This window comes from Anoplolepis gracilipes, chromosome 1, assembly GCF_047496725.1.
Source record: "Anoplolepis gracilipes chromosome 1, ASM4749672v1, whole genome shotgun sequence".
Classification (NCBI taxonomy): domain Eukaryota; kingdom Metazoa; phylum Arthropoda; class Insecta; order Hymenoptera; family Formicidae; genus Anoplolepis; species Anoplolepis gracilipes.
Window position 1 is genome coordinate 980,225 of NC_132970.1, and position 969,776 is coordinate 1,950,000.

The following is a 969,776-nucleotide window of genomic DNA, read 5'->3' on the forward strand; positions in this document are numbered from 1 at the left end:
AGCTTACTGATTACGTTATTAGTTAGTACTAGTTTTTTGTTTGTTATAAAACTGTATAATGCAGAAAAGAGTGCAAGTTGTCAGCATTCTTATATAAATATAGGAGAAATTATTGCTCATTTTTTTATTAACGTTCATATTTTTTTTGTCTACATCAAATTGGCTATATCCATATTACATTAATTACTTTAAACGCGGGTTTATTATATGTACTTGATTATGCGTTAATGTCCGTGTATTTCATACATTATTCATTAATTTTTTACAATATAGGACTCACGATATAAAAATTGCGACATCTTTCGTTTTTATTAAATGTCATGCATTATATGAGGAAGCGCACTATTTCAAACAAAATTAATTTATCACATTGAATAAATAATATCTTAATATATCATTATCATTAATATTAATAGTAAATTATTAATATATAAATAATGCTAATATAATGTGTATATGTATATATATTTATATTAATATATTTTTTATTCAATGATTTATCATTAACTATACATTTAATTATGTAAAAATAATATTTGTAAAATTATATATAATTCTCTGTTATATTGCCACAAGATATAAAATGAAAGATAAGTATTTTTAATATATGTAAGAAAAGCATGCTTCTTTTAAGATAACAAGTTTTTGATATTACTATGATAAAGTGTCAATCTTAATTATTTTGCTTAAAAGTAGCAATCAACAGAAAAATTTTATCAAGACAGTTTATTTTCATGCTTGATTAGGTAATCAAATCTAATTATCATATTGTACGTATATAAAGAAGGGGTAAATAAGAAATCTGATTAAAGTAATATGAGATATTAATATGACATATAATATAAACTTTTTATAGTTAATATAATTTAACTTTTAGTGCAATTGTAATATGTTCATCTATTATATGTGTAATATAATTTTTCTACTAATAACACGTATTGTTATCACCACACTTGCATTTAATACTATTGAAATTTGCTATATATTTAGTGCTGATAAACATGTTGTTACTATTGTTTTTATTTTTGAACATTGGACTATTGTATCTTGAAATTAACTCAAGATATTGTTGACACTGTAAAGGATTCAAGGATTATTATCCTATCAATCAATCTCGAGTTTCTTAAAGCTTCCCTCAACGCCAAATAAATCCGTCGCAGTCTTTGCCTTGCCGGGTCGTAGCGCTTCATTGACGCGATGATTAGCTTCTTCCTCTTGAAACCAAGCGGCGTGATCTTCTAAATTTTTTACATGGTCCTTATGTAACTCTAATATTGGACCGGCTTTACCGCCCGATTCATTCGGAAGAATTTCGAGTGGTACGAATTTTTCCAGAGTGTCGCTTGTAGTATGTATATGCAACTAGAATTTACACAGTTAATGAGATATATGCTTTTTATATTTTTGCTTTACTTATTTTATTTTTTAACAATAACTAGGAAAGATGTAGTAAAAATTAAATATTCATTTTTTATTTATCCATAAAAGAAAGATGATTTAAAAAAATAGAATACAATTTATGCAGTAATACATTTAATCATGTAAAGTGCTGTATTGTATTAAAAAATGTACATTTTTTTTAAAAGAAATAATGTATATTAAATATTAAAAGCTTAATTTCTTGCTTTTTTTAATATGTAATTTCGGAGCTCTTAATGAACGAATATATATATATATATATTTAAATAAGTAGTATCAAGGCTGTCTGTGTAAATAAGATCAAAATAAAAACAATACAGGCAGTAGAGAGCAAATTATATATCGTATAAACGGAACTAGGTAACAATTGAGAATAATTGAATCTGTAAGTATAATAGAATATTTAATGTGATGACAAATTTTAATATATTACTATTGGACGAATCTACGCCTGTGTCGTGAATTGATATGGTTCCAAAAACATATAATCGCAAAAAATATATAATAAAATCGAAACATATAATCGCAAAAAAAGTAATCGCAAGAAAATAATAAAATCGAACGTTTCGAGCTGAATTTGAGTCTTCTTCAGCATAAATTAATAAATATAATTAATAAATAGGATGTCGGTCGCAGTATAAATACATTAAAACTATAATTGAAACGACATATCAATAGAAATACCAATAATAACTCTGTAATCACGAATCACAGACTGGAATATAATCATGACTTTGATTGGACGAATGTTAAAATACTTGATAAAGTTTCGTTTTATACTAAAAGACTTATCTCAGAGATGCTTTTTATATTAGAAAGACAAAAGAACGGATTGAATTTATAGACGGACACTGAAAGTTTACCGAGCGTATATCATGACGTCATTAACACCCTCCCAAAAATATAGTAGTAGGAACACGTTATATAAACACGTATCTTATTATTTGGTTTGACAGTAACCGATCCACCTCCAAATTACACATTTACTTTAGTCAAGATTTTTCGAACACCTGATTAGAATACTGTTACATCGTAAGTAACCATCTGATAATTGCTAAAGTGAAGATCGGTGATTCTGATTGTTCGAAATTATTCTATACGAGCACCTATAATATTTCCAGGATTCAACTGGCATTGTAATCGAGTCACTATTCTCGGGATACTAATTACATTTAGAAAATTATCATCTTGGCTTAACATCTTGAAAAATATTCTTTGAAGACTGCTCAAACATTGCTAACGTTCCATTTATTTATCTTCAATTATAGTTTTAATGTATTTATACTGCAACCGACATTCTATTTATTAATTATATTTATTAATTTACGCTGAAGAAGACTCAAATTCAGCTTGAAACGTTCGATTTTATTATTTTCTTGCGATTACTTTTTTTGTGATTATATGTTTTTGGAACTATATCAATTCACGACACATGCGTAGATTTCGTCCAATAGTAATATATTAAAATTTGTCATTACCTTAAATATTATTCTATTATACTTACAGATTCAATTATTCTCAATTGTTACCTAGTTCCGTTTATACGATACATAATTTGCTTTCTACTGTATTGTTTTTATTTTATATATATATATATATATATATATATATATATATATATATATAACATTTTTAAAGGTACCTGCGGGAATGGCATTCCTGTACAATTCTTCGACGTAAATCATTCATATTTTCTACTGGTGTTTTATAAACAACAGATTTTAAGTGTCCTCACAAAAAGAAATTCAGAAGAGTTAAATCCGGAGACCTTGGTGACCACTCGAGCGGAGATACCAAGATTTCCAGATTTAACTCCTCTGAACTTCTTTTTGTGGAGATACCTAAAATCTGTTGTATATTTATAAAACACGAATGGAAAATATAAATGATTTGCATCGAAGAATTGTGCAGGAATGTAGAACCATTCCAGAAGATATTTAAAAAAAAAGTTCGCTTAGAGTTTGAAAATCGTTATTATTATTGTTTAGTAATTAACGAAGAACATTTTGAACGTTTAAAATAATATGTAAAATAAATAAATTTACTCTAAATTGTATCTTTGCATCTAAAATGTTTTTTTATACCTGAAACTTTATAGTACGATTTCTCGAAAAATATACACTTAAATTAAAAAAGAAATGAACACGATTGTAAAGAGAATCAAAAAACTTTTAAAATGATATGCCATTTGATCCCTATTGCCATTTAAGATTTTTGAAAGGATAGCTGCTCCTGCGAAGGCGATGAAGTAATACCGTTGCATTTATCGTATTTATACGATACGTCCCGCTCGAAAACAAAATTGACGTCTTTCGGTATTTTTCGCAAAAGTTAATCGGTCACAAAATAAACAGGTTGGAAACTTTTCAAATGAACACTCTGTATATATATAATTGGGTTTAAATCTTACCATATCTATCAACTGTTTCTTCATAAAGGGTCTCATCATATTCAGAATGACATCAACTACCGGAGAAGCGTTCATAAAATGAAGACCCTTCAGTCTGACAGGTAAACCATCTTGTAAATAGTAAAGGAATTTTTTGAGTCCCATGGGACTCAAACGGCCGACGTGGCCGAAAGCAACGTTTGTCATGTCGAATAATATCACGTGGCCATTACAGGTACCCTCTGTATAGAGCCACAAATCTATAGTCATATTTAACAATTTCAACACGTCGTTGTAAACAAAGTGCGATGGCTCGCCATCCAATAACCTGCCATAGATGACTTTGTAGCCTTCTTTAGTAGTTCCTGCCAAAACTCGATGTGTTCTGTTGATAATTAAATCGATTTTATATGCGAAATCCCTTTTTATGTAAGGGACATTTAATATATCTGTATATATAATATACACTACTCAAAAATAAATAGAAAACATTTTATATTTTACAATTAAATTATTTTTCAAAACTTGGCAAAAAATTATCGTGGATAAAAAATTAAAAAAGCATTTTAAAGCTTCAATTTTAACGTGCTATTAATAATTAAAAAAATTTTTTATTTCCTCATTTTCAAAAATATAGATTTAGTTTCAAAAATGTATAACTTGGCCAAAAGATCAAAGATAAATTGTAATAAAATGTTTTGTATAGGCAAACTGTTGTAGTTTATGGATGTCGTTTTTCGAGAGAAATTTTTTTTATTGAGCTGTAAAGTGTTAAAAATGTATAATTTTAAAAAACATAATATGTTCTTTTTCAAAGCAACAAGGAAAAAATAAAAAATTTTTAAAAACTACCGATAACATGTTAAAATAAAAAAATTTCAAATTTTAAAATGTTTTTTTAATTTTTTATCTATAATGATTTTTCATCAAGTTTTAATAGTTTAAAAATAAGAATAATTTATAGGATATAACAAGTATTTCCTTTTCTTTTAACTAATATATATAAGATGACGAATAATATAAAATAATACAAAATCATAAATGTGTAGGCACATATTCATACTTACACAACTTGTATGGACTTTTTGAGCTCCTTATTGTTTATTAAATCCCGATTGCAAAAGAACTCGGGTACATGACTTCTAACCGTGAAGAAGGTATCGATTGTGGTCTTTGTCGGCTCAAGTCGATAATAATTGCTATGTAAGAACAATGCTAGTTCGCTGTCTGATATCTTTGGCAAATAAGGCTGTTTCTCACACCATTCTCTTAACATTTGTATATCAGCTTCTTTTAGTTCAGGATTTCTTTTTAGTTCTTCTTCGAACGGCACTAAATCTATCGAAGCCATGGTCCACTTTGCGATCTTTTCCTGTAGAAAGGGCTCACTGAAACTAAACATATTAATCTTTAACAAAAGTCTGTTTAGATCAAAACTGATTTGTCCAAGTGTTTTTATTTGTACGTGTATGTGAAAAACAGAGAAATTACAATATTTAATGTCAATAGTTATTAATTTGGAATTCATGAATTTAACATTGAACAAAGCATTTTTAGCCTTTTAAAATATAAAATAATTATTAATTTTTTGTGAGTTAAAAATAAAGATTTGTCCTATAGAATATAATTTTTTTTCTAGTATTTACATACTGCGAAATAAGAAAACTTTAAAGATGCTTAATAATTTTGGCTATGGTTATATATTATCTTAACTGTATATACATATTATAGAAAATATAACTAATACGTATATACGTAATATACGTAAATATACACTATATTGTTAGATTATATAGACCATAAACTGTACATTATATAGCTCACTAATTTCTTTAAAATTTCAAAATTTATTTACGAATAATGCACAATCCAATAAACTGCTTTCACTTCAACTATGTATGTATATTTAACAGACAAAAAGATTCCGTTTCGCAACTCAAAGAGTACTGATTGAGATTTGTGTTCGGATATAGACTTTTTAAATCACTTAAATTGATAGCGTGACAGCTGAGTACGTTTTAAATGTACGTGACATGTTATTTTTTAGATGAGTAATAAGGAAGTAATACGCGGAAAATTCATTTGCATTAGATTAGACATTAAAAGAATGACAATGTACGTAGTTTACCAATCAGCAGAAACAAGACATGTAATTTTCAAAGAAGAACATGTGTGGCCAGATTTATTATAATATGTATATTTACACATTCTCATACATTATGTATTTTAAGAGATTTGAAAGAGGAAAATAATATATATATATATATATATATATATATATATATATATATATCTATATTTATATGCTTATTATTTTCCTCTTTCAAGTTTCCTCTTTCAACATCTTTTCGTATTTTCCATATTATTTGAAATATTTAACATGTCCGCTATAATATATAAAATATGCCATTTTAAATATCTCAAATAATACGAAAAATATGAAAAAATGTTTCAGATGTAAGTTATTTGGATCTTAAAGAGGATCTACGCTATTAACCTTGGATATAATCATTTGAAGATTATATAAGAGTTACTTTCAATGGCAACATCTTAGGTTCTCTTTCGAGCCAAACAACTTTTATTTGAAACGTTCTTCCGATTTATTTTTCGAGATATTTGCCTAGGACATTGAAAGTGGTACAAATTATATATATATATATATATGTGCGATATTATCGTAATAATTACGCTATCATTATAATAATGTCAATAATTAATTCATACTATTTGGATACATATACATGTAATATTTTACGTACAGTAATTACCTAGCATGTTTCATTGTGCGCATGATTATATATTATATTTTTAGAAGCGTGTTTCTCACAAAAGTGAAACGCAACAAATTTATTAGGATGACATTAAAAAATACAAAAGTATTATGTGAAAATAGTGTTTGTCATTGGCGTGCCAAGGATTGCATTATTATACATTGATAAATGAGTATTAAAACGAATGCAACAAAATTTTAATTTGTATTGCAATTCACGACATATTTAGCGATTATTCAACACGACTTGGAAACGGTCATATCTTTAACAACAGCGATGGAAGCATTCAGAGTTACTTTATAAAAGTAACTCGTTACCGTTACTAATTTTAAAAAGTAACTCATTACCGTTGCTGTTACTCAAAAAGTAATAAATTGTTACAATTTCCGTTACTTTTTTGTATACAATGTAAACTTTACATAAAAATTTTTTAAATATAAGATTAAATTTTTACATTAAACACTAAAAACTTTTAAACATTATTTTACATTAAAGTATAATCAAAATGTGATATAATTTTAATAGTACTATTGATATAAAGTGTGTAATAATTTTGATAATAATAAATTATTTTAAATAAGACAAACTTTTGAAAAAAAAATGTAAATAAGCTTTCTTAAACACTTTTAAATTCTGTAAATGTAAATAAAATAATTTGCTTATTGTTAGTTTACTTTTAATAGATTTGTAAATATGGTTACAATCGCTTTCTTCACGTCTCTTCAATTTCTTTTTATTTTAAAATTCTAACAGAATACGATAATTTTCATAATATCGAATTCTTAATTAATCATTGAATTATCTGTTTATTTAAATGTTTTTTTACAAAGTAAAAAGATACTAAAAAGAGATTTTAGCAGTTTCTACGTGATACTGCATTTCAATACTCTTATCAAAATAAATTCCATTTCACGCATATCTGCCCATGTATCTATAGTATATGTTACCCATACAGCACACAAACGTTGAATCAACATTTCAGAAACATACCACTGCAATATTGCAATGTTGCATCAACGTTATTAAATGTAGATTCAATGTTGAAAATAAATTACAGAAACGTCTAATGTCCGCTGAATTGCAATGTCTGGTACATGTTACAATTCACTATTTAAAACATTATTAAATATTGATTCATCGGTGACCGCGTTTAGTAGAACATTTTTTTTACAACTGTTAAAAAGTTTCTGTCTTGAGATTAGATTTTTTTAGATCTAAAAGATTAATTTAATCTTCGTTCAGAAAATTTCCAACAGTTGTAAAATAAACGTTCTGCTAAACACAGCCATTGATTTCATAAATAACATGTACTTCACAGTTCATAAAATATCAAATTTGTATAAAAATGATTTATTTAAAATACAATATAGAACTTTCTAATAATAACTAATACATAAACTTACATATATTAATAATGAGAGACATATTGATAAAATATTATTATGAATTATGTGATGATGATGAGGTCGCTTTCTTTACTACATTTTCTTCGACATGCGAATATTTTCTAAAAACATATTACAGTAGTGAATTTTATAACTATACATTATGTATATATTTTGTTTATACGTATAAAAAATTATGAACATATACATATTTTTTGTTGCTTTCTCTCTCGACGAGCTTTGGCCTGTATTAGCCGTTTTGTGATGATTTTGCCAATCTCCGTCTCAGTTACATCTTTGTAATAAACGCGGACAGTTTCTATTTGTAATTTAATAAAATTAGTAACAAATTATTAGGACTTGGTTAGGTGACTTGAGAGTGTAAAGACGTGTGTGCGAACGGTTCACAAGTTTCACATTAGAGAAATGCGTCAGACAGGGTTGTGTGCTGAGTCCAACCTTATTTAACTTGTATATAGCGGATTTGGATAAGGAATTAGAAAAAAGAGAGGTAGGAAGTGTAACTTTAGAAAAGGGAAGAATATGATCATTAGCCTACGCAGATGATGTGATTATATTAGCAAAAAATATGGAAGCACTGGTAGACATGATGAGAACTCTTAAAAGATTCTTGGAAAGTAGGGATATGATATTAAGTACAGATAAAACGAAAATTCTATTTAATAGGGACAGGAAAAAAGAGAATTAGGATTAGGAAACTAAAAATAGAATGTTGTGTAGTTAAAGATTGGTTTCGTGATTTATGTAATAATGGAGAGGAAATATTAGCTAAGATATAGAACGAAGAATTGTATGAGAAGAAAGGAAAGATATTGAAAAGGCAGTGGAAAGAAAAAGAAAAGAGAGGAGGAAAAGATATAAATAACTGTGATTAGATGGCTGTTAAGTTAAGCTGCAGATGTTATGTTTTATGTTATATAATATATTACATTAAATTTAATTATTGTAAAAGATATGAACGGATACGGATGGATAAGTGAAAATTTTTGTAACCACCAACCAAGTCCCTTCTTGGCTGAAGAAATAAAGAGAAACAAATTATTGTCACTTTATGAGAGGCTGACACATAATTAAGGAGAAATTAAGTCTGAAAAATCTGTAATAGTATAATATAATACTTATTAAGTATGATTTTATATAAAATCAAATCCTGAAAAGCTTTTTCTTTTCTGCTTCAGCCAAACTGTACATTTCATCCAAAGAATTAGTTATCAACTTTTTCAACATATTAATAGTGCAAGAATGCACATCGACATCTCCCAAGTCTTTATAATAATTTGTTAAATGTTGCTTCAACATTGTAGCAACGGTAAGAATCAATATAAATCCTATATTGTGAAAATATTCAACATTACAACATTTTAGCAACATTATTTCAAATTTTTGTGCTGTATGGATTACATGTACTATATAAAATACGCGCATATGCATGAAAGGATAAATATTTATGTGTCTTTATTTGAAAATTATATTCGAAAAAAATCCCAAACACGGAAAGGCTAAAAGATTATCTTTAGTTAAAAGTTATATTATCTTAAAGATATTTAAAAGACAATAAAACGACGTCTTTTAAGCATCTTTTAAAGACATGTGCTGTCTGGAAAGTAAACGATAAAGGTAACTGTTAATTTCTCGTTACTTGTTATCAAAAAATGTAACAAAGTTACTTTTTCCGTTACAAACAAAATTTGTAACGCTGTTACCGGTTCAGTTATGGAAAAATAGTAACTATAATGGTAACGACGTTACAAGTAACGCGTACTTCCTAACTCTGCTTATGTTATTAGCAAATATATTGCATTTGGCGTTATCAGCTATTGTTAAATTGTCTTTTGTAGAATATTATGATCAAAGTTTAGTAAAAAAATGCAATAATTATTCTTTATTAATTACAATAATTTTTATTTGTTAAATTACAAATGTTTTTTTTCCGTGCACTTTATGATTATAATTAAACTAATTGTAAGTTTACTTTGAAAGATCCACGTAAAATTTTTTCATCTTTTCCCGAAAAATATCTTTTTAATACAATAATAATAGAGAGCACAATTTATATTCATGCATTAAAATTATTTATTGTCTTATTGTTAGTCTATTTCTAGTTTTCTAAAACTACCATCTATACCGAACAAATCGTTGGAAGTCTTGCTTTTGCCGATCCGTAATGATTCGTTTACTCGATTGACTTTTTCATCTTCCGAAAACCATTCGCCGAAATTTTCAATCTTCTTTACTTGCGTGTTTACTAATTTTTTAATGGGACCAATTTCCCCACCAAACTCGTTGGGCAGTGCTTCTATTGGAAAGTATTTGCTTGCACTCTCTGTTGATGAATGAAAATATATCTGAAAAAAATATATTTTATTAAACCTCATACTTCAACTAGTAAAATTAAATTACAACGTAATATATTATGTAATGTATATATATATATTTTTTTTCATTCAAAATATATATATTATTGAGTGAAAAAAATAATTTTTAAATTGAATTTTTAAATTAAATCAATATATATATATATATATATATATATATATATATATATATATATATATATATATATATAATTATTATTTTTAATTGAAACAATATTTTCAGTTAAAAATTATTTTTTTCATTCATTGATATATATAAATCTTTTAGTTGTAAAGCTTTTTCACTAAAGAATCTATATTTACTGATGCATTAAGTAAAAGACAATTATTTAAAAATATGTCGAATAAAATCTTACCAAATCTAGCAATTCCGCTTTAATGAAAGGCTTAAACATATTGTATATTACTTCGACAGCTGGCGACATGTTTATGACATGAATTGCCTTTAGACGCACCGGAAAAGCATTCTGTATATAATACGCTAGTTTTTTTATTGACATTAGATTTAGACGTGCTATATGCCCAAATGATAAGCCAGTGGTATCGCCAACAAAGATTAATCCACGGCTCGAACCACGGCTCCAAATAAGCTCGTCAGTTAACATGAAGCTGGCCTTAATTATATTATTGAAGTCGTAATGTGACGGTTCAAAATCGAGAAAGCTCACAAATATGATGTCATAATTCTCCTTCGTTTTTCTCTCTAAGTGAAGGAATCCCCTTTTAACACAAAAATAGGTGTTACAATAATTTGGATTCAATTAACTAAACTGTATTAAATACATAACACTGTATTAAATTGAATACTTGAAATGGATAATATAATTATAAATATTTTTATATTGGGTAATGTAATTATAAATATTTTTGACGAAAAGTGAAATTAACAGGAGGGAGAAGTTATTTTGAACCCAAAATTACAATCTGTTCTAATTTATAATTGAAATTATTTTCAAGCACAAAATACACTTCTATTTTTATATCATTAGAGAAGAGATTGTAATTTTATATTATAGATATAATATAATATGTACACGTATATATATTACTTATGAAAAGCAAGTTTATATTTATATGTAATAATTTATAGCATATATTTATAGTATATTTATCTGTAATAATTTATAGTAATAATTTATATGTATAGATCATTTTTTTCTTTAACTATCGATATTGAAAAACAAGAATTATATACTTACACAGTTTGAAAAGCCTTTTGCAGTTCTTTCATTTTAAGATCTCTATTGGAAAAAAATTCTGGCACATGTGTCCTAATAGTGAAATAATTCTCAATTGTATTTTTCGTCGGCTCTATCTGGTAGTAATTGCTGTGCAAAAATATAACAAGCTGGACATCTTGAAATTTCGGCAAATGAGGTTGCTTCTCACACCATTCTCTTAGAATCTGTACATCCGACATTTTCAGCTTAGGATTTTTTTTCATTTCTTCTTCCAGGGTGATATAATTTGTCGAAGACATTGTTAAAATTCGTATTTTCTATAGTCTTTTTTCACTTTACTAGAATCTATTCTTTCACTTTATTAGAATCAATTCTTGTTTTAATTGATGTACACTTATACTTTGGTATGTATATATACAGTGATTTGAAAATCTAGATTTTTAACAATCAAGTTTGTTAAAAATAAATTAACAAATCATTACTAATAAAGACTTTTATGTGTGACTCTTTATTTTTTTAGAAGACTGTGTAATAATATATTTTAAAGTGTCCTTTCTCGTTACTTTTCTCTTCAATGTTATAATGTGTTCCACACGATTAAATTACTAATTATTACTGATGACTTGTTTTGTTGCGTTGCACGTTATTTGCTTGCTTAACTACATTTGTAATAGACTCACTGTAAAATGTCTCGAACTATCGTAGCTTGCTCATGATTATTCGTTTTTATAGTAAAATTATACATATACAGATATATATGTTGGAACAGCACAAATAAAAAGCAGCACACGATTAATTATTCGAGTTTATATGTAATAAAAACTTGTTTAATCTCGTTTACCTTGATCTGAACATTACGTATACGGAGCCACTAGCAAGTGTGCGATAACATGTATTTTTCCCCTACTTGTTCACTCGCGTGACGATTCACGTAAATTAGATAGTTCCGAGCTCATACAGAGTGTCGCAAAATCTCTCATTATACTTATGTCTTTAATTTTTTTATAATTGTTCTTTGGTTAATTTTATTTCTTTAGCAAAAGTATAAAAACTTATTTTTTTCACGAACAATCAGATTCTCTTTTTAATTTTTAACGCTTTACGAGGGGCTCTTCAAAAGTCACTGCCACTATTTTTTTCACTGTTTATGGCAACACTGATGCCATGATACTGGTAAATTATGTTTCGTAGGCTTGTATAAGTTTGTAGGAAAAAATTCAAGTCTAATAATCAACATTTATGGATTACGTGAAAGACGAAAGCTAGAGTTAGCATTCACGTTAATGTCCGGAAATTATGAGGTGCCGTCATTCGTTTTTTTTTTTTTTTCAGTAGCTGAAAAATGTTTAGCCATTTATGTTTAGTGAAAATATTATGTCCGAGATTGCATATATTGCGTTCGTGCGTATAGAGAAATTCAAAGCAGGTAGTCCTGACGTTATACACGATAAGAATCATCTGTTCTCTAACAGCGCCTTCTGATTTTTATTTTTTATCCTTTTCTCAAGTCTACTTTGGATGAACAATGGTTTGGGACCTATGAGCTTCAAGAAGACGTTTTATCATGACTCAAAAAGTTAGACGTACAGTAATTAAAAAATGAGAGTTTAAGATTCATTTCACTTATTTTGTGACGATGATAAGTGCTTAAATGTACATAGTAATTACGTGGAAAAATAAAATTATCTCAATCTTAAGTATCTTTCATAATTTTTCAGATTTTTTAATCCATTTTTCGGTTTTTTCGATGATAATGGCAATGACTTTTGAAACGCCTCTCGTACAGCTTTGTAAATAAAATTGTTATTAATATTCCGCTAAATGTCAATTTTGTAAGGCACCATATATAATATAATTAGCATAGAAAAACTGTTAATAAATCACACAAGGAAAACAACAATTATTTTGCATTAAAGTTCATTTATTTCAGACTCAAAGAGCGCGTGACTCACAATATTACATTGCAAAATACAAAATATTTATCAGATAAATAGAATTGAATTATAATATCTTTCGAAACTATTATATAAGCTCTCTAAATATTTTAGAGTGAAATTTTCACCTAATTCCATCATCATGGAGTCACTGACCAGTTCTCTCCATGTGGAGTAAACATTCACTTTAATAGAGTAAATTTTTATTCACTCTAAGACAAAAAGTAAAAAATTTCACTCTTATTTTTAAAGTGAAGTCGTTAAACACTCCAAACTTCACTTCAATTTAAAGTGAAATCCTGCGTAGTTCTTTTCGTGTGTCACTTTTAAATTAGAATAGCGCAGCATAGGCGACAACGTATGTACATACATAAAAAAAACCGTGAAATGTCATTCTTTTTAGGGTTGAAGGATAAATCCAATAAAGAGCGAATAATTTCATTTTTTCGAAAAGTGAAATTTCACTCTACTTCGACTGACAGTATTTTCATTATTGCTTAGAGTGAGATTCCACTCCAAAAAATTTAGAGAGAGAGAGACAGAGAGCACAACAAAAAAAATACTAGACAATAAGTGCATTTTTATCAGTCTATATCGAGTTTTTTAAAGCTACCTTCTATGCCAAACAGATCGCTTGCCGACTTACTCTTGCCGATCCTTAATGCTTCATTTACACGACGGGTCGCTTCGTCCATTAAAAACCATTCGCGATAGTCCTCGAGCTTTTTCACTTCAATTGCGGCCAGTTTATGCATGGAACCAGCTTTTCCACCCACCTCGTTTGGCAGCGAGTCTACCGGCACGTATTCGGAAGCGCTTTTTAGCGATGAATGAAAATGTATCTAGAAGAGTCGTGGCAATTGAGAAAAAACTTTTCTCAGTGTAAAGTCGAAAGATTGATATTAGTATAATTTATGTGAATTTAAATTTTCGTTGTTATCAATAAAGTACGAACACGCAACAATTTCTTTGTTTATTGTTGATTGACAATTGAACGATAATATTTATGAAGTATAAAGTCTAATATAAAGTCACACACATTCATATATATATATATATGTATATACATATATACATATATGTGTGTATATATATATATATATATATATATATATATATATATATATATATATTTTTTTTTTTTTCTTTTTATCTGCAATATTAAAAATCTATATTTTATCACAACGTTAGATCTGTGTAAGCTCAACTCTTTAAAGAAATAGATATAATTTTCAAAGAAATTGTCTGTGATATAAATGCAATTATATGTGTCAACAGTTACCGCTATTACGTAATTATTCCTCGGCAACCAACTAAAGTTGAATTACATGAATTTTAATTTTAGCAATATTTACCATATCTATCATCTCTTTTTTCATAAATGGTTTCATCATATTCATTAGCAATTCCATAGCGGGCGGTGCATTTATGAAATGGATTCCCATCAGACGTATTGGCGCTGCCTCTTGTATGTAATATAAATATTTCTTGAGTCCTAATGGGCTGATTCGCGCGATATGACCAAAGGACAGTCCGCTAGCATCGGCGAAATAGACGTAACCATTATTCGTACCTTCCGTCAGAAGCCATACGTCGCACACCATCAGAAAATATTTAACATTATCATTGTAGACAAAACGAGAAGAATCGACGTCCAGAAATGCACCGTACATGATTCTATAGCCGTCCTTTGTTATTCCTTTTAGAGGAAGGTTAGCCCTTTTTAAGCCAAAATTTATTTTATTTTAATTTATTAATATAATATATATTATGTCAGATATATTAGTAAAGCATGAATCATATATGTCTCTAAATAAAAACCTATAATTTTAATTTTCCTAAATTTACATACAGTTTACATACTTTATTTCATTTTTGATGTGCATATGCAAATTTTGAAAGAGAAATATGTATATATAATATTTGACATTATTTAAGTATTGTTCTTGAAGATGAACAAGTTTTATATTACTAATATTAAAAATGCTCACGCGATTTTAAAGGCTTGTCGCAATTCTTTTCCCCCAAGCGGATCACGGTTGGAAAAAAATTCTGGTACGTGTGTTCTAGTCGTGTAATAATTTTCAATAGTGTTTTTTGTCGGTTGCATTCGATAATAGTTGCTATGAAGAAACATCGCAAGAAAGCTGTCTTCAATTCTCGGTAAGTGCGGTTGTTTTTCGCACCATTCTCTCAGTGATTGTATGTCTGATAGCTTCAATTGAGGATTTTTCTTTAATTCTTCTTCCAAAGTAATGGATTTTATCATTGACATTATTAAAATTTGCCTCTAACGTTTTATTTTCTTCAGTTTCTATAAATAATGATTGTTGATTATAGTTATTCTATTTAATTTTTAAATATTTTTAATTATTATTTTTATACAGTATATATGTATAATAAATATTTTACAAATGTTATGTAATATTTTAGAAATTTAGCTTTTTGTACTTAAAAATCTTTAATATCTTTATCGATATAAGTAACATTCATTATTATGTACACATGAGTTAATATGTACACAAATTAAACGAATTACTCAATAGTGTTGTATTAATCAATTTAAAATACGGTATTGTCTTACACTTTTTTTCTTTTGTTTTTCTCACGCAATTTTTTCAAAGTTAGAAGATGTTACGAACAATGCAAAGACTTGGCGAATACTGCTAGAACGCCTTTTTACTGCGAGTGTATGAGCCTAATTTGTATTATAAACCAATCTTAATTAAAATAGCGTGCACGAAATTATGGATTACGAAACATTTAATATCTACATATACTCTGTCTAATAAAAGAGCATCCTTGGAAATTTATCGCAAGAAAGTCCTCCTCTACACCGTCGTACTGTCGGTTACTACTTATTATTAATCGCTTAAGTATTCCTATTTTGTATATGTGCAGACGAAGAATATTCTGGACAGAGTACATGTGTATTATGTGGTCGCACATATGTCAAGGTTCTCGTAATATGTTTTTGCAATACAAACAACTTCAGAGAAACATTTAATTAAGTATTAATAAACACATACGTACACGTAATAAACCATATAATTCATCAACTTAATTATGGTATTATAATATATTATTATCACCAACAATACAGTTTAATATATATCAAATTGTGTGTGTGTGTGTCTGTGTGTGTATGTAGTGCCAAATAATATGTATATTATTATCCAATAATAATTAAATTATGTCTCTTTTTTTCTCTGTATTTTATCTGTACAAGGATACGTTGGTATAATGCGAATTGAAACAATAAAAAAAATTATCGAGTAACACGAGAATATGCTTTGGTTGATGGTTTTTCTTTTTTTTTTTTTTTGAAGGAGAGAAAATTGCATTTGTTTTCAAAGATATTTGATTTCGTATTTATTTATTCGGCCAATCAATCTATCTCCAATTTTTTAAAGCTACCTTCCACACCGAACAAATTTTCCGTATTTTGTAATTTCTCAACTCGCAGAGATTCATTCACCCGTCCAACAATTTCGTCATATAGAAACCATTCGCGGAATTCTTCCAGTAATTTAATGTGTTTAGCAACTATGTTGAAAATAGATCCCGCTTTTCCACCGTATTCGTTTGGCAACGCTTCGATAGGCAGAAATTCCTGCACAGTCTCCAAGTTTGAATGAAAGTGCACCTAAAATTATATATATATATATTAGATGCCATTTTCTTTTTCACTCTTTTTCTTGTTTCTCAGACTCTAATATTATGATTGAATAACATGTCGCTGACTTACAAGTTTGAGCAATTCTGCTTTCGCGAAAGGCTTTATCATATTCAGTAGCATATCTACTGCGGGTATAGTGTTCAGTACGTGAATGGCTTTTAGTCGAACAGGGATAGCTTCCTGTACATAGTACAACAGCTTCCTTACATTCATTAAATTTATACGAGCAATATGACTAAAGGACATGCCGATTGCGTCAATGACGACAACTAGTCCCTCACTGGTGCCTCTTATCACATTTTGTACCTCACACGTCATAAATAAATATTTCATACACTCGAGATAGTCAAATTTCCTTGGATCCGGATCCAAAAGCTTGCCAAACGTAATAATGTATCCCTCTTTGGTTTTCTGCTCCAATGGTATAGTCGCCCTGTGTTACCGGAAGAATCTTTTTCTTACATTGTTTGGAATATTTTGTATAAGATTTCTCTATAAGAAACTTTTTAAAACTCATCGAGTGCAAGTAATCTTTATTATTAGTATTATTAATAATTTTAATTGATAATTTAAACGAATGAAACTCACACGACGGTGAATATCTTTCGCAGTTCCTTCCATGCAATCGGATCTCTATTGGAGAACACTTCCGGCATATGTGTCCTTGCGGTAAAAAAATTATCTATTGTCTTTTTGGTCGCCTCTAAATGGTAATAATTACTATGAAGAAATAAAATAAAGTACATCATCTCTATATTTGGTAAATGAGGTTGCTTGTCCATCCAATCCTTCAGCATTTGTAGATCTGACATTTTGAGCTGTGGATTCCGTTTGCATTCTTCCTCTATAGTAACGTATCGAGTCGGTAACGTTACAGCTGACATGGTTGCAACGCTCGAAAACGGCCTATAAAAAGAAATTTGACTTCGTTTATAATTTTTTTTTCGATAAACATTCACGAAGAAAGATAACATGGACGTATTATATATATTTTTGCTTAATTAAAGTAATTGTTATAACATTACAAGAAAAAAGGAACATCTAGAACAATTTTTTTTTAATTTATTACAATTAATAATCCATAAATTTGTAATAGAATGCTGCTCTTTGCATTAATGTGTGTACGATATTTTTGTTGATATTTTTATTTAATAAAAAGATATTCGTCCAATGTATATCGATTAGACACAGTAAAAATTTATTTATTTGAAAAATCTATGTTTATTTTTGTGTAAAGCCATATAATTATATAAAAAGATACAAATATAGAATATAGAGCAATTTGTTTATTGAAGATTTTTGGATTCACGTACTTTAAACATATTAAAATTTATGTGATTTGTTATTTTTTTTATTATGTTTTGTTGGTAAATATTTTATTTTAAGTAGTGTTTTTTCTGCTTTTTGCAAAATTTGAAGTATAAATGTAAAATATTATTTAGAAATAAATGAGTAAAAACTACAAATAAAAATGATAATTTAATTTTGCCATTATTTAAGCTTGTTTCGGATAGGATTAAATTATTTTTGTTTCAAATATTAATAAATGATTTAGAAAAGCACACACGCATATTGATACATACATATATATATATATATATATATATATATATATATATATATATACATACTGGTAAAAACTTTACTCTAATCGGAAACAGTAAAATAATTGAAGCAAACAATTAAATTAGCATGCTGTCAGTAACTAGAACACAGTATTTAAAAGTAAAAACCTTGAAATTTCACATGTATGGATGTACATACATGTACGTTATTACACACATTCATTTATCTCTTTTTCTATACACATATATATATATATATAGCGTCTGTAATAAAAGTTTATTGTATATTTCGACTACTACTACTTTGTAGAAAACAAAATGTGTTCTAACACATTTCTCAAATATTAAAAATTAATAATTAACAAGTCCTAACTGTTTACAAACTTCTAAACAATAGTGTGTGTGTGTGATAATAAAATAAGACAAATCAAGAATAACAAAAATCAAGAATAACAAAATTGCAATAGAGGCTTCGTTTTTTAGTTATAAATATTTAAAAGTTCATGTAAAACGTATCTAAAGCTCGGCAATTCGCTGCATATTTGCATATATGCGTCACAGAGTATTTTGAGAGCGATTCAGTCGATGTAGTCTACGCACGCCAAAAATTTTGCGGTTTACCATGCTTTGGGCACCTTTTACGCAAATTTTCAAATATTTATAACTAAAAGACGAAGCCTCTCTAGCAATTTTGTTATTCTTGATTTTTGTCTTATTTTATCATGTAGAATCACTCCTTAAATTTTGTTCCACCTGTTGCCGAACACCCTGTATATATATATATATATATATATATATATGCGATTAGTTTAGATGCCAATTGATACAAATCTACCCAAACTTGATTTTGAGTTATTATAATAAAAGATTTGAGATATAGATAGATACAATCTATTATTAGTCACTGTACCTATACTGTGACATATCATCAATTGTCATAATTACATTGAATTCGTCTATTTTCAAAGTGAGTCAGATTGCAGATTAGTTAAATAATTTATATACGTATTTATGATAAAGCAAATGCAAAAGTCCCTATTTTTCAAACTTCCATTTTTTGGATTTGTATCACCTCTGAACCACTTACGTATATATATGTAAAATATTATTGATTGTTATATAGATATTAAAAACAATTACTTATCAGAACCACTCATTTACGAATAATTTTACGTTTACAGATATATATATATATATATATATATATATATATATATATATATATATATATCTATATTAACTTTTCTTGCATTTATAATTTATAATTGTACATCCCGGTAAAAAATTTCTCATATATAATTATATATAACAATATAAAAGTATATAGAAATATATAAAATTCTGTATAAGTTATGTATAGTTATGTATACTATGCATAATTTTGTATTATTGTTGACTGACATCTAGCCAACATTAATATAAAATTATATATAACTATACAATAAGTCATATATTATTATATATAATTATACATAACTTATATAAAATTTTATATATTTCTATATAATTTTATATGGTCATATATCATATGTGATTATACATAACAAATTTTTTACCGGGATGTTCCATAATTAATTGATTAATTGTACAACGTACAGTTAATTGTTTTCAAAAGTTGAAATAATATTTTTGTTTAGCAAAAAGAATTATATCACATTACAATATTCCTTAAATTCACAGATGGATCTGTCCTACAAATGCCAGGTAATGTAGCGCAGAATAACGCTGCTACGCACGCGATAAGTCGAGGACTTACTGATTTCTCGAGGAGAATGTACAAACCTTCTCAACACCTTGCGAAAGCAAGGTTCAATGCAAGAATGATTTTCTTCAAATTACGCAGCGTACAGAAAACATTCTACGCAACATTCTCGCAATCAGTGAACGTCATATTTCACAGTAATGAGATTTAACATTATTAATGGATTAGCAAAAAATGACACAATAATTCTATTCAAATGACATGCTTCATATCTAATTACTCTTACATATTTTATTGTTAGTTACATAAACTCTGTCTCATTTCCTGAATAAATTTTCTTACAAGTTAAAGTTCTTAATTTAAAATTAAGTTAAAATTCTTAAATTCTTAAGTTAAAATATTCTTAAATCTTATTATTAAGTAAAATATATTATTAAGTAAATTAAATTACATTTCTTAAGTTAAAATTTCTTAAAAATTTTCTTATAACTTATTATATTTTTATATTCTGTAACTATGTAAATATTATATATATCAATATTGTTCCTTTTTAAATGTAAAATATGTTATAATTATGGGTAATGATTTTAAAAACCTGATTAACAGAATTGATCTACCATATGTGTATACACACGTGAATAAACAAAATATATTTCATTAATATTAACGATTACTATCATCTTTGTAATTATAGAAGTCAATTAAAATATGTATCACATTTTTATCTAATTTGTTAAAATAACGTTCTACTCGACAAACATAAATGTTATAAGGTTACCACAATTATGAACAACATAATTCGAAATCTTGAGTAGTAGTATGACTTTTTGTTACATAACTTGGAATTTGTACGATCAGATACGTAGGATGATACTATAATTTTAAAACATTACGTTTATTGCAGACATTATAAACATGTTTGCCTGCTATGTAATTTATTTTTTTTAAACTTTAGCTTATACTTATTACTAACACATGATATAAATTATAATATCTATGAATATAAAATCTCATATTTTCATGTAAATGTAAATCAATATAATTTTTTCAAATATATATTGCGTATATTGTAACTGCCATACATTGCATATTATTATTCTAGAAAAAACTTGATTTTGCTCTAGATAAACAAAAATGCCATTTGGAAAAAATTTTCAAATTTATGAATTTAAATTATATTGATATCATTGTTATTACTTTATTTGTGTTGCTAGCATATAATTACGTCGTTAAACATTACATTCTTATTTACTTTTTACGATTATCATACACATATATCTAAACCATTATATATTTAAAACGAGTATATTAAATGAGCTAATCGAAAAAACAAAAAGATGCAATTTAAATAATATTTTCAATAATATTTGATTATTTGCAATGTGTTTGATGTAAGAGAATTAAGACACAAGTCAATCTATATCGAGTTTTTTGAAACTTCCTTCGACACCGAACAAATCTTTCGTCTTGTTTTCGCCTATTCTTAAGGCTTCGTTCACCCGACCCGTAGCTTCATCTTGCAAAAACCATTCACGATAATCCTCTAGCTTTTTCAATTGCTCTTCATGTTGTTCTTTCAGCGGTTTAGATTTTCCACCTAAACTTATATCGCACGGGAACGCGTCCAATGGTATAAACTTTGTAAGCGTATCCTTTGTTGGATGAATATGCAACTAAAAATAATTTTTTATCATTAAATTTTTCGTCGTTAACCAGACACCACACAATATTTATGATAAATATTTTATAGATTTTATACATATGTATTTATTATAAATATTTTATGCGTATTTTATATATATTAAGAGAAAAAATAAAGACTGTATATTCGACGTATATTATTAAAATAAGATGGAATATAAAATATATAATATATAATAGATTAAATATTTTATACAATATTTATGGTAAATAAAAAAATGAATATTTGTGGTAATATTTGTAAAAAATGTTCAAATCCTTTACTAGGATATTTATGATAAATCTTTATAATTTGTTCTAAGATTACACAAATATTTATAAAATATTTAAGTAATTATTATAAATATTTTTTATATATTTTATTAATATTGTGTACTGTTTGGACAAGCACACTCAAACGTGCAGTAAGTCATCCCCTCCCTGATATATATACCATATACATTTTATTTTATTTTTAATAAAAACATCTTTATTTTTCTCACCACTTCCATCAACTCCTTCTTTATGAATGGCTTCATCATCGCCAAAATGATATCCATAACCGGATTGGCATTGACAAAATGCAGACCTTTGAGTCTAATTGGTATAGCTTCTTGCAGATAATAAAGGTATTTCTTAAGTCCCATAGGGCTGAGACGGCCTGCGTGTCCAAGGGTAACACCTTCTATGTCTATGATAAGTACATGGCCTTTGGCAGTTCCTTCAGTATACAACCACAAATCCATCAGCATAGTAAAGTACTTTATAGCGTCGTTGTAAACAAAATGTGACGGTTCATAATCTTTTAATCTCGAATAGATAAGTTTGTATCCCTCCTTCGTTGGCATTGACAATGTTATCTGTGCTCTAAATAAATTTGATTGTTTTACTCTACATAATTATTGTATATATAATTTGTGTGAATTAATTGAATTATATTTACATGTAAAGAACATAAAAATTTAAATAATGTAAATAACTTTCATCTGATGCCAAAACCATTTAAAAACAAATGTGATTACATTATGATTAAATTTATTTTTTTTAATTTCAATGACAACTAGCAAAATGATTTCTAGTAAAATGACGCACACATTACACATTTTGTATGCCTTTTTTATTGTGTTAAATATTACAGTGCAGATTTTTCTATGTACTTTAGGCAAATAAAATCATTTGCGATTCAAATAAAATCTTTTGAGTCATTTGCGATTCAAATAGAATATAAGAATTTTTTTATCTAACACGAAATATTCACGTTGCAAAATTTTCACCTATTTAAACACTTGATACTATTTAACACACACGTACACATATATTAAAAAAACTTTTGGTATATTTTGACACTTATATATTTGAATACTTACGTAACATTAAACGCTTCTCTCAATTGTTTCGTTCCAATCGGGTCTCTGTTGAAGAAAAATTCTGTGAGATGAGTCCTGGATGTATAATATGCCTCGATAGTATTCTTAGAAGGTTCGATACGGTAATAATTGCTATGCAGGAATAACACATAATCATTGTCTGAGATTTTCGGAAGATGTGGTTGTTTCGCGCACCAATCTTTTAAAATTTGTATATCGGAATCTTTCAACTCGGGATTTTTCTTCTTTTCCTCGTCATAGGAAATTCTCTTGTGCAGGGACATTGTCTTTCCTTCAATCTTCTATTAATTGTAAAAAAAATTTATTTTATAATATTCCTTGAAAATGATTATTATTTAGCTGAAATATTATTTCTCTTATCTAAACGTATCTTAATAAAAATAAAAATAATGAAATTATAATACTATGATATTTTTAAAATAGTATGAGACTTGAATTAATTTTTTATTAGATAAGAGTTTAAATTATATATTTATTATATAATTATATATATATACATATATATGTATATATATGTGTATGTTTATATGACAATGTATAGAATACTTGCTCGCAGATTACGTGAAGTTTTTACTGTTCTCTGTTCACTTTCTGAAGTATTATACGCCACGTCTCGAAACTTATATTTCAACCAAGCTAATAGTGGAGGAAGTCGGCTTACTCAGCAGAAGTGTAATAATGAATTAAATTTGTGCTAATGAGAAAATAATGATACATCAATTCTCTGTTTAAGAAAAAAAATTTTTTCTATATCTAATTGCAAACATATTTTTTCTTTATCTAATTGCGTTATGATAGTGTTCATTATCAAATATCATTATAATATATTCATTATTAAATTTTAAAACAGGTTTAACGAGTATATATTTTAATTATCAAACTATTTTATAAATATTTATATAACTTTATATTGAACAGATTATAAAGATTTCATTAAAATCTAATTAAAAATTCGAGAAATATTTATAAAATATTACTAAAATATTAATTTTTTTATTTACTATAAATATAATATTATATAAAAGATTTAATTTATATTATAATATAATGCATAATCAAACGCAGATTTAATTATTTTTTTCTCTTAATGTACATAAAATATGTATGAAATATTTATATAATATTTCAGAAAAATAAATATAACTAAAAATATTTATGATAATCAATTATCATAAACAGAGATGTGCAAAATGGGTATCATAATTCATTTGAAATAGAAAATGCAAAATAATTGGAATCTTTTCTTTTCAAAATGCAAAATGCAAAATGGTTTTTAGACATCTATTTAAAATAAGAAATGAAAAATAGATATTTATGGTTTTTTTAAATAAAAATGATTTTTAAAATATTTAATTCTTATATTTATTTATATTTAAATTGTTATTTCTTATTATCTGTTTTTATTTCTTACGTCTTTACGTGATGTGGCGTATTCTGGCATTCTGTATGTATAATGTATGATACATGCATTACCAGCACGCATGATGGCAATTACCTAGCTATGTACCTACTACATACACTACAAAACACGAGCCAGTGTTCGTGTATGTGCCTGTGTTGGTATACATTAAGTCTATCATTTCCCACAATAAAATTATTAAATATATAATCTAGGATTTATTTTAATATGAATAAATACAGTGTTACATAAATAATTTGCAAGAAAAAGGCATTTAAAATAGAAAATGGATAATAAAAACTATTTAAATAGAAATGTAAAATGGTTTTTGAAAACATATTTTAAATATAAAATACAAAATAGACATTTTACATTTTGTATTTTTCCATTTTAAACGTATCTGTTTTAAATAATGCATATCTCTGAAGTTATAAAAATATCGTATGCTAAAAGATATGAACCGGTATTTATAGTCCGTTCTTATTTCTTATATTTAAGCTAGTTTTAAGTAAGGTCATAAGATTTTATTGGTTGAATTTTAAAACGACCTAAGACCAGACATAAGATCTACCGGCATATAGAATAGATCGCTGATAGAAGGGGTATTTTAATATCGATGAGATGACCTTAAATATAAGAACGAAGGGTATATATAAATCTATAATTATAGTTATGATCTCATTGCAGTAATAATAACCTAGAAATATAGCTATTATATTATTATCGCTTAAGCAAAAAATCAAGATAAAGCAAACACTTACAAGCTTTCCAAATAATTTAAATGATAATTAATGATTAAATGATTATAATTTATTAAATATGGAAGGGAATAATAAAATCATTTTACTAAGTAGATATAAGTAGTATATATAAACCATTATTGCATATTGCTTTTTATATTCAATTCCAAATAATTTAAATAATTAATGCTTAAGTGATTATAAAGATATGGAAGGAAATAATAAAATTGTTTTACTAATTGTAAGTGGATATAAGTAGTATATATAAACCATTATTTTTTTAGCTTACTAAAAAATTTTGTATTTATATATATATGTATATTAGAGTTCATTATTATGAGTTTAAACGAAAACACGCGTTTATACATGCATTGATTATCATCCGTTATTAAATTAATATCTTAATATATATTAATTATATATCCGTTTATTAAACATTTATTCAAATACAAGTATTTTAAGTGTAATTAAAAATGTTTACACATGTATACATATATATAAATTAATAACTTATTCGTTTATTAGAAACGTTTTTTCCGAATATTTTCACGTTTGTTAAATGTTTATACATTTTGTACATATCCCATATAGCACATAATATAATAGCAATATCACAGAAATATTATTTTTTTATTGCGATATTATAGCGAAATATATATAGCATAAATTGCAGTAATATATTTCTGTAATATTTTATTGAAGTACGTAATATTCTCATTATATTGCAATATTTCTATGATATTGCTGTTATATTACGTGCTATATGTATATGAGATATAATTGCGAACCTAAATGTATGTAAACAGTTTTTTTGAAAATGAATGTAAAACGATTAGATAAACGCGATTAATATTTATAAGTATATTCAAGAAATTGAATAAAATCAGAATTCTAATATATATACACGCAATATTTTGCATTTATTACGCAAAAGTTATTTTATTCAAGTTTAACGTTGCATTCGTCGACGAGCGATAGATTGTCGTGCGTGCTCTGTCCTTGTTTAACTTTCAATAAGTAACAAAGATAGAATGACACTTTGACGCTAACAGCGTCTGCTCGAACCGCAAGAGTGTGTTTGAAAATCATACCCAGTAAAAAATTTCTCATATATAATTATATATAACAATATAAAAATATATAGAAATATATAAAATTCTGTATAAGTTATGTATAGTTATGTATAGTATGTATAATTTTGTATTATTGTTGACTCTGACATCTAGCCAACATTAATATAAAATTATATATAATTATACAATAAGTCATATATTATTATATATAATTATACATAACTTATATAAAATTTTATATATTTCTATATAATTTTATATGGTCATATATCATATGTGATTATACATAACAAATTTTTTACCGGGTATTCGTGAGATAGAGTAGGTATAAATTGGCCAATAAGGACACAGAAATCTTCTGAAGAAATCGTCCTGATTGGTCAATTAAACTTGTTTTATCTTCTTTTAGAAGAAGACGGAAGAAATGCAAAAAAGTGCCGGAGGGAAAAAGAAGAATGAGGGAACGTAGCATGTAGAGACTCTTGAAGATAGAGACTGAACAACTGGCGGAAGTGGCCGCCATTTTGCGGCCACTTCCGGCAGACAAGACGCTTTTTTCTGTCAATAAAGGAATATGCTGCTATTTTCGTGTGACACGATTTCTTTTTTCATTTTTCTCTTGTTTTCAGCCAAAGTTTCGGGTTGTGCTATTGGGCGCGCCATTTTGGGGCCTTAAGTCACGTGCACCAATCACGCGAATTCCCAAGGGTCTCTAGTAGCATGTAGCATGTAGCTCTCGGAATTCGGAGTTGTGCGAGTTCTATGTTCTGTGTTGTATGTGCTTTGTGTTTCGTGTATACATTTTGTTGTCGAAATAATACATACGACGTTAAATATATAATTAATACAAGTTGATGTATTATGAACCGATTGGATGATCCGCCGGGGCTCATGAAAGGCAGAAAACCATCTTTCATTGGGATGAACGGTGGGATGATCGTTTGTAGTTATATGTTTATCAGTCCTAACCTTAATTCCTACAATAACCTAACTTAATTTAATCAAAGTTTTTCAAATAACGGTTATACAGCTTTTAATACGTTGTGATTAAAAGAAATTAGAAAAATTATTTAATATACTAAAAGTTCTAGCTTTAATCTCATGCTATACTTGTTAAACAATATAATAGCTAATTTTAGCTAATAATATTGAAAATTATATTCTATTACATGACAACTTTTATAAATTTTCATCTTTAATTTTATCTCAATAAGAATGTAACTTGTAATTAGTTTTTTTTTTTTTTTTTTTAGGAGCTCCGGAGACAGATGATCAACAGCGATTACGATTTCAGGTTGAATTAGAGTTTGTACAATGCCTCGCTAATCCAAATTATCTGAATTGTAAGTACAAATGACCATTGTATTTTTCAAACTGTTAAAAAAGATCTTTATCACGATAAATATAATTGTAGTTTTAGCACAGCGTGGTTACTTCAAAGATTCAACATTTATCAATTACCTCAAGTACCTATTATACTGGAAAGAACCAGAATATGCAAAGTATTTGAAATATCCTATGTGCTTGTACTTTTTGGATTTATTGCAATACGAGCACTTCAGGCGGGAAGTTGTGAATTCTCAGTGTACCAAATTTATTGATGATCAACAGATTTTACTGTGGCAGCATTATACGCGACGTCGAACAAGACTATTGCAAACGGCTGCTGAGCAAACGCAACACATTAATCCTCAGAATAATGGTATTGCACAACCTAAAGTTCCCTGAAATTGCAACTTTAATCATGTTCATTCCACATGTTTACAAAATTGAACGTAGTTTTTTACATTTCACATGTTTTATCCAATATGATATTTTTATGTAAAAAATGATAATATATTATTTGACTGTGATAATTTATGAATTTTCTCACATTTTTATATACTAATCAAATAATATCTCTCTTGTGCACATACATACAAATAAATTATTTATTACAAAATAGTTGAGTAAGATATCTGCAAAACTTTTTTTCATTCTAATGTTTAGTTTTTTTTATTACATATTATGATGAGTATACATATTATATACTTATTGTTAGATACAGTAAAATGCAATCCTCCATTAATGATACATTATATCTGCTATCTTTAAATTCTATTATATGTACATAAAAAGTTATCTATATTTATCACATTGTTTTAAAACGGGAACACACAAATCTCGCTTCTTCCAAGTTATTCTGAATCTCTTCTTTGTAGATATTTATTATTTTTTATGCTTGAAATTATAATAAATACTTATTGCTGTAAATGTAATGGAAATGATCAGATTATTGCATAGTGTATATCTTTTTCTATAATGTAAGAAAAGAGAAAAAAAGATAATATACATAATATCTATTTAATAAAAATAAACTAGCTTTTTACACAAAATTACTTCTATAGATTATTCGGTATTTTTATTCTCTGTAAAATTCACCAGAATTCCATTGCCAGCGTCTACCCAGTCTTCCGAAAAGAGTTTTTCCCTTAAAATTTGTCTATTAGTCAAATTGTTTTCTGTATCATTTTCTATATTGCCGTCGTCTTTCTTGCAACTATTGTCATCGATTATATTCTCCATACTCGCTATTCGATCTGGTAGAATTTGATTAAGAGTTTCTGGTAAAATCAAAACCAAAAGTCCACCGATGAGACACAATATCCCAACCGTCAATAACGGTACTGGAAGTGGCACATGTTGTTCCTGATAAACAGTACATTCTGTAATACTTGTATATTGATTAGCTAATTTTGCGATTAACGATTTCGATTTATAAAAAATATTATTAATCAAAAGGTAATTGTAATTGTGAAATAAATAGAAATAAGTGATGGATATCTCGATACTGTACCGATAGTGAATATGGCATGCTTAGGCTGCCGAGTTTTGCGAATACTACGCATAAACCTAAGCAGCTACCTCGTATCACGGTTGGAAATATTTCAATGGTATACAAGTAGGCAATAAATATGGTACTCATGACAGTCACTTTGCCAAACAGTAACATTATCGTTTTCGCAAGATCTGAAATAAAAACATCATATATATATATATATTTAAAAAAAATTAACACACATATTCTCTGTCTTTTTCTCTCTGCAAAAGTTTAGCACACCAACTCTTACATATATATGAATATGTAGAGACACATTATAATTTTTGTGGAAAAAATATAATCATCAACTATATAAGAAAAATTAAAGAACAATCTAATAAAATTTTATTTATTCAGACAAAAAAATAACTGTCTTTTTTTTTGTTTTACGTACCAGCCCACGGTGCAGTTGTTAAAATGAGAAAAGTCGCAATTAAAATACAAATGGCAGCATTGAATGACTGGTACATGCACATAGGCAGCCGTCTACCATATTTAGATACTACAAAATATACAAATGTGTACGTTGCTATTTCGAGAACTCCTCCCAGAGCAAATGTAATATGCCTATTAAGCGGAAAATTTGACATTAAATCGTCAAGTATACCACATGCCATCGCAGATGTCCACCTTAAATGAAAAAATATTGTTGATGAAATTTTTATTATTCGCAAGTTCATTCTTCTTACATTTCCTTAATTATAGCATAAATATTCTGGATGGATAAAGGTATCAAAAAATATATTTCAAAAAACGTTTTATGATAGACAAAGAAATAATAAATATTTATTTTCTAGATATGATTTTATTAGACATTTAATTTTACTAAATTCTCTACGTATACTTTAATATTCAAATGTGATCGGATTTTTAATTTCTAGATAATTGAAATCAAATTTATTTGTGTTCAGTATTTTGTAGAATACATTTATAGTATTTTTAAATAAAAAACTTTTTAATTTAAAATTTTTTAATAAAAAAGAAATTAAATATACTGAAAAGATACTAAAAATATTTTATTATATTTTGAAAATGTTCGAAATCTCTCTCTATTAGAAAAATTCAGATTCAAATAATTTTATTCACTTTTGACTCAAGAACTTTATATATAATATATTACGAAATAATTAAAAAAATAGAGAGCCAGGGTTGAGAAAAAATTTTACCATTGACAAATCATTATAACACCATATTTTCTTAATGTCAATGATTTCGACATGTTCTTTAATATTGAGCTCATTTTGTTCTTCTGCTTCTTACTTTCCATCTTTTCTTCATTTTCATTAATTGTTTCTTTCTTTATTCTACGCAATACTATTTCCGTATCTTTCAAAGAAACCTCTCCCTGATCACTTGATTGTGATATTGTTTTCGAGTTTCGATCGCAAATCGAGCTAGAAGGTAAATTTTTCTTGTCGAAATTTTTAACAGAACTTGACGTTTCTTGGTGTAAATCCAGAGTAAAAAATTTGTTTTCCAAGTTTACCGAATTAACTTCCGAAGTTTTTTCTGCAATAAATTTATTGGATTAAAATGTGTATAATGTGTTTCTTTAAATTATCGATTGAAAAGTAAAATTAATTCGCACACTAAAACAACCATTAAAAACATGCACTGAAAAAGTATATCCACTACAAGTGCACCTATAACTTTTTGTTCAGTCGGTTCTGAACGGTTCAACAAACTCGTAGCTTCTTCCCGTTGATTTTCATCGGCCTTCGCTTTCTTCAGTTCAACGCTGGTGACGCGTGACTTCCTCTCTGGTTTTATCGGTGTTGTGTTACTTTTCACGCATGCTTCTTGCACAAAGTTATTCTCCGTTCGCGATCTGGTGCAACAGCTGTTATACTTTGCGATTCTTTCAAAAGTTATATCGGCCTCTGTCGATTTCCCTTTAGCTAGTAGCCATCTCGGCGATTCCGGTATAATCCTATAATAACATATAATATAAAACATGTAACATATAATACGAAAATTAGATCGAGATTTGTTTTACATTATATTTAACGTATCACTATTTTTTTCCGAGATACACTTAATAACATGTAATAATATATAACACGAAAATTAGATCGAGATTTGTTTTATATTATTAACGTATCACTTAATTTTTTTCGATACACACTCAAATACAAAACATTTAAGAAATTTAAGATATTTTAAAAATGTTTTTTTTTTTTCATCTTGTAGACTTTTTTCTATTTTTCTTATGTCTAAAATTTTTTTCTTACCAAATATACAACACAGTGATCGCGGTGGGCACGGAAACGGCCAACTGTAAAATTCGCCAATCGGGAATTACGTAGCTGAGCACCGCGAGCAATATGAGGCCGATCGACCAGGAGATCTGCATAATCAATGCGACGAAAGTTCGAAATCGCGCTGGAAATAGTTCCAGAGAGAGAATATACGTGGAATTCTGCAAGCCCTGAACAAATACCCCTTGAAGACCACGCAGCGCCAGAAACGCGGGATAACTCTAAACATAAAATATTTTATCCTTTTTTTTTTTTTTTTTTTTTTTTTTTTGCGAAACTTAATTTAATTTCTTACTCGTAGACATGTTATTTCGCGCTATCCATGTTGCTTTTTTTCTTATTTCGTCAGACATTTAATTGCGAGATCATTTATTTATGAATTAAAAGAATATTAATATGAATTTATTATAAATATATTAATGTATTATATTAATATTCTTTTAATTCTTTAAAGAATATTATGAATTTATTATGACTATATTTAATATATTATATTAATATTCTTTTAATTCAACAATTATCAAAATTGTTTTGTCTAAACAATTAAAGAATTGGATTCATATATAATTTATTCTATTTTATATATAATTTATTTCATTTTATTAGAACTTGAGAAAATTAATGTCAGTTCAACTTTCTTGATTTTCGAATAAATTTTTCTCTGTAGTTTTAAAAATCTAAAATCTCTTAATTTATCATCTGTAATATTGTCGTCAACAGTTTTTACCTGTACCATATAGAGTGCCACCGCCATTGTGCCTTGCGCGTAAAGACATATCGCTTGGACCGGAAGTCTGCCAATACAATCGGTCAGAAATCCGGTCATCCACGCACCTAAAAGAACTCCGATGTAATAAACAGTCGGCCCGAGGAAAGACAGATATCGTCTCTCGCATATTAAGCGCCATTCAGTAACGACGCTGTTTTCCGCAAACTCTGTCACGAAGCGATATTCGCCGGAACAAGACGCAAGAACTGGCACTTCCGGCAACGTAGCCGTTAGATTGGCGACAATTGATAAATTCGCGGTCTCTTGACAGCCATAGGTCCTATCTAGTGAGTCTTTCGTCTAGAATATGTAAAACAAATTTGTTTAATGAAATTATTGCGTTAAGGGGCCATGCTCAGTCAGAAAGAAAAAACGTGATTTTTGGGAATTGTTTTCTCAAAAACTGTAAGACTTAAAAAAAAAAGTTTTTATATTTAAAAAGAGTATGTTTTTACAAATTGCACATAATTTTTTTATTAAAAAATATTAATAAATAAAAAAGATATAACAATTCTTTCGGAGGTCCTTCTGAAAAATTAGTTTTACGGTGATCACTGCTGCTCGAATCTGGATTATCCGAAATAAAAAATTCGCAAAGATTTATTTAATATATTAAATTATCTAGTCCTTGAACGAACAGTTTTTCGAAATATTGATTTGGAATAAAATGACGGATGTCAAATATTCGTAAGGTTGAACTTTCGATTTTCGATGAAAAAATCGTTCGTTTTTCGTCAATTAAAGAAAAAACTATACATCGAAAAAAATTCTTCGTTTAAGGACTAGTTTTTTTATATCTAAAATAAGTCTGTAAAATTGGAAATAAATTGATGCAGTAGTTTTCGAGTTATCTTGGTCACTGATTTTAAATGTGCGGTTTTGAGAAAAATACGTTTAAAGTTTTAAAATAGGTTTGCACTTAAATATAATATTCATTTTTTAATTTACATAGATTCATTTCAGACCCGTATAATAAATTTTCAGAAAAAATTGTAGCTTCTAAAACATCAATTTGATGCTACCGACGAAGCATTCTTCCCTGCGTGCAATTACTGCACTATACTTATTGCTTCTAACGATCGAGGGCGGAACATATTTTGAATGCTTGTAACTCTGTCAATTTTATTCGGATTAACTTGAAACTTACAGGGAATATTCTCCAGATGTTATATTTACAGAAAATGTCAAAACCCAAAAATCGATTTTTTTCAAAATTCTTAACTGAGCATGATCCCTAAAGATAAAATGTGAATCGTAAAGCGAGGGAAGTTTGTTTCTTTTATATGTGTTTTTTGAATGTGTTTAGAGTCTTTTTTAATACTTTATATTTAAAAGATGAGAAGCTAAACATACAAAATGATGCAAGGTACAATAAATTTTAAATTCTAAAATTTTTGTGAAATATATTTATTTTTATTTATGTAATCTTTTGTTTATATATTTTGTACGTGTATATATTATATTTTTACCTTTATTAATTATATATGTATGTATCACTAAGGTCTAAATTTAGGGCGTTTCATCACAGATTTAATTCACATATACATATATACTTATATGTCACTGTATCAAGAATTAGTAACTCTCTATTTTATATTTTTATACATTTTATAAAATAAAATGCAAAATCTCTGTGATTTATTTCGAATTTTTAAAAATATATTTTATCTTATCTTACCTGACAATAAAATTTTGGTGTATAATTATGGAAAATCAACAATGCATGACTCATAGCGACGATGACATAGTTTATTCCGAGCAACAGTACCAGCATCATTTGAAAGCAGCCCACTTTAACTTCCTCGGCATTCATTATGTGAATAACAAGCTCTCTACATCAACCCTTGATAATCGACTACCGCGATTCTGTCCATCAAAGGCGCGATGTAGTGTAGTTTGAAGATCACGCAACTTCAACGTATCACATGTGTTTATTCTTTCACTCTAGATCGAAATGAATGATTTCAAAAGCAAAAAGTGACCAAACATTTCTTTCATTTATGTCGAATATTCGATCCATATTTACGACATACAAGAAATTAAACCAGTCTTTAAAAAAGAGTTTTTAACAATAAATAGTTTTATGTTGGATAAGTAATTCAAAACAAATATATATATAACTATATATTTAACTGTCGGAGATTGAGAATAAAGGCAGTTTAAAAATTCCTTTTGTTTACATATAAAACGGAGCGAGTGGAATATATCGCGAGATTCGAACAAAGTGTCATGTACGAAGGTAAAGCATGCACTGACAGAGAGAGGGTTGGCCAGAATACGCCTCGTTTCTCTCGCAGGACGCGAGACGCGAAAGAGGAAACACAGCGAATGAAAACGGAGGAGGACGACGATGTATAGCCTATTGTTCCAATACCTAACGACACGTATATTGGCATGCGAAGCACATATATGCGAGAAGAAAAAAACGATCTTCTCTGTCAGTAAATTAATATATTAATATATTTTGCGACCGATGTAAAACTATATCGACAGGTTGTTCCTTTAATCGTTTCATTAGTTGACGCGGATGACGATAACGGAATAATATGTACTAGATTTTTCAATTTTCGAGCCAAGCCAGGTGGAGGATATTCGATTTAATGATGCGTTCGCGGGATAATTGCGAATAATTACGGTATCTTGAATCTTGAATCGCGATTGAAATTGAAGACTCGACATAAAAATAATCGTAGAGCTTGAGCGCGTGCGCACATACATATATACACGCACACACACGACCATATGAATCTCAGCGCACGTGCCACTTTTCTAAATGATAGTTATTTCTATGGAAAGTGTGTGGAAAAGGTAATTTCATACACCGTGTATTCATGGTTGTACCTATATATTATTCCGAGTTGTCGCGACGAGTCAGATAATGTCTCAGCTAATGTTAACAAACTTTGCAAATGCATTTAACGTCACTTGTATTAGTGTGCGCAGCATATTCTTCTGATCAATATTGACTTTTATTATCTTGCCAAATTTATTTCTACATATTTTGTTACTTTATAATTTATATGTCATATTCATTATCAAATTTTCTCCGTAATTTTAATGCAATCATTTTGAGACAATCTTATACATTTCATGTATATTTTGTGAAATTATAATTTTGATGCAATATACTTTTTCAGCTAGTTTCGCAAATAATGGCGTTTCGGAAAGACGAGATGTTTCTTATACAGTAAGTCAGGTCCTGTAATTAGTGAAAAAACCTGATTCTTGGGATCATTTGGAGACGATTCTTCCTCAGCGAAAATGTCGAGGCATCAATAATTTCCGAGTTATAAGCGATTGAAAAAAAGGCGTTTCTCGCAAACTAAACTTTTTGGTGTTGAAAAATTACCAAAATTATATTCTTCAGTTAATTTCAGATAGAGTTTACTCTAATAGAATTTTATTTTAATTTAAAGCTTAATTACAAAGATATATAATGATAAAAATTAGAACCATAAAATCCTTGATGTATTAGGCGCGAATAAACACGAGACCTTCATAGATTTTTTTTAATTTTCACCGATTGCAACAAATATTTTAGCAGTCGATTTAAAAGGCACGCCATATTTAGCGGTATTATTTTATGATTGTATTATACGTCTTGTTTGTGTGGGTGTATAAATCATCATAGCACACGATGACGATAAAGGTGTTTCCTTCGTTTCTGGAACTGTTTGCGTATGCCGGACTCGTTACGTCCGGTCCCGGTCACATCCTGCCTTTCATTGGTGGTTTTATCGCCGAGATGGATCGACGACCGAATCTGAAGGAAATTCTTCCCCTCTCTTTCTCTCTTTCTCTTTCTCTTCTCACGTCACATTGTTGTTATCCATTAATTTTATCGGACGTCACAACTGGTATATCGACAGTCCCAGATCGTATACTCCGCCATTCACGGAAGGCTTTACATTTCCATCTGATCGTCGATGAACGCATAATCGCACAGCCATTATTCTTCGCTTTCGTCGGTACAACAAGATGACTGTTAAATACATAATGTTGCCATATTGATTAAATCAATTGATTGAATATTTGATTGAATCATTGAAATTGAGTGTATCATTTTTTATAAGTATGAATTTAATAAGAGAAAATTATATTTTTTTAGCGATACTTCACAATTTCTTATTCCTTACTATTACTATCCTGGAAAGCACACAATATTTATAAAATATATACAAAGTTTTTCTAATAATTACTTGAACATTTTATAAATATTTTTGTAATCTTAGATTCAGCGAGTCACAAAAATTTATCATAAATATCTTAGCAAATATTTGAGAAATATTTACAAAAATATTATTTTTTTTATTTATTATAAATACATAAAATATTTAATCTATATTATATACATATATTGAATATACAGTTTTTATTTTTTTCTTAATGTATATAAAATATTTATAACGCAGCACATGATATTTACTACAAATATTATGTGTTGTATCTAGGATGACACATTATGATAAAACTAAATTAACAATTACTTCAATAACACTCGTGGGTTTAAAAAAATTGAAACAACAAGGAAGAAGAAGAAAAACTGAAATATAAATTTATGCTACACAATTAAAGAGATGATTAGAATACCGCTAAATAGATGTATCCCCAAGTAACTTGAATATCGTAAGTGGTTTTCTGAATCATGTATGTCGCGAGAGAATGGCGGTTAACGTTATTACGTTGGGCAAAAAAAAAAAATTTCGTAACACATCGCGTAATATACGGCACGAATGGATGATGCGCTGGCTAACGATCCGTGTCGGATTTCATTTGCTCTTACGATTTAGGCTAATTTCTTGTGCGTTTTCTAGCATCATATAGCTCCTTGGGACTCACCGCGCATCATTTTCCCGCGTAATAGTAAGCAGGCCAATAGCACAGGGTTGTAGTAATAATCGGAATAAAGGTCACTCGAGAGAGACTAGTGAAAGAGTACGATTACACATCCCCATTCAGAGAATATCATGCAAACACACGCACATTTTCATTTTGTTTAACGAGTTCTAATTTATAATATAAATTATAACTATAAATTCTATAAATTTAAGTATATCTTTAATAAATTTAATGTATCTTCTTCTTTTTCTTCTTCTCGATAGATATAAATAGCATTTGAATGATTTAATTTAAAAAAATTGGGATTCTTCTTCTCTAAAATCATTGTAAATAATTATTAAGTCAATTCATCGTTGTAAATAAGGATCAAGTTGCTGAAAGCTCCCTGTATCGTGAAATTTTGCTAGATAACAATAAAAAGAAAGAAAAGAGTGTGCACACGTAATTATAAATTCCGTATGCGGTTGTCTGCAAACAATTGTTATACAAAGGGATATTGCCCTCAGAAGACATGTAGAAATTTTTAAATATTTCCGTTTCTATGCCATTTGTGGATTTCGCTAAGCGATAGTAGTAGTTTTCGCTAAATAAGCGTAACACTTTCTCGCTACGTAACAAATTCTCTCAGATTTCGCCAATCATGCTGTAGAATAATACTCGTTCAAGTCCCGTGTGTATGGAAATCGCGTGACATAGCGATAAAACGCGTACGCCGGACGCCGAATGTCGCGCGAATGACTAGCGTTCAACCTTATGGCGCGCGACGACACGAAGTTAAGATTGGCCTGAATGCCTTTTTTTCGTCGTGTACCGTTATCGCAGAATGGCTTGGATGTTCCGCGATCTGCGCTCGTGTATCGACAACGTGTCGATTTCGCCCGGCCAGACTGGGGGGAGGCGAACTGTCATAGTGTTTCGACTATTGCCGCCTCTCTTCTCTCTATGCAAGACTACCTGTACGAGACAGACAGCGCACGTTGCGATGAACAAAAAGACCGACTCTCGCGCAGATCCCGAGAGCTGGCCGTTCGCTCGATTTTCCTTGCTCAGTTCTACTCGGTGAACGTAACGCGATAGATCACTCGTTGCGTCCCGGATGTTCTCGTATGCAAACATCGCGTCGACGTCCTTTCCCTGGGTGAACGCCGATCGCAGTCGAGTTAGCGTACGAACGGCCGGTCTCCAAAGTCCTCACCAAAAGTGATTATCACGCGCATTAAGAAGCGCAATATGAGAGCCCGGATAGTTTTGCTAGGAGTTCTACTCATCTGCACGAGCGTGAGTACGAATTTCCTCAAATTTTTTTCGCTCTCTTTTTATTCTAAAATTCCAGCCGCCTTCGAATTACTTTGTCACTGTCGTGTCAGTCTGAAATTTAACAAAGAATTTTTTTAAAAAGTTCTCTTTTATCAACTTATTGTTAGTAATTTTGATTTTAATCTCCTCTCTTTAGAACTTTTTAATTCAGCTCTTTGGCGACATTTCGAAAATTGTCTCATAATTCGCAGATTCGATATGCAGAGGGTAGATCGAAAAAGACGACGCAACTGTCGCTGCAGAGCAAAGAGACCAACGTGGTGAACTTTATGCGATTGCTGGTGATGAGATTGGTCTTCGGGGTAGCTTCGGCAATGGGGTTGGGTGAAAATCTCTCGGGTGTACTTGGCGGAATTTTCGTACCACCTGGAGCCGATGACTACAATGACTACAATGATTATGGCGATATTGGCGGTTTCGTACCTGATTTATTTTAGAATAGATACCTTCTAGCTTAATCATGCGCGCGCGCGCACGCGTCTCCGACGACATGATACACGAGGACGTTGCGTTTTGAAAAGTTTATCCACATGACAAAAGTGAAAAAATTATTATGACGTCAAAATTAATCTTGATCCGAATAACGAGAAATTATTTCTTTACTAGCCTCTTAGAAAGAATATCTAAATAAGCAAAATGAAATAAATAAATACATTCATACAGGAAATATTGTATATACATTAGATACACTCTTTATCAAGCTATCATATTTTGATTATTTTCTTGTCATCAGCAAACTCTATATTGTGTTCTGTTAAAAAATAAATTTTAGATACAAATAAGAATTACAAGAAAATTATACAAATTTATACGTTTAACTTTGTATAAAGAAGCATATGATTGCGAGAAAACGACTTATCAATCTTGTGAGAATGGCATTATAAAAGTTTTCTCTTCTGCTTTTACATTTTGCATTACTTATCACAATAAACGTTAAATATTCAAAAATTTATAAAGTATAAATAATAATCACTCGTATGACTAAAATATTGTATATACATTAGACATACTCTTTATGAAGTTATCATATTATTCTGATTATTTTCTTGTCATCAGCAAGCTCTATATTGTGTTCTATTAGAAGATAATAATATTTAGATACAAATAAGAATTGCAAGAAAATGATACAAATTTACATGTTTAACTTTGTATAAAGGAGCATGATTGCGAGAAAATGATTTATCAATCTTGTGAGAATGGCATTAAAAAGATTTTCTCTTCTTCTTTTATATTTTACATTACTTACTACAATAAACGTCAAATATTCAAAAATTTATTAAGTATAAATAATCACTCGTATGACGCAATAACCGGATCATGAGTCACCTCGTGAGCGAGAGGCTTTTTAAGTCTTTCGTGTACCGTTATACTGTAATTTCGGTAAAGCTAATGGATGCGCATCAGTTACTGCAGATGAAGATATGGGTAGAAAATCGCTCCGTTTTCCATTTTATTCCGTATCAACCCATTGATTCCGTTGGTTTCGGTCCAGTGAAATCAGTATCTGTTGATCGCGATAAAAATCTGTATAGAAATAAATTTGATGTTATCTGTTGAAAATGTCGTAAATCAGTTTCAGTTATCTTGATAAAAGCGCAACATTTTTATTTCGCGTTTCGTTAAAATGAATTAAAATGAAGAAGAGTATAGATGAACTACTTTTCAAAAGAATCAGCTCAAATATGTAACATAAAATAGAAAATTTATAAAATTACTACGAAGTTTGCATTTATAAAAAATATTTTGTATATTAGTAAATGGAAAATGGCGTTTATTACTGTTAACAAAATTGTGTAATTTATGTATTTATTTAATTGTAATTTATATTTATTTATTTTATCTTTAACTAATAATAACATTTAAGTATAGTAATATTTTTAGTTTAACATTGCCTACCCAGGAAAAAATCCATATATATATTTATATATGAATACATAGCGCATGATTATATATAATTATATGTGAATGTATATAATTATATATGGATCTTTTTTTCAAAAAGAACATTTAGATATAAAAGGATAAAGAATTCCCTCGCAACATCAAATTGTATTTTGCACCAATCAAAGAAAAATTAATCATATGTTCTTCCTTAGAAAAGTAAACATTGGCAATAAAATTCTTATCTTTGTATTATTGCTTTATTTAACAATTATGCGGCATGTATGATAATATAAATTAGTTTGTAATATATATTATTTGCGGCTAAATGTGTGAGAAAATCAATATGATGAATATGACGAATTTCTATGACCGAGAAAGAAGGAAAATGTGTTTTTTTATACACGTTCGTTCTCTTTGCATATACTTTATTGTGAATGTTTCTATGTGAATAGTTCTGCTTGATCACGTACGAGTTCTACTAACGGTTTGGCACGTGCTAATTATACAATAATGTCCACCGAATAGAAATCATTAATGCACCTGTGTAACAGTTAACGTTTCTCACGTGTCACACATCATTTGAATTAAGGTCGATATAATGTATTCATGTCATTGACCATATAACGTTTATCTGATAACATATTGTAAGTAAAGTTTTATAAAACAGACGCGCAAGAAAAAAGAGAAAGATATAATATGAACATAAGGATGTCAGATGATTAAATAACAACTACTCTGTAATATATGTTAAAAAGGCACATGTATAACATCATATAAAAATAAATATTTATGTATAATTTTTACAATATCTCTCCTTTATGATATAAATTAATGAGTGATAGATGATTGCCACTTATGATACTACTCTGCTACAATAAACTAAATTAAAACTAAATAAAATTAAATAAAAATGAAATACAAATTCATATTTATATACAAATTATAATGTAATATACTATACTTATATATATGTTAACGAGTTAATTGATGATTGCTACTTACAATACTATTCTGCTACAATAAACTAAATTAAAACTAAGTAAAAATGAGATAAAAATCCATATTTATATACAAATTACATTGTAATATACTACTAAATGTCACTATCACTAGAAGAAAAGTCAGTGTTAGTTTCTCCAAGATCTTGATAGCATCCATTCTTCTTTCTTATAAGATCTCCCCACAGAACATTGGTTTTGCATTTAGGACAAGTACCTTCGATCGGTAAGATCATTCCATCCTTGCTAAATACTTTTGCTAAACAAATGAAGTGCGCACTCAAAAGGCAATTTGGTTTTATACAAGCGACAGAATCTTTCTCCATCATACTTGAGCCGCAAAGAAAACAAAATATTTTTGAATCTTGTGACAAAATATCATCTATTATTCTTTGTGTTGGCTTAACTTTACAACTGGTAACTTTACCATAGCAAATAGGCATGTGTAATGGTAAAAATATACATCCGTGATATTTCTTAGAAAATTCATAGTCCAACCAACGTAATGTCAAGGGTAAGCGGCACCAAGGCCCAACTTTCAACATTTCAGACAGAACTGTCAAACAGAAATCAAATTTCTTTTGTGTTGACCTCTTCTTAGGAATATGTTTCAGCCGTCTACTCTCATGTGGATGCTGCCAAGCCCATTCAAACTAAAATACAATGCTAGTATGAATATTCAGAGACATACAAAAATCTATTTTAAAGGATATCACAACTTGCTTATTTTTTATCACTAAAAACTTACTCTGAGTGCAGAAGTGCTATTAGGGAATCCATGAACAATCAAGACCATGTTCCTGCAAATAATAATTATTGGAATTCAGAATATATGCATTGGAAAGAGTATTTATTTCATTCAATATATTTACAAAATAGATATATGTATAAATTTTCTGCGTAATAAGAAAAAATCCAGCTTATGCTTACCATGGTCCTTTTTTGCTAGTTTTCCAAGCTCCACCATGCTTCTTACCAGCATTATGTTGCTTAATCCTGCGCCTTGGATCTACAGTGTAACCTATGTACGTCCTACCACGGTATTTTGGATTGTTACAATACAATAAATATACTCCAAAAAAATGCTCTACTACTTCAGGCTCTTCTTTCATTATTGAGCATTTCTCAAATTTTTGGAGCAACGTAGATTTAGCACAAAGTTTATTAGCATTTAGTAGATTTTTTTGGATATGTTTACACCTGGTTAGAATATATATACATATCCAAGCTGACAGCTGGCAGAATACAAGCACAAGCTACGTTTTTGATGAATTACTCGAAGAGTTCAAATCGGTGCGTTGCTCCTCTTAGGATGTATTCGAAAATCGTACTTATTGTTAGGTTAGGTTAGTTAGAGTAGCCTCTAATTATAACCAATCAGAACAAAAAGTTTTGCTCCTTTGTCCTGATTGGTCAATTTAATTTTACCTAGGGAAACAATGTCCCATGGACATATATATAATAATATGTAAATTTATAATATATTTGTTAGATAAAAAATTATTACAAACATTTGTTTAAGTTTAACTTTTTTGTATTTTACGAATCCATATGTTTCTAATATTTATTTATCAGAAACAAAAATATTCTTATATGCAACATTATTCGATGATTGTATAGTAACAATACATTATTGCAAATTCATAACATTGCAATATTGCTATATATTACGTTGCAATCTTTCTAAAGACGGACAATATTTAACGTTGCTGCAATCCCACAGCAATGGTGCAGCAACATTTCGCAGTGAATTTGCAATATTGCAATATTGCTGTGAAAGATTGTTGCAATGTGTATATAATCTTTTTGTGCTGTATCGATCCTTGATTAAAATAAACACAATAAAGCATATATGAGAATTCATTCTCTTGTAAATAATAATTATTTGTAATAATTATCATTCTTTTGTAATTATTATCATCACTCTTACATTCTTTTTTATTATTATTTATAAGCTTTTTAATATATAGTGTCATTTGAAGATATTTCGCGGAGGAAACTTTTTAAATAAATTAGGCAGTTTCTTTTGCCCTCCACAGTTGTATTTGGTGACCTAGATTACAATGAAAATATTTAGATATATAACACCGATAATTCTTAATAGATTACTTAGCAAGTCTACGCAAGATACATATAATATTGTATAAGTATAGATGACACAATATAGCACAATTTCGTAATATTTGACATAGTCGCTAATATAAACATTTAATATTCGCTTTATTTTGTATATTTCTATTTTTTTCTTTTTTTTTTTTTGCATCCTTTTATTTTTATCATCCTTTTACACGTAGAATACCGTATAACGACATTGACAATATATATGTATATGTATAAATGTGTATAGATACACAGATATATACACACACATACATTCATTCTTTTGTATCTCGTAGTATTATAGAATATTATAATATATATTGTAATATATCGAATGTCGCAAAATCTGCTCGCGTTCGGTGTGTCACATTTTGTAACATTTCGATCTTCGTCCTTCGATCATTTAATACCGGTGCAATCGAATCTCGTCAAATTGATTGTTAGACGAAATAAAACAATAGCGAAAATAAACACTACTGACAAAAAATTAAAATATGGTTGCGCGAAAAATTAATTTTAAACTTGATATTTCATGCATTTATTACGAAATCGCGTAACAAATTATTTATCAACTCTCACGATACTTTCTCTAGTGAAATTCATAAAATTCTATTTCAACTAAAAAATGCTCTAAACGTTGATAGCCAAATTAACGTTAGATAAACCGAATCCGAAAAATATTGTTCTTATTTCTTGCTTTATATATTCAACTATACAAAACTATATAATGTTCTGTCATCTTTATATCAAATAATTTTTATACCACGTTATAAAAAGAAATATATATAAATTTCTTCTTTATAATAATTTTTTTAGTGAATCATGCGACTTTTGAGAACAAGCTACGTTTGTTCCAATAGAATAGATTTCATTGGTAAAATTTCAATCGATCATAGTTGAAATTTGGCGACCATCTAAAAAGTATTAATCTAAGCGACAAATCAAATTACATGGCCTAGAATCAATTAAAATAATTATAATCAATCGACAGAAATGCACAGAAGGATTTTATGTGGACATAAAAAACTGATTAAAATGTACGATTATTTTCATGAGAAATAATCTATGTTTAAAAGGAAAAAATGAATATTTGTTGAAAACTTCCGGCTTCGTGTCCGTTTTGTTGTAGTTTCCGAGAAAAATCCCTTCTTTCGCGCAATTTCAGTGGGAAGGACGACGATGACGATGATCCTACAAAGTACTTCCAACAACGGTTTTAATTCCACGTTTCTAACGGTATTCTTTTACATCAAATTTCTCTATGGATCAATCTAATACACGTGGTTAGCGACGAAAAGTGCTGCATCTCCTGCGGCGCCACTGACACCACCCGCATATTTCCCAAGCGCTGAGTCGCTGTTAGCCTATTAAAGAACAAAAAAACATAATTTACTTATAATACTGCTTGAACGTGTCCTTCAGAAAAATTTGTAAAATAAAATTTAGAGAGAAAAGGAGATAGTTCGAGGGCATTTCTGCACAAATGCTACAAACAAGTTTATGTTATTTTCTCTCAAATATTTCATAAGAATTTTATAATTTTAGAGAATTTAATTGTGCTTGTGTGTGTGTGTGTGTAATATTAATTGTACTAGAATTTCATTAAGTAGAATTAATTAAGATTATTAACAAATTTAAATAAATATTCAACTCGAATAGCTCTTAGGGTATAACCGGATAAGCATATAAAAAGTGCCCCCGGCGAGTTTTCAAATAATACTTGACCTGTCATTTCCTCATTGTAAAAAAAAAATTTCCTCAAGATTTCAGCTCCTTAACTAACTTTATTATTTCCTGAGTTATCGAGAAAATGTCATTTTCAGTTTTTATTTTTCTCTTCTATAAATATTTGAGATGATCCCATATCGATTTTTTTCTCAATACTTATCAATGAAAGACAAAAAAAAAATATTTTTTTATTAATCTCGAATATAAAAATTCGATTTAAAAAAAAGATTGAAAATTACGTTTTTCTTGCTAATTCAGGAAATAATAAAATTAGTTAAGGAATTGAAATTTTTTGTTGATAAATGTTCAAAAAAAATCGATACGGAATTATCTTAAATATTTACAGAAAAAAAAAATAAAAACTGAAAATGAACGTTTCTCTTGTTAACTCAGGAGATAGTAGAGTTAAGGAGCTGAAATTTTGAGAAAAATTTTTTTTTTACAGTAAGGATATGACAGGCTAAATGTTATTTGAAAACTCGTGAGGGGCACTTTTAGTATGCTTATTCGACTATAGCCTTTTGTACAATTAAGATTTTCTCCTCTCTTTCTTTCTCTCTTTTCCAGTCTATGTATAATTTATAAAACTTATTTATACCTTTTTCATGAAAATAAAGAAGAGCATATATACACACATTGCAAGTAATACACACATACACATACACATACACATACACATACAAATACATAAATAAATAAATAATTTTATCAACTACATCGACAAAAAATAATATCAACATAATATTATTATATTACGAGAGAGTTTTGAGAAATATTGTAGATTAGTTACGTATTATAAGGAGAATAACAGTTAAACTATTTATTACAACAAATGTATAGAATAGAGAATAAAGATTGCAAGAAAAGCCAACAATCAAGATTGAGATTTATTAAACTTACCACCACAAAAAATGTAAAAAAAATAAATTTTTTTTAGTAATTGATAGATTTAGTGTAGTCGACAAAGAGCTTTATGTCAGCGGCTCTGCTAGAAATGCTGCCAGCGATGTATTTGCCTTGGCAAGCTGCAGCGTTTGCCTAAACAAGCATACAGTGCATAAACATGCAAAGTAAGTGCGTGCTGTTCAAGTACGACTAAATTGATTAAAAATTACAATTACAGAATACTACGAGATTTTTTCTAAAAGAAAACTGCTTGTGTTAAACATATGTATAAGAAGTGTATAGGAACAATAGCAAAAAGTTAATCATATAATAGAACAAAAGTAATTTAACATAAAAACAGAATTATTTTAAAAAGTAAGACACAGCTATTGAAAAAGCAAACAGTTAGAGACAGCTATATACATATATTAGATGCAGAGAGTAAATGGATAAATAAAAGGTAACTAAAAGATACATAAATCTAAAATCTAAAATATAAATAGAACAATTAACAAGTAGAGCACTTAAATTTACACATGCAATCTAATTATAAATACTATCTTAACTCTCAATTACTGTAGTAGAGATAAATTATATACAAATATTTAATAATCGAAAAGAATAAAAAGTTTTTTAGTTAATTTCAACATTTTCAAAAAAATAAATTTTTGGTTTTCTAATGTTTTCTAATTTCCGTTAATATTAGTTATAATATTATATATATTATTTGTTTATCACACAAAATCAAATTGGTTTCACGATAAAATAATGATGTTTAAAAATAACAGTATAGTAACTGAGAGTTGTAATTAAATATGGATCTTTAAATAACGTCTCGATAAACAAGAAACTGCCTGACGTTTTATCGTGGGTCCATCACCATTTACCTTTGCCCTCTTAAGTAACTCCTGCTGGCCGGCAGCGACCTGATCGGGCTTGCCTTGCCAAGCGCGAAGTACGGAAGCCTGAAGAGCGCGTCCGTAGCTAAAGGTCAACGCCCAAGGTTTCTTTGCCGGGTACTTATTGATGGCGTCCAGATTAACCGATGCCTCCTCCTCGGATTGACCACCGCTGAGGAAGGTGATGCCAGGTACCGCTGGTGGTACAGTGCGCATAAACGCCGTCACCGTAGCAGCGGCGATTTGATGGGGAGTTGCTCTCGTCGGGCAACTCTGACCCGGCGTCACCATGTTGGGCTTGAGCAGCGTTCCCTCGAGATATACATGGTGATCTGAGAGTGCCTGAAAATAAAAATGGGTATTACTAAAACTTACTAATTATAAGTATAATGAGTTGTCATTTTTTTTTAAACGTTGATCACGATTTTTCAACAAATTCATAGTGTATAAGACTCGTAAAATAATGGCCTTGGAACCTTGGAAAAATTTCAAAAGATTATTAGATATCTCACGTAATAAAAGTTTCTCGATTTAAAATCAAGCTTTATTAATATATAGAAAATAATAATGATCTGGGAGACGCAAGCTTCTTGAAATTTTTTTCTTCCAAATAGTAATGTAAAAAGCACCTTGTAAACAGCCGCAAGGACCTCTTCCGTGACCTTTTGGCAACGGGCGATGTCATGGTCACCGTCCGGAAGGATCTCAGGCTCCACAATCGGTACGATCCTAGCGCTCTGACAGATGGATGCGTAGCGGGCCAGCACATTCGCGTTCTCCAGGATGGCAAGTTTGCTCGGCGTATTCTTCGTGATCTTCAACACGCATCGCCACTTGGCAAAGTGGCAGCCGTCCTTCTTGTATTGAATGCAACGTGCTTGGAGGTCATCGAGACCCTGGGTTGTGTATTCCTCATCTGTGCCGAATAGCGGAACGATACCTGTGTCGACCTTGATGCCGGGGATGATGTTGCGCTGCTTCAGAAGCTCGACGAACGGTGTGCCGTCGTCGGCCTTTTGATAGAGGGTCTCGTGGAAGAGGATCACTCCGGAGATGTGCTGTCCGATGACATCCTGAGGAGAAACAAGGTACTTATTATGAACATGATGTTTCCGCCCGAACAAAAACTAAACAAATTCTTTCAGATGAATTCAATAGTTTATATATATATATATTATATAAAAGTTAAATATTCTCTGTCTCATTGAAAGCAGCACTATTTTGTGCAAATTCTGAAAGACTAATCATGAATCGGACCTTTGTTGTAGTGAAAAGAAGTTGCCTATAAGCCTTGCGGTTCTGCTCGGTGTTCTCAACGTTGATACTCTGAAGACGTTTACCAATCGTCGAGGTCGACTCATCAGCGGCCAGAATACCCCTGCCAGGTTCTACAATCTGTTGGGCGATCGCGCGTAGCTCCTCCGCCAGCTCCGGTTCGAGCTTACTGTATTTTTCTGCGACCATTTTCTGTAACGCACAAATAAGCGCTCTATTAGCTAATCGCATATAACATGTGGCGATCAGAGAAATTATTCTTAACAATAATCCTGATGATATCGATCAATTGTCGTCTTGGTGAATCAGGGAATGATTAAAAATGATGTTAGCAAAGTTCTAACTCAGACTATAATGAATAATAACTATTATTCCTTCTCCAATATAGGTAGAAAAAAATGATAATTATGCAATTACACACTGATGCCTTAAAATTGTCAATTATCGAGTCGAGAAGGAATCATATTATCATATGATTTATTTATTATTATTTATTACGCTCGACGATTCGTAGCGTGCTTTTTTATCGGATATTAATGAGTATGCGTCGATTAATGAAAGAGATGTGTGAAGCAACGCTTTTAATATTACTTTTATATATTAGATAAAGTCGAAAAATAATAAGAATAAAAATATATTAATCCCAATGCCTATGTCAACTCACACGGGAGTAACATTAATATATATCTCTTCTATTTCTCCCTCGAGGACCTAACTGAGTGATCGAAGAAGCGCCAACTCCGTCGTGGCTCCGTCATTGAGCATGAGACGGATGAATGCGTAGCGTTTCGACTCATCTCATTGTCAGATGCGTATTTATACACGGAAGAATGATGATGATAAGCATGACAATGATGATGGTAAACGCGGCATATTTACGCTGACAATGTAATGGTTTTGCAAAAAAATTGTTGTAATATTAATGTGTAAGAATGATCGTCATGATTACGTACTGTTGTTGAACGCACCGCTTCCAGGTGGTTTTGTTTGGCGTTTTGCGTTGTTCTCGCGCGAACAAGAACGGCAAATGCAACAGCGAGCAATTGAACGTATCTTTATAACGAATCAAACACCGATACGACGAGAGAAAGAGAGACCGGGAGTAAACTAAGAGAGAGAGAGAGAGAGAGAGAGAGTTGATAGAGAAGATAAACGCGCCGTCGACGGGGACGACGACGTGCCGCGACGCGCCTACTATGGGGTAGCGAACCCCCGCGCGGCTTGATATTTCCTTATTCGACTACATCTCGTCGCGTCGCGTTTCTCGAGCGAACGAATCCGCGAGCGCGTCTCGTACGGCTGCGACTCGCCGACTGTCCTGTCTGCCGTTTTATCCTGGTGATACATGCAATGCATTCCATCCCCGCTCGCCGACGCGGACGAGAAAGGGGAAAGGGGGTGGCGAATGGGTGGGTGTACCTGGCTGCAATGCACCGCAGCAGTCGTGCACTGCAAGACAGGGGGAATCGAAGAAAGACGAGGACGAGAAGGGGTGGCGTGTCCTGCACCGCCGCGCCGTGCTGACACGAGGGTGAGAGGGTGAGAGAGAACGGGCTAGAGCCGCAATGCAGCACGCGCAGACGTCCTCGGTGCGCGCGCGCTCTCTCCCTGTGAGAGTACCCCCTGCATTCACCCTGAATTTACCCATATGACCTGAAACGCCACCGGTGGCATTAGCCAATCTCTTTCACTAGCGCATACGTATTCTCTCGATATCGGTATCGGTATCGGTAGTTTGTTTTGTCTATAAGTTAGCTGACCTTTGCTTCGTTTAATCTAAAAAGAGATTTCCGCCTTGGTGAGAATGTGATTAAACTGATAATAATAGAGAGTATAAATGAAAAATAATTCAATATTATAGTTGTTTAACCCTTTCAGTGCGGATGATACACATATGCGTCATGATTGGGCTCCCAGTGTGGTTGACGTATACATATGCGTCATGAATAAAATTGTATTTTAAATATTTTCTAGGATGATAAAATATTTTATCAACCGTGGAGGTTGATAACAATAACAATCAATGCTTATTCACTATTTTGAATTTGAACTGACTGCTTGAAAAATTCGATAACAACTTTTTATACAATGACCTAAAAATTCAATTTTTTCCATATTTTTATCTCTCTTTATCCGTCATATTCAATTTACTATCATTCTTAATTTTGAAAATTTGATAAATTCTTATTCAGCATCGAAAAAACCACAAGATATCATTATTTCATTTTTTACACTTTTATTTCCACTTTTTTGACTATCATATTAAATCTGTCATTTTAAATTTTGAAAATTTGATAACAACTTTTAGTATGAAAACTATAATATGCATTATTTTGTGAAACAATTTATCCTACACATTTCTGATTCACTTTGATAAATAGTCTTCAACACTGAAAAGGTTAAAAAGATTAAAGTTTAATGTAAAAATTTTTCTGAAGAAATAGAGCGGAAAGTTAGTGTATTAAATTTAACTTTTTTAAATTAAATTTAAATTCTTTAAAATCAATCTTGTCAAGCTTTGTAAAAAATGATACTATTGTTAAACTACAATCATTTAATTTTTAGGTGGCGAATTGATGGTGCCTGAAAAGTATGAAAGAAGAGTATCATTGAGTAAAGAGTAAAGATAAGTAACAATAAACAATAATGACTAATAATACAGCATTACGACAAGGGTTGCTATGAAATGGTGAGCTAAAATTGCGAGAATTTAATTCTTTATTTATACATTTAATTATATTTTTATACGTGATCATTAAATAAAAATCCACGCAAAAAATATTTTGCGCACTGTAAATATGATGCAATTAATGTTTTAAGATTTAATCAAAAAAATTGCATGCTATTTTACACATTTAACTATATTTATTTGCCAATGTGTTGGAGTAATTTCGAGGCTTTGTTAAATCTTGGGATGTTATTTATATACGTGACGCGAGAGAAAACATTGCTATGCTTGTTCTTGTTGTTTTGAAAAACTTTCTCTGGAGTATAACGTTATCCACGACGGGGTTAAAGATGAAAATTTATGATCACGAAGAAATACGAGGCTGAAGGGAGTGTAGAATACATATCCGATTACCATTGTGACAAGTTGCTATGAAATAGTGAGCTAAAATTGCGAGAATTTATTTCTTTATTTGTACATTTAATTATATTTTTATAGGTGATCATTAAATAAAAATTCATGCAAAAAATATTTTGCGCACTGCAAATATCATGCAATTAATGTGTTTTAAGATTTAACCAAAAATTTTCTTTTTCTAATTAACTGAATTAATCGTAAATTTAAAGAATCATGATTTTCGTAGGTATGCAATTAAACATTTTTTACGCAAAATACAGTTTTGATAAAATAAATGTATGTACATTAGAAAGCATTGAGAAATTATAAACCATTTGCCGCACTGTAAATATAATGCAATTCATGTCTTTTTAAATTTAACAAAAAATTCTCTTTTTCCTGTTAACAGAATTAATCGCAAGTTTAAAGAGTTATCATTTTTTATAGATGTGCAATCAAACATTTTTTTATTCAAAATGCACTTTCGATAAAATAATGTATGTATATTAAAAAATATCGAAAAATTTATATAAGCAATAATTAATTAAATTAGGAAACAATTACTCAAAAATAAATAAAAACGAATATAATCTATTGTGCGAAAATATTAGCGCAGGTAATCGAATACGAGCTAAATCTTCGGTCACGGTTTTGTACAAGAACGAAAACCCGACGAAAACTGCTATTTTTATCTTTATTGTGCGAGACAATAATAAACTGCTCAAAAATAACTACAGAATTAGATCATAGCATTGAACTCCATGCATAGTAAATGTAATATGTAATAATTACATGTATGTTATGTAATTAATTATATTTTATAATAATTATTTATTTAAACTTAAACTTGTGAATTTATTTACTTAAATTTAAACTTGCGGAAGTTAAGCTCAACTTTGATTTCAAATTAAAAGTTATAATCAATAACAAATTAATTGCACGTGATAACGCGATATGTAATTATTATTTGAAAATTTATTTTCACATAAATTGGTGTTTAAAAGATAATAATAAGTTCATATTGCATACGTTGCACGATCTTGCGTAAATCGCTTTCGTGGCGCAATGCGATGTAAAAGATGCATGCGCATGTCGAATCGAACAAGGATATCTCTGATTGTACTTGCTTAATTATGTATACGCATCATCTTTGCCGCCTCTTACGTTAATAATCATGACTGTGACGTGGGGAGCAACTTTTGGAGACGCGGTTTTATCGCATTATCGACGTATATTATTCCTACGTTTGCTTTCCGAGTCTATTTGATCGGTCAATATAATACGTATGTGTGTGTATGTACACACACATAAGGCTGGCGGAAGAACGCGTTGCGGTTGATCAACGTGGAGGTTTGCGCGAAATACGCTTGCGCCGTATTTCCTAGCTGATTAGAAAAGGTTCAACGTCGGGGAACTCGAATTCCGCACGCATCCACTAGATTCGGAGCACGCAGTGTGTTTATAGAGTTCGCGATGCTGACTTCGTAAATTGACCGATTAGCTAGGTAAGGTTTGCATTAAGCCCCCATTTCTCATTCTTTCTCACGCCATTTATTAGAATCACCTTAGGACTGAAGAAACACATAGTTTTAAGGATTGACAATTAATTTAGGACTATAAGATGCATCAAGAAAAAATTATTTTTGAGCCAAAACGAATGAATTTTGAAATAATTGTGATAGCTTTCTATCTACAAATTCGGTACCGTAACAAATTAACAAAACGGTAAAGGAGTCTCTTTTGACGCACACTCGAACATAAATTGCATCATCAGGGAAAATAAATGTGTATTATAGTGCGACATACAAGTTGGTAACTTGCCAAACATAGCAATTTGCATAGCGACTCGATATATTTAGATCGACAGTATTTTTTTAATGATAATATTACCTCTCTATATGTATATGTGTAAATGTCAGAGTGTCGAAGGAAAGGGTGGAGTGAAAGTGAAAATTGTCAAATAAAACTGCTAAAACTTGAAGTAGTTTATGTTATCGATGTGAAATAGCGACGATTTTTATACAGGCAGCTTATATCTCCTGAAAAATTTGCATTAAAAAGAAAATATGCATCAATTCTTAACTATGTACGAGAATGCACCTAAGTATAATTTGATCTTCTATTTTTCTCAGTAAAAGGAGTTTTCTAATGCTAATACATACTGTAATTATCGAATTTAATACAACATAATATTAAAAATTAAAATTAATATTTTTTTTCTATCTTAATATTTTAAAAAATTATTATAAAATAAAGAAATATATTGGAGAGTAGTCAAAATTTAATTTTGATCATCCGTATTTATAAATTAAAAGAATATACATACATAATACGACACGCTAGTGCAATAACAGTTTGCTTCCAGTTAAGTGCATTCGCGCATGCATACAGATATGCCAATTGTCTTGCCTTAATGCACATACGTGCTAATAATTCGACTTGCACACGACTGTTTGTCATTCGTCAAAATAACTGTCAACATGTTTACACATATCTATAGATATTGGATTGCATAAATGTGTTTGATATTTGTCTAAATAATTTTTATATATTTTATATGTTGAGATTGCATGATGTTAAATTATTTTATTAGAATTTTAAGAATTTTATCAAGATTCTTTTTTATTCTATCATGATTGTTTTGTCGCTGCTCAAGTTTTTAGTTATCGATCGCGTACAATAGAATGTGCGCTCTTCGAGAACCACGTGTTAGTGTGTCACTGTGTACGAAGTACGAAGGTGAACGTGCTCAACTGCATGAGAGGAGACGTTTTCTTCCGGCTCGGATAAATGACGTAACAAATTTGCAGTTTGCTTAATAAAACTCTTTAAAACAGAAATAAATTTTTTCCAACAATTTATATAATGGAATAATAAAAATTACGTTTAATATTAAATTTAATTGATATATGTACATGCATTTTAAATATGTACAATATACTTATCAATTATATATTCCGCATCAAATTCGTAGGAATTAATCAAAAGTTTGAAAGATTGAAACTGGTATACAATTTTGGCGAATTTAAATTTGGCTACAGAGACACATAAAATTCATATATATGTATTTATTAAAGACAATTAGAGTATATTTTATTAGAATATATTTGGATTGTCTATATCATATATATATATATATATATATATGATATAGTAGTATATCATTATGTAGCATTTACATTTTAATTTATGAATAAAATTTTGCACAGTTCGATTTGACCACTATGTTTGACAAGAGATTTGCATATTGCAAAAATGTCTTTCCTGTACGGTCGCACATGATAGATCACGTGACGTGTACAGAAATTCTGAGGTGGAATGATTAGCGACATATTAAGACATATTTCGAGAGAAACGGGACGTAGATGCAAATGGTACACGTCGATTAATCTCGTCAATTAACGAGCGGATGAGAGCCGCACGCGACATTGATGGCGATCAAATGTCAGTCAAGGTCGAAGGTCGTTATAAGATAAAATTGAGCGTAAAATATTAAATATTTTTCTCAAAATAAATTTATAAAAAGATGCGGGACTTTTCCGTGCGATAAAACACGAAGGCTCACCTGCCTGTGGAAATGTGAACCGATTCGTGTGCGAAGATCGTGCGTGTGCCAATCCACGTGAAATTCAGCTGATGGTTGGAGAGCGACTGAGATGGACTACGCGAGTCGTCGGCTTCAAAGTCTTTCTGATTGCGAGTGTATTTGTGACGCGCGTGCGCTTTCGCGCCGTCGTTTATATGGGTACTCAACTCGTATGACTCGTATGGGACGGTCGCGCGATCAGCTGGTCGGCACTTTCCTTTGACCTTAAGCCTGGGGTCAAAAGGGGAAAATGTGTAATTTAATCTTTTTTGCAAGTTCTCTGAAACACATTTGTAATTAAATAATAATAATGATAATAACTCGAGAAACATACGCAACATATAATATGAATCATAAATAGAAGAATCTAAAACAGATAGATATATAACTTACAATCAGAATTCAGTTTCGACCTCCCCAATGAACATTATTTCAAAAGAATTATAAATAATTAACTAATCTCATCACACGACTAAACATAGAGATATATGAACGTGATTAAATTTACAATCAATCAATTAAGACTGTCTTACAATGTTTGGGAAAATTTTCTCAAATGGCACGTGGTTTTGCAGCATAATTGCTTGGTACGTTACTGACGTATACCATGTGGTGAATGAGCCATCTAGGAAAGAGGGCATTGGAGCATCGCTGGGGATGACGACATATCGACCAGTATATGGACAGGCAAGCCCAAGCACAAGAGCTTCGCGCTGAGAACCGCCATTTTAAAGGTCATTCAAGGGCACCTTACTTGACATTCACCGAAACTGACGAGCACATTTTCTAAATACTATTAAAGTTTTGATGCAGTCATTGGTACACACGTTATCGGGACGTGCCTCTCTTTTCGTCAAATATCTTATCACGAGTTGTAAGTCTGGTGATAAAGTGAACTCCAACCTTCTTTGCTTTACAGATTATTTATCAGTGAACTTTGAGCAATATGATTTCTTCGGCTTATTCTCTAATTTGTTTATGTCATATTTATTCAACGTGTTCAAAATTTTTTTTTTTTAAACTTCCAAGTATTTGAAGATGTTGATAGAAGATACCGATAATAATATATGCAATGAGATAAACATGTTTATGCAGTTTTTTATATGAGAGTTTCATGAAGATTTTGAGTCAAAAAGAATATTTTCGTAGACGTCGTTTTAGTGGCATGCGTGTGCAAAATTATTTATCATTATTTATAGTCAAACTTTGCATATATGTACATGTCTCCATAGCACTTGTATAATTTTAGAATCATTGAAGAGAAGATAGTAAAAAATATATATTTTATTATACACATATGTAAGTGTGTTTTTCAATTTTATTAAAGAATATTTTCTCAATAACAGAAAACAGAAAGTGAAAATTTTATTTATTTATCTTAACAAAAAATACGATGCAGAGTAGTTTTATCTTTTATGATTTTTTTAATGTAAAAAATATGCTTGTGTAAAATTTCATAAGTGTGCGCTTTGTGTGTGCGTTTATAATATATATAAATAATATATATAAATAAATCTATCCAATATCTAATTAATTCGATTTCTTGTGATATTCTTACGATGATTGATGTTTTAAGTGCACATGTCATCCGCACATTCCCCGAATTGTAACTTTCCTAAGGACGCTTCGGAGCATAATCTAGCTCTTTCAAGGAAGATAGATTGAGCCTTATTTACTTTCTCCGGATTATTTTTCCAAATTTTTATCGCTGAATTCTATGGCAAAGCAGGTAGAAGGTTTTAGAAAGAACAAATTAAATTTTAATATAAATTTTGTAAAGTACATTTTAACATAAAGTTTATTATAAGATGTTTCAAATTATCTACGCTTTATTTATTAAATAGATTTTTTTTATCGTCTACAACCTTTAATTTCGTCAAAGAATTTATGACGAAAAATGCTATTAAATAAATTTAATTATTAATAGCATCGTGTAAATTTTGATGTACCTGCAAAGCACGTCCGTAACAAAAACTGAGTCTCCACGGTTTCTTATCATCGTGCATATTAATTGTGTTAAGATTTAGCACAGAGTCCTCATCACTTTGTCCACCGCTTAAAAAAAAGATTGCTGGAACTGCTACGGGAACTGTTCTACGTAATGCTTTTAGTGTATATTCAGCGACAATCTGTAACGCATTTTTTTTTTGTAATATTAATTAATATATCAATACAATTCATATATTATTAATTTATTAAGTAATAAAAATTTAACTTACAAAAATTTTATTTTATAAGATTTTACATTTTAGAAGCAATAATTATTAATGAATCATTAATTTATATTTATGATAAAGTATTTTAATTAATTTTATGTGATTGTAAAATATGTTTTAGACAAATATTAAGTAGAAATATATTTTAGAAGAAAAAAAGGTATCACAGTATATGTATTTTATTACATTATGTTCAAAATGTGATACCTGTGGTGTACATTTTGTGGGATTTTGAATTCCCGATAATACCATTGCTGGCTTTAAAATCATCCCTTCGAGATACACATGATGTTCGTTCAGTGTACGGAATAAAATGGACAGCATCTCTTCGTGAACTCTCAGAGCCCGATCTATATCACATTCGCCGATGTTCAATATTTCCGGTTCCACTATGGGAACTATTCGGGCGCTTTGGCAGATGCTGGCATACCTGAATAAGACGAGATACTCGAAAATAAAACCAGTGAAATTACACAACGGGAACTCTATATTGCGTAACGACTGTTTCCCAACTATTTTATGTAATTTCCATGCGTTAATTGTTGCTTTTTTACAATTTTATTAAATTTTGAATTTTTATATCCACGTACAACAAATATTATCGTATCGTAACGTATCTATGAAAAGCATAGGGTTTTATAATACACTTGATAAACAAACTTTATTGCGTAACACAAACGGATGAATTTTTACGAGCTTCTATCAGTCGTATGTAAGTACATGCGAATATTGAAATGATCAGACACCTCGCAAGGACGTTTGCATTGGTGTTCATCACCAGTTGACTGGGACATGTTTCCGAAATTGAAAAAACGCATCTCCACTTGGCGAAATGGCAGCCATCCTTTTTGTAACGAATACAATTCTCGCGTAAATCGTCCAGACCTTGCGTGGTTTTCTCATCTTCGGTACCAAGGAGCGGCACCAGGCCTTTATCGACTTTGATACCGGCCACAACGTTCCTTTGACGCAACAACTCGACAAATTCTACATCTTTCGATGTTTTTTGATAGACCGTTTCGTGATGCAGAATCACACCGCTTATATATCGCGAGAATTGAGCCTGAAACACCCAAAATATATAAGGTTACTAATAAACATATAATAATAAGTGTTGTTTTATACTGTACTAAAACATATAATACAATAAATACATACAATAATAATACAACAAATACAATAATACACTAATACAATAAATACATATAATAAGTATTGTTTTATATTGTAATAAATTGTATATTGATTTAAGAGAGAAATAATTCATAATATTCACTGATATATTTTCCATATATAATTCAAGATAGATGAATGAAAAATATACATAATTCTGGATAATAAACACGGTTTCTTATAAAAAAAAGTTAATTAATTATATAACAAGTTTACATACAAAATAAAAATTAATTATACAACATGTATATTGATAATTAAGATAAAAAAGATAAAAAACTGTTATTTTTATATTTCTATATTTCGATATTGTTTGCAGAGACTAAATTTATCAAATGTGTTAATTTAATTGTTGTACGCTATACTCTTGAATACTACTAATTGTAAGATTGTGGCTATATTTGGGATCTATTACGTTATGCTTTTTCATGCTTTAAAAACTTTATGCCTGTAGTGCCGTTGTATATAGTGACCTTATCCGCGGATAGCAGCATCTCCCGATAAGCACGTCTCGTAACTTCGGTATTTTCTATACCGAGCTCTTGGAATCTCTGATCTAAACTTGCTGGTGACTCGTCACAAGCTAACAGCCCTTTTCCAGGTGCGATGATCGCCTCGATAATCTTTTGTAGTTCCAGACAGGCGGCAGGGTCGAGTTCGGTGTAGTTTGTGGATGATAAAATCTAAACATGTTGCAAAGATTGTATTGATAAAAATTTTTTAATAAACATATTGTAAAGGTCAGTACTGAGCAAAATTTTTTATAATAAAATATGAATTTAGAAATAATAAAATAAATAATGAGAAATAATAAAATAACTGAAGTGGCTCTCTTCAGATTCTGATTGTCTTTAGATTCCAATTTAATTCTATTTAGCATATTTTTTGGATCTTAACAAGAGTTAAAATACATGTTGGAAGATGTATTAAACTAGAGATAATTTTTTTCATAAACTCTCTCTCTCTCTCTCTCTCTCTCTCACACATACACACACACACACACGTGTATGATTGATGTCAAATATTTAAATATATCGAAAAATATACATATTTAATTTCGATAGCTGTTAACATATGCATGAAATTTATTGATATTAACCTAATGACACATCTTACTGTTGATTACTGATATTTGCTAGATATCGTATAAAGGGTAGAACAATATTCGATATGAATATGCTGATTATAAAGTTGTCTTACGAAATAAAATTAAATCACGATAGCAAAGTTACATTTTATGTTTGTCTCGTTTTATTCCACGATTGCATTTATATTCAAAAAGAAGAAGCTTTGCTCTTATTTGTGATTAATTATTTTTTAGCTAAAATAAATCAATTTTTTAGATATATAATCTAATTATTTTTATACATTAATAAGAAAATATCTTCTTTACATTAATTGCTGAATATTTGTAAATAATAATATAATAATGTTCTCTTTTCTATATTGTCATATATAATGCATAATAATTAACACTAAAGCAGTGATATACATATATGATAATTATAATAAAACGTAAAGGTTACTTTCTCTTTGCAGCAACATTTTGGTCCCAATTGCATCATTTTCCGTTAGAACACATATATGATATATTTTTTAATTTGTACAATGAATGTATTACGTCATTTACTTATTAACATGTGTGTTTGTATAAATAATTACTAAAAAATTTTCATTAAATATATTCACAGAAAGACTTGAAATATGTATTTATGCGGCTTTGACAATCAATATTTTTTAAAAATCGAAACGGACGACAAAATCGAAAGTATATTCCAGATAGTACATGATATATGATTTATAATAAATATTTATAAATAATTTTACCATTTATTTTTTTAAATATTATATAAATATTTTCTATATATTTTATATACATTATGAGAAAAAATCATTAAAAAATTAAATATTTGTAATAATGTTTGGTAAATATTTTTATATAATGTGGGATATTTATGATAAATCTTTATGATCTGTTCAATCTAAGATTACAAAAATTTCATATACAAGACGTCTCGGATTTTAACTTCTAGAGTGTATTCTAAAGATCATTCTAAGCAAAAAAAGTTTATATACACTATAAATTAATTCGACTCATTGTCAGTTAAGGAATAATTTAATCCTTGTCACACAGTAACGCAAAGTTTTGACGACAGTTCTGATCCTCGACTCCGTTTCTCTCAAAGTAAAACTAGTAAAAGTTTTTATTAGAGATAGAGTTTTTATTAGAGATAATGTGTTACTCCAAATATTTATTTGACATTAAAATATGGCATTTGGGTAGTGCTAAGGCTACTGCACACATAGTTACCTATACATTTATTGTTGTTATTACTACTTTCTGGATATATTTAATAGCTATTATTTCAAAGTGTTAAGTAGTTATATTATTTTAAAAATATGACTCGATTTAGTTTTAAATATAATAATATTACGTTTAAATTTTTTAACAAATAATAGTTGAACCGATTGCTCTTTTATTATTCCCGAATCAACAATTGCTTTTAAAATTAATATTTTTTGTAATATTCATAAAAAAATATTTACAAAAAACGTACAATTAATTTTTCATTACAAATATATATATTTTTAATAGTTTTCTATCACGATATCCAACATAAAAAGATTGCTTCTTATTTATTTTTTATTGTTTTATAATTATTTTGATTTATTACATTTTTTATTGAAAATTTTGGATATATAAGTTTTGACGTCGTGACCTATCGTCACCACCGCTAATTATGGCTCAATAACTAATATACGCACAACGATGGGAATATTCAAAATAAAAGAAAAGGTTTATTATTTGTAAATTTTTATATCGCAAAAAAAATTTAACCAATATTTTCTATTGATTTTTTAAGCAAAATATAATTGTTGTATATTTTATTAATATATTTACTTTATTGCTGCATTATGAAATTAATTTTTTATGATATATATTCACAAAAAACAAATTTTTTCTTTGAAAAATATTACTTCAATGTTTTGATTATACTCTGTAATGTAAACAATAATAAATGTTATTATATGAATATTCCCGCCGCTGGCTGCTGAATTCTAATGGTATGTCAATACAGAGACAGAGAGGCTTCTCTCTGATATAGAGATGACAATGCCATATATCACTTATAAAATAATTAATTCAATTTGAAAATTGCAATTATGCATTAAAGTAATATAAATTAAAAAGTGAATTTTTATGGTCATATTTTCGTCATTTTGGCGTCATTTGACGTTAACTTTGACATATTAACGTGACTTTATCTGTTCTACTTGAGAAAACAGTTGCTCCTTATATTTCTTTTTATTATTACTTTAATAATTGTATTTTTTTAAATTAAAAATTAATAAATTAATCATTTTATAATTTCTATAGTTGCAAAAAACTATTATATATTAGAAATACTAATATATAATATTTCTTGTAAATATTTCAAGAAATGTTAATTTTAAAAAGAAAATAATTGCTATTGTTTATTAAAAAATTTAAATTTTCAGGGCCAGTTAATTTTCATGTAAATTGTATCGCGGAAGATAATAAGTTATGTATCATCAGAGATTGTGATATTACTAGTAATTGGTAATACAGATATATAAACTTATCGACGTCAAAAAATGTATCGTATTGGTATCTTGTTTGCCCGCTCGCGTTCGCAGTTCGCATACCGTAATCGTAACGTATATCGTAAGAAATTCGATACGAGAAGCATTTCTTGTGTGCGCTGTTCTGAATTTTCGAAAAACGACGACCAACGAAGACGAAATAAAAGTGATTGAAAGTTGATGAAACGAGTAAATGCCTAGCGTGTTTTTACAAACTCTTAATTTCTCCAGTCGACAAATTGGAGGGAGCAAGAATATCATTGGACGCGACAATCTTGTATGATGAAACGTCGATGATTATGATCGACGGAAAGAAAGAAAGCGAGACTTAGGTTATACTTCCTTAACGGCATTGTAGTAAGTAGATAAACATTTTATAAAAACATTGAAATTCTTCACGAAAGCTAATTCTGTCATTTGTGTCTGAGGATGTGTCTTTTTTTTTAAATAAACAGTTGTTTTATTGTAAATAATAAATATGATATTGCTACAGAAAATGCAGTAATTTTATAGATTTTTATAGATTTAATCATGTAAGACTTAATTATGCGAAATTATCTCAATATATTTGATTGTATCAAATCAGCATTAAACAAGGTCTTTTTTTGTTGAAAGGTTCTTTCAATGATGAATAATCCAGAGAAACCTGTTGCGCTGATAGATTCATCTATCAAAGCAGTAAAAGGTAAATTGAAGAGACGATCAGCTTCTTCTTCCAGTAATAACTCTGAGAAAAATAAGAAGAGACGGAACATATGTAGTAAGGACAAGAGGAGGAAGTCCAAGCATAGAAGTAGTTCCAATAGTTCCAGTTCTTCTAGCGCTTCGAGCCTTGAGAGAAATGTACATAAAGAGAGAAAGGACAAAGATGAGGATATAGAGCACAAAACTAAGAGATATGAAAATGGTATGGATTCACAGAGAAGAAGAGGCAAGTACAGTAACGATCAAAGATGGTATAACAAGAGACGATATAACAATCATGTACCATATAATCAAAAAGATTATGGTTATTTTAATTCACGCCCTTACAGACGTCAGAATTATTATGATAGAAATAGAAGGGATGCATATAACAATTATCCTTATAATAGACACAATAACAGAAATTATGAAAGAACATCTAGTTATGGCAGATCAAGATTACAAGATTATTATAAAAATACTGGTAGAAATGAAAGTAGTCACTCTGTGCGAGAAGACAGTTCAAAAGAGCGAACAAATCAATCTCGAACAACCTTGATGATGGATAGGCTCGATTCGACAAAAGATAACGTGGAAATAACTGAACAAGTGAAAGAAAGAGAGAAGAAAAGAAGAATTTCTCAAGACAAGACTCAGCCAAGTCGCAAAAAATTGAAAAGAAAGAGATCTTTATCTACTTCTAGCTCTTCCAGTGTCAGTAGTAGTAGCAGTAGTAGTAGCAACACTAGTAGCAGCAGCTCGAGTAGTAGCAATAGCAGCAGTAATACTGACAGTAGTAGCAGCAGCACTACTGATAGTTCAGAAGATGAAAGGAAGCAGAAGAAAGCTAAGAAGAAGGCTAAAAAATTAAAGAAAGCTATGAAAAAACAAAAGAAGAAACGAATGAAGAAGAAATTAAAGAAGAAGCTAAAAAAATCTTCATCTAAGAAAAAGGGACATAGTAAGAAGAAATCTAAAGAAAACAAAGAGGTTCAGGGATCCAGTAAAAAGGAGAATACAAAGGAAGTTGTACCCGAAGTAATGGAAAAAGCAAAGGCTATGGCGCCTATGACAAAAGAAGAATGGGAAAAGAGGCAGAATATGATTCGTAGAATTTATGATGAAGAAACAGGAAGATACAGGCGAGTGTAAAGTAATAAAACAACGATAATGAAACTAATATATACAAAACTTTTACATGTATTTTTGCTCTCGCTCTCTAACATCATTTCTCTTACGTTTTGTATATGGCTAATTAAAATAATTTTTATTTTTTATAAAGATTGATCAAAGGCGACGGAGAAGTTTTGGAAGAAATTGTTAGCCGAGAACGTCATAAGGAAATTAACAAACAAGCAACCAAAGGTGACGGCGAGTTCTTTCAAGCACACTTGAAGATGAAGGCTCTGTGAGGTATTTTTTATGTAATTAATCATAATTGGAATTTTTACTTAAGTTATATATATATGTATATATAACTTATCTTTGTCTCATACAGTGATATTACAATGTGTTTGTACTGTATTGGCGTTCTAAATGCATTTATCTGAGAATATACATATTATAATTCACACGCAGGAAAAATAAGATTAAATTTAGGTTTTTTTTTATAACATACACATGGCTATTATAGAATGTTATGATATATTGAAAGTAAAAATAAAAAACTATTATATATGACTCAAATTTCTTTCTCGTTACATCTCGAGATAGAAATAAAAATTGTATTTTAGTTTATTCACATATGCAAAGAAATAATTATATTAAAATAAAATATTTTAAATAAATTTCAATTATATATATACATGTAGGTTTGCGTGCGCGAATAGCATTATACTTGAAGATAAATGTTCGCTTGTTAATAATTTTTTTGTTATTTGGTAATGATATAATACATCGTTAATATTCTTTTGGTTATGATGATAACGATTCAAACTATAAACTGTTTCTTTGTAGATAAATTAAATGATTTGTTTCCTAATCATTATGCACAATGTTGCTTGTAGTCTAATATATAATTGCTTCTTAAAGTGAACTCAAATCATTTCTAATCTGACAATTACAGTGGAAATTTATAGAGTAAGAGACACACATTTCTTCAATTTAAATTTTCATTCGATCTTCCAATTTTCAATATTCAATTGATATTTTGTTTTTTTATTTTTTATAAGCAAATCTTAATTTTCTTGACGGGAAATTCTAATAATTCTGAATTTGTATAATTTAAAATTACAATGACGATACAATTAAATTGACGATAATTATTTGTAACTATAATATATTCTGTTTTTTTATTAGCATAATTTTATATGAGAAATCATCACTTAATATAAAAAAATATATAAATTCTCATTTTTTTTACTAACTTGACAGGTTGTATTTGAGTAGCATCTTTCAGCTTATGTTAGTCTTTTTAGGCAGGTTACAAGAGATGTAGAGACATATAAATAAAATCATATTATATCATATTAAAATTACATTTTTTTTCGCTTAACTTTTGGCTTCGTTTACTTTATAGTAATGTTTTAGCTTATATTTTATACTGATAATGTCTTTTTCTAATCTTCGCATTCCTCTGCGGATGCTATAATTTTCTTATCACATTATTATCGATATCCCTGATCAATTCTAGACAGCACATGTCCCAAAAATGATTTTAAAAGAATCGTTTTTTAGATGTTTTATTTTTAAGATATTTTATCTTTAAAATGTTTTTTAGCTCTTTTGTGTATTATCTGATACTTTTATTCTTCTAAATTTCCATCTTATCCGAAATACTCTCATTATTTTCCTGGCGATTTAATTTTAATAATTTTAATAATCGAGAGAAAAAATATGTAGTTATGACATGTGACATTTTGCTCTTTTTCATTCTTGTAAAAAAAATTATCCGGATTTTTTTAATTAGGGTAATTTTAACGCGCAAACTTTTGGAAAATTTTGAAAAGCAAAATACTGTTTAATGAATGCATATCACGCATTGGAATTGTAATAGATTCGTTCACTACGCGAGAGATACGCATACCAGTAGAAGACATTGATGGCTAGGAAAAATAGGGGAAATACCACGCGACTAGCACGGTCGATCTTTGATACCGAGTTATATCTGGGTGTTCTCCGGTGGCGTCTTCTAGAGGAGGACAATGTTGTTCGCCTGGAAGATAGCAAGGGCGGCGGGGGTGGCGGCGGAGGCCGCGGTGGACGTGGCGTCTGCTGTGAGGATGGACTACAGGTCATGCAAGATATCTGCCAGTGACCAGCCACCGTAGGATCTTTATCAGGATGTATCGAGATCGCCGATAACGGTATCACTTCTATTATACTGTCGCCGTTTATCGTAAAATTGTCACGCTTATCGTGTCTTCGTGGACCAGAACTTTTCCGACGTGTCTGAAATAATTTTCGTGCCAGCGCATCGAGGTATTATGTGGAAAAATTGAATGATTTTAAATTACTTGAGAGAAATGTGTCAAATAAAAGAATATTCTATACATATATATATATATTATATTGTATAATACTATATTTTATGCATTAAATATTAATTATTAATATATATCAATATATTATATTAATATATTATATATTAATAGTGTATATTATTATATGTATATATATATATATATATATATGTATATATATATATATATGTATATGTATATACATATACATATATAATTGTATATCAACATAATTATAAATTATATAACATAATTATATCAATTATATATCAACACTAGAATATTTTTTGATTCTTGTAAAACTATCCGGATTGATATGTTGAGAAACAAAGAGAAATTTAAAAAATGTAAAAATCAACAATTTCTTGCTTGTTATGTATTTTTTTTTACTAGTTGATTCTTTACTTACTTTTCCTACGTCTTCTTCCCCGCTTGAACTTTCGGTGTCACTTAGATCAGAACTGAAATAGCATTCGCCCGATCCGTATTTAGTGAAGTAGTGTACGACCGCGAATTGTATTATAGTAGCAAAGATAAATGCAAATGATAGAAAGACAAAGAAATCCAGGGCAGTTGGGTAAGGAACCTTTGGGAGATCGGTTCTTGCTTCGAGTCCTAAGAATGTCATTGTCAGCACGGTAGTTATGCCTGAAACAAGATATAACGAAGGACAATCAAACGAAATTATAAATCTTAAGAGTCAAATTTGTTCGAGTTTAAGTATGAGTAATGAAAAAAATAATTTTTTGATTATATAAATATGCTTCTAATTGTATCTTCTTTTCGGAGCAATTTAGGTTGCAGAGTTTTTTCTATCACTATTATCCTCTTCTAATTTATTAATTTGTAAAATCTTTGAGTTGTAACATTCTCGAGAAATATAATAAATAAGATATACAATAATTAAGAAGAAAGAAAAATGGCATTTAATCGATTTCGCATTAGTAGAATTCAAATAGCACAATATTTCTGACAACTATTCATAAATATTATTTTTTTAAATATATATATATATATTTTTTTTTTAAATTTTATTTTATATACATTATAAGAGAAAAAATCATAAAACCTCTATTCGATATATTATTAAAATATAGATAAATTATTTTATATAATGTTTAAATAAAAAACTAAATATTTGTAGTAATAATTTGTAAATATTTCTCAAATATTGGCATAGTTACGATAAATCTTTGTAATCTGTTGAATCTAAGAGATTACAACAATATTTATAAAATATTTTGAATATATTCAAATTATTATAAGTATTTTATATATATTTTATAAGTATTTTAATAATATTTATAAATATTTTATAAATACTATGAGCTGAGAGAATATATTATAATTCAGAGCTTTCGAGAATTTTTTAAGATACAATATTTATTATACATCCGATTTATAATGGCATAAGTTTAAGGAACTATGTATTCCATTTTTGACATTCGACGTAGGAAAGCTACAAGCTTAACGATGCCAGAAATTATTAGCGCATTTACGGCACGTTGAGAAAGCGTTGCATATTAAATTATGCGGTTTGCACGCTCTCTCGCTTGTGGTTAATGTAAATTCCTTTTGATGCATTTGTTTCGTACCGCACTATAATCATTTACGGTACACATTTCTCTCATGAATATACACCAAAGTGACGTTCAAGGGGCACATGTTACAACGTCTCAAAGAACGCTTAAATTATTAATGTCAAAATGAGTAGCTTCTCTCACCCAACGACACTCGATCGGCAGTGGCTTCTCTGTTTAACCAGAAGGAAACCCAAGACAGGACGACTAGCAGAACACAAGGACCGTATACTTGTATTAGAAAGTTACCCATGTGCCTTTGTAAGTGGAAGTATACCAGAAGCATCGAACAGTCCGCTGAAATGTATTTTAATTATGACTGAGAATAATGTGACTAAATTAAAATTTTTTTAAATAATTACTTTTTAATCAGCAAAAATAAGATCAAGAAATTTAAATGCAGTTGCAAAGTGGTTCACGTTTAAATAATATTATTATGTATTTAATTTTGTAGATGAATCATTAAAAACTCTAACGAATCAACACAAACACATGTACATTTACAGTAATTTGGAAACATATTTGTACAATATTCATATATAATTTCTTTTTCTATCTCTCTCTTTCTGTATCTAAAATATAATTTTTATTAGCTCAATAAGGTCATATCTAAATATAATTATTGCTTTATACAATTTATTATTATTATAATATAATGACATTTGTTCTTCAAAATTATTATATGAATTTCTTTATATCCGCATCAAAATTTGAAGACTTTAAGCGGATTTCCTCGATAAGTGCACAATCGAATCAGAAAGCAGCAAAGGCTAAATCGGCTGTTTGCCACTTAATCGATAATAATCCAATTAAAATTTGTAGCCGAATCTTCTAGAATGCTTGCCTTCTAAAGCTCAAGAGACAAAGGAAGAGAGAGAGAGAAAGAGAAAAGACGAGAATCATCTTTAAGAGAAGGCTGCAATTAGTCGATTACACGCTGACTTTCGACGCTACTTTTTCTCATCCTCCGTGTCACCTGAACGTGTTCCTTTCGTCGTCCTCGATATTTGACATAATGCAAGAGATGCATGGAATACTTTTTCCTCTCGACCGAATTTTCTATAGAAATTCCAGTTTGTGGCTCTTCAAGCTCTCTTTATTAACCCTTACTCCGTACTAGTGTTCATTTTTTTATCCCTACAATTTCTAACAGTTTTATCAATTCTTTCAAGTATTTTATTTCATATATTTGCAACAATATATTTAAATAAATAATTTTTCCAATTTATTATTTAGTCTTTATTTAAGGTCCGAAAAGTCACAGTACGGAGTAAGGATTAAGTTGCTTCGATTTGTATGAACTATTTGCTCATCTTGCGTATATTAAAGGTTTATCGATTTTGTAATTTTTTATTTTTCGTTCTAAGAATGTTCCGTGATTGTTTTTCGATTGAATAATTTTCTGTTTTTTCTCGATTTCTACGAGAAGAGAAACATCGCTAAACCAGATTTTCTTATGACCAGGTTTCACTCACCATGCGAGAATCCCGGTGCAGTGGAATGATTTGCGGTCGGATTGGCGACCAGATCAAATTGCGACAGCTTCATGTCCTCCGCTATAGCGACCTGTCTCGCGCTGTTCCACTTGTAGATTACGTCGCGTGTCGTGTAGCCAACTATAAATGTATTAATTTCGCGCTGCCAAAAGGATTAACGTGTCGATCTAACAATATAATTGACAATCGAAATCTGTCTGCGTTTGATTCTTCTGACCAATTAAATATTAATAATAATCGAAAATACAGTAAACAATATAAATAACACATTAAACATGACAATAATTAAAGTAAACTAATCTTTATAAACATAAATATTTGTAAATAAATAAATAAGTAAAAAAGCTCGTTACATTCAAAAGATTTAAAGGCAATTAATTAAAGGCCAATACGAGCACTCTTTAGTGCTGCTTTTATTAGTTCTTTCATATATTTGATTAAATATGTAAACTTATATATTTGATATGTTATTTTATTATATATATGCATACACATATATATATATATTTATATACATATACATATGTATATGTATATCAATGCAAATATATACCTATTAATATATTTCTAAATTTGTAATCCCCTGTGTTTCAACGAAATGCGTTAAATTGATAGTGCAATAAATTACACTACAATTTTTATAAGATTACAAATTACTCGAGAGACGAATAAGTTTGACTCCCGTTACCTTGTCGTTGGGATCTTACAGTGGATCGACAGAAATACATATGTCGCAGAGCCAAGGAAAAACGAAAAAGAGAATGACATCTTCAAAGGTCACGGAACAAATAAATCTTTACTAAACTTACAGCTGCCGAATTGCAACGGACATCTCTGTGTATCCATCGGAAAATCCTCGAGATTCATCGGACATCCCGCTTTGATGGTAAGTCTGAGACAATACAAATAGTTCAACAAAGCAGAATTTCAACATATATATTAAATTTTAACATATGTAACACACACACACACACACACACAATTTTAATCGTTTTTAATTCAAAAACTGTCGATATTGATAGATCTTCCTAGATTGATCGTTAATAATTGCAGTATTCAATAATGACCGATAATTCTGAGACGCATTGCATGCTGAATGAAAAGAATTTAGAAAGTCCTTGCTTTTCATCATGCAATATCATTTGCGAAATCGCCAAAATATAATATATAATAATAATATATAATATTTTTCTCAAATGTAAACGCATATAATAATAATAGTGTAAATCTATTCGAGTTTGATCGAGTTATTGCACTGTGCCCGGTTTAACTCCGTCGAGGAAGTTAGAACCGAAGGATAAGACGATCCGTGGCTAATCGGATCCATCACCCCTAGCACTCTACCGCTCGTTCGATCGCTCAATTTGTAGGAGGCATAGTTTCCTGCACAGCTTTCCTGCATCTCATCGCATATGCATATGCATCGCGATTACTTTCCTTATATTCCGTCAATCTCCAAGGACTTTATTATAGTAAATATGTGACCGTGAATATTCGAATCATTTAAGTTTTTCGTGATTTTTACAAATCTGTTTGTTACAAAAATAAATTTGATAAGGTCAAGTTTTTTTGTTCAATGTACGCATTTATGAATATGCATAAACATTATCAATATTTCGAGTAATCTATAACGTCGGATTACTTGAAACATACACATTAATAACACAGTTGGCATACATAAATATTGCAATTAAAATCGCTTAAGAGATTTTAACAGAAAAAAATAATTGTGTATGTGTGTATGCACGTACAAGTAATGTTGAGAAGTAATTATATAAACAGATTTAAAATAATTAAATGGTCTTTTTTTAATATACAATCATAATAGGGCGAAAAGGATATTAAATGTCAAGACCTAAATTACAATTAAGCATATTTATAATAATTTTAAAGATTATTGAGATATATACAAATGAATATTTCTCTTTACTTTGCATCTTTAAGAAACTAAAAAAGAGAAAGTTTATGTATTATGTATTATGTCGGGAAAATAATTATATCCGCTTCTATAATTTAGAATATAGATTGCGAAAATTTCTAGAATATAAACAATGAAAGCGCCAAAAGACTAATAAATAATGATTGTTATAACATAAAAAGAGAGAATTTTCATTTTACACAAAATAAGCCTTCAAGTCTTCGTCAAAAAATATGTATATATTTTTCTCACGTATCTCGACGATATGCTTCGAGATTGGCCACATTTTATGCCCGAAGATAGAACTTGGGCAATTTGCCTCGGACGATTTTCGGTTTCAGTGTGTCGCGACTGCTTTTTATCCTTGGTAAAGCCGGATCCGGCAGGAAAACCGTTAGGGCAATCATCGAAGAAAGAATTTCGATTATTGGGACACTAGAAGTTGGGTTACGAATGTATAAAATACGAGCAAGTGTTGCGGCTACGTATTTTAAATTTCCGATTATATTCGACGTCAAGACGGACGAAATCTGTATGTGCGCTTATTGAATGTTTTGACAACACGTGTCACTCATTTGACATTAAAAGAAAATATTGTTTCGTCCGAAATAATTTCGCTGTTTTCAAAGAAATATGCTTTGCTTGCTATGCCATCTTAAAATAAAATATATTAAATATTTAATTTATATATTAAGCATATTTATGTTTATATTATATATATATATATATATATATATATATATATATATATATATAGTATATATATATAAATTTAAAGAATATCATATTCTTTCTAAAAACTAATGTAGAACATATAAAACATAGAAATGTGATTGTTTTTTTCACGTGTAATTCATTACAATAAATATATTTGGTTCTCTTTCTTTTTTATTCTTTCTTCAAAAACTTTGGTGAGAAGAAACAAAAAGGTTTTATTCTTTTATAATGACAAGTTTCCTCTGTCTCATGAATAACAATGAGCGCGGTGGGAGAAGCGTAAGATAGGACAAATGCGATAAGATTAAAAGAAGGAAAAGAGGCTGTAGGAATACGAGAAAAGAATTAACCGAGCGGCGAAGTTAAACGGCCCAAAAAATAAATAATTTACGACGATTTTAAAGGTCGCAATGGCGACATATTTTCGACACTTACATTAGCAAATTTTTTTTTTAAGTTTCAAAATGTATAAATAAAAAAGTTAAAGAATATGACGAATAGATTAAAACAAAGGAAAGCGACAGCTTATCAGTCCAGACAGCACAGTATGATAAATATTTTTACTATTTACTTTTTTTGAAATATTACAGTAAATATGTATAAATACTCCAGCGAAAACTCAATTTTCTTGTAGCAATAAACAAAATTATTATAAAAATGAAATATATGAAAGTTTTTAGGAGGGCGCAAGTCTTTATTAAAATGTTATTAACCAAAAAAAATGTACTAAATAGAACATGTTATTTTTTGACGTAATATACATTTAATAGTAAAACGAATGTATATGTGTAATATTCCACACAGTACTGTCAGCCTTGATAGTTTCCACACCCTCAAGTTTTGTTATTTTTTTTTATAACAAAATCCCATTCCCCTCCTACATAAACATTCTTTCCCAGCATATATATATTGAAAAGTACATGCTAAATCACAATGAAAACTTTGTGGATCCCGAAACCAGATATCATACGCAAAATATTGAGCGAACCTGACGTGATATGCGTTCTCAGTTACCACATATGAACAGAAAGAAGAACATATGCCCAGTTAATATAGCAGAGTTTTTGTTTCGACGTGTTTTTCCAGACCATTGAGACCGCATTCATGTTTTTTTCTATCAACTTTTCATATCCATCTGATGAATAATAATCAATAAATAACTTTCTATATACATTACACAAAAAAATTAAAGAACCACTTTATTCCATATGAAAAAGGCCAATTTTCAAGTAGTTGCAACTTCCTTAAAAATAATCGGAATAAGATCAATAAAAAAGCATTTCAAAGCTTGAAATTTCTAGTTTTAGAATCTTTAAATGAATTTTAATTCTTTCTATTCATTACAAAATTATATTGTAAGCAAGCGATGTCCGTCGATTGAACAAATTTTTTAAAACTTTGTCCAAGAATACTGAATTAAAAAAAAATTCTAGCACGATTTCGTTAATTGGGCATTAAAGAGCAGTGTTTTAGCTTTAATTTCTTTTTTGACGAATGTTCTATGATTCTTTTTCGCCGAGATATTTATTATTAAAGCTAAATCGAGCTATTGACTTTGAACGCTTATAACTAGTGAAAAAATGATCGTACAATAATTATTAAAAAAGCAATTTAAAGCGAAAAGTTAGCACTTTAAAATACTCCTATCGGTTTTTCAATCATTTTCCATTTTTAAAGTGTATTTGTTACTTAAAAATCAAGTAAAAATTGCACTTTTATTTTTTTTTATCAATTTTTTAAATCAATAAAAGTTAACGAAAAAACGCTGAAATTTTCATGAACTCTACAACACAAGTAAAAAGCATCACAGTTATTTGTTCAGAAGGCCGAAATGTTAAGTTTTTTTTCTGTACATTTCAAAAACTTAAATTAATGATTATGAAAAACAATGTTGAAAACATGTAAAAATTAAGCGATCCATCTATACAATGTTAAATAAATCTATATTTTATTTATGCAACTTTTCTTGTTAATAACTTTTCAAAACTTTTTAGACACTTGCGCTCTAAAAATTTTTATATATTTTATTTATATAATAGTTTTGTTGATTGCTATAAAAAATTGAGTTTTTGCTGGAGGAGCACTTACCATATTTACCAAAAATAAATATTTGTTGAGATATCTATAATAAATCTTTATGATTTATTCAAAATTACAAAAATATTTATGAAATATTTTAATAAACATTTATAAAATATTTAAATAATTATTATAAACATTTCGTATATATTTTATAATATTGCATGCTGTCTAGCATGTGACTGCATACAATACAACAAATCAATGCCAATTTTACAATTCCAACAAATAATATACTTTAACATAGTATAAGTGAATGTGATCCGAGAAAATATTACAATCATAAAATGTCGATTATGCTGATACAAATTTTATATAATTTGTCGCTTTAATCTCTCTTGGAAAGGTATCATTTTTGCATAATACAAATGAGAAAAGCTAATCCGAAAACGTCGTCGAGAAAAATAAGAGAAAGAGAAAACCATGCTTTTGGAAAATTTCTCGCGATTCAAGCAGGAATTTACGGAAGAAGTGCATGCCTTTTCTATCGTATTGAACGCGGACTCTTTTGATCTCATCAGGAGCGGCATTCTGAATGATGTCTGGCTTCAGGCTCAGTGATTAAAGCAAAGTTCCAGCCTTAATCCGTAACAGATTCTATGATAGGCGTGGATTTTACAGTGAATTACCAAACGTAGAAATATGTACTGTGCACATATATGGCGAGTCGAAAATAATACGGTATAGGAAGTTTTAAAAATAGATTGCTCGATTTAGCGCGTGAGTTGATTGAATATTTCGACGAAAGTGTTATTCAATTGCAGACGTTCCCAGGAAAGCATTATAAATATGATCATACTGACGTAACACTCTACTAGAGTTTAATGCATAAAACTTAAGACATTATAGTTTTTAGATCTTGGCTTTAAAAAAAAAAAAAAAGAGGAAAAAATTTGAATTTAATATGTGAACACTTGCACTTTATGTAACTTATTCAGGAATTTCTAAAGACTTTTTTCAACTAGATTAATTCAAGACGTGGATAAAATACAAGAGTTAGGAAATAATTTTTTATTTTTATATCTTTTCTTGTGTCTTAAATTTGTATAAAAGTATTTAAATTCTATTGTTTATTTGTACAAAATAAATTACTTTTACGTAATATATAAACGTGACATGACATTAGCCCTTAAGGAGCTAAATTGTTGTAATTTTCATCTCGCCATTTTCGATGTCCTTCGATGAAAATATCTCCGATTTTAAATTTCGTTTGGATGAAAGGCGTGTGTGTATGATATGATATTAAAAACTCAGAATATGTGCGTTATGCTAATTAAGCATATTATTTTTATGCAAATAAGAGATTTTATCGATATGTTGATGATTATCCTAACGGACGCAGTTCCCGAGAACGTCAGCATAAATATTAAAAAAAATATTTTTTCTATTAATTTAATCTTTTTATCTCGTTTCACGAATAAATTTTCGCAATTAATATGCATCCGTACTCGACGACGATGTAAAGAAAAGCGTGTATAAATTATCGACGCAATCGTAACTAATACAAAAATAGATATATCAAAAGATTTATTATATAAGAATTTTTTTTTATATCATTTAAATTTTAAATTAATTGTCCAATGAAAATAATGTCTATAAATAGCATGACAGGCTTTAACTCTACAAGTTTAGTTTAGTTTTTTCATGTCACGAATGTTCACGTGGTCGCTCTACCATGTACTGTATGTCTAAAAAGTTCTTGTAAACGCTTCTTCCATCGTTTGCTACGTCAGACAAGTCTGGCTGACAAAATTCAACGGATCCAAGAGGAAGTCTACCAATCGGCTGAAAGAGAGAGAGAAAGACAGAAAGGAAAGGAAATATATATATCTATATATATTTTCTCTACACCATATATATATATATATATTCTCTACACATCATAGTGTACACTTTATGCTTGACATATTCCCACGAAATTGACCTATCTCTCTCCCTTTCTCTCTTTTGGAAATGTAACGGATTGCTTCAACATCGTCCTTTCGTCCATGCGTGCATCGTGGCTCGTTCTTGATGCGCTTTTCAATACAGCAATCTACCTTTCTCGATCATAGTTTCCGTTTTCTCTTTCCACCTATATTTACTTCACCGGTTATTACTGTTATTAGTACGCGGTGTGCTCTCATATTCGCTTGCTCTTGTGCTTCCGCTATGTTGATGATGGGGTCGAGAACTTGATTAGCACTGATTAGCGGCGCAATCTCGTGTCACTATTGGTGCAGTAAAGCCGAATTCTCGAAAGCTGTTTTGAACATGAATTAAGAAGAACAAATCTCTCTATTGTGTATAATATTACCATTCGACACTCCGTCTTCTATCTCAAATTTTTAGCTGTTTTGAGTTTTTCTTATGTTTACTTTTGGATGTCAAATGTCATATATCATCTATAAAAATATATCTATAAAATATATCTATTAAAATTTAAAAATTTATAGAAAGTGAATTTATGAGTTCTGTGAGACTCATATATCGATTTATATTATACATTCATATTATTCATATTATTCTCCCTCTTGTATTATTTAAAAAGTGTAATTAAGAATTACAATTCTGCATGAAAAGTTTGAAAAGCAGTTGGTCCGGAAAAAGAAAAAAATATGTATTTTGAAATGAGAAATTCTGGATCAGTCTGATATTACATAAGGTCGCACATTAATCGCAAAATTTCATAAAATAGATGGCCGTTTGCTGCGGCATTAATTTAGATGCAAATCTCACAATTGCACTTGATTTTCCACAACAACACTGGTAGTCACGGTGCAGAATTCTTAATTTTCCATTGCTAAAACCTGAAACTTGATTAACTTTGGCATTTAAAAGTGTGTGTTGCGCGTGAGACGGAAATTTATTCTTTTTTTCCAACTATGTTTTGTGCAAAGAATGTGGAATAAAAAAAAGATAAAATCAACATGATTGCTTCGATTTAATCTTAACCTTGCTACTAGCAAATATAGATATATAGCCAAAAAAAAAATGCGTGATTATTTATTGTTGATATATAATTATGTGAAATTAATGCAAAACTACTCGATGGAAAAAATGTTTTCTCTGCTTAATTTAAGTTTAAATAATAATAATTTATAAAAATCTAATTCAAAGAACTCTTGTTTTCCCTTTATATGTATAACGCGTACACGCTTATCACTACTAAATAAATTATATAGTAATAAATTTTTATATCAATAAACTAATCATAGTATATTATATATTACAATATATTATAATTAATTGTAGTAAACCATATATTTATCTACTGTATAATCTAAACATATAATTTAAATTATAATAATATGTAAATGACATAGAGTTTAACAAAAAATTGTATTTGTAAATTTTATATCGACTCGACCAAAATCAATTTACGGATCTCGAAATTGTTGAAATCAGTGAACCTAGTGAGTTCTCTCTCTCTCTCTCTCTCTCTCGTTGGTTTAGATGAGTCTCAATGGCGGATAAAAGGCAGTGGCAGCTAATAAAGTGTCGAGTAAATAACACCACGGACGTGATCACGGCGTTTTCTAGTACGAATGGATCCGGTCGGTCAGAGAAAGGTATAAGACCTTCTTTTTTAAAAAACGCTCGAGATGAGACAGCGATTGTAGAAAAGTGACCTGCTCTCTTCGACGGTTTCCGTGTAATTATATCCGCAGATGTTTCTCATTTTATATTTAACATTTACCAAATAATAATTTTCTTCAAAGGTTGAGTAGAAGTTCATAAAAATTCACTTAAGAAATATATCCGCATATCTCTTCATATATGCAAGAATTGATAATTGTAAATATAACATTATGACATTATATTCCTAACTTAAAAAAATTGCAGTTTGATAATTTTAGAATTTTTCTTATACTGGAAATACAATAATGTGTGCTATTGGAAGTTATTTGAACGAAAAGATTGGCACGTTCGATAATTATGAAATTCCTGGAAAATATGCGATGCTGTATATGTATAATGCAATATATAATCATATTATTTCAATAATGTCCGTATTTAAAACAATATTATGACATTATCGATTCATTAATGTATTGTGACAAACATACGAGAGAAATTGAAGATAATATTATTTTTTTCATTCTCAGCTTATTTTGATCACTCTTCTAAAATTTTTCTAATTTATATATAAATATTATAATTAATAAATAATTGTACTGAATGATAATATCAGAGAATCGTGTATCTTTTATCAAAATAGTTTGAATATTTTTGAAAGGAAAAGTAAATATAGAGATAATTCGAGCAAAAAGCAATATATAATTTTTTAATTGGAAATCTTATCAATCTGGAACAAATGAAAACAAATTTCAGAAAATTTATATACCAATATTACAAGGAAACATGTTAGGCAACAACCTATTTAAGACAATTTCAACACTAACATTTTAAATGTAAGTATCATCCCCGAGACACATGTTATATTATATATGTCTTCTTATTGGTGAAATTTCCAGGGGACTTGAGCGGTTTCAGTCAAAAAAGCCTCCAGGCGTTGAATAGCTCGGTTAGCCCGGGTTAGCGAAATTCATACTCAAAGGTATGCTGAAGGCAAAGGGGAAGGAGTAAATAAAGGGGAGGGATATATAACACGCAGGATACTTAACTTTGGCACTGATATTTTCCTCCCTTTCGAGTCACTTCATCGGACACTACTTCGTGTTGTTGTACAAATATACAAATGTGAAAAGGAGTAGAAAAAAGAGGAAGGGTGCTGGATCGAACGATATATACCGAGGTTCCACTTTGTTAATCCGTTCCCTTTCTCTTGACCTAGTCTTCCGGATCGGCCCCATTGTGTGTCCATGACAGAATTAACCCTCGAGTTCGAGATGTCGCAGACCTTGCACATGTCACGTCGCTGAGAAAAGATTTGCAAAGATTCGGGCAGCTGAGCGAGCACTGAATCACGTACTCGCTGCGATCTATCTTATCACGATCTTATCGTCTTGTTGAGAAAACGAGATATTTTTTACGCGCTATTAATAGACCGCAAACGTTAGTCGTTATTAATTTCTCCCCTCTTATCTATTCATTATCCTAAAACTGTTAATTTTTTTTTTGATTTTATAGAACTTTGTAAATTAGATATATTTATAAATAAATATAACCAGTAAAAAATCTGAGTATTATTTAACGTTCTTGCGCACATTTTTTTTTCACTTATTGTATATCAAGGCTAATAAGAAATTTTTCCCTCACATGACAATCTGCTTTTTGTATGAAAGGCAAGATTTATACAGAAGTCGTGTATGTTTTTAGGACAGATTGCAGAGGATTATAGGGGAGGTAACATGGGGATATTAATCGCGATCATGCATACCTTGAGCTGTAAAGTACTCTGCCATCCTGGTAAAGCCTGACGAACTTATTCGGGCTGGTGATCGTATGCAAATAACTGTGCTTGCCGTTGTAGAAGTACGTGTCGGGTTTCCAGATCCTTGCCAACATAGAAATGCTCAACGCGAGTGTTTCCTTACCACCCTGAAAGGCTAAACGTCTGTCGACCCAGGATTGTCGAAAATAACAGTCCATTGAGTACGTCTGCGGAAAATTTCAAAATTTGATGAAATTGATTTTTATGTTTATTTTATTGATATCGTACATCGAATATCTTAGAATTCTTTTTATTTTATTTATTCCCCATCCCATACCATTATTATTATATAATTTTATTCCTTATTAATCGATTATTGCAGCTGAATTATTACAACTTTTATAAATAGCAAAGGCATTTTTTCTTATTTTTCGCGTCAATCAATGTGACAAGTGTTTTGTCAAATTTACACATACACAGGAAATTGATCAAATTTTTTTCTTCGTCTAGAAAAAGAAATATTTTTGCACAAAATTATCTTTATATGTATGTATCGTCATTTGTCAGGCGACACAATGAATGACTTTATTAACTCGTTTGCAAAAACCGCGATAACATTGATGTAAGACTTGAAATGATAAAAATGAAATAATCAAATAAATTGGAGATAAAAAATTTTACGGAAAGGATGTATCAATTTTATATGTATCTGATCGATTTTCTGATTTAGGCAGCTACGAGAGCACTTGTCTCGCATAGAGACGCCGCACGAGATGAACGAAAACTATGACTGACCATATCCACCTCGGAAATGGGACCCATGCTGCGTACCATGATATCGACCTCAACGGTAGCCGGGGGCCCGCCAAAGTCTGGCCTGATGCTGTTGTCGTAACCACGAAGTAGATTATCCAGCAGGTCGCTAATGTTGCTGTGATTGTTGCTCTGCGTCCGTTGTCTGGTAGCAATTCTCGTACTCGCGGTCATTCTAAAACAAGCGTCATAATTTGATCAGTTTGGTAGATTTCGTTGCTTGTTTCCATGGATTAATTCCGTAAAGAAGGTTACTTTTTAATGCCAAACTTTCGGCCAAGTGCTACAACTGTTGAATTCTACCATCATTTGAATAAGATTAACGTTAATTGATGTCGATGAATTAGATAGATAGAATTTGAAATTCGGACACCTCGTCGGAAAATTAGGTGTGTCTCAAGCTGATCTGCATCAACACAATACGGAATTGAGAGGTTTCCGGCTGCTAAGAGGGCAACTAGTCGAAATTATCGTGCCCTAAATGTTCGCGTATTTCAGCTTCTCTTAACACAATTTCGCGTATATCAATTCATCTACTCATATATACGTATATACATATGTGTACACGGCAAGTACGTATGGGGTAAGCCACGGTTTATTTTCACTCGACCGCGACGGCCTTCCGAATCCTTGGCAAATATCTGTGAATATCTCTGTGCATCTGTATAGTACACAGACTGAAAATTAAATTAAATCGAAACCATACTTAAAAAGCGCACAATTAACACAATCGCTCTCTACTCATCATCGCATAGCACCGAATTTAATATACATATTTGGAAAATTTATGTTAAATTAAACACAAATCGCATGTTCCAAACGGTCCACACAAATTTTTCTGTTAATTTAACATATTAAGCATATATTAAATAGTGACATTAATATCGTACATTAACATTAATATCTGTTATATTTTAACGTAAAAATAAATGTAAATTTCATAGTTTGACATAATTTTGTGTGAAAATTTAATGAGAAAATAATGTTAATGTAACATATTAACAGTCTTATATTATAAAATAAATTTAACATTTTTTTTCTGTAAATTTTAACAGGTAAATTCTATCATTAATAATTTGAAACATATTTATAAAATTAAAAATACGTACATATTGTGTTATTTTTACACCCTTTGTCAGTTATTTTAATAATTTAACAGGTGATTTGAATTAACAAAACAGCAGTATGTTAAATTGACAAGTAAACGTTAAAGTGTTAAATTTTAACAAGAAAACACAAATTTTCTACTTGTGTATATATTGCTCAGATTTATATTTTTAAAAGAAGAAAAGCTCTTGTATTCTTTTTTATATGTTGAGATTATGCTTTAAATAACATTTATAAATATATTCTTAATTGGATTCTTATTCTAGAATTTTCGACTTGATATTAAAATCAGGACAAATAAAAAAATTGCAGCGATTTATGAAATTATTCTTTGATATTAAAGGTATCAACTTTAATCTCGAAAGCGATTCAGCAATGTATATCAAATGTATATGAAATAATTAACAAATAAGTTATATGTAATAATTTCTTAATAATTGCACATACTTATAAAATATAGGCTATTCACTTGACATAATCCAGTCTTTTTGTTATTTATTATGTTCATTACATATATGATAACCTTATATTATTATTTTATGTAAGTATTTATTAAGAATATAAGAACTCCAGAATGCGTGTATGTTTATAATTATTAAGAAATAGGAGGAAATTATTTTCTAGATTAATTTTGATTTACAAACTTTTTGAAAAATTTTATGTTACATACTAAATAAAAGGCATAATTGTTAGGTATACAAACCATATGTTTGGTTCTCACATTATATTGTTATGTGTTAATAATCAATGATTGCTTTCGGCGAGACGTGTAATAGTACATTAATATGTATCGTTAAATGTAATTAATTGGAGCATCAGGGTTGTCGTAGTTAAACGGAGAAAAAATAGCGTCTCTCTCTTGCTACAGTTCATATATTCATGTATTCCATGATAAAATCGTTTTGAACTTCCAATTATACAAGCTGTGTATTCAACGACAACAATATAAGATTTATTTATACACTATGTAAAGAGACCGCATCGCTTCTTGTTAAACGAATGCGTAATTAATCGTACGATTAAGAAATCGCTTCACGAACAGCTGTGCCATCGAATTCAAATGGAAAAAATCTCGCACTAAATAAATTTTTTAATTAGCATCACATTGGAATGCAGACAATGAAATGTAGAAGTAGAGAGATTCTACTTTGTAGATTGAACTTACAAAAAAGATGTGATGAGGTTGGCAAGAGTAAGCAAGATTCTTGGCTTCATAATGTTCCAGGCCGAATTCTTGCTTTCTTCGTGTGAAGATTCGCTCATCAATTCGATTTAACAATAGGATCGTTCGATATTTTGCGCTGCAACAACAATTGACATAACGTTAGATAACGTTTTCTATAGAATATAAGACGAAACTTTTTTTTGAGAGTTCGGAAGAAATATTTTGGCAATATTATACACATATAATTATATTTATGAAAAAAATATAGATATATATATATATATATATTTATAACTTAGAAAAATCTTTTATCTTATTGTCTCGGATCTTCTCTTTTTCTCTTTCATTAATTATAGATATATTAATTATAGATTATATTATTAATTACAAACACGCACAGTATAAAGTAATCATGAATTTATTGTCTTGTATACTTTTATGCTCTCTCGTTTAGCTTGCCAATTTTTTACATTGATGAATTATCTAGTAATTATAAATTCTATTTGATGATATGAATAAATAGCTTTGTTTTTCGGTAATAGTACAGAATGATGTTACTCGCAAATTGGCCGAGAGCTAGAATTTGATTTTGCTTGTATAAATAACACGGTGATGACGCTCATGCGCGAAATACACATTTCTTCTTTAAGCGATAAATGAGGCGGAAAATAACGGCGTGTTTCGAAGCTTAATAATGTTATTATTTAACATTATGCGAAATATTCTGCTCGGTAAGCGCTAATGTTGGACTGTCAAGTGCTTTTGATACGATTAATAACATCGATCGACAAAAAAATTGTATAGTTTGAGAAGTATTATAATATATGTAACAATTTGATATATTGTAACGATTATATAAAAGAGTATATAATATATTATATGGCGATTATTATTTACACATAATAATTCGTATACAAATTATTTTGTAAGCTAATTAAAAAGAATTTCGTTTAAATTTAATTTATATACATATATCTACAGCTACATTTTTCTCTGTATTTTCACATTTTTATTACTGGTTATTTTTTTTATATAACACATACCTAGCTCTAAATAATACAAAAAAATACAAAAATTTTTAACGGGCATCGCAAACATGTAGTTTTACATGTTTTTTTTTAGAGATGTCTCTTAAACGTCTTTTGCATTTTGTTGCAAATTTTAGGCGTTGACGCGCGATAACGCGTAGTAGATTGACAGGTGTCGAATTGGTAAATCCTGACGGTAAATACGTACATTCGTCGCCTGCAGCGCGTACATACATTCGTTCTCTCGAAAATAGTTTGTAGCGAAAGATAGCGACGTACATTTCAAAGCGAACGAACCGCACCGCAACGCAAACAGCTATTCGTATATACGTAAATACAGGGGTACGCTTTGAAAGATTCGCGACTAGAGCGGTCGGATTATCAGCGTCGTGATTATTTGCATACCATGTATCGGAAGCGAAGATTTTAATTACGACCAATGTGGCTTGAAAAGGCTTGAGAAGAATGTTTTCAAAATTATGGCGTTTGCCTTTTAAATATACGCTTAACTAAAAGTTTAATGACACATTAGATGAAAGCACTGATAAAAATGTCCAATTTTAATCCTTTTTTAATTCTCGCAAAGGCCGACTGTTTTTAACCGACCTTGAACAATTTTTAAGAAAAAAATTTCTCAAGATCAATACTCATAATTTTTGATAGATATTTGGTTTGATACCTATATGTTTTAGAAATAATAATATAAAAGCAATACTGTGTATTGTTACATATCATTTTCAGATTTATTGCGAATATATCTCGGCGCATATGCGCGCATCGTATCCCTGTCAGCGGCAGAGAATAGACAAGTCACACGGTGTTTAACGTACGCATGTAACGAGAAAGGGTAACAGGCGTTTCCTTAAAGTTTAATTCGTAATTCGAGACTACAGTACCGTGAAAATCCCTACTGACACTGACAGGACTCTGTGTATTACAAAAGCTACAAGTTGAGGTGAGGCGATGTCAATTTTTGACACATTATAGATACGGCGGCAAAATGCGTACGGTATCGATCGTTGGCGTTTCCGGTATTTCACAATTACACGCAGGGATCATAATTCTAATAGTCGAGAGCTTCGAAATTATTCGTCAAGTTATATCCAGACATGAAACACAATATTTATAAAATACATACAAAATATTTATATAATAATTATTTGAGTATTTTATAAATATTTATTTGATCTCAAATTGAACAAACCATAAAGATTTATCAGAAATATCCCAATGTTTGAAAAATATTTACAAAATAATACCACAAATATTTAATCTATATTTTAATAATACGTTGATTACAGTTTTTATAATTTTTTTCTCTTAATGTGTATAAAATATAATATTTAAAAAAATAAATAGTAAAAATATTTATGAATTATATTTATCATATTATATATGAATAATATTTATCATAAATGTCGTGTGCTGTCTAGGTATCAATTTCAACGAATCTCAATTTCTGAAATTAAATGGAATGTGCTTTTATGTAATCGTCAGAATGTTTAGAATGCCGATGCAGATTTGTCTAATGCAGATGCCAAAATGAGAAGAAACTTGGGAATTTCGAAAAGAGAAGCATCGTCGAACAGACGAAGCGAGTATCGCGCGGAGACAGCGGGCATCTCGACGACAACTTCGAAGCGGATGACGACAACGGATGTCCCAGTCCCAACGAAATTCGCTGTGGTAGTTGTGAGAAAGAGAGAGATCGGTTCGCATTTATTAAGACGAATTTATCAAGATCATCAATTTATCATTTGTTGCGCGAAAAAGATCGATTGGATGCTTTTTGGCTACGAGCATTCGTCGGATAATACGTACAGGCGTGGCATTGATCTCGAAATTCAGAGCGACATCAAAAATTCCAAGTGTAATCCCGTGATAAACGATCGACTAGAAACAGACAAACAGAAGTGAATAAAATCAATATTTATCTTGACAAAATATAAAATGTATAACTAAAAAACAAAAAAAAACGATATAAACGTAATACATAAAAATTAAAAACTCATGACAATTTGCAATTGTCAAAACTCTAATTGTATTAAAATCCATATAACTGATTCTTCATCCAGTATCATGTGTAACATTTTACAATTTAGTCATCAGATCTAAATTTATCAGTTAAAAGCGAAACTCTAATTAAGTATTTATTATTATTATTATTATTATTTGTGAATCGCAAAGTTTCATAATGGTTCGACCGTCGAATCCTCGACTCATGGCTCGCGTACTAGACGCAGTGATGAATCTTAGCGATACCAGAGGTTCATCAGCTCGTGAAGTCCTCAATTTTATCCGACAGAGCAATGTATCGCCCAAGAACCTGACAGTGCAGGTACGTTACATTATAGTACATAATGAATTGTTCTTTTCTGGCGACCTAACCCATGTGTTAAATAGTAATATCGCAATTGTTGTGCGAAAGATTTTGAAATACATCGCGTTCTTCGCATATGTATTACGATCACAAGTAGCATTTTATTAGCAAGTTTGCACGCAGGTCTTTTAAAATTAACTTTTACTCCGTACTGTTGTTTTTGGTACCTTCTAACAGTCTATAGATAGATCAACGTATTTTCGATAAGTTTATTAATATGTAAAAGTGTTTTTAAAAAATCTGAAAAAAATTTATATGTCTTCTTTGATCCTTCTAAATAAAGACTAAAATAATAAATTTGAAAAATATAATTGATTAAACATATTATTTTATGATTATTATTATTTTCGAGAAATTTTGACGTTGCTAGAAAAATGACGGAATAAGGGTTAATATTTCTAGATTCCACAGAAGCTAAGGTATATTTTCCGTATCTGTCTACATTTTTTTAGAACAGAGATATATTCAAAGAAATGTTAATTTTTAAAAAATTGTTTTTTAAACTTATATATTAATCTTGATCTTTCTATCGTGTAGCGCAATTTGTTTTATCGTCATTAAAATGTTGATATACATAATTTTTTTTTGGACGAAAAAGCACGAAGAATCTTCTATTGCAATTAACAATTTCTGGTAAGCTTCTCTCTAAATTTTTTAGAGTGGAATCTCACTCTTTTGGAGTCGAATCTCACTTAAAGCAATAATGAAAATACTGCCAGTTGAAGTGGAGTGAAATTTCAATTTTTCGAAAAAGTGAAATTATTAGCTCTTTATTGGATTTATCCTTTACCCTAAAAAGAGTGACATTTCACTGTTTTTTTATGTACGTGTTCGTCTATGCTGCGCTATTCTAACTTGAAAGTGACACACGGAAAGACCTACGCAGGCGATTTCACTTATTAAATTGGAGTGAAGTTTCGAGTGTTAACTTCAAGAGTGGGCTTCACTTTAAAAATAAGAGTGAAATTTTTCACTTTTTGTCTTAGAGTAAATAAATTCACTCTATTGAAGTGAATGTTTACTCCACATGGAGTGAACTGGTCAGTGACTCCATGATTAGGGTAAAAATCACTCTAAAAAATTTAGACAGTTAATATGTGTATTTCCTTATCATATATGTTTAATGGTATGCGTTGCAGGTGCATCGAGCTCTAAAACACGCGGTGAATGCCGGACTTTTACGACACAGAAGTGGTCGGTACAAAACACTGGCTACTCTGAATCCAACTTCTGTCCCTACTCCACCTGCCAGTAAGGAGTCAACTAATGGCGATCGAAAAACCGAGGAGAAAAAATCGAAATCCGACGTACAAGCGCCGATTGGCGATGCGGAATCCTCTTCTCGTCGAGCACAGGAACGCAAGTATGCCGGCTATTATCTCTACAATGAATAACATGAAATATTTGCACTCTCTTCTTCGACCTATTAGAATCTCACAAAGATATTATGCAAGTGATAGGCTTTCTTGTTTACAATTTTATCAACTAAATTACAATCTATAATGGTGGACAAATGACTATAATCTGCTATAGAAAAGTCTGTCTCTTATAGAATAATTGTATTATAAAATATGGAAATCGAAAATGAATACGCGTGATATTAAAAAGAGAGACAGCTGAAATTCCCTAAATATTTATGAATATATAGAAAAAGAACCACGTCACGACGACAAAGTAGCAGGTGCAGACATCGTACTACTAAAGTAAGAAGGAGATCGCGACGCTCGCCATATCCTAGACCTAATACGTCCGTTCAGAAGCGAAAGGTGCGTCGATGTATCAGTATTCTAAACAGTTTCGACTATCTTAACAATACTATTTAATGTTATATTTATTTAAATATAATTTAAATAATAATTTAAATATAACATTTATATTATATTCTTTCTCTCTGTCAGCCTTTCTCTCTGTGTTGTAAGTGTTATTGCATTATCCATTACACTTTGAGCCAGGTGAGATGAATTGTAACAAGAGCCTTAGAATAGCGGTAGTAATACGAGACTTTAATTGTTATTAAGGCAAAGAGAGGAGACGGAGTTTAAATTATTTCCCGCGCTCAGAACAAATACTTATTGTTTAAATATCGTAACTAGAATACATATATTACAACACAAAACAAATCGTCATTTAGCGATGAATTATAATGATGGAATAATTATAGAAATTATTACAATTTCCTTCTTTGTACGCTACATGTTCAAACGAGCATTATTGGTTGGACAAATCAGAGACGAGATACAATTTTAATGTTCACAGCGACGACAGCGAAAACGCACATACGAGGACGAAGAGTTCGAGGATCAGTCATCCGGACAGTACATCTTGCACGAAAGGGACGACGAGTCACCTGAACCATTCAATCGCAAAACGAAACGTTCGAGAGTATCCAAGCGAGAGCTCGAGTCCGACTTCGACGAGAGCGATCGCGAAAGCGACGTGAACCGGAAGCGCGTCTCCCGATGTAATATATCGCTAGAATAGAATAGAATTATAGTGGTAGATTAAGAATTACGCACTCTTTTTTTCATTCGATAATTTTCTTAGACACACTTTGTAAATTAAGATGACTTATATTTGATTCTTTGATATTCTAGGTGGAATTTCGAATCTTTATCGGGGATTTTAATTTTTAAGAAATGATTTTTAAGAGATGCCAATTTGATTTTTGTATAACATTTCTTTGTTTTTTTATATCTAATTAAATATCAAGTTTGACATATATAATATATATCTATATATTACTAAATACTGTAAAAAATTAATTATAGACACTACCGAAGAAAATGTGATTTTTATCATGGCCTAGTTCTGTATGCATATATACAGGGTGTTTCAAATGAGCAATCTCGTAGGTATGTAGAGCAAGTAACAATAACTCCAAAAGTTCCTATACAATTTTTTTTCTACAACTCATCTTCACCAAAAAATTTGTCTATAAAGTTAAAATTTGAGAAACATTATTTTTTAATAATTTTTAAAATAATTTTTATGTGACTGCAAATTTTTATAATTTGTAATCATTATTTTATATTAAATAAAAGTCTTTAAAATAGTGTGATAGATTTCTTGATGCCACGTTGGAGAGCCAAGGAAAAACCAATTATAAGCGTTCTAACTTACAAAACTTCGAAGTCTTTTTTATTTTTTAATATGTTTTTAGATTCTCTCCATATTTTTCTAAAAAAGAGGATTCTTGTTTCATCAAAACTACCTCTTGTATCGTCAAAACTATCAACTTTTCAAAAAAAAAACACGTTCAATAAAAAGTAAACTTTTATTTAGATAATAGAACAATAATTTTGAGTAACATATAATTGCATTTAGTGCATTAAAATTTATTGAAACAAAACAGATTTAATCGAATTACAATAAATGTTCGATATGCCTTCCTCCACTCTAACGAATTCCCACGTGCACGATGAATTAACGATTACTACACTCGCTATAATATTCCAGAATCATTTCTTATTTATTTGTTCATAATGATGAATAATTATCTCCAACAATTCTCTTGTATTAATGTTGTAAAGACATAAAATCATATGTGGCATAAAATCATTATTCTCTTTATCTGAATAAAAGTATATCTTCTATGGATTAAATGCGTTTTTCTAAAAATTAATGGTTTTATCGAAATAAAACAAGAATTTTTTTTAGAAAAAAGTATAGAATTTAAAAACAAAAATAAAAAAAATTTACCAGCTTTGTCATTTAGCAGACTTATAGGCGATCCACCTCTCCGTAGTATCAAAAAATTAATGATACTATTTTAACTTATAATCTTTACTTAACATAAAAATAATTGTTACAAATTATTAAAATCTATTGAGTAAGATAAAAGTTATTTAAGAAAAATGTTTTTCCAATTTAACTTTAAAGACAAATCTCTTGATAAATATGCGTCGTAAAAAAAAAATTTGGAGTTACTTTCACCTATTCTATACGTTCACGAAAGATTGCCCATTTGTATCGAAACACTTTGTATATAATTATTATTCTTAAGGGGTCATGCTCAGTCAGGAAGTCAAAAAAAACGTAATTTTTGGGAATTGTTTTCTCAAAAACTGTAAGACTTAAAAAAAAAGTTTTTATATTTGAAAAGAGTATGGTTTTACAAATTGCACATAATTTTTTATTAAAAAATATTAATAAATAAAAAAAGATATAACAATTCTTTCGGAAATCCTTTTTTGAAAAACTTGTTTTACGGTGACCATTGCTGTTCGGATCTGGATCATCCGAAATAAAAAATTCGCAAGGATTTATTAAATATATTAAATTATCTAGTCCTTGAACGTACAGTTTTTTCGAAATATTGGTTTGGAACAAAGTGACGGATGTCTAAAGTTGAACTTTCGATTTTCGATGAAAAAAATCGCTCGTTTGTCGTCAATTAAAAAAAACTATACATCGAAAAAATCCTTCGTTCAAGGACTAGATAATTTAAGAGGCTTATTTTAGATATAAAAACCTAGATAGGTTTTTATATCTAAAATAAGCCTGTAAAATTTGGAATAAATTGATGCAGTAATTTTCGAGCTATCTTAGACACCGATTTTAAATGTGAGGTTTAAAAAAAAATACGTTTAAAGTTTCAGAACAGGTTTACACTTAAATAAAATATTCATTTTTTAACCTACATAGAATCATTTCAGGCCCGTATAATAAATTTTCAAAAGAAGTTGTAACCTTTAAAATATCAATTTAATGCTGTCGACAAAGAATTCTTTTTTGCGTGCAGTTGCTGCACTATACTTGCTCTTAACGATCGAGCGCGGAGCATACTTTGAATTCTTGTAACTCACTCAATTTTATTCGAATTAACTTGAAACTTACAGGGAATATTCTCTAGATGTTATACTTATAGCAAAATGTCAAAACCGAAAAATCGATTTTTTAAAATTCCTCACTAAGCATGACCTCTTAATTCATAGTGATTTCTATCGTCATTTGCTCCCTTTAATCTGTAGATTTTTATTTCAGCGAGTAAACCATTGCGTAGAGAACCGAGACGCAAAGAAAAGCGGGCGAAATCGAAGGGCAGATCAGCGTCGCGAGCTCGTAGTCCGCAGCTGTCGCAACGAACTGTGCAACCGCGACAGTATCCGATTGAGGAAGTCGGAAACGATAGGCAGCAATGTGACGAGGATCGCGGGTCGGTGCATCAGGAAGCGCACGAGGAAGAAGACGTCGAGGAGGCTCGCAAGCCGAATGACAGCAACAGCGGCAGCACCCTAGAGAATTCGAGAGACTGAGAAAGAAAATCGCATCTATTCCATTCTCTTTCTGTCCTGTTCTTTTTCTTTCTCTCCACTTGTTTCAACGTAATATTTCACTATTACCTTTTTGACGACTGTACACATTGATCTATTTTGTTTTCTATTTTCTTGTACTAAAATGTCTTTTGTTTTAAGTGATAAATTTTTGAGCGTTTTAATCGTGTAAAGACAGCTTGAAATATATACCCGTGTGTGCTCTGCTAGAAAGCCTTATACATTATATAGTGTCCCACTTTATATAACGCAATATTATTATTCTTTATAATAATAGATTTCTCAACCAATTTCAAATTGATTTTATATTAACTAGAACATTAAAGATAATTTAATATTTAATTTTTCATTTTGCAACTTTAAATTATATAAATATTTGGTTACATTATCGAATGTTTATATACTAGGGACGATAATTTTCATTGTAGTTTATGACGCTTAACTCTCTAATAAATTATATATATCTTTAATAATGCACTATTAACTAATCATCTAAAAGAACAAATCATCGTAAACGATGATTGACGTTTCAATACATAAGCGTAATCTCTACTTGTTACGACAAATTGCATAGATACATGTTTTATGTCAAGTCACCCTATTGTGAGTTACACGTTTATTATTTCTAATGCAACAATGAGGTTCACTTATATTCTGCTTGAAATTACCTGTTATCATAGTCAGATATACGGACTCGTAATATGTTTTCAGCAAAAGGCATATTATTATTCACTAAAAAAAGAAATATTGCATTTCACAGCAAAATTCATTCCAGTTAATGTATTATCTATCGATAGAGTGCATTAAGTACGACTCCTTTTTACATTGTCAAATATAAATATATTATAATAGTAATCTGATGTGTCAAACGACTGTCTCTCTATTATCGAACGCAAAAATTAGTCGAAGAAGAAAAACAAAGAAAGAAAAAATTACTCCATGAATAGAGAATCACAACAATTTTTCAGATTAATATCTCTTTTTCCCTTCAAAATCATAAAACAAGTATTATCATAGCATAGTGTTGTAAAAGATTATTTATTGTAAAAATTCCTATTTTTAATAAAAGAGAGAAGGAAAGATACCGACAAAAAATTTATCTCAAATTAGCTATAATTCTATATAAATCCCCGGTAAAAAATTTGTTATGTATAATCATACATGATATATGACCATATAAAATTATATATAGAAATATATAAAATTTTGTATAAATTATGTATAATTATATATAATAATATATGACTTATTATATAATTATATATAATTTTATATTAATGTTGGCTAGATGTCAGTCAACGATAATACAAAATTATGCATACTATACATAACTATACATAACTTATGCAGTATTTTATATATTTCTATATACTTTTATATTGTTATATATAATTATATATGAGAAATTTTTTACCGGGTCTGTAATGGAATAAATATAAACATTTCTCAAGGATATTATGGACTGATGACATATGTTCGCGTCTCTTGCTATGAGATTCTTTGCTCATGGGTAGGAAAAGGAGAAGAGAAGACGGATTGGTATCGATGTGATTTATGAAGATTCTCCAGGAAGCATACAGATGACGATCTCCGTGTATTCTTGAGCAAAGCTCGTTTGCGATCACGATATCTCCTCATCGCCGAAGGATAGACGACAGCTTTCGTTTCTGTTGGGGCCCGATAAATGTATGACGGGCAAATACCGGGAAATACTCGAACAAAGTGCGGAAGCTTCCGCCAAAGCGAGGATACTATCGTAAGCGTCACTTTTTACGGCATTTTTCTCACCACGCTCGAGCGAAGCTTCGAAGCGGCGCATTTTTCAACGTAACTAAAGCTTTCTGATGTTTATCGGTTTAGCCAATGGCGTTTTATCTTTGCTAACAAAGTTTTCCATGCTGTCTCCCATATGCATTCGGCTCTCTGGGACTGTTTGCCTAAGTCTCTTCGAAATTTTATTTCGCGAAGTTTCTTAGCGAGCATCATACATTTTACTGGCATGCTCGCTTTTTGATTGCACTGAGCAATAGCAAAAAAAAATTATTATTTTTTTCGACGCGAACAATATACGCAATTGTATATTTAATAATTATGTACTTTCAAAGCATTCAAGTTAATGTAAATGTTCGTGTAAATGTTCCCAATGAAGAATGAGAACGTTTTCTCTCCCGGTGACAGAAAGAAAAAGATGCGACAGCGACTAGATAGATTGAAAGAATCGAAACAGAAAAAAACAAGAGCACTATGTTAAAGGACCGCCAACCAAGTTCCTTTAAGTTAAAACAAAAAAAAAAAAATCTATGTTCTCTCGGGCAAAAAATCTTGACCGATAATTATGGCATTACTGAAAAGCATGTCACATAAATAATATTTATTATTTTATAATAAAAAAAAATCTAGAAATAAACGTAAAACAATATATAGGATGTTTCATAAAGATTTAGCTGATTATATATAGTCATATTCTTCTCATTAAGACAAAGAAAAAGTTCCTATAAAACATATTCTTCTATTTCTAAAACATTTTATTAAAAATATTCCTGGAGCATTTTCCGTGTCATGGTTTTAAATTGTAATCAAAGCAGTGTTTGCTACATTAAATTGTAACTTAAATTCACTTATTTTTTAAAAATTCTTTTATATAAATATATATATATATCATGTATTATATTATTAACATTGAAATTTATTCTTTTAAACTTGACTTTTAATCTATCTCGATTTAACTTTTCAACGAAATTTTAAGAATATATTTTATTTGGAAGACATTTTTTTATTTTTCTTGATAAAAAAAATATGACTACATATAGCCAGCTTAATTTTATGAAACCTCTACATACAAATATAGATATTTAAATCATACACAGATTGTACTAATTATATTTTTGTACCAGTAAAACTATCGAAACTTAGATAATCTATTTCCATTAATAAAATGTTATAGGTCGTTCTAATTATAATTTCATGTAAATAATTAATTTATAGAAATATATATATATATATATATATAAATTAATTATTTACATAAAATTATAATTAGAGCAACCTATAACATTTTATTAATGGAAATAGATATATATATATATATATCTATTTCCATTAATAAAATATTAATATACATATATATACATATATGCATATAGAAAGAGAGGAAAAAAATGCATCTAGAGAACTCTTTTAAACGTGAATACGAGGCTTTTGCAGTTGTAAAACAATAATATAATATTTTATCTGCTTTAGACTCTTCTTGTATAAATATTTTGGATAAAAAAAATCTTTATTTTTATACATTAAATATTACTTCACATCTTTCTTGCTTATTGAATATGCTTTGTGAAACTATATCTATGCATCGCGTTCACAAATAGTAACAGTTAAAAATTTTACAAGTAGATTATGTGTGTGTGACATAATAAAAAAATAATAGTAGAATAATACGTAAAAAGTGAAAACAAAAAGAGAATAAATAAGTATACTATATATAGAATATATTATAAATAAAAGTCACTCCTGGTGACTCTTTCATTTCTCGATATCATGATTTGTACAATTTTTTTTTGTGAAAGATTAAAGAGAATACTCAAACGATTAAATTTTTTCAGAAAAATCGATGAACTTTAAAAATCTATCGCACACGAATCAATAAATTATTTAAATCTGTGTTAAATATTGCAGTACAAATTGTCACTATAAAAAATACTATTTATCTTTTTATCATAATATGTTAAACTGAGAAATTTTTTTAAATGTTCTCTTTATATTTTCTTTGAAACAAAATTAATTATTAAATAGGTTTAGAATTTTTAATAACGCTTTAAAAATAAGTGTTGAACTATAAATGAGATTGAAAACTTCTATTAGCTTGACAAGAAATTGTATGTAAAAAAACTTTATTTAAATAATATAAATATTTATATATGTATATATAATATAAATATAAATATTAATAATATAAATATTTATGTTTAATGTTATTACATAAAATTGATTAATGTTTCAAAACTTTTCATATGACAATTTTTTAACATATATATATATATATATATATATATATATATATATACAAAAAAATGAGAGAAGGAAGGAAAACAAATATATGTATAGAAAAAATTTTTGTCACTTGTATTATTAAATATATTATTAAAGATATACATACAAAGAGCATATAAAGAGAAGATTTTTAAAATAATGTTAAAATAATGTTTGCAAATTTTCGAAACACTATCAATTTCGTGAATTGCTTGAATAAAGATATCGAAAAAAATGAATTTGTATGAATAAGCATAAATATCTTATTTTATATGTTTATATACGGAAGTGAATTGATTGGGTGAAATTTTAATAAATTTTTCATGAATATTAATATCTCAAAAAACTTTTCAAAAACTTACCAAGAGCATACGTGTTTGTGCCATTTCGTGACAGTCTAGATTTTTTGACACATAGTTACGATAACAACAAAGATGTTGTCAACATTCTCAAAGTCGGTTATACGTTAGATCGAACCATTACTGAAAAATATTTTCATTGTGAAAATTATAATATCAGAGATTCTGATGCGTGGTCTCGCTTGGATAAAGTAAGGATCGCAGGTAAGGATCGCGAGAAGCACGTGGCGAAGCCACAACGCGCACTGACTGCTCCAAACAGGACAGCTGACGAAGGGTGGAAACGCGCCGCACTTTCCGCCCTCCGCTATCAATCCCCACCAGTTTTGCACTCCTTTCTCTATCTCCATTCTTCTCGATCGTAACGATCGTTATGTTTATTTTACTAATTTTTTAAAATAATTTACTAATTATTTTAATAATTTATCGTATTTAACAAGAACAATTCAGTTTATAAATTCAGAATCAGAATATTCTTAGTATTTTTAAAGGAAAGAATTATTTAAAAAAATAACAAAGTTTAAAAAAAATAGAAAAACTGTTGTTTAAATTTTGATGGTTAATTATTTTTTCTGATATTTCATTTAATTCTGAATCAGTGAGCTTTTTTTTTTTTTTTTAGTAATGTTAATAACAGCAAATAAGTGCATTTGTTAAAATATAAATGTTTACAAAATACCAATAATATTACATATTAACCTTGTTTAATATCTTGATCACAGTAATAACTATATAAATTAAAGTTGCCGCACTTTCATTGATCCTAAATTAATTACTTTCTTCCACTTTGAAGATATTAGAAAAAGTACTGTGAGTGATATACGATCTTTCATATATGATCCTACAAAAAGATTCTTGTGTAAGTAATCAATCAATAGGACGCACTTGGATACATTTTTGTGGATGAGTGCAGAATGACAGAACTGATTTTACGACAATACGTTTCATCGCAACGCAGGACTTTACTTTCGTTCCCAAGGATGCATTAAATCTCACACAATTCTTTATTGAATCTTTGAGTTTCAGAGAAGTTTGTCTGATAATGGCATTTTCGATATATGCGTGTATCTCGAGTTTCTCACAATTAACAAAGCCTATCTATAATATGCAAATTGAAATTCGGTACTAACTTATACCATTTATAACTTTTTAAAAATTTTTAAATTGCCTAATTGTGAAACATATAGTCAAATACTTAATTGCACGCATGTGAATGCTTGAGAGAAAGGATTTAGATGTAATCTAAATAAAAAATGTGCGTATTTTAATTATACATACGTATAACACTCAAAATATAATATATAACATATACATATAACACTTAAACTATTCGCGTAATAGTTTCACTTGGCACAAATGTTCTACAAAAATGTTCTACAAAAACAATGAGCGACGAAGATTTATCTAAGATTAATGACCATTTTCCTAAAGAGAACAGAAAGATCTTATCCGTTTTCAAGTATATAGCCAACGTATAAGTTTGCGAGCAAATAAATCCGTATAGAAAGTAAACCATGTCCTCCGCTTGTCGGAAACGTATCGAACATTACAGTGACCCGTCGTCTGCCAAAAGTATCAGCAAAGCCGTTTTTTCACCATCGATTAAGTTGACGCGTATCGATGATCAGAATTATCTACCAATTCGTTCTCCATCATCATAAATTCTTTAGCAAGAAGATAGTACGTGTGTTTTATTTCTGTATGTCGCACGTGTTTCTAAAGCTAAAACGTGCTTTACAAAAAAAAAATATTGATAAATAATTGTATAATTGTACAAAATTAATAAATTGTATAAAAAATTTATTGATAAATAAATTTTAGTACCCTCTTTCAATTTTCAACTAAATGTTCAAAAAAATGATGATGTCAATAATAAACAACGGATTAATTAAAACGACCTGACTAGCCAAAATCATTCAATTTATTCACACGACGTTTCGACCATATGGTTGTGGTCCTTTTCAAGTGTAAACGTAACGACTAATTAAATAATATTTATGACAAAATTATAAAGGCCGTTTGAACTGTTTTTCTTTTTAAACATTGACAGTTTCGTTTAAAAACTCATGCTGACATGACGCGTGTCGTTGTTTGTGTTTATTTCAAATTTAATAACCGTTGATTTTAACTAAGTGACATATTTAATTGTTCCATAATTAAGTTCTACTTTTAAACATGTCCCATTGGATTCTTTCTTCTCTTTCTTAATTTACGTTTACACTTGAAAAGGACCACAACCATATGGTCGAAACGTCGTGTGAATAAATTAAATTATTTTGGCTAGTCAGGTCGTTTTAATTAACCCGTTGTTTATAATTAAATACTAGCGACTTTAATCTCTAACTTATAATGATATCAATAATGTCGCTGTTTTTGAAAATTATATTATTAAATTATTATACATTATTAAAATATTATATTATATTTTAATTATAGATTAGATTTATATTAGTTTTTTTCGTCTATATATTGTATACAGAATGTTTTATTTTAATTAATATAATAAAATATCAAAGGGTTTTAGGGAAAAAAAATTTTCGACAAAATTGGTTTGGTTCGAAGGAACAAAGATGTTAGTTTGATCTTGGATGTAAATGTCTTGTAAAAATCAACAGTTTTTTTTTTTAATAAATCATCCTGATTTTTTTATATAAATATATTTCTCACAATATTTTGCATAAAAAGTTATAAAAAATGGTGAAAAATTGAATACTTTACGAAATATTTTATACTTTAATTTGATTTTGCTCATACCTTAATTTAATTGAAAATTTTACTTAAACTAATGAAATATCTCGTAAAATATTTATCTTTTGATTATCTTGTCTCAATATTTTTATGTGTAGAATAATGAAAGGAATTAATTGATGTAAGAAACACATAATTGCTTTTAAGAAAAAATATTAAAACAGCTACATATTTTTTCTTAAAAACAATTATGTGTTTTCTTTACACCAGTTGATAGCTCTCATGATTTTGTGCATAAAAGTATTGAGATAATACAATTGAGAAATAAATATTTTACGAAATATTTCATATTTTATGTAAAATTATGTCAAATTACAATATAAAATATCTTGTAAACTATTCAATTTTTTACATCATACCCATAACTTTTTACGCCAAATATTGCAAAGAATCAATTTATATAAAAAAAATACTTCACATACATAATTATATATATATACATATATATGTGTATATGTAAATGTAATAAAAAAAACAATATTAAAAAAATTTTTACACATAACTCTTCTGCCGTATTTTTTACGTTTTCGTAACAGTAAAGATTAAGCTTAACTCTTACTCCGTATTGTTATTTTTGGCACTTTCTAACCGCCCAGTAAAAAATTTCTCATATATAAAATTATATATAACAATATAAAAGTATATAGAAATATATAAAATTCTGTATAAGTTATGTATAGTTATGTATAGTATGCATAATTTTGTATTATTGTTGACTGACATTTAGCCAACATTAATATTAAATTATATATAATTATACAATAAGTCATATATTATTGTATATAATTATACATAACTTATATAAAATTTTATATATTTCTATATAATTTTATATGGTCATATATCATATATGATTATACATAACAAATTTTTTACCGGGCGTACAGGTAGATCAGCGTATTTTCGATAAGTTTATTATTATGTAAAAGTGTTTTAAAAATCTGAAAAAATTTATATACCTTTTTTGAGCATTCTAAATAAAGACTACAATAATAAATTTGAATAAAACAATAATTTACTTAAATATATTATTTTGTACTGTTCTATATTATGTTATACTTTTATACTATTTTTACTTATAATATTACTTTATGATTCGTTTTCGAGAAATTGACATCGTTAGAAACATCACGGACAGAAATGACCCACCAGTACAGAATAAATGTTAATGTGACTGAGCCTATATGAAGTTTCGGATGGAGTAATTGCGCCAAAATAATGAAGAAAGCAGGAAGGTTGAGGCCACTTTATATCAGGATTTACACGAAAGTGCGTGCCATTTGTTCTGGCAAAATGACCGTACGAGACTTGTTCGTGGCAAAGCTGCGCACGTCGTCCCGAGAGGATCAGAATTTCTACAACCCCGCGTAGGGATATCTCATAGGTACACATATATTACATACATATTTTTCTGTCATTCCGTAACTCTCGTACAATTCCTAGCAACGAATAGCAGATATTTTCTGTGAATCTCACGTACTTAAACATATGTACACAATTCGATGCAAAACGGACATTTGCATGTCAAAAATTATCCTCCCGATAAAAAATTTCTTATGTATAGTCATGCAGAATTGAATATAATTATACATTTTCTACACAATTGTGCAAAAATGTATAATTATAGATGACCGTATAAAACGTCACGTATATTTATATATGTATAAATGGATTGATAACTGCAATTAGAATTATGCATATGTGTAAGTTTATACATACTTATACACAATGCCTGCAACATTTTATGTATAATTATATATAAAATGGACAAATTTCGTATATAAATTTGTTTAATTAGATACGACCATTTTTGTCTGATTATATATAAAAATTTTTTACCGGGCTATCCTAGTGTATTTTATGCAATGTTATACTATATTAACATATTATCTCAAAACTATTTAGTTAGATTTGTTAAGCACAATGTTTGCAAAATTTGTCGAAATAATTGAAAATTTTTATCAAGCTTCTTGTTAATGCTGGGAAATTTCATCGGCCTTGATTATCGCGATAACAACAGATTCTAGAACTTTCAATGTGGGAGGATCGTATCGGACATGATTTAATTGCATGTCAATCTTTCATGAATGAGAGTCCTCGAGGATGCTTCTCCATTACAGAGCGACGTATGTGTGTGTTAATATTCGACAAATAGTCGTATCGTGAGCGGGTTTTAAACGATTAAATGCGTACTCTGTTATAAAAGAAGATATGACGCAGAAAATAAAACACCTCAATCATTTTAGTTGTTACAAGGTTACAGAACAATTATACGCTGTGTACGTACATAATATTAAATGCAAATTGTTTTATAATAGTATCATGATTATTCAATGAATAATCATTTCACGTTGTGAATGCCCGGTAAAAAATTTCTCATACATAATTATATATAACAATATAAAAGTATATAGAAATATATAAAATTCTGTATAAGTTATGTATATAGTTATGTATAGTATGCATAATTTTGTATTATCATTGACTAACATCTAGCCAATATTAATATAAAATTATATATAACTATACAAAAAGTCATATATTATTATATATAATTATACATAACTTATATAAAATTTTATATATTTCTATATAATTTTATATGGTCATATATCATATATGATTATACATAACAAATTTTTTACCGGGTGTGTATTTATATACATGTACGTGCATACGTATACATACATACACATTGCTGATCATTAAAATTGTCCAAAAATTCAACTGTCTTTGTAAAACAACTACTTCTTTGTAGTAAATTAATAAGTAATTATATGTCCCGATAAAAAATTTCTTATGTATAGTTATGCAGAATTGAATATTATTATACAGGATTCTACACAATTGTGTAAAAATATATATAATTATAGATGACACCGTATAAAACGTTACGTATATTTATATATAAATGGATTGATAAGTGCAATTAGAATTATGCATATGTGTAAGTTTATATATACATACTTATACACAATGCCTGCAACATATTTTGTGTATAATTATATATAATTTTATATAAAATGGACAAATTTCGTATATAAATTTGTATAATTAGATACGATCATTTTTGTCTGATTATATATAAAAATTTTTTGCCGAGGTATTTCTAAATGAAAAAAATTGTAGGCTTGTATGAACATATTCTCATCAGGATTAAGATTTTATAAAAGTAACATAACTAAAATTCTGAAAAATAATAAGTATTTGAATAAAAAGTAATTCTTAAAATTTTCTATAAAACATGTTCTTATCAACTGCACTGTGTTTTGAAGTCTTATTTATCTTTATAAAGTATTGTTTAATTCAATTTATCTATTTATCTAATTTATCTCTATTTTAAATATGTTTTTAAACATATCACATTAAACATAACAAAGAGATCGAGATTCAGAGAAAAATTGATCTGTCTCGATAACGGTTCGATTTTCAATTTGTCTTGAACAATAAATCCTGATTTTTTTCCCTTTAGTAAAAAAGGCATGTTATATCGATAGTGGTAAATCGCAAAGTGATAATTGCCTTTTTACCGCGATGCTAATTGGTTGTTAATTATCAAGTTTGTGTACTGCTTTATTCGTATTATCTACAGCTGTCAAACATCAAACTATCAATTTTGACAGTTTGTTTGACAGATATTTGAAAAAGAGGAGAATAATATAGGAAGGTATAAGAAATTGAGAGAGATTGAGAAAGAGAGAAAGGGGGGAGGGGAGACTGAATTATTTATGTAATATAAATGTGTGTGTATGTATTTCGATTGAAAGGAATTCAGAGAGAAAGAGCGATATGAGACAGAGAGAGAGGAACAGAAAGAGAGAGAGAGAGAGAGAGAGAGAGAGAGAGAGAGAGAGAAAGAGAGAGAGAGAGAGAGAGAGAGAGAGAGAGAAAGAGGGGAGGGAGGTATGAGTTATTTATGTATATATATGTATGTATATATATGTGTATATATATGTATATATATATGTATATATATATATATATATGTATATATAAATACATAAAATGTTACCGCTCGTATTCTAATCTACAAATAATTACTATCAATTCGGCCAACAAACGAGTAAATTAAAATTATATGTTCACGAAATAATAATATTTATTGTTCTAAGTTACAACGTAAACGTTTCGGCTGTACGCAGCCTTTTTCAATATGTCATGAACGCAAATACAAATGCAGATATTCATGTAACTGAAATTATAATTAATGTCAGTAAGCCTGTGGATAACGTTCTAACTTTGAAAGATATTCAAAAGAACGCTGGCACGTGGCATCCACAATTTCGCAATATTTTCGCGATTATGGAAATTGCTCGTGCACTTGCATTTATCCAAAATTAGAAGTAAATAGATCAACATGGATTACTTGAGACAATCGTGAACTTTTGTCATTGGAGATGTCTTCGTTCGAAGACCAGATCTGTTAACGGTGCTCACAATTTCCGATATTTTCAAACAAAATGCACGACACATCCTGACATGTCGATACAAAATTCATTTCGTCCTTCTACATGTGACTATAAAAGCTCGACTTTAATTTCAATGATCGATTTGTGAAATATATTTCTGTTTAGTCAAAATATCGAAACATTATTACAATATATTAGTTTTTAAGCATCTAAACATAAATTGCTCATAAATAAATTATATAATTTTAATTTAAGATTATCATGTAACGTATAAATATATATATATATATATATATATATATATATATATATATATATATATATATATAAAATTTATATATTTAAATTATATTCATATATTCATATTTATCTGTCCACTGAAAAATTGTCAATATGTTATTTCATATATTAAAATTTCCATAGAAAATTTTTCAGATCGAAAGATACATGATCTTAAAAATTTAATCATTGAGCCAAATCACAAATACTTGACTTCTATCTGTTAAAAAGTATCTCTTCTTTTGTCTTCAAATTTACATGTAAAGTGAAAGGTAGCCAATACCCATATGTCGAACTTGAGAAAGCGAATGAAACTTTCTACCGGACTGCGCATAACATTACGCTTTTCTCTGGAACTTTGGTAGTATTCTCTTTTCATGAATCGTATCGTATCTCAAATATATGATAGAATAGTATGATACTGCGGCTTGAGATGATGAGATAAATGCAACAATAAGTATGGAAAGAGGCATCCTTGATCCTTGATATACTATTCATGGTCATTTTTTTCATTTCTAAAAATACCTCTCACGCTTAATATATAATGCGTGTATGCAGTTTATGTTTTATACTAGTTATGTAATTATTTATTATAAACTAATTTATTATATAATATTTTATATAATAATTTATTATATAATATTATATCTTACTAAATTTATATATTATTTATAAATAATATATATCAAAAAAATTTTTTAATAATTAATTATTAAATTATTGTTCTTTTATTATATTAAAAAAATAAATAATTTTGTACAAAGATAACAAGCGTATATAAACGATTAGTAAAATATAATTGCATTAAAACTTTTCTAACAATCAGACTTGTAACACATACGTTTCTCACGGCTATCCATATTGCATGTTTGCTGGTATAATCCAACTTTAATCCCAAACGGACCACTCGTAGATCTTTAATCCCTCGTCCGTGAGCAGAAATCTCTGCGCTATCGTTTCCTATCTGAATCTAATCTCCGCAAGTCATCCATTTCTTACTCTCATTATACCGCCCAAGGTCCTTGCAGTCGAATGGTTTGTGTTGTTTTGCCGTTATTAATTACTTTTTCTATTTTTACAGTGGCTATCTTGTAATCTCTATGAACTCAAAAAGTCGACGAGAGTAAGTTAATTGTGGTTTTAAAAATTTAATAAGAAAACGTTCAAAAGAATTTTATTTTCAATCTTGATCAATTTTGAATATATATTGTTTAAATTAATTAATAATAAATTAATGAGAACATAAAGCACATAATAGAAAATAAACTTAACAAAATAAAAAATGCGAGAGTTTTTGTCTTAGACCAGATTCTCTTCAGTGGTAAAAAAAAATTATAAATTTTATGTAAAAAAATATAGACATAGGAAATACAGACTGTGCGTATCAAACAAATTTTACATCAAAATTATAAAAAAGAAAAAGTTAAGTTAGAAAGAAACCTAGTTAAATTCAAAAAGAGATAAACACATTTCTGAGACATTGTTTTCTTTTTCTAATTTTGGCCTACATTGTTGACAAAATATATACGCAGTCAATATTCCCTATATCTATGTATAAAAATAACAGTTTTTGTTTGTTTTTAAATTTGATTGTTATTTAAGACAGCCGTTACTTGCTTCTTAAGTTCTTCTATATATTTTGTTAATTCAAAACTTTATCGTAAATATTTTCTAAAACGTCGGCAATCAAAACATAGGCAAACAAAACAAATAACGTCTTTGGAAAGAAGATATACGTAGCTGTAAATAGATCGATAAAATTGACAAAACATAATATTTGAATCTTTTTAAAAATTATTATAATATATAATTATTTTTGCGCAGAAAAAGAAATAATGTATGATTAGTATCTACGTTGTCGACTCAGCTCTAGATACATAAAAAACAAGTAAACATATAAATAATAGAAAGTAAATTTCTTATCTTTGAGTTTTATCTGTACTAAGAAAAAAAGAGAGATAGGCTCGTTGACTTTTTGTGGGTTCATCTCTGCTCTCTGAGAGCTTAAGGACAGAAAAGACGAAGAGCGAAACGAGAGAGCGAGCTAGAAATAGAAATTCAGTAGGAAAAACACTTCAGAGCAGCATCATCAGCGATATTCAAAATCTTTCTTCCCTACCCGTTATCGTTCGCCACTTTGACCGCGACCTCCGTCGTGTGCTACCTGCTTTTTGACTCGGAATTTTGTCGATAACCCACATTCGACATTCTTTCATCCCCTCGCTCATAAAAATTCTTTGCAACATAATCCGGTTGCATACAAGTCGTCACCTTTCTAAAAGGAACCGACGTGGAATGCACGAGAAGCAAATATAAATCCGATGCACGGCATAAACAAACACTCGAGATCGAGTATTCTCTCGATAATACTTAACTGCAACTGGAAAGTTTCATCGTCTTTCTTTCATCGTATCTTTAGAACGTCGATGACTTTTTTGCAATGAATAGTGATAATTCGCAAGAAATTTAAAACAGAATATTAAGAATATTAAGTCATTATGACTCAGTCAAATCGACTTTTAAAGTTTAGACTTATTTTCGCAATTTTGTCACAAGACAATTCTATACAATATGAGATAAGATTATATATGTAATATTATATGTATGATAAGATATAATGTAAGATTTCTTGATATAAATTTTATTGTATCTAATCATTTTTTTTACAACTTTTGACTTTAGTCCTATTACAAAAACATTGACAGGATTTATATAACTCGTATTTCACCTTACATTTATCTAAAGCTGCTTCTAAATGTATTTTTATACACGTATTTGCAAACATTACAGGGGCATATATATGTATGTAGCGATAAATGTGACTTTAGAAACTTTTGTCAATTAATTTTAAAATAATTAGATTGTGTAAACAACAAGTTACGATTGTCTAAATAATCGTTGTAAATACAAATATCAATTTCTTAACAGATAAGATCATGTGTATTTATCTTGTAGCACGATAAATAGGCCACCTTTCTGTATGTGTAATTCTTTTCCTGATCGATAATTTGAAGAATATTTTAAAGAATATATTTTGAAAAATGTATGTGACATAAATTGCATAATGGAAAAATGTTATAAAAGTGAAATAATTTATAACAATGTTTAGATATTTTTCTTTTCTTATTATTAATATAATAAATTTATTAATTTATAATTATTAATATAAATATAAATATAATATAACATATAAAATTTAATTATAATTATTTTAACTTTGTTTAATTTTACCAGGTTTGAAATTAATAGTTATTATTATATTATTATATAGTATAACGTTAAACAGTAGATTTGAAATATATGTATACGACATATGCAATATATATTTTATGTAAAGAATATAATAAAATATATACAGATGATAAATTAACTAAACTATATATGATAACTTGTTATAAACAATGTAAATAAGTGGATTCATACCGACTTATATAAGCGGAAAATGTAACAGATACGTAGTGAGTTAGTACAATTTACAATTATACTGAAACATAATACATTTATACACGCAAGACTACTAGAACTGTGTCCTTCATTAGATTCCGTAATATTATGCTATATACTAATGTACATACATATACGTAAGCAACATGAAAAAAAAGTTTGTTATCATAAATATATTTATTATCTTATCGTTTTTAGTTGTCATTGCCAGCAAAGAATAAATTATAAATGAATAATTGTACAGTCACTTGAAAAACTGCTTACAAAATATAAAAATTGTTCAAACAATACTTGAAAATTTAGAAAAATCTTTCAAAAATTAAGAGACACGGTAGTGTCTTGCGCTAAGTTTCGCACGGCAATAATATAAGGTAAAAAAAATGACGAAATCTTCATGTTTGCACGTATCAGACTGCATTAAAATTTCCAGATATGGTTGTAAGATATGCTGTAAAAAAACTGCACTGTCAGAAATTATCTAGAATGTATCTGAATTCTCAAACAATTTCTTACAGTGCGTGCACTAATTTAGTGAAAAAAAATTTGTCTGCATCCGTGGTAGCCGGAAAATCAATGGTTCGGATTCAGCTGATTCAGCAGTAAATGAAGAAGGTAAGAGTCTGATTTCGTCGAAATATAGATATCCAGACGAATCAGCTGTACGTGCAAATGCATACAAAACTCATCAAAGCCTGTTTTCCACAAGGTCTGCATATATCTAGACTTTTTTAAACAGCCAATCTCTCTTCCGATTCGTTGGCTAATCATCATTCGTGATTGACGTTGGTGAGGGTAAGCGTTCAAAGGGGACTATAGAACACGATCCACGATCAGTCTGTTAACAGTCTTTCGTAAGATTTCCACCGTGATGTATCGTTGGGCAGGAAAAGTCGCTCTGGTGACTGGTGCGAGCGTTGGAATAGGTGCACAAATCACAACAGAGCTCGCGAAGAATGGAATGAAAGTCGTCGCTGTCGCAAGAAGATTGGAGAAACTGAAGGAATTGGCGGCAAATATCAATGGTAAATTTAAAGGTGAAGTTCACCCCTTGCAATGCGATGTTCAAAAAGAAAAGGATATCCTCGAAGTATTTAAATGGACGGAGGAAAAATTTGGCGGAGTTGATGTGTTGATCAACAACGCTGGTGTGGTCTCAGCTGAATCGATTATAGGTAGATATATATATATATATATATATATATATACTCTGTCTTTTATCCATTTTTTTTCTCGAAAAAAAATATCGATTTATTTGTAAAAATTTTTCAAACAATTATGTATAAGATTGAAACGTATCTTGTGACAACATTTATTGTTAGTATGATATATAAATGTTTAGAATTTTAAATATATATTACAAGATGTATATTTTTTACACATTTTTTTATTGAAAGAGGGATCAACGGAAACTTACCGTAAAATTCTGGATGTAAATGTGCTCGCAATGGCAATCGGTTCGCGAGAGTTGGTACAATCTGTCAAAAAGCGCAAAGCTTCAGGCCATATCATTAATATTAACAGGTAGGTATTAGATATGTAAACAAGTAAAATTTAAAAAATATTTTTATGAATAATAATTTCAAACTTACAGTATGCGTCATCGAGAAAATATGAGTCATTTGATTACAAAACAAAATTTTATAATACATATTTATAATATAATTTTTATAATATATATAAGTCACCGAGATGATAAAAATGCATCTGCAAATGTTTTATATAGTTAAATTATTTAAATTTTTCGAACTAAACAAAAAGATTTAAGTCGATAAATTACACTGGTAAATACGAATTAACGATATATTAGTAACGTGATTTCGGTTCTTTCTCCTTTTATTCTAATTTTTTATATATAGGGTGTTCGAGGTTTTTTCCGTTAAATTGTGCCAGTAGTTTTACAAATGAAAATAAGAAAAAGTGTTATATAATTATAGGCTTTATTATAAACAAGAATGAAATAAAATGATAACGGACTTGTTTCTATTATTGACATGCATGAAAGTAGATCGACGACCTATTTATTTAATCTGTTTACATTTGTATTTATTACTGTTGTGTTTATTATTATTTCAAAACATCCATCGTAGTTTTCAATACAAGATTGACATTGCTGAGAAAATAGAATTTATTACCACAGAATTTCGTGTCGATTTTCTTTCTTTTTTAGTAAATATTAAATATTAAGTGTTTACTGCTCATACAGTGAACACAATACCGTATTAATAATAAAAATAATTCCGTTATCATTTAATTTTATTTTTGTTATAACTTTTTAATAAAACATTTGTAAGCATATGTTTGTATAATATACATTTTTTTTATTTCTACTTGTAAAACATATTGGCACGGTTTGGCAGAAGAAACCTGGAACACCCTGTATAACATATATTTTTGTAGATATGTTATTTATTATAGACATCTATAGATATATATCGATATATACAGAAACTCAAAGTTAATTGAAACGTAATTTATTGTTACTATTTATTTTCGTGAAGAAATCAAATTTACATTGCTAATTAAATTTTTTATCTCATTCACAGTATAGCGGGGCATTTCGCAGAGAGTATTCGTATGCCAGTGAGTGTATATTGCGCCAGCAAATATGCTGTCACTGGAATGACATTGAGTCTGCGCAACGAAATTGTAGCCGCAAAGCTTGATATAAAAATCACGGTATGCGATCTTTCCATTATAAGTTTGCCAATTCAATCATCTATATTTAATTTGTAAATTATTCATCATTAATCGGACACAGAAAAGTATCGTGCTTGTAAATTAAACTTGTAATTTAAACTCGACAATAATTTGTATTTTTCTTTATATCTAACGTCATTTCTTTTCGTAATGTGATAAGATAAGATAATTGGATTTAAAATAATAATGATAAAGTAATATTTGAATTTGAAAATATATTTCTAAACACAGAGCATCAGTCCTGGCATGGTGAAGACAGCTATGGTAACAGATGTCTTCAACCAAATGGGCATGGACACAACATTCGAAGGTATCCCGGTACTAGAGGACACTGATATTGCAGAAGCAGTAATTTATACTTTAAGTGTGCCAAAACGTGTGCAGGTATGCAGATATTATTTAGGAAATTATTTAATAACTTCGATATATATATATATATATATATATATGTGTGTGTGTGTGTGTATGTGTGTGTGTATTTTTATATCTCTAATTAAATATCTTTCATTACATAAATCAGCAAGAAAAAGTGCTTTTTTAATCATCAGTAAATCGCGTATAATTTAATTTAATATTATCTAATATTTATAGATCGTTTGTGTGAAAAATATGTCAATTTCGAATATTTGTAGAATGCTATTTATAAAATTAAAAATTACCCGCACGAGAAAATTCGATCCTCGATCCATTCAGTTAAGTATAATAGCATACAATACATTCAGTATATAATGGTTTACCTGTTTCAGATATGTGAAATGGTAGTAATGCCACATGAAGCTTTAGCGACGAAGGATCCTAGACCATACGGAACAAATCCGCAATAAGTGCGTTTAAAGCTCTCTTGAAATTTTTAATAGTCATATTTTCCCTTACTTTGTACGACTAAAAATAAGATTCAAGTTTTAGTTATATTTTTGTGTAAAATAGAAAGATGAGTAATAAAAAAAGAAATAGAAATAGAAATAGTTTTACATATATGTTTTTCACAATACTAATTCTAATATTTTTTTGAAAAATTTATAAGAACACAAGCTAGTATTTTATGATTAGCAATATTTCAATTATAAAATAACTTTCTTAACAATGTTTACTTACTTTATTATATAACTGTACTTGAAAGGGCATGAAATACAAACTTTTAAAGAAAAACTATGAAGCAATTATATTTCCCAGGGATTATTTATAAAATTAAGTTTTAATCTTTGTGAATTATGATGATTTCACATACGTCATCGTATTTGTTTTTTCCAAATTAAGTCAATAGTGTTTAAGTCATTTTTTTAATATCTTTTTATTTTTCTGTAGAATTATGAGAAAGAGAGATAGAAATAGATAGATAGATAGACAGATAGATAGAGAGATAGATAGATAGATAGATAGAGAGAGAGAGAGAGAGAGAGAGAGAGAGAGAGAGAGAGAGAGAGAGAGAGAGAGAGAGAGAGAGAGAGAAATACAATGCTAATCATAGATATGACGTTTCTTTGCGTAAGATATTAATATATCTCTCGTTATATATATATTTATACGTTTACATTTCATTACATCACATCAAATGGACATGGTGCTGAAGTTGCCATAAGTTATGTACACATTCTTCTCTGTATTAAATTGTGCTAGAAAATAAATCTAAAGAGAAAATGTACGATCATTATGAATCCGTGGTAAGACACTTACAATTAGAAACGATCAGCGTCAACTGCATGGCGTGGCGGGCATGTGCGTCGTCGTTCGCCGAAGATTTACAATAATCGAGACTAATGATATAATCTACGAACAATATACGGGCGTTCCCCTGTTTCGAGATAAGTAGAAAGGTAGACTTAAGGGAGGCAAGGGATTCATTGTGTATGTACCTTTAGCTTAAGAATTAATAGTATTGGTCGAGTACAGTATTGTTAAAATACCTTCCTTTTTATCATCCTATTCCATCCAATTTTGCGCAATTATATTTGCTCGAGAGAGAGAGAGAGAGAGAGAGAGAGAGAGAGAGAGGGAGAGAGAGAGATATACTCATCATTTATTATAATTAATCTCTCTTACTTATACCGATATATTTAAAAGATTCTTCGTATATCAAGCGTAATAATATGCACACGCCGCTTTAACTGTCAACGCAGTTTCGTCAACGCTCTTTCTTCCTTTTAGAGACATTTTTTTAGAGAATCCTAGTCTCTCGCGCATATCATATATAAGAAGGAAAGGCCAGTGTTGATTTAAAAGAGAGCTCTAGACGATAAAATAATCGAGCCACGTGAATAAACACATGGGACGGGCACTCGTCTTCTTCGAATTTAAACTCAAGCAATGCATTTGCCGCCGTCCATTCACTGGAGAAGCAAGTTTAAGTGCAATATAAAGTCCTTTGACTTTGCCCGAATGATTTTATTCACGCGACTGATTGATTCTCTTAATACAATCGTAATTTCTCAATGCACTTTAATTCTATCACGGGTTTTGGCCCCTCGTCCGCTGCAGGAAGAAAAATTTCATTGCACGCGACTAACCGGCACGTGATAACATTTGAAAGAACTTTATATTTGAAAGAATTAATCTAACGTTACAACATTTTGCTAATATTACGCGATGTTCGCATTTTGTAACAAAAATCAAAGCAATTACGATAAGAGAATTTTTAATAAAACCTTTAATTAAATTAAATCGCGCAAAAGTGTAAATAAATATTTAAATAAAATTTTTGTTAAACTTTAATTGAGCGTAGCATATAATAGTTTAAAATTTGTCGGGCTTTTATCTTTTTACACTAAGTTTTTGATTGATTTCAATTAGTCAAGCCACAGTCGATGAGAGAAACATTTAGAAAAGAAAAATGGCAAGAAAAAGATAAATGATTATACAATATATGAACACATTAACACTCCGAAAAAGGAAAGAAGAATATGTTGAATATTCAACAACAGCGCAAACTCATATAAATCAAATGAGAGGAATTAAATAAATACAGGACGGATATGTGTTTATATATACTCTTCAAAACTAGTGAGATTATCCTATACATCCTCTATATCGATATAAGTATATTGTATATATATAATATCTCTGTGACTCTGATGATAAAATGTTTCACTCGAAAAATCTGTTATAATTTTGTCTTCTATTAATATTTAGCAATATTACGCAGTATTGCAGTAATTTTGTAACGATAATGTTTTTCATTTCTCTACATAGAGCCTTATCTCGAGTTTCTGCTACGTACACAGAACCGGAGTCATTTTATCGATAAATACTTTCATTTATCACCTGTCTATAAATTTAATAACAAACTTATTTTTTAAAATATATTTAACCCTTTACTTGTTTAGCAAATTTAGACAAATTACCTGCGAAGAAAAGTCACGTTATTCTTCTTTTTAATTTGTAACTTGACAAATGTGTAAGAGATATATTAAAAAAGTATATATATATGTATATATTCATTTATAAATCATAAGAAGTAAATTTGCAGAAACGACAGCACCATTGTGAGTGATAAACATAAACTGATAAACTACAAAGTTTTTATGTCTCCGATTCTCTTACGCGCATGATGCGGCATTACGCAATGCATATCGACACGATAACAAATTGTCTATTATCGTGACAAAAATTTACGATTGCCGTGACATGCATTTCTTCACAGATATGTGTTTAATTACAAGTTTAAGTAGGGACATGCGTGTTGTTATGCGCAAGTATACTACGGCCGTAATATCGCGAGAAATCCAATAAAATAATGTTTTATCTCTTGTCTCCGGAACAGTTATGTAACATGTGTCGACTAAATATTATAGCCGCATCTTGTTTTTTATTTTGCTCCTTCTTTTTAAACATTACATGCACACATTAAACATACGTACACACATACATGCACGCAAGACACACACACACACACACACACACACACACACACACATTAAAGCTCCCTCAGTGTACGTGTATACGGATACACATCTAACGAACGGTATGAATGTACAAGGTTTGTGCTTCGCAAAATCCTATTTTTTCACCGCGATTAATTAATAAACACTAATTAGTAAATGAGAGAGATCGATGCTTCCGGTAAAAACCGCGTCGGAAGCATAGAGTCTCAATTATTCACAAAAATTGTTCTTTTCGTTTACCTAATAAAATTAAACACAAAAAGATCGCTTTAAAAACGCAAGATTATTGTGCAATATTTATATCTTTGTGCGGTGATCGCCAGCAAACGAAAGAAAATCGCTGCATAAGTATCTGAGATTCTTATGCAACAAGTATACAATATTATTATACATACAATAATATAATCATCATCGATAGTTATAATTGATTTCGAAGCGTATAAATTCTTTCATTTGTAAAAAGACTTAGTCATTATAAATTTTGTAACATTCTTTATATCAAATATTTTAGTTTGCAGTTTCATGGAATACTGTCAAATTAAACTTTAAGAGAAAAAGAAATTGATTATCGCTTAATTTCTCTCATGCAAGTTAAATAGTTTGAATACATCTGTTCCTATAAATACGATTTTTAATCTGATATCAATAAATTTAATCAAAAAACAAATCTTAATTAGTCGCTTAGTTTTTTAAAAAGTGTTGTAAAAGAAGTCAAATATTTAAAATATGTAATTCTCTGATGTAGAAATTTATTGAAATTCAATCTTTTATTGATAATATATTAAGTTTGTCTCTCTTATCAGATTTTTTTTCGCATAAATCTTTCGCAAGATATTTTTAATTTTAGACTGGTGCATCAATTTTCGTATTGTTTCAAATTCAAGAACACAAGAGATGTCTTTGTGTCAAATTATCATCACAACATAATTCAAGATTCGTGGATCATTGTTTTATTTCTCATAATACACGATATATATGATTTATTTATTGATGAATAATTAATAAAAGAATTTTAAGAATCGAAGACAAACGTAAAGCTGGATTTGAAATCGGACTTTCCTGACAAAGAATTCATAATCACTACAACATCGACGATGATTATGTATCTCGAAAAGAACTGTTATCTGTTTCTAATGAGATCAAACAATTTTACATATTGAGCCGTAAAAAATAATCGATAACTTCTAATTCAAACATCCTAGATAGAATATAGCAGAGACAAATATGTGACTCGGGCCTTTGGTATCTAACAATTTAAATAAACTATTTCTCAACATATTACGAATCGTCATTTTCGCTCATCTAATGTGTATGACATACATACATACGTCTATTTGTACTACTACCGAATGATGCTTGTTTCTCATTCGTAAGCGTAATAAGGAGCCCATAAACTTATATAATAGATGCCATCCAATGAGAGATCACGAGCTTCCTCGCAGTCTAAAGTTACAGAGACTTTTGAAGAATACAATTGCTCGTTGTATCTTTCATTCTTCGGCCGGAGCCTGCGCTCCTCCACCATCCTCGCGATTGCCACTGGCTTTTTGTTCTTGCTCCTTTTGTGCTTTGGCTTCTGCATCTGTAAACAGAACATTGACACGTCGCAACTCGCTTTAATCTTGTTGGAGCGAGTAAGTTAAATAAGCTGCGTCTGTAGAGGCAGAAACAAGATTCTCATGGATTGTGAAAGAGAACTTTTTGCCGAAAAATTATTCTCTCTACCGAGAGAGAGAAAACTTTTAATTAATCGCTTGAAAAAGCGATTAATTGACGTTTAAATTACGTGTTAATGTACCTCGAACTGCTTGTTCCTTCCAGATCTTTTTATTGTCTGCAAGACACGGGATCCAAGGCTTGTCGATTTTGAACCTTCTATTTTCTCCTCCTAAATATAATTTATTATGTAATTAAATATGAATCAATTTTTAGAAAAGAGAGGAAGGAAATTTTAAAGCGTAATTACTTCAAGCATTCTTATGTAATTCAAGTATTTTTTTAACATGTGTTCTGAAGATAATTTTACCATTACTAGGCTCGTCTGCGGTATCTTTGACATTAAGCGGCGCGAGAACGGTTTCCAGCGTGTCACTGCATACTTGCATACTAGGCTCAACGATGAATTCTATGAATCCTATTTGAGATTCAGCTACCAATGTGTTGTTACGATCGCACAGAGGAGAAAATGGCAATCCGAGCTCCCTCTCCTTGTCACCTTGTCTGAAAAATTCCTCGAGAAGTTGCATCGTCCACCTGTACATTTCAAATTACCAACGTCATTTACTCATCGTTGAATGTGACATAATAGACTGTTTTTTTTTTCCTCCCGTTTATTAATAATATATAAATTATTGTAAATTAATGAGTTAAATATATAATATGTAAATTAATGAATTTTCAGTGAAATTTTTTACGATACATTTTTTTATTGAGCTTTAAAAATTTTCAGTAAAATTTAGTACCTATATACGAAAATTTCGTAAAAACAGTTTTTATTTTTCTGCGATAATTTTTAACAGACTGAATTCTACATAAAAATCAAGCGAGAAAAAAATTACTGATATTTGTTACAAATAAAAGGATCTTCACCTATGATGAAGATCCCATCTTTTGGCAGGATGCGAAATGTCACAGCAATGGAGAACCAAACTGACGGCTTTGCTCTTATCCACACTTGGCTCAGCCAAACTTAATAGGTTCTTCATATTTTTTAATTGTTGAAAATGAAAACTCATGTCCGTGGCAAGAACCATGTCAATCACGAGCGATCGAAATTCTCGGAATTCCTCTCTCGATAAGTTCTGCAATATATTGGAATCATCTTCTCTGAGTATCCTGAAATATTGTAAAATTGGCATTACAAGAGATATTAATGTAATTTTTCCAATATAGGTATGTATCTCTCTATCTATCCATCTAATCTGTCTATCTATTTCTCTATCTATCTAGATCTACCTTTCTAGAAAAGACAAAGTTATTTAAATCGAAAGAATTTTTTAAAATATTTAAAAAAATTGCCTTAACTCTTTATTACGCACACATGTGTTTTCAATAGATATTATATTAAAAAATAGATAGTAAATTAAAAAATTAAAATTAAGCATTCTTAATTAAATTTTTTAATTTTTAATTTTAATTAAGAATTTTAATTAAATTAAGAATGCTTAATTTTAATTAATTAATTTTAATTCTAATGTTTTAGTAATTCTTGAAAGATAAGATTCGTCTACAACTTTCAGATATAAACTGTCCGAGAGCACAATGTCAATCGCAAAATTAAGTTTGCTCATACCGGAAGCTGGCCGAGATGTGATGGTTTTCCAGCACGGCTCGGTCGTTATACAAGAGCGCTGTATCGCTCCCGGACATTACATGGAAATTGTTTGTGGTCCCAGTGTGCTCGTAGTCGTGAATAATCGCTGCCACGAGAGTGGCGAAAATCTCGAGATCGGTCAGCCAGTTCTGCAACAAGTAATATAATCAGCTGGAGGTAACCTCACGTTGAAAGAATCGTCGAGGGAATGAATGATAAAAAAAATTAAACAGAAAAGGTATCTTCTTTTGCTAAACTAATAAACCGATTAAAATATTTTCTTATCTAAATCACTTATTTAAATCACTTTTCACGATTTTTGCTCTTTTTAAGGCAAAAAGAGATTACAAAACAAGAGTTTAATGATACTCTTGTCTCGGAAAGTGTATTAGATTTATACATAATAGATTGCATATTCTATATTTTAATACATTACACGTGTAATTAAAAATTTAATAATATATAAAATATTAAAAATTTAAGAAAATTTCTCTTTGTAAAAGATTATTAATTTTATAATATAATAATTACTCAATCCTCTTCAAATATAATTAATCAAAATTAAGGCTACATATTTGTTGTCTAATTACATATATCAGATATATAATTAAAAAATAATGCCACAAAATTATAATAAAATCATATTTAAAATATTATATGTTTAAAGTAATATATATCTCTCTCTATCCAGAAATATTCACCATCAAACCCGTTTGACACAGGATGTAATGCATCGTTTGCGCAACATCGGCAGCGTGAAGATTGTTATGGTATGGGTTTCGATGCCTGCAATATCCTTCTTCGACTTTTCCGAGGAAGCATTCCAAAACTGCGGGAGGTACTTTAAATTTATGAATCATACCGTATCGATTGATGAGATCGTAGCCCAAATATTTCACCGGTGTGCCCGACGCAGCCTCATTCAAGGAAAACACATCGAACGACCAATCGTCTAAAGTCTTAAACAGTAAAATGGGCAGTTTAAAATTACAAAATTTCAACAAACCTCAATAAATTGATCAATCTCAACTAGAGTCCTCTTTTCTCTAACTAATAAAGAGTACGAATAGTTTTTTGAGTTCTTAAATAAAATTAGTGTATTATATCACTGATAAGAGAGAACAAGTTTTTACAAGTATGCTTTCATTATAAATAAACCACTGCAGTGAAATCTTATTGAGAAAAATCAGTTAACAAGTAATGGTTGATTTTTCAGGAAGTCTTACTGTCACAATCAGTGAAACATAAGATGGAGAAGTAAAATGTGAATGTTTCCAATGAAAATCAAATCTTGTTACAGTTTTAATCAATGAAATTTTTACTTATTCAATTTTAAGAAAACGATCGAAGATGAAAATATTATCATATCTCCGAGATGTAACTAACTAGAATGTTAGATCAGACCAGAGAGATGTGTTCTATATGTCGCAGTCAGATTGCAAAATCCGTCTTTTAATAAAACATGTAGACATTTTGTAGAATGCGGCCACATCATGATTCTCATTCTCAAATCATGATTAAAAATGAATAAATGTTTTACAATTTGACTAGGAGTTTTAATCTTTTTATAAAATGGTGACAAGCGATTCGTCACATCGTCAAAGACAACGATTTAACCCAGAATTTAAAACAAATCATTGTATTTAAGGGCTCAGTCAGGAAGCCGGAAAAAACGTGATTTTTGAGAATTTTTTTCTCGAAAACTAAGGCTTAAAAAAAAAGTTTTTGTATTTGAAGAGAGTATGTTTTTACAAATTTCACATAATTTTTTTATTAAAAAATATTAATAAATAAAAACGATGTAACAATTCTTTCGGAGGTCTTTTTGAAAAACTTGTTTTACGATGACCACCGCTCGAATCTGGATCATCCGAAATAAAAAATTCGCAAAAATTATTTATTTAATATATTAAATTATCTAGTCCTTGAACAAACAGTTTTTCGGAATATTGATTTGGGACAAAATGGTGGACATCTAAAGTTAAACTTTCAATTTTCGATGAAAAAATCACTCGTTTTTCGTCAATTAAAAAAAAACTCTATATCGAAATAAAAAAATCCTTAGTTCAAGGACTAGTTTTTTATATCTAAAATAAGTCTGTAAAATTTGAAATAAATTGATGCAGTAGTTTTCGAGCTATCTTGATCACCGATTTTATAATTACGGTTTTGAGAAAAACACGTTTAAAATTTCAAAACAGATTTGCATTTAAGTAGAATATACATTTTTTTACCTTACATAGAGTCGTTTCAGGCCTGTATAATGAATTTGGAAGAAGTTGTAGCCTCTAAAACATTAATTTGACGCTGCCAAAGAAACATTCTTCTTTGCGTGCAGTTGTTGCACTGTACTTGCTGCTAACGATCGAGCGTGGAGCATACTTTGAATGCTTGTAATTCCGTCAATTTTATTCGGATTAACTTGAAACTTACAGGGAATATTTTCCAGATGTTATATTTACAGAAAAATCCAAATATCTATTTTTTCAAAATTTCTGACTGATTGTGAACATGACCCCTTAACAATGTGACCAGTCGCTTGTTAGCGTTTTACAAAAAGATTAAAATTTTTAGCTAATTTGTAAAATGTTTCATTTTTAATTATGATTTGAAAATGTGACTGTTACTTAAAGAATGCCTACATGTTTTATAAAAGGATGGATTTTGTAATCTAGCTACAACATATGCATTCTAAGCTCTCTTTTCTTCAAGATCCATATCTCATGATTGGTGTTTCGTTACTTAAAAATTTCACTCGCTTCAATCCAACTTTTCAACCGCCGCGCCGGTGAGGATTACCTTAAGCACTTTCACGACTTCCGGCGGAAATTGCATGAGGGCGGTATTCGTGACCCTCCTGTAGATCCGATCGACGAATATGCCCGCTCTGATGGCGTGCGCGACCGAGCGGAATTTCGGCTTCTCGTCAGCCTTCCGTCTCGTGGTGGCGAGCTGCCTGGTGAAAGTCGACGCCAACCACTCGCGCACTTCCGGCGGCACCGCGTCCGGCTGCACCTCCGACAGCTCATCGTCCTCGTCCGCCAGCCGTCTAAGGGAGGAAATCGCGAAACGTCATGTTAGATGAACGATCAGCTGACGCGCTAACATATTCGGCACGATCGTAAACCGGCCTACCTTTATTACACGCATTAGATCGAGCCGAGACGCTCGATGTCCTCAGAAAAAAAAAATTGATTATTGTGATAAAATCATTGCATTTAAGCTTGCTCTACACCGTTGTATAAATCGAAGTACGTTATGCATCAATATAACTTTATGCCCCCCATATTACGAAATGCATCATGAAAATTGTGATCGTCAGAAACGCGATTATTCGTCGTTAATTTACAGACCGTGAATACCGCGAACGATTTATGCGAAATAATTTTTCATTCACTCGTGAATCGTAAAAATGAATTACGATCGTGAATCGCGATTACGTCCGAGGTACAATCGATATTCCACGTTATATATTATGTTTTATGAATGAGTATACGAGATGCACAGAATACATCCTAGATTTACCAAAGAATTCTTTACAAAAAAATCTTTTAATATCAAAATCTTTCACTATACAGAAATTCGAATATAATAACCCGAATAAAATAACTTTTTAAATAATTTTTTAAAAATATTCTTATGGCTAATTCTAATTTATTTTCTAAAGCGTTTAAGCTAAAATTAAATCAAGTATTTAAATATCAACGATTGATTAAAAAAACTAAAATCATATTATACCAATCTAACAATATAATAATTTAAAAAGGAAGTGCAAATTGGGCATAAATATTGCGTTCAAAATGAGTAATGAGTTGGTATGTATGTGTGTGTGTGTGTGTGTGTGTGTGTGTGTGTCTGTGAGGATAGTGGAATGAGGGTTGTGTAAAAATTAAACGATTTAAATGAACCACTGCGGTCTTTCGAGCGTATTTTTGATCTCAAACCTTTAGTGATCGCAACAATGATTTATAAGGCTTGAACGATAGTTAGGTCGGTCGTTTTAGCAAATATAATTTCGAGTGTTCTTCAGTAAACCAAGATTAATGCCACGATCAATAATAATACAGAGTAACGATACAATCTGTGAAATGTATCGTTATTTCGCTTGAAAGTGTATCTCCGACATATCCATCGATTTTGATTACAGTTTACACAAAACACAAAACATTTAGATATCGGTGAGAAAGTGTGAAAATTTGGATTAATCGATGCCATTAATAACAATAATACAATTATAACAATCAATTAAAATATTAAGAAAACATATAATTAGTATGTATTGTCCATGATATTTTACACATAGATGACGAATTATGGTAAATATTGTAATTAGAACTTTGTCATAAACACCTATAGATTTCGAAGTTGTTCGCAGGAAAGCATTATACGTCTGCATGCGCATCTCTTACACTGCTAATCGCATTATATTGTAGAGTGTCTCAGAACCACATAATCTATTCTGCCAACTACAGATTTTTTTTGTCAAACTTAACAAAAGATTTTTATTGGAGAATCTCTTTAAATATAATTATAAACTGTGTACATTTATAAATAAATAAATAAATATATATATATATATATACATATACCTTGATAAAAAAAATTTTTAATGTAAAATTAATTTTAAATGTGAAATTTCTAATAAAGACAATTATGTATTTAGATTTTTCAAGCTTAATTTATTTTTCTTTTGTTTTTAAAATGTGTCAGTGTTATGTAACTTTGTCTAAATATTTAATAATATATTATCTTACAAAAGAACTTTACAAATCGAAAAACTCTCAATTTAATAAAACTTTACACATATGTAGGAGGAAGGAGATAAATAGATGAATTTAAAAATTTTTAGTTGTTGTTCAAAACCCAATTCTAGGAGATGAAACCAACCTTCATACGTAGTACAGCTTTTTATCTTTCTTGTATGATATATCTCGTAAATTATTTGAGACATTAAAAAATGTTTTTTACAAAAGTTTCATAATTAAAACACTATTTAATCACATTAATAAAATTTAGAAAAAATTTTTTCAAAAATCTTAAAAAAATATATTTTTCCTAAATCTTATTAATATTGTTAAAATAAAGATATTTTTATCATGCAATTTTTGTATAAAATACTTTTTGATATTTTGAATAATTTCTTGAAATGTATAAAAAGAAGCAAAAAGCTGTTTTACACGAAGAATGATTTCATTTCTTAGAATCGTTTTTTCAATATAGTAACTAAAAATTTCTAAATTTTCCTACCTTCTATTTCACACTTCTGTGTAAATTTACATTAAAATAAAAATGTTCAAGGTCCCTTTTTAGTGTGTCCCGTAATATTCATAATAATGTGAAAAAAAAAACATGGATCCTGATACACCCCGCGAGCAAAGTGACATTATATATTAAACAGCAAGGGCTCACGCGAGTCACGCGAGTGATTTTTCATGCAGAAGGAGTTCGATAAGGCGTCAAGCTCAAAGTGCGAAGAGCAAAAAAGAGCGGTATCTCCATGATGGTGTGTTGTCTTCGTAATTTGGCGCTCGCGTAAAGTGAAAATTTTTTGGATGAAACGAACCTACGGCGTACACCTGGACGACACGTGGCGGTTGACTCCACACGATCGGCGTCTCTATAACGTGAAACACGAAGGAAAAACATATATCACATTGAAAGGTTTCACATCGATCTAAGCGTCTCTTGCTCTACATCAAGCAAACATCCCTGGCATGCCTGTTATGCGGGGTGACTTGAAAATATTCCCTCTCTATTCGCTCTCCGCCATTTGTTCGCTCTGGCTGAAGATCAGTTTCCGGGACAACCATCCTCGCAACCGCTCTCGTAGCATTTTTCGAGTCACACCCTCACATCGCGATAGATTAGACGATGCTTATTATCGAAGACCGCTTGGCGATAAACGTATATATGTACATGCACTCCTCATTTTCTCGGGCAAGAACAGTTAAAGACGGTCGATTATCGTGAGAAACGATGCATGTTGCACGGCAGGCAGATACGTCCGACAAATCGTGTAGGTTACACACCTAGAAAGAGGCTAGAAAAGACGTAGACTAGAGATAGGGAGCGAGAGAGATAGACAAGGCAAGGCAACAATTTTCATGCTGTGTTCGAAAGTGTCGTTTGCTCCTCGTAGTCGAGGATCATTCCTCTCGTCGATTTTTATCCCCCCATCTAGATTGGACTTTCGCGCACAAGATGTGAAAATAAAAATTAAAAAAAAAAAAAAAAAGAGATTGATTCGATAAATGTGATTATAAATGACTATGATGTGGAATTAATGTTCCCTGTTGCTCATTGTCCGATTATAATACAAATTCACGTGTCGCGAAATGAATAAGATATTTCAACATTTAGGAAAAATGCGGAACAATTAAATGTCATTGTTGTCTCTGTGGTCATTCACACGTGGCAAACCCGAAAGTTTAATTGCGGGTCAAATATATTGAACTAACACGTGTCGATAATTTCAAACGAGTGACGAATATCTTTGACTGTATTTTCTAAAAGAAATCGTCTATATTACTACTCGATGCAACAATTTGTAGAGACACATGCTAATTGTCTTGTATCTTGATGTATCAGACTATATCTGAGTTTTTGAACTATTGAAAGATGCTTATTAACATATGTACGCATAGCTACGTTATGCGTCTTAATTTCTGTACACATAAACTAGACTAGATAGACAACGTACGAAGAAGCTATATTCGCTAAAAGATAACGAAACTCTGACTCGTTCCACTTATTAGTTGGCATTCTACGGAGAAGAGCGACAATTTGGGTAGTATTTCCAAAGAAACATATTAACAAAAAAGATTCAAATATAAGAGTAATATTTTAATGTGGCTAAACAATCCGTTTAATATAGGAAAGCCTAGAACGTCAATTGTATTAATAATAAGCATAATTTCTTATCCACTCTATAAAAGATAAAAACCGTCATATCCAGCAAACATCGTCATCGCGTTTCCGCGACGCTGATCAATTGTCAATCATGTTATTCACGTTATGGGCAAAATTCTGTGATGAGTATTGGCAGATTGACATTTAGCGCGGTTGGATGAATATTGAGAAACGGAGAAACACGATGAAGAGCAAATAAAATATTATATAAAATATTAAATGTCACGTAAAATAAAATATTGGAAAACAAATAGAAGATTTTTTTTATTATAAAGTAATGAGAAATATATCTGTAAATAGCTTCTCTCCGAATTTTAACAGGAATACATATGTACATTATTACGAAAAAGTTAGTCGCTTATCGCCGCGATTACCAACTATTATTCTCGAGAAAAGCCATCGAGAAATATCTCGCTTTTCGCGAGACGCGCGAACGCGAACCTATCGTTCGACAAAGAGGACGACAAAGAGCGTCGACGGCACGGATAGGGACGGGAAAATCGGTGAGCAGGGATAAAAGGGGATAAAGAAAGAGGAGGGGGGGGGGAAAGAAGAAAAGGGGACCAGAAAAAAAGTCGGAGGAAGATGTGGTATATCATGTGGTGGGACGGACGGTGCGGGGAGTCATAAGGGGGTTGGAAATGTGAATGTTTCGCAACCTTGCCCATACGGGGGTGCGAAGCTTCCGTTTCTGGGTTACCACCGCGTGGCCCTGTGGTCCGTCCGGTTCCAAGCCTCCCCCTAGGGATGAAGACGTCAGGCCCGCCCCCCTACGTGATGACCGAGCGCACTCATTCCCGCCTGAACTCACCCTGCGGTAGTGCTTGTTAGTTCATGTGTAAAAAAGATCAGGATAATAAACAAGATTAAAGTTTTTTTTTTTTCTCTCTTTCTTTCTTTCTTTCTTTTCGATATCGATGACATCGTGTTGTTTATTTTCGATGAATACCCACTAATAAACCAAACCACACCGATTTGGAACAAAATAAACTCTCGATGCGTCGTGCTTTACAATATTCTTAATATTCTGGCAGCATAATATTTTTGATGACAGTGATTGCTGAAATTAAAAATTGCGAGATACGTATCATACTTTTGTTGCAATGCACACCAGTTACAGGTGCGTGAACGGAAAAAAAATTATAGAAGAAAATCAAGCATTCAGATCCAAGCAATATATAATCGAAGATTTTGTCATAATCTTCATGGCGTGGAGATATATCAAGTGCAAGTAATCGGCCGCGTGCAAATTTTCACATTTTATGCATAATATATTTTGCCGCAATGCAAGGTGCATAATAAAAGATAACCATTTGAGAGTAAAATTCTTTAAAAAATTATAAAATAATTTTAAGATTAAGATTTTTAAGATTACAAAATTATAAGATTATTTTAAATAATTATAAGATAAGATTACTTTTTTTTTTATAAAAAAAACACAAATTAATAATCGCAAGAATTAATTTACTGGTACGATAGCAGTAGTAACATTAACCAATTGTACTATCAACGATGCGAATTTGACGTACATATTTCTATAAGTATTAAAAAAGTTTGTAATATATATATATTAAGGTAAATCATTAAGATTTCTCGCTTTCCTTTCTGCAATTATCAAATTACGATATCAAAAAGGAGAGAAATCATACAAATATTTTCTTGCACAAAAACTCACCTTTGATGTGATATACAGTGGTGAAATGTACGATATAAACTCGACTAATTCAATTTGCAAATCTCCAACACATTTTCAGTAAAACTGGATCTTACGACAGTTGATCAAAATTTACAATTATCCATTAATAGAGTAAAAAATTGCCTAAGAATTCAGACACTTGTCTGAATTTTCAGATCTCGATGTCTGTAACTTCAAAATAATCAATTTTTTTAAAACTTCATATCTGCATAGTCTGCAGATATTTGATTTCCGAAAGGAAGGACCAATCTATATTATCAAATAAATGTTGCCATAGAAAGAAGCAAGAAGGAAACTAACTAACTAACTTACTTCAATATGTATTTTATTTTTCGTAAGAAAACAGAAATCCACATAATTTCTCACTTTTCATGTAATAGCGTCAATATGACGGCAATTGAGGAAGAGCTAGGAACCTTTACAACAAAAATTCTCTTGCCTCCTGTGAGGATTGAACTCACGACCCCTGGTTTACGAGACCAGTGCTCTACCACTGAGCTAAAGAGGCGCCGACGTCGACCCCTTTACAATGAACCTACAGAAACGATTTCGGTTATAGAAGCTAGACAAGTTTTGTCATAACTTTGTCGCATATAACGTTCAATTCATCGGCGCGCTTGATGTTTTATCGTCCGGACGATTGGTCTTGTTTGCGCACATTCAGAAATAGCCTTTGTCCCTTATAACTGGCTGTCTCTTTGATCGCCGAATGACCCCTGCACAGGGGTTGTGAGTTTCATCCGGCACGACGCATCGCGAGAACTCTTATTACGCGAGGCTAGCTGGTCGCATTGAATTTGACTTGTATTTAATGAAAAAAAAAAAAAAACCGGAACCACGCGTCGCATTAAATGTTGCGCACTGTGCCGATCGATAAAATTAATTAATGATTGGTCGCGTAATCGATCCTGCTGTCCAAGTCATATCTCGTATTCAATAATAGAATCGATTAATATTTATGATCATTATGTAAAACGCAACACGGTTCGATCGAAACACAAACAAGTGCTATCACATCGATAAATTATACACAATGAATCAGACTTGAATGTTGTCGTCTCTATTCTGGACGACAAGAATTATACGATACCGACGGTGCCTATAAGAAGAGAATTGTTAATTAACCGAGATGCGGGACGTGAAGGCGATAATAGCGTATCGGCGATGTCTGTAAATTTCGGCAAAAGAAAAACAGTAGTACTTGAAATAATCATAGAAAGTATATAGACCATTGTGTCTCTTTGCATTGTACATTTGTATATAATAGACGAGAGAGGGACTCGCTCGTGTAAGGAAACTTACTTGGTCTCGTCGATGAAAACGGCCTCAAGTACACGAGCTGCATAATGCAAGTTTCGTTGGAGCAGTTCTGCGGATATCTCCCCGTGTTGTAGCTGCCTCAATAAACACCTCAATCTGTAAAAGAGAGGTATCCTCAGAGTTTGTTCCCTGTGCGCCAATAACGTGCTCTCTAAACTAGACGTTCGCATCCAATCGCTTTCCGATAATTGCGCGACAAGTCGAGATTGCTAACGTAATTGTATTTAACTCTTCGATGCCCGAAAGGGTGGATATTTTTTTTTTTTTTCCTGCCGCCGGATTCTAATCTCACGTTGAATCAAACATTTAGCGATTGAATCCGTACAAGAAATATAACACTTAACACTCCGTGTATAATATTACGACTATAAAGCATATTAATAAGCCAATGAATATTGATAATTCACGTAGATACCCGATAAAAAATTTGTATATATAATCAGATAAAATTATGCAATTTAATTATACAAATTTATATATATAAGAAAATTTGTCCATTTTATATATAATTTTATATAAAATTATATAATTGCATGCAAGTTGTGTTTTTTTAATATATGCAAAACATGATTGCTCCGAGAATGTAAAATGATAAGAATCTATGTATGACATATTTTTTCATTGTAATAAAAAAATGTAGTTTTTATGCATTCATTAATTTACAATAATTCAACGATAAAGTTTTATGTAAAATCGTTTAGCAATTAATAAAAGATATGTTTTATTGAGGCTACTCTTAGCAAGTTTCCGCATACACTTAAAGCGTGTCGCATTTGCAAAGCCATTAATACCTGCAATGCGATATGATACCTGAGAGCAGCTTTGTCGCACGCGTCGGGAGTGTCAACGGCAGGAAGCGAATCCGTCGTGAGGTCGACATTATCCAGGATCTCATCGAGGTCGACGGATTGGCTCGATAAATATGAAGTGTCGGGATTGTGCGGCGGTGGAGAACTTTCAAAATTTCCACTGCCAATGCTGCTTTTGCTTTTGCCGGAACTTCGGCGTACTATCGTCAAAGTGCCTTGTTCTGAAACACAGAGAGCGTAATCGTTTCGATTAATACGATTCAATGGAGTTGGATTAAATCATACTTTAAATTACAAAGAAACCTCTCCGCAAACAAAGATCCCAACGAATTACAGCGGTGTAAATCATTATTTTAGAAAATAAAGAGAAAATGTTTAAAATATGGACGTTTTAATTAATTTTATCTCAATCACTGTAGTCCTTAAAATTGTAACATTTCCCGAAATAAACAAATTCTCGCCAACATAAAAATAATTTTAAATTAATTAATTTTTTTGTAACATTTTACAAACTAATGTAAAATAAATATTTCTTTTAATTTATATTATATACAAGGTATCTAAAAATCGCCGAATATCCTTTTAAGGGCAGATTCTTTGATCAGTTTGAAGATGATTACATTCTTCAATTAATTTTAGATTATATTGGAGTTTACTTTAATAAAATTTTAATTTAAATATATTCTTATTACAAAGTATTAAGCAAATAAAATCAGGGGGGAGATAAGGTGTTCAAGTTTTATTTATTTTATTTTTTGAAAGGTTCTAGAGAGTAACTATGCAAAATTTGTTCATCGATCAAAGAGAAGTTTATAGAGAACATACAGATAGACATTCTATTATATATAATATAAGTAAATTCTCATATATAAACTAATGGAAAATAAATATGCTTGATATCTATAAGAAAGTAAGTTTTCCTTATTTACTTTACTATTTTTCTCTTATTACATTGAAAGAGATCCGCGCACTCTTGTCAGAAAATTCATTTCTGTAATACGTAACGCTAAAATAATATGATATTTTTGTGGAAAAATCTGATTCTTAAAATAAAATATAAAAATATTATCGTATAAGTAAATAAAACTACTACATAAAAGTTTTACACATAAAATTCAATTCTTATGCAAATGCATAAAACTAGCTTCAATATTTTTCTCAATATTACGTTTAATTTTTTTCCCATTTAAAACCTGCAACAGTTATTAGTATTTCTAAGATCCAAATGTATGTCAATGGGTAAATTACTGCGAATATTCTGAAGCACTTTGCAGTTGACGAAGAGGGAAGAAAATAAAAAACGAAAAAAAAAAACGTTGCTTTTCGAAGAAATACGCTTGCAGGAATGACTGGTCGATAAGCGTTAAAGCGTATATCTCGGGGAGGTAATATACCTCGAAAACTTACTGGAGAGTTGGCCGTTTCGACCAGGAGAGGAGGAAGGATTGCGCTGCCTCGTGGAAGCTGCGCCACTCGCGCCGCAGGCGGTAGCAGTCGCGTTGTTCGTCGCTGCACCGGCCGAGGCCACTCCAATATCGTCCCTCGTGACTCGTCTGTCCGGTGGAGATGCAACTGCAATTGCAAAAAAAAAGGAAGAGTAAACAAAAGATATCATTTTTAGCTCTGTCATCATCGTTTCTCGACAAAGCGCTCAAATGTGCGCGATGCACGTGGCACTTGCATGTATGTACATACATATATATATATATATATATATATATATATATATATTTATGTACGTACACGATCATCAATCAACGCGAGCGAGGTGGAAAATTATTGTGGAATTTTTCTTTCGTAACAAAATGTAATATAATGCGAAATCGCCTGAATATCTGATTGAACGTTGCCAGTTTCGCAGCTTTTTAAATCCTCAGTATTGAGCCATGTGACGTATAACATCAGCATTCGCATAAAATCCTAAAAAAGGAGAATCTAACACATTTTGTAATATTTTTATTTTCTAAAAATTATAAAATATCTCGACAATTATAAAACAAGTTAAATTTTTTTTAGACACTCTTTAGTCGAAATAAATATCAACAATACTTCCTGAGCGATGTAACGTATATTATCAGCATTCGCATAAAATCTTAAAAAAAAGAGAATCTAACACATTTTGTAAGATTTTTATTTCCTAAAAAATATAAAATACATCGACAATTATAAAACAAGTTAAATTTTTTTTTTTTAGAGACGCTTTAGTCGAAATAAATATTTTCTGCGCGATTTCTGTCTGTGAGAAAATTTTATTTCATCTCTTTACCACGCTAAGAGAATATAGCTGTGTACTCTCTCGACTTTTAGAGAAACTAACTTTATTATACATTATCCAGTACCATAAATATCAAACTATGAAAGGATAGAGATAGAAATCTAGATATTACTAGAAATAATTTGATACTTATATACTTTATTATATGTATACATTTTTTATTATATACAAAAAATGTATGTTTTGCATAAATTTATATATACATACCCACACACACACATATATATATATATATATATATATATATATATATATATATATAAAATCACACAAAAATTATAAATTGCTAAAAATAAAATAAAAATTTCACGATTTCGATAAATGAAATATTTCTATTTCTACATGTTATATTTCATTGGCCCATTAACTTTGATGACACAACGTAATTATCGTATATGTATCCATCTTGTCGTGTATAATATGATCGACTTTACGAATATTATATAGCGAAGTCGAACGCGTCTCGTCACCATCGTAATTACATTAATTTGTCAAATGTAGTGCTACAAAGTGTAAGGCTGTGTATCACTGCGGTAAAACCGCAATGGCAGAGTAGCTATCGATTCGTCGCACTTGCCTATAGCCTGCGAATTAGTCTCATAGTCGATCGATCGCACACGAGTTACCAATGAGTCCCCATTATGCTAATCACAAGTTGAAGTGTTTCTAAGCGCGAGTATCGGGTTCATTTCGTTTGAAGATTGAACGGAAATGGAAAACAACTATGTTAATAGATATAAAATTTTATTTATCAATCGCGTTAATGAATATCGCTTTCAAATTATTATTTAAAATATATATCAAAATGTGTTGTCTCGATATCACAATTCGATTTAATGGTTCATATATAAATAATGATATTCACAATCAATTATATACACAATCAGAGAAAGAAAATATAATGTAGATGATTGCGTACATATAATTTATGTAATAATCGAGAAGATTAGATTCAATAATTAGTTTCGATTTCTTTTGGCATAAAATATCAAAAGTCCTAATTTACAATTAGTTAAAATAATATGTATAATTCAGTAGTTAAATCTCGAAATTATTGCTCAACGCGATGTGTTTCTCGAATTTCTCTGTTACCTCGCAAGTCTACTGAATCGAGATCCAAACATAATTATACGTATGATATGGTTAACAATTAATCAAGCAACTTGTTTGTTGCGCTGTCAGTGTATCGTGTGTCATATTTAAAATATTTATTTAAAATAATCTATCTGTTAATCCTAACATTTGATATCAAAATGCGAAGTAAATTTAAAGCAGGATTTAAATTTGATTAAAATTTATATTTTGTTACTGTAATTTATACGGTTATTTACTACGTATGCGTGTGTGTGTAGCTTTTACAATAACATTTTGTATCCTGCCAAAAATTTATCGGTATTCATTTCAAGGAAACGTTATTGTGCGAGTAAATCGTTTTTATCGAATATCGACCCCTGAGAACATTTCACTACCCTTGTATTCAACAATATGTGGGAACGCATCAAAAGACATTTTGACAAAAAAAAAAAAAAAAATCGTTTTTACGAAATTCAATTGTGTAAAATATATAAAGGGACACAGTAGGTAACGTAAATCATATTTTTCTCATTTCGAGGAAAAAAAAAAATTAGCTTAAAAAAGTCTCAGTTTATTATAATTACATTTTTTATAATTTTTTATTTATAATTACATTTTTTTATAACTTATAATTTTTTTATAATTCCAGAAAAAGAAGAAATAAAGATAAAAATCTAAAATTTTATATCGAAATAATTATACTTTACGCTCTTTGAAATACATGATTCATTACCTCTGTAATTTATGTCTCTATTACACTTAATAACTAATATTTTACGATTTTTCTTTCGATAAGAATACCAGATGTCCAACATAAAATAACCCTTAAGTTAATTGACATTTCGAAAAGTCTTAATATCATTCTTTCATGATGTTAAATTATTATCTTAATTGTATGATATTAAAAAGAACAAAGTTCATTTTATATAGTGTACATCTCGTAAATTAATCACGAGATAATATTTTTTCAGAAATGAAAAGTTACACGTGCGGCCACGAAAATAATTTTATTTCGGCGACATTCTATCACGTATATACATAGTAACAGTGTACAGAATGTATACATGTGAAGTAAAATTAATAAACAGAGAATTTCGTTGAAATTTAGTTGTGAATTTCGTCAAAGCGGTCCGCTTTGTGATCGTGATGATCTGTACGACGCAGATATATATATATATATATATATATACACATTTTCGAATAATAATTTTGCGGAGTACTATTACTTTCTAAAAACACCTTTAAACGAGAGTGACGGTGTGTGCGAGCATATTGATGTGACGGCGCGTGATATAAAGGGGGAGGGAGAGGAGGAGCGTTATGAAATTATTCACCGTAAGCGGATAAGCAAACAGACGCGAATACAACATATATATATATGTGTATATGTGAATGTGTGTGAATTATTACATTTCGTTTGAATAATGTACGAAATTGCGAGGCAATGGCAAAATGTATGTACATTTACTACACAGAGCAAAATTCATATTCGTCTGTATTTTGAATTTACATTTTTATTTTTGAGGATAGTAGGTATATTTCTATTTTCCTCTTATCAAATTACATATACTATGATAACACGCGCGTGCAGCCAAATTTTATATCGTAACTCTATCATCATTAAGCTATCCTATTTCGTCTAACAGCAAGTTGCTTGTACGCTGTCCCGAAAGTGCTAAAGTTGACCGAGTAATACGAGGGTTCCTGAGCAGAGCTTTATACAAACCCGACGAAACTAATTTAGATATCGGCGAAATACTAGAGAACCACCACATATTGCAAAGGCGCGATCGCGCATGAAATACAAACGGTATATAATCAAGAACCATTATGTTTATCAAATATCAACAATCGCGTCTCGTGTGCCGCTGTAATATACGGAAAATACGAACAGGCGACAGAATAGGCGACTCAGAAATGCTTGACACAGGGACGATTCGTGAGATATCATCGATTATCTCTTGTCACGCATCCGTTTCATCTCGTCATTTTAGAAATGCATTAATCTAATGGATACCATGGCAGTTATTAGAGCATTGCAGTGTATACTGCATAAATGTGAATTAATTTACATTTTGTATTACACACACAGTGTATAACAATTTAGAAAAACTTAATCAAATATTGTAACAACGTTATGGAATAATCTGTAAAATATATGCACATATTTAAATAATCACTGCGGAGTTGTATACCTGTTACGAGAAATTTCAAGCTGTTGCCCGACGGTTCTTTCCGTATCAGCTTTCAACTCGTTAAATCGACAAAAAAATTTGACACGCTAAGTATTATGTAGTTATTGCCGTTAAAACACTAGACGTAAGGATCAAGTCGTTTTCAAGCGCGATTATATCGTATATTATTTGCGTGTCAAAATACATTCTTTGTAAGATTTATATCATAGCGAGGAGACTAAATTTCCAAAGACAAAACGAAATTCCATTAAAAATCAAGTTTTACAGGTAGCGTGATTCTCAAGACGAAGAGAATATAGTATTTTACGAATCGAAATGTAATGATGGGGCGTTTTCAGATTTCAAATGACATTTTAACATTTAACGTCAAAAGCTCATTCGATGCTATTTCATGCAACGAGAGATTTATTTCTAAAGAAAATGTAATAATTTAAATAAACCACGATAATGTTACAAAGAAATTATCTGACAACTATGTTATAAAAATGCACGTCTTAAAAATATAATAATAATCTCATATTTCCATCTTAAATATTATTTTACAAAAGCCCTTAATAATCACAATAATGGAAATATTAAATGTCATCACTTTATAAATCATAGTATATTCACAATTAACAGTATACAGATTTCAATGCTATAATCTGTTTGTAGAACGTTTCTTGAGATTTTGTAAAACTTTATTACCGTATAATAAGAGGAATGAATATATTCATCACATTTTTAATAATATCGTAACAACAAAGTAATGACTCTCAGCAAACTAGTCATTTATTAAAAACGGTCAGTGGCCTTTGAATAAATGTGATTAAAGGAATTGATATGGCTTCGTTCCTCGGGCAAAACATCGCGGTCTTGCAAATTACGTGGCCAAGAGTCTTTCTTCTCTCTCTCTCTCTCCCCTCCTTGTGTCAGCTTATTATTAATCAATGCACTTACATGAGATGGAAACTGATTAAGTGATAAACGCTGATAAACAATTGATAAAACGAGATAAAGCAAACTTGATTGATCAAATTCAGATTAAAGCTTATTTTCGCGATGAATAATATAAACAAACACGATGGAAAAAATAGGATAAACAAAATTATGACGCATATAAAAAAAATAATCAAAATCAATTTCATTAAAAACTTGTTTTGATCTTTTAAAATTTATGAGAGAAAAAAATATACACTCTTAAACTCTCTGTCAACAAATACGAAATAAACTGGAATCTTTGAACGTGTTCGAGTTTCAATGAGAAAACGTGCCGAATTGTGTGTTAAAATGAACAGAGGCGCATTGGACACATCTGCTGTAGATTAAAAATTATTTTTTATTTATTTATCGATCCTAGAAGTTTGTAAAGAACGAATGTACGAACGATCGCGTGTAAATACGTTATGTAATGTACACTTGAAATGAATGGATTATTTATTTATTATAGAAAATGCTTTATATTTCGAAAATAAATGGTTTTTGGAGTACAGTTTAAGACTTTAAGATTGCTTTAAGACTTTTCGGTTTGTTTTTACGAGTACCACATACTCTTAAAGCTTGATAGTACTTTTTTTAACACTCTATATGTATTATTATAATTAAAGAAATTATTTTTTTTTAAATTTTTACATACTTCAAATATATACAAACGCGATATATATTATTATATAGATAATCTGAAAGAATTACATTTAAAACAGAGAGAGAGAGAAAGAGAGAGAGAGGTAAAAAAATTTCTGCATAAAACCATATAAAAAATAATATATAAAGCCATACGAAAAAGTGTGTAATTTAGAGAATAGCATCGTAATTAAATTGAATCTTGAACAATGGCCAATTCATGCGCGAGCACGTCTATTTTGATTCGCTCCGCCGTACACATACATAATTGGTGATATATAGAGTAATAGTGGGCAGAGATGACCAAAGGGGAAATAATAGCTTGAAAATTAGCTTCGCCAAGTTCTCCTTGTCATTTTCTTATTAGCCCCAAAGCGACGAATATGTCTTTCTGGCGTCAGCAAGGCGTTTCACTGATGGCAAGAGGGACTCGACATACGTGTATACGTATTAATACGGATAAATAACTCGTTGCGAATATTCTGTACCTCTTGTACATTGCGATATATAATTGTACTTTATGCATAACAAACCATTTGATAATAGTCATAATAGAGGCAATTAGATAGTCGCAATTATTTCGAATTATGAAATAAGCTCTTGATTCAAACGATTTATTACAATATCGAGATGACATTGAATCATTTCGTAGTTTAATATCACACTATATTAAAATATTTTCATTTGCAAAAAAATATAAAAATAATTTTTTATAGGAAAATAGCACACATGTTTCCGACAACTTATTATCTAAAACAAACCCGGAAACTTTCCTCAACCTCAATATTCCAGAGCGAAATATTATTCGGTAATCCTCCCGTAAAATCGCACAACGAAATCATAAATTCAAATAACTCGACATCGCACAACAAATCTCTCAAGATTTGAAATATTTCTGCTTATCCACGGGAATGAAGTACATATTTCGATGCTGTATTATTATCATATCGTATATGCACACATCGTAAATGGAATTCTGATTGAGCTACGCATACGCCTGAGATCTTTCTTCATCGAAAAGCTTGCATTTATAAACGTTTTTTAATTACACCATCTAGTATTACATTTTTTTATTTGCACATGTGATGATTCTCTTTTTAATATTAGCGTTTTTTCTATACCAACTAAAAAGGTCTACATTGATATATTACTCACTTTCGATATGACAAAAACTCTATCTCCCTATGAATATAAAATGACAAATTTCAATGCGTTGATGGATTACAGATGGTTTTTAACACGTCACTGCATAACTCTGCTTGCAGAATTGAAAAATTTTGAATTCATTATAGAAAAGATCAAAATATTTTTTATCAAGATTAACAAATTATTTTCTTAATAATCGAAGCAAAAAGGATAACATGTGAAAGACAATTTGGTCGAAAATTTTTGTAACAAATATTTTCCGTGTAATGTATCTTTGAAAAATACAGCAGAATAATAATTAATTTTCCAACACACAAAGTAAACTTTCTCATTAACTTAATGGATGATTATTATCGCAGCGTTCTACGTGTCATGCAATTTATTATGAAAGTAAAATATATACGTATACGATCTACCGAAAATATTGCTCGATAATATTATTTAATAACACGTGATAAGTGTAACTTAGTAATCATTTGTGATACAAATCGTATAGTAAAAGAGATTAAATTAACTATTTGACACACATTGTAAGCTATTATAATTATTTTTTTTCGAAAGAATTGTGTTAAATCTAAATATGATAAGATATCAAGATTAAAAGATATAAAGATATAAAGATTTCTATCTTTAGCGGATATCAGATAGCTGATAATATAATTGCATGTAAAGATAAAGTATCAAACTCAAATATTATTTTTGTTGCTAGAAAACTGTAAAAGATGGAATATGTAGCATGACGTCAAAGATCGAAGACGTAAAGTTCACTGAGAGCTTATCGCGTTCTGACATAACTTCCTTGCGTGACATGAAAAGTAAAAAAGATCTTTTCTATACTATTCAATTTTCATAGGTTGAAAAGAACATGTTGTCAGAGACACACACCAGTGATCGTTCTTCTTTTAAATAATTTTTGCGAGCAATATATTTCAAACTTGTAGATTCTTTCTCTTAAAGATATTTAATATAAAATCACCTATACAGATAAGAGAGCTATTTGATGTTATCAAGCTGTGACCTATGCGCCTAATTCCATTGAAAAATTGATCATAATAAATATTATATGATAATACGCTTTTATCAATCACTAGATGCAGCAGCTTAATTCAATTGCTAAGGTGGAAGAGATAAGACAGGAATTCTCTCTATTACGTGTTGTCCGCAAAAGATACTTTAAAGCTAGATTTTTTATTCAGAAATGCGCTTTATATCCATCACTTTTAATAAGCCAATACTTGTATACTAAATAAGAATAAATTGAAAATTTAGCATATCCGGAATGTCGAACTGCATTTTAAAATTGTCATGCGCAGAATAAATGCAAACTTTCGACATAAATTCAATGAATTTAAATCGTTAAACATATTACAAAAAAAAAAAAAAAAAAAAAAAATGAAGACAACTTTTCAATAATATCGAAAATCTATTAGCAATTAATCTAACGATTTCTTGTTACCCGAGAAATTTCTGGATATTTACATTACAACTTCGTTATTGTATATTCGTTATTGTACTTTCGTTATTGTATATAGAATCTAAAAAAGTTTCAGAATTTTCAAATTTTGGCAGCCTGTCGATTTTATTGATTGCACTTGTCAGCTTTATCTCATTAAGTTAAGTTGAAAAAAAAAAACATTGCGGAATCGAGCCGAGCTGTACAAAGCAGAAAACTTGAGACTTGTTTAACTAACGAAAACAAGGTAAAATCACCGGTTATAATTTTGGAAAATGTCGATGGCGTAGTGTGCACGCATTCGAGTACGTAACCCGAAGATGCGCATACCTGGATTATTGATTACCGTGCCGTAGAGAGCCTCCTGACGGAATAGACCCTGTGCCTGGACAAAGGCCTTAACTCGAATGCAGTTTGTTCGCCCGGCTGTACCAGCGTTTCATTGTCTCGCTTTTTTATTCCTTTCATCGTATTATCCACTGCACGAGATATCAACGAGGCAAAACGAGGTTCTCTCGTGCGGAAATTATACCCGCGCATTAAATTTTGCGATCTTCGCGAAATCTGATTACCAATCGCAGTCGCGCGAACGTAAACCAAATGTATCAATGATTATGCACCGTGCGCTTGTATTGCACGTAGATGAAATGATTCGGTCTCGTCTCTGAGAACAACCTACGCTTGACACGTGTATTCCGATCTTTGAACGATGCAGACGCTTGATATAATATCGTTTCGTAACAGTCAAAATGAATATTGTCGGGCCAAATCGTGCTCAATCTCTCTCCACGATTAAACTTGCTCTCGATTAATTTCCCATGTGTATTTATTCGAGATTTTATACAGTACGAACTCACCCTTTCTTTTTTTGTAAATTCAAATACGATTCCATTTTGTTTTATCTGCTGACACTTGCCTAAAAATAGCTTTTCAATGTGTCAATTTATTAATTTTACTGAATTTTATTAAAAACTTTAAACTTTCTGCTACCGAGAACAGAAATTGATCAAAGTTATACTTCTCTTGAACCAATTTACTTCCTCTTTTTACGCAATAGGTCTATAATTTCATCGCTCATACATTATCCAATTAATATACATTGTAACACGTACGGCATAAGAACAGCACATTTTTAATCTATTTATTAATATTTAACGAAGTGAGAGCTTTGGGGAGCATTTTCCGGGGTCTATATAAAACATCGCGCAATCCCACTAATGTTTTTAGGTCACGAGATTAAATTTCTGTTTAAAACTCTACTACCGCGTTCGCAGTAGCAACGACAAAACAAAAAATTTCTTTTTTTTTTTTTTTTTTTTTTTTTTGCACAAAAACGTTGCGTTTTTATTCGACAAATAAAACTTATCATAGTAAAAATAAATGATTCTTTAGAAGTAAAAGATGTAAAAAGTCATCATTTTTTTATAATCGCGGAATAAATTTTCAAATTGTCCAACACAATCTAAACATTTTTATACTCGAAAATTGTAAATCTAAGCATAATAAAAAAATACTTAAAAATTTTATTTTATGTATAAAACTATGTGAATAAAGTAGCGACCTACAAACGGTTTTAATTTATATTTTAAATAGATATTTCAAACAGATGTTTTGTGCGCGAATAAATATCTCAACAAGAAAGTAAAAACATATCGATTTCAATCTTATCAAGTTTTCATTTTTATCAAGTTTACGAATGATGACAATTTTGTCAATAATTACTTTTGTAATGCATTATCTTTTCTCGAATATTTTATCGCTGATTAATTTTTTGCGGAACAGAGAATTGACATTGCTAGAACTTTCTGCTTGAGATTTTTTGTATGCTATATGTATCTCGATCATGTGTATGTCAATACTGAGGCAGATCGCCGTTTTCATTTAAAAAATATATAAAAACTAGATTGTTTCTGAACACGTAATAACAAAACTAGCAAAAAACCGTTATTTTTATTGTAAAACTTAAAGTGATGTTGCATCTGATTGCATAAATTTCAATGTCATTTCCAAGCTATTATGTTTAGCACATAAACAGAATGCTCGTTAATCAAACATAAAGCTCATGACATTATGAACGAATTTAAAACTAATTCAAAACAAGTTCATTAATCAAACCAAGTGTCCACTTACATTAATTTTATTTCAATAGACCTTGCGCAATTAATCGTATACAAGATTAATTAATGTTAGAAAATTTTCCACCTATACACTCGTACACTAAATAGCCAATTGTTCTAATCTAAAATAAATTTACCTTATCTTGTTGATACAATATCAATAATATGATTAGTATTATTTGCAGATATCAAATTGATATTAATACAAGATATATCACCAACACGTATAAGTTTAATTTCACCGAAAATGTACAAAAAAACATATCTCCGTATCACTGTTTTTCAAACAGTGTTTCTCAAATTTTTTGTACAAAATTTCTCTTATAACTGCTATAAATACTAATTAAATAATATCATTCTTTTTTATTGCTATATTATAAAAAGTGTAGGGATAGAAAAATCAACATAACATTTTCATTATACGAAAAAAAATTCTAATATTCTGATGATTAAATTTCCATGAACATGAGAATTTCTAACAGTATTAAACTTTAATGATGGATCATCTATTCAGAAAACTCGACTTTGGAATCAATCAATAAGATTGATTCTAAAGTCAATCTGAAAAATATCTCATGAAAAGTTGATATATGTTTAAGTGAAAAATTCTGCGCATATACATGTATGTATTTGTAAATGTTTTTGTACCTATTTTTAATCACTCGTTTTATCGCTTTTAAAAAACATTGATATTCTAGATTTTGTTTTGATGTTTCTAGATTTTACATTGAAAAAAATAAATATAAAAGTTCTTTCAAAGATACGATTAAATGATCTTGCGATAGATCTCACGATTAGACGAAATGAATACACCGGCAATACACATGCAGTAATCTTACGCGCTCGGAATTACATAATGCGGTTATAAAAGAGGAAGGATTGATTTAATCTACAACAGTATATCTTATACAGGTGCTCGAGCACTGTCCATTGATTAGGGATAAATATTAACGTCGACAAAAATTGTTGGTAAGTCTGCAAATTTATAATAAAAGTAGCTGTTTCTAATAATTGCCAGCACTCGAATTAATTTGCACAAAATTTTGTAATAACTTGGCAATAAAAATTCAGTTTTTGCTATTTTAAACATTCTTAAAATTTTATTCATTTATAAGATTTTAGATATTCCTTTTTAAATATTTGGATATTTCAACTTAAATAAATCACCTTGTATATATAACTATACATTTAAGTCAACGTATAAATAATTTGTTATTTTCAATATCCAGCTAGGATGAAAAGAGTAATAAAGCTTTGTGTAATATTACTATTGTCCAGTCTTGGATATAGTAAACCTAATGAGAAATGGTGGCAGTCAATGTCACTTTATCAAGTTTATCCTAAAAGTTTCAAAGACAGCGACGGAGATGGTATAGGAGATCTTAATGGTACGTTCTTTTATCGTTCTTTTTATTTATAATAAAATGTTAAAGAGAACTATTAAAATTTTTATAAAGATAACACAATACAGTTAAAGAAAAATATAAGAGAAAAAGATTAACATTTTAAAAGGGAATAGTGGCGAACGTGTTTGAATTATGTCATCTATTATTATATACAATAATTATCTTACTTTTATAATTAAATTTATATTATTATTATATAATTATATTATCACATGTATCTAGTACGCATAAATTTTTACTTCTAATTTAATAATAAATTTTTTTGTCGCGAAATAATATAAAATTAATTTAAAAAAATATATTTTTATAAATAAAAATTTTGAATTTTTGTCGAATATTTCGAAGCTAATTATTTGTTGATAGTATTTGATATATCATTCAACTATCTTGACAACTGAAATTGAAAAAGTAATATCGATTTAAAGTTCAGCATGTAATAATTGATTTATTTAATTGCAATCTAAAATATTAATTGGCATAAAATATTTCATGAGTATACGATCTAAAAATATTTCGACTTTTCGCATACAGGTATCAGGAGCAAACTAAACCATTTCACTGAATCGAATATTGATGCTTTCTGGATATCTCCGATTTATCCCAGCCCGATGGTCGATTCCGGATATGACATTTCCGATTTCCGCGGCATCGACAAAACTTTCGGTACTATAGAAGACTTTGAGGCGCTCGTGAAGGCCGCGCATGACGCGTCTTTAAAAATTATTCTGGATTTTGTTCCTAATCATTCCTCGGATCAGCACGAATGGTTCCAAAAGAGTTTAAAGAGTATCGAACCCTACACTGATTATTACGTATGGCATAAAGGCAAGATATTGCCTAACGGAACGATTACGAAGCCGAATAATTGGGTAAGTATATTTGATAATATTTAAAGGGATATCAGTGTCGTGCAAAATTTATGATGACAGGAAAATCGCTTATTCGCGCTTCTAACGATGACACGAGTAATCGATGTTGTTAAAGTCTCGAATTCAATCTCGAATTAATCTGAACTTGAATGAGCTAGATTAATGTACACATTTCAATTATTTTCTTTCACTATTGTTAGGCAAAATTAATTTAGTTCTAATTATTAATTATTTATTTCACAATGCGATATATATACAGTAACATTGAAATGACAATCGCATCGCGTAAGATGTTGCCTACTAAATAATTCGTGTTATCTCTGAAACGCATAAGTGATTTTACTGTATAGCGATTCAGATTTCGCATTCAAAGAGTTGATACACTCGAATCTTACAATGCAACGTAATGCAATACATAAAAATTAAAATGCTGTGAATTAAAAAAAATATCTTGCGTCATAATTGATCGCATAAAGATACCTCTTACCAAATATCGCAGTAAGAGTGATTTGAAAGAGAAAGAAAGTGAGAAGCTAAATGTTATGTAAGCGTCAGAAAAGTATAAGCCAGCAGGGAGAATATGGCGTTCTCAGTGCTTACCAGCTGAATGGGATACTACGATTGAGTTCCAGTAAAGCTGATATTTTTTCCCTGCTCGAAAAAGGCTTACAATGTCCAAGTTGCAAACGTCTTCAATGACAATTAAATTCTGGTTACACTTTGACGATCAATCAGACGAAAATCCCCCTCTCAAAAAGTTCCATTAAGGCGATCGATTCTTTTTATCCCCCACGATTTGCCGATTTTGCCTCTAATATCTAAGAAATGTTTTCTCCATATTTCTCGACACCAAAACCAACGATTCATCATTGTGATTACATACAAGTCTCGTCGATTTTGAAATATGTATTCAAGCGCCAATAACGCGAAACAATACACTCTGGTTAGCAAACGCGAATCTGCAATATAAATATATATATATATATACACAAAGTGTCTAAGAATGAATAAGAATTTTTATTGATTTTCATTCGTGATATTTTTTTTATAACGTAATATTAAACAATAAATTGCTTGTTATACGCCTAGTGTGAGTCCAGGTGCAAGCATATGTGTGTTGTGTGTGTGTGTGTATGTGTGTGTGTTTGTGTGTGCCTTGCGGGTGTTACATTATCAGTCAGAACGATGTAAAAGTGACTCTGATATGAAATTCTAGGTTCTGACTGATAATACAATATTTTTTCAATATGGTTAAAAATTAAATTAAATAAAAAATATAAATGTGTTATGTATGAAAAATATGGACGGAATGAGAAAGGTGAATGATCACTGAGTTAGAAGGTAAACAAGGGAATAGCAAAGTTGACATGAAAAGTTAATACATTGGTTATTGACATGAGTTAATTTATGGCTAAGAAAATTTACTTAATTTTAATGAGAAAATAAAAAGAAGGTTTAATTGATTTACTATTTAGATTGACTTTTTTAGCGATACGACAGGCTGAGATGTTCTGGTCTTTGGTTAACTCGCGAGAACATACACACAGAATAAAGTTCTATGCAATATTAATGCCTTAAATTGAACGCATTACATATTTTGTATCAAAAACTGAGCAGAAAAAAATTATTGTATTATATTTCATCTTATACCGCTGAGGAAAAGCTGTGTTTTATTTTCGCGGGTCTTCCTTTTTTATTCTAATTTTTGAAGGTGGGAATACTCCAAAATAGTAGTATTAGGATTGTTCCAGTATCTTCTTCATTCGACGAGGTCTTTCTCCCATTTTGTGTATTCTTATGTTAAGTGATCGTCAATCAGTGAGTTTGGTATAAGTTTTTGGTTCTTAAATTGCAACAAATTATCTTTTCCAGTAGATTCTTTCAAATAGAAAATTTTTATTTTCCATGTTTATCATTGGTATTGATGCAACTGTATTTATTAATTATATTTTCTTATTCTTCCGCCGAAAAATTCCACTATCGTAGATCGATCAACGAATGATCAATGAAAAGATCAATGCTATTCATCATCGATCTTCCTGCATTTTTCTCCTTATCAAAAGGTGAAATGTTTAAAGAATTATGCGGCGAAAGAGCTCTATTTATCAAACGGCTTTTCTCTATCACCAATCGAACGATCATTGTCGCAACTTTGCGGAAAGAATAAATCGTAGAGTCGATAGAACAACAATACGATATTTTCACGTGTCCCCATAAGAAAATTCTGTGTAAACCGTTGTTGGATGAAGTTAATTACGTTTTATCGTTGGCCTAGCACAAATCCTTCTTTAACGACAGTTTAAGCGAGTTTTTTAATGAGGAAACATGAAAATGTTGTGTACAGTGTTAATCAGAAATTTACGCCATCTCGGAGACAGAATCATAAAAATAATTGCGTCTTTTGGTTGGCCGAGCAAAAACCTGTGAGCCTCGTTTAGGCCAATTTTCCTATTAGAACACTGAAAATGTACAGTGTAAAAATTAGAGATTCACGCCACCCCAGAGATCGAATTATAAAAATAAGTGCGGGAAGTTACGCCCGATATTCTTGATCAAATGTAGAAATTGAATAAGTGTTCAAAATTCTGTTATAACATGTGCAAGTATCGAAATTTACTGAATAGGCACAAAAATTGTTTAAATTGCTGATTATTATTTAAAGAAATTCATATTAATATTCAGTTTATTATTCATAAAATCTGTACATATATTTATTTATTTATTTATACATACACATGCAACATTTATATTCTTAAAAATGTTCTACCTCGATTTTCGCGTTTATTTCTGTGGTTAAAACTTTCAAGCATAATCATTTAATCGGGATTTTATTGACCGATTATTTATACACACATAGGTGAGCGTGTTCGGCAAAGTAGCATGGACCTGGCGTGAAGAACGACAAGCGTATTATCTTCACCAATTCGCACCGGAACAACCCGACCTCAACTACGAGAACGAAAATGTAGTGCGTGAAATGAAGGTACGTATTATTGGCAAAAAAGCTGCAATTAAATTTCTCATATAAGTCAATGCTTATCTCTTATATCACATTTGGAGGCACAATTTTATGTATTTGTTTTTCTCGAGACAAAATCGAGCAGTAAATTAGTTCTAACTTCAAAGTAAAAAAATCCTCTATAACAAGCCCAATTCAAGAATATAAAAAAAAAGAAATATCGATAATTAATTCTCACGACTAAAGTAGCGAAATAGCGGATTATCTTGTTATCACGTTGTCTCGAGCAACCATGGCGGTAGAATAGAGACGGTGGATTACGCAGCATCGTTCATGTCACCAGGGGTGAAAATAAATCCAGCCGTGTATACATTGCGCAAGGACATTGCTTTTTCCGTTATCATGAGCGCGTGTGCGCGTGCACGACACATTTTCTGTTCTTCTCGACGCGTTGCGTTGAGAATGAGGGGGAAATATTATCCTGCTCTATCCCTTTATATCTCTTTGCTAATCCGGTAATTCAGTCATAAAAATAATTTTAGGAAGGTCTCGCGGGCGCAACGAAAAGATCGACGGTAAAATATTCGGTAAATGTTTACATTAACTTACACCTCACTAAATATTTTCCTTTTCATTTTAATAATACAAGATATACTCCTAAATAATATATGCTTTAAACTTGTGACGCTCTCCTTTGGTACCTGAGATATGAGATTTGGAAATATTGTAAAAATAATATTTAAAAAGAAGAATTTAGTTCCAACTTTTGTGCCAAAGTGACAACTTTGACATATATATATGTTTTCAAGATTTTTAAAGTAATAGCGCATAAAGTATAATAGGTTCTACTTCCCTCACGTTTATTCAAAGTTATATTGTACTTCGAAATTTCTAGCAAAACTAAGCTATAATTCTAAAGCGTAATAGCAGTGACGTAGTAGCAATAACGAGCAAATGTAAACAAAAAGAAATTTGTAGTGAAACTAAATAATCGTGAAGCTTACAGTGACGCAACAACGAATAATTCTAAGCAAAAGAAATATAAACACACAAGTATTAGGAAAAGATGATGCAAAGGAAAAAACATGACAACAAGAAAAATACAAGTAAATACGAAAATAGTGATATTTCAAAATCACATATCTCATAGAAACCATAAGAGGATTCCACAAAATTTAAAACATGTATTACTTAAAAAAATGTACCGTGTATATTATATGACAAAAAAAATGTAAATGATCTGTGAAGTGTAAGTGAACATTTACCGAATATACCGCATGCACTTTTCATCAGTAGTAATCAATTATGTAATTAATTCGTCGGCGATAAATCAAAATGCTGAAACGTACAAAATTGACGGACAAGTGTCTTCCTCGATTGCATTGTCGCGTCGTGTCAGAAAACGGATGCAATTAGTCGTCCGTTGCGTGAACGTAACAAGCGTGAAATTATGCTCATGAAATCAGGAAACGGACGTGCGCACAATGTTCGTCAGTTTTTCAGAAGCCCGAACGTTTAAAACTCAACCACGTTTGCGCGACAAATGGCCGTTAATGTGATTTAACTCCGGAAGACGATCGATAATAATTCGTCCGGCCGTGCGGTGACAAATGTCCAGCAGGCGTGAAGCGAGATAATTACGATCAATTTAATAAAAACAAAAGTTCGCCGAGCCGGAACAAGTTTCAAACAAATTATTCGCACTTAAATAAAGGCGAAAGGTCAAGTTTTCCAATTGGCCAGTTATAACCGGCTTATCCTTTTTTTTCTTCTTACGCTGCAGGACCGATGGAATTTTACTACCTATACATAAAAGTTTCGCAGGATATTCATATTCTGCAATCAAATGCTGCGCATGTAATTTAAGAGAACAGCGGAGAAATGGTGGAATATCTAGCCATAATACCGAAAGTTGTAAAGTACACTGGTACATGCAATAAAATCCGAATTGGACAAACTATCGTGCAGCGAATAGTGCCGTAAGCTCGCGTGATGCAATCTGCGATTATTTTTCCACTGGAGTTAAAAGCTTTGCGAAATTTAAAGTCGAAAATCCGTAAATACGTGAAACGCATTTGTTTCACGTACATTTTACTCAATAATCACACATGGGGACAATTATGTATTTTTTTTGTTAAAATAATCAATTCTTTTTTCTTTTACACGCAAACACACATACATAATGTATTCACTCGCGTACGACAGATGTCGAGGTTTTATTCAATTTCTTTCCATCCATAACCGCAAAATTGCTTCACGACGGCAAGATGCTTCTTCTTATCGCAGCCTCAATTCCTTCAAATCCCTTATGTCACCAAATTTACCCGGTCATGTCACATTGGTAACATAAAGTTAGACGGAAATTGAGAAAAAGGAATATAACATTGTTTTCTTTTCTCTAAACCAGGATTATTGGACATTATTTATATAAAAGATCATTTCTTGACTTTTATCTCACATATTATCGAAATTTTTTCATCGCTCATGTCTCTTTTTTTTCCTTCTTAATCTAACACGAAATAATAAGTAACAAATTAAATAATAAATGCTATAAATTACTCATATTATTATAATTACAGCACAATTGCAAAGCATAGTGGCTTTTCAAAGTCAACACTTAACAAATAAAACACGTGGAATTTTTTTGAGCGAACAGGTTTTTTTTATATTAAAAGCATATTTTATTCGAATTAAATTTAAATTTTTATACATTTCGCTCGCAATGCTCTTTATCATTGTCAAGCTTCTTATCTAAGTTGCATTATCTATATCCGGATTTTCTCGTAACATCAATTTACAGCCCATTACAAAAATTATAATTGTATGTGTAAACTTTTCTGTATTTTTTTTTATATTTGTATGCGCGTGTAGAAACGAATGCTTGAATTTATATTTGAATCAAAGCGAAATAATTAATTAAATTAATTTCGGATTTACTGTGTAAACTATTGTTTCAAATAAATATCTTTAGAGCATACTGATTTAAGTCACTTGTACAGGTGTACACATATATATATATATATATATATATATAAATCTAAAAGGTATAATAGAGTTTTACCCAAGCGTATTGTATTCTTTCTTTACCCTGTCCTCCTGAAGGACGTCTTGAGATTTTGGCTCGACAAGGGTGTGGACGGATTCCGGGTAGACGCCATACCATTTCTATTCGAGGATGACAGATTCTTGGATGAACCACTCACGGGTAATCCAAATCCTGATGATTACGGTTACACAGATAAGATATACACAAAGGATCAGCCACGCACCTACGAGATGATCAGAGAATGGCGAGAAGTGCTAGATGAGTATCAGGAAAAAGTTATGATGATGGAGGCTTACGCGAACATGACGATGACGATTAAGTATTATATATACGGGGCACACTTTCCCTTCAATTTTGGTCTGATTACCGATACGAATCAAGATTCTACAGCGGCCGATTTTAAAGGGGTAATCGATAGATGGATGTTAAACATGCATTTTGTAGACGGCACCGCTAACTGGGTGGTAAGTCGAATAAGAGAAATGTATTCTATTAAATCTAGTATCGACCTTCAAATGTCGCTTAAGTAGAGCGACAGTTTTTCGAGCCAACCAAGATCTTAATCGCATTCATTTGCATAAGAAAAGTGCGATATTTTATACTTTATAGCCTGAAGCTATTGTTACCATCTTCGATTTTTTAAAATTGCGAACTTGAGATTGAAAGCGAATTAATTTTTAATTTTTTTATTATTCGTTAAACATTAAAAATCTTTTTTATTCTGCTGTTTTTATTTCAAGTCGCTAATTTTCTCGTTTTTCCTGTACTACGTTATAATTCGAAATGCGTCATCATATTTGATCTTTTTCGACCTTTATTTTTAAGATGCTTGACAACGTAGAGTTGCAATGAGTCCATAAAATTGCACTCTTTTCACAGGCTGGGAATCACGACCAATCCAGATTAGTGACGCGTTACGGAAAAGAACGAGCACAGGCGATAACTGTGCTAACTCTACTGCTTCCGGGTGTAGGTGTGACTTACAATGGCGAAGAAATCGGCATGGAGAATACGTGGATTTCATGGGAAGATACCAAAGACCCGCAAGGTTGCAATGCCGGTAAAGAAGGTTTCGAGAAAGCGTCCCGGGATCCTGCCAGGACGCCATTCCAGTGGGACAATACCATTTCAGCTGGTAGGTACCAGTACGAACAACTTCTAAAAGTGTTAATCCACCAGCCATATCCAGTGAAACGCGATTTAAGCCGGTTATTATTTGTAGAAACTTCAATTGCGAAAATATATGGAACCAATTTATAATACTAACAACGAGATATATGTAATTGAAAGATGTAAAGCTTCTGTTTCATATCATTGCGAGAAGAATATTTGAATCGACGATTATATATATATAAGGCAATATTATGTTACTCTGCAATTTTATTATCTTAATTTTGAAGAGCAAGGACATTTTGCGTCATTATTGTTTTTGAATTGAATTTTAATATCGAGAACGAAAGTGAATATCATCATCATATCGACAATGTCGTTTGCCAATAAATTTCTTCCTCGTAAAAAATCAATTAATGAGATTGATCTGTTAATAAATAGCAAAAAAATTGCATTAAATAACCGGTAACACGAGACATAGAAACCGGTTTGTACTGAACGCGCCGCTTTAACGTCAGTCTCATGTCATGGTCCACATATCCAAGGATCAACGCGCGATATGTTTGTCAGGTCACGCGTCACATTTTGAGATTTCGAAAAGAAAGTGGGTGAAAAACCCGAGATGAAACAGGTCGCTTATCGATCACATGTTGCAATATATGTTATACAATATCCTGATGCTTGTCATACTGGATTTGTCGTTTTATACCATCTAGAAAAAACAAATATCCTCCAATAACCATTGTATCATACTACATTATACGTAATATTAAAAGTACGATTAATTATATTTATATGTGTTATTTTTTTTTACATATTTGCTGCGAAAAAAAAATCTAATTTATTGACTATTTTAGGATTCTCTACGGGCCCGAAGACATGGTTACCAGTAAATAAAAACTACGCAACACTTAATTTGGCTGCGCAAAAGAAACAGGACAACTCTTATTATGCTCTGTATAAAGAGGTTTCTGCTTTACGAAAATCACCGGCTGTTAAACAGGGAACCTTGACCACGAGCTTATTAGGCGATGATATTCTTTTCTTTACCAGGTATAGTAAAATATGACGACGTATATGAAACAAGAGTTATTCTCATATTATTATTATTATGGTTATTACTATTATTATTCTTATTATTTAATAAGCTGTTGTTTTAAGTATTGAAAAATATATTTTTAATTCTAAGGAATATTAGAAGTATACGTTCGTAAAATATATATATTGTAACGTTTAACATCAGTAAAGACAAGACACGTTTATTATTACAGGAAAGCGGACAAAGACGTGGTTTACGTAATGATAAACTTTTCGAATAAAGAAGAAACTGTCGATTTATCAACGTTCGTACAGGCATCTGATGGATTGAACGTTTACTATTCCACTACGAATGCTCATCATTTAATCGGGTAAGTACATTTTCTTCATGCATACGCAATGCATAACTATACAAAGTAGTAAAACATGTACTTACAAGCGTGAAAGAGGACGCTCATTTCGTTATTCTCTCTTTAATATTTAGGACTGTCATCAAAGATGTTCGCGCCTTGAAAATACCCGCATCAGCAACTGTAATATATACTAACACTACGTAAAGAGAGAGAGCCGTGCGAAAAGCTGTGGAAACGAACGAGACATCGTATTTTCAATGTTATTTCCATAATTCTCTAAGCAAGGAAGAAAGATTATTCAGTTCGTTGGAATGGCCCTGTATTTTCTATCTTGCCTTACTTCTATGTACATAATGTTGCCCTTTCATTTATTTACGCTTTACATATTTTATTAACTGGATTTATCTGCAAAACATAATACTATGCTAATAGATAAACGGCATAGATAATGACTCGAATAACGATGAAATGTTATGTTAGAGAAGGCAATTGATGAATTTGAACATTGAGAGATAAAGCGTATTAATAATAATTTTTTTCAATAATTGGCCTGCAATCATTACATTGTAAATATTAAATTTTTCAATAAATGTAAAAACTGACGAAAACAAAATAAAGGCTTTAAAAAAATAACTGTCATATTTTCAGTTATTAAATGCAATTTTTTTATATTCGCGTGTATGTTGTTTTATTTTTATGCGTTTATTTATGGTTCGCATTAAATACATTCACATCACGCGAAGATCATTTCTAACTAATTCCAATCCCTCAAGAGCCGATTTTATCTACATCAAATACCCTAAAGGGTGTAAATTTAATCTCCCATTTTATTTTCCTTAACATTTGCAAATTAACTGTTAGAGAGAGTTCCTGACAGCTAATTTATATTAGTCATATCGTTGCTTGAAGTAAGACACATTATGTTCTGTAGACCAACCCTGAATCATAATAATTATTTCATAACGAGAAATCTCATAAAATGCCATCAGAGAAGATTTGTCGCGTTGGAATTCTGAATTTAAAAACAGTCAAAAATATTATACAGAAATATATAATTAATATATGTATATATATATTTTTCTTTTCATTTATCTTTTACAGGTTTCGAAAAAAATATTTTGAATGTGTGGATGTTTGCTATAACAATTTACAAGTATTCAAAAGTAACGTCACAGAAAGTTAGGGAAAAAAATCATTATCAATAGACACCTAAAGTAATCATTAATGAAGGTTTTATTTTTCGGGACAAATTGCAAGTAACTAGAATCAATTTTGAAATTTTAAATGAATGAAGAAACAATTTTTACTACAACTTAATTCAATTACCTCTTATAGGTTACGAGAAAAATACACTTCCCGAGAAAAAATGAACTTATTATGATTATAAATTATTATATATAATTATATATAATTAAATCCAAAATTTAGCGTGATATGACCATATGTAATATAATTTGTCCATATATAATTGAATCTGAAATTTGACACAATATGATTTGATCATACATAATAATATCCGAAATTTGGCGTGATATGATCTTATCTTTATATAATCATATTTGGCAAGATGTTTTTGTATATAATTAGATTTAAACAAATATAATTAAATAAAAATATGGTCATATAAGATAATATTGCGCCACATTTCGGATATTATTACATGTGATCATATAAAATTACATATATTATCATCTTTTCATATCTAATTATGTATATTTTATTTACTTATGACCATACTATATTCATTTTTTCTCGGGTTGTAAAGTGATAAGAAAAAACAATATATATACACGTATACAAGTAATGTGTTTTAGTTCAAGCAACGATATGACATAATATAAATTAGCTCTCAGGAACGTGTCTGTGAAGTTGGCACGACATTTTATTAATTTTTAAAAAATAATAGCAGTTCCAGTAGCACTTTTCATAGTTCTATAGTTCCTGATAAACATTAAAAAAAGTTCCGTATTTTTAATATCAAAAATATCGAAAATAAGAAATGACGTGCTAACTTCACGTTCCAGCACGGCACATCCTCCTCTAAAGTACAAGAAAACATCGAAAATCAAGATGTTTATTAAGAGTTCTCGTTAGTTCTGTATCAATTCTATAATTATATATCATTTCAAGGCAAAATTCCAACAAATTACCAAAAAAATCAAAAATGAAGAATGACGCGCTAACTTCGCGAATTTAGCACGACACTCTTCTCTCTAAAGTACTAAAACGAATTAAAAATTCTTATTTTTTACAAGAGTTCCCAATAGTTCTAATTGAGAGTCGCGCATATATATAATTACAGATCAATATTCCACCAATTAACTTTTAAACAATTTACGTTTTAATTGCGTACTACGACACTTAGTAAAAATGTGTCGTGCTGATAATTTTCGGCAATTCTAACGATAGTTTTCGACAGTTCTGCAAGAGTTCTATGCATTAAAATCAGTTTTAAACAGAGTTCCAATCATTATTTATTTTTAAAACAACTTTTAACAATTACGTCCAGCACGCCACTTAGTAAAAATGTGTCGTGCTGATGATTTTCGGCAGTTCTGACGATAGTTCTCGACAGTTTTGCAAGAGTTCTATGCATTCTTTGTTAAAAATTGTTTAAAAATTAATTAGTGGAATTTCGATTTGAAATTGTACATATATGTAAATCTCAATTAGAACTATCGGGAACTCTTGTAAGAAATGATAATTTTCAATTCGTTTTAGTACTTTAGGGAAGAGAGTATTGAGACTAATTTCGCAAATTGATTAAAAAATAAATAATAATGCAAACTCTTTTTAAAAATAATTCTAATGCATAAAACTCTTGCAGAACTGTCGAGAACTATCGTCAGAACTGCCGAAAATCATCAGTATGATACATTTTTTACTAAGTGTCGTAATACGCAATTAAAACGTAAATTGTTTAAAAGTTAATTGGTGGAATATCGATCTGTAATTATATATATATGCGACTCCCAATTAAAACTATCGGGAACTCTTGTAAAAAATAAGAATTTTTAATTCGTTTTAGTATTTTAGAGAGAAGAGTGTTGTACTAAATTCGCGAAGTTAGCGCGTCATTCTTCATTTTTGATTTTTTTGGTAATTTGTTGGAATTTTGCCTTGAAATGATATATAATTATAGAATTGGTACAGAACTAACGAGAACTCTTAATAAACATCTTGATTTTTTATGTTTTCTTGTACTTAGAGGAAGATGTGCCGTGCTGCAACGTGCAGTTAGCACGTCATTTTTTATTTTCGATATTTTTGATATTAAAAATGCGGAATTTTTTTTAATGTTTATCAGGAACTATAGAACTATGAAAAGTGCTACTGGAATTGCCATTATTTTTTTAAAATTAATAAAATGTCGTGCCAACTTCACAGACACCTCAGGGACTCTCTCTAATAGCTAATTTGCAAATGTTGAGGAAAATAAAATGAAACCTGTAAGAAATAATTGAATTAAGTTTTAATAAAAATTATTTCTTTTTCAAATCTGTATCCAATGATGCCTCATTTAACCCATGTTCGCATTTCAAAGTTCGAAATTTCAAAGTTACACCTACTTCCGGTTTATCCCAAAAAATGAAATCATCACCAATAAATACTTTAGTAATGAAATATGCCCTTTAGTAATGAAATTTTTCCCTAACTTCCTATGACGTTCCATTTATGAGAAAAATGGCACGGATGAGCGGAATCACTCTGTATACACATATATATATATATGTGTGTGTGTCTCTCAAAATTACGATATTTTTTTATAAAACTTGTTACATAAACTTTGTTATGCACATCTCGTTTCCATAAAATATATAGTTGCAAATTTTATAGTTACGACATTGGAAAAGAAATTACATAAGTTATCCGTAGCAATATATTAATACCATGAATAAATTGAATTCTTAAGTCTTAAATTAAATTCTTATATTCCTAAAAAATTTAGTTTCACCGTTTATAATTAATAAGTAATTAAAAAAGTAGCATGTGTTAAACTTGATAATGTAAAATCGAATAGATAAAAGTTTTTTTCGAGTTGATTTCTGAAACGAATAACACAAGAAAAACAGAGAAAAAGAGAGAGAGAGAGAGAGAGAGAGAGAGAGGGAGGGAGGGAGGGAGGGAGGAAGAGAGGAAGAAAGGGAAGAAACGCTGTTGCATAGCAATATTCAAAATATTATTTCATTGCACTTCTATTTCACAATAGAAAAATTAAATTTCTTTCTATATATATGTATTATTTAAAATCGCCCGGTATCCTGAAAAGTGTAAATTTGTATCTATGGATAATCAATAAATTAAATCTCGCAGTATTCAGATTTTCAGATTTTTATTGCTTGCATTAGATATATGCATTGTATTGTGTTTTGCTTGTCTGAATTTTTCCGTTATAAAAACAATATTAATAACATTGTTTCCTATTAAATAATTTATTTAAAATAATAAAATACAACGCTACTAGTATCTATAATATTACTAAAGTAAATATTAATTAAATATGTCTCTGTCTGCTATAAAAATTTTGATCAATAATTGATGACAAGCTTCGTTAAACATTTCTATTTTACATTATTTATTTATAAATCCCGCAGTTATATTAAATGTCAAAAAGCTAATTGTATGTTTCTCATTTGTCTCTAACAATGCAATCAACAATGAACGAAACTTGCAAATACTCGTGTCTCTCTCACCTAAAATCATATCCTATCTTGAACTTTCTTCACAACTACGTTACACTCGAAGAAACTTCAACTCTCTCGTGTGTGGAAATTACAAGAGTTGCAATTATTTAATGAAAATTTGAAGTTTAGCGGAGAAGGGTGAAAGAATGTTAAAACTTTTGCACCGCTCTTCGAGAATAAAGATTATTTTTGTCGTCGTCTAAATAACCTGTGACAACTGCAAATTTTGCGAAATGACACAAATTCCAGTGCAAAAATTCCTTAAATTCCTTTAAATTCGCACAAATATACGTAAATTTACTTTTGCAAAATAAAATTGAAAACGTCATTTAAGATATATCTACCTAACGCAGTCGAGACAGTCATCGGATCTCTTCATTGATTATATTTCCTTTTGTCTACCAATTTCTTATCGCCTTATCTAATTTCTAAAGGCTAACTTCTAAGATAAATATCATATCGAATTTATCCATGTGCAATCTTGTTAGATTAAAATCCAAGTTATAATTAATTCTTGTGTTCTAATTTAAAAATTTGTAAAATCTATGTTTTAAACTATATACATCAAGATTTAAAAAATGTTACTTTAAAAAAAATACTGCTCATACACACATTCAAAAAGCAAAATAACATGTATACAGTATAATAGTTAAATCATTTTAAATAATTATCTTAAATAAGTTAAATTATTTTAAATAATTTTGATTGTTAATAATTATTTTTAAAAAGAGTTTGGAATCACAAATTACAGAAGTCTAATTATACAGAATTAATCTGTAAGAGAGAAAGCGAGAGAAAAAGTATCTATACCTATATTTCATAAGTGTTATAAGTATCATACCTGTGATAATATATCGTAATATATATATTACGGTATATATATTATACGGTATATATATTATATACATATATACCTATATATATAAGATATATCTTTGACTATCTATGAATCACTCATGATATTATAAAAGATAAACGCGCAATATCGTGAACAAGAGATTGCCGTGCGGCAAGGAATTTACAGAAATTTATCATATGTCATATAATACACTTTGTCTTGTATAGTTTAAACGTCCACACTTTTCCCATTAATTATAAGCTCCATAGAATACATAATTAGACTTCAAACTTCCCCTGAGAAAAAATTGCCCGCGACTTAATTAAAAATGGGATCCTTTAATTTTCGATAAACGAACCGGTAATTTAATCCATAATTAAATTTTCTCATAAGAAAAATCTAATGAAAAATTCTTATTAATGAGAATGTAATGTAACATGAATCAAAATAAAATTGCCGCCATTATAACGTTGCAAACTAAAATTTCTGACAGATAAAACAGATCGCCAACAATTCAAAGACCAATTTCAGACTTTAAGAAATCAATTATGTAAACAATATTAAAATCATGTTAACGATTTGATTTTCTTAAAGTTTAAGCATTTTCACGTTTAACCTCGTCTACTTTTTTCATGAACGACAACAAAAATCCGTAAATTTCAGTAATTACTTTTTTATCCAACTTTTAGATTTTGCTGCCATTTTTCGGAGAAATCACACGTTGTGGAATTTTGTTAGCGGGAATAACACATCGTTATCTGCAATCTATTATGTTGCCAGCCAGCCCTGGATAATGTTACCTCCCCCCACAGGCGACATGACAATTATCACGAGATTGTGTGATTTTTTTCCGATTTGTTCGATAAAGCATCTTCGAGCGTCGAGTCTTTCTACCAACATTGTCCGCTTCACATATAAATTACGACATCGAGAAACGCGCTACGTTAATCGTGAATAAGATGCTCGTATCGCGACATTACGTGATTCTCCTAAGTCTGTTGTTGACGACCACTCTGATCTCGGGGGAGATCCTCAACCGAGGATGGTGGAATCACACAGTTTTCTATCAGATTTATCCTCGCAGTTTTATGGACTCCGATGATGACGGTGTTGGTGATCTCAAAGGTAAGAGAGAATGGAAAGAAACTTAAAAATCTTTTATAATGGGACACATCGCATTGAACTTGTCTCTCTCTTTCGGCTCTATGCCTCGTCTTCCTCCACATAATAATTTTCGCGATAAACATCGACGCTGTAACACGTTTGCCCAACATAATTACACATCGTTCATGAAGACAAAACAGAGTTTCGTAACGGGGACGTAACCTTCATTGTCATATAGTGGATTTACCTGTGACAGTTTTGTCGTCATGTTGCACCTATAGTATATTGTGACAAAAGAAAAAATTTATTTAATTCTCAATAAAGTGGCTATTGTACATTTAAATATATTAGAATATCTTATTAATTCTTCTCTTTCTCTCTCTCTCTCTCTCTCTCTTTCATTTCTTTCTTCATTTTGATATGCTGCAGCTCTCATAGTTTATAGTTTTGCTAGATTCTATTTTTATTTTGTCTATTGTTATTATTATATTTATTTTTAAACTTCATGTCGTTTATATGTATATGTGTCATTATTCAATTTAAGGTGAGTTTAAATAAATATTCATAATAAAATTATAAGTATTATGATAATTATTATTATACCATAATATTATACCATAATCGCTACACATGTGTAAAAAATGCGACGTAAAATGTAATAAATAATTGTAACTTTATTGTATTGTGTGCACTGCAAGTCTCCGTGTTTGCTTCGAAGCTTCAAGATTTTTCTCTGATAAAGATTCTTATCTCAGAGTACATTTATTCGCTTTGACGTAATGTTTCAAAAGTGTTCCATAGGAATATTTATTTTAAATATTTCACATTTTCTCTTATAATAATTCTAAGAAAAAGGATTATCGTTTCGTATTTTTTTTGGATAAATTTTTATTGTTGAAATATTCTCGGTTGATAAAACAGCAAATTTTTTATGTGGTTCAATTAAGCTGTAATGTTATTACAAATTTATTGACGCTATTGTCATTCATGTATCCATCTTTTCCCGTTTGTAACAGGTATAACGAGCAAACTCGAATATTTTGTGACAACTGGAGTAGGAGCGATATGGCTGTCACCTATCAATCGGAGTCCTATGGTCGATTTTGGGTACGACATTTCGGATTTCAAAGATATTGACAAAATATTCGGCAAAATGGCAGATTTCAAAAATCTCGTAGCACGTGCTAAAGAACTTGGATTGAAGGTAATCGATAATAAAATAATCGTGTTTGTCTGAAAAAAAAGTACATTTTAAACGAGAGGTTCAAATTCCAGTGACAATTTCTTTGAACTTTATTAATATGTTAATTTTCATTCAACTCCCAGGTTATACTTGATTTCGTGCCTAATCACACTTCCGACGAACACTGTTGGTTTCAAGACAGCATAAATCGTACCGGCAAATATGAACACTATTATATATGGGCAGATGGAAAAGATAACAATACTTCGCCGCCGAATAATTGGTTAAGTTTGTTCGGTGGTTCAGCTTGGACATACAGCTTAACCCGTAACCAGTGGTACCTTCATCAATTCCATAGAAGGCAACCAGATTTGAATTATACTAATCCCGATGTACAAGAGGAAATGAAGGTATAATTATATTTCAGAGAAGTGGAGTTATTAAACCTGCGATATTCCTTGATTAGAGAGAAGATTCACTGCACAGATGCACGTAATGCCTTCGTATGTGATTATTAAATCACCCGTGTATTCATTTTCACGTCATTTTAGGATATTATTCTATTTTGGCTGAGGAATGGCGTGGATGGATTTCGCATGGACGCGGTGCCGCATCTCTTTGAAATAAATTACCCTTTCGATGAACCTATAAACAGTGTGGAAGGTACGACGAAAGATTATAACTCTCTAAATCACATATATACAAAGGATCAGCCAGAGACATACAATTTGGTACAAAGCTGGAGGAAAACTTTGGATGAATATGCTGATCAATATAATACAAGCGAAAAGGTATATTTTACTTTTAACATGTACTATGTTCAATACATTGTTTTTTTTTTTTTAAATTAGAATTAATTTAATGCACTTCTTTGACATTATACTTTATTAGAACTATATACGTATATATATTATACTAACTAATAACATCCATCTTTTTGCTTGCATATGCTAGATAATGATGACTGAAGCATACACAACATTAAACAACACTATCAAATATTACCATTACGGTTCCCATATTCCTTTCAACTTTAATTTTATCACAAATGCGACCAGTACGTCGAATGCTAATGTGTTTAAAAATATAATAGACGCCTGGGTGGAAGCAATTCCCAAAGGTGGCGTCGCTAACTGGGTGGTAAGAAAACATTATTCTCATCTACTTCAATTTTATATCACTCACAATCAAATTATGAATACAAAAATATCTAACTTGGAAATTATCCAATCTGATAACTTGACACAAACAATATTGTTGAAATTCTTTTTGTTGGAGAAAAGCTTAAGATATAATGGCAAGAGAATATAAATTTATTTAAAATTATTCGAATACGAAAATTTTTAAACATTGAAATTTGCGTTATTGAATTCAATTTGTAATATATATACATGTATTATAATAAGTGCATGTTAAATACAATTTATGCTAATTTAACATTTTGCGATAAACATATAAATTATAAAAGATCTAAATTGTGAATCAAGAGTTAGTCAATAATGTTAATAAGCGCTTGGGTGATTAAAGCCAAGCCGCAAATGGCATTTTAAAAATACACAATTGTGTAATTCTATATAATAACAATCAATATATACATTATATAATTCAAAACGTATTTTCAATGAAAATTGCGTTCGAGTAAATTTATATTGCACGTTAAGTGGTACGTTTTAATACGCATATACACACACACACATATACAATGGCTAATATATTTTGTATAATTTGCGAGCAAAACAAAATATCCGTAGATGGGAAATCATGATCGTAATCGTACTGCTTCGCGTTTCCCCGGGAGAGTCGATCAGATGACAATGTTAGCCATGATACTGCCAGGCGTAGTAGTAACATATTATGGCGAAGAAATAGGGATGGTTGATAAAATGGACATAAGCTGGAAAGATACGAAGGATCCTCAAGCTTGTAACGCGGGTGAAAAAAGCTACCAAAGTCGATCTCGTGATCCTGTCCGCACACCATTTCAATGGAATTCCCAACGTAATGCAGGTACATATATAACAACGAAAAATGTAAATCCGTCTTTGCTTTAAAATCCGTCTTTTTACCTCTTTCTTTCTGTATAAAAGAACTAACACATATTGTGTGCGATAAGAAAGTATATAGGATATCATTTTTATTTTAGATACCGGAAGAAATTAAATCTTATTAATGCAAATTGAATATTTGAAAAATCAAAGCATTTTTTTAATTTCGGAAAAAGTTGTCTAAGAAATTATCTATAAGATATTATGAAGTCTCGTTGTGTTATCTCATCACTCAATATTTTTTATTAAACTTTACCAACAGGTTTCAGTAATGCCAGTGCGACATGGTTACCGATTCACCAAGATTATGCTAACGTAAATTTACTACTCCAACAGCGTCAAAATGAATCTCACTATCTTGTTTATCGCGCTCTGATAGCGCTACGTAACACATCGGACGCGCTCAAATTTGGATCATTGACTACTGATGTTGTAAATAACACCGTTCTATACATCGTACGAAAAACGAACAAAGATGCCGTGATACTACTGATAAATTTCTCAGACAAAGACGAGCAAGAGATTGATTTAACAAGAGCGGGATTCAACAAAGGTGTAATTAAAGTAGCGAGCGTGGGCTCCAAAATAAAACAAAAGTAAGTAGTAATTTTTAATAACTCATTGATAAATTAAAATCATTACCGCATATACATTGCAAGATATTGTAACTGCGAAAAAAACTTAACCTTTTATTTTTGTGTTTTTTCTTTTTTTCAGTCAAACTGTTGAGCTGAAAAATGTCATTATCCCAGAAAAAGTTTCCCTAGTCCTTCAAGCTTGGTCCAATGCTCCAGAGTACGTTGCTTCTCTTCAAATAATTCTATTATCACTATCTCTTTTTATAATAACATTGTATAAATAAAAAAAATTATTAAAATAATTAAAATTAATGAGAAAACTTGCTCGTTATAATTGTAATATTACGATAAGAATCTACGCTACTAATTATATCCAGATGTCATTATCTCTTGATTCCATTAATTATAATTATTAACAACGTCAATGTTAAACTCTACCTTTATAGATAGATATAGAAAGCGCTGCAGAAAACGTCGAATTCAAAAATACGATATAAATGCCATGTACAGCATATCATAAATGTCGTTTGTAACGTAATAATTATTTTCTAATGTGCACATTCAGAAATGTCAAAAGTTCTCGTTCCCATATGTAAAAACATCGATCTATCGCATGCGGTCATAAACTTTGCTTCTTCCGTTTTTCGTACGTGAGAAGAACTTTTTTTTAGATATAAAGTTTATTTCACTTTAACAAGTGAATCGATAATTTGTTATACACGGAGGGAGAAACTTATAAAGGAATGAAAAACCAATTTATGCATCTAATCCCGATTGATGGAAAAGGATCTGCGTACGCGGGAATCTTCATGAAAGATTGTCAACAGAATCAAACCGCGTGAATGGAGTTTGACAAAATAATCTATCAAGATATATATTCTATCGGGATCACATTTTATTTACCTTCAGTTTTACGTTTTCTTCTTTGTATTCGTCAACACTTAGTCTGAATCCGATTAAACGGCGACATCTTAATCTACAAAGAAACGTGTTCTGATAGTAAATAGTACGTTTCCACGATTGAGCCGATTAGTTCAATCTTGATATATACGACAGAACAAACAACTAACTGTATATACGTGTAGGAAAGTAACACAAGCCCCTGTGTACTTACATATGTAAGAAAATGAAAGCAACATGTAAATGTAATTATAAACACTGTTATAATTAAATTAAATTAAATTGTTATTATTATTTATTATTAAATATTTATTTAATTTTTCTTTTATTAATTATTATTATTCATATCATTAAATTATTGTTATTTATATCTTTATATATTTGTAAAGAAATAACGCTTTTATCTAATAAAAAATGCCTATAAAAATCAGATACTATCGCGCTATGCGCTATCTTCTAGAAATGTTCATATCAACAATGTTTTATAGCGCGAAAATCGTAAATACGATGTCACTGACAGCGTAACGCTATTTTCCCAGTAACTGCGCATCTCAATATTAAAATTCTTGCGGCTAACCTTTATGCGTAATAAACGACCATCATGCTGTCCTATTAAAAAATGTTGCAAGCAAAAAGTCGCAATGGCACTTGGAAAGGTTCGCTGAACAAAAAAAATTCAAACCCTTGTCATAAAAATATGCTAAAGAGACTCTTGTAAAAAAAAAAAAAAAAATTCATACTCTCTCTCTCTCTCTCTCCCTCTCCCTCCCTCCCTCTCTTCCTTTCTCTCTTTCTCTCTGTATAGATTATGTAAAAATAGAAATATTAGTATTTCTTACGTATTTTTTTTTCAATTAATTTAATATCTCAGAGATTATAGATACGATTAAGATAAATTCGCGGAAAATAAAAAAGATCAACTAATCCCCTAATATATCAAATATTTTAAACAGCCATTATCCTTTAATATAAATAAATTAAATAAAAAATTCAATGCGCTAAATTATTGCGCGCATAAATTTGCAAAATTTGTCAACAATCTGGTTACATAATCGCGACTGATGTGGATAATAAACGGATTGTTTATCGGATAGAATCATCGCCCTGCAGCATCCGCGTCGCGCTTTCAAAGTATGAATTATGCATTTCGCTGGAAACATCGATATCATATACTCTCGAACAGAAGACATTCGAAACATACTGTATACGTCGTAATAGGAAAATGATTTATTGTCCTCGATCATTCTAAACTTATAAACTTTTATTGTGACTGAGGGGTGATCGGAGAAAGCATCGCGATAAAACGTCAAAACACAATTTTTTCTTATTGTGTTCCCTATTTTGATTTGCATATCCCGTACGCTGGCATTTCTAAAATTTCTTCATTTGCTAAGAACAATGCAAAGCATTCTCTACGATAAATTATTGCGAAAATAAAAATGGAAGATATAAATAGTTGGAAATAAAATTACGTGAACTCGTGAGAATCTTATTAATATATAGAAATACGCGCGTATGTACTGAATACATATTTATATAATTTCTTCTTTTCAACGTAATAGAGACGAGACGTTCTGACTTCTGCGTTCGTAACTTTATAATGACGTTTGTATCTCTTCAAAAGAAAAAAACGCCTCAAACCGCTCGAAGTTGCATGTATGACTTATTGTATTATAATGAGCGGCAGAAAAAGAGAAACAAAATTCTTTGAAAATCGATAAAAGATGAAAGTTCTTTAAGCAGACATATCATGTCTATAAGTTGACCGGATTTATTCTCGTAAATTTTATTATTCGATAACATTCTTCTGCATTTCCGTCACGCTCAGAGGTATTCATCTCGAAACGCAAATACCTGACGTCAAAACGTCACCTATCTACTATTGGCAATAAATCGTTCGCCATGCTGGCAAACTTCCGCTCATTTAATCACTGGTCTCCAAAAGTCGATAAAGTCTACTGAGGATGGGTGTGTTACCAAATTCTCTACATATACATCTCCGATGTATGGATATGTTAGTCTGCTTCAATTTCCATCTTCCAGTTATGAACAGGAGATGTATCGCAGGAGAGCAGCAAAATCGAACTCTTATTAAGAGTAATTATCAGTATTAAAAGAGACAGTTTCCATATATATATATATATATATATATATATATATATATCGTTCTAAAGTCTCCTAATTTTACGCAAAAATAAAACTGAAAACAATTCTTCGTAAATAAAATAACATATTGGAAAAATATTATTAGAATAGCTACGTTAAGAATAAAAACAAGAGAGATCCACATATCGTGATAAAATAAAATTCTATCGCTGTGCTGCAAATTTTTTGAACTATGCAACGTCGCTAGAGAGAGTATCGTATCGCAAAAGTTAAATGAGTTTCAGGCTAAAAATCTCTGCTCGGGCAAACCTTTGCAATGAATCTGAACGAATTTGTCGTGTTGCGTGTACATTGCTTGATGATGACAGTTATTATATCTTTTATCTTAATATACAGTTGACTAATTGTAAAAGTCAAAATTGCTTCTATAAAGTTAACTATGTACATACATTGTCATGCTCTGGCAATCTTTGTTGCCTTATTATTTTTCTGCTTTGCTCAAAAAAGTACTGACGTTTAATATCATTCAGTTTTTATTAAATTTAAATTAACTATTAAATTTAAATTAACTTCACGACTTTGAGTAGTTACTCGATACCGTCTAGTATCGATATTATATTCGTAAAATGTTATATTTTTACAACAGCCAATTAAAATACACTGAATAATCCAGTCAACGAGTTTCAAGAGCTTAAAAAATACAAGTTAACGCAATTAGCGTTTATTTTACAAGACAAATAAAATATATATATACAGTACCGGCCAAAAATATATCACCTTTAGTATTTTTGAGTATAATTTTATTCAAAGTGCATGGATATTTATAATATCATAATATATGTTTTGATAGTAAATACAACTTACCGAATAAAATATTTTTCATAAAATAATATAAAAATTTAATTTTAATAATATAAAAAATTAATTTTATAAGTAAGTAAATTAAATTAAATTTATGCTCACAAATCCTAAAGGTGATATATTTTTGACCGGTACTGTATATACATATTTTGTAGCAATAAAAAACTTATTCTACGTAATCTTTTAATTGTCTCTATATTACAACATTTTGAAGGAATATAGCAATAATGTAAGCGTTAATCCGTAAATATATTGTTATAAATCTATAAAAATATGAAGATTAAATCGGCACACAAGTGAAAAGTATCGCAAATCACTACAAAATTAATAATGAAATGTTAACTTGTCTTCGTAGATAATACTGGGGTAAAAAACAGAGAAACTTAAATTTTTGAAAAACATAAAACACGATCGAGCAATCCACTAACAATATTGTCTCTTCATATTTAATAATTTAGTATTCACTGAAATGCAACAGCAGAATTATAATATTTACGTTGATTTGTGACACATACAGTATATTTCGTAAAAGTTGGGCTGCCTATACGTAATAATTTTCTTATCGAGACAAACAAAAAATTCCCGTACAACATTCTCATAAAACATGTTCCTAAAACATTTCATTAAAAAGTTAGTGTTAAGTTAAAATTAAAAATATATATTTTGATGTTAACGTAATATATATTTATTTAAAAGAATTTAAAAAATTAAGTATGGATTTAAGTAATAATCACATGTAGTGGACACTGTTTTAATTATAATTTAGGAGCATGATACACGAAAAATACTCCGAGAGTATTTTTTAATGAAGCATTTTAGGAACATATGTTTTATTAGAATTTTTTTTTGTTTGTCTTAATTGAGAAGAACATACTACATGTAGGCAGCCCAATCTTTATGAAACATCCTAAAGATTTGATTAATTTTTATAAATAACACAAACTGAATATTGGTATAATTTTTTTAAAATAATCAGCAATGCAAACATTACCTATTCAAAATTTTGATACGTGTCCATTAATGATATAACACACGTTGTAACTAAAATTTCAACATTCTTTCTACACTCGATCCAGAATATCTGGCGTAATTCTCACAATTATTTCTTTCAATTCTATCCCCGAGATGACGTATATCTCTCATCCATCTTGTATATCCATAATTATACACATATTTATTATAATACACAAAGCAATATCTAAATTAATTAATAGTTTTAAAAAATAATTTTTTTACGCAATTGAATTTCTAGCGTTCGTTTTTAATAAAAAAAACTTATATAATTTTTTTTCTGGATACATTTTTATAAAGTATGATAAATAAAGTAAATCTTAAACACAATATTTTAAAACAATATCGATGTACAATATTGATTAAAATATTTTAAAATAAAATCTAGATTATTTTACACACACGTATGCGCGCACACATGCGTTATATTATACATTGATTTAAATCAATTACTGAAAATCGCGGAGATAAATGACCGATTAATTTTACGTGTAATAAATAATACATAAATTATAAGAATTATATTTACCTCACGACTCTCCCATTGTTGCTTGATGCTTCTCCAAATTCATAATATTCACATTCGTGGAACACTATACAGCTAATTACGTGCACACTAATTAACAGAATACTTTGCACATCACTCCCAATATTAATTGCAAGAAACGTGTTTACTTTATTATATTACAATTACAAAAAAAAACTGCGATTTGTTTGACAATGTTACCTCTAGCACTCGCAGATAGTAATTGATAACTACATCGCATTATAATGTATAAGTTAATAAATATATAGGTACATTAAAAAATTAAAGATAAATATACATTAAACATGTATATAATATCCGAAAATGACGTTGCTTTGGTGACTATTCTTGATAGATTTTAATCAAATAAATTACGTAAAATACGTGTTTTAACTATTATAAATGTCAAACTTTTACTAAAAAATTAATAAATATCAAACATAGATGATTAAAAAACTTTAATACACATTGCCGCTCAATTCGGAAATAACACATTCTATTAATAATAATTGAAACTGATATTAACTTGATATCGCGCACATATTAAAATCGCATTAATAGCTAGTTAAGCTATACAATGTGTATCTTTCGAGAGAACACAACATTCACAATTAGTGGAAATCGAAATAGACAATTATGGTTAATAAAGAAGTGATGTCATTTGATATCTTTTGCTTACTTTTCGGATATATCGAAACGATAATGCGACGATATACGAAGTATTTCATGACGTTGACTTTCCCGTTTGAGTTCTCGCTGTCTGAATGACAAGGCCACGAGCAAGGCCAAGACATATAAATAATTCCTCTATGCGAAGAAATGGGAAGTGGGAGACAACTTCCCCCACCTCTTCTCCATACAATTAACTGTATTTGTTCCTCTGCGCAATGTATGTAGCGCGCTATTATTATTTGCGCGGTGACACTCGAAGGGCAAAGTAGCAAGATGCTTCGTGTATCGTCGTATTATCTTTCGAAATATCGTGAAGACATTTTAAACGCAATACATAATATTTGTATATGTTACGAATAATTATCCGTTCAATTAACTATCGTGATTAACAATTCATATAAGCATATCGAAGCAATGACAATTCATTATAAATATTAAAACGTGTAAGTACACGTCGTAGCCAGATTGTAAAGCTTTTCATTTTTAAGCATGATTTGAGAATATGACTGCATTTTATAAAATGTCTAGATGTTTTATAAAACGATGAATTTTGTAATTTAGCTATATTTGTTTATATATATATATATATATATATATATATTGATTCTTATAATTATATATTTTTAAAATTTATACATCTCACTAGTCAGTAATTAACCATTAATTCGATTTTAATATGTTACACGATATCGGAGTGAAATTACTAATGTCACTTTCAGTCATTAACAAAACCTCGCGAATACAGAAGGGATCGAGTTGGAATCGAATAGCGTTATAACGTATTTAATTACAATCATATATCTTTTCATGTATTTGATATTTATTGACTGTGCCATAAAAAGTCAATATTGATTATATTGGTCATTTAAAAATTTAATTCCACGAAACAATTTTTTTAATTATTAATTATTTCGAACATTATTATATATAATTTGAATATATTTATATCAATTATTTTAGACATTATTTTACACAATTTGAATATATTTGTATTTTGTAGATCAACATGTTGAGTCAACGTTATAATTTTGTCGTTGCACATATTTATTAAAACACTTATTTTAAGTAATTTTTTTAGTCGATCAAATCGCGCGAGTAATGAGTAACAATTTTCGAATATTTTGTATACCATAAACATTTTTAATTCGTCTATTTATATATATTTATTCTCTTTTACATTATATAATAAGAGATAATAATAGTTTTGAAACAAAAACTATTTGTTAGCAACAAATGTAGCATCATAGATGAATTGCGTGTGAATTTAATCTTGCAATTTTCGAGCACTATGCAAATTAGAGTTTCCATCTTGTCTCTCATCGCAATATAATGAGTACGCATCAATTAACATTGGGAGTACCGTACAAAATACCGTGCAATCGTCGTATTTTGCTAATTAATGCGCAGAATCATAATTAATCATGCTTTTGCGAGTAAATGTCTTGAAGAAATCTCAAAGAACAATCAAGAGAGGAGGAAGAAACTCAAAAAAGACGATGAAACAACCGTAAGGTAAACAATTCTTATAAATTATTAAATTTATTATTTATTAAAATAAAATTAATTGTTTATAGCTTTGCAGTCCTCAGTATTTTATTTTACATCATTATATAATATAATGCATATTATATATATTTTTATATATACATGTACAAAAATATTCTAAATTTTATTAAAATATTTCAAACACCTATAATAATTGTCAGATATACATATATATCTGTGTGTGTAATATATTCCCATAATGTCCGTTTAAGATTTAATTTGCTCTATCATATCGTAATAAAATTTATATATTGTATAAAAACGAATTGTTTTTTGTTTTTTTCGGCAATTGTGCAATTTCTTTTCTTGAATATCTGTTTAAAAAAAGAAATAAAAAATTTAATTGCACAAAACAATTTTTTTTATATAATTTAAACACTTGTATTTTGCAGATCGACATGTTGAGTCAATGTTACAATTTTGTCGTTGCACAACTTATTAGCGAGTTTTAAATTATTATTTTTTTCTTTTTTAATTTCAAAATAATTTTGCAAGTAATTTTGCAATAATTATATTATATTATATGTATAGAATATATCGAGATAAGAAATATCAGAAAAAAGTTTTTTTTAACAATTACATAAATATTTATAAATATGTACAAATCTTTTAAATCAGATATTTAAGCATACGCAAATATATCTGGGGAACATCTTTTAATTATCATGAAAATACCTTTTTTTTCATTACAAAGTATCCTAGATAACAGAGATAATTTTTATTTTTAAATAACATTGATATTTTATACAATTTAAACAGAACTGCTCAAGGTGTATCAGCAAACTTTAAATTTTTGCTCCAAACTTTAACAAATTTGAAGGCTTCGTAAAATTTCTAGTAAAACAAATCCCAATGGTGCGACCGACGTGAACAGAATTGTTCTCCAAGTTTAGTCGCACTTCACATAGTCGTTTTACGGTCCAATAGAAGTTCGAAGCTCTTACCAGCATTTGGCCAGTTGCCCTATTCTCTACTAATGCGAAAATTTACTGAGACGTGCACCTGGTGGACGCAAAATGCGCGTTATAAGTAATATCTGTTTTAAACATCTAAACAGATATTCATAGTCAAAATTCTTTGTAAAATATTTTTTTCTTGAACAATTAATCAGACATTTTTTCTTTAAAAAAATTAATTTGTTAGATTTTTACTTCCAAATATAGCTCATCGCAAGTCACTTCTAATAGATAAATGTCATTTAACATCGTCTAATTAACAGTTTGATATGACAAGTATATGCCGGAGTAAATGTCAATACTATCACGTACAATTGATATTGCTGACGGGAGAGTTTTATTATCGAAATAATAGAGAACTCACCGAACCGTAGTGCACGTGCACAGATCTCTAGTTGTGATGCTCTTCTCAAAATAAAGGAAAATTAAACTTGTAGTAATTTAAAACAAGGTCAAACGATTAGGATTCTTTTTCTATCAAAGCAAACTTTCATATCATTACTGATTAGAGAATAAATCGTGAATCAGAATGCGAATGAGGTGAATAGCATTTGTCACTCCAGTCATGTCGAAATTATTTTGTGTGTTGACGGTAATCATTAATTCACGAAGATTCGTTAGAGAGAATGGGCAAAAAAAAGCAATTTGCATATTTTCACGTTCTTTTGCATGTCAAATAATTTTTTCAGCCAAATGTGATTATTGGTTTAGATAAAACAAAAATTTTCCCGAATATTTCCTCACAATATATACATCTCAATCTCTTGATTTTATGGACTTTATGAAATAACTATGCATATTCCTCTTTCTTTCTCTTTGTTTTTTTTTTCTTCCCAAGTATTCAAAATTGACTTGTATAAAATATACTAAATAAGATAAAAATAAAACAATTCATTTGCCATGACAACGAGAGAGGCATTGGTAAAGCTTTTTTCTTTTCTTAAAGGAAATAACAAATAAACTTGCTTAGAAATCAATGTTTCACGATCAATGTTTGTTTCCTTCATAAGATGTTACTTCACAAATTTAACAAAGTCAGCAAAGTCAAAGGAAAATCATTATTTCCTATTTTTTGTCCCTTTTTGCAAACTCAATGGTATCGTATAGATTTTGATTAATTACAAATTACGTGAAAATGGTATTTCAAGTATCAAAGAAAACATGACGTCATGATTTACACGGTTTATAACTACAACTCTGCTAGTAAATGCAAAAAAAATGAACGAATAGTTAACAAATAGTATGTCAGAAAATAAGTGTGCAAAGTATTATAATAAGTTAATTTGATTAAAAAAGTGCAAGTGCAAACAACGAGTTTCCCTTTTTACATATCGAAAAGATAAAGACTTCAATAATTCAATTTTTTTACAATACTTTAGTGACATCCATTTGTGTTTTTTTCTCATTTGTATTTCTTTTATTAAATAGTCACAGCAATTATTTATTGATAAATATTCACAATTTAAATACAAACTAATCGAAATTGAATTAACAATAAGTGAAGATAGAAATTATGAAAATACATAACACATTTACAAAAAAATTGGCTGTATAGTATTTTAAATGTTTTCTGAATAGGTATTAAACTCATAACTATATATGCATTTATTATGCTTCGCAGATCTATGTAAATCATACAAGGACAATTCGAGACGGACAATTAATTGCTCGAGTAAAACACGACGTTTACGTGAGATCGATCGAATAAGTGGATGTTAGCGAATGTAAACATTAAACGATCGTTGTAACGATATTTAGGAGCAATTAATGTCGTTCTGCGAATTTGTAGAAACTCGACTATGTATACATTCATACATTTTATCTCTTTCTCTTTATCCAGCTTACATTATTATATAAATAAACATATCCTATAGTTATATTATATAATTATAAAACTTGTGTTATATTAATGTTTGAGCTTTTACCACGCATGAAGAAACTTCACAAGATAATTAAATATTAATTTGATTGTTTATTTTTTACATAACTTGATTAAGTTGATTTATGCGTTATTTATTAGTGTGCGTTTCTGCGATGGTTAACGTCAAAGTAAATTGATAAACGACGATAAATGACGATTTACTAATTCGTGCATGATAACAAAAACCGAGCATGAAAATAAAACATCAACCGCCTCTTCTGCCAAATGTCAAGAGATTAATTAAATCCGCCGATTGAAGATGCCGCGACAATTCTATTACATCATATTAGGGGAAACGGATAGGCACGCTTAAAGAAATTTAATCGCACAAATAATTTTGTCACAAACAACGATTGAACTAATTTTCTCGCGAATATCAGCCAGTGGCAAAGTCGAATTAAGTGGAGGGTGAGAAGAACGATGCAAAGATGCAAAGATCGACGCTGATAAAAGACATTAATCTCATTAAATGGTTCTCGTTTCCGACCCGAAACTTCTGAAGCAGCTGGAGACTTGACGGATTAAGAGATTTTCCAGCGAGCGTCCGCATTCAAGATTTGTTCCGCAAAATTGCAGGAGAAAAGGAACAAGTATTTTTTAATCTCACGTATATATACCACGCGCATTCGCCGAATGAAATATGAAGTAGTTAACGAAATAAAATCTGTTAATGAGATACGTCGGAGAAATTTAGCGAGCAGAGACAAAAAAAAAAATATATATATATATATATATAAATGGATCAGAAAGATGAAAGTTTTTAAAACGAAGCGTACGTCTTTCACGTCAACCGCGGGCAACTCGTTTTCTTTTTGCAAATGACCTCTTTTGAATTCGCTTTAATGATAGTAGTTTTCGAGTTACGTCGAGTTGCAGCAGCGGCGACCAGGTACACGGCCAAGTACACATTAACACACGTTCCTCTTTTTCTCTTTCTCTTTCTCATGTCCCGAGGGAAAAATAAGATTAACCGGCAAGGGACGCAAACACGTCTCGCTCTTGTTTTCTACCACATTAATGCATGCGAGATAAGTGCAAAGCGCTCTGCACGGCGGTCCAGATTTGCATAATTCTTAATAACTGCTCTCGCACGTTCGCGTGTGGCTTTTTCGGTTGAATGTCCGATGCATTACGCCTCTCCAACATTACACACGCGATACACGATATTACGCTATGCTATACGAGATCCAACGAGATGCCGCGATTGGAATATATGTATATGTATGTACGCCGCGCGCGACACAATCGTTAATTATTAATAGCGAGATTATAATTACATTGAGACCGTATTCCGGTTGCCAAATGAGCCGCGGAGAAATGCCGGATTAATTCTGAATTAAATTGTTACCGAGCATTGATTGCGCTCATCGAGCGCACACTCCTTTAATGATCGCTTATCGCAACGGATAATACGGAAATAATCATATTACGTGTTACATGCGACACGGAAGAAGAAAAGCATCGAGTCACGAACTTTCGTTCATGAATAATGCATAGCTGCATACAACTTTTATTTTAAACGATCATCACTTCAGCAAAGAACAAATTTCCGCCAATAATTTATCGTATCTGCAAAGAATCTGACTGTACATGTGTACAGTCTACTGTATAAGTAGGTCTTGACATGAGACCTTTATCTACACACTATATTTAAACTTCACGAGATAATTAAATTTAAAAACAAACTGTAGACGGTGCGTAAATATAAATATAATACATTAAATCGAGAGATAAGAAATTTCGAAAGTGTATCTTTAAAATATTCTAAAAGTTGTGACGTGCCGAAAAGAGTTCGAAGTGTCATAATAATTTTATTCTCACAAGTAGAATGCATCGAAATATTGATCTCGTGAAGAATGTTGTTTGGCAACAGAGGCTTTCCAATACGTGGCTTCAAGTTTAGAACATAGGAAACCTATAATTGGACCTGAGGGACCGATAGCTTTTTTTCGTGGCGGTCGTGAAAATATAAAACTTCCGCAAGACTACACAATAAGAAATCGATACACGTGAGCTCGTAGTACATTGTAACCTTTTCGGTTTTTATTTGAGAACCATCCAAATTTGGTTTTATTTGCGAGTGCAAGATATTCCAAGGACGCGTTAAAAATTTTTGAGTACATAAATTTTTATCAAGTACGCATTCTTCGTAATAAAATACCATGTCTTTTTATAATAACGATATAAAAAGATGCACGTAAGTTCAACAAAACAAAAGAAATGTTAATTATAGTTTATACATGCACGCATTTTCTTTGAACTTTGCGGTGATATATATAAGCTGGATAAACATCACAGGATATCGCTTCTGACGTACTACATTACTGACGTCTTATATTACTTAAGTAACTTACGTTACTAAAAAAAAAAAAAAAAAAAAAAAGAAAAAGAATATAATACGTAATGCGAAACTCTGTGCGAATGTAAATTCAGAAATAAGATTTTTCTGATATCTCTCTCTCTCTCTCTCTCTCTCTCCTTCTTGTTATTCGCAAATGATTAGGTTAATTAAATCGGCGAACATACCGGAATATAAAACTTTTCGCATATTAAAAGTATACTTTGTTACATACGTTGTTTAATAAGCGTAAGCGTAATTTCGTGTTTGTATGCACATGTAATTAACGGTTTTGTTTTTTTATAATTAAAAAGCTACTGTTTATCGAAACGTTTTCAAATCCAATTTAACGGAAAAATAAATCCTACAGATTTTCGTGTTATTTATATAAAAAAATATAATTAGTAATATTAATAAATGAAATATCAATCATTAATCAACTATATGGAAAAAGCTTTTTAAATTTATTAATTATTTGTATATTATTTTACTATATTACAAATTATGTTTTATTGTAAATCAAATTAATTGTAGGAATTTTATTTTACACTTGAATAATTTATAATAATCAATTTAATAATTCATTAACTTGTTAGCATTCATGTAATTATAAATACTAAAGTGAGTTCAAGCGCGCTCATAATCTTAAACAGAGACACAAGAGACATTAATATGTGAGTACAGTGTCGTAAACTCGCGTAACGATAATGTAACCATGTTTGCCACATCTTGCGGCGAGTTCTAAAATGTTAATTATTTTTCGGGATAACAAAACTGTATATCGCGAAAACTTCAAAACTGCACGAATGCATTTGCGTTGTTACAAATTAAGCTCACGTAGTTGCAAATTAAATCTTTGGCGAGAATAAAATAAAATGGCGATTTAATTGGACCAAAGAAAATTCAAGATAGTATAATATAATTAAAACAAAATAACGACTCTTTTCATTGCTTAATTTTACTATTAATTATATTATCAATTAATATTAAGTGTTTTTAATTTAATTATTTTATATAAGTATAATCTAGTGTAATGTGCAATAAAAACTAAATAAACCTCATAGAAAGCTCAAAATAAAACTTTTATAGAATTTGTATTTTTTATTTGCGATAGTTGAATTAAAGATTAAACTTCGAGTATTGAAAAAATTTGACCTCAACTAGTAATGGTCGTTAAACAATAACTTCTACAACAATGGCCTCTGTTTCAAAACTCGTTTAAAAAATCGTGGAATTAAAGTGTATTTTATTTCATACTTTACATCGGTTAAGAAACACAAAAAAGGGAATGTTGTGTCATAAATTTTAATACAGAGTACTTTATCATTAAGATCGAGGTCGGATTGTTAATTACTTCACGTACGAAATTATTACGTATTATTACTGTATGTGTTATAACCTTGATATTTATTTATGCATTATTATTTCCTATCATATATATATATATATATATATATATATATGAGACATTATCGCGTCTTCACTCACCGATCACGTAACTGTACCCATCCAAGGTTAATACACATTTGCGTGTATTCGGTGAGGATGGAATGCACGGCACTTGTCTCCGTGAGATCCGCTTGTTTAGGCTGCATGAAGCACCGTCTGCACCCGGATCCGAGTGGCACTTCTGTACCGGATCCTTGCCTGGCCTAGACATTGTTGTCAATCCCGACTACCGAGCCTTATTTTCTCGATATCCTCGCCAAATACATGCCACATGGGCCTCCATCCTTTCGTATATAACTTTATTAGATGCTTAATTAATTTTATATATGTACGCCTTGTATCTCTCACTCATTATCCTGCCGTCAGTTGACACACCCCCTTAAGTTCCTCTGCCGCGACAAGGGTTCGATTGACTCGCAATCTTCTTTTTCTTATCCGACATGGCATTGATATAATCCGTGCATTGCAAAGTCTATGTTTCAGTAGTGCAGCTTTTATATTAGGGATTCGTTTCCCCCTGTGATTTCAAGTGTGCTTTTATTATATGAGTATCGAATGTATCGAGATGTAAAATGTGTTGGTGCAGTCTTTTAAAAGCAAATATACCAGTTTAATTTAGAACTGGTGCAAATAAAGTTTCCATGTCTTTTTAAAAGCGCATAAAGATCATATCACAGAATACATTTGTCTTTATCTGTCATCGCTAGCGATAATACTACCACGTAGTATATTGATATGTACTTAAGAGCAGTTTATCTTATTATCTCCTAGAGTGGCTTTTTGATTCTCCGCGAGAATAAAAGTCTCTCGTGTTCAACTTTAATTTTAATTTCGTATTTCACCATGTATCCATCGTACATTTATCACAATTCTCGATCCAAGTTTCGATCGGAGAACGTGTCCCTTTTTAATTACAATGTTTCTCTATCAACACATTCACAATCAACAGCACGTAATTGCCGGCCGGTGGTTCTTGGAGACGACACACGTACGCCATATTTATGGTATGCAGCAAAGTCAATCTTCCCTCCTTCTGACCTTTTAAGAATGAAAAGTTTAAAACTGGAGGATAGCTTTTCGGAAAAGTCGCGCACTTTCAGCCACTTTTATTTTTTCGAAATATTTTCCGACGTTGTAGAATATTCGCAATAATTTTGCGAATATATGCTGGATGGATTCGCTCCAAACACGCACGTGAACGGCGAAACGGTTCTCGCAACATGCACGCACGTCCGATCGTCGCGAGTTGTTGCCGTGACGGATGTTATGGAGGGAGAACGAAAATCAAGGCGATCGATTCACGTTACCATAACGTTAACCTCGCAGGTTGGTTACCCGTGCATCGGTGCACCGGTGCACCGGCGCGGCGCGCCTAGGCTGCACATCACGCACGACTTTTTTTGCAAATTTATAACTCCGAGAATACACAACACGAGTACGAATCGTGCTTGCCTCTACATTTTTCTGCTTCTCTTTTTTCTACGATCGCGCGAGTTTCACGCGATCAGTCAAAAAGTCGAAGAGAAACTTTTTTTTTTCACTTCTAATTGCGTACTGTCGAAGCAAAATTACTGCGATTTCTGAAGCTTCACGCTTTTTTTTTGAAATTATACAATTGCCATAGCAAAAACTTTTTATTTTTCCACAATTTACGGCGAGGCAGAGCGCGCAGCGGCCGTCCGAAAGTTTCGTGCAAACAGTTCGCGCTCTAATAGTGAAAACGGAAGGAATCGCGCGAGACCAGTAGAGGAAGCGCGCGTCTGGTCAGACGCCGGGTAAACGACGCGACGCGACGCGACGCGACGCGACGGCAACGGGACGGGGCGGACGCGGACGCGGACGCGGACGGGACGAGGGGGTCACGCGCGCGTGGCCGCGACACGCGAGTCGCCGGAAGGAAGACGATGAGTACGCGCATCCGATCTCAGCCACGGTGCCGCTACAACTGAACCATTCGAAACCTCCACCTCTCCGACCTCGTGTCCGTCCTCCCTTCCCTTCGCCGCGTCCCGCTCCCGACACCCCGACAACCCGTTTGGCCTTTCTCTCTATCCAACCGCCTCTATACGTTCCCCATCTCTCATTCTCGCTCCCTGGCTTCTCTCCCTTCGGTATCTCTTCCCCGTCCGTCTCTCCACCTCGCCGATCAAGACTCGCCGACATATTCTTGGCTCTTTCTCCTTCGCTTGCACCGTACTTGCAACGCCTCTGTCTCTCCTCAGGTATGCGTGCAAACGTGCGTGTCTATATATCTTCCGATACTTTCTCCGTTTTATTTCGCCATCGGCCCTGTGTAACGATTACATACGCGATATACGAGATCATTCTGTATCGCTGCATTTTTTTCTTCGGTTTGTGTTATTTTTTTTTGTATCTAGCATATCAATGATATATAGCACAGAATATAATTAAAATACATAATCTATCTGTAGCTTTAAGAAGGTGGGTAGTAGATCACGTATCTTGAATTTTTTTCTCTCAAAATTAATGTAATCTTTAAATCGATTCTCACATTGTAATTGAGATCAGTATATACAGGGTGTATCGTAATTACCAGATATCCTTTATGTAGACGAATTCTCTGATCAATTTAGAGACGATTTTTTATTTCAGCGAAAATGTCGAGTCATTATTATTTTTATATATATATATATATATATATATATATATATATATATATATATATATATCGTGATACAAAAAAAAATCTGTAAAGATCGGAGCAGCAGTTGTCAGATTCGAAACTCGCTCTCGAATTCGACGCGAAATATCTTGCGACCGACATACCACATTCTCGCTTTTCTCCGGATGGCGTTCATTCGTATATTTACGTCCCATCCTTTTCGCACACAACGATAATACTTTATCTTTCTCGTTGACCAAAATACCTGGGGACACATGAGTTTCACACGATTAGCCCCTCGCGACACTACCGCGATACTACCGAATCACCCTCACTACTCCCACGAATCGACATCATTTAATCAGCCGCCTATCTAAGGTACATTGCTCCAGGGAAAAGGCATGAAAAAACGAAGAAAAAAAAGAAGAAAATTTTCTTAAAGAAACTATTAGCAACGTTCTTACAAGTTTGACATTTTTCTATTTCATATTTCGTTAACGTTGAACCTCTAAATGTAAAACGTCATGTGAATCATACACAAATGGCAATATAAAGTAGATAAGAAAATAATTACTCAAATATGATAATAAAATCAAGTAATAAAATTGTATCTTATTGTTAGTAGCAAAATGAGTTGCACATTGCACACGCGTTATAAATATGTATAAAAGATATCAAAATTTTATTCAAATTTTAAATTGAAACTATTGTAGCACATTTATATGTAACAAGAAAGAGAGAGATAGAGAGAGAGAGAGAGAGAGAGAGAGAGAGAGAGAAAGAGAGAAATGATCGCAGTAATAAATAGTAATAAAAAAAGGAATTTTTTACTTAGATAAATTATTTAAAGGTTAAACGTCTTTTAATACGCAGATTTATATTCTTCTACGCAAAATATTACAATGTAAGAAACACCAACCCTCTTTTTTTTATCGTCGGGGGATTATGATCCTAGGGAGAAACAATAGATTATAACGAAACGGTATAACAGCGCGCCGGACACACAGACTGTGCAATAGCTGGCGTTTATTATAAATGCAAATGCATTCTACCCGCGATATTTCTGTTCTGACAAAAGGGAAAGGGAGGAAGGGGAGAGAGGGAGCAATTTCGATTACGGCTAGTCGCGCGTGTCTGCGAAAGGGACGTCAATTTAGCGGCAAGATAATCTTACTGCCGAGCTGGTTTCCACCAACCCACCTCAAAACGAACCCCTGCTTCAAGAAACCCTTATTCATCGTACCTCCGTAGCTCAATCGCGACGAATCTTTGCCTCTTCCCTTCCTTTTCTCTGTTTCCTTTGTCTCTGTTTTTTATTCACGTCTCTTTTCGCCTATCTGTCTTAGGTACATTTGTCTTTCCTTTTTTTCCCTACTTTTTTATTCCGATGAGATCATTCGCGTGTCAGACAAACATATGCATTGATTTAACCAGTGCAAACACGCTGTACGAATGAATAAACGGCAGCAAAATGATGTTTGCTTAAAAATATAAGGGATAAGTCGGCGAACAACTTATGCGTACAATGTAGGCAAAGTTTACTCTCGAATGCTGTGCATGGCATTTTGATAAAGGAAAGGAAAGGAGAGAAAAGAAAAGCAGTGATCCAGAGAAACGGTGTCTTCGACATACATTCAACGAATGATTGATTTTCGAGACAAGGTGAAACATTCGCAAATACTACGGGGTAGCGCAAACTTTATTCCACGCTTGTTTCAACGGAGTTTCCTTTGATGCTCTGCATTTGAATAGCGATATACTTTTTACTTTTTTCCGTTTGTTTCTTGTTCAAACTCTTTCTCCTTCTCCCCTCCCTCTCTCCCTCTCTCTCTCTCTCTATTTTATGTAATAAAAAACTTTATATTTTTATTTTTAATCATCGAACCAAATAATACGAAATTATTATCAGAGAAGATTGACAAATCTATATATTTCAAAACGTAGAAAAATTCGCTCTATTAAAAAGAAAAAAGTACGATAAAGCAATCGTTTTTAAAGAAATAAATAAAAATATTCCATTTTATAGAATATCGTAAATTCAAATTCAATTTTTCAAAATGATCAAACTCTCTATAACATAGTGGTCATTCAAAAACACTGACGCCTGATAGACGCCACGAACAATCGTAAAGTTGTATACAAACAATTAAATCAATTCGAGGCAAAAAGTGAGGACCTGTCGTCTCCCGCAGGCTAGAGGAAGGATAAAAGGGCAAGTGTAAATCCTGCGGCGATATAAAAGCTGCAAGCGATGCACCCGACTCGCCGTCACTGTAAAGCGAATATTTTTGCGATAAAAACACCGCGGTTCGCGATAACGCTAAGTTCATCTCTATTTATCACACGTGGCGCACTTAATGGCAACGGTTATGCATCCATCAATTAACATCTGTGTATTCATCAAACAAAAGAGCAAAATGGCGACCAGATTGAATTAATGTCAAGCCAATTGCAGGGTTTACACACGGATGCATTTCTATCTTCGCGGTGCGCGTTCTCTATCGACTTTATCTCGCCAATTATCGACCATTATCAGCCCGATAATAAGCGTTATATAATAGACGGATTCGTCGACGATCCTATTCGCGGAGACATTTTGTTCGTAACAATAATGATGAAACACAATCGTTCTCTCGTACCAAGCTATCATATTAATTTCGCGAATTTCCTCGCTGCAAATATCGCTGCTTATATATATATATACAGTAGCGAGCAATAATATTTTTATTTAAAACGACAAAGAAGGAGCTCGTATCTCGAGTTGTACTCAATCATAAATGTGGAGCTCGAGTGAATCTCTTTGACCTCTCGAAAACGCATTGGCTTTTACCGCTGAGCGTTTACAGCTTATACTCGTGGTCGAGGCATTAATGTTCTATAAAAGCGGGATTCCGCTTTTGTTTACTCTAAAAGCCCGCTGTCGAATGAATGTGTGCTCTCGGCTATAATCGCGAGCCGCCTCTAGCGACTGTGTGAACACTCTATTTAAATTTTCACGAAAACTTCAAGATAGATGAAATTACGCAGGTAATGATACGTCATTAAAATTGGATGACAGTGGCAAAATTTGAAGGGAGAATATTGGAATAATATTCGCGATAAAAAGAGGCAAATAAAAAAAAATCATACAGCGATTAAGCGCTGTACAATCGCTCGATGTAATAGACTTGATTCGATAATATTACATTATATATAAGAATGTTAAATAAAAGGAAAAAATATATTCATTAATTTTTTTAAGTTATGATTAATATATTTGTTAAAATCAATATTAATAAATATATATCGCAAATTTTTCGAACAAAGAACAGAGTCTAATTTCTTCGTACGCGAACATACGAAATTGGACCAATTAAAATATTAGGAGCAATGGCTCGAGTAAATCATTTCCTCGTCCGCAAATGTACCATTCATTAATTTAATTAAATTTTACATGTTTTACTGAGAGACCAGTAATAGTGGCGCAATAATCTGATTAAATGTTGTATCAAAAAGTGTCCAACGAAATATTACAACTTTGTCGTATTCTCCGCGATTAATTAAAATATTCAAATTAAAGCAGCGAGCAAATTCTCTTTGCCGCGAGTAACTGTCACTGTCCGGAATCAAAATCAGCCGCGCGATTCTAACGGTGACCGCACGTAATCCGGGCTTAAGTCAAAATATACCACAGGCGCGTAAACTCTGGCCTAATTTTGCACAACCCAAATTCAATCAAGGCTTAGTAAGCTCCACGTCCTTTCTTTCCCTCTCCTTCCCTTAGCTGTTTCAATTTTAAGACCTCGCGAGAGTATTTCGACGAAATCCGCTGCAAAAGAGCTACGTGACAAAAGCATGCACCGTCGTAACTTACATCCGTCGACGAGATGTAAAACGTTTTCAGATAATGTACAATATGTCTAAAAATTATGAATCTCCGACATCTCGTAAATTTAGAATCGATTTTTTTTTCTCTGAAAAAAAAAATTCTTAATTATTAACACTGTTTAGTAGAAAAAAAAAAAAAAAAAAAAAAAAAATGATGACAACGTATAATTAAAATCACGCGTCCTACGCTCTTTAATATTTTCATTGAAAAAAGATCCAGTCTACATAGTCGTTAATTGAAAAAATTTGTCATCCATGATTGATCGCTTCTACATAGGACATGGATTACATGGATGTTATTGTATTCCTCCATAATAACGTCATCGCCGTCTCAAAACGTTTCTACGCGTATATCCCAGACAACTTCGACCGTGGCAGGAAATATTCTCGCGCACAATTTTTGAACGCGTACTTATTTCGTTTTGCGAGGGACGTACAACGTCAATGAAAGTATACCTGGGGATGACAGGCTCGCGGGATATTTCAGAGAGACGTGCCGAATGTTAGTCGGAATATATGTCGAGCGTGGGATCGATCGACGATGACCGCCGGCATCGACCAAGCGCGACGAGCGTCATGACTTTCGATTACATTGACCGTAGCTCGCGTGTTGTATGACCTATGAGAATTACGACATAAATAACATCTGAAATCGTTACGCAGTTTTACGGCATGCCGCGCCTCTATTGTCGCAGAACATCCCGGATAACACGTTAACGTGTACTATACACTGGGTATATACAGTCCCATATCGTCATCACTCTTATCGCGCGGTCGATAGATAAAACAATATACACTGTAAAAAATTGTCTAAGAATTCAGAAACGTTTTTCTCTGAATCTCAATGTCAGCTCTCGATGTCTAAAAGTAATTTACATAATTTATATATATATATATATATATACAGGGTGGACCATTTTAACCCATCCAGTCGAATATCTCGAAAACCAAGCCCGGGAGAGAAAAATGTTTTAGACAAAAGTTGTATGGTTTCGAGGGGGCCATAAGATGGTACCATTGGTTTGACCTTGAAAAGTCATTTAAAGGTCACTTCAAGTTTTTTAAATGGAACACCCTATATATTTTTACATATTCTTGTAGCTCATCTCGAGAGCTTTCCAAAACACTTATGACCAAGTATTTTTCATTAAGTATTTTTTTGAGTTATAAGGCTTCAAAGTTGCAGTATTTTGACATAAAATACAAGATATCTCGTAAAATATTCATTTTTTGATTATCTTACTCTAATACTTTTATGCACAGAATAATGAGACGAATCAATTGGTGTAAAGAAAACACATAATTATGTTAAAGTAAAAATGTCTAACTGTTAGTTGCAAATTCAGATTTTTACTTTAACATAATTATGTGTTTTAATTATGCCAATTGATTCGTCTCGTCATACTTTGTCATAAGTGTTTTGGAAAGCTCTCGAGATTTAAAAAACTTGAAGTGACCTTCACGTGACCTTCAAATGACTTTTCAAGGTCAAACCAATGGTACCATCTTATGGCCCCTCGAAACCATACAACTTTTATCTGAAACATTTTTCTCTCCCAGGCTTGGTTTTCGAGATATTCGACTGGATGTAAAATGGATTAAAATGGTCCACCCTGTATATATATATATATATATATATATATATAGATGAAAGGATAATTTTTTATCGATAGCACGTGTAGCTTATCTTTTAATTGTCATTTGTATGAATGTCAGAGTAATTAGGAAAATTTTATGCATAGTGAACGCATTTCATTTCGGAATTGTCATTAAATCGCGATGCAATTCCATAAATAATTTTCATCTCGCGAGAGAGAACTCGGTTGTTTCACGGACGCGCGAGATTAAATTGCGCTTCATTAAGATTTAAGAAGTGAGTGTGAAAGTGAGCGTGAAACATAAAGTTCCGTCGCCCTTCCGATGCAGCTCCCTGCAGTATCTTAGTGTACGCGCTGCTAGAAGTTTCCAGCATATACCGTTCAAAACCAGACCACAAAATGCGATCGATTTTCCCGTAGTATCCTAGTTCTGCTTTACCGACCTCCACCGGAAATTACAGTAGGCTACGACATTTCCGGTTAATTCCATAGGCATTAACAAAAGGGATATTAATGTTCGACATAATTAAAACCACGCGTTTCCTTCAGTTATCTTGTTTTCATTACAACTATTCCATGTCGCTTCAGAATCGATTGACTAAACTTCTATTAGAATCATGGAGGGGAAAATTTGTTCTAATTAATTTTTTCTTGGTTTTTCAATAAAAATAAAATCTAATCCATAAATGTGTAAACATTTTTTAATAGTTGTGTATACATAAACATTCAAAGAATTAAAGAATAAATGATACATTGTACAATCAATAAAAGACAATGACATTTATTAATGCTTCGGCTATAAATCAAAGAAATATCTTTGTCTTTTAAGAGTCATTTGTAAAATGTAATATCAAGCGACTTTTATTAATTCAATTCTTTTTTAACGATCAGATGACAACTTGTTTACTATTAGAATCAATCCTTGAGCTCAACCCTGATCTCGTCTGCAATAATAATAATAATAATAATCTAGACGTGTAAACTAATATGATTAAACAATCGAATAATCAAATAATCTTCCAGCAAAATGTTAAAAACGTTCGTTCTTTTTAAGTAATGAAACCAGATGAAACGTGGCGAATATTCAAGATGTGTCTCCGTTCTCGCAAACGGGAAATCCATGAAATTTGCATACGAGCGATGTAACGACTTGAATGCTTGCAAGTTTGCGACCTTCACCTTTGAACGCACTGGAAAAGATACATCAATGTCTCTGAACAAATGCATCGTTCACGATGACGCACGTCAGTAAATACGCGCACGGATAATTCATCGTACGTGATGTTTACGTAGTAATAATTCGTGTTTCAGAAGCAAACGTATTAGTAGTCAAAGACTCTTTCCCTCCTCGCTCTTTTCCTTTCTCCCTTTCGTGTGAATGTATTTTTCTTTCTTTTTTTATCAGTCATTCGGACACTTTAATAATTTCCGCATACTTGTCACCTCATCATATATTGTTTGTTCGTGAGCGAATATTTCACAATCACGAATAGATATATTCGAATCGATATTCGAAATACGAGCTTATGTATAATTCTAAAGCCACTACATTTAATATTCCGTTACACGAATGACGGAGAAGCTCATTTACACCATAAAAAATGTCTCTCATTTTTGTCTGAATTCTTAGACAATTTTTTGACAATGTATTCTTTTGTTAGCATTCTTTTGCTCTTAAAGTATTATTGTGCGTATTTTAATTTTATATATTTTCTCCACCTTTTATAAAGCAATATTATGACAGCGAATATTCATCTCAATTATAAATATTTTGTTATTGTTTTAAATATATTAAATTTATACGCAAAATGATGGATAATAGATGCGCATTCAATGAACAAAGAAATATTCATTGTCAAAAGTCTTTCTGTCAAAATTTAATTTAATTATTCGTTGTTCTTTTTGATGTTTAATTTATTATCAGATATTATTCTTTTTCAATTAATTGTTTATAATTTAAAAGCTATCAAGAGACGTACATATAAGATAACATCGCGATTACGAAAAACTTTTTACGACATAATAATTGCTGTCATCAGGCAAACCTATGAAATACTTTGATGACATGCGTTACTTATATAGAATGTTTATTTGTAAACCATCTCATTTATTGTGACTGATTTATTATTATTATATGACTGAATTGTCTTATAAAATGTTTTGTACAAAAGTTTTTTCTGGGACTTCCCAATTATTTATTATTTTTTTTGGAGGACTTCGAGAAGGACATAAGATAGTTCTTATTGGTTTGACTTTAGATGTAGATATTAAGTTCATGTAAAGATCTAGTTTTTCTAAAGAAATCACCATAATTTTTTTAAATAAAATATCACGTAAAATATTTATTTTTTGATTATCTTACCTTAATACTCTTATGCACAAAATAATAAAAAAAAATCAATTGGCGTAAAGAAAACACATAATTTAAAAAGAAATGTAACTGCTTATTCATATTTTTTCTTAAAAACAACTATGTATTTTATTCTTAAGCCAATTAAATCCTTTCTTTTTTTGTATAAAAGTATTAAAGTAAGATAAACTAAAAATATATATAATATATTTATAATATATATACGATATATCGAATTAAAATATAAAATTTCTCGTAAATTATCAAATTTTTGGTCATCATATCCTTTTTACGCTGAATATCGCAAGGAATCGATTTATATAAAAAAAATTAGGGTAGTTTTATTCAAAAAAACTAGAATGACTTTCACACAACCTTGATAATTACAAGGTCAAATACCTATATATAATGGCAACATATTATGTTTCTTTCGAAGTCTGCAAAATGTTTTGTACAAAGTTTTGTATGAACCATTTTGCAAAAAATTAGTCGGTCACAAAGTAAACGTGGAAACTTTCCAAATAAACACCCTATATATATATATATATATATATATATATACATATTCGACATATTAATCAATTATCGGAACCAATTAATTAACGGCCGAGAATATTATCACGTCAAAATACAAAGCCCGGGGCGAACAGTGCACCCTGTCGTTATCGATCGTGAAGGATGGAGTCGGAGAAAACTCCACCATCGGCGTTTTAGCTGGCAAGCAGCCAACATGACCCTGCATTTCGCGACAAAGAGTAATGCGATCTGTCTGTAGAAATATACAAGTGCAAATCCTAAGATTCTTCGTATCTCTTTCACGCTATTCGAAACGTTTCCGATTAAGCGTACATTTTATCAAAGCTGATATTTCTCTAGAAAAAGTAAACAGCTATAAACACCTAAATTTTGCCAGAATATTTCTTTATAAAAAAATGAAAAATATATATAAAACTAAAGCGCACTTGATGAGATAATACATAAACTAGAAGAGCAAAAGAATACTGTGAGGTTCTCCATTATACTCGCGTAATGGAGAAATTAAATGTAGATTAAATATAGCAGCTTAGAATTAAACGCAAACTCATATCTCAACCGATTCGAACATATCCATAAACTGATTCGCGATTGTGAGTGATATTTATTGCTAACTATCAACGTTTACTTGACTCAACAGATACCGTTCGGGGCCACTGAAGACTTCATTAGAATTCGACGATCCACAGTTTCGAGCCAAGGTTCTAGATCCTGGAGATCGTACTCGTCCCAACATATATGACGTTAATTTAGATCATCCATTAATCTAGTAGCGCGAGTGCTCGTTAACGTATCTCGTAGTTATCTACCTATAATATCTGCTCGGATTATTTTACCATCGATTTTAACATGTACAGTTGTAATCAATGCGGATAATTCAAATAATTGCGTGGAAAAACTGTTTAGATATCGCAAGTTCTTACTAAATGATTATTAATTCGTGTAATTGGCAAAAAATGAAAAAAAAAAAAATATGTATAAAATAAAGAGAGTACACACATACAGACTCACGTGTATCTATATATTCTGTGTGGTAGCAATTTATCGTACATTTCTAAAGTATTACAAAGTTGTTTAAATCAGAGTGTATCAGAGTCGAATCTATCTTATTTAGATTGTATCTGTCTACATTTGATTTAGAACGTTTAACCTCGGGGTAACTTCGCGTCTTTGCTACAATTTAATTAGTGCATCGTCCCATTAACTAAAATTATTACACAAGACTTATCTAACAATAAGATAAATAATTAAAAAGCGCAAATGATTAGTGAAGCATTAATGGGACAATACTCTTCTCATGCTGTACAATCCTGTTTTACAATAGCTAATAGTTAATTATGGAGTTCGTTAAGTTACTGTGCGTATATACATATTGCAGTTGTTGAACCTGATAAACCTCCAGCGTGAGAGCGAGGGACTAATTAGGATCCACCTTTGACCCTGTTGTTCCGAGTACTTGAATTATGAAATGTCCCGCGGCAAATTTCGTAGGATGCTTAACGAAAAAAGGCGCGCAAAAAAACTTTTGCCAAAGTAGGACAATTTTACTATTAGGAAAAGGAGCGGACTCACATTCTAGATAACCTAAGCGTTTTGTTGAAAGATGATAAGTCGTGTGATAAATTTCCTCGCTCTTTTATATACTTTGAAGAAGAAGAAATGTGAATCATTTATCAAGACAAGATTATTGTTTAAGAAACAAAAATTTATAGCAACAATTGTGTTATTGTGTTATTGCGTGCAAGTGCGTCATTTTATAATATTATTTATAATATTTTTTAGTTATTTATTTGAAATTTCTTTTATTATGAATCTTTCAATAATTTAGAAAACTAAACAAATTAAAAAAGATTATATAAAGAAACTTCTATAAACACTATGAATATTCCGCGTTTTCATTTCAGAAGAAGGTAAGAAGGTGTCTCTTCATTAAGGACTTTATATTCTCTCTTGTATCTGTTTTGACAAAGAGAAAGCGAAATGAAGGTTTAACGAACGATTATGAAAGCTGGAAACACTCGAATATCGTGTACCATATAACTTGAACGATATTTCCAAAAGTCGAGTTTAAAAGTAGATAAATTTAAATAAATTTCTAATATTGGGAAAAAAATATTTTCAAATATAGATCAACTAATTTTAGCCTATTATTCCTAGATTAAATATCAGTTTGAAATCATAATCAAGACAGGTCTGCGAGCATTGTAATACAACTGCAAAATATATCTAGTTACTAACCGAACTACTTCCAGACAAAATTCACCAAACAAAATCTGACAGATCGTGCAATTATAAACATGCCCTATCAACTCATCCGGCGCAGTATATCTCTGTTATAGTCTCTTATTATTCACGATACTCTTGACCGTTTGCGGTTTTGTCATTCTCTATTTACTTGCGTCCGATGATCAAGTTTCCCTATCATGTTGAAGCTTACTAAAGCATTCTGCTTTCCATTACGAAACGCGCACTTGTGATGAGTACGAAACAAACGGGAATCCGAAGCGGAGGGCGGATCTGCGGGAAAACTGATGTGTTTTTCCGTTAAACGAACCGGTATTGTATCGACACACGACTAATACACCAACGGTAAAATGTCGATCCAATAATACGGAAAGTGCGGTATCACGCAAATACGCATCGCGTGCGGGGACGTTTTCACATCGCATCAGGATGACGTTCTCCCTAGCACGTAATCCCATTCATCTTGTCATCGAGTCTCTAAATTCTCGTCGATACCTGGCTCACAACTACTGCCATTGTAGATAGATGGTTGGTTACGCGACCACACGCTCCCTGTTCCTTCTGTTCGATCGTATTTTATTGCTGGACCATCGTAATGGCTGGCTACACTTGATAAATTATTAAATTTCGCCATCGGCAAGTACGTGGCTACTTCGAACAAGCGAATAATCTCGAAAAAAAGAGAAGTCGTCAAAAGAGGCAACGCGCAAATTAGGGCAAACTCGGGTGTCATTAACTTATCTCTGGCTTAATTAAACAATCGTGCTGAAAATGCAGTAAATTTTTGACCCATTGAAACCGATATGACTCACAATCAGTCAACAAGATTATATTAATATATTAATATTGGATCGTAAACTGACGAAAATCAACCCTGACTGATACCACTGCATAAACTATTTCGATACTAAAAGCAATTGCATTCGTCATGATTTGCCTATATATGGGGTGAGGAGGAAAAAGTGTGGAAAACTTGAAAAATCTAAATAAATATAAATTTTACAAAAAAAGAATCTAATCTTGTAAGGTAAGATTTATTCATTCTTTTCATTTATTTCATATTTTATATTAAAAAGTATTATAACAAACTTTAAAATGTCTTTAAAACTTTAAAATCTCAGGAAATTTTTAACCGAAAGAAGTTATATATAAATTATAGACTTCTGATATCGTAATATTTTAAACCAATAAAAATTAATGCGCTAAAATTGTGTGTAAATTGCATCATTTTATTAAAACTAACAATGAGATTAAAATACATTTCTCTTTCTCTCTCTTTTTGATACACTGTATGTTTTCGTAAAATTATAGGAATCTGCAGTTCTCCATCACATAGGTCATCATTTTAATAAAAGTCAAAAATAATATCATTTATTTGCTGAATTGTGAGAAAATAGTAGATCAGATTGCATAAAATAAAAGATAAAATGAGATAAAAGACATTCTTATGTTCTTATGTATCTTCCGACGAAAACAAATAATGTATCGAATACCTATTCTGCGAATATTATAAAGAGATATCGTAAAAAAAAAAAACTAAACACGACCAAGCTACGCTTCTTTTATTAAAGCTCTATGTGCTTATCAGACTCCTATAGCATTCAGAGACTGGAGCGATATCTTTATATTTACAACGCTCGATTGCTTATCGAGTTTACTTTTATTGATAAAGGGAACTCTTCAAATATATTTCTGTCTGCAGTTTACACAATTTACAGAAATCTCTAATGAGGAAGAAATATGTTTCGCGTTCTACAGAAATAAGATCAGCGAAAAAATGTTGGTCTACATAAAGAAAAATGTTACTATTATCGTTTTCTAAAGAAGGGACCATACAAAACGATAGCAACCGGAAAAGCTACGAGACGCCGGTATATTCGTCTAAATGATAAGAATAGCACGCTACCCGTAACAAAAATTGGAAATCAATATTTAAGCCCATTCTTGAGATGTCGTGACCAAGCTGGATTTGCGTGCGGTATCAAATAGATAAGAAGAATACTAGAATAACGTTATATAGGAGCAGTGCACATCCTTATCATACAAGAACAAGTCGCGGATTACTTATTATCGTTACTCTTTATCGGCCGTTTTTATGCACGCGATCGAATTTATGCAATTGTAAAAAAAACTCATCGCGAATACGTCAATAACTTTTTGACGATATACATATATCAAACATATCGTTATAATTTATTCTACAACCGTTGCATGCTTCTCTGCAATTTCCAGTAGAAAATAATATTAAAGAGAAAATTACACATATATGTGGAGAACGACCGAATTGTCATTGATCGTTCGAATTGATACGCGTGATACAATCAACTTCATGTACGTACATATATAGGGTGTTTCAGAGTTAAACGTCCTAATTTAAAATATGAATTTATCTCAAGACAAGAATTATTTTTCTAGAGATATGCTTGTACACTCTTTGTTTAAAAGATATTGACATCTAAATTTACGGATGAGAATGATAAAGTTATTGTACAACTGCTTAATACGAAATTTATTTCCGTAAATATACATGTCAATATTATAAAATCGATGTACAAATGCTATATCGACATATTGCTGAGAAACTTTCTCAGTGACATTTCTCAGCTTATTCGACACTTCCGTGAACTAACAAAGGAAATCTCTCCAGGTATCCCTCTTTAATTTTATTGAAATTGGTGAGTTTGTAGAGGGATCAAAATATTCGATGCATATTTTTTTCATTGATAACTAATCATATTTAGGGGATATAAAGATTAAAAAATTGATTTCCATAACTCATATATTTTTTTATGCAAAAAACATTTTTTATATCAGTGGAGAGTTTTTGGAATTTTGTATATTTACGCTATCATGCTTTGTTCCCAAGTTATAATAAAAAAAACGAAAATTTAACTGATTTTCGAGCACTTTCATCCATTTAATATGTTTGATTGATAAAAAAATACGAGAAGAACACCTGGGAGCCTTTTTTGTAAACATTATTATACATTACACATTTATTCTAATAATAAATTATTCTAATAGTGATACCGATATGGATGCCGTTTTTATATTACTGACATGTATAATTACAATAAATAATTTGTATTAGCAAGTGTAGCAATATAACTATCTTTGTCATTCTTACTCATAACTTAAATGTCAATATCTTTTATACAAAGCGTTTTCATACCTTTCCAGAGGAAAATGTTTCTTGTTTTCAAGTTCTAAATTTATATTTTAAGTTAAACATTTAATCCTGAAACACCTTGTATATAATGTACATATATTAGGGAAATAAAATTTAAGATAATAAAACAATTATAACACACACATATTTGTATGCACGCGTGTGTGAAGCGCAGCGTTAATTTGTGCTGTGATGTGATTAATTAGCTTATGCTTCACATCGTATATTTAACATTTTACGCTTATTACCATTGGCATTTGCATGCGCAACACATTGTAAAGAAATAATTTAATTTCGAAATGATACATGTATCTCCCGGCGGAATACTTGTGCGTTTCGGGTAATGCCTCTATAAAAAAAAATAATCGTTCTTTTAAACATTTCTTTGTAAAAGAATATTTCCAACGCAACAATAATGAAATGAATTTGTGTGCGTGTCATAAGCAAAGAACAAATTGTACCGCGCAAAAAAAAAAAAGCAGCACCGATATACTTTGAGTATCTTATTTTACGGTACAATAAATGTTTGTAAGACGCGGGCTCTCGACACGGATCTTTAAATTTTGTTTTCGCATTCGAGCCACGGTGAATTTATCTTTTCACGCTTGGCATCCTGCGAAAACTCTCCACGAAAAGACGTGACCCGTGATACACTCGACGTCGACTTTGTTTCGCTTTATTCGCATTCTTCAACTTCTTTCACGCGACCTTTTCTCGGAACTATTTTCCGATAACGGTTGTCTACTGGAATTTTTTTCAACATGACACCCAAAGGTAGTATTTAAATTCTATATACATATTATCCGTGTAATTGGTATGGTCGTTTCTCTATGAAATCGTATACAGGATAAGAAAAGAATTATATACGTATGTAGATGGAACCATCTCATTAAATGACGTACATTAAGCTTGCATTAATTTTTTATAAGTAAATTGTTGGAAAAATAAGCAGATATCTATCTAAGTTCTTATTCTACTTTTACTATTAATAATATATAATATTAAAAGTATAAGTATATAATAATAATAGTATATATAATTATTTAAAAAAGTATATAAATTTAATTAGTATATAAGCATTTAAATAGTAAGTAATCATATATAAATATTTATTTTTATTTATTTTTATTTATAGAGATCTTTTAATATATATAAAATTTATCGAATTTAGATATTTTTTTCTTATTTTTTTCTCATCATTAAATTTGTAAATATCCAGCATAAAAGATATTTGGACATTTAAATTTATTTAACGCTTTATTTTTCAATAAGAATAATCTTTCTCTAAAGTTGTACGTGAAATTTTACACTGTGCAAAAAGACAACTACACATATTTAAAATATAGATTGTCGATTTGGCGACTATTACTCGCGGATCAATGACTCCCACGTTTTACATACGTAACGTTCAGCGTAATATTGGATCGGGATAATTTCATAAAAGACTGCGTTTACTCGATAACTGGTGAATAAAACTCTTTGTCGTATCGACACCTACATTCTTACTGCATCTAAAAATGCACTTCACGTAATAACTTTGTATAATATATGACGCATATTCGCACAATAATAAAAATTGTATCTATAATTATTATATGGATTGATAAAATAATATAAAAATTAAGCTTAATTTTTAATAGTAAATCATAATGCATTTCTTAGAAAAGTAAGCACATATGTATCTATCTGAGTTTCCTCTTCTATTTTTAATATTAATAATATATAATAGTATAAGTATATAATAGTAATAATAGTATATAATTATTTAAAAAGTAATTAGAATGCAGTGCAATGAAAAATTGACTATTTTATGATGTAAAATGCAGTTGTACTGACAATCATTAAAAAGATTATTGATCGAAATTATTGATTGAAAAAGTGTACAAATATATAAAGGACTCAATCTTATTTTTTTTTTTTAAATTATTAGATCAAAATCTTATTTATTAAACACAAAAAATCTTGTTACCTATATTGATATTTAATTACGTTGGTATATTCGATAATATTAACTAAATTATTTATTTTAAATTATATTTAATATACACTTTTTTCAATGGTTGCCGTTTAATCGCGGTTCTCAATATAAAACCAAATTGAATCGCATAACGCAATTACCTATCGTATACGTCGCGCCATCCAGCTGAAACGTGGCACTCTTGCATTTCTTGAAGAGTTTTTGGTGCGAGTAACCAGGAAGTTTTGGTAAAGGAGGTGGCGGCGGCGGAGGCGGAGGTGGGCCCTTCGGACCGTACTTCACGTGCCCTTCACTCTGGCTCATTTCTTAGGCGTCAGGAAAATATAATCACAACCTCCTCGTCTCGTTCCCGGCGATAAAGCAAACAAGCCGTTAAAGCAGTTTTAGCCGTTGGATACGCGCATGATTCAAAGAATGCAGTCTTTTACACTCACTAATAATTCTTAATCACATAAGAAAAATCAAATCTTGATACGATCCAATTGATTAACGAACGCATTTATTTTTCCACGATTTTCTCAAAGTTGCTGCTCTCTTATTTGTGTCCCGCTTCGGTTTGCACTAAAATTATCTTTTCTTGCTTCTTAAAGTCACTTTTAATTTTGTCGCGCATCAAAGTAAATTTATTTCATAAAATCTTTTCTCACGCACAAAAGCATTGGTATTACTTTTTATATTAAAAGTATTAAATTTTTAATTAAAAAAAAATTCTGTAAATAAACCTTAATCTAAAAATTCGTGCAATCTACATGTATTAATCCTTTAATTGCGAAACGAAAGATTCAATTCAAATTTAAGACAATAAAATTCTTACAGTGTAGAACAGATTAATATATCGATAAATTTTTAATTTATTAAAAATTAATGTATAATTCACCAAGAGAAGAAATTAAAATTTCGATGCAAAACTTTCATATCAGCAAAAAATGATTATTGTGTTTACAATAAAAATCTATATTTTCATACTGCTTATATAAAAATGCGAATTGATTTCTTAAAGTAATTACAAAAGACAGAGTATTCCTGTACTTTGTAACTTGGAGATGTTTGTTCCTTGAAATAATCCAATTTATATTCAATGTAAAGTCGTCTGTGCAATGTTACTATTGTTCTCTCATGTTGTGTACAATATCTATTATATTAATGAAATAACAACATTATTTGCGCGTATAAAAAATAAGCAAAGATTGTAAAGTATAATGTGCATGTGAAAAAAATTAATTGTCTTTATTATTAAAAAATATAAAATAATAATTGAACACACACAAATTTAATTTAATTTAATTTACAGTCAGACTGACAAATTACAGATTTATAAATATAGCTTTTTCACATTGAAAAAGTAAATAAATGATTATTTTAGAATAATCTCTTTTTCGGAATCAAAATTATTTTTGTTACCGTTTAATATATTGAGATGATATTTTTAGATACGTGAAAATAATGCAATTAAGTATACAAGATAAAAAATACCATGACTGTGAAAATATATTCAAAATTAAAAATATTGTTAATAAAGCTGTTTTGAAGTAATCTTATTACACTGACCTTCGGCATTAGGATTATAATTACCACACAATTGTATAATATTTAGATTAATTCTTCATACGTAATAAAACATTAGAAGCAATATTAGAGATAAAAAAAGGCGCACGTAATACACGAGTGTCATAGAAAGACATAAATTGTCACGATTTGAAATTGCGATTTAATCAATTTAGTCGATACGCCCTGTGGCGTCAAATTCATCGCGAGCCCGATACAATAAACTTGTCCTCCCTTCCTCCTCGCCACTATCTTGTATCTCATTTTATCTCGTGATCGATCTGTATCGTGGCAAAAAAGAAAAATGATTCGATCACACCGGTGGGAAAAATGATCATTTTTATAAACGATATCGCCAATCACACGCGCGTATGTGGACGCATTTTTTTTTATTTCATTGCAGGATTTACGATCAAGAGAGAGAGAGAGAGAGAGAAAGAAAGAGAAAGGGAGAGATGTGTCTGCGCGTACGGGATACAAATATCTGAAACGATATCCACATTTTCACGTCTCTCCGAGCCAATTTGAATTTCCACTGCATTCCACGGAACGATACGGAAAATCTCCCGACGCTCGCCATCCTTGCATTCGCCGGGGAAATTTATCACGCGTTACATCAGTTGCGGTACATTTTAAAAAATCGAAATAAGGACACGTTCCTGTGTAATAAATATATCCACGATGATACACTATGAATTCTCCTACAAACAAGAAACATGGCATAAATCTAATTAAACTCATAGTTTTATTGACAACTATTTCTCAGTTAGTTTCTCTTCTTGCTCTTCCTTCCATACCTGTCGCTCTCTATCTCTCTTTCTCCTCTTTCTCTCTCTCTCTCTCTCTCTCTCTCTCTCTCTCTCTCTCTCTCTCTCTCTCTCTCTCTCTCTCTCTCTCTCTGTTTAGTAATGTTTCTACTTTATAGAATTCATTGCTTTACCATAATCAGATTCCTAATATGAATGAAATTAGGTTAACGCCGTCAAGCGTGAGATTAGATCACGTAATGTAAGTACGACGATACTATTGAATACAAAGGAGATTGTCAAATGAAAAGTCGAATTCTCATAGCATCAAGCAGATTGTCGTTTTGAAGAAATTTAATTCGCGAAAACAAAGCTCCTCTTGCAACTGTACTAATTTAGGTCGAGTGTAGTAATGATAGGCAAGACAATAAAACTGAAACGAACGAGAGAAATGTGATGTTTCTCCCGTCATTGTTGTGGTAACAACTTTTGAGCACGGTAGTTATTGTATTTGCGTCAAGATTATTTGCGCGCAATTGTAATTAAATCAATCCTCTTTCCATGAAACAAATCCGTTATAACTGCGCTATTATTTAAATTATTTAACAAATTATATATAGGCGAATATTTTTTAAAGTGCCGTATCGATCAACATTCGATTCTTTATAGCTCTATGAGCAAAGATATTAATTTTTGTTAAAACAACTTTTAAATTATCTTTTCAATGTTCGCGAAAGAAAAGAGAAAGAAAAAGAAAGAAAATTCATCTCGCTCTGTATATATAAATTTTTACAACAAATAGCTCGTTTATTAAATATATGATTAAAAATATAGACGCATAGCAAAATATATATTAATTTTATACAAAAGAAATAATACTATTCTTTTACTTTTATAATGGTACCATTTTAATATCCACGCTGTACCTATTATTAAATTTATTAGAGTGTGCATTTATAATTAATGGACTTTTTGCTTATGTAACTATGAGCTCGAGCTTCTCCATCGTCCAAAAATGCAGAAAAAATTTACTACATATATTACAAAAAAAAGTAATAAAAAAATTATTCCATAGTAACTATGAAATGATTATGAGAAATAATATTATATATAATATATATATATATATATATATATATATATATATATAATACTATGGAATACTTTCGTTCTTTCTTAATCAACAGAGGAGATATTGTGGCAAAGTAGAAGATGCTTCGACATTTTGCTTATAAAATTATAAGAAAATAAACTTCGTATCTTCATTATCCAAGAAGTGTACAAAATGACACATAAAAGTTAAAATAATAAGTTTTATAAAAAAAAAAATCAAACTGCATATACGTACAAAGTGTAATAATTTTTTATTATATTATAAGTACGCTATTTCTTCATGTTCGACACTTCACTGACTCGCACATTATTGGTACCAACAAATTCAATCTCGTACATTCATCACACGTAGCACACACAAAAGAAAAGAAAAAGGCACAAATTTACGACATCGACGTTTCTGTATCGCGCCAGTGACTCGATAAGATTTCTTTAATCGGTTATATTCAAATTACGCGCACAACTATGAGAGAACGACATTCGTGACAACGAGACCAGCGAAAGCCAACGAAAAAATACGAGGCTTTTCTTGATACGAGTTCGTGGACGCGACTCCACGTGCCCTGCGTCCGCGATGCGACTCGGACGCGGCTCGAAAGCTCGCCTCGAAAATCTCGCGCAAGCGTGCAATGGTATAGCTCGACGAAAGCCAATCCACGTAAGCACACATCTATACGTAGGGCTACGGAAAACAGAACGAGAAGGAACGCGGGGAGTGCAAGAGCACTTTGGAAGCGTCGGTCCTCGCGAAAAATTGTACCAATGTATGTATGCACTTTTAGTGAAAGAGAATTTCTCTCGCAAGAACGAAGAATCTTTACATTGATCTTTTCAAGAGCAACCTAAGGATTGAATCTACCTGACCTACCTATCAGCACTGGTAAAACGAGTCGCTTCTTCCCGCGTGAATTCACTGATTTTATCCAACAACAGTTTCTTCAAATGACTATTCCGACGGATTTCAAATATCTTTGGAATGATATTTTCAAGATATTTCGTAAAATCGATGCGTCTAGACATTTGTTATAACATATGTAACAAACATAACAAAATAGAATAAAAGTAGCCAAATATTCTGTAATTTGAATAATATATAACAAGAAAAAATCATTATAATTATAATTAATACAATATTATTGTTTACATGAATGCATACTAAACGTGAAACTTATACAGAGTATTGATACATAAACCATATAAATATAAGATATATTAATTCTTACAGCAATATGTTATTTGAAACGCGCGAATTGTATTCGGCATATTGCGCATAAATTTCGAGGGATTTAATCTACTCACAAAGATACTCACTTAAGCTTCTAGATTGAAATAGCACTTGGCGTTATTAACACGCCGTTCTATGGACGGGCTCGATATTATTATCGAAATGCATTCGAGCTGTGTAAATCGTAGCGAGAATCGCAGGGGAATAATTCGTTTAGAAAATAGCACCAAGCGCAATTGCCAGAAATTTTAACGATTCACCTTGACTAGTCGTCTACTTGTTTGAGTGCCAAGAAAGGTACTAAGAAACATCAATGAGAGTGAGGATCAAAAATATTTCTCCAGAATCGCAAGGTGGCAGAATTCGTTCAACGACCGGATTCTCCTTTCGGCTACATCATCCTGCCCACCCACTATTCTTGCTAGTATCGATCTAACGTTTATAGGACAAAACGTAACCCTCATTCACGTGTAACACCTTCTCTCTTTCTCAACAACGCTGCACGAAAAGTTGTTCGTTGTTCTATGAATACGCAAAATTGTTTGTACATAGAGATAAGGAAATTTGACTAACAAGATTATTAAACAAGCGTGCAATTTGGCGATTAAAGAAGATGGATTATTTGAAGATAAATTCAATCGCCTAAACAAACTTAGCCTAACAATTATAACTATAATTTATCATATATATATCTACCCTTCCGTGACACATATTGTTTCCGCACCATCATTAATCAAATGTCAGCAAAATTATATCTAGAATGAGTACAGATTTTTTATTGACTGTTAAAATCCGATTATTTGTTTATCACTGACATCTTTTTATTAATATTTTATCCAGTTATATACATAAGCATTATTTTATTAAATTTATAATAACGATTCTTTCTTTTTCTCTTTTTGCAAAATTATAAAACCGCAAGTTTTATTTCAGATAAATACTGCTTACACGACAAAAATATGCGAGATCTGGTTTTTTTCTAAAATTGTGGATATTACTAATAATTTAATAACATAGGAAGTAGAAAAAACCTACGTGATAAGCGTATTACTGACGATTAATATAAAATTGTGCGACCAATTGGACAATGAATGGCGGTATCATTGCGGTTGTGAAGACCGACAAGACGTGCGCGCATCCAGTCTATAGCTAGCTCGTCAGCTGAAGTCGTTCGACCTCCGGGGTGTAATTTAATTCAAGGGTTGGATGAGCAAAGATAGATATAGATGCACGAAAATGGGGATACACGTAACGAGGGTAGGAGCGTGGTAAAAGGGACTGAATCTCGAGACGAGAGGACGGAAAAAGAGCGGGTGAAAAAGAGAAGCGTTAAATGAGATCAAAGGAAGGAAAGAGAAAACGCACACAGGAGGAGAGTCGGAGACAGAAAAGAAGCAGCGGAAACTGCGCGGGAAAAGGAACGGCCCGCAGGCAACGGATGGACGGAGGCAAGATCGAGGATATCGAACCAAGTGGAGCATCAACGGAGACACATCGAGGGTGGAAGATAATGTTTGGATTCGCGCTATCATCGAGGAAACGCTCGGCGATGTCGAAGGTCGGTGTGAGAAGATATTTCCCTCGGTCTCCCTCGGTCTCCCTCGGTACCCATCCTTTATCTTTTCACAAGAGAAAAGGCTGAGATTCGAGCGGAGGAGTCGGTGAAGGACAGCCTTAACCGGGAATATTTCAAGACGTTTCTATTTAAAAATCATCATGTCATCTAATTGAATCCTCAAGGTTTATCTTCACGTAATCGATATAAGCTTTAATAAACGCGATGAAGACAACTTAATACATCGTGCGTTTTGTTTTGGTGCAAATGTGATATGTAATATTCCTCCGGTTATAGATGTCGAATAATTGAAATGATGATCCGATGATCTGTCGCGCCTAATTAATAGGATATTACGAATGCTGACTCAATCGTACATGTCCTCACGTTGCGTGGTTGATGACTATTAAGTGGACGTTAGCAGATAAGCTCGGAGAAATACCGTCTAATACTGATGTAGAAAATCATGAGTAAAACCATATATCAAAATTACGTCGAATCACTTTATATTATACTTTTCTTAATACAATATTTCCTTGCTCGAGTTAAAGATAATAAATAAATGTCTAAAATATTAAAGATAATAAATGAAAGTCTAAAATTATACTTCAGAGAATTTTCTAATTAAAGAGATTGCGACGTAGCGCTATATAGTGCTGCTGACTGCAGAAACGTATATCATCACAGTAAACGACGCGTGTTATACAAAAAAATTCCACTTCTTGCATTTACATCTCGGAAATGGAAACGCGATACTCGTGAGAGGAATATAAATTAAATTACGCGGACGAAAAAGACGATTTACAGTTAATGTTCTATAATTCTATGTAATGCGTGCACAATATATACAAATATAAAAGACATAACGTCTCACAATATCGATCATAAAAAAATTTTATGATTTGGTTTAATGAAATATTCTGTGCAATTTTACCTTGCAATAATAAAATAAATATAAAAATATTGATCTGATACTAATCGATTTGCTAAGCGATCGTCAGCAATCAAATATTGCAATTCATTAATCATCAAAGTTCAAAGGTTAACGCGCACTCTACGATATATACCCGCGGTTGTTTGATCTTCCAAGTATTTTTCCTTTGACACAGCTTTCGGCTATTTGCCAGTTAGTTAGTAAAAAAACGATTCTTACATTTATATATGTATATATATATATATATATATGTGATATCAAACATACTGCGATAATTCAGACGTAGAATACGCTTACGCGTCCGCATGACCTTAATACTGCAACTGTATGTGATGCGCGCGCATACGAAATAAATATGACAGAATATATTTAAAAAAGAGTAAATATTAAATTATAAAAGAAATTTATACCAAAGGAGAAGATATTAAATCATTATCTTTTTTACGTTATTTTCGTGAATATAAAATGGATAGTATGGATAGTATTTATAGTGTAAAAATAATTTCGAAATCTCTTTATAAAATAAAGAAACGAATGTTATTGATATCGCTTTTCCGCAATGCTGATATTGGTTGTTGGTTGTCAAGTTCGTGCATTGTAACTTGCTTTACTCGTGTCGCCTGCGGCTGTCAAATTATCACAAATTTTGACAGTTCGTGAGACAGTTTGTTGTGAAAAAGAAATTAAATTAAAGAAAAGTTAAAGAAAATGAAAAAGGGAGGAAGAAAAAGCAGAAAAAACAAATAGAGAAAGATACAATATACAATGTACATATCTATGTATATGTATATTGTGTATGTATAACTTCCTCTATTATACTGTATATTTAATATGTAATTGAAATATATATTGAGAGAGAGAAAAGGAGAAGAGGAAGAAAAAAGGAGAAAGAATATAATATTAAGTAATTTAATATTATTAATATTATTAATATTATTATAATATATAAAGCTAAAAAAGAGATAAAGAATAATCAAAAGTAAGATAGAGAAAAAGAGAGAGAAAGAACTTAATTTAAAGTTAAAAAAAAAAAACAAAGAATAAGAAAAAAAGAGAGAAGGAAAAAGAAAGAGGGAAAGAAAAAAAAAGAAGAAGGAATATAATATTAGGTAATAATATTGTGTATAAAGTAATAATAATGTCTATATATGTATGTATATAGATATATTTTTAAATTTATAATTATAAATTGATATGTATAAAATAATAATAATATTCATATATAATAATATTTACTTTTATATGATGTATACGTTTATTATGTAATTTTATAAGTTTTAATCTATATACGTGTGTATGTATGGATGAAATTACATATAAACCAATAAAAGCAATGCAGTTAATTAAAAATAAAAAAATTTAAATCCACAACAGTTCATTAACATGTTAAAATAAAAATCATTTCTTTATTAATGTAAATGTATATATATTAGCTATTATGAAGAGTAAAGTGATATATCATGTTAATGTATCTGCATACACAATATTTCTATAGCGTTAGCGATCGATGTTCGGTTGTGCAATCACTAGCACACGCTTCTTGCGTACACAATATATATAAAAAAATCAACTGTGATACACATACACATATACGGTAAATATATGTGTGTGTGTGTGTGTGTGTGTGTATGTGTGTGAGATGCGCGCGTGTAATATTCTAGTATGATAAAATATAATTAAAAATATTGGATCACACACGTGTTGCAGATAACAGATAACTTGACGAACTGAAATTGTTCAGTGATATAAATATTGTGCTATTTCTGAAAATGCTGTTATTAAAAAGGATAATATCTCATTGTTTTTCCGATATAATTTTCGCGTATGTGTATGTACCTACGTGTCACATAGATGTGCGCTCTTATGAAACAATTTTATCTCGACAATTGTGGAGTTACGTCGTATTCGAGACAATCGAATCCCTCAACTTTATTCACCTGTTTAAGAAATCGCGCAGAAACTCTCGTCGACGATTGACATCGTCTTCGCACATAATCTGGCATAATTTTCATCGCGCTACTTATATGCGTTTCCTACGTATTCAACGAATGCATTATGCGTACGGATTCTGACTGTATATGGCAAAGCATCGTATACATTCGTGATTGCGTTATAAAGACGATATGCATAACGTCGCATGTTTTAGTCGCCTGGGACGAACTGGCGTCGGTGATCGTAAATTTGCAAAACAGAAATACATCGCTACTCTCTACGGCGACCTCGGAAAATATATACATAAATGTAAGAGAAAGATGCGGGCAACTTCGAATTGAAAAGAGTCGTGGAATTTTTGCAAAATTCAAATTGGCATATAAATACAATTTACGAGTTTTGAACTGCACGAAGAAATGTAAATAATGTAAGTACGAGAAATTTTTTCTTTACCAAAACTCTTTTTTTAACAAAACTCTTTCTAATTACATCATCTATATTTTTGTCACAAGATGCGTATCAGCCTGATACACACCCAAGTATATATATGTACGCTACACGTGTGTGTGTCTATTTGACATTTGCTTAAATCCTGGCAAAATATCCGGCATTGAAATGAGATTATAAAACATATATCTTTGATTCTTCCGGAATTTATCAATAAAATAAAAAAAGAAAAAAGTTCGAGAGAAAGAGAGATAATAAGAGTATAGATATATAACACGACGCAACGATATCGTAAACTTGCAAATATCCAACTCGAAAAGCGGGGAATTCAACGTGGTAAATCAATTTCCATCACGTTTTTTTTTTTTCTTTCTCCTGACACTCTTCGAATGTTATCGACGATATTCGCGCATTCATCGATCAAAATTGCATATTGTCTTGCATACTCTTCTCCAGTAAATCGCAGAGATCTCGCAATAACGTTAATCGTTCTTCGACTTTTGCGGCAATCCATTAAGCTTACATTGTTTACGCAATAATTCTCCTCTTTTTCAAGTCAGCGCATCGAACAGCAATAATCTGCCAAGAAATCTTATCGCTAATATCTTTCACAAAAATTAAAATTGACGATAATGAAAGTTGAATATAATTTTTTGCCACAACAATGTCATTAAAAGCGCGAACTTTGCTCTCGACATATGAAATTATCATTCACCAATCATTTTCGATAAAAATTTTCTCAACATACGTAGCTCTTTCTATCGCTAATAATTCTTGAAATTTATATTATAATTAATTCTGTATATATATTTTTTTTGTTCATATATTTTATGCTAATTATTTGTACATATAAAATTATATTACATATAAATTTTGTTGCTAAAACTAAGTTTACTCGTTAAGTTTGCCTTATTTTGCGGATAAATTATGCCAAATCAATTCAAGCCAACGACGTATTTTTGGCAAGATTGCAGTAAACAACATGTATATACATATATATCAAAAATTATATCTTTTAAGTATCCTTTTGTGAAATATCAAGGATACGAAGAAAATTATGTGTTATCTGTGTCACAAAATATCTAATCCGCGATGATGAAAATGACGACAGTCTCGGATACATTTTTAGTAAAACTATAATCTAAAAATAAAATATACATTCTTTTGATAACTAAGAGAGCGCAAAAGAGAAAGAGAGAGAAGAAATGGCCTCGCATTGCAAATCGTTTTTGATGAGGACATCGCACGTGTGTAGATGGAACAGGACGACCCGTATCCACAATTTTGCGTGGGCGCGTTGAAAAACGAATGATGTAAAGATCTCGCGAATCACTAGAAACGCATTGTCGAGATGCGACCATTTGTAAATGTGTCTAAGAATGGAGCCAAGTTCTATACGATACAACAGCTTAAGCTAAACGTACAATACAATACAATAAGAACGATAGCAGACAGAAGACTAATCAATAAATTGAAGAAATGGAGAAACGTCTCAAAATAACATTTCGTTATTCGTAAAAATTAATCCTTGATTAACAAGTCTTAACACGATTATTTTATTGAATTAGAATAAGGAAGATGAAAAAAGAACAGAGCAGAAGGGTCATGATTTGTAAGAATTAATAAAGATATTTATTTGAGAAAATTTTATATAATAAGAAATTTGTAATCTTTTTTATAAAATATTGAAAAAATATTTTATATGTAAATCATATTGATAGATCACTTCTGTAATATATAAATTTGACCTTGAGCTCTTTATTTCTAATCATAATATTCTAGACGAATTTTCCATTACTTTTTACATCTTTGAATAATATAATAGCCCCTCGGAAATATAGTACAAAAATACGTGTAAGAAGTGAAAAAAGCAACCAAGTGTCACCCTAAAAATGCAATCATTCCGACCTCGTTCCAAGGTCCGCTTAGGTCGAATTCGATTCAACGCGAATTCTTCGGAAGTTTACCGTTTGGTCGAGACCGTGAGCCGGCGGTTACAAGAGCTTTATTAAAATATTTCCCCTTTGCTTATTCTCTCTTTCTCTCTCTCTCTCTCTCTCTTGGAAGCTTTTGCATATCTAATAGCGCAAATACGTAGAATGCCGCCCTTTGAGATCGTAACCAAATTGTGAGAAATCAATGTAATCTCTATAAAAGAACTCATTAAGAGAATCATCAGAATATAAAAAAGTTAAGTAGAAAAGAGAAAGAGAGAAAGTAAGATTTTATAAAAAAAAAATGCAAAGTCTCTCACAAAAGACTAGTCAAAGCAAACTCAAATAACAAAAGCAGAGAAGATCTAATAGTATTACAAGTCTATTGGCTTTATGATCAGATATAATATTTAAGTCGCGATTTCTTCATTTCCTTATCATCCGGCAAAAATGATAAAATACAATAACTTGACAATATAATTTCAACAGTGGATAATTTACCGACGTAAGCTGTAGCGAGAGATTAAATTTTGCCGTAAAGAAAGTCTCGCAAGGAATACTGGCGCCCACTAGGTGATCATCATGAGCAACCTCAACAGCATTATTGATTTTTGATAGCCCGTACAAGATAATTTAAAACACAATGGCATGCGTTTTGAATAAGATTTCAATGACGCTAAAAAATTATATTTTTTTATAAACGATACATTGTGCGTCAAAAGAGTAAGAAATTTTAAAATTATAAAACTTCGTTATATCACACGTAACTGTTGTTTTTTTCTTAATTCTAATAAAATATAGAAAAAGATTATGTGTGTGTGAATGATTTAACAAATAAAATAATAATTAAAGCTAACGATAAGCACAATAATAATGTTTAAAACTTTTGACAGTGTTATCGTTTTGTCAGCGATACGCACATGTTATTAAATTTTCATATAAATATTAAATTAAAATATTTAATTAAAACGTCAATTATAAATTTTTGTACAAAAGATTCGTAAAAAGATTTCATTTGTAAAAAGATATTTTTGTATGTTTTATTAGCCGTTACGCTTATTATAAATGTAATAATGAAGAGGGGCTATGAGTTATATATATATATATATATATATATATACTATGAATGTAATGTTCATTAACGTATTAATTACCGAACAAATACGTACGAGTACCATACATTTGACTGTACCAATTGTCATTTATATAATTACATTAGTGATTTACAAATGTTTGAATAATCCATAATCGTATTTAATAACGTGGGAGCTCTTTCGCACGTTTATTCAAAATAAGCTAATTAAATGATGAAAAACATGACTAGTACCTAATGTTTTTATAATTTACTAAATATTAAAAAATATATATAATTGGGCGCACTTTTTAAATATAATTGCTGAAATTTATGGCAAATGTTATTATTATACAATATAATATATTTTGTATATAATTTAGTTTGTGTGTATTTTAATGTACCCAAAGTAAAGCTAAAATTATTGATTATCAGAGTTTTATTACAAGAAAATATCTTTAGTTATAGTAAAACCTCGATAAAATTGCAATCTCATTAATATTATTTAATTATACATCATATAAAATAATATTAAGGACGCTTAATAGTAAATTAATATTTCGTGCAACAAATTGATTGCCGTCAATGCGAAGCACGACGGTACTTCAATGTAATCTCGAGATTTTATATTACTTTCCCGGAAATAACGTTTTCGTTTTATTTTTCAAGATTTCATTACTAGAAGAGATATCGTATTTCCGATATCAGAAGCCAGCGTATTGAATCTAATTCAACTCTCAACAACTCTTTTCTCCCCACGCATTTTTAGCTACTCTCGATGATTATAATCGCGTTAATTCGTGTTATAAAATTCAGCGACGCAAAAAAGAAAATATTAGTTGCTCGGAAAAAAATGCATTGCATGTCAATTGACTGCGGTTAATTGGAGCAACTCGATAACTCTCAAGCATAGCGTCTCGACGACACTTTCCTAGACAATTATCAAAGTTCTATTATAGTTTGCTTTGAGACCAACTACAGGAACATCACGAACATCATTAGCGTGTATGGCATTTATTTTTATTATATGACATTAAGTTAGAAAAGTCAAAATAAAAGTTCTCTTATCTATAAATTTTTCTTACACGACGGGAGGAATTATATACTTGCAATTATCGATAGAATATTTATGATTAAAAAGCATCCTCATCCTTTAATTATCGATAGATACTTCAATTGAATTAAACGAAAATGGAGAGATGAATGTGTGCCGAGAAAACTCTGCAAATATATCTACAAACCATATTAACATTTATGACATCACATTGCGTTTAATTTATGTAAGTCTGATGTTTTGTAATTTTTAATTAATTTTATAATGGCTGAACAGACAAAAATTATTGTCGATACGTCCCATTTTTTTCTTTTATTTTTATGTCATTTGACAATTAATGTATTTATAATAATAAATCGAAAAAAAACACTCTTGCTCGTAGAAGCTTATTACTTAATTTTTTAATATTGTTTAACAAATGCTTATTAATAATTATTACACTATTTATTATCTGCAAATATATGTCGAAATGTTTAACTACCAATTTAAAACTGACAAAATTATTTTGCCATACTAATCTAGTTTACTCTTTGGAAAAAAGCGTTTAAAAGATAATTTAAAATCTCAGAATACATAGTTACGAGAATGAAAAAGGTATATCATACAAATGCAAGTAACGAATAAATCTGAGTAGATAAACTCTTTGTATCAATTTTAACATTTTTTTAAATTCAGACTTATATCAAAAAAATAAATGATTCACAAGAAGTTTTCTGTTATTTGAGTTTCAAAATACTTTTTTCTTTTGATTCTTATGAATATATTCTGCAGTATAAAGTTGAACGACGAAAGAAATGCATTTTTATATCCTTTATTACAGATCCCGAGAATAAAGCGATTCTTTTAACAGAATTGAGGGAATTATCTGATTTACATATAAATAGTTCACGACGATTCAATTTCAGTCATATCTTCTATTGTATAGTCGCTACATTTACAAGCTTATAATTAATCGTGTATAATTGCGGTAAAGAAACAAAGTTAAAAAAAATACTGTTCCATTAAGAGTATAAAATATATATATATATATATATATATATATATATTTCACTATGTAATATACAGTGAAAGTATAATATATATTTTATTATATAATATATATCATATACAGTATATTTTATTATATAATATATGAAATTGTAATATCAAAATTTTATACGACAATTAACAGAAATGAATAAACGGATTACTTCGCGTATGATTGCCCATTCTATTCATCAACCGATACAAATACATCGATTTAAAGAATAACTCTGGTCGAAAGAGCGATTGCTTCATCAAAACAAGCAAACTGAGAGAATGTGAGATAATCGATCTAATCTCACAAAAAGAACGTCTATATTCGATGCCGACGATATTTCCAATAAAAAGTGATGTATCAATTGACTATCTGTCTTGACACGAGAAAATATTACTCTATCATCAGGACTTTACGATGATATTCTTCAATCCCCTATGGAAGCGTTTTGCTAGATGTTATCTTCTGTCAAAGCTCGCTTTCTGCAATCGTGTAAAATACTTTTCTTACGAAGCAATCGGAGAGCAATCTTTGTTGAACCACGTACACAAAAGGTATGTAATTTAATTTGAGTAAAATCATAAGAAAAAGGTAATTCTGGAAACAAATTCCGTCGACGGTTTCTAGGACGGGCAGTTACAACGTCCCGAATTCACCACTGATTGGTACAATTGGCCGATTGAACAAGCCCGAAAATCCAATGCTGACCGTCCAATAACTTTCTCACAATCACCAGTGCTTTTAACAATCTCATTTGCAAGTCTAAAATCTCTTAACCACAAGCAGAAACAATTGAAATGTTATGTGTATTTATTACATGTTCACATATAAACACACACACACACACGTACACACACACAAGAAAAATCGATTCCTTGTTATTTAAAAACCAATACTGTGAAACTGTGTAAAAATATCATGTTTTTTGTACAAATATATCGACATGGTTTTGTAGTTTATAGATGTTATGTTCTGCAAAAGTTACAGCAAATATGGAACACTGTGGAGGTTGAAAAAAATTCCTGCTTTCAATTTTAATTCTTGTTTCGTTGCAAAATTTGTTGGAAAAAATATCAAAACTAGTCAAAGAACTTACCTAGATTAAGATTAAAAAACTAGGTAACTCGAGATACTTCAGACAACGTTAAAGTAAAAACAATGAGAACCGCCCCCGTATTACGCTGTCACATAGGTAGATATAGAACAAAGAGGATTCGTCGAAATGGAATAATTCTCTTGAGGAAACAACATCTATCTTACACTTAAATCTCAGGAAGCGTAGAACACGAGAAAAAGAAAAAAAAGGAAAGGTACGAAACAAAGTTAGGATCAAATTAAAACTTATTTACTTTAGTTAACACGATCATTGTCTCATTAAGCAACAATATATAATCTTCTCGGAAGAGTTTGATAAATATTTTAAATTTCAACAATATAGTTTTATTTTAATATTGTATATTAATATGTCATTTCTCTCTCTCTCTCTCTCTCTCTCTCTGTCTCTCTCTCTCTCTCTCTCTCTCTCTCTCTTTCTCTTTCTCTCAAAAATAATATCTTTTTCTAAAAATTTAAATACTAATAATATAAAATTATTAATATACAGAATGTTTCAGACCACCCGTCCAATCCTTTCATTTTGAAAAGGAGTGATACTAAAAATTTGGAAAAGACATATTCATTATGAAAGTCCTATCTGAAGTTTCTGATGGTGATACTTTCAGTTTTAAGAAATACTAGAAACGGGAAGCAACTAAAAAATGTTAAATTGCAACATGAGGCAACATGGGTGTCGTTAGATAGAGCTTTTAAAAAGAAACAATTTTGGTTTGAAAAAAAATTGATATCTTTTATTGTTAGCAAGAAATGAACAAAAAACATTTACAATTATTGTGACGCTCGGAAGTGATCAAAAATTAATTACAAATGTTTAAAATGCCTGCCACCTTGATGGAGACATCTTTCCATCCTTCGTCTCATGCTGTCAATCGCCCGCAAGACTTCTGCAGAAGTAAAAGCTGGTTAATTGTACGGCTTACAATTAATGAAACATGCACCGAACAATCGTCTTGTTGAAACCACACCATCGTGTTTGGGATGTTTGGTCCGTGATCCGTATCAGTTTGACTCATGTTTGTGTTTGGCTCGTAATTCGTCTCAAAATATCTCAATATTTTAAGATAATTTAGAAGTTTTCGATATTTCCGAGCGGTTCCCAAAACTGAAAGTACTATCAGAAACTTTAGATAGGCAATTCCAAAAACTGAAAGTACTATCAGAAACTTCAGATAGGCTTTCATGACAAATACATCTTCTCAACTTCTTAGTATCACCCCTTTTCAAAATTAAAAAGGGTGGACGGCTGGTATAAAACACCCTGTACATAAAAATTTTACAAACCTAAAATAATACTTTTTAACACTTTGGTATTATATTTATTAACATTATTAAATCTTAAATCAATTTATTAAATTATTGACATTAAATAATGTTATTCTTGAATCAAGAAGTGATATATTATATATTGTACTCTGTATATAAACAATGATCGTGTTAACTGAAGTTTTAATTGATACTTGTTTTTTTTTCTGTGTAGAAATACAGAAGTTACAATTTTATTAGCCGCGTTCTGCAGGTTTTATATAGTTTTCATGACTGACTTAAGCACGAGATAAATATCGCATAACGGTTTGCATAGCGATAAATAAATAAACTTTTATAAGAGCATAAGTTATAATCAAATAGAAATAATTTCAATTTTAATTTTAAAACAATTATAATTTTTAGTTTTTAATTTTTAGAATATATACTATTTGTCTAGTCAACGTGTTTTTTTTTCTCTATTTATAAAAATTTTTTTTTAATAATAGGAATATATTTTTCTTGCTAGAAAACTATATTAAATGTCTCTGAACAAGTAATTTTTATTCGTTTAACGCTATATAAAATCTGATTTCAAGAGTACATATTGAGAGTAAAGATATTATCAAAACAAGAATGGCCTTTTTTCCTATGTGAAAAACTCATCTCAATTAATCGCATGATATGATGGCTAAAGAAAGGTCATCGATATTGTTCAGAAATAAAACGGCGTCCGAAATAAATCCTCTTACCTTGTACATGCCTGTCCTTCTCCATTTCCTTCGTGAATTGAAAGGCAAGCGCACCACTATCCCTCCGGATCACTGCATCACGAAACTTTCCAACTTTGACCGAGCTTGAGCTGTAGCACGTGTATCGATTTTAACGATTTTTCGAAAGGTGTGCGCATCTGTCGCGAGCGAAACGATCACTGATGCTAGTCGTCAAAAGAACCAATGCACAATAATACGGCGATAGAACTTCGCGTTAAACTGATTGGCCGTTCTCTCTCGAATTATTTAAATCCAAAATCGATGGAACCATTAACCGCAAAAGGAAAAAAAGACAAAAAAAAAAAAAAAAAAAAAAAGAATTCTCGACTAATGTACGCTGTCGTACTGTTTCACACAATGCTCGTCTCTCTATTCGATAGATCACACAAAGTACGGTAGATCTCGCAAAGGAAAGTCGTAATAAATTCAGAAACAGTCGGAAAGTTCACTAGCTTCCGTTTAATGTAACGCGTGCGGTGACCGAATCGCGATTACACGAACATATTTGACATTTATATGCAATATTAGCTTTTTCGAGGGATAAACACATCGATCCCTTATACGTCAACGTGATTTGTACCTAAATTCGAAATAAAAGTTTTAGTTATTTGTCTCAACCCTCGCGCGTTATATAAAACCAAATCGAATATAATTACGTAAAAAAAAATTGATATTCGTGTAATACAAATATTCTATTGACATAAAATTCTTTCAATGATTATTTTTAATTAAAAAAATTAACTCTTGAAAAATATTTGTCAATTATTTTTAGCCAACACGATTTAACGTCAATTAAATTTACCAGAGTCAAATAACAAAAAACCATTGTAAGTGTTATAAGCGTCAGAAACTGCATTCGAAAGTTAAACACAATAAAGAAAATATTAGGAATAGGAATAAATATTAAATATTAGAAAGAGCAATTTCGTCTTAAAGTAAAAAGAGAAAATCTTTTACTTTAAACAAGAGAACGGAATGTATTAATTACTTCTAATTCATTATTCTTAATTTATTATACGTTAGTTTATTCCTTTTTCTTGTTCTAAAATGAAATTCCAATTTCAAATATTGTGAGATAATAATAATAATAATAATATGTAATATTTATTCTTATTTTAAATATTTTTTTATGTGTTAAGCCTCAGTATTCCCATTTTATATGACGTCAGAGCAAATTATTAATGCTAATGTGAGAAATGTTGGTATTTAACTAGCATTTCTGAATGCTTACGCTATAGGAATTGGGAAACAGTTTATTAAGGGCAGATTATTAAGGGAAATCTGGGGAGAGCGAATCAAATTGGAATCTGCCCGAGGGAATAATCGTACGATAGAAGTGAAAGATACTCGTAACATCGAAATACGGATACAGAAACGTGCATTTTCGGCAAAAAGTCGTAAGAAGAATCATGTAATCATTGAGTAATATATTATTTACGCTCTATTTCTTCGTTACCCGTCAAGATTTATGAAAGTGTCTATACTTTAAAAATATTTTCTTATTACATATAGACCGGTATTTATAGTCTGTTCTTTAAGATCGTCTCAAGTAAAGTCTAAAGTAAGTCTGAAAATGTTACACTTTCATTGGCTGAATAAAATTTTAAGATAATCTAAGACCATACTACTTAAGATGACTTTAAATATAAAAATAGATACTCTATGAATACTGTATGCCATAAACACACATTTCCATGAATTTTAATATAAAAACAAATAAATCCTTATATTTAAGAGTATTATATATATTAGAATTGATGAAAAATGCAAAAAAAAAATTAATCGTTTTAGGATCTAACAATAAGTCGCGAAATTAGAATTAGAATTTTCGTTTAAAAATCTTGATCTATTGTGCAAAATAAGAGATTATATAGGTTGCCTAATGGATTAAAAGTGGAACTTGAATTAAAACCAATGAAAAAAGGAAACATGAGCTCTTATGTTACAGTTGACAAGCAGCTTTCTCATATATATATGTATAATGCGATCCTCTTACAGACATATCTATCATGACCATTTCATCGCTAAACGTGCAATTCTGGAAATGCTACAAAAAAAAAATTTGTAAAACGGAATCAAAAGCGCAATTTGCGTATTGAAATGCATATTAATTACACAAAGTGACACACGGAAATATCGCGAAATTATATAAGTTTTTAAATTTTCAATAGTCTATCATTTTCAACTAAAACTATTATAAATAAAAAAATTATTCCCAAGACGATTAAAAAATATAGAAAGAAAATAATAATATGCGTTAATCAAATACGTACTTATGAGCAACTCTTTTAGCGAAAAGACAAATTACTTGGCTGAAGTGTAATTTGCTAGATAGAAATAAACTCTATCGAATTTATTTTATATTATAACCGTTCAAAGCAATACGATAAAAAAAAAAGAAAACCAGTATCCAGTGTCAAAGAGAAAATTACAAGTATAAAATTCTCGAGAAGTCAAATCGACGATTTACACATTCGTTACTTGAAGAAGAAAAAGTTCATGATCGACGGTTCAATTTTCTCGACGTGTGACTTTGAATCGAGGGTAATGGGGGGAAAAAATTATACGACAAAAAGAGAAAGAGATAGGGAAGAAGGAGGGAAAAGGAAGAACATTATAAAAACAATAAAACACATGAGTCACCGGTTTCTTTTTCTTTTTCACTCGATGAAACAGAGAGCTTACGTCCACATCGAAGGGACGAAGGAAGAAGGGAAGGAGAGAAAAAAGGGGATATAGTGGGGAGAGAGAAAAAGCGTAAGAGAGAAGCACGAGTACACTTCGCACGCGGCTACACGCAGGCAGAAAGCGGCGAGGGCGGCGCGAGGGTGACGAGGGGGTTGAAGCATCGAACGCGCGCGCGAGATGAGAGACGATGAGAGATGACGTTCTCGTCGTCCGGATTGCAGGATGACACGCGTGTCGCCCCGTATCTCCTGAGGATGAGAGCGCGGTATGGGACCAGGCACTAGCACACCACTCTGACTACGGCGTCGTGAGGTGGATAGGGTAGGTGCACTTCGGTGGACTGGCGCTGGGCTACTGACGGTGACGGCCCCGTGAGTGAGCCAACCGGCGCGCCAGCTGATGTGAGCGCTAAACGCGCCGACGACGACGACGTCGGAGTCCCGCGAAAATCTGATATGCGTGCGCAACGGTAGAATGCGCGAATCTCTCTTCGTTCCTCCAAAGATCATCGGGTTGCGGACCGCGCGTCCACAGTCTCGCGGAAAAAGGAATAGGGGTACGTTTTTTCCAGAGCGCCGGAAGCGAACTGTACCCCGGTAGCAACGACGCGTCTCTCTTTTTTTGCAACTACGTCAAGAGAGGAGAGAGGAATAAAGAAGCTAAATATAAAGGGAACGCGAAGTGGGCGAGGGTTGATTTAATTCGTTGATGCGTAGACACGGATATGAAAGTACGGTGTATATATAATATAGCAGCACCGCAAGGGAGCGGTGATTCAAACTATTGGATAAATTGAACGACGTGATAATTTACTAAGGATAAAAATGTGATGTGCAACCTTTGAATATTATAATTGAATAATTAATAATTATTATCTTAAAAAGTTATTAAAATAGAAATATTTCATTATATTTATAAAAAGAAATTATTCAATCAGTTCGTTTACCTAAAGTCCCAATTACCTCACGTGATGTAACAAGGTAAAAATAGATAATATACATATACAACGAAACCTAGGTGCTTAAAATAATAAGAACGAGAGAAACGGCAGTCTATGATGTAAAAATAACAAATGATGTAATAAACTATTGAAGAATAAGCCACAATCAAGTATTTCAGGTCAAGAAGAAAGTCACGAAGAAAAGCCTTTCAGGTCGAAATAACATTGAGAGAAAATTACGTTAACTTTTGAAGAAAAGAATGATTAGCATAACAAGTTCAAAGTTTTCTTCTTTATCTTCTTCCTTATTCCAATATCTTTGCATCTACATATAATCTATATATAAAGCTTTCCGAAAAGTCCTACTTATCCAGTCATAGCCTAGCAATATTCTATTCGCGAAAAATCGACAATTTTCACTCGCTCATAATTCGGAAAATGTAACAATATCTTTGTATTTCGATTTTTAAAAAATGTCGATTCTCCAAATTGAACACAATTTAATCTAAAATTAAGATCGCATTTATTCTACCCGAGAATAAACTATCCATCATCTCTATCACGCCTCATTGAAGACGTAGTTTCCGCTAGAAATGCATTGTAAATAACGTTTTTGCGAGTATACGAGTCTGCGTGTCAACACGATTGGCGAGTTTTAACATAATTTAGTTTCGCGCGTTTAAGCGTTGTGTTCTCGGCGCACGGATTTCAGAACACGATTCTCTCTCACAACGTGAGAGTGAACCGAAGACTTCGAGCGTTAAAATCAGCAGGATAGGAAGAAATACAGAGAGGGTGACAGCCACAGGGACCCTAGATATTAATACGTATATACGGTGTCGGTTTACTTTGTCGAGCAACGACGTGTAAGATTGGCTCTGCCGGAGAGATACGCTCCCCGCGCTGATACTTTGTCCTCGTTGCAAGGTGAAATGCTAACTAAAGGGGATGTTTTAATGGCAAAGATAATAATATGCCTGGTCGCGATAGAGCTATTCCTAGACTGGCAGAGATACTTTACCATGATGGTACGCGTCGTTTGGTATCCACGATGCTTGATCCGAAGAAGAAAGCACACACTCTCTCTCTCTCTCTCTCTCTCCTTCTTTATTATCGTAATTTTGCCGCATATAATATTATAAATGAATAAAATACTAATATATACGTCTATTTAAATACATCTAATAAGAAACATTTTAAATATAAACCATTTTAATTGTTCAATTGTATAGTATTGTATATAATTTCCATTCAAATTCATTAAATCTAAATTAATGCAAAAAATAACGTAAGATATAAGTAAAAATATTTGTAATAAATTTTATTCAGAAATCCTTCTCTTCATTTAAATGTCATAACACTTTTTGAGATATATCATATACTTAATGTGTGCGACAGTTTTATTTATTTTATTATTAATGTTTAATAAATAATGCTTAATATTTTAATAAAATGGAATATTTAATTTACAGAATTCTTTACAATCAGAATTAGTAACCGCAATTATAAATGCTAATAATCGTGAAGAATGGGAGTCATTGAATATGAAAGAAACGAAAGACTCCCATTTATGTTTTACGTTTTACGTAATAAAACGATATTTCATCCATCTCATGGCGAGTGATATCGACACATCTGACGTAACGTATCGCGCATATTATGTGCAAGATCGATATTCGAGCGATATTCCTCGGTGACTTAAATATAAACGAACGTTTGTTTGCCTTTTGTTTCTATAAAATTCACCAAACAATATACCTCATAAACACAGACTCTGAAAAAGGCTGATTGTGAGATTGATAAGTCTCTAGTCCCTAAATATAAAAATTGCATGTGCAATATAAGCGTGTATAAAAAGTTACAAAGCAAATTGAAACTATCTATTACATACACACACACACACACACACACACACTATAACATTATATACATGGTGTATACAAAAAGTTTTCAGACTGATTTTTCGTAGGATGTACTAGTAGCGCTATTTCTCGAGCAATTATGGAACTCGGTACAATAGACCTTTTTCTATTACATACAAAAATTTCAGATAATTATTTTCGGTAATAAAATGTAACGTGATTTTTGTGTTAATACGTTATCGACGTTACAATTAAAAAAAAAATGGAGCAAAGTGCTACAATTAGGTTTTGTATTAAACTCGGAAAAAGTGTAGACAGAAACGTTTGCGAGAATACAAATTGCATTCGGTGATAAAATTATGAATCATGTTATAATATTTCAAATGATTTGCGACGGTCGCGTGAATCTTTTGGTCTCCCCACTCTTGTGTCGTCTTTCAACGAAACAATTTGCATCGTACTTTTTTCGAATTTAACATAAAAACTTAATTGCAGCATATTGGTCAATTTTTTAAAATCGTGACATCAACATAAAACAATATATAAAGTATATAAAATATATGTGAAACAAGTATATAAAGTATATAAAATATATGTAAAGTAATACATCATAAAACCACGTTACATTCCAATCTACCTAGAGACAGTACATGTCTCTCCTAAAAGATGACTAAAAGACGACTTAAAGACGTCTCATTGTCTATTTAAATACCTTTGAGATGTCTTTTGACTGACCTTTCTGTACTGTATGGATATCACGTAGAGCTAAACTGTCTGAAATTTTATATGTTATAAAGGAACGTCTATTCTATCGAAGTTATTTCATAGTTGTTTGAGAAGCAGCGTTACTAGTACGTCCTACGAAAAATCAGTCTGGAAAGTTTTTATACACACATCGTGTATCTATACATATATAGCGTTACTTTTTTATAATACATATATATCGGCTTTTTTAGTGATCAAAGCTATATTCTTATCGCATCACACGACTCTTTAAAGGTCTCTTTAAAAGACTCTGTAGACGATCTATAATTCGCGATAAAATTCAAGACAGAATTCTATTTATAATTTTATGCGTCACAAGTTTTTTTAATATATGTACCTGTATCCTGATATATATTTTAAGGTAATTATTCACTTATACGAAGCCATCCCCGATTTCAATGTTTTTCACATATGTTATCAATGTCATCATCCTGAGTAATGTTGTGAAAATTTTAGGCCGCGCTCGGCATTTATTATAAAGTTATTAATACAAGTTTTATGATAGTAATAATAATAAACTTTGACAATCGAAGAAATGTCGATTAAGTATCTTTTCCACAGAAATTGCTTTGAGTAAGTTTTAACTTTTTAACAACGTTACTCAGGATGATGACTTTGATAACATATGTTGTAAAGGACATTGAAATCGGGGGTTGCTCCGTATAAGTGAATAATTATTACCTATTTTAATTCATGTACTTTAAATGTTTAAATGTTGTTTGCATGTTTTACACGCTACATAAAATTTATAAATAGAATTATGTCTTGAATTTTATATCAAGTTATAATCTAAAAAGGTTTTGAGAGAGAGAGAGAGAGAGAGAGTAAAATTATAATGAAAATTATAAATGACTCAAATAAGAAATAAAAATGTGAAATTGCAAAAAAATTTAATTTTAGATATTTCGATCAATTTTATGTCCGAAAAATGATATTCTATATTTCTATACATATCGATGACGTCAGAAATTGCCCTGGCACACGTATTACGTTGCATACCCTAATTATTCGATGCATTTTCAGTTCATTGAATATCAAAGAATTTCTTTTCGTCGAACCTTAAACAGTTCTCTCTCTCCCCGTCCCCCCCCCCCTTTCTCTCGCTCTCTCGTGGACCAAAACAGAAAAGACCGAGCATGACAAATAGTTCATTTTTTACAAAAAGATGGCAAGAATATTTTAAAATTAAAATTGACATTTACACGATTATGGGAAGACAACAAACCGATTTGGAACTACGCAGAGATTTATCTAGAACAATAAATTAACATGAAATTAAAAAAGATTGACTAAGAGCCGAACGCGAATGGTAGTGCGTTGATTTCGCAGAAAATAATTTTTCTTAGTATATTTACCAAGATCTAATAATATTTAAATTCTCATTTTTGAGAATTTTATAAAGCGACTTTGCCTCGATATTTTCTTCGCCTACGTCTCTTTAGGGAAGCAAAGAGGTATTCATAAAATTCTTAAAAATGAGAATTTAAATATTATTAGATCTTAGTAAATGCACCAAGAAAAATATGTGTCCTGTGCACTTATCAGTTTCGCAGAAAAATAATTTTTCTGCGAAATCAACGCACTACCATCCGCGTTCGGTTCTTACTCGTTCAGATTGAAAATTTCATGTTTGTAAACATTAAAGAGCTTTGCTTCTCTCAAGTAATTTAATAAATTAACATTTTGCAACCTAATGAACAAAAAGAACGTGTATACAAGTAAATCATTTTCTTTGTCGAGCAGAATTTTCCCAACTAGCTACCCTATATTCGACGCCTTGTAATTAATATCTCGCGAGATCAAGCAAAGTACTTTTAATCCGCTTTCTATGACGGTAGATATACGATCCTTTTCAAAATGCAGAGAATTTACGGAACTAGGGACGAAGCAGCAGTTACTTAATGCTAGAATAATAAATTTGTACATCATTAAGAAGGATGGACGGATTACTGTCTTTCAGCTAACAATTTATAATAAGAACGCGATGCGCGAAACGATAAAGTATATACATAAGTATATACATATATATATAAAATATATACATTGTTATATAGAAATAAAATGACGAAATATTTCACGCATTTTAATGATATTTTTCTACGAATAGTATCTCTCGTTAGGGGGAGGCAGTCATTCAACGAATAAATGTAATTCTCGCCGAAGAAAAATACAGAACATACTCTGCGTAAAAGTATTCTCACCCTCGATTGATCCAAACATGAGATTTTTTTGTGGCCGAGGCATTATATACATATATACTCATATAAAGTATATACATTATTATAAAGAAAAAAAGATAAGTCGACGAAATATTTCACGCATTTTAATGATATCCTTCTATGAATGGAATCTCTCGTTAGGGAAAGGCAACTATTCAACGAATGTACGTAATTCTTGCCGAAAGAAAAATACAGACCTATCCTATGTAAAAGTACTAGCATCCTCGATTGATCCAAACATGAGATTTTTGGTGTATGAGGCATTATAAAGGGAGAGGTGGTAAGAATGCGAAAGATTATCTAATCATTATGCTAACAAGAAAGCACAATTTAAATATCTTCTACTCTAGTTTTACATACTTTAATTTTTTATTTTTATTGTTAAAAAAATTACTTAAAAGCAATTATATATAAGTATATTATAATCTATTAATTATTTGAATGAATCACAGACATTATATGTATATATATATATATATATATAGTTAATATTTAATGTACGTATGACAAATTTTTAAATCTGCAATTCATCCCTCAATGTCAACTACAAATTGATGCACTAAAAGCAAAAGTCCAGGACCATCATGATGATGGAAGTATAACGAAAATAGGTCATGGATTCTGATTAGGCATGTTTAGAGAAATTCCGAGTATTTTCTTGAAAAGTAGGACGAACAAAATTAGCAGAAAATGCATAGTGCATTTCACCAGCGATGACAATTTGATATAAAAAAAATTGACAATTTAATATCGAACGAAAAAAGTAAAACATTTATCACAAGTTATGAAAATTGAAAGAGACAAATAATATATGAGTAATTCAAGATAGCATGCCATTTATTATAAAAAAAGAGAGAGAGAGAGAGAGAGAGAGAGAAAGAGAGAACGCCATAAGAATCGTTCATTATTCTCCCTTATATTGAGAATTCCTGCGAATCGATTAACAAATACCTTTGGGCCGGGGGTTCTCTTTCGTCATCTATGGCCTTCTCATCTCTTCGATCACTCTCGCGCAACCTCCCTTTCTTTCATTTCTCTCTCTCTCTCTCTTTCTCCCTTTCTCTTCCTTTCGATTGTCGTTTCGTATTCTCCGTCTCTGTTCGGCGTTTTATACCGAGATATTGAAGTCTGAACGAGAACCTCGAAGGTTCCGATCGAAGAACACCTCCATTGGTATTCCTAATAGCGAGAAAGGATGTCGGGTTAACATCGTTTAAAAGCACAAGCTGTCGCCCATTAATGCGCCCGGTAGCTCTCCGACAAATCTCATCAACGATTCTATTTTCGATCCCATAAGCGACGGCATCGAACAGAAACGCGAAACTGTAACGAGTCAGCCTATCGTTGCTCGACATAAAACAAGTTTCGCATCAACAGGCAAATAACGGAAACACAGCGTGTGAGTATAATTTCCGAAATCGATTTGCGCTGAAACACACAAAAGCTCGTTTCACGTGGTGCCCGAAAATATATATGTAGGATTTAGTTACTGCGGTATATCGCGCAAATTCAAAAAAATCAAGCAACATAGATATTTCGTAAAACATTTCGATATAAATAAACGATAATTAGTGACCAAAAATGTATACACTGAAAGTCCGCAGTAATCCGGGAATTAAAGAAGAAGAGAGTTCGAAATTCTCGCTGTTAAAAATTAAACGTAATACTAGTCTCGATTGATTTTTATGACAAAAAATAGATTATTTTTTTTAACTCAAATTTAATATCAATTTAACAAAAAAAATTTTGCTATCGCCAAGATATGATTACGTAAATTCTAAATACATGTATCCTAAATGCTATAAATAATTTAAATAATAATACACAATAATACTGGGGAGAGGGATGCATGCACACGCATACACAGCCACAACATAAAAGAAGAATAACATTCATTAATTTCCCAAGCATATATTATACTTATTCCTTAAACTTTTTAACAGATTTATATTCTATATTCGATTACATATTCATCAATTATAAATTCTGAATATTCTCAACAGGTCTTATTGAGGAAACACAAGATCGGTTTCAGATATTCTCACAAGACATATTTCAATTATAATATACTTCGAATATACAACAATATACAGCACTTTGTTGACAAATAAATTTCCTATCATCAGGGACTAGAGCAACTTATCCATAGACAAACTACGTTTCTGTTAGCAATGTTCTAACGTTAATCGAATCGCGCGCTAATCTCGCCAGGAAGTAAACCGGTGAGCGGAGTCGAGACGAAGGTAACCGGTCAGCAGAAGTTAGTTACAGAGTAAACATTGCTGCAACGCTTAATTGCCGTCATAACTAGAGACAGCTTAAGCTCTGCCGCAGGGATGTGATCGTTAATCCAAGATGATAACCACTAACTAAGAATCTAACCCTCGATCAACAATTTTTCCAAAGCCAAAAAACGCCAACTTATATCCTTCTGTATATATGTATATTTAAAAAAATGTTACTTGAAAAAAAAATTTTTAAAAGATGCACTTCGCATGTTTGCATTTCTTTCGCTCCACGTTTCTATGTTAAAAAGGTACTATACAGTTTGTAATACAATGGTCTAATGTCTAATATGTATAATAATTAATAACATAAAAGAATTGATAAGAATGAGATAATTATAAAAAATGCAATTATTTTATTTCATTATAGTAAATAATAAATTGCGTAAAAGTAATAAAACATTATATTCCCATTATATGCAAGGAATAAAATAAATGTCATATATTTTTTTTTCATATTAATATTTATAAAAGTGATAGTCGACTATAAATCAATATTTGCAATTTATAATTTCATACAAAACGATAAAATTATTAAAAATTATTTCTTCATAATATTAAATTATAATTGTTTATGACATTTATTATATTAAACATGTGTTATAATATTAAAACATCGCAGTTATAGTGAAAAGTAAGTGAAAGAATAAGGAAATAAAACATGACAATATTAGCTTTAAATACAGGACAGAAACAGTCCACTACCCACAAATTATGAAATAAGGATTTTGTACGAGAAAAGTGCTCGCAGCAGTTTCCGTCATAAATATCTTTCAACTTTGAATTAAGCTTATTAATGTAATATACTTTAATAACGTAATGTACTTTAATCAGCTTTAGTTATACCGTCTAAAATATAATGTGCTTCGTATGTGTATTTTACTTATCTCATAAAAAATTTTTGCTGAAATATATCTCATCTTTTTTTTGTAAATATTTCAGAAGAAGAAATTCTAATATGCAAGATATTCGCAAATATTTCATATTTCTACAAATTAATCCGTCGCTTTCGATGCAAAATTTCAGACGTCACGATTTGGATCATTAAATGAGAATAAAGGTAAATGAAAAACGTGATATCAGGTCGTAGTAAATAAATAAACTGCATGCATAATAAATAAACAAATTCACTCACCAGCTGTCACGCCGGTGCTACCGCCTGGCCAGATTCGCCAGCTGTTCCATCGACGCCAACTCCTCGGCGATTTCTGACATCGATTCAGCTCCTCCATCCAGATAACTCACACACGACACGAATATACGAAGAGAAGACAACGCGATAAATTACGACGCGTAACAATCTTTGAAGTGTCTATAAGCGTCTCTTAAATCTTATTTAGTATCGTCTATTGTGTTATCAAATTTTACAGCGTAATGCTATACGCTTATCGCAAACGCTTGACATTTTACTCGACACGCTGTTTACACGCACGTTTTATTTCTAATAAGAATAATATAGAATGAAATACGAACGGGATACTGCAACGTCGCCAAGAAGCGAAATGGGGAGACAATAATTTCACAAGAAAATACTGCATAATACATTCAATCGCGCGGTTGGAATAAACAAAACTAAAACTATAATAGTTATTGTGTATAAATTGCTGTGTAAGATGCAGAAATAATCACTCGGTAAATTGTTCAATAATTTTATATTTATATTTATATTTTATATTTAGTATACTGTTTTTTTATAATACATTCACGTATGCAAATTAGTTTGTACGTAATGCAAAATATCAATGTCGCGGACATTATTTAATTTAATACATATTTTATTTCATTCTTTTGAAATATAATAATTTCTGTAAACACTTCTACGCGATTTTATATTATCCGCATACTCATATTCGGTCAGAAAATGTTTCTGAGAAAATAATTAAAAAATATCTATTAATAAAATATTAAATTTAAAAAAAGAGTATAAAATAGATAACTTGTTGTTTCGGTAAAATCACAAACTCGAATTAGAACAGGTTTATTCGATATAGTAAACATATGTTCGAAACGAGGCACGATTAGAAGATTAAATAAAGCGCGTTTGTTTACGATCAATAATAGCAATATCCTCTTTGCAGCACGATTAGTGATGCGATGCACTCGGGGTAAGTAAATAATGCGAAATATATGCGAGGGACGTTCGCGATGGATAACAATTGTAGCCGCACACATTTGTGATTACGAAAACACGATTAAATCGTCGATTGCGCGTACCAATTATTACAAACGTAACTATCACCTTTCATCCAACACCGTAATTATAGGTGATAATTATCGACGCGCGTTTTCGACAAATAAAAAAGGAACGATAAGCTTAATGTCGATATGTAAAGCGCGCGAAACGAACATGGCATATTCACGCGGCAACATTGTACAATACTTCACGATTTTGATTCGGATGATCGAATATCATTATAGTAAACTTTATACGATCTTTTCATTATATTGATATGAATAATATATTAAATTATTACTTCGCGATGTGATTATTACATAAATTGAGAGAGAGAGAGAGAGAGAGAGAGAGATCTATCTATGATTATGATTTAAAAATTGACGCGATGAATAACCACCCTTAGGCAACATACAATATTTATAAAATATATATACGATCAGAGTTATGAATATTCCAGCAAATATTTGAGAGAAATATTTCTACAATATTACTACAAATATTAAAATATCACTATAAATATTTATTTGTTTACTTCGTAATACTTATCATCATTATTAGTATTCAACCTATATTTTAATAATATGTCAAATACAGTTTTTCCTCTCAATGTATATAAAATCTATATAAAATATTTATATAATGTTTTAAAAAAAAATAAATAGTAAAAATATTTATATCATAATAATATCTGTATACTGTCTGGATAGATGACTCGAAATCATCACACCGTAACCTAATGACATACTTAATCGAAACGTAAACCTCCTTGGAAATTGAGAAAATACTTATGACATTATGACAGTACCTTAATTATCCGTCACTTTACTCGACACTTACGCGTATCACTTCCGACGAATAAAAATTGCACGAAACGCGGAGCGATATCACCGCGCGACTACAAAGCTGCCGGCGCGACACATCAAGAGAGAGAGAAAGAAACAAAGATGGCGGCCTCGCGCGGCAACATGCGCGCTGAACTTTTCACGGCGTGGTATAACACGAGTATAACATAAACGCTTTAGCGTCCGCCGCACACTTTCGAGCCTCATAAATATCGAAAGAACTAAGTATACCGCTACGTAAGGTGGCCTCGGCGAAGACCGATGACAAGCACTTGCCGTCCTCCGACGCGATTCTGCACGTGGGTGTCGATACAAAATGCGCGTATAAAGCGCACGATTCGACCCACAAAATGTAAAGTAACAATGTAAGAAGTAACTGCGCTGGCAAAAAAATTGCCTAACAATTCAGAAACATTTTTGTCGAAATTTTCAGATTTCCGTGTCTGAAAGCATTAAAATAATTTCAAATAAAAATCACAAATCTGAATTCCTAGGCAATTTCTTACAGTGTATATACTTATTTGCGAGAATCGCTTTGACATTTAAGAAAAAGAGATTAATCGTGGGGTTGAAAAGCGCACTTTGAAAGCCGTCCTTCCTTTCTTATTCTGCCGCAAACGGTCAAGTCTTTTGCTTCCAACGACAGTCGAGTTCATTTGTCGAAATTACGTCTATTTGATCAAACGCGAGAAAGGGAAGAAAAGTAGGCTGTCGACGACGATGAGTTTCATGAAATTTTATCCAAGTTTCTTATTCCGTGTGGATCGTAAGAAAAAGAGAAAGGGATGAGAGGCTCGTGTCGCGTTAGCTAACGCTCCGTCGACTTTAAATTTTCTAATAAAGGAACGAGAATTCTCTTTTATCGCGCCTCCCGGTACGTTACGCCAAAGAACGCTGAAACGCGATACATGTGTATAGTAGACGTCAATAGCGATCTTGATCTAATCTTCGTGCGCTATCGATCATCGGGAGCATCCACCTTCCTTTCATATAGCCGTGAAACGCGCATCGTTAAACAAAATAATTAAAATAATAATTATGTTTTGTTGCGCCTGCAATATTTTTTATCGAAAATAATCATATATTATATTTTTGATATTTTTCTTATACTCACTTAAGACTTCAGCTTTACCTATGTGTCCTTTTAAAATCTACTCATTCTCACGTCTGAGTAATTCGCTAATGGAACGAGTCTCTTACCGAAATTGCCGCTGATTTATGCAGCGAAGAAATGAACTTGACGAAAAATGAATGTAGGATGATGAAAAAAAAAAAAACTATAAGGATTTTTTTCTCATTTGTAGCAAATTCGCTAAAAACACTCGAGCTATTTCTGTCTTGAACAGAAGAGTTCCGTGTAATTAACGTTCTCTTTCGCAGCGAGATTAATCTCCTTTGCGCGAAAAACCAGTAGTCAGATAATACGGCTTCGCAACGATAATTTTTGCAAAAACGTTCTATGAATATGAACCATCTCGCGAATGCGCGACGGGCTAAAAACAAAGTGGGCGAGAAGAAAAAGGGACTTTTAAAAACACAGTTTTCAGAGTGTCATTTCAAAGAGAAAATAATAATCGCGGTTTACCAAACTGTCGACGATTAAACGTGAAAAGCACGATTATCTCGTCATTACTTTCAAACATAAATTTCTAATCAACAATGAAAAGAAATTATGAAAAATTATAGATTATCATAGATTTTTTAAGATTAATTATAGATTAATAAATAAAGATTTAAATAAAACAGATTTTTTTACAACAAAATTTATAGGTCCGTGAAAAATTGTAGATTATCATAGATTTTAAGAATTATAGATTAATAAATAAAGATTTAAATAAAACAGATTTTTTTACAACAAAATTTATAGGTCCGTGCGTACATGTAGATTATTTTTGCAGAATTTTCTATATTACATATATGTATGTGATATAAAAAAAAATACAAAAGTTAAAAATCCATTCCATCATTATTGCATTGATAGAGTTCAATATTTCGTATACAATCATAATTCTAATACTACGTGTATAGTCCAATATTATGTATACAATCATACATAAATTTTTTACACTAATTATTAAAATATTATATAATTTATAATTATAACAAGTTAATTATAATGCATCACAGTTTTTAAAATTTTATATTCTTTTGAACAAATTATTTGAAACTCTGTATAATCAAAACTCACCTACATAGTTGTTAAGAAGAAAGATAACGACAAATCCGACAAATACCGAAACAAATTGCAAAATACCCCCAAATCTACGTGGACTTCTGTGCCATTTTGTTCTTTCTCTCGGAAGAACCTCACTAACGGTAACATATAACAAAGTTCCGCCTGCTAGGCCTTGCAAAATCGGTAAGACCGTCTTTGACCAATCTGTATTTGCCTACATGCACATTCGAAAGGAACAATAGAATTAGATATGTTCTCCAAAGATGTTGACTTTAAAAAGATTGATCTAAATGAGAACTTGACGAAAAAATTGAAGAATCTTTTCTCACCTGAAATGTTAGCATGCCGATGCCGATTCCAATCACAGATCCGATGGCGAATACGAAAATTACAAATACTAATTTAGGCACAGATTTGCTGACTCCCGCCAATTCCAATCCCAAACAGAAGCCGACGACAAATTTGTGTGATGCTACGGCTCCAGTCAACAACAACACCTGAAAAAAATGTTGACGTATATTACTGCATAAAAATTAAGTCCAGACATATTTATCAAAGAATTTGATACTGAAATTGAGAATATTCCGCGTTAGAGAATATTCTACGTTTTACAACATTATTATATTTCAATTTACTTTGTACAAATATATATATATAATGCATATAGAGAAAATATATATAATATCTTCTTTCTCCAGAGCTTTTTTTTCAGTAATTAAATTTCAAGTTTAAATATTATTCAAATTTAATTGAAGAGTGAATTTAAAATTGAAATTGAATTTAATATTGAAATATTTCACATTTTACGTTCCAACGATTATTTTTACTATACTATTATATGCACACAATGTGAATAGCTCTCATTTATCTTTTCCCAGGGTTTATTATATTTAGATTGTGTGCAACATATACCTCGGCGATTTGCGTTTGCAGGCCTATCGCAAGTCCTTCAAGAATGGCGTGTACAGTAAGGGCGAGGATAAGACCGGTAAGACCGGTGTTAGTATTGCTGCATTGCTCCCCGTGATTTCCATGACACAAAAATGTAGTCTCCTCGGCCGAGGGGCCGTCATGTGGGTTGCGTCGCGTCGCACCATAGCCGCTGATCGTCCATGTGCTATTGGTATTGTTACCAAAGGAACTCTGTCGATAATTAAATGGTACTCTCACATCTCCCTCGGATGCGTAAAGTTTGCTGTCTTGTGTGGCGACATTGTAACTGATACCATGGGAATGGTTCCGATAGTTCAAGCAACTGAAATTCAAGAGACAAAATTCGATCAAAGAGAAGCAAAACCGGAATTATGCAAAGATATGCGCATTGAAAGCGGAGAAATTTCAATTTACCAGCATTTAATCACGTCTTTCATCATCACAAATCATCTTAACTTCTTCTACTCGAGAATGTTGCATCATTTTACATGTATATTTTATATGTATGTATATATATATATATATATTTACAATTAAAAAGATTATGGCTGGTATTCATAGTTCGTATTTACTTAAGAGCATCTGAAGTATAGTCTTAAGATTCCATTTAACCAATGAAATGATCGTATAATATTTTCAGATCTTTCTTAAAAAGAGCAGATTCTGAATACCGATTCATAAGAGAAGAATTGTACATTACATATGTAATTTCGGAGGAAATATGTAAATTAAAAATGCACAAGTGAATTTAAGAAAATAATTTAAATACGGATATAAAACATTACAGTATTAAAATATTCGACCTCGATTCTTATTTTGCGGATAGCAAAAAGTACAAGAGTGTCGATCGGCAATCTTATATACAAACTAGCAACAAAGAAAGCTGATATCTAGTAGCGACGTCCAACAATGGCTCGAACTCGATCGTTTTCCACATCGTGTGGACATTATTACTAGATAAGCTCACTTTTCACCTTAAAGGAAGCTATTCGAGAATAAAGGAGCGGTTGTTTGAGTGCGCGCGATATTGAACGCGATTATTTTGCGCGACAGATCGCTATCGCGTTTGCACTATTTTTGTACTAGAATTTATTCCTACAAATTCCACCCGGTCGAACAAAGGGAAGTAGCAAAAAAATAACGTATCGTTGGGCATTATCTCCGTTACGTATCAAGCTCGATCCGTAAATTTATCTTTGTGTAAATCTCCCCTAGTGACGAAAAGAGAAGTTCGAAGGGAAACTTCTTGGCACATTTTTCAAAGTGATCGCGCGTAATCTTTCCCAGGAAAAAAAGTCGTTATTTGAAATTTGATAAAATCATTCACGAGATTGCTTTAAACTAATAAAAAATGTAAAGAATAGAAAAGAGTTTAGATTGCACATATTTATTTTTTATTCTTTCTATTCAAATTTTGCAACAATTTTGCAACTGATTATATACTAGTTATTCTGATTATTATTAAACAAAAATATTTTTCATAAAAAATTCTGAAGCAACACAAACTGAGTACTCTGTAATGTTTTATATGATAGCCTTGTTTTTTTTACTGTGAACGAACACTATCTCGTTATCAATGATAACGAATGATCTGATACTATCCAAGTACTATATCCGTAGCATCAATCGTAAAAATATTCAGAAACAAAAAGAAACCAAGATACTATAATTTATTATTTTTCACTATTAATTATAAATTGTATATTTCCATATCAAAGAGATGGACACTGAAAAAAATAAGACAAAACAAATTACAAAACAGTTTTAAAGTGCATTACGATTGCATTTTCCATCAATCATTTTTCCCACATCAATATAAACGCGCTCCTTCGATGCAAAATTATTAAAGGAACATCTCGCTAGATGTAGGTAGATCCGTACCTACCCTCGCTCGTTCGTATTCCTATGCATGGAATGATCCGTCTCGGACGCCACGTGACCGCCGCTTCGACAAAAGTGATGAACGCATTCATCGACCAGGTAGAGCAAGAGGAAGCCGCAGGAGAACACCAGCTCGGCGTAATCCGGTAGACCCTCGCGCACTTCCGGCAACACGTGCAGCATCGAGGTGGCCAAGAGGACACCGGCGCCGAAGCACAGGGCGCAGGAGAGCAGCAGCTTCCGCTGTAGACGCTGCGCGGTCGAGATGAAGCAGGCGGGTGCGATGCCGACGAAGAAGCTGCCGGCGCCGATCACCAACATCGACGCCAGCTTCGCTTGTAACGCGTTATCGAACATCGTCGTCGAATAATCGTATTATTATTTTTCCTGTTATCTCGACGTTACCGAGATTGGTCCCGTTCCTTAGAATAACGCGACAATTTATTAGCGTACAGGATTCTTTCTCGCGTACCATCGAACGTCAGATGAACGTGATTGCCGTCGTAATTCCACCAAACTCAATCTTAATTAAAAGAAAAACACTTTACGAGAAGGCGGCAAGACTGTGACACAGATAGACACGCAACGTCTCGAGGCGCGACCCTAATCTGACGATGATAACACTGATAGAGCTCTCGACACTTAATACCGTCACTAGTCGCTGTCCATCTACTGATAAACATTGGAGGAATAAGAGTATATATACTATATTATTGTGTGACTGTATAGCGTTTTGAACTGAAGGTTTTAAGAGCGGTTAAACCGAATTTGTCATAACATATGTTCGACCGAAAATTGCTTTTGAATCTGATTAATATAAACATTACATTAATAACATAAATAACAATTTAAAATACGTTCTATTTGATGTTGTTTTGATTTTAAAGCACACGATTTTTTGTCCTGCTTAATCAAACACTTGGCATTTCATTGATTAATCTAAATAGTTAATATATAGACTCTTTTATTAGTAAACTCGAGACGAAGTTTATAATATTATTAGCTCTCATAGAGCGATCAAATTCGCTTCATTAGCAAACACTATATATGATTTTATTGATAATTTCATAACGCGCGTTATCGATCTGTAATTTTAATTTTGATTTATCACTAAACAATGTATGTAGAAAGACAGAAAGAGAGAGAGAGAGAGAGACAGCGCCTTAGTTTTGTGATAATATCTGAATGTAAATTTTGGATGTTATAAAATCTTGATATCTTATATTTCGTATTAAATTATCAATTAAATCAAGTCAATTGTCGATTAAATCACTCTTCATGCCAATAATAACAATTGTTGCAAAAGCCCTAATATAAAAATTGATAGAATATTTGCGCGTGTGAGAGTAATAAGATAAACTTTCCGCAAAAAAATTTGACCGGAAAACTAATGACGAAGCTTGAGATGCAATTTTAATGAACTCGATTGCGATAAACACACAGAAATTATTTATATATATATATATATATATATATATATATATATATATCACTTAAAGGTGCAAAATTATATTTTTGATATTAACATTTCGATACGCATAAAAAATATCTTTTATATTTAATAAGATTATAATTAAATTATATTTGAAATGAATTTCTATTAAAATGAATTTCTAAATAAATGAATCTATTTCACTAGAATACAATAACTTGTATGTTAAATGTCATGTTAACAAAAATATATAGTACGTCCCTATTTTTTTAAATTTTTCAACATAGATTATAAAGGATTATGTATCTGACCTTTTCAGATATTTTCTATACTAATTTTTTTTTTATTTTCACTTTTATTTTTACTTTCTCCTTTCGTTTTGCCTCCAATCCAAAGTGTATATTGCATATATAGAGCTTATACATACAGAGCAACAATAAGCGCTATGATTGATTGTACCATATGTTTATTTCAGGACAAGAACAGAAAGTATGCAATTTACGTAGAAGAGAAAATCTCTTTCATAATTCCTAGTCACTAGATTACAAAGTACCGCAATTCATAAGCAGAGAGAAGCCTAAGAGACGCCATGCTCGGTTTTACGTGATCCCTGAAAGCGATACGCCCTCTGTGAACATAAAAACGTGGACATTGAACTACATAGCCAATGTCCACGAATGTTCTCAATGGATAACGCATAACGTGCAGTTTTGGTTGCGATCCGTACTATGTCCATAAAATTTATTAACACATTTTGCTTATTCACTTTCATCTAAAAATAATTTGTTATTTCTCCACACTGGCAATAATTTATTCTTAATATTAAATAACCAAGTAAATATTGTCAATATTCTAATTTTGTCAATAATATCTTGATTTTTTATAATTCTTTTTCTTTTATTAAACGCTATTTTTATATTCTACATTTTACAAATTAAAATTTATTTTATATGAAAAAAAAATTTTCCTTCAACAATTTAATAATTTAGAGTATTATAGTGTTCTAAATATACAATAATAAACTTTTAGATATCGATAGATTCAATTAACTGAAATAAAGATCAGATATATATATATATATATATATATATATATATATATATGTAAATATACAAAATTTTTTTAATTAGAAAAAAATGATAATTTTTTACTTATTTGAGTAAAAATTGTCCGAATTATATCGTGTTCGCTGTCATAATCGTAAAAATTTCATTAATTATTTTATTTTTATTCATTATTTATTTTATTTTTTTAAAAATAATATGATTAGTTTTTACAGAAAGTGTCTCGCATTAATTTTTTTATTAATAATACAAGAATTTATAAGATTAAATATTATAAAATCAATTGTTTATTTTTGAAAAAATAAAAAGAAAAAGAGAGAGAGAGAGAGAGAGAAAGAGAGAGAGAGAGAGAGAGAGAGAGAAAATATAATTCATCCTTGTGTTTTCTCAATTTTTAATGTATATATAATTGTTAATGTGAAATATATGGGAAACATATGTCTACATTTGTTTAAATATGAACCATATAATCCCACATATTATATCATCTCTCATATTTTAATCACAAGAATCTTAATCTATTAAAATTATTTTTAAACTAGTAAAATGCAAAGTGAAAGTTTGATTAAAATGAAACACTCATAATTCAAATAATTTTTATTGTATCGCAAAAGTTACAATAATTTTAAAATTATGTTTTCAATAAGACGTATAACTGATGATAAACAGCATTACCGATCTTTATACATATTGTTTTATTAATAAAAGTCAGAAAGAATAACTTTCGAGAATATTAAAAGACACATATTACTAATCGCGCACAAGTATGCCAACTGCATAATTGGCGTTAATTTGCAGCAATTAATAAAGTTTTTTCTTTTCTCAAAATTAGTGTATGAAACATATTCCGTTGTTAAAATTGTATCAAACCAAATAGGTGAATTAAACGTGTTAAACTGTTGAATAAAATTATAATAATAAAATAAAATAAAATAAAATTATATAAATAATATGTATTTATATATATTCTAATAGAAAAATATATAAAATATAACTTTTCAATCATTCAATAAAATCATTTTATTTTGTGCTTATATATATATTACTCCACTATATATACTAAAGTAAAAAAGGCTACTAATAATAATATGTAATAAAACATACTAATATAAATCCATATTGTTTCGTATTTTGAGATCCACACAATTGTGGATCTGACACGGACACGAACCTATCGATCGTTTTATCATGACACCGAAAAGTAGATCTAGCCATGTAGTTTCGTTAACTAAAATGGATTTAGTTAGCGCCATTTTACCGCGGAGAAAAACATCTCAAAAAAATGTGGGCCTGGCGCCTCTCAGGTTTCTCTCTGTTTTTACTAAAAAGCGTTAACGAAAACCGTGATATCGCCCTTTGTAGCTCTGCAATAAATGGCGCGTTCTTATAGCAGTCTAGTTATTATAAAAAATTATATGCATACATTTTTCTTATCAGAATAATTTCGATTATTCAATTAAAATAAAAGTGACGCTGTTAAATTTACAATGAATATTTTATTAAACACGTATTCCATCTATAGTGCGATATTTGTTTTTAATATTGTATTTAATATCACTATTTAACATATTTTTTATTAGAGTTCTGAGTAATACCGAAGCGCTCAAACTAATATATGCCAAAGCATATCGATTTTTCGTATGACATTTTGCGAAAACCGGACGATACTTCTTACTGAGCGATTATATAAAGAATCTCCCGAAAATAGTTTAGATTTTCACTTCTAACCAACGCCCGTGAAGGTAAAACCCGAGGGGATTTTAGTAGATATTGCCGAAAGGGTGAGTCCCATAACCCGACGCCTCTCGTACATAGAGCGACGGATATGCGTAAATGCATTTCCCTCTCGTTAAAAAAAAATATTTAAACATAAAAAATTTATAACGCTTCTAATAAATAAAACTATTTCGAAATCGATAAAATATCAATACTATGAGAATAAAATAAAAATTAAAACAGACCTCCGTTTCGCGCGCGCGGAATCGACAGTATTTTTATACATCAATATGTACATAAAAAGTCTTGAAACATAATCGGTTCATTAATAAGATTTTTAAATATAGTGCACCGCGAAATATAAAAAATGTCTTTAACATTTAAGTAATAAGATATATTGCAAAAATATTGCGATTGTTTGCATGACATAATGCGAAAATCATATAAATTTCTCCTCCAGACGATCATACAATATAAATGTGAAATAATTGATTATTACTGCTAATGAATAAAACTCTTTTCAACTCTTAAAACTCGACTCTTTAACAAGGTAAAAGAAATGCAGTTCACAAATAATAACATATCTTTTAATATGTTTCATTTCTTATTAGGAGAATATATTTCGCAAAAAGGTATGCTGCAGTAGTTATTATGCACATCGAACAATAATAATATGCCGTCAAATATTTTAGAAAATTCCTCTCTGAATTATTAGAAAATATTTTGCGAAGAGAGATCGTGAAATAATTCAGTTCAAGCGGTACGCTCGGAAATTTTTATTCTGAGTTACTAGGAGAATATATTTCGCAAAGAAGGTATCGCTCTTGCCGCCGACCTTGCCGCCGACTTTGCCGCCGACCTTGCCTGTAGCGATACCTTCTTTGCGAAATATGTTCTCCTAATAACTCAGAAGCGAATTTTCGAGCGTTATAAATACATTACTGTTCGTGAAGTACGTTGCCGATATCTATGTAAAATATTTTATTAATAAAAACTGAACTTTCGAGGATATTAGAAGACACATTACTAATCGCGTACGAGAATATGTCAATTGCATAATCGGCATTAATTAACAGTGATTAATAAAGTTTCTTTTTCCAAAATTAATATATCAATCGTCCTGCTCTTAAAATTGTAAATTCAAAGCGACAAATAGATGAATTAAATGACTCAATTGATGACATAAACTTATATATATGTACAATGAATAGCGCGCGCTTGTGATTTTCTAGTGACATAAAAAGAATATCATTCGATAAAGAAATAGTAATTTTAAAAAAACTATAATGTTAAAGACTTATAAGCTTGCCAGAGAAAGTTGATAATATATGTCTCTATAAAACTATTTAACGAGCAATTGATTATTCTTACAAATGTGGACCCGATGTCTGCTGACTAATTAGCTGAGAAATCAATCAATAAATTTAATTTTTATCCAATAACCTTTTTTATAATTGTTTTCTTTTCTTTTTTTATATTATATTTTATGATTTATGTATAATTTATATTTAATAATTATTTTTATTTCTCTGAAAAAATATTACATTATTTTTATATTTTTTCCCTTAAATTTAAATTTAATTTTAGAGCTTTAATTTTATAGCTTTAGATTTAATTTTATTAAATTTTATTTTCTTTTCCAATATCCTAATAGCCATAGCAGACCAAGTAGACCTCACTCTACTTACTGGTTACACTAGCAAAAATACGTGATAAAGCGATTTAGGGATCCTAATTGGGAATTCGCAATAAAATTTAGGAAATCACGATCATATATAGTTTTTACGCCTTTTCGCCAGTTTACCATTTTGATCACGTATTACCATTTTTCCAGCCAGTTGGACCTACCTTTTGTTGCTCCTGGCTATTCATTCTGACTCGATTTCTACGAGCCAAGAATTGAGGAAGAAAAACAACTTCTTCTACTGCCGGTAATAATTATCACCGGCAAATAAGACGACTTATATTCATTTAGAATCGTATGATATTATAATACAATCGTTTTGTAAATGCGTATCATTAGTCGTCGAAAGTTGCAAAAGATATATAACAAATATAATCATGTATATACCGAAAAAATTGTACTCAAAATGTAGACTTTATAAGCCTTCTTAATAGATATTCTTAATAAATAAGAATAATTTTTTACCGTGATACATTTTAAAACACCTAATTTATAATGAAATTAAAACTATTGTATATATTAATATATTATGTATATATAACTTGTCAAAATTTTAATAAATAGCAAATGTCCATTTGTAAAATTGCTTTTTTTGTTCTTGGGATTCATAATCTCAAATATTAAATAATATAATGATAAGAAAATATTCTATTCAGTATATAAGTATATTCTTACTTGCTAAGAATATCTGAAAGTACTCTTTAGAAGATTTTTCTCTTAAACTAATTGTAAGAAGATCTTCTTAATGTTTATTTTAAAGAAATATATTATAAAGTTAAATGAAATATTCTTAAGCTGAGAATATAATTTTTTCGGTGTATGTAAAATATATTAGCATGCATATCAATCCCTCTGTCGGCGGGTCATTAAACATTTGTATCTTTAAAATTGTTTTATAAAAATCTAAAATATATAATTAAAATAAATATTTCATCTATGTCTTGCATAAAACTGGAATAAATCATATATTTTTATTTTTTTAAATATTTTTCTTTTTCTTTCAATTTTAATATACAAATGGTATACCTATTTTAACAAAAGTTAAAAAAAAGTAAATGAAAAATGTAATATAAAATTTTCTTTTGAAATACGTATAAAAAGAAATTTTTTTATAATTTAAAATTGACCCAGAGTACGACATGCATGCATTCCGCCGTCCGCGGGTTAAAGCAACGAATTTATCTACAATCTACATCTTTATCTACAAGTCTATTAATCTACATCTACAAATCTCTACACAAATCCGTTGCTTTAAAATATAATAAAAGCTTTTTTTCACTCACCGACACTGATGCGCAACAGCGGAGTTGTCGATATTGAAGCTATATGTTATCTGTAACATACAAATATAAAGTCCAAATTATAGCAGCGATTTTAAATAATTAATATTAAAGAATTTATTATTATACGTAATAAATTTATATTCGATGCGTACAATAATAAGCAGATATATATAAATATGGAACAATTTTGTAAATTAAAAAAAAATTTTTTTTTAAATAAAAACTTTATAAGATTTATGTAAAAATCTTTATCTCTGAGTTTCTCTTCATTAAATCATTCAAATAAATGAATCGAATTCATTCGTATAAAGGATTTATAATAATTAATCTACAAATAATAATATACAAATTATATTTACCCTGGGGTTGCTCCACCGATGCAGGATGCCTCTCCTAGGCCTCTTCCTCCTCTCAGGTTGTAAGGGACGTCAGGAACTATTGTTTTATACGCGCGATATACTTTTTTTAATTTGCTGAAACGGCACAAAAATAAAATCGCGCAATATTTTAAACCGTACGAAAGTAAAAACGCGCGATAGTTTGGACGGCACTCCCGCACTTTTACGCGCGATACTTTAACGGCACTCCCGAATTTCGGAACGATCGAAAATCCCATTTTATCACGCGCGAGAATAATACTTGGAGTCGACAGGTCGAGCACGATCAAACTCCGACGAAAGAAAGATCAAAATCAGGATAAATGAACGAAAACACGATCGTGATCGTGACAAAGTCGAGACAAATGTCAAACACAATAGCGCGCTATATGTCACTAACGTCGAATATTATTATTTTATTTCGGAGTTCTTTTAGACGTACTTTAACACGTTCAGATTTATCGAAATATTATTACATATTATTCGTATTATTATTACGTATTATCGTCGCGAGAAACGTGTACGGCGCGCTCGACCTCGAGGCGACCGAACGCGAGGCGCACATGCCGGCGCCGGCGCCGGAGTAAAAACACGTGCGCACACTACGCCCGCCGAAGTCACAATGAATGACTCACCGTTGTCACGAATTACGTACGCCGTACGCGCCGGGCTCCCCTCTCTTACTATGGAATGCGTGACGTCAAAGACAAGGTCGAGTATGCTCATTCTTTCTCTCTTTCTCCTCGCGCCAGACAATAACAAATACGCACTATACTACTTGATGCAATTTAACGCGTTGAAATATGTACAATCAAATGATTCTAAAATACATGTAAAATTCCTTAACTAAAATATTATTATTCGATATAATGCGATATATTTAAAATACATGAAACGCGATTACGAAATGTGTAAAATACTTTAACGAAATCAATCTTATAACATTTGCCGTATAACTGTTTAACGATTTCTTTATTTATATTCGTTGAATATTATATCAATGATGTGAACAATTATTTGTAAAAGTGATAGAAATTTATATTATAAATAATAGATATACCGGCATATATTTATAGACGTATAATAATTGAATATAAATTAATAAAGAAAAATATGTACAAATTTACTGCCTGTATTTATTACATTTACTAAATATGTATAACTCTATGTAATTATAGAAATTTCTCATATTATATTAAATAAATATTCTCTCTTTTATCGTAACTATTCAATTATTCATGTATATTACGTATGTTTGTTTCTTTTCTATCAGAAAAAGAAAAAGAAAGAGAGAAAAGAACAAATATTCTATCACTAAAAATTAATGTATTAAATACAATTTATTAATATTTTAATATTTGTTTATTATAAAAAAGTTTTTTATTAGATGTGCCTGTTTTTATTATAGCTTATACTATTTAACCGTTTGAGTGCGGTGAAGCGCTATCGCGCTTCGCTTGTCCTATGCCAAAAATGCGGAGAAGCGCGATCGCGCTGCTGTTCATTAGTATAATTTTCGTATTAATTGAGAACAGTTGTATTTATATCCATTTCAGTTTATAGTTTTTTTTTTTCAGTTTTTAGTTTATATATTTTTTTTTTTTTTAGTTTTTTTTTTTTTTTAGTTTTCCATTTTAGTTTTTAGCAAAAATGAAACAGAAAGACTACCAATAAGTAAAAAGTTTTCTTTAGAAAAATTGCCTGGACGAAACTTGCGACAGTGTGAGGTTTGCAGTAAAAAAAATGGAAATGGAATTAAACGATCCAACTTAATTTGTGCTATATGTAAAAAACGAATTCATGGAATTTGTGCAGCAAAACACTCATGTAATAAGTGAGAATAAAAAACATTTTTGTTAGTAAAAATTCCTTTTTTTATAATAATTAGAGTTAATTATAACCATTTTTATTATTTTCCAAAAAAAATAACTACGCATTTCATTCCGCAATTTTAGCATATACATAAGAAAATTCTTCCGCACTCAAACGGTTAATTTATTCGATTAAAATATGAATTTTTATTAATAAAATATTTTACATAAATATCGGCAATGTACTTCACGAGCAATAATGTATCTTAAAACGCTCGAAAATTCGCTTCTGAATGATTAAGAAAACATGATTCGCAAAGAAGGTATCGCTAAAATCCGCGGGAAGAACGATACCTTCTTTGCGAATCATGTTTTCCTATTCATTTAGAAGCGAATTTTCGAGCGTTTTAAAATACATTACTGCTCGTAAAGTATGTTGCCGATATTTATGTAAAATATTTTATTAATAAAAATTGAACTTTCGAGGATATTAAAAGACACATATTATTAACCGCGTATGAGTATGTCAACTGCATAATCGGCATTAATTAACAGTAATTAATAAAGTTTCATTTCCCGAAATTAATATATCAAACGTCCTGCTATTAAAATTGTAAATTAAAAGCGACAAATAGATGAATTAAACGAGTCAATAGATGTATAAAATTACAGTAATTAAATAAAATAAAATTATATTATAAATATACTTATATATGAGTCTCTTGCAACAATGATTTGGGTTAATTAATTTTGATAAGTAATTTTCCTTTTCTTTTAGAATCACGATTAGTTGTTACAAAAAGCGTCTCGCATCTACTTTTTTATTAATAATACAAGTATTTATAAAATTAAATATCATAAAATAAATTGCTTGTTTTTGAAAAAAGAAAGAGAGAGAGAGAGAGAGAGAGAGAGAGAGAGAGAGAGAGAGATTAAGAGAGAATAATATATATAAGCACAAAATTAAATGATTCTATTCAATGATTGAAAAGTTATATTTTATATATATTTATATTAAAATATATATAAATACATATTATTTATATAATTTATTTTAATTTTATTTTATTTAATTATTATAATTTTATTGAACTGTTTGATTCACCTTTTTGGTTTATTACAATTTTAACAACAGAATCCGTTTGATATACTAATTTCGGGAAAAGGGAAAACTTTATTAATTGCTGCTCGAAAGTTCAATTTTTATTAATAAAATATTTTACATAAATATCGGCAACATACTTTACGAGCAGTAATGTATTTTAAAACGCTCGAAAATTCGCTTCTAAATGAATAGGAAAACATGATTCGCAAAGAAGGTATCGTTCTTCCCGCGGATTTTAGCGATACCTTCTTTGCGAATCATGTTTTCTTAATCATTCAGAAGCGAATTTTCGAGCGTTTTAAGATACATTATTGCTCGTGAAGTACATTGCCGATATTTATGTAAAATATTTTATTAATAAAAATTCATATTTTAATCGAATAAATTAAATAGTATAAGCTATAATAAAAACAGGCACATCTAATAAAAAACTTTTTTATAATAAACAAATATTAAAATATTAATAAATTGTATTTAATACATTAATTTTTAGTGATAGAATATTTGTTCTTTTCTCTCTTTCTTTTTCTTTTTCTGATAGAAAAGAAACAAACATACGTAATATACATGAATAATTGAATAGTTACGATAAAAGAGAGAATATTTATTTAATATAATATGAGAAATTTCTATAATTACATAGAGTTATACATATTTAGTAAATGTAATAAATACAGGCAGTAAATTTGTACATATTTTTCTTTATTAATTTATATTCAATTATTATACGTCTATAAATATATGCCGGTATATCTATTATTTATAATATAAATTTCTATCACTTTTACAAATAATTGTTCACATCATTGATATAATATTCAACGAATATAAATAAAGAAATCGTTAAACAGTTATACGGCAAATGTTATAAGATTGATTTCGTTAAAGTATTTTACACATTTCGTAATCGCGTTTCATGTATTTTAAATATATCGCATTATATCGAATAATAATATTTTAGTTAAGGAATTTTACATGTATTTTAGAATCATTTGATTGTACATATTTCAACGCGTTAAATTGCATCAAGTAGTATAGTGCGTATTTGTTATTGTCTGGCGCGAGGAGAAAGAGAGAAAGAATGAGCATACTCGACCTTGTCTTTGACGTCACGCATTCCATAGTAAGAGAGGGGAGCCCGGCGCGTACGGCGTACGTAATTCGTGACAACGGTGAGTCATTCATTGTGACTTCGGCGGGCGTAGTGTGCGCACGTGTTTTTACTCCGGCGCCGGCGCCGGCATGTGCGCCTCGCGTTCGGTCGCCTCGAGGTCGAGCGCGCCGTACACGTTTCTCGCGACGATAATACGTAATAATAATACGAATAATATGTAATAATATTTCGATAAATCTGAACGTGTTAAAGTACGTCTAAAAGAACTCCGAAATAAAATAATAATATTCGACGTTAGTGACATATAGCGCGCTATTGTGTTTGACATTTGTCTCGACTTTGTCACGATCACGATCGTGTTTTCGTTCATTTATCCTGATTTTGATCTTTCTTTCGTCGGAGTTTGATCGTGCCCGACCTGTCGACTCCAAGTATTATTCTCGCGCGTGATAAAATGGGATTTTCGATCGTTCCGAAATTCGGAAGTGCCGTTAAAGTATCGCGCGTAAAAGTGCGGGAGTGCCGTCCAAACTATCGCGCGTTTTTACTTTCGTACGGTTTAAAATATTGCGCGATTTTATTTTTGTGCCGTTTCAGCAAATTAAAAAAAGTATATCGCGCGTATAAAACAATAGTTCCTGACGTCCCTTACAACCTGAGAGGAGGAAGAGGCCTAGGAGAGGCATCCTGCATCGGTGGAGCAACCCCAGGGTAAATATAATTTGTATATTATTATTTGTAGATTAATTATTATAAATCCTTTATACGAATGAATTCGATTCATTTATTTGAATGATTTAATGAAGAGAAACTCAGAGATAAAGATTTTTACATAAATCTTATAAAGTTTTTATTTAAAAAAAAATTTTTTTTTAATTTACAAAATTGTTCCATATTTATATATATCTGCTTATTATTGTACGCATCGAATATAAATTTATTACGTATAATAATAAATTCTTTAATATTAATTATTTAAAATCGCTGCTATAATTTGGACTTTATATTTGTATGTTACAGATAACATATAGCTTCAATATCGACAACTCCGCTGTTGCGCATCAGTGTCGGTGAGTGACAAAAAGCTTTTATTATATTTTAAAGCAACGGATTTGTGTAGAGATTTGTAGATGTAGATTAATAGACTTATAGATAAAGATGTAGATTGTAGATAAATTCGTTGCTTTAACCCTCGGACGGCAAGATATAGTGCATTCTAATGAATTCTGAGTCAATTTTAAATCATAGAAGAATTTCTTTTTATACATTCTTTTTGTACGTATTATATTTTAAGATAAAATTTTATGTTAAATTTTTACTCCATTATTTTGAATCTTTTGTTAAAATAGATTATTTATTGTCAGTTATAGATTATTTATTATCTATTTGTATATAAAAATTGAAGGAAAAGGTGTAATACTTTTAAAATAAAAATATGATATTTATTCTAATTTTATATAAGATATACGTGAAATATTTATTTCAACTATATATACGTATATATGAGTTTAAATAGTTTTAAAGATACAAATCTTTAATGATCTGCCGACAGAGGTTAATATGCATGTAAATATATTTTATACTTACACCGAAAAAATTATATTCTCATTTTATTATAAGAATATTTTATTTATTTTTATAATATCTTTTTTTAAAATAAGCGCCAAAAGAATACTCTTATTGTTAGTTTAAGAGAGAAATTCTCTGAAGGGTAATATAGTTTCAGATATTCTTATAAGATAATGTAAGAATATATATTAAAATGGATATTTTTTTCTTACCATTATGTTATTTAATATTTGAAATCATTAATCCAATGATAACAAAAAAACAATTTTACAAATGGACATTTGCTACTAAAATTTATATTATATTATAAATATGTATTTATGTATTATATATATAGTTATATAAGTGTCTCTTGCAACAATGATCTCGGTTAATTAATTTTGATAAGTAATTTTCCTTTTCTTTTCAAATCACGATTAGTTACAGAAAGTGTCTTGCATAAACTTTTTTATTAATAATACAAGAATTTATACGATTATAAATATTTAGCTGGGATTTTTTTTAGCTCTAATGCTTTAACTATATAAATTAAAATACTTGTCAAGTAAAAATTAAAACTTTTATTTTTTATTTTATCTTTTTTAAAATAATATGTAATGAGAATTAATGAAATTTTTACGATTGTGACAGCGAACACGATATAATTCGGACAATTTTTACTTAAATAAGTAAAAAATTATCATTTTTCTCTAATTAAAAAAATTTTGTGTGTTTACACACACACACACATATATATATATATATATGGCGAACCCTGTATATATATATATATATATCTGATCTTTATTTCATTTAATTAAATCTATCGATATCTAAAAGTTTATTATTGTATTTATAGAACAATATAATACTCTAAATTATTAATTTGTTGAAAGAAAATTTTTTTTCATATAAAATAAGTTTTAATTTGTAAAATGTAGAATGTAAAAATAGCGTTTAATAAAAGAAAAAGAATTACAAAAAATCAAGATATTATTGACAAAATTAGAATATTGACAATATTTACTTGGTTATTTGATATTAAGAATAAATTATTGCCAGTGTGGAGAAATAACTAATTATTTTTAGGTGAAAATGAATAAGCAAAATGTGTTAATAAATTTAGTGGACATAGCACGGATCGCAACCAAAACTGCACGTTATGCGTTATCGATTGAGAACATTCGTGGACATTGGCTATGTAGTTCAATGTTATGTCCACAGAGGGCGTATCGCTTTCAGGGTTACGTAAAACCGGGCCCGGCGGGCCGTAGTGTCTCTCAGGTTTCTCTATGTTATATATTAATTAAAAGTGAGGTTATAGCGCGACATATGAATTAAGAATGTCGTCGAGGAGTAGCACGAAACGTCGTTCGTCCAGCCCCGAACGTACGCGTGAAAATGACAGGTATCATAGGAAGAGACATCATGACGATAACAAGATCGACGAGCGCAGCTGCTCGTCAAAGTCCTCGCGAAATGATCGGGAGTCGCATAAATCTTCCTCGGCAAGTCATCGCGAAGAGAGCGATCGAGACTTCTGCTTTAGTAATTATAAACACGAATTGAATAAGATCTTTGCAGCGAATTCGAATCTTATTCACGACGTCGTGGACTTTTGGAAATTCGTCGAGAAATACGAGTCTGTCAAAAAACAATTAAGCGACAGCAACGAATCCGTGGCCGATTCCACAGCTTTAAATTCCATTGGAGTGCCAGACAAATATCACAAGTCTCATTGTCTAAATTTCAAACTCAATCTGTCGTACGGAGAATTATTTGCGCGAGTCCCTGAAATAAAACAGCTGACAAAATTGCGACTGCTAAAGTTCAGGGATGTAATAGTCCTGTACTTGGACTTTAAGCAAAAGGAAAAGTTCAACAAATTAAAAAAACTTAGGGACACACAAGCCAATTTACCAGTCGCACAATATAAAGATGAAATTATTGAGACGGTGAAAAAGGAGAAAGTAGTAATCATAGCAGGAGATACAGGTTGTGGGAAATCTACTCAAGTACCTCAATATTTGTATGAAGCTGGTTTTCAAAAAATAGGTATAATCCTACAGTTAATTGTTAATTTAAATATTTCTTATATCTAAATGATTGTCTATTTAATGATATGATTTAATTATTTCATAATTTGTAATACAGCATGTACACAGCCCCGAAGAATAGCATGTATCTCATTAGCAAAACGTGTCGCTTTCGAAACATTGAGTGAGAATCTAAGCAGAATAGGATATCAGATACGTTTTGAAAAACAGAGAAACCAAAATACAAATATTACATTCATAACTGAAGGTTTATTGTTACGACAAGTAAGTATTTCATTATTTGCATTTTTTTTTTTTTTTTTTACTAAAGTCAAAAAAAGTTTTATATATATTATAAATTGTTTTGTAGCTGTCGGGTGAATCAACATTATCTGCATATGATGTAATAGTCTTAGATGAAGTGCACGAACGTCATCTGCATGGAGATTTCTTATTGGGCATTATGAAATGTATTATTTGTCAAAAATCTGATTTGAAATTAATATTAATGTCTGCCACTATTAATATAGAGCTTTTTAATAATTATTTTGCAAAGGAAGATGTTAAAATAATAGAAGTAAGAGCTTTTTTATGTCACATATAAAGTATTTAAACAGTTTAACTGATTTGAAATATTTTAATACTGAGATTTATCATATATATATATTTAGGTTCCTGGAAGATTATATCCTATTCAGTTGTTCTACCGACCTGTAACTGTAGAAGATCTTAGATACAAAAATGATCGTTTTAATCCAAGTCCATATGTGCAAATAATGCAAATGATTGATCAAAAATATCCAGGTGAGAAAGGAACCTATATTTTAATTCATAAATTTAGTAACAAACTCCAAGTTCTGCAGAAATAATTACATTAATAGTAATAAAGATTAATTAAAAAATAAGATTATACACTGTTTATTATATTTTAATTAAAATTACAATTACATTATTAAAATTACAATGATAAAAATATTTCAGCCAATGAGAAGGGTGATTTATTAATATTCTTAAGTGGAATAAGTGAAATTACTGCAGTCGTAGAGGCTGCCAAGGAATATAGTACAAAGAAGAATAATTGGATAGTTTTACCACTTCATAGTACCCTTTCTATTATTGAACAAGACAAGGTATCTCTCATGTAATGCTATCTTTGTAAATTATTTTTGTTTTATCATAAAAAAATATGAGAGAATAATTTTGCTTTCTTTAGGTATTTGACTATGCGCCTGAAGGTGTTAGAAAGTGCATTGTTGCAACTAATATTGCAGAAACTTCCATTACCATTGATGGAATCAGATTTGTCGCCGATAGTGGAAAAGTGAAGGAAATGAGTTACGATCCGTCATGTAAAATGCAAAGGCTAAAAGAATTCTGGATAAGCAAAGCTAGTGCAGAACAGAGAAAAGGAAGAGCAGGAAGGACTGGACCTGGAGTTTGTTATAGGTAAATAATCAATGATTCTTGTCACAAATAATATTGACATATTACAAAATTGAGTGTGTAAAAGGCAATGTTGTTTTATAGAATTTATTCAGAGGAAGAATATAAAATATTGGAAAGATATTCGACGCCAGAATTACAACGTGTACCCTTAGACTCTTCACTGTTACAAATGATAGCAATGGGACTTCCTGATGCGCGAAAGTTTCCATTCATAGAGCCACCACCAGCTGATAGTATAGAAAACGCTATATTATCCTTAAAAGATCATGTTGGTATTTTAAATATTGCATTTTTGCTTTTTTATAAAAGATTATATGTTAAGTGCTAATATTTTGACCAGGGTGCACTCACAGATAATGAAAAAATCACATGTATTGGTAAAACCTTGGCACGACTACCTGTTGATATTACAATAGGAAAGATGTTAATAATGGGATCCATTTTCCATCAAGTCGAACCCATATTATCACTGGCCGCTGCCCTAAGTATACAAACACCGTTCACTAATAGAGCATACAGAGATCCAGAATGCGAGGTAATTAATGTTAATAAATAAAAGTATGCTATAAACATTTAATTTTATCATAAAACAATATCGATAATATTAAAGACATCTAGGAAAAGATTAGAATCTGACCATGGTGATCCGATAACTTTACTGAACGCGTTTAAAGAATGGCTAGAAGTGAAGCAAGAAAACTCTCAAGAATATAGAGGCAGCGGTAACAGTAGCAAAAAGTGGTGCCGAAGAAGAGGTTTAGAGGAGCAACGATTTTACGAAATGATAAAATTGAGGACTCAATTTAAAGAATTACTTCAAGTTAGTCATCTTTCATGCAGTTTTCTCACAGATACCTATATACTTTTAATATTATTATATATCTAGTATTATAATATATTTTATGGAGGATACATTTAAATAGGACTGCAAATTACTCAAAAGTCTCCCAGAACCAAACTCTTCCATGACTAGTGCGGAACGTGCAATAAGGCATGGAGAACTGAAACTGTTAAAGTCTCTCAAAAGAACTTTCAAGCAAAATGAACCTAGAAAACGTAAACAATTAAAAGTAGAGACATTTGACATACAATTGGAAGATAATGATGACAATGGAGAGCTCGACATAAAAGATATAGAATTTCGAATGAGAAATGATTCGAGTCAAGTACAGAATCTTTTGACAGCGTCTACCGCGTGCAGCTATAAAGATTTGACAATGTTGAAACTGATATTATGCAGTGGCTTATATCCACAATTTGCTTGTGCTGATGAGTATAATTATTGCAAGGTACAAAAATCACATATCCTATGATTTGTAATTTATATACTTATTTATATTGTGTCTATGTAATGATAGTAAAAATTTTCTTTAAATTATTATTCAGTCAATGAATGAGCAATTATTTCATACAAAAGCAAAACCATATGTTGCGTTGCATCCAATGAGTTTCTTTGGAAATCATCAGCAACTTTTGCAAATTGAAGAAGCTGATATAATATCGATACCAGGATTTAAAAGTAAAAGTCCTGTTAGTCCTAAACATCAGATACTAGTATATCTGTAAGTTTTTATTTATTTATTTTACAATATAATTTGAACAAATATGAGTAAATTTAATTCATTACAATAAATGTGACAGATCTCTCTTGGAAACTACAAAACCATATCTGGTAAATACTTTAAGAATGCCTGCCGCACAAACATTGTTGCTATTTGCACGTGAAATAGATACAAATAGTATATTCTCCTTGTAAGTAATATATTATGCCTATACATATACTAATTTTGGTAAATGTTTGGATTAACTTACATCTTACGAATCATTTTTATCTCATATGATAAGAGGTACATTCCTAAGTAATATACATTTTGAATTTTGAGGCGTTCTCTTTTTACCCTCTGTTATATAAAAATGAAAATGTGAGGTGTAAGTTAATCCAAATATTTATCCTAATTTTATATAAGTTTGTTTCATTTTTATTTTTTTCAATAAAAAAAGAGAAATAATATTAGTCAAATACAAATACAAATGGATTTACACTTTGCAGAATAGCATGTGATTCATGGCTCATGTTAGAATTTCCTGTTCCTGACAGTGGTCAAACTTTATTGATGAAAGCGACCAAATTGAGAAATAAATGGGATTTCTTATTAAATCAGCAATTGAAAGGTACAAAGTGTATTACTTTTGACATGATTGAATTGTATTTTTTTCCTTTCCCTTTCTTTATCTAATATTTATACTGAGATTAATATAAATATCTTATTTTTCAGGATCTGATGAAGTAAACGATGAAACAAAAGATTTTAGTAAAATTGAGCAAACTCTTACTCAAGAATTGATCGAATATATGCACACTACAGTACCATATACGATAAAACGGTTGCTACCGGCTGATTTAAAAATGATATATGTTGGCAGTGATAATAATGACACATGCATAGAGCCTAATCCTTTTCAAGCGGATTTTAAGAGTATACCAAATGTAACTAAAGGTGGAGTTCATCTAACAGACAGTATTATATATAATTGGTGAGTGCAAAAGAATATTGGATTAATACAAAAATTTATTCATCTTTTTTTATTATTAAATTTTTATTATATATTATATTATAAAAATTTATTTTATTATATATATATTTATTTTATTAAATTATAGCATAAAGGAAACTGACTGGAGTGAAAAGCTAATTACAGAAATGCGCGAAACTGAATGGCATTGTCAAAATTGTGATTTTCAAGCAGTTCTATCGAGTATAGAAAAACTTCAGCATCAAAACTGTTGTACAACTACACACACAACCAATATCGATAAAGAAAGTGAAACTATCATGCGTAAACGTAATAGTCAGGCATATGAATGTCCTGATTGTTCGCAAATGTTATATCTTACACCTATCGAAATATTGAAACATAAAAAACTACATATTAAAACGAGCTAAGATATCTGCAACATTGGATTGTATATAAATAGAAAACATATTTATTAAAAGAAAATAGTTTATATAAATAAATATACTAACATTTTTTTTGACAGATATTCACAGAATTCTAGATATGTAAGACATATACTTATAAGTGTACATATGTGTTTTTACAACATACATAAAGTTAAATATCTCTTAAATAAAATTAATATATTAAATATATGTTAATACTAAAATTTACAAGTTTTTACCTACAAGGTTTCTTTATTCTTTATATATAAAAATTAACAAATACAGTATTTACAATAAATAAAAAAAATTTAAAAACCTTAACAAAAAACTTAAATATACACACATGGAATGTATCAAGTCCATGGCAAGAAATTTGAAAACAATAAGCATCCTATAATTGTGTATCCTATAAAATAGAATAGTACAAGTTTATCTTGCAATGTATATTGTTCTTGTGTTAAGAAAAATACTTTCCATTTCGAGTAAATGTTCTCTTCATTTTCATATCGTAAATCAATATGATCGATATACCTATGAGACATGATCAAAGCACAATACCAATACAACAAAGGACTTGCAGAAGCTAATAAACGTGTACTGACTTGAATATGTGTGAAAAATAAGCAAACCACAGTTAAAAATAATCCATGTACCACAAAAACGAACATACTTATTGGATATTTCTTTACTTTGGTATTATTTCCGTTTTTTCTTTTACTATTAAAAAGTCCTAACAAGTATAATTCATCCTTATATTCGCAAGCAAATTCTTTTATACATTGCAACATAATAAACAATATCGGGCAGGCTAAGATAAAATTTGGTATTTGTTTAAATTGATAATATCTTAAGAATCCAACATTCCAATATGTCTGTTGTACATATGAATATGCTAAAGGTATAGTGGCATTACACCATATTGAACCTGTCATGCCTGGTAATATTAGATTATTTTCTGTAGCATACTGTAAAATGTGAACTGGCAATAACGATTTATTATGTGTAGGAGTACAAAATTTAATATAATTGTATATTTGTAAAAGAAAAAGCGGAGACAGCGATATAATTATTGTGCTCAAGATAGTGAAACAATTTTTTAATGTGATTACTTTAAAAATACATAGCATTTTGCGTTTTCCTTTATGTTTCGCAATTTCTTTCGCCATAGAATTACACAAATTCTTAAGTCCGAAATATATAGGGAAGCCCATATTAACGATACCATTCGATCTCGTTAAAATCGATAATGCCAATGGAAAATAAATGGTAGATGTATATTTCATACCGCCGAGCATGATATAAAATGTTAAATATGCAAACATAGATTCCGAATATATGGCCGTGAAAAATATGCTGGCTGGATTTATACAGTAAAGTATCGCTGCTTTGTAAGCCGTTACGGTATTCTGAAATACGTACACCGTAAGATCGTAAAGTATGAGAGTTGATTTTACGAAACACGCGAAATTGATAAGCGTCGCGGCAACGATCATGGTACTTTGACTGTTTAATACGGGAAATATCTTCGTCAAAACAATAGCAACGATGCGAATCAAAGCTGGATACAATGGATAAAAGGCAATAGTATTCTCGTACGTATATCCGTGTTTCGCAATATGTAAAAAATATTCTCCGTCCCAACGTGTAAGGCCGTTGAATAAAAAATATATTATGTGATCCCACAGGGACCCCACTTTCTCTGCGGAATTCAAAGGTCTTTTAAACGCATCCGCACGATGATCGGGAATTAATGCATTGAAAATTGTTTGCAATATTAATATCGCGATTCTACTGACGATTGCGAACCAAAGAACTTTCTTTCTTGGCGAATACATTTTGCGCAATTTGTTGTCTATCTTAATTTCACAACAACGTAAATGAAATATTTATATCTACTCAATTGTAATAACAATAAATTATTAAATAGACTTTTAATCATCTCGCTCGTTTATTTTTATATTCATCGATGATTCATATCCTATATTCCTTTCCTGTATTCTTATCATGCAGAGAGAGGAAGTGGTCGAATCGAGCCGCTCGATATCCTTCGAGTACAAAGTTGCTGCAGATCTATTAGTGAGTGGACAGTGCACTGAAACAGATAATTTTTATATAACTTCATATATATTATATAGAAGACAACATGTATTTTATATTTAATTTATTCCTTATCACAATTAATTTTTCATTAATTGTTGCGCAGAACATCACAATAAAACCGCCAGATCCGAACTTGCGTACGTTTTTGTATACATTTTTCATTATAAATCGTAGAAATCTAATAGTTTTATATCTTATTTTTATTGTATTTATATTATTTGTATTAAACTGACAAGATATTAAAATATGTTTCTATACCTGCCAGATTTAAAAAAGCCGGATAAAAAATTAGTTGATAAAACATTCGACGAAGATTTAACAGATTGGTTATTTACTGGATGTTGGGGAAAAAATAATCATGAACCGAATAAATGCTCCCAGTATCGCAGTGGAATCGAATATCCCAGTTATGATGGATGGAACAATAATATTGGTAAACCCGAACTAGGTGCAGTTGACACTCCACTGCTAAGAAGACTGCCAGCCACTTATGAAGATGGAGTATACAAGCCTTCAGGTTCTAACAGACCAGAACCATTAGAGATAAGTGAGAAACTGTTGAGCGGAAAAATTGGATCAAAATCACGAACGGGGAGAAACGCTTTACTTGTATTTTTCGGTACGCGAAAATGATAACATATCACACACTACTGCTTTTAAAATTAAATCAAGTTGCATATTTGCAAATTTATGGAAATTGTATAGATATTTCTATATAAAGTGACTTGTAAACAAATTTTTTAAATAAATATTTAAGTCAAGTATGAATATATATAGAATAAATACACATATATTTAAATATATTTGTGGTAAAAATCATAAGAGATATTTATGATACTCGGCAATATAATTTGAAAAAAAAAAAATGTATCTTTAGGTCAGCAAGTGGTAGAGGAAATTTTAGATGCTCAGAGATCGGCGTGCCCACCCGAATATATCAACATAAAGATTCCGGAAAATCATCGATACAGAACTAAACCAGGACACACAGAAATGCCGGTTTTACGCACGCGGTACGATCATCGAACCGGTCATTCGCCAAACAATCCTCGTCAACAGGTAACGTTTGTTTGCTAATGTTTAATCTAATAAAGTACTGTGCTCGTTCTATCGAACGATAGTTCTATTTCATTACGTTCTATATCATTCAATATCAAGTATCAATACGTTGCAGCTAAACGAGATTACGCCATTCTTAGACGGTGGATTGATTTACGGTACGTCTAAAGCATGGTCCGACGTTTTAAGAACAAATAGCAGTGGAATAGTGCAGCCGGATGGGCAACTCGCATCATCATACTTTGGTTTATATCCCGACTACAATACCGTCCGATTACCGATGGCCAATCCACCGCCGCCTCTTCATCATCATCAATACGTTTCACGACACTATACCGAGAGTGTCACCAGATATTTCAGTGAGTAGTAAAACTTTATTCATACAAATATTATAATATAATATTAAAATAAACGAGTATCAGAATTTTGTGCCGCAGACGCGTTTAGCGGCGTCGGCTATATGATGATCCTTTGGGGTGCACTCGTATTCAATCTTCTCCGAATAAGGCATCGGAACGTCTACACCGGCGCATCGCACTGCTGGTGCGTCGAGCTGAAAAAACACCGGATTTTCCATTACCGTCGCGACGATCTCGGATCCTACTCCGCATCTCGGCCAGCCCAGTTCGACAGTCATCAATCGGTGTGTCTTGCCGATCGATTTGAACACGACATCCCAGTCCAAAGGTCTGAGCGAGCGCAGATTGACAACCTCCGCCTCGATCCCTTGTCCGGCCAATATCTCGGCCGCTTGAAGCGTATACACGTACGCTTGGCCGTGCGTCACCAGAGTGATATGTTTACCAGGTTTCTCCACCTTAGCCTTGCCAATGGGTATCAGATAGTCCTTATCCATAGCTTGATCAGAGACGGGAAACTCGAGGTTGTAAAGTAATTCGCTCTCCAGCATGACGACAGGATCGGGATCGCGCACGGCTGCCTTGAGGCAGCCTCTGTAGTCCTCGCAGGTTGACGGTGACACTACCTTCAAGCCGGGTGTGCTCATGTACCATGCGGCAAAGCATTGAGAATGCTGTGCAGCCAAACCCTTGGCGTTACCGTTCGGACCGCGAAACAGAAGGGGGACGGGATATCTTCCGGCAGACATGTAGAGATTCTTGGCGGCGCCGTTGATGATACGGTCAATAGCTTGCATGGCGAAATTGAAGGTCATGAACTCGCATATCGGTTTCAAACCTAGGAGCGCCGCGCCGACCGCTATACCACAGAATCCGGCCTCTGTGATCGGTGTATCGATCATCCGCTTGTCGCCGTACTTCTTCCAGAGACCGCGCGTGATCTTGTAAGCGCCGTCGAACTCGGCCACTTCCTCTCCGAGGATAAATACCTTCTCATCTCGAGCCAACTCCTCGTCGAGGGCCATATTTAGCGCGTCTCGTACAGTCATCTTTGTGACGGATCTGCGGGACGTTTTACTAACACAAAGATGCTGCGTTGCTCGCAGCATCAATTTCTCTCTCAACGGACAAAGAAAATACATTTTGGACAGGAGAATAAATATTTCTATTCGATATAATATTTAGCTATTGACACGCAACTTGATACGAATGTTTTAGAATTGGGAAATCCGCGAGGGAATGAAAATCCGTTCCTGCTGACTTTTGGTATAATATGGTTCAGATGGCACAATTTTGTAGCGTCTCATATTAAACGTCACAATCCAAATTGGTCGAGTGATAAGATTTACAACGAGGCTCGTAAATGGGTGATAGCGACTCAGCAACACATTGTCATCAATGAATGGTTGCCTTCATGGTTGGGGAACAAACTTCCTACATATAAGGGTAAATAAAAATAGTCAATAATGTGACAGCATTGATAAACGCTTTACGTATATGTTGTTGTTAATGTAACTGTTTGTTTACTTGCAATTTGTATAATCCTAGTTGATAATTTATTCGTTATTTAAAGGTTACAACTCCAATATCGATCCGCAGATAGAGCAATTTTTCCAATCGGCCGCTTTTCGCTTTGGACACACTTTAGTTCCACCAGGTAAATAACGCGTCCGATTTTGTATTAATATTAAATAGATATATACCATTTCCCTAATGCATTTATATGGCAAGCGAAACCAGTTAAATAAACAATATCGATTTTTATAATCTATAATACAGCTTGTCTTTTATTTAATTATAAGGTGATACAAAAAAAGTTGAGTTTTACACGTATTGATTTAATGAAAGATTGTAGATGTGTATACATGTGTATGTGTGTGTGTGTGTGTGTAACGTTTGTCATAATAGAAACGTGCACTAGTAACATTAATAATAATCACAATGTCAGGTGTATACTTGCGCAATTATGGCAGAAATAATTGTTCCTTGGAACCATTTCCAATTCGAACGTGCAATAATTATTGGATGTCACAAGTAGGTTTGATAATTATATATATATATATCTTTAAAGTTTCGACAAAGCGCGCACGTAATAACGCACATAAACAATTGTTTAGAATTCACTCTATGCAAATTTAACGAGAATAGAAAGTGTCATCGATGTGGAAAAATTACTAATGGGAATGGCTATTCAGTTATGCGAAGAGGAGGATCACAAAATCGTTGAAGATTTGCGAGGCAGTTTATTTGGGCCACTGGAATTCTCAAGAAGAGACTTAATGGCACTCAATATTCAAAGAGGACGTGATCACGGAGTACCCGATTACAATAGCGCCCGTCGTGCGTACGGTTTACCAGAGATTAAAAATGTATCGCATTTTAGTCGCGTGAATCAAACAGTACGTCATATAAAAATCTTTAATTCTTATATTTAATTATACAGTGTTGCGAAATATATTTTATTAAGTATTTTATTTATTGTTATTTAAGATTCGAGATGAATTTCTTAGATTGTATAATGACTCCTTCGATGATGTGGATATCTGGGTAGGTGGGATATTAGAAACTGGCGATGGACCCGGGGAGCTGTTTCAAAATATCATCAGTGATCAATTTAAACGAATACGCGACAGTGATAGGTTTTGGTACAAAAATTTTAATAATAAGTACGTAATTATACCGCCATAGCATATTTCATTATATCTTTTGTACAACTGATTAAGTTTTTAATATGATTCTATTTCCAGACTTTTTACTTATGAGGAAATTCGAAGATTAGAACAATTATCATTTTATGATGTATTAATGTGTATCACTAAGATGGAGTGGAATGATATTCCAAGGAATCCCTTTAGAGTTCCAATAACAGGTAAAGTAGAAATTACACGCGGAAATTTGTTTAACCATAGCTAAAGATACTACTAAATTGTAAATATATTTTGTATCCTCTTTTTAGTGGATGATATACATTCCAGTTGTATTAATAATAAAATTGTTAAAGAGGGCAACTGTACAACTGGTCCTTGTTTTCACGCTGATCAGATAAATGAATATACAATCGAAAAATGCACAGAACCTGGAACTTATGATTTTTTCTCCAATAGCAGCGTATCCTTCATTCTTACGTTTTTAGGTGTATCAACATTTTTTTGCGGTAAAAATTTTTTACTATTGTTTAAACATTATATGAAGATTTGAGCATTATGTTATCTAATGTGTTTTGATGCAGGTATCATTACATTAATAATCTTTAAGATACAACTTAAGGATAAGAGATCAATAAAAAAAACTGTTAAGAAAGTAGATAGTGACAATATAGACGTTATATATATTGGTAAGAATTTTTAGGAATATGTATCTATATTATATGTAGTATAACAAAAATGTATTCCTTTATGAATAGCTAGTGAATGGCAAGAACCAAAAACTGCACTTAGATGTGTAATATTAATGCTAAACATCAGAAAAAAGCAATTGGAAGTGAAAAATCAATTGGGACATTTGATACGCGCGATCGATTTTCCCATTAATAGCAATGTCATGGTATATATATTTTTCTAACACATGCCAATTTATTTACTGCAGAACAGCACATAAAGTAATTGATAAGTATGTATATGGTAAAATGTACCAAATCTTTTTTTCTCGTAGGTTTATTGCGCGTCTGATAATCATTATGTATTAATCCGTGTACATCATAATTATGATTTAGTATTGAAGTTTGAGTCCGATTTTTTGAGAAGCACATTTATAAAAGCATTCGATAGATTTATATCAGATATTACAAAGTCGGGAAATGTTTGTTCAATGCAAATGATGACTAATATCACACATGCAACGTTACTCAAGCAAGCAATAACTAAAAAGCATCGTCAGAAGAAATTGGAAATGTTTTTCCGCGTCGTATTCGCACAGGTATCTTTCTTTCTTGTGAAATATTTGAATAATATTGAATAAGAATTTAAATATAAGTATATTCACAACTGCGGGTCTTTAGGCATTCCATATTGCACATACAGAAGAAGAAATCCTACAGATAGATGCGACAGTTGCAAGAGAAGTAATTTACACCGAGCTAACCATCATAGAATTCGCGGAAGCTCTGAGTATGAAGTCGGACGCTGAATTCGTAAAGAAGGTAATATTTACATTTAATCTGACAGGTAAAATGCAAATATGCGAATATAGAAATATATTTGTTGAAAGATTATAACAACCCCACACATTTGCAGATATTCAATCTAGTGGATAAAGATAAAAACGGTTCTATATCATTTCGAGAGTTTGTTGATATGTTGGTGATATTTCTAAAGGGTTCTGCAGAAGAGAAAATGAAATTGATGTTTGATATGTATGATATCAATGGTACAGGAAAACTTAAAAGAGAAGAGTTCTCAGCTATGTTAAGGTACATTTTAAAATTATTTATTTAATTTCATTGACACACACTATCCTGTGCCCTTTTTACACATGTACATTAAATACTTGCAGATCATTCATGGAGACTAGTAGTGCTGATATAACGGACGATGAATTGGAAGCTTTGGTACAATCCATGATGTATCATGCCGATTTGGCGAATAAGGAAACTATAAATTTACGGGATTTTCAGCAGATACTCAGCGACTTCAATGATAAATTTAATTATGCAGAATTGGAGTTCAATGTGCCTGCAGATGGAAAGAACAGTAGAAAACTTCATGCAGGTGTGAAAATTGTTAGGTCAACATTCATCGGCGAAGTACAAAAGACAGTAGAGAGTCTATATGCTGATCCAAGCGAATTGCAATGTAGAATCCAAGGCAAAATCGAAAGTAAACAAAATGAGAAAGAGGAAAAAAATAATAGCGAAATTATCGACAAGAACGAGAAAATCGTCGAAGAGCTGAAGAAATACTCGGACAATTACTGGTATCCTATAATGAAATACCTCGCTAATAAACGATTGCAAATATTCTGGGCATGTTTATACACCCTGTTTCTGCTTGGCATTTTTGCAGAGCGAGTATATTGTACGTTCTTTTTACTGTAAATATCTAACTTTAATTTTTGCACCTTGTAAATTGTCAATAATACTCTTTTATATAGATTACTCTATACAACGAGAACATTCTGGTTTGAGACGAATATTAGGCTATGGTCTTACTATAACGAGAGGTGCGGCATCGGCTATGATGTTTGCTTATTCCACATTATTAATCGTGATGTGTCAAAACACTATCACTGTTCTAAGAACCACGATTTTGCAATTTTATATTCCTTTCGATTCAGCGATAGAGATGCACAAATATGTCGCCTGTTGGGCATTGGTCTTTACTGGTGAGAGTATAAAATTTCTTATTGTTAATTTAAGCAATGTATAAAATTTATTAACAACATAATTAAGATAACTCACTTCAGAAAGAGAGAGAAGAATTTTTTAACAAAATGTACTTATATTTACTGACATCCTAATATTTTTAGTGTTACATATAATTGGACACGGCTTTAATTTTTATCATATCTCTACGCAAACTGCTGACGATCTGACATGCTTGTTTCGTAACTATTTCCACGCGTAAGTCTACATTTCCCTTCTAGATATGTCAATCACTTAATTTTTAGATAATTAAAAGCATTATTCACATTTACATATATGCATCATTATATTACATATAATTATATTGGCATTTAGTACGCATGAGCTGCCAAAGTTCCATTATTGGTGTTGGGGTACAATAACCGGTGTAACGGGAATATTTTTAACCATTATAACTGGATTAATATTTGTGTGTTCTTTGCCGATGGTACGCAAGTCATTCTACAATTGGTTCTCTCTAATACATTCCTTGTATCCAGTTTTTTACATACTGATGATTTTACATGGCAGTGGAAGATTAGTACAAGTAATTATTATTGTTATACAGAGTGTCTGATAAATATCGGACTAACGCTCATGAGTAAGTAAAGCAAAATAGTAAAGGATTTTTCTGCTCAGTTATTGTGCTCCACTTATGAGCGTTATTTAGAGTCCGATATTTATCACATACTTTATATCATTCTTAATTATTTTTATATAAGCTATTTTTTTTAATCGAACTGGCTGCATTAGTTCAACTAAAAAGAACAAATCTATGCATAAAAAAATACGTCACCTAAAATCATATTATATAATTAAAAATTATTTGTTTATAAATTTATTACAACAGGAACCATATTTCCATTATTTCTTCTTGGGACCAGCCATTCTATTTATTCTTGATAAAGTCGTAACTGTGACCAGAGTAACGATAGAAATACCAATACTTAAAGCAGAAATTCTGCCATCAGGTATTCCTTTTTGATAAATGTTATCGCGATATTAGCGTTTTTATTTTTATCCTTTATATATATTATTCATATATATGTTGTAGATGTAACATGTATAACATTTCCAAAACCTTTAAATTTTCAATATAAATCTGGTCAGTGGATTAAAATAGCATGTCCAGCATTGCAGACAAATGAGTATCATCCTTTTACTTTATCGTCTGCACCACATGAAACGAGTTTAAGTATACATATACGAGCAGTTGGACCATGGACCACAAATATTAGAGAGAAACTAGAATTGTGTACAATGTCTAATGACAGTTTGCCAGTGGTAATTATCTTCATATCACTATATTTATCAGATATTCTATATTTATATATATTCAAAAAATTTCTACTAATATGAAATAAATTTTTCACATATTGCTATCTCTATTTATTTATAGATTCACATGGATGGCCCATATGGGGAAGGTCATCAAGACTGGGATAAATATGAAGTGGCAATCATGGTTGGCGGTGGTATAGGTGTTACACCTTTTTCATCAATACTTAAAGACATTGTTTTCAAGTCAAACTGTAATTTAAATTTTGGTTGCAAAAAGGTAATAACATTAACAACTCTGTTAAAAATTAAATGATAATAAAAAAAGAAAAACATATATATAAAAATATTTAAATTTGCAGGTATATTTCGTTTGGGTAACAAGAACGCAAAAACAATTTGAATGGATGGTCGATATATTGAGGGAGCTTGAAAAAGCAGATGTCAATAACACAGTATCAATTCATATTTTTGTTACTCAATTTTATCAAAAATTTGATCTACGTACGATACTTTTAGTAAGATATATAAATTCAAATGTTATCATATTAATTTAAAAAAATTTGGCTCTAAAAAATCTCCAACTAAATATGATTTTCAGTATATTTGCGAACGTCATTTTCAAAAGATTTCAAACAAATCTTTATTTACTGGACTGAAAGCAGTAACACATTTCGGACGTCCGAAATTCTCTCAATTTTTCTTGTCTATACAAAAATTACATCCTACTGTAAGTATATACTGATTATCAATGTGGATAATGTTAATCATTTAATATTGGTCGCATAATTTTTTAATCAGCATTATATTATATTTTAAATTCTTTACATTATGCATTTAAAGAAATTTTATTTCAGACAAACAAGATTGGTGTTTTCAGTTGTGGTACACCAGCTATGACACAAGCAGTAGATGCGGCTTGTAAAGCAATTAATCTAAGAGAAATCAACGATACATTATTCCAACACCATTATAAAAGTTTTTAAAAGTTTCTTTCTGAATATTCAGTATAAATTTTATTTTCAATGAATTGTTTCATAATAATCATAATTTTAATAAATCTTCATTTTTTTTACTCTGACCTGTATATGTCTTCAACAAATTATGATCTTGTATGTAATTTTTGTATACTCAATATTTTATTATGTACTTGCATTAATGTTAAAATTATAGGAGATAATAAATAATTCTCTGTGATTATTTTCCTCAATTAACAGAAATTAATACTATTGTTGTATCATAGTAAATATTAATAGATTTAATTATATATTATTGATATTACATCACAAATTATTTTGCACAAGATATCTATTTTTAATCTACAAATTTCATAAGAAAAAGATTAAATAAAGTACTAGATATATATACTTACAAATATATATATGGACAGGAATACTTTACAGTTTCTTCATAGATGTGATCCTAACATTGTCAACCCAATGCATTGTCAATCTAATGCCGGTCCAAAGTTCCCGCCGTTCTGTCATACTAAAATCAATCAAAAAAATATATGTTGTAAAACCTTTATCTTTACACAAAGAGACATCGAATAAGTGTATTTTTAAATCTAAGTAAAGTACCTTAAACTAAACGTTTACCGATAACTCTATTCGATGAAAAATTTAGCTAAAATGATCCATCATGTTGAATATTTACGACTATGATGCACGCAAAGAGACATGAAATTGATGTCCATACATCAATAATAAACTATATAGTCGCGAAACTTGTCAGTGAATAACATGCTATGTCTACAAAATATCGAGGCTAAATTCGATTGGTTATCGGACACGGTGGATTTTCAAACGCAATTCTGATTGGCTGTTATTGCAAGAAACTATGGAACTTTACAAGTTCTCTATAGATTTGTTCGCACTTTCTGCATCCAGACTTTTCGCTTTTTCCTGTTACGTTTAAATATTTATTTTTACAGACGGAAGAAAAAAAATATATTTTTTTTAGAGATTGCAAGCAACGCGAACAAACCTATAGAAAATTTGTAGTTTCGAAAAAAAAAAACAGACGCTGTCTGTACGTCAAAAATGTCCCTAAAAGTTTTTTTCCACTGAAAAGAGATATCTGTCAATTGGCCATTCTGTCGCGTACATACAACACGTGTTCATCGCGTTCATCGTTCGTGATCGTTCTGGTTTCATCCCTTCGATGCTCTTTGCTACACAACGCAAGTGTTCGCATGCTTCGATTAGTTACATTCGGTCAAATTTAACCCTTATCGATTAAATTTTACTACAGTGAAACATATTTATAATTTGTCAAGATGCAAGTGCCACCAATTTTTATGGAATTGCCGTTAGATGACCAGGTAAATACACAAAATTAAATAACGCATGTCGTTACTTTCCTTGGATATTTTTCGTCAATATGTATTGTAAAAGTAGAATTAGAGGAAATAATACAGTACTTGTAACGTCCTTACCGTTATTTCTTCTCAATTAATTTTTATACGAAAATGATTCCGATAATAAAAGTATAGGCGTTGATTATAAAATGATCTGTACACAATCTTGAAGTTCTAGGCATATATTATTATATGGAAGAGAAGATTAATAATCATGCAAGCATTATTGTCTTTACACCTACTTGTTGGAGTTTGGCAAGCGAAATGAAATGACCAGTGTGATGAGAAATTTATTCCAAGTTTGAAATGTTGAACGGCACATCTTTGAATTTGCTGCACCACACGCACACTTCTTTTTGGCTTAAAACCTTCTGGCCATAAACATTCAATCACCTAAGATTATTTTTAACACTGTGATTAACGCCTTCTGCTTGAAAAATTCTGATAACTGTACACACTTCGAACTTGGAATGAATTTCAATCACAATGGCTAATGGTCATTTCATTCGCTTGTCAAATTCCAATCAGTGGATGGAAGAACATTTGCATGGCTACTATTCTTCTCCTCTATGTAACAACATATACCTGTGGCTTCAATATTATACATGCAAATCATTTTATACAACCTATACCTTTAGCAGACTATCTAATAAAGTAATTTTTTCAAATTCTATATAAAAGATGGCTTTTATATACAAAGCTTGTTAAAAATTAATAAACTATAACATTTAAGTTATTTCAAAACATGATTATATATATATATATATATATATATATATATATTAGTTTATCAATTTTTAGCAACATTTTGCAATTAAATAATTTAAAAAGTCAGCGATTGCAATAGTTTCTATTCAATATATAAAAAAAACATTAATATGTGCATACTAATTGTTAAATATTATTGCCAGGCACAAGAACTAAGGGTATATTTTAAAAGCCTTGGTGCAGAAATTAGTGAAGAGAAATCCCCCAAAGGTATAGAGGACGATTTGCACAAGATTATTGGAGTATGTGAAGCATGTTTCAAAGAAGGAAATGAAAATGAGATAGAAACTGTATTAAATGATATTGTTTCTATCATGATTTTGGTAAATTTGGCATACTTGCTTTAGCCTTTATTATTATATAAAATGAACATTTGTACAATTAATTTTTATTTGTATTGATATTATTTCAGATACCTACAGAACGTGCTGAAAATTTAATTTTAGCATTCTGTGAGAAACTTGTAAAAGCACCTGGATACAAACTTGGATTGGTTTGCTTAAAAGCGTAATATATCTTTTACATTACAATTACTTTATTTTAATATAACAAGTGATTTAAATATTAATAAATGGTATATGTTTATAGGCTATGGCTGTTATTTCAATCTCTTGCTGATGATTCTCCAATGAGATACCATGTTTATTATCATTTGGTGCAAATAGCCCGAAATGTCGACCAAGTAAAAGCTGTGTACAGTGGAATAGATCAATTGAAGCAACAGTTTGCCTCTTTTCCACCATCGAATGAACAAATGCAAAAATTACTTCGTTTGTTACATGAAGTTCTTTTAAGTTGCAAACAGGGGTAATTATCTCTATGTTTATTTTATTTTGTTTGATATAATAGATATATTTGGTTAAAAGATATTTTAATATTCTTAAAAAAATAAATCTTTAAATAAAAGGATATTTAGATATATATAAAATATCTGTATTTATATTCCTTTAGAGAGCAAGCAGCAGCTGTCATGGTGGAACTGTTGGGAACTTATACAGCAGAAAATGCTTCCGCGGCAAGAGAAGATGCACAGCGTTGTATATTAGCTGCATTAGCGGATCCTAATACATTTTTACTGGATCCATTATTGGCTTTAAAACCTGTAAGATTTTTAGAAGGCGAATTGATACACGATTTACTTCTTGTGTTTGTACAAGATAAATTGCCAGCATATCTACATTTCTATCAACATCACAGAGAATTTGTTGAGCATCAACTTGGTTTGTATTGATTTATAATATCATTAAAAATATTTACTTAATTTTGACAAAAATTCGTTACGATATCTTTTCTTTTATAGGATTGAACCATGAGCAAAACATGAAAAAGATGAGGCTGTTGACTTTTATGCAACTGGCAGAGACAAATCCAGAAATGTCTTTTGATACAATACAAGAAGAATTGCAAATTAATGAATCTGAAGTAGAAAGCTTCATAATTGATGGTAAACTATTTCGGTTACTTAACTAGCATACATTTATAAAAAACTTTTTTTTTTTTTTTTTTTTTTTTTTATTATAAATGATAATTGTGTCCTGTTTACATACTAGTTTCCACTATTAATTCATTCAAGTGGTAATTGACTTTAAACAGGGCATATTAAATGAATGTGTACTGGCTTAGTAGAAGTATATTTTTACTGAGTTACTGAGACATTGAACAATTTATTACATTTAATGTAAAAGGAATACAGTATAATCACATTTAACTTTTCCTCACATAATATAAATGATATTATTGCAACAATTACTGCTTGTTTCAGTTTTAAAAACCAAACTTGTAAGAGCACGCATGGATCAGGCTGGCCGTAAAGTATTAATTTCTAGCACGATGCACAGAACATTTGGTCGTCCACAATGGATGCAATTGCGAGATCTACTTGTATCATGGAAAGCTAATCTTTCGGCCGTGCAGGATGGCATGAAGACTGTAGCTGCTGCACAAATCGAACTTGCAGCAAAAAATAAAGCTACTCTTGCTCATTGACAGTACCGAAAAATTCCACAGGTTGGTGGTACTCAAAATTATATATAATTCTATATAATTATATATATAATTGTAATCATATATATAAATACATAAATTATAATTGGAAGTTAACAATTTTTTTTCAAATATATATCAAAAATTTATACAATTGTCTCATCAAGTTTAGTTACCAAATGATGTAAGTAAATAAAGAATAAGAGATAATTTATGCTGCAGTATTACATTCATATCTGAAAAGTTATATAGCATATCTGCTACATATATAATGGAAATTTTTAAATAAAATTTTAAATATACACTTATATTTAATATACAAAAGAAAAATCTAGACCTGTAAATTATTTCATACTGTATTTTTTTTATGTCAAATTATCTCTGTAAGATAATGTAAACTTATGAGAATTAAATTTTCACAATATGCAAAATATATTAAAAATTAGTCAATTTTGATGTTTTTAGAATGTTCTTCATGCCTATTTATTATTTTTCAATCAATAATAATTTATACAATAATCAATCAGAATAACAACATGATCATAATTTATTCATAAGATAAACAATGTGCTTATCTGCATATATATTTGTATACATTGTTTTTTACCTTACTAATAAATTATAGTCATATTGTTCCATTAATTATTGTTTAAATTGCTATTGATTAAAAAATTACAAAGAAATTACATTATCATTTATATTAAATTTAAAATAGTTTTATTAACTATTAAAGATACACACATACACAATCTCAATCAAATTAGGAAAATTTCACAAAAAAAAAATTATATATATATATACACATAAAAGTTAATGTTACACTAATATTGCAATTTTTTTCTGGATGTACAGGAAAAATATATCAAAATATATATGTATATTATTATTTAAATTTTTTTTATATTTTTGAAAATGTCTCTCATAAAAAATAAATCGAAATTGATATCTTCTTGACTAAATAAATGTGTATTAAATATGTATGTAATGTTCATATAATAACAGATACACAAAATACCTTGCCTTACGTTTGCTAAAAGCAGGATATTGCTTTACCTCACATTAAATATATAAAAAAAAGATATTCTTTTATACACAGCACACTTTTAAATTTAATATTTAATCGTTTAATAAAAAAATATACACATTAAATTAATCGTGAACAAAAAATTTAAAGTTATTTTATAATAAAATAAGTAATTGTCATCAGAAATTAATGTCATTTTTAACAATGATTTGCTTTAAATCTTAATTTCTATATGTAAGAAATTACATATGGAGAATATAAATTCTTTCTCCTCTTATATATAGTTATAATTATGCACTTGCACTGTCTTCTCATATACATTATATTAACTATACAATTCTCTTTATAAAGTATTTGTATTTATATGCATAATTGACACCATTTCTGTATTTAGTGTTTCAATTTTCAACACAATAAGAAAAAATATATTGTAAAATGCTCATAACAATATAAACATACAAATATTAGCAATACAATATATAGTGCAATAATTCTGTACTATGAATTACTACACTATATAAGTTAAATATAGCCTTTAAGTTATAACTTGAAGTAATGATAATAATAAAATTCAGTCTGCTATATCTATATATATATATATATATATATATATAGTATATAAACACACTACAAGTAAATTTATATATTGGAGTAAATAATAAAATTCTAAATTGTACTTTTACAATTAGATATCTTTAGACTTTGCAAATGTGCTTATAGGCGCTTTTAGATTTTTGAATGCACGTTTTTTTTTTTATCTATTAAACACAAATCATTTTCACAAAATCTGCAAATAGAGCTTTCAGTTTAGATAAAAAGCATTTTTTGTAATAGAGAGATTGCATGATCATAGTATAGGTCCAAAACTTAAAGTTAAGGCGTAATCTTGAATTTTTACAAAATACAAATAGTGTTCTGTACTTCTGCAGAACTGATCACATTTATTCCAAGTGTGTATACATAAACTACCTCTTGTAATCTTTGTATGAAAGACAAATGATGGATGATAGGGACTATGATATATTGTATCAAAAACACTAAAAAGTGCCGAGTGGATCTTTTTCATCATATATGACAAGTCAGATCTGAGTAGAAAACCTGGGACGTGGTAAGTCTCCAAACACAGTATCACCATGGACGCTTTTAGCTAAGGCTTTAATTGAAGCTCGAATATTGTGCGGATCTAACGGATCGTTTGGCAACTGCAATTTTATACATATATATGTATACATCATTTTTTAATACCATATATATATATATGTCAAATCTCTGAGGTAAATTTCAATCAAATGAACAATAAGAAATAAAATGATAAATACAGATATTCCTTATAATACTATTACAGAAATTAAAGATTTTATAGAACTTTACCTGATCATCATTTTGGTCCTGTACTGCGCGACGAGCAATAGATGGAAAAGCAGGTACAGTGACTGGTAATGATTTAGCTAAAGTGGAGTGACCATCTCGTTGACTTCTTGGCATATGAATCCCTTCATTTTGGCTTGAATCTGAACAAGTAACTATATTCATCTAAATCTGTATAAATTATTGCTACATCATATGTAATACATCATACCATCTGTATCAGATCCCTCTTCCGAAGACCACTGATGTAATTGATTAGTTCCATCTGTATCTTCTATTCCCTCAAAAGGAAACAATGCTTCTGTATCAAAACTGGCTGATTCCTTAGTATAAATATATAATGGCTTTTTCTTTTTTGTATTTTCATTCTGCAAAATTTATTATATAAATATATGAATAATTATAATAATAATAGAACTTTCGTAAATAATCAAGTAGTGCATATATAAGAAAATTTAAGATAGCAAAAGTGACTTACATTAGTAGAATTTTTAGAAGAATGTTTAGTGGTTATCTCATGTTTAACGTTCGAATCAGTAGAAATTTTCATATCATTAAATATTAAATTGGACTTGGGATCAACTGTATTAGCTGCAGAGGTAGTTAAAGTATTATTCTTAAAGTTGTCAGGAGTCACTGATGCAGTTTCTACATCATTGGTTACCCTATTTGTCTCTTCTCTTCTACACACTAATCTAATTATAAACAAATAAAACATATATAATTATTATTGCAACAATAGTAGTGTGTTGTAACTTGCAAAATAATTTACTATAAAACCATACTTTGATAACAGTCTATGTTCGTTGTGCGCTCTTTCACGAAATTGTTCCAACAGCCGATATTGCTCTGCAGAAAACGCACATATTTTATCTTCTATTGCTACTGTTTGACGTTGTACAGCTTCCTCCAACTGTTGTTGCAATCCACTTAGGGCCACTTGAACCGTGTTAGGTAATTGTGAAACTAGATAAGTGTAAAAGAAAATGCAAAATATATATAATTTACATCATATTTTAATAAATTATTTTGAAATATATAAGAAAATTGGATATTGTTATATACATATATTACACATCCGTTCACTTACCAGAAAATTTATTAGGTTGTTGTAAATAGTCATCAAGATCTTCCAAATTGTGATTAATTACTATCCTAAACACTGAGCTGTAATCTGGATTTGACTTTAATTTATTTATTTCTTCAGGAGATAACTGAAACAAGAAAGAAAGATGATTCTATTTAATTAAACTTTAAAATTGTACTTCAAAACTATTAACTACATATAAAAAAGAATAAATATTGAATTGATAAATTAAAAAGAAACTAAATATAAAGGTATTTGATTTTTTCTTCAATTGTTTATGTCTACTAATATATGTCACTGTGTCATTATAATCTCATGTACAATCATCTCTAATAAAATTGGTTACTCAATTTATCAAGTTGCATCATCTTAAAAAGTACTATATGTAGCACAATAAACACTTCTATATTATGTTAAATACTTACATTTAATAACATTTAAAATTAAGTTAATTAGAATTAAATAGTATAATAAAGTACTTGATCAATAAATATCTTTTGATATATAATCAAAATCTATCAAATAGATTGTTGTGTTGTTGATAGTAAATAAATAAATAGAACAGACTAGTGCATTAAATGAGATAAATTATTTATATAGTACATATTTGAAAAGAATTTTGGTTGACTTGTGGAGTATTATATTGCAAAAGAATATCTTTTGTGTTTTATGTCTGAAATTTACTTACAACGATATTGCTATTAATAAGGACTAAAGCAGCACCATGTTCCCTATGGACAGCATGGGTATAAATTGAGCAATTATAACAACGATGTATGATCCATGAGCCAATATTTCTTATTTCCACTAAACCAGGTTGTTCTTTAGTAATAGTCTCCAGTTCTGGTACACTAGCTAGATCCTGTATAAAAAATAAAATTAATATTTACAATAAATAATTTAACATTATATAACATAGCTAATTGTAATTGTTCTATTACAGTTATGATTAAGAAATATATTGACTATAATAATATATAATTGTTAAAAAATGAAGAAAAACATGAAAAGATTAAACCTCCTCGCACAATAAAAATACAAAGGAAAATCATCAATCTTCTGAAAGCTTTTTGATTATTAATACACTTATATACGAGTGTTATATAAGACATTTTGCATGCAACAATCATGAGAAATATACAAAAGATGTAACATGATAAATGTCGAATAAGATGATTCTAACGTGACGTGGAGTTATTATCGTTACGTGCTGCAAATAAGATCAAAATTACTGCAATTTCAACAAATTCAAACTCTTGATCTATTCAATGTGCCATTAATGTAAGAAAGAGATTTTTCTGTATCCGTAATTCATGGAAAAATTAACTCGTAAAACCGATCAACAACTTCGTCAACTTTGCCGTAAAAGATGAGTAGAAAAAAGAAACGAGCGACGTGAACTGGCACACATTCGCATATCTTAAACGTTTGTTTTTCTTTTTTTTTTTTTGTTCTTTAAAGAAACTACTTTTTTCTCAAGAATTTTCAATCGTATTCACCTCGCGAAAGAAGGCATCGGCGCGCTCCAGGTCGGTCATCTCGACGTTATCGATATTAAGCCGCTGCAGTTCGCTACTCCTGGATCTGATGGACACGTTCAGGCACTTGCAGGTGATGTGCATCTTTGGACTAGGCAAAGGGAATTAATCGGAGAGAAGAAACCGCTTCTTTTCTTCTTTCAGAATTCAGAAATGCCACCGTGACCCATACACTCACACTCCACACTACTCGATCAGAATCCCGGCAAACTATCCGTTTTTCCTCTCCCTTTCTGAATTTGTCTTCGGAGATTCTCGAATTAACTACTGATGTTAAACAGCTGATGTCTCGCTCGGACCGAAGCGTAGATGAATGTCGAGACGCTCTCTTTTAGCGCTCCCGTTCTACTCCGGTCTTTCACGATATATATTCGCCGGCTCGATTTTCCGAAAGAGACGCGGAATAAAAAAAGAAATGAGAGACCGACAAACGAGATGGTGAGCTACTACTGTCGTCGAGCGATCGTCCGTTTGAAAAAGCTGCCGTTTCACAAACGATCGATATAGAAAAGCCAAGGAGATTTTGCCTCGGTTTCTAGCGATCGTACGTGCTAGAAATATACAATGGATGACGAACTAGGTAGACCGTAGACCGCCGATTATTAATGAATATGTGTAATATGTCGCGGAAACGTTAAGAGTAGCCGGATCGCCAAAGTCTCTCGCATGCCTCCTCTTCCTTCGTGCCTGTGTTTACCGCCGCTCTGTTTACAATGTTTACTTTCACTCGTATGTTTACATGGAACTCAAGGAGTCGGCGCACGTAGGAATGTGTTGCGCGAGTGTCGTATGATCGCTCGTCGTCGACCGAGCCTGTGATATGTATGTATTAACGACACGGTCGAACGGCAAGGACAGAGAGAGACAGGGAAGGCGAGTGTTTATGAAAATTTTCGGCGACCAAGAGCAAGACTGACTAAAAATAAACGCGATTTATAGACGTACGCAGTGACGACGATCGTAAAGCCGAACAAAAACACACTCGCTAGTCAATTGATTGACTAATAAAGAGTGCGAGAGAGAGAGAGAGAGAGAGTGAAACGAGAGAACAAATAATATTTGTAAAATATAAACGAAATATATTTATGTATAAATAATTATTAAAATATTTATGTATAATAATTATTTGAATATTTCATAAATATAATGTAGATCATATTTATCATAAATATTCCAGCATATATATTTGAGAAATATATTTAGCAAATATTTATTAATAAATATTGACAAATATGTATTTGTTTTATTTATCATAAATATTATATAAAATGTTTAAACTATATTTTAATAAAATGTTGAATACATACAATATATTTTACGAAAAAATATTTAATATTTCTCAAATATTTCCTAGGAGATTTATAAATCATGAGAGTTTTATATATTCAATATCTAAGATTACAAAAATATTTTGATAATTTTTATAAAATATTCAAATAATTATAAATATTTTGAATACATTTTATAAATATATACTGCCTGAATATATAAATTTTCCGTAGTAGTAGTAGGATGAAGTGGCACTACTGTACTGACAGTGTATTTTGGCTTAAATGTGAAAAAAACAACTACTCAGAGATAAACCTATAAATACAATATATGTATGAATGTGTTAGATATAGCTATATCTTTTATATTTACACCCTTATCTGATCTTTTTCTTGTATTTAAAGAGTTTAAAATAAGGAGTATATATCTAGTAGCAATTTTAATTTAAATATAAGACGTATAAAAAAAGAGGAAAAAAGTGCGATATAAAAAAAAAAAAAATAAATAAACTTATTAATATTAAGAAACAATCGGTAAGATTACATTGACTTACTAGGTTATAATAACCTTGAAAAAAATGATATTGGAGGTTCATTAAATACGTGTTATCGCTCACGTTTCTAATGTATGTCGTGTGTTTATGAACAGAATATTTATCTTTATGAAAGAATTTTTGCGGTACATTATTTAATCATTAAATTTGCGCCATTTTTATTACTACCATTAAAACAGAAATTACATCTGTATTTTATAATCTATAGTTTACGGACAATAGTTTAATAATAAAAGATTAAGTGTCGTAACATTGATAAATTTTATTATATACATTATATTACAAATCTAGTATGGATAAAATAATCATATAATGCAATTATCACATTTATTATATACATATATCTGTGTTAAAGGAATGTAAAATTTATATACATATAAATTTTATATAATATATATGTATATATATATATATATCTATAAATATAATATACAATTGTCAAGCTAATATATATTTGGAGAAAGTTTTAACAATCCTTTTATTTGGAATGAATGTTTTTAAAAAATGCTACTTTTATTTATATTTTATTTCCAACTTGGAAGTTTCTTCTTTGAACTTGAAATATTCATTAAAACGTATTGCAGCATATCTGAAAATAATTCGAAAAACTTATTATATATAATTACAGAAAAATATATATTTTGTTTTCACTGATAATTATACTTTAATTTACAAGAAAATAAGGAGTATTTACTGTTATTATCAGACTTGACATTCTCGTAAAGTATTCTTTTATTTTTTACACAAGTTTTTACTTACTCTAAAAAGTCAAAATCAATATGTGAATGTTCACTTTGAATGAGAGACCAACAGCCCCAAAAAAAATGTGGCAAGGGAGCAAATTTAGTAACCTGCCAGTATAATTTGTTAATTTCTTTCTCAGACACATTATTAGTCTCATTATATCTTTGTAAATATTCTTTCAACCATGCTTTTTGAAAATTTTTATCCGGATACAAAGAATAATCTGGCTCATCTATACCTTAAATTTGTATGTATATGTAATAAAATTAATATAATAAAATTGTATATAATGCAGACAATACACAAACACAATACACAAACACAATACACTTAATTAGTTAAAAATGAAGCAAATGAAATGTTTTATAATCCAATATTACTTTTGAAACAAAAGAAGACATACAATACTTTGTAAAAGAGAGATAACTACCAGCAAATTCTGCAAAGTGATTAGCAATATCAAATGCTTGATAGTTAAATGCAGTATATTCATAATCGATAAAAACAACGTTCTCTTGCTCCTGATTGTACAGTATATTTCCTAGTAGAAGATCATTGTGCGCGTATACTATAGGACTATTCACTTTTGAAAGTGCTTTTTCTAGAAAATGATATTCTTTTTCTAATACTGCATATGGTGAAATCAACATCTCAAACCTTAAAGTAAAAGTTATTATAAGAATTGGAGCATTTGGATATATTTTAAATAGTATTCAAAAAGAATTCTGTTATAATTTCTTGTTTACTTTGCTTGCTTGAGAGGATCCGAAAATCTCTTAGGCATAATTTCCATAAATTTCTTTGTTTTTTCCCAAATGAAAGCTTTTTTTGATTCAGGCCCATTCTCTGGCTCAAGACTATGCATTTCAGCCATGCGTCTTGCGATTAATGGATACACTTTTGGGTCCCTAATTGTTTCTAGAGTCAGAGTTTCACCTTCCAAGAATTGATAGGCAAACCCATTATTAAATGTAGCGTAAATGCAATGAGTATAGCCAGCTTTGTTCAATATCTATACAAAAATATTTATTCCATATATATTAATTACTCTGACATATATTGAATTTATTATATTTTCATAAAACATAAATATATAAATATAAAAATTCAATTGATTACAACTAAAATATGAAAAATACAATGATATATAAAACTGATAAAATCTTTACCTGGATATTGTTTAATTCATTTTTTCTATCAATCAGTAAATCTGAATTGTTACCATAAATTCGAATCAGAATCATATCTGTATAATGTCCTGAGTACCATATTCCTATCAACTTATTTGTTTTTCCATCAGTAAATGGCTGATATAAAGGGGAGAAAAAATATTAAACAAAGTTGTAATATTTATTTTGTATTAATATATATTATGAAAAAAAATTATTATTGTATTACCTTGAACTGCAGTTCTTGCAGAGGCCAAGATGGTCTTATCCTCTTTATAACATCTATTGCGCCATCAATAATTTTATCTTCATCTATTGTAATGTTAAGATGTTCTTCACATACATTCATAGCTTGATGCTATTTATTAAAGCAAGTTACGCAACTTTCCTTTTTAAGTATTAATTTTATTTAAAAATGTTTTCTCTTATTAAAATATCGATAAAATTAATTATAAAAGATTTGTTTATACAAATGCAAATAAAATTATTTTAAAAACTTGAAGTAATTTTCTCTATATAAAAATAATAAAATGTAGATTTTTTAGAGACAAAAAATTGTTAATGAAGTAAAATATTATTTCATTAAGAAATCTATGATAGACACAATTGTGTATAGTATAGCAAAACACTGATGCACAATAGAAGAATAGGTATGTGTGAAAACTATCATAAACTATATCAAACTATAATCTTTAATCTATCTCTCCACAGTTGCCCCACTGTGACTGAAGAAGGAAATCCGGTACACGAGCTCTTATATTACTCATACTCATGTGATAATAATCAATTGAAGACAATTGCGACATTAAAATTTTGAACTGTTCTGTCTATAAAATTGATAATTTTTTCTTAATATAAGGATCGCATTTTATTAAATCTATATTCGCGTGTAGATAAATACATGTAAAATGTATGTGGTTCCTCTGTCAAACTTTTGAAATATTATGACGCATGAAGCTTTAAACTGAATGATATGACGACATTGCTTACGTGTATAGTTTTAGCAATTATTTATAATTGTCGATTACATAAATCTTGTTACACATACGTCCACGTTATGGAATGACACATTTCACTTGTTGCTATGGGGGCGAAACATTGACAACATTGAACAAGTTTAGTAAATAAGAATTTCATCATCGATATATGTTGTATGTCGGGAATGTCATTAATGCTCGCCCCAATGCTTCGTTACAGGTGTTTATCGTGATATAGTTATATAACACCTGCTCTGTCAAAATGACGAAAATTGATTTTTTGGCGTGTTCTCATGTCACGACTGCAGGTGTATTGATTATTGATTACATATTTGAGACGTGTAGGATTTACACTGTGTCCGTGACGTCCAATAGGAGAGTTTGTTTTCTAGGGACAAAAATGTCGTTCTCACATCTATATTTTCTATTGGATAATTTTATCAAATATCCAATAAGTGTATATGCCTTCAAGATTGCGTTCGAAAATCTACTCATAAACTTTTGAATACAACTTTGAACAATTTTCGAAAAAACGAATAATAATCGGCGTCAAAATGGCTCAATCTCATTACGATTAATGGCGGGAGAGCCAAATTACACAGCGCAAATTAATAATACTCGTTTTACCTAATACGTCATTATTGTTTCATATTTATTGCTTTATATTATTTGACAGTTAATATTTAATATTTTTTTATTATCCTTTGTGAACATGTGACATACTTGATCTCGTCTTCTAACCTAACAATGCTGTACAGGGTATATTACATCCGTTAAATACTGTACGTAATGTATATTTTTGTTATTTACGTATAATTTTAAAATTTATTAACACATGTGCTTTTTGTGCTTTTCAAATCACAGAGGACCCTACTGATAGGTTTTTTATTCTACTGTTTACACTGCCTAGCTGATATAAATAAAGCGTATTTGTATATAAACAATTGTCTCAGAAAGATAAGATACTCGAATGAAACGCATTACGTGTGCAAATTTCTTTTCATGCTTATTTATATATTTAACTAATAATGTCAAAAAAGATAGTGCTTGGTCAAAAGACCCAATCTACAATTGTAGGATTTTTAGCAAAAACAGCAAATAAAAACAATATTCTGCAGTCTAGGTAAGTCAAATTTATTAGGCTTTAAGAAAATGTTCAAAATATATTTAATATCTAAATTTTTATATACAAATTACATAATATGTTATAATTATTTATGCTTAAAAGGATTTTTAAAAAATTTTGTATTTTTAGTACACCAAAATTAACAAAGGAAGAGAATATTGATTCAAATAATGAATCCTTGGATGATTTGTATTCTGATAAACAAAGAAAGATGGCTGGAGATTTAGTAACAATAGATTCAATAATAGATCTTGTAAGATTATAATTTTGTTTAATAATAATATTATTACCATCAGTTAATTTACAGAATTTGTTAAACATATTATAATTAACAAAACATGAATTTGTTAAACATATTATAATTAACAAAACATGATTAATTACAAAATAATATTATTGATTACAAGATAATTTATAATATTTTAAATTGGCAGGATAATTCAGACAGTTCAGACTCATGCAAAAGTCCATTTAAAGCAAAAGAAAACAATAGAATTTCTGATATATCTGAACCATATTATGTTGAAAATTCAATAGAAGAAAAAGAGAGGGTTGAAAAAGAAAAAGAAATCAAATCTTCAAATCTTTTACAGAAAAATACAGAAAAATGCTCTGTGAAAACTTCTTTTATTCCCGATTCTTCTGATAGTGAAGAAGATAGAAAAAACATTAAAAAATGTTTGCAGTTAAATCGAAACCCAAAGAAAGCATTGATAAAAAAAGATGAGAAAAGGCAGGCTATTGAATCAGATATCAATCACTATACTGACAATGAGTGTAATAGCAAATATATTCCTTCCAGTCCAATATTGTCAAATAAAGAAAAAATTAATGAGGTCACTAATTTAACACCTAAAAGCATAGAAAATGAGCATCTGCATACTCCTAAGAAGAGTAATAAACAAAAGGCAAAAAGTATAATTTCAGATTCTGATACTGATAGTCCCTGCTCAAAGTATAGTGGCAAAGGATCACCAAGAAAGAAATGGGTAGGCCCTGATATTAGAGTGAATCTCAAAGATTTAGGTTTTAATAAGCAGTTGAATTCATGGATTGAATCTATTCGAAAAGAACCAGTAATGTCCACAATACCTGTAAGTTTCATATTGTACATGAATATTTATTAATATATTGAAACTGTATAGGCACTATTTATTTCTGATTATATTATATGTAGGTTACAAAGGATAAATTGCTAGAAAGACGCGAAGACTTAAAGGATCTTCAAATAGAAATTCTTGATAAATTTTGTATCGCTCTTGAATTAATTCCATTACCAATATTGGAACAATTTCCAAAGTTTGATCGAGATTCTTTCACAAAATTACAAGGTTTACATCGACATGTAAAAGCTAAATTGCGTTTAATGCAGACAAAACTATCAAAGTTGCAAAAAGAAGATGAAAAAGATATATCCATATCTCTGGGAACTCCTGAATCTACATCATCAAACTCAGTTGAAAGACCAATTTCACATACCTTTGAGAGTTACTCGACAAATAATGAGTTTGATACATCGAGTACCTCAATATCTAAAGCAATAGACTTTCATGAAAATTTCTCAAATATAACAGAGTCACATATAAAAGAATATGATAATAATATGGAACCCATAATAGCAATCAAGTCACCTGACACCACAAGTTCAAGTAAGAAGAGCACTTTCCAATTAAAAAGACCTATTAAGACAGTATTAGGCACTCAAGTTTCTAAAACAATAGCAGAGATGTGGGAGAAGGATCAACAAATGTCAAAGACAGTGAATTCTTCAATAGATTCTGAATATATCCCTACATCCGCGAAAGATACATTTAATGATAGTATTAAGACACCACCAAAGACAGAAACAAATATGTCTCAAAAAAATATCATTAGGAATAGTCCAAACAATTGGATTAATAGTACTAATAAATCTCAAGGTAAACCAGATAATAAATAAAACATTAATCCTTTTTGAAAGATTTTTAATGAGAAAATATTTTATAGGCAATTATACAGTTTCTATGAAAGCTAATACATTAACACAAGAGTTAGAAAAATTTCCAGCATTGGAAGAAAATTGTAACATAAATATAAACGATTCTACAGGTATAAATTTTACATTTAGTTTTTGTTGCACTTTTGCTGATATCTTGCACTTATACTGATTGTTTTCTTTAACCCATAGATTGGCCTGAAACTAATTATGCGCAAAGTAGCAAGCACAATGATACTAAAACAAAATCAAAATTTGAAAAAAATAGTGTGGAATTTGGAATATTTACTGGTAATTATAAAAATGATGGTATTAGTGGAGAATTTGATAGTTTAACTTATTCACATTCACAAGAAATGTTAAAGGTATATAAATATTTTCTAGCAATTTTTATTTAAATACAATGCCATTATAATAAATAATTTTTATTCACACCTATAAATTACATATAAATAAAATGGTAAAAATACAGTATTGTACATACATTTTAATTGTATTATTGTATTATTTCAGATATTTCGACAAAGGTTTGGTTTATATACATTTAGGCCAAATCAATTGCAAGCTATTAATGCAACCTTATTAGGATTTGATTGCTTTGTTTTGATGCCAACTGGAGGTGGAAAATCTCTTTGTTATCAATTGCCTGCACTTTTAAGTGTTGGATTAACAATTGTTATCTCACCATTGAAAAGTCTTATTTTAGATCAAGTTCAGAAGCTTACTTCACTTGATGTAAGAGAGAGAATGTTATATATTAGATGTATTAGATATGTTAGATATTAGATATAATAAAAATATTTAAAAACTAAACACACACACACACATATATATATATATATATATATATACACATATATATATATATACACATATATATATATATATATATATATTACACAAACATATGCTATTGCTTTACTGCTTATATTAATTCTATTTTAAGTGATCCTAATATCTTGTAAATTTGCAGATTCCTGCAGCTCACTTATCCAGTTCTATAACGGATAATCAAGCAGAAGCAGTGTACAGGGAGCTGGCCAAAAAAGAACCCGCTTTGAAAATATTATATGTAACACCAGAGAAAATTTCCGCCTCGACAAAATTATGTAATACCTTCATTAATTTGTACGAGAGGCAATTACTAACAAGATTTGTCATTGACGAAGCGCACTGTGTTAGTCAATGGGGTCATGATTTCAGACCAGATTACAAACGATTAAAATGTCTCAGAGACAATTATCCTAAAGTGCCGACAATGGCTCTAACAGCAACGGCTACACCACGTGTGAGAACAGATATTTTGCATCAATTGGGTATGACTAATCCAAAATGGTACGTTTAATATATAACTATTCACACACATTATTTATATATTTTATATATATATATATATATATGTGTGTGTGTGTGTGTATATATATATATTTTTTTTTTACTAAATTTTTTTTACTAAATTAATGATTATATTTTTTAGGTTTATGTCGAGTTTCAACAGACCTAACTTGAGGTACAGTATAATCTCAAAGAAAGGGAAAAATTGCTCCGACGAAGTTATTGCTATGATAATGACAAAGTATAGAAACGCTTGCGGTATTGTATATTGCTTATCACGCAAGGATTGCGACGATTATGCTGCGCAAATGAAAAAGAATGGTATCAAAGCGTCGAGTTATCACGCAGGATTAACAGATAATCAAAGAAGCAATTGTCAAGGAAAATGGATCTCTGATGAAGTATATCTTTCTTTTACATATTTATATGTTGAATTTTTAAATATATATATATATGTTTAGTTTTATTTTTATTTATTTATATTTGTTTTGTCAATTGTATTTTTACACATATATCTTTTTAGGTACATGTTATTTGCGCGACTATAGCTTTTGGAATGGGGATTGACAAACCAAATGTGCGCTTTGTAATACATGCAGCTCTGCCAAAATCCATAGAAGGCTATTATCAGGAAAGTGGCCGCGCTGGTCGTGACGGCGAAATAGCAGATTGTATTTTGTTTTATCATTATGCAGACATGCACAGGATCAGAAAAATGATCGAATTAGATAATCCTAACCCACAAGTCATTAGTACACATATGGATAATTTATTTAAGATGGTAGCATTTTGCGAAAATACTACAGATTGTCGTAGATCACTACAGCTTAATTATTTTGGAGAAATATTTAATAGACAACAGTGTATTTCAAATAAGACAACAGCATGTGATAACTGTAGATGCAAGGTATGTTACATGTATTAAATAATTATTGCAATAACATAATGGTATTATTACTGAGATGGATAATTTTAGGAAGAGGTAACAATGCTGGATGCAACTGAAGATGCAAAAGAGATTATGAGAGCTGTAAGAGATATGAACAATAGAAGGAATTGTAAACTTACGCTAATACTCTTAGCAAATATTTTTAAGGGTAGCGATCTTAAAAAGATTCGAGAGTTAGGTTTGTATTGAGTTAATGAATAATAATAAATTAGTATTTATAATAATATATTACTAAATATTCTGTCTTAAATTACAGGTCTTACACAACATCCTCTATATGGTCGGGGCAAATCATGGAACAAAAATAACATAGAACGTCTTTTACATTATATGGTACTACAAGAATATTTGCAAGAAAATATGTATATTAATAATGAGATTGCTTGTGCATATATAAAAATCGGGCCAAAGGCGAGCGAACTCATGACGAGAAAAGATACAAAGGTATTAATCTAAGAATACCTCTAAAAATAAAAGAAGGAGATACAGTCGGACTTCTTATCCTACGACATTTTCGGTTTGGAATCTTTCCCTTAAACCTCTGATCCTACGATAAAAATTTTAGAGTGAGGGTATAATTCTCCTTTCGCGTTCGTAGCATGAGAGGATTTTTTGTCGTAGAATAAGAGGTTTCGTAGCATAAGAGGGTCGTAGGATAAGAGATCCGACTGTATTTGCAGAATATATAATTGATAAAAATATATAACTGAATAAAAATGTACAGCATATTGTTTAATTATTAATATTTAAATTATATTAGCATATATATTGAAGTTGATTATTGCATCACATTATACATATATATTTTATTTGCTTTCAAATAGGTACAAATCCCAATAAGACAATTAAATAAATCTACGGGTGGCACGGCCACAGTTTCGACAGTTACAAAGAAAATTGATGGCATTATAAAAGAGTTGCAAGACCGTTGCTATGCCGAATTGATGACAATAATACGAGGAATTGCTAATACATTGGATGTTTCTGCTTCCTCTATTATGAATATGGTAGCTGTCAGAGCTATGAGCCAACGTTTACCAGAGACTGAAGAAGCCATGTTACAAATACCACACGTCACTAAGGCTAACTTTGTTAAATATGGCAAAGCTCTCTTAGAGATTACACAGAAATATGCAGCAGAAAAAATTGGTATGATATATATGAACTTGCACACATTATGAATTATAGATCATGTGTGTAAAAAATAATATTCTATATTATATTGAGTAATCTCTATTATTTTCAGTATTGGAAAACGAAAATGATGAAGAAGAGCAAGGTAATGACGATAATGATGATGATAGCACCTGGGATGACAACACTTCCAATTATTCTCGTAGTAATACTAGCAGTCGTCGCGGTAGGAAACGGAAGATTGCAAGTAAATCTAGCAGTTCCAATAAAAAGTATAGACGAGGTGGCTCGAGGTAATATAAAAATACATGATTGCTATTTTATAGATTATTGTTATTTTATAATAATGAATTTCGCACATTAGTAGCGCCGGAAGAGGAAGAGGTTCGTCCAGAGGCACATCAAAAAGTTCGACAACAAGATCTAACGAAGCTACAAAAAAAATGATAGGACTTGCAAGTTTTAGTCAGACGAAACAATATCTCGCAAATCCCAATAGATACATGCACATTAGTTAATTGTTTCTTCTCATCTTTATATTATTTTCCGAGTTTGTGATGCATTTATAATTCTTGTCTCGGAATACATGACCGAAATTATCTGTGGCGTTTTAGCCATTTTATAGACTAAAACAATTTGATAATAAATGTTTCTATAAACTACATTGTATTTATATATATTTTCTAAGATTTCATAAGAAGAATGTATATAAAATGGTTTTTATAATAAAATATTTTGTTTAATATAAATGATTTCGTTAAATACGCGTGCGAAAAGATAGCAAGTGCTAAAATATATGTTTGATGGAGCTAGATAATATATCTTTGTTGTTTTTTAATTTCAAACAGATGTATGATGACAATAGAGAAAACAATTCCAGATCTCTCTAAAAATAAGACTTCCCTTTATTAACTTTATACACATAAATATCATGCAATAATTATTATTTATTATAATTGTATTAATCTAAATTACTGCATTAGTATGTTACATCCTATTAACATTGTTACTACATAATACATTATTTACAAATCAGGTTGCATTATTCTAGCTTGGCGATCTTTATTCTGAGTATGCTTTTTCAACAAATCCATCACTTCATTATCAAATTCAGATGGAGTTGGTTTAACACCAGTCGCCCAGTAAAATATGTCCCAATCGTTGGTTGGCAAATTTATAAGCTGATCATACAATCTTAACTGTGTATCATTGAATGTATTTAAATACTTCTTTGCGAATGTGCTAAGAAGCAAACCGTTCTCCAACATTCCGCGTTTACGAGACTGATATGTCAATCTAAAGTATCAGCAGTAAATATATATACATAAATAATAATTTTAATATTAATATTGTGATTAATTAACTTTGATTTAATTATAATTATAATAAGTAAGGTATTTGATATAATATATATAATAACAAAATACATATAATAATGATAGAGGAATTTTTTTTATCACTTTTCTGTCAATGTGAAATTAACTGTTTATTGTGACAAAAATAATATAATACCGTGCTCTTTTTAGATCAGCATTTTCTCCTTCGCGTTCCACATAATGCGGAATATTGGGTTCCCGTCCTTCTGGATGAATCAAATCTTGGAAATCATCTTTCTGCCTGGAGCAACTTATTGACACACTTCTCGTAAGCAGAAGTGGCTTAACCTGTATCATTATTTACATAATATCATTACGTTTGCATAGAAAACTTTTTTTCATATTTAATATCTGCAAATGCTTACGCAGGATGTCACACGATTAGATATATTATTCATGATTGTAGATATGCAGCGCATATAATATAATAATATCTCTTGTCGAAGATTACATTATACGTTTATATACGTCAATTGACAGCTATCACCGGTATTGGCCGGTATTTGGTATCTTTGAATTTTTCTCGATCTTTCTTATCTTGAGATAATTTGACGAGATCTCGCTAATGCTCCATAGATGTCAAAATCATATCCCCTCTATTCTGGAATTTCTGAAATTAACCAATCACAGGTAAAACATTTTTTTACTACGTTTGAGAGTGCTTGATTGTAATTGGTCAATTTCCCTTTTAGTTTACAAACATACACTGTTTCAAGCATAGAGATATTAGCCTTAAAAAGTCGTGATTCATGTGAATCTGCCTTAGGGACGCCATTTTGATTAGTTATCGGCAACGTGCAAGAAACTGTCAGGCGGGAAGAATCTGGAAGAGTCGAGCACATGGTGGAAGTGGAAGTATTCTTTCCACCATGGTCGAGCACATTAACTGTTGGGAGAACCAGTAAAATCGCAAGAGTGTAACTAGTAAATCACTTGTGTAGAAATCGAGATTGTTCAGGCAAATATTAGTGAGTACGTAAGAACAAATGATGGCCAGCCTAGCATTACAATGCTCGAGGAAGTTCGATCCAGTTAACATTGTGAGGACACGAACATAGGTATAAAAAATCTGTATTTATTTATGTGATTGCCTGAAGATCATTGTAAATTGTAAGCTTTCCTGGCGAAGTCCTGTCTTATGTCTCTAAAAGAACTTTTCAGAGATTTCTGTCATTTTGGGCTCTTGGGTTCATATCTCTTTCTCTAATATTTTAAAGTTTTTAGGAGCTTTCTCTTTATATATTTTTTTTATATTGTTGTCTTAAATAAGAAGTAGAGAGAGAGAGAGAGAGAGAGAGAGAGAGAAAGAATGGAATAATACTATTGTAATTATTACATGTTCAAAAATATAATGAATTAGTCTTATAAATATATCTTATAAATATTTCAATCTTGTGTAAATATATTAATCTTATATAGATCGTAATAACAACAACTCTTATAAATAATTCTCTTTCTCTTTTTCTCTTTTATACATTTGTTTGTATATGTACTATATTGGTATACAATTTTTTTTATATCTACCATTATGCATACAATATTTTTTTACTTTGAGTACATATCATGATATTATTTATAGTAATAGATATCATGATAGAAATTTTAAGCAAATTAAAAAATACTTGACAGCTATAAAATAATTAAACTTATCTTTTATTATAAATAAGAATAAAAAATAATATAAAATATATACAAAATAAGGACAAAAAAAGATATATAACAATATAGCATATTATTGCCCAAAGAGAAAATAAATCTGAAAAAAAATAATATTCATTCATTGCAAAATTGTATTATAAATTATAATTATACGCACACACAAAAACACACTGATATGTATTATTAGACATTCCAAGTTATATCTTACATTTCTAGAGAAAAGATGAAAGGCAATAATATAAAAAATATGTCAATGATTGGTTTTTTTGGTCTTTTTATTATATATATATTATATATAATATATGTATATGTACATATATATATCTATATATATATATATATATATATATATATATATATATTCACAAACATTATAATTGTTACTATTTGTATAAGATTCCCAATCCACACAACACATCTCATTACCACATTATACATCATTCATCCGGGTCCACTATGGCCCTTCTAGGTACTGGTTATAAATTATGCTTTCTTCTTCCTCTTTCTAAGCCACGATATTCGTTTGTAATTTATTATATGTGTATGTGTAATCATACGTGTGTATATATATTTTTTTTTCGTATATTTACATGTAGGTCGACATTTACTATTCTACGGAGCCACGTAGACTGATTGGGCGTTATTTTTTTCTTTCTTTTTTTTTTTTTTTTTTTTTTTTTAAGATGATAATCCGTGCAAGAAACGTTCTACCGGTCCACGCGGGTCAATATCAAAATTTGAAAAAATATGCAATATCATCATCTTCAATGAAAGGCTTGGACTTGGCTTATTTATTATCGGTTTATTATCGGTTTCACACTTTTCTTTTACGACCGGCCTCGATTTATTTAGCAACTGTCACGAACGAGTCCTTTTTCTCTAACAATTTCTAAATGAATCCTACTTAAATTCGCAGCGCTTTCCTTTTTCGTCGTTTGTGCATGCGTCTGCAGGTGCATGTGAGAGTGCGATTCTTTTATAACAATCCGGAAGATTCTTCTCAAAAAGGCACTATTTATACGCAAACGAAATCCGCGTTTTTGAACTAGTCTACTCGGTTTCTGTCCCGAGCTTTTTTGGGTACGTGTATGCATCAATATCTGCGAAGCGATCTCTAGGCGCGGCCGGATGAGATCTCTAAAATTCTTAGATGAATAAACTCGCAATTAATGAATGAATTCATTAATCAGTCGATTCTCGCTAACAACAGTCATCAAAATGTGGCGTCGTTCAGTCGCCAATTTTCTCGTTTTGTTTTTCAAGAGATACTAGGGCTAAACAATTGCGGTTTCGAAGCGACGACTAGACTTTACATTGAAATAATTTTACAAACACGATATAATCTTGTAATTTATATATAACAGCTTGTAAGAGTAATGACTGTATGGAATGAGAAAAATGAGTGAAGTCGACTGTATGAGTTATAATATTTCACTAGGTGGAAATAATAACAGTACTATGAATATAGGTAGATAATGAAAAATATGTCGATAATAATATTATGTATATAATGTATAATATATATATAATATAATATAATTGACATAATTATATTATCTAATATTATATATATATATACATTATATATAATAAACACAATATATATAGTATGTGTGTGTGTATGTATATATATATATATATATATATATATACATGTGTGTGTGTGTTTATATGTGTATATAATATTGTTTTCACATATGTAATCACACCTCTTACAATATTTTTCTATGTATATGTAATTTTTATATGAAATATTTTTTATACATTTTTTCTTAAATGTTAAAGCCAGAAACCAATAACCTTACCCTTTTATAGCATAAGCCTTAATAAAAATTAAGATTTATTAGCAATATATAAGTAACAATGTAAGAATTTATATATATATCTATATATATATCTATATATATATATATCTATATATATATATATCTATATATATATATATATATATATCTATATATATATATATCTATATATATATATCTATATATAGTATATAATTTTTTTTACATATGAACGATCTCGTGGCGCGATTCTAAGTTAATATCAACTTCGGATAAAAATTATGTACATTACTATGTTACAGCTTGATTCCTTTCTTTTTCTGCAAAGAATATAACGTTGAATAATAGTATAACATATGTGAGGTACAGAACAATACATTTTTAATAAGAAAAATTAGAGTCGAGCACTTTAGTGAATCTTTTCAACGTTAATACGTTTCTCTTTTCAAAATATACATGTATACATAGATGTCTTTACTCAATGATTTTCAAATTTTCACGCCACGAGAAACAATCCTTTATATAAGCCGATCATATATAGTTTATTAACATGTTAAACTTAAAGTATCAAATCATTATGTGTCACTTGCTTAAAAGCTACAGATAAATCTAAATCACTAAAAATCGAGTTATGAGAATATGTACAATATAATAAAGGTGTAGTTTTATCGCAGTTGACTTTTTCCTGTCACCTTTGGGACAGTTATGTTATCGACTGATAAAGAGATTGGAAATTATTTGTAGTAACAACAGCTTGTCATTTGCATGATCGCTCTTTTTTCCAAGAATATTTTAATTTTTCTCATCCTCGTATTATTAGAATAAAGTTTATTTTCGATCATTCTTGATAATGTAAACAAAACATTAATGTGTATAAAGTTTTTATTGTATGTATGGAATCATTAATAATTAGATTTTTTCTTCGTTTTCGTGAATCAAGAATGTTGTTTTAAAACCGTTGTGAGTTTTCATCATTATTATGTATTTGTGAAAGCAACATGAAGGTACAATGATAGCATAACCTAATAATAATTGATGAGCATGCTTTTTTGAAATCAAGACTGTCAAGAGTAGACATTTTTTTGCAATGATTAATAAATTTATGTTACATATTGTACAATAGGAATACATTAATAAAAATTGAAAAAATATAAAAGGGAAAAACATTGTCTTTCACTTCTTAACTTGTCATCATTATCTTGAAACAATTTAATTTTAAATCAACGAAGTCCAAATCTGTTACGACGGAGGATATCGAAAACAAAATTTCATAAAAATTTGTTTTGGATTAAGCTTTGTCTCGTAGCAGAAAGTTATAATCAGAAAACGAAGTAAGGATGGGAAAATTCCAAAAGACCAAATATTTCTCGAACGAGAATATATATTACATCATTTAACGTGTTATCAGATTATAATATATTATAGTTCATTCAAAATATTAAAATTACGCACGAATTTTATTCGTTCTTTTCCCTCTTTTTGTATTTACATATATTGAAAAGGAAAGAGCGATAGCGTCGAGCAATTGTTAATACAATATCCGATTTCGATTTGTCAGTTGCAAAATAGTAATAACTGTACAGAATTTTCATCTCTTTTGTCTAACGATGCGTAATATAACGAGATGACGACGCATAACTATCGTTTCGTACGGAAGATATTTTCACATTTGCACAATATCGCACCGCCTATGCTGCATATATCGATAATTGTCTCTCAACGAAGTATAATGTAAAGTATAATGACTCTTTACTTTTGAGAGACAGATAAGCTTTCCGTCTTAATCGTGACGGATTTTGTTTTTATTTCGTAGCCATTTCGGAGCTGGAGGTTAAATTCATTCTTTGGCAGTGACTTACGATTTGTTCGCCTCGTGAGGCTTCGTGAAGGAACCAGAATTTTGTCTACTTCGAGACTGTTGCTTATTGAAATCTCGCTGGTCGCTCGACGATGTGGAATTATTTCGTCGTCGGGGATGGCACAGCCTACTAGAGCCATACGAACCGGCCCTATTTCGAAACTGTGATGAACTTGTAAAGTCTAAACATGATTTTTGCATGTAACTATCAGATTTCGTTTCATTTGGCAGTGTAACGGTGCTGCAATCATCTAACAACGCGCCCGCCAAAGAATCTTCTCTAGCGCTTTCGGAAACACTTCTGTGACGTAATCTTGCAGCTTGAAGCATTTCATGTATTCGGGGCTGTAAGAAACATTTACATATATTATGTAAAACTATGAACCTACTATTAACAAATGCTTAAAACAATTAATTAATATGTGAGTAAAGCAAATAAGAATGCTTGTCTGCGATAATAATACTCACTTTGACTACTCTGAAGTCTTCGATACTCTTGAATTTTGACAAGTATTCTTCCAATTTAGAATCTATATGAAGTTGATCAGAGTTCTTATAATACTTTAAAAATGCCCAGAATTTTTCTAATCCATACAGTTGTCCTGTTAAACAATCAATTAATTTATTAATATTAGTAATATTAATTATTATGACACAGTGTCTAATATTAGAATATGTATTTCCTTTCTTTTTTTTTTAAATTTTGTAGTGCTGTTAACATCAACTCCACTCATAACACATGTCTTGAAGTGGAGTTAATTAGTTAAACAATTCCATTTGCTTTTGCACAAATTTACCGTTTAACTATCATATGATCTTATAGCTAAACAACCTATTTTGTGCTAATACACTGGGCAACAAAAATTTATACCAAAATTTCACAAACTTCAGATAATCACAACTCCACGAAAAATTGTCATATTTAAAATTTTTTTCATTTTGTAGGCTATCTGAAGTTTTACTATTATCTGAAGTTATGTGAAATTTCAGTATAAATTTTTGTTGTGATAATTTTGTTGCCCAGTATATAATGTAAATATAAAATTTTGACTTACCACTTTCGTAATCGTATATCGTTTCTATTTCGAAATCTTTATACAGTGCATGCCTAAATTTCTTTTCCAAACCGTAACTGTAAAATCTGAAAAGACATTCCACCCCGTATCGATATCCTTCGCAAGCATCCTCTTTGGCTATAGTTCTGAATTCTTCGTACATAGTACGATTAAAATTTTCTCGCAAAAAGAACGACCAGAAGCGGAAAAGAGTGTTCATTTCTTGTGATTGTCCAATACCTAATCGTTTACGCTCTGAAAGAAAAAAAAAGAAATACATGAATAAAAAATTTGATTAAATATTAATATGCGATTTTTATTTAAATATAACAATCAGATAAAAGAATTTCCGCAGATATTTTTCTCAGTCGGGAAAAGAAGACAAGAAAGATTCATCATCTTAGATACAATTATTCAAATTGATAATTTATTATTAGAAAAAAATGTTATAATTGCTAGATACCTTTCAAACAGCGTGAACGATATTTGTGATACGCTTGCTGAGTAAATCCGTTATCTTTCAACATAGCATGACTCGGATGCTCGCTAATAGTGGGAACACTTCCATAACTACTTGCAAGGTAGCCTTCATTAGGACTTGTACCTGCACTACTCCTGAAATTATAAATTAAAGAACATAAAATATATATGCAAAATAAAATCGGATTTTCATTTTTCTATTGATTATTTTCATTCAGATACAAATCTTTCTACAAAATAATTTCTTCAGTCGGGAAAAGAAGACATAAATATAGGTGATTCATCATGTTAGACACTTATACATGTTTTTTATATCAAATAAAAAATATTAATAATGAAGAAACTAATGCGAATTAATAATATCAATTAATAAGAACCAATCAAAGTAGTTAAAAACAGAAATATTGTAATTAGAGATATTTACAATGTCTATATATTTATTTAAAAAACTGTATTTTTAATATTTATAAGCTATGTTTATTTCTGAAATTTTCTATGTATTAGCATTTATTTATTCACAAAAAGTATGTCAAATTAATATTTGATTTGAGTTTGTTATTTCTTTTAACAGACAAATACATACCCCACAGAATGTGTGTGAGGACGATGTTCTCGAACATCCATAATCCACCCAACGTGATGCTCTACTGGAGGATTATTGCTGTGTCGAGTTTTTCGTTTTCGTGGTGTTGTTGGATCAACAGATGGTTCTTTTACAACGGCGAAGAAACGAGACGCGGCCCTTCGTCCTTCTCTCGCCTGTGATTTCTCATTATAGTGATTCTTTTCCGACCTATAATCTTTCTTCTCCAGACTTATATTTGGAAGCTATTAAATGAATAGTAGTTTTACATTTGTTACAAAGACAAGTAAACTCTTTTGTATTATTTACAAGGTTTGAAATACCTGTGACGACAAAGCCGATTGCGGAATCTCTAAATCTTCTATACAAGAAGGAGGTGGCGGCGGAACTTCCGGATTCGCTTTTCTCGGAACTTTTGGTGTCATTTTTTCGAAATCTTCTTGACTAATCATATTAATTGTCTTGTAGCTCCCAATAGACGAAGATGAACCATACTGTGTGTTAACATAAACTTAATATTCTAGATTTATTTTTTATTGCATTTTAAATTGAGAGAATAAAATTATAAATGTACCCTTTGATTATCTTGCCTCCATAATTCCTCTTCGTAATAATATAATCCATCGTTAATAAGTTGCTCTAATTCTTGAGTCATTTTTACTCTTGTAATCCAATCTCCTGTTCTATCATGACCTTCATGCTTTGGAATTCTAGATGATGGAGGATGAGTTTGGGTAAAGATAAGTATTTTATTAATATCTCTATCTGATAATTCGTAATCCTCATCATCTTCAGACCTGTATCCAAAGTATGGATATAAGAACAAGATTTTAGTAGAAAAAAAATCCACAAATATTGAAAAATTTTGAATCTCTTTAATTTTCTCTTCTGTATAATACAATAATAAAAATATAAACAATTAGAGCTAATCAAAAGATATTTTTGTATTTTCAAAATTTTGTAAATTCATAAGTTAGAGTTTATATAATGTACAAAAATTTAAATGTTTTTAAGATATGAATAAAGTCAAGTATCTCTCTTTTCGCAATATTCAAAAAGAATCGGATATTGAAAATATTATATATTTACAACATTAATCCAAAAATTATAAACAATATTATGAACCCAATATTATACACCTAATCCATTATGTACAACTAACCACTCCGAAAAGGCATTATGTCGACCAGTCGGAGGTGGTGAATCGAGTTCCTCGTCAAACTGAAAATTTAATTCTTCTCGTGTTGTGTTTCTGGTATTTTCAAACTTCTCCTTCTCTTCAGATCTATCTTTGTGTGGTTGTTTAACTCTTCTTCTCACCTATGAATAATATTTTCTTTATAATTCACATGCCTTTTAAGATATTTTTCTAAATATATACTTAATATATATATATATATATATATATATATATATATATATATATATATATAGGATATATAATAAATACAATGAAGATAATTACCTCTTTCCATGTATTGTCGCTTGACATATCTGATTCTCTGTTTAATCGGTTTTCTGGTAAGCTGTCTAAAGTGGAAGAGTTTATGGCTGGTAATGTATCATCTATCTTGAGAGAAGAATTATTATTAAGAGAAAAAGGAGCCATTGCTGTATTATTTGTCAATTTATAAATTTCTTCTTTTATCTTTTCAAATTGAATTTCGTTTTTCTCTTCATTTTTCGCTTCGTTGTTTTCATCCGTAGCAATAAATCCATTAGTTTTTTCCGTCAAGTCCATTGGTACAAATTCTGGTACATCAGGATTTAAAATCTCGTTTGCTATTGGAACGGAATGGTAGGATTCAAAAACACGAGGAACTGCGGGAATGGGTATGGCGAGTAAAGGCTTTGCAGTAGGACAAAATGTAGTTTTAGAGGTAGGATGTATTACTTCGTTTTGAGATGATATCGATTGTTGCGAATGATTTGAAATGGCCGTATTGCTAGTTATATCTGAGATAGGCCATTTTAAAGGTTCTAACTTTGTCCTAATCTGAAAAGTAAAAATTACATTATTCGAAAAATGCTCATACATAAGTAAAAAAAAGTATATTTAGATTATTTTAAATATATGTAAAGAGGTCTACTGTCAAACCCCATTCATTGAACTTGAAATAAGTTCTAATGGTGTTAGCGAATCCTCCTTTATTTTGTTCTAGCACAAATTTTGTATCCAACATATGTATATATATATATATATGTTAGAATTTTTTTTTAATATGTGCCATATGTATATTCAATTTTGTTAAATATATGCTTTTCGTTTAATATGGTTTCATTAATGTGAAATACGTTTATGATACCTTGTATCCATCTTGAAACTCTACCACTTCCAGTTTGTCAGATTCCATAACTGCGTTTATCACCAAATCTATATCTGTTGTTAAATTTTGTACACGTTGAAAAGATGCAATCAAAGTGAGAGGCAAAAATCCTTGAGCATTCATTTTACGACGAAGAAAGAAGTCCTTTACGAGATTTTCTTCACAGAAATAATACTCTCTGAGAAAATACGAGATTATTATGAGAAGTTACATATAAATTGTATCAATGCCAAAAATGCAAGTAACTTACATTTGTTGTCGTATACATTCTTTTAATGTGGGGATATCCATATAATTTGTATTATTAAAATAGCAAGTCCCCATAAAAGGTATCATATATCCAGTAGTATCAGCTTGTTCGTATTTATGTGTCTGAAAAAGAAAAGGAATATGATGTCTCGTCGTAAAAAACCGTGCAATACGAATATATACAAATTTTGAAAATTTTCAGTTCTACTGTCATTTATAATCAGAATATTGTCAGATAGATTCCCACTTATATTGTAACATCATTATTATTATTATTATTATTATAGGAATAATAATTTATTATAATAAAGTTTTAACATCAGCGAGCAGTTACCTGTGTATAGTCCGTTGTAGCATAATTTGTATACTCGTGATCGTGTCGGTGTCTAAAACCAATACGACCACGTCCGCCCCGTCCTCTACCTCTATAACTTTTTCCAACGCGTCCTCGTTGATTATATCCTGACGATCTATCGTAATCTCTTTCGCGCCAAGACTCGCCATCATTTGCTATTTTTATTACGATTTTATTACTATTTTTATTATATTATTATTATAATTATTATTCATATCACAATTTGTTTTTGTTATATAGCAATTAGTGATGCATTAGTGATTATTATATGATTATGATACGTATTATAGAAAGATGCAAACGGAGAATAATATAGGTAAAGATGAATGAAGAGGACATTTCACGAGTCTGTTAGGAGGTAAGGATAACAAAAAAAAAAAAAAAAAAAAGGGGGAAGAGATGATACTGATACGTGATATTATTACGTAAAGAAAATAATTTTACCTTCGCCATTTCTTTCCCTGTGGTTCTGAAATCTCGGCGATCGCATAGTCCCACGATTTTGTACTAGGTCTATCTCTAGTGGGACCCATTTTTGTTTATTCGCTATAAAAATGCGGTATAAAATCAAATTGTTGTTGGATATATTAAGAATAATATTTTTTGTTTAGTCTTCAAATCAGAGCAATCACTTTGATCAAAATAAATTTATTACAAGAAGTTTGTTAAATTTTTGTCAAAATAAGATACGCGGACCAAATTCTTTACCTTTCTTTTTCTTTTCACCATTATCTGTATGCTCATCAATATCGTCTTGACAATGATTCTGTTCCTCCTTATTTTCTTTGTCTCTGCTTTCTACAGTGCTATCTGTTTTAATATTATTTGGTTCATCGTTGATTACACCATTTTGCTTCGAAGGAGATAAGGAGGTTTTTCTCTAAATCACACAAAAAAATTATTTTATAAATTTTTATTTAAAAAATGCAGTATAATTGCAAATTAAGAAAAAATAGCGCTCAAAGATTGCATGTGTAGAAATGCTGAACATTTCCCGGACTAAGAAAATTCTCGTCTGAGATGACATAACATTCCATTTCTCTAGCAAAAATTCTACACTCACAGATTTATTAATAAATCGTGCAAGCTCTAGGTTTTGCATATCTTATTAAATTAGTTGTATTTATATATAATTAAAGATAACGATTTTCAACAACAAATAGATACATACTTCTACTTGTGTTCCTAAGGTGGGCCAATCTCCAATATTCGTAAAATCACTTGCCTATTGCATAAAATGTTATATTATTAACACAATATGATACATTAATTACATAAGTAAACAGATACTTCGTTGTGCAAATTTTATTACATTTTTATTTTTATATTTTTAAATAAGAAACACATATAACTGCAACTGTATCATTTTAATATCGGTAATAATATAAGTCTTCTTTTGAATCAAATTAACATTCAATTCTGTGTAGTATTGTATCTAAATTATTGTGTGTATTGACTGTGTATTATAAATATATTTGCGAATTACTGATGTATCTATTTACTTTTATCATTCTATATTTTTACTTGTCTTAGCATTTATTTTATACACTAAATGATATATCTAACTTAATATATTATAGAAATTAAGAAATATTATCTTCTAAGTTTATTATACAGTGTGCACATATGTAAGCTATAAAATTCACTTATTATCTTCCAAGATAAATATGTACATGTTTGCGCGCAGATGAAAGAAGATACAAATGTTACATACGTTTTGATTAAACCTTCTTCTATCTCTAGGAGCTCTGACAATTGTAGGTTGAGCACTCTCTTCGACACCATTTTCTGCAAAAAAAACAAAAAAAAACATTTAGATATAAATTTATTCCATACGAAAAAGTTACGTATCCTTTTGTCACGATTTGATGAAAATAAAAAAAAACAATACAATATGAAGCAGTTACACATCTGTTCATATAAAGATACGAAAAATAGAAAATGTTAATAACAACTTTTCAATGACTATATACAGTCCCATTTTATTTTATACGGTTAAATATCTGGAAAACACGAGATTTTGGAAAAAAAAAAAAAAAAAAAAAAAAAAAAATGTTTCACACAAAAGTTGTTTTTTTTGTCTCGAAGGGAGACATGAGGAAATGTTTGACCTTGGATAATTTGATACACTATAGGTAATGTTAACATGTCGGCGATAATGTAACTTTTAAAGGCTTGTAATTCGAAAAATACTTAATGAAAAAATACTTCATTATGTTTTGAAAAATTACTAAGTTACAAGAATATGCAATGAAAAGTGAGGGTTTTCATTTAAGATATTGAAATGACCTTCTTGTAATCTTCAAATGACCAAGATCAAACCAATGACACCATCTCATGTTCCTCTTTAAGCCAAACAACTTTTATCTGAAACATTTTTTTTCTAATATCTCGTTATTTCCAGATATTTTACCGCGTAAAATAAAATGGGACACCTTGTGTGTATATACATATGTGTTTTCTCAAAGATTAAATTATTTTCTTAAAGACTAAAGAATTATTAACATAAAAAAGATGTAAAAGATATACAGGAATAATTATATATTAATAACTACAATAATAATTGTAATACAAAGAAACTTGTATAATAAAAAAAATTCTCAAACTTACTCGAAATATATTTTTCATAAACTCTCTGTAAGTAATTATATTCATATCAGCCTCTTTATAACCTGTTTCAAACCGCGTGACCTTGATTATCTTTATCGCATATACGTGCGTATTACTCGAATATTTTTATCTGTAACATCGGATATCAAATCGAAAAAGAAAAAAATAGAGCAGATATAGCACAACAAAAATCTAATGTTAAAATTTATTATTTATTAAATAGATTAATTATCTCTCTCTTTTTTTTTTATTTCGTAAACAAATTTATTTTTAACATTCTTGTAATTATCATTACGACAAGCGAAACATTAATTCAAAGAGACAAATCTCAAGAGAAGTATGTAATAATATTCTTTCCTATGTAATATTATTATTATATGTTTATATCATTATAAAGTAAAAGCCATCAGCAAAGTAAAAAATTAATATAATAAGCGAGAATAATTTATAAATCATAAGCTCTTTTACTGAGACTGTACATATGTTGTCATCATCATATCATGTAAAAGTATTGTCGAGAATAATATTGAATTTGTATTTTGTATATTAATATAATATATGCACGTTTATCCGTCAAAAATTATGATTAGACACCATTTTATTCCTTTCGCCTTGCACTTTCTTATCTACTCGTGAACTTTTACAGTCGATGTGCCTACAAATCGGCAACACTATGTGTCAACGTGCCTTCGATCTTCGCGTGACATCGTTAAAATTAGCTATTGGTACTCGCGCATTCGTGGGACGACTCCGATCCGATGAGTCGTAGATAAAGGAGTTTAATTAACACGCAATTTTTATATTTATTCGTCGTGTTAAACTTTTATTTCCAGTATTTATCACACATCTGTACATTATTTGTAGGAAATTGAGGCTGACTCATGAACAATAAAATCTCGATTATGATTGCGCAATTATTGCTCATCAGAGTACATGCTCCAATCTATAAAGAGATGCTGTAAAGAAATCACTAACCAACAAATTCTTACATTGAAATTATCGTGCTAGAAATTCTCCGCGACGAATACCGTGGAAACGAAAGAAACAGAATTTATGGCTCGTGACGATGAGAAAATTGGAACACTTCTAACAATAGACAAAAATAAAATTATACAGGAAACAAAAGAGCACACTAAATTCTAGATTCAATATTCTAAAAGAATGTAGAATTTGTAGTATGTAATTAAGCACAAATTTGTATATATTATAATATTATATATATATTTTTTTATTTATCGTGTTTTTTAACTATCTTTTTGTTTCTTATAAAAAAAGAATTAGACATTAAAGACAGAATCTTTTATGTGTAACTTTTATCGTATATTATAATTATACATATCGTATAAGTTTTTTGTCTTTATTAATAATATTTATACATCTAATTTTTCAATAATAATTATACATAAAAGTCTCTTCTGTTCTATCAAAAAATGAAGAGATGTAGGATAGAAAAGGGCCAAGTGAAACGTGAGTAGGTTTCGTGATTTCTGTTTGAATCGAATTATTTAAACCTGTCTCGATGCCGAGCAACTTCGGAGAATGTTGAGGCCGGAATGTAATCATGACAAATTGTCTCAAACATACAATTATTGAACCTCGTGGACTCTAAAACGATAAACAACGATCTAAATGTGATTTGAGCATTTTCTTTCAAAATATAAGGAAAATAAAGTTCTTTTTTTCAATAAAAAAGAAGCGTTAATAATTCATTATCTCTTCATTCTGATATATTTATGATTGCATATGCCAGAGGCTATATGCGTGATACATTTTTGTCAATATTTATCTCCTAAAAATTGTGTTTAGAAATAATATTAAATTAGAATGTGCGATAATATACGTCACGAGCTATAATAATTTCAAATAAGTCTATCACGAATGTACATGGTCTCAACGTAACCGGGAGTTATAGTCAAGATTATCGGTAGTAATAGGCAAGATTTTTAAACTATACATAAAAAGTTAAAAGTGTATTCGTAAAATTTAATAACTTGAGTCAGAGATAAATATTTTCATGACAGTCGTCATACCGTCAAAAAAAAATAAAAATAAAAATTTTTTAAATAATCTAAAAATAATAAAAACATGTATACCACTAAAATATATATACAAATAAGTTAATATAAATTAAATGAATAATAGCTAAAATTATCTAGTTGAATCTAATTAGATTGTCGCTGCCAACTTGATTTTTGGAATCATCGCTGTCTTATGAATTAATGTGCACAATGAAAAAGATAGCGTCGACTTACGTTTAAAAGCATTTTTATTTTGATTTATCTTCATCGACATCTTTTGTCGACAACAGATTCAATAATCCAATTCGTTTCGCAAAAGTGCAGTCTAGTTAAATTGTGATTTTAATTGTATCAGTTTAATACCGGTATTATCACACTTATTTCCATACACTTCATGAAATTGGAACTGTGAATCGAGAATAGATTTTATGCAGATATCAAAATTCGATAAATAGATCCACATCACACAAATTTTAATTTTCGCTCTATGAATAATTAATTAAACATGTTAAAATGTATAATTACATAGAGATTTTTTATTATTCGATGGAGCCGAATGTAACAAAGTCATGTAATTGTCACGTTATTCCAATTTCGTCGTCCAAATTCGTGAATTTTTTTAACATCACGATTTCGCTTTTACATCTTGTAATAATCAACGCGACAAAGCGCGATATATCGCGATTGATACTGAAGTCGTGTCGACAAGCCACTGAAGGCAGGTTGGTTTAAGAAGCGAATCAACGATTACAACGAACGATGATGGGGCTCTGCTGGCAAGAATGTGAATACTTTCGACTAACAAGTTGGAACAAATACGTATACAAGAAGACCACACCTGTTGTGTATATCACGTGTATAAAAATAAAAAAAAAAATGGAAAAATGATACATGAAAGAACTATACAATATTTTTTCGGCATTCTTTCCGTGAAAATGTCATCGTCATTCAATTCTATATTATTCACCCGATATATCGAAGGCAAAATAGTTGTATATCATTCTTTCAGTGCAACCTCTCTCAAATAAACGTTTTTTGCAAGAGCTGTCAACGTTTCATAAAATAGAAAATTTCGATAAAATACATACGTATATAATCTCTTATTTCTTTCTTTATTATTCCAATTGATTCCAATCTTTTAAGCTCTGAGTGGACGATATATGCGGAACATTTGCCGATGTATATACGAAGATTTCGGTGATGAAACTAAATTGGGAAACACCCTGGACACATTGAAAGATATTTGCCAGACGAACGTTCTAGCTCTTATCCGACGGTCCCGGAACAGGTTTCCATTCTCGCGACTCTCACTTTCTGCGACATATTTTAATGTGGATCGAACGCGGAGCTATTGGTCAATTGCAATAAGACCAAGGCCCACATTCTCGCTACACGTTTATGGCTGAATTTGCGTCTGCTTGCTAAAATTTCATCTCAATCGTATATATTTTATAATTCTCATATTAGATATAAGGTTAAATATAAGATTAAAAGCATAAAAAATAGTAATAACAAGATCAATAGGCGAATTAAAAATCCTGAATTAGAATGAATTATAATAGCTATCTCTTATTAAAAACGTATCTTAATCGTAGCATGTAATGTTTTTGTACACATTGCGCAGAATTCAATCGGGCATATCGGTTAGCAGGAATATAAAAATATAGATTTTGTTCGTATGAAAAAGATATATAAGAAGCATTGGAAAAATAGAATAAAAACAAATATGTAAATTTAAACCGTTTAAAGTCGTAGAAATCGAATCGATCTGTCCGACGAAAGTGAACGTTCGAACACATGCAGACTATTAAGTAAGACGCATCATATATACGGATGCTTCTCTAATAATTGCATTGTGTGTCGCAACTTACTACATACTACGGTGTCGCAAGAATGTCAATGTCGTTGCCCTCGTAACATTCTCCTACACTCGTCCCATGTGATTACAATAAATGGATCAATTGCAATGGTCCTGTCCGCAGATTCGATGAATTTCGCGCTGAAAATTGTGTGTGCAACAAGCAACAGACACCGACATTCGTGTTGAATTGAAAATCCAAACACCGTTATATTAACAATGCTGACCAAACAGTTTGTTGCACATTAATATATTTCGCGCATATAATATATATATATATATATATATATATATATATATATATATATATATACAGGGTGTTCCTAAATTAAATGTCAACACTTTGGCAACGTGTGGGGAATCGATAAATAATTAAGGAGAAAAGTTATGTAAAGATTTGCTCGTTTTTGCCTTGTTTCCGAGAAAATTGCAAAAAAGCAGAAACAAAAATTTTAATTTTTCTACTTATTTATTTATTTACATTTACTTACACTTATTATATTATCACTTTTTAGTGAAGATTTTGTTCAAAATGTTGTCCTCTTGCAGCAATGCGAGCATTAGCTCTATAGTATTCACAGCTCGCACTGCAGCCTCACAATGTAATGACTCGTCGATTCGGCACTCTATTTGGAAATCGGCGCACATACTCTCGCACTGCCTCTGAGGCATTATTGTTGCAGAAACCGTACACGAAAATCATATCAGCATATTCAACATTAGAATATGGACGCGATATATTGTGACAGAGAGTAATTCACTCGAAGGCGTTCTATGAGTAACTAATTCAGGAAGAAGGCAAAAATGTAAACATAAGGCAAGAACACAATCTGTCTTTGTCTTATGTTTACATTTTTGCCTTATGAGTAACTAATTTAGGAAAAAGACAAAAATGTAAACATAGCAGTGCGAGCTATGAATACTAGAGCTGATGCTTGCATTGCTGCAAGAGGACATTTTGAACAAAATCTTCACTAAAAAAGTGATAATATAATAAGTGTAAGTAAGTGTAAATAAATAAATAAGTAGAAAAATGAAAATTTTTGTTTCTGCTTTTTTGTGATTTTCTCAGAAACAAGGCAAAAACGAGCAAATCTCTACATAACTTTTCTCCTTAGTTTATCGATTCCCCACACGTTTCCGAAGTGTTAACATTTAATTTAGGGACACTCTGTATATATAATACAAAGAAAAATTCTGTACAAAATAGGAGAGAAGAATAGTCTCATCGAAATGTCCTTTTAGAAAATTTAGAAAAGAAAGTTCTTTTTTCTCCTGTTTAGAATTTATCAATATCTCGAATTTGTTTAGATTGTAAATTTCGTAGGAAATTAAAAAAAAACCCTTTATCTTTTAGGAACAATGTTTTTGCCGTTATTTCGCGCGGTTAGGAAATAAGTAAATTAAAAATATTAGGAAAATAAAAGTTTTATCAAATAACAGAAAAAGCAAATAATTCCGTGATAAAAAACTTTGTTGAGTTTGGCTGGTTTTCTTGCATGAAAAGTAAATTGAATCTTCCAATATGCAAACAAATTGAAAGTAACACGTCAATCGTCCTATGCCAACATGGACATTCTGGTGCCACGTATATCTGATTGTGAGACGTGTTGGCAATGTGGAGATAAGACTGTCACGCAGTCAGGCGCTTTTTATTAACACGATATCTAAAATACCGGCATGTGCCACATGAATTTAAAATATTCGATTTCAATGTCCAAAATTACACAATGAATAATTATTAAACATTTAGAAGACGAAGCAACGAAAAACATTTGTATATTTTAGCAAAAAAAATTATTTAAAAAATTTTTAATAAATTAATTAATAAATAATACAACGAAAATTTATGTACAATTAGATGAGATTCTAGGCAAATATAGATATAATTTTGGGGTCTAGAAGTTTCTCTCAATATAAAGATATTAACAATCGATGTTTTTTTTTTTATAATATATTCAATAATATTTTTATAATAAATTCAACAAACATGAAAATGATATGGCGGTTGTATATTTTATTTCGATTTACTTCCTCGATTTTTCAACGTTCGCACATTCACGCGTTTCTATTTTCACGCCTCGCGTGTCGTAATATATACATCATCCGCTACAGTCCTCCCGTACAGTTTGCCTCGTAATCTCTTATGACATATTTTAAGTACTCACATATACTCCTAGAAATATGATAACAAATAGAAAATATAATAAAATATTGATTTTAACTTTGTTCTGTTTTTGACTGAAAATGTTGCAATTTGAAATAGTTTTTGTTTTTTTAAACATTATATGTAGATTTACATCAGTGATTTTTTTATATTTATGCGATTAAAAATATTGAAAAACATTTTTTACACTAATAAATCCGATGCAAATGGACAATGGTATTTCTTCCTTGCTTTCGAATTTAATATGAAGTTTATAGTTTATATTAAGAAATAAGGACAAAAGAATCACAAAATATTTTGCTAAAAATTATAGTATTTGGAGAAAATTATATTCAATTTGAACTTTTGTAAAGAAAGGAATATGTAGAAAGGGAGAGAAAAAAGAAATTTATATTATGTATATGATACAATCTATTTATAAGTAATATTTCGTGAAATCTCGGATATTTCGACACCGCTTCTCGAATTTCAACGAAACTGCTCAAGCACAAAACAGCATGCTAATAAAATAAGATATCTTCGCTCACACACACGTGTACGCGACAAATTAATAATTATGTAATCGTTATCGGAAACAGTCTGACAGTAATAGCAAAAAGTTTGGAGAAAGATGATAAGAGGCTACTTTTTAATTAAGCCTTATAATTAAAACAAAATATGTAAAATTTACAAAGCTTTATTGTCATTTGTCTATAGCGTAATTAAAATTCTTGTATACAATGCAGCTTCCAATGGCAAAATACCTTAATAATGTAAAAAAAAAATTTTTATTAAATTTTAATAATAAATGTTTTGTCAACAAATATCGTAAAATTAATCAATTTTGTTTATCTCAATTTAAATATAAAATTTGATTTATACAACTCAAATTCACAATTTACCCAGTTATCTATTAATCTAACAATAAATAAAAAATAATAAATACTTTTTACAGTTTCTTCCGAAAATCGCATATACGGTTTTCGGAAAAATATGTGCGAAAATGATTGAAAGGAAAAAGGCCTATGACTGTAACAATCGAACCCTTTTATGAATAGTTTACTGTGAAATGTAGACACAAAAGTTGTCACAAAAATTTTTAACGTTTTTTATGTAAAAAAAGACAGGTTCTCAAAAGAAAATCTATACTAACCATTAAGCTCCATCCCGAAAAAAACCCTGTCGTGATCACATTATTTCGCATAAAGAAAAATCTACCTGAAGGAAAAACGTACTGTTTCGTATAGAATTATATAATACTAATATTGTGCTCATCTTGCCTGTTTTAGCTAACGAATATTCAAAGAATATCGCCTCAAATATTTAATATTCGACTATTTTATTATTAATTTTGTATCAATTTATTAATGATTTCGGAAAATAGATAAGTGCAATGTCTATATCTGTCTTATTGATTTAAAATAATTATGTATAATTATATATAATTTTGGATAATTGAGCATTATACACGACAGAAGAGATTTTTAAATTTACTTTAAATTTACAATATATATCTGGCTAAGAATGCGTATAAGAACTGGATAAACTCAAATACAGAAATGATCATTCTGTAATATCCGTATTGGAAATAAAAGAATCACAATTATAAAGAGCAATAAAATTCTTACAATTAACTAAGAAAAAAGAGAAAATGTGAAATTTGTGTTTTAACACTTTAGAAGGCAATGATTCATTCAAAAAATATATCACAAACAATTGTTTCTTTCTTTCTTAGAAGTATAGCATTATTAACTTGTTCTCTCTTACCTGAATTCTTTCTTCCCCGAGAATAGAAACTCTTGCAATTGTATATAAACTCAAAAAAGTTTTTAAGAATGGAATTATAAAAAGAATTTAAAAATGGTTGTGTAGGAAAATGTTTCGCCTGCGAACACCTTTTGGAGGAAAAAAAAATCAATATTTTTTATCTTCTTTTCTTTCAAATACTATGCAAGGAAATTTCTTTATCTAGTTAACTGAAGAATATAAAGAGGGGGGGGGGGCAATCCTTTCTCATCTTTTCCAAATTTATTTTTCTATCAAATTTTTCTTTTTTTTTTATTTTTAATTATTAATTTTTATTCTTCAGAAGAAACAAATCAATTTATCATCTTTCAGAGATGAAAAGAAAAACAGAAAAAAATTAAAAGAAAGTTATGTAAATATGTAAGTACATGAAAAGTTTTTCCAATGAATTGTCAAAAATTTTCATCGAAAAATGTGATTTTTGTTTCTATGTCTTTCAATTAATCGATCATAAATTATACATTAGATAAATGTTAAACAATAAAGAAGCAAGGATATGAAAAATAAAATTTAACTCACCGATTGTGTCCTGATGCTGCTGTTGCTGCGGCTGTAAAACTCTCCGCTCTCTGTCACTCTGTCTATCAACGCATGTGGATGTCAAGGCCGTGGAGACGACGTTGAGCGTTGCGAGCTGTTGCGAGGAGGTGGACGTCTTTGTGGTTTGCGGCGTCGGTGTCCTGTTCTTTGTCCAGGCGTTGACCGTCGGTAAAGGGGCCTCGACGTATTTGACCGGTGGTGGCACCAGAGGTATCGGCTGCGTCTCCACCTCGACGTTCTGATCGTCCCTGCGATGATGGGCCTCCTTCGAACCATGCTCGACAACGCCATTGCGGTCGCCGCGCTCTCTGTGCGATCTCTCATCACTGCCGCGTCTACTGACGCCCCCGCCGCCGACGCCAATGTGACCACGTGGTTGATGGCGGTTGTTGTTTTCGCGTAGCCGGTGACGCTCGCGATGAGTTTCCCGGTGCTGTTCGCGCAGTTTCTCTTTACGACGAGCGCCCTTGTTGGCGACCGTCTGGAATTCGCCGTCGTTGGTGACGTCGCCGTTATTCAACTGGTCGGTGACGTCGCGTTGGTTGTCATCCTGACACTCGGCATGCGCGTTCGGCATCTTCGATAAATTCCTCTCGCAACGGTTATCCTTCTCGGAAAAGTTGTCGGCTATCGGTTGAATCGTCGTTCGTGTCACTTGACAGCGAGCAATTCTTTGATAGGATTTATCCTTGACCATGCTTGGCATTAATCTTTCCACCATCGTCGTTGCTTGTTGCTGCTGTTGCTGTATTTGCTGTTGTTGCGACTGTTGATGCTGTTGCGAGACCGTCACTTGCTCGCCAATGTTTTCCTTATTATTGCCCTTGAAGGAATTCACCCGACTTTGAGATGAACCCTTCGGATTTAACACACTGGCGTAGGACTGACAAGGCCCCGCCTCCTGCCTCTCGCCGTTACCGCGAGCGCCACCTTGGTTACTGGCCAGTTTGGCCGCCATCTTGCGGCGTTCGCTGCCGAGAGCACAAAAACACGAGGTTTTATGCGCACGAGGCCGCGCGTTTTACGCGGTCTAGGACTTTATTCAACCGAGATCGTCGATTTCCGCCGCCGACGAAATGTCGCTCTCGCGGTAGCCGAAGCGATCCGCCTCTTTGTCCTCGAGGTCGACGATCAGTAGATTGTCAATGATGACTCGCGTACTCGCGCGATGGGCAAACTAACCTCGCACGCGTCCTCGCACTTCACATGCCCCTATTCATAATGAGGGAATTTAGTCGCGTGCGGCTGCTCTTCTCGACGAAGAGAACGCGACGGAGATATCCCCTAGTTTGCCGTCCGCTTTGTCAGTCAGACACGTCGGAACTTCACTCCTTTCTAAAAAAAAAAAAGAGAGACGCGCGCGCGCGCGCGCGTGGTCCGCGGCAACACGCGGTCGGCAGTCGTTGGGACAAAGCAGATGTAGTACTTTTATCTCTCGCGTATACGTCCCGACGTAACACTCGGCGCGACTTTGACGTTACGAGATCGTGTGGAAATGGCGCACGTGGAAAGGTTCGTCGACGAGCACGAGATTCTTCGTACTTTGCGGCGGATCGAGCGAGCGCGCTGACTCGACGATTTTATTCGACACACAAATTCCCGGCGTGTGTCCTTCTACGCCTTTCTCGTTACGATGTCTCCGCGACGTCACGGATCACGAGACTATCCTCTAGCCGGCGGACGATCGTCGGAGAGTCCTCTGGGCGAGCAACATACGCGCGATTCGTCGCGATAAACGTTGCCCGACACTCGAGCGCTTCGCAACCTGGGGGATCTATCGTCCGGTCCTCCGTCTTGTCGACTGCACGTTGCGTTTGCGACGTAATTCACAATCGCGTCGCACGTAATCGCGAACACTCGTCACCCTGGATCCCCGCGTGTCTACCAGTACCGGCGTAGCATCGCGTTACCGCGGATTACGTAAACACGGCGCATTTTCGGCAGAGCCCTTCCGTTGGAGAACGATACCAGCGAGACCCGCGAGAGACATGTGGCCAATGCTGGCGAGCACACGAGCGACTCACCCGGCTTCCGGTTCTTCGTCTGATCATGCGTACGACCACGCCAGATGGCGACCCTAGCTTCCGGCGATTTCAACAGCGCGAATCTTCAAATTCAAATCTTCGACGGATGCATTCGGAAATTTACTTATCAGCTAAAACAGCGCTCTCGGTCGACCAGTCGGAATGAAGAGGTCTTTTCTTCTGATTGGTCGATCAAACGTGTACGTTGCTCGACAATAATTCCTTCCATTCCCCTAGCGAGCAGTTTATATAAATAGCGTTTTCGATTGAACGAATTTTAATCCGGATTAATTAATCACTATTTTACTATGCATTCAAATCTTTTATTGGCAGAGACCATGTAATGACGTCATTATTCGCCCTCAACATCGAAGACGCTACAAGATACGTAATATATCCTATATAAACTCCCTGCAGGAATGAAATGAATTATTGAATAGTTCTAGGTAACATGTGTTACATTTTCAAACGCAATCAATGCGATGACGTGTCACGAGCAACCAATCAAATTGTCACTTTTTCGAAAAAACGAGAGTTTTAACTGCTATATATAGATGATTATTTATATATATATATATATATATATATATATATATATATACATACCTATATATGATTAATTTTAGATATTATATATATGGATACATTTTTTTATATGCAATATATATTATTAAATATATTACATATGTAATATATCTATATTGGGTGCGTTCCACGTGGCAATTACAAATACATATTTGAAAACACTTTGCTGATCAATCGCAATAAAAAATTTCGTTGTCCTGATTGATTAATCAGATGATTCGAAGTGAAGTTTTCTTTTCTATTCGCATGTTATTAGTATTGCATATGCATATTATTATATATTATAATATATCTAGTGTATTCAATATACCCTTTTTTTTTGACAATTTATTTCAACTATATATAATGTTGTATACATTAATTATATCTGCAATTTACAATACATAAAAAATGTATTTCATTGAGATCATGTATAAATCTATATAAACAGTTACATAAAAAATGTATCTACTATATCGCATGTACTATTATGTGTTTCACATAGGAACATTTTAGTGGTAAATACCTTTTTTGATGTATTCTCTAATGACAATAACATCAATTATACTAGCCTTGATTAAATTGACTGTAACAATTGTACTTTTAGTAGCAGACAATTATCTACCTGCAATATCCAAAAATAGTTCATGTGTGTGTCTGTGTGTGTGTGTGTATATATATATATGGCAGTTCTTAATAATAGACAAATTCAATCACAAAATTCCGGAAAAAAATTCCGAAACAAAATTATTATCTAATTAAAATTTAAAATAACATGATTCTCTAAAACAATGTGCATTGATGAATCTTGCAAAATCAACTACTTATCTTAATAGGATACTTCTTCAAGGATCGTTGGATAGATTCTGCTATTGTGGATCTAAAATAGGATATATGTACTATTGAAGCTCTTCTCTATTCAATACGAAAAAATCAACAATGGTATATAGAAAAATTATAATAAACTTTACCTAAAGACTTTCTGATGAAGAAGATAGGCACTAACATGGCCAGCATCAATATAACGAATTTCAGCGCCGGGCCATATTTTATCAAGGCTTATACAATGATCTCGTGGTACATAAGCATCGTCTCTGGCGCAAACAGCGATAATTAACTCAGTGTCGACAGGTATTTCGAAATTTTTCAAATGTGTACATTCGTCCATTACACCGCGCATAAATTGCAAAGCTTTGTGTTCGCGCCATTTGTTGTCTGAAAACAGTGGATGCTTCGACACTGGCAATAAACAAACTCCTGTTATGGAGAAAACGAGTCCCATAAAACCATGCTTACACGCTGAAGAGGCTCGCCAAATATAAAGATAATAGATAATAACAAACACATTTGAACAAATAATGAAACTGCTTCAATTTCATCACTAGAAAATTGTGACATCTGTTGTGCTTTTCTACCTTTTTCTTTTTCACAAAATATAGCGAATTAACAGGTACATTTGTGTATACAAAAATGCCCATTAATTATAAAAATTGATTTACCTTTAAGGGCATTGGGATCTTTTGGTTTAAATTTGTTGGAAATCAAATTTAATGGGAATATTTTGGCTGCTGCCTTTTCTTCTGCAATCTGATGCTGCAATTGATTGCTCTCATTTTCAGATTCACATTTGGTAGAAATATTATTGTCGTTTTTATTATTAATTAAGTTTGTACCATCTTTTGTATCGTCTACAGTATTATTGTTTTCACGTCCTTCTTTAGATTCGTTTCTTATTTTATCCACTCTATTCATACTCGCAGGATAATGCTTTATAAAATGTTGGCCAGCTAAGAAAGCATCCTAAAAATATATTTAATAAAAGAGTAAGAAAAGAGAAAAGAACTATACCAATATTAGATGCAATACATAACACAATAATCATATATATTTACATCGTGATCAATAACTTTCACCATTTTTGCAAGATCATTCTGGTATATCTTATTCGAAAAATATTGTGTTTCCAAAAGAGACCAATTTATTGATGCACTCATTACACCCTCTGTAAATACAGGTGAAGCAGTTGACCACGATAAGCAAGGTACTAACGATATCGGTTTCGGCCAATTGGTAGCTGCTAAAGAAGCCATCTGCAAAAAGAAAACATATTTAGAGCATTATAGTATAAAAAAATATAATTTTACCAAAATCAAAACCAACATGTCCGCCCATAGACAATCCAGTCAAACCTAATGGACCTAATCCTCGTTGTTCGCACCAATTCAATAAAACGATTGACTCCATTATCAAACAGCCTCCCATAATAAAAATATCACACACATTATGCAAACTGGAACGTCTGGAAAAAAATTACATAATAAAGAAAAGACTGCAAAATCTTAGCTGGGGGGTTGCGTGGTGTTACTCTAACAAATCTTCTAATTAAAGATTTTATACGTACAAATTTTTCAATTAAGGATTCTTACATTTGATTTTGTGGCTTTCTCAGACCATAAAATGGATTTTCCAACAATATTGACGCTATCCCGAATTCTTTGAGTAGTGGTTTAGCGATAAGATTTCTACGTCGCCAAAAAAACTAGTTAATAAGTAAAATGTATAAATATTTTGATAAGGATATATAGAATATCTGCACATTTTAAAAGAAAGAAAAAAGATACAATCAGGAAAGATTAGTATAATTATGATGAATATTTACATGATCTCCTGTTCCTGCGAGATGTAAACAAATTGGTTTTATTTTATGGGAACTCCATTTGGTTGGTAAAATCACTTGAAAGTAAGCCATTTTAGTCTTATCTGGCATTATCCCTGGGAGATGTTTTTCAAAAGGCGATTCAAATTGACCTTCAATTATATGACAATCAGTCCACACTTCATCCTGTTACATAACAAAGAAAGACAATATATACCTATACATATTATGATTCTTTTGATAATTATATTAATAGAAAAAAATATTGAATACTTTTGTTATCTCTATTGGATAGTCAAGTGGTATCATATTATAGCATACTTCTCGATTTGCAATGACTTTCCTGAATTCAAAAATCCTGAAACAAAATTAACACATTTAGATATTGTAAATTGCAAATAATGACATGTCATAAATCTACCTTCTATTCATGAAATAATGTACAATAAGTGTATATTTTAAATCTTATATTATCTCTATATATTGTATATAGGCTCTACTCTATTTTGTATTTATTATATAACGATTAGTTGTTATCTTTTGCATGATATGTAATTGCAGATTAGCATATATTGATTTAAATAATTTTTGAATTGACAGAAAAATATAAGATATTTTTGTTAAAATATATCATAAAAAAAATAATATTAAAATAACAATTATTGTAACACAAACAATCTCATAAAGGGGTACTGTTTTACTAATGCATCTATGTATTATTGTATTATTAACATAGGAATATGATCTAAACTATCTACATAAATCTAAAATATCTACTGATAAATATAATCTATTCACAACTGATTTAAAGAGTGAGGTAATCAACAAGTGACGCAGTTAGGTTAGACTAAAATTAGGTTAGCCATTTACCTCTTTAAATTTTGAGGGTTGCCCCATCCCTTTGTAAAGAATTTGGTGAGCAATATGCTTCTGTAAACGGCGTCCAGGCGACTCGGCGGCATCGCGGTAAATAAATCGGCGATCGGCGATCGTACGTCGGTTATTCGTTCGCGCGTTGCTACGTCGTCGTCGTCGTCGTCGTCGTCGTCGTCATCGTCATCCGAGATTTTTGTGCATCGTGTGAGGAGAATCCAACGATCGCGTATGCGTATACGGTTTGATTCATATATCTTTTTTTGTTCGATTAGATTTGACTGTCTCGCAGCCCCGGAAGCCTTTACGCAACAAAGATTAATAACGTGCCTGACGATGCATGATGCGTAAACGCGGGTATTTCATGGACATGGCAAAGTTTGACTATGGATTTTGTGCTCAATGAGATCAATCAAATGTGTAATGGAGGAGTATCAATCGAGCGATAAGCGCGAACGAAATCAACGAAATCGGATTCCAAGGTCCTCGAGTCCGCGCATCTTCGCGCACGTGTACAAAGCATTCGGCTCTTGCGCACAACGAGAACGTGACAAGACTTTTATATAATTGAATATAAATTAATTATATATTTAATATAAATATAAAAAATTGAAAATAAATATTATTTAATACAAGTATGAATTAATTTAATATAAATATAAAAAATGATGTGTCAGAATAATAATAATATCGTTGCAAAGTATATAAGCACGCTCTTAAAATATATTTGCGATAATAATAAATATTAAATGTGTACTTTTTAATAAGGGAAATAATAAATGCGTTATCGCAAGTTTATAGTGTCAGATTTATTTTTTTTGTTTAATTTTGCGGATCGTTTTTTTTATAGCCAATTTACTTGGAATTCATTATCACTGCACGCGCGATATATGTATGTACATACAGGATGTTTCATCAACATACAGCTCAGTACAACCGGTTGCCTACCCATAGGAGCGGAAAGTCGGTAATGCAGGAATAGATAATACAGGTTACGCGCGTACATTTTCGACAAAGTATACTAGCTGTTACGCTATTAACATGTAACAAGCTGTTAAAAGAAGAAATTAAATTGCAACAAAATAGCGAACTTGTTAAAATATTTTAAAGCATATATCTAAAAGAATATTAAAATATTATCTCTTCCTGCATTACCGACTTTCCGCTCCTATAGGCAGGCAACCGGTCGTACTGACAATGAGCTTTATGTTGACGAAACACCCTGTACATTATATCGTATGTACACACACAAATTTAAAGTAACATTTAAAATAAATTTAAAACAAACATATAACTAATTAAAAACATTAAAATAATTTTAATAGTATAAATTACTAATATTATTGCTTTTGAACAATAATAATAATATTATATTATTAAAACTCTTATTGTTAGTACTAATTATTTTACTTTTTTAATTACCTACTTATGCTAATGTAAATTTCTTTACAGTCACCTTTGTGTGTATCAAAGTGTGCATTCGAACCGAATTCGCTATTATAATTAAAGCTTGGATTCAATTAATCCTTTTATTGTAACGCATAATTATAAAGATAGATTCTAGATATCTAAATAGAAATGTATTGTTATAAAATATTCTTTTCCTCAATTTCCTACATTTTTATATATTATAGTTAACCTTTTATTTTATTTTATCCAATATTACAATATATTCATTTGTCGAATAGTTTAGACTTTTAGACTAAATCGACAGTTGGTTTCTTATCTTAACAAAATAAATTATATACCTATATATAATGACATGTATAATGTCAAACAATAATATACATATAATGTGTGTGTACTATTATTTATTTTAATATACATATATCCATAATACATATACATAATAAATGTATATATTTTGTCAAACCCATTGCATTTATGAAAACGATATCGTATATCTTTGCACGTGAAACAATAAAGGGGAAATAATATTTAGAATTAATTCGCTTTTTATTTTTGTTTGCTTCTATTCTTCTTAGTTATTATTTATAGAAAAATCCGGTACCTTTTGGGCAGATATCTTTTTCAGTTTTTCATGTTTTTCGGGACTAATTTCAGTTAATTTATCGAGAATTTTAAGAATTTTCTTATTGATATACTCTCGTACAAATCGTAATCTAAAGGCATAATGAAATGTAAAGCTGAAATTATATAAAAAAAATCACATAATATATTATATTATTATTATAGTAAGTTGTAAGGTGCAAGTTTAATAAAGCTATATGTATTCTTTTTTTAAATAAAGTTTGAGTGATTACTATATTTTATAATATTATTTATATATTTATAATATACAGTGAATCACGAAAATCTGACAATTTTCAAAATGAAATAAATAAATAAGATATAACTTAAGTATTTATTTTTTATCAGATAATAATAGGATGTAGAATGTCATTTAAGTATATTTTATTTTTGATATTTTATTGCTTTTTAAAACCAAAAAAAATTTTTTTACATTCGTTAAATGTGTCCTTCGCATTTATCCTACATTGTTGTAGTTTATCACATATCAGGTGTTTTGCATCGCTGTTTCTACCATGTTGTCTGGTATAAATATAATTTTTTCTTATATATTAACAAATTCAAGGCTAATACAGGAAAAATTGCATTTATACTAGACAACATGGTGTAAACAACGAATCTGCGTCATAGATAGAGGCAGTATACAAATACGGAAGACATTTAACTAATGTGAAAAATTTTTTCAACTTTCGAAAAATGAATAAAATTAAGTAAACACTCAAATAGCATTTTATTCGATTTTTATTTGATAAGAAATAAATATTTAAGTTATATTTTATTTGGAAAATCGTCAGGTTTTTAATAAATATCTGGCCGACAACAAGTTGTCAGCTTTCATGGTTCCAATAAATATCAAGAAATGCACAATATCACTGACGAGATATTATTAATATGATATGCTTTATACTTACCGATATAACATGAATTTTAATCGTTGAAAAAAAGTTAGCGTGCTTCGCGTATGTGGCATATCGATGTTCAGTAAATCGGCGAGAAACAATAATGATAGTTTAAACATGTCATCATCGCGCAAATTCGTGATGCATCTCAGCATGTGCTCCCATTCGGGCGATATTTGCCGCAAATATGGTTTCACCCAAACTTTGATGAAGTCTCGCGTTCTTTCCTTAATCTCTTCTAGATTACCGCGACAAAAATTGTACCTAAAGCACAAGTTTATTCCTATATCGAATATAAGAATTTAAAAGGACGAAAAAAAGGATGATTTTCTGAGGGAACCATTTTTTTATTTAGTTCTTATGGATAGTGTGCGATCTTTAAAAACTTCTTTAATGATTTCTACAGCAGTTTTAACTATTGCACCTTATCTAAACTCATAAAGCATATATGTCGAAAATAAATTTTTTTGTCATTTTTAATAATTTTTCTCACATCTTAAAAACAATAAAAATAAATCAGTACTATCAAATAATAGTACGAATCAAATAGGACACCTTTTACATTTCCTCAATACAATATAAAAATAATATATAACAATAAATAAAAATGAAAAATAAAAAATAGATTAGAAACGGAGATGTGTGTGCATTGAATAATATTAAATTTTGAAAAACGTAAAAGTATAAGTATTATTCTAATATAAATAATTTTTTTATTCGAGCACTCTATATATTTTTTTTGTTGCAACAATAGCATATAATTAACACATAATTAGCACTAATTAAATGATAGATGCAATCTGGTGATAGTAGGGAGTCAGTTTAATAGGAATGATTTTCCGTTAATGTTGTAAATTTAACGCGTGATAATACGAAAATGCCAAAATGCCTCAGAATAGTTCAGTTGTCACAATATTCATTGTACTTACTCGTCCTGAACACCGAGAACGTATCCTATACTTCTCCATAGATGGCAAAAGGCTATCATTTCCTCATCAGTAGCGTGAATACCCAACTTGTGCGAGTATAGCAGGGGCAGTCCTATGAAAGCGAACTGCGTGGCGCTCATGTCAGCTTGATTAAATCCTATGGGTTTAATTAGTAGATGAAGACAACCGTTTTCTACTGTTGGATACGGGCAGGAAGAAAAGTCGTCAAGAATTATTTTTCTATCCGGGCACCACGGATTCGGGATCTTAGTGGCCGCATCAATCTCTTCGTAGTCGTGTTCGCAGAGCTTCAATCGTATCGCGCGATGCATTTTACGCACGACTTGTACGTCCTTGTAAGCCTGTGTGCTTTCGTCCCAAAAATCTTCCATCATCCAATTTTTCACACGACGAGCCGTGGATAAGTATCTTTAATGATATTCAGAAGTTTATTAGTAAAAATTTAACTTGTAGTTGAGCGAATACCATTTGAATCTGATATAACTACTGTTTTACAATATTATCCAAATTGAAAAAATCTTGTCGATGTATGCGTGCATAGAAAACATATTGCAAGAGCATTATAAGGCAAAAAATCTAACATATTGACGACAACGATTGTATTTACAGAGGTCAATAGAGATTGATATAATCTTAACTAATTAATATACAAATCAATATAGCCTTGACATTTTATTAGACATCTTAAAAGTAATAACTGCAATGCAAATCATTTGCAACATAATGCAAAATAAATATCTAACAGTAAGATTAATAATAGATTAGGTAATAGATCATACGTCAAAATTGTAACAATTACACATCAAAAACGAGGTCAAAATAATATGAATAATCAAGTGGTTTAACGTTTAATTTATAAGTTAATAAAATAAAATTAAACAAGCTTTTTTCTATTATGTGCGGAAAATGTATCACAAAATTACGTCAGATCTTGATTAAAGTCTTAGAGAAATTCATTGGGAAATATAAAAAACTGTTTATATAAAATTTATGCGCACGTGTTAGTTTTTATTCATTATTTATGCATTATAAGACTCGCAGATATTTAAAGCTTTGTTTCTTGCAAATTATTTGCATTGCAAATATTATTTTTAATACGTGCACATCGAGTTAATCTTTATATGATTTAAATGATATGTCACTCATCGATATATGCTAGGCTTTTTATAATTTGCATTGCCTGTTTTTACTTATAATATTTTTACAAATTATTTTATTTGTCAATAATACTCGTCAGTAATAAAGTTCTTAAGAACAGATCTTATCTTTTTACCTCTTAAAAGCTAAGTACGGAGTATGAGATTGTTGACTGAGAATCATTGGTTTAAGACCGTCCGTAAAAGCAAATATCTCGAAGAGCGACAGCACGTTGGAAAAGATAATAGAGAAAATATGTTTTTGTGCAAATTGTTGTCCTTTCAGAAATTTGTCCTTGTCAAACCAAAGCGGTTTGTCTGTTGAATTTTGACCACAATCCCCACGGTAAAGCGCTGCTGATACGAAGTATAATAAAGAATCTGGTAGATGAATATAAATTTTTATGTTTTCCGTTATATGTTTATATTGTTCTTCATTCGTCCATTCATCATAATTTTTCGGTTTTGTAGGATTTTGATCAACGATATATTTCATGTTCTTTACGAAATGTTCGATGTATTTAATAGAGCTGTTCGCCTCTGCGAATTCATATCGTTTAACTTCATCATTTATGTAATCATCGACAATATCGTTCCTCTGATTTGCTACATTTAATGCAGTTTTATTTATAATATGAATATCTTCTAATTTGACATTGTTCATTTTATTTCTGTTCGCATTTTTTGTTTGTGATTGTTCTATTTGTTGAATGCGGTTCACGTCCATTGTCCCCGTTACATCTACATAACCTGTTTTAATATAAAATAATTTCACTATAATTTACGAAATTAGTTAAAATTTAAAATAATTGTACTGTACTATTAATTTTTGTGTACGGAGAATATTATATACGGAATAACTTATATAAATTCACGTCAGGATTTGAATACACATTAAACAAGTAAGAAATATTATATGGGTACACTCTAGTTTTTAAATTATGACATAAAATTGTTGAAATAAATATTCGGCGCACAGAGAAGATGAAAAAATATATAGAACAGAAAAAAAAAGTTGGAATGTATGGATTTTTTCTTTTTTTTCTAGATAATTAAAAACAAAAGCCAGTAATATTTTTTGATAGCGCTCGGTTTAAAAGAGCACGTGTAAAGAAATACCTGTCTCTTTCTATTTTGACCTAAACTATAACATATTCAAAACGCATTAAAATCGGAGGGGGACACTTCCATACCTTTCCTTGTTAGTCTTTTTTCAAAAATTCCTTCGGCTATCTATACACTTTTAAATATTGGTATAAACATTTATGGATTTATTTATCGCACGTATAATAAAAAAGTTAATATCGTAAAATATTAAAATTATATATAGATTTAATTTCACTCCCTCTTTATTTTTTGTATTTTGTTTATCTACACTATTTTTTCAGCACACACATTTCTTAATAAGACACCTATGACAATTAAAAAAGTGCGAGTGTTTGTATGTATGTACATGTGTGCATTCTTTCTTTTGTTCTATATCTTTCCAACTTAAAAAGTATTGTATTAATATATGTCATGATTGAAGCACAAACGTTCCTAGGATTGACTAAAAACATAAGAACCAAACACAAATCTATTTCGGTTTTTGATCAAAATTCTTGGTTGTTCCGCACATTAACCAGTCTAGAAGTGACTACCATTAACGTGACAGATCAAAGTTAGAAACAAAAAAAAACCTGGGTTTTAACTAATTAATAGCTCTTTCGTACTGCTGGATCATTTTTGTCTGTGCAATTTTTAACGGTATTAATTTCTTGAAAGCGAATGGTTAAAAAACAAATATATTAAGTAAATTACTTTTTCAGTTTTTAACTTTGAATTGCCATTGCTCTGGATGTTCGACGTACGACGTCTGATATCCAATAACAGAGTTTGCTTTTTTTAGGAATTCTAGCTAGAAATATTTTAGATAATTTTCCTTATTAGAAAACAAGCTCTGTCATTGGATATCGGATATCGGATGTTATACACTCAGATATGTCAAATCGGCACACATATGCATTTTCCATATATGAATATGTAAAATATATAAGTGTGTAATATGTGCAAATTCATGTGTTAAAGCATACGCATGACGCCGAATGTATGTCGTATGCAATATGAATCCTGCATAAGCCTTACTGATAATGCAAAGTACAAAGAAGTTACAATAAATTTAAAAAAGAGAAGAGGAAGTTGTAATGCAAACTCTCTTATTTATTTGAAATTACTTTTATCTTTTTATTTATGGTTTATTATTTTATTGTATGCTAACAAATCAAATTGACAAATTCTATTAAAATAGGAAGATGTTATATAATGATATAATAAGATAGCATTTTTTAGTTGTTAATATTGTGTTTTATTTTCAATTTTCAAATTATTACAAGATTGAGTGAATCAATACATTTTTAAAATTTATTATAACAACAATAAAGATAATATTACAATAAAGAATATTATTTGATTAAAGTAAGTAGTAATATTTTTTTCTCTTTAACAATCGTTGTGATTCTCTCTTCTTTACGAACAAAAGCTTTGAATAATTTTTATGGATTTGTTCAAACAATACACAGTAAAAACATTAGAATTTCCAGACTACTATTGTTCATAATATGAATAATTGATTGCATAGGTATAAATATATTGTAACGAATCACGTAAGTAACGAATTATCATATGTAATTAATTATTAAAACAGTAAGATACTTTAATAGATTCGATTTAAGTCCGGTAACAGTTTATTTGATTTTTCTTAAAGTTCTGCTTTCTGTTTCGGATTATGATTTGTCTTCTTACTTAACAAATGGATTATAAATTTGTTAAACAATTCTCTTATAATGGACAATTTCAAAGCGTGTTGAAGTATAAATCTGTAATCATTAAAGAGTGCATACAAATATGTAATAAATAAAATACATACTTTATGATTTGTAAAAGTTGAATATAATAAGAATTTATAATACATATATAGGTGTATATATATATATATATATATATATATATATATATATATATATATATATAAATTAACAATAATTTTTATATAAACAGTTGTATATGCATGTATATATACATATATTGCTGTTGTATTGTTAATTTATATATAAGTATATATATATATGCACATAAAACTGCTTATATAAAAAAATTTTACTTACTTATAAACTTTATAAGCAATCCATTCTGAATAACTGAGAGATCTATATAAATGCGGCATGTTTAAATTTAATAAGTCTGAACCAAATAATATCATTATTTTATAAGGCATATACAAAAAAGGATAAAAATTCATTGGTTCAATGAGACATCTTGTCATGTGCTCCCATTCAGGCGTAGCATTCTTTAAATTAGGGATTATCCAATATTGATAAAAATCTTGAGCGCGTTGTTTCAATTCTTTCAAATTGCCACGGCAAAAGTTATATCTGAGTAATTATATAACATTAATATTTCTTAAATTGTTTTAACAATTAAATTTTTTTAAATTTTCTTTAGAAAGCCAGATATATATAGTTTGTCTCACGTCTCTAATGTAATACATATCTAAAACATTATATTCGTATTTTTTATGTCACTATACATACTTATCTTCTAGTCCGAGATAATATCCGTAGCATCTCCACATGTGACAGAAAGCCTCTATATCTTGATCGGTTGCGTTGTGTACTCCAATATCTTGCGGCCGCAACAAAAACATACTTACAAAAGTTCCTTGTAGACCTGCTATATCCATATTATTTATCCCCTTTGGTCTATATGGCGATTCGCTCATCATAATATAAGGCCGTTGGCCGAATTTTTCAAATGGACAAGCCATAGCAAAATCTTTGAGAAGTATTTCACGGTCTGAACACAATGGCTCCACGATTTTAGACATAGCATCGATTTGTTCGTTATCCATCTGACATAATTTTTTCCTCATTATTAAATGCATCTTATGCGCAGCTTGCATGTTTTTGTACGCTTCTGTACCTTTAACCCACGGCTCTCCATTATACCAGCTGTATATCCGTTTCATAGTTGAAAAATATCTTCGAGATTATGTAAAGAAATGTGAATGTATAAAAAATGTAACTGATTTTTAGTTATAATATTTTTAGTTATAATATTATATCAAAGTCATGTTTTATGCATACTGAGGAGGGGGATTAGAAAATTTTAATAATTATTTATTTAATTTTACTGTATGTATTATATATATACGTATATACATATTTGACAAAACATTTTTTTATACGTGTATGTATGTGTGTCATACATATATGTATAGAAAAGGTCAGGGTTGGGAAGTAACGCGTTACTTGTAACGTCGTTATCGTTACAGTTACTTTTTTTCGGTAACTGTAAGGACGTTACCAATTTTGTTTGTAACGGAAAATGTAACTTCGTTACATTCTTCGATAACGAGTAACGAAATTAACAGTTACTTTTATCGTTACTTTCCAGACAGTACATGTCTCTAAAAAAATGCTTAAAAGACAACTTAAAGACGTCTTATTACCTTTTAAATATCTTTAAAATATCTTTTGACCTTCCTGTGCAGTCTGAGATTTTTTTCAAATATACTTGAATATACTATATTTTTTTCGAATATAAAATTTTCAAATAAAGAAACAAATATTTTTCGTTTCATGAATATGCGCTCATTTTATATGGTACACGTAACATATAAAATACTATAGATACGTGTGCACATATGTACGAAATGAAACTTAAAGATTAAGAATAAGAGTATATTGAAACGTAGTATCACATAGAAACTGCTGGCATTTCTTTCTAGTATCTTTATACTTTGTAATAAAACATTTAAGTAGACAGATAATCCAATGACTAGTCAAGAATTCGATGATATGAAAATTATCGTACCGTGTTAGAATTTTAAAATAAAAAAAATTGAAGAAACGCGAAGGAAGCGATTTTAACCATATTTACAAATCTATTGAAAGCGAACTAACAATAAGAAAATTATTTTATTTACATTTACAGAATCTAAACGTGTTTGAGAAAGCTTGTTTACACTTTTTTCAAAAGTTTTTCTTATTTAAAATAACTTATTATTATCAAAATTATTACACACTTTATATCAATAGCGATATCATCACTATCAAAAAATTATATCATTTTGATTACTTTAATGTAAAATAATGTTCAAAAATTTTTAGTGTTTAGTGTAAAAATTTGACCTTGTATTAAAAAAAGGTTTATGTAAAGTTTATATTGTATAAAACAAAGTAACGGAAATTGTAACGATTCGTTACTTTTTGAGTAACGGTTATTACTCAACGGTTATTACGGTAACGAGTTATTTTTTAAAATTAGTAACGAGTAACGGTAACGAGTTACTTTTTGGAAAAAAGAACGGTAACGGTAACGAGTTTTACTTTTATAAAGTAACTTTCCTAACTCTGGAAAAGATTTTATCAAATATGTACATACAATTAATAGTAATAATAATCAATGGTAATAATGATAATAATATATTTTTTAGATAGTTGTTGCAAACTAATAAATGTTATGAGTTACAATTTCTTGTTGAATAGCATTAAAGAATTATCAAAAAATAGAAAAGGACTCTGCACATTTTATAAGTGTAAAACCGATTAAATTGGCTGAAATTTAAATATGTTGTAGTCTAGGTAGTATTGATAAAAAATCTACGGGCATAGGATCTGAAAATCAAAAGTCTAAAAAATACTATATACCATTTTTTTCAAAATAGCGTATAACGAAGTGAAAGAATGTAAAATTGATTATTAATAGTCCGAGTTTGGGACGGTGCATAGCATGAATCAAATAGCACAGCTCAATCTGACCAAATATACGTAAAAGTGTAGAATGTTACTTTTCAAATGCTTCTTTACCGAGCTCGATACGATAATTATTCGCTGAGTTATTTTAAATTTAATTAAAACAGTGTTTTTCCTCTTCAATTTGCACATGCACACGCGCACGCACACAGGTATTCGATTAATATTTACATGTTTGAATATAATAACACGCAACGCGTGCATGCATATGTGTATATAGCACACCACACACACGCATACGCATGTTGCACGCAGACACACCACAACATTATAAATATATTTTTTTTCAACAATTTATATACATACATTAACTCATAGTTAATATATACAATATATTCAGAAACAAGCATTTTTGAAGCCCCCAATTTTACTGACTTTAACCTATCGTATCTTTTAGACTTTTGATTTTCGGACCCTATATTCGTAGATTTTTTATCAGCACTAGACTACAACATATTATGCTCGAGCATATGAATAACGTTAAAAAGCAGAGGAGTAATTATTTTATTCGGTCAGTAAACATAGGACGGATTATATGCATGACTTTAATTGGTCAAAACCGACAATACTGCACTAGGAAAAGCACACCAAAAAAAGAGAAATTGCAGAGATGTTTTTCATTAAGATTCATGACAATACAATCAATTTAAAAACAGACACGGAAAGTTTAAACTCAATTTATAACAATATCTTCAAATATTTTTAATGACCTCTGTGTGTTTGCTTGTCATTATTTTTGAAAGAGATCTCAGTCTGCTTTCTGACGTGTGCTTGTAATGTGTAATAGACAACCATGAAATAATTACTGCTCATCATTTGAATAGGTATGGGCTGTTACGATCTTTCGTTTTTTATTTCTTTTTGTAATTAACTAGAACAAACACCTCGATAAATAAGTATTTATGTAATACTACATCACGTCAAATTCTTATACAAATTTTCAACTCTTAAATTTTCAACTTTTCAACTCTTTTCAACTCTGTCGCTGTAATGATAAACTTGTTTAACACCGAATAACTGAATAAAAACTTAATTATGACAGTTTGGTTACCTAACCATTGTATTTCTTGAATTATTTCATTGTTGGCGATATCATCCACATTTTAATTTAATATTTTAATAGCTATTATATTTTAAGTAATATTTTAATAATTATTATAGATGATTGAGGAAAGCACCTTTTAAATCCTAAATCTATTGTGTGACTGTGTCCTCCTATAATAATTGGTTTCAGACCATCGTTGAATGAATATAGGTGGATAATAGCCAGTAATTTAGTAATAATAATTGGAACGTAATTCTCACGTACAAATTTTTGTCCTCTACGATACTTATTTATGTCCAACCATTCAGGCATTTCCCACGATGACCGATAAAAATCAGGTTGAAGAAAAAGAGCTGGTACGTAATTCCGTATAGTTTCCGGTACATTTGGATAGAATTTTGAGAGATTCTCTTTTATCCAGCTGTATTGTTCTTCTGTTGTCCACGTATCGAAGTCGTTATGAAACAATCTTTTATCGTACGTATTCTTTAACAATAGCACTAATTTATATTCTTCCGAATTTTCCTTTTTATTATTTGTGCTCGTCATTATAAAATGATCTTCCATTATCGCACAGAACCTTTCAACTGAACGTGATGACTTAACAGTATAATAACGCGATAAGTATTTCCCCTTCCTTTTTCTTTCTTCATTTTATGAACATTGTGATATGAATTTAAATAATGTTCAAGTTCATTAAAAAAATTATATATTATGTTACGCAAGAAAACTTGCAAACATAATATAACCGTTTGTATACTTGTATATAATTGTGATATATATCTAAATCTATACAATATTTATTATTTATATAATTAAAAAAAATTTTTAGAGCATATTGTGGTTTTATAAGAATAAAGATATATATAATATACGAAGATAAATTATTTCGCTACTCCACATCTAAGAAATTTATACATACATGGAGTTTTTCTTTTATAAAATATTGTCTTTTTTTAATCTCTTTAAAATAAATAATATAATTAAAAGAAACCTAGGCATTGAAAGGCCAACGCGGGTATAAGGCGTGAAATGATCTCCAAACCATTGTTTAATTAATAATTTGTTTTAACCATTTCGGACTTTTAAGTCTTCCTCAGTGATTTAACATATGAAACAATTGATAGGATAAAAGTAAGATTAACATCAAAGACAATGACAACTGACAGTCCAATTAGTACAATTAATACATTAGTCTAATCGTGCAAGTGGCAAGAATCATCTCAACCGACACGAATGCCCAATTTAAGAAACCTCCTAGGTGGTTCAAAACGCAGGGAAAGAAGCACTAATAATAAATCAAAAGCACATGTTGTAACACATCAAAAAATAAAAATACGAATAAATTCAAAATGATTAGCCAGAGGCAAGTTACTCAGACCGTAAAGTAACAGCAGAGACCGGACGAATAGCCGACACACAATGAAATAAATCAACGAATAAATTGACATATTCAATGCTATTCAAATAGCTAATCACGAAAACAATAGATTCGTAACAGAAAAAGATACATATCAAAACAATAAAACATTAAATCTTTGATAGATTATCAATAATTGTTAGACATGAATTATTTAATTTACTATAGTGTTGCTCTGAAAATTTAAAGCATTTTTTTGGCATTTAATATGTTATAGCCTGAAAGGCTATATACTAGAGCAAATATTATATCTATTAAGAATTATTTTCTTTATAAATATTATATACAAGGTGTCCGCTAATTACCGCCCCACCTCTCTAGGGCAGATAGAGTCGGTCAAACTGAACGTAAAAGTCCTCTATCATTTTGCGATTTGCGCAATAATTATATTTATATATATATATATATATATATATATATATATATACAGGGTGTCCCAAAATGACCGGTAAATATTATATATATATATATTGTATACAAAATTATTTACAACTGCGTGGTGAGAAAATTTTAGAAAGTACGAAAACATAAAGTGTCACCCTAATTGTAAGTTAAACATTACCCTTATACTATATTAGAATAATATCTTCAACTTTTTCTGATTTTTATTACTACTCTGAAGTTATCCGCCAATTTTCCCACCACGTCAGATTTTTTAGGAAAATAACGCAACAGGTAAATTCTGAAGACAGATTTAGAGTCAACGCACGAATTCACTGATTATAGATACAGGATGTGGCAAAAATCCGCCAACGACTAATTATCTCCAAATTTAATTGACCTTGCAAATCGACCTCAAGATCAACTCAAGGTCACCATCAAGTGCATCACTTTAAACCCTACAACTTTGGTCTTGAGCACTTTTTTTTAGAAAATGTATCGTATCGGAAATAATTAGCCGTGAACACTGAAAAAAATTTACTTAATCTTAAAAAAATATTTAGTTCAATACGTTCAAACAAGTATTTATTTAAATTAAGCAAAAATATTTTTGAATTAGTAAAATATATTGTCTATTTTACTATTCAGCAATATATTTTATTGATTCAAATATGTTTTTGCTTAATTTAAATAAATACTTATTTGAAAGTATTAAATTAAATATTTTTTTAGATTAAATAAATTTTTTTTTCAGTGTATAGCTGTTCCTATCCCCATAGGAAATTGAGGGGTAATTTCTACGCTTAAAATGCGTATTTAGCAAAAACAAAAAAACACGTGTTCAATATTTTTCGATGTTTAATAAGTATGTTAAGTTTCATTCGAATCGGTGAGTGTCAATTGGGTAGTGTTACTTGTAAGAGCCGAATGCGGATGGTAGTGCGTTGATTTCGCAGAAAATAATTTTTCAACGAAACTGATAAGTGCACAGGGCACATATTTTTAGAAGAATTTCTAAAATTCCCAAAAATGAGAATTCAAATATGATTAGGTTTCGATAAAGATCTGATCTAGCACCAAGAAAAATATGTGCACTGTGCACTTATCAGTTTCTGCGTTCGATTCTTACAATTAGTATTTAGCTCAATTAAAAAAATTGAAGGTGACCTTCACGTGATTTCAAACGATTATCCAAGATGAACAATAGTATCATCTTATGTTCTTTAAGCCAAACAACTTTTGTTTGAAGAATTTTTTTCTAAAATCCTTTAATTTCCAGATATTTGAGTATATTAATTAAAATAAAATACTTTGTATATGACACAAAGATTCTACATTTTTCAAGTCGCATTATGTATATTCCAATATTTTGTGATCAAAATATATCTATATGAAGCAATATTAAAGCCTGGCATGTATTATTTTGATAATATTATATACTTCTATTCCAAGAAAGTATTTGTAACATACAATATGTATATACGTAGGGGAGAGGCGGGTAGCCCCGGACACTTAAATAAAACCCGTAAAAATATATATATTCAACAAATTTTAATTAAATTTCTCTTTTACGAAATTAACTTTGAACTTTTTTCATTCATTGTAAACAAAAAATAGAACACTTTTCTTAAACTATTTTAGAAAAACAAATCAATAACTTTTTGCTTCTATTTTTGAGCAGTCGAAAAATGGCGGGTAGCCCCGGACATATATTTCAATAGTTATTTAAGCGTTCTTTTTTCTTACAAATATCATAATAAAAGTATATATTTAAAGGATCAATATCTACACATTCTTTGTGTGCCCAATCTTTGCATTTATTACATTGATTCCAGTCTTCTTCGAAGGTTTCTCCGCAAGCAATGCATCGAGTATCTTGATGTTCATCTTGATAAGAAAGATTTTGACTGTATAGTATAATAATAGAATAAAATATTAGGTAATAAACTGATAAGATAGTAATAAAATAATAAAAATTACAACAATGAAACATATCGTTTTTATAATTTAAGGTCAATAAATATGTCCGAGTCATATTAGTGTCCCGGAGTACCCGATTGACTTGATCTAATATTTTTATTAATTAATTTGTGTAATATGAAAGAAATGTAATTAAATGTATAAGAATCTTAAATTATATTTAATTGTTAATATTAAAATCAATAAAACATGTAACAATACTTACATTTAATGAACAATAAGCAGCGACAAAATATGATGAGTGTAGTAAACTCACTCTTAACGGGAATGAAAGTGATTATAACATCTAAACCACTTGGCGTACATATTATTACTGACTTGCAATTGTTCATATGTTGTGACAGACATGTTTTAATGTGTCATTTTTTTTTTTTACGCGGTTTAGCATCAGAGATATTAAAATGTCCGAGGCTAGCTACATCCGAGGCTATCCACCTCTCCCCTATATGTATATACATATGTATGTATATGTACATAACATGTTTCAAGATTTTGTTGATTAATCAAACTATATCCATATACAAAATACAAAAGACAAGTAACAAGATACAAAATACAAGTAATAAAGTATAAATGCAAAAATATGAACTTGTCATGTACGTACGTGTTATTTACATCTTTCAGTTTTTCTGTGATGACACGTTATCTAAACTCAACTAAGCATGCTGCAGATCAATCTTTTAAAACTATTCCATAATTCTTATTTTGCAAAAACATATTTATTTAATAATATATTTTTTACTATTAAGTTTCTGAGAAGTTTTTGTATAAAATTTAAAAAGAGCAGAGAGTTGTCGTACATATGAGAAATTATTTAAATCAATAATTAAAACTGGTATTATTATATCAAATTAGAATGCTTTCATATCGGTATCATTGTTTATTATGTCACGTTATTATTTGTTTACAATATCTATACCAAATCTTAAGTAATAATATAAATGTAAAAGTATGAGCTTATATGTACATAAATATATATTCTCTACAAAAGTGTCTTTATTCATTGTTAATACGTAATAGAGAAATTCGCTAAATTTTTTTTTTCGATTTTTCGTGTAAAATTTTGCTAAATTTTTCAGATTAAAATTATGGTGCCTTTATAATTATTAGTGTTATTATTTTATAAAACATGTACATAACAATATATAAGGATAAGATTGCTTTAGCGTAAGATTATTTTTTTCTAGTGCCTGATCTTTACTCTTTTATATAAATGTTTTTATATTATAATGATGTGACAGAGATCAAAAGTTTTCTTCATTATTGCACGTCAAAAACAAACATATAACTATAATCATTGATTCATTAATATATTCTAATTAATATCTAAATGTTTTCAAATAAAAACACTTCTATGTTTAAGAGATCGTATGTTAAGTAAAGAAAGCCTTTAATCTCAATCATGATTATAATTATAAAAACACTTATATAAGAGAGTAAAGATCATGGACTAGAAAAAAATAGTCTTATGCCAAAGGAATCTTATCCTTATGTATTGTTATGTATTGTTCTATTGTAATTTTATTCTTATTTATTAATCTTATTTATTAATTTTCTTCTATTATAGAGGAAATTGTAAAAGATAGGAACGTCGTAAAATGATAATGTTTAATTGGTTTATTACTTTTCTTATTTATCGTCTTCTATCATTATCTAATCTTTTTTATTAATTTAAACAGAAGTTTAATGTTGTTATACTTGATATTTCTCATCTTTATTTATGATATGTTCAAAGATAATATGTTCAGAGTTTCATATTTTCATGTTTAAACATGAACAACATATAAATGTCTTGTTAAAGAAATTATCTACGAAGAAAAGATCATCTACAAATTAATAATAAAAAAAATGAGAAAATAGATAAAATTGAGATGAGACTGGAGAATATTCTATATTGGAGGATATTAACAGAGAATACGCGCGATAAGCAGAGTTACTAAATAAAACATTTCTTAATGATAGCAATTAATTTTCCGCATTGTTCACAGTTGAAAAATTTAACACAAGTTGCATGTCCCAAACGGTCCACAAAAATTTTTCTATTAATTTAACATAATAGGCATATGTTAATAAGTTAACATTAATATTATGTTATATTTTAATATAAAAATAAATATAAATTTCATAGTTTGACATAATTTTTGGGTGAAAATTTATCGAGAAGATGTTATATATGTTACTTGAACATTATTATTATGTTAATGTAACATGTTATATATGTTATATTAACATTATTATTATTATGTTAAGGTAACATGTTATATATGTTACATAGTAATTATTTTAACATTTTAGAAATGTTGAAAAATTTTTTGTTATTCTTTATAAATATGTTATAATGTTGTAATTAAAAATTTTATACAATTACATAGATTGTTCTAGGACTAATAAATAACAATTAAGAAGGATTCGTAACAGCAATACAGCATCAAGTAATAGCAACCAAAAACTACCTAAAGCACATCATCAAAGATCCAAACATACAAGACGACAAATGTAGAAAATGCAGACAGTTTCCGGAAACAATAGATCATATAACAGGAGGATGTAAGGTGTCTGTGAAGTTGGCACGACATTTTATTAATTTTTAAAAAATAATGGCAGTTCCAGTAGCACTTTTTCATAGTTCTATAGTTCCTGATAAACATTAAAAAAAGTTCCGCATTTTTAATATCAAAAATATCGAAAATAAAAAATGACGTGCTAACTTCGCACGTTGCAGCACGGCACATCCTCCTCTAAAGTACAAGAAAACATCGAAAATCAAGATGTTTATTAAGAATTCTCGTTAATTCTGTACCAATTCTATAATTATATATCATTTTAAGGCAAAATTCCAACAAATTACCAAAAAAATCAAAAATAAAGAATGACGCGCTAATTTCGCGAATTTAGCACGACACTCTTCTCTCTAAAGTACTAAAACGAATTAAAAATTATTATTTTTTACAAGAGTTTCCGATAGTTCTAATTGAGAGTCGCATATATATATAATTTCAGATAGATATTCCACCAATTAACTTTTAAACAATTTACGTTTTAATTGCGTATTACGACACTTAGTAAAAATGTGTCTTGCTGATGATTTTCGGCAATTCTAACGATAGTTTTCGATAGTTCTGCAAGAGTTCTATGCATTAAAATTAGTTTTAAACAGAGTTCCGATCATTGTTTATTTTTAAAACAATTTTTAACAATTACGTCCAGCATCAATGCAAATGCATCAATAATAATGTTTAATAATAATAATTATACTTGATAAAATAAAGCAGATTTTTGCAATAATTTTGGATACATTACTAATAATTTGAAACATTTTTGTAATGTAAAATTAAAAATACGTGCACATTGTGTTATTTTTAAACTCTTTTTCAGTTATTTTAATAATTTAACAGTTGAATTGAATTAATAGAACAGCAATGTGTTAAATTTTAACATAAAAATTTTAATCAGCAAAATTTTTAACAAGAAAACAAATTGTCCAACTGTATTTTCTTGATAGCGACTTTTGTTTATTGTTTTTATAATCTTCCATTTAATATGATTAAATAACCTTGTTTTCTCTGTAATAATGCCCTAATATATCTTATTATTGTACAAGTATGACTTTACGGATTTTTGGATAAAAAAAACACATTGATTTGAAACATAAAAATCATTTTTATTTTATTCAAAGTATACTCCATCAGAAGCTATAACCTTGGCCCATCGTTGAGGCAATAAACGGATTCCACACTGATAGAAGTCTGGCTGTTTTGAAGAGATCCAGTTATCAAGCCAATTTTTTTTTCTTTCTTTCTCTAGAAACGGCTGACGCAATAGACAGGAATAAATAGTAATCTGAAGGAGCAATGTTTGGACAATACGGCGGATGAGGTAGAATCTCCTAGTTCACTCCTTCTAAATAATTTTTGTCGGATGCATGAACATGTGGTCTGGCGTTGTCATGCTGTAAAATCACCTTGTCATGTCTATTCTCTCATTCTAGTTGTTTTTCCTTCAGAGCTCGATTCAAACGTATTCATTGAAGTCGGTTTTCTGTTTCGCATGAATCTTCGTCAAGCATATGCTTTCAATTCTGCACTTTCAAATTTTTTCGGTAGCTTTCCATGCTCTTTATCATCCAAATCCAAATCATTGCTTCTGAATCGTTTAAACCACTTTTCACACATGCTTACCGATGGAGCATGTTTTTTGTAAGCTTCCACAAGCAAACAATGACTTTCAGCTGCACTTTTCTTTAAAAAAAAATAATGAAGTAAAACTTTTTGCAAATGGCGTTTTTCTGGTACAAAATTCGACATTTTCAATGCGATAAAAAAATAGTTTGTTTAGACTTCAATCAAATGATATATATACTACGTTTGAAAGCTGACATACTTACGTCATCTATTGAAAACCCGTAAAGTCATACTTGTACACCCATATATATTTTATTATTATTTAGAATAATGTAGTAGAGATTTGTATTATCCGAGATATACATATGTATATATAAAAGTACGATTAAACTTAATATATTTTAAAATTTATTCTACATTATGTGCAGCTTTTAACACATAAACTGTTAATACATATCAAGAAATTTGCTTAATTGCTTTTTTGATTTTTCCTGAAGTTTTAATTGCTTCTCTGGACCAAAATTCATCGCTGTGTTAAGTATTTTGGATGTCATTTTGTTAAAAAATACTCGTATTGTAGAAAATTGTAAAGCGCGTTGTAAAATGAATCTGAAATTATTGAAACAGTAGAAATATATAGAAATGTATGTATTTCGCAACGTATAATGATCTGATGAAATTGTTATCTAATGTTTAAAGAATTATACTGCGTCGACAGATTAAGTGTTGCTTAATTGTAAGTATCACTTACGTCCAGACTTTGTAAGCAATCCATTCCGAATAACTGAGCGATTTATATAAATCTGGCATATTTAAATTTAATACATTTGTAGAAATTAGTATCATCACTTTATAAGGCATATGCATCAAAGGATAATAATTGATGGGTTCCACGATACATCTTGTCATATGCTCCCATTCAGGCGTGATATCTTTAAAATTAGGCAGTATCCAATATTGATAAAGATCTCTCACGCGCTGTTTTATTTCCTCGAGGCTACCGCGGCAAAAATTGTGTCTGACGAATTGTATAATATAGCATTACGAATTATAGAATACATCGAACAATAAAATTGACAGAAATATTTTACAAACTCGTCTTCCATTCCGAGACAATATCCGTAGCATCTCCACATGTGACAGAATGCCTCTAAATCTTCATTAGTCGCATTATGTATTCCGACACTTTGCGGACATATTAAGAGTAAAGCCATGAAACTGCACTGGATGTATGCCATGTCCGCGTTATTTATACCTTTCGGTCTATATGGCGATTTTTCGAATAGGATATAAGGACGTTGTCCGGATCCCTCAAATGAATACCCCGCGGCAAAGTCTTTTACAAGTATTTCATAATCCGGGGACCATGTTTTTGCGAATATACATGCATTGTCAGTTTGCTCATTATCGAGTTCGTATAATTTTGCCCTTATGATCGAGTGCATTTTACGTACAAATTGCATTTCGTTGTAAGCTAACGTTCCTTTAACCCAAGGCTCTCCATCGTACCAAGTAAGAATCCGCCGTATAGTAGACAAATATCTTGCAAATAAAATCGATTTAAAAGAATGCAAGTATTAATCGGAATTTTTCTTATACAGAATGAACATTATGAATCCATGTCATATAATATACTTTATAATAATGTAATTTATAAATTTTAATATGAGAATATAGTTTGAATAGTTTATGCGTCAAAATCACATAGACATAGGTGATTAAGGTTCGTTAATAGTATTTTCGCCTACTTTTTTTGAGTCTCTCTCCATCATTGATCTGATCTTGACTCACTTAAGCTAGTATATATAAATACCTTTTGAATCCCAAGTATGGCGTATGAGCTTGTCCACTTATGATAAAGGGTTTTAGAATATCGTTAAAAGAATAAATGTGCAAAATGCCCAATAGATTGCAGATCATAACTGGCATATAATAGTCGCGCACAAATTTTTGTCCTCGACGATATTTATCCATATTCAACCATTCGGGTATTTTTTCTTGCAATCGACCACAATCTCCTTGGCGAAAGAAAGCTGGAATTAAGTCTAGCAACGACTCTGGTGTGTTTGGAAAAAATTTGGCGACGTTTTTACTTATCTAAGTAGATTGTTCTTGCATATGCCAGATATCGAAATCGTTGGGAAATAATTTTTCATCAAATGTGTTTTTGCACGCTGTTACATAATCATATTCACTCGAATATTGCGAGTTAAAATTAGAATCTTTATTAGTATTTTTAAACGTGACACTATTGATTGCCATTTTAGAAAAACTTTTTTATGATGTAAACGAATAAATATTATATATTCTGTGAGAGCTTCGTTAAGTTAGATCAAGTTACAATCGTTATATCAACGAGATTATTACTAAAGTGTGAATTGAAAATTAAATATATACATACTCATATTTTTTTCCTTGTCAGTTTAGATGAGTGATCCCCACTATATCTCCCCCCTATATCCTCATCGTAGCCTACTAACAGTGAGTGGAGAAATTAATTATTCGCAGTAATATTCCACTCGCAGTATCAAAGATAGATGTTTTAGTAGAAAACGCAGAGTGCTAGATTGATGTATCAACAAATCTTAGCACTGTATTTGAATAATTAATTAATCATGTGTTATAATAAATGCTTTTCACTACTCATTCTTACTATATATTTTGTAATCAAAGAAAATCTTTAATCTCTCATGATTAACATTTTTATTTAATTTATTTATTATTTTGTTTTATTAAAAATCTTCCTTAATTCATTAAATTTACAGTTTTTTTTTCATCTTTATCTAATCTTTTTTATTTTTTTTTTTTATTGAAACTCAAGCTTGATTATGTTACCTTCGATTTTTTTTGTATTTGTCGACATTGATAAGATAATTTGCAAGTCAGAGATAAACAACTTCGCGTAAATAGCGTGACTAAGGAATTATCTACGAAGAAAAGATCACTTACAGATTGAACAATGACCAGAGTTATTTAACTTAAACCAATATATATCCTAATCTTCTTTAAAGTAATATAATAAATCTTTAAACAATGGCCTAATCAAGCAGTAAATTTGTGATTGAATAATTATTTGTAATTTTGACATTTAATGTGACATTTAATAATAATTATCTTATATAGTGTGGAACATTTCTCTCGACTTTCACGTGTGTTCTCTTTCTTTACACTATCACCCGGTTCTTTCAAAACATTTCCTCTTAGAAATTTTAACCTCACCAGATACTATAAAACATTGCCTACGAAATATTTACATCATTAGAAGGCTGAATAAATGCATATCGACGAATTATTTTTACGTAAGCTCGAGTCGCTATCATGCATACATGTAACTTTTAATTATAATTATAATTTGTCAAAGTAATATAATTTTAATTATAATTTGTCAAAGTTAACAATGTCAGATAGTTTATTTTGTAATTTTCGATGGTACCGCGGAACATATAACTTTGTTATTTTCTTCTCGTAATGCATAATGCGTAATATATGACCAATGCAACTCTGGGATAAAACGTCAGTACGGGAAAACTGTTCTTATATTGGATACTTTGTTTCAATGTACCCGGCTTTGCTACCATCAGTATTGTAAATATTATCGCAGGTATTCGTTCCTACAAAGGAGAAGTGTACATTGAAAAGAAGTGTTAAAGAACAGATTCATCATATAGAATAAACACATATACACAAATAAATTAAAATTCTACTTTTTTTCATATATTAAAGTTATTTTCAATGTTTTTGAATTTAGAACATAAATATTTTTAAATAAATACTTAAAATCAGTGCTCTCTTTAATATAAAATAAGAATAATATAATCGGCAATAAAGAGCAGGTAAGAGTCATGTACAATCGGAATGAGTAATAAAAAACGAAAATTATACAAATTAAAAATTAAACATTGTTAGGTGCAAATTATAAATAAAATTACAGAATTTTTAAAAAAAATTATTATAAAATATTTTTATAATACTTAATCATACATAAGTCCCAATAAATATCAGTATCTAGTTATTATTATGACAATTTATGTTACACAAAAACGTAAAGTTGCATGAACAAAAATGCTACAACTATTAACAATAATTAAAACTTAAAGTTATAAATAAAAATACATTTAATTAATTATAATGCGGACGTTTCGAGCTCAAATTTGAGTCTTCTTCAGCGCGATATTTAAATTATAATACTAAAAATTTTTTACATGAAAACATCAATAATATATACATAAACTTTTAACTAAGCCTTCGACTTAACTCGCATAAAATCATCTCCGATGAGTATGTATTAATGTTTTATCAGGGAGCGGAGTCAACATTAGATTGAAGTCACTGACCTGGTAATATTGTTAGTGGAAAAATGATCGTTGCAATCTGCTAGTTTGGTGAAGCTTAGACTTGAAATAAGTAAAAAACTACATATATTAATCACCATTCACTTACTGTTGGACGGTCCTCACTCTTTTAACAATATTTTGTGACGGTTGATAGTACTTTGTTGACTTAACTCCTTGTGCTGTGGAGGCCGCTCGGATAGTGTCAAAAATGATATAAATTATCTGTTTATGTAATGTTATTCCCATATTATCTGGTTATTAACTGTTATTTTTGGAAGAGCATTAATGATATTATGATATACACTTGGTAAATTTTCGGTGTCAGTTTGCAGGTTCAGACCGTTCTTCTGATAAATAAGTTTTTAGCTTACGGGAAGTTTGGCCATTGTGATGCCTCATATTGGCCAAACTTCCCATAAGCTAAAAACTAGAATTACTGAGCATAAAAGACATATACATCATAATACTAACACAACCTCGGTAATCACTAACCACAGAAGAGAATTTGACCATGATTTTGACTGGGATAACGTTAGAATCCTTGACAAGGCTCCATTTTATACCAAGAGGCTTATCTCTGAGATGTTATTTATCAAAAGACAGAAGAACGGTCTGAACCCGCAAACTGACACCGAAAATTTACCAAGTGTCTATCATGATATCATTAATGCTCTTCAAAAATAACAGTAAATAACAGTAAAAAAAAATAACTTTCAAATATAACCAGATAATATGAGAATAACATTATATAAACAGATAATTTGTATCATTTTTTGACACTATCCGAGCGACCTCCACAGCACAAGGAGTTGAGTCAACAAAGTACTATCAACCGTCACAAAATATTGTTAAAAGAGTGAGTAACCGTCCAACAGTTAGTGAATGGTGATTAATATATGTAGTTTTTCACTTATTTCAAGTCTAAGCTTCACCAAACTAGCAGATTGCAACGATCATTGTTTTTCCACTAACAATATTACCAGATCAGTGACTTCAATCTAATGTTGACTCCGCTCCCTGATAAAACATTAATACATACTCATCGGAGATGATTTTATGCGAGTTAAGTCGAAGGCTTAGTTAAAAGTTTATGTATATATTATTGATGTTTTCATGTAAAAAATTTTTAGTATTATAATTTAAATATCGCGCTGAAGAAGACTCAAATTTGAGCTCGAAACGTCCGCATTATAATTAATTAAATGTATTTTTATTTATAACTTTAAGTTTTAATTATTGTTAATAGTTGTAGCATTTTTGTTCATGCAACTTTACGTTTTTGTGTAACATAAATTGTCATAATAATAACTAGATACTGATATTTATTGGGACTTATGTATGATTAAGTGTTATAAAAATATTTTATGATAATTTTTTTCAAAAATTCTGTAATTTCATTTATAATTTACACCTAACAATGTTTAATTTTTAATTTGTATAATTTTCGTTATTTATTACTCATTCCGATTGTACATAACTCTTACCTGCTCTTTATTGCCGATTATATTATTCTTATTTTATAAATATTTTTCAAACAGAAGAGCTTTATTTTGTTTTATCTGAGAGATAAATATATAATTAAAACATTACATATAAATTGTGTGATTTAGCTTACAATGAGATATTTTCAAAATTTGCTCCACGTAATCACGCACCCTTTTAATGCGTGAACTATTAATGTATGTTAGTAAAATTGCTTAATTGATTTTTAGATTTGTTTTGAAGTTCTATTTGCTTCTCTGGACCAAAATTCACCGCTGTGTCAAGAATCTTGGATAAAACTTTATTAAAAACTGCTCGTATAGTGGAAAATTGTAAAGCATACTGGAATAGGAATCTGAAATCATTAAATTATTAAAAGAGTAGAAATATATAGAAAAATGTATGTACTTTGTGATATATAATTATCTGATAAAATTATTATGTAATGTTCAAAAAATTAATACTGAGTCAACAAATTAAATGTTGCTCTAAATATCACTCACGTCCAGACTTTATAAGCAATCCATTCCGAGTAACTAAGCGATTTGTAGACATTCGGCATATTAAGATTTAATACATCTGTAGAGATTAATATCATCATTTTATAAGGCATATGTAATAAAGGATAGTAATCGATGGGTTCGATCAGACATCTTGTCATATGCTCCCATTCGGGTGTAACATCCTTAAAATTAGGTAGTACCCAATATTGATAAAAATCTCGTACACGCTGTTTTATTTCCTCGAGAGTGCCACGGCAAAAATTGTATCTGATAAATTGTTTGATATTAGAGTTACAAATTATAAAACATCTAAAATTGACAAAAATATTTTACGAATGCTACATACTCGTCTTGCATTCCAAGATAATATCCGTAGCATCTCCACATGTGACAGAATGCCTCTAGATCTTCATCAGTCGCGTCATGCACTCCGACAATTTGCGGACTGATTAAGAACAAAGCTATAAAACCGCACTGGACGCCTGCCAAATCTGCGTTATTTATACCTTTCGGTCTATATGGCGATTTTTCGAATAGAATATAAGGACGTTGTCCAGATTTCTCAAACGGACACGCCGCGGCAAAATCTTTTACAAGTATTTCATGATCTGGACACCATGTTTTTGCAATTATGCTTGCATTATCGATTTGCTCATTATCGAGCTGGCACAATTTTTTTCTCATCATAGAATGCATTTTACGTGTAAATCGCATCTCGTTGTAAGCTGGTGTCCCTTTAACCCAAGGCTCTCCATCGTACCAAGTAAGAATCCGCCGTAGAGTAGACAAATATCTTGCAAATTAAGTCAATTTAAAAAATGCAAATATTATTCGAAGTGTTGCTATACATCGTAACATATATATATATATATATATACATATATATATATATATATATATATATATATATACAACAAATAGTATATAATACTTCAAAAGCGTATTCTATGCAGCTTAATTAGAATCATAAATTTTAATATGAGAATGTGTAGTAAGAATAGTATACGCGTCAGTCATAGGTGATTAAGGTTTGTTAATAATATTCTTTGTTCCTAATTAATTTTATAATTATTGGTTTCGCTCCATCATTGCTTTAATCTTAACTCATTTTTAGATTAATCTTTATTTCGTTATAGAGATTTTGTTTTTAATGTTTAAAATTTTCCGCATAGATTTAATCGTTTTAAGTTAAAAGAAAGATACCTTTTAAATCCCAAGTATGGCGTATGAGTCTGCCTGCCCATGATAAAAGGTTTTAAAGCGTCGTTAAAAGAAAAAATATGCATAAGACTTAATAATTTGGAGATTATCACTGAGCTATAATGGTCGCGCACAAATTTTTGTCCTCGACGATATTTATCCATATTCAACCATTCGGGTATTTTTTCTTGCGATCGACCACAATCTCCTTGGCGAAAGATAGCTGGAATAAAGTCTAGCAACGACTCTGGTGTGTTTGGAAAAAATTTGGCGATGTTTTTACTTATCCAAGTAGATTGTTCTTGCACATGCCAGATATCGAAATCGTTTGGAAATAATTTTTCATCAAATGTGTTTTTGCACGCTGTTACATAATCATATTCATTCGAATATTGCGAGTTAAAATTAGAATCTTTATTAGTATTTTTAAACGTGACACTATTGATTGCCATTTTAGAAAAACTTTTTTATGATGTAAACGAATAAATATTATATATTCTGTGAGAGCTTCGTTAAGTTAGATCAAGTTACAATCGTTATATCAACGAGATTACTAAAGTGTGAATTGAAAATTAAATATATATATACTCATTTTTTGTCTTTGTCACACACAGTTTAGATGAGTGATCCCCACTATATCTCCTCACTATATCCTCATCGTAGTCTACTAACAGTGATTGGAGAAATTAATTATTCACGGTAATATTCCACTCGTAATGTCAAGGATAGATGTTTTAATAGAAAACGCAGAATGCTAGATTGATGTATGAACAAATTTTATCACTGTATTTCAATAATTAATTAATCATGTGTTATAATAAATACTTTTCACTGTTTCTTATTATATATTTTGTATATAACAATTTGAGTGCATGTAAATATGGCATGTTTAAATTTAATGCATTTATAGTTATTTGTGTCATTACGTTGTAAAACATGTAGATAATAATACATAATGATAAGAATGAGATTGATTTGGCATAAGGCCATTTTTTCTAATTCATCATCTTTACAACCTCTTATACATAAAAACGTAGTTTAGTCTATCTGATGTAGAAAAATTTAGATATTAATGAATCAATGACCAAAGTTACAAGTTTGTTAAATTGACGCATAATGATGCAGAAAATCTTTAGTCTCTCATAATTAACATTTTTATTTAATTAATTTATTATTTTGTTCTATTAAAAATCTTCCTTAATTCATTAAATTTACAGTTTTTTTTTATCTTTATCTAATCTTTTTTATTGATTTAAATATAAATTTGATGTTGTCATCTTTGATATTTTTCGTATTTATCAGCATTGATAATATAATTTGCAAATTATACTTTTATATTATTACTAACAGTGATTGGAGGAGTTAATCATTCACGATAATATCCCACTAATCTTCAATATAGGTTGCAGTTTTCAACAAGAAACTGACATTATAAATGTTATAAAATTTTGCAAAATACAGCCAGAAATTTAAATAAATTGTTTTATTAAATTCGAATATTGATACATCCATTATTGTTTGTGATGTAGTAATATTATATTCAAAAAATACAGATTATATTTGAAAGAAGATCAATATCAATTCCAGCGAAGATAAATTCCTTTTAAGTAAGTTTGAATAAAGTTTTAAGAGAATTTTGTTTATTTAGCTTATTATTTTTGCATTCTTCATATCATAAATGTAAATAATTTTTGATTATCAATCGTACTTTTTATAATTGCAGTATTTCTTGGCATGCACTAAAATTTTGCTTTTTGATTAATTGCATTTTTTTATACGTGTTTTAAAATCGAAATCTAAATGTTTGCTACTAATACTTGTCATAATTTGCATAACCCTCTCTCTCTCTCTCTCTCTCTCTTTCTCTCTCTCTCTCTCACACACACACACACACACACACACACACATTTTATATATATAAGCGATCCATACACTCTACATAATTAAGATCTAGCACGTGGCACTAAAAGTGAAACAATATATATCGAAGATCGAAATTCGCTGACTAAGCGTGTTTACGTTAATTCTTTAGAATATTAAACATCTGTAATTACGTGATGTTTGCATTCCACGATCGGGAGTTACGTTTATTTTGTATTAATTTAACGTTACGGTTCTCGCGATGCCTCCAGCATCTTTTGATAATACATTTGATGCAATCGATGAGTAATTCGATACGTAACGCTCGATCGCGGCGTCGCACTTTTACGTGTCCTTCACATGCACAGTGAGAGTCGAAATTGGAATATTCTACTGAGTCGAAATTTGAACTTTCAGATTTCGACTCAGTAAACGACACAAGTATTTTACATATTAGACTACAACTATATTCATTTTAATACTTTAACCTTCAACTGACCATAAAGCACAACTACTAGCTAATGAACTAGGAAACTGCGCATTGTTGTCAACAAATTATATAAGAAGTCATTAATACACCAATATAATAGCGACAGTCAAAAAACTTCATAAATCTTTCCATACGTAAGTCGAACATTTTTCTAATGCAACACTATGCGATACATATTGTAAATTATTATAACATAGTTTATTCAATTTACTAACTTCTTTTTTGCGCTGAAGATGATCAGAAAAGATGATCAGAAAAATCTGATCGTTTGCCTCAGAATTGGTAACACCATATTATAACTTTAAATGTAATAATTTTAATTTTGTAAATAGGTGCGATGTTATTACAAAACTTAATCTTGTCATAAGTTATCTTTGTATATTCACATATTATTGCTAATGCTAAGTATTTTATACTTATTATTATAATATTATAGAACCTTTACGTTACTAATTAATTTTATAGAATAATTTATTATATTAAATACCAAATAATTTAGTAAAATAATTTTTACTAAATAATGTAATTAATAATGTAATTAATTTTAACGAAATAATGTAACTGTTAATAAATCTAATATTTAATTAAAAAATATTTAATTATATTTAAACAATATGATAATATGTAATATACAGTTCAATAACTAGTATTATAAAATTTGTTAATCAACAAGTTTTTTTATATAAACTAAAAAATTTACCCTCCGTTTTACATTCTGTATACATGCTTTGTGAACCTATAAATATTTTCTTTTTTTTAAAGCTTTCCTTTATCCAAAATTAATACAATTCATCTTCTGATAGATTTGCCATGATCACGTACGTCTCAAGACTGACGTGTTATTTCAAAAAATTCACGGATGCGATCCAGATATGTGTAAATGATCAAATCCGATTTTATCAGTACGGTATGGATACGATACGGATACGGAACGGATATGTATAAATGAGCCTTTAAAATAATACATACATATCAGGAATCCATACAGATACATAAAGATGCCTTAATAACTATAAAATCCGTTTTTCCGTCGTTTCTTCCTATTTGAGCGCGAAAGCGGAACTTTGTCTTACGTAACAATATATATACACGTGGTGATATATACGCGTACACAATGACTATTATAGCACGTGCCTAGGATTGACATTTGCTCTTTGGCTACACGATATACGCATGTAATACACAAGTCGAGTGCGTGTTGCGCATAATCTACTATACAATAAATTTACTCTAAATTGTATCTTTGCATTTAAATTTTTTTTCTTATACCTGAAACTTTCTAATACGATTTCTCGAAAAATATTCATTCAAATTAAAAAAAAAAAAAAAAAAAACAAACGCGGTTGTAAAGAGAATCAAAAGACCTTTAAAATAATATGCCACTTGATCTCTATTGCCATTTAAGACTTTTGAAAGGATAGCTACCGCTGCGAAGGCGATGAAGTAATATCGTTGCATTTATGATATTTATACGTCCTCCTCGAAAACAAAATTGACGTCATTCGGTATTTTTCACAAAAATTAATCGGTCACAAAATAAACAGAGTGGAAACTTTTCAGCACTCTATATATACAGCATCATCTATTTACATCTTTCATAAGTAGTGCTAAAAATACATTTCCGTCTCGTCGCATTTGCATGAAACTCTGTGTGTGAGTTTTCTTGTTATATTTTCACTTAAAAGCAATATAAAGAATTTGGATACTCACATCGAGATTATGTCTCTTCCAATGAATGAAACGTTGTTACATCATGATAAGAAACACATTTTTAATCGTGAAAAACCGCTCGTATTTTTGTTATTATGTTTTTTTAAATAAATTGAAGCGCGTCTGTGAGAAAATGCATCAGAACAAGTGCATCTCATACGACTAACAGGCAACTGTATTTCGAGCTCGATATTATTAAATTTTGCATCGAAATAAAATTTTACGATCTTGCCAGCTTTTTCAATATATTTACTACTCGATATACTACTCGATTCTACGCAAAATGATCAACTGCTAGCTACCTATATATTTTACTCTCGACTCTTGTCTAATTATTTATTGCAGCAAACTGATCTTACCGACATAGACACGATAACATAGGGATCTGTTAAAACCAGTGCCGTAATTACCCTGCATTGCGCCTGGTGTGAGTTGAACACTTTACACCCCTCTTGCCTAAAATATTTATAATAAAAAACTGAAACTTTTAAACTTTTTTTTCGAAAATTTTTTTTATTTTATTATCTTGACTGCGCCCACCTAAAGTTTTGTGCCCGGTGCGGAGGCACCGATGGCACTGCCCTAGTTACGGCACTGGTTACAACACTGTATGTTATGTTGCGGAAATTTCTGTTAAAACTCACAATTAAAAACAAATTCCGTTTTTATTTTTAAAATATGCTATATTTTCTATACACAATTCTCTAAAATTATCTATTTCAGAATTATTTTATCGTATGAAATATCAAGTATAAAAGAATTGTAATAATTTATAGCGCATTCTTTATAGTTTATAAGAAATATAAAATTTCGCAACAAGTGATATTAATAGAAGTCCACAAACAAGTTAGATTTATGTAGAATATGCCATTCCACTCTTAGAAAATATTTAACGATGCACTAATGATTTTAGAGAATATTAACAAATTTTGTTTTCAATTAATATTTGTAATATATATATATATTTTAAGATGCATATGTTATCTTTGAAAACACAGTTATTTACATATGTACTTGTTAAACGTTAAAATAATTGATGCGATTCCATGTAAAATTTTTAGATTAAGAAGAAAAAGGTTTCTCCGTTTCAAAATTCGTTAAAATATTTGCCATGAAAGCTTTAACAGTAATGTTAGGATATTTTATATAAGAGAATTCACTTACCATGAAAACTGCATGGAAAATCCTTGCTATTCACGTTGGAAAACGCGTCGCCGAGAATAATGAACCCGCGTACTGAACTCGATTTTTATATGTGAAAAGCTGTGAAAAGATCTTCCTCGTATTCAAGAAAAGTTGGAATGGCTTCTTTTCTCGACACTTCTATAGTGAGTTATAAAATGCGTATAACTGAAAGATTTTATTGATTGATTTATGTTTAATCAATTGTTATTATTATTTTAAATATATGTTTGAAGCATTTTTTTTCCAAAATGCATTGTTTATGAACTATTCGATCATTTCAAGACTTTTGGGCCATCCTGTATACGATTTTTTTATATACAATAGCGTGATTTGACATTATTTATATTATACTATACATATTGGTTGTATATTTAGAAGATTAAATTATTTTGCATGAGAAGAAGGACTCTTGCTTTATTCAGAAATATTGTGAAAATCATCATATTCTTAACCCATAACATTACTTTGTTGTTTAGAATTCATTTCAACATCGATTTGTCAAATTATTAATTTTTCCAATTATTATGCGCGAAAAAGCAGTTAAAAATTCAATATTAATTTTTGACTCTACAAGCAAGTAATACAAACAAAAATAAGTTAAAATAAAAAAGAAAAATATTTTTAACAAGAACGTTATCTGTCGATGTGCTGATATAGCAGAAGGAGACTGCCACTATACAAAATCCAATACACTGGATGCACTATTTCAGCTGACAAACAATATTACTCTGTTTCTTAAAGACAATAAGCAGCACATTAAATACAAATTTTAATTGTTGCATATATTTTTAATAATTTTAATAATTTTGTGAAGAAGTAGATACAAAATATTGAAGTTAATTCTTTACAATGCGCAACTCATCTTTATGCTTTGTTAAAAGACGATAGAAGAAACCGGACGTGAAACTGATAGTTGCAGTTTGTCTTTACGTCATCATTAAAATGCATATTTTCGTAAAAATCATGACAACAGATTTTGCTAATCGAATCAGTTAAGGTCAATAATTACTTTTCTAATTAGATTTAATTAAGATTTTCATTGAATTTTAACTTGTTTCTATACTGTTGATGAAAACTGAAAAAATTATTAAGTATTAAAAAAAACTATAAATTGCTGCTCGACAATCAATCTGACAATGAATATATTATATCAATCTGAATGTTATCGATCTGAATATATATTTGAATATACGTTTTATTATTTAAGATTTCTTATTTGGAATCAAAATTTGCCACCGTACGCTCATTCTATTTTCAACTCTAATATCCTAATTAAAAAATCTCGCGATCTAACGTAATGAATCACTCTCATGTTCCCTGTCGGTGCTTGTCGGCGCGTTATCGAGACTGAGCAACGAGAAAATTGCTCGTATAATAGGTGGTTGATACAATAGGATGTAATGGGAACCATATAATACAGATGGGCGCAGACGGCTGTTATTTATGTATGGAAAACGTTCGTTCCACAGAACGTAGAATCAAAGTCTAAATTAAATATTTCGTAATCTAGTGTGGTTATTTCTCAGTTATATTGTGAAAGAGCAGCGTGTGTTATTTGAACAAGAAAGAAAGAGAAGGATAGATTATTTTATTATTATGTTATGTGCATAGTATATTCTCATTATATCGTACCGATATGAAAAAAAAGCTTGATTGCATTTGAAGTCAATATATAGAATATGATTTTATCTGATTTTTTTAAATGTTTTATGCGAAATGTCGAATATTGTATCGTAATTCTACTTTTACATATATTATTGGATGCTTTGTCTTCAAAAGTTATTTTTCAGCTTGCGTGTTTATAATTATCTCTTACACGTGGATCAAATTTTTTTGGCCAATCCTGAATGCCTGCTGTCGCGTTGCAAAGAAACGAGCACCTGCTTCACAGAAGCTGCTCGCTGGAATATACAACGGTGTAGGTAATATACCACGACGCGTTCAGCTGTGCTGCAGCTGAGATAACTATTGAGTCCGACAGAAATCGAATGCGTAATATTATCATAAAATTATCACTTTCGCGTAATAAGGTTTTCTTTGCTATTGTTTTTGATACTATAAAACTTAAATATCAAATTTTTAAAATTTTATCTATAATATTGCGAGAAAATAAGATGCTTTTTTTAAAATAATTTTCTTTCCTCAAATCAACTTTATAAATTGTTCTTCGGCATTAATTTTGCAACAAATTCTAAAACTAGTATTTTCTTCACGTAAAAATTGTGATTGAAAAGTATGATATATTAATTATTCACTTGATATCTGAATTATTCACATTATTTAATAAAGGTACATATTATTATCGATGATTCTGTTTTAAGAAACTTTTAAATATCAGAAAAACTGGAATTTTTTGTTCTAAATTTATTTTCTTATATTTGTAAAAATATTAGATTAATAATATAATATCTGTATTAATCTTCACAGTACATAACATACGTGGAGATTATGCAGATCTGAAAATTAATCTCTTTTTTTATAATTATGTTACATTTAATTTATTTAATATAGTTCTCTAAGCTATTGCATTTGTGTAAATTCTTTTATAAGTGATAAAAAATTTAGGCAATGTAAAAGAATGTACTATAGAATTGGCTCGTACGTGCGAATCAAAGACATTATATTAATTTAAATTTCTAAATAAATTTATATAAAAGAAATTCACATTCAATATCATAATTTCAAATAGTATCTAGTTTGTTAATAATATGGTCCACAGATTTACAGAGATTTAAATATTTGTGCGCTTGATCAGAGCGTTGTAAATGGGAGAGGGATACCAGAAGCCACGTGACCGAGCGCGTGTTCAACAGTAACAGCTGCATCGATGCACTCCTTTCAATTCACGTTGAACCTTCGTCGAAGTAACATTGCGGCGATCAGATCAACGAGTATTATTCAATTATTCGGAAATATTCTATTTTGATTTTCTAAGTGTCGTAAAATTCAATTTTACGTTCGTACGATACGTTAATTCGGAAAGTTGCAAAGATTATTTTATTTTTATCATTTTTTAATTAAAATTATAGAGTGCGAAATCATCGTCCACGTTTAATATGTCGACACAACAAAAATTATGAATACATAATTTTTAAGAGAAAAAAGGTGATTGTAATCGGAGTGAAAAAATTTGGCATAAGAATAAATAGCCTTAAGAACAATGAATAATCACAGGAAGCCGATTCACAGTCGATGTGTGATGCTGACAATTGTTATCATTGCGTGCATGTTGGCTGTAGTTATCAAGGTACGTGTGCACATAGTTTTTTTTATAACGATTAGATTTATCTTTACATTCGTTTTGATTTTTATTTATTTATTAATGCGAAAGAGAAGAATGTCTAGATAAAGTCACGTAGAGGAGTAAAATTTAAGTAATAGTTATTATTAACAATGAAAGTATGTTTAACTTAAACAAGTATCTGCAGAAGAATTGAAGGTTGTTCAGTCGTTAGTTGATAATAAAAAATGAAAGTTCTCGGATAGAGTGTACGGGTTTGATAAATTTATTGTATTTATTCAAATAAATTGTGTAAAGAAAAAAAGTTTACATCGTCATAATTTATACGATATATTTTTCATTTAATATTGCTTTTTATATTTGAATTAAACCATTAGCATTGTCTTTAAAGAAAAAGAAAGAGACAGAGAGAGAGAGAGAGAGAGAGAGAGAGAGAGAGAGAGAGAAGGAAAGAGAGAAAGTATAATCATATTCCGTTGCTTTGAAGTCCCCACATTATGTGTCCTCAGATTTAGTTTATTAAGCAATATACTAATTATAGAATTAATTATCGGAACTAATTATACAGAACTAATTATTAGCTAAATGTTTTTGTGAAAGCACAGTTAATAATGCAAAGATGAAGAAGAAGAGCTACCAAGATAATAATGCATCGTGTGAGAGCGCAGAAATTTGAACGCTGATTTTACGATAATTATTATTACTTGAAATAATAATTGTACTATCGTCAGCGGATAAGATCGATTTTTATATGCGAGACACATCTTTGGACCAATATGGGTATGAACAAAGTGGTAAAGATAAATGAGAGAGTTTTTACACGAGGATTGAACCGGAAATATCAAAATTGTTCGAATTTACTTATTATTAGACATATCAACATTATATGATTCGTAGAAATCGAGAATCGTACGATTATCAAAATTCATATATTTTATTTTATTTTTGTCTTTATGTAAATAAAGTTTATGAAAGGAGCAAAAATGTTTTACATTAAAATGTTCTAGAATTAAACATTTTCTAAAAATTAAATTAAAATTTATTATTTATATAAATCGGGTTCTGAACTATATCAGATTCTAAATTTATTCTAATCTTATGAATTATAATTTTCTTATTAGAGATATCCTGTGGAGATTTTATTTAAATAATGAAAACTAGTTATACATTATATATATTAATAGCATATTAATATCAATATTCCTTTATCTAAATAAAATTCAAATTTATAGGAATACTACATATATTGAGAGCGTTGAATCGATGAAAAACATTCGGATGCATAATTTTGTAAATTTTATCGCGAATATGCGTATCTCATTGCGTATTTTACATCGGACTTGAAAATACTCGGTATACATATTCAAAGAGTTGAACGCACGAGCACAAAGCACGAGCAGAGTGCATATGTCGTTTGCAACTTGTGCTTGTGTTGGGGGCCCATGCCGCATTATACAGCACGCATTTATCTGGCATGTTAGTCGGTGGGTTATTCGGTTCACTGGGGTACGCCGTGCTTTATGAGGCTCATTAGTATGCCATGGGAACCCGGAGACGGCGGTTCCGCTGGCGGTGCGATTTTCGCGATGCTCTTCGTCGGGCCTGACTCGCGCTCTTCTACGCCCTCGCAAGGAACATTCATGTGTACATTATAGGAAACAGAGGGTCGCGCACGTACACACAAACACACACAAACACACACATACGCAAGGATATATTGGCGTTGCAAACGCAAGGAAAAACAGCGTTGTTACAACGTAACATCACGTACAATTATCTCGAATACGATACGCTACATGTATCGACAATTTGCGTATATCGGCAAATTACGGTATCGACGCGGCGTGGCCGCCGTCTAACAGGTGAGAACAGAAAGAAAGTATATATTTACGAAACGGTACTTTGTAACGTACACACACACACACACACACACACATAATTTTGCAGAGAAGAGTGTGATGTATTTGCGTCGCAAGTCAAATTGCGCGAGATGAGACAGAAAGGAAAGATAAAAAGAAGGAGAGAGAGAGAGAAAGAGAGAGAGAAAAGGGTGCACACATGCGATTGCAAAGACGCAGAGTTTGAGAGGAAGGACGTGGAGTTCTAAAGTTTCACATTGTATTTTCGTGTCGTTGTGAATTATTGACGCTGGAAGGACTTGTTTGTCCGAGTGGCGCCTTGGCGAGCTGCTGAAACGCTGGCTGAAAGGTATCTTGTTTACGCGGGTGATTGGTGAGCTCTCAGAGGGTACCGGATCTCATTAGCATGGTAAGAGAACTCGAAAGGCCACGACGATTTCCTTCGCGGTGCAATTGTTGCAGAGTATTGTCGGCATTATGTTTGAACGAATGAGGTTTTGCATTTTTTTTTCCTTCTATTCTTTTCATTTCGATGATATAAGCAGAGGTGTCTTGTTGACAACACGCCTGACGCGCACTTTATTCGCCACTTATTCGAAGCAGATACAAGAGTATGCTTTTACCTTTCCCCCATCCAGGTGCGCGGTAACCTTCGACGACCCACGGAATATATACGCCGAGGGCAGGGTGTTCATGGAACAATAGGGTGCGTAGTGGCCAAAGATAATTATCGCGGTTCTCGAGGCAGCTGCGACTGTGGGTTCACCCTCAGGGCCTCAGGGTAACCTCGGTGTCTTCCTCCGGGAAGTAGAACTGGCTGTGTGCTCGACCGAGGAAGTCAAGCACACATGCATACTAAGGGGAGAACCCAGTCTGCCGTGACTCCGCGGGTTGCCTGTTGCAACTTCGGCGGTATCCTCCTCCGAATATCTTGCGAGGCCTTGCGATTCGTTCGAGCTCGTTGAAAGCTTCCTGTCGGAAATAACACGGGAAAGTAGTAAACGTATAAAAAAAAAAAACTATGAATATATAATAGAATATAATACATAGTATCTAGAATATTTTTTACGTATCTTCACAATTTTTGACAGTTCTTGATTGAATATTATACATATGTAGGTATTTAAAAATTTATTAAATATATTTTTCTCGTACATTTAATTATTGCTATTTTCTGATCTTTGGTATATAATTTCATTTTTAACATCATTTTATTTATATAAATGTGTGTGAAAATATTATATTTAAGGAATTTCATAAATATTTCATGACCAATATATTGGCAGAGCATTGGAAATCGAAAAGATTCAATCCATCGTAGAGTAAGCGCATCGACGATGGGTTTGAGTGAAATATCTTATCCTATAATAACGTTTGGAACGTGTCTCCGTTCGGCTTCGAAATTACTGCAATTTTTCTCTCGTGCGCGAGGTATCCGCCTCTTCCGGTGACAAATGGAAGTGGGCCACGTTCCCTCAGGTGAGTCGAGGATGAAAATCCAACTCTGACTCGACCCTATACACATACCTATACATAATATGAGACCTATATAGTACGCGAGTCTTTTTATAAAAAAAAAAAAAAATTTCTTATTGTTAATTATCCTCATGGTCGTAGAAACGCAACAGGGTACTATAATTACCGCGCGAATTACTTACAAATTACGTTCAGTGAAAACGATTTTAAAGTTGTTTTCGGAATTCATCGATAATGATTTTGTTAGTTTTGCTACTGATTAAATAAATTAAATTTAAAAAAAGTATTATTTGTTTCGCAAAAACACTATGAATGAAGTAAAGAAGATCGATGTCCAATCGTTTGTTAACTCATGCGAACTTTATGTCGTGTCACATGCGCATTTATCGATCAGCATTGAAAATTGATTCAATAAAAAAAAAAAAAAAGGAAAGAAAACAAGTGGGACAAAAAGGGGCAGCAATTACCGTTTCCGTTTTGTTCTTCCATTCCGGAAGTTTCTATTCATACCCGTCACACTGTGAACGCAACATTACTTCCGTCATCACCGTTACGGATCGTTTGTCGATACCGCCGACATTCGATTTTTCATCAAACCGATGTATCGTCAAATATTATTGCGAAAAATACTTTTGTGTTACACACATGAGGGGGAAGTGAATTCTTCGTTACTCTTCTTTCTAGCCTCGCGAAAAATTATAGTATCGATCTATTATTTAATATCGATATTAGGAATTCTTTACGAGGTCCGCGTTTAACAGAGAATTGGCAAAAAAAAAAAAAAAAAAAAAAAAAAAAAAGATCGAAAATCGCCAAAGGCGATCGTTAACAAAGGTCCAAAGGTGTTCTTAACGTGACGGAAATCCTTTCTCTCTTTTTCTTTCTTCGTATCATTCGAGCGTGATGTTGACGTTCCGAAAGTGACGACCCCTCGTCCACTCATCCTGAATGCAAGAACATTCTGTGGTTTCTGCGAACAAACTTTTTTTCCAATCGATAAATCTTTCCCAGGCAAAATCTTCACGATTACCGCGAGACGTTCGAGGATATATATCTTCGTCGAAGAATGTGACGTGCTTTCCACTTCGAGCAATTACCTCGAGGAAGCTTCGGAGATCGATATTCTTTGCCTCGTTGATGCTATTCTCGAAGTATTCTCACCGCAAATTTAACGTCAAATATAGTTGCTCGGTTCATAACTCACTTCGGTGCTGTGAATGCAATTTTCTGTGTATTAAATTTTATTAAGCCATAATTTCAAACAAGGTTTTTTAATCTATATTTATTTTCACTTGTATTCTTTTATGTTTCCGAAGATTAATTTGTAGAGAGCTACTTGATGTTCAATGATTCGTTATTATTCAATTTACTAACGTAATAAAGTGATTATCGGCTTCGAAGGGTCGTAACCCTTAACTAACTAGGTTCGCTACAACCATAAATTGACAGCAGGCATCCTTACATGTGACGGCTCGTGTTACGTCTAAGATGAAAGTTGACGTTTTGTTGAACTATTGAAAAAAATAATACGTTATTAATCATAAATAAATACATAAGAAATGAGCAATATCTTTAATTTGGGAGAAATAAAAAGTCATATAATACAATATTTTTTTACTTTAAGTCACGAAAAACATGTCTCTTGACAAAATTATCTTTTCTGCAAAATTGCAGAGCCATAAAATGAATATGCAAGTCAAAGGATGTACGTAATATTAAGATTAAAAATGATACTCTGCCATGAGAAGTTCGATGATGTACGCACATGATATGTGTGTATGAAGGTAAAGGGTTTCAAATTAAGGTTCGATGCTAATGATTCGCATGATGCGCGATGACTGTTGGCGCGTGCCGCACGAAGCAGCTGCCAACAGCTGCTCTAGAAAGGGATCGCTTCTCCTGGCCCTCTTATTTCACTTCTTTTTACCTGCCGCTTTTGTGGTCAAGCGACAACGCGTCCGTGTCTCAAAATATATATATATATATATATATATATATATATATATATATATATAGCTATAAATATATTTTATTAATAATTTTAATTAAAAATTTTTTTAAACAAGAGAGTTATACATAATTTTTTTAAAACTTAGTTATAATCCAAATTTTTATCTCTTTTAAAGCGTGGAATATAATAACATGAGTTTTTAAAAGTAATTAAACTTTCATTACAAGCGCTTTTTACATAAGTTAATTAATGATGAATAAAAAAAATTCTCTTCACATAAAAAAAAGAACTAAATGGATTTATATATGAAATCTTCTTATATTATTAATATTAAATATTATTATTAATATCAAATAGAGAAAACAAATTATATTATTTGACTGCTATGTGAATTAAATATATGTATAAAAAACATTTTAATAATATTATATTCACAATAAATAGAAACAATTTTAAATTGAAAATTTTACAGATAAATGGAAAAAAAGTTTACAGATTTTGGCACAGTTATTGGATATGATTTATTTTGGAAAAATTAGTCGGCGAAAGTATAGCGGGATATATCCTAACGTATTAAGAGCAGCATTTTATGCGTGAGAGAGTATACAGGGGTTCATATATCGTGTCTCGATCTGGCCAAAGTAGGCGGAAGAAAGGCGCAAGGTGTTCTCTCGCAGTCAGGTGGCCGCCTTCTTCTGCGCACCTGTTGTTGGATGATCAAACCTGCATTTCATCAAGTCTGATTAGGAGAGCAGGAAGACAATGATCTGAAATTGATGATGCATATTGTAATTAATTCATGGAATAATCTATTTGATATTACATAATATACTTACAAGAAAAGTAGATCACGTTGTTTGTAGCTTTATATATATATATAATACTACTAAAAACTATATAGAATGATTAATAAAAGAATGAATTGACCGCGCGTTATTGGCCATTGGCTAACTGTCGGTAGTAACCTCCATTAAGTATATGCAATTAAAGAATAATTATAAAATTTTATAGGACCGGTCGTTCAACTCTTGATTTTGTATCGTGGTAGTAGCTTTTTCGCTTCCTGAGATGCCTAAGAAGATATTCGGAATTAAAACGTTGTGCGGCTACTAATTATAGGTTCACGCTGTAATTTCAGAATCTGATTTCTCGAGTGATTCTAAATTAAAAATATTTAAAAAATTTTACAAAAGTATATCTTATATTGTTAGAACTAATCGATTTTAGACAAAAATGTTTCTCCCTTCTGAGACACAAAATATTGAATAATTAAGCGCAAAATTTTTTTACAATGATGATGTGTAAGCGCGTTATATAAAGAATTTATTTATCAATCTAAACGCATAGTGCATCTTTACTTGTCCACGAATATTATTCGAATAATCATCCGAGATCGATTGCGCGAATAACATGGTTTTCGAATGGCTTTTGGAATTTTTTCTCAATTATTACAAAACAGCCGCGACGAGCCTTACGTCTGTCGCAAGAGATTCAGGTAGACTCGGAGGTTGCTATACTAACCATCTGCCGCTTTGTACGATTGCAGACAGGCGAAGGCAAGCCTCACATCAGGCACCACCGGGACGGCTCGCACTGCAGCAGATGCGGTCCAGGCTGGGGCGTGATTAGCCGATGCGCCCGCGGCCGCGACACCGTGTGCGGAAAGTGTCCTGCCGGCACCTACAGCCCGCATCACGGCACGCAGCCCTGCTGGAACTGCGCCAGGTGCGGACCCGGGTTGTACGAGGCGCATTCGTGTACCTCGCGCACCGACACCGTCTGCGACTCCTGTCATCGCCCGACACCCGACAATCCTGACTATCGGCGCAAATGCGAGGGCCGGGCGAGGTTCTTCCTCGCGCCGGAGGACGCACGGAGCACCGCCGAGGAGAGCGTGCTGGTGAACGAGCCAGCGTACCGTTTCCAGCTCAACGACAGGGAGCAGATACTCGAGAAGGACGTGGAGGCCATCCTGAGGGACAAGTCGGCCGCTCGATCGGAGGATTTATCGAGAATCTAATTATTTTACGAATATTAATCCCAAGTAAAATGTATTATATAGAGTACGTATTCATCGTCCATCGGACAAGATGGAAACGAAAGATTTTTGAAACAATTTGACTTACTTGTTGCAAAATTCTTGGAAAGTAGAATACTCAAGAAATAGGAGAATATCATGCAGAATATAAACTCCGATAGATTCGAAAATAGATGATTAAAGAATGTTCGATATTGATCGATCTTTTATATATATATAATACTAGTCAATTAATATTTAAGAGAGCTAATATTTGACTGAGAAGTAGCGTACGACCTTGGTGTTCGGTTTGCATTCAAATGGAAATTTATTACTTTCTGTCTTCTAATTATTATTCGGTTAACATACACACACACAAAGGAATTCCCATCATTCTGCATCGTACAATGCAGCACAGATGGACAACGCTCTCTATATGCTAAGTATAATTAGCATATAAAAAAATTCTTTTTTCTTATGTAGCAGTAGACAGAGTTATATTTTCAATATTTAGGTCTACTTAATGAGATATGTCGTAATGAGATGAATATTTAGCGTAATTTCAACTATCGTTATCTGTGTGGGCGTTATAGATTATTTTGCAGAATCTATATCGAAATTTTTATATACAGCCATATTCTTGAATTTAGGATATATTTTGACGTGAAAATTTTCGTGATTACATTTTTACTTGCATTTGAATATACGAATATTGCACATGTCACACACACGTAGATTAAACTGCTCGCTGTTACCATTGACTGACGAGAAGCTCGTACGCTTATAACTAATCGATATATTCGAATTCACGTCGAAATGCGGTCTTTCAAGTTTCATTTGGGATTAGTGCGACGCATAATGGCAGATGTCAAGTCGCATTTGCTCCTGGATTGCTATTTTCCATTTTATCGAAAAGCATTGTGTGGTTGCGAATTTGATATTCCGGCCAAATATTCGGCATGCTTTTTCGATCAATCGTGCAGACGCGAGCGGTTCAAAGATATAAGCGAGCGCTGCAAATTATAATCCAAATTATAATGTCCGTGTTGCTAGATCAATATAGCCGTTTACAGTTTTTAACATTATTTGTACATATACAGTTCTGTTTACGGATATGGATCTCTGTATATTACACATAAACTTATAGTAAACTTCGATGTCATACATTTCCAAAGACTTCTTTCAATATCATTATGCTCTTATTATTTTGTTAGGTATAAATCTTTAATCGAAATGCACGTGTATTCCAATTTTGAGCCTCGGGTGTTGCGTGTACGGTTTTTTTATTCAAGAGAACTAATTATATGTATGTACGAGATCAATGACGAAAGCGAGAAAATATCAATAAACAAGAAAGTTCGATGCATTCAAGGTGAAAGTTTCATCGACACGTGTCCTCGTTTAGTTTACTGGATAATATTATATCGGTCCTTAACAGCGCGTTAAGCTTCCAGAAATTTTCTCTCAAAATGAGAACTATGGGCTACTTATCAAAAATAGAGAAGCCAAAGTATACCTATTTTATCTTTCAACTTTTATCCTTTTAATGGTACGTCATGATTGGTCCATATAATTTATGTAGCAGTGTAATGGATAAAATAAGAGGAAATTATAAATATATAAACTATTTATCTAAAATATTTAAATGTCGAGGAAATATATTCTTGGAATTAGACATATCTATTCTTTTTAGTGATATTTATATTTAATAGCAATCCGATTTTCAATTAATTCTTCCTGCACGTGTCGCGCAATTAAATTGATAGGATAAGCAATTTGACGAGTTGAGTTGACTCTGATATCGTTATATAATGACTCATCGTATTCTTAGCGTGCATTTAAAGTTAAACGTGACTCTCAATTTTCTCTTTATATATTTTCGTTTTTATACATAAATGTGAAACTCAGACTAGATGATTGTATCTAACATTAAGTGCGACGACAAATACAAATGAGATTATACCAAGTCAACATGGCTTATTGTCTAAATCTAAATACGTTGATAAGATAATTTACACGCGGATTTCGTCTATGAGACGGTACATTGTCTTGCCTTATATCACAGGAAATACTCGAATGACATTTACACCGATCGTATCCATTGCTGTATCTAATCAAATATTTTGTGTATTAATTACCGCGTCTCTCCACAAATCATGATACGTTTGTTATGCCATATATTAGCAAATTTCATAGTCAAATAGACATATGTATACGTAAAACTAATAATTAAACGTCAAGTTACACGCAATCACATGGATCAGTCAGATGCGGCAAATTATAACGCTATGAAAAAAAAATGTATCAAATAATATAATTAATTTATCTTGATGCTGTACTTTTAAGAGTAAGTTATTGTAAATATGCCATATAATGAAACACTATCTAAACATTTCTATCGCTTTATTCATCATACCATTTCGATCCTTTATCATATATTAAATTTTTACGTTCGTATATAGAGATACATTTTTCAGGGACACAACTTTGGAAAAGTGCGCATTCAATAAACTGTAAACATAGGACGCGTTTCTTGAATATATTGTGTGGCCCCTTTAATACAGTTGGTTGTACTTTCATGTTACAACTGCTCACAACGAATCAACGTTCGCAATAACTTTGACGATTCGGTAAAACGAAACGACATTATTGTATAAATGGACGCAATTAGATTAACGAAAGAATCGAGAGAATCAAAGTAGACATTTTCGTCTAAAGAAACATGGTTCTTCATGATATAAATCAATGCGTCCTACAAACATGCAAGCGCATACGCGTGCGCGCAAATTAAAATAGGTACAAAATAAAACGTTTATAGGAAATAAGTAGGAATCGTTAGAATCATAAGAGAAAGAAATATGCAAATGCACACGCTACTAAAAACTTGCTTCCGCATAAAGAGTTTGAGATATTTTTTCGAATTTCGAACTTTCTTAAAGTTGTCTTAAAGCTCATTGAAGCTCGGAATTTGAAGGATCGAAGGATAAATTCGTAATAAAGAAAAAGTAAGTATATTCGAACAATGTATATAGCTAGAACAAAAAAGAAATCCGTTACACAAGATTCGCTGCGAGATGAACGCCAAGAGAAATAACAGTCAAACTCAGCTGGAGATCAAGACCAATGTACATCCATTAATTCTAATTCGACTTTAAAGCCAGGGCGGTCGGGAGCCAACAACAACCACGGTACAACTCATGTGCATACGTTACACGAAGAAATAAATACAATCTTGATAATCGTAAAAGGACAAAAAATCAAAATCTACCACGAATATCATCATGCATTCGACTTGTTCTTCGTAAATAATTACTCTTTTTCATTTGACTGTTTTTTTTTTTTTTCCTTTTTTTTAGAGGGCGAGTAGTTGACTCATAATAGAGAGGGCCTGTTAAATTCCTACTGTTAAATTCCTACAATTCCTTTAAATTTCTTCCTTAAATTTGTACACAATTAGACCGTAATGAAGAGGAGACAACTACAGGATGACAATGCGAGAAGATATCTCGTGAAATACGCGATAAACACTCCCTTTAATTTCTCTCGTGATCAAAGAAATATTCTTATTGGTACTATATATATATACGTTCGAATATCCGAATGTTAAAATATCCCGATGATATCGCGAAATAATCCTGAAAGAGAAGGAGATAGGCTCTACAGTAATTTAATGCAATAAAACGCGCATAAAAGCTCAGGAAGTTCTTCATATTATCGTCACTTTTTCTCTGCATCTGACTTTGCGAGTATTCAATTTGCCAACTAATCTCGTAAATTCTACAGTAGGCGTAACAATGAAAATTACACGAGCAGTACCATTCGAGATATTCGAATTACGAATATTCGAGTGTATTCATTGTGTTTTTCATTCGAATATCGAATCGTACCGACATTGATTGCTTCGATCGCCGATTGATCGGGTCGCATCGTCGCATAATAATCTAACAACTGTGTATCGTCACACATTTCTCTCTTAATACATAATCCGTGTATTTATAATATATATGAAGGTATGTGTGTGTGTATATATATATATATATGTGTATATATATATATATATATATGTATATATATATATATATATATATATATATATATATATATATATATTGCATATATATTAACGTAACTTTCATTTGAATGTGAAGCGACCCGCACATGATTCATCGATTCGCGTAAATTTTTTGCATAACGTGTTTGTCTAACGTGATTTGATTTTAACATCGCCAACTACTTCGTGCAATCATCTTTTGCCACGTAAAGCGTCGAATCATGTGCAAGTCTTTAAATCTAAGCGCAACATGCGGTTTTCATCTCTATATTATAATAAACGAGCATGAACGCGAAGATAAAGGAATATTATTATTATAAATCTCTCGTTGGTTGTCTTAAAATATAATTTTACCAAACATAATTCCTTCCTCACAAATCCATGACTGGTCGATAGTGGCGGTCGAGGGTTCACGTCAATCAGTTTGTTCATCTTTTTTATTCATAATTTTCGGAAGAAAGCTCGATAAAATGATAAACTTATACTATGAGATTCGTTAAAAAAAAAGTCGCGTGCAATATATGTAGATTGATAAAAAATTATAAAATGTCTTACAATTAGTATATTATTAGATTAATATATATGTACATATACATGTATATATGTATATATACATATATCATTATAACATTGTAAAAAACTTATGAATGAAAAATATACATCGGTATACATACAATATAAAATTATTAAATTTGTATATATTACATATAAATTAAAAAAAAAAGATCTGTCAACATCGCACAACAAATTGTTACACCAACAATAATTTATAAATTATATTTTTAGATGTGTTTTAATATCGGTACGGCTGTGCTACTAAAAAGCGTTGATTAAATTTTGCAAAGTACAGTTTAGATTAAGAAAAACAATATTCTTTTGTAAAACAACTTTTGTAATATTAATTACGAGAATGAAAGGAATGAAAACGTAAAATGCCCATGCTTTTTTTTACATTTCTTATGATTTTCAGTAATGATTACATAATAAAACACTAATAGTAAAATATTCAAATTCTGTCCCGTACTATAAAATAATAATAATTGTAGAAAAGAGAAAAAGATAACTATCATAAAATTCCATTATGCACAATAAATCAAGAAGTAAAAAAAAACTGATAGCGCCGTGTTCTCTCGACCAATACTAGCCAAAATATATATGACTAATATACCTAAGTTAAGAAAAAAGGAGAAGTATAATGAGAACTTACAAACATGGGGGAAAGGGAAGATTATCACTACATATGAATATGAAAAATATACATCTTACTTCCCTGAAAAAATAAGAGATAAATGGAGTACGAAAAAAATGTGAGCTTATGGCTACAAATAGTGCAACCTGTATATCTCTCGTAAATGTTTATAGCCATTTGTAATTAATTCAAATTTAATATGTACAATTGTATAAAGCTTTACAAAGATCGGTAATATCTTACTGATCGTTATAAAGCGATATTTAAATCATATTTAGAGCTGCTCTTTCCATTGTTAATATTATAAAACGTATTTCGCAAAAACACACTTCAAATATTACCTGTACAGAGTATATACTCTATTAAAATATACATCTTACGTAAAATTCGGAAAATAATAAACGTACTTCTATAACTACAAATTATTAATCTGTAATTTAGATTTCAATTAACGATATACTAAGATTATAACATACCTCCTACTGGAATCGTTTTGTAAACACAAGAATCACCAGTCATGGATTTATCATACATCAATATCAATAATATATAGAAAATCTAGAATGTTGTTTAAAATCAAGATTAGAATATAGGGCGCAATTAAATATAAATTCTACTAATTATACAATAATGAATTTGCAGCTCCATTAAATATAAGGATATATCTATGTGATAAACAGCTAATATTATACAACTACTGTCATTGTGCCCAAATCTACTCTCGCTCACGCGACAATCTCATGGCGAAATATCGATGCGAATAATCCGTGAATCTAAACGGAACTCATGATGCATGGATATGAAATGATATAACAAAGAGACGTTCACATACAGAGTTGTTCCGACCTCAAGAATCTGATTTTAATCTGACTTGTCGATGTTAAGAGTTTATAAATCGTAACGATACAGAGGTAAATTTGTATTATAAAACTACTAAATAAAAAAAAAACATATTCTTTGTTTCTATAATGTGGCTCGAGTGATTCTATAATACATATATAATCAAAGCTATAAAATATCTAGTTATTTTCTGTTTTACTCTTTCTCGTTTCATCTGCATAAATTGTAGTATAGATTGTAGTATAAGATGTAGATCCATATAAAACAAATCTACACGTATTTTCAATTATGAGACAATACTGTCTATCATAGCCAGCTTATATATACGTTTTTTTCTTTCTGTACGTGACTGATTTCAATAATTCTGATTCAAATCTGTCTCTTCGATAAAACGATATATAGTGACACAAAACTATCTACACGAAGATATAGATTTCATACAAGAGCGTTATGAGTGTAAGCTTTGGGTACAACGCAAATGTCTTAACAAATAGTCATCAATATTTTTTTAAACGACGCGCGAGATGACATCCTCCTTCGATAATGATATGTCCTCTCACGACGCGGTACTAATTTCTCGATGACATTTACGCCTGCTAGGCCGTTTAAAATTGGTCCACCAGCAGGTCACAGATCTCTACCGACATCGATTCTTTACTTGAACGTACTGTTAAACGAAACATCTGCAAGTGAAAATGCGCAATTTAATAAAACTTCTATATACAAACAATTTCTGTTATAAGTTTCGTTAAATTCTTTCAAGAATTAGGCAAGTTACCTGGGCTTGTTTATTGGGTTCAAGACGCAACAGGCAACCCACTTGCTGCGCCCTCATATGAACGATACCGGCGCAGACAAAGTTATCGGGATTTGGATCGATACCATCAAGCAATTGCATACCAAAACCTTGTAATTTTGTACGTACTTGTGCTAAATCCATCGGTTGCTGTGCTTTGAAAATCTTTTGCGATCGTTGTTGATTCGCCCTGAAAGTTTAACGTTTAATAATCTAAATTGATTTCTCTTTTTTTCTTAACCAAATATATTATACTTATGTTTCATACCCGCCGAGATTTTTCCATCTTGCAAAGAATGATTCCCCGTTCATCTCCGTCGGTTCGAAAAACTTGTTAATTGTTAATGGTAACTTCATTGTGATTTTTTGTGGCACGTTATTATAAATGAAAGAGATAATCATGCTCGGTGCATCTATGAATGAAAAAAAAGGATGAATATATATACATATAAATAAAATAGACTATTAATTATTAGAGATCTACAAAACCGTAAAAATAACATACCATTATAGTCGTCAATGCATTCTGCATTAATCATTTGTTGAATCTGAGCACCAGCTTCCAATATAGGATCCACAGGTTTCACTTGTATAGCTAATTTTGCTTGATTCTCGTCTGTCCAAGATAGCTGTGGCTGAAAACTGTGTAATGCGTATTGTGTTTTGTTTCCATAGAAAAGGCCTATACGCCCAAGATTTTGCCTAAACTCTGATTTTACACCGATTTGTATCAAGTCGCTCTCGAACAAGACACCGTTATTCTTACAAACAAACCTGAAAAATAAAATTAAGATAATAATAAGTTCAAATATATATCCCAATATTTGAATTATATAAAAATATTTGTGCTAATGTATCTTACTTCTTAGGATTGTATGTATTTTGGGTACCATTAGTAGCACCGACTTTATTTGGCATATTGTAGATATCTCCCAAAACATCGAGTAGTACACCTGTGTTACTAGATGGTTGAGAGGACGGTGGAGTTGACAGTCCTAGTAGATCGGCGGAAGAATTGTTAACTGATGCGACTGTGACAGTAGTAGGAGCTTCAGTGTGATGATTGGTGTTTGGTGCTGGACTCTTGCTTTCTCTAATTTCATTTTCTGGTACTCGACCTGGTTTTTTCTTCTTTAAAACTGCAAGGATGGAGGACTCTCTCTCAGGGAATGCTGGCATTTCTTCCAGCACAGTAGCCTATAAAAATACAGGTATATCTAATTACGTGAATTTCATACACCTATCTTTCATATTATATATTGTATATATTGTGTACCAAAACATCGGTTGAGGCAATGATGCTCAATTGTAAGTATTCTGAAGCTCGCTGTTGCAACTCGGCATCTGCACTACGTAGATTACTATGCTGCCTGAAGACATCTTGAATCTGGCTTCGAATTTCAGGAAACAGATTGACAAACTTTATATATGTCGAAAGCAATAATGCTCGGGTCATAGGAGAGCACAAATGATACTGCACAAAAGAGAGAGTAAGATTTAATCTTAAATCTACCAAATAGAGTTGTTACATGTATATTCTTAGTAATGTATAAATAATTTGCTAAACATTGAACAAACACTTACTTTGGAATGTAAGAGTTGGAACTGAACAGCTGGAGAAGACCGTGAGTCACCAGCAATGAGATTACCGAATTCTCCAAGTATATAACCACCAACTTTAACCATATTTTCGTGACAAGCTGGTGCTTGTAATGCCTATGAGCACCATAAATAGTATTACATAAGTATGCATAAAATACATTTAAAGTAGTTTAAATAATTTTAAAGAAAAACGAATGATATAATTTACCTCGAAAACGGTCTTCGCAGCGTAACCCTGAACATCGTCTCGATTGATAACAATTTGGATAACACGATACCAAACTTCCTCGGAAACGTAATCGCCTGCTATCCTAATTAAGTTTAGAATAACATCGACGTACCAAGTGTAATCAGTCGCGTATTTTTCGGCTAGAATTGCTACCTTAAGGACCATCTCTTCTCTAATTGAATAGTCGGCTGTTTCCAAGTAATTTAGCATTTCCTGAACTATTTCTTCAGCGTTACTTTTATCACACATGGCATACAACAAATCTACCGCCTGTTGTCTCACGGAAACATCCTTTTCCATTTTCATCGATAATATGACGACTTCTTGATGTTTCTTTACAGCTTCATGCGAGAATTCCGAGGTAGCCAAATGGCACATAGACTCAAGTGCCAAATATCGCAAATTAGTCTCGCGGTTTGATAAAAATTGTCCGAGTTGGTTGCACGCCCGTACTAGAAGATTCGGCTCACTGTCGTTGTGAATAATTAAACTAATGGCCTCAAAGAGTACAGCATTTTTTGCATTTGAATGCTGGACTTTCTTCGACTTTGGTGGTTCTTGAGCTTTGTTTAAAATTGTTTCTAGACACTCGTTTAATCGGCCTCTCACACCTGGATCTTCAGCTGTAGGAATATAAATGTAAATGTAGATAATATTAATCTACTGTGTTTTCAAATACAATGTATTTCACAAATGTAAATTAAATACCTGGTGGTGTATAGTTTTGTAACAAGCGTAGTAATTTGACAGATAGCCATGGAGCTGGTACAAAGTAATACGTGTAATCCTGCAGATCTGTGTAACTTGATGTAACAATCTACAATTATGAAAGAAACGTCAAGTAATAATATTCTCACTTTTCTCACGTACGAGTCAATTATATATTTTGATAACTTACTCTACTTAATCTCGAAACTGCGAGACTAACGCAGCCTTTGTATTCGTCTGGATTTCTTTTTACAAGAGCATCTATGAGCGATGCCGCGGCCGTTACAACACCCAGATGTTGATCATTTAACAGATGAACTATGCGCGACGTCCATTCACCACCAGGTACGACATCGGGCGCGGTGCGTAGTAACCGTAACAGGCATAATGCAGCACTTTGTTTTACAACGTCCATAGTATCTCTGGGGAATAAACATTATTATTTATTTTTGTAGACTGAGTAAAAATCTTATGTATTTAATATAAATTTTACATATCAATAAATATACTATGTCATACCCTGAGACAAGCAATTTTGGAATTTCATTGCCAAAGGCTTCCGCCATTTCCTTGCTACCAATATTGGCAATGCATTGTAACGCCAGGTTGACGTGAATTGGATTGCGCGAGCCAAGATCATTTTTTATACTTTGTATAATCAATTTGATCAAATCACTGTTGGTATTCACCAAGACTGATATGAAAAGGTAACCCTAGAATTGAGTAATTTTATATTGTTATTCAAATACAGCAGACGGCAGGAACAATTATACTTACAATCTGTTTTTCCGAATACTTATTTGATGAAAGTAAATTGACAGCTTCCATGTGTCCAAAGTCAATATCATGGCCAAGAAGAAAAATGAACAGCAGCTTGCAAACATATTTCTTTTTCTGGTACCCATCAAGTGTTTTATCTCCTTTAAACTTACTGCGAATGTTTGCTAGTTCCTTATTAATTCTTTTAATCTCCGCCTCTTTACTTTTACCTAGTAATATTGATATATTATTTGAAAAAAAGGGAAGATACTCTCTCTCTCTTTTTCTTAACAAAATAAGATTACAGAATTATAATTATTAAAATGCCTACTTTAAAATTAAAAATATTGAAAAGATAATAATATTGAGATATTATATTGAAAAGATAAAATGTTCTCTTTCTTTTTTTCCATATATATATATATACATGTATTTTATTATGTTTTTATGCAAACTTTGATCCGCAGAGGGTAATATATCAAAGAAATATCTAATAGAAGAATTAATGGCAATATGCCAACTGACTTACTGCATCAAGGACAATCCTTTTTTTATCTATATACATTAACATACAATACATATATAACCAAATCAGTGGATATAAATATAAATGAAATAAATACATCATATATATAAATATAATTGTGCTTTTATACTTTATAAATATATTAAGAAAGTTTGCATGTATTTTTAAAATAAATCTTTAATTATAACGATGCCAATGTGTTACAGATTGATATGTATTTGAGAGTCAAGCTCTATCAAGAAGATAGGCCTGTATCAGAACTCCGCCCCCTTTCTCCTGCTCATCTCAGTGACACTGCGTGCTATTTCAATGGCACGCTATCACTTGACGAATGACATTCCATTATAGTTTAAAATATAAAAGATATCAATATACATTTACAGGGAGAATAATGATGATTTGCAATGTCAAATATTTACAAACTGTATATTACAAAAATAAGAAGATATTACATTAACAGCATAAATTATAATGTAAAACTACTTACAATTTCTGATATCTGATATGAACACCGCCAATCCACGCATACCATCTCCTCTGACGGCCGGCATTCTGCCTCGTTTGCTTAAAACTACCTGTGAATGAAATCAAGTTATAAAGATACTCAACGTTCGTCCCCTCCAATCTGAGACATGCTTCAACGTAAATATACTGTAATTGGTATTTGTTTCGCGCACTAAGAATAGCATGACGCAACGGATTAACGGAGAGACGCGTGGTCACTCTTATCGTATCTTTCGCTTATCCTTTCTGTAATCATAAAACTACTTTTTCCTTCTTCTCCGCCAGCTGTATACTCTCGGGGAATACATATGCCATTCGCGACAGAGAGAAAGAATTCGGCTGCTCGGCGGAGCTTGGCGTTCGCGAAAGGGATCGTGCATAATAATTGACGCCTTGTGATCGCGATTAGCTCGTCCGACACGAAAACCCCGTCGGAGCCGGCGCGGCCTGCATCGAATATCGAGTACCGACGGCGATCTTTGACAGCGGCGCGCACCCAAGTCGATCTCCTTTTCGGAAGAAGGATACGTGCGATCGTCGGAATCGGCGACGGATGGGTCTACGATTAGGAAACGAAACGTTTGCGGGACGATCGTATCGATCGATCGGAGCGGGTTTCGAAAAAGAAGAGACTGAGCGAACCGAGTGCGCGTTTCCCCGTCTTCTCTCTTCGCGGAACTGTCGCGGGGAAGGTCGCGTCGCCGCGATTTTACAGTCCCGCGAAATCCGCTAGGAATTCGTCAGAGTTCGTCAGAAATCTACGTACCGGTCTGGGCTATCAGGGTTGTGCGTTCGCGCACAGCTCGGTCGCGGGGCGCACGATAGGCGTGGAACTATTCGCGGACCCGTGCCAGAGGCTTCGTGGCTGTCGCCATTTGCAACCGTCGACTGGCGCTGCTGACAGTGCTGACGGCTGACGGACGACGGGCTCTCTTGCTCTCTACTTGTCAAAATGCCAGCGCGCACGCGCCATCCACGCTGGCGCGTGGAATTTTGTATTTTAAATGCGCTTTACCATTACGGTCTATAGTCGATTGATCGCCGGGAAAGGGCACGTTGGTGAAACGCGCGGAGGGGTGGTCTACTCATCCGTGAATAATTGGAATCTCTATGAAAAGTTCGCGATGAAAAGAAACGGGTAGAAATTTATTTCGTAACATCTCTATCACGCGTACTTTAGTCGCCGCTTGAAAGTAGGAATGAATTTTGAATTTGCCGGAATAAATCGGAAATATCTGTTTTTTTTTTTTCTCATATTTTTCTTAAGAATAGGATTTTTAAAAAATACCTTCTTTTATTTCGATTAATTTATTCTGTGAGATTAGTTTATTTAAATTATCTTAAGGCGCAAACAAAGTTTTGTAAATAATTAGCGAGAATAAAAAATTTATATTTTCAACTTGACACTTGACTGATTGCCACTAATAGTGCGACAGATTCGACACTGGGTGTTGTAGTTCTCTTCTCTGTCTGTTTTTTTTTATGTGTTTCATCAAGTCATCACGAAACTGCTTCCCATTCCAGTTTGCAATCAGGTACAGTTATAATATGAAAAATATGTAAAATGTTATAGAGAGAAAGAGAGAGAGAGAGAAATTGTGCGCTTGTCTGACATGAATAGTAGACATTTGGAACTGAAGAAATGTCAGTTTCAATATATATGTATTTCATTGATATCCTTACCATTTATGACAGATTAAAAAGTTAATAGACAACACGTCATTTCATCTATATGTGTATATATATATATAGATAAAATTGACGTGTTGTATATATATAGATGAAATGACGTGTTGTTTATTACATTATATAAGAATTTTTCATTAATTTTTTTTAAACTCGATTTCTAACGAAACAATTTTTTGTTTTACACAATGTAAGTCGAAGTTAAATATTTGTTCTAGTAATCTTGCACTTCATTTCAGCGATACATTTTTCTCCACACATACCTTTAACCAACTTTCAACGCCATTTTACTTCATATCTTTTCAATATAGAATACATCAATATAGAAAATCTGAATAATAAATTTTGATAATAAAAGTCTTAGATTTTTCATTTGATGCTCGAAAAGATACGAAATAAAATTGTATTGAAAATTAGCAAAAGGCAAGTGTGATGAAAAATGTATGTAATGTTAAAATAAAATGTAAGATTATTCGAATGAATATTTAACTTCGATTTACAGCATTGTGTAAAACAAAAAATTTCATTAGAAATCGATTTTCTTTCAATAAAAATGAATAAAAAATTCTTAATAATGTAATAATATAATAATATAATGTAAACACTTTTTAACATTCAAATCTATATATACGTGCAGAAATAAAAAGAAAATATTTTTCGCAAAATTCGAGCACATTCTCTTCAACAAATTGGAAATCAATCTTTCTTAGTAAAAATTTAAAACAACTGCTAAGATATCTTATATGTATTACATGAAGTATTTGCATATGTAAAAATTAAAACATTTTGTTACTTTTGTAAATGATATTGTATTATGTTATAATGTATAATTTATCTTTTATCTCTTTTCATTCATTATGATTTACACAATTTTGCTAGATGCAAATAACCAATTATTTCTTATTTTCTCTTAAGAAAAAATTATAAGTTACGTTACACTTTGTTGTATCTTTTCAAGCAACATCTCTATTCTACCGCTCATGACTGGTTGTCCTTTCTTCGTCTTTTTTGATAACACCTTGTAATTATGCAACTTTTTCTCCTTGTATTTTCTCAAGGCTTCTTCTCGTTCTGCTTTTACACGAATGGCATCCTCTATTCTTTTTTTCTTTTCCTCTTGTTTACGCTTGTATTCTTGCTTGGCTTTATAAAAGGCATAACTCTTACTTTTTGAGTTACTGTTTACAAACATGAATATATATTTAATTAATATCAAAATTTATGTCAGATTCTAAATTGATCTTGAGTACTGTACATATATATAAACCTTATCTCATTTGGATCCTTGGATGTACAATTTAAATTTGATGATACTTGTGAAGAATTTTGCTGATCCTTTTTTAGTTCCTTGTAATATCCACGTAACACAGCTTTCTTCCTCTTTTCTTCCCATTGATCAACTAATGCAAAAGAACAAATATTTTAAAGAAACAATAAATTAGTAAAATAACCTATATTTGATGGATAATATATCATATACATACTTTTATACTTATTGCTATATTTTTGTAATCTGTATTTTTTTTTGTCAAATTTCTTCTCATGTTTCTCATTTTCGTGGTCTTCCTTTTTATGTCTTTTATATTTAATATTTTTCATGTTTTCTTTTATATCGTATATATCGACGAAACATTCAACCACGCGCCATATGTATCAACGTTTACATCGTACGTTAGCGCCCTCATAAATATTGCGGCTAAAGTAAAAGTAGATACTTAAGTGATCTGTGATGGTAACAGGAAAATACAGTTATCTGTTTTATCTATGAGAAAAAGAAATATGTATTATTAGGTACATCAAATATCAATAAAATATAATTATTCTGAAATTATTTTATTAGAAAATTATTATTTTTTAACGAGATTATTTTTATTATATTACGTATCTGAAATCACGGTTTTTAAAGATTTCAACAAAATAAACAGACATCTTATTTTGATTGTGTATAAAAGAATTATACAATATTTTTGTCAATAATTTTTTTATTCATTTATATATATGTATAATAGCGTGTATTTCTTAATTTCTTTTCTATTGCAGAAGAAGAATATTAAATTGTGTACATTTATGTACATATATATGTATATTTATTACAAAAATAAATTATACGGAAATCATAAAAGAATAATAATTCAAATGAATAATATATATTGTATATACGTAGAGTCGATTCTGTATTTACGGTCACCTGTCATCGCGTTACGTATAAAATTTATTTACGACAATGACATTGGTAATTGATTTATAGGTTGAGCGATTTATAGATGAGCGATTTATACATTAGATCAGAAGCTAAACAGTAACGCGATCGCTATGCAGCTATCTGCATCTTATTAATAGTATACACAATTTCATATAGTTATATACATCCAAGAAATAAATTTTTAAAAAATTGAATAAAATATATATTCTGTAAAATTATATTTCTAATATTTTATTTAATATTTCTGTAAATTACACACACACACACACACTCTCTCTCTCTCTCTCTCTCTCTCTCTTTTCTCTCTTTCTTTCTCATAACAGCCGCACTGCTAAATTAAATTCTATCTTCGCATTCCCTGTTTGAAGACTATCGGGCTCTATTTATAAGAGATTGAACAATTATTCATAGTTTGATATATAGTCGAGGAAAATAAGCAAACTGACGTTGTCGAAAAGGTAGTAGTTCTTCGGTATGTGCTACCAAGCTATTATTAGCTGACAAAATCCGAGACAGCCATAGTATCCGAGGCCAGATCCGTTCAAAGGAGATTCTTCGAGCGTTCGATTATTTCGATCATCGTTTCTTCGTAATTCAATGTCGAGGATACGATCGAGAAATAGAAATAGATCCATCAGCAATTTCCGCATGTATGTTACGTGAAATCGAGAATATAAATACACTTGCATATTATATTTTATCATAAATTTTTAAGCAATAATGTCGATCGTGAACATAAACTTTACCCTTATAAAGTTTATCGCATCTTTTAATTTTAATTAAGTGAATCTAGTGAGCGATCTTCGGAACGACCTACAAATGCCAAGAGGTCATCGCCGGTCATATAATGACACCATATTACAAAACCCAGAACGAATAGAACTTGAGGTTAACGTGCGCCGTGGCGTCATTCAATGACATCATATAATAAGACCCACGAATTAAACTTTGATATGATATCATATAATTAGATCCACGTACGAATTAAATTTTGAAATGTCATTTTTATAAAATACGCAACTAATATAAAATTTACAGAGATAGCAAATTAGAAATAGAAAACGTAAATTATTTCTTGTCTAAAATTAAAATAAATTCAAGTTTGATTTATTTTTGACGATTTTATGTAAATCTGCAGACGAATTGTATCGTTCGGTTTTGATATGCAAAAAACATTTATTATATAAGTAAAAAATCGTGATATGATCTAATTGTTTTAAAATGTATCCGCATATGTAAGATGCAAGTTGGATAAAAATATTTCTTTATTAGAATTAAAGTCGAAGATAAAAATTGTAGAATAAAATTTTATTTTAGATGATTTATGACATTTTAATGCATGATATAATTTTTTGTAATAATTTTTTTTTGTATGTATATTATATCGGGATTCTGCACAATTACGGGAAAGATCGATCGAAAAAACGTAATTATGCGCGGTGACCTTATCGCCGATCCATATTAGGACGCCTTTTATCGATCGGCGAAACCCCCACGGAGATGACGTCACAGACGCCAGTCAACACACTGGTGTCGGGTCTCGTTTCAGAAAAACGAGAGAGGAAGTCAACTGTCTCGTAAAAAAATCTTGTCGCACAGTCTGGAAATATAAGGAACACACCGACATTGACACACTTCGACATCAACCTCGATGATCTCGTTCGTCGTTGATCTATATGTCTTTTATCTTTTAATTAATATACGCGTTTTATCAGAAATAATGTTATATATATATTATATTTTCCGTCATGCATAATGATTAAACAAATGGAAAATTTTAGAAAATTTAGGAATGATTTATAAGTTAGCAATTGCATCAATCCGTTTTAGAGTGTTGTATATACATATATTACTTGAAACTATCTTTTTAATTAAATTAATTCTTCTATTGTATTATGACTAAAACTTTAATTTTGGAAAGAAACAGCAAATGTGTTCAGCCAAATTTATTTAATCTGAGTTATTAATACAAATATATACTTATTCATGTATTTAATTATCTTCGCAATTCTGCACCATTCAAATTTTTTGCTTTTAATACAATCTTAATTTTATTTCCTCCTCGCTAAATTAAGATTAACAAATGTATCTGTTTGGCCGATTGTTCCTTTGATTCATTCAATTACTTCGACGTGAAGAGACTTTTCGATGGTGTGCCCTGATTCACGTACATCCTTGGAGAATATTAGGACTGTACATGAAAAATAAGGGGGCGTAGAGAATGACGTGCCGTTCCATTCAGTCAAACACAACTCGTGACGACGCAAAGCGCCGAAATAGCGTCAGCGTCACTCACACGACTCAGTTTCACAATACCGTAAAAGAATTTTCTCGTGACGACGTAAACATTCTTTTAACATTCCTAACTCGTTGACGCATCTTGCCGCCATTGCCAATTTTTGATAGACGCAATACAAGAAGAATTCGTTCTCGATCTTGCACTTCTGTTGATTTGTCGAAAGATATATATAATCAGATCGAAATCATATCTTTAATGATTGATTGCACGAGTAGTGCATATTTGTAATATGTTTGTGTCAGATAAATGTCTTACATAAACATTATTATTATAGACTGACAAAACAATATTATTATTGTCAATTAAATTATTATATTTAGCGATAATAGCGATATTCAATTCATTTCTAAAATAGTATAATTTTATTGTTAAAAAATTTAATATTATATCTTCGAAAAGTTTTCTCAATTAAAATTTTTATTTATAGCTATTACAAGCTTTTATGAATAGATTGCCATGTCAATGTCTCGTCGATCTCGATGAGCGTTATTGACTTTAAAGAGACCTTTTAATTCGCTGTACAGTTTAATTAATCAATTAGCAGCGTAAAAATCATATCAGTCATTGCATCTCGTTAAACTCTCGTCTTACGTCATCTCTAGGCTATTTTATTTTTAATTATATGTGATGTTTGTTCCAGTCCGAAACGTGTGACAAAGAATTAATTTAATTTAATTTTTTCTTTCTTAAATATAATACAGATCCTTTCAAAAGAATTCGAGTAAAAAATTATATAGGTAGAAAACAAATATTATTCTTGCACATGCGCTTTTAAACCTTTTATTTCTGTCTTTCCTTTATAAATAATTGTATCGAAACACGCACGTAGGAATTTACGAGATTGTTCTTTCGCGGTCGTTTATAAGGAAATGATCGCGCAAGTTTATTAGTCATACTGTCTTGGCAATGATGATTCGTTTTGTATCTTTTCCGACGCCTACGCACAATCTTTATATGAACAAATTCGAAGCGAGATCCCGTTTTCATACGACACATTATGCTTTAATATAAAATAACTTTGATCATAATTTTTCAGAAAATTAATTTATTAATCTCAAAATTAATTCCTTTCAAAAGAGGGAGAATAATACATGTTTAATCTGACAATTAGTCTGACATATAAAAACATTTTATCAAATATCATTTTCCCTTTCCTTTTCTTTCCTTTTTAGAAAAGTGATTGAATCCGTAATAACTTCGCGCATAACCAAATATGCCATTCAATTATTCGCTTAAACTATTTTAAATAATTTTAAGCCTATCTTTTTCTTTTTTAATTTTCTCGAAAACAAAGATATGAAATATTACGTATAAAGAAAGTGCGACATCCATAAATGGCAAAACAAACGCGCTCTTTTTCATCCTATATAAAACGTAGGCGGCGATGCTTGTTCTCTCTCCCTCTCTCTATCGATTCGTCATTAACGCTTTGGCTTTCGGAGATCTATGTCTAATTGTAAGAATCGTCATGGAACATGTCAACTTTACGTACGTTCGCTAGGCGAACGAGCGACCGCGTGCGTAGTCACGAGAAAAGCCGAGCGCGGCCGAACTCCCACGAGTGGCCTCGCCGGCGTCGCCGGCTATTTAAGGAGCTGCCGGCGAGTCGCGCTCATTCCTCAGGCGGGACGAGACACGCGCGCACGATACCGTGATAGTTGCGAACGAATTACGTTTGATCGAGCGCGGATCCCTCGTTTAGTGATTCAGTGACAAGAGACACGAGAGTGTGCTACTTGGGCGAAAACATGGCTGACAGTGGTATTAAGCGCAACATTCCCATCAAGCTTGGCGACTTCAGCGTAATCGACACCGAGTTCTCCAACATACGCGAGCGCTTCGATGCCGAGATGAGGAAGATGGAGGACGAGATGTCGCGGTTCCGTAGCGAGCTGATGAACCGCGAGAGCAACAACTTCTTCAAGAGCACCACAAGGTATGTGTATAAGAGATCGCGAATTCTTTCGCGACACGGCTAACCTCTATTTCGAAAGAACGCGATTATGTTTTTTATCTTATTCTGTCTCTCTCTTTTTCATGCACACTCGCGCGTCTCTACAATTCATGTATATGTACGTACATATACATATACTCGTAATATTTTATTCAATTCTGTGAAAGAATTTTCTTTACTTTACGACGTATGTATAATAACTTTGAGCTATTGAATAAGTTTGTTTACATCGACGTTCGACGTACGGTGTTTATTCGCACGCAATGCCAGCATATATATTGCGTATATCGAGATCACATAAATCCAAGTAAAATTATATGCCAACAAAATTACTATCTTGTCATATATGTTATATATATTGGCATGTAGAGAAAGAGAGAGAAAAGGATCGATTATACGTCACAATTGAATAATACAGTTGACATTGGAAGTATTGATTTTTCCGTATTCCAAAACACTACGAACATTACATATAATGTCATTTATTGTCATAGCTGCGACAAAAAGATCAGGAAACTTGAAAGTGGTTTTTGTTTCAATTCTCTTATACGTTTTCTTGCAAATTTTTTTTATTATTTGCGTTCGATCATAGGCGACAGGTTTTATAATATGTATATGTTTCATAATTCCAACGTAAAACAACTTTATTTTCTTTGATCACGCGTCATGTCACGCATTGAAATTACTCACGATCAAATATCCAATGATTATTATTGATGATATCTGACAGAGTATACGTATATCAATTTGTGATATGCATATTTGAAACAAATCTTTTTTTTTTTCCTTTCACATAATGTGAAGGTTTACGATCTCTCGATCGATATTTATAAATTTTATTTTAGAATGATAGAGGAAATCATCCATCTCTACCGATCGATCGTAAGCATTTTTGTAGAAAGTAAATTGTTATTTTTTTTAAACGATGATTTATACTAGATTTATAAATATAAAAATTAACTTATACTTTATATATAAAAAAAATATAAACATATTAAAATATTTGGTCAACATTTGCTACTACAAAATAAATCTCTCTCAGATAAAAGATAAAAGATAAGAATATAAATATGAATTATCGTTAAAAGATGACACAAAAATTTATTACGCAACACGTTTACGTCGTGGCTATGTTGGAATGTACTATATTCCAATCTCATCTACATATATCACATATATTTCAATTATATATATATATGTGTGTGTGTGTGTGTGTGTGCATGTGTATATACATATATTGTGTATATATATATCTTAATAATAGCAATAATAACATAATGTTATCATATGACATACAAATATATATTGAAAATTAAATATAAAACATATATTGATTATTAAAAATTAAATAGATTATATGGGTATTGAATTTAATAAATACATAAAATATCACAACAACGCAAATATTAAATTCTGTCGTAAGTTTTTCCAACGGATAGTATGATTCGATCGCGTGGCGATTTACGGATTACCACGATATTTTTGCATCGATACCGTCGTTCACGCGCATTTCGTATACCTGCTATTTATAGAGATTCCGTCACTGTACTCTCAAACCAGAAGCTCTTCTCTTTAGCGTCTTTCAACCGCGTGAACATCATGGATAATCTCGGGGTGTATGTGCGAAAATTTGTATACGCTTGAACGTAACCTGCTGCGCGAAATTTTATCGTCGAAATTTTCGTGATAATGAATATGTTCGCATATATGTTTGCACATATCGAAAGTGTAATCAAAATGCAAATTAATTTGGTTTATACGATATTCTTAAACTTATTTCTTGTTTTGTTTATGTGCGTTTCTTTATATAAAATGATTTTACAAAAAATTTTTTAAACCATTGTTCTTTCGTAAAAAAATTTTTTAGCAAAAGTAAGAGTATCATATATTTATTTCTATATCGCGTTTATTTTTTTACAAGTCTTTTGTAAGATCAAAATAGTCCAGTGATATTCGTATACATATATGTATAAAATTTTACAAATTTAAGCGACAAGTAGCAATTGTATCATTGTGTGATGACACACTCATGCTAAATCTGACGTGTATAATTAAATACATTCTTGTGGGAAACGTGTTGTTCGCGGAATTACAAGCGATGTCTGTTACATAATTACATCGGATGCGTCTCGTTGAATGCGCTTGTTGGATGAACGAGTGCGTTCACTTTAGTTTTGATGGCACACACTGATATACGCACATTTGGTGGCACGTTCTGAATGCAACATTGTCATTATTCAAAATACTTAGTTTGGAAACGCAGTATAAAAACACGAGAAAAGTAAATTACTTTTATAATAATTGATAGAATGTTCTTTTTTTTTTTAATTTCAAGGTTTTAATTGATTAAAATAAATTCCTAATTACATAGGTGCTTTAAAATATTTATTCGTATTTTAGAAAAATATTGAATTATATTAAAAATGTCCTCGTTCTAATAATGTTACTTACGTAAATCACTTTTTGATTTATACACTTTTCAAAATTAAGGTTTAATGTACATATGAAAAATGCACAAGTTCATGGTGCATCACGTTATTACGTCAATATGACCTTGACATTGATACATTCGCGAATCATCCCCACTACGGGGTACTGGAATCAAGCACTAAATCGTGATGCAAGAAAGGTGAGGAGCTTGCAGGAAGCCTAGAAGCTATTTTACGCAGTAATTTTTGCGACATCGAGACAACCGCATCGTTCACGTTTTAAAACCGAGCGCGTTCAGCCTATGAGCAGTATCGACTTGCCTACCGGCAAAGCTCCACGATGATCTTGGATGAGGATCTCTATCCACCCAGGCATAAAACTGTGGTCAAATTTCGGTAGGTTACGCATAGATTGCGTAAACTCGCGTCAAAATGCACATTATTCGTGTTAACATCGCGTGTATGCTTTGTTTACTATACTTTGACAGTTGACAGGTTTAGCTGTTCGTCGCAATTGACAAGAAATAATTTTATTGCGCAATTAATTAATTTTTATTTATTTATTTAATCACTTTATTAATTTTTGTCTTCGAGATTCTCATATATTGTGTGGTCAAATTTAATCTACGATGTATTATCGATTAAAAACATAGCATTGTTTCACTTAATAGATCAAAATGTAATTATTTGAAATTTTAGTCGTCATTTCTTGTGTATTTATGTACACATATGTATAATTTAAAAATTCACTTTCGTCATAAATCATAACAAGATCTCTTTTGAGAAACACGTGTTTCGTCATTGACATATGAAAAATTCCATTTATAAATATGCGTCATAGCAAGCAGTTGTTCGATATCGATCGTGTATTCTTGATGGATCGTTCGTAGGAGGTGAGTATGGTCCATTACGAAGTCCGAATAATCACGTGCTCCTGACGTAATGTTCAGGGACATTTACCGCAAATAGACAAGTGTGTATGGCATATCATATGTGCGAGGAGAAGCTTTGATGAAAACATTTCCTGACCTGACGCGTAGACTACGAACCTGTCTAATAAGATGTTTAGTTGTCGACGTATATTTATTTATCCATTCAAATCTTCTTTTCTCATTCTTACTTGAATTTAACCAATTATTTATACAATCGGATTATACGCTGCTCATAATTTAGAATCGTAATAAAAGTAGTTTGTAAATCTTGATTAATTTTTTTGTTCTTAAATAACAACGAGTTGAGAGTGTCAAACATCATGATTTTATTACTTATAAACTATTGTCTTTTTACTTTTAGCTGAAGTAGAGGTGTACAAAATACAATAAAGTTTGATAAATTGATTTGCGATATCTCGTGTAAACAATTTGTGATACCTTTACGGATAGACAGACAGGCTTTCAGACAACGCGTCGAGACTCGAACAGCAACAGGAAATTGCCTCTTATAGGCAGGTCAATAGCTTGTTAGTTGACTTTGGCGAACTATGTTAAACCTTATGCTTGAACTTTCGTGAATACAACTGACGTGCTGTTGGCAGTCACGATCGAAGACTCGAGCAACGCGGTGCATACATGCCGAAGGGAAATTAACTTACTTTTACATATATGTATGCGCTTTTGTCTAGGCATGCAACTATAGTCTTTCCGTTTCACAATGTCGGCTATCTATAACTACTGTGAATTAAGCGATTCATTGACTTTCAGTCATCTATATACGTATACATTGCGTAATGGCTACATACAATGTTCTTATAATATATATTCTTTTACAGTTATTATCTTATTTGACTGATCTTAAATTTTATTCGATTAAATTAATTCACTAGATATACTAGATTACGAAATAAATTATTATCTTTCTGCCATTCGAATCACGTGATTAATAAATGATAATAATATTTGTCTATGTATCATGAGTTGTTTTTATACGCGATTATATTATCTGTCGTTTAATTCGCTGAATATACAATCTATTGTCTTGCTCGACAAATAGTCATTTAGGCATTTTATTTCCATGATAAAGAGTCAATAGTAGTGCAAAATAATGTGATGGCACTGAATTAGAAGTTTCTATTCTGACGTGACTCGCGTTTCGTTTGGCCTTTTCGCTCTCCGACGAGTCAAGTTTTGTGAGAGCTTGCTCGCTATGGTTGACCTCCCACGATTTCACGAGACGAGATACGAGACCTTTCTCTTGTCTGGCATAATTGTTCTCTACCGCATTCTTTCCCACATAGCTTTCCTGCGATTTTCCTTCAATCCTTTTGTTCTAGTAAATATCATATTTTAATATTTCCAATTTAAATTCGATCAAAATCTAGTAGAAATATAGAAGTATATTATCATGGGTTGTAGAAAAAAAATCGTATAATGCAGTCACGAGATAGACTTGTCGAAAAATAATGTAGCAGTCGATAGAAATATATTCGACAATGGTAGACGGCAATCTTTTTCTCTCTGTCTTCTTCGTTTAATACTTATACGTACAAGGGAAATAAAACGCGGGAAACAGTCGTTATTACTGTTAAACACGTTACGTCGCGTGACAGAATATAGTGACATTTCGTTCTTAGAAGCTTTTACTATCAGAATTATTTGACTGTCACGAAACTTTATATCACGCATGATGTTGGAATTTTCTAAACATAATTTCCTATCGGCTTATACATTATTGTAAAATGTAAGTTTTGCTTCTAGAAGAATAAGAAATATTTTATTTAAAAAAAAATCTATTTTATAAATAATAGATAAATAAAAGAAAAAATTTTAAATATTTTTAAAAATATTAATAACCAGAGAAGTTCTTTGCAGCTTTCTCAAAAATTTTGTTAAAACATTTTGTTAAAAATCATGTTAAACTAAAATTATCTACTTATATAATATGTATAATAATTGTAACTTATATAATTCTACATAAGTATGTAGATATATGGATTTTTTCTAAAATTAAGTGAATATTTCGAGGATAAATGAAATTGAAAAATAGCGGATTATATTAAATTGTTTTATAGTTAAATGAAAGTGAAATAATTCCGAGAGGAATAAATTAAGATAAACAGATAAACATGACTTGAGAAATCACTCTGCTATGATTGTGATACCATTATCACGTACTATTTTAGTATTCTTACAAGTGAAAGTTGATGGCCTCAAGATGGAGAAGTAAGACTTCCGGTTATCGCGATATCCAGTTCGAGACGACGTTATTTTATACGAAGCTATAAGTAACTTTATTCTTATCTGTAGATAAATGTGTGCTTACGATCGATCGTTTCTCTCCGGAGACCGCTAATAAATTGAATATTGATTATATCAGCCGTAGTGTAGAATTGATAACTATGAAGAAAAATCACCCAGATAAACGCAAGTAATGATTTTAGAAATGTCGATGTGAAATAATTTTACGAGTTTAAAAATCGAATAAGATTAATGATATATACATATATTTGCCGAATAAGCTTATTATTTTCTTAAGTTGTACGAATGATTTGTACATAGCTTTTACGATTAATTTGCTGCATTTGTTGACGTGTGTCGATTGTCTTACTGCTTTTTGTATATTGTTCTTGTTTGAAGTGAGATGTCAGCATTCGGAAATATTAAATTTGCTATAGAGAATTGCCATAGAGAATTGGATGCACTTACTTACATTAGTGCATCCAATTGCGCAGTAAATACGCACTCACTCAGTTTTCTGTATTATTTTCAATATTAATCGAAAGCAGAAAATTGAATAAATGCGCGCCAGTATGCATTAGTACCTTTAAAAATTATTGTAATTTTTTTTTTGTATTACGCAATAGGGTTTTTATTGAGTAAAACTTTAGCGCTTGATTTCTACAATTTATTATTTATTTTTATGTTTTTCCAATATAACCAAATTATATATAATTGCGAATTAAAAAGTATAATAAATTTTGCAAATTTATCTTTTCTGCAGTTTAACTTTCAGCATACTTTTAAGAGAATCATGTTTTTCAAATTAAGTAAAATCTAAAGTACGAAATTCTATATAAGTTTAAATAAAATAAAAATAATGAATTAAATAAAAAAAAGAATTTTAATTATGTAATAATACCTCGCTTGGAATGTTCGCTCACTGTTACTTGGTACAAAGAAACTCTTATTACTTTTAAAATCAAATATATATCTAATATTAATCTATTAATATAATGCATACTCTCTCTCTTGTACAAGTTCAAAACTGCATTTCTTTGCCAAAACTTGACATTAGAAATACAGGATACTGATATCAGCAAATAAAAAGGTACAATTGATAACAATTTGATAAGGATTTGAATAAGGTTTCATTAATGACGAATAAATTTGAAACAATTATTCGTTGATATTACATCTTAATCTTAAAACTTTTATGACAATAAAAATAGAAATAATAATTATCAATTTATATTATAAAATTCAAAGTTGATTAGAAATAATTTCTACGATTTATCGATTCGTTGGAAGAACCGATATTTGTTGATAAAATTAACAAATATAACAGAAGTTATTTGTCGTTAATGAAATTAGAAAGCTTTAGATTATAAATAGATTTAATCAGCTGACAAGAATAACTGTTTATTGCTGGTAAAATCTAATAAAAAAAAATTGCAAAGCTAAGATTAATCCCGCGTAGAATTACTTATACCAAGCCAAGAAACACAAAAGCGAATACAGCGTGGAGTAACGATTAAAATGCGATTCTGTAACTTAAAAGTTAACCGATAATAATAATAACCCCTCTTCCTGCGCTCGATTACCAATTGGCTCTCTGCATTGGCACGTTGGTGACTAACTATGAAGTCGGCATCATACGAGCACCAGCGAGCATCACACGTCGACGACTTCGAAGACCGAAGGTTGGGACAAGGTCGACCCTGCAGCACCGCCAAAGCGGTCCGCGTTCGACAGCTTCAAAAGGTGACGCTATCGCTAGACAAAAAAAAAAAAAAAAAAAAAAAAGAAAAAAACGAAAACAAGTCTATCGATGTAGAGACAATTTGTAGGATCGGAATATGTCATCGCGAGGGCGCGTACATCCCCGATTAACTTTGTAAAGCTTGTCAAAGAACCAAGTAGATGGACGCTTGTTCTGTAATAGTGATATAGTAATTTTTTTTAAATCCGCACCTTTTAATAAATTATTTTTTAATCTCTCACTCGAAGTATTCATTCTGCACTATACCCGTTTATTTCTCGAATTTATGTCTTTAACCCTTTGTAGGATAAACTTGTAAAGTAAACTAACAAATAGTTTGATAAATCGAACGCACATAAGTTAGATAAGAAGTTTTTGTAGCGTTATAAAAATTTAATATAATTAATATAATTTAAGTATAGTACAGAATACATGTATATGCATATATAGAATAATATGTACAAATAAGAATATACGAATAAAAAATTTAATCTTTCCCTTTTATGTTAATTAGATATATTCTTGAATACTAATATATTATTAGAGAATTGGTTACATTAATTAATATAATTAATTAATATATAAATACTGAAAAATATGTAATAACAAACTAAATGTCTCAACAATAAATAGTACAGCGTTATATCATTTTTTTCTACAAAGGGTTAATGCAATTGTAATGAGAGAGAGAGAGCGAGTGCAACGACCAGATGTCTGCACGTTTTGTGACCTCGCACTCGTTGATGATCGTTACCTTCTTCACACAATTCACACCTCATATTCCTCACGGTTTTACATAGATTATAGTGTTGCGTACAAAAGTTAGGTCTGAGTAACACTTTTATTTAACACTAAAAAGGCCAAGGCGAGCATCTTAATCATTAATTAGAATTCAAAATAAGTGACTCTACATATTCTTTATAAAAAAAATTGATGCAATTTTCTTTCAGTCTATTTTTAATGATAATAGATATTGCTACGTGAAATATATTATTTATAGAAACTTAGACGCCAGCCCTTTTTAGCGTAAACGTTGTGCACGATTTTGAATTAATGTCAGTTTTTGTGCGTGGATTTATGTTATTTGTCTGTTGCATTGCTACCGTAGGTGAAGGGCTTCAGATTATCGCACCTATCATAGAATAGTCATACACACAATAGGTTTTACGTTTTTAATGGATGACGGATTATCAACATCGCTCATCACCGTGTCAATATGTTCAACGTTTCATCGTTTCATTTAGATTTTACACACGAGTGATGATCATCGACGATAATCGAAATTTTGTTTTAAATTACAGCACTACCACGCAACAGAGCACTCAAAATAGCAGTTCCCTGAGTCCTCAACATGATCATACTTGGCTGGATGGCCTCAACAGTCCCCTCATCCAGGACGAGGGTGACAGCAAGATGTTGAAGCTGCGCTTTGACGTTTCCCAATACACGCCCGAGGAGATCGTTGTCAAAACTGTGGATAATAAGCTCTTGGTGAGTGGAACTTTATTAATTCTTGACAAAAGAAATTTCTTAATCACGTTTAGTTTTGACATTCATTGACTTTGTAAAATAAAGGATTTAAAAATTTATTTAAAAATTTTTTTAATTTTTTACAAATATATAAGTAAGATTTTTGCTAAAATTATCCTCATTATATAATTATTAAAGCCTATCTTTAGACATCTCTCTTTCTCTCTCTCTCTTTCTTTTGCGTATAAATTAATTTTCTCGAACAATATACATATATAGATTACTCAGCATATTACTGAGTGTTCCAATTTATTGCTTCTGCTCAATTCGTCTGACAAACGCAGGAAACCCGAAATTATTACACGGTTGACTCATCACGCATGATATTTTCGCCGGTATGGTCTCTTGCACAACTTGGCAAGATGTAAATCGGGTTCAAGTTTTTGCGCAATTGGCGCGATGCAAAGTTGCCGGTCCATGCATAATATACCGTCATAACAGTGGCGAAGTTAGTTACACGGGTTGCGTGCCGACATATAATTTTTTCTAGATTAATTTCTAGTTTGCGTTTGCCAAAGTATTAGTTGCTAGGAATTGTTGATTATTTTTATATATTTTACGATACAGTTTTATATACCAAATGAAAAATTTAAGATCCAAATATTGTTATTAAATATGAAAATATACTGTTCTTTTTTCGAAAAGTTTACATTTAAATTTTATCTTCAAAGAATATGAAAAGTAGTTAATGTGACGTAAAATGCAGAGGATCCACAAAAAAGGTTTTTACGAATCCTTACGAACTGCATATAGAACACTGTAATTGTTCGCCTTACGTCACTTCCTGTCGGGAAGTTGGCTTCATTCAGTGAACCGACCGAATTTACACGAGAAGCAAAGTTTCGTTTAGCGGTTTTGATGATCAGTTTTAAACGCGATTTTATCTCACTCGGCCAATTTATATACATAAATTTAGCAAATTTATAAGAACTTGTCTTTTTTTCTTTATCCGGTTCGAAAATTAGAATTTTATGCAGGAAGTAAAATATTAAAACTGGAATTCCTTGGAATTTCTATATACGCGCGTCTTTGAGTTCCTTCTCTAATGCTCTCGCGTCGACCTGAACGAAAATAACCGACGCCGAAAATAAATTCACGCTAGCCGTCATACCGGCGGACCGGAATAATGTTCGACCATTGTGAACAAACGAGCCGAAGTTGAAATGCGGGACGTGATTATGTTTATGAATTGCACAAGAGACATCTTTTTTATGTAAGTGCACTTTGATAGCAATACAGATATTATAATTTAATGAAAACACTACATTTAATTTAATAAATTTAATGTTACAGAAAATAGATTTAGTTAGAGAATCCTCTCTCTCTTAATGAGAGAGGAAATTTATGTGATATCGGTAAATAAATAATTATTTTAATTTACATGCCAAAAAATATTCAATTTTATTGTGCTTCAAAATGTCACTATTTATTAATATATGATATCCTATTTTCGTGTAATACGAGTTAATAAAAGAATTGTTTATTTTAATGAGCGACAAGAATTAATAAAATTGTGGAAATTAGGTGTATTCTTTTTCTCTCTTTTTCTCGAACATTATTATTGATAGATATTGATAGATATTATAAAAAGTCTTCTATCGTTATGCATACTCTTGTTCTTGATCGTGATGAAAAGAAAATTATATTGTGAGAGATCAATTGACGAACAAGGCACAGTATATTACTTTAATAATTTATTCGATAAAAGGATTGGCCGATTCGGATATTCTTTGATTCTAATTTTATGAAAATCAGGACTAATGAGGTAGATTACTACACGAAACAAATATATTTTATACAAGATGTTCGAAAAAATTGCAATCTTCCGTAATTTCTTTAAGTCCGAAGAGTCAGCTTGCCCTTTTACAGAACATTTTATTATTTATAAAATTTTTATCAAAGAGTCTAAGAAATAAAGAATCTTTTGGTTTTGCGATATTATTTGGTATTGAAAGAAGTTATTGAAAGAAACATTGATTTTCTTAGCGTTGGCTTCAAGTACCTAGTTTATAGTAGTTCAGAAAATTGAATGACGGCTGTCAAAACATCCCGCATGTCTGCTGGATTGTCTATATGTCAATCTGAAGAGCACATTCATTTTTTATTTGTTTCCATTTATCGATATATTTGTTTGAATAATCTTTTTTTCTTTTTTACACTTTTCATATTTATTTAAATTATTTTAAAGTTTTGTGCGTAATTTTTTTTTTTTTTTTGTATACGAATACAATTAAATAATTTTATTCAAAATAGCATTGGTTGTATATTTTATTTTATTTATTTATTTTTTTTTTGCAAGAATTTCTTTCTATAAAGTAATTTTTGAAATGCGAGTAATCTTCCATAAATGGATTCGCCAGACGAAACCTGATGGCGCAAAAAAGAACTCAAAACTGCTCGTCGTATACATATTATGGTCAGGGTCTAGCGAATTTAGGTCGGTTGCGCACCACAAACTGACTTTAAAGGGCTCGACCAAGGACGATACTTCGAAGGACGAGTGGTCCGGGCTGGAAATGGGATGAGAACACAAGGGTATAGAACAGAGCATTTCTCGCGAGTTTATGGCCACTTGACGTCATCGCAGAAGCGATGAGAGAACATACATTCTTGTCTTCTTTCGCATATCTTTTTTTACAGCACATAATTATGTAGTTTTAGGTTTGTATTTTGATATATATTTAATTAGCGGCTTAAACTTGAAAGTAAATTTAATTGATATTGATAAATGAAAACCTGCAAGAAATAATAGTGTTTCGTCAGATTCTTCATAATTTCAAGTTTATTGAAGTATCTACTGCCAAAAAAAAAGATATGATAGACGCTCTCTATAATTGTTAAGTTTTGTTCGTTCCGGATTTTACTTTTCTTCTGTCTTGAAGGCTTACATCATATTACATGAGGATTTTAATCAATTTTTAAGTTTCCGGGTCTGTTTTTCAATCATACGCGCAAAAGTAGAAATGAAAGTCAAAATTCATAATTATATTTAGTTCATGAGTCAGAGCTGCCAGTGACTTACGTTATTTTTGACAATCGTGGCATTGAATCTCGAATATAACTATGAATGTTGAAAATATTTCCCTCTAAATCTTGTTTCACAAACAAAATTAAAATGTAAAAAATGTTTACTATCTATACTGTTTTTTTATTATAAAATTTTACATATTTTTAAGGAAAGAGTGAGAATTATTTTATGCTATTGAAATATGTAACAATATCTTTTTATATAAAAATTTCAGGCGCGCTTTAACTTTTGAAATATTTGAAAGTCGTATTATATTGTTAGAATAGAATCGCTTTCGTCATGTTTACTGTAACCCAGATTTCGTTACCGTAGCACAAATCGGGGATGTTAAAGTTTGGTAAATCGGTCGCTTCGATGAATAGTGAGTTGCAGCTGGTATGATTACATAACATTCGCCTCTTTCATAAGACGATATTCGTCGCGAAAACTTATATCCTGCGAAGAGTTGGATTACTATAATTCACGACATATCTTTCTTTTTCTTCGCTTCGTTTTCTTTCTCTCTCGGTTTTGAATTACTTGCACATACTTTTCTCCTGATAGTTTTAGTCTTTTATGGTTCGGTACGATCGATATCCCAATATATATTTAAGTACAGAACAGGAAAATTGCATTACCGATTTGATGACCGTCACCGCGTCATGGCTTTCTAACGTCGTCTCTTAGTCGTGGCTTAGAAAAGGAAGTTTTAGTCCTTGACATACACACACACATCTGCATTAAATAATAATATTGGTCAAGGATATTTTAACCGGACAATTGATTAGGAACTATCCTATTTCTATCGAATTTAAAAGCAAAATTTTTCAAATATTAAATTATAAAAATATTCTGTTATGAGAGAAATCGGTATATATTATTAACAAAAATTGGCTAATTATTCTCTGCCTTTTTCTATCTTGTGAATATCTAGACTATTTGCAAGGAAATAAAATTTTTGAAAATATATTGATATAAATACTCGATGCGAGAAACTAATGTTAGTAAAAAATTCAACGAATCAATTATATCGACTTTGTTTTATCTCGGGTAAAAAAACCTTACTTGAGTCTCTTTAATCTCGGATACTTTTACTGTCATTTACTATGTCAGAACGGGAAGCAGTGCCAAGGAATTTATATGTGAAAATTATGCAAGGTAGTGAAGTTGAATATGAAATCACCGACTTTACAACGGTAAATAAAGAGAAGAAATGCTAAAGACGCGCGTATAATAGATGCAATTCAAGCATTGGCCGTCAATCTAATTTTTCACATGACACATGACAGGGTTAAGACCAGCTGATTTCGTTCGTTTGCACGTATCGACGACGACAGATACATCTTTTCTTGATCCTCAACGACATGATGGAAGACGTTCGAGAAGCAACTCGAAACAAATCGGTTAACTCATTAAGAGCTTTTACGTAATGCAATTAGCACACGGCAAGCCTCGCCTACCGTTCGCGACTCTGTCTTTGATGTATTTGCCGCTCTAATGGGCGCGGCTGTGTAGCTTGCACCTGCATTTTTTTTGCGCCTGACAAAGCTATCGAGACACGCTTGAAGAAATATCATCGCGATTAGCAACGAAAGGCATGTTTGGTCTAAGTCAGGATCATGACTTGCTGCTGATAGTGATTGGCAGAAAATAATGATCTCTCTTTTCTTTCTTGCTCATCTTTTCCCTTTGTGTTTATATTTTAAATATTCTGAATACCATGAAATAATATTTGTGTGATGCACGTTTTTGATTATACAGGGTGTCCTGTAATTGGTGAAAAACCTGCTAATGGCAGATTCTTGAGATCATTTGGAGTCAATTTTTCCTCAACGAAAATATCGAGGAATATGTCATCATTTTTTGCAAGTTTCCAATTTTTATCATTATATATCTTTGTATTAAAATTCTACTAGAGTAAACTCTACCTGAAATTAAGTGAAGAATGTAGTTTTGATAATTTTTTAATTCCAAAAAATTTAGTTTGCGAAAAACGCCTTTCTTTTCAATCGCAACTCGGAAATTATTGATATCTCGACATTTTCGCTGAGAAAAAATCATCTTCAAATGATCTCAAGATTCTGCCATTAGTACGTTTTTCATCAATTGCAGGACACTCTGTATATATAATCAAAATAAATTTTGATAATATATTATAATAGAATAAAAATATCGCCGACTTTTCTTTTCGTGTTTGACTGTAACTGTAAAAAATTTAAATCAGCTTAATTTTTAATATTAAAATTCATTTTCTTTGTAAATGTGAACCGACAAATTTAGGACAGTTTGCATATGCGCGTTGTAAAAGTATAGTATTCTTGTTATTTGATCATGAGTCAACACCCGCATCTGAAGCCATCAAGGCAAATCGCTTCGCTCTTGGAAAAACTTCGCGATTTCTAAATACGTCGCTGATCGAATACATCATTAACATGATGTAACGTCTCTACGTCGTAACAACATTCGTTTACACAAAACTCCTCGATGATGCTATCTGTGAGTCGCGGAATAATATTTGCACATCTTCGAGCGGTAGCATGCTACCTCACGTGTGATGTTTACTTTGAAACTAGTTTCTAGCAGAAATTTATTTTGAAAAATGCATCTATCAAATCGTTAATAAAAACAATCTGCGACGAATAATCATGCATTTAACGGATTGTGATTTATAAAGATAATATTGTGCAGATTCACAATGCTTGTTCAAACTTGATAGTAGTAAGTAAGTTGATTTTAAATCATAGATTGATCACACATTTCATCATTTTTTCCAGAATGAATTATTTCTAAATGAATTATTTCGATGAAAGAACATCGTAACGAGTGTAACGTGTCACGCGAGCGAGTTACGTTTGAAGAAAAAAAATTGGGACGCAGGGTATACACATGGTCTGTGTACATATGAGCAGCGATCACTTTCCGATAAAATGTAAATTATTATCGATCGTCGAATTAACAAAAGTAGCCTCGCTCCAGAATCTTGTTGCAAAAGATATAAAGATTCAAGAAACCGATATTCAAGAAAAATAGACATTCCGAGCATGTCTTTTGTATGAAATATTTTCATTCAAAAATGAAATAATAGATGGTATTTTTATTTCGCGCGAAAAACGAGGTCGAATTGAAAGATGATTCGCAAGAAAGCAACCACCCTTTAAAATATCGATTTGCGTCGACGTGATGTGGAAGATATGGCGGTATCCGCCATCTTCTCTGTCTTTCTTGTCCTTCATCCTGCTGTACACGTTTCGATTTTTTTTTCCACGTATGTAGTTCTCGTAAAACGTAAAGGTGTCCTGATTATATCGCATCTCTCATAACCCACTTTTGTCGTTGTTCTATTACGAGAAGGTCTCACTTTCTGTTTTATATCTCAATGAGTTTCCACAAAACTGGCGACAAGCCATAATCATATTTGTACGTATTCGCAAAATTTACCTTATGCCAGAACAACAAGAGATACATATCTATAATTAAAGAAATGATTTAACTCGAAAATTGTGATGATTACATCTCTCATATTTTGTGAATTTTAAATTTATTTTTATAATTTAAATATTGGCATAAAAATATCTTTGTTAAATTTAAAAAAATTACAATAATTGGAATATTTAAAATACTACAGAAAATTGATTACAAAAAAATTATTTACGTCAAATATGGATTTGCGTCTATAAATATACCATATTTTTCATACATGTATTTCGCGAAAATGCAATCGATATATCTAGCGTGTATCTTTGTAATATAATGTGTATGCGTAATTCGCGTGCGGAAAAATAAGATCAATATCTAGAATATTAGACCAACATGCGCGTTTATTAAGGAGATGAAACCTACGCTTGGTCAAACGAAACGGACATGACTCATCGGGATCGAATGAATGAGTCAATATGGTCATTATAATATGAATACATTCTCGTTATCCTATATCTAGATCCCTTAGGGAAATTACCCGTGAGAATATTACAAAGGACAGTTCAAGTATATACACCGTGTTTTACTTTACTACATCATTATTACTCGCGAGAATTTTATCGCGTTAACGGTAATTTTTTTCTTGCTCGCGCTGGAAGTATGCGTAGAATTTTTTGCCGGTAAAATACCACGTATGTATAACTTTCGAAGAAAAGAGCGAAGGAGCCGTATTACTTCGACAGTGCGTTTGTAATGATAAATGCGATGCGTTTTAATGCTCGGTGCACGCGAGGCGAATATTAACAACTTGTAAAACATCAGTAAGCACGTATATATGTGCATGCATACCATATGAATGAAGCGTGAATGGAATATTGCTACTTAACATTAATAATAATAATATATATTAAAATCATAAGCTATAGAATTACAGCATAATTTGACAACTAGCCATAATATATATATTTTAATTTTTATATATATATTTTAGTTTCGAGGCGTTGAAAGCAGTCACGTTAAAAGTCTGATTACAATATCTTACATGTTTTTATATAAAATTATTATAATTTTATATAAAATTAATTTTATATAAATAATATGAAAAAATTATAATATAATAAAATTAAATTTTATTAGGAAAAAAATTGTTTTTCTCTCTTTTTTATATATATTTTATGTAGACGTACAATCTACATGAAAAGAATTTAAAAAAATCGCTAAATCCAGTTTATCTGATTAAAATTGATGATTCGACAAGATTTAAAATTATTATTACGTAACTTTATTTTTTTACGTACGATTGCATGCAATTATTTCGCAATGAATCGAATAAATATGAATAAAGATGAAATTATAAGATTGAGATATCATGCATTAACATCTCAAATACAATTCTTGTTTCAGGTCCACGCTAAACACGAGGAGAAGACAGAGAGCAAATCAGTATACAGAGAGTACAATCGAGAATTCTTGTTGCCGAAAGGAACCAATCCCGAGAGCATTAAGTCTTCGTTGAGTAAGGACGGTGTCCTCACCGTGGAAGCACCCTTACCGGCGATCGGAGCGGGCGAAAAATTAATCCCGATTGCACATCAGTAAACTCGCGACGACTCATCGAAAAACCAATTTCTTATTTCCTGTTTCGAACTCCTCCCCTTCCACCTACCATTCAAACTTATCCAACTTGGATCTTTCCGTAAGTCTTTTCATCCTTCTTTTACAATTCCTTACAATTCTTAAGTATAAAATTTACTTATTGTTAGAGAGTTATATGAGTCGATTTATCACGCGTGAGAATGTTTGACCAATTTTAACTAAATAACAGAAACGGCGAGCGATCGCGTTAAGTATAATGCGTATCGACTTTTATTAGCTTAATAAAAAAAGAAAAAAGAGAAATCAAACGTAGAGAGATCAATGTTGAAATGCTAGAAAGATAAAAATTCAGATAAAATATTTGATATAAAATATTTTCCTTTTTCATACGAGCAGCTTTATTACAGCTTTGATATACAAGATATTTCATCTTCCCTCGTAGAGAAATAGCTTAACTTTTTTCAGAGAGATATAAGCATTGCCTATTTTGAAAATATATATATTTTAGTAAGACTTTTTTTTCTAAAAGTTGTGAGCTATACTGCTTACTTGTGCACCGCGTATCAACGAATCGAAACTATTACAAATACATGAAAGGCGATTGTTTGTAATGGTTAATTTATGTATGTGTTAGTTTAGGTGTACGTTAAAAGACTATAACACAATGCTTAATGTGTGTATATATACATGAGCATTATATTGATATTATTTATGAATATTTTAATATTTTCGAAATGCGTATAATATTTAAAGGTAATGCAAACACAAGTTTAAATAAAAATCAATGATAAGAAAATTTATATACAATTTTTATTTCCCTGAACAAAATGAAAGGAACCTTCTCCCCAAACAAAATAGGATGAGTAATAATATACATAAGTTCGGAAAATTCATAAAATATAGTGTGTGAAATGTGTTTTCAGTTAATAGTATTTCAATTGATAACAAGATACATATAGATTTCATATATATCATAGATTTTATTTGTCTTTATTAACAAAATATTTTTTTATATACAGATCTCTTATGTTTGAATTATTATAAAATTTTTACACAAAATTTGTGTTTGTATTGTTTCTTAAAAATAGGAGAATTTGAACATATTTCAAAATAAATAATATTACATGATTGGTTCTCTCATATTCGTATTATCTTTTAGGAAAAGAGTATTTCAATAAAAAAATATTAAATAATCCTATATATATATATAAATGTATATAATTTACAATAGCTAAATCTGTTGATTGTTACAAATAATCAATATAAATCTGCACTTGATATCAATACGTTGCATGTATAAAATAGCAGTTTTATGTATTTATTTCATAAATTGTACAAGATATATTTATACAATTTTGTCATGGATCTATAGAATTTTACTTCTGCTTGACAAAAACGTGTTTTATCTCTTAGATTTATATACAAGGTTCTGTAATACGAAGACATATTATCTTTTAACATTTTGGCATACTTTTTTGAATTATTGCGATAAAAAACACGTTATTCTTACATTATCTATTTACCAATAAAACGTATCAACAAAACTAGTAAATAATTTATTCAAATTGAAAACGGTATTACGCTTTGCGCTACGAGAAAAGGGAGTCAGTCTCGAATCGATAAAATTTACATGTTGCAGTATAAAACACATTTTTGTTTAGTATCTAAAGATTATTCACGTAACGTGTTTATCATATTGAAAAGAGAATACGATTAAAATTTTTATATACCCGGGACTTCGGCGGAAAATAGCGGCGCATCTGATGCAGTAAACGTTGGTGATTTACCTTCTCTCGCGATGCGCAACGCTTGATGAACCGACACAGTGTCGAGTTCTTTTTGATTCGGCTTTTCGTTATCAAGACAGATATCGGCAGCTCTCTTACCGAACGGTTCCAAAACTTTAACTCTATAATCCACTATCGTCGATACTGGATTACCAGTCAATCTCAGATTCTCCAAGCAAGGTAGATGGCCGATGTGTTTTACCTCCTCGATCTTCTCGATGCGATTACAGCTTACGTCCAATCCCTCCAATGAGTACAGCTTCGAAAAACTAGCGAGTGACGTTAATTTATTTTGCGATAGGTCGATGTATACGATATATCCGAGTCTTGTGTGAAGATCATCCGGCAGACTGATAAAATTATTCGATGCTAGATACAATTGAGATAATCTTGGCAATAACGTAACGTTGGAAATCTCGGACAAATGATTGTTGTTCAATGTTAGACACTCTATGTGTGGCAACAATTTTATCGCTTCATCTATGACTTCTATGCGATTATCACTGAGATCCAAGTGTGTCACTTTCAACCACACATGAGAATCATTAGCGTTTATGATATTTTTATGAACCTCTTCGCACATGGCCAACTCTACAATGTTTCTGAGCTTAGTGTTGTTTACTTTTAGTGTAGTTACGGTATCTCGAAGATTTCCCATATTATAGATTTTATCCACGGGATATCGATTGACCGTCAAATTTTGCACATTTTTGAAGGTGGATAATTCTATAGACAATGCAGATGAATAAATATTGCTAGTTTTATAAGGTTCCAAACTTCCCTCAATTGTGAGATTAGTCAAGTGAGAATTAAAATCCAAAACGTGACTAAAATCGTATTTTTTGTCCACGACTTCCAAAGATGGGCATGGTTGTTTTAATCTTTCGCTAATTGCATAAAGCTGAAAATAAATAGAAATGACGTATCTTCATAACATGAACTTGCATTAATCAAAAACTATATAGACTCTATTTATCACCTGTATAGGGTTAAATTTATAGCTTGAACTCTGTAGCAGAGTATTGCCATTCGTAAAGAACTCTAAGGCCATGCTTTGTAGTAGAAAGTATATATCGTACACATGTAGGTCTAAGAATACAGCCAATTCTCTCGGCATCGCCTTCTTCAAATAATTATAAACAGCATTGAGATAAATTTCAAGACTTTGCCTACGCTTCTCCACGAAGGCCTCGCATTTGTTACCGATGAGCTTTTTCGGCGGTAAAATATCCTTTTCGACACAATGCTCGGAAACGAGCTTCTCGTGCAATTCTGCAAAGTCATTGTACCTTAAAAATAAAAAGGAGATATATATTTTTTTCTCATCGACCATTGTCTCTTAAGCTAATTAGAATAGAGAAGTGAAAGACGTGCAAGATTTACGGCGGAAATGAATGTAATTGTCTAAATGTTACCTGTGCCTGACAGTCCATTTGATTGACGCGATGGCAATCTCGATGCAGTAATACGTGACTCCGTCCACCGTGTCGGCTGACGGTATTTTCAAAAGTACATTTTCCTGGTTCGACAGCAGACACGCCATTATCACCTCGCAATGTGCCTTTCGATGCGTTTATACGTGGCAAATGATCTCGCGCGACAATCAGGGACCGAGAGGTTATCCCTCCACGTAACCGTGCGATCTCTTCGGAAAAATGCCGCACATTTAAAGACAGAATTTTCAGTTTTGATCGGTCGAGCTCCGTATATCTCCGCCTACTGCTTATCCTTATCGCTACGACGTATTTTGCAACGTTGAATGACGTTGTTCCAAAACCATGGAAGTGTATCTCTACGACACGAGAGTATAGACATTAGACATCTCATCTTTGACAGCTATCGAACAGCTGCGTGGAACAAATCGCGTGTGGTGCTACCATCTTACGGCGAGATGTCGAACAACAAAAATACGGATGTAGAAACGCCGTGAGATGTCGCCTCGCGTTCCTTTCAATCCGCGTCTCTCATTGTCAGTCTTTCGTCAGTTTTATAGCGCGCGATGGACGGTAATTATGTACGTAAGTTTGAACTGCAATACTCTTTATCCTAGAAGAGGTCGAAAATAAAGACAAGAAGAAGAAGAAGAAGACGTACGTATATTTAGCTGATACTTATATCGACTTTTGTCTTCCCTCGTATTTCCACTTGTTCCCCTTATCTCTTCATTCTCTCTTATCTCTTCCGAGCATCAATCTATTTCCTCGCTCGTACGGTAAAGTCCACGACATAACCTGAGTTATGAATTCCTCCGAAGCGTGAGAATGTCCTTGGTGCTATGGGATTCTAAAGGACTTGTTGAGAAACAGCGAAACAGAAAAGTATAGACTTTATTTTATTACTATATACTTATAGTTTTTATAAAAAATAATGAAGAGAGAAAAAAAATATTCAGGGATACAATCACCCATTTTTTTTAGCACCATTTTTTATCAGTAATGTATTAATTTTATTAGGATAACAGGACAAAAATTGTTGCTACGATTTTTTTTTTTTTTTTTTTTTTTTTTTTTTTTGTGTGTGTGTTAAATTTCCAAAAACACGATTGACAGGAATAACAGGCCGAATGTCAAACAGCTGATGAAACTATATCTTTCGTGATTACTTTAGAAAAATTTTCGATGCACCGTCTGATATCTACTGACGATTTTGATAATGACTCGACTCTTCTGCGATGAACGACAAACTTTTCAGTTCGCGTTTCATGCATTATGAGAATTTATCAGTGTTTCACTGATAAAAAGCGTTCGCGGAGAGAAAATGAGAATGAGAAGGCAAGAGAGTGAACAAACGAGTATCTCAAAATACATGGAAATGCAGCGCGAGTGCGATTTTGCATGCTTATCTCGAGCGGCTGCAGATATTACCAAGAGCATACTTTAGCTAGGAAAGAAATTTGTTTTTGCTTAACGTAGGGGCAGATCGCGCTGCCACAAAACGAGCTCGCTCGCTCATTCATGGCAGCTCTCATTGGCAACAACCTGTTGCCGCAGTGGCGTAATCGACGCTTCCTATCGGAGGTGCTACATCAAACGGGAAGGTTGATTACACCAGCGGATTAGATACATAGTGTCCTAAAATTAGTAGTAAATAAATATATGGGAAGCTACTTCTTGGAAATATCTTGAATCGATTTCTATTGTATAGTCGAAACGTTAATGATTTTCTAGCTGTGAATTATGGCAATAAATAATGGAATATGATTTGAATACATTAATTAATTTAAAATGAACAATTTTAGTGTAACGAAATTTAATTTAAAATGAGTCGCGCTAAAATTTTGAACGTTAAAGTTTGTCAAAAATAATTTTCAAGTTTCACAAGAAATTCAACTATGTATATATATCTATTTTTCGTTATTTTTCTTACAATTCTGTATAATTGCAATTTTAATAAAATTATTATATTTTTATTATTTTTAGTTTTAAAAAGGACTATAAAAACTGGACTATAATAAGTATCTCATTTCTGGGTTTAGTCAATATATGTATATATATATATATATATATATATATATATATGTATAAATTATTTATGATAAATTCCAAAAGAATATTCTACATATATAATATCTATATTCTTTGATATAGTCAAATTAAATGTTTTATTCATTTATATTTGATACGTGCCAAAGACATCAATGACTATCAATGCATTTTATAAAAAAAAAAAAAAATTATATTAATCGAGGCCCACTGGAATCAACTCTCGTTAATTACGCCACTGCCAGGTTGGATGCTGTGTCAGGAGCAATGGCGGCTTACCTGGCTGGTTGCTATCCCCTCCCCCTCTATTTCTCCTTACCTTCATCGCGTTCCTCGGGGGCAAGCCGACGAACCTGTTGCCCGTTCTCATCCAGTATCGTGTCGGTTTCGTCCTTATGCGGTACGTGTACTCTCGCGGCGCGTGTGCGCCCAGGTGTGTGTGTTTATTGTTTGAAAAACGCGGCGGAAAACATGCGCTGCGTGTTGTGGAAAAAAAAGTGATCGTCAGGTGGCCCTAAGGTACGATTATGATCGGTGAGAGCTTCCTTGGTTCCTCTTCTCGAACCGTGCGTCGACGCGTCACCGTTCGTGCGCGCGCCTTCATCACTGATTGTGTGGCGACCGTTTGTTCGATCACGTCGAAACATTTTGTCGAAAATCTTTGCGAAAAATTGTAGAGAAATGCAAAGGGTAAACAATACCGTGCTTTTATATCGATTTCATGGATGTCATTACAAAAAAAAGCCTGATATATATTATCGATCGCTATTTGTTTGCATATACGAAGATTTTTTTTAAACGTTTGATCACAATGTGACATTTTTTTAAATTTCGACAATTGCTGCCTCAAAAGAAATTTCAAAATCGAAATATAAATGGTGAGCGATGCTTTAATGTCAGAAATTTTATGATTTCTCTTGGATATCGTTGTACGAAGAATCTGATGAGAAACGAAGCGAGGAAATGTAGCTTCGAATGTTGGTGACGGGAGATTTGACAATTCGCGAGAAAGTGTGTTTGCTAAAAAAAGATTAGTCGCGTGGGAAGTGTTCGCATTGAATTAAGTGCAGTGACACACAAAGTAGATAGCGGATTATGTACCTTTCACGATCGGTAAAGACGTCGATCTGACGACCACATTCCAGAGGACGCGTCCGTTCTTCGTTTACTTTAAACCAAGGACGGTGAGTTTCAACGATTACAGTCTGATCAATCCTTTCCTGACAGATCTACAAATTTATCCAGTTGTCATAGATATTCTTTTTTTTTTTTAACACCTGAAACAGTGAACGTGATTAATACAAATATTAATACAAAATTGATAAAATAAATCTATTTGCAAAATTCCTGACCTTTTTTACGTTACATTTGAACGAGAGTCTATCTCCAATAATATCGAAATAAGTTAATTGATTACATTAATTACAACTTGTTAATTTTTTTTTTTATTAATGTTGACAATGATTTTTGTTGGGAAGAAAAGAAACCGACGCGTGTTACTATGGGTTTATCAAGACGTGCGTGATCGCAAAGACGCGATTAAAATTGCGTGACGAACTGTTAGAATACAAAATAAATCTTAGTTTATGATTCATAAGCACTTTGGTGAAGTGAGTTGCGCAGGTAGATATTTCGGTTGTAGGTTGTAGGCGTAGTAGGTTCTGGCATTCTTGCCACGTCATTGGTACCAGCGACGTAAAGAAAGATCATTGAAAAAAAGATGCTCGTATAAGAAGGAGAAAATCATGTAAATGTAATTCTTATTGTTAGTCAGCGACCAATCGAATTGTCACGCGCTGGAATGCGAACGAATTTATTTATACATAAATGTTTATATATAAATATTACTAACAAGCATTAATAAACAAAACGATAGGCTTGTCAAAAGAATATAAAATCTTTCACCAATTTTTTAGACGTTTTATATCTTAAATTTTACTTCGAGTTTTTTAATGCAACTGTTCAACCTACCTAAATGTAAATATTTTAAAGATAGGTAGCATTTGAATAAAGAAAAATTGAATAAAAGTATATGGCTTTTAAATATTTTATTCTATAATTTTTTTATTTTTCATTGATTATCGTATATCGATATAAAATTTCAATAATCTCATAATGAGATTTTTTAATATTACGTGTACATTTTTTTTCTCAGTTTTTGACAAATTTATTTCGCGAATATTTCTCTTTTCTTTTCCCATCCAAGAATTTGCGAGAACTGTTAGTTAAATTAATCACGCACGCACATGTCCGCCAGAACAGTGCCCTTCTGTAACTTTAAACTTAATATCGTCGTCTTTCTTGCAGCTCGCCGTTTCCGATTACGGACTTGGAACAAGAGAGAGAGAGAGAGAGAGAAAGGAATCAAGACGGAGAGGATATTCTAGCGAACGAGAGAACAGAGGATGCTGGATGCCGTGAGACTGTTCGTCGAAGCAATAGCTGAGATCGTAGCGGAGGTGAGTGGCCGCTTCTTTCTCTTCCGCTTGGAATGTTGCGTTGTTTCTCGTCTCTCGAATCGAGGAACGAAGAAGCCCTTCATGTTCGATTAGAGTTCAACGATACCTGTTACAATACGTCGTTGTCTTTTCTTTTTTTTTTTTTTTTTTTTCCAAAAAATAGAACCCTGATCCGTCTTGTCTCGTGAGAAATAGCTCATGGATTTCTCTTTGAATAAAGTTCGCTTCTTTTAAAAGCTGAGTAATTCATAAATCATTTTACTTATTCGACTTTATTTAATTCGATTTAAATTTCATTGAGCTTTGATCGAGCAGTCCAAAGTATTTCCGACATTTCGCATATATACAGATTTCCGTCTCTCGTCTGGTAATTTGATGATCGAAGGACACTGCATTATATATATAATATATATAGAAGTTTAGGTTGTCGATTTCTCCGTACAGCGAAATTTGATTAAAAGCAAAGTGCAGTTGCGCTTTGCGCAAAATAACACAATTAAGAGCATATGGAACGCGGTTTAGCAAAGTGTAATTTACACCAGAGTTCGTCCAAAATTGACGAGAAATATTCCTTGTTTTGCCCAAGCTCGTAGGAATTATAATTTAAAAAAAATAAGGATTATATTTAAAATATTCATTGCACTACGAAAAAAAAACATTATCTTACTACGAGAAAGCAAATAGAAAAAGATTAATAAGAATTTATAAAAATATAATGTGTGTGCAACGTTTTACGTCATAAAAAATTGCTTGTTTACCTTGAATTAACTAAAACGCCATTACAAGTTGATCTAGTTTTATAGACAAGCGCACACATTTTTACAACATAAAGCTTTTATAAATTGTAATCTGTTTTGCGCATTTTCGACATGAATTTAAAATAGCTCCGGATTATTGCTGCACTGCTACCGCGTATTTTAATTGCTGTATGCAGAATAAATGGAGTGCTACAAAGAGAGAAGGAGAGCTTTTCAGTTTTATAGATGCTAAGTGAATTACAATATTCTTAAATTGAAAATTGAAGAATTGAAAATTAAAAGAAAAATAATTCATATACATTATACATATATTATAAAAAGAAATGCGTTTTTATATATTTCGAATCACGATTTCCTCATCCATCGAGTAACTTCTTCCGTGACATAATGCAACCCGTTCATGTGGAACATCGCGGAAAGTCGATCGGGAATTAGTCTGTCGGAAAGAGTTATACATGAAATGAAGCTTTTTTTATCATGAACCTTATGATCGATAAAATGTGACGTAAGATGTCGGACGTGAGTACGGTTACATAAAACTTTGAAAATTTTTTGTGCTTTTCACGCAAAAATATTCAAAGAGTCATGCGAAAGCTCCCTTATCTCCGATAGAACCATACAATAGTTGAGAGAACTTATTTGAAAGAAAAAGAAAGAAAAAGAAAGAAAAATGCGACCTATGACACAAAGCGATCGTTCGTGTAAATAACGGAGTGTTTAAAAGAAAATCGCAAATGGATAGTAAGCGGATCAGAGGATCAGCAGAGAAGGAAATAGAGAGTGCATTCGGTCCAGCTCCATATATCTTGTCGCGTTCAGTAAGAACACCGTTAACAGAACGATTTCCAAGTCCGAACGTTAAATGAGAATCCTCCTGTCCGCGTTCGCACAGTACTCGAGCAGTAACCATAAGCCCTTGCACTCGACAGCCTCCGTGCATTCAGCAGGCACGCTCGACTGCAGCCAGACGACTCACCATCTCGTTTCACTTTGATGTTGTGACCGCACTGCATTCCTTCTCTCCTTTACTGTCGTTTACCCGGTTTTCCCCTTCATACCGCTCTTTTGCATCTTCTCGAAAAGAATGGCGCTTTCTCTCTCTCTCTCTCTCTCTCTCTCTTTGTCTCTCTCTTTAGTTTTGTTACGAGTACTTGCAGACAAAAGAAACGCCATAACACTTGTGAGATGAGGTCACACCGAGACGGGAAATGTCGCGGGACACATCACGCACGCGTTTCCTGCCAAAACTAAAGTTTTCCGTCGGTTTTACATCCCTTGCTTGCAGCGAGCACTTAGTAATTTATCATGATAATGTTTCTTCTCATGATATTATGCCCGGACATAAAAATGCGCTATTTCCTCTTTTATATACGTTATCAAATATTCCTGCCTTTCCAGATCCGTTAACTTTTGTGAAATTAGTCACAAAGATAATTTGGTAATATTCTGTTCAATACTCGAATAAATATAATATTGAATGTGGTTGCATTTCGATGCATTCGATGGCTTTAACGTAACTCCAGAGTTGCGATATATTTTTCCCATGTTTTCATTTTATTTAATAGCTCGCGAAATACGCTCGGCGTCGAACGCACACAATATTGTCATTTTTGTTGAAATCGAACGAGACTGAAGTCTCTTCTCGTATCGGCGCCACGTGGCTACTTTCTCGAGTGCACTCGATTGCAATGTGCACGCACATTCGAGCTCGGCGAAAGTATCGGGGGTAAAAGCATCGCGGCGAGAATCCGTACATTTCCTCGCTTCCTTTGACTTTGCTCTCTTTTCTCTCGATTTTCTTTTTCGTCGGTTTCTTTCTCTTTCGATCTTTCTCTTTTTCTTCCATCCTCGACATACCTTTCTTTTTACTGTGATCGATTAAAGTTTCGATAAAAATCTCATTTCTCACTTTCGAATTCGAAGTGCACCCCGGAATATCGATCCTCAGACTTATACTTTTTATACGGCAATTCGTGTAAGGAAGGTAAGAAGGATACATAATTCCTGAATTGCTATCGGTTTCCATGAGTCAATTCTGAAATGTTCAATTTCCTTCGTCTCGCTGCCGCGCGTTCCTGGAACGTTCACTAGTTAGGCATGCTTCGTCGAACAAGATTTGATAGATGTATTTTCAATAGTTTTCAAATTTAAATCACGGAAAGTTATTCTTATTAAATCGATTAGGATAAAATGTGTGTGTGAGAAGGACATTTCATTTTATTTTTGGAAATGAAATCGAAGCATATTCTAAATTGAATCCTTTCGATATCTTAAAATGTAAATAAAATGACTAAATAGCACTATTTTCAAAAATCTTTTCAAATATTTTTTCGAAAAATGATTTTGCTTTCAATTTAATTTAGAAAGACTTCTGTTTAGATCTGTCTTATTTAAAAATTAATTTATATTCTACTATCAGCAAAAAAAGCCGTTTCATTATCGAAGTGCGAAAGTGGCAATGAAGAGATAAGAAGAAATTTGTGCTATGGAAATTATAAACGTTTAAGAAAGATTTTTATACAATATCTTTCACACAAGAATAATAGTATCCAAGTGAGAAAATTGGATGGAGCTTTATTATATAGAAGTTTCTTTGCTTGCGCTATAGTTTTCTCTCTGTTAGCTTGTCGTATCTGGGGACCGGTGAAACAATAAGAAAAACGCGGCTAACGGAAAAAAAAGTTTCTTTTTCTCGTGACTACCGGCGTAATACTATCCTTTAGTCTTACAGTTTTCACAGTTTTTTCTTGAGAAAGGATTTGTACCTGCAATTTGACTCTTGGAAAGATACTTGTTAATTTTGAAATTGAGCGAAAAATTAACTATGATAACTCCTATCGTATGAATGGATCCATCAGAGATTTTGTTTTTTTCGCGAAATTATTTGTGAATTACTATAATAAGATAAATTGAAGGAGCAAAATTATTTTCGCTCAAATAACGAAGAGCATTTTCGTGAATTTAGATAGAATTACAGCAGCAATGTGCGAATAATTTTATTTTGTTTCTCTTATCTATTTCTTGTCACTGTAGCTTGTCCTGTAGCGGATATTACAAGAGCGTTTACGACGCGGCTGACTATTCTTAGAAGAGAAAAAGGAGAAAACAGACAAATTCTCGACATGAAAATCCACGGGGAAACGTAAGATCGGAACGTGCAAAGCAATTCGGACGTTTTGCCGCGAGCTAGAATTTTTCCTAACCGAAAGTTTCCGGCGATCTCTTTTCTAACGATAGTCACAAAAGTCCAAATTTAACTAACAATAGATATTAGATAGACATTTAAACAAATTTTTCTTAAAAAGAAAATTACGAATTAATGAAAAAAAAAAACATTAAGTTAGTCCATAAATTTATGAATATTTTCGAAAAAGAAAATATAATTTTTATTTTTTTAAATTAATAATTTATTTTTTTTATATTATTAATAATTTATTCGCACAAATTGACAATTCTTTTTTTTTTTTTTTTTTTTTTTTTTTTTTACATAAAAATTAGATACACACAAATTTCTGGACTGACTTGAAAAAAACAGAAGTTGCGGTTATTTATATGAATTCATTTCTATGAAATCGCTTATTACAATTATAATACTTCAAAATTTTTGTACATTAAACATGTGTAAATTTGAAAAATTTGCACGTCATTAACCGCCTCGTGTATCGCGAGAAAGTCGGCGGTGAACAAAATCAATCGATTTTGCGGCTATACTCTTGGTTAAATTGTGGTAGCGGACGCCCGGCGAATGGCGTGGGTGATACATCGTTGGCAATATCCACCTGTTTTAGGTGAAATACGAAAGTATGCTGGCGTTGGAGCTTCGCAGTTGCTCGATATTGCGTACTGTACTGAATTATGAGAGCGTTGCCTTCTACCTCACGACCACCACGGGCACCGAGTGCATGAATATTGCCTTCCATCTCTCTGTCGATTGATTCTCTTACTTTGTCCGTCATCGATATTCTTAGACCTGCCGGACATTGGCTGCACGCTTCAAAATGATCGGCTCGTTTTTCTCGTCCCGCATCTTATTATGCAACATATAATAGTAATAATGATAGGCGATATTAAATATATAAATATACGTAATATATATTTGTATTATAATGTAAAAGATGAATACGCGTCTTTCAACTAAATTTAATTTTAACTCGATCGCAAGATCGTAAGATTGCTTATTACCACTCAATCTTATTTACATCGTATAATGTATTCTCGCATCGAGCATCGCATCTTCTCTTATGTTCGTAAACTTTTTAATATAATTCACGAACACGTGCGCGCATATATCGCGTGCATGTTGGGCAGAGTCAACGGTCACTATCTCAACAACCGACTTCCGGTTTTTCGAACGGAATGGATTAAATGAAGCGTACGATGAAAGAGAGCAACTATCGATCGTAAGAATTTAGGTGGGAAAAGAAAGAGGATGGAGCGCGAAATGTGGAGTAATCGCACTGGATGACTTATCCGTACGGTTTATCTTTGACCGTCTCTCTTCTCTCTCAGGGATCTTTTTGTCTTTAATAAATTCGTCGTTCCGGTGGGAAGGGAGCTCCGGAGAGACCTTCTCCCTCGAGGTAAACGGATTACATGCCTATATGGCTATTACAGGAGATTTATTGGATAGGAGGATTGCGAGAAAGGAAGCAATATTGATCTTAACATTTTATAATCACTATTATACGTTTCCTGTGTCTGCATATTCACATATGTGTGTAAAATATAATGAAAATACGATGATGGACCAGTAAAATCAATGATGATGGATGTTTCCTAGTAGATCACTTTCTTTCAATCCTTTTTAAATGAACTTTTTAAATACTTAACGTAATGTCTTTTTTATGGACGCAGCTTTCATAATTTGTCTCTGAAATCGCTAAATATTACGTAGTTGTATTACACTAGCTTTTTTACATCGTCACATCTTCTTTTACTTCAGCTCTTTAAGCTTGATTCCTAATTAAAAATATAAGCTAGAATTAAAAAATAGTTTAGAGTCAAAAGAAGCGACTCTAAAACATCAAACGTGATTCAAATGTATAGCTATTTAACAGAGATGTAAAAGGATCGCAGAAAAATATATTTCTTTCTATCTCGTGTCAAGACAGGCAATGCTTGTCTCTTGCTTGAGAGATACAAAGTATATATACATACATGCCACAGAAATAACTCGAATATATTTGTTATCGTCGCACTTCATATTTCCATGATTTGTGCGCTGCAACTTACTTTAATTTTTATATTACTTTTAACATATAAATCATAAGATTTAATTCTCGTAGACACAGGTGGTTAATCGATCAACGTCATCGGAATGCAATATGTTATCAAAATACCGAACATTGTTTGTGTATGTAAACGTACTCTTGGTCATTTCAGATAAAGCATCTCACTCTACGTGATAAATAAACATAATATTTACGACAGAAGCCTTGTGGATGAGATCCGGATTTGCGGGATATAAGATCGTCGCCCTTATGGCGTGCACGTGTCTCATTTTCGAGTTCGTGCGACCAAACCGCGTCCTTTCTCAGAATGAGTCCTGTACATTCACAAAACCGCGTGTTACCGGTCTTTGTCACTTTTCCGCCGAAGAATTTTGCGACTTTATCCGTTATCTTCTTATATGAAAAAAAGCTAACTACGATTAATAACAGCACTTTTGGTATGTCTTATTATTTCACTTGAATTTTTATCCATGTGCGACTCTTACATAATGATCTTATTAATTATGCTTGTAATTGTTACTATATCATTATCTTTTTCTATCATTTAGATGACAATAGGCTATCATTTATTTTCTTCATTGCATTTAGCGGTCTTTGTTTATTAAAAAAAAAAAAAAAAAAGGAAATACTTTGCTTCTATGAACGAACGTGCAATGTTAAATGTTTCGCATATATCATGCGTGCGCTCCTGAAGAGCAAACGAAACGCAAAAGAAGCTGCAGTCTGCAGCCATGTCCGGTTGTTGATCCGCCTGGTTTGCAGACTACAGCGATGCGTGTGTCGAGCAAACGCGTTCTCGCAGAATACGTCGATGAATGTTCTTATGCGATGCAATCGTACGGTCGACACTGGCGTAACGTTCGGTGGGTTACATCGAAACATATTTTTTTACATACATTCGAAATAGTTTTGAAAATCGTCACTCTCTTTTATAACAAATAAAAACAGATTACGAAGAAATTGTTCCTAACATTAATTAATTTTATTAATCTTTTAATCGAAATAAATAATACACTAATAATAACATTTAATTGCCAGTGCATAACATTTAATTGTCTCTTATAAAAGGATAGTTTTTATGCGCATCTTTGTTAAATAATAATGACAAGAATTCCCGAGGAAATATTGTTATGCTTATTTGAGTCGCACTATGCGTCACGCACTGCTGACGTACAGACGGAGGACATGCGTTCCTCCTCTCTTCCAGGCTCTTCTTCTATTTCTTCGTCATCTCCTCTCTTTAGAGAGGAAACTTCTCTCAGTATCGTTCCAAGCGTTCGTCGCGAGGGAACTCGTGAATTTTCAACAATGTGGTCCGACATATGACATTTCACGCGAGGCATGTCCGTTCGGAAACTAAATTTTCAAAAAATTTCACTGAATGGAAAATAAAGCCCAAACTGTATAACGCGAGAAAAAAGAGAATCAACAGTAAATCCAAAAAAATCATCATTTTTTTTAGTGATAGAAAATGATATTTTTTTCCTAGACTAATTAAATTTCCATAAAAATTAGTAGTTGTGTGAGGTGAATATAATTATATATACATGAATACAATTATATATATCGTATAATTAAAATGTCTCTCTTCTTGAAAATTCTTTTAGGATATCAGCTATAAATAACGCGAGTTTTTGTTTGAGATTTTTTTTTGCAATTGCATTAACCTTTCTTCTCGTAAAAGATATTTTCATTCGCGATTAAACATTCATGTAACGATGGGTAAATGTCAATGTAATGATCATCACCAGCTTATTACATACTCGAGACGCGGATCACGGAACGGTGACGTTTTCTGAATATTAAGAATCGTTGAACAATTATGAAGAAACGCGACAAAGATCGGGACTCGGGGAAAATTATGGTATTTGTAGCTGAAAAGACATTCCTCGCGTACGTGCTCGCAATTCCAATGAACGTACGCCATCGGTTACATTTCGGCATTGTTTCGTGCTCGCGCATACGCTGTGTGCATTCCTATCGGTCCACTACCGTTCTCTCTTACTTTGGTTTTATTTTGAACTTCTCCGAATCTCGTTTATGATTAAAGTATGCGAATCTAAGCGCGTTGTGTTCAAATTGTTGTGATTAAAATTCTGATTAATCACGAAATGAATCTTCAAACTATATACATATAAGATGTTCTAAAACTTCCCAATTCCCTTTTGTCAATTTGGAGATTTTTTTCTCAATGAAAATCTCGCGAGGGTTATCATTTTTTGGAAGCTTCTAATTTTTTGTCATTATATATATATATATATATATATATATATATATATTTTTTTTTTTTTTTCATAACCATGTTTTTAATTATAACAGTTTATTAAAATAAACTTTATCTATATATAATTAATTGAAAAATGTAATGTGTTAATATTTTAACTCCACAAAGTTTAATTTATGAAAAGTTCATCTTTTTTAATCTTTTATATATGCGATTTTTCTGCAGTAGAAATATTGAGGCATCAATAATTTTCGAGCTACAAACGATTGAAAAAGATGAGATTTTCACTTTTCATAAATTAAATTTTATAGAGCATTTAACTTTATTAAAATATTAAGGCATTTTTCAATTAATTTTAGATCAAGTTGACTTTAATAAGATATTTATATATATTCAGGTTAGGGCTTTGCTTATATTTAACAAAATTTGTTGTTATATTCTGTTTCACACATTTCGATGCAAAACGTTCTTCCCGTCAGCGATTGAGATCGATGCAGCGTCAAAGATTTCTTCTTTACACAAACATGGAAAGACATTCTTCGTTATTTATTCATGAGAACGAAAAAGGTGACAGTTGGTGGTAAAGTACATGTCGCTTATTCTTTCCATATCTACATCGTTCAAAAATTGAATTCGCCTTCGCGCGCGTGTCCGCTTTGAATAAAATGTTCCTGACGCGCAGAGAGACGCGGCACGGTACCAAAAAATCGTTCCAACTTTTCATCCAACCTTTCCTTTCCCCTCGATAGTGTATTCGTGCCGGGTGTTTCGAGACTTCATCGACCGAGCGCTCTCGGAAGTTTATTCACGTAAAGAGCACGCGCGCGATAGATCACGGGCTTTTTCGATTCCTATACCGTTTCTTATCCACCTACGCCGACCGTGCGGGATCGACTGTACTGTTCTATAAACCGTCGAGTGTATTTCACTCGGACCTTCTATATCGGGCGAACGTGTTCTCATCTAAGAGCCCCAGCGCTAAAGCTGAGAGTGTTTCTTCTTCTTTTTCGTGCGGACCATGTCGATACCACACTCGCTCGCAGTTCGCTAGAAAGTAAGGTAGTTCCGAGGATTGTAAGGTAGTAGGAATGGTGGAGAGATAAAAGAAGAAAAAAAACTTTGCTGAGAGGATTTTGATCGTCGCGTGGAGAGAATTGAACACGATGTCCAAGTGCTGCGGCTGCATCGGCGCTCGTACAACGACCGAGGCGTATCAGCCGCTAAAGACTCACACTTATTTGCGTGACATTGTTCACGAGCCGTCCGGAAATGGTAGGGAAATTCTGAGAAGTCCGAGGGATCGTCGTAGGAAGCCTAGCGTTCGTTACGACGTGGTGAGGACACCCGGAAGTGGCAGGTAAGGGAGACTTTCTTCTCTGGAGAACTTTGGAGGAGTTTAGATTCGTCACGAAAACCTGAACGATGATAGAGATTAATTCACACAAAATAAATATTTAAAAATTTAATTGGTACAAAAAAAAAAAAAAAAAAAACTTATTTGCGAGAAATTATTACTAAAAATTAAATCTCTATTTTTTTCCCCCGAAAATCTGTGTAATAATATATAATCTGATAAATAATTTTATATATCTATATCGGGCAAATTGAAAATTGATCGAAATATGTTTCTCTAAAATAAATGTCACGAGTGTAACGGATATAACATGGACCGTTCAGTTATTTTTTTATATAAGTTTTTAATTTGGTCCGCTCGAGGGAATTATATAGTGCTTCAGCAGGAAATATAGCAATGAGCTAGTTGAAATTTGACGTGAGTTCTCTGGCGTCTCAAGAGCGCCGTAATTATCACGTTTACTGATACTGAAGCTTAGCGCAAGATTTACCGCGTGCCGTTATTTACCCGGGCTGTCTGCGTTTATTCGGTAAACAGCCGCTTCTGTATAATATAGCTGGATGATCTACGACCGTCCTTACATTTAAGTGACGTTTCGGAATGTTTTACTCGTCTTTGCCGAAATACACGACGTAATCGTGTTTATGTATAAAAGAAGTATTGCGAATATCTTTAATATTTATTGTCAGAAAACGTATTCGATTTGTAAAAGTTGCGTGAGATAAACGAAATATACAGGGTAATCCATTTTAAGTAACAGATTGATATTTCTTGATAATCAAAGCTTTCATCGAAAAATGTTTCGTACAAAAGTTTTGTGACTTCGAGGGCAACATAAGATGATGTTATTGATTTGACCTTAGATGTAAGTGCCAAGGTTCTGTAAAGTTTAATTTAATTTTTTTTTTTTTTTTTTTTTTCAATGAAACCACCCTAATTTTTTTGTATAAATTGATTCCTCCATTATTAGACGTACAATTTTATAAGGATATGATGTGACCAAAAATTGAGTAGTTGACAAGATATTTTATACTTTAATTTGACATAATTTTACATAAACTATCAAATATTTTATAAAATATCTAATTTTTCGGTCATCATATCCTTATAACGTTTTACTCTGAGTTTTGCGAGGAATAGATTTATATAAATAAATTAGGATAATTTTATTAAAAAACCTTTTACTTAATCTTGGCATCTAAACTCAAGGTCAAATCAATAACACCATTTTATGTCTTTTTTAAAATCAAAAAACTTTTATATAAAACATTTTTGGAAACCTTGGTTTTTGAGAAATATCAATCGTTTAAAATAATTACTTCACATAAGTCATTGCCTCTGAGATGCGTTACAAATCGTGTATATATTAATATTGCACTGCTCAAGCCCATTGCGTATTCGCGTCACCAACTTTTACATCATTTATAATGCATCCCTGTTACACAATGATGACATGATACGAAGATACGCAACAAGTCTGTACGCGTCTTGAAAGTTATTCAAGAATAATTAAAGTCGCGAAATGCAAAGCAGCGTGACTCCGCTTCTCGACGTTACGCAAATTGCATTTGTCTCTCTCTCACAAGATTGTAAATCTTTCGAATCTATATGTGTTATCAGCGATGTGTTCAAAAAATTACATAACATCAAAAATAGAATTGTATAAAATTACGTAACATTAAAAATAGAATTGTATAACGTTGCATTAAAACATTTAGAGTCTTATAATGTCGTTTATGGATTATTATATTAATATCGAGGGGTTGGTCACTGAGGTAATTTTTGTACAAGGGCTAGATAATTCAGCGGCAATCTCAGCAAAATTTTGGATAATCCAAGGTTATTTTTGGTAAATCTAAATAATCTTTAGCGTTAAAATAATTTAAAGTAAAATTTCTTTTTCAAAATTTATTTTTAATTTGAGATATTATTAGGTAATCTTAAGTAATCCGAGGTACAATTTAAGGGTAATCCGTATCAAAGGGTAATTTTTCTACATCATAACTGTTAGTGACCAACCCCTCGATTAATATTCATAATTTCAATACTTTTATACTTATTATTCGCACCATTTGCTCTATCATGTCACACTATCGCTTCCTTCGTCTAATACTTCAAACTTTAATATGTCGGAAACGCCCATGTGCTATTGGTTTGAAATACAGTCTCGGCTTGGCCATATCGTTTTGCTTTAACCAGTCGTAGTGGAACACGACTGGAATGTCGGATCGAGAATGACACCGGCGAGAATTTCGTGAGCGTTTTCGGAGCGAGCATGAAAGGGGCGTCGTGCGAAGGGGGTGAGAGCGGCTGGCGGAGAGGGCGAGAGTGCATCTCCCCGGTGAGGGCGGGTAGAAGGTTGAAAGGTCACGTGACCGCCGCTCGGAGGGGATGACGATCGAGAGAGGTGAGAGGGTGTAGGTCTCGTGATTTTTACGCTATCGTAACGGAAGTGCCGTCAGTTCCGCAGGAACTCTGGCGCGATACGGATGTCCGCGAACGGCTGTCTTTTTTGTGACGCGTGTGTGTATGTGTGTGTGTGAGCGACCGACTGTAACCTCGTGTTATAATATCTTCTCTTCTCCGCTCCTTTTGCACTTTCCTTCAGATTTTTCTTTAAGGTGAAACATTTTTTTTCCCTTCTCTCTGCTTATTCCTCGCGACTCCTTCTCGCGTTAATTAACTGTCCGGTATCGAAGTAATATTATTTTCTTATGACACAATCTAAAGCTATCTTGTAAATAGAATATACACGGTGACCCAAAACTATCGTGATTTTTTTTACCTACGTTCTATACGTGTGATTGCTCATTTATGTCAAATAATAATTTGCAAATGTAATTGTTTTTTTTTTATGTATAAAATATGATAAGCTTGCTTTCTTCGCACAAAAATTGTGCGTTATAGTACGATTTCATTTCGGTACTAACAAGTTGAGGATTATAACTTTGCTACATCGCTAGAAATCGTAAAAGTATGAAAGAATAAAAATTATACGTTATAAAGAGAGTTGAATTGCAGTTTAATTAGCACCATTTTAAGATACATTCAAGAATGCTCTAAAATAAATCTTGTCTCTGTTATCATTTGCTAACTCATTTTACTTTTACTGTGTTCAGCGTAATGTGCAATTTTCACAGAGAAGCATTCGTAAGCTCGGAAACTCTAATTATAATTGTTAATCTAGCGTTGTTCACGTATTTCAAGATGAAAGTTTCTGGAAATTAAAAAAAAAATTTATTTTGCAGTGAATACTTTCAAATGCAATTCAAACGTCATAATAATTTTTTTCTCTTTGTAAAGTTAAAGTTTGCGTCGAAAAGAAATATTTAATTGGTGAGAGAGTTTTGCTCTCGAGCTTTAAAGTTCGTACAATGTGTTATCTACACAAGTGACATAATCTCTGCTCCCTTTTATCCCTAATTAGACGCCAATTAGACGTCATTAGATGCCAACTTTGCGTAGCACAAATAATGTATTTCGAGCGAAATTGTCGCATCACGTCCGCAAAAAGTGAAAACTCTAATTAATTCCATCATATTGTATAATCAGTTTGTTGTTGAAAATCACAGAGCAGTTTTATGTTCAATTGTACGGTGACTTGCAAGGCTTCGAACTTTGAAACTCGCTAATAAATTGTTACGCTGCAAACGTAATCATGAGATTTGATACGTAACTCGTAAACTCGTCAAATATGTTGAATATTTAATTTATATTGGATAAAGTTAAACCGGTATATTTTGCTTAAATATTTGCTCAATATTCAGTCGAAAAACTATCATCGAGTTTTATTAATTTTAATTCATATGTGGCTTTTGTTATCTCAGTTTTTGGCGTTTTATATTCGATTGCTCAATGCATACAATTACTCGCGAGATACAATTATCACTTGTAATTTTTGGAAATTATACAATAATATCCTGTTAAATTATACAGGATTTGGAAAAACTTGATGGTTTTCAAATTAATACTATGAAGCGAATTTTTGCATATTAACAAATTTCATTATGTAAATGTGCAGAACAATGTGTACCATGTGTAAATCTTTAAGTAAGACATAAGTAATTGTTTATTCAGATTTAAAGTAACGTCATCGAAATATCTCTCCATTTTTTCGTCTCCTTATTTTTTTGCACATTCTATAGCCTGGAATTTTTGCATTGTATATCGGATCATGTCTTGAAATATTGCCGCAATTTCTTGACGAATAGTCTTGAGCAACTTTTAGTTCCGATGTGCACGGTTTATTAAACACTTTTCCCTTGAAAAGTAATCTTCAAAAGAAATAATTATAAACAGAAAGATCAGGCGATCGAGCATTTCGATGTTATTTTCAGAACTAAATGGACAATTAGTTACTTATATATTTATAAATGTCACATATCGCTCTGTATATTTGCATAATAAAATGTGTTAATATACGAATATGTGTTAATATGCACTTTATTGGTTGGCTATTAATTTGAAAATCATCAGGTTTTCTCGCTGGATTCTATTATATACTATACAGTTTTATAATGAAATCACGATTCAGTCGCACTTTTTTCATATACATATGTATACGTTCGTTATGTTGGAACTACTTGAAACGTAATCCTGGCCGCATTCCTTTGCGTTTGACTTTCGCAATTTATTTATTTTAATTAGTGCAGCGTTTCGCTCGCTATCGTGTATTTCGTTTTAATGGCATCTAACGGTGTTCCCTCTTTTATTTGCAATTTCGCGCACCCTCGTTAAACACTTCCTTCCTTTTTTTCCGTCGCGTCCAACTAACGAATGTACGAACGAACGAACGTTATTTCACATCACAGGCCGCGAATTGTGCGCTCGTATCGCCGTATCGCGGGGTGAAAGTGAATAAGTCGTGTATGACGTTCACGCGTGTCTCGCGTGCATGCGCGTGCATACATGCCAACGTGCCTCGTACGTCTGACGCGGCTGTCGACCACGAGGTGATCGATTGATCACAGTAAATTCCTTAATTCGTGTCGCGCAGGGACATCGATCGTACGATCGATCCTCTACTATTTTGTACGCTGGATACCAAATCGAGGTGAGGAATTGTTGGAATATCGATTGGAAGGGAGGTCCCGTTCCGATATTGTCTCAGCATTTCCAAGATGTGTAGTCGATTACAATAATCGAAACACTTTTACAGTATTTAGAAGTAAACGAATAATTTTCGGTATTAATTCTACATCCTATGAATCCTCAAATTCAATTGAGAATCTTTAGAATATATGAATATGTAAAATAATAGTATTTATTTTAGGAAAAAAATGTTAAATCTTATTGTGTGTATAAAATTTTTCAATAGTTTGGTCATCAAATTTATAAAATTTATTCTATACAGCTTATACATATATAGCGTATCGTTTCCTTAAATCTTGGAATTGAATATCATCCGTCTATTCACTGTTTCGACCGATATTACGCTGCTGATTATTGTATAATATACATTAGATTATTATATAATATACATTATTATTGTACAACACATATATTACAACATATATAGATTGCAATCGACAGTGTGTACATGTTTTAAAATTTAATCACGCATATTTCATTCAAATACATAAATTATTTTTACAAAGATATTTCCTATAATTATTTCGTGACAATTCTATACTGAATTACGTTTATCTTTTTAATTAAAGCGAATACATTAGTCACTTTAATTAAGTTCTAGTGGCTACGGGTGTTGAAGTTTCACAATTGAATGTGTATCGTAGCATTGAATTAGAGGATGCTAAATATTTAGATTTGTCAAGGATATCGTCGGTCTAGTAGAAGAGCCAACTTAGCATCGGATTTTCATAGTTCAATTAGTTCGGCTGCGATTTTATCGTGCTCGATTGATAGCACGATGGGGATTGAAATCTGTATAAACGAGCCACCATTTGTTAACACAACAACGAGATCTATCAAGCGGCAACGCGCCGTTTTCAGCTGACAATGAGTCTACGCGAAATAATTTCGCGTATTCGTCGAGGGCGAACGAAGCAGTCCAGAAACACGTCTGCAAAATTTATTTTATCGATATTATAATTCGCCCGACGAATTTTTGTTTATACGTACGAACGATAAGATTATCAATTGTTCTAAATATACAGGGACACTCTTATATTATTTTGACTCGCCATATCTCTTCCTGTATTTTTTTGCTCGTCTAGAAAAGTTCTTTTAATTTGAAAAAGTGAGCAACTTTGGATTCGAGCGAGGCGGAGGAAATAATTACTTAAAAACTTTAATTATAATAAGAATTAAAAAGTTTTAGATGAATTAGAGTAATGAAAGAACTAAACTTATCAGCTTACGTGTTACATAATTATCATTTTTTTTTTCTCATTCGGAAATGTATTATTCTTGAAAAACGAACAATTCTAATTATCTGGATAAGAATTAATATCCATCAATGTATTGGAAATATCATCCGATCCTTTATATTGGCTACAGATGATTATAGCAGTTTCAAGTATAAAAAGTTCGTCCTTGGAATAAAAATGGTCCGTCAGATTAGCAATTATAATGATGAAAAGGAAGGAAAGAAAAAAAAAAAGAAGTAGCAAAGGTAACTCCGCGAGATGAATGTCGAATGTATTTCTATCGTGAAAGGAAGACTGCGAGGTCGAGTTTTGTTCGAATAAATCGCAAAAAACTGGAGCAACCTCACAGTCGGAGTTTCTTTTTTTTTTTTTGCGCGCAAAACATTATTTTTTTTTATTACAGATTTCGCGCATATTGCGAATCATTAAGTCCATTTTCTGCATCTCGTCATGGCAATTTTTTTTATGTCCCACTCGAACACTCGTTTTCGACTTTGTGCGCGTAGAATATCGTTATGCCGCCTATTACGGGAAATTTTCCGAGAGTTAAATCGATTTGCGGTGGACCAGCAGTGAGATATTTCGAATAAGTTAAAGTGGAAGTGGAAATTGTCGTAGCTCTCGATTATCTCGATTCGCCGCGAAAACTAACGAGAACCCGAGTCGTTCTGTGATCTAATCTCGTGTATTAAACAAGCTTTCTCTTCTTTTTCCGGAAGAATACTTCCGCAAAATGCAATTTTCACAGCTCTTGTCCCGCTATTTCGTCTTACGAAGCGAAAAACTTTGGCGTGAAATTTTTTGTGTACTTAGTTGCGCTTCAATGAAACTTAGGCAAGTTTTATGTTTTCCTCCTGACAGAAATATAGTTACTTCAGAGCATAACTATCGCGAATATGTCAACTATCAACACTGTCAACTTTCTACTCATATTGTTATAAACGCTATGATATTTGATAAATTGACGTAATTGAATATATTTAAATAATACTGATTTAAATCTTACATAAGATTCATAAGATTGATCGTACGTATTTTATAAATTTTTGTATGAGCAAAAATTCTGTTGCTTGATAAATAATTGATCGATAAATATATTGAAGCCTAATTTCCAAATAAGTTTTTCTATATTCTTTATTAGAGTTTAATTTATAACAAGACTCATAATTTTATTATTAAATAACCGCAATTATGTTTTAGTAAAGATGTTAAAAAGATTTTTGAAGATTATTTTTTTCAATTTGATCATCTGAATATATATATGGCTGAAGAAATAAGTCTGATATCAAATATATATCTCGGAATTTGCACCGGCAACTTTTAGCCGAGTGTTTAGAGTGGACCTATTTATTTTCATCGTAGCGCGCGACAATTAGTTACAATTTTCAGTAATGTGGAAAAACGAACAACCACATAGTCGGTATAAAGCCAAGCCGGCGTGTGTGACTTATGAAGGCGAATGAGCGGATACAGGCCGGCGCATTGTGATTTATTATTAAAATAACGATGGTCGCGATTTCTGCGAAAGCCGAATCTCCTTTAATCCTCCTTCCGTCTTCGGCATACCGTAAATTGTCTTTAATCTCTCCGAACTTTCTTTCTTTTAAAATATAAAATGCAAATGGCACGCATGACTCTTTCATATCGTGCATCTTTATACAAGTTTTTTAATAGGTATGTTTACTACGCTATATTTTTCAGAGTTCATTATGATTGATGCACTTTTCACTATTCATTTCGTTATCCATTTTCTTGTTCTCGCACGTTTATATATCGCTATACTTTTTTATTTATTCTATTAATTGACTTATACGTACAGAATGCGTAGATAAATAAACGTGGATGGCAAATACAATACATAATGTAACAATGCTTTGTGCAATGTATGTAGATTGCATTACGCTGTAATCTCCTTCATAGACTATCGGGCATTAAGGAATTATCAGTTGATTATCCTTTCGATCGGGACGATATCGTGGGGCCTTCCACACCATTGAAACTCTCGTATAGAGCACATCTTCGACGTGTTTAATTTAATCGCAGCCCAGGCATTTCAAGAGATAGAGAACTCCTATCTATATATGCGACAATCCTGAAACGTTCCCACACTGTTCTCTGCAAATTTTCCCTGCGGATCCCAATCGCGCGCGATACAGAAATATTAAACTCAATTAATGCTTGGACTCTTTTTATCGATCGCACACTGGCAAATCCCAAACGTATTACTGTCGAAAAAAAACGAGAATATTTATTAATTAACTTAATTAGTAATATAAAACGAGGTTCTCCAATGAGAATGGAGAGACCTCGAGAGATAATCAATTTTCATTTGATACGTGAAGGCGGATAATCAGTAATAATTTCTCTTCTCGCCGATTTTTTTTTACGCGTGTTTGACGACATTATTCCAGCTAAGCGCACTGCAACGGTTTACTAATATCATTGAAATTTCTCGTTCAGAGAGATGGGGCGGCTTTTTTGCGAGATTACAAACGGTCTGGATTTTCGCCGTTCCTCACAATCGTCTTTAAAGCGCCGTTATCATTTTACTTATCTGAGCTTTATATTGTGAGATACCTGGAGAAATAATATTCTTTTCTTCTCTAATGTACAGCTTTCTCTTTACTGGCTCTTCTGTTGGTTGTGTTTAATTCAAATAACAATAATAATAATCTTTATCGTGCATGTATAAATTATTAATACAGCAGAATTGTGAACGATGAAAGAAAAGACGCATTGCTACAAAATGTATTATGACACGCTATCAACTGTTGTGATGTCCGACCCATACATATATGAGGAGAAGCTGAAAGAGAATAAACATAGATATAAACATAGAAAAAGAGAGTATAAACGTGATTATAAATATATGAAAAACGCATATATGTTTGAGATAAGAAGGTATAAAACGAAAAAAGAAATATATATAAGTCAGTAAAAGAATGATTAATACAAAATAATATAAAATTGCATGAAATAATACAAAGTAACCAACAAATATAAAATTAATATTAAGAACTATGTGTGGACGAAAAGTAGTTTGTAAGTGAGACCACAATGCATATTCGTGTAAGCTTATGTAAAATTATGAATAATAAATAATAATAAATAATATAAAAGGTTGTTGCAATTAATGATTGAATCAGGACTGAAAATTTTAAGATAAAATTTTGCTGATTAAGAATATATGAATATATTATATTTTCAATATAAGTACTTTAATATATATTTCACTAAAACTCTAACAAAAAATTAAACTCTTAAAGAATTTGATTTGCACATTTTAATTTTTAAGTAATACGTCACTATGACAATATTTGTGCTGAAGATTAATAGAGAAAGTAACATTTAATAGTATGGCTCGTCTAAATTGTAAAATAAATATTTAACATGGCTAGTTCCTGTGTACAACGTTTCGTCGATGCATTTTCACGGTGAATAAATACGCAAATGAAATTATTCCACTGAGTATACGGTTATAAACGGAGAGCTTCCATCTTCCTGCAGCGTTTAAATTACATCCTTGCCCATTGATATCGAACTATATTATGCTCTTTAGGAGAAGGATCTTAATAGAAATAACAGAGCATATCAAGATATCGATCTTGTTGTAATCGTCGAGAAATGCATTTCGGCTTTATCTTCAATAATAACGACAGGATATATCGCGCATTTGATGTCTCCGTCAGAGTTCTCCTTTGAAAAGCCCTTTCATGAGATAAACAGATTCACGCGAACACGGCCAAGAAATCGTCACATCGAGGATGATAAAAAAAAAACTGCTACCGAGATGGGTTTTCTTTCTGCTACGGATTTTCTCGCTTCTTATCCGCCATTCTTCCCACCGTTTATGAGCCGTTTGAGCGGAACGCTTTTAGGAACCATCATTCGTTTTAGGACCAAGTCCTGCATCCATTTTTCGTTTACGTTGGTCCGATACGTGAGTTGCATTATGATTTTTGTAAGACGTTCTCGCGAGATAAGGCTCAAGCTCGACGACATGAAGCGAAAGATTGGAAAAATTGTTATCGATACGTCTTAGAGCATGTGGCGTGTAGATGGAATTAGATTAGAATCTATACCGATCGATAGTATTATTTGATACTGGATTGATATTTGTTTTTCGAGCTCGACTGAAGATTAGAGTCTTTCTCGTCTTGAATCACGAGGTCGGATGGTACGGATTTTCCAGACTTTGCTAAGCACGAGGGATGATCGGGTTGACCGTTATTACTGTTGAAAAGCTGGCTGATCTCCTTACGATTTTTCAAGAATGAGCTGAATCTCGCTTTCCAGTCTCTCTAGAGGAAATCTCTGATTTCTTTCTCTCCGATGTAGCAACTCCGCTTAATATTAGATCAGCAAATCGCTTCCGATTTTTCTAGTGAAATAGTAGATGCTTACTTTTGCATTTTTGAAATTTAAATAAAGCTGATGTTTTTAAATGAAACTGATAAGATGTGAATAACAGCTACAAGTTATTCAGGGAACAATTATAAATCGCAACGGATCATTCCGATAATGAATTGTGAAACATAAATTGATTTATAAAAATATTTTCGATTGAAGATTAAAAGTAATTGTTAGCTACAAATATTTTTTTTTTTTTTTTTTGCACCGCGAAAGTGATGGAACTCTGTAAATTCTACTATCGTGCAATCTCAGTTTTTTCGTGCGTGTAACAGGCAGTAGCGGCTTGTGCTTCGTATTTGTAGAGCTTCAAGCAAACAGTTTGCAAAAGGTCACTGTACAGAAAAATTGCTATACCAAAGTTACCAGGTGACAAGCGGAATCGCGCTTTTGTACCGCGACCGGAGACATTTCGCGTTCGTTTCTCTTCCTCAGTTGATTGCACCTTTGGTAAACGAACTTTTGCTCGGGTCGACGTACATCCCTGTCGTCTGAACCCTGGGTAACTTTATCACTCGTAACGATTGTCCAAACTACTACATACGACCAAACAACGGCGGACGCGGCCAAGCGTATCGACGCGAGGATTAATGAAACCAGCCGCGCGTTTGTTGGCGGCGTCGTTATTAACTGCTGCGTTGTATGTCGTTGGTAGACGAAGCTCGAAATCCGTGTAATGATTATTAATCACTAAAACGCAATCAATTTTCATTACAAGCTGCGCCGAGTAATGATTACACGAAGAATCGGTCGACCAAATCGTACAAATCAATCGACGAAAAAAAAATGCTCTCTCCTTCTCTGTTTCCTTAGTTGAGAGAGATCATATCTCTCGTACATTTATTAGTAGACTAAAAAATATTTAGGACCTTTGATCAATGTTTATATCATTTCCGTTTGAATAAGTAACACCTTGACAGCTGTTGAGAGGTCGAACATGGCCAATTTTTTCAAACTCTATCTCCAGTACTGAGTTAATCGAAAAACAAATACTAATCAGCATAGAAACGATTGGAGGATATGCTTGATTTACGTAAAATCGCGATCACGTTGATCGGAATTGAACGAGATTACCTCTGAACGTTTTTTATCTTTCTTTTCTGCGCGTAACTTTTGTAACGCGCCAGCACGTTTTGTCATCGTTTCTATGCAAATATCCTTGAACATTGGGTTATAGGTACAATAGTCGAAATCGAATATGGACGGGACGCATGGTTACGTTCCGTAGATTAACTCTGTAGATTACTTTTGCAGATAAACTGAAAGAATGATGATTTTTTTGCAACGCAAAACGCCGATATCTGCATCCTTGAAAAATTCACATGTAATGTTTATGCATTTTTATAGGCACACAATTGTGTCAAATGATAATTTTATCTTAGCTCCGTTTATTCTTAGCTTCATAGTACATTATCGGCAGTTCGCCGTGTCTATAATTCTTTATGACACTCGTAATCGGTGCGATATTGCAATATCTCTCGCATTCTCGCCTGTCTTTTTTTACGAACTGCGAAGTTACAAAAGGTCAGTACGACCGATGCACTGTGGCAATTGTTCAAGATTTCGCTTAACAGTAAAACGATAACCAATGAAATATGCGTCTGAACGTTTTCATTTCCATTTTGCTTGCATTGGGAATCATTTTATCGTCATCTTGGCTCGTCAGCGACGCGATGATTCTGTCACACTCGAGGGACAAACGAGACACCATATATATCATAACGAATCGGCCAAAGAAGCACAAGCATCATCGTATTATCTTGATCAGAGAGAAACCGGCGAAAGAGATGGAAATTTATTTTACACCCTGAGAAGGAATTCCGACTGCATCCACTGAAAACAATTATCAATTATAAATCAATCTTTAATGGAAACATCCATTTAAACTTTTGAAGAAGGATCAAAACGTTCTGTCGTACGAAACGATCTTGCTCAAGAGGATGGTGTTACTTTAATGGTGACAATCAGAAACGAAAATATAAAGTGTTATATAAATTATATAACTTGTGTGTTCAGTTTGTGTACATTTCCTAGCTTATAAAATATCGCACTGCGCTAAAAGATGAAATTTTCGAAACATCTACTTTTCAATTTGCGCGGCTGTGAATCCTCGTTTAGAGAAACTTATGCGATAGCTTTGACACTTTTACTTTTAAGCGCTCTCCCATCACAGTTTTGCAACGACCTGCACAAGTTACAGTCTGATAGTACGAAGGAGATACTAACACGATCGTGGAAAATCGCAGGCTGGTATATAAATGTGCATTCGCGCTGGTGGGCAGAGGCAACGTCTTACCTTGACCGAGCACTTCCGGTATTTCCCTCGCTCTCTTCGCGTTGCGTAAGTGGCTCTCGCGCGATGCACTCGCGCGCGTGCTTCTCTTCTCTCGTGGCTACACAAACGTCTACCGCTCTCGCTCATTAAGCGAAATGAACGCGCAATTTCGCGCCTAAGAAAGTGAGACGCGTTCATGCAGCGTTATCATGATGGCAAAGTGCACTCGTGGCATATTGCACCTTGTGAATAATCGAAACAGTATATATATATATATATATATATGAGCAATAATAATCTTGCACTCTTGACAGAAACTTGATCATTCGCCAAATGTCACATAATTAATTGTATTTAATTTATTAATTTATTAATTGTATTATTTGTGTTTGAGTTGCACATTTTTGAGACAATATTCTTATTCATAAAATGAAGAGGATAATAAAAGAATCTCGATACATTATTATTCTTTTTAATTAATGCTTGATGCTGATCACATGACTATTTTTTTGTGAAAGTAATTTCTTGATTTTCTATTAAATAAATATTTCTGCTTTTATTTATTATTTCTAATAATAGTAAGAAAAAATTAGTATTTGAAATAAAATTTGATAACGATTAAAGAATTACTGATGAGTAGATGCAAAGGTAAAAATTTATAGTAATAGTGTCATTTGTAAAAACATTATCTAGAAAGAATATTCATGTAACTGAAAATTGTGTTATCAATAGATATATTGAATAAACAGCGTAAAACAAATATTCTGTCTAGATCGAATCAGATAGGACACACAATTTGCTATTGCAATATATACGACTCTTACCGGATAGTATATATAAAAGTCAAAATAGATAGATTTATATAAGGTGCGTATATGTATTTTCGGCCGGATATTTATTCATTTCCGGCAATCTTGATCTCCTCTCTTTTCTTGGTAATTAACTTTAGCCAGTTGCTCCAGGCCATCTAGCAGATGGAATTTATTAATCGATTTGCTTCTCCAATCACATATATCGAGATCGTAAAGTTTGTAGTCGCGAAATATTTACCATCAATAAGTAGGTATCGAGTGGCGCGGAATTCCATTTATCGGCGAAAAGATTCACGATTTTATTTATTAAATGCACTTTCCTGATTCTTTATGCGTTCACTTTATATCACGCGAAAATCGACCGTTTTATTTTATCAATCTTTTTTCTTGTAAATATATTTTTCAAATTTTCAAGAGAGATGTATATTTTTTCATCTTTTTCATAGATCCCTGTCAACTTTGATATTATTTCAAGATAAAGTTTCATGTATTAATATATCGATATTTACATATATATTTTAAGATACAAGTTTGAATTTTGAAAAAATTTGCTTAAATATCTGTCACACATACGTCCTGCAATATGTCTCACGCTTTTTTAGCAACAGCTTCCTTTAGTGACAGCTCTTGTCCGGACATTGATTTTCGCAGGAACGTGAAAAACACGTCGACACGCGGAGTTCGCGGCACGCGAACGTATATTATGGTACGGACTGCCAATCTCGTCACAGGTAGTTTGACTAAAGTTGGACAATCTGGCAACGAAGTCAGAACAACCGTGCGCTGACGTGGAATTCGCGGATTCGGGCAAAAGACGCGGCATGGGGTTTCCCCTAAGCGGGAATTTCGCGTTTCCGAGTTTCCAGTGTCCCGAGACGTCATTTATGAATGCCACTCGAAACTTTAATCGGTTCGTCTGCGGAGAAATTTGCACGCTGACGCGGCGAATTGCGTTCGAGGGAAACGTGCGGTGCAATACAAGATGCTGAGGAGATGAGACAGAAATCGTTAACTTTCCTCCAGTGGGAACGTAATGCTCGTCCAATTGCTATTGCCATTTCTTGGTTTAGGTAATTGATAACTTGGAAGAAATTTCAAATATCCTGCGAGCAGAAAGATATAACAAGTCGATAATATATTTCATAAAATGTCAATGCAATCTCGTGAATTGAAGAACTTTTATAAACAATCATAGAACGTAAAACTGCGAAGTTTGCACGATTTGCATCAGAAATTGAGCCATATTATTACGCGATTTTGTTGGAAAGATGCTCACGCATGTCCGAAGCACAAGGAACCGTGTAATCGTTGGTTGAAAAATGGCATGGTGTGGAATCGATCGAAGTCGATTGTAAAACACCCAGCATTAATCGTTTCGCCTAATTTGATGCTAATGGACGACGTGGAGCGCCGCCAAGAAATCTGCAAGTCGTAGCAGGTCATTTCTAAAGGATCCCTTAGCCGCGTCTTCGAATTAGGACAAGCAAAATCTCTTGGGCTCTTACAGTCGAAAACCTGTCCGTAAACTTTGTCTTCTTTGTCTGTCGAGAAATGCTTCGTCTCGGGGCGAAGAAAATGGATGTCCGTGAAACACGTGCATACATGTCTTACATTGTTTCGATCTCTTGCGTCGCCCATTTGTATGCTTGCTTTGCGCAGAACCGTATCTCGTTAAATTTTCATGTATTCGAGACGATTGTGCGAAGATGCAATAGTTAACTTGCGCCTCTAAAACGTAATTATTACATTAATCATACCATCTTGGATGTTTGTCAGGATAAGCAAACTAAATAAGCAATGACAAATTAAGCACATTCAACCAATGTGAATACAACTTAAAATACAAATTTTTGATGAGAAAGTTGTTTCGATTTTAGATAAGTAAATAAAATTATTTATATATATATAAGTATACGAAAATAATTTCATTTATTTTTATTTAAAATCGAAACAAAAAAATTTATATCTTACACACTGCAATATTGCTGATTTTGTACTTCAATAAAGAGATGATAGTTGCTCATTTATGTACTTTTTGACACATTTTAATTTTATTTTATATATACATATAACGTGATTTGACAGAAATAGAGATGAGCAATATAATGACATATTAAATGAGATGAAAATTTGTCAAAAAATAAATGAACGTTTATCATTATCTATTAAATCATATTGTATTCTAGACAGTTGTTCTACTGTCATTACAAAAAAAATTTAAATAAGTTTTTGCTTAAAAAATTACAAATATTATACAGATCTTTAAAGATTGCCGGAGAGATTTTTTTGTAGTACACGTAAAAGCATTTTCCTTCGTGAATGAAATAGAAAAATTGTACGACCAAAGTTGGATGATATCTTAGGATATCTTCAGAAAAATTAGAAAGACGCGAAAAATTTTTAACAAACAGGATCAAGAACCATAGCAGTTCGATATTGTACGAGAAATTTCTTGGTGAATTTTTTTGTTACACGGCTACATAATATCGTGTGGCGAGCTTTCTCATTGGAGTTTATCCGACCGACCTAAAAACCGTTCTCCGCCTAGTAATCTTGATGCGCACGAAAGCGCAAGGTGAGCAATATTGCAGCGTGTAAGACGTGCACAACTCGGCGGATGGTCGGGGCTTTTTCAATCCTTCTTATGTGAGACATTATATCTTTGAGTGATCCTTTAGGATACTCAAGAAACTCGTGTTATCGATTGAATATTAGAAACATATTTTGGGCACGTTTTATGCTAGTTATTCTTGTTTTTTTATACAAAATTTCGCTAAAAAAATTTTAAAATTATCGTAGGTTTTCTGACGGCAAATACATGTTTTTCTGAGGCATACTGTATTATTGTTATACCTTTAAATCTCCATTAAATGATATTATGGAATTAAGTAAAGCTTGTATATCGCATAATCACGGCGAGGAAGTTTGCTTAGTGACGAGATTCCCTAATCTTGTTTCAACGAAATCATCCGTCCGTCGCTTTACTTAGCGATGTGTCATCTGCGCCCACTTATCATCAGTCGCATAAGAATCGCACAGTCGGAGATAAAAACGCTAAGCCCGTAGCATTGGAAAGAAAGATTCGTAGCACTGTAAAAGTCATAAATTGCGAACTGCGCGACGCGATAAATAGCTTATCACCGAATATACAGAAGAAAATTGTAAATTCTTTTTATCGTAACGCGGACCTTTTTTCTCGAATTGCAGGCGCGTGATGAATTCTTTTTCGACAATATCTTGACAGTAAGGTAAAACTAATTTTGAAATATGCGATAAATTCACAAAGTAAAAATATAAATTATATTGTATGAAAAAATAATTATAAAAAATTAATTATATATAAATTATTATATTGTGCGCGAAGCACATTTATTTTTTATAATAAGATTCTTAAATGAAGCCCTCTCTCTTTCTCTTTTATCTTGGAAAAATTTTTCAATGTAATTACAGCGAGCTAAGACGCCTTTAACAAATCGTTAAGAAACCTACTTTCGCATTAAAGTTCTCGCGGAACTTGAGTTCGGAAGCAATTACAACCTTCGGTTAGCAAAGTTTTTTTTTTCATGCTAGGAATTGTCAAAGTTTCGTTTCCTTTCACGGGATGATAAGATTGGAATGGCAAAGCAGGCGCACAGCGACGACGACGAATAGAGGCAAGTTTTGAATTACAATGCATTTATTCGCGTACGTTGAATTCCTATATGCTTGACGGTAGAAGGATGCATCACATTTCCATGGGGACGAAGACGCGAAGAATCTATCTGGATATCTCTTGATCGCGATACGGATCTTACCAAGCGCAAGAAGCACATCTTTTCTACACACGAGGAGAAGACGAGGAAAGAAATCTGCTCCCGCTTTTCTGATATAGCTCTTTGGGATGTTTCTCTGCGAGTACAGGCACGAATAGAAAATATCATGCGATCTGGGCTCTATATCCGTCGAGAAGACTCTTCTCTCCTTTGGTATAATCGTCATGTCTAAATGCAGCTGTGCAATTCACACAGCAGTCTTCTACAGTATGCAACGTGAGTTACTGAAATAGTGGAAGAAAATGTATGTCTTGAAAATAGATTTGCAAAAGTTGAGTAGTTTTCAATGTATTTTCGGCTTTAAATATTTAATAGGTGATCTTTTTCTGAAAGTAAATTTATCTATTTCTTTATAGAATTTTACAATAGATGAAGATGCATCTCTTAATAATCGATTTAAATGTATATCGTGTATTGAGAATAAAAACATATTTAATTTATTTTGAAATTACCAAGATGACAGAATTACTCTTGAATGAGAGAGAAAGAGAAAGAGAACGTTTTTAGCTTTTACAAAAATATATTAACTAAATTGGGAATTTAATTGAACGGCTGATTTATAATATAATCTTATCTTAGACAATTAAGAAAATAAATTTCACATCGACAAAAATTATTTTAATGAAAATAAATAATCAAGAATATGTGTACGTTAATATAAATATTTATATTAACGTACACATTGTTAATATAAATATTTATCGAATATATGTTGCATTTTTCCCAGAAAAATAAAATGTAGGATTGTTTTCTCTCTAGGAAGAATAAGAAACTTGAAGAAGACAAAAATATTTTTATGTTGTTGTACGTTGAACATTCGATACAAATCGCCTTTCGTAGACAATTTTGCCAAACTGACGTGAACTTTCTCGCCACAATATATAAAGCCGTGCATTTAGGTGCGAGTTTATGACGGTAAGTCTCGTCGACATCCGGTGTCCTTGCACGTTGCCATTTACTCAAAAAAAGTCACGTCAGGATGATAGAAGAATAGAAAAAGTTTTATCGCTGTTATTGCTTTATTGTCAATTATTTTGTTCGTATAATTTGGTCTCTTTCATTATATATTTATTGCAGAATTCACAAATAAAGAATATTAAATGTCATTAATCGATAAAGAAAAAAAGAGAGAACGAAAGAAGCAGTCGTCTCGTTTAGTTATCATTTGCATCGTGCTTTTTCTCGTACAGCAATAAAACGCTTGTGACAGGGTGTGAAAATAGTATAAAACTGTGTTGAGCTTCTCGAAATTGCACTGAGTTGCAAAATTAAGAGAGACTAGCTCGCAGGTGATACGTGAAATCCACCAACGTTATGTGTAATCTACCAACGTCTCTTCATATTGTGGGATTATTTTCTACGTTTTACAAAGGATATTGCAAACGTTATGCAACACAGATATAACTGAAACAGGACGACATCCTGAGTGTGGTGGTAGCAGTTATCTACTAGAATCAGTATTATTATGAGCCTTGAGTAATACTATAATACTGAAGATGGAATTAATTTGATCCCTTAGCTTCGTTCAAACACCATAATGGTCGAGGAAGCGCCGGTTATTTCAATTATCTTGAATTAACGCTCTAATTATCCCGAATGCAGGATTATTTGTGTAACCGCATTACGACTGTGATATTAAAAAGCGTGGCGCTAAATCTGTAAAATTATTATAAATCCCAGTCTTTGCTCCTTCAAAGGAGTTTACTGGGCGTAACCTCGCGGGACTCTGCGTATGATTGTTTCGAGAATATATGATTATTATATCTTGAAACGTTATGTGTATTTAAAAAGAGATGGCCTTTTATTCTTCATTCTTTGTTTGTGTCGTATCACTCGGACCTGCAATATTCGCGGTCACCGCCGCCTCTTCTCACCACATTTTCTGCTTTTCTCTTCCCCTTTTTCCACCTGGACACCCTTTTAAATCATGGCAGTAACCATACGTAACATACCGGGTGCTCGAAAACTGCCATTCAGAATTTACACGCGAATTGCATACTGCACGTCGCTCTCCCGGATATTCCGTTATTAAAAACTTAAATCAGATGTGGAAAATATACGACTTGACATACCTACGTTTCTCGTATCGTAAGAAAAAAGTTTCGTCGCGTTCTTTACATGTCCGGTACGATTTGTTTACGATTTTCACTTCTCATTTTCTTCCCCCTGGTTGGATAGCGGAATTCTCGCTCGAGATGTGTGCAGCCTGCATCGATGTTTGCCTATAAGCACTGCCGCGGAAATCGAGGATATATCCGCGGATCGATCGGTAATCGCCTTTTCTACTAAAGCTCCACCAGTTGGACTATAACTGTGAATGCGGATTGCGAATTTGCGATAGGCACATGCTCCGCGGCATGATGGACATTTTCTGATACGAGAGGCGCTCTAGAAAAATTGCATTTTCGTTCCTATCTAGTGTTATATAAGGCACAATTTAAATAGAACAACTAGAGCGTTATAGGCAGACACTAAAAGGGTGAGAATATATTTAGAGCTCTTTGCAAAAAATTCTTTTTATTTTAATAAATATTTATATTCGGAGATGATTTTTAACGATATGAAATGTTTCTGATTCCACTGACTCATAAATGTACATATGCATAAACGTTTAAAAACCTGCATTGTTTTTCAGAATTAATTGTTTATTTAATACTATTGTTATTTACATTATTTATTTCTGCCAAATGAAATATGTATTTTTCTATTCCCGCATTCGTGTCGCATTCATCTCACGTTCGTGCATAGTTTGCTTCACAGTGTGTGCAATAAATTATTGACGAACAATATCTCGAGATTCGTTCCTTCCGCATCCTCGCGCGACTATCTGCGAGCTATTCTACATCACGGAAATATAAATCCATCTTTTTCCACCCGCCGTGATACGCGCACGTAGACAAAAGTTACGGCCGATCTCTTCGTACGTAGAAATTCTAAACGGAGCAGAATTCTCTCTCTCTTTCTCTCTCTCTCCGCTCCGCGAAAACTTTCGCAGCTTTTGTCGCGAGAACGTGGGACGGAACTGCTGCGATTCCATCTTCCGGAATCATGGGGGCGCGCACGCTTCTCATTTTATTTTTTTCTTCCGAATTGTCGGAGAGAAGTTGTGAATCTCTTTTACCCCCTTTATCTCACTTTGCCGCACTCAGTGCTGCGTTACGCTTCTTGAACTTTCGCAAATAAATACGGGTACCGTATATAGAGATATCCCGGAAAATTGAAATGAATAATATCTAATAATAGGAGAAGATATCTCTTAAGAAGAGCTCACGAAGAAGCATACAAATCAGAATCTGCGAATTAGCACTGTTAGTAATGTTCCTTTGAAACGTCATTTATCTGAAGAATTTTTTTACATTAAGAATTACTGCTATATTATTGGAAATTTGAAAGATAATTTATCCCAAGGATTTTTTTTATATTAAAAATTAATAATATATTATTGGAAGTTTGAAAGATATTAGCCTAAGGATTTTTTGTATTAATAATAATTAATGATACATTAAATTAAGAATTAATGATACATTATTAGTCATTTTGTACTTTTGTGATATTTGAATATTCCTTCTTAGAGAAATATTTCTATTAAATCTTTTATATTACTAAATTCTCTTTTTTCTTTTTTATAAAATACATACAAGATACCAGACCAAGGAAGAAAAAGAAATATTATAGAAAGAAATACGAGGAACGGAGGATGTTCTGCATAAATTTGTTTATTTCTGTAAAGTGGAACTATAAAGTTCAACGAATCGACCATCTTTTAAGCTGTGTATTGAGAAATGAAGTAAGCATTGGGTAATAAAATACTGAGATTTAGTTGCATGTTTGTGTGTCAATTGCCGTGTATCCCGAATAATCCGGATAGAATTTGGTGTGAGAAGCTGAAGAAGAGGAAGATTTTCCTCTCTTACGTCGGTAAGATAAGAACAGGTATTACGACGTTGTTAGACGGACGAGAGAAGAGAACTTTGTAAAACTCTTCTTTTATCATCATGTTCCATTTGGGTCCTTTTTTTCATTCTCCCGCTTTCACGATTTCGTTTTTCTGCCTTTAAAAGTTTTTCCGTTCTCTCTGAATTATTTCTTTTCCTTAGACAGTAAAGGTTCTCGTCTTAATTAATGCAAGTTTGCTTAATAAAAATAAAATAATGTCATATAAAATAAAATTCAATTAATATGTTTACGCAACTGATAACGATATATAATTTTAAATTTTACATATTTTATATCATCCGTGAATATTTCAGCAAATTTTAATAAATTGTTTTCGTTGGTTATAATTACATTCTTTGTTGAATGCACGAAACGTATAACACATTCAAGTTTTTTTTTTTTTTTTTTTTTTTTATAAAATATGTCAGGATTATACAGTTACCTACACGACAAAACAAAAATAGGCCAAGAGGAATGCTGAAGAAAACTTTTTAAAAAGCGGATTTTATTCTTTTTAACCATATCGTGAGAATTTATGACTGCAGTATTATCATTAAATTATACAAAGGGCGTAGAATCAGGCCGTTGAAACGTTTATCAAACTTTCGTTTAACTAACAGCTATCAAGCAATTTTCGTCGTAACTCTAACGAAGCTTCTCAAATCCGCAATAATGTAGCGAAGTCCATAAATTTAACGGGCGAGACTTGTCCACAAAGTTGGTTTGCGGATTTTATTGCCGAGACGATTACAACTTTGTTGCACCTGCGACGTTTATGGTGGACATCGTAGGAGTGCGTTTACTCCACTGTGGCAACGTTAAATTTACATATTGTACAATCTTCCCTCGCTACGGTAAAGGTCGCACAAGTGTCTGTTTTCAGAAATCACGTTAATTGCCGTCGTCCGAAACGATGTCGCTTTTATGTTTTGTCTTAAACCTCTCGAGTACCTGCGGAACTAGCGATTTAAGGATATCGCGTTAAAGCTGAATTTCATTTCCTGTGCAGAGTTAGTATCAGTGTTAGTAGTCTCCTTATCATTAGTAGTTTCTACGCCGCGTCGCACAAATATACAAACGACTTTTGCCACGGAAATCCGCGTCAACGCTCGATAATTATTCAATTATATAACGATTATATTTGAATAGAGTACTGGCGTACTCTTAACGTGGTGTACTTAACGTTCAAGTTTTGCGAGCGCTTGTGAAAGTCGCACACACAATGTACGTATGAATAAACTAAACTTTGGAATATTCTGTTTGTTCCGCTCGAAAACCAATAAGATAAGGCGAACTGCACCAGCTGCATCAAGACAGCTTTGCATCTGAATAAGGAGATTTCAGAACCACCCGAGGAAACAATTAATAAACAATGGTTTTATTACACGTATATGTGTGTGTATATATATATATATATATATATATATATATATATATATATAATAAAAAAAACTTGAATATGTTTTGTGCATTGAACAAAAGATGCAATTACAACTGAGGAAAAACAATTATTAAAATTTACTGAAATATTAACGGATCATATAAAATATGTAAATTTTAAAGTTATATATATATATATATAGTCTGTCTAATAAAAGCATGACCGGCAAAACTTTTATCTGGAAATTGTTATCAAAAACTCTTGAAAAATCAGACAATAGGATGCTTCCTGTACAATGCATTATTGATAAAGATCCAGTTGCTCTAGTTAGCTTCGTGAAAAACCGTGCATTTAAATATGCTACGTATGTTATCAAATGGTAATTAAATGTTATCATTACTTCATACAAATTCAATTGAAAATATCTAAGGAAATATGAAGTTAAAGAAGAAAGATACGAAAACGATTAATTGAAAAAAAAATTAATTTGACAGATTTTTTTGATTTAGACATTTTTACTTCAAGAGTATGGTGTCAATTTTTTAAAAATTTGTTTTAAAAATGTCAAGTAATGCCACAATTATTAATAACAAAAGCAATTAGAGGACTTATCAATATGAAAGCGTCAAAGTGCTAATTAAGTTAATATATGTATAATTTTTTTATTTTATAATAATCCTCGAAATCATGTCGGTCACGCTCTTATTAGACTATACATATATCATTATTAGTTACATGAAAATCTTTATTTTATTTTATATGGTGATATTGAGGCCAAAGTTTCTCGTACAAATTGCTTCATTAAACATTTGATAAATCTAAATTATTTTTTTCTGCAGTGCAGACTTTTTTTAGTGCGTGGATTTAGGCTACTTTAATATGAACTTTGAAACTCCCTAAAACTGTCGCTCCACTTGTCTCGCATAATATCCGGACGATGATGTGACAAAGTGGAATTTTATACTGTGGTCACATTTACATGGAGACAAAAGAAGCAAGGGTGGCAAGGGAAGGAAACAGGAAATTCCATGGATATTCGATCGTATTTTCAGGTGAATTCGTGTCGAAATTGGGAGAATTTCGAGGCAGCTACGCTGAAGGGCAAAACACTTTAGAAGTTTGTTACATTCACATATATATTACGGAGAATGCGTCGGTAGTTTGCGCATCCTTCTGACCACTCTTGCGACTACCGTCGTGTCGTCATATGGTCCAAAAGTTTTCCGTTCATCTCCAGTGGTTCTCATTGAAATTCCAAACACACTTCGCGCACACACGCGCGCCACGTGAATATAGCCCGCTCTTTCGCTCTCTGCCTCCGACATCGAGTTTCAATATTTTCTCAAGAAGTTATTTGAATGGTGCGCTACCGATCTTTCCCAACTATTCGTGGTAATAAAGCTGGCCAATATTTAAGAAAGCATAATATAGTGCAATACGAGACCGGAATAATATATATTTTATTTCTTTATATTGACTGCTGCTTTATAATATACAGTCATGTCAGGAAAATTCTAAAATGCGAATAAAAAAATAATTATTCAAGATACATAAATTGCATAAATTTCGGCACTATTGAAATTTACACATTATATAAAGAAAAAAACCATATGTCATGGCATTAGATTTGAAAAAAAAGCGAAAAACTTTTTAACGATGCCCTTTTATAGGGCAAAATGTAAAGTTAGATTGCCATTGTCGAGCAACTTGCCTCGCATCGACCACGGAACGTCCGTAATTTCATTTCAGTGAGCGAACGGACATCGAGTTTGCTATCGATGACCCGGATGGCATCTCTCAGCGTTACGGAAACAAAAGCCGGATTAATGACGTTGTAGACGACGGCTGAAGCGATCTCGATTGTAATAAAATCTAAAGTTTGGGAAAGGAGTTAAAACGCTATAAACTCCTGAACAATTGCATTTGAAATTCGTATGTACTTAACATTCTTTAATAAATGCCATTTTACCTGCTAACGCGAACAAGTATTGGTTGAATATGAATAGGTCCTTTTTCTGACCCTCGTTATGACAATAGTGAGAAAAGTTCGAAGTTTATCTGCCTTTGATACTCATCTATCTTTTTAAACATCTCGAAAAGTGTAGGGATATATTGTTTCTAAAATAGTTTTATTCCGCTTGTGCACTTATTTTTTTAAAAAGGAAACAACATTTATAAAAACACCTGTGTACATAAGAGATGTTGTAAATATTTTGAATTATTTCTATTTAATTTATCTTAACACATTTTATTTAATAGACTTAAGCATACGAATAGTTATACATGTATAAAGATACTTGACTGCGAGAGGAATGGTTTTATTACAAAATGTCTATTAAAATCTTGTAAAAAAATTTCCTGAAAATTTTCTGATCTACCAGCTTTTTTTGGCCAAAATATCAGGTAAAACAATATTTTAAATAATTTTGCTGCAATTTTAAAATATTTTTTTTATTTTACACTTTGTCTAACACTTTTTACTTGTAAAGAAAAAACACAAAGTAACTTAAGTTTCAAATGTTAGATTTACAAATGTAAAAAACCTAAATAGCTTTCATTAAGATAAAAATTTTTAACTTTCATAATATTTTCATTTTTTATCATTAAAAATTAAAATAAAGGATATGTAAAGCATATTCAATATTTTGTTAAGACATTGAAGAATATAAACCGAGATGGATATATAATTATAATTTACAGTATAAAAGCAAAACAATTAAAGGGAACATTTTTTTAAACAATTTGCTGAATCCCAATAAAATTCTGATGAGAAAATTTTATGAGAATTTTCTGATTTCTCCAGATGTAAGAAAATTCCCTGAGAATTCCAAATTTTCAGAGAGGCTTTTCCAGAGAGTATACACTCTGTATTATATGATAATGCTTTATTCTCGCGCGGCTTTTGAATCGAATAAATATCAAATTAATTCTATGTAAATGTATGTGAAAGACGAAATATGTACATGTAATTTCTTAAAAGAATTACTGGGACATTAATGACGAATTATTTATTGCGGATAAATTTGTCTCTTTCTCTCTTTCTTTTCCCTTTTTCTTTAGTAAAAGGTATGTAGAAATTAATAGAAATAACAAATTTGTTGTAACAAATTCTCTTTGAATCGTACTAGCAAAGTTATTAGTTTTGGACGTGTTATTCGCGATAAAACTCGACGGTGTCACAAAAATCAAGGACTTTTGGGGAATGATAGTTAATAGTTTTTAACGGAGAAAACTCGTCACTTTTCAGAAAATGTCAGAAAGCTTGGCCTTTTGTTGGAGCACGAGCGAGAAACTTGAACCGAAAAGTACGGGACGTGACGGGAAAGTTCAATCAAGGGATTCCGTAGAGCTGCATATACGCAGTAAAAGCACACCGGTACTTAAGCGTAACGAACGTTACGTCAAAATCCACATGAAATAACGCGTGCCGACGGTTATTCCGCAGCACTACCGTGTTCCGTACACCCTAGAATCTCGTTACTCGCGTTCCAACGTGTCCCTCGCACGCCAACCTCGGAAATATTTTCTGTGAAATGAACTTTCTTCCCTGGGTGCGTAATTTCGATGTAATACATATTTCGAGTATACCTTATAATCCCTAATTTACTTTTTCGTATTTCGATTAACAGAGATGTGACGTTTAGAAAGTTTCAATCTGGCATTGCTTGTGCAAGTATTTTACACGTTCAACGAACCTTTTCCCGAATTCCTTATTTTTTTTTTTTTATTTAGAATAATTATTTGAATAATTTTCAGGAAAAACAGATATAGATTAATTTTGAAAAAATTCTCTTTTTAAATAAAAATTATAATTTTTTTTTTTTTTTTTTTTTTTTTTGTTAAAAACTTATGCTTTACAAAATAATTTAAGCAATTACTTTAAATATACAGTGAGAGTTGATTGCTACGTCTGATTAATTTGGGATAATTAAAATATTTTCTTTTTTAATTTTATTAATGATATTGAATGTATGAAATATGCGGCTGCCGTGTATACATATAACGATAAAGAAAATGTAACGTTGAGCCAGCTATGGATTTCCGCGCGAGCTGCGTCGGTTGTCATCAGAGACGGATTGAAGAGAACAATGAAAGAAAGGATGGTAACCCGCACACAGGCTAGCGGAACGATACGTTTACGAGACTCCCTAAACGCTGTGCTTCCGAGAGACGATGGAATGAATGATGCACACTCGAGAGACAGTGCGAAACGTTGCGTTTACGAGGCGGTAGAAGGCTGCATTTATATGAAAGACATGCCGGTTTTACCAGCGACAGTGATGTATTCACCTTAAATCGCGAGTAACGTATAAGTTTGAACCGTCCTTTGAAAATAGAAGAAAGATTATTTTTCTCTATTCTAAATCAAAATTTTAAAAAAGTTTGTCAGTACAGAAGGAGAGAGAGAGAGAGAGAGAGAGATTTTGAAAAAAGAAGAAAAATAATTATTGTGTAAATTGTAATTATATATACATATCATCAAACAAAATGAGAGAAGAATTCTGATAAGAAATTAAATTTCTAAGTTTATAGAGGGCATCGTAATATATAAATCCGCTACTGGTAAGAAGCAGTCAGAGGATGCGTTTGAGAGAGAGATGGCACAAAGATATGCTTGCGACGGCAAAGCAATGAACTTGTGAGAGACGACGGAAGGATGCATTTACTAGCGGCGGCAGGGGCGGAATCTACAATTTTCTTCTTTGAGGGACTTGCTTTACTGTTAGTGATTTTAATGAAACACTGCACGCGCATTTCTCTTTTCTCAAGAAAATAAATTATGTAATGAAAGACTTACATAAAATATAAAGCGAAAAATAAGAAGAAAGTAGGAAAACGATGATACATGTATACAATTAAAATTTTTATATACAGAGGTCTTAAATCTCCGAATATTTTTTTAAGGGCGGATTCTCTGGCCAATTTGGAGACGATTTTTTTCAGCAAAAATGTCGAGGGAAATCATCAATTTTTGTTATTATATATCTATGTAATAATGAGCTTTCAATTAAAATTTTATTAAACTCTATCTGAAATTATAACTGAAGAATATAATTGTATTAATCTTTTAACTCTACAAAGTTTAATTTGCGAAAAATCGGTTTTTCAATCGCTTATAACTCGAAAATTATTATGTGTAACATTTTCGCTGAGAAAAAAATCGTCTCCACATTGGCCAAGAATTCACTCTTAAAAAAATATTTGAAGATTAGACATAAGATAAGACACTCTTCTACAATAAAATATCTTCTCTTATATAGAGTTTATTTTTAACGTAAAAGTGTTTGCACTTTTTTAATCAATTTTCTTCTTCTTCTTTTTTTTCTTAGAAATAACATTTTAATATTAATCTAAATATAAAGTGTAATGTAAATAAAATAAATTAATTCATAATTAGTTTCTTTAATTAACATTACACTTTATATTTAGGGTAATATTAAAATGTTATTTCTAAGAAAGAAAAGGAGAAAAAGGAAAAAATTGGTTAGAAAAACGCAAACACTTTTACTTAAAAATTTTACATTATCAGCAAATATTGTTTTTCTATTTCAATTCAATATTTCATGATAGTCCTTAAAAAACATTAGATAATTCCTGAAGGGATAATGTAAGGACGAGAGTATATACAAATAAAAAATATTGAGGTTCTATTAATATGAATATTATGTATTAATTATCCTAATTTTGAATAGTTTTATTAAATGCATAATTTGTATTTAGTAATATTAAAAATATACCTAATAAAGATCAAAAATTTATCAGGAAGAAATATTAATTGGCGAAGGGAGTTTTAAAAGAAAATTATTAATTAAATTGATTATATTTTCGATAATTAAATTTTTAAGAGGATTTTTATATATATATATATATATATATATATATATATATATATACTAAGAACAATAAATTATAATAACTAAATAATTAATAACTAAATTAATTAAATAAATAACTAAATTAGTTTGGTTATTAGTAATTTATTACTTGAGCGTTATTGCGACATATGTATAATTAAATCAAAAATATTCTGATATCATTTATAATACATCTTACTTTGTTATTTATTATATTATTGTTTAATTATTACCTATTCCGTTTGTCATGACACATTTTTGCTCTCTATTGTCGATTATAATTTATTGTTCTTATTGTTAGTTTATATTCAAGAGAGCACTGATTTTATTTATTCATTATATATATATATATATATATATACATATATAATTTTACATTTTTAATAATTCTATTAAATGCCTAATTTGTATTTGAACAATAATGTATACATATATTATTGCTCAAATATAAATTATACATTTAATAGAATTATTCAAAGCATAAAATTAAAATGATTAATATAATAACTATATTTATATTAATGGAGTTTCAATATTTTTTTCTTTGTACATTCATATCAGTCTGGAAATAGATTACAATTCTTTTAATTTATATAATATTTGAGTGATTGGTATTATTACAATTTACTTATTATCTAAGATCACAGCTTTTCTTGAATATATATTTAAGGACAAATATCATTTTTAATGTGCACCTTTAATTAGTAATTTCAATATCTCTATACATTGGAAATCTTATAGTTCAATGAATTTGAGGGGGATTTTCAATTGAGAGAGAAAAGGTGCGACGCAATATTCTTGTCGCAGACAGCGGCAGCGAATGAAAGAAGGCAGAAGTGGAGGGGGAAATTCGAGAGAGGGTGGGAGATTCGTGAGCAGGGAGCGTGGCTGCTCAGTCAGTCCGCCCGGAAACGCGCGGCTGAAAGGATGTTCGTTGTTTTGCCGGAGCGTTTCGTACACGTGGTCGCGCGAGCGTTTCTCTTTCTTTTACCGCGCCAATGGTTTCGTGGTGGGATCGTGTAGTGCGTTACGTTAGGTGTGTAATATATGCGTGTATGTGTGTATGCAGCCAAGTGTAATGTGGTGTAGCGTCTAGCGTGCTCCAACGATCACCGTGATAGAGAACGACGCTGCAGAACGGAGTAATGGTCAGCTTTAAGAACAACAACGTACCCAGGTATTTTTCTCGACGCACTCGTACGGATTCGTTCGACCCGCTCGACGACCGCAGTCGGGTCGGAAACCTTACAGAGTAAACGTGCGAAGGGATTAAATGGTAATTAAATGAATTATTTTTCACTCATGTGTGTTTGATTTTTGTAACATGAATATGGAAGCGAACGCATTATACGCACTTTTTTTTTTTTTTTTTTTTGTTCTTTTGGAACTTAGGCACAATGAATCTTTTCACGTTCCATCCAATTGAATAATTTTAAATTAAATTTCATCCGATTAACGCGGATGTATATTTGTAAAGCGTAAATTAGAGCAAGTAAATTCATTGTACAAGTTAAAGTGATTACTATATCGAAAATAATTTCGCGCTACGGCACAAGATTGCGTACCGTACAATAATAATCGTCTTACGTACTTAACGTACTTAACGCGTGCGTGAACGGAACGACGTTAACGCCACGTAAAACATTCATAGTTTTCAAGATGCAGTTAGAATTCGTATTATTTAGATGCTGGTCGAGATAAAGAAAATTGGTACAAAAAGAAAAAAAAAAAAAAAAAAAACGGAGCACGTGCAAACGTGCATCTTGTAAAAAGAATTTTTCATTTCAAACAATACTTGAGGCTTTGATATATGTCTAGCGATGCTTCCGCGCGAGAATTTTGCATGACAAACGTTCTTCCTCGGCAATAGCCTGAATTCCAATCATGGTTTGGAGTACCGGGTTAATGGCGAATGTTGGTATCGTGATTGCGCTCGTCGATACGCTTCGGCGCGGCTAATCTATATTAACGAACGATTACGATCTGTATGTACGAACGGAATGTGGAAACAAAAGATTATATTCACACATTATGATTGAACTGTTCGGATTAATTTTTAGAATGAATGTTTGTCGCGATCTAAACATCGAAGAATTGTAATGCTCATGCTGCGTTTATAAAATTCGGAACGTAAATATGATAGAAAAACGAGGGTCAATTAAAAATAGCCGCTGTACACAAAAGAGAAAAGAAAACATTGGGCCTTCGAGACCACCGCGATGATGATGATGATGATGGCGTATTGGAGCACCGCCATTAAGGTCAAGTATAGAACGTCTCCTTGTGTGTATGTCTAAAGTTGGCAACTATGCTTTCAGTAAGATTCAAACGTCGGGCATATGCTTGCCGTATGCGAGCGAAGTGACTTGTAACACTACAAACGAATTAAATGCATCCTAAATGCATCCTTCGGTATCGTATTTATAAACTGACATCTCACTTACCTCCTACGATGCACGATCTATTTTTTTTTTTTTTCGTAAAACTTTTATAAACCGCAAGAGCTGCACTTTGTATCTTAATGAAAAAAAAGGAACAAAAGCACCATTACAACCCAAGAAGCACATCGTATACTTTTTATCTCCACTCTATCGATACTTATCGCGATTATCAGGTTATTATATTGATAATGATAAATTTTTTCCAATTGCCATATCATCGGTACTTCGTTTGTCAGATTACGTTTGCGTTTTTTTGAAAGCTGGAGTTATTTGTGTGGTACCGTTTCGATTCGATCGTCTTCGAAAACATCGGAAGACCTGTTGGGGCCATCTCCTGGCCGATGTAAGGCAATTTCCAGTCAGGCAGCATCTGCCGCGGAAGCCAATGCCCGCATGAACGAGAGAGATACCTCGTCATCAGTTTCCGATTATCATACTTTTTTACCTTCTCTTCCTCGCCCCCTTCGTTTTTTTCCACCGATCGGTCGTTTCGATGCAAAAGTTTGCGCACGACTTGTCCGCGATCATCTAGCACAAGCCGTGATACTATTATCAATGAGAATGAGAACTAAATCCGCCAGATCTAAAGTTGTCTTTCATCAATATCATAACATAAAATTAAGAATCGATTTCTCCCTGATAATCGCTAGCTCTAAACCTCAGTTTACTACAATTAATATCTATTTTCATGCTATTCAAGTAGAGAAAATAAAGATTATTAAAAAACTTTTTTTCTTTAATATTAGAGTAGAGTGTAATAAATGTTGCAGACTTTTTTTAAATTTTAATTATTTGTAAAATTTGAAAATTTATAGCCTAATGCAAATCTTATCAACCTTCTTTCTTTTTTAAATAAATTTTAAATAATTCTATCAAGTAATATTTTTGACTAAAGATTTTTTTTTTTACAAACTGTTGAACAGATTTCGAAAAATGTCTTGTCTAAGAAAGTCAAATATATATTGTCTTCTATGATGATTCCGATGGGAAAGAAAAATTGCAACAGCTCTTGTAGAATTTTTATCGCACATTCTCTGGGGCATATTTGCGAGCTCTCGGCGATCGCAAACCGCTGGTTGGGAATCGCTGTGTTAAGGTTGAAAGATTTTACCGATGTTGGAGGAGTCGACCCTGAAAAGATCATGTTGATTCTTCGAATGTACCGCCACGCGGCAGTATACTTTTACAAAAGGCTTACTGTACCGCAATATCGGAAGTAAACAATTTTGTACTTCCTGATATTTCTGCAATGTTGTTTTCGAACTCTTTCGTTGAACGAATAAAGTCTCTCTTTTTCTCAAAATTATCTTTTTCTTTCCTTTTCTCTTTGACATTAATAATTGAAATTAATTCTAACGTATAAAGGAAAGAGATTTTAATAATTAGTTCTAATTAGCGCTAACAAGTTTGAGAAGAGAGGAATACATGTTTATTCCAGTAGATGGTTTTATAAATTTATTATAAATAATTTATTATAAATTTATATATTTATTAATAATTTATTATAAATAAATTTATAAAATCATTTACTAGGTTAATATTATAATTTATGATAAATAAATTTATTATAAATTTTATAAATTTTTTATAAATTTATAGACATACGCAGTGTCTCTTTAATAATATGTTATCGAAATATGTATTACTATATTGCATTTTATATTAAAAATTTTGTGAATAATTTCAACTGCAGATTTCTTTTAGAGATTTCTGCATCGTGTACAATTAAAAAAAAATAATATCAATGTACACGTGAAAATGAACAGTACGATGAATAGAAAATGCAGTTATATATCTCTGAATTTTATATCTCTGCGGTTTTTCTTCTTTTACTATTGCTATAGAAAAAACGAATAAAAATTTTTCCCACCGCAGTCTCAATCGTCTTTTGATTTACGTCTTACAGTGTGTGTATTTTTTTACTGTAAATAACGCGAGTCGTAATTTTTCTACCGTAAAATGTGTAAAGTTCGAGGCGTATGGTCTGTGGCCTGGAATAAAGCGTGTCTTTGCCGTCACTTTGAAACATTCATACCCGCAAATACTTGACAATTTTCCCTTCTGTCTCGGCCCGGCGCTTCTCTCGTCTATCCTTTTCTTCTTTCACTGAGCTCGTATAACTTATTGCAAATACGGGTACGGAATTGCACGGATACATGAACCACTGTGCTCTTTCGTGACTCTCCGTCCGTTAAACATTTGCGCGACGAACCCTCTTAGGACTTGCATGACGGTCTTGAATTACGTACGTCGCGAGCACCGGTGTTCATGGCAGTTTTAGGATTTACATTTTTAAATCGTCCTATATATTGATCCAAACTCGCCGATAGTTTGAACGAAGCACGAATTCCTATTTGAACTTACTCTATAATCCTTTGTGCAAAAATTCCGTATATTTGGGAAACAAGTGTCCGAAAATTATCAATACCGACATATTGAAGCTGCTGAAAATATCAGAGAAACAAAAAATGCGAAAATAATAGTTTTTAGTAAAATTTAAATTTAAAGGACTTATAAGGCCAATACATATATGAATCGCAGATAATCCGTGTAATATAATACATTCAACAGTAATCATAATAAAATACTCTTTTTTACTCAAGTTGTTATCATTATTAGGTATTATAAATAGCATTTTTAAAGAATTTTAAGGAATCCAAAACGAGAAGAGTACTCACCATTGATTGTATTCGTGTGTTTATTTTTATTCTCGTCTAATTATTCATCCGTTCACTATTATATGCGTGAATCTTGATAACAGCCGACGCGGCGTGCCTAATTATTCTCTTTCACGAAACGCACGTCAGTCTTTATTTTGTCCCAAGCATCGCTATTCTTAGAAGTTTGTGCTCCCGCCTTCGTTTCGAAGCACATACTCAGGTCGATAGTATGCAATCAAACTTCTGTCTTGCATAGAATCATTATCGGTTATTAAAGCTTATGAAACTCGTCGGTGAAATATGATATTTCTTGTGGGAAATTTTTAGAATTTCGTTAGAATGATGAAAAGCTTATTATTTTATGCGAAGACTGTTGCGTCCATTATATATGTATCGGAGTTACATGTGTTTTTTCTTTCCCTTTTTTTTTTTTTTTTTTATCGAGCAACTAGATGATAACATGAGGTGATAAAACGAGGGAAACTAGTTCGGTGAGACAGATAAGAGTCCTTGACACTTATAAACGAGACCTGAATCGTTTCTTTCAACACTTCCGGTCTCACGTTCGGTTTCACGTGCTATTATGATAAAATCATCTACTTACGAAACGTCGCACACAATTTCAAACATAATTATTTTGTAAATTACTGAGAAAATAAGGCTCCTTAATGTTTACAAACAAGCAACTAAAAAACTGAGCGAACAGGCGGATGCTAATACGTCGATATAGCAGAAAATAATTTTTCTGCGAAATTGATAAGTGGACAGGGCACATATTTTTCTTGGTGCATTTACCAGATTTAAATTCTCATTTTTGAGAATTTTATAAATCCCTCTTTATCCCCCCTAAAGATACGTAGGTGAGAAAAATATTTATTTAAAGAATAATTATTTCGTTCATAACACGAATTTCACTTTGGTTAAATTCAAATCTTTTCGCAATTATTAGGGAAGATTTTAATTAGAAGGCGAATTTTAAATAATCGGACTTGTGGAATATCGATTTACATAGATTTGCATAAATTGGTATTTATGCGTTAATATAATTAAAGATTTGTTTTGTAACCTTTATTCCGAAATTTACAAGAAACGGATATGCATATTTCTTATGCAGAGCAAATTTACATTTTTTTTAGTAAACCCTTAATCTTTTAATTAATGGACCAATGCTTTTTTTTGTAAACAAGAAATTGGATATAAAAAATATTTCAAATAAATACCAAAGTTTTTGAACTCATGTATTATGTACACATTCCACCAGAATTGCTGAATAAAAGGGCCCAGGTGCGATGGTGCTTTACGACCGGATGCAGCGAGCGTCCCTCTGTAATTACCGGCAGGTGTGAAAACAAATCGAGTTCTAAAAAAAATTTATAATGAAAAATACATTGAGAGAGACATTTTGTGTACATATTGTAGTTTCTCTTATTTATAAAAGAAATTTCCTAATAATGCAATTATGAGGTCGTTAATTTAATTTTAGACATCATTCAATACACATATCTTTTTTACGAATCTGTATTTTATTGTATAAAAGATTTCTTATCTTTAGAATTTATATATATATATTATATCTTATATTTGTCGATAATTTTGATAAATATAAAAAAATTAATTAAATACACGTCTGATTCGATAATACGTTATTGATTATTGGATTAAAAATTATAACTCTTTGTGTATTGATCCTGAGGAAAAACATTTATAATAAATGTTTCAATACTTATTAAAGAGGAAAAACAAAAATAAATAACATAATTTTTTTAAATATTAAGTTTGATTTAAAAAAGGAGAGAGGAGATAAGGAAAAGAGAGAATGTGTTTTTTTTTTTATTTCTATAAAGAAATTTATAGAACAGAGTGAGAAGATTTAAGGGAGTAGTTTTACTCTGCAATTACTTTATTACAAACAGATAGGAGCTGAAAGAGATGCAATATTTTATAAATATTTTCATCTTGCATTTTTATGTATGAAATTAATAAGTTTATGGCATCTTCTTATGTGAGTCTTCAATTATCTGTTTAACATCAAAAGTCACCCTTCACAAATTTGATTTTATCTTGTGCTGGTTGTTACCGACAGCAGACATCTTTCTGCACGGTCGACCATTGGTACGGTTCCATCGGTATATACTCGGTGGCGAAAAGAATAACCGTGTGAGACTCTCAGCATCGATCTGACCAAGTTGTTTTTTTTTTTTTTTCGTTGATGTTTCAGCGAGCAGTCAACGCCACATCGCCATCTGCTTGGGACTCTGCGAGGTACCCTGAGCCATTCTCATAATCATCAGCACAACCACTCTCACAGACATGAACCAGCACCACCGTCGACATACCTCACCCCTCCGCCACCACCACCAGCGAGTTACATCACGGTGCAACACGCCTGCGCTCTGCATTCGAGGTAAGTCACAACCTGGTATATATTCTGTTTGTATCACCCTAAAAAAAAGACTGACTTGAAGGGGTGAATGGATTTGCTGCTAATATATTTTAATAGACATTATTTATTTCAACGACGTTTTTTTAAAGTCTCGGTATAGATTTCGAAATCATAGTGTGTGAGTAAAAAATCGTAAGAAATCAAGTATTATTTGTCTTCAGATATGAGATTTTATTCGCAGTCTTGTTATACGTATTATTGAATTTTATATTTTTATTTTTTTAGACGATTTATTTGTTATCAAGGTAAGCGGAAAGCCTTTTTATCAATCATTATACAAGTTATTAATTCTCTACATAATAATAGGGAATATTTTATTATTCTCACTCTATCTATAATAAATTGTTTGTATAAGAAAAGAAAAAAGAAAAAAGAATAGATGCCAAAACAAAATACACTGAGTAGGATGTCCCTTTTAAAACGATGTTTACATTTACGATTATATTTATGGAAACAGGCGCAAAAATACCGAGACTTGTTTTTCTGGAAAAATATGTTTGGTATTCAAAGCAACATGACGTAAAAATAGATGGCACGAACAGATTGATCGTGTTGCTCTATTGTGAATTCTATAATAGTCACGATGCGTTATTTAATGCGCCGTCAGTGATCGATTACATCGCATCGTGTTTGGCAGCAATCCGTTTCGAGAATCGAAAGTTCTTATTGTTAGTAACATTAAATTTTAATGTAAATTTTAATTTAAATTTAATTATAACTTCAATAACATTGTCTTATTATTTCTCTCTATTATGGACTCCCTTCAAAGTATTATCTCGAACGTCTATTGTAGTAATGTAATTTTATTTTACGTAAAACACAAATTTAATTATTTCTGTTGAGTAAAAATAAATACGCATGTTTGACGCGAGTTATCTGATTTAAGATATCTAATTAAGATATTGTACCCTCGTGAAAAATAGAAGAAATAGATCGATGTTCTTACTAAATCTGTTAGAGAACATATTGATGTACTTAAATAATTGATTCAAAAGAGATTTCATAACAGCATCCAGTTAATATCGTAAATATTTGGATATGAATGACAGATGCATTTAAATGCGAAAATTAATTCCCTGATGGTCAAAGGTAATGTAATTTCAACTTGTGTACTTATCGTAATTGCATAACCTTCCTGTCTTTCACGTACGCTACCTTTCGAAATATACACGGCGAATTAAAAATCGGACTGGCGGGTCACGTTTTCCAGCACTACGATTATGGAGCTTCCAACATGCATGTGGTACATCCACCCGATGAGCGAATCTTGCTCGTCTTTTTCGCATGCACGATAAAAAAAAAGAGGAAAAAAACTTTCTATCATTCTTCTCATCTTTTATTCCTTTTTTTATTTAAATAATTAACTGGAATCTTTTTGGCGTTCTTTCCATTTGACAAACTAATTTTTATTTGATAACATTGATGTTTTATAAAATTTTTAGCAAATTTATGAAATAGATTTTGTAATAATTATTTTTATAGGATATCCTCCGTTTTATTTTCGCCTTTTCTTTAATTTTCTTAAATATCTTATTTCGCAACTCTCTTTGTTACAAATGATATTTTCGATAACTCGAAGATACGACAAGTGTCATTTAACCGGACACGAAATACCACTTCTATACTACTTCTAACGACGCGATCTCGTTATCACTCGTGGACATAAGCCGCCTAATGTCGTTGCGAAATTAGATCGGCGTAGTTCGCATTAGATGGAAGTAAGAAGGATGCCAGGGAGCTTGAAGAAAGCGGTCGAAGAACTTGTTCGACGCTCTCTTTTTCTCTTTCAAAAGAAGGAGCTCCGAGTTTTCCTCACCGTTAAATCTCGTACAGCGCTTCGGAATTTTTGTTGAACGAACGTACGTAAACTCGTCCGGATATCCGCGAGCAGCTTCTTAACTTCTTAACTGCCAAGTTCTTGCCGTAGCTTACGCGACCCATGTCGCCTATGAAGAAATCGCAAGAAACGACGAACTGCATTAGTGTAGCAGAAGCTGGAAGCAATACTGCGAACAAGTCGAAGTGCGATATTGATTTTGCGTGAGTAGATTCAACAGCATCATGTAATAACTGTTGAATTTTCGAGATGCAACTTGGCAAATAAATTTCCATCACATCCCTTACTGTACATTTTACAAAAAGCATCCTCTTTGCGCGGTATATCAAAACTTTGCATACGATGATCTATACGTAATATATCAAATGACGCAAAAGGAACGCAAAGGAAACAATATATGAACAGATTGGATTAGCAAATGGCTATGGCGAAAGCGTAAAAGAAATTAATTTAATTAATGTGTTCTGTCACACGTGACAAATAGTCTTCGCGAATATTTTCTTTTTTTTTTTTTTTTTTTTTTTTAAGATCTGCAAATACAACGAGAGAGCGCGCAAGATGAATTTTTAATCCGCTTTAATCGCTTCTTTCGTTCGAGCGAAATTCACTTTACTTTAATTCCCGCGCTGGTCAAATCGCTGCACTTTCCGCGCTATTCGCGATATCGCTGGTCGAACTTGGAGATTCTTCTTGCTGTCACGGGCATTGTCTATGTACCGTAAGTTTATCCGCCGAGCCATCTCCAGCATAACGGCGCGGCGCCATTACTTTTCATCCCTTATCCCCATACTACTTTTTCCAGCCTTTTCTTCCTGAAACTCGAAAACGTGTTCGCTATTCGTGATCGGGCTTGAAAATTCATGCTCGTTTTCGTGCTCCTTTCGCACGATAATGAAAACAAATTCAATCGTATATACGGTAATAGAGGCACATTGTTTATTGTTGGCGTATTCTTCATTTGAATTCTCGTTCCTTCCTTTGTATCTCCATATTCTTGAGATGCCGTCATAATGTAAATTGCTTGCTTGGAAAATTGTTTAAGCTTTTTCTACGATAGAATCTACGCGTAGAATCGTCTTTGGTGCTTGAAAATGTAGGTCTTTGCAATTATATCCACAGTTTAACTTTCGAAATATTTTCTCCGTTATATTCTTCCATTATATTTTATATTCCTTTTTCACGCTTTTATGCTTTACATTGACATAATTGTATAACATAACTAAATTGTGATAGTTTAACGATAGATAGAATCTCCAAAGAAAAGTTATTATCACATTTGGAATCTCGATAGTGAAATATTGGCCGAGCAAAGTTTTTGATTGTGCATAGACTTTTCGAAACGTAATTGATACATCAATTTTAAAATTATCTTTCTTGTTTTCTTTAAATTCTTTAATTTTCTCTTTAATTCTTCCATCAAAATATGATATATTATATTACGATAATTTAATTAAAGTTATGTTAGAAATAAAAGTATAATATATGTTTTGAATATTATAAATTCAGAAATTTCGTGTTTTTTTTTTTTTTTTTTTTTTTTTTTTTTTTTTTTTCGAATTAAATATAATTTCGAGCTTAACAAACTAATCTCGTGATAAATAGATTTCAGAAACACGTTTACATATATTCTCTCTCTTCCTTTTTACCTCTCTTTCTTTTCCTTTCGCGACGTCATCTCCTTTCGTCTTCCTTCACGAGTGATAACGCGTGATTAACGTTCTCGTTATCCGTCAAGCCCGGCACCAAGATTTCTTGCCTCTCCCATTCTTCGTTCCTACTAACTCGCAATAGGTCGAGATTCGACCTGGACGGGTTGCGCTTACCCTCGTGGAAATTTCGCTTCCGTCCTCACCTTTCGTATCCTGCCATTTCTATTTCTCTTTCTTTCTCTCTCTCTCTTTTCATCTTTCTGAGGTAGCTGCTTTTACATCCAGCCTGTCGCCCACGCGCACTTAAAGGACAAAGGACGAAAAGAAAAATGCGCGCGACGAAAATTACCGCGAGCCCTTCTCTCTTCCGCGATTAAATACTCTCGATTTGTCGGATGTCAGTCCGGAAATTTTTGCCGTGTCTTTTCGCCGCGATTCTGTTTCTTTCGAGTCGTCGAAATTCGAGCCACGTGCGAAATTAGTTTCGACGAAGAACGAAGAATACCGAGGACTCGGAAAAAGGTTTATCGATCTTCAGCGGGAAAAAACATAAATGAAGCACGAGGTTAATCGACGCTATGACGTCACATTTACTTTTGAATGCTTTTGAATAATTGAAAGACACTATATTTGTTGAAACAAATATTTTAATCATAGACTATTAAAATTAATTATATATAATTATACTTTCATGTTTGAGAGAAGATAAATATATTTTCATTAGGTTCAAAGTAGGTCATTTAGTGCACACAATGTTATTCTTGTCAAATTTTTTATGTATCGCATATTTATCTATATTATATATTTAAAGACTGCAAAACTTAGTACAGTTTTAGTCGTCATAGATAATTTACAGATAATAATAATTATCAATTTTTCTTTCATGAGTTTTTCAATACCAGAACGAATCTTGGGTTAATTCAGCAGAGATGAAAATGGTTCTCCATTCTGACTGAAATGCTACGAAATCGCGCGCAATCATCATAATTACAGGAGAATGTAAATGTCCTTTACATTGATACGGTCAAGAACGTGTTATAAAGGCAAAACTGAAATCTAGAGCTAAATGAAAAAGTCAAGGGTTCGCGAGAGAAATTGCCAGGTGGCGGAAACCGTAATAGGGAGAGAAGTAAGAGGGTTGCAAAAGGGTTCCCCTCCATTCGATCGAATGTTATCAGTTAGTCTCGCCTCGAAGGCGTTGTTTCGATCTCTTCGTACCGATTTCAAACAGTATAAAATACGTCACTGAGAACGACACACGTATCGAGTACAGCGAGTGCAGGACGATGTAGACTCGTTGTTTATTTCTCTCCATGCTGCGCGCGCAAAAATGTTCGTTGTCGAAAGTAGTCCTATATCTTTGCAACATTTAAAAGGTTGAAAACTTTGAGCTGCATGTCCGCAAAATTTTTCAATATTTTTGCAAAGATGTTGTATACGAAAGAAATCAATTTCTTAATACGCTTTTACGACTATGAGGGGATGGAAGCTTATGAATCTTCATAATTTTATTATCCGCTGTACTTTGCATGAATTGCCTACAATGATGATTAAAAAACACGAGAAAAAGAAAGGAAAGAAAAAAATTTTAAGTATAATTTAAACAAATTTTTAACTAAATATATATTGTTCTTATTTGAAAAAAAAAATGTCATTTATTATGTTATAAAAATTGTATGATATTTTAACAGCGATTGAAATATCACTAATACTCGATATGAAATTGTAAACAAAAATTGAAACACACATGTAACGAAACTCAGCGCAGAAAATTAACAGCTTGCATTCTCCTACGCTGGTATAGGCTCGCTGGAATTCGCCGTAGATACCGTAATGTTTTCGCAGGACAAGCCGAAGATGCCGGGGAGGAGAGAACGGTAGTGAATGGTCGGCGCGTTGTCTCGGAGTCTATAAATAACTTAAGTCCAGGCCGTACATCGTGTTCCCGGGGTGTTATTTCCTCTGCGAGATAGAGCATCCCCTGTTATCGGACTTTGGTTGTCCTTCGAGAGAAAGTCTCTCTCTTTTCCTCCCTCGGACTATTCAACTATTAACTCGGCGAGGAGAAAGACCAGTATCGATGATAAATAGTTGTAGAAAAGTTTTCAGCGCGACAAAACTCCCCCGTAAACAAATTTTTATTTCCCTCAACGCGCGCGAGAGGCTATTCTTTGCGATATTTCACGTCGAAGTTGATAAGTCACGATAAAGTTGAACGATTTACTTCGATGGATAATTCGCGGAAATGCGTCTCAGTTTTGCGCGAGATTGATATTGGAACAGATAACCCGTTATCGATTGATTGATCAATCTCGCTCAATCGGAGACCGAGGACTACAAACGTTACCTGTAAACGTCACTCGGATTTTGAATTATTAATCTGCGGAGACACACACAATATCCGGCGGTTAATTGCGCGCGCCGCTGCAGCATTACTTTATCCCGGGGGGGTAAATTAAAGACCAGTTAATTAACTGCTTTTTTCCGTCGCGTTTCTCTGCGCTACATCGGCGCATCGCGCGTCGTACGCTAATTAATTCCATTTTCATGCGCAACTTTTTAATCCACTTAACGTAACACCTCGCGTCGCGTCGCGTCGCGTTGCCGTGCTATTTCTTGCCGCTTTCGGCGCGAGGGATATTTATTTAAGCTCGTTACTCGACAATCCCTCGCGCTACTGGTGATTAAAAGCGATTATCTCCTGCATATTTCTATTCTAGAATTTGCACTTTGGATAAAAAATAAAAGTAATTATTTCTATTCTGTGTTTGTGTACTAATAATAAGAAGAAAAACGTCGAGGATGAGCACCCAAATCTTTATCGTTGAGTAAAGGAGAAAAGATTTCGTCTTTTGTATTACGCGAAATAGATAACGAAATAGAAACGGATAACGTTAATTTGCTGAGAGTTTATTAAAGTAGATATTCTCATATTATATATTTATATAAATATTTAAGGATGTAAGATTTCGGTCTTTGGCTTTAAAAGTTTGAAAGATCTTTCAGAAATTTGCGCCGCAAGTTGGGCTTCCTGTCTTTGATACGAATGTACAACTCACATATACACGATGTACGCTGCTTCTCATTTATCTCAATTTGAGACTAACGCAAAGCACGTCCTAGCATCGTGTTTCAGGTGCCAAAGTTTCCCAACTTTCATCCACCAATACACATGGATGTTATTACACAGACGCAAACGCATTGTGCGTACAGACTTCACTTAAAGACATACAGTTTTCTTGTACTCACATATGACTACATGTGACTATAAGTATGTATATATGTTTCAAGTTTTTCATAAAATAAGCTTTTTCGCAAAAAGGCTTCTTTATAAAGCATCAAATTTTTATAAAGAACGTTTCACAAAAAAACCTAAATTTACGAAGGATCTGTCATAAATATATCAAGTTTATTAAAACAAATAACGGACGATATTCTAGCTACAAAAAATTACCTTATTATCTCTCTAAAAAAAAATCCTCTTTATTCTCAACCACCCAATTATTCACTTTTTTCCTTCAAACCACGATCGAACTACTTTCTCTCTATACTTTGTACAATGAAATTATTATTTCATCGATTGCATTATAAATTGCATCGTAGAGCCTTAAACTAGTATCCTTTCCTATTTATTTCCCGCACAGAGATTTCGCAGCCGGTGCCGCAAGCTGAGGATTTCACGCCCGGTACCCGGTACTGACGTACATATACACGCACCCTTGTCTCGTTGTCTTTGCACGACCGCGCCCGTGTGGTCATGCATCTTACTAATGGTGTGTCTCGATGATGCATCGCTTTGTGCGGTTAGTTTAAGCCAAGTCGAGTGTCGTGCTCGGGAAAGCGATCCACCCTTGCCAGTGCGAGCGAACAACGGGAGTCTCGTCTTTTCTTAACAGCAGGTAATGGAGGCGGCATATTTTAAGCAGCGCAAGATTTTACGCGGCGCAATATTAACTTTATTATAACGCAGAATCGATGGCGTCTCTCGCGCATTCAATTTAACAGCTTTATCGAAGAAAGGACGTAATATCGACGCGATGTGCTTCGACATCAACGGGGAAATTGCCTTATTATTATCGCGACAGCGAGAATGTGCAACCATCGGTTCATTAACTGCGGTCAACTTTACGGCTTCAACGGGAATGAAAGAAAAGTTTCAATAAAAAGAATCCACTCGTAAGTTTGTCTACAAGAATAACTTTCGAAAAACCTTCTTAATCTTTTGCTGGACTTTACTCAAGTGGATTACGCGGTTTGTTTGAAAACATACTATTTTTTTTTTTTTTTTAAACTGTATTTTTAAAATCTCTACGACATGTGTAACTTAAATGAAAGAATTGATTCTTACGTCGGGGGAACGTTAGTGGCGTTAAAATAAATGTCGTCTCATTTCTTGAAATTACTTTTCTCGGATCGCAAAGGATTAACGTAAAAGAGAGAAACTCTCGCTCTCACTATCCTTTAACTTTTAACTCAAAGTGACCTCAGGGGATGTCATTGCTACGATCTCAAGTCTCGCGATAACTACCCCGAGCGTGTTGTGAATATCAAGTATTTCTATGAGTCGGGAACTTGCATCCTCTCTATCCGTTGCAACGGTAACACACCGATGATGCGGCTGAAAGGTTCGGAGATCGGTTAACGCGAGTATATTTAACGCTCGGTACAAAACGACCACGCAAATGCGCTTCGTATTACGTAACCTGTGTAGACGGCGGATTATGCCTGCGGCGTGTTAGCCGGTTCAATGGTCTGCAGACTGTGGTGATATCGTACGTTATTAACGAATAAAAGAGACGATATTGGCTGCAAAGTTTATCCGTGGCTTTATAGAAAAATACCACGTCTCGCATACCGGCCGGATAACGAAATGTAAAACCGTTTGACGAAGACCTGGATATTATAGTAGACGCTTTTAAATCCTAAGTGAAGAGTAACCGAGAGAAGAGAGAAAGAGAGAGATTCTAAGCTTTTCTCACATAGTATTCCATATTATGTTATGAGTTTCAATATTTAATCTCTCCTTTAGCGCACGCCTTGTGCCACAAAATTGTTATTGACGTTTTTCTCGCGATAAGTTTTCATTCGACGCTGATATTATAATACTTATAGCGGAGACGTGAATATTGACACACGATAAGCTGTCTTGAGACAAGTAAGGAATTCAGACGACATTTCCGTCGCTTGAATTTCCTTTCAAAGCACGTTGATCTTCTCGCGAAGCGAAGCTTGTGTCATCAGAGAGATACGAAATACGTGCCTTTGGCTTCTTTTCACAAAGACCTCAGCATTTCTCGCGATCGAGGTCGAAGGGTCGCAACCGCCCTTCGGGAAGCGATAACTCCTCTTCGCGTGCATTATCAGAGTCTAGTGACCGAAAATTATAGGGGGAGGAAGAATTTTATTTCATTCAGCGCGAGGAACATTTATCGTTAAAGAGCAGCGTCGAAGAACAGTCATCTGTTCATAAACATTACGCGACTCGTTGCGCCGACAAACGCGGCGAAATTACGGTTCTCTAGTCCCGTGTAGCATCATTCTGCATTAATGCGACAATAACCTGTGTCTGTGTATCGCCTGTGTTATATAATAAACACGTGCCCCATTGTTTGTTGCATAACCACATTACGGCGCAGCGCTCGCATATGGTTGACTATACAGATGACTAGAGTTTGTAGTAGGAATGTATGTTTACCGCACTACATCTTTCAATTTTTTAAATTATTTGAAAGATTTAACTAACGATAAATGTTTACATTAACTTACACCTTACGGATCATATTTATTTTTTATTTTGACATATATTATAAACACACTCTTCAGTAATAGATATCTTGAATTTTGACGCGCTTTCATTTTCTGCTTTCCGCTACCTTCTTGTCATCTTTTTGTTACATCCTACTGTGTTTTTATATTTCTTTGTTTATATTTGCTCTTTTTATATATTCTACATGATTTCTAAAATAAATATAATTTAATAAGATACAAAAATTTGCAATTTTTTTATTTAACCTGAATACTTTATTAAGAGAGTATTTATTATAAAAATATAAAATAAATATTTAAATAAACGAGGTAAGAGCTCCAGTTTTCCTCCTTAAATCTCCTCTTAAAAAATATTAATTCAATCCAAACCTATCTGTGATTTTAAATTTAAATTGGGTACTTTGTGATAAAAATCTTGAAAATATGTAAAGGTGAAGATTCACATTAAGAATAAATCTCTTTTTCTAAATACATTATTTTTACAATATTTCAAAATCCCATATATCTCAAGAAACACAGCGTCATAAAATTCAAAGCCTATATTATTGTATTTAGGAATGTACTCTCTATAATATATGTCAAAATTAGGTGTAAATTAATATAAACATTTATCAAACTAGTTATCTTTTAACATTAAAAGATTTTTTATCAAACTCAAACATATCTCTTTTCAGTATTTTAATAAACTTTGTGTCTTTGAAATTCATAAAATTTTAAAATTCTTCGTCTGTATTACCAATCAAAATCTAAGCTAACATAACAATATATTCGCTTATAATATAAGTTTTGCAGTTTATACATACAAAATAAGATTTTCACTAAGAAATTGCATGAAGGAATATTTGTCAACTTTTAGAAATGAACTTAAAAGTTTTTCAGACACTTTTAAAGAGTAAAAATCTTTTTTCCTAGGCTTCTCGTTTCGTTAGGTTAGATTTGAATCGGTGATGTAAACGACTTTAAGATCCCTTTAAGCAGAAATTGTCTGCTTTTGCGTGGATACTGCACATTTGATCATGAAGAAATAAAAAACAATGAAGACATTAAGAATGTAAAGAGAACGCTCATGTCACGCAACTTAGTAGGCCATGAGGAGACAAAAGAGATATAAAAGTTGGACACTGACCAAATGTAAGAGCTTCTTAGCTTTCACCCTGATAACCTCCTTAGAGGACGACACGTCCGTCGCAATTTGTTGACCTACGCGCACATGCGTGAAAGAGAGAACAAACTTGGTCGACGAGCGCTCTCTATTCGATGTATAAATGTTTAATCGATACGTTTCTTTATATATTTTTGCAACTTGATCAAAAGGAAAGTCTACTGTTAAAACTATACTTACTATCATCATGTCATCTGTACTTATATATATCGTGGAGCTTGACAAGTGAATATTTTCCAAGATATTGATGATATGGAAAATATGTTATTAGGCATAGCAATGTTTTCAAACTAATCGCTTGTCAACCGCTTTACGTATATAAGTACATATATGTATGTATGAATTGCGCGTAATCAGAAAGATCAAGAGAGAACGAATGTCTTGATATCGAGATCCCATTTCGCGAATGTCATTCGGCACGTATAGTAGAGACTCTTCGCCAATAGTGCTTTCCAATGAGGTCGTACACCCACACACGTGTTCAATGGCAAGCATATCATTTTGCACGCGCGTGTTTATGAGTTTCACATTGCTCACTATTCATTCACTATTGGAGATTCTATTCTTGTCGCACTCGATGAAACAGCAGAACACGTCTAAAAAATCGTTTCAACGGACGAAATATTCCTGAAAGATCCTCTTTAACATTTCCTTCGTGAAGAAACGGCTTAGTTACGTCGTTTAGCGACGTGATGATAATAAAGCGAGCGCTTCCTTGGCACCGAGTCACAGATACAAGGGTCGTGAAAAATTAATGATCTAAATTTCTTTGATTACCGTCAGATCACGTAATACTATTTGCGGTACTTTTGCTATTAATTTTACATTTAATTATTAATTTGTTATAATCCAGACATATTTAATTAACTCTCGTATATTTTTTACAAATTATATAATTGTATCATTATTTTATATATTTTTTAATATTGTGTCATGTCGAGATAAATTTGATATTAAATTCACGTTTATCTTTAAATATCTCTTGATTAGAGAGAGAGAGAGAGAGAGAGAGAGAGAGAGAGAGAGAGAGAGAGAGAGAGAGAGAGAGAGAGAGAGAGAGAGAGAGAGTATAAATGTTTCAAGCTTGGAATACAGTTTAATTTCGTTAATTTTATTATATAATTATACAATTATAATTTAATTATATGAATTTTAAATATAAAAATAGCAACCGTCTACTTCTTGTTTCACGACTCTTGAATTTTGTGCATACAAAGTACATAAAACGAAAACACAATTCGTAATCGAAATTGTCCTCGAGACGCTTCTATCATCTTTAAAAATGGATTCTCCATATAGATTTTTCGTGCGCAACGAGACATTACATAAAACGTTACCAGTCTAAAACTCCCTATACGACAAGATAATTTTGTCGTAAGCCAGATGTGTATCACGGAAGGATACGGCCTCCGCGAAACCCTCGTAAGGACAATGCGCCGCCGGCGATCGCGGGCACAGGAAGAGGGAAAAGGGATGCACACGCGCACCCGCACCCGCACCCTCACCCGCACCCGCACCCTCACCCGCACCCGCACCCGCACCCGCACCCGCTCGACGATGACCGAGGGGTGAACGGAACGGAGAAGAGCGAATGCCGCGGCGCTGTAACTCCCCTCTCCGCTCCTTCATCCCCTAGCGATGTACTGACGGAGAGAACGCGCCGGAGGGGTGGCAGCAGCTCGACGGGCGGCGGTGGCTGACGAAGAGGGAGGGTGGCAAAGGCGCATGCCAGTTGGGCCCTCGCCGCGTTACGAGTCGGGTAACTCTAGAATTCTCTCTCGCCCTCTCTCGCCGGGGTAGTCGCGCGACGTTGGCTTTCCTTTTCGCGAGCGGCGGACTCGGGCGGAGTGTGTGCGGAAAATTCCGGCGCTCGCTCTCTGTCCCTCTCTCTCGCGTCGGTTTGTCATCGGAAGGGACAATATCGTGTCGTATTGATAACAATCTACCGATAATCGTTTCTCTTTCCGGCGTCGTTTTTTTTTTTTTCTTTTTTTTTTGTGCGACCTCCGTCAAGGGGATCGACTGCCGTCCGTCTCGTACGCGCGATCGAGCGAACGAATTTCTCGTCGCTTCCTTTCGTCGCACATCGACGAAGCGGTGCTGCAGCAAAGCCGCGTCGTCGGTCGCGATGTCGCGGCGTCGCGCGGACGTCGCCCCGCGATAACCGGCACGTGATCGTGCACCGGCTACCCTAGGAGAATCTCATCTTCCGGTGTGCCGTTGAACGTAATTATTTTATGAGATGAATGTCTCGTGACACAAGTTGCTTTGTAGCGAAGTCTCGTCACGGGGGTTAACCTTCGTGCATCCGTGGCATTAGTCTCTATCGATAAAATATTTAAATTCCATTATCCACAATAAATTCCAATTCAATATTTAAATACTATTATTATTGCGTATGTAAAAGCACATGTGATCTGCGTCCGAGTATTTTTTCACGTTTAACATACGGTTCTTGTTTTAGGAAAATCCAACGCAGACTCGACGATAAATTTATTTAAGTTAAATATGCGATATGTATCTGAATATCAAGCACATCCTTTTAAACATATTCAATGTAATTTATATCATCAGTAAATAGTCTTGCAAAATACATTCGTGAATTGTAGAAAATTAAAGATACTAAATCAAAAAGTAAAAACGAAAAAAAATACGAATGGTGTTGATATGTCTATTATAGTAATTTTAATTGACATACGCGATTCGACAATAATTTATTTCCATTTATCGCTTGCGAACATTTTCGAAGCCGAGAAATAATCGTGAACAGTTGGTTTAAATAATCTACGTAAATTCCTTCATGACGTTCGTATCACTGAGTCTCGCTTCGATTTTCGCCGCGACCTGAAAGTTCACGCGAAAGGACAACGTACTCTCCAACAACGTTCGGAAAGGGTTCGCGGAAGGCCAAGGGCGATGGACTCGCTCTGGGAGTTGACGAGCGAGCGATTGGTTCTTTCGCGGAAATAAAGGCCTGCAATATTCAAGCCACTGAGATATTCAGGATTAATATCGACGTATCAGGCGGAAGGAGCTTTGTGAAAAATGCATAAATTGCATCCCTTCTCCTTTGTTAATTTATCCCGTAACCCGTAACCGTCATCCCAACACGCGGCAACGAATCCTAATCGGGTGTATCCTCCTGCTCTGGAGCGTGCTAATTCGTGCGAGGGTCGAAGACAAGAGCGCAAGATACGAGGGCGGGGGGGGGGGGGAGAAAAGGAGGAACGTCGAAGGATGCAAGCGCGGAGGAGTTGAAATCATTACGAGACTAATATGTTTTTTATCGCTAAATGCATTTAATTGAATACGCTTCATTGTTTTTGTATTCCCAACGTTAAATCGATTCGACAGTTGATGCGATTTTATACAAACGTTTCTGTGACTGTATTTGCGATTTCCTAATTCGAATTGCAACTGTCAAATTCACATTCGTGTCGCGACGAGGCGCGTTCCTCGATCGATGTTTTAATCAAGAAAATAGTCCGAGTGGAACCGCGTATTTACGGTTTCATCGGCGCGAAACGTGTAACATGGCAAAAACGGAATAGAGGATTTGCTTGGTTGAGGACAGGGTTAAAATCGATGTGAAAACGCTTATGCTTTGGTGAATTCCTGTTACGTTACCTGCATCTCGCGTGTTATCATGTTTTTTTATCCGAAATATATTTCACGCATTTAACATCAGAATTTAATTTTTTCTCGTAACGATAAAAATTATTCTTCATTAAGTTTAATAACTAAATTATTTGTGCGTTATACGCTATTTATATATCAATTTTTCCATGGAATGATAACTTTTTATGTAGAAAACATCGTGTTTGCCATTAAACTTTCTCTCGTAATATATATATATATATATATATATATATAACCGGCTTTTTAATAATTACTTGAAAGGTTAAACATATTATACGGGAAAAGCTATTAAAAAATCAGCGCAATCCAAACGATGCAAGTTACGCTCCCACGAGCGAAAATAATTGGACGAGGGAATTTATATTTTGCGTGAAAAAAAAGAAAAAAATTGTTAAGAGACGTCGTTGTTGTTGTTGTTTCTCGTATAGTGACGATGTAAAACCTTTTGATATAAAATCGACGGTGGTTACTGGAGAACGTAGTTGCGCTAACTTGATTATTCATGTATTCGACTAGCAACTCCAGCAAAAGTTTTCGATACAAGCTTTACATGCTGCCGAATATATTACGTCGCGCGTAGGAGCGATAATGTGACGGAAAGACAATGCTCCTCTCTTCTTTTTATTCTTAACAAGCTTCCTCAAATTACCAACAATATTGCAGATCACGTAGACGTAGAGTATTGAGAAAACACACACACACACACACACACACAAAATACACAGTACTTAATCTTTTTATCAAAACTTTTATTTTCTCGTGTGACTAAAAGAAATTTGATCACCCATATATATTCTCCTTGTACGAGTTTATATTAAGAAAGATAGAATACAAAAAAATATAGATTTTATCTGTGTGTATTAGTTTTGATTTTTATTTTTTAAAATAAAAATAAAATAAAAATAAATCTCTCGTTTTGTTAAAAAAAAAAAAAAAAAAAAAAAAAATAATAATAAAATAAAATATTAGGATTAGTTTCTTAGAGGGAATTGAGTAGAGAATTTTCAGTCAAAAAAATGCGACGCATTCTTAAAGATTTTGGTTGTATGCATGGTGTGTTATTAGACGTATGAAAATTTAATGAACATCAAGCCGTTTTTCAGTGCAGCTGCAGAAAGCTTGTCAGACGGCTTTTAATACACATGTCTTGGTACACATGGTCGCCCGTTTAAATGAGTTTATGATCGATTTATCGCTTCGAGAGGCATTCTCGTTTGTCGGAGTATTCATTTCCGCAGAAATTTAAGCACCGCGCGCGTGTACGTGACGTACACATATATCATGAATTTAAATTTTATGGTACGACGAAGAGAGGAGAAACGGCTGCCGCGACGTCTCTTTATTTTCATAAATGCATGGCAATCTTGGATAAACGATAATAGACATTACGTACTCGAGTAACGAGTTTATGCAAGTTTATGCAAAATGGTCATCATGAGATTCGATACGTGACAAAATTCTCCGCAATTGCTCTCCAATCTTCTGGGGCTATGGTTTTTTTTTTTTTTTTTTTTTTTTTTTTTTATGAGAGTGAGCGTAAATAAATGTGTTTTTTTATTGGACGAAATATACTCGATGTATATTACTTTACTGGTGATGCAGTTGCAGCGATGAATTTTGAACATGTTTGAATTTTATCCACTCACTGTGCTATTTTTGCAAAATATATGTATCGCGTGGTAGATTGTGACAAGAATGGACGCACGCCATTTTCCGTCGCGGAGCTGTTTATATTAATACAGGACATTGCACGTTCTCGCTGTGAGAGAAACGACATTTCCGCGCGACAGGTAATTTGCTATTCCGCTTTAGAATTAGCTGACTAATTGCCACGGGTTTACGATGAGAACGAATTCAAAGCTCCATGGGGTTGTGGGAAACACCACGTATATATGTATCGCGACACGTGTAACGTTTTGCCCAATTCGAGTTTTGCGCGCGAATAATTTTCCAGCTTTTGTACATTTATCGTATGTTAATCTTAATATTAACAGATCGGTGAAACGCAGATTCGTGATGCGACAAAATTCGCGTCGAGTTGTATTTTGTAACAGCAGTGATAACGATCGTCGAAACTACGCGAATCCCGAGAGAGGTTTATTATCGTCGATTTAAACATGACATCGAAGTATCTCGACTCATCATCGAGACTAATAGATAACGCTCGAACGCGCGCGGTTCGTTCGGTAAACGTCGAGAAAAGCCAGAACGAGCTTTCTAAAGCCTGTTTCGTGTAAACTTTGTACGTGCGAAAATGTAAGGATTTCGCCAATCTACGAGGATCTCCACGAGGATCGCGATCGAAGGAAAGTACAGAGCATATACAAGGATATCATTCGATGTGGAAAACGCGCAGCCAACATGTTCGCGTGCCTGTGGAATTTCTTCGACTGGTAAGAAGCAGTAATGTTCATCCATTTGTACATGCATACGAGATATTGGATATGATATATGGGGAAAAAAAAAACTTGTTCAGAACATCCATTTCTTTTTATACAGAGTCCGGCAGAAAAAATTGATGGTTTTTAAATTGATATCCTGAAGCGAATTTTTGCATATTATAACAAATTTCTTTGTATATATAATGTGTGCCATTTATAAACATAAGTATGTATATAACACATGAGTAATTGCTTATTTACTTTTATAAATAACGTTATTTAATTGCATTTTATTTTTTCGGATATATACTCTTGTCATTGCTTATCCTCGAAGTTCTGCATTGCGTGTCTTGCGGTATTATTACAATTTGCTGACGGATAATCTTGATGAATTACTCACAAACTCAGTTTCAAATTAAATAAATAATTACTTGTGCGTTTTATAATTATATTTATATCAAGAAGTTTATTCTTTTATATAAAGAAATTTGTTAATATGCGAAAATTCGCTTCAAGATATTAATTTGAAAACCATCAAGTTTTTCTGCCGAGCCCTGTATAATACCTTCTTTCTTTTTCCAATAATAAACCGATCTATCATTTACTGTTTACCGAGATTCTACTGAGATACCTTACATCTATCTTTTGTTTTTCATCTTTTATTCTTCGCACACGGAACTCTGTAAATTTTTCTTTCGCCTGTTGTGAGGAAAAGAATTTTAATTAATATTAATTAAAGCTGTAAGCAAACAACAATTGGAATGAATACAATTAAAATAAATGGTTCAAATATTAGGTTGATGACTGTACTACGTGACGACGTTTTTGCGGCAACTCAACAAAACGCTTTCCCTTATTCCGTCTGCATTAATTCACAGGGGAGGAAACGAGAACGATGGAATCCCTTCGGCCGAATATAACCTGGCTTTGCATAAATCGGAAACGAATTAACGGGGCGCGCACGGCACGCAACAATAAATCCTTTCTCCTTCGCGCCATCCTCAATTAAACTTATTAATTTATTATGTACAATATTTACTCGCCTCCTATCGCCTCATTCTTTAAGATTATATATATATATATATATACAAAAACGTATATATGAAACAGGGGCTTTTAAAATTTTTCAAAGAAAAAATGTTGCGTGTTGCTTGATGAAGATCTATTAAACAAAAAAATTTTAACTTTCCATTTTAACCAATGGCGTAGAAATGATATTTAATAGAGCTGATTTTTTATGATACTGAAAAAACATTTTTTGGCATTTCTTCAAAGAAATCTTCGTTTTATCCATAAGAGAAAAATAATTTTCTAATACTAAAAATTACGTCAAAATTAACAGATTCCATATTAGATTCATATATCACTGGTTAGGACGGGGAGTTAATTTTTTGGTGGTATATTATGATATATAGATTTTTTATGTTATATATAGATACGGGCCTCCATCAACTTAATCTGCACATAAATTTTTTTTTTTTTCGAAAAACTTTAACGTCCTGTATCTTGGAAACGAAGGCTCCTAGGGTATTAACTTTGTATAAGAAAAACTATATTTTTCACTGATGAATACGTTGTTTTATTTGTTCTTAATCTTTTTCTTACATTCTGTATGTATATATATATATATATATATATATATATATATATATATATATATATATATATATATATATCCTAATTTTTTTTTCCTTATTATCTTTTTTTCAATTATGAGAGAAAGATGAACAAGAAGGAATTTTTATTCATTATTTTTATTCATTGCGCTTCGTTGATATCGTCATTCATTTCTTATCTTCACTTAACGTGCGAAATATTTTGAGACAATTGAAAAATGAAAAAGGAAAGCTTTACAACTGAAGCATAAAAATTCAATACAATTGACATCACCAGACGATTTGACACATTAGATTTTGCCTTTACTTTTTATCATTTTGATCTCCCGATTATTTTCAATCCAGGATATTTTCAGTTGTCTCGTTGTTTTGTCGAATGCTTCGTTTCATTATTACATGAAAAATATGCTCACAAGTTATAATTGTTTGAAATTAGAGAAAGGGAGGAAATATATGCCAGACATACATTGCAAAAGAGTTGTGATTTGTGACTGATCCATGAAAATATGCATGAAACATAAATAACATTCACCCTCTCGTGCCCCTAGATGATTGGACAAAACAAATGTGTATTGTTTTTGCATTTATGAATACATTTTGTATTATTATTTTGCCTAATTTTTTCAATCGATATATTTTTTTATAAAACATATCCGAGCTGTAACCATTTCAAAATATACAGGAATATGTATAGTAAAAAATTTTGCGCAGATTTTTTTCAACGAATGCCTTTTTTTATCTTCTCAATTAACATCATAGATTTAAAAATCAACATCCTATAGAAAACTTGAAAGGATTTTAACAATTGATTATTTCTTTGACAGTCTAGCTTTAATTGCTCCAAGGTTTATGCAAATATGAGAGAAATAAATAATACAAACGCTACATCTTGTCAACTTTGATCTTCTGGAAAAGAGTAATAAAAATCGAATCTTACAGGATAATTAAATATATCTTTTGACTGCGCTTTGTCGAGTGCATAAAAAGTACTTCAAAATTTATTCTCGCATAATCGTAGAAAAAGCTCCGCTCGAATCTTGCGAGTTATGTATAGTTGTGCGGATATATTTCCTTGCATATGAATAAAAACTTGCCTTGAGCTTCAAAAATGTCCGAGGAAACGTTAACGTAATCTCTCTTTCTTTCTCTCTCAGTGCTTCTCTTTTCATCTTTTTATGGGGAGTACGAATCATACGCGCGAATCATACTGTCTCTTTTATATCGTGCACGCTTTCCAGATATTGCTTCGATACGTCAGAACCTTTTCATCTGGCTTATATACGCCGTGTTGGTGAACATGCAGACGAAAGGGGAATCAGGCAATAGGGGGGAATACGGAATACAACGAGGATCAACCGACGAGATTGCGTGGGAAGCGATGCATTGTAGCCTACGAGAGATAAAGGAACGATTGTTGTTGATAAAGGAGTAAAGTGCGTATATGGGTCAAGTGCTTTGTACGCCCTCGGTAAATTTGATTAATGTATACGGCCGTGGTAGTATCTCTCTTTCATAGTCTCGCGTATTTCTCTAATCTCCTAAAGAGTGTGATTCAAATGATTTTATTAAGAGGAAAATTAATCAAAGAGAAGAGAAATAATTATACAAGCATTTGTACAGTACCGGCCAAAAATATATCACCTTTAGTATTTTTGAGTATAATTTTATTCAAAGTGCATGGATATTTATAATATCATAATATATGTTTTGATAGTAAATACAACTTAGCAAATAAAATATTTTTCATAAAATAATATAAAAATTTAATTTTAATAATATAAAAAATTAATTTTATAAGTAAGTAAATTAAATTAAATTTATGCTCAAAAATCTTAAAGGTGATATATTTTTGGCCGGTACTGTATATATATATATACGTCATACCTATACGTACTCTTATCCACATTTGTATCTTATTTTAAAGCAATTCTTGCACCGCGGCAAACTCGTAAAATATTCATCTGCAAAACTATTTGTAGGAAACGGGCTGCAACTTGACAAACATAATTAATCTTGGCGTTTTTTCTCGTTTTGTTTATTGTTTATTTTATTGTACTAGCTCGCCCATAGTTAGGTACGCTCTCTGCTCGAACAATGTGATGAATCTCCACAGTATTTTCAGTCGGCTGGACCGACTTTCGTCATGATTATCGATCGGCTACCTAGGTCAATGAATGTGGCGAGGGGTTGCACTCGCCGGGAAGACTTCGATTGTTCAACTGCAACACGTGCATTACGTATGGCATGCGCGTTATAAAGGTCTATTCACACGTATCGCTGACGTGTTCAGGTTAATAGCGCGACGGCATTGCAGTCACGTTATTACGATATTTGCGCTTCGTTGATTGTCGCTCATGTACAAACAACTCGATTAGCGCAACGTCGATCGTATACCAGAAAACAATTAAAAAGATTGCGCATATCGAATTATTGAAGAATATTATATCGAAATTCACGATGAGAAGATATACGGCACACATATTTGCAGATTTAAACGATCGTGTTTTATATCGGACGTTACGCTATAAAATATTAATTGAAGACTTTCAACGTATAATTGATTATGTTAACGGAATTAATTGATCATGATTATGCAATTGAGATAACGTGCTAAAAGTATCATACAAATGATCTACAAATGTCGTCGTTATACATGCACAATATCTATGTTCTATTATACAATAATACTAAATAATTATAATCAAGATTGGTATTACATTCCAAGATATTGATAACAAACTTATCATTTTGACGGAAATTTTTAATAATTATTTTATTCTAATTAACTTTTAACATTCAATCACTCAAATTTATGATGTTGATATTATTGACAAGATGAAAATTTGACTGTAAAAGATAGAGATATTTTCGAAAAACAATGATGAAAAAATAAGTCGTTTATTTCGACGAATATGAAGGTAACGAGAATGTGAAAATGATGATCCTCTCGAAAAAGGAGAAGAGTGTATATTCTGTTTGAATCGTACTCCTGGGATGCCGTGAGAGGAAGCGATGTGTATTGATATATATATATATATATATATATATGTGTGTGTACATATATATAATATCGCGGCCGACAAGACGCCATGTATCGATCTAAACTCGCGTGTATACTCATCGCTCTTCAAGCTTGTCGTATAATAACTGATTATAATTAACTGATAAGTTCGTTGAGTTTATCAACATTAATAAATGAATTAAATACTTCAAATTTTTCAATTTTAATTTCATTATTTCTGAAAATTCCAATACTCAATAACAATTCAATTATCAAATAAATTCTTGCCAACACGATTTTTAGAAATTATCATTTAAATAATAATTTTCATTTTTGCTTTAATTTGCATGTATTATTTAAAAGTTTCTGAAGTAAACGTTGTTTATAATCGTATTCATTGACATCTTATTGAAATTCATATTATTTCTTACATCTTGCTTATCACTCTCTAAAGAAGCGTCTCGTGTAATACCGGTTAGCCGATAACCATGATTGTAAGCTTCGGGATAAGGTTTAGTCTTGCGATCAATATTCAGCAGGGAGTCTGACAAAGTAACAGGATGCATCCGCCGGAAAGTTAACATAAATTTTCCAACTAATATCCTGCCTTATACCGTTAAGCGCGGCATGCTTATAAATTAGCTTCGGCGCGCGCAGTTTATTTTGACTTCGTTTCCAATAACTTCCATTAAACCTAACCTATATATCGGCCGGTCTCCAAGCAACCGACTGTCTTCCGCGATTCTTCGGTTGATTCCACGAGGCGAGCATAAAGTTGGCCGATAAATTTCTTCATGGAGAGGTAGTAAGCCGTCCCGCCGACCGCGGCTGCGGAAAAGGCTGTGGGGGACAAAATGGATAAAATGAGAAAAGGATGGAAGGAAATGGCGGGAAAAGAAAAGCCGATCGAGAGGAAAAGGGGGTGCGGAAGTCAGCTTTATAGACCTTGCATATTGGAACCTACGTCAGGTATACCTAGATGCGTGCTTCAATGGTACACGCGCGTAAGATTTTTTTTTGTTTTCTAACTTTCCGAAATTGAAAAGAAGACCTATATATATGTGTGTTGTATATATATATATATATATATATATATTAGGAAACAATACGTATCCATTTCACATGCAGAAGAGCGGGGAAGCGACACGTTTTCATGGAACCGCACACTCTCGAGGATCCTTTTACATCTTCTTCGAATATGAACCGCAACGAGATGAGCAAGCACTTCGCATCGGTTTACGCGAGGGGGCTTTCATCCGGGACGCAAAAATATTTGCGAGTTGTTGCGGAGAAGAGGTTTTTTTCATACCTCATGTTTAGTTGCATCGCTCCTTTTTTTCCCTATCCATCCTCCCTTCTAGCCGCAAAGCTGTCTCTCGTGTTCTGCTATTAGACTTGTCCTCGTTTATTTTCTTTTTTCCTACCTTCCTGGTAATCTTTTATACAACTAAACGTATAAACGTGCACACATAATGTTTCTAAACAATATGTGAATAAAGGGTAACAAGAAAGTTTAGGCAAATGTATAAATCCGGTTTATACCTTTCCATGAGAAATATGTATCGCTATCGAAAATGATGAGCTTTAAATTAATTCTTTTATTTTTTCTCAAAAAGCACACACTTTTTTCCAAAATGTGTACTCTACACAAAATGAGATACATGCAATCCGGGACTTGGATACACATTTACTCGCGCTTATTCAAACGATTACTTCATGGTCGAGGTCTACGTTTACATATACATATGTAGCGCCATACGCTAATTTTAACCTGACCTTCTCGCAGATGCTGCAATCCGACAAGGTCACCGGCAAAAAAAATTCCATTTATGTAGTCAACTTTTACATTATATATCACCATCTTCGTCCTTCGCCTATTAGCAATTTATCGGCGTCCAATTATTCGCAGCGCTCCTTCGCGTCTATTTCCGTAGGATATCGATATTGGATACTCTTGATATAAATTTTCTGGGTCAACTGACAGGGTGAACTTAAAGGATCGCTTCACGATGATATCGTGCGAAGGAGTAAATTTTATCCGTCGCACTAAAATATTAGAAACCGATCGCCGCAGATTAAAAGGATGACGTTTAAATGACATTTAAATGACATAATTACCATCGCAGAGATTTGAAGCGTGTCTAATTCACGTGGACGGACAACTCGCTGGGCCGTATTAAACTCTCATTTTCAGATGACGAAAGCAAGCTGTGCCATGTGTATTACGTTTTTTAATTGTCCGCTTTACTTATTGTTAGTCCCTCTCGCGCGTCACGTTCAACGCACGTTCGAGCGTAATCACTCTAATTTCATTATTGCGTGCGCAGTAGTGTTGTATTACTGTAAATATGTGTATGCCGTACCATGAATACTGCAATAAATGCACGAAGAGCAACGAGCAGCTTTTTCTGCAGCGCTTCTACTCGTTCCAAACGCACGATACTTCGAAAACATTTCGTTCAATTATCTTCCGTATCGCAACGTTTTAATTTTCGCCATTAAACGTCTAGGCGATTATGTCAGACCTTCATATTCCATCAAAATATTTCTGGTTTATTTATTTATTTAAACGAGTGAAGAATACGAAGTGACAATCAGCCGGTTGTCGTCGTAAGAATTTAAAAAGATCAACAGCGATTAATATGTATCATACCGCGTATGGAAATCAAAATCAATATCTATATTGATAAAAATTAGAATTAAAAAAAAATGTATATATATATATATATATATATATATATATATCGATGTTCTTTTATTTTAATCGTAATTTCTCTTTAATTGATTAGTTAAAAATGAGATTTACCCTTACAGAAATACGTTATCTTATTCGAAAAAATGTTAGAAAGTTGGTCATAAGTTGAGGCTTATAATTGAGGCGATAGAGCTATCTATCTCGCTAGAGTTCAACATCGCGCTATGAATAAATGAGTATACACGTCGAGCTACATCAGAGGGTTACAATCGTGGCGCATCGCGCCGCATCGCGACGACCCAATTTCGATGCGCGAACGTCAAAGTAACGTATATTTCGTGCATTTCGTGCATTTCGTGCATTTCGAGTGTATTCGCGCATGACGGAACGCAGCGGTTGTTTGGATTTCCTTAGCAAAGCTTCTCCTTTGTATAAAGAACGGTGCCTGATCTTGCATCATGAGATGTCACGTAGTATCGCGCAGTGATCCCGATTACGCATTGCGTTTATCACTGCTGAAAATTACGCGATTGTCTTGTGTGTATATATAATCAATTGCATCGCAATAGAAAGACAAGCTAGAATAGAGCCTCATTTTGGTCAACGCGTTCGCCAGCTGTCGCATTTTAATTATAATCAGATTATTATTATTATCTATTGAGATATTTCTGATTTAAAAACTTGGCGTTTATTAAATTTAAAACATATTTGGACATTATTATGTGTTTCATATAACTCGCTTTGGACTCTATAGCGTCGTTTACGGAAAATTACGTGGGATTATTACGATTAAAAAAGAATATTAAAAAAAAAATCAATAACTATCTTTTATATGAGACTTTTAACATAAAGACACGGAGTTTTGAGCAAACTTGCGGAGGAAAAGAGCGGTATAGCGATTGCGGAGATGTAAACAACTTCTTTAGAGCGAATCGCGCTTCAGCACATTGATTTTGAATTATGTGAACTTTGGCGTGATATTTCTCTTTCAACCACTAGAGCAGCAATTCTATGCCAGTTAAGGATAGTCATTAAAACCGCATATGATCGTGGAATGCGAATCACGGAATATGTAAAGTATATCTCATTGGAATTTCATTCGAACGCTATTTTGCTCACTGTTCTGAGTAAATGACATTAATCATTTCGGCGTCAATACGTTCCATCAATATAGAGCGCGCATCGTGCGCTCTGTTACAGTCGATTATCTTAGCGTCGTCTAAATGCGATGAGGACTCCAATGTTGAGTAAGGAGATCAGGGGGTTTGGCGTTCGATGGAGCGGATTGGAAACGGACGACAAACAGAATCGGTCAATCGAATCTGCGGTTTTAGCAAACCGTGATGCATTTCCATTATCGCTTTTAGTTTTCGAGGCTTGGTAAAACGAATCGGCAATTTTCAGGTCGCTCTCGCGTAGTCATCGGATTCACCAATTCTGCAATTAGTGCGCGGAAATAAAAATTTTACGATATTTTAAAATTTAAAAATCCATGTCTATAACGATTATGTAAATTGTAATATTTATTTTAATCATAATTTCTCTTTGATTGATCGAAAAATTGCTGCGATTTATCTCTATAGAAACGTGCCGTTTTATTCGGAAAAAAAAAAATACAGAAAATTCGAGAATTTGTAATATGTGGAAAGTTTCTCATAACTTAAGGCTAATAATTGAGGCGATAGATATCGAGTATCGTACCTTGGCACGATATCAGATGAACGCTCATTATATTCTGATGGTGGTTGGGGTGGGAAGGTTCCCGTATTGACGTTTCAATTATCGATGTTCGAAAAGGAAAACTCTTGGATCGCGCGCCGAGCACTCGGCGGACATCAATTCATAATAATTCGTGCAATTTTGGGGGACCAACGGCATTGTAAATCACGCAAAATCGCCGATAAAAAGATTCAAGTTTTAATATCGGCACATCGACATTGTGCATGGAATGGAAATGACATTTGATCAACGACCGTCGAATCTCTGTTGTGTCGCACGTCGCACACGTGAACATCCATTTCGTTCACGTGCGTGTATCTTGTCACGTGCGGCGTTCGCTCTACGCACCGCTCATGTAGCTTCTCTCTAGGAATAAAATCGTCCGGGATGCGATAAATCGATCTCTCGTGCTAACCGAGCAACGACTTTCCAAACGAATAACCTTACGTCATGTCTCGTTTTCCGATCTGCAGCTTGGTTAATAAAAAACAATGGCGCGCGTCATGCGCTTGGCGCATATCTGTCTACCTTCGCGGCTGAAGGGCATTCTTGCATGGTGTATTGACCCTTTCTTCCTTGCAGCGATAGGGAGAGATTGGTGTTCAATGGATGTTATAACATAGGACGGGTAATCATTCTTGCGTAAAAATTACAACACAAAGGCGATATGTTATGCGCGCGCGTAATTAATTTTTGAAACAAATAGTAACATAAAAATATGATTCTCTTTTTTTTTATAAGAGTTAGTACTGTAATAAAGAATACGATAAAAGTACTATATATAATAAAGAAAAAGTCATATATAATATGCGCTATATAAAACTTTGATATAAATATAATTCTCTCTTAAAATCAAAATTTTATCATGAAATTTAACTGAAGCGATTCGTGAATATACGTCGACTAGTTTTCCCAAAGAAAGATCGCGCGCGTTTTATTCAGAATTACATTATTCCAATAGCGGTCACTAGGTAGAATGTCAGTTCTTCTGTGGAAGCTCGTCGAATAAAACTTTCATATTAGAACTTTTTTGTTTTTTTTTTTTTTTCTTTTTGACGAGGCGATATCGAACAGTCTCTCCGCCAGCATGGTCAATAAATTTCCAATGCTCTCATATCGAAAAAAACGTCAATGGATAGCTTCGTCGGTATTGTTTTAGAATCAAGATTAAGAAGATTCGTCTGCAAGTCGCAGAAGCGGAAAGTGGCGACCGAAAAGATTAATGAGGAGATTATTGTTTGATGACGGAAAAATCTAACAAGAGAAATACAGCGAATAATATCATAAGAACGATGACAGAACGCCAAGCAAGATTTAATAAAATTATCAGATTTAACGAGATTTATTATAATGAAATATAAATGTATGAAATAGTACAGTAGTGTTGCAGTAGGTATTTAAAATATTTGCAAATATTATAACGTTATTTTTTTCTTTTTTTTGTTACAGGCTCGACCAGCCGGTGACCAGCTCAACACCTGGGATGGACAGCAAAAAGGTTAAAACATGCTTGATACATTTTTATCATTGATGTGCGATAATTTTTCGATATCTTGCAATAATTTTTCGATATCCCGAAATAATTTTTTCTGAGATACATATTACGAGGTAGAATTTAATCTTGCAAAAAGGTCAAGCTATAAAATTAGCAATGCCGCGTCGTAGGAAATTGCACAACGCAGTTCAGGTCGCCATAAATAACGGTCAATCGATTATTACCTACTGTTTGGAACCGCATTGTTTAATGAGTTGCATGCGGTCTGTGAGCCTTTGTGAACGAGAATGGCGGAGGTTAGCGCGAAACCGTCGACGATGTCCTCCCAATTAGAGCCATTGCTCGAATTAATGACGATTATCTCGTTGGTGCCAATGGCCAGCGATATGAATTGGCGATACGATTCAATCCAAACGCGCTATATGAGGGGCAGAGAGAACCTAAAGAAGAAAAGTTTGCCGTAAAAGTTCGATCGTTCTGCTCGTCCACGAAAGCAAGTTTTCCTTAGGATCGGCAAATTTTGCGCACCGAGTCTCGTCCCTTTGATCGCATCGAACTGCGTATTCACTTTTGCCGTCGGCTTTTTGTTATTTAACGAATTACTCGGGCAACTCCTCTTCTCTGTCCCTCTTCGCTTTTTCGTGAGGTGGCGAAAACTCGCGCTAGGAAACTCACTGACAAGACAGACGATCGCGCAAACGAATGAGACAACGAGCGTGCGCTAATGTTTCTCGACATCTGCGTAATGTTTTGCTGAAAATGGCAAGATTTCGAGGAAGAATAATCAATCGTACGATTTCGTCTTGACGTATATACACATTGTTGTTATTTGACGTATTCCTCGGGAGCAAATCGATATAATTCTATTCTATTTATATTGCGATTTATAGAGGTACTCTGGGCATAATGCTTCGCGCATTATGTTCGCGAGTTGTAGCTTGCAAGTTTCTCAAAGACATTCACGGCGCTTTGTATTCCTGAAAAATACAGGTCGTGTTATCGGCGTTTTGAAGAACTGCAAGCGCCTGGAAACGAAACGTTTTTCCGGAACCTTTCTTTATGCCTTTAGATAAAATGTGTACGATAAAATGTGTCTCAGGTTGACGAAAGCTTTTCCAGGAAGTAAAATCTGCCAGGTATCGCGACTGAAGGCACAATAGTGTCTAAGTAAGAAGAGAGTTTTCATGACGTTCTCAGAATAGAGATTGTCAATATCAGTTCTCTCTCGATAAATGCGTTTGTCATGTCGCAACTTATTGTCACTTATTATTCACAGATTTTGATATCGTTTAATAAAGAAAGAAAAAATAACGATGGAATTTTAATGGCATATTTATTTGTTTAGTCTCGTAAGTTATTTCCCTCAACGATCTTAATATATAAATACATATTTCTGTTTCATACAGAATAATGTTATTGTGCGTGATATTTATTGATAAAACAAATGAAACTGATGGGCGTCGTATGTATGAAAGATATTTTCGTCCGCATTTCTGACCATAATTGGGCTTGAAATATCATAAAAATTCCGTAAGAGAAAAAACTAATCGAAGCAAACGAGCATAGATAGAGTGAGCGGTAAATTATTCAGTTGTACGTTAGGGATGGAATTTTTCGAATGTTCCCACGGACATCGTCAATCTTTTGTACCGGGATTGGTTTTTGCGCATGTATTTTTTAAATCAAATGAAAGAAAAGGACAATGTGGGAAATCGATAACGAACTGCATAATGCACCGGCTTTATTTCCAGGATTAAATCCGACCGAAATTTACAGAAGCACGCGCGCTCCTCTCGTTGAAAATGCACGTCACCCAGCTTCCGCGATACACGTCTATCAAGTAATTATTTAGTAATGTTTTTTGCTCATTAAATGTCAGACCGTGTTTTTCCTATCCTTCTACGTAACAAGCGCAACAAGAAGCGGAAAATCGAACGGATTGCACGAATTTCACGTTCAAATGGCGATCGCACTATCATCCTTCTTCCCTTATTCGCGTTTTCATTATCAAATAGACGTTTTCGGATGCCATGGCAAAATTTTCGTTGGGTAACAAGAGTTTTCACGATAACTCAATGCGTTGTCAAGCGGAAAAGTGGATTTCGATCAGTCGCATTCATAAGGGCACCGTATAAAAGATACCGGGATATCTTGTCACGTGTGTCGGTGAGCGGACGCGATTTTAAATTTTACCAAAGATTTATAGCTCTGTCTCCTTTTCTCAGAAAGATCGTATTACATCTGTCTTGCTTGAAAAATATTTAAAGCTGTTTGATATCTCATCTCAATGTCACAAGCGTTACACTGTGACAGGCATCTCTCGTCATGACCGATTTTTATCGTTCGTGTATATTTGAGAAAGCTGATAATAAAATATTCAATTATATTTTTACATGGTCACATTAAATAGATGTTTTTAAAAATATATCTACTATATATCTATGTGTGACTTGTATATTAATAATAAATATCTCAGAATTACTCTTCAAATTCCGGGATCAATTTTTCCTGAATCAAAAATTTAACAATAAATGTCATATTCATATGTCTTCTTCATTTTTACATCAAGATTAAATAAACAAGGATAAAATAGATTGTAAATTATTTTGTTTAATTAAGGAATAGTAAGCCATTAAACTCAAGTGATTTTGTCCTCTTTTTTTTTTTTTAAGAACGAATTTCGTATATTCGATTAAACTGAAATTAAACTTTACCCCACGATTTGTAATTGATCATGTTGATGAAAAGGCGTTTTTTTTTTTCTTTTTTAATTTTGCAGATTGTCCAATCGGCTACGCCGCCCGCTGTACCTGTCCAGGTACGTAGCAAGTACGATGGCTCGGGAGTGGCAGCCTCCGTATCGGGGGTGCGCAGACGGAGCGGTCCTCAAGGGGGATTGCGCTCACCCGCTGCAAAAAGGCCCCTCTCCGCCCCCGTTGCGCTTCAGGGCTGGCTGCATAAGCAGGGTTCGGAGGGTCTCATGCTCTGGAAGAAACGTTGGTTCGTTCTCTCCGAGTACTGTCTCTTTTATTACAAAGGTAAATATTGATACTCGGTCTTTTTTTTTTTTTTTTTTTTTTTCTTCAACATTTTACCTTTTAGCTTTTTCGCTTCTTTTTTTCCATTATTTTTACGATGAATATGCCAGACTCTATCGCCAGTTTTAACAGAAACGTTGTTATTCGCAATAGCGCTTATTTAATATTCAGATCCAACGAATGTGTGACGCTTATTCGTTTTGTAATTAACAATAGGCATTATGAACCGGTATAAACAATAATTACCCTGGGAATATCTATTAACAACCCAATTCGACGAAATTAAATTTAATTATCAGTACAAATAAGCTCTTATTGAGCATATTGCGCAAATCGAATGAATAACTTTTTTAATTTTAGTTATTTTGCATTAAACTGATATTACATATTCCTTTAGTAATATTTAGCTATTTGCAATTAAATTCTCTCAATTGAGAAGAATTTTCAGTTTTTACAATCTGATAACGTGAATGATAATTTTCTTTTTAAAATTATCTGCAGCTTTTACAGAGAGAATATGGATATACTGAATTAAAATGATCTCCAAGTTTGAATATAAAATTCATAGACATTAATGTTTACTTCGGATCAATTTGTATCCGTCCTATTTACGAGCTTTCATTTTGATACATTTATCAGCTTCGTGAAGACACCTGGCATCCCGCCAAGTTCCATCTTGCTAGTTTAAATCGCACAGACCAATTTCTGGTCGTCTTGGATGCCGTTGCTCTTCTAATCCACCTCGCACTAATTACACCCGGCCCCTTTGATTCAATAGATGCACGAGCATCACAGTCGTTTCAGCGAGATGTGCGAAATGTTCTCCTGTTAAGGATACACTACATGCGCGGTCTACCACTTTAGTTTGTCTTGTACGTTATCCGACAAGAAGGAAGTTCTCGCTGCAAGTTCGCGGCGGTTCGACGCGTCGTTTACACTGACGAACTTTAGTTAAATTAGATCTGATAGATACCGCCCCTCTAATTAGCGGCTCGCCGAGCCTCTTCGAATATCCTTATGTCGTCCGCAAAACCACTGAAATTAATACTCGCCAATAAACTTCTTCGATCCAATTGTTCCGTAAATATCGTGTAGAAAGTTTGTTCGACGTATGCGTGAGATTGGTAATTGGTTTTCCGTATTGAAAGAGATATATATTTCGTTTATTAGATTGTATATTTATTAATTTCTTTCTCTTAAGTAAAGTGAGATATTTCGCAAAGAAATAGGTGTAAGTTTATCTCTCAAATAAATAGGCTTTTTTTTTATCGTTGCATTTTCAATTAAAGTCGAAACTATTCGAGATTTTATAGATGTCAGAAAGATTTTACTTTATTCAAATACGCATATAAATAATTAAATTGTAGGATGAAGAAATTGTAAGGTTCAGGAAGGAGAGTAAGACCAAAGAAATAATATAAGTTAAAATTAAAGATTTAGAAATAATTTAAATCTTGCAGAAAGAAAGTTAGCTATTAAATCAGGTTTACAAGATAAAAATATATAACTAGATCAAGAGACATTGTTATATAAAATTTATGTTTTATTTGTATGCGATATTATTATAATTGTTAAAGTGTTTGTAAAATTCCTTTTAAAAGCCGAAAGGTATGAAATAAGTATCTATCTATCTATCTAATTAAATTGTATATCTTGCTGTCAAACTGCGATGAACAAGTATTAATATATGAATTAGATAACTGAGATGCTGTTCTCTAATTGCTAAAACATTCGTTTATTGCGTCTGTGCGTTGCTCTAACGTTTATCACTAAAACGCTTGGAATTCGTTTAGAATGAAATTCCAGCTTATCTAAAACGCAACATGAAAGGGAATTCAATTCGAGATTTCGTGATTATATACAAGCTTCGCATACATTCAAAATTCCGTATCTGGGGAAATTTCTTGTTTTCCGAAATCAATATCAATGTATTGTAAACGTAAGCCGTAAAAAGTGTACATAAATGTTTATTCTGGCAAATATTTAAAACTATATAAAAATAGTCTCTTGTTTACACATATATTAATTATATAGACACAAATTGTTGGAGAAAAAATATTTTGAAAGTCAAAAAAAGAATATGTATGTTGCAAGCAGATCGACATGGTACAATCAAATAATACGTTTAAACTTGTCAGATTTGAAAACAGAATATCGTTAAAAATATTTTTACGTTTGATCAATTATTTGAACGTGACATCAAACGTGACATCCGCAGAATTTTATTCGCTGCGAAGGCTGAATACAGAGATGTAGTGTAATGTATCTATCTTTTTTTTTTTTTTTTTTTTTTTTTTTGTAACGCGTTATTTTTTTCTTGCGTTCAAGAATTAAGACACTAAATTACGCTAAATTACGTGTAATTTTTACGTGAAATTAATCTAATTATCTTCAAGTATTTAATTTTCAAAATAAAATCTAGTCTTCGCGTTGTAGCACCTGATATATTAACGTAGCAATTTATTAATTTGCAGGTCCGGAGGAGGAGAAACTGCTAGGTTCGATATTACTTCCTTCGTACAGAGTTACTGTCTGTAAACCCGAGGACAAAGTCAACAAGAAGTTTGCCTTCAAGGCTGAACATGCGAACATGAGGACTTACCACTTTGCCGCTGACAATCGCGAGAGCATGAACCAATGGGTGAATGCACTGACTTTGGCGACGCTTTTGCAAGATCCCAACCCGTAAGTTGTATATGTTCATTTTTAAATTATATTAAAACTCATGTGAAACTTTGTACAATGTACGAGTTTACCAAACATCATAATTATTATTGATTAAAAAATTAAGCAAAATTATTTATTCAATTTTAATAAAGAAATGTCAATTCAAATCAAAAAATGTTTTATATTTTTCGACGCATTTAATAATTATATGTTTATAAAGAGCAAAGAACATTTGCATATTTTATCGTTTGTGCCATCATACAAGTTGAATAAATAAACGAATGTGAAAGATGAAAAGCGTGATGGCTGAATCGATACAGAACCGATTATTTTTTTTTTTTTTTTTTTTTTCTATTGTAATAATCGGTATATCTCGTTATTATATATCGATTCGTGGACTTTAATTGTTCACACATTGACGCCTATCTTTGTGATAATGTTCTCTCGTTTCATATTCTCTTGATTATAATTCTTCTCCGTTTTATGTTATTGCAGTGTATTTTGAAATTATAGAAAATCCAATTCAATTTTGTCTCTTTTTCTTCATATCTGATTTCATTTTCAAAGTACTTTTTTGAAATTCATGAATTCCAACGTGTTTGAATATTATGAAAACTTCATAGTACATATTGCGTAAATGATTCTTTTTATATCGAAAATATTTCCCAAATTTACGAGAACTGACTGTTTACTTTTATTTTACGGCAGAATTAAATATAAATATCACTTTAGCGATACTACTATCGTTCTATTTTTCTGAAAGATGTCATCTTTTAAAACGACATCGTGACATTAAACATTGTTCGAATTGCACTCGGCAATTCAAGTTGGAATCTCGCAAGTTACTTCGACACTGCAACAGAGTGACGATGAACGTTTCTTTGATAGCCGACAAAGGAAATTGGGGCGTTGCAGCTACCGGAGTGGTTTATTTGCGCGCAAAAGTATCGCGACGATGCAGCGCATCTGTCGTTTGCACGTTATCGTGGTGTAACTAACCAATTTCGTTAGTTAGTTTCCCGAAAGTTTATTCGGCTCGCGAAATAGCGACGGTGGATGAGGCCCCAACTAGCTCATTGTTCGTTTAGCGTATTGTCAGTGATACGTCGATGCGGACAATAAACGTTCGTTTTGAACGCGAATGAACTTTGTTTACGTTTATTATTTGCCTATTTATCTAAAAATCAATTTACATCGCCGAAGCTTTATATTTTTATGCGTTTTAACAACTCCGCGCGAAACAATAAGTGAGAATTAATTTTTCTGCATTTAGTAAAGCGAGAAGGTTTCTCGAGCTTTTGTCATGAGATAAAAATTCTACTTTAAATGCGAAATCCGAGATGAAAAGAAGATTAAAATTAATCCGTTTTCATGTATTGGATGTACAATATATATTCAGCAACGATCATTTTACTAATAATGTGTATTAAAATTGCTAGACCTATACGTTATATTTCATTATATATTTCGTTATATTTCGTTATATTTCGTTATACTAGTTTATTTTTACTAATTTAACTATATCAAGTTCAATTATTGATGATCTGTTGCTTAATCGTTGATTAAACAAACACGATGTGCAAAGAATCTAGACTAATGTAATGTAATGCAGACTAAAATTTATAATAACTTTCAATTTTACTTTCTTATCAAGTGTCGCGGGCGAGGCTGCAGTAGTCATTGAGATAGCGCAAGACGGCGAGCGAAGCGCCCGACCTAGCGTGTCGTCGATCTCATCGATCCTGAATCAAAGTGCTGACGACAGTGACTCTGGCTTCCACGGCTTTCAATCGCGCGACGATCCTAGCCACGCCTCGAACAACAACTCCAGCCCGAACAGCGCGAACACTGCCTCCTTCCCGAATCTCAGCAGTAGCAACAGCAACGGCAATTCCGCCAACAACAATCACGGGAGCGACTCAGGTCATCCGATGATGAACGGTTGGGTGCCGCAGCCAATTTCGCAATACGGTCAGCCTGGCACTTCCCAGACGCAGCAGCAGCAACAATACGGACACTTGCAGCAACTGCAACCAGGTCATTCGCACCAGCATCAAGCGCTGTTGCATCAACATCTACCACATCCGAATGCGCTCCCCTCTCATCAGTCGTCACATCCCCACAAACATATGGTCCAACAATCGCCGCAGCAACAGCAGCACCAGTCGCCATCGCAGCAGCTACCGCATCTTATCGCGGGAAATGTTCAAACGGTACAACCTATGTCTCGAAAATTCGGACAGCCGATTTACGCGAATGCGCCGCCAAAACCGAGAAGATTGACGGACGGTTCCAACGAATACTCGACGCCATCGCCGGATCCGGATTATCGGAAAAGCCCGGTCTCGCCGGATGTTACAGTGACTAGCAAAAGCCCGATGTCTGACTATGAGAGGAACAATACGATTTACGGCACGCGGATGAATCAGCCGCCGCAGCATCAGAGTCTGCGGACCGACAAGTCGGGCCTGAATTACGGCTATGGTCAGATCGCGCAACCGACGGAAAGAAGAACCCCGGACACGTACGGTCGTAGCGCGAAGCCAAGGACCAGCAATAGGGGCAATGGGGACTACGAGGAGCTCTATGGAACCCCACCGCTCTATCAGAGACCCGCGGGTCCGGTGGGTTACACAAAGGGCGCATCTCCGGCGCCAATTCCCATCCCCGTTTACGCGCAGCAACAACATCTTCAACAACTCCTGCATTCCCCCGTCACGCCATCGAACAGTGAGTCTCTTTATCTTTTACCTTCTTCTCGCGGTGATACTCACAAAGGCGCTTGTAATTAGTGCCGCAACCAGGCAAAGGCGAAAATATTTTACGTAGATTGTATATTTGAAAGCAACGTTTCTCTTCTCTCTACGTTACAAAGCGAGCTTTCTTATCGGATCGTTAAGATACCAGGAATTCTATTCCGACGAGCAATCTCGCCTTCTCTCGTACATTTTGTTGAATTATCGTGCGAAGGAAATTCGAGTCTATTAAAAAAAAAAAAAAAGATAATAACAACAGCACTTTGTTAATTTTATCATGCTGACGCTTTTCAGCATATTTTGCAACCCACATTCTTTTGATAGAAAGATTTCTAAAGTTTATTATTCTAAACTCTTCAAAAAGTTTTGCGCGTCTGTCGCAATATGATATAACGAGTTTTGTATTTTCTTATTATCCCGACCGAATATTAAATTGCAGTGGTGCTCACGATTAAAAAGAATTAAAGACTGATTTTACATTATCGCATTATTATAATAATCGTAACGATAATAAAAGTTACAACGACCTAGATTCTGTTTGTGGCGCATCGCTGTTATCATGATAAAATTCGCGCTTTTCTTTTGCTCCGCGTTGCAAAGGATCTTGAATAATACTGTAATCAATAGAGCTCAACGCGATAATACAATACAACAAGGGCGTTATGATTTGCTCTCTTTAGTCTCGATAGTGAGGCAGTCGAGAACTCAACCGCCACCACGACCACATAGCGCAGACTTTCTGGAATATGAAGCAGCAAGGCGACCTCAGCAACAACCCGCGCAATGCGAGAGACCACCGGATCAACAGAGACGTCCGCAAAGGCCTAAATCTAGCCTGGATATAGTGAATCCGTCAGATGCGACCAACGACGGTTACTTCTATTCCGAAGAAAGGTATTTGCGCGCTTGAATTTGTCTTTTATGTTTTACTACACGAATAATATATCGAAGCGAGAAAAAAAAAAAAGAAAAGAAAAGAAAATTAATCTGTGAAACATGTAATTTTGTATTTATTGTTAGATACGCGGCGCAGATGCGGCAGTCTGCGGTTTATTTGCATCAGACACCGCAGCATTATCAACAACAACGGAACCAGTCTCTCTCGCGCGTCACGATGCAGCCGAAACTGCCGGGTATCCGCGACAAGACCGACGAGAGTAGAATATCCATTATGCCGGATTCCACCTGTCCCGCTCCGAGACGCAGCGCGCAGCGAGATCACGTTCACGGGCAACACACGATGCCCGCTCAGTCGCTGACGCAGAGACATTCCGAGTGAGTCATGCAGTACATTATCCGAATAAATAATTAAACCGCATGCAGAGCCTGTTCAAAAAATATATATTTTATCGTGTTAAGAAATTTTTAAATATTGCCATTTATAAATAATATTAGTTACTTATTATATAGCTTTTACGATTTTATTTTAAAAATCGACACGTTTTCATCTAAAAGGATAAAAATTATAAACTTCTCAAAACTTCCCATATTTAACACTTTGCTTTAATAATTTTTCAAAGAATAATTATAAACCCTAGTATGCTAGTATGTTAAAATTTATTAAAACAAGATTAAAACATGTTGCGTTTCTTAAAATTGACGAATTGGAAAACGATTTATGGCAATTAGAATTCTTTTCATAAAAAAAAAAAAAAAAAAAAAAAAAAAAAGAATATAATTTCTTTTATCTCAATCCCTGATTTTGATCAGGATAATGGGCGTCGACCCAAAGTTCCGAAGATCCTTGCGCGAGAAAAACTACGAGGCGAATGGCCGCGAAGTGCTAACGCATGGTGAAGATAACACGATCCCTCGAAGAGTACCGCGTGGCGAGTACGACGGGTGGGGGAGAACGATGGGTCACAGTGTCCACGGAACCCACATCGCTCAGACGTATCACGCCGGTCACGCAGGTGGTGGCAGACGATGGAGCGAGCAGCAGCAGTTTTGCAGATCAGCATCGGCGCGTCTGCCAAGGACACGGCATCCTGCCGCGCTTGATCCCGACGACGACGACTACGCCGAGAGGTCTTCCGAGCAGGATTCGCGGGATGGTGAACGCAAGATTCAGCAGGTAAGAGAAAGAAATCTAACGTTATTTTCACCTGAATCTTTCACTTTCAAAATTAATATGATTTTCATATAATATCTTCATAGTGTCATTAAAATGTTGATATATTTTAAATGTCATGTTGAATATATTATTTCTTAATCTTATCCGTAAGAAGTTTAGGTAGATTCGTATCCTATTTTAAAAATTAGGTCTATATGTGTCGGTAAAGTTAAATTGCTAAATACACATATGTTAAAGTTTAATTGAAGGATTCTGTTTTTCAAAGAAAATAATAAAAATTATAAAAAGTAAGTCTGATAATTTCCAAACCAATTTCACATTTTTACAAAAATAAAAAATTTACTTGCAGAATAACTTATAAATGCTATTCGTGATAAGTAGATAAATATTAAAATAAGTTTTGCAACATACGAATACGAATCTATTTCGAACTTTCTTGTTCCGTTTGTATCCCGGAAAATTTGAAGGATGAGTCAGACGTAAAGCAAGTCGTTTCTTCGAATTCAGGTAGCTATAGGTCATCAACATTGTACAAGACCACCATGTCGGTAATATCGATGCATGATTCACGCGATAGCTCTGTCGCATACCTACAACTTACCTTACGTCATCTCGACTCTTCGTGTTTTTGCTTTCACCGTCATTTTCACTCTATCATTATCATTGTTATTACGTTACTCAAACTGTATTAATAATTTTCTACATTTTTTTCAATTTGTATCATTATCGTAAATTTTACAATCGTTTATTGCTAAAATTCATGTCAATAAATTCTTCTTTCCCGCTTAAATTTCATGATTACGATAAGATCCTTCGTAAAACAGCAAATTAAAATAATTTAAAGACATGCAAAAAAGGGAGTAACAAAAATAATGTTATTTCAAATTTTATGACTAATAATTAATATTTTAATGTTTCGTTAATTGAAAGATATTATAAGCTTTATTTTATTTATGTAGAAGAGAGATTGGGAAATCAAATACATATAAAGTATAAAGCTTTGAAAGTACATTAGCTTATAAACGTAAGCTCTGTTTTCTTTTTATTAAATACATCAAAGGAAAACTGGGGAAATATTACACTTTGTGTGATACTGAAAATAATATGTATATTTTCAAATATATATAGCTCTTGAAATGAAAAGACGTAAATATAAATAAATTTATTTAAACACAATTTTCACATATAAAAGTTTAATTCTCAAACTGTATTAATAATTTTCTACATTTTTTTCAATTTGTATCATTATCGTAAATTTTACAATCGTTTATTGCTAAAATTCATGTCAATTCTTCTTTCCCGCTTAAATTTCATGATTACGATAAGATCCTTCGTAAAACAGCAAATTAAAATCATTTAAAGACATGCGAAAAAGGGAGTAACAAAAATAATGTTATTTCAAATTTTATGACTAATAATTAATATTTTAATGTTTCGTTTAATGTTTCTATTGCATACTCAAAAATTGTCATATAATTTTCACAGTAAATTGTTGCAATAAAAAAACACATCGTCATTATAAAATGCTAAATTATAAAAGCGTCGAAATTTCTCGAGATATTCTTCAACTACCTTACAGATTTCTGTTAGATAGTTAATAAAGGGTTGCACGTCTTATAGCGCGAAGAGTCGATGAAGCGGTTGTTGGAATGGAAGCAGCGTATGCTGCAATCCCCGTTGACGCGAAAGCCATCCGGTTCGGCCAATCGGGGCAGGGCACAAAATGATCTTTCGAGTTACTACAAGCAACAGGCGCTGCTGGATTTGGCAGCGCACGAGGCTGCTGTGGCGGAGGGTCGTCACTCTCGTAGGCGGGAGGATGGGCATCGTTCGCATGTCAGGAGCAAGAGCTCGGACGGTCGTCGGGCTGCCGTCAACGTGCCACGCTATAACAGCTATTCCAGCGATGACGAAGGTAGGGACAGCTCGCCTGAACTTATCATTTAAGTGGTAGCTTCGTCGCCCCGCGTAACCGAGGGACCCGGTCTCGCGAAATGTTGAAAATTACACGGACTATTAATTCTTTTAAGCGTGTACATAATATTGAGTGTATTCGCAACGAGGTATATTTGAAAAAATTATTAATCTCTCTAATAATCGGTCTCTTGCATTCTATCTTCAAAAAAAAAAAAAAAAAAAAAAAAAAACTGGATAAACTTTTACTTTCATATTTAACTTTAAATATTTTTAATCAGTACGAGTCCCTCGAAAGCGCTCTGTCTGCGATGTATGATCAATTTTAGAAGTAGATAGTTGTCTAGCAAGCTGAAAAATAATCCAGATTCTAACACAATCATATGTAATTGCTAACACGGTGAAAAATCCAATATATAATATGCATATTTGCTTGCGGAAAGTAACGCATTTCTTTACGAGAATGCATGTTAAGAAGTTTGTTTTTTGTCATTGCTGCTCTTGTTGTACGTGTATAATTGAAATGTCTCAAGCGCTATGTCAATTGACTTTATGTTGAGCTCTTTGTGGTAAATCAATTATCAGCATGTTTATATTTCTTGATTAATGACATGTACAGAGAGAGATGTCATAATTCAACAAAAATACTTACTCGATTGTGCGAATGCCGCAATTAATATGAGGCGTCTGAATTACTCGTGAATTGCGAAAGTTGTAAAAATTGAAGTTGTGTGTTTTTTTTCCTTTATTTTTGTTTTTTGTCATATTAATACGTAATCGTCGAGGAAATTGTCGAAGAAATTCGACGAAATGCGAAGTAAGGATGAAACAAGAGGAAATTTAGAAAATAAAACAAATAAATAAAACATGTGAATGTTTCTGCGAGCGTTTCTCCGCGGGGCTCCTTCTATCTGCTGCTGTTGGGTCTAGGCTGACTGGTGAATGGGACACGATTAACAATCTTAAAACTTTTTAACTGTTTAAATGATGGAATATTAATATTCTTTGCGATTTAACACCGATCGTAATTATATATTACCGTAGAAAATATGGGTCAGCATGGCATGCCAAAGAATTTCACTAACACTACTTTGCCGTAGCAATTACGATCGCCCTTCCAGCTCGCGTATTCGCTACGATTAACCGCAAAATCAATCAATCGATTATCGGGATCATTGCTATTGAATCGCGCAACCAAATATTGTTATCTTTATCATGTTAATTTATTTCGATCCAAATTTTTTTCCACTAAGTAAGTTTTAATTCTTTTTATAAATTAACCAATATTAAATATATAAAAAATATAATAAAGAAAAGAAATACATGAAAATATAATGTTATCTATATTAATAATAATTAGACTATTTTTTTGAAAAAAAAATATATATATACATATAATTAAAAAAAAATATTCTAATGTACATAAATGATACATTTTGTTGATTAATGCAATGATCTTCGACGTCGTGTCGCGCTTGGTTTAGATCTGTATAATGGGTTTAGAAAAAGGGAAATGTATAAATTGAAAAAAAGATTTTTTTCTTATACACATTCGTAAGTAACGGACGTTATTCGTGTCTTTGTTTTGTAACGAACGAATTAGAGCTGGGAGATGTCCGGAGGAAGCGTACGCGCAGACCCTCGCATGCAGGAAGGAGCCCCCGGCACGCCGGGGACGACCGGTCATCGGCGGCAACGTCAGCCGTCCAGGATGCCACGACATCCCCTGGTGGGATCGGCGGCCGCACGAGCGTTAATCAGATGTCGCACTCGCAAGCGTTTAACACTCGCAAGACGACGAATTCGGGTGCAAGTACGGGCGGCATACCGCCGGACGCGGGTTACGACGAGGTGAGCTTCCCGCCGCCGATGAGAAACGATTACGCGTACGTGCCATCGTCAACGATGGATAGGCAATCGTCGTCCAGAAGATCGGATCCAGAAATCACGTACGAGGATTCCGCAATCAAGCACAAGACTCCGAAGAAACCATTGGGAATTCTCAAGACCTCGACCGTTTACAACTACGACCAGCAGCGACAATTCGATGGGCAGCAAGCCGGGAAAATGGAGAACAATAAGTTGGATAGTACGCGCGGATATCGCAGCAGCGAGTCCTGGCACGTACAGAAAAACGTACAGTGGGATGCCAAGGAGGATAACGATGAGTGGGATCCTGGCATCGACGAGAGTAAAGTTATCAAAGAATTCTCTTATCAGTATATTATTCCCAAGAAAACAGCGACGTCGCCGAAAGTGGAAGATGAAAAATCCGAGACGACGAATTTGGTGCAAACCCGAATTAGATCCTTCGAGAACATGGATAGCGCCAGTGCCGCTACGATGGTGTTGTCTATGCAGGAGCCGCTCAAGGTGTCGCCGTTGCAGGCAACCGAAGCTTATGTTTCGAAACTCGACTGCGCGAACAAGACCTCGTCCGTCATACGTAGTTTTGCTCTGGGTGATCCGAGTGTTTCAGAGAACGCTTCCAAGTACAAAAGCGTAGAAGAAGGACATGCTAAACAAGCCTCGACCGACAGTAACAAGTCGGTCAAGGATCTCCTAGCAGACTTTGAACGAAAGTCGCAACAGATTAATCAGCAGAAGTGTGAAAAACGGCAAGAATTAAAACATTGCGGAGATGATGGTAATAATGATACGTTACGGTATGACATTGGAAGTAATGTGGAACGTCGAGACGGTGGAAAATTTATCGAAAAAGAAAATGAAGCAGACGAAGCCGTTGCGCAATGTTTCGTTTCGGATATCTATACTAGTATGCAAGTGCAAAATTGTGACGAATCTCAAAGTAACATGACTAGCTCGAGAGACAATTTGACTGAACAATGCGTGCCATCCGATGATTTAGATATTATCTCGAATCCCAATTGTGCCAGAACAAGCATAACCGAATCTTTGTTAACGCATGGCGATCAATTCCCCGATGATAATGATCCGATCATTTCTATTTCGAAGCAGGATGATATCAACAGCGAGGATCATTATCTTCCTATGTCTCCCAGAAAGGCTATACTGGATCCGAATAGTGACGACAGGCCGAATCCTAAGATAATGGAGAGTCTGTTTGCCAACCTGGAACACGAAGAGAGCTCATACGTGGAGATGACACAGAACGGAATGAATCGCTCTCTTTTGGCACCAAATGAGGACGGCGTAAAGCACGATTCGGGTGATTATTCCACGCTTGACACATCCCATTATGAATTCGTTTGCGTGTCGGACAACAAGATGGAACCGGTGTACATGGAGGTGAATCAATTATCCGAGAAAGAAGACGAAAATAACGACAAAACATCCTTGACAAAGAAAAAGACCAACGAGAACTCGCCACATCCCAGAAGCGATTTGCCCGACATCTTGACGGCAATCAAATCCGACAGTTCCGACGCCGACGACGAGTCGTCCAAAGATCTCGACTCTTTGGACGCGCCGCGGCATCCGCGTTTCAGTTTGTCCGACACCTTTCGACCAGCCTCGTATTATTTGGGAGCTAGTCGCAACATGATCGCGGAATTGCATGACTCATCTGACAGTGAACTAGTCTCTCCGCCGCCGATACCGACCTCACCACCGCCATTAGATGATTTAGATTCTTTAGATATGCAGGAGTCGTTAGAAATAAAGAAAGGTTCGCCTCAAGTGGCCACGACGAAAGACAACTCGTTGAACCGTGACTCTCCAAAGTCTTGGAATAAAGCAATGGGTCAAGTGGAAACACACAGGCCACCGTCGAGATTTTCCGACGCTACCATCAGCTCCACCTTCAGAGACAGCAGAATATCACTGGAGAGTGCATCCGGGAGCGATTCGGTCGAGCTTAGAAATCCAGAGGAAGAAGCCCGCCACAGGCAATTGAAAAGGAGACCTGTTAGCGACGATGTTTGCGAAGTTTTAGACAGTCTAGATGAGTTGGAATCGTTGGGAAGTCGCTTTGACGGCGCGAGCATCGACCTCGATCAATACTTGGAGGAATTACAGGCTAGAGATGCATTCAACGTGGATCTCTACGCAAAGGACTTGAGCTACAACAGCATTTACGGATTTAACGAAAATATGTTGGTGGTCGATAAACTGCAGAAAACAACGTGTCAAGATCTTTCGAGAAAGATGAAATTAATGTCCAGCAATCTCGATCGACCATTCGATTACTCCGGCAAAAGTAAAACCGGCTCGGCGAGCAGTCTACCGTCTATGAGAGTATCCGATCTACCGCCTGCTCATCAACACTCGCAGTCTTTTACTGGCGACGCGCATTACGAGAACGTCACGAGCTTCTCGCCGCTTCGTGGTTCGCCAGCAATTCGACCCGATAGCGACGAACCTTCACCGCGCGACAGAATGCAGAGCGTATCACAGAGCATTAGTGCGCTGCCAGTTTCACACAGCAGGGATTCGAGTTATTCAAATGCATCAGCCGCAGCGTCAGTCTCGACATCTATGGTCTGCCAGAGGCCCGCCAGCGCGCAATCCTCAATGCACTCCGCCGTCAATGCGTTTACGCCCTTGGTGAATCGCGCCAATGCGTATACGGAGCAAAGATTTTCGTGCCATTCGAGGTCCGCCAGTCACGATACATGCGTGCGACACGTGCTGCCGAATCATCGATCGATCTCCAGCCAAGACTCGAGTCATTATCCCAACCCGATGCCGACACTACAAACTGCTAATTCTCTTTTGCAACAATCATATTTGCCGAATGTAGACGAACAGCGTACTCAGAGCGATCAATCGGGAGCGCCCTATTACTATTCTGATCTCCAAGCTAGTGTCAACAATGCGAATAACATGGAGCTTGCTAAGCCGACGATCGGTCATACCTCGCGATTACCTCAGCTCAACAATCAGAGGGACGATGCCGCGATCGGCTTAAACAAGCGCAATGACATTGGTCGTATAGTGAATCCGATCGCGCGACAGATACCGCGGCAGATTCAAGTAGACGATATAGACGAGGCTAGACGCATCGCCGCCGAACTAAGACGTACAACTTGTCAACTGTTGGGCGACAACAAGGCCGCTTTAGTAGACAAACGTAACTTCTACGAGGCCGATACGCTGCGCCGAGTAAAGTCCACCGATCCACTACCAGATATATCGTTGCCCGAAGCTAGAAACTTGTATCCCCATGGTCTTAGAGATAAATCAGTTGATCCAGGCAATATCGATAATACCGAAGCGACACACGTCGCGCAAACGTCTCATCGTCGGTCAAGATCTCTAGAGGGATTACTCGACGATGTCGGTCTACAAAATTTAGTGGAGCAGCGAAACCGAGCTAACCGAGCGGCGGCGACGGCGACGGCGGCGGCGGTTTCAGTGGCCTCGACCAGCCAGATCGATGCAACGCTGCAGAATCTGTCTTCATCGGACGATCATGGTGCCACGACTGACAATAATTTCCATGCCGAGGATCCTTGGGAGCAGGATAGTCTTTGGCGCGAGAGCCTGAGGCGAGTGAGTCTGCGGAATGCCAGATCCTTAGATAATCTGGACAGTCCACCGAGACCTGGAAGACCTGGTGACATTAAGTCACGTGGTAAGATCACTCGAGGGGCGACTTACGTGAACGACAGCGTCACTCTACGCAGGGACGTCCGTGCGGAGGAATCATTGTGCGGCGAGCGGTCACGAGTTAAACGTAGAATGAAACAGGATCACGATCATCAAATGCGAGAACGATCGATCGAAAATCATGACGACGTCGTCGCTTACGAAACCTCGATGGAACGAATCGGTGCGAGCGGTTACGTGTGGGATCCGCAAAACGAAGCCTACCGCAAGTCCACCTCAGCGGACCACAGGAATCATTTTTTAGAGGACGGCAACCTTCCCCCGGCTCGCTCGATCCCGGACGTCCGAATGTCTGCGACGTCGTTCGAGCTCGACCGAGAGAAGCTCCGCCAATGGGATTTGTTATCGAGCGCCTGCTTACTCCAGGAGCAGCAGCGCACCTCGATGGCGGATTCGGGACGAGGGTTGCCGGTCGCGGAACAATCTGGAGAAACTCACGATTCAAGGCTCGTCGTCGTTGCGGCGACAACGACAACGACAGCGATGACGACGATGACGATGACGATGACAATGACAATGACGATGACGATGACAACAACGACAACGCCGACAACGACGACAACAACGACGATACCGACAATGGGCACGGAAATCGACAACGGGCAGGTAGAGCACGTTATCGTAAAGCCGATCGATACCGCGGATGTACGCGACGTCTTGGCGACGAAGATGCCGATCACGCAACAGGAGCCGTGTAAACGGGCTGCAGGTGAGTGGCTCCTCAACCATGCTGGGGTGTACAGACAGTGACCGTACGAGGTCGTGTTCCAAATCGCCACACGACCGGCTGGCCGATTCGTCCTCACGTGACCACGGATCTTGTGCGATAAATGTTTAATCCTAAACTATAGAAAGAAGCTGTAACGCGAACGCTTCCACATACATATTTTTTTAGCCTACATTTTATAAGTATAATAGAAATTTAATATAAGTTTACCAGGTTTCTCGTCTCACATAAATCTTAATTTTTGTATTTAAATTTTTATATATATATATATATATCAAGGCAACTGTCATTCTTTCTTAATTTACTGTCAATGGTTCAGACAGTTCTTTATTTCGATAATTCTTTACAAAAAATAAACTTATTAGTGTGAACAATTAAATTTTCATGTTTTGAAATTTTTCTACTCGTTTATTATTTAGAAAATTATAATGTTTTGCAAAATTTTAATGACTAAGCAACAGCTAAGCCAGTGTTCGCTCTTTAGGATTAAACACAATATTTTCGCTACCAAATAATGTACCTGCGCTTGCGATGACATGCATAGCGATGCAAGCCGCTTTCTTGTAATCACGGACCAGGCCGTGTGTGTGTGTGTGAGACCTATAGTTTATTCTTGGCAATTTGTTGAATCCAAGAATCGATTTGAATGATGCAATTTTGGATGAATAAAGTTTTATAATTGATGCGAGCTGGAACACGGCCTGGTGCGTGAGCGTTTTGAATGAGTGCGTTTCCGAGATAATTAAAAACACAGAGTAATTCATCGTAATTTACTGCAATTATTAATCACGGTTGATAACGTATATCGGGCTTTCATTGCACAATAAGATAGATAAATAGCAATGAAATATTAAATTTGCTATTATGTAATTATGGTAAAATTGCAATTGTGTGTATGTATGTATTTAGTTGAATGCATGTATATTCTTAAATATTTATCACTTAAGATTTACATCACAATCGCCGAAAGAAATGGTGTAATCCAAGACGATTATGTTTTCTATTTAATTCTTTCTTTTATTTACTTATTTTCTTTTAAGTCATGCCAGTTAATTGATTCGTAATGTAAGTATAAATCATGACATTATTATTATAATAAGAGTTACTTTTTTTTTTTTTTTTTTTTTTTTTTTCGAAAATGCTAGACAGTCTTTTTAAATATTCTTCGATTGATTCCTACATTCGAGTGATTTCAAGTTGACACCTTTTATATGTAGGATTGTATTTTATAAATATTCTGCGTAAAATTAATACGAATGACGAATTATTTCGTGAGCCATGTTTTTAGGTTGACATCGAAACTATCGAGATATCGTTCTTCAACCATTTAGTTAATTTGTTAGAATATATTGCCGCCAACATGGAATACAGAATTTTCAAAGTCCTTTTATGAAAAATATCTTTCTAATCTAAATAATCAAGCGAAAGATTAATAGAGCTGTCTTTAGGAAATACAGCGACTGCCATTAGCAACGACGTTAGTAATAATTTTAAAAATTCACTGAATTATTTAAGGGATTCGATCGCACTACTTTAAGCATTTATTAAGATATGTACATATATAATTTTCGTGTTATACATATAAATTGTACAAAAAGATATCCGATTAAAAATAAATGAAACTAAAACCGGATAGAAATATACCCAAGCCGTTATCTTTAGCAATCCTAAAAATTTGAATTTGCTTCTAATTAGCAAATGTCATTGACAACGAGAATTAAATTGATGGCATAAAAATGTATCTGATAATTAAATAAAATTAATATTGTTTAAATAAAATAAAACCTAGAAACATCGAAAGAGAATCGACGCATATTTTCATCCGTCTCGATTAAAAATTCTCACAGAAAGAGAGAGAGAGAGAGAGAGAGAGAGAGAGAGAGAGAGAGAGAGAGAGAGAGAGAGAGGGAGGGAGGAAGGAAGATGTGTAATTTCAATTTTATTTTTTTCGACTCATAGAATCTATAATGAAAATAAGTGTAATATGTAAAACTTACGTATTACAGTATAATTAATTACACATTATTTCTTGCATAAAGAAGTCACGATCTCGTTACTGCGATTAAACATTTGATCGCGCACACCGACATGTCCGGCAATTAATCGAGAACGCTCTAATCGCCCTAATTAATTTTCTTCAGACAACTTTGTTCGCTGGTTAATTTTTCCTCCGAGAGGTGATGTTATTCTTACGGAGCGGCTAACTCCGTAAAGGCCACTTGAGTGACAGCTGGTCTGCCGCTCTCGAGATGATCCTCGTGTTTTCCAACCGGCATACTATTCGCACGTCACTCGCCTTAATAACGGAACAGTATTTGTAGCCAACTCAGAAACAGCTTTCTCGGCAACGGAACAACTTTGCATGGTCTATTGGCAGGTGGAAAGTCGTTGTATTGTCGCTAACGTTGTTTGACGCAGCGAACGCATTATCGTAACTACGTCCGCGCGACACGAAGAGCAATGTCGCTATAAATGCAGCGTCGACGTCGACGTTGTCGTCGTCGTCGGCGACTTGTTCGTTGCACTTTATGTCGGGTTCAATAACATACGCGAATGACGCGGTCTCTTAAAGTAGATAGGTTCTACACAGCCGCGAGCGATATTTACGGCTCGCCTGTTCGTTGCTATGATTCCTCGCGGGATCGTTAAATATCCACGGGGAAAAACGCGCGGCCCGCCGATGGAACTTTTCTCTCGCAATCCCTCGACTGTGCCGATCGATTATATATACCTGCCGTCGCGTGAGAAATTTTTTGGTCTTTCTTCCCCGATACATTTCCCCCCCCCCTCCTCCTCCTCCCTTTCCCCTTTGTGTGGAACACGAGGGAATACCGCGCGATACTCCATAATTAAAGTCCGTCGGATCCCAGATTTCGTGGAATTAATAAAGAGCCAGAGAGAGAGAGAGAGAGAGGAGAGAAAAATATTTTTCGGCTAAAACCGAAAAGAATTGATTTCTGACGGGATAATATCGGACGTTTACATAAATTGCTACATCAGCATTTGATGTTCTGATCGAGAAAGACAAGAGAAACTTTTACTCGGGAAATTACAATCTGTATATTTAATTTTAGATTGTCTAAAATTTTTTGATGCTTCCCTCCTTTCTCTAATCGAAGTAATTGAAATAACTTGTTTAATTTTTAAACACGCGTCAATATATTTTTCATCGAGCATGAAAATCGATATAATTTTAGTAAAATTTTAAGTTTTTTTTTATGTTTACATAATAAATTTATAAAATAGTTAATATTTTATATTATAAATAAAAAAAAACATTTGTTTAGATGTCCTAAGAATATCGGAATTTGTTAAAGTAATAATAAGTTTTTTTTTCTGTTCTTATCTTCGTAAAACATATTTGAGCATATCACATTTAACTTTGATATCATCGCATCGCGAAAGGTCAGAGACACGTGAAATTGGAATATTTTTACAATTGAAGTACCATAGCCTCTCTTGTCGGCGCAATGTGTCTGTGATTGGCACTTTGGTAATGTGGTTCACCTCATCGACTGCCTGCTATTGACCTCGGTGAAAAATAAAACTTTCATTGTAAGCCGCACGTGTTTAAGCATGAGGGCTCATTTTTCACATTTCAAACTAGAAAATTCAACTATCTCATGAAAAGAGCAATTGATCTAATGTAAAAAAAAAAAAAAAAAAAAAAAACACACAATTATAAAGAACACTTTTTACATACGAAATATAATCATGAAATTTGCGATAAGGAAGAAATAATTCTAAAATAATCACAAATTATTCTTTATTACAGAGAATTTTTCAAAGTCGTATACAAAGAAGTGTGTATTAAATATATATATATGTATAAGATAATCCAAAAGGCAAAAATCAAATACCATAAATTTAAATATCGTAATTTTAATATGGAATAAATAGAACAAAATTGAAGAAATTAATAGATATAGAGAGGGAAATGCTAATAATAATAATTCTGTATTTAATTACTCGTTATAAGGATCAAATATGAAAGGGAGAATAATGATGGTCTTGATTATATAATCGCGCGTCCAGCTAAATGAAATAAAACAGTACTATATCAAGTTTCAACAGAGCGCCACACATGGCTGTTAAAATATTTTATTTTCGATAGGCGGGTGATATGTCACACTGAGAGATGCAAAATAATACCGCGATAATCTACACTGTTATCGGAAACATTTAATTAAAGGCATCAAGTTGGCGAAGCATGAAATCGAAATAGCGAGATTTTACTAACGAAGCGTAACTTCGTGAATGCACAACTTTGCTAAGATATCGAGACATTTTCGCTCATTCAATATTGATGTTTTTTTTCAAGAGCTTTAGAGAATATGTATATTGTTACATTGTCGGATTCATATTACTTCTATTAATTAAGAAACAAAGTTTCTAAAATTAACGAACATAATTAACTTATATTATATTACGCAGTATTCTCACGAACAATTCCTAATAACTTGATTCAACGTTCCGATACTTATCAATTTCCATCCATTGATATCATTTCAAATATTGATGTTTAATAATATTATGTTTAATTATATTATTAAAAACAATGTTTAATTATATTATTAAAAATGAAACAACACAATGGAGCGTAAAAGGACATATTTAGAAAATTATTGCTTTAATTAACATTAATTAAGCAAATATTCTTTTTTTCCTCTGTAACATAAATAAAATCTAAAAAGAAAAATAATGACAAAAATAAACTTATATTAATTATATATAATTCAGAATCTCTCAAAAGTTAGATTGCTGACTAATAGAAAAATTGTACACTCTTTGAAAGGATATCTGATTACGAGACAAAAATATTCTTGAGTTTAGTCATGTCACAATATCATGTATAAAAATAAAACAATTTTAAAATTAAGTCAATTCTTTCGAATTAAATAAGATTGTCTTACTATTTTGAGACGAGAGTAATATACAAATCTAATTGTAAATTATATAATGTAAGTTATATATGCTGTCTTGCATTTAGAACAACTTTGCTTGATGTTAGCGCCACAATAGTTGGCGACATCTTACTAAAAATTAACGAGATAGATAGCATCAAGCTCATTTTATTTTAGATTTAAGTTTTCCAACAAGATTAAAATATTATCTCTTCAATAATAAATATAATTGTCGCTATATCGATACTAGTTTATGATAAATTGAAGAGTAATAGCATTAAATTGGGAAATCTTTTCTATAAGTGTACACTTTTATTCGAAGTATCGTCCTCCACGTTCGATCGTCGGATCATCGAAGCAACAGTTCCCGATTGTGGGGACCTTTTAATCGGACGGAGTTGCATAGAGAGATGGGGATCAGACAGACAGCCTGGGTTGTCCGGCTGCGAGTTGCGAGTCAGTCAGTCAGTCAGTCAGTCGGTGGCGCTCCACGCGGTTCCACGCGACTTTCGCGTGCAGCGTGAACGCGTGTCAGTCCGCATCGATCGGCGCGTGGATCACGATCGTACGCTCGTGTGGATCGTCGTTTAGTAGAGATAGTAAAATATGCGTGTGCATATATAATTGTTTGATCGGTTAATCGAATTTGTCGGACTCCTATTAGACGACCGTTGCTAACTTTGTGTTAAACATCCGCGTGTACGCATGTATTTTTGGAATTTTTCCGCGAGGTAGGGACAGGTGCGAGCGACATGCGTGTATTTGCGTCACACTTTGCATGAAATTCAAAACCAGTCGCAACGAATATTCATCGCGTTTGGATCACGATCGAAATTTCTTGACGAAAATTATTCTCGCCGAGAGAGCCCCTCGCGAAGTAAAATCGGCGAGCTGTTACGGGGAGACACGCACGAGCTACGAGAGATCGTCTTAAAAGTTCATTCGAGGTCGTGACATTTCAAGGAAGATGCGCGATGCTCGTTAAGGATGACGGTGCACGCGATGTTGATGTAAGAAGCGTCCAAATAATTTTTACGTCCTCGAAGAAAAATAAGGATCGTGGGCATCCGTGTAATATCCTTGGGCGCGAAATGGTTTTCTTAAAATATAGAGTAACGGCGCGAACGTATAGGTAAAGTATATAAACGTCAGTATTAAATTGCTGAAATCTGATACACTAGAATGGTGACAAGAAAATTTTCACATACTGTGATGCGTATTTTTGGAATAGAGAAACGTTGCAATAATATGAATGTGAAAAAAATTTTTAAACATTTTAATTGACTTCATGGATAAATTATATTATATGGTGTAAATTTAATACATTTTTCTAACAAGTCTTTGTAAGTTGTATATATTACTATATATACTTTTATCAGAATTTTTTTTATTAAAAAATAACCCTACGTATTTGTTTTATTAAAACAATATATTATTAAATGATAACTTTGATTTGGAATAATAGCAAATTTATATATGGAAATAGACTAGTGTATATTTCATTTATAGTAATAAACGAAACGGTATAATAGAAAAGCTTCAAAGGAAAAAAATTGCAGATCGACATGCATCTATTTCTGGCGAATGGTTAAGTCGTTGCTAATTCAATAAACCGATAAACTCGTGACAGCTCTTATTGATTGATACTTCAATCATTCTACGTTCGGTACTTCATCGTTTGTGCTGACAAAATAATTGCACAAAATCTGTCAACTTTATTGTTTCGATTTTTAAAATATTGATGCACGATCTTTATTCTGAAATTTTTTTCATAATTGTTAAGGTTAAATTATAAAATGATTTCTAAAATAAGAAAAATAGCGCGTATATCTTAGTTTTCGAATTCTTTTGAATATATTTAAATATTGAATTGAAATATGCAGAAAAAAATTTATTTAACTAATAAAACACATTATATAAACCTAAAAAAAATGTATATACAATGTTGGACATTTTTATTTGTCAATCTTAAAAAGACATCTCGTAATTCATGTTATACGTGAAATGTTTTGAAATGTTGCAACGTTACAAAAATATCGCGGAAATTTCATATGTGGATTAGAATTTATAATTTGGTGTCTCGTCGAAACAGTAATCGACCGATTGAACAGTTACGTGAATGATTTTGAGAAAGCAAGAGATTGTTGATTTAGACTGTTTGCGTCAACACATCTACCAACGGTTACCCTTTGCCACCGATATTTACTCTCGACGATTTAATCTCGGGATGGGAACAACATTGTAGGCGGACAAGGGTCGTTCGCACGGATCGCGGTCAGTGCCCATGACAGGCACGTGGCGCGACGTTACGTCGATCACGTCGCTAATAAGATTCACGGCAGGGAACGGGGTCTTTTCGATAGCTGCGCATCTCGTTATCGCGAGGAAGATGGGCGGGAAAGTCGGTCTGATTTGCGGCAGCTGCTGGTCCGGCAAATACAGTACGTATAATATCATATATTCTAATCATTCTCTTTAGACGATTTGATATGAGACAATCATAAAAGTTGTCGATCGGATTTCAAAATATCTGACCATTCTTTATGTATGATTCTCATTATATATGTATTAATGACAATCGATAGAGTGAGAGATTGAGACTTATGGCGCATTATATGCATTATGTATGTCTCACCTTCCCTTCACTGTCGAGAATGTTATATTGTGAATGAAGTATCGACACGATAAAGCTAATGGTTTTACGTATGTTGCCTGTTATTGCTTGACGACGAGAAACTCGTCAAGTCTCAACAGTGTACGGGTATATTTGGAACAAGATAATTGAATTTGAATTACGTTATTAGTTGCACTCGTGATATTCTAACACATAATTTAATACGTTTAATTTTATACGTTTAATTCAGGTTAACGCGATACATTTTCATCAATTTCGTTTCACAGTTCAAATTTAGTATACATATTAGATAGACTATTATTATATAATTACCAAAGTCAGTGCAAAAGAGAGAGAGAAAGAGAGAGAGAGAGAGAGCAAAGTACAATTTAAAGTTTCAAAAAAGGCATCGTTAAAAATAATTTCACTTTTTTCACGGATTTTTTGAATTGCAATTATTTCGAGTCTTTCTTCGTTTGCTCGCAAGATTTCGTTAATACGATACATTCTTCGAATTCCACGCAAAATTCAGCATTAAAATGTTCATCTTAGTCGGCGAGATAATTTGCAAACTTCGATTAAATCACCGAATGAGATGCGTCGACAAGTCGTTAATCCGTGAAAAGTTAAAGGTGCCGGCGCGTATAAATTGAAGTGTAAGAATAATTGACACAAGAGACGCGGAATCAGGGTCACGCGCGCAATCGGCAACACAGAATGGTTTCTTTCCGCGAATGACAGCATGAGAATGAAAGAAAACGTCAGAAGATGAAAATGTTCGCGTTCCGAACGTCCGTCTTCTTTTCGAGAGTTTATAATTTCGAAGCTGATTTTATTGTCATTTGGATCTTCAGATTCTCACTATTATTGGAGGAGAATTTTTCTCGACTTTTCAAAAAGCGAGACATCCAGGTATTTTTTCGATTTGTTTTCGAAGCTCCGAAACATCGTTGCTTGAGACAAAGTTGTCCGCAAGTGGTATCGATCGTTGCAGGAGGACCGAGAGAAATTGGACGAGTATACATTTCGGAACTCGGGCTCCGGTCGTGTTTATCCGGCTGTGCGCTGATCCTTCCCGATACGCGGGGAGCATTCCTCTCGGCAAGTACCGTTACTTCAGTACCGGCACTTTCGATCATTGAATCGTCGAGATCGTCTCGAGGACACAGATGTCAAGACTCCGTACTCTCATCTCGCATCTACAGCTGTTAAAATCAGTAAAGATTTATAGATACAGCTAATATAGGCAAATACTCGGCTTAACGACCCGCGATATCTACTTGTAATCTAGGAACCTTTACAGGATACTTTTTACGTCTGGGTGATTTCTGCGTATCTTCTCGCATATCTATATATTACAATTTGGTATCTTTAGGTGAAAATCATTACTCTATTAGAATTGTTTTTCTATCCATTGATTGCTAAAATATTTGATTAAATCTTTCGCAAAGGCTATAGCCGGATAAGCATACAAAAAAGTGCCCCCGACGTGTTTTTTAAATAATACTTGGCCTGTCATTTCCTCATTGTAAAAGCAAATTTTCCTCATTCAGCTCCTTAACTTTATTATTTCCTGAGTTATCGAGAAAAATGTCACTTTTAGTTTTTATTTTTTTTATCTGTAAATATTCGAGATGATCGCATGTCGATTTTTGTCTGAATACTTATCAACGAAAGACACAAAAAAAATATTCTTTTATTAATCTCGAATAAAAACTCGACTTTTAAAAAAAGAATGAAATTAAGAAATGGCTTTTTTAACATGTTTCTTTCGAGGTTCAATCATCAAACTTTTATAAAATACTCTTTTTATAGGTCTCAATACTCTCAAATTTTTTCAATTTTTTCGAGTCAATTTTTTCGAGTTGGTGCAACATAGGACGGAAAATTATTTAAATATAAATAATTTTACGTCTTATTACTAAAAAATAATAAAAAAAAAAAGATTTTCCATTTTGAACCTCGAAAGAAACATGTTAAAAAATCCATTTCTTAATTTCATTCTTTTTTTAAAAGTCGAGTTTTTATTCGAGATTAAGAATATTAAAAGAATATTTTTTTTTGTGTCTTTCGTTGATACGTATTCAGAAAAAAATCGATATGCGATCATCTCAAATATTTACAGAAAAGAGAAAATAAAAACTGAAAATGATGTTTTTCTCGATAACTTAAGAAATAAAAAAATTAGGGAGCTAAAATTTTGAGGAAAATTGTTTTTTACAGTGAGAACATGACAGGCCAAATGTTATTTCAAAACTCGTCGGGGGCACTTTTAGTATGCTTATCCGGCTATAGCCTTTCTAAGGTTGTATTATTTTATGTTTAAAATTATAAATTTATTATAATTTAAGTTTTAATATTATTTCTAATTTAAAGTAACCTTATTCTTTCTCAATTGATCTCATTTGAGAACGAAAGTAACGGCGGTTACTTTCGATCGATAATTATACTTGACCGTAATCAATTTAATAAACTTATATATTTACTACAAATTTAATAACTTATATAACATTAATTCTTAATAACAGCACTCACAATCAGTCCGAATAATCTTAGCAAATTATTTCCAAGTCATTTTTAAGCCATCTTCAATTTAACAACAAACGAGATACGGCCATTAAATTATTTTGATGCGATTAAACGCGACACAGCAACATTTCCAATATTTTTCATCTCTCGAGTTTGTTTTTCTCAGAGAAAGGAATAAATGTTTTGTCGATCGCTTCAGCAAATATTTTAACGTATCCGCTTTAAAGCAACATGGTATTTATCGCGTCCTGCTTCCAGTTTTTATCTCGGACGAATGTTGGCAACAATCTGAGGGAGGTATGTCATTGATGAATAGACGACCACGCGACGGAATCTTTTTGCCGGACATGTCAATTGGACTGTGAACACGCGAACCCTCAATGCAGTAGAGTTTAAAACGCGATGCGGAACGCACGATTTTACTTGGTATAGATACCGTTACCTTAGTTACTCGCGGCGGATTCTCGCGTAATGCGTGTCAAGATGTCGACAATTATAGCGGAATTTTTTTTCAGTTTTTTTACGTGAATCTGAAATATCTCAATCATTTTTCATTGCTTTTTTTGTGTACAGTGCGCGACTATATGTATAAGAAGAGTGTATCTTTATAGCATCTATTTTCGTCGAAAGACTTGGCAATAAAAAAAAAAAAAAACTGGTGACACAATTCTGCAGACGTAGTAAGTAGGCGACAGGAAGACGTATTTACACCTGCCATTGTCTGATCGCAATGCCGGAGAGACCGGGAAATTGAGAATCGATAAGAAGTTCTTCGCAACAACATCAAAACATGAGGAAAAAGCGAACGGCCCAGTTTGTTGGATCATTCGTAGATTTCACGTTCGTCGACGTAGTCCCTTTTTCCACGGGATCGTTAACTGGATCGCTAACGGATATATCGACGCGTTTGCTATGCTAAATTACATTTCCGCTCGGACGGTTAACCTTCGCGTGGCGAAAATATCTCTTCGTGTCCTCGATAAGAGATGGAGATGGTTGGTCTTCTGTAGAATTAGCGGAGCATAACATACTGTTTAGTCTACGTTTCTTACGTCGTCGATTATTATATCTTCCACTTTAACCATCACTTTAAATTACCATCGAGAAAACAGGGATATTTAATTTCACCCCTTCCCTGGGTTTTCTCATTGAAACGCGAGACCTCGTGTCGACCATAAAAACTAGGAACTGAACTTTATCGATCGGCAGCCATGACGCGCGTTACCTTCCGGTCGGCTGTCAGTTAATGACCTTTCGCGACCCGTTCGCATAAAATTGTAAAGGACGCCCTCAACTCGAAAATGCATCGGTCATTTGTGCGGTAATTTTTGTGTTTACGCCGCGGGTAAAAAGCGTCGTTAGACTCTACAACTCTCCCGGCTATTTAAACTTCCAGTCCTTCCCACATAGAAGGCTTTTTTACGACAATTTCCTATCATAATCCTAATTTCTATTCGCGTTAACTCGCAAATTTTTTGCGCAAGCTGAAGAAAAACAATATCGCTATTGCAAAACCTACGGTGGTGAGCTATTACGTAATATTAATTTCATCATTGCGTGAAACAATGCGAAATTTAAACCGCAATAAAAATTTGATATTAGTTTACGCGAAAGAGAGATATATTTAATAATATTAATTTTCATTTTTATTAATATAAAAATGAAGGCGATATAAAATTGATATGACCGACGATTACGGCTATCATCCACTGGTTCGTCGAGTTCTTTTTAATTCAGTACACACGCGCTTTATTCCGCTATTACATCTCGTATTCATGTTCTCGTTCCTCTACGGACACATAAAAAAAAGGTCGTCGTTCGTACATTACATGCCTGTTAATAAAGTGAATTCCTAATCAGCTCGCGTCCACGTGCTTCGTTTAAAGTTTACAATGTACCGTGAACCTTGAGGTACTCGGTAGAAGAGACAAAGCGACGATACCGAGTCGTTTGACCTACTTGATCACTACAGATCCCGTTACTTGGCGTCTCTCGTCGACACTCGTGCCGGTGCCATAGTGTGGCCACTTGCTACCATAATCATAGTGGCGAGATTGCGGCGGACCGTTGCTGCGCGAGCTTGGAGAGACGAGGACGGCGAGAGGTTCGAACGCGGGAGATCAATCCGCACGGGAATCACGTTGCGGCGTACCAAGTTTGCAGTAGTTGCCCTGTTCGACAACACGATTAATCCGGCAGTTTTACCAGATTTTTTTTATCAATTTTTTAATAAATTGCATTCCGCTTTGCAAATGATATTTTAATTTTTCTCCTGAATTATTTTCAACTTTCTCACATTCAACTTTATTTTAAACGATTTCTAATTCGTGACAAAATTTAACATTACTATTTATTTATGTGTCGTATGTACATATGTGCATTTTGTAGATGTATATTTGTATTTTAATTTTTCAAATATATTTTCTGAGAACTGCTGTGCCAAGTTCGTGACAAAATTCAAGATTATTATTTATTTATGTCGTACATTTTTATACGTTCGTATGTGCATTTTGTATATATTTGTATTTTAATTTTTCAAATATATTTTCTGAGGAATTCTGTGCCAAATTATATATATATATATATATATATATATATATATATATCTAAAAGAAATTTATAAAAAAGATGACTTTGCGCGAAATAACACATTGTTTGTTGTTCAAATCTTTTATCGTGCTAAATCGCACAGCGATGAAGGTAAGCAAACATTGTCACGTCTGACAACATGATTAATCTACGAGTTTTACCAAATTGTTCCTCCGTCTTTCTGTTCCTGTAAAAAATACGGTTTCATCAAAAACGGACATAGCATTTATTCTTATTGATTTACGTACATCTTCTTTTCGCTATTATTACTTGGAGATAAATGTGAGTCATTCGTTCAAGGAGTTATTGTTGAAATCGCGTAATAAATAACGCGTACAGTAATATATATAGCAAGTAAAGTAATAAAATTTTATGATTAAACGATATTACGAAGACAATATCCTGAGAATCAGAGAAACTAAGATAATTGTGAAAATTATAGTCGTGAAAATTTCCTTTGGTTTCAAATCATAAGACGATGCCTATTTCAATTTCACGGTATTTTATAAGATGAAAACAAGAGAGAGAAAGAGCTTATATAGCCATAATAAATAGAATGTAACAAATGGGCTATCAAAAGATACGACACTATTATCAACGATATTTGAACAGACAATATTATGAAGATAATATCTTGGAAATCAGAGAAATTAAAATAATTGTGAAAATTAAACTCGTGAACATTTCCTTTACTTTTAAATTACCGGGGAGTTGAAATTATGACCGTAATGAATAGAATGTGACAAATAGGCTACTAAAGTGATGTGACATTATTATCAACGATATTTAATATTCTCTTTTGTGCAATTGTCGATTTTTTAAAAATTTAATTAGAAACCTTCGGATCTGAGTAAATAAAAATATTATTGTCGCAAGTTTTTCAAATGAATTTTACGTTTTACAGACAAAGCTCGATGTTTCTTTTCGTTTCAGTTCTTTTCCTTGCCACTTCTCCTTTTTTCCCAGTAATGCTCTAAAGGAGATGTACGATGGTACGATCCTATTTTATACGTTGCGGCGAAGATATCGCGCGGGGATAGGGATAAAGTAACGCGAGAAAACAAGCTCGAGAAATTCTACGGGAGTGTAAAATATTTATTACGTCCGGGCACACACTATACCGCGCCCTGTCCTTTCTTCGTCTTCCTTTTTCCATTCCGTAATAATGGCGGGAAAGCGAGAGGAGCGGACGGCCGCGTGCGCGGAGGTAACGGTCCAGCATGTACGTCGGCAAGGAAAAAGAAAAATCAACACCCTTGTCCGACCGTAACAGCAACAGGTCGAGGACGATACAAATGACCGTGGGAGTTGCCGACGCCACCACGATCTATTTCTGTTTGCCTATCCAGCATCCTTCCCCATTCGCACGCGCTTGCTTACTTTCGTCCAGCACGATGCGTGATAAGAGATTCGAACGATAGACACTGTATTGTTTCGCGCAAAGTAATCTCTTAAGTTTCCTTTATCCTACATCGAATTCGGGAGGGAATTTCTTTTTCAATTTTATGTGTCGTGTGTAATACAGGAAATATATTTGCGAAATAAAACACAATTATGTATATATATATATAAAATGCACATACATATGTATAAAGATGTGTGGCACCTAAGTAGATAGTAGTCTTTTTAATTCTGTTGTGAATTATAAATTGTTTAAATGTGGAAAAGTTAAAAGTAATTTTAGGAAAAAAAGTAAAGTGTAATTTGCAAATCAAAATAAAATTTATTAATTAATTAATTGATAAAAAAATCAGATTGATTAAGTGCCGAGATACATCCGATATTGAGATTAGCAAAAGTTGCTGATTAATATGCTGATTAAAATCTGGAAATAACGTAAAAACCAAACATGGTTTTATATTTAATAGGTAAATCTATAAATTAGTCAATCGTAAATCAAACTGTCGACTTGTTACCGTTGTTTTGTCACCGATTATTGCAAGGTTTCATAAATTTCATTAGCCGTTATCAAAGGTAGGAACCATCCTTTTCTCATAATCCTCCAAGCGATTCATGCCAGATTCGATCCGGCAAGATGATATTCGCGCCCTTCCGGACCCGACGCTCATCGTCGTTTCACCGACCCTTTGACGCCTCTTCCGGCGTCGCGACGCCAGCCATTAAATCCCCATAGAAAGGTCCCCAATCCTCGTCTTTCCCCTTGTCGCCCTTTAGGATTTTCGAGGTGAACAACCTCCACTTTAATCCTCGTGCATTTCACACAGCCGAAGAGAGATTCCATGGTGCGCCCTTATTCTCTCGCTTTTCCATTTCTGTCGTGTGAAAGCGTAATTTCGCAGCTTAGTCCTCCTCTCAAACATTTCGCGAAATCGTCTCGTCTCATATCTACAATTCATATAATTTATATATTTAATTTTGTATTACAAAAATATTATAATTTTAATATACATAATATAATGGAAAGACGAGAGAGAGAGAGAGAGAGAGAGAGAGAGAGATTGTGTCACCGGTTTGAGGCGCGCCAGAAAATTTGCGGACACCCCGTATGCGTGCGAATAACGGCTCTCGTTTGTGCACCTTGATCTTTTCTGCGCTCGATGCCAAATGGCACACCTATATTTACATACGCACGTGCAAAACGCGAGAGATGAAATCGAATAGCTCGAATTTCTTGGCTCCGTTTCTTTCTCAAAAATTCGTATATTTTGATGAAATTTTGCGCTATACAGACTTGCTAATTATAATTCATACGAATTCTATCTGATTTAATTAAATCGGTGTGAAATTTGCACAATTTTCTCGTATTACGAGTTTATAATGCCACGAAACACGAGGTCCGTTCTTCTAAAACAGTGAAATTAGGTAATCTAATCCGTTATACGGTCTAATGTTTCCCGTGCGACTTTTGCACGGGCTCAACCAGCACATACGCATTAAAGTTTTAGCACATTGACTATGTTCTATGGATTTAACTACGTTCGCTAGAAATATGGAACGTTAGGGCAAGTATTATCAGTAATCGATTGCATGAATATCTTTTATACAATAAATTATTTCTTTTTTTTCTTATTTCTGATTATCTATGTATTTTATCGCGCGTTGTTGAATATTTCAAATGGCTGTATATTCTCGCGTTGTGCATGAGAATAGTTCGAAATATTTAGGTCAAATTTAATTTCGAAATATAATTTAGTCTTGGATCTTGTGCAATTGAAAAACTTTTTTAATTATATTTAGGATAGAAAGAAAGATAAACGTGACTGTTATTATATATTTTTTAGTATATATGTATGCAAGAAAGAAACTATTATTTCCTCGGGGATATTCTGAATATAAAATTCTTTAAAGGTTTTTATCGAATTTGCGCAAACAGAATGATTGGCGATATTTCACTGACAAAACATAATTTACAAATCAAAGTTGTTGTTTTTATTAACTCTGATCGGAAAAGGTTCTTGAATTTCGATATTAAAATAATACAAAGTTGAAAAAAATTGATTAGTTAGAAATAATTGGAAAATATTTTGAACGTGTCGGAGTTATATAATAAAATTATTTTCATCATATTTATTCGTGCGTGTAAAAAATAATTTAATAATAACAAAGATAAAATAACGAAGAACAAATCTAAAGAGAGAAGAAAAATGAGTTAAAGTCAATATACACTGCAATGTCCTTTGACGGATGTGCAGGACTCGTTGAAATGGCTGACGATGCCAAATCGACCGGACGGTCGAATGGACATTCCGCATTCCGACCGCGAAGGCCAAGAAACTGGAAAACACGATTGTGCAAAGAAAAAGTCGAATCTTGATTTAATCGCGACTGGTACTCGTACATCGATACGTACATCGCAAAGTCAATTCGTTTGCGTGCGCGAATCTGCGACGATGAATTCGCGCAAATCACCGGCATCCCGGATGCGTTGTCACGCATTTCATCAATCTCCGCAGTCACATACCAATCCGATTGTCCATGGTCAGTCAATGTAATACAATATAATCGTACACCTCTGAGAGTGTCGGTGCGAGTTCGAGTTTCACGGATCGAGTTATAAAAGTTATTCGAAGAAACTTGGCGCACTTGATAAAGGTGAAAAATGTTATATGGTACACATATATGTGAAAGAATATGTATACATATGTAGGAATTTCGTAATCAAAAACTACGAAAAAATTAATTGCCGTTAGAAGACGGATCATCGTTGATCCATCAAAATATGTGAAAATAGAATCGCATTAAATAACTTTGTAGGAGAACTAAATTTGCCGAGTATCATGGAGTAAAATTAATAAAAAGGAATAATCAGTTATAATTTTCCAAAGTCCATGGATTTTCTCGTTTACTCGCTGATTATTTTCAGAGATACTCTCTCCTGAAATCCTTTATCTCTCTGACGTGACGATATCCGCGCTCTAATAAAGTTACTACATTACGTAATATTTTATGCATAATACGAACCTCATTTCAGCTTTATTGCTCATGAATTTCTCTATTGCAAAGCCAGGATCGTGACAGGCTAAGATGGAAAACTCTATAAATATTGCACTAATTATAAAATTCATATACTAGATAAATAATTATGAATTCATAAATGAAAGAAATCATCTTTGAACGTGAGAACTATACGTACATAATACATAATCGGAAACTTTTACATAAATTCCTGCTTCTGTACGTATAACCCTCTTTACAAGTTGTACTCCGATAAATATAAAAAGATTCTGCATTAATTAAACTATGGTTCGATCGAGAAAATGCAATTCAACTCGGCGCGATGTCTTTATCACGTACACCCGGAGGGAGAGAGGGTGGGAGACTGCGCGTTATCGCGGTCCATACATTCTGCAGATTGAATACCGCCTATTATGCGTAAAGTGCGAGAGAGGAGTTTCCTGCTGCGCCCATATGGCATCGCGCCGAGTCGTTTGCATTCCCAACGTCAGTTTGAGCGTGAACGCCAGTTTAAGCGTGAACAATCGCGATGCGGCATGACAGATATTACCGGGTCCGATTCCGATTCCGATCGGACCCAAACGGTGGCAAACGCGGATGTAGCCGGCCGCTGATTTCTCGCGCGTCGCGAATCTGCGAGATGATTCTGCTTCGAGGACGAATCCGCGGTGGATTGCCCATGTGCATTCCGATGCACATCCATCTATCTTCCAATTCGGGCGATCGCCGCCGATTTCTAGCCACCGGTCGCCACCGACCAACTACGGCTACCATTTAATTTCTATCCACTCCGGGAAACTTGCTCGCGCAAACTTCCCGTTACACACACCCGTTTCTTACGAGCGAGGTGAACGTGAGAAAAAAAAGGGAGGCGCAATTGGCACGATGCGTAACGTCGCGTCGTGGAGTCGCCGTCCCTAACGTTAAGCACAATCCGAGGCTTTGCGTAATCGCGCCTGGCCTGCTTTCGGACGTTGACTTAATTGCGCGCGATAAATTGTCCTTTCCTTCCCTCCTTCTGCCCCTCCGTCTCGTCGTCGGCCTGTTTTCAAACGCTGGTAGCCTACCATCGCTCCCAAGCATCGCTTCCGTTCTGTCTCTCGTTTCTGTCTATTTTATGCTCCATACTGTTCCCATAATGCATCCGGCAATTGAGCCAGAGGAATCTGTTAGTGCGAGATTCGATTAAATATGGGCCTAGAATGGAGATTATTTCATACATCTAGATTTTGGATTTTAGTTTTGATTTAAAAAAAAATACAAAATATATATATAAGACTATATAAAACTTTCAAAATAATCGCAAAGAAGCAAATATCGAAATTCAAATTTTTTAAATTAAATTAAATTAATTTCTTAGATATTGACTATAGTTTAAAAATTTCTCTACTGCGATGCAAAATTATGATTGCAGAAGAGAAATAGTCCCATGTGAATTCAGTTTGGTACTAACTGCACTCTACGCTAAGCGAATCTCCCAGTGCATTTGGTTCGATTCGAACATAAATAATCGATCGTAAAATCTTAACGAAGCGTACACATCGTTAACTCGTGGCATCGTTAATGGCTAGCTCACTGAGAACAAACTACGAAAGATTCGCACTCAATTCCATGAATCTTCATTCTGGTTTCTCATATATTTTCCCATCTTTCCCATTCAAGCGAGACAAACAAATTTCTTGAACAAATTACCTCAACTCGATTACCGATTCGTCGCGATCCATAAAACACTTATGCGAGCTCACCATATACGCAAGGCTCAACTATCATAAGTATATATATCTCGGATGAAAGTTTGCAATCTCTGAGAATGAACTCGTGTCGAGTAGCAAAAATTGCATTATAAATACGTCAACTTAGTCGAAAAGAATGATAGAATTTTATATTAATTTATGAATTTTAACACGAAATCACATAGATAAAAATAAAAGCACATGCAATGATATTAAAATAAATATATATATATTGCCTCGAATCGTCATGATTAACAATAACATTACATCATAAATTCAAATCCCCCTCACGTTTCTTTGAAACTAAAGTTCTTAGAAACTACAGAATTCGAGGTACGATTTTCACAAGCGTGAACATTTTCTTTTTTCTCGCAGCGTCCGGCTCGGGGTCTGTGATAGGAAGAGATCCTCTTCCGCCTAGAGCCGTCAGCACGTCTCATCTGCCTCAAAGAACGCTGACTCAACCACCGACGGCGGTGTCCACTCTTCCGTTACCGAGAAGCAACGCCGGTAACAGCCATCGGCTTCCGCTCCATCGCTCGACTCTACAGCAACCGTCTATGAAGCAGTTGGATAACGAAACCACCCAAATGTTGAGGGCCGTTAGCAATGGCGACATCGTCAAGGGCCCCAGCATGTAAGTAGACACAACCTTCTCTTCTCCTCTCTATCGATATTTGTAGAAGGAAGTTTCGGGATGCGATAATTAAACCGCTATTCCTGTCAGGCTTCATAATAGGGAAACTTATTAGCGAACACGGACTAGACGGTCTGTCTAATTATGGTTTGCAAGTTGTTCGGCTGTTTAGCTACTTTGACATGGTGACTACATAGAAATGTTATTTGACAAGCAATTTAATTATCGATACTTTGTAGATATTGGATTTGAAAAAAAGTTTGGTTTAAAAAATGATACTAGTATCAAAACGCGTAATCTCATCACGTTGAAGATATTGCAGGCTCTCATTTATCCCTTTTTGAGCCACGAATCGCGATAAAATTGTTTTTCTAGTATGTTGAAATGAAGAACGTGGAAATGAGTTTATCGCCATAAAAGTCCAGAGCGCGTGTTTCCATTGAAAGACAGAACGATTAGCTCTTTCTCTCTTTCTCTATCGCCTTATTTAGCCGTAATTCGTTACCTTGCATTCACTTGGTAGTAGATAATATAAGAGAGATCTAATCCAGGGATATGAGGGGGGTGAGGTAAGCGGGGGGGACGAGGCGAGGTACCTCGTCACCCCCCGCACTGACGGGGGAGGGGGAGGGGGGTAGTCCCCCTCAATCGCGGGGGAAGGGGCAAATGTCCCCCTAGACTGAGGGGGAAGGGGGAGGTACCAAATGCCCCACCCCCCAGATTAAGGGGGGAGGGTGGTACCAAACATCCCCTGATTGAGAGGGGGATGGGGGAGGGGGAGGGGGGGGCATACATATGGTTCCGCACGTGGAGGGAGTGTCCTCTCCGAAAGACTGCGGAGGTCTGACGGTGAGAGAGAGGAATGTCAACTGTTATAGATAAAATAATCACCCCACTCTGTTTATTCATAATGTATATTTGCAATAATAGACGTTCGCAAGGCGGTAGAGGGAGACGGTGCGATAGCGTTCGCAAGGCGGTAGAGGGAGACGGTGCGATAGCGTTCGCAACGTGGTAGAGGGAGACGGTGCGATAGACGTCCGCAACGTGGTAGAGGGAGACGGTGCGATAGACGTTCGCAACGCGGTAGAGGGAGACGGTGCGATAGACGTCCGCAACGTGGTAGAGGGAGACGGTGCGATAGACGTTCGCAACGCGGTAGAGGGAGACGGTGCGATAGCGTTCGCAACGCGTTAGAGGGAGACGGTGCGATAGCGTTCGCAACGCGTTAGAGGGATACGGTGCGATAGCGTTCGCAACGCATTAGAGTTCTTCTTAGAGCGTATAGGAAAAAACTAACCACGCACCACGCGCATTTATCTCAAATATATACACGAGATCCCATATCTCATCTCTCTCTAAATAGAGTATCTCTTTTTAAATAGACTATGCATATGATCCTATGAGAGGTAAACGTCTTTGTTTGACTGAGACTAAGAGAGCGCGAGGAGGAGGAGGAGGAGGCGTAGAATAAAATAGTGTGTGAAGAGAAACATTAATGTTAATAATAATTTTTTATTTTTTATTTGTTACAAGTATCATAAAGTATATCATTTATAGCACACGCCAACAATTCGCAATCTACGAGTGATCCGCTATCGAACGCGTCACTCTCGCGAATTGCTTTCACAGCATCATTTACATCAGTAATATTGTTTCGTTGCAAGACGTTACAAAATTGTTTAAATTTTTCATTCACGAAATGTGTATTTTGACACAACCATGAATGCATATGATCGATGCAATCTTCAAAATCGAATAAATGTAATAATGTTTGAGGTTGCATATACAAAGACTTATTAGATAATGTTAATTTAATAATTCTCGATCCGTTTAATGCGATCATTTGGATAGATAGATCACAGATCCATAATGGTTGACTTTCAGTCGATTGTACATGTCGTTCAATGTCTGCACGTTTCTGCATCAATGAGTGCCAGAGTACGATAGGCAATACTAATCGATTACCTCGGTTGTCACCAAGTATCAATTCGACATACGACATAGCTCCAACGCTTATTCCAATCTCCAAATATTTGTAAGATGTCGGGGTTAAGATATACCTTCTTCCAAGTATGCAAACCGCACGACGAGATGAAACGCTATATAAAATATTAAAATATATTAAAAAATAATATTTAGAAAATAATTTTTAGGAAATAATATTTAGAAAATAATTGAAACTTACATGTTCTTTGATTGAATTTCACCGTTCTCAATCGGAATGTAAAAATTCATCTTGCTGGTTTCTTTTGTGGAGCACATTTTTTTTTTTTTTTAGCACAACCTTATGCACGGACAACTGATGCGATACTAAACTATTGAAAGTACTGCGATCAATCAGTAATATCGCAAAACGTAATGAGGAGGGGGAGTATTTGTGACGTAATTTTGCAAGCGCCAATGTAAGGCTGCTAGAAATTATTAAAAATCGCGTCCCCACGTGCTTTCTCGAGCGCCGTGTGTGGCCGCCGTATGATGAAATCTAATCAAATGTATACGACGCTAGAAATATTCGGTTACAAATGTATAGGACAAAGCGTGAGATAAAATTTTTGGCTAAATGATAACATAAACAGACCGTCGACGGTACGGATGTTTGCGCTAAAGAATAACGCGCCGACAGTACGAATGTTTGCGCTAAAGAATAACGTGTCGCATAGTGGGTGGGCATTATCATGTATATTTAATTTGATTATAAATAATAAATATAATCCTATGCGTAGAGGATGTCATATTATATTCCATTACCACGAAATATGCGTGAGATAAAGAGACGTGATAATATAGAAATGACGGATGTTTATACGAAAGAATAATGTTTTCGCAACGTGAAAAGAATATAACGATTAGATATAAATCAGAACAGAGAGTCACATCTCGCCATTATTGTCGAAGCTTGCACGAGTGTACCTTATATGTAAAAAAATGGAGCAGGTTTTAACGCATCAATCCACCTTGATAAATTCGGTGGAGGAGTACTTTGCATGGGAGGTGCGATGCGATGATTATATCAAGTCGTTGGAAGAGCAGAGTCGAATTAAACGACCGCGAATATCGATCGGATATCGACAATTGTTGATCGCAAAGATCGCGCGACTCGAAGGACTGAAAAATGCTTTGCGCAAACGTTTCGTACACGCGGGTGCCGGACACAGCGCGCATCAAGCTGCACTATTTTGGCGAGAAATTGATACAGCGTTCGAGAACCGTATATCGACTGGTGCGATAATCAATAGCAATTATATCGAACCTCGCCAGTTTCTCGAAGACGCGAGTGATATCGTGCTTGAACATGTGCGAGACGCTATCGAAACACACTGCAGTGTGAAAGTGAATACTATGTTTAACGGTAAGTTTGTGACGGGTGAAAAGCACGACGATAAAAGTGTAAGTACAAAAAACTGTGAACTATTTCGTACATCTGATTTACGCGAATGGTACGAGCAACGTGTTATCGAGCCCACTTTAGCATCTCTCGAAGAATTTCAAGAACGTGATAGTGGGTGGGCATTATCGCGTATACTTAATTTGACTGTAAATATAAATAAATATAATCCTATGCGTGCGGGATGTCATATTATATTACCGCGAAAGATAATGATGAAGCGAGCGGTAGTTAACGTGCGATCCAAAGACAATGCATGTTTCGCATGGGCAGTGACTGCTGCTATGTATCCCGCTGAAAGAAGGGTTGAACGAGAATTATCGTACCCGCGTTACACGGATGTGCTAAATCTTCGAGACATTGAGTTTCCAGTGACTCTTAATCAAATTAAAAAGTTTGAAATTAACAACAATATTTCAATCAATGTGTACACCATCGAAAACGAAAATATTGTTCCTATTCGTATTTCGGAGCAAAAGAGGGACAAGCACGCCAATTTGCTCTACATTCAAGATGCGCAAGATATCGGACATTTCGCGTGGATCAAGAATTTATCGCGACTCGTGAGTTCGCAACTCAATAAACACAATGGACAAAAATATATCTGCGATCGGTATGTATATTTAATATTATTGATTTTTTTTCAAAATAAATATATAATTATTATTTCTATTTTTTTATAAATGTTAAAATATATATATATATATATATAATTATTATTTCTTTTTTATAGATGTCTACATTATTTTTATTCGAATGAGAAACTACAGTCACATACTGTAGACTGCGGGAAGATGAATGACTGCGCTATTCGATTACCGAGCGATAAAGATAAGTGGCTCGCTTTTAACAACTATAACAGGAAGGAGCAGGTTCCTTTCGTCGTGTATGCCGACCTGGAATGTGTTTTGAGAAAGACGGACAAAGAAGAAGAAGCAGAAAAAAATGTATACCAGCATCATCAAGTGTTTAGTATCGCTTATTATGTACATTGCTCGTACGATAATTCGTTGTCCGCGTATCATTCTCGTCGCGAAGCCAATTGCGTCGCATGGTTTGCTGAAGAATTAAAAAATTTAGCAACGAGCGTGAAAACAATTTTATCTACAAATCTTCCCATGATAAATTTGACGCGTGAAGAATTGGAAAAGTTTAACAGCGCTACTCAATGTCACATATGTGAGAAACCATTAGTGGAAGACGATACGCGCGTACACGATCATTGCCACCTCACTGGGCGGTACAGAGGTCCCGCGCATTCAAATTGCAATCTAAATTATAAGGAATCCTTTTATATTCCAATTATTTTCCACAATTTATCCGGTTACGATTCACATTTTATAATCGAGGAAATAGCTACAGCGTTCGAAGGAAGAATCGATCTACTTCCGATAACTAAAGAAAAATACGTTTCATTTACGAAAGATGTTAAACTTACGGAAGACAATTCGCGAAATCACATTAAATTACGTTTCATCGATTCTTTTAAATTTCTCACAACAAGTCTCAACAAATTAGCATCTTTTCTCAGTAAAGATAAATTAAAAATTTTACAATCTGAATATCAAAATTTGCGGGTAGAAGACTTTGATTTGTTAACGCGAAAAGGTGTCTTTCCGTACGAATATATCGATTGTGTAGATAAATTGCACGATACATGTTTACCTCCGCGCGAATTATTTTACAGTTCCTTGACCGATGACACAGTATCCGAGAGCGATTACGCGCACGCCGAGACTGTTTGGAACCGATTCTCCATTAGAACGCTAGGCGAATATAGCGATCTATATTTAAAAATCGATGTCTTGTTATTAGGCGATGTTTTTGAAAATTTTCGTGACAATTGTATCAAGAGTTACGGGCTCGACCCTGCGCATTATTATACTCTGCCCGGATACACGTGGGATGCCATGTTGAAGCATACAAATATTAAGTTTGAATTGCTCACTGACATCGATATGGTAATGTTTATAGAACGAGGTATACGCGGTGGTTTGAGTCAATGTTCCAACAGATACGCGCATGCTAATAACAAGTACATGCAGTCATACGACCCATTGAAACCGTCATCGTATCTAATGTATTTCGATATAAATAATTTATACGGATGGGCAATGTGTCAACCTTTGCCTTACGCTAGTTTTCAATGGGTCGACAATATATGCAATTTTGATCTATCATCGATCGCGGCCGATTCGCCTACAGGCTATATCCTCGAAGTCGATCTCGAGTACCCGCAACATCTTCACGACGCGCATACTGACTTACCGTTTTGTCCGACGCGTGACAAACCACCCGACAAGAGAGAGAACAAGTTGCTCGCGACCTTATACGATAAGAAACGATACGTAATACACTACCGCAATCTGCAGCAATGTACGCGACACGGTCTTCGCGTTACAAAAATTCATCGCATATTACAATTCGCGCAATCTCCATGGTTACGTACATATATTGAATTAAACACACAATTTAGAACAATGGCGAAAAATGATTTTGAAAAGAATTTATACAAATTAATGAATAATGCAGTTTTCGGCAAAACGATGGAAAATGTGCGCAATCGCGTAGATGTAAAACTTATAACAAAATGGGACGATAGGTACGGCGCAGAGGCAATGATCGCGAAACCAAATTTTCATAGCAGGAGCGTTTTTTCGGAAAATTTAATCGCTGTGGAATTGCGTAGACTCGAGGTGAATTTTTACAAACCAATCTATGTAGGTATGTGTATACTTGATGTATCCAAGATGTGTTTGTACGATTTTCATCACGATTACATGATTCCAACGTATAAAGAAAAATGTAAAGTCATGTACACCGACACGGATAGTCTCATATATCACATTGAGTGCGAAGACGTGTACGAGAATATGAAGCGCGACATCGGCAAGTTCGACACGAGCGACTATGCGATAGACAATGCGTACGGTATACCGCTCGTGAATAAAAAGGTACCGGGTCTGATGAAGGATGAAAACAACGGTATGATAATGACAGAATTTGTCGGGCTTAGAGCAAAAATGTATGCGCTAAAAATAGATGGTAAAAAGGATACGAAAAAGGTAAAAGGTGTCAAGAATAGCGTCGTCGCGAAAACGATAACATTTGACGATTACATGCAGTGTTTGAACGAAGGAATTGAAATGACGCGACAGCAATCGAGTATAAGATCAAAAATGCATAAAGTATATACCATGCGGCAGAAAAAAATTGCTCTAAGTCCACACGATGATAAACGGTATATAATACCTAAAAGTATCGATACGCTACCATGGGGGCATTACAGAATACCGTTGTAAAAAAGAAAAAAAGTGTATATATTTGAATATTATATATATTTATATATGTAAACTTTATATAATATTTGTTATATTTTTACAATACATTATTTTTATGTATCCAAGAATTCCGTGAACTATCGAATCCCAACCATTTCACAAAAACTTCATCCCCTCTCTTCTTCAATATCTTTTCCACAAGATATATATCGGGATTAGCAACGCGTTGCAGTTCGTATTCGTAAAATCCACCGGCAACGGGATTTCCGCGCGAATCTTTTAATATATATGTCACGGGATTAGTTTTCTGTATCTTAACAATTTCAAACACTTCGGTGGTCCAATTTGGTGTGTAGCCTTTTTCGAATAAAGTCTTGAATTTACTCACGCGCACCGAATCGCCTATTTTAAATTTCGCCGGCGCCGCAATCTTTACGTTGCTGTACACCGTATGTAAAAGTTTCTCCGCGACGGCTGGAGTAACATCGACAGGTCTCATACCGATAGTGCGATGTTTTTGCGTGTTGTACTCTTCAACGAGTCTCGATAGTTCGTCGATCCACTTGTAGTTTCCATTGAGCGTAAACATTTTCCACATTTTATTCTTCAAAGTACGATTGAAGCGTTCCACGATCGAGGCTTTCATGACGGAATATGTCGAATAATGATTAATATCGTGTTTCTTCATGAGGTTTTGTACATTTGCATTGTAAAATTCTTTTCCTTGATCGGTTTGAAAATTTTTCGGGCATCTCGCATCATCTCGAATTATCTCTGCAATCGCATCGGCCGTCTCGTTTCCACCTTTACTCTTGAGCGGTACGACCCACGCATACTTGCTCAACACATCGATAACAGTGAGTATGTAATTGTATCCCTTGTTGACTCGAGCATACGGACGCATCTCGACGATGTCGGCTTGCCACAGATCATCGTATCCCCGCACTATGACGTGTCTTCGGGGAAAATTTTTTCTCGCTGGCGCGTGCAGCTCGTTTACCAACTGCCGTCTCTCCAAACTATGTTGATCCTTTGCTTTGCCAGTTTTTCTCGATGGTTGTTTGTTGTTTGCTTTTTTATCACTCATTTTTCGTTTATCGTTCTTTAAGAGCCGTTCTTTAAGTTCCGTTTTTTCTATGTTTTTTTTATTTTTTCACGTTTTCTGATCCGTTCTTAATCCGTTCTTGCGTTGTTCACCGCCGTCCTTCACCCATTCGAAAATCGTTCTTGACCCGTTCGCAGCCTTTTTCACAGTCGTTTTTGACTCGTTCGTAGCCGCTTTTGACCCGTTCGTAGCCTCGTTCACAGACGTCTTTCGAACGATCGTAGGAGTTCTTGAGTTGTTTGTAACCTTGAGTGTAGCCGTGAAGAACGTGTTCGTAGCCTCGTTCACAGCCCTGCTTGAGATGTTGATAGCCTCGTTCGAGGCTGTTGTTATTGTTGTTGTTGTTGTTGCTGCTGCTGCTGCTGCTGCTGCTAGGTCGTTCACTACCACTGCCACTCATTGTAGTATATTAGATAGCAGTTCGGTAATTCTTCGTAGCGGTTCGATAATTGTTCGCAGCCGTTCGATAATCCTTCGTAGCTGTTCGATAGCCGTTCGATAGCCGCTCCTAACCCGTTCACTGATGCTCATTCGGATTGATAGCCGTCTCTGAGTTAGCGTTAGCCGCGCGTTGAAGATTGTTTAGCGCAATCTGTAATGCTCGCACGTCCTTCTCAAGCGAAGTAAGCTTATCGTCTGATTGTTTCTGTCGATTCATTAATCTTTTAACGCAGGACTGCACGTACAATTTGTTGACGGCATCGGTGTCAGCCTCAGGTTGCGCTACACGACGAATCTTACGCGACCTCGCATCGAAGTCTGTAACGACGCGACACAGAGCGTTTTCGTGCACATAACTTTTTACCAATCTATCCCAAGAGCCGTTTGTACCGGTTGCATCATTTCTTGAATCGAATAAGCCAAATTTGTTGATAGGCATTTTTTTCCGACGCTTCGTAAAGTGTCACGCGACGCTGATCGACTGATTAGTTTTGTCGATACATCATTCAATTTATAATAAGACCATCTTCGCGAAGTTCTTCGATAATCGACATGATTTCATTGTCGTGAGCATTGTTACCGGCTCGACGCGAAGCATCCAGTAATCGCAGACGATCTACCAACTCGTTTGGATCGTTCCAATGCACGTAGTCGATCTTATTGTCGTTTAGAGTCATAGCGCGCGGTAGTATACCCTTTCCAGCTTTTCTGCTAGACAATAACGGCGCAATTACATTTTTATACTTATATCCTTTAGTCCCTAATACTGGATTATGTGCTTTGTTCCCACGTTTATGCGCATTCGTCGCTAATAATATACTTTTATATTTAAGCAAATCATCTTCGGTGTATATTTCATCGTCGGGGATTTTTTTGAAAATTAATTCATAGAGACCAGGCGTTCCCGTATATTTTACTTCATTGATAATTATATTATCATTTTTGTCTACGTCAAAATGTTTATCACCGAGCATTATTCCATCGTTAGAAAACTTAATGCCGTACACATAATCCATAGCTTTATCTTTATCTTGATTCATAACAGTTAATATATATTTTTGTCCGAGTGGACCTAAATGCTCTCGAAATATGTTTACACCTGCGGACGTTTGCAATTCACGTTGTACCGTCGTAACCAACGAATCGGGTGTGGTTTCAAAAATTTCGTCGACGGGTGGTTGCTCGTACGATAATTGACGCGGTTGCGCAATTTCTATCTGAATAGATGTGTCCGGTATCGTTCGTCTTTGATTAGGTGTAGAAGTTATCGGCAAATCATTTAATGAGACGTTTAATCGTTTTTGCTTTGAGCTCAAATCATTCAATGAGATTCTTGGTCGTTTTTTAACTTTAATAATTTTCTTTTCCACATGGTCTTTTTCGAGTATATCGAACGGCTCGATTTTCGATACGTCGGATTCTACATCGATGGTATTTTGAACAAGCTGTTTTAGAGGCTCGCTAATCGGTTTAAACTGTTTCTCCAACGCTACATCTTCCTCAATTTTACCAGTTTTTAACGCGCGATATTTTTTGCGAATTGACTCGCTCGTCTGTACAATTTTTCGCGCAATCTTTTCACGATCACTCATGTTTTTTTTTTTTATGTAGACGTTGCTCTGTCAATGTTTCGATAGCGACTGATCATTTTACGGTACCGCAAATTCATTAAAACCTCTTCTGTAACGTCCATTGTTCATTGAACTGTCTTTGTCAATTACTAGAAATCCATACTTGTGCTGCCAACATTTTTGGCATAACGCGCTAAAATCATCGTACGACATGTCAGTATTTACATGATCGTTGTACACATGTCGCAAGTTTGTACCGTCTTGTTTAAATAAAATCAACAGATTAGCATTGTCGCGTATAAGATGCTTGGGTATCTTGGCATACGTTTGACAGAGATAGAAACAATCGACGCTTGAGTGTCGACCCATTGAGAAGTACTCTCTTATCGTATCTTGCTTGTCGCATGCCACGTCATCGAAGATAAAAACCGAATTCGGAAGCGCCTCTCTCGATGAAATGACATCGCTGTTATTAGAGAACGTAAAGTAACCAATTTCATCTATCGATGATAGTAAATTTTCCAAATATTGATATTTTGGTTGTTGAAGCGATTTTGAATATATGTATAAATTTTCAAAGCGTATGCCGTTTGGACTTTCTATCAAGCTTATCAACAAGTTAGTTTTACCGCAATTCGAAGGGCCGCAAATGAGACCGCGTATTGTATTCGGTAACATTTTTCCATGTTTGTGTATTTCTTTTTCAGGCATTAGTCTATTGTCAAAATTTGTTACTTTAATTACCGTTGGTTGTAGCACGAATCGCATGACTTGTCTAATCAGACTTAACGATACTTTATGAGGAGGAGGAGGGTGAGGAGAGCCTATTTATAGATGCGCATCAAATCGAAACCGCTCAGTATCAAACATGTTTCTTTCACTGTCGGATGACTGTGATATTCTCAACCTTACCTCAGAACAGTTGCAATATATACCGAAGATTATTTTATTGAAACAGTTTGGTCGTTACGTGGAACGTCTGTGGGACAAACTTCCGCAATATATAAAGGCTGATTCGGAGGTTCAGACCTATCGTCGCTGTTTCGAACATTACAATCGACCGTGGCAACGAACGCACATTGACGGTCCAGCGCCGATGATAAAAGATTGTTACGAATGTCAGCGAAAACCGTAAGAGGCTGTGGTCTGTTGAATCGCGCGATAAACGCACTCCCTATCGAATTACATATTCCTGGATATCAGTTTTGCGGACCGGGAACTCGTTTACAAGAACGATTGGTTAGAGGCGATCGAGGCATCAACCCATTGGACGTCGCGTGTCGCGAACACGATTTAGCTTACTCGCGAAGCAACAACCTCGGCGAACGACACGTAGCGGATAGTATACTAGCTGCGAGGGCGCGAGAACGTATTACCGCGAAAGATTCGAATTTTGGCGAAAGAGCGGCCGCCACGGCCGTTTGGACGGTCATGAAAGCAAAGACGAAAATGGGTATGGGGATGAAAAAGTCGTCGACGAAGAAAAAGATTAGGAAAAAACGAATACTTCCGGTAGCGAAACGCGGAGGCGTATTACCGATTCTACCAGTGTTGGGTGCTCTCGGATCTCTGATTGGTGGAGCGGCTGGTGTAGCGAAGATGGTAAACGACGGAAAATCTACGCAACGTCAGTTTCAAGAGATGCTACGTCACAATCGCGCCATGGAAGGTCGCGGATTGTATCTCGCGCCATACAAATACGGACGAGGAATCTCAATGAGAAAGAAGAAGAAAAAAAAAAACGTCAAAGAGACACTAAAAATGCCAGAGGGTGCAACTACCAACGTACAACTGCTGCAACTAGCAAAACGTATGCGCATTCCGTATTTTAGAGGCGTTTTTATGCGTGACTCATTACCGATCGGTGGTATACATCGAAACGAGAGCGGTATCATAAATTTGGATAACGCTAAAGGCTCGGGTACTCACTGGGTAGCGTATGCAAAGAGAGGGAATCGCGCTATATATTTTGACAGTTTTGGCAATCTTCGCCCGCCGAATGAATTGATACGATATTTAAATGTGTCAAAAATAGATTATAATCATACATCCTATCAAACTTATAATCAAAGCATCTGCGGACAATTGTGCTTGCAATTTCTCCGAACGGTCGATGCACGCGAATTTAAATTTTAACACATGCACATTATATGTATGAAAACACATTTTGAATAAAAATTATATATTAAACATATATATCGCTATGTATCTTCTTTATAAAATCCTATCCTTCTTCCTGTATATTATATAATAATAATAATAATAATAATAATATGTTACATTGATATATTTTTTAATCGAAATGTATAGTTTATTGGAAATGTGTCAAGAATACTTTTAATATCTTAATAAGTTACGTTTATATTTCTTTTACTGCAACCTTTTCCTTTGCTCTCTCTCTCTCTCTCCTTTCCTTACACATCACACTCTCCTTGTGCTACGTCTATAGCGTTGCCCTTTTCCCACCATTATGCTCTCCTTGTCCTACGTCTATAGCGCTTTCCTTCTTACACCACGTCGTACTCTCCTTGTCATACGCTCTATTGTGCTTGCAGTTTTTTCCGAGCGGTCGATGCACGCGAATTTAAAGACATACATTCCGCTATTTAATTTAGTATTCGTTAAACAGTTTGGTCAACATGTCTATGACATTCACGCTGACTGGGAAGAGCAGCGTTCTCGCGGCAAATTACTCGCCCACCGTAGATTTAAGCGATGGTGAATACGAACTCGGTCTAGCGGATTTTGAGAGTTATCACACGATATCGAACGTGAATTCCTCGAATAATAAATTTTACTTTGGCAAAGACGATGCGGAAATTACGATTCCCGAGGGATCGTACGAGCTGCAAGCGATACATGAATTTTTGAAAAAAACAATTTCACGAAAACGTTCGCAACACGCAGTTCGTGATGGTGATAAAAAACAAACTGACGACGATGACTTCGAGGCTGGAGAATGGCCGATAGTGCTCCGCGCTAATTACAATACGATGCGGAGCGAGATCAAATGCGCCTACAGAATAAATTTTAGCAAGCCTAACAACATTGGATCGCTGCTAGGATTCTCGAACCGTATACTGCAGCCGCGAAAATGGTACGAGTCGGACGTGCCGATTAACATTATCAACGTGAACATTATCCGCGTCGAATGTAATGTCACCGCGGGTGCGTACAACAACGGTAAACTCGTTCATACGATACATGAATTTTCACCGAGGGTACCACCAGGATATAAGATATCGGAAACACCGGCGCACATCATTTACCTACCGATCATCGTACGGAGCATTACGGATTTAACGTTACGCGTTGTCGATCAGGAAGGACGATTACTCGATTTTCGAGGAGAAGAGATCACCATTAGAGTGCATGTACGACGGCGACAAAATTAGCGTGTGATGCTCGTGCTGAACGGATCGAAAGACGTGAGAGACAACACAATTTTTACGACGCCCGTGACGACAACAACAACAACAACATCGAGATTTGCTAATACGCAATCATCTTGCGCTAAGAAAAAGAAATTGAACGCATCAAACGTTGCGTTTTTACAATCTTTGGGATTCGCGGTGCGAAACATTTGAACGATGACTGATATTCTCAACATCGCGGACGAACCGATCTTTGACGATCGCATCGTCAAGATTGAGACTCACGCATACAACCCATTCGCCAACACAACGTTCGGACACAGTGACGAGATAAGAATACCCATACAACAACAGGATCTGTATACATTACCGTACGAGAGTTTCTTATACATCGAGGGAGAATTGAAGATAAAAAATCCAACTGACGGATCTAATGTGGTACTGCAAAATAATTGCGTAGCATTCATGTTTGATGAGATTCGATACGAACTCAATGGCGTGGAGATTGATCGCAACAGAAACGTGGGAATAACGAGTATGCTCAAAAACTATGTAACAATATCATCCGATAAAAGCGTGATTATGAGAAATGCTGGCTGGAGTGATCCAACTACTGTAAATGGACATTTTAATTTTTGCGTGCCGCTTTACATGTTATTGGGATTTTGCGAGGATTACAGACGCATAGTAATTAACGCTCGTCACGAGTTGATCTTAATACGATCGCGCAATGAAACAATTGTCTGGTTGGAGCTTCGGTGGTGGAGCCTGTGATCAACATATTCAAGATACAATGGCGAATGCCACATGTGCTGTTGAGTGAAATTAAGAAGTTGTCTATGCTGCGCGCTCTGGAAAGCGGACGCTACCTCAGCATGGGTTTTCGCTCGTGGGATCTGTACGAGTTTCCGCTGTTGCAGCGTACAACCAAGCATTCGTGGGCCATTAAGACCGCGACTCAGCTGGAGAAACCACGATACGTTATATTTGCTCTGCAGACAGGTCGGAAGAATGTTATGCTCGAGGATATGAGTAAATTCGACGACTGCAAATTAACAAACGTGAAACTTTATCTGAACTCGGAATGTTATCCGTACGACGATATGAATCTGGATTTCGATAAAAACAGATGGTCGATTCTATACGACACGTACGCGCGTTTCTGCAAAAACTATTACGGATACGAGTACCTCGAACCGAGCCTCACCGTCTCACTGTTTCTACTTTACGGTCCGTTTGTAATCATCGATTGTTCTCGACAAAACGAATCGGTAAAAAATGCTACCGTAGACGTAAGAATAGAATTTGATTGTAAAGAAAATGTGCCGGCAAACACTACCGCTTATTGTCTCATTTTGCATGATCGCGTTGTCGAATACAATCCTCTAACGAACGTAGTACGTAAAATTACATGAATCAACACTAGCAGGAACGCTCGTCTTATCAGCCAACCAACCAACCAACGTTCGATTCTTCTGTAAACGACATTGGAGAATCGCATACCGGATCATATAACATAAAAACTTGCGATACTCGATGATTAACGTCAGTCGTTCGTCGTCGTAGTTCTCGATGATTAACGTCAGTCGTTCGTCGTCGTAGTTCTCGCTAATATCTCTTCATTATGGTTGTGCCAACGTTTGTGGATCTTCAAGGATTTATCGTTGGAGGAAAGTTTATCGTGAAAGAAATTGCGATTTTGACGAAGGGATCTGTACTCTCTCATTATATTTTTACGAGTCTTACACCATTTCGTTTGCTCACGAGGTCTGAGAGATCTCAGGTTGCATGGTTGGTTGGAAAACATCATAATCTGCAATGGGAAGATGGGAACGTTCCATACTACATGGCTAAACGTTTAATCACTGAGGCTGTGACGTTGAAAGATACATCTTCTCGAGTGTATGTCAAAGGACATGAAAAACGAGAATGGTTGGCGAATTTACTGGAAGACGATGCGAGAATCGGTCTTATTATCGAGACATTGGATAACGACTATGATGACGTTCCTGCTTTAGATAAATTAGATGCTACTCTGCGTTGCGATAGACATGTACGAAATTGCGCTTTACAAAATGTATTTAAAATATTCAATTGGTGGTCGAATCATCATCATGAAGGTTCAATCAACCCATATTTACATTAAAAAACTATAGTTCAAGTATTATTTTCTATATTCTGTAATTAAATTTTTTTAATTTTAAATAAATTTGGAATTTTTATACATTTATATATATATTTCTTTTACTTGTCACCTTCTTTCCTTACCATCGTGCTCTCTCCTTTCCTTACACATCATACTCTCCTTGTCCTACGTCTATAGCGCTGTCCTTTTCTCACCATGCGCGCTCTCCTTCCTCTCTATTCTTTCTCTCACCATGCGCGCTGTTCTTCCTCTCTATTCTTTCTCTCGCACCCATATCTATCTCCTCTTCCTACCATCGTGCTCTCCTTTTCTTATCGTCATGCACTCCTTGTCCAACACATACACCACATCGTACTATAGAACGCCTGATTATATTTATTATTTACATTTATAGTCAAATATACATGATAATGCCCACCCACTATGCGGCACGTTATTCTTTAGCGCAAACATCCGTACCGTCAACGGTCTGTTTATGTTATCATTTAGCCAAAAATTTTATCTCACGCTTTGGCGTAATAACATTTAACATTATAAAAAAAAAAACTTAACATGCTAAAATTATCTTTTTTCTCGCGTACGCGTTAGACTCCGTCTTATCGCGCCTCCGCTATCCTCCTTCCTCTCTATTCTTTCTCTCGCTATCCTTCTTCATCTCTATTCTTTTCTCTCGCACTCATATCTCCTTTTCCTACCATCATGCTCTCCTTTTCTTACCATCATACCCTCCTTTTCCTATCATCATGCACTCCCTTGTCATACACATACAGCGCTTTCCTTCTCACACCACGTCATACTCTCCTTGTCCTACGCTATATAGAACGCCTATCGCACCGTCTCCCTCTACCACGTTGCGGACGTCTATCGCACCGTCTCCCTCTACCGCGTTGCGAACGCCTATAGCACCTTCTCCCTCTACCGCGTTGCGAACGCCTATAGCACCTTCTCCCTCTACCACGTTGCGAACGTCTATCGCACCTTCTCCCTCTACCGCGTTGCGAACGTCTATCGCACCGTCTCCCTCTACCACGTTGCGAACGTCTATCGCACCGTCTCCCTCTACCACGTTGCGAATGTCTATCGCACCGTCTCCCTCTACCACGTTGCGAACGTCTATCGCACCGTCTCCCTCTACCACGTTGCGGACGTCTATCGCACCGTCTCCCTCTACCACGTTGCGGACGTCTATCGCACCGTCTCCCTCTACCGCGTTGCGAACGCCTATAGCACCTTCTCCCTCTACCGCCTTGCGAACGCTATCGCACCGTCTCCCTCTACCGCCTTGCGAACGTCTATTATTGCAAATATACATTATGAATAAACAGAGTGGGGTGATTATTTTATCTATAACAGTTGACATTCCTCTCTCTCACCGTCAGACCTCCGCAGTCTTTCGGAGAGGACACTCCCTCCACGTGCGGAACCATATGTATGCCCCCCCTCCCCCTCCCCCATCCCCCTCTCAATCAGGGGATGTTTGGTACCACCCTCCCCCCTTAATCTGGGGGGTGGGGCATTTGGTACCTCCCCCTTCCCCCTCAGTCTAGGGGGACATTTGCCCCTTCCCCCGCGATTGAGGGGGACTACCCCCCTCCCCCTCCCCCCGTCAGTGCGGGGGGTGACGAGGTACCTCGCCTCGTCCCCCCCGCTTACCTCACCCCCCTCATATCCCTGGATTAGATCTCTCTTATATTATCTACTCTTGGTCGCTGCTTAATTACTCGTCGTTGTTTGCGCAAATGACAATGCGTCGTTAGTTTGGTATGGAATGCACAATCTATTAAATTTCCCGTGTGTTGTTGACAACTGATAGAACCAAACAGCCGAGTTTATGTAATATCGCAATTGTACCAATTAAACCGAACTCGGTGCGAAGGACACTGCGACGTCATAATCGAATGAAAACCGTGCTCAATGTCGTCTCAAACTCTATTATTACCCCGTTTGTCAATTAAACCGCATCACCTTGGTAATATATGTGCGCACAATTCTCGTAATTTTTTTCCATAATTATTAAGTTGTTGCAGAGGAAATATTCATTTTTCATAATTTAAACTTTTCGTGTTTGTAGTTCAACTTTTTCCCTACAAATTTCCCTGTAGGCATGTATATCATTTGAAAAGCACATATCTCCTAAGTTGATATAAATGCATAATTTTAACCTATATATTATACTATATACGTGTTTAAAAATGTGTTTAGAAAACTTTCCTACATCATGGAAAACAAAGAAATTTGAATAATTTTTTGTATGAGTTCAAACTCTATCATAATGCAACCGAGGCAGCAACGTGTAATTTAAATTTTGCTTTCGGCGAAGGTACTGCGAGTGAGCAAACCACTAGATGTTGGTTTCAAATTGACGGGAAAATTGTTTGAAAGAGGTGACGATGTAAAAACTGTTTTCGGAGAATTCATTGCCTATCGTTTAAATTTCTATCGGAAAGCCATTCAAGGACTTATATTGCATTGAAAGTGTATTGAATGAAGATTTGACTACTTTAATTAATAAAATATGCATTAAGTTTGTAATATATAAATGCTTCAATTAAAAAATCACAAACGACCATTTTATTTGCAACAGCCTAACAGTTAAAAGGTTTCGAAAAGTGTTATAACTTATACGTGAGGAAATAATTCGCGTGTTAAGTGAGAATCATGAAATATAAATTTAAAAATTGCTAATATTTATTTGATACATTAGCTCCGAGTTAATGGTGATTCACAGAAAAAGATTAAGCTTCGCAGGGTATGATTTGGGAGCCACTGTCTCACGGCACGTTTTTCTCCAACTTTAATAATTTAATCATCTTAATCCTGGTATTTTTTCCGCGCTAGGACGCGTTTTATGGCGTCATTTCGAACGTGATCTTCTGCCAATCGATTCACATCGACTTGCTCGTCAAATTTCAGGGTTACCGGGAACGAGATGAGAGACCTGAGGTTAGCGTCACCGAGCGGTCATTCTACTCAGCGATTGATCAGCCCAGTCGGACACTTGCGGATCGCTTCGTTAAACGATCACCGGGTCTCCAGTCCTAGTGACAGCGAAATACACATTCACAGTCCAAGTAAGTTCTCCACTTTTATATATCTGTAATTTACTGTCCCCGATATACTTTCCCGGTTTTCATAGAGAATCTCTCTCGATGAATCGACCGGCGAAGCTATTAATCGCTTATGGCAACTTTCCCGGGAAATCCGGCTTTATTGAAAGAAAATTCCAACTTTTATTGGACTCGAGTATAATTAAAGCGTAATTAATATATTGTTGGCTTGTAATACGAGTTAGGATAACTTTTGCGACGGCAACTTTGCCAGAAAGCAGTTATAACGTTCGAGTATTATCTCCAAATGAATTGTCGACTGTCCTTTCATAAAGCAACGTAAAAATGTATCGTTAACAAATATTAATTAATAACGTCGGTGAAAGACAATGTCGGAGCATATAATACCTAGTTATTTATGAAATGATTACTCAACGTACAAGATATTTCATGCTATGCAGAATTAATAGCTTTCTGGTGCGCTAATTAATCAGATTTTTTCAGGGTATTCGTGACACATTTTCTCACAATTTTTCAAATAATAATTTTTCAATTTTACAATATAAATTTATGGCACGCGTATATCGGAAAAATGTTACAATGATCGCGATAACTTTCTTCCAAATTTTCGAAAATAGATTTCTATTCAATAATACTCATAAATTATAAATTAAAAAAAACAATATAAATATTCGACAAAAATTAATTTTATTTTGCTACATATCTTTACATAGTTACAATGCCAAATACCCGTCTCTGAATATTCAAAGTTGAACTGAATCCGACTTCTGGAACATTCAGTTCGTGCAAACTTAAGAGTGATGAAACAAAACCTCGCTTTCGGATATGAACGATTAATCCGTGAGATTAAGCAGAGATTTAGCATCTGGTCTGAATTGTCAGATTTTTAAACTCAAAAAGTATATAAATTTAGGTCGGAAATTTTAGTGAGCGGCCGGATTAATTATCCGAGGATCCCTTACGTAGCATTATTTAGGTAAAGCGTTTGTACCGCTTGTCTAATACATAACACGGAATAATGGAAATCCCATGTATTTCAATGCCCCACGCAAAGGTACGCATAATCGATATCAGGAGCTTCGGGAAATTTAACTCGAAAAACATACGAATTGAGATTATCCAATATCATTACGTGAATATCACATGGCAGTTTCCCACTGGGAGGAAAAAGGTCGTAACTTTCTCTGCAGTATTTTATTTTTGGTAACGTTGTTGGATATTTTAAATAAATTTTATTTGTTATTTATTTGATGATTTTGATTAAATCGTTTTCTTTCTTCTTCCAATTTTTCGGAAAGTTAGATCCGAGCGATCGTGATATTTTGACACTGATGGTGCGACGTGATATTAAGAAAATTGTAAGAATAACTTTATCTATGCGAGCACAGATGTGGAAGATAGCTCTTGGCAAATGCTATCCTCAAGAAGAATGTAGGAAATGTCTCTCGTTTACAATCTAAATGCCATGGTTCACCAAGAATTTTCTTGGTATGCCGTGCAATTCGATTGTATTTGTACAAATACAATGGCTGCGCAATATTCTGCGTTAGACAAGAGTCTGTGGTTCTCTATTTTACAATGTGCGTCCAACGATCGTAAAACTGCAGAATATTTCTGCAGGTATGTGATGTAGGGTATTTCAGATCACTGTTTAGTTCAATCACGAATGGCGGAATTTGAAGAAAAAAAAATGTGTACCAACTGTTTCAAAGCTCAATCATTCTTTGAAATTGTAACATATCAAATAATGATGAGTTGATTTCAATGATTCTTGAGATACAAATTCTTAATTTCCAAATATATATTTTTTAATAAAATTTTCTCTACCATTTTTAATCGCTAAAGATTTAAAATATTAATTAAAAAGAGTTTTTCTTATTTTTAAGATTCTGAAAACCCACGGTAATGTATACGATATTTCAAATATATAACGAATATAATGAGAGGAAATTCTTCTTTAAAAACAATTTTAACGCTTTGAAGCGCAAGTACAAACGACTGTCATCAACGTGATTAAGGAGAAAGTCAATCTGCTCGCTCGTTATTACAATTTTTTCCGTTCGAGTCTAAACCTGCGAGCAGAGAGAAAGATATCTTTAGAAATATTAATGATTCCGATAGTTCCGGCCTCGTATATCCTTTCGCTCGTTACGACACTCAGAAAATACACAATTTCCTCTCTCAGCGTTCCGTTTCCTGCGCGCGGCTTTCTCTGACGCAAGAAACGTCGTATCTTGGGCAGGACCGTAACTTTTATCTTTTTCTGCCCATAGGCGAGAGAAAAATGATGAGCTCGATCGGCAGGGAGGTCGACCGAGGAGGTACAACAACGACGACAGGACAGAGACAAAACCAGCGGATGCGCGCGGATTGCAGCGAACTGCTGCATAAGAGGGTGAGCGAATATGAGTTGTCTTTATTTATTAACGTCTTGGTCCATTTGCGATTCGATTGGCATGGCAGAAAGCATGATGGATGAAGAGAGGAGATTCGCGCATTCCATATTCGCGGCGTCGATCGTGCGATTGTCGCGCGCGAGAATTAATCGCGCCGATCGGTCACCGCAAACGGCAAATTTATAGCTGCAGAATGTGTTTTGTAAAAGTATCGTATCACTTGGTAATGGCGCATTCGCGATCGGCATCCAATTTCGCAAGAAAATCCACGCGGCGTCTCTCGCAAGCAGGTCTTGCCAACCTAGCGTTCTCGTGCGAGACCTTTCTTTTCGACTCTTATCTGTTGAAAATATATTATATATATATATATATATATATATATAGGATGTAACAGAAAGGAACAAATGGAAGAACAGCATATTCATTAGTGAAAAATAAAGAGTTTTTCTTACATAAAGTTATATCCTACAGGCCTTTATTTCCAAAATAGAGAGGTTTCGCAGAAGAAATTTTGTGTGTAGCTTATGTTAATGGAGGTTTATGGTAATGGAGTTTAAACATAAAAAAATTAACTCCCCATTTTAAATAATTTAGATATGGAACGTAAATTTTGGTATGATTTATAAGTATTAAGAGGATTATTTTTCTTATGAATAAAACGGAGACAAAAAATTTGTTTTTTCTAGTTACATATTGTATTTAAAAAAAAAAAAAAATAAGTCCAAGTCCCATTTTTTTTATGTTTAATAGATCTCCGTTAACTTGAGCTGCATACTTTCTTTTTAAAAAGAACTTTCAACGCCCTGTATTTTGGAAAGGGAGTACGCCATAACTTTATATAAGAAAAACTTTATTTTTCACTGATAAATACACCGTTTTATTTATTTTCAATCTTTTTGTTACATTACACTCTGTATGTATACATTTTACATTAGTTTTTGTAACGGAAAATTTGTCGTTTGCGCGATGCAAAGAGCTTGCGAATCCTTTTGATTTATAAAATACAATGCAGAGTGAGTGTTGTCGCGTCCTGAAATCGAATTACTGGGATCGAATGGCGAACTCTCCCGCAGACTGTTGCACGATCGACCGTTTGTCATTTTGCTGCTTTATCTATAATTGTCTCTTTTGTCTCTTTCACGCAAACATATATGTTGTCTGTTTTATTGACGCAACGTAGTCTACATATCATCATCGCAGCATGTAAATTCCATTAGCTCAATTAATTAAAATGTTGCCGAGAGAGAGAGAGAGAGAGAGAGAGAGAGAGAGAGAGAGAGAGAGAGAGAGAGAGAGAGAGAGAGAGAGAGAGAGAAAAGAAGAGAGACTGTAACACTTTTGAAAATTATATATACGAACCGGAGGTACATATAATTTGACGTGAATAATATTGATAATACCGGATCGCATACAATAAATACGGAATTTCCATCTAAACGCTTTGACTTTCCAAAGCGGAAAACATTTCTAGCAAACTATGGTCGATGAGTATCTCATAATTTATGGATAAAATCACATTAAGCTATGGCGTATATTCGAGCGTAACGGTTCATGATTATTATACAAATTGATCCTAATTGTGAGATAAATAAAGCTTAAATACGGTTCGGAAGCCAAGCAAAATTCTACGAGGACTTCTTCATTTATTTTCGCGATCGCAACTAAATAGCGGTGAATCTACTCAATCTACATGATTAAGGCTCTACACGCGTAGGTACCTTTGACTTCTCACAATCGCTTCTTCAGTATGCAACAAGTATAGCGTCGGACGGTCGTAAAATTCTAAGCATGGCTCGAGGAGTTTGCGCTACAAACAATCCTGTTAGACAGCATTCTTTGGAGACGATTTCATCGTAGATACTCGTCAAGCCCGACCATGATTAAAGTCGGATTTTTCACCTCGCGAACGAAAATTTGGACGAAAAATACGTCATTTTCTTAACACGAGTTAAGAAAATTTATTTCGAACACGATTCAGTACATGAGAAGGCAAGAAAGTAGCGATCCAAGTGTCGTCGTCCTGGCGCCATTACATACAATGGACAGCGGTGAAGGGCGGCAAGAGGACCAGGACGAAAGGGGAGTGAACGAGAGAGAGAAAGAGAGAGAGAGAGAGAGAGAGAGAGAGAGAGAGAGAGAGAGGAGAAGAGAAGCGCAAAGAGCGATGGAGAGACGATGGAGAAAAAGAGAACCGAGAAACACAGGGTCCAGGGTCGATCCTGCATACGGTCAGCACCGGTCAGCAAGGGCACCGTGCCAAGAAACTACAAACGGGCTTTAAGCTTCGTGCACAATGAATCTCTCTATTTGCGTTAGACGGTATAGCATTCATCATTATTACATATTTTTTTGTTGAACTTTTTATCTATGATCTCGTAAAAAGGTAGCTGCGATATAACGTGTTACAAACAAGAGTGCGACTTTTTTGAAATGTAAATCACCGTAAGGCCAAAAGTTCAATATGAATTGAAATAAGCTGTTTTGCCTTGAATTCTCACATCTTAGTTCTCTCGACCTTTTTAAGTTTAACAATAGCAGAAATGAAACAGAACGAACTTGAAAATTTAGTCACGTCGCGAGTTTAAATCTTCATCGATCACCGCAGCCTTGACGATCATATTACTCCTAAAAATACGACTTGTCGCAAAATGTCGTTTCTTCCCATCCACAATCCGTCTTGGGTCGCTGGCCATCTTCCCGTAAACCGACACTCTGTGTCTTGCGAACGCGTCAACCGCGTAATATTCCCGCAGGACGTACAATACACGGATGATATCCATTATCACGTAAGTCTCGTGGATCCGTATGATCGTCGGTTTTTCTTTCGATGGATCGTAAAAGGTCGATAGAAGAGAAATCCGTGGCACAATAAAAGCGTCATAACGAGCTGGGGAAATAGCGGGAAGAAGAAGAAGAAGAAGAAGAAGCAGCAGCAGCAGCAGCAGCAGCAGCAGCAGCAACAGCAGCTCGGAACTTTTGTCGGCGAGCATACCCGCGTGTGGTCGAGGGGCGGTCGGGACCCTTCGGGGGGGCAAAAGGTACAAAACGTCAAGCATCGGACGAACCCGGCAAGTCGGCGGTGCACACACTATGCAGCCGGCCGGTCGGTCGGTCGCTCGGGCACGACGCCAGTCTGTCCAAGACCTCCTCGCGCTCCTCGGCGACGCTCAACCCGCGCCATCCCGTTCGTCGTCGCTTCGATGTGAGAGACGCAAGCTTGCTGTGGAAATTTCTTCATTTTCTACACAAACTGGAGCATCCCCCTCCTCAGCCCCCCCTTTCATCTCCTGGCTGTTCCGCGAGACAGACGCTCGGGCTTCCACGATTTCAGGTAAAACGTTAGATGAAATGGAATGGAATGGAATGGAAGACTCGAGACGCGACAGACGCTTGCTTGCGTGGGAGAGATTCGATTAAATAGCTGTTCGATATATTTACTTGAAATTGAAAAATTAAGTTTAGAAAGAGAATATACTGTACATGCGGCTTATAAAGACTTGCCGCGTTTAATACGGATGTTTAAAAATATTAAATATTATATATAGATTTTTTTTTATTATGTGATTTTTTGTTTTTATTAAACTAGATTCCGAATTTTCTAAATTTACAAACGAATACTTTCGAGGTGGAAGAAATTCTTTTACCTCTTTTACGTTATAAAGGAAAGAAAAGAAATATATCTTTTGCATCGACAAAGTTATATTTTAATAATTCTACATAAAATTATGAAAAATAGAAATCTATTAATATATAATTTAAATCAATTTATCCATTGGTATTAATATAAATTAAATATTAGTATTAATAAAATATGAATATTATAAAATAATAATAGTAATAATAAAATATGAATAATATAAAATATGAATGTTCGTAATTCGGATATATATCAAAAATTGCCTGGCTTTTTGCAAATCTCTATATTTCCTATTTAACAAAAGATTGTTCTTCCAAGCAAGTGTGAGCGTTCCTTTTCTTCTCGTAATGCGATTGTCGTGCGGACATGTTGATGTATTTTAGTGCAAGGTGAAAAGGTATTCCGGATTCGCTGAACGATCGTTCCTCGCAAGGGAATACTTCCGATCTCGCAGGAATCTTGCGAATACAGATCAAGATTATACGACCTCGAAGATAGGAAAGATTGACGGAGATTCCAGTAGGAATACGAAGCGAGTGAGTTACCCTGTGGAATCTGTCCGTCAAAGTAAGAAAGGCGTATTTTCGTTTGTGCGAAGAAAACTATCGATCGATCGGTTCGATTGCTTCGAATTTCATTCGTGCACCATTCACCGAATGAAATCTGCCGTTTCCTTCGCCGCAACGCTACGTGCATCGAGCCCACCGCGTGACCTGTATCTGTTCGCGTTTGTCTGTATTGGTATATGTCGGTGAGAATTTTTATGTCGTCCTCCGGTAAAAGAGAGTCTCGTATTATTAGAAAATTGGAAAGTAATGGAAAACTATACGCGGCGCACGCCACGTTTTTCCTCGTATTTCCATGATCTTTAAAAATCGTTGCGACGCAGAGAAACTGGCGCACGAAAAATATAATCAGTTCGATCAATTTGGCTCCAAGTATCAAAATGATTTCAAAATAAAACGTAAATGCAGTTATTCGAATTGTATTTTGGAACCGTTATTTTCGAATATTTAAAAATACACGAGGGCAAAAATCAGCATAAAAATAGTTATCGTTTAATTTAGATTCTTACGCGATATGACGTTTCCACGTTAAATGTTATAATTTTAAATTACAATAAAAAAAAAAAGAAAAATAATTTTGTACGAGAAATATTCTCTCGCGCGGCCTGAATTAAATCTTCAGATTTCATAAATGAATGGCGAAATAACGTCGAGATATAAATAATAACATTGTTTAACGTAAATACTAGTAAATATTCAGCCGAATGAGCAACGCAGTTATTCGTAAATTGATAGCGCGTATATCACTTATTATTATTTACTCATCACTTTACCTCGTTTAAAACTCAAATGATAAACAAATTACTTCGACGTCAATTATTATTTCGAAAATATTTAGATATGTATAGTGTATGGTATTCCACTTTACGTCCCATTATGGTATATTACGGGGGATCGAGTATATCCCCTCGCTTTACCTCTCACAGCTACCACAAATCCAACCGTAAGAGCCATTAAAACGTAATGATTTTGGAATATGCGAGACGATGAATGCAAAATTCAGACAGACTGATAGATCAGCTAAGTGATAATCTTCTTCATCCTGCATTGTGACATTGAGAAATTTTCCGCAGTTAAAAATGTTGTGTACAGAGTCTCTCACATACAGGTACAACTGACATAAAACCACCAGCAGAAATTTCAATACAGACTATCTAATTCAGGCCGATGCGGTTCACCGCGGATTCTCCATTTTCCGCATTTACGTGAAATTTGTTCCACGCAAAAGCTAGTTTCCATAGTTTTATCAGTTTCGGTTCGCGAAACCGGACGGCCGAATATCTCTATATCTCGTGTACGCTCGTAATTTAATTTCTCTCTGTACTCTATTCTCGGGCAATACGATTTAGTAGATATTGTATCATAAATTGTCATAACAATATTTTAGGTATAAAAAAATATATCTATGATAAAACGGAAGGTATTATGCATATTCTGAAAGACCTCACTGAATCAAATTTACAACATTAGCGCGAGCTATATAATATTCCATTGCTGTGAGTTTGTGTTGATGCGGTTGTTGTCTTAATATTGCTATGATATAACTTACGCTGTTGACAATAATATTTTCTCCTCTCCCATGCCAATCAAATTCGCATGCTAGCATATGCCGCGAATAATAATCGCGATCAGAGTAATCTCTCTCTGTCTATATAAAGTTTTTTTTTGTTTTTCTTTTTGTAATTAATTAACATGTATATTTTCGCGTGAGGCGAAAAATTTCTCGAGAAATTCTCAGTCACGGCATCAATGTAACGCAATTCCCTATGTCACAGCTCGATTACCTGCGCGATTGTTTGCGCGTGTGGCTAACAGACAATTGCATGCCTCGACAGAGTAACGTCAACAGTTCCCTGAGAGCGGATGCCGGCGGCAGGCAGGTGACACAGACTGGCACATCCGGATTGGTGCGCGTCTCCGCCGGCGAGCTTCTCGGCAGGACCCATGAGGAATTGGTGCTGCTGCTGATCCAGTTGCGACGTCAGAACGCGACGGTCCTCAAGGCGATGGAGACGTGTCACATGGAGATTGAGGCGCAGGTCCGAAGAGAGCTTTATACGCGCGATCTCGCACGAAATTTTCACAGTAATCAGATGATCCATCCGGACGATGACGATGACAGTGGTGAATCGTGGGTCTGTCGTTTGGCCCGTCTGAGGACACGTCGATTTCTCGAGCTCGAGGAACGCTGCCATTTAAACGATCGCTTTATTAACGTTAGAGAGAAAGTGATGATTCGCTTTCTGATGGACGACCGTGCAGTTTGACGAGATCTTTCAGAATATGTTTGAGTTAGATCGATGCAGATTGCGAATCTACGTGACGATGACACAGTATGAGTGATCGACGTCGTTTCTCTTATCGTCGACGTAACGCCGATATAACACTCGCGCGCGGAGCTTAAACGAGGCTTAAATTTAAAGGATTAAATACATATTTGATTACTCTTTTCGGATTTTGCGTTCCATAAAGCCTGATTGATTGAAAAAGCACGATACATTTCTATGTTTCTATATTTAAATCGAGAAGTTTTATTTGGATAATTTAGAGAATATGACTGTTTGACATTGTAGTATCAGACGGCTATATTTAATATACGAAATATGAAACGTAAATAAATACTCGCTGTAATCCCGTAACGTGCGAGATTTGAGGAGAAAGTCGAGTCGAACTTGGGGTCGCCTTTCTACGCAACTATGTGTCCGTTATATTATGTATTATTTGGTTTGCAATGAGTGTCACGGAGCGACGAGTTGCTTAGCGAAAACGTGTATGCGTTAATTGGCACGCGAGGAACTAAGAAGTTTTTAATGTAGTGCGATAAACGTTTGGTGTATTTTGTTTGTATTCGCAGGCTAGACTGGCAGAACTCGACACACCGAGGCGACTGGAGAACTTCCAAAAACTCGAGGAACTCAAGAGACACTTAATGGATCTCGAGAAGCAGGTAAGACATGATTATCGCATGAAATAATTTCATTTTTCATAATTCTGCAGAAATCTGCTTAGAGAAGTATTTATACAGATAAATAAGGGAATAAAGGGCACGGTAATGAATAATTTAAAGATAAGATAATCGGTAGTCTAACTTGTTTTTCGAAAGTTTAAGAAAATTAATTTTGTAAAAAAAGTAATTTAAATCACTGCGTTAAAACTCGAACCAAACTCTTCAAATTGCATTTTTCTTCGACACAATGTTCAATAACATACAGTGAAAATGTTGTCAACTACGTTACTTTATTCCATTTTAAATTTGATTAATACTATTTGTCTATATAAGCATTAATATATTAAATCATATTAATATATGTATTCATTAATACATATAATGTATAAGAAGAAATGTTAATCACGTTTGGCTTTTTTAAACTAGTACGAGAAGAGCAAGCCTCTCGTGAATCTCGTGGATAATATGGTGAAGTTGGGCTCCCTTTATAATCGTAACACTGCCAACGGAACTAGCAATGTTTCTGGTTCTCGGCACGATCTCGTGCACGAAAATACAAGGGATCATCGCGACCGTCTGGAGTTTAATCAGAGGGTGCAGGAGCAACGATTGCTGGCCGAGGAGCGCAGAGATTGGGACAGATTGAGTCCCGATCATGGACAGTTACAGGTGTGATATATATAATTAACTTTAATTAAAATATCATTAAAATGCCTCGTCGATTTAATTTATGCGAATTTATAATGATGGAAAAATGGTTGTTTATTTGGAGTTAAACAATTATTATTTTTGGAATATTAGGAATATTTTTTGCTGTAGTAATGGAAACTATACGATTTTATAATCAAAAGTGTAAATAATTTCGATTAATATTTTTTACTTTCTAAACTTTACGTCAGATATTATTTATGAAATATATTTGACATCTAAAGCACATAGTCGTCCAATATTTCATTCGTTCCACTTTCTATTTTATATTTTTTATTGTTGTTTTCTTATCGCAAAGTGTGCTAAAAAGCACACTTAGCGTGATGTACCTCGCGCTGGATGTCCTCTTGACCAATGAAAACAATTCTTGATCTCCCGTGTGCTATCAACACTAAGCGTATCCATGATGGATAGATTGTAAAAAGCCGATTGGAAGAAAAGCATACGTGCAAAAATTAAAAAACGACCCTCGCAGACATGACCACATGAAAGACTGAACTCGGACGACACACTTACGACTTCTCGTAAATTCTACGAAGAGCTCACTTTACCGTGGGATATACTCTCTAGTTTCGAGTTTCTACAGACAGTGTCCACTTAGTATCTTACGTCTCGTTTCTTTCCATTTTACCGGAGCTCTCGAGAATTTTCGATATCTGCGCACGATGCATTAAACTTGGATGAATGGTAAAAAAATATAAATAAATAATGATACATATTAATATATTTTTGTACAATCAAATTTATTACCTAATTTTAATGTATTATGATTTTTTTTCCTAGCAATTATTTTATGTCTCTTTAAAGTTAACTAGAGTTATATTAGAAAAAATATTGCCAAAAAATATTAAATATTTTTACATCTATTTATTCAAGGAAACATCAAAAAATTTTTAATATTTTTTCGACAAAAATGTGCAATTTTAACAAATTAAAATTATGCTTTATTGATGGGGCTATTGCTACTGAATATAAAATTGTTGAAATGTCGGTTTTTTTTTTAGTGCAACGATCAAAAGAAAGAAAATATATCTCATAGGTTCAAAAGAGTCTCATTCATGAGCAAGGATAGAGACAAATATCGAGAGAACAGAGGTTCACATTGTTCTAGGATTAACGATGGCGGATCTCTCTTTTTCCGAGATTCGTTTCGGTTGAAACGCTACACCTAGCTTGTCCCTTGAACAGTGAAACTTGAAGACTTCGCTAGTTCACTCGGTACTCTTTCTATGTTGCAGGCCAAAGTGCAGCAGCTCTACAAACTCGATCGATTGCTTCAAGAGGAATCTGGCACGCTGCACAGTCTCCAACAAGACAAGGTTGGTATTAACATCTATATTACAATAATAACATCTATATTACATAATGATACTACTCTGGAGCCTTAAAACTAGTACTTGAAAAATTTAGATAAAGATATTTTACGTCTATTTGATAGTATATATAAAAATTCTGAGCTTCTTTTCTCTTAAAAAAAAATTTATTCTGCAGCATTCTTGAAGACAATTCTATATCGAATATTTTAAAGTCGAGATAAGTTTCAATCATATTCTCGTTCATCTCAATGTTATATCTATTGCATCTACAATTTAGGAAAATTGATGTATCGTTATTCGCTTGAAATTGAAACAAATCACGTTTAGATATGACGATAAGCTGTCAGATGACATGGAATTGTCTTAAATCCTAAAGATATAGAAATCATTACAAATCGTATTTGATGCATGACTGACTTAACACGGTCGTAGGAAATACTCGAGAAGGCTTTGGGCGGGTTGCGACACAAACTGCAAGGTAGCAGAAGTAATTTGGCCGAAGCCGAACGATACCGGAAACAACAACTTCTGTTGGAGCGCGAGTTGAGCAGAGTGAGGGTGTTGCTAGCTCACAATTCAAAGGTAAATAATTTTGAAAGTATATCCGACAGCAATTAATACGCGTTTCTGTCTTGCGTTCTGATCGAATTACGTGCGAACCCGTTATTAAAAACGATGCAAGATTGATTGGCGGAAAAACAAGCGCAGATTACGCGTCAATCCAAATTTCATAATGCGATTAATATTACTTCTCATTTTTGTTATGATCTTCTCGACATTATAAAACGTAAATAAAAGCGTGCTTTATTATTATTGATGTTTTTAACAACAAATTATTTAATGAGTTAATTTCGTTTATTAATTTTGTTTATTAATATAAATTTAATTATTTATGATTTCTTTTCTCCCTCTCTTTCTCTCTCTCTCTCTCTCTCTCTCTCTCTCTCTCTCTCTCTCTCTCTCTCTCTCTCTCTCTCTCTCTCTCTCTCTCTCTCTCTCTCGATTTTTTCGATATACTTTTACTCAGTTTGTTCTTCATTACTTTTGACCCTTTGCAATAAGAATCTGCAATACCGCAAAAGTAATAGTAGTGATATATTTTCACAACGAGACTGGATCGCATAATTACATTATTTCAATTAAATATTCGATTCATTGTTTCCAGGTAAAACCGGTATTATTCCAGGTAATTTGCATTATTCACAACACAATATTTATTTTCAGTTCCGTCATTCGCTGTTTATTTGCCATTCTCGTCACGCAACGCGACCGCCTATCGATTATAATCGCGCATTCTCATTCTGATAGCCTTGATAACGACTTTTACATGGGTTGCAGAAACTCGAGGAAACGGTAGCCGAAAATGCGAGGTTGGAGCAAGATTTGGTAGTATTGAGGCAAAAAGTACAAGCGTCCAGAAGATATACCGGTAATATCGCGAGAGACACTTCAAGTACGACCGCACCACTGGAAGCGGAATTACGACGAATGCAACAACTCGTCGGCGATCTGCAGAGACAAAGGAAAGAACTCAGCATTCAAGTTCGTCAACTGACAGAGAAATCTCATAGTTTGGTGCAGCAAATTCGTCCGCAGCCTCTACATAGTGAGTTTAAATGTAAAACGTAATATGCGTTTTAATCATTAGAATTTGCAAAACTATAAAATTCAATAACTAATATCAAGGCTTTCTGTGGAAATTAAATTAATAACAATGAAGGCAGTAGAGAGACTCTCTACTGCCTTCATTGTTATTAATATAAAATTCAATTATAATTAATCATAAATTATTTTAATTATTAAATAGATAGCATTAATAAAAGAGATGCATCTTTAGAGGAGAAAATATTTCTTTTATTTATTATTACTTATCAAGTTTTATTGGGACGTGTATTCATAATCAATAATCATAAATGATTTGTTGATTTAATAATATGATTAAAAATGCGTTTTCTCTCAGCTCCCCAGGTGCATCATCCGAAGAAACGTACGCAAAATTCTTGGCTAGAGACCGACTTAGATTCCGGAATAACCCTGGATCATGGCTTAGACTCTCCATCAAGTCCATCTTTATCCATCTCACCTCCGAATAAGCACAATGATAATGCTCATCAGCGATTCGGCTCTCCTACGCAATACAAGGATTTATCTCTTTTAAATCGTCCACAAAATCAACAATATTTTGCTTCCTCTCAAAATCATATATCGGCGCTTTCGCCGCAATTGCGCGAGCAGATTCAACAACATCAATTGAAGCAACAATTATTGAAAGATCAAATGCAGGGCAAGGGCGGCGCAATCCAAGTGACGCCTTTATATGTTAATACAGATTCTAGAATAACAGGTAATATTCATTGAGCGATATAATAAATTTTATATTATATGATATAGTTTAAAGTAATATATTAGTTATGTCAAATTTAAAATTATATATATGCTTATAATATAAAAAAAATGATTAGAATTACAAGATAATTTTATTACGTATGATATATTTAATTTATTAATCTAATCGCTTTTTAAGGCGATTACGTTGCCGATACGAGCAAGCATAACGGAAATATGTTAAATGGCACGTTGAATTCCGCTCCGGAATATATCCCACCGCCACCACCACCGCCACCTTTGAATGAGGAGACATTGTTACTGAATGACAATTATAAACAAAATGAAGACAACAAATTTGCCGGTAAGTTATCTCTTTTGTTGCAGAAATATTAAGCTTATCGCAGGTCGAAAATTTTATTCTCTTTGTTTTGCATTCGCAGGATTAATGCATAATCGTGAGAAGCAAGAAATCAAGACGGTGCGCATAGTAAAACGCGAATCAGAGAGGCGGCAAAGGGATCGCGGCGATAGAACCGGCAATATTGGAGTTCCTTTGACAAATGGCCTTCAAGCACCAGGCGGCGCAAAGAGACTATGTGATGATGATTTGGGAGGTTCCCAAAAATTCGAAGTAAGTCGCTAATATAATCTGTTAAATTCAATAAAAAAGCATCAATTTTTTATTTTCTACATGTTTATGTGCTAACATAAATATTTAACATTTAGAAAGCTCAACTGGGTAAAGTAATAGAGGAATCGCCATCAATCATTCACGCGCAAAGCACGGTTCAACTGTCTGAGCTAGATGACGTTCAGTTCCAAAGAAGCATGTCTTTACCGCGCGGTTTCGGCGGACAAAAACAGCACTCTGGGATACACTACGGGCCAGTGGTACCTCCACCACGCAGCGATAGCATGCACGCTCTGAAGAGCATGATGGCGCGGCGACATAAAATTAGGGTAAGTCTCAGGTAGCAACATCAGGCGATACTTGAAAGACGACGCGTTGGAGATCCAGATCATCCTGTAGAACTAAATGTTATTTTCCCGTGATTGATTTTTTTTTTTTTTACGGCTATGATTTTCTTTTACCTTTACCGTTTTTGTCATCTCGCCTATTCATTTTTGTTAATCCTGTAGTATTTTACATTTTTTTTGACGTTCAATCGCAGTTTGAAAGTCACGACGGCAGTTCCGATAGCACTTTATCACCGTACACGGACAGCCCAACGTCCAGTTCTTACGTGCCGATGAGTTCGCCCAATTATTCTACTGCATCGTCATACAGCCCGAGTCAGAATCAAAATTATCCCCCTCAAGCGGCGATGGTTACCGTGCAGCCTCATTATCACAACCATCCATTTGGATCACTGTATAGATCACAATATGACAAAACCATAACTCTCGCGGATTCCGTCAGCTCCGAATTGACATCGCCGACTAACGTTGGCGTTCACGACGCACGACCGGTCGCTGTCGCAACGACAGCGAATGCAAACCAGTCTGAATCATCACCACAATTGTCGCCGGTGTTCAAAAGCGAGGCTGCCAAACAGATTATCAAAGAAATGACGGAGAAGAAAGTGGAAGGACCGAGACGAAGGCAAATACCGCGAGAGAAGAGGCGGCACTATACTGTGTCTAGTAGTAAACCAGTGCTCGACTTAGAGGATACTTTCTCGAAGATGGTACTTTTTGTTTCATTCAATTTCCGTTTTCTTTCTCTCTTTCTCATTTCCCTGTCTTCGTCTACCTGTATTTCGCTTTGTCTATCTGTCAATCATTCTTAATTCATTCATTTCGTTATATCATGCTCGTGGCAGCTTCGAAAATTGTGAATTTATCTGTGACAAGAATTTCTGATCATTTTCAGGGTATGGGCAGAGCTAGAGATGATTTGGACATGGAAAGAGCGCTCAGACCCAGAATAAATGCCCCTGATGTAGTGCGTTCAACGCTAAGTCACAAAGAGTTGAAGTATAACGAGAGTACTATAGATCAACTATTAGGCACGCCCAACAAAATTGTTATTCCCGAGCGATATATTCCCGAACAGGTATAACATCAATTTTTTTAAACTGAGCATATATAAAGAAACTATTTTATAATCATATTCTATTTTTAACATAATAATTAAAAGTCCAAAAAAATTATATTGTTGAAATATTCTAATGTAAAAATTGCTAATTTCTTTCAATTCAATATATATATTTAAAAGTAAAATTTATTTGTTAGTCACACTTTATTTTTAATACAACTAAAAAATATTGATGCAAGTTTATAATAATTTTTTTATGTATATAAATTAAATAAATTCAGTTTTTCACATATTACATACATATTATTAACTTTTTAGACGCCAGAGCTAACAGCGGAAGAGCAGGAGCAGCGTTTAAAGAAAGCGGAAGCGATTAGAAAAATGCTCTCGGAAACGACCGTGACTGCACCGGAAGGAGGTGGTATGTGTAATACCTTTTTTTTTATAATTATCTCTCTAACGTTTTTTTTTTAATATTGAAAATTTTTATAAAATATATCTTTATAATCTGCGTTTCATGTATGGTTTCAGACGATGATTCTAATGTAGAAAAATCAGACACATTGAAACGAAAAGTGGTAGAAGAAAAGCGACAAAGGGAACACATTCTTCAACTTAATCAGATATTGGCGAAGCAAGTGATGGAGAAAAGTAAAATGGTAGCAGGTACATTGATTATATATTGCATAACATTATTTCCGCATGATTAATCGTTTATGTAGAGCTATGGCAGCATGTTCGTTTCATTTAGCTTTTAAGGAATAAAGGAGAGTCTTTCTTTATTTCGCTCTAGCAGCACAATCGATGCGAAGTTCTTTTTATCACGATAATTTTCTTTTTATTATCGATTTTATTGCTTACAGAAACGTTTTGTCGAAACATTCAATGTTCATTTGATAGTCCGAGCAATTTACATTACATTGTCTCAGTCACATATTTTTCTCACAAACGCAGGCGCGCATGTTTTACTTGAGTTTCGCAGTTTTATGATATTTTAATGGCTTCTTTCGACATAACGAATATATAGTTTTGTCTTAGCGAGTGTTGTTTGGATTGTTTTGTGCTTGTGTATAGGTAACCAGGCACACTGACTGACATGCTTACTACATCCCTCCTATAGGACACGCACGACATACGATATATTATCATTTTCAGGTTTGTTTTTCACGTTTTTAATTTTTCTTTATCTTTTTTCTACTATTTTTCTCTTTAATTAAACTATACAAATTAATTGCAATTTTATATTTCTGCCAATATACGTTTATTAAAAAAGCTGGTGTATTGCACAAATTCAAATAATTTGTAAGAATAATAAAAATGGTAAGAAATAAAAATAGATAAAATAGCAAACGTAGTTTCACTTTTTTAATAAAACTTCAGTGATAAGCTTTCAGTATTGACTTTTGTGATTAATCCATCATGTTTTATTCATCGACAGTAAAAGCTCTGGCAACCCTTCCTCTAAAAACTGAATCGAGCTTAGATGATGAGGATCTTTCGCCTGTGGCTCCTTTACCACTTTACCAGCAAAGGGAAAACTATTACACATAAGCATCATTCCAAGAGCACAAGTAACACTACTGCCAATATGAAGAAGAAAGAGAAAAAAAAAAGAAGAAACCTTTTTCCGAGGATTTAGTTAAGAAGCGTGCGAAAGCTAGTGCATTATACTGGAAAAAGTGTTTTTTTTTATTTACATTGAGTGCAATTGTACATAATTATCGACTAAATAAAATGATAATAAATAGCTGTCGCTAACGATAAGGGTTTGTAATAAAACAATTGCACACATGTATGAAGAAATGTTAATTAATTTAAGCGTAGGTGACGACTGCGTAATCGAGAGAATTATCGGTATATATTATCAGACTGAATATCTCTCATAAAATTCTCTTAAACATGAAATTTATCAATGTTGTAATTTATTATCATTTTTATCGATACTAACATTCGACATTAAATAAGCATTACTTGCCGGATGACAAATTTTATCCGCATGACAAATTATCGGATAATTATGTCCGGCTTTGGAAAACCTTTTATCGCGTCTCTTCGCAATCGAAAGTTCTTTTTTGAAAGTTTTCAAATTGATGCGTATTTATATAAATATATAAGACTATTCTCGATTGAAAGAGAATCTGATTTGGATACTGTTATTCGTATCTCTCGTTTTACGTATGTACAATCATTTTCACGATTTTCACGAACTTTTATAACGACACAAGCGAACGACGAAATTGCATACCGTCACCAAAGCCTGAACGAAGTTAGTACCTTTAGATTTATGATGACGCGCGACAGAGGCTCTTTATTTTAGCGACAAATCGATTTGTGCGTACAAATCAGAAGAAAGAGAAGAAACAGAATTATACGAGTAATTACTAAACTGTCAAAAGCGCTGAAATATCGAGCCTTTCGTAGACTTTATTCGCCGAACTCGACGACAAAAGGACAACGGCGACGATCGCGAAAATTACTTTGTAATTAGATTGTGTAATTAGATTGTAAGCATATACATACGCTTTTAAGGAGCGCCCGTTATATATACACGTTATATAAACATACACACATATATATATATATATATATACATACACGATTTTTCACGGGCCATTGTAGCATGGCATATTAAATGTTCAGAGCAGTCGTAACAGTCGTGACGAGTGCCAAATTTCTCTCATAATGGCAAGCAACAACGAGCGATTGAACAATCGTCAATTAAAAAAATTGTCACATTGAGTGAAATATTGCAAGCCGATACAGGATGCGTTATACAGCGTTTATTATAAAAATAAAACTCGCGAAAAAAAATGATCATACGCAATCATGTAATACTGTCATCATTATTAACACTTGGTCAATATCATTCTCCTTAATTCGTATTTCATAGATATCAAGTCGAACTTGATCCCTTTGGGCCTACAATCTCGTGGAAGCAAATGCAATTTTTTGGGATCCAAAGTCGAAATATTTCAAAAATATAAGTCTAGGCACGGGAAAAATTTTTCAAAAGTGTTTTCAGCCAATTTAAATTTCGAATTATTAAACTCTTTTTCCGAAAGCATAGAAAAGAGTATAAATTTACACATTTTTAAATATATACATATATATATATATATATATATATATATATATATATATATATATATATATATACAAATATTCCTTTCTCAGAAAAAAAAGTTATTTTTTAGTCGTTAATTAACCGCGTGCGCGACAAAAAAAAATCGATACGGAATTAGTATCCGAAAAGAAAATGAAGAAATCAATGCTGTGTAATTTCATAGAAATTAATAATGGAGACTGATTGAGACTGACCTGGGATCCTATATCCGATGCTGTAGGGATGATTCTTGATTCTTGTCTGTCGCCCTCACGCGCCCCGCGATTTGGCGCGCACGAACTGACAGTTTCTAGCACAAGTTTTTATATAACGATAATTTTACGCACGCGATACACTGTTGTCGCACTGTTGTATAGCACTTATTTACAACGTTAACGCGCATCTATTGTATATATAATCTATCGTGCACAATGTAAGACGATGCACTCCCGATTAAAATTGGGAAAAGATACACTCTTCCTTTCGAAGACGCGACGCACTTTGCAAAAGTCTCCCAATGACTTCGAAAATCACGAATCAATAGTGTCGATACTTATCGATAATCGTCGCCATCTTGCGATATCGCGATGCAATCGCGCGCGTACATTTTGATTTTCAAAAATTTCGTATCCCGCTGCATAAAATTCTACAGAAAAGTATGTTAAATCGCGTGGGGACGCTCCAATATATTAATAAAAGCGATTGATACTATTGAAGAAACACTATGCGAAAATTAATCACGAGAAAAAGAACTGTTATTGTTATAATGATGAAATAAAAATAATACAGCAAAAAGCGACAAAGCCATTTTTTTAATCCTTCGTAATTAAATAATTTCGATTAATTAAACTCAAACTTTGTGTGAAACATATTTTTCAAAAATAATTATTCAAAAAAATTTTTCCAAATGCATAAGTAAAAGTTAAGGAATATACTTAACTAATAGTTTAATTAATAAAAATACAAAAGTTAAGAAATAAAATATAAATCTGTTCTTTTTTTCTCTCTCTTTTTCACTCAAACTAAAATATGTATTATTTTCTTTCCGTAAATTAAATTTTTCATTATTTTATCGCAAATTTACGATATACATTTAAATATTTTAATTTAATTGAAACTTATTTTCAGTTATATTTGTTATAAATATATTTTATTAGTGAAAAAAACATGAATAAATTTATTATTAATAAAAACTATAAATATATATGTAGCGCATGCTTCAAAGATATAAAACTAATAAGCGAAATTGATAAATTGGTATATATGCATACGTATAAAAAGAGATCAAAGAGGTCAAAGAAGTTGGAGGTCGTAGTTTGTTCGTAAAGATAGATCAGACCATCGGACGACCAGGCACGACATTACTGGACGTGGAAAATGGCGCATATAATAAGATCCAAACTTATGCTCTTGTCATTAAAATATGCTAATCGTGTCGCGCCGCGTATTTTTGTGCCTTCAAAATATCAGCGATTATGTTTCCACACCAGCGGGATTCTCGACGGTATGATATTTATTCAGAAACAATGACTTTTCTCTCATAATATCAATCTCGATTTAAAGGTTATCTCTGAAAAAATATAAATTAGATTAAAAGAATCTGGGAGAAATAAAAAGTTGTTTCGTTCACGATGTAAATTCAAAAAGAAAAGAAGAATGTAAAAAATATATATTTACTATACAGTATTTAATAACATAAACCTTGTAGAACTTGATAAATAAGTTCTGTATTTTTGATTATGCAATCAAATGTTTTAATTTTTACATATTGTTAATGAAGATCTGTCTCTAAATTTTTACAGTAACATGTGTTAACACAAAGAGATATTTTCTTTCAGTGAAGGGAAAAGAACTATTAATGCCTTCATTGTCGCCTACTATGGAAACTGGCACTATCGTGAAGTGGTTTAAAAAGGAAGGTGATACTCTTAACCCTGGTGATGCTATTGCGGATATTCAGACTGACAAGGCTATTGTCACAATGGAATTTGACGACGAAGGTGTATTAGCCAAAATAATTGTAAGTTAAATCATTAAATAGTAATAAATGAATCATGTTGAAGGAAATACAAAATTATATGAAATATATCATTTAGATACCTGAAGGAACAAAGGATATCAAAGTAGGAACTCTGATAGCTCTTACTGTTGAAGCTGATGAAGATTGGAAGACGGTAGAAATGCCGGACAAGCCAGTGGAACCTCCAAAAGCAGCGGCACCACCTCCTGTTGAAACAAGCCCAGCTGTTAAAGTTGAACCACCACCACCTGGCCAGTATGATTCTTTAAGCATATTAGGTTATAATCTGCTTTAAAAAATAATGTTCAAATCATGCTTATATTTTTATATGCTTTTAAGTCTTGTTCAAAGTTAGAATATCAAGTTGCTATTGAGTTATTTATCTATTATTTTTAGACAAAATATTCCTATGCCTGCCCTTTCACCGACCATGACAACAGGTACAATTGTAAAATGGTTGAAGCAAGAAGGTGATGAAATACAACCTGGCGATGCATTAGCGGATATACAGACAGATAAAGCCATCATGACTTTTGAATTAGAGGAAGAAGGTGTACTTGCAAAAATTCTTGTATGTATTATATATTTTATATCATTTTGCATAGAATATTTTTACATTGTTTGTTCCTTAAACTATGTTTATTGCTATTTATTAGGTCCCAGAAGGTTCCGAAGTGAAAATAGGACAATTGATAGCTATTACAGTTGAAAAAGGAATGGATTGGAAACAGGCTGTTATCCCAACATTGACAGACACACCTGTGACACCAAGTTCTGCTCAACCAACTGCACCAGTCGATACAAAACCACCAAGTGAGCAGTATGTATATTGTGATATCTTCATTTCACATAAAGTAATTCTATTTATTCTTTTTATTATTTTCAAATTTATAAACAAAACTGAATTTTGATATATACTATAATTACTTAATATATGTTACAAAGAGTGTATGGTTTGGCTGTGAAAAGATTGCTAGAAGAATACGACCTGAATTCTGATTCCATCAAAGGTACTGGGCGAACAAATCGTTTATTGAAAAGTGATGTCCTTGCATATATTCAAACACACAACGTTAAAAAAGTTACACTTAAATCTGGTAAATATGAACCCACATAAGATCTTAAATGCTATCTTTTTTTTAAAGTAGTTTATGTTTTTATTTTATGGATATTTTTTTGCAGTGTTAACAGCTCCAAAGACTGATAAGGCACGTTCTCCTAGTCCAACAATAACATCCGTTCCACCTAGTCGGTCGTCACCGTACAAAGATATCGAAATATCCAACATTCGTGCCGTTATCGCTAAACGACTCACCGAATCAAAAGTATGGTATTACAAACATTTTTTTTTATTAAAATTCAATTATTTCATATTTAATTTAAGTTTTTTTATTCCAGAAAGCTATACCGCATTCTTACGCGGTTATAGACATAATTATTGACAAGTTGATCGAACTCCGTGGAAAACTAAAGACAGAGGATATAAATGTATCAGTTAATGACTTTGTTACTAAGGCAGTTGCTCACGCGCTTCTCGAATGTCCTGATGTAAATACATTGTATCAAGATGGACAAGTTAGTATGATTAACATTGTAATATAATTGCATAAAGAGATGTATTTCAAAATTACAATATAAATAATCAATTATTGTTAGGTTGTTAGAGTTCCAAAAGTGGACGTATGTGTAGCAGTCGCAACACCAACAGGTCTTATTACACCAATAGTATTCGACACTGTCACTAAAGGTTTAGCAGATATCTCCAAAAACATTCGAGAATTAGCCGATAAAGCGAGAAATGGGAAGCTTAAACCACACGAATTTCAGGGAGGAACATTCACGTAAGAAACCTTAACCAAAATAAAATCATAAAAAGTACAGAAGTTTTTGTAGTAATACGTAAATTTTATTATGCAGAATTTCAAATTTGGGAATGTTTGGTGTCAAGGAATTTTCAGCTATTATAAATCCTCCGCAAACTGCTATTCTTGCTGTAGGCTCGGGACTTGAAGAGCTAGGTAATTTTTTACAAAAAACATTTTGTGTGCAGTATTGTCTTTTTCTTATAACTAATGATATTTTTGTAATATTTTACAGACTCTTCGTTAGCAAAGATAACAAAAATGAGAGTAAAACTATCTTATGATAGACGGGCAATCGATGAGGATCAAGCAGCTAATTTTCTGGCTATTTTGAAAGCAATGTTGGAAGATCCAGCTCTTCTAATAGCTGGTAAGACGCAGGCGTTGAGGTATAAACGTGATGCGTATTAATTATTTTAAATAAAACAATTGAAAGTGTTTATTGCAAAAACAGCTTATTCTCTTGCTTGTAACAAGAGAATTAAATACTATTGTTTTTATGTAACAATGTTAGTGTGGTTTTAAAAAAAATGAAGGTTTAACTAGAAGGAAGAAGCTCAATATTAATTTATATTATTTTATTAATGTATATAATAATTGGCTGTTTTTGAAATAAACAAAAAAATTAGTCAACATCAGTTATATTTTTCGGATATAATGTATAAATATAAAAACCTCGATTTATACGAAAACATATTAGGAGTAATATTATTTATTGCTGTTATTAAACTTTGATTCAAGAATATAATTTACATATTTATACTGCCAAAGAAAAATATTTAGGACAGTTAATATTTTATGGATATATTCTCACATTTAAGATGTTTGTTAATTAATAATAGTAAAAACAAATTAAGAATTAAATATTAATTATGAGTCAAATTCTTTTATGATTTTCAAAATGTACATTATTTATCAGTGCAACAATGGTTAATTTATTTAAGATTAATGTCAAAAGATTTGAGTGATAAAGAATATTTTTTATCACCCCTCTATATTTAGACTTTTGTAAATAATTAGAGCATTATGTAAAAGTTCCGTCTTTTGTAAATATCTGCAAATTATTAGTCTTACAAAATATATGAAAACTATAAAAATATGTAGACAATACATTTTCTCATATCAGTCAATGTTATGAAATATAAATGTCTTTATTATATAATTTCATTATATAATATTGTAAACATTTAAAAAGCTTATATCAGAAACTTTTTATTGGGTAAAACACATAGTAGTTTCATTTTATTAATTTATTAAATTTATGTATGTATAAAATTAAATGATTCACTTGTATATAATGTAATAAATCTGACGATTTAAATAGAATTATTAAAATAGTTTAAAGATGAATAAAAGCCCAATTCATATCTTGTTATAAATAAAATATTTATTACTTAAAATATCTGATATACCAGTTTACCAGTATATCAGTAAACATTAATTTTTTGTTCTAATACATAAAGACGTAAAACAATAGTATAGCATGAAATTTGTACAAATATTTAATTTTTTTTATGTCATAACATATTTAATTTTTGTTATAAAACCATAACGTCGTATTTTAATATAATTGATAATATTTTTATATGTACTTGTTATATACTTAAAATCATATGCATTTATTTGATAAGGCACAAGTGTTAGAATACTTTATAATACATCTTTCACATTTCATTTTGGCTTTTTAAATACTTTTCTCGAAATCTCTATCAGAGAATATAATATCTTGTAAAAACTAGAAAAACATATAAATGATAATATTCCTTATTAAAATCCTGCAAAAGATTACAATACTACTTTAATATATATGCTTATCAATACGTGTTATCTTTTAACACTTAATGGTTGACAAACAGTGTTTGGCCGGCTTATATTACATAACATGTAGCAATTGTACTTTGAATTGTCTCAATTTGATATATTTTCGGTATATGATAATTTATCGTATAGGTTTTACAGTATTACTTGTATGTAGTGTAGAGCACAAAAAGTATAGTATGACTTAACTTTCTTGCTTATCACAGTCGCGTGATTTTATATATACTTGATATTATTGCTCAAATTTTTTATCTTAAATATCTAAACATTCATTCTTTAGAATAATCCCATTATATAGTATACGTTGCATTACAAACTTTTTTTGTTATAGAACAATTAATTTATATACATACCGATTATAAAATAGCTATATGAATATAATATTTGGTTGAGCAATATTGCGCTCTTACATATACAAAAGTTTTCAAAAAAGAATATATGTTATAAAAGAGTGGAGATGAACTCTTAGAAAACTATGTGTATATCTCAATAATCTTAAAAAAATTCAATGTACAATGTTTGCTGTGTCACCCTCGATTCATAATACTTAATGTTAGGCATTATCTGTCTCGTGATATTAAATAAGAGGGTTGCTCAATTTCATACTTAGAATTTCTAGAAATGGTTTCGCAGCATGGCCAATAATGATTTCTTGATATAAACATGTTCAATTCTATTCCACAATGATCTAAGTACAATTTTAAGAAAAAATTGATATATATATATATATATTTTTATGTGATCAATGCTATAAAAATACAATATTTGAAATGTACAATTCTACTCAGTTCTCAAAAAAGATGTCAAAATTGCATTCTATTCAATTGTTTCCAACTAGAATATTCTGTTGCTATTATTGTTTCAATAAGTATTTAATTTGAATAGTAACATATAGTGCATTAGTATATTAAGTGAAAATACTTGAATAAAATCCTAAATTATAATAAATTGTATTGCACATAAGAAGATAGACGATTCTTACTTTAGAAATTAAAATTGGAAATAAATATATCTCCATAAAGTATTTATACATATCCATATACTATTTTGCCACAATAATTATTAATATAATTAAGTAAAATATATGAGAAGAATAACTAAATGAATTCTTTCTGAAGGAATAAAATAATTTTAAAAAAAGAATGGCTATCAAAAGTGCACTATATGCTTTGGTTTCATAAACCAGGATATAGAATAAAAATAATAGGCAGTCAAATAAGCTTAAAATTAATAATTAAAATTAAAGGACGATTATAAAATATCTTCTTTTTAACAATTACTAAGGAAACCTTCTTTTAGTATAAAAAGTGACAGAGCATGAGCCAATATTATGAATGCGACAACTTGGAATTCTGTAGAAATATTTAATGGAATGCTTTCTGAAGAATTTTTTGCGCTGCACGAATCAATGGAGTAAGTGTGGATAATTCCGCGCAGTTTTCTAGGAACGGATGAGAAAGTAATTCATCAGCGGTTGCTCTCTCATCGACTTCTACAGCGAGGCATCTCTCTAGAAAATTTTGGAACATTGGACTGAGACTATCCCATCTTGGAATGGATGGTTTACCAATGGCAGCGATCAAGTATAACGCTCTCAATGGCGTTTCTTTCATATAAGGTGGTTCTCCTTCTATCATTTCGATAGCCATTATGCCTAGTGACCAGATATCCACTTTCTTGCCGTACTGTTTTCTCGTTACTACTTCTGGTGCCATCCAATATGGAGTACCAACCATAGTTTGTCGTTTTTCATCACCGTCGATATTAGCACAAAAACCAAAGTCTGTAACTTTCACCGCACCATTCATTCCCAATAGCACGTTGTCCGACTTAATATCTCTGTGAATAATACCTCTAGTGTGCAGAAAGCTGATCGCTTTAAGGACTTCTCTGCAAACGGCTGCAATTTGAACTTCCTTCATCACAGTCTCGGTGACCACATCTGTAAGGGGTCCACCTTCCAGCAACTCCATAACTACCCAAAGATGTTCATCGACGAGATAGGCATCGAGAAAATTCACCAGGTTGGGATGTTGAAACTCCTTGAGAATTTTGATCTCGGTTAATATCAATTCTTTTTTCGGCTGTTTGGACAAATCTATATCCTTTATAGCTACTTTCTGATTGTGTTGAAGGTCGGTAGCTATGAATACAGTGCCCGAAGCACCGGCACCCACTTCTTTAGTTCTTTCAAAGCGCAAGTAAGGGTCTCCGCGTTGACAGATAGCCCTGAGTTCCTCGTATACCTGCCCGTCACTGAGTCTTACACCAATACACTCGGTTTTCCTACGCAGGACAGGACTCTCCTCGATTCTACTTGACGTAACAACTTTCTCCACTGACAAGTCGTCGTCGTCGTCGTCGTCTATCTGATACGTATTCAAATCCTCCAGTATCTCGGTGAGAGTTTTCTCCGCTATTCGATCGTTGCACTTGCGCGGCGCCGGTTTTGGCGGTGGTTTCGGTGGTTTGTTGACTTTTGGCGGTAACTCGGGTAACCTCTGCGCTTGACTATCCGTCGATTGTCTCTCGGAGATCAGGCCGTCATCGTCGGAGCCATCCGACCGATACTTCTTGGTCAGGATATTATCAATTTCCTGCGACTCCTCCTCGATCAAGTCCTGCGTAACAAACGGCTTGAAGACCTCCTGATCCTGCGGCTTGCGCTTGATCGAATAATTGTAGAACTTGATCGCCTGGAGCGCGGCATCGGGATGCTCGTCCTGCTCCGACTTGGAGATCTGCGTGTTGAGCAAACGTATCCACGGGTCCGGCAGACCCTCCAGCTGACCGGTCTCCGCGTTCTTGCTCACGTGGAACTTGTGAGAGACGTTGGTTGGCAGACCAATTTCCGCGGCTACCGTGTCGACGGAACAGCTCTTCTTTTTCGAGAAGAGCTTCGTCAGGCTGAGACTCATCTTCGAGACTCCCTCCGTGTCTGTCTCGTGCACGCTTCTCGAATATCACAAGAGGAAGGGAGAAGATACGGACGGATTCGCGTGGCTCAAATTATTACGATGATATTCGTGCCAACTAATCTCATTTCGCTAACGTATCGCGACTTTTCACGCCCGTTTACATGCCGGCAGAAGGACGGACATTGTGTGCTCAGTATCATGGTGGAAAGAATAATACTCTACACCATGCTCGGTATTGCCAATTGCTAGTTCGATAATTCTTCGTGTCACTAAACGTACGATCGCTACTCTAGTTGGTATCGCGAGACAAATCGTTCGCGAGAAAAGTCGATTACTCGCTGCGTATCGATAGTTTAAATATTTGAAATTTGAATTATAGATACATGTGTAATATATTTTATAAAGTTACACATCTATAATATTGTACATCTTTATATAATACACATACAGCGTGGACCAATAATTATTAGCACCTTAAATATCTTCGAATCTGTAAGGTCTAGAAGAAAATCTGTACAATTAAAATTGCACGACACAAAGGGGGCTATTTATATGTCGATAAAAACGTTTGTCCAGGTAGAGACGCTTCGGAGATATCAAGATCATTAATGTTTTTTTTTAATGAAAACCTCTATTGTTTATTACATGTTCTTGTAGCTTATCTCGAGAGCTTTCCGAAACATTATAATAAAATATTTTTTAATTAAATACTTTTCGAGTTATAAGGCTTCAAAGTTGCAATATTTTGACATAAAAGTGCAAGATATCTCGTAAAATATTCATTTTTACTTTTACTTTTTATGCACAGAACGATGAGACAAATCAATTGGCGTAATTAAAACACATGCTAATAGTTATTGATCCACGCTGTATATTAGATATTTCTATAACATCTTATTCATATAAAATACATTTTATATTTCATAAAGATATAGCTATAATACATCTTTATGTCTGTGATTTGATTGAATCTCTTATATCATTACACTTTTTTCTTACAAGTTTTTTTTAGCATTTAATTTTATCTCACCTGGAGTGAAAGTTGTAAACTTTTATCAATCAATTATTATTCGACAATTGTTGTTTAACTCTCTTAAAAACGTATAGAAATAAGAATCATTCCATGGACGGCCATATGACAACTTATAGTTTATTAAAATCTAGAATAAGTTTGCATATAACGACGCACGTATATTTAATATTATTACGTATATATTTATACACGATAAAAGTTTATTCAATTAACTTTTTCTTTTTTATATCTCGATATCGTACAGTCAAAATATGCTAATTCCCAATTTATTTTAATATATTATTCTGTGACAATGTTTAATTCACTCGGGAAATAAGTCGGGAAGTAGTCGTGCTCTTTCTTTATGACCAAGTTGCATTATAGGCATAGTATAGAATAATAAAACTTGAATGAATTTTTATAAAGACAGAACTAATATTCTACGTATAAAATTGTATCTTACAAACTTAAATTTTTTCTTCTTCTATCATTTTTATAATAAATAAGAAATAATGTCGAAAGTTTTTTAATTGACAGATAGGTAATAATATTAAAAGTTTTTGTAATTATACTTGCGTTAAAATCAGTCTTTAAAGAAAATTAATTTTTAAACTGTAGTCATTTTATAGATACATCTCAATTTCGAACACAAGTGTTTTTTTTTCGCTATAAATTTAGTAGTGATTAAATTAAAGGAAGAAACTTCGCGAATGCAACGTTTTGCGAATTCGTGATCGTAATTTCCGGTGGAAAAATTTAAATTTGTATATTGTCGTAGTCTCGGAATAAAAGTATATATATTGCACGAGATTTATTAGTCAGCATATGGAACACGCAACAGTTTTCCTTCTTACCTTTTGGCCTATGTTAATCTGGACGTCTCTGACATTAAGCATTACGCAAGTGACGTAGAATAGGTCATTGGCGTATGTATATGTTTTCACCCGTCTCATTCTTTTTCTTATCATAACTAATGTTTAAACGAGATAATAGATAAAACACGTATCGCACAGAATAAATAATGTTATTGGTCTTCATATTGAGATGAGTAAGCTACAAAAAAGCCATCGAAAAAATAAGTTTATAACTTCTAAATCATCAAGTATATTGCGAAATTGTATCGTAAACATTTTTCCAAAAGAGAGAGATAGAGAGAGGAAGATTTTCACTCAATAATATCATATAAATGAGAGTTTAAAGGATGTAACTTACCGACGAAATATTATTACATACTATTAGTCGTAGGTAAATTTTCGTGGTTGTCAAGTAGGTGAGCTACTACCCGGAGATAATGGAAGATTTATGACGTTATCAGTCGTTTGATTGCATTGCATATAGTAGAAAATAATTTTTTAATATTTGACTGGTTCCATAAGCCGACTTTTTTAGGTAGATACCTGAATTTTTATTTTCAACACCCGCTTTGTCAAAAGAAGGGCACAATAATTGGTTTAATTGATAGAGCATTTACTTTGTCATACCCGAAATGGACATGATTATCTCAATACTCTTAGATAATTGCTATCCGCTCAAATTGCTTTTTGACGTCATTCATCAACGCATAAAATATTTAATCAATAAACCTGATTCCGTTAATAACACGACACATAAGATTTTTCCTTCTTACTTTACCGTTCTGTATTTACCAAATATTACGGAACGATTTAGAAGCATTTTCAAAAATACGGATGTCAAACTATCTTATTATAGCATGAATAAATTAGATAGATTTATTAAGGTGCATAAGAGTATTATTCCGAACAATTGTAAAACTAACGTGGTTTATAAAATTAATTGTTCTGATTGTGATGCTTCATATGTCGGATAAACATCAAGAAAATCGAAAACTAGAATAGCTGAACATAAATCGCGGATCAACAGAAATGTCCGTAATTTTTCTGTTGTTACTAATCATAGACTTTCTCAGAATTATGATTTTTGTTGGAGCGATGTTGAGGTGTTGGAGGAGGTTTCATTTTATAAGAGATTGATATCAGAAATGCTTTTTATTAAGAGACAGAAGAATGGTTTAAATCTTCAAACAGACACAGAAAATTTACCGTCATTATATAACGGACTTAATAAATAAACTTCCAAAGATTTAAAGGTCATTGATCTGTATATATATATTGACTACCTCAAAAAATTTTGACAGTAACAGCTTGAAACACTTAAACACCGCTATTGCCCATCATCTAATTATAACTAATTTGTTGCCCAACATTCTGACATTGTAAGTAGATACTTAATTGATTGTACAGTTTGGTGACTCGATGTATTGATAATTTAAAATTAATTAACTGTGCCATTATAAGATTCAACCGGCTTTGCAGTCAAGTCACGAATAATAAATAATACTTTTATTAATTCTCCGTGGCCTACCAACCATGGATTATACATATCGGCAATAGTAACTTTTAAGGTATATTTTTACCGTTTTTTATATTAAACATTGTTTACTGCGTTCTGTAAAGATCAGTTCCGTCTTTTGAAATTATTTGTAATTTTATATTTATTTTCATTACGGTTACGTTACCGCGTTGAAGAAGGCTCAAACAGGAGCTCGAAACGTTCGCTATTCCCTTGTTATTCTTAATGTTTCAACTATTAATTTTATACGTTGTTCTGTACTAACTTATTTCATATGTAGAATTATGTTTATTGAATTATTGGTTTAATATTATCTTATTTCTTTTTATTTTCTTTTTCGTCCTTGTTCTCTACAGCAACTTAATGTTCGAAATATTATTGTTTATAAGAGAGCTATTCTTAACGGTTTTATAAACAATTTATACAAGATTTTTCATAATAAAACAATAGTTGAATGAAATTTATTTATTTACAATATCGCGCAACGAGATTCTTATTTTCAGTCACCCTAACAATAAATCCCGTAAGATCATCGGTCTTTAATAATATCTCGTCGGTATGATGTAACTTTCCCGTCTCTTCCTTCGATAACTGCAATTCTGCTTTCTATACCTTTGATATAATTACGCCACTGTACGAAGTACGAATGTATCGCGTATGTTTTGTGTACTTTAGAATTATGTATTTTTTTTGTCTTATTTCCTTAACGGAAATACATGTGATTCAGGTATCAACGTCACGATCGCGTAATTATGTGAATATAGATGGTCTCCGACCTTCGTGCCAAATCAGAACATGCAAAGTCCGGCGGTGCGCGAATTCGTAGCAGTCGCGTAATTGTCGAAAGTATAGAAGAAGCAGAATCATAGTTATCGAAAGGACCGGAGAATTGTGATACATATATATGTATGTGTTTGTGTGTGTGTGTGCGTGCATAAAATGATAGTTAACAAAATAACACTCACAATATATCTTAATTGCACTTGGAAAGAATTTGGCTACAATTTTTTTTGTGCAATTGGTCCAAAATAAAATAAATCGAGTTTTCTCAAATCGTGTAAATCGAATTCATATATCATGTTTTCGTTATTTGATAGAAATAAAAAAGTGTATCAGGTGCACGTTATCTTCGCATTATTCCTTATTTTATCGGACGAAAATAGAGAAAAAAATAAGAGTTGAGAAAGACTTACGTCTTGAAATAATAAGTGTACAATGACGTTCATCGGAATATAATTTGTCCAAATACTTGACATAATTCAGTTGCTACATTTTAGAGTTCTAAATATTATTTAGATTTTTAAATATATTTAAAATAAAATTATAAAGAAATTGAAAAGAGCTTATACGTATCTAAAATACATACGTGTTTAAAGCAGATATTTTAAATTACAAATTTAACAAACTGCATTTCATACATTATTACACAATATTACATAAATTTGTGAATAAATATGAGAATATATAATAATTGAAAATATGATGTGATGAACAAACGCATTTCTAATTTATGAGGCATTATACTATTCGCTTTATTGCATGCACACAATTGTGCGTATCGTTCTTATTATATATTTTACTAATTTATATTTTTTATTTTTTTCAAATAATCTATGTAAATAAAGATCAAAAACATCCATGAAAAGCAAATACATCTCGCATTATTTTTTAATTCAGATGAAGTAATAGTAATTGTAACATGGCTAAAGCGGCTGTATAATTCATATTTAAAACGCAATACGGTTTAATTTAAATCTTTTTTTTTTTTTTTTTTTTTTTTTTTTGCTTAAAGTCGATAAGTCTTAACTTTCTGCGTGACTAATTATCTTCCACTCGCAAATGCGCGTGTTCTTGCACCATTTATTGATAGTGATTTAATTAGAGAAATTAACGCCCCGTTGTGTTCTTTTTCCTTTGACTGTTTTTTTTTGTTTACTTTTAACCATCAAATCTGTTCTTTCCAGATTGAAAATGAAAAGTATGTTAAATGTATTTAAGAAAAAGTCATCAATAGTATATTTCAATCATTGTTATGTACGTACGGACGACGCTGTTGCATTGCGAAAGAAATAAATACGATCGAAATTTACGACATATTATTAAAATATACGCTACTACATCGTCATTTTTCATGTAACTTCCTAGAAAAATTATAATAAAAGAGGACATTGCGTCGGTCCATACGTAAATACGAGCCACGCCTTCGTAAATATTTTTGAAGAATCGTATGACAATTCGCGTTCTTATTAATAACAACACGCGTGCTTCTCCTTCTCCGCTTATCGGAAGGAACGCGATTATCAACATGTTTTTAATGCCCTGTTCGCGCGCGGTTGTGCCCTGATGCAATTTTTCCTCCCCTTTGCTATAATCGCGCGATGTCGCCGTTGGTGCGACATCTCCTTCTCATCCACGTAAAATCGCTTTATTTTATCCCCACTCGTCATTAAAGACCATCAACAAGCACAGTGATTTGATTAGAAAGAAAAGGAGGAACGTTAGTTTGCTCCCTCCATCTATCTATCGCCCTCTCTTTTGCGCTTCGTCGATAAATAAAATATTAACCGGCGCTTAATTCGAGCACGCTGTATTGTCATCAAGCTACTGAATCAACAGTCAGTGAAGAACGAACGAACGAACGAGCGAGCGAGCATTCTATACGAATAGAAAAAAAATACTCGTTTTCTTCTCAACTTGGCAACACTTCATAATCGCTGTAACAGTGTGCGGTTCGTCAAACTTAACAGTACTTCACGAAACTCGAGCTTTTCCAGTTTTCAATCGTCCTCTCCATTTTTCTTAATTTTTTATCACTCGTGGATTGACCCACAACGATTCACCCGATAGTGTAAAAAATAAAATAAAAACAAATCAGTGACTTAACACAGTATACACGCTCATTTTATTTTTTAAATCTCTTTCGTCAAGACCTTCGTCTGAGATACGTGCAGCGAAAAAACGTGAAAAAACTGAATTTTCGTCCGCGTAGAATGAGCTGTGCGGATATTCAAGATAGCATAAACGAGCAGCAACGAATTATAATTATTACAATTCCCTGATCAACTCTCTAAACAGAGTCCTAGATATTCAAGTCAACATGGTTCACCTGCGGCGCAAGGTAAGCAATATTATTACCTTTATAATTATATTATGTATATTTATTCTTCGGCGAATCGTCTCTCGAAAAATTTTTCTTGACAGCGAGTCGCCTTTCGTTTAAGAAAAAAATTAAGACCCAGCTAGCAAAAGTTATTTTGACGTCAAAATGACTATTTTTGCCACCTGGGGATTTCTCGATCAAGAGAAATTTAACAAAAAAAATATGAATATTATTTCGTAAAATGCAAAATTAACACAAGAGGCTAAAAATTCATTCATTCTTCGTCACTTCATTAATTCATTAAATCTGGTTAACTTGATGATATACACAGATAAACACATATTTTAAACGTTCAATTGTAATATTTTATATTCTTTTTTTGCCTATATATTTTTCTCAAACTTTCTTTACATTTATATTTTTTTACATATTTTATTTTTTAATACACAAACACTAAATTATATAATAAGCATTTACATAATGAATCATGTCGATATAAGAAACGCTGCGTTTTTTGCAACTGTTATGCAACACTACACGTGTTTCTCTTCGAATGACGTGTTTTTAATTCTAACCTAATTTGAGCATATTTAAATAAGATAGTAAGCCTATCTTATTTAAATTAATTAGAAATTAAATTAATTTCGTATACATATACACTGACAACGCGCAGAATTAAAAATTAGATATGTGTATATACATATTATACATATAGAGATTATTTATATTATTATTTATATTATATTATTATTATATTATTTATATTATATTATTATTACATTATTTATATTATTATTTATATTATTTATATTATATTGGTATATATTTCTTTCCCCATTTATCTAAATATATTGCAAAGATGAGAATGATAAAGTGTAAAAGTAAAATAATTAAATTACTAAATATTTGCATAAGCGTCAACAGATTATACAATTTTGTTTTAATCAAGTTGTGTTTTTTGCGCACATTTCCACATTAAAATGTCACAACGTGTGAATTTTATTTACACTATTGACCTTTATAGTGTTACACTTCCTCTAGATATATATCAAGAGGTTTATGTATTTAACGTTACTCACTGATTAGCATTAACATCGCGCAAAAGACGCCTTCTTTATAATCATTATACATTTTGCATATATATATATATGCTTCCGACTTCTTTGTTACGTAGTAACTCATCGAATATATCACTACCCGATAAAAAATTGTTATATATTTTCGGACAATCTAATTATACAAATTTATACACGAAATTTGTCCACTTTATATATAATTATATACAGAGTTGGGAAAGTTACTTTATAAAAGTAACCCGTTACCGTTACCGTTCTTTTTTCCAAAAAGTAACTTGTTACCGTTACTCGTTACTAATTTTAAAAAGTAACTCGTTACCGTTACCGTTCAAAAAGTAACGAATCGTTACAATTTCCATTACTTTTTTTATACAATATAAACATTTTTTTAATACAAGGTCAAATTTTTACACTAAACACTAAAAATTTTTGAACATTATTTTACATTAAAGTAATCAAAATGATATAATTTTTTGATAGTGATGATATCGCTTTTGATATAAAGTGTGTAATAATTTTGATAATAATAAATTATTTTAAATAAGAAAAACTTTTGAAAAAAGTGTAAACAAGCTTTCTCAAACACATTTAGATTCTGTAAATGTAAATAAAATAATTTTCTTATTGTTAGTTCACTTTCAATAGATTTGTAAATATGGTTAAAATCGCTTCCTTCGCGTTTCTTCAATTTTTTTTATTTAAAATTCTAACACGGTACGATAATTTTCATATCATCGAATTCTTGACTTATCATTGAATAATCTGTACTTAAATGTTTTATTACAAAGTATAAAGATACTAGAAAGAAATGCCAGCAGTTTCTATGTGATACTACGTTTCAATATACTCTTATCAATCTTTAAGTTTCATTTCGTACATATGTGCACACGTATCTATAGTATTTTATATGTTACGTGTACCATATAAAATGAGCGCATATTCATAAAACGAAAAATATTTGTTTCTTTATTTGAAAATTTTATATTCGAAAAAAATATAGTATATTCAAATATATTTGAAAAAAATCCCAGACTGCACAGGAAGGTCAAAAGACATTTTAAAGATATTTAAAAGATAATAAGACGTCTTTAAGTTGTCTTTTAAACATTTTTTTATAGACATGTACTGTCTGGTAAGGAACGATAAAAGTAACTGTTAATTTCGTTACTCGTTATCGAAGAATGTAACGAAGTTACATTTTCCGTTACAAACAAAATTGGTAACGCCGTTACCGTTACAGTTATCGAAAAAAAATAACTGTAACGGTAACGACGTTACAAGTAACGCGTTACTTCCCAACCCTGATTATATATAATTATACATAAAATGTTGCAGGCATTGTGTATAAGTATATATACATAATTCTAATTGCAGCTATCAATCCATTTATATATAAATATACGTAACGTTTTATACGGTGTCATCTATAATTATACACAATTGTGTATAATTATAGATGATACTGTATAATTATATTTAATTCTGTATAACTATACGTAAGAAATTTTTTATTGGGTAATAAAGTATATAGATTTAAACATTTACGAAATGTTTTCGTAATGATAACGAAACAGGGGCAACATTGTCGCATCTTAACATTCAGTTAAGATAAATACGTTCAATTACAATTTAATCTAATTATTGGAAGCAAGTTTAATAGAAATAGAGAAAAGAGTTATCAAACAATAATTTTATATTTTTATACAGCTAAATTGAGTTTTAACTTAATTTACAATTAACACGATTATTAAATAATACTTGACACATTTTAGAAAAATAAAATTATTAATATTTTGTTGTTTAAACATGAAAAGGACAAGTGGATTAGGAACAACAAATTACATAGTTGGAAATTTTGCTATTTTTAGCCAATTTTACTGATTGAATTAATTGATTAATTAAATAAAAGAATCATAGAAATTGATAAAAATTGCTTTAATCACAAATATGCAGCATCTATCTATTATTTATATCAATAAATATATAAAACTTCAACATCTTCAAATGTTAGTTAGAGTTTCTGATTTTTCACGAATATCGTTTATACATTTGTTTACTACAAATATAAATCAATGTATGTTTACTGTGTTTCTATTTAGATTTTATCCCTTGGAAATATCGTTAATCAATTGCAACAGAATGTAAGGTGGAGCTCTTCTTTAAAAACTAAAGACAAAAATTTGGTACAACCACAACGTTCTTTCAAGGTAGTTATTTTTCACGATAACGATAGTTGAACAATTTTATATATACTTAGCAGCACACATAAATAAAAACGTAATTTTTATGTTTTTAGTATGCAGATTTATCTGTTTGTTTTGCTGGCCCAGATCAATTAAATCCTAAACCTGATGTTAAGGAACTTTTATTTGGCAAATACTTTACCGACCACATGCTTAAAATACATTATTATGAAAGCATGAACGGTTGGCAAGCGCCAGAAATTATGCCTCTTGGAAACATAGCTCTTCACCCAGCTGCAAAAGTATTTCATTATGCCCTAGAGGTATATATGATTTTATATTTTATTTTATTTTATTATAGTTAAACTTGAACAAGAAGATTTCCTAACAAGTATTATATTTTATTATTACCTTAAGAGTTTTCTTTTATTTTAATGAAAAAAAAACGTTTATCTGATTAGAGAAAAAGAGAAATTGGCTTTGCAATTGTATAAAATATGTAATTCAATAGCTGCGTATGTGCCTATAATATCAATAGTATTTTAAATTTAATAATGTTATTGATATAATCTTTAGTAAAAAGCATGATTTACAAAATAGAATTACATATTTACTAAATTGCATACGTGTAAATAACGCTGATAAGCCTTCTTTTATCAGATAAAATTTCAATGAAGAAATATATCTTCAAGTATCCTCTATCAAAATATTCAAGCAATCAATGAAGAAATATATCTTCAAGTATTCTCTATCAAAATATTCAAGCAATCAAATTAAAGACTTTGAAGCTATTGTGTTATCTGATCTCTGTGATACTAAAATCAAAATCTAAAAAATGTGTTTAAAATTGTAGGATATACAAAAATTATTAGACTTGTACGTATACCGATATTAGAGGAAAAACTCTTGTTATATGTGCTTTAATTTGACAATAATAATGTACATGTAAATCTTTCTTTAGTTGTTTGAAGGTATGAAAGCTTACAGAGGTGTTGATGGGAAAATAAGATTGTTTAGGCCAGAACTACATATGAAGAGAATGAATAATTCAGCAACGAGAATTGGTCTACCTTCTTTTAGAGATGAAGAATTAATTAAGTGTATTTGCAGACTGATTAGTATAGATCAAGAATGGGTACCACATTCTACTTCTTCTAGTCTTTACATTCGTCCTACATTTATAGGAATCGATGTAAGTATCATTTTACATTATTATAAGCGTTAACACGTTCTGTTATCTGTTATCTGTAAATTTTAAATTAAAATTTTTGCATTATAGTCATAATTTACAATATATGATGCAATATATAATCGCTTCTACGTTAAATCACAAATAAATGGTATCACTTATGTCACAGACGTCATCACGATGCTGTTATATGTATATGAGAATAATCATTAGACATTTCTCAATACTTAATGATAATACTTGATAAACCAATCTTTTATTGACGCGTGCTTAGATATGTGAACGAGATGCACATTTTTGCACATTGTGTTTATATAGATACAGTTTTGATTTATTATAGGTAAAACATATATACAAGAATTATTTCTTTCTTTTTTCAATAAATTTGATATAATAAATGTAATTTTTATATATTAATATATTCATAGTTATCATATTTTAATTTTTATCATTTGCAAACGAGACGTAGTTACTTTATATTATTATTCTTTAAATAATGTATCATATGAATAACTAGAGCATTAATTTTACACATAAAGCGTTTCCTGCTTCAATTTTAACATTCTAACTTTCTGCTGATAAAATAAGTGTTGCCTCGGAGTATTTATGTTAGATTAAGCTTATACATCATATCTAGAGAAATTTTCTCTTCTTTCGTTATCTATCATAGACATAAAGTTATGTCTGTATTATGACATAAAGTTATCTATGCTTTATGTGTATTAATGACTTTCTTTGAGCATGATATTTAATAAAATTGATTCTGTGATGCAATAATCTTGTATAACAGTTGATGCAATAACTTTATATTTATATATGAAATAGTATACAAAAATATAACTTTAAAAAAATAATTAAATTAAATTAATATAGCTCTACATGTAAAAACTCAACTTAAAAAATATAATAATTTGTAACATTATATAATAAATATTTGTACGTTATATTTTTATATAATTTTATATTTAAATATTTTGAAAGAAAAATACATATTTTAATAAAAACTTTCTATTATTTAATAAAAGTTATATATAAAATTCTGAATTTTCTAATAAGCTACTTTAACATACGTATTTTATTTTCCTTTAACAGCCTACACTTGGAGTTGTACCCTCCGACTCGGCTTTACTTTATGTTATTATGTCTCCCGTCGGATCTTACTTTAAAACCACAAGCACGCAAGGGATTTCCCTACTTGCAGATCCTAGATATACAAGAGCATGGCCGGGCGGTTGCGGTAACTCTAAATTAGGCAGCAATTACGGACCTACGCTTCAAGTGCAGCAGGAAGCAAATGAAAAAGGCTTACACCAAGTACTTTGGCTGTACGGAGAAAATCATGAAGTAACAGAAATAGGCGCCATGAACATTTTCATGGTTTACATAAATGATAACGGAGGTAAGAAGCGTTTCTTTGTGGTTTCTTCCTATCTTGTATTATAAAAAACTTGTTTAGAAAAACTGATAATAATCTTAACAATTCAGACAGCACACAATATTTATAAAATATATGTATATGAAATATTTTTAATAATTGTTTGAATATTTTATAATTACTTGTCAAAATATTTCATAAATGTCTTTGTAATTGTTAGATTAAATAGATCATAAAGCTATAATCATAAATATCTCAGCAAATGTTTGAGAAATATTTACAAAATATTGTTACAAATATTAATTTTTTTACTTATCATAAATATTATATAAAATATTTTCTCTATATTTTAATATGTCAAATCTATAATTTAATGTAAAATATGTATAAAGTACTTATATAATATTAAAAAAAAATATTAAAAATATTTATGAATATTATGTGCTGATTAAGAATATACAATTTAATTATTCCCAGTATTTTTTTAATTCTTACTATATTTTTTCAATTTTTACAGAAAGAGAATTGCTCACACCGCCCTTAAATGGCTTAATCTTACCCGGAATTGTGAGAAACTCACTCCTAAGTATAGCAAGAGAATGGAATCAATTTAGAGTTTCGGAGAGAACTGTCACGATGAAGGAAATCATACAATTACTTTCAGAGAACAGAGTAAGATTTGCGCACATCATTTGCTTCTCATTTTTATAGTAATTTTTATAATAATTTAATTGCTCATTATTTCATTTTTTTTCCATAGTTGTTGGAAATTTTCGCATCAGGCACAGCAAGCATAATCACGCCCGTATCTCATATTCAATTTTTGGAACAAGAGCTGTATATACCGACATTAAATCAGTCCAAGCCAATTTATCAAATGCTCAGAAAATATTTACTGGATATACAATACGGTGTTATACCTGAACATCCATGGAGTGTAACCATCGAATAATGACAGAAGATTGCATGCAGAATTTTTTGCTTTTTTCTGACGATATTTTAAACATTATATTCATAAAAACATCCCGGTAAAAAATTTCTCATATATAATTATATATAACAATATAAAAGTATATAGAAATATATAAAATTCTGTATAAGTTATGTATAATTATGTATAGTATGCATAATTTTGTTATATCGTTGACTGACATCTAGCCAACATTAATATAAAATTATATATAATTATATAATAAGTGATATATTATTATATATAATTATACATAACTTATACAAAATTTTATATATTTCTATATAATTTTATATGGTCATATATCATATATGATTATACATAACAATTTTTTACCGGGATATTATATAATATATTACATTTTTAATGATACGCGAAATATAAAGTAAATTATAATATTATTTATTTATATTTGCGAAATATTATATACGCGCGCTTTTATAAAGAAACCTTTTGTCTTTTATTCCTACTTTGAATTATATTGTTCGTTTAAACTCTTCATTTGAGTTACTATTGTAGGAAAACGTATTGTCTTTTCTACAAGGTAATCGCATGTAAATTTTATACATAGTGTTGACGTGACTGATATTATATATACATAAAAACATATATTATGTATATATTACGTACTTATGCATTTTTGTGTACGTATCTTTAATACATATTTTTCATATAATTTTATTAAGATGCACCAAATTAATTAATATATCTCTTTTTTTGTAAAAACGCGTTTTAATAATGACACGATATAAAGAATTGTATATAAGATTTGCGCACTTAAACGTTGCGATTATGTATAATAATCTTATAAAATAAATCTCTCTCTCTCTCTCTCTCTCTCTCTCTCTTTACATTCGTTAATTCCTTCATTTTCAATATATCAAATATATATGTATAATTCTGCTTATACATATATATTTCAAAAAATAAACACGCTTGCTATTTTATCACACATACATTAGTGTTTCATGAAATAAATACTTCAGTGTGTAAGCACGTGTGTTAAATGTGATACATTTGACATTAAAAGGATTTTGTAATAAATACGGATATATGTATATCTCATATGTGGTATGATTTAAATATACATATCAAATAATACAAATATATTTTCGACAATCTTGACTGTAACGATAAAAAATGATGGAAATTTCATTATAGTTCTATCTAATTATGTTATTCAAAACTGGGCCGACAACTATAATAATTCCGATGCCAATATCATTTCGACAAACATGTTACAACATAATGTATTGTAATTTTCTTACGTCAAATATGCCATTTCCTATGACTTTCTGCTCCAATTTCTTATTTTTGTAATCAACATCTTATCATTTCTCAAAAAGTCACAACTTACTTGAAAATTTTCAATAAGCAATGTTATGTTTTCAATTATGTATTAAATTATTAAATTTTTAATTAATCTAATTATATGTAATAAATATTTTGTTTTAATTTTTTTATACATTTTTCTCTACTTATTTTATTAAAAAAACAAAACTAAAATAGAGCTGACTATTATGCAAAGAGTTCACATACACATTAATTAAATCCTAATTAGATAACATATTATAAGGGGATTTAAAAGTACACCTATATATTCAGAGCACATGACATTTATGAATATATTTATAATATTTATAAATACTTATATTTATTTATAAATATTTTTACTATATTTATGTTTTTTAAATATTATATAGATATTAAATATTTTACATATTTCATATATACATTAAGAAAAAAAATTATAAAAACTGTATTAACATATTTTATTAAAATATATATATTATATTTCATATAATATTTATATATAGTAAAAAAATTAATAGTAATTACTAGTAAAGTATATGTATTTTTCAAATTTGTTAGGATATTTATGATTAATGATCTGTTCAATGTAAGATTATAAAAATATTTATAAAATATTCAAATAATTATTATAAATACTGCGTATTCTTTGATATTTATCGTGAATTTGAAATTGTGCTTGCCTAGTTTTAATTTACCGACAGTCGTATAAAATTTACCGATAGACAAGCTATATGGGTTATACAGGTTTCCCATGAGATGGCACTCCAGGGACCATCGCTGAGGGGCAGGATACGTTCCTGCTTTGTACTCTGAACAGTTCTTTTTGCCGGCGTCCTAACGGTAGCGCCAGTCGCGCGCTTAGCGTCCTTGCGAAGGTTTCGTGTCTTACTGTATCTTCGCGTACGTTCGAGGATAGTTCCGGGACGCGGTTCCGGTTCGCGCAACGGAAAAGAGCGAGGCACGTCTCGCAGCTCGCAGGACGACAAACGGACGTCATCGGGGATCGCCCTCAGCTGCCTTGTCGCTTTTATGGTCTCGTAACCGGCCGTACGCGCGAATACCGTGAGCCAAGAGAAACAATAGCGGCGTCTATCGACGCGTCTCTCAGGAGGTGAGTTTATTCGCGTTTTTATTTCTTTTGTAAAACGCGATTGTTTCGCGTCATGTATGCTCTAAGCGCGAGTGTGAATTTCAGAATCGTCAAATTTCTACAAATTTTTGCGCAATCGTGCAATTCTTTTTTTTTTTATAACCTGCGACTCGAGTTTCCGTATAATATTGAATATAAATAATACTCGGTTGTCGCGTATAATATTGAACGTTATAAAATTACCTTCTACGAAATAGAATAGCTTGATCCAAGCTGTTTCGAATTGCTTTATTTCTCCCGCCGACGAGGAGAGACAGCGCGTCGGGAGTCGGGACGGTTGTCAAAAATGCCGAGATGCATTGTTCGAAATCGTACGGATGGCGGCTCTTTTCGGCGTCCCTTCTCGCGCTCGTCGAGCGACACGTTCGGAATCGAACAATTGGTTTTGCGAGATCGAATCCACGTGATCCCGACGATGCTGTTACACCGAATCGGTTAGAAACAAATGCGAATATACTAATTAATCTTGAGCAGGCGATTAACAAACATGAATATCACGATCGATCCAAGAATTTTACAGTTGATTAATGTCGAGTTCATGATATGCTGTTTCCCGATGTAAAGTATGATTTTATGCGTATTTTACATATAAGATCTGTTTACTTTAACTGCGTTTTGTTATACATATCTTTCATCGATGTATGTGTATAATATATACATGTATATTCAGAATTTTAGAGGAAAGAGAAATTTGTAAAAGAAAAGTTATAAGAAAATATATAAAAGCACATATATACATCTAGAGAGGAGAATTTCTTTTTGTTAAAATATCAATGAGACTTTGGTAGGTAGATTTACATAAAAAATAAAAGAACATACGTCCTATTTATTATTGCTTTAAACGTATTTCTGCAAAATGCGATGTAAAAAAAACTTAAATAAATTAAAATTAAAAAAAAAAATAATAGAGCATAATACAAAGAAAGAGCAGCTAAAAGATGAAATCAATTTAAATATAATTTTTGTAATACCTCTATAGTAATTTTCATTCAATTTTCTACTTTTAGCGCGATTATACTCGGTTTTCATTCGTCTTTCAGAATACATGGCTTTACCTACAAAAAATATATCTTCCGCTCGCGATAAACGGGGCAATGATCCCGCGAAGGGATATCTTTCAATTTAACGATATAGCTAAAGCTTGAATCTAATTGAATATCGGAGATCGGATATCTTTTAAAAATTGAATATTATAAATAATATTCAATATTTTCTCCAAAGATAGCGATATCGCGATCTTGGCACGAAATTTAAGTGGAAAAAAAGATTGATATAAAATAAATACACAAAATATACACAATATGAATATTTAATGTATATTTTCGAGCGTTGAATGTTATTTATTGATAGAAATGTATATAGAGGATAGAATCAACTGAAAATTTAAGAATAAAAAAGACAGCCGTATTCTTCTGAGGCCACATTTTTCATGTAAATTGTTTATATATTATGCATAAAAAGTTTTCTTCCAACAAGTCAAAGCGACAACGGTCTACCGTCGTCGCTTTGGCCAGACATAAACCGATCGATCGAATGGCACCGGTCTATGAACTATTAAATAGTCTGAGCATTCGACAGTATATACGCATCTCTACTTTTTGTGTCTTATGCAACATCATATGTATTTACTGCTTGTATATTTCTATCATAAATTCTTTCGTCGGTTTACAGTTCTTTTACGTATGTTAAATATTTGATTAATATATATAATAATATATTTAATAATATATTTAGTTCTATCTTTGTATTTTAGTTTCCACCTTTTTTATCGTCATCTTCTGATGACGGTATTATATACTTTTTATTCGCGTTATAAAATGTATTAAAAATATAAACGAACGTAAACTATTTGAATCGTTAACTTTTTAAATATTTAGCTCTCACGATTTTGAATAAACATTCGCAAAAATTCTCTTCCTCTTTCTGTAAATTCAATCATGGTCTTTATATATCAAGATGATAGAGTGGTTTAACCATCTGCGGTAAATTTAATTTGGTTGATCAGGGTAACACGCTAAATCATTTAAACGAGCATGCCCTGCAGGGATTAATAAGGAACGACATTTTGAGTGTTTGATGCACGCAAGACAATAAATTATTTCCGTGATATGCATCGAAATTTTAGCATGAGTAACTATTTTTACGGTTTACCAAACATAAAATAAATTTTACGTATTATATAAAAAAAATTGATGTGTTATAAAAGTTTTGGCATAAAAGATTATTCTTAGAAAATTTATGTTTACCTGCTAAATTTTCCTGTATTACGCGTTTCTACACTCTACAGTGTCATGTTCCAAGGTAAGAGAATATCGATTTACCGTACAAGTATAAATATCGGAGTAAACAAGCTAGCTGGTTGACAGTCTCGGTAGAATGCCCTGCAACGAGAGAATCCTTGAAGGAAAGCATTACAGTAAATCGTCAGCTTGAACAGCTTTTCGATTCAACTATACATTGGAAGAAATCTTGTAATATATTTTAATGTCAATTTTCAAGTGATTTCTCAATGCAATAATTCGACAGTGTACATCAAAGTAAATTAACATGAATTACAAAATAGCGAACAAGAAGACTTTATCATTCACTCTGTGTGTAACAAGTGACAACTGTTGAATAGCAATTGAATGTGATTAGAGTGCCGAATATCTCACACCCAACGCGGGTTTAAATTGAAAATTTAGTAAATAGCAGTGGTGCTTCAATGAAAAGTCAAGTTTTTTTTATTGCAATCAACAAAATTATTATAAACATGAAATGTATGAAAATTTTAAGGAGAGAGTAAATCGTTATAAAAAATTTATTAATAACAAAACTTCACTGAGCAGATCGTAGTTTTTTGGCACCATGTACATTTAATAGAGTGTACTCTTAGCAAATATATTTATTTATGTGTTTTAAATCGAATGCGTAAGCGGGGGAAGGGCTTTAATCTTTCCTCTGTACTTCCACCCCGTAAAATTTCTAATCTAACCCAACCTATGTTCGAGGGGTGAATCTTTATTTTAAGTAATAATTCACCCCTCGAACATACGTTGGATCAGTTTTTACAGAAAAGGAGTGCAGGAGAAGGGGCAGAACTTTCTCCTGCTCGCGCATTCGATTTATTATACATAAATAAATGAATTTGAGTATGCTGTACTAAATGTATGTCATGGTGTCAAAAAAATTACGTTACCATTAAATTTTTTGTGAATAATTTCTTAATAAAGACTTGCCCTCTCCCTAAAGACTTGCCCTCTCCCTAAAGACTTTTCACTTCTCGAATATGGGTTAGATTAGGTTAAAAGTTTCTACAGAATGAGGGGGAGAGATGAGGCATCTTGACCCGTCCACGCATTTGATTCTATTCAATTCTATTTATTAAATTTTCTTATAATTTTGTTAATTTTGTTAATTGCTATAAAAAAAAACTTGAAATTTTTTGTTGGAGCACCACTTTTAGGCATTTATCAAAAATTGAAAATGGCTGCCATGTATCATAATGTTTGAACTCTTAAAATAAATTTATTTAAATATTCTCGTTAAAATTTCTGTGTGCGTGATGCCTTTATTTAAAGCATGCTTTCTCCGCTCTCGATTACAGGAGTAGAGAATGAGTCAAGCGGATCAGGATAAGGATAAAAGCATGGACAAGAAGGAGATCGCCGAGGAAGAGAGGGAGAAAATGTTGAACGCCGAGAACACGAAACACACCGGTGCCGCACCTGCGCCGGATCTCGAGTCCGAGGAGCAGAAACCGAAGAAGAAGATACCGATTGGCGGCATCAAGATGCCCGGATTCTGCCGTACCAAGAGCAAGGAACCGTGCAAGGTATGTTCGCGCTATACAATCTCAGCTATGCTTCAGACACTCCTTTCAGCAAAGAATACATTTCAATTAGACAATACCATGCATACTTACGAAATTCCCAATTGCATGTGCCTCTTGTGAACGCGTTTTCGTGTCCCTTTCTAGACACGCACGTCACGTTTGTATTCCCCTTTAAATGCAGCAGGTGTAGAATGCAACGTTTATAGATCTATTGTTCAGCGATTGTGCGACTGCATCATTGACGAATAATCACACATTGCCAGCGCATTTCAAATCTGCGAAGCAGAAAAGGTTACAAAAATGTCAGATAGTAAGGCGCGTAGGCATTTAAATTACATGATGCGAAATTAAAAATATGGTTTCAAAGAATTTATAAGAATAAGCTTTCACATTTTTGTCACGGATACGAATATTTTACAAGAAATATTTACATGAAACCGTTAACCATTTTTCATGTAATTTACTCGATCACATAATCAGCCGCGAATTAATATCGGACTCGACAATCAAGCATTCCTGCTTTTTGTCGTTATTGTTATTTGTGAAATGTCTAATCGATACCAGGTGCGACGCTTGACGCCACCAGGCTTAAAACGATGGAAGAAAAAATCGTTACGGGTCTATAAACACCCCTTATTGCGCGCACTATGGGGGCTTTACCTTTTTTTTTTTTTTTTTGAAGCGAATTACCTCATCGTCGTGAATGAAGCTCCATGGTGACATTGGAAAAAAACAATCGATGGTGATCGCATCGGATGAGCCTTCTAAATTCTAAATTAAAATTCTAAATTTTGAAAATTTTTTTCGTATCTCTATATTGCTGAGAAAATGTAATATTTTAAATAATCAAATGGCAGCACGATCAAGAAAACTTTATAGAATGAAAAGGATGTATTGCTATGATAATTCACAGAATAATCGTGATAACGTATATATTTTGATAACGATGCGAAATATATACAAGATCGTGTTTGCTTTCCATTAATTTAAATACAAAAGCCTCGTATTTATTATCGTAGAAAGTTCATTAATTATTCGGGAAAATGTGAATCTTACTTGCTTTCATTGTTCATTGTTTTCCTATACTCCCCTACCTCTATTTCTTTATTTTCACTATTAGTATTCCTTTACCGTGAAACAACTTTATAGCGCAATATTTCTTTAGACCTCTCATCGACAAAATTTACATTTACCGTCTTACACGAATAATCACACTTTTACCGTTGAACGTGTACAATAATAATTTATTATTTTTGTTGACAATAATATCGAAACAGAACATTCACTTATCGGCGATTAATGTAAGATCGCTTTCGATAAAGTGACAAAATCGCAAAAAAAAAAAAATGTAGGGAAATTCTATGACTCATGATGATACGTCATCGTGAAAAGCAAGTCAATATATTTTTGTTAATCATTATTTTTCTCCCTTCTTATCGACACTGAAACGACGACGATGACCACAAAGAGAAGCCGGCGCCTAATGCCGTTGCACCCAACTGACTCTTCTCTAATTGACTTAATTCGTCTTATTAACCGTCTAATTGGGAAAGAAAGTGTCGGCCATCACCTTGCGCTAGGAACCATTCTACCATCATTTCGGCTCTTCTCGCCTCGTATACTAAGTTTCCTGCCTCTTTCGGGACAATCGCTATCATCACCTTGTGTAACATTTTATAATCCGAATAAATTTTTTTCCCACCATCTTTTATTCTTAATCTGCGTAATTTTATTATACATTTATTTTTTCTTTCATTTTTATCTCGGACGAAGTGTTATGAATATTCTTACTCTTCGTGTATAAAATAAATGCAATAATAATAAATAAAGAAGAGAGGACTTGAACAACATATCGTGATTCAACGATTTGGATTAAAAAATTGAAAATTTAATCACTGCAATCAATATTCATCTCACGAGAGTTTCTCAAATATTGATACATTTCTTTTATCTTCTCGAGCCTCGTCGAAACGTTTAGAAACGCGAAAAAGTAACAAAGGCACAGTGTTACCGATTGATTTTTACGTAGTCAGCTGTGTCGAAAGGAAAAATCGTTTTGTATCACTCGAACGTTTCTCGCATATTCCAAATACTTCACGATAGCAGATGCTTGAACGCAGTAAGACTTGTGTCGTGTGTTTCTGATGAGACCATTACGGATCAACGGAGTTTGCTGTAGCGTGAAACATCTGCTCTGTCTCCGCCTAAAGCCATATAGGAGAAAATGGAAAACTAGGGCGAGGAAGAAAGGCAATGTAGCGAAACGTCATTTTTCTCGCAAATAGCAGAAAGATCTAGTATTATATTTGTGTATTATTATTCTATTTATTAATCTATTATTTAAATAAAAATAAAATTAAATTAATCTATTTACCTATTAATTTATTTTATAATTTATTTTATATATTTTATCTTTTATCTATTCCTTTTCTTTCTATAATTTATTATAATAAATATAGCATAATTTTGTCGGATTTATTAACCAGAGTACGAACGATCTTGACTCTATAAACGCTCGGCTCAAACTAAACTCACTTTTACAATCGCTTCTCTTATATACTTTATTTTATCGTAGATCTCTTTTGAGAAAAATGATCTAATAATAAACCGTGTTTTCCGTCGATCGCTGCAACTTCTATCAAATGCCAACACATACCTAGCTGTCAATGATTCACTCATGCTCTCTTTCTCTCTCTCTCTCTCTCTCTCTCTCTCTCTCTCTCTCTCGCTCAACCATCCTACCATTTTATTTACGTATTACTTATTTATAATTAACTTTGGAAAAATTATTCTCATTGTGTAAGAAATGAATTAAATAATCCAAATCAATATGTACTTACAATAAAGTGATTATAAGACCGTGAATAATTTCTACATCACGATAGCCAGTTGTCCAAACTCCCACACTCTAAATAGAGTGTAAATAGAAAAAAAGAAGCGAGAATTAATCATGATGAAACCATTGTGCAGCATCTCGCTGCAACATGCCGACCGGTCTTAACAATCAATCAATTGCACGGTGTTCAATCTTCCCTCTATTGATAACGTTGTAAAGACGGCGTGAGCTTTCTTTCATTGTCAGTACGATTGACTCGAAGAACGAGTTCTCGGTCGCGTAGAATCGAGGTGAATATTATTCAACACCCGGAAGCTGCGTCACCCTCAATGAATAGAATGCCGGTGCACCTAAAACGCGAGTCATTACTCGAGAAAGCGCTCGCGGTGCTGTCATACATAATGCCGAACGAGATTCCCAACGCGTATCAGGAAGTGAAATCGACAAGAGCTTATTCTCGGAGAGGATAGACGAGAAAAGATTTTGGGTACACAAAGGAGGATCCGATGTTGCGCGGATGTTGAAGAAGCGAAAATATTATTCTTAATTCCTCATAATTCTTATTCCGGCCTCCTTTCGCTTCCCCTCTTTTCCACAGTCGCTCATAAATCGCGGGGGGGTTTATTGTACAAACGCGGCCGTGGCTGGGGGGGCAATTGATATACCGCTCGTCTTGTGGACACAGCTTTAAGCCATAACTATCTCTTGTCGACGATGAATGCGAAACGACGAATAAAAGGAAACAAAAAAGCTTGGATTGAAAGTCGGCATGTGTAAGACTGGTAAAAGAATTTTTAGAAGAGCCATTTCGGAGATTAAGAACAAATTATTGTCGTTTTATTCGTTAACATTGTTTTGTCACTTGCGCTTTACTGTACTGTTTATAAAATTTGATTAAAAACTTTTAATGTTAAAATTAAATCGTTGCACACGTCAATTGCATGTTAATGCATAATCATTTAATTCTTGAGCTTCCAGCACAACCACATATAAATACATATGTCTGTTAATACTTGGACAATTTACATTGTTAACAATTTACAGACATAATTTATTAAACACATTTATACACAAAGTGTTGAAAAAAGGTGATACTAAACTTTAACAGTATGTAGTACTTGTGAAGACAAACCGAAACAAATAAACAGTACTAAAAAAACATTTATCTCCGAGTTATATCAAGTATTTTCTACTATAGTAAATATACCATTTAATTTTCCGTTTTCAAGCAAATCTCATATAACGCATTTACATGCAACCGCTCGTACCTTTGTAAACTGTTACAAATACTTGTCAACAAATACGAAATAAACTTGGAATCTTTGAATATGTTCGATTTCTAAAACCTTTTCGTTACGGTTGTCTTTGTCGCAAACATAGGATTATATTATTATATAATATAATAATTATAATGTATAATCATTATATAACAATAATACATATAAAATATTATATAAATAATATAAAAATAATAGTTATTATTATTATTATTATTATTATATTTGTTATATATTGTATTATGCCAAAATGTGAACGCTAAATGTCAAACGACTATATAATTCATCCAGTGGTCATCGCGACCAGTGATTATAGTTGCTCTTTTCCCTTTTTTTGCAGTTTGATTATTTCAACCAAAAGCTTCAATCGTTTCAAAAATATTAAAATAGTATTATAATGATATTTAAATAAAACACTTCAATATTTATATATGTATTTAATATTTATTATTAGTAATCAAATTAATTAATAATCAAATTAAATTATTATTAGTTAAATGTGTGTGTTATCATTACACAGAGATTGGGTTTTATGATGGACGATTATGTAGTCGCCCGTAGTAACGAAAGGGTTAATAAGAAAACGTGCCGAATTGTATGTTGAAATGAAAGGAGGGCACATTCAGTATCTGCTGTAGATTAAATTTAATTATTTTTTATTTATTTGTTAACCTTAGAAGCTCGTGAAAAACGTAGTATAAGAGTGTAGTATACGAGTGTACAAACGTGTGTAAATATTCAAAATGATCGGGTTTCATTGATTACAGCAGAAAATACTTTAAATAAATGAGTTTCGGAGTGTTTATTAAGACTTCGGATAGTTTTCACGAGTATACTACATACTCTTAAAATTTGGTATCACCTTTTTTCAACACCCTAATTATATATAATTCATATATAATTTAGTTTTAAATTAAATATATTATTAAAGTAAAAATATAATACATATATCGTTTTATGCGCACTTAAAGTGTATGGCTTTCTTAATTTATCCACTCAGGATTAACCTCGTTTCTGCGTATTCGTGAAGCCTTAAATAAGAAATTGAAATAAAAACCGTTACGCGCGATTGTACTTTTTCCAGAATAAAATTTCACAAAGATTCGAAGGGATCCATTATTTATGAACGATTTCGTATAACGACCAGGTGCGTTCCCACGGTCGACCGATGCCCAGGTTCGGTTCGATTTATATCGATCGAATTATCTATTCGCGTGACAATTTCGAGAAAGGAAACGAAAAGTATAGGATTAGGAAACCCGAAGTGTTGTGTTCACATAATTGCTTTATACAACGATGTCCTCGTGGCAAGCCTTTATTTCTACCATCTATACTCAGAATTATACAACAGCTAATTGCACCTGTGTTGTAATTTCTCCTTTTTTATTGTTCAGCGTTTTATTATTTCAACTGGAAGGTTTTAATCATTTTAAAGACGTTCTCTTGTAAAATAATATTATTATATTTAAATGGAGCATTTTATTTTAGTATTTATATTCATATTTAATATTAATTTTAATGTTTATTATTAATAAAATATGTATGTTATCAATAAAAAACTCGTTATTCAAATTTGTTAAATTACATGTAGTTATTATGTATAAAACAACTAATGCTAAAAATTATTAATCAAACTATAAAATTTGATTAATTAATCATAGTGATTTAACGTTACTTTACAAACGCGTATAAACTTTTCTTTATACAACTTACAGGCTTTATATAGTTTCAAAGTTGGACGCTCGGACGTGTTCTGTGAGTTTAATTAGCATTAACGTGCAAGGTGCAAACATTCGTTTAATATAATCATCTGACGTGCGGGTCGAAAACCCTTTGCTCCTATCATTTCGGCTTATCTTACCACGCGTGCGTATGTCACATGTGATTTTATTGAAATTATTTTGGTCGACGCGGGTCAACGTACGTTTATTTTATCGACAACAACCGTCAGAAAACGAAGTAGAATCGGGTGTGTGAAGTTAGTACCCCGACATTCAATTTTTAAAGTTCTGATTAGAGTTCTAGCTTCTTCTTAAAGAGTTTAAGAGTTCTTTATAAAATTTCTTTATTCAAATCGAATAACTCTTTAATTATTGATCTGATCGCGTTCGGCGATCATAATAATTTTCTTTAGAACTCTTAATTTACTAGCCAGAACTCTTCCCAGAACTACTGGAACTGTGATTTAACGAGTCAAAGTTTCAAGTTTGTGCTGCCGGACTGCAATTTTTTCAAAGTTACATTTCTAAAGTTTGGTAGAATGTAATTTTTTAAAAACAAGGAACTCTTCATTACACGTAGAAATATTATAATTAATCATCAGAACTATTTAAAAAAAAATTTTTTTAATTTTTTTTAAATTTAATGCTTTATCAAAATTATTTTATATTCATCAGGAATTCTGGAGGACATAAAAACAAAGCAAATAAGCTATTCAGAACTATTCGATCTCGATTTTCGATGTGAAATTAGCACCCTCATTTTCAAATTCAAATTTGAAACCGTTAATCGACGGAACTCTTTTTTATAAAGAACTCTTACACTCTTTAAGAAGAAGCTAGAACTCTAATCAGAACTATAAAAATTGCATTTCGGGGTGTTAACTTCACACACCCAGTAGAATCACTGTATAAATTTCTTCGAATTACTTTGTAGGACGCAAGAAACCCGTGAACTTTCTCGTCTCGCTTAACTAAATCGTATATTACCACATAGTTTTGAATTCGCAATCATTTAATTCCACGTCGCGAAAAGCGTTCCTCGCGTTAATCTTGCAGTTGTAGCAACATTATTTTGCCGGCGTACAACGGGAAGTGCGAGATACCTTATATATAATCTTGTATATAATCGAATCGCATTATTTCTCTAAAAAAAAAAAAACCAAAACGCAATTGGCAAAAGATTGTTTGATACATTGCAGCAATATAGGATATGAGTAATTGGAATTAAGTTGAGTATTAGGATTAAGATAAAAAAAAATTTATATTCCGACTATATTTTGTTTCGAATGTTAATGAATTATAGATCGTTTAAAATACGTGAAAAAATTGAAAATCACAATCGCGTGAAATTTTGGATGTAATTATATATGGCCAAATATAATCTTATATAATTACATAAGTTTATTTTTTCGGGTGAGCAAGTTAAGCCAGCTGGAAGTAAAATTCTGTATTTATAATTTAATTCACATTTGACATGTGTGATAATTAATTAGTCTTGTTTTGTCAAATCCATTGATTAACTAGAGATTAATTCGTAAATTATATTCGTATAATAATTTTCACGAGAATGTATTTATTTCTACAGGTCAAAAATAAATATAACAAACAATGTCATTTTTGATATTATAATGAAAATAATGGATCTATTAAGTGTTTTGCGAAGATTTTTATTATTATTATTAATTATGAGGCGCCTATGAACAATTGAGGATCCGGTTGTTTCTACCATCTGCTTCCCTTTCATTCTTTCATTATGTTACCCGCCCTTGTTCCCGCTGACGCCGACGTCCTTTCCTTCTCCCCCCTTTTTTCTCCCCGACGCAGAACCGCTTTTTTGGGGGTCGAAACTCAGAGGCCAGAACCAGAATAACCGGAACCCCTACTACCTAAAGCTCGCCACATGGTTGGTTATGACATGTAGGCTCATATTCGTATCGATTCATGCATATCACACGTTTGCAACATTACGAGGAGCAAGTAATATGAAGTTTTCGCGAAACCACAAGAAATAACGGAAGAGATGCTTGACACGTGTAAATAGAGCATAAAACTCTATATCACTGTCACTAGGAATATCTTAATCTCGAGTAAAATACAAGTACAACATGCACAAGATAAAATTACAAAAAAATAAATTTTATCGAATACGATTGATAAAGTGTGTTGATTTATAACAATATAAACTAAACATTGCATATTTCTATAATTATATAGAATTGCATTCATGTTTATTCAACACTTTTAACTCGCAAAATTATAAAGTTCCAAGGAATCATATGTGTATAAAATATAATAAATTGAAAAAGGTAGACATTTCTCTGTTGCCTGTAAAATTTCATAGATGTAAGGCGGAAATTACGCATATAATCAGATAAGAGAGTGAGAAACGCATATATTCTCTGAATACATTTGAATAGCATACACTCGACGCATATCTGTCGCCATGAAGTCGGTAGTGTTAATTATCTCGACGATTCGTTAGAGTTGGAATTACATCATTACAAACAGATGCGAATCTAGCTTCGCAGCGCGTTGCATCCGTTCGCGGCTCTGTTTATGCAAATGACAATGTGTTCTCTCTTTCTCTATCACCATCAGTAGAATAAATGATCATCTACGTCTCATTCGTCGAATTCATCTCTCTGTTGTGTTTTCCTTTCCTCTTCCTTTTCTCTCTCGATGCGCTCGCTGTATGTAAACAGCAACAATCCGGACAATGGCCTTTGTACAAATTACAGTCATCGCTATATCCCGCGGGTGCTCATGGTTTTAATATATCAGCTGTGCTGATTTTTATCGATTACAAAAACACGACTTATACATAAAAAAATAAGGATGGAAGATACTTTGTTTTTTGTCCTTTGAAGTTTGAAAAATTGATTAACAAATTATTTCTAAACAGCTGACAGAACTAATTACTGTGTGACAATAAAATCTCGTGACAAATAATGGCTTTAATTTAGAAATTTCATTTTTATACTAAAAAATTTTTAGTCCTCTCTTGTTTCAAATGCGATTTATTAAAATCTGATGACAGGTAACATAATCGCCTATGGCAGTGACATGGATACTTATGTAAATTTCGTCATTACTTCGACGGAGATAATTGTAAGTCAACGTGCGTGACAATCATTGCACGAGTATCGTTTACGAAAAAGACGTGAAAAATGAAATTCTGATCTCTCGACGAGAGGAAAAAGGACAGAGCACTCGCGTCCTTTCGCGGCGACATGCAAATACGTATTTATAGAACGTTCGTACTCGAGGGTGGCTTCCATGCGGCAACTGTGGGCACGGGGAGGGTTGAGAGAGAGTCGGAGAAGGGTGAAAGTTGCGTCTGATATCGATTTCCGCCCGACGAAACCCACCACCGATGGATGGTCGAGGCGCGAATCTCATCGGCGTGAGTGTTTTCATATTCACGAAATTCAATTTAAACGAATCTTATCTATATTTGAGAAGCTAATCTAATCTATATTATTTCAGAAATCAGTTCATTGCAAAATTTGATTTGACTTTTAAAGTAACACCGTCGCGAGTGACAGATCTCCTACGACATGAGAAGCTCGAACCATCTTTAGTCTTTTCAATTATTAATAGTATCAATATCAAAATTGCTGAGAATAAAATTAATGAAACATTAATATAACAAATCAATGCTCTTTTAAGATCCTTCGTAAATTTTTGGAAACGTTGCAGCTGTTCGGATGAAAATTGGATGAGTATTTATCTCTCTCATTTATTTTTATTCTATTCTTTACGTTCTTAATACAGTGATAATTAAAGTTTATTATACTGTAATAATATATGTATGAAAAGTTCTTTAAACATTTGAAATTGACTGAAAATCTGGAATTTGCTAGTTTTGTGAATAATTTAATTTAACTAGAAATCTTTTCATTTACTTACAATGAAAAAAACTATTTATTATTCATCTTTTAACCTGAGACCATTTTTCTTAATTGGAGTATCTATTGCATGAACGGAAAAAAAAATTAATATTTATTTTAATATAAAGGAAAGACTATTTCCAGCTATACAATGAAGTTAAAATTATTCTCGCAAGTTAAAAGTGAATATTGAAAATGAATTTCGATGAAACGCAAAGAGGATAAAATTTGCGGCAATAATGTCGTTTTCTTCTTTTACGTTATCAACCTTTTGCTGTTCCCGAGAACTATTCATCGCGTGCGTTATTTGAAATTCGAGTAAATATATTCGGGAAAAATTTACCATTGAAATGTTTATCGAATCAGACTCTTTAATCTTCCGGGATATCATACGGCATTATAAAAATAAACCTCCAAGTTTGCCTCATAATGCGATTAAAAGCAAATGCGAAGCTCCAGGCAACGATTAACAATGCAATCGATATACACACAAATGGTTTAGCCGCTTGCAAATCGCTTCTCCCTTTTTTTTCGTGTGTTCTTGCGGAAATGTAAGAATTATTCACGGGCGAAATGATGCACGCGCGCCTGCGTTCGACACGCAATATTTATAAATGAAAAAGCGGGACTGTGGATGCGTTCTGCTGCACACAAGTGCGACTTCGTGAATGGAGAATAATGTACATAAGCCGGGCGTATTTGTGAAATAATATGCTTACGCACCACATGAATCCTCGTACGAGGATGGGGAGCAGGAAACGCGTAACTCTGCGTATACGCGTACTGGATTCGTAAATAAGGCTTCCGTCCACGTGACTCTTGTCTCGGAATTCGGAGCACATGCAGAAAAAAAGAAAACTGGTATTTGACTATCTATATATGAAGATATAGCGACATCATATGGCGTATGATAAGAGACAAGAAACGGGACGAAACGTCGACGGAAGACGATAATATAATAAAGTTATTGAAATTATCGATTCCTCATTCGGGTAATCGATCGAGTTTTAATCGATTCAAGCCGAAGCGAAATCAAAATATCATACGAAGAAGTAACTAATTGCATGACACTCTAAAATCGATGCACTAATGTACACTCAACGGATTAAATACTTTCTCTACATGTGGGTTAGGTTACTTGCAACCCATGACATGATTTTACAACATTTAAAAGCATTGTCACGAGTGTTTAAACGTACTTACAATTAGTTTCCTCTTCAAGACAAACTTTCCAGGTATACTAAGCTTTTCTATATCAACGTCAAAGTTGTACCCATTAAAAGGATTACTTTATTTAATTTTGTAATACAATGTTATGTCATTTGTAATTTATTTAATTAGAACATTAATTCTAAAGTGTAGTTTTAATCAAGATATATATATATAATAAATCAATTTTTGAGTAAAACGATGCAATTCTTAATTAAAACTATACTTTAGAAAGAAATATCTCATACCTTTTAATTTTTTTTTTTTACGGGATAGATCCATATATTTTAATCTGAAAAGTATCTATAACATAAATCTCTAAAAAGAACACAGTTTAGTTTAAAAAGAAAAAAATGATAAAATATATAATATTCACGAAACATATATATTCGAATTTTTCGCTCGACGCGCGTGTCCGAGTGGCAGTTTGCTATCGACTGTTACGCCTGTTATTTGGAGAGCTTATGTACATAAGTCCGAAAATATTTTAAACATATGGATACGATGAAGGGAGAGTGCAGGCATTATGCGAGGGAGCTGGTTACAGCGTCGCATTGTGAATTTGGCTGGGCAGAGATAAATCTCGATAGCGCGATCAGTAGTAGGTATCTATTGTAGGGCTTTTCGAATCCCTATACGAGGGGTGAAAATTACGACGAAATGACATTAATCAAATCAGCTGTTATGACGCGCCGAAAAAATATACGGAAATGGTACAGCAAGATAAAATGAAGAATAGACAGGGGAATTTAATGTTTCGCATTGCTCACGTGAATAAAAGGTGAAATCAATTTTTATAAACTAGAAAGAATGTTTTGTATACGTATATATGTACGTAACAATAAGACTAATCTCTTAGGTTAAAGCAAAATTCAGGGAGGGATTGAATACGTGTCATGCAGAGTTTGAAATGATATCAAAAATATCTATTTCTTACATATTTCTGTAATTTTGCTTACCTATGGTAACAATTTGTTTTTACATTTGATCAAATTTATTTTCGATCAATCTGTGTATTAAGAAATATTTGAATTAATAAAAATACAAATTTAAGGTAAAATATTTATTCTTCGAGGATTAATTTATCGGAAATGAATTTTACAACTTTCGATGATGAATATAACAACGAATATATAATATATCACAATTTTATATTTTTTTTATATATTTTATATATTTTTCACCTCGCCGGTTGTGTTTCATCGCACAATAAGAGTGATATCTTCGCAAAATGCGAAGTCGTGATACAATGCAATCGCAAGAAGCAGACCTAGGTAGGACGCTATTAGATGCATCAGTCATGTAATGCAATGCCGAATCAGACTTTACAACCCAGCATCTGCCATCTCTCCCTCTTGGCAACGCAGTCAACGGATACATAAGTCACTGCACCCGGCATCTGCAGACGTACATAATGTACTTTGCAGATAGCGCGGTAGAAACGAGACATGAAGGAAAGTATCTAGACGTAGAAGAAGAATGAGAGAAAAAGAGAGAGAAAGAATATTCTGTCTCGAGAGGATGACTGTACAATATCGAAAAGGACAATGTGCCTCTCAAGAAACTGCAACGTGACAAAAACTTGACAGGAAGTGAGGCACGTTTCAGAAACGCGCGTACTCTTCAAGATCGCGTACTGTCATTTGATTTAACTAAATATATTCCGCAATTTTAAGTAACTTTTCAAATGTGATGTTTTACAATAGATTCGAAGGATTTCTTCGCAAAGATATTATGCTACTGCTTTTACAGACGTAATTATTCGCAAATTTATAATATCATTATTAATATTTAAAAGCGATAGCGTATCTTTTGATATGTAATATAAATTATATAAATTATTATTTATTACAAAATAAATATTTTTTGTTTAATATTTGTGTTTTTTTTTTTTTTTGCTTTTCGTTGGAAAGTTTTATCCAAAATTTTATATCGTCGCAAGACATAAAATAAAACGGATAAATAAAATAGAAAAATATGCGAATACGCAATCGTGCTAAAAATATTCGTTTATCTTAAATGACGGATAGGCAAAAAAGGATGCGAGTCTAGATAAAAAGATGACTAACATAAAAGGCACAGATAAAATAGTTGATCAAGAGAGTCGGTTCCCTATTGCGGGAAAATTACTAAAGTCGGAAGTTTCGCAATAACGACGTTTCGGATCGAGGATTTTCTAGTGTGAAACGGTAAATGTGCGGTGTTAATGATTACTCGTTGTTATTATGTGAACGCAATCTCAACGTGGATCACTCATGCGGAGAAAAAATATTACTCGCCTATGTCTCAAGCGAGTTCTACATTTTATACATACATTTTATGTAAATAAATATATATATTTATATATTATATATATATATATATATATTTATCTATTTATTTATTTATTTATTTATATCTTTACATACAAAGAAATTGTGATAAATGATATTAATAACAAAGATTAATGGTTTTTCTTTAGATAAGAAAAAAATTTTGTTAAAAAGGATCAATTTTAAATTTGTATCAAATAGTCTTGTTAATGGCGACCTATTTATGATTGATAACTAAATTATTTTTCTACACATAATGCTTTTCAGAATCCCGTTAGCGACTCGTAAGTCGACCTCGCGCCCTCATTCGCGAACCGGTGAATTCGACAGACCGGAAAATTGAGGCTTTCCTTCGCGCGGTGGTCACCCTCGTTTCCGGCGTGCCACCTGTGATATAGAGAGAGGGATCGTCAGACAAAGAGAAAAAATTACGGAAACTCGACGTGCATTTTTCGTACGCGCTTATAAGCATTCATTTAGCACTAAATGCGGGTCCGTTTAGCATCGCTTCGCATTCACGCGATAAACTTTAGAATCAGACAGTCAAATATAAAGTTAAATACAGTGCTAACTAAAGTTACATTGCTAAACAAATTATCGGATTCTTTTTTCTAATTTTTAAACCTTAGCACTTAATGTAAATTATAAATGAAGCAATTCTTTATTTAGTTGATCAATTTAAATCTCCAAATATATTTTATTGCATGATATATTGGAGTGGCAACGATTTCATTTTATAAATAATATTTTATACGCTTATCACCATCATATTCATCACGTACAGTGCACATATTTTATTTATACTATCAGATAAGAAAATGCATAGAAAAATGACGAGACTACGTGTCTGCTCGTGCAGAAATAATTCATATTGAGTAGCGGTTATAAAGTAGATGCAATTTCCCAGAAATGGCAGCGAGTTATTCTTCGTGCAGAACTAAAACCATATTATAAAAGAACCACCCTTCTCGTGCGGCGCCACAATAGGGCGACGGTCCGTCATGTGTCGTGAAAAATACTGTTCGCAAACACGACAGCGAGTCTATCGTTGAAGAAGGCCTTGACACAAAATATATATAATTCACAATATTGCAAACCTGATGTAACAATTATCCCGGTTTTATATTAAACCGCAAACAGACTAAAATTTCAGTGTCATTAAAGAAACATCCTGCAGCAAGTAAAATTAAAATTGCAGTTTTTGCAACGTTTTTACTTAAGATAATTGCAATATAATAAAGTTACAAAGCGTCAAGCTTAAAAAGTAAAACGGTTAAATCATTTGTTTCAATATACTGACAACTTTACTTAAGAATACTTTAAAGTTATGAGAAAAAGTTTTTAATTTTTTAAAAAAAATTACCATTTAAAATTTTTTTCAAAATTTTATATTTTTTTTTTTTTACCAAATTAAAGTACTTTTGAAGCCGTTAAACTTTTATTTAACAATTTTTTTTACCTCTTATACTTTCGACAATATTTGTCTTCAAAGGAAAATACCACTTTTTTTTAAAGGGCTGTTTTATCCCTTAAACATGAGATTGTGCATGTATAAAAAAATATGTGTCTCTTAGATTTTTGTGTTTATTAATATATTTCAAGGAGAATCAAATCGATTCCGAACAATTGTGACATGTCCCTTTGTAAGTAACATTCTTGTTGAAAATCATTCCAAGCATGAAGCTGAGTAGATAAATAAACATGATGAGTGTTTGATTTAGTCAAGAAGGTATTGAGATGACATATTTATATTGAATGTTAGACCATGCATTTTCAAATCAAAAAGTCAACTAGAAATAAGTGTATTTTAAAATATTTGTATGCATATATATATATATATATATATATATATATATATAAGTTAGTTCTCGTGTTAATTTTATTCGCGACCTTGATACATATCAGATTTGATTTGAGATTTTAAATCGTTTTGTCATCTTAACTTAAGCTTGTTCATTCTGTAGCTTCATCAGCTGTTGCAATTTGTAGAGAGTGTCTTTCAGCTTAACCGAAATCTTCAGTATTTTTAGGATGTTAATTACTAAGAACGTAAGAAAAAATACAAATTTATCGAATAAGGATAAATTACATCGATCGCAACGTTTATGATTAAACGCATCCTGCGAGACGCAGTCACGGTGCGCGACCTTGCGATACCCGTTGCGTGAAATTTATTTATAGAAATTTGGGTGTGTTGCGGGATCCCGGATGACACTCAAGGGAAATACGCATACGTGAACGTGAAAGCGGTCAGGCGTTGCTATGCGCCCTTTAATAAAAGGAAATACATATATGTTCCACGTCTTTAACTTTGATGACAGTTAGCGTCTTTATCACTAGCACGCACTCAGAGTCTTTTTAAAAAAGAGCAAGTTATTTGTAAAAATATGTCACATTTACGAAGCTTTCTTTTATTTCGAATCTTTAATTATCTTTTATTCGTAAAAACTAGACATTTCTTCTAAAAATGTAATCTTAAATAATTTTATATATATACGCAGTCAGAGATATAGTGAAAGTAATTAAAAACTTATAAATCGAATGAACGAATCATCCACTGTCTGCATAACAGATGTGTAACGCAGGATTGCCATATTAATAATAAATACATGTAACGCTTATTAATTACATTGATCGTTATAGGAAAACGACTGAAGGCCCACCAGCATCGTATGAGTAGGCGTTGCGCACGTGCGTGCGTGCATGCGTGCGTGCGTGCGTGCGTATATTTTACTTACTATGCGGTACACGACCGCGCCACGCGACTCCACTTAAAAACATTCGAGATCCAAATATAGTAGCACACTACAAGTACCAAATGCACCAACGAATTTATAGCGAGATATTGATGTCTCAAATAATCGACTGATGTGCTAAATTAAGGAATTCAGAAGAGAGCTCTTCGAGAAAAGCGAAAACCATTTCACTTAAATTAATGCTGAGATAAATAGTGAGTTATATCTCGAAGTTCTCGTTGAAAATGTTTTTTCTTCGACTTGTTGTAAATGAAATTGTTTACTTTCGAGTAACTGCAAAGTATTTTATACTATTCTTGAATTACAAAAATTTGAAGTGTGATATACATGTGTGAAAAAATATTTTTAATTTCGAAGAAAGACAATATGTCTTTTTCTACAACTTATTTGTTTAATTAATCCTTTTTAATAAAAAAACAAATAATTTATCATTTTTATCCTTGTTCGATATCCTCTGTTCGATTCGTTCTTAAAATAATAAATGATCGTTAGCTTCATCTACAATTGTTGGGTGTTTGAAGGATTGACGCTGCCCCGAGACAGCTGGCTCCAAAGTGTAGTGCAGAAGAGTTATCGCCCTGAAAGCATTCAAGTCTAAGATCTCAAGACGCGCAGAAGTGGCGTTACTCTAAAAATAATAATCTGTTGCGTTTTTTCTGAGAATGGAAGAGAGAGAGAGAGGGAGAGAGGAAAAGAAAGAGTCTGAGCTCCAGAGAGGAGTCCGGACAAACGTCTGGCGGAACCGTGCATCGTCATCCGGTCGCTGTCGTTTCTTTGTCCTGCCAAGATTGACCTTGATTTCACTCCACGCTCTCCTCGTTGTTTTGCAATCAGATGATTACCTTGACTTTCAACTCTTTAACTTTAAAGCTTAAAGTCTCAATGTTGTGCACAGTATCTCTAAATACATATGTTCTTTATAACTAAACTGTTTATATTTATTTCTTTCATTTTCCAAAAGATAAACTTATCTCACTTTAAGTGCGGGATATACGAAAATAGCTGAGTAGAATAGAATTGCTATTAGAACGATGACTTGTTCTTTTAGTTACTTTCTGTGACCTCATTGGCCATTTTTTCTCTTCATAGAAAAATAAACCAAGAGATAGCTAGAAAGAAATAGAGTTAATATTGTCACATTTTACAGTACTGATTACTATATGAAGATATGGATATATTATAATTAGGAAGAATCAATTTCTTCATATTTTCCGTATATATATTTAGTTTGCTTGATCGATTTCAGGACGACGAAACGAAACCGACAGAGTCCACGGATGCGGAATCAGCCCCCGTGGTAACAAAGGAGAGTGAGAATATCGCGGAAAAACCTACCACACCCGGCAAAGATTCTAAAGAAAAGGAAGGGCGAAAAGGAATTCTGAATGCTATTCGGATACCTTTGGTATCGTCCGTTTTCTCGAGAAAGAAGAAAGTAAGTGTTTGCCGTGAAAACGTCTTATATCATCGTTATCAGAAAGTATTTTCATAAATCTTTGAAGAAAGTTTTTTTATTAAAATATTTGAAAAATATATTATTATTATTTTAGATAGAAATTATCATTAATATCTAGAAAAAGAACCAATTCATGTATATTCGTACCTTAGTTGTGCAACAAAAACATTACTGAAGGAAGTAAGAAAATTAACCGCACTCTCTACTCTTTTTAGAAAGAAATCATTATACTTGATATTACTTAAATTGCGAGGGTATAAATCACCTAGATTTCACCGTTTTTTTTTTTTTTTTTTTTTTTTTTTATCGTGTTCCAAGCGGCGGAATAATGATAAAAAGGAAAGAGCACATTTTTTACATTATTGCGACAAGCGGAAAAGAAAATTTCCGTGAAAATTGGATATTCAACATACGTTTAACTATTCATTGAAAACAGAATTAGCATGACTCTTCAAATCTCGAGCATGCTGTACGATTCTTTCTCGTAGCATCTTCTTCTTTATCTTGTTACATTTTTTTCTTCAGATTCAGCCGCGTTTACACGAGGAGTGAAATAAAACACGATAACTTGGACGTTCTAGAAATATATAATGATATATAAAGTACTTCGTGGTTCTTTCTAAAAGTGAAAAAAAAAATAAATTATAACTTCTCATTTTTTATGAATTAAATCATTTAATCTAAACATTTCACGTATAAATTATATATACGTGTATGTAGTATGATATTATTAAAATAATAAAATATATTAAAAATAATTAAAATAAAATAATTACCATACTAATTATCTCATCATTATTTTTAAGTTATTAATTTGTATTTTCCTCTTCCAGGAAGTTGACGCAGAGTTAGGACCGACAGGCGCCGCGGGATTAGCGAGTATTGAGACACTTGATGACGGTACTGCCGATAAGAATCCTATCGCCAGTGAAGATGGTATGGAAACCGTACGTCTCGACGGAGATGACGGGGCTGACGGTGCTGAACCACCGAAGCATCCCCTGGTAGTCTTCATATCGTTGATCAGAAGGCACATGGTTCTCTCAGGTAAAAAAAGGACAGACTATATTACAACATATCTTTCTCTCTCGACATATGTATATTCAACATACTAATTATATTATTTGAAATTGTGATGATAGCGATGGTCCTACTGATCCTGCTCAGTGTCATCGTCATTATTTGCATTGCCTGCGCCGGACCCAGAAGAACGATCCACACTCAGCCTTTGAAAGACGGGAAATACATCGACGCGGTGACATCGTGCGGAATGGTACAGGGTATCTTGGAGGATGGTGCCTACGCGTTTCGCGGTATTCCCTATGCGATGCCGCCAATCGGCAACCGTCGTTGGCAGTTGGCCGAGTCATTGAGCCGTATCGAGCATTGCTGGAACGGCACTTACCTGGCGCACAACTCCTCCGAAAGCTGCTGGCAACATGAGCCAGAAAGTCGTAGCACAAGCGGCACGGAAGATTGCCTTTATCTCGATGTGTTTACTCCGGCAGTTCGCTACGACTCTCCGTTGCCCGTGGTTGTTATGATCGGCGCCGACACCCTGAGCGGTGGTTCGCCCGGAGTAATGCAACCCTCGGCCAAACTAGCACGCGTCCGCGACATGGTATTTGTACGGCCAAACTTCCGGTAGGATATACATATATTTGAGTTTTTTTTTTTTTTTTTTTTTTAATCAAAATATTCTTAAAGATTTCACATTAAAACACATATTTTAACAAAATAATATAATTTTTAATATTGAGAATTTTATTCAATTTAGTTTATAGTTAATACGAATCTCAAAACGATTAAAAGAACACTTGTAATTAAATCAAAGAGTAAGGAAAGATGCTCATTTTTACATTTGTTAAATTTTTAGCTTGGGAATTTTCGGGTTCTTGGCAGTCGAACCTCTTACCAGAGCAACTCATCCTCCGACCTCGGGCAACTACGGATTGTCGGACATAATAGCGGCCCTTCAGTGGGTGCAGTTGAATATCGAGAATTTTGGCGGCAACAAAACATCCGTCACTCTTTGGGGACATCGGGCAGGCGGCACTCTAGTGACGACGCTGATTGGCTATCGCCGTGCCAAAAACTTCTTTTCGAAAATATGGATATCTAGTGGTAGCGCAATCTTTCCGGGCAAAGAATTGAATAACTCTGAGATGCTGAACAAAAATTTCCTCGATTCGATTCGATGTAGCGACGCTGCTTGTCTAAGAAGCAAGAGCGCCGTGGATCTCATGGACGCCGTACCAGAAATATGGTATATGGATAATGTGAAGCTGCCTGAACCAAAAGAAGTCACCAAGGATAAGAAACACGAGTGGCTTGTTCTGGACGGTACTATTCTTCAGGAACACGTCGGCCATATCCTGGTGCAGGACAAACTTTCGGTAAAAGTGGTGATGGGTACTACCGCGCACTCTGGCACACCATCGCGATTCTCGTCACCGAATATTACCCTTGATGCAACACAAGTTCAGAAATACGTACGAGAATCCCTGCTCGGAACTTTGAGCTTGGCAGAGGAAGCCCTCAAGTAAGTAATCATAATATTATGATTAACAATCGTTGGTGATCTCTATTTATTTAACATGATAATATTTTAATTCTTCAGTTATTAAACGATAAATTACGTTGCAATTTTAAAAAGGACGTTATACATACTGTATTTTCCAGGCGCTACAATACCACGTTGAAAGGACTGGTTACAATGATTTCTGACATTCGTGTAGTCTGCCCGTTGCTGACAGTTGCCAGGATGAGGACCAATATACCGTTTTACGTAGCCACTCAACCTCGTCGTGGATACTTGGCTGATGTCGATAGTGATGCCACGGCTATTCTAGGAACTTACGCCGCTGTCACACCTGAAGAGAAGAGATTTGTATCAGCTATGCAACAATTATTCAATCATTATGTGTGGCATGGCGAGGTTGCGCAAGCTGATCCATCGGGTGTGAAGCGAGTTTTAGTTGTTGGTCAAGACACGCTGCTCGAACAGGACTATCCTAATTGCGATTTCTGGATAAAGAAAGATATCGTACCCATGTATGGTCGGATTGATTAAAAAGGTTCTTATTGCTGCGTAGTCTCCGTGTTAAGATCTGAAAACTCGTTTCCCGAATATAAACGCGTGCGCGTTGAATTTTCTGGGGACAAGATTCTCTCACGGCACAGATACGTACTTTGACTACTTAAATAGATCGGTATAATAAGTGTTCTATGAGATTACGCGGATTAACGATTAAACTTAATGATCATGCCTTTGTGGTGCGACGTATAATAGTAGTACCTGTCCGAAACATGACAATTAATTAATGTAAAAGCTAACTAACGTATAAAATAGCATTAAAAAAAAAGAAAAAAGAAATTTATATGTAGATATTTGTGTATGCGGACGTATGAAATCGTTCTCAATGCTAAAGAATTAACGGTAATTAATATTTTACAAAATGTTTAGCATTGAGAAATGAATGTTCTTTATATCCGCGATCCGAGATACGTGCGTTCGACCACAAGGCACGTGGACTATTATGTATGTGTATAAATGTGAATCAAATTGTAATATATTGAACGTAAGAGGAGAGTGTGACGAAGAAGACTTGCAGAGAAACTACAAACGTGTAGCTTAAGAAAAGGGAAAAAAGATCGATAATGACTTATATGATGATATTCTTGCAAGATGTGTAAGACCACACAATAAATGGGTGCGAAAAGGTAAAATTAACAAGAAGTAGCATGCCTTCAGCCTTACAAGATGTTTGAATCAATTGTATTTTGAAGGAAACTTTCCGAAATTTGAACAGAGGACTGACACATTTTGATACAATCAAGAAATTAAATTTTATCAAAGACTTTGCATGTAATAATAAAATGCAAAGTACCTTATTCTTTGTATGCCTCTTCGTATCCAACTCTCATAGATAACATAGGATAACGTAAAAAGTCTCAGAATAACTCTCAAATAAAGTCTCAAATAAAATTGTAAGTGTAGACTATCGGCATATTATCACGGCAGGAACAACTTTATATCTTTATGCCTAATGGACCATGCTCTTTTGTGCATGCTATAAAATAATAATTTTAGGTCAGAAATGTCTGCTTTTAAAGAAATATGTACGGGACACATATGTATTTTATCGCGTTTGTGGAAGTAAGCTCATTTTTAACTTTTTTTATTAACAATTTTTTATATGAAAATGTATTTTTATTATAGATATTTTTTATACGAGTGTAACACTTAGTTGGAGAAAAACAGCTCCTTTGTATAACAAAGGATGTGCAGAGACTGAATGAATATAGAGTATTCAGCTATCCAGTTAAAAAATCCACAAAGAGACTTTCTATCTTATTCAGACTGAAGTTGCCAAATTTGATATTTTTTATAGTATATACTTGAATAATAAAAGTTTTTTATATAAAGTAAAGAGAATATTTGAACCTCTTGTACGCATTACGTATGTGATCGGTAATTTTTCTGCTCGCCTCTCTTCCGTAAACGCGATTCGTGTCCCAAAAATGACAAGTGATCTTGATAATCTTTAATTAAGAGATCACTCGTACACGATTATTATTATGACTATATTACTCAATGTGTTATTAAGTCATTTAATTTATTTTCACACTAATATGTGATAAAGTAGCATTTACTCAAGAAACCCCTGTATAAGTTGTTTTATTTTATATATAGACAGATTAGATGTATAATTAATTAATATTTTATGTATTACTTTTATATTACAAACAGAGATAAACACCTATAATGACATATACTGACTGACTCAAGTAATTTAGAATACCATAAAGTTTTGAAAGAATATTGCTAGCTATATTTTTATTTATACGTGAGTATAAGATATATATAAAGTAAAAATCTCCTAAATATATCTGGCAACGAAACCATGTAATAACGAGCGTTGTATTCCGTAATAAAGTAAAAAGAAAAAAAAACATTTCTCAAAATATAGAATGTGCCTAAGTTTTGTAGATATTTTGGATATTTAAACCGCTATGCTTACTTTATCTACGATTTTTGTACGCGAAAGATGTACAGAATCTGTTATCTGTTCGAGCAAATAATTTAAGTATATGTCAGATATACATTACGTATTTTCGTGAATGTGACATTATATGCGCCTTGCCTATAGCTAAATAATACCAAAATTATTGATGGCTTTATACCCTTGAATGTTAGCAAATTGAATAGAATTAAAAAGGATTGTATGCATTGCATCGAAACAACTTTATACAAACACGCTCGAATATTTTATATATTCTATATTATTTGCGTCATTCGTAGGAAAACTGCGAAGAAACATAGATTAATAATAATTGCAAATCTAAATTGTTCTCGATTTTTTAATATATTTTTTCGATTATTCTCAATTTGAAATATATATAACGCATATTTCTCTCGTATGTATATTTTATTTTTTTAATAATTTTTTTGAGAACCACGATTGGCCGGCGTAAAATAAGTATACAAGTATTCTTATGGATTTATCTTATTAATTATAATGTAAAGTGACAGATATATGATTTTAATTCGTCATCGATACGTAGACGATTAATCAATTTATTCGTAGGCGGCAATATTTTTATACCTATATTGCGAATTAATTAAATAAGTATAGAGCAAAGTTTTTATTTTTATGTATTGCCCAGGGCCTCATGCTATCGAGAAACATATATGTGTGAAAAAACTTCGAGACCGATTTGAATTTTGTACGTATTCTCACATTTTTGGAAAAAATATAACCATTTGAATAATATATAAGCCACCGAGGCTATTTGCACATCTTTGTATTGATGCAATGTGCATTTGATATTCTGATCGTATTTTTCTTCATATCAATCGCACTGTAATTTTATACTGTATCCACGGTATCATCAATAAAGTTATATATAAAACAGTTTTCATATATTAGACTACACTAGAAAAATCTAAAGTAATTTGATCCTCTCTTTATGACATTGGATTTAAATAAATGTAAAAAATGTATATTTTTTGATCATAAATACACAAATATATCTGAAGAATAATCAAAAATATACTCGACTGAGATTGGTATTGAAATGTTTCTTATTGATGTTAAAAATTAAAATTAAAGTAGACAATTATGGTAATTGAAATATTTCTCTAAATACGAAAAATTAAAATACAGAGAAAATGAAAGCATTTTTTTTGCAATATATTTATTTCAAAAATGCTTTCAAATTACATAACACAGCACAGTATAAAGAACAGATACAAAATTTTTCATTATTTTGAAAAAAAACATTACTCTATGTGATATGAAAGATCCAATATGTGATTGATGTAGTATAAAACATGTAAATTTTATCAATCAATGTCATAAACATATTGTTTTCTCTACTTGCATGCTCTCGACCAAAAATATCAAACCATCAGGATAAGGTACGTATTTTACAACATATCAATTTTTTATATTTATAGACGATCTAGATCTCGGTAAAGTGTGAAAGAGAAAGGTATATCAATCTTTGTTGTTTTGCTACTTCTTACAATTTTAATCCATATCATCTTACTAAAATTATATATTTAAATAAATATTTAATAGAATTAAATTACTAAATAACAATAATAAATTCTTGTGTATCACATAAAAGATAATTTCAATTTTATTGCAGTGATTCATCAAATTCAACTTTCTCGAATCTTCTTTAATGTTTCTCATAATTGCTAATAAATAGTAAGTATTCTTATGAAAAAAGTGATTGCTTATCCATACTTGGAACGAGAGTCTAGCAAAGCCTAATTTCGCTTTAATATTGTGTTTAAAAAGAAACGTATGTACTCATAGACTTAAAATATCTTATAATAATGTTATTATTATGGCAGATTGCTTGTTTTAAGTTTTTTTTCTTAAGCTTTTGTTATTATATCGTAAACGTTCTTTAAATACGATAAGATTTTTGATTATAATAACGGATTATTTTCTGAAAAAATTACTTATATATTGATGTTTCTATTGATGATTTTTCGTGTTATATAAAATTTGATATCTTTTTTATATCTATTCTAATAAAATCGCATATAATAAATTTCTTTATTATTGTCGCGCTATTAAATTATCTGTTTTAATAATCGCAAAGCGATTTTAAAATATGTTTTCGCCTCTTTCTAAATATAATATATTGTATACATAATAATATAATAATAGTAAAATAATACACAATGTATTTTATTCGCGCAAAAAAATATACATAATATATATTCTTCAGAAAGCATAAAAATGAAACTTGCCGAAAGTTATCGACATCAAAAATTTGTTTACATAAAATTGTGTAGTACAATACGATACAGATATTGAAATATTCAACAAATAAAACATTACAGTTTGATATAATTGATTTATAAAGATCAGACACATAAGTATTATTGTCGACATATTTAAGTTTATAAAGAAAGGAGGCGTTTAAAAAAAAAATTACTCATATTAAGCAACAATAATGCAATAAAATTGACATTTATGAATTTCTACACATTTCTTAAAGAGTCGTCTCTAATTTAACAATAAAAATATAAACAAACAAAAATATAAACCATTATATACATAAAAAGTTATCATCTGATACAATTTCAATTCTTTTGGTTAATTTGTATATATTATCTAATGTTGCCCCCATCTAATTTTTTAATAAGAGAATTTTTACAATAAAGAAAATAAAATCAAAAGTTTTTAACACATGATATTTCCTTTTATAATTAAACAATTGTATATATCGCACAGTATTTCATATTTTAAATTTAGAAATATCTAATTAAAATAGTTTCATTTTATTTTTGTAAAATTTCTTTACAGAAAAGCATTAGTAATATCATGTTCAAAGATTTATTAATTAAATTTGTTCATTCTCAAAAAATGCATAAGAATACTTTGTGCTTAAGTAAACTCTCTAGCGAGGTGAAATCATATAACTATAATATTATGACAATAAGAACTTGCTATTTAATATTAAAGAGATATGTATAAAATCAGAGAGATACAAAATTATGCTACATATTTTTATAAGTAGCATATATATCTTAAAGATTTATATATGTATGTATGTATGGATGTATGTATATATATATATATATATATATATATATATATATATATATATATATATATATAGTTTAAAAGCCTATATAAATTAGTGTCGTGTTTTATGTTTCTGCATTATTAATAAATACTTCTGAATGTGTTCTTACAAGATCATGCGAGTTAAATATATTTAAGAAAAATTCGTAACAGTATCACTTTATCTTAACTCGTTCTATTTTAAGGTCAATAACGCACTTAGCACGGACGCTAATCTTAAAATATGTCATTTATATATATGTAATATATAAATAACAAAGGCGTGATCAATAAGAATATATTAGTTGCCCATAAACTATTCGAAAACAATTGTTTTGTTTAACAAGACATAGAGTTTGTAAAATATAATACTTTTAATAAATATTGTGCATAAACTATATTTATACCAGGAAGTAACGTAATTTTAAAACTCATTTCTTTCATATATCTCTATAATGTACAGAATCTCTCTCTCCCTCTCTCTCTTTTTCTTTGTTTCTATTATGGTATATACAAATGTCAATCCCCTATCATGTTTGGTACAAACAAATTACTTTCGAAACGAGCAGAGACAGAGTTCTCTCGTCTCCTATAATTTGATATAGACAACGATATCAAATTATGCAAATATTATAAAATGATTTCTACAGAATTTACAATATTATTGTATCGTTTTTCCGTTATCACAGATTGTTTTGGTGGTAGGCCTATTTGCGATATCACATATTCGGCGTAGACCTATAGTGGACTAGAACATTTTAGCAGAAAATGAAGAAATTCTGCATTAAAATGTTTAAACCGCCATCACGTTTCCAGCGTCGGGAACAGTCTTGTTAATACAAAATAGGCCACGTCATAGTTATTCCAGTACCCCGTATGAGCCGTTACTGTGTATAAATAATTTCTTCCTAAACCAACCGCACGTAATACATAATCCAATCGTTGAGCTAATTCTAAAAAATCAAAAAGAAAATATGTATACCTGTAAATGATTTTTATGGTTTACAGAGAGAAAATGTTACTCTGTTGAATTGCGATATGTACCTTGACCTGGACGGATCGGTGGATTTGAATCTGGTGTTGGCGAAGATGGACCTTCCTTAACGGCCCAGCCGCCTCGTACTAAATCCCAAAGACTCCAGCCCTTCTCTGCATTGCGATTAGGTGTATCCACTGGACTATCATCTTTATCATCGTCTTCTATTAAAACATACATTCAATTATACTATTATTCAATTATATTATTGTTATTTAAACATAGTCCAAAGTTCGTGATATATATGTTAAGATCTTTTCAATTTTTATGTTAAACAGATTAATACTACAATATTTTCTTATCATTTGTGCCAATTATTTTACTTAAATAACAAAGTCTAAATTTAATGATTATTATTGTATAATAACTGCATACCCAATAACAATTTTATATATATATATATATATATAATTGTTATTGGGTATGCAGTTATTATACAATAATAATCATTAAATTTAGACTTCGTTATTTAAGTAAAATAATATTATAGATTATATATATATATATAATCTATAGCATAGACAGTAATAAAAATGAAACACGAATAAAACACCTGTAGGCGATAGAGTTGGATCTACATTGTCCAATGATGAAGGTGATTGTGGCATCTGCTGTCCATCGACTCCACCATACGGTTGTATGAGAACTGGTTCAATTTTACTATAGCCTCTTTCCAAAAGCGGTTCCATCCGGTAAGCGACTGGATCGGACCAATGAAAGATATTGTAAAATCTCTTACATAAACTTGGCGGCATCACGTCTAATCTATTGGATGGAGCACGTGTACGCAACGCTAAGAATACAGACAATGGCGAACCCAAACAAAATAAATTCTCAATCTGTAAACAAAAGAATATAATTTTTCAGTTTATAAATATTCTTATAATAATTGAATTTATATTAATTTTAAGTAACGTATGTATTGTTTAAAGAATTGTAATAACTTACAGGAAATTGTAATCCTTGCAATAAAACTTCTTGTGCCTGTGGGGTTGGAAGTCGCGTATCATGTCCCATCCAGCCAGTGACTATGTCATATACAATTACACATCCTAGGGAATGTGCCAAAATTGAAACCTTTCCTTGCCAACCAGGATGCCGACTTGCAAACATAAAGTATAATCTATTTAGCTCCTTCTGCAAGCCGGCTCGGACTTCAGCACCATATAATGGACTCGTGTAATATAAAATATCCATCGCTGATGTATTTAATAAGTGACGTATGCTCAATACGCTATAGGGCGTAATTGCTTCTACTATATCTGAGAAAAGAAAAGTCACATTCGATAAATTATTAACTTTTTTTGCGTTGTAAAATTGTTTTACCTCCGTCTAATTTTAACGACGACCGCCATTCAACTGCGAAGAATTCTACTCTGTGTTTGGAATTTGGAAAATATTTCTGCTTAAGCCAATCCACGCAATCTCTGAAACTAAGTATTTCAATCATATTTAATTTTAAAGACTTATTATAATATAAAAATACTATATTAAATAAGATTTATAACAGAAATTATTATATTTATACCATGTGGTATTACGTATAATTTTTCCTGTATCACGCTTCTGTCCTATTCCATGAACGACAAATACGAGATGGTCAATATCACGTGGCTTATCTTCTACATTTGCAAGCGTTTTATAACCCCTCTTTAATCTATAGCCTGTTGCTGTAATTTTAAAATTAAAAAAGATATAAATGTGTTTGTACAATGGTATAAAAATAGATAGTTTTAATTATTTTTTATCTCCAATTTTATATACTTACTTTTAGCAAAACCTAATTTTGATGTAACGCTGCGCATTAATTTAGTAGGTGTATATTCACTATATAGCGTCACATCATTAATTGAATGCCAGTCGACATGAAATTCAGAAAACTGCTCGGTATGTAATACTAAAAGGACATTGCAATAACAAAAACTTTAGTACATTCAATACATACTCAATACATGTGTTATACATGTAGGAAGCTCAAGAGAATAAAATTGAATAAAAAGAATACCTTTATAGGACTGAGAATTTGTATCACAATTTGAGATATTTTGATTGTTTTTTTTTTCCTTTTGAAATAGTTTAAGATGGACTTCTTCTATCACTTTGGAATGTTCTGTTTCTAATGGTATCCAGCTTCCATCATAATACCATGTACCCCTCATAATTTCCCATTCCTCACCTTGCATTAAAATATTCACATAATAATACATAATATATTACATTTGTATAAATTCAAATTAAATACATGTGTGTGCGTGCGTTTATTTTATATAAGATTAAAATTTTTACTTTTTATAAAACTGAACATTTTCTCTACTTTTATTAATTCTGTTAAAAAAATATTTCCAACCCTTGCACAAAAATTTAATAGAAATTAATTAATTAATTAAAATTTTATTAATTGAAAATTATTTAATAAATAATTTTATATAAAACACATTAGATAGTTAGAAAAAATAATTATTATAATTTATATATACATTATATACATTGTAAAAAAAATATATAAATAATATATATCTTATTAAATAATTTCAATGAACTTTTTTTACAGCATGATAGAATCTATGGTCCACTTGTTTCGCACATTGTGAGTCATAATAGGCACACAGTCAATAGGAATTGACTATAATAACCCCAAGGACAAAGTAATCTCTGCAATACAGATACAGTGCACACAAACAGGCAAATATACAGAAATCTAGACAGACGTAGAATTGTTGCTGAGACATTCATATGTATTCGTATCAATTGTGTTGACTCATATTAACATTCATTGAACCAATAATTACACTCAATAAGTGTACAATGACATAAAGTACAAATTGAGAACAGTAGAAGTATGAAATAATAAAAGTAAAAAAAAAAAGTCATTTATAATACTCACCTGGCCAGTATATTGAAACACATTTCATATTGTCAATTTCCACATCGTACATGCCTCCTCTGACTACAATTTTTTCAGCAGGTGGTAAACCATTTAGCTCATCATTATTTTCTTTAATTAAACTTTGACGTTCTTGATAAATTTTCTCGATTCTTAAGCTGTCATGTCCACCAAATTCATTCCATCTCTTATCGACACCATTTTTATAAAACCAGCGTATTTCTTCAGCAGTCAAAGGTTCTGCATAAGCAACTTCATTTACAATTTCTACATTGTCCTTTGGACTTTCCTCTATGATTGGTTCGTCATCACCTTTGTGAAATAAAAATAAAATTATCACAATTATCCTTATAGATACAATGATAATATTAATGGTGATAACTATATTGTAATGCACCTTTACTTTGATCATTTATATAGAATATTATATAGAATATTAATCTTTATATATAGAAGCACAAAGGCAGATATTGCATTTTAAATTATAAAATAATTTACATCTTTTAAATTAGAAAAAATTTAATCATTAATATGCTTTAAAAACGACATTTTCAAATATGAACAAGTCCTCATTAATTTTTCAAATTTTTAAATGTCTACACATGTATGAATTTTCTACACAACTGCTGATATTTATAATTATATATAATTGTAAATTGTAATTGTAAATTTAATTTTCAATATTTATAAACTGACTTTGAAAATATGCGTGTGCTGATATGCGCGATAAACTGAAATAAATAAATTAATTCAACTTTATTTCAAAATACAAATAAATTAGAAGTATATATATTTTAATCGGCGAGGAAATATTTGCCTCTTTATCATATACAGTGCATTATATTTAAGAGCTCTCAAGGATTTTCTAGTTTAAACATTTCAGATATATTCACAGTGTATATTTCTGATAAGCGATAACAACCCAACGTTATCACCTAACATGTTGGCAAGCAATTGCTTCCAATTGTCTATGATAACATCATTCTCTAATAGGCATTTATAATCCAATGAAATTATGTCAATATGTATATATTTTGTCTCGTATATACCTGCACAGGGATCCTGCTCCATAGGCAATTCGCAGAACGGATCGACATCTCTTATATTGCCAGACATTTCGACGTTGACGAGATGTCAATCGAGTGTAATCGCAAACTGTTGTACACGCTCGGATTCGAGTTCAACAGACGGGGATATATTAACTTGTCGTCACGTGTGGGCGTAGAATCACCGCACTGACGTACAAAAGAGTGTCGCAACTTCTTATAGCGGAGCTGTCACTGTCGCTACGAGCACATGCGCGCGCGTGATAGATAAGGTATTATTTTTTATTAAACCTTACACGAGCGTACGCGAAAGATGCGACAAACGGAAGATACGTCTCTCGACTAATCCTTGTTTCTTTTATAAATCATACAGTCCACGCATCCGGTTGATAGATCCGTCCTTGAACGAATCTTGTTTTCGCGAGAATGTACTAGTGCAGTATCGAGAATGGCACTATCTCTCCGGCCTTCCCTCCACGATTACCTAAATGGAAAGAAAAAAAAGAAAAAAAAAGATTTCACTACACAGCACAACAACATTGCATTCGACCGCTTGTATTTATCACACACATCGTGCACTTTCGCTCGCCTTATGTAATACGTCCTGATTTTTCAGCCAAACTGTCTATACTATACACCTAACACGCGCTCCCGCGACCAGCTGATGATCCACCAACAGAAGCCGACGCGGTGCGTATTGTGTATAGATATATATACATGTATGCATTCGTCCTATGCGTTACAAAGTGCCATGCGCACGCGCGTTAGACACACGTGGCAGGAGGGATAATTTTAAACATTTTTTTATGCATGTCCCGCACTGTGTAATTGACCCGACGAATTATTTCGCAATTCGGTTTATATATAAACATAATAAAGTTGAAAAATGTAACTTATTACTTATTATATGGCATATCTATATTCATTTGTGTTTAATAGCTCTTTACATTATCGTAGTCACCTTCACACGTGTCAATGTAACATTTAAATATTATTTTTATGCAAGCTTGAAATGGGAAGCGATATACATTGATCTTTAAAGACCGCCGTCGACATTTACAGGGTGTCCCAAACTTATCGAACTATATTGATTTACACGTAGATTCCTGATGTGTCATTATCTGAAATGAAAATCCTAAGCGACAAAGCGCCAAGAGTGTCATAATTTCGGTGATAAAAAAGTCATTAGCGGTCAAGTACTTTATATTGCAATACGATATAATCATATCTTTGTTTTTCCCAGAGTTTTTTCGATTCGTTCGAGTTGATGATTGCGCGATACACATGCGTCTTTTTCAATATATGTGCGTTATGCTCTGAGCGCGGAAAAATTCGACGCAAGGATTAGTTCCTACTTTATCTTTTTATCTCTCCGAAATTACGATATCCTTGACGTTTTGCCATTTATTAAGGATTTATTTATTTTCGTCACAAAGAATGATCAGAAACCTATTGTATAAATGGTTCCGTAAGTCTGGGACACCCTGTAATATAAGAATATTTGATGTTACGATAATACATTAATAGCATTTTTGATTGAAGCAGGTTTAATCGCTCCGAAAGCGGAGCAATTACCCAGTAAACGTTAAATATTCCTAAAATATTTAAAATGTTCCTAAAATCCAAAATTAATATCCCAAGAATATATTTCAAAACATTCCGAAATATTTATACAGAAAATATTCAGATAAGCACAAAATGTTCTGATTTTTTATCATTTTATATACTGTTTTATTCTATTTTTTATTTCATTTTTTATATTCTATAGATATATCAAAATTTGCACTGAATGTTCCTTATTATACAGGTAATGCTCATAGAATATTCTGAATGTTACAGTTACTTGCCCAGATAGTAAAAATAATTATTTTGACGTTAAAAGTAGTTTTTTTTATGTCGAAATGCTAAATGGGTGAACGTTTTATGGATATTTCTCTATTATTCCAGGATATACAGAATTTTTAAAATACGAATGGAATATTTTAAGAATATCTAGCATTTACTGGGTATAATGATGTCATTGCATCGTCTTTGTCAATAAAAGACCAATTCATAATAAAATAATATATAATAATTAATTGATCGGGTTAAAAATAGTTCAATCAAAAACGCTTAAGTATAATGTGCTAGATACTTAATACAAGATAGAGAGAGAGAGAGAGAGAGAGTTAGTACTGGTCATTTAACCTTGGAAAGATGTATAATAAAACTGTTTTATTAACCGTCGACTGTCTTGCTCGTAATCAGTCATAACTGTCAAATGTTATATATATATATATATATATATATATATACGTACTGATTAGTTATATTATATCTTTTACTGTGTAGATACATCACGTTTCTCTTAAGAAAAACTCTGCAAAAAACTTGTCTCTAATTAATATCAATATTAAAAATACAATACTTATAGTTATGACAATATATATATTTTTCTCCTCGTATTCAAGCAGTGCATGCGCGCATAGCGTGCAATAACGATGACGCAGTCCTTGAATAAGCGTCACACGCAGTATTTCGCGTGTATTTATTTCTACGGCGAATTATATTATTCCAGACTTCGTGCAGCTAATCACGTGGATTTACTTCAAATTATCGCACACGTAATTTATTCACGCGCAGCACGCACATTATTTTTAATTTCTAATCACGCGACGTTTCGAAGTATAATATATATAAATGTATAACACACATACACATAAAGAAAGAATAATTCGATAATTCTTTGGAAGAAAAGCAGACAAAAAGATTTTTTATTATGACACTTACAAAAATTTTATTTCACTTGCTGCCTGCATGTGTCTCTCGCATGCGTTCTTTTGCGATGTTTCGTATTTAATGTGAAAATATATCGTCAAATATTTCCCAACATATTGGATACGTGCCCATTTTCTACGTCAAATTTTATTCTAATTTTAATTCTATCTCTTAGTTTAGCTAAAAGCTTATAGTTTGACTATGTCACTCCATATTCTGTATACATTGTACATTTTCAATTGAAATCTAGAAAGCATGTAGCCGATAAAAGATAATATGAAACCGATTATCTCATGGATTATCTCCATGAATGATATTTTATCTTACAATTAATCATACTGAACACAAAGAGCTACAAAATGTTGTGTAATACATTTTTTCACCACTTCTGAGAACTCTCCAAGTAATTTTAATTTTGAAAATTTTCCTCTGTAGCATAAAAAAGTTTGTATGCATTATAGCTATCAAAACTGTGTAATCATGTATTATACCTATATGAAAACGGACATGACGCGCAGATCTTTAGTGTAATAAGTGACATAAAGACATAAAGAGGAAAAGTACAAAATTTGCTAGCGGAACTAAAAACGTTGCATAATAATTGATAACGCAATCTATAAGTTATCGGGCAGAGAATTAAGATTAATAATCTCACTTTATCAATTTAATATTGAAAATGATATTATCCCAGACAGCACATAATATTTATAATAAATATTTTTTTTAATATTATATAATAATAAGTATATTTTTATAAAAATCTTTAGTCAACATATTTTTAAAATCTAGATGAAATATTTTATATAATATTTTATGTAATATTTATGATAAGTAAAAAATAAATCATTATTTTGTAAATATTTCTCATATATTTACTAGGATATTTATAGCAAATATTTATGTGATCTATTCAATCTAAAATCTTACAAATATTTATAAAATATTTAAATAATTATTATAAATATCTTGTTAATATTTTATAAATATTTGGTACTATCTGGAATATGTATATATCATATATTATTAATATTTGAATTAAAAATTATTGAATTCGGAATAAACATATAATGATATATATTTACCCCGAGTTTTTGTAGGAAAGAAATTTAGCTTCAATTTGATTGAAGAAAATCTGCAAATCTAAATCCTATCTCTAATATATGTGATTGTCGAAATATTTCATCTTGCGCGTTCTTTCACATTTATCATTTACCATTTGTAGGATACAGCATCTGTAACTTTCCATTATTTTTTTAGAATTTATCATCTGCACAACATTGATTTACTGTTTCGTATTCTAGCCACGATGTGGCGTTATTATAAAGTGAAACTTGAGCTACCGCAAACTCTATCATAAAGTTTATGATAGTTTGTGACAGTTGTCAACGCGTGTCCACGTGTAATTTTATTGGTTAAGTTAAAGGTGTATGTTCCGAATATATACATTATATATATGTACGTGTATTATGATTCTCGATTATATATAAAAATAATAAAAGGTAAATATCTTTATAATTAGACACATACAAGGATAATACTATTAATCCTTTTTACATAATATGTATGCATTATAGGTTGATCAACATCTTTCCAAATGACAGGATAACATGTTTGCATTTACATATTTTGTGTCATATTCTATGAAATAAAAAAACAATCAATTTTTATACGATTTAAAATAATCACGAAAAAAAAAAATAAAAAGTAGAATGATGGATCTGCATAATCGTTATTTACATATCTCGACACTAGATATCTCAGTTTTACAAACTGTAGCAAATGATCACAAATTTATAAACTTGCAAGCCAGTAAATCTGTGAATGACACATTCGTTTTGCATCATCGTTTCGTACAGTTTTACAATCATGAGATAACTGAAGAACAGTTGGATATAAATAAACTTGAAATCTGTCGAATGCTGTTATGTCACGAATATCAATTTACATTTAATGCTATCGAGAATCACGATAATAAGAAATGTTTACTACCTGTAGATGCAGAGAAAATTTGCTTTTCTAATATAGGAGCAATTTTTCCACCGCATTGTCTGCGAAGTCCCTCGGAAATTTTAGTCTTATATGACATTATCGCTCTACAAATGATACTTTACTGTAATACCGAGACAGTCAAACAACATTTACAAAATTTTTTCAACTCGAGTGACGTCTATTTCACAAACAGCAATAGTAGAATTATGTACATGACGTTACTGGAATATTTTTTGGGATTTCTACGTTTGTATCAATTCCTTTTTAATGATAGCAGTAGCAGTAAGGAAGAAGAATTAAAAGAACTTGGTTTTATGTATTTGAAAGTTCTGAAATTATGGATAAAGATAAAGGAAGAGGATTCTGAATGGAGATTGTTTGCTTCGATACTTCCCACGTTAGCAAAAACTTTTGCTCCTGAATTTGTTCTATTTCCATTATGGGATTATATTTTGAACGAAATAAGTGACTTGAAAGAATCTCTCATTGCCCTGAATATCATGGCAGATACATGTTTTACATCGTCCTGTTCGATGGATCTCACTTATATACATTGTGATATCTATACCAAGAATGCATTCTGGTTAATAATATTAAAGGGATTACGAGCACATTTGCAACAATACCGCAAACAAGCTTTATATCTAATGAGAAAAGCAATCGATTGTCTGAATGAAATTTTTATACTAAAGTTTGTAGAGTCGAGATTTACAAAAGCACAAATTACTCCGTTTATTTGTAATAAATCTAACGATAAATTTTTGCCAATTGAGTGCATTAAGCAAAAATTTTTCTTGGTATATGAATCGTTAGAAGAGAAACAATACCATTTAGTAGCACCAGCTTTAACGCACATAACTAGTTTAATAAAGGCGAACAAAGAGCATAAATCCTGCAATAACTGCTTTAACATTGTATGGTTGCAATGCATTCTTGAAAAAATTTTGCAGCATGAAAATAATAGTATTGTTAAATGGGGAGTATCGCAAGTTTGTAAGTTAGATGGAACTACGTTTAACGAACAGTTTCTCGAATTGTTTGTTAATGTTCTTAATAATACTTTTCTCTACGAATGTCAATCTAATGAAGAATGTCCAGAAATTGCGAAAGAACTCTCGATATTTTTTACACGAGCGGAGGAAAGTAATTTACTCAATAATTTTCTGAAGAAAATTAGCAAAGTAACTTGGGGTCCTGTAGCAATATTTTATATAATACATACCTTACGAACAGTTTCACATAAGGAGATACAACATAATTGGCAAGTCGATGAATTAAATGCTGTTAAATCTTTAATGGAAACAAACCTGAATATGCACTCTCACATATTACGTACTGCATCTCAAATTGAACTTTTAAGAGTAATCTCCGATTATGTGCAAAAGATAGACAATCCGATATTACTCGCTAATACTTTAGCTGCGTTTCCTTCTGATGAAGGTCTTAAAAGAGGAGCCGCTCCCTGGCAGGTTGTCACAACATGGTTGGGAAAAGTATTAACGAAAGAGGATGCCATAATTTTTGTGGAAGACACTTGTTCAAAATATTCGTACAAAGACGTCAGTTCTGACGTAAACCCTAGGACGTTTGCAATGCTAATATATTTATTACATGACGCGAATCTTATACTGTCGAGTAAAACATGTCGTGCCGGAAAAGCATTGAACAATTGGCTGTATACGTTAAATGGTATTAATATGAGACCTTACGCCGATATTCGCTCGAGCATCGATGCGGTAGAATTTATATCGCATTTATTAAATCTCTCTACGACGGAATCTTTCAACAACGTGACGGATTTGATATTATTATACATACACATCACTTTTAAATTTCTAATTAAAAATCTGAGAAAAATGGCTACAGAACTAACATACGAAGATTATACGAGATACACAGCCGTTGTGTCTTCGCATATCGTTAATGCAACTTTATTTATACCGAAGAAAGATGTAAACAATTATGTGAAGAACCTGCAAAATGAAAGCATACATTTATTGAGAGATACGCAACATCAAAATATGCAATATTTGTATGGATTACATACTTTGCATCTTTCCCAGGATGTTTCAGTTCTACCGCTTGTGACAACTTTCTATGTAGAATATTTGTTAAATGTGCAAGCGATTGCAGTAAATGTTACTAATGACAATGCGACAAATTTAAGAGGAAAAATTGCATCGGAATATTATTTACTTCTTTCGAAACTCATGCATCAATATCTTGTAAATTCTCCAGCACATTCGTGGATTTCTACTACCATATTGCTGTCTAATCTGCTAAAATTTCTCGAGTTAGGAGGAATAGAAATCATTTCTGAGATAGCAATGATATTAACTGTAATGATTGATAATAAAGTTATAAACCATACGAATGATAGAGAAACTTTGGAATATATTTTTAAATCATGCTGGAGATGTACTCTCGCCAATACAAAGAATAAAGTTTTTTGGACAGCAATGAAGAAGCTTACGGGAGTTATTATTAATAATAACTTTTTGATATTGTCCAATGCTACCAAATTTATAACAAAAGTAAGTTGTTGGAAATCTATGATCCGAAAAACATATCGGGACTTTATAATTTATCGGTTGTTTTTATAATTCATCTTATTTTGCAGTTTGTTGATCAATTAATAGAAGAAGGAGATAGTACGCCGAAATTTAAGAGAATACTACTTTCCAAAATGAAACAGTTAAACCAATGTAATTTGTTGCAATTAGAAAAAGCGTTATTGAGTTGTCTTCTTCATGGCTCTGTACTTCGGCGTGACAAAAGAATTGAAAATCATGCTCATTTATTTATTATTAAGCATTTAGGCCAATATTTTCCAAAACATATATTGGCATTGTAAGCAAATCTATCAATATAAATATTGTAAACTTTTTTAATACGGTTATTAAAATTAATTTAAAAAGTAATTTATTAATCGGTTCTCACGATAGAAATTATAATAATGATGCTGCAGTTAGAGCAGAGGCGACTGTATTGTTATATAAGATAATTAGCCATCTGGAATTAAATTATGCAGCGGTAATTGTGCCGCTTATACTCGAGATATTGGAAAAATACAAAAACAAAAGATACTTCAATGACTCTTACTTACATAAATTAAAACACAGAGTAATGCAAATTTTATTGATACTAGAACCGATTTTGAATGAGGTAAGTGAACCAAGTGCTTATTATTAATTAAATTATAACTCTTAATTTCAACTTTATTCAATAGAAGAAATTAATAGATAATTACTTTATAGGAACTCGTTACTCTACTACAGGAAAAAATATGCGATTTAATTCTTTTGGAAAGTAATCAACATAGTGTGAGATTGATGCAAGAATGGTTGATGATACGAATTTTTGAGAAAAATATTAATTTGCATAATAAATTATGGACATTTTTCGCAAAGGTAATCTAAATGAATTCTATAATCCTATATATATATATATATATATATATATATATATATAGAGAGAGAGAGATTTCTCTTTTAATGTCCAACTGTTCTTATATATTTTTAGAGTATAGAAGAACGACCAGGATGTACAATTTCTGTAGCTAGTATTGTCTATCATGTCGCGCAACTTCTTTCGAAAGATAGTCAGAAAAAATTTATTTACACAGCCCTGCCATACATAGCACAATGCTGTTTAGGTCAACAATATAATGTGCGCCTTTATAATCAGGCAAGTAAAAAATGAGTTGTTACATAATGCTTTTAATATTTGCTTGTATATATATTTCATAATTTTATTCATTTCAATTTTTTGTAGTTTATCTTGATACAATTATGCGAATTAATGAAAAAAGCAAATGATGATAGTGTATCAGAATACAAAGGCATATATCAGGCAGCTGTGGCTAGTTTACAACAAAGTAGTTTGACAAAGAATTCGACTAGGATACAAGATGATTTTTACTTTTCGAGTTTTCACCCAATCAATGATTACAGTTTACAGGTATATACTGTACATTTGCTTAAAGAAAAGTAATTTTATAAATTAAATCAATGATTTAACATATTAATTTTTATGTGTATAGACAATTTACTATGAATTACCACGATTGACTAATATAAGTTCAGATGAATGGATCAGTCCTGATATATTTAAAGCATTTATGTTTGAATATAATGATAATCATTTTCTACAACTTTATAACAGTGATTCAGTTCTGTCTGAGACTAAAACTTCTATATATCTCACAAAATCTCTTGCAGGTAAATTAAAAAAAGGTAAACTAAAAATATTGTATAATTTCTAGAATAAAAAATAATTATATTATAGGTGATACTGAATCATTAGCAAAGAATGTTGAAACCTATTTGGAAGGTTTGCATGATGTCCAGAAAAAGATTGATCCTTCCAAGTCTACAACTCTATTGTACAGTGATATTTTTGAATCAATGAAAGAATCTATACATCAACAAGACTTACAGTTGCACGAGGAAGGTCTGATAGTTGTAGCATCTTTTATTAATCGACCACCAAATTTGGGTGGAATTGCTAGGACATGTGAAATATTTGGAGTTAAGGCACTAGTTGTTGCAAATTTAGATTGTATAAAGGATAAGGAGTTTCAGTGCCTTAGTGTATCAGCTGAAAGATGGATAAATATATTACAGGTATTTAAACAATTTGAAATTTTGTAAATTAAATTCATATTTTTAAAGATTAGAGACCCATAACTTTCCATAGTTTTGCAACATATAAAATTTCAATTTTTTTTAAATATTAAAAGTAATTTGAAAAATTTTTCAGTTGTAAAAATTTTATCAGCTATACATGAATATTTCCAGAAAATATTAGTGTTTTAAAATCTTTAGGTGAAACCACACGAGTTACAGAAGTACTTGTTCGAGAAGAAGAATGCAGGATGGTCTTTAATCGGTGCTGAACAAACAGCCAATAGTATAAATTTGCTACAGACAAAATTCGAGAAGAAGACTATTCTCGTTTTAGGGTAATTAAATTTCAACTTACATTATACTTAATTGTGTAGTCAATATAATTAGAAATATATTTTTTATAGGAACGAGAAGGATGGTATACCTGCCAATTTTATACCTCTCTTCGACACATGCGTAGAAATACCTCAAGTAGGCATAACACGATCGTTAAACGTTCATGTTACTGCTGCAATTTGCATATGGCAATATGCAAGCCAACATACATTAAAATAATAATTTTTTCAAGTTTGAAGATATAAAATAATAATGCTAGATTAGAAAACAAATTTAGGAAAAAAAAAATTTTACTATAAAACGATTGTAATGCTTATTAAAAAAGAAAGTGTATATGTATTATACTTTCGTATATTTATGAACAAGTCTATATAATTTATACAGGATTATCTATGTGAGAGATTAAATATACGGCATACTTATACATTGTATCCAACAAGGTGTCGCTTTCCAATACACTCTCCAACATAGAACCAACAATATATTTCAGCAGCTACCAAAGTGTTTATGACAGCCTCGCGTACAGTGACTTCACGATAGCGACCGGACTTCGCTGCTTGAATCAATTTCGAAAAGCCGCTTCGAATCGCCGGAAGGTCTCTCAGCGTGGGTGGTGTCAATTCTACCCTGGCATATTGCTGCCATACATGCAGTACAGGCCTTGCATGACTCACTCCAACTGCAATTGACACGTATAGTCTAATATTTAAATACACATATGTTCTATTTATATTTTTATTTAATCTTTTAGTTCAAAATTAAAATCACATATAAATGCGAGCAAATATTGGATTAAATTTTCTTACTATTAAGATACATAATTAATAAAGATTCTCTAAATTAATTTTCTTAGCTTTTCAAAATTCAATGTTTCAAGTTTCACAGCTCTATCAAAGACAAGTTTTGATATTTGTCCATACTTTTATAGCTTAACATATAACCTCAACAGCATAAAATTTAATTATCAGAAAGAGCATGAGAGCTTATAGAGACGAAATATTTGATAAAAATGCCAACAAGAAACTTTTGTTTTTAGAAAGATTTTTTATATGCAAATAATTGTCATGAAAATGAATAAGTAAATGTTATATAAGAATCTGTGTATGTATCTGCAAGTTATAATAAACTTAATTTTCTTAAAATAATAGCAGGAAGGACTTAACAATTGAGTATTTAAAAAAATTGCTCATACGTTTTACCAATTCGGTGGTTTTTGACACAAGACTTGCCATCGCCTGTCTGTTCTATGCACCTTTCAGGAGGGAAAGAAAGGCTACAAAAATTGACCTCCCTCGTCAAAGTTGTTCGATAGCAGCAGCAGAGAGAATCATATATCATACAGTATAATCACACAGTAAACTAACCATTTTCCTTCTCTGTCTACATTATAAAGAGAATGATAAGCTAGAAAGAGATACTAAATCACTAAACAAAGTTGGTTAATACATAGGTAAAAAAATACTAGATTGTTAGGCCGGATTCAGACAGAGAGAAGCCTGAGAGACGCCACGGCCCGGTTTTACGTAATCCCTGAAAGCGATACGCCCTCTGTGGACATAAAAACATGAACATTGAACTACATAGCCAATGTCCACGAATGTACTCAATGGATAACGCATAATGTGCACAGTTTTGGTTGCGATCCGTGCTATGTCGCTTATTCACTTTCACCTAAAAATAATTTGTTATTTCTTTTTTATATAAAATAAGTTTTAATTTGTAAAATGTAGAATGTAAAAATAACGTTTAATAAAAGAAAAAGAATTACAAAAAATCAAGATATTATTAACAGTATTAGAGTATTGACAATGTTTACTTGGTTATTTGATATTAAAAGTAAATTATTGCCAGTGTGGAGAAAAAACAAATTATTTTTAGGTGAAAGTGAACAAGCGACATAGCACGGATCGCAACCAAAATTGTGCACATTATGCGTTATCCATTGAGTACATTCGTGGACATTGGCTATGTAGTTCAATGTCCATGTTTTTATGTCTACAGGGGGCGTATTGCTTTCAGGGATTACGTAAAACCGGGCTGTGGCGTCTCTCAGGCTTCTCTCTGGTTCTACAAAACTTTCGGACGTCATGTTGGCAACACTGTAAAAAGCCAAAGGTAAAGTATTTTGTGTTCAAACCGTAGACCGTAGATGACCGAGACGCTGAGAAAAGTGGGGAAAATTGAGTAAGCCAAGTCAAAAATATTAGATTTGTTCATTTTAGTCGAGCTTTTTGCACATTTATCATTTTTCATCTTTCTTTCTTTCAACTTCTAAATATATATTTATCTCATTCTATTCCGTTCTAGTTTAGCTAAAAAGAACAAACATTATTGTTAAACATCAACTTATATGTAGGTTACTTTAGGATATTTTTTATTCATATCTGCTCTTCATAAACAACGATAGTTGTTAGATTTGTTGTATGTACATTCTATTCAGCATAATGGTTAAAACAATTCTGCTTGTAATCTATTTGAGAAATTGGTCAATTCCGAGTGATTTTCAAAGACATGAATATAATAATTTCATGTAAATTGTATATTTCTCACAATTATTTAAATACCAATACATCTTAATTGCACAAGAAATGATTACATATATAATGTTGCATACATTATTAGTAATCTTGGCAACGATTTTTCTCTTTGTACCAGGTTATGTTACGTTTGCGTAGCTAATGATTATTTTATTCCTATTCTATGAATTTTTCTGAGAAAAATGTATTTAAGATTGCTTATACATGTTTCTTTTGAAGGAACAAGAAAAAATGGCACAGAGATTTCCTGTACCAAATACAGGAAGTAATGGACCGCCTCCTCAACGATATCCACCATCATCGGTACCACCAAACTTGCGCCAGTATTCTGGGCCAAATTTCCCAGTAAGTATATCTTTTAATTCTGATATAACAAGTATAACAGTATATAAAATGAACTACATAATTAAATTGTAGACTATATAATTTTTAATTTAATAAAGTTGATTACTTACAATGGTTAATAATTATAATCTTCAAGGTATATATGTTGCCAGCGCATGCAAATAATTTTTATCATAGATGCAGCAGAGATCTGGATTTACTCCACCGCCACAAATGGCTAACGCAGGACCTGGCCCTGGAGGAATAATGAGACCGAACCAGCCTTATACAAATATGCGTCAAGGTCCAATGCCTACACCACCTGTTGGAAAAAGAACTGCAGATCAACGTATTCCTATGTCACAACAAAAACCGTAAGTCAAGAGGACAATTATCAAGAGAAATTTATGAAAAATTGTTTTCTATTCATCTCTCTCTTGTAAATTTTAAATTTTTATGTTAATTGGCGCATATTTTAACAATTAAATGCTTTTCTTTTATTTACACACTTCCTCTTTGCATGCTTTGTTCTTATTTTACGTTTTATGTAATATTAAAAACATTACTATTTATATTTAGAATATTTGTGATAAAATTCTGCTAATATCTTGTTTCAACTAAGTTTTATCAAGAATGACCCAACTGCGACGCAAGGCTTACAAAACTATTTATAATTTCTGTATCTATGGTTTTCGAATAAACTCATTTAGGTGTTTTTGGAACAGTGATTTTTCACATTCCACATCAAAGAAAAAGAAGAAATTGGCAGATAAAATACTGCCTCAGAAAGTACGCGATTTAGTGCCAGAGTCGCAAGCTTATATGGATTTACTCGCCTTCGAGAGAAAATTGGATGCAACTATAATGCGGAAACGTCTCGATATTCAAGAGGCTTTGAAGCGTCCCATGAAACAGAAACGAAAATTGCGCATTTTTATTTCAAACACGTTTTATCCCGCTAAAGAGGCAGGTGAAGGAGAAGAAGGATCTGTGGCATCTTGGGAGCTTAGAGTTGAAGGACGTCTCTTAGATGATACTAAAAATGATCCTAATAAGGTATATAATGTTGCAATGCATATAAAACAACCACAATACTGACAGTTTAATAGTACATCCTTTCTTCCTTCATTATCTAATATATTTGATTATATATATATATATATATATATATATATATATATATATATATATATATATATATAATTTTTTGTTATGCAATAATAACAAAATAATAACTTTGCGACTTTTGCAGGTGAAACGCAAGTTTTCATCTTTCTTCAAAAGTTTAGTGATAGAGTTGGATAAAGACCTATATGGTCCTGACAATCATTTAGTTGAGTGGCATCGTACATTAACTACCCAAGAAACTGACGGATTTCAAGTTAAAAGACCTGGCGATAAGAATGTTCGTTGTACAATCCTTCTTCTTCTTGATTACCAGCCATTGCAGGTACTCTTTTTTACGTGAGATTAAACATTATCACAATTATATAACCTAATTCTATTATTAATTTTAAACTGTTTTATTAATTATGTATTCCAGTTTAAATTGGATCCAAGATTAGCGCGACTATTAGGCGTACACACGCAGACACGGCCCGTAATTATATCCGCGCTCTGGCAATATATAAAGACGCATAAGTTACAAGACAGCCACGAGAGAGAATTTATTAATTGTGATAAATATTTGGAGCAGATATTTGCCTGTCCGCGAATGAAATTTGCCGAAATACCGCAACGACTAAATCCATTACTACATCCACCCGATCCTATTGTAATAAATCATGTCATAAGTGTAGAAGGTAAATATAAAAAAAATAGACTTTTCATTTGATCTGAATCTTATTATAGTAGAATTGAGTTCGCGAAGTAAATGTGTTAGTGTTTATATTGTAGCTATATTACGAATTAAAATTATATCTGATATAAATGACATTTATATTATTTAGGCACAGAAACGAAGCAAACTGCATGTTATGATATTGATGTGGAGGTTGATGATACTCTGAAGACGCAAATGAATAACTTTTTATTGTCAACTGCAAGTCAGCAGGAAATTCAGAGTCTGGATAACAAGATTCACGAAACCGTCGAGACAATTAATCAATTGAAGACCAATCGTGAATTCTTTTTGAGTTTTGCGAAAGATCCACAACAATTTATCAACAAATGGATCATCTCTCAAACTAGAGACCTAAAAACCATGACAGATGTTGTTGGCAACCCAGAAGAAGAACGAAGAGCTGAATTTTATTATCAACCATGGGCGCAGGAGGCTGTGTGTCGGTACTTTTACACAAAAGTACAGCAAAAACGGGCAGAGTTGGAACAAGCACTGGGTATCAGGAACTCTTAAAACTATCGAAACCATATATTCGATTATCTTATCAAATAAAGTTATACAAGATATCTGTAAGTGTTTGCCATGTAACTATTGCAACATTTAGCACTATTATAATTAAAAATTTGAAAACTTATATTTATATTATTATTTGTAATATTAATATAGACTAAATACAAATAAAATTACATTTATTACATGAAACAAATCTTGTATGAAAATAAAGATATAACAAATAATTTTCTTTTATGTATGCAGTTATATATTGGTTATAAATCTCGATCCAATTTTTTGCTAAACTTTTGATAAACTTTGAACTTTGATGAAAGAACGTGATTGAAAGAAGGTGATTAGTGAACAACTGTACTACTTTAGGCAATAATTTTTTCTGACATCTCTTTGTATTATAATATGAACATTATTTCATGATACAGTTTCGATTGTTTATTTTTATCTTTGCTAAATCAATGCGTATAAAAAATTATATTAGAAGTTCAGTCTTTATGATAATTTATTTCTTTTTATCGAAATGCAGTATCTTTTATATAAATAAGACAGTTATATGTGTGTATATATATATATATATATATATATATATATATATATATATAATATATATGTACATATATATGTATCATTTTCCATATCGTTGTACAAATTTACTATATCTCTCTAGTAAATACGTGAAATCTTTGACTGAGATACTAACGTACAGCGGCAGCATTCTAGAAAAAAAAAATTTAATTGTTAGTTTAAGAGAAAATTAAAATTTAGACTTGGAAAATATTGAAAGATATTTTTATATGTTGGTAATATCTTATAATCTTACAAAAATTCTGTTGTTCTTGTGTGCCAAGGTAGAAGACCATATGTGGAACAAGTGTAACCATATATTAATGCAAGATCAGGATTAGGCATCCCTTTCATGTCTAACTTCTCAGAGATTAGTTGATCAGTAATGTCTTCTGGGTTAAGATTTCCCAAAGATACAGCTTTTGCCAATGATTGTACTAGTGTTACTATTTTCCCTTTACTATCTGTATCAGATAGTAACAATACATTTATTTTTGACCTGCTGCCTATAATTAAAACATAAAGTAATGATTAGAAGAAAGATAATTATTTTATGGTTTCAATGACAGAAAAAATTTGTACACTATTTGTACATTAATAGATCAATTTTTGGAAAAAAAAAAAAAATACAATAAGAAAAATAATGTAAGTATTTTACATTAGTATGTGCACAATAATGCTTGTATTAATCTTATTAATGTTACTTAAATTTGTTCTAAAAGAATCAAAACCAAACAATCACTACTTTAATTTTACTTTAACTTTTTTGGAAATAATTAGATCATCAATATCTAAACAAGCATAAATAGATAAAAACAATGTATTACCAGTTATTCCATTTTGACTAGGTGGCTTTGTATGTGAATTCCAAATAATATATTCTACTAGATCAGGCCGCTTTTTTGCAAATTCTTCTTTAAGATTTGCTTCATTTTTCTTCAAGAAACCTGGAAAATAATATAAATTGTAAAAATTTATATAGGAATTTAATTTAAATTTGTATAGCAATTAGTATTCAGTCTCAAATAAACCAAATTTATGATTCTCATAAATAATTTATATTCACGTACACTAAAATTTGCTTAATTATTTCATATAAATTGATTTTATTTTATATATAATTAAACAATTACATTTGCATAAATTATGCTTCTCATTAAAATATATTTTGAGCTTTATTCGTATTCTTTATAATTTCACATTATCCCCTCTTTGTAATTTTATATAATAAATTCTAATTTTATATTGATTACTTTTATAATATTTTGTATGCAAGTACAGCATATATGTTTTAGAGATAAGCTTAACATAAATTAAAAATATGTAATTTATTTTCTATTATAAGAAAATTGATTAGTAAGTTATATTTCATAATATGAAATTACAATAGCATATGGATTTTTTAAAGTATTTAAGTATTTAGAGAATATACTTTACGCTAGATATTTTCATATATATATTTTTTATGCGCATTACAAATTTTTCATGGCTACAGTTATTTAGTGCCATAGTCTACATGCATTATAAGAAATAAGTTGTCAGAGACATTTATCATTAACATGTAAATTTATTATTACTATATGTACACAAAAGACCAGATATGCCTTCTTATGTGAATGTAAGTGTGTGTCAAGGTTATGGAAAATGCATACTCTGATAAGCATAATATGCATAATTTCATATGAGAAGCTATATTTGTTCTTGGTCTTCGTATGTACATATCAATAATATATACTTTTTATTATTAATTGTGCGCAAAAAAAAACATAAAAGTTAATAATAATAATATGAAAGAAGCAATCTAAAAATTGATAAACTTTTATGCAAATAGATTAACTTTTACTCCGTATTATTATTTTTGGCATCTTCTAACTGTACAGGGAGGTCAGTGTATTTTCGATAAGTTTATTAATATGTAAAAGTGTTTTAAAAATCTGAAAAAATGTATATACCTTCTTTGAACATTCTAAATAAAGACTAAAATAATAAATTTGAAAAATAATTTACTTAAATATATTATTTTATGATTATTTGTTTTCGATAAATTGACGTTGTTAGAAAAATCAGACAAAAATGATCCATCAGTACGAAGTAAGGGTTAATAATATAATGTGATGCAATAGAAAATAATGATTTAGTAAGAACATTTTTGTGGCAAATTCACTATTTATTAATATAGAAATAAATTAATTGAAGCAAAAAAATAATAAATGAGAAGCAAAATGTGCAAAACAAAAATACTAAAAGCAAAACAAACAAAATATTATATAGCTCTTTAGAGAATTAAACTCTAACTAAATAATATAATAACTAGATAATTAAACTATACTAAAAAAAATTTTTTTTTTGACTGATTATAATTGATTATAATCTTACTATGTTATATTATAAAAATATATTTATAGAGATATTAATATAAATATTATAATAAGAAAATTATGTTTCCTATAATCTTAGAGGTGCACACACAACTAAGATTTATAAAGTTTGTAATAAAACGTATGAAACAATGCAAAATTCAACGCAAAACACAATTGCAATACAATAGATACTTTAATGGCTCTAAGATATTGCATTCAATGACATTCATTGCATGAGACAAATGCATCGACCTTAGATGCAAGCATACATATACATATACACACACACATACACAAAGGATATGAGAGGTGAGATTTTTTTTCACGAGTGTTTTCACATGCAGATATATACATATATATAGATTGGAACCAATCTGTTTTTACCATTACGGTCAAAGAAGCTGATGTAAGGTATATTAAGTGTAATGCACCATCCAATTATACGCACACAGTCCAGGACCGACTCGTCGCACAGTCCTAGCACGATCACTAAGTGTTTGGGTATCTTTTTGGTTTTCGCGCGCAGGAGCACCTCGAGCTCCGAGGTCGTACACCAGAGATCCGTGCACTTGCGATAAACCGCGATGAAGGCGTAGCGAATCGTGATGTATGTACTATATAGGAAATGCAGGAATTTTAAAAGTGTATATAGTAGTGCGTACATACTATCGGTGCGCGATCGCGCGTCTATGCATAATCACGTATGACGCGAATAAAACTGCTCTCTTTGCAGACCGTACGGGATGTCACGAGACGACTCGTGCACACTTCCTACCCACCATCGATACGTATCAGTTCATGAGCAGGGAGAAGAGCTGTGTAAACGACTAGTATACGTGTATCTCCCAACCCAGACACCTCACCTCCTCACGTGTACGCCGCACACGCGACGGGGTTATGTCTCACAGGTTGTGCGCATGCGCGAGCCCTGAAAGATGGCTGTGCGCGGCAATCGAAGCATCGCCAATGACATCTGTCAGTAGAACGAGGCAACTATTCACCGAGGCTGACACGTTGGTATTACAGGAACTCATGCTGTACAAGCGCAGTAATTGTATATATATTTTATAATTATGAGAAAGAACAGATATTTTCAGGAATAAAAAATATTATGTCGTCTCGATAATCACATAAAAACTTATAAAATTTTTCAAAAGAAAAGGAAAGAAAAAATTAAATGCCTACAAACTGTGACGCATGGCAAATATTTTTCACGATTTCGCGCATATGTGCCATTAGAGATTAGAGTGAAGAATTCCAGAAGGGTGATATTGGGGAAGTGGGGAGGAGTGGGAAAATGTCAAGAAGTGAGAATGGCAGATGGTAGGGAATAGAGAACATAATTTGATTGTGGAAAGCGTTGTTCTCTAATATAAAATAAACAGTTGCAAAAATTGCATTGTATGTTACTAATGTACTTTACTGATGAATATTACGACAACCATAGTAGTTTATGTAGTTCCGTAACTTTTTTCTAGTTTTTACCAAGAAAATATTTTCTTCGGATAATACATATTTTTTCGCAATATAGCGAGATAAATAAGTGAATTCTTTAATCGGACTTGTTAATTTAAACTGAATGTAAGTATAATTATAAAGTCGTTCCTTAAACAACATAATTATAATAATTATATAAGTTTGGATTATATTTAATTTAGGTTAGGTTTGAGAAACGTATGTTATTAAATATATATTAAATTTTTCTTACTAGAGAGAGAGAGAATAGTTGTATAGTTTTGTAAAAGCTGTGTTAAATGAAATCTATCAATTTTTACTTTTATGAAACTTAGATAACATAAATCTTTGAAAAAACACTTATATATGCAAAACTTGGTGAAAAATATACAAATTATACATAAAAGTTTTCTTGCATATTCTAGGACAATGGTAACAGGACCTACTGAACATGGAATACAAGCTGATGTTATATTTGTCATTGAAGGAACAGCTGTTAATGGCGCGTATCTCAATGATCTTAAAACAAATTATCTTATTCCTACATTAGAGTAAGTGTATTAAATTATATATATATATATATATATATATATATATTTTTATATGTTAAATGTATGAATATAAAAAATAAGTAGTTAAATTTATATTATTATATATATAGTATAGAGACATTTTTTTTTTTATTAACTTATGTATTCTCATTTCTGTGTACAGATATTTTAGTCAAGGTGGCATAGAAGACAGGGAATATGTTTCTGAGGTACAACATAATTATATTTCTTATATTATTTTAAAATTAAGTTATGATTTATCTTAACAATTGATATTTTTATTTACAATAGAATAGTACAACATTGTATGGAATAGTTGTTTATCATGCCGCCGATTGTTTACCATCACCTTGTACAGAAACTTTTGGACCTTATTCAAGTCCTCATAAACTATTAATGGTCCTGGACAAACTCGAGTAAGAGTATAGAACATATAATTAAACTTTTTGCAATAAAATTGCATGTAAAATTAGTAGCAATACATTCTATATTGTATTCTTAAAATTAAATATTCTTTCTATTGATTAATTTACTTTATTAATATCATTCCATTTTCTAGAATGGTTGGTGGAAAGGGAGAATCTTATGCAAACATAGGTGAAGGCCTTGCAACAGGATTACAGTGTTTTGAAGACTTGCAATTGAGACGAGAGCCAAACACTGCATCACAGAAACATTGTATCTTAATATGTAATTCACCTCCATATCAAACTATGATTCAAGAATCTTACAAATTTGCTGGACACACTATTGAACAATTAGCTGCCATCTATCAAGAGGTGAGCAATATAAAAATTACATCATGTATAAGTACGTGTTTGAAGATTACATTTATATGTGTGCGTGTGTATGTATGTATGTACGTATGTACGTATGTATGTACGTATGTATGTACGTATGTATGTACGTACGTACGTATATACGTATGTATGTATTTATTTATTTATGTATATAATTTTTCAGAGAACTATTAATATTTCAATATTATCACCGAGGAAGATTCCAGCATTATACAAGTTATTTGAAAAGGCTGGTGGTGATTTACAGTCGTCACAAACAAAAAATTATGCCAAAGATCCGCGGCATTTGGTACTGTTGCGAAATTACAACTTAAAGGAAAGGCCCGTTAGTCCGCAAATGGGTGGTAATGTTCATAGCACAACTAGCGTGACGCAAATCCCTCTAAGTCCGTTACAAAGTAATGACAGCCCCAACCCTAATCAAGTACAACAGAACATCGCTCCGCCAAATCAGCAGCAAGGTCCTCCCTTCAGGAGTCAAACGCCTCAGAATATTACGGTCCATCAAGCTGTACCGTCGAGTATGGCGGCGCCGATGAACGCCGCGCGGCCGCCTTACAATCCGCAGATTGCCGCGCCACCGACTTATCATCCACCAGGAGTGAACATAGGACCCACGAGGGCCAGATGGATGCGACCGTTCATAGCACCAGGCGCTACCGCGCCTGCAAATACACAAGGCAGCGCACTAATAGCACAATTAACGCAACCACCTTCGTCTTTAGGACTTAATGTAGCCGCATTTGGTCAAAGATTAGATGGTAAGAGGTGATATCTTATCTATTTTTCCTATGATAATGCGAGCTATAATATAATATTTATTTTAGTAACTGGCAATAATGTTATGGCGGCTAATCAACAACAACAACAACAGCAACAGCAGCAGCAACAACTCACGCAACAACAGCAACAGTTGCGATTAACGATGCAGTTGCAGCAGCAAAATGCTCAACAAGCCACCATGTCCATGGCCGCTCAACCGACCCACAGTCAACCAGGATCGCAACTCACTGTGTCTTGTATTAGCCAATCAGTACCCACTCAAGTATCACAGACTGTTACAGCTTCGCAACAGGCGCCAGTGTCAGTGTCTTCTATTACGCAACAGATTGCTCATCCTCAAACACAAGTATAATGACATTGCATTACTATTTTATTTAATTATAGTTTCATATTTACGTTTCACATTTTAATCTATAAATTATATGATTCATATAATAGGGCTAACAGTTTAATAAACCCATTCCATCAATATATAAAAATTGCATATTAAAGATTTGCTTAATTTAATATACGTATATATATATATATATATATATATATATATATATATATATATATATATATATATATATATCAATCAATTATGAATTTTTAGGGCACTGTTTCTACTGGTACTGTACAAAGTCAACAACTCGCGCCACGCGAGCGCCAAAACATTTGGCAAGGCATCGTGGAATGGATTGAAAAGGCCAAAAATCCTACGGATGCGCAAAAGCAAACGAGACATGTTCCATGTCATGTGTCGGCTAATTCGAAAGACGGAGAACCAGAAATGTAAATTTTTGTTTCTCGTATTCTTACTGGAAATAGGTTTTTTTTTTTTATTTTTTGCATAAACTTTATCTTTCAGGAAAGCTGATACGTGGCCGTCGAAATTGATAATGCAATTGATGCCGAAACAATTGATAGGAAATATTGGTGGTACTTATCTAAAGAATTCTAAATCTGTTCTTTTCCATCCGACGCCATGTGAAGCATTGGAATCCTTGACGAAAATGATGAGCGCTGGATTTGTAAGTATATTTATTATTATTTTTTAATATATGTATATGATACAATTCTTATCTTTCAAATAAAACTAATGTTTAAAATTCAGAATATAATAGTTCTCTCTTTCAGGCAGGGTGCGTTCACTTCACCTCCCCTTCTTCGAGTCCGGCTTGTGAGATAAAAGTACTTATTCTTTTGTACACTGCAGAGAAGAAGACATATTTAGGTTTTATCCCGAACGATCAAACGGCTTTTGTAGACCGTCTTCGTAAAGTAATACAACAGCAAAAAACGTCTCAATCTTCTCTAAGACAGGGACAAGTGAGTACAATGACAAGCGTAAATTAATCTTACACATGAGTTAACAAAACAAAAAACATCGAAGAGTATTCGTACGATTCTCTTTGTCAGGCAAATCCTGGACCAGGAAATACAATTCCGGCACCCATGCCTACTACAGGTACCCAAGGTGGTATTCTTATGTCACAAACAAATACTATGGCAATGGGCGGTGGTCAAATAACGCAGAACATTGTATCTACTAATGCTCCTCCGCAAACTTTAACTCCGACCAGTGGCCCACAAACTCAAATGAATATGCAGGTAATGTGCAAGCATACTTTTCTAACAAACAGAATTATTTATTGATAGACGTTAAGATATTCGTTATACATTTATAGAATAGCGGAATAAGTGGACCACAAGCGAATACTGGTGCCGGTGGTATGATCGGACAGCAGCGTCCTCCGTTTGATGATATAGAGATGGCTAGGCATCAAAATTTGTTGAAAATTCAACATCTAAGACAAACGTTAGAGGCTGCACAACAGCAAGAAGCACAATATAAATCTCAATTAGAAGTAAATGTAAGTACAGACTTTTATATTTAATAGAAATAGTTTTTTAAAAATTTTGAAAACTTTCATGGTTATATATATGCAATATCATAATTGTGTAGATTCAACAAAATCTAGAGGTAGCCCAACAACAAGAAATGCAATATAAACAGCAACTTGAGGTAAGCTATTTTTATCTCACCTAGATATACATATTTTTTAATAAATAACGCATATGTGATGATACAAAAATAATTATTGTTACAGGCGCAACAGGCACAGAGAGGTCTGAATCCGGCCGCTATGTCCAATCAACAGGCAAATGCTCAAAGATTAATGCGTCCTGTTTCCACCAACAATCTTGGTCTCCGACATTTATTACAACAGGTAAGAACTAGCTTTATGAAAATTTACTAAAAAAACTAAATTTTATTCACGTTAGATCTTATATAAAAAATGTGCTTGTATTTCTAATATCTCTTACAATATATATTGTACACGTATGTATAATTAATATTTTATAGCCACAACCTCAATACAGACAAGTGTTTGGAGTGCAACAACAAATGGTAGGTCCAAGGGGACAAATAGCAACAAGGCCAATGGCACCTGGTAATACACAAAATCAGCAGTTTGAGGATGTGTCAAATTATGACTTTCTTGGTTGAGCATTCAGAAAGTGTCTTTTCAAGGAAATGTGAACTTTTTCTCTTTTTAAATTAATTTTATCAATATTTCAGAAAATGTACGAGAGTATCGCGATTTTAACATTTCGTATATTTATGAGAATACGTAGTATTTGTACATAAAAATCTAAAAAAATATACACAAATATACACATATATGAAATAGGCACTTGAGTATTAGAATATTTACAACATTGGAATAGAATTTCATAAATTTGGGTTGTTGCATGTAATAACTTATATATGGGCAATTATGTACTTATTTTAGTTGGAATCTTTATTAAATGATTTATATTTACATTAACATAATATCAGTACAAGGAAGATAATGTATTATTTTTTTTTTTTTTTTTTTAAGAGAGGAAGACAAAATATACAGTTGTAAAAATGTAGTGTCCATGACAACTTTTTGTTACATATATATATATGTATATATATATATAAGGACAATACTAAATATGGTCTTCGGACTTATTGCCTAAAAAACTTATGGCAATAGGTTAGCGATAAGGCATAACGAGAATAGATCAAATTTTATATTGGGCACAACACTGCAATTGGAGATACAAGCCATTTTCTAAAAAATTATTTTTTTTCCCTATAATTCTGTTTATGTACATCATAACTTTTCAATTTTCAACTCATATGAAAGAATAATATATTCGATCGTATTTATATAAACCTTTATATTTTTTAAATATATTTTTGATCATTATGCAGAGCTACTCCCAATTTCAATAATTGTCACATATGTCATCTGTTCCCCATCCACATTCGATTTATTACACGTATATAAACAAGTATATTATAATTTGCTTTTATTGAATGTGGTGTCAAAAAATCATGCTCTGTTTGGTACACATTTGGTACAAAACACACTGTTTGGTACAAAAGGTAAACATTTTTCGTTTAACTTTTTAATACTGAGTGTAGCTTTCATAACATTACTCAAAGTGATGAACTTGATAACATATGTGACAATTATTGAAATCAAAAGTGACTCTGTTAATCTGTATAATTCTTATATTTGTATATATATATATATATATATATATTGTTCTTAGGAAAATTAAAATAAAATAAAATATAAAATTTAATGTTATATATATATATATATATATATATATATATATATATATATATAATATATATAATATAAAAGAGTAATTATATAAACTCAATTTCAATTTTCCGACATACTTGAATTGAATTCTTTTAGTACTTCTTTTGTTATTTTTCTTACAATAGAGGAATTAAAAATTCTTCTTAAGCTCATAATTTTTGTCGGGTTGCAATTCCTTCATTTTAATGCTACACAAGGGAGAAGTCCTTATATATAAACGTAACTTACTTATGTACAAAATATTTTACATATGTTCAAACGTATATAATCTCTCAATCTGAACATTTTGTCTCAATACAATTAATTTTACTAAAAGATCATATCATTTGTATCACTTGCTGTTAATTCAATAATGTTATCAAAGAGTTTAGTATAATTCAAACATATAAAAATTTGGAAATTATTTGATAATAATGAACATGTTTGCCATTAATAAAAATTTGTTACGTTTTTACTTAATAATATTATAAAAGATATAACGAAATATATTATATCTGTACGACAAAAAAAATTAGATCTTTGAAAAATCAATACAATTGGATAAAGTGTGTCGTATGGCCATCCCGATAAATCGGATCATCTGTGATGGACGCACGACACAGCGGACACGATCGCTCTCTATCGAGCCACGTTGAAACGCACGTTTCGCAGAAAATATGCTTGCAATGAAGCCTGACAGGTGTAGTATATTCTTCGTGGCAAATGGCACATATACCGCCGGATGCAATTAGCTGTTCCTTCGACGGAGATACTCCTAATCTCTATAAAAAAAAAGCATCGTTACGCTGCTATTAACGTTGCGATAACATGACAATCTTGAAAATAATAACTTTGTTTTTGCATACCACATTTTGGAACAGTTTCCATATAGCAGTACGAAATAGTTTAAGACGTGATAATAGATCGCTGCCTTTACTCATGGTATACATCACCGAGAAGAAAATTCCTACGATTTTCTCTGGACCTTGGTACGTCTCGAATAGGTAATACAACCACGGTTGGACCGGTGCGACACATCGATAAAGCTGAGACGTCGCTTCCACCATAAGATAATACTTGCCCTGAAATGGATCGACATATTTACATTTCATTTCATTCATATAAATAATCTAATTTCGAGTCAAAGTAAGAATACTTACGCGATTTTGAAATGTTAGTAATCGTACCGGTAGACAGGTCAACAAAACTTTGCACATAATGGTGATAAGTTTAAGGAAAAAGTCCATCACTGTGACGTAACAGAGTAAGTCCCAGATTGTAAGTGGTTCTGCGTAAGGAGCGAAGGCGTGCAAATCGAACGTGTAACTGACAAACACGATACACGCAGTGATGTAGCACAGGATCAGCATAAGTAGCGACCAACTACGATTATGTTGTTTAGCGATCTCGCGTTTGAGATCGTTATTAGCGTGAATGAATGTAATCAATAATACGACGAATATGAATATGCCGGCTCTATGATCATAGAGACTTTTAGCAAGAAGAATGGTAACAAAGGGAACATATTGTTGCAGTTGTTTTAACATTGCTTGAGTTTCTGGACCTATTTGGACATTGTTGTTGTTGGCGGTAGCATTCTCTGAGGCATTGTTATTGTTACTTTGGCTTTCTATAATTTCGTTTGCACCCTCATGCATATTATTCGACAAGTCATCTGTAGATACATGGTGGTGATGGTTACGCATAGGTTCGTTCCGAGTACTATTTGTTATAGGTTCTTCTAGATTGATTACATAGCTGTCGCTTGGTAATGCAACAGGATGAACTTGATTTCGAAGTCCATGAATGGCCAAGAGCGATGTCAATGATATATTAGGCTGTCCAAAGAAAAAAAAGATTAGATAACAAATATTGTCTCTGTCTAATACTCGGTAATGCATTGTTTCAATAATACTTACTGCTGCTTGTTGTATGAAAGGACGAATTCCTTGAATAGTAGAGGATATATTATCTGCCAATAATCTAGAGCGCTCTGCTGTTCTGACACCAAAATTAAATGCCGTTCCAGGATTTATGTTTCCTAATGTATATCTACTATCACCTGGCAATTCTTGAATTTGTGCATTTTCATTTAAATTTGATATATCTGGCATCGTTAAATTGCAATTGCCCCTTGACACTCCGTCTATTGATCTATTCTCATCCATATTTTACCTAAAACATAAATTTTTATCAATATATTAATATCATTATATTAGTATAAAGAAATAGTTTATCAGTTTTGTTTATTACATCATCATATGTAATACACAATTTTTATAAAATATATCAATCATAACAAAAATGGAGAGCAGTAGTCTGACATATATAATATATATGACATTATTTCAATAAAATTATATTAATTTATTGGAAAATAAATACATTGTAATTTTTATAATTACATTTTTATAATACTGTTCTTTAAATATTAAGAGCCTTATGTAGCTACAATAACGAAAATAAGTGTCACTTTATAGAAACGTCAAAAATTAGAAAACAAACAATGATAGCAGATGTTTATTATCATATTTAACAATTTTATGTATAATTGTACAAAAAAAGAATATATACCTTGAGATATATATTATAATGGTATGTAAGTGTAAATTTTATTACGATCGTCGAATCATGCTCAATTCTCTGCTCGTAGTTTCGCTTTGTAGTCTAAAAAATTCCACGTCTCTCGCAGCAAATGTTCTCTTTGGCGTTATTTCGCGAGTCTCTATCATAATCACAATGTGCGAATGCACATCGTGTCACGCCATTTTCTTCGAGATTATTTGTACGACAGTAATTGGATCCAGTCTGAGCACGCGTATTAAACTGAGGACGTTTGAAAGTTGAGGCGCGTGCTTTTTTTTTTTTTTTTTTTCTCTTCGATAATTTTCCCATCTTATTGAATAAGGGGTAGAATTTTTAGATAAGTTTAAGAAACGCATTTATCTGGTATTGTGTGTGAAAAATTCTATCTTCCTGCATTGTTTCCCTTTTTATGTATATTTTTATGTGTATTGATGCTGAAACAAGAAACCTGTTATATCATCTGTTGATATTATTTCCAATATTAATATCGAGAATCTTTTATAGATGTCGATATGCGTTCTTAAAAGTTGATTACGAAAATGCATCTTTCCCTCCTTTTTTTTTTTCACGACTGATTTGTTTGAAAAACATGCAACGCGTATATTATTTTCGGAGGAGATGACATGTAAGCATAGAATACAAATGGAAGGAAGGTTAGTGAATAATTAATAATTAATATGTTAATCTTTAAAAAAATAAGAGAAAAATTGTCAAGTTTAAGAAAACTTACCCTGGCGAGCGGGTTTTATGTTTTCGGGTTTTTAAGCTCTCCTTACGAACCGATTCTATATAACTATACGTGCACTTTGATATCGGATGCTCGACAGGCGCGTTTACAGCTTTCGTCCAAATAATCGAGGCGATCATTCCCAAAGTCCGCGCTATGTAAAGTATCGTTTGATTGAAACTCATGTCCTTCAATCCGTAGCACTAAAGAGGAATCATTGTTACAAAATATTCCATATTTTAATTTTGTTAGAATATTTAAAGAGCGATATCTTGTTTTCTTTTCTTCAATCTTTAAAAAAAATCTAAATTATAAAAGAAATATACGAAAATTATAAAATGTAAATTACACTATAAATTTTGATTTGAATTAATATATATATATATATATATATATTAATAAATATATATTATGTTTATTACTAATATATTTTTTATTTGTTAATATATATACGTGATAAAATAGGAGATTTGTGACTTTTACAAATTAACAATGAATGTAAAAACAAACAATGTAAGTGGAAAAATTAAATTATTATTTTAAGATTGATTTGAATTTTTCCATTTACATTGTTTTTTGTTAATTTGTTGAAGTCACAAATCTCTTATTTTATCATGTAGAAGTAAAACGAAACTTTGTAGAGCAAAATAATATTAATAAAAAGTGTTTGTTTCATCTATTTCCCTTCAAGTATAATATATATTTATTAATATATGTATTAATTAAATCAAAATTTATAGTGTAATACATTTCAAAATTTTCACATATTTCTTTTATAATTTAGATATACAGGATGTTAAAAAATTAGACCGGCAAACTTTGAAGGATAAGATATTTTATCACGTAGTATTAAAACAAAACGTCATAGAGAAAAATAATATTAATAAAAAATGTTTGTTTTAACATCATCTATTACCCTTCAAAGTTTGTCGGTCTAATTTATTAACACCCTGTATATATTTATATTATCTATATATATATATATATATATATATATATATATATATATTAATAAATTTTGAATTCTACATTTCAAAAATTTTATTTTTGCTAAGGCATCCTAAGTTCTAAGTACCTGAAAAATAATTGAAGCTATGGCACTCTGTTCCGGATAAATAGGTTTCCTTTTTGGTCTCCTCAACGCTGTTTTTAATATCCGTGTAATATCCCGCGAGAGCTATAAAGATCTTGGTTTTATCAATTGTGCCTTAACAAGATTGAATGTTTTTCTTATCACGCGCGCTTATGCATGCACCTTGATTTCGGAATTATCGGGCAAATGTTGTTTGGCATAATCCAAAAGAGCTAAATATCGTGGATCGCAGAAATCCGCCTCCTTGTGTCCTATCAATTTATCTCTACTCCATAAATTTAGCACTCGAGTTCTCAAGGCTTGTTCCATCCACGCTTGGCCGAGCATATTCTGGACTTTCATTTGCAATTCTTTCCACTTTATAATGGACGAAAAAAAAATATAAATTAAAAGCGTAAAGAATTTTTTTTTTATCTTTAACATTTATTTTATCGAGACCTGCGTCATTGTTCCACTTTTAGGTTCGTCAATGTATGCCAACACGCTGCTCGATAATACCTCATTTATATGGAGATCAGTTGAGCCCAACATATGGGTGATATGAGCAGCAGGAGCTCCGCCATCGTCATCACTGTTAACGATTGTTTGAATTTTTTATTTTTTCCAATATTTGGTTAATTTTAAAGATAAAAGCAGGATTTCAACTAATGTACCATCTACACGAAATTTCGCATCTCAATTAATAACTTTTCTTTTTAATTTATAATTTTTTAAATATTTTAGATAACTAATTTTGTATTTTTTAAATATATGTTTAATGTTTGAATTTATTTTTCTGAATTTTTTTGTGTTATTGAGAAGCTATTCGTGGCTGTACTTACGCGTTTAAAATGATATATAATCTGAGGAAATCTGCGACCGATGATTTTCGGATGTCAAAGTTCTCGTTCACGTTGCTCAAACATTCTAATAAAAATTGCACCCAATCACCATCACTGCTTACATTTGTCAACATTTTTCTCTTTGCAATCAGACTAACAATCGCTGGTAAGGTTGCAAGGAATTCCATACCGTCTTCGTACACATACTGTTAAATAAAATTAAAATTAACGCTTTATGAAATATATGAAGAGATATAATAGACCTGAAAAAATACATTAATTAAAAGATAAAATAATAATAATGCTTTACGATAAAAATAGTTTTATATTAGATTATTTTCTCTAACGATTACTTTCAATTATAAAGTAAAGATTTAAAAGAAGAACTGTAACGCTTACTTTTAAAAATAATGATTTTAAATATTTTTTTAAATTAAATGTAAATTTTATGTTTATATTACTATACTTTTATATAAAGTATTTTCTATTTTATTTTTAATCTTGTTTTATTATTGTAAATACATATAACTGCATTCTCTGCATTTTATTTTTTAATATTTTATCAAAGGAAACAAAGATTGTCTTCATTATTAATAAAATTTTTATAAGTATATATTCGATTTTCTGCTTGTTGAATAAACATGTTCTCATATCCTTTTTTTACTTACCTCCCAATATGTGTGTGGCAAAACACCGTGTCTCTTGGCCTCCTTCGCTTGTTGGCTGATGTTGAAAATTGTAAGCGCGACCGATAATCTATGCATGGGTGAAATTGCTTCGGGCATAGAACGCAGAACTGAAACTAACGTTTCACCCCGTGGTCCTGACCACCACTCGGTACATTTTTGACGTCGCGATGTCCAGTCAGCGATCAACGAAGCTGTCTGCTGCTGCGTCGGAATGTCACCGGTTAAAAGCAGCCAAAAGACAGCTTCCGCACTCGGCGAGTTTCCTTGACGAGGCAATAGAGTGACTACTTCCGGTATCGTTAATCCACGGTACACGATCTAAACAAATTTCTAAATTAGAAAAGTATTGATATTTTTCACGACATGCTTTAAAACTTCGTCAAATCTCCCTTAGTAAGAAAATTATTCAATCAATTTATTACAAGGACATGAAAACAAAATACGATATTAAGCAAATATTAAAGAAAAGACTAAAATATCTCGTGTTTCTTTAACATAATTGTTTGAGATACGTTATTTATACAAAATAAAAAATAATTATGTATAATCGGTGAATAATAAATAATATTTATAGCGCGATTGAATATTCTGCGATCATTACACCATGTTTAGGATCGATTTCCGAAGTTTCCTTGACGATTGTTTTTGCATCGCTTAATCCATCGTACAGACTGTCAATCGTAATCTGACTAATTATATTCGGACCGAAGTAACGTCGAATATATCTCAAGAGATCGTGATGCACGGGAATTTTTTCGCAGAGAGCTTCTTTTAGGTTTGTGCTCGTGCTAGGTTCTCCTCTCGTTTTGCTTACCTTAGGGTGACAAATTTAATGTTCATTTTATTGAAAGATAAAGCAATTGTTTACGTATTTAAATAGAATCACAATGGAATTAGTTTGCCAAGTTTCTCGCGCGAATTTTATATATATATATATATATATATATATATATATATATATATATATATTTCGCAATCTCGTACTTCGATAAATAATTCCAACCGTCATACGTGCCGTTCTCTCGTTCCAAAGTTAGCTTTTCTTTCGCTGAACGTGATGCAATTCCTCTTTCTATCCCATAGAGTGAATAAACGAACTCTTCGAACTCGGACTCCTCTTGACAGGTGAAACATCTTTCGTAATTTCTAATAATTTCTTCACTCAAAAATTCGAATTGATCGGCGTTATGTTACGTGAAAGATATAACAAAAATAAAGCAACATTGAATTCTATTTGGAATTTATTGGTTGTGTATTGGACATTTAAATTTATTTTTATCTAAAATTTTAAACGAAGCAATTTTTGCGTTACTTTAAAGAGATTTTGACATCTAATCTGAAGAGAAATTAGAAGCAAGAGATTTCGATTTTACTGTTTTGCATCGTTATATTACTTCAAGTATATAATTTTTTTTTTTTTATTTAATACTTACTATACTGATGAAACTCTATAATCTGTTACATAGGAACTATGCATATAAATGTATTAAGTAATTTTCAACGCGAAATGCATTTTTAAGCTACATGTAGAAAAGAAAATAATTTATATGCATATATCTAATATTTCGCTGATTTTTTATTGCGAATATCGTGCGTATACATACAAAATAAGAGATTATCACTTGCAGATTGCACAAAATCGTTCTCGTATATATCTATCAATTATACTACTGACACAGATAGTATACTGATAGTATACTGATCGATAGTATAGAACAAGAGAATCACAACTGAAAATATATGATGAGATACTCGCAGCCTCAATTTTGGAATTTATATTTTAATTATTTCTTGTTTCTCATCTTTACAGTTGTGATTCTCTCTCTCTCTCTCTCTCTCTCTCTCTCTCTCTCTCTCTCTCTCTCCCTCCCTCCCTCCCTCCCTCTCTTTCTCTCTTTTCTTGTTCTTCTCTGTTTCATTCCAAACCATCAAACATACGTCGTTTACGATATTCGTATAAACTACTAACTAATACATGCGGTCGCGTATTACAAAATGCATTTGTGCAATTCGAGTAATTGAGCATTTATGTATCTTTTTATCATTGTCAGAATCGTATGATTCTTCTCAACATGTGTTCAAATATGTGTAATAGATAATAATAATAATAATAATATTAATAACATTCTATTGCTAATGTATAGTATTCTATACGCACACGTGATACTGTATGCTGTGTATGAGCGATTAAAATGACGCGATTAACGAATTATGTATTTTATTTCAAGATCTAATTATAAGATAAAAATTGCGCGCATATAATATATGTGTCTATACACAAACGTTAACGTACATTTATCTTAGAATACATACAAACGGTAACAACGCTAATATACATGATATATACTAATATAATCTGAGTATATATATGTATATATATATCTCATAATATGTATTAACGATTACGTTTTTCGCAAACAATTAACTATATGTTCAGCGCTAAATTAATAATCAGTTAACTTTCAACAGAGTATAGTAAAATATAGGTATATGTATGTATACATATGTATATATACTATTGCTTTGTCCTTTCCGAGTACCTTCCTACAACATCAGTATTATTTAGGCCAAATGCAGAGGAAAGGATTGAGCTAAAAGAAAGTCGACGCTCTACTTTGCTATCTTCTTATTTAATATCATAATCTTGTTTACTTTTATTTGCATTCGGTTCTCTTCCTCGAACATTCTTTATCATTTGTCCATGTTTAACATTGTCGAATGTTAATTCCTATTGGCACGTTTTTATTTTCTTCTCAATGAAATCCATGAAACTCACCCATGAAATCGATATATAATTTTAATTCGTCAAAAATCATGTACGCACTATATTTGTAATTTATATATATGTATAAGGATATATAATCTGTCAACACACATACAAATGGCAAGAATACGCAAATAAAAATGTAATGCCGTTAAGAGAGATAAGTCCTTTCCACTAAAATCTGAAAATTTTAATGAATGATTTTAGAATAGAAAATTTTTTATACATAGGTATATGATTGAATTTGCAGTGAATTTTTTTACCGTTGACGTTTTCTTCGATTATTATTAATATTTTCAAAATTTCAATTATTATTATTGTCACTTATATTTCAAAATCACGTCTCTTTGCGCGCGTTCGACTCTTTGCAACTTTAAAAGAACCATCTCATCATGACGTCTATTGCTTTTGACTTTTTTGTCGATCGATGTGCTCTTTACGTTGAACAAGTCTTCAATGGCTTGAGATGCAATAATACACGGTACGCTAAATCGACGACTCGTCTTACCGGATATTGTATAGCTATCGAAAAACGCATTTTCGTGCGCGATTGCACGAGATATGATCTCGTATGACCTCGTAGGGAACATGATTTAGTTTCAGTGTCAGAGAAGAATGCACTTCTCGCCGGTGTCGTGTGGATAGGATCGCATCGGTTGCGAAGTCGCGGGTGACGGCGAGTTTGGCCTACCCTCTATCGCCTGAATACTCTTCATCAGTTCTCGGAATACCTATTGATTATCGAGATATATATGTTAATCATTTTTAATTTATGAGAAATGTTTGCTATTTTATTTTACGAATCTTTAATGTGACACATAAAAAGTGAATTTTATAAAACAATAATGAAACTGGAACTTAAATAATTCTAAATGATATTCTAAGAATTCTACAGTTTAATTTTAACGACGAATTCTTCGATAAATTTTTTGCGACGTTTTTATGAGAAATTTCAATCAGTATTCCTTGGAACAATTTTAACGTTAAATATGAGTCGAATAACAGTTAAATTAATGGTGATTTTAATTTGAACCGGGATAATACGTAGATTGTCTCTCGGAAAAGATTGATAAATAATATATGAAGCAAACCTGTACGACGCGACAGTTAAATCTAGCACTGCACTCGACGTAACCGCATCTCCAATGCTTTCGGACTAGGTTCACGATATCTCTGTATCTGGTCCCGGAAGCGACGGTCTGCGACAATTCATCCTGCTTGTTTCCAACCACCAGTAAGGGTACGCCTCTCATGTCGCGTGCCTCGTAGATTTGTTCGCGTAACGTCCTGATATACTGAATAAATCATAAGTGAGAAATGTTATGATGTAATAATAAATGTTGCATACATCAGCATATAATTAGAATACAATGAGAAGAAGCTTTCTAAATCATATGTATCTTATTTAGAAATATTTTAATTGTCCTTTTTTTAAAACTGTGTGGTATTAAAATAATACACGTCTATTTTTATAATACTAATATACAAATGTACAATTTTAAAATATATGAGAAACGAGCGATATATTTTAAAATTGTACATTTGTATATTAGTATTATAAAAATAGACGTGTATTATTTTAATACCACACAGTTTTAAAAAAAGGACAATTAAAATATTTCTAAATAAGATACATATGATTTAGAAAGCTTCTTCTCATTGTATTCTAATTATATGCTGATGTATGCAACAGTTTTTTAATCTTGTGTAACATTTATTATTACATCACAACATTTCTATGCCTATACTTTTGACTTGTTGTCAGCAAAAATCGATTCAACATCAGTAAACTCGTGCAAAGTGCAAACTGTGTTAGGTTTTGTTCCCAAGAGGTCGGCCTTTCGTCACCCAGGCAAACATCCAGATAATCAAACTTTTATGCCGGCAACTTCGAGTCGGCTACAACTCGAAGTGAGAGTTTTCGCGAGAAAAAAGGCTGGCAAGAAAAACTTTGGAAGAAAGACAAGCGCGAATCCCCCATATGTTTGCCGAGTTTTTGACAATCTTCCGAAATGAAGAGTTCTGTCTCTCGCGAGCTTGTGTGCAATTTATTACACTTTAATGTCAAATTCCTCATTAGTTATATACCTGAAACGTGTCCTGATTACTGAGATCAAACACGAGCACGTATGCTGTCGCGCTCCGTAATCCGTAATAACGGAAGTCGGTCCATTCCAAATGCGAGCTAACCGGAAAGTACGGAATGGTCGGCAGATCGGTGATCTTCAATTCGTACAATCGATCGGCCAGCACGACACTCGGATAAAATGTCTCCCGTCGCTCGGTCGGCGTGTATTCCTCCGAGAACTCGCTCCAAACAAATTGCTGCAAGTATGAATAAAAGTCACACATGCACACACCTGAAATTTAAGTAAATATAATAAACGTAGAGTTATAATAAAATTAGAAAAATGCAACGAAAAATTTGTTGGCGTGTATTCTTCAAAAAACTCACTCCAAACAAAATGGTGAAAGCATGAATAAACATCCACATCTGGAGTTTGTAAAAAATAATAAACGTAGAGTTATAGTAAAATAACAAAAATTCAGCGGAAAAATTGTTTCAAAAATTTGAATTTGTATGTTGGCTGTTAACAGAGAGAGAGAGAGAGAGAGAGAGAGAGACACGCTTGACATATTTTTTTTTTCATCAGAAGCAACCGGCGTTCCTTAGGATATTCGTTGTGCCTTTTAATTTCCTCGCGAGTCGATAATCGTCGCCTTCGATAAGCGGAAACTGTTATCGGAAATGAATCTAGCGCCCGAGCGACTCGTTTCCGCGATTTATTCTCTTCCTGAATTTGAAACAAAGATTCCGACACTTCTTTCGTCACGTCAATTGTATATGAAGCGCGCGCATGTGGAATCGCGTTCGTTCATATACAATATTTACAAAGTTATCGGTGCGTTTTTGCTTTCTGCCAAATTGATAGAAAGTAATTTATAAAAAATAGAAAACTATCGTGATACATTTATAAAATATCAGAATTTTAAATTTTATGTTTTAAAATGATTTTTTTTTAATTAAAATGAAAAAAATTTATTTAATTTATTGATACACACACTGACTGCACGTTTAATACCCGATAAATTAATTAAATAACAAGGTAGAAAACATTTTTCGAAATACCATGAAGTTAATTGATACGATCACGTTACGAAAGGATTTTACTCGGATTATACTTGTTTTTCCCACGCCGGGTGCACCCAGGAAGACGACTTTAACGCGATCTAATGTGTCCGCGGGACTATCCTCCTCTTTCGAGTTGCCTTCGGCACCTTCGTAGGTTATTGTATTTCCGCCTCTTCTTTCCAAATAATCGAGGTCCAGCTCTGCAGCAAAGACAATTAAATTGTGAACAAACGCAAATATTATGTACATGTGTGACAATATAGGAAAAACTTGTTGCTCACTATACACGTTGTCGAGGGATTTTATAACTTTGAAATCCGATCTTTGGGAATATTGTAATACGAATGAATCTCGTCGTTTTGAATAATTTTATAATGTAAATATTCGGAAAATTACACAATTCAATAAAATATATTAAGGATATACATAGTATATTATATAATCAACCAAACCAATTATTCTCAAAGTTTAAAAAATTGTATTTTACATTTATATAAAAGTATAATTAAAATTTTTATCAGTATAATTCAATAAAAATCTTTTTTTGCTATAATACAGATTTAAAAATGTAAATCGAATTGGAAAAAACTTGTTGTGCAAAAAAAATTATAAATAACAGCTATCTGATAAATCCGATAAATTGTTAAATATTGCAGTCTAATTAGTATATCACAGACAGAAAAAGTGATCAAAAAAGCTTCTTCGTTTTCTAAATGGATTTAATTTTTAAATAAGTTTGCAAAAAGAAAAAAGAGAGAGAGAGAGAGAGATAATGCGAAACGATCGGATCGATGATCCGATGGAACGAATTAATTAACAGTATTTAGAATCTACTTCGGAAGAAACGAATGATGAGATTCCAACTTAGTTGTTAGTTACCATTCTATAGAAAACTTTATGGAAAAGTATTTTTTGAATATTTGTTTTGTCGATTTTGCAGTACCTCTCGGTAGATATTATTCTATGGAATCTTCCGTCATAAAAATATATTATTCATGAAACGAGAAAGAATATTTTTATGTAAGACTCCATATTCCACACTCCATACGTGCCTTACGCATAAATTGTGTATCTTTGAAAATCGGATTCGTTTGTCTTTATAGAAGTAGTTATTTTAGGTTGTAGATTTACTTTACGAAATCGCACACATGAATACGAAACGTATTTGCAGTGCGTCCATGAAATGATTTAATTTAAAAATATAATTTTGCGAAAGAAATAAATAATATACATATGTATTAATTGAAAGAACACATAAAGATACATAGTATTTAACGTTATTAGAGATTTATGATTTATGAAATTGAAACAAAGCATCTTTATGTAAATTATATTCTTATATTTTATTAAAAACGGAATGTGTGAAGAAATATTTATGAAGTAATCCACTCATTTTCCAAAGTTTTCTGATTATGCTGAAACTTGCACAAATTATAGTCCTAGCAAAAGTAAAATTATTCTACAAATCTTTTGGTCCGATCAACAGCTCTCTATTAACAGGGGTCTAAATTTTTATAATTTGGGCTATCGCATCAATTTCAAACGTAAATTTCAGTAGACTATTCGATTTTATCCAGTAGACTATTTTGATTTTAAAAAACAAGTTGTGGTTTTGAAAGATCTTTTTACGCTCTTTAATTTTACTTTTAATTTTAGTTTTTTAAAAGTCGAAATTTATTTAAGATTTTTGAAGAACAAAATAAAAATTGTTTTTTTTTAACTTTAGACATCTTCGATTTTCTTCAAAAATATTTTGAAAAAAGTAGAACTTTTCTCCTCTAAAACGAGTCCAGGATCAAAATGGCAGACTTTTAGTTTTTAAAATTTTAGGACCAAGCGTGTCATCCATGATGCAACTCAAGCACTGTTGCAAACAAATGATCTGGTCAGTCCTTTTACATTTGTGATGACCTCTCTCCTATATATGTATTCAAAATAATGTTCTTATAACTACAAAAATAATAATATCAAAAAATTGCGTTAATTGAAAATGAAAACTTATAAAAATATTTTAACTGAAAAGGATTGTACAAAATAATTGTTTTAATATCTTGAAAAGTTTAGTAAAAAAAGCAAAATTAATAAATATTAATAAAAAATTAAAAATTAGAAATTAATATAAAAATAAAAATTTACACCGAAATTATAAATTATAAATTAAAATAAATAAAAAATGATACGGATAAAAATTTACACAAAAGTTATAAACTACATATAAAATATATATAAAATTATACATAAAATTATAAAATATTATATATATAAAAAACAAAAGAATTTTAATAAAAAAAAACTTAGTGCTACTAGACTAAATAACATGCTAAAATTAATGAATTCTTTAATATATTTACATTGTAATTATTGATGTAACTAAATTAAATATAGTTCTAAATTAAATTTAAATCTAAATTTTTATTATTTATTGATATTAATATATACTTTAAACTTCACGGGGCTAAGTTTTTTTTTTAATTTAAATTTATAATTTTTGTATAAATTTTTATTTTTGTATTAATTTCTAAATTTTAATTTTGTGTTATGTATTAGATTTTATTTTATTAAACTATTCAAGATATTATAAAACAAGTATTTTGTAAAACTCTCTTTTTGATTAAAATATTTTTATAAGTTTTTATTTTCAGTGAGCGCAATTTTTAATAGTATTAGTTTTGTAGTTAAAATAACATTATTTTATAAATACAAATGTGAGAAAAATCATCTGCTCACAAGCAATAGGACTGATCAGATCATCTGGTTGCACTTGCAACAGCGCTTAAGCTGCACCGTAGGTGACGCGCTCAGTCCTAAAATTTCGAAAACTAAATATCTGCCCATTTTGATATGAAGATTCACTTTGGAAAGATATTTTTGAAAAAAATCGAAGATGTCTAAATTTGAGAAGAAAATTATTTTTATTTTGTTTTTCAAAAATCTTAAACAAATTTTGACTCTTTTTAAAAACTAATTTCATAAAAATAAAGAGCGCAAAAAGACCTTTCACAATTTGTTTTTTGAAATTGGAGTAAACTATTTTAAATTTTATCAATGTTTAAAATTGGATGCAACGACCCAAAATAATAAAAATTCAGGTCCCTGTCATTAAACAGCCCGTTGGTTGTAGGCCAAAAGATTTGTAAAATAATTTAACTTTTGATAGAATTACAATTTGTGCAATTTTCAACATAATCGAAAAACATGAGAAATTTGAATGAATCACTTCATAAATAATGTAAATATAAATTAATATTTAATTATGACAAGGTTGTACAAAATTTTTATCCCGCCTTTTAAAGTTGAATAATAATACGTCAATCCATGTCGCCATAAATAAAAGCAGCAAAAGATGGATACACTTGATAACGGAAATCAATCCTCAATTCATTTGATTAAATAATTGAGTTAATTAAGAAGATTATGTGCACTTATATATATAATATAGCATTACATCGTAAAATAGTATTTAATAAATAAAAATTATGTATAAATTAACAAAAAAGTATTTATATCATATATGTTTTAATACATAAGATAAGCAAATTGACAGAATCTTTTTACATTTTAAATAAAATTGATATCAATTTCTCCGGTTTTTGCTTTATAATAAAAATAAAAGAACCTCACATGCATTTATATAGAGTACGATGAACTTATTGAAATGTCACGTGTATTGACAAGCTCGTTTACCCAAAAGCCGTCTATTCGCTTGCAAAATCGAGCTCGATGTGTCGTTGTCTTTCAGCGAGCGATCCATGAGATTGAATTATTATAGAATATCGCGATGGCAAATGTTGAATGTTCGGATCGCACATTTATCGTCGCGTTTAGACGACCTTCGCGGTCGAAGTTCGCCGATCGACTGACGAGAACTCCGGGATACTGTCTCTTCTCAGGTAGGGATCAACGACCATATATGTGTGTATGAGCTGAGAATTTTTATCCTGATTATTATATCGCGAAAATAGAATTTAAAATATCTCTTTAAATTATTCCAATTGTAATTTAACGGCGAATTTTTTAAATAATAACTTTTCCCTTTTTTACGAAACACATTTCTGAAATTTTCTCAAGCAACGTGGCAGGCTGAAGAGATTATCATATTAACGTGTATTAATTGGATTAAATATACAAATTTTAACGTTAAAGTTTGCGAAAGACGTCCCGTCGTTACTTCGTCTCGTTGTTACTTCGTCAATAGAGTGTCATTGAATAAAGACTCTAATTAGCTGCAGGCTTTTATTGAAACTTCTAATTAATTTTAGCATATTAATTAGAACGTGATCAAAAGTAATCGATGCACGAGAGCGAGCTACGTGTGAAACCTTTTTACAAAAAACTTATATTTTGTAATATTCTTATCACAAAGAGATTTTGTACTTAGATTGTTTAAAACATTTTAAAGCTCCCATTGTATTAAAAGAAAATACAGAAAAATAATAACAAATTAATATATGTAAAATACATTTTACATAGCATTTTTATTTAATGGAATGAAACGAGTTTCTCTCGTGCATATTTTTTAAATAATAATGGACAAATAAGGTATTTAAAGAAAAAATTATAATATATAATAATATACATATAATAATACTTACGATAGTGCTTATGCGGCGGGAGGCTTCGCCTCCTCCAGCCGCTCGCAGTTTTTGTACCTATGGTTATCGCTGATTTGCAAAAAAATTCTCATAAGTTGCCTCGGGGCGGATTGATATGATTTCGTTGTTTGAATCTTTTAAGGTGAATCTTGTCGATTGCAACAATGTCTTCAACACTCTATTGTGCTTTCTAAGTTTTTTTCTCTTTTACATCTTTTTTTTTTTACTTTATCCTTTTTCGATACGTTATAAATATGTACAATTAAAAAAAATACTAATCTGGATTATCATTCTTAATAAAAATTATCTCACTGTATTTTAACTCTTAGATTATAAATAATCTAAATGTGTGTCAATGTTGTTTACAATCTCGTGACTGCAGTCATCCTACGAATAAAAAGGTTTCGATTGTCCATTGGGTATTGCTTCACCCCGAATAGATATATTTCGAGTTCGTTTCGTCTCGTTTCATATCCTCTCAATGTTCTCAAGAGGCATCTGTAATAGTCTACTACTTTCGATAGTTCTAGATAGATTATGTAATTCTCAGTTAAATCTCATGTATGTATGTGTGTATCACTGTTCTTGTCAACATAATCGAACAATTTTATTGTGTTTATATATATATATATATATATATATATATACGTTTATAATAAATTTTAGAATATTAGGAGAATTTGAATGCTTATCGTACGTATTCGGTTCTACCGAGAAAGTGTTTAGAAAACTACGTTCATGCCAGGTAATTTTATTGCAAAATTGTGTTTCTTTCTCGTTGAATCATACCGGTTAATTATATTCTTGAATACTACATTATTAAAAAGTCAACAAACTTTTATAGAACTAAAGATAGAAATTGCCAAAATTTCCGCAAGTTCAATTTCCAATATTGATGAAAAAAAAATTTCATTAGTTTCCTCGCGAAATATAGAGAATTTTTTCATATGAATAATATCGATATCTAAACTCGTGGAAATTACACATTGACTTTAAATCTTGCAAATAAAAGGCATTTTAGATTTTACTGTGTCGACTGAAACAACTTGCACAATGCAGAGCCAGCATCTGATTGTGATTGATTATATCAATCTTCAATCTCAGGATTTCTTTAGATCATCGATCACGCTCGTTTACAACCGATTCGTTCGTCGCACTCGCGATTAGGTTCGGCAAACGAAAATGTCCGAGACAACATCAACGCACTTTTCCTTTGTGGCATCATTTTCATTTTTTTTTTCTAATAATTATAACAAAATCAACGATAAAAACGTTCTGAAGTGCGTGTAGTCGCGACGTGTCAGACACGATTCACGCGCCAGTATTGCTCGATGTATATATTGCTTGCTGATGAGAGACGATGACGATGAGGATGCGAGGATGATCGTCACTGACGATTGTCAATCAAGTTTCGCACGGTCGATTTCGAATCCTTCCGATCTTGTCCTTGACAGAGCCATCAGCTGATCTCACTTCGGCGCAGTCGGTGCATCTTTCTTTACCGACGGCGATGCACGATCGCAGAATCCTCTTGTCGGACCACAAAGGTCTTCTCTTCCGGGATATCGAGGTCTAGCCTCGAGGACTTCTCGATCGACGACCCGATTCTCGAATTATGCGATCGCGTGAGATTGACACCACGCGCTCCGCAGACGTGTCACTGTCACGATAACGACGGCGGCGTGAGATCTCGGTATAGGCAGCATCGCGGAAGCACGCACGAGGGTAGAGGCGTCTCGGGAGGCATCCCCCGGACGATCGAAACTACCCCTAGAAGCTCGGAGATGCCTGCTCGATTTGCGCCTGCGTACAACTCCGAACCCACTGTCGAAGCAACGGGCGCGCCAATTTCTCATTCGGTTTGTTAAATGCTTATTTTCACAAGCGCTGTCAATAGATCCGTTGCTTCTACCCCTCATCCCGAGATATATATATATAAAACATCTTTGCGTACCCTCGTACGTCAATATTTTATCAATATTGGAAAGATGCGAAGCTGGGAGAAAAAGCGAAAGCGCGCAGCCGCGTATATATATCTTGTTTTATTTATACGCCAAATATTTATCTCAATATTTCGCATCGAATCTTTATTAATAATAAGAAAACGTAATGTATATATAAAAAATTGAATTGTGGAGAAAAAAATTCATTTTCATTTTGTTCTGTTATTTTTCTGTGTAATATTACAAGTAAAGAGCAACGAGATATGATCCTTTTTTCTATGTCTAACGTAATCCTATTTTCCTGCTAACTCTTGCGCGTGCATTCTTTGCACAATTATACTTGATCCCGTCGTAAATCGTGTTTATACAAGATGCTACGTTCTACGTGTGTCGGAAGGAGAATTGTGCTCTCCGCAAGCAACAATCCAATCGAATAAAGAGAAACCTGTGGCTCTCTAATTTATTGAATTTCCTGAGACAAAATGAGACCAGGCTTTCGCGATGTTACTGTAACATAACGAGTATATACGTTTCGGCTTTCCTTCTATAACTTTTATTTTCTACAAATGTGTCTTATAACGGAGCGCACTTGCGTAAGAAATTCTTACCAGGTGCTGTGATTCACCGTGAAAGACGATATTTTGCAACAAGACTATTACAGCGGAAACATAATATTCTAAACTTTCTCGAGCGTACACAAAATAAGAATTTAAATTCTCCTGAATTCACCCAACACCCCGGAATTTATTACGAACGTTTATATCAAGGTTTTATTAAATAAATATAGTACATATATAGCTTTACATAGAGAAAAACTATTTGATAATACTGTGATTATCGTCAGTTGATTACACGGTAATATACACATAATTATTATTACACGTAATTATTATTTCACGTAATTATTATTATACGTTAATGATACGTTAATTATCGAAGTAGATCGAGGTCGGATATCGTCAGACGTGCTTTCGCCTATTTGCGTTAAAACGATATGTTTTTTTTTTTTTTAGAATATATTACGCTATTCTTTCTCTTCTCAATAATATACGTCGGATTTCTTGCTGTATTCCCGCGACAAAGGACATAAAAATATCTCGCGTCGTCTCGTAAAACGATATCCGCGTCGATCCTATATATTTATAATACAACGGTCAGAATGAGCAGTCATGCACGGTGCAAATATTCTCTTGAACATCTTAGACGAAATATTGTGATGAAATATTTATCTTTTACTTGAGACATCGAGATATATTATTATTATTATGAAATATAAAAAGCGAGGTACACTAGGTATACGTTTCTTCATCCACGCATGTGGCGTTACGTATATATAATGAAAATATATATATATATATATCTTACTCTCTCTATATTTATGTATATATATATATGTTTATTAGATCCCCAAGTCTCAAAATATCATTTGATAATTGTACCATATTTAATAATTGACGTACCACATTAATTGTGTATCGCCGCTTTCCTTATTATCGAGAAACAAGACAATCTTCATTTCGCTTTTACAAAGCAACAAAGATTTTTATTTAACTCGCGATCACATATTTCTCATTGATAGACGAATTCTTGCTTTAATCTTTTAGTAAATACATGACAAGAAATAAAATCGATGAGTTTATCCTCTCGGAAGGTTAAGTGACAATAAATATGGAGATTAATAAATCATATTACGTGTCAAAACGCATTTTCTGTGCTAGAGAGACTAAAATGTATCTGAGACTTATAATAAAATTCTGTCATTACTAAGAGACAGATTCAAAAGAGGTAGAAAGCAAACGAAAAGCAAGTTTATGTAACAATTAAGTACGCTGTAAAATTTGCAAGATAAAATAAAAAAACGACATTTATATAAATAATCTGGTGTAAGCTATCTATATATAAATAGCAATATATTTTTATGTAACCTAATTTTTAATTTTAATATTAAATGCGAAGAAATATAATTAGTAAAAAAATTGACGTGCGCTTAACTGCATCAAGATAAATGCAGCTGCTTCTTGCATACGTACGATAAAGCGTGTGTCATTGCTAAAATTTAATATTAGCGAATTACTGTCCTATTACTAGAAAATATAATCATCTTATTTATCCTATTTACACGTTATTCAGACTATATTGTTAATGTACAAGCGTCGCTTTATCTTGTCGTTTTTGGACGCAATTTTTGAAATACAGTATGCTCGAGAACATAATTACACTAGAATGCTGAACAACGCTATATACTAAATAAAAACGATAACTCTTTTGCGTATATTTATTAATATATTAATATATTATTCTCAATTATTTCATTGTCGAACTTTATTGATTATATATTATCGATATATCGAGCTGTCACAGTATACAGTACACTTTGAACGATATTAGCGTATATCTTCCCCGTAAGCATTGAGACTTGCGTCAAATTAATTGCACTTGAGACGAAAAAGAATCGCCACGAGAATGCTTATGTTGTCTCTGTCCTTTTCATAATTGCACTTGTATACACGATAAATACAAAAAAGAAAATCATATAAAGCGCTATGCGTTGAAATTTGCAAGCTAAAAAAACTGCTAATTCTTTTCATTGATTTGTGTAATGATATAAAAGAAAATTTATGCTGTTTTGCTTTTATATGATTTTAAGTAAATGCAAGAATAATTTTTTTTTCTATTTTGTTGTGTAACTTCTTTTAAAATTTTTCACTTAATATTTCGCTACATACATTTGTAAAAGCGCAGGAATCTTCTTACAAAAATCTTTTCGAATACGAATACTCCACATCTGGTCTCTTGTAAACATCTTAAAAAATATAATTTCGCACAGCCGCGTGCAATACGAGATGCTGCGTCCGCATCCGGAACGCACAAATCCAAATGTTCACTTCAGTTGCACCAACACCATGAAATAAGTTACTACAGCTCCCAATACCTGCAAAATTGTATCAAACAATTGTAATATTCGAAGGGATATTTCGTTATAATCTCGATGGAATTAATCGAGGAAATTGAGGAACTACAACGAAAAGAAAAAAAATAATAAAGAAAGATAAATAATAATAAGAAATATAAATTTTCAATCTTACCGAAGCAAAGAGATCTAGAGACACCGTGAAGAATTTCGCTCCTGATATTGACATAGCTTTCTGACACTGTTGACATACAATCTGTACGAAGGTTTTAGCTTCCTCTGACCCATCGTACCAATGGCAAGAATAAGCCGCCTCCATCACCGAAGTACTCTGTGCAAAGATTTTAAGACAATTATTTGGCGAAAATTAATTCGACTTTTAACGATGTATTTCTTTAAAAGTTTTGTTAAAAAGCATAATTCTTTGTCTTTGTTTTACGCTTATTGTATTTTTTTACTTACAATATTGTACTTTTTTTAAACATATTTTTATTTTTAAATGTTAGATAAAATATTAAGTCTACTTGTTTACGTACCTCTTCTATTAAACGATTTCCAAATATGCAGAACAAGAAGACTTGACCAAATGTATAGAGCACATAACCGATCGTGGAGGCCGCGTAAACATTTATACCGTTCACCTGTAACATTTAAGACTCAAACGTATTAGTATGAATTCTTAATTCTTATATGTTCTAATATATTCGAGTTCGCATTAACTTCATCGACTTTGCATTACTTGCTTTACTAATTTATACGGTCGATAGGTCATTTGTTCAAGACCTTGAAAAAGAATATGACCAGACAACGATGCTCACCTTTGTCGCTTGATAGGCGAGCAACGTCAAAGTGATAGTTGTTGTCAGCATGTGAAGTAGAAGAGCGAAACCGTATGCATCTCCGACTGCGGTGACCAATCTATACAAAACAACAATTATTAAATGCTAATTGTTTTCTATACGGATGACGTTTTCTACGAATAACTTATGCTGCCATTAAGAGCCATTTACAAGCGACTTATAAATGATGTATTCATAATATCCATAGCCACCCTCGATTTTCATACTAAACTAACAATAAGTGATTAAAACTAATTATAAGTTGAATAACGATGGACAAATGTCTTTCGTTTCACCACGTATTATATCTTATTTCACCGATCGTTCGCCAAGTTAATGCTGTTCCCTGTAAGTGAATGATCGATACATATGTCGAAACGCCTTGAAGAAAATACGATAGTCTATACCGTGTCACGCTGAGGTCATCGCTATCATGAAGAATCAAATTTGTAAAACTGTATGCAAATACGTTCAATATTTCTAAAAATTATTTGCCTGAAGACATGAAGTTCTTGAAATTTTCAATTATATAAACATCTAGTGAGATACATAAAAACTCTTCATTTCTTTAGATTACTTAGTTTAACCTATAGGACATGACCTCCGTCGCGGTCAATATCTTTTACTTCCGATATACGAAGGTGATGACACAAATTTTTATTGTTTATCTTTAAATTTTAGAACATATCAACAGTAATAATTTTTTTAAGAATTCTGAGATTAATGATCTGCAATTTTTTTAGCGTGATATTAATTATTGATAATAAAAGAAGTTAAAATAGAAAAATAGAAAATTTATAGATTTATAAATTTTTAAGATTTTCAGGATAATTGAGAAACGTATGAGGGATACGTTCATATTTAAAGAGATCAAAATTATGGCAATCAAGATTAATTTGTCATTAAAGATATATTGAAAAAGACAAAAATAAAAAAGAAAAAAATAATAAATCATCTATATCAACCTGCTGTCACGCGAGAAGCAACGCTTTGTCGGATACAATAAAATAGGCGCGAAACGTCATTCGAAAGGTCTCAGCTTTTGTGGCTAAAAATCTGTCATCACACCGCGCGTGACACACGCGAACCACGTGTGCGCATTCACTTACACGTGAACGCGAGAGTTACAAACACGAAGATCTCCGCGTGAATCACACAGTCCGTACAATACACGACCCTTGTTGCGGTCAATATCGCGCTTTCTTAGAAATAAATACTTCACAACCGTGGGAATACGCGCATCCCCTGCGCCAACCGACGAGTGGCTTCGGGCACCCCCGCGAACCTACAGGAACACGGTATCCGTTCGCGCCGTTCTTTCTCGACGAGTAATTTTGTGTTTTCCACCGATCATGCATTTCCTATACGCAGAATTTTACAAGGTATAATGTGCTTAAAAAAAAAGATCAGGGTTTATTTCGGCAAAATTGTGATATGACCATCATCGGACATTATCAGTTATCGGGTTGTATATAAGATATTAAAAATAGCCTGCTATTTGAACTGAGTTTTATTTATGTTTAAGAAACACGTGCAGCGTCGATTCACATTTATAATTAATATTGATTTTTTTTTTTTTAATTAAACAAGTTGCTTTATTAGATTTCAAAATCATTGCAAAGTTTAACGAGTGTCTTTAAATGTCACGAGTGACGTTGAATGTTACGATTTTTCAATTAATTTTGAAATCTAACTGTACGTTGGAATGCAACTGTCTTGCGAACACTTTCATATCATATTTAATGAGATGTTGATCAGTTATGTGTTAAATATTTCGCACATGTATGGTAAAGTATAGTATTATAGTTACGGTCAATAAGGTGTTATTAAAATACCTTGAAACTGTCAAAACAAATATTATAGGAGTTTTAAACCTTGAAAAGTAAACCTTGTAATAATTACATCACTATGTATGTTAAAGTAAAGAATATAATTTTGTAATTTTTTTATTTAAAATTGTTTACTCTTCTATTTTTCAATCAAAATTATAAAATTTTGATTTTACCAATGTTACAGATTAGTATTACAAATGAGTATTATAAATTAATATACGTCAAATATAATATATATATATATATATATATATATATATATTTATGTAAATATTATTATTATTATTATTATTTTGTATTTCTCCGATATTATTCAGGTAGTTACTAACTCCATCGGCTGCGGCAAATTGGAAATAGGCTATTGTAATTTATTATGATGACCGTGGAGTTGTGTCTGATAAGAATTTTTGTGTAAATGAGCATGTGTCTATGATGACAGATTCTGGAGCGGTATGTATGTGTTTGGCGGTAGATCAGTAATTTTTAGACTATTGTATTATTATTATTAAATTATATTATTATTATATTATTATTATTATTATTGTTAATTTTATATGTATATATTAAATATTTAATGTATCAAAAAATATATATTTTTGAAAATATTTATAGAACGGTTATGCATATATTAAAATATTCACGATTTAATTGTGCAATATTTGATAACTTTGTTACACGCGCTTCTTAATAATTGAAGGGATAGTGTTAGCACATTTCTATGGGGTCAGTATGATGCCTCTATATACTAAATATTTTATACATGCCGGGAAAACATGCAATTTATGCAAGATTCTGGGTCACTAGTTCACGCAAGATGCAGATAACTTTCAAAGAAGTGATCCGTCGTTGACTCATAGAATAGAAGAGTCGCATGAATTAATTATACGTCTTCAGTAGGTAAGTAGAGTATGAGGGCGACTTGCATCTCTCATCACAATATTCGATACTGAATCTTTTATCTCGCACGGTCTTGACGCGATTTATCCTACGCCTCCTCTTATTATATAAAAATTTAACATCGATTGACAGTTGACGACTTGTCAAGCAAATCGAACAAGATTAACGGACTCACCTGACAATATGCTTGTGTCTCTCCACCCAGTACTTGATAGCGCTCCTCACGAGCATCTCTTGCTTCTTCGTTAACCCATTCGGTCCTACGCCACCGTTGAAGTTCACACCGGCAGTCGGCCGGAAGGTCGCCGTGAAATCCTGCCGATTGCTGTATATGTTACGAAGATCGAGATCCAACATGTTATCACCTTGAGGTGGTGCTGGTAATTGAGACTGATTATTCTCCGATTCACGGAGATGATCCGCGCTACCAGCCTATAAAAAAGCATAAAAAAGAATCGTTTACATAAAATTGAAAGGTATATTTATCGTTATGTATGATTTTTCAGATTTTGCGTTGCTTAATTAGTTTTTTTTTGTAGATAAATGATAATTTTTAAATAATAAAAATTGTCTGTTACATGTCAAAATATGTAAAGTAAAAGAAAAATGAAATTTCATACTGGTTTTACTGATGGACACCACAATTTCAACTTTGAAAGATTAATTTAGATTTTGTACACCAATCTAGATTACGCTTGAGATGTGACATTATATCAGAAAAAAATTCATAGAAATTCTACATACCTTGAAGAGTTCGCTGCTATTAGGAACCACTGTATCCAAAGTTGCGCTCAGCTCCATAAGAGGTTTCATGATCTGTTTCAGATGTTGCAGTTGCTCGCAAGCAAATAGCAACCACGAGCAGAAGAGAACATCCAACGAATTGGCGTTAATAAGCATGAAGAGCACCCAATAGAATTGGTATATGAGCATCAATATGTGCGTTATTCCCCTTCTGGCATCGAACGGATAGAACGAACGGACCAACAGTTGCGGTAACTATAAGAAAATATAAATTTTATTATATACGTGGAATAAAATTAAAATTACACAACGCGACTTTTGCACGTAATTTATAGTTGTGTATGTACAATATATAACGTGTCATATATATATATATATATATAAGAAGAAAATAAAAAAATATATATTTGAAAACATTTTAATTATATATTATTATTATTATTATTTTATTATTAATTATTGATATTATTTTAATTAATATACTGTATATGATTTATTATAATTTACTTAAAACTAAATTATAAATAAAACTAAACAAAGTTTTATTATAACTAACATTGTCATTAAAATCGACTCTTCAATTTTTCACTAGAAAATAATTAAAAATGTCAAGTCTGAATCATTACCTCAATAATCGTCGTCTCGTTCGTGACTGGATCTACGAGTTTTCTGATGGGATGCTCAAAAAAGGTGAGAGTGGTCCAAGCTATCGCGGTGAGCACAGTGGTGGCGCCGACTAAGAAGAGCAGTAGCCTCATCTTTTTCAAAGCGATTGCGTGGTATTTGGCGTTGCTCTCAGCGAAGAGCGGATGGGAATTCGGATTGTTCCATATCGCCCACGTTCTGTAGAAATATTTGCTCCTTACGGCGAAGTAGACGAGCTTGACGATGCTGTGCGTGAAGAAGAGGAGGGTGATTGTGTTGGCCGTGAGATCATCGACGTCGGCGCTCTCGATTATTAGATTCACAGCGCACAGACCAAATTGCAACAGCAGTAGGAATAGATTCACCTGAAAAGAACAGTAGTGCCCGGATGTTTCCGCATGAGCCACAAATATTTGAAGGCAAACAAAAAATAATATAGTTAGCGATTAAACTTGTAAATTAGTAATTAAACTTAATTTAAATATCTCCATAATTTTGATGGAACGAGAATAAAATATTGTGAATTTATAAGGAAACGTGCGGGAATACATAATATACTTACGCAACAATATACTTTATGCAAGTATTTGGACGAATTATCGTTATAATAATTGAATACGAAATGTCCAAATATCTTCATGACCCTTATGTTGGGCATTAAATCAGCCACAAGGCCCTGCTGCTTCATCTTCATCATCTGCGGGTAAACGGATTGTAATTGTTAAAATTTCTTAGCAACACTACAGCTAGCGTTTGCATTAACGCGCACATTGTGACCTGCATCATTTGTTACAGGGCCACTAGACATACATAAAGCAGTGCCAACGAAATTTCCAGAAGCGACTCTTCTCTCGCGTAAAATCGTATAATTCGTATTTTTTCAATGTTTAATAGCAAATAATACAAACACTTTCTAAAGGCTCTCGCGAAGGTTCTTTAGTTAAATAATTTTTTTCTGATGATGCAACATCTACAAGATTTAGTGAAGACTTTTTTATGTTTATGACGATTCTTTAAATATTTATACATTATTTTCAGCTTTATAAAAAATACGTTTCATAATTGACTGAGAAATCTAAAATTTTAAGTATTTTTTAAAAGTGTTTTTAATTATATTTAATAGTTTCATATTCTATATAATTTTGTCCGGAAAGTACTCTTTCGTTGTAAGTCCTACCTTGGTAGCTTTGATGTGTCCAAGATCACGAGGAAAGAACTCGTCGACTTCGTGTAAATTACGACGCGGCTTTCAGCGCCTCGCGATTACGTTGTAGCAATCGTGCCAGATATACGAGAAGAACGAAGAAGAGCAAACTAACTAGCCGGCCTGCCATCAGTCGTCGTTTTGCGATAGATCCTCGTTGTTTGCGAACAACAGTCTCTTTGGCCGAAGTCTAAGTACCCTCTGCTCCTATTCGTCTTCTTCCAATCCCCTGTGACCTGACCACTGTTACCGCCACTACCCTAGCGGAAGCAAACCCCTTCCAACAGGGTAAATACCAAACGTGGACCAATGGGGGGTTGGTATCCAGGCGCAGACCACTTTGTCATGCGCTGCGCGACGTTCCTCCGACGCCATATCGTTTCAAGCACCATCAGCTTCAGTCCCCGACGGTGTATAAGGTCTATAATCTTCTTAATAATTCAAACCGCACACTGTCGTGTGCTCCATGCAGTTTTCAACATAAAGAAAGTTTTAACGAAGAAAAACATTCTAAAAGTTCCAAGATGCCTTAGAGCAGCAACTGGTGAAACAAAGCTTCCGCTTATCAAACATTGTCGTATCGTCGATTTTATCTAAAATTTTTTTATGACACTACTTTGTCCGGATAATTTTACTACTTTCATCTCGTTAACTCTCTCTTTGCCAGTTTAAACATAATAACGATATCAAAGGAGATTAAAAGATATGACGCGAAATGTTAATATATCACATGTTTGTATCAACGTTAAAGTAAAAAATGTATCTTATGATCTTTAAACTTGTTTAAACTCGTATTATTTTATCCTATCTTTTTATAATGCATATTGATATTTTTCCTCCTCAGTCTATTTTTATTAAGCGATCTCTTATATATATCTCAAATATACCTTGCAAACAAAATTTGATGACATATTCAATCGATATTCATAATATTTCTTATAGTGATTGAGTTTAATTTAAATGATAGATTTTAAACAAGATTATATTATAATACAATTAATAATAATCAAAGATTATATAGTACAATCAATTTGTTTCCATAGAAAATATTGACCGATAAAAATCATTATCTTCTTTCAAAATACTTACACGAAAGATTTTACGTAGAAACATTTACATGTGCAAATCCTTGCGAACACGAATGGCAATTCGCTAGAGTACCGTCATCACGTACGTAAGTCGGAGTTGGTCGATGAAGATGAATAAATTCGTACGCAAAGTGTGGATGCATACGAAATGAATGACGTAAAACAAATAGTATAAATCGGCTGAACGTAGTTCACCGTCGACTGACCTATGTAAGTCTCACCGGTTAAATATGTCACGTATCGACTTGAAACGGGGGTCGTGCTGTTATGACTTGTAAGCATGGATCGTAAGTCACAATGAATACTTTATTATTTAAGGTAGGGCAATAGACCTCACCCCAGTATAATGATACGATAGTCCGTCAATTATATCATGTATGAGTATGATGATGCGATAGTCCATTAATTATGTCATTACGAATTCATGTTTTACGAAACGTGAGAGTAGAAAATTCTCAATGTCGAGTGTTTTACACGTTTACATCTCGCGTGTAATATATTTAAATTTTCTATTTCAATATTCTATTTCAAATATAAAGATATATTTCATCTTTTCGTTTGAATTCAAACAGTAAATCAAATAACTTGAATTATTATCAAAGTATATATAAGACATATGCTTAAAAATTAGCTTAAAAATAACTCAATTTATCAGTAAATATGTAATAAATCGAAAAATGTTGCAAATTATTTTGATTATTGCGTAGATAATAATTCATTTGGTTGTTCAGGCAACCGATTTTGTTGATTAGTGACAGCGTGACCTAGTTGTTCTTTTGAAAAGGAAACAAGAAGGACATATGTATCTTCTTACATAGTATTTACCGAGATCGAACGACGAATCCTTAAGCAAATAATCGCATTAACTGTGCATTTTTGTGCTCTGTTATTTTTTGTCAGAAATCGATTACACAAAGGTGAGCGTACAAGGAAATTCACATAATTATGGATAAATTACGCTCAATCGTGTTAATAACAACATTAAATTAATTTAATTTATATAATAAATAGAAAACATCATGGTTTATCTTGATATCTTTGCGGTGCTATGGTCGGCGATGACGTGTTCCTTTGGATTCACGATGGATCGTTCAGGTATCGGACGTCAATCTTTGCTCTTGTCTTCGCTTCGTTTGAATAGTCACATTTGTAATTATAATTGAGAATAAGTAAATGCAATAATAATTATCATTATTCAGTTGACTTTTAGCTTTATTTTTCAAGACTTACTATTTCAGATTGTATCTCTATACTATGTCTCATAACATTTTTCTCCTTTTTTTCTGAAAAAATATGTATACAAATGCATAATGTGCCTCTTTCAAATATATTTTTCTCGAAAAAATGTGCTGTCATTACATGCTTGTGTATTAACCCGTGATTTATGTTACACTAGCAGCGCTCGTGCTACCCACGTGGGACATGGCACCGTCTTTGGACACTTATCAAAGGGTCGACTCCGCGTTGAACGGCAAAATGCAGGTAACAAGTACGGACAAAATATTGCAAGCTGCGGATGCAAAAGTGTCGACAAAACTGATAGAAAGTATGGCAGAGAATCGGACACGTGACAAGAAAGCGACAACTGAAAGTGCAGAGATCAGAATGAAATTTGTCAATAATACAGAATCGACAATGAGAAATGATGCATTTGATTTTTCTAAAGAAAAAACTAATGTTACTAATATTCCGCGAAATGTCATTCTGCTTTTGATCGATGAGAGAAATCAGGATAAAGAAAAGGAAGACGATCTGTGGAAAGATTATAAAAGCAGACTACCGTTCGCGATTGAAGGATTTCTACAAGTATCCCCTTAATCGTATTAACTAATAATTTCCAAATAATTACAGAAAGAAAACCATGAATAAATAGATTTTTTCACTATTTCTCTTTTTTCTATATTTTACATTAATTAGAACAAAATGTATTATTTACAGTAAAAATATATTTAAATACTTTTTTTTAATTATAATGAGAACGGAGTTTGATAAAAATATAGTACCCATAAATTAGACCAATGATTAAAAAGATGCATTTATTTTTAGGTTTGTAACGTTTAAGAATCTGAAAGAGTTATAAAATTCAATTTTTACAATGTTTGTGTTATAAGGAGTCTGAATTCTTAATATTATTTTTTTATTTATATTTCGTGATTTAAATCTGAGATTCAAATTATACAAATTAATTTCCTTTCTGTTTATGCGCATGCATACGCAAGAAATTAATTTGTATAATTTGAATCTCAGATTTAAATCACGAAATATAAATAAAAAAATAATATTAAGAATTCAGACTCCTCAAGCACATTGTAAAAATTGAATTTTATAATTCTTTCAGATTCTTAACGTTACAAACCTAAAAATAAATGCATCTTTTTAATCATTGGTCTAATTTGTGGGTACTATATTTTTATCAAACTCTGCTCTCATTAGAATTAAAAAAAAGTATTTAAATATAGTTTTACTGTAAATAATACATTTTGTTTTAATTAATGTAAAATATAAAAAAAGATAAATAATGAAAAAAATGCTTATATATGTTATGTATAATTAACATCCTTAATTAGAGATGCCATGGCAAAACAGAAACTACTGATATCTCCTTGAATAGCGCGTTAATTTCTGAAAACAAAGAAAAAGATTGCGATTGCGAGCGTATTCTTGGTTCGAATATCGAAGAATTGTTGTCCTGGGCGAGACAAGTGAGAGGAATGACAACAGGTTTAAAAAAGTTTTGTTTATCAAATAATCAAAATTTTTAATATATCAAAAAATATATATCTGTAAAATACGTACGTTAGAGAATGTGTTAAATATATTAAATCTTAAATAATATAATGTATGTATTTCTTATATCGATTATTAATTTTATGGATACTATCAATTATAGGCACAGTTTTCGGTAGCAATTTCTCCATCCCATTCTTTCCTAAATATGAAGATGATGTATCTAAAGACAGTGATGTAAAGTTAGAACTACAGGAGAACAAACATGACTTTAACAACGCTTGGCAAATCATTGATTTCAACGAGAGAGACAAAGAGAAATCTGTCTCTTCTTCGGTTACAGTTGATCCTAAAACAGGTGAGTCAAGATAAAACAATCAAAGAAATGAACAAATAAAAAAAAATAATCTTCTCATCAGTTTGTTAAAAATATTTGTACAAAAAATTAAGAATTTTTAATACATTTTACAAATAATATCTAAAACAAAAAAAAAATATATATATATATATATATATATGTATATATATATAAAAGAGATAAAATTAAATAATTAAGAAAAATATTAATTTCAATAATTCTAACAACAGTTTAAAACATAAATAAGCAATAGATAAAGCTTTCTAATTTCTGATTAATTTATAAAGAAAAAAAAATAGAAAACTATTAAAGAATTTGTTCATCTTTTCAGCGATGAATGACGGCACATGGGATGTTTTTGATGTGTTCTCCAGAATTAGAATGGCAATCTTTCGGTCTCTACTCGAATTGTTCAGTAGGAACCGTGATATATCAGAAGATGATTTTTTATTGCACCAGTCGTTTCCTCTTAAGCCAACTGTAACTAATTTAATCAAAAATATGATCGAGAAGCTCAAGTCTGTCTCAAACAACAATGGTTATATGTTAGTCGCTGTTGTGCCGGGAAACGAACAAACTGTCATTGTCGATCTTGTGCAACGCGAAGTAATATTTCATTGAATATTTATATTTAAAGCTAGTTTAAATCTACATTTCAGTAGAATATCTACGTCAGGTGTATTAATTACAGGATAATTATATAAATATCATAAATAAATAAAAAAGAAAAATATATTATCTATAAACTACAAAATTATATAATAGATTCTCGTATAAACACACACAATAATAAACTCAGATCAGCAAATCAGAGCAAATCAGAACGTAGTAAACAAAGCGCAAAAAATTATCGCATTGCCAATAATATATTCAAAATCAATATAAACGTTTCGATTCGTATTTAGACGGTTTGATCTATTAGATGTGTCACTTTACTGTGCTGGTTCTGATTTATGATTTATAATATTACTTATACTTACGTGTTAATAAGAATTCTCACACTGATACATATTAATTATTATTACCTTGATCGATACAGACTTCTCTGAAAGATACTCTTATAGTTATGACGCAAGTCTGTGTCGGGAACAGGAAATCTGTACCGTTCGTCATACAAGGACCGAATAATGAAATTTTTCGAGAAGTAGTGGCGATCGAGGAACTTCTAGTCACGATTAAAAAAGCGATTACGAGCAATTGCCACGGTTCAGGATGTACAAATCGACAGAGACGCGATATTCCAATCGTCTCACATTTTCCAATCGAGATCTTCTCGCAAGAACTGTCAGCGCGGAAACGAGTTACCAGAGACAAGGCTGCCGTTGAAAAACTGGTAAGGCAAAGATCTGATTAAATAAGAACTGAGGTAATATCACATGTTTTCGTTTGATATCAACAACTTGTATCACTCATATATATAATTCTTATTTTTTCACAGAATAATACATATTAAAAAATATAAATAAAAAAATTCTCTGGTTTTATGTAGAATAGCTAATTAATTAAATTATTCATTATTATAATTAATAATATATATTTGTGAAAATAAATATTATTTAAATATAATAACTTTAATATTAATTATTATATTACTTTATCTTTGTGCAGGAAACGAATAAATTGACTGACACTAATGTCAAAGTAAGCTTGTATCGATTTTATTCTTAATCTTTTTTTTATGAAAATCATTTGTAATAAAAAACATGAATACGAATGTTGTGGGCCTGTATCTTTTTTTTTAGGATATTGTAAGCAAAGACAATAATTATCGAGAAAGAGAAACAACTCAGAAGTTCAACTTTATTCAAGACAATGCCATATGATCTCGCTACAACACTCAGTGTCGCGGCCTCGATCGTCATCATGGCCGTTTGGGCTTCTTCATGAAAGCAACGAGACATAATTTTTATTTTTATATCTCCTTACACTTTTTCTCGTCTATATTTATGTGCGAGAAAACTCCAATCTCTCTTCCAAGAATGCCGATTGACAATTTTGATAATTTTTTCTTTTATAAAAGAGATAGAAGGAGAAAGAGAGAGAGAGAGAGAGAGAGAGAAAAAAATATATAATATTGATTACATGAGAAAAGTACATGGTAGATTAATGCGCGGAAAAATTTTAATGTTATATAATTATGACATTATATTTTTTACTAAATTCGCAAATAAATGCAATATGTAAATATTGTTGTTCTGATTGCATCAGGATTGCACACTGGTTGATTTATGCGTTCTCTTTGTATATACAAGAACAAACAATGAAGCTTTATATCCTTTGTTGAATTTCCCAACAATTTTATTTCGGCAAGAGTTTAATTTAATTGCTTACAAATGTATATATATATATTCAATGTAAGGTAGAAAGTTAGGAAAGCGATTCTTTCGCATTACGTTCTCTTTGAAAAAATTAATTAAAATAAAAATTTTGCGTGTGTCGCGAGAGAAACACCCAAAGAAAGTTTATTTTGATATATTAAAATTTAATTGAATTTGAATATAGAAAAGGAAACGTCAGTTTATGAAAACAAGGCTCTCTCTTACTCTATGGTGTAATTGCGGCAGCATTTACCGCGTGCGTTTACTCGATACGACTTTTTGCTCATTTCGGTCAATTTCAAAATCAGGCGATTGCAACCGGCACTTTTATACACACGCAAATTCCTTCGATTATGACGGTCGCCGTCATTCGTGTAATTTTACGCTGGTGCAACAACGACGTAGTAGCAACAACACGAGCGATTATGTTCGCGAAAGAAAGTAAGACGAGGGCATTGGGCGCTGACCGCGATTAGTCAGCATGTAGTTCTATGCACTCGGAAGTGAATACGATATAAAGAATCGAGAAAATATCGCGATTATCATATTTTCTCATTAAATCGCTATGCCAATTAAGTTTTTTTTTTTAACCATTAATCACAGAAACAAAGACTCTGTACTCATCGATAAGCAGAAACGCGCGTCACTTAGCTTAAGCTTACCGGGAAATAAGTCACACAATAAATAAATAATTGATTACATAATGAAATGAAATTAGAGTGATAAAAATTGTGCAAAATCTTTCGCATACGCCGAAAATTTTCTTATCAATCTATATCGTTTTAATATCTGACACGTTGTATATTCTTCGTGTGTACGTTCTTGAAAAAGCACAGAATATTTTCTCCAAAATAAATTGTCTTGAAAACAGTCGAAAATGTGAAGTATTTAAAGGCATGGATCGATCCCCTGAGAAGAAAGTTTTAGATTTTGTTTATCAGAGCGAGAAGAAGACGGCGCGTGTGCACCAGGAGCAAGACATGTGTGCATTCACCGGGCGAGGATTTTCACGTTACATAAGTGTACAATTTCATAAAGTTTCTAAAATCTCGGAATTAAATGCAATGGCTATCGGTAGATTGAGATTGTGAAATTATCACTGTTACGTTACGACGTGCGAGTGCAAACAAGTGCGTCAATTCCTTCGTTCTTTGAATTATCATTAAAATATGCACCTGTTTGCAATATACGCTTCCGTTTATCTTTTTAACGACGCAGCATAACATTTATACGCACATCTGCGCTGTAATACAATGATCATAGATTAACTATCATAGAAAACATTACAACAATATGCAAATTATGCAAAAAATATCACATACTTCTGATAATCAATCATTCTCAACAATGAGCATTCATAATTAATGCATCTATATGGCAAAAAAATTGAAATGAATCTAGGTTACTGCTTAATTATTATTAAAAAAAGTCACGCTTTAGAATATGTACAGATATGGTTTCGAATGATTTGTTTTTGAAAAGAAGCAGAATTTTAAATTCTTTATATTAACGAGCAATAAATTTTTCTCATAAATTTTCCATAATGATTTTATAATATAAGCAGCCGCGCGTGTTGTTAAAATTGTTGCAAATTATTCTTTTTTTTGGAGTTTGTAAGAGAGCTCTCTACGTATTTACTGCTCCTTTTTTTAATGTGAGTTCAGGCGAAAATTTGCTCACATTGTTAAATGTAAGCTAATCTCATCTAACCATTCTATATAAAGTAACGATCACGATCGTTGATTAAGAATTCCCCTAAAAATCGTTAATTAATCAGATTTTCTTTCTACCGCGTGTATCATAACGGTAAGTGTAGCGAGAGTGGGGCACCTGTACGGTATAAAGGAGAACCGGTCCACGAAGTAATCGCGGTTCCCACTCCGTTGTTCATTTGCCGTCTCTCGAGTTCGCCGCTCCGCTCATTTCTCTTTCCGCAACAATCTGAGAGTCATCGTTGTCGCGATCGTTTGCACGTCGAGTGTCCGTTTGTGCGTCTGATTCGTCTTGAACATCGGTCAAGGTAAATTTAACTTTACTGTACGCCATGTATAAAAAAAAGTTTTTTTTCCCCCTACGCCACATATCCTTATATTACGATTTCACGTACTTTGTGTCAAATAAAAAAATTGTATATTGTAATTTGTATATATTGTAATCAAATTTACGTTCAACGCACATGACTATTTATCTTCCAAAAAAAATATATAGTTTCATCTCATCTATTACTCGCGCCACCACTTAATTTGTGTGTATTTACATATGAGATAAAATTTAGAAATCTCTTGAGATACTAATATAAAAATACTAATTCTGAATGAACTGATTAATATTTAGTTCTTTTCAAGTGGATACTTTTATCTTTATTTTATGCGCAAATAGTGTGAAGATCATAAAATATAAACAGTGAAAGTATTTTCTTCTTATTACAAGAAAGATCTGAACACTTATAGATAGAAATTTGGATATTTTATATTTATATGATAAAATAATATTTTTCTGAAAATATAACTTTTCCAATAAAATAAAAATTTTATCACATATATATGCATAAATAATATTACGTCCAATTTCGTTTGTTTACATCGTCATGATAAAAACATCTTAGAATAGTTACCATTTCTGAAATCTTCAATTTTATTTATTTTATTAAAAAAAAAATGTCTTTAAAATATCTTTAAATTATTTTCATTATTTAAAAGTAATTCAAACAGATTGTATACTTTTTAAATTTAATATTAAGTTACTCATTAATATTAAAATTTAATATTAAGTTACTCATTAACGAATCTGCAATATTTTAACTCTGAGAAAATTCTTCTTGCAACTTTTTAGTACTAATAATTCCAAACCACTTTTCATAATATAATATTTTCTAAATTCAAAGTTTTTTGTGTTTTTGATCATACTTTTAAATTTATTTTACAATAGAAAATATAATAGAAATATCAAACGTAAAAAGATTAAATAGATAAAATCTTCTTTATTCTTCTTTAATCTTATTTTTATATTTTTAAAGATACAAATATTCAAGTACAATTGTAATAACTTATTAAGTCTCAATTCAAATCTTTTTTTTAACATAATCAAGTAACATTCATTTATAACAAATAGATTGACACATATTGATTGATTTTATAGAAGTTAAACCATTAAATGACATCAACACATTATTTCCATTATGTCGATCAATTTCAACCATTGAAAGTCTTTAGCAATCTAATTATTATGCAAAGTTTAACTTAAAAGTATATTATATGTTAAATTATTACTTTTAAATCTATTTAATCTTTTTTTAGAAATTCTTTTAAATAAATATCATGTATTTTAACATCTTGAAATTTATTTTAATCTTAACTTTAATCTTTTAATCTTAACTTGACATTAATTTTTTAACGGAGCGTTTTTGGAACATGTTTTATAAAAACTTTTTTGTTTGTCTTGATAAGAAGAACATGACTGCATATAGTCCAACCTTTACAAAACACTATATATATAATAATAATAAAAATAATAATATAATAATGATAAAATTATATTCTTTATATTAATAATATGGTATATTATAATAAAATTATTATTATATATTAATATATTTTAATATATTAAAACTTTTTAAATTAGTAACGAAAATTTTAAGTTAGTATCTTATTAATCTTACTTTATGGAAAAATAGATAATTCCATGTGGAATGTCTTCAATTTGCATTTTCGTCGCAAGGTTATAATAGTACGAACTTCATCCTGTCACTTTCAACATGCTCATAAACTTTCACGCTTGCCAAATTCTCCGTGTTTTATCCTGTGACCAAGAATGCTTACATGGTGTGTGTAATTATTCTGAAGAGAGAAGATATTATATTGCGTTAGAGAAATTGAGAAAGTAATTGAAGAAGCGTAACACAAACTTTTCAAAATTCTTTCATCTTTTGCTTTTTAAGTTTGAACTTTTTTAACGTGACCATTTTGCTATCGAGTTTTACACAATTGTTTTCTTAACGATAAGGAGATTATATAAAATGTAACAAATTTTTTTATACAAACTATAATAGAGATATTATAAACTTTTTTGTAACTAATGGCGCTGAAAAATGTCAGAAATAAAAGAAAAAAGTACAAATAGCAATGTGACCGCTTCCAGAACGAGAAAAGATAAAAGCCAAGAAACATTCTCTTTGATTCTTCATCCGCGAAGCCGCGACGAGTTTAGAGAAAGTTTGGTTGAGCAAGTCAGCTTTGGTCAGCATTAATGCCTGACATAAGAACGATGGGTATCTTAACCAGTTGTGTAATCCATGTAGTGCACATTACATGCAATCGAACACGTGCACAAGGAATTATATAGGCATTATATGTATGTACAGTCAGATACGGTGTGTGTTCGATTTATTCCCTAGTGATTCAATTTTACGCTTTCTAATTTAGAAAAAAAAAGAAAATATGTGTACTAAAATTATATTTTATAATAGATACAATATCTTCTAACAGGTTTTTATCACATCTTAAATTGCACGAGTTTTCGAAACAATGTCACATATTTCAAATTTCGACATTATAATTTTTCGGGACTTTGCTTGTCCTTCGTTTTTTCCAGCGAACTTTTTTACGATTAATGATCTTCTATTTGCGTATTCAGTACCCTTCTTGCATGATTCAGATTTCTTCTGTTGTAGAGGAAGTTGTACTTCACTTGCAACGTTCAAAATAGATTATCAATATTCGCGATATTTCAATTGCAATTTTTTTCTTAAATATTGCCATCTATATGTACAGCGTTTTGTACCGCGTGACTTTATTTTTATCAACCATCTATGTTTACGCGATTGAATTTCTTCCTCTTCTTCCGAAGAATCATCTCTCCTTGTACTGCCTGTAACATTAATATTTATATAGGCACTCTTTTTTCAACACAAAGCAAAGTTTTTGTTTCATTTTCATATAAAGTAACTTCATCACCTTGTTTCACTTCATTTTCGCTTTCTGACCCTTTATATTGCATCGATAGAAAAACTGCCTTGAACATTCCTCACTGAATTCGTTTGACTCATCGAAAATTTCTGAGCTATCTTGATCTACTATAATTTTTGGAAACATAAATTTAGTTTGTGATTTGCTGATCTCCAAGAATGCCAAACTCAACTTTTTTTTCAGGAAAGGTCCAAAATACTTGTTCAATTTTCTATCTAGACTCGGCAGCTGTTTGCTTATATCTGCAGTCGAGATTAATTTGTAAGGCCTTACACCGGCAGACTCATAAGACAAATATAGTACAACATTATAAAATTTGTCAGTATCTCTATCTTTCATTCGTAATATGTGTAATTCAATTTCGGTAATTTCTGGATTATGAGATATATCAATACTTGTAACCCCAAAGAGACAGTCCTAAGAATTGAAAAATATTTTTAATTTAATTTCTCAATATATATAAAAAAAAAAGTATTTCTATTCTAATTGTTATGAACATCATAACAAATGTAACATTCAAAATACTGTTATAAAATGTTTAAAAATGTAATTAAAAAATTTAAAAGAGAAAAATCAAATAATTAGTATTTAACAAACAATAATTAATCTTTATGTTAATAGTTTTTTTTTCAATTACCCGCAATTCCTCAAGCTGCTTAAAGCGGCAAAGATAACTATCAATGTAATGCTTACAGCTATTTAAAAAATGCTTTACATTATTTAAATCATCGATAGGATGTTGCGATAATATTTCTTGCACATTGATAGTAGGCAACGCCCACTTTCCTAATTTTCCACGACCGTTTTTGTCTATCAGTATTTCTATTGCGTACAGATCGTTCTTTTTGACATCCTGTTCGGTACTATTAATTTCAAAAACTAATCTCAATTTTTGGTTGAATTCTCGGCATCGGGATCCCACGAATTGATGAAACTTATGGCATAATTGCATTTGCACATCCGGGATATAAGAGCTTGTGATTTCACTGTCTTGTATCAATGTCATTTTTAACATTTGCAATTTAATGGATTTGGATTTTTCAATTATAGTTTCTAGCCGAGAGACATACGCTTTCAACTTAGCGTTCTGTTTCAACAGCTCTCTTTCAACTTTTTTCTCCTGATTAGATTCTAAATGAACAAAAATATTTTAATGAAATTTCTCATTCAAATGACTCAATGCTATATATATATATATATATATATATGTTATAATTTATTAATACATGAAAACTTTTATTAAAATTATATAACATTTTTTAATAGACAAACACTTTTATTAAAATTATAAGATTCTCGTCAGAATATACAATTTCGTGATATCGATAAAAAAACAAAAAAATTTGCATTAAAAATGAATTGCAATTTTTGATTATTGATTGAGTATAAAAACGATAAGTTTTTATTACAAATTTTAGATAAACACGTCATATATATTTTAAAATTATAACTTTATAATAATAAAAGGAAAATACCTGTACTGCTGGATTTATTCTTAACGTTCTTCATGTTTATGGAAAATATATTTTTTTTGCTTCTTTCTAATAATATATAAACAAGTGATATTATTTATTTTCCTTTACTTAAATTAAATTTTACATATGTCTAAAACAATTAAACTTTGCAGTGCCTTGTTATTAAAAATTTAAAACTTACTTTTTTGAAAAAAAAACAACTTCCCACACAGTGCAAATAAAACTTTCTAACTTCTAATTACGAAATGTACGTAAGATTACAAGGAGACAAGTATCTCTCACGATCTCTATATACATAATGTTAAAATCCGCCAACATAATGTATTTATGTATTTGACATTGAGAGAGATGATGTTCGAATAGATGTAAAATCATAAGACGTATATATTACAATAATATTTACAAAATTTATTTTTCAATTTTGCTTCTTATAAATCTTTCTCTCTCTGTCTGTCTGTCTGTCTGTCTGTTTGTCTGTCTGTCTGTCTGTCTGTCTGTCTGTCTGTCTGTCTGTCTGTCTCTCTCTCTCTCTCTCTCTCTCTCTCTCTCTCTCTCTCTCTCTCTCTCTCTCTCTCTCTCTCTCTCTCTCTCTCTCTCTCTCTCCCTCCCTCCCTCCCTCCCTCTCGCTCTCTTTCTCTCTGCTCCTCTAAATTATAATACATATATTACAATTAGGATTAACAAGGTTTATTAAATGTTTTTATTTTTCTCATTTTTACAAAAATCTCACTCAGATTATCTATCTACTATAATATAATAAACTTTATCATCAACGAATGTTTATGTAGATATTCTATAATTAGAGAGCATTTGATTTATAAATACTAATAAATTAAATTTTATTCGACATATTTATAGTCTCTAGCTATATAAAAATTCTCTGTTTGCTGATCTATGGTGTGTATTTTTTATTTAATATTTTTTATTATAATCTATTTGTAGATGTTGTTGGTACAACCTACAGAGGAAATGTCTAAACAGATACGATTTGAGCTGAATGAGAATCCAGCGACTCGCGATAAGGACCTCGAGATGATTAAGGAATGGCTCGCTAAACAACCTCATTTACCTCAATTTGATGGTATATTTTTCGATTAAGTTACATATTAATTACATAAAACACATTATTCTAAGTTTGACGAGGTAAAGTTTTTTTTTAAATCTATAATTCGTGACTAAAATCGAAATAGATTTCTATTTATGATTTTATGTGTGTGTCGTAACATAGAAAACGTTCAATTTGGAATATTATGGCATTTATTAAATACCACAGATACAAAGTTGTCGACGCAAGAAGTAATAAAATGTATGTAACAAAATATCGAAATTGCACGATACGCATTCCAGCGATAATTTAAAGTTTCGATCATTCTCAAAGAGATGCTATGAGAAATTTATTAGACAAACGTTAAATTTAATCACAAAATTACAAAGGTACTTGAAATAATTCAATCTGATTTCTTTTCAGATGACCAAAGAATAATGACGTTTCTACGCGGATCCAAATTCTCCTTAGAGAGATGCAAACAAAAACTGGACATGTATTTCACGATGCGCGCAGTGATTCCCGAATTTTTCTCTAATCGTGATGTAACGAAACAGTCGTTACAAGACGTAGCGAAATATGTGTAAGGAAATATCGCGATTGCGTTGGTGATAGTTTAAGGTTTCAATCATTCTCAGAGAGACGCGTGAAATAAAAAATATATTTACTAGATAAATATTAATTTTTTTTTTCATTTATTTCTTCCAGACAAATGCCTGCATTGCCTGGTTTAACAAAAAACGGACGTCGTGTGATTTTAATGCGAGGTAGCTCTAAAGACTTGCCAATAACCGTTTCCAATATCACAGAAGCTATGAAGGTACAAATTTACTTCTCAATCAATTATGGATTAAAGAAGAAATACACACTTTTCTTAAGTCAAATCAATCAATCTAATTATTTTATAATATACTTAAAAATATTAGAAATCAATTTTTTTAAATATGTTCTGTAAACGCTTTGATACCTGTGAAAAAAAATACATTTTATCATCTATAACATAAAACAGAAATTTAAATTTGTTTATTATTTTATTGTAAAAAAAAAAGAATTTGTTATTATTAAAGAGTATATATTTTATAGAATTTTTTTACTATCATTATTATTATTATTATTATTATTATTATTACAAGGTATCCCATTTGAAATGCCATATTTTTATTTAATTTGGGACATTTTTAATGAGACACCTTATATTGTTTTTGTTAATATCTATAATATTGATAGTTAACTTACTCAAACTGTAACGATTCTGATCCCAGTTTTTTGAAAACTGTATTTTACATCGTACGTTGATATCTTACATTTTATTTTCAAGTTAATTTAACAAAATCTGTTGTTGTTAGATGGTATTCATGATCGGCGATGTACGCCTCAAGGAGGAGATCCACGGCGTTGCTGGGGATGTTTATATCTTCGACGCTTCTGTCGCGACACCCGCGTACTTTGCCAAGTTTACCCCGACGTTAGTGAAGAAGTTTCTGGTCTGTGCACAAGAGGCGTATCCAGCAAAGGTGAAAGAGGTGCACATAATCAATATCAGTCCACTCGTCGACACGATTCTCAATTTTGTCAAGCCGTTTCTGAAAGAGAAAATACGCAATCGCATCTTCACGCATAGCGACGTCGAATCACTCTACAAACATATACCTAAGGAGATACTGCCGACCGAATACGGCGGAGATGCCGGATCCATCATCGATATACACAGTACAACATTTTATTAATATTTAATTTTATATTATATAATTTTGAATTAATAAAATTAAATATAATAATATTTAATATATTAATAATTAATATTTAATATTTTCATTTTTATTAATTCAAAATTATAGTGTTTCGATATGTCATTTAATTTCTTCGAATTTCCTCAATTTAGTTTAGATTTTTCCTATCTTTGCTATCATTAAATATTTTTATAAAGAGACTTCTGATTTATATAAGATATCAGAATAATAATTAAGATAAATACGTTAAATATCTTTAATGTTAAAATAAGTCCTCTAACAAACGTTGCTTGTTATCTTTTAGAGATTTGGATGAAGAAATTGGAAGAATATGGACCATGGTTTGCGGAGCAGGAAAACGTGAAAGCTAACGAGGCTTTGCGACCAGATAAACCAAAGACGCATGATGATCTATTCGGTATCGATGGATCTTTCAGGCAGTTGACCATCGATTAAATCGATTAACGTTACAGAGTGTATCCCAACGTAATCATCGCCAACGGCAATCGTTAATTAGAACGTACGTTCACGTTAGGAGAAGAAACTTCGACATCGACCGATCGTACGTTTTGCCCGGGTGATGAATATTTTAATGAAATTTCCTCTCAAACCATTATAATCGAATTATGAACTTTTATACAGAATTTATATACGTTATTGCGATTTTTTTCAAAGTAATTTACATTGACAATCAATAAAACAATTTCATTGGAAAGCTCGCTTGCGAATTAAACAGAGATAATAAATATTTTGACAAAAAAAAATAACGCGTATAAGATAATACGCAACGATAATAGAATATATTTTGCATTTTTTAAATTAATAGTTTATTTATTTTTATAATTAGAGGTGCGCTATTTATAATATTGATTTTAATTTAACAAAGCGTTATTAATATAATATAACGTCAAAACAAAATATATTTTTTAGAGAAATTTTTCTTGATGATATATAATTGTAATCTCTTGGAAAATACCGATCATTTCGGATAATGTATATGCTTAAAATTATAATAATTTAAAATTTTAGCGTCTCTTTGAGAAATTTATGTGATTGAAATGTAATATTTTTATATGTGTGAGATTATATCAATGATAAAATCCTAAAAATATTTTTTATTTCTTAAATCACAATGAGAAATTAATATATTTTAAAAAATTATTTTATTAAGTTTCTTCTTTCAGAAAACACTATTTTATAACACATATATAGAGAAAAAAAAGAGAGAGAAAGAAAGAGAGAGAGAGAGAGAGAGGGGGGAGAGAGAGAGAGAGAGGGAGAGAGAGAGAGAGAATCTCATAAAATATTAATATGTATAATACGTAATATTTAAAAAATCATGTTTACTTTTACATTAGAAAGTTTATTATTCTCATTGAGACACGTCATTAAAGTGAAATATGTATGTAATAGAGATCAAATAATGAAATTGATTTTCTATTTGAACGAATGTAATAATAGGAAAAAGATAATAGCTCTTTACACATTTTGTTTAAATAATAATCGCTATTAATTATACTTTAAGAGACAAAAATATAGAGAGCTGATGTTACTTATCATTAACGTAATATATTTATTTTTCAATTAGAGATATCTTTTATTGACATCTCAGTTCGAAAATTACGTGAATAAAATCTCGAAATAAAATGCACAATTACAATAAAATTAAATTATAATCGAGTGAATAATTATATTATATTATATAATTAACTTAAAATTGAATGAATTTTCATTGTTAAAATTGTTAGATTAATAATAGATTTTCTTTACAAATATATTGAATATTATATAAATTTTTATGTTCTACGTAAATGATTCATAAATAACAAGTATTTTATTATAGCTTGTACATATAAGAAATCTATATGATTTCTCGTGATTACATGTTATAACAAGTTAATAACTAAAATTGTATGTCAGAAAATAATATATATATACAATTTCGGAGAACTTGTGACAAGACGCGAAGATTGTCTGACTTCTCGGGAAAAAATGAGTTTTTTAACAGCAACTGTGATGCTAATTGCCAATCATTAATTTGTCTCAAAGTGGAACGACAAAAAAGATACAATAAAAATGTCGTATCCAGTAAAGCTACATGGGACAGTCTAACCGTTGCGCTGAAATTATTCGAATTTTCGTTTGCGTTCACTCGATTTCCTGGGGTAATTATTTCCACCATTGGATTTCAGTGATTTAATAGCAATGAGAAATAGTCAACCTGAAAAACTTGTCCAACTGAGGAGAAGCTTTTATACAAATTTCTGCTTTTTTTTTAAAAAGATTAAAGAAAGTATCCAATAAAATCGATACATCCCATGTATAATCTATGGTGATTATATATTGATTATTGATGCGTTTTATTAAAATTATTTCATTTATTTTTGTACTCATTATTTGAATGTTATAATCAACTATTTAACATATAACAATTAGTGAATCTATTATTAAAAAGTATATTTGTCACATTGTTCTTCCACGATACTGATTAATTCTTTCAATCTCGAATAATTGCACGACACGTCGCCGTCGTTCAGTACTGTTACTTGTTATGTTTGCGACAAAAGGTAAAACTGTCTCACCACGATCGCACTTTGACAGCTGTCTAACAATGTTAGTAAAAAGATTAATAAAGAAGGAATTAATTTAGAAAAATTAAAGAATTCAGAAATATAGAGAAGTGAGGAAAAATTGCAGTAATCACTTTGAGAGAGTGTTAAACAAAAGAAAATGATAATAGAAAAAAAGAAAAAAGACGACTTGACATAAAAAATAGAAGCAATAGAAGCTTAGAGAAATTTCAAAAAGAAAAAGGAAATGGAATGTGATTAAGAATTATTGTTAAGATATGTACCTATAAAAAATACAGATAGATAAATAGAAAGTAATAAATATGTAATGAGAAAGAAAGGATATTGAAAAATAAAAAAGTTAGCAAAAAGATAGTAAAGGAGAGAAAATTTTGTTAAGAAAAAAAGGGAAAAAAAACAGAAAATAAATAATAAGAAAGCAAAAAAAAAGAAGAGAAAAGAAAAAAGGAAGAACAAGAGATGGAAGAAATTATTAAGAAGAAAATTTTATTAAAACAAAAGTAAAAAGGAAAGAAAGGTAAAGAAAATTGTGAAAAGATTGTAAAAGATAGTGTTTTGAAACGTAGCAAAATGCAAGGAATCGAAAATTTGAGAGAAGTACAAAAGAAAGGAAATGAAGAAGAAAAAGAAGAGAAAACGAAGACAAAGAAGATAATATACAAAAAAGTAATTAAATTGTAATTATAATTAACTTATAATTATTCTATTATATAAAAATAAGTTGCATATATATATGTAGTTTATAATATAAAATCTATGTATCTATATATATTTTTTTTGAATTAAATATATGGCACGCGTTTTATAATGTTCTAGTTAGTGTAAATTATTTGGTTGTCTATTTGCTTTCCAAAAACATTTTCTCTTTGCAGCTTAAAAATATACATTATTCTCAATAATTTAATTATATAAAATTATATAAAAATCTTCACTAAAAGAACACGTGTTGTTCTGATCTTGTAAGTATGACTTCATGTGGTTTATTGATAATGATTTGATAAGTACAAGTAAAAATAAATTTCTTTGAAATAGTATCTCGTGATATAATATTCGTCGCGTGACATTCTGTATACAAGACAAATATTTTTAGTACAAACGCATTCTGACTTTTTCATCTTTTCAGTCGCTCACAATTGTTATTAAATATAATCATTCAGGTAGTGAGTTAACCCATCAATCGTTTAGTAAATTAATCATTCGGTCAGTCTATCGATAATTTATTCAATAATATAATGTGTAATTTATTCAATAATATAATAATTTAAACATTGTTAGACAGTTGATTTCTTGATTACTGTGACGAATATAGAGAAATATTAATTTATGAAAATAACTGTGTATGGAAAGAAAACACACGATAAAGTGTATATTATTAAATTATGTTTGGTAATCAATTATAAATTTTTAAACTACTCAATAAAGCTGTCTACTTTTACTAATATTATTTGACAGATTTTATTCGTAAAAAAAAAAAAATAAAAATTGTTATTATTAAAAACGCATTACGGCTGATAGAATAAAATTTTCGACAAACAATAAATATTACAAAGTTTATTGTAAAATAAACTGATTAAATATTAAGATAAAAGTATATTGTACAAACTTATAAAAAATTAATTGACAATTTTTCCGTTATTATTTTCAGTCTCTTTTCCTGAAATGACATTTTGTGTCTGATAAAACTTTTATCTTGTCAGTCAAATTTTAAAAGACTCGATTTTTTATCCTATAATTTTCAGAATATCGATTATTCGATTTTTTTCTTGCTATATTATATATACATATAATGTACGTGATCAAAGTTATTGAATGGATCTGTCAAAAAGAGTACTACTTTTCTAACTGCATGAAATTTGTTGAATAATTACAGCGCGAGTTAATGTATTATAAAAAAAAGGAAAGTTAACGAATAATTATTTATATTTTGTGTTGCTTTAACAACGCATGATTTCTCAATAATTACTCAAGTGCCTGCATAAATCCAATTAATTTCTTGCTTTCTCCCTTGCCAATTGTATCGCACAAATTTAATTAAAATAATACTCTCACGTAAAGAAAACCAATTGTGTAATACATTCAAATGTTTTAGAAAATTCTTCAATTGAATTTTATATAAGATCAATTATTTTTTGTTGAAGAAATTTTGAGTCATAACGTGTTGAAAATTTTTAATATATAAATGAGTAGCGAAAGGATATTCTCGATCATAATATTGTATCAATAAAATGTAATATCGCAATGCGATATTTCTAGTCATAAAATTAACACGTCTACGGTTTAAAAATTATTAATTAAGTCAATACGTCTATTCATGCTGTATTAACTTTGTATTAACTCTGAATTTTTTATCTCCATATTATGACGCAAATAACTCAACAATAACGCGTATAGTAATATTATAATATATGCAGCTTTCGAGAGCGATAATTACGTTGACGTTAATATTCGCGATGACATGCATTTAATACTCTAAATTTTCAAAGAGAATCTTAATACGTTTAATACAAATTGCTATTATTATAATAATTACCATCAAGTAAATGAAATTTACGGTAAATTCTTTGTTAATATATTCTCGCTATTCAAGTGATTGGATCGATATTAGTACTTGAATAATAATAATAATAAACGTAGATATACACATATACATATATGTACAATATAAGTTTATTGATTTTACTCTTTCTACATTCGAATACTATATATGTCGAACTTATGATAATTCAGATGAGTTCTAAGAATTTTTGCACATATACAAATGCATAAATTCACGAAACAAAATACTATAGTAAAAAAAATTGCAATAATCGCGCACATTAATAAGCGTTTATTCACGCTAGACACAAAAAGTTATATGTATGTACAATACATATGTGTTCTTTACGCAACATATATAATATTGATTATAAAATTTAACGTAAGAAAATTTATTTTAAATCTGAAGTTAAAATAAATTATTATAAATTTTTTACCTTATATTTGCTCCGCTCTCGCTTAATTCTCTTAACTTTCGTCATTTTTTGACATCTCGTTTATCCTGCATCTTCATGACGCTGACACAAGATTCACTCGCAAAAACACAATTAATTAAGATCGCGTGGAATTTTGCATAAACACTACGGACATTTAATTTTACACATTACGTGCATTTTATTTTATATTATCAGAATATTCATTTAATTGTATTATCAGAACGCAAAAATCATCTGTTATATTGACGAAGTACTGTTAAAGACGACCAGCCATGGAAACACAAATTTTTGTAATTATCAAAGTCACATTATCGATCGTTTTGATACATTGGAGATAATTACACGAATAATTTAATATTTTAATTTTAACTCATCCTGCTATTGTTTTATTATCAGAAATGCATAGATCTTTTATATAACTGTCTCGAGAATAACAAAACATTTTATTGTATCATGTTGTATATTACTGCTTTTTTATCGACAGTGCACATACTTACTTAAAATAGTGCAGCAATTATTTTCAAATAATTTACTGTATATTACTGTAATAATATTATAATTTATTTAAGTATCGCATAGTGATTTTTTTAAATTTTATTCTAACTTTCATAAGGCTGACCGTTTTTAACAACATCTCGTCGATAGTTATACAAAGCTCTATCACGATCCACTCCACAAATTGCGAGCTAATACTAATTAAAACTACACGATAATTGCAAAACCTAATTAAGCACATGAATTAATAATCGCTAATTGCTATAATCATAGAATGACGCATTTTATATTTCTTAATTCTTGTCGCAATTATATTTCGAGAGATATACGACACGCACGGCCTTCCTCCTGCTCCAGTGTCGTCGCGCAAATGACAAATACTACTACATATACCTGTCAACATAAGCGCGCTATATATAAGTTGGCTTTTATTCATTGATACCATGGAATTTCTCAATTTGCGCGACGACACTGGAGCAGGAAGAAAGGCCGTGCATGTCGTTGTATTATATTATCTCTTGAAATATTTAACTTGTTTATAACCCATACTCGTATACATAAATTATATAATTGTATTCTTAATTGTTTTAATTTTGCGCTGGCAATAAAACTTTATTATTCTTAATTATTTTCTTCAGTCGTTTGCCCTTCAGATTGATATACACATTTCTCATCGTATACAATTTTCATCTCTGATTCAATTATCACACTCATTAATGTTATCAAAAGTGGGTAAAAACTTTTGTTAAAAATAAGTAGGTTAAAATATGGCAATTTCTATCATTTTTGTAGAAATAATAGATATAAAAATTCACATTAAAAAATTGAAAACGTTTTTTTACTTGTTTTTGGCGTATGTATGTACATTCTGATATTTTTCAAGCAAATCATTTCGTAATAGATTCTAATAAATAGATTTTACAGTCTTTGTACAAAAAAGAAAATACAGTATCCATGTTTTAACAATATTTCATTCTTCTGTGATTATGCACTTATTTTCTTAGCAGAAGTGTTTGCAAATAATTTTCATAAAATTTTCTCTTTTTAAATCTGTCGTTCAATGCTTAATCTTGAATCTTTTTATTTTTAACGTCTGCTTCGCTCAATAGTCAAAACGGTTTTAAACATTCATAGAATTTGTCTTTTCGAAATAGATTTTCCAAACTTACAATAATCTTGAATAATATAGGTATCATTGCACAACTAAAAAACTATTATGTGAAAAAATATTCAGGACAACAATACAATTATATATTTTTAAGCTAATTTTTATCTGTAATGCGTTTATGAATGCGCTTAGCTTCTTTATTTTTATATATTTCGACAAAATTTCCTAAGAAACTTATTTTTGAGATTTTAAACATTTAAAAATGCAAATAAATTAATATTCTAGACCAGAATAATCCCATAATACTTATCAACTGCATTTCATTAACTTGACATTTGTGTAAAATAAAATACGCGATTAACGTTGAAAGTATTATGTAAAGTACCACGTAATAGTCACATTCTAATGACAGTGCGCGCGCCATCGTACTCAATAGTGTTTTCGTGAAAACTCTGTATAATGAAGATGCAACAAAGAATAAATAAGAGAAGAGGAGGCGTCGAGTGATGGCAGCCATAAGAGAAAGATGATGAAAGAGATGAGCAATTTATAAATTATATTAAATAAAAAAATACAATCTTATATATAAAACAAATTTTTCGGAAATCGGGTAGTTTCTTTTATTAAATATTTATTTAAAGAAACGTGTGTGTGTGTGTGTGTGTGTGTGTGTATGTATTTATATGTATATATTAATTATGCGTGTTATTTTTTTAAATACTAATTTAAATATATAAAAATATTTAATAAAATTGTGATAAAATAGGATTGAACACATGATTCGCATTTAACTATAAAAGAATAATATGCGAGGCAAAAACATATCAAGAAAAATAAAAAAATAAAAAGTATAATAAAATAGCCAAACAAAGTGGAATAGAATAAAAAAAGAACAGATATAAACTGCTTTGTCCTAAGTACAAATAGTATAAGTATAAATACCGATATATACATATATATACCGTCTTTATATTTCGGTAGAAAAGATCAAAATTTTTTCTGCAAAATATGATATAATGAAAAGCACAGGAAGGCTTTCTATTGCCATCTACGAATTCGAGATTTTTCAGTTTTTTTGAGGGTCAATAATTTAAGTGTGTTCGAGTTTGTCTAATAGAAATAGAGCTCGGTGTAATTGCAGTGAGTTTAAATTTGGATATATTTTAAATACTAAATATGATGCGTATTACGTCAATTTTTTCGTTTTATTACTAAAAATAGAAGCTATCGAAAAAATGTGCTTATTTATCAAATTAACATACATTAATATACAGATCAATTAATATACAGATTTACCGAAAGACATAAAATAGATTTTAGCTCCTCAGGTTAATTTTTTTTTATTTTAATCCATTATTGCGCTATGGACTTTACTCCTGAATAATATTTACGAAATAAATTATATCGGAATATTTATATTAAAAATCGTCATTTATATTTTACTTTAGACAGATACAAGCAAACGAGAGATTTAGAATAGTGCAACAATTTCAAGTTAAATGTAAATTCGTGCCTCTTATCAAGATAAACAATACCACACGTAAAGTTTCTGAATTCACGTGACCATTGTATTGCATCGCGTCATGTTCACGCTTCCGGAACGGATAGTATCGCAAAGGCAAAATAAAGCTCGACATCTTCCTTACATACGTTGCGGTAAGTTTCTTGTCAATAATCTCTGTCGTGATTCGTAATTATATCTGTTGCGTATTACATTATGTCACGCTCGAATGTATAAACATGCGTTATACATGCGGGAAAATTGCGTAGAAAAGAGAGAGAGAGAGAGAGAGAGAGAGAGAGAGAAGGAAAGAGTGTTCAAATAAAACGTGTAATCAATTACAGGAAAAAAATGAACATTACTTCCGTTGTTTAAAATTAACAAATTATTAATCTATAGATTTTAAATAATGGAAATTGTACAATAGATTGAAAATTTGATTTAAAAGTACGGCTATATATATTGATATGAGCTTTATCGAATTCTTACTATAATCGTTATTTTTAAAACGGTTAATTTCCCTGACATTCCATTAGGACGAAAATCTTAACGAAACATCAACTTTCGATTTTTATTTCTCAGTGTCTTTATTACTATTTATTTGTAATATGATTGCCATTAAATATTCACTTCTCGAACTTTGCAATTGGCGTAGCGAGACGTATGTGTTCTTACTTCGAGCATATGTTTCAAAATGTTTCGCGAAAGAAATTTTCACGCTAGTAGAAATATACAAATTCACAATAAGATCTACATTTGCCGACTATTGACAACTATTGGCGTTTGTCATATAGAAGTTATGCGGTCGACGTGGATTTCTCGGAAAGATGGAGAATATTCAGCGACAAGGAAAGAGAGATGAAACACATCTGTAAACTTACTTTTTCCTTTCTTCTCATATATTGTATGTCAATTTTTCATATCTTTGAATTAGATATTTTGTAGGTTTTTTATCAAAGGTATTTTTAAGCAAAATGATAAACATTCTAGAGAGAAAGAGAAAGAGAGAGAATTTGTTTAAATTATAACAATTGTACGCTCAATGTAAATTTATAATTTGAGACGATATTTTTTATTTCAAGGACTGTATTTAAAAAAAAAAAAAGCAGATAATATTCATCGGTGTTTGGACAAAATAATAAATTAAACAATTCTCAAATTCCTTGCGTCAAATAAAGTATAATTTCAGTTAAAGTATAAATTCTCGAAAGATTAAAATATGCGATTCACAAAGATACATACATATTATATATATTTGTTTTACAAAAAGTTAACTGTCGTTATTGCGAAAAATACACCTTTGTATGAATTTCATCAAAGATTAAACGTTTTGAAACAGAAAAATTTCAAACAGATATAAAACGCATTTTGTGCTTACATCACGCGAATACAGTTATAACTGTGCGAGAATTTAATCCTTAAGGAAGGTAGATCATAACGAAGATCCAGCTCAAATAAATCGCGTTTAAGTCCATCACGTAGCTCGTACGTGCCCTGCGGATTTATCGCAGCGATTTCGCTATATTGTCGGTATAAGAAAAGAGAAACAAAGATTCGAGATGGAGAAATGTTTTTGTATATATATGCACGCATCATTCTGGGAAGGTTTTTGATATTTTACTTCTCGAGGAATTTACGTCAGTCAGATCAGCCGAAAGAAAAACTACAGTAGATATAAACGACAGTAGATATCAAGATATATCAATTTTCATATTTATTTTATCGTGACACAGTTTCATCACGTTATGCAAAGTTTGATCGTTTATTCGAATTGAAAATGCTTAGCGCCACGTTCGAGAATTTTCTTCATCGCTTTCCTCAACTCGTGAAATAAGAAATCGACTTTACTTTACGTAAGCCTTGGTCGCACGGATTACTGTATACGCAAATTATGTTATAAGACTGTAGACTATATACAAAATTTAAGACTCTACACGACATTGCTCTACATTGTCTTCGGTGCACGTGTACCGTACTATAAAATCATTATTACATTACGCTCTTAACAAACTTTTTCGTTATCCAACGATGATATTAAAGGTCTATTAATATGTTATTTATTGATAGATTCTGTTGGTAATATTGATTACCTCACCAACATGTAGGATAAACGCCTCTATGGAAGAAGACAACGATACAAAAATAATCCACTATTGGGAAAATTATTAATTAGCCCTGGAGCTTTCGTTATTGTTTTACGAAGCGCAGCGTTCTGGGAAGTTGCCAATAGACAATAGAATTTCATGGCGGGGCGATTTCACATTAAATGATCGTGGTTTGAACTTGGCGAGGACTTAACCGGAGGATATTACACTGGTAATAAACCGTTACGCCATTTAATTAGAGAATCGAAAAAAATAACGAGAAATTTGTTCAATAAAATTATTTAATTATTTGTTAAACACGTCTATGTAAGAGTGATACGAAAATATGTCCTTGTTTGACACAAACAATGCTGATTAATGATTTATTAAATTTCTTAGCAATGAAAAACTGAGCAATTTATTTCGCAAAACTAATCATCCTTGTTCTCTTTGTTCAGGTGGTGACTTTGTAAAGTCCGGCTTCATAATGGCTTTCACGACGACACTTTTGGCTTGGAGTGCAATCAGTTGGCCACAGGCTTATAAAACCGCCAATTAATTGGACGAAATTCGTAAAACTGTCAAATGAACTATCAATTACTTTATCAAACATCACGTAAGCAAGAACGAACTGTATGAACAAGTGGGCGAGTTTTATCTCGATCAGTTTTGAGAGAGACCAGAAGAGCTGTCGGATGAAGTCAGACCAGCCTTCAAAATCGATCCGAAATATCCTGGTATAATATACAACAATAGACCTATATATATAAAGAAAAACATATATTTTTTAACATACATTTAGGAAATAAAAAGAAAAGTAAACAATATATTTTTGGATATAAATGTATATTATATCTTTCATTTGCAATTATTTGATTTTATTTATTATACGCACGTTTACATTGCATTTGACTTATTTTGCTTGATTGTAGGTTCTGATCTCGCTGGCGAAACGGCGGCTGCTCTCCCAGCTTCGAACATCGTCTTCAAGAAGATCGCTCCCGATTACAGCGCCGAATGTCTTAAGCATGCAAAAGAGTTTTACACTTTCTCCACTACTTCTCACGGTCTTTATCACAAAGCAATAATAAACGCAAAACTATTTGAGAAGAGCACAGGTTACGGCGACGAGCTGCCATGGGCCGCTGTTGGCTCTACAAGGCGACTAAAGGCTTTAAGTATCTCGACAATGTCATCAATTACTATGAGAATTTCCAGCTCAACGAAGAGTCGAATAAATTCTTTTACAACAACAAGATCGCCGGAATTCAGGTAAAATGATTGTCTTTGATAATTTATGATTTATTTACATAAGTTTTATCATATTTATCTTGATAATGTATTTGTTTAAAGAAATGTTAATTCTTTTTGACAAAGCCTTTTTAAATTAAAATTTTTTTCGATTACAAAAAGGATTATAAATAATAATTTATTAAATGAGATAATATCTTGTCTCTTTTTTTCAGCGTCTTCAGCTTTTAGATCTTCTGATATAGATGTTTTAATTTTTTCATAGGTGTTGCTTACTGGCTCAATTAACAAATGAATTAAAGTACCAACAAGCCACTAGGGCCTTTTGCAAATCCTCAATACTACGATTACACACCCAAGAGTCTTGGATATATCAGTTAGTTGGGTACTTTTACAATCACACCGCTAATATGGCTTTCATCTGCTTGCAAGCGACGGATTATAATATATTAGACGACTCAAAGAAATATTGCCTATTTGCGAAAGAACAGATTAATTATATGCTAGATAAAACAGGTAAGACTTGAGTAAAATTTTTTTTGTATTTAAAAAAAATAACTTTTTTGTACTCATATTTATATATTTTACAAGTTATAACGATAACTTGTAAAATAGATATTGAATCGAATATTTTTTTTTTTAAATTTGTGCTGGATTTTTTTTTTACTTCCGTACAATTATCAGGAAAAAGTTATGTGGTTAAATACGGTGATTCACTGAAACAGCTGGGTCACGCTGCGGATGTTTGTGCTAATAAACCAGCACCATGCGGATGGGAAGACCTCTTTAGAAACAGTCCGAAAACCGCAGACTCTGCTTGGTGCTCTAGTTTGTGGATCTAATATAAAAGACGAGTTCATAAATTATCGATTGCTGAATGACACGGCTATCAGGCTAAATTATAACGCTGGTTTTACTGGCGTACTCATCGGACTGTTGCAATTGACGGGCCTATTTTATCATTGAAGGAAAATTAATTTGTTCTAGCTATAATTGACATATGTATAAAAACATTTTCGTGTAAAAATTAAACAAACTTTTCAGTCCGTAATACTCTTTTGAGTAGAATATTCGTTGATGTAAAAAATATATATTTAATTTGACGCGACTAGTAATATTAATTTTCTTATTTTACAGTAAAAATAATATATATATATATATATATATATATATATTCCAGTTATAAGAAAATATAATATATTTCAATTATAATGTAGACTCATTGTGATATTATACATAACATCACAATGTTTTCCAAGACGTTGGAATAGAAACATGCTTATTGTTAAATGAATGGTGGAATCATCGATCGTATCCATGGCAGACATACGTAAGCAAAAATACAGAGAAAAACAGAGGATAAGCAGCTTCTAGAAAGAATGAAATGTATTGTATAATACGCATATAATACAAATATATATGTATAATAAACGCGGAATACACATATAATATTTTCGAAAAGAAATATACATCGCGCATTTTATCATTTGTATTATATTTCATATTTTTATAAATTAAAAATATGGGAAATATGTTAATTTTTTTTCCCATCTGTTAAATTATGACGTGCTTTTGTTATATAATTAGATTATAGGTTTTTTTAATAAATGAATTTATATTAAAAGTATGTGTAAAAATATATATTATTAATGCACACATGTCTCGCATGATAAAAATATCAATAATTTAGCAAAACAAAAGCAAAACTTTTTCTAAATGCCAGAATTTTCCGATACTTATTTTATGCATATTTTTTCAAGTTATTTGTTTCTTTTAACTTTTATAATGACAATTGCTTTCAACGAGATATATAACGTTAACAATAACTACTGTATTGACACAATACGCTTGCCTACGCGGTGACTCTCGTTACAATCGCGTTTACATTACGTGCTATTACATCTATAGCTACATCGGCACAGGTGTACCACGCATTGAAATAAACTAGGTGCAATCGGCACTATCATCATGAGACGCGAGTACATTTTTATCCGACTAACTTTAACTTGGTTCTTTTTATTCCTATGTTTCAAAAGTCTTCACGGTGAGTTTAGTCTCATATTCTATAAAATTTTTAATTCGTGCATACGCTTTAAATTTGGAAAATTGCGTTAAAATTTGTAGCAGAAGAATCGGAAAACGAGTATTCGAAAGGATGCGCTCATATTCGTTGCGAGAGGGGCAGCCAATGCATTAAACGGAGGTTTTGGTGCAGCGATCCACCTTGTCCCGGAATGTTGTACTGTACCAGGTCCAGAAAAGGTTAATTTCAAGAGAATTTTCTCTAGTAAAGATGTATATCTCTTTATCTCACTTTTATTTTGTTATCTTTTGATTACCTCTTTAACTCGCTTTGCTTCTCTTTTACATTTAATCGATTTAAAATATTCTATAAATTAATTATGTGATTATAATTATGCAATTTGTGTAAATTTAGACATTTGTAATGCAATTTTATTTATTTTTAGAATCATTGAAAGGACCTCCAACGTGTGACACTGTTCGCTGCAATAGAAGACACATATGCATTGTTAAAGTTCGAGACTGCTACTGGGATAAAGGTGCTAAATTAAATTTACATTTTCTTGAAAATAAAGATACTAATGAAAGCGTAACCTTTTTCAAGGATGCAAGCAACAAGGTGCGCGTTGTGTGTCGGAGAAGGAATATTACGAGGGTGGAGCTTCCTGTGCCGGTTTCAAATGCCCTTTCGGAAAACGTTGCATTTTGCGGGAAACCTATTGTATCAATCCACCTTGCAAGCTTATCAGAAGCTGCGCGAAGGCAGCAGGTCCATCAACAAATGAACTGAATTAATTTATTCTCATTAATATTTTTATAAATTTTTAATGCGTTTGAAATTATTGTATTAACATATTGAATTAAGATATTTGTTTGCGAAATTTGCAAAGAGTTATGCGGCAGGCTGACGCATAATAGAGGCAAATTGTTTATAGACGTGCAGACGTGGTTCGACGAATGTAGAAGTTTGAAGTGCATCTCGGAATACGAGTGTTTCTTACGGCGACTGGAAAATAATTGTTTCGGTCGAGAGTGTTTGCATACACCTGATTGCACGCTAACCGTCGGTCTGTTTATGATGAAAACTTCCCGCATACGCTCATTTATCAGAATACTTACTCAATGATTCTTTGATTTTTTTCGTAGAAGACGAGCTAATCAGTAAGTACTGTTACGGCTGGATCTGTCCGCGATCGCAAAAATGCATAATACGAATTATAGGTCCATGCAAAGGTTATAATTGTACCATCAGGAGATTATGTCGTACAGCCTTTATCACCTCGCAAACATTAACTACCCCGACTGTCCAACATATAACTACAAATCACGAGGTAATTTATTTCTTAAACTTTAGCATTTGCGCAAAGCATGCGCGAGAGATTTACTGTTTAATTTCAAGAAGCAAAAACACTTCCGTTTCAACTAAATTTAATAGTCTTCTCTTGGAATTCTAACGATAATCGGTATATATTCGATGGAAAATCGTTAAAAATATCTACTAATTAGATTTTGATAAAAAAAGTTAATGTGGATCGTCGAGCAACTCTCGGCCTATATAAAATATAATAATTTTTTATATTTTTTTATATATAACTTTTATATTTTTTATATTGCTTTAATTGAGAAATAAGGAACATTCAACATTGAATAACTTTTCCAGATTACTTCTAAGCTCTTGCCAGACAATACAACTTTTTCGACAAGTTTGTCTACTGCCTTGCCAGACAATACAACTTTTTCGACAAGTTTGTCTACTGCCTTGCCAGACAATACAACTTTTTCGACAAGTTTGTCTACTGCCTTGCCAGACAATACAACTTTTTCGACAAGTTTGTCTACTGCCTTGCCAGACAATACAACTTTTTCGACAAGTTTGTCTACTGCCTTGCCAGACAATACAACTTTCTCGACAAGTTTGTCTACTGCCTTGCCAGACAATACAACTTTTTCGACAAGTTTGTCTACTGCCTTGCCGAACAATACAACTTATCTGACAAGTTTGTCTACTGCCTTGCCAGACAATACAACTTTTTCGACAAGTTTGTCTACTGCCTTGCCGAACAATACAACTTATCTGACAAGTTTGTCTACTGCCTCGCCGAATAATACAACTTTTTCGACAAGTTTGTCTACTGCCTTGCCGAACAATACAACTTATCTGACAAGTTTGTCTACTGCCTCGCCGAATAATACAACTTTTTCGACAAGTTTGTCTACTGCCTTGCCGAACAATACAACTTATCTGACAAGTTTGTCTACTGCCTCGCCGAATAATACAACTTTTTCGACAAGTTTGTCTACTGCCTTGCCGAACAATACAACTTATCTGACAAGTTTGTCTACTGCCTTGCCGGACAATACAACTTTTTCGACAAGTTTGTCTACTGCCTTGCCGGACAATACAACTTTTTCGACAAGTTTGTCTACTGCCTTGCCAGACAATACAACTTTCTCGACAAGTTTGTCTACTGCCTTGCCAGACAATACAACTTTTTCGACAAGTTTGTCTACTGCCTTGCCAGACAATACAACTTTTTCGACAAGTTTGTCTACTGCCTTGCCAGACAATACAACTTTTTCGACAAGTTTGTCTACTGCCTTGCCAGACAATACAACTTTTTCGACAAGTTTGTCTACTGCCTTGCCGAACAATACAACTTATCTGACAAGTTTGTCTACTGCCTTGCCGGACAATACAACTTTTTCGACAAGTTTGTCTACTGCCTTGCCGGACAATACAACTTTTTCGACAAGTTTGTCTACTGCCTTGCCAGACAATACAACTTTCTCGACAAGTTTGTCTACTGCCTTGCCAGACAATACAACTTTTTCGACAAGTTTGTCTACTGCCTTGCCAGACAATACAACTTTTTCGACAAGTTTGTCTACTGCCTTGCCAGACAATACAACTTTTTCGACAAGTTTGTCTACTGCCTTGCCAGACAATACAACTTTTTCGACAAGTTTGTCTACTGCCTTGCCGAACAATACAACTTATCTGACAAGTTTGTCTACTGCCTCGCCGAATAATACAACTTTTTCGACAACAAATTTACCTGTCAAAGAAAAGAATGAATCAACTACGCCGTGTAATGGGAAGAAATTAGAGATGCCGAAGATTTTTATAGCGGGCAACTACACGATACCTCTTCTTATGATGTTGAAAGGTATTAATTTGATCGGACAAAATAATTATCCGATCTGGATAAACAAAGATCGCACAACATCCTTGGAGATAAAGGACGAGAATGTCGACGCATGGGGATACCTTCCGCCACAGGAACCTCACAGGATTTTGCTGCCACCGTATGAGCCGGTGATTCTCGTCGAGAATATGAAAGAACGAGAACAATTCTTTCCATTTTTCACTTACGCATTTGATCGTCCTTTTAACGAGGCGGCAGATTTAAGATTTTTGCCAGAAACATCACCTATAGGTATTCACGTTAGCTGATGATGTCAAAGAAATAACTATTATAATAAAAATTTAAAAATTTAAATTGGAATATTTGAGTCATACATTTGAGTAAGGAATTATTTATTTTAATTATTTAAATAATAAATTGTTTTAAAAAACTATTTTTCTATTTTTAATTTTTTTATATAAAGAAAAGTGTGTGCTTGAGAATACAATCTGTTTCAGATAGAACGGTAGCTTCAAAGGATATCTCGACAATTGTGGACAAGGTTGGTAATTATATCAAAGATTCCGCAATTGTCGAAGTAGAAAACTTCAAGACGAATTATTTCGATGATTCGTCTGACTATTATATGACTTTTTCCGCGATGGAGAAGACAAACACTATTTCGTCAAATATTCACAAAGAATCAAACAATTACTATGACGTGAGTGCGTTTTAAGGAATTAAACATTCTTACTATCCGTAAGGCTAGAGAATTGGCATGATAATGATTTATTCCATTATATTCGAGCTATACAGGACTACGAGTGGCGACCATGGTTTATGATTCACGATTATCTGGAACGAAATAAACCGCAATCAGTGCGCAAACGAGAATTGAAATCAAGTGTAGTTGAGTCTGCAACAGATAATTCGTGTAAGAATAATTTTAATAATCTCACATTATGTCTGTCGCGTATTATAATGTCTGAATGAAATCATGTAAATAAACATTCTAAAACGAGACTGATTTAATCGTGATTATTTAGTATCAAAGATCTTTGAAGACAACGAAAATAAATCGATTTAATTCGAAAGTAAACTTGCTGCCGAAATTGTCTACTGATTTTAACGATATTTATACATTGTAATTAATATTTATACAGATCAAAATTATACGGCGGCCGGCAGAGAAACCTTTGTAAAAAACCAAATTGGCGACGAAGAGGAGGGTCGAATTTCTGTAACACGATTCATGGACAATAATTTTGTGACGGTCAATCCATCTATTACAACGGGACAAAGCGATTACAGCTCTCGAGACAAGAAACTTTATGGCCTTGCAAACTATCTTTACGACACAATATCCGTTGACGACATCGACAAATCAGAACGCGAATATGAAGGATCTCCTCGAAATAAGATTTTGAACATTTCGAACGAGGAGGGAAATTAGATATGCTTCGCATATGTCATATGGCAATTCAACATTTTTATCTTGTTCTACATGACTTGCAAACCGGTTCCGAATTTCGGTTTCAGTCGAATATTCCGTTCACGTTTCCTCTCGATTAAACGGACAAAGAAACGAACATACGAGCATCCTCTTACGAGGCATTTCCTTCTTATGCTTATAATAATAATAATAATGAAAGAAAGAGAGAGGACCAAGCATATTATAACGAATATTAAAGTCACGACAACTACGACAGCAGTATCAAAATGACAGTATCGTGATGGGAAATGATTCCGTTCTGTTTCAGCGTGATGCTTTTTATTGTCTTTTTATTGCCTTTTTCATTGCTTTATATCGTTATAGTTCCTCTTCGTTTCCATGGCGCAAGATCGTTTCTGTAAAGACTGAAATTTTTCCATGATTATTAACTCGGGGGTACGACTAGCAAATACAAAACAATAATGATAACAAAAAATTGTAGTACTTTGCGCGTTTCGAAGAACGATAGCCTTAGTATGATAACTGCTTACGAATAAATTTATACCGCATAAGATATTTCTTTTCATTTTAATTAGGAATTTAATAAGCGAATTAATTGAATCCGAATTTGTATTTTTCGCTTGTTTCTTCGATGGAATAAGCGCTTTCTTTAGCGCGGCAATATAATTTTATTATTAATGTAATAAATATTTTATACACTTGGATTTACATATATTGAACTTTAAATTATTAGAATAATTTCTGTATATTATTATCATTATCATTATTATTATTATTATATTATTATATTGTATATTATTTTGTATATTAATATTCAACGATTATATTATCGAATTATACTAGGTTATTACGGATAATAACACAAGTATTCTTTCAGTAATAATAGTTACACGATATGTGCCCTTTATATCGTATCAATATATGTATATATATATATATATATATATATATATATATATATATATATATAAAATATTTTTTCCTTTTAGAATAACGAAGGTGAGCTTGTTAAAATTATAATAAACTAGTAATTTCCTTGCCATGAAATATCTTAAAGAATATTTATCATTTAATTATCATTTAATTATTCTCTCCCGTTTTCACCGGCACGTCACCACAAAATCCCCCCGTGACGGAACTAGTCGCACCACCACGTAAGTTCCCGAAACTGCTTCCACACAAGTGCGAAGTAGAAGAGAGACGGCAGGAAAGTGGTGGAAGTTGTCGAATATTACCACAGCGATGGGGAATGGTACCAGTCTAGTCGGCCGTTGATCACGGTACCGCGAGCTACCAGTTCTCTATCTCTCGTCGCATCTTTTCCGCGCTCAGTGTTCTGCGGGTTCTCCAGTCGAGCAATTATCTTTCGAAGGATACGGGGTGACCATCCTTGAAAGGTGAGTTTTTTCAACTTGAGTTGATACCACCTACCTGAGAGAAACCAATATAATTTTGACCGTTCGATATTTCAATGCTGTAGAAAATAGTATTCCTTTATATTTTGCAACAACAAAACTTGAAAATTATTGATGCGCGTAAGTATTTTTATGAATATCATTCGCATTAATTAATATCAAAACAGATTAATTAGTCTATTAATTTTATTTTCTAATACAATCACATTCAGAAAAAGATATAGAGAACTCGTGAATTTCAATTAATATCTGGAAGAGAGAAAAATTCTTCATGATAAGAAATTAAATTTATCCGAGTAAATAAAATTTAATTTTTGACGGTATAATTATTTAATTAGTTTAATTGTATAATTATTTTTGTATAATATACATTTTGCGAGAAATACAAAAATTTCTGTCAGTCAGTGAGTCAGTGGCGAACGTCAACTGAAGAAAGGAACGTGGTATTCCTATTTGTTTTATTATTACGATACGTGTATTGTATAGATATTAAACAAACTTAATATTGATAAATTAATGATATTTATATAATAAAATAAATGTATATTTAAATTAACTTATTAATTAATTAATAACGTTTTTTTGCATTTTTTTTGTATTTTATGTATATTGTACGCTCGAGATATGTTGTGATATTATAAAATGGGTGACCTAACGTATTTTAATTAATTATAAAATCCTTTCGCAAATAAATGCAGTTACCACGCAGTTGTAAGTTGTGTAGATTAATTTACTAGCATATACCTTGGCATTAAGCGATCGATCTACCTTTCCCTTGAAACATTACAACCGTCATATTACATACGGTGTCTCTTCCTCTCGTCGAGCATGTAATATAACTTGTCTCTCAAGTTTATCGGCAGGATATGACGACCACAGGAGTCTTGAAAGATAAACAACATTTTTAAAGATTATATCGAGAAATTACAAGAAAGATATACGCGCACTAGTAATAATACTGACAGTAAGTACTCTATTGAAATATTTTTCTTTAAATAATAAATTAAACATGTCTCTTTTACATTTCTGTCTATTGGTATAACATTTAAATTTTCTTATAATATTCAAGTATGTGATTAGTAAGAAAACATTGTAAAAAAAGTTATAACTGCGTATGTCGTAACATATATAAATGTGGAAATGATAAATTATCCAATGAAAGGAATAAAGCTCTTTACAGAAAAAAAACATTCCACGAAACACAATGGTTTAAAACATTACAATAAAGTCTTACAATGACATTCATTAAAAAGCAATCAAGCAGGTATATATGTAGAAGAAAATAGTCTTTTGTTTTATATTGAATAGTAGTGAAATTTGTCGGTTTATTTCAAAAATAAGTATGCTTATAATTATGTAAAAAATTAAGATTATTCCAAAAATAAAGAGAGAGAGAGAGAGAGAGAGAGAGAGAGTCAAACATTTCAATTGAGATCATTGTAATCATATTGCACAATGTCATACTTAAGAATTTATTATAACATCGAGGATATCCGTCAAAATGTGAAATACTCGTATGTGATATACGTATGTACGTACAATACAAATGAAAATAACAAAATAGAAGAAACTGACGCGGAAAGGTATGTTGGGAAACATGTAACGTGGCGTGTAATATCTACATTTTCGCGCTCGAGAATCGAAAAGCATGCCGACGAATCGAGCAATTTTGCGGGGAACGATATTTTGCGGTGATATTACGTTATTAACTAGCGGTAAGTTTTTTTCGCGTTACATAAATTTCGATTAACACCCTCATGTATACTATATAACATTTCCGTGCAAACAATCATTACAGCGATCGAGCTGTAAACTGTTACAAGGCTTACGTGATTCACATGATTTACATGGCACGATATACGTTGCGTGTAACACATCAAGTGATAATAATTAAAAATGTAAAATGTCATCTAACATACACGCGAGACCTCATTAGAACATAATCTCACATAATAACAGAAAATTCCAGCGTACAAATTATAAATGTAACCTTACAACTGTAGAGATTGCTCGTATCAATTTTGAAGATGACAATTTTCGAAACCCTTTAATAAACCGATAAAAGTCCTCAAAATTAGATCAAGATTCGATAAAAAAAGATAAAGAGAGAGGAAAAAAACTTGTTTCGTTATTATACATTTGAAAATGCGATAATTCGCGTATAAAATGAGAAACGAGATGTGTGTTTTAAAATTGCTAGAATTACAACGAATGAGCAGTTTTTCAGAAATCAACGCACGCATGATGATAAAATTGCGCAAAATTATATTTCCATTAGTCCAGATAATTGAACATCGTTTTCCATGCAATTTTCCATTTCGGGCAAAAAATACCCAACAAACTAGGACGCCGTCCGAATTAATTGAGAGATGTATCAACGTCTCGTGTCGCGTATGTAATAAATAAAAATCTGATCGTGTATCTTGTTGAAAAATTTATAACATTACAAAATTATACTGGGATCCTTTGGAAAAGGAGAGAAGCTTTATACAAAAACATGTATAGGAAATTTATATATGTATATGTATAAATTCACTGACGTCGACTCTTTATTTTTTAATATTCTGATTTCTCTCACTGTAAAGAGCGTAAAGTCTTCCTCTTTCCGGACTTTGATCGTCAAACTTTGTTTATTACATTCAGCTACTGCGGCTGGTATATTACGATACTTTAGTAATTTAGTATAATCACAGAAGCGCGAATATTCGCCGGCGGCTATAAATTTCTCGCGAATGTGTACGCTCCTTCAGTCTCAACACCGTTACGTTCACTGACCGAGAACCGGCATGTCTCGCCATCGATTACGAAAGTCATGCTATTTTACACCTTCTTTTTCTCTGTTTCATTACCTCCTCATCGTATTATGTCATGTAAAGATACATCACTTTGGATCTAGTTTCAAATAAAGATTGTTCATTAAAAAGTCGATTAATTTGTTGCAAAGTCGAGAATAAAAGAGAAGCATAAGTGAAAATTTATTAATATATATATTTTATTTTCTTCCTTGAAGAAAATATAAATTTATAACTCATGCATTAAAAAGAACGTAAGTGTATTTTTAAAATGTAACAAATATGTCATTTTTGCTGCATAGCAAAATGCTCGCATGTAATAAATGTTATCGTGACTATTAAAGGAGAAATATTTACAGTACTATCGCTCTTCCTAAACTCTTTCTTTACGCAAAAAAAATCTCTCATCTTTTCTTCGCCGAAAATTAGAGCATCCGCGTGCATCCGTACATCGTCACGCTTCATTCTCGCAGATATTCGGCGCGTTACGCCTCACGCAATTATGCATCCGACTGTGAGAAATGTCGGAAGAGGAAACAAAAGCGGTGTAAAAAAGTTTCACCGGCACACACGCACAAACGCATATATTGTACATACATACAGAGCGTGTAAGGGACGTTGCGTTATAGAAAGCACGTGCATCGTAAGGACGTGCCTCCCATCGTTTTGAATCGCGCCGACGGAGCTGAATGAATTTACAACTGGACATACTCTATTACGGGACCATTACATGTTCGTTACGACGACGACGACGACGACGACGACGACGACGACGACGACGAGAACAACCGGGTACTCTCACTCTCGTTCAGGCATCTTTCTCATTTCGGAGCGAAGCTTGCTTCATAGTCGGTCGGATCTAAGATAAACGTTGTCGGCGAAGCGGATGCACCGGTGCATGACCGATCGAGAAACATTGTTTACATGCTTTAACTTCTTCTGAATGAAATATTACTCTTGTTACATATTCGAGTTAATAGCTGCGTATTAAAGCCGTTCAAAACATTGAAATTGCTAATAGAAATATGCCAATAATTTTTAACAATGAGTAATTATCGCTAATTGGAATAAAAATAATTATTTTAATTATCTAATAGAGGGCAGCCAAAAGTATCCACAAATAAAATATGCATTTGTGGGAATTAAAGTTTTAAATAATTTGATAAATATTTCTTTTCTTATCAAATCTTTCTCTTAATGTAATAAGAAAGAAAAAGTTTATTCGAAAGAAAATTGAATCTGCCGTCAAAATGATTCGTGTTATTTTATATCGAGAGTTGCGCAACAAAGTTGATTTCCCTACAAAATTGTCATTTGTGTAGAGGAAAAAACAATGAATGGTCTCTGTTCCAGATGAGTTGCAACTGTCCATTGACTCCGTCCGTAGGACCCACATTGGCCTCAACATGCGGCGGACCATCCTTTATGTTGTTTATGGGATTGCTCGAGGTCTTTTTACGAAGCCAGTGCGATCTGGAGGACCCGTGCAACAGACCTACAACGCGAAACAATGCCAATACGAGGTAAATAATGTAACTAACAAGAAGGTTAGCACGTGGACGAGGTGATTGTTGAATTCGGATAAATAGGTCACGGGTAAATGAGAAAGAGAATCGATCCGGCCCCGCCTTAAAACGATTTCTTTCGGCGATTGCGCGATAACGAGTGTACACAGTGTAGATATATATATATAACATAATAACGCATTGTATACTTACATATGCTAATGTAACATACATATATGTGGCAATTATACGCACGCTTTTTCAATAAAATTATTTTTATAAAAAATAACTCGTCTAAAATTAAATTTAAATTTTATCTAAATTTATATCTTCCGATCGTCGTCCGTTAAATAAGTTTGTGAATCAACTCGTTAAATTACGTGTATATCCGCTGTTGTCAATTTGCTCGCTGCCAGCGCGATTATCCGGATATCACGACGGATTTAGAAACTTGTAAGGTAGTGTTTCCTTATTTCGTATTGTCTAATTACTTCACCGAGGTCGAGAGAGATACGAGGCAAAGTTTCCTTATCTCGCGCAAATGTAAGGCTACGACGCATTGTGTACATTGAAGATAATAACATGTCATCTTTTACGATTGTGCGATTCTCCCGGGATCTCCCGACACTTATCGAAGGGAGAGATTTCTTCCGCGATGCGAACGAAGAGCAGCGCATCCGCGGGAAGCTCTCGTTACACGAGGAATCCTAAATACGGTCTGTACATATCTTATACTGTAAGTATAAGATTGTGTCGCGAGCACACACATGGTCGTTCACGTAATACCGTAGGAACCCGGAGCCTGGTGCTCCTCTCCTTTTCCTTTCCTCACTCGGAAATGAGCATCCATGCACGTCTCTATCCTGCGAAATCGTTGTATGTACGCACCTATGTACGTAATACCGCGGGCCATTGTTCCAATGCATCTCTTGTTGCGTCACATCTGTTCGTCGCATCGACGCGTATACCGCGTGCACTGACACGCGAAAGGAGCAACTCTTATACGGGAAACTTCGAAAACGTGCCGCTGTATTCTCTCTAATGAGAGAAAATATCAAAACGTAAAGATAAGACGTACAAGACATACGCGAGAGAAATAAAATTTAATCAACCTGCGTACTTTTTCATTCAAAGTACCTACCAACTTTTCTCTTCTCCTTTTCATCAATATATATATATATATATCAGAGTTGGGAAAGTTACTTTATAAAAATAACACCCTCGTTACCATTACCGTTCTTTTTTCCAAAAAGTAACTCGTTACCGTTACTGTTACTCAAAAAGTAACGAATCATTACAATTTCTGTTACTTTTTTTTATACAATACAAACTGTACATAAAAATTTTTTTTAATGTAAAATCAAATTTTTACACTAAACACTAAAAATTTTTAAACATTATTTTATATTAAAGTAATCAAAATGATATAATTTTTTGATAGTGATATCGCTATTGATATAAAATATAAAGTGTGTAATAAAATTTTGATAATAATAAATTATTTTAAATAAGAAAAACTTTTGAGAAAAAGTATAAACAAGCTCTCTTAAACACGTTTAGATTCTGTAAATGTAAATAAAATAATTTTCTTATTGTTAGTTTACTTTCAATAGACTTGTAAATATGGTTAAAATCGCTTTCCTCGCGTCTCTTTAATTTTTTTTTTATTTTAAAATTCTAACACGATACGATAATTTTCATAACATCGAATTCTTGACTAATCATTGAATTATCTGTCTACTTAAATGTTTTTTTACAAAGTAAAAAGAGATGTCAGCAGTTTCTATGTGATACTGCGTTTCAATATTTTTATCAATCTTTTTCATTTCACGCATATATGCACACGTATCTATACTATACCTATATACAGTTACATGTACCATATAAAATGCGCGCATATGCATGAAACGAAAAATATCTATGTTTTTTTCTTTGAAAATTGCATTCGAAAAAAGTATAGTATATTCAAGTATATTTGAAAAAAACCAGACTGCACAGAAAGATCGAAAGACATCTTAAAGATATTTAAAAAATAATAGGACGTCTTTAAGTTGTTTTTTAAGCATTTTTTGTAAATATGTGCTGTCTGGAAAGTAACGATAAAAATGACTGTTAATTTTATTACTCGTTATCAAAGAATGTAACAAAGTTATTTTTTCCGTTACAAACAAAATTTGTAACACGTTACTACCCAACCATGATTTATATATATATATATATATATATATATATATATATACATATGTGTGTAAAATCTAACGGTATACATATCAAAGGTTAAAAAAAAAAATATATATATTTAACCTTTGATATGTATTTATACCTCGTTAGGTTCTCCATTTAAATGGATAAAAGTAAAAGTTTCTTTGAGTCATGTTTCGTCATTTAATATGTTTCGCATTTATTGTCGTATCGTGCGCAATAAACATATTAAATTGATCCATAAAACTGCAACAATTTTAACAAAAAAAAAGAGTGAAAAAAAGAATGGTAAGGTCTACGAGAACTCGTTTAGCGAAGATGAAAACAGGTTTGATTACGAGTTTTCAATTAAGCGCTCATGATTCTCAATCTATTTTTATATACGGTTACCACTAGCGATTAAACGGACTTGAATCACTTGACATTTTGATAAATATACATGTACATATGAGAAACACTGTTTATTCATACGTGCTCTTAAGCATCTTGTAATTCTTAAGAAAGTTAAGTTAAAGGTGGTAGCGATGTAAAAGACAAATTGACATTTTACTCACGTGTCTTACACGAAGGGATTTAATATATTTAGATATTTACATAAGTGAATATTTTTTCCAATAAAATCTATAATTAGAAAATCTCTGTTTGATAAAATAAACTAAGATAAAGTATAAAACATTTCATTTTTTATTAGAGACGCAAAAAATATTCGCTTATATTGACGAATAAAAAGTTTGAAACGAAAGAAAGAAAAAAAAAGGAAAAAAAAAGCTCGATATCTTTTAATAATCACTACCTTCGACTAATAACCACTACCAAATCTCTAGCAAGAGCATTCTTTGGCAGTAATCCGATATACGAAGCATAACGATAACGTGTAACGTGCACTCTGGTCGAGTACACATGCTTAACAATTATTACGAATTATCTCATCAACGTCAAACGTTGTTGCAATTACTGCTAGACCGATAATTAAACATGAATTTCTCGCGTTTCTCTTGACTGGATTATTCGTTGGCGATACGAAGGAGATTAATTTCTCTCCCGATTCCATAATTCCGCAATCTTCCGTACAAAAGGATTACTTTTCCTCGTAGCTATACGGTTTCTTTGAATATACTAGAGAGACGATTATATCTCGTCTTTTAAAAAATTCTTAATTTTGCAATTTACATAAGAAAGTTGTTTTAATTTGATCAAATTTGAAATTAAAATAAATGTGAAAAATAAGATTCTATTAATATTATTATTTTTCAATTTGCGGGAATACTTTTATCTTTTACCTTTTGTAATTTAAAAAATACACTTGGTTATAGGGGAAAATCGACTTTCCGAATTATTCAAAGCTGTACATACATACATATATCAGCTGACGAGAAAAGAGTAATAGAGCGTTAAGACGTTCCGTAGAATTCTATACGTCGGTCTACCGAGTTCCGCTCGTAAAAGTATGTCATTGTCCCGCGCACATGTGTATGTATATACGCGGATATGGGCACGTCGTGGCATTCAGAGCTGAGAAAACATATACGCGATCGGGTCCCGCGAGCAACCTCCTGAGAAACCCGCCTTTCGCCCGAGATGCCGACAAAGGCTAGAAGCTAAAAGGGAAAGGGTGCACTGTCTCCCAAGGCACAAAGCCTCGATGGGATGTAGAATCAATCAAATTTGCCAACGTCGATGATGTAACATATTCATTAGCTCGTCAAAGTAAAAAAAAAAAAATATTTATCAACTTTATTAAGCACCAAGATATATATACATACATATGTATATGCGTATGGCTCATTAAATTATTAATTACATTAAGTAAATTATTAATTTTGTGGCACGCTTAATGAAGAGGAGAAAGAAATTTATTACAGAGAAAATAATTTAATTTATTAATGGTAATCTAACTTGCTAGAATGGTTCATTAATCTCGATGACAAATTTGTTCCGTTTGCATATGTTTTAAAGGGATGTGGCGGATGCGTATATATACGAGAAAAGCCAAGGGATGCATTTAAATGCTCATTACGCCACAGGATGGTAATGCTTGCTGCCCCTCTAACCCGGTTTCTAATTTGTATACGGTAAAAGGATCGCTTAATAACACGACTCCGCTAATTAACATGTCTTTCGTAAACGTGCATGCGCTGCAAAATCGCGTCGGAAATTTGAGTAATCTTCCGCGACACGACAATCTTGCTTTCGAAACGTCAGGTGAGGCACCGCGACATTTCGCGAAATCTGCAAAAATTGCGTATTTTTCGAAACCTTGTCATTTTATCTGTCTCGACGGATATTCTGTCAATACTATCTCGATTAACGACAGATTAAGTGATATTAGACGAATTGGAATATTAATGATGCTCGTTTCTCTTCTTCAAGATACGACTTTGTAGTGATCGGTGGCGGTAGCGCGGGGGCAACTGTTGCTGCGAGATTATCGGAGGAACCGAGATTTTCGGTGTTGCTGCTAGAAGCTGGATTGGACGAGCCGACGGGCACCCAGATACCCTCATTTTTCTTCAATTTCATCGGCAGCGATATTGATTGGCAATACTCTACCGAGAGCGAGGACGGAGCGTGCTTAAACAAGGATAACAGAAAATGTTATTGGCCGAGAGGAAAAGTACGTAGGATTAAACATTAATTTAAAATCGTTTAAGTACAATCCCTTTTCATATAGAGGAAAATAATGTTGAACAGAGAGATATTGCAGAAATAATATTGCAGAGAATTTGTCTTATTTATTAATAAACTTTTCTCATCTTTGTCATTCGAGATTTATATTAAAAACGCAAAATGTGAAACCACTTAGGTTCTCGGTGGAACCAGCGTTATGAACGGGATGACGTATATGAGAGGATCACGCAAGGATTACGATGATTGGGCCAGGCTCGGTAATGTCGGATGGTCTTATCGCGATGTCCTTCCGTATTTTATAAGAAGCGAAGATAATCAGCAAGTGAACAGCATGGATTATGGTTATCACGGCGTTGGCGGACCGCTCACGGTCATGCAATTCCCCTATCATCCGCCATTAAGTTACGCTCTTCTGGAGGCCGGAAAAGAATTAGGTACGTGTCTACTGCTTGTGTGGACACAATCAAGCAGTTTTATCAAGGATCTCGCTTCTATCTACAATAGAATACATATTTTACGGAATTATATTGCGATAAAATTATCTTTATATACGTCTTTACTTAAGGAAAAAATAAAATTTTTCTATTTCTTTAAATGTCATCTTTTTAAAGAGAAACCTAACTAAATATTTTTTTCAATGCAAATTCTCTCATCTACCTGCCAGGATACGACACGGTTGATCTGAACGGACGGACGCACACAGGATTCGCTATCGCGCAAACCACGTCGAGAAATGGCTCACGGCTTTCCACAGCGCGGGCTTTCCTGCGTCCTGCCCGGAATCGTCCGAATCTTCACATAATGCTCAACTCGACGGTAACGAGGATCCTCTTCGACGAGAACAACAGAGCGGTTGGGGTCGAATTCGTCCACGAAGGGAAGATGCAACGCGTCTCGGTGGCAAAGGAAGTGGTCGTGAGCGGAGGTAATTAATTCTCTGATTAATTAACAAACGTTGGTGGAACGTTTCTGTGTACTCAATTGGAAGGAAGTCTCTTTGGGACGTTCCTTGCTCGACTTATCCTAATTCCGGCACAAAGCCAGGGACGATCAAATACGTTTCTCTCCATTTTGAAGATTATATATAGAGATATAGAAATCCATCTTTGGAAACAGCACACGTGTCAGTATTAATTACTCGTCCTCTCGCAAATTATCTCCAATCGTAATTGCACCTTTGGTTTCTTTCGACGATAACGTTCTAATGTTAAAGAGATAAGAAATACGTACATATACAATGCGACACATGCCATCAAACTTTAGCCTTGCAAAATTAATAGATAATTAATTAAATCATAGAAAGTTAATTTTAAATTCTCTTATTCGCCAAATTAATTTAAATAAATTTTTAATTAGAAGAATGGATGGCGTTTAAGTTATTTTCTTACGTTTGCAACATTAGCAGCAACACATAAAAATAGATGATACATTATTAGATTAATATATTAAACAATTTTTGGAATCAATCAACACACCTCGTGTGTTTAGGTGCCGTTAATTCGCCGCAAATCCTTTTAAACAGTGGCATAGGACCACGAGAGGAACTGAACGCGGTGGGTATACCGGTTATTCGCGATCTTGCGGGCGTTGGGAAGAATCTTCACAATCACGTCGCCTACACGTTGACCTTCACCATCAACGATACCGACACCACTCCTCTCAATTGGGCGACCGCCATGGAATATCTACTCTTCAGAGACGGTCTGATGTCCGGTACAGGTAAGACTGTCCTATAAATATTTATTCGATCACGATGGGAAAATATAAAATAATATATATAAAAATAACTGTAACTCGCATAAATACATGTCAAGTATTTTCCCTTTGTATATATAATTGCCAACGGAACGCTAAATAGACACGACCAAGTAACTAATCGCGATCTCCATTTACAAAGCAACGACTGTGATTCTAGACTCGAGGGCTCGCGATCGTGTTAAAGTAATCCAACCCGCTTCTCCTGCTTCCTGCTCACCGTGTCGAAGATGTTGCGCATCTCGGAGCATGGTAATTCATGGGCTTCGTGCACGAGCAGTGAAAGTGTATTGCACAATGGTCACGCTCGCGTTTTACGTCGGCCCGCGATTACGTGACTTGTCCCGGTCGACAGGTCTATTTACCGTCGTCCGAATTAAAGCGCGGACCGATTTAAAGCCGGCCCATCGCCTCCCCTCGCGCGGCGATCGTGACTCTGCTCTTACGATCCATCAACGCGAATTATCCGACGATTTCTCGTGCCGCTATTTTGCATGCCTTCTATGTATAATACGTATCATTGACTACATTTGAATTAGCTCTCTCAGACATTGTTTTACGATTCAATTATAGGAAAGACAAAAGTAAAAATATTAGCAGTTATTTTGCCGAGCGTAATTACAAGGATCAGCTGTAATGTCTGATATTTGGGTGTATGTGTGTGTATCAATATCCTAGAAATTAATACTAACCGTCATTCGCAGTCATTACTATTATTTATACATTTACATTCTTATTTTAACTAAATTGCATATTGCGTGTGTTAGCAAGTAATAACAGTGAATGAAGTTCTACGAGCCATAGAGTAGACACTTGCTTTCGTGTTGGTCGATAAACAATAAGGAAAGGAAGTACACGCGAGAAAGTTTGCTCGAAACTGTCCGCCTTTTGTGCGTTCGTTTAATTAATACACTCAATTAGGCAACGTCAATCGCGCGGGGGGGAGGGGGAGGGGGGAGGGGGAGCGTCAAGTTTGCGTTCCATTCGCGTTAAACCTCCTTCGATCGTTAATAATCAAAGATAGGTATCGTTGCAAGTGAATTGCGAGCGTGCAAATAGTTTCGCTATAGCTACTCGGGAATTTGACCGGGTAAATTGTTTGGGAAATATATTCTTACAGATATTTTGCCGTATCCGCGTGTATCTAATAACGTGTATATCCCTTTCACGAGACTCGGCTCACAGCCTAGAGCGCTTTTTAAAGTATTCGGCACGATCGATAGCCCCGAGCCAAGTTAGTTCTTAACGAGCCTCCTTCGGGAAAGGGGGAGGGGGAGGGGAGGGGGGAGGGGGGAGGGGGAGGGCGGAATTCCTTCGTGTTAAAATCGTGTCCCTCACCCTTCTCGTTGACTCTCGCACGAAACGCCGCGGGGGAAACGTTGCATATAATGGCGTAGCTCTCTCGCTGAGTGCAGCCCGCAGCTACGCGATTCGAACGATTAAATTACGTAAAAGGTAACGGATTCGGATTAATATCAAGCGTTGCAGAAACAACCTTTGATCGCATCAATCGCTCAATTCGACATTTCTCAAACTGACGCCCGAAAGCGTGATTAATTAGAAATCCAGATTCTAATCGATAACTGAATGTCATTAGTGATTAACGAATCTACGAGAATTGTAAATTATTCGGATATTTATTCGTTTGTGAAAAAAATAATTGTAAAAGTATATCATATTTTTTAATACTATGATAATATTATTAATTTTAATATAATAATAGGAAAATTGTATAATAATAAAACGGAGCACGTGTATCATGACTTTGCGTTGATTTAGGCATATCGGAAGTGACAGCAATGGTAAACACCAAGTATGCAGATCCGAGGGATGATCATCCCGACGTTCAGCTAATCTTCGGCGGTTACTTAGCCGATTGCGCAGAGACTGGTATGGTGGGTGAGAAGAAGGGGTCGAACCGCAGCATCTACATCATCCCGACGATTCTGCATCCGAAGAGTCGCGGTTATCTGCGCTTGCGAAACAACGATCCTCTCTCGAAGCCGCTGATCTACCCCAAATATCTGACTCACGCCGATGACGCGGCTGCTCTTGTAGAAGCTATCAAGTTTAGCATCAGATTATCGGAGGCTCAAGCACTCAAGAGGTACTCTCTAACTTCCATTTTTTTTTTTTTTTTTTTTTTTTTTTTTTTTTTTTTTAACCAATTTCTAAACAAAAAAGTACAACAAATATTTTTAGCAGAAGCAACGTTATTTATGAATCTATGAAAAGTTCCAAGTAAAAGAGAGTAAAAATATATCTTTCGTCATATATTTTAATATACTACATTTTTATTTATACTTTTTAAAATATACGTACATATCTCTTTTAGAAAATAAAATTTTTCTTATTTTACGAGCAATAAGTTATTATTATCATTCATAAAGAAAAGTGTAGCTTAACAATTTTATTTTTTTTACATTGTGAATATATTTTATAAAATCCTTTTACAAATCCTATTACAAAAATCCTTTTCAGATACGGTTTCGAACTGGATCGAACTCCCGTGAAAAATTGTGAGCATCTTAAGTTTGGCTGCGACGCTTACTGGGAATGTGCGATTCGACATGACACTGCGCCTGAAAATCATCAAGCGGGATCCTGCAAGATGGGACCGCCGGACGATCCTCTCGCCGTGGTCGATAATCAATTGCGTGTCAGAGGAGTACGAGGGGTGAGGGTGGCTGATACGAGTATTATGCCGAAGGTGACGTCCGGCAACACAAACGCGCCGGCGATTATGATCGGTATGTAACTCCCTTTTTCCTTTTCTTTCCTTTTCTTTTCTTTTTCTCTTTGTCCAGAATAAATCCAGAAATAAATAATATATGTTACAGGTGAAAGAGCGGCAGACTTTATCAAGAAAACGTGGATCGATTGATTTTATTTAATCGAACGATTCTTATGATTCTGCAAAATATCATGTTCCGACAATCATTAGACAATGCAGATAATTTAAAAAGATTATAAAAAAGTTTAAGAAACGTCTCAACTTTTTAGATATTTTTATTTTCTTTTGAATTTTTGTATTCTTCGAATTTTATAGATGAAAGACACATACGCTTCAAAGATTCATTCAAACAAGACTCACATATTTTTCAGACAATCTTGTGAAATTTTAATAATTGATTAATTACTTTTAATTAGAATCTTGGAGTATTACTTAATAGCGTACATATTTGTAAGTTATATGTTAAACAATGTCTGCCAGAAAAATAATTTTTTTACTATGAAATTATTTCGTCGATGAGAAAAATAGTGTTTTTCTAGCTTTTTCCTAGTTATATGACACGATTAGATTTTGTAAGATTTTATCCTATTTTTGACAAGGATTTGATTCTACGCTCATTTGGTATCCCCTATGTTTAAGTTTGTTTTGTGGTAAGTTTTTTACCGGAGACTATGTGTATCTTCGTACCAAATAGATTCATTAATCGCGATAACTTTTAATAAGCCGACCATTTCGATTGCAAATTTCCTCTGCATTTCCACCGACAATAAATAGAATAAGTGACCTCGTAACTGTAAATAGTACATTGCCGCAGTGTATTCTTCTACGAATCACTCCGTAATATGTATAACGTACAAATAAAGAGTATATTTTATCGCGAAATTATTTTATCTCATGTCTTTCGAGGTGTGTCGTTGGCTTAAGATACGACCTAAAGTGTTTTCCTTTATCGAATAAAAATTTCCAACTTTAAACTTTCAGCCTTGCTTTTATGTTGAAACTTTGATCGATAGTTGAAAAGTCAATAAAAAAAGTGGGAGTGGAAAACTTTCGATAAAAAAATATGTCAGGAGTAATGCACTTATATTACAGCTATATAAGTATTGTACATATAATATATAATATATTAACTCTTAAAAAGAATATGGATACATTTGTAATATTATAATATACGTTAATGACTACATTAACAGAAAATAATAATACTGATCACACATACACATGCACACATTCACATTCGTCGATATCTTTCTTTTAAGTAAAATCGCGGTCATATTTTATAAGACTAGATACATAAATATTTTTTTTCTTTCTCTTGTTATGCAAACATTCTTAATTATTTATAATTAGAAATTTTTTTACCAATAAATGTGCACATCTACGTTTTTAGCCGTTCCTTTATATTAAAGATATCGGCGTGTTCAACAATAATCATTAACTAATAATAATCATCGACAAAGGTATTATAGAAGCTACGTTTGCCGCATTTATACATCCTCCGGATCTTCAGAATGTCCTTCTTACTGAAACCTTCTCTCTGACCGAGTTTCTCTCTCGTGTTACCCTGGAAGATTCCGCCAATAAGATCCAAAAGACCACTGTCTGGTGGATTCTAAGGACATACACAAAAATACATGCACAGACATACACGTGTACAATCAAAGCAGCTTGTATGGTTCGCAAAAGGAGTGCATTTTTCTTTTATCAATCGACAATAATGTGACAGAAAAGCGAGACAAAACGACGAGGACACTTAAAGATGATATATTATAGATAGCGCTTACTTTGGGCACGATGGTTTTTAATTGATTATTCTTGGAGAAGGCTGTCGACGAGTAGTGCATCACACTGCTATAATCATAACCGACACCGAAAGCATCAGTAACCTCCGCCGGGGCTTTATTGAAATTATGCGTATGACCTAGATACATAATGCGCGTGATAAAGACATAACTTTAGTCAGTTGTAACATCGGCAAGTGTCAGTGAAACTTTGCTGACATAGCAGCGGTATCGCGTGTTAATATCTTAATTCTTGAGTAAACTGTACGAAAAAAAAACTTTAAAGGTTTTTAGAAAAACTTGCATAAACTTGATTAAAGAAAAAAACTTGAATACGTTATTTCAACGGATTTTTTAATCAAACATATGAATTGGGCTTCGATTAAATTTTTATTTTAAAAAATTGATTGGTAAACTCAATTTTTGATTATGAAAAAAAAAAAACTGATTAAAATTAAAAAAAAAAAAAAAAAGTAATATTTTTCAGATAACTTTGTTGTTGTCTAAATAGAACACGAAAATGTATATATACCCGGTGAAATATTCTGCCACAAAATGTTCACGTAGTCGTCTCGCTCATATCTGCTGTGTTCGTGCAAGAAGCCGACAGCGTGCATTAGCTCGTGTATCACGGTGCCCTTTTGCGTCAGGCAACCGGGAACTTGGAGATTCACATCCTGACGACCACCGATCCTGCCCACGCTACTCCAGCATCCGCTGTTGCCGGCCGTAATTCTGATATAATCGTTCTCCACGCCCGTATACGGCTTGAACCTGATACACGTGTACCTGTGATAATCGTCCATCGCGTCGTATATGACTTTTTGCTGTTGTGCATCTGTGCGACGTAAGTTTCATGAAAAAAATGAGAAAAATAAAAAAATTATGTGCAATAAAAGAGACAGTTTTCGGATACTCAGATGTGAATGTCGAAACGTCAAAATTTTTTAATCTTTATGTAATTAATAAATAATTGAAGCATCGTTGCGTATTTTAATATTACGTAAATCTTTTTCTTTGCAATATAAAAAATACTGAGTTTTATGTCATGGAATGTTTAAGTTTTAAAAAAGGATCGATAATTCTCTCCTCTACTCACTGAAATAAGGACTAATGACGAAGGGAATGATGCCATTGGGCCATCGGGCGGAAACCGCAGCGAGGCCACTTCTTCCGGTGATCGGCGGAAATAGGATGTCTCCTTCCGCATACTCGCCCAATTCCTCGGGATTCACATCCATATCTGGATGCCACTGCGCCACCCTCAGTCCAGTCTTGTTATCAGGAAACCCATAAAGAGATCTGCCAAAATGTCGCAGATGAGCGATCAATCCGTCAGGACCGTCCACGACATTGTCGAAGACATCCCGGCGACGAAATGTTGGCCACGCGTCGATCAGTGATATCGTCAGAAACACGAGCGTCCACGCAAAGGTGGCTGTGGCTGATGATCGATTTGACATGATTGATTAAATCGGGTAGCAAGATTCACTTGCAATCGTATAACGACAGGCGTGATTGCAATGACACAGTCTACTCAGATCCGTTGTATTCTGGCAGTTTTTATATGTGAAGAAATCCGTGCCCCACCCATGCGGATGAAATCGTAGGAAGCAGCTCCGGAAGTGATCGGGGCCATCCGTTGATAACCGTGGACTTGGGTGATGGAGAGTTTCAATTTGCGTTTTGGTATCTTTCTGATACCGCCTCGAAGGCGCGACAACAAGAATCCTCGAGGTCGGCTGTTACGTGTCAGTCATTAATCCCTTCCGACACGGCGATTACTCTAGGAGAAGGAAGTTTTTTGCAATTTCAATGATTTATATGGATTCTTATTATATCGATGCCGAAATTGATGTTAAAATTTACAAGATACATGCAGGAAATTAGAATCCTTTATCTAGTTAAAAAGAAGGTAGGAATAAAAAAACTAAATAAATATGACTAGATTAACTTTTAGAGTCATTTAATTCGTGATCGATTTAAAAAAAATTCAGAAGCTAAATCTCTTAATTATGGGATAAAATATGATGTTTCGCGAATTGCATTTTTATTCCAGGCAATAAAAAATTAGAGAAGCATGAAAGAGAGATAGAAAGAGACAATAGAGTATCGTTTATTTTCCTTCTCCCAGAGGAAGAACCTGTTTAAACAGTCGACATTGCCACCCGGAACGTCAAGTACGTCTACGTAATAGGAGAGTGGCACTTATATTAATACATTCGTTTTCATAGAGTCGGGATTAATATCTCGCGCGAATTATTCACATGCAAATCCGTCGAACAAACATTTGTCATCGAAGAACCTCGGCGGTATTACGGAAGTACAATCTTGAATAGCCAAGGTCGCCGATTTCAATCATTCATATATCGTAAAATATTCGTATATCGTTAGTTTACACTGGATAAAATCCTATATGAGATACCACTAGACAAACTACTTTTACATATGTGTTTTTGTGTGCTCGAAATAATAAAAGTACCAAGAAAATACATGCTTTTTAATTCTAAGATGTGCCATACATAAGAATCTGTAAAAAAAAAAAAAATTATATGTGCTAAATAAGAATGTATACACACAGTTTATAATTATAAAAATTTTACAACACAGACCATTTACATTTCTTTTTTTATCATTAGCAATTGTCTGTATAATCTATGAATGCCTTATAGCACTTAACTACACGCATATATGTAGCAGGGAGATTAAAAGAATAGTACTCTGCAAAAATTCTACTTTTCACTATCTAAAACCAGTTTGAAACATATCTAATAAGATGTTACAACACAATGTCAGGAACTCGTTCTCCCTTTGTTATTACAAACAGTACGATAATTTTCGGTGAAAACGAATAAATTAATTCGTGCGTCATTTACATACAGGTCATTCCTTCCGGCGTTTATGTGTCAGGTCAGACTCATTAATAAAAGAGAAGGAAAATAAAAGAACAACATAATAATATAATAAAACAATATAATATAATTAATTATAGTACAAATAATTTAATATTAATAAATTAATTATAATATAATTAAAAATATAATTAATTAAATATATAGAATAATTTTCTAACACGTGTTTCGCATTTTATTTAGTGAAAACTCAAATTTTATTCGACATAAATTCAAATCTTATTTAATAGAGATTTAAATCCATTTATTGTTAATGGAAGCTCGAATCTTACTTATGTTAGTGAAAATGATAATATTGTTTAGAGTCAAGACTCAAACCCTATTTAGCTAAGACTCAAACCCTGATTAGCGAAGACCCAAACCCTACTTTTAGTTGAGATTCAAACCTCAATTTTGAAATTTACGTAGCAGAAGAGCAGAACCTTGACACACATTTAGGGCCGATTCGAGCAACATCGATTAATTTTAACCTCGGTTTAAATTATATCTTAATCTCTTTCTCTTGACTTATCTGAAGAAACAAAAATATAGTTTAAACCGAGATTAAAGTTAATCAATGTTGGTGAAATCACAGCCATAACAGTGTTTAAAAAGAGAAATACCATTATTACAATAAAATAAAACCATTATAATATACTATATAATATAATATACCATTATTATAAATTACGGATGCATATTTAAACAAATATTTGAGGATTAAATTTTAAGAATATATTAAAAAATATTACAAATTTTTTTTTATTTCTAAATTTTAAAAACTGTTTTAAATTTTCTTAAATGTTTATAAATAAATTTATTACAAAATACAATTCTCAACAGTATTGATACACGTATAAAAAGTAACGTATCTACAAGAGCAATTTTTTGAACTTTTAGATTATAATTATCATAATTATGCTTGGTAATTGCTAATTGAAATCAAATAATACAGGATCTACAGGAATTTATGGCCTGCAGCACCAAAGTCCCACTTACTGAAGGCCAAACGGTTACAGAATAAAAATTTTTATTTTATTTTCTTTTTGGCTATTGTCTGCCTGTAATGGGTACATATTTTGAAAAATGGCAAAAGAAGGAGCATATTTTGAAAGGAAAAAATTTCTTACAAACATACACTGAATCAAGCAAAGTACACGTGTATAAAACAAAATATTGAAAAATTAATGCAATCAAAATTATATAATAGTATTTAAATATTTTTTAAAAAGAATTTAACAAGAAGAGAAAATCAACATGACATCGAGAGAGCCAGACTTTGGTAAGGAAAGACAAATTAGAAAATATTAAAGACAGAAATCGTAGTACGATCTCTTAACTTATAACTTATAAATAAATTATTTATAAACAAGAAAGAAAATCAAGAAATCAATAAATGTAGGAAGACATTTTTCTTTTAACTCTTAGCGCGCCAGTGGAATTGTACAAGTTTTCGCTGACATTCAATAGGAATATCATTCGGTGCTTTATATTTGGCTGGAGATCATATCATCGCTTCATCATTATTAGGGGCAATGATAAGCGCAACAATAGCGTTAGTAATAATAGTACTTCCATGAGCAATCAAATAAAAATTTTCGATACAGGCGGAAAAAGGTTTCATTAATAAATTCTCTACAACATATACCAAAATAAAAGTAAGTCGTACCATGTAAGTTTCTATAAATAATTATCAAAATATAAAAAGAAAAGATTCTAATACATCTGTTTATAATATATTCCTACAATAAATGAGTGTTGTTGTTTTATGTTGATTTACGTCTCCGACTTAATTTTACAACCCTTAACTATACATATAATCAAAGTTCAGAACTCTGTCAGAAACGATTACAACAATCTTTGTGCTCAGACTCTAAAACTGATATGACATGTGTCGTAAAACATTTTATTTCTGATTTTATCTGTCTTATTATATTTTAATTGTGTTAATTGTGTTATTATATTTTAATTGTGTTTATTGTGTTATTATATATTTTAATTGTGTTATCTATCTTATTTTATTTATATTATTAAATATTACAATTATACTGTATGTTAAAAGCCGATTTTAGTTTTCTCATTCATTACCGGATTTATATTTAAGATATCAGTTATGTAATTTTTTCACTTTTCACAAAGAAAAAATTACGCAATCGATCCCCTGATTTTATTAATTTTCGATTATGCGAAGTCGGTAAAACATGCCCCTGCCGATCGTCAGATAGGCAACCCAATTTACTGATCTATATGTTGCGGAAGCACTCTGTACAAAAGGTAACAAAAGGTAACAACCTTGAAACTCAAAAAATCTTTTATAAATATTAATTCAATGTTTTTCAGTAGAGAACACATCTTAAAAACAGAAAATGAATAATATTAAAATAAACAAATACATGAAAAAAAAGTGTCTCACGCTTAATTCCCACACATCAATATATCTTATTATTTTGAAAAAAATTGGACAGTTAAATGCTATACTTTCTTTAATAATATGTATATATATATATATATATATATATATATATATATATATATACACACATTTTATATATATGTCGTAGGCAAATGGTTGTTTTAGGAAAATAGAAGTAAACATTATTTTGTAAAGCAAAAATAGTGAATATTTTTTGATTAGGCAAATGCTATCTGGCTGATCAAATGGCTTCCATTCAATTATTTGTGTTCAAATCTTATTTTTCTAGACAAACAGCATAATTGTCTGATATGTGTAATAACAACCGATATAAAATATAATAATGCCCGAAACCTAAATATTTTTGTCCTTTGCATTTTCGAGAACTATAATCGTTAATTTTATTCAAATTTATACATTTATGCTAGCCTATATATTTCGAAAAAAGGACATAAACAAAAAAAAAGAACATAAATTTAAAAAATACAGATTTTTCTTATTCTATATTAAACAAATGGATTAGTTTTTTAAATATTTAGAAATAGGAATTAAATATTAAATATTAGGCATAAGAAAAAAAGAGAGAGAAGATCTTTCTGCTCTTTCTTATGTCTAATATTTTATATTTAATTTTCATCCCTAATATATTTTCCTATTGTACAATTTTATAAGGCCTTATAAAGTACTTTATATAAATATATATTAATTACACAATTTGCATTCTGATATTATATATAAAAGCTTATTACATGTATAGTTTACATTGTTATGAAAAAGATCGATATAAACATTATGTAAAAAATACGAAAACAATTTATGTAAACATAATTTTCAAATCTATGGCACAATAACTTATCTGATTAACACGAAAAATATTATTTTATCTTTATTATTGTTATTTATTCAAAATTGAATAAGGACAGAGTATGCTAATAAATAGTTTTCCAAAAACGCCCTTAAAGTACTTTTTAAGATTTACTGATATAATTTGATCAAACTCCGATTAATTTAATCGGATTCTCTCTCTCTCTCTCTCTCTCTCTCTCTCTCTCTCTCTCTCTCTCTCTCTCTCTCTCTCTCTCTCTCTCTCTCTTTGACTCGCCAAAATCTTTGAAAACCTTTTGAAAGTTTTAATTTAAAAAAGAACCGTTTGTTTTTGTTTGTCACTGCCCTTTTACTAAAACTCGTCTTCTCTCATCTCCTGCCTTCTTTTAAAGAACTCACGTGTGTTTACTTTACATTACATATAGCCGTGTTTATATTTGTGTTCTTACATGTTGGCATCCGCAGTTTTGCATTCTGTTTATCTCCAATTCAACACATACACGTATACAATCCTAAAGGGCTCGTCACCGAGATATATTTTGTATTGCACAGTGCAAGCATAAAATTCGAATAAAGTGAATAAAAGTGTCTAATAATGACATTAGTGGCCATTGAAAAGGTAATCGAGGAAAAAAGGCATCACTTGGTGTTGCATGGCTCGGCGGTGTCTGAAACGTTCAAAAGATCAGGCGTGGACAAGGATCTGTTTAACCTCTGTCATTTGAGTTACCTGAGCATAACGCGAACATGCCTGCAGAGTGTGCCAGAAGAAATCGGAGAGTTGACAAATCTTACGACCTTACTGTTAAATTCGAACGAGATTAGCGTGTTACCGAGTTCGATTGGCAAATTAATTAATCTGAAGGTTTTTGATTGCTCGAAAAACAAATTGACCTCTTGCCCAAAGGAATTAGGCAACTTGTCTCAGTTGAAGATGCTGAATCTTTCTTCAAACCTTTTGGAAGATATACCATCGCAGTATGCAAACGTTGCATTGAGGGTGTTGAATCTGGGAAACAATAAGCTTAAAACCTTTGCTGACGTCTGCAGCTTAAGATTCTTATTTCTATCAGAACTTTATCTCAATAACAATGAGATACGTGAAATTCCAACTACTATAAGTAAACTTCCATCATTGAAGGTTTTAAATCTTGACTTTAACTTACTTATAGGTAATATATTTATATTTTTAATATTTTTATTTATTTAATATTTTTATATATTTCATATATTTTGCATCCATATATATTCTAAAAAATTATATAGATGTATGTATATATAGATACATGTATACATTATATAGATACAGTCGGACCTCTTATCCTACGACAAAAAATCCTCTCATGCTACGACCGCGAAAGGGGAATTACACCCCCACTCAAATTTTTGTCGTAGGATAAGAGGTCCGACTGTATATGTATACAATAAGAAAGTGAGTAATAATATGTAATGTTATAATACAGATTTACCAAAAGAATTGGCAAATTGTGATAAATTAGAGAATCTGAATTTACAACGAAATCAAATGTATTGTCCCACTCTACGGGACTTATGTGCCTCTGTTAATAAAAGAGAGAAAATATTCAATCATCTGACAACGCACCATCCATTACCGTTAAATGTGATTGATAAGTTTAAAGTCAGAACAAAGAACTATAATATGTTATCTTCTAAAGATTCAAATTATATTATAAGAGATTTAATTTCTAAAAATCTGGTAAAAATTGAGGGAGTAACACATGATTCAGTGATAAAAGTTACAAAATATGTAGATCATGTCAGACCTTTCATAGCTGCATGTGTTGTAAGAAATATAAAATTCACAGATAAAAGTTTCAAAAAGTTTACTAAACTGCATATAAGATTAAATAATGAAGTATGCGATAACAAAGCTACAGCTACAATAATGACTCATGATATGCAATTCATAGTGCCTGGTAAAAAGCAAATAAAAAAATATTTAATAGTAAATATTAATTTTATATTAATATTTTGCTAACATATTTTTATGATTTAGGGTATCTAACATATACAGCAAAGCCACCTATGGAATTATTAATTGAACCTTTTCCACGCGACATAATGTGTACAGGAAAATTTCTATTTAAAGAATTGCAAGCAGAAGTTGAAAATGTATGCAAAATAACAAAACAAAATGAATGTCCCAAAAGATATAAATATTTAAATTCGCTAGAAGGCAAATCTTTATTTCCATGTTTGTTGGACCATAAGCGATGTGTTATATCATTTCCACCTATCGTTAATAGTAATTCAACTAAAGTGTCTCAATCCACTCAAACAATCCTTGTGGAGGTAACGAGTGCTACATCAGACTCAATCTGCAGGTGAGATAAAAGATAAGTTATCTATAATAAGATCCTATAAAATTTATATAAAAATATATATCAATTTTTAGTTATATAAGAGAGAAAGAGTTGTTGTATCATAGATTCTATAATAATTTATGTTTCTTTTACTCTATTCTAGGAATATATTGCATCAATTTTTGACAGAATTCTTAATCTCAAATTTCACCAATCCAATATTGACTAAGAATCAGTGTCCTATAGTTATTAATCAAGTCAGAGTAGAAGATACTGATGGAAATCAAAAACTAATATATCCTTTAATAGAAAATTTTAATTAATGATATTTATTGAAAATTATTTCAATGTAATATGATAGAATTGAATACGTGTAATTTCGCTAAAGTTTTGTATTCTATTTGATATTTAATTAAGAACGAAATTGTTTTCAAAGCTTCAAGGATTCTCCTGCGTGTACTGTAAGAATTTTTTCATCATTGATTATAAAATAAAAAATTTTTCTTTTATATATTATTTTATGTATTATAATTGCCGATCATTCATTAGATCTGTAGGAGAAGCATTGAAATCATTACACAAAGGCATTTATTGCTCTCTTTTCATTTTATCGCATTGATTAGAGGGACCGCGTTCGGTTATACACAGGATGTGGTGGTTATCCGCAAGTTCAAATATCACAGACGAACCGCCGACGCGGCCGCTGACAGCGACGGTGGCGCCCCGGCGTTTTGCAGCGAATCGCCGTTCTCGGTGCGTGGTGCGTGCCGGTGCTGCGAAAATAATTCTCTCATGTTTTTATAAATATTGTAACTTTGCTACGGATCTCGCGACCGGGTGGTCAACCGGATCGACGATCGGCGTCCTCCCCTCGGCATTTCTGTCGACTGTACGTCAAGAAATTCACCTTCCGAAGTAACCTAAGGATAAGAAGAAAATCCACGACAAATTTTCCACGAACTTTTCTAACATGCGCGAGTGTTTGAAGTGATAACATGGCGCCGAAATTATGACTGGTCATGATGGGGGAATGAGAAATCTTTGAGGTTAGTACGTGATTTTTCTTGTCATTTTATATAAAGTTATCGCATCGTTGTAGGGATTGAATCTGTTCTTCCGTAACTATTTTACGCACTCGCATCTCTAAATATTGATGCTTAACATATTCGATTGACAGATAGGCGAATCTACCTGTCACGTATTATGATTAACATGTTGTTTTTGTGGGTATTTGTATGTATGTACATACATACAAGTACTTCAATTACGATATATCATGCATGTCATTTTTTTTAACGTCAACGTTACTGTTTTATAGTATTAATTATTACACTAGATCAGTGGAATTATTGTCCTCTATCCATATTTACCTTTGTAGAAATTATAAGTCTATATTCAATATAATTTCTCTATATTTAATTTTTTTTTTTCAGTGATATAGTTTTTAGAAGACCTAATACATTCTTCTATATAATTAATTCATACACAGTAAAATCAAGGTCATTGTCAGGCTATTATATATGGAATAAGTACAAAATAAAGTGGCTAAATCTTTACTTTAGAATTTAATTTATTTACATGTATATGTCTTTTCTTATATTTGATAATTCATACTAGAATAATATTCTTTGTTTATGTCTAATTTTGCTTATTCTTAATGTTATATTCTTAGGTTTTAAATTTTTATTGTGTAAAACACTAAAATATTTATGGTTTAAAATAAAAGATATATATATATACCTAATGGCTATAATATTTACTATATATATACAATACACAATATATATACACAAATGTTTGAATAAAATTATTGTATAAAATTTAACTATAGCATATTATCTTATGTATCTGTATGTGTAAGAGCATACATATATGTATATATTAATATTAATATTTATTTATAAATTATATTTTACATGTACAAGAAAAAACTTTAGTACACAAAGAGAGATTTTAAAATTAGATTTTATTCAACACATCACTCACTACAGTATTCTCTAAAATTATTTAATTTTACATCAATTATGAGAATATATTAGGTCTTCTAAATTGTGTTATTATTAGAAAAGTACTAAACATAAACAACATATCAATATTTTGTACATTATAATTTCTGTAACAAAAGTAAAACTATCAAAGATCCATTAATAACTCATTGACTTAGTATAATAAATGCTATAATATTATTTAAAAAAATATTTTCTTTTTTTGTAAAAGTATACATTTCACATATATTTTCATAGGAGTAAAGAATCTGACTACCATCTTTAATCTTCAAGATAATATTTTCTATACTAAATATTGTTTAAATCAAATAGAGATCTTTGTCCTTCAGTTTTAAACATTCTTTGTTTTTTAAAAATATATATATATATATATGGAAATATGTAAACATGCACATGTGCCAGTTTACAGAATAGGAAGATCTATAAATCACATTCAGTTTGACTAGTAAATAGTGTATATGTTAAGAGATTTAATTCACTTTAAGTCGCTCCTGACGTTCTTTTACATCAATGATGCTAAGATTGATACATGAAACATATCCATGTAGTACAGAAATAGCAGCTTTAACTAATGCTATTGGAGCACTCAGGTACACAATTAATCTGTACAGACCAATACCAGCCACTAAAAAATAAAATGTTATACAATATCCCTCATGTTTGCGTTGTGAAAGTAAATAATAAAATTTTATAGTACTCACAGATGGGTCCTTCGGTAAAGTGTAAGAGATATAAACCAGCATAAAATGCTTCATTACCAGCGCACATGAAGAATAGTACCATGCGATTTGTATAATACAATCTCATGATTGGATTTCCAGACATATCGATAAATTTGTGACTTGTCTTTCCTTGTAAAAGAGTCCTATTGTATTTTAACAAGATAGCAACATGTAATTATTATATTTTCTCTAGTCTCCTTTGCATGTGCTATAGATTGTGTTACATGTTATTTCTTACGTGTGCAAATATATCCAGTGACAGGCTATATCGATACACATGCTTAGTTGAAACCAAAAGGTATAGGTAGGATAGAACAAGCATAATGTAACCATAAGACACATGGTGCCAACTCTATCCGTCAGCTGATCCAAGATTGCTCCAAACTTTGTACTTTGGTTATAATACCTTGCCGCATGGCCATCTATCGCATCTAGTAATGCGCTAACCACATAACACCATGTTGCAACAACATAATTGGTAGGCATAAAGTAAAAGGAAATTAATGCCAAAATTACTCTGCCAAAACCTGTTGAATACATACGTAAAATTTAGTGTTTCCTAATTTTTTGTTTTCTCATAAATATGATTGTCAACTGTAAAATAATCATGTAGAAATCTAGAAATTTTAAACGCGCAATGGCTTTAAAAAGATTTACAGCGAAAAATTTCATCATTGATACATATGCAGTTACATAGAGCAGTAGCTCCGCAATCAATACAAGCAACCTTAAAAGCGCCGTACGCTCGCACTAAATGTACATTCATCTGATCAATCAATCACATTATACGGGATGACTTGACAAAAGAAAATCCGATATTTTGAGGAAATCCATGTCTCGTTGAATCGAATCTTGGCCGGGCATCGACGTATGCTGCCAATTGTATCATGTACAAGTATAAACTAACGGTTCGTTTTTACAACGTAGCACACATTAGAAGTATATTTACTTGAAAAATAAAAACGTAATTAGATACAAGAGATCGCCGAAGTATTTACCGATGATATTGGGCACGAACAAGAAAATATTCTCCGACTCCGTCATTTTGACGTATCCCGCGTAAGTTTCTTCTCGTCCACAAATATAAATACCTATCTACGAGATAATGCGTGTCAAGGATTATCTGGAGATATACTTCGCGACTCGCAGGTCGCTCGACCACCTTCACGGATTCAGCAACCTAGAACGCAAAACGCACGATTCTCCCCTCTGTCGACCCGGCTATAAGTGACGAAAGTGAGGAGAGAAGTCGGTAACTCGAATGACGAATATATCGCGTGAACTTCGAGATATTTCGATTTAAAGTCCATGACCGTAACACGAATCGTTCGCACCTCGTGCATTTTCGTTACGTTCCTTTCAACCGTGTACTTTTTTTTTTTTTTTTTTTTTTTTTTTTTTGTTTTATTTATTTCTTTTATTTGCATGACTCTTTTACGATAATAATAACGAAAGAAGAATCTGACAAATCCCACTCGATCCGACAGATGGATTTTGCTCGTTGTTTGAAAGCGGAAGCACCGGGTGCTTGATAGGACGGATACGCGCCTGCATGCCAGACGACATTTTCGGAGGCCGAGCGGCTGGCCCGCCGTCGCCGCCGTTGCTCTGCGCAAAAGCGTGGATTCCGCTTCTTATCGTGTCGCGACGGGAAAGTGTCCGCGCGAAGCGGCGTCCGCCTCGGCTTTTCCCGGAGATAATCGTCCGCGAACGAGCGAGCGAGCGAGCGAACGGCCGTTGCCCAGGCTGGAAACGCGTCGCTCGGACGGACGTGTGGATCGTAGCATCGCGGGGGGCGGACTTATGTAGTCCCTGGACCCGGACTCTCTTCGCCTCTGCGTACATACATATATACATTTGTCGTTCGGTGGCGGGTTTCGGAGCGGGTTTTGTGACACCTCTGTCGCGCGAATTCTGTGTCGACGAATGTTTGGCCTCCACTCGCCAAGCGATCGCTCCGCTTTCTCTTTCATCGCGAGTTTCTCGTTCGGTCGTCAGTGTCGTGGTAAAGAAAAGCCAGGTGATGTTACGCGATCGATAATCCGGCGGCCGATCTCGGGACGACGACCAATCTGACGAGCGCACGCGACGCCTCGCGCGAAATTGACATTGTTGTCAATCTTCTCGTCTGCGTCTGTTATACCGACGGCATCGTTGCCGTGAGAGACGTCGTCCGGTCGTGTCGTGCCCGCGACGCCGCGCCAGTGGCGACGATGAATTCGTCTGTCAAGCTTCTTCGTCAGCGCGGCCAAAATAAGGAATAAGGCCGACGCGCGTATCCTGTCCTACGAACCGCGTGCGTGTCTCGCGCACGCGCGCTTGTGTGCGTGCGTCTCTGGGTGTGTGTGTGTGTGTGTGTATGTGTGTCGATCGTGTCGCGGTGCATCTTATCCACGAGATCCTCGCGATGATGGACTTATCCTCGAGATGTACCATGACGACTCGGACAGACGGACAGACGGACGCGTGCATTCGGCGGCGGCCATTTTGAATCGATTGTGAGCGCTCGCCACGGCAGCGCGGCGGCGATTATCAACATCGTCGCGTTGTAACAACGCCAAAAACGGACGGTTTTTCGTGTCGTCTCGTCGTTTCCCTCGACACCGCGCGCCATCGCCCCGTGACTCCCGCTCTGCGAGTGAAGCTTCCGTTTTCGCGCACGCATACGCACATACGCAGCGCGTCGTCGTATACCTACTTGGAAATGGTGTCGTTCAGCCGGGCTTTCCGTCTTCGAGAGGAAACGCCGATAAGTGCAACGGCGACACTCGAGGAGCCACGACCACCGATCGTAGAAAATCCATACTTTTAAGAATCGGACGATTTGTCGGCGTTGCGGGAAGGAAGGAAAGAAAGGGAGAGAGAGAGAGAGAGAGAGAGAAAAAAGAAGAACGAACGTTCCGATATATCTGTTCGACGCGTCGATCGTTCGAATTTGACATGTGACCGCCAGCAGTCGCGTTTACGTAAGTTATCCTCCCTAACAGACGCTCACGCGGTCGCATTCGCATATTCACGAAGGAACATTAATTTTCAGCGCTCGTAAAGTGTCCGTGTATCTTGCGCACGGCATTCTATTGGTGACGACACGAGGATACTGAACATTGTGTTTGACTCTAGTGATTCGTCACGATCGATGACTGTGTGACAGACAGCTGTGTGCGGCCGAGCAGTTGACAGCCCAATCGAGGCTAACCTCAAAGTTGCGCGACCGAGTCGCACCGAGATTGTGATTGTCGATTGATATTATCGAGATCCGCCGACGAGACGGTGTAATCCGAGTCTCAGAGACGGCCTGGGTAAGCAGAAAAATCTGCGAGCAACGTGATTCTACAAAAAAAAACTTCACGACTGATTGTCAGTGGTGAAGAATGGGATAATTTTCCTGAATTCCTTGACTTGAAATCGTGCGGAAATCTTCCTTGAAAATTGCGCATTGAGTTGCAAGTACGCGTTAAATCTTGGATATTAATAATATTAGAATTGTTGGGAATTAACGGTCTTTTTCTAAATTAATAGCTTCGAAATTATAGCAATTTATTCTTTTTTTTTTTAATTATCTCTAAACTAGCGACTTAGTCTTGTTCTATATTTATAAGTTTTTATTTCAAATTGGTAACTCGCTTTTATTATAGATTAATAATCCTAAATTAATAAATTTTTCTACATTATATTAAATCTATAATTTAAACAGAAAAGAGGACCGAATTAATTGAAACTTAACTCTACATAAACGTCGGTGCAATTGATTTGGATTCTTCGTCTAACATATAAGTATGTCGTCGCGCTCATCCAACTGAAAGTGACCAGTGCAACGTCTTCAATGTGGCACGGAACGTCAACAGTTTCAGTCCTTTTGAGGCTAGATAGCCCTTGAGAAACAGAGAGAAAGAAGATACGCGAGAGGAAGAGAGAGAGAGAAAGAGAATAGAGAGATGACGAGGAAGGAGCCATGAGCACGGCGGATACCGCGCTGTCAATTTCGATCAACATGGCCCCAGGGCCGGAGCATCGTCAGGAACCGGTAGCTCCTGACAAAATAGCCGAGGGCGATCGTGCTGCAGCCGATGTCGACGTGGAGACCGTCGATACCACGACACCTGATAGCAGCAATAACGGCAACAGCAACGACTCGGTCACCGCTGCTGCTGCCGCTGTCGTCGCCGTCGCGGAGCAAAGTTCAAACATCGAGATCGCTCCAGCTACTAATTTTGCCGCTGGCGCCGATTCGGCCAACCAAAGCTCACCGTCGAATAGCGGCGTCGACAGCAAACAGGTGAGCACGATCGTTGGTCGAGGAATCGAAATCACACATACGAGGATATAATTTTTCAAACTAGGATGTCTCCGACAATTTTTTTCGTGCACAGAATGCCATGAAGGGTCTTTAAATAATAATTATAAAGATCTAGATCTCCAGTAATACATTTTTGCTCGGCAATGATTTGTCATTGAATTTTTGCCTTTATTCATTACATTTTTTTTTTAGATAAACCACAAAATTGATTGCAATCATGTGCGGTGAGTTTTTTTTTTTTTTTTTTTTTTTTTTTTTTTAAACCAGTCAGGCGTTTGATTGATTTCGTTTAATACTGACAATAATATTGGGTTACAATTTTCTCTCAAAAGTAATGAATCTTTTTGTCACTTTAAACTGAATATATCTGATAAATTGGATTGTTTTCTATGATATTAATATTTTTCTGAGATAGAATATATATATCAGAATATTAATATTACGAGATAATCCAATTGATTAAAAATAGAAATTTTATTACTTATATTTCTTTTCTCGTTTTAAAGCGTATGATAAGAAAAAAATTGATATGTTCCTTATCAGTTTTAAATTTGCGAAATGTATCGAAAGAAGCAAGGTCAGCCTTTTTGCCTCAGAGAAACGTATAAATCTCGATCCGAGGGCACGCTCGGCTACGCTCCTGAAATGGCTGTGCTGGCCCTCGATAGAGCGAGGACGCGTCGCACAAATACGTTCTCGATACCCCCTTTCATTCGTTTGATTAGTTCGTGCGATTTCTTTCGAGTAATTAAGTAACTCGCGATTGCGAACAAATAGGTCGTCCATTAGCAACCGTTTGGCCTTTTGATTTAACAAATATTGCGTAATAAGAATAGGAGGATCTTGCAAACCTCTCACAGGGCCATTGTGCCGAATTTATACGAAATCAATAAAGTGGTCAAGCAGTAAATTAAAAGGTCGTATTACAATGAGACGCGAGAAACAAGGAACGGATATGCGGATTCAATTGTCGTAGCATTATATTGATATACACAATTCGTCTGTCAGAAATAGATATTTGTTGTTGTTAAATATTTATTTATTGTATATGTATATTTTATTTTTAACTGAACAATGAAAACGTCAAAGTTAAAAGTGCACTGTCATATTCCTCTATAGAATTACTCATCTCTATTGCTTATTAGTCACCATCTCATTGTGTACTATATATATATATATATATATATATTTCTAATGTTTTACATCTTATTTTCTTATTTCATTCTTCGTTTGAAGCCTTTCCTCCTCTATTTCGTACTCATTACTTTTGTCGCAAGAAAGATAAGCGCTAAACAGCTGCTTGATTATTATACAGTATATCAAGTATTATAAGTCCATCTATTACCTCGGATTGAAAAATGTAATTATTTGCTTCTATATTAATCTTCATATAAATGCATTCTCAATTTTCATTATTATTATTATACAATAGCACTTATCGCGCGATACTCGTAAATTTTTGTTATCACGTCGGAAGAGGAGGTGAGCGAGCGAGCGATTTTTATTGACTTGCATCTCTTGACCGGCCTCGCGTAAACGCAGTCGTTAGACGAGATCCAGGGACACGTTCGAGAAAAATGCACGATTCGCAGACATACATGGCCTAATATATCGCCGCGAACACGCGTTTTCGAGACGTATGTGACCATTAGAACTGGAACTCCGTATACAGTGTGACACTGGCCGATCGTCCAGCGATATGTCCGTGCGAGAAATTCTACATCGACGAAGCGATCATTAGTAAGGATCGAAATTCCTATAATTTCTATAGATTATTATACGGGATATACATTTTTTTTATAACAAACAAAATTAGAATCTGAAATTCTATCAATTCCCTGTGAATTTTCCATCTTTTTGTGTATATGAAATATTTTGAAGTTATGTAACGGAAAAAAACAACATGCGAGAAATTTGACTTTTTATTGTTTTTCGAGCTCGATTTATTGAACACAGTTAAAGATATCCACCATGATCAATCGACGGATAAATAAATTTTAAAATACCAGATGACGATATCGCCAAACAAGATTATGCTGTTATTTTCGTAATGTATAGCGAATTAATATGCAAATTAACATATCCGAGATATATATAAAATAAATGACTCTTTATGTTTCTAACGTTGATGACGCAGGTATTTGTCAAGTCGCCCTGTATATTCTGTGAGTATCCAGGTGAAAGAAAAAAAACAAGTGTTGAGCGTTGAACTGCGGTTCGCATTACGAATGTGACAATACGTCGTTAAACAATTAGAAACCGCCGGAAGAAACGCATATTTCAGTGCGTCTCTTGCATTGTCACCAAACTCAACAAAGACGAGACTTCTCGTATATCTCATATATCCTACATATTTAAGGCTAAATGCGGCCGTCTGATTCTCAATTTCAGATAACATCGTGTAACATACGATACTCCAAACAAGAGCTATGAATATGCACGCGTAAATCATCGCAAACAAGAACCATTCCATTCCATCCGTGACAAATCAGATTTCATGCTTCATATAAACGGACGTATGTGAAAATGATTCCTACGTTTGCACGCGACAATAACGTGAGATTCATCTCGCAAACGTTTATTTTCGCGTATCTACGACATTATATATATATATATATATATATATAAGGAAAATATCTCACCGAAAATCAATATTATATTGATTAAAAGTCAAGATACTCATATATATATATATATATATATATATTTTTTTTTTTTCTCTCACATTCTTATTTGCAACAATCGCGGATTGTTGACGGAAAAAGGAAAGAAAGAAAAGGCGAAAAAACGACCGAAACAAAAGCTATTTCGAGGAGGACCTCGCGCGGCCCCCCTCCCCCTCCGGGTCATACGCTCCTGGGCTGGCAGTGCTTTCAGTGTAATGGCGGCGGCCATGCTGGGAAGAGCGCGCCGCGCCCGCTCGTCGCAGTAGCTTTCAAAAAAACCGGGACACGTTCTCGCCGACGTTTTTCCGCGTTTTACACCGACAACGACGGGGACGGGGACGAGGACGGTGCGTCGTACTCCAGGCTCCGGTAACGCGTGTCCCGGGATGGGCGACGTTCTTCGTCCGTTCTTGTCGCGTGTTGAAAAGTAGCAGAGCGTAGCGGCAGCGAAGAGTTTCGATTACGTTGCGGGTCTCTCTCGGCGATTCGGCCGTATGTGTGTATGCGTGTGCGTGTGCGTGTGCGTGTGTGTCCTCTAAAAATATAGCAATTCCGTTCCGGCATTGCCCAGCAGATTTTTTTTTCCATCGTTTCTCGTAAGTCATCCTCGATATCTCTATATCTATCTATCTATCTCCCTCCCCCTCTCTCTCTCTCTCTCTCTCTCTCGCGGTGTTTCTGTCTCGTTCGCTCGTTACGTCTTAATTGAGCTAATCGCTAGAGCGTTACCAATCTTGAGGACGACTCTTCATTTTTTTTTTTTTTTTTGTAACGTTCCTTCCCAGACGACGATCACCGATTTACACAGTGAATTGTTCGTCGCTCGCTCCCTTTGTCGAGCTCTTTGTTCTCGTCTTTTCCTCGCGCATGACACCCTATAAGAAATTCGGACTCTGACGTGTGACGATCCTCGACGTTTCTAAACGACGCGACATGTCGTTGAACGCGAGCTCGCCGTAAATCCTCGTTATCTTGAGATGGCTCTTCGTTCTCTGCTTTTCCGCACTCTCTTTCTCTTTTGTCTTTTCAATGCTGCCGTTGTATTAATCCATCTCCTTTTTAGACAATCTCAAATTTCTGACACGAATGTAACTTATGTTTAAAAAAAAAAAAAAAAAAAGCAAGGTTTTAATACGTCTGCGTTTTTTTGCACTCAAGAGTTTAATTAGGTATGGCTTTGATAAACTTTGAATTTTCAGTATGACATTTGCATCTGTTAACTCATTTTATTTCTGATAATTTTATTGTAATATTGAAAAATTTAGTTTATTTATTATTTGTTTATAACAGATTAATTGGTTATGGCTAACATATATGTATTAACAGAGACAGAATTTTATAAAGAATTACAAAGTGAATTAATTTACTTTATTACAATATATTGAATATTTATCCAACATATTTTAGGACTGACAGCAGGATACATGCACTCTGCACATTTTTTTTGTTTCTACATTGTATATTTTACGTGTTATTATAAGCCTTAAACAGATCCAATAAGAGAAACCTTAAATCCACTCTGAAAATCTATCAATATGCCTCTCTATCTATTCAAGTTGAACTAGTTCTTTTTGTAATATAAAGATATTTTAATATATAACATAATATATGTAAAATATAAATAAATAACATATAACAATATAAATAAATAAAATCTTGAACATGTATGTATAATATTTTTTTGAATAACGATTTAGAGATCACAAACATCAATATATGTTACATTATGATATCTTAAAAGAAATTTAGGAAAAAATTATTTATTTTTCAGAATATATATACTCTTTTTGATAAATCAAGTGCTCAAAAAATTCTATACAAAATAAAAATATAATTCTTGCAATACTGCATAAATTTGCAACTTAATTTTTTCAATTGTTCTTATTTTTAGGAAGAACCATCAACTCTGTCAGACTTAAACGATAACGAATTACGTGCTTTACTGGATGAAGCTATAACATACAAGTGCCCAAAAGATCGAGAAGGAAAATCGCATCTTTTTAAGGTATATGGGATAAAAGATATATTTTTTTATAAGGTATATATTTTATATTGATAAGACATATAGTTTTGAAACTATATATCAAATATAAATATTTATTAATTTATTATATATTATTAATATATTAGGAATATTAGACAAGAGATATATATATGGAACGTCATATTCTTTCTAGGAACTTTTACAAGAAGCAGAAGCGGATGAGACCGAAGAAGGACATAGGGTAATATGTAATTCGCGTTGCCTTCCTGGCTCAAATCGAAGAAGACATAAACGGGATTCTGTATCCGAACGTTTGACACACGGCGGATCATTGCAAAATTTAGCACATCCCATTGCTTCGGAATTTGATAGTAGTTTTGCTTATCCAACATCCAGTTCTTGTCATACTTATGGAAGCAGTAGGAAAAAGAACAAAAAATATATAGGACCTAGTGTTTCTGCTAGACAAAGAGAAGGTGGATCATTGCCGTCAGATGTAGATGCATCGCATAGCCTTGCTTCTTTGGCTAATTTAGATCTTTCATTTGATAAAAAGGTATTTTATTTTTTATAATTGCAATTAATTTTATAATTACAATTAATATCCGTGTTTTAATATTCACAAATATAAACGCACGAATAATTTATTAATAATAAATTACATAAAATGTAGATTTTTTTTTTAATATGATTATAAAATTATGTAGCATTGATACTTTAAGAGTAATTAATACATCAATAATTTTTTTTATTTATTTGTGAAGAAGAATTTCTGTGTGGAACGGTCAGCATATGACTGGACCAATAAGGAAAAATCCAAGTCTCTAGACAAACCGTCATATACCAGTACAAAAAAGGAAGAAAAAGAAAAAGAAAAGAAGGAATTGAAAAGAGACACTGTTGGTTCAGGCGATATAGAACTCGAAACACGAGAGAAAAGAGTTGGCAAAGGAAAATACGGAGCAAATGAAATGCTGGAATCAGATAATCCACCTCCAGAATATAAGTCGGATTACATGGTGATCGATTTAGGCGATGTTGAGGTAAAGTGTTATACTAATCAGTATCTGTACATACATACATTTATTTTAATAAGTTTATCCTTTTAATTCTGTAGTTTAATCTTTGAAAAATTACTTCATCTTATATGACTTATAAGAAAAGATATTTTAGTAAAAAAGATAAACTATATAATAATAGTAAAGCTGTATAACAATTTATTTTTTGCAGGTAGGTGCTATCAGTGAGAGAAATGTGGGATCTATGGCAAGCGGAATTCAAAGACCTCGTTCGTTAGATACCGAAAATGACGAAGGAACTGAGATGAGAATTATTGAACCGCGTAAACCTATCCATTATGTCACACGGGCAACTTTAGATGTGGATAGCCCTATAGAATTCCCTATTCGCGATCATAAACAGGAGAAATCAAAAATGTCTGTTAATGGTACAGAAGTGACAGGAACATTGTTTCAACCACACAACAGTGTAAAATGTGGTATAGGTGGAGCTTCAAACAGTTCTAGTACTAGCCAGAGCAAGATCGTGCCGAGTTTGTGTTCTGTGATGCCATCTTGGCAAGCACAGAATATAACGATGGGTAAGATTAACATATATACATACATACTGCATATAATACACTTAAGGTAATAAACTTTTGAAAGTTTGTTTTGTAGAAATATATTGAAATGTGTATGCGTGTTTTCTATAATTCTTGAACTTAATAACAGAATTGTTTATTGTAAGTATTAGCCATTATTGATGTTTGTGCAATACATTACAAGTTACTAACCACTAAAATAATATATCATTAAAAAGATTGTAACATTAAAAAGAAGTTTTATTCAATTAGCAACAAGAGAATCTGCAATTGAATATTGAAACTAATTTCACTACTAAAAGCAAATTTTGCAATTACTATTAATAATATAGTTTAAGTACCCTGTATCGCACAAACATCAAGTATTTGATAGCTGTTGCTGATAAAGATACTTATTTAGATTTTTCCAAGAAAATGAATTTTAACTTTATTTATCTTATCTTTGCTTATTGTAAACTGAAGCAAGTAAATTGTGCACAGAAGGTCCCAGGTATACGACACAGCACATCACGATGAAAGATCCATCCGTGTCGGGAGAAAAAAAATCGTTGGACGAAAACGGAAACGCTGTACAATCCTATAATGATCGTTTTGCAAAGAAACTCAGAAGGAAACATACTCAAGAACATAATGTCAAAGTTTACAACGCTGAAAATGTCGAGGGTCATCGTAATGAGGATATTGACAGTTTAATTAATTTTATTGAGAATAAAGAATCCAAAAGCAAAAAAGGAAAGACTGGTAATCCTGTTAGAGTGAAGGCCAGCTCTGGTACAAAGCCGAGAACTAGAGAGAAAGATACAAAGAGAGAACAGTTACCATCAAAGTTACAAAAGTCTAACTCCTTGGAAGAGATTTCAAAAACAAAATTAGAGGATCTCACAACAGAAAAAAGCGTCAGTTCCAGTGGGGCCAGTAGTGTATCCAGTCAACATGGTATGATTATATGTGTATAAGTATGTACATTTCATTCTTTTCTCTCTCTTTATCATCATGTTTTTGTATGTTGTAAATTTTATATTTATGAATTTATTATATATTTATATAATTTCAGACATTTTTACTAAATTTATATACACTTTCACCACGATTTATTACACATCTTTTCTAATATATTGTTTTATAATATAATAGGTGAAAATGTAGCATTGCGACGTCCAAAACAAAGAAGTACCGGAGACACGACAGTTGATAGTCGAGGCGACAGGCGCTCCTGGGGAACAGAGGAAGGTCAATCGATATATTGCAACGACACAGGAGAGGATTACACTAGTCGCCGTAATTCCAATAAGAAGATTAATCCGGAACCGGAACATGAGACGGAATTTCTAGTAGTTACAAAAAAGAAGAAAAGCAAGAAACAAAGGAGAAGCTCCAGTGGTGGCAGGGCGCAAAATCTGACGACGTCAGGATCGTATCTGCAAAGTTCCAGAGGATTCTCCAACGAGTATAGGACACCGCTGTCTCCCGAACTGCGAAGAAAATCGGCGAGCAGTATGCCTCCTAGGTAATTGGACACATTATAAATATATAATAAATATCTTATAATTTAAAACACTCAAATGTTTAAGAGATATTGATATTAATTAATATAAAGACAATAAAAGAATACGTATAATTGTTGCAGTGACAAGTCGGATAGCAGCGATTTAGATTCAGTTCACTCATTGCCGGTTACGTCGAATAGTTCAAAACATAATTTGACTAAAGTCGCGACTTCATCGGGCGGTACTCCACAAGCGAGTTATGCGGACATAGCGCGCATGGCTACCATATCGCACAATCTGAACATGTCCACGATCGTTCCGGGCATGTTGAATACAGCATCGTGGCCCAGTGTACCTTCCAAGACCCCTTCGGAACCGGACAAAGTACCGCAGGATTATTACCCAAGCTTAGACGAAATACAGCATTCGGAAAGAAAAGTGAGGCAACAACAAAACTTTGCCCAATCGAATCATGCAGCGGCGAGTTTGAGTCTCGCTTTCGAAAAGTCACTTTCGTCGACTCTGACAAAGGTGAAAAATTCGTCAGATAGAAAGAAAGCCGAAGCTCAGGAAGAAGCAATTAATAAGAATATTCAAGTATTTAAGTATGTACAAGACATCGAAAAAATGCAGGAGAGTCTAACACAACAGGAACAAAAACATCATGCGGCATCTAACAATTACAGTACGAATACAAGCGAGACTATCGCAACAAACGCTGTGACGCCAAGGTTGACTAATAATAGTACAACGATGAATTATAATCCACTCGACGCCGATAATAATCCCAATTGCACTATTAACAATAAAGAGTCTGTCGCACATTCGAGGACTAACAATCCTCGTTCTCGCAGGAGTTACGTACATAGTAATCAAAATATACAAATTCAGGGATCATATGAAGAACAATATGTTAAAAAGATTGTACCTCCGTATCATGACGAACCGATTAAAAAATCACACAGCACCGATACTTCGCAGTCCGAAAACAGGACTAATCCGACAATCGCATCCCATAGCGACAGTGCGGACGTGCAAAAGCAGAAAACGGCGAAGCTTACGCAAGAGTCGCAGGATGTCGAGTCTGAGCCAAGCAATAATAAAAACAAGATGACCAGTAGCGACCCGAGGACAGCAAGGGTTGTGAAAGAATATCCGAACAACAATACGATGAAGCAGGATGTAGCGAAAGTGGGAACCTGTCAGACGCAAAATCCGAAACAAGATACTACTCAACAGCGTGAAGATACGGAGAATAAAAAGACCAAATCGCAATCTGATAAAGATCAACCGCAAAGACCATCATCCACGGTAGAGATGCAGCAGACGAAAAATTCAACTCCTAGACCGGCAGTGATCTTGTTGGACGAAACCACTTCGGACATTGCCAAGAACAATAATCTACCGACAGAACTCACGTTTGGCTTCGAGATAAACGAACAATTGTTACTTTCGGAAGACAACGGCAACGAGGAGACTCAGACAACCGCGACCAGCAGTTCCACTTTCTCTCCGGCTGTACCACCACTTGTTAGTAAATCGTCGCTCAACACTTTCGAGAGGACTCCGCCGTTGTTCACCGAGAAACCCGCGAGGTACGACAAGTTTTCGTCGAATTATCATATGCAATCGCCGAACACTCATGTGACATCAACGAATGCTCATGTGACACCAACGAATGCTCATGTGACACCTGTGCATCCGGTTATGGTGCAACCGCTGCCATACATGAGTTATCCCAACACAAGATTTCCACCGCCCACGTATTTGCCACCACCGCCTCCACCGCCACCCGGGATCATGGAGAAGATTCATCCGCCAAAGGAAGACTTTTCTATGCTTTATGTGGCACCCGAGGAAGAGCTGAATGTGCAGACGTACAACCACGATAAGATCGTGTCTTTCGTTGGCTTAGGTAAGACTGTAGTATAATTTAATCAAGTTATTCGATTATATTATTCTTGTTATTTCGTGTTTATTTCTACTTTATTACTAATTTTATACTTTTTTTTACTTTTATTAATAGCATGGGACGCAGTTATGAGAGAAAATGTGACTGCAACCGGTCGTATACAGTTTTATAGTGGACAGTGAAGTGAAAGTTGTCGAAACGAAGAAAATAGGCAATAACAGTAACTTTTGTATGGTAAACCACTTCCATTACAAATTACATTTAGTTAGTTTGATCTTGGGTCTTTCGTTGATAATGCAAGACCAAGCACTTATGTGTGCTGTGTACGCAGTTGCATGTCCCTCAAGTATGGACATAAAATTCGCTCGGAGAATCGCCTGTCTTATTGCTCGAATCAAATGCTGAATCGATAAAGTGAGATTAATGGAACCGAGCGATACGAAGTGTGCCTCAAGAGATAATAATAGCAGTGTACATACAATCAGCCTCTAAAACCAGGAAGACAAGGAAAAGGATAACGAAATGTATATTCCAGCAATGTACGTTGCATTTGTGTGAATTTCAAACAATCATGGCAGTGTCGCGAAACTTCAGTATTGACAATTAGGAACGTTTGATCGGGAAATGAGGGCTATCTCTCTCGAGAATTATATATATATATATATATATATATATATATAGTTATATATTATATATATACTGTTATAAACATATATAATATTTATATATTATATATAACAATATATGTGTATATATATTATATAACATATATATATATATATATATATATTGGTCTTTGATTAAAGGGAACTTCCAGTGTATGCGTGTAAATACATCACAGTATCCCTATAAATTTTCAAAGATTGTTTTTAAACTTGGTTTATGAGAGTGTAAGTTTTTAAAAAGTGCTTAAAGGAAATGCTACAAAGAAATATAAACTTGTAATAACCAGGTCTACCATGCGGGTATCTATATCAAAGAAGTAAACGTTACGCATGAACAATGGTGTTTCCTGGTGCCTTTGCGAATCTTTAGAAGAATCAACGAAGAAAAAAATTGACGAAGCCAAGTATGCTAATCACACGTTAAGTCAAGAAATTTGCCAAGTACCACATCTATAATAAGATTTTGAACTCTTGAGCTGGAATAATCTTAATTGACATTGTGGAAGATTACGAACCAGTTGGTGAGTCGAAATATTACAAAGGTCAAAATATAAAGAGATATCGGGTATTTTACTTGATAATTAAGACGTGCGGACTATATCAGAGAAATGTAAATGCGCGGTTATGTAATATATTGAGACAATAGTGTGATTGAGTTAGAACTCAGAGTGGCTACTTCTTCCAGCTGTGGAGCACTCGGTAGTATAAAATAAAAAAAAAAAAAAGTCACTAACTGGGTTTTGAAAAATGTCAAAGTGTGCTCAAAATCTGGTCAAATGTCTGTGAAGATAGAATGCCGAATGTGTCGCAAAATAAATTTTTACACAGACTTGCTTATTTAATAAATAACTGATAATTATATTCATAATGATAATATAAAAAGATATTTGCTTGTGATCAGTAAAAATACGATAGTATGAATGAATTTGTATGTGTGTATAATTCGTGTAGATTTCGTATAGATTTTATTGGGTAATCATAGAAATGAGATTGCTGTTCGACCACATAATCATTATATACACGTTGAAATATCTCTGAACTTTTCCAGGGGTTCTAAACAAAAGTTATTCCAAATTAATTGCATTTCATGCGAATATGCTATAATATTCTTATACTATATTATTATTCGTTCAATAGATTTTATATTACATTTACGAATCATTGACAATATCTACTGCCTCGCTTACATGTCTATCGATTACAATGTTATATAATCCTTTATTATTCCAGATTTCGTAGAAAAATGAACAGTTTATTGATATAATTTTTGATGCGTAAAAGCCCATATATAAACGGATGCGTGTCGCAGCTGCCAGATGTTAGAGGACAGAAAGTTGAATTTTATTCAACGTGATTATGCTATCTAATGTGTGATTTACAATTAGATTGCAGAGTAGACTTTGTCCCGGAAGTGCACAAAGATAATCCATGTGCACGTATATTATTTGCTCATTAAGTGTAACTCGAGTTTTATGAATTCTATACGCGAGGTACGTTCCTAGTTCCTAAGTTTTCATTTTCTCTTATTGGATATATCTTTTAAATGACGATATTCCATGAACGTTTTCGAAACATGGATTTTTGCATTTTTTTCGAGGCGTTATTTACAGGCGTAAAAAGTAACATGATTATTATTGTTTTGATGAAAGCGTATATAAGTAGAAATATGTACGTTGACATAGTATGGTGTAAATGTATATGTATATATGTATATATATATATATATATATATATATATATATATATATATATACATAATACATATATACATATATGTATGTATATGTATAATGTAATAATAAGAGAAATCTCATCTTTCAAATTAACTACAGTTAGAAAGAGAGAGGAAAAGATATATAAGCTATACTTTTTAAATTTCTATATGCCTGTAAATGCCTAAAAAACTGAGCCTAAGAGAAATATGAAGCATATTATATAACGCTCTGCTTTTAACTACTGTTAATACACATGTTTTTAAATGTAAGTCTATGAATTCTGTAACCTCAGGATATTACGGTCCGCGTGCGTATTGTGTCCCAAATACTAAACGGGTTAAATATTAGTGTTAATCCCTCTTTACGTTTATAAACTAACTTTAATTACATTTCTAAACTCGTTTCATACTGCTTCTTATCAGCGAAGCAGGAGAGTATGAGAACGTATACATTTTACATTGAGAGATATAAAAACTATTTTCGCGTTATTACGAAACGTGTCATTCTATACGAGAATAATAATGTTCGTACAGCAGTCTCATGAAGAAACGAATGAGTGAAATGAGTGGAAACTTATCGCCTTTATATAGGTAATGATAAAGTAAACTATCACAGATAAGTTTCGTATATATGAAAGGGCATGAAAGTGTAATGTATGTAGTATTATATAATGCGAGTTAATTATTATTAATGAATTAGAATTGGGGTAAAAAGTTTGTTATATATCATTTTTTCTTTGCGAAGATATCAAAATTGTGTAAAAACGAAAAAAAAGATATCATGCTCCGTTGATAATTTTCATTTTTGTCCAGTATATAGGAAATAGTCCAGCTGGAAGTACAGCTTTCTCGAGATAAGCGAGAAATTGAGAAATATCTAATTGTACGACATAAGCATTATGGAATGCGTATCGGAGTGATAGCTCGAAAAAAGTATAATCGTATAACCGCAGCTAAAGTATATCTTGGACATGACAAAATATCTTCCTTCTTTTTTCTTTATTTTTTTTAAACGCAATTTCTTATGCAAATCTTTGATAGTTATTGATTGTACTAGACATTTTTACACAAATTCTTTTAGTTTTCTTTTTTTCTTCCTTTCCAAAAGATTTCACATTTAGCCTCGTTATCAATATCGAAGTTAACATTCCAAAAAAAAAAAAAAGATCGCAACAAATATTTCTTCGATGAATCCTCTTTTAATTTTTCTACGCTTTAATCTTTCTACAGTTTTCTGTGCTCTTTTTCCATATAATGTTTCAACAGATCGATATACCGACTATTTCTTTTCTTTTTATTTTTTTTACACGAGACGACGATACGTTAGGACAATTGTATTTCGCGATAGGTCTGTTCTTTTTAGCTGAATTGACTATACTAGTTCAGAGTTAATCTTTCTCTTTCCAATGTGAAAGGAAAAAGATAAACTCCAGTTCAGCCAGTTCAACTAAAAAGAACAAACCTATTACTTTAACTGAATCATCGAAGAATTTGCGTTGTTTCTGTGAGAACAGATAATACTTTGTTTTGAGCTATTTTTTTTCGATATGCGAAAACTACATTCAAAAAGTTAGGTGCTCCACTCCGCCTTAAAGTAACAGGATGCAGTCTCAGCCTGTGCCATTGACCGGTTCAAATGGCTAAGTGATAAGAGTTCGCAAAGACTAGTGCAAATGTACTTGTGGAGAAAAACTAAAAAAGGGGAAAAAAAAGAAAGAAGATAGGACCATATAACAGTGTATGTACATAACGAGTGTGAGGAGGCAGCTACACGCTAACCTGTGTCGCACACATGTAGAGTATATCATTACTTCACATTTTTTTTTTTCATTCGATGGACATACGAGAAGCACGCATGAACATCGTTGCGGGCCGACTTTTGTTTCTTTAAACGACACGTAAATCAGAATCGCGGTAACGAACGAGAGTAACAACTTGAAATAGACGACAAGAAGAAAACGAAATTACATTATATATATGTATAAAAAAAATCTATGTGCCCCCTCCCCCTCTGCTGTTTTCGTTTATAAGCGTTTATGAGAAGAGAAATAAATATATGTTTATTTTCTTTCATATCGATCTGCATATATTTATTTAAAATTGCGATCTATTTAGAAATGCTGTAATAGCGAAAAAGTATTCTCTGATAAAACCGCCCGAATTATGAGTACGTTAGTATTGCACCTTATCTCTTCCTGTCTTTGAATCCTGCGTTGATTTTGCTGTCTTTTTCTATGTTATTCTATTTTATTGTCAGCATCAAGTATTGATTGTCAATCGTTCACAAATGTGGATAAAAATTCATGTTTCCGCGAGATTTGTTGTCTCTGATAACGATCATCTCAACTACCTGGAAGATGTAGAACAAAACAAGGAGCAAAAATACTGAAGAAGAAGAAGAGGAAGAAGAAGAAGAAGAAGAAGACGACCTCGATGTTACCTCGTACCGTTGTACATTTTGTTATTCGATATAAAACAATTCTTCTCATATTGTACATACGGTATTGTATGATATATACATATATATATAATTGTATTATTATTACATCAACGCTACGAAAAAATTATCCAATTAAAATTATTAATGTGTGCCGCTACTATATTAATGAGAGACAGTAAACGAGAGAGAGAAAGAGTGAAAGAGAAACAACCACTATGTATATTAAAACTACAATTTGTGTGCGCGTGAAAAAGGCTGTGCTGCTGTCCAGCTACAGAACTTTATGCGAGTGTGTTTGTTGCCAAAGTTCCCTTTTGTGAATGTAAAGTACGATAAGCAGTGATATCTGATGTTTGCTTAATCGTATCGTTGACGCGGCGAGATTTGTCGAGATGGTAAATCAAAACCGTGTGATAGCGTTCGTTGTCTTCGGAGAAGACAAAAAAAAAAAGAGATCACTTAGATATTTTTCTATTTCTTTTTTTTGAAATAACTAAGCCTTTAATTATATCTAAAAAAAATTGTCTTATTTATCGCGTTTTTATTCTATTGAATTTACATGAGAATGATCGTATTTATTTTTTTTTTCTACTGAATTTCCTAAAATTAAAAATTTTGAGAAGCTTCAAGTATATATTATTCATCTTAATCGATCGCGTCAATTAAAAAATAAGTTTCTTTGTATGTATTAAGCGTTCATATAACTATCTGGAGAGGTTCGACCTCTTTTGAAGCTTGTGTAAAAATATTGTTTCGTTAAAATAAAAAAAAAAAAAAAAATAATATGTTAACATTAGGTCGTCGAGAGGCCGAGACCATCCAGCCTGTGTCAATTCGGATAAGACAGCGAACTCATCGAATACTGAACATTGTTTGCGCGTATTTTTTTAAATAATATCCGTAACAATGACAGATTTTTAAGACACACTCCGTCGTACGAGAAGAGGAAAGTTATACACCAGAAGAAAGAATGGAAAAAACTCAGAAAATGTTGCGAAGGAAACGAAAATATATCACGGTTCATTCTCAGGTGATGTATTTACACACACATACACAATGGCTTATTATTTTGTTACTAACGATATTGTCAGATATATGTAGAAGTTATCATGGACCATGGATGTAAAGGGTCATTCGGAGTCCTTGCCATGGAATGTAAAAAGAATATGTCGAATTATATAAGTGAGAATGTGAGAGAAAGAGTGTGAAAGAAGGGGAGAGGAAGGTCGAGGGAATAGATGAACATTTCGTTACTTTTACGACAAAAAAAATTCTAATCTCCCCGGATGTATATTCTAAGAGGAAAGCGTGTAGTGTCGCCATTTGGCCTTTATGCTAACTTACTTGCGATTTCGTACATGCTTTGCGTGCAATACTGTGATAAATGAGTCGTTCTATTTCGTCATCCGTTTCCTTAATAAGTGTACGCACACGTACATACATGCGAGCACACATGAATCGCCTGTTTTTGATCGATATCTTAAAGCGAATCGTATTATTTCATTTGATTTAGCACAATCGAATCTTGCAAATTAAAAATCAATGATTTTTCCGCAATACATAATGGAGATATCTGCGATTCTGTTATGGATACTGTCATAATATTATTAAGCAAGTATCAATTGTAATCACGTAAATAAGATACTTTACTATAGTTTTTTTTTATTATATAATATTAATTAAATGATATATATATAATTTAATTAATATTATATAATTAATTACAGTTTATGTCATTATAATCGTTTATTAATTCGTATAAACATCAAATGCATTTGCTTTATATATTGCCATTGTATTTGACATATTTGTTCCTAATTTATTGTATTATAAATAATCGTAATTTAATTAGTAAATATCCCGAAATTATATAATTCTTCTATAGATAAAATGATGATAATTTTTATTTTAACATTTTACGTAAACTTCCACAAAAATTATTTTCATGTGACTGATAATAATTTTATAATAAAAATATATCGACGAAATAACTAAAAATTTTAATAGATTTTATCATTAACGCGTATTTAAGAAAACGATTCAAAACAGGCGATTCTTCTGTCAGAAGATCAATATCCATTTTTTGCGCTTTGCGCGATTATTTTCCGAAGCTAAGCGATAGATCGCTAGTTTGGCGTGTTATTTTGCATCCGCAGAGGCTACGACCTGTGAATAAATGGTTTTTGTTGAAACGATTAATTGTCGGAGTGTGTGAAAAAAAAAGATCCTACGTCTACGTCTCTCGATATACCATAATGTAAATAATAACGATATTACCAAAAAAAAAAAGAAAACTTCTCCATCTATTACAGACCATCATTCGGAGAAATTTTTCGTTTTAAATATAAATGAATCAAGAAATATTTCTTCCGACATATGCCCTACGTTCGATAATTTGCAGTTGGGACTGGAAATCCATACTTCACATTATTATAGATTCCTTGCTGAGAGTTTTCGAACGCTGGGATGAAGAGATATTTCTTGTGACATAGATTTTTTTTTTAATAAGTATAAATACGCGTATTAAAATATGCGTAGAAACTTATTAAAAGCTTCTAAAATTTCATAAATCGACAGACACGAGATTTAAATGTACAATATTGGCATAATTATCTTATTATATATATATATATATATATATTACATTACAGTACAAGCTTACAATAGTTGCATTGCATTAACTTACTATAATTTTCAATTTTATTATATATCCATATATTTATTATTTATATCGATTTTATTTATTGAAAATTATTAGGTGTATGTATATACATGTATATAGATCGGTGAATATATATATATGTATATGTGTATATATATATATATATATATATATATATATATACATACATATTTATAATTTTTAAGAAGAAAAATGATAGTCAAATAATGAAAATTATGAAGTGAAGAGAGAGGATATGCTGCTTTACACGTTATTCCTTTTGATGTAAACCATATCTTCTCTGTAACTCCTCCTCCATCGCCTGTAATTGTTCTCTGCTCTGTTCTTGCGTCATTTGTTCCATTAACTCGTGATTGTAAGTAGAATGCAACATTAGAGCTAATACACCGGCTCGCGTCGCCATATTCGATCGTATCTGCCTTTCCTGTTCTACAAGTTCGTCGATCTTCAGCCATTGTCTCACTCTTTCCATATCGATCTCCGCACGTCGCAGTTTTTCCCACATGTAATGCTTTACGCAGTTCTTCTTGGGCGCACGACAAAACTCGCCCGTAATGTTGAACACATTTGTAACTAACGGGCAACCACATACCTCACTATCGCCAATCTTGGGATCTTTGCAGTGTTCCGGGCAAAGAACACGCAATCTTTTACAATAGGTTCTGTTTACAGGATTGTAAAAGTCGCAGAACATCACTTGGCCCTCGATGCGCGTCTTGAAAATTGATCCGAAAGACGCTTGCGATTCGTACTGCAAAATGAAACAAGTTAAAAAAGCATTAATTTTTACTTCGAAACAAATTAAAAATCATTTCATAGAATAAACCACATATCAAAAAATAAATTGATAAAGTAACACATTTATATTAAAGCTTGCATGTTAATCTATAACTATAATTTTGATTAGCTCCTAAATTAAATAACCAGTAGCTATAGTATAGGTATTGTCTGTAATATATGTACATTATTTTACAAAATACCTTATTGAAACATTTTTCCATATGTTTAACAGCGGTTCTCGAATGGACTTCATGACCGCATGTGATACAATACATGCTACTTTCCGTATCGTCGTTGTCATCCACTTCGGCTTGCGGATCAATGGTCGCGTGTTTTGCACGTTCGACAATACGATCCAATTCAACATGCCTCTTTTCTAGTTCCTGAAGTATTCTGCGAACATCGTGTTGCTGCTTCCTCACGGATTCCAGAGCGCGTCTATTGTTTTGCTCCGCAATGCATGCAGTCAACGACCATTCTTGTATCCGCTGCGGTAACACCTGATAGATCCTACTCGTCGCTAATTTTAAGCCACAGTCGTCGGAGCAGTATTTACTACCGGGCCGCGATTGCTTCGTACACGCAGGTCCGTAACAATGACGTGGCGGTTCCAAGTATTCGTTTCTTTCATTACTCGAATCTCTCTTTCGCTTTTTGATCAATTTCGTTCCTTTGTTGAAACTTTTGGAAGGCTTTAGTGGATCTCCCAGTACACGGCAGGTTCGTTGGATACATCTGAGCTTTAGTCGCACCGAAGGCCCATGTTTTTTCAAATGTCTGTACACATATAAAAGTCACAATGTCAAAAAAGTCAAATATCTATAATATTGTATAATATCTTGTTGACACAGGGAGCTTTCCAACTAATAACATAATTTGATACAAATACTATTTTGTCTTTGTTCGATATCCAATGAGTAACAAAAACAGAATATTTGTGTCGAATTATATCATTGGTTGAAAAACTCCCATAGTATCTTACCATAAATATAATTGAATCATAAATAATATTTCACAATTATTTCTTCATGTTAATTCACCTGCAGGCGTCACATTTCCCACAATTTTCTGTACGTAGACATCCTGTACATTCCCCGCAACGCTTGGAAGATTTTTTTTCTACTCTAGGATCCCAAGGCGCATCATACTCGTAACGATGACTTCCTTCTTTCTCCTTATACTTTCTATGCTTCCTGTCATCTTGATCAGTTCTACGTGGTTTGTATCGTGTTATCAAAGTTGAATCTTCTTCTCTACAACGCTGTATAATGATAATTAATTATATTAATTTGTCCTTTTTGATATTATTTTGATCAAAAATGTCAAAAAACTTGCTTACAACACAGAAAAATTGTTTTATATGTTTTGCATCTTTTTCAGTTATATTTATGCAATCACCATGATACCATTCTTCACATGCGTCGCATCCTCTGAAAGAATTTAAAATGTAAACATCAATCATAATTTTCTCATAAAGATATACAGAGAAAAAAAAATGTTTAATGACAATGATATCAAATACCAACATTTCAAAAAGTTTGCTTACATCATAAAACGAGAACTATCGGAGCTTCTACAAATACAATACGCTTGACCGTCTTGTTTCAATAACGTTGCGATCTTGCTTTTTCTCTCTGGAAGCATAAACTGCTTCGCTATTTCTTCTTTCTGTAACATTAAAATCAATTTAGTATACATACGTATAATTTATTTATAATGGAGAGGTTAGTTTGTATTTTTAAATGCAATTCACATAAAATTTGTATAAAATAAATGCAATTTTTTTCTATGAACAATATTTTTGTTACGCGATTTACAAAAATTATATTTAATTTACAGTCTCATGTATGTACAATATTTTAATACTTACGGATAAACTATTCTGTCTTTTATCAGCCATAATGCAGCGTATGACACTGCAAACAAATCGCCATGTTGATTGGAATACTGTCGGTAATATAACAGATACAACAAATGTTACCTGTTGATGGAAATTATATCTGTATGTGTGTGTGTGTCACATATATACACATATACATTTCAGATAACAAAATAAATACAAGCTATTGACATTTAAATAAAAAAAAAAAAAAAATGAACAAAGCATAATCAGGAAAATATAATCAGATAAGAGGTAGCATCGACTAAAGTTTCCATATTTTCAGTTTGAGAGAACAAAACAATGAAAACTTATTTAAAAAATCAGCAAGAAAAAAAAATATATAAATGACAATTACATTAAATGATTATTAAAACTCAATTAAATGACAATTAATTAAATGATAATTAAAAACTCAATAATACGGGACTCTGCGATGAAAAATAGATTTATTTTTCACTTACATATCTTATATTTATTATAAACTATACAACAATTATATCACAGAAATATATTAAAGTACAATATGTTTGCGAAACAAGACTGTGTAAAATTTCGTTCTTATAACAACAGTCTCTCTTGCGAATCAAAAATAGTTCAAGAATCGCCGTAACAAATTCACAAATTTCTATACATCCTCGGTTTATTTACGCGTTATTTAAAAAAATTCCCCTATGATCGACATTCGTTGCAGGAATGGTTGAGCTTGACAGGACAAGATCTGATAATTCTGTCTCGCCGTGACATTTGTCGGATAGAGATTTCCACGTCTGATGTTCTCCAACATTATTTGAGGCTCGAATCTGGTCTTGGTAGGACTGGGCGTCACATTTTGTCTTATACCAGAATTCTGCATCGCGGTACTTGGGGAAGTCGAGTACTGTCCGTTTGATAATATTGAAGATTCAAAACTGTCGGAACTATCGCTATCGTCGGCTTTATAGATCGTCGATGAAGGGGCGAGAATCTGCGCTGTCGGAAATCGAGCGGTCTGATTCAATTCCTCCATTTTCTCTGCCACATTTTCGTCTGCAGCAGAATCCTTCGGCAATGAAGCGCTCGACGACGAAGTGTTGGACGACGAGGAACTCTCATTGAGAGCGCCTTCCTTCTTATTCACCGTGTAGTGTCTGATTTCGGACAATTTGGCTATCGTGATCGGCAGCACGTCTGGACTCTTCGTAACATCCTTCTCGAAGCGAAGGTCGTTCGGGACGATGTTATCCTCTAGAGTGTTCTGCGTTGGTAGAAATCTTTTGAGAACCGGTCTCTTGTCTGGGAAGATCTCTCGCGCTGGCCGACAGCAGTATAACGCTCCAGGATCGATCGGATGAGCTTCGGTGTTGAAGATATATCCGCCAGCATCCACGACGCATCGACCCCATTGAGTGTCGATTATCTCACCCTCCAAGCCGGTGTTGTGAATAAAATTATCGGTGTCGAAGAGAAGGTACAGGTACTTGGTGGTCTCTGCGAGGAAAAAGGACTCCATCCTGTCTGCTTTGCGATGATCCCGGACGTCATTGATGGTCGCATAGCCGCACGTGGTTTTGGCGCTGTGCTGCATACTTCTCAGCATATCCACTCCTACTTGGATCAGCCAAGGATCTCTGGTCGCTCTGTAAAGATACATAACGGATTCTATGAGCTCCGGTCGCAGGGGATAGCCTTCCCTATTGGTACCCGCCTCGGCCTGCGGTATATTATAAAATTCTGGAGTGAATCCGAATTGCTTCCACACGCGATGATAATTATGCAAGGATTTCATTGCGTCCGTGATCTCGCCGAACAGGCTCAATACACCGGGCCAGTAAGCGTCCAGGGATTGAAAAACTGGCAGCGTCACTTGACCCTTGGTCATGGAAACCCATAAATGCCAATCTTCTCGACGAATGTATTTTTCTATGGCCCTCCTGTGCTCCTGAAATATCGAAGCCAGTAAGGGATCTTGGAACAGTAATGTACCCTTGGCCAGGTACTCAAAATAAGAGTCGACTCCAGCGCCTATACCAGAATCCTGGGCAGTCCAGTGACCGGTGAGAACGTCTATATGATTACCGACTAACCCAATGTTGGATTTATAGTAATGCAACGCCTTTATAGCATTCATGGCCACTTCTTCGTACAGAGGATCTCCGGTCAATCTGGAGAGGGTACCAAACTCCAGAAGGAAGGTGCCAATACCGGCAGTACAAGTGATACTGGTCTCGCCTTCCGGCACGCCATACTTGAGATTAACCGTGCCATATGGCATCCCGGTAGGTGTATCGAATGCCGCGATCAGTCTTTTTGCCATATCCTCGGCGAGACGCAGCAACGGGCCGTTGCAGGGCCATCCTGGTTCCAGCTTGACACCAGCTCTGCGCGACAACAGGTGCGCGCTCAGCAGGCCACCGACCACCCGGATGTTCGTCTCGAACACGGACACGTTGATGTTGGCCTCGAAGTTCTCTCTCGCGCTGATTATCTCGGCGACTCGGCGAAACTCGGAGAGGTTACCCATAACCGCGAGCGTATCCAGGGCGTCGATCAACGTCAGGGAGAAGCTGCCCCAGGTGTCGAAGCCGTCGCAGCTCAGCGAACGCAGCTCATCGTACGGATAGGCGTGTGTCAGGTAGCCGGAGTAAGCGTAATCGAACATGGAGCGAACCTCCTCGCGCAGCGCGACCAGATCGCTCTTGTTGTACTCCCGAAATCCGCTGACCAGTATCAGGAAACCCAGAATCGAGCCCGTTCTAAACAGGATCATCGTTTTATTATCGTTTTCGCTCGGCCGTGTGTCACACTTTTTATCCGTTATCACCGTCGTACATCGCTGTACGTCCTCTCCGACGACGAGGAATCTCGCGGGCTGAGGCTCATGAGCCACGTAATCAAAACAACTTTATTATTCTACCTCCGCGCTGACACGCGACACCTTCGCCTTCCATACAAAATACAAATGTCGCGTCTAACCTATATCGCCATTCGTCCCGTACGTCCAGTTAAAGCACGCGCGCGCGCGACGTAAATCTAATTTTCCAACGACCATATCCGGTGTCCAGCTCGTTTCAGGGTTGCAGGGGGAACGGAGGGAGGACGCGTTAGGCGATTATCGGCCGCTGCGTTTCAAGTGATTCTCGGTCACGGCGGGGGGGGGGGGTGTCACCGGCTAATCTCGCGACGTAACCCAACGTAACCTCAAGCGACCTGAGGCCTGAGGTGCAGGTGTAGTAGAATCGAGTGACACAAAGTCGATGCGCTTTTATGAACATGGAGTTGAAAAATCTATTACGAAAATGCGCTTTAGTAAAAAAACGTATGTACCTATATCTTGGCACTTCCTAATGAAAATAGCATTTTGCACATTTATTTATTACAGATGTAAATAGACTGAATGCACTTACATCTGTGTATACATATGCACTTTCTAATGAGAGCAACATTTTGCACATTTATTATAGATGTAAATAAATTACATGTATGTTTACGTGACTATTGTGTGTACTCTATTTCAGCAACTAACAACTCTCAAAATGAAGAGAAGGAGGATAAATATTTTCAGAGCATGTATCAACAGTGGAAAGGTGTAAAGGCGAAAGACAATGACAATACATACAAAATTATACCAAAGTTCTATTTTAAATTGCCAAAAGAGGATGAAATTTTGCCACAAAAGTTGCGCGAAGAGACACGTGCCTTATTCTTGCAAAGACGCTCTCGACAATTGCTCGATAACAATGAGCTTAAAGCTTTGTGGGTCTTGTTGGACAAATATCATAGTCCACCGTTGTCAGGAGACGAGCAGTTGATTAATTATGAGGACTTTAAGACAGTGGGTAAACTGGCAGGAACAAAATGCAGTTCATATTTTACCGCAGTTGTTTTTGCTAAATTGCAACAAGGAGATCCGCATGGTAGAATTAGCATCATGGCACTGTTCAATTACGTCATGAGAAAAGTCTGGTTGCATCAAACAAGGATCGGTCTTTCTTTATACGATGTGACAGGACAAGGATATCTCAGAGAATCAGTAAGTTTTTAAAAATATATATATATATATATATATATATATATATATATGTGTGTGTGTGTGCCTTATTATATTGCCTATCTGTATTTTTATTTGTAAGACTCTTAAATTTTGAATTTATTTATTTACACAGGATTTGGAAAATTATATTTTAGAGTTGATACCAACACTACCGCAACTTGAAGGTCTTGAAAAGTCTTTTCATTCGTTTTATGTATGCACAGCTGTGAGAAAATTTTTATTTTTCCTGGATCCTCTTCGAACTGGACGAGTTCGTATTCAAGATATTTTGGCATGTAGTTTTCTGGATGACCTTTTAGAATTGAGAGATGAGGATTTACCAAAAGATTTGCAAGAGGCAAATTGGTTTTCTGCACCGTCAGCATTGAAAGTGTATGGACAATATTTAAACCTTGATAGAGACCACAATGGCATGTTGAACAAAGAAGAACTTGCTGGGTAATGAACTGAGCAATAGCATAGAGTAAGATTATCACATATAGAGGGATAAATTAAAAATACAATTACATTTATACAGATATGGTACTGGTACTTTAACTGGCGTCTTTCTTGAAAGGATATTTCAAGAATGTCTGACATACGAAGGAGAGATGGACTATAAAACGTACTTAGATTTCGTCTTGGCATTAGAGAATCGACATGAACCTCAGAGTCTTCATTATCTATTTCGAATTCTCGACATTAACAATCACGGTTATTTAGATACATTTTGTCTTAATTATTTCTTTAGAGTACGTATCATGTATTTTCTGTTGCGATTTAAATTTTCCAACAAGTTTTGATGGTTTCTAATCAAGAGAGATATCATTTTGCAGGCTATAAAAGAACAGATGACAATGCATGGCCAAGAACCTGTCAGCTTTGACGATGTTAAGGACGAGATATTTGACATGGTCAAACCAGTAGATCCATGTAAAATTACGCTGCAAGATCTATTGTCTTGGTATAAAATATTGCATACAATATATTACAATACAGAAAAATATATTGGATATATCATCAACTTGATTATAAATAAAATATTTTAATTGCAGTGGGCAAGGTGACACAATGGTTAGTATTTTAATCGAATTCCATGGCTTTTGGGCGTACGAAAATCGTGAAGCTATGGCGGCTGATACCGGAGATGAATCATCCCATGTATGACGAAAGAAAAACGCTATCCCTAAATATGATATAAATATTCCACGGGGATAACCCTAGATAACTCTAGGTATTAACGTATTGTAATTATAACTATTTGTGATACTTAATTTTATAGTCAATAAAATTTTTATGATTTATAAATTTAAGAGATTTAGAAAAGCGCCCAAGAGATAATTCCGTTACATTACACGTTACCATTGCGTGCTAAAATATTTGAATTTTTAAACTAATTATTATTACACATCGTGAAAGTACATTGGTCCTCCGCCGACCAATCGAGTAGCTCGATTTCAAACCGTTGGTTCAAAGGGTGGGGTCGCATCGGTATCATATCAGTAATGTACTATTAAATGTGGATGAAGTACATCAAAAACAAGCTCTTGATAAATTAAAACATATATATATATATTTTATCATCAATTGTACGCATGTTTATAAAAAACTGCGCAGGTTTTTATCTTGAATTTCTTTTCAATCTATTTTGCAGTAAAGTAAAACAAGCGAGTCTCAAGTATTTTTGCTTAAGGGTAGGGACAATTTGTAGTTACATCACTGCGCTACAGCTTCACTTTCACTCTCCGTTTCTTCAGCGTCTCTACGCAGTTCAGTCTCTTGGTGCGCGTCTGTTCGTCGTAAAGTTGGATCGTCGAGTTAAAAAAGAGGCAGGCTTTTCGTCGTTTTCTTCTGACGAGAATTCTCTTCGCGATATTAAGTTTTTCACCATTTTATACATTTTCTTTTTAACCTGCCTGTTACATCGAAGCGTAAGTATTATGTACATTTATGTCGTATTTTCCAAAGTACGAGTAACGCTGAAAAAGTGTGACCAAGTGTAATTTTGTAACGTTAAAGGCGCGAAAGGCAGAGTTATATTCGCGAAGGAAAAAAAAGTCGTCGTTTCGCGAAGTGAAAGGTCACTCGATACATTTTTTTTATGTTTTATATCTATTTAATATTTAATATATCAGTCGAGAAAAGAATCTAGAAAAATTCTACTGCTCATTCTCCATCTGCTTTCCCCTCTCTCTCTCTCTTTCTTTCTTTCTTTCTCTTTTGTCTCTTTCTTTTCTCTGTCACAGCATGGCGCCTGTGTTTAAATCCAACGGTCGTAAATAAAGATAGTATCCTTATGTGCAGATAGGCCTCACCTCAGATGGTTAATGCTGGTTAATGTTTTTCAAACTGGTGTCCTTTATAATACAGCACAAGATAGAAAATAAGAATATTCGGGAAGGAATATTTAGGTGAAAATAAGCGTCGTTTCTAGAACAAATGGAGCCTTTCATTCAGGTAATTCTTTTTTTTCCTCTTTAATCAAATAAACTCGATGAAGTACATATTGATATACATCGCGATGTAGTTACGATACATCGATTGTATTAATGAATGTATTTATATTCAATCTCTAAATTGTATTTTTTATATTATTTATTCAATTTTTCATGGATTTTTATTAACATTTCTTTTAAGAAAGAAGATATATTAGATTATTGTGTAGCAATATATTGAAATGATTATTATTTTATTATATTTATTTGTAGTATCTATAAATATCATTTTTATATTAATGATATAATAACATTATTATATCATTAAATATTAAAAGAATAATTAACATGCACAAGAGTATTTTTTTTAAATTTTTGTTACATATTCTAATTGATATATATGTATATATTAATAAACAGCGTATGCTGGAGCGTGCTCAAGCACGGAGAGAGAAGTTGGATGAACAATTAGTTAATGTAGGACAGGAGGTTAAAAAGAGGAGTCCTTTGAAAGGAAATGTTCAACTGGAACAAATAACAGGTAATTATAAATATTTTTTTTAGATTTCTCATGTGTAATTTATTTAAACAGTAATTAAAAATATTTATTGTACAATAAATCACCAAGTTATTAGCTTGCTATATTGAAATAATTGCTATATATATATTTACATATATATTTATGTTTATTCAGTGACAGCAGCAACAGCAGTGACAAATAAAAGTTCATCCAAATTACCAAAAATAATTGCCGAAGTACCTATAAAATCTGTTGATACTTGCCTTCTCTCTGAAAACGATACACCTAAGAATAATGAACAAAATAATAAAGAAAATGCTGAACATGGAAATTATGTGCGTTCCAAGCTGCAGAGACTTGGAAAACTATATTCTGGTAAATAGTAGTTATATAAAAATAAATAATTTGAACATTAAATAGTAAAAAGTTTATATGTATCTTGTGTGAATGAGTAGTAAAGATTAAATCTTGCTGAATCTCTTTCCATGTACTTACGCCCACATAATCCACATAACACTCTTACACAAACTGCTTCAAACCTGTTTGCTGATAGTAATACATGAAGACGCATGAAGTTAGTTCCTCAATTAGAAAAAATTAAATTTATATACATGATTTGATTGCACATTGTTTGCACAAAAATGCACATTTTTTTATTTTCGTTATCACACCTTTAATAAAAATGTTATTTAAAAAACTTTTGGGGGGCCAACTTTCGATAGTCCCTCAATTTTTACAAAAATAATTTTTAATTAATCTAATTGATAGATTTTGCATGCAGGTTGAATTTTCATTTGCACATTTGTAGAACTTTTTTACTAAAGGTGTGCAAACGAAAATAAAAAAATGTACATTTTTGTGCAAACAATGTGCAATCGAAACATGTATATAAATTTAATTTTTTCTAATATTGAGAGCTAACTTTACGCATCTAATACATGAGCATGTCTAAAATACAGTCTAAAATATACATACGCATGATTACATTTTCTTTTTTTTACAGTTTACAGTTTGGTTTATAGAGGACAATTATAATTTTTATTTTATTATATATGTATATATATATATATATATATAAATAATTGTTTTAAATATGTAATTTGTCTTTTTCAGAAGATAATAATCTTGGATCCCCTATACATAGGACTGAAGAGAAATTCAATGCAGAAGAAAATGATACTGAGCATAAACCGATTAAAAAAGGTGCTAGACTTGACAGATTGGCAGCTTTAGCTTCAGCAATAAACAATTGGGAGGATGATTTATCACATCCAGCAATAAATAATTCAAAGGTATTTTATAATATTTCTTTTGAAAGAAAAATTTATTTCTATGTAGTCAGCCATTTAGAAAAAAAAGGAAGGAAGGAGACTAAAGAATTAGAAAATGCGGAAGCAAAAGAAGGGAAATAAGATGGAATAACACACTGAACACAAATGACAAATAATTAAATCTATTTATTTACACAATTGTAATGCATACAATTAATCAATTTTATAGGCTAAATCAGTAAATAACAAAGCAGAAAGAATACAAGCCAAGTTTAACGAACAAGTTAAAAGCGTAGAACCACAACCAAGCACGAGTGGAACGGGTGCACAGATTGCCGTCAGCAATGAGACGAAAAGCAGAGATACAAGTCCAGTTAAACAATTAAAATGGGATAAAACTGTATTAGAAAACTTGGTAAAAAATAATTTATTTTTATTTTATTCTTAAAAAATGAGGGCGACTAAAGCTTTGCCAATTTCTTTATGCAATGGTTTATACTGTCTACATAAATTTCTTTATGCAATAGCTTATGCTATCTATAGATTTCTTTATGCAATAGCTTATACTATCTATAAATTTCTTTATGCAATAGCTTATGATATCTATAAATTTCTTTTTACATTAACTTATGCTATCTATAAATTTCTTTATGTAATAGCTTATGATATCTATAAATTTCTTTATGCAATAGCTTATGATATCTATAAATTTCTTTACACATTAGCTTATGCTATCTATAAATTTCTTTATGCGATAGCTTATGATATCTATAAATTTCTTTATACAATAGCTTATACTATCTATATAAATTTCTTTATGCAATAGTTTACGCTATCTATATAAATTTCTTTATGCATTAGCTTATGCCATTTATTTAAATTTCTTAATATAAAATAAATATAATCTATATATGCTATCTATATAAATTTCTTTATGTAATAGCTTATGCTATCTACATTTTTTATATTACACTTTTTTCCGCTTTTATATTTCTGGCAAAAAAAGGAATTTGCAGTTATAGATGATTATATTTGGATAGCTAGCTAAACATATTTGCAGGAGGCTCAAGGCTTTAGTCGTACGAAAAGCAATTCTCGCCTTGTGTATGACTATAAGCATTGTTCTCAGGAATCAACAAATGCGATGACAAGTCATTTATCACCTAAGAAACTCACGAGTGGTCAGATGGAAAAGAAACGAATCTCTGCGAAATTTGATGGTTCACCGAGAAGCAAGAAAACGGAAAATGAAACTGGTAATTCGGTTTCTAATACTTCCGAAAATATTGTGAAAGGCGCAAATACTACTAGCAGTTCTCGATTACCATCAAGAACTGGATTTAAAGGTTCGCCAAAAACTTTGGTTCAACCATCAGGTTCCGTGTTAAGCAAAGCATCAATGTTTGAAGCTAAAAACATGGATACAAAAGCGAAAGATCCTGCTCAAATGTCGGTTGCCGAACGAATGGCGTTTTTTGAGCGAAACAAAGGAGAGGCACCATTAATACCAAAAGCACCACTTACGATGTCGATACCGCCTAAAAAATTACAGGAGAATAATAAGCTTACTACACAATCAGGATCTAATGCAAGTAATTCGGTTCATGACGTGAATAATCGAAGCGACGCTTCGAACAAAAGCTCGGTTCTTGAACAACGTGCAGTATTTGAACAAGGTAGCAATAAAAACAATGTAGAAGAAATGGAAAATCATATTTTACAAGCTACTCACATCGAAAGACAGCGTGAGTTAAATATGCTACGTTCGCGTTTTAATAACAATAAGGAAATTGCTCGTGCCGCTGCTGGATCCTTACGAACGAGCGAAAGTAGTGAAGGAGGTGGCAAATCATCCTCGCCGAAAAATTCGCCCATTTGTCCGGTGAAACCGACACCTGCTCCGGTAAAATTAAATTTTATAACTTATAGGATAAAAAAAATAGCACGAATATGTCATTTTACAAATTATATATTTTATTTATCTAATGTAGGATCATATTCCACCTCCACCACCGCCGCTACCACAGCTTGAGATCGTGTCATATCATACTAAATCTCCAATAAAAAGACAAGGTATTTAAACAAATTATTTCTTTTCTCATTGTTTTTCGTATTTTCTCTCTTTATAAGTAAATTGTAATACTCATTTTATTTCCTTTTTAACATATTTTACAGTTGGAAGTCCGTCTAAAGTTCAACATTTAAATACAGCGTTTCGTAACTGCGATATTAAACGTATTCGTGTATGTAATCCGAAACCCGGATCCCTATACCCTAATTTATCTGATATTGAAGCTACAGAAAGCGAAGGTGATTCAGAATATACTGGTGATAGTACCGAGCCTGTGACAGCTACTTGTGATGAAAAAACTGAAACTGGAAGCGAAACGCTTACCGAAAGCGATTATTACGCTCAGGTAAAATAAAAAAATTAAAACGATGGAATGTATGTTTTAAGATATATTTATACAATCTTGGATCTTTCGCAGAATGATGAACTTTATCAAGAAACTGAAACCAGTGACCAAGAAGAAAGTACACAGAATTCATCTTTCGGGCGTACGAGTTTAGGACGTACTATATTGAATGCATTCAACGAACGCTCAATGTTTAATAAAAGGGTATAGGCATGCGAATTATTCAATATTATACTCTAAATTATATATTTCTATATTATTAAATCACATTTTTTTTTAACAATACAGAGATGTTTAGAACCAGATCCAGATAGTAGCACTTTATCAGATATTTCAGCACTGGATGAAATGGATCAATATTTGGACGAGTGTCTCGACATGGAAGATAATACCGTGAAAGAGGAAGGTCCAACGCCACCAAAAGTAAATAAAGGTGGCAAGAGTATGCTGACGATAAGTCATAGTTTCAAGTATGGTCAATTATTGCATATACTAGATTTTATTAAAATAAAAGTTTTTGTCTTCTTTAAAAGACGATTTTTATTTTCGCAGATATCGTTCACCTTTGAAAAATTTAGAAGACAGCTCAGAAGATGAAAGTGCTAAAGGTGTTGTAGGTGCTAAAGCATTAGTACGCACTGTTAGTGCGTATAGACGAGAACAGTCTCAGGTAAGTATAATAATTGTTAATGCGATTATATTGATATTTAATGACAACATCTAAGGCGATTTTATAAATTTAGTTGAAGGCTCATTTAGCAGCAAAGCCAGAAATGGGAGCACATCCGGCTTCTAGCGCAGAAGAATACAAAAACGAATCTGTGTTGGTGGAAAATAAAGTGAAAAAACTATTGGATGAAGTGGTTACACAAAATAAGAAAATAGAAGAAGCTAGCAAAGCATTAAATTTATGCAAAGCTAGTGTAGAATTCAATGGCTCTAGTGAACATGTAGGAGGTGAATGGGCTCTTCTTGTTGCCAGTAAGTTTTGATTTTTACAACATGTAAAGTTTTGCGTATATTAGACATTAAGTTGAAGAGTTTTCTGTATAAAAATGTGTAAAACTATTAAATAAATATTATAAACATATATAATATATTTTTTTTTCACATTTAGCTCGTAAACGACAAGCTGCTTTGAATGAAGTGCAGAGACTAAAGCGGGAAGGCACACTAAGACCTGTCAAGGCAGGCTCATCAGATATAGGGAGTGGAGCCTTATCTATCTCAGCAATTACATTATCGTTGAAACATGACTATATTCGACATATGGGTGCTGGTAAGTATAAAATAATGTACAGTTTTATTATTTTTGTGTAAAAAAAAAAACTACATTTAAAATAATCGTACAAATTGTTGCAGATAAATATCTTCACTGTGTCTGCTTGATGTATCATTTGGGCGAAGTGGTTGCCACTCAAGCAGCTACTGCTGAACCGGGCGATTCATGCATTCGTTTTACTTCGATGCTGAAGTTCGACAACTTACATAGTGACTTTGAAATTGACGTGGAAGTATATTGCTTACAGACGCAACCAAAATTTTTGCCACATGAAAAGAAGTATCATATACACCATCAAAATATAAAAGTAAGATCTTTATATATTTCTTTAAATTATAATAAAATATGTGGCAATGGTTAGATTTAATGCTGAATATCTATTACAGACGACGAATAAGACACCAAAGAAAAAAAATCAATTTGTAATGCCGGATGTACAGAGTCCAGCTGGACCGCACGTAATCAGATCGCCTGCGTTTGAATTATCTGGGACTGCGACTATTACGATCAATGATATAAATTCCGAACAATTCACTTTGTGCGGGGTATGTGTACTGTGAATTTTTTAACATGACATTTTTTAATGTGACAAAAATTTATAACTAATTTAACTTCACATGTATACAATTACTGACTACGAATATACAATTCTTTTATTTAGATCTCGTCGCATTCTCCTCTGGAAGGACTTCTACGAATGCGTGTATCGCGCAAGCTTTCAGTATCAGTAGAGCATCGTGGATTCTTAACACTCTTTGAGGATATTTCGAACTTGGGTGCCTGGCGTCGAAGATGGTGCTGGCTTAAAGACGCTAGACTTTACTTTTGGGTACATCCTGAGGACGAACACAAGAAAAGTCCGATGGGCTACATAGACTTAGAAGGTAATTCTATTTGAACTTGTCAATTTTTCTATGTATGTATTATTTTTGGCTTAATTTCTGGATTTATATCTATGATATGTATCTATAGGTGTATTTACGAAAAATGTACAATTCATAAATCGAGAGAAATGCGCTCGTCCGTTTACGTTTGTACTTGAGACATCCAGACCAGCGCAACCTGAAGATGCTGATAGTCTCGTTATGAAGACAGATGGAATTGAAACGACAATAGAGTAAGTATCGTTGTTTCTCGATTTATCATTAACAAAAAACACCTATATAGTAATCTTAATAATATTTATGTATTATTTACAGGCACTTTTTATTAGCTGACACGAGAGAAGAAGGATTACAATGGATGTCGAAATTGAATAAAACTCTAAGTTTAATTAGAGCTTGGGGACTATTTAGAAATTCAAGTTAAATTTTTTAATCTTAAGTAACGTATTTAGGTACGTTTAAGTCGATTTTTGTGATAAGAAACAAGCAATGATATATAAATGACTGTGTTTAGCAGAGAAAGCTTCCTTGCAAATATTGTAAAATATAATGAATCTGATTAGTATATGCTTTTAGATTTAGTCAAGAATAAGAGCATATGCCAATCGTAATTTTTATAATAGTTACAAATTAGCTTTTTTCAAATTAACTGCTGAGCACAGTTACTTGTTAGAATAAAATAGGTTAAAATATGCTTTAAAACACTTATTAAAATAAAATAGATTAAAATATATTTGAAACACTTAATAAAAAGAATTGGACTCATCAAGTTTAAACATATGGTATTTGCATTTGTAGATATATATATATATATAAAGTACAAATGTAAATACAAATTAGGCAAGCGTTTTATATAAAAAGATATGGAATGTGGTATGATTCTAGGTCACAAACTTCAATTTTCATTCGCGATATGTTTTATATATTTCCTACGAATAATAATGAATTATTTTATTATAATTGTTTAATTAATTAATCGATTGATTTGGTTAATTAATTGATTTATTAACTGATTTTTTAAATAATTTGATTAATTTGATGCTAATTCTAATCTTGTACCATAGACATAAAAACAAAAACATTTTAATTAAACATATACTTCATAGGCATTTGATAATCATATTGATAATCAAAATTTATAAAGATAATATATATGCAATAGAATTATGAAATTTACCCGCTAAATTTTTTTTATTGATATACTTAATATATATACAAATGTATGTATTAAATATTCAGTGTACGTATATATATATATATACATACATATATATATACATACATATATACATACATACATACATACATACATACATACATACATACATACATACATACATACATACATACATACATACATACATACACACACACACACACACACACACACACACACACACACACACACACTCACATATATATTATCTTCATTGTTTTGAATTGTATCTTTGCTTTATGCGTTGTCTACAACGGCAGCAAGCAGTACGAAATGGGATTGGTTCATTTCGTTACTCCCGACTCGAATCCCATTTCGTACTGCTTACTGCTTACTCTGAACTCTGTACTGCTTGCTGCCATTGTAGACGACGCATTATAATTAACGAAGATTAAAGATTAACAGCATTTAGTTTAAAATCAAGAAGGAAGTTTGTATTATTATAATTGTATTTCTATTTTATAATATTATGTACACATTCAGAGATTGTAAATAGATTAATTATAGGAAATTAGTCTTTATTAATGTATGTACCTAGTAATATTTATATGTGTAAAATTACAATTTTACACATCAATATTTAATTAATTATATATACAATTAAATTCATAATTATTGCCATAATTAAGGTTAAGACCATAATTAAAGATCTTTTTTACAGTATAAGAATTATCAAATATACTCAGCTTTTTTATACTCAATTAAATATATTTCCGTTCTGTCTCTATGTAGAGATGTTTATCTTTAAGTATATGTATGGGTTTTAAAAATATTTAGTAATATTTTTATAATTACAATATTTAAGAAGCAATAGAAATATAGAAAGATATTTAATACTGTTGATTATATAAAAAGTAGGACATTTGTAAACAATCATAAATATTTCAGTATATAGATTTATTTGCACGAATCGTGTTTTTTTTAAATTCATACAATAGATGTGTGTATAAAAAATATTACGTTTGTAAGGAAAAAAACGTAAATACCGCGATGGCTCAAATGAGTGCTGTACCTTCGCAGAAAGAATATAATCTCAAACGACAGGACCTCTCGTTCAAAATGTTCGCTGGCAGTTTAAAGAAAAATTGATAAAATATATACTGTGCTGTGGGTGTGACACACCCTTGAGATACGCGAATGCATACAGACAGATACAGCTCGTTCCTGCTTTCGCAATATATGAATGCTTTTTATGCGAATGCATTGAGAAGAAAGAGCATGAGATAATTTTGCGTTAATTATATTTATTCGCAGATGCGTTAGTTCTGTTCGGTGACTTATTTATAAAGAAGCATTGTATTAGCAAATTCTACTCTATATAATTATACGATTGTTATAGACATTTGAAACAATATTGTATATCGTGTGTATTTTACAATGCAAGATATCGCGATCAATTTCGCGGAATTCGCGAGAACGAGTCGGCCGAAAAAGTTGGATCACACTGAGGATCAATCATTTTCTTGACGCTTTCTTTGCATCTGTTTGTACATCGATGAGTCGCGTGTCTCGTATAATAAAAAAATTCTAACGTATGTATATAATTACACGAACGTATCGACGACCAGAGAATCCTAAATGAAGTGTAACTTCAGCCCCCGAGCCTGCTTACTTTGCAACAAGATTGATAGTAGGATGAAATCCGGTCTCGTCCGCAGTGTAATCGACTCTATCATCAGAAAGGATGCCCGAGGTTAACATATATGTAATGTGAAACAACACACACAATCATTGGAAAAGTATTCAGACAAAATCATTCTTAGACTTATATATTCTAATGACTTATATATTTTAATGATTCTTTTAATAGTTTTTAAACTAGGCTAATGAACGTCTCGTATAAAAAAAGATGACACTTTTATATGTATAATGACTTGTTTATATCGTTACAATGACTTCTCATACCTGTACGTGTGTCCGTCCGGCGCGATAAAGCTGAAGCTACCAACAACGCTGAGCGCCTCGTTGTCGGTACCTTCATTCTTCAGTTCAGCCGTTTCTTCTCTCTTCTGGCCGTCACTCTGCTCATAACTGAAGTGATATCCACCTACCCCTATATTATTCACCTCTTCCTGCTTCACGATCGTGACATCGTTTGGATTTTGTTGCGGCGCCGCGAGAACGGCAGCTATTAGCGCCAAGATGACGAGGACCTGCGTGACAAACAAGGAGCAAGATTATTTTGCTGAAGGAAAGAAGATAAGAACAAGAAGAAAATAATAATTTCTTCCTATCATTAATTTATATTAAGAAAAGGATGTATTTTTTAATTTTCTTTTTAATACATATCGATACATTTAGACATTTATCGCAAAGTGGATGAAACATAATTTTCAAACATATTTTTCTTGAATGTATGTGTCAATAACATGTGAATTATGAGAAGGCGGAATCCTCATGTCGAAAATTTGGTCGTTTCTCAAAACTTGACCTTCAGCGTCAATATTATTGCCTTACGAAAATTAAATCAAAATATCGTAATTCATAGGAAACAAAGTGACGGACTAACTTCTTTGGAGATGTATACAGGATGTCTCAGAGCTTAATCTAGATAATTTTTGCCAATTTAAAAAAGCGACAATTTGTTAACTAAATTATAAAATAGCTTGAGTTTTTGAATTACAAGTGACATGGTACATATGTATAAAATAAAGATGCGCGAGTTGAACTTTTCTGAGATGAAATTAAACATTCTATTAATTGTTTAAATTCAAATTTATAGGCTTTACAATTTGAAATTTCAATTCAAGATTCGATTGTTTAAAACTTATATAATTTTGATTATCGCTTATATGAGGCTTTTCTCAAAATTTTTCTCAAAATCTTTTGAGAAAAAAATATACGAGATTGCGTACGATTATTGGGTACCCTGTAGACATCCTGTAGACGTTCTCTCGTGACTGCATGTGTCACGCGCAGAGAAGTGTGCGTAATCACACGCGCGCACAAATGTCACAAAAATCCTCTTCACTTTCACTGTTGCGCAAAAATTGGGAGGCTGCGTCTCTCGGGGACCCGGTCCCGAAACCGGCGTGACCCTCCGATTCGATCCGCTCGTCCCCTCGTAGCCTCCCGGCTAAAAAAAAATTCCGATCGCGCCGCCGACAAATCGATCTCTTCCAAGATTCACCCACCGTCTTCATCGCGCTTCAGGTTCTTTCGTGCTTCCTTCGAACAAATCCCAAAACGACCTGCCGGTCCTTCGTCCTTTTAAACGACGACCGATATGTGAATTACCAGAGAATCCTAGTGCGCATTCGTCTTTATATAGGCGGAAAATCGCAATGTACCGATGCACGTACCCCCCACCTGTGCAATGCAACAGCTTTGACAGAGATTCGCGGATGGGGTCTCTCCCGCAGTCGCATCCCGGTCAGGTTGCATCCACGATACGACCAATGATGCGGTTACTATCAGACGTTGCAGGCCACCTTGCATTTTGTATGGTGCCGCAATGATTTATACTATATTGCTAAATTGAATGGCTTTAAAAAGAGAGAAAGGAAAAAAGGCTAAAAATTCGTCCTCTTCATGTACTTATTCAATACAGAAAATATTATCAGAATGTTATTATAATATTATATTACAATACTTGATAGTAAAGTTTCCTCACTTATGTAGTTAACATTATTGTGAACAAGTTCAAAATTTTATAGTTAAATAATAAATGTTATTTTTATATTTGTTTAATATTATATAAAATTTTAGAATAACATTTTTAAAATACTTATAACATTTTAATAACACTTTTATATATGTTTGAATATATATACATTATATTATCAAATCATATTTTTTTCCATTTAATATGTTTATCTTGCTTATATTGGACATGTGTATATATGTAGATTGTAGAAGGTTTTGATAATAATTAATGATATAGTTTGTAGAGAAAAATAACGGCTAACAAGTTTCCCTCGATTAATATTGTTATTCGCACGTAATTGTTACCAAGAATTCCTCGTATGATGACATCTCGTACGTAGATGAATAAAAATCAAATATAAGTGCAATTTAAAATTACACAGATTATATAAGCCGTTAGTTTTCCACACACGCAAATAAAAATGTCATTCGTTAAATGTGCTTATACGCGAGGTCGACAAAGACGTAATTCAAGATGTTTCTACCTCGCGTCTTCTAGGATCACTGATATTCAGCCATCTACCTTAGCGAAGAATTATTATGCTAAAATAAGAATTAGCATTGATTTACGTTATGTTTGCGTGCCTTTACGCGACGCGTAAATATGTGTATAATGTATATAATTGTTTATAAATTAGATATCATAACGTTAACAGCACCGTGAATATGTTTTTCGTATTTATAATGTATTAGTGAGTTCAGATATTACGCAACAGCTATTACGAAACGAACGCGTTCGTTTGTTTGTATGCATTAATTCACCTGTTGTTCATTCAGGTGCAAATCATTCTTGATATGATGCCTCGAAACATTTTCCACAGAAGGAATCACTGTCAAGGGCAACTCATCCGTCTCATCAACAAAGACGATTGTTCCCGTTCTCTCGTATATTACAATGCGGTGGTGCCGCTGTATCTAATCTTTATCCGTCTCTTACATCTCAATACGACATATTTTATAAATCCAATTATCTCTTTATTTCATTGCATTTATTTGTTTATTTGTTAATTTTAAAGAGTTGCGATATGTCAAATGTCAAAGCTTTGAGATGTACAATGGAGTATTTGCTTTATTAAATTAAATGTAGAAGAGATACTCTCTTCTCTCAATTTTCACATCTTTTAATCTCGTGAATTTTTATGTTGTTTTATGATTTTTGAGATGCAACCGTAGATTTTTTTTTCAGCTTTTGTTTCTTTCTTTCAGATTTAACACAACTCGAACAAGGCCACGGTCGTGCAAGGTGCAGGATACGTTCTCTTAGTTGACCCGACCGAAAATGTGAAAGCCAAAAACTCTCGTGATCCTGGCGGATTCCGGCAACGAATGGCAGCGGTTTCATTGGATTCATTGGCCAGAGGCGACAGTCGTATTATACAGTACGATCGAAACGTCCTTGGTCATTGTGACATTTGGTTTTCTCGAAGTTGTACGCGCGTCGGAGGAAAGTTGATGACGTAACTATCGGTGACCTTGCCATTTCAGAAGATGCGACGGCAAAGCGCTTGAAGAGAAGGAGACCTCCAGCTTCTTCTCGGTCTCCTTTCTGTCAATGGCATCTTTTGGTCTTCTCTTTCTTTCCCTCTCTTTCTTTTTTTCTTCCAAAATATTTGTCCTCGTATATATAAATCTAGCGGATATTCTTGGATATCGCGCAATCGTCAGATATCTGGATATTGACTAATATCGCCATTCATGCTTAAAAGTATCTTCGACATATTTTATGGAAGAACAAACTTGCATAAATAAATCTTGCAACATCAAGGCAGCATTGCTTTTTTATTACAGCGGGAGAACATCAGAGAATAATAATTACGAGAAAATATCGTATATAAAATAATCAATTATATACATATGTGTATATGTATTATATAATTTTCTTGGCCTCTCCCTAAATTCTTTTTCTTAAATATGAACAATATTATTTCGATGTAATGTGAATTATTTGCAGTTTTGATGCAAATATGTTCGTCTTTGTCGTTTTAATGTTGAAACAGTTTCCATCTTTTCATTTTTATGTTTTTTTCTACGTGAGAAAGTCAGTGCACGTCACGATTCGTGATTGTAAACGTGGACCCCGACTGATTATACATTGATTATGCAAAGATCACGAAGAAGACCGCGAGTCTCTCTTTCTCTCTTTTTTTCTCTCTCTTTTTAGGGACTGTCGAACTGCACGATTCGTTTACATACCAATAAGCATGGCGAGAAATTCGTGTATCAATTTAGAACTACTAGATTTTATTTTATAATAAAAATATAATCATTAATTATTTTTTAAAAAAACCCTTTCACATAAAAACATTGATATAACTTTTGCGTGAAATATTTTGCGCCATCAAAAACCTCGATTTTTTGTATAGATTTGTTGTATCGTTGTATTATACATAAATATTCAGAAATTATTTTCAAGAAATAAGAAACGTACGGTATTGTCAGTTTGATGAATAATTACATCTTTAAAATACGTGGGGTAGCTGATTGCATACGTAAGCGCAACAAATCACTTTATTTTTCTCTCTTTAGTGAAGAATTTTATTTAATTTTTTTACGTCAACAAAAGAGACATTACAACTACTACAAAATTCTAGACTTTAATAATTATTAATCTTCTGCAGCCAAGATTCTGCTTTATTAGAGTCGTTATTGTAAAACTTATAATTAATTTGATAATTAATTATTGCTCATAATTAATCAACCAACACGACAATTTAATCTCTAAATTCCTAAAAGCAAATGTTCAAGAAGAATCGAGTTTTTATTAGATTATATATATACAGTACCGGCCAAAAATATATCACCTTTAGGATTTTTGAGCATAAATTTAATTTAATTTACTTACTTATAAAATTAATTTTTTATATTATTAAAATTAAATTTTTATATTATTTTATGAAAAATATTTTATGTGGTAAGTTGTATTTACTATCAAAACATATATTATGATATTATAAATATCCATGCACTTTAAATAAAATTATACTCAAAAATAAGGTGATATATTTTTGGCCGATACTGTATATATATATATATATATATATATATATATATATATATACCTATCAAAATGCTCATAAAAAAAGTTTTGTTAATTCTAAGAAAGGAGTATATTGAAAATGTCAATTAAGAAAAGCGGCTCAATTTCCGTGTACAAAGAATAAATTTGCGTTTCTTCTCTAGGAGAGATCGGTGATGACTTATGATAGGGCGGCGACAAAGGATATAAGAATCCGCAGGCGACAGCTAGAAATTATGCAATAAAGGACCTTTTCTTGTAGCGAGATATTATGTGACGGGTTACAACCTTAAATTCTAGATGAGGATGCGCGCGATTAAATTTTATAATAAACCTATCCGTCGAAATGTCTATAATTCATTGACTTTAAAATTATATAACGGACAAATTCAAGCTTTAATCTGACCAAGAGATGTACAAGCGTATAGAACATTTCCATCAGATATGTGAATTTAAAGTTGCAATTATTTTTTTGCATAAAAATTTACGAAAGGATTTACTGAAAAATTATCTAGAATTATATAGAAAATTAAAATACTAATTATTAGTTAAAGCTAATAAAGTTAGAAATAAAAAATTTACAGGTTTAATAACTTATATATTTTACATTAATTTTTCATTGCTTAAAAATTTATTTAACTTTTGCAAAGGAGAACAATTATTCGTAACAATCATTCGTATTAAACAATACGCTCTCAATCAATTTTTGGTTCTCTATTCGGAAGCCAGTAATCACATGAATTAGAGATTTCTGCTCAACTACTGATTGCCCGTCGCCGATGGCGATTCAATAAACCTTATATACGAGCATGACGAGCCATTTACTTCTTAATGGATTATCGACATCCTCTTTCGATCTATTATAATCAAGAATAAATGAGTGCTTTTGACACATTAATGCAAGGTCGATAGTGCGTTCAATAATATATGCTTGAAGGCAAAATCATCTGCATTAGAGATGTGTCGTCCCGTGATAAAGATGGATTTAGCGACGCGATTTAAAGAAGACGAGAGCTCGCCAACTCCGGCGCATCCAAGGACGTTGCAATAAGCCCGGCGTTCGCATTAGATGCGTTTGCCGCTGTTAAAAAAAAACAACTCGCGAAAGCGAGTAGGTAAATGTCAACGAGTTGACCAGTTATCTCTTTCTATTCTCTTCTTAATCGCCGCTACCGCTTCATATGTTCACTTCGCTCGCGCATGATTCGCGCACGCCAGCAATATGTTCGCGGCAGATGTGATCCGCTGATCCTCGCGACATTACTCACATCATTGTTCACTTTCGCTATTTTGCAAATTTACAGCTTCTCTATTTCTCCATCTTCCATTTTTGCATAGTTTATTATTTTTATTCCTTTTTTTTTTTTTTTTTTTTTATTTTTTCGCAAAACTTTTTCTCCAAAATGTTAAGAAGGTGGATGTGTTTTAGATTAAATCCAAAGGATCTAAAATTATTAATTAATTATTAAATCAAAATTGTTAGGAATACTTTAAAGTTTGAATTATTATTATTGTTATTAAGATCAAGGCCAAATTAAAGTTGTCAGGAATACTTTCAATTTCGAATCGTGAATGTAGAAAGATTCATCACGTTTTGTCGTTTCAGAGGCGACAGAGAAACGTGTTCCTCTTATTTCAATCGCGTAATTGATCGTCGCTGCAAAGGTCACAGACTGCAAACCTACGTGAGAAACTGCGACGAGTCTCGCGCAATTCGGTCAATATCGTCTCGAAGTCAAATGTCGAACGAAATTGCATTTCCGCGTGCGCGGTTTTAAGTTGGACGATCGCGGGATGAGGTAAGTGTCAGAGCGTCCACCACCGCTGGATGGTGGAATCGGCAGAAAATTACAACAGTCGTCCTCAATGATGCATCCGTCTTGTGTTTGCATGTTATACCGGTGTGTATGTGTGTGTGTGTGTGTGTGTGTGTGTGTGTGTATTTCCACGTGTCTGCCGAGAGCCACAGTTCATTTACCATTCCAGGCTTTCCTCTTTGAGGAAAAGTTCACGGCAGATTATCAGCAATAACGAATGCGAATCGTTTGCGTAGGAATTCTGAGAAATTGCAAAGACATTAATGGTAATCGATAATTTGCCGATGACTTTTTAATGTCTCTCTTCGCGACATTCACGCGTAAAGTATACGCGGTGCTTCATAGATATTATGCAGGAATGATTAAACGTGTCATTTTATCTTCAAGTTGTTTCGATATAATTGCAAGCTAAAAAAGTTTCGAGATAATGTTGAGAAAAAGTGTTAACAAGTTTAATAAAAATGGGCAGGGGCAACAAATAAGATATTTCAATTAAGAGTCTTATTCCTACATATATCTACCTATAAAACTGAATATGTAAAAATTTTTCTATAATCTGACCAAACCGGCTTGGGAAGATTATTTTATGATGAACATTAACATAAGTCACAGCTAATCGAGGACGAAAGTATTCCTAACAATTTTAATTTGTCCTTGATCTTAATAATTAATTTCTGTCATACATGGAGGTTGAATCAAATCTTTAAATTTTTAAGCTACGCAGACGCACTTGAATTTATATGGAATCAAATGCGCAGGAATAATTTATGTGAGAGATAAGAGAAAAAAAAAGAAACATCTTTTAATTGTCTGCATTTGATCAGAATGTCTATATATTTAGCATTGATATTTTTCCGAAGATAAACCGTTGTTTGCTTCGTTAGGCATGTAAATTTCCGCATTAAGTGGCACAGCGTGAGTTTTCCGGATCGCTTTACGCGAGAAGAATTGTGTGAACGCAATTATCTTATTTCAACATCTCTCGTTTTCTCGCGACTTTGTTCATCGCGTTAATACCGCTTCATTCTTCCGTCCATCAATGTCTCGTTGATGAATTTTTTTCGTTACGTATGGAATGAAAAATGTACACGTCAAATATTATGCAATCTTTTTCTTACAGATTCATATAAGAGCGACGTAATTGTACAGAAATATGAAAATATAATATCTATACATATATATACACTCCGACTAGCTCCACCTCGTAACAATATAATTTGAGACAAGATCTTCTTTTATTGAAAGGCTCACCTTTCGCGGTGCCAGCTACTATTTACCGTCACCTTTAAACACCCTCTCTGTGTACCTTTGCAGGAGGTCATATCCTACTGGTATAATTATCTTATCTGGCTACATTATCCGCGAGGAAGCCTCGCGTGAATTGTGAGGATATTGTCGACGATAATCATTCGTGTTGCGTGCACATGAGATACGCAGGTGATGTTCGACTCGATAGTTCGCACCTTCGACACGCAACGATCATGCGGTTCATTGCGAGGCGTACACAAGGTAAGTCAATCGACAACACGTACTTATGCGTGCGCAGGAGAATATGCGAAAGATACGTAATTCATTAAGCCACATTCGCAATCAGTAGTTTGCGATCGAATTGGCCAGACGTGATCGAGAAATAAGTCTCGTTACGGAATTTCTTTAAATTATAAATTCAATCGGAGATATTTTGATTTTAATAAAAGTTTATAGGATAAAAATTTCAGATTGTATTTATTATATGGTCAAAATCTAAAATAATAAACCTTATTGCGTATTCTCAAGTTGGAAGGAATTTTCCCAAAATTTTGATTCAAAATTAAAAAACAAATAAGACGTTAATTAATATAATTATCATAAATTATTAATATTATTATAAGAAGAGTTGAAATTTATGGAAAAATGTACTAATTAAGGATGGCACAGTTTTTTTTCGATTTCTGTTTTATTTAAATTAAATACTCATACCACCGGCTACAGATCATTTGCAGCCTCCGATATATCAGAATCGCGACGACTTCGCTGTCGTCCAATGCAAGCGCATGCACAGATCGTTCGTTTGCCGACAGCATAATGGCATTTAGGATCCGTGCCATCGTGCCACGACGCTAATATTACGCAAGGAACGCGCCTTTTAGAACCGGCAATGGCGACGACCTCGCACACGCGGTCCAGCAGGATTCTTGCGAAATTCCTAGCTCGAGTTCCTCGTTGAAAAGCGTCCTCCCGCACGTACGTTCTCCGTTCATGTTTTTCCCAGCAGGATCGACAATCATTCTTCGGGAACCCCGTGTCAAATCGCGATATCCATAATTTCATGGTCGTAAAGCTGTCACACGTCTATACAAGGTATTCTCGTAAATAGGTAATTTTCTCGATACATCTCACAATGTTGCAAATTGCAAATTTCATGAACTCTCTGACATGTTTGATATTTTTTTCGTTTTTATAGAAAAAGCGACGAGACACATGCATTTCGGTGTTTGAGGTCTTTATTTGGTTTGATATATTTCTATTTGCTCGTCTACGTAATTTTTCGCACCTATTAATTGCAACATATATATAATATTTAAATTTTCTAAAGAATGTCGCGCGTATAGGAATAATTTTATTGAAATTGTTATTACCAGCCGCGTCAGCCGAATTATTAATTGTTAGCGTTGGATGATAGGGTCAAGTGTTAACTCCGCAACGTATAAGTAGCGTTGAAGATCTTTGCGTAACGCAAGATAAACGGCTCGCATCTGTTCGTTCGAAATGATCGCGTATCTCCTCTGCATCCCGCTGCGTTCTCCTTTTTCGCGCACAATTGATTATACAATTATATCGTGTGTTAAAAAACATACTGTGCGTTTTCAAAGGTAAAATCACAATCTCTCTGATGGTGCACTAACTCGGCTTAGTTACCTAATGTGCTGCACATGGGGTGTCCCAAAAACCTCAATTTCAATTTTAATAATCTTTTGTGAATTCGAGAGAGTCATATATTTCAAGAATTTTGCCATATTATAATTAAAAGTATTTGATAAGTTATTTTTTCTTCATTTTAAATTGTAATCGCTTTGTATATTTTTTTTTTTTATATTATATACAATCTTAAAGATAAATGTCAAGTATTATAAATTATATAGAAGAGCGAGGTTATCAGAAATGTTAATATTATTCTTCATCAATAATATGAACTAACGCGCCGACAGCAATTTGATGATAACGTTCTCGAGTATCAATCGATAATAAGTTAGCCTACGGCGTAGATTCGCACCGTGTATTATTAATTATAGATGTAATCAGGAGAAGTACTCTCTATGCAGTCTAATATAACGTAGCGATATATTCAACGTTACATTCGCGTGTGACATAACGCGACATGTAGTTTCTTGATCATAGATAGATGCATTAGAAAGTTCGATAGTCAGAATCTTCGCGCACGTGCGCGCGCGATGATAATATGATGATATATTATATAATAATAATTATGCGTACTATGCACACATAATTATTCAATCTATAGTTGTACAAACAAAAATGGATTTGTTGCCCGGAGAAAGTGAATAATTTTAATATGTTTATAGTAATAGTAATATAGGAATTTAATTCTTTTAATAATATATGTAAATAGTATATAGCTTTTGCGTAAGATTATGCGAGAATAATTGACGTATAATATTATTACTTGAAGAATAGTGGACATGATGTGACTTTATTACACACATATATAACGATTATGTCGATGTAGAGATGTAAAGAGACGCGTGGCATCGCTGACTTTTATCCTCCCACGAAGAAGATTCTTACTCTCCGTAATGTGCTTCTCTCTCTTTTTGTCTCTGTATCTTGATCATTAGCATAAGCCATTCGCTTATGTAACAGTACACTTTCTTTTCAAAGCTTAACAGGCGCGTATTATTCCTCCCTCATTACTTGATGATAGAATTTATGTCAGTCAATGAGTGTGCCACCGTCTAAACGAAAGATGAAGATGTAACATAGAGGAAGTTTTAGAATTTTTATTAGACGAAATCTTGATCCGGCTACTTGAATTTTATTATCATTTCTGAGTATCAGGTTTCGGACCAAACTTCGAAATAAATTAGCACGAACGATGAATGAGAGTTGGGAGAAAACTAAAATATGTTATAAAATAATCATCGTTTCTTCGGCAAATTTGTATCTTTGGACGATAAAAATAACTTTTATTTAGTGGGCAACAAATCACTGCAGTTTCGAGATCTTGCAACATTGAAAACTGAAAAGACGTCACCTTTAAAATTGATAAGAATTCTTTGGGAAGCGGTTATCTTCGCCAGTTCCGGGACTATTTTTTACATTAAGAACTCGTTTTTCTAATTTCAGAAAGAAGAAATAATATATATCGTCTCTCTTATAAAGTCGAAATTCTTTAAATACCAGGATATATCACTGGATTATTGGGCTGCTGCATCTGTTGCATAATCAGGATTGCCTCTATAAATATTCATTTTTTAATATAATTAATTCCAAAATATATTTATAAATATGCTTAAATTATTTAAAAAAAATAATTGTTCTTTTCTTGTGGAATAAATTATTATTTAAACAAAATTTATTATAAAATTATATAAAAATAAATTATACAAAATAATAGATATATCAAACATATTTCAATCGATTAGAAACATAAATAAATGTGTGTTACTATATTGTGTCACATATTTATCAATTCAGAAAAAAGTTTCCGAAAGATTCTCTCGATAATAATTTTTATGAGTTTATTTCATCTGCAATTTTTCTTTTGATTTTAATTCTTATTAAATAATATGTTTCTCTGTCAGCTGAGTCTGACGTATCGTAATGTGATGCAACAAGAATCATGCATGATGGATTATCCACTTCCATCCATAGAATTTAGTTAGTTCGCTTAATACATTGCCATACGTTTGTGTTAATGTCTGCATTAGGATGAGATATGTATTGCATAACGTAAAAACATTATAAAAGACCACCGGATTAAGAGGATACGAGCGAGGAAAAGGATTTACATGTAACCTTTAACGAAGCTTAAAGTGCATTTAAAATTACTTCGAGACTGGTATTAGCTTTCGAATTATATTTAATACATATTTAGAGAAAAATACACGCGTGCATATTTTTTAATAAATAACTCTCTTATAAATATATTGTTAATATTTATAAGCGCTGTCATAATTGAAATTTTATGCAAAATTAATTATTAAATCTTTCGTAACTCTTAACGTGCGTTTTTTAATCGAAATTTACTTATCTGGTGATAAATAATTAAATCGAATAAAGAATAGTTATTCAGATAAAACGGCGCGCGGCTGTATCTCCCAGCACATCCGTCCCTCAAACATTCCAGCCTGACATTTTCAGCCGCACAACATGGTTGTTGTGCCATCATCAACTCGCGCGGCTGGTCATTTAACGATTTCGACACATTGGACATGAAAATTTTGGCAATGCCATGAACGGAGATGGGAGGGCGTAATTTACATCGCAATTCGGGCTATATATTCACCATCAGCCGTATATCCGATCAGTTTAGTGAGCCATCTCAGATCATCTTATTGTTCTCCAGAGAAAGAAACTACAAAACTCCAATCATGAAGCTGGTGCGTGTTTTTTCGATAATCAATAATAATCCTTCGAAAAGGCAGAAAAGTGTTTACGCGATCTCTCAGTGGATCGGTCGGCAAATCCTCAAATTCTCGACGAATTTATGGAATATTCGTGAATCCTTCTCTCGGTGTAGTGACTCTCGGAAACTTTCGCTCATTCGGGCTTTAAGGATTATGAAACAATCGGGATATCACGCGTTGCGTTATCATGCGGCACGTTATTAAAATTAATTAAGGCCCGCAAGGCATTGTCACATTTTTTTCTAAAAGAAAACAAAATATCTTGCAAATATTTTGTATATTAATATATATACAAATAATAATAATATAATATATAATTGTACTTTTGTATATTTGTAAATTATTTGTATATTAAGAGTTTAAGGATCGTCGTTATTATATTAGAGCTTTCTGAGTTATTTTTCTCTCAAATAAGATAATTCATATTTTTTAATTACATCTATCCTTATATAATAATATGCAATTAATATTTAAAATTAATAAAAAATAATAAGAATTATTAATTATTAATTATAAAAAGATATATTTAGTTATATTTAAACAAACATAATATACAATTATTCACATGTACTCAGTGAATAGTTTAAAATTTTGTATTTTTATACCTTTTAAAAATGTACGAAATTCGTAACAAGAATAATATTAGAATTTTGCAAGTAGCCTAAAACAAGTGGAAACAAAAATATTGAAAGTTATAATAAGGTATATCGAGGGATACATACTAGACATTAAAATACTTTTTATTATATATAAATGATTATAAAAAAGCAATTTGCTTTTTAGCAAATTGCATTTTAAATAATTTTATTCACACTTTAGATCATTGCCTTTGCTGCCGTTGTCGCCGTCGTCCTCGCCAAACCTTCTCCTGCGCATGTGCAAGATAACAGCCAGACGGTAGTCGTGAAGGAGACACCTCTGGACAACATCGGCATCGACGGATATCAATTTGGTTATGAGCTCTCCAACGGCCAGGCTCATCAGGAATCCGCCCAGCTGGTGAACGTCGGTCAGGAGAATGAGAGCCTTGCCGTCCGCGGTAGCTTCACCTACGTCGACCCGGAGACCAACGTCAGGTACACCGTCAACTACATCGCCGACGAGAACGGATTCCAGCCACAGGGCGAGCACTTGCCGGCTGTTTAAATCTTAGCGAGAACCCTAGCTATACAATACCATAATATCGAATTCTTTCAATATCGTTTCTATGCTCGAAGAAGTTTGAATTCCCTTTTCCGATTTTTTTCGATCAAGAAGCGATCTCGTGACACAGACACTTATTGTTAGTTATAAAATAAATGCATCTTAGCACAATTCTCGTCGTCCAAGATTTACTACACGATTCCTCCATTTCCAACATGTTATTCCAATTTTGTTAAAAGACAATTAAAATTCTTAGCAAAATAGACAATGAAGCAGATTAATAAATGTTTGATTAAAACAAATGGTTTTTAATTGATCCAATCTATCTACTCAACTTACTCAAATAGTACAATACTATACATATATTAAAATTTTTAATATATCTATATTCTTTGATAAATTAATAAAAATATCCAAATTATTTATTATCATATAATCTAAATTATGAATAAATGTAATACATATTCCAGGTAGAACAGAAAGTCACAATAATATCAAAATACAACAAAATGATTAAAAAATGATCGAAAAGTTAATTTTTGTAGTCATATTCTCGTCATTTTGACGTCATTTGACATTACTTTGACACTATCGTGATTTTCTGTTCTCCTTAGATATGATTATGTTATAGAGTATAGAGTATTCTAAATATATAATAATATATAGTACTCTATACAGAGAAGATTAATAAAATCAAATATAATAAAATAATTTATAATATATAGGAACGTGGAACTTAATAACGTATTTTATCTGCTATTTTAATTAAATAGCTTTATTTTTTCATTGTAATTCATTAAAGAATATTATCAAAGATTACAGAAAATAAAAGCATTATATTTTTAAAGTATAAACTATTACGGATTTATAAACTTTTTTGAATTATTTGTTTGTTGCATTTGTGTCACATAGTCTATAATAATTGTAAATTGTTCTAATATCTTTAATTTTAATGTCATTTTTCATCAAAGACTGAAATTGAAAATAGCGTTTATTTATTTGCAATGCTTTTACATATTTATCTTTTTATCTGTTGTACCAATTTATTTTATACAGCTATAATTTTCTGTAATATATTCTGATTAAATTATGGCATATTGTAATAAAAGAATATATATATAGGATGTTTTCTACAGCGAAAATGTCGGGGCATTAATAATTTCCGAGTTATGCGATTGAAAAAAACACGCTTTTCGTAAACTAAACTTTTTGAAGTTAAAAAATTACTAAAACAACATTCTTCAGTTAATTTCAGATAGAGTTTACACTAATAAAATTTTAATTTAAAGCTTAATTACAAGATATATAATGACAAAAATTGGAAACTTGCAAAAATAATGACGTCTCTTGATATTTTTGCTGAGGAAAAATCAACTTCAAATGATCTCAAGAATCTGCCATTAGCAGGTTTTTCATCAATTACCGGACACCCTGTATATATATATATATATCAAAAAAATGCTAATTGAAAAAATCTTTAAACTTGCCATTTTCCAATGTTTACAGAAAATATATATAATAATTATTTATTTATAAAGTCATTGTACAAAACAATCATAGAAAAAAATGTTTTAATGTAAAGTATCACTTTTATTGTTAATTAAAAATTGTTTAATTACATTATATGTATAAGTGTTTTTATATTATTTTCAATTTTTTTTTGTTCACATATATCGTATCCAATAAGTATGTCTTTGTGATAATGTATTTTCCAGGCGTATTTAATATAATAATCCATCGATAATTCAATTAAAATTTTAAAAATAGCTCGCTCATTACAATAATGGTGATAGATTTTGCAATAAGATATAACAGTAAAGAATACGAATAGATTAAATAAATAGTTTCCCTTGGTCGTATCGCAGATTAAAAATACATTATTTCTACGTTACTATTACTTTCAAGGTTTTAGCGAATAGCTTTTTTCGAGGGCCTAAAATTTTGTTAATAAAAGATGAGATAAATGTATAATTAAATACAATATCTTGTCGCTACTTTAAAAACCAAGGTTGCGTTAATGTATGAGAGAGAAATCCCTTGATTCAGGCGAAGCTAGAATCATTATATTGCTATAAAGGTTGCATCAATAATTAATGATGATCTTTCAAACATTCTTAAAAAAGTAAAATTCTTATCTGTTTTTTTACTAATCAACTGTTAACAAACTTTTTAATAGACTTAATATAAATATATATAAACTTTAATTGTTTAGGATTTGGATGATTTATTACGATTATGTGTTAGCAAAATTATAGTGTTAATTGTATCTTAATATATATTATTATTTTATTATATAATATTAGTCTGTTAATATTATTTTTTAAATGCGCTACAACTTTCGAATGAAATTGCTTAATCTTGTTTTCATAAGGATTTATTAATTACGAAATAGCTAAAAATGTGTCAGCACTTGTAAATTTTTTATATATATTTTGTTATACATTTTTTTATTATCGACAATGCGATCAAAAATTTTACAATTTTTATATGTATAATGTAAATGTTCTCAGATTATCCAGTAGCGTGTTGGTGACAAATTTTTACGAAGGCCGATATTTTGATCACAGTTGACACACGTGTTAACTAATCGAGGAAGAAAGGTGAGAGGTGAATAGGCCCAGTTAAATTTTGGTAGAGTAGGAGGAGCGCTATAAAATCGCTGCTTATTTCGGGTATCCACATCAGTCTCCTCTTCGACACGAGAGTATCTGCACACGCCTATCATCTTCAATATGAGAACAGTGCGTATATTTTGAAGATTGAGAATTATAATTTCAATGCGAGTTTAATTCTCCTTTCGATACACGTGAACGAAATTTATCGCAAGTTGATACGGGGAGATCATTATCGTGAATCGTAGGTTTAAAAGATCCGCGGACGTGAAAATATAATATATTATACTTGCAATCTGTTTGGAACCAGTCGCTTTTCACAACGGTTGCAAATAACAAATTAAACGAAAATTAACAAATGGTTATTATTAATTGACAATTACTAATTAACTTTCTCTTTCTCTCTTTGATCAGATCAGCGTCTTTTTCGCCCTCGTGGCCATCGCCGTCGCGGCTCCCCCTCACGATTACAGCCAGACGGTAGTCGTGAAGGAAACTCCTTCGGATAACATCGGCCTTGATGGATACCAATTTGGTTATGAACTTTCCGACGGCCAGGCCCATGAGGAATCCGCCCAGCTGGTGAACCCCGGTCAGGAAAATCAGAGCCTCGCCGTCCGCGGTAGCTTTAGCTATGTCGACCCGGAGACCAATGTCAGGTATACCGTCAACTACGTCGCCGACGAGAACGGATTCCACCCACAGGGCGAACATCTGCCTGCCGTCTAAATCGATTATTAGAAAGTTGATTGTAAATAATACGTTTCATGCGTATAAAAATTGGATTATTTGAGATTATGACTACTGTTTGGAAAGATTTTCAATTCTTATTAGATTTTAATTTTCGATTTTACACCATAGAAAATCTGCTTACGTTTTGTATAAAAAACACTTGTTGTACAATAGATACATTTTAAATAAATATACAAATTTTATTAAAAATGTGCGAAGAAAAATATTATTTGTATATTTTGATAATTATAATTTAAAAAGTGAATTAAGAAATAGTTACATTTTCTACATTTTATTTCTTTCCTCTCCTTTTTTATATAACAAAAGTTTATTTATATATTATTTATTAAAAGAATGTAAGAAAAAAGAATATGAAAAAGTGTAATTTAAAAAAGTACTTAAAATTGTTACATTTATGATTACACTACACATAAATATTATCGGTATCATTGAAATATGTCGAAGTGTCTGAATACATCGTAATAGTTTTGGAATTCTAGATATTTCTAGATTACGCAAAATATGAATATTTTTGCATCGAAATTGATATTTTGTTAAAATATTTGAATTGATAAAGAATTATTTACATATTGCATAATATTGGTATGACTAATAAAATGTTATGCAATATTTAGTAGAAGACATTTGTAGACAAAATTTATGTTTCTGTATATATGTATATATCTTTATATACAGCAAATTACATTTCTCAATTTGTATATACACATATACCCATATATACATAACATTCTCTCTCTTACTTCCTTTTTAAAACAAATCATCAATTTCTACGATATCTAGGTCATTAATTTGACATACGCCAACCGTTTAATACACTTATTTAGTACATGTTACAATTATTATTTTCTATTTTTCATTGGTTAGCTAACTATTATTAAGAATACTTTGCGGTTGAATTAATACAATTACACACCTAACAATTAGTCATTTGCTTGCAGAATAAATCGCATTAATCAGGAATAATGGGAGTTGGCGTTTTTCGACACCTTCGTCATATAGATTGTAAAAAGTTATCAAGAGAATATATTTCAACAAGAGGTAAGAGACAAGTGGTGAACTAAAATTTCAATTCGAATTTCCCGCTCTTTTGGGGATTATAATTCAGAAGAGGTAATCGGACTGAAATAGTTTTCAATAGCTAGCTTCTTAATATTAGAAGAACATGATGAGAAAAATGAGTAAAGGGAAGACACGCGGTTCGATATGCGATATGTGATGCGAATTTTAAGATACAATTTTATTTCGTAAATATTATATTGTATAAATTTCTAATTATTTAACTTTTAATAAATGCATACGGAAAGTCGATTATAATTGTCGATGAAAATTCTGGACAAATTACATACATACTCTCTAAGAATCAGGAGCGGATAGATTATCAAGAGAATATGATTCGATGAGAGGTAAAACGAGTTGAAGTTAGTTGCGAATTCAAATATTTGCTACATTTGAGATATTAGGAGAACATGATTTGACGGAGGTGATGCGAATTAAAACTCCAAAGTGGCGCAAACAAAGGTAACGTCAGCGCCATCTGTGACGTGAAGCGTGAAGCAGGTGTCGCGCTGGTGCGAGGTGCGAGTGTGTTGACACTTGACACGTCGAATGTCGAGTGTCGAGTCGTGTCAAATTTTACACGATACCCGTGTCTCGCGTTAATATGACTGTAAATTGCGATTCCTAACATTAACGCGACGCGTTTATCGACACAAGACGTGGGTGCCGTCGTGATTTCGATCATCCCGATCGTTTCACAGCTACGGACACATCATCGTGAGACGGTTTTTCGTTTTACGACAACGCGAAGGTTAGAATTCCTTGTGCGCCTACAATAGCTCCTCTTTCCCTTATGTTTTTCCATTTCTCGTCTACGGGTCTATTCGATTAATTTGAGTTATGGAAAGCGCGTAACCGATGAAAATCAAGCCGAACATGTGCAATGTGATCGCCGCTGGTGATCGTTGAGCCGGATCCACTCGAGGAGACTCCCAGGAAGCCTGGAAATGGCGAAATTTAGGATGTTGCCGCGCACGTCGCGTATCGTGGCACTCTGTTCCGCCGCGAATTTCATAAACGCCGCGGACAGAGTCATCATGCCCATCGCCATCGTTCCCATGACTGATGAATTCAAGTGGAACCTATACTGGCAGGGATGGATACTGTCCGCGTTCGCCTTCGGATATTTCACTAGTCAAGTAGGTCAATCTGTGTCCTTGTATCAATGTGCTGGAAAATGTACATATATTTGTATTAATTAATGTGTATCACATTTTGCTTTTTCAAGATCATCGGTGCAAGTACAGCGAATCGCTTTGGTTGTAAAACGGTACTAATGTTGGCAGTTTTGTTATGGTCTATTAGCACAGTTGTCACACCATTGCTAGCGCAGTCGGTACCATTACTCATAGTCTGCAGGGTGGTTTTAGGACTTGGAGAAGGATTAGGTAAGATGGAGAAGCTAATGAGAAATAGGATGAGAACTGATTTTTTAGGATAAGATTTAACATTATGCTGTTTACAGGCCTACCTGTTATATTTCATTTATTTGCACATAATGTTCCTGTAGAAGAAAGGTCACGTGCTTTTGGTTATCTTGTAGCTGCTGGTTCTGTCGGCCAAGTGGTTGCATCTGTCGTAAGTCAAGTCATACTTTTGATATATATTTTATACAAAGAAAAATTATATTTCAGAAATTGTATAAAGCTTTTTTTTTATAGATATGTCCACACTTGGCATGGCAAACTGGATTCTATCTATTTGGGACAATAGGTATTTTATGGACTTTGTTATGGCTGATGCTATATCAAGAAACTAACTCTCAAGATGAAATACCATTATTTGTTCCTAAGGTAAACATTTCTTTGATATTTATAATTATTCCTCATTCATATATAATAATTAACAGGTAGCTCAAAATAGAAGCTTACGTTGGACCGAGTTTATTGCTCATTGGCCATTGTGGGCTTTATATATAGCGCACTTTGCAATGAACTGGAGTAATTATATAATAATGCAATGGCTGCCAACGTACTTGGCAAGAAATTTATCTGCAAATAAAGAGAGCATTAGTTTGACAGCACTTCCTTACATTGTCAATTCTCTCGTTGGCATTGGTTAGTGTAAAATTGTATCCAATTTTATACTAAATATATTTTTTTTAAATATCCATTTTTTTTATAGTTGCTGGCCATAGTGCTGATACTTTGATACAAAAGAGATGGTCCGTTTTATCTGTTAGGAGATTGATGACCAATATAGGCCTAATAGGACCTGGTGCATTCCTATTAGCTTTCTGTGCTGTAGATGATCTACTTGCAGCAGTCGTGTATGTACAACAATTACTACATATTATTATTATATATCATGCTTTAATAAATATTGGATATTTTTTCTCGAGAATGAGGATTTTACATGATGTAAATGAATTTTTTCAATAATGTCAAAATTAAAAGAAAGGCATTATTATTTTACAGTTTTGTTTCGATATCTATGGGCCTTTGCGCATGCAATTCTGCTGGACACCTAAGTAATCACGCGGATATAGCTCCGAATCATGCAGGAATTACATTTGCAGTTTCAAATACAATTGTAAGTATTATTTTCGCTTATCTATATTAAACATCAACACAGACCATTGTCTGCATTATCTATATTTTGATTCGTAGGCAACAGTACCTGGAATTCTATGCGGCCCGCTGACGGCCGAATTAGTGACTGCCTCACACGGTTGGTGGATGCCAGTTTTCGTGCTAGCGGCAGCAATCAATTTTACCGGGGCTATCATATACCAAAGCCACAGCTCGGCGCTTCCAGTGTTATGATATGTTCTCAGCCGACAATTATGCATCATTGAAGAGAGAGGAATAGTCAAGTATTTGTTGAAGACTAAATGTATGTTTGAATTAAACCATTGTAAACGATTTTCAGTCTTACAACTGTAATTTATAAAAAATGATGCGATATGTTTGGTTATGACATATTGGAAAGTCGAAAACATATCAAGGTACTTCAATTATATTAAATCTTATTTTTTGAAGTATGATTTTGACAACTAGTGCCATAGTTTAATAAACAGAACAGAGTTAGTTTGAACAATTAATTGAGAAATACATGGCAGATGATGATGTACGCTTATATATATTTATAAAACTAATTACGCATTTTAATTTATATACACTATCAATTAAAAATTAGCAGAAAGCATTTTGTGATATGTTCTCGTAAGAGCGTAAATCTTTAGTTTTGCAGTGTGTTAGAATATAAAATGTATATTCTATGAAACATAAGATACTGTAAAACATAAGATACTGTACATATAAAAAAATTTTAACTCTTTCACATTTATATATTATTTAAAAGACATTTTAGTATAGAAGAGAGGTACGATTTATTGACCTATGTGTTGACAGAAAAATCGAAAAATAACAAAGTTTATGAAATGGTGAAAAATTACAAAATTTAAAATGTAATTTAAAAATATTTTTAAAAGCAGTAAAATTCGAAAGATATCTCTGTCATTATACACGAATTATATACGAAATATTACACGAATTATAAAGATAAATTCTTTTTCAAGTATTCCGACTGCAATATTTGCGACACTTTGTCTCCCGATAAATTTTTTTCTAAAACGTTCAGTCCCATTTTAATAAAGGCATTATCTTGGCAACTTGTTAGATTTGATTGTTTCAAAGTACCGATAGATTTCACATAGACTTTCATCGGTCGTATGTCGTTCTTATGCAATTTTGTATTTTCAAGGAATGTATTATCATTAATTTTTTTATCGTCTTGAATCATATCGAGAAACGTTACTTGCGTAGTCGCGATATTTGGACAAGGAAAATTTTTATCCCTTTCGCTTATGCAATCTTCCGAATCATAGGCATCGTCACATTTTTCGAAATTTTCATACAGTCCTTGCGATCCAATATTGTGATTCGCAAGAATATTTGCAATATCGCTTGCCGATGATTTTATATCTTGGAGATGCTCTTGTCCTTTTTGTTCTTCGATATCGTGTGACTTATAAATGTTGTCGCTATAATTTTCTAAGTACTTTTCAATGGAAGATTTAATCCTCAGCTTCGTCTTGCTATCGTTTTTAAACAGTTCTATTGCATTTGTATTTGTGTCTTTGTTTTTATCATAGATATTTAATGCAACTGTACTTTCTGATACAATATCAGGATCAATATTATTATGCCCGTGTGCGTTAGTATGTACCGATCGATTTTTCGCGATATGTTTCGGAAATATATTTTTAGTCGACTGTTTATTCGTCAAGATAGTTTCATCGAATCGTATCTTTGCTATATCCTTACTCATTTCCGTATCAAGATTTGTCAGATGAGACATTTTCGTTTTTCTCTTAGGAAAAATTATATTTTTCACAATTTCGGCTTCTTCTTCCAAACTCGGCTTACTGGTTGTCTTGAGGATATCTGTCGCGCTTTTATGCAAAAAATAATTTGCCTTGGGATCCATATAACGTTTCTGAATTCTATCAACCTCGCACGTCACCTTTTCCAATATTTCGTACAATTTTTTCGTATGAACACTGCCAATGCAATCTTTTCCCTTCGTCCAATTCCTTTCCGCTCGTAACGTCTGCCAAGCCGACTTTACTTTTTCCACTTCGTGATCTATGTCACTTGGCTCGTCTGAAGCATACATGAAAATATATCTTTGAAACTTATTAATTCAATATGATGAATCAAAATGAAGCGAGGAGAATTTATTCGGTAAAGAAAATGAAAAAAAACAATTTACATTCATCGTCAAGTTGTTTGCTCGATGTTTTTGCCGAATTCTCTTTGCCAAGTTTTGGCAAATAAGTATTCTGGATAGAATCTGTTACATTCCATTCTGAATGATCCTTTACGAAATCAATGTGCGAATTTAATTCTGGCAAGACAGCGGACGACTTCCGTTTTACTAAATTTTCCGCATTATTTGAATCGACGGATGACGTAATATCTATAATAATTAATATAATTTATGAATATGAATATTATAAAGGGTGTCAAATTATTCCATGATTTGTATAATTTTCATTTTTTTTTTAAATTAAAAAAAATATATCAACAAATTAAATGATAGTAAAATACTTTTTTTCTGAAAAATGTATTTTAATCGATTAAAACAAACAAAATGTATGGTTTGAGAGTTTAAAGAGGAATTATTTAGTACATTGATGAAAAACAGAGATTGAATGTAAATAATTCCGCAGCCATATACCTGTTTTCGCACAAGACAATCTTTGTTCAGGATTACTCGTAGGTCGTAAACAGGTCCGCGACGTTGATGGATTCAATTGCTCGGCATTGGCAAATGGATTGAATTCGTAGACGAAATTGCTCGTCGCTGGAATTCTTTTTACGGGACTCGCGCGTAATTTTTTACCTTGCTTCGTTATATTCTCCGCAATCTGTTTTGAAAACATTTTTTTACCAGTATTAGTTGATTTTTCTGATAAGTCAAAAAATATATTTTTATTTACAGGATTTTATTGTAACTATTAAAGTTATATCTTTAGCTAAAAATAATAAACGTGTTGTTTTGAAACTTAATTAAGAGACACATGCTTTAGTTGTAATTTTCAATTAAAGCGAAAGGAACATACAATATCGCGTTTTACTTCCAGGATTTCCTTGTTAAATTGCTTTGCTCTGATTTTATTTTCAGTAGATTTGATTTTCAATTTTCGATTAGGATTGACGTTTAATTTATTGCCTTGAGGATCCAGATTGCTCTTGGTTTGATCGCCGTGCGCTTTAAAATCTTGTGAGAATTCCGACCATTTTTGCCTATCAAGACGTGTTCTACATAGATTTCAGAGATTTTAGATGCGTAAAAGCTAATCTATCTTACTTTTAGTGAAAATAAGTGAAAGAGTAATAATTTTTACTTTACGTAAATATCTGTACAATTATTGTTATCGTTGTGGAACACAAAATCCTTAGATTCAGCCGTTTTTTTAGGTTTTCCTTGACGTTCTTTTTTAAAGCTGTCAAAAATTATTGTCAAGTATTTACGTGTGCGTTTAAATACATAAGATTTTCTTGTACCCACTTTATAGAAGAGAGAGCAGTTAATTTGCTTTTTCGTTTGATCACGTGTTCCAGCAATGTCTCTTCTTGTTTTTGTTGCTCTGTTTTCTCTACGAAGACACTCAAGGCGTTAATTCTGTTATACTCTTCACAATTTTGTCCCTTGAAATAAACAAAGTTTAGATTCGTCGCAGCGAAAGGAATTAACACGTAATTAGATGATTCAAATCAGTCTTGACTCTCATTCAGTTTCGAAATTGATAAGCCTTAAGCTCTCTCCGAATTTTGAGAAATTATTTCGCAAAACTCAATACGTGTCTTTTCTTCTAAGCAAGTTAAAGACCAAGCGATGCTTGAATAAAAATGATAAGTTTGTGAATTGTGTGTCACGCATTGATAATAACCTTTCTAGCTTAACGTTTGATGATGAGAAAAAAGATTAAAATCGATATTTGATATAATAAAAAAAACAAAACACTGACAAGGACTTGCGGACATTAAATTAAAACGAGACCTTATATGTATTTATCAGTCTTTATTTGTATAACTCTAATCGACAGATCAAAATATATTTATATTATTTATGTTATTTGTATAGAGATGTGTATTTTAACGAGAAATATTCTAACACAACTATACTCTCGAGCATCGAGCTTGCCGAAAGTTTATCAGTGTTATAATTTAGGACACGAAAGAAGAATTCTTTATTATTTTTTCCGAGTCGATATTAAGTATTATCATGTACTCGGATCGTGATTTGCGAAAGCTAAATCAAGTCCAGCTTGATTCTTTTGTGCGGGTTCTTTTCTTTGCTTAGGAAAAGGAGGGAAAGCCATAACATTGCGTTGTAGGATTTTCTGCGAGTAATCCCCCAGAAACCTGCTTAAATCTTCGACGCGAATCTTTATCCTCATATTATTTTAGCCGAAGAAAAATACGCTCCATCCGATAAACAAAATTATTCATTATGCGAGATGCGTAAAACGCATGCATTTGTGTCTACGAGCTTCTAAAACAACGATTGCTCGGACACGCGGTGGCGGAAGAAATAATGAAAAAAATACAAAGAGGAAGAATCAAGCTGGGACGGGCATAACATAAAGGAAACTGAGGCAAAGGAGAGAGGATGCAATATGCAATATCGATTTTCGCGATATCGGTCTTTGCGAATTACGAAATTACGGAATTTTGACAAGGCTCACGATGCCGTAAACAGTGCATATAATTCATATTATATACATCTCGTTTCTCATTTGCTGAAAATTAAACCGGATATAACAGCGGCATTGTATCATGTGAAAATTTCTCGAAAATTTTATTAATCGTAGGAAATTAAATTATGCGTTATATGCATTATATTCAATATTATATTTATGTGGAAATTAATAATTATAGAGTAGAGAGTAAATATTTTATATAAATTAAAATTTTCATATTTCAATTATATGTATATATATTGAAATACAATTAACCAAATTTTAAAGATCTTACGCCACCGTGTGTATGTATTCTCGCTTAGTTCATGAACAATTCGTATTTTTTATTTGAATGATTTTTACTGGAAAATAATAATCCACATTCGTATAAAACAGCTCTATGCATCAATAGATGTAGCACCGTTTCCAGCATCTCGGACATCGCCTCGTTAGCATATAAAATGAGAATCGCCAGGAATTTATTCCACGTAATTTTTTGCGACTCTTAATCTTCGAAGACAAGAATTGCTTTTAAGATTTTTAAAAGAATTTTCATTTCTCTCTTTTAATTTCATCTATTTAATCAATCTTTTATTTTTTTTAGTTTTTTTCTAGCGAATTTATTTTTTAATTTTGATAAAAAAAAGTTTATTCCCCTAACGATTAGAAATCAACAATTTAAAGAATCGAAGATTAGAAGATCGTAATTATGGATCCCAAGCGATTTCTTCCATTTTATTCACCTTATAGATTCTTTTTATAAAATGCATAGAATCTTTCAAATATCTCTCTTAAGAATCGTAATTAATTATCCTCTTAAAGATCCTCTCTTCCTTGCACCCGCGAGACCTGCGCCGCCTCCAGCGCGATACTTCACATAACAGGTGACTATTTTAGCTAATAATAGCGTCTCTCGATTTTTCTAGTTCTGCTGTTTGGTAGCCTCATGGGGCAGCACGACACGCTTAGTGAGACCCGGGGCCGTGTCGTAGCTCTGGCGATCTTCGTCGCGAATATCCATCAGGCTCCTCGACGGACTCGGCGAGGTCAGGCATTCATGGATGAAGCTGCATACGGTGTTGACGTAGACGTCGCGATAAGTCGCATAATGCTTGACATGCGGAGAATTGGTGAACAGGACCAGCTGTACGTTCACACCCCGTTCGGCTCGCCGGCTAGCGAACTTTTCGACGTCCTGGTGACAGATACGAGAGGTATTCAGGTACGTGAGATTTGTCAGATGTCAAAGAATATATTTCAAACGGTTTATTACGACACATTAAAGTAATATTATATTTAATTTGTCGTTAACAATGGCGTTTTAATTTCGCGAATCTCCCCTAATAAAAGATTTTTTCCGCAGCACGCAGAATATTTTATAAGATTAAGGATTATCTGTACATAAATAAAAAATAAACTTTTAGGCGTCTTTTTTTCCCCTCTGTTCTCTTATATTAAAAAACTTATTAAATTCAAAGATAAGTGTAAAAAGAGAACCATTACCGCGGAATTATTGAGGTAAAAATGAATAAAACTCACAGACGCTGGAATCAGAGTATCACTGTTGGAATACAGGAACAGTTGAGGCCAGGAATAGGCTTCCTCGGCGAGAGCGATGGGATTTGTCGGGATGGGCGATCTACTGAATGCCTGTGCAATTACCTGACAATCATAAATTGACAGTAATTGACATAATTGACAGTATTAGCTGTAAAGCGTTGGCACTGCTCTGAAATGATCCAATCTCTGGATATGATGTATAATTCTTCGTTGTTGTGTGGCAAACGTACGTGACCGAGTGTGTCGAATGAGTAAAATCATTTGACATGCCTGCTGATCTCAAAATGATTGATAAAACAGTGCGGAATTATATAAGTAATTTTAATACATATTTGTCATGAATGTGCGTTTACCTCGAAGAACCAGAGTACGGAGAGGAAAACCGTGATGACAAACGACATCGGCAGATTCGTGAGAGAGTGACCACCGATGATCGCGCTGATCGCCTTGAAAAGGGCCGTTATTCTTCTCTCGCCGGGCGCACTGTCAAATATCACTCCTCTGATCTGCAATTCCACAATCAGAGATAGATTCTACTTTACAACGTCAATTAATCATTATTGTCGTATAATCATATCGGATAAGATGTCAAACATATAATTTAGTACCTGCACAGCTTGTAATTTCTGATAAAATTTTATTCCTCATTTAATTTCAAGCGTCGTTTTATAATTTTTTTTTTATAATTAAATTTGCAATTTCTGATTAATTGATTAGTCAGTTATTGTTAAAAAAGCGATCCCGCGAGGAAACGTGACACGTAAAATTTAGCGAGATATGATTTTGTAATCTCTTTTTACAGAAAGAAATGTAACTTTTCATCATTCGCATTGTATTATATTTTCTACCTTGAACAACGTGTTAGCCTTTTGCATCGCGAGACTGACGTGCTGATACAGGAACGCGCCGCCGTTGCTGAAGACGTGGAAGAATATCGGATGCTCGTTCAATCGCTTGTCGGTGATCACCTGCAGCAGCCGCTTGCCGAGAGACGGCATCTTGTCCCGGCGCCAAAACAGACATTCCACCGGCGCGGTGTAACGTAGCGTAATGCAACTACAAAGGTGCGCATCGATCATTGTTTACCCGAATCTGGCCAACCCGATCGGGTCTACCTCGTGCAACTCGAGACTTTTACGAAGATAACGCTCAAATTAATTCGCCGACTTGATACATTCTATGTTTCGAATCATTTTCGCAAATCGTTCGCCGCCTTTACATGTATGTATGTATATACTTGGAATACTGTCAGGATAATGTCCGGCGTAAAAAGTATTTTCTCTCCTGGAAATCTAATCGCGCCTCGTCCTGTGATCGTTCTCGTTCGCGAGACCGATTTTGCACGAGATAAAAATACAGATCGGAATACCTCTTCTCCTCGTAGATCGCGCTATACTTGGCAAGGTATCGGTCCTGACAGCCGGCCCATCCTAGCAGGATCACAACCGGTCGCTTGTCCTCCTCGTACACGAACACGAACTCCTCCCGTTGATCCTGGCCGCTTGCGGTCAGAGTCGGGTCCTTCGGAGATGGCGGAAACGACGGGAACATGATGTAATAATCCAGATCCTCTTGGTCGCTCATCTTGCCCGATTGCCGTACCTCCTGTTCATGAGGACGAAAGGGGAGGATAGAGAGAGAGAGAGAGAGAGAGAGAGAGAGAGAGAGAGAGAGAAAGCAAGAGAGAAGGAGAGAGAGAGAATGAGGAAGAGGACACGATCGGGGGTGAAGGGGTATGCGCCGGGCATAAACTACCTTCGCCGGGAGGGTGGTATCCCTCTACTACGGCTTGAACCCGAGCTTGCGTCGTTCGAAACGCGCGAACGCGTACCGAGGGATCGATATCCGAGGGAGTTACAGGAGCTGGGTCGGTGACGGCGAGGACGACGGCGCATGTGGAGCGTCGTAGGAGCGGATGTAAAATGTACATACAAAAGCCACAAGTGTACAAGTCGTCGGAGGTAAATCTGTCCAATTTCGAAGAACCTGACATTCAACGTGAACAAGTCAATCTTAATCTTAATCTACCTGTTAATCTTTCCGTTTTCATTATCATAAATGTAAAGGGATGATTTTCGCGTATTCTCTACACGGGAATTTAAACTCGTCCGAATTGATACGACGCGTAGATCTCTCGTATTATTAATAATGAGATTTCAAGTTTCAAATTATATGAATTGTATCGATTAATGATTATGAATAAAAATCATAAATCGCTACACGTTAAAAAATATATTAAAATTAAAAACTTAAAAATAATATAAAATACAAGCATTTTAAAAATAATAATGCAAATAATAGAACGATTCAAAGACTTTAAACAAGAAGCAGGCTTTCGAATTTTTTTGTTGTCAAAAATTAAATCGCTTATACGCACGATTGTTTTTTTCTCAACTCGTTTACAATAATTCTATTTAATCGTTCGACTTTTCAAATTAGTTTTATCTCGTTAAATAATTCCCCCCCGATTAATAATCGAATTGTTCGATGAAGTAACAGAAAGAAAGGGATCTGTAATAACGTTTCCCTCTACGATAAGAGCGCGGGATTCTCGCGCGATTCACGGCAATCATCCCCGATCGCAGATGAGTGGCGCCAACTGTGGACGACTCGCGAGGTCGTAGAACGAATTGCCGTCGTGCAGGCGTCCCGCTGGACCGCTCGCAGCATCCGGGCCGTGGTGTGCGCCGCCGCCGGCCGGTCCCGCGACGCGCAAAGCGCGAGATGAGGACCCGAGCGAGATGACAGAGAGAGAGAGAGAGAGAGAGAGAGAGAGAGGCAGAGAGACGGTTTGAAACGCGAAATCTCTAACGAGGAAGCACTCAGAGCCACGCGAGCGGTCGCGCGACACGGTACGAGCGCTTCAACGCATGTCGTGTCAACGACGTCGCGTTATGTGCATCGAGAAACGTACGAGCCACGCGAGGCTCGTTTGTGCCGTTTTGTTTCTCGTGGCAATCGTTCCGCCGCTCGGTAAGTGCATTCTTTTTTTTCAGTCTTTGACCGAGGACAAAAAAAAACTATCCCTTTTTGCAGAAATTTGAATGTTTCCTCTCTGCAGAAATATCGGACAGTTATGGTTTACTTTCAATTTTTTATCGATTCAAAGTGTGTAATTTTTACTACAAAGAATATTATTTACTTATAATTATTGCAAACATATAATTAATATGTATATTTAATATTGTGAAATAATCTTTTTGCATTTTAAGCGTTTTATTCTCAATGTCATATTCTTATTGATTAGGTAAAGTTTTTTTTTTTATGTATGTACAGTATGAATAATTATTATCGTAAATTTAATTACTAGATTAATAAATAATAATAATTTTATTTTTAATTATTAAATTATTAATTAATTAACATTATTATTACATTATTAATTAGTATACGTTATATATATTAATAAATTAATCTAAATTATTTTAATTAGCTAAATTGTTATATATACAAGTTAATTATTAATTAAGTTATTTAATTTTTAAATATAAAGGTAGAGATTAAAGTTGTTTTCTCTGCGAAGAATGTCAAGATCTTTCCTTTCTTTTTCGTTAAGGCACAGTTTAAAGAAAAAACTATAAAATTAATAAGAAATAATAATTGATTACTAATAATTTGTTTCTAACTTTTGATAGTGATCAATCTCTCTTCTTTTGAAGCTGACAAGATTTGATTCAATCTCAGAGCATGCGTCAGGTTCCATCTATGTTTTAATTTATATGAAGCGCCTGAAAAATAAAGAATTAAAAACTTCAAGCTCTAGAGTTTAAAAGTCAAGACGTTTATATATTTATAAAGAAAATACAAAGTTGCGAGAATAGAGAGAGAGAGAGAGAGAGAGAGAGAGGAAAAGAGAGGAGAAGATTGTAATAAATTTTTTTTAGTCTCGCAATTTTTAAATACACTGTATAATTCGCTTTCGAAATTAATCAACCGAGATTTCGATTCTAATTATTTTAGTCTGTGCCTTGAAAGTCTAAGAGAATTATTTGATTAAGCTTATTTATTATATAAAGAGTTGACTAAAACGGTGGTGCGAAGTAATAATAAGTCATGTGTCACTGTTTTTAAAAACGGGAGATGCCTATTTCGGAACAATGCAAAACACATATACATTTGACACATCTCTTCCTCGAGAGGATTCTTTTTCATAAAAATAAAGAAATGACATGGAAAAGGAGCACGGCACTTATTTACATTAAAAAATTTCTTTCATACTTTTATTCTCTGAAACGTGAAAAAATATGTCCCACACCATTTCTTCCGCTCAATGGCTCGTATCTTAAAAGTGAAAAATAGTCCGCTACATCTTGGGGGAAATTCTCTCGTCGCACAGAGCGACGAGAAACTTCATTCCAACCTCAGCTTTCCCGCTACGAACGACTTGGAGCGCGGTCTGTTAATTTTCACGGTGCATTGTGGACCGTGCAATCACAATGAAATGCCAGCCCGCCCTCACCCTCACGTCTTTCTATAGCTTTATGTAATTAGTTTTGCCGCTGGACGCGTATTAGCAGATTTACGAATTAACATTAAACGGACTTTCTTCCTTTCTCTACGTGCGTGTGTGTATGTGTGTCTGTGTGTATGTGTGTGTTCTCTATGTTACGTCTCACAACGAAAAAAACAATGAATGCTGGGCAATCTAACTTCGCCACTTAACTCGTTTAGGATTTATGCGCTTGTTGGCACGGTTGGTATATTCGCATGTAATTACGTCGTTGCATATTCTCTGCGCAAAACAGGATTAATAAAATAGTACCAAGATTTAGGGGATGAAACATGCATACATATTTCTAACGTACTTTTTAAATATTTTAATGCATCTCGTTAATAATTTAAGAGGAATTTACATAAATTACACAAGATATCTTAGATTAAGAAAAGGCTCTAACACACATCTTACAATTAGAGCATGTTTGAGAAATATATATATATATATATATATATATATATATATATGTTCAGTTTTTTCATATTACTCCGCAACAATTGCGGGACGATTATAAATTGTATTACATGTAATTAATTGTAACAAGCGTGACATATCAGTGTATTTTACTTGGTGCACGCGAAAAAGAAAAGACTTGATATTCTTATAATTCCTTATTCATTCTATTAAATTCGAAATTTTATCAATGTGTGCGTAAAATATCTATAATTGATGTAAATAATCTTCTCGTAATCGGTTTTTCTCATATCCGCCGACAGTCATCAAATGTTCGATAAATTATTTTGCCGTGAAAGGGGAAAAGCTTAGCGCGTAAATGTGGAATAATTATAGGAAGCGCCGCGCCATCGTTCTTTTCATCGATCGCCAACTCGGTCGGGGAATATTCTTTAGAGAGGGATATTTATCCTTTACGTGAGGGAGAAGTCCTTTTAATCGAGCTTCTCGCTACCGGAAATTCATCTCGTTCGATTGGCGATGCAACGTTATATATCGGAGGTAATCTCGTCTCCCAAGCGTCGTGTGTCATAAGCGAAAATTGACAAGGGATCAACCGACGAGGGGCTACGTTCCGTGCATTAGCGCAATACAAGTTGATGGAGAAATTCCCTTGTGACGTTGGGCTTATCGTGCTCGCAGGTGAACGATAAGCGGCGTTCGCCAGGTGTCGCGGCAAATTCCGAGGAGCGCCCTTAAAGCGTCATTGATCCCAAATTATTCCGGGCGCGTCGATTATCCGTCCTGAATCCGAAATTATTCCGCCGCCGTAATTTTCTCGGGCGAGATGTTGAATTACTCGCAAGAAAAAGTCGAGAATTGAAATACATCTGTGGAAAAAAATTCAGCTGTGAAAAACTAATAATCGAAATCGCGCCCCGGAACACACGACGGGACACCCGGGCGCGTCACGCTCGCTCGGCTGATGTTGATGTTTCGGCGAAATGTAAATTTATAAAGGTGATGATCCGTGAATATTACAGACCCGGAATGTCGCGCTGGGAGCACTCGCTCGTAGGCGACAAATGAAAAATTACCAGCGCACGTGCGACGACGACGCGTCCTCCGAAATATCCTCATTTATTCATGCGAGCGCTAGTGTAATGTATCATGCATCAACGTTAGTTTATTGCGTGAGTGAGGATATAAAGATGAAATATTCAGGTCATTATCTCGATTGCTGATTTTGACGCTCCGACTGTCAAAGATTGACAATAAACACGTGCGCGCTCTCCTCGAAATCGCTCCGCGTCTTGTCAAAGGCGTTTAAACGGCGTAGATAACTTGTTCTGCAAATTGCGAGCATGGTTCAACTTTTCGCCTTTCTTCGTACATTCGTGCATTAATTATTCGAAAAAAAGGTAAAACTCCAAACTCTGAGTGCGGTTTATCGTCAATTGAATATTATACGGACATCGTTTACTGCTGATTGAATTTAATTAAACTTTTGCGACAGGATTCCCACTCTCTGTTTGGCCAGAGCTATTACGATAGAGAAACGAACGAATTACTCTCCGCTGCCTACGGCAAAGCTTAGTTGCTCGCTTTAATTGCTTCTGCCAGTTCTCTTTTCTCTCTCCTTTCGCTCCCTTTTCTTCCGCCTTGTCGCACACATTCTATTCTTTTATATTTCCGGTAAACCGTAGCGCGGAAAAGACAATTGATTTATAAATAGGACTTCTCAAAGTAATAGTTAGGTTGCGAACACAGACATATGGTAAAAAGAGTAAAGAGTTACATTAAAATACATTATTGTAAATTCCTCGTAAAAGAATAAACTGTCATGTTATTTTTTTTTTTTTTTTTTTTTTATTTATTTGCAATATGTATATCAAATGGAAGGGGGCGCTATAATGAGTTATTATTGCATAATTAAATATTGAAATTAAATGCATTAATGTTAAATATTAATAATAGAAAGAAAGATTTAAAAAATAAATTAAATATATAAATATATATTTAAATATCTGTATAGACAAAATATTCTCTTGTGAGTGAATCGTTTCTTGCAAGAATAAGTACTTGGCACGAAGTCTCGTATTCCTTAACAGTTTCGCACAAAACGACAACAATGCAAAGAAAATCGATTATCGTAGGATTATATATCAATTGCCACTTGATATCACCTAGATATCACTAGATTAATCAAGGATACTTCTCTCGCTGAACTCTCTTCGACAAAAGGGCGGAGGAAAATGCGCCCAGTCTCGCTTTTTCTGCGAATTGAGATCCTTCGCGAAAGTTTCGAGTATAATCCACAAAACTTTTCCGGGCGTCCGACAGGCATCTCTTCGTTAGTGAGATTCATTTGCTGCCTGAGAGAATATAAAAAAAAAATTGTAAGTCTATTAAAAAAAAAAAAAAAAAATCTAGAAAGAAGCGCATTCTTTTACTCGTAAAAGATAATCCTCCATATAAATGATGCTCGCCGCCTTCTCGGACATGGTAAAATTTAAAAGGCTGAAAAGTCAAAGGGACATCCCCCCCCCCCCCGAAAAATTAAAACATCTTTAGCTCGTCCTTTGGAAATCTTTAATAAGAGAATTCTTTCCTGCCATTGAGATCGTATTTTTCCGTTTTCTTTTTTTCTTCTTTTACTTTCGCTCTTCTTCCTGCGAGAAGGAAGGATCTTTCTCGACCCGGTTCTATCGCCGTCTTCGCACATTAAAGAATCTCCATATCTATGACGTCGCGGTCGCCGACGAACGCTTCGCTCGACGAAGCGAAATGACAGCCGGGGACCGATGACTTCCTCAGTTCCGTGTGGCGGAGTTTCATTGTAGTAACAGTCGAAGTTTCCCGACCCACTCGTGGCCAAGTGCGCGACTCCGGGAAACTTCACAATAGAACTTCCGCATTTTCGCCTCGCTGCCTGCAACGCCCGCGGAGATGCAGTTATACGAGAAGAGTCTCCTTCCTCCCGTTCCTCTTGCACCTCCCTTCCACGCTGCTCGTTTCACCCGTATTCTCACCCCTCGTGCTCGTATCGTTTGCCGCTCGTCCCCCGATCGGCTTAAGGTTCGAATCCGCTCGTTTACAGGACTCTGCCAAAATGCCGAGGCACGCGGTACATTCGGGGACAGGAGGAGATCGGATCTCTCCGACGACGAGCCGCGCACTCTGCAAACCCATCAGCAGTATAGGTAAAGTATACCGATACAGCCTGAGGTCTCCTCGGCCGTAAAATGTACTACTTCTCGCTGGATTTCTTCTCCCGAACGTAATACGATAAAAGAAACCCGGTTCGCGCGCGAGTTATACGAGGAACGAGATTCTTTACGAAGATCCACCGAATCTCTCTCAATTCGATGACACATGCTTTGTATCCGCTCGATTGGAGATGTCAGGGAATACCTTTAATAGAATTACACTGTAATTATAGCCCTACTGTAATTATAGGATCAAAGGTTCCTCGTAATAGTAACGTTTATAGTACCATTAAAGTGACATACAATGGATCGATCAATAATTACGTAATGTTGGCGAAAAAGAATTCGATTGTTGATGAAATTATTTGTTTAGATGCACTTTGAAACTTGTAATTATTATATTTATATAATTTTTTTTTATTTATTGTTGATATTGGTAGTACAGGTTGTTGTTAGTAAGGACACCTTTGTAGAAATATAAAAACACTTTAAAAAATAAATTTTTTAAGCAATTGAAACGTGTCTCGAAATGCTTCAATTGCGTGAATACGGTTCTCTTTGTACTTTCGATGATTTATTTAGCAAACTATTTAACAGTATCTCTTTTAGATCTTTTGTTTCTCACAAGAACAAAGATGCTTAGAGCTATTGTTATCTATTAGCCGGGACGCGTCTTCTGAAGGAATGGAGGTACTCGAGAAAAACAGAAGGATGCTCTCGTCGCGAGATGTTATCAAGCAGCCGGGAGGGATGGAAATGGAAGCGAGGACGGGAACCCGCGGCGATGAAGGCAACAAACATCTCCTTTGGTCGGAAAATGGTGCGAAAATTCCGCTTCTTCGGCGAAACGTAAATGTCAGTGAGTAAGATCGCGTCTTCCTAATAATAAAAAACGGCTTATTACGGGGGTAAAAAAATTGGCAACTAAACGAAAATATATTTCGCGTGAGATATAATATTTAAACCAGGGTCTGCCGGCGTTATCTCGAACATTTTTCCTCTTTATGCAAACACGCGCGTTATTCCCATACGTTATATATTTCAAATATTTAAACAAAGAAATATAGTAAATTTAAACAGAAAAATTTCGCCGATCGATTTGAACTTATTATACACGTGCGTTCCAATTTATCGTTTTAACTGTGAACAATACGTTTTTATTGGCCATCTACTTTTGCTATATTCCCGACAGCAAGCTTGAGTAAGCAACAAGAGGGCAACTTTGGAAGTCGAACACGCAAGAAACGTCGTAGAAGTAAAGCTTCCGGGGTGGAGGATCGTGTACGTGACATTACCGAGGATAGTCGCGAGAACGAGATATCGAACAAGCGGGACCAATCTTCGCGGAAGAGGAATGACCCTTTCCCAAAGTCAAGGCCGAGAAGTCGGGAAGCACGAAAATCCCGTGCGGAACGACGAAGACGGAAAAAGAAAGACAGAAAGGAGCGTAATAGAGGAGGCGGGAGAAGCTCGTCGCGACAAAACGACAAGCGACAGGACGTCGAGGGTCGCTCGTCGAAGCGCGATGGGACCGACACGTCCGAACGTTCGAGCGAAAAATCATCGAACGTCGTTGCCGATCGTTTGACCTCGTTGACGGAAGTTGTCGATGGTGTGACAACGTCGTCGAGTCTCCAACGTCATTCGACTCTCGAGGCGACCAAGAGGCTAACAAGAACGACGCCTCGTCGTGGCGTTTATGTGGCCGACACGGTGGAAAGGGAATTCTCCAAACAGCTTGAAATGGAGATTTCCAAGTCCGCGAAGGATCGGTCAATTCTGGACGACGGTATTTTCGATAGCTCTCCAAAGAAATCGAGCGAACGAGATGTCGAATCGAGCAAAGTCGACGGGAAAAGTATGGACGTAAGCGCTCCGTCGAACAGCAAAATTGATTTCGGGAACTCGCGTTACGACGCCGAGAGGATGCTGGGTTATTCGAGAACCAAAGAGGATCTACCGATCCTGGATCTGGAGAACGAGGTGCTGGAGAGAACTTTGAAGGACTATAACGCGTACATGAGGCAGAAGCCGGCGTTGTTGCCGCGCGAATCAGGGTCGCCGATTCCTCACTCCTCCGGCTTTCATCCGCCGAGAAAGCCGATAATTAATTCGGACGAGAGCGACGATGAAGAAGAAACAGGCACGGAAGTCACGGACACGATGCAGGAAGACAGCATGAGCGGGGACTTATCTTGCATAAACGGAACGTTCCTGCCGGCGCCTCTATCTCGCCACGCTCTGATCAAATATGTAAAGTAAGTGCCCCCCCCCCCTTCCCCTTATCTTCTGTCATCCGTAATTCAATGCACGGGATAATCTTGGGATCAACGATTTACACGGTCGCAATGTGAGCTATATACGTGATGTTCCAGAAACGTGTTCTACCTTTTGATTTCAATAATTAGATTCTGTGATTCAATAATTAGATTCTTCAATGTTTTCCAATCAACTTTGCTTCTATTATTATTACTTTTTTCAAATAAAAACATTGATCAGTCGAAACTAGTTCATTACATTTATTTAGTTATTTAAATAATAATAATCAGCGGAGGAATTTAATCGAAGGGAGATTTATTCTAAAATTGCGCCAGTAAAATCTCTTCTCTCGCAACACCAGAATCAAAAAGTATATTTATCCTTGTGCTTATTTGACGTTAATGCTAATTTACATATAAAATAGGATTTTATCGTAAAAATAACCTTTGGCCCGTTTTTGTCACAATTATAAAGGTCCTCGACTCCCGGGCACGAGTATTTGGAAGCCGATTACGAGTGTGTGCCGGGCTACCGTATGGTATCCTCTACGAGCCGATTAGTCTGCAGAAGTCGTCAGTGGCTCGGACAGGTGCCAAAGTGCGAGATCAAGCAAAACCCGGACGGGGTATGCGCCGGGGCTTCCTGCGAGCACGATTGCAACGAAATTAACGGGCGTCCCGTCTGTTCCTGCTACGAGGGATTCAGATTAGTGGACGGCCACAAATGCATCGGTGAACTCATGATTTTACCGCGCGCTCAGTAATAATTTTTAATGGCGGTAGAGTTTTTTTGGGAAATTTTTACGCATTCGCGAAATTTATGTAACATTTTTATTCCAGCTCAATTTTGGACGTTTGTAATTTCTGCACTTTAATTTTAATTTAACTCTTTAATTTAACTCTTTTTGTACTTTGCATAATTCATCTTTTTTGTGTAAAATACGTGCGCCAGATTTATATTTAAATATTTGCAGAATATATCTGTGCGATGTTAATTACACTTATGTGGAATAAAAATCATCATTCGACGGCGGAATAAATAAAGGTTTATTTATTGTATTGCGTAGATATCAACGAATGTTTATTGAACAACGGTCACGGTCCTTGCCAGGACACCTGCCGAAATCTCATAGGAGGATACAAATGCTCCTGCGAGGGTCTGCGGGACGCATCGCTAGCCGCCGACAATCACACGTGCGAGCTTGACAGGCACACGGGTCCCTGCAGCGTCAACAATGCAGGATGCTCTCACACGTGTTTGTCCACGATGGGTCGAGTATTCTGCCTGTGTCCCGACGGCTTCATCCTGGAGGATGATTGGAAGACTTGTCAAGGTAAATAATTTAATTAGACACGATTGATTTTATAGGGAATTTCGCTTATTAATTCCATTATTATTATTATTAATTTTCTCTTTCTCGTAAAATATCTCAAAGATATTAATTCTCTTTTTGAGAATTATTTAATTTTCTCTCGGTGCAATAACCCAACGCGATTTATATAGCAGCATTTTACGTTTACGCGATCGAAACGAAAATAAATCTTCGTGACATATCGACACTCTGCGATGCACTTAGTCGAAATTCCGCGTGCAAATATTCGCGGGATTTTATTCCGCGTGACATTTCTGTAGCGAAGAAGCGTCGGCACGCGTTTTTGACAAATGACACTCATTTCCCGTGTAGATGTGGACGAATGCTCGGTGCCGGATCTTCAGACGGAGCTGTGTCACTACGGGTGCATCAACACTCCGGGTTCCTATCGATGCGCGCAACCTATGGAGCTGAAGGATCAGCCAGTTTTGGACAGGCTGTCCATCACTTGCCTGCCGGGTTACGAACAGACTTCCTATGGAACGTGCATCGGTGAGTCGGATAATGGAAAAAAAAAATTACGATTTTCTCATCCCGGGAATATAAAAAAGTTGCTGCTGTATCTTGTCGATAATTTTATTATGCTTGAGATAAGTCGAAAAGATTAAAAAATAATTCCCATGTTAATAGAAAATCAATAACGGTGATAACTTTGTGCAATAATTTCAAACTCGTTGCGCATCCCGTATCTCGTTAAAAGCTATTATTAGAAATATGTCAAAGTTTGAATGTGATTTCTCCGATGCTAGTTTTACGTGAGGCTGCATCCCTGAATTTATTGTTGAACGACACAGATATACTCGAATTAGAGCGCACGAATGAATCCATATAAATTTCTAGCACGAATGCTTAAGTCAAGTTAAGCTGATATAAATTCTTATGCAGTTATCTCTCTCTCCCTCTCTCCTTCCTCTCTCAATATCTAAGCCGCGTCATAATTTCATCTTTTAGAACAATTTATAATCTACATATATATATATATATATATATATATATATATATATATATATACTCTCTGTAACTTTTTTAGCTTTTTTATTATTTCACGTGTCTTCCTCTATATTTTTTTACTTTTCGCCTCGTAAAAGCACTCTGTGAACTCTCTTGGAGCTCTTTTCGCGCGAAGCTCGCGCCAACATCCGCGCCATTTAAGTTCCTTCGATCGCAAACATCTTTCGGACGATTCTCTCGTACGATTCCGGACGAAAGTGCGCAGTGGCTTTAGTATTTCCTTGAGGAAATCCGAGTTGCCTCACGTCCCTTTCTCCATGGCGGAAAGCAAAGTACCGAAGAATCGTAATCTCACGGCCCCGCAAGGACGATACCTATATCACTACCGGCTCCTTTCTTAAAGAAAGAGAGAGAGAGAGACAGAACCTTTTCTCTCTTTCTCGCCAATCGTGCATTCCTCGAGGGAGTAACCTTCTTAGGAGTCCCGCGCGGGTTTTTCCTTCAATACTTTCAAATATCTCGAAGCTGCTCTTCGCCGTTTGCACAAATGTAGTCCCGCTGCAATCCGTTTTGCAAGACGCGCGTAAACGCGATCGGAAAAACGCAGTGCTTTTATCGGCATTTTATACGGGGAAATGCTTTTGTGGCTTTCTCATTTCTCTCTCTCTCTCTCTCTCTCTCTCTTTCTTTCTCTGTCTTTCTCTTTGCGCATATATAATGTAAGATAAAACAAATAATATTCATACTAATCATAAAACATATAATAACATTTTTTGTTTATACATGTCTGTGTGGTCATTATAATTGCAGACACTTGTAATAACGTTGAGCGATTATCCCTTTGAACTCCCTTTGAACGAATAAATTACATCAAAATTTAACATATTTTTAAATTTTGAAATTTCGAATTTATAATCGAAATTTACATATTTTTTTAGTATTACGTTAAAAATTAAAAAAAAAAAAAAAACAAAAAGAGAGAGAGCTCTCGCTCAGCCTGTCTTTCGATATAGCTCGATATACGCCGCCGACATACACTGAAACTCGTAACTGGCAATCCAATTTCGCGGGGCGTAAATCCGTCAATTACAATTGACGCGGTCGTGAATACCGACAAGAACATTACAGCTTGGTTGATACAACGTTACACAGGCGTTCACGTTCGCACGTCTCTGGGAATCTTATTCCACGGAAATTCAATCCATTTCCGTCTCCTTTTTCCTCGCAACCTCGGTTGTTAAATAGCGGAGAAATTTTACGTGAACAGCATTCCACGATGATCGGCATTATCCAGTCGCATTGAAGCGGAGATGTTGGAGACGCGCGCGCGCGCGCGTGTGTGTGTGTGCAAAATACCAAAATCCACAGCTATTCGGTGAGCAATGCGTAAAATGTACCTCAGACTTAACACAATCGATAAGATATTAAGTTCTCCTTAAGAGATCACAAGACGTTTGTGAGAATATTTTTGAAAAAAAAGAAATGTGAAACATGCGGTTGAACAATTTCGTGAAATGTCGCATTTATATAAAAATCTCTGGTATTCCTGCATCAAAGCGAAATTCTAATTTTGCTCGCAAAGACCCACGTGCACGTTTTGTCTCAGGAAAAAGTGGACTACCGCGATGATCTTACAATCTCCGGAAAACTTGAAAAGAACGGCCAAGAAGTGTCGGCTGAAGGAGTGTGGATTTCGGCGAAAACTAGAGCGACAATGAGAGAAAGAAATTCTTTCTCCCGGCGATCTCTCGTGAGCAAGATTTTCTCGGTACAAGAAATTTTCGCGATAGTAATATTCCTCTCAAATAAGCAAATAAACCTTGTCTATATACATATATATACAATATATATATATATATATATATTTCCCATTTTCATGAAGGAGAATTCGCATTAAATGAAAATTCACATTAAAATTCATATTAAAATATTTATAAAAGCGACGCAAAATGTGTGAGATGAAAAAATGCGAATACAAATTTTAACAAATAATAAATGAAAGCGCTATGTATTATTGCAAAGAATTTTGTTTGGTGATAAACGTATTAATTTATATTTGCGGACCGCTTATCCAAAAATGCCAATTTTGACTTTAATCAATTATCGATAGAAAAAAAAATAAATTTTAAATTAATTTCGTTATAATTGAATTAACTTTTCGTGGAAATTTAATTTATTTTAAATTAATTTCTCTGTAATTAAAAGGTTTGCAATTGTATGATCCACCCTGTATATTTCCACACAGATTTATACGTCGTGAAAGCAACGAAAGTCGAGTGCTCTCGGCTATCATTGAGAGTGCTCGAGGCAATAGCGACTCGGCCACTTTGGTCAATTTAGCGTAATCTCGCCGACGATTGAAAGACAGATCGGGGGCCAAAGAAGTGCGAGATCGTCGGTGAAGGAGTCATTACTGCACGAATGAAAGAAGCCTTGTATATAACGCTTGAGCGTGATGTAGTGAAAACGATCGTTCTGATCTGTTAAAGGACTGTCGCGACACTCGTATAAGAAGGCGTGATTGCATCAAGTCGACTCTAGATTAAAGATAATTCACGTCTATAAAATTACTCACACTCGCTAATCAAATCACAAAGTTTAATGTGTTATCGACTGTAAAATGAGAGGAATGATTAAATTAAAAATACGAAATACAGTAGTAATAAAGATGCACTTAATGAAGATGACGTATATCTTTTTGGATGACTGTTATATTTTTTTTAACATAATTACGTCAAGACTCTCTAATAAGGATCATCATGGCGTACGAAAATCTCATTAGCTTTTCTACTTTTAGATATCGACGAATGCGCGGTTGATAACGGCGGATGCACAGAGGTATGCGAGAATACAGACGGTAGCTTCTTCTGCGCTTGCGACGGGGATGAAAAAGCTCTGTCATCTGATGGAAAATCCTGCGTAGGTACGTGCTCCTTTGATAAATCATTTTCCATGCTTCGTTCATACTCGCGCGAAACATGTCGTTGTATGATTGAACACGTATGTATGTATGTGTGTGTGTGTGTATATATATGTATACGATGTACAGGGTGTTTCGTCGTCCGCCGCACTTTTCTTACGTCTACGCGAATTCCTCAAACAATTTCAACTTACCTTCCCTTTTCCTCCTCAGCCTCAAAAAGTTTTTATTCAACGGCGTTCTTTTGTGGCAACTTCTTAACGTTCAATTATGTGTAACTTTATAAATTTCGCAGCGCGTTTTTGACGAGGAGGAGTAGATAGGTAGATACTGGCACCCGTTAGTCGCGATGCATCCGCTAGGATAGCATTATGCAAAGCTGTCACGCAGGAGCGACTTCCGCGGATGCGTCTGCGCCTAGGATGGGTTCTTCCTCTCTCACAGCCACATTGGTATTTGTAATTCCCCGCCTCATGTACGTATCGTATTTGATGCGTAGAAGCGGCTGATGTGGCAGCTGACATATAGTACTGCGTCAATGTGGAGGATTTTGCTGCACGTACATAGATTACGCGCGGAATCTGCGCGCTTTATGAGCCAGACGTGAATGTTGGGTTCGCATTAAAGTGCTCACTGTCAGTTCAAGTCAGGTATATGTATTTAGCGCGGAAGAACGATGAATGAGTGAAACCCTCACCGGTGAATAGCTTACTAAATATCTACGATTTATTTCCGTGATCGTAATTAAGATAATATTATTTTGCAATAAAAAACCGCCATTTCTCGTTTTATTAAACATATTGCGAATCAAATTCTCAATACGAATAACAATCAATATTCGATATGAATAATTTAATTGATGGACTAGGATAACATTTGCCATTGAATAGTCAGATCAATTGATAAAGGCATTTTGTAGATTTCAATATCCTTTGATCCAATTTTTCCAATTTCGATTCAAAGATATGACATCGGACTATTATTTTTTTTTTTTGTCTTCCTAAACATGATAGAATGACATTTTGAAAAGCTGTCAATTACTTGTATCATGTTTCAAATTCTATAAGAAAAAGGGTAATATTTTTTTCCAAAATAATATAATCTGAATTAAATTGGAAATTGCTTTTTCATTCGATGATTACACGACAACGTAGAAATTATAATTCTAGTTTTTATTCCGTTCGTTGCAGACATAAATAGCATCGCGTGTCCACTGTTAAATCCGGTCGGTCGTGGATATTTAATATGTTCCCGATTAGCCACGTCCAAGTTGTGGCGCGACAGGCGAAAAGTACCCAATCGACCCGGCACGAGATGCTTTCTAAAGTGTCCTCGTGGGTATCAGCTTCGCGGTGAATACGAGTTGACCTGTCGCTCCGACGGCACTTGGGACGGATCGGAAAACGGAAGATGCGTTCGTGAGTATGGAATTTTCTATAAAAATGTTTCGTCGCAAAATTTCTACGTGAAATATAACTTAGATAAATTTTTCTCTTTTTTTCCCCTCCCCCCCCCCCCGATCTTGTTTAAAAGCTACATAGATATATCCGACATACTTTTACACTCGGATAGAGATTTTTTAGAAGCACACGCTCTCTCTCTCTCTCTCTCTCTCTCTCTCTCTAAATTGGAAAATCTCTTCTTCCCTTTTATATTTTAACGGAAGATGCGAAGAAATAGTAGTTCGCTTTCTCATAGTGTCGCGTGAGAAAAATTGACGACGAGATATCGGGCAAGAAAGAATATCTCGCACGTTCTTTGCGATAGGATATAGCAAACCCCGATTGGAGTGTCCGAAGGACGTCGTAGCCGAATTACCGCCTGGTAGGGATGAGGCGTTCGTGACCTTCGATCAACCGGCCACGGATCTTGATTGGTTTCGATACGTGCGATCGAAGCCATCCTGGGGTACGCGTCTCGAGGCCAGCCTGAAGCCCGGTGTGCACGAGATTACGTTCTTCGCGCGACACCCGGTATCGAAGAAGCAGGCCAGCTGCGCTCTACGCATTATCGTCAAAGGTAATTAATCTGCGCGGATGCGTGTTAACGACGTAATACGTATAAACGGGATAACGATGATGATTTCTCCTCGTTCGAGTGCTCGCGATAATGACAGTTCTCTATAACGAGCGAGAAATAGCGATTATTAATTTGTAATTGTATAACAAGAGAACGTGCGCGCCAACAAACCATCATCATCTCACATTCCAACAATACATGTATACACATATATATTTTTCAAAGTTAATTTATACGTCATTATCCAGAATACTTGTTTAAACGACACCGAGTATAGAGCGTAATTTTCGTAATGCCAACCATTCCTCAAATGTAAAATCGTTAATAATTTTCAACTTCTATACACATAAAATACTCATAAATGTTCTATAATATATATAATATTTACATTACATACTACGTAAATATCAGCTTGTTAAAAACGAAATCATTTACCTGAGGAGGTCGCTTATACTCCTTAGTTAATCCACATACCCTCTTACATTAATTAATCCGGATTATAGAGATTGCAGAAGGTGCACCGGATAAACGTCTCTTGAACCTTGCAAATCTTGATTAATAACGGATGGAGATAGAGGATAACACATAGGTCGGCTAATCCCATCGTGGAGTAGAACACATGTTAAATAAACTGCAACAGAATGGAGAGCGCTGTACGTCACTTATAGCAGCCGTGAACTCCGCAGTTTCTCGATGATTAACAGCCCGAGATTGAAATATTTCCCCTTTGTTTACGTTTCTCGATGCACGAGATTCTGGATTTTCACGGAAAAGTAGTTTTGCCGTGCGAGCATGCAATTACACTTTGCGTTTGCGACGGAAAGGAGGCGAGTAAATATATATCGCGCGAGTTTGGCAAATTGTTAGGTTTTCTTGTCCAACGTCGCGTATAACAAAAGTTTTCCCTCGCGTCGTCTGCTGATGCCAGCAGCCTTTAAAATGCGTCTTAAGAATATTACGTCTCTTGCATCGTGCCATCAGGTTCACCCTCTGATGTACATCCTGCCGAGACGTGAGCGAAATACGTTGCAACGGTTCGTTGTATCGCGTGCGAGTTAAATCCTTATATAATTCCTTATACGTACAATAAACTTATTTGCTGGGGTAAATAATTACCTTAATACTCGTTAAGCTCATTAAAAATTCTACTTATTTTTCTTTTCGTTTTGTATAATATTATTTTTAATTTATCTTTATATAGTGAATTAAATAAATATATCATTTAAAATGTTGCTAATTTTTTTATATTCTATATTTCCAGAATATTTTAAAAATATAAGAGAAATTGTAAAATGAAAGAAACAGCTCTATTGCTGCTCATTTTTTATTTTTCTAATTAAGTTCCTTTAAACGATTTATGCTAACGTGCGAGCTTGTTTGAACCAAATGGCATTTGAGGATTACATTTGACAAATCTTGTACATACAAAAGTAGTACAGAGTTGTTATTTGTGGAATATAAAAGTAAGTTGAAACTAATTTGATACAAACTCCAGCTTCATCATTGACACTTGAACCACTCGAGTATTCTCCGAGGAATGCTGGCCTGATTTTGCGGATTTTCAAGTCTACGCGCAACTTGAATCTCTATTTCTTTCTCGCGAAAGTAATGTAACGAGCAACGGACTTGGCGCATGAATAAGCAGCTTTTCTAGACCAATGAGTGCACGATACAGAAAGATCAAAGTGCAGCTTTTTTCTCTCTCTTCCTCTCTTCCTCTCTGCCTTACAAGATTATGAAGACATAATTTTTCCATTCAGTCCGTTCGTTCGTTCGTTCGTTTAGATAAAAAATGTACTTACAGATGTAAAGGTATGTGCATGTAAGAAAACTTGTTTTTCCTTTCATTTTCTTTTTACATACTACCACGTTATGTTACCTTATATATATATATGTGTATGAGAAATGAGAATTTCGCGCGAGTCTGCGCTTGTATAATCTCGCGTTCGCCAATTCCGGCGCGTCGATTCATCATTCGACGACGATGCGGAAATCGAACTTTCTCACACGCCGTCTGCGTTTCGATTTGCCGAGTTTTCTTACGGCCCGCAATTTCCTCGCTCAACGACGGGGGGAGGGGGAGAGGGGACGATAAAACGAGCGCGGAAGATCAGCTGTTACTTCAATTTGCTAATCTCCGAATTCTAGACGGCGAGGCACCGAAAGTGAAGGATTGTCCGGGGAACATTGAAGTTGTCGGGCGAAATGGAACCCCGATCACGTGGACGGAGCCAATCTTTACGGATAACGTCAAGGTGACACGGATCAGTAATAATGAGGTAAGATTGGATATCTAGTAAGATTTCGATCAATCGTACACACTCGAAAGCAAAAAAAAAAAAAAAAAAAAAACCAGTTTGTCACGAAGATAAATTTTCTGCGTTTTTATCATTAATTATTTATAAACACGAATATAATCACAATTAACGTTTCGGTATACTTTTATAAATTTGCGTCTACGTAATTGTCCGATAATCATTCACGCGCGTGATTCTCGTCTCTAACATCATCGGCACAACAACGTTATGAACAAAAATTGGACAATATATCGATAACCAAGTGCATCAATGTTTATGCATGACACATCATAAAAAGCTTCCCATTCGATACGTGCATCCGATACCTGTTTCAGCGATATGCATCGCATTACGCGTGTTTAATAATCGCGCCAATTGCGATTGGATGAAAAGCGATTTTCTCCCATTTTCAGTAATTATTAATAATTTTACAAGCGCGGAAATCACCCATTATCGAGGTGATATTATCTGACGTAATGTCGAGAGATTATCATTTTATAAATGTGTGAAAATTTTCCGATAAATATCAGCGAGATAAAAACGGATTCACAAACACCACAATAATTTTAATTCGCGGAGCGTCGTACGATCGTATATACATACAATCACAATTTCTTTTACGGCGAGGCTGCGGCCGCGTCGAATGATTGATTAATTAGTGCCAATCAGAAAATTAACCCGCGACATCGTATACGCGTATATATATTGTTGGTCACTTTAATTAGCTTATTTGTTAACGCACGTCAATTATTACTCGAATTTTGTAGCTCACTTCCCATCAATCGTGAACTCGAAACCGCGTGAGTTTGTCTGATGAATTATGTAAATTTTTGGGCCGCAAAACACGGAGGGAAAGAGGGAGGGAGGGAGAGAGAGAGAGAGAGAGAGAGAGAGATAAAGAGAAAGAGAGAGAGCGAGTTTGAATTCACGCAAAGTAGATTCGTTCGCGAGCTCCGTGAAATTAGTTAAGCGTAATTTTCCACCGCGAGAAACGCGAATTTCAGCGATTATATCCTCGAGAGCGGGATCTTGGCGCGCGCCGAAACTCCATTGTAAATTTTCACGCACGCACGGCAGATTTTCTCCCTTTTTACTATTTATCGTCTTTTAGCGCGCCTCACCGACCATTTGTCGGCGACGATGTTTTTTTTTCGCGCAGAGCCCGGGTCGTCGTTTTGACGTCGGCGGTCACAGGATCGAATACGAGGCGAGCGACGAGGCCGGTTGGTCGAGCAAGTGCGTCTTCACCGTGGTCCTTCGTCGGGAATAAGAGGCTGGAGAGACAGGAGAAAGGATCAGGAACGCGACGGGACAGGAGGGAGAGAAGAGAGAGAGAGAGACTGAACGAACGAGAAAAGGGAGGAAAAGAAGCAGCGCGGAAGAATAACGATAAGGTAATATAAATGGAAATGCCTACGGGACTACGGGACGTCGTCTCCTTACGTAGGCCCCGTAATGGATTCCGTTTTGTCCGGCAGGTTACACGTGGAAGAAAAAAAAAAAAGAGAAAAAAATTACGGATATCTCCCTCCTTTCACACGCGCAACTACCTCCTTTTACCCTTTCCTCCGAGATTCACGCGCGGCGTGATAAAGTTTTTAGAGCAGGGATGGAGATACACCTAACGAGTGTAATCACACTCGATAGTCTTATCGACTGCCACTTTTGATAGCGTAACGTAACGATAGTGCAGTAGCGTTATACGGCGCTTATAAAAAAGCGTTAATAATATTTTACGCAGTGGAGAAGATGGAGGGGGCGCGCATATACATGTACGTATATATTCCGCAATCTCTTACATAAAAAAAAAAAAAAAAAAAAAAAAGAAAAAGAGGAACAAAAATTAAAAGCCTCGATGGTTCATATTCAATTCAATATGTTTATGTTACGCATAAAATTTCCAGAGAGCATAAAATTAAACGTCCGATTTTGCGGCTCAACCACCACATGTGTGTATTCCTGCCCTCGCTTCTCCTCTGCGTAATATAATTTTACCTTGTAATATAATTTTTATCGCAACCGCAGATGGTTGCACTTTCCAACATGGTAATACAATGCACCGCGAAATGTAGCGTAAATGCGAAATTCGCGTTATTGAGTCCCGCTTTGCGTTAAACGGAAATTAACAGCGCGTTATATCACTATCTGCGAGAATGCGAACTCTCACATTATGATACATCTATATATAACATTCTTCAAATATATTCTGCGGCTAATTAATAAGGCTGTGTCCTTCGTATTTGCCGCTAGCGGGTTCCTTTGCCACTGATAAGATTCCCACTGAATGCACCGGCTGACGGGTTACACAATAGACAGGATCAACGCTGTGTTAAAATCACACACGAGCCAACTGACACGTTGTTAAGCGGTGATAATACTGGTACAAAGAGATGCAAACGCATTATATATCCTATTGCTTTATACCGATAAATAACGTCAAGATATCGCGTCTTACGAGATATTTTTAAGTGTTTTTTTATCTATCGATTTATACGCGAGATTAAATACACAGAGACAATGTAATAATAATTTAAAATATTAAATAATATTAAGTTACTTTTACTTTGTCTTGATATGAAATATAGTCAGGTCGCAACGCGACCTCTTTCCTGTAACAAGAATAAATTGAAGTTCTCGATAATTTTCTCAAGGCACAATTAACAGTCGTTACTTTTTTATAATTTTTTGATTACTTGCCAATCTTTTTCCGTCATTTTAACGACTTATAATTTCGCGTGTATCGTTCGGAAAAAAATGTCGTCTCTCTCTCTCGATCTTATTTTATATTAAGAATAAAAAGAAATAATGAATAAAATGAAAAAAAAGTTCTTAAGGCAATTCTCGCGAGTTTGCGCGGAGGAAAACGCGAAAAGTAATCTCACCAAGTACGGTCGCAATAAGTCTGTACACAGTTGGCGCGAGGAATAATTAACCACCATTTAATTACAACGTCGTCCATGTCGCACAAACGCGAGCCGTGTAATATTGTAATATTTACGACAGAAACTTGGTTTTCTTAACATTTAAAGTGCGCCAATTATGACGGTGTCGTCTTTCTTCGTCATTATTATACTCGCTGTATTGTTTGCGCGTGAACCTGACAAATAGAGTTGAACGACGACTACACGTGTTTTTGCGCCGCCTAACTTATTAATACGCATTCCCGCGTATCAACAACCTCCATGCTTGCGTCAACGATCAATTAATAATGCTCGCTGCGAGAGGAAGTGGCGCGTATAACAACTGCGGTCTCTAACCGCGCGATAGCTGCGGGGCGAAATAGGGTAATGTAAAGGGATAAGCCAGGGAAGGGAGGTAAGCTACCATAAAACTGGCTCAACTCGCATCGAGTGTAATTGTGCGCCACAAAAAACGAATAAAGATTGTTAAACATTTAATACACTTGTGAAAAAAAAAAAAAAAAAATAATTGGCTCAGCGAATCCTCTTTTCGAAAGAAGATAAAGAACGCGTTTTAAAATGATTCACGTCTCCGGTTCCGATGCCAAGTTTATCCTCCCCCGTCAAGGCCGGTGCGATGTAAACTTCCCTCTTTCCGGAGTCTGCGATAGCGTAGATAAGACACAGATAGATTTTACTATTTATTAATACTCTCCTCTACGTCACTCGCATATCATTGTTATCGATAACGATCGATTGTTATCGCACGATATTATTATAGATGTACAAAATTTATGTATCAAATATATAAGTGGTGTATACATACATATACATGTGTGCGTGCGTTTGTATATTACAAAAATCGCCAGACATAAATTGTCACGGTAAATGCGCGATCATATTGTAGATATTACTACAGTATAAAAAAAAAAAGAAAAGAAACGACGGCTCTATGAGTTGATGTCATTTACCGACCGCTTTGGTTCCCGCGGAATATCTTACTTTATATATCTACCTACTCTATTAATCATACGTCAGTTTACATTACTAGGTACCGCTAACTCATAATCAGTAGCTATACATAATGATAATAATCGAATTATAAAACTCGAACTTTGAAAGATCTCGGTTGATTACTCAAAGAAATTTCGCACAAAAATATTAAAAGATAATTATTATAAATTAACAGCTAATTATAATAGATTCTTCATAATCGTACATTTTTTATCGCTTGTAAAAGCAAAATTCTACGCAGGACATACACATATATATTTTCGGCGTTAATCACAATCTCCATCGTGCAGCGCACATGTATATACGAAGGCGAGGCAAGATTTTCCGCAGATGCTCCCGCGGCGCGATTTACGCGAGACAGAATTTTCCTTTACACGAGCGCCGAGTTAACTTAGGTGTTCGCTTATTACACGTCGTTCAGGTGGCCCCTTACGTGCAACATTCATGCCGCGGCGGCAATATTCTCGTCTCGACGCGGCCCGTGCCGTAATGAGTCGGTGGCGAAACTACGTGATCGGTCCTTGTGGCGCGTTGCCGATATTGCCGGTGCAACAGCTGCTGCTCCTGCGCTTGCCAGGGGTGATGCTGTCGCCCGGAGTGTCGATCTGAGAACATCGTCTCCCGTTATCGACTATCGCCGCATAAATGAAAGCGAGAGGTGAGAGAGATGTAGTTGAAAATATTGTTTTAAGATCACGAGGAAGGGGAAAAAACCTTCTTGCATGCATATCCTTCGTAATAAATTATTGAAACATTATTTAAATGTAATACAAGGGATGTAAAATGAAACTAACTAAAATTTTTCCGTTTCTAGATAAAAGGGCAGAGTTAAATTAGTACGTTTCCCAATTCAAATGTATTAAATAGAAAGAATATATATAATTATATGTATAATATATAATTTTAATATATAATATATATATTCTATATCTTCTAGATCATATATCATAACTAAATTATTATTTAGTTATATATCATATATATACTAACTATAAATTATTATTTAAATATTGTTTTTATATATATATATATATATATATATATATATATAGTATTGTTTACTGTATTGCTTTTATATACTATAATGGGAATTTATATAAATGCGTATCGAGAACATTGGATTGCCATTTTAATCAGTTGTTTCTGATTGCGCTTCAATTAAATGTAAATGGCCTTCGAATAAATAGGTCAGATGGTCGCCGCTAAGAAATGCTCTTCTATTCCAGATGTTTTTAGTTGGAGTTGCGAAAAGAGCAACGAATGAACAAAGGAATCCAAGTGGCAAACAAAAACTGTTCAAATGCCATCGTTAATCATGTAAAGTCAATCTACGTCAGATTACTAAGATTGATTAGGTTCACCGAAAGCTCGATGCATCAAAGGGTACGAAAGGGGATGAAAGTACATTATACAGCGATGATCCATGCAGTTTTCGACATCGACGAACGTCGTTAATATCGGCTCTTTTAATATCAAATTTCCTTTGTGAATAAAACACACATGTAAAACTTCGTTCTTACAAGTAACAAATTTTTCTTCGCAGATTAAATAAATAAGTTGAGAAATTTGCCCTTTTTAGAGACAACACAGGACTTTACTTTCCGATCGTTACTATCATCATATTATTTTTCATATTACGTCGTTACATTATTATAATTAAAAGCGCGAAAACGTGTTTCACGCGAAGATGACGCAGCAACCAGATTTTATCTTCGGTAAGTGGCTGTCATCATCCCGGAAAACACTTTCAGTCTGCATGCTGTCGCTGTCCCCTTTCCTTTTTATGTCTGATTAATAAGCCGTGGCACTAATTTGCTTAAGGGATTGCGTTACGAACTGTCTTGCGTATGTAAATCATGCGGCAACATTTCGCGGCCAGAGAGAGAGAAAGAGAAAGAGAGAGAGAGAGAGAGAGAGAGAAGGAGAGAAACGGCTATTTGAGGCGTTCATTAACTACTTTGCGGTTCGCCAACAACACTTAGCCACGTCGGTTCATTGTTACGTAACAGATATTAACTCTCGTTGTAAATTGAGCTATTGAATGATCACCGAGTTTGTATTTGGCGTTACAATTGTACACGCAAAGTAATACGAAAAAAAGTAAGAAAATAAGAGAGAAATTATATATAAGTTTCTTAATTAGTAAAATTATGCAAAATTGAAAGAGCAATAATTTATAATAAAATTGGAAAAAAAATTATTTAATAGAAAAATCAAATTACGAGTGTTTTTCCCGCAGATGCAAAAATATTAATTTCTCATCATACGATTAATATTTAATGACTTTCAGTTTAAATTTTGCTCTATATGGAAAACCAATCTCATTATTATTCCGGACGGTACACATAATATAATATTTGTTAGTGCAATATATATACGATTTGATAAAGATAAAATAATACCAGGGGATATATAAACATCGATTGCGATTCTATTTGTTTGCTCGCCAATTATTTTGCTCTTTGTGTTTTGTTTTAATTATTCTTACTATCAATTTAAACAAATTTACATTTGAAATTCGTTACGTTTGGCTTAATGCCTAACAAACTGCAAATTGTTTTGTATATAACAAAAGCTTATAATAATAATTACATACGAAAACACGCGATGTAAATATTGTGTCGACAAAAGATACATGTAATATTTTTACAAACTATTCTGTATATCCGATTTCTTGCATAATAATTCGGGATTTTTTTCAATCTTATTCAAGACACTTTTTAATTCTTGAGTCTCTTCGGGCGACAAGGATGTTTTCTGTTCTGACAGAATAGCGTCGGAAAGGCTCAAAGATGCCAACGATATGACGTCCTCTTTATTATTATCATTGTCATTAAGAAGGGTCTGTTTCAACATTTTAATATATCTTTTTAAACCTGAATTCATCACGAGATCCATTTTCGAATCACGTCGCGGAAGTTGCAATTCATCGTCCGGATTGACTTTTCCTACGATATCCTGCTCGCACGCTTTCGTTTCGTCATCGTGATCGGTGTGGTTTTGGCGAAGGATCGACGATGCTTTCGAAGCCGAAGATTCGTCGCATTTCATTTTGTCGACCGCGTCGTTTGATCGAGTATGCAATTTCGCGCCGTTTAATCCGCTTTTCGCCTCGGAATTTGCATCTCTTCGCGCCGGATGCGAGGTCGAAACGTCGGATTTATCGCTTTTGGGAAGATTGTTCGCGCCTGCGAGTATGACGCCGGTTCGCAGATTCTGCATAATTTTCGGAACTTTTGACCGACTAACGCCGTTAATGTTATTAGATTTTATATCCTTCCCGGCCGCCGCTTTGGTATTCGAGACCGGTCGAGTTTCATTGCCCTCATCCGCCGCCCCTAGATTCCCCCGAGGATCGATCCGGGTTATAGCTCGCTGCGCGTGCTTCCCATCATCGGGGATCGCGGATTTATCGGTATCGTCGGCGGGGTTTATTACTTGGACGGATAATTCAATCTTTGGGCTTAGCGACGCGCCTTTGGATGGATTCTCCGCGCTTCTTAATCGTCTTTCCCCGCGATTTAATCTCTCCGACTGATCTTGCAGAATGTTGGGCGACTTTGAACGTCCTGGCAACGTATTCCTATGATCCTTTCTCGATCCTTCATCGCGTCGGTTCGTTAATCTCGGCTGGGCTGTTATCCGAGTCGTTGGTGAAACTGCAGGTGGTGAGTGAACGGAAGAGACGGCGACTCGGGGCGTTGGATAAACTTGCGTTTGAGCTCTTGACGATAAAGACGACGTGACATTATCGCGGGTAATCGCGGATATTCCCTCCCCGGCCGAGTCGGGAGTCTTCAAAGTTTGCCCCCGCTCGTTACTTTCCGCTTGCGCGGCGCTTCCGACATCCTTCAATTTGTCGTCCTGCCGTTGACGTTGCCCCGACATCGTAAGATGTTCTCGACATTGCTCGATCGACGTGCCGATAAACTTCTTTTCTTGCGACGCGATAAAACTCGCCGCTCTTTGCCTGGACGGGCCCGGATTACGGCTTACAACGGATTCCTTCGGACGGTCCTCCCGGTTTGAAACGGCAGGTCTCTGACAAGACAAGCCGCTTTCACGCATCGACCTCGCCGGCCTCTCCTTCGTACATTTCGCCGGATTCTTCCTAATATTTCCGTATTTTCTGTTGAAGGAAGTCCCGTGGAGGTTCCCCGACATCCAAGGGGGCCGCGAGGACGCGCGATTCCTAGGGCTGATGGATGACTCGCGCGAACGACGCGACATTTCGTCGCGTCGACACTTGCTGCTGGAATCGCTGCAAATACTGACAACCTCGCTGGAACTCGCTGATATAAAGTTCGATTTTCCTGTTTCCGCGTGACATTTGTTCGACGACGGGAACCCGGTGACAGTGGAGTAAACTTCCAAGTTCTTCTTCGTCGCGCTTGTCTCGGGTCTCGGTGATTTCGTTGCGCTTTTCCACCTCGGCGGTGACGTGACAGCTCGAGATAACGCGCAGCCTTTCGGTGACATGGAGGCATTTCCGGCACTCGCCGGTCGCTCCCTCGTCCTCCACTCCTTCCTCGTGCTGGAATCGGCAAATGGTGGCGAATTGTTGTTTCCCGTGCTATCTCCAGGCCCCGTTTTCGCGGCGCATTCACGCGATCGCGACGGAATCGTCTCTCTTCTCGATACTTGCAATTCTGAGTTTAAATCGCTCCTGGCGAGGATCGTGGAGACGTTATCCTCGAGCGAAATGCTTCGCGATAACGAATGAACGCCGTATGGGTTGCCGTTATTATCCGTATCGGGCAATTTGGCAAATTTGCTATTGTCGTTTTCCAGAAAATCATTCCTATCGTTCTCGCGAACGCAAGATCGATATACGATACTCTCGTCGGGAATCGTTTCCGTTTCCGTTTCGATAGTCCTTGGTCTTCGCGTGCCTTTGCTCAAAAAATGGTCCAACGGACGAGGAAGTTCGGCGTTCTTTCGGCTCGTTGCCTCGGTAACATCATAATATTCCTCTAGAAAATCGAAAAAGCTGTGATCGTATCGATCGTTGAGTCGCGCCCCGATCACCGAGTCGGCCGAGTTGAGATGCAGCGAATTCAAGACGACGTCGCCGGGCGGTTGAGAGTCGTCGTATTGCTTCCTCAGGGTAGCTTCTATAAGTTTGTGACGATAGGCTTTATAATCGAGATTCGATATATCGATTATCGGATGCCTCGCCAAAGACGAAGGACGATTCAACGACGAGCGTTTCTTCGATCTACGATCTCCGATCTGTTCCCCGAGTCGGCTCGAAATCTTTGACATGCCGTCGCTGTTTTCTAAAACCGACATGGAATTCATCTTGCGAGTCGATTCCAGATGCAGACTGGAACTCGAAGTGGAATCGGTCGCGATCCGAGCCGGATAATGCGTCACTAATGATCGAGAGACACGATTGTCATGGCGACGACGATGACGACGACGACGACGAGAGGGCCAAATTGTTTTGCCATCGAAGGTTTTCAACGGTTCCTGTGTGCAATACCGAACGTTGCAAAATTTCCCAAAAACATCTAGTCGCGTAGATATAAAGAAAGAGGAAATTTTTCAACGCGAGTTACGCTTTAATCTTATTTTCGTAGCTCCCCGTAATTGTGCACACTTTTATAAGAGAGACGTTGATTTTGTGGAGAAAATTTCCTCCTTTCTAACTTAATAACATACGTCCCGCTACGACTACTCGATCACATCGCCTTGAATGGAATCGCGGTGTCGTGATACCAGCATTGTGTTACAAACAGCGGTTATATCGCGGTTTCGCTCACGAAAGAAATTGGAAAATTTACAGTCCACCAGTGCTTCCGCTCGAACACCCGCGGAAGCGCGCGGATGTGCGAGTTATCGATACCCGCCCATTTTAAAACGCGTTCCCGAACGTTTCGCGAGATAGTGGCACGTCGGTAGCGCATGCACATGTCGCTATGTCGTGTATGAATAAAAACGACTTCCGAATGCTCTCTTGGCTTTTGCCTGCCAAGGGAGGGAAATGCGCCGAGAAAAACACGAATAAAAATATTATACCGTTTGTACCGTCGCGTACCGTTTTACATTCATACCATACATGCCAATACCCTCCCCCCCCCCTACTTTTTACATGCTCGGATATCTATTGGAGCGAGATAATTTATCACGTGAAGGCACGTACGAGTAGGAAGTAAACGCGCACGATCAGCGGCGCCGCTAACAAGATCGTCAGGGCTAAAGCGAGGGCACTCTCGACGACGAAGGGTGGCGTCGATTGCAGGGTTAAGACGAGCTTCCCGGGCGCCAGCACGTTCAACATTCCGATCGCTTGCTTTTCCAGCACGTCGTCGTATTGCAACTCGTTCTCCTTCGTCGTTCGCGCTTCACGTTTCACCTTAAGATCGTCTTTAGATCGCGGGCTGTTAAATTCCGGGCGATCGATGCCGCCTTCGGAACGGCGGGCTGCTGCCAACAGCAGTATCTCCTGTAATCGAGCGCTCAATGCGATACTCTCGATTATGCTTTGTCTTTTTTTTTTTTTTTTTCAATTTTTCTCTTCTCCCTAGTAGCTGCATTTGAATTACTTCAGATTAGAATATTCGGCACACTATCGATCATGGTTATGACACCGACGAGGTAGTACATACGATTTTCATCGTATTTTAATGGTTTCGTCGTTTGTATGTATATTTATACAAACGTATATATATTTTTTATATGTGTACATTTTTATATTTTACCATTCATATTTTTATATATATATATATATATATATATATATATACATATTTTTACATATGTTTTAACGTTATGACTTGAAAAAAAATTTCATTGACTTTCACTCTCTCTTGACAGTGTCAAATCGTACATTTTTATATACATTCTTATTTTTAAAACAAGTTTTTTATTGTCTCTTTAGAAAAATAATTATTATTCTCTCTCTCTCTTTCTCTCTCTCTCTCTCTAAATTATTTAAACATTATGTTCATATTTATTTGCATTAATAAGTGTGTTTACTTCGATAGAAAGAAAGCACATTATCTGAATTACAACTTACAATTATCATTGTTGTACGGTATGTCTGGGCGACTCTGGGTCTGTTGGACGGGCGGAGGTTCGCGATAAGAAGCGCCAGCATCCTGATAACCGTTCTGCCAACGTTCCGGATGCCGCTGATAAGCCCCCGAGAAGATTCTGGTGTATCTCAGGTAACAACCGCTCGGTATTTGCCACTACAAATCGGGTATTAGGATAGCCGGAATTTTTATTTCACCCCTCCCCCCCCCCACCTCCTCTTCGGTCCCCTCTTACATTCTACATCCCCTTTGCGTAATCGTGAAAAATCCCTTTCGTCTACTTACGTTGTAAGAGGAGCTCGGTACGGGCTGGGGCGGTCTGCCGGGACACATCAGCATCTTTCTTCTGTAGAATCTCGGCTAAACGAGGAGATAAGTGCATTGAGCCCCGTCTCGCACAATGAATTTCTCTCGCGCTTTAATCTACGACTATATCCTTGAAAGGGTCTCTTTCGAGACTGGCGCGCGACAAAACCGTTTCGCTTTAAATGTTCACCATCATAAAAGATATTGATGTCTCGATATTTTCGCGAGGGAAAAAAGCATTTCAATTTATCCGTCTTGTCCCGCCGTATTCGTGCGCGCGTAATAAATTTATTAATACGTAAAGGCCGATATTTTTAAAGAAAAACGAGAGATCGGATAAAAGAATGTTTTATACTCACTTCAGAATTATGATCCTTCTCGGATTCTGGAAGAATACGATATTTCATCAATCGTTTTCTCAATTATGTTATATATATATATATATATATATATATATATATATATATGTGTGTGTGTGTATGTTATACAAAAGAAGAAAATACAATATTTCATATTTGAAAAGAATTGACAGTGAGACCTTTTCGGTCTCTCGCGAGAGACAGGGGAGGGGCACAATAGCGTAAATTTACCTCTCACGTGTATCGAGAAATGGCATTCGGCTCGATTTCCGGCTGCATCCGAGGCGACGTAGCGCACACTGTGAACGCCGGGATACATCACGTGTCCGGGACCCTATATGCGAGATATACGATAATTAACTTTTCGCGCGATTGCATGCAAATTTCCTTCCAGGAAAATATCTTCTATACGCACACACACACACACACACACACACACACACACACACACACACACACACACACACACACACGAAAGACATATTGACCAATATCTTGTCTCTCCGCGCGACGCGTTGCGCCAAGAATAAATCGCGTAAGGGCGAACAATATTAAAATTTTTTTTTTTTATACGCGATTAACGAAGCAGCTACTTACTCGCGCGAGCTTCGTTTCAATTTGCCTAATCAGATTAACTGTCACAGGTTGCATAATGTCTAGGACCATTTATAACCCCGCGCTATCGAGGGAGCGCAAAGCCACCAATTATCCGTGTGCGCCGGTTATCGCGCAGGGACAGGGTAATCCCTGTTATTACGTTAATAAAGTACACGTACAACCCTTTTCACGGCAAAACGCGAGAAAAGTAAAAGGAAGACGGGAGGGGCGTTGGCTCGACAATGATTAATCGTCCGGCCCGTAGTTTTTCCTACAAAGATACGCGCGGCCGCGAAGAAAATCGCAGATATCTTTTCGTCGTATCGAGTAGCAGTCCTCTCGCGAGTCTCGAAACATGAGCGAATAATTAATGGCCGGTATCTTTGTTCGATATTAATATGCTCGATTGTCAACGGCAAACTTTTAATTAACTTTGAGACTTGGACCGACGCGACGACGCGACGGGAAAGTGAAAAATGTCGTCTACGATACACACTCGGATTTGCGATTTACGGAGAATTGAACAAATTTGAAGATTGATAGTGATATAAAATACGTGCCACGTACCCTCGTCTTATAAACGTGCTCCACGGCGACATTGTCGGTGAACGTCGGTTCTTGCCAGAATATCAGACGGTTTCGCTCTCCCGGACTCAATCTGACTTCGAAGGACGTCGGGCACATTGTAACCTTGGGATTTTCCGTATCTGAAAAAAATCTCACAGCGTTTCCGAGTAATCGAACTTTCTTTTAAAAGATCCATTACCCCTTTTAATTTCGCATAAAAATCCAAGTCGAAATTTTGTTCCTATTTTCAACCTCATTTCTCTGACGTTTATAGATTCTAGAGGATTTCGATGAGTTGAATTTACATAAGTATTGAGTTCCTATACTTCAATGAACAGTTTTCCACTTAGAGATTTAAATATAGGCACTTTTGACAGAAAGTCTAGATTAAATTGTTTGAAAAGAGAGTAACATCTGTGTTTAAAATAGAAAAAGTAGGGTGAAGGGGGTGAGGGGGGGGGGGGTGGAAGAGAAATTTGGATTCGGAAATATATAGAAAGAGACTACAATCGCACGCGGGATAAAGGCTGGGGAAATCGATTAAAGGCGAAAACATTCAGACGAGGTCGCGAAACGGTTATTTAGCCATTAAGAGTTTCGAAGCTGCCGCGTAATTTCCACGAGTTTGTCCGATCGACGCGAGTTCATTCTGCGTAATCGCATATCGACTCTTGGCGCGATGCGCCGCGCCGCGCCGGGCTCCTTCTTCCAGCCGCTGCGTTGCGGAAGGAACTTGCTTAAAGCGAGTTTCACGAACTTTCCGAATGAGTAATTAAGCGGGACGGGACGGGAGTGCACTTTGCCGTGGAAACTAAAGTTTACCGCGTCGAACCGATTCGACGAGTGCCGGCTGATTCCCGTCCTCTGATCAATTGTGGTTCCCCCTCCCCCGTCCAACCTGCCCCTGCCACCACTCTTCGATGCGAGAAAAGTTTCTTCTCTTGGAGAAAAAAAAATAGATGAATTTACAGGAAAAAAGTATCGATAAAAGAGAACACGCTTCTCGGGATTCTGAATTAATAATCTACAAAATCAAAGATTTACTTTAGCTATTAAATTTTCCTTTCTTTTTCTCTCTCTCTCTCTCTCTCTCTCTCTTAATTTTTATGTTTACTCATTTTAACTTTAGAGAGAAATATCGGAGAAAAGAGAATGAGATCAATCTCGGCGCGTTCTCCGAATCGGATTATATCTTCTTCTTAATACTTGTAGATTTTAATAAGATTCTGTTCTTTGATAGTGATAATTATTATATTTTATTATCATCATCTGGTTACACTGGTACACTGATACGCTCATTTATTTATAAATGCGCTGCCGCAAAAATACTTAGCATAAGAAAAAGGAGCTTGGGGGAGATCTCAAGCGGATTTCATTCCTGTTTCCTCTTATACGCGAGACTTACCGCGTACTCTTATCACAATTCTACAGGTGCTGGTGTAATTAGAGACCGGCGACCATGCCGTAAAGGTAACGACCGTCGTACCCGCTGGCAGATCCGCTTGCAATTGCTTTGCCCATGGGGGTGAGGCGTGTACGTATCTAAAGAGGGAAAAAAGGAAATAAGAGAGCAGCATGTCGTACATGTAACTAGGTAAGTATGATACACTTGCTTCGTTCAATATTTAAGTAATATTATTCTCGTCTATACGTTAATAGAGAAAGGTAGAAGCATAGAGAGAAATATTAAATGTATATTTAATTTCCGGATTTAAATTAACTATATAAAATAAACATAATACGACATTTCGCGAATTAAAATAGACAAGGAATATTATACCGTCGAAACGCGATGATATATTTTAAATGAATTGAGCAAGCTGTCATAAACTTGTTAGATTTGATTTGGACGTTGCCCAATTATATAGTTACGTATAATTACACGTTCCATTATAGTTATAGTATAATTATACGTATATTTCTTACCTCCACCAGTTCATGTTGGACTTTGGTTGAGGGAAAGTTACCCGTATAGTGTTTTGCCTAGCCGGCAATTCGACGTCCATGTCCTGAGGGCAGCTCACGAACGGCCGTGGCATGTCTACGGCCATAAAGTCGATTGTTGTTAAGTTCCCGATACCGATAGCCCAATTTCCACATATTGTAATTACGTTGGAACGCATTTCCCACACGGTCGCGTTGCGTTCTTATAAGAGGCGTTACTTTAACACGTCGGGAAATATCCCATCGCGTGTGCAAACTTTGTTACGCTTCCTTTTTCGTTTTACATCGCGTGTACGATATTACAACAATACTGTTAAATATATAGAGATCCGAAGAGTTCAATTTTTTTTTTCACAATAGATAATTTTTTATCAATTTAAGTTATTTTTCTTTATTATTAAAACTTGCTTTTTTTCTTTCTAGTAGAAAATCTAGTAACTAAAAATGAAGATCGTAAAGGCTATTTATAGCTAGATAAGCATACAAAAAATGCCCCCGACGTGTTTTTAAATAATACTTGGCCTGTCATTTCCTCATTGTAAAAGAAAATTTTCCTCAAAATTTCAGCTTTTTAACTTTATTATTTCCTGAGTTATCGAGAATAATGTCATATTTAGTTTTTGTTTTTTTTCTGTAAATATTCGAGATGATCGCATATCGATTTTTTTCTCAATACTTATCAACGAAAGACACAAAAAAATATGCTTTCATTAATCTCGAATAAAAACTCGACTTTTAAAAAAAGAATGAAATTAAGAAATGGCTTTTTTAACATGTTTCTCTCGAAGTTCAATCATCAAACTTTTATAAAATACTCTTTTTATAGGTCTCAATACTCTCAAATTTTTTCAATTTTTTTAAGTTGGTGCAACATGGTGAAAAACAATAAAAATTTTTTTTTTTATTATTACTTTTTGATAATAGGGCGGAAAATTATTTATTTTTCTTGTGATCTCTTCTTTATAATTATAATAGTAATGATAAGAGTAATAACGATAATTGTAATGGTTATAATTACACTACAAAATAGAAATATTTTTTATGCAAAAACAATTCTCAAAAATTACAACTTTTAGATAAACTTTTAAACTTTTTTTGCATAAGAAATATTTCTATCCTGCAGTATAATTACAATTGTTACAATTATTATAATTACTAGTATAATTATTACAAGAAAATAAATAATTTTACGTCTTATTACTAAAAAATAATAAAAAAAAGATTTTCCATTTTTCTCATCATGTTGCACAAACTTGAAAAAATTGAAAAAATTTCAGATTATTGAGACATATAAATAGACATATAAATTCTATAAAAGTTTGGTGATTGAACCTCGAAAGGAACATGTTAAAAAGGTCATTTCTTAATTTCATTATTTTTTTAAAAATCGAACTCCTATTCGAGATTAATAAAAAAATTTTTTTTGTGTCTTTTGTTGATAAGTATTAAAAAAAAATTGAAATAGAATCATCTCAAATATTTACAGAAAAGAAAAATAAAAACTGAAAATGATGTTTTTCTCGATAACTTGAGAAATAATAAAGTTAGGGTGCTGAAATTTTGAGGACAATTTTTTTTTTACAGTAAAGACATGACAGGCTAAATGTTATTTCAAAACTCGTCGGGGACACTTTTAGTATGCTTATCCGGCTATAGCCTTTGACAAAATACTTATATATAAAGTAATCGTAAAAACTTGTTCGATACAAGATATTTAGAAAGAGTGAGTAAATTAGATTTTAGAAAGAGTGGCTTTAAATTGTTTCAAAAGTTGATTTCCTTACATTAGCGGGGATATGTCTGCAAAAAAACCTAAAATGGCACGGTAGAAGGGTAGAATCAAAATCTCCTTTCCATTAAACGAAACAATTAGCGCCGCGAAGAAGAACCGCGAAAATGTGCGCGGGCATGAAAAAGCGGGCAAAGCGGATGAAACTAACGGGAGGAAAAGAGTGGAACGTAAAAAGCCGCCGACCCAGCTCGAGTAAGCTCGTTAAGAGGCAGCGTTAACGTATGATCTCGTTAGCAGGCAACATCTATACAAGAACTTTGTAATATTAAAAGCTGTTTCCGAGTGGAGCATGACTAATTTAACACGTCCGAGAATTTTCGCCGTTAGATTACTCTAGCCCCTACCCTATAGATATTTTACGTTCGATCGCGCTTCGAATACGCTTACCCTTCATGCATTTATCGGAAAGAACAAGCTTTAGAGAAAATCAATTGGAAGCGCATAAACGCGTCTCACTCACGTTTTTCCACTAAACGTTCCTTCCCCAAAGAAACGACGTCCGAGTCTCAGGAAAAATGTTGATGTGCAAGCGCATCTTAATAAGAAGCTTGGTTTCGAAACGAAGATAAATTTTAGATAATTTCGGAATAACGACGCACAAAAGGATTATGAAACGATAAAGTGAAAGTAACGATCCGTATTAAAGTATCGCCTCTTAATTCAACAGTCAGCTTGTTAAAAATTTTATCGACCGAAAATCTAGATGAAATTTCACGCAAAGTTACGACGCCTGCAGCGTCTCTCGTTTTTCTCGGTAACTGTAGAACTGAAGGAGACTAAGTTACTTGGATTGTAAAGAGAATCTGTCACAACTTCACGCAGACAGATAGGCTCTTTCCCGTTCCATCGGCCGTCGCTAACGCAGTGTCTCGTGTGCGCCCCTTCCAATCGGAATCCTTCGTGACATCGAACGTGACATTTGGCACTTTGCGGGTAGACGGATGCGCCGGAAGGGTGACCGGGACATCTAATCTGTTTGAGTTTAGAGAAAGTAATATAACTTGGGTTGGGTAATATAATTTCGAGAGCAAAATAATTTTAAAAATATTTCAGATAATTTCGGCCAATGTATATCGTCCTCTTTGCAATTTTATAAAATTATATGTTTATAAAATTAAAAATTAAAAAACAAAGGTAGTACAAACATATTGAAACATGTAGAAATTTAATAAGTATATGAGAAAGAAGTAAGAAATATTTTAAGATGTATTTCAGATATATTTTTCTTAACTCGAATCTTGCACCTAATGGATGTAAGTTTGCAATATTTACACACAATAGTTCGTACCTCTCCGTGTAAAGGAGGTTCCATGGCATGACATCTCATCGGCGAGACGCAAGTTCTCTCGTCGGGTGCCAACACTAAGTTCACACTACAAGTGCAGTAGTAACTTCCGACGGTATTGATGCACTCGCCGGTGCAACCACCATTTCGATCTAGACATTCATTCACATCTTGGCATTGTCTCCTGTTTATGCAATCCCACGGGAGAATTTCATTTCATTAGAAAGAAAAAGAAACATCTTAATTTATTTCTATTAAGTTTATTGTCGTTGTAGCAATATTTGTTTAGGTCTTACCTCGAAATTAACGTGTATCCAGCACGGCAAGCGCAAATAAAAGATCCCACGGTATTAATGCACTCTTGATCGCATTTGTCGCGATGCCATTTACATTCGTCGATATCTAATGTTAAATTTTCGGAATCAATGTTATAAAAAAAAAAATCACACAATTTTACGCAAAACAAAAACTGAAATCGAAAGGCTAGATATTATCAAGTCGATTCGCAAGTAGATTTAAAAATAAAAAAAAAAAAAAAAAAGATAGATTAAGATTTATTAAGTTTATTTAATAAATTTTTTTTACTATTTAATGTATATTATTGCTTCTCTCATATACATAATATTATATAAAACGACAAATAAATTTTTTAATAAAACTATATATAAAGCTTATGTATTGACTCGATATTTATGTGCCTTTGTTAGGTAATACTACCATATTTTACAATGCCTTATAACTTGCCTACGCATTCGTTCTCTTGCAGCTGATATCCAAGAGGGCACGTGCAATAATACGAACCGGGTGTATTGATGCATTTCTCGTCGCAAGGCGCCCTTTCGATGCATTCGTCGATGTCTGCGCAAAAGTAAACTCAGTTCAGTACGATTAAGTGACGTGGTTTTTTTTTTTCTCGGAAAACGTTTCCGCACGAACCTACACAGGTATCGTTGTGGAATCGATATCCCGCCTCGCACTCGCAACGATAACCGCCTGGCATGTTGGTGCATTTGTTGCCCTTGCAGATACCAGCCGCGCATTCGTCGACGTCTAAAAAGCATATATACACATATATACACACACATACACATATTTTCGCTCCGCGAAAACTTCAACCGAGCTAAGCGAGTCTAACTTTGTAGCAAGCTTCAAAAGTGGAACGCACGACAAAACCGTGTAGCAAAGAGTTGCGCGTTATCCGTTCCAAAAGTGACGATACCATACATTCTTCCTTTGCAGAATTTTAATCAGCATATTAAAAATCTATTAAAACGATGATAAATATAAATTACATAAAAATGAAATTTAGTATAATTTTTTCCTTATTTTATATATTATTATTTTGTACGCGACTCGTCTCACGAATGTCTTGCTAAGAAAAGGATACGTCTCTCTAAAGAAATAAAAATCCACCTTGATGAAAATAATAATAACAGCTAATTCGAAAATAGATAGGCGTAATTATATAATTTAAAATCTAATAGAATAGGTTTATCATACGTGTCTCACTCACCGACGCAAGTAGAATTTATTATCTGAAAGCCTTCCTTGCATCCGCACTCGTAAGAACCAGGTTTATTGACGCAGATATGATCGCAGCCATGCTGTCCCTCGCATTCGTCGACATCGTGACACTCGGTACCATCGATCCCGCCTTTTTGAAAACCTTTCTCGCACGAGCACACCGCGGTTCCGTTCACCGCAACGCAGATCTGCTCGCAGCCGCCGTTACCCTCGTCCTGACAAGGATCGAACGGTCGACAGGATCCGTTCTGCGGTACGTGACCTGGCAAACACTCGCAGCGAAAGGATCCCACAGTGTTGACGCATGTCGTACGTTCACAACCACCGTTGTCGTTGACGCATTCGTCGACGTCAACACAGGTTCTCTCGTCCCGGGACAGGTTGTAGCCCGTTGGACAGGAACAGAAGTGCCTGCCGACGGTGTTGACGCAAACGTGGGAACACTCGCCATTCCGTTCCTGACACTCGTCCACGTCCAAGCAGGTGGACTCATCGACGTGCAAGTAATGTCCCTCGCGACAGGCGCACGTGTAACTGCCCAGCAGGTTCACGCATTCGTGGGTGCAGTTGTGAAGATCGGTCAGACACTCGTCCACGTCCACGCACTTCCTATCGTCTGGCATGAGGATATAGCCGGCGGGACACTCGCAACGATAACCGCCCTCGGTGTTTATGCACGTGTGAGAGCAGCCTGTTTCCACGTCGTTCTCAAACTCCTCACACTCATTGATGTCTTCGCAGGTTCTAAGATCACGTTTCAAACGGAAACCGAACGGACAAGAACAACCGATGGTCGAGATTGCAACCCCGTTGGGATCTTCTTCCTGATGACAGTAATGAGAACAATTGCCGTTGTCACGATTGCAACCATTCATCAATACGCAGGTTCTATTGTTTCGCTCCAAGATATATTCCGTCGGACACAGACACTGGAAGGAACCTACGAGATTAATGCACGTATGCGAGCATGCCGCGTTCTCGCTCTCGCATTCGTTGATATCGTCGCAGAGAGTCGGATCCTGAGAATTCTGCGTGAAACCGACGTTGCAGGTGCAGTCGAAACTACCGAGAGTGTTGAGACATCGATGAGTACAGTTGTCAAGCAGTTCTAGACACTCGTCCATGTCCACGCAAGTTGCATTGTCCCGCGACGACAGACGGTAACCGTCAGGACACTCGCAGACGATCGAGTCCTCCTCGAAGATGCAGATGTCCGAGCATCCGCCATTCTCAACCAAGCATCGGTTTTTGTGGACGCAGAGAGTGTCATCGTCCTGCGACAGGGACATTTCCGCCGGACACGAACATGTCACATTACCGTCCTCGTGATCGTGGCAGAAATGAGAACAACCGCCGTTGTCGATCTTACACCCATCTTCTCGTACGCAAAGCTTCCGATCCTCCGCCAGGATCATACCAAGTGGGCAGGCACAAGTCACATTTCCATCCCCGTGATAACACAGATGGGAACAACCGCCGTTATTTTCATTCAGACACTCGTTCTCGTACGCGCACGTCGCTTTGTCCTCGGACAAGGTCATTCCGGGCGGACAGGAACAGGACGCCCGGCCGTTCTCGTGAAGACAGAAATGCGAGCATCCTCCGTTGTCGATCGAACACGCGTTTATTTCAACGCACGTCTTGCCGTCGTCCTTCAACAGTTTGTAGTTGTCGGGACACGCACATTCGACGCCACCGTCCGTGTTGGCGCATAAATGCGAACACCCTCCGTTATTCTGGATACACTCGTTGATGTCCTCGCAGGTTTTGCCATTGTCCAGCAGCTCGTATCCCTCGGGACAAGTGCAATTGAAAGCGCCGTTCGTGTTTAAGCATCCGTGCGAGCAGCCAGTATCTTCAAATGAACACTCGTCGACGTCCTGGCAGTTTCTGTGATCGTTAATTAATTGAAATCCTGAAGGACACTCGCAACGATAAGCTCCTTCGGTATTGACGCAAATGTGACTGCACGCGTGAGATCCATCGGAGCACTCGTCCATATCTCGGCAAGTCTTCTCGTCGTCCTGTAACTCGTGTCCTTCCGGACAGCCACAGCGAATCCGTTCATCGTTCTGCTCGCACGTGTGTGAGCAACCGTGATCTTGGGCGCAAGGATCGTTCGACAGTTGCTGACAGGTCCTAGAGTCTTTCTGCAGACGCCAACCGGAAGGACACTCGCAAAAGTAAGAGCCGTTAGTATTAATGCAATCGTGGGAACATTTATGTTGCCGTCCGTCCTGACACTCATCAATATCCTCGCAGACGTGCTCTTTATGCGAATACGAATATCCCGCAGGACAGGTACAATTATTGTTATTCCCTTGGGACTCTGTACATTCATCCTGAATGACAGCGATGCATGTACGATTATCCTCTCCAAGCTTGAATCCTGTCGGACAGGAACACGAGTAAGATCCTTCGAGATTCTTGCAATCGTGACTGCAATCGTTCTCGCTCTCGCACTCGTCCTTGTCCTTACACGTGCTGCCGTCCACGTCCAAAAAATAACCCGCGAAACATTCGCATTTATAACTTGAATCTGTCGCGATGCACAAGTGCGAGCACGAGGAATTGGAACAAGGATTGAGCCTCGCGCAGGTGAGACCATCGTTCTCCAGGATCCATCCGGAAGGACACGAGCAACGATAGGTCGCGTACTCGTTGAGACACAAATGCGAACACTCGTGATCGCCCTCAAGACACTCGTCGATGTCCCGACACTCATCCTCGTCGCCGTCGTCTCGTCTAAGCCCTTCGGAACACATAGAATTCCCGCATGTGAAACCGTCCTCGAGAAGCTTCATGTCTTGCGGACAAGCGCACTTATAACTGCCAGGGATATTAACGCATTCGTGCGAACAATCGTGCTCGTTCTCCAGACACTCGTCGACGTCCAAGCAGGATGCTCGATCGTCCAACAGTCGATATCCGATTGGGCAGATGCATCGCGGCCCGTCGTCCTCGGTGTCCTCGCAGACGTGGGAGCAAGGATTCTTGAGGCCGGCACAGGTCCTCTGTTCCACGCAGGTCGCATTGTCCTCCATCAGGCCGAATCCCCGAGGACACTCGCACGTGTACGCGCCGACGGTATTGTGACAGATGTGAGAGCACGTGTGAGATTTGTCCGCGCACTCGTCCACGTCCTTACACGTCGCACCATCCTCCGCGAGTTTGTAACCATCGTGACAGGTACAACGATAGCGGCCCGGCTCGTTCACGCACTCGTGTTGACAACCGTGCGATTCGACGCACTCGTTTATATCTGAAAAAAGGAGAAAGTCAAGCGAGAGATATAATTTGATATTCGTAAAGTCAGTTAATAACTCGCATACGCGAGAGACGATGAAACCTTTTTTCTCTAAAAGTTTTATCTTATCGGATACCAACGCTTACCAACGCACTCGAAATTTTCCTTCCTCTTGAAGCCGTCCTCGCACTTGCGTGGATTTTGCGGAACTTCGGTAATCTCTTCTCCGTAATCACTGTCGTCGTCATTCTCGTCTTCGTTCTCGTTATCGTAATCTTCTTCTCGAAGGATCTTTGTTACCATGTTTGGATGTACTTTACTTATGCACTTGTACGATCCCACTGTATTCTCGCATTCAGTGTCTTCTGTACAAATCTTTGATGTCGTTTTACATTCATCAACGTCTGAAAAAGATAATTCAAACTTTATAATGTAGATCTAGAATTTCAGTGAAATGTTAATCCAATGAGAAAAATTTCAGATAATTTATAATATATCAGTGAACTTTCGAACTAGCCATCTAAATTTGATGAAAAAGAATTATCTATTTATAATAATTCTCAAACAGATTGCGAGACAATTAAACCTTTAAAAAATCACTTAGTATATATATATATGTATATATATATATATATAAAATTAAAAATAGTTGAAAGTTAAAATAATGGATTGAAAGTGACATGGAAGATATTTATATGCACCTTGACAAGTCTTCCAATCCTCAGTTAAATGGAAACCGTCCGGACAGAGACAGAAGGCACTTCCAGGTGTATTCAAGCATATATGAGAACAATTTGCGTTATTCAGAGCGCACTCGTCGATGTCCTCGCAAGTGTGATTGTCAGCAGCTAATTTGTATCCAGGAATATCCGCGCAACTGCATTCGTAACCACCTATGAGATTGCGACATCTGCCTTGACAAGGTCCGTGCCCGTTGTTTGAGAGACACTCGTTGATATCTGTACAATAATATGTATGCAGTTTTCACAGTCTCGTTTATCAAATATAACTTTTGCAGCGCTTTATAACGTGCTTTTTGTACTCTATTAACCCAAGAGAGATATTAAAAGATAGATGTAAAAGTTATATTAAATTAAGAACGTATAGCTTTAAGTTGAAAAAAAATTAACAGAAATATTTCTCAAGAATGTCTCTTTCTTATGGACTAACCTTGGCAAGAGTAACCATCGATTCCCAACTGAAAACCACGATGACACTCGCAAGAGTAGAAACCGGGTTCGTTGCGGCAGATATCGGTGCATTTCGTTAAACCTTCGGCACACTCGTCGATGTCTAAAAAATATCGAGGAACAAAGAACAATCGACCGATAAACGCTTTATAACTGCGCGTTTTTTATTCCCTCTTTTTTTTTTTTTTTTTTTTTTTTTTTTCGTCGAGATTGAATAACTAACGTCACTTTGATGCTGATAAAATGACAAAGTTACGCATGAAATTAAAAAACAAATTTGCGTGTACCGTTGAATGATTATCATGTAATGACATAATGATGAATGATTGTATGATTATAATGTTATAATAACAATTTCCTTTGAAATTATCTGTGACCATGATATGATATATCGATATTTATATTATCATTTTATCACAGCGAGAAATTTAATAGCAATAATTGTGTATTACGCCCGCTGGGTGATCGCGTGCTAATATTGGAGCCGCGTTGATCGAGCAATCATCGAGCTAACGATATTATTCGCAAACATACTGCATATTGCAGCCGATAGAAGAAAAACAGAAAACTGGTAAACATAGAGAAACTGTTGGAGCCGATAACAGCTTTTAAACTCGATCTCGGCCGAGATATGCTTATAATCCGACTCTTAAATAATCCGATACGTGCCAAAACCAATAATCCCATTATCAAGGCGATGTTTATGCGGACGTCCGTTTACCCGCGAGAGCGAGTAAAATTATGCCCGTCGTATATTTATGTATTATACATCCGCCGGAAATCATTCTCTCTTACCAGACGCGAATATCGCGCTTTATTCTCTCTAACGTTTAGTTTGGGAAAATTTAAGAACGGTGAATGTGCGGTGGAAAAATGGGACATTGAAGGAATATCGGAAATGCGGCGAATACAAACGAATCGATAGGGACGGACAGTCGATATGAAAAAAAACGTATACGCGGGTTTCAGGGCGGAAATATCAGATATCGAGATATATACCTGAGTTTGATTTTCTCTCAAAAAATATGAGAATGTTGGATATGCAATACGGTAAGTCTACATACGCTCTGGCACTACGTAAGGTGTATGGATTACCTATACAGGAAGCTCCTTTAGCTCGAAAGCCATCGAAACAGGAACACTTTATACCGGTTGGCGTATCCTCGCACACATGTTCGCATTCACCTGTACCCTCATCGCAACGTTTCACTTTTTCCATCGACAGTTCTAAGACAGTAAATATACATTTGACAATAGATTCTTGTATATTAAAAAATTATATCGACGCATATAAATACAAGCTATTTCCTTATATTTATAATATTATGCCATCGATATATGAGGCGGAAGGATTTTTAATTAGACTTACGATTTTCCCTCACGCATTTCGGACGACGTCCGAGCCAAGTGCCATTGCTGCAAAAAAGCCTATCCGTCGTTGAATCCACGAACACGTAACCATTCGCGCACTCGTAAACCGCAACGAGGTATCGATTGTACGGCGGCAGTACGTTCTTCCTTCTACAAAACAATGCATCCTATTATCCCGAATGTCTCTGAACGTGCCATATTTTTAAAAAAAAGGTCTGCGGAAAGAAATGTACAATAGCTATAAGAGAAAATAAAATGACAGAAATAAAAATTGAAAATTGACACTTCCTTCGCGGATTTTATGAAAATTAATTTTGCATCATTTTGAAATGGCAACTATCTTAAACGATGCGAATACCAACCTGGCGTACTTGGCGAGGTAAGCATGCTCGATCAAAGGAGCCTTAATACGTCTCTTTCCGAAAGCTTTTATAAAGCAGCTGATATCTAGTTGAGATACCACAGTTTCATTTAGCCTTTTCGCCGGTAGTTTTGACAAGGATTTCTCGCGCGCTGGCTTCCTCCTTTTCTTCTTTTTCTTCTTCCCGTCCTTTTCTTTTTTATGCTTTTTTAATTCATCCATCCTATCCGGCGCCTTTAGATTTTCCTTTGCAGTTTGTAACTCGCTCTCATCCGAAACGATCGGTTGATCGCCAAGAAAGAGAGGGATAGTGTATTTCTTGTTCTCTATGCAATATGTGTCAGTTAAGTTGCTTGTCATATTTCGCGTGTCGATTAATGTGTGTAATATGATATATCTAGCAATACATAGCAGTGATTAATTAATTTAAATACTCGCAGATGAAGAAAGAAACGACGCATTGTACGCTTATTACACTGATAAATAAAATATTCATTTAGTTTGATTATAATTAAAGAGAATTTTAATTAAATTCTTGTCACATTCATACGTGTTCATCGCGAATGGACTTTAAATAGAATGTTTCCAGAGATACTCGAGTAGCGTATCGCGCGTGGAGAAAGACGCGAGAATTAATTTTGTCAGAGATATATACATATATATATACAATGGTCCCTCGCGCTGGAGATACATACTTACTGTATAGATGAAATTGTCGTCGAATAATGAATTCTTTACGCGTTCATATATCAAACGAATAACGTACAAAATGATTAGGATACCTGTGATTCACGTTGATCCATCAAAAATAGTCTCCATAAAAATTTACACTGTCCCCATTTAATCAAGAGATATGAACTATTGCAAAACAAAACAAAAAAATATTCCCAATTTGTTTACCTATCAATCAAGCGTCGAAAAATTTCAATGATAAAACTTTTGATTCTCTGATTTTTTTTTTATTTTTCACAATCAGTTTTCATCGATCATCTCTAATGTTGCGAGTAATTCATAGGCATCCGCATCTGCTTAATAAACGCAAGCTTTTTTAGTGTTTCATCAACGTGCGTCCTGATTAAATCCATACGAGATGTATGTATATGTGCGTATAATCCGTGCGCGCGGTATATGACTTGGTGGTTCATCCCCAACGAGGCGAATGCGAGCTATGCCGTGTCGGCAAATTTCGTGCCACTGGCCAATAGCACGCACGATGGAACGAGACGCGTTCCTGAAACTCCGAAACGCCACCCCCGCGAGTTTTCCCAGGAATCCCAATCGGGTTTGCCGGTCCACAATGTTACAGATGAGTAGCGAGATAGAGGATGGTCAGACTCATTCGCGCAATTGACATTACAATGATCAGTTTATCCAAATACTATATTATTAATATCATTAAAATTTTTTATACTTATTTAAATATAAAAATAGATAAGAGATTAATTTATTTGATAAAACAGATGAAACTTACAACCACGAGATAATCCCTATCTCTTCTCTTTCACTTTCTCTTTTCGTTTTCTTTTTCAATTAAAAAAGTTTTCTATTGGTTCTTCAAGATTTTGAGGGAAAGTGCAAAGAGTAGGAGACACCTTCTATATATATATATATATATATATATATATATATATCCGCAGTATCGGGAGCAGTGCCAACCCTCCGGTTTAAGATATGCCGATAACTTGAGCATCGGTGAAAATTGAATCCCCCACGGTAAAGTTGTGTTTCCACAAATCATAGGAAGGGGCGTCTCGGGTAAATTGTTCTTCGAAACTTTCGGAGACTTTCTGACATATAGTTCGTAAAACTGCGGTTTTAAATATATGTAATTTTAATTCTCTAACTTTGTTTATTATTATAACGCGATACCAATATCCAATCGAACGATACAGACAGATTTGTATACTAATTATTAATTATTTGCAATGCGCGATTTTTTATTTATTTACTTTGAAATATCTGCATATGTGTATAATAGTTATATTATCAAGAGAAATAGCTCTTCTTCTTTTAGTATTTTTGTTTAGCTACGTTAAGAATGTATTGGTCATATGTTAAAACATTGACAGAAGCATGAAAATTTCGTAGACTGTTCTACTATTTTTTTCTGAGTATCTGTGAAAGACTTGAGCACAATTCTTTTAACGATTTGGAAATTATTTAAATGAAAAATTAAAGTTAGTACGGATAGTTCTTACGGAAAATTGCATTTTTGGTCCTCTTTGACAAATTTGACAAAAAAATGTTGCCGGCGAAATATAAATTTTCACATGTATTGACAAAACTCTAATAAACGTTTGTGCAAAATTTAATTTAAATTTACACTTACATTGCTTAAAAGTTACTAAATTATTAAAAATTGTAGCAAACTATAATCAACACCGTTTATTATTTTATATTATGTATATATAAATCCTATATATATATATATATATATATATATATATATATATATATATATATGTATCATCAGTTTTGTATTTAATTTTTGAACAATTTTAATTAGATTTTAATTAGAATAATTTTAATTAAAAATTAGATTAAAAAAATTTAATTAATTTCCTTTTATATTAATTTCATTTTTTAGTATTTTAATTTTATAATATAGCTCTATTTAATTTTCCAAACAGTATATAAAGGTGAGAAATGCTTTTTTAAAGCTTGATAGCTTTTTGTTGTTTCTATTGCATAGCCAAAACATTCTTAAGATTGAATTTATATCTTCGATTTGCATCAACGATAAGATCACGAAACGAACATCGAATAATAGAGTAGCGAATTTAGTCGTCCTTCGACTATCTCTATCTATCGATCGGAAACTCGATCGTCTCGATTGAGTAAGCAAACCGCCACTCGCTGTTACAGTATTAAGAGCGAGTTTAGTAACATGAGTCCCCTTTATTTCGATAGCTCGATGTCTCGCGTTAAACGGATTGTCCGTCAGTCTATTGAACACGTGCGTCGAAGCTTCACAGCTGCCGGGCTGATGAGGAGTTAAGTCCCTTTCATGCGACTAATTGACTTATGTCGATCAAATTAGTATAATGCCTCATAGCTATGGACTATACCCAGAGACATTATATTATACGTGATGCGTACAAATCGTTCATTCACTCGAATCGTAAACCTAGTTTAAGATATTGGAGCGCGCGTGTATAGATTGAATGTGATACAATGTGAATGAAAATGATATTATTCAGATAACGCGATTGAAAATAATGAGAAAGTAATTGTCTTAAAAGTAAAAAATATCCTTTGCATACAGAGAGAGAGAGAGAGAGAGAGAGAGAGAGAGAGAGATATGTCTTTTTATTAAAAAAGAAGTTTAATTTTCCCCATTAATATGGTTCGTATGTTGCAATTATCAAGGATGCACGACGCAAATACTTTGATCGTGTAATCAGCAGGATGCGATTAATCATGAGTACGTTACGTGAATGAACGGACGTCAATTGAGTCAAAGGAATGGCGACGTGCAATCATATAAAAAGATTTAAGCTCGTTTAAAATAGAAGTCAGTATCTTACCGCGAGGCACGCATTTTGGAACAGAATGATCCCAACCGTTGGTGGTACAAGTCATCACCTTGTGACCTTTGAGTCTATGGCTCTGATCGCACGAGAATATATTTTGCAGAGTACCGTCCTGAAGAACCCTCTCTCTTATTATCCCTCCGTAAGGTGGATGTACCGGCGGACAATCACCGAGAATTCCTGAAAGGGAAAAAAGAGAAACGGATTTTATTCGACATCGTGACATAAGAAATTGTAGCGACACGTCGAATTGATAAAAATCAATTTAACGTCGTAATTAAACTTGTGCGGTATTATTAAATACTTTGCAGGTAATATTTAATCATACAAATAAATTGAATCATGTGCAAACGTAATAATAAAAAAAAAAGAATTAAATTTTATACGCATAATATTTATTCTCAATGAACAGTTTTCTGATGCCGTTAGTTTTGAAAGAAAAAGAGTAATAAAAGTTCAACAAGCTTGCGCCTTTATTTTTATTTTTTTTAAAGGTAACATTTTAAACGATTATTTATATCCGCACGCACGTTCCATTCTGTATTGCGTGATCGTATCTGACTACGGTGCACGTGTGGCAACGAGTCATGCCAGGGGAGAAAAAGGAAAAGACGTGTGTCAAGCGCATGGGAGAGATCTTGCGGTCGCGCAAGCACAGTGACGCGGGATTAAAATTGAATAATTCCACAGTAACATAATATACGGTCACGCCGTGACGTCCAATGTATGCGCTTCTGCGGCAAAAATTTTACCGTAGGGCCACCGGGCGCATAGTGATGCGATAGCCGTCAACGAGGCGAACGTGGCTAGCGCAAAATGCGCCTCTTTCTCTTTCTCTTTGAGTCTCTCGGGGCGAGAGTCACAAAACCGAATGGCTCGTGTCTCGTTCATATATAAAGTGCCTCGAAGCTATAAGAGAAGTACTCGGAATTTTGTTGGCGATTTTTCAGTCAATTTTTCATTTACAAAAATTTTCATTTTCACGCACATTTTAATTACAAACATATGTTACGTCGAATACGCATAAGGGCTTTTCAAAAGGGATTTCGACTTTACGAGTATAAACGAATGACAAACAATTTGTTTTTACCTACGTGATTAAATAGCTACGTTTGATGAAATTTTTATTCATTTATCGAGAAATTTGTATCAGAAAAATTCGTAAAATTCTCACAATAAAGAAAATATCTATAAAAAAGAGAAATTAATCTTTCTAAAATATTTTTTAGTCACTCCCACGCACAAAGCGTCCTGAACCTTTTGTGAAGTCCATCGAGCAATGATGTAAAACGACCGCTAGCAAAACTTGAGCATTGCGGTTTACCTGTCTCGCGCTATTATAAAGTGCATCGTAAATTGTCGTAAACATACTGCGAACGCCGTGGCGTACAGCGTACTGCATCTCAAGATCCTAACTTTCTCCCGTATATTTAAGTTCTCTTATTAATTTATCGTCCCTTCAAAAGCAGCCGTCTTTCCCTCTAATACGTATAATAAAATTTTTAATCGAATAAGCTTTAATCAAATTTCAATTGCAGAGAGTTTATATTTGAATTAAATGGTTTAATTTTACTTTTTCTTTTTTAGAAATTTAAACGCGTCTATAATTTGATGTAAATCAAGCTAATTTAATTAAACATGGATCGCAAATTCCGTTTTTGAGATACATTAAAATATTCAAAGCGTAATATTCTCCTCATGGACCCGCGGCCCCGGGCCTTGACGTTGTTAAATTACCAGAAATCTAGCGCTGTCGAAACGCCGACTTTGTCTAGGGCATAAGACGTGATGTAGCGTTCCGTGGGATTAACGAAGAATTAAACGCTTAATTAATGTAACTTGCGGACCTCAATTTATGTAATTGACTAGTGGCGAGTGAGTCAGTTTCCCTCTCACGCCCATATGGGAACGCCAATTATTCGTGTCACTCGAGATTATTGGATTACTTTTGATTTGCATACATCAATAAATCAAGGTTACAAGATCAACAGAGTTGGGTTTCATCCGCCATTTTTTAACCGAATCAAAGTTCATCAAACTTTTATAATATATAATAAAATGGGGAAAAAAAATATTTAAAATATCTCTCTTCCTTTTTGCCGAAATTAATACGCCACATCTGATATATCGATAGTCACGACGTGAGAACGAAAAGAAGTCACGAGTCATATATACATATCACAATTTGCAGTTCGATTCCACCCGTCACGTACTCTTCGCGTACGTTACTTTTTATTCCTGGTGATCTATCGGCCTCGCGAGATATCGATGCTTTTTGCTGAAATACACCGTGTACACGGGTCTTGTTTCGAGTAGCTCTCGTACGCGTATGTGCAAACGACGCGCGCGATCAATGATCTCGGCTCCTCCGGTGTCAACGACTTTGACAGCGCGCGGCGCGCCAAGTAAAGGACGGTTGGTCACGCGCGTCCATTAAGGCCCCCATGCACGATCGAAATCGCAGAAAGATTCGAACGTGTCTGTCTGCCTCTTAACGATATCCACATAGCGATCCCACCCACCCGTCATGCTCCTCGAACACAATCGTTGCGGATGTTTCAACGAGAGGAGAAGAAAAAAAAGAGAGAAAAAGAGAGAGAAAGAGAGAGAGGGAGAGAGGATCCTATCGAGACACGCCGGATATATTTAAATAAAGAGTCGATGCATTTTAACGTGCTGTCGGGAAAGCTCGCTTATCGGACATTCTGGATAGCCAGATGAGTAATACGCGATTGAGAGGCAGATACTGTTAGCAAAAGATGAAAGCTATTTGTAAAAGTAACAATATCGCCGGCAAAAACGCTTATCGTGTACAATTCGTATGAGCAGTCTAGTTTTTACCGAGAAACATTTATTTTATATTTTGTATTCCTCTTTCGTAAACGTTCCTTCTCACTGTCAGCGTAAATGTAAATAATCATGTACGTGCATAATTCACGTTTCATATTAACTAGTTTTATCCCTCCACCATGTTCTCCGTAATCTCATATAAAAGCAAATATTTGCTTTAAACACAAGCATATATTTTATATTTGTATTCGTACTTTTTTCAACTATTTGCTTTGACAAATAAAAGCAAAAATATTTATTACATGTATATATATATATATATATTTATAACTTATCTTATATATATTCGTGTGAAAAGATGTATATAATTTTTGCAGTTTACTCGCACATAAAAGTATCGACTTTCATCTTGCGAGAAATATCGCGCGAATATAAAAAAAAAAAAAAAAAAAAAAGAAGAATCTCTCGTCTAAAAGTCTAAATTATTCATCGCGTAAACAGCAATCTTTTTTCCAAGAAAGATGGACTCCATTGGACAACCAAGTCCGGAATATCGGTCATGTCGATTTATTTGCAGCTATGCAACTTCTCGCCTCGGCCGGACTGACGTCGGTCGAGCAATTTCGCCGCAACAGGAACAACGTTTTCCCATTTGGCAATCCAAAACCAAAAGACAGTGCGGCGTTGTCGTTCGTTCGTTCGTTCCTTCCTTCCTTCCTTCCTTCCTTCCTTCCTTCCTTCCCTGTGAATTTTTCACCCGATAAATCTGTCGTCACCAGGTTTCGCGCTACTCGGGAATAAGTAATGACGCATTTCGCGGAGCGGAACAGCTTCTCCCCGACTGTCTCCCCTCGCGTCGAACTCAAGTTCGCGCTTCAAACTGGCTGCAGATGTATATATATACAATATATATATATATATATATATGGATTTTCTAATAGCGTCTTCTCTAGAGATCTCCGATATCTCTAGACTTTCGCGATTACACAAGAAGAGACATGCATCAGGATATTTCATCCCTAGTTACTCCATTTCGCGATTAATTGTTCCCCTCGTATTTCTCTTCCTTCTAATCTTCCCATCTTCAATGCCACGTAATGATCTCGATTAATCGGAGTAAGAAGTATCCCATAGATATATACGATTACGTACGATTGACGTCGCTTGAAAATGTATGCCATCTTTCATATGCGCGTTCACGCACGCGAAGAATTTCTATCGGCGTATCTGATCTTTCGTGAAATTCATCAGCGGTGAGATATGAATCTCGCTTGCAAAGGAGAACGATATACAGTCTCGCGTATATCATGCCCGGGAGAAGTTTTCCAGAAACGACGACGTCTAATGTCGGAAACTGCTTTTAAGGCGCGCGGCGCGAACTTTTCCCTTCTCCGAGAGAAGAAGAAGAAGAAGAAGAAGACTAGGCACTGACACAATTCTATCGAATTACCTACTAAAACCGCAAAAGGATGTTTTACGACGTCATTTAGTGTAAAAGAGCGAACGGCAGGACGACTGTGGGAAATCGATCGCATGTATCGAATTCGCGTGTCGCAGAACCGCTTATTACAAACATGTAACGGACGTTAGTGACACCTCGTTCATGCCGCCACGTCACGTTACTGATGGATCATCTATTTAGAATCCTCGGCTTTAAAATACATTGCTCAGAATTTGTATTATAGAGCTCGCGCTATAATCGCTTTCCCTTATGTAAAGGCGCGATTATTTCTCTCAAATTATATCCGTCGCTCTGAAACGCCACGTTGACAGGGGAATCGCGTTCCGATGCAAAGAGAAGGGAAACAAACCGATCGTCACGTTGATTGCACAGGCGCTCGAGGAGAGCTGTAGATACGTATACCTGATAATTTTCCAGCAGAAAACTAAGTCGTCGTTATTAGTTATAGGACCCCCTCGAGATACAACGCGCAAAATGATGGTCGATCACGACAGGAAGAAGCCGGTTTGGTTCTCTCTCTCTCTCGAGAGAGAGAGAGAGAGAGACGGCAAATGAAAAATAAGCTCTGTTTATAAACTCGCAACTCTCGTGAAAGCCAGAACTCGTTCTGAAGTTTGATTAATAATCCGTCGAGAGTGATCGGACTGATTTTTCCGTTGAGAAGTATCCGCCTCTAATTGTAACTCTGTGTCAACGTAATTACGCGGTGATACGTTAATATGACGTCACGCAAACACGATGGTCATACTCGATATACTTGGTGGTACATTTATAAAGAAAGTTGTTGAACATTTTCTCAAGGGGGGAGGGGCTTGAAATCGAGATATATCTCTACAATTTTCAATTATCGAATTATTTTTCTTGCATTAATTTTGTAGAATGTTTATTGAAAAGTGTGAGAGCGCACATATATATATATATATATACGAGATATCAACGTTTTACATGCGGGATAAAAAAATATCGCTTTACCGTTGGACGCGCAAGTCAAACTTTGTTGTTGAACAATAAACAAACTATTGTCACTGGACAATAAATACTTTTGTGAAAAATGTTTCATTTTGAGCAATGGGCCGCGAATCCTCAGAAAAATCGCATCAACAATGAAACGCGAATTTATACTACATACACGGTACATTCAGCCGAATATCATCGGTACGGAAATTAATTAGCATTGTGTTCCGCGTGCCTGTTGTAACCATAAATAACGTAAGGCGTTATAGCGCTATTATCTTCCGGCGAACGGGGGTTTTGCCCTCTAATATAAATTGGCAACTTCGCGAACAATAGGACGTAAAGCATTTTCGGTGTTCGGTATTCGTGTGTCAGAATAACACAATGTAAAAGGGCGCCTCGGTCAAAATGAAATGCATGCACCGGTATACCGAAAATGTACCCGCATCTATCCGGAACGCATGCATATGGAAATACATGCGCCTCCTACTACCCTGTATATATGTGTATATTACTGCATTAGTTTGTGGTCGATTGCCGGACCGATCAGAAATGTAGATTCAATTAGGAAAATGTGCAACAAGCGGGAATTTAAGCGAAACAACGTCGGTCGGGAATATTTAAACGGAATTGCGAAAAAAAAAAAAAAAAAAATGTTAACGTCTTTGCTATCCCGCTCAATCTCGTCAAATTTCTCTAGTTCGCGTGTAAAGTGAGAGAGGAAAATCGTTACCGATGAAAATCGTGTTTCCCCCTTGATGGAAAATTGCCATTGTCAATAATTTTTACTTTTAATTATTCCCAAAAAGCATTCCGCTGTCGCGCTTGGAAAAAGTGACTCTTTTTAAGAACCTGATTATACATTATCGCCCCGAGGTCGAATTTAATCGTAGATCGCGAGATCGAATTTCGAAGGGGATACGTACTTACCGAGAGACGAACTGCGGACACGCGTGCAATTACGCGCCAGTTTCAGTGCGATTTATCGCCCGTACGTTTCGTTAAAGCAAACAAGGGGGCACACGATACGCACCGCGCCGAGCGTGCGTACCGAGTTACAAAACTTATTAGCATACGTAATGGATGCGGGATCGCGCGGCGGTGGGGAAGGGGGGGGGGGGGGAGCGGGAGAAAAAAAAAGAAAAATAAAACAACGAGAGAAAAATAGGTCGAAATTGAAAAATTGGTGAAAAATCCCGGATGTACCGGATCAGTTTTGCAGATGTGTGCGTTATATGCGGTGTGTATGCGCAAATTGTTGCTGCCGTTAGCTCCACGGGACACATCGGTTTTTATCCAGACGATCGCACCGCAAACATTTCGGCTTGCGTGTGTTCTATTAATTCGTAACTCGATTCCGATGAAAAATAATAGGTTAAACAACGGGTAACGTGACGCTATAACTCGCTGGAGTTGCGATTGAGAAAATATAATCATCGATAATCACACGTCAACTTCTCACGCGCACGAGATACTTGGTGCTTTTGCTTTTGATAAGAAAAAAAAATTCCGAAGGTAAAATTGCGGAGCAATTATTACTTACGAACAACGTAACGATTCTGGACAGCGACATGTTCCGTTCAATTTGTCCCTATTTGCTTACATTTTATTTTACATCGTTTTATGCATCTTACTTTTTTTTTTTTTTTTTTCTTTTTTTAGAAATAATGGCAGTTCAATATTTTCTATACATTTTGAGTGACACATTTTCCACGAGTAAATTCGTTGCTAATTAAAATCCTTTTAATTGCTGCAGTGAATCAAACTTTGATTTTTTTAGAAATTTCTGAATATATGTGAGATATTCAATCCGGTAAAATTTTTATTAAATTCTCATATTTCAAAAATAAATAATAAACATTCTTGATGCTCTTTCATTTCCTGCATCACGTATCATGATTATACACTTTGTTGAAATCTCGCAAAATCGCAAATAAAGGAGCGTGTTTAAGAAAAGCTATACTTGTCGAATAGAATCGCAAAGGAGAGTAGGCAAGTCTTTTCCGCGTGCCATACTATTTCAATAGTCTTTAAGGACAAAGCACGACGATACGTTGCTTTGAACTTGCGAATCCCTATATATTCGAAGCCGGACACAGGAGAGAAATTGCTATGACAGTGAGGGAACAACGAAGCGGAATTTGGGAAATGGAGTCCGCCCGTAGCAGAGCGAATTGAAGGAATCAATGTACCGTGAGAAAGCGAATTCAGTTGAAACCGGACAGAAACGCCGATGCTGATTTCGAGGCGAAACGACGGGGTTACGTGAAACGCTCGAGAAAATGAAGATTCTCGTGATCGAAGAGAATTTATCGCCTAACGCATCTTTTCACTCTCCACTGACTGTCTATTATCGAATTATTAAAAAAGTAATGAAAAAATTCACAAAAAATAAAAATACTCCGATTTCAAAAATTGGAAATAAAACGTTGTGTGCTATAATTTGAGGAAGAAAGGAACAGCGGAATAGTCGATAAAGAAAGAATAATAAATGACAATGAAGGATAATATTTATTCAATCTATTATTTAATCTATTTAAAACGGGAAAAAAATTCTCTATTATAGATTGATTAATAAAAATAGACATCAGAGCGAAATAAATCAGTCGAATAAGATACTTAACAGAAAATTACAACTTAAGTAAAATTAAAGCCAAATGTAATAATAGAATATATACGTACAATTTTGTAACGAGAAATAATTCCTTTAATTGAATTATTATAGTATATGTATATTAACATTCAGTTCTTTCTGGAATTAAGAGCTGATCTCTTTTTCACGCAAATTGCAATTTCGTAGTTTTCGTTTTGAAAAATAAAGAATGAAATTTCTTCTTATTATTTTCCCAAATAGATTAACGACGCTTTATCTTTGCGAATCTGAAATAACCAAATCCTATTTTCCCGCGGGGAATATTTCCCGGGAAAAGCCGCGACGCGGAGAAAATTTGATAAATCCACCGCGTCCTAATTCCGTATCGAATCGTGGTTGAGTTTTGTGCGTTAAGTTTATCCCACGATCTTCTCATGCGTTTTCGACCCTCGTCCGTTAATAGCGACAAGTTACTTTCCGTCTGCGGGAGGGACCCTTGCAACGGCTTTCTATATTTAGTCCGAACCCACTAGAGGCGAAACCATTAGCAGTGGCGAGAAAACCCAAAAGAAAGCAAAGGAACGCGCGACGCTACGAGAGAAGGAAAACGAGAAGAAGAGGCCTTCTCAAGACGACGCTATCTCTCTCAAGTCGAAAGAAATCGGATTAAATCCTCCAAAGATTCCACAGGTTCCACGGCTTCTGGCACACAGCTGTGCTCGGCATAGCAGAAATGATCGTAAAAAAAAACTGAGACCCTCTCAAATATCGACACATTCACAACAATACAGAGAGGAAAAATTTGTAAACTTACAACAGCTTCGAAGTTGAGAAAATATTCAAAAATATGAAGATTTCAAAAATTAAAACATCAGCGTGCAAATCGACAACAGAATCTTATTTTACATGCGTGTTTGACACAAGCAAAATTTAGTTTATCAAAATCTAAATTGGTGATTTAATCGAAAAGATAAAATAGAATACTCAGTATTCTTCGGTCGTAAAATTGATTAAAGAATTAATAAATGAAAAAATTAACGTTTGCATCCTAGCCATAATATTCACATGGTTAGATTCGTAGTTTGTTGAGATATTAGAGTTGGCAATATAATAATACGTACTCTGTATGCTACAGTTAGACAATACACGATGAAAAGAAAAGAATTTCACAAATTTACGAATATAAACTGAATACGACGCAAGGGTATATTTAACAACTCATCCAATGTTTTTGTTTCTATTTCTGGAGTTTAATTTTTACACAAGACCTTTCCTAGTAAGAGGTTGGACGTAAAATGTATGTACATTATATTTGCTCGTGAAACTCTACTGCGCATATACTATATTAAAGTACTTGTTAAGTAGTTGTTTCTTTTTTACTTTTGAATATTTTAAATTTCTACATGATTTTTAAAACAGTTTATGCAAGTAATTTCAGGGAATATTTTCATCGATCATAAATTATATATTTGAATCAAATTTCCTACTTTTTTAATCTTTGACTTTTAAAATCTATTTTCTTATTTTTATTTGTTCCGTCTACTTCTTCATTCATTTTAGCAGTTCGGCTGATGAGCGTTTAATTGAAAATTGTATTCTCTATTTCATCTTTTATAAATAATCATGATTGATAATCAAATAAGCGTCAGCTGCTGAAAATTTAATTTCGCGCGCGAAATAATGTCGTCTTCCAATATTCCGAGTGTCACTTGACGTTCGGTAAAAAGAATTCAGTTACTGAAATTAATTGTTATTAAATGTTGAATTAAAAATTGTAATTGTCGCTTTTATTGATTATTATTTATTTTATATGAATTAGAATCTTTTTTCTACATATCTTAGTTCAATATTTTTCCGAACTAATAGAATTTTAATTAAAGTTTTAACTTTAGCAGGATTAAATTTTAATAGTTATTTGAGATCACAGATTGTCGCGATCGACAATAATCTTGGCGAGGCCGTAAACATAGTTAGAAGGCACAAAAATTTTGAGGATTTTTTTAATTAATAGGAATTTATATGTGTAATATTTCTTTCTCTATCTTACAGACTCACCCGACATCGTCGAGAGAAGTGCCAAACAAACTGTCAAGCCGTTCATCTTCTCTGATGGATCTGTTGTCTCGTGCACTACCACCTTGCTTCGATCTCGTATCGATGAACCTTCAACCCTTCCGTTGTGTTGTGCTCTTCATCAATCCGAGTTAGCTCCGGAAGAAACCAAGTCAAATTCTTTTGACCTTTTCCTGATTTTTAGATTATTTATTTTTAGATTATTCGTCTCGTTTGCTTATCGTCAGCTTCATGTAAACCGTTAGATGAAACAAACGCTGTTGTGAGAAGTGACTGAATACATATAAGAATAAGACGTTTTTATGTATTTATGTAACTGTTCTATATCTAATTATTTAAAGACGACATCCAAAATAAAATAATTCTTTATTCATAATAATTCTTTATTTTCACGAAACTTTTACGTCTCGAATCTGTCTAAAATTATAAACAGTATGTTACAATATATATAGCTTTTCATTAACATCTTTTTCCCAAATACATTTTCAAAATAAATGATATATGATGGAAAAATTTATGATTAAAAATGATTTTCTAACAAAGCTACTTTAATATGACTGAAATTTAGATTATTCTCCTCACCAGAGAATTCTCATCGAAAAAAAATGATAAAACGGAGCTCAATCGCTCGTTCGCGAAATATGCTTTTCAAAACTACAGAAAAAATGTGACTTGTACTATTGCGGTATTTGACGGTGTCGGGGAAGCTTATCTCGCGGTATCGTAGTAAGGAAGCGCAACACGATGTCAAGTATCACGCGGATGCTGTGACTGACGCCGGCGGTCACACGCTGCACGCCACGCACACGGGACCAGTTCGAGGATCGAGTTGGACTGAATACAAGTCCCGTGTGTTTCACGTTACTCCCTGCGGCTTCTCTCTCAGCCCTACCTAAGGTACACACGACTTGCCGGTACGCATGGTACATACACAGAGCGCGAGTTGCCAGCCTCTCATGTGAATAACATTTTTTACAACCATTAACCATACTCACGTACATGCACGCACATTTGCACGAAATACCCTCGTATAAACACTATCAATGTGTATCGCGTATGTGTACCGGAAGCGGGATCGTCAAAGGAAACTCGAGCCAATCATCGTGGGAAGAGCATTGCGATAAATTTTTATTCGATAGAAAACACAATATTCCGTAAGCAATTATTAATAATAAAACATAATTGTGAAAAAATATCTTTAACTATTTCGTTCAATTATTATTATACTACAGAGTAGAATCTTTTTTCATAGAAAATAATACAAATAATACAAAAATTTTTTTCCTCGGTTAATTATGAGCTTTGCAAATTTTTCGCAAGCAATAATAATTGCACTTATTTTTCTCGAAAGGTACGATAAAAGTGAGAGAAAAATATGTTATAAAAATTACATGTTTTTCTGTCTTTTCTGTCTACGTGGCTATCGAATTTCGCGATGTACGGCTAGAAAAAAATACGTTCGTGTTTCGCTGGCGCGTGAAAATTTTAGTCTTCTCGCCCATATGTGCACACCACAGCCATTGAAGCGCAAATAATTGTGAAACACGCAGCAGCAGTACAGTTATACGACGATCGTTTCTATTACGTTCGCGAAAATAAGATGAAATCTGTATCGATAACACGCCGTAACAAACTTTCGGACTATTTCGCTTTATTCTCACTTTTCATTAAAAACATCATCAATTTTTATTTTATAATATTATATAAGATATCGACTATTTGACAATTTTTATATAAAAAACAGTTATATATCGGAAAACAATCGTGTATGATTATACTATTGATTTTTATTTTTCAGAAAAAAACGAGAAATGAAAATACAATTTGCTCAATCAATGAGCCTCACGTCAAGTTATCCTCAAGAAGACAGCATCTTCAAGTCAAAGTTTTAATACAATCCGAAATCGCCGATTTATATATTTCACTTGTCGTTTAACTCTCTTTAAGAATATTATTTTTAACTTTCTTGAAGAATATTATTTTTATAATTTTTATTGTGTTATAAACTGTGTATAACGATTATATATATATATATATATATATATATATATATAAAGATTAAACTTTGATCGTAAAAAGTAAATTTATCTCTTCTTGAGATTTTAGGTCATAGTCTTTTACTTAGAATTTTAAGATGAAAAAAAGAAAATGATAAAAAAAGGTTTCAGAATTCTAATAATTATAGTTTTTGATTTAGCATCTCAAAATTGGACTCCTTAATCCAATGACATTTTGGTCTTGACATAATTTTAGAAAGTTTAAATTTTTGCAATTTAAACATATGAACTTGAAAAATAAACATGAGAATTTTTAGAACTTTTATCTCTTTGTTAATTATTCTAATGTATATTATTCTAATAACTTTGTGTTACAAAATACAATATTTTAAAATTATAAAAAAAATAAAATTTGAATTATATTAGAATTATAAACAGTTATACATATAAATCTTACTTTATAATTAATATATAACTATCTAGGTAGAACAGAAAGTCACGATAATCAAAGTATACGTTAAAGTGACAAGAAAATGATCGAATTATGATCGAAAAGTGAGTTTTTGTAGTCATAGTCTTATTATTTTGACATTATTTTCACATTATCGTAACTTTCTGTTTTTATATAGATACATTAGACAGAATTATAAGTATATATTTATAATGTACAAATTATAGACGTGGATCGATAATTTCCTGACGTCGAATCATGCGAACTGTTAACACATTTAAGTTCTGAAATATATTAGGAAAATATTAAAGGAATATATAACCAGCAAAGAGGTGGCACAAACGAATTTTAAATTTATAGGTTGCACACTATCAATGTTAGTAATTTAGTGATGTCGATAACATGCGAACTGCTAACATTTAAATTCCAAAATATTAGGAAAGTAATAGGGGAATATAATAAGCAAAGAGGTGGTACGCAAACAAAAAATTCAAACTTGCGATTCACAATACCGATGTCGACAACTTATCAACGATCGACAATTTATTGGTGTCTAATTATCAATTGTCGGTAAATTTTCGATGTTATATCGCTAATGACAAACTTCGAATTTTTATTCATATTCCCTCTTGGATCATTATATGTTCCTGATAATTTCCTAATATTTTAGAATTTACATGTTCGCAATTTGTATTATATATTACAGAAAATATATATATAAATTGATAGATGTTATCGATATCGATTATCGACGTCGAATAATTATACTAATTTCGGTAATTTTCAAGCTGCAATTTAAAATTCTGAAATTATTATAATAAAATATCAAAAGATTATAATCAGATAGTAGCACGTATAAAAATTGTAAGAGTCATATGATTCCAAGAATTTTTAGACTTTTGTTTAAGCTAAGAGTTTTCAATCAAATTGCATACATATAATAATAAAACATCATCATTATTTGACATAAAGAAAAAGTTTATATTATATGCTATTCAAAAGTTTTTAACAGAAATTCTTGGAGTTATCTAATAAGAATGAATTCAATTGGATACCATAGTTAATAATAATAAGTAAAGATAATAATATATAAATGAATAATACTGTAATAAAAGTTATCATTATATATTTATATTAAATATTATTATCATTCTTTATATTTTATATTGAATAACAATATTGAAATGCTAATACTAATTCTATTAGTTATTTTATTGTTTTAATTACTGATGATATTGTAAATTTGTATTGTAAATTATATAAATCTTTAATGTGGACTAATGCGTACTAATGCATCTAATTAAATTAGATATAACAGTAATACTCTTTTCTACAATGTTCTAGCTAGTTCTCTATAGCTGTGCCTTCTATTATATTTATTTTTATAGGTTTTTTTCCTTCTTTGTCTCAAGACTAAACATATACAATTTTATCTTGAATATAATTGTAACAAAAAATTACTGCATTAGAGCAAGACAGTAAGATATCAATAAAAGTAATCATCTCAGAAATAAATTAATCTCTCTATCAACAATCAGTTGTTACAAAAGTTTTAAAGAATTATATAAATTGTTCATATAAAAGAAAATAAATTTCTATTAAATATTAATACTTGTTATAAAATTAGTCATTATTAATTTTCATTTTTCTTTGCTAGAAATATTCAAAAGAATATAAGTAAAAAATTTACATAATATATACTCAATTGAAAATAAAATTTTATTAAAAAGATTATCACATAAACATTTTTAAAGATTATAAAAAAACATAATTTTTATAATTCTGTTGGTTGGAAGAAAATAGTCATATAAAATAAGAGATTCAGTAAATGTAACATAAGCAGGGATATATAGAATTAATATTTCCAAAAAAATTAATTCTTTATTTGTCAAAATGTTCACAAAATTTTCATATATGAATAAATTAAATTAAAATTTTATTATAATAGAACTTTATTTTTATTAATAGAATTATATAAATAGGATTAAAATATTGAGCGCAAGTACTTAAAAAAAAAAAAAAAGATCACAATTATAGAATTAGACATTTCCGCCTCTAAGACGCAGTACAAGATGTAGTGTCGATTCTTTCTGAATATTATAATCTGACAAAGTGCGTCCGTCCTCGAGTTGCTTGCCCGCGAAAATTAGTCTTTGCTGATCAGGAGGAATTCCTTCTTTGTCTTGAATCTTAGCCTTGACATTCTCGATCGTATCGGAAGCTTCTACCTCCAGAGTGATAGTTTTTCCTGTCAAAGTTTTGACGAAAATCTGCATACCACCGCGAAGCCGCAGAACTAAATGCAAGGTGGATTCTTTCTGAATATTGTAATCAGAAAGTGTGCGACCATCTTCAAGTTGTTTTCCGGCAAAGATCAATCTCTGCTGATCTGGAGGAATGCCTTCCTTGTCCTGAATTTTGGCTTTGACATTTTCGATCGTATCTGATGCCTCGACTTCCAGTGTGATGGTTTTACCGGTAAGAGTCTTGACGAAAATTTGCATACCACCACGTAGACGAAGAACCAAGTGTAAAGTTGATTCCTTTTGAATGTTGTAGTCGGAGAGTGTACGGCCATCTTCGAGTTGTTTTCCAGCAAAGATTAATCTCTGCTGATCCGGAGGGATGCCTTCCTTATCTTGAATTTTGGCTTTAACATTCTCGATTGTATCTGATGCTTCGACTTCCAGTGTGATGGTTTTACCGGTAAGAGTCTTGACGAAAATTTGCATACCACCACGTAGACGAAGAACCAAGTGTAAAGTAGATTCCTTCTGAATGTTGTAGTCGGAGAGTGTGCGGCCGTCTTCGAGTTGTTTACCAGCAAAGATCAATCTCTGCTGATCTGGAGGAATGCCTTCTTTGTCCTGAATTTTGGCTTTGACGTTTTCAATCGTGTCGGATGCCTCGACTTCTAGTGTGATGGTTTTACCGGTAAGAGTCTTGACGAAAATTTGCATACCTCCACGAAGTCGTAAAACTAAATGCAGAGTGGATTCCTTTTGAATATTGTAATCTGACAATGTACGTCCGTCCTCCAGTTGCTTGCCCGCGAAAATCAACCTCTGCTGATCGGGAGGAATTCCCTCTTTATCTTGGATTTTGGCTTTAACATTCTCAATCGTATCTGAAGCTTCTACCTCCAAAGTAATAGTTTTACCCGTCAAGGTTTTGACGAAAATTTGCATACCACCACGTAGACGAAGAACCAAGTGTAAAGTAGATTCTTTCTGAATGTTGTAGTCGGAAAGTGTACGGCCGTCTTCGAGTTGTTTTCCAGCAAAGATCAATCTCTGCTGATCTGGGGGAATGCCTTCTTTGTCCTGAATTTTAGCTTTGACGTTTTCGATCGTGTCAGATGCTTCGACTTCCAATGTGATCGTTTTACCGGTGAGTGTTTTGACAAAAATCTGCATACCACCACGTAGTCGGAGAACCAAATGTAAAGTTGACTCTTTTTGAATGTTATAGTCGGAAAGTGTACGGCCGTCTTCGAGTTGTTTTCCAGCAAAGATTAATCTCTGCTGATCTGGCGGGATGCCCTCCTTATCCTGAATTTTTGCTTTAACATTCTCAATAGTGTCTGATGCTTCGACTTCCAACGTGATAGTTTTTCCTGTCAAGGTTTTGACAAAGATCTGCATTCCGCCACGCAATCTGAGGACCAAGTGAAGAGTAGATTCCTTCTGGATATTGTAATCGGACAGGGTACGTCCGTCTTCAAGTTGTTTCCCAGCAAAAATCAAACGCTGCTGATCAGGTGGAATACCCTCTTTGTCTTGAATCTTCGCCTTCACGTTCTCAATGGTGTCAGAGGCTTCAACTTCAAGAGTTATGGTTTTTCCAGTTAACGTTTTCACGAAAATCTGCATGGTGCTCTGTAAATAAAATTTTAAATATAAAAAATTGTTTTTAAAATGTATATTTTTTTATAAATTAACCTCTCCATAGTCACACTGGAGATTTGAAGACACAATCGAAATTTCTTCAATATTAAAAGAGGACTGAATCCAATTCTTATACTTTGACTTAAAGCTATTGGATAATAATTAATAATAATAGACACTTTGAAAAGTAACTCTGATTTTTTAAAACTAGAAAAATAAACCGGAGCTTAAGTTTAAAGATCAAGTGTGCCTATGAAAGATGAGTAAAACGTACGCCTATGGATGGTTAAATATATTAATAGTCGTAATAAAAAAAAAATTTGGAGTGGCTAACAGCTGGAGATGACATAGGTAAAATCAGCAGCCGCCATCTTGACCGAGTTTGTCGTGTACAATGCGTAATAAGCGTTGGATGAGTCACGCCATTTCGTGACTCGGAGAAAATGTTCGTAACAAAAGAAACATCAAACCGATCAAAATATTTTATATCTGCTACATATCTTTTAGAAACTGATGTAAAAATAGAGTTTTTGTTTTACGTTCGAGATAAATATACCAATTTTTCGAGATAAATCAATAGTCTGTTCCGCTTAGCAACAGACTCGACACAACGATCGATATCACATACATACTCATTTTCAGAAAATAACGAGTTATAAAGTCGCGAAAATCGCGTCAATTAAATGCAAGCCCACTTCTTCGTGATGATTTTATTGGAATATAGCATATTTCTAATTTATTTTTAACGAATTATAGAAATTAATGAAATATATATATATATATATATTCGTTTTCGCACAAATATTTCAGCCGTAATTAAAAATTCGATAATCGTAACTTTGATACAAGCAAAAATAACACATACCTTTTGCGTGAAAGCTTCTAGCTTTTCGTAAATTCGCAACAATTAAGGAATTAACGTAACGTAAAACGTACTTCTCTCGTTCTAAACTCACAGACTATTGAAGCTGGCAATGACGCGACGCTCGCTTTTATAACGTCACGATGACGCGCTATAACTGCGCTGTAAACGCGCTTGCGTTTCATTGGCCGAGAAACGTCGACGATGTCGCTGATTGGTTCATCGTCCGCGTTACGTGTACAATTTCGTATCGACTTTACAACAAAGAACCCACGTCATATTCTAGAAAATTCTCGACCTATCCATACATATGTGTATAATTGCCTACATGACATATGACATCTGTTAATCATCTGTTTTATATTTAGAAAAATCTGAAAAAAATCTAAGCTTTAAGCTTGGTTTTCGAGGTTATTGATACGCGAGAATAATAATCGCTATATTTATATTTTAGCAAGGACTGAAAAATTCATTTTTTTTTTAGTTTGGTTTTCAAGATTGTTGACGTGCGAGAATAATCACTATTTATATTTGCGCATTAAAAAGATAAAATAAGATCTGACATCGGAAACTCAATTCCTTGAAAATACAATGGATTTTAGTCTATTTTACATAATGCTACTCATCCATGTACATTGTACATACAATAGCTGCTTACGCGTTTTTTTTTTTTATTATGACAGTTTATATTACAAGTAATTTTCGATGCAGATATTTTTTCAGAAATATAATAAATATAAAAATATTGGCTAAACGTTTTATTGTTTTTTTTGTCATATTTTCTTTCTAAAACTGACGTATACTATTTGTACGTACAAAATCACAAAAACGTCAAATGAAATTCATAGAATCGCAGTCATCAGCACGTCACAAGTTGATGCAATACAATCGCATTTGACAAAAAATTTCTTGATCATATTTAGCTTATATTTGTATGCAGAAAAATCTTTTAATATAAAATATAATAATATACATAATAATATGTAATTATTTTGAATACTACTTTTCATAAAAAATTGTATCTATATTATACAAAAATAAAATTGAATAAAACGTGATTAGCAGAAAATATTTAAAAATATTTCAACTTGAAAAAATCAATAAACTATTCGTGCATTTTCCTTGGTCTTCATCTCCAATTGTTTATAAATTCACAAATCATTAATGATCCTCTGCAAGTAACATAACACATGTGGGATAATGCAGCATGACAATACACAAATGAGGAAAGAGGAAGAAGATTGAGGAAGCTATAGATTAAATTTATTATCCATCATAAATGAATTCTTTTAGTATAAATAAGCTCGCAATTGTATCGTACATGTAATATTTTATTCAATGATGGTTCGAAAATACAGAGAACAGAAAATCTACACAAGTCGGAAGAATTCACTTAAATAGTGAATGTTTGAAAGTTGAAGTTTTGACTGTCGCTCGACTTTCGATAAATAAAGTTTAAATTGATATACAGAGAGCGATCTGTTAAAAAAACACGTGCACTTATTCCACAATGGACATTTTTAGAACATTCGATTCATCGACTTATAAATATTTTATGTGAATCACGCACGTGATAATAGCGTACACCATAAATGGTCACTTTGTGCAGAAGTGAAAGAGAGAGAGAGAGAGAGAGAGAGAGAGAGAGAGAGAGAGAGAGAGGAGAGAGGGGGGGGAGAAGGGTATATAGTGTTTTCTACACGTCTGTACTGACTACACACACAACATACACACAAATTCTCAATACAATCTATTACCTAACTTTGTAACTTCAAACTTATAAATGTTTATCGTCGCGTTCTATCACTCTCGTTCGTTTAATTTCTTCGGTTTGCATACTTGTCTGACAGATAAATTTGAACATTCCAGATTAATGCACGTTTAGTTGCATCGTTGATACATAAACCTGCAGAGTTGGGAACGTTATTTCATAAAAATATTACCGTTACTAATTTTAAGAAAAACTGTCACACAAAATTACATAAACTGCATATGGTGACCATAAAAGAATTCATATCATCTTATGCTATATATGATTTGTGTATGACACCCCTAACTCGTTATTGTTATTAAGAAAATAACAATTTGTTATATATCACATATTAAGGTTCCTGCAGTTAATGGACTCTGCAACCTTATTATGACATTAGAAATCTTTTTTTCTTATCAGTTTTGTTAATATCTGCAATAAAACAGATATTAAATATCATGTTGCATCGTAAAATATAGAGATAAAACTTAAATCAGTTAATAAAATCTTTCTTAACAGATTATTGTATAACTGATATTAGATTTAGGATACAACTGATTAAAAGTGTGCATCAATTTGAATTATTCAAATTTATCTCATACATCATAGCAAAACAGAAACGATTATATCATTGCCATAAAGTAAATAATTTTCAATAGGAACGCGATAAGATGAAGAACTCTTGCTATTGCAACTTCATAAGCGCATCATTCTTATAGCATTATTCGTTTATTATATACTCGGGAATTAGCCTAAGTCGCGACGAGTATCACCTAATTTTTCAATTGTCCCGATTCGAAGATATTTTTTTCCTAAATAAGCAACTGACACGGCGAAAAAAAATTTTCTTCTCTTATACTAGATAAGTTAATAGATAATTCGTAAAAGACGAATCTTTTGGTACATTGTTTACTTCGAGTCTGTTTCCATTTTGATCTCCTCTGCTTTCTTATCCTTTTTCGAGGCTTCGCTATCTGTACCCTCTCCGTTACTGTTGTCACGTCTTCGTTTTCTGGCAAATCGTCCTTTGAATTTCGGAGGAGGCAGTTGCTCCATACCTAAGACTTTATGAATCTGACGGAACGCCACTAAGCGTAACGCGTGCTGCGCAGACGCGGTAATATCTTCTCTTTGTTGAGATGTCATATTTCCTATCGCGTCGACCGGCTCCTTTTCGCATGGATCGGATAAACCTGCAAAGCGAAGAGACATTTTATTAATTATTAATGGTCTTTTTACGTTATTGTTAAATTCAATCAATATCATTATAATTTAGTTCAGAGTGCCATATCATCTATACATTATTGTGGAATATACATGATTGTGATATAAGAAAACGAAATACTCGTACTTGATATCAACAATCATCTTCCACAATATGCTCAGTCTCGTCATCTTTCTCATCATAACAAAAATAGGAGAAATCGATGATAATATTAAAATACAATATATATATATATATATATTGTATACATATTATATTCCAAAAATTACCTGGACTGCTGGGCAGTAATATTCCTCCTGCTACACATTCCAAAAGTCTTCTCAAGGCTTCACCGGGACTAAGAGGACCACCTGCGGTACTTATCACTTTCTCAGTCAGCAATTCTAATGCCTGTATAAAACATTGAGAATTATTACGATTTTTCAAGGATGGAAAAATAATCACAAGTACACAACAAGAAATAATACATTTCTTATACTCACCCAAGGATTTAACGGACCCCATGTTGGCACACGATTGCAAAGGTCACGCATTATACGGATAACCATAACACAGCTCTGCAGCGAAGTTGCTCTAGCCTGTTGAACAGGATTAATTATTTAAAAAACTACGATTTAACATACGCGCAATGAAAGCACTTTTGGTTCTTTTGGAGAGATAAGACGGCCTAAACTAATTCTTTAATTTGCTTTGTGTGGGCTTTAGCTATCCTCCCAGCCTCGTGCCTAATGCCCCTAATAGTATTAGCCCATATCAATATTACCGGGTGTTTATCATTTTTCCTAAACGTTACCTCTCTATCGCAATGATAAAAAAACTAAAGCACATATGTATCTTTTCAAAAACTCTATATCTCAGAGCATATCTAAGACTCGACTTTTAATTTACAAAAACACCCGGTACACTTATGACGCGCTACTGTGTGTTTGTGCTTGTCTGTCTCTTTTAATCTTCAAAAACTGTGCAGATATAACGCACAATACTATACATATAATTACAGTACAAATAGAACAAAATACTTAATCTTAGAAAGCTGTGTACGCTATTGTATGTCTGATTTTACTTTCAAGTTAAGACAGACCTAGAACAGACGCAGCCTAGGCTACAACGCATTAAGGACAATCCAGAATAATTAATTATATGCTTGAATTATGTAAAGCAATCGTGCGGTCTGCGTTATAAAGAAAATAAAGAAAATTACATACATTCTAAGAGACGCAAATAATGACTGTACTCGAATTGACATTTCTCGCAAGAAAACAAGTTTCCTATTATTCTGGATATTGCAGAGATTCATAAAGCAAAGCAGATGTAAATGCATCTAGCAGCAAGTAACTGTCGAGATACACATTTACATGTTGCTTATTTATTGAGATTTCTTGCCTGACAAATATCTGATCGCGTGTTCGATATGTTCGATTATATTTGTTTCAGATAGAGCCAATGTGCGGACAATGCCACTGTTACATTATGTAATTATTTTGAATTATCTATCGAATGATTTCTCAGATCGTAATGTAAATAGGCGTAGTCTACGCGCGCGAAAAACAAATGTAAAACTCTATAGAAGACAGTGGACATAGCCGACTGGCACTAGTGTTCGAAAATTCAGCGGATATAAAAACGACGAATATCGAACGTGAGATCAAATAGACAATTCAGACAGAATCGTAAGTCGGATAATGATAAAAATAAAACCGTCACAAGGCTGGAAGTATCTAAGACTGCTTTCTCTTTTTCCTTGGCGGATCGTTTTTTTTTTTTTTTTTTTTTTTTTTTTTTTTTTAAAGAGAGAAAGAGAGAGAACAACTTGTCTCGCGTTTATCATCAGGAGAAAATAAAAGAAAATGCATCTAGCAGATGTATAATATAGCGCCAAACAAGAATGTGGGCGCTTCGACAATTCGAGATCTTGAACTTGTGAGTTGATTCAAACCTGAAACCACTTGGCATGCCTGAGTGCAGCTAAAGCGTCCAAACACTTAGCCTTGGGAAGGACATCTGGTGGATCTGGTTTGGTCACGGTGGGGGCCGCGGGCGTCGTTTGCAGTTGAGCAGCTTCCTGCTGCTGCTGTCCAGCATTATCTGAGATTTCAACAAAGAAAGCACAACACGCTTAGACAACACTTAGAGTGTTTGATCATGCCCAGATTTTTTAGGTATTCCCTCTCTATATATATGTATATATATATATATGTATGTATGTATGTATTCATTTCAACTTATAAGCACCTTTAATTTGTGGGCTATTATTAATATCGTGATAATGCCAACGTGAAAAAAGAAATATAAGCCTGGATCGAATGTAGTACGTTTGCAATACACCGAGTTCAACCCCCGATCAACGTTCTTTTATCGGATGCGTTTCTCCGCCATTCAAGAACGTCCGACGATCCTTATCAACATCGGTATTGTTCACCTCTATCCGCTTAAAAGGTAGGTAGCACCGATGTCGAAAGAACGGTCGGTCAAATTCCGAGGTATGGTGGTAATGCACATCGCAGAATGTATGCGTACAGCATTCGATAACAGTCAGAGGGATTTTCTGTCTTTTTTTATGCATGATCAAAAAGTCCATAGTTTTAAGATTGCCTCAGCGTTGTTTTCTCCTATCGCAAGTGTGTGTCCACGTTCGATGAAATCTCCCGTTAATATTATTATTATTATTATTATTATTATTATTATTATTATTATTATTATTCGTCGATGATAGTTTGTTCTAGTTTGAATATTCATCGGTAAAAATATGCAAAAAGCCGCTACTACAAACGAAATATTGTATAATATACGAGAATAGCGACTGGTGTCTAACCACAAGTTTACGCTCTCTCTTTTCTATAAAATTTTATCTCAATATTGTTCGAGTGTCGCTTACCCTCTTACAGTCGAAAATACATTTCACAAGGAGGACTCTGTCGTGGACACACTAAGTAAGACACGCAGCTATATCGAGAAAGAAATTAACTTTATGTTAGAGCTTATGTACACTGGCAACCGTCGAATCATCCTTGGCTGCCCCTGGCCATCGTCCTGGTGCTTAAAAAAACTTACAGAAAATCTTCCGGGCCATGAAAAGAACAAACGAAATGTGTAAACTGCAGAATGGATCAAGAAAACGACATGAAAATAAAAGAGGGTACATAATTTCGTAAAAAACTCAGCTTTGCTTTCGTTATAGTTATCCTTTTCTTGGCCACGATAAAAATACGAAATAATGAAATCACCTGCTGCTGCTGTCGACTTGGGTGTCTCACGCATTAGAGGACTGGTAAGCGTCACGCTGACGGTAACCGTGCCACCCGAGACAGTTAAAGCTGCGGATTCCGGATGCTTTCCGACATTATACGTTTCCTCAGGCGCCACATTCTTCAATTCACCAGGTAGAATTTCAGCAACCTTATTGAGCAACGTCCTATAACATTCATACGCACAATTGACACAATTAAAATTATAATCAATTGTATTATAATACACTATAAAACACACATACATAAAATCATTTTAAATACCTTGTTGGTTTTTCAGCGCATAAAACAACAAGACAAACATGATTATCTCCTGATAGCAATAGTCCTTTGGCTAAGTTTCCTACGCGCATAACGCCGCGAAGTATCCTAGAATCTTCCTTTTCCTTTTGAAACGAAAAGAGATTTCCGTCGCTACCATCTTCTTTCTGCGGTGTAAGTGCCTTCTTTTTGTCAGTCTCATCCTTCTTCAACGCGTCCGCATTTGCTTGCGGTGTACCGGTCATTGCTGGTGCTGCTACGGTAGCATTAGCATTTGCAGGAGTAGTCTTTTTGCCTGTAAATAGTAACACACGCCCGTGTAAGTCTTGGTAACTGAAATTTTATAGATTGAATCCGCGGAAGAAAAATATACAAATTATACTCACCAGCCTCAGCTAAAGCATCCGACACAAACTTCAATGCTTTTTCGGTGTGAGAAACAATTTTTTGGACTGCCAATAATTCTTGTTCCTTAGGATAAATAGTTGTATGATGTGCCAATACATGCTTGTCGTCCGACGAATCCGGTCGTCTTTGAGGACCTGGGAACATCATCATGGGCGGTGGTCCTGGATATGGTCGTGGTATCGGTGGTGCACCTGGGCCGCGCCCGTATCGTCGATACCATTCGTAATATTCGCATTCTTCCTCATAACGCCGCCTCTCCTCCCAATACATCATCTCTTCGTCCATTATGGGTCCCATAGGTCCCAATTGATTAATCTCTTCTCTGCGACGTAGATACTCTTCGCGCATTTGTTGCCTACGTAACTTTTCCTCAAGCATTTTGCGTTGTTTGAGACTGGGTTTCATATCGACGACTAAATCGGGATTGACCTTTTTCTTGTAGGCAAATCTATGACGACGGCCCTTCATGTGCATGTCTTTGGCATTGGGATCGTTAAAGCGGCACTCGCATAATTTACAATTGAAACTTATAATCTTTCCATCCTCAGATTTGTTTTCTTCAATATATTCCTGACCGACCGGTTGAATATCCTTTTCATCGACCGCAGCTTCTTCCACGGTTTCTTCGGCGGTTGGCTCTTCCTGTTTCACTTCAACCGTTTGATTCTGATTTACCGTGCCCAAATTTCCAGCTGAAACACGTGTTGCAGAAGCACATGTATGCATACAAACGTTGCCAAAAATATAAAATTGAATCCTGATAATTTCATGGAATGCAAAAAGAAAACGTAAAGAAAATTTACTTACAAGCAACGAAATTAATTTTAGGGGTTGCTGTTATCGTCGGCTTTTTGGTCGTGGTAGCTTTAGCAGCTGCCGCTGGTTTCGGATTCAAAACAGTGGGATCTGCACTCGGGATAGGCTTTCCGAGCTTGGTATGCAGCTTTACCACCTTTTGATGCTTAGCACCTCGAATGTGAGCGGCATAGGCGTCATTTCCAGTACAAGTTACATCACAGAGTTCACAACGTAAGCTGTTGCCTGCTCCACGTGCTGGGGGCTGTTGCGGCACCTTCAATGAGGCCTCTTTCTTCTTATGCTTCTGACCCTCGAGATGCTCACGATAAGTTTGCGGTCCGGCACAGCTGATCTTACAGACATCGCAATAGTGTAGTTGCTGAGGCTTAGGAGGCTGCTTGGGCCGCATTGCTTTCATCCCTCCCCCGCCAGCTCCAAATCCCTTCCGTCCGTAGCCCTGCCAACCTCCAGTCTTCTGGTTAGTGGAATTGCTGTTTGCACTCTGTTGGGCTACATACATAGTCGCAGCGCTATATAGCGCTGCGTCGTAGCCGGAATACGTTGTACTCGCCGTTTCTAAGGGAAATGAAATTGAAACCTCAAACTTTGGAGGAGTCCATTGAACCTTTTGTACTTTTGCGCGTCACAAATTTTTACTATTATCCATTTCAAAATGCATTAAAAGACGAATTATAAGATTTTCGACGAGAAACATCGAAAGACTGATATTTTATTCAAAAGTTTACTCCAGTTTAGGAGTTAATAGAAAAATTTTTAGACTTCTGCTAAATTCTCGAGTTGTTATCATGCTCGAAAATGTTAGCAGAGTTTTTGTGAATTGTCCTTTTGGCATTTTTTCACGCATCGTGAGAGGATCAATTTCATGTTATTAGTTCCTACGTCACAGTTAGTGATCAAAACAGGACCGGAAATTTTTGGAGATAAAACGTATAAGGGAAAAAAATTAACAAACAACTTACTATTTGTCGCAGTTGATGGGGTAGCAGCAGGTGTAGCTGGAGCTGTATATCCTGAAGAATAAGTAGCGCTTTGCGTAGGATTCGATTGCTGGTAAGCTGTACTAGATGCTTGGTAAGTTTTAGCCTGTCCAGTGGTAGTGGCTTGTCTGGCAGTGCCAGTATAGGCACTAGTCGTGCTGTAAGCAGGTTTGGCAGCCTGGTAATGCGTTTCAGTAGTAGTATAAGTTGCTGCGGCAGCAGCTGGTTGTTGATAATAAGTTTTTGTTGCGTCGTATGTAGCTGCTGGCGCAGCTCGTCCGTAACCGTAATCGTAAGTTTGAGCCACAGTACCAGGATTGGCAGCTGCAAAGAGAAAAAAAGAAATGTATTGCAACTATTATTTCAAAATAAATGCATTATTCATAATATAAAAAGATGTAAAAGATATTTATTTAAATGTTAAAAAGTTTCAGGTATTTTAGTACATTTTATTCAAACATGTGGAAATGCCATCGAGTCATTTCTCAATCTCTATTTTTTTTTTTCTTACTCTCATAGATTATATAAAACTATACTTTAAAGATTTGATACATATGCAATAAAGATATTTTTATTCTATACACTCTCTTTTTCTTTTTGTCATTATTTTAAAAAATTTATTTTACATTTTTTAATTTTTTGTCAGTAATTTGATTAACGATTTAATATATATTTGTAATTATTTTAGAGCAATAAAGAAAACATTAAAAAATATATATTTTATAATTTTTCTGAAGCCTCATAGAATGTGTTTTCTGTCTCTTTCTTTGATACAAATTTATCTCTTTACAAATTAACATCTCTCAACCGAGACACTGATTCAATCTATACGATTAATGCAACAATTATAGAACAAATGTGTCATCGACATATACAACTGATGTATATATTTCTAGATTTAACATATATTTCACTAAAAATCTTAATAATAGGTACATTCAGAGAACACAGCAGTTGCATAATGATTAAGTAATGTTGATCTAAATTTACGAACACTTAAAGACCAATAATCACAAACTGCTCATTGATCACTCGTGTTCCCTGAACTCAGCCTTTGCAGTAGCCGAACATGATCCACGAGACTCGTGTAAAGCGAACTTGAATAGTCGTCCGACGTTACCTGCGTACGTTGTCCCAGTCGCGGCGGCAGCGGCAGCTGCCTGGTAGGTTTCGTAGCCAGTCGCGGCAGCGGCAGCGGGTCGCTGGGTGTAAGTAGCAGCGGTAGCCGCCGGGGTTACCGCGTACCCCGCTTGCCCGGTCTGGTATGCGGCAGCGCTAGTAGCCCTGTTCGAAATAGCAATAGATAAAAAAGTAGGTATATTATTCCGCATGACACCCGAGGCCCGTCGAGCGTTTGCACGAGGTATGCCATGTGAATTCGAGAAAGATGGAAAAAAAGTTTAACTCGGCCGTGCTCGAGAAACCTCGACGGACGCTATTCTTTCGCGACAAGAGAAATGGCGGCCAAGCCGGCTGGGCCGTTGGACGACGTGTCGACGTTCAACGACGTTTTTATTACTATCGCAGTCGCGTTCACGGCCGCGAATCTTCGCTCAGCTTAATACTAGGTATTCAATGATAATGGAATGCAAGCGATTTCGTACCCATATTGCGTCCCGCCGTGAGTAAAGCCGAAATAATTGTTCTGAGCCATCCTTCCTCGCAGAGAATCCCGGAAAGAAGGACGAGAAATGAAGGAAGTTGTAGGGCGTGCCACAAGCGCAAGCGACTCGATAATACAGCGGCGCCGTCGAGCGCGCCTATTGGCTATCCCGTCACGAGCGAGACGATCTCACTGGTCGTTTCCGCTAGAGCCACGATCCTACGCGACGCGACCAGCGCACCCCGACTGACCGAACACATGCGCGCGAATACAACAACGCGCATGCGCACAACGACTGGCGCCGCGATACCTGCCGCCGTCGTTGCCGCTGAACGGATTATTATGTCGCGCGATACAGATTTGACAGAGAGCGAGCACGAGGGAGAATCGCGCGTTGAACGCGCGAGGAGAAACGACCGCGTCGAACGGACACACGTGGTTAATCGAACCTCATAAAACTTACTGCGTTCATCTCGGCTATTCTCCGGGACACCGGGGGATAGTAGAATGTGTAGATAGGTCGCACGCCGATATATCACGACTGATTTATTCGTGTCACGACGCGACGCATGTATGTACACACGTACGACCGCGTGGGTGGGCTTATGGTACACCGTCGAGAAAACGTGCGTGCGACATGCAACGTATTATGTCCGTCGTGCGTAGTTGTGTGTGACCCCGGCGTGCGTACGGCAAACGCCGAAGAGCGCACCGGAACCTCCTCCCTCGTCGCCCTCTGCCGGTCGATTGTTACCAGTGCTTTTTCGTCATGGCTCAAATTGTACATAAGAGGGCAGTTTTCATCCTCGTCAGCGCCATCTAACGGCCCGATACCCGATCACGTAATGATAATGTATCGAACTTTGGTATCTTTACTCATCGATGATAAAGACTTACGTCTGTCACTTACCTAATCCTCGTCGGTGCGTCCGTCTAGATACTCTATAGATGCGCACGTGTAAAAGAGATAAATAGCATTCGGAGTAATCTTATAACGGCTTGATCAGTTGGCACCCTGCTGTCACATGCGCTATTATTATCTCGGTGTACAGTTCGCGGTATTAATATACCAGTCGATTTCTCCGACCAGTATACGCGCATATGTCTGGCCAAGTGCCACTATTATACATTCGCGGATGGCATCGCGTCTAATCTCGTCTTCTCGCGTGACCGAATAGAAACTATTTATAACTGATGGTTAAAAAGTTAATTTGAGGCCCTTACCATACATATTTAATCGGGAAATCTCGCGAATCAAAATGCATCTAACGATTCTCTTTCTATCGCTGACTTGTCTAGCGGCGTCGGTTGCACCGGGAAATGTCGTGCTGATTATTACCGACGATCAGGACTCGATTTTAGATGGCATGGTAGCGTGCTGATTTTGTTAACATTTATATAACGTGTGTCTGTATAATAATAAAAATGCTCGTAATTTTGCACTAAATGAGAAGCAAAAGAAAGTTTCAAAAGAAGAAAAAATTTAAATTGCCTTTTGTTATTTTTTAAACACAAATATATATATATATATCACTTTGAAAACATATGTGTATACGTTTTTATTTAATTTTAAATTTTCAGACGCCGATGATAAATACTCTGAATCTCATAGCGTCTCAGGGTGCCACGTTCACGAATTGTGTAAGTTTATATATATATATATATATACATAATTTTATATATATACACATAATTTTATATATATATACATAAATGTAATAGAAAATTACATTCTCTCCTCCCCCTTGGAGATATTTAAATTACAATTTATATATGTCGCGCATCGTTCAGTTTGTAGCTTCGCCCATCTGTTGCCCGAATCGAGCTTCTATTCTGACCGGACGGTATCAGCATAATCATTTGACAGTAAATAATTCTATCGCCGGTGGTTGTAGTAGCGCGCAATGGCAAAAATTTCAAGAACCGGCAACGTTTGCCGCTCTTCTGCAAAGTCTCGCCGGATACAGGACGTTTTACGCCGGAAAATACTTGAACGAGGTATTACAAAATTTACTATTACATATATATGAAAAAGAATTTATTTCTAACGAATTTCATTGCAAACGATTAAATTAAAAGGACTCTACGAAATTCTGTGAAATTGAGAAACGAGAAATGTTCAATATTAAAAATTTTTTTGGTTTTATAATTTCTTTATTTTTTATTTACTTTCATTTCTTTTAATTTGTCTCTTTTGATTGTCAGAAGTATGACTCTTAAAATTAATAAAATTAATGTATGTACATAATATATAATATAAATGCAGTATGGAAACGAAAAAGTCGGCGGTGCATCTCACGTACCGGTGGGATGGGATTGGTGGGCCGGTCTTATAGGAAACTCCAAATATTACGATTATTCGTTGTCGATAAACGGTACTGAAACGAAGCACGGTAACAATACGAGCGATTATCTAACAGACGTAATTGTGAGTATATATGTATACATACATATAACATTCAACACGAGCGTATTAAAATTTTTTTATCCATTAGCGTAACAATTTGAATCGATAACAATTAAATAGAAAAAGCATGAACTTATTGATAATATAAAAGAGAAAAAGGCAATTACGAGCTCACGGCAGGTAAAGCGCGCGTGCATAAATTAAATTAAAAATAATTACATAATATTGCATTTATTATATTTATTGTATTTATTATTTTATATATGGGCATTAACTTTTTAATTCATTTTCTTGTTAGCAACGCATGATAGAAAATTTCACCGGTTTAGCCTGTTAGGCCTTTTTATCGTTAAAATGTATCTATATTAACTTATTTTATTCATTGCTTATGTAAGTTTATTGGAATGACTTCTACGGATTATTCTTCTTGTTTTGTATATCAAAGCCTTATTTCGTAATTTTTGATTTTTGACACACTGAAGAGAATCCCAGAGCCAGGATCGAAACGAATATTATTTTTTATTTAATACACGCACGCATGTTTTAATCTGCGATGAACTCGTAATAGGCCTTTTCTCTTTTATTGAATTTGGGACGACCGTCTCGCGTTAAATCTATGTTTGATTTAAAAACATGAAAGCTACACTTATATATTATATACATATAATTAAAAAATTATATATATATATATATATATTCTAGAATAATCTGGCTATAGATTTTATTAACGGATACTCCGACGACCAACCTTTCCTCATGGTATTAGCACCTCCAGCCCCTCACGCGCCTTTTACACCTGCTGATAGACATAATGACAAATACAATGGCACGAAAGCAAAGAAAACCCCAAACTTTAATGTTCCTGTGCATCAGGTATAGCATATCGTACAAGCTAATGATTATGATTCCAGATATTTTTCTCTTTTGAAATAGTATAGATCTAATTTTCTGGGGTATATAATTTTTGATATAATTTTTGAAAAATAGGATAAACATTGGTTAGTTAGGAAAGGCCCATCTCCATTACCAAGCAGTGTATTACCAAAATTAGATGAGATATACAGGAAGAGATGGGAAACTTTGTTAGCGGTCGATGAACTCGTTAAAAATATACATAATTTATTAAAAGAGCGAAATCTCTTGAACGATACCTACTTTATTTATACCTCTGACAATGGATATCACATTGGTAAGTGACTCGATGGTACAAACTAACCCGATGTTAAAAACTAAACGAAGCATGAACACTAATGAAGCGCACTGAACGTCAAAGCACAAAAGATTATTAGATTCACAACTTTATTTTTTTATATTTATTAGTAGATATCGAAAAATTCTTAGCTATAATAACAGTGCTAAGTCATCGAGTCATTACGATTACAAAATAATATTCATACGACGAAATAATTTCTTATATTGTTTATTTAGCGTTGTGTGCTACATGCTTAGGCTGTCTCCATAGTAGGTGATATATCATCTTAAAATTTTGTTGCTAATTTTAAAAACGTAATGTTAATTTTTTAATTACATCGTTTCATGCAAGAAAACAGAATTAAATAATTTTATTATAATAAATTATTTTTACAAGTCTTTTAAACAAGTCTTGCACAGAATTGTCTACATGAGATAATGCGTTATTTCAATAGGACAATTTAGCATGCCTATGGATAAGCGTCAACCCTATGAAACAGATATACGGGTTCCATTACTAATATCCGGTCCGGGAATTGACACGTCTACAATTTCTGCGGCAGTCAGCAGCGTAGATATCTTTGCCACGCTCTTAGATATAGCCGGTATAGAGTATCCATCAGACGGAAGGACGTTGTTTAAAACGACGCGTGATTTACCGCAAGACCGTACCGTTCTGATAGAATACAGGGGAGAAAAATCTAAAAAAGTTCCATCGTCCGGATGTCCGAGTGATAGCGATCCTAATGTTTCAGCAAGTTTCAAATATTTAGATTCTAAAAAAACTACTTTCTTTCAAATTACATACACTAATCTCGCTGTATAATTTTGTAGCTATGCGTCAAAGAAATGGCGTGTAAATGTCAGGATGCTGCGAACAATACGTTCAGTTGTATTCGTCGCGTATCTCCCAACTTCAATAACATCTTCTGCATCTTCGAAGATGATCAGGTACTACCTGTAGATATACATATACATTGTACTTTTTTAAATATCTCGAAACACATTTCGCAACATTTTGACAATTTTCAGAGATTTATCGAATCTTACGATATAAACGTTGACGAGTATCAAATGACGAATATTGGATATACCATGAAGAAGGGATTGAGGCATAGATTTAGGAAACGTCTCAAGAGGATGGCAGTATGTCAGGATGCGGAATGCGTTTTCACAAATTGAGGAAGTAAATTTTAATAATATTACATATATATCGTTTCTATATACATCTATAAAAGATTATTACTGTATATAATATAGTATACCTTAAATAAAGATACGATTTATTTTTTTTCACTATAATAAAGATCGCGCACTATGATATAACGTCTTCGTTCATCTTAGATCGCGGAAATAAGAGCGCAGAAAGTTGTCTTATCTCGAATTATTGCATTTATGGAAATCGCCGTCGGAGAATACGCCGCGAATCTGGATATAAGAATAACTCTCCTTGCTCGAAGGAGAAGGGCAGCATCCCTTCCCTACGACGGAACTGTTTTCTTAACAAATATTTTTATTAAAGCCGCGGAGAGATAGATAGAGAAAGAGAGAGAGAGAGAGAGAGAGAGAGAAAGAGTTTCGAATATCTGAATAGCAATAACGATATTCGCGAAAGTAAAGGGAAGAGGAAGAAAGTGGAGGAGATGGAAAAAAGCCGAGCATCGAAGACAGAATCGAGACTATATCAGATGTGTACATATTTGCATACATTATTATATTGCTAAAACGTTTCTGATTCCTCCACGGATTTGACAATGCGCTCGAGAAACAACGATTTTGCCATTACTCTGATTCATTTGCACTATTATTTTACATGTAAGGATTATGAAAAGATCTATTTTATGAATATCAAAATAGTAAACGTATAGATGAAGATAATAATGAAGATGTTTATACACGGTTTTTTTTACATTAAACATAAATAATCAAATTTATAATCTATACAAATAGAAACATCTCAATTTGTTTACAAGTTTTATCACATACATATTTTACTTTTGATTCTATAGGAGACATATGCAGGAAAAAAAGCGTCATCTTTTGGTTGCTCATACAGAGGATAAAGTATTCACGTATGCACGAATATTCTTCACGAAAGTGCGTATGCGATGAGGTCAGCGAGTGCCGACGCACAAAGCGTCGTGGGTTCGCCCCTTTCGGTGTCAAGGAGCGTGAGAGACGCTCTTTCACGTAACGTGAATGAACGTCAAAATGTTTGTAGACTAGCTGCGGGCCCGTGGGCCCGTTTAATCGTTTGCACAGATGGTATTACGGCGAATGTAGCGGCCGCGTGCGCGCTAGATCGCCTTTGGGATTATCGTTGGCAAAGTTTGCGGCGTGGCCAGCAAAGCCGAAAGGGAAACTGGGACTTATTCCTTAAGATTTGCGATCTCTCGGTGAAAAATAAATTAGTTAAAGTGACGAATCGCGAAAGGAATTTGCTGTGAAATTTATAAACGGTTCGTCTCTGTTCGTTCACTTTATTCACTCAAATTTAACGCATTTTTATGATTGCGTAACCTGATTTTTGAAATTTCATGACTCCGCAGTATAAATTTCCGTCATTTTTTTTTCATGTATTCTTTCTTGAAAGTTTCTAACTTTTATCTCTTAAAAGTTAATCGTTAACAAGTCGATCGCTCCAAGAGTAAACCAAGGAAAAGTACATATTGTTCGAATTTGCGATAATTATCTTTTTATCGATTTTTTTCTAATTGATATTTTATTTATATTACATAATAATAGTTCAATTCTATTCAGTTTGTAATCTGCATGTAACTCAGTTGTATTTTTGACAGTGACGCACGCGCGCACACGTAGGCGACGCTATTGCACGAGAGGATTTTCTGGATCCTCGATCGATCGCTCGATTGGGCGTTTAGTGATCTTCGTTACATCGTTGCTGAGACGTGTAAGTCGGCTTGCGGACGAATTCTTTTATTCTCTTATTCTTTATTGATCATTCGAGCGAGCGATCGCCTCCTTGTTGGCCAGGATCAATGGCTTTCGTTACTTTTCGAGCCGTAGATCCAAGCTTTACTTTTGGGGCCCCTCCTTTCGCTTCTTCTCTCCCTCTCCTTTTTAGCGGAGAGTTTCTTCTTCTAGCGGATATTTATGCCAATTTACAAACGGAATCGATCTCTCGTGAAAAAGTGTATAAAGATTACAAGATAATAGTCTGTTAAATATTTTATTACACTAGATGTGTGTGTATATATACTTTAATTATAACTATTAACTTGCAATTTTGGGGAAAATATCGTGTATAACTTTATTTTTAATTTATCTTAATCTTTTAGTTTTCATTCGCTTTTAATTAGTCATTATATCTAAACGCTAAATATATTACACGCTATTATATAATAATAAAATATAACGATTTGTCGTTGTACTCTACGATGGATAGTTGCAAGATATTTTGATCTCGTCTTCTTAAGATTGAAAATCGCGACATTCGACGGGCGCATTAAAAACTAAGTAATTTACAATCTCGAGAGTTTTCCAGTGATTTGTCTTCAAACGGCATCCCTTGTTATTCGATAATTAACCTTTCCCCCTTATAACCCGGCGCACGGCGTGAAACGAAGCGTGCCCTCTGATTTTCCTTTGCCTCGACTCGCGCCTCCGCCTCTCCGCGACTTTGAGATCGGTAACGTGGAAAATGCGAATTTACTGTAAATTAGTGAATTGGAAAATAACGGAGGAAAAGCGCGCTTTCTTTGACGGGCCTTATGACGATCGCGTTGAACGCGTAACAAGATCCTGGGAGAAGCTAAAACGGCAAAATTGTAAGAGTTCGTCTTAATAATAAACGGCAGCGATGAGAATAACGAATCTTCAAAATCAGCTTAATCGACAGTTTCCGGTCAAAAGATAAAAGTATTACAAATCTTCATCTTTCCTGAAAGTTACAAGTTACCAAGTCTAGTTTCTAAAACTCAAAGAAAATTTAGCATCAAGTTGCTTAATTGGTTTTTTTCTTTTTTTTTTTTTTTTTTTTTTTGCATTTTATTTTAGAAGATATCGGCAAGATTACGAGTACATACGTCATCGGTTAAATATATTCCTCAATTTTCCGCGATACAAAGACACAAAGCAGGGCGCGTCCCTTAATTATCCGATCCATTTCTGCATAACGAGAGGAACACGAGACCGGCGAAATGAAACTCGCATTACCGGTGACGGCTTATACGAACTACAGTAGTCTAATCAAACACGGAGCTATTAACCGGGTCAACATTTCGAGTTTGGGGTACTTAGTGCCAAAGACTGCTATGCGGTACCCATGTCAATGACGTGCACACGCACATACACGTATACTCGACGCGCGCACGCACACGAAACACGTCGAGTTCCACACGGCGAATGAGTAGCAAAGCGGCCGTGTCGGACGGCCTTAAATAAATATCTAATGTGCACAACCCCGACCGAACCCCCCGGTCGGGATTCTCTCTCCCCCCCCCCCCTCCCTCTCCCACGCCAATATTGTTTTAGGCACGGCGAGGCTTCGAGTTTTGTAACTGGAGAAACGACTCTCTCGCGTGTACAGCAGCGAGAAGACGACACGATAGTTGGTGTTCCAAGATCTCGTCAAGTACTTAAGTTCGCGGATACGGCTGTTACACGAGGAGCACCGGCTTCCTCGATTCTTAGTAAATTCATCGCGAGGAAAAATGTCGGGATACGAATGGTTTGTGAGGAAAGTTGTAAGCGACTTTACTTTCCGGAAATAAGCTTCAAAGATAAAAACTTATTCTTGGAATTACTTTTTTTTTTTAATTGTTCCTTAAGTCTTATTGTTAGTAGAACCTTATAACTTTAGCATTATCGATTGCATATGTAAATTAAAAACGGGACGTTTAAAAAAAAAAACTGTTTGAACGATGAGAGAAATTTTAGCTTTTGTTATAAAGAAAATCGACACCGAAATGGTCAGGGAATTTGTAAATAAAAGCACGGGAAACTCGAGATGTTCAATATACTGTGCTCCGATTTTACTATGAATTTACTCTTTCCGTCTCGTGACTCGCATCTGCTACGCTTCTGTAACGCTCATTTATTATGAAAAATGCTGCTTTGCTTGCGAAAGGTATTTTTTCAAAGAAAATCACGCGAACATAATTCGCATAATACCACTCGCGTACGAGATATATTCTTTTGCGTGCTTGAAAATGCGCTTTTTTAAAATCCAATGAATTTTTTACACACTTGTGCTGCTTCAATTTTGAAATTTTCTGAAATTAGTTTATGACATCCGCAGCGGGAAAGCTCGTTGATAGTGTCATGCCAGGGAAAAATATTGCGATTTCATATGTCTTCGTGCGTTTTTCTTTTCAAACTCTCTCAGTTTACTTTAGCTCTAACGTTTGTCGCGGAGAAATAATTAATTAAGAGTAAAAGACTCACACACACACACGCATACACATATACAACAACAACCGGTTTCTTTCTCTCTCACCCCCCCCCCCCCCTGTCTTGCTCAGCTTCCGCACGCGCTCTTCCGCTCTGCGCTAACTCACAACTGCGTTCCTCTTGCTACTACACCCCTTTGCTCAGTACGACCCTTATTACCGTGTCGCAGCTCGGTTAACACGAGCGGGTTAATGAACAGCTCGGGCAAATATAGAATTTCTCATAAAAACTACAAATTACTGTTGCCGCGGGTACCTACGTAGCGAGAGCGACCGACGGCCGGCTACGTTTTTTCACTCGCGAAATTATACAACGCGATATAATACCCCGTGAGAATAATAAAATTGCGCACGGAGAAAGAGAAAGGGAGCACTTTGAAGATCGCGCACGGCCGCCGCGCGATTTTTCGAAAAGGCAGTTTTGCGACGGATAATACGATGGATGGGAAAAAAATCTACCGCGCGAGAGAGAACCGGAGACCGAGGCGGAGCGCGGAAGGGATGGAGGAACAAAAAAAAAAAAAAAAAAAAAAAAAAAAACAGGTGGGGGTTTCGAATGCGGAGAACTGGTTAATTGGAAAGGAAAAGTTGCAGATGAAACGCGCCGGTCTGGTCCGACAATCGCGATTGTGCGAGGCGACGGTCAAATACGCGCGTATAGAGACGAAAGATACAGCCGCTTTTAATTATATTCGGATCCGTTGCCAAACTTCTCCAGAGACTCTTGCAGATAAAGAGAGCAAGTTTTATATATATATATATATGTGTGTGTGTGTGTGTGTGTGTGTGTGTGTGTGTGTGTGTGTGTGTGTGTGTGTGTGTGTGTAAGGTACATATATAATGTATAATTCACGATTCGTGACAAATTTGTTCGCCGCTAGTAATCCACGTACACACAGACATGTGTACATACATACATACATACACACATGACACACAGAACACGCTCGTGGTTCCGCGAACGGCGCTCGCATTATATTATTACACTCGTGCTGCTGTTTGTCAGCTTAAAACCGGGAGCCATTAGCAGGTATTATTTTAGCCGTGATCCACTGTTAACGGGAACAATGGCGTCGGTACGCCCGACGTCCCACGATATTAAATGAAGCGAAGTGATACATTTCGAAGGGGGATACGGACGAGCAAATAGGGACGACGGCGCGTTGCGACAAGGAGAGCGAGGGAGAAGGGAGGTAGGGGTGGAGCGACAGAGGGGTAGAGATAGAGAAAACCGTGGGTCTCTCGAAGCGGAGCGAGAGACACTCGATGGAGAAGGGTGGGCTTCTCCGACGAGGGGAGCGGGGGTGTAAGACGCGGGGGTCGCTTGTCGCGTATTACGTTACGCCTCTGGCCTGTGTAAATACCGCAGCGCTGTAATCTAGAGTTAATGGTGCTCCAGTGACGCGAGTATCTATCGAGAGCACTATCATCCCTGTGCGCGATCCACCCTCGAAGGTCCTACGGAGCTTTGCTTTAATGATGTCCGGGAGCTGCGCTTAAATTTCATTTCGCGCATCCGGCTCTCTCCTTTATATTATATATACGTAAGATACGAGCTGATTCACCTGCGAAACTTTTCAGAGCCGATCTTTCCAACATGAAAATTAGTTCGGCTTCTACACGACTTTAGATCAAATGCGATAAATTGCGACACAAAGTTTTTTATCGGCTCTCTCTCTCTCTCTCTCTCTCTCTCTCTCTCTCTCTCTCTCTCTCTCTCTCTGTTGATGTTTGCGCGCCGACAGCAATTGTAGCAATTACATGGCGCGAGAGATGACGTAATCTTTCTTTCCGATACATTTTTGCACGTAAAACGTATCGGATATATCGGCTTCATTCGTTTCGCGCCTGCTTTATTTTCGACGCTATACGTTCTCTATTTAGCTATAAGCCTGTGCGTGGATTTGATTTAGCCGCGTGATACCGCGTCAATCTGGCACATCGATCCGACGCGGAGGAGAATCTAACGAATGGATGCAGATGGTAATCTGGCGAGGAGCATTCCCGGCACGGAGTGTACGTTATTATGCATATCGTTTCGCCGACCGGGATGCTGTCGTTGACAGCGCAATTACCGCATCATCTGGCGCCTACGGTCTGTTCTTTTTTTTTTTTTTTTTTTCTTTCACGTTGTTCTCGACGTCGACGGAAGCCACGCTTCGCGATGACGTTACAAGATCATCCCCAACGAGATCAATCCTCATATACTTAAACCTTCAATTATTATGCGAAATTTATCAGCCGTCCTTATCCTTTTGCAGTTCGATAATAAAGAGAGCCGATTTCCCAAACTATATTAAAAACGTCTAAATTTTTTAAACGATTTTCCTTCAGACTTTTGCATCGCCAGGGAACACTGATGCATTATAAAAGTACGCTGTTTCACGCGCAGTCAGGTTCGATAAGTCTCGCCGACGGCTACTCGTTTTTTTTTTTTTTTTTTTTTTTGCGTCCTCGACGCACGGATTAACTTAATCGTCCTAATTAAGTGGCAGTCGTCACCGCGATGACTGAAGGGACGGAATTACAACTGTCGCTGGTAGAGATCAAACGGCAAAGGAAAAAAAAAAGACATGGCAAAAGTGAGAACGTGCGTGTTACACGCTCATGCACCTGTCGGAGATCAGAATGTAATCGCGAAAATCAAAGAAACCGTGGCCAGCGATGCGGAGAGGCGCCACACCGGTGAATATATATATATATATATATATATATATATATATATGTATATACATATGTACGTATATGCGTGTTTTGCAGCGAGGTGACAACGAGAGAGAGACGATTTCGAGGGCGTTACTAGGCAGGAAGCCATTTTGGGGGCCGGTGCTTTTGATTAATGAACCACCGGAGAGTGTGTGTACGTTCTTGCGCTTTGTCGGCGGGAATAATAATCGGGAATCCTTGTCGGAATATCAAATAGGAATCAGCTCTCTCGCATCGGATAATCGATTAACAGTGGGTTTGGATAATGCGTGTATATACCGGATGTGATACCATGTACCACATAAAGAGCCTTTCTATCATCCTGCTCTATCCTTTTTGTATCTTATGCTTGATTTAACATTTCCGAGTATCTTTAAATCGTTTAAACGGAACTATGTTTAATTAAGTTGAATCGTTTTTTTAATCTTGCACCATCTTGTGCCATTCACGAAAAGCATCTGCAAGTTTTCATACGAAACAAAAAATAAGAATGTTGTCCATGGTACAATATTTGAAAATAACATTTTGTATAACGAGATATATGTTTGAGTCATTGAAAAATATATTAACATTGTATTACGATAAACGATACAACTATTAAATATTGGAATTATCATAGTTATACGTATAATTTATCCTACACGAACACGTGTAAGATAATAATTGATAAAATAATTATAATAATCCTTTCGGACATTTATGCGCGTATATCGCCAAGCTGGAAATTCACAATTTCGCTTTTATATTAATACGATTGTCAATTATGTGACGTATAAAATTGTCGACGACAAAAGGGGCGAGTAGGTTTTCGCCTGAAAATATCGGCGGATTCTCGTAGCGACGGTATAATAAAATCAAGGGACAGCTGGCAAGAATTTTGTACATATATATAATATATATTGTATAATATATATACGTTTTAAAACCTTAAATTCTCAATTTATATCTCGCTACGGCGACAAAGCCAAGCAGTCTGATACACGGTGACAACTTCCGGCAGCCCTTGGCGTCGTCGCGGATGCGATTGGCCATCTCCGGAGATGGTGGGTGTGGCCCCCACAGCCAGCCGGTAACCATCATCCCTCTTGTCGTCGACACTTCGCGGAGTGAGTCCCCTCTACTTTCCTCTCACCCGGGCGAAACGTACGTACGGCTTACCCGCTAAACGAATCTCGACCCCCGGCGCACGATTCCGGAGGGGGAAGACTCCGAAGATGTCCTCGGAGGGGTAGGCAAGGACGGACGGAGGACGCGAATGCATCTCCCCTTGTAAAGGATGGAGGGGAAAGGCGGCGCGAGGAGGGTATCCGTGTCGAGAGATGGATAATCGGCATTACTGTCCTGTTCCTGTAGCAACATGGATACATTCCGGGCAAAACGCCCCGGAAGGACCGTCGTCGGAAGCCAAGTTGTTGTTCTACCATTTTACGGGGACAAATGTCACGGATGAGAGAAGAGTAAAACTGTGAGAACGCAAGTAATTGACAAAAAGGAAAAGATTACGAATTAGCGGTAAAATGGAAAATTTCTGCAAGCAACAAAATAAACAATAATCTTTCTAGTTTTTCATCGAAATTCTTGATAAAATCCTTTTTCAATCAAATAGAATCGCAAAAATATTGTATAGTTGTTGATCTTTTTATAATTGTTCTTGTGTCAATAAATATTGATGTGCAATATTGAAGTTGCGATGGACTATGAGATACTATAGTTATTTCAACTTAAAAGATAGAGACCTCTTTTTCATAAAGCATTTTTTATATTCTCTCTCTCTCTCTCTCTCTCTCTCTCTCTCTCGTGTACTATAAGCTTGACAGCATATTAGTTTATATTCTGCAACCCAACTAAAAAGCTTATTTCACGTGTTATAATAAGTTGTGTAATATGTAATCTTCGCCTTAGTAACATGGATTTAAGACGGTGAAAACAATTTCAAATATGATAATTTTTTTTATCTTTCACCGTATATTTTTAATCAGCTTTTCTCATACATGAGATAAAAGTAATCTTATTTCCCATGCTGTTTGTCCGGAAAACAAAGTCTAGAAAGTCCGCGTCTGTGATAAGACTACGCGTTTGCATTTAGATTAACGTATCGCTGTTTAATCCAAACATTCCAAGAGAAATGTGCGCGATCAAGAGATTTCCTGCGCTTTTTCCCGCGAGTTGAGAAAAAGTCGAAAATAAAAGGACAACGTACAACCGTCAGATCGACGAACCTTAACACGATCGTTTGCTTCTCTTTTGAAAGCGCGAAGATATTTCCCATGTAATTCCCACGAGTGAAGTCTCTAACGCGACGGTTAATAGATTCCCCAAGGGGGAGGGGGGAGGGGAAATGATACCGACACGATCCCGTAATGCTTTCTCGCAACGAATATTTCCGGTACGTCTGCCAAGAGCTTACTTCGCCAACAGCAGATTCGAAAGCGAGCCGCGATCTTTCGTAGAAAGAGTTTTTTCCCCGCTCTTCTTCTGCAATCTGGACCGTATCCTCGGTGCGGGCAAAAATCCGTCGGGATTTCACGCGTCGCGTCGCATCATCGAATCCTATGTCGAGTTAGACGGATTAGAACATCGTAACATCGAAGTAGGTCCTTCTCTCGTAGCCTTATCCTTTCGTCTTGTTTTTGCATGCAGCATCCTCAATATCAGTAAAATATTAGGCAGGGTCATCGCTCATTTCGTATCTTCATGTTAAAGCTACCTTGCAGATAACATAAAATATCATTCGAAAAGAAACGATATCTTTAAAAAGTGAAGATCTCTCTGACATCTGTGTCTGAGCTCGTTGAATATTGATTGATATTTACAGAAACGTCAGAATCGTTAAGCTGCGAAATTCTCCTCGTCATCATCGAGAGAGAAAACTAGGCGGGTCTAATATACAAGGACGGCGGGAAAGTAATCGGCCGCGTGTATCGCGGCCAAGATTCTCCTCCACGTTCCCGAGATAGGTGGATGGCGGTGTCGTTTCGCGGTAATTCGATCCACGCGCCGTCACGTGACCTAAGTGTACTTCCGTCCCGAATCGTGGTGAGACGAGGCGAGGCGAGGGTGGCTTGCGGTGGTGGTGCGGCGCTATCATGGCGCGGCTCGAGGTTCGTGCAGCTGACGGCTCAATTATCTCAGCGAGGGTCTCACACAGTCACGCCTGCGATCTACGTGCCCGCTTGCCTGCCTGTCTATCCCCTCGGATAGCCGGTCCCAGGAACTTGCGGGAGAAAGAGAGAGAGAGAGAGAGAGAGAGAGAGAGCAGTCTGCAACCCCACAAGCCCATTGTCCTCCAGCTATTAACCGCCCTCCTCCCGAATGAAGGACTCATTGCCTTCGAATGCTTTGACTCCTGTCACGCGATCGGTGCTAGTGACTGCTCCATTGCGTCCGCCTTATTGCCGGTTAATCTTCTTCCGAGAGAGTTTGTCCTCGCGATGCCACGATAAACGAATTGTCAATTTGAAAAATTTCACAAATTTATTATAAATTGATAGAGAGAAGAGCGATGCACGGATAACGTTTGCGCGAATATTTTCGAATTATTCTAAATCAAAATTGTCTGGATTAGAAAAAACATTTCTACAAATATATATATATATATATATATATATATATATATATATATATATATATTCTTTGTCGAATAAGTTTTTACGGAGATGTAGATCCTAGGTGTCATAATGCGTCGCGTCAAATTATCTGTCATCTGTTACTGTCAATGTCAAAGGTTGCGGTTCTGCCACGTTGTTGATTCGTCGAATACGTGTTTGCGACACAGTGTGTTTCCTTATTAGCGATCGTGTCTTAAGAACAAGCCACGTTGTGTGTTTAGCAAACCATTAAGTTAATTGAAAGACCTTAGCATACGCTTCTCCTTATGACGCGCACCGGTAATATCGCCATTAACAGACGCTCCTTATCCTGTAAAGGGATGGAGATACTGCGTAAAAAGCAATTTCTCTAAAGACATCCTTCTACCTAACCAGAAGATTCTTGATGAGACGTTTGCGCATTCTAAATTTATAGAACCATCAAATATGATAAACGCGAATATATACGCGCGCGCAGAAACAGAGAATATTAAATAAAATTGAATAAGAAAAAGAAAAGAGAGAAAAATGTTTTTGAGAGAGAAAGAGAGATACTTACGCCTGATGCTCGAGAAAGAATTCCTCGGCCGAAATGTTTTCTTCGTTTGAGTTTCTTCAATACGCTAATGGAAATGAAATCCCTTAGGATGAAGACTACGACCCCGACAAAGGCGGGGTTCATCCAAGCCTAAGGGCGAATCTCACCCCCGGCGTTACCTGCCCACGCCCTTGCTTCGTCGCGTCATTTGATTATATGAAAACTACGAGAGTATAATGAGCCCTTAGACTGCTCGTTATCACGAGTTAATCAACTTATCGATTAACCTTATCCTCTCCCTCTCTCGACTCGGAAATGAGAGTATCTGATTTTAAAAAGAAAAGGATAGGCGACGAAATAATATTAGTTAAGATAGTAGCGACCGCTTTAACAAATTGTGGCGAGATCTCTATAATTGACGTTATATCAAATATATGAAATAAAATATATATAAACATACATATATAAATATATAATGTATAAACACTGACAATTTTCGATTTTAATTTATTTTTAATTTATTAAAGGCAGCCAAGTATCTTCTTTTTGAAGTGTATTATTTTTCACTTTAAATTTTCGAAAAGTCCTTGATTCATCTTTTCTCTCTCTTCATTCTTTAGTTTTAATGCAGATGTATCATCGTGGTCATCTGCGTTTCATTTTTTCTCACTTTGTTGTTAGAAAAACGACCTGTGTAAAGGGAATTGCCCCTTGTTAGCCTATAAACAATGGGTTATCGCTGAGCGAAAAAGCAACGAGCGAGAAAGGAAAAAAGAGCGCTTTTCGCTTGCTACTTTTGCAGTTGTAGATGCGTCTTGAGCGAGTTGTTACCCTTGTTACGTATCGTCTTGTTATGCGCGAATGAGCGTAAAGTTATGCGCAGCGAAGCTATCCGCCCCGATGTTCTTTGACAAAAACCGATTTTTTTAAAGCTAAGAAAAAGTAAAGGGGTAGAGTTGTGTCGTACGAATGGAAAAGTATTTTATTTGTGGAAAATTATTGTAAAATATTTCATCTGAAAAGTTGGTTGCGCATCGAATTAAAATTTACATAGACTCTGTGCGATATTAAATAAAAAGTCCCATAAACAACAAGATAAATTCTCGATAATAATAAATATATAACATGTTTAAAACTAATATCTACATTTATTTCTTTAAAATTTATTCACGTGTCTCGACTAATTATTGATAAATAAAATATATTTAATTGAATTTCTTTTTCTTCAAAATAGCTTGTCCGTGATAGGAACCTAATCCTCTTTTAGAATACGCGAGAGGGGCGAGAGAGGAAGGTTTAGAAGGAAACGAACGATATCGCGAAGCAAGTCGATGCAGCACCGGTATCGATAAGAGCATCGTTGATATCAGCGACGGAAGCATCGTAGTGGAGAGAAACTCGCAGAATCGGAATCATTCGTCCGTGTCGCGCCAGTTGTATTGAATCAGGATACTCGGGGAGCAATAAAACACAGTCGGAATGTCGCGTTTCAATAGTCTGGCATTGTGAGAGACCGACTGAATCGAGGCCGGGGAGTTGGAGGCAACGCGCGCCAAAAGTGTCTTTCGCGTCTGATATATCGCGCGCTCCTCGGATCCCTCATGTACGAGAGATCTCTGCCGAGATTCCCTTTGCTCAACCTTTGCACCACCTTCTTGCCTTCGCGACGCGAAGAGAATAACAAGTCGCGGAATATTCCTCGCTGGCATAGTAATTTGCAATTTTATTGAATTCCATCCGTGTGCGTTTTCTTGCGGCGTAGGTGATATCGCCTCGCGCGATATCGGCTATTGGGTGATGTCGCGATATTGACTGTTACTACGAGATTGTAATGTCGAGATACGAAACGTCAAGTTTGTCATTTCGCGATGACCGAATGAGAGGAAAATTAATTTCAAAAAAGTTTGATATTTCTCTCTCTCTCCCTCCCTCCCTCTCTCTCTCTCTTTTTCAGCCCGTATCGAAGGATTAGAGGCTCTATTCTAGATTATATTTTATTTACAGGATACAAAAACATAGAGAGAACGTGTCCGTAGGACATTCGATCATCCGATGAATTTTCCGAGGCAATAAAGGGACAACAAGCGATACTTGGTTTCGATGAGTTGGCGGACACTAGTTTATTGTCACACGTATACATATCGTGTACGCACATATGTACGTACGTACTACCGGAAACCATTCGTCCTGGCAGTGCCATGGAGTGTGTAAACACTCGCGGACTCGGAGCTCGATCTCTCTCTCTCTCTCTCTCTCTCTCTCTCTCTCTCTCTTGGTACGAGGTTACGAGGGTGCACGGAAGGGTGGCGGCGGCGTCGGCGACGGCAACGTAGGAGACGGGAAGGGGGTTGATTTTCGTTCGGGGATGTGGTAACGTACAGACCGGGTGCAGAAATCGTGTGGGTTTCTATCCCCGCGGGCTATATCCCCGGAATCAGCTGCCAGATTATTCTATTACCGCGTATCAACATGGGGTTTGTTTGATCTGAAAACACGGGCCCGCCACATTGTTTCACCCAGATAAAGAATTTAACGTCGGGTAATTAAAAGGACTTCCCTCCCCCTCCTCCTTCTTCCCCCCTCCCTCTCCCCACCCCCTTCCGGCCACGGAGACACGACGAACGGAACGACGACGACGACGACGACGACGACGACGACGACTCTAAAGACACGAATAAACCGCGCGTTTAACGATCCTTCCGACTCCGGGACTCTCGGACTCGTCTCCGGTGGTTTGTCGCGTGCAAATCTCTCCTGGGAACGTTTCGAGCTTCCACAGCACGAACTTTGACTATGCATCACGCGAATATTTGCGTAATTAACTCTGCTCGCGCACAGTTGAATCTTTATTCTATACGTATATAACGTAAAGCCTGATTGATCAGCCCGATAGAAAGAAATAAAGCGTATTAAAATCATCATTTTTCAAAAGTCTTTCAGGCCAAGTGACATCTATAAAAACAAGAATATATAAAAATGCTTCCAATTCAAATATTAGCAAGTTATTTAAGTCTTTGAAATTTATAACACAAAGATAAGAAGAGACTTGATAGTGGATTGATTGCGTTATCCAACTGAGGAAAATAAATTTCCATCTCTCTCTCTCTCTCTCTATATTCTAAGAATTTCCTGATTAGAAAAGAGTGTGAATTTATGAAAAAAAAAAAATATTTTTTCAGCAACAATTTTTTTCCAGTAATAGAGACTACAAATTACAGCTGTATACCTGACAGCTCTTTTTGGTCTTATTGAAATTATATATTTTATACTACTGCCTTTATTACATCACAGTTGAGGTATGGTCGTATACAATGTAGTCCGAGTCGCGGATTACTTACGACCGGATCTCGGGCGAGATAAGAATGCGACCATTGGATTAATGCCGCTGCGAAGCGTCAACGTCTCGCTTTTACGCGGATGATTAAATTCTATATCGAAAATGAATCGTTGAATTATTTATTAGTTTAGTGTGCGTTTTGTGTAACCGGCATTCGCCCTTGTTTAAACAACGCTTTATTATATATTTAACCGCAACAAATTCATACTCGCCTCCCTTTTCCGCCGGCGATATTACGATAATTTAATTATTGTAATATTATCGAACTCTATCGCGACTGCGCATTAGTAATGACGTACAAATAATTCCGCCACTACGTGCCACGTACAATATGCGTGGCGTAGGGCAAAATAGCTTAATTCGTCCGCACCAGTGCGGCCTTTGTTATTTCCTCGAATAATATTACGGCTCGTTTGTAAATTCAATACGTCGACTTTTTAATTCCTCGCCGACTGGGTGTATCGAGTGCCATCGATCGCGACTCGTGCATTTCCCGGGTATAACAATCATCACCGATAGCGGCCATAGGGCCGCATATGACACTCGGTTCCCGTTTACTTATATTTTTCATTATGTAATTTTAAACAAATTTATCGTGTCCTTCGATATATCGTATTTACCTTCGCGAAACAGCATTGCTATTATTATAATAATGGCGCTTTTTTTTTCTTCATCCGAACTCTCTGAATATTCTCGAATCTCCTCCTGTGATTCTATAAACTTAAAAAAAAAAAAAAAATAATAATTTTTCACGAAAGAAAATTTTCATAGCTTCACAAAATTATCCAATTCTAATGCAATGTTTAATTAAAAAGGATTATAAGAGACAGAAATTTTATATATTTAGATATTACAAGATCTTCTTATTTTATGCCATTTAATCCGAAAAAAATATTACAAGAATCGGTAATTGATTGATCGATCAATCCTTCACCGGCATATTATCTATTCTAAGAAATAATGAGAAATTTGTCATCTCGCGCGATGTTCATTTGCACAGGTGTTGCGTCGCGGGCATTGAGAGGCGGAAATTGTCAGCGGCAAAATTACGGGCGACGGTCGATTCATCGACGTCGAAACAATAACAATCGGCGTATGCCCGACGATGCGGTAATTAAAATAAAATTAATTGGATTGCCCGCGCGCGCACTCGCGGCCGAATCTTTCGAAGGAGATGACTGCACAGCCGTAGGGGTGTTTTGTGCGTTATTGCATATAATGCACTGTTTATTTTGCACTCTCTCTCTCTCTCTCTCTCCACTCATTTTCCCCGTTCCTCCTTTCGAAACGAGTATATATTATATACAAACATATAGGCGTACGTGTGCATGTTATATGGATACGGGCAATCCGCTTCTCCTCCCTTCATACCACGGGACGATTCTCGTATCGCGTCTCCCGAAATTTGCGTCACAACGATTCTTGTAATAATTTCCATCAGAAATTGCCAGAGAAATGTCTGTACAAATGTCAAACTTACTTAAAGAAAAATATAAATTTCGTAAGCGTGGATCTCTTTTTTTTTTTTTTTTTTTAACAAATATATAACGGAAAGAATTTCCTAGCACGTATGTAAATGTCACGATAATGTTTCCATAATATAGTGAGATAATAATTATCTTCTGCGAGTTTAGAGGACTTAACGATTTCTTGGATCGCCAAAGTTTCCGGCGATATTCAAGAGAGTTCTCGCGCGTAATAATCGATCACGATAATTCATTGATGTGTGTACTTTAGATAGGTTTAACCACGGCGCGCAAGCAATCAATCCGTCTTCCCGAGTTTACTGTCTCTTCGTGAACTTTTCATTAAATTTTCACCGGGAATTGTCCCGATCTTCGATTCTCCTCGGGAAACTTCTGTCCAATGTGAGCGGAGCCATCCCCGGATGGCGGGGATCAGACTTTGATTCTCTCGAATTCTACTCTGACTTTACTCAATGTCGGGATTCCCACGAGATGCTCTTCGGAAGAGCTTCGACGAAAAAAACCCCTTCCGTCGGATATTTTGAGCAAAAAATTGACGAGACGCGCCGCGTTTCAACGCAAACGAGATATACATATGTTATATGCTTCGGTCCGCTCTATACTTTACATACGTTGTCATTTCATTAAAAACTTTACGCCGTGCTTTCGCACAAAACTGCCTCGTTTGAACCGCCTCGGAAAAACACAAACTTGCAAATAACGCGAACAAAAGCCGCGAATATTAATTTTCGGACGGTGCGTTCGCTGTGAAAACAATGCTTTCCTTCAGTTTTTACAAGTTGTTAGCTGTTTTTTCGGCTAACGTGTAATAGCGTCGGTTAAATAAGCGGCTATTGTCGGATAACATCTCCAGCTCTGTGTTTCTTGATATAATTAAAAACCAGAGAACACAGTACGCGTCACTTGGAAAAGTACAATGAATCTTTATGCGACTTGAGAGTTAATATGGAAATGAAATATGCTTGAAACTTTAATACCTGCTCTAAATATATTTTTTGAATTTTCACACTTTGATTGAGTAAAAAAACCGGGACTTATTTGACCGATCTAACGAAAATATTGGGATTTCCATGACTCTGGCTAATTTCGTGATGCAACGCCAACAAATGAGATTGTAACGAATGAATTTTATTTGTTCCTCATCTCGGCAGAGAAGGGCTCTGGACGCCGATTGCGGAATCGACGGCGCCGACTTTGCGGCATTTGAAATACGATTTATTTGTTCGTCATCCGCGCGTGCACGCGCGGGGCTCCCAAATCCAATAATGATTTGAATACCGTGTACCCGATACGGTTTCGCGTTATTTCGGTCGCACGCCCACGCCCGTAATTTTATAAACACTTTGAAAATCTTGCGTCACCGGCGGGTTTCGCCGGCGCTCGAGATTGCCTCTGATCGCTCCTAGGGCTTCGTCTGCGTTGGCAGCAAAATAATTACAAAATCGTACGAACGAAACGAGATAAATCGAGGCTACCCCTCCCTCTCTCCGCCTCCTCACCCGTCTCTCGAGCCTGTATTTTTTCAGCTTCAGGAAGCCGTCCGCGTTCTCGAGGAGAGGCTGCGGTTGTTCTCTTTCTCTCTCTCTCTCTCTCTCTCTCTCTCTCTCTTTTTCTCTTTCGTCAGCCTATCCAAATTTGAGTCCGATCATTTCCGAATGCTCGCTCCCCTTTCCCTCACTTTGTGAATTGGATCGCATCCGAATAGGGAGATATAATAGCTATCGTGGATTCTCCCGGATTCTCAATCATCGCGCTTAATAATATTATCATAAATTCGTAATTATATATATATATATATATATATATATACATACATTAAAAATATATTTCTCTTTCTTTTCTTTTTTATATATTTCATTCTTTAAAAAAATACGTAAAGTCAATTACCTGAATATCTCAAAGTTCATTGTTAGCTTTTCTATGATACTGATTGCCTTCTTTCGCTAATCATTGTAGCGCATGATTCGTAGTGCTAGTGGCTGTTTGACATCACAATTTTGTCATTTTGACAATTTTTGAAGTCATTAGTTATATATTAGTTGTACTGGAAAAAAAATTTGTACAACAAAGTGTGTAAAATAATATATATTTAAAATTATTAAAGAAATTTTAAAAGTATTTTAAAGAATAAAATAATTAATAATTATATATAAAAAATGTATTAATTTAATGTATTAAAATGTGTATATTAATATATTCTTAAGTAGTAAATGTACATTATCTAATTGTAAGTGTATTTATCCACACAATTGATTGTACACATTGTTCAAATAAAATTACATTTTTATGCTACAAAGCTATTTAAGTTTACTCAAATAGTATTAGATAGCAAATCAAAATAACATACAAAGAAAAGAGAGAATATATACAAGGGAGTAAAAATAAAAAGAAAATAAAAAGAAAAAAAGAAAAAAAATTGGAAGAAAAGAAAAAAAGAGGAAGAAACAGAAAGAGAAAAAAATGAGAGAGAAAGAAAAAAGGAAAAAAGAGAAAAATTAAAGAAAACTTAAAAAAAAACGAAAGAAGAAGAGGAAAAAACAGAGAAAGAAGAAAAAAAGGAAAACGGAGAGAGAGAGAAAGAGAGAAGAGTGAAAATAAAAAGTAGAAGAAAACGGAAAAAAGAAAGAAAAAGGAAAGAAATAGAAAAAAGAAGAGAAAAAAGATCAAAAAAGAGGAAATAAGAACAAGAAAGAAAGAGAAGAAGATAGAAAAAGAAAAAAAAGAAAAGAAAAGAAAAGTCAAAAAATTTTTTTTATTGGAAAAATCCAGTGAGTGGAAAAAAATCATGGTAAAATCATAGTAAATTTTACTAAATTTTTTTAAATTTATCCAATGGAATAAATTGTAAAATAAAAAAATATAAAAACAACTAATATACTAATGTACTACTAAAATATATTTATATCATTTCATCCAAACAAATTTTTGCTTTAATTAATAAATCGTACTAATCACTATAGTTTAGATAAAAAAATGAAATCATAATATAATAATAAAGTTTTTAATTCAAATCAATACATGTGAAATTTTTAAGACAATTATCTTAGAGATATAAAAGTTACTAAATTTTATATTAATTTTTTGTTTAGTACAAAAAATATACCTAATTTAATTTTTTAATATACATTATATTATTAAAAAATTAAATGTGGTACAACAAATAGTACGCGCATAGCGCGCGCTAATATGGAAAATATAGTACAGGAAAATATTTATATATTATACATCATAATAGTGTAACTTTATATAGGATGAGACACGGAAACCTGACAATTTTCAAAATAAATAAAATATAAATAAAACTTAAATATTCTATAATAAATAAAATATAACTTAAATAACTTAAATATATCAGATAATAATAGGATATAAAATGCCATTTGAGTATATTATTTGATTTTTTAAAAGTAAACAATATTTTTTTACTCTTGTCAAATGTTCTCCGCATTTATCTTACATTGTTCTAGTCTATCACAGGTTTTTATCAATACTGTTTGCATTATGTTATCTGGTATATGTATAATTCTTTCTTGTATATTAACGAATTCATGGCTAATATAAAAGAAAAAATTACAGTCAACATATTTCAAACAGTGATGTAAAACCTGCGTGATAGACTAGAGCAATGTAGGATAAGTATAAAAGACATTTAACAAATGTAAATGTTTTTTATTTAAAAAATTAAAATCATATAATATACTCAAATAGCATTCTATATCTTATTATTATCTAACAAAAAATAAATATTTAAATTATATATATTATTTTATTTTGAAAATTGTCAGGTTTCCACAATTCAATCTATACTTTGTAAATAAAATTATAATCTTATATGATAAAGTAAGCAGTTTGTATAAGTTTACATGTTAAAAATAAATTTTTAAAAATGTTTTTGTAATACATTTTGTATATATGTCTTTATACAATTTAATCACATATCTATTATATATAAACTTTATTTCATACATAACAGTGTATAAATGTATACCTAAAAATATATCTTATCACAAATGTCCAACCAAGTCACCGTCTAACCAAGAGTTAACTTGAAATTTACGCGGCAACGTAATAAGCAAATAAGCTAATTGAGTTACATATATAGATATATATGATTGTAAATTTATAATTATTTTTTTATTTGCACAATGTATACTTAATATATACTTAAGTAAAAATGCAGCTATAATATGTGAAATTATCATATGCTGTGTAATATTATTATATGTTATATATAATAAAATCTGTAAATTGTAAAAACATTTATATATTATATATAATAAAATCTGTAAATCATACTTTTAATCTTGTAATTTTTCGTCAAATATAAAAAATTATTTACATATAATAAAGAGTAAAGAAACGAATTTTTGTAAAAGTATATGAATTTATACATTTTCATTATTAATATTGTAATTGTTACACTCATAATTTATGTAAAATTTACATATTTTTTTTTTACAGTGTACTCTGTATATGCGTGTAAATTTATCTCTATTTATAAATATATTTCCGTACGTATTTCTGTTTAAATGTATGCATGTATCTAGACGTTCAATTGTATTAACGTGTATAAAAGAATGCAAACAGTTGACACATTCACACGTCAGTTACATCAAAATTGCGAATTCGTGATATTTTATATTGACATAAAACTTTTCAATTACACTTCCCTTACCCAATGTTTTACCTAACTGACGTATAAATTATGCCGTGAAATCGCGTTTGAATCGTCATTTAGTTCATTCGTCGGAATATGGCGGAACCAAAGACTGAAATTAAGGAAGAGTCAATAAACGAATTTGTGGAGAAGATTACGACGGACGCGACCGACACCGAAGATGCAACAACGATCGAGACTGGCGACGCTACCAAATACGATACTGATTACGAGAGCATCGAACCGGATGTGAATAAGGAGCGAGAGGAGAAGAAGAAAGCTTGGCTAGAGAGATGCATGGAAAACGAATGGTCCTATGAGGGACCTCTTTGGCAAGTTATAAAATCGTAAGAGACAAGATCGTCGCCTATTTTTTCTGATCGCGAAGTTCTTATCTCACACGCATAGCCAATGAATTTGCATAAAGCATCGCGTAGATATACAGAGAAGAGGAAAGACAAGGAGAGGACATTATTATCGGATGTCGCGAAGTTGCCATCACGCGCTGTCGAGGAAATACTTCCGCCTTATGAGTGCTTCCCGCTCGGCGGCTTTCAGCTCCAACGTCGAGCTGATCGAACGCCGATCGGATTAGATCGATGCAAAGGGACGCGAATCTGGAGAAGCATGATGACGAGACAGTCGGTTAGTCAGTAGTCGCGCCCATAAACGTCGATCGCATTAACATTTTGTGCTAAAATAATCTTTTCCTTCGTTGTATCTTCATACAACTGAAGCTTCAGTAAGATTTGCGAAACTCTATAACAATATTGATCAAAAATATATTATAAATATACTTGTGTCGCTAAGGTATACTCTGAATCATTTCAAATGACATTCCTCGTAATGTGAATGCGCAATATTTTCTCAACAGACAAAGGTATTTCGGAGGAGAGGAAAAATACCGAGAACTGGAAGTGGAAAATGGCCGAGTGTGTGGCCGTGCGTTGTGCAAGATCAACTGAAGACGGGAGAGAAGAAAGGGCGGAAGAAACGAAGGGACGTTTTCCCTTGTGATTCGCCACAGGATGACGACGAAGAAGAGTTTTTCCTGCGCGAGCAGAGGAGCGATTTCGCAAATCGCAAAGAATTGGGCCACGTTCGCACGCGAGTGCAATGTGTGGAACCTAAGTTGGAATTATTGGTGGATCGCACGGTCGGCGAACGTCCCGGTTTGGTGGACGGTGATTATGTCATCGTAGAATTCGACGTGCCCAAGGAACAAGACAGACGTGTCTACGCCAACGTGGTTCTTCGCGGGTTAAAGGGTATGCATCTACCGGAACTAAGTCCTCTGCGAGAGCGCAAGAACACTTGGAAGTTTTGCTTCTATCAAGCGGTTGTGGCATTATTGGCGAGAACTCAGCTCAGGTATTTAAGTATGATTGCATGATCAATCAATCGAGAGAGAGAGAGAGAGAGAGAGAGAGAGAGAGGGGGGGGAGGGATAGATAATAAAAAATGCATCTCGATGCATTTTGGGCAATTTTATTAATTTTATTATAACTTAATTTATTTTAGTTTATTTTCGAATATTTTTCGGCAAGAAGATATAAAAGTTGGACTATATTCTATTTCTGTAAAAGTTAGAATCTAGTCAGAACTGTCATCTCTTTTCACATAAGCAGCACTCACTCACTTCACGTTATCTGTGTCTTTGTACTGAAGATACAAGTACGCGTGGAGCGTCAATATCGATTACATCTACGACCACGCCTGGACCCTTTACACTCACATCGGCACGATTAACGTAAAGGAGAAGCAACGTCTAGACGATGTCGTCGTATACAACTACAAGTATGACGTCGAGATAGAGCTGATTCAGGAAATGAGGGAGATACCCGTGGTGCGGAACGTCGATTTCAACTACGAGGAGAGTGGTCTAAGGAGACAGATCACGTTACGCAGAAAGGATCCTCTGGAGGTCAGGGTGGAACTCGGCTGTCAGAAAATGACGAATCTAGAATACTTACCTGTACACGAAGAAACACGCAAGATCGAAGAATGGTTCGACAAGCTAGCTGCGCGATATCGCGACTGCATCTTCCGCACGACTAGATTCTCATTGGCGTTCTGGCAAGATGGCCTCTTCTGGTATCTCTACAATCCTTATCGATGCGACGAGTTCGGTTACTGGGACGATGATGGTCGCGCCTGCATCGTAAAATTTTGCTCCAAGAATTCGCTACGGAGACACCTGATGATCCTCCTGTTGCGAGCCTACGCCTATCGTGAGATTCCAAAGTCGCGCGATCCGGATCGACCTGAGATTGCGAGCGACGACGTATTCGATATTCAAATCTTCCACGTGACCTTTCACTGCTGTCAGCTGCTTAATCTCAAGTTACTACAACGCGGCGCACCTGAACCGTCGCGACGACGCGCCGACGAGCGTCCGTCGGATTCTCTCCTCGAGATCGAAGACACAACCGATCGAGAAGAAGACGAAGAGGACGATCCAAGAGAACCGAGGGAGAAAGTTACGTGGCTGAAGTGTCGTCGAGTGACTTGGGGCAGATGCGCGAAGCGAAAAAGCCGCAGCAAGATCGCCGTTAGCGGTGACAAGGTGGCGAGATGGCATCAGTACTACGTGGAGGAGCCCAACAAGCTTTTCTCCCTGTGGGGCGAGATGCACATAACCGATCGTATGTTCGACGAGGCCAACCGGGGCATGCAGACGTATGCCTGTTACGTGGTATGCGCCGGCATGACCAGGATCATGGCGCCGGAATATTGGAGCCCAAAGATCCTCGACGCGATCGTCGTGTGCGGCGATCGTTATTACACGCGCAGCAAGCACGAGGCCGAGCTCAAGTCTGCCAAAGCTGAATACGCTCACGTGAGCTGCTGGAGGAGATACCTGTGCGATCGCTTCGAGATTGGCGAGACCCTGTTCGAGGCCAGGATGTTGCCGGCCATTTGCGGCAGACTGTACGCGAGATCGCGGGAATGTTTACGAGGAACGCTGGAACGACTGTTTTCTGATCATCACTTTGGCGTCCTCACGTGCGAGAGCGCCTGTCTCGGTATCTTCAAATTTTGCGGCGCATATTACATGTGCGACGTCAACTCATTTGGCCCGCCGCTCTTTCCATATGGTCAAGGTGCCGCCTATCTGATAAGAGCTACGTCTCTGGGCGAATTCGTGACCGTGCTCGTGTTGACCATCGCCTCGTCCGAACCTAGTCGATTTAGTCTAAATCCCGTGGAGATCCTCAGAATTGTCGAGATCGGGCCCGCTTATGATTCTCGCACGAAGATGAGTAAGAGAAGAAAGCGCTTTGGGAAATTCATCGGGAAGATGCGTGCGTTCGACGAACGAACGAAAGGAAGGATAAAAAAGTAGAAGTGCTGAAATGAGTATATATATATATATATATATATATATACTATAATAATTAAAGATCTGATCGAAGAAAAGGCCAACGGTAAGTGTAAAATAAAATGTAAAATAAAAAATTGAAGGGTGTTTTTTTTTTTTTTTTTTATAAATACCTATTGACGTAAAACAATTTCTTTGTTACTTTGATTCTAAACTTTGTTATACACGGGGAATATCAAGCGGAAATTTCGATGCAACCATTTTGAAATTCCTAAACGATCGACGGGTTTTAATATTTATCGAGGAGGAATCGAAGCTACGTGTAAACGTTTATATAAACGAGAATGTATTTTCCACAACAGTGACGCGATTTTAATAAGAAAATATTATTGTAAAACCGTGAGTTACGCGCTAGAGCACGATAGTGTCGCAAAATTGAAACTTTTTTGCGATCTAAATGAACACCTCGCTGCGTACTTATGTAAATAAGAATCTTTAATAAAAATGTCGCATTGAAACAAAACTGAAATTTTTATTCTTTTCGGATAAAAAAAAAAAATCTTTTTTCGGATAGAAAGTCAATGAAACTCAATTATTAAATTAAAAATATTTCAATGAAAGAAAAATAAATTTACTTAATTCAATTTAATTTAATTAAGTTCAATTTATTTTACTTTCGTTAATTGAGTTGATTTAGTTAAACCAAGAAATAAAGGTACATTTAAATCGCCAGGCAGCAATTAAATATTCGCGCGGGATGAAAGACGGGTATTGCGCGAAATTGACTTTGCAAATTAATTCTTATAAATTATTTCATCGTTATAAAGTAAAATCGTTAACATATTCAAAATTGAGATAAAAAGAAACGTACGGCGATTAATTTGCAAAACCTCTGAATATACACAGTTGGCAGTAGGATAATATATGCAACGTATAGTATGCAGAACATATTCCTGCAGATATCAGAATTGTCATTAATGAAACATCATTATATGTTTGATATGATAAAACTCAATTTTTTATGTAAAAGAGAGAGAGAGAGAGAGAGAGACTATACCTTTTGCAGAGAGAGATGCGTCCACGTGCAAGGAGATGAAACGTCACGCCTCTTGCTCCGACGCAATAATTTATTTCGGTATCGTACACATCCATCGTTACTCATATTTACAGTGATATTTACAGCGCAATTACGTATATACATGCTACCCGTTGATAAGAGCGCCGGGTCCATCATTTTGAATTTCCTCGACTCATCGATGAGCGAAATCTTTCTCGTCTCGTCTCGTCTCGTCCTCGTGATCGCACTACGCCACCTCGAGATCGGAGCTGTCCGTGTCTTGTTCGAGCTTCTGTTGTTGCTGCCTGCTTAAGCTCAAACGATCGCCCACCATCACCGTCGCCGTGGCACCGCCGTCATCGGCGCGTTGACGCTGCTCCAGCTGCAGCTTCCGCAGACGGTCCTGCTCCTCTCGTTTCTGCTTCCGCCACTTGGCGCGACGATTTTTGAACCACACCTAAAATGAGCACGATTCAACGGCACGTTTAAATTAGACAGAAATTTTTCAACCAATTATCTTTTATTCGGTAGCGCAAAGTTGAACAGTTTTTTTCTGAGAGAGAGAGAGAGAGAGAGAGAGAGAGAGATAATAAATTGCAAAGAAATATATAATTACATATTTTTCAAAAGTAAAGACCTAATGCCAATTTCAATTTTGAAATATCATACAATTATGAATTAAAATGATTGTTAATGGTAAAATCAACAGACGAAAGTTGAAACTCCGGTAAATGTAGAATTATTTAAAATTCGTGATTACGCAAGCTACATTACAGGCACAATATGCGTACTGTGAAATAGATATTTTCTGAAGTGTAACATGTTAATGAAGTAAGAAAAGACGCGAAACGTAGATACATGAAACGAATTCCCGCCGCACTCGAAACACGCATTTGTTCCTCACGCCTGTCTGAATCAATTCGAATGAAAACCGACAATCAATATTCCACCCCTACTCGCTCGCTCGTTTTGCTGCATTAGCTATTGTAACAGCTCGACCCTCGTTCATTTTAAAGAGTTCCTCGCCAACCGAGATCACTCGGTATCTCGTAAACTCTCCACGTCACGAGACGCGAGATTGAATCCGTCGTAAACGCGTATTTCACGCAGACCCTCGAAATGTCCCGTTTAGGTGTAAACCTGCCAAATTTAAAATTAATGTTCACAAAGACGGACGCTAATTAATCCATCGCCTATCCATTTGTGTTTAAACGTCGATTTGTTTTCGAATAAAACGTACGTTCGGAGAAGCGGATAGTTTTCGAAACGTTGTTTCTCCGCGTTTCTACCTTTGGATCCAACATTAGAGTCGACACGATCTTGAAGGTACACAAAACAGGCCTTAGGTTTTTCCTGACCCGTTCCTAGTTTTTTCTTTGTCCTCTTCTGTGCTCCCTCCCTTTTGCCCTCCCTTTCCCGTTTCTACTACCGCGGACGCAGCACAAGAGTCGCTATTTTACTAATTCTGTGCAAACACCGTGACTCTCGCTCCGAGAATCGGCTTCCGGTACCGGGCGCAGGTATATGTTGTTCCAGTCTTTAAACACTCTTGAGACTCGGGGGACCTTTTCTTTGGCAAAGCCGACGGCGACGCGGGTGGTCCCACGCGCGAGTGTGTCAATGATTCTCACATAGAGAATCCCGTGATTACTCGACAGAATCGTCGGTCGTCAGGGATTCTGTCAGGTGTCGGACATAACAACGGGCTACTTTATTGACAGCTTATAATTCTCAATTCTCGATTTTAATTCTTCGCTTCTGCACTCTTTACATTTAATAAAACGTATACTTGAAAATTTAAATTGGTATGATATCTCAACGTATTTACATCATGATTTTACATTTTAAAATAATTCAGCACAAAATTCGATCAGATATTTCGAATATTGATTTTAACGTATTTTAATATATATATATATATATATATATATGTATATGGAATCATTAACATCGCTTCCCAAATGATTGAAAGAGAAACAAGAAGCTCTTTGCTGAATTCCAAAGCATTATCGAACAAAACGAATGTTGAAATATACAAAAAAAAAAAGAATTTTACTTTTTAACTACTCCACGCGTATGTAATGTAAAAATATCACAGAGATTACAATATGACGCCTATCACGGCAGATTGAGAAGCGAGATCGTTAATTACTGAAAAAATAACACTCATTCGGCGACACAATGAACCGCGCGATTTTTTATTGAAAGGTAAATTTATACGAAATTAAACGCGCGACGTGCGTTTAAAACGCTCTCTCTGTCTCTCTTTATCCCCCCCTCTCTCTCTCTCTCTCTCTCTCCCCGCCCCCCTTCTCTCCCCCTTTCTCTCTCCCATTAGCTCGTGAAAAGTATACACCACATTTTATAGAGATTATAAATTGCACGCGCTATCCGACACGCGTGTGCGTGCACGCGCTCCGTGTCGGCGAAAGCGAGCTCGCGCAATCGTACGTATGTATGTATAATTGAAGTAAACACATTATCGCTAAAGCTTTTAATCTAGCATGCAACTTGTTAGCTCAAGTCGACCGAGTACCCCGATAAATACCCGCCGCGGTAAATTTTAATGGCCGCGTTAAAATATTATAGGCTTTTATGCATTAGGACTACAAACACAGGCCGTTCCATCCCACTCAGGAACGGCGGCGCGCGAGCGCGTAGGGTTTACCGACATTGCATTACAAATTGTGCGTGCGGACCCATCCGGACGGTCAATGTTTGTCAATCCGAAACCCAATATTCCGTTCACGGCTTGAGAAAGTAATTTGTCATCGGGACGTGGCTTAAGACCGGCTGCTGCACAATGCAACTTGACCGCAACGGTGAGAAACGGTAGTCGGTTTTCTTGTTTTCGGAAAGCGACGACGGGACAGGCTCGAGAAGTATTGTCTCAATACATTTTTCCTCCTTTTTACTATACTAATATTCTAATTGGTTTGGCGTATTTAATAATGTGATGATTAATTTTATTTCGACCGGAGCGTTCAATTTACAAAAAATGATTTAGCGTTAATTTTTTATTTTAATCTGATTGAATCTAAATTTATTTTTAGTTAAAAAGTCGAGATTTAATTTAATAATTAGTTTAATGGCGAATTCTGACAAATCGCGACAATTACTATTGATATCGTACAACTATCGTATTCCGAGTTCATCAAAGATTCATCATTCTGCCATGAACCTTCCGTTAGGCTCAATATTTTCCCAGTATTTTTCTCTGCTTTTGAAAACAATTTTTTAGCAATTGGCAAACAAACCAGGCATTAAATATGTAAAGAACAAATTGATTAATATTGCAATGGATAAAAAAAATCGATGTATTAGTCTTATAACTTAAAAATAATACCTATTCGATATTGCGTCTAACGGAGGATTAGAGTAAAAAATACACATAGGAAAACATCATATATAATAAAATATAAAACGTGAGAAAATTTGACCAACCTCGATTCTTTCCTCCTTGAGGTCGACCTGGAGGGCCAATTGTTCACGCAAGAGTACATCGGGATAATGAGTCTTATCGAAGGTAGCCTCCAATTGTTCCAATTGTTCCTCCGTGAATATCGTTCGATGGCGACGTTTCCGCTTCGCCATCGGTCCCATTCCCGGATTATTCGGATTTATTTGATAAGGATGGCCAGCGTGATAGAAGGCCGGTTGTCCGTGGAGGGAAACGCCGGCGGCAGCCATCGCTGCCACGTATCCTCCAGGATACAATCCTGGATATGCCGCGGCTGAAATCCCAAATAAAATGCGACGGAAGATAATAAAAATAAAACTCGCATTTACCATTTCTATCTCTTCTAAACTCATTACATTCTAACGTAATCTATTCCTGCGCATGCGGCGCATAAATGATAAAGATTATCCGCAGCCGCACAACGCCATTTCAACTTCGCGTCACATTAAAGATTCAAACGTCCATTCTCATTCGCGATTATAACATTAGGGGAGACTGGGATCGATTGTGACGAGGGATAACAATCGCGATAATTCGAGCTACAAATTGATGCAGCGAGACAAAAGGATTATATCCTTCGCAATACGGACGATTTCACATTTTCTACAATCAAAAGTGTGAATTTTTTTCTTATCCGACCAGGTCAAACACTCCTGGAAGCGCGATATTACAATTCGTAGAGCCATGCAGTCATCCCGCAACCCCATTCATCCGTATTTAGGATAAAAAGGTCGCCAAGAACACCCGCCTCGTCCCGGGGGACGTTTTACTTTAAAATCTCGAAGAAAGCTGCTTAAACGCGACGTTGCGTATGAAAATGTGGGGACGGTAAAAATTTCTGCTTTTACTTGCAACGTATTTTCACTCGCCCACTCACTTTCTCTCTCTTTCTTTCTCGTGTCTGTATGCTTTCTTCCAGCAGAATTGCACAAGGAGCTAGATCATTCATGCATGATCGAAACGGATTGCGGATTTTATCTCGCGTATCCCCAATGCAAAAGAGAGAAAAAGAGAGAGAGAGAGAGAGAGAGAGAGAGAGGGAACGCTGAGTTTTCTTCAGGGAAAAATACTTAAAGCCCCCGCGGGCATATAAAGGAAATTTTGACGCGTTTCGCACCGAGTCTCTTAGGATTTCACATAGGGTCTTCCATTTTCATAATGTAAATTCTTAAACGTCCCCCTGTCGGACAAAATACATTTGACAACACCTACAGCAAAAATTGATAGAATCTGTACAAGGAGATTTTATGTTATAGAAGCGATGTAAATGGTAACAGCTCGTAAAAGACAATTAGATAAAGCGATGACGGTGGAGAGAAAAATTTCATGATTATTTGTCAGTACACTTTTCTAATTTTCATTCATTTTTAAAACAAATATGACGAAATATATATGATATAAGTGAACATTCGTAAGAGATTAGTTAATTATAGTAATATTAAGTCAAATGTAAAACGATGATTTCATCAACATTGTATATATCGTAAGAATTACGTTGGTTCGAAAGAAAATCGTTTCTTTTTTTATACTCTAATTTTTTTCCAAGTTTAAAGATTAGAAGATAATTTTCCAATTTATTTACGAAATGCAAAAAAGTGTGGCTTGTTTCATTTAGAAATTTTCCATAATTTTTCCGTAATAAATGTTTACATGTTGATTATCAGAAAGATTATAAAGATTATAAAGAAGAAGAAGAATATTTTGACTCAATATAGTTTGATAAAGACATAATTGTTCAATAAGAGTAATCTCGAACGTTTCATTTATCCGAGTATATTATTATATCTATCGCGTTCTCGACATTACGTGGAATTCGATTTACGGTATCGTAAGAATTTAATGTCACAACGCGAAACTATATTTATTGCAAACTTTATATAAAAAATATAAGAAAATGTTTATAAAGCTTATGTTGAGTGGATGCTGTGACAAATGATAATTTGACCATTGATTATAATTGTACAGGCGCGTAAAGGGGAACTCGGGTGCGACGCGCGAGAAGTCTCAAGAGACGTCTTGTAAAAGCCGCCTAAAAGAAGTCTAAAGGATTAGAAGGTCTCTTAAGCGTCTTCGCGGCCTCTTTCAGCGGCTCTCGGCACGTTGGACACCTCTCTCGACCGAAAGGAGTCACACCGGGAGGGAGTCTTCGGGGAGCCGGGCCCCCATTACCCACCGAGAAAATCCGCCGAGGTGAACGCCAAGTGATGCAGCTGCTGCTGCAACGGGTGGATCGCCGTGGTGCGACTGGCGGCCGACTCGATCGTTTCCGGCGTCTGGATCGCGGACGTGGCGACGGTGGTGGTGTTGGTGGGCGCGATAACGTTGCCGATCGGCCTCGGCGCCAGGATGCTGTCGATGGTGAAGAGCGACGTGGGGGACGACATGGTAGCGGAGGAGCCGCTCGGTCGCGAGGACATGGACTCGCGTGAATTTCGATGCCGCGACGTAGCATCCCCCGCGGTACCGATCGGACTCCTGGCGAACGTCCGTTCGTCACGCGCGGCATCGCTCGTCTCGCTCGTGTTGTTGCGTGTCCTCGCCGTCGCCGCCATGTGATTCTGATTACTCGCATCGGGCGAGTAGCTGTACAGATAGCTGTTGTGGTGGCCGTAGCCGGATATACCGGGACCATCGTGCAACGGACTCGACGGCTCCGTCATGGGCGAGCGTGATCTCGGCGAGTCGCTCGCATAAGTGCTCTCTACCATGTTACCAGATTCGCACAGATGTACCAGTTATATCGACGACGTCTTAGCGAGAACGTAACCAGGTATCAATGTCCTAAAGAGTTGCAGAAAAATGCGCGGGAGACGAGCAGAAGGGTGCTTCGTTCTACCCTTCTCCCTTTGGTGGCCTTTCGGCACCGTTACGTTGTTGCTCGCATTATGTAAGACGAAATTTCCTAGGATTTTGTCGCGACTTTTCGAGTCTCCGAGACACCGAACAAATTCCCGGTTAACGTCGCTTCTATCCTTTTCTTTTTCTTTTTAGATAAGAATGAGATGCGTCTGCGCGATCTTGTCGAGGCTCCTCCCTCGTGAACGATCCTTCATCGACGTCCTGTCGGCGCTCAACATCGGAGACGATAGTGGCGAGGAAGGAAGGAGCGATTCGATCCCCGGTGATCTTCGGTTTCTCGCGCGTCGACCGCACTTTATCCACTTGCTCGTCGTTAAGCCGTCGTAAAGCGCCGTGGCGTGATCCGATCGCGCATAGCGTCGCGGACACAAAGTGACATCTCCTCGATAAAGGATATCCGTGGACTAGCCATAGTGGTGGCCGACGACGCGGTGGTGCCGCGTGGACGCGCTTCCTTCCTGCCCTTCCCGGTCCTCGTCGCGCACAACCGACAAAGCCACCCCCGTGGCCCGGAGCCGTGCCAGCCGCGTCGGTGGCGGACAGAGAGACACCCTCGGCTGCCGCGTCGGGTTGGCGTGCGTTGTCCGCGATCGGGGCGTGGCTCTATCTGGCTCCATCCACTTTTCCACCACCCAGTCACGCGGTAATAACCCCGTTTCCCCTCTTCGAATACGAACGAAACGCCGAGTGCGTGAGAGGGCGAGAGAGGATCGACGACGACGACAACGACGACGATGATGACGACGGTGACGACGACGACGACGACGACGACGAGGATCGCGCGGAGGGTGCGATCGCGTCGCGACGTTTAGGGGTGGGATGCTGCATCGCGGCAACAGACAAGCGAGACAAAGAGAGAGGCTGGTCGCGAAATAACTGTCTGAATGAGAAAGAGAGAAAGAGAGAAAGGGAAAGATAGGGTCGCGGAAGCAAACGACATATTTGCCGATGCATATTACTGGCCGAATATCTCTCGCCTTCTCTCCTTCTCCACCCCTTAAACACACAATCGAACAGAGGAGCTTATATTTTCAAACCGTTTTAAATTTATACTTTAAAAGAAAAAAAACGAAGACGGTATGTTAGATACTTTCGTAATTTCCATTAAAAAAAATAAATGTACGTACATTTAAAATGGTATGAAGAAAAAAGTTCGTCAATTTTCATCTCTGAGTTTCATCTAAATATTGACTTGATATTTATTATATCAGTTACCATTTATCAATTACTGGTCGCTCGATAGATAGCAGCGTATAGTCGACATGAGTTTTATACAATTAAAAAACAATCAGAAAAATTTATCTAATATTGATCCCGTTCTCCAAATTCCAAAATTTTGATTATTCAACATTTTTATTACGTCCCAATATTTTCACGATATTAATATGATTTTGTAAAAATAAGATATATTTTAGCAAAGAAATGATCTATCTATCTTTATCTTAGGTCTTAGAACAACAACTTTGTCCGTTTATTTTTCAAAACAAATGTACGTACGTAACAAATTAATCGTTGAAATGTAAATTGCAAGTTCCAGATTCCAAATCCAATGACATATATATTTCATCACTCGTATAATTTCGTTGATCGTTAATATTTTTCTATCGATTATTATCTTATTATAATATATATATATATCTCTTATCCTTTTCTTTTTACGCAGCTCTCTCGCTTTAGTATTAATAAATGTCGCATTGATTCGTAATCTTGAATTATCGAATCGATTTGTCGATGTTATGGGATCAAATAGCGAGCACAAACACCAATCCGGACGCGATGAACCCCACGCGGAAGCTCAGGCGTTGGTAGATCTGGATTATGGCGGTTGCGCGCGGTCAGAGAGAGAAAGAAAGAGAGAGAGAGAGAGAGAGAGAGATTTTTCTCCCCCTCTCCCCGTGAGAGAACCATATCTACCTACCTACCTAGCGAATCCGCGCGGATCTGTTCAATTATTCAAATCCCGGCCAATGCGTCCGTATTAATAACATAAAACCGTTGTAATGTGCATTGACTGTCGTCCTCGCGTCTTTGCCCCTCGAGATGAAACACGGGAGGGAGAGGGGAGAGGGGAGAGGGGAGAGGGGGCACAGAATCGTGACGCGGATACACGGAGATCGAGCGTGAAAAAGGTTTTCTCTTTCTCGTTGTGGGGTGCGTATCTCGACATTGTATAAGTGCTCTGCTCTCCCCGCGTTCGTCACGTCTCTACCCTCCCCTCTGGAGCCCCCTCGCGACGGGCCCCACCTCTCTGTCCTCCGCCGAGGTACGTCCCCTCCGTACGGTCCATTCGGGCGCAGCGAGATCCACGCCGGGCTTAATCCTAATCCGTACGTTAATCGTACGCCCGATCCGGCGAACCGGATCCCACATTCTGTGCGATCTGTACGCGTATTATGCCTGCCCATCTCTGCCTATACCTACTTATCTACCTACCGGTTTTAGGCCGTTGTCAGAACCAGAAGACGTTAGTAGCGCGCGCACGCGAGGGATTCCGAGAGGAAATCTTGAGGAGGAAGGGCATCGTCCTTTCCTTTTTTTTTTTTTTTTGCAGCTCCGGAATGGCCATTGTATTCACGTATGTCGTGAATTTTATTAGCGTCCAGATCACGACCGGAGAACCGGCCATCGCTAATATATCTCTTGATCTGCTTGATGGTCTTTTTGCGATTTTCAGGCGCCTCGCTGTACAACGCGAACAAATTGTTGCCTGAAACGGAAAAATGATAAACGGAGTTAAACGAGTTTATTTTGAAATCGGTGCCTCGAAATGTCATGAATTATGAATGAGGTATGCTTTCTGGAAAAAGAGAAGAGAGGTAACCAAGTTAAATAAGTTTATTCTGAACAGAGCGCGCGCAGCGAAAGTCACGCTGTTTTGAATACATAAAATGAGTTTCGATCGACAGAGCGCACATATATAAACTGTAAAATAAAAATATTGTATCTCGCGATATCCTGTTTTGCTCGAATTTTTCGTTGACGTAAAATTTCTCTCTCTCACTCTCGGCGGGGCTTCTTCGTAAAAGATTACAATTTCCCCGGCGATCACGGGGGGATGAATCCTCGGCGCTAATGCAGCGACAATACAGATGTTTTCGCGTCTAAGCGGCGTGCTAAGTGGATCTCGCCCCTTCGCTCTCTCTCTCTCTCTCTCTCTCTCTCTCTCTTACTCTTTTCCCCAATAAAGACGAGAGAATGCGCTGAGAAAAAGCACCCGCCCGCATCGATATTCTTAAAGGCGTACCGCGGGGTGTCGACGAGACCCGATACCTGGTCTCCCAGCTCTTCCGAGATCTCTCTCCCGACATCTCACTGGACTCGTTAGGGTCGGTTACACTTGACTGCATGCCTTCCTGCCTTTCTGCGGACCGGTCCAATTGATAATTGAAAGAGAGTAGATACACACACATACATTCTCTCTCTCTCTCTCTCTCTTTCTTGATTCGTTGTTGGACATTCAGATGCGCAGCTTCACCGAGAAGAAGAAGAAGCTGTGACCGAGGAACTTTGCAGGACGTCCCTTGTTGATAGGTATCGTTTGGCGGGACGAATAGCGTGACGTTGTTGAATTCGCATTGATCGATACCCGCTGAGCGATTCTTCCGAAATTTCACGCTCGTTTAACACTTGGACTTTAAAAAATAGAAAGAGAAAGAGAGAGAGAGAGAGAGAGAGAGAGAGAGAGAGAGAGAGAGAGAGAGCATTCAACTAGAAGGTAATTATCAGCTGTTAAACGTCAAATGCAATTTTCAATTCATGAAAACATTCCAAATTATAATTGTGAAATTTAATTTGTAAGTAGAAAAGTTCTATGCTGTGCTTTATATATAATCTCAATGATGAAGAAGCTTTTATACATTAGATGTTATATAAATTAAAGCTTGTTATTATATGTTTAAATGTAAATACATTTACACGTATAATTAGCATATCCATTTATTAAAAACGTTCTTTTCGAATGCACGTGTTTTGAGTATTATACGTTTAAACGAAAATACGTTTACACGCATATTTAGCACATCCAAACGGATGTAATAAACGTTTAGAAACATTTAGAAACGTTTTTCCGAATATTTTTACGTTTATTAAACATTTACACGTTTCATTTAAACATATAATGATGAGTCTAAACGTGTAAACGTTCTCTTACAACATTTTTCATGAAAGCGAAGATAAATGGATAAATGTTTAACGTTTACATCAAGTGAACTGAAAAAACAGTGACAAAATTAAAGCCCTAATCTATGTAAATACTATTCAATTGATTTCTTGTGTATGGTTTAATTTTAAAAGTCATAATTTTGAAATGCATCCATACAAGAGGTAAGTATAACTCGGAATGTGTTTTTGCTAGTGATCTCTATTTGTTAATTCTTTGTTAGCTTACAGATTAAAGTAAAAACAGTAGAAAGGATATGCTTATGTGTGTGACATAAAAAGATTATACGTGATTATATATATAATAAACGTGATTACATATATAAGAGGATTCCACGAGTATACTTTCTGCGAATTATGCTTGCACGTTGTGTATGAATGTTTCGCAAAATTAATATTATCACGCTTCATCGCATTCCTGCGGCCCGTAATGCAAAGCGCAAATATTGTTCCTTCGCCGCGGTATCCCATCGTACACTCATGCGCGTATTTCAAAGGATGCCGAATTTCAAAGGATGAAAAGAAAGACGAGGGAAAAGGGAAAGAAAGAGAGAGAGAGAGAGAGAGAGAGGGATAGAACGAGTATGTCTTAATCTATTCGACTCAAGTTCGTCGCGTTGTTCATGAGTTCCATAAGGATTAGCGTAGTCGATTATAGTTCTCCGTAAATATTTGCCTCTTTCGGGATACACATGGGTAGACCGATGCTTTTTCTTTTCTCCCTCGGCCGTTCATAAAATCGTAAGAGCCGAATATTGAAAAATGCACGAGACGTGAAGATCATTTAACAGCTGCAACGACCAATTTGAACATTTTACAGAAATACAAAGTTCGAAAGACGCGAAATCAGGCAGGATATGGCCAGAGGCCTTCACAATTAAAGATTTCAAGATACGTTCGATAAATTTAATCCCACTTGTCCAAAAAAAAAAAAAAAAAAAAAAAAAAATGATAACATACGCAACTTTCTAGCGGCAAAAATTTCATTCTTGCGGAAAAATATACAAATCGCAACGCTTGATTACATGTTGGATTCCATCGGAGGAGGATTCCATCATCGAAAACAAAAACTCAAACGCGATATATATACACGCGCAGCTATACGCACGTATCTTACATACGCGTACACATGTACAATATACATATGTTATAGATATGAACGAGACGAATAATTGTCCACGCTCGCGCGCGACGATGCGCAACGATCTCAAATTTATTGGCATGTACGTTAATTACTTTAATTATTACACCGCTGTCAAAGGCTGATCGGAATACAAAGGAAGTTTATTCGACGCTGAACTATGTTTGCATCGCCCCGAGTCACCAATCGCCAATTAATTTTCCATAATTGGACGGACACGTTGCCGCAGCACGTTCTACACTCCTTGACGCTCGTTCCACGCGTCATGCGCGCGGATACACGTGTATACATGTACATGTACATATATACGCGTATACATATATATATATATATATATATATATATATATATACACGTACATGCATATATAAATGTATATTTTATACATACATGTACACACACGCATACATACGCTTTTATATATATATATATATATATATATATATATATATATATTTATATGTATATATATATATATATATATATATATATCCCCGCGATAGTACCTGGCGTACCACGCACACGGCTCTGCTTAAAACGCGTCGCAACCTGCCGCCGGCCGTATTTTCACCAGGGAACCAATTAACAGTTTTCACCTATTCCTTTTCAGGTGACCGAACGTACGAAAAAAAATCGAAATAAACACCGGGGACGCGAGGGATGGAGAGCGAGCGAAAAAATAGCCCGGTCGAAACCTCGGCGCCCGAAAAAATCAACTCTCCGCTCCGGTCTTGTGCCGAATACAAATTTTTCGATGTCGACGCCATTAAAATTGAACTCGATATTCGCCCCGGCAAATAGAGCACTTTCTGACAAGCGACAAGCGTAATTAGTCGTTGCCGTAAGGTACAGATGAATTTGGAAAAAAAAAAAAAAAAAAAAAAAAATGAAAAAGCGTGAAACATCGTCAATTTTGTTAGTGACATGATTTATTGTTAAAAACAGCATACAGATTGCAGTGATGTAAAATCTTACTTTTCAATTATTGTTTTTTTTTTTGGTCATTAACCGAATATCTTAATTAAATACGCAACTAAAAAAATTTGAAAATTGCAAAAAAATGATTCTTTGACGAAAAATATATCTCGCTTCGTCAAAATTTCCATAAATTTCCGACAATTCTTCGGTCGTACATTTAATGGACCGAATAAATAAGTGGTGTGTGATAAATATAAATGAATGAAGGAATAAGTAAATAAATAAATAAGTACTTAACGCACGTGTGAGACTCCCATTCACAGCCTAAGGGGTAGCCTTTTAAAGCCGTTTCGCGACGGATTCCGCTAAGTGATACCAATAACTCGGTGGGCTAACAACGAGACGTACTCTCTTCAGGATTCGACGGAGGATAAACGAAGGACCGGCGCAATCCCGCGGGATGTTATCTAATCCCGCTGGATTTGTTGATTCTACGTCTTGCGCCCGGCGAAAGCCCGATGAGGTTTTCGTGTAGCAACGGGATTACCCCTATTTTCCGCGACCTAAACTCACCCCGAATGCCGTCTGCCACGTTGCGGAAACGCGACACGTCGCGCCGAGGGATCCACATCCTTATTTGCCGCTAAACCCTCCGTGCCATATTAGAGCGATTTTCCATCCGACGCTGGGCATTAACTTATCATCGTCAACGTATAATAGTATAATAACATTGTACCGAGCATTATACAGCGCACAATGCAATGCTATTGTATAACGGCATAATAATTAAATCCGAAGGTGTGAGTTAATAGTCACAATGGCAAATAGCCTAATTGGAGGTGATAACAGCTTTATGCGCCCGATAAAGGACATATGCTTTAATATTTCAGAGACTCTATATCCAAGGTATATATTTCTATATATTATAAAATTCAGAATAACGTTTATATATTTCTAGACAGAAATAATATAATTGATGTTATTTCCTAATTATCGTTGCAAGTATGTACGTATATAAAACGTCATGTATTATTAGATAAGCCTTGCGGCTATTAGAAATGACAGATAAAAACACTCTTTTTTCGAAATTGTCTATACAAAATTTATCATTCCTAGATTTGTATATAATTAGAGATGATATTATATATAACTTATATATAATAGAGCTTGTTATATATAAGGTAAATTGTAGGTATTATAAACATCAATAATTACATATATGTGTATATAAATTAAGAGCGAAAAGGTTTAAGCGATTATTATTTAATTAATTCACTTAAAATATCGCTTGCTTTTATCGTGAAATTCTTAATCCCATATACATATAGCGTTCATGGCTACATCGAAGGGATCGACTGAAGGGAAACGAGCGGTGACTGCAAATAAAAAAAAAAAGAAAACGTTTTATCTCGCATGTGCGATTATGATTCTTTCGTAGATTCGCGCGTAAACGAAAGATATTCTCTCGCCAGACCGGAAACCGATGGCGTGCTAAACAAAGATGTGCCACGGTACTTCTATCCCGCGATCCTCCGGCCCGGTTCCCACCCTCCGTGGAAACGCGCAGATTATTCTATTACACGTTACGTAAACACCGAGAACACAAACGGACGACGCGAGTACCCCCAGAGCGGAATTCTCTCGCGCTCTCAATCTCTCTCTCTCTCTCTCTCTCTCTCTCTCTCTCTCTCTCTCTCTCTCTCTCTCTGCAACCTCCAGTGCACGTTGCTGTTTGCTCTGAAAATGCGTTATTGTTTCACCGCGATAAAAAATTCAACGTTTGGATAATTACATCAGGCCTGATCGATCGGCAGGCGAGGGGGAAGGGGGTTGAGAGGGAGAGAGAAAGAGAGAAGATGGTGGCCCCGAGCGACTTTTCACTGGGTTACTGACTTACTTAGTTCGCCCGTTTCTGTTGAATGCGGCGAAAAAAAAATATCAGAAAAGGAAGGGCGGATTTCGCGATTTAACGATCGATCGATCGTTCTGAAAGTGGAGGTGTCTCGACTTTTCTTTTTTTTTTACTTGTACCTACTTTAAAAATGTGTTTAATGGGAGAGAGGAGTCGGGAGGGTTCGTGTACTTTTCCTGCAATAATCTACTTTGGAAAATGCTTCCTCCTTTCCTCACAAAGTTTTACTAATAAAAGATTGATTGAGCGTTTTAATTTTCTCAAAATTCAAATTATGCATCATATATACATATGTATGTATATCTTAATTTTCGCGTTTCATTTCATTTATATTTGATTGAAATGATTTTCGAAAAATATAGATATTAAAAAAAAATTAAAATTATATATGTCTCACGAGAAAAGAAAGTTATGAAAACAAGTGGAAATCAAGCTCGCATAGGTGTTTTAAAAAGTACAAAGCATAATTTAATAAAGTATAAAAGTATATAAATTTTTAAGACGCTTTGAAGATACATAAGCTCTTCAACTCTTCAATCGACGAGTTTTTCAAAGCTCATTCATCGCGATCGGAGGATCCCGTTTGTCCATTCGTTCTCGCAGTTGGCTTCTTCTATCTCGAGAAACACATTCTACTGCCCGTTTACATCCCGCGCGGATCAGCGAAAACGGAAAATGCGAAGGGAAAGCGAGGAATCACTCTACTTTTTCGTGGGGCCATCGGTGCGTGGCAGCTGCGATCCTTTCTCGAATCTCTTTCCTTTCGCGTATTCCCTTCTTTCTTCGGCGGACCGACAGGCCCGGTTTTCCCGGTAATCCCTTCGAGGAAGAGAACGATCACGAGGAGAGACGAGAGGCGGTGAGGGGGCGAAAGGAGGGAGGCAGAGAGAGAGGGAGGGAGGGACCGATTCTCGCGCGCGCAGAAGCGGAAGAAACGAGAACGATGCGAGAGAGGACGACCCCGCACTGTTTGCCTTTTATTAAACTCTTGTTAAACGCCGCCTTTCTCCGCACACACAATTGAATCGGCAAAACAGCGAAGATAATGCCCCTACCGTGCTCCGTATACGCCCGCAGGAACCGGAGAGAAAGAGAGAAAGAGAGCTGGGAGACGAGGGATGCAGAGGAAGAAAGAGAGAGAGGGAAGACTCACCGCAAACACCAATTCCTTGTACATCTTGAAATGGACACCGTGTAATCCGCCTCTTTATACAACGACTGCGAGATCGCCCGGAATCCTTCAGCAAAGGATCGCGATCCTCGGCGTGAAAGGCACCCGAATCGGCCCGGTCGATCGATTCCTTTCGAAAGTGGCCCCGTGAAAATCATGACGGCCCACCCTCCGTTCAACGGGCCTTCTCTAATGAAAATATTTGGATGTTTCCAACAAAATCGACATGGCTATCGAAAGACTCTACCATTCTAACTTCAAAAGGCTGCAAATTGAAGTCTCTCGATTATACGCTATATATACAATCCTCCGATGAAGTCGCCTTCAATAATATTGCTCCACACGTGGGGGAAGAAAGATGTTTTAATTTATATCTATGACACGTTAGAAGAAATCTCGATAAATCTCTTTAAAATATTTTAAAAAATGATTATTTGAAGCTTTTATTTTTTTAAATAAATTTAAAACAAAACATTTTATCATTTTTATTCATAGCATATTTTTCCTCAGAAAATTGTGCTCGATATTACGAGATAGAGGCAAAACGAGAGTGTATATGGTGTATGTGCGTATGTAACTGGATATATTAACACTTCTCGTTTGTGAATCCGCGATATCGATTAGAAAAAGCAATAAATAAAAAAAAAAATAATAAAAATCCACATGTGTTTTCCCGCACCTCCCTGTATCCGCGTCGATTATTATTATCCGTAACGCTTGTAGCGACCCGTTGTGTCACAGCTTCGCTCTGCTCTCGGGCACGCATCAGTGACACGTTTATTTAAAAAAATAAAAAAAAACAATCTTTTAATCGCTGGCTTGAGATATGTCTCAACGCATCAGAGGTTACGCCGATAAAAATAATGACGATATAAACGCGATATCGCCTATCCCGGCACTCCTATATCATTTTATTTATTGTGCGATAAAATTCCTGGAAAGAAAGAGAAAGAGAAAGAGAAAGAGAGAACCGCGATTATTCGATTCGCGTGTAAATATTCTCAATGTAATCGAGAATAATACTTTGCCGACGGAATCGGAAATTTAATTCTAAGTAACTTCTCTTACATTAGAAATTGAATAAACTACTCTCGAGAAATGCTCCCGATCTTCAGGAATGTTTAATCGATCTCTTTATAGCGCAATATTCATCAAGGTTTTCATTAATAAATTAAAAATGTAGCTATTTATTATCATATATGTGTATAAATTAAATCTATGCATAAAGCATCTAGTATCCGTTTTTAGATGGCGTTGAAATTTTACTCAAAAGTAGTACATAGCATAAAAGGAAAAAAGGGAAGAAAAACACGCGCGCGCAAGTAATTTATAAACGATGTTTATTCCTGCACTGCGTTTTGTGAGCTTGCTTTTACAGTAACGGGGGAGTAAACCAGTTTTGGTCGTTTACTCGCACTATCTCGCGCGTTTGTTTTTACTTCACACACGCCTATGTAATAACGTATAACGAGGTAAAAACTAAGTACTCTTACAAAACGTAAAATAGAGCACGCGTCTTTTCTTCTTTTCCCTTTTTTTTTTTTATGCCGGAGGGAAAGAAGATGGAGAGATTTCGCTTTAAAGACACGCGATAGGATCTTATACGCTTACATTTACACATATATTACCTATCTCATTATACACATTTGTTTTTTTCGTGTTCTTTCAATAGATACGACGTTATGCGATATACTCGATATAGCGTACTCGACAGCCACAATCTACAGTTGTTTGGTTTCATGGTGATTGCCGTGCTAAATTTTTTTTTCGTTCTTCTCTCGTTATCTCATTCGCTTATTACTTATATTGTAACTGGCGATTATTATAATTGACTAATAAATACAAAGGCGAAAGTACGAGATTATTGAATTCGACCTGCGTTCGTAACATTTGTGGAGACTCCGATACTTAATTGCTAATCATTCTTATTAGATGTTATACAAGGAATTAATCCTCTGTCAAGTTTTTTCTGCTTTATATAAGGAATAATTAATTAATTTCATAAATATGTGTATGTGAATCGTTTACAATCTGATGACACAGACAGAAAGAACGCGCACATACTAGACGTTTAAAATTTAAAAAAATTAATAGAAAAAAAGTATGTAAGAGCAAAAATAATTGGAAAATCTCAATAATCAAATATCATTATATTTTCTGAAATGAATTTAAAAGAAACGAATCTGTTTTTAGAAAAAGGTTAAACGAGAATAAAAAACATTGATCGAAAATAATTTTCCCGTAAAAATATATATCAATTCTAGTTAATTTTTATAATAAATAATATAAATATATATTCTTTCTCTCTCTCTCTCTCTCTCTCTCTTTGTACAATTTCAGACAGTTTTACTTTAGAATAAAGCTTCATTTTTATTTACATAATCGGTTAAAATTGTTAAATTCGGTCGCGCAAATTTTTTTCGAAATTATAAATTTAATCGCATTTTCAAACATCTTAATTTTTTCATTTTCTTTTTTGTCACAATTTCTTTGAAAGAAATCAAATTATATTTTAAATATTTAAGAAATTTTTAATTGCATTAAATTACTTCCAGAAAGTTTTTCTCTTTAAAATAAACTCGTGACAAGAGACGGATATGTGCGTTGCCAGTTTATACCAGTTTATAATCAGTATTATCCGGCGGCCTGAAGAAACGCACAACGACATTATTTTATGTTGAAGATTCTAATTTATGTATCTATATATCTGTTTCTTATTTATTATCACTAATAATCGTAGACACAACTATGACAACGATTATACCAGTAAATAAATACCAGTACTTTCTTTCGCCTTATTTTTTTTTTACATATCGCGTCTTATTCTACTTAGAAAAAGTGTAAAATCTAATTTGAATCTACCTTTTTTAAAATTTTGGGCACCTCGCACTAAACGATTATTCGTCCACAGTTTTGCGTGCTCGTTAGACTTTCAGCCAATTCCTGTAAAATGTGTATATTTTTATGTTTCTTATCATTATTATATCGACAATTGTTCATCGTATTACGCGACATTAAATAGAAATTGGCACAATCTCTTGGTAACTTGATATATTTGAGTAAAAAATATACAGTCTCTAATATTAAAAGCTGAACTTCTATTTTTCCACAAAAAAATAATGCCAATTATTGTTATATCTTAATATCAGTAGAGGTAATCCGTGCACCCAAACGATTCTGGGAAGAATGATAGTAAATTGTATAAACGAATCAATGGGATTCTTAATCTTATTACTTATTCGAAGTCTAATGATCAATATTACTTATATTCGCGATTAATCGTTTGAAAAAAAAGGAAAAAAAAAATTATTATATAATCATTCCCAAAGAATATTAAAGCTAAAAGCAGACTTTTATATATTATACTAGACTACTAACATAGCTACATCTCATATAGTGACAGATGAAGCCAAAGTGGTCATTTACAATTGAGTTGAATGTGAATGTACATTAATAAGTGTAAGAATTTCTTATACTTACTACTTATACTGATATAAACAACGGCTACCCTAGCTTCATGTCATCACTGTTAACAGTCTAGGTTTATATATAGAAGTCTGTAGCTGAGACAATTCATCTCATTTTGTTATGTTACTGATAGAAATTACTAACAAGACGAGATACAAAATTAATAAGTATAACTTTCAATTTACTGTGTTGTTTGTCGAGTATTTAGTCTTTTAATCAACGACGTGTGCAAACTAAGGCCCGTATTCTGAGCTCACATTTATAGCTACACATTTAGCTATAAATGTGAGCTCAGAATACGGGCCAATGAGTTTTGCTGCTATATCTTTACAGAGAAACACATATGATATTGTGTTCTACGCGATTTGATTAATGATTTAATAAGAGAATATATTGAAAAAATAGAGATATATATGTATATATATATATATAAAATTTTTTAGAAATTTTAATTACACGGAAAACATCGATCGTGATATCGCACTTTGTACGAGCAATATTTTTCAGGCTAAAATCGTTTAATCAGTATTGGAAAAAATATAAACATTAAAAGCTATACGACAAATTAAAATGATTTGGTTTTTTTTGTACTCTTTAGTAAATATTTGCGTTTGATAATACGATATTGTCGTTATCATGTTTTCGATCGAGAAGAGAATCATCCATTTCGACTTTTCGATCACGCGAATATTTCTTTATATACTCCTATATGCTACTTTATATATTTTTTTTATACTTTGTGCCACACTCGATATATAATTTAGATGCAGACCTCGCAATATTTTTTCCATCTCTCCTTTTACCTGCTCTTATGATTGTTCGTGGCAATCCTTTAATTTGATTTGGTTTCTCCATCTCTACTAATACACTTTACGCTACGAGTACATACAGAGTCATTCAATAGTATGTAAATCTATCATGCATATCAGAACCTTATTTGGGCAATGCATATGTCCCAATATACATGTAAATACGAACGAGTCGAGGTATTAATGACTCTGCGTATATGCATTATAACTCTAAGACAAATAATATATGTCGCGCCGAGTATACACTTGATATGCTATAACGAAGGATATTTGAGCGTAACCTACGATTCGAGAGGTGATCTTGGCGGTGTATAAGACATCTCCATCGTGACTCCACCGCTGCTGCGCCGAAATCGTGACGGAATGCCCGGGATGTCGATGCTGTTGCGGGGCTTACGTCTACTGAGATGCCTCTCAACCCATTTTAACATCGTGAGCACTGAATCTGTGCTAGGCAGACGTCTCTCCGCGGATGTACGAACGATGTGCGACGATGTCACGCGGAAAGTAGCAGCCATACCTTTCAAGGTCTATATAGAAACAGATTAAAATTCTCATGATAATCATAGGACGTTAATAAACGTTTTTTAATAGATGGAAAGATCGTTCAGGAATAAAAAAACATTCGTACCTTCATCGCATCCTCATCTGTAACGTCGTCGCCAGCATATATAATTCTAATACGTTCGCTCCAATCTAGACCAAAAGCTGTACGAAGAATATAAATGGAAGCGCTGCCCTTATTCCATTCGACCGGTGGTCTTGCCTCGATGGCGCAATGCGCGGTACAGGCCTTGAATCCGGCGGCCTCAATAAGTTTTTTAGCTTGATCTACCATTCTGGGACGACTCTCCATCGGTGTCTCGCGATAGTGGAATGTGAGAAGGGCTCCTTTATTCTCGACCCAAGCACCGTCCTTGCAAAGCTTTAACAGACAAATAAATATAAGATATGTATAAATATATTTATCATCATAATTTCTTAATAATTTGGCTGGAAACACGCATGACGTTTAAAAAAAAACGGATAATGTCATTAGAATGATTTATATGTATAGAGATTTCAATCGACGAAAAATATTTCAAATATTACATATATATGTACTAATAACATTTCACGTACCTGTTCCTGAAGCATCTGCATCAAACTGGCCACTTTGTCTTCCAATTCGGCGGGCATAGGATGAACGAATTTACTACCATCCGGATGTAGGATCTCCAATCCGTGATTTCCGGCATACGTGATACCTTCTATTCCGACCATCGATTTCACATTGTTTACATTTCTGCCCGATATGATTGCGATGTAAACATCCGACATATTGGATAGCCTTTGCAGAACGTTTTTCGTCTCAAGCGGCAAGATCGCTAAGTCAGGATGAGTGGCAATAGGTGCTAGTGTACCGTCGTAATCCAGAAGAAGTGCCAATTTATGATTTTCACCAATATACCTAGGGGACATGTGGTTGTCACTGGATCGTTATCCGGCTTTCGTCATGAGTCAGGTAACATTCGCTCGCGCGGGCCCGCCGTCTTTCGAAAAAGCGTTTTGTCGATATCTTTTTCATATGCCCCAAAAACGTATGGATATAGGATATTATAGGATTAATATCCCACATAGCACAAGAGAATGCATTATAATTCTTCGTCACCGCCATCATAGCGACGTATGTATATATATAAGCACAGCCGTATTATGTCGCCACGCCGCGACGTACCAAAACTCATGCTTAGCTTAAAAATATCACTTGAAAGCGATTTTTGCTTGCTGGTTCACTTAACTAATTTGCTTACAAATAACACTATCTTAATGCAAATTTAAAAGTAATCAATCTTACATAATGCAATAATTTTTAGTTTCAGATAATAATTTGATTTTTTTACATACTTATGTATCACATCTTATATGGATATGTCCCGTTCATGCGCATGCGCTGGCCGGGCCCAGTCATGCACATCTCTTAACATATCTGATACCTACTTGCTCAAATAATCGTCGAAATCATCCATAGTCACGGGCTGCATTGTAGTAGCACCCACAGAATCATGTTCCTCGAGCGATCCCATCACCTGAAGGAAGGACTTCATCCAATAGTTGACATCGTATATCCTTTCACGTCGACGTAAGTGATTCATTCTTAGGGTACGTTCATCTTCAGGCATGGTAAGAGCTCTATTTAAATGTGTCAAATTTTAAATTATTGTACTTTATTGTCACTCCTGTTTCTATATTGCATCTTAAAATAATTAAAATAAGATAATAAAACTGTCGAGAAGCGAATTTCGAATTGCATGGACAGTTTTATTAGACAGTTTTATTAATTTTAATGGAAAAGAACAGTCACATATACCTGTGAATCACTTCCGCGGCTTCGTCAATCTCATAGGGATTACAAATCAGAGCCTCGTGCATCATTTCGCCGGCACCGGCGAACGGCGATACTATCAGCACTCCCGGCGGCTTATTGATTTGACAAGCGACGAATTCTTTAGCGACTAAATTCATACCATCCCTGAGCGGAGTGACGAGAGCAACGGCGGCGTCTCTGTAGAATGCCGCTAGCTCATCCTGGCTGACGCAGCCGTAAATATAACGGATGGGTGACCAGTTGGGTGTCGTGAAACGACCGTTTATACAACCGATTAGTTGATCCATTTCGAGTTTCAGATCCTGATACTCACGAACATCGGTGCGTGAAGGCACTGCGATTTGCAACATTGTTACCTGCGACACGATTAAATATGTTTATTAAATATTGTTTGGATAGCTCAGATTAATCAATTTGTGAAACAACTTGCTCTACGCTACGCAAGCAGACGCATTTGAACAGACCTGTTCACGGTGCTCAGGATGTTTCTCCAATAGCATCTCAAAAGCTTTCAATCTATGAACGAGGCCTTTCGTGTAATCAAGCCGATCGACACCAAGGACAATCTTCTGATTCGACTGCATGACCTTGTTGGCAGTCTCTGCCAGCGAGACGAATCTGTCGAACGGGATGCCAATTGGCAGCGGTCTTACTCGTACCGTCCTACCGCCATGTTCAACTAGTAAATTCTTACGGTCGACTCTGCAGCCAAGACACCTCTGGCAGCAATCGACAAAGTTCAGACAATAATCTTGAATGTGAAAACCCACCATGTCACATCCTAAACGAACAAGTGAGTTATATTAAAAATTAGTTCAAGATGTCAGTTTCTAATTTAAGAAAATCCGAGAAAATATTAACAGACTCACCAAGCATACCCTGTAGAATTTCGTCCGCCCACGGAAAGAGCCTGAAGATGTCCCATGGTGGGAAGGGGATGTGAAGGAAGAAACCTAATTTAAGCCTGAGATCCTTCTCGTCGGATGCTTGTCTAATCCAATTTGCGGCTAACATCAGATGATAATCATGAACCCATACTAATGGCGTGCCATTGGACTGATTTTTCTGTTCCTTGTGAATTTGTTCCAAGGCAGCAACCTACAATGACAGATTCGTTAAAAATTATTCACGGTCCTACTATCTACTAATGTATTCAACACAGTGTCTCGCTACGAAGATATTTATTTCATTTGTATAATTTTATTTCATCCTATACGGAAATAAATATTGCTAACTGATCCGATCAAGACAAAAATATTTTTCTGACTGCAAGGATACAATCAATACTATCATCACAAACATACAATCGTACCGTTTTAGCGGCAAACTGTTCATTGACCACGGAATACGCGCGCCAATGATCCGCGATGAAGGTTGCCCGATCCGGCATAGAATGGAAGAGTGGCCAGAAGGTTCCGTTGCAGCATCCATTGTAATACGAATCAAAGACGCCGGAATCAACATGTACCGCGACAACCTGAAAACAAAGAGAGAGTAAATTGAGAAGTTGAAATTGCAATTCTTCGCGATCGTTTTTCGTATTTTCGATGCCCCATTTGTTACTCTGCTCATTAATTCAACATTGCAGCCACATAGCGTCGATAGTATTTTCAACATTATTACTTTATATTTAATGAAAGCAGCATGTTTTTTAAATTTATGAGAAATTAATAATTAATACTATATTGATTAAAGCATATCTCTCGTTATTATCTGTATAATACTTTGAATTAAATAAATATCAGTTACGTTGTTTTAATTAATGTTTATAAAGCAAACGGATTAGACTGGTTTCGTTGTTTCAACAAAGTTCTATATAAAATGGAAGAAAGAGAAAGGTCTATATACCTATAATAAACATGATTTCCGAAGCTTATCACATTGCATATCACTTGTAAAACATGCCCTGGACGACGAGATGTATAGTTTAAATCTACAAAATGGCGCTCAAATAATCGGGATGGTCGAGATTACCTTGAATATCCGAAAATATCTAAAATTGCAAAATCGGATACAAAAAATGGAACAAGGTAGGTGAAGTAGCTGAGGCTGAAGGGTCGGAAGTGCATAAAGTCTGGTTTCGCGTTCGATAACGACGTATCGACCCTCCCCTTCGTTAATATATACATCGTCCCTCTGTTATCTCGCAACTCTTCGTTATTTTGTTCGCGGCACTGCCTCCTTTATTTCCAATCGAGTGTGAAAACAGGCCGCGCTATAAGAAAGATCATTCTCTGTCTGACGCAAGCGGACAATCGCCGACGAGTGATAAGGCGGTTTAATGTTTAATGCTTTTTCGAATGATAGACACAACCGACCGCCGTTTGTTATTCTTATCACGGATATCGCTGGTCCACATTAATTAAGAGAGGTCAGGGAAAGCTTGTCTTTTCCTCGTCACGTGTATGTGTATTCACGGTTGGATCAAGAATCAGTCGTACATTGTTATCGTTTCCTCCGTTCGAGAATCCTCGTCTTCGAGAGATTGCTTAATCACGGTACGATAAAACATATCAATTTCACTGACAGTTTCTTTAATCGAGCAGAATCGGGAGGAAACAAGCGATGACCTCGATGAATTTTAACTTCATACAAATATCGCTACAAAGTCTCAGAATTGTTAATTAAAAGCAATATTTTTGTATAATAAAAGTCATAAAATTTGTTATAAATTTAATTGGGATTAATCGGCATATTTTACGTTGATAGCTCTTCGCAAAACTTGTTTCAAATTGCACTTGATACGACGTCATTCAACGTTTTCGATCATAAAATCGATTTTACGTTGAATGACATTGCATCAAGGTAATAAAAAATCTGATGATTATTCATCTTAGTTTAGTCAAGTGATTTTTTTATTACCTTCGTTGATTTGTATTCTAATGGTGATTATAATCGTATACGACAATTTCGAATATCGATTGATTATATTATTATTCGATAATAATGATAATATAGAACTAGACTATTTATAAGAAGGAATCAAAATAAAGAGGACGTAAACTTTCTTGGAAATAAATAATTCTTGGACAAAAGATTTCGGACATAATTATTTTAGAACAATAAGTTTCGATATCTGTCTTGTCATTTTTTATATCCGTTATTATATATTGAGAAGAAAGAAAAACAGAGGAAAGGATAAATCGCGTAATCGAATTTTTATGTGACATATGAAAAAATATGTTTTGCACCATTATTTTGTCCCCAACGTCTTATTTAGAAACATAATGTAAACATTTTAATTACTCGTTATCGCATGTACATTCCACGTGACATGATAGTCAGCTTTGCCCCCTTGTAACGCTGTTTTCCCCTTTAGTCTTCTTTGTTTCTTATATGTGTGCGCTCTTCGTGTTATGCAAACATATTATTGAACGTCACAGCCGCGATAGACAGAAAAATAGGGCTTAAGAGGGGAACGGAAGATGTACACAAATGCTGATGGTGAAATCGACATAAGAAAAGTAGAAAATAAAGCACAAAAAAAATCCTTTTACAATTCAATTAAATAACGATCATCAGTTTTTCAGCGACATTCTGGGATGTATATCGATTTATATCGATAAAGATACATTTCTCTATAGTTTGTATATTTTTTTAATAAAAAAAAATAATATGTCTATATATAAAGATTTTTTTTTCAATGTTCCAAGTACATTCGATGAGTAATTATTGACATTGGACGTAATCGTATGTTATCATCGTAGAACAATTCGTTGCATAACAATAATAATTTTTTTACTTAATTCTTTCGTTATTATAAACTATAGTTGCTTAATGTATAACGCTCACATTTTGAGATAATACAAATATAATATAATATAATATAATAATGATTATATAATTATTATATTATATTATATAATAATATATTTCATGGCTGTAAAAAGGATTACAGATAATTGTCGCGCCGTGCAGGCTAACAACTGGGATTCTAATAATCATCATTGTTAATTAAACGATATTATAGGCTATCGTCATTATTATCGGCATACGAAAAGCTCTCGCTCGATTCACGTGATCCTCATTGCGACGTCTGCGTGGGCGTAATACATGTCCGTTAATCCGTCGTCTTCTGCTAATCATCGTCGCTAGCTTTAATCATCGTCGATAACGCCAAAGGCTTAGCAAAAGTCATCATCTATAGACGTAACGGGGCTCGCAACGCGTCACGCAACGATAACCCTACGCGATTCGCAACCCCGCGACACAAATATCCGTGATATCGGATCACAGCCAGCTATTTCGGATTCATTCATTTCCACCGACGTTTAGATCCAAGGATTGATTTGTCCAAAAATATTTACAATTGTATTTACAATTTATTTTTTTCCCCAAAAGTAGGAAATAATAAGCCGTAGATAAAAAATATATTTTACAGATCAAAGTTCCCGGATTTCTTTGCGAACCTCGTCGTTTTATAACTAGAATCAAATCAGAGTCATGATCTTCATACTCTTTTAATTTCAAACAATGCCTAAACGTATGATTAAGTTTCTCTCGTTTCTTTATTCAGATTTAAATTTTTCCTAAAAAAAATTTTTTTATGAAGCTATGTTATATTATTTTGACCTGTGTTAATGACATGAATTATTTTGATGATCAATAAAATAGATATATAGTATGTTATCTCCTTCCAAGCTGTATATTATTCTGTATGTTGCAAGAGAATAAAATGATTCTTTATCAGCATAGTTATATTGCTCTTGGAAAATACGCAATATCGCCGTGAAAACAATCTATAAATAAACTGTTTTTGAACTGTCACCGAACTTTTCAACGTCAAGAGGAAAGGCAAAGAGCATCTTCGAATTGATCTGTTGCACTAATTATTTTCCTCAATCATACAAACGATTCTCATCGTGTTTATGCTGCTACAACAATTTATTATTTTTATAAACAATTGCCGAGCGATTAATTTTAAATGATCAATTAAATAGATGTAATAATAAAATATATATTCTTCGACTATCGACTATTAAGAATAATATTCTAGTTATGTAAATAAAAGGAAAAAGAGGAAAAAAGAGATCAAGTGATTATCAGTACATTGCTTGATAGAAAAGGTCATATTGGAATTTTCGAGGCGGTCGACGGTATGCCGTGGAATATTACAGGGCGATTGAGGAGGGGAACGGTGACTATTCTCCTCTTCGCAACGCGGTATATTGTCAATGTCAAGGTTAGCGAAATCTACGCAATATAAGCGGCGATAATGATAGAAGTCGTCGTCACCTGGCCCAGAGCCCAAACATAGCTAATTTGAGCTATACAAAATTTTCTTGTTTCTTTCTTCATCTCGTTTGAATGAAATTCAGTGAAACGTCAAAATGCATTTTTTCAAAAATATTTAAATACGCTACAAAATTACTACGACATGAACGTTTTTCTACAATCATTATAAATGAAAAAAAAGTGATAGATTTTATTCTTACAAATTTCTTGAGAATTTCGATAAATAAGCCCGGTGATATAATATTAAAAATAAATTTCTCTCCTAAAACGTACGTCTACTTTAAGAGATGAAGAATTGAAGAGAGAAAAGGAAATATATATATTAAAATTTTTAAAAAAGTTATCTTTTTTTTCTACATTCAAACGGCTGTTAGATATTGATTTAAGAGTTAGATTAAATTTAAGATGCCAACGCGAACGACGAAAGGTCGATTGTTATTAAATAGTGGAAATTAACTCACCTTCCGAGATAACAGACCGGCGGTAGGCGTACGATCGTTGGGATCGGATTCGGGTATCGGTTCGTTGGGATTTTCCATGTGCATACCCGGCCATCCAACCCAAACTCCATTTCCGCTTATGACAACTGGCGCTACCGCAGTTACTAGACCACCGGCGCTATAAAAAAAAGAATTTATAAGAAAACACATACGTGTATTATACATAAATATAGACGAAAATGTGAAAAAACATCTAGAAGGACGGATTAAGAAAAATAAATCTAAAATACTTTTTTGTCCAAATAATTTGTGGAAGAGCTTTATGCTTTGGAATTTAAAATCAGATTTTACAGTTTCCTATCTTGTGTTTAAAAATTTCGTTATCTTAACGTGTGTGAATGTGGCATATTAAATTATTTACTATTTAGATGAATCTCTTTCTTTGACTTTGCATAAATTAGCTGCGCCACGCAACGTAATTATGTCTTGGGAAGCGCTATAGAATAGGTCTAATACCGCTGGCTTGTTAATAGTAAACATCCACCTTGAAAATAGAGTTTCAATTATACCTGGTACGTTACATCGATCGTTCTTCGATGTTTGTATTAATAAAAGCAGAAGATATATTGAGAGACAGTTATATTAAGTATGTTCTCGAATGCATTGACAGTTATTTTCTATTTCAATTTATCAATCAACAAAGATATATGTATATACGTCAGTAAATATAAAAAATAATAAATATAAAAATTCGAAAATATTTGTTATAAAGATAAAATAAATTTTATTAAAGAGTTTAATGTTAGAAAATGTTTTTACGATCGATTCGTGATAATGTACCAGGGACTGAAACCAAATTACGGTTCGGTTATGTTTTAATAAAATGTTTAATAACTGTTTTAGTTCCAATTTCGATTCTTTGACAAATAAAGGAACCGAAATCAATTAAATTACGGTGTTTTTCGATTACGGTTCTTTAAAAATTATTGTTCTTCTAACTTTTTTCTAAAAAATTATATTATTATAATTACACATAATACAATCGTTATGATATTGGTTTCGTCATTGTTAAGGTATTATTAAAGACAAAAAAATTACAAAAAGTGTAAAATAGTAAATAATATAAAATTATTTTATAAAAATAGATTGCAAGAGCGAAAAAAGTACCGAAAAGAAACGTAAACTGAAAATAATTTAACAGTTATGATTCTAGTGTTATAAATTTAACAAAATTTCAATATGGTTTACGGTTTCGGACTAAAAAAACAGTTACAGAACGATTATCGATATTGGTTCCGGTTCCAAGTAATGTATATCTCTAAAATGAATATCAATAATGTTATTTAAAATATTAAAAACCAGAAAAATCAATTTAAACTCAAAACAACTATAAAACAAGCAAAAAAAAGAATTAATTAAAAATCAATTAAGGAAAATCTATTTAAACTCGTCGCAAGTATCGTTTATTTATTTTTACATTTCAATCTCGAACTAAAAAATACCTTTGCGTGCAATAATATGTAAGGATCAAGAACAGATGCAATTATGAGGTATTAACATATACAACCTGAGAGATTCACGATTTTTTAGACGCAGAGACGTTACACCATTATAATTAATTAATTATACATTTATCAAACATGCGCTCTCAGACACGACATTGAATATAATAACCAGCTTGTTTACGTAATGTACAATCGCGTCATTAGTTGTATCCATGATTGACCAAGAGATTTCTAAAAAGCACGCGCGTAAATACATAACAGCGTCATGACCTTCCGGAAATCACTCTAATATATTATAGTGTTTTGTTTTTCTGATTTTCACGCGTGATAATCGTACGATTATTGCGTTAACGCACGTTTGTTAACGCATGCTCACTCTCGAGCGAATCATGTGTACCAAAACTCGCAAATCATCTATTATCGTGATTATTTTTCAAGAGAGAAAAGTCGTCAAATTGATCAAAAAATTTAAAGATAAAAGATGTGTTTGCGATAGCCTATAGAAAAACGGGTTGTAAATAAATATAGCACCCTCTCGTGTGCTATATTTATTTACGACCCGTGCCGATCTTTATGCATCGCTAGAAAATATCATGTTAACGTTTTTCTCCAACAAAGATACCGATCTGATTTGACTCCAAGTCGTACTGTAAGTCCTCTGGCATAAATGAATATTTGATAAATGTTTACAAACCGCGCAACGACGTTATTTCTTATCGCGATCAATACTTTTTTATTTCATTGTGATTGTAGTTATAATTATTGTTTCTCCATCTTATCGCGATTCTATAAAGAATAGACAAATTATCGATTAATGTATAATATATGCACTTCATGTACAATCTACTTTGAAAAGCTACAGCTATTAGAAAAAGCATGGCATTTTGAGAATTATAAATCAAACGCGTAAAATTTCAATAATGCGATTATTCATCACATTTGTCGTTATTTTGATCTACTTTTATGGCGCGTCATATTCCTTAATTACTTTATATCATTACTTTATTATCTCACTATATTATATTGTTTCATGTAGTACAATACATCGAACGATATACCAGAAAAAAAGAGAGAAAAGATATTTATATAATAGATAAAAGACCGATTCAATGTATGCGGGTATACGATAATACAATCCAAACTAATGTAATCAAATTGATATGTCTCTTATCGAATTTAACCGGATCGGTTCTCCACGGATTATCGGTTCGGAAGGCAATAATCGGTAATGACTGGTCATTCGCGTTAATAAATATTTTTTTCACGATTCGGAGCGAATTTCTCGTGCGCTGCTTTACAATGGAGATGATAGCGTGGGCGTCCAGGAGCACAACACGCGAGTATGACTGACAGACACGAGGTAGACACGTGCGATTATGACGCGCCTGGTATGCATTTCGCTTGCAGTCACTTCGAAAAATTTGCGATAATTATATAACTATCAAACGACTTGTGTACGCTTTACTAATTGGTTATTTTTTCGTGCCAGGAATATTTTATTTCGTCGTTTCGTATAGCTCGAAGGTGATTACGTATTTAAGAAGTGCACCGGAAATAATGTAGGAGAAAAATTACCGTTATCACTTGCAAAATAATCAAGTGTCGAAAAATGATACTCGTCTAAAAACTGAAAAAAATATTAACTTACATGAGAAAAACAAATTGCTATAAATAATGCTAATAATAATAAAAAGTGTAACTTATCACATAACTCTAATTAATCTTTGGAATAAAATTATATTTTTCAATATTTAGAGAAATTAAATTTTGTCACATAATACGGAGAAATATTTAATTGAATACAAGAAGAAAAGGAACTAGAAAGCAAATAGAATATAAGCAAACAGTGATCAATTATTCATTTTCAATTCATCAAAATTATTTATTTCTTTCATTTTAATGTCAATGTGAATAAAGAGCAAATAAAAAATTGCATTATTTCTAATTAATCTCGTATCGTAGGAATACACAAATTCCGCGTGATATTTTATAAGAGCATTAACATTTGTATTTCGCAAACCCGATTAGATTACACTCGTAAAAAAAATTATTTTGTATATGATTAAAAGAGAGGCATACATATTTTATGTTCGCTCACTATGATACGAACCTAACCGCTCGTTAATTTTTTAACGCTCTCTTTCTCTTATTAATTCAATTAATTCTCTCAAACCGAGCCAATCATTTTTTAATCATTTTTTGCATCGTATTCTTTTTCTCGACCATTAGTTTTGTTTTCAACGAATGCAAACTATTGAGTGACTATGTTGACAGACGCAAGCAGTGTTATATCTAATATTCGAGATCATATTATCAAATATTTACAGAGTATAAAGAGAATTATAAGACTATTTTTTATATTCTTCACATATGAGAGTTTTAGGCGAACTTTGTTCGCATTATTGCTTCCGTTACATCACCGATCTGTTATTATTGACTAACATAAATGTGTAGATCCCTGTACGTGCCATATGTTTGTTTTTTGATATTAACGAATTAACTACTCTTTTTTCGTTATACACTGCCTTTTCATCATTTGACATATGTATACATTAATTTGAACATGCACAGTTTCTTATAATCTTTCACTCTGTGACGCAAATCATCGAAGACATTTAAATATAACCGAAATAAAAAAAATAGACTTCTTGATTGCTGACAACAAGTTTTATTATGTATTCAAGATACGCAAGCAAAATTCTGTCTGTAGTCTATGGTAAATATCCTGTTGACGGCGTATGATTTCTCGAAAAATGTAATTACAGAGATAACGACAGTGATGTAACTCTACATACATAATCGTGTCAATCTATCATATTTGTTATCTCGAGAGCCACTTTTCTCGTAAAAATATAAAATAAAAAGCGAAACGGAAAACAACATATATATCAAAACGGTGCAATTTTAACCCTCATCGGACGTTACTGTCAATTTGACCCTTTTTTACATCTTTTTTGCTAAAAATAAAAAAATAGTCTTATTTAATAAGTTTCTCACAAAATCAAAACGTCAATCTAATAGCATTAAAATGCATCAAACTATAAAATCTCATCATTATTTTGTCTAAATTTTACAGGTAAAATTTTAATTGTCTCGGATCAATTCGATTTACCTGATGCAGTATCAAATTGATCCTAATGTCAGATTTAAATTTTAAAATAAATGTCCCATGAAGGTTAAATATTGTAATGACATGATTATATCATTTGATTATAAATATGCATGAATAACGGAGAAAACTCGAGAGAAAACGCATAATACACAGTTTATTTTTTTGTATAACACAAAAAGAAAATGCAATATATAAAATATGAAAAAAAAAAAAAACACGACCTTAGATATTTTCAGAGTGTAATATTAAAATAGCAAGAGTAATCGTGTAAATATTCCGTTTTAAATTAAATAGCATTTAAATTAAAACAGCAAATATATCATTAACGTATACATACATGGAAGAGTTATTATTAGAGTTGTGTTTATACATATATTTAGCAGAATGCAAATGAGAGAGACAAAGTAATTTTTGAATAATAAGAATATTCAATAGTCGCACTTAAAGTAATAGGCTTGCGACAAAGACACCGACAAATGATTACAGAATGACAAAAAAACAAGACTTTTTTTGTATCATGTTTATATATGGTCTCATATAATACAGTACGTAATATCTGTGAGATCCACTATAGATTAATATACATTTTTTTTTTCATTAACGATAAAAGAATCATGCTAACCTGGCTTTGCGTTCCAGCTGACCGGTAATTTCATTCCTCTTCAGCACAAACGGCAACCTGTTGCTCACGACGATCATGCTCCCGTTGGAGGTGAAGCTACCCGGCTCTGTACATATGACAGTAGACATGATGATCGATACGGTGAATTAACAGAGAAGAAAAAAAAGGAAGGTGGCAATGCCAGTGGGTGGCCGCAGTCCTTGTTTACACGAAACGTGTGTGATGTGCAACCACGCGCATACAGACTCGCGGCGAAAGATGCGACTCTTTTATTCTCTCGCAGCTGTTCTCTTTCTCTCTTTTGTCTCGCTCTCTATCTCTCTCTTTCTCTGATAGAAATCAGCTCGCAATCACCTCGTGCGTGCAAATATTTTTCGCTGCTCGACTTCTTCGGCGTTACTGCCGCTCTTGGCTGGGACCCATGGTTTCCCAGCTTACGGATCGAAAGAAAAAAAAAAAAAAAAATCCAGCGAGCGAACGAGCTAGCGAGCGGGTAGCAGGTGGCTTGCGGTGCGTCGCGTTGCGTGGCCAAGACGACACTGAAGCAACGCGTTAACGTCGCGCTTTATCCCTCTTAGCCGGCGTGATTTGGTCCAAAGTGCATTCCCTCGAACCGTATCAACCGACGGGGGCCGCGACCTTTCGGCCACCCGCATGACTGCCCTTTCGACCATTGTCGTCGTCGTCGTCGCTGCTGTTTCCTCCGTCATCACCATCAAATAACGAGCTGCCGTGACGTTGTCATCATCCCCATTCGGGTTGCAGCGCGATGTAAACAAACTTCCTTCTTGCTCCGTTCAACTGCGAGATATCGCTCGCTCGCGCTCGCTCACTCGCTCGATCCGCTTTATGTGATTACTTAGCGGATCTATCGTGATACATATATTCCGCTGATACTGGATTTCGATTACGAAATTCGCGTTTGACGACCAACTATCGGGAACGACTATTGGACGGACAGGTGACATCGCTCGAGACGCATGATCGATCACTGACCGCGGGTACTGATCGACTACCATCGACGCGCGTCCTCCACCTCGAGTGGCCGGTCAGTCGGCCTTCTTTCGCGCGCGACATCTGCGTAATGCCGCGATTTTGGCAGATCATCAGCAATGACAACGAATTTACTTCGGTCGCCCGGTTTAGGACGATTTAATGCAATATGAAGATGAAAATGTTATTAATTTTGGGACATGATTATGGAAACTAAATTAAATAATTATATGGACCACGGATGTTTCTTCCATTCGTCGATTTAATAATTTTTGTTTCAAATTGCACAATTTATGATTTATTTTGCTGCCGTTCTTTCCTTTTATATACAAATTCAGATAATTTTATATATTTTTCCTTTGTTAGAAAAAAGGATTAGTATATAGACTTATCAATGAAATTATTTAAGAACGTATCAAGATGCCTATTTAAGAGTATCGTGATTCATTTTAATTGGAGTCGGAAATAACATTGTCTTAATAGTTAAGAATTAAATTCCCCATACACTTTTAATTTAAAAATAATTCCATGCCTCTCTCTCTCTCTCTCGCGCGCGCGTAATAATTCTTTCGTATGTAAAACTTAAAAAGAGAGGGATCTTTAATTTATTGAAAGAATTAAATAACTTGAAAATAATATTGTTCTTTAAAAAATAACATTCTTTGCACAATCTAATCGCTTTATATGACTGGAAAATCAGAATGATTAGCGAAAGATCAATCGTTATTTTCGCGATAATGGAGATGAGTCATTTATGTCTCAACGTTAGCGTTAAAGTACTAGACGCGTAAAAGTATTTACGACTATAAGTTCGTCAAAAAAACATTATCATCACGTTGTGAACGCGTGTCTCATCGTTATCATCGACTCAAGACATGCTCACGGCAAGCCGAGGAAAATTGGCACGCGTCGCGCACGCGGTACATGCGTTTTAGTCTATGCGGAAGTAGAAAATGTTTACTGCTCGGATGGATTACATGACGTGGACTAAGAGAGAGACGGAGAGAGAAAGAAAGTGACTGGTGGAAAAAGAGAAAACTGTAAAAGAAAACGTTATCTTTCGCCCTCAAAATGTCGTGGCGAGTGAAAAACGACGTCGTGCGTCACGCGAATTTTTACGTTGATATGCATCGATCAGCGAATGAACGAGAATTGTATCGAAATGATAATGTGATCAAAATAAACGTTTAAAAATATATTTTAAATATATCATGCAAAGAATGACTTTCAAAATATACATTTTAATTCAACACTGATATGTCGGTTATTCTAAAGTGTGAACTAATAAATATAAAATCTCGCGTACATATTTTAGTCACGTGTAATTTTGTTTAAGACTAATATTTTAAAACTATTCACGTGTCTCGAATATTATTCTGTGTGCTCTTTCGATTGATTGCACGTTGACAGTCGTTGTAATAGTTGAATATTTTTATAGCTTTACGAACTTGTCAAAAATTATAAAAAAAAACGTGAGAAAAAAATTATTAAAATAGAAAGATATTTTTTTTGCCTATTTCACGCGTTACGTTTATTATTAGGAAGACATCTTTCAATTTTTGCGACTTGTTATTGTTATCAATGAAAATTGTAAAAATTAGTGTTGTAAATATAATCAGATAGATTAGATTGTATCGTACTCGAAAAAATTTTAATCATATTTATCTTTTTATCTCTTCGTGCAGGATCTAAAATATGATCTAAGATTATAAATAGATAACAAAGCGCATCTAATTGAAACTAATCAAAGGATTTTAATGGGATCACTGTCGAATCGGTATTAGTTTCTTTTCAGATCCCCAGCTTTCAACGATTATTTAATTTGTACTTTATATATGTACATACACGTGCGTGCACACGCGCACCCACACGCACACACATTTATACACATACAAGATGATTTATATAAAGTGACCGACCTAAAGATTTGCAAAAGTTGAGGATATAAAAAAATTCTTTATACAAATTATTGTATCTGAAGAGTACGAAGATTCATGTGAAAAAAAGCAGGTGGTTCTAATTTAAAAAATTAAGTTGACCTTAAAATTTTCTTAATGTCTTCACCTACAAAAAAAAAACGTTTCCATCATACGACGTCCCTATCCGTATTAAATATTTTTTGTATAAAGAATTTTTTTTATATATCCTCAACTTTTGCAAATCTTTACGTCACTATATATTAATCAGTCTATATATATATATATATATATATATATATATAGTATCTGTGAACTCAGTGCAAAAACTCGCTTTAATACATGAATACGAGTCGAAAATGCTTAATAAAAGAATTCAAACTGTTTGGAATTACGAAGTATAGAAATTATTTTCCTAAGAACATACGAATTGAAATAAATATTGTTTAATGTTCTCTATTCTGTTTAAAGCTTTACAAAAGGTACTCAGAATGAAATCTACGATATAAAACATGACAATTGGCACTTAATATTGTCATCCGCGCAGCTCCAACATTTTTCAAAAAGCTCAACAAGAAACAATTTATTAATTCGTGCTAGAAGTGTGTCAAAGTCAACGGATGAATTTTTTTAGTATCTTTTGTAAAGCTCTGTAAATAAAATAAATAACATTTACTTTATGTTTTTTACACGCAACTTCAACAATTCATAACTCTTATATACATATGTATTTTTATGTATGTATGTATATATACATATGTATATACATATATGTTATTTTTATCTATTTTCAAACTTTTACGTTTCTTCTAATAGAATTCATTCGATTGCTGATCTCTGTCTTAATTAGTCCGATATTACTCTTGATGTAATTATTAGCTTATAAAGAAATTTATTTTACGCAGATAAGCATTGGACATTAGAATGAACAACATAGAAACAACATGATCCTTCAACTGCGCGATAAGACTACGAACGCTAAGAAATATAATAAATAGAATGATAAGCACTCATACTGAATTAAAAAGTTATTTAAAAAAAGAAAGGTAAAACAAGGTCAAGTTAGAAAAAGGAAGAGATTCGAAGTCAGTGATGCCATATTCTGAACTCCATCGGATACTCAACAAGTGCGATGTGTATGTGCTGCGTAATACATATGACATCACTGCTCGGAGTATTAGTTAAGACACTTTACATTCTAAAACGTCCTCTTCGAGGAAAATTTTATTCGAAACATATAGTATACGTAACGTATACTATATTATATTGAGTAAAATTTTCCTCGCAGAGAAGAATTTTGGAACGTAATCCTAATATATTAAATATTAATCCTCAATCCTGCATTAAAGTATGTGCTTGTTAATCAGTTTATAATTTTTTTTATATTATTACATTTTTACATTAATAGAGTTCTTGTCGCAATTATTTTCAAGCAGAGAAAAAATTTGCATCGAGAAAAACAACAGATTAACAATATATTTCAAGAAGCTAAAGATTCAATTTACACATTTAAATTAATTAAACAGAAATGTAATAAGAAAGAGACAAAAATGTGACTTTAAACTTTTTAAATATAATGTATATAATAATATGATATAAAAATATATATATATATATATATATATATATAGAGGAAATAAAAATACAGAGATGTTTAAAAAAAACTATTCAGCATTGACAGATAGTATACACAACACTGATTAGATAACCAGAGATTATATAATTATATTATAAATAATTATTACTAAATATATATATAGAATCTAAATGAGAGGACATTCAGAACGCGGTTCGTAAACACGTAGAAGCTAATAAGTTAGTCATAATAATAACATAGAAAATTGTTTATATCTCTGCAACAATTGAATTTTCGACTTCTGTTTACTAACAATAAAAATTTTTTACTCGTTGTCAGTTATTAGCTACTATATGAATACTAAATAGGTTTTTTAAACACTCTGTATATAACAAAACATCTCTTTGCGTCATTTATATGTATAATAAAGCTTTTGAAATCGAACACCCATGACACATGCTCTGCTTGCTTATGTGCTACAAGAGACGTCTTCCATTGAATAGCACTTTGGATGCGCTCGGGGAAACGCTATTAGCGCTAAATTCGTTTCTCCGAATGCACCTTTTACCGCGTAAAATCGAAGCGGCAAACCTCACGTTTGATGCGTCAGAATCACAAAAGGACGCATTCCATTTGTGTATCGATTAAATTCAGATGTTTCGCAATCAAGATTGGAAATAGCAACCGGAGCGAGAGTGGCAAACTTCGATTGCATTGAAACGAGCGCGAAAAATTAATTATGATACTTGACGTTCGCGATTCTATTGATTGCTAATCAAAATTTTCGCTAAATTATAAGTTTCTCCATGTAATAACGTGAGCAATTGATCGAGCGTAACAGTAAAATCTACCACATGCTTAGAAATGTCCTTTTAAATATCTTTTCTATACCTTCTTGCAATATATTAATTTTTTTCATTATTCAATCCAAGTTTAATAAGTATATATAGACATATTTTCAACGTAGAAATGAAAGAAAGTGCAAAGATCTTTATGAATGAAAGGAAAAAGGCCAAGGTTGCGTCATTTGAAAGAACACACAGACAATATATATATATATATATGTGACTCGTGACATTCGTGCTTTTTATATAAATATACACGAATATACCTGATTTTGATGAATTATTCGTAGATGTGTTCATACTAATATTAAAATGACGAGCAACATATTGATGAAAATCGCGATCATCAACAATCAATTCGCGCCATTTTTGCTCATATTTTCGAGAACACATTGTACGTAGATTTAATTTCGTACCATTATCATTTAGATTTGATTATTTAAATTACATAGATAAGCAACAGGGCTATATACAATCGCAACAAGTTATATTCACCATTTTTTCGTGCAATAGACATGCACAGGAGGAATCTTACGCGCAAATTATTGCGATTCTACTCTATTCTGAATATAAATGTAGATATTATATATTTTGTGACGTGTATCGAGATGCGAATTCATCGATACCGCATATATTGGGTCAAACTTCCAATTATATACAGGTGATCTAAATATAGAAAGAGCTAGCCGGCTTTTACTTTATTCAAATACTGTTAGCAATTATGTCTCTATTCCGGTAACTTTTTACTCTTTTTCGCGAGAAGCAAAAAAAAAAAAAAAAAAAAAGGCGCAAAAAGATCTGAAAAAAATGCCATAAGGATATGTGAGCGCTGATTTTTATTATTATTAACCTACCAATTGACTGATCAAACGAATGATCGCGCCATCATATAAAAGAGAGCAAGTGACAGATCGACCTGGAACACCTACCTCAACGCTCGACTGTCGACCTTTATTCGCTTATTCGTACGACGGTGAGTGAATGTACACGCGTTATCGTTTCCGACGCGCTGAATGACAAGACACACGAGTTTTAGTTTCAATCTTTCTAGATTACTTCTAGATACAATCACTGTGCATGCTCCACCTGTGTATACCGGCAAATAACGACGATGACGACAGCGGCGACAACGGTGGCGTTAGTTCGTATCCTCGAGAAACTCCTCTCGTACTTTCGAGAAGGTAACGCGAGATACAAACTGGTGTCCTCTTTCGCGAACTTTCCAAGTGAGAGGACCTAACCGAGTCGACTGCTGACCCGGCATGATCTGCCAACTGGAAGCAAGGAAAATCCTTAGGCACCTACCTAGGGAATAAAAAGTTACTAGAAAGATGTAGAATCGCTCTACGATTGGTGAAAATAGAGTCCCTAAAAAAACAGTCTGGTCACTCGACTAGTTTTAGAAAAACATCACGGTATTCATATGAACGCAGTATTATTGTATTTATCACGTAATGGTAAAATTTTTGGCTACAAATAATAAAAATAAGTAAAATTATTCTGTATGCTAATAATATAATAATATATTATAATATAAATAATAATAATAAAAAATATCTGCAAATAATAAAAATATTCTGTATGTTGTATGTAACTCTGTTTCTAGTTAAAGTAAAAAATTTTAAAGTAAAAAATCAATACAGAAAAATTATAAAAGATATTAAAAAAGTGACATTTGTTATAAGAATTGTCATTGAATACGTTTACATGTCACCTTTAATCGGATTAATAAACATTCATAATTCTAAAACTGATCAATCACAGCTATATTTCTCTGAAGAATAAAATGAGACTGTGATTAATTTACCTTAGAATTACGGATGTATTTAATTCAATTAAGAATGACATATATAAACGTAATCATTTTAATCACATTGTTCTTAATAATACTTGAAAAAAAGCAATCTTATAAAATAATAATGCAATGAAATATGAATTTTCAGTTTTCAAAATGTATATTTACAATTGTGTTATTATTTACAAACTGTGCTGTCACTGCGATATAGAATATTGTCATATTATTAAGTATTGTTTTATTATTATTAAGTATTTTTTATAATATTATTGAGTATTATTATAATATTATTGAAATTCAAGTTACTTTTTAATTTTAAATATATAAAAAAGTAATACATATTGTTCATAATTTTCTTGTCTATTTTCTGTTTCATTCGAAATTATTATACTTTTTATAACAATTTCTATTGGTTCCGTCATATTTTCTCAAATTTTGTTTTGACCAATAAGGGTAAGAATACTCATCATGACCAAACTCTATCTTTTAGAGACTCTAGGTGAAAAAAGAGAGCGTAAGGGTGAAGCACGGACTTTCTGTAGGGTGAAGGGTGCGTCCATGACAGATCTAGTTTTTTTATTTTCATTACATTGTAGATTATAGGTTTACTTTTCTTCTCAATAAATCGTAAAATATTGAAATTTTTTTACAATTAATTATTATTTTTATTTATAATGGTTTAAATAAATAGTAAATATTTTTTTAATATATCCGGCCACTGGGATGTTTACTTTAATATGTATATATTATTCATGGATTGAATGAACTATGTCACTTCATCTTTCTATTAATAAAAAATCGAATTATAATGAGAAAAAAAGAGGAAGGGGACAGGAGGTATAATATCCCTATCCCTCCATGTATAGCATCTTATGTCATTGTAAATATCACACTCAACACATCTTATAAACAAATTTAAAAACGCTCATGATAATAAACTGCAGATATCGATCTCATTCTGGATATCAACGAATCGTGTTATGCCGAGATTGTTAACTTATTCGGCTATTTGGATTTTGATGCTCCTCTTTGATCTAACCGTGACAGAAAATAAACTATATCCAAGTATTTGTTGAGTTAAATTTAAACTTATTTTTACTTTTATCTTTTGCTTTTAAATATGCTTGTGTGTAAAAACAATAAATATCTGACACCGAAACACATAGGTAAATAAATAAATAAATATTATAATGATATAGAATTTTATATATATATATATATATATAAAAAATTGTATATTATTATAATATTTATTTACTTATTTATTTACATATGCGTTTCGGTGTAAGATATTTATTGTTTTTACACACAAGCATATTGAATAAATATTGTTATATTATTATTAAGTATATTAAATATATCTAAATAAATATTATATTATAATGACATATAATAATATAGAATTTTATATATATACATACGTAAATAAATAAAATATATAATGATATATAATTATACCTTTTTGTGACATAGCAATAATGTGCAATGGAAGGTTGCATCGCACATTTTAATTTATTCCTTGGATTTTTCTAGAGCGGAATATTTCCCTCTTTGATCTTCAAAAGGAAATAGTGGCACGTGATTCCTTCAAAAAATTTTGGAAAAGAAGACTACTTCATAAAAATGAAGTACTCGAAACTGTTGGATCTCTGATGAACGAGACCTCACGACTTGTAAACAATCAAATAGCTAAAGATACAAATTTGAATGGAGAATTTGAAAATGTCATGGAAAATACAAAAGAACGGACTCTGATAGATTATAATGATCCAGCTATAATCGGCGAAGATCTTGATAATAAGAATAATCAAAATTTCACGGACCATGTTCGCGTAAAGAGAAATGGACTGACAAACGATTCGATCATTGATCATCAGTTGAATCATACCGTGAACTTATTCGATTCTTTTCCACAAAGATTCTGGAGCAATACAGATGCGATAAATGTTTACGGTGATTCCACATCCGATTTTAAAGACTATGTGAACTCAGATCATAGGAATCGATCTAGTATTCTCGATGCAACTATCTTACACATACCATACTCACAACATAAAAAAGGAGTCTTGTCTAAAAACAGGCAATATGGAAAACGCATGAAAAGAAATATTAGGCACTCGAAATATCGCGTTGGGATTGAAAACAGAAAAAAGAAGAACGATAAATTGAAGTCTTCTCGCAAATCTACCATGAAAAAAGCGAACAATTCGAGTATGTTTCTTATTGATTTTGATTTAGAATACTTTGCGTCTGAAGATGAATACTGCGTGTTCATATATATCATTCATATTGTTTGATTCTAAATATAAAATAATTTTATAATTCGAAATTAGATGGCTATAGTCGTTTTTACTAAAAGAGAATCTTTTGTTATCTTCTCAGAGAAGTCCATTAGTCTGCTTCTTGGAGCATGAGGTGGAATTTAATTTTTGAATGCATGCAATGATGTTATTTATGAAAGTTATGATAAGTGACTTCATGTTACGAAAAAAGTCTTAAATATATATAAATTACAATTAAAAATTTCTCAGGAATAAATATCAAAATTAAATCAAAGACAGGAAAATAAGAGTCAGCACGGTATACTTGCGCAAATTTATTGATACATTTAATCAATTAAAAATATGAATAGACGTTTATTTCTGTCTATTTGTTCAAACATCTTTCTCAAGCAAATTAACAATAAAATGTCAATTAATAATAAAATTTAGATTAAGTCAATGTAAAATTAAATTAAAGATTATAAGTTAGAAATAACTTGTATTTATTTCCGACTTCTGATTTTATATTTTATATTGACTTTATATTGACTTAATGTAATTTATTATTAATTGAGATCTCGTCATTGTTAGTTTGTTTATTTATTTTCACTGAAGATGGTCCAAAAAAACACCGAATGGACCGAAACGTCCGTTTATATTTTTAATTGATTAAATGTGTCAATAAATTTGTGCTTCAAGTACCGTGCTGGCTTTTATTTGCCCGTGTATTTAATTTAATTTAAGTATATACATCTAGAGCACTATATATTTATATATCAAAGTTAGATATTTCATATAAAAAGTTGAATAAGGTTTTCTTTTAATTTATATTACAATATTAAAAATATATAGATAAATTATTTTAATGTTTCCATTTAATATCTTTTTTTCTACGCTTATAAAAAAAATGGTTCGTAGGAAGAAAAAAGATATTTAGGTAGAGACATAGAAATGACCTCTGTATATGTGAGGTACATATATAAATGCGAACCCGAGTATATATTCAATTCCATGGAATAAATTTCTTTCAATTAACTTTATCTATTTATAGAAAAGACAAGTAAAAAGACAAAAATTGTGCCTGTCAAAACGATGAGTAAATCGCGGATAGAGAAAAGGCAATCCAGGAATGACAGCTTAAAAACCGATCTTCTTAGAACTAGTATTACCGACTACGACAAAGTAAGATCTTCAAAAAAGTCTTAATTGTTCTAAGTCGCATCATTAATTAACAACAAACAATTTAAACAGCGAGAAGAGGATGCTGTTGCGTTACCCTTCATGCATACCGGAAGAGCGGAATTGCGTGTTCGTATCGAAAAAATTCCCAGAAATGAGTCTTTTCTTAACAACTGGACGGATTATTCTATCAAGACCACTACTTGTTCACCTGCGTTATCAAAATATGATGACGAAATTGTCGACGCCAATACCACAGAGTTTCAATTTATCTCAAATATTGATTCCACTGAGAGACAAAAAGTTAATAACTTAACGGTGGAAATTATAGTGAAGAAGCTAAATTACGGAAACGGTCCTAGTAATCGGAGAACAAACGATTTCGGAAACGCATCCTTCTGTAACACAGAATCTCATCCGATCGAATCCGATCTATCGAGAATCAAGGACGATCGAGACTTGGAAAGTGATAACCGTGCCAGGATATCCGGGCAATTGTCGGATGAGAATGCAAAATCGCGCGCGAAGAGAAACCAGAAAATTACGTCTAGGCGTCTACGAAGTGATTGGAATGCAATGATAGGCTCGAAACGTTTTAAGAACGGACAAGAAACATTGATCGAAGATGCAAAGCACGAAAAGATGAAGCACAAATCTCGTGACAATCGTACTCTAATGTCGATCAAAGAAATCAAGGAGCTCGCTGAAAAATTAATCGTCAAGGTAAGTCACATCGTTTCCACACGATTGATTATATCAAGAGATTTTGGACTGGACATGTATCCTCTGTTTTCGTCCCTGATGAAAAAAATCTCATAATTTTCTAGAAAGTTTTAAGAATTTTTCATAATTTATATTTATAAAGAATTCTCAAATATTAGATTTATTCAGGTTTTTAAATAATTTTTTTAAAAATTGTGGAATAAGAAATCTCAGAACACATATTTTACAATTTTACATGTAAGAAATTCTTACAAAATTCACTTATATATAATAAAAGTATGAAATATTTCTGTATTACTCAGTATTACAGAACATTTAAGAAATATTTAAGGAATTTTAATATGTTCCATTTAACAGAATATTTTTGAAATATCCACGATTTATCAGCTTTTATATTTTGATCTGTCTTTAAAGGCATTTCATTAAGCGATACAAATTAAAAATTTCCACTAGATATCGAACAAAAATATAATGATGTATTGACTTCCATTAACACGTCATTCTACCTTTGTTTGATATCTATTAGAAAAAAAAGATAGAATGACACTTGCGTTCTTGCATCGCTGAATGAAATGCATTCAAAGACAACGCAGAAAAATAAAAGTTGATAAATCGTAAAAATATTTTAAATATTTTTAGATATATCGATCTGAAAAAATGCTAAAAATAATGTAAATTTACTCATAAATCTACAGATTTCTTTTCTAAACATTTCTGAAAATTATGCCAATTTTGCATAGGAAATCTTAAAATTTTCTGACAATGAGAAAGTTTTTTAGAATTTTTATATAAAAAAATCTGAAAATTTTTATGAGAGAAATTCTGAGAACATTTTTCACAAAGGTATCTCTCATCTTCAGGTAAATGAATTGCAAATGTACGTGAGTGATTGTAATGAAACCCGACACACAACGGATATCTATGTTGATAAAAATGCAAATCGCGTGGTCATTGAAGAGACACCCAGGATCTCTTCAGAGAAGAAACATGTTGCGAAAGTTTCCGCTAATTGCAAATCCGACATCGCCAACGATCACCGACACTTTACGAGGAACAGCGGACGGATGATCTTAAGAGAGAAAGGAATATCATCATCCCGAATGCCTTTTAGCGGCACGAGATTCGCACGAGGAGATAACCCAAACCAGAAGATTAAATCGCGTCGCAAGTGGGGCAGGTGGATGGATTGGAGCAGTTGCAGTGTCACATGCGGTAAGGGTCGACAGATTAGGTGGAGGCATTGCCTGCGCGATTGCAATGATGCCGAAACCGAGATGGAGGAAAAAGCGTGCCAATTACCAGCTTGTCCCCCGGGCAAGTTTCTGGGAATATTTTGAAAAATTCCTCTTTTCACCGAATGAAATACTAATCAGTACTAGCGTTCTACATTGTAGCAACGACGTTATAATTATCGAATGGTGTAGTGATAATAATGAATGATACTACGTATCTTTCGATTTTCCGAATATGTATAATCGGTTTCTCGATGTAACTCTGCACGCTTTATATATAAAAAATTTGAATTTATTTCTTGAGAAGGAAAGTTCGCGAAGTATCATAAAATTTTTAACATTTTATCTTTTCTTTTGCGAACGAGACAATTGTGCAAATTAATGAATTTTAAACGCAAATTTACATTTTGTTAAATAGCAATTTTTGAAATCGTATAAGAATGTATCTGATGTCAACTAATAACTTATCCTGGAAAATAAGTTAAACAAAATTATATATATTTGAAATTCGCGAAGTTCAATACTTATAACACAAGCATTATCACTTGTACATGATATGTGAGTGAAATTTTTTTATGGTTTTGAGAACTTTCCTAATCAATTCATATATATAACATGGTGATCGTATAACTGTGATAAATAAATTAATGTATTTTTTTCTAGTAATTTTTTTATGAAATACATATTATACAGGATATTTTAAACAATATTTCCACTTTTGCCGGTATTCACAAACAAGAGAATTCATTAAAGAGCAAGTCTTTCTGTCGCAGCTCAATCATTGTGTTCATCATTTTTATAAATTTAATGAAACGCAATTGTCCGCCTCTACTACTAATGATTATATTTTGTGACATAATAATATCACAAAATATTAATAAACGCTTCATAACCAACATATGTATCTCATGCAAATATTTGAGTCTATACAATTTTCTTTCCTTTCTTTTTCAATCAAACGCAAGACTCTATCTCTTTCATCAGCACTTTGCACACTTCTGCATGCTGTATAATCTGATATCGTACAATATTTATAAAGTTTCCTATGAACCTTCCTTTCTCACATTAGTTTGTGTAATTGTTTAAAAACAAATGACATAATAAAGTTGATTTGCATCTATGTAATATTTTTATTTTATCAATTTAGGCATAATATATTAAAGTGTATTGTGCAACGTATATAATTCGCGTTTTACTGAGATAGATAACGTAATAGTAGGCAGCGTAATTTGTTCAAAAAATATTTTAAAATCATTACAATTAGAATCTTATCACCTTGTTAATATAAACTTTTACTGTTAACAGTAATTTGTGTGTCGGCTTTTAAGATATTTATCAAATTAAATATTTTCATCAAGATAATCTTTAAATGCAAGGCAAAATGCTATATATAGATAAAGTGCATTTATTAATAAAAGCTATAAAAAAACTGAATTTTGACGTGCCGATTTGTCAATATATTTATTGACAAACTATTTGTAAAATTTTTTCATGTATGGCACAATTCTTAAAAAATTCAATTTAAACAAATTACATCTCATTGATGTCTAATTTATTATATTATGTTTTGATGTTATGTTGTGTATCTCTATAGATGCAAAATAAAAATGCTACAAAATAACGCGAAATGCGATATAGTGCCGAAAGTTGTTCGATCGAACATTTGTGAAATGGATGAAGCAAAATTGCATCGATATAATTGCCTTCAACTATTCGGCTTACTCTGGAGATCAGCGTTACAAATTGATCACAATAGTAAAACACGCATTCTTTTGCGCATATACACGTGTACATATACATTCATGTATCATTATGTAATCGCACGATATACGATTATCAATATTCACAATTCTGTCCTAGATTAAGGGACGCAAAAGATGCATCAGTCATTTTATCGTTCTTATTCTTTGACTAAATCGCGAACACTATATATTTGACAATTTTGAGCTTTATTTTATTATATCGTCAACGTATCTGCAATTATAACAACTATCCATGTAGCTCTGGTACGTTTGTGATCGAAGCTTGATATTCGTAGCTAGTTAATATCTAGCGCACACTTTTGGCTTATCTTTTATACAAAAATTAGTCACTCATGTGGAAGAACCGAGGTGCTTCTTGTGATATATGTATATATATAAAAAAAAATTTTTCGTTTTTTCTTTTTTATTTGCATATAAAACCGCATTATCCACGAGATCAGAATACATTACTATTAAAATAATATATTTTTGCCTTGTTCGATTTGGTTATTCTCGTCGGAGGGACAGTAAGCCAGTACGTCTAATTGTTCTTCACCTCCGGCGAACACTCGAACATCTCGATCAACGTCAATACGCATTTTTGCAAGCATTCTTTCCACTTCTTCCATCGCTTCCATACCCAAAGTGTCTACTAAAAATACAAATATACAAAATAAATCGCATATAATTTAACGAAATATATAGTACGATAAGAATATATACAACAATATACTTACAACCCATTCCAATAACATCTATCGCCATAGTTCTTGCTACAGCTAATCTTACGTTAGGTACTCTGTCGCCAGATAAACTTATCAAACATGGTAACATCTCGTTGGAAAACTTGTTTCCTGTAATTGCATCGGTGCGAATCAAATGTGAGCACACAAGCGCGTAAATCTGTCGGTGTATCCACTTTTTAGCATTTAAAACTAGAGTGTCTCGGAGTTCGTGAATAAGAGACGTAACCAGAGCGTCCTCGGTGGATAAGTAGTGCATAATTCGCGTGATCTGAAAGAATCGAGGTTTACATTTATGAAATGGAACAATTTATATGAAGTACAGAAGGTCTATAAAAGAAACTTTACCAGTTCAAGCGCAACATTTCTAACGGCAGCAACCTTATCTATAAGCAACTGAAAGGACAACGGCGCGATACTTTGTGCTACGTCGTTTGGACTGAACAGAGTTACAATTTCGAGAAGCTGCGTAGCAAGTTCCTCCCTGAATCTCCAATTCCATTCGTTGTCTGTGGCAAGAAAGTCGCTTAACCTCGGTAGATATTGGCAGCGATCGGAGGGCTTGAGTATTTTCAAAAAAGTCGCGAGGTGTTTCAGTACACCTATTCGGACCTCGTCCAGATCTTTGATGAAACCGTCGTAGATCGGCACGAGGTCAGTGGCAGTGAGTTCTTCGCCTAGAATTATGGCGATCTCGTGAATACTTGATGCTAGAGTATGCCTGACCTTCCAATGTTTCGCACTCGATAACGACTGATAAGCCTGTTTCAAGTAATGCCAATTTTCCGTGCCTAGCGTAAGCGTGACTGCAGGAAAACTGAAGGCACAATGATGTGGGATCTCGGCACCCATGTCCACGCATTGCTCCGGCTCGGCCATCGATACGTAATAATTAATTAATTCTTGAGGTACAATCTCTTGCCCGTTATCCTTCGCATCTAAATTCTTGCTGAAGTTACAGGACTCATCACTTTTGTCCATAGAGTCCATGTGATATATATCGAAATTTGTCCATAAATCTTGCGTATCGTCCAACGAGTCCGTCGTGTCTTGCGACAACGGTGGGCAGTCTCCGTCGTCATCGTCATCCTTTTCTTCCTTTCGATTATCGAGTTTATCGACGTCCAATTGACCATCCGTATTTAAGTCGTTTTCATCGTTTAAATTTACAGTTGAATTTTCATTATAGCTACAAAATTCTTTGCATTTGTTCACCTTGTCTTTACTACGGAAATCTATTGCTTTTTCAAAGAAAAGTATTCCCTTTTTTAAAGAACATATTTCCTCTGGTATTTTAGTATTGTTACGATTCATTGCTGATTGCCTCGCAGCATGAGTAAGTTCGTCGTCCAATGGTACATCCGGAGGGATGTAATAATATAAAAATGGATTATAATTATCCGTATCGTCTGTATCTTTTTTGAGCAAAGGAAACGATGTACGATGCTTTTTTCGTTCCTGAAAATCAAATCATAGAATATTAATTGATGTGTATATGTACACATAAATTGAGATATAACAAAGAGATTTTTATATTTAAGCTTTAAAGACCATATGCATATAAAAGTTAATCTTATTAATTACTTACCATGTATTTAATTCGTAATTTCAAGTAGTCGTCTAACTTCTTCTGGCACTCATATTCCTCGGAAGAATCTGATGTTTTAACATTATCATGTCTCACATTCATCAAGGGTAAGTAAAAAGGGCTTTTGGTACTATCATCCATATCAAATACTTGACTTTTAATCGCGCTCTTTGTAGGGAAGATTCCTTCGTATGAGTAGCATATGCTGTTAAAACACATATTCAATTGATATTAATATACGCACCGACGAAACGGAAACATCAAAGTGTGCGATATAAATTACCTGAGATGATTATCTTGTTTACTAGTGTACACTAACTCGCCGTGCTTGTTATAAGTGACATCGGCAAACTGCTTGGCAAAGGTTGATATAAATGGTCCGAGTATCTGAAAAGCCGATATTCGCACCCATTTAGAGTCGTCGTTCAAATGCTTAGCTAATATGTCTGCTAGTAACAATCGGCGATGTTCCGGTGTCGAACAGCAAGCGACCGGCATCATGACCTCGACGCACGCTTTTCGCACACTCCACACTCTGTCACCGCACAAATCGACGAATGTAGGAATCTAAGAACGAGAAATAAATTGTTATAAGTAAATTTGATACTACCAACAAATTCGTATCAGAAATACGTCCAATTACAATTTGGCGGTATCATCTACGAAAAAGACTCACCAATTTGCTATATAGTTTTTCCTTCCCCACAGCGACGCACATTTCCCCAAAATGTGTTGCGCAGGTTCTCCTCACTATCATATCGTTATCCTCGCACAGGTCCAAATATCGTCTTAAAAAGACTTTCTCTGTAAGTTCGCTACCAATCAGCGGTGCAAGTCGACACATGAGCTGCGAATCGATATAAAATATGGAAATATGTTGAGAATAAACTTCTACAAACATTTATGAGAAATCTAATATAAAAAAGACGCATCCGCGTGTATTATTATATTCAATATATTTATTTATATCTATATACGACAATCATAATTTCAAACGAATTCTCTTAATTATCGATTAAAAAAAAAAAAAAAAAAAAAAAAAAAGAAAAAAAACACATTACAATTAAATTAATAAGCGTACGATTACATGTATAAAATAAACAATTAGAGACAATATTTTAACATTATTATTAAATAATTTTGAGTGTGCGAGATACATCGTTCCGTTCCGCTCATCAAAGCTGGCTGTGATATGTGAATCAATAGCACCACATCACAACCACTCTGATGGGAGGAACAGTCGATTTTATGTAATCAGTCTGTAATCTATCCTGTAAGAATGTAATCATGAATTAGCACTTATTTATATTAGCACGACGAGATATACATTTACATTATATTCATAATACACGATCTCGCATATATAAGGAATAGAATATTCAGATTACATACGATAAATAAATTATGTAATTATATTTAAACAATTAACAAACATTGCGTACAAGTATTGCGTTATCAAATATATTTATATAAGAGGTTAAATCACAATTGAACGACAAGTAGCGTATATTATAGATATTTTTTTGCCTTTTGTCGCATATATCGAAACATAGAGATTTCTTCTGAATTTCTTTCTCTTCTCGTTGAATTTTGAATGTCGCAACGCTCATCAAAGCTGGCTGTGATATGAGTATCATTACATCAGCATATTACAGCCACTTTGTGAGCAACGCGAACATACTATCCACACGCCGTCAAAGATGCAACCTCTCTGCACATCTTCTTATACATTGCATCCTTTTCTGCATTAAATAGAAGCCGATGCATAAAACGGCGATCCAAATCGTCAAAAATGGCTGTGATATGAAATTCAGAGGAGCAACACGCCACAACCAATTTGACGATTGGATCGCGTTCCTTCTGTTTGTAATGCTGTTCATTAAAGTTTCGGAGTAGCGGTTCTTAAAGAGGGACCTGTTCTTGCAAAAAACAGATTTGACAATGTTACGTAGATATACAGTGTTTAAAATTTTATAGTATAAATTTTGCACGCGTGCAAAGTACTGAGCAAACATAAACATAATGCGCGTTTCAAGATGAATGCGTTTACACGCGTTGCAAAGTTTGTATCATGAAAATTTGAACACTCCATATATATATAAATATAAAATGAGAGGAAAATGCTATAGTGGTCTTTTTTTATCTTCTTTCTCATTCTTCGTTCATTCCCATCGCTTGTTATTGATTCAACAATGTTATCATCAATGAAAAGTGAAATCTTCTCGACGATCGATTCTGCGGGCCAGCTCATCAAAATGGCTGTGATATGACTCGAAACATTCCACAACCAATTTGATGTATCGGACCGCAAAAGGTATAGTCCCGTGTATTTCGAGGATGCCGTGAGAAATGTGTTTCTTCTTCTCAGCCTTTTCTCCTAACGCGCTCGCGTGTTACCCCACGTGTCTCCTTCTTTATTTTTTGTCACTTTCGCGACTCTGTTCTTTTAACCATCGGAGAACGGACATAATTTTGATCATCAAAGCTGGCTGTGATAGTTGAAACTCTATGACAAACCAGCTTTGATGGTAAAAGTATGCCCTGTCTTTCGTCAAGTTGTCGTCAAGTTGTATTTGCGTTATCCACAAGAACCTTTCACGTTCTTTCCGTTCCCTTCTTTTCTTTTTCTTTTTGTTTACGAAAATCTTCAAGTGACGACGGGCTAAATATTCGCTCGTTCTTTCAATCTCGTTTCTAAAGCACGTTACTCTCTTCCGAACTTTTTTCTCTGTTTTCGCTATTCGTGTTCCTTATCCATTGATGATTCGCTGATGAGACAGATCGTATAATTTTCACCGCATGATTTTCCGACTCTTTAGGCTCGTCTGGACAAACGAACGCCGCATGAAAGACAAGATAGTGAGACGGAATTGCATGAGAACATCTCACTACCCATGTCTTTCAGGAGGAATTCGTAGATACGGAGAGAACCGTTTCGTTTGCTCTATGCGCATACGGAAGAAATGCGCTGTGCATATGTATTTCTAATCGTAAGCGTTAAAGAGATTTTTCGCCAAAATTTTTCCACGCATTTCATAACGGAAATTCCACATAAGGAATGTAAGTGAAACAAAATTATCCTTATATAATTATAATATTAATATTTTACTTGAGAATATTGATTTATAAATGTTGAAAATAACAATCTCTCAGGGAAACTATATTTCTAAATATAATGTTATTATTTATATTTATTTTTAAGCATCATAATGCTTTCGTTTTTGCAAAGCATTTTCCAAATAACGTTTCAAGCAAAAGTATGCATCTCACTTACACAACCTTCTTCGTGTCCTTTTCAATTATTAATAAAGCAGAAGACAAAAGGAAAAAAAAGAGAATAATAAAGCGCGGAACACTTACGGAGATGTTTGCGTTACGAAGATGTTCGTCGGCCGACATGTAGGACAAATGTTCTATCGTAGGACAGATTTCGTGTTCGATTGTGTCATTTTCGAGAAGACCTCGCTTCACGATCGTCATGAGCGCACTTTGAGCCATTTGTCGTACCTACAAAAACATTTCAGAGTGTTTACCTTATCATGATATGTATTTCATCCTAAGAAATGTATTCAAAACAAGAATCACTTACCTGGTTGTCCGGATCACTCAGGTACTTTATTATAATACCGAGCAAGTGATTGCGTAGAACATCCCCAAAGAGATCCGGAGCCTCGAGGCAGATAATCGCCACGTTCGGAATTTGCTCCACCAAATCCGACCGAACCAAAGCATCTGTGAACATATGTATATAAATATAATAAATACTATTATAATACTGTTATATGTATATATATATATATATATATATATATATATATATATACACATATAATATATTAATTATGCACATTAATAGATGTTCTGAAATGTGGAGAAAATTGCGCGCCAATTATTTGTTTCCTTTTAGTTTAATCTTAACAATACAGAAAATCAGCCCAAGAAAAAACTTAAGATTGAATCAATTGATTGTGAATAAATTTGCTTAATCTGTATCTACTCGTAAATAATTTGTTTTCAAAATAACCAATGTGTGTTATTCTCTTATAAAGATATTATTGTAAAACCATTATGCAAATATGTTTATTTTATTTTACTTTGAACAGAAATTATGTATTCAAATAAAAAAAAAAATTTATATTATGAGCGTTTTTATACGTCATGAAATAACAGTTAATAAAAAAGTATTGATTTTTTAATTTACTAACAATAAGTGTGAGCAGATTTTTAAAAGAATGTGAAAGAGAAAATATTATCGAATCTGGTGAAGCAATATATAGTTTGCAATATTAAATTAAATTTTTTATCAAAAATCTAAAAGAGATATACACTCATTATATATGTTCGAATATATAGATTAAATCAATTATAAAAATATTTTCTAGATATTACCTAGACGCCATATTATTTGAATGCAGTGTACTAAATTATTAGTGATTACTCTTGCAAGTTCAGCACCACAGACAAAATGTATAAAATAAAAATATCTCGTGAGAAGAGAACTGTTCGTATTACGTTCTCGCACGGCGTAGGTGTTACTAAAGGTAGTTTGTCGAGCGAAGGCAGTTTCTAGAATACGAAAAAATCTGCAATAGAGGGGATGACGACGCACTGGGGCTAGAAGCACCCAGGGGGGAGACCCAGGGCCTTAGACAGAACTGCTAGCTTGCGCACGTGAGAAGGCGAGAGAGAGAGAGAGAGAGAGAGACAAAAATGCGCGCGCTTTTTTCCGTAGGACCCATCATTTCGTCCACGGATCCCTTTTTCTGTTTCCCGCTCGCTTTTTCACCGAGACATCCCCTTGTCCATATTGCTGATCTTTCCTTCTCCTTTCTCATGCCGACCAAGAGATCTCACAACTTGCAAACCTCACTCTGTCTCTTCGTTGCCTTTGCACGATCGCACGCATCATCTATTAATCACCGTCGAAGTCCTATTTTTCCTTCCCGCCCATTTCGTCCCGCACACGTATTTCTATCCAATCCCGTCAAAAATACCCCGCTGCGAACTCCTCGAGGGTTTAGCACCACCGCCATCTTAGCGCGCGTTCCTCTACTATGGGGGAGGATATCTTCTTGAATACTTAAACCTCAGAATTTTGACTTGTTTAATAAATTTCTTGTATTATGACTCATTAAACTGATTACGTATTTTATTTCTTATTACGTATCTTTTATGTTTCAGATATAGTAGAGTGTTTACTTAAATATTGTAAAAAATACTCTTTGAACATTCCCTGATCTTCTAAGTATTTTTGTTCAAAATTCCAGATAAAGAGAACGAACATTTTAAAGATTTTTTAGGAAAATTTTCTAAAAGAAATTTTTCTTAGTGCACGCGTTTTCTAATACTTTTCATTCGAAGGAAATACATAAAGCCATTTACGTTCAAATGCTAGATTTACAAATGTATTGACAATAATTGAATAGTGTTAAGATGAACATTTTCAACTTTCGTAACGTTTTCATTCTTTATCACTAAAAATTAAAATAAAGAATATGTGTCTATTCGATATTTTGTTAAGACATTGAATGTATATACAAAAAAATAGATATATATTTATAATTTACAGTATAAGAGAGAAATTATCAAATTATACTGTCCAATACTATTTTTGTAAAATGAGTGAATAGCCTTTCGATGTATTTTTGCCTGCTGAACACGAATCCATTGAGAAAATTTGGCTGTCACAATTTTGAAAAAAAAAAAAAAAAAAAAAAAAGGGCATCAAAGAGACTATAAACGAATTTGACGCTTTTCATAGGATTGTAGCGTCGGCGTCAAATTTTTTTTCTAAATTTCATTAATGTCATGCAAAAGTATCAACTTTTAGCTGTAAAGTACATTTGATTTTGTTTCGACATGATTTTTCGGAAAATAAACATTTGAAAATAGTTATTTTTTCCATGTAACACTATCCAATAAAATTTGACTTCTTTTTAACATCAGTGTGACTATTTCTGATGTATTTTTGTTTCCTAAACATATATCCGTTGTCCAAATTTGGCTGTTACGTCACAATTTGAAAAAGAAAAATTTGCTATAGGTGCTCGTCATAAAAACTTAAAATTATTGTTTTTGACCTTTTTAATGCCATTTATCTTAAAATTGTAATAACCAAATTTGGACAATAAATTTGTATTCAGCAGGCAAAAATACATCGAAAATAATTATTTTGTCGTGTCAAAAAAAAAGTCTTTGTCAGATAGTGTGACAGTGAAGAAGGTAATTTTAAATTGTTATATCTCGAAAAAATATCAAAACAAAACCAAATACATTTTACGGTTAAAAGTTGATAATTTTGCATGGAATTAATAAAATTTAGAAAAAACAATTGGTGCTGGTGCTACAATACTATAAAAACCCTTAAAGTATATTATTGGTTGTTTTTGATCTCTTTGATGCCATTTTTTTTAGTTTGTGACGTGATAGCTAAATTTTCTTAACAAATTTATATTCAGTAGGTAAAAATATATCGAAAATGACTTATTCACACTTGTGTTATAAAAAAATAAAATTTTATCAGATAGTGTTATCAAAGAGAGAAATTTTTTAAAAACTCCCTGAGAATTTTCTGATAATTTCTCCAAGTACAGAAAATGAAAATTTCCAGGTTTTTTCAAGGAGTGTACACCCTGTATTAGTTCTATTTTCTAGTTATACTTTCTATGATTTGATATTATATATAATAAATTAAAAATTAAAAGAAACTTTTTATATGCATATTTATGTTTATAAAGAGAAACATACATTATAAATTTATGCTTATACATAATTGTAAATTTTTAATGGCATCACTTAAGTATAAAATTTAAGTAAGCATAAAAATTACACAATCGTCTTTGCGTGAAAATGCAGCGGCGAAAAACTAGAGCTCACCAAGATTTTGTAATAATTTCGAACCCTCCTAATTTTAAACTATGAGGACAGTTGCTCCTATTAAAAATCGGGGAGGACTTCCGATTCGACTTTCCTTCTTCGCACGGTGTATCACGTATATCCAAAAATACGTAAATGTCGAGAATGGTGTCGCGTGCCCCGGGTCGTGACAGGAAAACATTCGACGGTGGCACGTGTTAGAGACAAGATGTTCCGCGGCTCGCCCCCTAAAAATAGCCGGCTACTAGAATGACATTGCCGTCTTTAGGGTGCTCTACATCGGAATGCACCCGGATAACATCCCTTGTGTTTCGTAATTTCCGGATGCGCACCATATGAATATATGGTGATATTCGTACAAGATGTTTCATTAGATACTCCTCAAGTCATACTCCTTCTGCTTTAAGCCGATTTTTGTAGAAATATTATCGGAGAAACAATATTTGTCACATTTGTTGCATTATTGTTAAATTATAACAATTAATTTATAATTTTTAATTTATTAAATATTTTAAATGGGTTAAATTATTTGTTGCTGACATTGTTAATGACATTCAAGAAGCTTAAAAATTCTTTGAAAATTCATTATCATTTCTTATTATTGAATCCATAAATACGAGATATATATAATACTACCGTCTCCACCATTAAAATAATCACTATTTTTAATTTAACTTTTGCTAAAAAAAATATTCACATATTATCATCAGAAAATCAAATATAATTTATAACAACTTTTAACCCCTTGACAGTCATTGACGCCTATAGGCGCATCGCAGAAAAAATAGACTAAATCTATTTCGATTTCCATAAAACTCGGTATCCGAAGGTTTTTTGCATCGCTGAATCCGAATATGATATCAGAATTCCAAAATTCAAAATGGCGGATCTAATATGACGGACACCAATTTCAAAAAATCAACATATTTTTATAAAAATTTTTTTTAGTTACAGAGAGAAGAAATGAAAGTAACTGCATTGGTAATAATTCCAATACATACGAGAACTAATTCGAAATTAGAAATTCCCAAAAAACCTTAGAATATCGAGTTTTATAAAAATATATTGATTTTTTTAAATTGGTGCCCATATTGAATTTTAGAACATATCTATCTTTTATTATATACATTCCTGATGCGGATAATGCGTTTTATTTATGTTTTTCTTGAATTCAATGCAAATAATTATCAGCAATTAATTTTAGCCTTTTAGATGCAATGTTATTTATGCGACAACCGTAAGAGATAAAAAAGCTAAACCTTTTCCTCGCTGAATTTAAGAATATATTTAACGCATTTTTATATATATTCTTTGAAAAGAAAAGAGACCTGAATCGGTCTGGTCAAGTTTTTGGGAAAAAATGCATTAGTGCGTTACATTTTCTACGTTTCTTGAAAGCAACTCCAGGTAAAAGGGATGTTTTTCATCGACGTTTTTTCAAAAGGGCTCGAGCTACAAGATCGACATATATCGAGATATCCATTGATAAAACTCTTGAAGACGACCCTTACGTCTTCTTTAACAGCAAAAATTGCAGAGCCTCTTATAAACTATTTTTCTTTCCTCTTAATCTTTTTATTCCAGAATTCAGTTCTCAAAAGTCGCAGTTCAGTTTATCCGATCTTTAACTATCTTTTCTTGAAAATTACATTTAACAAAAATAGTTGTTGATGTAGATAAAATGATATATATTTCTTTACCCATTAAATTTTGTTTTTTTTTTTTTTTTTTTTTCCAAAAATATTAATTTTTTTAATGTAGAAAAATTTTATGTAAATATATATATTAAAAGAATTTGCCCATGTTCATGTTTTATTCAGGATTTCGAATTAAAAATCGATTTTAGTTTAATTTTGATTTATTCCAAAAGACATACATATTTTATAAAATTCCGATTTTCTCTGTCGGAAATATCAAAGTGAGAAGATGCAAAAAAAATCTTTTCTTTTTAATAGAAAACAAACGTTTAAAAATATGATTTTTTTATTGGAAAATATATATACATATATATATATTTTTCTTTTTTAAGATTTACACGATTAATAATAAAAACAAGTCCGTTATCATTTTACTTTATTTTTGTTATGACTTTTTAATAAGGTATTTAATAAGGTATTGTATGTTTATATAATTATGTTTATATATATATATATATATATATTCCATTAGATTAGTTTATTAAAACTAATGAAATAAAAACTTAATGAAAGATTTATCTGAACAATATAACTTGATGCTGGAATATGTTATTTTAAAGTGACATTTATTGTGTCATTAATTTAAACGTGGAACTTTTCAACACTAACATATGTCTGCACAAAAAAAAATTTATTTTCATTATTTTTTAAAAATATTTTTTGTCAATATAATAAAAAAACCTAAAGTTCTTATATTTTTAATTTATCTTTTTTCGAAAGTAATTTTAATGAATTAATGAGACTTTGCGAAAAAATTGCAAACAATATGATTCGGCTAATTTTTAGTTAGATGCATAATAACAATTTGTATTATGCATCTAATTGAGTATTATCTGAATTATCGTATTTCGTATCACTTTAATCACAACTATCTTATTAATTCATTAAATTTGTTTCCAAAATAAGTAAAAATATAAATATTAATTATAAATATAAGAATTTTACTTTTTTATTACATAAAAATAATGATCAAAGTATATTTTAAAAAATTACAAACTATATTTAGTTTCTATAATAAAAAGAGTTTATTCAAGTTCAATTTTGATTTGTTTTTGGAAAATTTAGTTAATTAAAAATAATAATTACATAACTATATAACAATTTATTCACAACAGTGATTTGTTATATTAATATTAATCGATCAAAGATTTGCCCCCTCAGAATTTTATAATTAAAAAGTTTTTCACAATTTATATTTTATTTAAAAAAGAGTAACTCTATTTTCGATACAACTGCAGTAATATTTTATTTTTTCGAATTAATTTTTTATATGGCTCTAGATAAATCTAAAATAATTTTATTCCGATTGAAATTCCTTGCTTTATTTGTGCATAACTATCAATCTTATTAAATTTTGCTCAAGTTTTGTCATTCACTTAATAAATTTATTATAATTTTCTACATGATCGATACCTACAATGATCGATCGTGTTCTTTTCATCGAAATAGATTCTCTCTAAAATCCGTAATCAATATTGCTTCTTCCATATAATTCACGAAATTATTAGAAATTTTACTGTTTGACAAAATGGACCCGCCGCAGTGTTCAGCTGTCAAAAAGTGCCATGCGTCAAAATCCCCCCAGAAAGATGGATTCTGGTACCAGCAGCTTTACGCAAGATTCTTCTAGAGATGTTTAAATTAAGAACGGAGAGAGTAGTTACGTCTGAGATCGGAAGCTGTGCCCTCTTGTATAAATATCACGACGGCTTAATGTCATATTCCCAAATCTACGGACGACTTCCGGCACTATAGCGCGTGCCATACCGGAAGCGAGGGCGCGTCGTTTGTCGTCTCTCGTCGTTACCTCTAACGATAGAGCTAACGTTTCACCGCCCACGCTCGAAACCCCCACGAAAAGGACTCGCCCCCTCGAAAAACAACCCTCCAATGCAGTTAGTTGCTGATATTTATACGTTTCCTGTGGCGACACGTTGCTTAAGGGACCCCCATTTAAGAAGATATGCTCAATTTCAGCGACATAAAATTATACTTTGGTAAGAAAGAAAAATTACACGTAACAAACATTTAGATACGTATATGTGTGTGTGTAGTTTATTATATGTATTTGAATTTTTTAAATATTTCTTAAAAGTTTGCTAACAGTTGATAAGATTTATATATTTGTTTTCTCTTTTGAAGTGACACAGTCGATTTTTGAAATGTATATTATTTTTATAAAAAGCAAAATTTTGAAACAGCGGACACACTTAAAATGTTGTTCTATTTTTGACACGTTTTGTTAAATCTCGGTCAAGAACTCGCTGATATTGCTGTAATAATATTAAAGTTCCCTAGGCACGTTATTTAAACGAAGCCTGCTCAAAGAAAATCCAATTTCCAGTAAAGTGGATGACGCTATTTTGATAAAAAAGGGGAATTATATATACGTAAGGACAAGCTTTAAAACAAGCAGTCAATAACTATGCTTGCAGTTTTTATCAAATATTGATTGTATGTTAAAAATGGAGAGAATAGAAGTACGATTTCGTTAGAAAACGTTTAACGGCCTTGACTGTGTCGATGCAAGAGAGAAATTTTAGAAATTTTTTGCACGCAACTAATAACTATGAACTACCAACGTGGAAATCGATATTTGGCTGATATGATTAACTGGCTTATGATTAAATCTACTTATTATTATTCGTTAAACTACATTATTCTTTCAATTCTTTCGGTAATATATAGTAGTTTAAAGTTGTTCCCCATAAGAATTTCATATTTTATGATCGCAATATTTTTAATAAATAAATGATGGCAATTATAAATAAATATATAACTTATAACAATATACAAGATGCAAAACGAAAACCATAAGCTAAATCGTTATCTTTTTCATTAAGCTTGTATCAAAATTAAAGTAGAAAAGCACAAAAATAAAAATCATAGCAATCAATCATATTTATGTTCATGACATGCGTGCGACATGAATAGTGCGAAGGATTTGGCTCAGAAATGAACATGTTTCCAATCCTTTCACATCAGGCGTTTACAAAGTGCAAAAAAATATGCAATAAAATTATTTATGACATCATTGCTCTTTACTAACAACTTGGTAACAGTTGACAATTTGTGAGTAATGTGGCACGTATAAAAAACTTAAAAACACATAAAAATATGCTTCAAACTCGCAGCTTTGCAAACGAGTAATCATTATAAAATTGGGGATACGTTCAAAGAATATATTGCTGCGAAAGATGTCAAAAATGTATTACAATGTTATCGCAATTGTCTAAGTAATTGTGCAATAAATGCAATCAAGAGAAATTTTTTTTGATACATTTCAAAGTATATTAGTGTTCGCTCTGATTAATAATAACGATCGATAGCGACTACTTACCATTGTCGTCGATTATAAGCTGTACATGCTGCATAATATCCTCGACGATCAGTGTTAGTTTATTGTTGACTGCCGCACGAAACATTTCCACCAATATGCGGCCCACCATTTGTCTGCAACACAGAAAATAAAGACAAATACATTAGACCACGTCATTTTACACATGTGATCTGTTGGTTCGGCCAATGTTGAAATATAAAAATTATAATTCAACATTGATTCTCGAGCAATAATGGAGGTTTGAGTTTAAAAAAATCGACAAAATCCTTCATTAACGCAACGCTCTCGACAGATAGATATACGACAATAAATTTAATCGAATTAGCCGTGCAATGAGTTATCATTCGAGCAGCTATTGAAACGATTATAATGTTCGTTAATTTTCCAATATAGATATCTACTCTAATAATTATATAGTCTTATATATTCATGTGTAGGAAATTAATTAAGTTCGAATTAATATATATGATCGGAAACAAAGAAAATGATAAATATAATAAATAACTTTGTCCGTGCTGTTGTTAACAGCAACCAAATCAAATAGGATTTTTTCATATAAAGTTAATTCACGGTCATCAGAAGATTTGCATTGTTATATATGTTACAATCACTCTTCATCTCGCTCTCTCTTTCTTATACGACAGTTTTTTTTACTTTACTTTTATTTTCACACAATCAAAATTATTTGTTTCTTATAATTAATAACACACACACATACACACACATACATATATATATAGATATATATATATTATTTGATGACTAATAGCTTTTATTGCATATTGTTATAAAATTTGTGGTTAATTAATTTAAGCTGCATTTACGTATTAGTTAATTTAAATAAGTTAAAATAGTTTAAACAAAAAAATACATAAAAGTTTTAGGTGTATAAAAGAAAGAGTATTACGTGCACACGGAAATAAGAAAATATTTAGGAATAGTTTGTTTTCACTTTAACAATCAAGAAATGTGTTCAATATTAAATTGTTAAAAAAAGATGCAAATATAAGCTTCGCATATTTTTTACTCCTTTATTTTCGGCATCTTTATTTCTGTTTCATCTGCCCCTTAATATTCTTAATTTAAAAATTCAACGAACTTCGATTCGATAATTAAATACGTAAATAATAAGTATGGTTTAATCAGCATTTTTCACAATCTTCGAACTCGAAGAAAGAAGATAAAGGAGTTCATAAGGATACCGAAGCAAGATACTAAGAAGCAACATGTGTCCACCTTAACGACACAGTGTACCCAGCGTTAAAGCGCTAAGAGGAAAATATAAGAGCAAACACCGCGGATTTCACACATACATACAAACAAGGCGGCAGATTATTTTCATCAATTATTCATACTCGTTGGCGCATGTATCTCGGCGCATTCGGCTCCCTGAAATTCCAGCGAACTCGAATAAGTTCGATAATTAAATACATAAACCGAGTTAGGCTTCGAGACGGCCGTCCCTCGAAACTTGGTACTGTGGAAGAGGAAGAAAAAGAAGAAGGAGAAAACGGAGTATCGAGGCAAACAAGCAAGCATCAGGAGTACGAACGACGAGGAAGACGAGACGGAAAAAGGAACGATGACGGTTGCGAGCAGCGCACCATCATCGCGGGCCATGAAGGCGGTGGCCGCCCTCCTCGACGAGTGAAATCGAAGACGAAGAGCAGGAAGTGGAAGACGAAGTATCGCCGCCGCCGCCGCCGTAGTTCGATCACGTCGCTACTGTTCCCACCACTTTAAACCCATCCGTGCCTCCCCGTCCGGCGCAACTTTTCTCCCCACTGCCACATTGGGGCAAACTCCCCTCTCGCAGCGGAGAAGCGCCGAACGCGTGCGAGTGGGATCGAGCAGCGAAGGAGATGGCGGAAGGGATGGATGACGGTGGTGGAGGCGACACCAACGGAACATCGCCGGCAGCGCCCCACCAGGAACACGACGGTGCGCTAGCGAGTGGGGCAAAAGTGTTCTCCAAAGCAGTTGGAGAACGCGCGACGAGACGGTACCGCCTGTGAACGCCTACTATACTGGCGCAAATATGGCCGCCGACCGCTGCGGCGGCAACGAAGACGACGAAGACGAAGAAGTCGTCCCTGCAGAATTTTCGGGAGCAAGCGTGCGCGCACGCGCTTTGCGAGTTTCTTCGCGCAAAAGTCTCTCTCTCTCTTTCTCTCTCTGATTCGCCACACAATGTGTTTGAGTGAAACCACCGTGCACGCTTGCCACCCTCCAAGCGTTCTTCTTCTTCATCCACCTGTGTCTGAGACGACGACTTGGGTTGGTTTCGCTCGGACCCACAGATACCCGCTGGCCCAAAATTGAAGTACACGGCGCTGACACTTCCCTAACGGCCTACCACGCGCATGATCGCCGTAGTTCGCGAAGATCGATAAAGAACACGGCGTTTTCTTCCTCCCCCTCTAGGGGGAGTGACATGTATATATATATATATATATATATATATTTATATATACTGATTTTAGATACCGCTTAGGCCGACGTGGACTCTTCGTGGTATCATAATATCAATAGATTGTAGGGTCAAAAGATACTTGGACACATCGATAATGTGAGCTTGAGAATCGAAAATCATCGATTCTTCAAAAATTGCACAGCAGGAAAGGAAAGGAAAATCAAAGAAATCATCTTTTTAGTTTATTCTTGCTGTTTGATCATCTAATCAGTGAAGAAATAAACTGTATACTCGAAGAATTTTTAATATCAAAGAAACCGTTTTAATTATCATTTAACAATAATTTATTCTAAACATAATTAAGACAAATTAAAATTATTTATATATATGATCAGAATCAAAATAAAGTGAAAGAGAATTTTTCTGGATAAATTTTACCCTGCCCAATTTACTGCCAATGAGTAAATTAAAAGTAAATCTATGCCGATTTTTCGATAAAAAATCCCGTCATAGTATCTTTTTATGATGTAATATTTTTTATTTTATTTTTATTTTGTAATAAAATATATTATATATAAATATTTGCAATTCGATTAAAAATTGGAAAGAAAAATTGCGTTATTTTGATGCACTTAAAAAATCTTATGTAGTTGTACGTATAATCTAATTTTTTTCTTTTTTTTTACAATTATGATTTTTGAAAAAACAATTATAAGCGATTGATTTTCGATAAAAATAATATAACATAATAGAAAGCAATAACATAAGAGAAAACCATTTATATTTTTTTGTCCAAAGATTACTTTTCAAGAATCAAAAAATAGCAAAAAGCATTTTAATATTATAAATAATACTATAAATATTAATTAAGTTTCTTAATAGAAATATCAGGCTACCGCAAAACTAATCAATCTAAAAATTTGATAATCCAACATCATAAAAGTTTTTAAGTATCGACATGTACTTGAAAAAGAATAGAATTAAAAATTAATAAAAATTTAGATTTTTTTGAAATTAAATTCATAATACATATAAAAGAGTTATATACTATTTGCAAAATTATTTAAATAAAAAGCTTAAATAAATCGAAATAAAATCGATAGCATTATTTCTATTTTGCACGTGCGGAATGTTAGTTATCCTGTAGATTTATTTAGGTCCTTTACTATGCACTTTTACAGTCATAAAGTTCATTGTTTTATTTACGTACTAACAAAAAAAAAAGAAAAAATAAAAAATCGGGAAAGAATGCATAAAAAGTTTTCTAATAAATATAGTTATTTGCGCATAAAAAAGGGAAAATATAACACTCTACTTTAATTTCGCAAAGAATTGAAGGAAACAAATACAGAGCAGCCACTAAAGAGAAAAGTTCCGAACTTGACAGTGTGAAATACCATCGATTACGGTCATTTTGCTAGTTTTCTGTAGAAACTGAAATCAAAAGTAGAAATTCAGAAAGAAACGGTATTGTATTCTTTCGAAATGGAAATCCTTAGAAAATAAAAAAGGAGAAGAGGAGAGCTATAGAGAGGTCCCTCGTTTGAGTGATTGAGAGACACTATTCACATTCGATAGAAAGAAGGGATCAGAACGTGTACTGGCTACGTATGAAATGTTGCAAAAAAAATGAATGAACGACAGGACTAAAGAAAAGAAGAACGCGCGCGCGCGCGGGCCCTTTTTTATTACAGTGAACAAATATTTTTCAGTGGCCGATGACCGCCTCCTGGGCTCTTCTTAGTCTCTGCCGACACCTGTCCTAGCACGTACCCTCCTGAAAACATTCCGCAGGTTTAAGCCTTGTATACAACCCGATAAGATCGCGCTGTCTTTGAATTCCCGGCTAGTAGAAAGCTGAGCAGGTGCAGCCCGTAGCGCGTGGAAGAATTTTTCTGGCCGCCGACAAGAGAGATAACGAGCACGATCGATGACAATAAAATCCGTTAATTAATTGAGAGGGAACTCTGATCTTTAATTAAAGCGTAATCGTTCCTTGATCGACTGATTTGTTTTCACGTGACAGTAATAACGGGAGTTGCTAAACAACAAGCGTATTACTCGCACGCGCACCTTTAACGTTTGCTGTAATATATAGGATCGAATAGAAAGGAATCCAATACTCTTTCAGAAAAAGCTCATCGACAAAGAAATTTAGTTTTATTATATAAAATATAGATAAAAAAAAAAGTTGCTTCACATTCCATTATTCTCGTGCAATTCTCTCTTTATAACGTTTAAAATTTTAATAATGCAATTTTAAAATACAAATTTCTCTTAATGTTAATCTTTCTTTGATTTAATTCACGTTCAAGAAACTTCGCGGAACAAGTACAATAGAAAGAGCGAGAAACTAGATTCGTTAACTTTCACTCCAATTTCCCGCGCGAGATTTCGTCACCAGAAAGAAAAAGATCGAACGGTATGTCGCGGGTATCGAGCGAGATACGCGGCGAAACTGCGCGGCAAACTTGTCCGATGGGCATCAGCAGGTCGATCGGATGGACATGCGATTCGCGGACGACCAGTTTTGCGGAGCCGTTCAACAACGCGGCTTTCCGTCTCTTTAGCTCTCTTCCTTTCACCCGCGCGAAGACGCCACGCGAGAAGAAGATGAAGAAGAACACAACGAAGGAGAAAAACATGAGGAGAGAGAAAGAGAGAAGAGAAAAGGAGAGAAAGAGAGAGAAGGGTCTGGTAGCAGAGTCTCCGCGCTACGAAGGGGCTACGGAGGAGAAGGAATGTTGTTGTTGTGCCGGGAACCGTTTGCACCGACAGAGGGGGGAAGAAGGGGGAGAAGCAGTGCGACGATATGACCGGCGGCGTGGAAGAACTCGACGTAAAGAGAGATAGAGAAAGAAGGAGCCCGAAGAAGGAAGATAGATGAAGAAGGATATAGAACAAGAAGGGGAAAAGGAAGGAAGGAGAACCGGTGGAATGAGATCAAGGGAGAGGGAAGACGAAGAGGGTGGCGACGCGCTGGCCGAAGCGCTGGAGGGGAAGCGAAGTCAATGCACCGCGGGGGAATGCAACGCGCGCGCTGCGCCAGGCAATACGGGGCCCTACGTCAGAGAGTACATATTCTTCCTCACTTTATACCGACCGCAGAGCCTTCTCTCTCTCTCTCTCTCTCTCTCTCTCCTTCTCTTCGGGGTTCTACTATAGGCGCACACGCACGCACACACCACATATACATACATATATATACACACGCACGTTCGACGTTGTTTCGATCCGTTCAAATTCGCCGATGCGCAAAGTTTTTGTATGCAACGCATCAGTGGCATTGCATTGTTAATTTAAGATTCGTGGTCAAAAAAATTTATTTCAAAATTCATAAAATAGAAACATTGACCTACATATGATAATTTTACTGTGTTACATATTTGTCAATTTTCTTTTTGAATAATTTGTTTTGCACAATTTATCAAAAATAAATTTTTTTATCTACACTTTTTTTTCCTTGCAATGATAGAATTATGAAACTGAGTTTTAACTAATTTAAGTTATATTAGTTTTATTGTTTATAACTGAAGTATTTAGTATTTAAGTTGCTATATATGAGAACAATATTCAACTAATGTGTAAAATAATGCACAAATTATACGATACAAATTTAATTTTTTAATCGAAAAATAAAACTGTTCTTCTTTTGTAATTTTTTCATGATTTAACATTTTTTTGTACTAAATTTATTCATTTTGAAAATTTACAACTCTAAATATTCTATTTTTTTTTTTTTTATTAATTGTCATTTGCATTATAAATTTGTATAGGAAAACAGCACCAGAGCTCGAGAAAATCGAGAATTTGGTATAGACTTTTACTTTTAAAGATTTTTATAGTGATATCTCGTCTAATTTAATTTCTTGCAGGTTTCATACGTTTATTTTTTATATTTATTCAACTGTCTTATTACTTGTATTATGATTTGCGTTACAAAAATCCTTCCTACAAAAAACGCACGTTTATATCGCACGGTTATATCACGTGATAATATATTACAAGTTAAAAATTTACTTTGAATCTCGAGTTTAAAGAATAATATTGATATTATTGAATTTGCTAAATAAATATGTTTGACTTCAAATATGATTACTGCCACGTGGGTAAATTGCGGACGATTCTTTAAAACGAAAAGGTAAGTGTGCGTGTGTATCGAGTTTTAAGACTCTGTTTTCAGGAGAAAACGGATAAGGTATATGGTCATTATACTGACGACGAGATAAGGAATTTAAGAGCTTATCATCCGTCGATTTCTTTTTCTTTCTAGGTCATATCTTTACTATTAATGCTACTGTCACTCCTCATTAGAGTAGTATCAACGTAAATGGAGCATTGCGATAAAGCTTTCAATATCTCGACGTACCGCACGTGGCACCTTATTACAGCTGTGTTTGTCGTAACTTATTGTCGAGAAGTATATTCTTGATTAATAAGGAATTCACGAAAATTCTATTTGCACGAAATAACACATGAAACAGCGCAACATGACGAGTGATCACGACGACACACAGCGCCGGCCGACGGCGTGTGGTCCTCTCTTCGCTGCTCCGGTCACTCGGTCGTTTCGCATTGGCCTCCTTCTCTCACGCGTGCATTCGCTTTTTTTTTTTTTTTTTTTTTTTTTTTTTGCGACGCGTGTTCTTTTATAAGTAGGTACGCAAAGAGATACTGGAGGAGAAAGACACCGTGCCGAGCGAGCGAAGACGTTACTACTCTACGCATTATTCGCGTCGAGTACGCGTGTATAGTCGTAAATATATACATATATATATATATAAACGTAGAGATACTAGATTCTCCGCGCGTATACGTGTGTGTATTCGCGTATATACGTGTGAGAGAACATTGTGTTGTCGCGTCGTCTTCGTGCTGTTAGAGTAGGAGGGGAGTGAGCGTGAGTAGCGTGTGTACGCGCAGCCGGTAAGCGCATGCGCGTAGCGGCGAGCGAGAGGTGCACTGAATGAAGTCTCCCACCACTATCTCCGCCAGAGACGTCGCCGCCACAAACGCACACACGTACCCGAGGATCGGAGTATCGGATAAGCGGTGAGTGCGTCGCGTCGCGTCGAGGGTGCGGTTACACGATGCGGCGCAGAAACGCGTCTCTATGCCAACTGAAAAAATTTTACAGATTAAGATGATTAAAAACATAGATTGTTTTAACATAGCATTGCATCATATCAACTTTAAACGATCTCTTTTATCGAAATTAATCGAGACACGTACTTTATAAGGCAATTTGAATGCCAAAGTACACAGATTGAAAACAAATGTTAAAAAATAAATATATCCTAATATAATGTAAAATATTTGTGACAACATCCTTGAGATTAGCCAAGATAAAACTATGCGCAATTTGTAAAATAGTATATTTACATTTTTTTCATATAATAAATGTCTCAATTTAAACGATGAAACATCTTTGCTTCTGCAGTTTCAAATTTTATTTAGCGCAGAATATAGTTTGAAATATATTGACCTATCGACAAGTATGACGTTTGCTTCGCGAAGGTAAATCTTTCGTTCGCAATACGGCACAATACCGGATGCCCGAGATCGTTGTTCTCGTTACGGCCACCGTCGCCATCACCGTCGTCGTCGTCATTGTCGACCTCGATCCGTGTTACGAAAGCAAATTAGAAATTTACTCGACGCGGAAGAATCGTTACCGGAATCGTTATCGCACACTACAATTCCTTCGATGTCAAGAAAGAATGCGCGATTCATTGTAAAATCAATAAAATCTAATATACAAATACAAGTATATTAAGCGTGTACTAAATTAGATCTGACATTCAATTAAATATTAATAATCGATAAAAATGTATAATAATAAAATAATTTTGATATTATAACTGTATGTGGTTTCGAATAAAAATATTTTAATTAATTCACGCATATTAAATGTCAAAGTATATCTGGCCATTTAAATCGCAAGTTAGCCAAGTAGAGCCAAGGCAAAATTTCCGCGACGGATTGTTTACCGCATTTCTGTTTCGCGGGCAAGCTGTACAAAAAGGGATCTAAGATTTGGCGCGATCGCGTTATGAGTGAGCGACGACGACATATGTCGGACCGCGTGTGCAGCTGCTACGTCCTCCATGGGGTTTAGGTCGGTGGGTGACACGTTTCGTGTATGGCTGGTACACACGCGGGATTCAGTGTAGGTATTGATTTGTGGAACGCACCCCCTCCGCACGCTCTCACCCCGCCGCGCTACGCATCGTTTTCTTTCTCTCTTTTTCTTTCACACGCATAAATGTGCATGTTTTACGCGTGCACACGCGAATGCTATAGCGCGTCGTGTACACCCTCCTTCCGTCGTCCCTCACGCCATGCGTACGTGTGCATGTATGTGTAACACTCGTCTCTTTTCATCCTAGTTACGGACGCGCTTCGGAGACCGTCTCCTCCTCCCCTCCCCTCCCCTCTTCTCCGCCTCTCCTCTTCCTCCGTGCGCATCCCGTCGGCCATACGCGGGGTGACTGCATCCTTTGGGTGGGTCAGGGCCAAAGAGACAGACGAAAATAGAGCGGGGATGTGCGAGACGAGGTCGAAAGAGGAAAGAGAGAAGAGAGAGAAAGGGGAAGGGAGTTTGTCAAATCTCTACCGAGGTCTCTGCACCCTGTGATTTCGCGTCAGCTGGCTCAGCTAGATTCTTATTACAGTTCATATTGCATTCGCACAACTTAAGATTCGACTAAATTTTTGCGCGTCTATAATGTATTATTGATCAACTTAAATAAACTCATTTCGTTTACCTCTGAATAAAAAACATGCGTAAGTAATAATTTTTCTCAAAATTTAGATTAAAAACTAAAGAGATTATTTAGTTTTTAGGTTGTATCTTTAACATTTATCGATTAAAAAAAAAAATAAGAAAAAAAAAATTGTTTAAATATATTATATCTTGTACAATTAATGTGAGAATCTGAAAAATTATATATATCATTCAAAAGTATGAAATGGAATCAAGTTTTTTTTTCTGTTTAATACTTATAGATGAGATATAAAAAATATATATTTTTCAATACTTATAACAAAAATCTCAAAATTCTGAAACTTTTGGAACCGAATCTATCAAAATTGTAACTGTTGAATTTATATGCTATAAATATATTGAAAATTTTTTTGGCAAGAAAAATATAAAAGAATATAATAATTTTATGAACCTTTCTCTTTAATTGTTGAAGATTATCTTTAAAATGAAAAAGAACGTCCAAAACATTCACAAGACCGTCAAGAATGTCGATCGACAATCGATATTGCTCAGGTCGCGTTCTCATGAACGGGAGTTATCCCAGGATCGGGGCGTAAAAGGAAGTGCGATCGAAGGACACGGCAAAGAAGGCCAATGGAGAGTAGACTCATCTCGGACGAGAAAGAGAGAAAGAGAGAGAAAGAGAGAGAGAGAAAGCGCGCGAGAACGCGCGTCGCGATGTGTACGAGCCGGTATGTATCCTCGACAACGACAACGTACTTCTGCGTACCGATCTGCACGCGTGTGCGTGCATGCGTGTGTGCGTACGTGCGTATCGTGAGGGCGTGGAGGAGAAAGAAGAAACGCGCACCAGCACACGGTGGTAGAGAAACGGACCGTTCCTGGGAGAGGCGGCGGCGGCAGAACGATGTAAAGGATGCGAGAGTGGCCCGCGGAGGCGGAGTAGCCGATTAAAGAAAAAGAAAAAGAAAAAAAAGAAAAAAAAAAAAAAGAAACGAAAGAAGGACCGCGAAGGAGAGACGGAACGAGAGAAAGAGAAAGAGAGAGAGAGAGAGAGAGGGGAGAGGCAAACGGCCGAAGTAAACAAGTGGAAGCGGTGGAACGGGGACGGGCATCGGTCAGCGCGGTGCATTTGGTGCATTCCTGAAGTCTGCGCCACGCCGCGGGGTCTGAGAGTCCAGGAGAGGAAGAGAGATAACGAAAGCGAACGGAGGAACGGACGCGGGAGGATGAGGAGGGAGTAGCGGTATCCGAGAGGGCAGGAAAGCGAAGGGAGCGAGGCCGAGAAAGAGAGAGAGACAGAGAGAGAGAGAGAGAGAGAGAAGAGAGAAGAGAGAAAGAGCTCCGCAACGCGGCACGCCACTTTGGACCGACGGACGTAAACCGCATTCCCGGCCGTGACCTTCGCTAGGACATCGCCACTGCCCCCACCCCCAACGCCCGCTCTCCCCCCGCTCCTCTCACGTCATCCCCGTTCAGCGTCGTTCGTAGCCCTCCGTTTCTCTCTCGCCCTTCCAGCGTCGCGACTCTTCAAATGTTCTCACTCTCTCTGTCTCTCTTGTATAACTACGACGATGTTGTGTGTGATCCACGCAGCATCGTAGAAGTCGCTCCTTCTTCGACTACTTCGCGTCTTTTACCTTTCTCTCTCTCTCTCTCTCTCTCTCTTTCTCTCTCTTTTCGTACCCTTTACGGTCGCGAAAAAACATGCGTTTCCAAGATGACTGATCAAATTTTATTTTTTGATTATCTGAATGTTTGCTTTTTGCTAAAAAAAATCTATTCGAAATGAGAATATTTCTTTCTGCGATAATATTATCATGAATTTTTTCTTTTTAAAAGATTAATGGCATAACGTTTAAAAAGAGTCGAGTATGGATTGTAGGACAACTTATTATTATCTTCGATTGGCAATGATAGATATCGTGACTTTTTATCATCAAATTCTGACTCACACATTACATCAAAGTTTATGATATGACAAAACATGCATAAACGAGTCATTTCCTGCTTTAGGAGGCGTCTATCTACTAATTTCTGACTGTAAATTTGAACGGACGACGTGCGTGAAGGTAATTGTCATCGAAAAAGATCACCGATTTCCAGAACTTTGTACACACTTATTGTTCGGTGTTCGTTAACTTCTAATCTCGTAGATTTAGCTCGCTTGGATAGCCATCGATTAGCGATGGAATCTAATAACTCAGAGCCCGGTCGAAGGGCGATCATGATTCAATGCGATGATTCAGAGAGTCGGACAAATTTCGGAGAACGCGCGACGAGTCACGCGTTACGAGCAAAAACGACGTAACGACCGACGCGATCGATGTAGACTTCACGTTCTTCGCTGAAGAGAGAAACAGAAATGTTAAAGTCGTTTTAATTTTCTGACATCGGCCGAAGCCTCAAAGACTTTTCGAGACCAAAGGAGAAACGCGAAGAAAAAAAAAGTGCTGACGTATGGAGGGTAATGAATGGCAGGGGAGGGGGCAACGAGAGCCCAGGGGCCAACCGAGGCTCGGCCCTAAAGAATTTCAAAGCATGCCCTCCTCTCTTCGCTCTTTCTCTACTTTACGAGCGGTCGTTCTGAATTCGTGCAAATATTTGTCGAGGATCCTAACGGGTACGCATAAGGAGAAATGTCAGAAATTGGAAAGAAGTGAAATAAAGAGTGGATAGCGAAAGAGAGGTGAACAAGAGAGAGAGAGAGAGAAAGAGAGAGAGAAAGAGAGAGAGAGAGAGGAAAAAACACAAGATGAAGATATTATGAAGAGTCATTCATAGTTTCTTTATAAGAATCTTTCCCTTTGCATCGTTTTTTTTCCACGCAAACCATGTGTATACCTGACGCATTTCGGCATTCCCTCCCCTCCTCGCTCCTCCATCACTCATCTCAAATAGCGAGTTCCAGTTCCAAAAGGCTCCTTTTTGGAGGAAGCCGGCGTCTAGCCGGAAGCACCTACTACAGACGTATTCGTCCGTGAGGGCCAAAAAGAGAGAGAGAGAGAGAGAGAGAGAGAGAGAGAGAAAGAGAGAGAGAGAGAGAAAGCAAGAGAGGAGTTGAATACCTGGAAGTCGTGTTAACACGCGTTGCTGGACGCTACAAGCCCGCTCCAATTAGCATCTTCTTTTTCTTCATCAATTTCTCCTCTCCCCCCGTCTTTTCTCGCGCCTCTTCTCTCAGCGGTATTCTTCTCGGCGTCCGGCCGAGAAGCGAGCACCTGTTGAACGGTCCCTCCCGAGGCAGCTATCGCAGAAAAGTATTGATTCGCGATGCCGAACGAGCGAGATTTTCGAAGAATCGAGGGAGATTAGTAAGAAGCGAAAAAATATAACGAGATAAAGAGAGAGAATCATTGTATAAAAATCATTAGAGAAATTATATTATGAGAAAATATTATCTGTAATACACAATGTATCAAATTTATCATATAAAAACCGTTACGATCCGAGTGAATTAATTTTTGACAGATGCGCAAAAATATATATCGATCACAAATGCATAATCTGTCATTAATAGTGTCTGTACGCAATAAAATGACGGGTTGCGGTTGTAAAATACCATCACGAGCGCCATTCTCGTTGATACGTCTATCTTAGCAGCAAGTTCAAAGAGTCAAGTGTAGGCATTAGTGATTCATAGCTCCAATAACGCAAAATACTATACCGTTGCAATTCATAAATCATTAAGCGACAGAGAGCAGTGTAATAATATAACTCTAAACAATCGGTATCTTTTGAAAATATCTAACATTTCCTTCTTCTACATTAAAATTTTCTTCGATATCTCGTCTCATACGTCTAAAAATCTTAATTATCAATTCGTAAATTAAATTGAAAATTGACGTCAATGTTCCAACAAGTTTTAATTTCGCATTCACGATACCTGATTAAAAATAAAAAAATTGCCACAAGTTTATGTCGATTACTATCATTCAACTCGTACGTTTCTAGATGGCACGCGGCGGCATCTTAATAATTCGGGAGAGACGCTCGTGAGAGAGATATGAATGGGAGAAGTAGGAATGGCGTGGCATGGCATGGCATGGCATGGCATGGCATGGCATGGCATGGCGTGGCGTGGCGTGGGGTTGTTTACCGTCTAGCAGAAACCAAGAAGTATCCGCGTGCATGCCGACAGAAAAACGACGGAGGAAAAGAGTAGAAAGGTACGACGCAGGAAGAATAGAGAGAGAGAGAGAGAGAGAGAGAAAGAGAGAGAGAGAGAGGGGGGGAGAGGGATGGGGGTACTGCAGGGACGGATTTAGTCGGGAGTTGGGAGAGCATGTGCGAGGAACAGGCATAGAGGATCTGGTACGAGAGACTGTGGGGGCCCCCAGGATTCGAAGAAAGAAGAAACACATAGAGTCAACGACCCAACGAGAGGAGCAGAGCCGTCGCCGCGGTATTAAGTCGCGCTCGGAACTTTATTGCACACTTCTCGCTTGGTTTTCCTCTACTATTACCGATGTAGCCGTTGGCGGTTACGCGCGATTAACGAGAGTCTTTTGATTCGATTACAGGCATCGCGCGCGCGCGCGCGCGGCGCGAGGCAATAAGCCGCGGACATTCATGTAAACAATGATCGATTTTTAAAATAATACAATCATGTACGTGTTAATCCGATTTAATAAAATCGTTATCGTAAAAATTCCAATATTTAGCGCCTGGTCATTTCAGAAAAAAATTACGAGCAAAATATATATACAAAACATTTGTCAAAATGCTGTTTGGTTTATCTCTCGTCTTATTATTAGGGGACTTGAAACTTATTATAATTTCGTCAAGATAAAAAGAAGATTAAAATTATGGCAGTCCTGCAATGTCCGCATGTATGCAATCGTCTAACGTGTGCAAGTCAATATGGATTTTTTTTGCGCGCTGACGACACGGCGCGACGACGAGCATGCGACTATTTCCTGTCACATTCCTCGCCTCGGATTCCAACGCGAGGGCTTCCATCGAGTCGTATGAATGACCGTCGCGGCGACGTGGATACACGGTCGTCGATCTCCTGACGTCATGTCGGCGGCGACAGCGGCGCGCGGCGGTCGTGTTACGACCGTGCGACCGTTATGTGACCGATTGGCACACGACAACTACCGACAGAAAATGTCCAATGTGTGCACCTGCGTGTAGCTGCGTATTTGTCATGTCGCGAATAGTTGTCGTATTAGTCGTTTTAAAAGTTTCAGTGTCCGTTCGCCTCTCGGGTCGTTCGATTTTCTAGAACAATGTCTCAAGAGTCATATTCGACGAATCTCTTCTCTACGCGTCGCAACTTTCCACACCTTCGATATCTGCGAAACGCATTCTCACGTGAGACTCGATGCAACTTGAACCCCGTCAGACGTCACAATTTTTTTTATCGAGGAACATAATTATTTGGGATATTTTTATTTTTTAAACATTTCTTTCAAAATATAACTTTTCAAAAAATTCGTAATATATACATATATGTACAGTTGAGAAAAAAATAAATTATTTAAATCTTCCGTAGACAAATATTAAATACATTTTATATATTTTAATTTAGTTTTTCTTGTTTTAATAACAAAACGAATATTATAAATACATTGTAGCAATCACAAGCAATTTAGAAAAAAATATTTATCAAACATATATCAACAAAGGTTTGATTGAGGTTGTATATAAAGAGTAAAAACATTTCGCGCCCCGATCTATCTCTTTCCTTATCTTCGACGACGACGTGTGCTCGCGCGTTACGGCCCGTACGAGTCAATTATGTGCGCGCTCGGCCGAATTAACGATACGGAGGGAGGGAGGGAGAGGGAGGGAGGGAGAGAGAGAGAGAAAGAAAGAAAGAGAGAGGGAAAGAGAGGAAGAATAAGATGCGCGTCAAAAGACATATCGCGACGCGAACGTGGGATAAGTCGAGGGAACAAGCGCTGTCCGGGATAATTCTGAATCGGTACGATTAAAAGCCCTAGCGCGCGGTTTCGGCTAGCGAGATTGATATGGAGATTAAAGAGAGAGAGAGAGAGAGAAAGAGACTCTCTTTCTCTCTCTTCTCCGCCGATAACGCGCGAGAGCGAGACGAAGAAAAACGCAGAAGAGAGAGGAAGGAGAGAAGGAAAAAGAAGGAAAGGGTGAAAGGGGTCTTCAAGGGGTTATGGGATATGAGAGAACGAGACATAGAGAGAGGCATACACATAGGGAGAGGAGAGGAAGGAGAACGGGGAGAGGGTCAGTAGCTCCGCGTTCTCATGCATTCCGCTCCGTCATGGCGGCCGCAGGCCGCTCAGACGCTCTTCGTCCGTCCTCGTCGTGTGCACATGCACAACACACCGGAGGCACCGGCCTCGTTGCCCTCGCTGAAAAAGGAGCGACCGAGGAAGAAGACGGAGAGGAAACGACATTCTTGTGTGTGTGTCTGTGTGTGTGTACGCAATGTTTATTGAGTATTCGGGGACACGGTCCCTCTAAGAACACCGTGCTTTGTGATCATTCGCGCAACGCGCCTCATTGCAGCGAATTCTTACGCGCATTTGACACGGAGACGGTAATCCAGTGACGGTATCGTCACTTTCGGTATTTCGATAACGTTAATATTAGAACTTTATCGTCGATACTATAAATTATTAACGATAAAGATACCTTATCGCCTTAAACGCTTTTACATCGTAATCATTGTCTTTGCAGTTGTCTAATGACGCCTGTAATATCGGACCCTTCTATATAATGATGCCTTTTACAAATACAACGACGCTTTATTTTTACAGAATGTAACGATTTATTGTTAGAAAACACAATAGGACAAAATATGATAAAGGGTGGGGAAAAAAAAAAAAAAAAAAAAAATAGAATTCGCCGCGCGATAAATTACTTGGGAGCGAGAGAGCGACAATGATGGCGCGCACGAGAGAGAAAAGGAAAGAGACCTCCGAGAGATGGCAGGAGAGAGAGAGAGAGAGAGAGAGAGAGAGAAAGAGAGAGAGAGAAACGAGAGGGTGAGACGAGGAAAGAGGAGGAAGGGGGCAGGGAGGGCGGCGAGGAGTGCCCACTGCGCTAAATGCTCCGCGGCGAAGGCGCCCGCTCTCACGCTGTCCGGACCCCTTGCGCCTCAGGCCCCGGGGGCCCTTCTGTACGGCGACGTAAACAAGGCACGGGACCGTGGCCCCGAAACGATACGTGCGCGCACCTATATAACGCGGTCTCCTTTATTCTCCCGCGTTTGATAATTCAGCTGGTAAATGAGCGGGTTTCGCGAGAGTATGTATTATACAAATGCGGCCTCCCCCCCCGCTCTAAACACATACATATACAATCTACATATATATAATAATAAATAAAAAGAATCGCTTAAAAATATATTTTATTCGCGCGAGATTTTATTTTATGGCGCAAAAGTGTCGAAATCTTTGTCGGATTTTAAACAAAAATATGTAAAGGTAAAAAATTTTTTATTTGTATTCATATCAAATGTTTCACACTTGAATATCACGTATAAATCTGATATAAAGTAATATTTTCAATAAGTAGCGCACTCGTAGCGCACTTATTCGATGATGCAATCCGGTTTATGTTTGCAACCGAAAATATCCGAGATGATTTACGAAGAATGAGAAGTTTTCAGACGAAAATATAAGAGAATAGATTGTGATATCGATCATAAATAAAATTCCGATATTGCAACATGAGTATTCAATTGTCTCGAATCAATCATGTTGGATCTTGCGGTAGAATATATAGTTTGCAAATTAATATCTTCTATATTTACACGAACAAAAATAAAAATATCTGTCGTAGAGAGAAAATAAAATATTCATTAAAATTCGTGCTTTATCGTATTTCAAATAATAAAATTATTTGTTATACTCTAAAAAAAAAAAATGTGCTCCTTTAATGACAATATTAGTGGAGATTATTCTGATGCATAGTTTATAATTTTTTTTTAAGAAAAAAAAAAAAAAAAAATGTGTATAATTTAAAGTTATTTCATTAAAGCGCTATATATCGTCGCTTCTTTCATATCAAACTCAATTCGAACGATTTTCGCGAGCAACGCCTCTTCCGCTTTGTTGTTATTCATAAAGGTCCGAGACGGTGCGCGCTCGCGCGGCACGCTATGAAAGTGTTTGGATTGCATCGAGAAGAGGAACACACGGAGGTCGAGACTCTCAGGCGGTCGGTCCGAAGACGGCATTCCACTGGTACCTGTCCTTAACTCAGCCTCCTACAGTTCGCATTCACGGCTCGGCAGCGAGCGAGAGGGGAAAGAAAGAGAGAGAGAAAGAGAGAGAGAAAGAGAAAGAGAGAGA

General features: G+C 33.2%; 84 protein-coding genes, 2 long non-coding RNA genes, 1 other non-coding gene and 1 pseudogene across 165 annotated transcripts in view; 39 read left to right on the forward strand and 49 right to left on the reverse strand.

The window, feature by feature from the left end:
- Positions 1-1,104: 1,104 nt before the first annotated feature.
- Positions 1,105-12,290, reverse strand: LOC140668471 (uncharacterized). The gene is made up of 7 exons (XM_072897493.1): positions 11,560-12,290; positions 10,717-11,080; positions 10,079-10,330; positions 5,664-5,788; positions 4,876-5,202; positions 3,830-4,193; positions 1,105-1,362 (listed from the first exon to the last, which is right to left on the reverse strand). Exons 1-7 carry the CDS (start codon positions 11,838-11,840, stop codon positions 1,105-1,107), a joined length of 1,971 nt encoding a protein of 656 aa, XP_072753594.1. The 5' UTR covers positions 11,841-12,290.
- LOC140671331 (uncharacterized) lies at positions 7,290-10,069 on the reverse strand (annotated as a pseudogene).
- A 1,161-nt stretch (positions 12,291-13,451) lies between the features above and the next one.
- LOC140671252 (alpha-tocopherol transfer protein-like) lies at positions 13,452-16,514 on the reverse strand. Its single transcript, XM_072902531.1, has 4 exons — positions 16,060-16,514; positions 15,467-15,789; positions 14,831-15,194; positions 13,452-14,317 (listed from the first exon to the last, which is right to left on the reverse strand). The coding sequence occupies exons 2-4, from the start codon at positions 15,748-15,750 to the stop codon at positions 14,060-14,062; spliced, it is 906 nt and encodes a 301-aa protein (XP_072758632.1). The 5' UTR covers positions 15,751-15,789; positions 16,060-16,514; the 3' UTR covers positions 13,452-14,059.
- A 123-nt stretch (positions 16,515-16,637) lies between these two features.
- On the reverse strand, positions 16,638-24,143 carry LOC140668484 (uncharacterized). The gene is made up of 8 exons (XM_072897529.1): positions 24,040-24,143; positions 23,469-23,770; positions 22,605-22,968; positions 21,842-22,094; positions 20,502-20,547; positions 17,743-18,060; positions 17,224-17,587; positions 16,638-17,121 (listed from the first exon to the last, which is right to left on the reverse strand). Exons 2-8 carry the CDS (start codon positions 23,750-23,752, stop codon positions 16,864-16,866), a joined length of 1,887 nt encoding a protein of 628 aa, XP_072753630.1. The 5' UTR covers positions 23,753-23,770; positions 24,040-24,143; the 3' UTR covers positions 16,638-16,863.
- A 3,319-nt stretch (positions 24,144-27,462) lies between these two features.
- Med31 (mediator complex subunit 31) lies at positions 27,463-29,079 on the forward strand. The gene is made up of 3 exons (XM_072895997.1): positions 27,463-27,629; positions 27,955-28,044; positions 28,116-29,079. Exons 1-3 carry the CDS (start codon positions 27,563-27,565, stop codon positions 28,427-28,429), a joined length of 471 nt encoding a protein of 156 aa, XP_072752098.1. The 5' UTR covers positions 27,463-27,562; the 3' UTR covers positions 28,430-29,079.
- LOC140667748 (organic cation transporter protein) lies at positions 28,906-34,846 on the reverse strand. Of its 4 annotated transcripts, none has more exons than XM_072895984.1 (9): positions 34,267-34,846; positions 32,547-32,888; positions 31,793-32,040; positions 31,205-31,491; positions 30,728-31,070; positions 29,956-30,191; positions 29,538-29,710; positions 29,123-29,389; positions 28,906-28,947 (listed from the first exon to the last, which is right to left on the reverse strand). In XM_072895984.1, the coding sequence occupies exons 1-9, from the start codon at positions 34,399-34,401 to the stop codon at positions 28,942-28,944; spliced, it is 2,037 nt and encodes a 678-aa protein (XP_072752085.1). In that variant the 5' UTR covers positions 34,402-34,846; the 3' UTR covers positions 28,906-28,941. The 4 variants fall into 4 exon arrangements, with proteins under 4 accessions (XP_072752085.1, XP_072752067.1, XP_072752076.1 ...); XM_072895966.1 differs by having other exon boundaries at positions 29,081-29,389; XM_072895975.1 differs by having other exon boundaries at positions 28,906-29,389; positions 32,553-32,888.
- Positions 34,847-38,073: 3,227 nt separating this feature from the next.
- On the forward strand, positions 38,074-41,391 carry LOC140671336 (uncharacterized). Its single transcript, XM_072902594.1, is given in 4 exon segments — positions 38,074-38,448; positions 38,450-38,527; positions 38,529-38,705; positions 38,936-41,391. Coding segments are annotated over 4 exon segments (699 nt in total). The 5' UTR covers positions 38,074-38,250; the 3' UTR covers positions 39,182-41,391.
- Positions 41,392-41,565: 174 nt separating this feature from the next.
- On the reverse strand, positions 41,566-43,107 carry Slx1 (structure-specific endonuclease subunit SLX1). The gene is made up of 3 exons (XM_072902589.1): positions 42,557-43,107; positions 42,375-42,426; positions 41,566-42,279 (listed from the first exon to the last, which is right to left on the reverse strand). The coding sequence occupies exons 1-3, from the start codon at positions 42,736-42,738 to the stop codon at positions 41,722-41,724; spliced, it is 792 nt and encodes a 263-aa protein (XP_072758690.1). The 5' UTR covers positions 42,739-43,107; the 3' UTR covers positions 41,566-41,721.
- A 549-nt stretch (positions 43,108-43,656) lies between these two features.
- Ald1 (fructose-bisphosphate aldolase) lies at positions 43,657-55,301 on the reverse strand. 4 transcript variants are annotated; one of them, XM_072902465.1, is made up of 6 exons: positions 55,143-55,301; positions 48,496-48,705; positions 47,868-48,311; positions 47,227-47,580; positions 46,355-46,492; positions 43,657-45,090 (listed from the first exon to the last, which is right to left on the reverse strand). In XM_072902465.1, exons 2-5 carry the CDS (start codon positions 48,700-48,702, stop codon positions 46,388-46,390), a joined length of 1,110 nt encoding a protein of 369 aa, XP_072758566.1. In that variant the 5' UTR covers positions 48,703-48,705; positions 55,143-55,301; the 3' UTR covers positions 43,657-45,090; positions 46,355-46,387. The 4 variants fall into 4 exon arrangements, with proteins under 4 accessions (XP_072758566.1, XP_072758576.1, XP_072758587.1 ...); XM_072902475.1 differs by having other exon boundaries at positions 55,147-55,300; XM_072902486.1 differs by lacking the exon at positions 55,143-55,301 and adding an exon at positions 49,467-49,815.
- Positions 52,754-66,062, forward strand: LOC140671208 (uncharacterized). Of its 3 annotated transcripts, none has more exons than XM_072902417.1 (7): positions 52,754-53,082; positions 55,739-56,037; positions 59,185-59,292; positions 62,054-62,515; positions 62,774-63,984; positions 64,125-64,255; positions 65,977-66,062. In XM_072902417.1, exons 5-6 carry the CDS (start codon positions 62,783-62,785, stop codon positions 64,252-64,254), a joined length of 1,332 nt encoding a protein of 443 aa, XP_072758518.1. In that variant the 5' UTR covers positions 52,754-53,082; positions 55,739-56,037; positions 59,185-59,292; positions 62,054-62,515; positions 62,774-62,782; the 3' UTR covers position 64,255; positions 65,977-66,062. The 3 variants fall into 3 exon arrangements, with proteins under 3 accessions (XP_072758518.1, XP_072758502.1, XP_072758512.1); XM_072902401.1 differs by lacking the exon at positions 65,977-66,062 and adding an exon at positions 65,838-65,975 and having other exon boundaries at positions 52,755-53,082; XM_072902411.1 differs by lacking the exons at positions 52,754-53,082; positions 55,739-56,037; positions 59,185-59,292; positions 65,977-66,062 and having other exon boundaries at positions 64,125-64,502.
- Positions 56,559-59,784, reverse strand: LOC140671309 (fructose-bisphosphate aldolase-like). The gene is made up of 6 exons (XM_072902570.1): positions 59,753-59,784; positions 59,026-59,235; positions 58,126-58,442; positions 57,587-57,809; positions 57,113-57,292; positions 56,559-56,878 (listed from the first exon to the last, which is right to left on the reverse strand). Exons 2-6 carry the CDS (start codon positions 59,044-59,046, stop codon positions 56,735-56,737), a joined length of 885 nt encoding a protein of 294 aa, XP_072758671.1. The 5' UTR covers positions 59,047-59,235; positions 59,753-59,784; the 3' UTR covers positions 56,559-56,734.
- Grd (GABA-gated ion channel) lies at positions 65,550-103,960 on the reverse strand. 5 transcript variants are annotated; one of them, XM_072902350.1, is made up of 10 exons: positions 103,842-103,960; positions 85,345-85,416; positions 82,496-82,631; positions 80,206-80,398; positions 79,417-79,637; positions 70,189-70,271; positions 69,359-69,499; positions 68,028-68,180; positions 66,713-66,951; positions 65,550-66,232 (listed from the first exon to the last, which is right to left on the reverse strand). In XM_072902350.1, exons 3-10 carry the CDS (start codon positions 82,591-82,593, stop codon positions 65,816-65,818), a joined length of 1,545 nt encoding a protein of 514 aa, XP_072758451.1. In that variant the 5' UTR covers positions 82,594-82,631; positions 85,345-85,416; positions 103,842-103,960; the 3' UTR covers positions 65,550-65,815. The 5 variants fall into 5 exon arrangements, with proteins under 5 accessions (XP_072758451.1, XP_072758444.1, XP_072758476.1 ...); XM_072902343.1 differs by lacking the exon at positions 103,842-103,960 and adding an exon at positions 95,568-95,801; XM_072902375.1 differs by lacking the exon at positions 103,842-103,960 and adding an exon at positions 95,568-95,800 and having other exon boundaries at positions 80,242-80,398.
- LOC140671299 (uncharacterized) lies at positions 85,718-91,384 on the forward strand. Its single transcript, XM_072902559.1, has 5 exons — positions 85,718-85,861; positions 87,043-87,266; positions 87,552-87,669; positions 88,160-88,364; positions 90,887-91,384. Exons 1-5 carry the CDS (start codon positions 85,718-85,720, stop codon positions 91,156-91,158), a joined length of 963 nt encoding a protein of 320 aa, XP_072758660.1. The 3' UTR covers positions 91,159-91,384.
- A 3,301-nt stretch (positions 103,961-107,261) lies between the features above and the next one.
- LOC140671318 (farnesol dehydrogenase-like) lies at positions 107,262-110,225 on the forward strand. Of its 2 annotated transcripts, none has more exons than XM_072902584.1 (5): positions 107,262-107,616; positions 107,839-107,965; positions 108,988-109,120; positions 109,373-109,525; positions 109,888-110,225. In XM_072902584.1, exons 1-5 carry the CDS (start codon positions 107,313-107,315, stop codon positions 109,963-109,965), a joined length of 795 nt encoding a protein of 264 aa, XP_072758685.1. In that variant the 5' UTR covers positions 107,262-107,312; the 3' UTR covers positions 109,966-110,225. The 2 variants fall into 2 exon arrangements, with proteins under 2 accessions (XP_072758685.1, XP_072758687.1); XM_072902586.1 differs by having other exon boundaries at positions 107,262-107,466.
- Positions 110,226-110,612: 387 nt separating this feature from the next.
- Positions 110,613-224,334, reverse strand: LOC140671099 (dual specificity calcium/calmodulin-dependent 3',5'-cyclic nucleotide phosphodiesterase 1). Of its 14 annotated transcripts, none has more exons than XM_072902240.1 (13): positions 224,237-224,334; positions 222,391-222,696; positions 128,474-128,638; positions 127,068-127,287; positions 126,240-126,353; positions 123,901-124,053; positions 119,132-119,381; positions 117,034-117,291; positions 116,312-116,481; positions 115,609-115,854; positions 115,046-115,272; positions 114,818-114,907; positions 110,613-114,601 (listed from the first exon to the last, which is right to left on the reverse strand). In XM_072902240.1, exons 2-13 carry the CDS (start codon positions 222,485-222,487, stop codon positions 114,510-114,512), a joined length of 2,082 nt encoding a protein of 693 aa, XP_072758341.1. In that variant the 5' UTR covers positions 222,488-222,696; positions 224,237-224,334; the 3' UTR covers positions 110,613-114,509. The 14 variants fall into 14 exon arrangements, with proteins under 14 accessions (XP_072758341.1, XP_072758349.1, XP_072758374.1 ...); XM_072902248.1 differs by having other exon boundaries at positions 224,177-224,304; XM_072902273.1 differs by lacking the exons at positions 222,391-222,696; positions 224,237-224,334 and adding exons at positions 210,476-211,076; positions 213,275-215,306.
- Trnat-cgu (transfer RNA threonine (anticodon CGU)) lies at positions 125,374-125,445 on the reverse strand. The gene has a single exon. It is a non-coding gene; the product is annotated as a tRNA-Thr (tRNA).
- On the forward strand, positions 139,806-150,342 carry Hbg3 (alpha-glucosidase). Its single transcript, XM_072902328.1, has 9 exons — positions 139,806-139,897; positions 140,158-140,316; positions 140,866-141,203; positions 144,061-144,186; positions 147,265-147,672; positions 148,088-148,343; positions 149,176-149,371; positions 149,590-149,727; positions 149,841-150,342. Exons 2-9 carry the CDS (start codon positions 140,163-140,165, stop codon positions 149,911-149,913), a joined length of 1,689 nt encoding a protein of 562 aa, XP_072758429.1. The 5' UTR covers positions 139,806-139,897; positions 140,158-140,162; the 3' UTR covers positions 149,914-150,342.
- LOC140671163 (maltase 1-like) lies at positions 156,120-160,462 on the forward strand. The gene is made up of 8 exons (XM_072902315.1): positions 156,120-156,357; positions 157,353-157,540; positions 157,663-157,929; positions 158,071-158,310; positions 158,474-158,659; positions 159,271-159,526; positions 159,827-160,160; positions 160,282-160,462. Exons 1-8 carry the CDS (start codon positions 156,192-156,194, stop codon positions 160,424-160,426), a joined length of 1,782 nt encoding a protein of 593 aa, XP_072758416.1. The 5' UTR covers positions 156,120-156,191; the 3' UTR covers positions 160,427-160,462.
- Positions 224,177-230,044, reverse strand: Zip88e (Zinc/iron regulated transporter-related protein 88E). Its single transcript, XM_072902519.1, has 4 exons — positions 229,268-230,044; positions 227,362-227,704; positions 226,779-226,946; positions 224,177-226,663 (listed from the first exon to the last, which is right to left on the reverse strand). The coding sequence occupies exons 1-4, from the start codon at positions 229,618-229,620 to the stop codon at positions 226,451-226,453; spliced, it is 1,077 nt and encodes a 358-aa protein (XP_072758620.1). The 5' UTR covers positions 229,621-230,044; the 3' UTR covers positions 224,177-226,450.
- A 13,599-nt stretch (positions 230,045-243,643) lies between these two features.
- On the forward strand, positions 243,644-248,967 carry LOC140676159 (probable ATP-dependent RNA helicase DHX34). The gene is made up of 15 exons (XM_072910931.1): positions 243,644-244,452; positions 244,552-244,718; positions 244,804-245,010; positions 245,105-245,237; positions 245,415-245,563; positions 245,647-245,879; positions 245,961-246,147; positions 246,220-246,414; positions 246,490-246,699; positions 246,803-247,168; positions 247,266-247,441; positions 247,521-247,631; positions 247,930-248,051; positions 248,156-248,414; positions 248,542-248,967. Exons 1-15 carry the CDS (start codon positions 243,741-243,743, stop codon positions 248,822-248,824), a joined length of 3,510 nt encoding a protein of 1,169 aa, XP_072767032.1. The 5' UTR covers positions 243,644-243,740; the 3' UTR covers positions 248,825-248,967.
- Positions 248,968-249,023: 56 nt separating this feature from the next.
- On the reverse strand, positions 249,024-260,661 carry Pig-v (phosphatidylinositol glycan anchor biosynthesis class V). 2 transcript variants are annotated; one of them, XM_072910954.1, is made up of 3 exons: positions 260,554-260,661; positions 260,328-260,443; positions 249,024-250,913 (listed from the first exon to the last, which is right to left on the reverse strand). In XM_072910954.1, the coding sequence occupies exon 3, from the start codon at positions 250,654-250,656 to the stop codon at positions 249,175-249,177; it is 1,482 nt and encodes a 493-aa protein (XP_072767055.1). In that variant the 5' UTR covers positions 250,657-250,913; positions 260,328-260,443; positions 260,554-260,661; the 3' UTR covers positions 249,024-249,174. The 2 variants fall into 2 exon arrangements, with proteins under 2 accessions (XP_072767055.1, XP_072767046.1); XM_072910945.1 differs by having other exon boundaries at positions 260,536-260,661.
- LOC140676154 (dual oxidase 2-like) lies at positions 250,908-260,061 on the forward strand. The gene is made up of 26 exons (XM_072910918.1): positions 250,908-251,058; positions 251,187-251,540; positions 251,799-251,980; positions 252,096-252,339; positions 253,558-253,785; positions 253,913-253,996; positions 254,288-254,373; positions 254,457-254,738; positions 254,830-255,005; positions 255,087-255,208; positions 255,296-255,493; positions 255,569-255,673; positions 255,743-255,882; positions 255,991-256,254; positions 256,337-256,477; positions 256,572-256,747; positions 256,831-257,351; positions 257,428-257,658; positions 257,803-257,896; positions 258,014-258,224; positions 258,528-258,648; positions 258,732-258,961; positions 259,077-259,235; positions 259,318-259,473; positions 259,557-259,685; positions 259,813-260,061. The coding sequence occupies exons 1-26, from the start codon at positions 250,965-250,967 to the stop codon at positions 259,939-259,941; spliced, it is 4,857 nt and encodes a 1,618-aa protein (XP_072767019.1). The 5' UTR covers positions 250,908-250,964; the 3' UTR covers positions 259,942-260,061.
- LOC140676176 (pyruvate dehydrogenase E1 component subunit beta, mitochondrial) lies at positions 252,333-253,559 on the reverse strand. The gene has a single exon (XM_072910967.1). It carries the CDS (start codon positions 253,479-253,481, stop codon positions 252,399-252,401), a length of 1,083 nt encoding a protein of 360 aa, XP_072767068.1. The 5' UTR covers positions 253,482-253,559; the 3' UTR covers positions 252,333-252,398.
- A 387-nt stretch (positions 260,662-261,048) lies between the features above and the next one.
- Eif3m (eukaryotic translation initiation factor 3 subunit M) lies at positions 261,049-264,185 on the forward strand. Its single transcript, XM_072902437.1, has 7 exons — positions 261,049-261,278; positions 262,226-262,405; positions 262,495-262,589; positions 262,671-262,889; positions 263,034-263,302; positions 263,383-263,526; positions 263,845-264,185. Exons 1-7 carry the CDS (start codon positions 261,234-261,236, stop codon positions 264,066-264,068), a joined length of 1,176 nt encoding a protein of 391 aa, XP_072758538.1. The 5' UTR covers positions 261,049-261,233; the 3' UTR covers positions 264,069-264,185.
- Positions 264,186-265,004: 819 nt separating this feature from the next.
- Positions 265,005-270,084, reverse strand: Pras40 (Proline-rich Akt substrate 40 kDa). Its single transcript, XM_072902428.1, has 8 exons — positions 269,044-270,084; positions 268,233-268,406; positions 267,548-267,671; positions 267,243-267,423; positions 266,936-267,152; positions 266,669-266,825; positions 266,461-266,600; positions 265,005-266,291 (listed from the first exon to the last, which is right to left on the reverse strand). Exons 1-8 carry the CDS (start codon positions 269,164-269,166, stop codon positions 266,169-266,171), a joined length of 1,239 nt encoding a protein of 412 aa, XP_072758529.1. The 5' UTR covers positions 269,167-270,084; the 3' UTR covers positions 265,005-266,168.
- Positions 270,085-271,317: 1,233 nt separating this feature from the next.
- Eas (ethanolamine kinase) lies at positions 271,318-274,050 on the reverse strand. Of its 4 annotated transcripts, none has more exons than XM_072902538.1 (7): positions 273,808-274,050; positions 273,047-273,205; positions 272,818-272,955; positions 272,395-272,660; positions 272,079-272,305; positions 271,664-271,886; positions 271,318-271,493 (listed from the first exon to the last, which is right to left on the reverse strand). In XM_072902538.1, the coding sequence occupies exons 2-7, from the start codon at positions 273,164-273,166 to the stop codon at positions 271,418-271,420; spliced, it is 1,050 nt and encodes a 349-aa protein (XP_072758639.1). In that variant the 5' UTR covers positions 273,167-273,205; positions 273,808-274,050; the 3' UTR covers positions 271,318-271,417. The 4 variants fall into 4 exon arrangements, with proteins under 4 accessions (XP_072758639.1, XP_072758633.1, XP_072758653.1 ...); XM_072902552.1 differs by having other exon boundaries at positions 271,319-271,493; positions 273,047-273,129; positions 273,866-274,049; XM_072902544.1 differs by having other exon boundaries at positions 271,319-271,493; positions 273,047-273,129; positions 273,808-274,049.
- Positions 274,051-274,307: 257 nt separating this feature from the next.
- On the forward strand, positions 274,308-281,062 carry Blm (Bloom syndrome helicase). 2 transcript variants are annotated; one of them, XM_072902110.1, is made up of 16 exons: positions 274,308-274,576; positions 274,659-274,917; positions 275,050-275,173; positions 275,355-276,014; positions 276,098-276,839; positions 276,907-277,008; positions 277,088-277,260; positions 277,409-277,630; positions 277,869-278,230; positions 278,373-278,631; positions 278,754-279,137; positions 279,207-279,357; positions 279,436-279,623; positions 280,004-280,328; positions 280,426-280,606; positions 280,681-281,062. In XM_072902110.1, the coding sequence occupies exons 2-16, from the start codon at positions 274,823-274,825 to the stop codon at positions 280,829-280,831; spliced, it is 4,119 nt and encodes a 1,372-aa protein (XP_072758211.1). In that variant the 5' UTR covers positions 274,308-274,576; positions 274,659-274,822; the 3' UTR covers positions 280,832-281,062. The 2 variants fall into 2 exon arrangements, with proteins under 2 accessions (XP_072758211.1, XP_072758201.1); XM_072902100.1 differs by having other exon boundaries at positions 274,309-274,576; positions 280,678-281,062.
- Positions 281,063-281,111: 49 nt separating this feature from the next.
- Positions 281,112-282,257, reverse strand: LOC140671377 (succinate dehydrogenase assembly factor 2, mitochondrial). The gene is made up of 3 exons (XM_072902627.1): positions 282,055-282,257; positions 281,826-281,977; positions 281,112-281,609 (listed from the first exon to the last, which is right to left on the reverse strand). Exons 1-3 carry the CDS (start codon positions 282,106-282,108, stop codon positions 281,339-281,341), a joined length of 477 nt encoding a protein of 158 aa, XP_072758728.1. The 5' UTR covers positions 282,109-282,257; the 3' UTR covers positions 281,112-281,338.
- A 205-nt stretch (positions 282,258-282,462) lies between these two features.
- Positions 282,463-289,936, forward strand: LOC140671387 (uncharacterized). The gene is made up of 2 exons (XR_012047708.1): positions 282,463-282,747; positions 289,097-289,936. It is a non-coding gene; the product is annotated as an uncharacterized lncRNA (long non-coding RNA).
- Positions 286,021-305,034, reverse strand: Larp (La related protein). The gene is made up of 17 exons (XM_072902122.1): positions 302,997-305,034; positions 293,754-293,827; positions 293,211-293,264; positions 292,748-292,919; positions 292,484-292,585; positions 292,019-292,194; positions 291,686-291,807; positions 291,415-291,613; positions 290,574-291,104; positions 290,271-290,428; positions 289,683-289,905; positions 289,432-289,602; positions 289,109-289,353; positions 288,509-288,660; positions 288,046-288,300; positions 287,459-287,592; positions 286,021-287,335 (listed from the first exon to the last, which is right to left on the reverse strand). The coding sequence occupies exons 1-17, from the start codon at positions 303,973-303,975 to the stop codon at positions 286,988-286,990; spliced, it is 4,095 nt and encodes a 1,364-aa protein (XP_072758223.1). The 5' UTR covers positions 303,976-305,034; the 3' UTR covers positions 286,021-286,987.
- Positions 293,837-298,794, reverse strand: LOC140671394 (uncharacterized). 2 transcript variants are annotated; one of them, XR_012047714.1, is made up of 3 exons: positions 297,193-298,794; positions 296,902-297,073; positions 293,837-294,779 (listed from the first exon to the last, which is right to left on the reverse strand). It is a non-coding gene; the product is annotated as an uncharacterized lncRNA (long non-coding RNA). The 2 variants fall into 2 exon arrangements; XR_012047712.1 differs by lacking the exon at positions 293,837-294,779 and adding an exon at positions 295,823-296,254.
- Positions 305,035-306,339: 1,305 nt separating the features above from the next.
- LOC140673376 (uncharacterized) lies at positions 306,340-340,785 on the reverse strand. 4 transcript variants are annotated; one of them, XM_072906342.1, is made up of 12 exons: positions 340,469-340,785; positions 314,288-314,900; positions 312,994-313,422; positions 312,077-312,328; positions 308,535-308,619; positions 308,265-308,447; positions 308,032-308,144; positions 307,766-307,904; positions 307,498-307,695; positions 307,105-307,405; positions 306,577-306,862; positions 306,340-306,485 (listed from the first exon to the last, which is right to left on the reverse strand). In XM_072906342.1, the coding sequence occupies exons 2-12, from the start codon at positions 314,875-314,877 to the stop codon at positions 306,422-306,424; spliced, it is 2,640 nt and encodes an 879-aa protein (XP_072762443.1). In that variant the 5' UTR covers positions 314,878-314,900; positions 340,469-340,785; the 3' UTR covers positions 306,340-306,421. The 4 variants fall into 4 exon arrangements, with proteins under 4 accessions (XP_072762443.1, XP_072762434.1, XP_072762424.1 ...); XM_072906333.1 differs by lacking the exon at positions 340,469-340,785 and adding an exon at positions 324,974-325,507 and having other exon boundaries at positions 306,577-306,820; XM_072906323.1 differs by lacking the exon at positions 340,469-340,785 and adding an exon at positions 324,974-325,504.
- Positions 316,487-321,667, reverse strand: LOC140673403 (uncharacterized). Of its 3 annotated transcripts, none has more exons than XM_072906380.1 (4): positions 321,121-321,663; positions 317,720-318,136; positions 317,294-317,560; positions 316,492-317,005 (listed from the first exon to the last, which is right to left on the reverse strand). In XM_072906380.1, the coding sequence occupies exons 1-4, from the start codon at positions 321,552-321,554 to the stop codon at positions 316,888-316,890; spliced, it is 1,236 nt and encodes a 411-aa protein (XP_072762481.1). In that variant the 5' UTR covers positions 321,555-321,663; the 3' UTR covers positions 316,492-316,887. The 3 variants fall into 3 exon arrangements, with proteins under 3 accessions (XP_072762490.1, XP_072762481.1, XP_072762474.1); XM_072906373.1 differs by having other exon boundaries at positions 316,497-317,005; positions 317,720-318,166; positions 321,121-321,655; XM_072906389.1 differs by lacking the exon at positions 317,294-317,560 and having other exon boundaries at positions 316,487-317,005; positions 317,720-318,166; positions 321,121-321,667.
- On the reverse strand, positions 328,409-331,580 carry LOC140673419 (uncharacterized). The gene is made up of 4 exons (XM_072906403.1): positions 330,703-331,580; positions 329,985-330,431; positions 329,641-329,907; positions 328,409-329,498 (listed from the first exon to the last, which is right to left on the reverse strand). Exons 1-4 carry the CDS (start codon positions 330,861-330,863, stop codon positions 329,336-329,338), a joined length of 1,038 nt encoding a protein of 345 aa, XP_072762504.1. The 5' UTR covers positions 330,864-331,580; the 3' UTR covers positions 328,409-329,335.
- On the reverse strand, positions 331,716-336,972 carry LOC140673395 (uncharacterized). Its single transcript, XM_072906363.1, has 5 exons — positions 336,412-336,972; positions 335,555-336,001; positions 335,209-335,475; positions 334,839-335,060; positions 331,716-332,500 (listed from the first exon to the last, which is right to left on the reverse strand). The coding sequence occupies exons 1-4, from the start codon at positions 336,858-336,860 to the stop codon at positions 334,898-334,900; spliced, it is 1,326 nt and encodes a 441-aa protein (XP_072762464.1). The 5' UTR covers positions 336,861-336,972; the 3' UTR covers positions 331,716-332,500; positions 334,839-334,897.
- A 3,699-nt stretch (positions 340,786-344,484) lies between the features above and the next one.
- Positions 344,485-355,830, forward strand: LOC140671369 (uncharacterized). The gene is made up of 2 exons (XM_072902619.1): positions 344,485-344,900; positions 351,727-355,830. Exons 1-2 carry the CDS (start codon positions 344,814-344,816, stop codon positions 352,198-352,200), a joined length of 561 nt encoding a protein of 186 aa, XP_072758720.1. The 5' UTR covers positions 344,485-344,813; the 3' UTR covers positions 352,201-355,830.
- Positions 355,831-358,482: 2,652 nt separating this feature from the next.
- Positions 358,483-364,303, reverse strand: Ap-2alpha (adaptor protein complex 2, subunit alpha). Of its 2 annotated transcripts, none has more exons than XM_072902142.1 (14): positions 364,168-364,303; positions 363,385-363,472; positions 362,390-362,601; positions 362,132-362,325; positions 361,803-362,034; positions 361,613-361,721; positions 360,884-361,527; positions 360,658-360,789; positions 360,350-360,547; positions 359,936-360,270; positions 359,579-359,847; positions 359,342-359,486; positions 359,056-359,263; positions 358,483-358,960 (listed from the first exon to the last, which is right to left on the reverse strand). In XM_072902142.1, the coding sequence occupies exons 2-14, from the start codon at positions 363,446-363,448 to the stop codon at positions 358,883-358,885; spliced, it is 2,820 nt and encodes a 939-aa protein (XP_072758243.1). In that variant the 5' UTR covers positions 363,449-363,472; positions 364,168-364,303; the 3' UTR covers positions 358,483-358,882. The 2 variants fall into 2 exon arrangements, with proteins under 2 accessions (XP_072758243.1, XP_072758234.1); XM_072902133.1 differs by lacking the exon at positions 364,168-364,303 and adding an exon at positions 363,666-363,731.
- Positions 364,304-364,721: 418 nt separating this feature from the next.
- On the reverse strand, positions 364,722-366,754 carry LOC140671356 (uncharacterized). 2 transcript variants are annotated; one of them, XM_072902608.1, is made up of 4 exons: positions 366,572-366,754; positions 366,355-366,487; positions 366,025-366,265; positions 364,722-364,909 (listed from the first exon to the last, which is right to left on the reverse strand). In XM_072902608.1, exons 1-4 carry the CDS (start codon positions 366,684-366,686, stop codon positions 364,823-364,825), a joined length of 576 nt encoding a protein of 191 aa, XP_072758709.1. In that variant the 5' UTR covers positions 366,687-366,754; the 3' UTR covers positions 364,722-364,822. The 2 variants fall into 2 exon arrangements, with proteins under 2 accessions (XP_072758709.1, XP_072758711.1); XM_072902610.1 differs by having other exon boundaries at positions 364,761-364,909; positions 366,020-366,265; positions 366,572-366,753.
- A 4,441-nt stretch (positions 366,755-371,195) lies between these two features.
- LOC140671344 (alpha-crystallin A chain) lies at positions 371,196-388,954 on the forward strand. 2 transcript variants are annotated; one of them, XM_072902600.1, is made up of 4 exons: positions 371,196-371,525; positions 378,772-378,888; positions 380,188-380,377; positions 388,245-388,954. In XM_072902600.1, exons 1-4 carry the CDS (start codon positions 371,338-371,340, stop codon positions 388,437-388,439), a joined length of 690 nt encoding a protein of 229 aa, XP_072758701.1. In that variant the 5' UTR covers positions 371,196-371,337; the 3' UTR covers positions 388,440-388,954. The 2 variants fall into 2 exon arrangements, with proteins under 2 accessions (XP_072758701.1, XP_072758703.1); XM_072902602.1 differs by lacking the exon at positions 378,772-378,888 and having other exon boundaries at positions 371,199-371,525.
- On the reverse strand, positions 388,244-392,069 carry LOC140671201 (nischarin). Its single transcript, XM_072902387.1, has 3 exons — positions 391,639-392,069; positions 391,203-391,512; positions 388,244-391,124 (listed from the first exon to the last, which is right to left on the reverse strand). Exons 1-3 carry the CDS (start codon positions 391,764-391,766, stop codon positions 390,159-390,161), a joined length of 1,404 nt encoding a protein of 467 aa, XP_072758488.1. The 5' UTR covers positions 391,767-392,069; the 3' UTR covers positions 388,244-390,158.
- A 2,008-nt stretch (positions 392,070-394,077) lies between these two features.
- Positions 394,078-545,443, forward strand: LOC140671022 (uncharacterized). Of its 10 annotated transcripts, none has more exons than XM_072902075.1 (31): positions 394,078-394,889; positions 396,013-396,164; positions 441,861-442,046; positions 469,000-469,048; positions 471,825-472,083; positions 474,558-474,768; positions 476,405-477,480; positions 478,187-478,400; positions 478,527-478,781; positions 479,217-479,580; positions 481,201-481,495; positions 483,098-487,795; positions 506,974-507,235; positions 525,455-525,612; positions 527,883-528,004; positions 534,044-534,247; positions 535,063-535,155; positions 535,582-535,824; positions 537,102-537,182; positions 537,612-537,761; positions 538,345-538,365; positions 538,518-538,785; positions 539,140-539,523; positions 539,704-539,868; positions 539,948-540,138; positions 540,234-540,467; positions 540,680-541,195; positions 541,381-541,563; positions 541,864-541,966; positions 542,077-542,211; positions 542,984-545,443. In XM_072902075.1, exons 4-31 carry the CDS (start codon positions 469,034-469,036, stop codon positions 543,094-543,096), a joined length of 11,013 nt encoding a protein of 3,670 aa, XP_072758176.1. In that variant the 5' UTR covers positions 394,078-394,889; positions 396,013-396,164; positions 441,861-442,046; positions 469,000-469,033; the 3' UTR covers positions 543,097-545,443. The 10 variants fall into 10 exon arrangements, 9 of the variants coding, with proteins under 9 accessions (XP_072758176.1, XP_072758187.1, XP_072758123.1 ...); XR_012047661.1 differs by lacking the exons at positions 394,078-394,889; positions 396,013-396,164 and adding exons at positions 404,920-405,734; positions 542,620-542,700; XM_072902022.1 differs by lacking the exons at positions 394,078-394,889; positions 396,013-396,164 and adding an exon at positions 404,920-405,734.
- Positions 508,729-511,417, forward strand: LOC140671242 (uncharacterized). Its single transcript, XM_072902452.1, has one exon. It carries the CDS (start codon positions 510,164-510,166, stop codon positions 511,304-511,306), a length of 1,143 nt encoding a protein of 380 aa, XP_072758553.1. The 5' UTR covers positions 508,729-510,163; the 3' UTR covers positions 511,307-511,417.
- LOC140671091 (uncharacterized) lies at positions 511,340-514,069 on the forward strand. The gene has a single exon (XM_072902153.1). The coding sequence runs from the start codon at positions 511,418-511,420 to the stop codon at positions 513,923-513,925; it is 2,508 nt and encodes an 835-aa protein (XP_072758254.1). The 5' UTR covers positions 511,340-511,417; the 3' UTR covers positions 513,926-514,069.
- On the reverse strand, positions 515,957-517,042 carry LOC140671260 (uncharacterized). Its single transcript, XM_072902507.1, has one exon. It carries the CDS (start codon positions 517,040-517,042, stop codon positions 515,957-515,959), a length of 1,086 nt encoding a protein of 361 aa, XP_072758608.1.
- Positions 545,444-545,964: 521 nt separating the features above from the next.
- Positions 545,965-549,141, forward strand: LOC140668148 (dihydrolipoyllysine-residue acetyltransferase component of pyruvate dehydrogenase complex). The gene is made up of 11 exons (XM_072896846.1): positions 545,965-546,152; positions 546,487-546,668; positions 546,745-546,923; positions 547,065-547,239; positions 547,325-547,488; positions 547,614-547,765; positions 547,851-547,993; positions 548,067-548,243; positions 548,325-548,509; positions 548,586-548,686; positions 548,766-549,141. The coding sequence occupies exons 1-11, from the start codon at positions 546,026-546,028 to the stop codon at positions 548,939-548,941; spliced, it is 1,761 nt and encodes a 586-aa protein (XP_072752947.1). The 5' UTR covers positions 545,965-546,025; the 3' UTR covers positions 548,942-549,141.
- Positions 549,142-549,899: 758 nt separating this feature from the next.
- Positions 549,900-553,479, reverse strand: Pak3 (p21 (RAC1) activated kinase 3). Its single transcript, XM_072906696.1, has one exon. The coding sequence runs from the start codon at positions 553,264-553,266 to the stop codon at positions 551,713-551,715; it is 1,554 nt and encodes a 517-aa protein (XP_072762797.1). The 5' UTR covers positions 553,267-553,479; the 3' UTR covers positions 549,900-551,712.
- A 5,745-nt stretch (positions 553,480-559,224) lies between these two features.
- Positions 559,225-567,376, forward strand: Bcat (Branched chain amino acid transaminase). The gene is made up of 7 exons (XM_072906708.1): positions 559,225-559,766; positions 562,924-563,031; positions 563,121-563,330; positions 563,969-564,199; positions 565,289-565,595; positions 566,089-566,243; positions 566,332-567,376. The coding sequence occupies exons 1-7, from the start codon at positions 559,746-559,748 to the stop codon at positions 566,521-566,523; spliced, it is 1,224 nt and encodes a 407-aa protein (XP_072762809.1). The 5' UTR covers positions 559,225-559,745; the 3' UTR covers positions 566,524-567,376.
- A 1,316-nt stretch (positions 567,377-568,692) lies between these two features.
- Nrt (Neurotactin) lies at positions 568,693-596,197 on the forward strand. The gene is made up of 7 exons (XM_072906683.1): positions 568,693-568,966; positions 572,592-572,819; positions 590,067-590,255; positions 591,110-591,323; positions 591,419-591,920; positions 592,153-592,818; positions 592,959-596,197. The coding sequence occupies exons 2-7, from the start codon at positions 572,601-572,603 to the stop codon at positions 593,347-593,349; spliced, it is 2,181 nt and encodes a 726-aa protein (XP_072762784.1). The 5' UTR covers positions 568,693-568,966; positions 572,592-572,600; the 3' UTR covers positions 593,350-596,197.
- Positions 596,198-598,414: 2,217 nt separating this feature from the next.
- On the reverse strand, positions 598,415-606,195 carry LOC140671151 (phospholipase DDHD1). 2 transcript variants are annotated; one of them, XM_072902303.1, is made up of 11 exons: positions 606,105-606,195; positions 603,339-603,819; positions 602,290-602,601; positions 601,411-601,581; positions 601,174-601,302; positions 600,934-601,075; positions 600,732-600,838; positions 600,354-600,667; positions 599,959-600,244; positions 599,414-599,569; positions 598,415-599,322 (listed from the first exon to the last, which is right to left on the reverse strand). In XM_072902303.1, the coding sequence occupies exons 2-11, from the start codon at positions 603,403-603,405 to the stop codon at positions 599,174-599,176; spliced, it is 1,833 nt and encodes a 610-aa protein (XP_072758404.1). In that variant the 5' UTR covers positions 603,406-603,819; positions 606,105-606,195; the 3' UTR covers positions 598,415-599,173. The 2 variants fall into 2 exon arrangements, with proteins under 2 accessions (XP_072758404.1, XP_072758396.1); XM_072902295.1 differs by lacking the exon at positions 606,105-606,195 and adding an exon at positions 603,906-604,994.
- A 1,260-nt stretch (positions 606,196-607,455) lies between these two features.
- On the forward strand, positions 607,456-613,305 carry LOC140665075 (probable methyltransferase TARBP1). The gene is made up of 11 exons (XM_072890792.1): positions 607,456-607,591; positions 607,667-610,615; positions 610,702-610,931; positions 611,027-611,246; positions 611,339-611,491; positions 611,604-611,768; positions 611,856-612,041; positions 612,124-612,301; positions 612,369-612,706; positions 612,908-613,044; positions 613,114-613,305. The coding sequence occupies exons 2-11, from the start codon at positions 607,802-607,804 to the stop codon at positions 613,262-613,264; spliced, it is 4,572 nt and encodes a 1,523-aa protein (XP_072746893.1). The 5' UTR covers positions 607,456-607,591; positions 607,667-607,801; the 3' UTR covers positions 613,265-613,305.
- A 73-nt stretch (positions 613,306-613,378) lies between these two features.
- LOC140665083 (ATP synthase subunit g, mitochondrial) lies at positions 613,379-614,398 on the reverse strand. The gene is made up of 2 exons (XM_072890803.1): positions 614,238-614,398; positions 613,379-613,724 (listed from the first exon to the last, which is right to left on the reverse strand). The coding sequence occupies exons 1-2, from the start codon at positions 614,275-614,277 to the stop codon at positions 613,465-613,467; spliced, it is 300 nt and encodes a 99-aa protein (XP_072746904.1). The 5' UTR covers positions 614,278-614,398; the 3' UTR covers positions 613,379-613,464.
- Positions 614,399-615,100: 702 nt separating this feature from the next.
- Positions 615,101-618,486, forward strand: Bap60 (Brahma-associated protein 60). 3 transcript variants are annotated; one of them, XM_072887033.1, is made up of 7 exons: positions 615,101-615,160; positions 615,802-615,927; positions 616,105-616,280; positions 616,617-616,962; positions 617,159-617,356; positions 617,450-617,708; positions 617,856-618,486. In XM_072887033.1, exons 2-7 carry the CDS (start codon positions 615,814-615,816, stop codon positions 618,260-618,262), a joined length of 1,500 nt encoding a protein of 499 aa, XP_072743134.1. In that variant the 5' UTR covers positions 615,101-615,160; positions 615,802-615,813; the 3' UTR covers positions 618,263-618,486. The 3 variants fall into 3 exon arrangements, with proteins under 3 accessions (XP_072743134.1, XP_072743124.1, XP_072743142.1); XM_072887023.1 differs by having other exon boundaries at positions 615,127-615,229; XM_072887041.1 differs by having other exon boundaries at positions 615,127-615,229; positions 616,632-616,962.
- A 356-nt stretch (positions 618,487-618,842) lies between these two features.
- On the reverse strand, positions 618,843-622,158 carry Tango14 (transport and golgi organization 14). Its single transcript, XM_072887054.1, has 4 exons — positions 621,565-622,158; positions 619,648-619,767; positions 619,077-619,326; positions 618,843-618,972 (listed from the first exon to the last, which is right to left on the reverse strand). Exons 1-4 carry the CDS (start codon positions 621,842-621,844, stop codon positions 618,882-618,884), a joined length of 741 nt encoding a protein of 246 aa, XP_072743155.1. The 5' UTR covers positions 621,845-622,158; the 3' UTR covers positions 618,843-618,881.
- Positions 622,159-622,437: 279 nt separating this feature from the next.
- LOC140663100 (mediator of RNA polymerase II transcription subunit 25) lies at positions 622,438-627,962 on the forward strand. Of its 2 annotated transcripts, XM_072887010.1 has the most exons (16): positions 622,438-622,581; positions 622,659-622,761; positions 623,061-623,186; positions 623,350-623,395; positions 623,478-623,602; positions 623,746-623,965; positions 624,150-624,747; positions 624,814-625,115; positions 625,365-625,543; positions 625,620-625,782; positions 625,889-626,080; positions 626,171-626,362; positions 626,440-626,625; positions 626,718-626,777; positions 626,863-626,982; positions 627,120-627,962. In XM_072887010.1, coding segments are annotated over exons 2-16 (2,655 nt in total). In that variant the 5' UTR covers positions 622,438-622,581; positions 622,659-622,759; the 3' UTR covers positions 627,264-627,962. The 2 variants fall into 2 exon arrangements, with proteins under 2 accessions (XP_072743111.1, XP_072743102.1); XM_072887001.1 differs by having other exon boundaries at positions 622,463-622,761.
- Positions 627,963-628,500: 538 nt separating this feature from the next.
- Positions 628,501-631,138, reverse strand: Rnft2 (ring finger protein, transmembrane 2). The gene is made up of 5 exons (XM_072887689.1): positions 630,958-631,138; positions 630,303-630,558; positions 629,544-630,221; positions 629,250-629,465; positions 628,501-629,165 (listed from the first exon to the last, which is right to left on the reverse strand). Exons 2-5 carry the CDS (start codon positions 630,549-630,551, stop codon positions 628,932-628,934), a joined length of 1,377 nt encoding a protein of 458 aa, XP_072743790.1. The 5' UTR covers positions 630,552-630,558; positions 630,958-631,138; the 3' UTR covers positions 628,501-628,931.
- A 192-nt stretch (positions 631,139-631,330) lies between these two features.
- LOC140668694 (probable citrate synthase 2, mitochondrial) lies at positions 631,331-635,308 on the reverse strand. The gene is made up of 9 exons (XM_072897940.1): positions 635,303-635,308; positions 634,901-635,113; positions 634,279-634,617; positions 633,611-633,816; positions 633,228-633,360; positions 632,952-633,146; positions 632,772-632,873; positions 631,700-631,899; positions 631,331-631,403 (listed from the first exon to the last, which is right to left on the reverse strand). The coding sequence occupies exons 1-9, from the start codon at positions 635,306-635,308 to the stop codon at positions 631,352-631,354; spliced, it is 1,446 nt and encodes a 481-aa protein (XP_072754041.1). The 3' UTR covers positions 631,331-631,351.
- Positions 635,309-636,157: 849 nt separating this feature from the next.
- Positions 636,158-644,746, reverse strand: LOC140672851 (ras-like protein family member 10B). Its single transcript, XM_072905317.1, has 5 exons — positions 643,881-644,746; positions 640,236-640,504; positions 639,152-639,388; positions 638,155-638,358; positions 636,158-637,794 (listed from the first exon to the last, which is right to left on the reverse strand). Exons 1-5 carry the CDS (start codon positions 643,945-643,947, stop codon positions 637,669-637,671), a joined length of 903 nt encoding a protein of 300 aa, XP_072761418.1. The 5' UTR covers positions 643,948-644,746; the 3' UTR covers positions 636,158-637,668.
- Positions 644,747-647,474: 2,728 nt separating this feature from the next.
- On the reverse strand, positions 647,475-656,241 carry Orco (odorant receptor co-receptor). Its single transcript, XM_072905214.1, has 9 exons — positions 655,777-656,241; positions 655,162-655,296; positions 654,581-654,964; positions 653,955-654,209; positions 653,386-653,642; positions 650,461-650,560; positions 650,179-650,283; positions 649,818-649,973; positions 647,475-649,663 (listed from the first exon to the last, which is right to left on the reverse strand). Exons 2-9 carry the CDS (start codon positions 655,294-655,296, stop codon positions 649,613-649,615), a joined length of 1,443 nt encoding a protein of 480 aa, XP_072761315.1. The 5' UTR covers positions 655,777-656,241; the 3' UTR covers positions 647,475-649,612.
- A 1,451-nt stretch (positions 656,242-657,692) lies between these two features.
- On the forward strand, positions 657,693-662,037 carry LOC140666048 (uncharacterized). 3 transcript variants are annotated; one of them, XM_072892780.1, is made up of 9 exons: positions 657,693-657,808; positions 657,903-657,986; positions 658,288-658,697; positions 659,459-659,612; positions 659,782-659,976; positions 660,308-660,582; positions 661,016-661,309; positions 661,585-661,617; positions 661,719-662,037. In XM_072892780.1, the coding sequence occupies exons 2-9, from the start codon at positions 657,911-657,913 to the stop codon at positions 661,797-661,799; spliced, it is 1,518 nt and encodes a 505-aa protein (XP_072748881.1). In that variant the 5' UTR covers positions 657,693-657,808; positions 657,903-657,910; the 3' UTR covers positions 661,800-662,037. The 3 variants fall into 3 exon arrangements, with proteins under 3 accessions (XP_072748881.1, XP_072748887.1, XP_072748897.1); XM_072892786.1 differs by having other exon boundaries at positions 658,291-658,697; XM_072892796.1 differs by lacking the exons at positions 657,693-657,808; positions 657,903-657,986 and having other exon boundaries at positions 658,485-658,697; positions 659,788-659,976.
- Positions 662,038-664,155: 2,118 nt separating this feature from the next.
- LOC140663494 (alpha-tocopherol transfer protein-like) lies at positions 664,156-672,617 on the forward strand. Its single transcript, XM_072887715.1, has 6 exons — positions 664,156-664,314; positions 669,676-669,814; positions 670,202-670,361; positions 670,487-670,598; positions 671,125-671,488; positions 671,813-672,617. Exons 2-6 carry the CDS (start codon positions 669,676-669,678, stop codon positions 671,962-671,964), a joined length of 927 nt encoding a protein of 308 aa, XP_072743816.1. The 5' UTR covers positions 664,156-664,314; the 3' UTR covers positions 671,965-672,617.
- On the reverse strand, positions 666,730-669,072 carry LOC140663488 (uncharacterized). The gene is made up of 5 exons (XM_072887702.1): positions 668,915-669,072; positions 668,734-668,799; positions 667,896-668,389; positions 667,247-667,675; positions 666,730-667,160 (listed from the first exon to the last, which is right to left on the reverse strand). The coding sequence occupies exons 2-4, from the start codon at positions 668,765-668,767 to the stop codon at positions 667,253-667,255; spliced, it is 951 nt and encodes a 316-aa protein (XP_072743803.1). The 5' UTR covers positions 668,768-668,799; positions 668,915-669,072; the 3' UTR covers positions 666,730-667,160; positions 667,247-667,252.
- Positions 672,618-674,669: 2,052 nt separating the features above from the next.
- On the forward strand, positions 674,670-684,476 carry LOC140668709 (endoglucanase A). The gene is given in 10 exon segments (XM_072897959.1): positions 674,670-674,765; positions 680,283-680,330; positions 682,243-682,458; positions 682,461-682,491; positions 682,718-682,996; positions 683,192-683,404; positions 683,407-683,542; positions 683,776-684,026; positions 684,195-684,310; positions 684,312-684,476. Coding segments are annotated over 10 exon segments (1,551 nt in total).
- Positions 684,477-685,478: 1,002 nt separating this feature from the next.
- On the forward strand, positions 685,479-690,346 carry LOC140668732 (uncharacterized). The gene is made up of 10 exons (XM_072898019.1): positions 685,479-685,563; positions 685,638-685,772; positions 685,979-686,071; positions 686,137-686,301; positions 686,468-686,599; positions 686,679-686,863; positions 687,193-688,969; positions 689,176-689,378; positions 689,474-689,591; positions 689,821-690,346. The coding sequence occupies exons 1-10, from the start codon at positions 685,479-685,481 to the stop codon at positions 690,108-690,110; spliced, it is 3,183 nt and encodes a 1,060-aa protein (XP_072754120.1). The 3' UTR covers positions 690,111-690,346.
- A 1,007-nt stretch (positions 690,347-691,353) lies between these two features.
- Positions 691,354-706,100, forward strand: LOC140666247 (glucose dehydrogenase [FAD, quinone]). Its single transcript, XM_072893215.1, has 9 exons — positions 691,354-691,507; positions 695,671-695,840; positions 700,395-700,638; positions 700,828-701,086; positions 701,317-701,577; positions 702,141-702,371; positions 704,187-704,514; positions 704,889-705,157; positions 705,248-706,100. The coding sequence occupies exons 2-9, from the start codon at positions 695,671-695,673 to the stop codon at positions 705,289-705,291; spliced, it is 1,806 nt and encodes a 601-aa protein (XP_072749316.1). The 5' UTR covers positions 691,354-691,507; the 3' UTR covers positions 705,292-706,100.
- Positions 706,101-706,386: 286 nt separating this feature from the next.
- Positions 706,387-708,685, reverse strand: LOC140666250 (hatching enzyme 1.2). Of its 2 annotated transcripts, none has more exons than XM_072893238.1 (4): positions 708,022-708,685; positions 707,455-707,760; positions 706,926-707,062; positions 706,387-706,705 (listed from the first exon to the last, which is right to left on the reverse strand). In XM_072893238.1, the coding sequence occupies exons 1-4, from the start codon at positions 708,383-708,385 to the stop codon at positions 706,580-706,582; spliced, it is 933 nt and encodes a 310-aa protein (XP_072749339.1). In that variant the 5' UTR covers positions 708,386-708,685; the 3' UTR covers positions 706,387-706,579. The 2 variants fall into 2 exon arrangements, with proteins under 2 accessions (XP_072749339.1, XP_072749330.1); XM_072893229.1 differs by having other exon boundaries at positions 706,387-706,753.
- Positions 708,686-713,328: 4,643 nt separating this feature from the next.
- LOC140669574 (uncharacterized) lies at positions 713,329-715,858 on the forward strand. Its single transcript, XM_072899565.1, has 4 exons — positions 713,329-714,223; positions 714,515-714,988; positions 715,069-715,396; positions 715,539-715,858. The coding sequence occupies exons 1-4, from the start codon at positions 713,647-713,649 to the stop codon at positions 715,696-715,698; spliced, it is 1,539 nt and encodes a 512-aa protein (XP_072755666.1). The 5' UTR covers positions 713,329-713,646; the 3' UTR covers positions 715,699-715,858.
- Positions 715,859-717,573: 1,715 nt separating this feature from the next.
- Positions 717,574-719,368, reverse strand: Pis (phosphatidylinositol synthase). Its single transcript, XM_072898195.1, has 4 exons — positions 719,102-719,368; positions 718,342-718,630; positions 718,083-718,246; positions 717,574-718,006 (listed from the first exon to the last, which is right to left on the reverse strand). The coding sequence occupies exons 1-4, from the start codon at positions 719,145-719,147 to the stop codon at positions 717,852-717,854; spliced, it is 654 nt and encodes a 217-aa protein (XP_072754296.1). The 5' UTR covers positions 719,148-719,368; the 3' UTR covers positions 717,574-717,851.
- Positions 719,369-719,638: 270 nt separating this feature from the next.
- Positions 719,639-736,501, forward strand: Tyf (twenty-four). Of its 4 annotated transcripts, none has more exons than XM_072898123.1 (11): positions 719,648-721,069; positions 721,141-721,402; positions 721,798-722,379; positions 726,958-727,071; positions 727,244-727,606; positions 727,815-728,093; positions 728,281-728,650; positions 729,131-729,586; positions 729,785-730,157; positions 730,278-732,052; positions 732,164-736,501. In XM_072898123.1, the coding sequence occupies exons 3-11, from the start codon at positions 722,056-722,058 to the stop codon at positions 732,229-732,231; spliced, it is 4,122 nt and encodes a 1,373-aa protein (XP_072754224.1). In that variant the 5' UTR covers positions 719,648-721,069; positions 721,141-721,402; positions 721,798-722,055; the 3' UTR covers positions 732,232-736,501. The 4 variants fall into 4 exon arrangements, with proteins under 4 accessions (XP_072754247.1, XP_072754240.1, XP_072754224.1 ...); XM_072898130.1 differs by having other exon boundaries at positions 721,224-721,402; XM_072898146.1 differs by having other exon boundaries at positions 719,639-721,402; positions 727,818-728,093.
- A 1,768-nt stretch (positions 736,502-738,269) lies between these two features.
- LOC140668853 (CXXC-type zinc finger protein 1) lies at positions 738,270-742,329 on the reverse strand. Of its 2 annotated transcripts, XR_012047255.1 has the most exons (7): positions 742,202-742,329; positions 741,878-741,999; positions 741,671-741,761; positions 741,372-741,592; positions 740,532-741,108; positions 739,719-740,302; positions 738,270-739,686 (listed from the first exon to the last, which is right to left on the reverse strand). XR_012047255.1 is itself a non-coding variant. In XM_072898181.1 (6 exons), exons 1-6 carry the CDS (start codon positions 742,229-742,231, stop codon positions 739,802-739,804), a joined length of 1,542 nt encoding a protein of 513 aa, XP_072754282.1. In that variant the 5' UTR covers positions 742,232-742,329; the 3' UTR covers positions 738,270-739,801. The 2 variants fall into 2 exon arrangements, 1 of the variants encoding a protein (XP_072754282.1); XM_072898181.1 differs by having other exon boundaries at positions 738,270-740,302.
- A 313-nt stretch (positions 742,330-742,642) lies between these two features.
- Positions 742,643-745,293, reverse strand: Edem1 (ER degradation-enhancing alpha-mannosidase-like protein 2). The gene has a single exon (XM_072898175.1). The coding sequence runs from the start codon at positions 744,957-744,959 to the stop codon at positions 742,869-742,871; it is 2,091 nt and encodes a 696-aa protein (XP_072754276.1). The 5' UTR covers positions 744,960-745,293; the 3' UTR covers positions 742,643-742,868.
- Positions 745,294-745,328: 35 nt separating this feature from the next.
- Positions 745,329-747,505, forward strand: LOC140668864 (serine/threonine-protein phosphatase 2A regulatory subunit B'' subunit gamma-like). The gene is made up of 6 exons (XM_072898191.1): positions 745,329-745,508; positions 745,708-746,222; positions 746,356-746,681; positions 746,761-746,974; positions 747,059-747,186; positions 747,278-747,505. Exons 1-6 carry the CDS (start codon positions 745,457-745,459, stop codon positions 747,387-747,389), a joined length of 1,347 nt encoding a protein of 448 aa, XP_072754292.1. The 5' UTR covers positions 745,329-745,456; the 3' UTR covers positions 747,390-747,505.
- A 460-nt stretch (positions 747,506-747,965) lies between these two features.
- Positions 747,966-756,758, forward strand: LOC140668831 (anillin-like). Of its 2 annotated transcripts, none has more exons than XM_072898157.1 (19): positions 747,966-748,153; positions 748,527-748,679; positions 749,078-749,198; positions 749,352-749,552; positions 750,291-750,469; positions 750,678-750,863; positions 751,578-752,351; positions 752,440-752,521; positions 752,624-752,865; positions 752,938-753,069; positions 753,154-753,335; positions 753,418-753,535; positions 753,609-753,846; positions 753,983-754,144; positions 754,228-754,454; positions 754,534-754,692; positions 754,809-755,031; positions 755,120-755,264; positions 755,347-756,758. In XM_072898157.1, exons 2-19 carry the CDS (start codon positions 748,662-748,664, stop codon positions 755,453-755,455), a joined length of 3,498 nt encoding a protein of 1,165 aa, XP_072754258.1. In that variant the 5' UTR covers positions 747,966-748,153; positions 748,527-748,661; the 3' UTR covers positions 755,456-756,758. The 2 variants fall into 2 exon arrangements, with proteins under 2 accessions (XP_072754258.1, XP_072754266.1); XM_072898165.1 differs by having other exon boundaries at positions 748,531-748,679.
- Positions 756,759-757,129: 371 nt separating this feature from the next.
- On the reverse strand, positions 757,130-759,499 carry LOC140668882 (cuticular protein 28). Its single transcript, XM_072898202.1, has 3 exons — positions 759,382-759,499; positions 758,153-758,400; positions 757,130-757,916 (listed from the first exon to the last, which is right to left on the reverse strand). The coding sequence occupies exons 1-3, from the start codon at positions 759,388-759,390 to the stop codon at positions 757,856-757,858; spliced, it is 318 nt and encodes a 105-aa protein (XP_072754303.1). The 5' UTR covers positions 759,391-759,499; the 3' UTR covers positions 757,130-757,855.
- Positions 759,500-770,172: 10,673 nt separating this feature from the next.
- Positions 770,173-771,666, forward strand: LOC140665591 (flexible cuticle protein 12-like). Its single transcript, XM_072891882.1, has 2 exons — positions 770,173-770,325; positions 771,172-771,666. Exons 1-2 carry the CDS (start codon positions 770,188-770,190, stop codon positions 771,496-771,498), a joined length of 465 nt encoding a protein of 154 aa, XP_072747983.1. The 5' UTR covers positions 770,173-770,187; the 3' UTR covers positions 771,499-771,666.
- Positions 771,667-774,041: 2,375 nt separating this feature from the next.
- On the forward strand, positions 774,042-775,053 carry LOC140666338 (flexible cuticle protein 12-like). Its single transcript, XM_072893417.1, has 2 exons — positions 774,042-774,236; positions 774,522-775,053. The coding sequence occupies exons 1-2, from the start codon at positions 774,228-774,230 to the stop codon at positions 774,834-774,836; spliced, it is 324 nt and encodes a 107-aa protein (XP_072749518.1). The 5' UTR covers positions 774,042-774,227; the 3' UTR covers positions 774,837-775,053.
- Positions 775,054-776,435: 1,382 nt separating this feature from the next.
- Positions 776,436-778,724, forward strand: LOC140670338 (uncharacterized). The gene is made up of 8 exons (XM_072900909.1): positions 776,436-777,055; positions 777,145-777,304; positions 777,382-777,494; positions 777,578-777,709; positions 777,766-777,973; positions 778,041-778,185; positions 778,334-778,448; positions 778,526-778,724. The coding sequence occupies exons 1-8, from the start codon at positions 776,864-776,866 to the stop codon at positions 778,679-778,681; spliced, it is 1,221 nt and encodes a 406-aa protein (XP_072757010.1). The 5' UTR covers positions 776,436-776,863; the 3' UTR covers positions 778,682-778,724.
- Positions 778,725-782,430: 3,706 nt separating this feature from the next.
- On the reverse strand, positions 782,431-786,252 carry LOC140670347 (transmembrane protein 53). The gene is made up of 5 exons (XM_072900914.1): positions 786,038-786,252; positions 785,517-785,724; positions 785,022-785,174; positions 784,648-784,770; positions 782,431-784,303 (listed from the first exon to the last, which is right to left on the reverse strand). Exons 1-5 carry the CDS (start codon positions 786,250-786,252, stop codon positions 784,031-784,033), a joined length of 972 nt encoding a protein of 323 aa, XP_072757015.1. The 3' UTR covers positions 782,431-784,030.
- Positions 786,253-787,462: 1,210 nt separating this feature from the next.
- Positions 787,463-808,425, forward strand: LOC140670315 (uncharacterized). Of its 4 annotated transcripts, XR_012047545.1 has the most exons (13): positions 787,463-787,641; positions 792,657-792,759; positions 793,428-793,624; positions 793,958-795,023; positions 795,499-795,755; positions 796,091-796,357; positions 796,709-796,888; positions 800,145-800,270; positions 801,458-801,685; positions 802,035-802,286; positions 804,435-804,565; positions 805,695-805,977; positions 806,062-808,425. XR_012047545.1 is itself a non-coding variant. In XM_072900878.1 (12 exons), exons 1-12 carry the CDS (start codon positions 787,539-787,541, stop codon positions 805,851-805,853), a joined length of 3,069 nt encoding a protein of 1,022 aa, XP_072756979.1. In that variant the 5' UTR covers positions 787,463-787,538; the 3' UTR covers positions 805,854-808,425. The 4 variants fall into 4 exon arrangements, 3 of the variants coding, with proteins under 3 accessions (XP_072756979.1, XP_072756988.1, XP_072756996.1); XM_072900878.1 differs by having other exon boundaries at positions 805,695-808,425; XM_072900887.1 differs by having other exon boundaries at positions 793,428-793,585; positions 805,695-808,425.
- Positions 802,280-843,589, reverse strand: LOC140670291 (uncharacterized). Of its 3 annotated transcripts, none has more exons than XM_072900862.1 (22): positions 843,468-843,589; positions 833,608-833,793; positions 830,082-830,406; positions 829,718-829,869; positions 829,444-829,575; positions 828,329-828,451; positions 827,860-828,117; positions 827,305-827,562; positions 823,901-827,173; positions 823,324-823,437; positions 823,132-823,245; positions 822,684-822,789; positions 822,391-822,571; positions 821,888-822,074; positions 819,293-819,407; positions 818,772-818,908; positions 817,367-817,506; positions 816,434-816,536; positions 816,203-816,228; positions 815,823-815,897; positions 815,519-815,693; positions 802,280-802,937 (listed from the first exon to the last, which is right to left on the reverse strand). In XM_072900862.1, exons 1-22 carry the CDS (start codon positions 843,511-843,513, stop codon positions 802,909-802,911), a joined length of 6,255 nt encoding a protein of 2,084 aa, XP_072756963.1. In that variant the 5' UTR covers positions 843,514-843,589; the 3' UTR covers positions 802,280-802,908. The 3 variants fall into 3 exon arrangements, with proteins under 3 accessions (XP_072756963.1, XP_072756959.1, XP_072756969.1); XM_072900858.1 differs by lacking the exon at positions 802,280-802,937 and adding an exon at positions 808,433-809,102; XM_072900868.1 differs by lacking the exons at positions 802,280-802,937; positions 816,434-816,536 and having other exon boundaries at positions 815,554-815,693.
- LOC140668097 (uncharacterized) lies at positions 810,683-815,117 on the reverse strand. Its single transcript, XM_072896704.1, has 3 exons — positions 815,109-815,117; positions 814,643-814,945; positions 810,683-813,969 (listed from the first exon to the last, which is right to left on the reverse strand). Exons 1-3 carry the CDS (start codon positions 815,115-815,117, stop codon positions 811,144-811,146), a joined length of 3,138 nt encoding a protein of 1,045 aa, XP_072752805.1. The 3' UTR covers positions 810,683-811,143.
- Positions 843,590-847,794: 4,205 nt separating the features above from the next.
- Ubi-p63e (Polyubiquitin-63E) lies at positions 847,795-850,829 on the reverse strand. Its single transcript, XM_072905370.1, has 2 exons — positions 850,686-850,829; positions 847,795-849,811 (listed from the first exon to the last, which is right to left on the reverse strand). Exon 2 carries the CDS (start codon positions 849,803-849,805, stop codon positions 847,973-847,975), a length of 1,833 nt encoding a protein of 610 aa, XP_072761471.1. The 5' UTR covers positions 849,806-849,811; positions 850,686-850,829; the 3' UTR covers positions 847,795-847,972.
- A 1,163-nt stretch (positions 850,830-851,992) lies between these two features.
- Positions 851,993-861,161, reverse strand: Zn72d (Zinc-finger protein 72D). 2 transcript variants are annotated; one of them, XM_072905356.1, is made up of 11 exons: positions 860,972-861,161; positions 860,488-860,651; positions 859,350-859,691; positions 858,379-858,834; positions 857,550-858,263; positions 857,167-857,458; positions 856,882-857,069; positions 855,594-855,742; positions 854,140-854,235; positions 853,927-854,047; positions 851,993-853,625 (listed from the first exon to the last, which is right to left on the reverse strand). In XM_072905356.1, exons 1-11 carry the CDS (start codon positions 861,019-861,021, stop codon positions 853,342-853,344), a joined length of 2,856 nt encoding a protein of 951 aa, XP_072761457.1. In that variant the 5' UTR covers positions 861,022-861,161; the 3' UTR covers positions 851,993-853,341. The 2 variants fall into 2 exon arrangements, with proteins under 2 accessions (XP_072761457.1, XP_072761450.1); XM_072905349.1 differs by having other exon boundaries at positions 858,379-858,945.
- An 800-nt stretch (positions 861,162-861,961) lies between these two features.
- Positions 861,962-865,960, forward strand: LOC140672898 (N-acetylglucosamine-6-sulfatase). 2 transcript variants are annotated; one of them, XM_072905393.1, is made up of 10 exons: positions 861,962-862,340; positions 862,552-862,611; positions 862,762-862,968; positions 863,237-863,398; positions 864,080-864,250; positions 864,365-864,566; positions 865,024-865,322; positions 865,403-865,519; positions 865,601-865,754; positions 865,913-865,928. In XM_072905393.1, the coding sequence occupies exons 1-9, from the start codon at positions 862,230-862,232 to the stop codon at positions 865,748-865,750; spliced, it is 1,479 nt and encodes a 492-aa protein (XP_072761494.1). In that variant the 5' UTR covers positions 861,962-862,229; the 3' UTR covers positions 865,751-865,754; positions 865,913-865,928. The 2 variants fall into 2 exon arrangements, with proteins under 2 accessions (XP_072761494.1, XP_072761484.1); XM_072905383.1 differs by having other exon boundaries at positions 865,601-865,960.
- Positions 865,961-886,387: 20,427 nt separating this feature from the next.
- LOC140665102 (uncharacterized) lies at positions 886,388-889,637 on the forward strand. Its single transcript, XM_072890826.1, has 4 exons — positions 886,388-886,638; positions 886,729-886,936; positions 887,166-887,662; positions 887,960-889,637. The coding sequence occupies exons 1-4, from the start codon at positions 886,388-886,390 to the stop codon at positions 889,635-889,637; spliced, it is 2,634 nt and encodes an 877-aa protein (XP_072746927.1).
- On the reverse strand, positions 889,500-900,792 carry Gsc (goosecoid homeobox). Its single transcript, XM_072890814.1, has 3 exons — positions 896,304-900,792; positions 894,115-894,404; positions 889,500-891,127 (listed from the first exon to the last, which is right to left on the reverse strand). The coding sequence occupies exons 1-3, from the start codon at positions 896,836-896,838 to the stop codon at positions 890,918-890,920; spliced, it is 1,035 nt and encodes a 344-aa protein (XP_072746915.1). The 5' UTR covers positions 896,839-900,792; the 3' UTR covers positions 889,500-890,917.
- A 6,820-nt stretch (positions 900,793-907,612) lies between these two features.
- Positions 907,613-930,258, reverse strand: Tps1 (Trehalose-6-phosphate synthase 1). 2 transcript variants are annotated; one of them, XM_072894082.1, is made up of 12 exons: positions 930,108-930,258; positions 923,849-923,954; positions 918,631-918,787; positions 914,247-914,411; positions 913,804-914,032; positions 913,399-913,715; positions 912,917-913,290; positions 912,547-912,738; positions 911,689-912,016; positions 911,198-911,491; positions 910,852-911,096; positions 907,613-909,232 (listed from the first exon to the last, which is right to left on the reverse strand). In XM_072894082.1, exons 2-12 carry the CDS (start codon positions 923,923-923,925, stop codon positions 909,214-909,216), a joined length of 2,397 nt encoding a protein of 798 aa, XP_072750183.1. In that variant the 5' UTR covers positions 923,926-923,954; positions 930,108-930,258; the 3' UTR covers positions 907,613-909,213. The 2 variants fall into 2 exon arrangements, with proteins under 2 accessions (XP_072750183.1, XP_072750092.1); XM_072893991.1 differs by lacking the exon at positions 930,108-930,258 and having other exon boundaries at positions 923,849-924,842.
- Positions 930,259-931,953: 1,695 nt separating this feature from the next.
- On the forward strand, positions 931,954-936,551 carry LOC140668793 (uncharacterized). Its single transcript, XM_072898110.1, has 5 exons — positions 931,954-932,038; positions 932,507-933,184; positions 934,286-934,416; positions 934,486-935,136; positions 935,997-936,551. Exons 1-5 carry the CDS (start codon positions 931,954-931,956, stop codon positions 936,471-936,473), a joined length of 2,022 nt encoding a protein of 673 aa, XP_072754211.1. The 3' UTR covers positions 936,474-936,551.
- A 448-nt stretch (positions 936,552-936,999) lies between these two features.
- Positions 937,000-969,776, reverse strand: part of LOC140667496 (serine/threonine-protein phosphatase 4 regulatory subunit 1) — a 139,467-nt gene continuing 106,690 nt past the window's right edge. For 9 of the 10 annotated variants that reach the window (XM_072895550.1, XM_072895581.1, XM_072895559.1 and 6 more), the window contains 9 exons: positions 952,355-952,467; positions 944,031-944,173; positions 943,802-943,948; positions 941,118-941,288; positions 940,725-941,008; positions 940,442-940,646; positions 939,202-940,311; positions 938,848-939,124; positions 937,000-938,762 (listed from right to left, as the gene is read on the reverse strand). In XM_072895550.1, coding sequence (XP_072751651.1) covers positions 938,584-938,762; positions 938,848-939,124; positions 939,202-940,311; positions 940,442-940,646; positions 940,725-941,008; positions 941,118-941,288; positions 943,802-943,948; positions 944,031-944,173; positions 952,355-952,467 — 2,629 coding nt within the window. In that variant the 3' untranslated portion in view covers positions 937,000-938,583. The remainder of the gene's footprint in view (positions 938,763-938,847; positions 939,125-939,201; positions 940,312-940,441; positions 940,647-940,724; positions 941,009-941,117; positions 941,289-943,801; positions 943,949-944,030; positions 944,174-952,354; positions 952,468-969,776) is intronic. The other variant, XM_072895519.1, reaches the window with a different exon arrangement.

Coding starts and splice junctions, on each gene's coding strand:
- LOC140668471 (XM_072897493.1), bottom strand. CDS start 11,840: ATGTCTTCGACAAATTATATCACCCTGGAAGAAGAAATGAAAAAAAAT. Junction 5,789..10,078: donor GTTTTAGAAAACTAGAAATA/GACTAACAATAA, acceptor TTTAAGTGATTT/AAAAAGTCTATATCCGAACA. Junction 5,203..5,663: donor TATTGGATTGTGCATTATTC/GTAAATAAATTT, acceptor TAATATGTTTAG/TTTCAGTGAGCCCTTTCTAC.
- LOC140671252 (XM_072902531.1), bottom strand. CDS start 15,750: ATGTCAATGATAAAATCCATTACTTTGGAAGAAGAATTAAAGAAAAAT. Junction 15,195..15,466: donor CGACAAGCCTTTAAAATCGC/GTGAGCATTTTT, acceptor TGGCTTAAAAAG/GGCTAACCTTCCTCTAAAAG. Junction 14,318..14,830: donor AAAAAGAGATGATAGATATG/GTAAATATTGCT, acceptor CGACTCTTCTAG/ATACATTTTCATTCATCGCT.
- LOC140668484 (XM_072897529.1), bottom strand. CDS start 23,752: ATGTCCCTGCACAAGAGAATTTCCTATGACGAGGAAAAGAAGAAAAAT. Junction 22,969..23,468: donor AGAGAAGCGTTTAATGTTAC/GTAAGTATTCAA, acceptor AAATTTATTTAG/AGCACAGATAACATTGTCAA. Junction 17,588..17,742: donor CGAAAGATATTCACCGTCGT/GTGAGTTTCATT, acceptor CCGGTAACACAG/GGCGACTATACCATTGGAGC.
- Med31 (XM_072895997.1), top strand. CDS start 27,563: ATGAACCGATTGGATGATCCGCCGGGGCTCATGAAAGGCAGAAAACCA. Junction 27,630..27,954: donor ATCTTTCATTGGGATGAACG/GTGGGATGATCG, acceptor TTTTTTTTTTAG/GAGCTCCGGAGACAGATGAT. Junction 28,045..28,115: donor TAATCCAAATTATCTGAATT/GTAAGTACAAAT, acceptor ATATAATTGTAG/TTTTAGCACAGCGTGGTTAC.
- LOC140667748 (XM_072895966.1), bottom strand. CDS start 34,401: ATGAATGCCGAGGAAGTTAAAGTGGGCTGCTTTCAAATGATGCTGGTA. Junction 32,889..34,266: donor CACCAAAATTTTATTGTCAG/GTAAGATAAGAT, acceptor TACATATTCTAG/ACGAAAGACTCACTAGATAG. Junction 31,071..31,204: donor GACTGAACAAAAAGTTATAG/GTGCACTTGTAG, acceptor AATTTATTGCAG/AAAAAACTTCGGAAGTTAAT.
- Slx1 (XM_072902589.1), bottom strand. CDS start 42,738: ATGAAAGAAGAGCCTGAAGTAGTAGAGCATTTTTTTGGAGTATATTTA. Junction 42,427..42,556: donor ACTAGCAAAAAAGGACCATG/GTAAGCATAAGC, acceptor TATTATTTGCAG/GAACATGGTCTTGATTGTTC. Junction 42,280..42,374: donor ATAGCACTTCTGCACTCAGA/GTAAGTTTTTAG, acceptor ATTGTATTTTAG/TTTGAATGGGCTTGGCAGCA.
- Ald1 (XM_072902465.1), bottom strand. CDS start 48,702: ATGGTCGCAGAAAAATACAGTAAGCTCGAACCGGAGCTGGCGGAGGAG. Junction 47,581..47,867: donor TCCTTGCGGCTGTTTACAAG/GTGCTTTTTACA, acceptor TTTTATTTTCAG/GCACTCTCAGATCACCATGT. Junction 46,493..47,226: donor AGTTACTTAAGAGGGCAAAG/GTAAATGGTGAT, acceptor ATGCTTGTTTAG/GCAAACGCTGCAGCTTGCCA.
- LOC140671309 (XM_072902570.1), bottom strand. CDS start 59,046: ATGCTGCTATCCGCGGATAAG. Junction 57,293..57,586: donor CCACAAAATGTACACCACAG/GTATCACATTTT, acceptor AATGCGTTACAG/ATTGTCGCTGAATATACACT. Junction 56,879..57,112: donor GTTACGGACGTGCTTTGCAG/GTACATCAAAAT, acceptor GCTTTGCCATAG/AATTCAGCGATAAAAATTTG.
- LOC140671208 (XM_072902417.1), top strand. CDS start 62,783: ATGATGAATAATCCAGAGAAACCTGTTGCGCTGATAGATTCATCTATC. Junction 63,985..64,124: donor GAAGAAACAGGAAGATACAG/GCGAGTGTAAAG, acceptor TTTTTTATAAAG/ATTGATCAAAGGCGACGGAG.
- Grd (XM_072902350.1), bottom strand. CDS start 82,593: ATGAGCGAATCTTCACACGAAGAAAGCAAGAATTCGGCCTGGAACATT. Junction 80,399..82,495: donor AACCTCATCACATCTTTTTT/GTAAGTTCAATC, acceptor CGCTTGTTTTAG/AATGACCGCGAGTACGAGAA. Junction 66,233..66,712: donor GGGAAGAAGACGTAGGAAAA/GTAAGTAAAGAA, acceptor AAATTATTTCAG/ACACGTCGGAAAAGTTCTGG.
- LOC140671299 (XM_072902559.1), top strand. CDS start 85,718: ATGGTTCGACCGTCGAATCCTCGACTCATGGCTCGCGTACTAGACGCA. Junction 85,862..87,042: donor CCAAGAACCTGACAGTGCAG/GTACGTTACATT, acceptor TATGCGTTGCAG/GTGCATCGAGCTCTAAAACA. Junction 88,365..90,886: donor CCGGAAGCGCGTCTCCCGAT/GTAATATATCGC, acceptor TTTTTATTTCAG/CGAGTAAACCATTGCGTAGA.
- LOC140671318 (XM_072902584.1), top strand. CDS start 107,313: ATGTATCGTTGGGCAGGAAAAGTCGCTCTGGTGACTGGTGCGAGCGTT. Junction 109,121..109,372: donor AGCTTGATATAAAAATCACG/GTATGCGATCTT, acceptor TTCTAAACACAG/AGCATCAGTCCTGGCATGGT. Junction 109,526..109,887: donor GTGTGCCAAAACGTGTGCAG/GTATGCAGATAT, acceptor TACCTGTTTCAG/ATATGTGAAATGGTAGTAAT.
- Hbg3 (XM_072902328.1), top strand. CDS start 140,163: ATGAAAAGAGTAATAAAGCTTTGTGTAATATTACTATTGTCCAGTCTT. Junction 144,187..147,264: donor ATGTAGTGCGTGAAATGAAG/GTACGTATTATT, acceptor GTCCTCCTGAAG/GACGTCTTGAGATTTTGGCT. Junction 149,372..149,589: donor GATATTCTTTTCTTTACCAG/GTATAGTAAAAT, acceptor TTATTATTACAG/GAAAGCGGACAAAGACGTGG.
- LOC140671163 (XM_072902315.1), top strand. CDS start 156,192: ATGCTCGTATCGCGACATTACGTGATTCTCCTAAGTCTGTTGTTGACG. Junction 156,358..157,352: donor CGGTGTTGGTGATCTCAAAG/GTAAGAGAGAAT, acceptor CGTTTGTAACAG/GTATAACGAGCAAACTCGAA. Junction 159,527..159,826: donor GAATTCCCAACGTAATGCAG/GTACATATATAA, acceptor CTTTACCAACAG/GTTTCAGTAATGCCAGTGCG.
- LOC140671099 (XM_072902164.1), bottom strand. CDS start 174,638: ATGTCTAGGCCAGGCAAGGATCCGGTACAGAAGTGCCACTCGGATCCG. Junction 115,273..115,608: donor AGATGGGATCTTCATCATAG/GTGAAGATCCTT, acceptor TGAAATGTACAG/GTGGACGATGCAACTTCTCG. Junction 114,602..114,817: donor GAAGGAACAAGCAGTTCGAG/GTACATTAACAC, acceptor TTCTGTTTACAG/ATGCAGAAGCCAAAGCACAA.
- Zip88e (XM_072902519.1), bottom strand. CDS start 229,620: ATGTTCGATAACGCGTTACAAGCGAAGCTGGCGTCGATGTTGGTGATC. Junction 227,705..229,267: donor AGGAATACGAACGAGCGAGG/GTAGGTACGGAT, acceptor CTTGAATTTCAG/TTGCTTGAACTATCGGAACC. Junction 226,947..227,361: donor TGCAAACGCAAATCGCCGAG/GTATATGTTGCA, acceptor CATTTTTTTCAG/GTGTTGTTGTTGACTGGAGC.
- LOC140676159 (XM_072910931.1), top strand. CDS start 243,741: ATGTCGTCGAGGAGTAGCACGAAACGTCGTTCGTCCAGCCCCGAACGT. Junction 246,148..246,219: donor TATTATCCTTAAAAGATCAT/GTTGGTATTTTA, acceptor TATTTTGACCAG/GGTGCACTCACAGATAATGA. Junction 247,632..247,929: donor ACAAATAGTATATTCTCCTT/GTAAGTAATATA, acceptor TACACTTTGCAG/AATAGCATGTGATTCATGGC.
- Pig-v (XM_072910954.1), bottom strand. CDS start 250,656: ATGTATTCGCCAAGAAAGAAAGTTCTTTGGTTCGCAATCGTCAGTAGA.
- LOC140676154 (XM_072910918.1), top strand. CDS start 250,965: ATGTATTTTATATTTAATTTATTCCTTATCACAATTAATTTTTCATTA. Junction 254,739..254,829: donor TTAGTCGCGTGAATCAAACA/GTACGTCATATA, acceptor TTGTTATTTAAG/ATTCGAGATGAATTTCTTAG. Junction 258,962..259,076: donor CTAATGACAGTTTGCCAGTG/GTAATTATCTTC, acceptor ATTTATTTATAG/ATTCACATGGATGGCCCATA.
- LOC140676176 (XM_072910967.1), bottom strand. CDS start 253,481: ATGTATTTTCTTTGTCCGTTGAGAGAGAAATTGATGCTGCGAGCAACG.
- Eif3m (XM_072902437.1), top strand. CDS start 261,234: ATGCAAGTGCCACCAATTTTTATGGAATTGCCGTTAGATGACCAG. Junction 261,279..262,225: donor AATTGCCGTTAGATGACCAG/GTAAATACACAA, acceptor TATTATTGCCAG/GCACAAGAACTAAGGGTATA. Junction 263,303..263,382: donor ATTTGTTGAGCATCAACTTG/GTTTGTATTGAT, acceptor TTTCTTTTATAG/GATTGAACCATGAGCAAAAC.
- Pras40 (XM_072902428.1), bottom strand. CDS start 269,166: ATGCACATCACCTGCAAGTGCCTGAACGTGTCCATCAGATCCAGGAGT. Junction 267,672..268,232: donor TTATTAATAGCAATATCGTT/GTAAGTAAATTT, acceptor TTCTTGTTTCAG/TTATCTCCTGAAGAAATAAA. Junction 267,424..267,547: donor ACAACCTAATAAATTTTCTG/GTAAGTGAACGG, acceptor ACACTTATCTAG/TTTCACAATTACCTAACACG.
- Eas (XM_072902538.1), bottom strand. CDS start 273,166: ATGAATGTATGTGAAGAACATCTTAACATTACAATAGATGAAGATAAA. Junction 271,887..272,078: donor TCACTTTGCAGAATTTGCTG/GTAGTTATCTCT, acceptor TACAAATTTAAG/GTATAGATGAGCCAGATTAT. Junction 271,494..271,663: donor ATTGATTTTGACTTTTTAGA/GTAAGTAAAAAC, acceptor AATTATTTTCAG/ATATGCTGCAATACGTTTTA.
- Blm (XM_072902100.1), top strand. CDS start 274,823: ATGTCAAAAAAGATAGTGCTTGGTCAAAAGACCCAATCTACAATTGTA. Junction 274,918..275,049: donor AACAATATTCTGCAGTCTAG/GTAAGTCAAATT, acceptor TTGTATTTTTAG/TACACCAAAATTAACAAAGG. Junction 279,138..279,206: donor GTGATAACTGTAGATGCAAG/GTATGTTACATG, acceptor GGATAATTTTAG/GAAGAGGTAACAATGCTGGA.
- LOC140671377 (XM_072902627.1), bottom strand. CDS start 282,108: ATGCGCTGCATATCTACAATCATGAATAATATATCTAATCGTGTGACA. Junction 281,978..282,054: donor CTAATCGTGTGACATCCTGC/GTAAGCATTTGC, acceptor ATAATGATACAG/GTTAAGCCACTTCTGCTTAC. Junction 281,610..281,825: donor GCTGATCTAAAAAGAGCACG/GTATTATATTAT, acceptor CTGATACTTTAG/ATTGACATATCAGTCTCGTA.
- Larp (XM_072902122.1), bottom strand. CDS start 303,975: ATGGCGGCCAAACTGGCCAGTAACCAAGGTGGCGCTCGCGGTAACGGC. Junction 292,920..293,210: donor CCTTAGGAACACAAGTAGAA/GTATGTATCTAT, acceptor TGTGTGATTTAG/AGAAAAACCTCCTTATCTCC. Junction 288,301..288,508: donor TCGTTCACGCTGTTTGAAAG/GTATCTAGCAAT, acceptor TTTTTCTTTCAG/AGCGTAAACGATTAGGTATT.
- LOC140673403 (XM_072906373.1), bottom strand. CDS start 321,554: ATGGAAGATCATTTTATAATGACGAGCACAAATAATAAAAAGGAAAAT. Junction 318,167..321,120: donor ATAGATTTAGGATTTAAAAG/GTGCTTTCCTCA, acceptor ATAATCTCGAAG/ATATTTTTCAACTATGAAAC. Junction 317,561..317,719: donor TATCTCGGACTAGAAGATAA/GTATGTATAGTG, acceptor ATAATTACTCAG/ATATAACTTTTGCCGTGGCA.
- LOC140673376 (XM_072906323.1), bottom strand. CDS start 325,100: ATGAACAATTGCAAGTCAGTAATAATATGTACGCCAAGTGGTTTAGAT. Junction 314,901..324,973: donor CTGCTTATTGTTCATTAAAT/GTAAGTATTGTT, acceptor ATATTAAAACAG/GTTATGTAGATGTAACGGGG. Junction 308,448..308,534: donor ATCCAATAGAGATAACAAAA/GTATTCAATATT, acceptor GTTATGTAACAG/GATGAAGTGTGGACTGATTG.
- LOC140673419 (XM_072906403.1), bottom strand. CDS start 330,863: ATGGATAAATATCGTCGAGGACAAAAATTTGTGCGCGACTATTATATG. Junction 329,908..329,984: donor TGTCTCGGAATGGAAGACGA/GTTTGTAAAATA, acceptor ACAATTCGTCAG/ACACAATTTTTGCCGCGGTA. Junction 329,499..329,640: donor ATTGCTTACAAAGTCTGGAC/GTAAGTGATACT, acceptor CAATAATTTCAG/ATTCATTTTACAACGCGCTT.
- LOC140673395 (XM_072906363.1), bottom strand. CDS start 336,860: ATGGCAATCAATAGTGTCACGTTTAAAAATACTAATAAAGATTCTAAT. Junction 335,476..335,554: donor TATCTTGGAATGCAAGACGA/GTATGTAGCATT, acceptor ACAATTTATCAG/ATACAATTTTTGCCGTGGCA. Junction 335,061..335,208: donor ATTGCTTATAAAGTCTGGAC/GTGAGTGATATT, acceptor TAATGATTTCAG/ATTCCTATTCCAGTATGCTT.
- LOC140671369 (XM_072902619.1), top strand. CDS start 344,814: ATGAATAATCACAGGAAGCCGATTCACAGTCGATGTGTGATGCTGACA. Junction 344,901..351,726: donor TGTTGGCTGTAGTTATCAAG/GTACGTGTGCAC, acceptor GTACGATTGCAG/ACAGGCGAAGGCAAGCCTCA.
- Ap-2alpha (XM_072902133.1), bottom strand. CDS start 363,716: ATGGCATATGTATTCCCCGAGAGTATACAGCTGGCGGAGAAGAAGGAA. Junction 360,271..360,349: donor TTGCCTCAACCGATGTTTTG/GTACACAATATA, acceptor GTATTTTTATAG/GCTACTGTGCTGGAAGAAAT. Junction 359,848..359,935: donor AATACATACAATCCTAAGAA/GTAAGATACATT, acceptor TTTATTTTTCAG/GTTTGTTTGTAAGAATAACG.
- LOC140671356 (XM_072902608.1), bottom strand. CDS start 366,686: ATGAAAAATATTAAATATAAAAGACATAAAAAGGAAGACCACGAAAAT. Junction 366,488..366,571: donor ATATAGCAATAAGTATAAAA/GTATGTATATGA, acceptor CTTTTGCATTAG/TTGATCAATGGGAAGAAAAG. Junction 366,266..366,354: donor AAGGATCCAAATGAGATAAG/GTTTATATATAT, acceptor GTTTGTAAACAG/TAACTCAAAAAGTAAGAGTT.
- LOC140671344 (XM_072902600.1), top strand. CDS start 371,338: ATGGCTGACAGTGGTATTAAGCGCAACATTCCCATCAAGCTTGGCGAC. Junction 378,889..380,187: donor GCGTTCGACAGCTTCAAAAG/GTGACGCTATCG, acceptor TTTAAATTACAG/CACTACCACGCAACAGAGCA. Junction 380,378..388,244: donor CTGTGGATAATAAGCTCTTG/GTGAGTGGAACT, acceptor TTCTTGTTTCAG/GTCCACGCTAAACACGAGGA.
- LOC140671201 (XM_072902387.1), bottom strand. CDS start 391,766: ATGGCGTGTCTGCTGTCGAACCAGGAAAATGTACTTTTGAAAATACCG. Junction 391,513..391,638: donor AAATGGACTGTCAGGCACAG/GTAACATTTAGA, acceptor TTTATTTTTAAG/GTACAATGACTTTGCAGAAT. Junction 391,125..391,202: donor ATAAATTTAACCCTATACAG/GTGATAAATAGA, acceptor ATTTATTTTCAG/CTTTATGCAATTAGCGAAAG.
- LOC140671022 (XM_072902022.1), top strand. CDS start 405,541: ATGTCCAAGTGCTGCGGCTGCATCGGCGCTCGTACAACGACCGAGGCG. Junction 469,049..471,824: donor CTGGGATGGACAGCAAAAAG/GTTAAAACATGC, acceptor TTAATTTTGCAG/ATTGTCCAATCGGCTACGCC. Junction 540,139..540,233: donor GAGGTTCCCAAAAATTCGAA/GTAAGTCGCTAA, acceptor TTTAACATTTAG/AAAGCTCAACTGGGTAAAGT.
- LOC140671242 (XM_072902452.1), top strand. CDS start 510,164: ATGGAGCAGGTTTTAACGCATCAATCCACCTTGATAAATTCGGTGGAG.
- LOC140671091 (XM_072902153.1), top strand. CDS start 511,418: ATGAATGACTGCGCTATTCGATTACCGAGCGATAAAGATAAGTGGCTC.
- LOC140671260 (XM_072902507.1), bottom strand. CDS start 517,042: ATGAGTGATCGTGAAAAGATTGCGCGAAAAATTGTACAGACGAGCGAG.
- LOC140668148 (XM_072896846.1), top strand. CDS start 546,026: ATGGCGCATATAATAAGATCCAAACTTATGCTCTTGTCATTAAAATAT. Junction 546,153..546,486: donor CACCAGCGGGATTCTCGACG/GTATGATATTTA, acceptor ATTTTCTTTCAG/TGAAGGGAAAAGAACTATTA. Junction 547,766..547,850: donor AAAAGTTACACTTAAATCTG/GTAAATATGAAC, acceptor ATTTTTTTGCAG/TGTTAACAGCTCCAAAGACT.
- Pak3 (XM_072906696.1), bottom strand. CDS start 553,266: ATGAGTCTCAGCCTGACGAAGCTCTTCTCGAAAAAGAAGAGCTGTTCC.
- Bcat (XM_072906708.1), top strand. CDS start 559,746: ATGGTTCACCTGCGGCGCAAG. Junction 563,032..563,120: donor AACCACAACGTTCTTTCAAG/GTAGTTATTTTT, acceptor TTATGTTTTTAG/TATGCAGATTTATCTGTTTG. Junction 566,244..566,331: donor AATTACTTTCAGAGAACAGA/GTAAGATTTGCG, acceptor TTTTTTCCATAG/TTGTTGGAAATTTTCGCATC.
- Nrt (XM_072906683.1), top strand. CDS start 572,601: ATGAGTCAAGCGGATCAGGATAAGGATAAAAGCATGGACAAGAAGGAG. Junction 572,820..590,066: donor AGAGCAAGGAACCGTGCAAG/GTATGTTCGCGC, acceptor GATCGATTTCAG/GACGACGAAACGAAACCGAC. Junction 592,819..592,958: donor TTGGCAGAGGAAGCCCTCAA/GTAAGTAATCAT, acceptor TGTATTTTCCAG/GCGCTACAATACCACGTTGA.
- LOC140671151 (XM_072902303.1), bottom strand. CDS start 603,405: ATGTCTGGCAATATAAGAGATGTCGATCCGTTCTGCGAATTGCCTATG. Junction 601,303..601,410: donor AAATTCTCAGTCCTATAAAG/GTATTCTTTTTA, acceptor ATGTCCTTTTAG/TATTACATACCGAGCAGTTT. Junction 600,839..600,933: donor ATTATACGTAATACCACATG/GTATAAATATAA, acceptor TGAAATACTTAG/TTTCAGAGATTGCGTGGATT.
- LOC140665075 (XM_072890792.1), top strand. CDS start 607,802: ATGATGGATCTGCATAATCGTTATTTACATATCTCGACACTAGATATC. Junction 610,616..610,701: donor CTACCAAATTTATAACAAAA/GTAAGTTGTTGG, acceptor CTTATTTTGCAG/TTTGTTGATCAATTAATAGA. Junction 612,302..612,368: donor TCTCACAAAATCTCTTGCAG/GTAAATTAAAAA, acceptor ATTATATTATAG/GTGATACTGAATCATTAGCA.
- LOC140665083 (XM_072890803.1), bottom strand. CDS start 614,277: ATGGCAAGTCTTGTGTCAAAAACCACCGAATTGGTAAAAC. Junction 613,725..614,237: donor AACCACCGAATTGGTAAAAC/GTATGAGCAATT, acceptor TGTCAATTGCAG/TTGGAGTGAGTCATGCAAGG.
- Bap60 (XM_072887033.1), top strand. CDS start 615,814: ATGGCACAGAGATTTCCTGTACCAAATACAGGAAGTAATGGACCGCCT. Junction 617,357..617,449: donor TTGATTACCAGCCATTGCAG/GTACTCTTTTTT, acceptor TATGTATTCCAG/TTTAAATTGGATCCAAGATT. Junction 617,709..617,855: donor TCATGTCATAAGTGTAGAAG/GTAAATATAAAA, acceptor TATATTATTTAG/GCACAGAAACGAAGCAAACT.
- Tango14 (XM_072887054.1), bottom strand. CDS start 621,844: ATGTACGCACTACTATATACACTTTTAAAATTCCTGCATTTCCTATAT. Junction 619,768..621,564: donor CAGCTTCTTTGACCGTAATG/GTAAAAACAGAT, acceptor ATTATTTTCCAG/GTTTCTTGAAGAAAAATGAA. Junction 619,327..619,647: donor TAGTCAAAATGGAATAACTG/GTAATACATTGT, acceptor TTTTAATTATAG/GCAGCAGGTCAAAAATAAAT.
- LOC140663100 (XM_072887010.1), top strand. Junction 623,396..623,477: donor ACAGGGAATATGTTTCTGAG/GTACAACATAAT, acceptor TATTTACAATAG/AATAGTACAACATTGTATGG. Junction 626,626..626,717: donor AATCTCAATTAGAAGTAAAT/GTAAGTACAGAC, acceptor ATAATTGTGTAG/ATTCAACAAAATCTAGAGGT.
- Rnft2 (XM_072887689.1), bottom strand. CDS start 630,551: ATGGATGAGAATAGATCAATAGACGGAGTGTCAAGGGGCAATTGCAAT. Junction 629,466..629,543: donor TACTAACATTTCAAAATCGC/GTAAGTATTCTT, acceptor GATCCATTTCAG/GGCAAGTATTATCTTATGGT. Junction 629,166..629,249: donor GGAAACTGTTCCAAAATGTG/GTATGCAAAAAC, acceptor TTTTTTTTATAG/AGATTAGGAGTATCTCCGTC.
- LOC140668694 (XM_072897940.1), bottom strand. Junction 633,817..634,278: donor TGCCACACACATATTGGGAG/GTAAGTAAAAAA, acceptor TTTATTTAACAG/TATGTGTACGAAGACGGTAT. Junction 631,900..632,771: donor TAGCTTCAATTATTTTTCAG/GTACTTAGAACT, acceptor ATTCCTCTTTAG/TGCTACGGATTGAAGGACAT.
- LOC140672851 (XM_072905317.1), bottom strand. CDS start 643,947: ATGGATCGCTCGCTGAAAGACAACGACACATCGAGCTCGATTTTGCAA. Junction 640,505..643,880: donor AGCGAATAGACGGCTTTTGG/GTAAACGAGCTT, acceptor CGGATTTCAAAG/TTATAAAATCCCTCGACAAC. Junction 637,795..638,154: donor TTAACTGTCGCGTCGTACAG/GTTTGCTTCATA, acceptor GATAATCAATAG/GTATTCCGAGAACTGATGAA.
- Orco (XM_072905214.1), bottom strand. CDS start 655,296: ATGATGAAGATGAAGCAGCAGGGCCTTGTGGCTGATTTAATGCCCAAC. Junction 654,965..655,161: donor TGCATAAAGTATATTGTTGC/GTAAGTATATTA, acceptor TGTTCTTTTCAG/GTGAATCTATTCCTACTGCT. Junction 654,210..654,580: donor ACGAGACGACGATTATTGAG/GTAATGATTCAG, acceptor ATTTTCTTATAG/TTACCGCAACTGTTGGTCCG.
- LOC140666048 (XM_072892780.1), top strand. CDS start 657,911: ATGGTTTATCTTGATATCTTTGCGGTGCTATGGTCGGCGATGACGTGT. Junction 659,613..659,781: donor AGTGAGAGGAATGACAACAG/GTTTAAAAAAGT, acceptor TATCAATTATAG/GCACAGTTTTCGGTAGCAAT. Junction 660,583..661,015: donor TCGATCTTGTGCAACGCGAA/GTAATATTTCAT, acceptor TGATCGATACAG/ACTTCTCTGAAAGATACTCT.
- LOC140663488 (XM_072887702.1), bottom strand. CDS start 668,767: ATGAAGAACGTTAAGAATAAATCCAGCAGTACAG. Junction 668,390..668,733: donor GAATAAATCCAGCAGTACAG/GTATTTTCCTTT, acceptor TTGTTCATTTAG/AATCTAATCAGGAGAAAAAA. Junction 667,676..667,895: donor AGCAGCTTGAGGAATTGCGG/GTAATTGAAAAA, acceptor TTCAATTCTTAG/GACTGTCTCTTTGGGGTTAC.
- LOC140663494 (XM_072887715.1), top strand. CDS start 669,676: ATGTTGTTGGTACAACCTACAGAGGAAATGTCTAAACAGATACGATTT. Junction 670,362..670,486: donor CAAGACGTAGCGAAATATGT/GTAAGGAAATAT, acceptor TATTTCTTCCAG/ACAAATGCCTGCATTGCCTG. Junction 670,599..671,124: donor ATATCACAGAAGCTATGAAG/GTACAAATTTAC, acceptor TGTTGTTGTTAG/ATGGTATTCATGATCGGCGA.
- LOC140668732 (XM_072898019.1), top strand. CDS start 685,479: ATGAGACGCGAGTACATTTTTATCCGACTAACTTTAACTTGGTTCTTT. Junction 685,773..685,978: donor CTGTACCAGGTCCAGAAAAG/GTTAATTTCAAG, acceptor ATTTATTTTTAG/AATCATTGAAAGGACCTCCA. Junction 686,600..686,678: donor TGATTGCACGCTAACCGTCG/GTCTGTTTATGA, acceptor TTTTTTTCGTAG/AAGACGAGCTAATCAGTAAG.
- LOC140666247 (XM_072893215.1), top strand. CDS start 695,671: ATGAGTTGCAACTGTCCATTGACTCCGTCCGTAGGACCCACATTGGCC. Junction 702,372..704,186: donor CGGTCTGATGTCCGGTACAG/GTAAGACTGTCC, acceptor GCGTTGATTTAG/GCATATCGGAAGTGACAGCA. Junction 704,515..704,888: donor GAGGCTCAAGCACTCAAGAG/GTACTCTCTAAC, acceptor AATCCTTTTCAG/ATACGGTTTCGAACTGGATC.
- LOC140666250 (XM_072893229.1), bottom strand. CDS start 708,385: ATGTCAAATCGATCATCAGCCACAGCCACCTTTGCGTGGACGCTCGTG. Junction 707,761..708,021: donor CGTCATTAGTCCTTATTTCA/GTGAGTAGAGGA, acceptor TACGTCGCACAG/ATGCACAACAGCAAAAAGTC. Junction 707,063..707,454: donor GTGGCAGAATATTTCACCGG/GTATATATACAT, acceptor TTATGTATCTAG/GTCATACGCATAATTTCAAT.
- LOC140669574 (XM_072899565.1), top strand. CDS start 713,647: ATGACATTAGTGGCCATTGAAAAGGTAATCGAGGAAAAAAGGCATCAC. Junction 714,224..714,514: donor TGACTTTAACTTACTTATAG/GTAATATATTTA, acceptor GTTATAATACAG/ATTTACCAAAAGAATTGGCA. Junction 714,989..715,068: donor TATGCAATTCATAGTGCCTG/GTAAAAAGCAAA, acceptor TTTATGATTTAG/GGTATCTAACATATACAGCA.
- Pis (XM_072898195.1), bottom strand. CDS start 719,147: ATGACGGAGTCGGAGAATATTTTCTTGTTCGTGCCCAATATCATCG. Junction 718,247..718,341: donor CACTGGATATATTTGCACAC/GTAAGAAATAAC, acceptor AAAATACAATAG/GACTCTTTTACAAGGAAAGA. Junction 718,007..718,082: donor CTTTACCGAAGGACCCATCT/GTGAGTACTATA, acceptor TTTATTTTTTAG/TGGCTGGTATTGGTCTGTAC.
- Tyf (XM_072898123.1), top strand. CDS start 722,056: ATGAGCACGGCGGATACCGCGCTGTCAATTTCGATCAACATGGCCCCA. Junction 728,094..728,280: donor TCGATTTAGGCGATGTTGAG/GTAAAGTGTTAT, acceptor TATTTTTTGCAG/GTAGGTGCTATCAGTGAGAG. Junction 730,158..730,277: donor GCGAGCAGTATGCCTCCTAG/GTAATTGGACAC, acceptor TAATTGTTGCAG/TGACAAGTCGGATAGCAGCG.
- LOC140668853 (XM_072898181.1), bottom strand. CDS start 742,231: ATGGCTGATAAAAGACAGAATAGTTTATCC. Junction 742,000..742,201: donor AAAGACAGAATAGTTTATCC/GTAAGTATTAAA, acceptor TTAATGTTACAG/AAAGAAGAAATAGCGAAGCA. Junction 741,762..741,877: donor GATAGTTCTCGTTTTATGAT/GTAAGCAAACTT, acceptor AAATTCTTTCAG/AGGATGCGACGCATGTGAAG.
- Edem1 (XM_072898175.1), bottom strand. CDS start 744,959: ATGATCCTGTTTAGAACGGGCTCGATTCTGGGTTTCCTGATACTGGTC.
- LOC140668864 (XM_072898191.1), top strand. CDS start 745,457: ATGAACATGGAGTTGAAAAATCTATTACGAAAATGCGCTTTAGTAAAA. Junction 746,975..747,058: donor GTCTTAATTATTTCTTTAGA/GTACGTATCATG, acceptor ATCATTTTGCAG/GCTATAAAAGAACAGATGAC. Junction 747,187..747,277: donor CTGCAAGATCTATTGTCTTG/GTATAAAATATT, acceptor TTTTAATTGCAG/TGGGCAAGGTGACACAATGG.
- LOC140668831 (XM_072898157.1), top strand. Junction 752,352..752,439: donor TGAAACCGACACCTGCTCCG/GTAAAATTAAAT, acceptor TATCTAATGTAG/GATCATATTCCACCTCCACC. Junction 755,265..755,346: donor GGAATTGAAACGACAATAGA/GTAAGTATCGTT, acceptor TATTATTTACAG/GCACTTTTTATTAGCTGACA.
- LOC140668882 (XM_072898202.1), bottom strand. Junction 757,917..758,152: donor CCGGACGGACACACGTACAG/GTATGAGAAGTC, acceptor TTCTGATGATAG/AGTCGATTACACTGCGGACG.
- LOC140665591 (XM_072891882.1), top strand. CDS start 770,188: ATGGGAGGGCGTAATTTACATCGCAATTCGGGCTATATATTCACCATC. Junction 770,326..771,171: donor AAACTCCAATCATGAAGCTG/GTGCGTGTTTTT, acceptor TTCACACTTTAG/ATCATTGCCTTTGCTGCCGT.
- LOC140670338 (XM_072900909.1), top strand. CDS start 776,864: ATGGCGAAATTTAGGATGTTGCCGCGCACGTCGCGTATCGTGGCACTC. Junction 777,056..777,144: donor TCGGATATTTCACTAGTCAA/GTAGGTCAATCT, acceptor TGCTTTTTCAAG/ATCATCGGTGCAAGTACAGC. Junction 777,305..777,381: donor AGGACTTGGAGAAGGATTAG/GTAAGATGGAGA, acceptor TGCTGTTTACAG/GCCTACCTGTTATATTTCAT.
- LOC140670347 (XM_072900914.1), bottom strand. CDS start 786,252: ATGAGCGACCAAGAGGATCTGGATTATTACATCATGTTCCCGTCGTTT. Junction 785,175..785,516: donor AGGCTAACACGTTGTTCAAG/GTAGAAAATATA, acceptor GTGGAATTGCAG/ATCAGAGGAGTGATATTTGA. Junction 784,771..785,021: donor CCGTACTCTGGTTCTTCGAG/GTAAACGCACAT, acceptor TATGATTGTCAG/GTAATTGCACAGGCATTCAG.
- LOC140670315 (XM_072900878.1), top strand. CDS start 787,539: ATGTCGTGTCAACGACGTCGCGTTATGTGCATCGAGAAACGTACGAGC. Junction 787,642..792,656: donor GGCAATCGTTCCGCCGCTCG/GTAAGTGCATTC, acceptor GCTCGTTTACAG/GACTCTGCCAAAATGCCGAG. Junction 793,625..793,957: donor TCGGCGAAACGTAAATGTCA/GTGAGTAAGATC, acceptor TATTCCCGACAG/CAAGCTTGAGTAAGCAACAA.
- LOC140668097 (XM_072896704.1), bottom strand. Junction 813,970..814,642: donor TGCGCGTTTACTTCCTACTC/GTACGTGCCTTC, acceptor TATTGCACACAG/GAACCGTTGAAAACCTTCGA.
- LOC140670291 (XM_072900858.1), bottom strand. CDS start 843,513: ATGAACGGCTTGACAGTTTGTTTGGCACTTCTCTCGACGATGTCGG. Junction 822,790..823,131: donor GCAAGAGAACGAATGCGTAG/GCAAGTTATAAG, acceptor ATTTAACATTAG/ATATCGACGAATGTAAATGG. Junction 819,408..821,887: donor AGATTCTCTTTACAATCCAA/GTAACTTAGTCT, acceptor TTATGGCCGTAG/ACATGCCACGGCCGTTCGTG.
- Ubi-p63e (XM_072905370.1), bottom strand. CDS start 849,805: ATGCAGATTTTCGTGAAAACGTTAACTGGAAAAACCATAACTCTTGAA.
- Zn72d (XM_072905349.1), bottom strand. CDS start 861,021: ATGGCTCAGAACAATTATTTCGGCTTTACTCACGGCGGGACGCAATAT. Junction 857,459..857,549: donor GGATGCTTTAGCTGAGGCTG/GTGAGTATAATT, acceptor TACTATTTACAG/GCAAAAAGACTACTCCTGCA. Junction 853,626..853,926: donor ATTACTGCCCAGCAGTCCAG/GTAATTTTTGGA, acceptor TTCGCTTTGCAG/GTTTATCCGATCCATGCGAA.
- LOC140672898 (XM_072905383.1), top strand. CDS start 862,230: ATGCATCTAACGATTCTCTTTCTATCGCTGACTTGTCTAGCGGCGTCG. Junction 863,399..864,079: donor ATTATCTAACAGACGTAATT/GTGAGTATATAT, acceptor TATATATTCTAG/AATAATCTGGCTATAGATTT. Junction 865,520..865,600: donor GCATCTTCGAAGATGATCAG/GTACTACCTGTA, acceptor GACAATTTTCAG/AGATTTATCGAATCTTACGA.
- LOC140665102 (XM_072890826.1), top strand. CDS start 886,388: ATGGCGGAACCAAAGACTGAAATTAAGGAAGAGTCAATAAACGAATTT. Junction 886,937..887,165: donor GCATGATGACGAGACAGTCG/GTTAGTCAGTAG, acceptor TTTTCTCAACAG/ACAAAGGTATTTCGGAGGAG. Junction 887,663..887,959: donor TTGGCGAGAACTCAGCTCAG/GTATTTAAGTAT, acceptor TTTGTACTGAAG/ATACAAGTACGCGTGGAGCG.
- Gsc (XM_072890814.1), bottom strand. CDS start 896,838: ATGGTAGAGAGCACTTATGCGAGCGACTCGCCGAGATCACGCTCGCCC. Junction 894,405..896,303: donor CACCTCGGCGGATTTTCTCG/GTGGGTAATGGG, acceptor TTGGGATTTCAG/CCGCGGCATATCCAGGATTG. Junction 891,128..894,114: donor TCAAGGAGGAAAGAATCGAG/GTTGGTCAAATT, acceptor TGCTCATTTTAG/GTGTGGTTCAAAAATCGTCG.
- Tps1 (XM_072893991.1), bottom strand. CDS start 923,976: ATGTCTACTGTCATATGTACAGAGCCGGGTAGCTTCACCTCCAACGGG. Junction 912,739..912,916: donor GCCGCGGAAGTGATTCACAG/GTATATGTGACT, acceptor ACATTTAAATAG/AGCTCTTACCATGCCTGAAG. Junction 911,097..911,197: donor CAGATGAGGATGCGATGAAG/GTACGAATGTTT, acceptor GTTTCTATATAG/ACCTTGAAAGGTATGGCTGC.
- LOC140668793 (XM_072898110.1), top strand. CDS start 931,954: ATGCCGAGATTGTTAACTTATTCGGCTATTTGGATTTTGATGCTCCTC. Junction 933,185..934,285: donor GAAAAAAGCGAACAATTCGA/GTATGTTTCTTA, acceptor ATCTATTTATAG/AAAAGACAAGTAAAAAGACA. Junction 935,137..935,996: donor CTGAAAAATTAATCGTCAAG/GTAAGTCACATC, acceptor TCTCATCTTCAG/GTAAATGAATTGCAAATGTA.